At 37.9% G+C, this 907,500-nt stretch overlaps 21 protein-coding genes, 7 long non-coding RNA genes and 1 other non-coding gene across 80 annotated transcripts in view; 14 read left to right on the forward strand and 15 right to left on the reverse strand.

The window, feature by feature from the left end:
* Positions 1 to 164,433, reverse strand: part of LOC117224200 (octopamine receptor beta-1R) — a 244,764-nt gene extending 80,331 nt beyond the window's left edge. For 2 of the 5 annotated variants that reach the window (XM_076525998.1, XM_076525997.1), the window contains exons 1-3: positions 164,061 to 164,433; positions 141,223 to 142,530; positions 132,685 to 132,922 (exon numbers count right to left, since the gene is read on the reverse strand). In XM_076525998.1, the coding sequence (XP_076382113.1) occupies positions 132,685 to 132,922; positions 141,223 to 141,867 (883 nt within the window). In that variant the 5' untranslated portion in view covers positions 141,868 to 142,530; positions 164,061 to 164,433. Of the gene's footprint in view, positions 1 to 9,615; positions 10,472 to 132,684; positions 132,923 to 141,222; positions 142,531 to 164,060 lie in introns of those variants that run through there. The other 3 variants (XM_033476959.2, XM_033476961.2, XM_033476962.2) reach the window with 2 other exon arrangements.
* Positions 164,434 to 174,370: 9,937 nt separating this feature from the next.
* Positions 174,371 to 175,629, reverse strand: LOC117224156 (uncharacterized). The gene is made up of 3 exons (XM_076525912.1): positions 175,434 to 175,629; positions 175,150 to 175,291; positions 174,371 to 174,955 (listed from the first exon to the last, which is right to left on the reverse strand). The coding sequence occupies exons 1-3, from the start codon at positions 175,594 to 175,596 to the stop codon at positions 174,634 to 174,636; spliced, it is 627 nt and encodes a 208-aa protein (XP_076382027.1). The 5' UTR covers positions 175,597 to 175,629; the 3' UTR covers positions 174,371 to 174,633.
* An 8,343-nt stretch (positions 175,630 to 183,972) lies between these two features.
* Positions 183,973 to 558,977, reverse strand: Ih (hyperpolarization activated cyclic nucleotide gated potassium channel Ih). Of its 12 annotated transcripts, XM_076525911.1 has the most exons (17): positions 555,946 to 558,969; positions 543,573 to 544,161; positions 459,379 to 459,462; positions 329,496 to 329,950; positions 311,566 to 311,836; positions 253,210 to 253,373; positions 246,802 to 246,938; positions 245,624 to 245,767; positions 230,752 to 230,826; positions 223,839 to 223,946; positions 207,883 to 208,032; positions 206,063 to 206,281; positions 204,414 to 204,560; positions 204,205 to 204,322; positions 201,765 to 202,053; positions 199,949 to 200,084; positions 183,973 to 199,071 (listed from the first exon to the last, which is right to left on the reverse strand). In XM_076525911.1, exons 2-17 carry the CDS (start codon positions 543,608 to 543,610, stop codon positions 198,925 to 198,927), a joined length of 2,682 nt encoding a protein of 893 aa, XP_076382026.1. In that variant the 5' UTR covers positions 543,611 to 544,161; positions 555,946 to 558,969; the 3' UTR covers positions 183,973 to 198,924. The 12 variants fall into 12 exon arrangements, with proteins under 12 accessions (XP_076382026.1, XP_076382021.1, XP_076382018.1 ...); XM_076525906.1 differs by lacking the exon at positions 223,839 to 223,946 and having other exon boundaries at positions 555,946 to 558,967; XM_076525903.1 differs by lacking the exon at positions 230,752 to 230,826 and having other exon boundaries at positions 555,946 to 558,966.
* On the reverse strand, positions 216,119 to 223,832 carry LOC143260460 (uncharacterized). The gene is made up of 2 exons (XR_013034674.1): positions 216,548 to 223,832; positions 216,119 to 216,477 (listed from the first exon to the last, which is right to left on the reverse strand). It is a non-coding gene; the product is annotated as an uncharacterized LOC143260460 (long non-coding RNA).
* On the forward strand, positions 444,638 to 449,160 carry LOC143260451 (uncharacterized). Of its 2 annotated transcripts, none has more exons than XR_013034638.1 (4): positions 444,638 to 445,455; positions 446,811 to 446,926; positions 446,994 to 447,624; positions 448,907 to 449,160. It is a non-coding gene; the product is annotated as an uncharacterized LOC143260451 (long non-coding RNA). The 2 variants fall into 2 exon arrangements; XR_013034637.1 differs by having other exon boundaries at positions 444,640 to 445,455; positions 446,818 to 446,926.
* LOC117224435 (U5 spliceosomal RNA) lies at positions 481,252 to 481,374 on the reverse strand. The gene has a single exon (XR_004491230.1). It is a non-coding gene; the product is annotated as a U5 spliceosomal RNA (small nuclear RNA).
* Positions 558,978 to 561,955: 2,978 nt separating the features above from the next.
* On the reverse strand, positions 561,956 to 564,604 carry LOC143260450 (uncharacterized). 3 transcript variants are annotated; one of them, XR_013034635.1, is made up of 3 exons: positions 564,348 to 564,604; positions 563,627 to 563,854; positions 561,956 to 562,826 (listed from the first exon to the last, which is right to left on the reverse strand). XR_013034635.1 is itself a non-coding variant. In XM_076525845.1 (2 exons), exons 1-2 carry the CDS (start codon positions 564,602 to 564,604, stop codon positions 563,725 to 563,727), a joined length of 363 nt encoding a protein of 120 aa, XP_076381960.1. In that variant the 3' UTR covers positions 561,956 to 563,724. The 3 variants fall into 3 exon arrangements, 2 of the variants coding, with proteins under 2 accessions (XP_076381960.1, XP_076381959.1); XM_076525845.1 differs by having other exon boundaries at positions 561,956 to 563,830; XM_076525844.1 differs by having other exon boundaries at positions 561,956 to 563,854.
* Pur-alpha (Purine-rich binding protein-alpha) lies at positions 564,302 to 600,246 on the reverse strand. Of its 6 annotated transcripts, none has more exons than XM_033477058.2 (8): positions 599,789 to 600,246; positions 597,798 to 597,848; positions 585,537 to 585,655; positions 585,320 to 585,422; positions 584,900 to 585,033; positions 584,563 to 584,790; positions 583,296 to 583,475; positions 572,568 to 574,169 (listed from the first exon to the last, which is right to left on the reverse strand). In XM_033477058.2, the coding sequence occupies exons 1-8, from the start codon at positions 599,823 to 599,825 to the stop codon at positions 573,861 to 573,863; spliced, it is 1,161 nt and encodes a 386-aa protein (XP_033332949.1). In that variant the 5' UTR covers positions 599,826 to 600,246; the 3' UTR covers positions 572,568 to 573,860. The 6 variants fall into 6 exon arrangements, with proteins under 6 accessions (XP_033332953.1, XP_033332949.1, XP_033332950.1 ...); XM_033477059.2 differs by lacking the exon at positions 599,789 to 600,246 and adding an exon at positions 598,058 to 598,076; XM_033477062.2 differs by lacking the exons at positions 572,568 to 574,169; positions 597,798 to 597,848; positions 599,789 to 600,246 and adding exons at positions 564,302 to 564,639; positions 587,457 to 588,755.
* Positions 564,692 to 568,432, forward strand: l(3)07882 (Nucleolar protein 14 homolog l(3)07882). The gene is made up of 6 exons (XM_033477054.2): positions 564,692 to 564,852; positions 564,968 to 566,794; positions 566,859 to 566,988; positions 567,064 to 567,228; positions 567,306 to 567,817; positions 567,895 to 568,432. The coding sequence occupies exons 2-6, from the start codon at positions 565,014 to 565,016 to the stop codon at positions 568,139 to 568,141; spliced, it is 2,835 nt and encodes a 944-aa protein (XP_033332945.2). The 5' UTR covers positions 564,692 to 564,852; positions 564,968 to 565,013; the 3' UTR covers positions 568,142 to 568,432.
* On the reverse strand, positions 564,878 to 570,795 carry LOC117224260 (uncharacterized). Its single transcript, XM_076525861.1, has 2 exons — positions 569,907 to 570,795; positions 564,878 to 569,558 (listed from the first exon to the last, which is right to left on the reverse strand). The coding sequence occupies exons 1-2, from the start codon at positions 570,336 to 570,338 to the stop codon at positions 568,434 to 568,436; spliced, it is 1,557 nt and encodes a 518-aa protein (XP_076381976.1). The 5' UTR covers positions 570,339 to 570,795; the 3' UTR covers positions 564,878 to 568,433.
* LOC117224259 (uncharacterized) lies at positions 571,013 to 572,587 on the forward strand. The gene is made up of 3 exons (XM_076525843.1): positions 571,013 to 571,184; positions 571,293 to 571,529; positions 571,601 to 572,587. The coding sequence occupies exons 2-3, from the start codon at positions 571,311 to 571,313 to the stop codon at positions 572,444 to 572,446; spliced, it is 1,065 nt and encodes a 354-aa protein (XP_076381958.1). The 5' UTR covers positions 571,013 to 571,184; positions 571,293 to 571,310; the 3' UTR covers positions 572,447 to 572,587.
* An 858-nt stretch (positions 600,247 to 601,104) lies between the features above and the next one.
* On the reverse strand, positions 601,105 to 693,863 carry LOC117224104 (uncharacterized). Of its 6 annotated transcripts, none has more exons than XM_033476790.2 (7): positions 637,527 to 638,144; positions 621,424 to 621,831; positions 612,759 to 613,103; positions 610,546 to 610,847; positions 609,625 to 610,036; positions 606,432 to 606,544; positions 601,105 to 605,598 (listed from the first exon to the last, which is right to left on the reverse strand). In XM_033476790.2, exons 2-7 carry the CDS (start codon positions 621,503 to 621,505, stop codon positions 603,220 to 603,222), a joined length of 3,633 nt encoding a protein of 1,210 aa, XP_033332681.2. In that variant the 5' UTR covers positions 621,506 to 621,831; positions 637,527 to 638,144; the 3' UTR covers positions 601,105 to 603,219. The 6 variants fall into 6 exon arrangements, with proteins under 6 accessions (XP_033332681.2, XP_033332680.2, XP_033332685.2 ...); XM_033476789.2 differs by having other exon boundaries at positions 637,459 to 638,144; XM_033476794.2 differs by lacking the exons at positions 621,424 to 621,831; positions 637,527 to 638,144 and adding an exon at positions 693,507 to 693,863.
* Positions 680,893 to 686,069, reverse strand: LOC117224105 (uncharacterized). The gene is made up of 2 exons (XR_004491126.2): positions 682,042 to 686,069; positions 680,893 to 681,931 (listed from the first exon to the last, which is right to left on the reverse strand). It is a non-coding gene; the product is annotated as an uncharacterized LOC117224105 (long non-coding RNA).
* Positions 693,864 to 694,211: 348 nt separating the features above from the next.
* Positions 694,212 to 698,657, forward strand: LOC117224190 (aladin). The gene is made up of 5 exons (XM_033476948.2): positions 694,212 to 694,804; positions 694,873 to 694,990; positions 695,062 to 695,531; positions 695,601 to 695,922; positions 695,996 to 698,657. The coding sequence occupies exons 1-5, from the start codon at positions 694,446 to 694,448 to the stop codon at positions 696,305 to 696,307; spliced, it is 1,581 nt and encodes a 526-aa protein (XP_033332839.1). The 5' UTR covers positions 694,212 to 694,445; the 3' UTR covers positions 696,308 to 698,657.
* Positions 698,658 to 698,784: 127 nt separating this feature from the next.
* On the forward strand, positions 698,785 to 706,677 carry LOC117224189 (uncharacterized). 2 transcript variants are annotated; one of them, XM_033476945.2, is made up of 6 exons: positions 698,785 to 700,297; positions 700,877 to 701,775; positions 702,686 to 703,032; positions 703,523 to 703,684; positions 704,300 to 704,723; positions 706,408 to 706,677. In XM_033476945.2, the coding sequence occupies exons 2-6, from the start codon at positions 700,902 to 700,904 to the stop codon at positions 706,512 to 706,514; spliced, it is 1,914 nt and encodes a 637-aa protein (XP_033332836.2). In that variant the 5' UTR covers positions 698,785 to 700,297; positions 700,877 to 700,901; the 3' UTR covers positions 706,515 to 706,677. The 2 variants fall into 2 exon arrangements, with proteins under 2 accessions (XP_033332836.2, XP_033332838.2); XM_033476947.2 differs by having other exon boundaries at positions 698,785 to 699,503.
* Positions 706,678 to 707,341: 664 nt separating this feature from the next.
* LOC117224192 (Gamma-interferon-inducible lysosomal thiol reductase 1) lies at positions 707,342 to 719,492 on the reverse strand. The gene is made up of 8 exons (XM_033476950.2): positions 719,295 to 719,492; positions 719,099 to 719,233; positions 718,525 to 718,984; positions 714,482 to 714,590; positions 709,232 to 709,396; positions 708,344 to 708,532; positions 707,753 to 707,908; positions 707,342 to 707,499 (listed from the first exon to the last, which is right to left on the reverse strand). The coding sequence occupies exons 1-8, from the start codon at positions 719,398 to 719,400 to the stop codon at positions 707,389 to 707,391; spliced, it is 1,431 nt and encodes a 476-aa protein (XP_033332841.2). The 5' UTR covers positions 719,401 to 719,492; the 3' UTR covers positions 707,342 to 707,388.
* Positions 717,469 to 718,447, forward strand: LOC117224193 (uncharacterized). Its single transcript, XR_013034636.1, has 2 exons — positions 717,469 to 717,638; positions 717,701 to 718,447. It is a non-coding gene; the product is annotated as an uncharacterized LOC117224193 (long non-coding RNA).
* Positions 719,493 to 720,056: 564 nt separating the features above from the next.
* Positions 720,057 to 736,712, forward strand: LOC117224283 (osmotic avoidance abnormal protein 3). 5 transcript variants are annotated; one of them, XR_013034745.1, is made up of 7 exons: positions 720,057 to 720,209; positions 723,588 to 723,659; positions 729,590 to 730,350; positions 731,203 to 731,898; positions 732,921 to 733,420; positions 734,264 to 735,651; positions 735,727 to 736,712. XR_013034745.1 is itself a non-coding variant. In XM_076526199.1 (6 exons), exons 2-6 carry the CDS (start codon positions 723,588 to 723,590, stop codon positions 734,677 to 734,679), a joined length of 2,445 nt encoding a protein of 814 aa, XP_076382314.1. In that variant the 5' UTR covers positions 720,057 to 720,209; the 3' UTR covers positions 734,680 to 736,712. The 5 variants fall into 5 exon arrangements, 3 of the variants coding, with proteins under 3 accessions (XP_076382314.1, XP_076382315.1, XP_076382316.1); XR_013034746.1 differs by having other exon boundaries at positions 734,264 to 734,752; XM_076526199.1 differs by having other exon boundaries at positions 734,264 to 736,712.
* Positions 736,713 to 749,854: 13,142 nt separating this feature from the next.
* On the forward strand, positions 749,855 to 751,374 carry LOC117224234 (uncharacterized). Its single transcript, XR_004491161.2, has 2 exons — positions 749,855 to 750,090; positions 751,069 to 751,374. It is a non-coding gene; the product is annotated as an uncharacterized LOC117224234 (long non-coding RNA).
* Positions 751,375 to 756,016: 4,642 nt separating this feature from the next.
* LOC143260461 (uncharacterized) lies at positions 756,017 to 759,735 on the reverse strand. The gene is made up of 2 exons (XR_013034676.1): positions 759,571 to 759,735; positions 756,017 to 759,473 (listed from the first exon to the last, which is right to left on the reverse strand). It is a non-coding gene; the product is annotated as an uncharacterized LOC143260461 (long non-coding RNA).
* A 295-nt stretch (positions 759,736 to 760,030) lies between these two features.
* Positions 760,031 to 764,793, forward strand: ABCD (ATP binding cassette subfamily D). Its single transcript, XM_033477167.2, has 8 exons — positions 760,031 to 761,280; positions 762,101 to 762,339; positions 762,422 to 762,799; positions 762,882 to 762,976; positions 763,155 to 763,338; positions 763,401 to 763,498; positions 763,561 to 764,226; positions 764,311 to 764,793. The coding sequence occupies exons 1-8, from the start codon at positions 760,715 to 760,717 to the stop codon at positions 764,356 to 764,358; spliced, it is 2,274 nt and encodes a 757-aa protein (XP_033333058.2). The 5' UTR covers positions 760,031 to 760,714; the 3' UTR covers positions 764,359 to 764,793.
* CtBP (C-terminal binding protein) lies at positions 764,418 to 821,797 on the reverse strand. Of its 7 annotated transcripts, none has more exons than XM_076525916.1 (8): positions 821,402 to 821,796; positions 802,640 to 803,081; positions 802,244 to 802,531; positions 801,972 to 802,160; positions 801,793 to 801,882; positions 801,504 to 801,660; positions 800,521 to 800,698; positions 764,418 to 765,812 (listed from the first exon to the last, which is right to left on the reverse strand). In XM_076525916.1, the coding sequence occupies exons 2-8, from the start codon at positions 802,835 to 802,837 to the stop codon at positions 765,743 to 765,745; spliced, it is 1,170 nt and encodes a 389-aa protein (XP_076382031.1). In that variant the 5' UTR covers positions 802,838 to 803,081; positions 821,402 to 821,796; the 3' UTR covers positions 764,418 to 765,742. The 7 variants fall into 7 exon arrangements, with proteins under 7 accessions (XP_076382031.1, XP_033333063.1, XP_033333059.1 ...); XM_033477172.2 differs by lacking the exon at positions 764,418 to 765,812 and adding an exon at positions 795,275 to 799,830 and having other exon boundaries at positions 821,402 to 821,797; XM_033477168.2 differs by lacking the exon at positions 764,418 to 765,812 and adding an exon at positions 795,275 to 799,833 and having other exon boundaries at positions 821,402 to 821,792.
* On the forward strand, positions 779,669 to 794,805 carry LOC117224335 (uncharacterized). The gene is made up of 7 exons (XM_033477178.2): positions 779,669 to 780,759; positions 784,781 to 784,965; positions 786,826 to 787,153; positions 788,952 to 789,224; positions 790,239 to 790,574; positions 791,536 to 791,703; positions 793,931 to 794,805. The coding sequence occupies exons 2-7, from the start codon at positions 784,902 to 784,904 to the stop codon at positions 794,094 to 794,096; spliced, it is 1,335 nt and encodes a 444-aa protein (XP_033333069.1). The 5' UTR covers positions 779,669 to 780,759; positions 784,781 to 784,901; the 3' UTR covers positions 794,097 to 794,805.
* LOC117224337 (uncharacterized) lies at positions 808,460 to 820,398 on the forward strand. Of its 5 annotated transcripts, none has more exons than XM_076525919.1 (6): positions 808,460 to 810,139; positions 812,570 to 812,672; positions 812,747 to 812,880; positions 813,149 to 813,344; positions 814,753 to 814,917; positions 817,854 to 820,398. In XM_076525919.1, exons 4-6 carry the CDS (start codon positions 813,257 to 813,259, stop codon positions 817,976 to 817,978), a joined length of 378 nt encoding a protein of 125 aa, XP_076382034.1. In that variant the 5' UTR covers positions 808,460 to 810,139; positions 812,570 to 812,672; positions 812,747 to 812,880; positions 813,149 to 813,256; the 3' UTR covers positions 817,979 to 820,398. The 5 variants fall into 5 exon arrangements, 4 of the variants coding, with proteins under 4 accessions (XP_076382034.1, XP_076382033.1, XP_076382032.1 ...); XM_076525918.1 differs by having other exon boundaries at positions 808,460 to 809,925; positions 809,992 to 812,672; XM_076525917.1 differs by having other exon boundaries at positions 808,460 to 812,672.
* Positions 821,798 to 823,466: 1,669 nt separating the features above from the next.
* Kaz (E3 ubiquitin-protein transferase Katazuke) lies at positions 823,467 to 825,518 on the forward strand. Of its 2 annotated transcripts, none has more exons than XM_033477180.2 (5): positions 823,467 to 823,730; positions 823,905 to 824,307; positions 824,371 to 824,686; positions 824,921 to 825,221; positions 825,295 to 825,518. In XM_033477180.2, the coding sequence occupies exons 1-5, from the start codon at positions 823,692 to 823,694 to the stop codon at positions 825,394 to 825,396; spliced, it is 1,161 nt and encodes a 386-aa protein (XP_033333071.1). In that variant the 5' UTR covers positions 823,467 to 823,691; the 3' UTR covers positions 825,397 to 825,518. The 2 variants fall into 2 exon arrangements, with proteins under 2 accessions (XP_033333071.1, XP_033333070.1); XM_033477179.2 differs by having other exon boundaries at positions 823,468 to 823,730; positions 824,912 to 825,221.
* A 153-nt stretch (positions 825,519 to 825,671) lies between these two features.
* LOC117224398 (NADPH-dependent diflavin oxidoreductase 1) lies at positions 825,672 to 835,184 on the reverse strand. 3 transcript variants are annotated; one of them, XM_033477314.2, is made up of 12 exons: positions 834,926 to 835,184; positions 833,349 to 834,812; positions 833,205 to 833,284; positions 830,225 to 830,345; positions 829,887 to 829,968; positions 829,671 to 829,810; positions 829,383 to 829,528; positions 829,164 to 829,249; positions 828,931 to 829,077; positions 828,555 to 828,863; positions 828,275 to 828,477; positions 825,672 to 828,190 (listed from the first exon to the last, which is right to left on the reverse strand). In XM_033477314.2, the coding sequence occupies exons 1-12, from the start codon at positions 835,012 to 835,014 to the stop codon at positions 828,064 to 828,066; spliced, it is 2,994 nt and encodes a 997-aa protein (XP_033333205.2). In that variant the 5' UTR covers positions 835,015 to 835,184; the 3' UTR covers positions 825,672 to 828,063. The 3 variants fall into 3 exon arrangements, with proteins under 3 accessions (XP_033333205.2, XP_076382029.1, XP_076382030.1); XM_076525914.1 differs by lacking the exons at positions 833,205 to 833,284; positions 833,349 to 834,812; positions 834,926 to 835,184 and adding exons at positions 830,652 to 830,699; positions 831,843 to 832,541; XM_076525915.1 differs by lacking the exons at positions 833,205 to 833,284; positions 833,349 to 834,812; positions 834,926 to 835,184 and adding an exon at positions 831,843 to 832,527.
* A 1,593-nt stretch (positions 835,185 to 836,777) lies between these two features.
* Positions 836,778 to 846,396, forward strand: trbd (ubiquitin thioesterase trabid). Of its 6 annotated transcripts, none has more exons than XM_033477310.2 (9): positions 836,778 to 836,995; positions 837,206 to 837,356; positions 837,866 to 838,921; positions 839,008 to 839,277; positions 839,496 to 839,697; positions 839,820 to 840,097; positions 840,185 to 840,414; positions 840,496 to 840,931; positions 841,128 to 846,396. In XM_033477310.2, the coding sequence occupies exons 3-9, from the start codon at positions 838,197 to 838,199 to the stop codon at positions 841,204 to 841,206; spliced, it is 2,220 nt and encodes a 739-aa protein (XP_033333201.1). In that variant the 5' UTR covers positions 836,778 to 836,995; positions 837,206 to 837,356; positions 837,866 to 838,196; the 3' UTR covers positions 841,207 to 846,396. The 6 variants fall into 6 exon arrangements, with proteins under 6 accessions (XP_033333201.1, XP_033333202.1, XP_033333199.1 ...); XM_033477311.2 differs by having other exon boundaries at positions 836,796 to 836,995; positions 839,077 to 839,277; XM_033477308.2 differs by having other exon boundaries at positions 836,797 to 836,995; positions 837,206 to 837,463; positions 838,996 to 839,277.
* An 8,084-nt stretch (positions 846,397 to 854,480) lies between these two features.
* The window catches only part of LOC117224241 (octopamine receptor beta-1R), a 125,786-nt gene continuing 72,766 nt past the window's right edge, over positions 854,481 to 907,500 (forward strand). The window contains exons 1-2 of the mRNA XM_033477030.2: positions 854,481 to 855,841; positions 869,740 to 870,971. Of these exons, the coding sequence (XP_033332921.2) occupies positions 870,226 to 870,971 (746 nt within the window). The 5' untranslated portion in view covers positions 854,481 to 855,841; positions 869,740 to 870,225. The remainder of the gene's footprint in view (positions 855,842 to 869,739; positions 870,972 to 907,500) is intronic.
* LOC143260449 (uncharacterized) lies at positions 904,960 to 905,692 on the reverse strand. Its single transcript, XR_013034630.1, has 2 exons — positions 905,179 to 905,692; positions 904,960 to 905,115 (listed from the first exon to the last, which is right to left on the reverse strand). It is a non-coding gene; the product is annotated as an uncharacterized LOC143260449 (long non-coding RNA).

The following is a 907,500-nucleotide window of genomic DNA, read 5'->3' on the forward strand; positions in this document are numbered from 1 at the left end:
AAAATGCTCGGGAATAGAAAATCCGCGTGAATTAGGAATGGAAAATCCGCGTGAATCGGGAATAGAAAATCCGCGTGAATTAGGAATGGAAAATCCGCGTGAATAGAAAATCCGCGTGAATCGGGAGTAGAAAATGCTCGGGAATGGAAAATCCGCGTGAATTAGGAATGGAAAATCCGCGTGAATAGAAAATCCGCGTGAATCGGGAGTAGAAAATGCTCGGGAATAGAAAATCCGCGTGAATTAGGAATGGAAAATCCGCGTGAATCGGGAATGAAAAATCCGCGTGAATTAGGAATGGAAAATCCGCGTGAATCGGGAGTAGAAAATGCTCGGGAATAGAAAATCCGCGTGAATTAGGAATGGAAAATCCGCGTGAATCGGGAGTAGAAAATGCTCGGGAATGGAAAATCCGCGTGAATCGGGAATAGAAAATCCTCGGGAATGGAAAATCCGCGTGAATCGGGAATAAAAAATCCTCGGGAATAGAAAACCCGTGTAAATAGGGAATGGAAAATCCGCGCGAATCGGGAATAGAAAATCCGCGCGAATCGGAAATAGAAAATCATTTTTCCAAGGTGATCTCGGCGCGTACGCTCCGTTCTCCGTTTAATCGGACGCAAGCGGAGACGGGAATCAGCGAGGATCGGTCGGCTAATAAAGAGGTTAACAATGAAGTTCGCGGATCTGTTTTCTCGATGATGCCGTTACGCACGCAGAGACGGGGAGAGACAGTTCCCGTCTTCCTGGCAATGAATTAAGCGGAACCGTCCTTGCCGATGATCAAACGGCGAACTTGTTGGAAAATAAAGAGCCGCATTGCGTAATCGTCGTACTACGTGTCGGCATCTGTCACACGGTTTACTCTCCGTTAAACTCTCTCGGTTACCAATATTAATCTCGCTTATCGAGTGGCAAGTTCTCCGTTTCGAGTGTCAGCCACCGGTGGACACTGATCCAGGATTAAGACCATACGCGCGATAGAATCGCGGCCAGATTCACGATCGAAATGCTACCGCAGCTGGATAATATTTATGGGGAACATATTTCATTGATCGTTTCATTATTCATAATTGAATGATTCAAATAACCGTTCGAAATAATATATAATAGTGAAATAATATATAGTAATAATTAATAGTTTAAAATAATATGTAATAATAAAATAATAGTTCAAAATAATATATAGTAATAAATAATAGTTCAAAATAATATATAATAATAAAATAATAGTTTAGAATAATATATAATAATAAAATAATGGTTCAGAATAATATATAATAATAAAATAATAGTTCAAAATAATATATAGTAATAAATAATAGTTCAAAATAATATATAATAATAAAATAATAGTTCAGAATAATACATAATAATAAAATAATGGTTCAGAATAATATATAATAATAAAATAATAGTTCAAAATAATATATAGTAATAAATAATAGTTCAAAATAATATATAATAATAAAATAATAGTTCAGAATAATATATAATAATAAAATAATAGTTCAAAATAGTATATAATAATAAAATAATAGTTCAGAATAATATATAATAATAAAATAATAGTTCAGAATAATATATAATAATAAAATAATAGTTCAAAATAGTATATAATAATAAAATAATAGTTCAGAATAATATATAATAATAAAATAATAGTTCAAAATAATATGTAATAATAAAATAATAGTTCAGAATAATATATAATAATAAAATAATAGTTCAAAATAGTATATAATAATAAAATAATAGTTCAGAATAATATATAATAATAAAATAATAGTTCAAAATAATATATAATAATAAAATAACAGTTCGAGCAGGACAGAAAATTTCAGTAGATAAAATATTCTATATTGATAATTCACAGAGGAAACATGAAATAAAGAGATTTCATTTTGATAACCTAAAACATAAAGTAAAGTAATTTTTATTTTAATAGCATGAAACATAGAAAAACAAATAATATTTACTATCTTTTTAAATATAGTTATTCGCGTGCAACAAAGTGCATCTTTCATGCACTTTTATAATGCAAAATGAAAAGTATATCGTACTTTTTAGTTTAACAAAATAAATTTTGTACTACAATTTAGTGGAATAGATAAATTAAGTGAACAAAATATTCCGAACTATGCCACACGTATTTTCAGAGTTTCTCGAATGAAATACTATTTGATATATTATCTTGAAAATTTGTTACAACGAATTAATTATTTCAATGATACGCGCACGATCTAAATTAAAATATCCGTTTACCGATCGACATTTCAAAACGCAGTTTTACATTTAATACTATTCTATAAATACCATTTTAAACACTGAATGAAAACAATGAATGAATGCTCCATTCATTCTCATTTTCAAAAGCGAATAGCTTTTCTACCAGCACCCACTGCGGCAAATCTTTGATCCGAGCGAATGTTTCAAAAAGTTCGTTCTGTGCACGTTGAAAATTGGAAAATGGAATTGCACGTGCGTTTTTAGAAATATCACAAAAGTGTTCGCTTTTCGGCCGTGTAAGAGAACATTTCGAAAGATTTTCCCGAAACGTTGGATGCTTTTGTCTCGCCACTAAATAGAAGATAATGTATTGTCTCTAATGCATTGTTTTGCATTAGAGATCGCCAGGAAATTTAAATCAGCGTGAAATTTTCTTATTCCGTGCTTCGTAAAAAGGCAATGATTTTCATTTCCACGTGCACGTTTCCTTCGAACACGGCGTCTACCGTCGTCGCGTTTGCTCTCTCGTCGTCAATTAAAAAAGTCGTTCGTTCCACATCGAACGCTCGAATATGTATAAACGATAATATAAATAATAAATATGCGCGATAAATATTAAATTCGTGTTTTGTTGTTTTAATAGAGCCAACGTAAAGGCGATCGGGAAGATATGAAAACGAAGAGTCACCGATTTCCTGAATACGAATGCCGCTATATATGACTTTAAATAAAAGCGTGCATAAAATTAATTTCACTTTGTTTACGAAAAAACACTGCAGCTCGGTCGTCACGAACCGTACGTCGCTCGCTCATACGACGTAATGTGCTAATGCGACCTTCGTATTCTGCTGAATCCTAAAAATAATGTTCGATTATCCGTGAAGTTATTCAACTTTCTGTCGTTGAACACAAATAATTCAGTCAGTTGGCGATGGGAACAGCTACGATATATCGATACAGTTATGGAGAAGCGTATTGGTTTCGGTTCTCGGTTCCGAAGAACCGATATTATATTCGTTTCATATCCCACTGTTATTTCTCGGTTCTCGGTTCCCCGCTTCTGCGTGACCGATAAAAACGACCGGTCGAAAATACAAAGTATTGCGAAGATGTGATTACGCTTTTTCGACTTTTAATTGTGGAATACATCAGTTTAATAAGCGAAGCTAATAGAACACTGTACAGTAAATTCTCCGTAATTAATTGTGCACAGATTGCGCACGAAAATTGACAATTTGGGAAGAGAAGACGCGATTGTCATAATCGTATATAATAATTATATAATTGTATAATTAATATACGATAATAAATATATATAATAAATATAATAAATATATATAGTCGTATAATAAATATACGACAATAAATATATATATATATATATATATATATATATATATATATATATATATATAATAAATAATAATAATAAATATATATAATAAATATAATAAATCGTATAATAAATATACGATAACAAATATAATAAATCGTACAATAAAAAATCGTATATATAACAGTAAAATAAATAATTCTAAACATTTTACGAATCCGTTTACGAAAATTTATATTTGCATTGAACTTGACAGTCACAAATGGTGGAAAATGCTGGTAGGAAATGATTCACTCGACATACTGAATCGGTTATCTACGATAAATAATGAACAATATGAAACTATGAAGCTAGTGGGAAGAGGAGATACGATTATTCGAGCCTTGCTCGTTTTTATTGACTGTATTTACACAGGCTGCGGATATTTGTGCAAAATGAAAATGTTCCAAGACGATTCTAATAAATGGAAATTAAATAAAACGAGATCGCGCCGCAATTAACAATTCTGTCAAGTAGAAGATAGTGCAACAATATTGCTCAATTCTTCTTATGTCTTTGTAATTTTATTTCCTTATATATTAAAATTATCATTTTATTTTGTTACATATTATATATTATATATCTTATTATACTTCGTTATGTCTTTGTTATTATATTATATATTAAAATTATTATTTTATTTTGTTATATATTATATATTTTATTATACTTCGTTATGTCTTTGTTATTATACTATATATATAATATTATTTTATTTTGTTACATATATTATATATTTTATTATACTTCGTTATGTCTTTGTTATTGTATTATATATAATATTATTATTTTATTTTGTTACATATATTATATATTTTATTATACTTCGTTATGTCTTTGTTCTTGTATTATATATAATACTATTATTTTATTTTGTTACATATTATATATCATATATTTTATTACACTTTCTTATGTCGTTGTTATTATATTTTGTTATCGCTTCCGTCGCAATCCAATAATACGACTCGGTCATTTTCAGAATCTTTTCGATCCCGGTTATGAGATTCTTCCAGGAATAATGGACCAGAAGCTACCGCGATGTGACAGAAGATCGCAACAATGTCGAACGACGAATCCAGCGAAAGAGCAGCGACACGAAACTTTGCCCGGTTATTTCAGCGGTTCGACACCATTATGCGGCGTTACGTAAATCCGCGGCGAGGGAGCACCGTAACAAAAAGGAAGCCGAACTCGACGATCGTTTACTCGCGTCATTTTTCCCACACACGTCAGCAAAGTTTCCCCGAGAAGCAGCGTTTCTAGAGCGAGCGCAGCACGGCGGCACGCATGAATTTTTCCACGAATCGCGCGACAAACGGCTGGTTTTATTGGCTGGCCGCGCCAACCGGAGCCTCTTGCCAGGTCTCCGCTTTGGCATCGGTTCTCCGAAAGTGTCGCCAGCGTATCGGAAAAGGGCATTCTTCTCTCGCCGGAGCGAAGGAAAACCGGGCGGGATGTTTCGCGAGCATTTTTCCCGCCGCCGCGCCGCGCACGCTGCGGCTGAATCGAAGAACGAGAGGACGAAAAACGAAATTATCCACGACTCAATTAATTATCGACTTGATCGACGCGTCAAGTGCCAGAAATGGAACCCAAAAATTACCACGAAATTAATTTCATTTCTTAATTTCTTTCTGTTAAATTTATTGAACTTTGAATGTTTTCTCTGCTTTGAATTTTCGCGTTAACGCTAGATTTACGGAGCACAAAAAACAGGTTATGGTAGTTTGTAATAGCAACAATGAGACGTTTATTCTGATTTTTAACAAGCGTTATTGATAACATTTGCTGTAAGTAACATATAAATTGAATAAATATTTTAATTGAATGGATGTTTTCGATACGAATGATCGTAAATTAAAAAATCAGTGATTGATCTAATAAACGAAAATCTAGTGTTAAAAATTACAACCTCTTTTGCAGAATAAGCTTAAAAACATTGCACATTAGTTCACGTATCATTAGTCTACAATTAATTTATCTTTTTCCCATTTTTCTCAGTTTTGTTATTTCTGTCTCTATCCTCTATTTTATATCTTCTTCTTTTTAGATTCTTTTCTACTTCTTTTTGCTTTTTTCCATTTTTGGCTTCTCCCACTCTCATCTCTCTCCCAATTTTGTTTTTCCAATTTCGCTTCTCGCAATTTTGCTCGCCCCAATTCCGTTTCTCCCGATTTTGCGTTATGAATCCCATTTGCTGTTTCGTTTGCGCCGCATCGTAAAAAGAAGCACGTGTCGCAGCGCGCACAGGAAAGAATTAAACGTTTCACGGTGCCCAAAACGAGAGAACACGCGAGTTTTCATCTGGTAGAACGCGTGAAAGTCGAGCGCAATATTGTCATAAAAATAAATATTCGCGCTGCACGCGTTTCGTATCATTTCTACGTTCTTTCTCCCTCTTTCTCTCTCTCTTTCTCTCTCTCCCTCCCTCTCTTTCTCTCTCTCTTTCTTTCTTTCTCCCTCTCTCTCTTTCTCTCTCTCGCGAGCTTTCTCTCTCGCGCACTCTCTCTCTCTCTCTCGCGAGATTTCTCTCTCGCGCTCTCTTTCTCTCGCGAGATTTCTCTCTGGCGCTCTCTTTCTCTCGCGTTCTCTCTCTCATGAGATTTCTCTCTCGCGCTCTCTTTCTCTCGCGTTCTCTCTCTCGCGAGATTTCTCTCTCGCGCTCTCTTTCTCTCGCGTTCTCTCTCTCGCGAGATTTCTCTCTCGCGCTCTCTTTCTCTCGCGTTCTCTCTCTCATGAGATTTCTCTCTCGCGCTCTCTTTCTCTCGCGTTCTCTCTCTCGCGAGATTTCTCTCTCGCGCTCTCTTTCTCTCGCGTTCTCTCTCTCGCGAGATTTCTCTCTCGCGCTCTCTTTCTCTCGCGTTCTCTCTCTCGCGAGATTTCTCTCTCGCGCTCTCTTTCTCTCGCGTTCTCTCTCTCGCGAGATTTCTCTCTCGCGCTCCCTTTCTCTCGCGTTCTCTCTCTCGCGAGATTTCTCTCTCGCGCTCCCTTTCTCTCGCGTTCTCTCTCTCGCGAGATTTCTCTCTCGCGCTGTCCCCCTAGCGCGCGCTCTCCGCCTAGCGCGCTCTCTCTCGCGCACTCACTCTTCCTCTCTCTCTCTTTCGTGTTCTCTCTCTCCCTCCCTCTCTCTCTCTCTCGCATCAAAAATCTGCTTCAAAGTCATCCTAAAAATCGTGGAATTGGAGGAACAGAGAACGACAGTTCTCCGACAGTTCTGCGTTTTTTTGTCCAAGTTGTAATTTGTGTTCGACTTCTCGATTGAGCCGAGCTGGCTCGTTAAAAACCTCGAACGGTAATTGTAAATCAGAAATTCGTGCGCGGCCCGGCTAATAGGTGCTTTTACGTCGATTAAGCTAATAACGTGTCCACGAGCAAAAATTTCTGGAGATGATAAGTAAGAGTCGGGGCGAGTTCGCCGTATCATTTCCCGTTAATAACACGGTCGCGTGAATTGATTATGCCGGAGGTGTAATTTATTCGGCTCGTCCACACCTGGCAGTGATTTGTGCCCTTCTTATTTCGTAACCGGGCCTCGACGGTGACGCTGCACGGCGGACGAAAGCGTTCGTCGCGCGCTCGAATAATTTGTCGAACAATGGGAACGATTGTAACAATAATGTCGCAAGATTATAAATTAAGGGGGCCCGATTTAATTTAACGCGCGGGCATCGATCAATTTTGATGTTGGAACTTTTTCGGAATTAACGTTCGTTCATTCTTGTCGCGGATGCGCGAGCAAGCAATAATTCGGTCGATTAACCCTTTGCGCTCGAGTGGCGAATCCGAGGCGGCATTAAAAATTGTTACACTATTTTTCGAAATAATTGTAATTATTGTACTTGCCAGTAGGCAAGAAATATAATATAATTATATAATAATAATAATTATATATATTATATATATATTATTATTATTATTATTATATATATATAATTATTATTATTAATATATATAATTATTATTATTATATATATAATTATTATTATTAATATATATAATTTAAATTATAATATTATTAATATATAATAAAATAATATATATAATAATATAATAATAATTATGCATAAACTGCACAGAATCGTGTGAAATAAAAATGCCGCAGATCGGAAAGCATCTTTCGGATTTCGAATTAAAATAGCTCCGACCGCAAAGGGTTAATTAGCATCGCGGATTTCTGGACGAACAATCGTCCTTTCGACGAAGCGTTCGATCAATCGCACGATTAACGACGAGTTCATAATCGGATTCGACTGATTCCGATGCAGATCGACTTTGAACAATCGGTCTACGTTGCACGTAAAAACCGCGTGTGCAGGGTTCATGATCTACACGTGGGCACAAAACATACCGCGGGTGAAAAAAAGTATTAGATACGAAAAAAAAACGTGTCACCGGAACGAAGATTCCGTGCACTTGTAGCAGCGCAAACCGGTATGCAGATCAGGCGAAAATGATGAATCCGATTGGAGCTCGGAGAACAGTTTTTGTATCGGCTCCGTCACACGAAATCCCGCATAAGACACGCGCGGATTTCCATTGAATTTCTATTTTTGCAAATCAGTCCATAAAACCGCGGAATTAGCATGAATATCCGGTATTTCCATTTAGAGAACGCAAGCTTTTTCGCTGACGATTTTTTCTGTTGGAAAACACGAGCGCGGTGTTTCCCAATTTTCCAAGACATAAATCTTTGGAAACGTTGACGCAGGATTGTTGACGTTTACACGAAAAATAAAGGCAGATTGGATATGCGATTCTTCGAAAGTGATTGTAATCATAGGTAGAGCAATGTTATACAAAAATTGGCGCTTCAATTCAGGGCAATATCAAATTATTTTAAAAGTTGGAATTTGTAAAAATTCTTGTCCTATCGATTCGATATTTTCATTGTAATATTAAGTATGTTTAGAATTTTTTCTAATACGTTCTAATATTTTTTAATATTTTCTAAAATTTTCTAATATTTCCTAATATTTCCTAATATTTCCTAACATTTTTTAATATTTTTTAATATATTTTTAATATTTTCTAATATTTTCCACAATTTCCTAATATTTTATAATATTTTCAAATATTGTCTAATATTTTATAATATTTTCAAATATTGTCTAATATTTTATAATATTTTCAAATATTGTCTAATATTTTATAATATTTTCAAATATTGTCTAATATTTTATAATATTTTCAAATATATTGTCTAATATTGTCTAATATTTTATAATATTTTCAAATATTGTCTAATATTTTATAATATTTTCAAATATATTGTCTAATATTGTCTAATATTTTATAATATTTTCAAATATTGTCTAATATTTTATAATATTTTCAAATATATTGTCTAATATTGTCTAATATTTTATAATATTTTCAAATATTGTCTAATATTTTATAATATTTTCAAATATTGTCTAATGTCGTCTAATATTGTCCAATATTTTCTAAGATAATGTTTTTAGTCTTCGTTATTTTCCTCACTCTAGCAGATCACCGAAATTATTTTTAATATATCAATTTTGAATAATTGGTCTCCCTCTGTTATAAAATAATTCTGTTTTTACTATACACCAAATGAATTTCTCGAATGAACCAAAATCATCCGCCAGTAACAGTGGAGATATTTATTGATTATTCGGTGCTCAACTAGGCGAGAAACAATTTTAAGCTAGCTCCGATATATTTCAAGGAACGGTCCTCGATCGTGAGCGAGAGAATTCAGACAATTAAGTCATGGTCGACAGAAAGTTGGCAAAGTAAGCTTCGAGCTCCGGGTCTCTACGGGACCGTCTAAGTGGTTCGCAGTTTCAATGCTTTTGTCGAAACTTTATTTACGCGATAATAAACTTGCCCTTCAGGAGGGTTCGCTCCCCCACGTATTCAGAATATTCACTTCCCAAACGGCAGCGCTAATCGCACAAACGTCGTCCAACCCCGCTCCCAAAAACCGTTTCCTTAATTCTCTTCCCGGCTAATGGCTGCTTCTTTGTCAGCCTTGAATCGCGAATTACCAGACAACCAGCATCGAAATCGCCAGCAGGTGACACGAACACCATCAAACGCACACGGTGGCTCGAACTCCACGTCCGCAATCGCAGGGCAGCTAAAAATTTCCCCCGAAAAACTCGTACCGATCTTCAATGATCCCAAACTTCGCGCACCGCTTCCAGCAGACAGAAATTTTGGGACCGCGTTACGGGCCCAATTCCTTAGAATTCTCAGAACTTTTTAGGATTCGAACGTACACTTTGCGTCACACCTTTCACGATGCACCAAACCAGAGTCCTTTAAAGCTGAAGTTCTCGCTACAAAATTATTTCGCGCACAAATAATTTATTCCTCCAACGAAGCTCAACGTCGAAGCTTGCTCATTCAAGACACTCGTGAACACAATTTCTCCCAATACAATTAAAAAGACACTGGTTCCAATTGTCTCGAGCACGCTGGAACGAACGTGTCAACAAACCGGAACTTGTTGGAACGACTTCGAACGCGATTCCTCGCAGCAGAACTTAATTTCCAATCAGAGTCCACTGGTTCCGCGTTGCCCAGGGACGCCGAGCGAAACTTCTCCCGAACATTTTCGCATGTAACATCGCTCTGAGCACAGCTTCTAACAACAGGGCCCGATTTAAGGCTCACGACTGTTCTGATCGCGACATCGCAGTTGCGAGGAGGCGAGCGCTGTCGAATTTTGAATGTCGGATTGCTCCGGTGACGGATTTCAGCCGACGAGAGGAACTCCTTGTTGCGAGTGGACGGCGCGGAACCATGTGCAACCATGCGGGGTTGGATGCCACGCGCGATTTCCATCGACAATCCGCGTTCGACGCGTTTGCACGGACGACGCCGGTAGACTGAGCGTCGCGACGAACCGTGGCGCCGCGGCTCTCCCCCTCATGCTCGCGACATGTCGGTCCTCCTCTGTCCACGAGTGTTGTTAGTCACTCTCGTCTTTGCTGCCTATCTCTCCCTCTAGAGAGATAGAGAGAGAGAGAGAGAGAGAGAGAGAGAGAGGATTCTCTCTTAGTCACTCGCGCTCTCTTTCTCGCGCTCTCTTTCTCTCTCGCGCTCTCTTTCTCTTGTGCTCTCTTTCTCTCGCGAGCTTTCTCTCTCGCGCGCTCTCTCTCGCGATCTCTCTAGCGCGCTCTCCCCCAAGCACTCTCTCTCTCTCGCGCTCTCTTTCTAGTGCACTCTCTCTCGCGCGCTCTCCCCCTAGCGCGCTCTCTCTCTAGCGCTCTCTTTCTAGTGCACTCTCTCTCGCGCGCTCTCCCCCTAGCGCGCTCTCTCTCTCGCGCTCTCTCTCTCGCACTCCCTCTCTAGCGCTCTCTCTCTCGCGCTCTCTCTCGTGCTCTCCCTCTAGCGCGCACTTTCTCTCCCTCTTTCTCTCTCTGTCTCTCTTTTTCTCTCTCTTCCTATCTCTTTCTCTTTCGTCTTTGCTGCCTCTTTTTCTCTCTCTCTCTCTCTTCCTCTTTCATCTTTGCAACCTCTCTCTTTCTTCCAGTCTCGACAGAGAGCCCCGCGCCTCGGTTCCAACTCTTTTCCGAGGCCTCTGCCTCCTCGAGCGCTTCTTCATGCGAGTCCTAAGCTTTTCGACTCGCAGCTTTCTTTTACGGGGGCACTGCACAACATGCGAGACCCACTTCATCCGTGGGCGGGAGACACGTAGAAATAATGAAGAGCGGCCGCGAGAAATGACCGAGGCGAGCGGAAATAACCGAGTGACTTATTCGGTTGCTGAAAAATTTATCTGCGAGGGGGATCTCTTCGATGGAGTTTTTGGAGAAGCTTGACAGATGAGGAATTGTTCGGTTGGTAGAAAAATCTTGATGGTTCCTTTTGGGTCGCGCTGGATACTGTTCTTGATCAGTTGTTGGCGAGGTGTGTGTGTATGTGTGGTGTTTGATTATATCGGAGTACAGATAATGGATTTGAAAGCGAGTGAAGACAGCCTCCTTTACATTCGTGTGCATATTTACAGTTAGTTTATTACGGTTTGTTACGAAAGGATGTAGGCACAGTGCTGATGAATGTTCAATATTTTTGTTTGTTGGAATCGCGTGATTATTAATGAATAGATGAAAGGCAAATGATAAATAATTAATGGTAAAATGATAGATGCAATGATGAAATGCAATGAAAATGCAATGAAAATGCAATGTGAAGAAGGAGGAAAATTAATCTAGTTATCAGAATACCAATTGTAGGCATATGTTAATCACAGTTAAATATAAGTGATATTATTATTAATTAATATTAATAATGTTTACATTATCACTAGCAATATTAATTTTTAGCAATATTCAATATTTAATATCGAATTAGCAATTAGCAATATTCAATATTTAATATCGAATTAGCAATTAGCAATATTCAATACGCAATATTGAATTAGCAATTAGCAATATTCAATATTGTAATTTAATATTTGATATGTAATATGGTCAATAATCAATATTACCATTTAATATATCTTCTATTCAATAGTCAACATTCAATGTTAAAATTTAATATTTGATATGCAATATATATATGGTCAATGATCAGTATTACCATTTAATATTTTCTATTTAATAGTCAACATTTAATATTCAAATTTAATATTTGATATGTCATTTACTATATAACACTGATTATTACATATCAAATATGGAATTGTAAATGTTGAATATTGACTGTTATATATTACATATTAAATTGCAAGATTTAGTTTAGATTTAGACATATAAAATATTAAATTTAAATATTAAATGTTGACCGCTCGATATTTGGTATTCCCGTAAAAAAGAAAGAACTAGAACACAATCCGCACGCCGCGCATGATGTTTTTTTATCATCTTCGATGGCGCGACGCGCTTGGAAATTTTCTTTCGCCGAGCGAATTCATTAGCGACCGCGTGATACACAGTTCTCTTTAACGTATACTGTCGTCACGATCACAATTAGCGTAACATATCTCCGTCAATCTTACAATTCGACGGATTACATTTTCTTAAAATTGCATCGTTGTGGGGTGAGGGGGAGGGGGACGGTGGTAACATGCAAGCGACGTCGAAAAATTCACTTCCCGAGAAGACAAGACATCGATTTCAACAGAGAAACTGTCCGGCGAAATCGATTAGGCTAGCCTAGTTTGATACACAAAAACAGAACCGTAACTCGAGAACAAGGGCAAATAAAGTGCGCGGTTTATATTACCTCTTTTTTCCCCCCAATTGTTTTGCTGTTCTTTTCAGCATTGTACGGAGTATTGTGTGTATTATGATACACTATTACGGATACGTTGTTTATACCATTGTGTACGTCCATGAGCTTTGTTGTCGATGCTCTGTTAAAGAAACCAGTCGTACGAGAAATTCGAGGAACGAATATTATATATATGTGTAATTTCACTTTTAATTGTTATACTTCTTTTTCTTTTGTACGTTCGTAAGCAGATTTGCTACATCGAGAATAAACAGCTGATGCATCGGGAAATAAAAATACAGTAAATTCTCTCTAATTGTTAGATCAAAATTTAAATAAGTATAATATTGTATAATATAATAGTATAATATAATATATAATACAATACAGTACAGTACAATACAATACAATACAATATAATATAATATAATATAAGTAGAATATAAGTCTCTATAAGTATAGTATAATATATAGTATAATAGTAATATACTCTCTCTAAGTATAGTATAATAATTAAGCTACGGATTTAACGCATTTATGGCAAAAATGAGTGGCTGAAAAAGCAGTGAGAACATTCAAAGGAATCAATAATAATATAATAATAATAATATAAGATAATACAATATTATAAATATAATACTAGTAATTAATAAATTAATGAAATATAATATAATATATTATAATATAATATAATATGATATAATATAATATAATATAATATAATATAATATAATATAATATAATATAATATAATATAATATAATATAATATAATATAATATAATATAATATAATATAATATAATATAATATAATATTAATAAATTATGATAATATAATAATAATAATAATGTAATAATAATAGTAATATTGGCGTCCTAATTCCAAATGATCAAAATTATTAAAAGAAAAGAATTACGTTACACTTGATTCTGATTTCTGCACCTCGAAAGAATCCCACAAAATGTTTCGGACACCATCGTTCCTCGTTTCGCAGCGCCGTCCCGCAATGGTTACCGAACAAAAGGATTACGTGTCGCTGGAAAATGAGCAACGAGATTGAAACGGTCTCTCGAAAACCGTCTTAAACAATGTTACGATTACTTCCATCCCTATTTCTCGCCACTTCCTATCGCCGACGGCACAATTCCTGCAATTCTTCATCCCCGGCTCTCAATCTACCGTAGCGCCGAGCTGGAAAATTACAGGCCACAGGTCGAACACGGCCGAGAAAACTGCGGCACGAATTCAGAAACAAATGACAGTCCGTGGGAATCGAAGACGTTCCGCGGGGAACCTTAGTGTCGGCAACTTTAATACAGGCGAGAAGAAGCAACGCTGAATTATAGAGCACCGAGCATCTCCCTGACGCTGTACAGGGTGTCCCAGGTTTTAATGTTCAAACTTTGTTAGCGCATTCTATGGTACGAAGTAAGAAAAGAATGTTATGCAAACGTAGGTCATATATAGACCATTCGTGAGCTGTTTTTTGGCAAACCGTTCCTGTGACGCTTTGTCCGTCGCGTCTCTCGACGATGTGAAACATTTCATTGAATAATTGAAGTATTTAATTTAGACGGAGTGGTTCTCAGGCTCGAAGCTTACTTTTTGATACTTTTGATATCCGGTTTTGGGGGCAGATGGGGGGTTATGGTTTTTGAGATAATTAATGTTAAAGTTGTTAATAAAGGGCTAGGAAGACGCGCTGGATTTATTTTGCGAGTTCAATATTTCTTAAGAATATTTGAGAATGTTTAAGAATATTCAAAAAGAATAGTTAAAAGAATATTGAAGAATATTGAAGAATATTTGAGAAGAATACTTAAGAATATTGAAGAATACTTAAGAATATTGAAGAATATTTAAGGATATTGAAGAATATTGAAGAATATTTAAGCATATTGAAGAATATTGAAGAATATTTAAGAATATTGAAGAATATTGAAGAATATTTAAGCATATTGAAGAATATTGAAGAATATTTAAGAATATTGAAGAATATTGAAGAATATTTAAGCATATTGAAGAATATTGAAGAATATTTAAGAATATTGAAGAATATTGAAGAATATTCAAGACAAATACTTAAGGATATTGAAGAATATTGAAGAATATTGAAGAATATTGAAAAATATTGAAGAATATTGAAAAATATTGAAGAATATTGAAGAATATTTAAGAATATTTAAAAATATTCAAGACAAATACCTAAGAATATTGAAGAATATTGAAGAATATTGAAAAATATTGAAGAATATTGAAGAATATTTAAGAATATTTAAAAATATTTAAAAATATTCAAGACAAATACCTAAGAATATTGAAGAATATTGAAGAATATTGAAGAATATTGAAGAATACTTAAGAATATTGAAGAATATTGAAGAATATTTAAGAATATTCAAGAAGAATACTTAAGAATATTGAAGAATATTGAAGAATATTGATGAATATTGAAGAATATCGAAGAACATTTAAGAATATTTAAGAACATTTAAGAACATTTACGAATATTACACGAGAAATAGCACTGTAATAACATATAATCCGAGCTCAAATATTAAACAATAAAATATGAAATTGAGATGCAAAATTTGCTTTTGCTTTATTCCAAAGAAAAAAAAACCGAAAGTCTATACTGATTATTATACTATAGTAAACGTGTGCACACACACACACACAAAATGAAGGGAGAACTACGAACTACTAGCACTGAAGATACACGGAACCAGATTCTGAATATTAAATGACCAAATACAAAATTCAGATCCAAAATCTTTGTTTTCATCAGTCTCGCAGGAAAATCGTAAAAATTCTGTCGAGTACGGCGATTAATAAGTCAGCGTATGTGGGAACGATTTTATCATTCTGAAGACACGCGCAACGAGAAGAGGGAGCTAAGGCGAGTGATATTGAAGCACAGCACAACATTCTCAGCATCGTCAGGGCGCATTGGTCCCTCGGGTTGGCGCGATTGTGTCCCTGCATTTTCCTGGTCCCATCGGTCGTTAGGAAAACCCCGGTTCGACCGGCCAGCCCGCAAAAACAGCTGGAGTCCCACACGAGCCCGCGAAAACAGGATCGTCGTTAGGACAAATATGCTGGCCGATTCAATGTAAACGCGCGTCGCAGCTCCGATCCGTAATTAATATAATATTATCTCCGCGTTTCCGATCTGTTCTGCGAGATGAAAGATATATATTTAGATCTATATATATATATATACTTGCTCGCCGGAAATTCGAGTCAATATTGCTTCCCTTTACAGAAACCCCAATTCTCCTTTCGCAAATAGATTAGGATTCCTCGGGAAAGCGAATCAAGTGGCAAAGAAAATACAAGAAACATTTCTGTCGTTGCTTGAGATAAGCAATGTCGACTTATAAATATTTCGTATTAAAAAAGTGTCCATCAATCCATATGAAATATTTTGATAAAAATAGTTATTTTTAGAAGTTCCATGGGAAATGTTAGTTTCGCGTGGTTATCTACGGTTGAGGAATATTATGGGAAGAGGATTAATGAGAAAAAGTGGAGAATCGAGACAGTGGAATTTTTTAAATTATTTGAGCATAATTTATAATTTATGTAAATTGTATTAATTCACGTAAAATCTACGCTAAAATGTGAATTAAGGAAATAAAAATAAAACGTGTTGCTTATAATAAACTGCGGATTTCATACTTCCATGGCAGATCAACCCTTTGCACTCGAAGCCAAATTGACGCAAAATTTAATATGATTTTCCTGACCCATGGTATTTCCATTTTATATAACCTAATGCATTTCGAACATATGCAATTGAATTTTGTGACTCGTGCAACAGTTACGCTTTCGACAGTTCTTTAAACATAAGCAAATTTGATTAATAAAATTGTTTTGAAACGTGACGTAACAGTTTTTATTGGTGCCTCGGAGTCGCCAGTCGTGTGCAAAGGGTTAAGTAGGTGGCGTTTTAAATAATGAAAAAATTAGAAGTTTCTAAATCTCGAACGTCGTTCTGTTTTCTATTTGATTAAATAATTAAAGAAAAGAAGAAGTCCGCCCCTTGCAATCTCGACGAAAAAGTATTGTTTCACACAAAGATTTACAGTATAGTTTACAATAATATTGTCTCAGAAATTAAATAATATACAGTATACTATTTTATATACAATATATATAATATACTATTATTAGTATATTATTAATATACTATTAATATACTATTATACTATATTTATTAAAAAATTACTACTATATAATATACTATTTTATATATAATATACAATATTCTACTTTTTACTGACCACAATTAAAAAAATATTTGTAATTGTGACAATCGGCAAGTATAAAAATGAGCCGCGAGAATAATCGCATTTCCTCTTCCCAAATTATCCATTTTTTCTTCAGTTCAGAGACAATTAACGACAATTTATCGTACAATATTATTATCTAAAAGAATTCCGAATGTTTTAAACAACGGTAATGCACCATTCGTGTGATCCATTTCTCTGGCCGGGGTATATGAAAAATCAAGAAAAGCTTTCGCTCGTTAAAAATCCGGATGCCCGCGCACACGTTTTCTTGCGCCTCACTTTTACCCCTAAATGATCGTGAAACTCTCGGCCCGGCTTCGTTCCCGGTGGTGACGAGGGGCGGTTCTTTCCTGTCACGTCGAGATTACAGCGTGGTTCTTTCGTGTACCGGGAAAGGCGGCAGCTTGCCTTTCTTTTTCGAGTCTACTTGACAGTCTTCCGGCAGCGGCGACGACTCGCTTTGAGAACGTGTCGTCGCGATTTGCTTCCAGCCAGCCGTGAGGTTACCCTCGAGGATATTGGACGCTGCCAGGCGCCGCGGGTAACGCGATCTTTAAGCAGAAAATCGGAAGTGCCGAGGAAATAACGAGAATTGGTCGGCCTGCTCTCTCCGGCAAAGACCGCGCGGCCGCGGAAGAAATTATTTATCTTTCGCGCGCGCCCCTCGTTTAACGATTCCGTTGACCTCGAGAGCCGATGGCGTTGAAGATGACCGATGCCCGGGAGAGTGTTCGTCGGCGATCCATTACGTTCTCTGTAGTACCGCGTGGTTCCCTTTTAATGGAACCTCGGCGACGTTAATTGATCGAAACTACAATACGGCGCCTCGTTCTTTTCTATGCATTAATCTTCGGCTCGTTTTCTTTCCCGGCCCCGCTTGCTCTTTTATTCACGGTATTTATATCGCGCTCGTAAGTAACGCGATTTTTATAGTTCTCTGGACGGTGACGTATGAAAATATAATCGCGGTCATTAGTGTATCCGTGCGCGTCTCCTCGGTTTCTAGAACGCAGCCAGCGAGACGTATGAAAGACTAACGACGTTGAGAATTATACTTTTTCGCATTTCGAAGAGGTACAGTAATTTCGCCCTAATTCGCGCTTGTATATGGTTCTCGAGAATTGGTAACTATAATATTCAGGGTTTACCAAAAATGTCTCGAAATCTGGAAATCGGGATTCCTGAGGTCGTTTGGAGTAACTTTTTCCTTAGCGAAAATGTTCTACGAGGCTTCGTTCACGAGTTATCAGCGAAAAACACTGACCAGTGAGAGGCGAGCTCGCCTGATGCCCCGCCCTCACGCTCCGTTAGACGGCCGATGCGGCGTGGCATTGGCCGCGAGGGCGGAACGTCGGTCGCACTCGCTCTCCGATTGGTCCACGTTTTTCGTTAATAACTCGTAAACGGAGCCGCGGATTGCATTTTCGCTAAGGAAAAAGTTGCTTCAAATCGCCTCAGGAATCATTTCCTGAAAGTATCATAATTTTCGGATATCTCCTTTTCTCGAATTCTTCATTTTTATTTCCAAGCTGAGCGTCGATTAGCGAGAATTTACTGTATTTTGTTCGCAGCGGAGCTCCAAGTCCTAATTGATATGCATAATTTGTATGCTGCATGGTCGGCGCGTATCGAATTTAGATCGCAATAATTAATACGCTATTGATCGTAGAGTGTAAAATTATAGTTCCCGTTGCACTAAGCTATTTCGATTAAGCGAAAGGTCCGCGTATCAAATTGTCGTTCGGTATGGCACAAAGGGTTAATTTGAATATGCTGCATCGTGGAATAACTTGAAACAATTTCCGGCAAGTGGTCGGGGCGCGCGGTTCAATTATGTTAATGCTCGATAAATACGTCACACCGAATTACTAAATTAGATTTGTCTAACTATTTGGCGGACAAAGCGATAACTTGCGCGCGATCGAAATTATGCTAATGAGACATATAAATTGCATAGTTACGCACTCGCTGTACTTAATGCGTGTAATATGTTTTGCGTTAAATAGAGGAACGCCTGAATTTTATATATATATAATTAATCTAATTCAATGCTTCATGAATTTACTTAGTGCATACGTTCTAATGTTAATTAATATGTTCTTCCTCTTGCACGAAATAAACAAATATTTTATTCGCAAGGTTAAAAACGTTCCTTGGATTCGAATTTGAAAAGTTTCACCGAGAAAATACTTGATAATTTGTAATTACATTTCTCCATGATCTTCAAAGAAGTATGTAATTCACGTATTTTGAAATGCGATCGCATTTCTCACGGAAAAATGAACAAATAAGTGCAAATAATAATTTCAATAAAGCATTCATAATTATCTGATTTCGTTCGAAAAAACAAAGTTGATCCTCGTTTGCTCGCGAAACCACTTAATTTCTGTGGAGAAACATTTTCTATGCATTGCGTAATTAACGCCTTATGATCATTTATTTTAATTAACACTAAAGCGGTCAAAGTGACCGCTCTTTCTTATTTTACAATTCCGCAAAGTACCGAGACTCTTTCGTGAAAAAACGCTCGAATAAGTTATATCATTGGAGCAAATTTTCTAATAAAAAACTTTACAAATTCCAAATAAATTCGGTCTTCTCACTTTTGTGAAGCAGTACACGCCAGTTAGTATTACTGCTTACTGGACATCCTGCATAAATGATAAGAATATCAGTGTTTCACCTGAATCGATCGGGCGAATCACGATGATCGAGGTCGAGGTTCGTCGGTACGCTCGCAGATTCACTCGGAACGGTAGGAGAACAAGTCAATAGAGCTCGCGGCATCTGTAACCTCGTATTCTATCGCGAACGGGACCAAGAGAAGAAAGAGGCGGTCGGACAAGCCACTTAATGGGGATATGCGGGACACACAAGATGAATGTTGAAATTTCGGAGACGTTGACAAACGATGGCGGACGGCGTCGCTGCCATGCCGGAGAGATTACGGACGGCCTTGAGCGGTTTCCAGAATCCCCTTGATCTTAGCTCGGAGACAGGACGGCGGCGTCCGCATTGGCGCGGCTGATTATCCGGAGGAATTCCGTGAAATCCACTCTTTTTTATACGGGACACCGACACTCGTAGGAACGAGCGTCGAGCGATCCGTGTCAGCGCCGTTTACCAGCATCGAAATTTCTTCTTTGTATCATTATTAACGCTATGCCGTCCGCAGATCTTGGATACGATTCCTTTGTTCGACGCCGGCATAATATCGGGTTGGCAACTAAGTAATTGCCGATTTGTTCAATGAAATAAAAAATTTCTTTTTACTTGGAACGAAGTTTAATCTGTAATGTATTTTCCATTTTGTTCGATGACCTTTCGCCATCTCTCTGACAGCTTGAAAATTCCACGCTCGTAGAAAGTCTGATCCTTTTCGGCCGAAAACTGAGTTAAGTGAGATTTTACAGCGTCGTCGTCGTTAAAAGTTTTACCACGAAGGGAGTTGTCCAGGGATCGAAATAAGTGGTGATCCGATGGCGCGAGATCAGGACTATATGGTGGGTGTAACATCAATTCCCAAGCAATATCCATCAATTTTTGCCGAGTGGACAAAGACGTGTGCGGCCTAGCATTGTCCTGCTGGAAAATGACACCTTTACGATCGACCAATTCTGGTCGCTTTTCCTTGACCGCTGCATTCAATTTGTCCAGTTGCTAACATTCATGGATAATAAAAAATAACATAATGATAATAATAATAATTTTATAATATAACATTTACGGATATCATAAAAATGGGAGTGAGAGACATCTATAACTGAAATCGGCAATTACTTAGTTGCCAACCCAATAGCTTGGAAATTTTAGATTTTAAACAAAAATTGGCGATAATATAAATTTCTAAAATTAAGATATGTCATCCAAGAATTTTCGTACTTAATTCTTAGTTAAATAAGCACAATGCTATAGTTAGTTTGCTGCCTTTTAACACCCAAGAAATATTGTTCAAATGTTATTTCAGTTTTTTAAAATGGCACCAAAGTGGTGTACCTCCGGCAGTGCCGCTGCATTCAATTTGTCCAGTTGCTAACATTCACGGATAATAAAAAATAACATAATAATAATAATAATAATTTTATAATATAACATTTACGGATATCATAAAAATGGGAGTGGGAGACATCTATAACTGAAATCGACAATTACTTAGTTGCCAACCCAATAGCTTGGAAATTTTAGATTTTAAACAAAAATTGGCGATAATATAAATTTCTAAAATTAAGATATGTCATCCAAGAATTTTCGTACTTAATTCTTAGTTAAATAAGCACAATGCTATAGTTAGTTTGCTGCCTTTTAACACCCAAGAAATATTGTTCAAATGTTATTTCAGTTTTTTAAAATGGCACCAAAGTGGTGTACCTCCGGCAGTGCCGCTGCATTCAATTTGTCCAGTTGCTAACATTCACGGATAATAAAAAATAACATAATAATAATAATAATAATTTTATAATATAACATTTACGGATATCATAAAAATGGGAGTGGGAGACACCTATAACTGAAATCGGCAATTACTTAGTTGCCAACCCAATAGCTTGGAGATTTTAGATTTTAAACAAAAATTTCAAAGATGGCGGTAATATAAATTCCTAAAATTAATATATGCCATCCAAGAATTTTGTTACTTAATTCTTAGTTAAATAAGCACAATGTTATAGCTTTTAACACCCAAGAAATATAGTTCAAGTGTTATTTCAGTTTTTTAAAATGACACCAAAGCGTGGTGCCATCGGACGGCATAGTGTTAATATAGTCGGCTGTGTTTCACGAGCACAGTAACGTCTCCCTAATTGACGCTCGGATTGTCCACAAAAAATGGACAATTTGGGAAGAGGAGATACGATTATTTGAGTATTGCTCGGTTCATTTTTTCAGTTACGAAGTGTCGACAACTATAAAAAACGAGAAGCTAGAAGGCTCTAATAATCGTATTTTCTCTTCCCAAATTGTCCATTTTTTTCTTTTTACAAGCCGAAGGAAAATTGGGGGAGAATATACAGTGCATCGTGATTCACAACTAAAATGAAAAAAACTTCCACGATCAATTCGTCGGGGTAATGCTGTAGTTTGAACTTGCAGTCCGGCCAGATGAATCGAGTTATGCTTCTTTAACGAAGTTTCCTTTATCAGCAATGCATTTAGAAGAGTTCTTCTCTCAATCGGTTCGACTGTGATTTAATGCTGCTGCACAGTCTATCGTCAGAACGAAGTTCTTTTTACCGGTAATCCACTTATAAAACTTCCGGGGAACATTAAACTACTTAAATGTACTGTCCGCGTTGTTATAGCGTTATACTACTTAAACAAAACTTTTTTACCGAGATGCTCTCAATAAAGAACGTCTTTTCTGATATTGCATTTTTCATGCTTTTTCGCTAAATTCGGCCGAACCCGACGATACTCGTATAGAAATACCGTAATCTGGAGACGACCTAATCGATAAATTACTTTGATAGATTTATACTACTATAAATAAATAATAAAATATGCTGCTATATTTATTTTTATATATTTATTTATTGTATTTATTTATATATTATTTTATTATATTTTACAATTATAAGAACGAATTGCGAGGCTCGAATAATCGTGTCTCCTCTCCCCAAATTGCCCATTTTGTGTACAATCCGAGCGTCAATTAGGGAGAATTAATAATAAAGAATTAATAATGATAAAATTACTAATTAATATGATTATTGAACCAAAAGTCTTTGAAATATTCTATTCAAAATTTATTAGCCATATATTAAATAAATTTTGCCACACTGAAAAATATCTCATGCGATGGAATGCTATATTATTCACTGTATCGACGGGTTTAATTAGGTATTTAAATTGATCCAACGTAACTAAATATGTAAAATTAATTAATACGTAATACAGTTTATTAAATTTACGATATTAATATTTATAGTACATACTTGTGTTTATAATTCTCATTACAATGTTCCGAAACGTATAGAATATATATATAAAAATGATTAAAGTAATTAATAAAATTCTATCGTTCCTTGCATTTTACTATAGAAATATTTATTCAGCTTTTTTTATTAATATACGACTACCAGAAACCTGTAATCGCAGCGATAGTTTCATAATTGTAGCATAACAGCTGTCATATCATTGCATCAAATGTGCGATTAATTCATTCGAATTATCAATCAAACTTTCATTAATTGATCTTAATACGAGATTCATGTCACAATTTTATATTCTCGAATTTACTAATCGTCTGGAATTATTTCGAGTACATATTACAAACGGATATTTACAACGTTTAATAATGAATTGCAAAAATTGAAATTATTTATTTACTTGTATAGAGTTTATTTATCACATTTTCGCTTTCTCTTCGAAATAATTATTTTAACTGAACTATGTAACAATGTTCTAAATAGAATCGAAAATGTTTCACTCGCTTTCACATTATTTCTACCACCGACACAGCATCCGATGCCATAATACTTTCGACGAGACGGGCCGACGAAGAGCTTTTTTTCGAAACGCGTTCGCGAGGCGGGGAGAACTTCTCTTAAGTAGTGTAACTCGATTCCGCGGCGGGCTGGGTATTTAGTTAAAAAAGAAACTTGTCCGGAGCGTCGAAGTTTTTAATTGCGAACACTCGCGTTGCTCCCTTTCGTTTTTCTCCGATAACGAGGAAGTTGCAGAAGGGTAATTCTCGGGTGACTAATAATTATCTTCTCCATTTTTGTTGTCAGCAGAAGTACGCGCGTCGAAGGGCAGATCGTGATTGTTTACGCGCGAACAATTTCGAATTCGAAGGAGATCGCAACTTTCCGCAATTCTTACGATTATTAATTAACCCGAGAAAGATAACCTACGTCGCAGAGGCGCCTGCGAAGACTGTTGATTTTTGTTAATTTTTCATAGAGGTCTAGTGATTTAAGTTTAAGATTACTTAAAATATAAAAAAATATTATATAAGTGCATTTTATTTTTACAATAATGCCAAACCTTTAAAATGACTAGATTAACTTAAATAAATATCCATTGTTAGTATAAAATTGACGCCTTAGAAAAGCATGCGCCTCTGAAGCGTATGGTTATCTTTTACGTACGTTGTCATATGGTTATCTTTCTAGGGTTAAAGGGTCATAGGACACATTCTTCGTAAAAAGATTTGTAAACAAAAATTAAAAAGTCCTGGGAGATCGTACGTTAGATTTGAACGTTTATGTCACATTTTATTTAAACATTTATGAAATTGACGGAGCTGGAGAAACTTGTAAATAATTTTTTAAAAAATTACATTTTAATATCCTGAAGGTAAAAACAATTTTTATTCGCATTAGTCCATCGGGTATCTATTATATTTCTTCATTGGAGGTATAAAAATTGAACATAAAAATGTATAATCTTTTAATGTTTTAAAGTTCGTTGTGTTCATTAAGTACGCTCATTATTTATTATTTAATCGATTAAGATTTACAGCAAATTTACACTTTGTGTTCTAGATATATACGATAACACAATTGTACTATTTATATACAATCATCATTTATACAATAATCTTTTAATGTTTTAAAATTTGTTGTGTTCATTAAGTACGCTCATTATTTATTATTTAATCGATTAAGATTTACAGCAAATTTACACTTTGTGTTCTAGATATATACGATAACACAATTGTACTATTTATACAATCATCATTTATACAATAATCTTTTAATGTTTTAAAATTCGTTGTGTTCATTAAGTACGCTCATTATTTATTATTTAATCGATTAAGATTTACAGCAAATTTACACTTTGTGCTCTAGGTATATACGATAACATAATTGCACTATTTATACAATATAAATACTATAAATAAATTCAATGTAAAACTACATACAAATTCAACGTATACTAAGTGAAAATGTAGTCAAAGATGATTTCGCAAAACGCGGAAGGTTGCGCTGATCGAGTTTCCGAAGGAAAGCAGTTCCAAATGCGTGAATAATTAGGACATTAAGTAGTTCAGCTCGGCGATAGAACAGACAAAGTAGATGAATACTAATTGCCGACACGCGGAGACACTTCTAATTAATCTTCGTACCATGTACGTCATCCTTGAATCAATTTCCCGAGATTTCCAATTCGAGGATCGTTTGTTCTAATGCACAGAAACTAGAAAATAAACTAAAGACAACTTTTTAACGTCATCATACGTCAAATCCTTTTTCACTTATATTTATCAGTCATTCATATGATTGATTTCTTAAAGTTTACTGTAACAACAATATATCTTCGGATGCAACACGAAACGTTGATTGAACAATAAAATTCTCAACAATTCAGCAAACAAAATCACGTCAGATTATATTATTATATTCGTTACGAAATAATACATGCGCAAGTTCACTTACTTACGAAATTAATATTTATTAACACCGTTTATAAAATATATAGTAAAATATCGAAAATGAAAATGTAATATTAGGTCATTAAATAAGGATCTTTTTCTATAAAGCTCACAACTGGCTAATAATTGCTACTCTTCTCTACTTATTTAAAATTGCCATGTATTACTTAAAAATTGCTTCGTTTGCTTAAAAATCGATTTGCATTATTTTTATTCACGAACAACAACTTAAAGTTTACTGTAACAACAATATATCTTCCGATGCAGCACGAAACGTTGATTAAGCAATAAAATTCTCAACAATTCAGCAAACAAAATCAGTTCACCTACTTACGAAATTAATATTTATTAACACCGTTTATAAAATATGCAGTAAAATCTCTAAAATGAAAATATAATATTAGCTCATTAAATAAGGATTTTTTTTCTATAAAGCTCAAAACTGGCTAATAATTGCTACTCTTCTCTACTTATTTAAAATTGCCATGTATTACTTAAAAATTGCTTCGTTTGCTTAAAAATCGATTTGCATTATTTTTATTCGCGAACAACAACTTAAAGTTTACTGTAACAACAATATATCTTCCGATGCAGCACGAAACGTTGATTAAGCAATAAAATTCTCAACAATTCAGCAAACAAAATCAGTTCACCTACTTATGAAATTAATATTTATTAACACCGTTTATAAAATATGCAGTAAAATCTCTAAAATGAAAATATAATATTAGGTCATTAAATAAGGACCTTTTTCTATAAAGCTCAAAACTGGCTAATAATTGCTACTCTTCTCTACTTATTTAAAATTGCCATGTATTACTTAAAAATTGCTTCGATTGCTTAAAAATCGATTTGCATTATTTTTATTCGCGAACAACAGCGCCGAGAACAACGGCTCGAAACGAACGAGTCTCAAACAATTATTTCGGATTTTTCTTTCGAGCAAAAAACATTCGTCGCGCGGGGAGGGAAACAAAGAACATAATCGGCATTCGGGAGCGTTGGTCCGAAACGTGATTTAATGTCCACGCGCTCGTCCGGCACGCGTTAATTATTTCGCCAACAAAAGCGCAAAAGTGGAGCATCGTCCGCGGCCACCTCGAGATAACGATGCCACTTTCGCGGGAACAATGAACGTAACAAGATTCACGGTGGCATCCTTGATTAATGGCCACGATAACGTTGACAATAAGGACCGATCGATTTGAATTGTCTGCGTCGCCGGGACCGAAACGGGCCGAGCGCTCTTCCAACTTGATCAAAGGATCGCCTGGAGATTACTTTCCTTCGGAATCGAACAGAAAAAGCTCGAGAGAATCTCGCTCGAGATTTTCTGTTCGGCGGAACGGCCGCGGAGTTCGCTTCTCAACGAACGGGCAACGCATTCTTCTGCGGCAAAAGCGACTTGTATCCCCTTGATTGTCGCAAACAAGGCAACAAAACGATTAGCGCGTTCAACGAGATATTTCGCCGTTCGCGAGACGTCGGATAAGAAAATTGTAGCCCATTGTCGCGGCAAATTGAACGTCCTGCGAGGCTCGAGAACCTTTCCAAACAGGAGACTGTCTACTAAAAGTAAACGTGAAAATTCTCTGCGGAAGGAGAACAGAGCGAAGAAACAATTAAAAAGTGTGGCAATGTGTACTCTTTACGAATCTCGAGGATCCAAAATATATCGGCGTCTTAGTTGCTTAAAACTGTTTCTATCTGTCCTAGTATTCTTAAAAGCACGTGCCTTCGCAGTGTATAAGTAAAATTAAATAAAATATAATATAATAGTAAAATTAAATATAAAAAGTAGCAAGGAATATTGCAAAAGTAAGATTTACATAAGCTTACATTTTCGTTAATTTTAATGGCACGATTTTTCCCTTTTCGTTGATATTATTTTATATTATTATATATATTATATATTATATTATTCCCTTATCGTCGATATTATTGCTACGATTTTTCCTTTTTCATTGACTTCGATGATACCAGTTTTCCTTTCTCGTTAATTATTTATTTATCTCGTTAATTTTTTAGTTACCATCGTCCTTTTTCTTCGTTAATTCTAATACTATGATTCTTTGTTGTTGATTTTAATGTAACGATTTTGATCTCGTTTATCAATATTATTATTAATACAGTTTTCTGTTCGTTGATGACTTTTCGAACGGAATAATTAGAAAAACCATCTGCAGTTGCACTTGCTATTTTATATAGTTTAATAACAATAAATTTGTGCTCCTATGTAAAAAATAATGTATTTGTCAATTCACAGATTATTTTTTTTCACAATTTTGTACGAGGAAAAACGGAAATCTTAACATGAAACAAAGAATTTACAGAATTTGTGAAAAATCGGTTCGAGAACATCAAAGACTTCGCAATCCCGGAAACTTCGAACTTCAACGAAGTGTCGAAATTTCATCGATTACGCAAACAGAGAACAGGTGTTTGATTAAAGGAAATCCTTGAGATCTTCTAGAACCCCCTCAGATTTGAAGAGCTTCCGAAAGCTCCGCGGTATCGGGAATCTTGAAATTCTTGGCAGTCCTGAAACACTTCGAAACCTGCACGGCGAACCCTGAAAACTCCATCATCTTTAAAATCTTCAAGGTCTTCGGGCGGAGTTTCGAAAGTTCCTCAACATTTGGACGATCTGAGTGCCGGGAGGCCCCTTCAAGTTCTCGACCGTCGTCGACCGGTTTCCGAAGTCTACGATGCAAGTGTTCTACAGTTATGCGAGTCGTAATGGTTTCGGAAATTTCAAGCGTTCGAATTTCTCGAAATCCACAAGATTTCGGTAGGTACGGTAATTTATTCGAACGTGAAGAGAATTTCTCCGAGAAGAAAATTGCTTCGGAAGAATCACCGACGAAAGGTTTTATGTATACATATGTATGTGTACATATGTAAAAATTGTATGGGGTTCTTACGATTTTATCTAGAACGAAAGCTCTGAATTAATTAATTAATTCAAGTCATTCAAGTAATTCAATTAATTCAATTAATTCAAGTAAGTACATATATATATATTTACTTATTATTATATTTATCTTTGTTTTACGTATGTAGTTTGGAACGATGCTTAAATATGTATAATATATATAATTATATATATATATAATATAATATAATAATATAACTATATATATAATATAATATAATAATATAATTATATATGTAATATAATATAATAATATAATTATATATGAATACGTATCAAAACCGTGCACGTAAAATTTAATTAACAAAATATGGTTGCATTATTTACCTGCATACGATTTACTATCGACTTTAAAATAAATGTAAAGAGATTTTATAAAATTGAGGCAATTTTTCCAATGAAAAAGACAAATTAATAAATTAGAAAATCAAGATTTGTTAACAAGATTACGCTAATAATTAATAATTTACAAGAACGTACAAAAATGGTCATTTTAATAGCCAACTTTGGCCATTTAATTACTATAGTTCTAGAACTGCATTTAACTCCTAGCTCATCCTTGGATAAAAACTCCAGGAAACGTCAATTTCTACCATCATTTTTCGTTCTAATCACTTGCAATTTTTTCAAACATATTTGTACTATTTTATCTAGCAATTATTAATTAAATATCTACAACGAATCTAAAATTTAAAAAGAATTCGAGACACTCGGATCAATTCCAAACAAGTGTCCATTTCTAATTATTAATTCTAATGATACATTCTATTAATTCTATTAATTCTAATGACACAATCTGAAGAAAAATTTAGGCAGAATTTACTCCGTATTGACACCTGCCATGTTTCGCCAGCGATAAGCATAATGCCAGATAAATCGCACGGGGCGGCAACAAAACAATTTAGCGGCGCATTCAAACCAGTTCCCCGGAGTATTGTTGACCCGGCCGCAGCCGCGGTAAGATCAATAAACGCAACGCCGGGAGACGGGAATCGACGCGGGATCCAATGAATAATAAAAATATCGTAAATCCGTTTCACGGCGGGGCGCGACCGCGAGAATGAAACGGCGCCGCGCTCGAATTTTTCGTCGGGTGCTTTTTCATCCGGATATAATAATCGGCGCGCGAGACTTCGGGCTAGCGGAACACGTTGCCGGAAACGCGGCGTGGCAGCGGGACGACGAGCCGAAAGAAAGAGCGCAGCCGAACTCGGTCAAGTTGGCATTTTTCGACGCGCGGAACGGGTGGCCCGAGGGTGGCCCGAGGGTGGCCGCGCGGAGCCGGCGAGGATCGGGGGCGCGCGGGTGGCCTACTGCTGCTAGCGATGGGCATTCAACCTCCGCCAGTTTAAATTGCCGAGCAATTGGATCCTAAAGGGATTCCGATCGTCTGAAATGGTTTTACAATCCAGGAAATATAAAAAGAGCACCACGGCCCGGAGAACGCTCCGTAAAAATAGTTAAAGGGATCATTAATGAAATTGTTTCGTTGAGTATCGGCAGGGCAACACGCTGCCACGTGTTTAAAAGAGGGACGCGTGGAATTGGTTAATTATGCGGGGAGAAGATCAGGAAAATTGATAATATAAATATATATATATATAAAAATCGATAGATTTATTATTTATATTTCTTAAGTTTTCGTTTAAATATTACTAAAAATATTGCTATCACAATATTTTTAGTGTAGATTAAATATTACTGAAAATATTACTATCACAATATTTTTTTAGAGTAGTTTAAATATTACTAAAGATATTACTATCACAATATTTTTAGTGTAGTTTAAATATTACTGAAAATATTACTATCACAATATTTTTAGTGTAGTTTAAATATTACTGAAAATATTGCTATCACGATATTTTTAGTGTAGATTAAATATTACTAAAAATATTGCTATCACAATATTTTTAGTGTAGTTTAAATATTACTAAAAATATTACTATCACAATATTTTTGGTGTAGATTAAATATTACTAAAAATATTACTATCACAATATTTTTAGTGTAGTTTAAATATTACTAAAAATATTACTATCACAATATTTTTAATAATATCTAAGTAATATTTTTAGTAATATTTAAGTAATATTTTAAGTAATATTTAAACGAAAACTTAAGAAAACATATTTATAATACTTCTATATTAAAACTAATATGAAATAGAAATATACAAATATAGATCTCTTCATTTTACGGTTTGTATTATGGTTTGCATTATTTGTATATTTTTTAATATTATGGTTTTCGTTTAAATATCGGCAGAAAAGTAAAAGTCACTTCGAGTTTATTCACAGCACAGCAATTGTCTAACTTTATCACGAGTAACCTTAACATAATTATGGGACATCCTGTACAATGATCTGGCCTGTACTCTCAAAATGGCCGGAGTTACCGTCATCACAGTGTAACAATGTAACAGAGGCCATAGACAACGATATATCAAATGAAATCGAGAACGTAATGGAGGATGTCGCCGCGCTACGATTCCAAGAATAAGAGACCTCTGCCACGGGTTCACAGGTCAATCTATCATCCTTGACACGCGCAATGATCGCCGTATGTATTTTCTCACGGCGTAGATTCGATGACCGTGCAATTGACATTTGATTAATAATTCATTCGAATCCGCTACAGTGTTCACAGATATTTACACTTTTTGGTCCCTCTTAACGTATTATTGCACAACGTTAGGATTCATTGTTTATCTTTCTTCGGGAATGCCTCGCGATAACTTCATTCCTGAGCCGTCTTGAATCTTTCGCTAACTATTACCATATTTTTTCCCGACCCTCTCGCCCACGTTACTACTCGACCACCCACGTGCTCGGAGCCGTGTCAAGTTCGTCTGGATGTTAATCGATACATCGCGAGTTCTCTTGTTTCACTCGTGCACTCCCGCTGCACCCTCCCCGCCCCTCCGGGGCACCCTTCGCGTCTCACCCTTTTCGCGTCTCCTTCCATCGTCGAACTTCCTTTCTGGATGTTTGTCGAGCCTCGACGGCGGCGGTTATTTTTTTCTGCTCGAGGCACGAATGTCGGAGGAATTGCGGAAGAAAAAGCGCGATTCGCGAGAAGACCGCGGAGTTCCCCCCCCCCCCCCCCGTTTCCCCGAGAAACTGGAGCGAAAATAAATACGAGGCAGTAAACGTATCATAAAAGTCGACTAATGGCTTTACATTTTCCAGCTATTGGACTCGTTGGCGCATTGTATGCACGATACGAATTGCTATGATTTTCGTATATCGTCGGCCGACGATGATCTTTGTCTGCGTTTACGGTGATTTCTCCATAATTGACGCTCTGATTGCGCAGAGAAATGGACAATTTGGGAGGAGGAGACACGATTATTCGAGCCTTGTGCCCTTGTTTGTATAGTTATTGACAATTGCAGACTATAAAAACGAGCCACAAGGCTCGAATAAACTGCTTTTCCCGAATTGTAAATTTTTGTGTATAATCTCAGCATTAATCAGGAGGAATTTACGAAACTAAAGATTAAACTGCAGGTCTGTGTAGAAATGTTTAATTTTCTGATTAAGGATCGTGAATCTGGTCAGCAAGGAATTTTCTTTGAAACAATATTAAAGCGAAGTGGCAGCTTGAAGCGGATTGAAAAGCAAATCGAGGATCATCTGTGAACGTATTATTACTTCGCCGAGAAGATTTCAGGGAGCAGCGAATGCATAAAAATCCGTGGCATGACAGTCAACAATGCGATTTTCTGTGGCGTAAGAAGGTACATCAGATCTGGGAGCGCGAAGGAATCTCCATAAGACACGTGTGTTTTCCATTTACGGATATAGCGAGTAAGTATAATATTCGGAAATCTTTGAAAACGAGACAACTTTTTTCAAGGTATATAATTTGAATTATATCTTCGTCAAATAGCTTGAATTATATTTAATTGTTAGATTGACCGTTTCAGTGGAGAATGACTATAAAAATATATTTGCAAAAATTCTAATTGGTTGGTGCATTGGTTTATCACTGATGTGAATAATTATTGTGATACACATTTCATTATTATTCGATCGGCACGAAATTTGACACGTTCCGTAAAATAATATAAAATTCGATGTATCCATCGCAGACATATTTATATTATATATATATTTTATATTATTTTATTTATATTATTATTTATTTGATATTTTTATGTTTCCAAGAATTATATCGGAAATACCTATTTTCTTAAATAGGTAGGAAATACCCATATTTTTTCGGAAACCTATTTAGAATGAGAAAAACATTAAAATTGGAGCACCCTTTTGTAATAAACAATAATTTTTGCTTTTTTAACAACTTTGTATCTTAAACAAGAACGTTACGAAATCTACTCCGACATTCTCCAACGAAATTCGTAGTTTTCAGAAAGTCAAGCACCTAATAAAATAGTTAATGACTCGGGAATTGTTTATAAAACGGTAGATATCTTTGCGATTATTATGAAGCCTAAGTATATTATAGTGATCGACATTTTGAACAACTTTTTCCTTCGCAGGAAACGTCGATCTGCTTCAGTTTCCGCGATATTCGCGATAAACTAGCGTTAGGTCTAGATTAGGTCCAAGTTAGGTCCAAGTTAGGTCTAGGTTAGGTCTGCAGAAACGTCTCGCGACAGAAAAACTTGCAGAAAATGTTACGCCGCGCAACACACATTCTCTCCCTTCGTTCGTGACAGAAATCACCGTGCATCGAGAATTCTAAAATCGAGTACAGTCCGCGCAAACATTAATCCGACGAAAGAAACGAACGGAAAATTCTCTAATGTCACGTTGAAACGCTAGATACACCCCCGATGGTTCCGCGAACCACCACCTCGCAAAAACTAGTTCCGCTCCGTCCGGCATTTTCGTCAAACCCCTTCGGAAGTGATCTTCGTATAATCAAGAGCTTAAGTAACTTTTTCCTAGACCAGTAGTTCGGTAATAATGCAGCGACGACGAGGAGAGCGCATTGCGGGAATTTGTTTTGCCGATGGAACTCCGGCGCGGCGCGCCGCGGCGTTTCACCGCGAATGCATAACCGACGGAATTAGTCACCGAGAAGCGTGCATGCGAATCGGAAATTATTATTTCAACGAGCTGCCGCAACGGAATGGCGAGCGTATGCGAAACTTTACGCGAGATTCGAAACAACGTGTTTTATCACGATTTTCGGGAAACGTTCAACCGTTCGTTACATTTTAACGCTAGCAAATCGCGCCGCGCCGGGCCCCGGATCCACTTCGACCCAGAATTTCAATGCGCACGGTTGTTTGATTACGTTGATTAATTGCTACGAAGTATCTGGTAAACGGAATGTTTCCATCAGTCTCGATGTTCGTGGACGTTGACTTTGAACGACGACGTCTGCGATAGAAAAATAGACAATTAAATCCCTCGAAAAGATGTATAAACTTTAGAGTTGATTTTTTTCTAGAAAACGGAGTCTCGTGTAAAAATATGTTATACCAAATTTTGTTCATTGATGTTCATTAATGATCGAAGAGTTGTCCTGAAAATTTCGTTATCTTACTTGTTGCCAAATACGAGACCTTTGGAAGTTGTTATTATAATTCTAAATAAAAAATTCCAAAACACACCGCTAAAAGAAAATGTGTAAAACGTTAAGTAAATGTATAAAACGTGAATTCAATGTATTAACAATGGGCCCGCGAAGACCGTGGCGCTTAAAAAACAAGTTTCCCATGCTGAAAATGTGAAAAAAGACGAGAAGAAATTAAATTTCCTGGGAAAAAGCCAAACCAGCACCATCGCTCAATTTTTTATTTCCATCAAAAATATTTGACCAGCAAATTAGGTGAAATATTTCCTTCAAATTACGAGACATATCTCTGTCGAGATTTCACGGTTTCACCGGTGTCGTACGAAAACACGCATTCGCACGAGCATTTCCAGTTTAGCAACCAGATAGCAGCCTGGCTAATATCGTTGATCATTGTCAAGACACGTGACGCACTGTATGCTCTCTCTCTCTCTCTCTCTCTCTCTCTATCTATCTATCTTTCTCTCTCTCTCTCTCTCTCTCTCTCTATCTTTCTCTCTCTCTCTCTATCTTTCTCTCTCTCTCTCTCTCTCTATCTTTCTCTCTCTCTCTCTCTATCTTTCTCTCTCTCTCTCTCTCTCTATCTTTCTCTCTCTCTCTCTCTATCTATCTTTCTCTCTCTCTCTCTCTCTCTCTCTATCTTTCTCTCTCTCTCTCTATCTATCTTTCTCTCTCTCTCTCTCTCTCTCTCTCTATCTTTCTCTCTCTCTCTCTCTCTCTCTTGTCCACGTGATTCGTAGATGGCCGAAGGTGTCTATACAGGTTCGAGGAGACACACCGGGACCCGTGAATCCCGTAACCGATCCGGACGTCTCCATAAATTGTCGAAACGACAGGAAGCGAGAGCAGCGTGGCCCGAGAGCACTGGCGCCGGCTTCATGAAAATCTACGGTCCTGACCGGGTCCTGCGAATCGCGTCCGAGATACACGGCTCGTTTCCCGGCATCCTTCCACGCTGTGAAAAATTTATTGGCGCCGTCCATTGTACCTCTTGCTAAACTGTGTTATCGTCTGTGTACCCGCGCGAACGGATTTCCGTGAATCCCCGGGTGCCGTCGTTCACGCAATAATGATGGATTTCTGAATGGCCGCTGGACAATGACCTGGTTGTGATAAATGTGCGAACCCGAACATTTTCCAAGATGGTGATCGTGGTGTGCTCGAAGGACGTCCCGAGATCTCGGCAGGTGATGGAGAGCCGAGATTCTGAGGGGCGAGATTTCGAGAGCCGAGATTCGGGATGCGGGAGAACGAAGCAGAGGGTAATACAAATATTTTAATTATATGTTGAAGCATGTTGAATGATAATAAAAATAATAAATACAAATAATAATAATAATAATAATACAATATTATATACAATATATATTAATTATATAATATTCTTATATATAGCGCAATATATATATTTTACTATTATTATTATATATAGCAATGTATATTTTACTATTATTATTATATGTAGCAATGTATATTTGAATATTATTATTATATATAGCAATATATATTTTACTATTATTATTATTACATATAGCAATATATATTTTACTATTATTATTATTACATATAGCAATATATATTTTACTATCATTATTATATATAGCAATATATATTTTACTATTATTATTATATATAGCAATATATATTTTACTATTATTATTATTACATATAGCAATATATATTTTACTATCATTATTATATATAGCAATATATATTTTACTATTATTATTATATATAGCAATATATATTTTACTATTATTATTATTACATATAGCAATATATATTTTACTATCATTATTATATATAGTAATATATATTTTACTATTATTATTATATATAGCAATATATATATATTACTATTATTATTATATATAGCAATGTATATTTTAATATTATTATTATATATAGCAATATATATTTTACTATTATTATTATATATGACAACATATATTTTACTATTATTATTATACATAGCAATGTATATTTTACTATTATTATATATAGCAATATATATTTTGCTATTATTATTAACGAAATATAAATAACATTAAATAATGTAATCAAACATTCAAGGGAGAATTCTCGTGTGAATATAGCATTTGCGTTGAACTTTCATCGAATTGTTCTTTTTTTGCGAAGGAACTACGACAACTTTTGCTGTCACGTTTGCAAGATTTATTTACGCATGTTCCGATAACTTCAAAAAATATTTTTGGTTCAAAAAAGGTTAAAAACGAAGGCACTGACTACGTTGAAACGCAGTCGAATTTCAAGAAAATATTTCCTCGACGAGACAAAGTTTACTATATGTGACAGCGTTAAGAATAATTCCGCAAACAGATTTCGAATAGCAAAGTTATCGATATAACGATAACATTTTACCTGCTGAGAACGCAACAAACTGAACTGGAAGTAATATTCCGTAACAGCTTTGTAATGTGCCGAGCTTTGCCTAAACACGTCGAAAAGTTACGATACCTGCATGTCACGTGCACCGAATTTCGCAATATTCTATTTCCTCGTTGCTTTTGCCGAATATTCGAGTACATGAAAATATTCAAATTGCGCAACACGTGTCGCATACGTTACACCGAAAATTGGCCGCACTGTTGAACTGTATCGTTACATACGTAATCGGGACAATTGATAAGTCCGCTCGAATCGTATTTACGCCCGATTATATCGTCGAAATTGTTCTTTGTACACGGTGGACGCGGAATGTTTTCGCGTAATTTCGTTGGACGATAATGATTGGCATCGTTGCTGTTCGCATTGTCGAGGAAAACAATCGATCCCTGTAATATCGGAACGGTAAGCGGTGGTGCTTCTCGTTTGAAACGAGAAACGCATCGTGTAGAACGCGAATGGCAATTTTTTGAGGTTATTAAGAGACATTCGAGATTTTAAATGTGTTATTTATTTATTAAGCTGTTGCGCTGCGCACGGTGGTCGCTTTCCATTCAAAAAGCGGAGAAAAGTCAGCTTTAAAAAATATCCCCAAGTGCATAATTTATTCACCAGTGATTAAATTAAACACGTGGCTCATTATTTACTGTGATATCTTTTACCATTCGTTCATTTTGTACACGGCTAATAAAGATATCAATATTTTAATTATTATTATTATTATAATTATTATTATTATATTATATTATTACTATTATATTATTATTATATTGTTATTATATTATTATTATTATTATTATATTATTATTATATTATATTATTAGTATTATTATATTATTATTATTATAATATTATCATTATGATTATAATATACAGACTTTTCAGTGGTTTCGGAACAATGTTCGCAACATGAAAATTGAGAGGATATTCAAATGAATTGAATCGAATTGAAAATAAAAATTGTACCTTTAAAAAATTCGTTTGCAAATAATTAATCCTTTGCACTCGAAGCTGTTTTAACTTCAAGACTAAGCTATTTCTTCCAACGTTGTACTATTTTGGTATTGTTTGCATATGAAAGTCAGTTTACTCGCTTGTACAATAACTATACTTTTAACAATTCTTTCAATATAAACAAATTTATTAAATATATATAGCAGATTATATAAATATTATATAGCAATTTTTAGCGGCGCCCCAGACTCGCCATCCGAGTGCAAAGGGTTAAAAGCACGCATTTTCTTTTAATCATTCTATCAAAAAAAAAAAAATGAATAAAACAAAGAACGCACGGCGCGGGCATTACCAAAACCGTCGTTTTTCTTTCGCGAACGCGGGTTTTCACGGAGCCGGAGATGACGGACAACAACAAGGAAACGTTACAAAGAAGTTGGCCCTCTTTTAAGACAAGAATACAACAACATCGTAATCAATAGTTCTGAATAGATACTTCGTAACTTTGCCGTCGCGGCCGCAGATACGATCCGCTGATGTTCGTAGCGGGGCTTAGACATATTTCTGGCCGCGCATTTTTCGACACTTCTCTCGCCTCCTTTGTCACGTTTCCGTTTCCGTTCGTGGGCTGGTATCGATCTTCATTGTCACGATTGTCATTTCGCTTGTAAGCCGGCCGTATATGCCCCACTATGTCTTACCTACTATACCGATCGGAGAGAGCGGCGCGGCGTCAACTTCATTCAACGTTGTAATTAGGTTCTACGCGAGTGCCGTGCACGGCGAAACTGAACCGCTGAATGAGATTCGAGAGCATCAATCGGACTTTCAGTCGATACAGCGCCGAGATCGTTGAAATGAAAATTCTGCTCGCATAAGAAAATTAAATTGCTTGCGGCATTGTAAAACGACACGGTGAACGACATAGTGAACGATATAATACGAACGACAAACGTGTTTGTACATTGCAGCGATTTAAAATGCCTTCTGGAGATTTGTTTCGTTTTAATGGAACGAATAGAATTTTAAGAAAATTTCATGTTGCATGAACAAATTGCTCTGAGGATTTCTTGAAATGAAATCTTTTTATTTGGAGGATTATTCCTTGTGTCATGTTCGAAATAGACAAATAACGAAGTAACTCATTATTTGTAATTGCTGTTATTCTAAATTACAAATAGTGAATTATTTTCTTATATTTTATTTGCTATATTTTATTATATTATTATAATAATAACACATGTAGTTAATATTTATTATAACATATATTGTAATATATCGTAACATATTATTATATATTATAATATTTATTTAATATTATATGTATTATTATATTATATTATTATATATAATATTTATTTAATATCATATGTATTATTATATTATATTATTATATATAATATTTATTTAATATTATATGTATTATTATTATATATATATTATTATATATAATAAATTATATATATTATGTATTAATCTAGTAACATAATTATTTTTATGTTCAAACAGCAGCAAACAGTTCTTTCTTATTTTCGTTTCAACCAAAATTCTGCCCGATTTCCATGAAAATACGCATCCGCTCGAAGAACCGCAGTCTATAAATCGCTTCTGCTCACACACACGCGCACACATGCACACGCACATCGATAAAATATTTCATTAATATAGATTGGCCGTTGGCAACATCGAAAGTACAATGGAATGGCGCGCGAGTTAACGATACAAAATCATTTCGTCGGAGGTAATGGTTTTCGAAGCGACCGCCGCAGTTCCATTGGGAAGTTCGCAGGGACGACGCGGAGCTAAAATCCTAAAGCGATCGAAGCCCGAGCCCGCAGAGATCGCGATTGTATTCAGCATCCGTAAATTGGATGGAAGAATCCAGTTACTGAATGCCGTTTCATTTCGCTGGATGTCTCGAGGTGAATGAGTAGTTTCGATTAGCGAAGTCCGCGCGCCACGGCCAAAGTGTATTGCATTTGCTTTCAGTGAATTTGACGCTGTGCAGGAGCAACGTTTTCATCTCCCATTCTCTCCCATGCACCGTGTCGGGGTTCGGCTTCGACGCCGTCGAACGATGGGATCAAACGGCGCGAGAAAAATTGCCGATCAACTCCTCCTACTCGCGCTGGAAATCCGCTTTCGCGCGCTTCCGGAACGTCTCTTTTTTTTCCTGGGATCGCATATCTCGAAGATGAAATATAGACAAACTAATGGAAATTAGAGCGTAGTTTATAGTAATTTTTTGTTATATTAATATATGACAAATAGTAGTAGATAATAATATAATAATAGTAGAAATTAATTTCTACGTTGAATACTGCAACGAGCGAGAATTAAATGATTATAGTAATGTCTCTCTAATTGACGCACAGATTGTCCACGAAAATGGACAATTTGGGGAGAGCAGATGCGATTGTTCGAGCCTTGCGGTTCGTTTTTATAGCTGTTGACAGTTTTTAACTATAAAAACGAATAATCGTATGTCCTCTCCCCAAATTGTCCATTTTCGTGGACAATCTAAGCGTCAATTAGAGAGACATTACTGTATTACTAAATTCCAGATTGCATCTCTGATAAAAATAAATAGTTATGAACGCGTGTGATGACGTCAGAAGCAGTTTAGAATATTATTATGTATTTGTCGACTTAAAATTGGTAAAAGAAGGACGTCCTCATTGAATTTTTACTTCTTATAATTGACTCGGACTATGTTTATTTCGGATATAGATTCAGAGTTCAGATAATAATTTTTTATCAAGTGTAGGATAATAAGATTAAATAATATTTAAAAATTCAATAATTAATTTCTGAGTAATGATAATATTATCTCTCTCTCTCTCTCTCTCTCTCTCTCTCTATATATATATATATATATATATATATATAATATTATATATTGAATAACCTTGTATATGCACGATCAAAAAAAAGCAGAGTACGCGACGCAGCCATGATGTCCCTTGAGAGACTCGGTACAATTTAATATTATATATATTTAATATTATATATATTTAATATTATATATATATATATATATATATATATATATATATATATATATATAATTATAATTATATCTATATATTATAATAATATCTATATAATAATATCTGAATAATGATAATATCTGTAGACAACTTTTAAGCAATAAATCCTGTTCAATTTGTGTCCTTTTGTTCCAAAACGATATTTGTCCTTCAAAATGATATCAAATGAAATAAAAAAACAAATTACACTCGATGCTATCGAGTATTTAAAAAATAAAACACCGACAGATTAGATAGTGCTTGCAATTACTGTCAACGATTAAAGTGACAATTAAACAGTTATCAAGTTATTAAGTAGATTAGCTATCAACTTCTACAGGCAGCCTGACATTAAAAAGAAAATTCATTTCATTAGAAACAATCACAAACTATTTAAAACAGCAGGGAAAATGATATCAAAAACACGCATTTCAATGACATAGGAAAGATTTTACAAAAATACGTCATATTATGTAAAACAAAAAACTGCATTTTATAAATTATTCAGAAAAATTTCTATACGTTCCCGTGTTTTTTTTTCTGTACCATTGAGAAGATCATTCTACGTAAACGCAGCGTGGGGGTTTTCATGTAAATGTAACATGTTTATTACGGAAAGGGTTGCGACTAAAAGGATCCCTGAAAAGCATCTGATGCACTGAATTATGATTCCACCGGAAGCTGTCGGCGTACCGCAATGTCGAAAGCTGTGACAAAATTGTAGCGAGTCTCTCAAGGGACATCATGGCTGCGTCGCGTACTCCGTTTTTTTTTTTGATCGTGCATATACAAGGTTATTCAAAAGTACCTTCAGGATGTTGAACGAGAAAATCTGTCAAACGCCACGTTCGTTTCATGTCATCTTTTCTTTTTTCTAACCTACAAAGATAGACAAATTTAATCATGGAGTCGTATACAATTAAAGAGCGTGTTAAAGTTATTGAAATTTATTTGAAAAATCAGTGTTGAAAAGAAAAATACCCGTCGTAAATTACGTAGCACATTTCGGAATACGTCAAAGAAGTGCATCCAACAAAAGTCGATCAGTATTCGCTTCTTTACAAAGTGAGATATAAGAATTTGAAAATGGATTTTTTTTCATAAAAAATGCTGGCTACCTCGACTTTTTAAACGTTAATGCATACTTTTGACTGGATAATATCCTAGCTGGTATCGAGACGAATTTAATGACTTACTATACTGTGACCATAAACTTTGAATCAATGCTAAAATAATAATTATTATTAATTATTATTAAAACCACAGGACGCGAGTTCCCAGATCATTATGGACAGCGAAAGTCCTCGAAAGGTGCAACACCATAACATCTCTATTCCCATAATCATCTGGGAACTCGCGTTCTGTGGTTTCAATAATAACCACAGGATTTTATTATTATTATTATTAATTATTATTATTAAAACCACAGGACGCGAGTTCCCAGATCATTATAGACAGCGAAAGTCCCCGAAAGGTGCAACACCATAACATCTCGATTCCTATAATCATCTGGGAACTCGCGTTCTGTAGTTTTAATAATAACCACAGGATTTTATTATTATTATTATTATTATTATTATTATTATTATTATTATTATTATTATTATTAATTATTATTAAAACCACAGGACGCGAGTTCCCAGATCATTATGGACAGCGAAAGTCCTCGAAAGGTGCAACACCATAACATCTCTATTCCCATAATCATCTGGGAACTCGCGTTCTGTGGTTTCAATAATAACCACAGGATTTTATTATTATTATTATTAATTATTATTATTAAAACCACAGGACGCGAGTTCCCAGATCATTATAGACAGCGAAAGTCCCCGAAAGGTGCAACACCATAACATCTCGATTCCTATAATCATCTGGGAACTCGCGTTCTGTAGTTTTAATAATAACCACAGGATTTTATTATTATTATTATTATTATTATTATTATTATTATTATTATTATTATTAATTATTATTAAAACCACAGGACGCGAGTTCTCAGATCATTATGGACAGCGAAAGTCCTCGAAAGGTGCAACACCATAACATCTCGATTCCCATAATCATCTGGGAACTCGCGTCCTGTGGTTTTAATAATAATTAGTAATAATAATAATAATAATAATAATAATTAAGTAATTAAATATTAACTAATAAGTTCTTAGATCATTATAGACAGCGAAAGTCCCCGAAAGGTGCAACGCCATAACATCTCGACCGATCGACCACCCCATTGGCCCCTCATTATTCGATCGCATCCGTAAAGATTGCCGCGAATTGTTCGAGCTTTGACGGAACAATTAGGTATTAGCGAAGCTTGCGGGCGCAAGAAAGCTCGCGCAGGATCGCGCACGCGTACGTAAATCAGCGGATAACGATGATCCGATAAATTACGTTAATATCTCGGGACGCTGATAGACGCGACTTCGGTCCCCCGATTATCCCGATTGATCAGAGATTAATGCCGCCCCCGTCTGTCTCCGATCAGCCGGTGAATGGCACTGATGAGGATGACACGTAACTTCGCGCGTGCACGCCGGCGCCCATCTTGCATTTGCCGGCGAGGCTCCGGAAAATTTCTCTTAATTCGAGCTTAATTTGCTATATATTTAGCAAAGCGTAGTCTGCGGAGGATTTGTTTGAGCCGTTGATGCGCCATTTTCTGATCGAACGTCGAGGACAGTTTTGACAGAAACGGTAGAATATATATTTTGGAAGATCTTTTTTTGGAAGACTGGCGGAGGGAAAAGTTCAGCTTTCTTTTATTCTGGTTTCTCGTGCTTTTCTTTTTATTATAAGCTGTGAATCTTGTTCACAGGATTGTTATAAATACGCAGATATATGTGAACATTGTATCGAATCGTCGGCAACGTATTTTCAATATTTTTATATGCAGCAAATTCTCCCTAATTGACCCTGGGATCGTGCACGAAAATCGACAATTTGGGGCGAGGAGATACGTTTACTTATTAGAATCGTGGTGAAGAAATAAATTTGTTAATCCCTTTTGCGAAATAAATCGTGAAACTTGGTTTTCAAGGGTCGATCAAGAATTCCAAAGGCGTCCATTTTGTCGTCGACCGTCGATCTCACGTGTTCGCGATAAATACCGTTCCCATTTTGTGCAGTTATAGAGTGCTCAGTATAATATTGCATCTGCAGATGCACAAAACTGCAATGAAACGTAACAAAGCATGTAAACGGCGTATAGAAGGAAAACGATAGTTAATCGACTCATTTCCGCCGAGAAATATATTTCGGAAGTATCGCAGAATCAGCGCTGTTATATATTATAATAATTATATTATATTATTTATTATAATTATTATATTATAATTAGATTATTATTATAATAATTATATTATATTATATTATAATTATAATTAGATTATTATTATAATAATTATATTATATTATATTATAATTATAATTAGATTGTTATTATAATAATTATATTATATTATAATTATATTATAATTATTATACATATTATAATATATTATGATAGTTATATTATAATAATAAATAATTCCGAAATATAAACCTCCGCCAGCAGAAAGGTAAAAAAGGAGAAAGAAGGCAGAAGAACACACTGGCGGAATTTAGTTCAAATTTCCGAGTGAACCGCGGAGATGAGCTAGTCATCTTGTAAACCTCAGCAAAAATACCGTGCGAAAATTCGCGAACTCGTTATGGCACTCGGTACACGAATCGACTCTCGCCGCTGGCGTAATTTTTCGCCCAACTGAAAAAACCATCCCCCTCGATCCTTAATTAAACATCGAAGATCTGACAGCCTTGGAGTTACGTAATCGAATCAGTTAGCTACTTTCGGCCACTTTGAGCCCAACGACGGCACTTGCTATACTCGGGAACGAACTGTAGCAACGCACGAACCACATTCGTGACGGAAATTTCTAATTATAAACTTATCGACTCGAAGGTTACGTATTTAACGCTCGAACGGCGGACCATTTTTGCAACAACAAAGCTTGGCACATCTAGGATTATTTATTATTTAGAATTTCGCTCGATACGTTGCCTAACCCTTTGAGGGTGAGAAATGTTCACATGTAGACGACGAAAAATCATTCCAAGCACAGCAAATTCGCCCTAATTTTCCTTCACAAGCTGAAGGAAAATTAGGGAGCTTGTCCACTTTTTATTGTAAATTTACTGTAATCTAAAATCCGTCAAACTTCATAATAACATAAAAATACTTATTATATACAATATACTTATTATTTACAATTTCGCTCGATACGTTTTCTAACCCTTTGAGGGTGAGAAATGTTGACGTGTAGACGACGAAAAATCATTCCAAGCACAGCAAATTCGCCCTAATTTTCCTTCACAAGCTGAAGGAAAATTAGGGAGCTTGTCCACTTTTTATTGTAAATTTACTGTGATCCAAAATCCGACACACTTAATAATAAAATAAAAATACTTAATTCCATGACAATAAGTTAAATAAATCAAATATTCCAATAAAATATTCCACATATGGCACAAATATATTTAAAGTATCAAATGTTCCAGATAAAATACAATCTGAAACATGATCTCGAACATTTTGGCCGGCGAATAAAATATTTTATTCCTAAAGGTACATTCTATCGAGCCAATAAAATATGTTCCCTTAAAAAATACGCGCACGACCTAAAAATAAAACATCGATTTACTATTTACCATTTTAAAAACGACATAATCCAGCTTCGACGATAACTCATTTTAACGACCCCATACACCGACTCCGTGGATAAAACCAACGTCGATCTCGACAAAGGCGAGTCGACGAATTTTTCGAAAGAAAGTCGCGACGATCCGGACCTATCCGCCGCTGCCACGAAATCATCGTGCAGGCGTTGAAGCAGCTCGCGAGCCTCTTCGCTGGGTCGATACGGCGACGAAACCGTATCGAGAGGCGGAGGAATCGTTTTCTTTTCTCTGCGACTGCGACAGATAAAAAACGCAAGGGCCGCGTAAAGTAGAAACGCGGATAACGTCGTCTCGTGTATCCGCGAGCGTTGCGAAAGCCGGCGCGCGCGCGCGCGGAGCATCGACTCTGCGAAGAGTTCATTAACAACGAAATGTGACAGCATGACAGGGGCGGCGAGCGGGGGTTGAATGGGGTGGCAGGGCACGGGCAGAGACTGCAGCTGCACACCAACGGATTCACCGTTTTCGTTGGAGGACATTTCGCTTTCTCCTGCTATCGATTCGCTAAGCGGCTCGTAAGGAAGAGGAAAGCAGCCTTAAAGGCGCACGCTCAATGCCGCTAACCTATTTACCTATGTAGGAAAGAGTGCGCCGGCTGACTCATTTCCATCGATCGGGGCTCACGTGTATTCCCAAAGTGCGCGCGGATTCTTTCGAATCTTTATTAACGGGTTGCGCGTTGGGGCATCGATTTTTTCGAATGTTGTACGCGAGCTGGATCCGATAAGATTCTACTTACGACTGCTTCGTTTACGTTGCAGATGGAAGCACGCCGTGGAAGACGCATTCGCGATGTTTATTAAGTTCGGGGCTGTTCGATTTTTCGTGGCCAGGGTGAGATTTTTAAGATCATCGAAACGGAAATATCCTATCGTATCGATATCGTATAAACATCCAGTCGAATGAACATTTAACTGTGTAAATATAAATTTATTATAATAGTAAAATTTTATTCGACGCTGTCCGATAAATGTTCAATGAAATAAAAATTTATCTAGGCAGCAATTTTATTCGAATAAGAATTTATGATAGAATGCAATAAAATGATAGAATACAAAGTGTTTTTTTCGCAGTTTAGCGATTTATTTCTTCCATATTAGTTTTTTGAATTATTCGAATTATTCGAATAAAATACTCAAATAAAGAATCATTCGAATAAAATACTCAAATGAAGAATCATTCGAATAAAATATTCAAATAAAATATTCGAATAAAAGGAATTCATTCAAATAAGATATTCGAATAAAAGGAATTCATTCTAATAAAATATTCAAATAAGAGGAATTCATTCAAATAAAATATTCGAACAAAAGGGATTCATTCAAATAAAATATTCGAACAAAAGGAATTCATTCAAATAAAATATTCGAATAAAAGGAATTCATTCAAATAAAATATTCGAATAAAAGGAATTCATTCAAATAAGATATTCGAATAAAAGGAATTCATTCAGATAATAATCGTAGATAAATATTTATTCGAAACAATCCGAATAATATCCAATTTGCTTTCTGTACATTTGAGAATATAAGAACGTTTAAGTTTAATTACTAATTTAAGAACAAAAGAATAATTATTTGTAACCCCATTTTGGGTGAGATAAACCCAATTTACGTGCAAGGGTTAATTACACTTCCCTTGAAGCTATCAGAACGAGATCGACACCTATTTTTTTCTCTCACCCTCACGCTCCCATCCAAAGTCATTCCAGGCCTGGAAGATTACGTTCAATTTCCCTTCAATTACTGCCGCCTCTCTCCAGAGATCGAGTTTAATATTGCATCCCCGTCCGTTCGGAACACTTACTCCTTTTGTACATTAATGTTTAATATAATTACGCCGAGTACTATTAGCGTCCTGTCACTCTGACTGGTCGAATGGAAACAGGTCATCCCGGTATAGGAAGCCGATAGTATTTACGAAGAACTATCTTTTGCGAAAAAAAGCAGAAAGCAACGTCAAACGAATGTGAATTACAGATGTTTTTTTTACAGAATATTACAGATTATTACAGACAACTATATATTTGCAGATTATTACAGAAAACAGATATTTTTCCATTAACACGAAGCATACCGAGAGCACTAAATAAATAACAAATTATGCGACATAGTTACTTATTCGAAATACGTTGCATACATTCTCATTTTTGTTTATCGGATTTCTATATTGTTCAGACCGCTGCAGTTCTCTCAGATGCATAGAGAACCGAGGACGTTGACCTCTCTTAAGGGGTGTTTTCACCCTGAGCGATCAGAACGCAGGCGTAAACAATGGCCCGATAGTTTTTATCGCAGCTCCGCGCTAGTATTGAATTTTCAGATTGCCAAAGTTAGTTCGTTAATTAAGTTAGTTTCGAAAACAAATCTGCAAGCAGAAGTGCAGTTACATTCGGTGCAATGTCCCCTTTGTTGACCTACTTGCGCGGCCACGACCTCTCGAGGCGAAGTAAATAAATAGTGCTTTTTTGTTGTTCCCTATCTCTCTCTCTCTCTCTCTCTCTCTCTCTCTGATTCTCTCGCTCTCTCTATCACGCTCTCTGATTCTCGCGCTTTCACGCTCTTTGACTCTCGCGCTTTCTCTCTCGTGATCTCTCACTCTCGCTCTCTCTCTCTCTCTCTCTCGTGATCTCTCACTCTCGCTCTCTCTCTCTCTCGTGATCTCTCACTCTCGCTCTCTCTCTCGCGCGCGCTCTGACTCTCGCGCTCTGTCTCTCGCGCGCTCTGATTCTCGCGCTTTCTCTCTCGCGATCTCTCACTCTCGCGCTCTGACTCTCGCGATCTCTCACTCTCACGCTCTCTCACTCTCGCTCTCTCTCTCTCGCGCGCTCTGACTCTCGCGATCTCTCACTCTCGCGCTCTGTCTCTCGCGCGCTCTGACTCTCGCGCTTTCTCTCTCGCGATCTCTCACTCTCGCGCTCTCTCACTCTCGCGCTCTGACTCTCGCGCTCTGTCTCTCGCGCGCTCTGACTCTCGCGCTCTGTTTCTCGCGATCTCTCTCTCTCTCGCGCTCTGACTCTCGCGCTCTCTCACTCTCGCGCGCTCTCTCTCGCGCCCTCTATCTCTCTGCCCCTCTCTTTTCCTACCAATGGCTGGAGAATATTCAAGATTCTATAACACAAAATTATTTATAATATATTGACCTGCTCTTGCAAACAATTTCTGTGTCGTCTCAACGAGCCCAAACTTCCATGGCACACACCTGTCACGAGTAAATCGGTAAACAACCCGATAACCGGAGCTTAAACATTTTGCACATTTTTCGCGTTCATTTGCGGGACGAAATAATTTCGCAAACATTACGACTAATTGGACAAACGGTCGGCGATTCGTTGATTTAACGACTGATTGCGTGCTTCAATCTGGGAGCGGTTTGTTTGACCAGGCCGGAAAGAGAGAGAGAGAGAGAGAGAGAGAGAGAGAGAGAGAAACGTTGAGAAATGTCTGCGCGCGAATGCAGCACGTGCCAGATTAAATGCAATTACAAACAAATAATTGATGTATTTACACAACTTACTCCGATTCATTTGCTTTCCCGGAAGATTTTAAGGGGCCTATCGATTAAACATCGATAGACAAACGTTTCTCCGTTAAATATTTCATTAACGTGCGACCTATATTTATTCGATGAAATGCGAACGGTTATTCGCGATCAGCCGACATATTTGCAGACAAATTTTTCCGTATATCATGTCCGAAGAGATCGTCGAAATTGAAACGAGATATAATAATCGTATTTCTTCTCGTCTTTGACAACCATAATCGGTAACCCCGACGTCGTCGCGTAAAATGCTAATGTCAAAGTATACGTACTCTTTAACACGTTCCGTGCCGAGCTTTTTTTACTCGAATCTTCACACTTTGATATTTTACTAAAACTTGATGTATTACGTGCAATTATTAATTCTCGTACACATAACAACGTAACAAAAACTTATCAACGCCCATTCTTGCGGTGGAAATTGATTCTTCGGTTCTAAATTTCTTGTAAACAATTTGTTCAGTTCACTAAGTAAACATGCAAGCGTGTACCATCGATGGTACACGTGGCACGGAACGTGTTAATAAAGGAATAGAAATTCTTTTCTTTAATAAAGGAATAGAAATTCTTTTCTTTAATAAAAGAAAAAGAATGGGGGAAAATGGGCGACCGGTTCGAGGGGAGTCGTTCAATCACCTCTAGACGTTCAGAAAATTTCCCTGCAACCTCTATCGACATTCTCGTCGCCGATGGTATTAAAAGTCTTTCAATACCTTGTCATACCACCTGATAGATTTTGGTAATTTTCTCCCCACAGGGAATGGCGCAACACTTCATAATTCATGAACAGTGACACGATAATTACTTACTGTCGTTCCAGGTGCTATCATGCGAGGCACAATTATCGATGCGTCTTTGCGGGAAATGATGATGAAATATTCACTTTTTCGATCATTTGGAAGCTTATCGGAGACCGCCACGAAATACTTCGACGTGTTTTGGTGATATTTATTAGAGCTGACATTTCTTTTTTGTATAAACGATGCGATTTTTATTTTTCTTCGAAAAGATGCGATTCTTATATTTCTTAAAACTTACACGATTTTTGTATCTGTTTAAAATGATACGATTCTTATAATTCTTAAAAATTGTGCGATTCTTATATTTCGTAATAATTACACGATCTTTATATTTCTTAAAAATTATGCGACTCTTATATTTCTTAATAATTACACGGTCTTTATATTTCTTAAAAATTATGCGATTTTTATGTTTCTTAAAAATTATGCGATTCTTATATTTCTTTAAAATGACACGATTTCTTATAATTCTTAAAAATTATGCGATTCTTATATTTCTCTTAAAAATTACACGATTTTTATATTTCTTTAAAATGATGCGATTCTTATTATTCTTAAAAATTATGCGATTCTTATATTTCTTAAAAATTATGCGATTCTTATATTCCTTAAAAATTAAGCGATTCTTACATTTCTTAAAAATTACACGATCTTTATATTTCTTAAAAATCATGCGATTCTTGCATTCCTTAAAAATCATATCTCGAAAACTGAGCTCCAAACGACAAGAAGTTATTCCGCGTTTTTATCGTATCTTGTTCACGAGAAATCATCGATTGAATGGCAGTCATCCCTGCACGAAACCAATATTTGCTGCTCGAGTTATACCAAAATCGTTGGTTAACGCGTCGGAATCTCGCCTATCTAATGCAAATATGCTGTTACCGGAAGTGGGCGATGCTTGGATCCCATTGACACAGAAATCCGCGAACGGAGAAACACAATCCACGTGTATCCTGAACTAAATTCGAGCTGAGCTACTGAGATTCTTAGTCGATTGCGGTCGACGGCCATCTCGTTTTGATAACTCGAAACCAAAGCTGCAAAGTAACACCGCAACGGGCATGTACAGTCGCATTCCACTGTCAGCAAGTATACAGAGTGTCCCAAAATTATGGTACTTCCAGGAAATTAGGAGTTCCCCAGGTTATTCGAAGTATAATATATATACTATATTAATTAAATTATATACTACAATTATACTATAACTATTATATTATTTATATTATAATTATATTATTATTATTTATTTTATTATTATATTATTATAATTATATTATAATTATACTATTATTATATTAACTATTAGTATAGTTATAATATAATTATAATTATACTGTTATTATATTAACTATTATTATAATTATAATATAATTATAATTATACTATTATTATATTAACTATTATTATAATTATAATATAATTATAATAATATAATAATAAAATAAATAAATAAAATAAATAATAATAATTATAGTATATAATTTAATTAATATAGTATATATACTATATTTCGAATAACCTCGGGAACTTATATTATTATATAATAATAATAGTATTATATTAACTATTATTATGTTCATGCAAGGGGGGGGGGGGTCTCTGGTTATAAATAACAGTTAAAAGAAATTCTAAAGAAAGAAGAAAAATTCTACTATTACAATAGCATATAATTTAATAATAATTTTCTCACAGTGATTATACGTTCTGGTGCATGATTTAGAATTCTGTTTGACAACTGTGGTTTCCTATCCACAGAGAAACCAGAAAATTAGAGTTACAAGACGGAAAAATTTCAACGCGAAAGTTCGAAGTTTCGTTCTCCTATGTAGATGTCGACTATTCTGACTGGCGTTTCCACCGTAAAATATTAAGAAAGTTTCGTGCCCTGGCAAAACTTGGCCTCGCTGAGAAATCGGGAAATACTAATGTGCCACGAATAGTGAATATTAATCATTTCATGTCGGCGCGTGTTCGTTTCTCGCTTTTCAATAATTTAAGCTTTTGGACAATTTTATTCGTAATTGTACCGTTTCAATCGACATTAGAATTTAATTGCAAATATTAACCCTTTGCGCTCGAGTGGTGTCACTGAGACACCGCTAAAATTGTTGTATCACGTTCCAACATAATTTTTGTATTGTCAAAGTTTAGATTAAAATGATTGTGAAAAGCGTAATTGCTGTGCGAGTCACAAGAATCAATTTCACATGCATAAAATGCACTTTGTCATGTAAAATAAAAACACCATAAGTGAGAAAAACTATTTTAGATTTACAGTTACAATGGCTGCGAATGCAAAGGGTTAAAGTGCCTCGAAACACTAAACACACCTTTTTCTTCTATTTAATTTTACAGTTTAAATTTTACGTAAAAATAAGCTTGCCGTAAAGAATTAGGACAATTCTAAGTTGATCCTGTGAAATCGATTATTCTATTTTAGTCCCTGATCTACTGTTAAACAATTCCAGCGAAAATAGTAAGAGATATTAACATCGCAAAGTCTGCTGCATCCCTTCGGGGGATCAGATTCTCAGCGAGCACTTAACATCGTGCTCTTTGAACGCTAAAGTACCGGTTCCCGCGAATTTAATGCATGGAAATTTCGTTTTGAATATTAACTCTTCGGTGCTCTCCAGCGAAATTCACTCGATATCACATTTCATTCTCCTCACATCCACGGAAAACTTATTAATTAATCGAGACTGTAGAAGAATACATTTTCGAATGATTTTTCAGTTTTCTCATTAAAAAGTCGAGTGAACTCGTGACCGGTCATCAATTATCATCAACTATCAGTCGTCACCTGTCATCAACTATCAATTATCATCAACTATCAGTCGTCATCTGTCATCAACTATTAATTATCATCAATAATCATCAATTATCATCAACTATTAATCGTAAAATATCGCCACATATCAATTATCACCAATTATCATCAATTATCATCAACTATCAATCGTCAAATATCACTAACTATCAATTATCATGAATTATCATCAACTATTAATCGTCAAATATCACCGACTAACAATTATCATCAATTATCATCAATTATCATCAATTATCATCAACTATCAATCGTCAAATATCACTAACTATCAATTATCATCAATTATCATAAACTATTAATCGTAAAATATCGCCAACGATCAATTATCATCAACTATCAATCGTCAAATATCACCAATTATCAATTATCATCAACTATTAATCGCCAAATATCACTAACTATCAATTATTATCAATTATCATCAATTATCATCAACTATCAATCGTCAAATATCACCAACTATCAATTATCATCAACTATTAATCATCAACTATCACCAACATCAATTATCATCAACCTTGTACTTTGTCAGTCACAGTTTCCACGATGAAACAAAGTCTGCGTAGAGGACACACGAAGCTCATAAGTCTCCAGAAATATATTATCCATCTTCGTTTACAAGCCGAATTAAAATTCGGTAGCATTTCCTGTATTCCATTGTCACCGACACGCAGAACACTTTTTCCCGATTCTTTCCAAGATCATCATCATTAAAGATCCTCTTACAAAAACTACCATCACAACGACTAACATCCGAAGCAACGCCTCCGCCAACAAAAATCATCCAATTAGGGCGACAGCGCGCCTGTCGAAGAAATCGAACAACGTGTTTCGAATTTCCAGGGTTCGACCCAGGTTCGCGATCAATCGTTAACTCAACGGAGCATAAAAACACGGCGGCTTGAACGCGGCGAACGTGTTAATCGCACTGTTCGCAGTTCCTTCGTTCGACGCCGCTATCGGATCACAAGAGCGAACCCCTTTATTACCGGCGGCACGCAACGCGTCGTAAACAAACACGAGGAACCTTCTGTTCGGTAACGGGATCGCGGAGGAAATTCCGTCGTTGAACTGGTTGATCGAATGACAGGGAGAAAGTAAATGGAGAACGGGATGCAGCTCTGCAATGGCGCAAACTTCGCGTCTCGTCCCGTCGAACGATAGTCGGGCCGGGCTGGGTTTCTTCCTTCCACACCATTCCACCCCTATTCCGTCCGTACACCTCACCCTCACTGGAGCACGGCCAAGTAACTTTTCTACTTTGCTTTCATCGCGATTCCCGGTCGTCCTTATCAGGACCATTTTATACGTACTTTTCAGAGAACTACGTTCGTTCGTTACGCCGCCGGACTTGGAATCTATGATGCACCGCCGGACGTCGCGCGCTCTCGCGAAAGGCCGCGATGCGCCGCGAATGTTCCGCAACGCGGCGGAGTTAGTATACTGTTACCATTGGGTTGGCAACTAAGTAATCGCCGATTTGTTCAATGAAATAACAAATTTTTTTTACTTGGAACGAAGTTTAATCTGAAATGAATTTTCCATTTTGTTCGATGACCTTTCGGATATCATAAACACGGGAGTGAGAGACATCTATAACTGAAATCGGCAATTACTTAGTTGCCAACCCAATAGTATGCTGTTATTTCTCGGAGAAATGTTCGGAGATCGGAATTGACAAACGGCGGAGCTCAGAGTAATAAGTCGCGATTCTTCGGCCGCGAGAATCGAATATGTCTCCTCTTCCCTAATTCTCCATTTTCGTTTCCGAGACGAGGGACAATTGTGGAGAATTTACCGTACCTTTTAGCTCCTTGTAGTTCCTCGAAGCTCTTTTCTTACCAGATTCACACGCAAATAGACCGTTTTGTGAATTCTTGACCAGTTTTTTGCCGATTCCGTCGCCCCTTAGCATCCACGTAATAAATTGTAATAAATTGTAATAAATTACATAGGCGTGGGACCAGCACAGGTAGAGTCACAGCATCCGGAAATTTAGCATTTCCGGGAGAAATGACCGTAACCGAGAAATTCCGCGAAAAAATCGCTTTGCATACGCGCTTGAAACTCGCGTCGAACTCCGCTGAAATCGACTTCGATACGCCGTCGAATAAATCGTGATTTACTGGATATAAAAGCGCGGTGTACTTGGACGAAGGTGTATCGAGGTTTCCCGCGGTGATTTATTTTGATTTCGGGATATCGGAACTGCTTTGTCGCTCATGATTTCCTTACTTCGGAATTCTGCAGCAGTCGATGCCTGGTTTATGGACCGACTGGCTGCTGCGAGCGATTCTGTATTCGTAGATGGTGGGCTTTGTACGATGTTTCTAGTAGTTTTTCGAGCCAGAATGCACCGTGTTCGTTTGACGGTTTAACCCTTTGCACTCGAATGGCGACTCTGAGGCTACGTAATTGCTGCATAATTTTTTCAAGTAACTTTTGCATGATTAAATTGGTTTGTATTTGAACAGTTGTTGAAATTGTAGGAGTATTGTACTATGGCAAATAAGATTAATTTCGTGTGCATATAATATAAAAATAATATAAAATCAATATACTGTACGTTCGTTTAGTTTTAAGGTTAAAGTAACCTCGAGTGCAAAGGTTTAATTTAACTATTTAATTAAATTACTCAAAAAGACGATTAGCACAGTTTTGTAGAGCTGAAAGAGCTCTATCGAATGAATATTATACACATTGTCAAACAGCAAAAAATTCGTTGTAAAATAAAAGAAAATATAAAAACGCTACGAACTTATTTCCTAACCTAATATTTTGATGCAACGTGAGGGTGCTTAACAATCTTCTCGTAAATAATAAGCAAGAAATAGTTATAGTAATAGTAATATAGTAATAGTTAATATATATAGTAATAGAATAGTAATAATATAATATAATATAGTATAGTATAGTGTAGTATAATATATATAGTAATATAATAGTAATAATATAATATAATATAGTATAGTATAGTGTAGTATAATATATATAGTATATAATATAGTAATAATATAATATAATATAATATAGTATAGTATAGCGTAGTATAATATATATAGCATATAATAGTAATAATATAATATAATATAGTATAGTATAGTGTAGTATAATATATATAGTATATAATAGTAATATATATAGTAAAACAGTTATAATAATATTACTAAAAATGACCCAGAATGTACGATTTTTCGCCAGAACGCGTGTAAATTATGGCATCGCTCATCCAGATACGAACATTATCTTTCGTGCTCATCTGGAAGATGAATAGGGAATGCAGTGGACCGAGGGATTTTGTGGATTTGTGACATATTTCTCGTGAAAATCGATCCAGAGAAATGTTTAATAAACTTTAGCAAGACGTTCATTTTATTCGGAATGCGCTAGGAATTTGAATAACGCGAAACACTTTACTATTATTATTATTTCTCACTACGTCTATTAAACGTTTACCCTCCAAGCCATTTTAGCCCTAAATTCAAGACAATTTTCCTTATTCTACACTACTTAATTCCTTCTTAAACGTCTTACCACACTTTATGCATATGAAATCATGCATCCCACCTGAAACAGTTACAGTTTGAACGATCTTTTAAATATAAATAAATTCGATAATGCAAAAATCGCTTTGCGATGCAACATATACTGTCTCACGAGAGTATTTAAGACGGAACAACTTTCTAAAAATCGTGTCAAATCGCTTAAATTGTCTCGGAGACATTAGAATAGAAAATACTTGCATAATCACAGCCGTCTCGGAGCCGTCGCTCGAATGCGAATGGTTAATCGGCGAGCCGGCGAATCCCGAGTTTTTTCGGAAGCACGTCGAAGAGGCCGTCCGGCAACCCGTCAATTCGTGTAAACCGGCTCGCCTAACGTCTATTAATACAGTTCAGACAGAATCCAGCGGTTTGCTCGCCTTATCCATAGAAATCCCGTATCGGCGTTCCTAAGCTTTTGATCAACGCTGCGGCGTGTCCACGTAATCAAGACATTGACATGCGAACGGATATTGCGTTCACACTAATGCAGCGTCATGGGAGTGCACTTACTACCTCGGTGTGTACAGTCACAATTTGATTCCCTGTATATTATCCAGCGTCGCCGTTACAGATACGTCACCGTTCGACCGGGTGCAGTCGGGTGCGCCCACCCCCCTCCCCCCGTTCGCCTAGTTGTATCACGTAATTGCACATGCCAGCCAGTCCCCGACAATTCCGCCGGCTGCGCAGCTCGCTGAATTGTAGGACCCGTGGGTTACGTAGGTGGGTCTGGCGTCTTGGCGTTCGATCAGATTCATACGTCGATGGAATTAGCAATTATGTTTGCCGGCGGCAAACAATATTCGGGCACTTCGCGCTGGTTTCAGCGGGCTAAATGTCCCCGTTATTATTGGCCCGCGGGCCGTGATAGACTCGTACTTAATCTGCCGTTGTCGCGGAATGCTGGCTCATTTCGGTATGGTGCACAATGGTGGGAAAGTATGAAATCGTGGTTGAAATATTAAAAATTCGAAGCTGTCGGTGGAGAGTTTTTCTTTTTCAAAACGAGGTGAACGAGACTTTTATATCTGAATGGAAATTGCAAGTTTGAACTTCGAGCTTTTTGGGCAGTCATTATTTTACTTGTATTATATTATATTATTTTATTATTATATTATTGATATGCTATATTATTCTATTATTCTATTATTACATTACTATATTATTATAATATTATATTATATTATAGTATTACTATATTATTCTATTATTATATTAACTATATTATTGTATTATTGTATTAGTCTACTATTATATTACTATATTATACTATTGTTATATTACTATATTATTCCATTACTGTATTATTGTATTATTCTACTATTATATTACTATATTATACTATTGTTATATTACTATATTATTGCATTACTGTATTATTCTCTTATTATATTACTATATTATTCTATTATTATATTATTACATTACTATATTATTATAATATTATATTATATTATAGTATTACTATATTATTCTATTATATTATTACATTACTATATTATTATAATATTATATTATAGTATTACTATATATTATTCTATTATTGTATTATTGCATTGCTGTATTATTCTATTATTATATTATTACATTACTATATTATTATAATATTATATTATAGTATTACTATATTATTGTATTATTGTATCATTGTATCATTGTATTATTATATTATTATATTATACTTTTATTTTATTTCTGCCACAAATAATTTGCTAATCTTTAAGCAGAGATGAACATTTCTTGCATCGATTGCAATCATCTAGAATCAAATATGCATTGGTCTCGTAGTTAGAAGTATGAGTTTGGTCTAAATTGTGTCTACTTGATTTTTCTCTTAATAATTTTAATCAGCTGCACCCAACGAAACGGTGTTCCTAAATTTTCCTTTGTTTCTTTCCATGTCTCGAATTTAGTCGTAAATGCACAAAATACATCACAAAATCTGCAGCTGACTCGCAAGAAATTTTTTACCTGGTTGAAGAACTCCTGCAAAGATATGCAGGGTAAAGTGTATTATGCTCCTGGTTTTTTTTCGCGTTCATGACAAAACTGAGCGGATAAAACTTCGAGAAACAGTGGAGATATTTTTAAAAATATTTAAAATATCGATGCATTATCCGCGACTCGTTAAAATTATTTAAGCGAGTAAATTCCATTTGCCTTCCGCGTCTCGCGAAATTTATACAGCAAAATTATGCTTAATAATCTTCGATATTCCGCGTCTATTACACTCATAATGGATCAATGATATACTTACTTTGTTAGCGATATTAATTATTATCCTATTGGATTAATAGCGCTAGCAAAATTAATATACTTATATTATAAATAATAATAATACAAAAAGGAAATAAATACGATAAAGTGCTCGTACAAAATTGATACGGCTCTCGGACCAATTAGGAGCTCTTAAATAAATAATTATTGACACATAACACGTCATTATCCTTTCGTTAACATTTCACGAAGCGTAGACGTCCGCTCTTCTGCTCATTGATTTCCCGTCTTTCTTTTCATTCGATCATCGAAATGCTATACATTAACGTTATTTATTTAAAAGCCCTCATCGGTCCGATAACCGTATCAATATAAATTGTATAAGCAATTTATCAACGATTGAAATGTACACATCCCGTACACTGCACTGTACAAGCTTATGCCGATATAATATGAATAAATGGCGATGAAATATCCGCCGATACAAATGATGCGAATTTCACAAGCCGTTGAGCGCAAGTAGCCAATAATTAATGATAGCCCGTAATTGAAGCTCGTCGATCATAATCATACCGTAACCGTGATTCAGATAGGTGCCGAGCTCGATTCTTCAAATTCAAGGTTACAAATAGCCAGCCGTTCTTCGTTCCCGCAATACCGAACGAGAAAGTTCGACGTCGATCCGACAAGCCATCTTGAAAAATCATCCTTCTCTCTCTCTCTCTCTCTCTCTCTCGTTGCTCGAATGATTAACGACTCCGTTGCGAAACGATTCGCACGATTCACTTGGTCCTTGCCCCGAGTTGCCAGTAATTATTTAGCGCAATCATCATTGTTCCGTTCCTGTGCATTGACCGTCGGCCGCCGACCATCGAGCTAATTATGTCCGCAATTACCGTAATCGTTAAACCGCAAGTGCTCGACGTTCTTAGCAGAATCTCTCGTGATTGTTTAAAAAAATCAAGTTATATATTATGTGTATTAAAAAATATATTTAGTTGTATTATATATATTTTATACATATATTATATTATTATATATTTCATATATTATATTATTATATATTTTACATATTATATTATTATATATTTCATATATTATATTATTATATATTTTACATATTATATTATTATATAGTTTATATATTATATTATTATATATTTTATATATTATATTACTATATATTTTATTTATTATATTATTATATAGTTTATATATTATATTATTATATATTTTATATATTATATTCTTATATATTTTATTTATTATATTATTATATAGTTTATATATTATATTATTACATATTTTATATATTATATTATTATATATTTGATATTACCAATAATATGTATTATCAATAATTTATAATATATAAAATAACATATACTATTTATCCCTCAGCTTGTAAATAAAAATGGACAATTTGGGAAGAGGAGATACGATTATTCGAGCCTCGCGGCTCGGTTTTGTTATAGTTACCGATTGCCAACGACTATATCTTCTCTTCCCAAATTATCCATTTTTGTTTACCAGCTGAGGAACATTTGGAAAGAATTTACTGTACATAAAAATGTAGAAAATACATCGCCGATGGTTGATATTTGAAGACATTGATATTTAAAGATTACTTTATACCGCGTCGAACATTGAATGTTAGAAACGATTTGTAAATAGCACACATTTTTGGACCACGTATTGATCGTAAATTTTAAGGACGAGCATAAACATTTTTATCTGTCTGCACAGTATGTTGGCACATTCGGCGGTGCACGCTAGATATTGTCGTGCAAAATCGCAAGTTTTCACGCTAAACTATAAAAAGGGAAATTGGGTAGAATTTTATTACCTACTCCAAGAGTTTTATTGTGTTCACGAAAACAGTGCCAGACAGTACGTGTACAAGCTGTGTAATATCAGATTTTATTAAGATCTTTCTGACAATGAATTTTTAACGTTCGCGGATCTTGTATCAATGTTATAATCGATAATAAATTAAGAGAAGTCAATTTTTTTAAATGAAATAAATAGGACAAGATCGACTTATCAGGAATAGAATCACTTCGACCATAATCTGAAAGACATTAATTTACAAGTAGATTATTAAGAAAAAAACATTAGAAGAGAATATAATTTACATAACAAAAACAAAAGGAAATTTGATTTAAAAAATATTTTCCATTTAAAAATGTCATGTCGCAAATGCGACAAAGAACAACGGCAAGAAAAATTATTCGAAGCGGCAGTGCAATTAAAGAACATGCGATTCATTCGCAATTAGTCTAATTATTAGACTATTTTTACTCATTTACGACATGAATAAATGCGTGAAATCTTCAAATGCAAGAAATCGTACAACTGAACAAATACTAACAGCATTTTGATTTTCTTTTAATCGATTGGAATTTGATTTTAACTCTCATTAACTCGAATTTTCGTAAAATGACCTATAAAAACGTGAATTTCCATTAAGATACTACTAGCTGTCAAGCATAGATACCGGAAACTAATTTTTAAAAAAATGTCTTTCTTTAAATTCGGCAGAAAGCGACGCGACGGAACGACTACGAAATATTTTCTGGAGCGTCGTAATAAATTAAAGAAGGTCTCGAATTTGAGATTCAGGTCAAGTCTTTGATCAAGCACGCCTATTCATGTCCGGCTAAAGAGTTTCGCGTATTTCCGCGGCCACGACTCGAAGCTACGGTGCCGGGAACATGAAAGAAGCGGCGAGGTCTACAGGCAATTTCGTGTTTCTTCGCGAACTTTTCCATTTTCTCCTTTCACTTTGCATATTGGTTTTCTCCTAGCTCCACTAGACCAGATTCACGCTCCAGGAAATTATTAGGAATACTTCTTCCGTGACAGATCTCACCATGTATATTTTCCGACCCGGTCTCTGTCTACTCCCCCATCGGTTACACGTCTGGAAAATCGAAGTACAAATGAAGATCGGCATGAAAATAACTTGGATTCGATCGACGAATCTGCTCCTTATCGCTCGTTAAATGCGCTGAAGAATTGTTATTTCCGTTTTGGATTCTAGAATTTTCGTTGTTTTGAGATCTTTTTTTATTTATTTAATACTATAATAATAATAATAATAATACTTTTTTTATAATTTAATACTATAATGGTCGATGACGATCGGTCGATCAGGATAATTCGATTAGAGATCGAATGGTGCGAGGAGCACATGCGACGGGGCTCGCTTCTCGAGACAAAAGAAGATTCAGTTTTCGTCGAGAGTTTGCCACGAGGTGAATAAAGCGAGTGTACAGAGTGTCGCAAAATTATGGTGCTTCCGGGAAAAGAGAGGTTCCTGAGATCATTTGAAGCAACTTTTTCCTTTGCGAAAATGCAATTCGCGGCTCCGTTTGCGAGTTATTAGCGAAAAACAGTGGCCAATGGGAGGCGAGATCAGCTGACGCGAGGCGACGCGAGGCGGCGCAAGGCGGCCGAGCCAACCAGCGGACAGTGCCCAGTTCCGCTCATTGGTTCGGCCGCCTTGCACCGCCTCGCGCCAGCCGAGCTCGCCTCTCATTGGTCACCGTTTTTCGTTAATAACTCGCAAACGAAGCCACGGATTGCATTTTCGCTAAGGAAAAAGTTGGTTCAATTGAGCTCAGGGACCTCTCTTCTCCCGGAAATACCATAATTTTAGATCACCCTATTTCCATCACGAACTATATTTTTGTAAAACTAGATGAAACAAATTTTTGTTAGGCAAAGAAGCGAACTTTTACAGCGCTGCAAATGTATCGAGAAGAACACGTGCGGTGGAAAGGGTTAATAGGACTGGCTGGCTAGAACTTCGAGCGACAAGGAAACGGTTTACCGTATTATCGGATTGTGCTGAATTAATCAGGGGATTGTTACACGTCTTTCCCGTCGGAGGGATCCGTCTGTGTTTATTAAACGCCGAGCCTGAATATTTCGTTTAAGGAACGAGGACCGAATAAGGCCGCAGGATTGCTCGGTTGGCTCGCCGAACAAAAACTACTCTGCATTTCATCCATTTAAATGAATGCCACGCTCAACAGCGAGCTCTTGATGACGAATTAAAGAAACTGGATATTCCTTTAAATTCGAAGCATGAATCCAATTGATTCCTACGAGCTCCGACGACTCTTTCGCGAGTCTATTTAAATGTCTATTGTTTAATTGCCAATCGAGGCGAGTCGATTGAAAATCGTTGCTTGACGTCATCGGATGCTTTTCCCGGCGAGAAAACGTACGTCGAAAAATACTGACGTTCATCTATTTATTGAATCCAATGTCCAGCGGTTTTAATCGCGACTCGCAATTTCTTAAATTGCAATCGATTATATTCAAAAACGAATGCTAAATTGCACAATCAAAATCGTCGACTCGAAGAACAAGATTTATTATTGAAGTAAACGTCGATGAAATGCAACGAAAAACAATTAACGCATCTTGAAACGTCAACGAATATTTATCGATAACGACGAAAAGTTTCATCGATGTTTCGCGTTAAATTTAATTGAAAATATAATTTTTAAAAATTGCCTAAAATCATCCTTACTTCAATTCACCTTTATTGTACTCGAGGCTCGTCTCTTGAGTTGCTCGCTTCAGTCGCTCGCGAAATTCCTATTCGATCTGCGCGATTCTAATGAAAATAATCGTTGGTTCCTCGGCGACAGAAATGCATCTTGGGAGCATCAGGTTCACGGCCACGGTGGAACCAGTGCTCGCAAGAGTGTGGTAGTGACCCCGAATCGTCCCGATCGACCGTTGCACAACATTCGCAACAACTATGGAAGCGTTGACGTATTAATTGTTCAGCTGCGTCGGATGCCCTCGCGTATGACCTAATTTCGTACACGTTCATCCGGACCTGGAGAGCTCGACGGCGACGATCCACCTGCGCCGCTTTCGAACACTGGGACCCCGAAAGCTCCGACACAGCCATGGCACCGTCGACTTTGGACCGCCGCCAACGGACCTATTACACAATTCGGCCGGCCGACAGCGGAGGAAATCCTCTGCGGAGTTCTCTCGTGAACTTGATATCATCCTCTGTACCGTTCCCCGCCCAATATTTCCGATCCGGCAAAGAGGACACGCGAGAGACTGAGAGAGAGAGAGAGAGAGAGAGAGAGAGAGAGAGAGAGAGGTGAGAGAGCACGAGAGAGAAAGAGAGCACGAGAGAGAAAGCGAGAGAATGAGAGAGCGAGAGACAGAGCGCGAGAGTGAGAGCGCGAGAGAATGAGAAAGCGAGAGAGAGCTCGGGAGAGAGCGCAAGAGAGAAAAAGAACTAAAAATAGCGTCTCCAAAATTTCTAGCTTTCAATGATTATATTATATATTATACATTATATTATATAATATCTAAATAATATATAATATAATATAAATATAAATATTATATACTATTTAATTCCTTAATTTTTGAGGTTTCTGGCCACGTAGAAGGCAATAAGAGTTCACAGCAGACATCTATAATATAACAGAAAGCCAATTTTTCGACTTTCTGATATTTAGATATTTTTGATTTTTGCAATTTCTCGATCCGAACGCCAGGATTAGAAGCGAGATTATATCCGCGCGAAGAACAGTACGTGCAACTGGAGCTTTGTTCCATTCCGTGGCCCCTTCTGATCGTTATACTGGAACACACTTAAGGTCGCGACGGTTTATTTTCGGTCTGGCCCTGAAAGGCGACACCCTGCGAAAGGGCGGTCTCTCCGTAGCTGCACGTGGCTGTCTGTTGTTCGTAACACACGCGAGCCGAGACCCACCATAATCTGCGGGCCGAAAGCTGCTCGTTATATGCCGCGAGATTGCAACGGCCGAGGTCGAACCTCGGTGGGCGTGCAAGTTGCATCGGGGAGAGATAGATAGCAAACTGGCCACGCGTTTTCCCCGCACGCGGGGACGCTTCCTAATTTTTTCCCTCGTTTCTTTCCGGTTTCCGGAACACGCGCGACTCGATCGCGCCCAGCGATAACCGACGAATTAAACCGCGCGAGATAATTAAATTCACTCGCGGCAAAGGGCCCCCTCCGCACCCCCGCCGGCTGCCACCCCGCAGTCTCGTTATTCTACTTTTTACCATTGCTCGCTCGCTTTATTCGCCGCCTTCTGTTCCACTTTCGACCGGATTAACGGGCTACCAGCTGTTTTTGGGACACGATCTTACCTCCGTAAAACGAATTCTCCGAGCGTTCACCGAAAAACCACCGCGCCGCGGAAGCCGCTTCTTTCGCGGTCCGCGTTCCTCGGGAGTTTCGTTTATTTAGCAGCTGATTTGAATTTCTGAGCGCGTTATTAAAATATGAATTTTCTCTCCGGGGGCGCCGTGTTTATGGCCGCCGCGGTTGCAGTCTGTTCTTTTCTTTAACGTTTCCGCTTGTTACGTTCCAGGAAATTGGTTGTTCCGATATTTAGATCCACGTGATGATTCGTACATATATAATGTGTTTATATTTATTTTCGGATTAATAGGATTTTGTTATTGTAGGATTTTTTAATATTTTTTTTACTACAGGATTTTCGTATTTTCTGTTTGGTAATTGTTGAAATTGTAAAAGTCTCTCTCGTGAGTGGACTGCGGATTTTATGCACTTAAGACGAAAATGCATAGGTCAAATATAAAGTTCTAAGGTCATTAGAAGGATCTGAGGATACTGTTGCGTTTGTTTCAATTTATTATAATTACCGAAAGAGGAAAGATATTTTCAACTGGCTTTGTGTTTCTTAAAATTAACTTGAACAATTTTTATAAGTAACGATTCGACAAATTTCTTCTTTCTTTCGAATGTTAGGAAAATGTTTAAAAAGAGAACGAATTTATGATTTTGTTATTTTATGTTGATATTTTTCAGTTATAGTGTATATAAATTTTACGCGAAAAAGACCCAATTGGACTAATTAAGAAGCTTTGTGTAGCGATGAAACAAAGATATAATGGCACAGCATAATAATAATCTTGAAACGTGCGAATTTTCTAATTTAATATTAATTTAATTTAATTCAATAATTTTTATTTTAATAAAACCGAATTTTTTTTATTATTATATTAATATATTATATTATATTATATTATATTATATTATATTATATTATTATTATTTATATTATTATATTATTATATTATATTTTATTATATTTTTATTACTCTACTATTGTACTATTCCTATTATTTTACAGTAATTTCGAAAACAATCGAAAACAGAAATCTTATTATTTGTAATTTTATTAACATTATCGTCTCCTATGTGCAGAAATACAATTCGCGCTATCCAAACGATAAAATCGACGATTTTATTCAAGAGAAATTGGAGATTATTAAAGATTAATTATTAAAGAGAAATTAAAATACATCTTTATGTAAATTGAATTAAAAATACCGAGATCCGGAGAAGTTGGAACAGCAAGAGAAGCGAATTGAAACCAGAGATCCGACAAGAAAAATCGCGAAACGTTTGGGTCTCGTCGTCGTCGTGTCTCAAGGGGGGAGGGGAGGGGGTCGAGGACAAATTCGAAGCTTAGGGCGAAGAGGAAACGTGGGATTGAGGCAGTTTTATGGAAAACAGACCCTCCCCCGATATCATCAGACATCCTGGCATGGGAGCTCTAAAGTTGACCCTTCGATTTAGCCTGGAGAGCGAAAGTTTCCCTTGGAAAGGGTGACGACGATTCGACTCCTCGAGTCGCCAAGCGTTGCGTGCACGATTTAGAGAAGCAAAATTCTCCGAACAGCGCGAGGGAAAAAGGGAAATACTTCGGTAACTGGGGCGAATCTCGGCTAGTTTAGAGGGTGATTCTTCGAGAAGCATACACGGTTTTACAATCTGGGGTTAGGGGATGGGGGTTGCATAGTAATAATTCCTCGTTTCATTCGCAGCTATCTTGGAAACTGGTTGGCCTTGAAAATAAGTCTATTTTCCGAGGAGATCGTGAGAGAAAATTTGTGAATTATATTGTATTATGTAATAATGAATTATATAATATTTCTATAGGAATTATATAATATGGAATAGTTAGTTGAATAATTATATAATAGTGAATTATGTAATATTTCTATATGAATTATATAATATTGAATAGTTAGTTGAATAATTATATAATAGTGAATTATATAATATTTCTAGAGGTCAAGATCTTGCGTAATGTTCTCCTTTTTAATAATGTTTTCCAAATTCTTCGTTCTTCAATGAAGAATAAATAAGCGGATGAAAGAAGTGATAATGGAAGAACAAAATTTTCATTTAACTTGTTTACTTACGTCGAAATATCAGTATCATCTGTTCGTTAGTATCCTCGATGTTTTTTGGTCAAAATTAGTCTGTCAATTAAAAATAAAATTGAAAATGTATCTCGAAATGAAATTGAAATGAAATTGAAAATGAAACTTGAAATAAAATTGAAATGAAATTGAAATGAAATTGAAATGAAATTGAAAATGAAACTTGAAATAAAATTGAAATGAAATTGAAATGAAATTGAAATGAAATTGAAATGAAATGGAAATGAAATTGAAATGAAATTGAAAATAAATCTTAAAATGAAATTGAAATGAATCTTAAAATGAAATTGAAATGAAATTGAAAATGAATCTTGAAATGAAATTGAAAATGAATCTTGAAATGAATCTTGAAATGAAATTGAAAATGAATCTTGAAATGAATTTAGGAATATTGTTACATCATTTCGGACTTATTAAAAAATTATCTCATCGCTATTCCTTAAGATTAAATCAGAAAGTTTATATTTTAAAAAATCCATTATACACTCGTTTGATGAGTTTCTAACACTTGAAGCAAAAATGTTGAGATTTTGGACGGTTCCATGAACATTCACCAAAGTAAATTCATAAACAAATCCACAATAAAAACTAAATTCATACACAAATCCACAATAAAAACTAAATTCATATACAAACATATAATAAAAATTAAATTCAATCAAATCCATAACAAAAATATAAATTCACATGCAAATAGATTATCGTCCAGTCGATTAAACAACAATTTGCAAATAACCATTTCACAAGACATGCAACATTGTACGTTCAAAGATCAGTCCAGGTTGGATCAAGCGCTCCCAGCGACTGGCAAATATTCGAAACAGTAATATCCAGCGGATCCGTTCCCGATCCAGGCTTCGTCCTTCGTCCCAGGATTCGCAAGACCGGCGAATAAGTAACCATCTCCGACAAGCTATGAGACTACAATGGTCGGAGAGACCGCGGTCGGATAAACGCCGGTAGGGGTTTGCATAAAGCAAACCGATCGCATTAAAAAAGAAGGAACAGGCGGAGAACCGAGGGACCGAGGGACCGGCGTTCGATCCTCTCGAATTCGACTCACGCCGGCAGTCCGTGATCGGCGGAAAAGTGAACCTCGTAAAATGACAACGATGTTACCCATTTTACGAGAGCTTTACAATCGCTTCCCAGCCGTCCGCGGAGATTGTGACCTCTATTCGACGCTCGCCGCCCACACCCGGACGCCGGGCTCTCTTACGCTCGTCGATATCAGTACAGAAACGAGTTCGCCCGATTCGATTCCATCGTATCTCGGTGCCAGGCACACGATTCCAACCTCCGCCGTCCCCTTTCCGGCTTCCAACCCCTTTGGCGACCGGTTACGCAAGTGGGAACCGGGATTGACAGTGGATCAGAATAAATCTCCCTTTGAAGATTGCCCGCGGAAAACCCGTATCCCGGGGCCCGCCGTTTGATATCCGCGAATTTTTCGCCGAACAATTCGTGTTCCTCCGCGTTTCGAAGCTTCGCGCGCCGCGAATCGAGGCTATCGATGGAAGGCTCGGCATCCGCGGGCCTCGATTTCTCGGACGATAAGAGCGAATTTTTCGGCTTCCAAGACTGCGAGCGGGCAAATCGGTGATTATTTCGGGGACGATGCTGTTCGAAGGGTAAATGGATGAAACGAGGAATTAGAGAATTAAAAATGGAAATATTCGAACACGTTTCAACCCATTATTCGCCGATGTCCCATTTCTGGGAGACTTTGTTTCTTTTAGAAATGAAATACAGAATACAGTAATGTCTCCCCAATTGACGCCTAGATTGACCACAAAAGTGGACAATTTGGGAAGAGGAGGTACGATTTTATTCGAACCTTGCGGTTTATTTTTATAGTTATAAATCGTCCACAATTGTAAAAGCGAGCATCAAGGCTCGAACAATCGTATCTCCTCTTCCCTAAATTGTCCAGTTTAGTGGACAATCTAGGCGTGTCAATTGGGGAGACATTACTGTATTCTGTATTTTATTTCTAAAAGAAACAAAGTGTCCCAAAAATGGCACATCGGCGAATAATGGGTTGAAACGTGTTCGAATATTTGCTCCTCGTTTACTACAGCATTTTGTTTGTTTTATTACAGCAATTTGTTCGCTAGTTTCTCCGCAGTCTTCGCGTTATTTGAAATCCGAAGGAAATTGTTTATCGAATAAAGAACAGCGGAAATTCGTCGTAGGCTCTCGTTGCAGCGAAAAGCAATGGATATTCTTAGATGCAACGATTCTGGTTCAAGTGGCACCGTTCTTCAAGCCTCGGTCTACAATGTGTAGGGTCTTTCATAATAGCACTTTGCACGGATGCTGGGGAAACAGTCGGTATCACAGATTAGTACAATGATTCACGGCTATTCTACTTTCTTCATGATTCTGCGTTCATCGCGTTACTTATCGTGTTACTAAAAAATAATAAACTTTCCGACGTAAGAGTAGAATTAAAATATAGAAAATGAGAATGAAATTAGAAAAGGAATATGGAAGAAATTACTGAAGAAAGCGCTTCGTATTCCAACGAATATTCTTCCAAATGATAGTATATAATATTCTATAATAGTATAATATTCTTCCAATAATTCCAAATTCCAAATTCTTTTCCAATAATTCCTCCAAATAATTCTTCAAATAATTAATAAAAAATTCTTCCGAATATTCCAACGCTTCATATTCTTTATTCGAAACGATTATGTCACGCACGAATAACTAACTCTAACTCTATTAACCCTTTGCGCTCGAAGCTATTTTAATGGTAAACCTAAAATAATTCTTCCGACTCATAGTATTTCTATTTTATACGAAAAAGTGCATTTTATGCATATGAAATTGAGTCTTGCGGCGACTCGTACAACAGTTACACTTTCAACAATTTCCTAAATGTAATCTTTGTTAATATAAAAATTATCTTGGAATATGCTATAACAATCTTAGCGGCGCCACAGAGTCACCACTCGAGTGCAAAGGGTTAAATTTTCATTCGATCGCACATTTACTCGACAGTGTGGAATAAAAATTAATTTGTTAGTCTTCGTTTCTTATCCGAATAAATATCCGAATAAAATCCGAATCAAATGTTGCTCGGTTCTACCATTAGACGCCGAGAAGATATTTTTCAGATGGATTTTACGATCCTCGCTTCGACTGGATCGCGTCGAAACAACCCGAAGACACTGATTTCGCGTGCAACGCCAGCCCTTTCGACGAACTCCCAAGACAATTAATCCACGCGTGATAGTTTCGCGATCTAGCACGCGTCGAACAGGCGAGTCTCGCGCGCATGTGTGCGTAGGACGTCGAATTATCATCGCCGAGTAACATCGAGGTCGAGGGGGTTCGTTTGTAAAGTCCGGGGGAGGCGCGTCTTCGGCGAGCGCGGGCGGAACCATGCCCACCCCGCGATTGTTCTCTCCGGTAATTTGAATTTCTCCAATCAGTCTACGGGCTCGTTAACGTTTCCGACGAGTGTGGACAACTCCCACGTGGCCGCCTTCGAACTTGACATTTCAGTTTTCCGTTCGCATGCGCCGCGACGCTCGTCGCCTCTTTTCAGAGCCCCGGCCGCCGCCCGGCTTATTTCTCCATCTTTGAATATCCGCGGATATTCGCGTCCTCGTTTTCCCCTCGACGTACCGCCGTTTATTTGCATCGCGACGTTGCTGTCGATACGCGCGCGAGATTCCCGCTGAAACAGGGAAAGTTATTTGCGAAGCCGTCTGAATTTAAACCGACGCCCACGCACTCGGATGGCGGCGCGTCGTCGCTCGGCCCTCGTTCAACGTTTTTACGGGCCACTGTCGCGCGCTCAGCGAGTTCTACTATTTTTACGGATGCACGGCTTCCGGGCGCATTAGCTATGCATTTTCACCCTAACCCACGCGCGACCCTGCTCTTCTCCCTCGCGCCTGCCGCATCGCCGTATTCCCTGCTCGTTAAATTTGCAGCTGTGCTCGACGCCGCGAATCGGTGTTCTCTTACGGCTTAAGCAGGGTATAGTGATTTGTCCCTAATTCGAGCTCAGATCGCGTACTAAATGGACAATTTGGGGAGTGGAGATGCGATTGTTCTACAGGATGTCCCAAAATTATGGTGCTTCCTGGAAATGAGAGGTTCCCGAGGTCATTTGAAGCAACTTTTTCCTTTACGAAAATGTTCTCCGAGGCATCGTTAACGAGTTATTAACGAAAAACAGTGACCAATGAGAGGCCAGCTCGGCTGGCGCGAGACGGCCCAGTCAACGAGTGTAAGAAGCTCAGTTCCGCTCACTGGCTCGGCCGCTTAGCGCCGGCCGAGTGCTCGCCTCCCATTGGTCACTGTTTCTCGTTAATAACTCGTTAACGGTGCCTCGGAGAAAGTTTTCGCAAAGGAGAAAGTTACTTCGAATGACCTCAGGAACCTCCCATTTCCGGATTGCGAGAGATTTTTGGGACACCCTGTATTTTATCTAAATTCGTAAGCTAGGTAGAATAAAAGTTAATAGTTAGTTTTGTCCGACAGAATTTCCGCATTTTTACCTCAATAATTAAGTTATCTTCGATCGCTTTCAAACTGTTTTTACATAGACTTGGATTCACGAGAATAACATTTGAAGAAGTACATACATTTCGTGAATTACTACGGAAAATACTAAAAAAAGGAGGAAGATAATAAGAAATCATTTTCTTCAGAAATATAAAAACCATAACTGTCTCAACTAAATTTCGAACAGATTTATGGGACCAAGTATACGACGTAATCTTAATTTGAACTATTTTCCGATAATTTATCTCGTTTGCGACTTACAAACCCTTACTCTGAACAATCAATTTTCATAAAAGGCTTAATTTCTCCCTCGAAGTAAAGAACAGAAGAAAACGTAAAACAATACAATTAAAAAAAATATATATTTTTTATATTATATATATATATAATATATTAATAATATATATATAATATATATTATATTATATTATATTAATAATTTATTAATAATATATATAGTATAAAATATATATTATATATATTGATTTAACACTGAGAGTTTACAGATCCTCTCGGAAACGCCAAGCTCGAAAATAATTCATTCACGAACATTCAAACCACAAACATACATTTCCAAAAAAAACTTACTCAACGAACCAAATTCTCCGACATCGATTATTCCTCCAACATTTCCACCCCTCGCCAAAAAAATCCCAACGAAACCACGAGTCCGTAACAGATCCTCGCGAGCTTTATTTTCCGAATGCAAGCAATTACTTGCGACGCCCATGCACCAGGGACGCGGCGCAGACAGAGTGTTAAACACTCGTGCAAAGTTTCATCAAAATCGTGGTATGTTAGTCACCGGGGTTCCCGGTGCGAGCGAGGGCGAGGGCGACGCTTGAAGAGAGCGAGAGAAAGACTGCGCAAGAAAAGAAGACCAAGAGAGACACGTACAGAGAGACAGAGAAATAGATAGTACCATCCCGAGAGCAGAGTGACACAGTTTCGCGCCGGACACTTTCGTATTCAACAAAGCCGGGGCTCGGAGGATGGAAGCCAATTAGAGCGGTCGCCGCGGATCCTCGCCGAGATCATGAATTCGTTATCCTGTGTCGGGATCGAGTGCACGCACGGATAGGCCTGCCGAGGTTTCCGCTCGTTTTGCCCGCTGGTTTTTGGTGGCCGCGGGTGAACCAGGAACGCGCGCGCGCACGCGGCCCGGCTTGTGTTCGTTTGGCCGAGGGCCGCAGCGCCGCTGGATTTCGAGCAAGTACATCCGAGTGTTTTCAAGCACCGGCAGCCACTCGAGAGTCGGCGATCTTTGGCCGTGAACGGGAACGACAAATACCCGGCGCTCTGGCTCGATCCAGTCAAGGACGGTCGACTTTCTGCAAAAGCTGCGGAAAGCTTTTAGCACGAGAGCGGACGTGTATACACTCGCTAACGCGAAGCCTTTTCACCTACGAGATTATGGAACATCGATATTTTCGGCCCGTGACCCAGTTACACCGCCGTGGAAAAAGGCCAGCCGCGAGGTCCTGCGCGACGGTCCCATAAGCGATCGACGGGCCCCGCGGTTATGGCAACTGCGCGGTTGCTTCGCGCGGACCGTTATGGTCGCCGCGATCTCTATGGCTCTCCGAGATAACGCAGTCCTCGAACATCGATGTTTTCGGCCCATGACGGTCCCATAAGCGATCGACTGGCCCAGCCGACGCGGTTATGGCAATTGTGCGGTTACTTCGCGCGGACCGTTATGGTCGCCGCAATCTATGGCTCTCCGTGATAACGCGGACCTGGGCCTGGAATATCGATATTTTCGGCTCATGACGGTCCCATAAGCGATCGACTGGCCCAGCCGACGCGGTTATGGCAACCGTGCGGTTGCTTCGCGCGGACCGTTATGGTCGCCGCGATTCATGGCTCTCCGTGATAACGCGGACCTGGGCCTGGCTCTCTTGTAGCGGATCTATCGAATTAGGCAACTTCGATGTAACGAAAAGTTAGCTCGAATTTGCTACGGAGCTAAGTTCGGACAAACTTTTCGCGTGGACCGAAGTTAGGCGATAATCGGATCTCGGGCGCTTTCGGATATAACGTGCTGCGCGTCGTTTCGGGAGATTGTTATGGTGTTCTGTGGGTATATATATATATATATATATATATATATATATATATATATATATATATATGTATATATATAACCTTTTTCTCTGCGGAAATGCAATTCGCGGCTTTATTTACGAGTTATTGACGAAAATGCGCTCTTGTATAGTAACCAGACATTAGTCCGATCGAATATCTATGGGATTAAAAAAAAATTCGTAATCGTATTATTATAATATTATTATAACAATATAATATATATTAATATTATAATATTATTATTATTATTGTAATATATTAATATTATAATATTATTATTATTATTATTGTAATATATTAATATTATAACATTATTATTATAATATAACATATTAATATTATAATATTATCAATCGTAACATAATATATTAACATTATAATATTATCAATCGTAATACAATATATTAACATTATAACATCATTGATCATAATATTATACTAAAGAAAGTCGAAGCATAGTCGTCGACTCTCAACAATTACAAACACGATTACAAATCTGTCCGGAAATTGCCGAAAAATCTGCCGCTAAAAAATTCAGTCGTGAATCGTTCCAGCTCCCGAGCATAATTACTCGACAGCCGGGTCGGGTCGACTTTACGAGCGCGAAATATCGCGACCGCGATTATAACGCTGGGCCGCGCAATCATCCCCCCGATCGCGAACGATGCGTCGCGTACGAAGCAAAACGTTCGCCCGTCCTCCGTGCAATATTTCCGATGGTATTGCGGCGGGCACACGGGTGCAACAGCATCGTGAACGCTGATTCGAATCCCCCCCTAGTCGGCTCATTGTTCCCGAAGGCTCGGCGAAACTCGAAAACACGGTGATCGCGGAGGCAACAAGATGGAAGGCAACAATGCGCGCGCGGGCAACGCGATGCGGCGGGCGCAACGTAACACCGGTTTGTTCCGACAACGGCTTTTGCCGGCGTGTTGCGGGCCTGATACGGGAGGATCCGCGCGAACGAGAAATGCATATTCCGCAGGCCGCCCGCCTCTTATCGAAAAAGCATCGATATGAATTTCGGTCGCGTACCGGTGATGGAGGCGTTCTGCTTCGCGGCGCGTGACCCAACTTAAACGTATTGACAATGCCGCCGGGACCGCGATACGCGTTACGGCTTATCGTGTCGCCGACCCCGCCGATAAATACGATTCGAATGACACGCACGATTTTTCCGCAATGCGATGCCCCTGGTCCCGCCGCCGCGCCGCGCCGCGTTCCGCCGTAAAACGGGCACGGGCCGAAATGCTTGCACAAACGTCCGAACGGACATTTGCTCGTTTCGTTTTATCTTATCACGTTGTCGGAGAATTCCGCCGCGTTTTATTTCGCTGACATCGAAGGATTCGGCTTGCGGAGCCGGCTACTCGGAGGTGACCGATTACTGTGCCCGCGGTGGCTGGACGTTTTCTTGGGAGTTTCTATGGTGGACGACTCTGGGTGGACGACAAAGTGTTCAAATAATTTGGCCGAATAATTTGACGAAATTTGAGAAATAGGACAATTGACAGCAATTCATATTATTAATAGCGAATTGATATTAATTGATCTTATACAGGGTTTTCGTTTTATGTTTGTACTTCACGTTTATCGGATGAGATACGAAGGAATATGAAGCTTAATATGTCTTATTTAATGAAAATTAACGAGGTTAATTGTGCCTGAAAACTCAGGAATTGCTCACACCACAGTAACTGGCTCCACTACCATATTGCTCGAGTTTCTTTCGGCAGGGAAGTTTTTGAATTCTTGAGATTTCGCAAGATTATTGTCTGCATAATGATTTTTAGTTTAACTCGCATGATTTCAGTCGTAAGTAATAGTGAAACGTGGCCGAAATTCAATTTTTCATGAATATTATCGATTAAAACGATTTTAATTCGTAATATAAATCATTTCATTTCGAGATTAAAAAATACACCAAAAATGAGAAGGAAAACGCGTTTTACAATAGAAGACCCTCTTCATCGACAGGTTACTTTCGCGAACGAAGCTGAGAATATTATAACTATTATAATTATTATAATTATAATAATTATTATATATTATTATAATTATCATAATTATTATATATTATTATAATTATCATAATTATTATATATTATTATAATTATCATAATTATTATATATTATTATAATTATTATAATAGTTAAAATATTCTCTCTAATTATTATAATTGTATATATATATATAATTATAATAATTATATAGTTAAGAAATTGTCCGTTATAATAATAGCTTCCGTACGAAGCTGAGAATGTTCATAAACATGGTCAATTATAATTAATAGTTATAATAATAATAATAATATATATAATAATTATAATAGTAATAATAATAATTATAAAGTTAAGAGAAATTGTCTATTATCCGACGGTTGAGAGAACACTCTCTAAAAGAAGCCGCCGCGATGAGAGATAACAGCCAGACACTCGAAGCCACCGGGGGTTTAAAGAAGAAGAACGGAAGTGATTTGCCAAGTGATCCCGTTGATCCGGCCCGGGCCGCGACAAATAACATCGTTCCGAGAATCGTCGGTGCGCGGGCTAGTGAAAATTAGTCTCTGTCAAAGACAAAGCCTCCGGATGAATAATTGATCCGCGGCCGACAGACAGCTGTTCCCGGCGTCAAGTTTTCGCTCCGCGGAAAAAACGGTCGACCAGGTTGCAAACAATTCGCCGCGGCGACGCGAAATTCAGCCTCGAACGATCGTCGAAAGATCGTTATTCTCGGCGATCTTAATTCTGATCTCTTGAATTGATCGTTATCGCTTACGAAAAACTCGCGCGAACCGGTTCGCCCCGTTCTCCTCCCTTTTCGTTTCCGCGTACCTTTTCCTCCCCTGTTTTCCGCGCGCGCGGTCCCGCCCTCCGCTCGAGAGAGTGACCCTGGATAAGAAGGCCGACGGCGGTTCCACGGGATCGATACGAATCGCGCCGGTAAAAGCTCGTTTCAGCTTTGATTGCCACTTACTATTCACCTGACGCGAGTTTTCTTTGTTTGAACGGCCGGCACGCCTCCGTCGTCGTGCCATTTTCGCCCGAAAATCGCGCCCGAAAAATCGTTCTCGCGGCGACCGCCGCGCGAGGAGAACGCGGGGCAACCAGCCAATCCCGGGCCGTTGGAGAAACGTTCGGCTCTTGACGAAATGTTGGACGATTGTTGAAAAGGCGTTTTTGATTGGACGATCATTTTCGGTTTCGTTCAAATGTTTGTAGTCGAGGGAAAATTGTAATTAAGATTGTCTTCGTTGATTACGAAATGCAGGCACTGCAGAGACATTTATTTCCTTTTATAATAATATTTATTTATGGTATGATATTATTATTAATGTAATATTTATTATTAATATTAATATACTATTTATAATTAATATAATGTTAGTATTATATATTGTATTAACAGGTTCTATGAAAGTCATATCGATGCATAATAAAAGTGCATCGGTGTAATTTTGTGCATCACTCTTTTTCCAAAATGAAACACTGCAATTTTATCGAGAAATAAGTAAAATTATAACGTAATTTAATTTAAAGAAAAAAGATAATGTTTAGTAAAATATTTTGAATTTGACGATAGTATGAACAATAGTATGAACAATAAATAATTTTACAAAGATTTTAAGTAGATTCTACATTACTGTCATGATTAGACAGTGGATCTTTACACATTTATTATATTTGGAAAATTCCAAAATTCAAGAAATCTTGTGTATTAATCAAAATTAATAATATCATTGTAATATTGTTATTTGTATTATTATTTGTATGTTTTTTCTAAAATTCAAGAAATCCTGTATATTAATAAAAATTAATAATATCATTGTATTATTATTATTACTTGTATTACTATATTATTATTGTATTATTCTTTTTAAAGAATATCTCAGTGGAAGAATTTCTTTTATTTTAGTCAACACATAAAATGAGATGTAAAAATCTGCATCTCCTCTTCCCAAATGGTCCATTTTTATTTACAAGCTAAAAGACAATATTGGAGAATTTAGTGCATCCGCGACCTAATCAAGATAATTAATGCGAACCATCATAAAATCACCAAGTATCCCGAAATCTCGTTCAAAACTTTTTACGAATCTGTTTACGTAATTTTATATTTGCATTGAATTCACTCGATGTACCAAATCGGTATATATATATATTACCATTTTTTTTACTGCTTCGGTGGCAACAATGTTGCAATTCGACCCTTGTTAATCGCTATATCGCTAATGAATGGAGAAACCTTCCTGCTTTCGCTGCACCGCTTCGTGGTTTCATGTTGTTAATTATTTATTGTAGATTATATATATATATTTCTCATACTTGTTAGTCAGAAAAAAATATGTATATTATTATTAAATATATAATATATAATATAATGTAATTATATTATATTAAATTATTATTTATAATTAAATATATGAATAATAATTAATATTTATATATTATAATAATAATTTAATAAAATATATTAAATTATTATTATATTATAATGAAATATATAATATAATGTAATAAAATATATTAAATTATTATTATATTATATTTAAATATATAATATAATGTAATATATATATATATATATATATATATATATATAATCTACAATAAATAATTAACAACAACATGAAACCACGAAGCGGTGCAACGAAAGCAGGAAGGTTCCTCCATTCATTAGCGATATAGCGATTAACAAGGGTCGAATTGCAACATTGTTGCCACCGAAGCAGTAAAAAAAATGGTAACGCTGCAGCAAGAATTCCCGCAGCTAGTAGATTATATCGGCCATAAATCAGGCTACGCCGTATCATAATTCCCACTATAAAGCGACAAATTGGCAGTAAAAATAACGTGTAGCTGTAAAGACAATTTACGGTCGTCTTAAACGCGGCAGAAGATAGTAACCGTGCAATGAAAATGCTATTGTCACCGTTGAGGCTCATTAAAGGTGACAAGAGGAAAGTCGTTCGCATACCTGACTCTGTGTCTCAGAATTCAAGGCTTGTCCGATATCGTGCTTCCGCTGCTCGTTCATCTTCGACGAAAATGAACTGCAAAACATTTCTGACGGAGCGTAATAATTCCGACGATCGTTTTCATTCTCGTTTGCGCAGTTTCGTTTTCTCCGGATGAAGTACGCGAAACGACACTATTTCTCATGCTTGTTAGTCAGAAAAAAATATGTATATTATTATATTAAATATATAATATATAATGTAATGTAATTATATTATATTAAATTATTATTTAATTAAATATATGAATAATAATTAATATTTATATATTATAATAATAATTTAATAAAATATATTATACATTATTATTATATTATAATTAAATATATAATATAATGTAATATATATAAATATATATATTATTGTCGATTTAACCCTTTGCACTCGAGTGGCGACTCTGAGACACCGCTAAAATTGTTACGCCACGTTCCAAGATAATTTTTATAATATTGGAGCTTAGGTATAAAGAATTGTTAAAAGTCTAACTGTTGTACGAATCTTGATTAAAAATAAAAGGTCGCAGATTATGATTAAAAATAAATAGTTCGACGTTGCAAGTAAAACTGTAATGTAAAAATGAAAAGCATTTTAAGATAGCCCATGTTTCTCGAATAGAAATAAACATGTCAGCTATTTATTATTTTCAATTAAATAAATAAATTCCCATCGACTTTCTCTAAATAAAGAGTCTAATGTTTTTTAATAAAATTAAGTATAGCACTGGTAAAAAAATACTAGTAACAGTATACGTTTTTTTTGACCAAAAATAAACAAGACAGATATTTATCATTCCCAACGGAATAAACAAATACCGATTTTTCTCTGAGATAAAGAGAACGTCTTCTCGAATGAAAATTACGTATAAAAATGAAAATACTGGTAACGCATTTCTCGCCTAAAAAATAAGGAGTGATACACATATTTATTTCCAATTAACAAAGTACCCGTGCGATTCGCCGAGACAAAAAGAATCGTGCATTCGAACTGTTTTCGTTATCCGGACGAAATTAGCGGGGCTATTTCAACCGCGCGGACAACGAAGCTATTATAGCAACGATTTTTCATCAGTATGGATCAGCCGGCTTTATTGTTTTTACGGGGAACAGCCCTGTCGACGTGAGATGGAGTTAATAATGGATTTCCAATTTTCCGGCCGCGGGTTGAACCACCTTTCGCCATTGGCGGCCCTTCGATGAGCCCTGTCCATGTTACGTGAAAGATTGAAACTGAAAATATCCGTGTTGCCCAGGGTGCCGTGGCTCGTTTCCCATGATTAATCGACCACGGCCGAGCCACGATTTTTAAGCACCGTCCAAGTGTTTTACGATCCATTCGCCGTTCGGGTTTTATTTAAATGTCATCGAAAATATGACCGCGCCGTTCAACCGAATAACGTTCTTTACGACGAGCAATTAATTGCTTTAAATGTTATTACCACTTAAGAATGGAGGAAGACGTTGGCGTTTCGTTAAATGGCATAATTGAAATTAGATTAGGTTAACTATGTTACTGTAATTCGATTGGATATCAAAGATAGAAAAGCTACATTTATTATTAAAACTACATTGGAACTTCTTGATTAGCTTCTTGATAAAATTACTCTATAAATAATTTAAATTATATATTTCTTGTCTAGTTTGATGAGAATATTCATTTTGACAAATTGTCTCGCTGAAAATAGAGTGAACATTATGTTCGCTAGGAGAAATGTTTATTCACTGGTTTTAAATCGAAGAAAGATAATTAAAATTAAATTCAATTCAATTCAAAACAAATTAATGATCGATAATAACGAACCGATTGAACTGCAGATATTCATGCGCTTGTGATAAAAATGAACATGTTAAATGTACAATAGTAAAAACTGTAAAAAATATTTAAATTAAAATAAAATAAAATAAAAATAATTAAAGGTATTATGATACTTCACTGAATATTTTTCAAATTGACAAAGAAGATAAATAAAGTTCCGTGCAATGGCAACTTCTTGCAACGAGTGCGGACGATTTTCAATTTGCATAAAAATCCGCAATCCGCTGATCGCGACGGATTAACGCGGACGGAACAAAAGGAAATAAATGCGGGAAGTGTAACAGTTACGCTGCGGTATATTAAAAAAAAAAATGTGAGAGAATATCGTGCTAGAGTACCTGTCGGAATTGCCTGTTTACCGTAACAAAGCCACACACCGCCGTGTTTGCGTTCGCGAATAAACGGCAAAAAAAAGCTCTCGCTCGCGGCGAATATTCGGATAACATTTTTGGGCCACTCGAACAGGAGAAAGATTCAGGAAATCCGACTGACTGCGGCATGGAATTAATCTTGTTTCGCGTAATAAAATCATTCGACACGGTAATTCGATATACATACAAGCTTGCGAGTAAAGTAAATTCAGAATACATACATATATATATATATATATATATATATATATATATATATATATATATATATATATATACCGCGGGAATGCCGTGTTCCAAACTGCAAAATCGAATTCTTCTGACGTTCATGAATATTTAGACACTTTCGCAATTTTTATTTAAATTGTATTTCGTTAGAATTTCGTTAAAATCCGCCGATCTTTTTTCATCGAATTTCTGTTCGATTGCAATTTTAAAACGGAATGACTAAGCAGATGCGACATTAAATAAGATAAATAGAGAAAGAAGCTTTGTTAGAATCGCGACAGACGATTTAAATATTTTTGAGACAATAGAAGGGTTGGTTTGCTAGAAAATTGATAGGAAACGGAATAACTAAGCAGATGCGACATTGAATAAATTAAATAGAAAAAAAAGCTTTATTAGAATCGCGACAGGCGATTTAAATATTTTTGAGACAGTAGAAGGGTTGATTTACTAGAAAATTGATTGGAGACGGAATGACTAAGCAGATGCGACATTGAATAAATTAAATAGAAAAAAAAGCTTTATTAGAATTGCGACAGTCGATTTAAATATTTTTGAGATAATAGAAGGGTTGATTCACTAGAAAATTGATAGGAAACGAAATAAGAGTAATATCTTAAATATTTATCTCAGCCTAGAACGAATAATTTAAATGCTGCAATTTTGTCACAATCCGCAGGAACTGGAAGATATAAAAATCAGCGACTATAAATACCGTAGTAATTGAGTCTGTTGTTTTTAAAGCAAGCGAAGAAAATCACGACATTTACGATTCCAAGAAAGATTAAAAGTTTCGCGATGCAGCACAGAGAAAATCTACGATCGAGATCTTTTAACACGGAATACATGTTGCATCTGTCTCGATACGGCGTATCAGGGCAAAATATAAAGCGGATTGACCTGGAAACATTTGGAATGATCCGTTTCGTATTTAGAACGTGTGTTCTCATTCAGTTTTAATTACTGCACGTGAAAGATATGCCATTTATGAAAGCATGTCACTTTCATTGTGCGATATGAACTGTACTTGTCAGTATCAGGAACAGTAATCGTCGTTTTATTGAAAACGTTTGGGTTTGCACGCGGAGATCGACGATATCGTTTTTACACTGATTTTATATTAAAAAAAAGTTATAAAATCAGTGACGCGGAAAAACGTGATGCGGACAAATCTTTCAAAATATATTCATCCGGTGTGTCTGGTTAATTCTCGACGTTTCTACTGGAAATCTATTTGTTATTATATTTTTCTATATTTATTGTATAACACACAAAATATCTGTAATTTATATAATATGCTTAATTTGCTTAATTTGCTCATTTAAATAAGAAATTATCGACTTAGACGCAGACAATTTTTATTTCGCATAAAGATTCCCAATTACAATTAATTCGCAATTACAATTCATTCATAAGTTTTTGGCCAACTCTGAGTAAAAATTTGTTCAAATAAGAAAGGAATTAACTAACAATTTATTCAAATAAGTAAAGCTTTAAACAATTTTTAACCCAGCAACAATTTACTGAATCAAGTCAAGATTAAAGCAACTACACGTGTAGACAAGCGCTTAGGTCAATCAATTAGTCAATATTACTTCGCCAATAGTTATAAATTATTTATAACAACCGTCGACTCATGAACGTCGATCATTGATCGGATTACTTCCTGCCGAACCCTGTGCTCGAACTGTTATTTTCCGCGGACGAGTTTCGCGCGCCTCTAAAGCACGATAAATACTGTACGGAAAAGAAATTCCATCGATTCGCGCGCGAGCTAATTAACGAAGATATAAACCGTTAAAGGTAATCATTTCCGGTGACCGAGCATTTCCCCGATCCGTTGCGTACGAACCCGGCGAAAGCATCCACCGCATTTCGCAAATATTTTTCGACGCTTCCAATAGCGAAGCCGGCGCTATCAAAATTGCAGCGGCCATCGGGTAACACACTGTGCGAAATTTTCTGCTCGCAGGCCCGCGAGCCGACCGACTGAAAGCTTTGATCAACAATCTGGGCGTCGATTCCACTTTGCCAACTGTGCGCGCCAACAGTAACCGTGTCGCACGCGGAATAGCCGGCAAAAAGAACAAAAACAAGCATTGCGCGACGGAGATGGAGACAGACAGAGAGAGAGAGAGAGAGAGAGAGAGAGAGAGAGAAAGGGAGAAAGAGAGAAAGAGAGGGAGAGCGCTAGAGAGAGATAGCACGAGAGACAAAGCGCGAGAGACAAAATGTGAGAGACAAAGCGCGAGAGACAGAGCGTGAGAGACAGAGCGCGAGAGTCTGAGCGCGAGAGTCTGAGCGCGAGAGTTAGAGCGCGAGAGACAGAGTGCGAGAGACAGAGCGCGAGAGTTAGAGCGCGAGAGACAGAGTGCGAGAGACAGAGCGCGAGAGACAGAGCGCGAGAGATAGAGAGCGAGAGTCAGAGCGCGAGAGATAGAGAGCGAGAGTCAGAGCGCGAGAGTCAGAGCGCGAGAGTCAGAGCGCGAGAGTCAGAGCGCGAGAGACAGAGCGCGAGAGTCAGAGCGCGAGAGTCAGAGCGCGAGAGACAGAGCGCGAGAGTCAGAGCGCGAGAGACAGAGCGCGAGAGTCAGAGCGCAAGAGAGAAAGAGAGCGCGAAAGACAGAGCACGAGAGTCAGAGCGCGAGAGTCTGAGCGCGAGAGTCTGAGCGCGAGAGTCTGAGCGCGAGAGTCTGAGCACGAGAGTCTGAGCGCGGGAGAGCAAGAGAGCACGAGAAAGAGCGCGAGAGGGAAGAGAGCGCGGGAGAGAGAGCGCGCTAGAAAGAGAGTGCGGAAGAGAGCGCGCGCGCGAAAGAGAAGAAAAAAGATAGAAAAAAGAATTTATTCGTTTCGAGCTTTCAGGTCTCCTCAAACTTCCCGCGCGAATTCCCCCGAAAGAATAAATTTCACGGATCCGCGGCGGCGGCGGCGGCACTGCGCCTGTATATTCGCGAGTCGCAAAAACGCGGGTGAACCGCGCCGGATTTTTGCGTTCGGTGCTCGCCGGCTATTTAACACGCTCGCCGGCCTCGCTTCTGACGTCGTTCCGCTTCGGAAAATACGCGGCCGTAGGGAAATTCATTACGCGGCAAAAACTGTTTAGAAAAACCGCCGCGCCGGCTCCTGTTCATTCGTCGCCGATGCGGCGCGGGTCGCCGATTGTCGGCGATTCAGAGAGAGAGAAGAAAAAAAGACGCGTCGTTTATTACCGGCACGAAAGCGCGGTTGACATTGCGAGATAACCGATTCATTGTGCGCGACCGACGCGATGGACAGCCATAACCGCGCTGCGGAACCGATGCGAAACGATAAAAAAATGAAAAAAGTAATAATTGTCGCGACTTGCGATTTGCCGCGAGGCTGCGGTTTTTCAGTCGCATCGTTTTCAATCGGATTCAACAGACGAAACAGCCGCGGATTGCGTTTTCGCCGAGGAAAGAGTTATTCGAAACGATCTTGGGAATCGATGAGAATAATCAAATTATATAATAATTGCCGCGACTTGCGACTTGCCGCGAGGCTGCGGTTTTTCAGTCGCATCGTTTTCAATCGGATTCAACAGACGAAACAGCCGCGGATTGCGTTTTCGCCGAGGAAAGAATTATTTGAAATGATCTTCGGAATCTATAAGAATAATCAAATTAATTTAACCGCGCTGCGGAACCGATGCGAAACGATAAAAAAATATGTATATAATAATTGCCGCAAGGCTGCGGTTTTTTAGTCGCATCGTTTTCAATCGGATTTAACAGACGAAACACAGCCGCGGATTGCATTTTTGTCGAGGAAAAAGTTATTCGAAATGACCTCGGGAATCGATGAGAATAATCGAATTAATGAAAGGATCGAATAACTCTTTGACAAGGATCAAATAACTTTGACATGTCCCGCACGATTTTTTAATGTTCTCTCTTTTGATCGGGTCAATCGATCGTAATTCTTGCGAATATGAGCCGTTTATCTTGAAAGTGGCATAAGTCACTTTACCGTAATGAAAAGTGGTGATTTTTTAATTATTTATACCGAGAAAAATATCAGTATCCTGAGATAACAAATACAAGTGAATCTTCTCGGAAGTTAGCATCCATATTTTCAAACGTGTTCAAACGCAAACCCTTAAATATATCGACTTAAAAACAAACTAACTTATGCCACGTTCAAAATAAACAGCTCATATATTTCTCTAAACATTTCATCGAACACTTTGATCGGCAAAATTACGTTAAGTAACGGTAACATCGTCGAGACAACGTCGCCGTCGACGCGAAGAACGAGATCGTCGGAAGCTTTTCAAAACTATTCAGACACGGGATAAAAAGATTTCAATTAGCAAGAATTACGCGATCGCGAGGCCTTTTGCTTTGTAACGAGAAAGTATTCAGTCCCGCATTATTCTTCCCGAGTTGAACAGTTTCGCGGCGCGTCCCGCCGATAGCTTCCGTCCGCTAATTGACTGCTCTCTAATGAGCTATTCTCAAAGTTCTCCTCTGATTCGGAAACGTTAGAGATCCGCGGCCGTCTGCAAGCACTTCGAGGGATATTCGAGAAAGCGAACGAACGAACTCCGAGGGTGGAAGGGGCTGGGGGGGAGGGAGAGAAGAGAAGAACAAACGAACGAAAAGGAGAGGAGCGGAGAGCGGAGAAGAAAAGAAGGTCGAACGAGGGGCGCGCGCGGTAAGAAAAGAAACGAGAGTGGACTACGGGGCATGATAGCGCCCGGGCCGTTTAATTGTTTTAATTAAAACGGCTCGGTTTACGGTGGAATCATAATGGCTGTATGAGCACGGCGACCCGATAACGTAATTTCCAATTAAACAAAACGCGCTGAAACTGATGGACGGTTAATGGAACCGATATATAAATAGCCGGCGTTCGGGCAGAATGCGGTGGCCGCGTTCAAAACGGTCTTGTGACAATGGCCATCTTTTAAATTAATTGGATTGCAATTGCCTGGACAACGGGGAACGATTCCGCCGCAATTGCCGCCGCGTTCGCGCACCGGAAATACAAGCATACCTGACATTCCCGCGGAGCTTCGCTGACGGTTTTTTCCCTACGAATCGCTTAATCACCGGAGCTTTTTGCTTCCTCCCTTTTTTTTCTATTTTATCGCGCCGCCCTCATCTGACGGGCTGTTCCTTTTAATCTTGGGTCAGGCGCGATCGATCTGCCGGAGAAATTCGAAGATGTCGCTGTTAATTGAGCGGTCTTTTTATTGGGTCGTGGTAATTTTATAGTTACGGATCTCTCTCCGATTTGCAGCTCCGACTCTTCGCGATTAACATGAATATATATGTGCATTTTAATAATATCTGTCGATATGTTGTAGATGCAGATCGACTCAGCGTACGTAGATGCCACTAAATAATTTATTAAGAACGTCGAAACTGTAAATTATAAAATTATCACTGGTGGATAACGTGATAAGATTAATTGTGTTATATTGGAACAAATCGCGTGGTTCACTCTATGCGTTGATCAGTATGTAAATAGCTTTTCAACACGTTTTGAATTGATGCTGTAAAAATACACAAGCCGAAAAGATTTTATAATTATTATTATTACTATTTGTGTTAAGATTGTATAACCTCTTCCAAGGAGAGGTTCTAAGGTCGACGTTAATTTTTGCTGAATCCTACGACACCCGATTTTAGGGATAGACGACTTATAGTTATTTATAATTAGTTATTTACAATTATTAGTATATATAGCCTTGACAGGTTACATTTAATTAAATAATTATTATTAATGTTAAAATAATTATTTAATTGTGTTATTTATCACATATTATATTAAATAATTATTATTAATATTAAAATAATTATTTAATTGTGTCATTTATTACATATTATATTAAATAATCATTATCAACCGGTGACCTTTATTTTTAACACGAAATAATATTATTGCACAGCATCGTTTCACAAATGTATTATCATGCTTTAAAATGGAATTTAATTATTAGAAGTAAATGTTTGCCTCTGTGGTAGTATTAATCCTACGAGAAATGAGTGGATTATGGGCTAAATCGCTGGAAATCGTTCTCATTCATATTTAATACGAATTGTATCAATGCTGATATATATCCGTTAAATTATCTGATTATTGAATCGTGTTTATTGTTATAGTATATTATATTTCAAAACACCGAAGTGTATCACATTGATCTATGCATTTATATACGATCTCATTATCAAATATTGCCAAATAATGCGTGCTATGGTGCACCACGATCGTAGTAAAAATGCTGTATTGTAAATAAACATTTACATTTGCTCACGATTAACATCGAATGCTATTCCCACACTTTTTATTTATTTACCATTAGATCGTGAATTTTACGCACTTATAAAAACGTCAGAAGTGTTTCAGAAAATTGTTACAATGCTTTCAATTTATTATGTTTATTGAAAGAGGAAATGTGTCCCTATTTCACTTCTATCTTTTGCAATTAAAGCAGACAATTCTTATTATGTGTGAGATTGTTTCATTTAAATTTGGTTTAATTGTAAATCAGTAAGTGTGGAAGAAAATGTATAATGAAATGTAGAGACTTAGGCGAATGAATGAAGGCACTTGAGTGAAGAAGATAGTTGAGTGCGGATTATTAATTTATTGCTATTTTTGTGTGTTTAACTAGTGATGGTTGTTCATTAAATATTTATTATTATAAAAGGAATTATTACCCTGTTTCCTCTGTTACAAATACAACATATTTTGCACAAAAAACCATGCTCCACTAATCACTGTTAAATAAAAGTTCAGTTTCAAATCGTTTCCATTGTTTTCGATGGCGTCGTTTCATCATTAATCTGTTTTCGAACGAAGCATTTCGCAGCGTTCGCGTCAAATTCGATTAATTTCACAGCTAGCAACGATTGCATTGCCGCTAATTCGTGTTCGCGTGACTAATTAACCCTAGAAAGATAACCATATGACAACGTACGTAAAAGATAACCATACGCTTCAGAGGCGCATGCTTTTCTAAGGCGTCAATTTTATACTAACAATGGATATTTATTTAAGTTAATCTAGTCATTTTAAAGGTTTGGCATTATTGTAAAAATAAAATGCATTTATATTATATTTGTTTATATTTTAAGTAATTTTAAACTTAAATCACTAGACCTCTATGAAAAATTAACAAAAATCAACAGTCTTCGCAGGCGCCTCTGCGACGTAGGTTATCTTTCTCGGGTTAAAGAGCGTCGCGAGGAAAAAATTGGCCTTGTAATCCGAATTACGCGATTCTTTCCTCGAATTCGACGAACCTTTTCCGCGTGAAATCTCGCGTTACCAACGCATCCGTCATGGTAAAAATTGTCCTATTGTTGTCAAAGGCTTCCCCCTTTTTTTTCGCGTGTCACGTCGTTTGACACGCGAACATTTCGCAATACGGTGCAAGTTGATCGTTTTGGAAATCGACTGCGAGCTCCGGTCGATTCTACGTGTTCGTTTCAACGGCGATCAAACGAAAAAAGTCAGGAAAGCCAAGCGTCACGTGTAGCTAACCAACAAATTGTCTATTTCCAAGCAAAAAGAACAGAAAATATAAAAAATATCTGCGCTCCGTCTGTTCAAAGAAAAATAATAAAAGAATAGGTGTGATAAAATTGCGACGCTTTCGAAAAATTCATCGACCGATTTAAATGCAAGAATTATACTTTTTATTCGGAACATGCGGTTGTTGCATTGCAATCTTTATGCATTAGTGCTTTTTGACAATTTTCAAGAATACTGTAATAGATGGTTCGGCAGAAATATACAGGGTGTTCAATGCGCATTGTATATAAATATCTAAGCTATAAATAATTTTATATTTCCAACAAAAATCTGGTACGATTTTAATCTATTTTTAATATCTAATATTATATCTTTATATTAGATTGTAAGCCCTTTTTTGCAAATTCATATATATTTCGACTATTTTGTGAAAACTAGAATACCCCCAAAAAATGTGTTACACTGTCTAAGAATAGTCTCCCATAAAAAAATAGAATATATTAATTATCATTATAATATTTGTCGATTTAAACGTTTTCTTATACCATGCAAATTTTTATATGGTACAAACGGATAAAAAATCCGATTATTATTATTTGAAGTAAGATTGTCTTTTATTTTACTCTCTCGATAGTCTGTAAAGTTGCAAAATTGATCAAACATTCCCAGTGCAATGCTTGCGCAGATGTCTGACCACGCGCCGACCTATGCTACTGGATCGTTTCAATCGCTTGGACTACCTTATAATTCACTATACTTAACGAATATAGCATCTTAGAGTCAAAAATGTTCTTTTTACTCGCAGATGATCCGTCGCAGGGTATCCGCCGCGACACCGAGAATCGCGGGTACACCCTTTACAAGAAGTTTAATGGCGTATTAACTTTTTCAATCCCTCCCATAAACTTTTATTGCCATTTTTTGAAAAGTGATATCTCATGAAATATGCAGCAGCGCGCCGGCTCTGGCAGAGGCGAAGACCATAAAATCTCGGGGAAAAATCGCGCTGCTTGCGGAAGTAACTTTAAATACAGTCTGTGTCAAGATCAGCGTTTCAGGTTGCATTCGAACATAACCATAACATTCATCACCATGAATATACTTCTGTAATGTAATGAAAAGATTAATTAAATTCTCAATCGCGCCGTGGAATTACTTCGATTTTATTACGGTTTTCTCAATATTTTTTTAACGAATTATAAAGAACAGATAAGATCGATCAAATTAATAATGAGAAGTTCGTATGTTGTAATAAATTATAGAGGTTAGGGATAGTAAATATTATGCACTGTTGCTTAAAAGTTGAGATATTTATCGTCAGACTTTTGTCGTTACGAAAATTAATGTATTGCTTCAACAAATAATTTTTCTTTGCGTTGCATCTATAATAATATATTATAGTATTATTATAATAATATTATATTTTAGTATAATATTAGTATAATAATAGTATAATATAATATTATTATATCAGTATAATAATAGTATAATATAATATTATTATATTAGTATAATAATGGTATAATATAATATTATTATATCAGTATAATAATAGTATAATATAATATTATTATATTAGTATAATAATGGTATAATATAATATTATTATATCAGTATAATAATAGTATAATATAATATTATTATATTAGTATAATAATAGTATAGTGTAATATTATATTATTATATTATATTATATTAGAGTATAATAATAGTATAATAATAATATTATTATTATTATTATTATATTATAAACGATGATCGGTCGACGGAAAAATAATTCTTCCGTCACATTTAATGGACGCGTTTGTCGCGCGAAATTGCAGAACGTTCGAGCCAATTAATTCGAATAATTAGCCGAGGAACGTTCTTGAGGCGTCGACCGAGCGAATCAAGAAATTCGAAGAGGCGATTTTTGCCAATTTTTCGAGCGTTCGTGGAACATCCGGCGAATCGTCGATGCGCCATGAAAGAAAAACAAAGTATCCCGTCGTCAGCAGGCATGATTCACGTCGAAGGGGTACGCGCGATAAATCCCAGAGACGCGGGAAGCTTTCCCGATTAGAGAGATACATGTTATCGAAGAATAATCTTTTAGAGTGCCCTATCTTCATCTTTCTCGGTACCGTTGTTCCCGGCTACTACACCTCATCTACTCGACTCAAGCACCGTGTATGACTTTCGCATTTGAGTAATCGATCGGCCAGCGATGGCTATCTCCGTCGGTTCAAGAGAAACGCTGTCCTCGACGTTCAGCTTACCTCGGTTCAGGGTTGCCTTTGAACGATGACCCACGCGATCCTACTCTCGGTTTCCTTTCAAGGGCGAGAGCTTCGTAAAATATTCGCGGCGGGTGCCGCGCGGCGAGCATTATGCGCGTCAACAACTAATCCGCTGTCACAAGATCGACTCGACAACGGCCACGATAATAATAGATCTGCCAGAAAGAGTTGCTAACGAGCCGTGGATCATTCTGCAGCTTATATTGCAATTTTCCTAAATTTTATTCATTTACTTGCACCGGGAATCTTCTTGCAATTTCCATCCAGTGGCCCGAAAAAGCGTTCGTACACCTTTCAAAATGCGATAACTTTTACAAAACTGAACTAAATTACTCGAATTTTGTTTAAATGATTTTTTAACCTACTAGTCGGTGGCTGAAAAGCTCTTTTTTAAATCTTGCCACTACTGAAAACTTAATAACTCAGATAAAAATGTTAAAAAACGAGAGATTTTTATTGTTTTGTCGTTCCAAGTAATAGCAAAATTTAAAAAAGAAAGCAATGCAATTCTTGAACTCTTCATAAAACGCTGAGGTCACGTTATGCATATATTCTTTTATGTGTCGTAGATACATATATATATAGTAAACGTGGTCGTATTTAATGCGTCTCTAAGAACAGTTTTAAGAGTATAGTATCAGAAAAAAGTATATATAAAGTCCAATAGTATACGTGCCTACACGTATAAAGCCGCTGTATTATCAGTAGAGAAGATGCGATGGACGATTATTTTATACGATACTAAATTCATACGGTATCGATTCACATTTTGGTGCGCATATTTAGTTCTTTCATATACAGGGTGGGCCGGTATTCGTCGTACAACCTAGCAGTGGGTGATTCTGCATGAAAGGATAAGAGAAATAACATTTTTTTATCCGAGGCTCCGTTTTCGAGAAAATTGACAATTCTCTTTATCCGAGACAAACGTTGACAATGATGGAAACATTCGGTATACTATAGTCCTCGCGCGACAAGAGGGCGCTTTTCTGCTTACATTCCCCCTCTAACTAGCTTCCCCACTGCCGCAGCTCTCGGCCAATAGCGATCGATAGCTGCGGCAGTGGGGCAGCTGGTAAGAGGGGGAATATTAGCACGGAGCTGCCATCTTGTCGCGAGAGTACTATGCATACTTCGCAACAATTGATGCTTGCAAACGATACAATAAATTCTCCGCAATTTTTCTTCAGCTTGCAAACAAGAATGAACAATTTAGGAAGAAGAGATACGATTGTTCGAGCCTTGCATCTCGTTTTTATGCTGCCACTGGCAAAAAGTATTCGACCAGCTTTTAAAACGCAATCACATTTTTCAAACTGGTCTAATTGACTTGAATCTTTTTTTAAAGGGACTAGCTTACTGCGAATTTTCCGGCCCACCCTGTACGGTAGAAATTCTTCCGCATTAATTTTGATTATTTAGCATTATTTCTGGCTGCACTGGGACACGCAATTTAGATATTTTCGTTGGCGCATTTACCGAAATTAAGTAGACGTTTTATGAGGGGAGCATAAATAGCAAACGCGCTGCGCATCTCTCGCACGGTTTTAGTTATCATATATTACACGCTATTAAATACAAAAGCGTTGCAAATACCGTAAACCCCGTAAAACGTGGCATAATTCTTTTTTTACATTTTATACCGCACGGCAAAAGGTTTTTATTCCTCCGGTATCGATCTTCGGTGACCCTTAAACTTTGAAACTTCGCAATTTCTTGATAGCAAAAGGATATCTACTTACCGCTCAAGCAGAAGGCAAAAAGCAAATTGCTGCCGGGGAAAATATCACCAGCGAATTTAATTATCGGGAAACCGTTCTCAAAATAATACAAAGCCATCAATTTTCTCCTTTAGCAACAATCGTCCGCGATTCTTGGTCTTTTTCCACTTCGAAACTTATTCCCGTAAACGGATTTAATTATCGTTAAAATGTTACGGAAATAAAAGTTCATCATTTCAGCAGAGATGATCAGCAATTCTTGAACTTTTGAACTTTGAAACTTGCTGCCATTAAAAAATCCATTGAATTCGAAGTAATGGACGATGTACAGCTTGCTATCAGCCAATGTGCGATAAAATCGAGCGATTTTAACAAATAAATACCAATTTCGGAATAATAAAAAGCTGTTTCAACTTTGTAATTTGAGAGACAAATATTTAGTCGTCGCTATAAAATAGCAAATAAGAAGCAAACAGCTTCTACCCACCTATAACACCTTTAATAATATTATTTTAACAAATAAATACCAATTTCAAAATAATAAAAAGCCATTTCGACTCTGCAATTTCAGACAAAATATTTAGTCATCGCTATAAAATAGCAAATAAGAAAAAAACAGCTTCTACCAACCTATAACATCTTTAATAATATTATTTTAACAAATAAATACCAATTTCAGAATAATAAAAAGCCATTCCGACTCTGCAATTTCAGACAAAATATTTAGTCATCGCTATAAAATAGCAAATAAGAAACAAACAGCTTCCACCAACCTATAACATCTTTAATAATATTATTTTAACAAATAAATACCAATTTCAGAATAATAAAAAGCCATTCCGACTCTGCAATTTCAGACAAAATATTTAGTCATCGCTATAAAACAGCAAATAAGAAACAAACAGCTTCTACCCACCTATAACACCTTTAATAATATTATTTTAACAAATAAATACCAATTTCAGAATAATAAAAAGCCATTCCGACTTCGAAATTTCAGACAAAACATTTAGTCATCGCTATAAAACAGCAAATAAGAAACAAACAGCTTCTACCCACCTCTATAACATCTTTAATAATATTATCTTGAATATCTTTAACTAAATTTCATCATCGTTAAACTGTTTTAAAACCGATTCTAATCGTTTCAAAACAATAAAAGCCTGTCTGACATTTCCCACAGCCTCGATCTAAAAATGATTCTTCATTATTTGCTATAAAATATCGGACAAGAAACAAACAGCTTCTGGCCAAAATATCTTCGCAGAACTTAATTATCGGATATCGATTTCCGGGTAACAGAAAAGTCTACCGATTTATCCCCGCAGAATATCCGGACAAAGTTTAATACAGCTGGAATTTATCGTCGCGATTTGTCAACACGCGAAGTCCAGAAAACTTGGAAGCCGGCGGATAACATCGACAAGCACTTCTGTCGTACGTCGGTCGAAAAATGTATCGGCTCGAACGGAGGGACCGGTTCACGATGATCGAAGTTCCCGGAGCATGCACTTTTCGATTCTATCGTTCGTCCCGCTGCGGGGCGATTTGCAGCGCGCGACTACGGAATTTTGCCGAAATCAGGTCCAACGTTTCACGGTCGGACAGACGTCGAGCGGGCCGGAGCCGAACAAAGTTGCGATATTCCTGGATACGAAGGTGATCAGCTCTCTATTGAGAAACTTTCGTCGCTGATCGCCCCTCGGGATTTCTAGTGGTCGACAAGAGGAACGTTCGTTGTTATGGTGTAACACGCTATCGGGATATTTGATGCGTTTGTTCCTTATTCGGGACGAACAAACGCTCGTTGGCAAATAAACGGATTGAATTCTGCCGCCGGAATTGATAAAAGTCGCGCGAAATTCGAGCAATTTTTACGTAACATAAGGGGCTGAAAAGAGCAGTTCATTTGTCTACTTTCGTGCAACTTGTAGATCGCGATAAATATTAGTCTATTTGAATAGGCTGTTAACAAAATCGAGCTTTAAGTGTGGTTAGTGGATTGCGGATTTGATTGTTTATTTTATTTATTGAAATAACAGAACACAGAAGATATCTGAAGATATTTTTAATTAATTGAGCATATTGGAAGAGGAAGTATATATTTTGGATTTTTAATTTGATTTAGTGAACCGATTTATTTGATCACAGTGAACCGATGGGAATGAAAATGTACATCAAGACAATGTTGATTCATTAATATTTTTATTTTAAATTATTTTAAATCAGAATGTTATGTAGAAACTCGAAATACAGGATTTGAATACTTGAACATTCAAGTTATAAAAGAGTTATAAAAGAGTCATGTTATCATGTTTCAATGTTACAATATTATAATGTTATAATGTTATAATGTTATAATGTTATAATATAACATTCAAGAGTTATAAAATAAAGCAAAATAATTTTTTTTATATTATTTTACTATACTATTTGCACCGTTCAATTTTTATACCATCAAATTAAAATTTTAGTCACGGTTGTTATAATGTTATAATATTAGAGCTTTAAAGGAATTATGAAAAGACGAACTGTATCTTAAAATAAAATAATTTGTTCACATTATTTTATCACACTATCTCCACCGTTCAATTTTCACATGATCAAATGAAAATTTCACTCACAGTTGTACGCGATTTTATATCCTCGTGTATTTCATAAACCTCGAATATCTTATGAAACATCCAAATATGTATCTCACGCGTAACGAGACGCTTGAGATATTTCACGGGTACCCGAGTGCCCGAGTATCTCGCAGGTTCAATTGAAATTACTAGCCCAAGTTGGCGGTAATGATAACACGTTGAAGTAAAAATGATGCCAAAGAAAAAGAAAAAAAAACAGAAAAAAGCATGATACCCTTCGCGCGGGTATCATGCGCGAAGTGCAGGCATTTCAGGTGGATTGGCCGTGTTCGAAGCGGTTCGAGCAGCTCGACGTCGAGCTGCGTCGGGTCGCAACATTCGCGTTTCGAAGCCGGCGATACGTCGTGTGTCATCGAATTTTAGCAGACATTTTCACGGGAAATTTCATTCGGTCGGCTGCGGTGGCTGTCGTTCCAGCGCCGGCTCGGGGATCGATCCTACAGATATCTGGCTTTTTACGCGCGATCCCTGTCCCCGCGGAACGGCAATAATGGCCGCTCTGTGTATGCGCGCTTTTTGGCAATTTCGCGGCCCGTCCGAGCCGGGCCCGACCCGCCGAGCTATGACATTTTCACGATGGAAAACTGCGCGAGTTACAGTTGTCACGGATTGCAATACCGTGGCAGAGCCAATGGAAAACTTAGTGCCTCCGGGATTGTTGCAGAATTCTGTTGACGCTTCTGCCGCCCGTTCAGCGTTCTCGCGCGTTTTTATCGCTCATTCGAACAGTTCCCGGCTAATTCGCGGGCCAGTTTCGCGTAGAATCGCGGCTTTCGAAAGCTCGAAAAACTGCCACCAAAATTTCACGTTTTCGTTCCCCCTCGTTTCTGCTCGTACAATATATTAACGATATATTATTTTATTTATTTTATTATATTTTATTGTTATATATTATTTTATTTATTTTATTATATTTTATTATTATATATTATTTTATTATATTTTATTATTATATATTATTTTATATATATTTTATTATATATTATTATTATATTATTATTATATATTATATATTTATTTTATATATTTTTTTATTATATTTTATTTTATTTATTTTATAGCAATATATTTTACCGGCGTCATAAAAAACCAGCGCGGAGATTTCGAGAGATCGTTGCAGCCGTGAAACGTTGAAAGTAAACGATTCGGGCAAGACCGGCTGTCGGAGCGAAAACTTCGCGAAAAATTCTCGCTGCGTTCGGCCAATTAAATTCAAATTCAGCGCGCAAGTTCGTAACTAGATTCTTCCGCGAACTTTTTAACGCCGCCGTTGCCCAAGCGCCGAACTAAGGGCACCGAAAAAAATCGTAAGTTCTCGCGGAAATTACGAAAGTGTATTTGTCCAGGATTTGCGCAATTTTTTTATGGTCCGTCTACGAAAGGCCGGACGAGAAGCGTTCCACCAAAATAACCGAACGACTCGGCCGCCATTGAGAACTACGACTAATAAAAGTCCTTCCCTAAAACCGGCCGTTTTACTCTTAATACTTAATAATAATTAGCTTCTCGCTTTTTGTGAGGCACAAAGATGAGCGAACTTCGATTTATCACGATTTCATTTTCATGCGAAGACTGGAACGATTTCATTGAAGGGTGCTGTTAACGAAGTACAGCAAATTCTCCCTAATTGACGCTCAGATTTTGCATGAAAAGGGACGATTTGGGAAGAGGAGATACGATTATTCGAGCCTTGCGGCTCGTTTTTGTAATTGTTGACAATTTGTGACTATAAAGACAAACCGCAAGGCTCGAATAAAAAAGCATATTGCTAAATTCGAGATAATGTAGTGACTATTATTATTATTAATATTATTGTTATTACTGTTTCTATTATTAACTATTATTATCATTAGTAATATTATTATTATTGTTACTATTACTATTATTAACTGTTATTATTATTATAACTATTACCATTATTAACTATTATTAGTACTAGTATTATTATTATTAACTATTATTATTATTACTATTACTATTATTAACTATTATTATTATTATTACTATTATTAACTATTATTGCTACTATTACTATTACTATTACTATTACTATTACTATTATTAACTATTATTAGTACTAGTATTATTATTATTAACCATTATTATTATTACTATTACTATTATTAACTATTATTAGTACTAGTATTATTATTAGTAACTATTATTATTATTACTATTACTATTATTGTTACAATTACTATTATTAACTATCATTAGTACTAGCATTATTATTATTAACTATTATTAATACTAGTATTATTATTATTAACTATTACTAGTATTAGTATTATTATTATTACTATTATTATTAGTATTATTATTATTCCAACTATTACTATTATTATTATTATTATTATTACTAATCACTCGATCTTCGTTAGCATCGCACAGAATAAATTACCATTCTTCTGCAATCAATTCGACAACGAATTCGTACACCAAATCTCCAATTTTTACCACGCGAAACCTTGACAAAACCATCAGCCTTTTCACTCGCATTAACGTTACCTTGTCGATACAATATCGTCGCTTACCGATAAATTCACCGATAGTCCTTGCCGTCCATTAAAGAGTCGACTAATTCTAGAAAATCATCGTATCACCGACTCGCGCGTGATAGGTCAGGCCAGTGCCGAGATAAGAGCTCCATCGTATCAGTCGACTTCATAGCTCGCCTCGTCCAGCAGCTAGCAATCCAGCGGCTCTCCGATATAGGGGATACAGCAAGGGTAGCAGCAACGGCAGCAGCAACCGCCACGAGGTATCAACGGGAACCGCCATCGTCGAGCGTGACGATCGATTGGTCGGCTTCCGTTTAATCGACGACAAGGACCCGTTTGTTCCTCCAATTTCGGTCCATTCAGCCGGGAACCGTGGTCCGAGACACGCGGGACTTGTTCGGAACGTGCAGGCGCTAATCGATCGGCCGATCGCGTGCGCCATGAAGAGAAAGAGAGAGAACGCCGCCGATGCCGAATCCGCGTCCTCCAAGACCGCTCGCTTCCGGGTCACGTAAGCGAAAAAAGAGGCCTTTTTCTTTCACTATGCTTGCGTAACGTGGCACACCGCCGTGGAACGAGCCGGCTGGCTTTAGAATTGCCACCCCCGCAACCGGTGACCTTGAGAGCTTTAAGACCTGCTCGATAAAGAGCGACGAGGCGGCGGCGGCGGCGTTATCGAGATGACCGACGCTGATCTTTTTTCCCTAATTTTAGGCGGTTATTTCTGGCAGTATGATGCCCTCGCCGAGACCTTGCGACCTTTTCCGAATTTATTTCCGGCGGCCCGCCGCATCGGTGGCCCTTTTTTTCGTGCGAACGGATTGCTTCGGCCGGAACGCGGATGCGATTCGCGTGCAAATTCGATTTTTCACACAGAGCGACACCGTTCCTAATCCACTTATTCGCTGGTGAAAATTGCTCGAGGATTACAACAACGACAACAACAACCGGTGGATCACAATTCTCGTTTTCATCTTGATATTCACAACAAAATTGGAAAATCGTCTGGAATTGTCTGAAAAGTGGTACTAAAGTTTGGAGATATAATTTTAGAAGCTTAATTAAAGGGTAACGCGTGAAATATTTAATGTTTAAACGAATCAGTATGTTATACACTTTTCGACTTGCAATGAATCGTTGAGGGAAACGCTGCTTTAGCGTTTCTTTTTGTAACATGACATTTGCGATACAGGTGAATAAAAATTACTCGTTAAAATTAACAGTGCATAGCTACGTTAAAGTTAATTAACTAACGTAAACTTTATGCGTTGAAAATTCGCAAAATTCTTGTCCTCAACCGAGGCAAAATGTTCGATTGATTTTCTAATTACGAGAAACATAAGCGAAAGAAGATTCGTCTATTTAAAAACTACAAAACAAAAAACGAATCGATTATTAACTATTATTATTATTAGTGTTATTAATATTATTACTATTACTATTATTAACTATTATTATTATTATTATTAGTATTATTACTATTACTGTTATTAACTATTATTATTAGGAGTATTATTATTTCTGTTACTGTTATTAACTATTATTAGTATTAGTATTATTATTACTGTTACTGTTATTAACTATTATTAGTATTAGTATTATTATTACTACTACTATTACTAACTATTAGTATTATTAGTATTAGTATTATTATTACTGCTACTATTATTAATTATTATTATTATTAGTATTATTATTAGTATTATTATTACTATTACTATTACTATTACTTATTATTTATTAGTATTACTATTATTATTACTACTACTATTATCAACTATTAGTATTATTAGTATTAGTATTATTATTACTACTACTATTATTAATTATTATTATTATTTATTAGTATTACTATTATTATTACTACTACTATTATCAACTATTAGTATTATTAGTATTAATATTATTCTTACTACTACTATTATTAATTATTATTATTAGTAGTAGTATTATTATTACTATTACTATTACTTATTATTTATTAGTATTACTATTATTATTACTACTACTATTATCGACTATTATTATTAGTACTATTAATATTATTATTACTATTACTATTATTATTAACCGCGGCAAAATGTCCAATTTATTTTCAAATTACGAGGGAAATAAACGAACGAAAATTCGTCTATTTAGAAACTACAAAACAAAAAGGAAACGAATCGAGTATCATTCTTCGACGTTTCACGCTTGTCCCAGCGTCGCAGGGTTGAGAAATGCGGGCGAATTCTCTCGCCCATCTCACGAGCATATAGCGTACACGGTTTCAGATTGCCGGAGGGAATGAATTTTCTCGCGAGAAATTTGTCCGCGCTTTTCGGCGCGTCCTGTCGCTGAATCGGCCCGTAATGAAGAAAAATTCACGAAATAAACGTCGCGCTCGGAAGTTCGGAACGCTAACAAGATTAGTATCAATTTAGCTTGCATAAAGACACGATGGCGTGCTCCCCTTCCTCCCTCCCCCCGCTCGGCAAATGTGTTGCCGTTTAATTTCCCTGAAAGTGAATTATCGCGTGTCTCTGTAGAGCGCAGTTTAACCGACTTCCTGGGTTCACTGTCAATCGGTCAACCAATTGATTAACCGTCCGATGTTACGCGCGAGAAAGCTCTTTATTATCGAAAATTGTTGCCGCATGCAACGCCGTGTCGGCGCGCCGTCCACCGTTATATCAACTACAACGTTTCGAAGGTTGTGTTTGCAGTCATTACGAGGGGAAACTATTTAGCGCAGACAATGGAACAAGAGTGCCTAAGCTAGCACGTCGCGGAACCCTTTCGTTTGTGGAACTTGTTGCGAGAACGTGCATCAAGATCTGCTCGGAATTTTTCTTCTTTTTTTAACGGGCTGATCGTTGAACGATCAATTTATTTAATGAGACGAATTGGAAAATCGAAATTAGCTTTAACTGTTTATTATAATTTTTGTTTCGTACAATTGAGCGCGAGTTATCTCAAGAAATTTCAAAACTGCATTTTATTCGTTTATTTAATTGTATAAATTATCCGTTCGATTTGTTGTCGCTGGACTGCGGATTATTGGGCAAAATACGAATTATCTGAACCGATTGTCGAACACTGAAATAAATAAATAAATTTTTAAATAATCAATTTTAATTATTTTAATAAAGTTTAATAGGTTTTAATTCAATTGGGCAAAATACGAATTATCTGAATCAATTGTCGAACACAGAAATAAATATAGGTATCTTCCTCGAGGCACTTTCCTCTTTAATCAATTTTTAATCAATTTTAATAATTCTAATAAATTTTAATAAATGCTAATAAGTTTTAATTTAATTACAAGTCGAAAATAGCGCAACATTTTATTTATCTTTTGCATAAAATTGCGAGTACAATTTCCTGTTAACGAAGCATTTAAATTCTTTAAATTATTAAACATTTAAATCTCGTCGATATCTTCTTTATAAACAGTTCGAGTACGCGCCGCGGTACGTGTCAATTGTACAAGATTTTATATCGTACCGGAACATTCAATAAATGCAAAACCATTCGCAGCTATTCGTACTTATTACACGTAAAGATCGACAAATGCGCGTACGAGGGGCTTTCGATAATATGAACGGCGCGTCGTTTGAGCAACTGTTAACTTATTTTACTTTCCATATTGCGTGCAAACAGCACGTGTTTGCACGGAGCATCGTATCCGCATGGTAGAATGTTCGGGTATTACAGTTTTCGGTTAATATACGTGTACCGAGGTCGCGCCATGTGCCAGGGTCTGCGCCAAACAAAGTGTTACTAGATGTTTACTCCGAAACCAGAACAAATATCGACTCCACGTTCCGTTTCTCAGATGAGGCGAGAAGTTTGTTACAGTAAATTCTGCCCAACTTTCCCTCAGCTTGCAAACAAATAATGGAGAATTTGGTGAAATTGAAGACAGGATTATTCTCGCGGCTCATTTTTGTAGTCGCGGATTGTCGACAATTATAAAAAAAACGAGACGAAAGGCTCGAATGATCCTTTTTTCAAATTGTCCGTTTTTGTTTACAAGCTGAAGGAAAATCTGGGAGAATTTATTGTATTCGTCGTGGAATAGATTACAATTTTTCACGCTAACGAGTGAATTTTTTCGTAACAAAAATATATCGCTGAGAAAGGTGAAACATTTTTAAAAAAAAGCAGTGTATCTCGGGAACACCTAATTTCCCGGAAGTACCATAATTTTGAGATACCACGCATACGTATCTTGGATTCTCGAATCCATTTCTGACAACTAATTTTATGTAAAAGATTTATTTTAATAACTAACTCTGCACGGTGACCCAAAAATGTCTCGCAATCCGAAAGTGGCGACGGGTTCGTTAGGTCATTCGAAGCAACTTCTTCCTTTACAAAAATGTTCTCCGAGGCACCGTTACCGAGTTATTAACGAAAAACAGTGACCAATGAGTGGCGAGCTCTGCTGGCGCGGGGCGGCGCATAGCGGTCGAGCCAATGAGCGGAACTGGGCGCCGTGCGCTCGTTGGCTGGGTCGCGTTGCGCCAGCCGTGCTCGCCTCTCATTGGTCACTGTTTTTTGCTAATAACTCGTTAACGGTGCCTCGGAGAACATTTTTGTAAAGGAAAAAGTTGCTTCAAATGATCCAAGGAACCCGCCATTTCCGGATTGCGAGACATTTTTGAGACACCTTGTATAGAATTGTCGACAGAAACATAATAAACAACGATCGTCTCCGAAATTGCACCCTCGCGATCATAAAGAGCTATAAAACCGTATTTCAAATATCGCATAAATAACAACGATGCGAATTAGGTTCGTGTTACGTCGATTTTCGGCCATTGTGGGGCGGCTTTCTATCGCGCAGCGTGAATAAACACGTTTGCCAACGGGTTAGCATACCGATCGCAATAAGAGAATATCCTGCCCGCGCGTGCATGAACGTGAGCATCGTTCATCGATGCGATCTACGGGATTCGAGTGGCTCATTTGCAGCTTCTGGTCTGCATTTCCATTTTGATATTCCGTTATGTTGCCGCGCGACCGAGATAGCCATTAGCCGACCCTTGCGTTCCCCTCGTTCCGAAGTTCCGGCGAAATAAGGCTACTTTCGTGCGCCGATACGTTACCGTAAATACACACCGCGGCGATTGATCAATAGATCGTTTCGGCGTCGCGCCGCGTCGCGTCGTCCCGCCCCGTTCGTTGCATCGACGCGCCGCAACGATTCGATTACAGTCGGATCGTACGCGAAACGCGACAAGATGCAGCGGAACGAACGCTGACAAATAAATCGACCGGCGGATCCTCGTGAAAATGACCGTTCTGCCGCATTATGTCGCGAACACCCGGAACGAACGAGAATTACGAGACTTGCGACTCGTTTTTCATAGTTGACTACGATCGGCGACTATAGAATGAGCCTTGGGGCTCGAATAATCGTGTCTCCTCTTCCAATATTGTCTATTTTAGCTTAGAAACCTGTAAACAATTGCGGAGGCAAACATCGTACAGGGAGCGCTGTTACATAAAATTTGGGCGATGTGCTTTTTTAAAGTAGAAGAAATTGTTCAAGACAGAATAATCGTGTCTCCTCTTCCAATATTGTCTATTTTAGCTTAGAAACCTGTAAACAATTGCGGAGGCAAACATCGTACAGGGAGCGCTGTTACATAAAATTTGGGCGATGTGCTTTTTTAAAGTAGAAGAAATTGTTCAAGACAGAATAATCGGGTCTCCTCTTCCAATATTGTCTATTTTAGCTTAGAAACCTGTAAACAATTGCGGAGGCAAACATCGTACAGGGAGCGCTGTTACATAAAATTTGGGCGATGTGCTTTTTTAAAGTAGAAGAAATTGTTCAAGACAGAATAATCGTGTCTCCTCTTCCAATATTGTCTATTTTAGCTTAGAAACCTGTAAACAATTGCGGAGGCAAACATCGTACAGGGAGCGCTGTTACATAAAATTTGGGCGATGTGCTCTTTTTTAGAATAGAAAAAATCGTTCAAGAGAGAAATTGACAGTTCTCTTTAAAATTGAACGATAAACGAGACTATATAAAATTTGAATAACGTGCTCTTTATCAAGTCGGAAGAGTTATTTAGGAAATTTCCAGCTGTGAAATAAATTAATTAAATAATAAATTTCTGACAGTTCTCTTTAAAATTGTATGATAAACGAGACTATATAAAATTTGAATAACGTGCTTTTTATCAAGTCGAAAGAGTTATTTAGGAAATTCTCAGCTGTGAAATAAATTAATTAAATAATAAATCTCTGACAGTTCTCTTTAAAATTGTATGATAAACGAGACTACATAAAATTTGAATAACGTGCTTTTTATCAAGTCGAAAGAGTCATTTAGGAAATTCTCAGCTGTGAAATAAATTAATTAAACAATAAATTTCTGAAACCGTTTCTGCCGGAGAGAAAATTCGAATAACGTCTTCCTCCTAAAATCCAGGAATTGTTAAAAAAAAAAGTCCAAGCCGCGAAAACGCGATTTTGTGAAACTCCGCGTTAAACAACGACGATTGTTCATGTCGAGCGGCAGACAACCTACATAAAATTAGCGAAAGATGACCGTTTCGTGCCTGGTCTGCCAACAACACGGCGGAACGCGTTCATTATTGATGGATTCGCAATGAGGCACGACAGCGCCGATGAGTCTGGAGGTCGAGCACAAACCGGATCGAATTTTCTTACGGGCATACACAAAGCTATTCGCGGGGTTAGGCGAACCGCAGCTGCGACCGGCCGCTCCTGATCGAACCGGATTCAATTGGCTTCGTTCAAACGTACCCCCTGCTTAACCAAGTTAAGCGGCATTAAGACACGTTCGACTCAATTAGGTCGAACGGCCTGGCTGTTCCTGACCCTAACCACTTTAGGCCCCTTTTACCTTGAATCCATTCCGGCTGATCGGACTTGCAAACCGTCCGGGGGATGTTTCTGGCGTTCGATTGTTTGACAGTAGCCGCGTACGATCAACCGAGATCGTTTATTCTGATCGTAATCGTTTAGGGGAGTTTCGAAACTGCTTTGATATTATCGGCGATTACGTTGAAAAAGGATAATGACGATAAAACGTTAGATTGCGGATTTTTATGCGAAATAAAAATTGCCTGCACCGATTGCAAGATGCAGAAACTGGATATTAATTGTTCTTCTTAGTCATTTTAACTATGTGACGGTAATGCGATAATATAAATAATGTTTGTATATTTTAATACGAATTTATTTTTATTTTTATATTTTATGTTTTATTACAAATTTTAATATATTTATATTTCATATTTTATTATTATTAATTAATATTAATATTAATATTAATATTATTATTATTTAATATATATAATATATATTAATATATATAATTTAATATTATTATTATTTATTAATATTATTATATTAATATTTTTTGAAATACAGATATTTTCGATTACTCGAAAGAAATTCTTTTCAATTCCTTTCAATTAATTCCATTGTTTCAGTTAGATTTACACATTTTATGAAATTCTGTTTCCAGCACGATAACTTATGGTAGTGCAATAACTCCTTGAAAATTTCTTCCAATTGCACCTACCATTTAAACAAACATTATAAATTCACTATGAATATTATACAAACTTCCAACCCAAGTACAACAATTTATAACAAATCCTCCGCCAAAAGGCCTTAAGTTTTCTTGAATTCCGTGCGATTTCGCCTGCAAAAGTGCAAGCCCGCCTCACTGCAACACATCTAGTCGACGATCCGCGGTTCACAGTTCGGCCAGACTTGACGCTATAATTCTTAATCACAATTATTTTGTAGTTCCGCCCGTCCAATTCAGTTCCACGGGGACTAACGCTCTCCATTAATGCTGTTTCGGCCTCGCCCCGTCCGACTAGGCTCCATACACCATCCTGATCAAAGCGATCCAATTCAATCGCGTCCGACACGACCCAGTCGCGTTCGTCTAATTTCCAATTCGAATTATCTTCGTCTCGCTTTGACTCGCCGCCGCGACGTGGACTATTGTACGAGCAGATCTTAAGGGGTACTCTACTTTATCAGCTTCTTTTTATGTTCCTCTGACGTTTCATGGCTTCGAAACGCGTCGTCAATTCGCTAACATCCATGCCATGAAATAAGACGATCTTTGTACAGGGTGTCCCGAAGATGTCTCGCAATATGGAAATTAGGGGTTCCTGAGATCATTTGAAGCAACTTTTTCCTTAGCGAAAATATTCTACGAGGCTTCGTTCACGAGTTATTGACGAAAAACAGTGACCAATGAGTGGCGAGCTCTGCTGGCGCGGGGCGGCGCATAGCGGTCGAGCCAATGAGCGGAACTGGGCGTCGTGCGCTCATTGGCTGGGCCGCGTTGCGCCAGTAGAGCTCGCCTCTCATTGGTCAGTGTTTTTCGTTAATAACTCGTTAACGGTGCCACGGAGAAAATTTTTATAAAGGAAAAAGCTTCTTCAAATGACCTCAGGAATCCCTAATTTCCTGGAAATAATTATAATAGTGATAATATTATAAAAATAATTTTGAGATACACTGTATAACTGTGTGTGTCTGTCGCTATGTATTATATATTAGAGAATAGAAAAGCTTAAAAAGTATTTAGGGATTAAAAAAGATTTGTATCGATGCTTTCTGTGAAACAAAGTGTATAAACGTGAATTAATCAATTTATTTGTTTGTAGCAGTATAAAAATTGCTGTATAATTCTAGACACTGTATGAAAGTCCATTATACAAGAAATCTGTGTAAAAATGTATACAATTGCATAAAGATGTATAGTTTAGTGATAATTGGACTACAGAAAAATATGAAAATATGTTCACATTATCCTCGAGTTATCGGAATTATTAAAAGAAGAAAAACACGTATTTATTTATCTTCTGCTCCATAAAGTTGATTCAGAAAATTCTTATTTCTCACAAAAATCCGCAGTTCAAAGACAAAATGCGCACATAAAGAATATCGCAATTCGCTCAAACCTCGTTCAAAATCCGTCGATGCGATATCGTGGAACAATTCGTTTCATTCTCGCGAAAATCTCGCTTCTACTCTTTGAAAATCCAGTCGCAATTTTTTCACGTTTCCTCCGGCACGCTAAATCAAACGACGACTCCTCCGCAACACACCAAAATCCTGTCGTCCCCGTTTCCAATTTTTTAACAGTCCGAACATATCTGTCAGCGGGCGCCCACTTTTCGCGTGGTTTTCCTACGGCGTTCCATTTCGCGGCGAAAAAGCGATATAAAAAAAATGACCCGCGATAGATGTCGCGACGTCGTTGATACGCTGACAAATTCTTGCGGAAATGTCGGCGGGGCGTTTGACGTTTCGGTTTTCACGAGGGAAAAAATTTGCGAGCCACCGCAAAGTAGACTACTGTAAGGTCGATCCCGCGATCGATGATGTTGCATGCTTGTAAAAACGTCGGTCTGGATATGAATCTCTAAGCTAATGGCGAAAGTGGCGGCAAGGTTCGAAGTTGTGTGACGGATGTGTGATGCGAGTGGTGCGTGTTTGTGTGTGTGCGTGTGTGTAGTGTGTGGGAGTCGCGCCCTTCGCGACTAATACGCTCTGAAACGCCCGCGACCCAGACCCAGACCCATCCTCCTCGTTTTCCTCTTCGAGGTAATGCTGATGCGGATCTACTCAAGGGTTAAATTGCGATCGTCCGATACCGCTGAAATTCCGCGCCTCCAGATCCTCGCCAGTCTAGCGTGTAATTAATACCAAATAATACCGTTTATTAAATATTCATGTGTTCACCGGGCGCTTCCCCCCTCTCTCTCCCTCTCTCTTTCTCTCTTGCGCTCTCTCTCTCTCTCTCTCGCGCGCGCTCTGTCTCTCGCGCTCTCTTTCTCTCTCACGCTCCCTCTTGCGCTCTCTCTCTCTCTCTCTCTCGCTCTGTCTCTCACGCTCTCTTTCTCTCTTGCGCTCTCTCTCTCTCTCTCTCTCTCACGCTCTGACTCTCTCTCTCTCTCGCGCTCTCTCTCTCTCTCTCTCTCACGCTCTGACTCTCTCTCTCTCTCTCGCGCGCGCTCTGACTCTCGCGCTCTGTCTCTCGCGCTCTGTCTCTTGCGCTCTGACTCTCGCGCTCTCTCTCGCGCACTCTCTCTCCCTCGCGCTCTTTTTCTCTCACGCTTTCTTTCGCTTTCTCTCTCTCTCTCTCTCTCTCTCTATGTCACGAGAATGATTTCCGCTCGAAATCCAAGCTAAACTCGGACGTACTCAATTTATTTACTATGTTCATATTATTTCCTTCCACAGGATTAAATTTCAAATATTCGAAATGAAAGTTACATTCGAAAATAATGCATAATGCATTGCAATAATTACAAGAATTCGATTAAGTTCGCGAATTTCAAAATGTCAAATTTAAATGTCAAATTTAAATGTCAAATTTGTAACTTCGATATTAGACTCTGTCTGTCCCGAAATAATTAAGAACTTTCAACGTGCGAGATATGAACTCCGAGGAAATTCGATCTCGCGCTGCTGTGTCAGGTTCGATCGAACATTTTCGAACGTAGAAAGATCTTCGAACATTTTCGAACGTAGAAAGATCTTCGAACATTCAGGATTTATACACGCCGAAGAGGGAAACTAGATTTTAAAATAGTTACTAAATTCCAGAGATCAAGGACGTTTTAAGGTCAGAGAAAATTACGAATGGTTGCATGCGCCGGTGAAGTTAGTGATAATGCACAACGGGGAACACCGTGTATGCATGATAAAAGAAGTCGACTTTGAAAAAAACAAACACAAGAACAGATAACACTCCGGCGAACGAAATAATTTCCTTCCGTTTTCGCTGGTCCCACGGAGTCTGAATTTCCCAAGAAGTTGCAGAATATTTAATCGTCTCCAAAAGCCACGTTACAAATCATCTCGGTGTGTAGGTCAGCTTTTCTTTGTTCGAGCTTCGTTTAAAAACGTCTACAACCGGACCGGAGAATTTGCGAACCGAGTTGATTTTCCATTTCTGGAATTCCAGAAAACGCATCCAAAACAATTTCAATGAGACTGTTTCATATTTTCTGCATACTCGATCAAACATCTTTTAGACATTCCTCCCAGAATATAAAGCAAAGAGTCCGCCCGGGATGGAAACTTTGTACGCGCATTTTTATTCCGCTCCTTCTCTTCGTCGTTTTACTTCTTGTGTACCGCTGTTCTATTTTACATATTTTTCCTTTCTTCATTACATTTCACGTACCTCTGTATATTATGCATTTTAATTTTTCTATTTCAATTCTCACGTACTGTTGCTACACGTTTGAATCCTCTTCTTTTTTTATTTTTTGTTTTATTTCACTCGCGCTGTTATTATACGCGTAATTTTCTACTTTGTTTCTTAAGTGCTGTTATTGCACGATTTCATTCTCGAATTTTATTTCGCACGCGCTTCTGTTACATGTTTTAATTTTCTATTTTATTTGTTGTGCCATGTAATTGCATGCTTCTATTTTCTATTTTATTTCTGGCGTAATGCAATTATGTGTTTTCAGTTTTTATTTTGTGCAATGCACTGGTGTTATGCAATTATATGTTTTCAGTTTCTATTTTGCTTCTGGTGTAATGCAATTATATGTTTTCATTTTTTATTTTATTTCTCGTGCAATGTAATTATATACATGTTTCAATCTTTCATTCTATTTTTCACGTGTTGTTAATATATCTTTTACTTTGCCATTTCATATCATGTGTGCTGTTATTATACGTTTTAATTTTTCTATTTTATTTCTGGTGTAATGTAATTGTATGTTTCAATTTTCTATTTGATTTCTGATGTGATGCAATTATATATTTTAATTTTCTACTTTATTCTGCTGTAATGTAATTATATGTTTTTATTGTCTATTTCATTTCTGACGTGATGCAATTATATATTTTAATTTTCTATTTTATTCTGCTGTAATGTAATTATATGTTTTTATTGTCTATTTTATTTCTGACTTGATGCAATTATATATTTTAATTTTCTATTTTATTCTGCTGTAATGTAATTATATGTTTTTATTTTCTATTTCATTTCTGACGTGATGCAATTATATATTTTAATTTTCTATTTTATTCTCGTGTAACACAATCATATGTTTCAATTTTCTGTTTTATTTCTCGCGCAATACAATCATATGTTTCAATTTTCTATTTTATTTCTCGCGCAATACAATCATATGTTTTAATTTCCTATTTCATTTCTCGCGTGTTCGTACCATGAATTTCTGTACAAACGTCTCTAATTGTTATCTACTTCATCGAAATTGCAACGAAGCAAACATTTCTGGCATTAATTAATTTAACAAAATGCCATTAACCTATATACAATTCAAACATTAATCGCCCAACGTTTTCGTATCTAACAATTTATTTTTCCCCCACACATCGTTCCATTCGCCTCTTAAATACCCTCTGTTTCTCTTTCCAGTCGTCCGATTCAACAACTGCACCAGCAGATTCCTCTTTTTACAGCGATGTGTACGCACTTCGTTTCACACGTCGCAACCGAATTACGCGCCTGGTTCCAATTCTCGGAACACACCGCCGCGAAACCGTGTTTCCTTCGTTATTCTCGAGAGATGCCGCGTTTTCCTCCGCGAAAATTAAATAACGCCGTACCGTCGCGTTGATAACGCGACAATGAAAACGGCGCTCGCCTTTCGCCCGCCGGAGTCACCCGAAACTTCACGGAATTGCTCGCGTTTTCGCGACGAACAGAAAATTCCTCGGAGAACAAGACATTTTTCGTCGGCGCGTTCCGCGGAGAAATCCACGATTGTTCGATCGTAGCTCGGCGGAGGAAAAGCACGCCGGTCGGGAACGAACGCGGCGCGGTATCGACGGGGCTCGAGTCGAACAGTAAATTCCTTTGTCCGATAAAACAGCGGCCATAAATGTAGCACCCGGAAAAATTTACTCGGAAACGTGACCGAGATATTCGCCGCGCCGCGTCCCGTTCAAATAGTAAACGCGCGGGCGAAATGAAGGCTCGCGCGGGTTCACGGTTCGAACGCGACGAAGCGCCTTTCCGTTCTCTTCTTTCTCATTTTTTTCCCCGTCGCGGTCCTGGGTTCGAAACGCTCTCGAGATTCTAATCTGATTAAAATGTCCCGCGGAGCACCGTTCGATCCATTTATCGGCCGGTCTTTGAATTAGTTATTTAACGACGTCCGGCCTTGGTTAACGGAGAGGCTGAATGCTGGTCCATTGGGGCGGCAACAATGAAACAGAGTGCTCGAGGTGAAGAAAACAAAGGGAAAGTAGAAAAAGCAGATAGAACGGTCCGTAGAATTTGTCAGAGCTTTTCGAGACGAATTACGTGCCGTACATTTTGGTAATTTTATAGACTGATTTCTAAAGGACCGTTTCTGTTTTCATTTCTCATTTTGTTCTAGCTTTGTTTGTACTGTGTATTTAGATGCAAACATAAATTGGTGTATATGTGTATCTCGATTTAGTTCAGGGAATAATTTTTTAGATTCTGATATTTTGAGACGCGATTTTTTTTAAATATATTCTAATAGCGTTATTATAAATTATGAGAATATAATGTGTATTTAAAGGTAGAGGAAAAATGTTAGAATAATATACGTTTGTTTAGCGCTATGTATGTGGAAAGCAACTGTTGGTTATTTAAAATATACGTTGGTCATAATTCTATTAAAATCTAATATATGTTGTAAAATAAATTATTTAAGTTTTTCTATATATAAGAAATATATTTCTATATATAAATATGTTTAATAATAATAGTAATAAGAAATATATTTCTATATATAAATATATTTGATAATAATAGCAATAAGAAATATATTTCTATATATAAATATATTTAATAATAATAGTAATAAGAAATATATTTCTATATATAAATATATTTGATAATAATAGCAATAAGAAATATATTTCTATATATAAATATATTTAATAATAATAGTAATAAGAAATATATTTCTATATATAAATATATTTGATAATAATAGCAATAAGAAATATATTTCTATATATAAATATATTTAATAATAATAGTAATAAGAAATATATTTCTATATATAAATATATTTGATAATAATAGCAATAAGAAATATATTTCTATATATAAATATATTTGATAATAATAGCAATAAGAAATATATTTCTATATATATTTCTATATACAGTAAATATATATTTTCTATATATAGTAAAAGTTAAATAATTTATATTTAATTATTCATACTATATAATTACATTAGAAATATATTGATAGAGGATAAAAAATATTTGTGATAATAAATAATACTTTGAGAAACAAGCTGTCAATTTAGTTTTCTAAATGCTTCCAATTGAAACCGTCAATTCACAAATATAACTTAAAATATAACAGAATGTAACAAACAACAGAATGAACAATACAAAAATTGGGACAACGAACAATACAAAAGTCAAACAACGAAGAAAACAATGAAGATCGTCCCTAGCAATTGAATCAAATGTAACAAAAAGCAGACGATAAAAGCGCATGTTATAAAACATCAGAAATTGGTACAGAATCGCAGAAACTCCGGCGAAATTTTCCAAAACGAAGCATTTACTGTAATACTACGGCAAATGCTACGGGACTGATTCTGAACGGACAACTTCTTGAGTAAAATTCTAAGTAGTTGGAAAAGTTTGTAGCACCTTCGCGGAAGTGTTTCGCCAAGCCCGCCAACAATTCGTCTGAAATTTCAGCATGCCAGAGAAGTGGGGAAACGGTCGCTCGAGAAAGAAGTGGCGGACGGCTGTAGCCGAGAAATTGAGGAAAAAGAAAGAAAGGGCTGGGATATGTACTTTGTCGGAACACTATTTTTATTTTCGCGCCGCGTAACGCGACACGTCGGAGAATTCGTAAGAGACCAGAAGCGTGTTCGATTCGAACACTCGGAATGCTGCCGATTACAATGCGCCCCGGTGTTTGCACGCAATCGATATTATTGATTCGATGCAGGCGCGGTGACGCGAACGCAAATATTGAAAGTATCGGGCCGAGCGGCTCGGTAAAATGAGTCGAAAATTACGCGCACGTGTGCGGTGAACTGCTGCGATTTCATTTACCCTTATGGTCGCCGTGACGTTCGCTTCGGAGCTCGATGTAATTTTATTCGGACCATAAGAGATTAGAACTGACGAATAATATTTTATTTTACACTATATTTTTACTTCATGACGAAATTTTATTTTATGACTGACGAATTATTATTTATTTTAAGATATTTAATCGAATAGAAATTTATCTAGGCAACAATTTGTCCGATGACAAATTCATTCGAATAAGATTCTCAGAAATTAGACGACGGGTAAGAGATTAGAACTGACGAATAATATTTTATTTTACACTATATTTTTATTTTATTTACAATATTTAATCGAATAGAAATTCATCTAGGCAACAATTTCTCCGATGACAAATTCATTCGAATAAGATTCTCAGAAATTAGACGACGGGTAAGAGATTAGAACTGACGAATAATATTTTATTTGACACTATATTTTTATTTTATTTACAATATTTAATTGAATAGAAATTTATCTCGGTAACAATTTGTCCGATGACAAATTTATTCGAATAAGATTCTCAGAAATTAGACGACGGGTAAGAGATTAGAACTGACGAATAATATTTTATTTTACACTATATTTTTATTTTATTTACAATATTTAATCGAATAGAAATTTATCTCGGTAACAATTTGTCCGATGACAAATTTATTCGAATAAGATTCTCAGAAATTAGTTTATTAGGATTAGATTTTCTTCGGATGAGAAGTTGTTTGTTATTCGAATAAGAATTTATGCATTACTGCATTGTACACGGGAATTCGTTACGAGAATAATTCATTTGAACGAAAGTTATAGAATATATCGCGTTTCTTTCGTAATTTATTGCTTAATTTCTTCCGTGTTAAATTTTCAAAATAATCAACTTCTCACAAAATAATGTAAAATCAGAAACAGTCAACAATTGTTCCTATAATTAATCGAATAAAGTTACAAACCCTATACGTATAATTTGTTCGAACAAAGAACGAGGAATTATCCGAATAAATGCATAAAATCATTTGTTACGAATAATGAGTAATTGTTTATCGAATGAAGTGTTCGATATAAAAATAACATAAAAATGTGAGATAATTATGAAATATCTGTAAGTATGAAAGTACGGGTAATATTCAATGATAATAATACTCGAAGTATTGTACAGCTTTGTTTCCGGCTGCATAATTTTATTTGTAAAAGGTTCGCCAGCATTAAATTGGCTTGTCCAGCTTATCCGAAAACAAATATGATACACAGTAGCAGTAGAATATAAATAAAATGGAAATACCGTGTGTATATAAATTTCAACGTGTGTGTGTTGTGTGTGTGTGTGTGTGTACACAGATGTAATAAAAGCTAGCACTAAATCGCAGAGATTGCTTGGAAATATTTATTGCCAAGTACTAGGAGTTGATAAATATTTTCCCCGCTAATTGCCTGTAATATATCGCTGAACAATATGCAAAAATTCAGAAATCCAAGTGTCTACTAATTGGTCCTAATGTTTCTAATTGTAATCGTAATCGAGAAGTGGACATTCAAATTGAAATAGAAATAGAAATTGGAATTGAAATTGAAATAGAAATTGGAATTAAAATTGAAATAGAAAAAAAAGTTGGAATTTAAATTAAAATTGAAATTAAGATTAAAATTAAGATAAAAATTAAAATTGGAATTGAGATTGGAATTGGAATTGGAATTGGAATTAAAATTAAAATTGAAATTGGAATTGAAATTGAAATTGAAATGGAAATTGAAATGGAAATTGAAATTGTAAGGAATTGTTTTGTCTATGCAACAATCACCTCTACTTTTGATTGTTATAAAATAATTATTCCCCCTCATTTACAAGACAGCGATCTCGGACGATCAGGGTCAATTCTGACCCTGAATATCATTTGACCACCAACTTTCTGAGATTAATTCGATCTTTCATAAGTTTCATTAAGCTCTATAGAAAAAACCTAAATTGATCAATAAAATGATAAACGATCCTCACATATTTTTGTCGAAAGAGTACGCCGATCGAGTATTAAAAAAGAGAAAAGAAAAAAAACATATAAAAAGCATCGTAACGAGATTTCCCCAAATATCATTGGATAGATCGTCGAGTGGATATTTGAACGGGCATCGGCGGCGGAATCGATGTCAAACAAGAATTCCGAACCACTATTTCAATCATTAATCAGGAGTATCAAGGATTCCTGTCGCTAACGAGCATATCTATCGCATCGTCAACTGGTATCGGCAACTCAGTTCAACAAATCTCCTTCCGGCGTGCAATCAGCGTGCAAACCGACAGGAGGAAATCGACTTCACCCCCATTGGACAGTGTAATGCCGAAAGTCAACGGGTTGTTCGGCCAGCGCACTTATTTCCATTTCTGATAGAACGTGCAATTGAATCTCGATTATCCGGCCTTCCATTATCGGAATTCTCGGCTAAACTTTTCCCCGGGCTCTCTATTCTTTTTTCTTTTTTATTGACTTTCCAGAGTGTACATTCCAATGAATTTTGGCGAGAAAGGTCCCAAAATCGGAGGCCCGAATCTATGAATATAATCAAAATAAAACTATGCCATTTTAATGTTTTATATGTTTTAACCCTTTCGCTACGGGCGGGTTCTCCGCTGCGGTACTCCCGCTGACGATCTATTTTAATTATATTCGTAGATTCGGGCCTCCGGTTTTGGGACCTTTCTTGCCAAAATTCAATCAGAACCCAAGCTGCTCGAATGTTTTCGAACGAAAAAATTGTTCTCCAAAGGGTATTTATAAATAAAGGGTATTCCAGGGTATTTATAACGTCTTAGCGCGCGCTCTTTAATTTACAGTATGAGAGGAAATAACATGATGCAATATAATGCATCTTATGGAGGGCCACTATAGTGGCCCGTAGTAGCGAAAGGGTTAATCTAATTTATATCTATTCATTAATATATAGATATAATCTATAATAATAGAATTATATAGATTATAATTATAGATTATATCTAATATAGATATAATAGAGATTACAATAGATATAATAGATTATAATAGATTATAATAGATATAATAGATTATAAAATAGATTATAATAGATATAATAGATTATAATAGATTATAATAGATTATAATAGATATAATAGATTATAATAGATTATAATAGATTATAATAGATATAATAGATTATAATAGATTATAATAGATTATAATAGATATAATAGATTATATGTATTAGATATAATCTACAATTATAATCTATATAATTCTATTATTATATATTATTTTATAGATTATCTATTATTATATATATATTTATATTTAATATAATCTTATTTAATCTGAAATATCGCAGTTATATCACAGTTCAATGACAGCCAGATTAAAAATATAAAATATTTCGCATTGCCAGGATCGCATTGCGATGCGAAATTGAAAGAAGTCAACATTTTGCTCCATCTAAATAGGATCGCTGACTTAATTTGGGACTCGGTTCGGAGATTGTTCGCGGGATTCGGCTGCAGAGCCGTCGGCTGCTTGAAAGAGACGAGAGGTTCGGCGATGGGGGTGGGACCGGGGGGAGCAGGTGCACTCGCAGCACCACCGAATATCGATCGTCCCACTTGTCAATTCGAGTATAAAGCGATATACATATTTGAAAACAGTCCGCTGTAAATATCAAGAGCGTTACGTGTCGGTCTACGCCACCCCCGCGTGCTCGCGAGCCCGTCGGGCTGGAAATCGTCGCTGTGGCCGAAGCCGGTACTAATTGCTCGAGAATGGAGGCTTTCCTGCGATTTCGTATTCAAGGGTCGCGCGCGCGCGCGCGCGCCGATCTCGAGAACACGGTGTGCACGGGCCTTGGTAATTTCTTCATATTAAATGATCTCGGCAAGTTCAAACGTTGACTCTCGTCGCACCTCGTCGATTCGACCCGGAGGGTATGTAATTGTATTTTTTTCGAGCCGCCCACGCTTAGAAAAAGCTCACCGGTTTTCTGTTTCACGAATTGTAAAATTTGTTCTTTTTATTTTTATATATTACTGCGTCGGGTGTATGGATTATAGCGTAATGGAACTGTTGTGACATATTGATTGAAAAGTGCTTGTTTGGTTTCAGTTTCTGTAAATTATTGGTTCAATTGATTGTATTATAATCAAGTTATATATATATGTGATTGTATTTTTTTTTTCGATATAGCATGGAAGTGAAACGTTAAAATTGGTGTTACGTGTTTTGGTTTTGATATTTTTCTATGAATTTTCGTGAATGGAAATTGTAAACTGAAAATTAAAGATAGATGTATCCAGGTAGAAAATTAAAGATAACTATCCAAGTAGAAAATTAAAGATAAATATATCCAAGTAGAAAATTAACGATAACTATCCAAGTAAAAAATTAAAGATAAGTATATCCAAATAGAAAATTAAAGATAACTATCCAAGTAGAAAATTTAAGATAAGTATATCCAAATAGAAAATTAAAGATAAGTATATCCAAATAGAAAATTAAAGATAACTATATCCAAGTAGAAAATTAAAGATAACTATCCAAGTCGAAAATTAAAGATAAGTATATCCAAATAGAAAATTAAAGATAACTATCCAAGTAGAAAATTTAAGATAAGTATATCCAAATAGAAAATTAAACATAAGTATATCCAAATAGAAAATTAAAGATAACTATATCCAAGCAGAAAATTAAAGATAACTATCCAAGTAGAAAATTTAAGATAAGTATATCCAAATAGAAAATTAAAGATAAGTATATCCAAATAGAAAATTGAAGATAACTATATCCAAGTAGAAAATTAAAGATAACTATCCAAGTGGAAAATTAAAGTTAAGTATACCCAAATAGAAAATTAAAGATAAGCACCCATAAGAACTCATTAAACCAAGAGAGAGAGACAGAGAGAGAGAGAGAGAGAGAGAGCACTGATTCTAACACGAACATACTATTTTTTAATCTTTTTTTGCAATTACTGGAGCTTTCAATTATGTAAAAATTGAATTGAATTTTTTCTTTTCTTTCTAGCATTCGATATTTAATGTCATCTTTATGTAACATTCTATTTTCTAAAGGAACTAACGCTTATCATAAATCCTACTCTAATTGCGTTCTACTTAATGGGGTGGAAATGAAAAATGCGTCCGCTTCCTCACTGCGTGTCAAGAAAATGAACGTTCCAATTGAACGATCGCTAGCAATGTTCCGACATTAAATTAAAAATCGCCCAGCCAACGAGCGTACGAAGCCCAGTTCCGCTGATTGGCTCGCGCCGCCTAGCGCCGCCTCGCGTCGGCCGATCTCGTCTCTCATTGGTCACTGTTTCTCGTCAATAACTCGTAAACGAAGCCTCGGATTGCATTTTCGCTGAGGAAAAAGTTCCTTCAAATCGCCTCGAGAATCACCCCTTTCCGAGTGTGAACGCAATATGGAACATTGTAGCATTTTCGCAGTACCAATCGAATTACAATAGCTTGGAAATTTTAGATTTTAAACAAAAATTTCGAAGATGGCGGTAATATAAATTCCTAAAATTAAGATATGTCATCCAAGAATTTTCGTACTTAATTCTTAGTTAAATAAGCACAATGCTATAGTTAGTTCGCTGCCTTTTAACACCCAAGAAATATAGTTCAAATGTTATTTCAGTTCTTTAAAATGGCACCAAAATGGTGTATCGGCAGTGCCGCTGCATTCAATTTGTCCAGTTGCCAACATTCACGGACAATAAAAAATAACATAATAATAATAATAATAATAATTTTATAATATAACATTTACGGATATCATAAAAACGGGAGTGAGAGACATCTATAACTGAAATCGGCAATCACTTAGTTGCCAACCCAATAATTCGCCGAATCAGAAGCGACCACAAAAGACGCTAGCGGTGGCTTTAGACGCAGCTCCGCAGAAGTCACGTTCAGCCGAACGATTTCTCTAAAACAGTGACGAATCGCGCGGGGCGGACCAATTCATTCCGAAAACGTATGAATAATCCAACAATGCCATTCTCTCGGGGTGGGGGCTGCTGAACCGTAATTTATCAACGTCTGACGCCGAGGGCCTCGCTAATTGTTGCGGAATCCGGAATTCGCATCTGCACTCTCTCTGTACGCCGTTGTTTCCTTTCACAGCTGCAGCACACCGAACAGAGCGCTGCCGCGATACACCGACTTCCCGTGAGCGAGATGAAAATTCATGTTTGCTTTCAATAAAACGAACTTCAGGCCGCTATAGTTTTCCGAGAAACACGTCCCCTAAATGCAAACGACTGTTCCCGATAATGGAGTTTCCCGGGTTTTTCCGCTCGCGTCCAACGATTAATTACTTTTACCGATTGCTGCACTTCCGATGCATTACTCGCAGCGCGGCATTATTTTTCTTCAAACACGTTTTGCGTTAAATTGTTTGAATTGATTGGTTTCAATTCTGTTTCACAATTTACGAGATGAAATGCGGCGGAGAGACACGATTGTCGTGTACGAGATTTTGCCACGACTTTTCAGCCACCCTGTATAGCTGAACCAGTTATTCGTTATTTGCAATAAATTATTCTTTTTTGACGTAAGTTTTTAGAAATGCAAAGCTCCTTTAGACTGTAAGAAAAATCAATGACAAAGTTTTTGATGCAGCAGTTGGAAAATAATGTTAATTATAAAAATGAACATGGAAGAAATTAATCAATAATCTATGGAAAACGCAATATATTCTACAATTTTTATCGACTATTTCCCGAATTAATTCCTGCGCGAATTAATTCTTATTCGAACAACAAATAGCTTCTTATACAACTGAATTTTTACTCGGATAAATTTGTATTCGATTCGATATTTATTCGATAACGTCGACTAACATTTTCTTTCTAAATCTAAAGTAAAATTTTGCCTAACTCTGATTAAGGACTTGATTAATAAAAACGTAGAAAAAGTAGTTTCGTAACTAATAACGGAGCACTGAGTTGTTAATTGCTCCTATATAAAAGCATCATTAGTCGAGCGAAGTTCATAAATGAAATTAGCAGGTCCCCAAGTGTAATGAAACATTAATTTGCAGCCGCCTGATTATCAAAATAATTTACAACGTTCGACAAAAGTTCATCCAAACCGCGTCATAGAATTTCGAACATAGAAATGAGATATTAATTCCCGATTCAGTTTGGAAAAATGACGAGTTCGAAAGTGACGTTTCGAATCTATTAGCTTGCGAACGCGCGGACTACAATCGTTTCTTTTCTCTGAGAGAATAGAAAACTAACGTTGCGATTTCGCAACGTTGAGCAGCGGTGTCGCGGGGAAGAGCATTTAACGAGTGGACTGTATTTCGGTGCCAAAAACGCGAGGAAAGTTGCTACGCAAAAACGTTGCGTCCGCAACGATCCAAAACTAAAAGTAAACCTTCGGCGACTGTCACCCTGACCTTCCACGGCCACCCAACCCTCCGCTTTCATTCTGCGGACCACCATTCAACCCGAATGCTGGCGATGATGTGGGATTGCGCGAGGTCAAGGCCATTGGTCGAGACACAGGAAATCTTATGGCTGATCTATGCGATCCGCCACTACTGGCGACCTCCGGCAACGGCTAGTGACGGCTTCGAGTTACTAGCGTGCTCGAACAACTGCGAGAAATTAAAATCGCTTTAAGACCATCTGGACACGACTCTAAAAAGACAGTTCAAAATTTTTGAATCATCGGACGTTCTCTTGAACGTTTTGAAAATATTGTAAAGATTTCAGAATTTCTATTAATATTAATCTATTAAATAATCCGATTTAAACGCTTACACTCGTTACTTACATATTGGCATCTAGATTTATATCGTTATTATTGCGCGTGGCAAAAAACGTTTCAGAATAAATTGAATGATTTCGAGGGGGGGGGGGGGGTGGGGAGGCACATTCTGATGATACTAGTTTCCTGGTAGGTGGACGTGTAGGGGACATATGAAGGTCATTAACGCGTTTCCTTAAATGGAATCACATATTTCTTATCACATCAGTTGATGCACCTTAATATTCTTTACAAAAAAGTATTAACCTATTCATGTTAAAATATTATTATTTTAAGAGATATTTTAATTTTAATGTTGCTCGAAAATCTTGGCTCTCTCGTCAATATTATGAGAACGGACTTTACGAAATGAATTTATAAAATATGCATTAATGGTCAACGGAAGATCTTTATTGCTTCGGACAAATCGATATTCAACGTCGATGGAGCGTAAATATCCCGACATACTCGGCGATCGTCTTCTTGGCTTTATTATTTATCGATTTCATTATTTATATTTATTATTCATCGATTTCACCGTAACCAAAATATGCAGATTTTTTAACAAACACTCCATTGATATTTTTACACGATTCATCATTTTCGTTTTAACCCGAGAAAGATAACCTACGTCGCAGAGGCGCCTGCGAAGACTGTTGATTTTTGTTAATTTTTCATAGAGGTCTAGTGATTTAAGTTTAAAATTACTTAAAATATAAAAAAATATAATATAAATGCATTTTATTTTGACAATAATGCCAAACCTTTAAAATGACTAGATTAACTTAAATAAATATCCATTGTTAGTATAAAATTGACGCCTTAGAAAAGCATGCGCCTCTGAAGCGTATGGTTATCTTTTACGTACGTTGTCATATGGTTATCTTTCTAGGGTTAATATATCATGCGCACAACTTCGAACAAATACGAAGCAACGACTTTTACGAATTTTGTTCATCGCCGGCGCCGCTGCGCGCCGGTTCGTAGCCATCGCTAGCGATCTGGCCTGCCAACATTTTCCAAACGTTTGCGAACTAAATCGGTGCTTAAAACAATTCGAGTCGCTGCATGGAAATGAAATTGCGGAAAAATTCGCGAACGAGCTGAAAGAATCGGGCATCCGTCGCCGTTCGGAACTTCTCGCTGCCTCTTCTCTGTCCGCCGAGCGTCTCCCTCCTCTCTCTCTCTCTCTCTCTCTCTCCCTCCCTTACCGCCCCCACCCTTTTTTTGATTCATCGTCCTTGCCAGAACGAAATGGCAGCGATGACAGGGTACGTTTAAGGGTCAAGGTCAGCCGGCCGGCATATTCTCTGCGCGCTCGAGCGAGGAACACGGTGGGGAAAGCTCGCAGTCGATTCGTAATTTCGTTGCAACTGCAGTTGAACAGGCGCGCTCATAAATTTCCGACACGTACCGCGCCGTTATTAATGACCGGTCATTAAAGGCGACGCAGGATCGAGCACGGCTCCTTTTCCTGTTTACTGTTTTCAGCTACTGTTTTCCACGGCCGTCTCTTTATCACGGTTTTCACGACCACGATTTTCTTTATTTGTCCCCGCCGCGCGGTGTTACGGCGACACTTTCAATCAGCGTTCACCCAGGGTTACCTAATCGCCACTCGAGATCATATTATCGGATCGAACGTAACCGGAGAAACAATTTTTCCATTGTGCACGGATCGTTCGTCGACCATTTTACCCTTCGGCTCGTTTGATTTTTGTAATTTGTCCGAGCTTGTATCTTGGCTGTTCCATGCGTTGCGTAACTTCGATCTTAATGCGTTTCTCGAGCCAGGGATAATGGACGGAGCGTAATAAATAATTTAGTCAGGGCTCGCAACTGTGTTCCGATCAATGTGAACGGAGTCGTTGCGTAACAATTATTATCTTCAGTCGAATGTTTGCAGTTACGGGCGAGTTATATCGAAGCGGTTCTTCGTCAAATTGTATACGGATGCGAGATTGACGCTACTGTATATTGTACGTCCGGATTTGTGAGTTTTTCGTGTGTCCTTTGTTTGCATTTTTAGTCCTAAGTACGATATCTGAATTTATTGTTAAAACAATGTGCTTGCCTGTCTGTTTCGAGATAGCAGTAATTATTGATACTTCAGTGTTCCCACCATTAATATTTTCAGTATTTAACACACAGTTCACATTTATTTTTTATACTGAAACATTTGGTTTCGATTGTCTTTTTCAAGCTATGTTTATCGAATTGAACACAACAGAGAAAGAATTTCGATTTTATACGTAACTGTTAATCAATACTGCAGAGATTTTCTTATTGTTTTAATATTATTCTAATATTTAGGTATGGATTTATATTAATTCACGCTAAAAGAAAATAGTATAACGATCGCGCGCATAAAAATATTTCTAGCGCCTGTTTTAGACGAATATTGTTTTCATTGAGTAAACTATTAAGTAAACGGAAATGAATGACGCTCATACTCATTATAATTTCTTTCTGATATTTATGTCAAATTACTTTGATTTACCAATTCAATTTCAATTCATCATACTACATTTTTTAATCAGACATATTCACGACGAGTATTTATGTTCGAAATTATTCTGAAAACCATCGCACAATAATTCAACACAGTCTAAATAATTTTGCTATTGCAATCTTATTTATATATTATATTACTTAGACATTTACTCTATAAAAAGAGCTACACTCCTATAATTATTAATAAAAAAAAATAATTCAAAGTTACGCGACTCATACTATTTTATACCAAATTTACATTATACAATTTCTATTTTTAATTTATTATCTATATTATAATTTTAATTTATAATCTTATTTATATATTATATTACTTATACATTTACTCTATAAAAAGAGCTACACTCCTATAATTATTAATAAAACAAAATAATTCAAAGTTACGCGACTCATACTATTTTATACCAAATTTACATTATACAATTTCTATTTTTAATTTATTATCTATATTATAATTTTAATTTATAATCTTATTTATATATTATATTACTTATACATTAACTCTATAAAAAGAGCTACACTCCTATAATTATTAATAAAACAAAATAATTCAAAGTTACGCGACTTATTATTATTTCATACCAAATTTGCATTATACAATTTCTCTATAAAAAATAATTATGTAGCATCGTTTTCAATATCGAATGTACTCGCTGCACGCGACAACGACACTTCCTTAATTAAAAATAACGAACTAAAAAATAAACTGCGTAACCTCTTAATCCGATGAATAGCTAACATAGCTAAAAAGCATTCCATCGATCAGATTCGATTCGATCCGCTTAGGTTCCCGGTCGTCCAATAACTATCGTTCGAGGATCCGTGACCGTCGACGCGGAAACGCGACGAAAAATACGACGGACAAGGATCTCTCGGAGAACGATGGAACGAGCGGATCGAAAAAAAACTAGGGGGGCGGGGAGGGAAGCAAGACAAAAGTGACAATGAAAAGTTTTTGACGGCCGCCGTTCGCAGTCGCGCGCTTTTTAATGGTCCCGAACGAAACGAGCACGGGACGACGTTCACAGTTTACGCTAATGCTTTTGTCGATCGACTGACCTTCCGCAACTGCGTCCCCGTCGAAACGATACCGCCAGCCGTTTGATCAGTGAATATTTGACGCGGCTCCCGTATGTACGTTCGATTGTGTCAACTAATGGTCGCGCTTCGAGCGACGACTCTCGCTTTCGACGTCGGCCAGGAAACAAAACAATCTGCCCCGAATGCGATTTTATACGTGCACGCCATTATTCCGGACGGCTTTAGCTATCGGCGAGCCGGGGGTCGCTTTGACGGCACGATTCTGACGTGCGACAGTCAATTATTCGGGATTCTTCTTTGTTCGACCCGTTATTCCCGATAGGCGTACGGACAGAAAATCTGATTTCGAGTTCGTCGCCGACGCCGATGTCGTTTCGCTCGGAGGAAATTTTGTCGCCGCGTCGGCGGCGAGGGCGCCGGTAATAAATGCATCGAACGAAACCGAGTTTGAAATTAGAATTCGACGTTTCCATTCGATTGCTTAGACATCTCGAGAACATTTCGGGGAAGCGTGCTGGATGCGAAAGTTGCTCGATTTCATCGGGGAAGATACAACTATTTCATTCATTCCGTTTTATTGATCGCCATCGAATGGTGACTGCAACCGTGCTCGGTGTAAATATAAATGAACGCTAATAAAAGCTTTCACTGAACCTCGTCGAGCTCGATATTTCTGTTACCACGCTCGCAGCTGTCAATTAACCAGTTAGCTGCGGCGCATCCTTTTCAGAGCGATTCTATATGTGTCGCGAGATTCGAGCGACGACGAGTATACTCGTCGAGCACAAAGCAAGCGTCGCTGTTAGAATGTCGCATCGAAAGGACGGTTTTATTTCATGAAATCGACGATTTTATTACTAATATTTACTTGTCATTAATGTACGCTTACTTGTCGCTATTTTTTACCTAGGACGAGTATATTCGTCGAGCACAGAGCAAGCGTCGCTGTTAAAATATCGAAAGGACGGTTTTATTTCATGAAATCGACGATTTTATTACTAATATTTACTTTTCATTAATATACGCTTACTTGTCGCTATTTTTTACCTAGGACGAGTATACTCGTCGAGCACAGAGCAAGCGTCGCTGTTAAAATATCGAAAGGACGGTTTTATTTCATGAAATCGACGATTTTATTACTAATATTTACTTGTCATTAATATACGCTTACTTATCGCTATTTTTTTACGCAGGACGAGTATACTCGTCGAGCACAGAGCAAGCGTCGCTGTTAAAATATCGAAAGGACAGTTTTATTTCATAAAATCGACGATTTTATTACTAATATTTACTTGTCGCTAATATTCGCTTACTTGTCGCTATTTTTTACCCAGGACGAGTATACTCGACGAGCACAGAGCAAGCATCGCTGTTAAAATGACAGATCAAAAGGACAGTTTTATTTCATAAAATCGACGATTTTATTACTAATATTTACTTGTCGCTAATATTCACTTACTTGTCGCTATTTTTTTACGCAGGACGAGTATACTCGTCGTGACACAAAATGCTGCCGCTTCTCCGTGACGTCGAACACAGCTAACTGGTTAAATAAGAAAAAAAATCCTAAATCCTAACTTTTATCGTAAATTAACGTCCACGTCAACAGTTCTATAAAACGAGCGAAATTGGTTAAACTCGTCGCCAAATGTTACAAAATTCATCGTCGATTCTCTCTGCAGAAATTTCATAGTTTCGATGCTCATTAAAAAATTTCGTTTCATCTTTTGACGCCGAATTTCTGATAAACGAAGAAGAAACAGCCTGACAGTCTGAGAGACAGTCTGTCAACAATCAAAAATAAAGCTTAAACGACAAAATGCTGCCGCTTCTCCGTGACGAGTATACTCGTCGAACACAGCTAACTAATTAACTGAAAACCTCATCGAAACGTGTTGTTCGTTCTTGAATAAGAATTAAAATAAACACGTACCAGAGAATAAATAATGGAATGGAAGTCTTCCGCTATTGTTACAGAATCGCAGCCATTATGGCAATGTACATACCGATAATCTCTGGTAATCGACGGTTCGTTGATGTCCGCGACGATAACAACGGAAGAGTCGTCGCATGCTTGCGCAGCTAATTGGAAATGAATGCTGTTCGTTCTGATTCAGGGACCTTTTCGATGCGATTTACATCGAAAGCTCGCGAATCATCCGTTCGATAAATAGAGCCTCGCGTTATTTCGTCGTCCGCTTATTGTCGCGTAAACGGATTCCATTTTACGCGACACAATTAACGCGATGAGAATTACGTTCGTTTTGTTGTTAAATAATAATCGGTAAACGTGGGAATAGCGGAGCGCGGCTTCGGCAAGGAAAATCGAGGATTTTTTAGGAACGATTAATTAAACGAAATACGGAGCTCGTTTGCTGAAATTATTGCTGGTGATTCACACGCGAGATAATTAACTGTCACCGAGTCGTTCCGGCGAAATCAAAAGTACGCGATCGCCCTCGGATTTTAGCATTAAATTAAACCCACGAACATTTCATCTTATTTTACGGAACGTTCGTACTTTTCACATCCGTCGAATTCAACATATCAAATTGGACGAGCACATCATTTCGTTATTCCAATTTCCACTCTTCTGCCGTTAATTTCCTTCATTCGCGTCGTGCTCGAGCTGTACACGTACGTACGCGATTTTAATACTTAAATACATGTACGAATACGTGTGTATGCATATATTATATATAGTCGCTCGCTAAAATAATCGAGATAAAAAAGCAACGAAGAGAAATAACTTTCTGAAAATTCAACCGAATGCTTTCAATTTTGTTGAGACGTCAGACGGCATCAGTTTACTACAGAATGGGTGCAAAAGTTTTTGCGACAGCTGCGATTAATTGGGATGACGTTAAAAAAGAAGAAAACATTAAAAATATAACTTGTTTTCCGAAAACGAAGTAATTTTCCTGTAACGAAGTCGAACGATAATTTCCGAATGCAAAAGCAGAAATTCGTGTCGAATATAACTATATATATATATATAGTCGCAGATCGATCAGTTTTTCCCATTGTCTGCTGTAATTGCCGGAAGCCATACCGGGCCGATTATCGTGCACATCGATGCCAACGAAAATAGCCGAAAACCGCGATTTTATCACGAAACCACGAAATCCCATTTAATCGGTTCAACCATTTCGACCGCTTTCAATCGGCCGCCCTTAATTGTAAACCGCAGCGATTGTCGATCAAAATGCAATTGTAAACTTCAACGTTCACGTGTTTTTCTCGACTGTCAGTGGCTCCTGCGGTCGGAAATTCGACGCTCGAAACGATCGTTCACGTACGTACAGGGTGTCTCGATTACTATGACGCAAGGATAGGTCCACGTTTTTTGTCAATTCGAGATTGTAGACGTTTTATTGCAGGGAACAAACTTTAACACTTTGCGGCACAAAGCATAATCTCACACTTATTTCAGAATTCGCTATCGCAGGTGTACGAAAATCATTCTTAAGGAAATTTAATTACTGCATTGACGCGAATGGCCATCATTTTGAGCACATCATGTAACTTAGGGTAATGTAAGTAAAATTCCTTGAGGCTAAATCATTAGAACAGCATGGTTTATAAGTCGCTCGATTCGTTTTTTATGTCACACATGAAAATATAAATAGGGTGTCCCGAAAAATGCGGAAATTCCACAATTCCTCCGTAAGAGGGTTCCTGAGATCATTTAAAGTAACTTTTTCCTTTGCGAAAATGCGATCCGCCGCTTCGTTTACGAGATATTAACGAAAAACCGTGACCAATAGGAGAGCTCGGCTGGAGCGAGGCGTCCCAGCCAACGAGCGCGCGAAGCTCAGTTCCGCCCACTGGCTCGGCCGCTCGACCGAGCTCGCCTCTCATTGGTCACTGTTTTTCGTTAATAACTCGCAAACTAAGCCGCGGATTGAATTTTCGCTGAGGAAAAAGTTGCTTCAAATGACTTGAGGAACCTCGCAATTTAGGATTGCGAAACATTTTTAGGACATCCTGTATATGTTATGCCCTGAAAGTATATATTAAAGGGTGCCATTTGAAAAAACATCGATGGTCTCAAATTCTCGCGAGAAACTGATCTTGCCAAAATAATCGATGCTGAACAAACTAATGCTAACACACTAATCGAATAGTGAATCTTCTTCCCGAAATTTTTTCATAGCGTCAAACAAATACAATATGCATTTAATATATATAATAATATATAAATATATTTATATATTATGTCTCTTGACTAAAATTCGTATAATATAATAGTATAATATAATTAATATAATATACAAATCCAAGAAACAAATTAGGCTTCTTAAATGGTCAACTGGACTCCCGCGTGTTGATCTCCGATTTGAAAACACGATCCGGCCTCTGCCTTGGAGACAAAATATTAATTTGCCCCCTCCCCTGAAACTAGGAGACACTTCATTTGCATCGTTTCAGCAAACATCGATCGTAATAAAATCTGATAGCGACCTGCGACATTTCCACTCGAATGGTCCGACAAAGGAGATTGAAAGGAGTCCCCCGGTGACTGCGGGGGAGGGGCGGGAAAATTTCACGCGGGGACAAACAATGGAGCCGCTGCTGCTCAAGTGAACCAGGACGAATTCGAAAGCGCGTTGTTTCCGGTTAGCGAACAACGCCGATGCGGCTCGCTGCGAGGCGAGACGAGACGATAGAGAACGGGCTTTCCTCGGGCCGCTGACAAAGGCGGCCGGAAACTGCATTTTCTTCGGCATTCCCGGCACGAGCGGCTCTTCCGCGCGCGGTATTACGGCTTAACGAGATAAGAGGATTTCGCGGGAGCGTTCATCGCTTCCGCGTTCTTTCACGGCTCGCGGCTCGCGGCGCGCGCGTTTCGGTCCGCGCGCCGTTATTAGAAAGAATTGCGATCGAGCAGGCGATATTAGTTCGCTGAAAAATGCGGCAGAAGACCGCGTCGCGTCGCGCCGCTCTAAGACGATTAAAGAACCGAAAGATTACGTCTCGCGTAATCGAATTAGGTGCGTCGATGTCGCGAAGACGTTGCATACGCGAGGTCGCTTCACTTTTGCACAGCGTTCCCTTCGTAATTGTCGACGAGATCTCTGGCGACGATCGTCAAAACTCGATCCTCGCCGGTACAAAGTGATCTGCGAAGCGGTAATCTATGGCAAAAACTCCATTTTTAGACCTCCGTGTTAGTAGCACATTTTGGTCTCTCTCGAATACGCGCTCTTCGAAGTCTCGAAATTCAAGATATTGAACCTTTCGGACGACTTTTCTCGCTGAAACGCGGTCATTCTTTTGCAAAAGAAGTCGACGCGGGTCATAAAACAAGTCGGTACGCTATTAATTTCGGTGAAACAACCGATAACGCGTGTACGCGGAGGAAAGTTAAATTTTATGAGAAAATGGATGGCATTTATAATCGGTAAACATTGTTTTAATAATAGTTTCGGGCGCAGTGAAATATTTGCAAGATGATTCCGCGTGAATCTATCGGATGAGTCGCGACTATCGCGGGGTTAATAACGACGGTGTTAAAGCGTGCTTAATCTCATCCTTCGTCGCCATCGCGGTTTTCATTATTCACTACGGTAGTTTGTAAGCATAAATATTGGCCTTTTTATCGTTTCCATTTTTTCGGTTATATGGCTCGAGTAATGAGTGCGCGACAATGATAAATTACTACGAAATTCTTCAACGTTTTTCTGTAGCAGAAAAAGCGTAGTGTGAAAAAAGAATTAAAAAATTATGATTTTTCAACTCATTCGTCTCAATTTCGATGAAATATTGCATCGTTTAAATTTTTGTTGTAGGCTCAAAGGTAAGCGAGTTGAGAAAAAGTATCATTTAAAACATTGTTTCGTCATTCCAGCCAATAAAATTTGCGAATTTATTATAATATAATATTTGAAAAATGCTGCAATTATATTGGAATAATATTATATTATAATATTATATTACACAATATAATATAATATAATATTATATTATAATATTTGGAAAATGCGCTGCAATTATGTTGGAATAATATTATATTACAATATATTATATTATAATATTATATTACAATATAATATGATATAATATAATATTATAATATTTGAAAAATGCTGCAATTATATTGGAATAATATTATATTATAATATTTGAAAAATGCTGCAATTATGTTGGAATAATATTATATTATAATATTTGAAAAATGCTGCAATTATGTTAGAATAATATTATAATATAATATAATATAATATAATATAATATAATATAATATAATATAATATTGTATTATATTATTCCAATATAATTGCAGCATTTTTCAAGCAAATATCCGGAGCAAATGCCTTCGGCAAAACTTCGAGCACTGTCCACCGCAGTTCGAGGGACCACCAGGATTTCCCAAAACCACTTCACTCATGCTATCACGGCTCAAGTAGATCCGACACGTACCGGTTAACGTTCAGGAAACGACTGAGCTGTCCTTAGACCGTTTTATTATTTGGTTCTCTAGACAGCGTCGTAAACAGAATCCCCCCCGGGGTTTCAAATTACGTGAACTTTATTTCGGTCTTCCAACAGTTTGTTTTTCTGTAATTCATCGAACGAAAGAAAAAGCTATATTCAGAAGAAAAATAAGAGTCTATAAATTAGAACTTCAAAAACGTTTTTAAATAACTGTTATTCCATTATATATAATTGTAATAGCTGTGATAACTGTAAAAAAAGAAAACCGTTATTTCAAGTAAAAGGATTCTCTAAAAAGTGATTTTTTGCAGAACAAAGCAAGATCTTCATGCTTGATAATGGGAAAAGAGTTGAAAAGGTCTAATGCAGAGATATTCCTTTGATCAGAAAACTGTGCCCATTGAACAATGAGAAGGGTGGAAAAGCACCTTCAAAGAACAAATAAACCTTTTGATCGTGAAAACTGAATTTTTTCAACGGTTAGACCGCGCCATGCCGGTTCGAATTCGTTAATATAATAACACGTCGTCGATGGGACTTCCGCGCAGCGGCAGACGGAACGAAGCATTTTACATTAAACAAGCTTTTCGCGGCGAATAGATTTAATAATTTCCAGCCGAGGAGATTTATACAGCCGATACGCGCGAAAGTGAACGAAACATTTTACGCGTCGGCTAGTTTCATGTTTCAATTAAAACGCGCAATCCAATTTGCCACGCGATCGCGATCGCGATCGTCATCAACCCGAGATTTTATGGAACTTTTCGAACGACGGCGCACCGTCGGCTCGCCCATAAATCCATTGGGGATGTAAAACAAATAACTCTCCAGGAAATATTAGAACAGTCGTAAAGCAGACTGTTTTCGCCATCGTCGAATCGCGCGACCGTTCGCAGTTTTCGATCGCTGTCGCCCCGTGCCGCCCACCGAGTCAATTATCAATTTTTCGTAAATACAGATACGGGGGAAAAAATGGTGCTCGCGGTACAAATGCAACAATTACGCGAGTTCGCCCCACTTTCGCCGTGTTCTTCCGACGAGGAACAAATATTTACTTCAATCTCCCGGCCTCCATAACATCGTTCTCAGAAATGAAGCGGATCACTTGCTTGATTAACGGTAAAAATAGCCGCGAGAACGGAAGCTTGCAATTTAGTGGTAGAACCAAGAAAAGTCGCTGCAGCACACGTTTGTCGCAGAGAAAAGAGGAAACGACACGTTCGAATTATATTTGCCATTTTTATAGAAAAACCTTGAAACGCGACGCGTTCAAATTATTTTTGCCTTTTCATGGAGAAACGTTGAAACGACGCGTTTATATTATCTTTCCTTTCTTATAGAAAACAGAAAGAGGAACGAAACGCGTTTAAAGTATATTTTTCTTACATTTACCTGTCTTCCTTTTACTTCGCGATAATCGCGTCAAAGAATTACCGCCGACAAAAATTAGCCTAAACTTATTATCTGTTCCCGTTTAACCGGGAATAATTCAGAGACAAACGGAGAATGAAATTTTTAATTCGTGCCACGTCACGCGTACGTACGTACGCTTTATGACGTTATAATTAATATCCTCTTCTTCTTCTTCTTCATATTCCACGACGAAAGCCCGCGGAACCCTTTGATGAAAATATTTAGCGGCCCCGAAACCCGGGGGCGTGTTTCTTGACTTCCTACAAAGACGTATTAATTTCTCGGCAAGTAGTGCTCGCCGAGAAAGCCTGCTCTTCAATTAGTTCTTTAATAAAACGAGATGCTGTCGGGGTCTTTCATCGCGTTAACTTAACCCTCTTAATCCATTTTAATTAAAACTACCGCAGCATTTTGCTATCGGAACTGTTCGCCATTTCGGTAACCCGAAATATCGCTCGATGGTAAAAGTAATGGTAAAAGCAAATAGTGATAGCAATTCGCACAAGACTGGCATACTGTAAACAATATTTAAAAGGTATCTTCGACTACGGCGTTCGATAAGAAAAAATCGCAGATTTGTCTCGGGTCACAATTTTTTCCTATCTCTTCGATATTTAACGTGAAATTATTCCGTGACTTTTTTGGCTGGCAATCCAATTTCTCCGATACTTTAACACGTTCCGTGCCGCGTGTACCATCGATGGTACACGCTTGCATGTTTGCTTAGTGAACTGAACAAACTGTTTACAAGAAATTTAGAACCGAAGAATCAATTTCCACCGCAAGAATGGGCGTTGATAAGTTTTTGTTACGTTGTTATGTGTACGAGAATTAATAATTGCACGTAATACATCAAGTTTTAGTAAAATATCAAAGTGTGAAGATTCGAGTAAAAAAAGCTCGGCACGGAACGTGTTAAGGACGTTTCCCACGTGGTCCTGTGACATTTAATCACGATAAGGAGTTGCATTCGTGCGCGTTTAACGTAGAAAAAGGCGGGCACTATGTCCGGCAACTTATTGGCTAGTGTGAGAACCGAGGGTACAGTGCACACCTGTGTGTCTTTTCCACATTGGTGGCTTTTCAGAGGCGACCCAAAGACGCTTTCTGCACCGCGTTAGGTACCTCAGGAACTCCCTAGACAAGCTGAAATAAATTTTTATTTTTTTTTTTTATTTTTTTTTTTATTAGAAATCAGCAATCAGAATACAAATTCTATGGGCCGATGTGATCGCTGGGGACTTGGTGTGTAGTCCGTTAATAGCATGATGAGGGCTTTCCCAATGAAAAGTCCTCCTGAACCTCATTTAAGGTCGATTGGCCATCTTCTTTTTAGTCTCCTGCTGTATTGTTGTTGTATGAGCGGCATAATTAGTGGATTTGTGTGTTCGCTTAATTTAGTGAAGTGCTTCCTACTTCTTTCATGGATGGTGTCAATGACGAAGGGAATACCGAGATCATTATGAATTGTTTCATTGCTAACGTACCAACTGAAATAAATTCTACGTGTACAACGGAAGCTCACCGGTTTCGGCAGCCGCTTGGAGCAGCATCTGCTGATGATGGTGTTGCCTGGTCGAGGACCTGTGGTGGTGCACACTATTCAGGACAATGTTACTCGATGTCCTGCTGAGCGCCTTCCTCTGCCTGACCGCCTCCTTGTAAATCTTATAGTACATCACTATCATCACCAGCCCAGGGATCCAGAAGGAGACGCACGAGCTGATCACGGCGTACGGCCTGTTCACCACGAAGGAGCACACCTGCAACGTTCAACGAAATCAGTGTGAGACCATTGCTCGTGGACACGTGGACCGCGGATTTGATGCGTTTTATGGCGAGAACGGAGACCGGAAATAAGTTGTTGTACGGGTTTGATAGGAAAGAGTCATCGAGGGAAAATTGATTTTTATTCGCGCAAAGGGTAGTCATGGTTTAGTTTTGAAGGATCTAAGGATTTTTAAAATGCAATGATGAGGAAATATTAATTGTTGTGTGTTGCGTTACCATTATCAATAATGGAAACAGTTTTTGCTTGCAAGTAACTATTATAGATAACGAACATTGCGTTTTGTCATAAATGACAATTATCTTTGGCGAGAATGTTAATTTTATTTCGTAAATTAAAAGATCATTGAAAAGTTTATCGTGCAAATATTTTGCAACTTCGATAATAGTAATTCTCCATTGAAATAAGTTTAAATAAATTTTCATCGATATGAGACGATTGTTTATTTCTTCGTGACGATTTATATGAATTTTTCATATTGATCAGCACATCTTATCTTGTCTTATTATTAAGATATCTTTTCAAATATCATATCTATGAGAAATATAGATATTAGTGCATAATTATTAATATATGTTAATATTAATAATATATATTAATATAATAAAATATATAATATATTAATTGTTATACAATATCATATAATATATATCGTATATATCATATCATATTATATATTAATTATCATATAAATATAACATATTAATACTAATATATATATTGTAATGTATAATATTTCTTGCAACCACCAAGTATCGTTAAATTTTTCGCTGAAGTAAAGTGCAGTATTTACTCCTTTGCAATTTACATCTGTTGCAGTTCTCAAAGTAATGATTTATTATTATAAATCTACATCGTATTTTTAATGTTCATCCCAAACGTCTCCCTGATATACAATTATTAATAAACTGTTCACACTATCGGTTCTTCTAAAATATTATTTCCTGCATCCAACAGATGTTATTCATGTTTCTCAGGATACCGGATTCGAAGTTCGTGGCAAGTGACCAAAGCTGTTGTCGCAAGTAAATTGGCTCACGAAATTCTTGATTGTCTTGCACGAGGATGTCTCGAATCTTGCATTCCCAGGCATTGTTACGCTTCGAACAATCTTTGACTCGTTTGTAGTCTGATAGAAAACAAAGCAGATTACTCAAACAGAATTCATAATGTTCGTACAGAGAATTCTTATCGTTTAATTATTGACCTACTGTTTTCGCTAGACTGTGGATTTTTGTGCGAAAGAAAAATTATCTGCACTAATTACGAGATACAGAAGCTATATAGATATTGACTTCTCTCACTGATGGTTTTAATGGACAAAATAACCTTAACTTTTTTATTTCGAATTTTTTGACACGATTCGAAGGCAATTTGAAGGCCACGTGACACGATTCGAAGGCAATTCGAAGACCACGCGACACGATTCGAAGGCAATTCGGAGGTCACGTGACACGATTCGAAGGCAATTCGGAGGCCACTTGACACGATTCGAAAGCAATTCGCAGGCCACTTGACACGATTCAAAGGCAATTCGGAGACCACTTGACACGATTCGAAGGCAATTCAGAGGCCAGGTGACACGATTCGAAAGCAATTCGAAGGCCACGTGACACGATTCGAAGGCAATTCGGAGGCCACATAACACGAACCTTAGCTCCGACGAAGCAATAAATTACATAGACGTAGAACCAGCGCGGGAGAATTCGCAGCAAAATCCGAAATTTGGCATTTCCGCGAGAGATTACTGTAATTAAACGCGAAGTCCGAGGTCTTCGCAGATTAACGCCGTAGAATTAAGGTTATGCACCGGCGGAACTGCGCGCACAACAATTTACTCGAAACAAAACTGTCGCGGGCCCGCCGTGATGGTCGCGATTTCTTTACTTTTTTCCGAAATAATTACGTTACAATCTCCACGTGCCGGTTAAGTGGAATTTTTAATCCAATTTCGCCTCGGCTGCGTCGGGTTAAGTTTCGTCGTGCATGCAAAAGTTTTATGAAACCTCCGGGATAATGAGATGAAGCCTTTCCCTAGGCTTACGTAAACTACATTTGGAAACAATGTGTATCGTGTCGTTCGCAATTTCAATCAACCTGCGCCCCGTTTAATGAAGAAACAGAGGCAATCGCGCTCGGCGGGCCGAGCAGAAATTGGGAGAAACGCGAGAACTTTAATCGTCCGGCCGGAACGCCGACGAACGGCTCGCTAACGAATGATTGCACGGTGTGCCGAAGATGCGTGTGATCATCGCGTTGTTACGAATTTCGAGTCGGAGTTACAGCCAGCCGAGGAACGAAGTTACGCGCGGGGATCGATCCGCGGCGCGAATCGGTTTCAGGAATACATATTTGCCGGGCCCGAGACTTCGCTTTATTTTTAGCGCAGACACGGCTGAAGAAGACGCGCTGAAATTGGATTTGTCTGGCCGGCGAAGTTACGAAATGGTCACCGGAGGCTTGACATTTCTATCCGGCACAGATATACACGCGGTAATCGCGTTCCATTAGGTTAATGAATGGCTATACTTACGCAACACAATTTCCCGCGGCCGCCGGAGCGACACCTCGCCCGCGTTTTCGCTTCGACTCGAATCTCGTTCGTTAGCAGAATTCGGAAACGATTTCACCTTCGGACGATCGATCGCCGATCGCGACGAAAATCGACGACGTTTCTCTGTCGGTGGAAGTACTTCGGAACTATCTTTTTTCGAGCGAGAGAAAACGACGACGCGAGTCGCCGAAGATGTTAACAATTGAGCTCAGGGGCCCAGAATAACAGCAATTTGGAAACTATCTATAAACGAAATTTATTGTTCAAGTTGAAACTATCGATCGTGAAATCGTGCAAAAGGTGACACGAAGATTTCAATTTTTTATTGGAAATAACAAGTACAATTCGTCGAAAACGGTTTTCATTGGTGATGATTGTTAGATTGCGGATTTTACGTATTTATGATAAAATTGATTGTACGAAGTAACGAACAATGAAGACAAAAGGATCGAAAAATGTCCTTGCATTCTCTTTGATTTATCGAAGAATAATTATATATTGAAAATATTAAAAAGGAGAAGTACATAGCGAGCGAACAGTTCGATCTAAAGCGATCCGTGTAGAACATGATTTGCTTTGCAAATTAATAATAATTTAGCCTAGGCATATAGCTAATTAACTGTGTTATTATCCGAACATTCGATTATATTATAATATAATATAATAATAATATAATATAATATAATATAATATAATATAATATAATATAATATAATATAATATAATATAATATAATATAATATAATATAATATAATATAATATAATATAATATAATATAATATAATATAATATAATATAATATAATATAATATGATATAATATAATATGATATAATATAATATAATATAATATAATATGATATAATATAATATAATATAATATATTATATATATTATATTATATTAATATAATAAAGCGAAAGTAGAACAATTTCTCTTTGTAATTTCATAAGCTGTTGATACGAATATAATATATTATATTATATTAATATAATAAAGCGTCAAGAAACGTTCGCACAAAAGTGTAACAATCTTGCAAATTTATTTCTACAAATATCTCATTAATTTCACAGCGTTAACTATCGCAAAAGCCTCTTAGCATGCAGACAAAGCTGTTTTCGAATTACTTTGACGGTGCGTTGCTTTCCCGTTTCAGTAAAGAGTCGCGTACTTTTTCATCCCTGCGTGTAAACAACGCGGGAGCATTCGTATCAACAGCTTATGAAATTACAAAGAGAAATTGTTCTACTTTCAGCGTGTAGGGGAAAGCGTTGCGAACACTTGAATTCATTGAATCTTGCGCACAAGCGTTTCACAGAGCATTGTAGAAGTTTCGAGAGCAATTGCTGCTTCAGGTGTGAGAAATGTATCATCCATTAAAACGTACTTAGCACCGTTATAAATACATCTCGATACACCTCGCGAACGGTTTATGGAGTCATCGTTATAATATGATGCACTACGGCAATTATGCGCGCCACGCTAATCGTCGGATTCGCGTAGGACTCGATCCATTCATCGCATTCATCGCGATTGAATAAAACGATACTGCAGTTAGAAATTGCAGTTTAATTCTGGAACATGAATTTGATCGATGGTGTTTAATTATTGACGATAAAATGAGATCTGTGAAATACTCACTCCGGAATAACAGGACATTCTAAGCATGCTAATGATCAGGATATGAAAAATAACTTATTTATTTCCTTTCTTATTTGAACAAATTCAGAGTCTGAACGATCATTTCGTTCTAGTAAAAAGTATCATCGTATAAAAAATATTGGAACTAAATGTTTATGCATAGAAGCAAGTGACATAGATCAAAGTTTAACATTTCCTTAGGAAACTAATGCCAATGATGTAGCCGGTCCTATCAAATAACTTTTGTAGGAACAATTTTTTTATGACAATAACTCCTTCAGAGATATCCTGATGCACTCGCTTAAACAGGACACCCTGTATATTTTATGATTTGATGGACCTCTAATAAATGTGCTCATTTTCGTGGCTTATACAGTGACGAGCAAAATTGTTTTAAATAGTTCACGAATTTATAATCTAAATTTGCAAAATTGATCTATTGCAAAATCTATTGCAAAATTGACTATGTAAAATTTTTAACGCCGAAAAGATGTAAAAAATTAAGAATATCGATGCGTTATTTTCAAAGTATTCAAATCGTTGACAGAAGAAAAGAAGTTCTATGTTTAGTTCCATGTTCTAAATTTATTAGAATTAATGCTAAAACTAGTGCACTTATTGCAAAATTACTACATAAAATTTTAAACATCGAAAAGGTGTAAAAAATTAAGAATATCGATACGTTATTTTCAAAGTATTAAAATCGTTGTCAGAAGAAAAGAAGTTCTACGTTTAGTTCCATGTTCTAAATTTATTAGAATTAATGCTAAAACTAATGCACTTATTGCAAAATTGACTGTATAAAATTTTAAACACCGAAAATTTGTAAAAAGTTAAGAATATCGATATGTTATTTTCAAACTATTCGAATCGTTAAATTTGAAAGAAAGTTTGGAAGAAAGTAAGTTCTATGCAGCTCTTGTATCATGCAAGCGACGCACAACATTCCTATTTTGCATAAATATCCGCAGTCCAGTATTTACAATCACCCAAAACGGACCGATTAATAAAAGAATCGATAGCATAATCTTCAAGGGACATGCACAGTATGTGCACTCATCTGCTCGTTGCGGTACGTCGATATTCGTGGCACACAAATGCCGTCACCTCCGTTAATTTACATAAACAATTACTCCGGAAACGTTGCCGGTAGCCGACGCAAACACGAGCCGAGGCAAATTTACGCTTGCGAAACGAAGTGGACGCGGAGTTTCGCTTTACTTTCGAGCTTTTTATTCCAGCGACTTTTCTGCCAATTTACCAGCCTCGGTATGAGTTCTTCTTTCTGTTCGTAAAACCCGGAACGAGATCGGACAAACGGAACCAGTCGGCGCTGATAAACGCGCGCGCGACAAACTTCGGGGACCGTTCTCCGATAGCGAATCGGTAGAAAATCGAAGCATCTCCTAGAGAGCCGATGAATATGGAACGATCGACGTTTCGTCGAGATGGAAATTCAATTCTCTCCGTTAGTAAATTACCGTTACTTCTGAATTTATAACACGGCGGGGCGCGTAACGGCGCCGGTGTTCCCATGATGCATCGGGGCCGCTATGCATAACCAAATTAGCCAATCGAGGAAACAATAGTGCAAATTACGTGGCCGACGTGAAGGGCATGATTGGTCGATTTGACCCTAACGCGTGCGCGCGCGCGCGGGCGCGCTCGCTCGCTCGCATGCAAATCGTTGGAGAAGACCCTTGCGCGCAAATCCTCTTATCCCTGAAGAATTATCGTTAGCATTGACAATTCTGTGTGCTGGCCAGAACGCTTATTAACCGGCCGAGCTGCCGCGGCCCCTGTCGATAAATCTCCTCCTCCGGAAATCGCGTCGCAATTTCGTCGGATAGTTTCTCGAAGAATCGATCCCGGACAACCCGCAGCCCGAGAGGAACAAAGCCAGTTACACCGTTCGACCGTAGCCGTTTTATGGATCGTTCCCTTTCGGCCTGAACGGTTCCGCCGAAATTTCGCCGTACGGGAATCGATTCGAGTTATTTGTTATTTATCTCGTGGCTGCGGAATCGTTCCGAGCTAAACGGAAATCGATTATTCTGCGAGCAGTTTTGCAATCGTTTGCGCGCGCGGAGCAAGAGCGGTGTAAGTCGATTTTTTGCTGGCTTGATTTAATGTTATCGAATTGTATTAATTAATAAATATTATAATATTGATATTAATAATAAATATAATAATATTAATATTAATAATAAATATATAATATTAATAAACATTATAATATTAATATTAATAAACATTATGATATTAATATTAATAATAAATATATAACATTAATAAATATTATATTAATTCAATAGTTAACTGGAAGTTTTTCTCATTATTTTATGTTACAGCTTGAAAAGCGGCTTTAACAAAAGAGTTGCAACAATTTTCTATGTTCTTGCAATTTACACAGCTTTTAATTCATCCTTCGTTGTCCACAAATTAACTTTTCCGAATTACACGACTTCATTAGGTTGTTTTTCGAGCATGAATAACTTTATATTCATCGATTAAGACATATTATTATTTGTTTATTATTTCGTTTCATTTTTTAATTATTCGATAAATATATATAAAGGCACAGGCAATTGATCAGCCCACAGTAAATGGGGCTACGCTACTCTAGTCACCAAATATGGAATTGCGTGCTTTTTTAAAAACAGAATATCATATATTTAACGTTGTGAAATTCCCTTTTATCACGAGATATGCAAAAACGAAAACAAAAAAATTAGCAAAACATTCAGAAATATTGTCGTCTATATCTGTCACTTGATAACTGTAAATCAATTGTTATACTTATTTTCACTTGTCCGTCGAAAGAAAATCGAAACCTTCGTGCGCGTGTAAAAAAATGAAACACGATTTCGCGATTAATAAAGCTTGTAATATTCTTTGTTAATTTAGTGGATTCGCGACAAGCACAGGCATAATCGTCAGAGGTTCGATAACCTAAAAAACACGAAAATTCGTCTGAAACGGGAAACTGTTAGAAAATATACGAATTAAACAGTCTCGCTAGTGGCACATAATCGACGCACATAATCTCTTCTATCCGAAGAGATGGACCGATAATGGGCGGAGAAGAAGGCCGAAGTAATCTGTTTTGATTCCAACGATTAGATTGGCTTAAGAAGTACTGATCCCGGCTGAACTCACTAATTACCCTAATAATTACTCTACAAGTAACGAGCAATTCGTTCGCCGCGGTAGCCCGTGCATTTGGCAGTTCGCGCGCAAGAAATTCTTGACAAACCACCTGTGCGTTGCACATCGGACAATCAATATTCGTTCACGCCGTTTGTTGTTATAACCAACATTGTTTTTCTAACCGAAATATTGCAACATTTAATTCACCGATCCACTTATCTATCTGAATTACGTCTCTCAAAATTATTCCTCAAACCAACCGACCAATCGGAGCGCGAGTGCAGCCGGCGCTCCGCCCTAGCGACCAATGCCACGTCGCGCCGGCCGTCTGACGCAGCGGCAGTGGTCGCGAGGGCGGGGCGTCGGGCGCGCGCGATCTCTCATTGGTCACTGTTTTTCATTAATAACTCGTAAACGAAGCGTCGCAGCACATTTTCGCCGAGGAGAAAGTTACTTCAAATGACCTCAGGAACCCGTCGTTTCCCGCTCGTGCAATAATTTCGCGACGTCCTATACAGACGCGCGCTCTGAAAAGAAGGCGCCGCAGCTAACTAGTTAACCCTAGAAAGATAACCATATGACAACGTACGTAAAAGATAACCATACGCTTCAGAGGCGCATGCTTTTCTAAGGCGTCAATTTTATACTAACAATGGATATTTATTTAAGTTAATCTAGTCATTTTAAAGGTTTGGCATTATTGTCAAAATAAAATGCATTTATATTATATTTGTTTATATTTTAAGTAATTTTAAACTTAAATCACTAGACCTCTATGAAAAATTAACAAAAATCAACAGTCTTCGCAGGCGCCTCTGCGACGTAGGTTATCTTTCTCGGGTTAAAAATATCAGCAGCCTAAGCCGACACAGAAATGCGAGACGGCGAGGTGCGACGATGATAATAGAATAACGAAGGAGAGAACCTACCTCAGGATTCTTGACCATGTAGTCGAGCTGCTCCTGCGTGGTGTACCAGCCCATGAATATCGGTATGAAGCTGATCAGCGCGGGCAGCACCCACGCGCTGCCCAGCATGCAGCCGACGGTGCCCTGGCGCATGATGACGGTGTACTCGAGCGGGCTGACAATGGCGTAGTACCTGTCGACGCTGATGCAGCAGAGGTGTAGTATCGAGGCCGTGGAGAAATAAACGTCCAGGGAGTTCCATACGTCGCACATGAACCGGCCGAACAGCCATTTGCCGCCGGATAGCTCGGCGGACGCGTTGAACGTCATTGCGCACATCGCCACCAACAAATCGGCGGCTGCTAAACTGACCACATAACAGTTTGTCACCACCCGTAGCCTCCTGTGCCTTCGAACGCTGGCGATCACGAGCGCGTTGCCGAGCACCGCGGTCGTGATTATGCTGCCCATGATTATGCCCTTGATCACCACCACGAACACGTTCACGTTCTCCGGCAGGTTCTCGACCGTCGGATTCTCCACCGGGACCGAGGTCACGTTGTTCGCCGCGGTGCTCGACGGGCTGCTGCTGTTGCTGGACGACGTGGGCGTCGGGTCCACACGATTCGGCAGGCTCGTCGTCACCGCTGCCATTACGTGCAACATGGTGGACCGGGCCTACGACTGTTCCCCGACTGGTTTACTGCGTCATGATTGCCTGCCGCACTCGGTCGAGATTGTCATGACTCTGGTCGCCGCCCGGATCGTTGACCGAACTTCGTGCAAAAATATTCGTGACACCTGGAACACAGTCCGCGAACGATGAACTTCCAGCTTTCTCGATCGGCTTCTTCTCGATCGACGGATGTGCTTTTCAAGTCGATCGAATCCTCGGCTCGGTTTCTACGAATTTTTTAATTACTCCGGATAGTCTTTCGGAGAGAAGCGGTCCTCTTGGGCCCTCAGGTGGGACCTTCTTCGACAGCCAGGTGTCTCGCCGTCGGCGACATGATTCAAGATGCGGAAAGCTGGTTCGGAGATTCGGCCGGGACCCGACGGCCGAACGGACATCGTTGCTTGGGGGTGGGCTCTATTCGCGGTTTGCTTTTTGATGGCCGGCCTCTGTTTTCACTGATACACCGTTTGATTTGCGGAATAGTCGGTTAGTCTCGTTCCTGGTGCTCGTCGCGCCGTGCAGAACGAACGGGCCTGCGTTCACGCTGCGGTGATGCACGGTTGGTAGAACGCCGGCGCGGTTGTTTATCGGTTTGAACAAACGCTATCGAAGGTATTAGCCTAATCCCACTTGCCTCTGATTCAACGCAGCCCCTGTAATTCAGAGATACAGGAAATCGATGGATTAGTGCGGGGGCCAGTTCTTACATTTGTTCGCGGGGATCCGGATAATGCTATTTGTCCGAGTAATTATTTGATCGAGTTACATCGGCCGGGATCGACTTTGCCGCGAATCGATTCAGCCGTTTGAGCTAATTGCAAATAAATCTTTGATCGCTTTCGATGCCATCGGTGGATCGACGTTCGAAATCATTCTGGAAGATACAGGGAAGAAAGTAAGGCTGATACTTTTATTATTATTCGCGGCGATCGGATTGAACGAATTTGAATTGCTTCGATGAAAATGTGTATAGTGAAAAGTGTTGTTCGAGATCGTGTTTATGGATTTATAACTTGAATAAAACTGGAGATCTATGTGTTGAGACTGACGCTCTTTTACAGTGTGTCGTATAATTAAGTTAACACCCTGAAAAGGGTGATTCCTGAGGTAATTTCAAGTAACTTTTTCCTTAGCGAAAATGCGATCCGCGGCTTCGTTTGCGAGTTATCAACGAAAAACAGTGACCAATGAGAGCCGAGCTCGCCTGGCGCGAGGCGGCGCAAAGCAGCCGAGCCAATCAGCGCAACTGGGCTCCGTCCGCTCGTTGGCTCAGCTGCTCTGCGCCAGCCGAGCTCGCTTCTCATTGGCCACTGATTTTCGCTGATAACTCGTAAACGAAGCCGCGGATTGCATTTTCGCTAAGGAAAAAGTTACTTCAAATGACTTCGGGAATCATTCTTTTACGGGTATTAACACAATTATGGGATACCTTGTGTAGTAAACTATTGTATTGTAATATACATCTGAGGATATTCTTTCACAATTCTTTTTAATCTTCCGCAATATCTGATATTGCAAATGGATTGCTTTATTACACAGCAGCACTTCAATTATTATTTGCAGTAGTAGTAGTTGTAATCAATAATTAACAAGCGTGACACCAACTCAACAAAAAAGGTCCATTTCGATGAATTGTTACTTAAACATATTTTCGTATACTTCTGCGTGGGTGTTCTTTATCGCTGCTATGTAAAATTACAAAGGAAAGTTTCCTGTGGCGCAGAGTACCTGTTACAAACACATGTTTATTGTGTTACGCAATATTGCGAATAGCAGAATAAAACACAGAATAAAATACAGAATAAAATAATTACAATTTAATTAACTGCATATTCATATAAAGCAATAAATTGGAAAATATCTTTTAATTTCCTCACCGGAGCCAAATTTTAAAATTCACCCTTTCGCCCTCGGCACGTTCGACTATAATAACAACGAATAAAATAAACAAATGCAACAATAACCTAATCAAAAACGTATTGAAAAATCGTACCACCGGATTACTGCGAAAGTAGCTTCGGTTTTTCAAACGGATAGCTCGCGAATAAAACCGAAATTACTTCTGCAACAAGCCGATACATTCTGCAACCGACGGGATTAACGGAACCAGGCTGCGCCTTCAAGAAAAATCGACCCGTCACCCCCTGAACTTGCCAGGTTGGCTCGCCCAAAGAGGTCGCAAAATCGACCCGAATACGTTGATTACAGGAATTCCGTGAAAATTCGTGCATCGCCGGCACTTCATCAAGGTCTACGGCAAAGAAAAGCCGCGTTTCCGAGCGACAATGCCCACCGGGAAATATTAATCACCGAATTCCATATACATAGCGACGGGCCGGAGTGATTAAACGGAGTAGAACAGCCGCGGCCACGGCAATTGCATCGGATTTGCAGCCGGCAAACACTTTCAGGAAGCGGGAATGTGTAAAGCCGAAGGCGAGGTAATCCTCTGCATCGCGAGCCGGATGACAGATCGAACTGTTTCTCATCCACTGACAGCCAACCCCTAGCTTTTAAATTTAATATTTCAATGTTAAAACCGTCGAGACGTGCCTCCGGACCATTTATGGTGTTTATGGTGTTTCCAACAGGTATAGTGGTTGTTATCATTAATGGAGAAAAAAATCGTTGCATAATACAGCAAATTCTCCGCAATTGTCCTTCTGATTGTAGACAAAAATGGACAATTTGGGAAGAGAAGATACGATTATTCGAGCCTTGCACACCTCGTTTTTATAATTATTATAATTATAATATTCATTTTTATTTATTATTAATATTAATGTTATTATCAATATTAATATCAATATTAATATAAATGTTAATACCAATATCAATATTAATATCAATATTAATACCAATATCAATATTAATATCAATATTAATATCAATATTAATATCAATATCAATATTAATATCAATATTAATACCAATATCAATATTAATATCAATATTAATATAAATATTAATACCAATATCAATATTAATATCAATATTAATACCAATATTAATATTAATGTCAATGTCAATGTCAATGTCAATGTCAATATTAATTAATTATAATTATATTACTAATATTAAATAATAATGCTCGAATAATCGTACCTCCCCTTCTCAAAATATCAATTTTCGAGCACAATCTGAGCGTCCATTAAGGAGAATTTACTGTAATTATCAGAAATATAGTAATTTTTATACAGGTACTCTTTTATGCAAAAGAAATTAAACGGGAAATGCCAAATATCGTTTCTAATGCATTTATTATTGCCGGAAATTTTGAAAAATGTTCGTCCAAGTAACTCTCTTATTTTTTCGTCATTAATAATACCGAACGAAATTATTTATGTTACTAGAATCTCATATTGAAGCCTACATTGTCATTGAATAATTTATTATGAAATTCTTAACGCTTTATTTTATTGAAAGAGTGCCCAAGAGAAGCTCGATAATTTCCTTTTTTATTTACAAGCTGAAGGAAAATTAGGGAGAATTTACTGTACGGTCGCATAGTAAAAAACCGAGAACTATGGGTCGTCCTCGAAGGGTTGAAAGAATCAAATGATTAAAACCAAATTATTACTATCATTATTACGATTATTATAAAATTATTAAAACCTTTCTGCGTTGAACAAGCATCCTTTAATAAACTGCATAGCGTATTTGCTACAAATTTTTCAGCGTCATTACACCGCGTGCGAGCAGTTGATTATACGCATCGACATGTTCCCGCGTCCATTTAAATTAATTGAATTCATCGCCAGTCCGAAACAGCTCTACCGACAGGTTTATTCGACTAAATTATCGATCGGACCTTATTAAAATTTCACTTTATTACGTGTCGCGCGATTTCGCGCATTGCCCGCAGCAACGCTTCCGCGCGCGACTCGCAACCATAAATCTCTATGGCGAGTCGTGATTGCGTTAATCTGCATATAGGGCGGTGAAGCGTTATCTTCCTTCGGCATTCTAATCGCTAATCGTTAACGGAACATATTTCGCTTGCGTTATCGGAGACCGCGGGGCCAGGAATCGCAAAGAAGTGCCGCGCTGCAATAACGAAACGGGCACGAAATGATTTCGACGCGCCGCACAATGCAGGTTTATCCCTTCGGGACTCGGCGGAAATAGGATTTCAAAGAAACCAATTTGTTTCTGTGAAATCGCGAGAGAGCCGCCATTTATAACTCCGAGGGGCGAGGTGCGTTGCAGAAGTGAGTGAAACATTCGTGGGGTAGAGAGGTCAATTACTGTGCCCTGTTGCCGGATTTCAGGAATTTCCGATACCAAAACTCCAACGATTTCGTTTAGGAACTCAAAGATAAATTTCGAAGTTCCTTTTATCGACGTGAATTCTCGCAGGAAAAAGGTATGAAATCTTTGTTTCAATATTAGAAGAGAGGGAACTAGAAAGGGGAGAGAGGGAACAGAGATTGGAACTAAAAATAAAAATTTAAATAACTAATCGCTGTGTTGCTTTTCTGTAATCTTAACGTGTTTTAACAATAGAATAAATTTAACCTAGAATTTAAACTAGCACGATTTATTTGATTGAATATTGATCTTCGTTCGTTCGGTATTTCGCGAATTTAGTATCAACAAATTCAAATAATTTTCGTGGTACTTGGAGAACTTCCATCATTTCCATGTTTAATTTTAATAAATAACTAATTAATAACTAACTAATTGAGTTCAAATAAGAAAATTGAGATGATAATTAAATTAAATTAATAATTCAAAATAAATAGAAAGTTGAAGAATAATTAAGAATAGATTGAAATTGATAATTGAATTTTAAACTAAGTAATAAAAAGATAAAGTTAATTATGCTTGGAAATAAACGAAAGGTACAGTAATTAGTTACCCCACGGTAACTGATTTCACTACTCTACGTCGCGAGATTGGATCCGGAATTCTCCTTTGTCCCAACTCGATGTCGAAGAGAAACTCATCTGCAAAAAAATCATCCCAACAAATTAGGGAACTTTGGAAGGACAATTCCGGAAGAACGATGATCAATTAAACTCGAATTAAACGCCAGGGGAAAAGTTTCTCTGTTGAAAACCGGGCGCAACGCGATCTTGTCACAGCGCATAATCTCTTTCCGCTTCATGATCAAAAAAGGAAAACAATCCAATGCAACGTGGCGACGGGAACTTTAAATTGAAAACAAAAACGGGAGCAAACTGAAGGAAAGTTGCTAATATCTTTCTGTTTAAGAGGCTAACTGTTTGGGAAAAGTATGAAAGTAGAATGCTTGGAGTGACATTTCGTTTCGGCTTTCTACGAAAATGTTTGTTCTTAAAATAACACGTATCAAATAAATAATAAACTGTACGCCAAAATTATTTTTGCGTATATTTTAACTCGCGTATTTTTAAAACATTAGAAAAAATATTGCGAATACGTATACATCGTATCGCGCACATCACAATTTTTTCTTTACACTATATCGCATTTTCTAGGTTAACAAAATTGCTTGTTTCAATGTAATAAAACGATATATACGTGCGGAAAATGATTGATTTGAATAAAAATAATAGGATATTAAGTATTTTCTTACAGTTTATCGATTTATTTCTTCCATATTACTTTTTTCCAATTATTTGAATAAAAAATCATTTGAATAAAAAATCATTCGAATAAGGAATCATTCGAATAAGGAATTATTCGAATAAAGAATTATTGGAATAAAGAATTATTCCAATAAAGAATCATTCGAATAAAGAATTATTCAAATAATGAATCATTCGAATAAAGAATTATTCAAATAAAGAATCATTCCAATAAAGAATCATTCCAATAAAGAATCATTCGAATAAAGAATCATTCGAACAAAGAATCATTCGAACAAAGAATTATTCCAACAAAAAAACATTCGAACCAAGAATTACGTTAAACAACATATTAAATATTAAATTTCGATTACTCATAATTATTACGAGAACATACAGTGTCCCAATTAGATAGTACACTCGCCGTCGCTTACTCTTCCGCGACACAATTTAACTGCACACTTCTCAACGAGCATAAATCAAAACTAAACGCCTCGAAAATAAATGAAACGCGAGCCGCGATACTTTCGACATTGACATGAAATTTAACACTAAACCAACCGAGCAGTAATAACAATTATCGTGTGCATTGACTCATAAGAGTGAAAAGATAGAATTCATTTGGATTTTGTAAAGTTTCAATTATAAGACTTGTTTCAATAACATAATTTATTCAACGATTTTCCACGAACAAGTCTCCAGAGTTTGTAGCATCGTAAAATAACAAAAATCGGTCATTTTGACCGTGGTAGGTTTAGCGTTGAGAGAAAAAGGTGGCGCGTTACGATTTCGAAGAAAACAGAACGCTTAGCAATTCAAATGGCCGAGCCCGGCTTATGCTCTAACCGGTAGGCGTTCGACAAGTTCGCCCATAAATCTTCGTCGGCTCATGACTCGCGAGCATGGGACGCGTGGCTGAGCGGTCGTGGCGAGCGCCGTCGATGACAAATCGCTTCATTCCGAACGAAGAAGATTCCCGCCGCGGGAAAAACTTTGCTCTCCCGGGCACGCCGTAGTTTCTACTTAAAAAGTGATTCCACGAAGATGAACCTATTTGCGAGGCAGATTACAAGAGGCCGGACGGAATTACACGGCGTGACGGTGGAATACTTTCTTCGTGGAAAACGCGAGGCGGCCGCGCCGTTGCATGTCGCCGGATATAATGAAAGAGCCTGCGAAATTCTGGGTTGGCTCCGTCCTCTCTCGGGCCTTTAATTGCGACGCCGAGTGTCGCGTCGCAGCCGTGGAACGCCGACCCGACCCGACACGGCCCGGCCCGGCCCGGTCCGACCGTATTTCAACCGGAAAAGGGATTAACAACATGTTCCGGCGAACATTCGGGTTACTGGACGGGATCCCGATTCTCTGATCCCGTCGCTTTTCGAACCGGCCGCCATTTTCTATGGTCTCCGGGACCGCGGGACTTTATCACCGTTCCGAAGTTTCTCAACGTTTATACGTATGCAGGCCGCGGATCTTTATGCGAGATCAGAGTTTTCTGAAGTAACTATGGTAAACGGGAGTTGGAACGAGAGTCGCTTCTGCTGATTTATACGCATTTTGTGACACGCGGAAATTGCGGAAATGATTGAAAATTAACACTTTTTCTGCCGCGGATGTGAGAAGGTTCCTCTTAATAATTAATATTTAATTCTACTTTTACCAATGGGGTTAAAGGGCGTCTTTTTAATCAGTTTTAACAGAAATGATTTTCTATGTTTTTTATGGTTTCTGTACAATTGCTTCTCGACTTCTGTCGTTGCAAAATTAATTCGGTAAATTGTATAACAGTGTTATATAATAGTGCTAATATCGGATAATTTGTATAATATGTATAATAGTGTATAATATGTATAATAATGTGTATAATAATTTGTATAATAAAATAATATGTATCATATGCAATAATATAATATTGCAGTATAATGCAATAATATGTATAATAATTTGTATAATGCATAATTGCAATATAATATGCAATAATATAATACTGCAGTATAATGCAATAATTTGTATAGTGCAATGATTTGTGTATGTGCATATTAATAGTTCCCATCTTTATGTGAAATAAAAATTCTCTGGTTTGATTACAACAAAATGGAATAGAAATTTATCTTTTTTCCTAATGGCTGCAATAATTAGACTCCGGATTCAAATCCTAATTTCCATGCCTCGTTTCAAAAGAATCAGAGTTAAAGCAAAATCTCTCTCTTCAAACAACAAATTACTCATTCTAAACAGAAAATAACAATGCTATTAGACCTTGTTAATTAACTGTTACCCTTTCTCGCACTTGAAAAATCTGCACATGCCATAAATGCATAAAGATTCGCCGTCTAGTAATAACAATATCAAATTCTTCGAATGGTTCTATTTTTTATTATTATGTAGTTTTATCATTATTATCTATATATTTTTTCGCTCTTGCGTTTATAAATCGTATCTTTCAGCGTCTCTCCATGGCGACTGAACCTCGTGAAAATGTTTCAAAAATATGCAAAGACTGAACCTGGCATCAGAGACAACTATAAAAACGAGTCGCATCTCCTAATCGCATCTCCTCTTCTCAAATTAAGGAAGAATGTACTTTGATCCCGAATTGAATCGAAAAATAAATTGCAAAATAAACGTAGATAGTCATCGATAGTTTCCTGCGAACTATTCAAAATGATCGACGGTGTCGTCTATCGATAATTCTCCGCCTGAACTCGTTTGTACGATCATCAACGAACACCGAGCACAGAATATTCTTTTCTCGCGGTCACCTTTCCCCCAGTTTTCCTTCTCGTTGCGCTAATCGGCCAAGATTCAACGATCGGCTATCACTGTGCATCGGCTCGCATCGAAGGAAATCGCGGGGCGGAAACGTGTCCGTCGCCGGTTCCACGTCGGTTCCGCGTGTTTTATCCACCGAATAACGCCTATCGATCGACACACATTCCTATTCCTTCCTTCTCCGTCGTCCGGCCGCGCGCAGCCGAGCAGCCTTCCCCGGACCCCGAAAGCCCCGCCGCGGACCCCGCAGGTCCCCGCAGGTCCAAGTCGACTTCGGTCCTTTCGGCCGCGAGATTGAATTCTGGCCGATTTATACGACGGCGTTTAAAAGTTCGGGGAAACCGTCCGACGTGCCCGCGTTTCACGGCCGGTATTTTCGACGTGTAACCGTTTCCCGGATAGACGGCACACTGATTTACGCCCGCCGCCCGGGAACTTTTCGAGTGCTCGAACGCTTTTTACGAATCCCTGACTCGGCGGCCGGGCCGTGACGGATTTACACCTTGCGCCACCGTCGAATGTCTGTCGGGATCTCGCTGGAGATTTTATTTCTTGGATTAAGTGGACTTCGATCTGGACATTACTAACCCTTTCGCTGCGGAACGCCTAAAAATGAATTACTCTCTCAGCAGCCGGCGCGATAGTAGATTGTCTGTACGAACGACACGATACGCGCGACGTTCGTAAGACGGTGTGTGAAACCGATTTTGCTGGTTTGGCGGCGGTTCGTGTGTCGTGGAAAAGGAAAGGAGTGGCGAGACGTTTCGTCCGGGGCCCGCTAGAGGGCTCATCGGTAAGGCTATCCTAGCGGGCCCTTGCCTTAGACGTAAGGGTAGTAGAATGTCTACATTTGAGCTAATGAGGCGTTAGCCGGCTCTGCCATACCGAAGCCGCAAAGTGCAGCTTATACTGGCGGTGTTAAAGTAGCGAAACCAGTACGAGGGGAACCTGCTGTGAAAAACCCTTCCATCACCTTTGGTGGGGATCATCAGGAAGGAGGACTGTCCTTTTCAGGAGACAACCCACTTAGCCACTGCTCCACTGTGCGAGCCTCACTTGGAGGTGAGTGGAGCAGTGTTTACAGCGGGGGCCACGTGGGAGACGTAAGGGTAGGACGAAGTCTCGGTGTATATATAGGGATCGGAACGGATCGGCTACTAGCGGGAAGAGGAGCCCTCTGCTGGCAGGTCTGGAGGTAGCCGCCACACTGGTCTTTTCTTTGAGGCGACTGGCCGACACGGCAGCCAAACAATAATAGTAATAATGATGATAATAACAATTTTAGAAATGTTTAATAATCTTAAATAATATAGACAATTAATATAATATATATTATAACAAAATTTAATAATCGAGCGCCAGAAGGCGCTGTCCGCTGAGAGAAAGTGTCTATAGCCGAGCGCCAAAAGGCGCTGTTCGCAGCGAAAGGGTTAATAATCCACCGGATTCAATTTTAGTCCTCGCGCGACAATATTTTCTGTCACGACGAATATACTGGTCATGACGGTCCTATTCGTCTTATGGCGAATATATTCGTCGTGACAGTCCTGTTCGTCTTATGACGGATATACTCGTTATAATCGTCTAAGGTTATTCGAGCCTTATAGCTCGTTTTTATAGTTCTTGACAATTCGTAACTAGAAAAACGAAAAAGATTCAAACGACGACCGTGTGAGCTGCTAGAGCAAGCCACTATAGTGGCGCGTCGTGCCTAAAAGGTTAAAAAGCGAGGCCCTCGCTTAACCCTTTCGCTGCGAACAGCGCCTTTTGGCGCTCGGCTATAGACACTTTCTCTCAGCGGACAGCGCCTTCTGGCGCTCGATTATTAAAATTTGTTATAACATATTATATTAATTGTCTATATCATTTAAGATTATTAAAAATTTCTAAAATTGTTATTATCATCATTATTACTATTATTGTTTGGCTGCCGTGTCGGCCAGTCGCCTCAAAGAAAAGACCAGCAAAATCGGTTTCACACACCGTCTTACGAGCGTCGCGCGTATCGTGTCGTTCGTACAGACAATCTACTATCGCGCCGGCTGCTGAGAGAGTAATTCATTTTTAGGCGTTCCGCAGCGAAAGGGTTGAAAGCAATTAGTCATCGCGACTTCGATCCAGTTCGATGGATCAACGACACCATGCCGCATGATATATCTCATTCTGTGTAATAAATCATCTAATTTATCATTATAATTCCAAGCTACTCGCCACTCTACTGGACCACTAGCCACGCACGAACCGGCCTTTAATCTTCGAAAACACGATATATGTACCGCACGGTACACGCGTCCTCTGTCTTGGATCTAATGCTGCCTGCAGCCGACCTTAACTCGTGCCATGTCACAGAGTGTCCCCTTGTACGATGCGCCCCGGCCGATAATTATCTGTTACGGCGTTGTCGGGCCTCGACAACTACATTCGCATCGATCAGACCGTGAAAGATAAAAACTACACATCGAGGAATGCAGTAATGTCTCCCTTAGTGACGCTCAGATTGCACACGAAAATGGACAATATGGCAAGAGGAAATACCATTATTCGAGCCTTGCAACTCGACTCCTCTCTCAGGGAGTATAACATGCCAATTACGGCCGTGTCGAGATGCAATGTTTTCGTTAGGATACTTTTTATACCGAATTCTACTTAATCAGAGCATCATTTTCAACGCTGTGTCACTTTATATTTGATTTGATTGGTGCTCACTACTTCGCCAATGCATAAACTTCGATTCACGGTCTGAGAAAAGTCCCAGATTTGCTTGTTGCTTTTGATAAATTGATAGCTGCAACAATGAAATATAATAAACTTTATTGAGGAATCGCGATTTTTTCTTGCAAGTCTACAGTAATGTCTCCCTAATTGGCGCTCGGATTGTGCACAAAAATGGGCAATTTTGGAAGAGAAGAATACGATTGTTCGAGCCTTGTGGCTTGTTTTTTATAGTCACCGATTTCGCCAACGATTATAAGAACGAGCTGCAAGACTCGAGTAATCGTATCTCCCCTTCCCAAATTGTCCATTTTTCTGCAGAATCCGAGCGTCAGTTAGGGAGACATGTACAAGCGAACTTGAAAAATTGAAAATAAGAGCATGCAATAAAAATCGCGAATCTCATTTGGCCAATTGACAGAGGAAACGCCATCGCCCGAGGCCCGAATCCGCGGACCCCGGCTCCGGCAAGCGGGAATTCTTCTGTTTACGTTCCGCCGTCGCAATTTCCACGGAGCCGCGACCCAATTGTCCGGGCGGCTCGCGGGATTTTTCGGAAACTGAATTTTCCCCGGGACCAGAACCGAACTCTCGGCCGCTCTCGTTTCCGTTATTGCGCTCGCTCGCTCGGCTTGATGCCGTTCCGAGACTAATTCTTTCCGGAACGAGGCTTTGACTTCCACTGTCCCCGGCCCTCCTCCGCAAGCCGCGCCGCTGCTCTCTATCGGCCGGACAAATTGAGAGAAAATGAGACCGGCGCTCGGCTCGCGACGCGAGTCGCAGGAGATCGAGCGAGCAACCTTGCGATCGAAATTGAATTCCACCAATAAGGGGCCACGGACGCGCATTCGGTTCTAGCTGTATAACATTGAGTGACTTGGGATCGTGATTTAGTGCGCGGCACTGTTCGCAGTTCTCGCGAAGCCTCGTGATTGGGTGCTTGCGTATACGAAGATTTTGAAATAAAATTTTGTTGTGTTACTGTCGCCATTATTATTATTACTGTTATTAGTGCTATTCTCTTACTGTATGCTTTTTATATGGTACAGTAAAAGCTAGAATAAGAAACTCGTAAACGAAGCGACCAATGAGGGGCGAGACCAGTTGGCGAGAGGCGGAGCAACGCGGCGCGAGGCGGAGCAACGCGGCGCGAGGTGGCGTAAAGCGGCGGTAATAATATACCTAAATAATAATAATAATAATAATAATAATAATAATAATAATAATAATAATAATAATAATAATAATAATAATAATAATATATCCTATAATATAGCCAATGTACTCTAATATATCTAATATACGGCTCATGCGGTATATTAGGTATATTATGTTATATTATAACCCTTATGCAAAGGGATAATAATATACCTAAATAATAATAATAATAATAATATTATTATATAGATATAATATAGATAATATAGCTAATATACCGCACGGCTCATGCGATATATTAGGTATATTATATTATTATCTTATCATATATTATTATATTATTATATTATATTACATTACAACCCTTGCGCAAAGGGTTAATAATATACCGCCAGTCTCGTCGAAGCCTGCAGTGGCAGACGAAACGAATGACGACCCCGGCTTCGCCATTGTGTGTCGAGGGGTTAATTCGCCGGGCCCCCGATTACCGTGGGCACCGGTCGTGAAACGTTTATATGTAGTTTCTCTCGGGTCGCGCGGTAACACGGCCGTATAACACGGCGTGGAACGGCCGGTTGAGAAATATAGGGCGGCAATCGAACCGTTCGAGAAAATAAAAGCCGCATAAATCGTGCAGAGCGAGAGCCACGTGCGCGGAACAGACATAATACAGCGATCGCGGGGGGACCAATTTTCAGGAGAAGACGGCCGGCCCTATCGGAACGCGACCGCGCCGTTTCCGGCGACCGGGTTTCATGACACATACAATTTATTCCGGAAGCATTTTTTTCCCACGGAAGAACCGACGGCCGGTCGAAACGGACGGGACGGTTAATTAACGTGTCGACCCGGCCAGATTCAATTCCAATTTCATAGCGTCGTGCGGGGGGAGGGGGGCCGAAGGCAATTTACTTGGCCGCGGAACGAAAACGAACGCACCGACGGTTTCGTTTAATTAGCTCAAGATAAGGCCGGTTAATTACACGGACTTTTCTATTTCCCGCGGAGAGAAAGCCGGGACGGGGATGAAGTAAGTCACAGAAATGTCTAGAAGAAATTCGTTCTCCTTACACATCGTTTTACAGGAACGAACGTGTGTGCGCGCGCTTCCCGGTTTCTGCCGTTTCTGCTGGGTATATTTCGCATTCGCGGCTGCTAATCGCGCGGCGCGTTAGCGTGACTCCCGTGTTAACGCGAATACATTTCCATGCATGAATAAAACGAAAGCTCGAAGAAACGACGGGCCCCGCGGTTAATAATCGTTCCTTCGTGAAATATGACGTTTCTTTCCATCGCCGCGGTTCGCCGAGTTTTGACCGTCGAATACGGGGATGGTAAATTCCTGCGGAATTTTGTTGTTTCTTCTGAAATCTGTCTTGTTCCTTTCGGCGATTGTGTATCGCGTACAATGGCGGGCAAAGAGACCAAGGCGAAAAGAAGAGAAAGAGAAATTGGTGAAATTTCGCGGCGGATTTTAGACTGCGGATTTTATGCATTTTGTGGCGGACAAAGCGGTTTTTACAGTTGCGGCTCGTTTGTTGTAGTTGTCGACGATCGGAGACTGTGAGAAGGAAATTTGTAGAAATAAATATAATTGAATGTTCGATTTATATGCCACTGTGATCGGACAAACTGAAAAATGCAGGAAACAAATTGCTGTGGCTCGAGGATATCGGACGTTTTTCGTGAAAAATCCTACGGTCGTCCTTCTGTTTTATCTTTGTTTTATTATTTCATGATCTCTATTTACGTTTCTCTGTTCACAGCTTGACTTTTGCGAGCGCACTGTCGATTGCAGTTTCACGTTTCAAGCGATTAACTAATTAACACGATCGACGCATCGCGATGAAACATTTTTCAGGTCCTCTCATTGGTCGCCGACAGGTTGAATAAAATTCTCGTTCGCGTGAAAAATCGACGGACGGAATTTCACGTTGATTCACTTTTCGTGTATCATCTTTGCGCAAGCTGCAGATAATTGGCGGTACGCGTCGAGGTTCGCTTTTAATTAATATCGGAAACATATTGGCAATGTAATGTGGAGGCTGTGTACCGAAATTGGTAACGTTAAATTAATTTGTACATTCGTACGACGTGAACGTGATAGAAATAATCGAACGTTAAATTATTTCAGCTACTCAGCTCTCGAGAATATGAAGAAACATAGGATATTTCAAGAAACTGAGAATTCTTAAATCACAGAAAATGCGAGAGATTAAAATTGTGTAACAAAATGTCTAATTCTCACAAATTGTGATTATTATTTTAGAGCTGATATATTATATTAGCGTACGATTATGATGCCATGTGCAAAAGTGTCTCGTATTAAGGCTACTTCTGTAGTACATCAATTTATGCTAATACATGAAACCGTACTATGCAGGTCACGAACAAATTTTTATTTAAATTGCTGCGTAACAGATGTCCATCGTTGTCAATATTATACGATCGTCGCTCTGTGCGTCGTTTATTTAAATTCGACAATTAAATAACTCCGTAATAGCTAATAGCTAAATGCTATTTCGAGACTGTATAACAGGGGTGTCAAACTCGCGGCCCGAGATGAACATTTTTGATGTCAAGTGTCAGGACGTAAACAATAATTTAACTCTATATATGTGTTTATTACAATGTACTAATCGAAATAAAAATATTTGTTTCTATGAACATTGATTTATTTTTTCTTTGCGGCCCACCTAAAGTTAAGCATTGTTTATTTGGCCCGAGTTATATATATAGCTTTTGAGTTTGACACCCCTACTGTATAACGAACTATCCGCATAATTCCCCGATCTCCCGTTTTACGCGTTAAATTCCAAATTCCATTGAAAACGTCGCCCGGTGTACGCGCCATTCTTTAACCCTTTCGCTCCGAACGACGGATATATCCGTCATCCATATGAACACTCGCGGAGCCGAACGCCGGATATATCCGACATCCACATGATCGCCCTCTGGGGACGAACGCCGGATATATCCGACATGCTGGTAAAATCGCCTCTTGTTACTATTGCGTGAATCTTTTGACGAAACAAACAAACGACAGTCCGAAATAAACGACACACCATTCAAGTTCTATTTGTTCTACCTGCATTTCCCATTATTATTGTGTTACATGTCATAAAGGGATAGAAAATCGAAAGTACTAACTTTAGGACTAATTATTATGTATTATCTTTTGTATTATGAATATTATGTTTTATTTTATTACTGTATATTATATATTATTTCTTCACTTTTTCCATTGTTAATGAAACTTTTTTTACCTATTAAATAACTTTATACCTTATGCAGAAATTATAACTATATTGTTTTAAAGAAAAATCCCTTTTCTTCCCAAATACACTATCCACGCGCAATGTGCACAATTTCGGCGGGTGGTTCCGTTCAGGAGGGGCGCTACGGCGGACTGAACCGCCGTAGCGAAAGGGTTAAAGCGACGAATTTCCATCGGACACCGCCGGAACTGTTTTCGCGATTCCGCGTTGTCGCGCGAAGCGGAACTGTTCGTTATATTAAATACTCGCGAACGATTAATTGCTTGATACGGGAACTGTGTACACGCCGCACGGAGTGCACAATAAACATCGTTTAACAAGCACCGCAAATAATTGAAAGACTTCTCGTGCGAGGGCGCGTTTCAAAGACATTTCTGTCGCGTTCGATTTTTGGTGAAAATAATCGGCACAGATGTTGTCAATCACTGGAAATTATTCACTCTGTCAGCATGTTAACGCGAACATGTTACTTGAATGTACGATATATTGTTTACTTGAATTTCGTGTCTTCTATTTCGTATCTTAAACGTCACTGTATTTACGATATTTAGAATATTTCGTTGTTTTATTCGTTTTTCTGACCGGATGTTCATCCATTTTCTTTTCTGTTTCTATACTCGTTTTTTAACACACTATTTAAGACAACTTAATGAGATGTACCATTACTAGTACTATAATGACAACGAAATAAAATATACTATATTATTTTATACGCAGGAACAAAATCCATTAATTTAAGAAATTCTCCTATTTTTATTTTACATAAAAAAACTTTATACTTTTATTCATTTTGCTCATCAGATGTTCGTCCATTTCGTTTTATATTTATGTAGTAATTTTTTAATATATTATTTAAATGTGCCATTTCAAATTCAAACAATTAAATTCGTCATTCGATTCTACACGTAAAAACGGTACATATAAAAATGACGTAGTTTTATTAATTTTTCTTATCAAACGTAGATCCATTTTCTTATATAAAAAGCACTAATTTTTTGGTATAGCGTTTAACCAGATGTTCCGTGTTTCCACAATTGAATAAATATAATTCGTCAGCTTGAAAATTTTGTTTTAGGCTCCGAACACTTTTCACATCGACATGTCTCGATGCAAACTTCGTAAAAATCGATTACTGTCATTTCGAGACGTCGATGTTAAGCAAGAAACGATACATTTTCTGGTTATTCGACAATCAACGACCACGTGCTGATACAGATATTTCCGTGCGCGGTTTTACAGCCGTTTCAATCTTTCATTCGGCTTCGAACAGGAAACAGTAATCGCAACGGATTGACTCATTTATTCTGCATCGTTCACGGAATGTAGATACCAAGAAAAATCGAGGAGCGGTGACACTTGACCCCGAATCCTACGACTATAAGCACCGCTGTCCATGAAACTCGCCGCGCATTGTCTGTACTTAAGGGTGCATCACATTATTACCTATGCGCGCAACTTATCGAAGTAATTACCAGCAATTACCGGTTCTTAGAACACGTGGAATTATTATTGCATCTATATTTTAATTTTATTGAGAAGTTCTTTGTCTTGTGAACATTCGCGAAGATGTATTTTTTTTCTAACCAGTTAACCTCAAAATATTCTAAACATCTTGAAATTTGAGGGTGTGTTTTAGTTTTCGCTAAAATTGCAATTTATATAGCCGGTGGCCACTACCTTTTTACGCGCGACGAGTATACTCGTCGTGACACCAAATATTGTTACTGCTGCGTGACGAGTATATTCGTCACGATATAAAATATCGCCACTTCTCTATGACGATTATACTCGTCGTGACAAAAAATATTGCCACTTCTGCGTGACGAGTATACTCGTCGCGACACAAAATACCGCCACTTCTGCGTGACGAGTATACTCGTCGCGACACAAAATACCATCACTTCTCCGTGACGAGTATACTCGTCGCGACACAAAATACTGCAATTTCTCCGTGACGAGTATACTCGTCATAACACAAAATATTGCCACTTCTCTATTACAAATATATTCGTCACGACACAAAATACCGCCACTTCTCCATGACGAATATACTCGTCGCGACACAAAATACCGCCACTTCTCCACGACGAGTATACTCGTCGAACACAGCTAACTGGTTAAAAAAAAACAGAAAAAAAATTCACAAAATTTTTATTCCAAATATAAATTAACGTCCACGTTAACAGTTCCATAAAACGAGCGAAATCGCTTAAACTCGCCGCCAAATATTTAAAAAACTTCATCGTCAAGTCTCTCAGCAGAAATTTCGCAGTTTCAACGCTCGTCGAAGAGACTCGTTTCACCTTTGAACAACGAATTTTTGACAAACGAAGAAACAACGGAAACGATGTGTCCGGTGATATTCTGTCTGCCGTCTGTCACCAATCGTGCAGAAAGCATAAACGACCTTCGGCAAAGCCGGCGCAATTATCGCATTAATTAATCTGTCAAGGCGTCACTTTAAAATGTATCCGCGTATTTGCCGGCGACCGCGGTCCCCATGTTTCACGCATTGTGCCGCGAAAGGAATTAGCAGAACGTGCACGCATAATATATCACGTGCATTAAACCGGAAGAAATTTACAAATGGACGCCCAGCCGGATAGCGTAAAGGGTGCCGCGCATTTTCCGTGCCGCGCCCGGCGAAAATCTGAAAGTTACGAGCTCGCTATATGTCACGGACAGCCAACAGGAGGAATCCGAAAGACGCGAGCCTCGTATTTTACGCGGCCGCTTGAGACAGTGGACTGCCGGGGATGCGCGCGGATCTCGAAGCTTCTCGGATAAAAACGCCAAAAAGGTTAATCTACAGTCCGGGGTCGCCCGGTCGAAAGACAACGGAAACGTCTTCCTCGATTGTCGCTGCTAAATCCCATCGGATCCGTGTAAAAAAACTAAATTCTATCATGTTTTACAGAGAATAATGTAATAAATCCCCGTATCTGTTATAAGATATTTCTCATGCGAATGCGACGATGCATCGCCATCGGACAGCTGAAAATAACAGAAGCGAGCATTTTTCTTGTTACGACCTCTGCTGATGTCGCGGAAGCTGTTTTCTACAAATTAAACTGCGGATTTTTATGCTGACATTTCGCGCGGTCCTGTTAGATGTTGTTTCTAGATTAATGTTAATAAATTGGGAACATTGGCGCGGTTTCAGTGTGTGCAAATTATATCTAAAAAATTGTATTCTGATCTCAACGATTTACAGTTTGATAAGAAATCACTTTAGAAGTTATAATAATTTGGTACAATAATTTGTTTAACCATTTTAACCAATTTTATAGAACTCATTTAGAGCTCGTTTTATAGAATTGTTAACGTACATGCTGATTTATATTCACAATAAAAATTTACGGATTTTTTTTCTTATTTAACCAGTTTGCTGTGTTTGACGAGTATACTCGTCATCGCTCGATTCTCGCGATACATACATGATGTCCCAAAATTATTGTATAAGCGGGAAAGGGTTCCTGAGGCCATTTTAAGAGACTTTTTCCTTTGCGAAAATGTGATCCGCGGCTTTGTTTACGAGTTATTAACGAAAAACAGTGACCAATGAGGAGCGAGATTAGCTGGCGCGAGGCGGCGCAACGCGGCCGAGCCAATCAGCGGAACTAGGTTTCGTACGCTCATTGGTTCGGCCGTCTCGCGCCAGCAGATCTCGCCTCTCATTGGCCACTGTTTTTCGTTAATAACTCATAAACGAAGCCGCGGACACAATTTTTGTAAAGGAAAAAGTTTCTTCAAATGACCTCAGAAATCCCTCATTTCCAGCTTGTACAATAATTTTGGGATACCCTAAATAGATGCACGCTCTGAAAAAGAGGCACCACTGCTAATTTTGGTTACGTGTGTTATTTTTTATAGGGAGTTTTAAGAAACTGTTTCGTAGAAAGGCATCTTTGATACATAAGTACAAATGCGAAATTAATTACAGTAAATTCCCTCCGATCGTCCCTCGGCTTGTCAACGAAAATGGACAATTTCGGAAGAGTTTTTCTAGTTGTTGACAATCGGCGACTATAAAAACGAAGCACAAAGCTCGAATAATCGCATCTCCTCTTCCCAAATCGTCCATTTTTGTGCACAGTCCGACCGTCAATCGAGGAGAATTTACTCGGCAATTACGGCAGAGCGAATAAACTTCATACATTCATTACTCTCCTCCTAACGCGCGTTGCGAACAATGGAATTGTTGGAAGTTCTATAATGGAAAAATGAGCCCTTTCACGTGCCTAAGCGAACAGCTGGGATTCTGGTGCTCCGTAATCAACGAAGTTCCCAACGCCGCGCGAGTCATAAACATCCGCGCGGCTCTGTCTACGAAGACGTAAAACCGCGCGGCCGTCCAACGCGTTTCGTTCGCGTCAAAGAACGGGAGACCTGAAAGCAACCTAACGCAGACAGGAAGCACCGAAGTGCCCTCGTATATTCTTAAGTACTTAACCAGCACCCTCTCGAGTCGTTCTCGAAAGTGCAACAAAGAGGAGAACGGTATCGCGCTAGCGGAACGTATCCCGGCCGGCCGCGGGATTGGAAATGGAGTGAAACGGCTGAAAATTGAAACAACCCTTGGATAGTGAAATATTATCTACTTTGCCGGCGGCATGTAGACACTGCCGTCGCTTTTGCTCGCGTAACTCGCTCTGTGGCTACTTCTCCGACGCGAACTGCGGGGAAAACGAACGAGAGTCTTCTTAAGAGACGCGTCGTGAAATTAGAGATTTTTATGTAAAAACGGGGGGAGCTGCTTTTTTAGCTGCGAGAGAACTAGCGAACGTGGTAAAACTAATATAAAATAACTAAAAACTGTATCAAAAATATCTAAATGATAAAATAAATATAAACTGAGAATATGGTAGAAAATGATTGCCGTGGAACAGATGCGACCTTCTATGGTTTATTCTTTCTTTTTTAGCAACAGAGTTGTCACGATACTGGAACTACGCACACAAGTCGGTTGTTATTGAAGTATAGAACGTATAAAGAGTGATAAGTAGCTCGCAGAATTCATCCTTTGAGAATACCACCTAGGAAGTTTGCCATAGTCGTTTCCGTTCTATAGCATTCTACAGGACACTGGCAGTAGAAAGAAATGGAAAACTGGTAGAACGTGAAAAACGTCTCACAAAATGCATCCCCTTAACGGACGAAACCCGTGCGCGTGCAACTCGAAATGTTACCCCAATTGCTTCCATTCTGAAACTGCACAGGGCACTTGCAATACAAAGAAATGGAAATCTTGGGCCATGGAAAATGTCACAAAATAATGACAATAAAAATACAGAATAAATTAAGAAACAACTGCAGTTCATAAAAATGAAGAACCTGCAGAAAAGAAACAGTATCGAGGAGAATTCATCCCCGTAGCAGAAGCAACCCCCAACGCGTTCAAGATAGGACATTACCGCAATTGCTTCGATTTGAAAGTTAACGCAATTGTCGTCCGGGAAAATAAAGAGACGATAACGAATAAGGGAAGATAAAAAATATGACACGAAACGTATCGTCTCATAACTGTGAGAACTCGAAATGTTACCGCAGTCGTATCAATTTTAAAAGTATACAGGATGCTTGTAATAAAGAAACGGGAAGTTTATAGAACGTGAACAATATGGCAGGAAATCAACCCTTAGCAAAACCAACCTTCAGAATATTCGTCTTGAAATGTTACCGCAATTGTGTCAGTTTTAATATTGCACGAGACAATTGTAAGGTAAAGAAATAGGGGTGTTATGGGTCATGACTAGTGTCTCAGGTAATTAAAAAAATTCAAATAATTCAAATTAGGCAAAGAACAACCCCCACACGTCCGACTTACAACGTTACCAAAATCGCTTAAGTTTGAAAATTATGTGAACGCCATTCATAATAATGGGGATCTCAAAGTAAACAATAACCGCTTCACAAAATACACCCCCTCGTCAGAACCAACCCTCAGCGAGTCCAGCATAAAAAATTTCAGTAATTGCTTAAGTGTTAAGGTTATGAGATTATCATTCCACGAAAATAGCAACGATATTTAATACAATAGAAAACGATAATTATCCCCCAAAATTTATCCTTCTCTGGAACCATCCCCCAACACATCCAACTTAAAAATTCATCTCGATCGCACAAATTCTAAACCAATATGATTGTCATTCAAACAAATGGAGAACCAGAAAGGAAACCATTTCATAAAATCCAACCTCACAGCAAAACCAACCCCCAAAACATCCGACTTAAAATTTGCCAGAATTAACCCTCAACGAGTCCAGCATGAAAAATTACAGCAATTGCTTAAATGTTAACATTATGAGATTACCATTCCACGAAAATAGCAACGATATTTAATACAATAGAAAACGATAATTATCCCCCAAAATTTATCCTTCTCCAGAACCATCCCCCAACACATCCGACTTAAAACTTCACCTCGATAGCACAGATTCCAAACCAATATGATTACCATTCATACAAATGGGGAACCAAAACGGGAACCACAACTATTTCATAAAATGCACCCCACACCGGAACCAACCCCCGTCGAGTCCAACTCAAAATCCCGCCGCGTTGAATTCCGACGGAACGCAACTTTCGCGCGAAAACCAAGAAAAAAACGTCCAATGTATCTCACAGAGTTCAGCTCTCAAGAGAAACCGAATCCCAGCACTATCACCCCCGATAAAACATCCGCAGTCGCGTCGTCCAAGAACTGACCTTCGCACCGGCGGCAGTGTGCCCGCCTCATCAAGAACCCGCAGCGCTCGTTCACCCCCTGAATAAACGTGCCGCAGCAAACTTCTCGAAACCACCCCCGGTCCCACGGTTATCCGTTCTCAGATGAAACACAGGGTGTCCCAGCGACGAGCCCCGAAGCTCCTCGCAGAGCCGGACTGATCGCGAACGATCCGGCTGGCCGGGCGTGTTTCCTCGTGCCTCACCACCGGGCGATGGTCTGGCAGGGTTCGTCGGCGACAGGAGGGCACATTTTCATTCATCGTTTGAAGCACACCGTGTAGAAACGCGATCGCGGATGCAGCCGCGAGGCCGGCCGCTCGTTTCAGCGGTTCGGGGCGCACTGTCCGCTTCCGGAAGACACGGATCGGTTCCCGTAACCGCCGCGGTAGGCGCCACCGATGTCGAAAACAACCCCCTCCGGTCAGCAGGTGCGTTGCACCAAGTCACCGGCGCGAAAGTGGGGAGGGGGACGGGAAAGCGCACCGGCGCTGGCTCTGGTGGGGATGCAATCCTCCTCCGCTTATCGCGACGCTCCGACAAGTGCAAGGTTAATTGGTAGACCCGAAGGGGATGATTTTTCTTGGCACGCTCGCTCGCTGTCTCGCCCGCGGCCGGATGTTCTTCGAAGGGTAGTTCGTGACAGGACTTCCTGACGGGGATTAGGTTTTAGGGGCTCTGCCCGAGGATTTGCCGGGATTTTCTGTTTCTTAAAACGCCCGGACTCGGGGACGCCGAGGGAGCCGCCGCGACCCCCGGCACGGATCCCGACGGAACAGAGAAACTCGGGGGATGAAGGTCTAAAAGAGGGATTCGGCCGGCAAACGTCTCATTGATATCTGTGTGTTCAGAGGAGACTCTTTCTTTGCCGTGGAACCGAGTCCTGCCGAAGCCTTTGATACCGAAACGTTCGGTGGATCACAGGGGGTTGGCCTCTGGGGGATCAATGTAATCAAGGATTGATTTATGCGGGCTTCGATTAACCCTTGGACTGCTATATAACCTTGCGGCTCGCGGGTTTGACTCAGCGTTTTAGATACGGTGCAATTACTGGTGGATTTTATGCAAACGAAGGGGACAGACAGGAGATCTTTGGAGAATTGGATGGATTGGTGCAGTAATTTAGGTCCATTTTTGAACGGCGAATTATGAATTATATTTCTGTTGAAATTCCAAATTCGATTGAAATTCCAAATTCGATTTAGTATTATTCTGCGGGCAGTGTAGGTCACTCTAGCGTACGCTAATTGGTAGTTGGTAGTTGTACACTTCGTTTATCGACTGTTTTTTAATAGCGCTTTTCGAATCGAACGTTAACAGATGAGAATTTCTCGAATTTTTCAAAAGCGACTATAATTTCGTCCATAATCCAACAAATCTATTAAGTAAATTTTCTATAATTGTTTTTCAGTTTGTAAACAAAAATGGACAATTTGGGAAGAGGAGATACTCTGACGGTTTTCGCAGGCAATTGTTATTTCGCACTGCAGAGCAGTCAGAAACGCTCGTCTTCCGAGGGTTAATTAAATCTGGGTTAAGCTTTATCTTTTTCGGTTTCTCGAAGGGTGGAATTGAAGGGTACTCGGTGAACGTCGCGAAATGAGAAGCAGCTAAAGTCAAGTGTGCAGAAAAGACGAACATCTGATAATGTTGAATGTTTTACTGAAATCGAATTCTTGCTGTTTGAAGACATTTCTATCCAACAAATGTTAAAAAGTAATTACGTGATGATAGTGACGATTAAACGTATATTTATGCAAGTACTCGTTTCTATTAATCTTTTACATCGACTAGTGAATTTATTGCGCTGAGCGTAAAATGATAACGCAGTAAAATCTCATAAATGCGTAAATATCCTCGGTCTAGTAATTAGCAAATAATTCAGCAACTAATTATTAACATTTTTTCTGACTCTGGTCATTATTCATTGTAATATCATTATATTATTAAATTATTATACTATTATATTATTACATTATTATACTATTAAATTATTGTACTATTATATTATTTCATTATTATACTATTAAATTATTATATTATTACATTATTATACTATTGTATTATTATACTATTACATTATTATGTTATACAATAATTTAACAATATTATACAATGATATTATACAATAATATTATACAATAATAACATTATTACATTACAATAATTAATCGTTAATTTACGATTGAAATTTCCATCAACGTTGAAAAATCGATTAACTAATTTCTAGTTATAAATTATATAAATATATCCGAACTCACGGCGACTCTGTTCGTTCCCTCTTTCGAAGAGTTCAATTTGCCCGACGAATTACTGACTTATACTACTGAAAACCTGTTCCGTCACTTCGCAGCTATAAAACGCTAACAATCGTGGATGCAACGAATTTATTACTTCTCTACCCGATGCTTTATACTTTGTGCGCTTCCAGTGCTCAAGTTGATACCCTATTTAACGACGCAAAGACGAAGAGAGGAATATAATGCTCGAAGGAGCCAAGGAGAAGCGACTCTACAGCGGAAAGAATACTTTAATACTTTGTAGTATGAAAATCCTTTACGATAAAATATGAATCCGGTAAGTAGACGGCTCGCGTCGCGTTTTATAGTATTTACAGTGCATGAAGCTTTAATGGAGATGAGAAATTACGTTCGGGAGATAAAGTTACGTAAGTAACGTTTATTAAAAACATAAAGGAACATTATCATTTCCTCCTGTGGCTGTTACGATTTTATGGTGAACAGTATAAAGGCAGTTTGAAACTTCGAGTGAAGCTTATCTTCGTAAATAATCCTAATCTTAAATATATATAATAATAAATAAATATATATATAATAAAAATATATATATATATTATTAATTAATATATGATAATAATATATATAATATATGATATATATTATAACAAAGATATAACTTGACTAAACAAGAACATAAATATGTATATATAATATAATATAATATATAATAAATTAATATATATTATATATATATATATTTATATAAATATATATAAATATAAATATAATAATAATAAATAAATATAATAATAATAGCTTCTTCGAAATCGTTTCTTAAAACAACGATTATTCGACAAATATTTTTCCCTTTCAATATTTTCTCTTCTCTCGCACTTATTCCCATGTATTTCCTGGTTCGATCTCGCGAAGCACAAAATCGTCTGGCAGCCGCGTCCAAAAAATAAGAGCAGAAAATTCGGAACGTAAACATTATTTCAGATGTCGCTTATTTATGGATATCCGGCAGAATTTATTTCACCAGAAGATGCTCCCACGAGGAAATATAATACTTGACGACTACCGCGAGCCACAATTTTTCCAAAAGATATCATCGAAGGGACTGATCCTCGGGTTTACCCCCGTTTCAAGAATTTTATCTTAAAAGTTTCATCGACGGTCGAGAGACCGGGATGTCGCTTAAGTAAAAGTCCGTTTTCTTGGCTGTTTATTTTTTCACTATCCCCGGCGGAATCTTTAATCCGATAAAATGCTCACTGTGGTCTTTGCTCGTTCTCGCCCGATAGCACCGCCCCCGGAATTTTCGAAACTTCGCCTCCGTTCGAACCTTGAACGTTGTAATAACTCGAGGAGTCCGACGACTCGGCGTACGTTCGCGAACAGCTAATTTAAATATCTCGAAGACGTTGAACCTACTTTTGTATCAACTTCACTTCGAACACGAGGAAGAATGTATAATATTTGTTGCTATTCACTTCCACTGTCCACTGTTTGTTATTAATAAACAGTAATATTTATTGTTGGAATATAGACGTTACGTTTAGTTATAATTAATACCGATGTTGCGTTTCATTATAATCGATATATACATTTCGATGTGAATATCTATATTTATACTGATATTGCTAATGATATTGTATTAATATTACTAATATTATATTAATATACTATATTAATATTACTAATAATATTATATTAATATTATTAATATTCCTAATATTATTTTTATATTAATATTGTTAATATTACTAATATTATATTAATATACTATATTATAATATTACTAATATTACTAATAATATTATATTAATACACCATATTAATATTACTAATATTTAATATACTAATAATACTAATAATATTATGTTAATATTATTAATATTCCTACTATTATTATTATATTAATATTATTAATATTACTAATACTGATATTTATACAATAATATTTCCATCAAACATTGTACGATGGAACAAATTTGTTAAACATTGAACGTTTACCATAAAATAATTTGAAGAAACGTTACACTATAACAGGTTTAAAAATAATTAAAAATAATTTCATCAATCAATTTGACGAACTGTCGATAGAATGACCGTTGCGTCTGTCACAAAATTCAATGTCATACGCACGAAATGCATTAGGTCGTATAAAATGCAAATGCAGCGGGTCAGCAAAACTATATTAAATTCAGCATTAATTTGGCATCGAGCGCAAAGTGTTAAAACGTTCGATCGTCCGTTCGACGTAAAATTCGACAAAAAAACAACGCGCGAGCGGTAAATCATTATCGACGGGGAATCAACGAAAAAAGTGAAGATAATCCGAGCGCGATCTCCAGCTGAAAGCTCGCCTTTGCCCTCCGAATGCAACTAGGGCTGTGTGCCGCTCTGCCTCGCATAAATCGCAGCCCTATGCTCGCCGTTCGCTGGTAACGTTGCGTTTGTATTACTGCCGCGTCTTATGAGAAAACTTGCGACGGTAAATCTTACGGGCGCGCGATCGGCTGCAATAAAATCAGGGCGCAGCGGGTGATTTGATGAATCGGTTTGTTCAACGCGGAAGCGAACATTCATCAAGGCTCCTCCTATGGAGAAGCGCTTCTTCTCGAGAACACGTGTGTGCCTCTTGAAAAGGATTCGCTCCGGCCGATGCAGCGCTACGCTTCTCGCGAACTAATTTCATTTAACCTTTTAGGCACGACGCGCCACTATAGTGGCTTTCGCGGATGTCATCTTTCAGAACGACACGCCACTATAGCGGCTTTCGCGGATGTCATCTCTCTGGACGACGCGCCACTATAGTGGCTTGCTCTAATAGCTCACTCGCTCATCGTTTGAACCAAATAATCGTCTTCATACGCATTGTTTCACGCTTCTTTTGTCTTCGCATCGATTTACAACAGTCTACAGGCTGTCCCAAAAATGTCTCGCAATCCGGAAACGGCGGGTTCCTCGGATCATTCGAAGCAACTTCTTCCTTTACAAAAATGTTCTCCGAGGCACCGTTAACGAGTTATCAACGAAAAACAGTGACCAATAAGAATCGAGTACGGCTGACGCGAGGCGGCCCAGCCAACCAGCGCGCGAAGCCCAGTCCCGCTCATTGGCTCGGTCGCCTCGCGCCAGCCGAGCTCACCTCTCATTGGTCACTGTTTTTCGTTAATAACTCGTTAACGGTGCCTCGGAGAACATTTTTGTAAAGGAAAAAGTTGCTTCAAATGGCCTAAGGAACCTGCCACTTTCGGATTGCGAGACATTTTTGGGACACCCTGTATACATATAGTACATATAGTATAATATAGAATATTATAGCATATATACAATATATAGTATAGTATAGTATAGTATAGTAAAATCGCTCTAAAATTATGGAAAATACAAATGAAAAATGTCCGACCGATTCCCACAGAACGGATATACTTTTTGTCGAAAGTTCAACGTCAAAAGCAGAAACACGAATAACCATGTGCCGCAAGAAGCAACTTAAGCGTAGCAAGGATTCATCGTTGCTCGTATATAGTTTGAACAAGCGCCAGTGTCTGTTTCACACTTAACTAAATACTGTGGCACAAACATACCACGGAGCAAAGTTCTGCCGAAGCGGTGTTCCTATACATGTGCGAACTCTGGCAATAATTTTCAGCCTAATCATTCTACGCCAGAAAGGCTACGTTGAACGCTCGCGCGTCCTACACCGCGTTATTCCTACGTTATCTATCGATTTTGTCTTAAAACTTTGGAGACCGAATTTGTTAATAAAGGAGAGAGAAATTATGAGAAATGTGGTGGAATATCACACCGAGACCGTATTATTATACAGGCTGCGGAGAAAATTCTGCCCCTTTATAATAAAATACGCTCCTTTTTATCTGCAAATTTTCAGTCTCCAAATCTATTCTACTTCTTCGAATTCTTTATGTTCTCTTTTTCTTTGATATCCATTAGTATTGTTCGTACACGTTTCTAGTTTCTTTTTGGCAGAAAAATGAAAATAATAAAGAGTAGGAGAAAATGGAGAAAAGAAAAACTGAGAGGGCAGTAAAAAATAGGGAATTAAAATTATTATCGTTGAAAGTAGACCTCCCATCGATCTTCAACTCGTTCACGTCGACGAACGAGTTAAAGCTAGCTTCAAAAAAATGCGACGATCGTTATAATTTCCAGTGTCCAAATCTATTCTACTTCATCGAATTCTTTATGTTCTCTTTTTCTTTGATATCCATTAGTATTGTTCGTATATGCTCCTATTTTCTTTTTGGCAGAAAATGAAAATAATAAAGAGTAGGAGAAGACGGAGAAAAGAAAAACTGAGAGGGCAGTAAAAAAACAGGGAATTAAAATTATTATCGTTGAAAGTAGACCTCCCATCGATCTTCAACTCGTTCACGTCGACGAACGAGTTAAAGCGTATTCTCCAAAAATTAAGATCGTTTTAGTTCAGCTTTGAGAAAAAGTTTTAAAAGGTTAATAACACTTTCGCGAGTCACTGTGGATCGCCGGCGAAAAGGGACGAGTCCACGGAACGATTCGGCAACGACGGCACCATAAAAATATCGGCCGATCAATGGCCATACTTCGCAAACTCCCGGCACGCGTCCTTGATACTCGCGGCAAGGACTGCTGGATAAACCGAAAACGGTCGGGACACCGTTGAACGACCGCAGCAGTCCCGTAATATGAGGGAAGTTCGATGCAGTTTCCGCGCGAGAATAGGGTGGGCTTCTGGCAATGCACCCTCTTTCCGATTAGCCCCGCCATTGGCAAAGTCTGCGCCGCTTCGAGCGGAACGAGGGTCGCAAATGCATAATCGATGCACCCTCCGCTCGGCGGCGGGCCGGCCGACCGACCCCGTTGCTGTTGACCTTGTCAACTTGACTCGAAGAACGGTCTGGCACCGAGCGGCAAGTGGAACGAAGCCGGCGTATCCGAAACTTCTGACGCAGAGTCGTCGCACGGCTGGTATTATTTCATCCCGCTTTGGAAAATTCTGACCACCCTCGACCACGATGCTGTTTGAAATCCAATTACGCTTGACTCGTTGATAAAATGTGCCGTGGAAACACTGGACGCTCCCGAGTCCATCGCGGCTGGTTTTCCAAAAAGACGGATAGCTTTTCCCGAACTGAGATATCCCACCAGGAAATTTCTAGGACAAATAATGGAATCTATCGCAGACCGAATATATTTGAGCGATGTTGGAGCATCGCATCGCGTTCGAATTGCTTCCGTTTTCGGTTAAGCGCCATTTATATTTTATATTTTATATATTTTATATATTCTATGTTTTATATATTTTATATTCTATACATTTTTTATATTCTATATATTTTATATCCTATATATTCTATATTTTATATTTTATACATTTTATATTCTATACATTTTATATTCTATATATTTTATATCCTCTCTATATATTCTATATTTTACATTTTATATATTTTATATTCTATACATTTTATATTCTATATATTTTATATTTTATATATTTTATATTCTATACATTTTATATTCTATATATTTTATATCCTCTCTCTACATATTCTATATTTTATATTCTATAAATTTTATATTATATATATTTTATATCCTATGTATTCTATATTTTATATATTTTATATCCTATATATTCTATATTTTATATTTTATATCCAAAATATTTTATATATTTTATTTTACATATTTTTATATATATATTGTATATATTTGAACATTGTCGAAGCATCGCATCGCGCACAAATTTTTTCCATATTCGGAACGGTGTTAAGCGCCATTTTAATCTCATTTTTTGCTGAAATCTGTTGCAGTTTTCCTGGACTGCGGTGGCTTCGATACTTCAATCATCGTTAAGAATTTATTATCTATATTCTGGGATGTGTCACAGCATCGTGCATCAGTCCTCGATAAGTTCGTCCAAGTAGTTCATCCGTTTCTTTCGGTTTAACCTGTACCTAGAGGAAGTAGGATAGAGAAATAGTAGGGGAAAAGAAATACTTGGTTGTATCATTCTTTTTTTCGTTCGCAGAAGCGGGATGCTTTCTCAATGCTTTCTCGCGGAGGTTTCTTAATCAGCGGCAGCTGAAATTGAAACCTGAAGAACGCGGATTAAGTTTCGTTCGCTGGCAAGGAAAAATTGGTAAAATCGAGATCGATGGTCGAAGAGGTCGAATTATTTTCGGCGAGGTACGGCAAATTGTTCGAGAGTCTAATGGTTTTGTAGGAAACTTTCGTAATTTCTTGAACGTTAAATTAATCTTTTTAATTAGAAATTGACAAATTAGGTCGTGACGATAATGATGAATACGTGGATGATTAAGCTTCTGTTTGTCAGTATCAATTCTAGGTCAATTTAAGTCATATTTTGGGACAAATTTTGGGTTAAATTTTAGATCAAATTTCAGGCAAAATTTTAGGTGAAATTTTAGATTAATTTAAGTTATATTTTAGGAAAAATTTTGGGTATAATTTTCGATAAAATTGTAGGCAAATTTAGGTTAAATTGATACTGATAAACGGATACTGATGAACAGATAAACTCCCCACAATTTTGACACAATGCAAGCTATAGTGCTGCTCAGCACTCGAGCGGTTAATATTAGCAAAAAAGTACACGCTTCAATGACTTCTTGAGGCGCAACTTTTAGTTCTGAGAATATTCATGGATTCGTATAGATTGAAGAATATAGATTCAGGTTTACCGAAGTAAGCACCGTTGCCTTTTTACATATTCGAAATTACTATCGATTGACAGGAGACTCGAGACTGCTCTTGTCAAAGGATCGCCGTTAGATTGACTTTTTAATGCTTTCCCGTGGAACTTTTTCTTCGCGAAGTGCAAACTTGTCGACTTGGAGAATATAGATTAAAAGATAAACGTGTTAGCCGGTCGTCTGTTTTTCGCAAGAAGAAACTTTCGAAGCTCTGACGACCGCAATAACCGACTGATTATTCATGTTCATTATGTATGGGTAACCTTTTTTCGCGACGGTGGTCGAGAATGTTGCAGAACAAATTAGAAAGATTGGAGCACGTAGTAGGAATAGAGTATATGATATACTGGATTTACGCTAACGCGCTTTCGTTCGTTCGAAAATTAGAATTTCTTGTGCAATTTGAGCTAGTGGAGATTTGATAACTAATTTAGATAAAAAATTTTTAAAAATATTAGTATAATTCTCAGTTATTTTAGAAATTCTTCTAATATTTTATAATATAATAAATGCACATTGTAAATCCAGCAACCTTCTTGCGGTGGGACCTCGGTTGAAAAAATATTGCGAATTGTAACGAGTTTTGAGTCGAGGATGATACCGAGCTAATAGTTGCAAATCATGAATTCTTTTTGATATTCGAAATCTTATCTATAGAGTTAGTCGACCATTTGGAAAATTTCGCTGCAGATGGCGCCAGCATTCAGTATATACGTTTGGAAATGTCTGGAAGACTAGAAGATATCTTCAGACTCATTTAGTGTAATACAAAGTTTATTAGAAAGAAATATACCAATTAAGACGAACAGTTATATTATTGAAGTAAGAGATAAAATTAGTCGATTTAGCAATTAAGTTTTGAAACACAAGCGTAATTATAAAGTAATTTGGATATACTCTAATACAGGAATTTTAAGCAATGAAATAGCGGATTAATTAGCAGAAACAGCTACACTAAATGAACATGATAAATACATAAAAGTTCCACATATAGATTTTAATTAGATTAAAAAAAAAATATGTGGTGGGAATATTAAAAGTAGACATCACTATGATAAGTTATGTAAAAATAGGGGAATGGTTTTATAAGCTAGAATTGCCTAGAGAATTAATAATAAGATTTAATAGGAAAAGAAGGAATCATTACAATTGCAATGAATCTTTTTAGCGCGAATTAAAATAGCAAGCCCGAAATGTGTTTGTGATTTTAACAAACAGGATATCAATTCTATGGGAGAGTCTGCTAGACAATGGGGATTTAAGGATCACTAACTTAAGATAATTATAATAACACGATGCTAGTGGAAGGAATAGTTGAAAACAATTTAATATCATGAAAATAAATGTTTATTGATCATTAAACCTCGATGTTTTTATAGAAAACAAATTATTCCGTCATGATTAGAATTTCTTTGATTACTTATAATAGTATTTACTTATAATAGTATTTACTTACTACCTAAGTATGTACTTATTAGTTATTTATATTACTATTTACTTATCAGCTACTTCTTCATTTATCTTGCGTGTAAAATTATTTTTATTTATCTTACAACAGTTTTAAAAAATAATTAACTTACACTAATGCTATGTTTTCTCTACTAAAGTACCATTTTTTAATTTCTTATATTTGAATTCTGGTTCCCCTCGTTTACTCGTCCAAGCTTTAGTATCCGATTTAGATAATATTCTTTCGGCATCAACTGCAACTTCTTTACATTTCAACATTGTTGCAGCCTCGTCTATAGTTACTTTAACTTTTCTCTTTTTAGGAAGTTTTTCAGGTTCTTCCTCGACTGATAAAAATTCTACAGAAGAACTGAAGAGCTTTATACCAGAACCGTTATTTGTATTTTCTGTAGCAGTTACGACAGAATTATCGTCTTTCGTATCTACAAATTCGATAGATCTAAAACAATTGTTGTATACTGTCAGTCAAAAAGTTCCCTGTTCACTGTACAAGAATGTATTTAAAGTTGGATCATTTCGAAGGAAATGGTAATAAATAAATCATTTTTGCATTGCTATATTCAGAAATATTACATTAATCGTTGGTGCAAAGAAAACAATTTTTATATAACTAGTCGTGTTAAAGTTACTTACTTCTCTATCATTTCATCCAGTTTTCTCGCAACATACTCCTGAAACGATGGAGTCACACCGAAGTTCTTAAATCTTTCCGTTTGTTCTAAATCTCGTCTCAACGATTTGGGTTTCGCCAAATCTTCTGAACGTTTGACAGAATCTAAACAAATAAAACGAAAATTACTTACAGATTGTAAATTCATATAACATCAAATCATAAGATCGTAAACAAAACATTTCTTGCAGAAACATTCTACTCTTCTCTTAAGAAAGCCAATACTAAATAAGGTTATGTTACTCACTCTGTGACTGTTTTTGCTGAGAAATCCTTGTGTCATCGGGTTTCTTTTCGAACAAATGAACATCCTTGAAGAATTCATGATTTGTCGCTTCCCTTAACACACTTTTCGTTACTTCGTCCTCGGAGCTCGACGAGTCTTCGACATCTTCGTTCCGTTTCGACATCGTTACTCGAATGGCGTGGTGCGAGTCAGCAATCGATAATCGAAATTCAAATTTCAATTCAAATCGAAGGCGCGCCGCTTTCGAACTCATCGAATAATTTTATCGATATCTATCCTAAATGTTTTACTATACCAGGTATGCGATATCGGAGCATAATAACGAGCACCAAAATCAACGTAAATCTAACTAACTCATTGCCGAAATTTGTTTATTAATTAATAGTTATAAATTTTGTACAGAATGTGAGTACTTAAAATGTGTGTAAAGATGTTCGTATATTGTACAATTATTTATTAGCGTTAATACCCTTTGATAGTAATTAAAAACAAAAGTCTTGACTGTGTGTGTCTCATAAAAAATTACATTAGAAGGACAGGTGTGGTAATTGCGTTGTCATCTAATTAAAGTGTATCAGAGTAGATCAGCTAATAACCTTCCATGGTAACTTTCAAGAAACGAAACAAACGATGTTCGCTAATTAAACAAATACGTGATTTTTGACGAGTGAAAGTAATGATGACAAGGAACAAACGATGAGATTACGTTGTAATGTAATGAAGTGGGACACTTTTTCTATGTTATGCAATCAATCAAATATAGATTCGTCGATGAAGATTATGATGCATTTAATAGTAACAAAAATTGATCAGTGTTTGGACAGCTAGCTTGATTCTGAACGGAGAATTTAATGATTGAAAAATTAGAATTGGAGGAGTGATATTAAAATCAGTATGTAATTACACTATGTAATTATAAGGAATGCGAAAAAGAAATAATGGAAATACACTAAACTCTCCTTAATTAGACGCTCAGCTTGTACGCAAAAATAGACAATTCGGGAAGGGGAGACACGATTATTCGAGCCTTATTATTTAATATTATATAATATTATAATTATAATAAATTAATATTAATATTAGTGTCAATATTATATTAATATTATAATATTAATATTAATATTAGTATCAATATTATATTAATGTTATAATATTAGTATTAATATCAGTGTCAATATTATATTAATGTTATAATATTAGTATTAATATCAGTATCAATATTATATTAATATTATAATATTAGTATCAATATTATATTAATATTATAATATTAATATCAATATTATATTAATATTATAATATTAGTATTAATATTAGTATCAATATTATATTAATATTATAATTATAATAATTAAAAAAACATGGTGCAAGTCTCGAATAATCGTATCTCCTCTTCCCAAATTGTCCATTTTGGTGCACAATCTGAGCATCAATTGGGGAGAACTTTTACTGTATTATCTTCAGCGGTAGAAAGGATTTTGCAACAACAAAAAATAGGAGTCCACACAGGTACACGGACCATCGTGAGAGTATTAGCAATCGTGACGCTGCTGCTACTAATGAGGGAAGTACAAAATCACCCACATATTTCAAGATATTAAATAAATCATCGTAATCATTACGTTGAACAAAATAAATTTTTATTTTTACGTGGAAACAGTCAACGTGTAGACTATGCTCAATGTTTCTCAGTAATTCTTGTTACGTAACTTGTGAACTGCAATTAATCCGATCTTGCGAAATTACAGAAATTAATGTTTACTGATAATTACGGTATCCATTATTATACACTTCTCGAGATTAAATTATTATTATGATCATTTTTTTAATTTAAGATACTACGAATATTTCAACGCAAGCCTAATGTTGGAACTCTAAAGTTGAAACCTGTTAGATCGATATACACATATATATATATTATTAAATATTATAGAAACAAAATTATCTTGTCTAGCGATTTTCACGAAAACTATAAATCTAAAAACTAAAAATTCGTTCGGTCACAGATATTCGCGATGTGATTCCGCCAGAAGTATATCGAATTTAGATTCCAATTCTACCAAGACGGCGTGTCCCTCATTGCAATTAATCGCGATATAAATTAACCGATACGAGCATTCTGAAATTAACAACAATATCATTTATACTCAACAGCAAAGTCCAGCGAAATGGACGAACGCAGTTTTTAAGGTAAGCAAATTTCCGTTTTTCGTTCAATTAGGCCGAAAACAAAGGTGCGCAATTGCTTCAACAATTGAAATTGAGGAATTGAGAAGAGAACGGTGGACGTTTTTACCCCCTCCCCGGTTAGTAGAGGACTGTTCTAGGTGCTGAATTCTGCGTCGCGCCCAGTGCAGCGCGAACAGGATTCATTTATAAATTCATTTTGATCGAATGCCACGGTTTGCGTTTCTATAAACGATGACGCGGGCTAAACACTTGTGTGTTATGTACAAAGTATGTATGCATTACGAACGGCGCGTTGTTTTTTGGCGACTCCGAAGACCGCGCGAGTGAAGGGAGGATTCTCGTGCAAACGTGTGTGAACGTGGGGCGATGAATAAACGAAGAACGATGAAGAAAATGTAATTCGGAATCATTTGGAAGTGTGTCTTAAACATAAACAATGATATATTTTAAAATATTATAATATTATTCTCTCTCTCTCTCGCTCTTTCTCTCTCGCTCTCGCTCTCTCTCTCTTTCTCTGCTCGAGAAGGAAAAAACAGTTCGACTAAATTTCTCTGTCTCAACGTGTTTAACGACAGATTAACAAGAATTACAGGCGCAACAAATGATTATTTCTCTGAATCATTTTCTCGAATCGTTTCCGACCTATTCGATGCTGGCTCGAAAGGAACAATCGTTAGAGACGTGTGTGGTCTAGAAACTAAATGGACGGGCGAAGTCGAATATTGCCAACGATGTTTTATGTATGTACACGATAATAATGATCGTTTTTCTCATGTTCTTTTTTCTGCGTCTGTCTCTTCTTCTCGTCCCCTAATCATTAAATTCTCTTAATCTAAATACATTTAATAATAATAATATATTCTCACTTTTTGCATCGTCATCTTTTACTGTGTGTTTTTTTTTCCTTTTGTTTTATTTTAGTGCGCTTCTGAGAGGTTTCATGTACAACTGCTTGTTGTGTGTATTTTAATCGCGTTAATTATTATTTGCTTTTCTTTTATATTTCTCTCTCTCTCTCTCTCTCTCTCTCATTCGTTTGCTCCGGTATCTTTTAATGTAATCGCGTTATAACCCACTTGTTGCTCGCGTGTGTCCCCGTTGAACAATACGTCAAACGTATAAAATATACATGGAGGAAACGTTCACGGGTACGCTTTATACAGATCAACACGGTTCTCGACAATTTTTGTTTAAACGTAAGCTATATGTGTATGTATATCATTTCTTCACCCCCCTCGTCGCTACTAATGTACCTTTGATGTGTGCATTGGTTGTTTTATTTCTTTTTTTTTGTTTCTTTTGGTTACTTCTGTTTGGCTCGCTCGTCAATCCCTCCTATTTTTAACTGTTCTGCTTTATTTATTTTTATTTGTATAATGACATTGCATGTACTTATACTTATCGTATATATGTATATATGTATACATATATTCTTCTTTACCTTCCCCGACTCGCACCTCAATGTACAGTTTAATGTATCATTGTTTTTTTTTTCTTTATTCTGCTAAGGCATTTGTAATGGCAAGTATATTTTAAAAGTGCTGATGTCTAAACGCGCGTGAATACTTATTTCTGTTTTTTTCCATTTTTTGTACAGTTTATAAAAGTATATTGGCCATGTTATTATTGTAACCTCTAATTAGCCAGCTACGGTGTCGAATCACTTTAAAAAAATTATCCGCTCGTTAGAAAAAGAACTACGTCTGCCGTTCTTTATTTTCATCTCGTCCGTCACGCTTTCTTAAGATTCGATCGCGCCTTATAATCCGTGGCCACTAATTGTTTACTCTCTAGATTTTTTTTTCTTTATTTGCATGCAAACGTTACTTATGCTCGTTACTCGGTTCTTCGCGCGCGCGCGCGCGCGTCTGTGTGTTTGTTTGTTTGTTCGTGTTTTTACTTGTACGTTTAATTTTTGTTCACACGGTTTCGTTCCGTTCTCTTATTCACTCCGGTTGTTTTGTTGTTGTTGTTGTTCCTGCAATATTGCAGTAGCAATTGTTGTAATTATTGTTACTTGCGAACAACCGTCGCTCGAACGTGTCGATTCACTCCGCGAATATTTATATATATATTATTAATTTAATCCGTCGTCTTAACGAAGACCAGTGTGTATCTGTGAATGAATGTGTGTGCGTATGTCTGTGTGGGAGTGAGTGAACGTGTATTCTCGGCAGCGAAACAATGCACGATAACTCTCTCTATGTGGTGTCCCGAATATCGTCTTTGATCTCGTTCGGTTTTTCTTTTCTCTGCCGTCCTCTCGATTTTTTTGTTTTTGTTTAGAGCGCGCGTTTTACGGTTAGTTTTTACAGCCTACAGAATAATTCCCTAAGACTATATCGTAATTTTACGTTATACCTCCTCCGGTACACAATCTGACACCGCTAGAAAGCTCGTACGAACGTGTGTTTACGTTTACGTCGAATTGTCGATTGCTTGTCGCGATAGGTAAGTAGGCGAAACGAAGGCTGCGGAACCAAAGGGAAACAACCGCCGCGGCGGCATTATCGGGGTCCGGTCGTAAATAATTTCCGTCGCACGCGACCCATGGGTGCCGGCCGATCGTTCGATAACGGAAACGCGTGGATGGGGCGAAGGCTTTTTCTTTTACCGATGGTAAAAGCGTGGTAAAAGCGATCGATGAATTTATCGGAAACTACCGTTTCACATTCGCAAACGGGAGGCTCTTGATTGGCAGACTTCGATTTTGATTGGCTTTTGGGACGATGGGTGATTGTAGGGCCCCGATGCCGCGCTTATGAGACATTAGACGCGGTCAGTCGATGATTTTTGAGGCGTGATCGATTAAAGTTACATTAAAGTTAATTGGTTACCTGTGTTATTTTTTATAGGGAGTTTTAAGAAATTGTTTCGTAGAAAGGCGTCTTTCAGTGGCTACGAATCGACAAATGCGAAACTAATTAAAGTGAAAATTTAGTAAAGTAAATTAATAGTAGTTTTGCTTAGTAAAACTTTAGTAAAGTAAATTAGTAGTAGTTTTACCTAGTAGAAATTTAGTAAAGTAAATTAGTAGTAGTTTTGCTTAGTAAAAATTTAGTGAAGTAAATCTCAGTAGTAGTTTTACTTAATAAAAATTTAGTAAAGTAAATCAGTAGTAGTTTTGCTTAGTAAAAATTTTTAGTAAAGTAAATTAATAGTCATTTTACTTAGCACAAATTTAGTAAAGTAAATTAGTAGTAGTTTTGCTTAGTAAAAATTTAGTGAAGTAAATCAGTAGTAGTTTTACTTAATAAAAATTTAGTAAAGTAAATTAGTAGTAGTTTTGCTCAGTCAAAATTTAGCGAAGTAAATCAGTAGTAGTTTTACTTAGTAAAAAATTTAGTAAAGTAAATCAGTAGTAGTTTTGCTTAGTAAAAATTTTTAGTAAAGTAAATTAATAGTCATTTTACTTAGTACAAATTTAGTAAAGTAAATTAGTAGTAGTTTTGCTTAGTAAAAATTTAGTAAAGCAAATTAGTAGCAGTTTTACTTAATAAAAATTTAGTGAAGTAAATCAGTAATAGTTTTACTTAGTACAAATTTAGTAAAGTAAATCAGTAGTAGTTTTGTTTAGTAAAAATTTTTAGTAAAGTAAATTAATAGTCATTTTACTTAGCACAAATTTAGTAAAGTAAATTAGTAGTAGTTTTGCTTAGTAAAAATTTAGTAAAGTAAATTAGTAATAGTTTTGCTCAGTCAAAATTTAGTAAAGTAAATTAGTAGTAGTTTTGCTTAGTAAAAATTTAGTAAAGTAAATTAGTAGTAGTTTTATTCGGTAAAAATTTGCTAAGTAAATCCCAATTGTTTCTCAGCATGTCAACAAGAATGGACAATTTGGGAAGAGTTTTTATAGTTGTTGACAATCGGCGACTATAAAATCAAGGCTCTAAGCTCGAATAATCGTGTCTACTCTTCCAAAATTGTCCATTTTCGTTTCCAAGCTGAGCAGCAATTAATTTACTGTACTTTTACGCCTAACGTTTCGTATACGTGATCGAGGGCCTGCAATCTAGCATCGTGCAATATCTCATTGAAATCGAAGTTCGATAATCGAGAGCCTTCCCTTGTCGGGGCTGTTTTTTGATAACGTACGCTTATGGGGTGGTGACGGAAGTTATTTATGAGGCAACCGGATAGATTCGAGTTACGTGGTCTGTCTCAAATGACTATTAATTTACTTTACAACGTCTCAAAATAAGCATTTCGGTGTATAGAGGACACGTTAACTAGATCTAAGCTGTATTTTAATCTATCGATTGCAAAGTTTTATTATCAGTTTTGCATTATCACACGCTTAAGTAATTATGTTCGCAGCTGGAACATATTTCGTTCGGTTCGAATCGTGTTCAATTATTATTTTCAAAGTGAATGCTGAATTTTCCAAATGTGCTTCGTTGTTTAAATAAATCATTTTTTAATATTGCGTAAATTAGATCGGATTAAAATGTATATACAATTCAAATCGAATTTAATATTTCAGTTGCAGTGTTGGCATAGTTGTCAAAGTTAGTTTTTAAACAATTATGTTGGCATTTAAAATGAACTGGCTGGGTTCGAATTGAATTTAATCTACTGATTGCAAAATTCATGTTATTGTTCAACTTTGTACAGTGAAAATAATGTTTTGCATTTTGACATACTTAAATGATTATATTCGCACTTGAAACACAATTGTTCTAACATTCTTCATCGTTCAAGTAAATGGTTTTTTAATTTCTAAATTATTATATAATTCATATATAATTTGTATTATATAATCTATAATTTAGAAATTTAATTTATAAATTAAATTGGATTAGAATTAACATTCAAGATAAGCATTGTTGACGCTATTGTTAAATTTATTCCAAAACTTCTCTTTGTGCTATTAAAATCAATTACTGAATAATTATATCAATATTTAAGGTGAATTGACTAGGTTCAAATTGAAATGTTGAGATTCCAAGCAGTCACGAATATTAATATTTATGGTATTTCTCGCATCAAATGCTTTGAAAATTGACGTTTACTATACCTTGTGTATACATTTGTGCCAATCAAATTTACGTCAACGAAGTAGCATTTTTCCCATCAATTTTTCAAATTTGAAATACTCGTTCCGATCAATCCAGTGCCAAAGTGAATGTCTGCTTTGTTCAAGCACATTTCCATCGTTTAAATAAATATCATATTTTAATATAATATAAATCAGATTAAATGAAAATTCGCGTTCAATGTCTGTAACGAGCGAATGAAAAAGCCGTTTTCATCGGGAAATAAATTTTCACATAAATTCTCGCGTGTGCAAATTAACAAAGAAATTAATGCTCGATAATAAAGGTCTGACCTATTTAAATGAGTCTGAACGAAACAGAATGCAAAGACCTGTGAACAGGAATTGGTGGAATTCCCGTGGATTCTAATCGATCGTAATCAAGATCAATATAGTTCAATGAAAAGATTCGAATGCATTTGAGACAGATCACGTGTGCATCCACCAATGGAACAAAGGGGCAACATTTCAGTCAATGTTGCTGTCACAGTAAAAGTTCCAATATGTTTCTCGGTGTTGCTTATTGTCAGAACACACAGAAACAATATGTGTGCAATTAACCATTTTAAAAGAAATTATAATTCTCGTCGTCCCGTCAAACGACGATTCCAACGATCTATAGTTAGCTTCGTCAACAAAACGGCATCACACTAACGTAACATCTTGACACGTCGACCGTCGCGTCGTTCGCACACGTTCGTTCAACGTTAACGTTAACTTCCAAGACCGCGCTAGAAACCTCAAGAATATAAAAATGTTAAAATAAATAATAATAAAATAATAATAATAATAATAAAATAATAGTAAAATAATAATAAAATAATAATAATAATAGTGAAATAATAAAATAATAATAAGATAATAATAATAATAGTAAAATAATAAAATAATAATAAAATAATAATAATAATAATAAATAATATTAAAATGTTTCATTCAATTAAGCAAAAATCACGAAGCAAACTTATAATGCATGGCATCAATTATCTCTTCAGCATTCGTGTCTCTTGCAAATAAAATTGCAGAATAAAATTAAGCGATAATTTTCAATTTTTCATTGATCATCCATTCGGTCGTCGATCGACTGAATTAAAAGCGGGGAGATCTCCCCGTTCGGTTGGCCAAGCGTTCCGATTATTTTGTTTCGTTTAATTTTTCTTCGGACGCTTTTCGAACGAACAAATTGACGGTCGACGTGTCGAATACGCAGGCAAAGTTAACATTTCGAGGCCCGAAAGCTGACGGAGTAAGGAAGTGTAGGTAGAATCCGAGTCGCCCCACGATCGTTCCCGTTATAAATAAACAACTGTGTCAAGTCTCTACGTCCAACTTTATTGAAACTTTTATTCAACTGGACTGTATTCCGTAGCACTTGCTATAAATGCACAAAGATCCGCAGTCTACTTATCAGTATACCTGTGTCAAATTCCAAGGCATAATTGAAACGTTTCACAGAAGGATTTGCTTCGGCGCAGACAGATTGTTTCTGTAATTTGACTCGAGGTTCTTCTTTGTCGAAAGCAGTAAACAACGACCAGCAACGAAAATACTCCTTTACCGTTCCTTTGGTGGACACGATGATGCTCGCGATGCAGATTTACAGAGCTTCCGTGGGAGAAAATTCATCGCGTATCCATTTTCATGTTCAGGCGGAGAACAGCGGGGGTTGGAAAGCGGCTCCGCGGATAACAATTGCACGGACTTCGCACGACTGAACGTGGATCACGGAGAACCGAAACGAATCTCTCGTAAATTCAACGCCGAATTTCTCGCCGATAGCATTTCTCTAGGACGGTCGCGATTCGCGAACGTCGGCCGATTCGTCGTCGATCGTTGTCGAACGCGGCGGGCGAACGTTTCGATGCGAACGTTCCGCGTTTCATCGGTGGAAATCGGTTCGAAAGTTTTCTCATCGAAGTACAAAAGCTCGCAACTTTCCCCGATTCCCCGCAACGATACTATCCTCGGTCTTGATCCGAGCGAATAAACTGTTCGTGCGCTTATGGTTGCCGTCGAGCTTTTATTGTTCAACACGTTATCTACCGACGGTAATTCCGTAATTTTCGGGAACCCTTTTTTAATAGTTTTTTTTCTAAATCGAAGATTTAAACAAAGTTAGGAATCTCTTGAAAGATCGTTCGAAAATTATAATAAACTCGTCCACGATCTAGCAAATTATTTAGATCAAATTATTTAGAATCTGTTAGAAGATCGTTCGAAAATTATAATAAACTCGTTCACGATCTAGCAAATTATTTAGATCAAATTATTTAGAATCTGTTAGAAGATCGTTCGAAAATTATAATAAACTCGTTCACAATCTAGCAAATTATTTAGATCAAATTATTTAGAATCTGTTAGAAGATCGTTCGAAAATTATAATAAACTCGTCCACGATCTAGCAAATTATTTACATCAAATTATATAGAATCAGTTAAAAGGTTCTTCGAAAGTTATAATAAGCTTGGTCACAATCTATCAAATTATTAAGAATCTCTTGAAATCTATCAAGTTATATCGATTGATATAACGAAACGAGTTCCTCGGAAATAATTATTTACAAAGAAAATTATCGAGCTTCCCTTGAACACGTTACAATAAAATAAAGCGTTAAGAATTTCGTAATAAATTATTCAATGACAATGTAGACTTCGATAAGAGATCCTAGTGACATAAATAATTCCGTTTTAAAATTAGGAGAGTTACTTGAGAGTATAAATAATTTTAAGATGATGGACGAATATTTTTCAAATTTTTCTGCCACTAATAAATGCATTATGAACAATATTTGGTATTTCTCGTTTAATCTCTTTTGCATAAAAGAGAACCTCTATAAAAATTACTATATTTCTGACGATTGCAGTAAATTCACCCTAATTGACGCTCAGATTGTGCTAGAAAATGGATAATTTGAGAAGGGGAGGTACGATTATTCGAGCATTACTATTTAATATTAATATTATAATTATAATAAATTAATATTAATATTGATATTACTATTGATATTAATATTGACATTGATATTAGTATTAATATTGATACTAATATTGATATTGATATTAGCATTAATATTGATATTAATATTGATATTGATATTGATATTAATATTGATATTGATATTAGTATTAATATTGATATTGATATTAGCATTAATATTGATATCAATATTGATATTGATATTAGTATTAATATTGATACTAATATTGATATTGATATTAGTATTAATATTGATATAAATATTGATATTGACATTAATATTGACATTAACATAAATGCCATATTAATTAAAATATCAATCATACTAATATTAATAATTATAATAATTATAAAAACAAGGTGCAAGGCTCGAATAATCGTATCTCCTCTTCCCAAATTGTCTATTCTGTGCACAATCCGATTGTCAATTAGCGAGAACAATTAGGGACAGAACAATTACAGATTTCTCTCAGTATGCCGCAATAATTGAAACTCCAATTATCAGTCCTATTCCGGTAGATAAAGCGTCAAGCGAAAGAGCACGATGTCCAGGAATGAAATCGACCAGCAACCAGAATCGACGACACTGTCTCGGTTCTCCGTGAGACTGAACAGAGAAGATTATATCGAAGTGTCGCAGAACGGAATCGCCGGCGCGACGTTCACAACCCCCGTAAACAAACGAAAATCGTACGAACGCCGTGACGAGGCCGCTGGCAAGGTTCGCCACGGCATTGCCTATCGATACAGTATAACTACACCAGTGCATTTCACACAACGGTCATACAGAGTTTGAACGGAAGTACACGTTAATCATTCTGCTCGCAAATATAATGCTCGGTTAGATTGGTTTCTCTTCGACGATAAACACGGCCGGTTCCACCCCAGAGCGATAAGAATGCCTGATCGGCGAGCCAACTTCCGCGGCTGCGGTCGACGCGGATTTCCGCGGCCGGCGTTTCCGCGCGCGGGATTAGAAGACAACGCAATCGAGGACGTCGGGAAACGGATCAGGGATTCGTTTCGCGCGGGCCACGCGCGCGCCATTTTGGCGGCGCGAAAAGTCGCGCGCCATTTTGACGGCGCGAAAAGTCGCGCGCCGGTCTCCATACATCCGAGAACTCAATAATTGAACGATAGTTATCATTGCTTCGCTTCGTTATCTTTCTCTCTTTCTTTTTGTTTTTGTTTCGTCCGCCTTTGTTCGCTATTTCTCGACCGGTTCCGTAAGTCGCCGTTCATCTCTTCTTCTCTTTTCTTTCCTTCTCGTTTCGTTCTTTTTTTTTATTCTCTCTTTACAATTATGTTCTGCGTCTCGAACAAGCGTCTATGTGTTTAATTTAATCCGCTACTATATGCTCGCTGCTTCGGGCTGCGCGAAGTTACGAAGTATTTTTTTACATTGATCGGCCGATTTTTGTTTCTCACCGCCCCCCGTTTAAACATTTTGTAACAAACTTAGCGAACGATGTCTAATAGAAAAACGTCAAGAGATTCGTACCAGCGCTTGCGTAGCATACATACATAGATTCATACGATAAGCGCGATGTAACAAGATACACGCTTATGGTGTGAATTTTGTAGAAAACTCTTTCGTAGAAAATTGACGCTAGGGTAATGTTATAATTCTCTCTCTCTCTCTCGCTCTCGCTCGCTCGATCTCTCGTTCTCGCATTCTTTCTCTCTTGCTCGCGCTTTCTCTCTCGTTCTCTCGCTCTCTTTCGCTCGCGATCACTCTCTCCCTTTCTCTCGCTCTCACTCTCGTTCTCTCGCTCGCTCTCTTATAATCTTTTTTTTTTGTTTGTTTCTTTACAAGGCGTTTCTACGCAGGTTTCTCGCACGACGTCGATGACGTCTACTTGGTGCCACACTACTGGATCATCTTCGATCAGAGAGGCTCGCGACAGTTATTTGAACGATGACACTCCAGCGTCGACCGACCGCTTGCCTCGCAATCGCGTCTCGCAGTTGCGAACTTGGAATTCACAGAATTGCAAATGAAAAGCCCGGGCGGAAAGCGTTGTCGAGCTTTTCGCTCAGATTCGCGAGATTTGCAAATTGTTCGCGAGAATTCCCGTCGCGGCGCGGATTTATTAACCATGCATTTATTAACCCTTTGCGCTCGATTGACGGCTCCGAGGCACCGCTAAAATTGTTGCATCGCGGCCCAAGATAATTTTTATATCGACAAAGTTCGGATTTAAGGAACTGTCAAAAGTGTAACTGTTGTACGACAAGACTTATTTCATATGCATAAAAGTCAGAAAACTTATTTTTGATCTACAGTTAAAATGGCTTCGACCGCAAAGGGTTGACTATATTTGTTGCCGTTTCACGCTGCGTAATCTTTGATGCACAATGTTCAGCTGTGCCACGCAGATATCGGTTGAATAGAAACAAAAAAGTGTCGCGCGATTTTCAATGAAATTTCGTTGAGCTTTTCGAGCAACAAAGTTGCCTCGCTATTGGAAACGCGGATTTGATGCGACAGGCCGAATATTTGCGATTTGCTGGATGCAATTTTCATCGTGGAGAATTTACACTTCCGGCTTGTTCGTGTCGTAAGGAATTTTTTTCGAACGCACAGTTTTCTCTCATTAACGCTAGATTCGCGGAACCCGTCGAAATGGCGGGTCACTGATTTCTTAATTTGCGATTATTCATATCGTAAAGACAGATTTACGAGTTATTTATTCAATTTATACGTTACTTACGGCGAATGTTACGATAACGGCTTGTTAAGAACCAGAATAAATGTCTCATTGGTACTTTTCGAAACTAATATGAAACAGCTGTTTTTCGTGCTCCGTAAATCTAGCGTTAATTCCGCGTCCGTCTTCTCCATCACGTTCTTTCTTTCACGCTTGAACAAATGGATCAAGATTCGCGACGTCGTCTTAAAAATGACCTAATTAGCGTGTCATTTTTTCTGCAGAACAGCTGTTTTTATGCTCCGTATATCTATCGTTAATTCCGCGTCCGTCTGCATCACGTTCTTTCTTTCACGCTTTAACAAATGGATCAAGATTCGCGACGTTATCATAAAAATGACCTAATTAGCGTGTCATTTTTTTCTGCAGAACAGCTGTTTCCATGCTCCGTACATCTACCGTTAATTCCGCGTCCGTCTGCATCACGTTCTTTCTTCCACGCTTTAACAAATGGCTCAAGATTCGCGGCGTCGTCTTAAAAATGACCTAATTAGCGCGTCAATTTTTCCATAGAACGTTCAGGCGTATCGAACGAAGAACATTTAACCCTGTTGCGGTCCTTCATCGAACATCGTATCAACACCGAGAAAGCAGGAACAGGTGGAACAGCAATAATTGTCTCACACTTCTCCGAAATCTTGAAAATCATTTTTATGGAAACGTGGTTATCGTTTACATGGCGAGATGTTACATAATTCAGCGAAAGTAACGGAAGTAACGTGGACGGTCGGTCGGAAAGAAGAAAAGACAAAGATCGCAGCAGGGTTAAATATAAAAACTGTTACTCGAGCCTCGGTCGTGTGGTAATCATTGCTACTTTTTATTTCTCTCAATCGTCTGCGATATAATCCTTTCGGTAAGAAGCGATTTGTTTGCGCATCGTTCGTTCGGCCGAATGGGTACGTCGTGAGCAAGTTTTTCAGTACGCAAACGGCAACAGTTCCCTGTATGAAAATTACTCTTTACCGCATAGAAAATCGAAAGTATCTCTCGGCGAGCGCCGGAAATCAATTGGGATCGTCGCGAACGCTGTCGAACGAAACGTTGTCAGCCGCGTCGGGAATTAAGGAAAACAAAATTAGGCGACAGATTCGCGTTGAGAAAATCGCTGATTCCCGCTGATCGCGATCTATCGGAGCGAATCGGCGTGTCACAGAAATAACCATCGAATTCAGTTCTCAACGTTGGGTTCACGGAGGGCGTCGAATTCGTTCCAAAAACGCGTTCCAGATTCTCCGATTCGCGGCGGCTGAAATTGCAGCAAATTCGCCGTAATTTTCCCACAGCTTTCGAACGAAAACGGAGGATCTGGAAAGCGGGGACGCGATTGTTCGAGCAGTGCGCCCCGATTTTACAATCGTCGGCGATCGGCGACTATGAAAACGAGCCGCGCGGCTCGCATGATCTTCCGCTCTCGAATTATCCGCTTTCGTTCCTGAAGACAAATTCGGCGGAATTTATGCGCACACGTTTCCGGGCGATTCGTCGAATAAAATGTCTCTGGTCGCGATCGAAATTGCTAAAAAATCTGAATAAACCGGTGCCCTCGTTATTTTCGCGAGGCGACTGTGTTATTTCCGCTGCTTTCGGTGCCCCGTGAACCCAGCGTAAAAATCGTAACGCAACGAACGTCTCCGATGCCGTTTGTCGCAGCTCGCAGAAACGAAACGGGCAACGCTAAAACGAGTACAGGGTATAGTAATCGCAAGGCAAGTGGTTCAAGGCAGAAACAGCTCGAGAAACGGTCGCTAATCGTCTACCGGAGTGTGATCTGCGCGAGACTAGAAGGCAATCGGCGCGTATCTGTCCGTGATCGCGTTTTTTTAATATCCACGATTTCGTTGTTCCAATCATGCGCGGCTCTTTTAAAACGAACGCTGTGTTTACCGCTAGGTAAATGAACATCGAATCTCGTTCGGAATCACAGAGAGCACGAGTGTGTGTGTGTATCTATGTGTATCTGTGTAGTATGACGACGCTTAGGGGTCCCCACGTGTCGGTGACGGCTAAGCCAGTCTTGTGTCACCCTGTAGAGATCATCGTGAAACGCTTTGTCAGATTACTGTACTAACGAAGCTTAGCATTCTACTTGGCATTGGACAGTCGCGTGTTTCGTTATCAATCGTTTTGTTATCGCGTTTGATCCTTGAAACCGGAAACGGAAGTGAAGTTCTACACGGTACCACCCGCCTCTAAAGTTCAGCACGTTAAGTTCTACGCTCGGCTTCGCGGGCCCCGGGAGAAGATTTTTGAAGAGATTTTGTCAAGCCAATGGACGTCGGGAAGTGTCAGAGGGTTCAAACGTGAATTGCGAGATTCCAGGGTTGCTAAGGTCTCTCGTGAGCAGAGGAAGTCTCTCTCTCTCTCTCTTTCTCTCTTTCTTTCTCTCGCTCTCTTTCTCTTTCTAGCGATAGGTCTTCGGGGTTCTGGTTTCCAGCTGTTTCTCGTAGGTGGAGGAATGGTCTCTAGGAGCGTTGGATGATCGTTTAACGCTGGAGGTCGTCGAGCATTTCGTTCCGAAGCGATAACAATAGCCAATGATTTCGAAGAATTCGAGCGTTCTATGAATTCCGTCATCGTCGAATTTCTACGCGAAATAGAAACGAAGATTTGTGATTTCGATAATTTGGAAACTCGATAAATTGAAACTGGGAAGATTGGACAAACTTGAGGATTTGATTTAGTAATTTGAGGAGTTGATTGTTTGAAGGCGCATCGATTCCACTTCCATGGGTTCGGATTTAACATCTTTTCTTCTGTTAATTTCCTATTTTGTTCATTCAAATCTACGAGCAATTTTAACCAGTTATATCAACGAATTAAATCAGATCCAAGTCTAGAAAGGCTGAGCAATTTATTTGCACGGATAACCATCTGTTTTGTGAGCTTTTTTATAAACAAAATATTCGTTGAATTAAATTCGAGTCTTTAATAACAATTCTAACGATACGAGAAAGAAAAAATGTTTTTTTGTAATATTAGTCTTATTGGAGAGATGTGTGAGAACCTTCATTTTTAAATTTTGCAGAGTGAAAAGACAAGTTAAATTGGCACAGTTAGTTAGGAGAGCACAGGATTTAGTTAAAAATTGATATCTCGTCTGAACAGCTTTAATAGATTCGAAACCATAAAAGAATGAATCCTGAATCCTGAAATTCTTCTTAAGCTTCCACTGATCTACATTCAATTTTTCCATTTTTGACTTAAATAATAATAATCGTGAAATCCGAAATCTAGTTATAAAATGAATCGGAGAAGATTCTATAAATTGTACACATTCGTGAAAATAATGCAGCATTTGTCTCGCAAATAGGCTGCGGATCTTTATGCAGAATCGAAATATTTTAATCAATTGCAACAAACAGGAGCCAGATGGCAATCAGCTCCTTTCTTTAATAATTTTAGCCAGTTAAAAACCAAAATTAAATAATAATTTAATATTATATATATAATATTATTATTAATTATATATAATTATATATAATATATATTATAATACATATTATATTATATTGTATTATATTATATTATATTATATTATAATACATATTATATTGTAATATATTATAATATATTATGATATATTATATTAATATAATATTATATATAATTATAATATACAATATAAACACAATATTATACAATTATAATATTAATATATATTTCATTAATATATTAATATAAAATCTAATATATTATATTATAATATGTGCAATACCCTGTCCAGACGAAATATCGAGCACGACCCAGCGTTAAACAATATTCCAATCACCGAAGAGTACTCGCGAAACCATCGCTAGTCCTATCTAAAATAGAGCTGCCTCGCGAGTGCTCGCTATCCAGCAAAAGATCTCGTTCGGAAAACGAGATTATATCCTTTTTAGCCGCTCGAAACGAAACGTCTGATATGTAAGATCTGAGATACACATTCATGGCGCTACAGTCTTTTGTGTTATACTTTTTTGTTTTTTTTTTTCTTTAACGTAGCTCTAGAGACAGTTCTGGCTTCTGTTTCCGCGCGCTTCTGTTTCGCGATCATCGCGAACGACGAGATCCCGCAATTCATCGAGAGACGAGACCACCGCCGAAAACGACCGAGCAGCGAAAGCTTTCTTCTTTCTCGCGCGTCCGTTTCTATTTTCGCCGTGTTCCAATGAGAACAGCCGGTCGCCGCCGTATCACCGTCGCTCTCTCTCTCTCTCTCTCTCTCTCTCTCTCTCTCTCGCCCGCCGCGGTTTCCGCGAATCTGTTTCCGAGTTTCACCATTTCCGATTTCCGGACCCCCGACCATGATCGTACCGTTTCACCTGTCACACGCGAACCTATCACTCTCGTTTAATACAAAAACTATCCCGCCTTTGTATTAGTTTTATCTTTTTTTGAACGTTTTCCGATTTTTCTTTTTGTTTTCACTTAATTACGGTCTCACTCTTGTCGCTTAGCAAATAACGTGCACGGAGAGCGCGTCCCGAACAGTTGCACGATGGTTTTTTTCTTTTTTTTTCTTTTTTTTCTCTTTTGGTTTTGTTAATATCTGCTCTTGTGAAATATCATTGTTATTTCGTAGATCTCTCTCTTTCTGTCTTTCTCTCTTCTTCTCTTTCTCTAAGCGTTTCTTACTTTTGCTCGACGTCAAGTGTCCTAATGTCGTGTATCGTTTCGCAGCTCGCCGCTTTCCCGCTATTCGCGCTCGTTCGCCCGCCGCTAAATGCTACGCTCTTTTCCCGCAGTACGTACGCGCGCGTACAGCGTGCGTTTTTTTCTTCTTATTCCTCTCTCGTATGTACACGGTTCGGTTAGGATAACATTTACGGTTAGTAGTTCGAGTGTGCCGCGCGCCGATCGTTCGTCAACATTAGCAGACAGTGGTTAATATAGTCGTCTATTAGTTAGCAGTGATAGCAAAGAGTCGCGGCTTCTTTTTCCGTGTCTCCCCAACCCCCCCACCCCCCTTCCCTGTTATCACGTTCTCGCGCTCGCGCGCTCCCCTGTGCGAGTAGCATGATCGCGCTCGCGTTCGTCGGCTTTCGCCAATTAGTAAGAATTATCTGTTTGCTGTCCGTCTGTCCTCGCACCATATTCTCTCTCTCTCGCTCTCTCTCTCTCGCCGTTCCTTGCCGTTTCTTTCTTATTTTTTTTTTGTTAATTAATTACGCGTACACACCTTAGGCCCGAAACCGTCCTGGCAGATTAGTCCTAGACCGGTTTTATTCATCTCTCTCTCTCTCTCTCTCTCTCTCTCTCTCTCTTTGTGTATAGATTAAACTATAAAAACGTCGGTCATGCGGTCTACGAGTATTCTACCATTGTTTTTTGTTTTCTCTCTGGTATGCATTGTCGACCGATATTACGCTTAGATGATCGTTTTCGTCGCTATTACAATATCATCGTTATATCTCGTACTGATTTTTTTTCATTTAATTATTATTATTATACTTATAATGCACGCGCGTACACGTGTGCCCGTATCACGCGTTCCGCGGCGCGCAATCACGCGTGTACACGTGCACGCGCGTATATGTATATATTAGCTTTAGGATGACGTGAGGAGATGTAAAATAATGACAGAAAACTATCTCTCTTTTTCTCTCTCTCTCTCTCTCTCTCTCTCTCTCTCTCTCTCTCTTTCGCCCGTTCTCGCGTCTCGCTTTTTTTCTCTTACATGAAAAATAGGTACCTCTGTTTTCCACGCATCTGTGTAGGTGTATGTTTACATATGTATATGTATGAAACGCATGGCATAATATACGCCTCTATCTCTCTCTCTCCTTTACACACGGTTATTAGTTCTCTTTATATACATATATACATACATGTATACAGACACACACACATATCAGACGCGTTGTTTTTATATATATATATATATATACGTATACATACATATATATGTATATATGTATATGTACATGTATATGCATATGTACATGTATGCATAGTCGCGTACACACGCGAAGGTGGTGCGCGTTCTCAACTAGGAAACGAGAATGGCACGTTTCGTCTCGTCTTTTTCTTCTTTCTTTTTTGTTCTCTCCCGCCCCCCTCCCACCCCCCCTCACCCGTCACATCTGATGTATATCGGTAATATACGTGTGTCCGCGGTGAAAAGTGTACGGAGCGTGTATAAACGTCAAAGTAACGAGCAACGTTGCTATTTAGAAATTAGACTCTTACAGCGTTTGTTTCGTTAAAGAAGAGTATTATCGTTAACAGGCGTGACTCGTGTACCGCGTCGATCGTAACACTAGGGAGGGCCGCGGCTCCTGAACAGCGACGAGAGTTCGTTTCTGTTTCTGGAACGATGAATATTATTTCTTTTCCCACGCGATCGTTTCGTTTCGTCGTGCTTCAACGATCTTTTTACACTTCCGTCGTCCGATCTTTCTTTTCTACAGTCGCGCGGCGATTTTTCGCGGCATTTTTCTTGCGATTTTTCTCGCGATTTTTATGCGACCGGACATATGCGTGCAACTTCTTTTTCTCATTTAAGAACTTCGATCACTCGATATTGAGAATTTGTGCTGATCGGCGAGTGCGATTAATATGTGGTTGGACGAGCGTTTCTTTTTAGCATTTCGTGTGCTAAGGGTGGCTATAGTTTACGCTTGGACTAAGGCACGAGGACTAATTAGCACTGATTAGTTGAATCGAACCTGTGAATTTTGCAAATTGTGCGACGTTAACGCTAGATTTACGAAACCCGTCGAAATGACGGGATTTTTTAATTTACGATTGTTCGTGTCGCAAGGATACGTTCATGAGTTATTTGTACAATTTATCTGAGTTGAGTTGTTCGCAGCAAATGTTGCGAAATAACACGCGTTCAAAATCAGAATAACTGTCTTATTGTTGCTTTCATAAACTGGTATAAAACAGCTGATTTTTTGGGCTCCGTAAATCTAGCGTTAAAAAGATGCATTATCGAGCGTTGACGGGAACAATTTAGCAGCTCCGAGCAACTTTATTTTTATATCAAAGCATTGCGCGTTCGTTTAAAATTTCACGCTCCACGCGAGATTCTTCAATGTTTTACAAAGATATTGTCAAAAAGAGAGAACTGTGCTTTAAAAACGTAGAAGTGTGTACTTCACCGAGAACGATGAGAAATTAAGAGAAATTCATTATCTTACGCGAGCAATTGAGCAATTAATTGAGAAATTAATTACTATACGCGAGCAATTAATTAATTAATTATTTTTCGGTCCGTTCGTTCACACGATCTTCCAGTAATCGGGCAACCAAAAAAGTTCACGCCGTTTCTAGCTCTTGTCGCTCCTAAGCTCAATTAATTCAGAATCGGATCAAGTTATTCGATTATTATCTCGGATCAAAGTTAGATCACTGTTCGCGCGATCAACGATTCTATAAAGAAGAAAGCGTCGACGTCTATATTTTTCCAGAAACAAAAACGCCTGTAAAAAGGGAATTGAAGAGTATTAAATCAAGGCCGACTACTTTTTGCACCCACTTCCGGTTCAAATGGCAGAAACTCTTTCGATTATCAAACACTATGAATATCAATTTCGACCGAATTTATTTCTATTAATACTAATAATTTATTAACATTATATCTCAACAACCTTTCTCATTTCGCAACTCATTTCGTTCGGTGTCCTCGCATCATCGAAACGATCAATCGCATGGTGGTGCAATTTCGTTTACTTCGAACCGTGGAAAATAAAATCTCATCCAGAAACAGAAATTTCGAACGCGACGCCAGATTTCACCGCACGCGGGATTCTTCTAGCTTCTACAACGGAGTATAGAAGACATAGCCGCGCTCCGTTTGCAATAAAAATCTCCGCGACGGAATGTCGCCTCTTACACGTAACAATTTCTTTTCCCCCCAGTCGCAGTGAAACGGGGAAATCCGCCGTAGTGCAACGCGGCTGTTCGGGAGCGGCCGGCCCCTAAAATATATTCTCGGGCCCAGCCACGGCTACTATTATACGTAGAAACATCGGAAGCTTTAACAGTCCACGTTAAACTTTCGAACACGCAAAGAATATCGCGCCGCTAGGGCGCGCGTCCAACAACTAGAAAAATAACACGTTTCTTTCTTTTTTTAACACGGTTTCGGTCGAATTCACACTTCGAACGTGATCGTCCGCCTCGAAAGTTGCCAGCCGATTTAGAAACTGATCAGAAGAAGCTCCGGGAAATCGTCGCGTGTTGTTCCATGTTGTTGTTGTTGTTGTTGTTATTGTTGTTATTGTTAATTGTTAATGGTTGTTGTTGTTATTATTATTATTGTTGTTCCTGTTGTCACTGTCCGTAAGTATCGGTGTTCCGTCGGTGAGTACAACCGTTTCGCACGCGTTTTATAGTTAAAACATTACAATAATATCCTCGCAACACGGTAACGTGACCACTATGCGCGAATAGTACTTTTTATTTTCTCGCGTGTCTCCGCGTAATATTTCTGTTTTCTTTTTTACACGTCGTTTCTCGCGTTACGTCTTAGTGACTGCCTAGGTTTATTTTATTTATTTATTTCTCCTCTTTATGCGGTAGTGGATGTAGTAATCATTGCAATGATAATCGTAACAATAATAACAATAATAATAATAATAATAATAATAATGATAATAATAGTAATAATAATGGTAATAATAATAATAATAATAATTTATTACATAATATTTATAGCTTTTTGTCTCTTATAGTACAATCGCGTCGTCTGTCGCCCCCAATAAAAAGGTACTTCCCCCGCGTTCCACTTAAACACGTACTTTTATTATTCTCTTTGTTATTATTTCTTATTTTCTCTTTTTTTTCTTTTTGTTTGCTTGTTTGTTTGTTTGTTTGTTTGTTTGTTTGTATGTACGTTTATTTGTTTGTTCATTCATTGACGTTTTAGTCCTGGCAGCCCAAAGAACTCTCAACAAGTTAACACAGCCTTTGGGCCTTCGATTAGACTTTTGTTTCAACTTTTTTTTTTGTTTCATTGTTTTGCTATAATAGTAGTAGAACGACCTCATCATTCGCACCCTTGTGTGTGACCCAACCCCCTCCCCCCCGTAAACCCCCTGGAAATTCACCGTACCTTCTATGCTCCTTTCTTTTTCGCGTGGATTATTGGATCTCTCTCTCTCTCTCTCTCTCTCTCTCTCTCTCTTGTTTCGCGTTTCAGGACGGTCTTTCTAATCTCCACTATCTTCTCACAATTCTCTCTCTCTCTCTCTCGCTCTCTCTTTCTTTCCCTTTCTCTCTGTCTCGCTCGCGCACAACGTTTCCGCGTCACCTTGCACAGCTTGATCACCGAAGCTCCACACCGAAGCGATTGAACGCGCGTTCATAGAAAACTAAAACGAGGAGCTACACCGAAAGTAGCGAGTCTCCCGAAACCAAGTGGATTCCTCTTGTTTCGCCAAGTTCTGCACCCTCCCCGTTGCGCCCTCGCCCGCCATCTTCGCTCTCCTCGCCGTCTTCGCTGGCTCCCCATCGATCGCCTACAGCACGGGCATTAATCGTGTTACGAAGCTACGGTTAACGAACATAATAACGGAAATGATCCTCTGTCGTAACGAGTACGTTCTCCTCTACGGTTAGTGTTTCTTTATTCCTTAAATCAAGAGAAAAACAAACGAGAAACCCTCCTATACTCTTCGCGCTCTCGAAACGTGTTTCGCACTCTCTTTCTCGCACACGCACGCACGCACGCATACACACACACGCACACATATTTTCTCTCTTTTTCTATCTTTCTCTCTCTCTCTCTCTCTCGCTCTCTTTCTTAGCCCTGCTTGCCGTTCGACGCCTCCGCGGACCAAAGTTCAAAGTGTAAAACCCGTCGACTCCCGTGGGATCACAAAGTGTCCGCGACGCATCGTTACACCCCGCGGTTCCGTTAATTAGGATTTATACGTAGTTAATACGCTCTAAAGATGATTCTAGGCCTGCTCTTCGTCGTCGTTAAGATCTTCGTCCGTCGTCGCGCCCTGCGTTTCTCGCTGGGTGCCGCATCGGCGCTCCGACCGATTTGATTTGCTCGATGAAGAGACTCGCGGCAGGAAACGGCTCCGTGTTCTCCAATCAGCGACACAGCCGCTCCTTGGATCGGGCTTCTCGTTCGATTCATTCCAAAGGCGTCAGTTCCCTCGGCCCTGTCCCAGCCGACGTGTCGCGCGCCTTCAACGTTCCCTTCCCGCGTCCGACGCGCGGCTGGCTCGTCGTTAGTTCTCTATCCTCCTGTTTCCCTTTTGTTATTGCTGTTCGAGAGCTCGAGCGCTGTGCGCCACCCTACGCTCCCACGTGTCCGACAAATCCGAACTGTGCCGCCGTTGGAGAGCGCGCCGGGATTTTCTGTTTCTTTTTTTTCTTTGTTGCTGTTGGTCGGCGCGGTTCCGCGCGCGGATTCTGGACCGAACGTGCCATCAGATTAATATAAGAAGGCGCTAGAAACCGATCGCTAGAGGACTACTGGCATGGCGTATATCTATTTATAGACTGCTTCTAGAGTAGCGTCCAGAATCCGTGGCCGGAACGGTGGCCGACGATCCCGTCGACAGTGGAGCGGCCACTGTCGCCCATGGAGCCGTTAGTATCTCTCCGTATGCTAGTAAAGCGAGTGTCGTCATTGATACGAGTCCTTGTGGAAAGTGTCGCTTTTGTGGAAGATCTTCCGTCCCTCCCTGGCGAAGTCCTGGCTCGCGAAATTGTTCTCAGACTTCGGTCTGGGCAACAGGCAAGCTGGAAGAGTTCTCAGCTCCATGCTGTGTACCTGCAACACGCGCCGCCCGTTAGAAATCGTTCCACGATTATTCTCGTTCGATGGACGAGAGCGAGATTGGTCTCGTTTGTCGAACGAATTCGAGATTCGGCTTCGAAATCGCTTTTAACGGCAGCGTAATTTCTTTTGGAGACGACAAATTTTTCAGTCGCAGTGAATTTAACCGTGCTGGTCCTACGCCTATGCGATTGTCCACGAAAATGGACAATTTGCGGAGAGGAGACACGATTATTCGAGCCTTCCGGCTCGTTTTTTATAATTACCGATTGTCCATAACTATAAAAACGAGCCGCGAGGCTCGAATAATCGTGTCTCCTTTTCCTAAATTGTCCATTTTCGCGGACAATCTGAGCGTCAACTAGAGAAACATTACTGTATACTGTTTATATTTTATATTTTTTCAGAAAATTTCGGAAACTCAGAAAATGCCGAATTCGACTTGCGATGGAGATTTTTAGTAATAACCTGTTAAGTATAATTGTTATATCCATCCGTTAGATTTCAATAAAATTTAATTACAAAATAAGTGCAAGTTTCCTTTCTTATTTAAAAAGAAATTATTTCAGCACTTTAACCATCGCAGTTCTGAGTTATTTATTCAATTTACACGTTACTTACGGCAAATGTCACAAAACAACACTTGTTCAAAATCGGAATAAATGTCTTACTGTTACTTCGATAAACTAATATAAAACAACTGTTTGTTTTTGCGTGCTCCATAAATCTAGCCTTAAGAAAACAGAGAAGTATCGATGCGACGAATTTCGCGAAGGTGTTCGAACGCGATAAAAAAAGGTCGCGAGTCCGGCGTGAACACCGGGAAACGTGATCAACAATTACGCAAACAATGTTATCAAATATGTTTTACCGATTCTTCACTGGCGCTGGCGTGCGCAGCTTGTTCCGCGAGCGCATTTACTACGGCGTTTATCGTTTTTGATTCGCTGCCAAGATCCTCCTCGCGATGGGCAACCAGGTTTGGGTTCTTACCAATTTTGTTTAACCTACAAAGAGAGCATAATTAAGCGTAGGGAATGTAGCACGGAACACAACCAACGATTAATTCACATCAATTGACTTACAAACCGTTTAGCAGTACACAGGTTTACCCTAACCGAACATTATAATCCCGCCACGACTTGTAAACAGACTTGTATTATTTGTTCTAATACCACTTGCACCGCTAAAGGTTTTACAATGTGAGGTACAAGATCGGGTAAAAGAAAATCAGTAGCAATTGGTGCGCGTCCAGCGGAGTCACGTTGTCGATCGACGATCGATCAGAATCGCTCGCGGCGATCCTCTTCGATCCTCCGTCGAAATCGATCGAAATTCTCAAATTCGTCGATTGTCTTCGCGGTTGACACAACGAAGATCGAGTGAAAAAAGGCAGCACGCGCCTCGTTCTCCGCGCGAAATGGAACGAAATCGCGCGGTTTTATTTTAACAATGTACCGCGTGTCGCGAATTCAAAGGCCCAATTAAAGAGATTTCGGCCCGCGTGAACGAAACGTGACTCCGCGTCGACGCCAGCAGAAGAGAATCCAACTAATTTGAAAAATATGTTATGCGAACTTATGAATATAACAATTACTATGTAGTGAATGTGTCGAGAGTGTAGATAAGATTTTGTCGCGATGTCGCACGGTTTTTTTTCCCAATGAGTTCTCGTTAAATGTGTATAATAATAAGCCAGGGGGGCGCGCGGCACCGTCCATCGCGGCGGTGGCGCGTCCATGATTGAAATTTCGTGCCGGTGTGCGGTGGCCAAGAAAAAAAGTCAAGCATTTCGTCGGGAACCCTCTCAACTCATTTCGAACGTGTATCCGGTAGATACGCGTCCCGTTGTTCGCAAGTTAGTGCGCTCTCGTTGTAAAACTTTCTCCCCCAGAAACAGATTCTGCACTGTCACGCGCGATCAAGCAAACAATCACAGTATTTTCACAATTGTGACTGTTCTGTTTCGATCATTCAGTCCGTTCTTTTCTTTGTTTCCATCATAAATATATACAAATATATATTATACACAGGATGTCCCGAGAATGTCTCGTAATCCGGCACTGGAGGATTCCCGAGGCCATTTCAAGCAACTTTTTCCTTTACGAAAATGTTCTCCGAGGCGTCGTTAACGAGTTATTAACGAAAAACAGCGACCAACGGGAGGCGAGCACGGCCGGCGCTCCGCCCTCGCGGCCACTGCCGCGTCGCGCTGGCCATCTGCGCAGCGGCAGTGGTCGCGAGGGCGGGGCGTCAGCCGCGCGCGATCTCTCACTGGTCACCGTTTTTCGCCGATAACTCGTAAACGAAGCCGCGGATCGCATTTTCGCAAAGGAAAAAGTTGCTTCGAATGATCTGAGGAACCCACCGTTTCCATATCGCGAGACGTTTTCGGGACACCCCGTACACAGTTCAGCTGTATACGCGCCATAGTTTTGTGTTGTGTAAATGTGTATGTAAAAGAAGCAAATCGAGTCCAAATCAGCGCATACAGATAGAAAGACAGAGAAGATAATGAAATCAATATTGAATAATACATGTTAAAGAGAAGCGACATGATGTTCGGACAATAAGTATGATTGAAGTTCGACTTGTCGGACAGTACACAATGTTCAACAAAATCAACATGGAGGTGGGAGTGATGATTGACATCTAGTAGCACACCAACTCGATAGAACAAACCTAACCAAAGCTTATACCTCTCGGCGGCAACGCTTTCCATCGTTCTGCGCATTAGCGGATACTGGTCCAATACGGCGTTGAAATGATCCACCGAGAGGCTGAAGAGATTGCAGTAGGTCTCCGCGCGGACCGAGGCCACCCTCCTCGCGTTCGTCAGCAGGCAAATCTCGCCAAAATATGAGCCGTCTGACAGCGAGGTCGCTACTTCGCCGTTCGCCATTACGATATCGACTATGCCTTCCTGTATGAAGTACATTTTCGAGCCGATCGTACCTTCCTTGATGATGATATCACCTGAAACACGGGCACCACTCGAACGTCATTCGGTCTTCCGTTACAGAGAACCTTTTTCTCGAGCTGAACAAGGTGTCGAGCAAGCTTTCGGACGATCGGTTCGTTCGAGACGGTACGGCAGCATTGAAACTTCCTGTGAAAATGTGTGTCGGTGTTTTTCAGTGTCTCGCGGGTAATTATTTATGATATACGATTCTAAATAATTAATAATAATAAATCGGCCCTCTGATTTTGATTCAATTTAATTACTGCGACCCCTGTTAATATTCGAGCACTTTTTGATACGCAATTAGTTTTTTAGAACTGGGCTATACGACTTTTAAACTCTTTTAATTTTTACAATTTTTTTAAGTTTTGCTATTGCTTAGAATGACGAGAGAAAATAATAAACTCTCGTTTTTTTAGCCTTTTTTATCTGCGCCCATAACGAAAATTTAAAAAATATATATTTAATTTAATTTATATATTTGACTCATAAGTTACTGATTTTCACAAAAATGATTATATTGGTGTCCTGATAGATCACAAATAAACAATGCATCGTTAATCTAATTCCAGATAAACCACTCATTATAGTTAATTCTTAGCTAATGTGTAACATAATGAGAACATGAAAAGCGAAACTTCTATTGCAAGATAAAGTGGAAATACAATGTTTGGGTCACGAATGACCCCAGTGTACCAGTCAAGGGTTAAGAAGCACTTGACAAAAACCGTTCGTTTTAGCTAATCAATACTGCTGTACCTCTCTGAAACAATTGTTAATTCTATAATTATAAATATTATTTATGTTTCCACATCCTCAGTTCAGTCTTACCATCGCAAAATAAATTTTTACAGCGAGCGTACGACATGAGATTGTGTGTGATCAAGTCCCTTTCGTTGCCGATTGTGAAACTTGATTAGCAGTAGAACTACCAAACCAATCAAAAGGATTCTGATTTTTTCTTTTACAATTTCTAGTTTTCTAATATTCCTAATATTCTATCTATATGAAACTTTTAGACAAACTTCTTTATTCAAGCATACATTACCAAGTTTAAGTAAATCAAATATTCTAAATTGTTACAAAATAATATATATATATATATAATAATAATAATATATATATATATATAATATTATATATATATATATATTATATATATTATATATTATTATATCGCGACTATTTTGTAACAATTATTATTATATATATTATATATTATTATATATTATTATATATATTATATATATTATATATTATTATATATATAATATTATATATATATATATATTATATATATTATATATTATTATATATATAATATATATAATAATATATAATAATATATAATAATATATAATATATATAATATATATAATAATATATAATATATATAATAATAATTGTTACAAAATAGTCGCGATTAGGGCTTGGTAGTTCTAGCGTCAAAAAGAGTTTCCCGATTCCTGTATACGACTCACGAACACAACGAATTACACTAAATTCTCTCTAATTTGCCTTGAACTTCTAAACAAAAATAAACAATTTAGGAAAAGAAGATACTATTATCCAAACTTCGTGGCTCGTTTCTACAGTCGCCGATTGTTAACAGCTAAGTAAAACGAGGCTCGTAAGGCTCGAATAATCGTATCTCCTCTTCCCAGATTGTCCATTCTCGTTTACAAGCTGACGGACAATTGTGGAGAATTTACTCTGCTTCTCAAACAAAAGCGCTTCGACCTAGAACATTATAACTCGAGATAGCTGATTGGTTCTAAAAAAGAAGCATTGAAATCCTAAATTCCCGATGAAAGTCTACGCGACAATGCCGACCAAAGCGTCGATCGTCCATGATTTAAAAAAAAAAAAACAGGTCGCCACTGGTCCACGGCAATTGGGCTGCCACGATTTGACATTCAAAGAGTCGAACGCTAAAAAGAGAAGATCACCGTGGAAGAACGGAGGATCAACCGTAGGTGACTCACACGTTCGGAAGACCGCAGAGTTTTTATGCAGCCGCAATTTAGCTCACTTAAGAAACTGTTACATAGATCCATCCTCTGCCAGGAGTCCCTAATCAGATGCAATTAAACATAATGCCACGAATCGGGCTGTTCTCGTTGCGCGTCGAGATTATTCTTTCGGATTAGTCGGCTGACGTGTACCTGGTTGGAAGACTTCGTATCTCAGCTTAGTGACCACGTCTGAGACAAAGTTCGAATCGGCATTGGCGAAGAAGGGCACCGACGCGACCAACGATCTGCAATTGTAGTTGATCACGTCCTGAAAGCGACAGAAGAGAAGACAACGGTTAAAAGGTATCGGGTTCGTCCGAGACCGGACCCGGCCGGCCTGGCACTCTTCCGCGTCGTACTTCTCTGAGTTTCTCGGACAACTCTCCAAGAATCAATTCCTCGTCGAAGAATTTGCCCTGGTAACGGTGCTCGAAGTACTCCGTGATCCTCTGTCTCATTTCCCGTGGTAACTTCCGGTAGGCCATGTATTCCTCTACTTGTTTCACCTGGTTCGGGCAACAATGATTAATCGTAGCTCCTGGGCATTCTTATTATTATTATTATAATATATTAGTAATAACTAATATTATTCATCTTAGGTCTTTGGGGCATTATTATTATTATTATTGTTATTATTGTAATATATTAATAATTACTAATATTATTTATCCTAGCCTTTGAGGCATTAGTATTATTATTATTGTTATTATTGTAATATATTTTAATAATTACTAATATTATTTATCCTAGCCTTTGAGGCATTATTATTATTATTGTAATATATTAGTAATTACTAATATTATTCATCCTAGGTCTTTGGAGCACTATTACTATTATTATTGTTATTATTGTAATATATTAATAATTACTAATATTATTTATCCTAGCCTTTGAGGCATTATTATTATTATTATTGTAATATATTAGTAATTACTAATATTATTTATCCTAGGTCTTTGGAGCACTATTACTATTATTATTGTTATTATTGTAATATATTAATAATTACTAATATTATTTATCCTAGCCTTTGAGGCATTATTATTATTATTATTGTAATATATTAGTAATTACTAATATATAATAATTATAATATTATTCATCCTGGGTCTTTGGGACATTATTATTATCATCATTGTAATATATTAATAATTACTAATATTATTCATCTTAGGTCTTTGGGGAATTATTATTATTATTGTAATATATTAATAATTACTAATATTATTCATCCTAGGTTTTTGGGGCATTATTATTATTATTATTAACTCTTAGGGGCACAGTATTTCAGAAAATAAGATAGATCCACGTTGCTACAGAAATTTTATCGCGTTTTAAATTGAACAAAATTGGTATATTTGTATTGAGAAAGGAGTCACGTAATATAAAACATAATAATAATAATTCAATTCAATTTGTAGCTATAGAGTAGAACTCAAACAGTCCCATCAAAGAGATGGGACAATTTTAATCTCAAAGACAACGCTAAACTCGCTGCTATTTTACGGGAATTGCTCGAATAAATTCATATTACCGAGTTTTACGAGAAAAACTTTACAAAACCGAAACGAATTCGATTTTTTCTCTGTTTCACAATTACGATAGCGAATCGCTATCATTGCTCGTTTATGCTGATTGAACAGAAATTTCTCGGTTCAAGGTCAGCCGAAGATCATGCTATAGCACGTCGTTAGTATTCATGTGAAGCAAAAAATATGCAATGCCGTTTAAACAAATTTAGGCGAGCCCGATTTTTTATTGAAAAAAGATAACAATTTATTAAAATTTAATGTTTCGTCGTTATAGCGAACAAGGAACCGATAAACATTTGTTGGAAACATTTATTTTTTCAGGTTAAGAGAGAAGTGCACGAAAAAAATGTGGGCGAAAGTTAAGGGTTAACACCCTGTATAATTAGATATTTGATAATTATTATTATCGACCAATAATATCGCGATTAATATCGAACGATTTTAATGCATTCGAATATATTCCAACGATTAAATACCTTCTCGCGGTATTGTCTTCTCGAGGAATCAAGAGATTGAATGAGATTCGTCGCATGTCCAAGGAAAAGTGCATAACAGGTAGCACCGCTGATCATACTGAGCATAGTGAGCCACATGTCGGTCAAGGACTGCGGTGGAAACCTTCCGTATCCTATGCAGAGCATGTGCGACATAGCTTTGAAAAGGGCCCATGAGTATTGTTCCAGCCAGAATGAGTCCTGGAAAAATGGAAGTGGAACATTATGTCGGTGGAAACGGTCGCTGTCCAAGCTATACTTGGGCGCGATGTTAAAACCTCTCTGATACCGTCGCTTCGACGTATTCGATATTAAAAATAATATTTCGAAACGTAATAAAGACCAATCGTTTCCATGGCAAATTATTTCGATAGCTCGCCGTCTCGATTTCTATATTTATGATCGCGTGTTGAGCAAAACGTAGAAACCTTGCAACGCGATTTTTAAAAATTTTGTTTTTAAATTGTTGAAACTATGAGGAGTCTTCCTAGGAAAATAATTTTCAAAATTTCTCGATTGCAACACGCGTTATAAAATAAAAATAGCAAGAGGTGTCTGATCGAGTTCAGTCTTAAAATTTTTATAAAGCAACGCATGTCCCTGGCAAGTTTAGCTTTTTAAGAATTTTCTTAATAGATCGAAACAATTTTTGGATTGATCAAATTTCAAACTCAATCATCGATCAAATTTCTTTTCGATTTATCTATGAAATCGCCGTTGTGAGTCCGACTTCTTATTATAAAGGGATTAGGAACGTCAGTATACAGAGTGTTCTATAATTATGGTAACACCTAGAAAGAGGTGATTCCTGAGGTCATTTGAAGTAACTTTTTCCTTTACAAAAATTTTCTCCGAGGCTTCGTTTACGAGTTATTAACGAAAAACAGTGATCAATGAGAGATCTCGTACGGCCGACGCCCCGCCCTCGCGGCCACTGCCGCTGCGTCAGATGGTCGGCGCGTCGCGTCACTGGTCGAAAGGGCGGAGCGCTGGCCGCGCTCGCACTCCGATTGGTCAGTGTTTTTCGTTAATAACTCGTAAACGAAGCCTCGCAGAACATTTTCGCTAAGGAAAAAGTTGCTTCAAATGACCTCAGGAATCAACCCTTTTAAGGTGTTACCATAATTATGGAACATTCTGTAATTTACACAGTTAGAAGACAAGAATCAGTGCGAAAAAGCAGATTTTAGATTTTAGAAACACAATCAGACCTTTTAATTGCATAACTGGAGAAATCTATTATTTCGTAGTCTGTTATATATTTGTTCACCGGCATCGAGTAAGTAGTTCTATTTAGGTAGTATTTATTATACGAAAGGTAAAATATCGCGAGCGCTAAATAAACCGACGACGCTTCCTACGCGCGAAGTCAGTGAACTTCCATGTCCAAGTATAGCCTGTGCAAATATTAGTTGGCTTCGCGTGTAATCGTTTTATTATCCAGCCAGTTTGCACCTCTCGCGCGTCGATCGAACAGTTCTTCTCGTACGAACGAAGCAAGTACAGTAAATTCTCCCTAATTTTCCTTCAGCTGTAAACAAACATTTCGACAATTTTCGGAAAAGAAAATAAGATTGTTCACAATTGTTTACAATTATAACGAAACGAGGTGCAAAGCTCGAATAATCGCGTCTCCTCTTTCCAAATCTCTCATTTTCGTTGACAAGCTGAATAAAAATTAGGGACTTCCTTCACTCGTTTCGACTTGTTTACCGATTCTATTGCACTCGTTCACGCGTCACACCTTAAACTAGAGACTCACAGGTTCGTCACGATCGTCAGGCAGCAGCGTTGATACTTACTTGCAACTCGTTAATGGCCACCCACGAGTTACTAGGAAACCCTTGGAGCATAGGAACCAGGAATTGCAGGCAGCCACTCCAGTGGCCGATTAGGAGCATCATGCAAATCAGGTTAAAAATCCGCATGAACACCGATGCCATATTCAGGAACTGCCAACAACAACGACAAAGGTTTACTCTCGTTCCGTCGCGTGGCGGGCGTTGTTCACACTCCGGTGAAAAAAACTTCTCTCGTTTATCCAAAGCTCCGGTTGCGTAGTGTACAGCAAATAAAGCGAGTGTTGTACAAAAACGCGTCCAAATATATATATATGTATATATTAATTCACTGAATACATTGTCAAAACTATCTTAGTAATTGTTATCGAAAATCTGAGTCAAAGACCAAGTAAACTACCTGATGCTCCGCGGTCCAGACCGAACTCTGTCGTCCGCTGTTTCTCTCGCAAACAAAAGGGAGGAAAAAAAAATAGAAAAAATGATCATCGTTCGGCAACGATCTCTCGAAATACAAAGAAATACACGTTCGAAGAACGAAGAACGGCGCGCTTCGATCGATCCGGACGACGGTTGCTGTCTGAACGGGAGCAAATTCAGTGTATCATCTCTCCTAAGTAGTCTTCGCTGTTCATACTGTTCCGGGTTTCGGTTCTCAGTCCAAAAAAGCATGCTACATTAGAAAATACGCATCACGTGGCACACAAAAAGAACAAGTCAATATAACCTAAAAAACGTTTATAATAATAATGATTACTCTACGAATGCTCTAACAGAAGAAACAAAAATTATGTGTATTACGAGATAATGCACACGTGTACGTGTGCATCCGCATAGTGACGACGGCGGATCAAACTTGTACATCTATACATACACATATACACGCATGTACGCGTACACGTGCGTATCAATCATTTGCACTGCTGGCCAAGATTCGCAGACCCGCTTATAGGCCGGACCTGTTCAGAATCTGTCCGGGCGTTTAAACAAACTGCGGGGACGCCGTATCCGGCAATCCGATTAACTGCAACGTCAACTGCAAACTGTTCGGCTGAACAGTGCGCCATAAGCACGATATGGGAATCTAAGTCCGTTTCTAGGTAACAGAAGCTGGAGAACGCAGGAGTCACGCCGACGAGGACGAGCCGCTTAAAATCGCGAGCTATACGATCTCTGTTCTTCGTAGAGACGACGGTTCTGCGACACGATTTACTGCTCGTAATCTTCTTCGTTGCACATTTTATCCTAGTGCCGTGTCTAACAGGCGCCATTTTATGTCGGAGCGTGATTCGTTCAGTGTTAAAACGTGCTTCGAAACGCGGGGATCTATTTGTTACGGAGTCAAGTATAGTCCTCGCGCGACAAGAAGGCAGCTTCGCGGTTGCGTTTCCCCTTCCACTAGCCGCGCCAGTGGAGCGGCTAGGAAGTGGGGGGAACGCAAAGATGCGGTCTTGTCGCGCGAGGACTATACTTGTCGCCGAGACAAATAGATGCTCGCGTTTCGAAGCATGTTTTAATATTGAATCAATCAAAAGCGACTGATTTATTTTATGAAAATATCGATACCGAAGTTCTTTGAATTTTTTAAACCTTTTTGAAACTTTTCTTTCAACTTTTCGTCAACTAAGAAATTCGTTCTATTATTATCTATGAAAGAATCTCTGTTAATTTTAGCGTTAACGTTAATTTATTCGATCCGTTTTCAGACACGAAACGTTCCAAACGTTGTGTTTCGAACAAAAACGATGCAGTGTTTTTATATCATTGGTTATATACACATACACCGTTTTACATACAATTTGTTTACACTTATCTCGGACGAATTTGTTGATCGGAGACAAAGAAGAAGGTAACAGAAAAAGAGAACATCGTTTCACGATCCACAAAACTTTGAAGAAAAAAGAAATGCGTGTGGAATATATCTGACTTTGCTTGCACTAGCACTTTGGTTCGCTAACAATTGATTAATTCTTTTAAACTATTTCAGTGGATCCTTCTGTAACAAATTATTGGTCACACGTCGGTTTATTAACAAGATTTTGACCGAACAAAAATTACGATGAAGAATGTCATTCTTTCCGTCGAAATCGAAGCAAAATTGAATCCTTCCGTTATTAATGCTTCGAAGAAGTAAACAGAGACGTACAGGAAACAAAATTGTTTCATTCTATCGGAGAAATGACTATAAATAAAATTAATAACCAATTAATAAATCAATTTTACCGAATCGAAATGTTCCGTGTCTGAACGCTTACTATAAATTGACGTCTATGCGACGCCTATGTTCGAGATTAATTCCACAATTGCGTCCACCGATTTCAAACAAAGATTCCGCAAAAAGGAACAACGAATCGTCTGATTGAATCGGACTGTCTAATACTTACGATTACATCGAGATTGTTTCGTTGATCACCGTTTTTTTCGCGATTTACATGTTGAAACAGAATCGCCGTTTCCGCGATTGTTTTCCCGCAGCAATCGAACTTCTTTCCAATTATCTGCAGCGTTCGTTTGCAATGATTTTTTGCCTCTCCGAACGGCCGAAGAAGCACGTCCCATAATTACGAACAGTATTTCGTGCGCGCGCGCGCGCGGCGAGACGTTTTTTTACCGGCGCGCGCGCGCTCTCTCTCTTCGTTAACAATTCAGATCGTTGGAAGCCCGGGGAAAGTAACAACAACACTTTAGCGTTCAAGAAGCGGGCAATTCATTTTTAACACGTTCCGTGCCACATGTACCATCCATGGTACACGCTTGCATGTTTACTTAGTGAACTGAACAAATTGTTTACAAGAAATTTAGAACCGAAGAATCAATTTCCACCGCAAGAATGGGCGTTGATAAGCTTTTTGTTACGTTGTTATGTGTACGAGAATTAATAATCGCACGTAATACATCAAGTTTTAGTAAAATATCAAAGTGTGAAGATTCGAGTAAAAAAAGCTCGGCACGGAACGTGTTAATAGAGCGGCGTGCCAGCTTTTTGCCGGGACGTCCCAGTGTTCCAAAAATCGAATTTCGAGCTTCGAGGTCGATTCGATGGGAGAAATTGCTGCGACGGTACTTTCCACGGCGGAATTCGACAGAGGCCCTTTCGACGGGCCCGGGGAAACGAATTTGAAAGTACGAGCGACGCAAGATTCTCTCGGTCGGCGGATTCACGAAGCGGACCAGTAATTTTTGCTTCGCGCGAGCGTTGTGGCTTTGAATGGCGAGCCAGTCGCTGACGGAACTAATTGAACGTGCCGACAGCAGATTTATTGAGACCGATCAACGGGCTGATTAACGATTCGTTAAACAAGAATGGAATAAAACCGGCGCGATCTCGTTCCTCCTCCTTTTTTTTATCTATGTCCCCTCCGCTCGCCCCGACACACACACGCACACCCACATACACACACAGAGACAAACACAGGCACACAAATGACTTTAAAATTTCGACGCAGCACGTTCATAGAATTATTCATGCAATTCGACCGCGCGCTGGATTTCTGCCGAGGGCGATTTGAAATTCAGAAACGCGGATCAAGTCGATTCCGCCACGTTTTTCTTTCCGCGCGGCGTGCTCCGGAACACTCCGGGAATCGTTCGCGAGCGGCGCGCTTACGTTTCTCGTTTTTTTATCCTCGTCGCAGAATATTTCCTTCCCGTCCGTCGCGTTCGAATTCTTGTAAGGAAAACGCGAATGTAATAAGCTTCGGATCAGCGCGACGATTTCACCCCGGTGAAACGATGCTCGTCTCGTCGCCCTTTTTCTTTTTTCTTTCTTTTTTTCTGTTTTTTCGTTCGATGCCGGGGGCTTCGTTTTTTTAGCGTATTTAGGTCGGATATACAATTGAGAGACGAGTCGCTGCGAGGCCGTTGTTGCTGGCGCGGCATTAAAAAAAAGAACAGAGAAATGGATTCGAGTTGGCAATTCTACGATCATCTTTTTATTAATATAAATAATAATAAGTAATATAAATTGCGAACTTTTCCGTTTACTTGAATTTCGACGAAGAAAGCGTTCTTTTTCTATTTTCTGTATCACTTCGAAATTATTTTATATTTTGTGTCGTAATATTCTTGTCTTTTATTTAAATAATTTTACTCCGGGTTGCGCCCGTGTACAATTGCATAGCCAGGCCACTGCAGGTCACTTTCATTTTATATTATTGATAGGACATTTTTCAGCTTTCTTAAATAATCTCGATTGTTAATGTCCTGGTGAGAAAAATAGTGGATTACTCAACAACGCGTCAGGTTAATTTAATTACATCGTACGTCGAATCAATATCTGCACTACCGGCGTTATTTTTTGTACCCTATGCTTTATATGCTGCTATTTTTATACTGCTACCTCTGTTATGGATGCTTCAATCCGTATCATGTAACATTTATTAACTATTTAATAATGTCTCGAACCTTAAAGACGTACATGCATGTATAGTGACATTTTGAATTTATCTTCGTAACAACGTCCTCGTCGAAAAAGTTACTACGAAAAATATATATAGCATATTTATATTATTATTATATTTTAAATATATTATAATATATTATAAATTTATTATATATATATGATACTTCGATCTTGATATATTTTCATATTCTTATCTCGATTTCGGTGGCTTCAAATCTGTTTTAACAGTACATCTATTAATTAGAAATCTATTTTGCAATTATCTGTGCAAGCATATTATCTTGATTACAATGTTTCGATTGAAAAATTAATTCTAAAGTATATTTATGATATACAATTTTCAAATCACGTTCTTAGTTCTTTATATTTGTCAAAAAATGAATACATTAATGATAAATATCTTTTCCAATTATATGCAGGCATATTTTATCTATTAATTGAACAATTACTCTAAATCGTTTTTATAATATTCGATACTGAAACCATTATATTAGTGCTTCTTTGTCAAACAATTAATACGTCGATTGCAAACACTTTTCACAATTGAACATGTATATTTTAATTATTTTCAACATCTGAATTGAAAAGTCATCTCATTTTACAATTTCATATTGTACAACGTTAAAATCTCCAGATTAATTCTTTTAATTCTAATTACTTCTTGATATATAAGAACGATATTAAAATCACATATATTAATGATATAATATATTATTTTATATTTTGTATATATTATATATGGTATTATAATATATTATATATTGTATATTATTATATATATATATATAATAATAATAATTATATATATATATATATATATATATATATATATATATAATAATGATAATAATTATATATATATATATATATATATATATATATATAATAATAATAATAATTATATATATATATATATATATATATATATAATATAATAATCATACATAAATATGATATATATTATATATATCATATATTATTAATAATATTATTATGTAATATTATATACAACATATTAATAACAATAATTATAATTATATATATATATATTAGTGATTCTCATTTGTCTAACATTCGACATACTTAAAAAACAGCCCCTCGTCCAACCATTCCGTGCATTCAACAAAACGTTCGCACTGCAAAGTCCGCAATAAAACCGAACGACGGCGACGAGACGCGGTAATCCGATCCCCGTTTAAACGTTCTTCAGCGTCGCGGGGCCCGTCGCACTAATCCGTGCGTTACACGGTTCATCCGGAAGTTAATCGTTTCCCCAGGAATCCAACGACCTAGAAACAAAGAGTCGGCAGCAGGGGCAATTAAGCCCGGCCGAATCTCGAATTCGGTTTCTCGTCCGGCGGTGTCCGCTGCGCTCTCCAATCGATCCGAGGGGGGGCTGCTAGATTATCTAAGGATCGGTATCAGGTGGTTCGATGAATATGTGCGTATTATCGTGGGTATGTACAGCACAGGTTCGCGTTATCGTTTCCCGGTTTCGCCTTGTCGGAAACGCGCGCGGCGAAAGGAAGCCCGATCGCGGGAAACGATCTCTGGACTCCGGTAATCCGCGACCAATTCTCGGCAAGTTTTCCAATTTGAGCCGCGGCCGGCCCGATACTCTCTAGGACCAGGGCCTGCGTTACCGTTATCATCATCATCATCATCATCATCGTCGTCGTTCTTATTGTAGCTTCGTTTCCGGCCGGCATCGTCCGCCATGCTTGGCCAATCGGCTCGGCGCCGTCTGATTGCATTGAGACACTGTGTCCGCCCGAGTCGAAGAAACTGCAACTTCGACGCGTTAATCATCCCCCGAGGATAACGAACTACCCGATTCTGCCTCGGGCCGGTCCCCCGTTCATCTTTCGGCTCTTTTTTCTCATGCCGCGTCGCGGGAGAAACTGTTCCTGCGCCGCGAGTTCGCTCGTTTGCTGTCGAACGCTGTTCGCTTCGAGCTCGAAGCGATTTTAACTCTAAATCCGAGGCAGGTTTGTTTGATTCGTAGTGTTTTCATTTTATTCGACCAAATTTGTACGACCAAAAAGTGTCTCCGCTCTTTCATTGCGCTCGGAAAGAGAAAATAATTCTATTCTTTTTATATTGTATTCAGAAAACCGAAATGTTTCTGTTCTTTCGCTGTGCTCGGAAAGGGAAAATAATTCTATCCTTTTACTGTATTCAAAAAACCGAAATATTTCTATTCCTTTGCTGTGCTCGGAAAGAGAAAATAATTCTACCCTTTTATATTGTATTCAGAAAACGAGAAACGGTTTTTATTCTTTCGCAGTGCTCAAAAAGAGAGAATTAATCTGTGCTCAGAAAGAGAAAATAATTCTATCCGTTTACTGTATTCAGAAAACCGAAATGTTTCTATTCTTTCGCTGTGCTCGGAAAGGGAAAATAATTCTATCCTTTTACTGTACTCAAAAAACCGAAATATTTCTATTATTTTGCAGTGCTCGGAAAGAGAATATTATTATTATTAACCGAAATATATTTCTACTATTTTGCAGTGCTCGGAAAGAGAATATTATTAATTATACTGTATTCAGAAAACGGTTTCTATTTTTTCGCAGTGCTCAGAAAGAGAAAATAATTCTATCCTTTTATACTGTATTCAGAAAACCGAAATGTTTCTATTCTTTCGCTGTGCTCGGAAAGGGAAAATAATTCTATCCTTTTACTGTACTCAAAAAACCGAAATATTTCTATTATTTTGCAGTGCTCGGAAAGAGAATATTATTAATTATACTGTATTCAGAAAACGGTTTCTATTTTTTCGCAGTGCTCAGAAAGAGAAAATAATCCTACCCGTTTACTGTATTCACAGAAAACCGAAATGTTTCTATTATTTCGCAGTGCTCGGAAAGAGAAAATAATTCTATCCTTTTATACTGTATTCAGAAAACGGTTTCTATTCTTTCGCAGTGCTCAGGAAGAGAGAATTAATCTCATCCTGAAGATCGTGAGAACGTTAAGTACGATCGAACGATTTCGCTGAGATCCATTCATCGAAAGCGTTCGATTATGGAACAACCTAAACGCGATCGAACAGGGTCCAGCAGAATGATCTCGTTTCGAAAGGAGTATATATATATGTACTATTTGATCTTTTATTGCGAACGAAATTCGCAATACTTGGCGTTCCAGTTTGCCGACAAGATTGTTGCTTTAAACAATGCACCGTCCACGTGCTCGCCGTCGCGCTTTACACGCGCCGAAGTTACCGAAGTTGCGGAAGTTCCGCATCGCTCTCGACTTCCTGTATTATTGCTGCAATGTCATAAAACGTGACGGGCGCACTGCGGATGTACATGTAAATTCTTTTATTCGCGGGACTTTGAAAGGAATTAAGCAGACGTTCGTCTGCTTTGTGGCGATTGTTCGAAAGTATGAAAGACGAGTCTGTGTACCTGTTTCGAATTCTGGCAATACTTTGTGTTTTATTTGTATTGGAAATTGTTTATTAAGCGACGGAACGTCGAGAGAAACGATCGAAATATATCGCGGAGACCGTGTTGGTTTTTTTTACAATTAAACAATGCAGGTTCGAGAAGCAGTCGAGTAACTTTTTTTAATTCATTTTTAACCCTTTCATAGGCACTGAGAACTAAGCTTTTCACTCATTTTTAGTGCGCATATGGATACTAGGCTTAAATATTTGCGCTGTTGATATGTGCTGCTATATATAAATGTGACCCCAGCACCCCTAATTTCGAGCGGTGAAAGATTGAAAATAACAGGAAAGCGAATAACATTATGATAATAATATGGTAACATTATATTAATATTATGTAATATTTATAATATATAATATATTAATAATATATTGAGTGATTACGTCAAAATAATATATTAAAGTTATATATACATATAGATATATTAATATATTAATAATAATAATATGTACTAATATAATAATAGCATATAATAATAATAATAATATATAATACAATAACATATAATAATAATATGATAATAATATATAACGTAATATATAATTATTATTAATATTACATAATATAATATGGTAATAAAATTATGGTAAGTGAATATTCCCATTTTTTTGAAAACTCACACTGTGCCCACGAAAGGGTTAAATACGCTTCCTATCGATAATTAATTTGGTCTTCGCGAGTCTCTAATTCATAAACGAGAATCAATTAACTCTTCAGCTGCTAACAGCAGCAGCCTTCCTTCAAATAACATAATAATCATAACATCAATCAAATAACATAATAATAACATAATCGATCTTCAACTTACTTTTCGATGTAGCACAACTGTTGCAACAGAGCGATATAATTGAATTCGAATTCAAAAGACACGAACAGCGTTCGTGATCAGTATAATCTGTTCGAGATCGTCGTCACGAGTTTGACTCTATATATATAGCAAAAAATTTACAGGCTAGACTCGATCGTTTTCCGAAGATCATTCTGCTGGACACTGCACGTTCTATTATTATGCAATCGATGTAAAAAAATTTGCATCTGTCCCATACATCTTGCAGAATATAATGTACCTTGCATCGCGTTGCAAGGATCGTAGTTGGACCACGAGCTGCCATAATTTCCATCCGGCAATTCTGCTTAATTCTGACCGCCTCTTCGTTCCCCCTATTGTCTCCCTCTTCGACGAATATTTACGTTATATTTTCCGTGACTATTTTTCACGTTCCTTCAAATCACGATGTGCCAAAAATCTGTCAAAAGTGTAGCAAAAATAACTATAGCAGCAACATTTGAAACAAAACATTTCCACGTATCCACCGAATCGTCGAATTTTCAGAGAACAAGACCCAACACAACGATCAGGATCGTCTCCAAACAAGATCCCCGCGGCACGATCATTATTCGAAAACGCCGACCAACCAGCACAGTGGAATTTCATCCTGCGATTACAAGGACTGCGACGAGTACAGCCGCGCAAAACACGCGGACAATTATCTGCGTCGCGAGGGCCATTGGATCGCGATCGCGGAGCGCGATCGCATCGCGCCGCCGTGTATCAATGCAATCAGAGATCTCTCCGCGCCACTCTCTGCAACACCGTTCAATTACGTCGGGTTCTTTTTTTTTGTCAGAGTATCGGGCGTCCTGGTAAGTCCGACGGATCTCGAAATCAAATGGCGACGATCGAGTCCTGTAGAGCTGCGGGCCACGGAGGCCCCGCTTCTCTCGATTCGACGAGCCGTCTCGAGAGAAAGAGACATAGTGAGAGATTTATTGTAACAAACAGATGGACAGATAGAGAGATAGAGAGACAGAGAACGATATATATATGTCTATAGAAAGAGAGAAAGAGAGAGAGAGAGACAGGTAGCGCAGGGGGCCGATCGGCCATCCCCCGAGCGGATCGTCATTCGATTTCGATCGGCACAAATTCCAAAGAAAAAGCGCACACAGCGCGGCCAAATCGACGGTCTGTAGAACGCAGAATGAGAATCGCGCGACAATTATGATATTGTGATATATCTGAGATGGCTGAGAGAAAAAAAATCGAGTCGCAGGTGTGTTTTGCTTCTGGCGCCTACTGGACAACTTACTGGGTTTACTTATACATTACTAAAGGGGGGGCGGTAGTGGGGGGTGATGATTCATAGGCTTGGTTCAGATGGGGGGTTCGGGTTTTCTGTGGGGTTGGGGGGGGGTGGTTTCTTAGGGCGATGATTAAACTTACTGCTAGACCACAACTAGTTTCAATACATTACCTGGCAATTAATAACCAAACGAACCAACAAAAAGTCACAAAAAAATTAGAGATATAGGTAAACAAGAATAGAACGAACAAACTAACAAACATCGTCATGCGGTACACATACACGGGCGCGCGCGCGCGCCCGCCACACAGCGCTACGTTCAAATAGTCGATGATGATGGTTTTACTTGGTTTGGTTGTTGGTTGCGCGCGCAAATCGAGAATGGCACGTGGTTTATTTCTTTTTTTCGTTTTTTTTTCTTTTCGTTTTTTTTTTGGTCACGCATGGGAGCGCGCGCATAGTGGATATGCATACGCATGGTTTGAATCATTCAGAAACGGAAAACAAAACGACGAAATAACGTAAACAACTAAAATGTAACCAGAAAGAGAGACAGAGAGAGACAGAGAGAGACAGAGAGAGACAAAGATAGAGAAAAAGAAAGAAAGAGAGAAAAAGGTAGAGAGAGAGAGAGAGAGAGAGAGAGAGAAAGAGAGAGAAAGAGAGGCAAAGAGAGAGAAAACTAGATGAAGAAAGAGTGAGAGAGAGAGAGAGAGAGAGGTAGACAGAGAGAAATAGAATGAGAGGCAAACAAAGGAATGACACACAATGTACATGTACGATTAACTGAACATCGAACCTTCGGTTCCGCTGACAGTCGCAAGTCCGCTGAAAACGACGAAAGCGGTTTCTCTCGTTACACCGAACGGCTGTCCACGATTACGAGAAAAACAGAACCAACACGATGAACAATGTTCCGGCAACGATACGGCGCGCGGTTTATCGATGCCTGCGGCCGAGGAGTCGCGCGGACTCGCTGTCGCAGGCGGCGTCTGCGGAACGTGGAAACGAAAAAAAAAAGAAAAACGGTGGAGCAGGAGCGAGGTGGAGCTGAGTCGAACGCACACGTGGACACGTGGAACGGAAAACCGAAAAGAAACGAGCGTATATAATCGGTCGGTCGCCGAGGGCTTCGACCGATCGTGCCCGCGTGTCTGCGGCCGGGCGAGTCGCGCGGACGTTTCAACAAAGAACGGAAAAAGGCGACGGAAATTAGTGAGAGACCACCGAATGAGAACTGACGGAAACGAGAGAGATTAAGAACAGAAGCGCTTGGGAGAACGTTTCGAAGATGGAGAAAAAATACATAGAAATAAAAGAGAGCAAGAAGAACAGACAGAGGATGCGCGTGAAAGAGAGAGAGAGAGAGAGAAAAACAGAGAGAAAGAGGAGATGAAGGAAGGCGGATAGACAGAGACAGATAAAGATAGACAGAGATAGAGAGAGATAGACAGAGAAAGAGAGAGAAAGAGAGAGAGAGAGAACGTAAAAAAGAACGCCAGCTGCCAAGTCAAACAATCATCAAGCGGCGAAAAAGCCAGGCTCTAAGCAACGAAGCAAGCCACCGCTTCCTCTCGCTATCGTTCTTTATAGTCTGTTCTGTTGCTCTGCGCCTGCTCGCAGCCACACAAAGATAGCCAGCCAGTATCGCGTAAAGGGGTTGCATTTTCTTGGCCGAGAAGCAACAGCGGGCTGAACGGGCGTGGAAAGGAGGCGAGAGGTAGGGTGAACGTCGTTCGTAGAGCGGCGGTGTGTTGGGGTTGGTAGCGAGCTCTCTACTCTCATACGCTGCGGCCTAATTGTTATCCCGTTTCCCTTCCGGTTCGTTTCATTTCCGTTTTCGTTACTCATCTGGCAAAAAGAACAGCGATGCGCCTCGAGCACGGGGATGATCGCGCGGGGTGGGCTCTGGGAGCCGGGATCGGGAAGGGGCCGGGGGGTTCTCTCCGGATTTCACGACGATGGCCGGCGATGGGCTCGACGGCGTCCCACTCGGAAATGCCCTATTCGCGAGAGTCCCGCGTGACGCTTTGAATGTTACAACCTCGGTTCGTTCTTTAACTCGGCCCTTTCACGCGATCGTCCACGTCGGCTGGCTTTCTTCGAACTTCATTCTCGCCGATCGCAGTATCCCGAGCGACGCGATCGCGATGCTTTTTCGGATTAATATTCATGAAGTGCGGCGTTTCTTTGACGCTGGCAACGTTGTCCGAGAGAAAGAAAGCGATTTTAATGGAGCTATGCACGCTGTCGCGCGTTCGACGTTAATTAACTCCGTTCGCTCGATGCTTCCGAGGGTTTTAACGACTGCGGCTTCGAGCACAAGTAACGTCGAGAGATCGATTATACAGGCTGTCCCAAAAATGTCTCGCAATCCGATAGTGGCGGGTTCCTCGGGTCATTCGAAGCAACTTCTTCCTTTACAAAAATGTTCTCCGAGGCACCGTTAACGAGTTATCAACGAAAAACAGTGACCAATGAGAGATCGCGTACGGCCGACGTCCCGCCCTCGCGACTGCTGCCGCTGCGTCAGATGACCAGCGCGACGCGGCATTAGCTGCAAGGGCGGAGCGCCGGCCGCGCTCGCTCTCTTATTGGTCACTGTTTTTCGTCGATAACTCGTTAACGATGCCTCGGAGAACATTTTTGTAAAGGAAAAAATTGCTTCAAATGATCCGAGGAACCTGCCACTTTCGGATTGCGAGACATTCTTGGGACACCCTGTATATATTATACGTCGCAGACGTCGATATCTTCCAGGATTCGTCGACGGCGTCGCGGACTTCTCGATTCAGAGTTTCGGACGTTTGCGGTGCGAGGGAGGATGCTAAGAGAATGAATGGATGTCACGCGAAGCTCCGTTTTCAAGGGAACAGTGTGACCAAACGTTCGCAACGCAGGGCCGAGATGATGACTCGCGGGTGGCGAGCCTTGGGTCCGTCGTGACCCGTGATCCGGCGACGGTGATTTCGCATCGACATTCCGATTCCCCAGCTGTCGAATCGTTAGCCTAATGACATCGAGCAAGAGGATGATTCTCGTTGAAGTACCCGGATATTATTCGAGCGGAGTTTGTATGGGCTGTCGTAAAAAGCGTCCGCCATGCAAAGGGTCGAGATGTCGCTTACGTGTCTGACAATGACTTACCATTTCTACTTCATCTACGTAATTATACTAACGCACGCATGCACCACGAGTACGGAGAGTACTCGATTTCCTCGAAAACGAAGCCTCGCGTGAACATACTTTAATTCTACGCTCTCGACTTATTTTCCTCGCGCATCAGGCTGTCCCGAAGATCCTCTCGTCGTTAGGCGTGTTTTTCATTGTTTTCCTAAGGTATCAGTCATTTATCCGAGTCGGCCTGAGTCGGCCTGACAAATTATTTGGCGCGCATTGGTACAAAAACGGGACGAACTTTCGGCACAGCCTAATGCGACCATACATTTCCCGGTCGTTGCGCGAACACCGCGACCTCGACACTAGAACTACCGAGCACTATGACGTCTCTGTGGACGTATAAAAAAGTTCAAGTCAAAATGCGTCGTCTTCCATTGGCGCGGAACGCGCCGTCATCTTTTACTTCGTATTCTTTCAACGAGGACACGCAAAGCCGCGACGATCCCTGGTGCCGTGTTAACCGTAACACGTGCTCGGGCAACGAAATTCCTTCGAACACGAAGCACCGGGGATCGCGAGGTGGTCGTTAGACGATCGTCGTGTAGTTCTACTGTCAAATCTCGCGCGGCACCCGGCACCGAGCGTATCTAATCAAGATGATCGCGACCGTCAGCGTTTCCGGAACATCGAGCTCTGAAACAGCGAGAGCGGGCCAGCCCGCGCCCGAAACGCTGACAAGCTGGCGACGAGAACGTAACATGGACGATCAAAGGGGCGCTCTATAGACACCGGGTCTCTCTGCCGAGTTCGTCGGAACACATTCCTGCAAGAAGGACTCTCGACCGCGGAAACGCAAAGGCGGGGCAGGCTACTGGTTTTTTCCGTGTTCACGAAATGCGGCAGAGCCGGGCCCGTTCGACGCGTCCGTCATTTCTCTAGAGCCTGCAAAAACAAAGTATTCTACGAAACATCCAAAGCGACACGGACTCCACGGACAACAACACAGAAATGGCGTGAGACTGAGAGGGGTCGAGCGCCCATCGCCCGCAGCGGCACAGTGCGCGCGATTTGCAACAAAGCGACAGAGAAGGGACGCCCAATCAACGTGCGCTCGTTTATCAAAGGATCGTGCACACCGTCTAGCGATCAAAAAAGCATTTCTCAAGAGATTGTGCGTGGACTGGTGGGCTGGAATGCGGCCGCCTGTTCTGAGATCCACCGGGATCCACCGCGTTCGATCGCGACTCGCGTCTCTTTTCCGGCGAACGTTCGCCGGGCAAACGGGGGACATCGTTCGAGGACCTTGGAGAAGGACGTCAGAAGGTTCGGCGGACTCGGAGCAACAATTTGGCAGGGTTCTGTCAAGGTTATGTGGGCTGGTTACGGAATGCGGCCGCCTGTTCCTCCGGGATCCACCGCGTTCGATCGCGGTTCGCGTCTCTTCTCCGGCGAACGTTCGCCGGGCAAACGGGGGACATCGTTCGAGGACCTTGGAGAAGGACGTCAGAAGGTTCGGCGGACTCGGAGCAACAATTTGGCTGGGTTCTGCATCAAGGATCGAACGAGTGGAAGGAGATATCCGCGACGGAACGGTTGACAGAGAAGCGGAAACTCGTTAAATCATAGGCAAACGGTAAATCAGAGTAACCAGAGAAATAGAGAGAAAGAGAGACAGAGAGAGAAAGTAAGAGAAAGAGAGAGAGAGGTGGGATCCACGATAAGTAGAGGACAACGATCGACAAGCTCGATATACACGGTGTCTCTCCTCTTCGTCATCGTGACGTCCGTTCGAAACCCGTGATTCTATTTCTTTTCCATCGACGCCGCGTCGTTTCTTCTCCTCTCTTTTTTTTCGTCTTTGCAAAACGCACAGGCGGGGCATAGGTACGCTATAGTCTCCGGTGGTTCGTCCATCGAGTGAACTATTGCTTTTTTTTCTGGCCCGGAATCAAGGAACGAGCGGAGTTAGAGCAATGAGAACGTGGGTCAGAAGTCGGCGTCGACATTGTCGCGAGCGTGGCGCTTTTGACCCGTTCCGTTCCGTTCCGTTTCGTTTCCGGGGATGACAGTTTCTCTCTCTAACAGATATGTGTACGTGTACACGCGTGTAGCACGGCGGTGCGTGCTGTACGCGCGTACATAATCGGTAAGAGAAAAAAAAAAGAAAAAGAAAATGAAAGAAACACACACCTTTTGGTACTTTCTCATCGCTAGGCGGGTGCCGATGGTGAATGTATAGAAGCATAGCCTATTGCTGCGGGTATATATATGTAATGTATAATGCGGCGGAAAGTAGAAGCGAATGTTTGTAATAAACCAACGAGCCAATCAGCGTACAGCCCCTGCGTCCATCGTGCCCCGGACCGCCGCATCCGGTTTCTGAGAGCCCGACCTCGAGGGACCGTTCTGGACTCTTTCTCGCCTCCGTTCGTGCTCCCCCGGGGACTCGAATTCGGGTTTACATCGGGTTGTACACGTATCGTAACTGGGCTCGTGTCGCTGGCTCGGCCATGTATCGTTGACCACGGTCCTCGCATTATCGTCTTTCGTTCTCGTGTACGTTCTCGTGTGGTGCTCGACGAACGTGCTCGATAATTACGTGCCGCGACATCGTCGGCCGCGACCGATCAATTCGTCGATTCGCTCGTTTCCTTCCGACTGCGAATTTCATTCGGCGAGTCTTTCGTTTCTCTCTCTTTTTTTTTATAGGCTCGAGTACGACCGTTGAAAAAAACGGGAGAACGGCACACAGGATCGACAGAGTCGGCGTCCGTCGTTCGGGTCTCATGAAAGCGGGACGGTCACGTGGTCCCGGGGCGGTTGGGGTCCCACGGTTCCCGCGAACCCCGTGAAACCCCGTGGACGCGGGCTCGCGCGTTCGTTCGGGCGGGTTACCTTAAAAATAAGGTCGCTTTTGCTGAAACCGGACTTCTTTTTACTCATATTGTCAGAACTTAGGCGCCCCCTCCGCTCAGTGCGTTTTTTTTGTAGGTTCTGCAATATCTAGAAACAAAAGAAAGCGGGACATAGCAAGACGTAGTAAGAAAAGGGCCAGGTTATCAAGAGATTCGTAATAGAGAACTGAGAGAAAGTTGATAGATTGATAGATTGATAGACTGATAGATTGATAGAGTGATAGATTGATAGAGTGATAAATTGATAGAGTGATAGAGTGATAGATTGATAGATTGATAAATTGACAGATTGATAGAGAGAGTGATAGATGGATAGATAGAGAGATAGATAAATAGAGAGAGAGAGAGAGAGAGAGAGAGAGAGAGAGAGAGAGAGAGAAGAGATAAAAGCTAGTTGTAGAGATAGAAATAGAGAAGAGAAAAAAGATAGAGGTAGAGATAGAATAGAAAGAAAAGTTAGAGATAAAGAAGAAAGAAAAGATACAGATAGAGCTAAAGAAAGAGAAGAGAGAAAAGATAGAGATAAAGTAACAGAAGAGAGAAAAGACAGAGATAGGGAAAGAAAAGAAAGAAAGAGAAGATAGAGATAGAGATATAGAAGAAAGAGAAGATAGAGGTAGAGATATAGAAGAAAGAAAATATAGAGATAGAGATATAGAAGAAAGAAAAGATAGAGATAGAGATATAGAAGAAAGAAAATATAGAGATAGAGATATAGAAGAAAGAAAATATAGAGATAGAGATATAGAAGAAAGAAAATATAGGGATAGAGATATAGAAGAAAGAAAAGATAGAGATAGAGATAGAGAAGGGAGAAAAGATAGAGATAGAGATACAGAAAAGAGAAAAGAAACACATATAAAAAGAGAAGAAAGAAAAAATAAAGATAGAGAAAATAGAAAAGACGGGGATAAAGATAAAGATAGATACAGAGAAGAAAGAAGAAATAGACACAGAGAAGAGAGAAGAGACGGAGACAGAGAAGAGACTGACCAAGAAGACAGAAGAGAACGTAAGGAAACAGAGAGAAGGAAGAAGAAGAAATATCAAGAGACAGATAGAGAGACAGTTAGACAGACAGACAGTTCGAGAGAGACAGAGAGAGAGAGAGAGAGAATGGTATAAAATAAAAGTAAAATGGTGGTCGGGGGGGTTCGATTAGTCGACAGTAGTGTGTGTGTTACGTTGAAGTATCAGTGGGGGACGAAAATTAAAAAACAGATACACGATAGAAGGAAATAGAAAACAGAAAGGAGCAGATCTGGTTCAAGGCGACAGGGGATATTCGTGAAAAGTTCCCTTCGTTCTTCCTTTCTTTTTTTTGTTCGTTTCTTTAGTTTCGTTCTTGTTCGTTCTTCGTTCGCTTTTTCCGTTCTCTCGTCGAGCAGAAAGTTCCGCGCGCGAGAGAGAGAGAGAAAGAAAAAGACACAGCAGGACAGATAGAAACAGATAGACAGAGCTTGTAAGAAAGTGAGAGATCGAGAGAGAGAGAAAGATAGAGAAAGAGAGAAAGAGTATACGCGCGCGCGCTATCGGAGGGCGTAGAGCGGCGGCGAGAACGATCTCTCTCCCGTGTTTCCTCCCTAAAAAAAAAAAAGCACGGAGGATCTAAACGGATCCCGGCCGTGTTCGCTTTTCAACTGCGACCTCGTCCGTTCTCCTTTCTTTTTTCCGTTTCCCTCGGTTTCCATTTGTCTCGACTTTTTTCTCGGCTTCTCCCCCTCCGGGTCACGCTCGGCTCGTCGTTCGTTCGTTGCCCGCATGCTTCTCCGTCCCCTGAACGGAGATCGATCCCGAAAGATCGATCGCGGGATCGAGCAGCGGGGATGTTCGTCTCTTCTTCTCTGCGTGGACGATGGCTCTCTTACGTGGCGCGGACACGTAAACGTTAAAAGAGAGTTGAACGGTAACGAAGAAGCAAAAACAAAACAGAGAAGACAAAAGAACGTGAAATGAAAATCATAAAAGAAATCCGTTTTGTGGGGGGACACGTGGTGCTTCGTGTTCGTTCAGATCGTTCGTGGTCTCGTTCATGTATACTTGGTATACATGTGTTACGTAGATATATATGTACGTATAGAGACAGAGAGAGAGAGAGAGAGAGAGAGAGAGAGAGAGAGAGAGAGAGATTAACGTGTACGTCATCATCGTATTCGCCGATGCAGTTTCTTTTTCCCCGCGTGGTAGACGCGATGACAATGGGCTGGCGTAATTGGTGTGTGGGCGTAGAACAGATTGTTGCACAAAATTCACCGTAGTAGAACAGCGCATAAGGATATAACCATAACAATAATGTAATCAATAGAACGAATATTGTATATATATTTATAATATATAATATATATAAGAAGAACAGTTGATGGTTCGTGAGTTAAGAAGTAAGAAATCAAGAAGCCATTCGTTTAGGTCAAGCTTTTCGTTGCAGCAGTCGCGCCAAGCGTGAAGCCGCAGTCTCTTGTCAAGCTCGTATAAAGGCTCGAGAGATCGATTCAGCGGGTCAATCAGCTCCGATGAACAATCGAGAGAGAGAGAGAGAGAGAGAGAGAGAGAGAGAGAGAAAGGCAGAGAGAGAGAGAGAGAAAGAAATAGAGAGAGAGAGAGAGATAGAGAGAAAGAAATAGAGAGAGAGATAGAGAGAAAGAAATAGAGAGAGATAGAGAGAGATAGAGAGAGATAGAGAGAGATAGAGAGAGATAGAGAGAGATAGAGAAAGAAAGAGAAAAAGAAGAAGAAAGATAGAGATTCGTAGACAGATGAATAGACAGAAAAGTAGGCAGATAGACAGATAGACAGATAGACAGAGAGAAAGAGAGAGAAAGAGAGAGTACAAGTTTTCACTCGCTAGCCTTTCCACCGATCTTTTGCTCGACCGCGCCGCGAACGATGCCCACGGCCTCCGATCGGCTGTTCGAGCACAAGCGTTGACTCGGCGAGAACTTCCGGCGGGGATTTAAAAGTGTCCGGAAGGTTCGTCGTAGCTTGGAAAGAAACGAAAGCTCGGAATGGAGGATGAGAACCGGGGACACGACGAGAAGCATCGTCGTACGGGACTCGTCGGGACGACTCCGCCTCTTGGATCGGAGCGCTCTTTCGCACGGAAAGTTTCGTCTATTATCCTCTCTCCTCGTGTCCCGTCGCGCACACGCGATTTCTGCTCGGTAGCCTGGCCGCCGAGTAGACGGAAACATCGTGGGAGAGTCGGCCGTTTTTCGTTGGAACTTTGATACACCGACTATCTCTGTGACCGGCGTGAAACGTAGCTTGCGCACGTAGCTTCTCTGTTTTCCACAAAGCCGGCCGGCCGCGTCGCCGCTATAGGAACTTTCGACGAGAACGGCGAACCGAATGCGCTTACACGATCGACGACGACGGACTTTATTTTCGGCGTCGGGTTCTCCTCTCTTTTCGTCGACCTGTGTTGTGTTCGTTATGAACGGTCAGGGTTCGAAACTGTAAGAAAAACGTGTTAAAAAGCTCGTGTGTCGGTCGTCGCCGTCAGCGTTCACCGACAACGTTCTCTATCGTATCGGGCGGGGAGAAATCGGTTGCGGATCGCAGCGAAATTAACGCGCGGACACGCGTTAATGACGCGTCTCTCTTGCGCCGAACTCGAGTCGAAGGTTCGCGCGGGGCCCGGTATCGTTCGTGCACAGAGAGAACGACCAAAAACGAAAGGGTCACCCGTGGGATAAAGATCGAGTCGAAGGTGTCGTCGCTGGCCCGCATCCCCGCCGGCTAATTACGCAGAGAGAGAGGTCCTGGCGGGGTGCGAAACGTGTCTCTCCGCGAGATCGCAGGCTCTTCGCGACCCTTTGCCCGCGACCTTCGAGCGGTTGAACCGTAACGCTCGCGATCGGGAACTCGGCGGACGCCCCGAACGTGGTGCGGGGCGTGTCTCGCGATCGAAAATCGGCTCGCGCGAGTTCACGGTGCGCGGGGGCGTGTCTATCGGGGCCAAGATTCGTCGCTCGGCCGCGACAGCTGCGACCAATCGCGGCCTAAGATCCACTTCGGCGTGGATCTCGGGCGTCGGAGAAACGGCTCTCCGAGTCGCGGGGAACCGAGAGGGCGGCGTTCCGCTCGGAAGCTCCTCGATCTCGCGCTCGATCTCACGATCGATCGCGCCCGGCCTCGAGAAATTGGTCCCTCGGTGTCCTGGACGCGTGCGCGCTAGATCGGCCAGCGGCGCTCGGCCGCGCTACAGCATTCCAAACGAGCAGAAAGAACCACAGGCGAAGGAGCAACCACGTTACAAAACGAGCGGATCGTCGGAACGCTCTTCTACGATCTATCAGGAGAAACATCTAAGCCGACGGCGACGCGTGTCTGCGTCTATGCATCGTTGTTCCTCGCCGAACTCGCGAAGATCAGACAAACGCAACAGAAAAACGGGATGGCTGAGAAACAAAGAACAGAGAGGCTAAAAGGGCTAAGGTTGTAGGGGGGCGGCGCAAACAGGGAACATAACGAAACAATCGCCGAGTCGTGTGTGTCGTTGAACGGAAAAACCAGGCAGGCTAATGAACAACATGGAGCAGCAAGCACCGTTCGAGCCGAGAAACGTGTTCCAGGTGGGGGGGAGAAAGTCGGGAGAGATTGGCGCGCGGCGGTTCGAACAGAAAACAGGGAGCACACACTGAAAAAAACACGGGCACATCGCCAAAAAGATATTTCGGGCAAATAGGGTTTTAATATATACACCTAACACTCACAAGCAGACCTACGATATCAGTCCAACCAACTTTCTCGTCTGTAGAGCAGCCACAGGGCGTCGCGTCGTGTCGAACACCGCCGCTTCGGCCGGCCCCCCTCGCGTTCTCCCTTCGTCCCCTCCCGCGCATTTCTCATTCCCGATATTATATATGCACCCCGTTCCTTATCTTCTCGCTTTTTATCGTCGGATTCGGCCGCCAAGGACTCTCCGTTCTTGATCATCGCCGCGCGTCCTGCCGCCGACGCGGAAGCGCCGGTCTCCGCCGCGGCTGCAACCCGCGAACAGATTACATGCACGACCCTCTATCATACGCAGAACTCCTTCGCGACGAGCTCGACTCGCCGATGATCAGTTTTGGCTATCGATCCGTGGGCGCCAGTTCGCGATGCATGCGCGTTCCGCGAAGGACAGGCGATCGGCCAAGAACGGAGACACGGTCGCCTTGGCTGCGGTCCTCGGATCCGGCCCCGAGGCGCCGGTCTTCGACACGAAGCGGGCTATGTTTTAATGGGGAAACTGTCTCCTAACAACACAGAAAACTTTCCAGAGCCGGGCAGAAAACAAAAACATACGGACGGCAAAGTCGTATACACACCAAGTCCCGCGAGCTTCTTCGCAAGGATCGAGCTAAGTCAGACGTATGGACTCTTTTATATCGTCTGTTCTATAAAAGCGCTTCGCGTCTTCATCCATCATATCCTCCTCTACGCGGTGTTAACGACGATCGCTATCGACGCGGCTATGCTTTCCGATCCATGCGACATTGCCTGGACTCTACGGGACCAAGGGCGGGACCGACCAAGAGCTTGTCGGCGGCATCGGGGAAGACGATTCCTCCTCGTTAACCCTTTCGGTACGAGCGCCGGATATACCCGGCATCCATCTGGTCACCTGTGTGGCCGAGCGCCGGATATATCCGGCACCCATCTGATGGCCAATATGGACGCGTGGCGAATACATCTGGCACCCATGTAAGCCATATTTCTGTAGGCCCTTTACAGAATGTTTACAGAAAACATTTAAAGAAAGATTTAGAAACGGATTAAACACAGTCATTACTTAACGCTTAAGAAAATCTTCGTACGAAAGTGGACTGTGACCCTGCGTTATGCGCGTATTTTCGGCGCGGCACCCCGTACAGTGGGAGTGTCACGGCGGACAACGCGCTCGTACCGAAAGGGTTAATCGCGATCTCGATCGACCGCGGTCACTTTGTCTCCGTTATCACGTGGAGCCGTTCGTTGCTTCGAGTCGATTTTCCGAATCGCGGGACTCGACCGGAAGTGCGGATTAAAAGGGGACAACCCACGATGCAGCACGAAGACACCACAGACACGCACGCACGCACGCACACACAATAAAAAAGAGAAACTGTCTAGCCTCTATACGCGGCATTCGTCGCTCCGCGTTTCTAGACGATCGTGCAACACTGACCTCTAACAGACGAGGGCTAACAAGATAAACGATCGGGCGGTTAACGGGGCGATCGATCGATCGATCGATCGATCGAACGAATGGCGAGCTCTTGGTCGGGCCCGCGCTCGCGTTCGGCTCTAAAAAACGTGTGTCGTGGGTACTCGGGCACAGAGAGCGTTCATGTAAACGGAACCTGGTTCAACGTAAACTGACACGGCCGAACAGAAAATGTATATATATACATTTATAATATATATAATATATATAATATAATATATATATATATATATATATATATATATATATATATATATAAATAATATAATATATATATTATATTATAATATATTATATATATATATATATTATATTATATATTATATATATATATATATATATTATAAAGAAAGGGAAAAACAAAACGGAAACAGAGGTGTAAGACGGCAAGACTAAGCACGATTCCTCTATAGGGTATATATATATATATATGTCTCAAACCAAACGACACAACGAGTGGATCAATCGAAAACAACGGTTAATAGTTAATTAACGGATAACCTTAACAGAAAAACAATATATGGTACTATATATATATGTATGTACATAATGAGACTAGCGTATAATGTATATATGTATATGGTATATATGTATACATATATATATGTTCATAGTTATACGTAGAAACATTAAGGTTTAAGTTAACGAACGCTTGAATCAAGAAAGGGCATTTGGCCTTGGTTTCGGGGTTACTAGGCAGGCACACCTTGCTCGTTCGGTCTGGTTGGGGCGGTGTCGCCCGACGCTCGTAGTGCCTCTCCGGCTGTTGATAAAGGGGGATCTGCAAACCCATTCGGAAACGTGTTCTCGCAATACGCCTGGTAGAGTTCATTATGGATGTTGTTCTTTGTGTCTTTCGTGTTCTTTTTGTTTTGTTCGCAAGGAGACTGCTGTTTCGGGCGGAGGGGCCAGTGGCTGTCGCTGCCTTCGATTTTCGTGGAAACGCGATAGAGAATCGGAAATTTTTTGTTGCGATTGTTACCGAGGACCACAGAAATCGCTGCCGCTGCTCGGTGGATATGTTTTCTTTTATATTTAGACGTTTCGAAAGTCTTTTTGCTCTTGGGTATTGTCTCTTAGAGGGCTGGGAATGATCCAGGCACGCGCTATGTCATAGTCCGGTCATTTAGGTTTAAAACTAAAAATTTTTCTGTTGTTCTGAGGGAAGTATTGCGCTGGATTTTGATCTCTTTATGTGCGACGAATGACGGCCGATTTTCTAATAAATATTATATAATAGTATTTTGTAATATATTGTAATGATATTTTATAATGTATTATGATAATGTTTTGTAATATATTGTAATAATATTTTAGAATATATTGTAATAATATTTTAGAGTATATTGTAATAATATTTTAGAATATATTATAATAATATTTTATAATATATTGTAATAATATTTTAGAGTATATTATAATAATATTTTATAATGTATTATAATAATATTTTATAATATATTGTAATAATATTTTAGAATATATTGTAATAATATTTTAGAATATATTGTAATAATATTTTAGAATATATTGTAATAATATTTTAGAATATATTATAATGATATGTTATAATATATTATTATGATATTTTATAATATATTATAATGATATTTTGTAATGTATTATCATAACATTTTACAATATATTGTAATAATATTTTATAGTAACTATCGTAATTATTCATACAAGAAACAAATCCTTCAACTTTAATTTTCGTAAAAACTGCCCAGATACAGTAATTCCTCCCTAATTCGTGCTCAAATTGCGCACAAAAGAGGACAATTCGAGAAGAGGAGATACGATTATTCGAGCCTCGCGTCTCGTTTTTATAGTCGTTCACAATCGTTAACTATAAAAATAAAAAATCAAATCGTGTCTACAAATAAAAATAATCGCATATTCATAAGCACGAATTAGGAAAAAATTACTGTAATTTGTATTTAAAGATCAAATTAGTCCGCCAGATATTTATGCAAAATAAATTCATCCACATTAATAACAAAAAAAGCACGAGTTAAATATAAATGCACGTCTCCTCTCCTGACGAATTTAACGATTTGCAAGCAATATAACAACAGACGCTTGAAGTATTCTTATTATTCCATATCGGTGCCACCAAATTTTGCAACAAATCCATAAAATCGACCGTCCAGTTATTACATATCATCTTCCAGCTATTATAGTCATCACCACTTAGAACATTACACAAAAAAATGTGAACACTTCGATGAACGACACATCGACATCCAGAATTCGATGCCTCGCGTGATACGCTCGACGCTCGACCCTCCAACAATTCCAATTCCAACAATTATAAATTTTTGGTCACGAAAGATCCCGCCGCCGAGTCCTAGAAAGAGGGCTCTAGAACGCTGAAGAACTCCGAGTCCCCGGCTCATCTTGACCCAGAACAAAGTCTCGAGCAAACGGCGACGGTTTCTGTAGCGCGGAACTCTTGGCCGCATAAATTGTTCTTCTGCTCGCATATTTCTCAAGACAGCCGCAGCCACCGCCTCAGCCCGTATAATCTACTCGGATCACGCTAGTCTGGCTCAATATTTGTCTCGGAACGTGCGCGGTGCTCACTGTGTTTACTAGGCAACTAGAGAACCGTCTGAACTATTTGGATTACTGATTCAGAATCGGTTCTGTTTGATCGTGTGTAACATTAGTAGAACGTCCAGGGACGTTCGCGACTTTTCTCAATTAACAAAGCCGTCCAAAGACCGCTTTGGAACTCGAGGATCAGAACGTTTGTGTCTGTGGTAGAGTCATGTGTCCTGCGAGGTCATGGATGGGTCATCAGAGTTACGTTTCGATGTAAAATGGAGGCTTCGATGTTTTTTAGTTTACGAGGATTTTCGAGGATTTCCGAGGATTCGGAGGACTATGGGGACTATGAGAAGCATCAGGACTATGAACTATGTCTTGAATTAGGTTCGATCGTGTTACTTCGTGCATCAATAACGATTCCGGCAGGACGCGTGTCCTCGAATTGCTGTTAGCGCCTGTGCCCAGCCAAAATGATTTGGTTGTGCGAGTGCAACCGAGGTTCCCGAAGCCACCCGCGTCATCAAAATTTCGCATTTCGAGGGGCCGCGCGCAGACAACAAGGGATATTCAGGGCTGTCAGTCTAATTCGTCCATTTTGTTCGCCTCGAACTGTCTACGGTACTTGCGTCAGCATTCACGATCGAGTTCCAACCTAGCCCCAAGGCGTGCGGAACATTATCTGCAATGAATGGCGAGCCTATACGTGTATAGCGACGCGTCTCCCGGTTCATCGATTGTGCCGGCGAATCTGATATCCAGACACTTAGCTCACGCTAACAGCGTAGTTCCAGCATGGTCTCCCAATACGCGCGGAATTATCAGTAATAGATTAAATGTAGGTTACACGCCGCGGCGTCCGGGGGTTTCTAGTTCATCGCCGTCATTAATCTCCGGCCGACAATACACGGTCGACGTGTCATTGTCCCGAATTGATTCGAAAGTGTTCTCCGTCGTGCATTAGCCGCGCGGCCCCCGACGAACTTTTTGTGTTGCAAAAGTCGCGAGGGCTCGAAGGGTCGGCTTTTATCGAATACAGCAATGTCTCTCTAATCGACGCTCGAATTGTCCACTAAAATGGATAATTTGGGAAGAGGAGACACGATTGTTCGAGCTTCGCGGCTCTTTTTTATAGTTGTTGACAATCGATGACCATAAAGAACGAGTCACAAGGCTCGAGCAATCGTATCTTCTCTTCCCGAATTGTTCACTAAAATGGATAATTTGAGAAGAGGAGACACGATTGTTCGAGCCTTGCGGCTCTTTTTTATAGTTGTTGACAATCGATGATCATAAAGAAGGAGTCACAAGGCTCGAGCAATCGTATCTTCTCTTCCCGAATTGTCCATTTTTGTGGTCAATCGGGGCGTCAATTAGAGGGACATTACTATACTGTAATGTTTCCCTTACTGTCAATTGTCTACTAAAATGGATAATTTGAGAAGAGGAGATACGATTGTTCGAGCCTTGCGGCTCTTTTTTATAGTTGTTGACAATCGATGACCATAAAGAACGAGTCACAAGGCTTGAACAATCGTATCTTTTCTTTCCAAATTGTCCATTTTTGTGGTCAATCTGGGCGTCAATTAGAGAGACATTGCTATACTGTAATGTTTCCCTTACTGTCAATTGTCTACTAAAATGGATAATTTGAGAAGAGGAGACACGATTGTTCGAGCTTTGCGGCTCTTTTTTATAGTTGTTGACAATCGATGACCATAAAGAAGGAGTCACAAGGCTCGAGCAATCGTATCTTCTCTTCCCGAATTGTCCATTTTTGTGGTCAATCGGGGCGTCAATTAGAGGGACATTACTATACTGTAATGTTTCCCTTACTGTAAATTGTCCACTAAAATGGATAATTTGAGAAGAGCAGATACGATTGTTCGAGCTTTGCGGCTCGTTTTTATAGTTGTTGACAATCGGTAATCATAAAGAAGGAATCAGGAGGCTTGAACAATCGTATCTTCTCTTCCCAAATTGTCCATTTTTGTGGTCAATCGGGGCGTTAATTAGAGAGACATTACTATACCGTAATTGTCTCCCTTACTGACGCTCGAATTGTCCACTAAAATGGATAATTTGAGAAGAGGAGATACGATTGTTCGAGCTTTGCGGCTCGTTTTTATAGTTGCTGACAATCGATGACCATAAAGAACGAGTCACAAGGCTTGAACAATCGTATCTTTTCTTTCCAAATTGTCCATTTTTGTGGTCAATCTGGGCGTCAATTAGAGAGACATTGCTATACTGTAATGTTTCCCTTACTGTCAATTGTCTACTAAAATGGATAATTTGAGAAGAGGAGACACGATTGTTCGAGCTTTGCGGCTCTTTTTTATAGTTGTTGACAATCGATGACCATAAAGAAGGAGTCACAAGGCTCGAGCAATCGTATCTTCTCTTCCCGAATTGTCCATTTTTGTGGTCAATCGGGGCGTCAATTAGAGGGACATTACTATACTGTAATGTTTCCCTTACTGTAAATTGTCCACTAAAATGGATAATTTGAGAAGAGCAGATACGATTGTTCGAGCTTTGCGGCTCGTTTTTATAGTTGTTGACAATCGGTAATCATAAAGAAGGAATCAGGAGGCTTGAACAATCGTATCTTCTCTTCCCAAATTGTCCATTTTTGTGGTCAATCGGGGCGTTAATTAGAGAGACATTACTATACCGTAATTGTCTCCCTTACTGACGCTCGAATTGTCCACTAAAATGGATAATTTGAGAAGAGGAGATACGATTGTTCGAGCTTTGCGGCTCGTTTTTATAGTTGCTGACAATCGATGACCATAAAGAACGAGTCACAAGGCTTGAACAATCGTATCTTTTCTTTCCAAATTGTCCATTTTTGTGCACAATCTGGGCGTCAATTAGAGAGACATTATTATATTGACAAAAATATTGGAAGATCATGGCTGTACGACGAGCATTGATTATTTCCTAGCTCCTAGAAGTGTCCTCGAATCGCCAATATCATTGTCGAGTCTAAGAATCCCGCGGCACCGTGGGCCTGATGCGGGCCCGAAACCCACGAACGTTCCACGATATACAGGATGGGCCATTTGAAACGTGAATAACTCGCTTGTTTTTGACGATAGAAAGAAAAGTGTCGAACAAAAGTTGCTTTATTTCAAAGGCCGTATAATACAATTTCAATAGTTTTTTTATATATAGAAGCATAGAGGTCATGCGAAGATCAAGTTTACTTTTTTAAACAAGAGAACCTAACTTTTTATTAATATTCTGATAGAGCCTTTCAAGACGAATACAATGACCTATAAATATAGATCATTCGAGGTCAACTTTTGTCCGACACTTCTATTAAAAAACGCGCGAGTCGTTCGGTTGTCTCGTTTCGAATGCCCCACCCAGTGGAAACGCGGCGATTTTCTTGTCTCGATACTGTACAAAGAGCTTCGATTTCTCCGTGTTGCGAACGAAAAGCACGACGCAAAAATGGGTGAACTTTCGGACCGGTTCCGAGGATCGGCGCGAGAGTCTGGATCCGAATGATCGACGAGCGCGTCGTCGTTGCAGAACAGAGCCCGAGGCTAAATCTCCGACTAATCTCCGAAATATCGAGCGGCGTCTGAACCGGTCGAGTGTGTCGCGACTAAACAACCGGTCCCCGGCTAATCCGCAGATGTTGCCCGGAACACACCGGCGAAGCTTCCGTGGAAACGGCCCCCCGAGTGCCGGACAATGGCGTCGCGCGTGGGCGGATGATTTTCGGGGAACTGGCGCGTCAGCTCGATTGCCGTTGTCCGGGAACGGCGGATTAATATTTTCGCGATTCCGGGAACGCCGTCCGCAATTTTGCCCGCGTCGCGCCCACGCGAGACGAGAGGCTACCGTGAAACGTCAGCCGGAACCGACGGAACGCGGAAATCTCGTTCCGCGCGAAATTGTTTGATCGATTCGCGCCGCGACTTTCCGCGAAGAACGTCTCCGTAGAACGAACGGTTCGAGCTTCCCGATGCCGATTTCGATCGTATCGGGACACCGTTGATCGCCGAGCCCGTCAACGGAGTCCCCCCGTCCTCGATTATCGAAAGTTTCGCGCCTGTATCGTCCCGGTTTTTGATGAAAAGCTGCGGCCAGCAGTTCGCTACAGAGATCATTAGAGTCGCCATTTTGTATGGCCGCGCTCGTTAAGGCTGGATCCGGGGAACCGATCCAACCGGAACGGATGAAGACGCTTTTCAACGACGATTTCAATGACGCCGCGGACACGGAGCGCGTTAATTAAACGAATCGCCAGAAGCGGCGCATCTTCTTGATTCTGTACTGGAACGGCGGCGATTACGATTCTCTTGCTGTCACGCGTTGTCCTCGGCTGTTTCGCGACCTTAAGGAATCTTTGACCTTGAACTTTCACTACGAAGAAGATTTTGTACTCGGTTTCTCGGTTGCAGTTGGATGTTTGCATTCCCTACGATCGAAAATGCGAGGACAATGGCGAAGAATGTCTGTAAATGAGATCTATGATTCGGTGACACGAATCTACGGAACACCCGGTATTGTACGCTTTATTGTTGCTTTTAACAGACTGCGAATGTTCGTAAATTTATAGGGATTCGTTTTATAGCACTGTCAAGAGAGTGATTCTGCTTGTAAAAATTGTTTTTATGTCAAACAAACTTTAATTATGTAAGAATGAGATCAATTTTTCTTAATTGTGTCACTGGATCCAAATGAAATTAACCTTTTTTAGAGCGGAAGTTACGGAAAGTTTCAAATTTTTATAAATAGAAGCGAATAAATTGGGAAATTGGGAATAAATTCTCTCGGAAATGCCAAATTTCGGGTTGCTGTGAATTTCCTTGTGATGGTCCTACGCCTATGTAATTTATTGCTACGTCGACTTGGTGTGAGTTAGGTAACAATACCGCGAGGCTGCAAGATACAGTAATTTCTCCCTAATTCGCGCTCAGACTGCGCACAAAATTGGACAATTTGGGACGAAACGATACAATTGTTCGAGTCTTGCAGCTCGTTTTTATAGTTACCGATTGTAAACAGCTATAAAATATAGTAACTATAATATACTATATACTATGTAGTACTATACTTTATAGTATAATACTGTATACTATAATATACTAATATAATAACTATAATATAACGACTATAATAATCGTATCTCCTCTTCCAAAATTGTCCATTTTTGTGCGCGATCTGAGCGCGAATTAGGGAGAAATTACTGTACGCGGAAGGTATTAGGTTATGTGAACGTCGAATCGTGTCACATGGCCTCCGAATTGCCTTCGAATCGTGGGATATGACCTACGAATTGTCTTCGAAACCTGTCAAGTGGCCTCTGAATTGCCTTCGAATCGCGTCACATGGCCTCCGAATTGCCCTCGAATCCTGTCAAGTGGCCTCCGAATTGCCTTCGAATCGTGTCACATGGCCTCTAAATTGCCTTCGAATCGTGGCATATGGCCTACGAATTGCCTTCGAATCGCGTCACATGGCCTCCGAATTGCCTTCGAATCCTGTCAAGTGGCCTCCGAATTGCCTTCGAATCGTATCACGTGGCCTCTGAATTGCCTTCGAATCGTGGCAAAAAAATTAGAAATAAAAAAGTTAAATCATCGCTTTTATTCTAGTATTACATTATCACCTTTTCTTGCCGACTGCCCTGAGTTAAACTTAGTATTCTCAGATCTGCCGTTTTCAATCCCGACCTCCTAACATCTCCGAGAGAAATTACTGTGCTTAGCAAACAAACCTCCACACAATTATTTCCAATTTCCCATTCCACTACAAAGCGTTCAAACGCATCCAACCTTGAATCTCTCGCAATTTTTCAATACAACGAAAAATCATCGAACTAGTCCGATGTTGAAAGAACAACAATTCCACGGAAACATTCGCAGTCCGGCGGCGAATTAGGCGCGCAGGGTCACTCGAAAACCGGCGACGACCGGCGATCGCGATGCAAGCTTACCCCGTCGAATCCCTGTTGGTCGAACGGAACAGAAAACAGAGAGGGGGAGGAAGAAAGCAGAGGGCGGGCAAAACAAGACGTTCGAACGCAAGCGCAAGTAAACATTCATTGTTACAGGTCACATGGTCATCATCACCGTCGGACGGAAAGCCTGATTGATTCGTTGGTCTCTGTTCGCTGCGCGCCACACTAAACGGCAAGACACAATCAAACTGGCACAGAAAAAAAGGCTCGTTTCTCGTACACGTGACACGCATGTCGGCACGTTGCCCGTGACGGGGTGGGGCCGGTGGCACGGCATTGTTCACGACCCTGTCGAACACACACGCTTCACAGTGTCTTCTTCGTCACGGACGATTTTCGAAATCGGAGACGCGACTCGCTGAATGCACGCCGGCGCTGATCGCGCTGTTCGAGCACTCTATGCTCGATTATAAATCGTTGTCAACGGGGACAACAAATCGTTGTCAACAGCGACATGAAATCGTTATCAATAGCAACATCAAATCGTTAAAGACACGCGAGCAATGGAACTCGTCGATGTTGCGACTGGCCAGACAGCTTTTGGCGCGATAATTTCAGCGTCTGCTTTTGAAGATCGAACGACGAATATAGAAAACAAATATTTTAATTATTTGAGTCTTTGACGAGCGGACAGCGGATCTTCGTTCACGTTTAATAATTCCATAACTCATGTTGTGGACATTATAACTAAGGAAACGTCGTTTCTGTGAACCAGGATGCTTTTTATAGCATTCTAATATTATTTTCAATATAATTCTAATATTTAATATAATTCTAATATCATTTTTCGTTAGTGCACAACTGTTCTCATATTTTATAAATTCATCATTTTCTTATAAGCAAAAATTGTATTTTTATCGCATATTATTTATTATTTTTATTACTTATTATTTTGCTATTTATTACTTATTTATTCTATTAATCCTTTATACCAGAAAAATTAAGGCTATCAATGTATTACTATCGACTTATTGAAATCGTTCGAAGAAGAATCATCAGATTTCTATCTAAGATGCTGTTCCTTCGAATCGATGCTTGGAATTTTGTACAAAGATCCGCGGACGACTCGGTTTAATCTAATTTTTACGGATCAAATTAACCAGCGAGCATTTAACGAGTCGGCGTTCGATGCTTCTCGAAAACGAAAGAATGAATCTTATGTACCGTTCGTACGTCTCTGTACAATGATTCTCTGCTCGTCTTTCCTCGTAGCAGTCGCCGTGACATGTGGGTAATACACGTGTGTTTCTGTTCGTTGACGATCAATTCTGCTGTAACATATTACGACACGATATTTGCCACCTGATTCATGATCAATTTGCTCGCCGGAACGCGCGTTGCTCGTTACCATTGTTACACAACTCGGTTACCCATTCAGAAACATAGAAGCATATTTATACATCCATATACAAATTTGTAACATCATACACAATGAGTTTGATGGTGCAATAGCGATTTGGCAAAAAAAAGTGCTGAATATTGAATATAACCCTAATTTAGGCTTCGATATGGTTCATACAGCAGAAGTGTTCGCGTTGCATGCACATTGAAAAGAAAAACAGGGCTCGGTGATTAAGAAAGTCTGATCAAACCGTGCGGAGACCTTTCCTTCAGCTGTATACTGGGGGCTGTCCAAAAATTATGGTTGTTCCGGGGAGAGTGAGAGGTTCCTGAGATGATTCGGAGCAACTTTTTCCTTTACAAAAATTTTCTCCGAGGCGTCGTTCACGAGTTATTAACGAAAAACAGTGACCAATGAGGCGCGAGCTCGCTTGGCGCTAGGCGGCGCGAGGCGGCCGAGCCGATCAGCGGAACGGGGCGTCGCCCGCTCGTTGGCCCGGGCGCCAGCCGCGCTCGCTCTCTTATTGGTCACTGTTTTTCGTTAATAACTCGTTAACGGTGCCGCGGAGAAAATTTTTGTAAAGGAAAAAGTTTCTTCAAATGACCTCAGGAACCCCTCGTTTCCTGGAATTTTATTTTGGGACACCCTGCATATGTGTATAGACCAAGTATGACCGAAAAGGAACTCTGTATCGTTTTTTCTTTAGTTGCTTCGTGGGACTCTTTTTTACGATCTGATTGCCATCGAGTAGTAAGATCGGTTCTGGTATTTTTATTGGGAAATGGAACAAAAGCGGACCGAATTATAATTGATATTATTATTATATTATCAATATTATAATACCGGTTTCCTGGGACCTCGACATATTGCAATTGATGCATTCACGATGGCATTCACGAACCCATGTGGCACTATGTGGGTCAATTCGAGTCTCTATAACAACGAATTGAATCGAATTGAATTTTGCGGTAACGAAAAATCTCGGCGAGAGCCGTTCGAGTCGGCTTCCTTTTCGGTCACAGCTCGTTCATCGGAGGAGCGACGATCAGAATGATCTGGTATTACGTGCGATATTTAGTCGAACTGGCCGGTCACGGCAGAGAACGATTATCCTCGCACACCTAATCGAAGCGACGAAGGAGCTGCACGTACGCGCGGCAGATCGAACCGTGAGGACTTCCATCTCGAGGAGATTTACTTACCTATCGCTAATGAGACAAGTGAGACTCTGACGAGGACGCCTATCGAGCGGAAACACTCGAAACCCCGGAAACGTAATCAGCGATCACGATCGAAATGCACGAGCTGCCCCGTTTCGGAGCATCTACCGTCAATGGTGTTCGGCCTCGGCCGGACTCCGTGAGAATTGTGTTCGTGTTCGGATGGAAATTAAAGTAAACGAAAGAATAGGATCGATCGGACGGTTGCTGCGGAGGAGCTGGGATTAATTGTTGGTTATTTGTTAATTTGTTCCAAGAGTTTCGAGACATTTGATGTCGCGAGATCATCGATAAGGTTTATCGAGAATTATCGAGGATTATCGAGAGGGATTGTCGAATTTTTAAAGAAATGTCGACTGTATAATGATCGTATAAACGTATCTGGTTAAATTATTTATTCAAGATGGCGTCGCAAGCTATCGGTATTTGCAGTATTTTGGTCTCGGCGAGTATAGTGTAAACGCATCAATTATATTATTATATAGTCAATATATTATTATATTATATTATTACATTATTATATTATTATATTATTATATTATTATATTATTATATTATTATATTATTATATTATTATATTATTATATTATGCGATTGCATAGACTATATTTTCTTTTTTAAGCTGACAACGAAAACAAGAGAAATGCGATAAAATTAAAGACACGTGAAATGTTACAGCGATTCCTGCCGCCGCCATCTTGAAAGAGGAGTAACAACGTTTGGATCCAAAGTAAGGAATTATTACTTTATTATTATTATTATTATTATTATTATTATTATTAATGGGACGAGAGTTTAACGATTCAATTTTTTTTGTCGAAAAAAGAAACGTTTGGAACAAATTGTGACAAAATAATTTCAAATGTCTACCGCTTGAAAATATCAATGAAAACTTCGTAAAGTTTGTTCAAGATGAGAATTATAGACTCGTGTGTTGGCTGACATCACGTGTAAGAGTTTTCTGGTTTCGTTCGTAGTTTTGATAGTCGTTCGAGTGAAATTGATCGCATGATAGAAATGTAATTCGTAGATTTTGTAAGCAAAATTATCGTATGGAATAGTAAAAATTACACATCTAGGTAAAAATCACATCGCAATGAGGTTTCTAGAAATTTCAGTGTATCGAATGTGAAAATTGTATTGTTTGGAAGAAGTTTAACGTTTCGATTATAACTAGGTATAGCTATAACTGACTACAATATCATTCTTGACAAAGTTTAAGCAACTATAATCCATACGTGATTGTCAATTTCTTCGTGCGGTATTCGTTCAGTGTTTTTCTGTTGTTTTTTTTTAGAAATGATTTTCACACAGATCCATTTTAAACACTTCTTATGATATTTGTGATGTAACATTGTTTTTTACAGGGTGGTCCATGTAAAAATAACCATCTAGGTATCTCCTTCAGTTTTCACGTAACTCGTATTGATTCATATTGGCTACAATTTTATTAATGTTTATAATATATTTTTATTAATATTTCCAATATTGGACATAATGTTGTCTAAACGTAGAGAAATTCTAAACAATCAATTCTTCGCAATAAATAATACGAACGTTCTGTTTTCTTTGTTTTAAAAACTAATTGTTTTAGTCTTGTTTTAACCAACGAGAGTCGCATTTATACTGATTTAATCAATTACTCTAAACTTGAATTAACATCTGTGACTTCAAAGATCTCAAATAATAATAATGATACTGAATTGTTAACGAATGTTCACCGAAATTGTTCGAGTTGCATACAAAATATTTGTTCCAGCACTGCGACAAAAAAATACAGAGATCAGAAGAATTAGGAAACTTTTTAAAAAACGAAGTGACATTATAAGTTTCAACGAGGATACAGAAAAGTTATCTCAAAGTTTTCTCTAGCACAAATATTATAAACTAATATATTATAAATAACTAATATGTTATAAATTATAAATATATTATAAACAAATATTATAGACACAAATATTATAATATTATCATTAATATTATAAACAATATCCCCGAGCATTGTAACGAACACCAGCGAACCAAATTTCGCAGAAATTTCTTCAAAAATCCAAGGCGAACGTTCCAAGGACACATTTAGATAGCTACCATCAGGTGGACCAGCCTGTACACGCTCGAACTTCAAACGAACTTCCAAGTCTAATGAATCTCACAGTGTCCACAACTTGTTTTCTAAACGATCAATCCACAAACAGAAAAGAAACAACTCGATCCTTCCTACGGTACAAAAACTAGGAGAGAAAAAACAACTATAAACATCGATTTCTTCCTGAAAGAACGCCGACTAAAGCGGAAAATAAAAAAGAGAAAAAAGAGAAGAAAATAACAAAATCACAACAAACTCAACGAAAACTTCCCGTTGTTCGTGTAGAGAATCCATAGTGTATCCGAAAGCTCCGGCAGACTTACGACAAGCAATGCACATCCGAGCTCGAACCCGCCCGATACGCGTGGCATCGGGCATCATACCGTCTGAAGAAGCGTCCCGAGGAGCTCCTGAAACGTTCAGGTTCAAGAGGGTTGTTAACTCCGAGAAAACGACGTCGAATCGCCTTTCAGTCCGAGACCGGGAGCCCCGTTCTCCTCGAATCGGAGCCGGAACGCTCGTGCTTGCAACCGAGGGTGAGCCGTAATGGGGGTCAGCGTCGGTGAGTCGCGGCTCAAACACCGCGGCACGGAGACGTGTTCTCGTCGAGAGTAATCGGGGATCGAACGGACGCTGGACAATCGTTTCCGGAAACATACCGAGTGGCGTGTAACGCTGGAACGTCGGTTCCGTCTCGGTCGATAGTCGTCGGACTACGAAAACGAGCAGCTGGACGCTGGTCCCGAACAGGAATATGCCACGGGACGGCGTCTCGTCGATTCTCGAAAGCTTCCCCTTCCCCGTCTCGCCCACGCGAGTCCCGCCGAACGGCCCACTCCCACTCTTCCGGCCGGGACTGCAACGAGTGCCCCCGATTCTCCGCGCGAGGCAGCGCTCGGGACGCTTCGGAACGCGACATTGGGCTCCGCCTCCCGAGCACCGCCTCAGCGTCTCGCTCCCCGCTGCGAGCCGATGGAAGCAGCGCGGGGAGCGAGGCGCCGCGGCGGCGAGCCGATGGAAGCGGCGCGGGGAGCGAGACGCTGCGGCGGCGCTCGGGAGGCGGAGCCCGATGTTGCGTTCCGAAGCGTTCGGAGCGCTGGCACCGTTAGGGGACGCGTTTAGAAAGCCGCGTCGCGTTGTAGAAAAGAAATACGATCACTCGGTAGTCCGGCCAAGAAGTCTCGGTGGAAAAGTGAGGGGGCGGGGCGAAAGATCGCCCGGCGGGCACGTGTAGACGCGACGGGGCGGGGCAACGGCTTCGAACTAGCAACGCGGGTCTTGACCAGTGTTCGCGATAGGCCGCGCAAGGAGTGGGGTAGTGACGCATGCGCAGAGAGCCCGGCACAGAGGCGCTCTACTATGCGCGCTGTTCTACCGGGTGGACATTATAATTCTGAACTAGGAATATAACGCGACGCAGTGCCTCTGTCCGATCGTAGTTCGGAATTACAACGTCCACCCGGTAGACGCGCCACGCCGGGGCTCCCGCGCGTGCGCCGACTGCCCCGATTCCTCGCGTAGCCTATTTCCCTGCGAACGCTGGTCCCGACCGGTCGCGTTTTCTCGAGACGATATATTTTCTCGATACGAAGAACGGCGACCGAGAAACTGTCGAGGCAGCGCGGACCGTCCGCGAGCAAGTAGAGAAGCAGGTGTACGCATTTCGAGGCTCGCGACTGGACTCAGTCGGCTTGCCGGTGGCGTTTCGAACGGTTTCGAACAGCGTCGAACGGTTTCGAACCGGTTCGTTTCGCAGCGGGTTTCGTGGGGACGGTTATCTATCGGGCTCCTTTGCCTCCAGTTCTCTCTACGATCGAGACCATGATCCAGAACGTGGCAACAGGTCTGACGAGTCGACGGGTCGCGAAACGGGAGCCAATCCCGGCTGGCTCCCCTCTCCCCGCCATCTTCGAAACGGAAAAGCACGAAAGCCGAGGCGCAGATCGGCTCGTGCTATCCGACAGGGACGCATTAAACACCGATCGGATTTATCGGATCGAGGCTCGAGAAAACGACGGGGGGCGGGGGCGGGTCAGCCTTTTTTTGTAGTTTTGGTTGTTCGGGTTTTTGTATTTATTTTCTCTTTTTTTTTATTTTGAAACTGACCAAAGACGACGAGACACGCTTGTTTGTATTTTTCTTTTTTTTTTTTTTTGGTTTTTAGTTGTTCGAGGGGGGGGGGGGTGGGGGGTTCGTTCTTTTTTCTCTTCGACGTTTTTTTTCGTGTTTGCGTTTTTGTTCTTAACATTTCTTTTTTTCTTTTTGTTTTGTTTGGTTCTTTCGTTCTTTTTGTACAAGGATCACACGAGCTGTGGGTATTTATATAATGAGAGACATAAATAAAAAAAAACAGAATGAAAACGGTGCTCGGTAAAAGATACTGTGGGTAACACTCACATAGACCTCTTCCCATTGCGAGACATACCGCACCAGTCTTGACAACCGTAGTAACCTAACGAGCGACAACAGTTTCGCAAGTCTGAGGATCCTGAGAGCACGGCCAGCATGCAGGATCTGGAAGGACTCGCTAAAGTCCTGAAACTGAAAGACACGGGGGGTCGCTGTTACGTTAAGATTCGGCGGCAAATGACAACTTGATCTTATCGCGACATTAGGTCATTTATTAACCGTTAATTGGTATGACACGAGTGATATAACATTGTATTTCTATTTTATTTTCTAATAAATGTTTCGTTTTCCACGTTTTTCTTTATTTTATAGCCTAGTTAAGAATAACATATAATCGATGCTCTTTTTATTTGTTATAATGCCCTTTTATTTTATAATGCCCTGCATTTATACAGAACGTAAATTCTTCTAAACTTTATATTGTTCGAAATTTTACTCGTTGTTGTTATAAATGGACGGAATTCACAGTCCAGTCATGGGTGACGTCACTAAGTGATTTATTCCCAGATCAAAATTACGAGCAAGTTTATGTCATTAGATTTTTCATTGTAAATAAAAAATACTCTACCAAATTCTGATATTTGTTGATATTGAGCATGTAATAAAAACAAGAAGACTATTCCGATAAAAGTGGTACATATTTAATAAAACTAATAAGAAGCTTCTGTCTTTAATAAACAAAATCAAACAGAACTGATAATTTCACTTGACCAAATGAAAAAAAGCTTAGAAAACAGAGACAATTAAATAATAACAATTCTCATCAAAGTGATTATAACTCGTAACATTTCCTTTGGAAATAAACGGGGGCTGCTTGAAATCGTATAATATTGAATAAAAAAACGATCAAAACGATCCGATCGATTTAATTCCAATTGCACTTTATCGTTTTCAGATTACACTCTCAAAAATGTATACTTTAAAGTTATGAGAAATTTTGAGACCTCTTTATAAATCATTATTATCATATCAATTAGGAATATTTGATACAGTTCGAAAGGAGTCTTGGACGAATTTAATTGGTTGGTGCGTGGACTCGCGCGAAAAACGAGGAGATTAATTATATAAAAGCAGCCCATTATACCGCGGAAGGAAAACGACGCCGGCAAACGGATTAAAACAAAGAACACGTGCCCCGGGACGCGGACATATTAATATGCACTTACTTGATTAAATATGAGGAAAATGTAGTCTAGTGGTATGGAGGAAATGAGGTCGAGAAAGAACCAAGTCCTGAGGTAGTGTTTCGCGATTAACTTCGGGTCTAGGATCACTTGTTCGGCATTGTCCTGCTGCATTATACCTGAAAACAGATGTGAGAGGAAAAAGTGATTAAGATTACATTCTAAAATCAAGATGTCACCGTGAATAATTTATGTATGCTTGAATTTGAGCGATTAAATATTGTGTAATAGAACTTGTTACAGTAATTAAATATAGTTAAATATATATAGTAATATATATTTAAAATATAGTTAAATTATAGTTAAATATATATAGTAATATATATAGTTAAAATATAGTTAAATATATATAGTAATATATATTTAAAATATAGTTAAATATGTATAGTAATATATACAGTTAAAATATAGTTACATATATATAGTAATATATATTTAAAATATAGTTAAATATGTATAGTAATATATATAGTTAAAATATAGTTAAATATATATAGTAATATATATAGTTAAAATATAGTTAAATATATATAGTAATATAGATTTAAAATGTAGTTAAATTATAGTTAAATATATATAGTAATATATACAGTTAAAATATAATTAAAATATAGTTAAATATATAGTAATTAGACATAACTATTGTATCCTGTTACAGTAATAAATATTAAAATATAATTATTGACAATCGGTAACTATAAACCTTTTCCCAAACCATCCATTTTTGCGCGCAATTTGATCACGAATCAGGGAGAGATTACCGTATTTCTGTTCATCGAAACAGCGAGAAATAATTAACTTGCTATTATACATTCTCGAATTTCGCAAGCGTATTTATTTTCCCTCCGATTACAGTTCAGAATTAGACAGCAGCTCGAAGAAGTGTCCGCGTGATCAACGTTCTAGCCACGCCAGAAGTAATGAGGGACAATCAAAGCGAACGAACCGAATAAATTGCACCGTCACTTTTAATCAGTTCATCCTACCAGGATGACTCGAATATTCGGCGGACTCTTTCGGCTACAAGAATGCATCTCCCGGAGGCTCCTTAGCTAAATGAAGTTTCGGAATTCATTAGGAGGACTTGGCCCTGCAGCGACATTTTACCCTAAGCTCAACTGCTAAATCGTTCCACCGTTAGAATAACATTTCACATATATCACACAAATTAAGAAGAAAATATAATCACCCATAATCTCCCTCCACATTTCTGACCAAGACGTTACGTGCGATTACTATAAAATGTCTGACAATGTTTCCTGAGAATTTAGAAACTGACAATGAGTCAGTTTATTCATTTTCAGTTTATTTATATTCAATTGTCAGTTTATTACTCTAATCTCGAAAACGTCTCGCGATCCGGAAATGCTGGGTTCCCGGGGTCATTTGAAGCAACTTTTTCCTTAGCGAAAATGCGATCCGCGGCTTCGTTTACGAGTTATTAGCGAAAAACGGTGACCAATGCGAGATCGCGCGCGGCTGACTGACGCTCCGCCCTCGCGACCACTGCCGCTGCGCAGATGGCCAGCGCGGAGCGCCAGCTAATCTCGCCACTCATTGGTCTCTGTTTTTCGATAATAACTCGTTAACGACGCCTCGGAGAGAAATTTTGTAAAGGAAAAAGTTGCTTCAAATGACCTGAGGAACCATCCTGTGCACAGCAACTGTGAGAATTTTACTCTCAAATGTACAATCGCCTTAATATCGGTAGAGACTGGATAAGCTAAAGGATCTATTGTAGCAGCAAGAGCTTCGCGTTACCCAGAAGCCTCGTCGTTGATGGAGTCTCGAGGCATAGAACACCGCTCTAGTGAATCGGCAGTATAGAAAGATCCGGTCGTTGCTGACTAATTCAACAGCACGCTCTCACCCTTTCGAACCCGGCCTCACCCGGAAGCGCGGGCCTCCATTAGCATACAAATATTTCATCCCCGATCGACTCGGTCATTGGATGCATCCAGGCGTTAGTATGCAACCCGTGGAACGTAATATTGGCCGACAGCCGATAATCTGGATCAAGAATTCGTAACAATCGCGAGTCGACGCGGGCCACGTACATACACGGTTTAGCGCGTACAATGGTTTTGCATCGCGGGAGGCCGCGACGTAGGACACGTGACCCAATTTCCCCGTTCCTGGGACCAACTCGAACGCGTTTCAAATTAATTCCCCGGCCCGCCGGTAATAACGAAACGTCTACGAGCCCCGCGGAGCGATCTCCGCGTGTCGGGCAATGTTATTACCGTGCGTCGACGGGAGGCGACGCACCGACAACCGAACACGGTCGTTGGCAAACTCGAATCGGGACACCGAAATGCTCCGAACAGCTGTTCCACCCTCCTGCGTGCACCATTCGGGTAAATCGCGACGTATTATGTCGGAAGAAACGGCGCTTTGTTGCGGCGAATTTTTGGATTCTTTCCGAAGACGGAAAACTGTCTTCGTAAAAGGAAACGTGCGGTAGAATGTTAATTTTCAAATGGAATTTGCAAGATCTGTGTAGGAATAAATATATAGCAGGCTATTAATATTATAATAAAGTTAATTTTGTAATATATAGCAGATTATTAATTTTGTAGTAGAGTTTGCAAGATTCGTGGAAAAATAAATATATGGTAGAATGTTAAATTTTAATAGCGAATGTGGGAGTCGTGTAAAAATAAATATATTATAGAACGTTAATTTTCAATGGAATTTGCAAGATCTGTGTAGGAATAAATATATAGCAGGCTATTAATATTATAATAAAGTTAATTTTGTAATATATAGCAGACTATTAATTTTGTAGTAGAGTTTGCAAGATTCGTGGAAAAATAAATATATGGTGGAATGTTAAATTTTAATAGCGAATGTGGGAGTCGTGTAAAAATAAATATATTATAGAATGTTAATTTTCAATGGAATTTGCAAGATCTGTGAAGGAATAAATATTTAGTAGGCTATCAATTTTATAATAAAGTTAATTTTGTAATATATAGCAAACTATTAATTTTGTAGTAGAGTTTGCAAGATTCGTGGAAAAATAAATATATGGTAGAATGTTAATTTTTAATAGCGAATGTGGGAGTCGTGTAAAAATAAATATATTATAGAATGTTAATTTTCAATGGAATTTGTAAGATTCGTGTTAAAAATAAATATATAGTGGAATGTTCATTTTAATAAAATAAATACATATAGGAGACTGTTAATTCTCCTCTGTAAATTCCGATAAAAAGAAATATGTACTAAAATGATCGTTCATGTAAAACTAAGATAATATAAAGTAAAGTAAAATAAATAAAATACAGTAAAATAACGCAAACTGTATCTAAAAGTTTAACAGAAGATATTAACAGAAATTCCGACAATATCAAAGCCATTTAATTAAGGAAACTAGATAGTAAAAATTTGTCACGGTGACTGTTATTTTAATAGCATAATAACGAGAATTTCAAGTCCTTGTTAGAAATTAGTGGAATTAGTAGAAATCAGCCATGTGTGACCGACGCGGCACTCAACGAGTTAACAATGTCGGATTGAACGAAACAATGAAGCAACAGCATGAAACAATAGCAAAAATATTGAAAAACGTAAATCTTACAACAATATCGTTAAGATCGAGAAAGGAATGAATGAAATTTGCGACCGTTTTCGCAGACGTTCTATGGCACACGTGGTTTAAGAGACTGGCAGTAACACTCGCGAGTATCGTTTCAACTCTGCAAATGACTTTTCCCGTCGTTTTCCACCCGGCTCGCGATTAGGTAATGTTGTTCCAAGGGTGTCTGAAGCTCAGCCGTCCTTTCATGTAGCCGTCAGTGTCAGTGGCCCAACGGAGCTCGGAGCCGGAGTTTGAAAAGAAAGAACTTCTAATTGTTGACTTTAAAGGGGGAAGCTTCTGTTTGCAGAGTCTACGATGAAACGGCGAACGGATGGACAAAAGAACGAAAGTCGGGGAATTTTCTTTCATGGACTGGTCGATCGCATTTCTTCGAGATCATGGTCTTACCAGTCTTTGATGGGAGATCGAGGAGGGAGAGAATTAGAACGGGGACGCGCAGAATACTCGCTGTTCGAACGATTTTCTAAAAAGAAAAGAACGATTGCTGAATACACGCGTGTAATAATATGAGGCTCTTTTTTGTGGAAAATGATTATTCGATATTTTTTTCAAATATTATGGGTATTCGAATTTTGGGAATTCACGAAACTGTACATTTTTAATAGTGTTGTAAATTGTGTAATATATATGAATAATATAAGGGTAGTTCTTTATGCCAAATTTTAATTTGCTTCGTTATGAACATTTCACTAAATTGTAGGAATTCAAATTTTAAGAATTGACATAAATCGTATTAATACAATATATATAATATTATAATAATATTATATATATAATAATAATAATAATAATATAATATATTATATTATAATAATATAAAATATAATATTATAATATTATATATATTGTATTAATACGATTTATGTCAATTCTTAAAATTTGAATTCCTACGATTTTATATTATATATATTATATTATTATATATTTTTATATTATAAATTATAATAATATAATATATATAATAACAATATATAATAATATATAAAGGCTATTCCTGACACAAACTTATTATTCGATTTTCCCTCAAAGTATAATTAAATTCCTATAACTATAAAAATCGGATATTCGCATCCCCTCTTCCCAAAATTGTTCATTATTGTTTTACAAACCGAAGCAAAATTACGGAGAACTTACTATACTTTTTAACACTGCTATCGTTCACATATATGCTATCAGGAGGCCAAAAACTGTGTGTACGTTTCATATTTTCCAGCGACAGAAACAAAGGGACGAACGACAAATAATTGAAGGACGTGGGACGAAAATTAAATGTCGAAGCTGAAGCTCTAAATGCTTTTCGCAAGGAAACATATAAATAGGCCTGTTATGCCTCTCGAGACGTCATGGACGAAAAAAATGGAGAAGAGTAGGAACGAGGTCGGCTATTCTCTCCGCCATGTCTTCTCCCGCGACAATGCAAACTTTTGCATCGAATACGAGGTTACCCGCTCGTTCTGGATTGATCATTTTCAGCGAGGAGAGCCAGGCAGGGTCTCGGGGCTTCGTTTTTTTTGTACGTTGCTCGACGCCGTCGACAAAAGTCTTTAACAGTGCAAAGCGGCTCGGCGGATTTTTTCATTGAAAAGAAACGGGCTGCCCGTTATATCGAATGCCGTCGAATAAGTTTCGCTGTCGTCGCTCGGTTGGCGAATTGGTCGCGCGGATACTTACGCGAACTCCGACTTCTATGCGGAAATTTTAGCTTTATCATTCACAACGAACCTTGTTCTCGTTCAATGAGATTTCCACGAATTCGAGACAATGCTCCCCCGTTCCGCGGACGCTTTGTTATCTTAGACGGTTTCCTCGCGATTTTCGACGACTTCGTTTATTTGCGTTCGTTCGAACCGGGAACCCGGCGGGCAACGATTGTTTGAAAATTATTCGCGGGAGAGATCAGCGACAATGTTTTGTTTATTATCGAACTTGAAGTGAAAGAAATGATTTTTACGAAGGGATACGCGATTGAAGGATTTCAGTTTTTCGTTGCAGAGGAGAATTATACGATTAATCGGAAATTGTTTGCGTTGACGATAATTATTATTAGACTGCTTTTGTGCGTTAATTCGAAATTAGGCAAGTGAAACGCAAAGCAATGAAGACGTAGAAAGAATTTACGAACGTTTTTAATATTTTTACACTATTTTCAATCCCCTTTTTCTTTGCATATCGACGTCACTAATGTTCAACTACTTAGATCGTGGAATTACTTTTTTATAGTAATATGTTGAACAATGAATGTTACTAGGATTTTTCGTTTAATTCTGTCAATGTACCAACGTGTTGAAAAAATGATTTTTCAATGTTTAAAATTCATAGTTTTAGAGAAGAGAGCAGCAAGAGAAATAAAGAGAGAAATGAAAATGTCGCAACGAAAAATTGTGTTGAAATTAGCACAAAAACTGATTAGGGATGCTTCGAAAAATTAAATTGAAACAATTATTAGTTAAATTGACCCAAAACAGTTTAATAACAATATAACCGTGGTTCGATATGCATTTATAGTTTATCGCAACATTTCTAAATACAAAGAAACGCGTTCGTTGACAGAAATTACATATTCCTTTATTTTTGTTCTCTTTATTTTTCATTTCCTATTTTTCACTCGTTTAGATACTCTATTTCCACCAGAAAAAATTCGACTATTTATCTATTCGACAATAGTAATAAAAAATATTAATAAAATAAGTAATTCATGGAAATGGAAGTTTGTATAAAAACGACCGGTGCAATTAGCAACATGAATAACGAACTGCATATATGTAGAAATAAGAAGGAAAGCTCACCTGTCCTGAAGTTGACGACAATGTCTATGAGGAATATCGTGTCGGAAAGGCAGTTGAAGGCTATCCACCTAGTGCTTAGGTCGTCATTGAAAAAACTAATGGCGACTGGCAGAATTATCAGATTCGCTACCAGCAGGAGGAGCATGCAGAGGTCCCAGTAGAATCTGCAATCAAAAACCACCCGCGACGATTAATTCAGTCTCATGAATCTATTTAAAAAAAAAATTACAGATTACATCACGGTTATCGCATATCTTACTGAACCATTAAATCGCGGAATCCCCAAATTTTAATTAAAAACGATTCGCATCGCGTCGAGTCTCTGCAGCGCGGGAATCATCGATGCAATGACGGATGGAACGACGGCGGTGCAGCAGCTTTCTAGTTCGAAATTCGATCGATTCGCTCGTCCGAATAAACCGGACGGTGTACAACGCGTTCCGCGTTGCGGCGGCTTAACCCTTCGCACTCGAGTGGTGACCCCGGAGCACCGATGGAAACGTTATGTCGCATTCCGAGATGATTTTAACACTTTATCGTCCGGTCGTGGTTGAGGCTGCCACTCGGTAAGGACTGGCTTAGTCGCGCGCGCATTTGCTCCCAGTACCGGCTAAATTTTCGCTATTCATTGTGTTGTGCTTATTCCTTTAAAAATAATAATAAATAATAATAATTACTATAATTATAATTCATAAGGATATGGGGAGGTCAGCATACAGGAGGTCAGCTACTAACAAAACAGCAAAGAAGCGAAAACCGTCGATAGCTAAAAGTCGATTAATAGGCTATCGGTCGATAAGCATTGGCAATCGAAAAGCCGATTAATAGGCTAGCGATCGATAAACATTGGCAATCGAAAAGCCGATAAATAGGCTAGCGGTCGATAAAGTGTTAATATTGTCAGAGTTTAACTTGAGAAGATCGTTGATCGTGTAACTGTTGTACGAATCGCGAAGACTCGGTTTCATACGCGTGAACTGCGCTTTGTCGCGTAAAATGGAAACACTGTAAGTCAGAAAAAGTGTTTCAGATTCACAATGAGAATAGCTCCGAGTGCGAAGGGTTGATTTTCCGCGTGCACGCACGAAAGTATCGCGCACCAGATATCACGCCCTCTCTCGATCTCGGCCGGCCTGGAACGACCTCGCGGAATCATTAGGCCATAGAGAGTCGGCGATGGATAAAGAAAACAGCGATTCATCGCAGCCCTGGCAGAAGATTCCCGCGGAATTCGGGCCGCAAGGCGGAAACACACGCGCCGCGTTTTCCCTGCCCGAAGACACGCGGAGAACACACTAGGCGAAATTGTGTCGGGGTTAGGTCTCGTTCCCTTCAAGGTCGCTCGTTTAATTAGTAAGCTCGCGGCTCCTGTCCCGGACCTGCTTTCAATCCGCTCGCATCACTTTGAACAATGCTCGCGGGTTTAAAAAGGCCGCGGGACAGGCCTCGGACAATTTTTTGGAGACCGCCGCCTACGTCCTCCAGAGCCGGCCTACGACCATAATCGGCGCGCGTTCGTCGAATTTCGCCAATTTTCCAGCGGTTTTAATCAATTACGACCAATTCCGACTAGTTTCTATCAGTGTACGCTAATGCGAACCTGTCTCGGCTAGTTCTTGCCAGTTCTCATCTGTTAGAGGCGTCTTTAACCACGTTTAACCCTGTAACGGGATACCCATGTACGGGGTGTCTCGAAGATTACGCAGGCGGTTACAGCGAAACGCGATATTCTTCGTGTTTGCGCAAACAGAGGTGACAATTGCGAGGCTGTAGCTTCGATGCGGACGGGTTATTCGTGGAAAATTGTGGACGATCTGTTAGAAACGACTGGTAATTATTATTGCGATGTAATGTTTATTGTTGTAGTCTCGCGGATCATTTTTATAGTCGCCGATTGTCGACGATTATAAGAAATAAAGTAAATATGAAAATAGAATATAAACATAAGAATATAAGTAAATAAATGTTCGTTTTTCGTCATGCCAAACGATAGTAAAATTTAAAAAAAAAGAAAACTAGTCTCTCTCTAACATCTCCAAACAAATTCGTCGTTTACAGCAGTTTTAAAAATAGCTTGCATCGTTTTAAAAGGCGTCCGAATACTTTTCTTCTTGCTCACTGTACAATTACAGCTGTTACAATTGTTATAATTAAACCTAAGCGATTGACTTCGAAGAATCAAATCAATAAATTTCATTCCTGAAATATTGTTCACTCGAATCATTAGAATTATTTAGAATTTCTTCGTGCTATCGGAAAATTACGAATTTCGATAAAAAAATTACGAGATGAAAAAGACCGTTGTATAATTAATAGTTAAAAATAAAGTACATCGAGTGCGCTGGTAGCCCGATTGCCGTTAAATTAAAACGGGTCTCCGTTAAATTAAAGTCAAGCTAAACATAAACCCCGTCGAACTTTTTGGTTGCCAGCGACACCGACGTGCGCCCTGCGTCAATCTCGGAAAGGCCTCCGCGTCGGATAGCCGCGTAATTAAGGTCCCCAGGGTGCAAGGTTTGCGGCCTGGAGAAAAACGAGTCCGAGGCAAGGAGCTCGGAAGACGCGGCAAGACGCGGGAAGCTCAATTTCTAAAAGCTCCGCTTTAATCAGTTCGATTCCAGGCCGAGCCGGCAACATTGGCCCACTTCGCCGAGTAATAACGTTGCTACATCGGGGCAATAAATGTGCTTGTAGCTCGCATGAAGCTACTCCGAGCCCGGGTCGTTTCGACTCGCAAGCTTGCACGGGATGACGGTGTACGAAAGCCGTGAAGAGAGCTTCTTCGCGAGCACGCACCGATGAACGGCGAGCCTTTCGCGGCTCCACTTGCCGCGACACCTTCATGGCTAAGTCTGGAGTAGTTGTTTGCCCACTCACAGCCCCCCACCCATCTTCCTGTTAACACTTTTCACGCACCCTTGCCCCGTGCAATTTCCTACGACTCGGTTCTCTCGTCGTCTCCGACTACAATTTCCATCGGTTGTCGCGTTTACTGACTTCGGTTAATCAAGAAGTATTGAACTGCACGTCTGCCATATGCGTTTTAGTCATTTCCCACGATTGTCACGTTTTATAAGTGAAAATCTACTGAATTCCTAGGTGCACGATTTCGAGTGACAGTCTCTGTAAATAACTAGTTATGTCGAGTATTGGTTAACCGTGGAGAATAAGGACATTATACAGCGTTTCCTAAAATTATGGTACCCCCGAGAAAGAAGAGATTCCTGAGATCATTTTAAGAAACTTTTTCCTTTACAAAATTTTTCTCCGAGGCACCGTTAACGAGTTATTAACGAAAAACGCTGACCAATGAGTGGTGAGCTCGACTGGCGCGCGGCGGTCCAGCCAACGAGCGGGCGACGCCCAGATCCGCCCACTGGCTCGGCCGCCTAGCGCCAAGCGAGCTCGCGCCTCATTGGTCACTGTTTTTCGTTGATAACTCGCTAACGACGCCTCGGAGAACATTTTCGTAAAGGAAAAAGTTGTTTCGAATCACCTCAGGAACCCCATATTTCCCGGAAATACCATAATCTCGGGACACCCTTATACAAGGTGGTCCAGAATTCTTAGTACAACCGAGCAGAGGTAAATTCTACGTGAAAAAATGCGAAAAAATCCGGTGTAACATTTTTATGTCCACGTCTCCGTTTTCCAGAAAATCGACTTTGAAGTTTGTTCATCTTTCTAGAAGATTTAATTGTCGTCTATTGTGTTCTATCGCAGTTGTCTCCGTCCGAGATAGCGTTTAGAAACATCGACGATCACGGAATCATTCCGTTCGCTGCATAGTTCGCAACAATTCCGCGAAGATACGCGCGGCGGCTCGCGAGTTAATGGAAAGGGATTGCTTCGCCGACACGTTGCGCGGAAACGCGCCTGCCTCCATATGGGTTTAAGAGAAAGAAATAATCCGGCGAGCGCGAACACGCTCGAACACGTCCTTTGGGTGAAAATAATGAATGGAAATGAAAAGTCCTGCGGTCAGTGTTTCGCGGTTTCCAAGCCGCGGCTTAAGTTTCGGCGATCGAATAAAGCTGCCGCGCGAAGGCGAGTCCACGAATGCCTGGTTTAAGGAAGCCGTGGCTCGGCCTTGGTCGCGCAAGTGGGTTACCCGGTGAAATGCAAATCCCCGAATGCAAAATTCACTGACTTATTCCGCGCGGTAAAACGAAAGGGACGGCTGACGTCGCGGAAACAGAGAGCTACTCCCTCGCCGCCTGCCGGGAACAAAAATTTGCTTTTACACACCGCCTCCTTGTTTCGTTCATTTGCGCCGAGAAATCTCACCGACTCCTGGCATCCGCAAGATGTTACGTTTCAATATTAATTTATGTTGCTTTTACATTCCTGGCCGTCGCGTTTCCGCGCGTCTCTTCTCTCTTGCACAGGGATACGTTGTCCACCGAGTTCCCAAGAATTATGCAATTCGAATTTCATTTGTTTTACCGCTCCAGGCTTCGGCTGTCACGCCGCGGGCTGGTCGCGGATATTGTTATAATTTTTGCACTACAGATTAATCCTTTTTCGAATTATGTTCTCCTTTTTTTCAAATTATATTGGTCGCTTCGTAAATTAAATTCGCATCTCTCAAAAATCTAATTCACATTTTTCGAAAGCAAATTCACATTTCTTGAAGTCAAATTCATCCTTTCGTAAATCGAATTCATTATTTCGTAAATAACATTCATCCAAGTCCAATGAAGACAAATTGAAGCTCGAGATAGCACAGGGAAATTCGCGGCATCCCGAAATTCGGCATTTCTGGGAGACATTGCTGCACCGAAATTTCCGGTTTTCGACGACAAAAGGTTTTGCTTGGATCTAAGAAAAAAGGAGAATAACATTCGTATCCAGCAAAATAAGGGACGAAGTCACGTGTACACGTATCCTACGCGGTTTCGATGTAAATTTCATCGACCGTCCGCGGGTTTTTAATGCCCGCAGGAGATAGAGAACTTTCTTCCGCGAGGAATTACTCGTCTTCGAAGAGTCCTGGATATATACTGGCAAAGTTTCTTGAACCATCGGTACGTCGCTTCGTCGGAGGGATAAGCATTTTCATGGTACCCGGTGCTTTTTCTTTCCTCGGTTCCGCCATTCGTCTTCATTTACGCCAAGCAATTCAGCAGGTAAAGGGGTCGTACATCAAAACTTTCCTGGTTTACCTGCACTCTCTAAGAACCGGCCTCTTTCTTTCTTTCTCTCTCTGTCTCTGTCTCTCTCTCTCTTTCTCTCTCTGTCTCTCTCTCTCTCTCTTTCTCTCTCTGTCTCTGTCTCTCTCTCTCTTTCTCTCTATCTCTCTCTGTCTCTGTCTCTCTCTCTCTTTCTCTCTCTGTCTCTGTCTCTCTCTCTCTTTCTCTCTCTGTCTCTGTCTCTCTCTCTCTCTTTCTCTCTATCTCTCTCTGTCTCTGTCTCTCTCTCTCTTTCTCTCTCTGTCTCTGTCTCTCTCTCTCTCTCTCTCTCTCTTTCTCTCTATCTCTCTCTGTCTCTGTCTCTCTCTCTCTCTCTCTTTCTCTCTGTCTCTCTCTCTCTTTCTCTCCCTCTCCTTCGCCCTCATCCACGCAGCTCTCGAGAGAATCTGAATCCGTTCGTTTAATGGTGCTGACAAGGGAACTTTGCCAGCTAAAAATTCAGATTTTTTCCCCTCAAAATCTGGCGAGATTTCTAGGGATCCGGTTTTCCGCACATCATTCGCCGACCTTTTAGAATGAAAATTTTAGAAATCGTCATAATTCAACTCTTCGCGCACTCAATTAATTCTTCTCCGTCTTTGATTGCTGTTCCTGTTTCAGTTACAGTCAGCGACGATAATATTCGGACGCCTTTCGAAACGCAACAGTTCTTCCAAAAATAAACGCAATGACTCGAATTTTTCTTTCGCTAATTAATTCACTGGACAATGAATGCGAAATTCTTGTAAATATTAAATTGAAACGGCAAAAGAATTGACAGTTTTGAACTCGTTGCAGGCTCGGCTAAAAAAAGGAACGAAAGCATGAGCTTCGTTTGTCATTCCAAGCAATTTTTTCCCAACAATTTATTCATTCGTTGCTTATTTATTAGTTATTATAAATGACTAGAAATTAGTTGCTTCGAGCTATTTTGTTAACTTGGAAAAATGCATTTGTTACCGTAGCTAACGAGATACAGTCGTTAATTATTAACCGGATTACTAGCTGCTGAACTCCGGACTGTGCAAATGTATTTTGCCGGGTTAACAATTAAATGAGATTCACGTTTAACAAGTTCCAACATAGTAATTACGAGAACAGAGCAACATAATAATTCACGAAGGTTGAATACTCGCTGAAGTAATTTTAAAACATGGCAGGTCAGACGATATTGTTTTCAAGGAAAGTTGAATGGTTTTTCACCTGGTAATACCTGGTGTACGAAGAACCGTGCAACGAAAAGAAGTCGAGGAGGACGATTATCTCGTTTAATTAATTTCAATGAATTTAATTGCGCGACGGAAACTTGACAGATCCGCATGTCGAGCTGTTCCATCCTTCGTATTGACAAGCACAACGGCAAAAACAGTGTAAAGGTTTGTAGTTTTTATGCAGCAGACACCGAATACGTAATTCGTGCGGGAGTGGTTTCATTAAACGCAAAGAAGGACGAGATACGTTGCAGGCGCATTCGCAAAGGGAGCTGGAATTATGGCGAGCTGCACTTCGCGATGCCGTGAAATATTTCATTCTGTCATTTTTTTTTCCAATTTTCAGGCTGACGCGAGTTCAAGCCATCCACGTTGAACGGAATTTATTCTACGGTGCATACTTCCCGGTTATAAACATGATTTTAAAAAAGATCGACTGGATACTGTATGATATACTGCTGTCAATAAATGATAAACGCTAAATGGTAGATATATTTATTTAAATATATTAAATATATTTATTTATTTATTTATTTATTATATATCTCATTATATATGGTTATTAAAAGAAAGTATAACATGAATTTATAATATTTCGTTGCATTGGGTGTTAATATCAATAAATATCGATTTACTAAAGAATCTAAGTAACTAGTTTAAATACTGTAAACTGAAAATTATGGAATTTCCCAAAATTATGGCATTTCCAGGAAATGAGAGGTTCCTGAGATCATTTGAAGTAACTTTTTCCTTTGCGAAAATGTTCTGCGAGGCTTTGTTTACGAGTTATTAACGAAAAACACTGGCCAATCGTGTGGCCGGCGCTCTGCCCTCGCGGCCAATGCCGCGTCGCGCCGATCGTCTGACGTAGCGGCAGTGATCGCGAGGGCGGAGCGTCAGCCGTACGCGATCTCTCATTGGCCAGTGTTTTTCGTTAATAACTCGAAAACGAAGCCTCGCAGAAGATTTTCGCTAAGGAAAAAGTTACTTCAAACGATCTCAGGAATCCCTTATTTCCCGGAAGTACCATAATTTTGTGACACCCGGTAAAACCAGCACGTTTCAAAAGGATACATAATAATTTACTAATCGTTGAGCATTTCGAATCGAACGACCCGGATTGCGTAAATATGAGTAATCGCGTTGCGTTGCCTTTTGTTTCCGTAAAATTAATGGAAAGCTTTCTGTCTTCGTTAGCATCGTTCGCGCAGGACAAGAATTTGCGAAACGGCTCGAGAAGAAATGTTTATCAAAAAGCACGCGGCAAGAAGTAAGGCAAGAAAACTGTACGGTTTCGTCGCAGCACGCGGACTCGGTGCTTCCGGCAATATATTCCGCAAAACGGGCTATTTTTAGCCGGGGTTTGTTAATTTTTCCGGAGCGTTAATGGGGCTACGGAATAACAGGGCGCCTAATAACCCGGTCTCGCAGCATCCACTTCTGACACATGCAATTATTTTTCGGAGTTTATCCGGCTATCAATACATTTCCTACGGAACAGCCGACCGTGCATGTATATTTAAGAAACGCCGAAACGGCGGTGGGGGAGGAGGGGGGAGGAGGATCCACGAGAGCACCTCATTATGTATTCTCAATCAGCGCGGAGAAAATTGCCTCTCCGTTTCGCGGGAATCGTTGGACTCTGTCTTTTCAGGACGGTTAATATACAGGGTGTTCCATAAACAGACCGAATTTCAGTATTTTCTTCGCAACTTCTTTGCACAACTCCGACTCTCTTATTTTTCATTTTTCCCCGATGAAACTTTTGCCATCGTATTCGTCGCGTTCTTCCGATTAAAATGACATCAGACTCGGTATAATTGCGATGATAATTGCTGGCGTAATAAAATCAATTTACGCGAGTAATTATGATCGAAATTATTCCGGGTTTCGTGTTATTTCAATCGGGAGAATTAAACGAATGCGATGATGGAGGTTCGATTAATGGAAAAGCAACAATGAGGAAGTTTAATTTTCGATTTCAATCGCAATCGATATTAATTGTGAGCGGAATTATATCGTGTTCGGTGTTGTTTTAATCGGGTAAACGAGGCGAATACGATGATAAACGTATATAAATAAGAAAGAACCGAAAATTCGGAAAAGTTGTCATTTCTTGTTTTAATTGCATCGGCGTAAATCTCATCGAGACTGAGCCATTGGTCATTTTTATTATGTTATTTTATTGTATTTATTACATTGATAATATCTTCACAGCACCGCACCGCTGGTTATTAAATACAAAAACGAAATTTCTGTCTTTAGAAAAGCCATTGTTTAACTGCAAATTTTCATGGAGAAGGATTTTCGAATTTCTGGAAAAGAAGAAATTATTTTGTGCTAGCAGCGCGAACGTTGTATATTAATTTACTCTGCGGATGCATTAAGCTAATGAAATATCACATTTATATTTCTTATTTTAATTAGATTTCACTGATCATGTTATAATATCTTTTTCCTTCTATTACGAACTGATAAATAATTAATTCTACAGAGGATAACACGTTACGCAAAAGTATCACAATTATAAATTTTTTAGTTCTGTCCGAAACAGAGATCCCAATTAATAAAAATAAACAATCGTATTCCTCGACGTTCCATTCACTTCATTTCGTTAATTTATGTTGTGCAGTACTGAATATTCCTATAAAATATAGGAATATTCAATATTGCACAACTATAAAACGATCGATTAAATCGACGCGCAGCCCGACGAAAGGTTAAAACCGTCGAACAGGTTACAAATTCGAATTTTTAATTAGCGCGTAGTACAGGCCGTTTAATCTTTTTAACGACATCTCTGAGATCCATTCAGCTAAGTACCTATCTGTGTTGGAGAAACTCGTCGGTGCTGCAGCAGTGCCGCCGTGAAATATCGAAGAGCCCCGGCTCGCTCGTGTTAATCCCGAAGACGTTGATTAATTCCCGAAGACTGTTCGATGCAAGTTAAACCGGGGCCAACGTGAAAATACGGGGTGTCGAATGTCGCCCGATAAAAACATGAAATACGGAATCAATTTGTTCGAAACACACTCGAAACCGATGGATAGATAGAGCGCGCAAATAATCGGCAGCCTGACGATACCTGTATCGCAATTTTTCTCGGAGCCCTGCAGCCTCGTAAATTCCACTGTTTTAATGATATTGCAGTCGCAGCGGTGCACCGGGTTACTTCGCTGCAGCTGCACTGTCTTTTATTGCGCTATAGTTCGGACGGAATCCAGAAAATTTCATGCAGAAAATTAGCGTCCGCTTAATATTTTGTGCAATTTGTGGACGAATATGTTCAGCCAAGCTCGTGTACCGACGATTGTAAAAGTATTTGTTGATAGCAATCGTTCGCGATCACAGCGCAGACAAAAGCATCCTTTTTTTGTGCAAAATAAAAAGGGTAGAAATAGATAAATATGTCTTCTGAATCGTTACGAATCTAGTGCATCGAAATTGTGTAAAGGTTTCATCTGAATTTGAATTTTTCTACAATATATAATATATATATTATATTATATTATATTATATTATATTATATTATATTATATTATATTATATTATATTATATTATATTATATTATATTATATTATATTATATTATATTATATTATATTATATTATATTATATTATATTATATTATATTATATTATATTATATTATATTATATTATATTATATTTTATTTTATTTTATTTTATTTTATTTTATTATATTATATTATATTATATTATATTATATTATATTATATATTATATTATATTATATTATATTATATATATAATATATATAATTTTTATATTAATGCTTCGTTTATTGAAATTGTTAAGACTGTTTATATGGGTTTTTTAGTAGCTGAATTTCGTTTAAAAGGAACTGGATATTTCTTCTTTCAAATAATGATACCAAATGAAATTTTACATTGTATTAAATATTGTATTAATATTGTATTAAATTTTCAAATGTCGTTCTTTGACTGTAAAATGACTATTCATCCTTTGCACTCGAAGACATTTTAACTGTAAATCGAAAATAATTTTTCTAACTTATAGCATTTCCATTTTATATGACAAAGTGCATCTTATGCATATGAAATCGAGTCTTGCGGTGACTCGTACAACAGTTACACTTTCAACAATTTTTTAAATCTAAACTTTGTTCATATAAAAATGATCTTGGAACGTGATACAACAATTTTAGTGGCACTTCAGAGTCACCACTCTAGTGCAAAGGGTTAATGTCGGCAAATAGAGAACTGAATTTATTAAGAGGATTAACGTTGGGTTTAAAAATGTCACCACGAAATTACGAAATATTCCCCTTTCCCAAATATTCGGGCAGATATCAAATTTCGGGGTAACGCCATTCGATTGAGCTCGTTAGAAGAACGCGAACAGGATTCCGAGGATCCATTAGACAAGATTCCGGCGAAAGAAAATTTCCACTTTCGGGCCGCATTGAAATCCATTGAACGAGAACAGTCATTAGAGACCGGTGGCCAATGTATTCAGAGCCATCAGCTAATCCTCCAGACAGTGATTGGTACGTACAGAATCCCCCCTTGCCGTCTCATTGGCCGTTTCTTCGCCGGGCTATTGTACGATAGAAACCGAGAAATTAACCGACGAAACCTTGCCATAACATTCCCGATTGCCTATCGCCGACAATATCGTTCGCGGAAACACGGTTTTCCTTTCAGAAAACTGCTCTAAATTACTCGAATTTTTCTGTCAATGTCAGCGGAACTAGTTCACTGTACATCGACTGAAATACTTTTCTTTTCTTTTTAATTTTGCTGTTATTTGGCATAAAAAGAATATATAAAAATTTTTGCAGCACGCGTAAAAATTACCGAGAAGTGCCAAATGCGTTTTTTAAATTTTCATTGCAGGCTGAAATAAAGAAAGTGAAGAAACGAGTGACATAACCTTACTTTTTTTTTAAATTCCAAGTAATAGTAAAATCTAATGGAAAATATTTAAGTCATCGTACAGTGAAATATATTCCTTCTAACATTTACGAAAGAAGACCAGTTTAGGATGATTTAGATCAGTATTAAAAAATGTTATATATATATAACTATATAATATTATATATATTATATATATTATTAATAGTTATATTATATATAACTATATAATATTATATAACTATTATATAATAGTTATAATAATATAATTATTATATATACTATTATATAGTTATATACAATATAACTATATATAACTATAGTTATATATAATATTAATATATTTATATAGTTATATTATATATATATAACTATATAACTATATAACTATATATATAACTATATATTATATATATATATAACTATATAACTATATAACTATATATATAACTATATATTATATATATATAACTATATAATAGTATACATAATAGTTATATAATATTATATAGTTATATTATGTATAACTATAACTATTATATATATATTATATATATTATTATATATATATATAACTATAAAAATGCTACACCTCTTAAAAGTGTTGACTCAGCACTGTCCACGTTCGATACAGCATTTTCTGACAGATTTGTTAATGACGCGCACATATTTCGCAGCTCGCTGGCTACGATGCGTTTTATAAATTCATAGGATCCTTCGAACGAGTTTGCGATGGTATGATTAATCCGTCGCAGGTGTTTCTGCGTTTCCAGATGCGCGTTAAGCGACTCACCCGGAGTTTATTTTTCATTAAGATGATTTATGGGTTTGGTAAATTAATCTGCCAGATAGTCCCATCTGTAAGTCTCTTATATAAGCGGTGTAGTTTTTTCAATGGCCCGACACGACGCTTCTTTCCGCGTAACGTCGATCTTTCCATTTTATTGCACACGCTGATACCGATCGCGCAAATTTTACACCCAAAAATTGACACAGAAATTGACACGCTAAATCGTACCGCGCCGTTGGCCGCAGCCAAACTGCATTCCGCAGTCCCTTAAACTTCGTATTTCCAGCCCCGCTTCAGATGTTGCCGGACATAAATTAAAACGGTAACTCTTCTTTAAGGTACGGATGCCTTTTATTATGCATTATTCAAAATAGCTTCCGTCCGAATGAATGCACAACAACGATTATGCAAATCCGGGAAATATCCTGCAAATATTTTTCCTCGAGCCGGCGGAAGAACCGTCGGGATCTTTTGCTTATAATTGCTGATAACCGTTGTCCCCGGTCTCGAAACGAAACGGACAGCTTTATTCGATCATCGTGGCGGTCCGATAAGCGGTTTTCTCTTTCGGGAATTGACTGCGACGAAAAGAAATCAATTTTACGCCGTCGTCGATATTCGAAAATCTCCTGTGTTTCTCGCCGTCGTGCGAATAACTCGAATAACAAACCAACCTTGTCCCAAGCATTATGAAGCGAATTCCTTCGCGGGAAAATTCCGAGAAGAATTTCAATGTTTCGAACAACTTGACGTTTTACGGGATACGCGAATGAGAAAGATCTGCATACATCTGGGAATCATGCGATAAAAGTTGTAAGTACATTTATTATTTTATTTTAAAGCACATTGTATAATATGTGTAGTTGGTGGAACAATAATTTTTACTGCGATAAAAAGTGGAATGGCAATCGATTTTTGTTATTGAAAGTTATACGCTGATAAACGTTATTTTATAGCTTCTGATCGATCGAAGCATGAAAGAAAACATTGTATCGAGACAGTGCAATCGGTGCTTTAATTAGACTGTGGATCTTTATGCAAAATAAACGTTGTTTTTTCAGCAATTTCGTGACTAAAGAGTTTAATAAAAACGCGCTGCTTTCTTCAACAATTTTAATGAATTTTTAATAATATATATTAATAATGTATTCTCCACTAATCTGTATGTCTCTTATCAATCTCTATTATCTTATGCAATTACAAAAAACGAGAGACAGAAAAATGTATTTCTTCTCTGAATAGTTTTAATAAATAACGTATCAATGTTCATAAATTTTTCTTCATAAATTCTTCATTATTCTGTATTTCTCTTATATCAATCTTTCTTTACTCTTAGACAGGAAATTTTCATTCGGAATGAAATTATACTACGTCAATTACGAGAAACACGAGGCAAAGAACATGTATCGAACAGTTTCGATAAATCGAAAATAATATAACAATATCTAGAAATTCTTCTGATATCTCAATTTTTCATTTCTCTCATATCATTTGCCATGATAGCGTCTATATAATGTCAATAATTCTAGATTTAGCGTTAAAAATCTGTACACGTCACGAATGCAGATCATATGAGCATTCGAGACAATAATCGTAACTTCTGAACTAATTAATTTTCGAAGTACGTCAATAATTTTTTAAAGAGAGCACAAAGATGAATCGATTCGTCTACAAATAATATAAAATTATATCAAAATAATTGCAACGATTTTGTCTTTCAGTTGAATAATAATATCTTGCATCAACATTTAGTATTGTAATTTTTTAGAAACTGTGCACCGACTAATTTTCATCCTAATTATTGTTATATTATATTATATTATATATATTATATATTATATTATATATTATATTACGTTATATTATATTATATTATAATTATTGTTATATATAACTGTTCACCGACTAATTTCATTATTACGAATTATTGGCTTTAAAAAAATGAATTACTGTCGGGTAACACCGTCGGGCTACTTCTTAATTTTCTTCTTATACATGATAATTAATAAGTAATATTTTTTATACAATCTTTTTGTTTACGCACGCGAATAAAAGCTCTAGATTACGTTATTAAACAAAACAAAATACTGATCTTTTTATGTTTCTTCTTTTTTCTCATTGCTCGCATCAGTGCGCGGCGTTCGAAAACTTTTCGGAGCCTCTGTATATATCGACAAGCCTGAAATTTGCATCGTGCTATAAAACGACACGCACGCGGTCGCTCTTCTGGTTATGTCAGCATCCTCTGCCAGACAATGGACGACCCCGCAGTATTGTTCGGCACGCCTGTATGCGCCGGCTGAGTGTGTGGCTACTATTTCACGGTGATTCTTACTAATCGATGTAATCGCGTGTACGTGTATGCGCCACGGACGCTTCCACGTGCACCGCTCGTACAATGCCGTTCATAAGTTACAGATCGTTACCTTAAATTTCGTTTGTTCGTTTCGGATACGGCGCGGTGCGCGCCGCGATACACGTTCCACGGCTCACCCGTGAAAATCGTACACGATCTCGAATTCAAACACTCGTGCATAGCTCGCGAGATATCGACGCAGCGTTTCCCAGATATTCTCGAATCGAATTTCCAATGCGCCGGACTCGGTTCGTGTTTATTTTGCAATCGCAGGTGGACGTATATTGGCTCATTGGTTGACTACTGCATGGTCAAAATTGTTTATATCACTGGGGTTAATCTGTTGGCTTGTTATTTATAATATATTATTTTATACATATTTTCTGTATATTTTATATATATTTTATATATTTTTTCTGTATATTTTATATATATTTTATATATTATTTTATATATTATTTTATATATTATTTTATATATATTTTCTGTATATTTTATATATATTTTATATATTATTTTATATATTTTTTCTGTATATTTTCTGTACATTTTATATATATTTTATATATATTTTATATATATTTTATATATTTTTTCTGTATATTTTATATATATTTTATATATTATTTTATATATTATTTTATATATATTTTCTGTATATTTTATATATATTTTATATATTATTTTATATATTATTTTATGTATATTTTCTGTACATTTTATATATATTTTATATATTATTTTATATATATTTTCTGTACATTTCATATACATTTTATACTCGATCGAAATTATTATTGCAATTAAACATTATCACCATTTAACAGACGGGTTGTTTTTTCATCGTCTTCCTCGATTTCCGGGCATTTTTTAAGAGAATTAAATAAACATGCACGCATGGTTTCAAAGCGTTGCAGTTTTATTAAATCAACGCTGTTTTCGATCAAATGTTACGATGATATTTATACACACGTCTGGTATTAATAAAATATTAATAGAGTGTTCATAAAGAATTAATGAAGCGTTCATAAAGTATTAATCAAATATTAATAAGGAAGTCTGAAATCCTAGGAAGCCTGAATGGAAAACGTAAATTGACGTGATACGTCGGTTAAGTGTTAAAAAAAAGTTGTTAACTGTAAATTGTAAATTCCGAAAAATCATAAAATCGTTATCGATGGATAATGTGTTAACAATAAGCTTCGAATAAGCTATTGCAAGACGAAAAGTAGCGAAAGCCGCTCTTTTGTAATATACCATTGCACATTAACTATTTATTAAATAATATATAATAATAATATAATACATAATAAATTGAAAATAATAATAATAAATAATAAAATATGATAAATAAATAAAGGATAATGATAAACTTTAAACGAGACATTTTTGCTTCGTATGCAAATAATTAGGGAACTAAAGCCACGTTTTTCTTTTAAAAAAGAAACGTTAAGAAATGAGTGGTTTCTGGAAACATTGGAAAATTTCTTTCGTGGTCGAATGTCCGGAGGAATTGAAGATTGATGCGCCCTCTTTGTAACGACCTCTCAAAATTTGATGTACGATTTTGTTCAGCTGTTTTATGCAATAGAAACGAGTACCATGATGGATCGCGTAAAACCATCGGAGTGCACCTTATGTTACTGTAAAGTTCTTGCAGTACGCTTCTCATTCAAGGCTCGGCGAAACAGCCAAGAGAAATCGAGCCTTATGGTCGTGAAGATGAAGCTTCGGTCCACGCAAGAAACGGGTTAAAATCATAGTGACGTGACGAAACTGTTAAGTTAATTTCCAGTAACTTTATCATCCATTTCACTTCTTTTTTAAATATTTTATTACGTACAAATTTTAGGCGAAATTTTCAAAATGTCACGCTAATATAAACAACTCTAAACAACTCTCACGCGTGTATTTTCATGCATGTATTCTTTCAGTCACGAAAAAAATTCGTATCATTTTTATGGTCGTTCGAGTTTGTAGCATTTTCCGGAGAAAAAGTCTCCAGTTTTCCTTCAATTATATTATATGAAAACAGTTTGCGAAACAAATAAATGGCGGATTGTGAAAGTGGAGATTTCCGACTTTAAAATTTATTGTAAATGATCGTTGTACGATTTTTCTTAATAAAATGATAACAGTTCAAATGCTGTTGATTCTGCAAAAATATGATATTTGGTTCGAAATACTTTTTAAGGCCACTGTATCTCTACTTATCGTTTGTTCCTCTCTCTCTCTTTCTCTCCCTCTCTCTCTCTCTTTGTCGGTCTCTCTACCTCATTGCTCTCTGCTATCTCCCGTGTCCGGGCGTCGATCACGTCGCCGCGATTGCTTCTGTCCGTTAAACCGCGTAATTCGGTACAGATGCTTCCTTATACAGCAGCCGATAGACCGAAGACCGCAGTTCAATGTGTTTTGCTAATTGCAGCTACCACTACTTTGAGCGTCTGACCCGTGGCAACTTTAACAATGACCTTTGTGCAGCAGAGTTGGCAATTCGGAAAATTTTGGGAAGTACTTACAGGGTGTTCCATAATTATGTTAACAGCTTTCGAAGCAAAAGATGAGTTATATTTCTTAAATAATTTATATTATTATTATATTATTATATTATATTATTATTATAAGAGAGAGAGAGAGAGAAGAGAGAGTTCTATTATTTTATAACTGTTATGTCGCTTGCCTATTTTCATTATAATTTACGCAAAATGAAAATTATCTTCACCAATTGCAACAAATACGAATCAAATAGAAATTTCGGTAAGTTGAAAATGAGACGGCCGTGCATTCTGTTAATATTTTTCATTAAAAATACACAAAATCCGCAGTCCAACGCTAACCGAGAAATAACAACGAATAGTAACAAAATCACGAGTAAGGAAAATAAAACCAACGATCGTACAAACTAATGATCCTGGTTGAATAAAATCAGCTCGAAATCAACAAATTATCTACAATTAATTCACTCGAATATTTACAGGCTGATTGCTAAGAGGGGAACATCGATCCTTTGAAACTCGACGAAAGTTTCTTCGTATGCGAGAGGCTCGCTCTCTCGACAAATCCTTTGAACGTTCTGAAAAATCGAATCAGCCTTAGCGCACCCCTTCGTGTCACCCGTCCTCTAAGACCGCTCGCAAAGTGTCCGGCTAATGAGCTCGACGTGATACGTTTGATCGTCCGCTGCGCGCTATAACGACTCAATTAATTATTCTCAAGTAGCGTTGATCGTCGGCCCTGCGCGTATTGAAGTGACTTCCAGGGGCACTGTTTTACTCCCATCGTCAGTACACGTTCATGCATTGTGATGTACCGAATCGGACTCGACGGATTTTTTCCCTCGTTTCTCGCACGCCGATATCGGCGAGAATATTTATTTGTTTATTTACGTACGCACACGGCTAAGAAACCGTTACCATTTGTTGCATACGGAGAGAAAACCTTGCGGTGATGGTTGACAGACGAGCAAAATTTATACTTATATGTATAAAGGCAGATTACAGTACAGAAGGTATATTATGATATACTTAGGTGCATACAGGGTATCCCATAATTATGTTAATTGTGTTACCTGGGAACAGATGATTCCTGAGATCATTTGAAGCAACTTTTTCCTTGGCGAAAATGTTCTGCGAGGCTTCGTTTACGAGTTATTAACGAAAAACACTGACCAATCGGAGTGCGAGTGCGGCCAGCGCTCCGCCCTTTCGGCCAATACCGCGTCGCGCCGGCCGTCTGACGCAACGGTAGTAGTCGCGAGGGCGGAGCATCGGCCGTACGCGATTTTGGTCAGTGTTTTTCGTTAATAACTCGTAAACGAAGCCGCGGATTGCATTTCCGCAAAGGAAAAAGTTACTTGAAATGACCTCAGGAACCCCTCATTTTCAGCTCTTAAAATAATTGTGAAACACTCTGTACATATATAATATAAATCTTAACTATATCTATATTTAAATACTAACTATATATATATATTATATTATTTATATACGAATTTTATGATTTATTTATAACGCGACGAGGAAAAATCAATTAATCATCCGTCTGCGATTACAGATTACTGATCAACGATCACAGATCACCGAATGTAATCACAATTACTGATTTATTCTAGCACCGACTGATCGATCGATCGTCACGATTACCTCGATCACATCTCGCAATCGATCACAAATGTAACCACAAGAAAAAATCGATTGCTGCAGTCGAAACCGTCCAGCTAAATCCGTATCTACTTGCGATGCACTTGATCCCACCTCTACCCGCGACGACGACGGCGACGTTTAAATTGTCCACGACCACGTTCTCGTTCGACCGGATGAGAAAAAGCGGCCCCCATCCCCGCGCAGCGTATATCCCCCCTGCCCCCCCGCGGCCAGTAAATGCGGATCGTCACGCGGAATCGAGGGAACCGTGTTCCTGTCGGTTTTTGTCGCGACAATTAGCCGGGGCCCACGCGTCGCTTTTCTAACGCTCGATAAATTCCAGCAGGTTCGCAATTAAGACGACTTAATCAATTAATTCGTCTCTATTGTTGCGTTAATTCCCGGGGCGCGAAACCGTGGCGGCCCTGACCTACGCCCACCTCTTTCGCGATCTCCTACTTTTTAGCCGGTTTCGTGTTCCCTCGCTTCCTTTGCCTTCGCTTTTCTTTCTCTGTCTCGCTGTTTCTCTCTCTCTCTCTCTCTCTCTCTCTCTCTGGCTCTCTGGCTCTCTGTCTCCGTGTCTCTCTGGCTCTCTGCCTCTCTGGCTCTCTGGCTCTCTGTCTCCGTGTCTCTCTGGCTCTCTGTTTTCGTCTCTCTCTCTCCGTGTCTCTCTGGCTCTCTGCCTCTCTGGCTCTCTGGCTCTCTGTCTCCGTGTCTCTCTGGCTCTCTGTTTTCGTCTCTCTCTCTCCGTCTCTCTGGCTCTCTGGCTCTCTCTCTCTCTCTCTCTCTCTCTCTCTCCGTCTCTCTGGCTCTCTGGCTCTCTCTCTCTCTCTCTCTCTCTGGCTCTCTGGCTCCGTGTCTCTCTGGCTCTCTGTTTTCGTCTCTCTCTCTCCGTCTCTCTGGCTCTCTGGCTCTCTCTCTCTCTCTCTCTCTCTCTCTCTCTCTCTCCGTCTCTCTGGCTCTCTGGCTCTCTCTCTCTCTCTCTCTCTCTCTCTCTCTCTCTCTCTCTGCCTCCCTGGCCCTCTGTCTCCGTGTCTCCCTGTCTCCCAGTTTCCCATTCTCCCTCCGTCTCTCCGCCTCTCCGCCTCTCCAGTTTCCAGTTCCCGCGGTTTCACCTCGCGATCACGCGCTCCCCTTTTTGCCTTTCCAGGTTCCCGATCCACAGGGCCGTAGGGAGCGACCGCGATTCGCAAGCGTTTGCTGCGGGATCGCCCGCGGTTGCGAGCGCCGACGCTGAATTAGAGAGGACCGGGAACGGCCGCGCGGGACTCGCCGGCGCACAGACACAGCTTTTAAGGCGGAATAATTCTCTCGCCGAAATTAACGAGCCATGCGATCGCTTGCGGAATCGCCGAGATGCGAAACGGAACAAGCCGGGTACGTACTCTAGTTAGGCCAATCAACGGCGGTGCTCGCGCTGCTAATTTTTTCCTTTTTCAGGGATTGAATTCATTCCTCGAAGGTGGTCGCATCAACTTCGTAGTCGTTAGCGGACGCTTCTATCAATTGCACTGTAATTAAACGGCTCTAGTTTTTATAGTCGCTTAGAATATCCGCCTGTGCACGGTTATATTCATGTATATATGTATCTGTGCGTATATATACACAGTACATGTGCTTAATTCTGCATCGTATGCAGTACAATTGTATTGTAATACAATTAAGTACAGTGATTTTTCTCGGAAATGCCAAATTCCAGATTGTTGTGAATTTCCTCGAGCCTAGTCCTACGCCTATGTAATTTATTGCTACGTCGATGCTAAGGGCTTGTTTGGGTGTGAGTCATGTAAGAAAAATCGCGGAGCTGCAAATCGCGACATGTGGCCTCCGAATTGCCTTCGATTCGTGTCACGTGGCCTCCGAATTGCCTTCGAATCGTGTCACGTGGTCTCGGAATTGTCCTCGAATTGTGTCACGTGGCCTCCGAATTGCCTTCGAATCGTGTCAGGTGGTCTCGGAATTGTCCTCGAATCGTGTCACGTGGCCTCCGAATTGCCTTCGAATCGTGTCAGGTGGTCTCGGAATTGTCCTCGAATCGTGTCACGTGGCCTCCGAATTGCCTTCGAATCGTGTCACGTGGTCTCGGAATTGTCCTCGAATCATGTCACGTGGGCTCTGAATTGCCTTCAAATCATGTCACGTGGTCTCGGAATTGTCCTCGAATCGATTGCCTTCAAAACGAAGGCAATTCGTTGTTCCAAACGATCGCAATTCTGTTCCAAAGTTGTCCATTTTTCATTACAAACTGAGGGACAATCGTGAAGAATTTACTGTATTGCTTTCACGGAAAGATTTTACCGACTAATACTGCATTATTGCAAAAAAATCAATGATAATTTTAAGTATCTCATTCTTTGGCTCTCTCGAAAATGAACAAATATGATATAATAATATAACGTATAATAACAAAATCACGAGGAAACGCGTATCTCTCAAAAACTTTGGTACATTTTCAGTATTCTCGCGGATATTTCGGCTCGTTCGGAACTCATTTTTTATCTTAAAATAAAAAAAGTTAAACCAGTAAAAACCTGGGTAATAAAGTAAATCCTATAATAATTAATGCGAAATATCTGTTCGGTCAGCAATCGATTCGTATTTTTATGAAACGTCCCGTGGAAATCCGGAACAAAAATCCGCAGTCGAATGTTCGTACGTCGCCTTTTTTTCGTGGTAACACTTTTTTTTTAGATTCTTTATACCGCCGCACATTTGGATTCTTTTCGTACGTTGTGTAACGCGTTTGCATGCATGAAACCTGAAACTCGTATCTCTTGTTACGACATTTTTTGTGATTGGACGACGTTACATCTCGAAACCAATCGAACTAAACTGGAAGAACAGCGATCACCGTTTTATAAAAATTGGAACATTTTATCAAACAACGCAGGTATATACATTTTTAACGCCCTTTCTTTTTTAGCCTAGTTTAGGTGTCGACGATATATGAGCCGTTTATTTTGAAAGTGGCATAGGTCACTTTACCGTAATGAAAAGTGGTGATTTTTTCATGTTTATACGAAATTATTTATACTGAGAAAAATATCAGTATCCTGAGATATAAATACATATATAAATATAAGTAATATATATTACTATAAATATAAATACAAGTAAATCTTCTCGAAAGTTAGCATCCATATTTTTAAACGTGTTAAAACGCAAACCCTTAAATACATCGACATAAAAACAAAGTGACTTATGCCACTTTCAAAACAAACGGCTCATATGTTCATATAGAATCCAGGAATTGTTTCAGCTCGAAATGTCAAAACAATCGGTGAACGAATTTGTTTAATTTACGTATACTTCCACATCGGAAACACGTTCTCCCGCGCGTCTCCTAGTTTGTAGACGCGTCTATTCGTCCCAGAAAACTTGAAATTCTCGCAGGTTGTCAACGGTTTCCCGGAGGAAAAATTCACGAGCGCCGCTCGCTTTTTATAGCCGTTGCACGAGAATGCTTAATTACGCTGCTGTGCTGAAAATCGGAATCCGGGAATGGACGCGCAGCCATCGGCGCGTCGGATCGCGTCGTAAAGCGCGGATCATAAAGCCGCGAAGCTGAAGATGTACTGGCGACAATCTCTCGCGGCCGTTGTTCCTCGTAAATTCCCAGTAAAAACCACGGGATCGGAACCTGCGACCGGGCAATCGGCCCGTGTAAACACGGCCTCCGGATCCACACGGCCGTCCCCCGTAAACCCGAAAATTCGAGTCGTAGGTTCTCGAACGACCGGGACACGCCGTAAATCCGCGAGCGACGCCGGATTCGGCGGACGTCGTCGTCGCTTACGCGATACCGTTCGATAGTATTATCGTTCGACGAAGCAATTCGTCGAAGCGTTCTTTATTCCTTCGTCGAAGCTGTTCCTTGCAAGATTCCGCTAAGAGATTGCGGCTAACGGCGAGATCGAGTCCGATGTTCAGAGTGTCCCAAAAATGTCTCGCAATCCAATAGTGGCGGGTTCCTCGGGTCATTTGAAGCAACTTTTTCCTTTACAAAAATGTTCTCCGAGGCACCGTTAACGAGTTATTAACGAAAAACAGTGACCAATGAGAGATCGCGTACGGCCGACGTCCCGCCCTCGCGACTGCTGCCGCTGCGTCAGATGGCCAGCGCGACGCGGCATTAGCTGCAAGGGCGGAGCGCCGGCCGCGCTCGCTCTCTCATTGGTCACTGTTTTTCGTTGATAACTCGTTAACGGTGCCTCGGAGAACATTTTTGTAAAGGAAGAAGTTGCTTCGAATGATCCGAGGAACCCGCCATTTCCAGATTGCGAGACATTATTGGGACACCCTGTAGTGCGTCGCTCAGCAGACACGTGGAAAGATCGAGGCGGCATAGCAGGTTACCCTGCTGATCGTTGTTGGTGTTGGTGCGACCCTGCGCGTTCGCTCTTTACTGGGCCAGGGCCGCCCGGTCGGCTATAAGGAACAGGAAAGGCGGCTGAAATATTTTATTAGTTCAAGACTAACAGCCTTCCCCCGACGGACTCTATTGCTTCCGGTGGACGCCGGAGACGCGGGGGTGATACGGGTAGGGGGGCGAAGGAAGGCTGCTGGGAGCGACGGGGAAACCGCGTGGGAAAACGTGCAGCCGAGCGGCGAGCGTAATTTTGACGCCGATTTCGCGGACCCGAAGCTCGAACCCGAACTCCCAGCATCTTATCAAAATCCGAAGTAATTTAGCTCCGGCTCGGTGGTGGGCCCCCGATCGATCGTGCGAATTCAGGCTCGACGCGAATACAATCAAAGTTTCACGTAACCGGAATATCTCTCTCTCTCTCTCTCTCTCTCTCTCTCTCTCTCGTCCTCGGAAACTGCGCCCGCCTACGTGGCGAAACTTATCACCGAGGAATCGCTCGGTTCCCTCTTCTATTTGTAACTTTAGCCCGGTTTCCTTTGAACAGTTTATCGAGCGGCTGCTCCGATGACGGAATTCGGTCTCCTTAACGCGGCCGCCGCGCCGGCCACCGCGAACGCTCCAGAAAAGGATTCTTCAATTAGCGAGCCGATACGTTCGGCATCTTGCGAAACGCAGCGCTCCCGTTTCCACGATGTTAATTATCTCTTGTAGTTCTTCCGCTGCACCTTTCGGCATTCGTTTGAGCGTTAATGATTCGGCATTCGTTTAAGCATTAATAATTCAGCGTAGATTTAAGCATTAATAATTCAGCATTCATTTAAGCATGAATAATTCAGCATTAATTTAAGCATTAATAATTCAGCAATAATAATTGAGCATTAATAATTCAGCATTAATAATTCAACATTAATTTAAGCATTAATAATTCAGCAATAATAATTCAGCATTAATAATTCAACATTAATTTAAGCATTAATAATTCAGCAATAATAATTCAGCATTAATAATTCAACATTAATTTAAGCATTAATTTAAGCATTAATAATTCAGGAATAATAATTCAGCATTAATAATTCAGCATTAATAATTCAACATTAATTTGAGCATTAATTTAAGCATTAATAATTCAGCATTAATACTTCAGCATTAATACTTCAGCATTGATAATTCAGCATTGATAATTTAGCATTAATTTAAGCATTAATTTGAACATTAATAATTCAGCATTAATACTTCAGCATTAATAATTCAGCATTAATAATTCAACATTAATAATTCAATTTCTGTTCGTTTTATCAGTTTCGTTCTGTGTACGTTTCAAGCAAGCATTACTGATTGCAACGATGCATTGAATACGATGCAGTTTTTAGAATTTTAAATGTTATATTTGGTATAGTAGTCATTTTTCCATTGTACTTTTTACCATCGAGTCGTTTTTATATTTATTTTACCAGCATCGTTTCGTATACAATCATTTTGAACGAGCATTTATTGTTATTGATATTCACGGTTTGGAAGGGAAATGGATTTTTGAAATAGCAAATACGCCATATTTACTTGTATCTTCACATGTGATATAGCATTTGGCGAATAAACTTTTTTTTGAAATAGTAGTTACATATGGAAATAGAATTTGAAACGAGCAAGAAATAAACAAATGCGACATTTTGTCAAGTCTTTTGTTTTATATATATATATATATATATATGCAGGACGTTTCAGCTAAAGAAGATCACCTACAGTGTTGCGATTAATTATAAACTCAAAATGACTTTTACACTTTTACTAACATTTAAACAAAAACCAAGGAAAAATTATATACAAAGTTTCTTCGAGTCTAATTGCAACCATGTAACATATATGTATACTATATGTATATAATAATACATAAGACAAGGAATAATAGTGAAAATCTTCACTTTCTTCACCTGTCAGTACAATCAATATCGTCTGTTCAATTATCCATTGTTAAAGAAAAATATTTCTACTTGACAACTGTTCATCACAATTCACGAATAACATATTTATTCCACACAAAGATCCGCAGGCTAATTATAATACATGCTCGAGTAAATAAAAATCTATAATAAAATTCCCTCACGGAAATATTTCTATAAAATCAAGAACATGAATAAATATTTAAGAACTATACAACAAGTGAATAAATATTTACTAAAATTCGAGAATCGCCTGAAAAACGAGCACACCTCGCCGTACAATGCGACGCGAATTACTCCATAATTAATTAATTCCATAATATAATTTCCATTATTATTATTATTATTATTATTATTATTATTATTATTATTATTATTATTATTATTATTATTATTATTATTATTATTATTATTATTATTATTATTATTATTATTATTATTATTATTATTATTATTATTATTATTATTATTATTATTATTATTATTATTATTATTATTATTATTATTATTATTATTATTAATATTATATTACCGAATCCCGGAGGCCTGATTTATTATTCACCCACACCGAAGCTAAACAATTGATCGCGAAACAGCTGTTAAGCGAAGCGCCGCGCTCGTCGGCGACTGTCGTCGAAAAATATAGATCGGTATAAACATCCGGCCGGTGTTTTCGAAAGACGAGCCGAGCCGAGCCGATCCGAGCCGTCTCTCCATGTGGCGGCGCGTGTTACAGCAACAGGATGCAGAGAGAATCGTGGCCCCGAGCGAAATCATGTCACGCTCGCTCGTTTCGGGCGACTTCGTCTACCTGGAAGCTGTCTCGCCGAGGATCGATAGCGTCTCCGAGAGCTTCGGGGCTCGCTCGATTAAACTAAATTAAGCTCACTGTGTCGACACTATACATAAATAGCCGCGTGTGTAGCCCGCGCTCGGGGAGGTTCGGCACGCCACGGGACAACGGGACGTCGATTGCAATTTCAAATTTATGCTAAGGGAGCCACGACGGCCTCGTCGAAGGTTATGCATGTCCGATGCACGGCCCAGCGGGACGCCCGTTGCACTCTGCCGCGGGCGAACCCCGCCGGGAATTTTCGGCTCCGCGTTTATTTCACCGTCCGGTCCGTCGATCGACGCCTAATTCGACGGGAGTTAGACGCTCGAAAAAATTCCCGGCGATCTTTCAACGCGGCGTTCAACGCGATCGTTCGATATTCGAAGGCGCGTCGTGTCTCCGCCGATTGATATCGGGCGGGTTTTACTGCGGACGCCCCAAATACTGCGGTATTTTATGAACGTAATGAAATCTGACAATCTTTACAGCGTGTAATCTTGTAAAAATGGATCTCGTAATTTTTGTGTGTGTGTTTAATATCGATGATTTGTGACATATGCATGTAACAGCAATCGCAGTTTTAATCCTTTGCGCTCGAAGCCATTTTAACTGTAAATCTAAGATAATTTTTCCGACTCACAGTACAATTTCCATTTTGCACTTACACTTTTAACTCTTTGCACTCGAAGCTATTTTAATTGTAAATATAAGATTATTTTTCTAACTTATAATGTTTTTATTTTATATGGCAAAATGCATTTTATGCAGATGGAATTGACTCTTGGAAGTCACACAACAATTACACTCTTAAGAATTTGTTAAATCTAAACTTTGTTGATATGAAAATTATCTTGAAACGTGACGTAATAAATTTTAGGGGTGCCTCAGAGTCTCCACTCGAGTGCAAAGGGTTAATAATGTTTAAAATTGAAGCTTCGATCATATAAAAATGAGCTTAGAACGTGATATAACAATTTTAGTGGTGCCTTGGTGTCACCACTCGAGCGCAAAGGGTTAATAATATTTGAAATTTAAGCTCCGATGATATAAAAATGATCTTAGAACGTGATATAACAATTTCAGTGGTGCCTCAGGGTCACCGCTCGAGTGCAAAGGGTTAATTCATTCATCGATCTAAATTTACTATCTATATCAATTTTTCTGACTTGTGCTATCTTCATTTTATACGACAAAGTGCATTTTATGCGCGCGAAATTTAGCCTTGCGACTCGCGCAACTGTTACACTTTCAACAATCTTTTACACGTAAACGTATTTTTTAACATAAAAATCATTTTGGAACGTGACGTAACAATTTTAATAGTATCTCGAAGTCACCGAATATCAAAATATTCCGCGTCGATTCTAACAGACACGGTTTCGATGAAAACGTATTTCTCCGTTCGACAATTCGAACGAGTGTCGACAATGATCCGACGGTGTTTCGTGACAATCGGATAAACGTTACAAGCAACCGAAAGTCGCGGCGACACGAGAAATCTAGAAAAAAAAGCTGCATCGATATTTCATCGAAACGGTGAAATCAAGAGATCGCGCGCCCGGATCGTAACATTTTGTCGCGGAATTGGATCGTTTTATCGTTCTGCTATTTTCGGCGGATCCTTCGCTGGCCTGTTCCAGGACGCGAAAAAATATCTACGAGCATATAGATCGATTTACATTCTCGATTTATTCCAGCTCGCTCCGGTGCTCGATGTCATATTCCGTATCGAACCGATTCGAAACGGCCCCGAAATTCGCGCAGTAATTCCCGGGAAGCTCTGCACGGCCGATCGACGATAGCCGTCTTCGAGCAAAATCGAACACGCTTGCTGGACCGCGATGCAGTTCGATCGACTTCGTCGCGTAAAATGCATCGCGAAGAAGTGCACGATGCGCCGCTGAATAGCAGGCAAATCGTGCTAGAACGGGGCGGTGCGAGGCAGTTTTCATTGCGCCGTGCATGGACCATGGACTTCACTATCTTCGTTGCTTGAAACGTCACCGCCACTTCGAACCCATTGCAATAATCTTTCGCTCGCGATCTGTCGCATTTACGCGGCTGCGTTCCCGGCGTTCTCGTTTCGCGATAAATGCTCGCGCGCGTTTTAAGGCCGCCGAGTGCAGCGTCGCCGAAAACGGAGGACGCTCGAGCGATCGCCGAAGAAAAGGTCCTTAGGGGAATCGGATTCTGGCGATTCGATGGATCAGGGGAGCTGTGTCGCTCGTCAAAAAATGTCTACGTTTACATGCTGTCGCATCGAGAGCTCGTACAAATTCGTTCGCTGATTTTTGTTGGCCGTTTGTACTCTGGCGAAGCAGAGAATGAGGAAGTAACGAATAGACTGCGGATTTCGGGCATTTATTATCAAAATGGACAGCTGAAATTCGAAAGAAAAAATTGCAGTAAAAGTAGATTACTGCTGATAAGATTTATGTTTGTTACGGTCGATCAAGATATATTTTATTTTATTTTGCATACAGATTCGTGGTCTAATGATAAATAAATGCAGATTACGCAGATGAAGTAAGAGAATAAATAATTGAACGTTACTGTTTCTTTGGGATTCCTGCAAATTGCAATTTATTGCGTTTTATTTATTATACGATTTATTTATTGTACGCGTGAATAATTTTACGATAAAAATAATTCATATAAAATATTCTACAATAAAATTGCACACCATTGTTGATGTTAACTGTTAACAGAGAAACATTGTTAAATATAGTTCTATGATGCTTTATGCTTTATCCTGTATCTTGCAGTCGTTTCATTTAACTACAATTAAATATATTATATTATGATATATACAATTAAATATATTATATTATGATATATACAATAAATATATTATATTATAATATATACAATAAATATATTATATTATAACATATACAATAAATATATTATATCATAACATATACAATAAATATATTATATTATAATATATAAAATAAATATATTATATTATAACATATACAATAAATATATTATATTATAATATATACAATAAATATATTATATTATAACATATACAATAAATGTATTATATTATAATATATACAATAAATATATATATAATAAATAAATAATAATATACACAATAAACATGTATACTTGTAATAATAAATAAATAATGAAACTATAAAAACGAGTCTCCTCTTCCCAGATTGACTTCTTTTGCGCAAAAATCTGTGGGTCAATTGGGGAGAATTTATCGTAAAAAAATCGTGACTTGTGGCCGATCTCCTAAGCGTTCGACGAGCTTAATAAGATCGGTAAACGTTCTTTCGAGAGATTCTGGAACGGAAGTCGCTGACTCGGCCCCGGAAGTAATCCCACAACGTTTCAAGTTTGCGTGGCCATTAAAGTCGGATCAGCCGAGTTTATGCGATCGATCGTCATTCCCTGGGCCGGGTTCATTGATACCATCGCGTATATCCTTCGTTATTCTAGTCGTCTCGCAATCAGACGCTCGCCGGCGCCGAATCTGCTAACGGCGGCGCCGAACACTGTGCCCCAGCAACTCTGTCACCGTGCTGACGACGCACAATCGTGCTTTTTTGTTTTACCGAAAACGTTGTCCAAAATACGATTCTCGATGTACAGTCGATGACAGATGTACGTGGAGATCTTTCAACAATTTGTCTGCCACAGTGACGACCTTAACAATTTTATAAAACTAAAGCGTTTGATTTTATTCGATTAAAATTGTAAAATTGCAATATGCAACATCGATTATTTGTTCGATGTTCTTGCGTTCTGCGAGTCTTAATCAAATTAGGAGATTGTAATAGATCAGTGTAAAGATTAATTTTCGTATCTAAATAAATAATTCCGTCATCCATGTATTGGTGATGCGACAGTCAAATTGTTAAAACGAAGTGTAACTTCTCTAAAATTGGATGAAACGGTTTGAATTTTTTTGACATGATAAAAGGGCTAGTTTGCTAGATAACGCGTCCAAAATTGTTTGCGAACATTGCAATTTGATGGAACGACAACAGAAATGACAAAATCAAGCTTTTCAATCTTATTTTTTATGTGATAAACACGAATTGAGGAAATTTGTCACAGAAGAATTAAAAGAATGTAATAATATGTTACAGTCATTTTGTTCATATTATTAAAGAATGCAATGCAATGCAATGCAATAGAAAAATACGACGCTGTCGAGCAGAAATTTTTGAAGTAGTGAAATGGAAAACATATAACTGAACTTCACCGCCATTTTGAGACCGCTGTCTTCCATTAACTCGCGAATTAACGGTTAAAATTATGCAAAAGGTATTCGAGGTATTCGACACAGTCAAGGATTAATTCCCGTGAATTTGTCAATAACAATAGCCGTTTTAATTGTAAAACAGTGACTCAACTCCAGCCATATAATCTAACAAGTTTAGAGGTTATGGTTGAAGAGAAGATTTCGAAGTCTCCTCTTTGATGCAGCGCAGAAGCTTCCTTTTCCATTAAGCTTAATTTTCCAATAATAGACGCTAAATAAAAACCGATCTACAGGGTGTCCCAAAAATGTCTCGCATTACGGAAATGTGGAATAGCTGAGATCTCTCATTCTAAGTAACATTTTCCTTCGCGAAAATGCAATCTGCCGCTTTGTTTACAAGTTATTCAAAATTATCAATTCGAATCGATTCGTCCGCCTTTCACTGTATCCGCGCGAATATTTATTAACATATCGAGACGATGAATTCGGTTGATTCACCACGCAAGTGCGCCGACACGCGTGTCAAATTTAATGTTCCGCTCCGAAATTTGCGGCACCGATTAAACGTAAATCCGTCGTGTTTGTGTTCCCCGCTCGTTCCCATATCGTCCGTTTGTAATTCAACTTTTTAGCACGCGCTGTAACATGTTCCGCGGCAATTGTTTAGTCTCCTTCGACGAACGATATCGCGGAATCGACGAACGAGCAGCGTTCGTTTCAACGAACGAGTATTGTTTATTCCCTCGGCCAATTAATATATATATATTCCCGCGCAACACTTCCAATATTTTAATGCGGATGCTTTTGGAGAATCGACGGGAACTTTGAAATTGATGGCGCGGAAATTGCGCGGGGGCGTTAATTGACGTTGATCGATGACGGAACGGTCCGCTTCAGAATCTCGATTTCTCGCTTGTAATTAATATTTTTACGTCCGGCGAGAAAGAATGATTGCCCCTCCATTGATTCGTCGCTAATGGTTTCTCGATTTTTCTCACGTTGTTATTGCAATTTATATCGTAGATTACGCGCGACCGAAACACGCGGAAATATGATAGTTTTCATTGTTGTTAAATCCGATGCGGCGCGTCATTAGTCACGCCGATGTTTACCGTGAACTCAATTCCTCGCTGTCTGAAATTATGTCTAATAATTAAAATTCGTGCCTCTGTATAATTAATCATATACTTTTCCATATTAAATCCCGATCGTTTATCCGCCATATTGGAGGCTCATTAATTACTCGAGGGATGAGGTGAATACGTAAAAATTGAACGAGATTGTTTTCCAGAGTAGTTTGCGCTACGATTTAGTTGCAAATAATTAATACAAATTAAGACAATACACACTTTTATTCATTTATCCGCCATATTGGAGGCTCGTTAATTACTCGAGGGATGAGGTGAATATGTAAAAATTGAACGAGATTGTTTTCCAGAGTAGTTTGCGCTACGATTTAGTTGCAAATAATTAAGACAAATTAAGACAATACACTTTTATTCATTTATCCGCCATATTGGAGGCTCGTTAATTACTCGAGGGATGAGGTGAATACGTAAAAATTGAACGAGATTTGTTTTCGAGAGTAGTTTGCGCCACGATTTAGTTGCAAATAATTAAGACAGATTAAGACGATACACAATAATATATTAAATAACGAAATGATAACAAATTATCATTAAAATTATTCACTTTGATCCTAGATTTTCTTTACCAATTATCTACAGTCTAAAAATATCACGAACACCATCGAAGGTTTACTATAATTCTTAACTATACACGAATAAAATTTATTTAAATAACCAATTTAATGAACATCAAACGTAAAGTCAGTAGAAGTGGATTAAAATCAAATAATTTACGGTATTACTGTGTCGAGGGACTAAAAAAATTGCTAACAATGAATTCAATTCTGAACAACAAACGTTTTTGAAAATTCCTTGACGATTCCATCCACTTTTAAACGTAGAAAGAATCCGAATTGCGAATCTAAATTAATTGTGGATTTTTCTGCATTCCGCTAAAAGACGAATGGATATAAAAATGAATTAATAATCCTCACGCGACGTTTACAGCCATCTTTTCGGATTGGCTCCCCAGAGCCAATTGTAGATAGAGTACAATAACAGAGAAAAGAAATATCAGCCTAATACTTCAGAACTTTTCCAGCCAAATTGCCCCAACGAAACGATCGCTGTTTCATCGTGTCTCGTTCGCGAAAATGCCAGTTTGCATAAACATCCGCAGCCTACAGATTGCTTATCAAGAATAACAGAAACGTCGGATCGCTCCCACGCGCGGAGTTCGTCTCCCCTCATAGATTTCCCCCATGAAAATTGCGCGGGCCCCGTGTCTCGGACGATTTATCGTAGCCAGGGGAAGAATCGTCGGAGCACTGTCTACGCAATATCAGCCTTATCGGCGAACTATACACGCGCGTTCGTCGCGAACGTCCAGGCGGCACAAAAGGGGGCGCGAAGAGGCGGGGGGCAAGATTAGCCTGGTTTCTCTGGCCCAAGTACAAACTGTTATTATCGAAGTCCGTACAATAGGGCCGAGAAAGCGTGCCGCGTTGTGTCTGGCCGCCTGTTTCCCAACTGCGGGGCCAATTCTCTGCGGCCCGGGCTATCGAGTTTTATTCGCCGATTAATTAGGAAAAACGCTTACGGTGGAACGGTGCCGTTCCGTTAATGCCCACCTGTTCCGCGCCTCGCAGTTGTTCGCGTCCGGGATCCGACTGGAATTATAATCACCGCGAAATTGTTTTTCCGCGTTCCCCAAACGGCGCGCCGCGCGCGCGGCCCTTTCTTTCTTTTATTTTCACGGCGAGCATTTACGGGCTCCTCGCGATTCGGAACGGGAACGGCGCCGAGGCGCGGCGGAACGGCGTGTCGACGGTGCGCGGGCGGAATCTTAAACGCGGGAAATCGGAAATTTGGAGATACGTAATATTTGGACATGTATATGTACATATATGTATACGATATATGCGCAATACGTGCAAATATATGTGGAATCGTCGCCCGATAAATTCTGTGCAGTCGAAGCAGTTCGTTTCGTGAAATAACAATCGTCAAGATGTACATATTGTACAGGTTGTTTAATAATTATGTTATTTCCGGCGAGCGAGAGGTTCCTGAGGTCATTTGAAGCAACTTTTCCCTTTACAAAATTTTTCTCCGAGGCGTCGTTTACGAGTTATTAACGAAAAACACTGACCAATGAGAGAACGAGCGCGGCCGGCGCTCCGCCCTTGCGGCCAATACCGCGTTGCGCTGGCTATTTGACGCAGCGGCAGTGGTCGCGAGGGCGGGACGTCGGCCGTACGCGATCTCTCATTGGTCAGTGTTTTTCGTTAATAACTCGTGAACGATGCCTCGCAGAAAATTTTTGTAAAGGAAAAAGTTACTTCAAATGACCTCAGGAATTCCCCATTTCCGGATTTCGGTAAATATCAGTTACGAGGTATATCGATTTTTATATCGATTCTATTTATTATATCGGTTTTATAACTGCTATTTTTAGGTTATGGATTTCGATTATGCATTCCGACTGTGCATTTCGTGTGCAAAAACATAGAATAGTGATAAAATTGAAAGAAACTGAGAAAAGTCGATTATCATTAAAAGTCGATTATAATTTAAACAAATAATAATTGCTGACAATCGGCAACTATAAAAACGAGTCTCGAGTCTCCAATAATCGCATCTCCTCTCCCAAAATTGTCCATTTTTCTGCAGAATCCGTGCGTCGATCAGGAAGAATTTACCGTATCATGATTTCCGACGCTCCGCATCCAAAAAAAGTGGCACAACCGACGGGACGATCCGGTCCTATTTCGCGTTTCGCTTTGCATTTCAAGCGTTCGTTATCCGAAATCCGGCCCGCAGGACGCGGACGCGAAGGAACGGAGTTCCTTTCGGTCGATCGTCCGACGTTCGACGATTCTTCGTCGACGTGCGTCGACTTCAATCAGCGTCGTCACCATTACGTAACCTGGTCTGACCGTGCTACATACCGGTGGTTCGCGTTAGCGGTAGGAAACCATTGTTTAAATTTGCAAACTACCTAATGATAGGACAGAGCCGAACAAGGCCTCTGCAATTTTCAACTGCCAGTCGGTTTCCGATCACATCTGCTAAGTTTAGAACGGCAGGAGAGTGTCATCGCACTTCGCGTTCCGATCAGGCCCTGGGCCAGGTGGCCCAGGTGTTGGGCCCGCGACCTTCTGTCGCTATCAAACTGTTATCTATAGTACTTATAGTACTATATAGTACTTATCAATAGACCGTGAATCTTCGTTCGAGACAGAAATCGCAAGTTTAATTGCGAGAAGTATAATTTAGATGATAATGTCTTTTCTTTTCTTCGACCATTCGCGCTGCAAAGTATTTCCTCCTTTTTATTCCACGAATTTGGAATAATATTATATATAACTAAAGCATATTTCCACGTGTTATTTTGCAACCTAATTCAAACAGCTGAGAAATACTACGATTGTTCTTACAGATATATCCGGTTTAGTGTGTCTAAAGTCTGCGATTCTTCTCCTAATAGCAAATCTTCGTTTTCCATGTAATAAATAATTTAACCTCGAGCTACTGTACCGTACACATTGCATTAATTAATAAACAAATTATTATTTCAGGCCGCTGCAGTATGCATAGACTGCAGCAACGAATAAATAAATGATTTCACTGAGACACTGCACTGAACGGACTGCATAAATTATTTAGATTGTTATTGATTTAGACAAAATTCAACAGAGGATCGTTTCACGATTTTTTGCTAACGCTAAAATCACCGAGCCTTGCACTCGGTGCACTCAGTGCCAATGCATATTGTTTCATAAACATTTCTACGTTAAGAATCGTAAAATTCTCCCATCGTTAACTTCTCGAATAACAAACGTAACTGCTACGCGTAACGTCAAGCTGTGGAAGCTCGACATTTTGGCGAACGCATTTCTAAATTCTTCGTTAAATTCCGCGGGGACAGCGGTGGATCTCGGCCGTCTGAAGACGGAATTCAAGACCACTTCAGGGAGTTCGGGTAGATTACCCGCTGAACGTAGAAGTTTGACGGAGTTCGAGTAGTTTAACGTCTGATGTACACCAGTTTCTCGCGGTTCTACTGCAAACATGATTTCGCGCAGTAGTGCATAATACATGGTTTATCGAAACAGTTGCCGAAGCGAATTTGGTCACCGGTTCTTTGCGAGATGATAAATTTTATTGCGCTCCAGTTGCTGGAGCAAATTCCCCCAATTTTCCTTAATATTGCGAACAAAAATGCACAAATTGGAAAGAGGAGACTTGAGTATATTGTTTTATTTCCGAATTGTCCATTTTTGTGTACAAGCTGAGGGTCAATTAGGGAGCATTTCCTTTGTTTCCATTCACAGTAATTTCTCCCAGAAATGTTCGGATTCGAAACACGTCGATCTGAGAATCCTAAGTCGCGCTAAGCCACGATTCTAATATTATTCTAATATTCTAATTATATTCCATGTCTCGCGGCTCATTTTTATTGTTGCCTGTTCTCAACAATTGGGAAAAGGAGATGCGAGGCTCGAATAATCCTCGAATAATCGCGTCTCCTCCTCCGAAATTGTCCACTTTTGCGCGTAATCGTCGCACTAAGCCACTATTCTAATATTATTCTAATATTCTAATTATACTCTATGCCTCGCGGCTCATTTTTATTGTTGCCTGTTCTCAACAATTGGGAAAAGGAGATGCGAGGCTCGAATAATCCACGAATAATCGCGCCTCCTCCTCCGAAATAGTGCACTTTTGCGCGCAATCTGAGCGCGAATTAGGGAGAAATTGCTGTATCTGAGCACTCTTAACAAAAATGTTAAGTGAATAAGCAACTATCGGTAACAAAATTGTCAATTTTATCGAATAAAATCGTCTGTTTGATCCAATATTTCAACAGCGACGCTTGCTCTGTGACGAGTATACTCGTCGTCGCTCGATTCTCGCGACACATACAGTAATGTCTCCCTTACTGACGCTCAGATTGTCCACAAAAATAGACAATTTGGGAAGAAGAGATACGATTATTCGAGTCCTGCTCTTCGTTTTTATAATTACGAATTGTCAACAACTATAAAAAAACGAGCCGCGAGGCTCGAATAATCGTATCTCCTCTTCCCCAAATTGTCCATTTTTGTGGACAATCTGAGCGTCAGTAAGGGAGACATTACCGTGTGTAGGTTCGCACTGAAAAGCAGGCGGCCAGGAAGCTAGCTGGTTAATCCTCAGTTTTCGGAACGGAAAATAGCGGTGCAGAGTCAACCGGGAGGAACATAGCGGCGAGCAAACTTGCGGCATCATCTTTCCGGGTGAAGATGTTGTTCCCTCGGGTGACTCGTTACACCCAAAAGTTTCGGGCCGCCTATCTGCCATCTTGAAGGAGCATCCGAGACTGGTTCCAAAGTTTGTGTAATCGTTTGGTACGGTATATAGTTCTTCATGCCGCAACTATCTTGAATAATTCAAGAATTTTACGCGAATACCGATTCCAGGGCGGACGCGGAAGGAACGGTAAAATATTCGTCGTCGATGTGCAACGAACGTCGAGTTCCCGCGCGAACTATGTTGCACACGTTTATGATAAATCGACGTGTTATTTCGAACGGTTATCAAGAGACGCGTCACGAAGGAAACAAAAACAAGCTTTTAAGCGCGAAGTACGTATAGAGACGTTAGAAATAAAATGACACGTTTGGAACGGCAATTTAACTGCAATCATTATTCGGAAGGTATTGTTGTAACGCCTATTGTTAGTACCTTATTGTATCACGACGTGTTGCACGATTGTTGCACGTTATTGTATTAAATGTTACTATTGTTGCAACACGTTGGACGATATTCAATGGCGATGATTTTCGACTGGATTATTGCACGTGACAAACATTTCTTCGACGCAAATTTTTCCATATAAGTGTCTCTGTTATTGAAAATTTTATAAATATAACAATAAAATTAAATAAAATATAATAATATAAATATAATAACAATATAATAGTAAACATAATAATAAAATAAAATATTATAATAATATAATAATATTAATAATATAATTTTATAAATAGGCAGCGAAATTCATTCGTTCGTTGCAAAAATTCAGAAGAGAAATACGTTTAGTGAAAATATTGCAAGAATTTAAGGACACTGTTAGATTATTTTCAATCGAAATGAACGAATACAATTTTATTTAACTCTCGTTTTATGCAATCGCTGAACAAAATCATTTTGCACGAAGATCGTAAATTACATTGAAGCTTAAAACTCTTTATCTGTTCTTATCTACGTGAAAATATTATTCAATATTAACGTATACTCCACGTTCTTTTTTTAAAAGTAGAATCAATCGAAAATCGTGGTTTCGATCTGCTCGAAAATTTGCAGCCGATGAAAACGCGTTCGGACGTCGCGGCGACGCGGACGAAACAAAATAAAAGTTAAGCATCGAATGAAATTAAACCGGACAGATACGATCCGCGAGGAGCGACTGAAATAGCCGGAGCGGGGTCTGTGTATGCGTTCGACGCAGAATTGCATAACCAGGTCGGGAATGATAGAATAGCCACGAGACGTCTTAATTGACCCGAGGGAATGCGTGAATATGAACTGCACGAGATACGATACGCGTTGTGTCTTGCAAAGCGTACGCCGGCCGTCTTACGCATCGTGTTGCGCCATCTTGACGCCTGATCCCCTTCACAGCCTCCTCACACCCTTGACACAACCTTTTCTTCTCCGATTGTCGAAAGCCGCCACGAAAGCTGTCTCGAAAGCTGCCTCGAAAGCCGTCTCGAAAGCTGAACAAGCTCCTTCCATGATTTATCGAACATCGCTTCTCGCGTATCAAAACGTTTCGACAACCGTTTCGCTGTTCAAATATTGAATCATGTCAGTCTTACGATTTAGTGCCACGCTTTATTGTGGATTCGGCGCTGTTCGCAGTTCGCGAGGTCTGAAATCATCGGAGGAAATCACTGAATGATGCTGGGAAATCATTGAAACGTGTGGAGAGTTTTCTGGTAATTTTTGGTAATTTTTGGTAATTTTTGGAGGATTTCTGTGATTTTTTATGATACATTAATGTGTGCGATAACTTATGAGGAAATCACTGAATGATGCCGGGAAATCATTGAACCGTGTGATGATTTTTCTGGTAATTTTTGTTAATTTTTGGTAATTTTTGGTAATTTTTGGTAATTTTTGGAGGATTTCTGTGATTTTTTATGATACATTAATGAGTGCGATAACTTATGAGGAAATCAGTGAATGATGCCGGGAAATCATTGAACCGTGTGACGAGTTCTCTGATAATTTTTGATAATTTTTGATAATTTTTTGCGGATTTGTGTGGTTCTGTATGATACGTTAATGTGTGCGATAGATTATGATGCATTAATATGTATGATATTGTGTGATACATCAAGGTATATGATACTATGTGATACAAGCATTCCAAATTTATCATGTATCACACTGTGTGATGCAGAAACTGAGAATATAAGATGACTGGCACTGTGTGATATAGATATTGAAAATTGAACATGTATGATGCTGTATGATAAACTGAGACGCATGATATTGTACGATACATTAAAGTGTGTGATACTCTATCATACATTAAAGTGTATGCTATTGTTATAAGACGAACATTGAAAATTGAAAATGTATGATATGGTATGATAGAAAATTGAAAATATAGGATGTGTGACACTGTCTAATACAGACACTGGAAATTGAAGATGTATGATGCTGTATGACAAACAGAGACGCATGATGATGATATATTAAAGTTTGTGATACTCTATTATACATTAAGGTGTATGCTATAATATTATCATAAGACAAACATTGAAAATTGAAAATGTATGATATGGTATGATAGAAAATTGAAAATATAAGATGTATGACACTGTCTAATACAGACATTGGAAATTGAAGATGTATGATGCCATATGATGCAATTGTTGAAAATATTTGAAAATGTACGACACTATATCATACAGAAATTGAAAATTGAAGATGTATGGCCATGTATGATAAATCAAGTTCCATATTACTCTCTGATTCGTTGAAGTTCATGATACTGTATCATACATTAAAGTGCATGGTGCTTTATGATACAAAAATTGTAAATTGAAAATGTATAATGCTATCATACAAAATTGAAAATATAGGACGTGTGACACTGTCTAATACAGAAATTGAAAATTGAAGATGTATGGCCATCTATGATAAATCAAGTTCCATATTACTCTCTGATTCGTTGAAGTTCATGATACTGTATCATACATTAAAGTGCATGGTGCTTTATGATACAAAAATTGTAAATTGAAGATGTATAATGCTATCATACAAAATTGAAAATATAGGACGTGTGACACTGTCTAATACAGAAATTGAAAATTGAAGATGTATGGCCATCTATGATAAATTAAGTTGCATATTACTCTCTGATATATTGAAGTGCATGATACCGTGTGATACATTATTGTGCATGATGCTTCACGATACAAACATTGAAAATTGAAAATGCATAATGCTATCATACAAAATTGAAAATATAAGATGTGCAACACTGGAAATTGAAGATGTATGATGACGTACGATGCAAATATTGAAAATATTTGAAAATATACAACACTATATGACACAGAAATTGAAAATTCAAGATATATGGCCTTGTATGATAAATCAAGTTCCACACTACTCTCTGATACATTGAAATCCATGATACTATATAATACATTAAGTTGCATGGCGTTTTATGACACAAACATTGAAAATCAAGAATGTACATCATTGTATGATAAAAAAAACTGAAAATATAGAGTGTCTAGTATCGCTGCATCGGTTTCTTAATCACTGTGTCACTCGACTTTCGTCGGCAACTGTTCCCTTCCGGACCATCAATGCACAATTGCAACTTATTCGCGGTCGTACTTGAACTCGCCCTCCGTCATAGAAGGTCGTCGCGTTATCGAATGCTTATCTGCCAGCATCCTAACCGACAGCAACCTCAATAAACGATCCGACCGGATCGCTATATGGCGTTCGCGCTCGAATATTTCCGCGGAAAGCATTCTGATAAGCTTCGGCTCCCCGATGTTGAAGAATGCCGGGCACGGCGCGACTCGGCGACTCGTCCAAGAGAAAGAATATAGGAGGTCGATGGAAACACGCGCGAAATGCCCCGGCCGGCCAGGTATACACGACCAGGGGACTTTCAGGAAGGAAACGAAAAAATACTGCGCCGTAAAAATGTTTCCCCGAGAGGGAAAATCCCTGTTGTATTTTTGCCGGCGTAACGACGGCCGGGGCTGCGACGACCGCGATCTGCAAGCAATTTTGCGCTCGATACGTTAGCGAAAATATAAAGGCGCGTGACGGGCGTGCGCGACTCGTTGCGATTATGCTGTATTCTTCGTGGTAACGTTCCTTTTTTCCTCCTCCGTCGGATACGCTTTTTCTTGCCGCGAGATTCAGGTGCTCGACAAATTTTGCTCGACGGGACACGTGTTGCGGGCCGGGAAACGACGGTCGTGGATTCTTGGAAAAATAAAATGGAGGACGTAGAATGGAAGGTGGGCCGATATGTGCTTCTTCGCGAAATTTTTCGGTAAATCCTAAACGATTGTTACTTTCTTTATTCTTTAACGGTGCTGTGCACCTTTTTTAACTCCTTGACTCTACTGTATGTGCTCACTATACTCATTTTCATGCGTTATTTTATGAAAATTAGGATCGACGAAGTAGACTTTTTTAATCTTTAATTTAATAATAATATCTAATATCTAATATATATTATATATATTAGATATGCTATATATAATATTATATATTATATATTATATATTATTATATATCTAATATATATATATATTAGATATGCTATATATAATATTATATATTATATATTATATATTATATATTATTATATATCTAATATATATATATATTAGATATTATATATTATTATATATCTAATATATATATTATATATTAGATATTATTATATATCTAATATATATTATATATATTATATATATATAGGTCAAGAAATCTGCCTTTCTTGCGAGTCAACGTTACACTGTCGTGTAACAACACGACATTTTTGTAACAACTGGATTTGTATAATTGTGGACAAATTCTGGACAATTGTGTAACAACTCGATCTTTATGCAAAATAAAAAAAAGTCTACACAATTATAAAACAGTTTCAATGAATCAAAAACAGTGTGACCTAATTATTAACGAAATTAACTCTCTTCAACTTGTCACTGTTCTGTATTTCGCTTGCCCAATTCTGCCATAAACTGCATATAGCAATTAACAGTCTGCTCACGGCAATTAATAGCGATCGCATCGGGGTTTGAAATTTTGCAAAAATTCTGTCGATTGAAAGGAAGAAGCGGACGGCAGAGCGAGCGCGACGATCGCTGGAAATGATCGACGGGAATCGTAGCTGTACGCGCATAGAAACTCGAGAACATGCTCGACACGTGCGATCCACGAAGCAACGTGCCCGCAGTGACATAGTAGCCTCTCTCGCTTAATCGGATGATTATTCTGAGATCATTCTTACACAGCTGATGCTGGTCGGCGCGGTTCTAACTGCCATTATACCAAGCATACCGCTCAATCTACCTTCTCTTGCTTCTTCTTTGTCCACACCACTCGGATTGTTCCCCCCGCCAGGGTCCCATTGTGAGCATCCAATACGATTTCTTAAGTTTTAATTGCGGTACCGATCATCCGAAAACGAACGGTCACGTCTGCGAATGGCTGTTTTTTAACAGTTCTTTCAAAATCGAAGATCAACAGCTAAGATATAGTGTCGTTCAAAATTTATTAAATTGTTTAGACGAATGCAAGTTGTTTCGTTCTTTCACGCTAAAAATGGAAGACGATTTTGTCAATGTTTCGAGTGGAAAGAGAACTTTCTGACACTTTATCTGGCAGCTTTGAGATCTGATGGACATGAATAATCGAGTAGAAAAGGTGAAATTAGGTGAGTCAAATTTGACGATAACTTTCTTCTTTTCGATTCTGAAAATATTCATTTTTGATCTATGGTTTGACGAGGTTCGTTACTTAACGTTGAGTGTATAAAATAATAATAATATAAATAATAGGAATAATAGGAATAATAGGAATAATAGGAATAATAGGAATAATATGAATAATATGAATAATATGAATAATATGAATAATATGAACAGTATGAATAGTATGAATAGTATGAATAATATGAATAATATGAATAATATGAATAATATGAATAATATGAATAATATGAATAATATGAATAATATGAATAATATGAATAATGTGGATAATATAACTAATATAAATAATATAAATAATATGATAATATATACTATATAAAATAATATAAATAATATGATAATATAAACGATATAAAATAATATAAATAATATGATAATATAAACGATATAAAATAATATAAATAATATGATAATATAAACTATATAAAATAATATAAATAATATGATAATATAAACTATATAAAACAAAATAAATAATATGATAATATCAACTACATAAATAAAGTTCTGAGTATCCGTAGAGCAATGCGAAAAATGGCAGGAATTATTGTTGAAATATTCACGGTTCGTCCAGGTTCCGAAACTCGCGGGCTTGGAATGCCCGTTTATCGGGCCGGTAGACCGATTACCGATTAAAATTGCATTTCGAACGTTTTCCATTGCCGGTGGCTGCCTAAGAAAGGAAGGGACGGCCAGATCTTTGGACAGCGGCCAATCGAGCGGGTCAATGGAATCGTGTAGCGGCGCATCGTCTCGAAATGTTTAATTAATGAGCCAGATCGATTTCGTAATTTGGCTTTATAATTCCGTTTCTTCCGAGTCCGGGATTAATGTTTTACGTCCGCCACGGGCCATCCGGCCCGGTCGTTTATGAACAGGCCAGACGTTATGCAAATCCCGGGGCTGATACGATGAATGAAATTCCGTCGGAATACTGTATCGAGATGTATAAAATCGACGGCAGGATTCCTACGAGCCGATCATTGAATTATTCAGTGGGAAACGAAGGTTACGGTGCCAATTCTGGGGCGAACGGTTTCGAAAAACGATGCAACTGAAAGCGCGATCCGTTGGTCTTTAATTTCAGCGTAACTTAATTTCAGTAGTTTTCATCGACCGAAAGTAGTAACTTATCGATGCTTGTATTTATTTGTATCTCTGTTTAAGTATAATTAACAATTATAAAATTCAGTTCATAGCAACCAGATCTCGGATTTTTATGCAATTCCTCGGTTGCATATTTCGCTCCAAGAAAATTAGGACGAGAGAAAAACTTTCTTCGTCAACTAAAAAAGATTACTTGTTGTAAGCGAAAAAAATAACAACGCCATTGGAACACGTTCATTTATACTCTTTCTTGCATTTGAGAAGTCTGCGCATGCTATAAATGTTTAAAGATCCACAGTCTAACGATAACATTTAATAGACTGAATTTTGTTTGTACAATTTTTATGCTATTCTTATGGATTTTTTATTTAATCGGGGAAAACGTGCTAACAATTAATTTGTATACTTATTTAAGAATTTCTTAGTATAGTATAGTATTTAAGATTGTAGTAAGTATGTTCATTTAAGAATGTTTCTGCTACACTTGTTCAATTTTATTTATTTAAGAATATAGTATACTATAGTAAGTATATAATCATTTAAGACTGTCTCTGCTTACTCTTATTTAATTTTATTTATTTAAGAATATAGTATACTATAGTATTTAAGAATATAGTAAATATATTCATTTAAGAATGTCTCTGATACACTTATTTAATTTCATTTATTTATGAATATAGTATACTATAGTATTTAACAATATAGTAAGTATGTTCAAGACTATCTTTGCTACACTTATTTAATTTTATTTATTTAAGAATATAGTATAGTATAGTATTTAACAATATAGTAAGTATATTCATTCAAGAATGTATCTGCTACCCTTATTTAATTTTACTGATTAATTCAAGAATATAATAAGTATATCTAAGCTTATTTATACCAAGAACATCATGGAACTATTTCCAATAATTCATCGTTAAGACACTAACAAAATTTGGAGCTAATAAACAATGCAAGGTAAATGAAATAAATACAAATGTGATTGTATTCTATCGCTTGATCCTCGCGACACCATTTAACCGATTAAATTATAATATTAAAGTATATATATCGCAGCGTTCAAATGTTGATTAACCGTGCGTCAACGTTGTATAAACAAAAAGGAAAACTCGCGTTCACGGGAAATACCATTTCATTACTTTACCAAGTAACATTTCTTCCAGGAAACAGACGCGAAGACGTCGCGAGAAGAAAAAACGACAGCTTGAAATCCGCGGCCGGGAACTTTATGGAAATCCCGGCCGCGGCGTAATACGGATCGAGTGTAGAAAGAAATTGACGAACTTTCACAGCAAAGAAAAAAGAATCGGGAAGAATAGTTTCGGGGAGGATAGAGGGCGCTGCGGACGGCGAATAGAAGAGCTTTCCGTTGCGCGAAGGCATTTCATAATCGCGCCGCTGAAAAATATTACGCCGCGGGCCGCGGAAGTTCCTTGCCGCGATGAAAAGGAGGCAGCAAGTCTTTCCTTTCATCCCATTGTCGGCCGACCAGGATATATATTTGCTAGTTGAAGAAGCCCGGGGGACGGAGCGGGGAACGAAGGACGAAGCGTCTTTCGACGACGGACCGGCGGAATATATTTCGTCTTGGCTCGCGAGCCATTAGCGGAATTAACGGGGAATTAAAACGCATTACCTCGCCGAAAGTTGCGGAGCCAAAACATTTTCCAATCCGAAAGTTCTCTGGGAATGATAATCGAAACTGCGGACTTTTCTTTGGTCGCGGTAGAAAACGACGAACTTGGACGGCTAGGAAGACGTTCGAAGATCAAATGGGACGAGCATGGAATAGCTTTTAAAAATGCTTTTATAAATGCTCTTCTTACGCAATGTTGTTCAATTTATTAAATTATTGAAGTGTATAGATTTGTTTGGCAACCTTTTGTTTCATATTTGTAAGCTTTCATTGTTCATCGTTTCTGGTAAAAGTATTTTAACTAGTTAGTTGTGACGCCTCCTTTTCAGAGCGCGCACCTATACAGAGTGTTCCATAATTATGGTAATGCCTGGAAAAGGGTGATTCCTCGGGTCATTTGAAGCGACTTTTTCCTTAGCGAAAATGTTCTGCGAGGCTCCGTTTACGAGTTATTAACGAAAAACGCTGACCAATCGGAGAGCGAGCGCGGCCAGCGCTCCGCCCTTTCGGCCAATGCCGCGTCACTGGCCGTCTGACGCAGCGGCAGTGGTCACGAGGGCGGAGCATCAGCCGTCTCTCATTGGTCAGTGTTTTTCGTTAATAACTCGGAAACGAAGCCGCGGATTGCATTTTCGCTGAGGAAAAAGTTACTTGAAATCATCTTAGGAATCTAAACGTCTTGAAATTTCAGAACATGTTTTTGTTTTCACTAAAATTACAATTTAAATAGCCAATTGTCACTACTTTTTATGCTGCACAGTATATTATTTCGTTGCACGGATGAAACTAATTCAGGAAGTTTTTATTTTGTATCTTTACGGTTTCATGATTCATTATTTTTCGTAAAAGTACGAATTTGTCGCAATGATAGAAATTTCAGATATTGCAGGTTCGGATAATAGAAGCCCTACTGTATGTCGAATGCCTTGGCAACAACCATAAATCGGTTATATTAATACAATAAAACCGTTACATATTCAACAATTTTCATTTTAATTTCAAGCGTTTTCTTTTTCGAACGAATCTTCGTTCAGCATAAATTTCGTATTTATTTATGGTGGTTAGATGATGAGATAATTATCCACAGTAATTACTGTCAGCTAATTCGTTACTATTTGTTTAGCGTCGAGTCAACGACGAACAAGGAAAAATGTAATAATGCACGATACTGTCGAACGTTCATTGTTAAAATTAGAAACGGTGACGCGCATGAGGCAACTTCGAGCACTTTATGCTCATTTCCTAGAAAACGTTTCGCATTAGAAATTCGCTGCCCAATGATAATGACATTCTTAGATTTATCGAGATTCATGAAGCTGGCCGTTACGTGCGCTCCGGCCACGCAACGCCTATGGAACGTGTAAAATGTTTACTGTATTATACAATTTGTGTGTGCAAGATGAGTCGGCCAGTTGTGAAACGGGTTGGCTCTTGGTTGGTCAGAAGGCAATTGTGCAAGAGAAAGTTGAATGACTAGAGGAAGATTCGTCCGTTGGTGTGGCTTCTCTGTGCGACGACACCCCTGAAATGTGCAGATGCACTTTCTGTTCAACGAATCTTGGGTCATCGTCGCCAATGTTCATGATCACATTGCAATGTTCATATGCGAGCCAAAAAATTATCTTCGGTAACATAATCGATTTTTAAGTTTCTTGAGTTCCTTGTAGATATTTTTAAGTTTTTAGTAGTAATAATAATATAATTCAATAATTAAATAGTAATTTAAATTAATGAAATAGAAATGTAAATAATTAAATAATAATTTAAATTAATGAAATACAATTTTAAATAATTAAATAATAATCTAAATTAATGAAATACGAATTTAAATAATTAAATAATAATTTAGATTAATAAAATAACAGTAACAAAATAATAATAATTTTTTAAACTTCTTACAGATATAACAGAGCTATCAAATGAGCTTTATAATTGCAATGTATTAAAAAGTAGTTTAAAGAATTGTTCTCCTGAACAATCATATCCAAAAAAAATACGTTAATTAATTAAATTACGTTAATTGACATAGTTTCTCGACTTGCAATAGCAATTGACGTTTGTCAACGATCATGCTACGTCAAGAGGAAGCTTACGAATTCTTATTTTTCAAAGAACTATAATATTTCTGAAGAAATTTTTACATTACTGAACTCACTATTTCTATTAAAAAATTTCTTAAATAACCTTCAGCCATGAATTACAGATTTTTCACACCTATAGTACCACAACTGACCTAATTATGGAGAATATACTTTACCGTGTTACGAAAAAAACTGCTCATTTTCAACGCTTCGAACTATCGCAACCATGAAAAAAATCCAACCCAGCCTCCGCCGTATCCTCTCAACGCTAGCAACCATAACCGCGGATCGAGCGACGCATGTCAGAAGATCGTACCAACCGTTTTAAAAAGCGACGAGAGATACATATTCGGTTCAGCCTAAGTGGCCCTATTAGAAGACAGCGACCCATTCCCAGATTCGTTTCTCACGTAAGACCGTTTGACTCGTCTTGGCCAGCGGTTAGGGTTAACGACGGATCAGGTCACCGACCTCTCCCAAGACTTGCCAGACTGTCTCGCGGAGCGCATAGTTTCTTGGGAACGACGGGGGCACGGCGTTTCTATTTTTTTCTCTTTTCAAGAATCCGTCGTTATAAATACGCGGCCGGTCGCCGCGACGCCGTTCAGCGTTCGAACGAGACCACGACGAACGGACGCGGACCCTCACTATTTTTAGTCGAACCTTTAAACGAGTATCTGACATCTGGCTGGTCGGGGATCAAAGGTCGCTTTTATAGTTAGAATCCGCGGGACCGTAAATACCGGTCTCGCTTCATAGATGGAATCAGAATAGATCAGCCTCGTTGATCAATGGAGAAATCCAATAATTGCGACGACTACTCTCGTGCAAGATTGAGCAACGTTTCCGGGGACACGGAAACAGCGGCTCCCTGTTATCCGCTGGCTACGCCACTGTCTCCTTCTTCTTCTTCTTCTTCTTCTCTTTGGAACTCTTTCGGCCTCGTCAACGGCGCTTTTCCTTTTAATCTTCCCTTCGACGATTGTAGCACGCGGTTAGGCCCAAGACTGCTGAATCTCGCTCATCAATGATTACTCGCTGATGATCGGAGCCCGAATCTTGGCAAATTAGATCCGACGAGGTAGCAGGTCAGCAATTTTTATGCAACGATGTCTGCCATGTCTTCGGAAGAATGTTTTACAAGTTCTTTATCCATGAAGATGGAAGAACTTTAGCAACAAGAATGATGGACTTAAGCGTTTTATCGATGACATGCTGCCGATTTTTAGCGCCTGCCTTTTGGATAACAAAAGCAACAGATAACAATTTGGATAGAACTGTGCTAGAATTTTTTTTGTGAACATATTAGACATACTTTTCGTGGTTGTCTACGTTTGCGTGTTTTCCTGGCAGCGTATTATTATAATGTATTATAAAATGTTATTATAGTATGTTATAAAATATTATTATAATATATTATAGTAATATATTATAGTAATATATAATTACTTTTTACCCCTAACTAATATATATTAAATATTTATATTTATGTATTATACTATAATATATTATAGTAATATATATCATAAAATATTATTATAATATATTATAAAATGTTATTATAGTATGTTATAAAAAATTATTATAATATATTATAAAATGTTATTATAATATATCATAAAATATTATTATAATATATTATAAAATGTTATTATAACATATTATAAAGTATTACCGTATTATATATTATAAAATGTTATCGTAACATATTATAAAATATTACCGTATTTTTACGGAAAAAAATTTGCTGTAAATCGAATCTCGAATTACCAGTTCTCGTGAAAACGTCGAAGCCGAGAGATCGAAAAATTGCCGCGAACGACGTACAGTAATGTCTCCCTAATTGACGCTCGCATTGTCCACAAAGATAAACAATTCGGGAAGAGGAGATACGATTATTCAAGCCTTGCGACTCGTTTTTTTATAATTACCGATTGCCAATAACTATAAAAACGAGTCGCAGGGCTCGAATAATCGTATCACCTCTTCCCAAATTATCCACTTTAGTGGACAATCTGAGCGTCAATACGGGAGACATTACTGTATTACTGACAATCAAAGCAAGAATAAGATTGTCCATATCAATTGCAACAAATGCGAGCCGAATAGAAATTTCTACTAAACCAAGACTATTTTTTTTATTATTTTAGTGAATAAAATTTTCAAAAATTCAGCTCATTCGTCTAATATTTACATCCTTGGTGAAAATTATTTTCAGAATTGATTCATCAATTTTCAGCGGTGCCTCAGAGCACAAAGGGTGAACGCACTCTCATTAAAAATTGAAATCTCGCCATTTTTATATCGCGAACGCACAACATCCGTAGCTTCGCAATTTCCTCGGTGAATTGGCCGTTAAATCGGGTCGATATCCAATTCATTTAATCCTATTTATAGCGCTAAATTTTGTGCAACCGTCGCGTATGCCCAACCGCTGCAACGCTATAAATAGCCTTGCTTCATTGATTCCCGTTTAATAGTTAACGAGTTCCAGCAATTTCCTCGAATCCTCCCCAGATTTTCCAGTTTTCCTACCGTGCCGTTGCCAACGCCACGATAACGCGCGCCGTTCGTTTTAGATTCATTATGCTTGTTCAATTCTTGGAAATTATATAAGCCGTATATATATCGGCAACCGCATTTCGGGGGGGAAACGCGATAACATTCGCGATTCTCCCCCGGTGCAACGGTAATAAACGTTCGGCAACGCTCGTTTCGGCAACGATCGAATAATATTTAAGTATAATTAATCGAGCGTGATGCAACGCGTTCGCCGCGTTGAACGTTACGAGAGACGAGCAACGTGTTTCGGCCGACGATTTATGCCGAGCCGAAGACGTTTGCGGGCACGCATAATGCGGAGTCGGAGACATTATATCGCGTGAAATGTCGTAAAATTAAGAACAATGCCCCATAAATCTTGCGGACAACCCAGCGGATTCCCGAGGAGCCCAACGACGGCGGCGAGCAGCCTCGGAAAATGACAATGCGTCAGCTTTTTATTCTCCGAGCATAATGATCGTCATTGGGAGTCTAATTAATTGTTGGAGAGAGAAATATTGTACAATGAAATGTGGAACGATGAATGGATGTTGCGAAACGAAACCGCGGTGATATCGTACTGCGAATCGATTGCTGAATCGTAGACCGAGCATCTTTACGCGGTAATGATTGTAAACTTTTATGGAGATTTATATAGAGACGCCATTTGCATATAGACGATTCGGAAACCAATCGGTGCATGGTGGGATTTTCTTCGAGATTCAGTTGCTCTGGGCGAACGCGCAATTTTATCGCGGGATCTTTCGGTTCATAAATAAATGTAGTAAACTATAATGTATAAATCTAAATCTAAATATAAATCTAAATATAAACAGTAAATATATAAATCAATGTAGTAAACTATAATGTAGAAATATAAATATAAATATAAATAGTAAATATATAAATCAATGTAGTAAACTATAATATATAAATCTGAATATAAATCTAAATAGTAAATATTAATATAAATCAATGTAGTAAACTATAATATATAAATCTGAATATAAATCTAAATAGTAAATATTAATATAAATCAATATAGTAAACCATAATATATAAATCTAAATATAAATATAAATAGTAAATATATAAATCAATATAGTAAACTATAATATATAAATCTAAATCTAAATCTAAATAGTAAATATATAAATCAATATAGTAAACTATAATATATAAATCTAAATCTAAATCTAAATAGTAAATATATAAATCAATATAGTAAACTATAATATATAAATCTAAATATAAATCTAAATAGTATAAATATATAAATTAATATAGTAAACTATAATATATAAATCTAAATATAAATCTAAATAGTATAAATATATAAATCCACATAGTAAACTATAATATATAAATCTAAATATGAATCTAAATCTAAATCTAAATAGTAAATATATAAATCTAAATATGAATCTAAATATAAATCTAAATATTAAATATATAAATCAATATAGTAAACAATAATATATAAATCTAAATATATAACTATAAATATAAATTTAAATATAAATCTAAGTAGTAAATATATAAATAAATATAGCCAATTTCTTCGCAAACAAACAATAGACTAGCATTTACGTCGACCACGGAACGACGAAACAAAAATTGTTCAGAGTGAACTGTTTTCCGGTGAAAAATCATCCGTTCGGCGACACGAAGCTGTTCGCCGGTCTCTTCACTTTCCGTAAAGTGAAAATATGCATAAAAACTCGCGCGACAAGCGGTCCAAGAACGTAACAGCGAAGTCGACGAAGTTGTAGTCCACTTTGCGCGTCGAGTCTCTTTTCATATTACAAGCGAAGTTTCGCGATTCCGCGAGGCTCCCGTCTGAATAATTGAACGATTCCTCGAGCCCTAACGATCGGCCGGCGCGTGAAAATAGAATACGGGGGCTCGTTAGCAGTCGTTCAAATGAAAATTTCAGCATCCACGAAGGCTGAAGCCAGCGTTCTCAGTATTATCGGTAATTAAGCAATGCGCCGCGCGGAGGAACGGCGCAATTTCAGGCAATTGCGACGGCGAACGCGCGGGACGCGCGCTGTTTCGCGAATGGTTATGGAACGGTGCCCGGCCGTTCCGTGTCCGTTGGATTTCCGTGGAACGGAAAGGGATTCCCAGTTTTGAGAAATGCCGACCGCTTATTACCGGAACGGAAGAATTAATGCCTCGAAATGCAAATTGTTTCCGAGCGGCACGCGGCGGCGACGGCATCAACGGCTTCAAAAATGTTAAACCGGTCGAAGGGAGGGCGGAGGTGGCGCCAATGGGACGTTTCATCTTCGAAGACGACGTAAAAAAGATTGTAACGCTATTCTAGTTCGACTTGGTACCTTTCGGAAGATGAATATTGTTCGACTGTAAATGTACAGTGAGTGACAAAAGTATTAGGACATTGGCGTAATTTTGACTTCTACGCCATGTATTTAAATAAATATGCATTGAAGGGAGAAAATGCTTTACGGTACATTAAAGTAGAATATATATACTCTATCTATATATCTATATCTGTCTCGAGTATATAAATAACTATAAATAATCAAAAACTTTCGATTTAGTATAAAACGTCGAAACGTCGAATTTTCACGTCGCATAAGTATTCGAGCGCCTCGTAAAATTAAGTAGAAAAGATATAAAAATGAATTTTTATTTTCATTGTTATTACTAGTTTTATATCTCTATTGTTTAGCAATATGCTTCAAGAAGCTTGACATTTTAAGAATTGTTATTTATTTATTTTTATGTTTCCTCAAAATCCGCTTGAGCTGACCGCAAAAAAACGAGTTTCTATGAAAAACTTACTGCAATATATTAAAATTGAGTTGACAGTCTTAAAGTAGAATCAATTTAACAATAAATAAGCTAGCAACGAGATAAAGTAACTGCATTGTTTCTTAGTCAATTCTTATGTTTTCTCAACATCTGCTTGAGTTGATCGCAAAAAAACGAGTTTCTATGAAAAACTTACTGCAATATATTAAAATTGAGTTGACAGTCTTAAAGTACAATCAATTTAACAATAAATAAACCAGCAACGGAAAAAGTAACTGCATTATTTCTTAGTCAATTTTCATGTTTTCTCAAAATCGGAATTTCCAGCCCCTCCCCTACATCAATATCAGCTGGTAAATGGGCCAAAAATGCGTTCGCTTATTGATACACGATTAAAATCGCAATTCCCGTTGAACAATTCATCGAAAAGTTCAAAACCGTGGCTTCTAGGCACTCAAAACTTACGAAATCTTCGCCGGTAGATAATACGTTGCGAACGAGAAACTGTTGAAAAAGTCCACGATTTAGAAAACGTCGGAGACTTCACCGAGCGTTTCACCTACGATTAATTACCATTCGGATGAAAAATGATGGTCGCAACGCCAAAAAAGTTCCGTTCGAAGTCCGTTTAAAAGAGTCGGTCCGGTAAAAAAGGGACGACGCGTTCACCGGCTAGAAGAATCGGAGCGTCGGCAGTTCTTCGGTGGATATTTATCCGAAAGTGGAACATCGCCGTGCCAACGACCGGAATCGATCGATCGAACCCGAAGGAACGCGTTATCCGGCGTCCCGCAGGACGAACACGTTCTTCGTTCCAGTCTTTCCGCGAGATATGTCGCCGCGGAGAGATGCATTCCAGTCGTTGGGACCGGGCTGGCCAAGGAATTCGACCCCGATACGAGAAAGTGCTTTATGCTGTCGCGGAAGACAAAGGCCACACGGGTCCCTAAAGTGTCCATAATTCTTTCCAGCGGGACTGACACGCAAGGATATTACAAGGACCGCGGGCATTCTTTTTTTTTTCTTTAGATTGGACGACCCACTTTTACACGGTTCCTCGAACCTCGAACAGGGAACGACGAAGCCAGGATCTTCGAAACCGGTTAGCTGAGTGTACTATGGTTTTGACGAGTATACTCGTCGGCGGGCGAAATGTTGCTATTTCTTCGTGGCGAGTATACTCGTCGTTGGGCGAAATGTTGTCATTTCTTTGTGACAAGTGTATTCGTCGTCGGGCGAAATGTTGCAATTTAATCTTGACGAGTATACTCGTCGTAGGGCGAAACGTTGCCATTTCTTTGTGACGAGTATACTCGTCATAGGGCGAAACGTTGCCATTTCTTCGTGACGAGTATATTCGTCAGCGGGCGAAATGTCGCCATTGCTTCGTGACGAGTATACTCGTCGTCAGGCGAAATATTGCAATTTAATCTTGACGAGTATACTCGTCGTAGGGCGAAACGTTGCCATTTCTTTGTGACAAGTATACTCGTCGTCAGGCGAAATATTGCAATTTAATCTTGACGAGTATACTCGTCGTTGGGCGAAATGTTGTCATTTCTTTGTGACAAGTATAGTCGTCGTCAGGCGAAATATTGCAATTTAATCTTGGCGAGTATACTCGTCATAGGGCGAAATGTCGCCATTGCTTCGTGACGAGTATACTCGTCGTTGGGCCAAATGTCGTAATTTCTTCGTGACGAGAATACTCGTCGTCAGGCAAAATGTTGCCATTTCTTCTTGACGAGTATACTCGTCGTCGCGCAAAATGTCGCCATTTCTTCTCGACGAGTGAACACGTCAATTACAGTTAAATGATTAATACGGCGTGATTGCAAAGCGATCATTTATAATTTCTGGTGTAATCTGACCTCCGATTTGCACATTTTGCACTCGAAATTCATCCTTCCGTAAATTATATTCAACCTATTTTCAAATCAAATTCATCTATTTTCGAATTAGAGTCGCTCCTTAGCGAATCGAATTCACTTCTGTAAAAATTAAATTTTTATCTTTGTGAAAATCGAAAGTTCGCCCTTTCGTGAATATTTTATTTTGTTACACTATTGTTTCACTGTGGATTTTATACGCTTACGACAAAAATGAATATAAGTCAAATACAATACTGTAAAGAGATTGTTAGAATTTAAGGACATCATTGCATTATTTTCGACTCGTTGCAATGATTAAACTAAGGAAAACATTTTCATCGGATTTATGTTTCTTGCAATGGACGCAGCAAATTTATATTTTAATGAAAATCGAATGAAATTTTTGTCAAGCAGGTTCCACGTTCCAGCGTTAATGCAAGGGTGGTCGGAGGACATCACAGAAAACTACTTTCAGGACGAGGAGCCCTTTGAAGTTTCGTTGAAACAGGTTTCCAACAATTTTTTCCAGGCTGAAATGAGGAATCCGCGCTTTCCGGGGCAAATTTATAAAATGCAGAGAAACACGTGCGTTAAATAAATGTTTATAAATATTGACAAACATTGATATTCTTATTTTTCTTCTGTTATAGTGTTATTATACATTTCACGGGTTTTTCGTGTTATTCTTTCTATATATGATAATGATATCGCTATTTTTCTGTTTAGCAACAACAATCTTCTAACGAACGAAAGAAATGTCTCTTAACTCTAAACTCTTTTTATCGAACGACTTTCGAAAATTAGAATTTTATATAAAGATTTTAAATTTTTGTAATTATTTAATAGACGTGTAATTTTTTGTAATAGACGTCTCAATTTTAACAAGAAATTGATATATTCGGTAATAGTTATCACAGAAAAATGTGTTGAGATTCGACACTTTTCAGGCACTAAGGCGAAATTAATGAACAAATCTCCCGGACAAAATTTATTCAGTATTCGACCAACAATAAATTGTATTGATGAATAAAAGTTTGTATAAAAGTCCGCATAAAAGTTTGTATTCAATAAGAAATAAAATTGCGGCAACAATTTCCTTCTATAAAATCATATAATTTTTGTATTTCCTTCGACAAATCGCGAAGGCATTTCGTTCGAAAATCGATTAGCCCCGAAGTTATGATTTTTGCCCGGAACAGCCATGCACGTGTGGGCGCCTCGGTGTTGCGGCGCGCTCCGAAAATCGTTTCCAAACGACCCGCTCGGATTAGCTGCCTTAATATGATCAATTCCTCGCGCGAGTCGCCCCCGATCCAGCGAAAACGCCGGTCTATCGGCTCCGCGAAGAATTCAAAGTGCACGGTATCAGCGTGCGATCGAACGGGAAAGCAAGCCGATGCATCAATGCCCGGGAACTTCTCGGACATTCACGGAATCCCGCGCAGGATTTACCGCGCTCGAAAGCGGTGCCAATCGAAGGGACGATTTAAAAGCGTCGTCGCGTCGTTAGAAACTCGTTTCGCCCGCTCCATTTGTCAGCGAGCTGCGAATGCATATTCTCCAGGACACGCCGGAAGCGTGTTTACGGGCACGGGGTGCTCGGTGTCGACGCAGCCCCGGATTTATCATCGATTGTTTTCGCCGGCGAAGATTGCGAACTGGGTCAAAGCCGATCACCGCGCAATCGCGAAGAAACACGCTCTCTCTCTCTCTCTCTCTCTCTCTCTTGCATACACACACACACCAACGTAACAATTCGTTCGATTCGGAGGTCTCCACTCGCGGCGAGGCGCTTTAATTAGACGTTTTAATTGGTAATTAGGAGAGATAGGAGTGGCCCGCGTTCCCGCGCGTCGAGCCTCCCGAAAATTCCATTGCTCGTTAGCGATCGGCCCCCCTTCCTTCGTTCGTACCCCTCCCTCCGTCACCCTTTCGATAATCCGGCCGATGTCCCCCCCTGGTCTCCCCCCTCATGCCTCGTCTTTACGTCGGCGGCGGCGTTAGGACTCTTACTTTGACCATTGGACTTTGAATCGGTGTCTACAGCACTGGCCTCTGGAATACTTTGTGTACGGATCGACTGATTGCTGGAGGACACTCTCTGAACGGCCTATCCCAATTCAAAGCAAACTGGTCGCAGCCAGAAACAATCAGCTCTCCCCTTCGACCGTGCGACACATCAACTTCCTATAAAGGTGTACAGGGTCTCCCGTGTTCCCTGTTCGTTTGCTCTCGAATCGGTCATCCCGCGGGAACTTTTGCCGGTAGTATTGGGTTGGAAACTAAGTTCACGCTGTTTTTGTTTTAATTTTAATATTCCGCGTGTCGCAATCATTCGGAAGAGGATGTTTTGTTCTACCGGAATTGATGTTCTTTTTTGTTTTTTTTTGTTCGAGTTAATTTATGCTGATTTTTGGATCGTTCAAATGGAATATCGAGTTGAGAGAAATGAGCATTTTCGATGCGTCCTTCGTTTCGCTTTTTTAATCAATCATTCTGGTTTGAGCAATTTTTTGAAAGTTAATTTTTCAGTACAAATTAACGATTAACGAGTTCCTGCGGGAACTTCTGCCGGTGCTATTGAGTTGGCAACTAAGTTCACGCTGTTTTTCTAAATTTTAATATTTCGCGTGTCGCAATCATTTGGAAGAGGATGTTTTGTTCTACCGGAATCTATGTTCTTTTTTTGTTTTTTTTGTTCGAGTTAATTTATGTTGATTTTCGGATGGCTGAAATGGAATATCGAGTTGAGAGAAATGAGCATTTTCGACGCCTCCTTCGTTTCGCTTTTTAATCAACCACTCTGCTTCGATCAATTTTCTAAAAGTAAATTTTTCAGTACAAATTAACCGACTAATTAATCGATAACGTATTTTCCCTGTTCACAACTTCTTTCCAACGATCAACAAGATTTTCAATACCTCGTTGACAAAAATCACCCGATTTCGACTCGGAAAAATTCGTCCAATCAAGCTCGCTAATTTTTATTGTTGTCAGCTAAAAGCATGCGGAACCCATGCTTGTCTTCTTTAAAAGAGTACAGTAGGATTATCTCGGAAGGAGTTACAATTATAAAAAAAATGTTGGTACAAAAATTATCTGGTACAACGAGTTACATCATGTAGTATTAATTGTATTCTCGTGAGAGTAATAATACAGGAGATCCGAAGGTCAATATAATTTTCTTAAATAAAAGGCTATATCTTTTTCTTCAGAAAATAACAGCAGAAACTGAGAGAAATCTGAAAATGTACTTAGGTATATGATATTATTCCGAGTTCGATGAGGGTAAATCGTTTGCTTATGTTCACATAGATCGTTTATATTTATATAGATCATCTTAGATCGGTTCATCTACGTGCACAGTCTATTCGCGCAATAAAAAGTTCAAATATCAAACGCTCTTACAATCGAGCTCCCACATTATCCAACATTCCCCTCAAATCAAAGTGCTTCGAGGGATCTAAAAAGACTAAAAACTAGTCTAAAATCTAGAAAAATCAATTCTCTACGCTTCCTCGCGAAAAACTCGACCCTCCAATCGCAACGATCGGCAAAAAAGCCATCACCCAAGGAACCTCCCGAATGTAGAGCGTAACAGATAAATCGTTTGCTTATGTTCACGTAGATCGTTTATGCTTATGTATATATGCATAATATATTTATATTATGTGTATATATATATATATATATATATATATATATATATATATATATCTACATACACAACCTATTTGCGCAATAAAAAGTTCAAATATCAAACGCTCTTACAATCGAGCTCCCACATTATCCAACATTCCCTTCAAATCAAAGTGCTTCGAGGGATCTAAAAAGACTAAAAACTAGTCTAAAATCTAGAAAAATCAATTCTCTACGCTTCCTCGCGAAAAACTCGACCCTCCAATCGCAACGATCGGCAAAAAAGCCATCACCCAAGGAACCTCCCGAATGTAGGGCGTAACAGGTACACGTCCCTTTGTTGTTTCGCGGAGCGGAACACGCAGCTAATCCTGTCCTTGGTAGCCGCGAACTGCTATCAAAGTTTCGGCATTGTATTTCGAGTCCCAAGGCTGTATTTTCACCGTTTGAGGGATCGCTATTGGATCAGCCGGCGTAGCTGCGGGAACTATAGCTACGACTCTGGCCAACTTTCCCCGTAAAAAGACAGTCCTCGGATCTAACGACGAAGTTAGAATCGTCTCGGAGACACGAGGCTTCGACGGTTGCCTTCGAATCCATGGCGCGGACACAGTTGCCTGCGAAGGCAGAATCGTTTTCGATAGACTCTGCGGAGAAGACTCACCGGAAACTGGAGCAAGGATGGATGACCCAGTGACCTGCAGCCTTTTGCCTGATCCGTTCCTTCATCAGCGCCTTCTTGCTGCCGAAAAGCTTCATGGCCAGCTTGTTGTCCGTCGGCTGGAACAGAGCCTGGAGCTGATTCTTCAAGAAGCTCTGCTTGACTTCCTGGCCCGGGAGACCCGGACCAGGCTCCTCCTTCGGCGTCCCATAGAGGGACACGTCGTCCACTCCGAAGTGGACCTTCCCGCTGCCCTTGTAATTCATCTCGTTGCCTGAAACAGAACGTCATTCCGTCAGAGCCGACCATTAGAGCCGCATTTTTGCTGCTTCTACCCGGCTGTCGAGAGCTGTGAATTATGGTATTTTCTTTTTTGTACCGGAACCTGAGGAGCTACCCCATGGACCGTGTCATCTGACTCTCTATTTAACCTTCGGTCACCCGGGGTCTTCCGCGACCCGCACCCACGTTTCACCGAGGCATGCTTGCAGAGCTCGAGACCCTCACCTCGTGGTCCGATACTAACACACGCGCAGCTTCGTCACTGTCGATAAAATGGAGTGGTCTCTAGAGACACCGTAGACGGAACGCGAGGGTCGATCCTAGCTTCGCGAAGCACCGAGAGCAGCTATTTTATTATTCCTTCGTGAAAAAATGACAGGCACGTGTTCGTTCGAATTTTTAAGCATTTTTGTTGGGACGTGTGTGTGAGTGGGTCAGAAATTAAGATTAAGAAGCTCGTGTCTGTTGAAATGTGAGAAATATGTTAAAAAGACGAGCGAGATAAATGATCGAGTTACCGCGAATTTTTGTTTAACTCTGAATTGTCTTCACTGTAAATTCGGTCATGAAATAATGCTGCGTTACTGAACAACGACGTTCGTTGTTTCTCAGAATGAGGAAAATTTGTTGAACAAATTTCTTTATTGATGAGAGAGAGGATTGGAGAATTTACTATGCAGAGAAATGGTGCCATTAGCATAATTTTAGAATTCAATTACACTATTTTCAATGTATTGAGACTACTAAAAAAAAGAAATACATTTTTATATATTTATTATATATTATTATATATTATAATTATGTGTATTATATTATATTATATTATATTATATTATATTATATTATATTATATTATATTATATTATATTATATTATATTATATTATATTATATTATATTATATTATTATATATTATAATATATTTACATATATCTTGTTTTGTGCGAGACAAAAGTCCATAATATTTTTTATTAAACTACAGATATTGCAGTATTACTAAATTAGGTTATGTCAAGTTATAATGGTGCACCGCGCTAAGATATTTATCTAGGAAAAATGTTTATTCAAACAGAAAGTTACTTTATAGCTTTATTGTTTATCGATCTATGCTTATTATTATAAATTTCCATCAAGACTCTACTTCTGTGTATAAAATTTGTTAGCAAATCATTGCTGCGATCCTAAAATCAGCTTTACGATATTAAAATAATATTTAATAAAACAATATTTAAACATTTATTAATAATTTAATATTTAATAATTTAATTTAAACAATATTTAAATATTTATTATTTAGTAAAACAATATTTAATTAAAGAGCAGACAAAGAAATCAGATAGAGGGCAGATAATTGTTAGAAACGAAATCAAAGACGCGACCAGCTGCGGTACACTCTATTGAGAAAATGATCGAGAGAAGTACTTTGCCGAGAGAAAATTAATGCGGAAGTGAAATCGGGGATCTATACGCCGATATATTACTGCAATAGCATTTATTACCGACTCCCAGTTCAATGGAGTTTGATGCGCCATCAATTTTACGACGCTGCACGCAATAACATAGTTGCGTCCCCATCTCAACGAAGATTTTTCATCCCCGCGAATCATTCGACGAACGATCGCAATCAACCGACAAAAGTATCCTTTGTCTCGATTTTTGTTTATCCGCACGCGTGATCCAAGTACATATATCACCAAAGAGTAATTTATCCGATGAAAATAAAATTCAGAGGTCGACTCTTTAACAATGCAGCTTGCATTTTGCGGAATCTGACCGTAGCGTGCATCGAATGCATCGCCGCCGGAAATTCAATCCGTTCGTTTCGATCGGGAAAAAATAATTCCTACGTTCGAAAAATATGCGGCGCTCGAAAGCATTGATTGCGTTTAAAATATATATATAATATAAAATATAATAATATATATATAATAATAATAATATAAAAAATATATATATATATGTTATTTAGTATATTATATTATATTTAAATATTATTAATATAGACGTTTTTTTTTTTTATAGTCGAATATATATATATTATAGAGAATTATATTACAATATTATATAGAGCTTATTATATATATATTCGACTATAAAAAAACGACTATATTAATAATATTTACATATAATATAATATACTAAATAATAATAAAATAATAATAATTCTATATAATAATATAATTCTCTATAATATACTAAATATACTAAATAATATATATATGTTTATAAAAATATTATTATTTAGTATATTAGTATATTATAGAGAATTATATTATTATATAGAGTTTATTATAGAGAATTATATTATTATATAGAGTTTATTACATAGAATTATTAGAATATTCTTGTTATATAGAATTATACCAATTATATAGAGAAAAAAAATAAAAAAAATAATGGTATGCAGTTCGCGACGCAGCGGCGATGCAGCCTACGGTCAAGTTCACTCCGAGAAACACGTATCGCCCATAGCCGTAAAAAAAATCCCCACCACGGTCATTGACGCACATGCGAGAGCTCGTTCCAGTCTCCCATTGACTTCCTTTCCACAGCTCCGAAACATTGCCACGCATCACCGGCGAGCCGCGCGTGAAACACAAAAACTTCATGGCACACCGTTCACTCCATTAAATACAGTTAACTGGTAGAATTCTCCGGGACACTCCTTTCCTGCCGTCAAAGATAATTCGTACCTCGAACTGGTGGAGGTCGCACTGCGGACTATTCTTATCTTCGTTGTACAAGCGGCTTCTAAGTGGCGTCGGTATAATAATAAATTTCTAATTTCCGACCGATCGCCGATATTTCAACGATCGAATATTAGATAATCCTCGGACCGAGAATGACAAATATTCTGACAAATTTTCCTGCAAAATGCTCGGTGACAGAAACGCGTTTATCGTTCCAGTTGGAATTATTAATCGCGAATTATGGAAGAAATCGTTTACGAAAGCGGAAGAGAGCTTTTCAAATCAGCTTTCGGAAATTGCTGCATGGAAAACGGTTTTTTGGTTCGATAAATTCTGTTTAACAGATATTTGAAAAATACTGGTTTTTATAGTTATTAGTTGTTTTTACAGTCGATTAATCGTATCTCCTCTTCCAAAATTGCAATCCGAGCGTCTATTAGGGAGAATTTACCGTATAATTGTAAGACGCGCTGAGATACCTTTGTGCTTCAACCCTTTCCACTCGAACGGCGACTCTAAGGCGCCGTTAAAAATTGTTGTGTCACGTTTCAGAATAATTTTATTAATCGAATCTGTTCATATTTGAAGAACTGTTGATACGATAACTGTTTGCATCTGTCAGAAAATTGCAGTGTGTCAGAAAAACTGTATTCAATTTTCTGGTAATTTGGCTCGGAGTGCAAAGGGTTGAACCTTATATTCTATTGTCTTCTTTCTTAAGAAACACCTCTTTGACCATAAACCTGTACAATAATTGTACAATAATTGTTGTTGGAAGTAATATTTTAATGTAATAGTAACGGCGAAGTTGGAAACCGCACGTTTCTCTTACGTAACGAGTCAACACTTCAGATTAATAGATAGCTTCGTTAGTTCGTTGAAAAGCGACGTATAGTATTTCCTGATACGAGAATTTGTTATTTAATTTATATCATCGATACGCAATAGTCGATTATTCGCACAGTGAACGATGATCTTTGCGTTTCTAGTAAAAGACGAAAATAGATGTTCGTATACGAGGTTGCATAAACTGATATTAAAACGGTGAAATGATAATTGGAACTATTTATATATTATATTATTATTTATTATATCTACTGTTTTTATATTATATTATTATATGCATATTATATCTACTCTATTTATATGTTATATTACTATATATTATATCACTATTTATATATTATACCTACTGTTTTTATATTATATTATTATTATTTTATATATATTATTATATTTACTATCTATGTGTTATGTTATATATTATATCACTATTTATATATTATATCTACTATTTTTATATTATATTATTATATGCATATTATATCTACTATTTATATGTTGTATTACTATATTAATATATAGTGATATAATTATCACTATTTACATATTATATTATTAAATATTTATCTACTATTTATATATTAATATCCACAATATTTAAAGCATCAGTAAATTAAAATCAATGTCATCATTCGAATACGACCAACTACACTAATTTACGCTCATATACCAGTGAATTTGAGCACTTATTGAGAGAATTTCAATTTAAACAAAACACAGTTTTGATAACAATACCATCAGTAAATTAAAGATAATTCAAAACTAACAAAATTCAGTCAAATCTTAAAATCGTGCGAAACAAAACGTTTTCACACGAATCGCAAGAATCACATTTAAACGAGAACGTAATTTCTGTCAATCATTCTAATAAATCAAGAACAATATACAAAAGCGCCGATTTTCCCATGCTTTTCATTTTCTGCGTCGATTACGTACATTTTGAATGCATAAACGCCGCGGTCCACTCGCGACTCTTAAAGGTCCAAATATCCGCAGTCCATCCGACTGTCATAAGTGATTAATTATCTCCGAATGGCAACGTACACGCGTTTGCTCGACGGCGTTCTAACGGCAAGCGACCACTAAACCCCGACATTAATCAAAATGCAAAATAGGTTCGATTAGCATAACGAAATAATAAGTTCGCGTTGCTCGAAGAATTGTTCTTTTTTTCCTCGGTGAACCAAGACGGTTGACCAGATCACCGTTAATAAACACATGAATATTTATCAACGTCGAAGCGTCGGTCGTGATGCAAGAAGAAGCTCGGCCGAAATGTCGCCGGCTGATTACTATATTAATATATATATATATAATTATTGCTTATTAATATACTATACTATATTATATATATATTACTATATATTAATATAGTAATATATATACTACTGATTACTATATTAATACAGTATAGTATATATACTATATATAATATAGTATAGTATATTAATAAGCAATAATTACGTATACACACGGCTGTCTCATTAAGAGACACCGCCGTGTGTATACGTAATTATTGCTTCGACGAAAAGATTTCGGAAACAAGTCGAACAAAGTTCGAGATCGTCGTCCGCGGGGAGGAGGAGCAGAGGGGAAGGGGCGAGTTCCGTCGTCGCGAAAACATTAATCGTTTCGAAACTGATTCGGAATTCATCAGCGGACTTCATCTCTCCGAGCACTTGAATAATTACGGTAATAGAAGAAACCCATTACAACCGGCGGCAGCGGGGGAAGGCGAGGACTATCTTATCGCGTAACGAGATCCCTCTAACGAAGCAAGAACTTGATCATCTCGGAACTTGTAGAAATGAATAACTGCTGCTGGCCCGTAGCTGCGGACTATTTTCGCCACGATCGAGAAAAACTCGCCGTGTAAAACAACCTAACGATCGAATTAGAACGATTTACACGCTCGTTGCGTGCACGGAACGTGTACGGTAATGTCTCCCTAATTGTCGCCGAAATTGTGCGCTAAAGTAGACAATTTCGGGAGAGGGGACGCGATTATTCGAGCCTCGCGGCTCGTCTTTTTATAATTATCGATTGTCAATAACTATAAAAATGAGTTGCTAGGCTCGAATAATCGCGTCTCCTCTTCCCGAATTGTTCATCTTCGTGGACAATGCGAGCGTCAATTAGGGAGACATTACTGTACGTCGTTCGCGGCCTTTTTTCGATCTCTCGGCTTCGATGTTTTCACGAGAACTGGTAATTCGAGATTCGATTTATAGCAAATTTTTCTCTAATTGACGCTCAGCTTGGAAACGAAAAATGGACAATTTGGGAATCGAGCCTTGCGGCTCATTTTTATTGTTGTTGGCAATCGGTAAATAGAAAATTGGTCGGTTTTGTTTCCAAGCTCGGCGTCAATTAGGGGGAATTTATTGTAACAGTAATTGCAGAAGGATTCTCCTGAAGGAAATATTACTCCTGATTTTGATCTGTTAACGTGCGGTGAATTACGGCCGATTTTATCAGAAATATTATACGGTAATATTTTATAATATATTACAATGATATTTTATGATATATTATAATGATATTTTATGATATATTATAATAACATTTTCTAATACATTATAATAATATTTTATAATATACTATAATAACATTTTATAATATACTATAATAACATTTTATAATATATTATAACAATATTTTATAATATACTATAATAACATTTTATAATATATTATAACAATATTTTATAATATACTATAATAATATTTTATAATATATTATAACAATATTTTATAATACATTATAATATATAATAATAATAATAATATACTACATATATAACATTTTATAATAAATATCGTAATGATTCATACAAGAAATAAATCCTTCAACCTTAACTTTCATAAAAAGTGCTCAGATACAGTAATTTCTCCCTAATTCGCGCTCAGATCGCGCACAAAAATGGACAATCTCGGAAGACGAGATACGATTATTCCACCCTTGCAGCTCCTTTTCGCAATCACCGAATGTCAACAGCCATAAAAACGTGCCGCAAGAAGAAAGAACAAATTTGTTCTTATCCCATGAAAAACAAAAGACCCAGTAAGTAACACACAATTACTGCAACCTCCAAATTACACATCAATCTACGATATTTAATTACAACATAAAAATCGAACCAAAAATACCGCGCCTCAAATATCATAATTCCATTGCGTTCGACTTACAGATGATTCCCAAAGTGCACTTGTTGAAACGAAACGAGACACAGAACACGCACCGTCTGCTATAAACAATATCGACTGATGAAATATCAAAAAAACTCTGTCGAACGCACCTGACACATTTCTCGCGCCAAATGGCGCACGTAAAATTCGAAAATCCCGGAACAAGGATCGCTAACGGGTTAAGACGTCACCGTCAACGCTGATTTAACGTGCAACAACAACCCAAAGGTTCATTCACACAGCGTCCATAGGCGTCGATATATTGAAATACGGTCATCGCGTTCCTGCTTTTTTTCGTGCGCAAATTGTTTAAGACAATCGAGAAAGCCACGTGTACGTACTCACTGCTTATCACACACTACCGCCGAGGTTAAATCACCGCGTCTACATACGAGGAAGCGAGATCAGCCGATGCACAGAACACTGGCAATGTCAAATAATAATAATAATCTTGAAAAACGAGACCTCGTGAACGACCATCGGGCGTCGACAAATTGAAACGCTGCGAGCCCCGCAGCGAGATCGTTCGCAGAACTGATCGAAGATCGCCGAAGATGGGTCCGAAGAGAGCCTAAGTCCTCGTCGCTCGAATAGATTCGCTGTCACGAAGCATCGAGAAGCCTTGCGGCAAGGCGAGGCGAGGCGAGGCGAGGCACGCGGATCACTCGACGGAAGAAAGGCCGCGGCTCCGATAACGAATCGGTGACAGCGTGGCCTGCTGCGCGGGCCAGTTTCCGAAGAACTGCGGAACAGGCTCGGGCGAGGGTCGGATCCTCGAAGGCATCCTTGACAGTCTGCGACAGGCGGATCAAGAGGGCCACGCGGGACCTAGAAGAACTCACCGGACTCGTTTGTGCTTGGGGCGCAGAATTCCGGCCAGCTAGAGACGAAAACGCGGCGGTCGTTCGTGTCCTCCGGCTGGCGTTTCCGCAGCAACGGCCTGCGAAGCTCGTCGTCCCGGCTGGTACGGCGTGTTGTCGGCTCCTCCTCGGCCATCGTCCGCAAAACCGGCGTGCCTCGAGATCGCGAGAACGGTTTCTGCCCCGGTTTACCGCCGTAACTGGTCCCCGGAGCAGAGGTTGACTAATGACGAGCGGCACGCGTGCCGCAAAACGAGCAATCGCGAGCGAAAGCGCCGCGAACGCCAGACAGAGACGCGAGAAGATCCACTGACCGGTTTTATTGTGAAACCCGGGGGAACCGCGTGCCTCGGTTCTATTCCTCCCGGCTTCCTTGCCGCCAGTCGCATGCAGATCGCGCGACATCCTTGACACTGCCCGCGGAGAACGATCGCTATCGCATGGACGAACGATTGACCGACAAGCGGGTCCACTCGCGAGATGCTTTTTTTATGTGGGAAGGCAGCTTGCGGAAGCTTAGAACGATTTTGGAAAGTTTTTCATTTTGAAAGAAATTGTTCGTTTTATGATGTATAAATGTATAATTAGTTAATGTTTATTATGTATTTATTTAATTAATTATATATGATTATTAATATAATATTAATTAATATGATTGATTAATATATTATAAATATTATAATATAGCTGATGCAATTATATATTAATTGATTACGAAAATGTAAATAGACTTTGAAATGAATTGAATTACAGATATTGTACAATGGCTCAAAAAAGTATTTGAACTTTTCCAAATTGAACGAAATGAATGAAAATGTAAGGAATGCGTTCTTAAGCGTTCTTAATAATTCATAAGCGTGCTGAACATTTCATCGAAATGTTGATGTTGTTACGAGGTACGAACAATGGAAGATTACGGAAGTCGCAGTGTCTCACGATTTTCGACAGTTCCGACCGAGATCTGTAAACGTGAGTTTTCTTCAGTTTGTTCTTTGTATTCCAATTGATTGAAATTTTTTAAGCAAATATTTTTTTTGTTTTATGTACGTTCTATTAGAATGATCGTATCGTCAGACGGAATTCATTTGCAAGTGTCAATCAACGATTAAAATTTGCCAAAATGTATATTTCGAAACTTACGAATTGAGAAGAAAATGGAAAATGGAAAAGGGAAAAGAGAAAAGAGAAAAGAGAAAAGAGAAAAGGGAAAATGGAAAAGGGAAATGGAAAATGGAAAGTACAAGACATGTAAAATGGAAAAGAGAAAAGAGAAAAGGGAAAATGGAAAATGGAAAATGGAAAATGGATAATAGAAGATATGGAAAATAGAAAATGGAAAATGAAAATGAAAACGGAAGATGTGGAAAATGGGAGATGGAAAATATGAAAAATGGAAAAGAGAAAAGAGAAAGGGAACGGGAAAATGGGAAATAGAAAATAGAAGATATGGAAAATGGAAAACGGAAAATGAAAAATAAAATATATTGAAAATGGAAAATGGATAATAGAAGATACGGAACGTGGAAAATGGAAAATAGAAGATATGGAACGTGGAAAATGGAAAATAGAAGATATAGAACGTGGAAAATAGGAAACAGAAGATATGGAAAATGGAAAATGAAAAATAGAAAATAGAAAATAGAAAATGGAAAATGGAAAATAGAAAATGAAAAATAGAAAATGGAAAATGGAAGCATACAAAAATGTTTCATCAGTCATTAATTCATTATTAGAAAAACTGTGGACAAACATCACTGTACACATCGACATTTCCTAAAAGAATTTGCGGCAAAGTGCATCGAAAATGGTGGTTTCGGAAACTTCTCACTATATCACGAAAAACTTATCGAATCAATCTCGTTGACTCGTTGAGATTCAAGCCAGTTAGAAAGTTTCCAAGTGAAAACAATTTGGAAGTCAAACGAAGGCATTTCTTCCTGCGAGACTGATTTTAACAAGTTCAAAGTTAAATGTTACCTGGTGGAAGCCGGCGTTACCAAGTTTACATCGAGGTGGTGATTGCCCCAAGCATCCAGAGGTGTAAGTAACAACGTTAGCTGCTCCACTAAATTGTTATATTATACCCATCAATCGCGTCCCGACTTTGTTCCCGATACTGACCCGGCAAGCAACAACGTTGTCTATATAAGCAGTTTGTCTAATCAATTGGCTGATGTTGGTGAAACAAGATGGCAAGTGGGGAAAATGTTATGTCGCAACGTTCGACCTATCGTCGATGAATATTAATAAACTGAATCTTGCATTTTTGATAGAATAACTCTCACTGTTTCCATCTGTACTTTACGATCTTTCTGTACGAGTTTTTTGGGGGGGAGAATACTCTTTCTGGGGGTACCGATGCAATGTTTTTAATTCATTATTGGACCGCGGATTTTATACATTTAAGACTAAAGTGATTTAGTGCGATATAAAACAGTGAAAAGATTAAAATAATTTAAGAGTGTGAATAGTAAACGGAAATCAATAGTAAATGGAAAATGGAAAATGGAAAATCGAAGATATGGAAAGTGGAAAAGAGAAGGGAAAATTGGAATAGTAGATATGGAAAATGGAAAATGGAAAATGGAAATGGGAAATGGAAAAATGGAAAATGGAAGTAGAAGATATGGAAAATGGAAAATGAAAAGTGGATGATATGGAAAATGGAAAATGGAAAGTGGATGATATGGAAAATGGAAAATGGAAAAAGGGAAATGAAAAATAGGAGACATGGAAAATGGAAAATGAAAAATAGAAAATAGGGAAAATGGAAAATGAAAAATAGAAAATAGGGAAATGGGAAATGGAAAATGGAAAATCGAAGATATGGAAAGTGGAAAAGAGAAGGGAAAATTGGAATAGTAGATATGGAAAATGAAAAAGGGAAATGAAAAATAGGAGATATGGAAAATGGAAAATGGAAAATGAAAAATAGAAAATAGGGAAAATGGGAAATGGAAAATAGGAGATATGAAAAATAGAAAATGAAAAATATAATATATGGAAAATGGGAAATGAAGAAAGGGAAATGAAAAATAGGAGATATGGAAAATGGAAAATGAAAAATAGAAGATATGGAAAATGGAAAATGGGAAACGAAAAAATATAGCTGAAATAACTATAAAAACGAAAATCAGAAATTGTTTTTCAGCATTTATTTATGCATCTCGACTGTCTTTCGTTTCAAAATACATTTCTAATGTTGTACTTTTCTCAATCCTACCTCGAAATTCCACATAATTCAATCGAATTAACGTTACCGTGGAACCATTTGTGACCGAACGTGTGAGATATAGCATAATCAGTATCTTCCAATTCTCCACGTATCCGACACCGTTCGGATTTCCGAGTACCGTTGGATTTCGACGTACTCCCGATCTTTCTCCGTATTTCGTCGAGTTCTCGGAGTTCGCTCATTCGTTTAGTTTGCCGTGCAGCAGTCGTTCAAGGAATCGCGCGAAGATTGAAATTAGGCTACTCCGTTGGTCCGGAGCTTCGTGATCCTGCGGATTCTACGAGGCTTCGGGGGATTCGACGGACTAACGAAGTTGGACAGGTTGGAAATCTGGAAGTGTCTCGGTGCATCAACCACGTGGTAGCTGGAAATTATTTCGTACTTGCGGTTATGGATGAATGGAAAGCTCCGCGCTGCTCGTTTAATTAAGAATAGCACCCTTCGAACCTCTGCAGCAGCGCTTAATAATCGAACGACTGACCCGTTTCAGATGCATTGAATTATGTCAAATTATGCTTGAGATGATTTAAAATTCAATTTATTCATTTTTCCACCGTATTTTTTAAGATGCTTCTACTGCACGCGTTTCATTTCTCGACGATTCTCAACGAAAGCTTCGAAACAATGGCACAAACAATATTCGTTTCTAATTAAACACGAAACATGTTTCTATTCTATAATTACACTTGAATTTCAAAGTTTCGTGTGTTTTGCGTGGATTGGTTCAAAGCGCAGCAACCTTCCACGAAATTTCATATATTTTAATTCAACGCGAAAAAGTTTTTCATTCTCATTAGACGACTGTATTTATCTTCATTTCCAGCAACAAAGCGGAGAATCTCCCGTGTGCCAGCTGCACTTTGATGTGGCGCTTCGAATAACCATTCCGTGCACACAACACCAACCCCGGAATCTCCCCTTTTCAACTTACAAAACCACAAAGGAAACTGGATTCTCCGAAACCGCAAGCCAGACTGCTATACAGGGTGTTCCACAATTATTTTAACAGCCGAAAATAAGGGGTAGCTGATGTCATTCGAAGTAACTTTTTCCTTTGCGAAAATGCGATCTGCGGCTTTGTTTACGAGTTATTAACGGAAAACAGTGACCAATGAGAGGTGACGGCGCGAAGTTCGAGAGTCCGCAGCACGAGGCTTTGGTTGGGACGGACTCGAGCCACGTTCGAAGTATTGAACAAATCACGAAGCGAGAACTTTCCGGATTTTTTTTTAACACGATTATTATTTATTAAATTAGCTTTGCGAATCATTCGTCGAACTGTGTTCGCACACGGAATTATTTAAATTAAAATATCATTTACGTACTTTGTTAATCTTCACTGTACAACTTGCTTAAAAATTTCATATCTTGACCTTGACATAACCTTGACATAACCTTGACATAACCTTCACATGACCTTGATATAATCTTCACATGACCTTGACATAACCATCACATGACCTTGATATAACCTTCACATGACCTTGACATAACCTTCACATAACCTTCACATAACCTTGACATTACCTTGACATAACCAAAAATTCCCAAATTGTCCATTTTTGTGCGCAATCTGGGCGTCAATTAATCGACCCAGTAGAATTGAATTTGCTCATTACCTTGACATTACCTTGACATAACCAAAAATTCCCAAATTGTCCATTTTTGTGCGCAATCTGGGCGTCAATTAATCGACCCAGTAGAATTGAATTTGCTCAAATAATAGATTACAATGAACATGAACTTTGAAAAATGAAAAGTTAACATCTTAGTATTAACTTCTTCAGTGCTTCTATTTAATACGCTTCTCGTTTCAGCATTATTTTCCTTTCAATGTAAATGTTCGATAAAATAACTCTACATAGTAATCACGGCTTGCTTGTCCAACTACAATTTATCCTGTTCCCAGTTCCTTAAATAATGCCAAGTAAATTGAAAACTATCTAGAAACATTTATATTCTACTTCGAAATGTTTCTTAAGAAATGTTTATTTTATTTAAATTGAACTTTCGTAACAGAATTAAAGTGTCGATGCAGAAGTTATCATAAAACAGGAAAAGAAATGATTCAGATTTGCCGAATCGCTTGCGCTCATAAAAGTTCAGACGTATTTTGGATTTGCGGGAGTTTCGAAAGTGGGTGGCGCTCGCGGAATTGGCTATTAAAAAATTAGGCGGGTCGAAGTGAGGCCGATTCTTTCTGTTATTCCGTGCCCGTAAACACGGCCGCTAAATGCACGGGCCGCGTTGATTGCTTTTCTACAATACATATATTGCGAGCGGGCCGATAATGGACTCGTTACGCGCATTTGTCGACGGGCAAACGAGTCATTCAACGGCCATTCTTACGCGTACGTCAATGCCGCTCCATATTTCACTGTTGACACGTTCGCCTGCCTCGCGATTTTCAACATTTATTTCTCCATCGAACTGCGCCGGGCAACTGCACAAAGAGTAACGACGCTCCGCGTGAACAGAACACATTTTATTTGATAACGGTGCTCCAGTGTTTTCATCGTTGACGATTCGCGGGTTACACGCCGACGATGACGGCGAAACGATGAGCGGAGCAAACACGCGTCGTTTCACGATCATCGAACATTTACGGGCACGTTCGTCGCGGATGAACAAACTTTCACGGGGTTAATGCTAGATTTACGGTGCACAGAGAACAGCTGTTTATAAAAGTAACACAAGTAACATTTATCCTGACTTTTATCAAGTGTCATAATAATGACATTAATTGAATAAATAACTTGTAGATGTACCTTTAGGATACGAACAATCTTGAATTAACAAATTATTGAACCGTCATTTTGACGGGTTCCGTAAATCTAGCGTTAATGTCACTGGGTCGCGATGAATTTGTTGCAGTTCTCTTGCACTCGCGATTACCGAATGCGATGATAATATATCGGCAATATTCCTTGGAATTTATGGTTTTACTAAATATGTTGTAATCCGAGGAGAGAGATTCAAGGATATTGACAGATTATCTTGAACCGATTACAATTTCTAAAAGATGAAAGTGTTGAAATTTGCTAAAATGTGTACTTCGAAATTTACTAATTGAGAATAAAGTGGCAAATGAGAAGGGAAAAGGGAAAAGGGAAAATGGGAAAGGGGGAAGGGAAAGGGGAATTGGAAAAGGGAAAGGGAAAAGGGAAAATAAAATATATTGAAATAGAGAAGGGAAGGGGAAATGTAAAATGGAAAATGGAAGATATGGGAAATGGAAAACGGAAAGGGGAAAATAAAATATATTGGAAATAGAAAATGGAAGATATGGGAAATGGAAAACGGAAAATGGAAAATAAAATATATTGAAAATGGAAAATGGAAGATATTGGAAATGGAAAACGGAAAAGGGAAAATAAAATATATTGAAAATGTAAAATGGAAGATATGGGAAATGCAAAACAGAAAAGGGAAAATAAAATATATTGAAAATGGAAAATGGAAAATATGGAAAACGGAAAACGGAAAATGGAAAATAAGATATATTGAAAATGGAAGACGGAAAATGGAAAATAAAATATATTGAAAATGGAAAACGGTAAATGGAAAATTGATAATAGAAGATATGGAACGTAGCACAAAAAATTTTAGCGTTAATAATGATTAATGACTTAATGACTTCCATAACAATTAAAAATTGCCTGAACCTATACTCCAGTACACAAGAGTTAAATAAAAACGTACATCGACTCCGAATACTTTCAACAGATTAAAAACAGCGCGACAAAAGGCTCCAGGATTCTCCTCGTGGCTTCTTTCCCGCGTTCCACTTCCTCAATTCCGCCATAAGCATGAACGATCTATTTCACGCGATCCATAGCATCAACTCGAATAATGAGCACGTTTTCGTTACCAACTTTCCCCGCAAAAATTTGTCAAACGTCTGTCATTTATATTCCCCGTTCCAAACGTGCAATCCAGTCGTCGAGAAAACGGTTCGTCGCGTTCCGATTTTCGAACAGTGAACAGTGCAAAATGGCAATTTCCATAAAGATCCGCAGTCCGATTATCATATTTCTCGCGTTCGTCTTGCCGGATCGGTGTCGCGCCAAAACGTTTCGCATTGTCGCTCATCCCGACGAAGTATAGTAATGTCTCCCATACTGACGCTCAGGTTGTGTACAGAAATGGACAATTTTGGAAGAGGAGATACGATACGAAATCGATCCTTGCGACTCGTTTTTATAGTTACGAATTGTCAACGGTTACAAAAACGAGCTGCAAGGCTCGAATAATCGTGTCTCCTCCTCCCAAATTGTCCATTTCTCTCCACAATCTGAGCGTCAGTAAGGGAGACATTTCTGTACCGCGGTGTTTTGTAAAAGTGATCAAATCTAACATTTTATAGCGCATGATCTTCTAGAAATGGATCTCGCAATTTTTTGTTCGTTTAATATTGTTAATTTATGACGTGCACGAGTACAGTAATGTCTCCCTTACTGACGCTCGGATTGTCCACGATTAATGGACAATTTGGGAAGAGGCGATACGATTGTTCGATCCTTGCGACTCGTTTGCATAGTTGTTGACAATCGATAACCGTAAAAAAACGAGCAACAAGGCTCGAACAATCGTATCATCTCTTCCAAAATTGTCCATTCTTGTGGACAATCTGAGCGTCAGTTAGAGAGACATTACTGTAATCCGGCGTCTCGAGGCGCGCCGATTGGACGAACGAGCTCCGAAAGATTCCGCGTCCTTTTCAACGAGATCTAACGAAGTATCATAAAACCGTTGCGTCGCGCGAAAAGTATGGATTACGGGCCGCGCAATAAAATTTCCGGCGGGAAAGATTCAACTGTAACTCAACTCGCCGGCGTCGAGCGTGCGGCGCGTGTCTTCTTCGTGATCTATCGTGGAAAACGGGACGGCGACACCTCGAGATTAAGCGGAACCCTTTCCGAAAAAAGACAAAAGAATTAAAAAGGAATTAATCGATTCCGCGGGGCGATGTAATCGCACGGAACGTTTTACGGTTTCTCGTTCCGGCGAGAATTATCGCGCGAAACGAGCTCGGCGCCGGATAATATAAACTCACCGGTATCCTTCGTGATGATCTAAACATTTGTCATGAGCACTCACGCGAAGACCACTTCTCTAGCCGGCTAAAATTAACCCCCTTCAGCCGCGTCCGTCCTAAATATACGAGTGAAAATCAATTTCGAGTGCTACGCCGCTAAGTGAAACCTTTTTAGACGCTTTCGACCGGTCTTATAGCGCGTATTGTTTGCAAAACGTGTGTTCGTCCCAATGTCACGTAAAACGATTGTCGAAGCAGCACGCACAATAACATGCCAAGATTGAAATCACATGTTCACGTTTATTCGTCAAATAATTAAATAATTTAAGGTGCGCCACAGTAAATTCTCCCGAATATCGCGGATTCTAAAACGATTTGTGGAAGAACTTAATTTCCGGTCTGGACGAAGATCGTTCGCACGATCTTAATGATCTTAATGATTTAAACAAAATAAGTCGTTAGGGTAGTTCAGTGGCTCGTTAGGGTAGAAAGGGTAAGGACAAGGCGGCTGGTAACGGCGTTGAGGCCTGCGAAGACCTCGACGCGAGAGATCGAGTTATTTTCGAAACAGATTTTTTTCAAGACTTTCGACGAAAATTTTACGCGATTCGCTCGCTGCGACACGATTGACGTAATCGCGAGCAAAATTGTGCCGCTTGGAAAACCGATTGTTCGATCTCAATTTTAGATCGCCGGTTATATCGCCATCCGTGCGAACGGAAATTCGTTATTTACGATGATAATAATTCGCGAGCCTGGCAGATGTTTTAATTTGAATACCGTCGAATCGCGGTATGTACATTGCTCCGCGATTTTTACGATAATTCTTCAATCCGAATGTAGAGAGACTGAATAGATCGTAAAATTTTATTACAGATTTTCTAGACGAAATGACGAGCCACTGTATTGACTTAGATTGGAAAAATTATGTGGTTCTGTTTGAAGTGACATTGATAAAAATAATCTAAAAATAACTCTTTAGCAACAAATATTGTTTTAATGTCAATGTCAATGTTTACGTTTTCCATACACATACAGGGTGTTTCCTTAATTTCTGCTCACATTTTTTTCGTGCACTTCTATTAATCTCTTCATTTTAAAGATTGTTACATTTTCGATAAAAAATCCGGGTCGCCTTAATTTCTTTCAAATGGCGTTGTATATTTTTTATTTCACAATAATGTAGCTCGTGCAGTCCGAAATAATAATTAATAATTAAAATTATAATGATAGTTACAATTATAATTGATAATTAAAATTATAATGATAGTTACAATTATAATGATAATTACAATTATTATTGATAATTAAAATTATAATGATAATTACAATTATAATTGATAATTAAAATTATAATGACAATTACAATTATAATTGATAATTAAAATTATAATGACAATTACAATTATAATTGACAATTAAAATTATAATAATAACTAAATGTATAACTATAAATAAAATTTACAATTACAATTAAAATTATTATAATTTCATTCATAATTATAAACAGAATTTATAATTAGTAATTTAAAATTACTACAATTAAATTCATAATTATAAACAGAATTTGCGATTCTCATTTATAAAAAAAAGCTACAACAAAGTTAACTATGCCCGAAAAACGAATCAAAGGCGAAGCAAATTGGTCGCCGCGCATTTCCCAGTTTCCTATTTTCATATGAAACGAGATTCGCCGGAAAGCTCTCGCGCGACCAGGAAATTTGCATGTATCGTTTCGGATCGGCCGCGACCTCCTCAGGGTTAGGAGGTGAAGAGAGCAGGAAATCAATGACTCACCTGTGTCGCCCGGGAAATCAGTGATGAGCAAGGTCTCGTCGTCTAGAGCAGTGACGAGGCTGTCGGTGCAAGTGTTCGTGTTCTCGATGCTGATCTTGATGCTGTCATCTTTGTTAAGCCGTGGATGATTGTTCGCGGCGGGGTTATTACCGGCGTGGCAGTTATTGTTGTTATTATGGTTGTTGTTGTTGTTATTGTTATTGTTGTTGCCGCCCTGCTGCTGCTGCTGCTGCTGCTGCTGTTGCTGCTGCTGTTGCTGCTGCTGCTGCTGCTGCTGGCCGAGGTGGTGATGGGGTGAACGAACGGATTCTGTGCTGCTGGTGTGCAAACTGACCCCCGTAGTCGCTCTTCCGTTCACCAGTCGTAAACTCGGTGCCCGTCGACCTCCGCCTCCTCCTCCACCCCCACCAGCGTTGGTCACAGAACGGCCGCCACCGCCGCCACCCTCTCCCTCCCTGCGGGCACGGAAAAAAGAAAAACACACATTCGATTTTCAATGAAAAATCACCGCCTCCGCCTACGCCTCCGATCGTGTCCAGCACGATCCAAGCAAAACGGCTCTCGCATGCGGCTGTGAAAAGCTGCGGAACGATCGTAGGCGTTCCAGGGACGTGGACAGTGGCGTGGAAAAGGGGGAGGGGCGTGAGGTGTACAAAAGGGTGCTGCTCGTTTCGTTAATAGTTCACAGCTGTTTCATGCTAAGTCGCCGCGCCAGTTTCCACGGTTCTCTGAATTTTATGTATTTTGCACAGCAATATAGGAATTATAATCATTATTAGCAGCGTTTAGTTTTGCTTTTAGACGCTGGTTAATTTCGAGGTTTTATTTATTTCTCATTTCTCTTCAAGTACTTTTAAGGATTTCGTAGATGATCCGTAATTTTGTTCTTTCTTGTTAACATTTTCTAAGGATCGTTTACGCTTTCGTTCGACAATTTTATCAATTTTTGCTTGGATATTGTTTCTTTTTTTGAGGTTATTTTTATTTCGGACCATCTTAAAGTCGACGTTTAAAATAGAAAGCGGGATTCGTCCATTTATGTCGAGAGAATGCATCTGTGACAATTGTTTATAAATTTGATTCGTTTACGTCAGAATTTGAGAATATTATTATATCGTCTTTCATTTAAAAAATATTGAAAGAGAAAATATTAAAGGCTTAGAGTAATGCCTCTCTAATTGACGCCCAGATTGACCACAGAAATGGACAATTTGGGAAGAGGAGATACGATTATTCGAGCCTTGCGGTTTATTTTTATAGTTATAAATTGTCCAATTATAAAAATAATATAATAATATATAAATAATACAAATACTACTACTATAATACTATCTATAATAATATATACTCTAATCTAAATAATATATATATTATAGTAGTATTATAGTATAATAGTATTATAGTAGTATTTATATATTATTATATATATTATTATATATGTTATATTATATTATATATATTATTTAGATTAGAGTATATATTATTATAGATAGTATTGTAGTAGTATAGACTAGTATTATACTATCTATACTCTAACTATAGACTATATATTATTTATACATATTATTATTTTATTAATATATATTATTATATATTATTATCTTATAATATTATATTATAATAATATATAAATAATATATATATATAATAACATAATTGTACAATTATAAGAACGAGCCGCAAGGCTCGAATAATCATATCTCCTCTTCCCCAAATTATCCACTTTAGTGGACAATCTGAGCGTCAGTAAGGGAGACATTACTGTATCACATTCTTTTGTGCTTCTACCTCGTTTATTTCCGAATAAAAGAAGTTTAATATCCGATGAATACACAGACAATTATGCTCGGAAACGAACCAAAGGCACAGTAATTGGTCGGTCCACAGTACAGTCGGTCCCACATGTTTCGGGAGTGAAAATTCGGCGAAACGGAAGCGAGAGAAATAAGTGAAAACGCGAGGATCCGCGGCGAAGTGCGGCCGCGTTGAAATCTCCGTACGCGTGCTGGTAACCGATTTCGTTCGCGAACGAGCAGCGAAATCGTCGCGGAAGGAGCAACGGGTTTTATCTTAATAGCGATCGGTACACATATCCTGTCCTTAGTCGGCACGTTCTAATAGTTACCCTTGGAGCTGTCCGACCGGAGCGGCTCGTTTGCAAAACCGTCCTCGACTCTTGTTCCACTTCTTAATCTTTCCATCTCTCGACTCGTCCTTGCGATTCTGGACACTCGCGGCTTATCGCCCGGTCTCTTATCGATCTCGACAAATTGCCCGCGGATTCTCTCGTTGGTACGGGCGCGAACTTCGCCGAATCGATATCCTCGAACCGAGCCGTTGCTTCGAACGGTTACGAGATCGCGACGACCGGATGCCGAGATTATCACGTTTTATTCGGGACCAGGCGTGCCACGCTGCCCGGTTCGCCTAATTCCGTACCGCCAGAGATTATACTTCTCTCGAACGATCTTTCTTGTTTAATACAGTTATTCTTGCCGGAGTTGGGCGAAAAGTAATTCGATTAAAGTGTAACGATTGTAATCCGTTTTTTTGTTATAAGTTAGTATAAATTAGTGTAATACTGCGAATTAGTGGTTACAGGTTGACCCGCTGCAGATTAGTATTAGATTGTTTAATTTAGATTATTTATTACTATTAGATTTTGTTAGATTTATTATTTTATTTTGATTTATTAAGATTCATTTTTTATTTAGATTTACTATTTTACTTAGATTTATTCACACATTCATTTTTTATTTAGATTTATTACTTTATTAGATTATTAGATTTATTATTAGATTATTTAATAATTGATTACTATATTAGTTAAGATAATTATAATGCAATAATACAGATAATTAGTCAGAATATTACATACTGCGACCTAACGAATTTCAAATTTTACAATGCAACAACCACAATTATACGAAAAGCAATCTTATTAATGATTAACGATTACAATTTGCCAGCTATTATAAATGATTTATAATATTAATTCATAATAACTAGCGAGTTATCGCAATCACGCGAGTTAATCGCAAATTAGATTGCTTTTTGCCCGACTCTGGTTGTTGCATTGTAGAACTTGAAATTCATTACGTCGCATTGTAGTTGAGAATGCTCGGCGTAATGACAAATAATTGGCGGATTTCATGTGTATAATTATTATTATTATTAATTATTGGCGTGTCTGTTCAAAACGGTTCTTCGGAAACATTAGCTGTACAACGATATAAATTCAACAATAGAAAAGTTATTTTCGTCGTTTTTCATGCTATTAATTTGATTATAGATCTTGTTAAATTTTACTTACTATTTTCCTGTTTTAAAACAATACCTTTCGTTTCGAGTGGTTTTATTTTTAAAACTAGTTTAATAGACTCTTTAACAGACTCTTGACACGTTATCGAGTGAACTATTTCTGTCGACGATTAGATCCCGGAGTTTTGTGCAAAATAAAAATTTCCTGCACTAATTAGTAGATGCGGGGGTTACGCAGGTATTTATTGAATTTCTTAATCATTTTAGTATGCTCTAAATAAGCCTACAAGTCTTTTTAAGTTGCTGAAATGGTTTTACTGTTTCTTTCGCTTTTTTGCAGATAAAATTAACCCTTTCACAGATCAGAATTGGTCGTCTTTTGTTCAATGTTTAAACTTAATACGAATTTACGTATTTGCCATAAAATAATATAAATTTTGTTTAGATTTAACTAACTTTTCTGCTAATACTTATATTAAATATTACTCAGTTTTTGATTTTAGTACGAGTTTTCTTACAAATAATTACAAATAACTAATCTTTCTTCCATTAATTATATAAAATGTTACACAATTTTTGATTTTAGTACGAATTTCCTTACAAACAATTACAAATAACTAACCTTTCTTCCAATAATTACATAAAATGTTACTCAATGCTTGAATTGAACACGAATTTCCTTACAAACAATTACGAACGAACGAATTACTTTTCCAGAAAGCTGAATTTCATTCGGAAGAGATCGAATAAGGTCGATCTACTTGCAAAAAAAAGGCGAACATGATCAACGAGAGGATGGATGAATTTCACTTGCAAAACGCCGAACGCGCCGTGCGGAAGGATTAATTTTACTTGCAAAATGGCGGGTATGATCTACGAAAGAGTGTAAACTGCGGTACAAAGAGCGGCTGAACAACGACCTACGAAAAAGAAAACATTCGAAGCGGAAAAACCTGTGCTGCAAACCGTTGCACAAGCTAACAAGAACTGTTGCGGAAGCGAGGTACAAAACGTTCCTTCCGGCGGCAGGGTAAAAATCGAAGACGCCGCGCCGCGAGCACGGTTTCGTTTCGCTTCTTCGCGAGTCGCGAAGTCCGCGCGGCGCTTAGAACTTTCCCAGGGATTCCGAGGGCCGCGATCGTTCGAGACACGTTTATCCGACGACGAATCGACGGTTGACGGGAAAAACAGGCTCTTCTTGATCGCAAGAAGACCCGGCCGACAAGGAACCGCGGCATAACGATCTCGGCGTGCTGCGATCGACAGCTCGTTTGTCGGAGAACGATTTCTTCCGCGGCGACTCGTTGCCCCTGATCGCAATACCAGATAAATGTCCGCCGTCCGCGATACTGCTACGTTTCCGCAAAACCTTCTGCCACGAATTCCTATTCTTTCGCCGACCGTTCACGAGCAAACGCGACTTCGGCTCGCCGCGCGTCGAGGCGGCATCGACGCGATAGGACGAGTGCGGGTATTACTGCGGACGCGCCGAATACCGCGGTGTTTTGTAAAAGTGATCAAATCTAACATTTTATAGCGTGTGATCTTCTAGAAATGGATCTCGCAATTTTTTGTACGTTTAATATTGATAATTTACGACGTGCACGAGTACAGTAATGTCTCCCTTACTGACGCTCAGATTGTCCACAATTAATTGACAATTTGGGAAGAGGAGATGCGATTATTCGAGCTTTGCGATTTGTTTTTATTTTAGTGACGAATTGTCAACGATTATAAAAACGAGCTGCGAGGCTCGAATAATCGTGTCTCCTCTTCCAAAATTGTTCATTTCTCTCAACAATCTGAGCGTTAGTAAGGGAGACATTACTGTATCGCGGTGTTTTGTAAAAGTGATAAAATCTAACATTTTTATAATTTATATTATATTATATATTTACTTATATTATTATATTATATTATTATTATGTATTTATATTATTATATTATATTATTATTATTTACTTATATTATTATATTATATTATTATTATTTACTTATATTATTATATTATATTATTATTATGTACTTATATTATTATATTATATTATTTACTTACATTTATTTTATATTACATTATTATATATTATATTATATATTTTTATAATTTATGACGTGCACAAGTACAGTAATGTCTCCCTTACTGACGCTCAGATTGTTCACGATTAATGGATAATTTGGGGAAAGGTGATACGATTGTTCGAGCCTAGCACCTCGTTTTTATAGTTGTTGACAATTCGTAACTATAAAAATGAACCGCAAGGATCGAATAATTGTATCTTCTCTACCTAAATTGTCCATTTTTGTAGACAATCTGGGCGTCACTTAGAGAGACATTACTGTAACAGCAATCGCAGTTTTAATTCGTTTATTGGCTTTCGATAGTCGGAAGCTTGTGAGAACGTCGAGGCGTTTATATTTTGGTAATTAATAATTAACTATTCGTTTTAGCTGCTTTTAGCATTATTTTTAGATAAAGTGATCGTTATTTTGATACAAAAAGTCGACGCATACTGTCGCTATCGTGTGTATACACGTGTGTATATTTAAAAGAAAATAGGTTATGTCAACGTTGACGCGCAGCAATCGGAACGCCCGCGGTATTTAGCTCGCAGTAATAGGCGCATAACCGCGGTGATATGTGCACAAGTATGATTTATTTTCAATAGAAAAGTAAATATTCGAGTTGAAGAATAATAGGTGTAGCTCGAGTTTATCGTTTTATCGGCGTAAAAGGTCTCGTTTTCTCTGTCAAAATTCGCCTTCATTGCGAAACCGCAGTAATACCCACACGATAGAAACGTTCGAGCTTTCAGAAACGGTTACGAATATTTCCTAGAACGGCGCGATACAGTTTAATGAAATTAAATATCGCAGAAAATTACGCGGCCACTTGATCGGTGGCGGTAATTCAATATCTGATTCCAGCTCGGAATGATTCATTTCAATTGTAACAATTAGACCGCTGCGAGTCTTAACGCAGAAACAAAATAGCCTGCGTGTAATTAATAACCTGCTGGAACGAGACAGAGAAAGTTTGTTTTCCCCGTCGAAAGATAATTAACGCGCCGCTGTTAAATCGCGAACGGTGTTAAATTTAATTGCATTTCGCGGTTCTTGGTCCGCTTTTTCTTTACGCTAAAATATTTGTTGCTTGTTTATGCATTATTAGCTGCATTGTTTATGCAGTTACTCGACTTAATAAAAAATGTTTCGAATACAAATTAATCGGTGCACTATTTCTAATGAATTACAATACCAAATGTAGACAAAAGAATTTTTTTATTCCACGAAAAGTGTCAAAATCGTCGCAACTTCCTCACAGCAACTGTATATTATTTATGCACAAGTCGATTCAACTTTGTATTCCCTTTGAAAAATGATTAACCTACTTCGGTCGAAGATCGATTAGTATAGAAGTTATGATTATTGATACATTTCGTAGTAAAATCTGGCGACGTCGCGACGCGGCGCGACGTTTTCGCGTCCCCTTGGCGGCTTTCACGATCAAGAAGCCGAAGGCGAGATCACCTTGACCTTATAATTACGCGGACAATGTGTATGTTAAATCGTTAAATAACTATTTCATCGCGCGTCCCTCTTGCCGAGCGTGAACGCGTTCGCCGCGAGGCATTGGCGTACCAGCATCGCGCCGCGCCGCGCCGTGACAAGCAGCGTATAGTACGCGCGCCGATTTGTATGCCGAAAGCGTCCACGGAGTCCCTTGATTCAGCGCTAATAAATATTCATCGGTGTATTCGAAACTGACCCGAGAGGATTAGAATGGCATTATCGTGTGTACACAATTCGAGGACTTGCCGTGATTATTCGCGCGGATCTAAGCGAACCGATTCGTCAGCCGCCCGAGACTGGCGAAGATTTCGAGCGAGATGCATACAAGCGGCCTCCAAAAACTATTAGCGGACCGTGGATGTTAGACATTTATGAGGAAAGTAAGCAGCTGCCACTTAACTCCTTACTTTATGACAACGAGAGACTCGTGGCAAAGGTTTCGCGTATACAGTAATGTCTCCCTAACTGACGCTCGGATTCTGCACAGAAATAGGCAGTTTGGGAAGAGGAGACGCGATTATTCGAGCCTTGCGACTCGTTTTTTTATAATTACCGATTGTCAATAACTATAGAAATGAACCGCGAGATTCGAATAATCGTATCTCCTCTTCCTAAATTGTCCATTTTTGTGGGCAATCTAAGCGTCAGTTAGGTTACTATAATCTGCGTTACATATAATGCGAAATACTATATATAAATATTATATATATAATATTGTAATTGTAATATAGTAATTTATTATATATATAATAAATTACTATAATCTGCGTTAATATAATCTGCGTTACTATAATCTGCGTTACTATAATCTGCGAAGTACGAATGTTACACGTTTCTACCCAACTATTAGCATTAAGAAATAATTGATCTTCTGACTTTTTTCAGTTTCGAATCGATGCAAAATTTCATTATTCTGTTATAAAAATCAGGGGAATCGAAACGATTTTATGCTCTCACGTTTCAGGCATAATTGAATCAAGCGAACAGGTAATTCAAAGAATTACGTTTTTCTTTTCTTTCTGGAAAACACACACACAAAGAGAAACATTTTTACTTTCGTTAATTAAATTGTTCAGTTGTAATATCATATTTTAAATGAAATTGAATATATAAAGAATTTTAGAATAATGAAATGAGAGCATTAATCTTTAAAGCTACGGTACATTCTGTTGTAAAAGTTTTGTGCTTTTGAAAACGTTTCAATTTTTAGCATTTTTGTATTTTTTAGAACAGTTGGAATATGTAAATATATATTATTTATATTTAAATATGAATATATATATATTTAAGTTGGAAAAAGAAATCTTAAATTATTACTATTACATTAAATTAAATGATTAAATCAAATTATTCTCATAACTTCTTAAAACAATGCAATTGACGCAGAAAATTTGTATTTTGCATGAAAATCCACAGCATATAATTAGTAATAATTATAATAACTGATAAAAGCTCGTCGATCTGCTCCAAATGCAGTAAATTCTCCCCAATGTTCCTTCAGCTTGTGAACAAAAACGGACCATTTTTATAATCATTGACAATCGGCAACCATAAAAATGAGTCCTTCAAACAGTCCTCCATTGTTTCCAAGCTGAAGAAAAATCGTAAAGAATGTACAATACGCACAATCTTCGCGACCGCGACTTCCAAAAGAAAACCGAATCGATCGTCTCCAAAGGTCCTCGAAAAATTCCCAAAAATTCCAAAAAACTCGACCCTCCAAATTTCCAAAAGCGCCGAGAAAGGAGAATTTCCATGGAAGAAGAGGATCAAGAGCAAATATCTGACAACGAGCGAATAGATCGATGCGATCCAGATACCCTTGGTTCACGCCGCTTCGCCGAACGGCGCTTCGGCGTAGCGGTCCTCGTAAAAAGCGGGGGCTGTTTATCGCCGGTCTCTCGAAAGAATATCATTGTTCCCGTGCAAAGTTGAAGCCGAGACGTCCGGGCGGCGAGCGTTAATAGACGTTTCCTAGCCAGCTCCATTGAATAATCTTTCGACGGAGACAACGAGACTGCGTCGGCGTCGCGAAGAATCCGGCCGGCACCGGAACGGAACGGAAACGGCGGATCCTTCGGGAAGACAATGGACACGCACGATTTGAGAAAGGCCGCCAGCCGGAGAGACGCGGCTCGACCCAGTTCTCGCCGTTTCAGCGAAATCGAAGCCGCGCTCGCCTTTGACCGTCCAATCGGGACGAGCCGCGGGGACGCGGTTATTGTGATGATTCTCGCGCGGAGAGCCGCCGCCCGATCGAACGCTAATTATCCTTTCCCCAATTAACATGGCCCGATACGGGCCGCGAACAATACACTTACCGGAAGAGAGAGAGAAAGAGAGAGAGAGAGAGAGAGAGAGAGAGAGGCGTGGAAGGGACTCTAGCCGGCGGAGATGGAGGGTGCGCGAAAATAGCGACAAGTAGCGACGGTCTCACCTTGTGTGCGAGGCTCTGCGTTCCGCGCACGTTTCGCTTCTAGGCTCGAGAGAACACGTCGGACGGGTCAGGGAGACGAGACACGGCCGACACAAGAGATATCTGGCCGAGAGACGCCGTGAAAGGCGTCGAGGCGCGTGGGAGGACAAAACGCTGGAAAAACACCGACGGGCAGGCACGACGCGGCGAGGTCCTTCTTCGCGATCCGGAGAGAGCACGCGCCGGATTCTTTCGTGGAAGATCGATTTGCTCGAGGTGATCGCGCGCTGGACGACGCGGGGGAGAGCGGGCCTCGTTTTTAACGCTTCGACCGATCTGGCTTAATCGAATTAAAATGATAAAACACATCGGATACGGCGTCCGACGCTTTCACGGTTTACGGAAACGAACGGGATCGGGAACACGCGACCCGTTAATGGAAAAAGTCATTTTCGTGCTGGCCAAATAATTCGATCCGATCGTCGATAGCAACCCGTTCGCTGTACGACACGATGCGACAGGGACGAACGTGTGAAATTCGTCGGGAAATATGATCCCCGACCTCTGGAGAACGTGTCACAGGGCACGTGGCCCAGTTACCGTGCCCCTGGATTAAAAATGCATAGGAAAAGGGAGGTTTTCCTATTCTAATTCTCGTTTCATTCTGGACTTTTACTTTTCTATGTATGAAAATACATTTTTTTTCTGTATATAAAATGTTTTTAATGTGGGGGCACAGAAACTGGGACATCTAGCAGAAACTGGGAAACATAACTGCGTCAAAGAGATGTAACAGAATAATTGAACAAAAATTAATCTGTTAATGGCCTCATCAGTCGATGTGACATTAAAGTCAAAGGAGAAATTCTCTCCAATTGTCACTCAACGTGTAAACAGAAATGGACAATTTTGGGAGAGGAGACACGATTATTCGAGCTCGATTTTATAATTAATTGACAATCGGCGTATAAAAAAACGAGGCCCAAGGCTCGAATAATTGTATCTCCTTTTCCTAAATTGTCTATTTTTGTGCGCGATCTGAGCGCGAATTACGGAGAAATTTCTGAGGGACAATTGGAGAGAATTTGCTGTAATTCTCAAGAATCGATGTGAAACGTATCTATAACGTATTGTGCGACTATAGCATATTTTTTACGCACGTTAACAGCTTTTAGATGAACGTATCCTGCGCAGGATGCGTTTCGCAATCAGGGGAAATTGCTAATTAATTATTGATTGTCTGGGAAATGCATTTTGAACGGTTTCGTCTCTCTCTCTCTCTCTCTCGTTCCCTATTTTTCTAGTTCGGTTTGTCGCTTGTTATCGGATCGACAATGCTGAAGTATCAACATGACGGAAAAATTAAAAGAATATGTCTTTGAACATGATAAGCTAAGATAAGGTGAGAGAATATTGAAATAAAATCTATCGTGTTGACTTTTAATCACTGATCGTTCCTCTTTTGCATAAATAATTTAGAGTTGCGCCAACATCTTGGATTACTAATAAACTGCGGATTTGATGGATTTATATACCGATGATAAGTATGTAGATCATATACAAAATAGTAAAAATATTTAAAGAATTGTTTTGTGAACCACTGTTCTATTATTTTCGACTCGATAACATAATCAATGAAAGATAGAAATGTCTTCGTTAGTTAATAGCGTCCACTTCGTAATTTGTTGTTCGCAGGGTTTGTCTCTTAGATAATCCTTCCGAGATATGCATATTTTTATTTTAAAAAATGCATATATTTTATAAAGTGTGAGCGTTTTCCTCTTTTTAAAATTTTCTCCAACTATTTTCGAGGAGTTTCAAGTACGAACAGTCGTTTCGACGGAAAATAAAAAAAAACAAATTCGTAACTTCTATAATTTGCGAAAATGTACAGCTGGAAAGTTACATGGATATTTTTTGCCGGGCATGATTCTGTATACCCTGTGAATTGAAATTTTGAAGGGTGCTTGCGAGAATATTTTACCCGCGTTCTTTACATCCATTTTGAATGGATGAAAACAGCCCTTGAATTTACGGATGCGATTGATTGGAACGGAGCGCGAAGAGCGTGTACTTTTAAACAGAGAATTCGTGCTCAAGCAGAGTGAAAAGAAATGTGCTACCGCGACATTGTTTATTATAAGATTAATTAGTACATAAAATTATGCGAGATTCGTTAATTTTGGAAAACTTCAGTTTTAAAGAATTACTCGCGTTCTCCCGCGATAGATTTCAGAGCGAATTTGCTTGAATTTTTATCAATGCTTCCATTAATACTTTATTAATCTATTTTTGTTAATACTAGACATGTAAATAAATAACTTTGCTAAATTACATCGGAAATAGTGTCGATTTAATAAAACTGCAACGCTTTAAAACCATCCAGTAAATTCTCCCTCACAGTTTTATATTTTAATTTGATTAATTTTAATTTTACAGTCGTTGACAATCGCGCTATTGTTCACTAAAACGTGTATTTTGTTCACTGGCCAAATTTATCGTTAAACCAACTGACAGCTAAGTTAATTACTCAGCTTGCTTAGCCGAAGTTATTACAGCGACTTCGTAATTGAATTGAACTTCACAATTAACTTCTGTTACGTATGGATTTACATTTTGTAACTGTAAGTAAAAATTTTCGAAAAATCTGAGTTACGCCAACGCGGTTCCAAGGCACTCGTGTCCGAAACGAAGTGTCCCAACGTGCAAGTGGATTCTATTTTCTGGACGTTTTGCTATTTCTTGCGACCGCACTTAAAACACAAAGGCGGGTTAAGTGTAACCTGGTATCGGCTCTGTGCGAGGGCTAATTAATCTTCCCCCCTCCCCGACCGGCTCTTAGCTCAGCTACAGTCGCCGGACAAGATATAGTAAACTGGTAACCTCCAAAGTACCGACATCATTGACGAAGCTAGGGCAACAGCTACATGTGCATAGTATACAGAACGACCTATTCATCGTGGCACAACGCGAATAGCAACGATTTCTTCTGGAATAGAAGACGGAGCTGTGAAACGATCATTAAAGCTCGATACTAGAACGAATCTCTCTGTCCGAGATATTCGAAATCGCGAGGTTATTTACAAAGTTTATTACGAAAAAAACAGCAACGAAAGAGTGATTCTTCGATCGTTCTTCAAAGTCGAGCGATTAATTTGTTTGAATATTTTTCTGTGGCTAGTTTCTGCGTGGCTGTTTTCATCCTTTTGCAAATGAAATCGTCCTATTTGTTATTCTTTGTGGTAAATTTCTTCAAAATTGAACGGGAGATGACAGAGTTTGAGCCGCGAGAGAGTTAATTAATTAAGAGAGATAATTTGCAAAAGGGCGAATAGAACTTGCGAAATGCACAACTGCATTCGGAGAAGCGTGAATTTAATATACGAACAGATTCGTTTTGACTGCGAAAAAAGGCGAAGAATATGATCTAGAAAATTATTGATTTTCGGTGCAAAACTTCTAGCAAGATATTATAAGAGCTAATCACAATTTTTGCCACCTAAAATTCGATTCGAGAAAAATGAAATAAAAAATTCTCCGACAATTCTCTATTTCTCATCTTTCAATTATCGATTAATGCATTTTTTAAACATTTTTCTGTAGCCAGCTTTAGCAGATAAAATGTGCTACAATTTCATTCAATTTGTAACACGATAATCGCGAATTAGTTGAGCAGACAATTGATGACAATTTAACGCAATTGGACCAAATGGCCATATCTACATATAAGGATGGTAATATCTAGGATGTTAAAAGCCTAAGTTATCTGCGTGGAGAACTAGACGGCCGTAAACCATTATCAGACGCGGAGAAGTCGAATAAAACATTTTTATGGCACCATCTTCATAATCGGCATGTTTCTTTCGAAAAATTCGCATTAATCTCGCTTGTCGGCAATGCGAATGTTTACTGTTCAAAATATTTTAGCTATGCGAATTGGCGGCACGAACAGATAGATGGATTAAGCGTGATCATTATACCATCGTTTTTGTGCCCCAGAAAGCATATTTTATGAATTTGCTTTACGCTCTATCGAAAGATAGCCGAATTTGTCAATCTGCTTCGATTACTGAAACACGATAATATCCTATTTGAGTCGGAAAAATATACTATTATTCCAACTTACGTTTCTTTTTACTCTTTTGAGTGTACTGCAAATTATTATGCATTCGTGATATCTAGAAATGTATAAAAATGCAAGAAATATATTACATAATTGTGCATATTAACCCTTTCAGTATTAGCTAAAACGAGAAAGTATAATAGAAGGTATACTAGTTTAGAATTACACTAGAATTATAGTAGAATTATAGTAGGATGTTCCAAAAAATATCTCGCAATACGAAAGTGGCGGGTTCCTCAGGTCATTCGAAGCAACTTCTTCCTTTACAAAAATTTTCTCCGAGGCACCGTTAACGAGCTATTAATGAAAAAACAGTGACCAATGAGAGGCGAGCTCAGCTGGCGCGAGGCGACCGAGCCAATGAGCGGAACTGGGCTTCGTGCGCTGGTTGGCTGGGCCGCCTCGCGTCAGCCGTACTCGATTCTTATTGGTCACTGTTTTTCGTTAATAACTCGTTAACGGTACCTCGGAGAAAATTTTTGTAAAGGAAAAAGTTGCTTCAAATGATCCAAGGAACCCGCCATTTCCGAATTGCGAGACATTTTTGGGACACCCTGTAGTATAGAATTATACTAGTTTTATGACTTTATATTATATTGGTATTAAATTCAAAGGTGTACGAACACTTTTGCGGGCCACCGTGTAAAAAACGCGCCGCAAAAAATATGCAAATAATATAAAAAAAGATTGATTAATGATATCGATATGAGGAATAGTTACTATTACTGTAATATAAATTATTATTGATTCTTAGGGGAAAAAAGAAGAAAAAGAAGAAAAAAAAGAATAAAAGAGCGCCGCAAGGCTCGAATAATCCCTCCTCCTGCTCCCAAATGATCAATTTTTGTTTCCAAACTGAGGATCGATTAAGGAGAGAAATTACCGTATCACAATTCCCCCTCTCCCTTCCAACAGTATCTTCTCTACAAGCCAATTACGGTTTTGTTAAGCAACGCGCCGGTCCTCCGGGGCCTAATTTTACGAGATCGTTACACCATGCCCATTCGACTACACATTTAACATAATACCATCATCTCGGAGCAGTAAACCCAACGGAGCCATAAATAGTAGTGGAGCCATGATAGTAGTTTCGGAGGTTAACAAGGAGAGTATAGCGTCAACAGGGAACTGTGACGCGTAGCTTGGTACAGTAGAGAGCACACATCCACTATTTCAGTAATTTCCTTATTTAGACCTGTATCAAAAATTATTGGTATATTATTGGCATATTGGCATATTATTGGCATATCGAGGTCTCGAACGTAGGTTCTATCCCGGTTATTTTAGCACTTATTCCACGGAAGCCAGTGCATTAGTTATTTCTATTGTAGCCTATTCTCATCGCTAGGATCGTTCTCTATGAATTATTTTAGGATCACAGTTATTCGTCTGTGCGGAGCAGATCATTGATTATTTTCAGCGAAGACTATGTCGATCGCTAAGATCGATCTGTTCGAATTATTTTGGCATCCTGTTTATTCCTTTGTACGGACCGGTTTGATTACTTGATTTGATTAAGTTTGTTTGATTATTTGATTTGATCAATTGGCACTTTAAACATTGATATGTTATATGTATTTATTAATTATTTGATATGTAACAATGAAAGAAACTTATTACGGTTCATTCTGTTGGTGGAAATTGATATTTTAGCTCTAAATTTGTCGTAAACTATTAATTTAATTTCTTCTTATTAATTTGTCGTAAAATATTAATTTAATTTCTTTTCATTAATTTAATTAATTTTCACCAATAGAATGGGCCGTAATAAGTTTGTTATATTTATATATATTTTTGATCTATTATAATTTATTATTAAATAATGAAGTATCAAATAAATAAACAGTAAATAATAACTGAACTAAAATAAACAATATAGCATTAAATAAACATGTAAGCGTGTACCACCGATGGTACGGAACGTGTTAAAAATTATCCTGATCACCAGGATCAATCAAATTAGGGAGAAATTACTGTACTTCGATCTCGCAGTCAACGAAGACAGTTCTCCTTTCGCACAAAGATCCACCGATCAGAATTACCTTGCGAATACCACATCACATATACCTCAAAGCACATCTCGCAGTCCCTCGCTTGTATCCATACAAAATAGCATGACTCCTACCGAGACAATCTCCGTTTCCGTTTGCGAAAGAAATATCTCCTGGACCACTCGGAAAAATGAATAACCAAAAACCGGGCCTTTTAATCAACTAGTGAAGAAGCTCGGCCACCCATAAAGCACCCGAGACAATCTCCCGTGCCTGCAATCCCGAGGAAAAAAACAAAGTTCCCTACAACTAGAGAACAAGCCGGACAAATTGAGCCGTCACCTTTTAATCAACTGGCTCCGGCAAGGTGTTACAAAGATCCCAGGGCAGCCTCTTATCAGCGATGTTTGGTCTTGGACAATTTTTGGGGGCCGTGGATATCGAGGAACGCGTTAGGCACGGGGTGCAACATAAGAGAGAGAGAGAGAAAGGGAGAGAAAGTCAAAAATTTCAACTCTTTTAAATACTATTATAAATTGACGATTCTTCGCATCGTTCCACGTGACACTGCTCGTAATTTCTCGCTGTAACAGATTGCTATCACTGAGAAGTTCACAGAGCGATGTATGCGTTCTTCTCGACTGGTACGTCTGCTTGCTTTCCCGTGTCAATATTTTACGTGAAATCTCAACTTCGACTTCACTTTCCAATCATCGAAGCACGACTGATTGATTTTTTGATCCTATTGCTGCTCTACGGTCGATTTCACAGTGAGAAAACACATTTCTGATGTGTGCGACAAATTGATCTCGAAAAGGACTGGAAGGAATAGGAAGAAAAATTATAGAGAGAAATCTAGAGAAAGAGAGAGAGAAAAATAAAGACACAGAGAGCAAGAGGGAGAGTGAGGGAGAAATAAAGACACAGAGACAAAGAGAGAGAGAGAGAGACAAATACATTTCTGATGTGTGTAACAAGGACTAGAAGGGACTGGAAGGAATAGAAAAGGAACTAGGAAAGGACTGGAAGGAATAGGAGCAAAAATTATAGAGAGAAATCTAGAGAAAGAGGGAGAGAGAGAGAGAGAGAGAGAAATGAAGACATAAAGAGAAAGTGAGAGAGAGAAGTAAAGGCACAGAAAGAAAGAGAGAGAAATAAAGACATAGAGAGAAAGAGAGAGATAAAGACACAGGGAGAAAGAGAGAAAGAGAGAGAGAGAGAAATAAAGACACAGAGAGAAAGAGAGAGAGAGAGAGAGCGAAATAAAGACAGAGAGAAAGAGCGAGAGAGAAATAAAGACACAGAGAGAAAGAGAAAGAGGGAGAGAGAAATAAATACACAGGGAGAAAGAGAGAAAGATAGAGGGAGAAATAAAGACACAGAGAGAAAGAAAGAAAGAGAAATAAAGACACAGAGAGAAAGAGAAAGAGGGAGAGAGAAATAAAGACCCAGGGAGAAAGAGAGAAAGAGAGAGAAAGAAAGAAAGACATAGAGAGAAAGAGAAAGAGGGAGAGAGAAATAAATACACAGGGAGAAAGAGAGAAAGATAGAGGGAGAAATAAAGACACAGAGAGAAAGAAAGAAAGAGAAATAAAGACACAGAGAGAAAGAAAGAGAGAGAGCGAAAAAAAGACACAGAGAGAAAGATAGAGGGAGAAATAAAGACACGGAGAGAACGAGAGAGGGAGCGAGAGGGGGAGAAGGAAGCCTCGGTGAAGGGTCGTGTGTGGGGTAGGCAGGAACGCAAACTCACGCGACCCTGAGAAAAACGATTGTCACAGTTAAACACGCCGGCGGGTGCAGCGCGGGTGCACAGCGGGTGCACGGCGGGCGCAGGGCGGGCACGGAGCGGGCACAGCGGGGTTCGCGTGCCCGCCACCCCCGAACAAAACGGAGAGAGACAGCGAGGAAGTCGGGCAGGCCGTTCCCTCTCGAGTGGCCCGGTCTGTGTACATTCAATGCACATGCACACTGCAACCTCCGGGCCGGCACTAGAATCTATTTTAAGAAACTTCCCCGCTGGCTGATGCGGTCGGCCGAAGAGGAGAGAGCATATATCCCGGAGAGTCGAGTGCGCGCCGCCTCTCGAAAAACGACCATCAAGGTGGGCTGGAGCGGGACAGAGGCGAAGAAAGGACAGAGAGAAAAACAGAGACGCAGGGCAGGTGGTGGCGCGCGAGAGAAACAGAGGAATCGGTGGGACGGCGAGAGAGAGAGAAAAGGTGTCAAGGTTCGCTTTCGATTGCTACGTTTCCAATTTGCCTGAAGAGAACGGGGGCTCGTGCTGTTCCAGGTGACGTTCCAGCACGCGCTCGAGATCAAAAGCTCGCGAGCGGAATGCGCGTTTGTCAATGCGACGGTTGTTGTTGACTCGCTTCCATGTCGCTGGTTTCATGTGGTCGCTTTTGTCACCGTGTTTACTCTTACTCTTTTCCTCTGGCTCTCTCACTCTCTCGCTCTCTCTCTCTCTCTCTCTCTCTCTCTCATTCGTTCTCACTAACTTTCTCTCTCTATTTATCATTTTATCACTCTCTGTTTCTCTTTTTCTCTCTTCCTCTATTTCTTTATTTCTCTCTTTCTCTCTTTCTTTATTTCTCTTTTTCTCTCTTCCTCTCTTTCTTTATTTCTCTATTTCCCTTTTTCTCTCTTCCTCTCTTTCTTTATTTCTCTATTTCCCTTTTTCTCTCTTTCCCATTTTCTCTTCGTCTCTCTTTCTTCCACTCACTCTATTTCTATTTCTGTCCCTCCCTCTCTCTATTACTCTTGCCTACTCTCTATTTCATTTGTTCTCTCTTTTCCTTCCCTTTCTTCTCTTTCTCTCAATTTATTTCTCTGTCTCTCTTTTTCTCTCTATATATATTTCATTTTCTCTCTGTCTATTTCTTTTTCTATTTTTCTTTCTCGCTCTTTCAGTATTTTTCTTTCCCTCCCCCTATTTAATTTTCTTTCCCTTCTCTTTCTCTCTTCCTCTATTTTTCTTCCTCTCTCTTTCTGTCCCCCTATTTCTCTCTTCCTTCCTCTATTTTTCTTTCTCTCACCCTCTCTCTATTTCTCTCTGTGTATATATGTATATTAATAGTTCTCTTTCTATTTCTCTCTCTTTTTTTGTCTTTCTCTTGATCATTTTCTTTTCCTTTTCCTTTTCCTTTTCCTTTTTCTCTTCCTTTTCCTTTTTCTTTTCCTTTTCCTTTTCCTTTCCCTTTTTCTTTTCCTTTTTCTTTCTCTTTTCCTTTTTCTTTCTCTTTTCCTTTTCCTTTTCTTTTCTTTTCTTTTTCCTTTTCCTTTTTCTTCCCCTTTCTCCTTTTCTTTCCTTTTCTCTTCCTCATTCTCCCCCCACTAGATTCTTTCCCCCTTCTCCCGTTTCGCGACGCGAACGCTGCTTTGAAATCATTTTCCCGCGGATATCGACCCGGAAATCCGCTGTCAATCTGTCGCGCGTGCCGATGCGAGGATTTCGAATGTGTCCGCTGCCGGACTACGAATTTTATGCATTTACAATGAAAATGCGTCGGCGATGTACGATACCATGGAAACGTTAACCCCATTTAACTGCCACGCCGTTGCACTGTCACGGACACACGCTGGATTAACGAAGAATAGTTTGATACTGTCTAAACTTTATTAAGCTCCGGACTGTAATTCATTTTCGCATGCACGCACACGAGCATCCGCTACTAAATCGAATGTATTTAAAATTCTCCATCGAAATCATTGTTTTCGATCGTGAACGACGAAAGATCGACGCCCGGACAATTAATTGGAACGGATAGACGGTCGAGAAATAATGAACGAGCGTGGAAAGAGAATCAAATCGTAAAATCACTGTCGTCAAACAGTTACGAGCTACGTTCGGCCCATCATCCTCGCGAAATATCCTTTCACGCGCGTGTCAAAAGCGCTGGTTGCACACACACGCACGCACACACGGCGCCAAGTTTTACGTTCGCGTTTCGCACAATTCCATCGATTCGAAGTCAAACAAACGATCGCCGGATCGAGTGTTGTTGTTACTCGCCGCCGCGCGGTCGTCAATTCGAAGGAAAACATCGACGGAATTGAAAAGAGAAACTTTCTCTTCGCGCGGAGTTTAATTGCCGATCGGAACACAGGAATGCGGATTTTATGCGTGTGATTTATGAGAAAAATTGCTGCGTCGTATAAGAGAATCGTGAGCTGTTCAAAATATTGATTTGAACGTCGAATTTTCTTTCGATCGTCTCGCACAAATTCGTAATTAATGGAAAAATGTGCAATTAATGGAGACAGCTTTTATTTTGCAGAAAAATCTTTACGTTCTTACCGATTTGAATGTTTTAGCGACAAAATTCTACTTTAAAGAAATCTACTTTAATTTAAGAATCGATTTTCAAGTCTGTTCACAAATTGCCATCTTCGTTGATTAAAGCGAACTAAAAATGATAATTTGTCGTTGTGTAAGCTATGTTAAAGTACAATTTATGCACTTCGATTCTTTTTCAAAGCTTGTTCACCTTTTCACAAATTAAATTCGCTGATTTTTAATTGTTTGTAACAGAGCTCGTAGTAAATTTAGAAATTGAATGGTATTGTGTTAATAATTATTGAACAGCTGCAAAAATGTTCTATCGTTGTGTAAGCTGTGTTAAAGTACAATTTATGCACTTCGATACTTTTTCAAAGCTTGTTCACCTTTTCAAGAAATTAAATTCGCTGATTTTTAATTGTTTGTAACAGAGCTCGTAGTAAATTTAGAAATTGAATGGTATTATGTTAATGATTATTGAACAGCTGCAAAAATGTTCTATCGTTGTGTAAGCTGTGTTAAAGTACAATTTATGCACTTCGATTCTTTTTCAAAGCTTGTTCACCTTTTCAAGAAATTAAATTCGCTGATTTTTAATTGTTTGTAACAGAGCTCGTAGTAAATTTAGAAATTGAATGGTATTGTGTTAATAATTATTGAACAGCTGCAAAAATGTTCTATCGTTGTGTAAGCTATGTTAAAGTTAGAACATTTTCGCAGCTGTTCAATAATTATTAACACAATACGATTCAATTTTCAAATTTACTACGAGCTCTGTTACAAACAAAAACAATTAAAAATCAGCGAATTTAATTTGAAAAAAGGCGAACAAGCTTTCGAAAAGAATCGAAGTGCATAAATTGTAATTTAATAAATAACAATATATTTAGGTGCAAGAATCAAGAAAATACGATGCGCAAGTGGATTAATTTTCAAGCGTTCTTGCAGCTTTTACAACTAAATGCAGTTTTCCATACGCTATGCATACAATTATTATACACAGTTATAAACAGTGCATGATTACTCGGGAAACGATTCGAATATTTCTTTTTGTTAGCAATTCGACAGCGAACAATCCACATTGTCCGTTACGTGGCTAAGGAAGTTCAGGCTCGGGGGTGGAAATGTTCAGCTACGCAATGCGACACTGGCGGCGACTGGTTGTGCCGGCGCCCATGCAGGTCGCTTTGATTCAACTTTGATGCGGTTACCAAGTTAATTATCGGATTAACCAAGCCTCCCCTGTCATCGGAGGAGTAATCTCGATTTCGCCGCGAGTTAATTAATGCTAAACAATATACCGTCCGACTGCGGACTCGATTATGCGCTAAATGAAAGTGCATTTCACGGCTGCGCCCGGGATTATTCAACGGTGCATTTCGCTCTTCTTGCGCGACGCGCCGGGCTACACAGTTTCACGCGGACGAAAGTAAAAGTTCCGCCCGTGATTGCATTTCCAACGCGATTCCGCTTAAATAGAAACTACCGCGGCGCCGCGCAGCTGCTCCAGCCGGCGCCGTTTACAGATCGCTTTGCCGTAGATCCGATTCAACCACCGCAACCGGAGCCATTACACAACTGTACAAGCGCTTGTTGCCCAAATGAACAAATTAACGTGTGTCGTACCGCACGGAAGGATATTTTCGATGAAACGGTGCCTTTTAGTTCAGACTATTTATTGAAATTGTTCTTTCGATGTATTTACATCGTCGAATTAATTGAATAATGTTTGCAGTAATGTTTGTAATAATATGTTCGAGAGAAAACGTTTTCGATAAAACGAATCTTTTAAATTGAGAGTGTCTGGTATTTAAATATATTTTGTTCGTAAGAATATTTATTACTCCAAGTCAATTATTGTCAAATTGATATATAACTGTATTTGTAAGAATATCTTCGATTAAATAAATTTTTTTTTTTTTTAGCAGATGGTCATTATTTTAATTTTCATATATTAATACAATAATACTAAAAGAAATAGCTTTAATGAAATGAATTTTGTTCAGGGGAAATATTCGTTATTTTCATTATGAAATTAATGTAATAGAATTTTTAAGAATTCTTTTTTTATTTCGTTTAAGCATTAAATAAAATAATATTTGCGAATAGTATTTCATTTTAGCATTAAATGAAATAGTATTTTCAAATAGTATTCCTAAGTATTGAATAAAATAGTATCTTCAAATAGTATTTCATTTAAACATAAAATGAAATAGTATTTCCACACAGTATTTCATTTAAGCATAAAATGAAATAGTATCTTAAAATAGTATTTCAAATATAATAAACAATGAAATAGTATTCCCAAATAGTATTTGGATCTTCAAATAATATTTCATTTAAACATGAATAAAAATAATATTTCCAAACAGTACTTCATTTAAGCATAAAATGAAATAGTATTTTCAACTACTATCTCTAATATAATAAATAATGAAATAGTACTCCCAACTAGTATTTCATTTAAGTATTAAATAAAATAGAGTATCTCCAAATAATTTTTCATTCAAGCATTAAATAAAATAGTATCTCCAAACGGTATTTCATTTAAGCATCAAATGAAATAGTATTTCATTTAAGCATTAAATAAAATAGTATTTCTAATAGTAGTAGTATTTTACTTAGTATCTCCAAGTAGTATTTTACTATTAACATTACATATATATATAATGACACTAGTATTTCAAAATAGACTATTAAACAACAGTATTTAACCTGCACTAGTGCAAACATTTTAATTTTACTATTTCATATCACGACAACGTACACCGGCACATAATTTCTCCCCGAAAAGTAGCCTCGCGTTCTCCACAATAATAAAACAAGTAGCATCTAAATGGGTCATTTTGACCCCATCCGGTACACAATTCGTGCTCGACCACGCGCCACGTATTTGCTAGATTTCATTAAAATTATTCGGTCCGATCGACGAGGGCCTGCGGTTGCAGGCAGCGCCGACTGCGGGCTTGCAAATTCATATTTCCCCTGGCACGGTGACAAACAGTTCGGGGGCGCATTCATCGGCTGCCGACATCGAGTAACCGATCTCTCTCCAAAGATTCCCGTGTTTCGCTGGCCATCGTGGCCCTGATATCCGTTCACAATAATGCAACGAACTCCGTCGATCGCCGCGCCGGCACACGCCGACCGAAAACTGCACACGCTTCCCTCTCGTCGTGTGACCCGCGACGTGACCCGCTTCGCCCGCTGCAAGCGATTCGTTCGAGCTAGTTGCAGCCGCAGCGCGCGGACCACCGCCTCTTTTCAGCCGTCTTTCTGCCATTTCTTTTTTTGTTGCCGGCTCCCCGGCTCGCCCTTCGCGCATCAATCTTTTCTTTTTATTCGCGGCCCGGCTTGATGACATTTAACGAGCGTCTCGTTTCTCTTTTAATTTTCCCCGGTTTTCTAAACCGTTTCCGGACCAACGGCGAATCATTTCCCGAGCGGACGGGACGCGTTCCGGCCGCCCCTCTTTTTTTCGGGACAAAGAGAGGAGGGCACCCTGTCGGCGGGGTGCACCTTGTAAAGTGTCTCGCGAGCTGTTCGCTCGCTGAACCGTCTCGCGAGGGCGGGGAAAATGATTGTCTCGCTTTCTCGCGGCGCTTTTTCTTCGGTCGCGAGATTTTCTGCTTGCTCCCGCGGCAGCTGAGCCGGATTTCTAAAGGGAAACGCGTGCACGTCTTTACCTTCTTCTTGCGGCGTTCAGTCGGATGGTCTTTGACATTTTGTGGAATTCGTGAAATGATTCATGAGCCGTTTAACTCGTTCTATGTTTAATTTATGAAAGTCGAAATTCCGTGGATATTATTCATTTGTTTATTCATTATTCGGGCGAAGAAAACCATTAGTACACGATTTAGAAAAATATCTGTTTAGAGAACAATGTTCTGCAGGAAAAAATTGTGAATTTTAGTCGGAGATTGTAGACTCGATTTTGAATGGAACAGATTTCAGGGCCAATGATTTTTAGTTTTTTTGAGGTTATATTGTTATGTTTGCTGAGGTTATATTTGCTGAGCAGTCATTGGCAATATTAGAAGTTCTGTTTATCGGGCATTTATTTATTATAATTTATATTATATTATATTATATTACAGTGGAATTGCATTTTGTTTTCTTTATTATTAATGAATTTTATATAACAGGATTTATACATAATTTTGCTCCTACGAAACATTTCTATCGCGAAAAGATAGCACTAAATTAATTTATCGATTCGCATTATTCCTTGAGTTCTATCAATTGCACATTTTTGATTCAGATTGTACTGATTAAGAAAAATAAAGGACAAAATTAATTTGTTCACCGGCCAACGTCATTTTTGCGATAAACGAATAACAAGAACAAGAATTCTATTCAAATCATACGTTTATTGTGTTGTAACAATGCAACTTTTATTCGATAAGAATTAAAGGTGACAGAAATTTTCTTCTATGAAATCATATCATTCTTTTTATGCGAATCGATGCATTTTTGCATTTTCTTCGACAAATGGCATTCAGGACGAAGATTTATTAGCTTAGAAGGTATGATTTCTTTTTTATTATAACAAGTTATAATAATTATTACAATTATTACAGTGTAGCAAAATTACAATGACACTAAATTTCCTTGAAATAAAATTGAGCATAATTTGAACGACGATCAAGTATGTATTTTATTAAATACAATCTTACGATAACACTGAATTTACTCGAACCATTTATACCATTCTCAAAACTCTGTTAATTACTTGTTCTTTTTAATTTCACATCGGGCGACGAACGAAAAGCAAACGAAAACTTTCGTAACGAATAGGATCGTTTCGACGAGCCGATAACCGAGAGAAAAATTAAAGTCACGGAAACGAACACGGGCAAGATCGCTTAAACTGTAATTAACGTGAAATCGGAGCAACAAAATTATTCTTTTTAACGACCAGTCGCGGAAATATTGAATATCGGGGAAAGGTGCACGCGCGCGCGCGCACACACATGATATAAGAATTTCTGTTCGAAGCCGTTTCGAACTGTGATCGGGGAAAAAGAAATTCTTTGCTAATGAGAATGCCACTCCCGGCCGGGAAACGACTGCGACGCCGCGTCATTAATGATAAATGTAGCGGAGCAACGTCACTCCGCCGTAATGACTTTTGAATGAGGTTTAGTGTTTCCTATATCGGGTGACGCGGTGCTTAATAATGCAACCGGTCGATTCTCGGATTCTCGTTCATTAAACGGTCCGCGTGCCTGCGTTTTCATAAAATCGACAACAATGTTACGGAATCAATAAAAACCAGCGTAAAATGATTTTGCACTCGATGCCATTTTAACCGTAAATCTACATTAATTTTTCTGACTCATGGTATTTCCATTTTATATGACAAAGTGCATTTTTGATGCATATGAAATTTAGTCTTGTGACCCGTACAACAATTAGACTTTTAACAATTTTCTACGTCTAATATAAATATTATCGATTATAGATATTCTATTATAAATATATTATAAATATATCTATATATCTACTATAAATATTATTATATTATTAATATAAATATCATCTATTATAAATATTCTATTATAAATATATCTATATATCTATTATAAATATTATTATATTATTAACATAAATATTATAATATAAAAATTATCTTGAAACGTGATGTAACAATTTTTTAACGGTGCCTCAGAGTCACCACTCGAGTGCAAAGGGTTAAAAAATCGAAAATTAAGAACGTTCGTGGACAAACAAATTTCGCTATTACGAACTTCTTCTGCTACAACGTGCCTCGCTTTTACGAGCCATAAATGCACAATGATCCGCGGTCCGGCCATAAATATCAACATTTTCATTTTTTCATCATACCCCTATTTTAGGTATCGCCGATAAAACGTGCCCGGGTACTTCCCCGTCGGACAATTCAATTCATTGTCACCATGTTTTATAGAGCCGAGTAATTGATGCGCGCGCGTAGCGACATCTTAAAAGAAACTTTTAATTGTTGCCGCTCTCGTCAGCGAACAATAATTGGCAGTAATTGATGGATAGAGATTGCAACACATCGCGTCACATCGGCTGCCGGCGATGATACACGAGAGGCAATCATTGTTCTGATTCGTTCGCAATGCGTAACAATTCCGATATGCAACGTCATCGTAACGGTGCATCAACTGCAAAAGTATAATCATCGAGGTGTTGCGAGAAGGCTGTAATTAACGTATGTTGGTAATGATTGAATTATATGGAGCAAGAATACTTCAAGCATTTCAAGTTTAATCGCTGCATATTTTCTTAATTATTGATGAACAATGCGTCTTCGTTGTTTTATAATCGTCTGACAATCGAATTTCAGCGAGCAAATGTTCGAATAATTGTTTACATAGAGAAAGGACGGCGATACTAATCGAGGGAACAGAAACTACGATACGTTATAATTACTGTAATAATTATAGTAATTATTATAAACTGTTATAATAACAAAATCATAACTTCTAAGCTAATAAATTTTGGATCTGAATGAATTTAAGCTTAATGATTTGTCAAAAGAAAATACTTATTTAAATAAATACTATATTTCATAAAAGAATATTTCTGTCGCCTTTATTTCTTATCGAATAAAAAGTATTGTGCAGATATTTATTAGCACAATTTATTGTTTGTCGAATACCGAGCAACTTTTCTCCGAAAGATTTTTTCATCGATTCTGCTTTTCGCAAAAAAGGTTTACACGATTCAAAATATCGGAGAACTCGAAATTAATCTCCTGCTCAATTTTTGGATCATTCTGCTCCTAAACATGATTATTCAGACATTATAACGCATCGCGAAGCAGTGCCTTTTTGAATCTTGCGCGATTCGAAACGCGCTGTAGCAAGAACGAGTTTTCCTTTCTCGCGGTCGGTTTTCGTCGTGCCAAGTAGGGGTGAAAAAGTCCGCCTAAACCAGCAAACACGTGAATATGCATGAGGCCAGGGCAAGGCGCGCCGCAGAAGCTTTTTTATTCGTCGCGTCTTGTCGAACGTCTTCGGTCCTCGCGAGCATCGGTGACGCAACGCATCGCCGGTTGCCGACTTGTTTGCAAGTGTTTTACAAAGGCGTCACAGATTCCTGGCAAGTCGATAACACTCACGGCGACCGGTTGAACAGAGAAACACGGCCGCGTGTGTCTGGCCTTTTCTCTTTTTCTCTTTATTTTCTTGTTCTCGCCGCGACCCGATGGAGAGAGAGAGAGAGAGAAAAGCCGTCGAGCAGTTGAGCATTCATGCGAATCTTTTTTCCGTTTTTGGCCGACGATTGATTGCTCCGCGGCCCTCCCAGAATTCGGCAGCGATCCACTTTTTTGTCGGCAGACTGCGGCGCATTCCCGCGGAACGCGTGCTTGAAAAAATCATGGAACACGAGATTCGGCGAGAAAGAAAATGCTCCCGTTTTATCGAGAACGAATTTATTGCTGTCGAAGAATCTATTTCGAAGAGAAAAGGAAGCAACGCAGTTGTATGAAATTTGTTGCAAGTTTGTCTGAACGCACTTAGGCCACATGCATGCATTTTTACGAATCGTTATTGTTAATCTGATGAAACAAATACTTGAGAAGTCGTAGGCAGTGAGATTCGGCGATAAAAAGAATACTCACATTTTTCATGAATGTTATTGTTATTGAGGAATTTATTTTTAATAAACGAAGCAACATAATTATACGAAATTTTGCAAGTTTATCGGAATACACTTAGACTACATGCATGAATTTTTACAGACCGTTATTGTTACTATTAATTCGAGAAAAAATGCTTGAAAAGTCATGGACAATGAGATTTAGCGATGAAAAGAATACTCGCATTTTTCATGGATATATTTATTGTTATTGAGGAATTTATCTTTAATAAACGAAGCAATATAATTATACAAAATTTTGCAAGTATATCTGAACACACTTGGACTACATGCATGAATTTTTACGAACCGTTATTGTTACTATTAATTCGAGAAAAAATGCTTGAAAAGTCATGGACAATGAGATTCAGCGATGAAAAGAATACTCGCATTTTTCATGGATATATTTATTGTTATTGAGGAATTTATCTTTAATAAACGAAGCAACATAATTATACAAAATTTTGCAAGTATATCTGAACACACTTGGACTACATGCATGAATTTTTACGAACCGTTATTGTTACTATTAATTCGAGAAAAAATACTTGAAAAGTCATGGACAATGAGATTCAGCGATGAAAAGAATACTCACATTTTTCATGGATATATTTATTGTTATTGAGGAATTTATCTTTAATAAACGAAGCAATATAATTATACAAAATTTTGCAAGTATATCTGAACACACTTGGACTACATGCATGAATTTTTACGAACCGTTATTGTTACTATGAATTCGATAAAAAATACTTGAAAAGTCATGGACAATGAGATTCAGCGATAAAAAGAATACTCGCATTCTTCATGGATATATTCATTATTATTGAGGAATTTATTTTCAATGAACGAAGCAACGTAATTGTATAAAATTTTGCAAGTATATCCGAATACGCTTAGACTGCATGCACGAATTTTTACGAACCGTTATTGCTACCATAATTTCAATAAAAAATGTAATTAGGTCAGAGTGCAACATTTTCGACTGGCTGCACTTTCTCGATTTCTCCAACAGACAGATATTCTTGCAAGAATACCGAATAGATAGCCTTGCGAGATCTTCTTCAAGCCTTCGCGAAGATGTCTCCTCTGTTTTACCAGAGAAAGAATCACAAAGCGTGGCGGTACTTTGATGCGTTTCTGTCCGCCAAACGGGAATGCAGATTTGCATAAACATCCGCGGTCCAGCAATCGCAACTGGCCAATGATAATAATTGCTCGCCAATGATAATAATTACTCGCCGATCGATCGTCGCGATAATTTAATCAGCGTTTACGGAACAACATTTTACGATCTCGTAACGAGCGACTTTGCGATCTCGTTCCGTATAAACTATTAGAGATCGGTTCTTACAGTAACAATAACGGTGCAGATAATAACGTTTAAATAGCATGCTTCAGCGTTCCATTATTCATCGAACGGTTCGATCACAATCGAAAGCACGATCGCCTCCGGATAATCGATTAATAAATTAACGGTCGGCGGTCCATCGTCCATGTCCGTGGTCACGTGATAATCGTGATCGTTAAACGGTAATTAATAAACGCGTGGCCGTAGCGATTCGGCGTTAGGCTAGGCTGTTCAACAATTTCTACTGTTTCCATTGGTTACTCTACCTTCGCTCGGCGACCCCATTCTTTCTTTTTCTTTTTTGCGTTATAGGTTCTACAAACCTGAACTCTCCTCAATTCAGTAGCCTCGGGGAAAGTAAGTCAACGGCTCTTCAAACTTGTTGCCGTCTGTTATTATGAAAAATTTCGAATTTCCATTTGTTGCTGCGAATACGTCAGTTTTTTCTGGAATCTGGGTGAAGAGAAACGACGTGATTTTAATATCCTGCAAATCGCTGGTATCGCTCGCGAGATTGCGATAACGATTAATAAACGATGCGTTTAGAAGCAAATCATAGCGCGCCATATGGCGTATCGACACGTATCTCGATCGGCTTGAATTGTTCTTTTGATACGACAGCGCGATGTGCTCGGAGATGATGTCGCGGGTTATCGTTAGATTAGGCTACGCTATTCGCATGAATGTTCGAACGATAAAAACGTTGAATAGAACAGAGAACAATGAGGAAATTAATAGACTATCGTGGTTTCACGCTCGATCAGCTGCAATTTCCTGCCAGTCGATCAATAATTATCGTTAATTACGAACGATCATCGCCAGCTTTAACACTAGAACTACCAAACCAGTCGGGACAACTGGTTCCCGATCTTTTCTTTTAGAATTTCTGATGATATAAAGATGTTTTTTGGTCATAAATTTTTATTTGAATTTTTCCATTACAGCATTTATTATAATAAAAATCGTAGGAAGTTCGAATAAACCCAATCTTGTCATTGTTATATTCTTGATACTATAAACATGTTTTTTGTTCAGACATTTTTATCTGAATTTCGCCATTCCAGTATTTATTATAATAAAAATCGTAGGAAATTCGAATAAACCCAATCTTGCCATTGTTATATTCTTGATACTATAAACATGTTTTTTGTTCAGACATTTTTATCTGAATTTCGCCATTCCAGCATTTATTATAATAAAAATCGTAGGAAATTCGAATAAACCCAATCTTGCCATTGTTATATTCTTGATACTATAAACATGTTTTTTGTTCAGACATTTTTATCTGAATTTCGCCATTCCAGCATTTATTATAATAAAAATCGTAGGACGTTAGAATAAACTCAATCTTGTAATTGTTATATTCTTGATATTATAAAGATGTTTTTTGGTCATAAATTTTTATTTGAATTTTTCCATTACAGCATTTATTATAATAAAAATCGTAGGAAGTTCAAATAAACCCAATCTTGTCATTGTTATATTTCTGATTCTATAAAGATGTTTTTTGTTCAGACATTTTTATCCGAATTTCGCCATTTCAGTATTTATTATAATAAAAATCGTAGGAAGTTCGAATAAACCCAATCTTGTCATTGTTATATTTCTGATTCTATAAAGATGTTTTTTGTTCAGACATTTTTATCCGAATTTCGCCATTCCAGCATTTATTATAATAAAAATTGTAGGAAGTTCGAATAAACCTAATCATGTTATTTTTATATTCCTGATACAATAAAGATGTTTTTCCTTCAGAAATTTTTGTCTGAATTTCTACATTCCAGCATTTATTACAATAAAAATCGTAGGAAATTTAAGTAAACCCAATTTTGTCATTGTTATAAAACAATGTATGTCAGTCGATATTTTATTAGGCTCGATAGTTCTGGTGTTAAACAAATAGGATCGATTAAATGATAAACACGAACTACTATCATTATTAACTAACAATCGATATTAAATCTAAACAATTAACTTTATAACATCGATTTCGATTTAATGACAAACACTGCACGAAAATTCTTCACACGTTTATTACAAAGTGTAATTAAATTCGCATGATCTTTTTCGCGACAAGTCGAGATCACCAAAAGATCAGCCATTGTTTCAAACGATGATCTCGTTGTTAGAAACACGCATTCATTAACCGAATTACCAACGTTATCTATACATCACCGACCCGACATAACTATTTATGAGAAAACTGCAGATTTCATGAATTCGCTATTATGAAGTTGCATTTGAAGAAAATACAGTGCTGCTGAAAGCATGTTACCGAAATCAGCATTATTACTGAAAGCATTATCATTGATCATTATCAATCAAGACACCTGTAATCGTTACTCGCACACATTCGTCAAAATTTCGCAGCAAGAAAATGACTACTTATAAATTACTGCACTTATAAATAAGATTGAAACAACATCTTCAGACAATATTCTACAAGATCGCAGATATCGATGAAAACATGTATTAATATTACGTAAAGATCAGCCGCGCGATATCGAAGCAGCGGCCAACTGCGATGAAAAAAGAAACGGTTGCAAAGCGTGCGGAAAGGTAACTAATTATCTCGACAATAAAAGATACTCGAACGCTAAATGAAGCAAGGTGAGAATCGTTAAAAGCGTTCACCGTGAACAATCGACGCTGGACGAAGGTAAAATCGGCGCAATCGGCGTAATCGCCGGCTGCGATCCTCCCGCGGAATCGCCGCGGGGAGAATCGTTCTCCGCGGGATCGCGCGTTAAGATCGATCGAAAGCGATCGGTCATCGGGGAGAAGCGAAACATGCGGCGTTTCCGCGGACGGGTCCCGTGACGGATCGTTGCGTAACAACGATCGATCTTCGAAAGCTGCGTTACGTAAAACATTTTCGAGCGGCGGCCCCATGCAAAAATATGGGACGATAAATAGCGAGGTCAATCGTCTGGCGGCTGGCAGCCTTTAAAAATGATCTGCCGCCTCCGTGGAAATGTGTCAACGACCAATTGCTCGGGATTCCACTGCGAGCTTCCTTCAAAATTAGCGCGAACATCGCGAACTATGCGATGTTCGCTTCGCGCGGAGGTCCTCGAGAAAAAAAGCTCCGATCTAGTTTTTCCAGATCGCGTCACGGCTCCGTCCGCGCGCGCGCGAATCTTTCGAACAGTTCCGAATCGAATAAATACCGTTTCCAGGCTACGAACACAGCCGTTCCACTTAATCCGCTTCAATTTTTAATCATTCCCGTTGATTCGCCGGCTCGCGTAATAGCTCGCATCGTCGAAAATCCCCCGAAACGTGGCAAAAATTCCTTTTCACGTTCGCGTCTGTCTTTCAGTGGAAAATAAATGTTCTGATGAATAAAACAGTCGATAGTCAGAGCGTTGAGTTTCTTTGTTGCACATAAAGAGAGATGAGATTACATTTTTTCACGAATTTTCTGCGGTTGCTTTTGACGTCGGTTTTGGTTACAATATACTGTAATATTGTAATAACAGTGCAAAAAGTTTATTTCCTTCTCTTTTTATATCCGAGAAAGAAACTTAATGCTAATTATTAGTTCTTTTAGTCGTTCGAACATTTTTTTACTGGTTTAACTAGAATTACAAGATCTTAAATTTGACCGATGCATATTATTTTATAAAAATGAGAAGATTAGATTATTTAGATTATTTAGATTATTATTGTTTAGATTATTTTATAGATTATTTGCAAAAATTCCTTTTCTCGTTCGCGTCCACCTTTCAGTGGAAAACAAATGTTCTGATAAATAAAACAGTCGATAGTCAGCGTTGAGTTTCTTTGTTGCAAATAAAAAGGGACGGAAATAAATGTTTTCACGAATTTTCTGCAGTTGCTTTTGATGTCGGTTTTGGTCACAATATACTGTATTATTGCAATATCAGTGACAACAATTTATTTCCTTCTTTTTTTATATCTGAAAAAGAAACCACAAACGCTAATTATTAGTTCTTTTACTCGTTCGAACATTTTTTTACTAGTTTAACTAGAATTAGAAGATCTTAAATTTGACCGACGCACATTATTTTATAAAAATGAGAAGATCAGATTATTTAGATTATTTTATAGATCATTCGTTGCGTATATAGACCGCGAAACTTTATGCAAGATGAAACAACGCCGTATCTCGATTGCAGCAAATTAAATTGCAGAATGAAACAGAAAATTTAACGTAACCCTGATAGTAATAATAAATCGAAAATAATCTAATAGCATTGTTAGATACGTCCTCGACATTTACTATTTTTTGTTCACCTATTCGCTTTCATCATAAAAGCACCCACAGTCCAATTGTAATTATTTCAATCATCACTATTGTTATCGTTACGTTCGAATTTTTGTAGACAAATTAAAAAGGCATTTGACCCGTCGACGCTGAATAAATAATTTAATCCGTTGCATTTAAACGCCTTCTATCATGTGCAATATTAAACATTCTATTCAAAAAAAAAATACAACAAAAAGCAAGATAAATTTCCTAACATCCAAGGACAGTTCTACTGGAATTCAAGGTACAATAGCTCCCGCCAATATTTCTCCGTAATTCGAACCGCGCGCAGAAACATCGTTATCGGCCGCAGCGCCGTAAAACAACGAACAAAATAGAGCTCGCAGAAACGTTTATCGCATCGAAATTTGAGCGAGTTTGCCGGTATGTATTTGTCCCGGCGGCGCGTCGGTTCGTACTTCGTGCAGGCCTCGAAATATTCGCCATTATTTCTCCCTCCCTATTTTCCTCGCCAGACAGGAAAGAGAGAATAACCGATTCGGGCGGGCGTTCCTTGCGCGATCCGCGCCGGGGAAAATCGGATTTAATTAATTCGCATCGATCGACGATAGCCGAATTGTCGGGGCAGCCTTGCGCCGCTTTCGAGATTAAATCCCCGGCGCTGCTTTTAAGAGATTGTTCGACGGCTGTCGACGCTTCGAACCGCCGCGCCGCGCGGACGAGATTTTTCTCTTTTCGTTTCGGAATATTTGGGTGACCACGCCGCCGATGAGAGACCACCCTGCCGTGTAATTGGATCGATTCGGCGGCATCGCGCGGATTCCCGACTGCGGATTATATTTAATTCGAGCAACGGCGGCTCTCGTCCGCGCGATGTAATGCCGACAATGGCTCGCGATTACGCCGCCGCGGCGCGAATTAAATGTTAACATAATTAGCGGACCGTTTAATAATCCGGATCCCGCCGGCCCTGCGATCCGCTCGGACGTAAGAGCCCGCGGAAATTTGCGCGGGCTCTTTTTACGCCGAGTTGGACTCGTCACGAAGGAAATAAATCATTTCAATATTGCTGCGAATTCTCCACGATTGTCCCTCGGCTTGTAAACAAATTCGAGTATGATCGTTTTTATGGTCGCTGACAATCAGCGAATAGCTGGTATATATTCTCCAATTTTCTACTAAATAAATCTAATTAACAAATCCTTATAAATTCGCATCAGAAATTATTTTAACACGTTCCAGCGTTTTTATGGTCGCTGACAATCAGCGAATAGCTGGTATATATTTTCTACCAAATAAATCTAATTAATAAATCCTTATAAATTCTCATCAGAAATTATTTTAACACGTTCCAGCGTTTTTATGGTCGTTGACAATCAGCGAATAGCTGGTATATATTTTCTACCAAATAAATCTAATTAATAAATCCTTATAAATTCTCATCAGAAATTATTTTAACACGTGACAGCGTTATTTGTTCTGATTTCGTTATTTTGTTCCATCAACGCGTCTCTTTTTATAACTAAAATTTAGTATTTAAGAGACTTTTAAATTAAAGAATTTAATCAACACGAGAAATGAACAATTAATTGTCGCTCAGAGGAATTAATTATAGCTGAACGGAGGAAATGAATTTCACGTTATAAAAAAGAACCGAATTAGTTTAGAATCAGATTCAAAATTGTTTGTTATAAACTATCGAAATCAAGGAAGCGAGGTGATATACGTTGCGATCAGATCTCCAGGTTCCTCACTTAATTGCGTATTAATTTCGCGAGCAGCCTCAATTGGATCGTTAATACGAATATCATTTTGAACGGCACGCGAGAGTGACTTGCGGTCGGCGACGTGATTTATTTTCGATGGCATTTAAATTATATTCGGCCAATTATAAATGCGGATGACAGAGTGGAATTAATTTTTGTGCAGCAGAGACGCCGGCGCATGTCTAGCGTGACACGTGTATCCGACACATTAATTCTCATTAGGCCTTGTCGGTACGGACGCGCGACAGCCGTAATTCGTCATTTCGTGACAATAAAGCGAACGGTTTATTTAAGCAGGTCACCGCGAACGAATGACACCCGAAAAACGTTTCGGATCAAAGCTGAATGGTTTCGAACAGCGGACGTTAATTTCTCGCGTATAGTTCTTTCACAGGTGAACTTCTTTGAGGTGTAAATACTAATTAAAACGATCGCACGAGCGGTATAAAATATAATAATTTTCCAAAAGATAATATCTTTTTTTAAAGAAGTCGCTAAATTGCGGATTTTACGAATTTCTGCTAAAAATAATTTAAAAACAGTAAAATATCGTTGGACGTAATTAAGAACGTTGTTATATCGTTTTTAACTTGTTGAAATTGTGATATAATTTTTTCTTGACCTCCTGCCTTTTGCAATTAATGCAGAAAATCTACTGTGCGCGTCTGCAATCTAATTAAAATTGTAAAGGGACAAAAACTTCAAAGTATTTCATTAAAAACTGACATCACATAAGCGTAAAACATAAGCTTTGGTAAAGAGAAATTAATCTTCAAACGTTCATTAATTAAACAGTTGATTCAAAGGGCAATTTTAATTTGTACAAAATTGTATACAGTTTCCTATATTAATTATATTAAATTGATACTATTTATTCGAAATGGTGTCACGTTACTTTCTCAATTTTTTAAATCATGTCAGGATCATAAAAAACAAGAGAATAAGATGTGTCCCACATTTCCGTAAAATTGTCCTCTAAAATTTGAAATTCCTCTAAAATCAAGATTCACATTCCAAAATTCATTACTAAATCTAAATATCCAAAATCAACTTTGGTAATAGACCTCGACGAATAAATAAATAAATAAATGAATAAATAAATAAATGTTGTTTGCACAATTAACACAGACTAAACTTATCTCTAGAAACAAAAGTTTCTTCCTCCAACACGGTAATAAATAAATAAATAAATGTCTGTGCAATTAATACACCAGTTTCACTTTTCCCATGCTTCTTTTCTCCATTTTCCACATCGAGAGATCTTGCAATAATAATTTTCACAGCTTAATAACATATAGCTTATAATTTCAAGCTTTTATTTCAATTATCCTAGGAACGATCTCAAACATTCGCACCGGAAAAATCGTCCGCGAAATGCAACTAATCGGATTCCCGCTAAAATGTTACAAACCGCGAGAACACGTTTCCTTTGCCGGAGAACGCGTTCGGTTCATTAACATCCGGGGAGGGAAAAAGTAACGAACGCTCCGGGAACGTATTGTTACGAAGTTACTTCGGCCAATCGACGTTCCATTTTCCCATCTCGAAATGGAATCGTCCCTTGCCGGTATCAATTACGCGATAAGGAATAAGTGGATAGGACAGTGAAAATACCCCGCGGGAAATGTCCTGCCGGATGATTGCTTCTGTTAATCGTAATTTCGGTGCGTCTAATCTGTCCGGATAATTCCTATTATCCGGCGGGACATTGATCGCTATTGGAAGTAGGAAATTGGGGGCAGGAGAGATCGAAGAATCGCGAAGGGGGCACGCACACGGTGGAAAACGCGGGACGTGTTTTAACGCGATGGATGGAACTGCGGGTTATTAATTAATCATGCCTATTCTCCGGCAGAATATTACTACGGCCAAGCGATTGTACTCGTTAGAGGCGGCGGATGTTTCTATGAATTTCCATTTTTACGACCATTACGTGATCCAAGTTGGAATGGAATGCAATTCGGACGAGAGAGGATGCACGATTCCGTCGAGAATACAATATTGCAGAACTTTTTAAAGTTTTCGATGTTAACGAAGACGTTGTATCGATAATTAGAGGACACGCGAGCTAATGAATTTCTAACAATGGGAATTCGGATCTAATTATTCCTTATCCAGTGTACCGGGGTCACGAGCGACCCAAATTTATATTTGCGTCTCATTTCAAAGCAAAAAGTTTCATTCTTCGTGTGTTTGTTATTCCATATTGGAAATAAAATACGATCGCAGTTTCATTTACGATTGAATTGACACATTTATTTCGTGATTTAGGATTTATCGTGACCACGATATACCAGTCGTTTCTACGAACGTCGTTATAATAAATATAAATATTCGAAATAATGTATTCACAAATATTCGAACGCTGTTCAAAAGGCAATAACTTTTTTAGAATTCGAGTGATTCGAGTCTTTTCGAAATGTTAGACTGATTAGTTCGCTAGACAATGGCTGAACTAATTTTTGCGAAGATTGCACATGGTTGGAGTGAAAAATAAATATAAAAATAACTCTCTAATCTTCTAAGGCTCAGACAAAAGAAATGAAGAAAATAATCTTTCGTCGTTTCAATTGCAATTGTATCTTGCAAACATTTTTTTATTCATCCTCCGGTAAGTCTAATATTTAAAAGGACTTCATTTGGTCGAATTTTGAAAAAGTTATTGCGTTTTAAAAATTGTCCGAATATTGACATTGCTCGCTGTAAATGTACAGAAAAATAATATTATTATATATAATATTATTATGATAATATTATTATATATAATATTATTATGATAATATTATTATGATAATATTATTATATATAATATTATTATGATAATATTATTATATATAATATTATTATGATAATATTATTATATATATGCACAAAAAATATTATTCTATTATCCGAAGATTTTGTGAATGTAGAATTTCTCAAACATAAAAATGATATATTATTATTATTATATTATATAATATAAGCTATGGAAACTAGGGAAGGAGAAATGAAATTCTGATGCACGAATCACTATGGAAACAGGGTGCCTATAATTTCTACGGGAAGTTCGTTTTGCTAATTAACAGAATGACCAGTGTAAATACTCATGTCTGTTACTTTGTCTAATGAAAAAAAAAACTATGTGGACGACGCTATGCTCGTACTTATAGTATTTAGGTGATAAAATCGTCTGCGCAAATGCTATCACGTGCAACTACAAAGAGCGCGACTATAAGTAACAGCCATAAACGATAACGAGACTGTAATGAATTATCCTGTGGCTTTCGAGCGATTATGCGTACGTGTTTACAAGCTGTCGTAATCGACAGCGCGATTAAAACCGGTTACAGCAGACACAAAGGTGACTGTAAATAATTGATGCCTCCACGGTTCTGTGACAACTGCGAGCGGACTGTGGCGTTTAACGCGTTTATGGTGCGCACCAGTCCGTCGAAATTGGCATGATGCAAACCGTATTAAAGATTTCACACGCGTAACGCCATTTTTCGCTGTCGAATTGTTACATAAATCTCCGAAGTCTGAGCCTAGTTTAGAGTTCGATTTAAAGAACAGCTTCGATAAACTTCTGTTTGCAATTTACGATCCAGTTGCTGGTATTAATACAAATAATTATCATCGATATCAGTGTAAATTTAAGCAAATAACCGGGAACGTAATTTTCACATATTTAGAAGGACTAGGAATTTCATAATATTATATATTATAATATTGAAATATAATTATAATTATATTTAATTATTTATTATTTTATTATTTAAATTATAATTATATTGTAATATTATGAAATTCCTATTCCCCTTCCAAATATGTCAACATTTATGTTATATTTATATTATAATTTATAATTTCATAATATTACAGATTATATATTGTATAATAATATATTTTTATATATTAAGTAAGTAATTGTATATTTATAACGAAATTCTAATTATATTGCAATATTATAAAATACCTGTTCCTTCCAAATATGTCAACATTTATGTTACATTTATATATACTACAATTTATAATCTCCTAATATTACAAATTACAAATAATTATATATTTATAATGAAATTCGAATTATATTGTAATATTATAAAATACCTATTCCTTCCAAATATGTGAAAATTTATGTTATAGTTATATATACATTATAATTTATGATTTCCTAATATTACAAAATACAATGTACAATCTCATACAATAATAAATAATAAAATAACAAAGGTCTAGAGTCTCTCTCTGTCTCTGCACACCCCGTTCAGTTCCAACAAGCGGTAATATTTCACGACGTCCCAGAGTTTGGGAAGCTTCAAAACATCTTTCAAAACTTCGCGACTCCGAGAATCTTCAAAACCGAGTCCTTCGAAGTTCTCCAAAACATTTGAAACTTCTACCACGGTTTTGCAAATGCAAGGGCGCTTTCCGCTGTCAAAACCCCTCGGGCTCTCGATAATTCGATCCGATATCTTAGAATGATTGAATTGGCTAGCTTCCCCGAAAGAAAAAGACTGCCGAGCACAGTCTTTTCGCCGTTCATCAATCGTCATTAACTGTCCCGAAGACGCTGTCTAGCCAATAAATTTCTGTCGGTGATCCCGGCTGTGATCGAACTTCGCGAAACTAATTATCTTTCGTCTATCAAGCAGCGGGCCCGCGTGTGTCCCCTAATTCATAGCCGCTTTAACGAATTTAACACCGACGCGGCAACGCGTTCGAAGTTGAAGTTCGCAAAAACTGTTCCGATATTTATTGCCCGGCGAAGACGTCTATCTGCGCGCACTCTTGTTTTTCCAGTTCTTCTTCTTCTTCTTTTTTTATCTACCACCACCGAGAACTGAGCGGCACGGTTCGTACTTCGGCAAAGAAAACAGCAAACTGACGACGATGTTTACGCGGATATAAGTTTGTACAACCTAATTCGTAGGAATTGCAATTAAAACTTTCTGCAATTTCCATGGGGTTCGAATGGTGCCGGTCTTCTTCGAAATTATTCGACTGTATTACCGTGTCGAATGTTAGGCGATTACGTTAACCGTGCGAAATTCATAGATACATGCGCTACAATTCTTTAAATAATTTGCTATGCCGTCAATCAATATTCTGTCGTACTTAGTTAAAATATTTCGTCTATTAATTTGCTACTCTTCAGGATATCTTGAAATATTTGGAACACGCGCGACCTTATTTTTTAAAGTTAGAATATTCTATGCAGGGTGATTCTTCAGGTTATTTCAAGTAACTTTTTCCTTTGTTAAAATGCAATCCGCGGCTTCGTTTACGAGTTATTAACGAAAAACAGTGACCAATAAGAGGCGAGCACGGCTGGCGCACGCCCTTGCAGCCAATGCCGCGACGCGCTGGTCGTCTGACGTCGCGCCAGTGGTCGCGAGGGCGGAGCGTCAGCCGACCGACCGCTACCTCTCATTGGTCAGTGTTTTTCGTTGATAACTCGTAAACGAAGCCGCGGATTGCATTTTCGTAAAGGAAAAAGTTACTTCAAATGACCTCAGGAATCACCCATTTCCGAGTATTAACATAATTACGGAACACCTTGCATACTTCACAGAGTTCCAAATGTAATTTTATTTGTTTGTCTCTCTCTTCACTTGTTTAAAAATGAGCTTGATTATTAAGTATGCAAGATTCATAAACATTCGTAAAGACTTCGTTCTTAAACGAATTACCCTTCTAATTAAATGAATATTAATTTCTCAAAATTCTCCTCCTTTATCTACTAGATATAATCGTAAACGAACTAAACGATCACTGATCGATTAGTTTTCATTCATTTCAGACGATTCGGTTGCGAAAACCTATTTTCCAGCCCATTGCTCAGATATTTCTGAACATTTCACGGCAGGAAAATTACCAAAAAAGAAAATTAACCCACAACATCCGAGCTCCTAACTAACGCAATTGTTTAAAACAATTTTCTAACCAATATTTCCCGGAAAGAAATGTCTTATCGATCGTGAACCATGACCGATTGAACCGCCAAGGATGAAAATAAGTCGCGCAGCCTGGCCCGATCGATTCCGCACCGAGTGTCCGTCCGTCCGCATAAGCAAAAACTGCGGCGAGCCTAATCTGCGGATCACGGTTATGCGGCATTACAGGGCGGCCCGCAAAAGCTGCCGGTCGAACAACCTCGTGCCACACATTCCTCCGAATCTCTTCGAGCCGGAGGAACGGGGAAAGGCGCCCGCTGATAAATCCGGCGAGAGATTCGGCAAACGAACCGCCGTAAATCACGCCCGGCAATAAGATTTACCGCGGCGGTTTCCTGCGGGCTCTCGTTTATCCGATTCCCTGCGTCAGGATTAATTTATTCAAAACAATAGCCACGCTTACAAGCCGCGATTGCGTAAAGCGGGTAGCCGCGCGGTTGCGTGACCGGCCCGAACCGAATCAACGCACTATTCTCTCGTACTCTAATTCTCTCTCTCTCTCTCTCTCTCTCTCTCTCTCTCTCTCTGTCGTCACCTTTCTCTATCTGTCACTGTCCCGATCCCTCATTCTCTATCTAGGAGCCGGTTACTGTGGGCCGACCAATTTACCGGCGCGTCTTCGCTACCGCTTTCGGGCGTAATTAGTATGATCAGTTGAGCCGTTTATCTTGAAAGTGGCATAAGTCACTTTACCGTAATGAAAATTGGTGATTTTGTAATGTTTATACGACATTATTTATAGCGAGAAAAATATCAGTATCCTGAGATAACAAATACAAGTAAATCTTCTCGAAAGTTAGCATCCATATTTTTAAACGTGTTGAAACGCAAACCCTTAAATATATCGACTTAAAAACAAAGTGACTTATGCCACTTTCAAAATAAACGGCTCAGTTAATAGTCAAATCGGTCGAACAGTCAAATTAGTAATTATACTTATCGATCAAGTAGTGTCCGACCTTCTCAGTGTTTTCACCTTGTTTATTTTTCTATGCAAAAATTTAATATGACCGATGATCGGACCGCGGTGTTCGCGCGCGTAAAATATGCGATAAGCGTATGCAAATGTGCGCGGAAGATAAGCTAACGTGCGCGAAAAAATATGCAATTACGCACGAAAAACCAAAGGCGCGGAAATTGGTTGCTACTACACAGTAATCGGCTCCGCTTTCCTACAGCCTCTAATTAACATGTCCACCGCCAGCAACGCGACCCGGAGAAAAGCGGAGAAAATTCTGTCGTTATATCTGTATATATACAGGGTGTTCCCGGGTTAAATCGTCGAACTTTATACAGGTTGTCCCGAAATTATTGTACAAGCGGGAAATGGGGGGTCCTGAGGTAATTTTGAGTAACTTTTTCCTTAGCAAAAATTCAACCCTTCGTTTACGACGTTAAACCTGGAATTGTTAGGACACATAATGGCCTATATATATTCTAATTAAAAATTATATATTATTATATTATATATAATTTTATATAATATTATATATTATTATATTATATATAATTTTATATAATATTATATATTATTATATTATATATAATTTTATATAATATTATATATTATTATATTATATATAATTTTATATAATATTATATATTATTATATTATATATAATTTTATATAATATTTATATAATATTATATATAATTATATATGATTATTAGACTGCCAACTTTTATAGAAAATAGGAATTAATTGCAGGAAACGTATAAATTGCATGCAAATATCTTTCGTTTTTTAATAATTCTAATAACTCGAAAATAACGTTGTACTAACATAATTACTAGACTGTGGGGATTTTTGTACAGAATAAAAATTGCTCGTATTAATCGCAAGAAACATAAATCAGACGAATATTTCTTCCCTCTTTTAATAATTTTAATAAGTCGAGAACACACAATTCTTTTGATCTCGTTTTAGTTCTCTAATTAACTTTACTCCTTTCGTTTGCAACCACGTAAAATCGGCAGCATAATCGGACAAAAAATTACCTCTCTCGTCTCATTACGTTTTTTGTGATGGGACATCCGAGTGCAATGGTTATAATTTGTACGGGCGCGTCGTCCTCAGGATTGCAGAACCGCTGGCACAGTGCGATGTTTTTTCACTAAAAGCGAGCAAGAAAATTCGATGGAGAGCTTGACGAGCTTCCGAGCGGGACGATTCCGTAAGGATTGTACAAGAACCGGCACATGAACGAAAATAACAGATTTCTTGGAAAAAAGTAGGCCGAACAAATAAACGAACGGCGGAGCGAAACGAAGGACCCGGTTAATTTGCAGCTGAAGATATAAGTTTCGTTTAACCCCTTGAGTACTAACCTAATTTTAACAAACGTTCGACAAACTTAGAAACGCAGATCTGCTGTAAGATGCTAATCGATTGCTGAACGAGTCCGCACTGTGTGAGCCGCGGTATTAATTTGATTAATTAAACTGTGTGTTTATTGCATTTGCTAGCTAAGTTTTTAAATATGCGATTATTATTAACACTTATACAACAATATTATATACTTAATTTAATATAAAAATATCATATACTCTTAATATTAACACTTACAACAGCGATTAATATGCGATTAATATTAACACTTTGACGGCCGCGCCAAAAATCTCAAGAGTTTCGTAAAATTGAAGTATTTAATTCGATTGAGAATTAAAATTGCAAAGCGACGTTATATGACATCGATTACTCTTATTTTTTAGCATTTTTACCTCATGCGAATCTTAATAGAATTGAGAATTTACTATGGTAAATTACTATATTAGTAATTTATTACTATAAATTTGTTACTATATTCATAATCGTATGAATATTGAATAAATAAATATATAAATAAATAAGTAACTAATTTTGTGACTGCTGTTTTTTAATGATTCTTTAGGAAAGGTTTTTGTTGAGGGATGAAGAAATGCTTGGCTGTTTCTAGGTTTTGTAATTTTTTAGCTAAATGTTCTCGGTGTAGCGAGAATTGAGAAGTTACTATAGTAAAATTGTATATATGGTAAATTACTATATTACTATATTACTATATTACTAAATTACTATATTACTATATTACTAAATTACTATATTACTATATTATTATTATATAATAATATATATAATAATAATATAGTAATATAGTAATTTACCATATATACAATTTTACTATAGTAAATTCTCAATTCTCGCTATACCGAGAAGATTTAGCTAAAAAATAACAAAACCTAGAAACAGCCAAGCATTTCTTCATCCCTCAACAAAAACCTCTCCTAAAGAATCATTAAAAAACGGCAGTCACACAAAATTAGTTACTTATTTATTTATGTATTTATTTATTCAATATTCACACGATTATTTTGTAGTTGTCGACAATCGGTAACTATAATTAACGACGCTATAATAAACACGCTCGAATAATCGTACCTCCTCTCCTAAAATCGTCCATTTTTATGCCATAAGCGCGAACCCTAACACGCGTCAAGGCAACTCGAAACGCTGCTTCTTTAAAAACGAAGGTGCTCTCATTCGAAATTGTTTCCTCGCGAAACGACGCGCCAACGATGACATTTCTCCCACTTCTTTAAACTCTGTGCTGGACACGTCTCTTCATTTCCTCAGGGCTCAGGGTATTCACTCCGCCGGTCAAGGTCAAGCGTGGAGCCACTGTCAACTGTACAATGGAGGGTAAATGAGTTTCCGTACATTCATACGTATTCGCATACGCGGCCGCAAGAAGTATCGCCGCGGAATAGAATCGGGCATTGCTATTCAGATCACGATCGAAATAATTATTCTTCGCGAACGTTAAAAACGGTTTTCTTTTTCTGATCTGCAACTTCGTCACTTTTTCCGAATCCATTTGTTCTTTTTATTCAATTGACTGTTTAATTTCTCCCTAATCTGTTTTGTCCGTACGTTCGGTTAGTCGCCTAACGTACATGCGCGACCGAACTATTGTACGCTCGATTCGCGCTTCCTACGGCAAATTAATGACGTGGAAGGGTCTCTAGTAGTCTTAGAGAACTTTATTTTTTGTGTTGTACTCTCTGCGAGCGCTGGTGGAAGAATGCTCTTCCAACGCTGGAAAGTCGTGGAAGAGCACCCGTGGATGGAGGTAGATTGTTTATTATTGGTCAAGGCACGAATCACCCCTTGGAGGGGGGTGTCTGCCTTGACCCTTGTTGGGGCCTGAGAGGGTTTCCCCAATGGTGGGACCTTTTTATGGCCCTTGTCTCTGGACGCAGCATAATCGACGCTCAGATTGTACACAAAAATTGCTCACGGCTCGTTTTTATAGTAAAGTAATTTCGTCGTCGATAACGACTATTGATAACAAAAAGAAAGTTTACGGTTAATCGTAATTGTTAATCTTTCACAAAAAAAAATTGATATCGTCCCATCACGCGGCGTCTTCGAACGATCCCTTTTACATTAACACGTTCCGTGCCGAGCTTCTTTTACTCGAATCTTCACACTTTGATATTTTACTAAAACTTGATGTATTACGTGCAATTATTAATTCTCGTACACATAACAACGTAACAAAAACTTATCAACGCCCATTCTTGCGGTGGAAATTGATTCTTCGGTTCTAAATTTCTTGTCAACAATTTGTTCAGTTCACTAAGTAAACATGCAAGCGTGTACCATCGATGGTACACGTGGCACGGATCGTGTTAACAGAGAGACGATAGCCTCTAAAAAAATGAAACCCGCCGCACAGAAGTTCGCTCGACTGCGCTCGCTCTAATAAAGTAGGTCCGTGCTTCCGGCCGCAAGCACGGAAAAACGCGCGCAAGTTCCGCGCCGAAAGACAATCGAACGATTACGTATTAAAATGGATCTGGGTGACACGCGGGGAATCGTCGAGCGTGGAGCGCATTCTGAATCGCGAGCGGCGCGGAATCACGATTGCTGAAACGCGAATTAGCATAGAGAAAATGGAGTGCGCCGTGGCCTAAGATATAATAGATGAGGAACGCGTTACGATTATTACCGGCCGCGAGGAACACAACGTTCGTTCAGTATGTTAACGACGTAATCTGAGTCACACAACTGTGACAACAGAAATTTGCATGGAAAATACGGTCCGCGAGCCGCCGCTTGAATTACGAGCGCTAATAACACGTTGTTACTTTTGCTCGTAAAAAGCGCGTTCGCGGCGACGATGAACGCGAATTACGATCACGAAAATCACGTGTCCCATTACGCGGAGAACAAAAAAAAATCTTCAGCGAATTGTTTCCCACGCTGAACCACGGTGACTCGAGGGCGCCTCTTCGTGGACAAAATTGAAAGAGTTTTTTTAAACAGCAGATTTTTACATCGTGTAATTATTTAACACTATTAACTATAATATAATAATAATTATAATATAATATAATATAAGATAATATAATATAATATAATATAATATAATATAATATAATATAATATAATATAATATAATATAATATAATATAATATAATATAATATAATATAATATAATATAATATAATATAATATAATATAATATAACATAATATAATATAATATAATATAATATAATATAATATAATATAATATAATATAATATAATATAATATAATATAATATAATATAATATAATATAATATAATATAATATAAGATAAGATAATATAATATAATATATTATAATATAATAATATATTATAGGGCGATTCCTCGTAAAAAAACATGAAAAAAACATAGAATAGCTTTTTCTCGTTTGGGACTCAGTTTCCGAGAAAATCGAGTTTGAGTGTTCAAACGTGAGTTTTTTATTTCTTCTTCCTTTTATTTCCGTCATTCCAAGCAGCAGCAAAATTTGGAAGAAGCATCCTAGCTGTGGTCCAGTAGACTGGTCCCTCTATCATCTAAAAAGATATTCGAGTCGTTTAGTTCAGTTCTAAAAAAAAGTTATCGCGTTTTAAAAGTTGTCCGGCGGTGACACAGCGACTCCCATTAATGTTCGGACAACTTTTAAAACGCGGTAACTTTTTTAGAACCGGACTAAACGACTCGAATATTTTTTAGATAATAGAGAGAGACCACCCTGTCTACTTTTGCGACGTCTATAACGAATAATATGTTAGATTTCAGAACGTCGAAGATTTATCGTTCTACTAATGAAGCGAATTTTTCAATACATCGAACTCGACAAGTTGATTTCTTGACAAGAAAAACACATCGAGTGTCCAGGCTACCGGGGAATCCTGTGCTTCGGATAAGTGGAACGCGGCGATCGTCCGCTAATTTGTCAAAGGAATCACACTATCGCGCGTTCGCAGTGATTCTATTTATCGATTAATAGAAGCAGCAGAATTCCGAAGGGAAAAAAAGAAAAAGAACGTTAGTTGGCCGAGCCGGTGTATTTTTACCGCGGGAATAATAAAAAGAGCATAATTCGCTAAGGAACTCGACGTGGCTGCTCGACGATTCAGCGGTTTTATAGCGCAGTAAAGATGCTAAATCGATCGAGTCCCCTATTCGCTCAACCGAATGGAATTCTATTTCGCGAAAGTATTCGAATTTGTCTGTCCTTCGACCGAATTCCTTGCTCCTCGTGATTTTCTTCTCCGTGACACTGAACGAGAGGAGGTACTTTCGCTGGGTACACAGGGTGTCCCAAGAGTTTTCGTGAACTGGACGATTCTTTATGTTGCATCGTAAACACAACGAGCGTATATTTATTCGAACGTTCGTGAACGATTTTAATTATAATATACGTTCTCAACGCGTTCTAATATTCTGATAATAAATAATAATATTATATATATAATATTATTATATAATTCAATAATAATAATATTAATATATATATAAAATAATATTCTAATATTCTGATTGATAAACTGCAAATTTGATGCATTTACGAGAAAAGCGAACCGTTGGAATGCTAAATAGAAGTTGTGGAAGAATTTTGAGGTTATCGGTGTATTTTTTGGAACTTGTTAACGTTATTGAGAAAGTATTTTGCATAAATGTATTCGCGGTGACTAATTATTGGCAGAGTTTGTCTCAGATTTTCTTTATTTATAACGAGATAGAACTGGTGAACAAATAATGTAAATAATAACAAAGATTAAAAGAATTTAAAACTGTCGATATATTATTTTTAATCTCTATAAAAATGATCCTATTTCTGTTTGGTTTATATCTGTTGTTATTGACGCAGACAATTTTTACTTTGAAGATCGTCGATCTAGTTATTAATTAATAGTTTTCAAGATACATGTAGGTTAGGTTTAACGTCGTTTTTAAGTACGTCTAAATACAAGTTACATTAATTATTCCCATGAAATGAAGAAATTAATGGAAGGAAAATAAAAGGAAAATATAAGATTCATTTATTAGTCTTCATAATTAACAATCGTTTAGGTCGTTAATATAATTACGGAGAACCCTGTATAATAATTAATAATATAATACTTACCGATTATCAACAACCATAAAAACGAGATTAATCAAATAAAACTATATTTTATTTTTATATTTATTTCATTTTCTACAATCGTCGACGATCGTCAACTATAAAAATGAGCCGCGATTCGTGTCTCAACTTCCGAAATTGTCCACTTTCGTGCGCAATCTGAGAGCGCGAATTAGGGAGAAATTGCTTGTATTTTCCATTCCGCGCGAAATTCCTTTGTTACGTGCCGAGCAGATGCAAGTATCGAAGCGAGAAACGGTGGCGCGACGGCGACGTCGTCGTCGCTGCGAAATCGAAGGATTGCATTATAATGCGTAACGAAAAAGGTCAGGAGTTAACGCGCTGTATTATGGCGAGAAACGAAAGAGGCATTTCTTCTGGCGCATCGTGTGCTGCGACCGGATGTTTAATGATATTCGAGGCGGTTCTCGGAACGCTTCGAACGCGAACCGTTCGATAACGCGAAATTATTCTATCGGAACAGCCGTCTTAGCGATATATAAAGCCAACGTTTCAGCGAATGAACGGCGGCATTTACGCGGAAAAGCTGGCATACAACACGGAGATCCATACGTATCGGCAACGAAAAATTCCCCTTGCTCGGATCATTAGCAATGCCAGAAATAAAACTCGTCGCAAATATCTCAATTATCTTCTTCCGTGCGGTTCGCGGCGATCAGTTAACGACGTTGTTGTTCACCGAAACTGATTAATCCGACGAATAAATTAGTATGATTTTACCATAAATCAATGATCAATCCGCGGATCGATCTTTTACGTTGCATTCTTCTTTTTTCTTGCGATTCGGTGACGCGCTGCGCCGTTCTTACGTCTGTTTTCCTTGTTCGTCTCGAACTTCGAAGGCGATTTTCCGTTTCTCGGACGAAAATTTCGGGTCCGATTGTACATATCGCGGTTTATTTTCACTCGAAAGTGAACAATGCACTGCGAAATTAGCTCCATCACGTAATTAGCTCCTTCGTTTCACCTTCTCGACGGTCCCTTTTCTCATGGATTTTTTTCCCCAGAGGTTCGATTTTCCCCATGGCTCTTATTTTCCCGCGAATTCTGCCCCCCTCCCCCAGCTCAAGGGAGCCATTTTTTACTGGATTTTATTCTCGCACGTTCTGCATTCGAAATTGAAATCTCGTCTTCGCACGCTGTTCTTTTATTCTACCTTGTTTCACTGTTTCCGTTTATCGGGCGTTACACATTTTGTCTTCCTATTTTTCTTGTTGCATTTGCTGTTGTTCCTGCGTTATTTTATGCTCTACGATACCACGGAGGGAAACGGAAATTGAAAAATTGTGGAAACGATTTTTGAACGCCGATTCTTGTCGGCAGATCTGTCGAAAAGAAAAATTACGTTTTCTAAAAACTAAGAGAAGCGACGCATCTACTATTATACTTTATTTTATATTTATTTTTATTTTATCCTATTCTATTCTATTGTATTATTTATTATTGTACTATTATATTTCATTTTATTTTATTATACTATATTGTATTATTTATTATTATACTATTATATTTCATTTTATATTAATTTTTATTTTATTCTATTCTATTATATTGTATTATTTATTATTATACTATTATATTTTATTTTATTTTATTATATTATATTGTATTACTTATTATTATACTATTATATTTCATTTTATATTAATTTTTATTTTATTCTATTCTATTATATTGTATTATTTATTATTGTACTATTATATTTTATTTTATTTCATTATATTATATTGTATTACTTATTATTATACTATTATATTTAATTTTATATTAATTTTTATTTTATTCTATTCTATTATATTGTATTATTTATTATTGTACTATTATATTTTATTTTATTTTCTTATATTATATTGTATTACTTATCATTATACTATTATACTTTATTTTATATTTATTTTAATTTTATTCTATTCTATTATATTGTATTATTTATTATTATACTATTATATTTTATTTTATATTATTATGTTATATTATTTATTATTATATTATACTATAATACATTATATTATTATCGCATATCTTCAAGCAAAATAAAAATGATCTTCCTCGACCGCAACAAAGCATAAACTGAACAGAAACTCCTTTGCTTCAGATACAGAAAATCCGTAGCCCAATTGCGCGCGAAGAAACGAGAATCTAACGAGGCGAAACAACGACGTTTAATTAACATAACATCGATCGAACAACAACGCGTTGTAACGCTAAAAATTCGACGAAGTCGTCCGCGCGATAACAACGAAACGGCGGCGCCTGTAAATAAATCGAACGAGCTCGGTAGCTCGAATTCTGTCTCGGAACGTCTGGTAGAGTTCGCGCGCCGTTTCTGCACGATCTTCGAGCACAGGGCGTTTTAATTGACGCGAACAATGAGCGTTGCCCGGCGACTCGAAGGGAAAAGTCGCGGTACAAATCACGACGGGCCCGTGTTCCAATTAAAACCGGATTGTGCCCGGCGGATCGAGACGCGCCGGCTAAAAAAGGGGAATCGGAACGAGAAGGCGCCACCTCTGATCGATCCGAAAAAAAAGAGGAGCGTCAATTTTTATCTTATCGTCGCGCGTCGCCCCCGTTACACGATCGCAAACGCACCGCCGCACCGCAGCGCCGTTAATATTTATGGTTTGCATTGACCTTCGGCCGTGTTTGGTCTACTTTATGTGTTCCACGTCACCGATGGACCAACGAGCGAGCTGATCTCTCTCGCTCCATTTGCAAAATTCGTCTCGCTGCTGTGTACAGGGTCTGCCGCTGCGCTGCAACCTTGTTGCATTCTGCCTGCAGGAAACCGGCGAATCGATTCTAACCGATCGCAGGCTTTATTTCTGATCTCGAAGTATTGGATTGGCAACTAAGCAATTGCCGATTTCAGTTATAGATGTCTCTCACTCCCATTTTTATGATATCCGTAAATGTTAGATTATAAAATTATTATTACTATTATTATTATGTTATTTTTTATTATCCGTGAATGTTAGCAACTGGACAAATTGAATGCAGTTGCACTGCCGGAGGTACACCACTTTGGTGCCATTTTAAAAAACTGAAATAACATTTGAACAATATTTCTTGGGTGTTAAAAGGCAGCGAACTAACTATAGCATTGTGCTTATTTAACTAAGAATTAAGTACGAAAATTCTTGGATGACATATCTTCATTTTAGGAATTTATATTACCGCCATCTTCGAAATTTTTGTTTAAAATCTAAAATCTCCAAGCTATTGGGTTGGCAACTAAGTAATTGCCGATTTCAGTTATAGATGTCTCTCAATCCCATTTTTGTGATATCCGTAAATGTTAGATTATAAAATTATTATTATTATTATTATGTTATTTTTTATTATCCGCGAATGTTGGCAACTGGACAAATTGAATGCAGCGGCACTGCCGGAGGTACACCACTTTGGTGCCATTTTAAAAAACTGAAATAACATTTGAACAATATTTCTTGGGTGTTAAAAGGCAGCAAACTAACTATAGCATTGTGCTTATTTAACTAAGAATTAAGTACGAAAATTCTTGGATGACATATCTTCATTTTAGGAATTTATATTACCGCCATCTTCGAAATTTTTGTTTAAAATCTAAAATCTCCAAGCTATTGGGTTGGCAACTAAGTAATTGTCGATTTCAGTTATAGATATCTCCCACTCCCATTTTTGTGATATCCGTAAATGTTATATTATAAAATTATTATTATTATTATTATGTTATTTTTTATTATCCGCGAATGTTAGCAACTGGACAAATTGAATGCAGCGGTCAAGGAAAAGCGACCAGAATTGGTCGATCGTAAAGGTGTCATTTTCCAGGAGGACAATGCTAGGCCGCACACGTCTTTGTCCACTCGGCAAAAATTGATGGATATTGCTTGGGAATTGATGTTACACCCACCATATAGTCCTGATCTCGCGCCATCGGATTACCACTTATTTCGATCCCTGGACAACTCCCTTCGTGGTAAAACTTTTAACGATGACGACGCTGTAAAATCTCACTTAACTCAGTTTTCGGCCGAAAAGGATCAGACTTTCTACGAGCGTGGAATTTTCAAGTTGTCGGAGAGATGGCAAAAGGTCATCGAACAAAATGGAAGATACATTACAGATTAAACTTCGTTCCAAGTAAAAAGAAATGTTTTATTTCATTGAACAAATCGGCAATTAGTTGCCAATCCAATACATACATCGATTTAACGAATCCATAGGCTTCGATGATTTTTAATTCGTAGTCGAGGATTTTTTAACGCTGGAACTACCGAGCCAGTCAAAACGACTGGTTTTTGATATTTTTCTTTAAGGTTCCCGACGTTGTGAATACGTTTCTAGGAGAAATTTTTATTCTTTATTGAAGTAAATATTATAATTTAAATATTTATACTATAATTTAAATCGTAGAAAATTTAGTTAGAAGAACCGAAAAAGTGCTAAAAGAACATTGCGATCTAATAATTTACGTAAAAAATAAAATATTAAAATTTAAATATTCAAATTTAGACATATAAATAATAATATTTAAAAACAATATTCAAAAATAAATAAAATACTTCTATATTCGCAATTGGCGAAGCGTATTTATCGATAATATTGCTAACACTTAAACTGCGAATCTTTTCGACAAAAATATAACCTAGTTTATTTACAGTCATTTATACTACTTACACTATTATTTATATTGCATCGTTTATATTATTTTGTTTCAACATATTTCTTACTCTTGAAACGCGTGAAAATTTAAATTAATTGCCAGAAGCTGGATAATAAAATAACAATATTTTATATTCTCCGGGTCCAGATGGACCCAGCCGTCCGAGTGTCGACAGTTACGCAAAACGCTAATAATAAAAGAAAGAAAAAACACTGTTATCTTATAAGAGAAACTGTTATTCTTTGCCGCGAGACAAAAATAGCGAGGATAAAAAGTAATCGATTGTTTTTCGATTATAGGAAGCGTACGAAACATGATTTGTTCTCAGGCATCGAAATTTTACTGCGCACCGAGTTTTTATTGTTACACCTATGCAGCAACGTTGCGAACATGGGCGGAGTTGAAGCGGTAGGAAGTTATGGTTACTGCTCTGTATTGCTGGCGATAATCCATCCTAATACAAACTACAGCAATAATAACAGTTATGACACAACGACAAGGTATTCCATGAACTATTTAATACGATGACCGTTAACAGCCTAACCTAACCAATTCGAGTGCTCGTAAATTCAGCGCACAGTATCTCGACCAAGTCATTTGCAGCAGTAAAGGGTTTCCCTATTCTTATCGCATATCCTCGTCAGCTGAGCCGACAGTGTCTTGCGAAGATTTTAGCAAGAATAACAATTTCTCCATAATTCGCGCTCAGATCGCGCACAAAGATAAGCAATTTGGGGAGAGGAGACACGATTATTCGAGCCTTGCGGCTCGATTTTATAGTTGTTGATTTTATGGGTGATTTTAGTAGACATACTAAAATACGGATAAAAGTATAAAATATAATATAATAAAGAAAATATATATAATATTTTCTTTATTATATTATATTATATTTTATACTTTTATCTGTATTTTAGTATATATATATATTTAATATTATAATTTAATATATATAAAATATATATACTAAATATATATATACTAAAATACGGATAAAAGTATAAAATATAATATAATATAATCAAGAAAATATATATAATATTTTCTTTATTATATTATATTTTATACTTTTATCCGTATTTTAGTATGTCTACTAAAATCACCCATAATATATATATATATATATATATATATATATATATATATATATATATATATATATATATATGTATATATATATCTATATATCGATCCGTCACGCGATGTACTATCTACAGTGAGCTACGAAAGTATTCGAGCGTTTTTCAACGAAAAATAACATCTCGAAAATTGAACCGATTTCATTCTGTTACAAATTGATTCTGAAACTGGCGATTAATTAGAGCGACAAAAAGAAAATAATTAACTCACGTTTCTGACTCTTTTATCTTAGTCTACAATGAAGTTTAGATTTTTTTATTTTAGGCTCGGATAAAGAATTTAGAAAATACAATTCCTTTTGTCTTTTCTGAAGCTCCAATCGACGACAATTTTTGCAAACATTTATTCAGCCATTGTCTAGCGAACAATTCCTTATAACGTCTAAAAACTATTAACAAAAAGAGGTACGAGACAAAAATACACCCTCAATTTATTCAACCAGATGAATCATGCGAGATGCGAATGAGAATAAATTCGCATAATGAAGCAAACTAACGAAAAGAGACAAAATAAGTATAGGAATATTTTTTCGATATTGTTACATCGAATTTTATCGCGCTATCTTATTGAAAAAGGGACGAAAATACTGAAATTTCATCGGGGGACTACTTTCGCCCGTTTAAATTGTGCATCAGCGCCAAAAAAATCCGACTGTATCGACATAATTTCCATGTGCGCGAAGTTTCCCGATTTTTCGATTTTACTGGTCCACAACAACCTGCTTTATCAACGTTGCAAAACAGACGCGAGCGAAACGCTTCCGGAAGCGTGCACAAAATTACAAACAAATCGTCCTCGCGACCCGTTAAACAATTCCGGAGACAGAACCGGGCGGGCCCGGTTGGCGATGTTTGCAGAATTTCCCGGTGGTTTTTCCGATCAATTGAACGGCGTCAAAGGAACAAAGGAAAAAACCAATTTGCACCGTGGCTGCACGCGTCGCCGGGCCCTTCTTTTAGTTTCGGTCACGGAATAATTTCGCGCCGACGCGACGCGTCGCAGTCGCGGCTCCGCTCAATTCGCCGGTCAATTGAGCCTGTCGGATGACATTCGCCGAAATTATTCGCGGTCCCAGAGGCCGGCCCGAGCACAACTCGTCTCGTTAATTTCGCGCCGAAAACGCTCGTGATTATACCTAATTGAACCGGGAACACGTACGTCGGGATATGTATAGCGGTCGTTTCGAGTGTTTTCTCCGCAGTTTCCTTTATTTGCCGGGGCCAATGGGCGCGATTGCCTCTAATTGGCTTGAAATGGGACACTGGACGCCTCGCGATAAATCACGATATTATGGGACACGGTTTTTTCGGCTGGCGAGCTTGCACGGAACGCTGCACGGCGATGCGAGCAATGAAAGAAAGTGAAAAATCAATATTTTTGTTTATAACGTAATCGTAATCTACAGTCTTTATTCGTACATAAACAATTAAAAAGAAATATATATATATTATTAATAATATAAATATGTATAATAATAATATGAATATAACAATTACATTACAATATATTATATATATTATAATATTACAATTATTATATTACATTATTATTATATTACAATTATTATATTACAATAATAATAATTATTATTATTTATTTTATATATTATATTACAATATAAACAATTATATTATATATATATTTATATTTATATTTATATTATTAATAATAAATATACATAATGCACAATATAAAGTTAATAAAATTCTTTAAAGATCAGCCGTTCGAGTCGCCGATCTGCAGCAACCGTTTCGGTAGTACCAAAGGGGTTATATTGTAATCCTGAGCAAAGAGTCTGGCGAATCGTGATACAAGATTTATGTTCCTATGGATTAAGATGAAAATAGGTATTAGGGGCTTATTACCGCGACAAATGTTTCCGCCGACTAAAGAGGATTAAATCGATGCGCTCAGCTGTGTCAAAATTTTACTCGGTTATTGCTTGTATTCAGAGCGCAAGATCTTATTCGTAGATCTTATAAATACAAATTTTATTAATAACGATAAAATAATTAATAATAAAACGATCGTACCTCCTCTTCCGAAATTGTCGATTTTTGTGTACAAGTCGCGAGGGACAATTTCGGAGAATTTACTGTATCCACTTTAGGGGAGGGAACACCGATTTTGACGGTATTGAAACGCGTTATCAAAGCCATCATTTTTAACAATCTTCCTCCCGCACATATTTCCAGCGTTCTGCTTTGGTTTCCAAGATATTAACCTCAGGTATACGCGCTCACCCGTGGCATCGTAACGCGTTAGCACGGCACTGCCGTTTATTTACTGTTTCTATAAACACGTCACAGGGCTGGAAAGCGACCTGTATAACGGGCGAACCTTTTAAAACAAATAACAAACATCTGACCCGGAGACTCAAAAGCTATGAATATGCGAAACTTTGTAAGCAGAGATTAGGTAGAAAGAAATCTTAGGTAGAAAGTTGAGCACTGTTTTTGATTAGGTCTGGGTTAGGTCTGGGTTAGGTCTGGGTTAGGTCTGAGTTAGATCTCGATACAATAGGACTCCATTTGTTGGAACGAAGTTTTGAGCAATGCTCGATTTAGCGAACTTTTGTTGAACTTTTATCATCCGAATTATTAACTTGCTCATCCGTTCACTATTATGCTTACTATTATGATTAATTTCTTAAGAACTATAGACCGTCGTGATAACAAGAATTGAAACGTTTACAATTTAATCGTACAGCAAAACGTGTCGCAGATGTTTATTCTTGTTAACTGGACACAGATTTATACAAAATTAAACATTATTAAATCAATTTTTAAAATAATCAAATTTAATGAATTAATTTCAGAAAATTCATCACTTATGCTCTTAAATTTTCTTTTAAATTTTTCATGTATTTGAAATATTATATACTGAAGAAATTCTATATGAATAATTTAATATTTAAGCCCCTATAATAAGAATGTAATAAATAATTTATATATAGTATATAAATATTATATAATTGATAAATTATATATAATTATACATACTATATACCAGAAATGTTACTAAGTGCCCTGCAATTCGAATACTTTTTTCACCTACAATATCTTATTAAATCTAATAAACCCTTTCTAACTCGCACAAGCGTCATTTGATTTCAACGAAATTTACACACATTATTCTCACAAATTAACCCTAAGCGACACACACGACAGTCTATATATAATATATTATTCAATATATTATCTATTATTAACCCTTCGCAATCGAAGCTATTTTAACTGAAAATATAAAATCATTTTTCTAACTTACAGTATTTCTACTTTATATGACAAAATGCATTTTATGCATATGAAATTGACTCTTGGGACTCGCGCAACAGTTACACCCTTAACAATTTTTTAAATCTAGACTTTGTTAATGTCAAAATTATCTTAAAAGGTGATATAACAAATTTTAGTGGTGACTTAGAGTCACCACTCGAGTGCAATATATGTATATGTGCAATATATAATATATATTATATAATATTATATTATATTAATTATTATATTAATATTATAATAATAATATTAGTATAATATAATATAATATATTATATTAATTATTATATTAATATTATATTGTATATTACATAATATATAATATTAAAATTTACCATACTGCACGGCTCGCGACAATTTCGATTAGGGACACGTCGTCGTTCGTACATTTTCGCGAGCCTGTTGTGCGCGCCGATTCTCGCGGGGAACAGACGCGCCCTGGTCGGGGCTCGGCGGGTTAACCGAGACAATAGTGGACCGGGAAGCTAGAAAATGATCTGGAGCATCGTGGAAACGCGTGCAATCCGTCGATCAGGCGGCAAACGCGGCACAACAACACATCTGTCGGTTCGCCGGGCAAAGCCAAAGCGAATTAGCCCGAGCTCGATCGCGCATACGACGCGCACGCCGGAACGCGAAAACATTTCCTATTACTACATACATACACTCGGGCTATCAATCGATCGTTCTCCGAGCGGGACACGACGGAACCAGAATAATAACTCGTCGGGAGGACACGTCGCGTCGTGTCGACGGTCCCGCGAAACCGAGTTAACACGTTCTCGCCGTCGTCGTCCGATTCCGCGATGTTTTCGCGAGTCGCGTCTTCGTTCTGCCGGCAACGATGCCGTTAACAAGCTTCGTTCTTAACCCTTTGATCACGAGTGGCGACTCCAAGGCACCACTAAAATTTGTTATATCACGTTTCGAGATCATTTTGATATTAACCCGAGAAAGATAACCTACGTCGCAGAGGCGCCTGCGAAGACTGTTGATTTTTGTTAATTTTTCATAGAGGTCTAGTGATTTAAGTTTAAAATTACTTAAAATATAAAACAATATAATATAAATGCATTTTATTTTGACAATAATGCCAAACCTTTAAAATGACTAGATTAACTTAAATAAATATCCATTGTTAGTATAAAATTGACGCCTTAGAAAAGCATGCGCCTCTGAAGCGTATGGTTATCTTTTACGTACGTTGTCGTATGGTTATCTTTCTAGGGTTAACGAAGTTTAGATTCAAACGATCGCTAAGAGCGCAATTGTTGCGCGAGTCCCAAGAGTGAATTTCGTGCGCGTAAAATGCATTTTGTCGCGTATAATAGAAATACTATAAGTTAGAAAAATGATTTTATATTTTATAGTTAAAATAGCGTCGAGTGCAAAGGGTTAACAATTTGTCTGCCGATACACGGCAGCCAATTTTGCCCAGAAACCTCGGCGAAGTTCACGTTTCGTTCGTCGTTAACGCGATGAATCGCGTCGAAACGACGTTTACCTCTCGCAATTTCCGATCGTCGAAACGGCGAAGGTACATCCAGGGGGAATTTATTTAATAAATTTGTTTCGATCGAGGTGTTCGTGGAAATCGATGGAAATCTCGATGAACACGTGTCCGTTGCTTTTATATGCAGCGTTACGAAACAGCTGTTGCTCGATGCTCCGTGAATCTGATCGAAACGATCGGATTCGCTCGCTTCCTTTCGAAATTGTTAATCAAAAATTCATACTTGAATCCGTTTGGTCGTGAATCTTTCGAATCTCTTGCACTCTGAGAACGAGGTCTGACTCGTGACGGAGATTTTATGATTTAATAAATATAAATGTTGTTCATTTTGTTTCTAAATCGAAACAGATTCTTCTTGGCTATTTATTTGTTAATGCTTTTAATTGGATGGTTTATTTGGCAAATACAGAATCGTAGTGTGCATTATATGTGTATATATTTTCGATATTAATTATTATTAGTTTCAAAGTTCTTAGCGAAGATTGTTCAAGAAGATTATAAATTATAAATATAAATAGGTTATGAAATAAATTGTAAATTATAAAATTGTCTCCGTCGACGAGGGAAATTATTCAGGACAAAGGAGTATTAATTAACATATATTTACGTTCGATATTAATTATTATTAGCTTCAAAATTCTTAGCGAAGATTGTTCAAGAAGATTATAAATTATAAATATAAATAGGTTATGAAATAAATTGTAAATTATAAAATTGTCTCCGTCGACGAGGGAAATTATTCAGGACAAAGGAGTATGAATTAACATATATTTACGTTCGATATTAATTATTATTAGCTTCAAAATTCTTAGCGAAGATTGTTCAAGAAGATTATAAATTATAAATATAAATAGGTTATGAAATAAATTGTAAATTATAAAATTGTCTCCGTCGACGAGGGAAATTATTCAAGACAAAGGAGTGCTAATTAACGTATATTTATGTTCGATATTAATTATTATTAGCTTCAAAATTCTTAGCGAGCATTGTTCAAGGAAATTATAAATTATAAATATAAATAGATTATAATATGAATTGTAAATTATAAAATTGTCTCCGTCGACGAGGGAAATTATTCGAATTATAGGTGCTAATTAACGTCAAGGAGCAACATTTATATAACGAAGTCGATTAGATCAATTGTAAACGGTGAAAATATTTGGAGAATTTAAAAATGGCGCAACGTGATCGAATCATCGTAATATTGAACGTAATCAATATTATCGCGTACGAAATTATTGCTTATGCAATCGATGGATCGACGAACGTAGCCTACGAAGTTGGAAATTGCTGCTGCCGTAATTCAAAAGCCGCAGTTCGAGCTAAATTTACGATGTTTAAGCTTGAACGACGAGCTCGACGATTTTAACGACGAGAGAACAGAATTTCACCGCGACTTAAAAAGAACAAAACAATATTCTTACTTCTTACTCAACGAATTATTACTAGCATTCTTAATCGCGAATTGGACTCATCAAAGTACGACAATGGGTTAATTATACGAATATCGCGGACTTCGGGTTTTAAGCACTTATGTTTTATAGAAATTTGTAGAGAAAATGTGAAAGCGAAGCGGTTAAACTCATTAAAGGAATTTCGAAACACTTTTAACTATCGTTTAGTAACACATTCAAGTGTCATTTTCAACTACTTAAAATTATCGGCGAGACAAATTGGTATTCATACGGCGGCCTTTATACAGGGTGTCCCAAAATTATTGTGCAAGCGAGAAATAAGGGGTTCCTGAGATCATTTGAAGCAACTTTTCTTCCAATATTATTATTTTCTCGAAAGCGGAACCTCGGATAAAAAAATGTTACACCGAATTTGTTTCTCATTTTTTCACGTAGAATCACCTCCTGCTCGGTTCTACTACGAATTCCGGCCCCCACCCTGTATACGTATCGCCCTTGAACCTTGAAATTAATGCACATTTTTCTCACGTTGTCCAATAGTTCACATTTTATTCAATAGAAACAGGTCTTAAATGTCCATGTAACACCAATTGATGTTTATCTTGATAATACAATTTTTCAAAAAAAGGAAAACAAATTTCTAGAATTGAATTTCAATTGTATCAGCGTTTTCTAATAGCATTGCTCCCATAAAAATATTTTAGCAACATTTAAAGATCGCCAGCAGCGATTTTATTTCTTCCAAAATATTATTTTTAATAGTTCAATCAAGCATCACAGCGGCACAGAAGATTTTTAAGGAAGCCATTTTGAAACTAATGAAAGCATATCGCGAGGTCGTTAACGTAAAACTGCTTTGTTATTTGCGCCCTCTTTCTAAATATCGTTTTTAATAGTTCAATTAAGAATCGCTGAAGCATTGAAGACTTTTAAGGAAGCCGCTATCAAACTAATGAAACAATATCATGAAGTCATTAACGATTTAACCGCCCATACGCGAGTGACGGAATTATTTACTCAGATTTTAAATTTCGAGCTTTACGCTAATCTTTAACAATAATATCTTCGAGTAGTGTGATCAAGATCCGCGAAATGTCAGATTGTTGAAAAAGCAATTGATGTTGTAGAATGTACCTTTTCAACTTTCATTTGGTTAAACATTTGCTCTACGATTTTTTCCGCAGTTACGTCGACTACATTTCTGCATTTTAATGACGGAAAAATCAAATCTTTCAATTTAGGAGAAATGAGACCAAAGTGGTCGAACGCCCTTTAAAACGGAGTAACTTTTTTAATATTTAATATCTTAGTATCAATTATATTACTATTTATTATATTAATATTTATTATATAAATATTTATTATATCAATATTTATTATATCAATATTTATTATATTACTATTTATTATATTAATACTTTTTATATTACTATTTATTGTATTACTATTTATTATATTAATATTTATTATATTACTATTTATCGTATTACTATTTATTATATTAATATTTATTATATTAACTTATACGCATGTCAAAAATTTCATCGAAGTCAGTTAAACGAGGTTTCCAAGTCGAATTTTTTACCACGATTCGTGCACGTGATATTGAAAAAAAATTGTAATCCAATAATTTTTTCAGCAAAGAAATTATTTCTGTTACGCAAAGATGGAAGTTGGAAAATTAATTCGTACATAATTCGGTTCTACGTGAAAAAAAATATATTTCTTTAAAATTTTATTTGGAAAATTACTAGCATTCGATTTTCAGATCAATGCCCCCCTCCCTCCTCAAAGAATTTGAGATCGATTATAGGCAAATCCGGTGAACGAATGAAACACGAATGAAACTAGATATCTTAATTCGCGCAGAGAGCGAGTTTCTATGCTGTTATTCCTGCAAAATGAGGTCTAGCTTTGTCATGTAATAGGATCGCACCCTCATGGTTCGCTGAGGCTGGTCGCATTCTCTCTACAACTTTTCATGCATTGCCTGTCTTTCACTGCGCTATTGTCGCTCTTCCTGACCGGCGTCGACAATTGTTATTGTGATCGCGCTCTAAACAAAGACACCCGGGCTATCAATTTCACGCGCGCCATTCCAATTGGCAAGCAAACTTTAATTTCTGTTCAGCTACACTAAACCCTTTAACTAACCGAACCATAACTAACCGAAATAGAACTAAACCCGTTTAGGTCTTGGAGGCACTTTAACTGGTTCGATATTTTGAGTCGTTTTGCTGACAGCTTTTATGGCCGTGATTATGTTAAATGAAACGTATTCCGATAAATGAACCATTTATCTTGGAAGTGGGGTAAAGTCTATTTTCTTTTTCTTTTTTTAATGAGATATCACATAATTTGTGATTGATCTAGTGTAACCTGTTTATCTGTAACTAGTTAATATTTAATATCTTAGAAAATGCCAATGCTTTGTTCAATTTAAAATAATTTATATGATATAATATGATAATTGTTATTATTAATACAATTATTATTAATATAATAATAATATATTAATTATTTTTAATCTTTCATAACTGAAAATGCCAATGCTTTGTTCAATTTAAAATAATTTATATGATATAATATGATAATTGTTATTATTAATACAATTACTATTAATATAATAATAATATATTAATTATTTTTAATCTTTCATAACTGAAAATGCCAATGCTTTGTTCAATTTAAAATAATCTATATGATATAATATGATAATTATTATTATTAATACAATTACTATTAATATAATAATAATATATATTAATTATTTTTAATCTTTCATAATTGAAATTAAACGATTTCTACAATCTTGTTTAGACAAAGTATGAGGTTATGGTCGCGATAAATGTCCGACTTTCACGGCGAATGTGCTGAAGTACCACTTTTGTTACTATGCTGCTATAATTGAAAATTCTTTTTAAATTCACGATCGAATAACCTTGGCATCGATTGAAAAATGATTACTCGTTAAATACTGATGACGTTGTATACTTGAAAGAAAATGATTGGACGCTTGCACAAAGTTTTGTCCTACAAAAATACAGTAAATTCTCCCTGATCTTCCTTCAGCTTGTAAATGAAAATGAACGATTATCGGAAGAGTAAACAAATGAAAGTAAAAACGATTATTATAATATATTATATTATATTATATTTTATACTACATTACATATAATTGTAATTAAGTTAAATTAAATATTTAAAGTAATTATAATTGAAGTAAAAACGATTATGTACGATTATATATAATTATAATTAAATTAAATAATTAAATTAATTATAATTTGCTTGCTCTTCCCAAATCGTTCATTTTCGTTTACAAGCCGGAGAGAAAATTTGTCTACAAGACGAAGGAAGATTGGGGAGAATTTACCGTGCTTCTTCAAGAGGAAATAACGAAGTTATCGGGAGATAAATCAGAATGTATATGCCACGACGAACAGAATAGTTTAATACATTCGAAACATTTGTTCTAACGTCGAGTGCATCGGACAACATCGGCCCGGGGTAGATATCGTAATTTTGTCTGTACAGTTTTCGGGGCTTCCCTCGGGAGCCGAGCTGAAATTCGCGATGCTTGATGACCTACATGTTAATCCGACCCATTGACCACATACATGCAAAATTTCGGGTCGATCCGTCAACTCGTGTTTGCATGATTGAGTTACAAACAAACAAACAAACGAACAAACAAACAAACGAACGAACGAACGAACGAACGTTTCGCTTTGATAGATTACCAGAGATACCTTAATGAAAACCATTTGTCGTTCAATATTCATTTAGCGAAGACGTTCGATCGATGGATATGGACAGCCCGCTTGTTACATCAGCTGACAGGAAATGGATTATTTCGGGCTTGTAAACATTCTATTTTTGCAGCCAATTACTGTCCGTTTAATGGATATTGGCAGTAGTAAATAATTCAATATCAAAACAAAAAATGACGACATCTGCGAAATAGATTACGGGATGTGAGATTGTTAGATGATTGCTATGATAAGAATTGACTGAATTTGTAATTAAAATAATTTAATTTTTTATCTGTACCATTTCAGTTTTGTCATTTTGGTCATAGTGGCATAAAATCATCGATCATTAAATTTCTATGTTAATTTTATGGAAGAAATTGAACCGGTAGAGTTACGACGATTACGCGAAATAAAGGTTTTTGTATTAATTAATAAACGCGGGCGGTAAATAAGCTTTCTTTTGCAACCCTTTTGATCAATTGAAAATGATACAGCGATGTTCTGACATTGTTTTTGATGTTCTAAGGAAATATTATAAGGAAAATGTTTTGTCGAATTTTTACGTTAACAACAACAATCCATTTTACAATTAATATTCGATGCATATCTGTACAATTAGTATTGGAAGCACATCTGTGCAATTAATATTCAATAAACATTTATACAATTGATATTGCATAAATATTTGCGCAATTGACATTGAACAAATATATTTACGATTTATATGATTGTTTAGAAGACTGTTCTATACAAAAATAATGCAAAAACATGGAGCAGAATTTTTGCGCGGAAGTTTCATTTATAAATAATCTACTTCGAATTCGCGTCGAGACGAACGCTATGTTTCGACCAATTTTCTCAAAGTTAAAGCTTGTCAATTCTGATCGACGTGCAATATTCATTTCGTCTACATTATCAGATAAGAAATTTTTATAGCGCGAAATCGTCGAATCGTCGAATCGAAACAGATTTAAGGATCAATTCGAGGTTCTGGAATTAGAAGAAAAAAGGAAAACGACGCGTTAAATGGTTAAATGTATCTCGCTATAGTCTAACGTCCCTTTCTGTTTGTGTTGATCGTATTGGCAACTGTCGGCGACACACGATGAAGCAGGATATTCACGCTCGTTGAATTTTATTGCTTGATACATTGTGAATCGGTTCGAGTGTTTACTCTTCTATCGAAGCGTTAAGCGTTAACACTTTATCTAACAGCGATCTATTAGGCCGTTCCCTTGCGAAAGGAAGCTCAGAAAAGAATTCGGAAACGACTCACGAGAATTGCGTTATTACAGTTACAGATTTCTGACAATTGGAATCTTACTATCGCGTCGATCGTCACTTTTAGAGCCGTCGCGAAAGGAAAACTGAACGAGTTGAAGTTATTATGAAAGAATGGTCGCGCTATAATGTGCATATTATTTGTTTAAAAGAGCTAATCGTTGCATCGATCGGACTGTTCGTCACTTTTAGAGCCGCCGCGAAAGGAAAACTGAACGAGTTGAAGTTACTATAAAAGAATGGTCGCGCTATAATGTGCATATTATTTGTTTAAAAGAGCTAATCGTTGCGTCGATGGGGCTGTTCGTCACTTTTAGAGCCGCCGCGAAAGGAAAACTGAACGAGTTGAAGTTATGATAAAAGAATGGTCGCGCTATAATGCGCATATTATTTGTTTAAAAGAGCTAATCATTGCATCGATCGGACTGTTCGTCACTTTTAGAGCCGCCGCGAAAGGAAAACTGAACGAGTTAAAGTTATGATAAAAGAATGGTCGCGCTATAACGCGCATATTATTTGTTTAAAAGAGTTAATCGCGCGTAGAAAGCGATTGCGCGTTTAAAAAGCGAAAAATGGTTCTTCGAGCATGCGAAATTGTCGAGCACATTAAAGTATCAATTATTCGCTATTCCTTAAATATCTATTTGCAATTTGTATAAGCAGTTACTGGCTTTTAAAACTTCATAAATTAAGTTCTTCCGCGGCAACACGAAATCGAGTATTCCGCGTCAATGGAAACGTTCTACGTTAATTTTGACGCATTCGTACGAGCCGGAGATAAAGTCGAATATATCTGCGAAGAGGTAAGGCGTTCCAATTAAAAAATACCATGTAAATTCAGAGGAGAAAGAAACGTTTATGGAGTGTTTGAATTCCTTACGCAATTAGAGAGATCCGCGCCAGGAGAAATGCGAGAGGAAAATTCTGGCTAAGAAATGTTTCCGACGGAATTAAAAATGGCATATAAAATCTAATTCTTCTAACGGTGCTGTGTACCGCATATTTTTTGCGAAACTTCTAGCTCGTGCATTAATTTTCACGGGATTGTCCACACAAATTTATGCAGTTGATGATAATAACCGTTCAAGTCAAACAGAAATCTTCGAAAACCTGCGAAAAATCTCTCTTCTCGGATTCAGATAGAATTTTAGTCGTTTTTCATTGTTATAAAATAATTCGTCGCGAATACACGCGGTATAAAAATAATAATTAGGAACAATAATAGAATGAAATAAATTGTTACTTGTTCTTTATCGTTACTAAATAATTCCTTACGAATACACGCGGTATAAAAATAGTTATAATTAGAAACAATAATCGGACGAAATAAAGTGTTAATTGTTTTTTATTGTTACCAAATAATTCGTCGCGAATACACGCGGTCTAAAAATAATAATTAGAAACAGTAACGAAACAAAATAAAATGTTACTTGTTTTTCATTGTTACCAAATAATTCGTCGCGAATACACGCGGTCTAAAAATAATAATTAGGAACAATAATGGATCGAAATAAAATGTTACTTGTTTTTTATTGTTACGAATCAATTCTTCGCGAACGCGTACACTGTTTCAAAGTAATAATCAGACGTTAATGAATCGAAATAAAATGTTACTTAATTTTTATTGTTATCGATTATTTCTGCACAAATGAATAAACGGTTGAAAAATTATAATTACAAAAAATAATATAATTTAATAATAAAGGAGTACAGTAAATTCTCCTGAATGTTCCTTCAGATTATAAACAAAAACGTATTTTTATAGTCAACAATTATAAAAACAATGCTCGAACAATCGCATCTCTTTCCAAATTGTCCATTTTGTTTACAAATCGAAGGAAAATTACAGAGAATTTACCACACCTCTTAGATCTCTCTTGTCAAAGATCGCCAATTTTCGTCGCAACCCTAATTGCGTGTGGAAAAGATTAGGAACTCCGTGAACGCCGGAGTAATCGATAACAGCCGTCGATGATAAGTCGACCGCCGGTCATCGGTGACCCGCCCGGCAATCAACATGTTAGCGCACAACATAACCTGATTCTTCTTCAGAATAAAATTACATAATCGCGCGGGCAGGTTAAACGCTTGATCCGAGCACGTTCGGCGGAATATGCGAATCATCAGATCAATTAGAGGAAACATAATTATTACGAAACATTTCTGTGCTTGCGTTTCAAAATCGACATTATAATTTCATTCGGATCGCGGTCGGAATTACGCGGCATTAGTATAGAAGTTCCGCGACTGAAATTTTTTCTTTTCACTTAATGGATACTCGGATACTGGCCGACTTAAAAGTTTTACGACGGTATTTAAAAGTATCTCGCTGTCAAACATGATTGACGACCCACTCCGTTGCTCGTTTATTTTGCCGCGTATTTATAGGCTCGAAAATAGATATCTCCACTTACTTCGCTAATTGCATAAGAAAGTTCGATATTTTCACGTTTCTCAGCGTTTCATGGACAGGAAATTTTAGTTCAATGTGAAATTATATTCAACTTGGTCCTTGCGTTTCGTGTCGATTAACAATCGATTTACAATAGGAGAATTGCAACATCATTTGCCATGTTTCGCGATCGAACCGCAGTGCAGAAAGTTTTGAAACAGTTCTGTCGCAGTCGTAATACGGCGTTTCGGTCCTTTTCTTCTCGCCGCAGCTTAATTGCTCGCGATTGGAAAATAAAATCTCTGATTCGGAGATTTTCGTTGATACAGTTAACCCTTTGCACTCGAAACGATTTCAACTGTAAATCTAAATTAACTTTTCTGTTTTATAGCATTTTCACATTTGATGCGACAAAGTGCATTTCATGCATATGAAATTGAGTCCTGTGATTCTTGTACAGCAGTTAGATTTTTAACGATTTTTTACATCTAAGCTTTGATAGTATAAAAATTATCTTGGAACGCGATGTAACAATTTTTTAGTGGTGCCTCAGAGTCACTACTCGAGTGCAAAGGATTAATATAATTTAATTTAATATTATATAGTTATATATTTAATATTATGTAGTTATATATTTAATATTATATAGTTATATATTTAATATTATATTAACTTTTATGTCTTATAGCATTTCCATTTGATGTGACAAAGTGCATTTCATGCATATTAAATTGAGTCCTGTGACTCTCGTACAGCAGTTAGATTTTTAACAACTTTTTACATCTAAGCTTTGATAATATAAAAATAATCTTGGAACGCGATGTAACAATTTTTTTTTTCAATGGTGCCTCAAAGTCACCACTCGAGTGCAATGGATTAATATAATTTAATTTAATATTATATAGTTATATATTTAACATTATATAGTAATATTATACAGTATTATAGTTAAGTTAATTAAAGTTATTATAGCATAGTTAATATTATACAGTTATTATAATTTTAACATGAAATTGTCTGAATCAGAGACTTTATTCAACTCGTGATAACAGATTGCAACATAACCTGTCTAAAAGTGCACGTTCGCGAACAAGATCGATGACATAATTATTAACACTAAACGTATCATAACCGGTCAAATGACTTTTTATTAGAAAATTCGCATGAAACGTCATCGCTTTTTCACATTTGACTCGATGACCTTTTCTGTTAAATAGATGCGATCAATTTTACATCATTTATTTATATTTTCATTCGTTAAATCTGATGAACACGCGTAGGTATACAGGGTGTCCCAAAATTATGAAAATGAGGAGTTCCCGAGGTCATTCGAAGTAACCTTTTTTCTTTTAGCGAAAATGCAATCCACGGCTTTGTTTACGAGTTATTAACACCTTAATGGCCGCTCGCACAACATGTGTGCGCGACGCTTTAATAATTATCACACGAAGGAAAAATATTAAATTTCTTGTATTAAATGTGTCGTTGCTGTTATTATTATCTGTTTTGTTTCATGCATATGTTAGCACACGTTGAATTATTCCATGAATTTTAATTCTTCAAAAATATTGCCGGCTCCTGGCAACAAAGTGTTGCATTTTCGCTGAAGAAAAATCCTCTCATTTCCCAAAAGTACCGAGAAATTTTGCGACACTCTGTACATTAAATCTCGATACGTTTAGCCTTAATATCAGAGAAACGTCAAAGTGTTCCGTTCGAACACGCGGCCTGACGAAGTCCACGAAGCCCACCGGCGGCACGATAATCACGCTAATTACGCTCGAAAAAAAGACTGGCGAGCGTTGAAATATAACCTGCGATATTCAGGTGGCAGACCGTTCACGCCGAACAAGTGTTACAGGATCAAGGATCCGGCATAGCCGACGAATCGTTCGCGCTAGAAAGTTGGAAGTCGAACTGGAATAATCGACAAATAGAAAGTCGAGGGAGCATAATGCGACTCCGACATACTTCGCGGTCTATTCGACCGTATAAAAATGCGAATCGTCTGTTCCGGATCCACTCGCGTCGCTCATCTGAGAGAGAAACGCGCGACGACGTGCTGATCTCGCTTATCGATGACCAGCAACCGCAAACGGAACCAACTTTTTAAATAGAAATCTGCTGATCTAACGCGCGCGTTAATAGTTCGAGAGAGAGGAACAGAAAAAAAAATGGAAACTCGTAGAGGCCTTTGCTTGTCAATGATTTTGCTTGTCCGAATAAGTATGCGCTGAGTTATGGCACAACGGTGATCAGAAACGGGAAGAAATGAGGATGAAAGCGCAAGAAAATGTTCGTCTTTACTGCGCGCTGCTAACCAGAAACCATAATAAATTAGGATAAGAAACCACGAAGATATGAACTTTGCTTATCAACGGCTCAGAATTGCGAACTTTGTATCGGAACCTGCCGGCTCGATGCCACTGCATCGGTTTAAAATAATAATAAATTAGGATAAGTCGTTCGCGATTACGGACGATTGAATTTGAAATTTATCAATTCATTGTGTTCCATTGATCGGAAAGGATAACAAATTAGAACTCACAAATGTGCCGATTCTGATTATCAATCGCTTGAAATGACTAGAAGTCTTAAAATTGTTAATTCTGAATCGAAATCGTCTAGTTCATCGCGTAGTGATGATCGAAAGCGAAATACACGAAAAAGAATGCACAAGAACACATTTATGTTTCTCCTAGATTATGAGTAATTTTTAATCGATCCTAAAAAGAGCGATAAAATGAAAAATAATACATAATAATGCATTTATTTTTCTCCTCGATTATGAGTAATTTTTAATCGATCCTAAAAAGAGCGATAAAATGAAAAAGAATGCACAAGAACACATTTATGTTTCTCCTCGATTATGAGTAATCTTTAATCGATCCTAAAAAGAGCGATAAAATGAAAAATAATACATAATAATGCATTTATTTTTCTCCTCGATTATGAGTAATTTTTAATCGATCCTAAAAAGAGCGACAAAATGAAAAATAATGCATAAGAATACATTTATTTTTCTCCTCGATTATGAGTAATTTTTAATCGACCCTAAAAAGAGCGATAAAATGAAAAATAATGCATAAGAATGCATTTATTTTTCGCCTCGGTTATGAGTAATTTTTAATCGATCCTAAAAAGAGCGATAAAATGAAGAATAATGTATAAGAACACGTTTATCTTTCTCCTCAATTATGAGTAATTTTTAACCCTTTGCACTCGAGTGGTAACCCCGAGACGCCGCTAAAAATCTTATATCACGTTCCAAAATAATTTTAATATCATCAAAGCTTAAACTTAAAAAAGTGTTAATAGTGTAACCGTTGCATGAATCACAGTATTCAATTTCATGTGCATACAATGCACTTTGTCACATAAAATGAAAATGGCTTCGAGTGCAAAGAATCAATTGATCGACTCTGAAAAAAGAGCGATAAAATGAAAAACAATGCACAAGAACACGTTTACTTTTCTCCTCAATTATTCCTAATTTTCAATCAATGGATTCCGAGAATAAGAGTCACTTCGCTCATAAATAAGTTCACTTTGCTTATAAATTTGCTCACGATTACAAACGATCCGGCTCTGAATAAAAATCAACCGGTTCGTTGCACTGACAAACAGAAAACGTGCGAAAAGAGATAAGAACGCATAGAAATGTCAATTTAGCTTATCAATGGTCAACGAACGATATATCTTCAAATAAAATCTTCTAAACGATTGCACATCGTTGATCAAAAAGTCGCTAATCCGAAAGAACAAAGAGAACATAAAACTATTACTTCCCCTCGTTGCTCCGAAGAAAAATAGGCTGACATAAAACACGCCAAAATAACCGTAATCTCTTTGGTTAAATCGTACCTCCCGCACGAAAACTAACAATTCTTCAGCCTAAAACCGCACGAGGTTATTAATACTAAATTCATGGAGCCCCCCAAAAAACAGCTGTTTCATATCAGTTCATAAAATCATTTATATCGGTTCATATTTTGGCAAAAGATTTGGCAAAAGTATTTTATTTCAGCAAAAAGTATTTATTTAAAGCCGTTTACTCTGATTTTGAACAAGTGTTATCGTAACATTCGCCACAAGCAACATATGAGCCGTTTATTTTGAAAATGGCATAAATCACTTTTTCAAAAAAATCGAGTTAATGGTAACACTAATTACAATCGAACGGTACCTTTTCATTAAAAAACAAAAAAAAGCAAAAAGTGACTTATGCTACTTTCGAAATAAACGGTTCATATATAAACAGAATAAATAACTCATAAATGTATCATCACGATACGAACAATCGTAAACCAAAAAATCATTGACCCGTCATTTCGACGAACTCCGTAGTATCTAACGTTCCCTTTTGCATCGATATCTCTGCGATCACCAGCAATAAAACTCCAAACAAACTCCACTTCATAGCACTTCACAGATACTTTGTTGGAAGAACAACGAAACCGCGAACCTGCGCGAAGGTACCAGAAACTTCACCGCTCGTTCGATCGCGATCACGAGATCGCTCTCCGGGCCAAGAATCTCGCAGATCATCGAAACTATGCGGCGAAGTGTACGCACATCCGAGCGGGATCATCGAGAGGACCTTGAAACGCTTCGTTCGCCAAAGAATGTTTCCCCGTTTCTCGGGATCCGCGTCATCGACCAAGGGGAAACACCGCGAAAAGGAAGCGAGATCACGCGCTCCGATCGTTCGACACGTCCAGCTGTACGAACTTCTCGTCGACGACTCGACTTCGGAACCGTGGAACCGTCGTTCCACGTCGCCGAAACGTTCCGAGCCGGAGAAACAAAGCGACGCAATCCGCGATCGATCGCTGAACCGAAGAACCGCCGCGAAACCGTCGTGCATAGGCGTCGAAATCGGACACAACCGCGAAGGAGGACACTTACTCTATCTACCGGCGATGCCAAGACGATCTCCGCGACTCGCCTCGTCGACTCCCATGCAAATCTCGGCGATGACTCGATCGGCCTGCTCGCAGGTTCTCACAAAAACACCATGCCGTCGGCACAAAAAACAGAGCCGCGTCCGGGCCGCACCACTTCGAGGACACCCACACGACCCAGCTGGCCCACTGGCGCACAACAAGTTCGATCGCGATCGCGCGCGCGCGAGATCGCCACCCCGCGATCGAGCCCGCGTCCCGAAGACTGGCGATCGATCGCGACCGGTGAATCGAACGAATCGAGTCGAACGATCGGTGTCGACGAAGGTGTTGTCCGATCGCGCGGCTCCCTCCGCGATTATGGTGGTCCTACGGGGGCTGGCTGGCAGGGCCGCGTGTGCCGCACGCTCGTCGATCGAAGGGCGGCAGCGCCGCGTAGGATCGATCGATCCGATGCAAACGAAAGCGAACGGGGAGAACTAAAGAAGAACGCGACTCGCGGTCCCGCGACGAGACAGAGAGAGCTTGGTTGCTGCTGCGATCAGCCGGCGCGGTTCGAATGAAAACGCCACGCACACGTGCCGACTGGCTAAGCTCGCGGTTCGGCCGCCGCCACCACCACCACCACCAGCTGATCGTCCGGGAGTGACTACTGCCAGTGACTGTGCGGCCTGGCCTAACTGACTAACTGCACGACCGAACAGTTTCTCCGGCAGAGGCTGCGAGAGCAGGACGCGCTCGAATTGCGCCTGCTGCTACACCGCGACGGCCAACGGGAGGGGGGCCGCCGGGGGGTGGTGCTCTCGAGGCCGAGGCGGGAGTAGTTTCCCTGGCGGGATGCTCCGCGCGAGTTCACCCCTCGGGTCGCCGGCGACCCGACGCACGCCGATACGGAGATCGAGCTTTCCTCGCCGAAAATCGATTTTTCTCGGGTTCCGGGCAACTTGGAAATATTTTTTAACGCTGTACCGGGTGTCGCTGAAAAGCGTGTACGAGTCGGCGCCGTGTGATTCATCGTGGAGAAATAGGAAAAATTTGTGGAACAGCTTTTTCTCGTTTTGGGACCGAGTTTACGAAAAAATCGAGCTCGAATGGTCAAACGTGAGCTTTTTGTTTTCTTTTTCTTTTTGGAGGGTTGTTTCGAGTGATAGCGAGATATTAAAGAGGAAAGTACTATTAGTTGTGGTCTAGCAGACTGGACGATTCTCTAGCATCTGAGCAAAATTCGAGTTCTGAAACAATAGATCTTCTTTTCGTTCGGAACTCGGTTTCGATCTCCAAATCGAGCTCGAATGTTCAAACGGGAGTTTTTCGATTCTCTGTTGTTGTTGTTGTTTCAAGTAATAGCGAAATTAAGGAGAAAAGCGTTCTAGTTGTGGTCTAGCTCACTGGACGATTCTCTAGCATCTGAGCAAAATTCGAGTTCTGAAACAATAGATTTTTTTTCGTTCGGAACTCGGTTTCGATCTCAAAATCGAGCTCGAATAGAGATTTTCTATTTTTTGTCATTCCAAGCAATAGCAAAATTAAAGATTAGCATTCCAGCTGTGACCTAATAGACTGATCCCTCTATCGTCTGAAAAAGATTCGAGTCGTTTAGACCAGTTCTAAAAAAAGTTATCGCGTTTTAAATATTGTCCGGGAGTCTCTGCATCGCCAGCGGACAACTTTGAAAACGCGATAACTTTTTTTAGAACTGGATTAAACGACTCGAATCTTTTTCAGATGATAGAGGGATCAGTCCACTAGGTCACAGAATGCTTTTCTTTAATTTTGCTATTGCTTGGAATGACAAAAAATATAAAACGCTCACGTTTGAATATTCGAGCTCGATTTTCTCGGAAACTGAGACCCCAACGAAAAGAAAGCTATTTTTTAGAACTTAGAATTTTGTTCAGATGCTAAAGAGTCGTCCAATCTGCTAGAATTCGATCTTCTCTTTCTTCTCTTGTGTCCCGAATGAAGAAAAAAGCTGGTCTGTATTTTCAGCATGTTTTTTTTACGAGGAATCATACTCGGTGCTGTGTATAATATTATTATACATCCTGTACAATAACTAGCACTTTGCGCTTCGACGTCGCTAAATAATTAATACTGTAAGGCAGCGATGAGCGACCTTTTACCTGCAGTGAGCCACAATTGAAAACCTAATACCCAATTTGGGCCGATTGCCAATTGTTTTTAAGCGGGAGCGTCGCGTTGGCGTGCCGCAGGTTAAAAGCGGATGTGCCACACGCGGCGCTTAGACCATGGGTTGCTCATCGCTGCCGTAAAGCAACCATAAAATGCGTAAATTACGTAAATAAAAACACAATACCTTGTAACATTATTATATAGCATCCAGCAGTATATTGATTTTCATTTCAATTCGACTTTTTGAGTATTAAGATAAAATATAATATATAATATGATATTATTCATATGCATATTATTCACTTAATAATTGCCATTATTTTAATAGGAACTATAAATTTAACTCCGTTAGATACACTTAAGCAGTATGACTCATTAGTATCCTGTACGTACATTTTTAATTGCATTGAAACACAAACCCTTAAATATCTGAATTTAAATTGAGTTAATAAATGGACTTAGGTCACTTTCGAAATAAACGGCTCATATAGAGGGTGCTCCAGGTGTTTTCCGGCCAAACGGTATCAGCCTGTTCTTCTCTCGAGCGAGAATAAGAAGAAAATGTCATATTAACGTTGGCTCGAAAATGCGGAGAAAATGAGGAGACGCTAAAAATTGCTATACTGTTTTCAAAAGAACTGTAATGTTATTAACTTTGTCTGTATTCGAATTGCCAAATAATACAAATTTTCTTTAAGCATACACGTTCAATTTCATATTATTTATTTCAATTATTATTAAATAAAAACAATCACACCGAATGGAAATAAGGGTCAAAAAATTATTAAAAAAAATACAAAATAACATCGAACCGATTGGAAATATTTATCTACGTATGTTGCCTCCATTTCGAAGTGTCGCACCCACCCTTCCCAAGGGTGAGTCAGCTTAGGGCGCGCAGAAAATTGGAAAATCGGCGCCTTCGGGAAAAAATCGCGCCGATTGGAAAATTGCATCTTTTCAGCAGAGATCGACCAGCACGATTCCTCTGCGTTGTAACAAGTGTCGTTGGACGAACTCCCTAAAAACGAGTCTTCTCAAGCGAGGCTAAAATTCTTTCACTTTTTACTCGATAACGCCCCGTCGCAAACAATCGCATAAACGCAGCGAAACGGTTTATCATCGATCGGAACAACTTTTCAACGTCGAGGAACACGCAATCGCAACGGAAAAATTGTCTATCGCGCGCGCGACCACTGATCCGGCATTGATCCGATTGCCGAAAATTGGTTCGCCCGGCAATATTTCGTCGACGCGGGAACCTAAACGCGTCCACGATCGGCTTAATCCGGGCCTTACAGCTCTGAACGGGTTCGAAAAAGCCGCGCGTTAATTTCCGTGCGTCGCGCGGCGCCGATTCGACGCGGATTGTACGACGATGCACGGCTTCTTCGATTAATCTAAATAAATCAGCACGTTAAGCGGCGGATATCGACTAGAAAAATTCGCGCGATATCATAGTCGTTTAATTAATGAAACCCTAGATTAGAAAGTTGAAAGTTTTCCGCAGCAAATATTGGTTCGGATATTTTGTGTTCTACCGAATCCAGAGTAACATTCGATTTGTTTAATATATGTGTTACGATCAAAATGAACTTCGAAAACATGGTTAAAAATTAGTGCCGACCATACGTGACTCGCGCGGCACTGAAGAAGGTATTAACCCTAGAAAGATAACCATATGACAACGTACGTAAAAGATAACCATACGCTTCAGAGGCGCATGCTTTTCTAAGGCGTCAATTTTATACTAACAATGGATATTTATTTAAGTTAATCTAGTCATTTTAAAGGTTTGGCATTATTGTAAAAATAAAATGCATTTATATTATATTGTTTTATATTTTAAGTAATTTTAAACTTAAATCACTAGACCTCTATGAAAAATTAACAAAAACCAACAGTCTTCGCAGGCGCCTCTGCGACGTAGGTTATCTTTCTCGGGTTAATGACGGTGCGCGCGAGATTCTTAAACGGTGACTTCGTTGCGTCGTATTTCGCTCGTCGAATTTTCCCATAAGCGCATAAAATCTCCTGGCGACGATCATTCCATTGTCCCGTCCTATTATGCCAGCGCGAGAGTTACTATTCCCGCGACTTTGAAAATACAGTAATTTCTCCATAATTCGCGCTCGGATCGCGCATGAAAATGAGCGACTTCAGAAAAAGGAGACGCGATTATTCGATTAATTGCACCTCGTTTTTATAGTTGCTGAGAATCGGCGACCATAAAAAGCGAGCCGCGAGGCTCGAACGATCGCGTCTCCGCTTCGGAAATTGTCCATTTTCGTGCGCAATCGAAGCGCGAATTAGGGAGAGATTATTGTAGTTGATTAGAGCGACTCGGCCGCTGGAGATATTCGAGAATGCCGGGAAATTATTTCAGGATCACGTCAAAGACAGAGAAATAGAGAACGGTATCGCTGTGTGGCGGGGGAAAAAAAGGTGAAAGGGTCCTGGTAACTGTGTCAAGTCGAGTGCAAACAGCACTGATTCCGAAAGATACTTAACGAGGTGCAGGTGTCCTTCAATCGCCGCCAATCAGAGAAATTATTTCGGTGATCGTTTTTTAACAAGGATCTCGCATGGGACAGCTAGGCGTTATCCTGTCGTCCTTGCGCCATCGACGGGGATAACATTCTGCGCACGTTTCTCCGGGAAAGACGACGGCGATAAAATTCGCATATATTGGTCAAGGTCAGCCAAGGTCATCCAGAAACAGTGGAAACGATCTACCTTGAATTGCATGGCAAATGGGATCCCATTAAATCCGGTTCAAATTAGAATGGCGTTCGAGATGTTTAAGAATCGAGATAACACGTTCTCTTACTGGCGAATTATTATTGCATTGCAATCATTGCTTTTACCGGCGATTATTTCCATTGTCTTTCTATTATTCGCATACATTGCATAGTTTTTTCAGTTTTCTGTTTATTATGAAATTATGCTGCAGGAAATACGAATAGAAATCAGTGTTATGTTTATGTTTACTCAATTTGCTAATCAAAATCGCAATGCATAATTACATTAGTAATTATGTTTAGGAATTATTAGTTAGGAATTAGTGCAATTAATTCTCTTTTGTTAACAGTGGATAGCCAGACCGAGTCAATTTGCCTCATTTACGATTATATTGCAAACATAATGAAACATGCAAACATAAATAATTTTTTCATAACATATGTTGGTAATTTAAGTTCAGTTATTTAAGTTCATTAGTTTATATTTTGATAATTGATAACATAATACACAATAATTGATTAAATTTAAAAGTTAAGATTTTTTAATTCAATATATTAATTTTTATTTAATTGATATTATATATAAATATATAAAGTCGCAAGTGTAATCTAGTGTTAAAAACAACAAATCTGGTACCGCGGACAAGAGCCAGTCAAGATTTGATTCCTCGATTTAAAATTCATAAAACAAACGTCTCTTCGACCCTGATCTCTGCAAAATTAAATATAAAAACTTATCGAACCGCGAACGAACGTTCGAACAATTCAATGCAAATATTATCGAAAAAAGGAGGCATCGCAAAGAATAATTATCCGCGCGGAGACAGATTGCTTGGTTGCTCAGAGCAAACGTTGTTATTAAAGCCACGCTTCATAGATCGTTCCGCGTGTGAAGGATGAAGATCGATAGCCGCTGAAGATCGTATAAGGATGAGTTAGCTCGTAGCTTCTGAAGCGAACAATGGATCGCGGCCAAATTTCCCTTGGAAATATACAGCCCGGGTACGTTCCTGGTATTTCACCGCGAAAAGACGTACAAATAACGGCTATATTTCTGCGCCCAGGGATTTGGGGAAATAGAAGTATCTAGTTCGGTCTCATGGCGCGTAATTCGAGCCCCGCGAGAGAATCGCGACAGTCCTGGAAATATTTTCCACCTGACGGATTGTCTTCTCCAATTTACAAGTGACTCTTAAACCGAGCCTTTTATTCCGAACAACTTTTCCAGTAAGTATCGCGAATTAGCAACTATTTTCGATAATGCTGTTTTACAGGGTCTCCTATAATTATATTTTAATGAATTAGTTTTATAATATATAGTTAGTTTTATAATAAATTTTGTGCGTTGTCATTCTTGTAAAAGAATATAGCTGAGTCACTTTTAGAGCTCGATGAACGTATAGTTAAAATATGGCGCTCTTTACACAGAGTGTTCTATTATTATGTTAACAAAATCGAGGTGATTCCTGAGGTCATTTGAAGTAACTTTTTCCTTAGCGAAAATTCAATCCGCCGCTTCGTTTACGAGTTATCAACGAAAAACGCTGACCAATGAGAGGCGAGCTCGCCTAGTAGCTAGGCGGCCGGGCCAATCAGCGGAACTGCGCTTCGACCACTCGTTGGATCAGCTGCCTTGCGCCGCCTCGCGTCAGCTGATCTCGCCTCTCATTGGTCCCCGTTTTTCGTTGATAACTCGTAAACAAAGCCGCGGATTAAATTTTCGCTAAGGAAAAAGTTACTCGAAATGACAAAAGGAATCACTCCGTTCCGGGTGTTAACATAATTACGGGACACTTTGTATAAAGAGCGCCATATTTAATTAATATTTATTTCTATTTTCAATGTTTAAGTATCAAGCTTTATTTGTTTTCATCTTTACTTTCAATTTCTAAGTTTTCAGTCTCTTGTTCATTTTTATTCCAAGTTACATATACAAGATAAAGTCGTTTTCTTAATGACTTTACTTTGAAATAAAGAGAAAATAATTACCAAGTCTCGTTGTCAGCGTATTATGTCTTTTTTAAAGTGAACTTTTTAAAAGTTGTTTTAATTATTTTTGTACTATTTATCTAGAATATTTATATATATATATATATATATATATATATCTAGAATATTTTTACTGGACTATTCGCTTCGTGAATTCGCGTCTCACAGTCACACGTTCAAATAAAATACAACATTTTCGTTAAACAATTAGACATCAGATGACAAACTCGTCAGATTCGTTATCGTTTCATGAATACGCGGATATTCGTGTAGGTCACTGGCAACGTTGAGTAATTATGAATTGAACCATAGTAATTGTCTGAATATATTCATGATTTTGTATCGTTCGGCATGCAACAACAAGGTTTTGATCCCCGCACGTGAATAAATGAATTGAAATCAGTGCATGCCGGCGAAACGTCGTGAATATTTTGAAATTGAAATAAACATTTGACTTCTCCATTAAGAGATGAAAAATGCAGCAGAAATATCGCGCGCTGCCAGGTTAATATTTACATTGATATTCGTTGACGAGCGAATTATGAACACCATATATTTCGGTCCGAAAGTTTGTTAAACTTTGTCGAACAACAGATACTTTCGATTTCTTTTTTCTTTTTTTTTAAGTTATTATGAACTTTATCCTGGAGCAAACGATGTCAAGACTTCGTGTTTTAATATAATTTACGAAGTAACTGCGTTATATCTTATGCGCGGGGTATAATAACCGTGGAAGCTAGAGTATAGTAAATCTGTCTGACCTTTAGAAATGGCTTAACTGGAGAGCGTGTTACGGGAATATAATTTCTATTCCCGATATTTATTACAAAAAACCTGCGCTTTTGTTTAAAAGACGATTTTCGAATCAAAATATCTTTCTCCGCGAAATTTGACAAAACTCTATATCTAGTGTTCGCATAATTTGCGATATAATTGAAAAAAAAAACTGTGGCATGTATTATAGTTCAATCTACAGGGTGTCAAAAGAAAAGAGATTCGAAAATCTCTTGAAAGGTTAAAATTTGTTTTCAATCGTTTTATATACAATTTTACAAGTAAAAATTTTGATCGAGTAAAAGTTAAAGAATAAATTTCGTTACTTTGAAAGTAACGTTGAAAAAGTCAGTCGAGAACTTTCTTGACAGAGATCTTCACCGATCCGAGGACGCAGAGTTCACTTATCCTAGTCACGACAGAACATTTTGGACACCCTGTACGTACTTCGATGCATCAATAGACTAAAATGTATATTAATGTATCTACCTGTGCACTGTTTCATAGCGTTTTATTCCAATTGAATATTTTCTTGTAAACAGCTTAGTGTCTGAACTATTCAACTTTCTCTTAGAGCTGAAAAAATATTTTATATCATATTTTAATTACAATATTTATATAAAAAAAATATTTAATTTTAAGAATATCAGTGCAGATCGATTCGACGAATAATATCAAAAAAGATTGAAAGATGCATCCGACGATAAGCCACAAAAGGAGTGGATGAAAATCGATTCAGTGCGAATTTAACCTTTCAAAAGATTCATTACTTAATTAACCAGTGCCAAAAATACGGGAAATACGTTGCAGAAAGAAAACGCAGAGATAGAATTTCGAAACAAGCAGATAAAAATCGCCTGTTACAAATGCAGGAAACAAACCATTATTAAATTAAGTATGAGTAACTGCAAGAAACCAAAAACTGAAAAAGAAATATGCATTAACCTATAAAATACTAAAATAAAAAAAAAGATTTAACACCGTGACATCTAAAAAAGCAACAGAGAAGCATAACAACGTCTCGAGGCTCGTTTCTTTACAGTCACCGATTATCAACGACTATAAAACCGATCCTTAACACTTTATCGACCGCTAGCCTATTTATCGGCTTTTCGATTGCCAATGTTTATCGATCGCTAGCCTATTAATCGGCTTTTCGATTGCCAATGCTTATCGACCGATAGCCTATTAATCGACTTTTAGCTATCGACGGTTTTCGCTTCTTTGCTGTTTTGTTAGTAGCTGACCTCCTGTATGCTGACCTCCCCATATCCTTATGAATTATAATTACAATAATTATTATTATTTATTATTATTTTTAAAGGAATAAGCACAACACAATGAATAGCGAAAATTTAGCCGGTACTGGGAGCAAATGCGCGCGCGACTAAGCCAGTCCTTACTGAGTGGCAACCTCAACCACGACCGGACGATAAAGTGTTAAGGCTCGGACAATCGCATCACCTCTTCCCAAATCGTCCATTTTCGCGATCGGAGCGCGAATTAGGGAGAAATCACTGCACATGTTTCGCGCATCGATCCGCGTCGGTCGAACGACCAACGTTTCAGGCGACGCCGGAAAGGCGAGCGCTGGATGCAGGATCGAGAGGGAAAGCGTCGAGCAGGATTCGTTTCGTGAAATCGGCGATCAAGGTCGACGAAAACGAATCGACCGGACAGGACAGCGAAGCGGCGGTTAGGTGGACGCCTATGGGAAGTCGGAAGGAACCCGGGGCGACGTGAACGTGACCGAGGAGGATCCTCTGCGCGCGGCAATGATTAATTTTCATGGCGTGCCGGGGAGCGGAATTGATATGTCCCGCGCGACGGTAACGACGTTTGGTAAATAATAAATTGATGGCACGTCGTGCGCCCTGCCACTGACACATTTCCGATCGGGCCGATAACGAATGGGCCAGGTAGCTGAAATCGTCCATCGAAGGACGACGATTCCCCGTCGATTTGCATCGGCCGGATCGCGACCGGCTCCCGGTGTCTTCTTCATTCATGGCGCGAGCTGATCGCGCGGACGGTGACAGGTGTAAACCACCGTGAACGCGCATTTTTATCGATCCGTCTCATTCATGGAGCGCGTTAAACGGCGACGTGGCTGAATCGGCGACGTGAAACCTGGCCGCTTTCAATGGGAACTGTTTCTAATCGCTCGAACGCCGGTCTTCGCGCGCGCCTATGGCGCACGGATATCTTCGGCGGCGTGCGAACTATGAAGTTTATTATACGCTGGGATTATTGGAGATTTTTATTTAGATCGCGTTTCGGTCTGTCGCGATCGCACGTTGAACGATATCGTCTTCGTTCTAGTTCTTTCGATACTTTTGGCTATTATTGTACAGGGTCGTCTCGGATTGTAACGCTTTTTCGAACGCGATCACTTTGTTAAAATTGGTTCGTAGGACTTGAATATTTTTCAGATCCTGGACTGCATTTTTTATAAGATATGTATACTGAAAGATTTTTTAGAATGCGATTGATCGGAATGATAACGTAATTAAAAAGTGATGTTCTTTAAACTTTCTCGTTTTTCGGTATTTTTGGCTATTATTGTACAGGGTCGCCTCGGAAAGTAACGCTTTTTCGAACGCGATAACTTTGTTAAAATTGGTTCGTAGGACTTGAATATTTCTCAGATGCTAGACTGCATTTTTTATAAGATATGTATACTGAAAGATTTTTTAGAATGCGATTGATCGGAATGATAACGTAATTAAAAAGTGATGTTCTTTAAACTTTCTCGTCTTTCGGTACTTTTGGCTATTATTGTACAGGGTCGCCTCGGAAAGTAACGCTTTTTCGAACGCGATCACTTTGTTAAAATTGGTTCGTAGGACTTGAATATTTTTCAGATCCTGGACTGCATTTTTTATAAGATATGTATACTGAAAGATTTTTTAGAATGCGATTGATCGGAATGATAACGTAATTAAAAAGTGATGTTCTTTAAACTTTCTCGTTTTTCGGTACTTTTGGCTGTTATTGTACAGAGTCGCCTCGGAAAGTACAGTAATGTTTCTCTAACTGACGCTAAGATGGCGCAGAAAAATGGACGATTTGGGAAGAGGAGATACGATTATTCGAGCCCTACAGCTCGTTTTTATAATTGTTGAAAATCGGTAACTATCAAAACGAGTTGCAAAGCTCGAATTCGCAAGGCTCCTCTTCCCAAATTGTCCATTTTTGTGGACAATCTGAGCGTCAATTAGAGAGTTTTAGTTTTAATTAGGGAAACATTACTATACAGTAATGTTATATTAATGGATAATTTGGGAAGAGGAGATACGATTATTCGAGCCTTGCAGCTCGTTTTTATACTTGTTGACAATTCGTGACTATAAATATGAACCGCAAGGATCGAATAATCGTATCTCCACTCTCTAAATTGTCCATTTTTGTGGACAATCTGAGCGTCAATTAGAGAGACATTATTGTAACGCTTTTTCGAACGCGATAACTTTGTTAAAATTGGTTCATAGGACTTGAATATTTTTTTCAGATATTAGACTGCTTTTTCTATGAGATAAGTATGCTGAAAGTTTTTTTAGATTACGATTGATCAGAACAATAACGTAATTAAAAGGTGATGTTCTCTAAACTCTTTTATCTGAGCCCGTAACGAAAATTTAAGAAATGCATTTTATAGATCACACTGATGAGGACTTCTAGGGAGAACTTGTTCAGCATGAATATTATTCCGTTCTTTTAAGTCTCCAAAATAAAATTCTGTTCTCCTGTCATCGATGTTCGAGCATTTAACTAAACGCAGTCGTACGATGACCATAGATTATCTTACTTTTCTCTTAAAAATCGTTACAACCGAAAAATATCTAATCGTTGCGACTATGACTATTTATTCTAGTTCATTCAATGGTATACAGAGCGACCTGTTTTCGTGCGGTATATAGGGAGCGCAGAGAAAAACGCACAAATAAATCGCGCAAAAAAGGAGCGCAGAAAAAAACAGGTTCGATCGTACAGGAAACAAATCGTTGTCCTTCGCGGACGAATAAATCGCAGGAGTTTTTCAAACGACGATCAGAGACTCTGCGCGGTATAAATATAGAGGTTATAGCGGAAAATCTAGGGATAATTGAACTTAATTTTTAATTGAAAGAACGTACGACGTCCGCGCCGCGCTGAAGACGGCTTATCGTCTTCTGGAATCTTCGCGACCGGTAATGTCGCGGCATCGCCGCGACAGGCTCGAAATTGCTTAATCTGCCACTCGGATCTTGTTGTCGTTGTTCGAACAATATTGCTTTTGCGTAATTATCGCGCTCGGGAATGTTCATGCAAATCGCGAGGCTTCGCTTCGATTTCCGTGGCCTGCGACGACGCGCGGAATTCTCGCGGGCCTTTGGCGGTTTCGTCGATTGCCAAAGAATTCTGCGAGCACGCGACGAGCAGCGACGATGTTTGGACGACTTTTAAAACGACGTGCAACCTTTTTTCTTTCTCGAATCGAGATGCTAGATTTTTGTTACGGAACGAGCCGAGAGAAGATGCGACGAAAGAGGACGGAAACGACGTTTCGTCGTTTTATCCGAGACTGTAAACAATTGCAAAGAATTCCGACGAACTATATTCCAGATAATTGTAATTTTTACAACAATTTGTTCACTCGTTCTCCAGTAGACCAGTCAGGCTAACATAAACAGGTTAAACTAATCAAGCACTATAGTCATTTATCGAATGCGACATATTCTTATTTAAATAAGAAATAAGAAGTAAATAATATATAATATAATAAATAAAAAATAAAGAGATATAATAAATATAACAAATAAAAAACGAATAAACAATAAATAATATAAATCGATGAGAAATATGGTTCAACCCTGGCCGCGCGAAGATTAAAATGAGAATTGATGCGGACTTCCGTCCGCAATTCCTGAAACTGTTCGAAAACGGTAAAAATAAATTAACATTGGTTTACGTCGAAAAATGCGGGACGATCGCCGCTTCCGGACGTACATATTCACCGAATCGAATGAAAGCGAGCGTCGACGTTAGAAAACGAGTGTCGAGCGGAATAATTCGTTCGCCAGTTTGAATTATCCAGGATAACGAGGGACGATCGATATCGAAAATGACCGCGAATCCGTTCGTTCGAATTGTTCTGTTTACGCATTGAAAACCGTCGCTCGTCGCCGAGCGGAATAAAATCTCTATATAGGCGTGTTTTCGCGCGGTTGCTCCGAGAGATCGGATGAAATATTTGAAGCGAGCGCAGCAGAGGCCGGATCGACGTTTTCCAGCCGCTGTCGGAAACAGCGTCGCGCGCCGTCATTGTTTATCAGTTCTTGGCCAATTGAACGGGACAATTCGCGCGGGAATTCTCGGTAACACTAGGCGGTGCTCAATTTGCTTAAAGACCAGCTTATTTACTGGTTAATAAGGATTAAATGATCCCGGTGAGCGGTTCGAGGCGTCGTCGCCGCCGCGGGTCGTCTCTTCTGTTTCACGCGGAACACATCGTTGCGTCGTCGTCGTCGTCGTCATCGTCGTCGTCGCGTTGTCGTCGTCCTCCTCGTCGTCGTCGTCGTGTCGAACAGTCCGCTCGTGCGCCAACCAATTGACTAATTGACTTTCTCAAGGAGAAGAATGGACGCGTACGCAAATGAATTCCATTTTTCTCAGACAAAGGCGAACACTTCCAGGCTGTTAGCTCCCGGCGAGCACTTTACTCTAGAGGAACTTGGCAATTGTTGTTGAATCATCGCGAAAGAATCCGTTTACGACTTCAACGACGCTCTGGATCAGAACGAAACAAAAAAAATCGGCGGTTCTTCTGTCTTCGAATCGACGCCGTGTCGGCCAACATCAACGTTCGAATTCCTTTTTTTTCCTTTTCGGAGCGTCGAAGCAGTCGATTAATATTTTTTTTTCATTCGAAACTGATCTCCTTAATGTTTGGATCGATAGAGTAGGGAATAATAAACATTTTTTTAAGCTGCGGAATAATGGTCGATTATTTTTTATTGCGCGGGCATTTTAGGCAATTTATTATCGTATACGTGTATTAGACAATTTATTGCGGCGGATATGTGACGGGCAAATTATTGTTACACGTGTATGTTAGACAATTAATTGCTGTATACGTGTATTAGACGATTTATTGTTGTCCGTGTGTATTGGATAAATTGTTATTGCACATATGAAGTGGGCAATTCACTTGGACATACATTTTATCGTACGTCTGAATTAGTCAATTTGTTATTATATACGTATGTGTGTTAAATATTATGCAATTTTAAATTAACGATGCTTATTGTAATATAGGAAGTCGAATGAATTAATAAAAAAAATACTGCATTATATATATGTATGTATGTTACAATATTTTTCTATTACTTTATCTGGCCTCGTCTATTACAATATGCATTGTTAATTTAAAACTACGTCCCTAATAGTACACTCTATAATGTTTATTCGACGTAATAGTTTAAGAGAAATGTTAAAAAGCAATTATGCTATGCAATTATACTATTTCTATCCACACTCTTTGTTCTGCGGAGTTGATCAATTTGGTAAATGAGCGGCACGTGTAACTAAACATGAGTCTCCAATTATCCGATTTTTTAAAGGTATTTCTTGTTTTACGAGTTACATGGAATTATTGAATGCGCGGTGAATCAATTATCAGAAGAAGAAAAAACATGGCACTCGCGCAGCGAAGATTTTACGTTGGAAATTTTATGTAACCACATAAAATATTGACTTTTGTAATATACGGCGTAGTTCGTTTTCGAATGAATGAAGTTCCTTCGGAAATCTTTTCTCGTCGCCCTGAAATGCATAGTTTGAATGAGGTGAATTTTATGACACGATTTTCTGTTGATTTACGCTGACAAACTAATCTACACCGTGATACGATCGGATCTTGTCAAATAAATTATTTTCAATTTATTAAGATCGTTGGGGCTGAAAATAAATTTCTATACAAATTTTTATCGTTACCATCGAGGTAGAGAATTTTTATTTTGCGTCAAACTCCGCAATCTAATGATCGACTGATCGTTTGATTATTTATTTAATCTACACCGTGATAGATCTTGTTGAATAAATTATTTTCAATTTATTAACATCGTTAGGGATGAAAATAAATTTTTACTTCACTCCTGTTCGTTGCAATCAAGGTAGAGAATATTTATATTACGTCATATTCCGCAATTTAATGATAAAATAATTATGGAATTAACTATAAAATTATAACTGTAAAATAAATGAAAAAAGTAAACAATAACTGAAACGTTCATAGCTTACAAGGTATATATAATTTCCTAAAACTCGGTATTGTAAAAATTTCAATCGAATCTACCAAACATCCTATTTTGTTTAATAACAGAAATTGTGTCGAGTCTCAGTTACAATCATGCGAGTTATAATTTAAATTATTCCAGTGCTTTGTATCATCTTTGGCCTTTTTATCATAATATATTCGAGAAATGAATTAGATTTATATTCATGAACTTCAGATCGATATCATCGACACGCGTCTTATTTCACAAGGTATTACAAAGCCGTCGACCGTGAATTTTACAACGCGATTGTTTATTCTCAGTGCAACGTGTATCCGGTAGAATCTTCGTCAAGAAAAACCCGTTTATCCGGATGCCCCTTTTCAAAACGAGTGTCGCAAACGAACACGTAATTGTCTCGTTGCAAATGCCTTTTCGATGCGAAGATTTATGCTTTCCGAGAAGTCAACGCTTCTCGCGGTCGCTGAAACGAATCCGAAAACCGGATAAATGAGTTTCCGCCGCGTAGCATAATCGTTCCTCGCGGTTCGTTTCACCGAACAGCGTCGTTATCGATCAAGAAACGACGAAGCTGCTGCGGAAAACGTTGCAGAAATCCGTCTCCAGGTGGCAGCAGCTGATGCTTCCTTCTTTACCAACCGACTCCAAAATTTTTACCAGCGCTTTTGTCCCTAGGATGTGATTTCGTAACTAGATTCACGGCGCGGAGATTGAAAACAGGTAAAGATTTATCCAACACGAACAGCGATTTATGAACTATCTTTATCTGATCGCGATACAAATGTTTAAACAAACGGAAAATTGTTTTTAGTCCTTTTTGTTTCACGAATGAAAAGTTAGGAAATTTGCAATCACGAGTACATTGCAAAGTTGGTTATACCGGGTGAGTGAAAATGTGTAATTCGCGATAAAAAGACTGCGGATTTTATGCTTTTACGATAAAAGTGAGTGGAATAAAAAAAAACAGTAAATCGCAGGGAACAAATTTAACGATGCTGTTAAATTACTTTCGATTTATTAAAATTGTTAGGGGGACGAAAATGAATTTTTATTTCGTTCTTGCTCGTTGCGATCGAGGCAGAGAATATTTATTTTGCGTCAAATTCTGCGATCTGATGAGAAAATAATTGTTCGACTATTCGTTTAATTTGCAACATAATTATTGTTCGCTTTTTAATGTACGTTAAACTATGTTCTGTTTAATATTCGTCCGATTTAGATTTGACGGTATCAATATCGAACGTGTGTACAGTATAGTGGGAAATTTAAATGCAATAAATTTTAACTATGACTTCCGCGCTGTCGTCGATTATGTTTACATTTTTATGATATATGGGGATACCCACGTATCTCACGAATCGAAAGCTCATAAATATTCAGTGGTTTTCATGACATTTATCTTCATTTACTTTTGACGAATACGTAAACAACATGGAGCCAGAGCACCACCGGCATATTTGCAATGCAAAGAAATTTGCTAGGTAACAATTGATCAAACAATGTTGCCCTGCATTTCCATAATACGAACACAGTTTTAGATTCCACAGCGATATCCTTGGTGTGTCATTAGCCAGCCCAATATTCGCAGGCCAATTTACTATTGTCAATTTATACAATATTTGACGAACGTTGATTTTATATTAACAACAACAAGCGTAGACTATATTTAAACCCTTCAACATTTCGTTGGACAAATATTTTAAGGATTATTTTATTTTCCATTAAAGTGAATTCTGAAATTATCGATTTGGGAATATCGTTAGAAGTAAAAATGCCAATTAACGAGTTAGTGAAAATATTCTTTCGCTAAACAATGTAGTAAAACAACGATATTTATTGTGAATAAATGAAAATTCAATAAGACTAATTCAATAACAAAAACCGTACTGTTTAAAGTTTAAAAAGATATTAGCACACAGTGTTTAATTTTATTATAATATATTATTGCAATTCTGATGTAATAATTTTTACATAACAATATTTAATATAATAATTTTTAATATTCTATCGATTATAAAATATTATTTTTCTTTTATTGACTGTACAAGATAAAATTTAGAGAATACTTTCGCAAACGTTACAGTCGATGCTTTATTTCTTGTGACGAATAATTTTGTTACTCGTTCCATATATTTGCAATAAATTATCGATCGTTGTCATCACTGTACTGCGAATCTTTATGTAAAGTAAAAATTTGCTAAATCGATTCCATAAATCGAGAATAGTGTCGTTGAAATAATTCAATGAAAATGATCGTGAAATAGTTCACGACGAAAAAAGTAGCCCGATAAAAATTTGGCCAGATGTCCGAGTACATTTGAAGACCGGTCTGATTATTCGCGGGCTTCTACTACTTAAACACAGGTTACATCGAGGAAGAGAGGTCGAGAGACACGAGTAGCTCTGAAAAGTTTCGTCGAGTATTTGACCACGGAAACTGACTAAAAAAGTATACAAATAAAATAATTATAAAAATGATGTTCAAAGCTAGCTAGTTAAAAATTAGTGTCACCGTGATGAGATTACAGTTAAAAGAAAATTAGACAAATAGAGACACGAAAGAGGCAGGAGACTCAAAAACAGATGAGTTCGATGAAAAATGAGACTCTCTCATTTAAATCTCGTTAATCACCAACAAAAATTTGAGCGAAAGCCAAACGACATATATATACACGACAATATTCACGTACATTTATAAATATATTTATATATTTGTATTTGTGCATTTATAAATATATTTATACATTTGTATTTGTGCATTTATAAATATATTTATACATTTGTATTTGTGCATTTATAAATATATTTATACATTTGTATTTGTGCATTTATAAATATATTTATACATTCGAATTTGTACATTTATAAATATATTCATACATTCGTATTTGTACATTTATAAATATATTCATATATTTATATTTGTGCATTTATAAATATATATTCATACATTCGTATTTGTACATTTATAAATATATTCATACATTCGTATTTGTACATTTATAAATATATTTATACATTTGTATTTGTGCATTTATAAATATATTTATACATTCGAATTTGTACATTTATAAATATATTCATACATTCGTATTTGTACATTTATAAATATATTCATATATTTATATTTGTGCATTTATAAATATATATTCATACATTCGTATTTGTACATTTATAAATATATTCATACATTCGTATTTGTACATTTATAAATATATTCATATATTTGTATTTGTGCATTTCTAAATATATATTCATACATTTGTATTTGTACATTTATAAATATATTCATACATTCGTATTTGTACATTTATAAATATATTCATATATTTATATTTGTGCATTTATAAATATATATTCATACATTCGTATTTGTACATTTATAAATATATTCATACATTCGTATTTGTACATTTATAAATATATTCATATATTTGTATTTGTGCATTTCTAAATATATATTCATACATTTGTATTTGTACATTTATAAATATATTCATACACATTCGTATTTGTACATTTATAAATACATTCATACGTCTGTATTTGTACATTTACAAATACATTCATACATTCGTATTTAAACATTTGCATTTGTCCATTTATTCGGTGCATTTTCCGCGAAATAACAATAAGCCAACGTCATTATTTCACCCCCAAATGCTTCTGTTCCCAAGGAGAACGAACGAAATGATTCTGGCCAGCTTTCGACGCCAGACCCGCCGCCGTGCGACGTTCCGGCCCGACCAGAATTAGCGTACCCATTTTCCCTAACCTGCACAGGAGTCCGTAAGAATCCGTTCGTGAAAATGACGGTGGACGAGACGGTTTACGTAAGGAACGATTTTATTGCCACGGGGCGCGCGCACACGTACACGGGCCACAGGCGCATATATATACCAGTCGGACACACATCAATGGAGGAAAGGGGGCGAGCGTGGCGTTTATAGCGAAACACGAGCCTATAAAATCCAGCAGGTTATCGATTGGACTTCTGCCTACTGCAAATCTGGATATGTGTTCTATTCACCTGGATATATCCGCGGTGTGGCACGCGATTTGGGTCAGTGGATCACATAACCGCGCTCTTTTTCTCCCTCTCCCCCCCTCTTCCCACCCTTCGCCTTTCTATTTTTTTTGCGATCCCATCGCAACTCAATTCTTCAATTAACCGGACGCTGCGGTTCGACCGGGGACATACTTTCCCCATTTCCGGAAGGGGCGCACGCTGATCAGCCGCCGATTATCTTGTAATATTCTTTAATGCCCGCGGACGGCCATCGGAAAAGACTGATCCCCCGTGTGGAATTCCGGGCGGAGGCTTTTAGATCATTCGATAATTCGATTTTCTATTAATTCGGCAGATTCGCGGGCGGGGAGGGGGCAGAATTCACCGTCATTTCTGCGGGGAGGGGGTGCGCGCATCCGTGCATTTGCGACGGAAATCGGACGACGAGATTTGGAATTTTCAGACGATTAAGTGCATTTTAGAACAGCGATTTAATATTTCCGATTTATCGGTGTAATTTAGGAAGGATCGATTCCGCATGTAAAATTCAAGGCAGAGGCTTTTAGATCGTTTTATAATTTAATTTTCCATGAATTCTGGGTCGAGAAACACAGTGAATAATTTCGTTTTGATTTATTTTAATTTTATAACTTTGTTTTCATTATTTGCTCATAATTTATAAATAATCAAGAAGCAGATACGTTGTTTATAAAATAGTTTACAATATTTATAAAATATCGCGTCATTAATTAAAGCAGGCTTGATAAATGTGTTTGAAAAAATATATCAAAACAATTTGTAAAATAGTATATTATTAATTAAAATATACTTTCGATGTGTTTCAACAAATATGTCAAACAATTTGTAAAACCGTTCACTAATAACTAAAGCAGACTTTCAATGTGTTTTAACAAATATATCAATAAACGTGTAAAATAGTGCACCGTTAATTAAAATTCTCTACAACAACTGTTTAAGTAGCGAAGAAGACCAGATTCTTCCCTTGTTTTACTTTTATAGATACAGTATTGTTATTTATAAATAATAGAATAATATACAGTATTATTATTTATAAATAATAGAATGATATACAGTATTATTATCTGTAAATAATAGAATAATATACAGTATTATTATTTATAAATAATAGAATGATATATAGTATTATTATTTATAAATAATAGTACATAGTATTATTATCTGTAAATAATAGTACAATATACAGTATTATTATCTATAAATAATAGAATAATATACAGTATTATGACCTATAAATAATAGAATAATATACAATATTATTATCTATAAATAATAGAATTATACACAATATTATTATTCATAAATAATAGTATAATACAGTATTATTATCTACAAATAATAGAATGATACACAGTATTATTATTCATAAATAATAGAATAATATACAATATTATTATGTACAAATATTATCATAACATTATTTATAACTACAGAATTTTCTGCACAATCTAAGGGTACAATTGGAGAAAATTTACTCTAGAGTTCCCTAAAAAGCTTGAAAAACTCGGGAAAGAAGCTCACGCTGAAATCTTCGCGTAAAATGGGGAAGAATTAGCGAGCAAATCGGAGTCCTCGAAACTCTTAATCGTCGGACGGAGATCGATTCCATAGCGCGGAACTTTTTCCCCCGGGGATTAAATAATTTCCACGCGATTCAACGTCCCGCGAGGGAACCGAAAATATCTCTGCCGTGAAACTGTTCTCCAGCTGACGCTCTATTACACCATAAATTACTGTTCCGGACACAATGACCGCGTTTCGACCGCGCGACGCCTCCTTCCCGCCCACGTCTGCTTTTATTGTCAGCCTTCCTCTCTTTCTCGGAAAATTTCGTCGCAGGACTCCGCCCGTGAATCGTAACTTCTCCACCGTTCCGTGATCTCTGCTTAAAGTCTTTACGTGACCCGCGATATTAATCACCGGTGAAAACCAGGGCTAAGGTCGCCTATCGAGCTCGCCGGAAGTTAGAGGCTCGCGCGTGCCACGTGCTCGTGCGTGAGCGCGCGCGCGCGTGTCGTGTGTCAGCTGTCGCGACGGTCACGCGTGCTCTTGTTACTACCCCGGGCAAAAAGATGTTTATTCGTTTTATTCAGTTTCGTTGAGGGGAAACTTTAAAGTAATATGTAAAAGTATGTAAAATTATATATAAAATAATGTGTACCTGTATCTACAGAAAAAAGATCTTTGAGGTTACATATGTCGATCCTAAAAGAATGTGATTTTTTAGAAAAATCGTGAAATTTTCTTCTTAAAAAATCACATGATAATAATGAAATAATGAAAAGCGAGAGATATTCTCTGCATTTAAATATTTGGATTGATGATTTTTAGAAACAGTGAAATGAAATCGCTATAACACGAATTTAATTATTTATAATAACCCGAGTAGGTGACAAATAAGGAGTTTGTAAATATTGTTATATCATTTAAAGTTAGTTTAAAAAGGTAGCACATGAATCATACATGAAATGTCAAAATATTCCATAATATAAATTTCAAGATTTATATTGTAAGTAAATAATATTTATATTATATATAAATATTACTTATATAATATAATAATAATAATATAATATAATATATAATAATATAATATAATAATAATATAATATATATAACATAATAATAAATATATATAATATTTATATTATATATAATATTTATATTATATATAAATATTATAATATATAATTAATATATAAACATATATATTAATAATATTTATATTACGCATAAATATATTTATATATTTTTATTTTTGTAAATTGCCTGGGATTGTTTATATCAAATCGGTGCAATTAAATAATCTAACGATGTAGAAATTATTCGTTTATATTTTAGTACTACATCGAATGAATTAGTAAATTCTAATTATCAACAAAAGTATTGTAAAATGTCGCAGGTAGCTACGAAATTCCGCGACGGCAGTGGAATAAGAAATAATTGGTCGGACAGAGGAACGCGGGGTTGGAAGAAAAACTCGCAAGAAAATCTAGCTTCCACATCTTTCCAGGAAGTTCCGAAGGACGAAGAAGTTAACGGAGTTTCTCCATCTAAATTCGAAATCGAATGTTATGCCGTGCAAACGAGAAGCGGCAAGCGGAATGGGTCACGCAATCTTCGAACAGGTGCGTGCGACTGTTGCGTGGACCTTCGCGTGGTCGGAATTGTAATAATATTCATTGTTTTCATAATTAACGAAATTCGCCATTTTTACGGTCTCCTTGCGGGGGCAAGGACGAACGAACAAATTTCAATGTTGAAGGAGCAAAGAAGGAACAGAAAATTGATACATTCGTCGATTTCTGCGGAAAAGAGAGATTTTTTTATTAAAATTAAATTAATTTAAAATTGAAAAACGTTTATTCTAAATCGTGAATTAAACTTTAATAACGACAGCTCATTGTTTCTCAAGATTGTTGGCGTTATGGCAACGTGTTATCAGTTTTTCAAATGCGAATAAAATATGTTTTTTAAAAATCTAATTTAATGTTTATATTGCACTTAGATCGATGAGATTATTCTTATAGAATTATTTATCGTATCAATTAGGTTCTCAAGATTTATAAATTATGTCGTTTAGATAGATATGTATGGGGTGTATAAAATATTCACACGTTTTGTGTGCTATAAATTAAATCACGTATATAAGAGTAAATAATATATGATATATTATTTAGTTTAATTATATAGTTATTTATAGTTATTTATATATTACAGTTATTTATAGTCATTTATATATTATAGTTATTTATAGCCATCTATATATTATTGTCATTTACAGCCATTTATATTACGTATTATAGTTATTTATAGTCATCTATATATTATTGTCATTTACAGCCATTTATATATTATAGTTATTTATAGTCATCTATATATTATTGTCATTTACAGCCATTTATATATTATAGTTATTTACAGTTATTTAGTTCAATAATATAAACAACAAATCACGTTGTTAAATTTTATATATTACAATCTTTGTGCCTAATTATTTCATATCGCGCGTTCCATATCCTTCTCTGCATTTCCATAACAATTTATATACAATTTATAATTCACAAAATTGCGACTGTTTATCTCTAAATAATAAATGATTCCAACGACAAACAGAATTTAGTGTAAAATTCGTCGGGATAAAAATAATACACTGCGAAACTCGTGTCGTTGTCGTTCTCACAGCTCAACTATCGTCGAACATCAATTGTTTGGCATTTGTAAGAAACAACTTTCAACAAACAATATCAATCTAATTGTTAATCTAACGCTGTTCTGTTAATCTGTGTTTGTCGTAGAATCGATCGAAGTCGAATCTGTAAAAATTACTTCCATTTAAGACTGTCAACAGTTCTTCATCCTATAACAGACGCAACCAACAGAAATCCGAAAGTAACAAAGAGAATCGGCTCAATTTGTTAACGTATTTAAAACAGCGACCACCCTCGACATTATCGGATCGGCTTCTGCCAAAGTTTTCGCAGATGTCCGACTATTGTGCGACAAACAGCGAAATCTGGTTCATCCTATCTTGACATGCACCAATTCCTCTTTGGCTCGTTCGAAGCGATATTTCGACTATTATTGGCCAGCAAAAGGGGCAGAAGTTCTGTTTCAGGTTAAAGTAAGAAGTCAGTTTCAGACTTGTGCTTCATGACACGCGCATGGGTACACACATTATCTCCGCACGAAGTTTCGTACGTCGAATAAACGATGCAAAGATGCGAGGGCCTGATCGCGCGTCTCTCGTCGAACGTGACAATTCGTAAAATCAATTGATCTTTTGTTTCGCATCGGTACGACATGTTCGAGCGGATCACCCAAATGAGTGGAGCAAATAAAGCGCATTCGAGAACAAATTCGCATGAATATGAAGATCCGTAAAGTGCATTCTCTGACATTTGATTTCTATCTATACTATTCTATAGATTTAAAATATTATTTATTATTATTTGTTATTAAATTATATTATTACATATTATATTATTATGTTATAGATTCATTATTTATTATTAAATTATAATATTATATAGTGTATTACTATGTTATATATTTCTTATTTCTTATTGAATTATATTATTGTGTTATATATTCATTATTTATTATTAAATTGTATTATTATATAATATATCATTATGTTATGTATTTCTCATTATAAATTATATTATTATATAATTTATCATTATCTCATATATATTATATATAATATAATATAATATAATATATCATATGTTAATATAATATTATATATATAATTATATATAATATATCATTATGTTATATATTTCTTATTAAATTACATTATTACTAATTTAAAATGATTTAACATAGTTCAGTCGAAAAGCTTGGAACATCTTTTTTGTTCGGAAAATGTCAACCTTCGCGTTGTCTCGATCATTCGGTGCTTGCGTCAACGCGTCCATCAGATTCCCGAGAAACGTTCTCGCGGTTGCAACAGTTTTTCTGACAGAGCAGAGATTTATGGCGGTATTTCTTTTTCCATAGTTTATCTAATCCGAAGGTCCGTCCCCGAAGGTCGAAATATATTTTAGCCAACGTCATGCGGCGAAGATTAATTCCTAACGGCCTATCGAAAGCGTTATCGCCCCCACGGTGTGTAATCGGACACGGCACAGTCAAAGTGTTAAAGCTCGAACAAAACCCCGCGCGCGCGAAAATATGACGAGGGTCGCACACGTTCCGTGGAACCCTCATTTATAACGATTGTATCTTCGTGTACACAGACGAACGGAGGACGATGTTTAACATAGGATTTTGTCGGAAGGGACCGTCGTTGTAAATGTCCCGCGATACATCATATCAATCTTATTAACGAATCACTGCGTTAGAGTATATATATTATTATATTATTATATATTATATATTATTATATTATTATATTATTATATTATTATATTATTATATTATTATATATTATATATTATATATTATATATTATTATATTATTATATTATTATATATTATATTATATATTATATATTATTATATATTATATATTATATATTATATATTATATATTATATATTTATATGATTCTCTCAGTGGTTATATTCAAACAGACAAATTCATTTTCAGACTTTCGAAATGCAAGTTGTCGGTACACACCGATAAATACATGGAAACAATTTGTTTGAAAGAAAATATATCAAAAAGTTTGTGATATAATACACTGTTTATAGAAACAGACTTTCAATGCGTTTTAACAAATATATAAATCATATAACCAAAAAATAGATGAATTATTTGTGAAGTAATATAAAATATTTGTAAAATGTTGCATCATTAATTAAAGCAGACTTTAGACAAATGTCTCTGAATAAATACATAAAAATAATTTATAAAATAGTGCACTATCAATTGAAACAAATTTTCGATGCCTTTGCTCAAGCGAATAAAAAGATTTGTAAAACGATACACAATTAATAAAAATAAACGTTCGATTGTTCTATCCGAGAGAACTATCCGCAGCCAAAGAACTCGAAGCCATATTAACTGTAAATTTAAATTAACTCTCCCGACATACGGCACTTCCATTTTAATGACAAAGTGCATTTTATGCGCATGAAATTGAGTCTTGCGACTCGCACAACAGTTAGACTTTTAACAATTCTTTATACTTTGTACAAAGCTTTGTTATTATAACAATTATCTTGGAACGTGCTGTAACAATTTTCGTGGTGCCTCGGAGTCACCACTCGAGTGCAAAGGGTTAATATTTCTAGATCCTACAGTTCGATAATGTTACTTTCACTCGGTGCGCCAAAATGGCGCGTTCGGTCGAAAGCTTCTTAACCGTTTGCGTACCAGATGGTTTTGAAAAAAAAACAGGATCGGAAAGCGCCGAAGAGTGCAATAGCGCTCCCTCGATTATGCGTCGAAAAGCGCCGAAGAGCGCAATAGCGCTCCTTCGATTACGTGTCGAGAAAAGCCGTAAAACATAAAATAAAACGTTACAAATGAAAACATATATACTATTAATCTAGAATAGGTAACAACAAAATGCAAATTGGATTACCGACAGCGATGCTGACTGACAGCGCGACGTATACATGCGTCTGAAAGACTGAGCACGTTTCGACAAATTTCGGAAAGTCGTCCGTTTCGGCTAAATATGCCCTGGCTTTTCTCGACGCAAAGTCTGAAGAGCGCAAAAGTATCTCGTGGTACGCAAACGGTTAAAAAACAGGATACTTCGTATCGGCGATCGGCGCAGCGACAAATCGGAATTGCGTTGAAGTACACGATACCAGTATCGCCGGTATCCGATTCGAACGGCCGGCATCGCGAGTGTGTTATCCGGCTGAGCCAATAGCATATTCCGAAAACACCGGCGCTCCGACTTGGCGGATCAGCCCCAAACCAATAACTCAACCGTTGTTTTCCATCAAACACGGAACCGTGTTCCGCGGCTCCGTGTTTACCCGAATCCATGGAAGTTATTAAAATAAGGGGCGCGACGGGGGACGAGGGAACCGGCTGGTATTGCACAGGTATGCATACACGTACTCGAAGGGACTGAAGGGTGTAGGGGGGCTGCGTGGGAGGGGGGCTCGTGGAATGCAGGGTGAAACTAGATCAATACGGGCGAAAGCGTGGCACGGTCGCGAACCCGCGACACACATACCAGGAAAAAGGACAAAGTCGAGCTGACAGACATGGGGCCGCCGCGCCGCGCCGCGCCGAGCCGCGCCGTTGGGATCAAGTGCAAAATGCACTCGGGAATATCAATCGATTATCGAGCCAAGACTCGTAATTATTAGGCTGCGGATCTTTGTGGAAATTTCGCGCGAAGGACCGCCGATATCGACGTCCGAATTTTACTGCTTTGACGAGAGAGAAATGTATTTGTCCATTTAAAATATAGGCATAATGTAATAATTTTATTTTATATATAAGAATATAACGACTCTATATAACTATATAATAATATATGTAATAACAATAATATATATATAATATATATATATATATATATATAACTATATAGCTATATAACTCTATATAAAAGAATGTAACGACAATTTACTATGTTATAATAGCATTTTTACGTAATAATATTTATATTATTATATTATAAATATTATTATGTAAAAATGCTATTATAATATAGTAAATTGTCGTTATATTCTTTTATATATATAATATAAATATTATTATGTAAAAATGCTATTATAATATAGTAAATTGTCGTTATATTCTTTTATATATATAATATAAATATTATTATGTAAAAATGCTATTATAATATAGTAAATTGTCGTTATATTTTTTTATTTTATATATATAATGTAAAAATACTGTTATAATATAATAAATTGTCGTTATATTGTTTCTAATTTTATTCTGCAATATTTCAGATATTTCTGGTCTGTGTAAAGAAATTTTCATTGTTTTATTATTCATCTCACTGCGCATCATTTTCAATGCTTCTTTGTTGTCAACATTTCTGGCCTGTGTAATGAAATCGTCGTTGTTTTATTATTCATTTTATTATGCGTCATTTTCGATGTTTCTTTATAAATTCTTTCATGTAAATGAATCGACGTGGAATTGACGAATTTATTTAAATGAAATGTAAATGAATTTGCTCTTCGTTTCATTCTACGTCATTCTCAATATTTAATAATAAATTGTCATTGCCTTATTCTTCATTTTATTCAGCATTATTTTTCATGTTTTCGTACAGTTAGATCGTGGATTTTTGCGCAGATTAGAATTTCCTGGGATTTATTACAGGGGAAACCGTATTATCCATTCGAACAATTGATTAATTAATCTAAGGTATCCAATTTTGTAAATTAATTAATTGATTTGCTAGTCTCAGCGTTCTTTGGAGAGTATTAATTGCGATGTGTGATATAAAGAGCGCTTATTATTACAATCCATTAGCAGTAATAACGAGGCTCGTGTGTTCAATTTGTTTTAATTAACGTATAGAAACTCGCACATTTTTGCAATAAATTTCCGGTTTAATTTAGGATTCCCGTAAATACAGCCGCGCCTTTACACCATTTTATGGGATATAATTCTTTTTATAGGAACGCAGTCAGAACGTGCTTCTATTATCATTATTAATACCATAACTAAAACGTTATATATATATATATATATATATATAATATAAAATTCTAATAATATATATATATTACTACTATTATTTTATTATAACTATAATTATTACTATAATAATTTCAGTGATTTGATGCTTGTTTTATATATATATAAATATAATATAATATAATATTATAATATAATAAAAAATTCTTTCTTCACTTAATAATTTTAGTGATTTAAAAAAGATATATATATATATTTTAAATCACTGAAATTACTAAGTGAAGAAAGAATTTTTTATTTGACTCATCGTCGTCGCAACTGACGAACATAAGCATTATTAAAAAATTCTCGCGACACAAAAGTTGTTTAGCTAGATCCTGAGGAAATGATTAACTCGTTGGGGGGTGCGTTGCGAATACAATTTGTACGATTCAAAGCGGTTGCGTCGGCAAAGTCGAACGTTCGTTAATAATAAAAAGGTTATAACAGGCGTGGCTGAGGAACATGATGCATATAGCATCTGTGTAAAACCAGTGTCCGTGACTTTTCGCCGCGTATAGAAGAACGTATAAGTGGCTTATGCATCGCGGCTCGAAGAATCTTCGTGAATTTTTCACCGAATCAATGTCCGCCGCGGAAATTATTGAGAGAAGTTTCCTGGAATGACTCAACCGGACAGTACGCGCGCGGTGCTCTAGATAAATCAATGGACATCTCGGATCAATTTCAAAGACTTCATAATCCTACGGATATCGATCGATTAACTACAGCTTTTCCCATGGGCGCGGTATCGTTCACCGGACTGTAGAGTTTATGTGCTTTTCACGGGCAATTAGGGGGTGCTATTTAACGCGATAAAGACATTCAAATAATTCAGGAAAATTAATATAATATAATATAATATTTGTAATCTATATAATAATAATAATAGAATAGTATAATAATATAATATATAGAATATAATATATAATATAATATAATATAATATAATATAATATAGTATAATATAATATTATATAATATAATATAATATAATATAATATAGTATAATATAATATAATATAATATAATATTACATAAATTATTTATTATTATATATTATTTATATTATTATAAATTATTATTATTATTATTATATTATAAATTAATATTAATATAATATTAATATATGATATTTATTTTACATTCCTGTAAAGAAAACTTTTATTTTATGTGTATACTGCACATCTTATGCACTTACGGCGGGAATAAGGGTGTGCAATTTGAAACAGTGAAAGCATTTAAAAAATTTCAGAATTCTAACATAGAATTTTCACTTTATTTCGTTCTCAATTTAAAATTCGTATCTTTGAACAATTCCCGATTAATCGTCGCATAAGAAATTTATATTACAAACGAAATTCTCTTATTTCGTTTTTAAACATAATATGCATTTCAGTATCATGCTTGTATTGAAAGAAAGTCGTTTTCAAACATAAAAATGCAGCGTGCAGAATTTTAATGGCATCGTTACAATCAGCGTTACACACGGCTGCCGTTAATTGGAAATGTTATTTTCCAGCGGTTATTCATAACGGATAACAAATGTCTGGAAATATTATTGGATCTTCTCCCAGCAATTACGCGATAATTAATCAGTCTATAATACAGAGAAATTGGCGTCGAACTCGTTGCTTTTTTCCCCCAATTCGGCGAGTAAACAAATGGGATAAAGACAATAATATAGCTGTTCCGCGCGCGGGAAGCAAAAGCATCGTCTGAAAAAATAATGTTCCATCGCTCGTAAAGTCCGAGTTCATTTGTTCAACCTTTCCGTGGCCCGCGCGAGTCGGTCGTTTATTTTTAGTGGCTTCCCAAATGTCTATTTATGTGGCCGCGAACCGTTAATAAACAATCGGGGAAAGGTGAAGGCACCGTGACTGTGGGAAACCGAAAGCCGTTTCACGGGACGGACACGGCGAAACGCGAAGGGTGGAGCGTATAAATCGACTCGATAAACATTTTCATCGTTGTCCTCTGTGTACTTTCTCGGATCAGTCGGAAGCTTAGGATACTTTATCGAATCGTTACAGGTGCGAAAAACGTTGATACTGTGTGCGGACAGTATATATAGCGAGGGAAATATTGTTTCGGATGTCCCACGGTCAGATATCCATTACGTTTTCCGGAACGAGTTTTCCATTTCTTGGAGCGAGACTCGGAAATGGAAGTTATGCAATTTCGCAATCTTTTTGCAACCAGCGATCCTTTTATAGATATTTCATATACTTTTATATATTTTATATATTCTTAGATATTTTATGTGTACAATATCCTTTTTATACGCCTTTGCAGACCGTATTCGACTCTCTGCCAATGAAATTAAACCTTCTGCAAATTATATTAACTTATTTGGAATTATTTACAATCAAATTCATATTAATTGGAAAAATTGAGTGACATTCTATAAATGTATAATAATTATCGAAGGTTAATTACATGAAGAATTCAATATTAAAACATTTTATAAATGTATGATAATTATCGAAGATTAATTAAATGAAGAATTCATTATTAGAACATTTTATATATGTATAATAATTATCGAAGATTAATTATATGAGGAATTCAATACTGAAACATTTTGTAAATATATAATAATTATCGAAGATTAATTATATGAAGAATTCAATATTAAAACATTTTATAAATGTATAATAATTATCGAAGATTAATTATATGAAGAATTCAATATTAAAACATTTTATAAATATATAATAATTATCGAAGATTAATTATATGAAGAATTCATTATTAGAACATTTTATAAATACATAATAATTAATCGAAGATCACTTACATGAAGAATTTATTATTAAAAATTAATTATCGAAAAATTAATTTATAATTCATGCAATAACTCATATATATATAACAATTTATTTTTAAAATTTCATAAACTATTTTACAAGGATAGCAATTACATAAAAGTGAATGCCAATCTGTGAAAGAGTTAACTTAATTCGCAGAAAGGTCAATATTATTTGCGAAAGCGTGAATATAACCTGCACAAGGGTTAATTTTACTTGCATTAAAAAGTGAACAGGATCTACGTGATAATTGTGCAATTAGATGATTTTTTAAGGAACTTAAACTGCTTCTTGCATTTTAGATATTTTCATACGCCGTGAACGTACAAATACCCGCAAGCTATTAATAACATATAATTTTAAATAACCTTCTCAATGAATACAGTGTAAAGATAGCAGCCTGTTGAAATATTTTTAGAAAAATTGTTTTACCCGCCTCGAAGACCCGAGAAGTCCTGTGCACAGCATTGGAGGCTAAAAATATGAGGTAAGCGAAACGGAACGCGTGTCGTAGATACGTTACGTTCGATAGTATTATTGAAAAGGACGGAAAATTGGATAATCGTGGCAGTTATTCCCCAGGAATCGTTGCGATTGATCTAGAGGGATAGTGTACAGTACAGGGCGTACACATTTCCGCCTGGTATTCCACCTTACGTACTAAAAATATCGCGTGTTGCGGATGGAAAATGCGGAAATGAGTAAATTGACCATCGAACGTCCTTGATGTTCAAGGCCCGAGCTCGCATTTAGTACAAGTTGGACCGTATAGCGACACGAGGAGCACCCCGAGATCTACATCATACTTCCATTCGTGGAATAAAGGCGTCACGAGCCATCGAACGAGGGTGGACGAGACAGAAAATTTGCGCCATCGCCATTTTCTTAGATCACCTTTTTGAGGGTTTGTTCTTATTATGCTCGTACAATTGTAGAATCGAATGATGTGAGAGAGGCGAGAACGTGTGCAATAATATAAAATATATGTAATAAATGTAATAAATATAATGAATATAATAAATATAATAAATATACTAAATATAATAATATTTATATATCTATATATATAGATATAATATAATATATAATAATAATAATATTTATATATTTATATATATAGATATAATATAATATATAATAATAATAATATTTATATATTTATATATATAGATATAATATAATATATAATAATAATAATATATAATTACATATATAATATATGTATATATATTATAATAAGTATATTTAATAAATTAATAAAAATTATCAACGATTTTGACTCTTGTTAATTATATTCGAAAATCTGTCTAGGAAATTGAAGAGTATGCACCGTTTAATTATATTATATTTGGACAAGTTAATTTTTTTCTTAGTTATCTTCTCAGCTACTTTTTACTCTTCATTCCTACAAATTAAAAAAATAGCTCTTCCTTTACGATTTTTCCTCAACGTTTGTTTCATAAGCCCATAGATTGATTGTTTATACATTGTTGTGGTTTTACTTACCAATTTTCGGGAGCTTTTCCATGAAATTTTTATTACAATGTAATCTCAATGGAATATTAGTATCAAAATGTACCTGCTTTTGGTTTCCATATTTTGTGATTATAGTTTTCATACATTTCAAAATAACAAATTTGGGATTGAAATGATCCGTGTCTGTCAGTGAAATATTCGAAAAATTGTAGTATAAATATTGTACCATCTTTAATATGCGAAAGCGCATCGCGACGAATATTGTTGTTGCTTCAAATAGAATTTTTATCGGGTCCCGCAGCATGTAAGAAATAAATTCGCGGACGGTCTTGATTTCTGTTAATTAACCCACGAAAATGGAAATTCATCTCCGCGGTCTATATAGGATTTGACCTTTGACACAGTCCCCCCACTCCACCTGGGAATTGAATTTGCGAAATGCAAGAATATTGATTCGACCACCGCCCACCCGCCTCGATAAATATATAAACAAAAAATGATTGGAAAGCGTAAAATAAAAGTAAATACCAATCTAGTTTCATATGTATATTATATGCTGTAACATTCAACGCAGTGTACAAAATTTGGTGTTATTGAACGTGCCGGGCAATGGCGTCGAACTATTTGTTTCGACGAAATGCTAACGCAATTGATATTCAAACTATCCTCTTATTTGTTATTATTATTTGTTATCGTTGCAACAGTAACAACGATTTCTATTGGTCGACTATTTATAGCTATCTAATTTTTGTAGAATTCAAAATTTATTGGTGCACACAATATCGATATACCAATCATATTTATTGATTATTATTAATCTGTCTCAGGATGTGTCTCCCTTTGCAGTCGCAGCCATTTTGACTCGATATCGAAAATAGCTTTTCTAACCTATAAGTATTTTCATTTTGTATGACCTGGTGACTCCAATGTATGTATATAATAATATATATAATATATATAATAATATAGTATAATATATATAATATACCAAAATAATACATAATATATTATATTTAATTATTATATAAATATATAATATACCAAAATAATATATAATATATTATATTTAACTGTTATATAAATATATAATATACCAAAATAATACATAATATATTACATTTAATTATTATATAAATATATAATATACCAAAATAATACATAATATATTACATTTAATTATTATATAAATATATAATATACCAAAATAATACATAATATATTATATTTAATTATTATATAAATATATAATACACCAAAATAATATATAACATATTATATTTAATTATTATATAAATATATAAAATATAAAACAATATACTGTAATATATACTATAACCAATCTTATGACTCATGTAACGGTGACTCTTTCAACAGTTGCGAACCATCGGCCGGGAAAACGAATGTCAGCCAGCCACGTAATCGACTCGGCTGTACCAGCGATCGCGATCGCACGCGCCCCTAAATAATGCCTCCTGATCGATCCTCGTCGCGACGAATCGAGCGACTTTTATTCCTGCGACACGGTTCCTCGTCGTGGCTCGCGAAATCGACGCGATCCGCGGAAACCGGACTGCGTCGTTCCGGGACCGTGTCGTTCGTGCGTGTCGTTTTTATGCACCGCGAACCCCCGTGACATTTCGCCCCCTCGCTCTCCCCTCCATGCTTTTCAAATGCCAGGTGGTGTTTGTGGAGGGAAACGGGACTTTCTTATATGTACATATATGTGTATAGATATATAGATAGACAGATGAATAATAATAATAATATTAATATCAATATTAATATTAATAATAATAATAATATCAATATTAATATTAATATTAATAATAATAATAATAATAATATTAATATTAATAATAATAATAATATTAATATTAATAATAATAATAATATTAATATTAATAATAATAATAATAATGATTATATATATATTATATTATTATTATATATTATATATATTATATTATATATTAATAGACAGATATATTTGTTATTTCATCTCGGCCAGCGTGTGTCTCGGCAAACAGCCGTCTCTCTCGGTGAATCGTAATGTGGAACTACATGCGTGATCGTTAGCGTGCCCATCGCGGAACCAGCTTCCAGCTGCAGACACAGAAAGCGACAAACAAAGCGTCCTCGCGCCTAGCGTCTCAACTGATCCTTGCGCAAGGATCACTCGAGCACCGTGCACACGCACGTGTTTCGGGGTGGGAGAGGGATGATTTCTGGGATCCAGGTGGCACGGCCGAACGAGCTGTCCACGTTCGTTCGTTTCAGGACTCGCAGGGAATCGAGTGATCGCTAATTCTTCTAGATACAGAGAAACAACTTTTTCGTTAGATTTCGAACACGTTCGTTCGTTCGTTCTCCGTTTCGAGGGATTTATCGAGTCGCGGATCCTTTTCGATCTGTTAAACCCTGCGCCGCGTTTCGGCAAACGCGCAGATTCGATTGATCATTTTAACCCTTTGCAGTCGAAGCTGTTTAACCCCTTGCCGTACTTTGACGAGTCTGACTCGTCGTGAAAATTTCTGGTAATGATTTATCGAGTATAGGATGTTATTCTGTCTTTTATAATTGGAATAATATTGTATATTATGCATATAATATTGTAATTATAATGGTATAATATTATAATTATCTTGTCACCAATATTTAAGCATTCGGGCGCACGATAAGCATTAATTTTCTTGCCCTCCTAAGAAACTATTGCAATCGAATAATTTCTAATCGCAGTAACTGCGAGGAAAATGGTATGTCGAGGGGTTAAATTCGAAATCCAAAACATGATTTCGGATCTACAGTATTTCTGTTTTATATAATTTATCGCGATTTAAGCGCGTGAAATTGAGCCTACTGGCAAGTACAATGCTATTTTAACAGTTGTTGTTTTTTTAATATAAACTAGTCTGATACTGTTACAATGATTTCGAAAAATAGTTCGCCAATTTTTAGCGGCGTCTCAGAGTCGCCACTCGATTGCAAAGGGTTAATACCGAAAATCGAGGCATCGTTGACGGTCGCGTCTGAGAGAAGTTCCACTTCTTAACCCTTTGCACTCGAAGCGATTTTAACAGTCGATCTAAAATAATTTCTCTGACTTACAGTATTTCTATTTTATACGAAAAAGTGCATTTTATGCATACGAAAAAGTGCATTTTATGCATACGAAATTGCATTCCCGAATCCCGTGATTCGTGCAACAGTTATACTTTTAATAATATTTACAATCTAAACTTCCATAATATAAAAATGATCTTAGAACGTGACGTAACAATTTTACTGGTGCCTCGGGATCACCATTCGAGTGCAAAGGGTTAATACGCGTTCGGCGCCGACAATCGGCTACTAAAATTCCCACGAAGTGGGAAATGCAATTTAATTAATCAAACGGAAACTGTGGACAGTTAAAATTTATCATATCGGATGGCATTGGAACTCTTTCACGTCCGAAACATCCTAATCGAATTCAGTTTGTTCGAATATTTTGCAATGAAAATGAATCTTCAAAATTGGTCAGAAATTAGTGTCACCCATATTTGAGTGGCGTTCAACGTGTGTTAATAGTTCTGAGAAATAAAACTTGTATTTCTTAGTATGATTGTCCATTGATCTTCGAATTATTATGTTTCTACAAAAATGTGCGTAACCATTTCAGCGAACCTAACCGATTTACGATTTACACGGCTCGGTAATCTTCGCTTGGCTGCGACATTTCCGGCCGGGATTAGAAGGGTTCACCCTTTGCACTCGAGTGGCGACTCCGAGGCGACGCTAAAAATTGCTATACCATTTTCAAGAGAATGTTCACGTTGATAAATTATTATTATTAAATTTATTTATATTCGATAAATCGTCATACAATAGAGAAGCTTTCTGCAAGCATGCGCGTTCAATTTGACCAAATAAAAACAATCGTATCGAACGGAAATACAAACACTGTGGCTTGAAACAAGCGTCTTCATTTAGCGATTAAAATAGTCTCGAGTGCAAAGGGTTAATTCATACCCATCGCGAACGAAATGGAAGTCCGTGTCGCCAATATTCCGGCGAGAAACGTCCGCGAACGATCGTCATCGTTCGCCGCGCCGAAGCGTCGCGCGCTAAATTTCTAAACAGGAAACCGCGGAACCGCGATGCCGGCGGAAAGTTCCGGTCGCGTTCATCGTCGACAATGGTTCCAGTCGGACTCGATTAAACAGATCGCGACTTAGTTACCGCGAGAGCGAAACAAACGCGCGCTATCTCCGGTTGCAAGCCGAAGTCGGCTCGAAGCGACGCGCGTTTCGCGCGTTCGTCTTTCCACGGACTCGCTAAAGAATCCTTGGTCCCCGATCTCGAGCCGCGGCAAAACTAAAAATGTCTCGTAGAAACCTCGATTCCCTGTCGATCGTATCGGCGCTCGCGACGAAATTCGCGAAAGCTCGCTCGCGCGCATCGATCGCGCTCGCGCCGGGGGCCAATTGACCGAACAATCAGCCGGCCGATTCCCATTTCCAGCCCTCGTTCAGCCGTGCCTCGCGAATGCAAGCGGGAATTCAAGCGACAACGAAAAATAACCGGGACACATCGATCGCTTTATTCGGCAAAAACCAACAGTACAACGGCATATCGTCGGTGAACACCAAAAGCACACGCCATTAGCGACGGGGAAGCCAGCAACAGCAGCGACAGCAGCAGCAGCAGCAGCAGCAGCAGCATCAGCATCAGCGACAACAGTGTGCTCTCTCTCCTCTCATCTTTCTCTCTCTCTCTTTCTCTCTCTCTATCTCTCTCAGTCTAACAACATACAACAAGCTGTTTGCGGCGTACATCAGAGGGTTGTTCTCTTGCTGGTTGGTCGGCTGAGCGGTGACCGGTCTCCGCGGCCTCCAGAGCGCCAGTCTGGCCAGCCCGTACTTCGTCATGCTTCCCGTGTTACGGTCGTGTACGCACTTTTCCGTACGCGGTTATTCCTCGGAGCGTTTTCCTGGCGATCACCTGGCCCACGTCATCATTCTCGGCGGGCGGAAGTGTAATCCCGGGAATCGTCTACGCGGCCCGGGGCCGGCTCTTCATCTCTTGAGCGCGTGCCCGATGATCTGTCGCGTTTTGTCGATGCACTTACGCAGGATGTGCCGGAACGACATGTTGAGCAAACCACGTGAGCGACACCGGAACCCGCGGACGGCTCTTGTTGAATGGACGGCGCGGCGCGGCGCGGGCCGGTCGCGGGCCTCGGCGCAAAGTCTGGCGAAAGTTCTCGTGTTTTTTCCCGCGACTAGAAAGGACGTAGCAAAAATATTTCTCCCCTCCGCCGGGATTCGCCCGAAGGGTGTTCCTAAGTTAAGCTCTGACAAATTGTAACAGCACAGCCAACGGATAGACTATCAATTATAAGTGTCGCAAAATCGAAACGCGTTCTCCTTTCTTCGTTAAATTCCTCCTCGTCTTCCTCTTCGTCGTCTTCGTCTTCTTCTTCTTCGTCGTCGTTGTCTTCGTCTTCGTCTTCTTCTTCTTCTTTCTCGTCGTCGTCCTTGTCGTCCGCGTTCTCGTAGCACCGCTCTTGTCCGCCGCGTCCCTCTCGATCCGCGTTCGATCAGCGACGCGTCCCGACAACCGTCACCGCGATCGTCTTCGAACGTTCACCCTGCGCACTCTACTAACCGTCCCACCGATCCGCCGCGAGTGACACGGAATTTTTTCCGACGGTCATTCTATTCCGAGCCAGCCGCGAAACTTTGATATGTGCGTCGCGCCCTCCCGCGCCCTCCCGCCTCGGCCGCGGGGCTCGCGGCGACGTCGGCCAAGGTATATAGGCGTCTCGGTAGTCAAGGCACTGGGCGTGCGCGTTGCTCGCCGTCGGGCAGCGTTCGCCAGGCCAGGTGTCACCATAACCAATTAACCGATCTCGACGGTGGAGGCTCGGCGGCCGCGATTCCTGCCGGCGTACGACGACGATTCCGTGCGAAGGGGCGCGCGTGGACCACCGCCGCCCTCCGCCCGAGGACTCCGGCTCGACGCGACGCGGAATAGAAAACGGCTGGCTCGACGGTTGAAACGAGAGAGGAGGGTGTTCGTAGAGAAAACGGGCCGCCTAACGCTCCGATCGCGTTCCCATCGGCGCGCCGCTTTCGATTAATCGACCACCGCCTCCTCCTTCTCCTCCACCCCCAACCCCCAGGCGGATCGCGCGGACGTATCGACTGATTTCTCGTTGTTCTAGACGGATTATCGAGCGGATGGATATCGGGACGCTCCCCTCGGAGGCGCTCTCCCTGAGAAGGGCGAAGGTACCACGCGGCGGGCGCACTTCACACTGTTAGCTTATCGACGTCGGCTGTCCCGGCCGCAGAGCTGTCTGCACGACCGCCATTGTCCCGGCGCGGGGCGAGTCAGCTGTTCCTCGGCGACGAGCGATCGCGGCGGCTCACTGAATGGCGGCCGACGACAGTCTTCGCCGGAATTGCCATCGACCCGCCGCGCCAATAAGGTCAACCGAGCCGGGGATCCCCGAGGAGCACAGTTCCGTGACGTAACGACCGCGGCCGACTGGGACACTGGTCTCATTGTCGGGCACCGACGTGATCGACATGTGCGGGGCGGGGGGGCCACCACGGTCCGCCGTTTCGAGGACGATCGAGCCGAACCGTTCCGCGGAATCGATCCCCACGTGCCGCGCGGACAAGAATTCTGCCGCGATTGTTCCGCCCGCGGCCGGGCACGCTGCGATTTCCGGTCGCTCGGGGAGCCGCGCGGGACGCGGCGGGGAAGGAATCGATGGATAGATCGTTATAAAAAGGTGGCGCCGGTTCACACTGGGTTCGTAGGGTCCGTCGACGACGACGGCGAGGACGTTAAATCGCGGGCTTTCCCGCGGGCCGGTCCGGGCCGATCGATCCCGCCTTCCGTCACCGTCCCCGTCCCCGGTCTCTCATGTGGCAGCGTCGCCGCCTCCGGCACCGGAAACCGGAAGGTAGATCCCCGTCGACTCGACGGAAAGTTCGCCGCGACGAAAGCGGCGCTCGCGGTCCCCCGTGATCGATGTCCGGCCGTCCGTCGTCCCGCAGCACCACTCCGTGGCAGCACCCGTGTGTGTCTGTGACTTGCGTGTCGGTCGCGGCACACGTGACTCGAAGGTCATATTCCGGGATCGATCGGGAACGGTTTTAGGGGGCCGCGCGACTCCCCCGAAAGCGGCCAGACCGTCCAGCGAAGCGGGCCGAGTCGACGATCGCTCGGTTTTCAGCAAGATCGATCCGCCGTGCCTGCCGCGAGAGAGCGACCTGCTGTTGCTGTTGCTGCCTTCTCGGGGCCCGAGAAGCTAATCGACGCCGATGCCCCCGCGACGATCATTCGGCGGCGGATGGCCACGTCCATCTCATGGCTCTTCACGCTCCCGTTTCACTGTTCCCGTTTCGGGCCGGCCGTCCCCGCATCCCAACCCGAAACACATCCCTGGGGATGCTGCGCCAGGTTAGGCGATCCTCTCTCCTCTCTCTATCTCGCTCTCTCTCTCCCTCTTTCTCTCCTCCGCCCGCCTCCGACAGATATCCACCAGTGATTGCGAACAACTTCTAATTGACCACTGCCTCCTCAGCACTTCCGGCTCACCCTGTACCACCCGTCTCACCAATTAACACGATCCTAGAGCCCGGAGGAGAACCGCTCCTCCCGCCTCATATATACGTGTACACGCGGCGAGAACCCGTCGCCCTCCTCGATCACTGCTCGCCGCGACATCGAGCGGTCCCGCGACTGCGCACACTCCGTCCCCCGTCGCTCTTCTGCCGACGTTTCTGTCTTCATTCTACTCTCTCGGCCTCTCTTCTGTTCTTTCGCTCTGTCGCTCTTTCGTGCTCTCTCTCCCTCTCTCGCTCTCGCGCTCTCTCTCGGTCTCTCCCGCTCTCGCGCTCTCTTCCGCTCTCGCGCTCTCTTCCGCTTCTCGCGCTTTCTCTCGCTCTCTCCCGCTCTCGCGCTCTTTCTCGCTCTTTTCCGCTCTCGCGCTTTCTCTCGCTCCCTTCCGCTCTCGCGCTCTCTCTCGCTCTCTCCGGCTCTCGCGCTTTCTCTCGCTCTCGCGCTCTCATCCACTCTCTCCCGCTCTCGCGCTTTCTCTCGCTCTCTCCCGCTCTCGCACTTTCTCTCGCTCTCTCCCGCTCTCCCGTTCTCTTTCGCTCTCTCGCTCTCTCTCTCGCTCTCTCCCGCTCTCTCGCTCTCTTGTTATCTCCCGCTCTCCCGCTCTCTCGCTTTTTCGCTCTCTCACTCTCTTGGCCTCCCGCTCTCTTGCTCTCTCGCTCTCTCTGTCTCTTTATCTATCCTCTTCCCACTTCTCTCCTTTTCTCTCTATTTCTCTCTCCCTATCTCTTTCTCTCTCTCTCTCTCTCTCTCTGTCTTTCTCTCTCTATGTGTGTCTCCTTCCCCCTTTCTCCACGTCTCTCCGTCTCTCCCCACCCCGCCCGTGCCCTTCTTTCCTCGCGCTCCCTTTTCGGCCAGACCACCAGACTACCACCCCTCGGCGACTACCGTCGACCACCCCCGCCGGCGGTTCCTAGGGAGCGGGGAAACATGGCGGAGCCGAGCGGAGAACGGAAGGTCGAGGTCCTTGCTTGAGATGTCACTAATGAGGTCTCGTTGCCGGCACAGCTTTCGGATGATGAATTGATAGGGTGTACACGGATCCCAAAATGCAATTATCGGGCGCAGCCGCCGAGAGGAATGGCCATTTTTTGGCAACCACGCGATAGCTGACAGCGCGGCACGCCGATCACGGGAACCCCGTGCAAGCGGAGATGTGGGCAGAATGCTGCGCTCGATAAAGTCTTTATTGCACGAACCCTATAGGAGAACTCTCTTGATGTTTTGTTTAGGGAATCCGAGATGGACTTCCAGGTTTCCTTTGGGAACCTGTTTACCGAGGAAGACTGGACCGTTTCTTGGTTTTCGTGTTTTTGCTTTGAAAGACGTTGATATTACAGTTTTACCGCCTTCGGTGTTTTTCATTCGTTTCATGTACAGTAATGTCTCTCTAGTTGACGCTCAGATGGCGCACAAAAATGGACAATTCGGGGGGAGAAGATACGATTATTCGAGCTTGTTGCAGCTCGTTTTTATAATTGATGACAATTCGTAACTATAAAAACGAGCCGCGAGGCTTCAATAATCGTGTCTCCTCTTCCCAAATTGTCCATTTTTGTGCGCAATCTGAGCGTCAATTAGGGAGACATTACTGCAATTTGCGGTGTACACTTATGTCTCCCTTACTGACGCTCAGATTGGGCACAAAAATTCGAGCTCGTTCCGGCTCGTTTTTATAATTGATGACAATTCGTAACTATAAAAACGAGCCGCGAGGCTTGAATAATCGTGTCTCCTCTTCCCAAATTCTCCATTTTTGTGCACTATCTGAGCGTCAATTAGAGAGATATTACCGTAATTTGCGGTGTACAGTAATGTCTCCCTTACTGACGCTCAGATTGCGCACAAAAATGGACAATTTGGGAAGCGGAGATGCGATTATTCGAGTCTTGCAGCTCGTTTTTATAATTATGGACAATTTATAACTATAAAAATAAACCGCAAAGCTCGAATAATCGTATCTCCTCTTCCCAAATTGTCCAGTTTTGTGCACAATCTGAGTGTCAATTAGAGAGACTTACAGGAAATCAAATATAGTGTATGTTCTCCCACAGTAATGTATGCAAATTAAAATTTGTCTGCTCCTATTCTCGGTGATTGGGATTCGTTCGTAATTTATGTGATTGAGGATTAATATTTGGTTGCAAATGAGACGGGGAATTTACGAAGCCTGCATTTTATTGAATGGTATTTGCATTTTATTATATTCGACGCGGTTGTGCACACTGCGCGAATCGCAAAGTCGGGACTTCGATCATAATATTTGTTTATAATTGACATATATTTTGTGTTTCCTTAACTCGTGATCAATCGATGCATGGGAGATATTAAATTTATTATTATAAATTTATAAATTTTATATTATAAATGTTCCTCATGGGAGATATTAAAATTATTAGTAATTGTTATAACTATTGGTAATATTATTGTTTAATTGTATAATATTGTTAATATCAAAATGTTACGATACTTTTTTTGGTAAATAATACTTGAACTGTTCCAGAAGCCATATTTGGAAATATAATATATAATATAATATTATATAATATATATAATATAATATTATATAATATATATAATATGATATTATATAATATATATAATATAATATTATTTATAATATTATATATATATATATATATATATATATATATATAAAATACATAATATTAGTTATTATCATAAATATTAGCAACTACTATTAATATCTTTAAAATTAGTTTCCAAATATGGCTTCTGAAATAGTTCAAGTATTATTTACCAAATAAAGTATCGCAACTTTTTAATACCAACAAAAATGCATCTTTCGTTATTGCAGTTTATATAATATTATAATATTACATAGTATTATATTGTGTAAAATTTATTTTAGCATCTCAACCCTAACCTCAGCATGCAATTACTTTTCCCACGAATAACAAACCATTAAAATTTTCAACGTTCTCCCAATCATTATTCATTATCTTCACTCCCTTAAGAATGTCATCGCACGGTATTATTCACCGATCACGAAAATTTAATCTAATCGTGTGCCATACAATATACACTCCGTTCACTATACTTTATGATCCACGGTCTCGCGTTATCGTCGCAGACTTCATTCGACTTCTCTCAGAAATTAATAATGGAGAATAAAATGTCTGAGCTGACTATAATTCTTTGTGCACCGGTCCGACGTGCGTTTATAGGACGAATCGTCCCATCGAATATTTCATAGCCCGCCGGTACCTTCGAATTGTTTAATCCGGTCGATCGTACAAGAAATTACGAAGACTTGTTATTCCCCTCAGAATTTTTGCCGACGGTAGTACACGTCGCGGGCATGCCCGAAAAATGGATAACGCTATTGAAAAGACTTGTACGAAGCTTTATTCTCGGGGTAATCGATTCTGAAAGTTCAACGGGTGCACGTGCACCTGGCCGGCTATATCTTCCAGCGTTCGTACGGACGAAGCAGAATCGAGAAAGTTTCGCGGTGGAACGATGCTCGGTATCATTTTTAATCGTATTTAGGCGCACGCTTTAATGGAAAATTCGCTGCAACAATATCGTGGCCTTTTTATGCAGGTTGAACCGATTTCGAGGATGTTTAACGTTTCGTGATCGTTTTGTGCATAAACGCGAAAGCAAATACACGTGAAAATCGTAAGATTCTTTTAAGACATTTATATTGTATATTATAAGTACTTTTAAGGCTATCTTTTGCTATCTTTTAAGACATTTATATTGTGTTATATGTACATTATTCTTAATTGTAATATAATAATTATAATATACATACGTTATTGTTATATGTATTATTATATGTATATTGATTATAATATATATATTAATTAACACTATATTATTAATATATTATTAATATATATAATACTATATTATTACTATGTTATTAATATAGTATATATTAACTATAATATACATATAATACATATAACAATAATGTACGTATAATAAATATAATATATAATTATAATATATATCATATATAATATATTATAATAACATATAAAATTATATATTATAATATATCAATTCATTATAGAATATAAAAGAATGCACCAAACCGCATCCTTTATTCTGGGTTTCATATTTCTTCTTCTTTCATACTTCACAAGGCTGTTCTTCGCAATTACAACTGCAATTTGTCTTCTATAAGACACTAGATAATTAGGTCTAGAAAGAGTATACGCATCCATGTACAAAGAAATAACACTAACAAACTTGACTTATCTTCATACAGCAAGAAAAATTGTTATATATTTCAATACAGTGCGTTCGCGATAATTCCTACCATTGTTTTTTTTCGTAAACGGTAAACAGTAGAAAAAAGAACGAAAGAGAAGGAAGTTATGCTATATTTTACTGGCAGTATTACAGTCTGTCTCATTTTTTCTATATTTTTAATAATTTTCGAGAAACGAAGATAACCTCCAATTTTATAAATGGAGGTCGCCTATTTAAGTGATCGATTATATTATTAGTTTAACTATTATAGTAAATAGTTAAACTTATCTTTTTTTATTCCGGAAAGCATGATATTGTATTTTGTTCACCCTTATTTGCAACGCGTTTCCCAAGCCATTGAACAAAGCCAAGGCAAAAGCGCGTCAAAGTATCGTCAGAAATTTAAGCTTTTTAAGGTTAGTTTCTGCATTTTATAGATCTTACAAAGTTGACACGTTGATTCTGTTGCAAAAATTACAGATCCAATTTTACATGAGTAAAACGATATTTTTAATATAATAATGATGTTGTTTAGTATTTATTAAAATTATATATATTATTATAATATAATATATATTATTAAAATATTATATATAATATTAAAATATAATATATAATAATAATATAATATATATATATATATATAATATATAATTTTTTAATAATATTTTAATATTATATATTATATTATATATATATATATAATATGATATATAATATTAAAATATTATTAAAAAATTATATATTTATTAAAATATTAAAATTATTGCGAGGGCACAGTAATCAGGGCGAGGGAGCACAGTAATTGACAGACCTGCCCTAAAGCAAACCGTTACCCCGACAATTGCTGACGGCGCCGGACGCGAACGTTAAGAACCGCCACTTTCGAGTAAGAAATAAAGCGAGGGTGAGACACGCCGATCGAGAATAGGCATTAAATAAAGAAATATTTGCAGACAAATACTCCTCGAATGCCAGCTGGCTGCGTAGAGACGGGAGCATTCTTTGTCTACCGAGTCGAGAGAGCCTCTTCGCTCCATTGACTTAAATAACAATGGAGGTGTAAAGACAACACAAGAGAACCATCGGCTTTCTTGCTCCAATTATAGATTCGTCAGGCAGGCGCAGGGTTCCCGCGAGAAACCATTCATCGCGGCGCAAAACAATTCAGCCAAGGACGACCGAGATTCGCGATACAAACGTTCGATCGAATTTAACGATCCGCGCGGGTCGGACGTCAGCGATTTCGTATGAAACTTTAGAGAGTTCGGGACCGATCGAGCTTCTCGAGGGGTCTCTCCGGTTTAACCCTTTTTTCTCCACTCGAGCTTTTTCTATCGATATTTTAGTTACCTTTCGACTAGAAATCGATGATAGGAACAGCTAAGAATAGCTGCGCGCTGGAAGCTGTGCGACGATTTTGAAAATTGGGATGTACGGTGACTTTCGTCACCTATACACCTTTTTGAAACGGTATGATTTTGTTTAGAACTGGACTAAATGGCTTGAATTTATTTTTTAGACGATTGCGTACTTTATTGCTGTTATAAATGGCTTTGACTGACGAATTGATAAAACGAAATTGTGGTAAGTAATAATCAATATTATAAAGTAATAATTCTGTTCTTTTGAAAAGTTTTAGTTGCATTCTGCAATCGTAGTTACAATAAATAGTTAAGTCATTATAATTGATTTATTCTCATAATTGATTTATTCTTGTAATTGATTTATTATTATATTTAATTCATTTTTGTAATTGATTTGTTCTTATATCTGATTTACTTTTGTAATTGATTTATTCTTATATTTAATTTATTTTTGTAATTGATTTGCTGTTATACCTGATTTATTCTTGTAATTGATTCATTCTTATAATTGATTTGTTCTTATATCTGATTTATTCTTGTAATTGATTCATTCTTATATTTAATTTATTTTTCTTCTTATAATAAATTTATTCTTACAATTGATTATAATAGATTTATTCGTCACGAAACCTGCACCAAGGCAAGCATATTTGCATAAACATTCATTTGTCACAGTTACCAAAAAAAGACATCGAAGACCATTTTATAAATTTTCACGTTTGTTTCAAAAATATTTTCTACGATAATCCATACACAATATTTCACATGAAAGGCTGAAAATATCTCCCGAAATATTTCCATTGTTTTCAACGACGAGAGGTTTTCTATGTTACACGAAGACCTTAGTTAACTCGAACAGCATGATCCATTAACAACATTTCACGTTCGTCGAATTCGATGATTTTTACCGCAGTCCGAATGACAATAAATATTTCACATTGTCTCGAAATATAAGGTGAGTCAGTGTTCACCCGTGTAGCTTATAAGGGTTGATTCTTCACTGTTCGCCCGGCCCGAAGGAGGGTTGATTGATTAAAAAGAGCACTATACGTGCCGCTGATGTCTCAATGACGCGGGTCATCAGGCAATGGCGGCGAAGATAAACGAAATAACAGCGTGGCCGGGCGCGTGGTGCAACGGGTACGAAAATGTTGAGTCAGATTTATAAATAAGCCCTGTTATCAGATCCTTGCCGCGTCTATTTTAAGGTATCGACCAATCAGTGCTAAGGTCAAGCACGCCCACGATAACCCGAGGACTATCAAAATTTATCCGGATCCTTGAGTTTTCGCGCGGGTTAAGGTAACCGCGCGCGACAATTAAATCACCGGCGACAGTCGAAAAATAGTTCGCGTCATCGAAAACATAATTTATCATTTTTTAAAATAACCATATCGTTCGACCGGACGGATCCTTCGAGGATCCTTCAAATTTTCCGAATTTTCCGAACGGTATTCAAACAAATTGGAAAGCTTTCGAGCAGAAAAAAACTTGGATTTCAGGTTCCGTAAAATGGAAGATAAAATGTGTTAATTTATTATTAACATATTACAACATATTATATGAAAAATGGCTGACGTTCCAACCTACTCGAGATTTGGAAGATTTTCCGATTTGAGGAACTGATAAATAGAAGTTTCGGAGAACCTATTCAAATTTGTTGAATAAATTGTTAATTATAATATGATATTATATGATATAAATATACTGTGTTGTTAAATAAAGTGTTATAAATAATCGTTCGATAATAACCGAAGCCCAGTTCCGCTCATTGGCTCGACCGCCTCGCGACAGCCGCGCTCGCCTCTCATTGGTCACCGTTTTTCGTTAATAATTCATAAACAAAGCCGCGAATCGCATTTTCGCTAAGGAAAAAATTGCTTGAAACGACCTCAGGAACCTTCCATTTCAGTATTACGAGACATTCTTGGGACACCCTTTATGAAAAGAGAGAGGGGGTCCTCAGGAACCCCTCGTCTCCAGCTCGTACAGTAATATTGGGACACCCTGTATTGCAATAAATATAAGAACCGTAGAATAAAGCAATCTTTAATTTCTATAGGTTTTCAGTGGACACCAAGAAAGTGTTTTCTAAACAATAACCCTAAATTTCTGCATGCGCGCGCGCGTGTGTGTAATTCCGAGCCCCTCAAATATGACTCACGTGCGAAAAAAACGTAGCAAGGAGCAGCCGAGAAGACAGCTGAAGGCAGAAAAGGCTGTTCGTCTTGCGCATTGTTCGGTAAACGGTATTACTTTTCATTTTCTAAATGCACGATTTCCATTCGGTGTCTTTTGTTACGTCATCGGTTCCGTAAGCGACACTCGTTTCTTTGCGTAACGTCTCGGCTGGTATATGTGAGCTGGGATGCAGAGCAGGAACGTCATTGTGATGACACAACGATGAAGCATTGATGCAGGGAAAGTATTCGTTCATCCGATGGCGCGCTTTACAGAAGTTCCTGAAAGAAATCGAGCCTCCCGGATAATCCATTAGGTAAAAGATTACACGGGGATTGGTGCATAATTCTATTTTTAGACCGTCCGATGCATTCTTTCGTTCTCGTCCATTGCTCTGCGAATTGTTGTCCTCAACATCTTGACGAAGAAATCGGATCGACACGCCAATGCTGCGTGCTAATCGCGTAATTCGACCTCATTTTATTTCGCGTTTCTAATAAAAATTGCATGCAAATGCAACAATGTCTCCGCTCTCCGTTTCAAAATTATCCTTCGTGCGGTATCTGAGAAACTGTTGCGTCGAAATCTTGCGAGTTCAATTGCATCGGACACGGATGAAGCAAGAAAATAATAATATCACTAGAGCACACGACTTAATGTCTAAATGAATGCACAAATACTTTTCCATTTCCAATTTGAAATTTAATTTCAGTTAATTTAACTTCTGTGACTTATTTGAACAATTTTTATAATCATATTTCTTATGTTAAGCTCGAAGAGATGTGATTCGCGACGAAGGTGTTTCTTTTGTCAGATACCTTCTGCTGGGGTACGAAGTATAGTAATGTGTCTTCCTAACTGACGCTCTCAGATTGTTCACGAAAATGGACAATTTGGGAAGAGGAGATGCGATTATTCGAGCTTCGCGATTTGTTTTTATAGTTACGAATTTTCAACGATTATAAAAGCGAGCTGCAAGGCTCGAATAATCGTGTCTCCTCTTCCAAAATTGTCCACTTCTTTTCACAATCTGAGCGTCAGTAAGGGAGACATTACTGTACCGCGGTGTTTTGTAAAAGTGATAAATATATTTTATATATACATTTATATATACATATATATAAAAAATATATATATATATAAAATTATATAAATATAATATATTAAATATTTATATATATTTAATAAATTTTATATATAAATATAATATATTATTATATTATTATTTATATAATATATTAAATAAATATATATAAATATAATATATTAAATATTTATATATATTTATTTAATATATTATATAAATATAATATATTAAATATTTATATATATATAAAATTTATATATACATATACATTTTATAGCGTATAATCTTCTAGAAATGGATCTCGCAATTTTTCGAACGTTTAATATTGATAATTTATGACGTGCACAAGTACAGTAATGTCTCCCTTACTGACGCTCTCAGATTGTCCACGAAAATGGACAATTTAGGAAAAGAAGATACGATTATTCGAGCCTTGCAGCTCGTTTTTATGGTTGTTGACAATTCGTGACTATAAATATGAACCGCATGGCTTGAATAATCGTATCTTCTCTTCCTAAATCGTCCATTTTTGTGAATTATCTGAGCGTCAATTAGAGAGACATTACTGTATAGCAATTTGGAATAACGTGAACGATAGAAGACTCGATTTAATACTTCGTAATCTTTCGTATGATTGCCTGGATTATCGGTGTTTATTCGAGGAAGGAATCTGACAGAACGAGGCGTGGATTATGTCTGAAATATCATCGATCGTGTCCAAAATGTCTTGCGTTCGTAAAAACGCGTATATTACTTGCACAGAACTCCATAAAAATTCTACGACGCCTTTAAAATCACCGGTCAGGTAATAAAAATCAAAGAGAGAGAGAGAGAGAGAGAGAGAGGGGGGGGAGTGTTCTGTTACCTCATGGACGATCGATCAAACGATCAGAAATTCGAAGAAACTCTGTTACCTCTTACATGTGTCTTGTTCTCCACGATTTCCGATTTCAAGATTAAATTCAATTACAAATTATCGACAAAGATTACACAAATTTGAAGAGCAATGCTGTATCAAATATTAAGATAAATCTATTACCACAGAAATTACCACACCTAAATAGTTTTTCATCGAAGAAATTCCGCGGGAACGCTGTGAAAGATTTTACAAAATCTATTATTATTTGTTACGCGTTATTTAATTTCATATTTCAAAACTACTCTGAATTCCGTTCGAAAAAGCACGAATAAAACCAGCGTAAGGGTCCGCGTCCGGTAAAAACGTGGACATGATCCACACAAGGATCACTTCGGAGTGCAAAAGGGTGAATTTGATCTACTTGCGGATTAATTTCACGTGCATAGAAGTAAATACGTTTCGCAAAAGGATTAATTTCCACTGCGCAAAGTGAACACGATCTAGCAAAGAATTAATATCGAGCGCGAAACGTGAACACGATCGGCAAAAGGATAAATTCGTTCTGCGGAAAGGTGAACACGATCTACGGAGGGATTAATTTTTAGCGCAAAAAGTGTGTACGATCTACGGAAGGATCGCTTTGGCGCACAAAATGGCGAATACAGTCTGGACAAAAATGAATCTCCGATGCGAAAAGATGCGTTCGATCCGCGAAAAAATTAATGTCAAGGTTACCACGTACGATGTAACATTCTATAATACAATATACCGGTTGTTTTTTATAACATAATATTACGAAACCCGTAGATTCGGATAATCGAGGCCCCGTTCCACGTCGATCGGTGCTCGATTGCGAGGAAAAAGTCCAGCCAACGGCGAGCAGAACCGAGAATTCGGCTGTCCGGCGTTCCCGAAATTCCGCGCCGCAGTTACGTAACCACCCCCGCGTTACCGATTCGCGTTTCTCATGGCGAGGGGTTGGGACGCGACGCGGGCTGACCCCATTAGGGTACTTTTACTTTCCATCAATCTACGGGGTGGCCCGTGCATCATACTCCGGAACGTTGGTAGACGGTGGAAAAGGTCGGCACCGAGCGGCTTCGAATAAATTTAGGCGAGCCGAAACCGGAGCAAGAAACCAGCGAGCGGGACGGGGGGGAGCGGGGGTGGAACAAAGAGCTGTTTGCTGCCTTTGGAAATTGGAAACATGCCAGTGGCGCTATCGCACGGTGGGCGGCACAAGTCGCCGAGGGTGAGGGCCGGCGAGTAACGGGTGACATCTAGTCGTGGGGAAATATTGAACGTAAAAATGGCGTCCGCGTGCACGAAAGCAACCCCCCCGCGAGACGAAATTCACCGACGATTGTCGATCGAATTTTCTGGGCCATTGAAGTCCTCGAAACGCGAACTCCTTCATTTTTTCGTTCCTCGAATTCTTCTGGTCGATCACATTTTTATATCGTTCCGCGTGCCTTTCGGTCGAGTTAGGGTAATTAGCGCGTGACCCGCAGCGAATATGCCATGTTCTGCTGATTTTTCGACGTTTAACTGTTAAATATTTAGCGATGGGATTCGTCTGCTTTTTTTCCTTTTTTTAGAGGAAAGGGGTGGTTGGCCTTTTTGTGGAACAATCGGAGGGTGCGTTTCGTTTTTGTTTGCTTGTTCAGGTCACTCGAATTTATGGCAACGTTAAGGAAGAAAACAGATGCTGGTTACGAGTAGATTTTATTGTCTTTTCTTTTTTTTTGTAGAAACATTGGAGAACGAATTTCGAATTGTTTCTTCGTTTGACGTCGTTTGGATGTTTATGCCGATGTTGTACTCGCGAGCCAATTCGCGAATTTTTATTCAACGGGGACAGATAATTAGTGCGTGATCTGCGCGGAATATTTAATCCTTCGTTGGCTATTTTTAAAACGCCGTCGCGTTACTTGATAAACTAATATCAATTTAGCATGCAATTAATAGCGAGAGCCCCGGCGCGTCTCTTTATTCTAGAAATACATGTTGTTTCGATATTTTAGTGTAATTAGAAATTGTAAATAGACCGCAACGTTCGTTCGGTTCGGCATAAGTAAATTAAGTTTTCATTTTGACATTTCAGTTATTTCGCTAATGCAGCGAATGTCTCCTTGACATTGATTTATACAGGGTGGGGCATTTCAAACCCGAATAACTCGCTTGTCTTTGACAATAGAAAAAAGCATGTCAGACAAAAGTTGTTTGATTTCGAAGGGCACATCATATGATGTCGATAATTTTTTTATAGACGGAAGCGTAGATGACATGCGAAGATCAAACTTGTTTCTTTAAATGGGATGACCTAACTTTTTATTCATATTATGATAGAGCCTTTCAAGACGAATATAATGACCTACAAATGAAGGTCAATCAAGGTCGCGACCCTCGAAATCGAACAACTTTTGTCCGACACTTTTCTTTCTATTGTCAAAAACAAGTTATTCTCAGTTATCAAGCACCCTGTATAAATAAAATTGGTATTTGGACTAATCATCGCGTTCAATATTGTCTGAATTTCAAGAAAATTTCATGGCAAGAGATTATTAGTGCACGTAATAATATCTCGCGCATTAATAATGTACGGAGACAATAATCGCAAAAATATTTTGTAAACATACATGTCGCGTTAATTATCGCATTCATTAAGCATCGTAAAAGAGTGTCTTGCCAATATTATAACAAACTTCTCGACACTGAAGCAATAATAATCATCGGAAATAAATAACAACAGTGCAACTGCATTACAATGTAATAACAAATACTATGTCACGCCTGAACAATTTCTGATCAATCAGTTCCGTCCATTGCAAAATCGTTAGCGTCCTTTATATCGAGAATTGTTTCGCATCGGCGCACTTTTAAAAGCACGTCGTTATACTCATTTTTCATCCGTCGTACTAACTCAGTTTAGCTTCCGGTGATGTTCTGTTATCGAAACTGCAAAGTTCGCGGAAAGAGTCGAGCGATTCCAGAGACAAAAGAAAACACAGCGGCTGATCTAAACTCAATTCCTACAAGTGCTTTATAAGGAGAGCTTCCAAAAGTAAAACGAAACCCATTGGCAGGGTCGCGTGGCGCGTTAAAGGTGACTACCTCGAGCGCGACTTTAACGCAGAAGAATCTGTTATAAATATAAAACGGTCGTCTCGGTAGACCGGCGATTTTTTATCGCGCCTCGCGCATTCTACATAGGCGCACGCTAATAAACGCAGAATGTCCGCGGCGGTCATAAATAGCTTGTGTTTCCTTTTTCGAAGAAGAACGCTGCCAAGAAGAGAGACGCTGCAAGGTGTTTTGCAATTAACGACGAATCTATTAGAGAGCTCCGATTATTAATCCAGGCGCACACGACGGCCACGTTTAATCCAAACAAATTGACCGGTATCCGGCAATTATTTGTGAAACTGTTGCAGCCGGAAAATACTCGCAAATCGTCCCGATCATATAAATAGGAGTTAATCCAGTCCCCTGTCTTGGGAAATTTATCGAGTCAATATTGTTTTACTCGTCGCTTCGAGTGCGATTCGCTGATACAACGCCACTCGACATCGCGATGTTTGTGCCTAACAAATAATAGTTTTCATAAAATCAATCGGCGTGTCCGCGGGGTTTCTTCGATGAAAAACTGTTTAGGTGCTCGTGATCGTATTTTTCTCTCTGATAATCTTATGTCCCTCTAATCGAGCCGTTTATTTTGAAAGTGGCATAAGTCATTTTGTTTTTAAGTCGATGTATTTAAGGGTTTGCGTTTTAACACGTTTCAAAATATGGATGCTGACTTTCGAGAAGATTTACTTGTATTTGTTATCTCAGGATACTGATATTTTTCTCGGTATAAATAATTTCGTATAAACATTAAAAAATCACCACTTTTCGTTACGGTAAAGTGACTTATGCTACTTTCAAAATAAATGGCTCAATTGACGCTGAGATTTTGCACAAAAATGGACGATTTTGGAAGTGGAGATACGATTATTCGAGCCTTGCGTTCGTCTTTATAGTTACGAATTGTCAACAACTATAAAAAGGAAACTAGCCGCAAGGCTCGAATAATCATATCTCCTTTTCCCAAATTGTCCATTTTTGTGCACAATCTGGGCGTCAGTTAGAGAGACATTACTGTATATCGAAGGATCCAGTCGAACTGGATCCTTACACTGGTTTTATTCATACTTTTTCAAATGGAATTCAGCATTTTAAATATTAGTTTAAATATTCAAGTTTAAATATTCCACGTTTTTAAAGTTTAAATATTCCACGCGTCAAAATTGACCGTCTTTCTTAATTTTTAATTATCGAATTTCGTGCGAATTTTATTACGAACAATAATTCTCCCAAATTGTTCCTCAGCTCGTAAACAAAAATGGACAATTTGGAAAAAGGAAATACGATTGTTCGCCTTGCGTCTTTATAATTATTGACGGTCGGCAACTGTAAAGAAAAATGAGCCGCTATATAATATTATATTAGCTGTTATAACTGTACAAAATTTTGTTTACAAGCTGAAAGAAGATTAAGAGGAATTTATCGGAGTTGAAATTGTTTATAAAATTGCATTCCTGGAACACGGTGCAGAAACAAATGTGTTTCCATGGAAAACAACAGTGTCATTTTCGTCGTTAATTACGTGTATTTCATCGAATTTCTTTTGACTATTATTTCGAATTTTACGATAATATTTTACATTAATTATTATAATCACTATTATTGTGATACAATAATCACTATTATTGTGATACAATAATCATTATTATTGTGATACATATTTGTTCGAAGATACAAAGATAATATTTCTACATATATATAATAATATAATAATATTTCTACATATATATAATAATATAATAATATTTCTACATATATATAATAATATAATAATATTTCTGCATATATATGATAATATAATAACATTTCTACATATATTTAAGTGACTGTTTGTTGAATCGAACGCAGAAACGAATGTCTCGGTAACAATGACTTCAGCCGAACTATAATAATTCCGCGTGAAACACGTCGCAGCGCCTGTGTTTCGTCTGGTTTAATTACAAAACGCGAGATCTCGCGACCATAATGAACTATTTAAACAAAAATATGATCCCGGTGTTGTAGCGCTGCACGCGGGCCGCCGATAACATACAGAAAACTTTCGAACATTCTGACGATAAGTGAATGTAATTTCACAGTCACGGTGAACTACTTGGCCTGAAAACTATGCCGCGTCCTATTTCGTGGGCAACGGTGACCCACACAGAAAGCATTTATAACAGTTCAAACCGCTCAATAAGTAAATCAAACTTCGCGAACGTAATAAATTGTTTAATTGCCAGCCTGTGCTTGATCAAGTTTGCGGGAACTTATCTGTCCGATCGTACTGCGCCCCGATCTCAGCTCAGACTATTAATCGTTCGCCTTATAATTGTTGAACTTTATTAAGCAGCGATTCGATTCGTTGGAAATTGATATTGCTATTTTATAGCTTATTCTTCCGCGAGGTTATAGGTTGGAATCGCGAGCTGTGTTCGAATCGTTACGATGTCCGACGATTCTAAGAAGCAAATTGCTTTTCTTGACATTTAAAAGTTCAAAATTAAATTCAATGTTTAATTCAAGATTTCTTTTTTTAAATCGTACCGCAATTTTCAGAGCGTCGTGTCACTGTTTAGAAGAGACTCCATTTTTCGGACGCAAGTTAAAACCCTTTGCACTCGAAGCCATTTTAATTTTCAATCTATAACAGTTTCTTCTTGTACAGTATTTTTATTTTATACGATTTATTGCGTTCTATGCGAATGAAATTGAACTTGGCGACTCATGCTATTTTATAGCTTATTCTTTCGCGAGGTTATAGGTTGGAATCGCGAGCTGTTCGAATCGTTACGATGTCCGACGATTCTAAGAAGCAAATTGCTTTTCTTGACATTTAAAAATTCAAAATTTAATTAAATGTTTCATTCAAGATTTACAAATTTCGAAATCTAAGTTTTAAGTATAATTCAATTTAACGGTATCGAAAAATCGTACCGTAATTTTCAGAGCGTCGTGTTACTGTTTTAAAGAGACTCTATTTTTCGGACGCAAGTTAAAACCCTTTGCACTCGAGGCCATTTTAATTTGATATCGAAAACAATTTCTTCCTGTACAGTATTTTTATTTTATACGATTTATTGCGTTCTATGCGAATGAAATTGAGCCTGGCGTCTCGTGCAACGATTAAGCTTTTAACAGTTTCGTTTAAGTATTGTACAAACCAGTTCGATAATACAAATATTATTATATAATATAATAATGTTGTTGTTTGTTATAATAACAATCTTTATGAATAATACAAACATTGTATACACAATATAACACTTTTTAGCGATGCCTCGGAGCCATCATTCGAGTGCAAAGAGTCAATTTCATTCCCAAAATAATTGCAATAAACACGCCTAAATTAAATTTAATTTAATCCAGGCCTCAATTAAATTATTAAAATAAACGCGCCTGAACACTGAAGTTTATCAAAAATTATTGAAAATAAGCATCTTCGCTTTCCCCCTTGCCTCACCGTAGAAACTTCGTTTAAAATCGGTAAATCAGACACCGTGAAATTCGCAAAGAGTCAACTTCATTCCCAAAACAATTGCAATAAACACGCCTAAATTAAATTTAATTTAATCCAGGCCCCAATTAAATTATTAAAATAAACGCGCCTGAACACTGAAGTTTATCAAAAATTATTGAAAATAAGCATCTTCGCTTTCCCCCTTGCCTCACCGTAGAAACTTCGTTTAAAATCGGTAAATCAGGCACCGTGAAATTCGCAGAGTCAATTTCATTCCCAAAATAATTGCAATAAACACGCCTAAATTAAATTTAATTTAATCCAGGCCTAAATTAAATTATTAAAATAAACGCGCCTGAACACTGAAGTTTATCAAAAATTATTGAAAATAAGCATCTTCGCTTTCCCCCTTGCCTCACCGTAGAAACTTCGTTTAAAATCGGTAAATCAGGCACCGTGAAATTCGCAAAGAGTCAACTTCATTCCCAAAACAATTGCAATAAACACGCCAAAATTAAATTAAATTTAATCCAGGCCTAAATTAAATTATTAAAATAAACGCGCCTGAACACTGAAGTTTATCAAAAATTATTGAAAATAAGCATCTTCGCTTTCCCCCTTGCCTCACCGTAGAAACTTCGTTTAAAATCGGTAAATCAGGCACCGTGAAATTCGCAGTTCACGCAACGAAACGAGCATCGATAGATCGTCGCGCGACATTTTCCCACCGAAGTTACAGCAGTTCGAGCATGGGCAGTTCGGCGAACGTTTCGTTTCACGCGACGGGGGCGCGCTCGAAATTGGCCGGAAAGCTGCGCCCCGAAAGAAAAGGCGGCGAGCAGCCGCCATAAACTTGCCGTCGCCGCCGTTAACGAAGTTTCTCTCCCATTATATTATCGTCGCGGGTAAGCCACGCACTCGTCGCAAGCACCGATTAATAAAACCCTGCCGGTCATGCATCGAACGTTTCACGCGCGTATTTATTCAACGTGCGAGCAACGGCGCGAAGTTGACCCGATTCGCGGGCCCCGGTTTAAGCAGGTAATTAGATTTTTCAAGCGCAGGAGCAGCGGCTTCCGATAATTGGTATCGTTACTAGGACGAAGTCGCCGGGAACTCCTGACCTGGCCGGGCAGAAGCCAGCGGCCGGGGGAGTCTAGGGACACCAGGGAGTCCTAGTGACAATAGGGAGCATTGAAAACCGCTGCGGCCGCCGTGAACGGCGCGGCCGAGCCGCGCGCGGTCAAGTAAGCTGCAAGAAAAGTAATTCTGTTCGACTTACAAAGAAAATGGCCAGGAGGTTTCGAGCTTCTGTGACGGACGCTTTTCGTGTTTCGCGGCTTGACGGTTCTCAATTCCATGGCAACTGCATCAAAACGGAAAGAAATCTGGTCAGAATTACATCGTCACGTTCGACAATCCAAACTAAAAGGCTCAGCGTGCTCTCGAAAAGCTCGTGCGTTTCGCGATTCTCTCCGCATCGGGCATCGTTTGTTTCATTTTTTTTCCGGCGACCTCTCGGTCTTCGGAAGCCTGTGCGACGATCCGCTGCAGCTTCGCCTTCACCTGGGGTGTTTTTTCTCTCACGAAATCGCCTTCTTTCGTTCTACCTTGAAACGGGACCAAGCAGTCGCTGGATTGGTTAAACTGCGAGCGTCCGAACTTCGGACTTCCCTTTCGCGGAGTTGCCAGCAAAATAAATAGTAATATATTTTTATTTTTGTGAACGGTACTTTTGAAGTGTACCTGTTCTGATCGTGCTGTTTAAATGATGCTTCTTAGGTGTCTGCAGGAAAACTGTCATTTTAGAAGGGTGCTAAATTGTTGTGGCAGAATGATTTTTCTTAAGCGATTCTTGATAGACGCAAATCAGTCCAAATTAATCCCAATTAGTCCCAATCAGACCCAAATTAGTTCCACCAGATGGCACAGAGACGTCTTAAAGACGTCTGGAGAATGTTCTACCAACGGCCTACAAACGGCCTAGAAACGTCATGTGTTACAATTCAAGACGTATTATGGACGTCTTCAAGACGTCTTTAAGGCGTCTTCAAGGCATCTGTAAGGTGCAGTTTAGGCCCTTACTTACATGAAGAAGCGGGTTTCAAGAAATCAAGTATATATAAATTAGCAATATTAAACATGTATGAGTAATAAAAATTTTAAAAAATCTTTATTAACAAAATAAATTGGTTAGTTGTAACCTGAGCGCCTTTCTGATACTTATTTTGTCCGAATTCTAAATTCTAAGTCGCCCGAACGCCATAAATCAACTTCTGAAATTTATTATAACGTTTAGAATTACTACATAACGGGTGAACTTCTGGAAAAGCTATCTTTATGGAAAATAAATTGCCGATCTCGGTACGCTCTTGACGATAAAAAGAAACAAAATTCACCTCGTCATTTATATCTTCTGGTTTCATCCTTCATATTAAAGTTGTATTCAAAATCACTTGACTGATTCGTTTAAAAAATCATGAAAACATAAAAAAACGCTTTGAAGAAATATGAAAGAGTATTAGTATTCAAGTACCTTAAAAGTATCTTAAAGACGGCTCGAAACAGACCTCTCAAAGACGTCTACTTTAGGGCGTACGACGTTCGGACCTAAAATGGACGTAAAATGAACGTCTTTAAGACGTCCAGAGTTTATTGGAAAATAGTCTATCTTAAACCCTCCTACGTCATAAAACAAACTAATTGGATCAAAATTGCCCTAGCAAAAGAAACCTAAATAAATGGTTCTCACTTTGACGGTTTCATATAAATGTCTCTCCTAAAATTGTGCTATATTTAAACATTTTAATGAAAATTGTCTAATCAATAGAGTCACTTAATCTCACTTAAATGATTCTTCCTAAATAAATCTACAGAAACGATCCTACAAAACTGCAGAAAAATGTGACAACCTAATTCCAGATAAACACAGTTCATCGATACCCTATTCTTAACAAGTAATTCATTAATTACTCTTAACTAGTATTTTCAAATAATAGAAACATGGAAACCTAAAATATTCACTCGAAAATAAGCTAGAAATACCTAAGCTTCGCCAATGCTCTCAGCATATCAGCCGAGGATTACGCAAAAATGTGTAAGAAACGTTCATTCACAAAATCGTCGAATCGTTACATTTCCATGTTCGATGCTGCACTCTTCGCATCGGAGTTGCAATTAGACGTGTGTACAGGACGTGTACAGTCGAAAACTCCGGCGCAACCAAAACTGTTCGACAGAGCACAGAAGAGAAAAGCGAGCAGACTCTAAAATAGTATTTAATTACTAAATATAGTGACGACTGATATTCACATTTCGTCGATCTCGCTATATATATATATATCGTTCGACCTCGAATTTGGCCGGTTAATCGAGATTTTCGCCGCGTTTTCGTCTAGATATTTTCCACTCGGTGGCCTATTTTCCGGAGTCGCAATAAAATCCGACGGCACGCTGTGACGCCGCGCCGCGTCGCGGTGTTCTCCGCGCGGTAACACGGCACCGGCGAGCGCTGTTTCCCTCGGAATGTTATTAAAAATTTCATATATCGGACGGACCCGGGGCACGATTGCAATCCCATGATGCAGTGATTAGGCGTGAGGTATATGGAGCGTGGCTGCGACGTAACGTGTTCGGCGTCCTCGTAAATGGGCTAGTCGATACACACCGGGGCACAGCCTTGGCGAACTTCGACGCCTCGAAACGAACCGCTAACTTTATCGCGCTGCACGCCGGATTTCGTTGCCACCGATTCCGCCGAGAGAATCTACGAAATTAGCCGAGTTCTACCTAGACGACATTGACCCCTTCCGAGCGCTTCGTTCGAGCACCCGACGCCATAATAGTGCTACGGACTGGGAATGGGACCGAGCGCAATATACGCTTACGAATTCGAGTCAATTTCGATAGTCGTGTTTCGTTTCGCGAATTTCGATTAGAAACGATGCTCGGGAACGGCGAAGTTTCATCGAGCACAGTGTTAGGCAAAATATAGGAAGATTTCCTTTTTAAGCAATTTTAAGCAAAAGACGAACTATTCTGAATTTTAGTGGTTTTTCTATTTCGTTGTCGAGTATCGTCTGTGACAATTATATGTGAATGATGACATCTGTCAAAGGACCAGCAGTTTTTCTTTTTAAACAAAAGACAAAGTATTCTGAATTTTAGTGGTTTTTCTATTTCGTTATCGAGTATCATCTGTGACAATTATATGTGAACAATGACATCTGTCAAAGGACCACCAGTTCTTTTTTTTTAAACAAAAGACGAACTATTCTGAATTTTAGTGGTTTTTCTATTTCGTTATCGAGTATCATCTGTGACAATTATATGTGAATGATGACATCTGTCAAAGGACCAGCAGTTTTTCTTTTTAAACAAAAGACGAACTATTCTGAATTTTAGTGGTTTTTCTATTTCGTTATCGAGTATCGTCTGTGACAATTATATGTGAACGATGACATCTGTCAAAGGACCAGCAGTTTTTCTTTTTAAACAAAAGACAAACTATTCTGAATTTTAGTGGTTTTTCTATTTCATTGTCGAGTATCGTCTGTGACAATTATATGTGAATGATGACATCTGTCAAAGGACCACCAGTTCTCTTTTTTTAAACAAAAGACAAACTATTCTGAATTTTAGTGGTTTTTCTATTTCGTTGTCGAGTATCATCTGTGACAATTACATGTGAATGATGACATCTGTCAAAGGACCAGCAGTTTTTCTTTTTAAACGAAAGACGAACTATTCTGAATTTTATTGGTTTTTCTATTTCGTTGTCGAGTATCGTCTGTGACAATTATGTGTGAATGACGACCAAATGACTGCCATGAGCACGTTTACAGACATCGATTCGAATGTCAAAATTTTCGATGACGTTTCGGCATACATATTTGCTCGCTTAATTCGCCAATTTCGTTCCTAACGTAGTCTTCTAGGTCGCGAATTGTTGCTGATTCGTTGGCATAAACTTTGCTTCTCGAATGACCCCGAAGAAAAGAGTCCAACGGGGTTAAATCGCAGGAAACAGGTGGCCGATTCGCATCGCCATTTCTTGAAATTAATCGACCATTGAATTTCTATCGCGATTAAATGACGTTTTCACGCGTTTGGTGTGCCGTGGCTTCGTCTTCTTGTAAATAAATATTGATTATGTCGATTCCATTTAATTCTAGCCATAAATAATCAATGATCATTTTATTATAACGTGCAGCATTCACTTCAACTGCATCTTCATTCTCGTTTTCAAGAATGGGCCGACTGCGCTTTTCGACCAAAATCCGCGCCGAACGGTAACTTTTATTGATTGAAGTGATTTTTCTTGGGTGGCTCTCTTGGATTTTCATCTCCCCATATATGACAATTGTGCTCATCGACGTGTCCATCCAATGTGAAAACAATGCATCGATTGAACGATGTCATTTTGATTATTCGATTATTCTGATAATCAATCGGCGAAATTTATGCGTTGCAAATCATCACTTTCTTTCAGTTCTTGTGTAAATTAAATTTCGCAAGCATGCAAATGCAGATCTTCGCGCAAAATTCGCCTGGAACTGCCGTAAGAAATGTTCAATTCTTGAGAACGACGCGGAGAATTGATGTTGAAGGTTCAACGCTTTCACGAACGGCAGCAATGTTTTCACCGAGGCACCAAGGTTTTGGACTCAAAATAAATTCCTTCGTAGATCATATTCAGTGTCTTTTTACTGCAAAATTAATTCTCGCGTAGATCATATTCACATTTTTCCCTCAAATCATCGTTCCTTTCGCAGATTATACTCTCATCTGCACTCGAAGCTAATCGTTTCGCAGATCGCGGTCACCTTTTCACGCTCTAAATTAATCTATTTCTGAATTATATTCATCTTTTCGCAAATTAAATCAGCCCATTCGTAGGTCCAATTGACCGTTCCGCGAAACAAATTCACATTTCTGCAAATAAAATTAACCCTTACATCCGCCGGGCGCGCCCGTAGTTCGCAGATCGAAATTGGCTTAACTGTAATTCACAGAACAAAATTGGCTTAACCGTAGTTCACAGATCAAAATTGGCTCGACCGCAGTTCGCAGATCAAAATCGACTAACTCTCTTTCGGTTGCAAAAATTTAGAACGCTCGATTCAACGACTGACAGACCGAAACGTAATCAACGAGCCACGATATCGCGTCCGATCGCGATGTTCACGTGTTCTTTTCGTTCCGCTATTTTCGTGTTCTGCCGATTCTAATTGTGTCGCGTTCGTCGTGATATTCGGTTCTATCCGTGATTGTTTATGCATGAAGCGGAGTGGCCGTTGTCGAAAATCTAAAATCGTCTTAATTGGAGTTCGAGCATTGCTTCTCTTTTTCGAGGTAAATTCTTCCTGATCGACGCTCAGCTTCGAAATAAAAATGGACAATTTGGGATGATTTATTAAGCAGAAGATTTGGGAAGATTTGTTATTAATTCTTCGAGCGTTGCTGCTCGTTTTCGTAATTGTTGACAATCCGTAACTATAAAAATGAGGCGCGAGGCTCGAATGATCGTGTCTACTGTTCCCAAATTGTTCACTTTTGTGCGCAATCTGAGCGTCAATTAGGGAGAATTTATTGTATTCGAGCCTTGCGGCTTGTTTTTATAATTGTTGATGATTGGTAACTATAATCAATGAGTCGCAAGGCTCGAATAATCGCTTCTACTGTTCTCAAGTTGTCCATTTTTTTGCGAAATCTGAGCGTCGATTATTTAGGGAGAATTATTTTTTATTTTATTATTAGGGAAGATTTATTATATTCGAGCCTTGCACCTCATTTTTATAATTGTTGACAATCGGTAACTATAATTAACGAACCGCGAGACTCGAATAATTATGTCCCCCTTCTCAAATTATCCATTTTTATGCACAATCTGAGCATCAATTAGAGAAAATTTACTATATTCGAGCCTTGCACCTGATTTTTATAACTGTCAACAATCGGTAACTATAATTAACGAGTCGCAAGGCTCGAATAATCATACCTACTGTTCTCAAATTGTCCATTTTCGTGCACAATCTAAGCGTCAATTAGAGAAAATTTACTATATTCTAGCCTCGCACCTCATTTTTATAACTGTTGACAATCAGTAACTATAATTAACGAACCGCGAGACTCGAATAATTATGTCCCCCCTTTCCAAATTGATCATTTTTGTTCACAATCTGAGCATCAATTAGAGAAAATTTACTATATTCGAGCCTTGCACCTCATTTTTATAACTGTCAACAATCGGTAACTATAATTAACGAGTCGCAAGGCTCGAATAATCATACCTACTGTTCTCAAATTGTCCATTTTTGTGCACAATCTAAGCGTCAATTAGAGAAAATTTACTATATTCGAGCCTCACACCTCATTTTTATAACTGTTGACAATCAGTAACTATAATTAACGAACCGCGAGACTCGAATAATTATGTCCCCCCTTTCCAAATTGATCATTTTTGTTCACAATCTGAGCATCAATTAGAGAAAATTTACTATATTCTAGCCTCGCACCTCATTTTTATAACTGTTGACAATCAGTAACTATAATTAACGAACCGCGAGACTCGAATAATTATGTCCCCCCTTTCCAAATTGATCATTTTTGTTCACAATCTGAGCATCAATTAGAGAAAATTTACTATATTCTAGCCTCGCACCTCATTTTTATAACTGTTGACAATCGGTAACTATAATTAACGAGTCGCAAGGCTCGAATAATCATACCTACTGTTCTCAAATTGTCCATTTTTGTGCACAATCTAAGCGTCAATTAGAGAAAATTTACTATATTCTAGCCTCGCACCTCATTTTTATAACTGTTGACAATCAGTAACTATAATTAACGAACCGCGAGACTCGAATAATTATGTCCCCCCTTTCCAAATTGATCATTTTTGTTCACAATCTGAGCATCAATTAGAGAAAATTTACTATATTCTAGCCTCGCACCTCATTTTTATAACTGTTGACAATCGGTAACTATAATTAACGAGTCGCAAGGCTCGAATAATCATACCTACTGTTCTCAAATTGTCCATTTTTGTGCACAATCTAAGCGTCAATTAGAGAAAATTTACTATATTCTAGCCTCGCACCTCATTTTTATAACTGTTGACAATCAGTAACTATAATTAACGAACCGCGAGACTCGAATAATTATGTCCCCCCTTTCCAAATTGATCATTTTTGTTCACAATCTGAGCATCAATTAGAGAAAATTTATTATATTCGAGCCTTGCACCTCATTTTTATAACTGTCAACAATCGGTAACTATAATTAACGAGTCGCAAGGCTCGAATAATCATACCTACTGTTCTCAAATTGTCCATTTTTGTGCACAATCTAAGCGTCAATTAGAGAAAATTTACTATATTCTAGCCTCGCACCTCATTTTTATAACTGTTGACAATCAGTAACTATAATTAACGAACCGCGAGACTCGAATAATTATGTCCCCCCTTTCCAAATTGATCATTTTTGTTCACAATCTGAGCATCAATTAGAGAAAATTTACTATATTCTAGCCTCGCACCTCATTTTTATAACTGTTGACAATCAGTAACTATAATTAACGAACCGCGAGACTCGAATAATTATGTCCCCCCTTTCCAAATTGATCATTTTTGTTCACAATCTGAGCATCAATTAGAGAAAATTTACTATATTCGAGCCTTGCACCTCATTTTTATAACTGTCAACAATCGGTAACTATAATTAACAAGTCACAAAGCTCGAATAATCGCACTACCTCTCCCCAAATAATCCAGTTTCGTGCGCAATCCGAGCGCGAACTAGGGAGAAATTACTCTACTCACGAAACATTCGAAACTATTCAACCATATTCGCACCTACTTGCAATATACTTGAACCCATCTCTAGCATAGGCTGCTTAACGATTCGAGTCAGGACGGACAAGCCAAACATTGGCGTGCTCAGCACGTCACAGGTGCGGCCGCGGTATATATTGACTTTCCACGCCAAATCGAGCCTCTCCCGAGTAAATGATTCCGTCTGAATGATCATTTGTGCGTTTGTCCGCGTCCACCGGCTCTCCTCGACCGACTGCGATCATCCGTTTCAGCGAGTCGGGGATGAATGGGGCGAAGACCTCGGACTCTGTTCGATGCGGGAATCTTAGATCATTTGTACCGGCTAATTAATGCTACTTTGTCCTGCATAAATAGATCCATCAGAAACGTTCCACTGGAATGGCCGTGGCTAGGCTAGTTCTGCTAATGGACTCTTCGATGGGTCTACGTAGATAGAGTTCTACTATGAATAGTATTGTTCCGCTGAGCAAACTAGTTAGACCTGTATGGTGCTGGCAGACTTGTCGTGATCAAACGGTTTCGTTTGGATGATTTTGTATAAACGGTTCTAGTTAAACGGTCTGGTCTTGAATGTCCTGTTCAAACACCATAGTTCCGCCAAAAGAGGCATAATTAGTTCCAGCAAAATGATCTTGTTTGAACGGCTGGTTCTAGATCGGTCTACATACAGTAATGTCTCCCTTACTGACGCTCAGATTGTCCACTAAATTGGATAATTTGGGAAGAGGGGATACGATTACTCGAGCCTTGCGGCTCGTTTTTATAATTGTGGACAATTTATAATTATAAAAATAAACTGCAAGACTCGAATAATCGTATCTCCTCTTCCCATACTGTCCATTTGTGTGGTCAATCTGGGCGTCAATTAGAGAGACATTACTGTACAGAAATGTCTCCCTTACTGACGCTCAGATTGTCCACTAAGTTGGATAATTTGGGAAGAGGAGATACGATTACTCGAGCCTTGCGGCTCGTTTTTATAAAAATAAATCGCAAAGCTCGAATAATCGTATCTCCTCTTTCCATATTGTCCACTAAATTGGATAATTTGGGAAGAGTAGATACGATTATTCGAGCCTTGCGGCTCGTTTTTATAATTGTGGACAATTTATAACTATAAAAATAAACCGCAAGGCTCGAATAATCGTATCTCCTCTTCCCATACTGTCCATTTGTGTGGTCAATCTGGGCGTCAATTAGAGAGACATTACTGTACAGAAATGTCTCCCTTACTGACGCTCAGATTGTCCACTAAATTGGATAATTTTGGAAGAGGAGATACGATTATTCGAGCCTCGCGGCTCGTTTTTATAATTGTGGACAATTTATAACTATAAAAATAAACTGCAAGGCTCGAATAATCGTATCTCCTCTTCCCATACTGTCCATTTGTGTGGTCAATCTGGGCGTCAATTAGAGAGACATTTCTGTACAGAAATGTCTCTCTTACTGACGCTCAGATTGTCCACTAAATTGGATAATTTTGGAAGAGGAGATACGATTATTCGAGCCTCGCAGCTCGTTTTTATAATTGTGGACAATTTATAACTATAAAAATAAACCGCAAGGCTCGAATAATCGTATCTCTTCTTCCCAAATTGTCCATTTTTGTGCGCAATCTGGGCGTCAATTGGAGAGACATTACTGCAAATGGTCCCGCCGAAATAGCCTGTCTTAGATAATCACAGAATTCGGTGATCAAATTGTAATCTAAAAATGGTCCTGATGGAATAAGTGTGATCAAATTGTTCCATCTGGTGCCTAAATATTAGATGATTCTATATAAATGGTACTATGATATCTACGGTCTTGCCTTAATTGTACGACCTAAATGCAGTTAAAACGGCGTGCTGAAACGTCTGCCTCAAAATTGCTTTGGCGGTAACGGAGAATTTAGCTTGAACTTAAATATTTTATCATTCGTTTACTTAATGATTTCTTGTTCCTGGTATAATTGGATCGCATAATACAGTCTGATTTGAAGATCCCTGCGACAACGATCTGACTGAATATGGTCCTATTTAATTGATTCCACCTAGATAGTTCCTTCAGAAATAGCTTCACTAAAATAGTTCCATTCGGACACAGACGTACCAGGAAGATTTCACATAAGTGGTTCCATTGCAACGATATTGTTTAAGCAGCCCCGTCGAAATAGTTGCATTGTTTCTGAGAAGATAAAATTAACTACAGCAAAGAGATCCGAACTGAACGTTTCTAAATTATAATCGTGATCGATGTTTATATTGCCCGAAATTCAAATTATTCAGCGACAATTTGTTCACACTTCAGAGTCTTTATACGTTCATTTATTTATGATTGTTTTGTAAAAATTAACGTGATAATTTACGATGCAGGAATATGGTGTAGATTGTGTCAAATTAAAAAGATTGTGTATAGGTTCGTATAAATACATTTTTTAAAAGAAGAGGGCAACGTTATTGCAATCTTTCAAAGAAGTTTATAGATTTTAATTTAAAAGAGAGAGAGAGAGAGTCTTGAGTATAGAAACGAAACGAAGAAAGTAACTGCATTATTTCTTAGTTAATTTTTATGCTTTCTCAAAATCGGAACTTCTAGCCTCAATCTTATATTATATTAATATTATATTGCTATATTAATATTATATTAACATTATATTGCTATATTAATTTTATATTAATATTATATTAATATAATATAAGATTGAGGCTAGAAGTTCCAATTTCAAGAAGGCATAAAAATGAACTAAGAAATAATGCAGTTACTTTTTTCGTTATATTAATATAATATAAAATTAATATATTCATTATATTAATATAATATTAATATAGCAATATAATATTGATATAATATTAATATAATATTAATATAGCAATATAATATTGATATAATATTAATATAATATTAATATATCAATATAATATTGATATATCAATATAATATTGATATAATATTAATATAATATTAATATAATATAAGATATTTTTAATCTTGTGATTAATTATTTGACCGGTTGAACGCGCTTAACAGCAACAATGAAAATATTTCACAGTAATAAAAGTGGTCCATCTCCGATCAGAGATTCAGAATAGTATCGCCGTTCAGCATTGTCAACAATGCGAACGTATCGCAATGAAACTTCTCTTCGCGATTCTCGCGATCTCTCTTGCAAGACTTTCTTTCTTTTCTCTTCGCAACAGTTAAATTACCGTGGCCGGGCGACGTCGATACTCTTGCAATTTGCTGGCATGTCAATAGCGAAGAAATTACAATGGTCGGCCCTCCAGCAGCCAAGAGAAAAATGTGGCTTGCTTTTTCCAGTCGGCGAAATATACCCTCGCGGCGCGGTCTGTATCTCGGCAAGAGAAACTTTCGAGCCAGTTCTGTCTATCAACGATTCGAAATCTGCCGGTGACATTCTTGGGAAATTCTTGGAACCACTTTCCTCGCGTCCCATTCTGGAAAATGGACAATAGAGACGGTCTCGTTTGCCTCATTCATAAGATCGTAACCCGCCCAGCGCCGTTTCCTCTCCTTTCGTCTTGTTTATTCACCGTTCCGGAACAGCTTTTCCGTCCGTCACGTGACGACACGAGACCGAAAGTCACCGACCCCGACTGCTCAGAATCGTTCGCGACGAACGCGTTGCTGGATGTTTATCGAACGTTTCGCATTTTAAAATGCATTATATTCTTTACGGAAAAGAAGAAAAGCCGTGCAAGCATCGATTTCTCCGTAAGAAATCGAGAGAAACAGCGGGAAAAGAAGCGCGACCGAAGCTCGTCACCGCTGCAAGAAGTACAGTAATGACGCACATAATTGACGCACATAATGCACGAAAGAATGGACAATTCGAGAAGAGGAAATGCGATTATCAGAGCCGTGCACCTCTCGTTTTTGTAGTTACCGATTATCGAGAGCTATAAAAACGAACCGCAAGGCTGGAATAATCGTATCCTCTCTTCCCTAACTGTCCATTTCTGTGCGGAATCTCAGTGTCAATTAGAGAGACATTACTGTACACTTGCCTCGTCCGTTAATAATTAACACTAAACCTACCAAGTAATAATACTAACTGGCATGTACTGCTTCACAAAAGTGAAAAGACCGAATTTATTTTGAATTTGTATAGTTTTTATTATAATATTAACTAATATATATATATATACTAATATATAATATAAACTATATATATAATAAGTTATATCATTGGAGCAAGTTTTATAATATAATATAAGCTATATATATATGATATAATATAAACTATATATATAGTTTTTATTATATTATAAAAAAAAACTTGCTCCAATGATATAACTTATTATATATAATATAATATAATATAATATAATATAATATAATATAATATAATATAATATATATATAAAATAATATAATATAATATAATATAATATAATATATATATAAAATAATATAATATAATATTATATATATATATTCAAGCGTTTTCCACAAAAGAGTCTCGGAACTTTGCAGAATTGCAAGATAAGATTAATAATAAGTTATTAATAATAAGTTTAGCGTTAAACAAACGTTTCTCGACGATTGGCGCGTGTGATTTGCGAGATAGGACACTTTCACCGTCGCGATAAAGAAACTTCCAGGGGGGGGGGGGGCGACCGTATTATTCGACGGACTGCCGAAAAGTGAGTCGCAAAGGTCGCGGAACTTCGTCCAGAGGAAAGCACAATTTCCTGAGGACACATCATTCGATCCCCCGAAGTTATTGATTCCATTGCCAGCCCACAATGCTCATTGTGGTCGTTTGAAAGAGCAAAAACCCGGGGAAACCCTAAAAGAAACTTCATCCAAATTGAAAGGAAACGGAAGCAAAGTGTTCGAAAAGCTGGTCCCGCCCATTTCCAACTATCCGTCGAATAGGCAGCCATCAATTTACAACAGTTTTAGGTGAAAATGCACCGGCGAAGTCTTTTGTGGACTTCGCGGGAGAGTTCGCGGGTTTCTTTTCCCGCCGTGGGGAGGAAGTGAACAACAATGGCGGCATTGTTGCAGCGACGAGAGCGCGCGGCGACGATACAATTATGGTTATCGGCGCGCCGTTATTTATAAGTAATTAGAAATATCATTGACAGCGACGCGCGCAGAGAAAATAGAGTTCGCGACGTTTAGTTTAAATAATGCCGCGGATGTTCTTAAACTGTTAACGATCGATTAACGACGCGAGCAATTATTATGCTGCGGTGATTCGGAAAATTAACGTGTATTTGTTACAAGAGAACTGTATTTGTTCCAGTGATTCTCTGTGCGAAACCTGATTTCCGAGAAAATTGAAATATAGTTATGTCTCCCTTACTGACGTTCAGATTGTCCACAAAAATGGACAATCTGGAAGGAGGAGATACGATTACCCGAGCCTTGCGGCTCGTTTTTATAATTGTACAGTTATAAAATTATGTACAATTGTATTATAAAATTGTACAATTATATATGTATATATTATTTATATATTATTATAATATAATATTATAATATATATAATATATTATTATAATATAATATTATAATATATATAATATATTATCATAATATAATAATATAAATTGTCCACTTATAAAAATAATATAATAGTTATTATAATTAGTGTGTATATTATTATAGATAGTATTATATATATATATAGTAGTATAGACTAGTATTATATTTTATCTATACTCTAACTGTAGACTATATATTATTTATATATACTATTATTATTTTATTAATATATATTATTATATATTATTATATTATAATAATATATACTCTAATTATAATAATTATTATATTGTTTTTATAATTGGACAACTTATAACCATAAAAACAAACCGCAAAGCTCGAATAATCGTATCTACCTCTCCCCAAATGGTCCAATTTTTGTGGACAATCCGGGCGTCAATTAAAGAGACATCACTGCACGTTTCGATCGATGCGTTTGATAAATCGCGTCGCTGGCCGGACGCGACGCAGCTCCGATTTCATTTGATTACGAAATAGCGGGCAATATCCTAGGCGGTTCTTGGGTCAGTTTTCGTTACGGTGAGGGAAACCGCGCGCGTCTCTCGGGCAAGAAAATGTTGCCGTCGTATATTTCTGTATCTTTCTCTCGGGGTAAACATCGATTTCTCGATCTGTCGCGGATAACGGGCCGCTCCGTATGCATTTCATATCGCTCGGCACGAGCAAACACGAGAAAAGGAACCTTTGATTCGCCGAAAATTCCGGAGGAGCCCCCGGAATCCATGTAAGATCTCGACACGGCCGACGGACCGGGCATAAATTCTCTAGGAATACGTATGCACGAGGACTATGTTTCACAAGGGACACGGTAGATTGTGGGCCCCTTAAATAATTCATTAGCCGACGTGCAGTGATTTGCCTCGCGGTGAAGAAGTCATTCGGGATGGCGGCGTCGAGGAAAATGAATCGTCGTCCGCCGCGTAAAGCGACCGCACAAAATGCCCTAACCTCGAAGACCACCGAAGTTGCTATTAGGCGAATGAATAGTACACAGTAGATCGTACTTGATGTGTCGTAGATCATGCTTGATAGTTAAATAACAAAGAAAACGACAATCAAATTCGAAATAGTTTGTTTTTTATTTAGGAAAAGCTTCGTATAGTCTGTTTTGGATAACTCTGTACGAAACTGCGGAATTTTATGTGTTCTTGACATAGGCAAACGTGTAAAATACAAGAAAATGTGTATAATAGTGAAAAATATTGACATTTTTCACTTATTTTTACTAGAAGCAAAAACGTAAACAGTGGAAGAAGATAAAGCAATTTTGACGAATCGTTTCGCGAAAAATCGTGAGTTCGTTAGTTCGAAGCACTTAGATTATGGAATTAGACTCTTTTTTAAAGCAGGAAATATTTTTCAAAGAAATATTGCACTTATCGAAATCCACAGAAATATTTTGCAGAATAATTGTTGCATACAACTGCGAATTATGGGAATCTAATTCCACGAAGGAAGATATAAATCCGACTAAAACGTTCGAAATCAATAATAAAAGTTGACTTTTCGATCTAATAAGTAAATCCCGATTCAAGAAAAATTATATAATATATATAATTTCTTAGCATAATTAGTATAATTCAGTATAATTCCTTCTTCCTTCTATTTCTTTCTTCGTTTCTATTTCTTCTTCGCGAACGAGCACTCTTTCAGTCAACGATGGAATCATTTCCCCGAAATTCAAGCTTCTGAAAACGAGAATCTGCACGAAGATCTGCCGTCTGCTATAATAAACGATTCACCACGTTTCTTATTTAATTTCAGAAAAATTGCCGAAGCGCCTCGCCGCGATCATCGTTCCTGTTCTACGGCGCTCTCGGCCATTTCCGGGCAAGAGAACCGACGGGAAAGACGGTTCATGTCTAAATTGCACGCGAGAAAATTGAAAGGGAGAAACGCCGACGCGAACTATAGCACGCGTTTGCTATGCCGATGCGTGATTCCGCGTTCTCCGATGTTTGTTTTATCCGAAAAAATGAACGACGAACGAGTCGATCGCGTGGAAAGAAATAGGCGAACCTAGGTGAAGTAGGTGAAATTAAACGGCGACGCTATATTCGGGAACGGTAATCGCATAATTGCAGAGAACAGTAGATTCGTGTAATAAATAGAAGGCTGTAACACCCGTCGCACAAGGAGAAGTTACGTTTGCATATAAGCGGCTGTCGCGCGCGCGCGCGCACCCGCGAGCGCCACTGTTTTAAGCTTATCAGAGACGGAAAATTATAACAGGATGCACCAAAACGTCTAGTTCCGCGCAAAGCGCATTTTGACCTAGAAAGCAGACTCGCCGGGCTGCTGATTTCCTTTTCCTCTTTTAAGGAGCTTATCTCGGCGGAACAATGACTCGTTGAACATCTTTTTTTTTCCCCCACCGCGCTTGACAATTGTTCCGGATATCTGTCTTTCGTTCCTCGTTATTTTATCGAACTTTTTTCGCGCTGCTCCGCGAAATGATTATGCTGTTAGCGACCGTACAATATCCCGTTGGTATTCCGAAACGGTGACTATGTCTCGTGCAAAATACTGTGCAGTTTAATTCCGCAAATCCGGAGAGATACTCGAATAACGTGTTTCGTTCGTGGAGCGTAAAAAACGCGGAAAAAAAGGTTAGTCGTAACGAACATCGTTGAAGAAAACGCTGCCGCGATCGTTTAAAATTATTATCAATGAGAACATTCGTTTCTCTAATATTTATTTATACCGCGGCTTATTGCGCGTACATTAATTTAACAACTTCGTAAAGCGACAATGCACCGCGAAAGTGCAACGTACCTCTTTAATTTTGCGTCTAATTAAAATGCCGCGCTACGTTGGAGAATAATAATAATAATAATAAATAATATTAATCTGCCGTAGCTAAATGTTCTCCTGCGAGCTGGTGTTCCGTGAAGGAACGATCTGATAAAAATGGTGAAATCTAGACGCGAGCCCAGAAATGAAGATTATTATTAACGTCGAGTAAATTCGTCGCCATCGTGATTGTTGCACGGACGATAACTATTAAAAAATACGAAGGCGGAGATGCGCGACTTTGATACGTTTTACACGAACAAGAAGGGATATGTCTTGTGCTTGGGTTATTATTTATTTTTTAAGAAATATAAGAATTGTAATTATTTCGCAATTTTACGCAGACTGATGATGATTTGGAGAAACATTATTTTCAATCGGCAGAAACGCGCAATGTTCGTGTCCAATAATGAGACTATTCGATGTATTTAAGTGTTTGAAATAATATATTAATTATTATTAATATATTAATATGTTGTATTGTAATATTAATATTTTATATTATAATATTAATGATTAATATTGATATATTACAGTAAAATATTAATGATTAATATTAATATATTACAGTATAATATTAATGATTAATATTAATATATTATAGTATAATATTAATGATTAATATTAATATATTACAGTATAATATTTATGATTAATATTATAATATTAATATATTACAGTATAATATTAATATAGTATATCACAATATAAATAATTAATATTATTCAATTAATCAACAATGAGTTTGCAATTTGTCATAAACGGACAGCAGATTGAATGCATTTACAACAGGAACGAGTAGAAGACAAACAAAATACGACTAGAAAAATTGAACAATTTGTTTCTATTATTTATATCTCACTGAAATTACTCGAAGCATGAATAAATGCTTATGCAGTTTCTGTCTCTCGCAACGCATGCAACAAATTTTCATTATACATAACATTCATTTATCATCATCATTATTATTATTACTTATTTTTTAATATTTGTTCATTTCATTACGCATAGTTTATTAAATCCCGGCAACACGAACAATTTCGTATCCACTGCGAACTCGAAGAGTTCTCTCGTTGAAAAACGTTCCCATTGTTCAAAGCGGACGAAACGAAACGCGAATAAACTTTCCGTTCGCGGTCAAACACAGTCGCGACGGGAAAACGTAATTTTCGTTTCGACCGCAATAAAGAAAACGGTGGGAGGGGGGAGAGAAAAAAAAATCGAAGTCCAGAGAATGAACGTTGTTCGACGGTCGCGGTAAAGGATTCATAAGAGGAAAAATCGGGCAGCTCAAAGCGACTAGCTGAAACGCAACTTCCGGCCCAATGGCTGTCGAACGATTCCTTTTTCGCGGGACAACAAAAATTCCGCGGTGGAAAACCGGCTCGTCTCTCTCTGCCAGCAAATAAATCACGAGGCTTTCTCGCATCCGGCTCCAATTTCAGACGTACTCTCTCTCTCTCTCTCTCTCTCTCTCTCTCTCTCTCTCTCTCTCTCTCTCTCTCTCTCTCTCTCTCAACTTGTCCGGCGAACTCTATTTTCGTTGGCAGCGGGGGACGACGGCAGCTCGCGTCGCGCGATCCCGGAACGGGGACGGAAAACATTCCATCGGCAAGACGGCGGCCACGTTTCGGGCCCATGATGCCACGGGGCGGTCGATATGAAGCTATGCTGGGCTGTTATACACCCCCGATACGTGCATGCTTCTTCCACCGACATCGCGGTGGCAGGTTTCGCCGAAATCCCAACCGAGAGTAATATTTTTCGATCTGAGACACCGGCGACTCCCGTTAATATTCGGACACTTTTCGGAACGCGATAACTGTTTTAGAACTGGTCGAAACGACTTGAATTTTTTTCTTTCGATGACTGAGCGATCAGTTTACTAGGCCATAACTGGAATGCTTTTTTTAAATTTTTATTGTAGGCTCGGATAGAAAAGGTTGAAGAACGAGGGTATATTATTTTGTTTTGTCATTCCGAGTAACAGCAAAATTGTAACAAAGTAGTTTAGTCATTGTTTAGTATATTAGTCCGGCTATCGAGAGAGGGAGAGAGAGAGAGAGAGAGAGAGAGAGAGAGAGAGAGACTAAAAAAAGATTCAAATCGCTTATTCCAGTTCTAAGAAAGTTATTGGATTTTAAAAAGTGTCCGAATATTAATGGGAGTCACCGTAGATCGTTAGGAATAATTACAATAATACGAGCACAAAATAATAAGAATGCAATATTTTAGTGTCAATTGTTGGGTGCAATAATTATGAATAAGTATTGAATAAAAATGAGATCGTAATAGTGTGACACTAAAATGAATGTAGTTTAATATTTTAATGTTAAATTACGAGTGCAACAATTATAAGTAAATATTAACTTAAAGTATAAACATATTAGAGTGCAACGATTATCAGTAAATATAAACATATTAGAATGACTGCGAAATGATATTAACGTAATATTTAAATGTTAAATTCTGCCTACAATAATTATGAATAAATATTATATTAAAATATAATTGTTAAAGTATCATTTCGAAACGATAATACCGTAATATTTTAAAGATAAATGTTGACAGCAATAACATTGAATAAATATTATCTTAAAATATAATTGTCATAGTATCTAGTTATGTCAAGGTTATGCCATTACAATTTCAGGTTATGTCACATTATGTTATTACAATTTTATAAAATATTAAAGAGTGCAATAAGAAAGAAGAACATTGTTTAGGGGTGTATAAATTTTGAAATTTATGGTAACTTTTTGCTGCAAGATCTTAAGAATTGTCGGAGTAACAGCCTCTTTTTCTCAGTGCGCTTCGCTCATCTATGGTGATTTAATGATTTACCGAATCAAGTTGAACAGAATTCGTTTCAGCAGTTAAAACGATAACGTAAAGTTTGCAGTTCAAACGATGCTTGCATTTTATATTTATGTATCGCACTTTGTTATACAATGAACTTTTACACAGTTCTTCAACTCTTGCATTCCACTTACTTTTATGTGGTACTTTACCCCGTTTCGTTTACTTTTATACAGCCTTTTTAACACGTTTTATTCACGTCATATTTTATACGGTGCTTTGTACATGATTTATTCATTGCATAAATATTCCATGTTGATCTTTTGTTCGATGTGGTACGCGTTTTTTCAGTTACAACGTCACGATTGTTTTTTTCAGTTACAACGAAACACATGCAAGCAGGCACATACCAACTTATTGTTGCTCGTGCACAATTAAATATAATTTAATGTGATATAATTAAATATAATAGAGAAAATTCTCTGCGATCGTCCCTCGGCTTGCAAACAGAAATGGACAATTTTGGTCCAGAGGATACGATTATTCGAGTCTCGCAACTCGTTTTTATAGTCGTCTATTGCCAAATTGTCAATTTTTATTAACAAACCCAAGAATAATCGAAGAGAACTTACTGCATTGCAAATTGCACAGACAGCAACATGCCAGAATTCGAACTCATACAAAATTTATATAGTCAACACGATCGCGCAAAAATTTTATACAATAACTATAGTCACATTTAAAAAGTCACTAGTGATGTTCAATAAAGAATTGCGACAAAACTGGGCATAGGACGCAAATATGTACAACTTGCAACGTCGAACCATTCGAGCAATGAAATTATTGATAGAACGGAGAGGAAAATTTCTAGCACAAAAACACGATATAAATCGCACAGAATATACAGAGTGTTTCAGTATTTCACGGCCGACGTTATCGGCGCATAAAAAAATGCCATGTAAACATAGGCTCGCAAAAATGGTTGATTAAGAAATAGCAAGAAAAAACACGAAATGGACAAACCAGGTATTTATTCGGCGTCGAAACGCCAGAGGGAAAGAAAACGTCGGCAAAAAATCACGATTGTTAGGAGAAAAAGAGGAACGATTGTTAGCGGCGACTTTAACCCTAGAAAGATAACCATATGACAACGTACGTAAAAGAGAACCATACGCTTCAGAGGCGCATGCTTTTCTAAGGCGTCAATTTTATACTAACAATGGATATTTATTTAAGTTAATCTAGTCATTTTAAAGGTTTGGCATTATTGTCAAAATAAAATGCATTTATATTATATTTTTTTATATTTTAAGTAATTTTAAACTTAAATCACTAGACCTCTATGAAAAACGGTGCAGTCAGTTGTTTATTTCGCAGGCGCCTCTGCGACGTAGGTTATCTTTCTCGGGTTAATAAGTCCGTTGCTCGTCGGATCGACAAGAGTGCGCAAGCAATTAAATATTTTCAAGCGGCGGGGGCGCATCTCGTGCGGCGAATCGTATATCGTGTCACGCGTCGCGTTGATTTTTGAATTTACGCTGTTCCGTTCGTGTTGGCAAATGCATACATTTGCGGGGAGGGGGCGAATATTCTGTGTCACGTGAAACAAAACAACGAGCTGTACGTATATTCCCGCGTATAAATAGAGAGGACACCCGGCGAAAAGCTGAATGATGCATATTCTGCGAACTATCAAGATCGGAAACACGGGTCTGCTCCAATACCGTCAAATAAAGTGTTAATAAGTATGATAGCGGCATGAATGCGGCACCGTAATGAACATTGCGGACGTGCTCCTCTGTGTCTCCGAATAAAGTCTCGTTAATCGTTTAAACGGTTTACCTCATTTACTTTATGTCACGCCAGGGACGAGAAAACACGAGCCGCGGCTTTGGACGCGATACACACACACACACAAACACATATCCACGTTACTCTCCTTGTAGAAATGACCGGGGATCGTGGCTGCCATAATTCGTTATTGAGAAAGTTGTTTCAACGATTGTTATTATTGATTACTACTATTATTGATAATACTATATTATTGTTATTATTATATTTATAGTATATATTAATAATATTAATTAGTAATAATAATAATTATTATTACTTACTATTATTATATTATTAATATTATATTATTGTTACCATCATTATTATATAATATATATAATAGATATTAATAATCTACTACTATTATTATTGATAATACTATAATTATTGTTATTATATATGGTATATATTAATAATATTAATTAGTAATAATAATAATTATTATTACTTACTATTATTATATTATTAATATTATATTATTGTTACCATCATTATTATATAATATATATAATAGATATTAATAATCTACTACTATTATTATTGATAATACTATAATTATTGTTATTATATATGGTATATATTAATAATATTAATTAGTAATAATAATTATTATTATTACTTACTATTATTATATTATTAATATTATATTATTGTTACCATCATTATTATATAATATATATAATAGATATTAATAATCTACTACTATTATTATTGATAATACTATAATTATTGTTATTATATATGGTATATATTAATAATATTAATTAGTAATAATAATTATTATTACTTACTATTATTATTAATATTATATTATTGTTATCATCATTATTATATAATATATATAATAGATATTAATAATAATAGTTATTATTATTATGTGGTATTTTGAACAATTTCTTCTACATTTCGCGATCAATAGCTTCAACTCGAATAATCAACAGGATTTTGCAGATTTTTTCAAGCAGATGTTACTTCGAATGCCTGGAAATAATAAATAGAGGGGGGGGAGAATATATCACAATAATAAAGAAATATGAAATCGTACCAGTCTGGAAACGTTCCAAAATTCAGCATGGAAATATCGAGATATGGAAAACAGAAAATACTTACGCATATAAAAAGTTTAATAATATAAAAAACAGAGAAATGTGGTAGAGAGCGAAAGGAATTATAAAGATGCATGAAATGTGCAACTATGATCATTAAGGGAAGTATAGAAATATAGAGAGAATAATATATGTGAGAATATAGTGAATAAAAAAACTGTCGCTCTTTTATGATCACAATAATATTCGTCTCCTATAAATTAAGAGAGGATTCGAACCAGTCGAACAGATCAAAGTTGAAAAACGTTTGTTTTCATTGAATAAATGACCCGACTTGCGTCGGGTGCTAACGAAAAATTGTTACAGTAGACGCATCAATCGTTCACCTCCACGGAAATCTTTAGTAAAAGGCGAAAGATTTATGCGTTATTTGAAGGGGAACCAGCGTAATGAAGCAGTCACTTCACTGGGTAGATATGGCCCTCCGCTCGCATTTTTAACAGCGAGAAACTTTCGCCATCTACCGGACGGAGAATCTTCTGTGGTTTCCCCTTCGAAGGAGATCTCCAATTTCCGAGATTTACGGTTATACAGGGTGCGGCGATAACTGCGACCACCTTGAATATTTCCACGATTTATAAAAATATGCAATAATATTTGCATGATCCGAATAAGGTTATATTCGGATGCAAAAATTATATAGTATAATGTTGAATAGGACGTTGCTTATATCGTGAAAATTTTGTATCTAACATGTTTCCGTATCATTACAAATAATAATCGTGAACATTCTGTATGTAACATTTTTATAATTGACCACTCTGTATAATTGGCTACAAAAATAGCAGGGATATTCACGAAGATCATTATAATAACAAAAGATCTACTTGAACTTTCTTTCTCATTTTTGTATGATGTATTCTGTACACTAGAGACATTTTTTATTAAACACCGTGATGACACACCATAGATGAAAATGTAGAGGAATATGGAAATTCAATGATATAGAAATAATTAATGTAAAAATATAGAAATATGAAAATGTAAGTATGTACAAATACGACAATGTAAAAATGTGGGAATGGACAGAGATATATTCAAATATAATAATATAGGAATATTTAACATGTAAATATATTTGGAAATATAGGCATATTTATATTATAGACATATTTGTTGATATAGAAATATATAGAACGATATTGAAATATATAAAAATATATAGAATATAATATAAATATGTCTATAATGTAAATATAGGCATATATTTGCATTATAGACATATTTGTTGATATAGAAATATATAGAACTATATTGAAACATATAGAAATATATAAAAATATGTAGAACTATATAGCAATATATAGAAATAAGTAGAAATATATGGAAATATATAGAATTACATAGAAACATGAAGAAATATATAGAAATATATAGAAATACATAGAAATATATGGAACTATATAGATATATATATATAGATTTAAGTACAGATATATATACAGAATTAATTATTAATTATATACAGATATATATACATAGAATTAAAATACCGAGAAAGATATATAAAAATATAGAAATGTCATAATATTGATAGATTAAGTACAGAAATATGTTTAAAAAATATAAAGATTTAGCAATGTATGAATATACCAATACAGAATTATAGCAATACATAAACATAGTAGAAGTATTGAATATAAAACTGTGAGGATACACACAATCGAAAATGCAATTACGCAAATATAATAAATATATAAATGTCGAACAGGAGAATACAAAAACATACAAGTACAAAGTACGAAAATCTAAAAATCTAAAACTATAATGTTTATAAATAAAAAACCACAGTAGTATACCCCATAGAAATACAAGAATCTCAAGAAGTACTCCGAAACAAAAATACAAGAACAATTAACAATGAAGAAGAAACACGTTTCAAAACATGTACCACCCAGCACCACCGTTTAAAAACTCCACAGATCCCAACCCTAGAAAGAAGTAGCACCAGCGGACCCCGTGGGCGCATTGCACCGATGATCCCTCCAGAAAATACCACGCCGAGCCTGTCCACCGGGGGTTGATCCGCGGACCGAGCAATCCCATCGGCCGTTGCGTCCGCCAGAATTCCGCGGCCGGAGATTCCCCGCATATGCCGAGAAATAATCGGGCGTACACACCGAAGCTGGACACACATTGTACGGGTCCAGGAGTGCTTCATTGTCTGGCTCGGAGGACGCTTGACCTTCCGCAAGGTATTGAGCCACCCCCGGCCGCTTCCCTTTCGGTTGATCGTACAAGAAGAGTAGCCGAGTGGCCGGCCGCCGCGGCCATATTAAAAAAGAAAAGGATGCGCGAGACACGGAGGAAGGAAAAGAAAAAGGAGAACCTACTTACAATACCGGCCGTCCTCAAACCACCCTCCTACCCCTCCCCGATATTAGATATTGTCTCCCGTCGTCCCGACGGCGGTGTCGCATCAATTCATCTCGATCGTGCCGGTCCCGCTCGAGATAGGCTCGCGTGCGCGACACGTTGGCCGATGTGTGGGTCGCACAGGCACACGCCGGATCCGCCGTGCGTCTATGTTGGACAGGTAACAGAGGGGCGGGTGGGCGTAGGGGTGGGTGACGGCTCCGGTAGCCAGCTCGCACGAGGTCGAGCGCCCTTTCGAAATTTGCCGATGGCCAAAGGAGGCCTCGAGGACTGCTTGGCTGACCTCGAATCCGAGATTCTTATCTTTGAACCGAAAGACGCCGTTTATCGAACGACAGTACTACTCACGGCCGACCGCGGGCGGCCGGTTTTCAATAGGAGAGACTCCGCGCGCGGTCCGTATCTCGTGGCCCAGAAACTGATTCACAATGAAAAATTCTGAAATATAAATATGCCGGGCGTGTTCGTGCCCCGGGCACAATCGAGATCCACCGCGGCCCACCGATGCGCCGCGATCCGCGATCCGACGCGGCGCGATCCGCGACCCGTCGCGATGCGACGCGATGCGCCCCGACTGCCGATCGCGGACCCAGCCTGATCGTCCTCGCCCGAGAATAGGGTGTTATTGTTCGCGCGAGACACCCGCGCGCCGGAAAACTCATTCGATTCGGCGAAAAATTGACGGCGCCTCTTGTGTGTTATTTACACGCTGGAAATTGGAAAGATACGGGACAGGATGCAACCGTGTGACCGCGAGACCTCTCGGTCTCTTTCTTGTTTCTGCCTTCGAGAACATGCTGCACGTTTTACTGTATACGTTTTCTCTCTTTTGTAGCGCGGACGAAGATGTCCGTTGTCGCCGAGACGTCTGCCGTCGGAAATACGAACGTCGCGCGGCCTCCGAAAGCATTAGGACGCGTGCAGAAAATGAAATCAATTTGAGGATATTATTGTGGGATATTCTTGCAATTTCTTCGGTCTATTTAGAACTTAATTTGTTGGATATTCTCGCAAGAATATCTCGCAATCCGGAAATAGGGGATTCGAAAATGATTAAATTCAACCGATCGTCCTGATGTATAGTTATCGAACGTAAACTAACGCATTTATTATTTATTATTTATTATTATAATACATGCGTGTTGTATTACAGCACGTTTTTAAATATATTCCTGCGCGTAGAATATTTTACCAATAATATTCTCAGCGCCCAGTTTCAAAATGCTGCGTTTCAATGTTAACTGTACTGTACTATATTCCACAATTATGTTAAAATAGAAATGTCTTGAAATATGGAAATAAGGGATTCCTGAGAACATTTGAAGCAACTTTCTCCTTAGCGAAAATGCGATCCGCGGCTTTGTTTGCGAGTTATTAACGAAAAACAGCGGCCAATGAGAGGCGAGATCGGCAGACGCGAGGCGGCGCAAAGCGGCCGAGCCAATCAGCGGGCTTCAACCGCTCGCCCCTTATTGGTCAGAGTTCTTCCGTTAATAACTCGTTAACGACGCCTCGGAGAAAATTTTTGTAAAGGAAAAAGTTATTTCAAATTATCTCAGGAGAGACACGCCTGGGACATCTTGTATGTTAACTACGAATTTTATGTAATTATGGATTATTGAATATTTACTTTTATTCAAGCCCACGCTAGTGTAAAAATCGTGGAAATTTTAAATGAATTCAATCTTGTCTCTCATTTTCAATAAAGACTCACATACACGTTAACATAAACGTTAACACAACTTGACGCACCTAATAACTTGAAATTGTGCTAATTATGCGAGCTTTCACGTCGAATTCGCATGAATGTATACAGCACGTAAAATGGAACTAATCAACGTAGCGTAATTGAAAATTTTGGGATTAGATTTACGACTTTTCACAGAGAGAACAAAGAGAAAAAGAAAAGAGAAAAGATAGACTGGATTATTTGCAACAGTAACGATTGTATACAGATCGAAACGAAAATTTGAAGCGGAAACAATGCCAATAGGAAAAAATTCAAATAAAAGTTTCGCCGAGAAGAACTAGTCTATCCGATCCGTCGGCGATACATGCACGAGTATTGGTATTGCAGCGACGTGGCTGTTTTAAATACAGCCCCTGGCATTCATTGTTTTCTCCATTCACCCCTTGCACTCCATTACAGCCGTAATCGTTTTCGAAATCAATGACAAACCTTTCACTCCATACAGTATATTTCTTGTGAAATGTAGATACTTCCCCGTTCATCCCACGTTCTATACAACACTGTTTTCCAATGCGCTTTTTTCACGCCCGATAAAAAATGATTACTCCATATTTATTGACGTTATCGCACCACAATGGCGAATATTTCGAACAACGAAATGTACATACAGAGTTCAAATCAATTGAAAAGATACGGTTGACCGCTTTAGAGAGACCGTTTTGATTCCAGTTGCTCATCCTGTTTTACCATTATTTTTCCTTACTCTTTCGAATTGCAAAATAAATCTCTTAGAAACTTCAATACGTCGGTTTTCGTTCTGTGTTTCCTCGGATTTTGATGCAATATTTTGCAAAAGTAGAAAAATAAATTTGTATTGATTTATATTGGTTTATATAGACTTAGATAGATTTATATAGATTTAGATAGATTTAGATAGATTTATATAGGTTTAGATAGATTTATATAGATTTATATAGATTTATATAGGTTTAGATAGATTTATATAGATTTATATAGGTTTACATAAATTCATATAGATTTAGATAGATTTAGCTAGATTTATATAGATTTATATTAATTTATATAGATTTACATAGATTTGTATTACTTTATATAGATTTAGATAGATTTATATAGATTTATTTAGGTTTACATAAATTTATATAGATTTATATTAATTCATATAGATTTAGATAGATTTAGATAGATTTATATTAATTTATATAGATTTATATAGATTTAGATAGAGTTAGATAGATTTATATAGATTTATATTAATTTATATAGATTTATATAGATTTATATTACTATATATAGATTTAGATAGATTTATATATACAGATATATATAGATTTATATAGATGTTTGTTTAAAAACGAAAATCGAAATAAATTTACACCGTTATTATTTCACGTAACTTTCCTGTTTCGGATACCATTTGAAAACGGTTTGGAGGTCCGTTGGGAACGGGACACCCTATATGCACAGAATAGCTGCACGGTTTCGAGAGGTAGAACGTACGGTTCTGAGGAGAGTTTCCTCGGTGGTACCGCGAGGTAAAGGGAACGTATCGCGTCTCTAGGTAAGCGGCTGCAATACCAATAGGTAAGAATGTAGTAATAGATGCGCCAAGTGTGTGTTGGAAACGCGTGAGCTGCTCCGGCCGATAGATAACAAGCGTGCTTAGGCACGTATCCTACCTAAGATGGTGCCAATATTCTGACCAGTAGGAACCGCATTCCGTACGAGGACACACTCCTCGGAGCCGTGTAGTACATTACGTGATGCACGTAGTTTTTACAGTATCGCAGGAATTTCGGAGACATTGGTTGCTACAAAATTCATGCCATTCCTTCCAGGTCGCAGGTCTTTATGCGACAAAAAAAATTTACTGGCAAGAAATCGACTGCAAGAAACAGGAATTGAATAAAAATTGATTTTTCCCTTTAATAATTTTAATAACTCAAGCGTAGCAATGTCCTCAATTTTTTCCAAATCTTCTCAATCTCTTATTATACCCAAAATTATGTTACTTATGGGAACTTAGGGGTTCCTCAGGTAATTTGAAGTAACTTTTTCCTTTGCGAAAATTTTCTCCGAGGCATCGTTAACGAGTTATCGACGAAAAACAGTGACCAATGAGAGGCGTGCTCGCCTGGTGCGAAGCGGTTGAGTCAACGAGCGCTGGAAGTCCAGTTCCGCTGATTGGCTTGGCCGCGTAGCGCCGCCTAGTGCTCGGCGAGCTCGCTTCTCATTGGTCAGTGTTTTTCGTTAATAACTCGTAAACGAAGCCGCGGATCAAATTTTCGCTAAGGAAAAAGTTACTTCAAATAAAAAGTTACTTACTCATTTCCTATGATTACCATAATTGGGTATAATTGGGTAATAACTTGAGTAGTAGGGGTTTTAGGAATTCTAAGAATTAGTATGGTAAGGTCAGAGTCTTTAAGATGACGTGACGAGGCGAAGGTTCAGATATGATGCAACAAGGACAAAGGTCGAGAATAAGGTAGACTTGAGGATATGTCAAAGGTGAAATCATGACTTGCAGAAGGTTTTGGCATGTTCGATAAGAAGATAATGGGATGACGTTGATATACAGTGATAAGCGATGATCGTGGAATGACGGTGGTCATACAATATAGCATTAACAATAATAAGTGATGTAACAACAATAATAATAATAATAATATCAGTAATAATAATAATAATAATAACAGTAATAATAATGATAATAATAATAATAATAATAATAACAAGAAGAAGAAGAAGAAAAATAAACCTAATCAAAACTAAAATAGTGGAGTAGTAGTAATGGTATTTGGTATTGTATAACTTATAATTTGCAAGTACAGAAAGATTTACGATGTGTACGTTTATTTGACAATGTTGCAAACATCCCTCAATTATCGGGACGAAGTAAGATTTCGATACCTTCTTATTAAATTAATTTTATTTTGTCTTCTTTCGCATTCAAGGCCCCGTTAGTATCACTTTCCCTATGTTATCAACTTTCGCAACATAAGGGCCAACTTTGTAAACCGATAAAGAAAGTCCAGTAGGTTCTCGGTTAATCGGCTTAATCGGGAGACAAATAGCCCGGATAAATTGAGATCGAGCGGCCGTTTAAGAACGGCGAAAAAAGCGATTAAAAACTAATTTTGTGCAGCGCCTTCAATTACAAGCGATCCTTTCATGAAGCGCAATCCGGAGGACATCGGCGTCGAAACTAAGAATCGTGACTGATCGAAGCGACGCGAAATTAATATACAATACATATTTCGTGTCGCTCGACAAAATCATTTATCGTTTAATCATTTTCTTCGAAAAGCAGAACATCTGGCCAACTATCGTGCGTAAAAACTCATCGCCGGTACAAATAACAAATTCGCTTAAAGCTTAATCGAAGCTTCGTTGTGAAGCATATCGCGTGTAATTTCTACAAAAGCAAAATTGAATATAATTCATTTTTAAGAATCCACGTTCGACAGAGATTTCTCAAAGATACATTCTTCATTTTAAATTGAAATAAACCGTGCGCAAAGAGCGCTTTGACTTTTTGTTAAAAGAACGTTTAATTGGAATTCTTTGAAAGAGAGAAAGAGAGTATGCGAACTTCTTTCGAAAGGCTGCCATTAAATGAAATATTTCCAACATTGTTCTGCTTTTTCTTATTGTTATTATCGGACTGGAAAATATAGATCTTCTTTTTGTGTGGGAAACAGGAGTTATCAATGAATTTATATTTCGTGTTGGTAGCTTCAATAAATCGAATACAATGGACAAGCACATTGTTCAATTTTTTCTCAAGCTTTCACCAATTCTCTTTTGATCGTTTTAATCCATTGTTACTGTAAATAAATCCGCGGTCTAATTACAGCGAATTCTCCCTAATTGACGCTCAGATTGCGCACGAAAATGGACAATTTTGGAAGAGTAAAAAAATTGAAGTAAAAACGATTATTATATTATATTATTAATATAATATTACTATATTACATTATATTACTATTATTATTATTGTTATTATAGTAATTATTAATATAATATAATATTATATTACTATTATTATTATTATTGTTATTATATTAATTATATTATTATTATAGTAATTATTACATATGTGATATTATTAATATAATATAATATTATATTACTATTATTATTATTATTGTTATTATATTAATTATATTATTATTATAGTAATTATTACATATGTGATATTATTAATACAATATAATATTATATTACTATTATTATTATTGTTATTATATTAATTATATTATTATTATACTAATTATTATATTATATTATTAATATAATATAATATAATAATCATTTCTACTTAAATTTGTTTACGCTTCCAAAATAGTCCATTTTCGTGCGCAATCTGAGCGCGAATTAGGGAGAAATTACTATACACATCGCTACATTTCCGCCATTCGTCTAGGCATTCACGATTGCCGCAATATACGCCCGGTATAGACACCGCCGCGTCGTCGCCGTCAAAGTATCGTGCATCATTCTGGCCGACGTTATCGTTACGGACGACATGAAACGTATCGCGTATTTATATTGGTACATCGTCGGCTGCTTCTTTCTAACGCGTAACGTATTCGCTGATATTATTGATGCCATTTTGATAACCGGACCGCGGGACATTTATGCGAGTTTCGATTTTCACGGACTGCTTCGCGGGAGAACGCTGTATCAAAGGGGAAACATTCTTCGTTAATTAGTGGACTGCGGACCTTGATGCTGACCTCAATTTCCAAGAATTAATTTGCAACAACGAGGACGAGAAACGGAATCAATTTTATCTGATAGAAAAATCTTTCGTGGTAAAAATACAATTGAAATGCTGTTAGTGTTCATGCTTTTCGTAATTCAACAGTAAACAAATGAGCAGATAAAAAATACTTTTAACGCATAAAAAGATATTCAGATTGACGTGGCGCGATTAAAATAATAAATATAATTTATTCTATATAAATATATATAATTAAATATATATTATATATATTAAATATTTTAAATATATATTATATATATATATTAAATATATATATAATTTTATTCGATATAAATCATTGTACTTAAAATGAAATCATAATTTCTGTAATTTAAAAATCCTGTTTATTCCAATTATCCTTTACTCTTCGTTTTAATTATTGTTCATTTCTGTTCACGTTAGTTCAGCCAATATAATATTATGAAAAACGGGCGTAAATTAACGCAACTTTCTGCACGCGTCGCTCGTGAAGCTCGCTTCACGCTTGTTTGAAAGCTAATGAAACAGAGTTGTTCGATGATAGGATGGCCGATCTTTAACATTTAGCAAGAAGTCGATCGTGGCGTGAAAATCGACACCCTCGTTCTCCTCGCACGGATAAAATTGTAACAAGCTTGTCGCAGTTCCGATTTCTACTCGGTCACTTAAACAATTATTTCTGGAACCTGACCTCGATTTTCTATCAAACGTTATTCCTCGCCATCGCGTCAACGTTAACAGCACTTCTATTTAACTTATAAATTATCAATTATATATAAATCTCATTTCATTTCGTTTCGTTTTTGAATTTCTGAATTGCCGAACATCCCTTGTCGGTAATTACTTTTACGTTATCACGTTCCAATTTGTCCATGTGTATACGATGTCAATTAAATATGTCAATTAAAATAATATAGAATTTCATGGAATATTTTTCGTTATATACGACGGATGTTACAATCATCTTGCTGAGAAGATATAGTGTAAGAAATTATGTACATATCTTCGATTCCTTTGGGAAGAACAGATTCGACTGTCACACGTCCAAGTATAATTGTAATTAATTAAAAATGAAAACTGCCACTACGATCTATAAGCTTGTGCGAGGTTCGTCGTCGATATTAAATCTTGTAATTAATATCCATCGATTATTTTCCAATTTCCCTCGGCGTTAATGTAAGGGACACGTGCAAGGTGACACATTTCAAATAATTCATAATACCGATATGAGAGTGATTCGAATAAAGCTGTCCATGTACCTTTATCATTCAAATAATAAATTATCTTATCCACGAGCACGTCATACGAAATAATTATTTTCTTATTGTATTATATATTTTAATTATATTATTGTACATATTATCTATATTATTTTAATTATATTATTAGAAAACCATATTAAAAAATTTGACAATATTTTTGCGAGAATTTTATTTATTTATATCGTTCTGTGCGTTTATGTTACATTATATTGGCGTGTTCTTTGTTGTCATTGTTCTTTTTGTATTTACCAATACATTTCACTTGTACAATAAACAATATTGTTGTCGTTATTACTGTCATTTTCCCATACCAACAAGCTTCAGTGAAATTTAATGTAGCATCACCGCAATTTCAATTCTGCATAATTTACAGTCAACATAATAATCTAATAATTATATATATATAATATAATTTAATGTCATAATAATTTTAATTCATAATTTAGTTTGAATATCATTTCACTCATTTGATAGCAATATGGTAACCGTGAGACAATATGAAAATAGCGTCTATTTCGAGAAACTGTGACCAGTCTCCAACTTCAAAAATCAAAATGGCCGCTGATGGATCGCAAGACACTCGAAGTGTCAAAAGTTTGAAGATTGCAACTGAAGTTACCTAACCACATCTTCGCTTCAACATTGAATAACTTCGACAATGTTATGAATTCCGAGTCAGAATTTCACAGAGACGCTTCTAAATAGTTAAATCACAAGGCATTTCTGAATAGCTAAATTACAAAAGTCGAGAATCTTTTTACACCAAAATAAAGGAATTTCTTCCCTTAAAAATATGGAATATATATATCGTAGATTCAAAGTTAAAATTTCACGGAGACATTTGCAAATAGTTAAGCTAGAAAAAATTATAAGAATTATCTTTTCACTTAGAAGGTAAGCAATTCCTCCCCCTCTTGAAAAAAGCTTCGAAAATGTAATATATATTATATAATATTATATTATATTATATAATATTATATACTATTATATTATATTATATTATATTATATTATATTATATTATATTATATTATATTATATTATATTATATTATATTATATTATATTATATTATATTATATTATATTATATTATATTATATTATATATTATATGAATTTTATTGAAAATAAAATATATATTTATATATTTGATTTATTATATCTATATGAATTTTATTGAAAATAAAATATATATTTATACATTTGATTTATTACATCTATATGAATTTTATTATACTAAAATCTCACAGAGACATTTGCAATAATCTCGAAAATAAGCTGGAAGATATAAAGAACCGGTGGAAGTTTTTCGAAATCGAAACGAAACTAGATCGAGGCTCGCCGGTCAATCGGAATGAAAAAAATCGAGGCGAGCGAGAAATTAGTCGAAATCCAGGCTCAAAAGGGGTTCTTTGTTACAGGCCTGTTACATGTTGCAGTTGGTATGGCGGCGAGGGGCACGGTTCAATGGTCAATAAGTTCATCCGACGCTTCGGACAACATGATCCACCTGTGTGCGATCGCGCTCGCGCGCCTCGCCCACGAACTCCTTTTACACGTGTACGTGTAATGATGATCTGATTAACGTCCAGGGTTGTCCTTTTGTCGGGGATAAACCGACGGAAAACAAAACGATTAATACGATCGACGGATTCGAGGGCTAATCGTCGATCGGAGAGCCGCCGCCATTTCGCTCGCCGTTCAATAGATAATCACCGAACTAACGTTGAAAACTGAAAGATATTATATACAAATATTACAGAAAAAATATCTAGAAAAATTAAATATAATCTCTAGATCATATGAAAATATTACATAAAATAAATCTAGAAAATAACTAGAAAAACGTTGATACAATCTGCGTGCTCTGTTTTAACAATATTATGTATTATGTGTAATATTATGTATTAAATATTTAACAATATTTATTAATATCCCAATATTATATATTCAGGGCGAAAGTTTGTTGTTCGTGTATCGAGAACATTTAAAATAATTTCACCGATTTACCCAAGTTACAACAAAACGACAAGCAGCAGCAGCAGCTTCCGCTGTCGACGATGATTAAACTCATTCGGGGAATCATCTACGAATTTCTCCGAAACAAATTTCCGAATGATTTCGGATCTTCCCGTCGTAGAAAATAATGCAATTTTAATTCGCTCGAATATAAAATACCTCGATGTTATGACATTTTCGAGGCGACAGTCGAACTGTCAAAACGTTGTTCCGTTTCGAGCGTGTCGAAACATTTTAGCGGGCCGAACGTTGCGTCTGCTTCCGGTTTCCGAGCAATTTAATCGCGCGGAAAATGAAAAACATTGACGGAGGGAGCGGAGGGCGGAGAGGCGCGGCTCGCGGTTGAATATTTTTGAAAAGAGGGGTGGAAGAGGGAGAGGAGGATCGATCGGGTCGTAGAGCAAACGCGACGCAAAGGCTGTGAAATCGCGGCCGATTAACGTCGAAAGAATCGCGGGGGAAATTGTTGCTCGAGAACGAGATCAGGTTGAATAGAAACGAAACGAGACGGGACAGGGTGTCTCCTCCCGGTTTTACCGGGCATTCTCTACGACACTCGTTAGCGGCGCAAGATGTATTTTTATTCTCCCTTCAGACGCCGCGACCGCCGCCTTTGTCGACCTCGCCGAGTGCTATTGTACGTGAGTTAAGGAAATTGCTCGACACTGACGCGGTTGGAGTACGGAGAAGCCGGGCTCCGGGTAATCACGTTCGCGTGCGGACACCGCTCGCGGATTTCGCAGTTCCGCTTCCCCTCGGACGCACGCCGACACGCGCGACGCAACGTTTCGCCGCATTCGGGATTTTTCAGACCGTCCGCAGCACTGTGCGACGCATGTCTGACCATCCGGGACAAAAATCATCATCTCCGAGCTGATCAATTTTCGAACGAAATGCCTCGACGATTTGTCGAAGAAGATGCGAAGATGCATCGATTTGCATACGAAAAGAACTATATGATATCGTGAAAAAATTCGATTAATTATTTTATTGTTATTCGTTATTAGTTATAATAATTAATATTAATGTTCTAATACTAATAATCAAATCTTATGCTTGTAGAAGTGACAAAAATCATCACCTCCGAGCTGATCAATTTTCGAACGAAATGCCTCGACGATTTGTCGAAGAAGATGCGAAGATGCATCGATTTGCATACGAAAAATACTACATGATATCGTGAAAAAATTCTATTAATTATGTTATAGTTATTCATTATTATTTATAATAATTAATATTAATATTCTGCTAATAATCAAATATCTTATGTTTGTAGAAGTGCCAAAAATCATAACCTATAAGCTAATTTTCGGACAGAATGCCTCGACGATTTGTCGAAGAAGATGCAAAGATGCATCGATTTGCATACGAAAAATACTACATGATATCGTGAAAAAATTCTATTAATTATGTTATAGTTATTCATTATTATTTATAATAATTAATATTAATATTCTACTAATAATCAAATCTTTTATGCTTGTAGAAGTGCCAAAAATCATACCCTCTAAGCTAATTTTCGAACAAAATGTCTCGACGATTTGTCGAAGAAAATACAAAGATGCATCGATTTGCATACGGAAAAAACTATATCATATCGTAAAAAAATTCTATTAATCATTTTATTGTTATTCGTTATTATTTATAATAATTAATATTAATATTCTACTAATAATCAAATCTTTTATGCTTGTAGAAGTGCCAAAAATCATAACCTCTAAACTAATTTTCGAACAAAATGTCTCGACGATTTGTCGAAGAAAATACAAAGATGCATCGATTTGCATACGGAAAAAACTATATGACATCGAAAGAAAAATTCTATTCATTATTTTATTGTTATTTATTATTATTTATAATAATTGATATTGTATTAATATTCTATTAATAATCTATTCTATAAATAAATTAATAATAGAATAGATACGAAGCAGTGATATTTTATATTTTATCCATTTTCGAAATTTCAGTTCAATTTCGACATCGTTATTTACGTTCATTGCCAACAAATATTGCCATTGGTTTGTGTCTCGATTTAATTAATTAGCTGTCTTTGATCAGTATACTCGTCGTACACAAAAAATTGCTGCTTAAATTGCAATTTCAGCGAAAACTAAACTATATTCATAAATTTCAAGATTTTACTTTCTAATATTCGAAGGTCTGGACGAAATAAAACGAGCAAGTCAAAAGCACAAAAATAATTATTACGAATAAACTGTATCTATATCATCTGTGTGAAGTGTCAACGTTAAAAATGAAATCGGCGAATTAAACGAGCAAATATGCCAAAACGTCGTCGAAAATTGTGCTGTTCGAATCGATATCTATAAACGTTGGCATAGATTGGCATAAATCATACTCGATAATTAAATAAAAAATAATACAATAAAATTCAGAATAGCTTGTTTTCATTTAAAAAAGAACTTCCTACAGTCTATTCTGATTAATCCTGCATTACTCGGCGATACCGCGAAGGCACCGGCGAAGCTTATTACGGCCGGGGTAAATATCAGAGCGATCGGGGGTGCTATTCTTTCGCTTGGTACCGGGCCGGAATGACTGTCACGAGTTTAATTTGACTCGTCATGGACTGGAAAAAGCTCGTTACGACGAGAGTTCGCGTTGAAACTGCTCCTAAATCACGTCCTCGCAGCTCGCGCATGGAAGAGGGAAATCATCCCCCGTTCGCGGGCCGCGCGACAAAAGAAGGGGTGGCTGAAGCACGTTCCTTGAATCTCTGGCGCAACGTGCACGCGTAACTGCCACTCTTGGCGCGTGCTTATCGCGTATAGTATTTCCACGACAGTTAGTCCCGTCATCGGTGGAGGGCATAGAATGCCGGCGAAACGAAAGCGCGTTCTTTTGTTTGTCCCCGACGGGGAGGGGGACATGAAAGTGCCGGCCCTCGGAAGCCCGAAGCGGACTCGGAAGATCTGGGGGGGCTTCGAAGTTATTCGACGATCTGTTTCTTGCCGATGGAATAATTAGCAGCCAATAATTAGCCGTCTGAGATAGCCGACCGGCGAAGATGGCGTCGATCAAATCGTCGAACTCTTTTATCGGACGCGATACTATAAATTGGAAAACAGCGAGCAGTCAGGCCAGTTTCCGAAAGAACTGTCGAATTTAGAAGCAGTCGTTCCGGGTTGAAGTGTCGTCGAAACTCGGCGCGACCGTAGAGAACCGTCTCTGTAATATCTCTCCTCCGTTAATTTCTCTTGATTGACCCACAGATTGATCGGATTAGAAGCTCCGTAGAGCCGGATGACGAGGAACCGAGATCACCGGTTGCTGCTTAATTCTGTTCTTTGATTCGGTTTCGAGCAGGAAACAGAACTGTTATAATTGATACGAAAAAAGATCATTAAGATCATAAGATCATCATAAGATCATTATAATAATCATAAGATCATTAAGATCATAAAAGATCATTATAATTGATACGAAAAAAGATTATTTTGGTTTTAAATTATAGTTATATGCGGACGTATAATAATCGAAAACTTTCGAGTGGGTGAAACAGTTGGACCATTTTCTGTTAAAATTGAAATTAAAGGTGAATGCGAACGAAATTCATATGTTATATCGTACAATTTATTTTCCATAAAAATCCGTGGTCTTCTTACAATAGTTATGCATAAAAGAATAGAATTTCCCTTACTCGTGAATTACTGAAATAAATTATCAAAATTATAAAATATAAATTGTAAATTATTATATTGTATATTGTAAATTATAATTGTAAATTATTATAAATTATATTGCAAATTATTATAAGTGTAAATTATTAAATCGTGAGATTTTTCGAAGAATTTCTTTCATATTTCGTGAATAATGAACAATTCTTTCATATAAAATATTTCTAATATTTTGAATGCTTTATTTAAAACAAATTAGCAATCATTCGAGTTTAAATAGAACAGATGCCTTCGGACGTTCCATTTTATAATTGATTAACACAGAATAACATGCACGATTCAAACGAATGCATCATATAAAACAAAAACAATTTTCCACTGTCTTGTTCGTGTGATTTTATAATCTTCCCTATAACTTATTCTATGCGGTGATTGTGTTGTGTAAATATTGTGATAAAATATGAAAATTTCAAAAAGCAATTTTCCTACACGCGTTTACACAACCTTTTCGTACACAGCATAAATTTTCACCGGTGTTTGCGTTGCGTTTGAGCATTTACGGAAGTAGAAAGACGCGATGCGAATGGGAAAATTCGTTACCGTTTTCCACTTTTCAGTCGGGCAGCGTAGTTGTAGAACGAAAATAATAATATTTAACATTAAATTCTTCAAAGTTGAATTTCGAAAGCGGATACGGATTTATTCCTGCGATAAGAATCTATTTTTTAATTATTGCAAAAATGTACAACATATCTTCGAAATAAAAATTAATTAACTTAAGTGCTGTAGGATCGTTTAATTTTTCTTTTTGCAATATTTGTATTTAGGAAAATACTGAATATTCTTGAAGTGCTAATTATTATTTCCGATTATTACTAAGATTAAATAACGATTCAAATTATTTATGTTACCATTATTTCTGTTTAGAAAAATACTGGATATTCTTGAAGTGCAAATTATTATTTCCGATTATTACTAAGATTAACTAACGATTCAAATTATTTATGTTACCATTATTTCTGTTTAGAAAAATACTGGATATTCTCGAAGTTCAAATTATTATTTCCGATTATTACTAAGATTAAATAACGATTCAAATTATTTATGTTACCATTATTTCTGTTTAGAAAAATACTGGATATTCTTGAAATGCAAATTATTATTTCCGATTATTACTAAAATTAACTAACGATTCAAATTATTTATGTTACCATTATTTCTGTTTAGAAAAATACTGGATATTCTTGAAATGCAAATGATTATTTCCGATTATTACTAAAATTAACTAACGATTCAAATTATTTATGTTACCATTATTTATGGACCCGACGTGTTCAACGATTTTCATCGAAACGATTTCCGAATTTCATAAATCGTTTTTTAGCTCCGTAAGTTCACGATCAGCCGAAGCTGGCGTAAAAATCAAACATTTACGAACTCGAAGAAGTCGTCCAGCTTGAAAGTTATACAACACTTTGTGGTTAATACGTTTGTTTTCCAAGGGAACAGTGACGGCTCCACTTATCCATCTACGAGGGCCACGCCTTACGATGATCTAATTTGAGATGATTGCGTTTACTTTACGTTCGTTCGCGGCTAAACTCGGTATCCGTCTCGTCCGTCAGGCTAGAGGCATGTATTACATTAGTCCGGCTATGGAAACTGCGGAATCTACTTGCTTAATTACAGCAAAGTCTTCCGATCGTATGAATACTTTAACCGCTGAACCAACAATTATAGGAATTCTGCGATATCGAGGCAATTTATTTAATGGAACGAGAATTACAGCGTCAAGATTTATCATAGCGATGACATTGTTCATATTTTTCCTTCGTCTCGACATTTACTATAATATTTGCAATTTTTAATCACGTGATATTTTTCTTTGGCAGTCACAAATTGTCCATTTTTATATGCAATCTGAGCGCGAATCAGGGAGAAATTACTGTAAATAATATACACGAGACGATTAAATTAAACCGATCACCTTGAATAATTATCAAACCTAAACCAATACATTTATTATTTATTATTACGCGCGTATTATATTACAGTCGAAGCACATTTTTAAATATATTCCTGTACATAGAATACTTTGCCAATAATATTCTCAGCGTTATTCAAATAACCCTGTTATTTTATTATGAATAACCCTATTATCATTAACACTAGATTCACTAATTTATTAATTTACGATTATCAAAGACACATTTACTAGTTACTTATTCAATTTATGCGTTACAATATTTTACTATTTACTTATTATTTATTTATCAATCAAGTGTTACAATAACACTTGTTATCAAATCAGAATAAATGTTACTTTCGTTACTTTTACAAACTAGTACAAAACAGCTGTTTTTCGTGCACCGTGAATCCAGTGTTAAGAAAAGTTAGCATCTTCCAGCAGTAATTTGAACAGATTTCATAGAATATTTGCGGCGTGAACGGAGGAAACGCGTAGCCGAGTCGTAACTTGGAAGCACATCGGAGAAACAGCAGGCCGCGAGCGAGCGTGTCGAAGCGTCGTTAAGGCTTTCGAGACTGTATCGGGTCGGACGCACTTCGGCCGAGCCGCGAACGCGTAAAATCAGCGGTCTATTGATCACGAAGCGCCGCGTGCCGATGAGACTCGCGATACGGTTGATCCCATCACTAATAAAGAGCGGCGTAGAACCGCAGAACGGCAGGGCCAGCGGGAAAAGAGACGGCGAGACGGCGGGTAGGCTGTAAGGTAGACCCGAGAGTCGAGAGCTTTTATACGCGGCTCAAAAAGACCATCCCGCCTATCCGCGCGCGACCGGTCGAGTACACCGCGAGCAATTTAAAGGCGACAGGCGCGAAAGACGCTCTCAGCGACGGCGTTTCATGCCCGCAATTTCCATTGTCGCTGGCCGACTGTCAACAGCCGGTTTAACGCGCTCGCCGTCGAGCATATTTCGTTTGTTTTCCGCCGTTCCGCCGTGGATCAAACGTATTAGGTCGCGTCCGAACGATTCATTACGGATTTCGCGAGCGGCGAACGGACGTCGCCGTTCGTCCGCTCCGCGATGGGACCGATAACCTTTCGCGGATCATTTTTATTTCAGAATATGGGTAAAAAAGAAATCGGGGAAACAAAATGTCAACTCGTGCGACATTAAATTGATGTGCGCTGCGATGCTGATGTTTCGCTGTAGACGATTTTGCGCTAATTGTGTCACGATTCGCGAGTTTGCTCTACTTGGCTTGGTGTAATTAATTTTGTAATGCTTGTTTGGTTATGAACAATCTTGCACTATTTTTCTGACTGCGAGCAATCTTTCACTACTTGTCTGATTATGAACAATCTTGCACTACTTGTCTGATTATGAACAATCTTGCACTACTTGTCTCACTGCGAGCAATCTTTCACTACTTGTCTGTCTATGAACAATCTTGCACTACTTGTCTGTCTATGAACAATCTTGCACTACTTGTCTGTCTATGAACAATCTTTCACTACTTGTCTGATTATGAACATTCTTGCACTACTTGTCTGTCTATGAACAATCTTGCACTACTTGTCTGACTGCGAGAAACCTTGTACTACTTGTCTGTATACAGGCAACCTTGCACTACTTGTCTGACTGCGAGCAACCTTGCACTACTTGTCTGTCTACAGGCAACCTTACACTACTTGTCTGTCTACAGGCAACCTTGCACTACTTGTCTGTCTACAAGCAGCCTTGCGCTACTTGTCTGACTGCGAGCAACCTTGCACTACTTGTCTGACCACGAGCGATCTTGTACTACTTAACTGTTTACGAGCAATCTACATCTTTTTGAAAAATTAGAATAACCTCTGACATCATGAGGCTTGCAAGATTTTAAGACGTTCCCATAGAGCTATTTCTATGGAACTTAGCTTAAAAAATGCAAGCTGGAAGTGTCTACTTTAAAATAGAGTAGATATTATACACCTATTAATTATATACATATTATTAATGAATATCTTTATTTCAGCCTTTGAGTTTGGAAATAGGACAGTTTTTACATTACTATTTACATTTCTTATTTCCTCTTTCGGCGATGAGTTTCTAACTGAGTTTGTAAATCACTAATTCGCTTATTCCGTTTCCATTTTCATACTAGTATTGCCTACCAAAACTGTAACATAATTCAAAGACGCAACAAGAGAGATAGACCTTCAACATACAATAATATAGAACGATACAAACAAAACGAAACAATGACCAACTAATATTTCTCTTTCGTTCTCTATATATTTTTCGCTTTAAACGACTCTTTGTATCTTGTCCATCGGTTTCGTCGTTTCTCTTTTCCCTAAAAAAAAACAAAATGTAAACGAGTTCTGAGAATCAAAACGAACGAAAGCGACGGTGCTTCTATTCCAGAATAGCATGTCTATTCTAAGCTACTTGCGAAGGCAGACACGACTCTAAACAGTCGCGTCTACGTTCGACCAAAAAAAAAAAGAAACAGTATAAATTTGATCATCGTCGTTGATCATCGGCGTCTCCCATCATCGCATCACTTTCCCCATAGTTTGACCAACGACCACTCCACGGAGGACCTTTTCACTCGCAGTCGAGACTGTGCCGGCCGTAATTGCTCAAAGAAATAATTCAGGTCGCGGCTTGGACAAAAGAAGCGGAATGAACGCGACGCGAAGAAGCGAGTCCTCTGACCAAGACGCTTCCTCGCCCCGCGTTCAACAGGTTACATCTAAATCGCGTTATCGACGCGAGACGGTAATCGTCGAATAGGAATTCGCCGCGGCCGCGTTCGCCGATGTATTATTCGCGTCGCGCGATGAACGAGCGCATTCGTTCGTGTGCCATTCGTGCACCGGGACGTTTCCTTTAACCCTTTCGCTACGGGCGGGTTCTCCACCGCGGTACTTCCGCTGAACGGAGCGCCGCGACATCACTGCACGCTACGCGACGCCGATCGTCAGCGGGAGTACCGCGGCGGAGAACCCAAGCTGCTTGAATGTTTTCGTACGAAAAAATTTCTCTCCAAAGGGTATTTATAAATAAAGGGTATTCCAGGGTATTTATAACGTCTTAGCATGCGCTCTTTAATTTACAGTATGAGAGGAAATAACATTATGCAATATAATGCATCTTATGGAAGGCCACTATAGTGGCCCGTAGTACCTCAGTGGCATCTTATGAAAGGCCACTATAGTGGCCCGTAGTACCTCAGTGACATCTTATGGAGGGCCACTATAGTGGCCCGTAGTACCTCAGTGGCATCATACGAAAGGCCACTATAGTGGCCCGTAGTACCTCAGTGACATCTTATGGAGGGCCACTATAGTGGCCCGTAGTAGCGAAAGGGTTAATGCGCTTCGTAGCGCGCGGCACAGTCTCTGTTACGGCCAAGTGGCCAGGATTTATGGCAGGGGCCATGTGTTTGGGTACCCGGACGGTATGGGTCTGTCCCGGGCCGTTCCCGGGCACATGTGGCACCGTCATAACGTCTCCTGGTCCTTGAGTACGGTCCAGTCAACTACGGTTGGGTCTGGCATTGTTCGGGCACGTAGGCCCATCAGCGCGGGAGGTCTAGCAGGAGTCATTTTGCCACTCTCCCGCCAGTCCCGGCCCACCGTTTTGGGGCAGTCTCACTTGATTTGGGATTGCCGTGATTGGACCGTAATTCCTTGCCGCCCACCCTAGGTTAAGTAAAGGTAGGGATAACCGAGGTGACCTCGTGAATGCCACACGATTATTCCACCAGTCCTGAGCTGTTCATCCACCCTGAGTCGTCAGTGGATACAGAGGTCTCCCGGGAAGCTAGTTGTTAGAACACCCGGTTAGCGAATATAGTTTTTTGTCGGCACACCACGTGCAAGATACTACAAGGCTCGAAGCTCACAAGGAGCACCGCGAGCAATAACAGTCTCATTGAAACGTTAGACGAGTTTTAGGACAACGAGCACGGCCCGGCGAGCGTCGAATTCATGAAACCGTGCCGCGGAGAGCTCGATCGCCCGGGCCTCCACGTCGAACCGAACCAGCGGCCGTTGTTTTCCTTTTTCTTTTTCTGTTCGCGAGAGCGCACCGACACTCGCATTACGAGCCACTCGAAAACGACGCTTAACGAGAGGCCTCCATTGTCGCCCCGGCATTTCCAGCTTGCCGCTTTAGCCGCTTCGAATCGGCGCGCGATCGCACGAGTGTTCTTCGACGGAGCTCGAGGACGTTTCCCTACGTGTTTTCACTGTCTTCGGCGGAAGACAGGCGAAACACCGCCTTCTTTTCGCGAGCAAGGAATATCGCGGTGACGTTTTCAACGTTGAACAGTTTCTCTGCTCGACGCACCGAGGTCCCAAATAGTCGAAGAAAATGCAACTTTCGGGGTCACGTATCTCGCGCCAATGAAAGCGAAAACGAAATCGAAAAAATAAGGGTTTGAAAAAGGGACTATAATCAAGTAGTACAATTATGTTTATCCCTTTATCGTTCCTGGGATTTACAGCTGAAAGTAAGCTCTTTAATCTTACAAAAACGTGGATGTGATCGGATGAAAGCTAAACAATAATTGAATTAGGTAAAGAACAACTATTTATGGTCGTTCTGGAATAAACGTTCTACCGCATTGTCAAATTGCTTGGAACACGATTCGAGGTGAATTTCAGCAACTCCCAACGTGCAAAATGTTAGTCAATGGATGTGAGAACCTCTTCATCCTAGTTTCACGCATTTTCGAAAGGGTTGAACATTTGATTTTAGTTCGTGTTTCTCGTTGAACCGTGCCACCGCGCATCGTCGCGGATCGTTCGACCGAAGTATTTCGATCGCGCGCGGATTTTCAATGAATTTTAGCGTCGGTCATAATTTTTAAAAGTTCATGTTCAACGTGGCGGAACGTGCGGCCAACTGACGGTAACGAGTCGAAACGTACGGCCCACGTCAACAACGATTTTTTATCCGCGCAGCCACCGGGCGGGAACCGCACGCGTCGCTTTTAGAACGGAAATTAGAAGTGAGATGTAACTTATTGACTGACCCCACAGCACGTGACTTCGTCGGCTTCCTGTTATGAAAGATAACAGCGCCGCAGCAGACACGTTCAACACCGTTCGGACCTCTTTAAATAGCAGACATTCCTTTGCTCGAGAAAAATCTTTGGCGATTTATTCTTAACAATGGAAACGGCGAATCTGATTTTTTTCTTTGACTATTCGTGATATTATAAAAATTTGTCTATGCGCAATTTTTAGAATAAACTTCTTTCGTCGAGTATGTAATATAATTAAATTGCGGATTTTGTGCATTTCTGACAAAAATGAGCAGATCGAATTAAAAATACAGTAATGTCTCCCTAACTGACGCTCGGACGCTCAAGCCTTGCGGCTCGTTTTTAAATAATATAAAAACAAAGGTATCTGCTCTTCCCAAATTGTCCATTACTGTGGACAATCTGAGCGTCAATTAGAGAGGCATTACTGTAGTAAGAATATTGGAACTGGAACTGTCGAGCCCTAAACGTGACTAATGTTTATTGTTTTATAACAATGACAAGTTGGATTTATTTAGATTTCCTACGATTTTTATTATAATATATGCTTGAATGAAGAAGTTTGTATTGAAATTTCTGTCAAAAACAGTTTTATAGTATCAGCAATTGTGAAAGAAAAAAGTCGGAAAGTGAAGGAAATTCGAAGATACTGTCGTATTATGTTCAGCACATTAAAATGATTAAAAAACAATATATATATATATATATATATATATATATATATATATATATATATATATATATATGTAATTCGTGCATCTTGCAATCAATGCAGACAATTTTTATTTTGCGTGAAGCTTCGCAGTTTAATTATTATTATAATCGTACGAAGAATTGTCCAGAATGATCAACACAAAAAATATTTCAGAGATTAAATAATAATAATTAAACTGCGATTTATATACTAGAGAAAATTTAAAAAAAACCATAGCTTTAAATGGAGAGAATTTGTAATATCACAGAGTAATGTCAAGAATTAGCTCGCAACTGACCAAAATATTCGCCACCAGGCCGAGATGACTAATTCGAACAATTAATCCTAAACATAGCCGGTATACAACTGAAATTAAACGTTACGATCATTTGCGACATGTAATATGGTTTAGATTTCCTGTGTCATACGTGTACGATGAATTAGTATGAGCAGATTGTGTATCATAATTTCCGTAACTTCATAGGATTCGCGTGATTTAATTTGCAATATCTTTTAATTAGGGAACGATGATTAATACGATAATAATCGTAAAAAAAACGATCAGGAACATAACAATGTTTCAACAAAGATACAATTTGATTTCACTTGTTGGAAAGATACTATTTTAATTATTTACATAACATGCAATTCGATTGCGTTCGTTAGGGACAAAATTTCGATACACTGTATCCAGTAGAATGTTTTCAATGAAATTAATTAACGCGAGCCCCGGCGAAATTGTTCGCGCAAGTAATCGAACGAAGCAACGCGAATCGACGAAATTTCAAATACATTTCGATCGCGTCGCCTTTTAAAGGCTGTCGTTTACGAGACGTCGTCGCGCGAATTTCATTCCAATATTGTTTAAACAACGTGGGCGGCGAGCGCTAATTTTTCGGCTATTTATTCGGACCGTCGGCGGCGATAACGTTATCATAAAACAGATCGGTACTTCCGCCCTCCGCCGCTATAAAGCGTGACAAACAATGTTAGCCAGGGCTGATATCGATGGCGATATCGATACCTTTTAAGGGTTATAAGATTTGCCGCGTCCGACGAGCAAATAATTTTTCTAACAGGTGCCCGGTCCGTTCCATTAAATATTCGTTACCGTACACATCGCCTGTCCTTTTGGACGTTGTTCGTCGCTAAAAATTGCATCGCTGTTTCATGAAGCGGGCGGCGAAACGGTGTCGTGAAAATTACAATTTCGAGTTATTTTCAATATTTCCGGCCGTGCTGACAAGTCAAAATCCGCGCGACGCGCTTACTGCCGAAAAAGATTAATAACAGAAATTATTTGCTCGAACTTCGTTTAAAGTAAACTTTATTTATTATAAATGTATATTATTATACACTATTATATATATATATTATATTGTAATATATTATATATTGTATACTCTATATACTCTATATACTCTATATTATATATTCTGTATTTTATATTCTATATTAAATATTCTAATATATTATATAATATATTATATATTGCATGTTATATACTCTATATTATACATTTTATATTATATATTCTATATTAAATATTCTACTTTATATTATATATCATATATTCTATATTACATATTATATACCATATATTCTATATTACATATTGTATGTAATATATTGTATATTATATATTTTATATTATATACATTGTTTATTATATATTGTATATTATATATTATTATATACATTTTTCAAGGTACCCCTTCTTATTATTTTTGGTATAAACGTCAACGAAATTTGTGAAATCTGGAGAAAAACTAGATAATCAAATATTTAAAATTAAATTTTTAAATCATTAAAATTATTTAAAATCACGAATTTATATCACAGAATTTCCCGAGCACGCGTCGCGTTTAAAAAAGAAACGAATATAACACATCACGGCGGCGTGATTGTTTATTTTTTCCTTTTCGTTTCGCGCGATCGATTCGCCGTAGTTCGTTTGACATTAAGGCGCCGCGGCGTGGCCGCCATCTTTGCGTCATTTCGATCTGTCAACGCGAGGAAATCAGGAGCATACTAATGACTCCGATGAAATATTGAGGAGTGCCAAAGGTTAATGGATGATCAATCGATACGCGGCACTTTGTCCCGCAGTTCGGCACAAAGCTGGCCGCGCGAGCATTCGCTGCTTGCACATTGTTCGTAAAACGTTTGCCATAACGTCGTTGAAATTTTCCATTAACACAGCAGCCAATGGCAATTATTAAATCTATTGACTCCGTTAATCCAGCTGCTGCCATCCGCGACGCGATGGAAACTTGCTTGATAGCGGGAACATTTATGCTCGCAGTCGTCGTTCGTTTCATATTAGCGGATATTCTGTTATTGCTGTTGTAAATTCGATGACAACAAATAGACCGCGGATCTGAAATTTTCTTGCAAAATTTCCTGCATCGATCCTAACGAGTACACAGGAGTTCGATAAAATTGTAGTGGTAAAACATTTATCTCGCTTGCTTTTCAGCCTGTGAAAAAGCGTGTGCAATTTTGATTTCTACAAAATGGCCTGCGAAAGTGTTCCTGCAAAATGCAACAACTTTTTTCAAAACTGAACCAAATGGCGTGAATTCTTTTTTAGGCTATTTTCTAAAAAATGATCTAGTCTACTAAACGAGGATTGAAATGCTTCCTTTTAATTTTGCTATTGTTTGGGATGACAAAAGAAATAAAAAGCTCTCGTTTTTTAACTTTTTTATCGGAGCTTATGATGAAAATTTAAAGAATTTTCTATTTCGTAGATCCCGGTAAAAATCGTGACGAAACAGCGATTTTTGCAATCTTTAATTTCTTGTAACTCATAACTCTGCGGTCTAATTATAATTGATTTTTGTAATAACGATTCTGTAAATATATAAAACTAATTTTTTCTGCGCTCCACAATCATTTCTTATATTAACGTTCCTTTAAATGGAACATAAATGTTTCTTCGATTATGCCAAAGAAAAATCGATATTATTTTGTTTTCATCCACATTGTTTAACGATATTTTCGAGGCGTTTGTAAATAACATTGTTTGTTTTTTATTTAAAACGGAATATAACGCACACGCTTTTCAGATGAATGAAATTATTAAATGAAGCTTTTCAATTACTATTTCATATTATTTATATTATCATATTATTTAACGAATTCTTGTCGCCGTTGACGAAAAAGTTTATTTTAAAACGAATATTTACAAAAGTTCGTTCAAATGAAACGAGGCAGGCAATAAAATAAAATTTTTCGATCCCGGCTTGTTTTGTTGCCGGTACAATATTTTCATTAGGAAATTCATTATAATGGAACAACCGATACCGAATACATGGAGATTGGAAAGTAAATTACATTGAAAAGGTTTCGGAGGTTTCATGAATCCACGCTTTGCCATACGTAATGGATTATCGATTGTTTCCGCTAACAGCATGGAGAAACATTGCGGATGAATTTATAATAGATTTATAACTACTGTCTGCAACCTTCAGAAAACCTTCTTATCAGAATGCATGAAAACCTTGGCATTACCGTTGCACAATGTACAGTTAGTACATTATCGGTCAATGCAACATTCTGACGCTTTAAATTAACAAAATGCAGGTTATATATCTCCCAAACACAGGCATACGATAATAAAATCGTAATAAAATGCTTACAAAACTTCACTAGAACCTATAATAATATATATATATATATATTTATTATATATATTATATTATTATATATATTATTATATATTATATTATATATATATATTTATTATATATATTATATTATTATATATATTATTATATATATATAATATAATATATAATAAAATGTTACAAAGTTGGGAAACTAATCACTTAATAATATAATATAGAACTTTTATAATAATTTAAATAATAATTTAGATAGATAGAGATAATTTAGAATTAGATAGATAGATAGATAATTTAGAACTTTTGCTTATAAAGTGAACTGTTCGCAATATTATTTAATCGGATATTTATGAAACATAACCCTCGTGCACTGTGTATAAGAAATCGAAACGTTCATATCTCGAAAGTCTAACTAACACTATAGATTTACGAAACCCGTCGAAATCACGGGTCACTGATTTTTTAATTAACAATTGTTCATATCGTGAAGATACATTTGTGATTTATTTATACAATTTATACGTTACTTACGGCAAATCTTACAATAACGCTTGTTCAAAATCAGAATAAATGTCTTATCGTTCCTTTTATTAAACTAATATAAAACAGCTGTTTTTTCGTGCTCCGTAAATTTAGTGTCAAGTAAGTTCTATTATCTCAAGGCATAAACAATTGGGATATTTTGTGACAGGCATAGCAGAGAAAGTTTTTCGTTCGAGTATGAAGCTTCTCGTTTCTCTATATAACATATAATAAATAATTTCTCTATATATTTTCTTTTTATAGCTGTCGATCGTCAACAACAATAAAAACGAGAGACGCGTAGCTCGAATAATCGTATCCCCTCTTCCGAAATTGTCCATTTCCGTGCGCAATCCGACCGCGAATTCGGGAAGAAAATCACCGTATATCACTATATATCGAGATGCCTAAAATTTGTCAAACAACAATAAAAATATTGTCATGCGGCTCATTTTTATAGTTACCGATTGTCAACAAATATAAAAACGAGACTCAATGCTCGAATAATCGTATCCCCTCTTCCGAAATTGTCCATTTCCGTGCGCAGTCCGACCGCGAATTCGGGAAGAAAATCACCGTCCACATTGAATCAATTTACGAATCACGTGGCACTGCAATTTGTTTATCCGAGAAAAACTGTCATTTCAGCCAAATACGCCGGGATCCGCGTCGGGCCCGCAGCCGTGATCAATTTCCGGCGAGTCCGCGCGCGTCTCGGACGGAGAAATCGCCGGCGCCCCGAAACTTTCTTAATTTCACTCGCAGCCAGCAAAAACAATATATTCGAGGCGATACCAATAATTTTCTTTTTGCTCCCTCTTCTTTTTCGTGGGCGTAATTACAGCTTGCAACGGCGGAACGGTGCATCGAACGTCTCGTTCCGGCGAAAGAATCCGCTCCTTCCCCTCTCCCCCCTCCCCTTCCCTTACCCCCCGGACGGGGAGAACTTCCGATTCAGGAAGTTCTGCCCCCGGAGTAAGCAGGCGGGAATCAGTGCCACGTTTAATCACCGGGATTTCATTAGTTGCGCGAAGGAGCCCCGTGATTCGATTCGACTCGAATCGACTCTCGAATCGAGGGACCGAACGGTCGCGGTGGCCGCGCGGAATCGATATAGACGCGATTCCTGCGAGATCGAATAACCGGGCGCGTCTATTGATCCCGTTAAGTGGTAATTCAGACCTTCCGCGCCGTCTTATTCCCGCGGAAGATACGCGCGGAATGCTCGCCCCGGTGAAAAACGGGGCGGCCGGACCGGGATGGAGAATTTCACAGCTCGTCCGCCGATCTTCCTCTGTTTTTAGCGCGATTTTCTTTCGAACGTTGCTTTCCGTTACGCGTTTCCGTAACTTGGTACGGCACGGTGTTCTATGTTTCACGACGTGCAGTGATTCATATTGATATTCGGACTCTTGTTAACCAGTTCAGCGCGTTTGACGACTATATCCGTCGTGGAGATGTGGCAGAATGTTGTGTCATGACAATTATATCCGTCATTCGTAAAATTTTGTTAGAATTTCATATTTAAATTGTAACTCTGGCGAAAACTAGATTATATTCGTAAATTTTAATATGTTTAAAACGTTTAGATGAAAAAAACGTTTCAAATGAAAATTAGAAATAATTTCAGTTGGATTCATAACTTCCTGAGAGCTAGATGAATTATCGCGACACGCACTGATGGGCGCTCTGCAAAGAGATCGCCACAGTTAACACGTTCCGTGCCGAGCTTTTTTTACTCGAATCTTCACACTTTGATATTTTACTAAAACTTGATGTATTACGTGCAATTATTAATTCTCGTACACGTAACAACGTAACAAAAACTTATCAACGCCCATTCTTGCGGTGGAAATTGATTCTTCGGTTCTAAATTTCTTGTAAACAATTTGTTCAGTTCACTAAGTAAACATGCAAGCGTGTACCATCGATGGTACACGTGGCACGGAACGTGTTAACTGTTTAAAACGCAATGATTTTTATGAAGCTGGAAGAAACGATTTGAATTTTTTTCAGGTGATAGAGGGACTAGTATACTAGACGATAACTGAACTACTTTGTTGAAATTTTGCTATTACTTGGAATGACGGAGAGAAATAGGAGACTCTTGTTTAACTTTTTTAACTTTTTCATCCGAGATGAAAATTTAGGAAATGCGGTTTGTAGATCGCGGTAAGTTAATATGTACGCAGAAAATTTCCTCTAATGTCTTTTCTTCAAATTGAATCTTTTGTTTTACGTTGTTGCTATATTTCATTTTTAATTTGCTGCAAACGCGTGAACAAATACCGAAACATCGAGGTTTCCCTCGCCCTTCGAACTCGTCCTGCACTAATTAGCAATCAAACTGTGCAATTATCCTTTTTTAAGGCGTCCGAAGAAGAGCACAAAAATAGTATCTTGAAAATAATATTCAATTATTAAGATTTTATTACGATTATGTCAAGATTATCCTCCCTCAAGATGTTCGAAAAAGAGAACAAAAATAATAACTTAAAAATAATTTTCAATTATTAAAATCTTATTACGATTATGTCAAGATTATCCTCTCTCAAGATGTCCAAAGAAGAGCACGAAAATAATAACTTAAAAATAATTTTCAATTACTAAAATTTGATTCCAATTACGTCAAGCTTAAAAACAGAAGAATCTTTCTAGCATTAAACCTAACGCATACGTGTAACAAACATAAATTCTGCTTCCTCCGTAAGAATGTATCAACGACAAAAAACCCCCAATTAGCGTCTCTCCAAAGAAAAACAATCATATCCCAAGGGGTAAATCCTATTTAAAAATTCGCCTTCTCTTTCCGTCGCGACTGCATAGAATCCGCGAGCGAATTATCAGCGTATCAATATATTCCGCGAAAGTCGAATGAAGGGAGAGGGGGGAGGGTGAAAAGAAACGGCCGAGCCAAACAGGGTTAACACCATTAACGGCGAAAGCTATCGATCAAACATCCTCGCAACGAATTGTTATCGGTGAAAACAATGTCCGCCGGCTCTAACGATTCCGCTATGATCCGCGGGAACATTGTCTACCGGAACGTGTCTACCGGTGAGACGAAAGACGAGGTTCGGGGCGGGTGAGAGGCAGCGAGATAGAAAGCGGATCGTTCCAAAAATATTTCCCGCGCCCCGAGGGGTTAACCGGAGCAGCCGCAATCGCGAGTAGCCTATCCCGAGACGGCGAGAAACGGCGTGAATTTCAGGCCGGTTCTCGCCGGAGCGGAGCCGGGCCACTTTGTCCTCGCAGTTTCCAGCATCGGCACAAAGGGGTTAATCATCATCAGGCCGCAATAGAGGCTGGACTAGGCCTCCGCCGTTCATCCTCGAGAAAAAGCGGCAGATACATGCCGGCGATAGCGAAGAACGGCGGGACGGAGAGGGACGTGGAAAGCGTAGAAAGTGCGAGAGGGATAGAGTAGCATTGAGAGAGATCGAGAGATCGTGAGAGAGAGGAAGATCGGGAGATTGAGAGAGGGAAAGATCGAGAGATTGAGAGAGAGGAGAGAGCAATCGCTGGAGGCCGTGTCGCGGCTATCTCCCGCTTAGAATAAAAAGGAACACGTGTTCCGACCTATACACACGCTTCCGCATAAACGAAGGCTCAACGGACGCTTTAGAGTGCACGAAACTGCAAAACGAACAAGCCTATTGTTTCGCTCGGTGCTCGACTATTTGACGCTTCTTTCTTCCAAGCCCCCCTCCCCCCGCCATTTTTTTCACCCAGGCTTCCCACCACTCCGACGCGTCTATCATTTTTTTCACCTTCCTCTCGGGCTCGACTTTTTCCTTTTCGCTTCGTCTCCCTGCGCGCGATCCTTTCTTCCTTCTCCCGTTTTCTCCGAGCTTCTCGCCCTTCGACGGATACCGCCGATGCCACCAAGATCCACCCTCTTTCTCCGCCCCTCCTCTTCGACCCGAGCGAACCCCGTTCGACCGCTTTGTGAGCGATTTTGCCGGGTCGCGTCCGCGTGACAAAGCAAACCGCGGGAACAATGGACTTTCAGGCTTATTTGGAGGAGTTACTCGGTGATTTTCTGGGAACGATACGCGTACAGGGCAGCGATAGAAGTATCACCGATGATTTTCTCTGTGGGCTCTGGGTGCTGGCCTGCTCCGTTTCCGTCGCTTTTTAATCGCCGGCTCGCCGGGATTCGCTCGGATCGCGATGGTCGTCGATGCCTCGACGATAAATCGAAGGGTTTTCTCGATCGTTGACAGACTCGAGCGGGCTCTTTTTCGCGGAATTTCGGGATCGGGTTTCGCCGGAACAGGAACTAAATTATCTGGAACAATTAGGAGTGCGCGAGTGTTTGGACAGCGGATTGCTTAACCGGTCCCGTTAACTACGGTATCCGAAATTTGTCTATATGCAGTTGCTGCGAGTAGAAAGAGCCAGCAATGGTCAGACGCAGTGGTATCCCTGACGGAAAGTATTCGATCGAGCAAATCAAGCGTCCGCCGTACTAATTAATCACAAATTGGATGCAGAAAATATTTGCCTTAATGTTTAACTAAATTATACAAATGGTGGTGCATAAATGAAGAGGTTAACAGAAAAATAAATCGACAGTACAGAACAAAATAATCGAACACTAATTTGTCGAAATAATTAGTCACCTCTAAACAATTTAATGGCTCTAGCATCTATTAAAAAGTGCCTCCATATTTTATGTTTTATACTCGTGTCAATAATTTATAATCTCTGCCGTACTTATCAATTTCTTTACAATTTTATTATTTTCTATATTTACACAGAACATTGTTTTATAATAAAGAGGCGAAAACTTTGGACAATCGGCTAATATTAGCTTGATAATTAATTTAACGCGTTCAAATCCTACTATACTGTTCTATTTTATCAATCCTATAATTTATAAATTTTTTTATATCTGCTTTTTCCGAGCTATCTTATTTGTTATTAATTTATCATTGGGCAATTCAAAGTGCAGTTGTGAATATTATCAAAAGGATAATAAATATAAACGCATGATGCTATTTCTCATTCTAAACAAAAAAAGAATGTGTTTTTAATAATATTCTCGATGATCACGTGTATTATATATATTATATATTATGCATTGGCATAACCTTGACACTCGATTATCTGGAACAATTAGTTGCGCTTCGACGACGAGTGAGAATCGAGAAGAAAATTCGTGATCTGTCGAATATTTGTTTTTTAATACTATTAAAAAGAGGCGATGATCAACGTGGCTGTGGAAGAAATCGAGCAAAGGGTTCATTAGAGAAATAAATTATATCTATATTAATCGGCATTACAATTGGAGTACTTGGGGCGTCTCAGATCTGGCTGTTCTTATGAATAAACATATTCGTAATCTTTCGTAATCTTTATTGTATTTGTAATCTTTTGTTATCAGCGAAACGTGTGCATCTTATCGATTTTACATTATTTTAACCCGTCGCATAATAATCACTTTATCTAAATTTTGTGTGCAGCAAGATCACGTTGATACAGATTTCATCAGAGAAAAACTTTTAACCCAGAAAGTACTATAATTTGCCGGTGGTCTTGTTGTGTCCCCCGAGATGGAATAGTCTAGCGCAAAGAGCTAATTCGAAAGCTGCGCGAATTATTAGATCGTGTAATACGAAATGTCGGATTTCTAATCATCGCAAATACGAGAAATGTTCGGATGATCGTTGTTGCTTCTTTGATCGACATCGTCGTGTATCGCTGCAAAAATGATAGATATTTTAAAACATAAAGGAATTTCAAGGAAAGAGAGTTTTATGGAAAATGTTACATTGTTTCAATTTTTCTACTGTTTCAAGTTTCGCGTAGTAATTGCGTATAGAGCGAGATAATTAAATAAGAAAAATTCAGAATTTCTTTTCATTCAATTGATTTGTTTCTAATGACTGAAATCTTATTTGTTAATTTTTTCTCTGTGTGCATAAACTCTGCAGTATCTTAATAGCAGACTTAATATATAATGACCTAATTAAATCAGAATAATTGAATATCCTTCTTAATTCAATTTAATTTTTCTACTGTTTTAAAATTCGCACATATATTTTTCTCATAAATGCATAAAATTCATAGTCTAGTAATAACAGATTAATTTATCTTTTTCTATTGTGTCTTAAATTTTATTTATTCAGTTCTCTCCTAAATGCATAAACTCTACAGCCTATCAATAACAAACACGTAGGATGAGATATATAATTTAATAAGAAAAGCTGAATATTTCTATCCAGTTGGAATAATGGAATATATTAAAAAATGGACTTTGAATTAACCGAGGATTAAAAATTTAACTTGTCGTCTTGAATTATGTATCCCGTCGATGATCATAGAATACGCAACTCTGAAAATAAAGCTGTTGGCAAATGGATTGATAAGCATCAGCAGCATATATCTACGCTCCTCGTTAATCAAACTTACCTTAACGAGACCGGTCGAATTCGTTTGTGAATAACGCAAAAAAGAAAATTAAAACTTCAAATAGAATAGGAACAAGATCTACAGTGGTAAACCATTATGATAAATACAGCGTATCAGAGTATAATTACCGCTTCTGTTTTGCGCATGCATATGTAATATATATATATAAATATTATATATGTACGATAAAAGAGAAATTCATTAATGAATAATATTGTGCCTCCTACGAGATCAATTTTAGTTTCTATTCGCTTAATTGCGCTATGGATACGGTGTGAACATTTCGTAATACATTCATGTGTATAAATATATATATTGGAACGTGTATACAGGGTGTTCCATAATTATTTTAACACGCGAAAAGGAGTGATTCCTGAGGTCATTTGAAGCAACTTTTTCCTTAGCGAAAATGCGATTCGCGGCTTCGTTTGCGAGTTATTAACGAGAAACGGGGACCAATGAGAGGCGAGATTAGCTGACGCGAGGCGGCGCAAGGCGGCCGAGCCAATCAGCGGAACTGGGCTTCGCGAGCTCGTTGGCTCGGTTGCCCTGCGCCAGCCGAGCTCGCCTCTCATTGGTCACCGTTTTTCGTTAATAACTCGTGAACGAAGCCGCGGATTGCATTTTCGCTAACGAAAAAGTTGCTTGAAATTAACTCAGGAACCTCTCATCTCCCGCTTGTATAATAATTTTGGGTCATCCTGTATATACAGTGACTCCCGTTAATATTCGAACACTTTTTAAAACACAGTGACTTTTTTTAGAATTGGGCCAAACGACTTAAATTGTTTTTTAGTTGATAGAGCGACTAGACCATAACTAGAGTGCTTTTTTAAATTTTATTATTGCTTAGAATAACAAAAGAAATTAAGAAACTCTCATTTCATTTTTTAAATTTTCGTCATAGGCTCGGATAAAAATGTTAAAAAACGAGAGTCTTTTATTTTGCTTTGTCGTTCCAAGTAATAGCAAAATTGCAACAAAGTGTCATCGTCCAGTATACTAGTCCCTCTGTCATCTAAAAAAAATTCAAATCGTTTATTCCAGTTTCAAGAAAGTTATTACGTTTTAAAAAGTGTCCGAATATTAATGGAAATCATTCTATGTCCATACGTATACATGATAGAATAATAAATAGTGAACACGAATAAAGTCGATGAGCATGAGAAAAGAGAGAAAATGAATGGCATGCGAGATACAAGTTTGCACAAGGTGTCACCGAATTCTTGTTACGAAACCTGGAACATACTAATTCTACGTGAAACAATATGTCGAACGCGTAGTGTAAGATTATTATAGCGTTTATTATAGCGATGATTATATAGATAGAAAAATGGTAAAGAATTGCCAAAAAAATGTTTAATTTTTTAAACTTCGAATTTCCATTGAATTTTTACATTTAAAATGCTTTCACTTGTTTTGCACGGTTCTTTTTAATTACAACATTACAATTTACGATTGAGTTCAAATAAATTTGGATTTAAACATTTGAAATAACAATTTACGTAATTTATTACGTCTGCTTACGGTCACATTATTATATAAACTTTTAAATTTGTAACGAAGCTCGAGGATATGTTCCATGAACTTTTGTTCATAATTAAAAATTCGTAATTTTTATAACAAAGTTCTGAATACAATTTTTAAGACTGACCACAAACAGTTATAAACTTTTGCCTACTGAAAAATAGTATACTCGGCATTATTAATCTAAAGAAGATGGATCTACAAAACGAATAAATAAACTCGGACATTTTACAATACGAAATTTATAAATATCTTGCAGAGTGTTTTGTTTTCGAGAGAATCCGATTATGACAGGCACTGCTAACGAATAATAAAAGTCTGTTCATAAAAGTCGTTAATAGAATCCAATTTTCAAAGCTTGCTTACGAAATACTACATTTTTTAAATCTATTCGCGGAATCCTATTTTTAAAGTCCATTTAGAAATTACAGTGTTACAAATGTCTCTCTTAATCCAACATTTTTGCTGCACGAAAATGCCGAACCACGCGTGTCAAAGAAACTTTCGAAGTCCATTATTTCGGAAACGGAGCTCGGTACAGAGAAATGATGCGTGTTTTTGGCAAATTCTCTCGTGCAAAATCATTTCCGTTATAGTTCGCTGGCAGTCTGTATAATGTCCGCAACCACGGTATCCGAAATTTATCTATAATATATGCAGTTGCTGCAAGTAGAAAGAGCCAGCAATGGTCAGACGCAGTGGTATCCCTGACGGAAAGTATTCGATCGAGCAAATCAAGCGTCCGCCGTACTAATTAATCACAAATTGGATGCAGAAAATATTTGCCTTAATGTTTAACTAAATTATACAAATGGTGGTGCATAAATGAAGAGATTAACAGAAAAATAAATTGACAGTACAGAACAAAATAATCGAACACTAATTTGTCGAAATAATTAGTCACCTCTAAACAATTTAATGGCTCTATCATCTATTAAAAAGTGCCTCCATATTTTATGTTTTATACTCGTGCCAATAATTTATGATCTCTGCCGTACTTATCAATTTCTTTACAATTTTATTATTTTCTATATTTACACAGAACGTTGTTTTACAATAAAGAGGCGACAACATTGAACAATCGGCTAATATTAGCTTGATAATTAATTTAACGCGTTCAAATCCTACTATACTGTTCTATTTTATCAATCCTATAATTTATAAATTTGTTTATATCTGTTTTTTCCGAGCTACCTTATTTATTATTAATTTATCATTGGGCAATTCAAAGTGCAGTCGTGAATATTATCAAAAGGATAATAAATATAAACGCATGATGCTATCTATCTCATTCTAAACAAAAAAAGAATGTGTTTTTAATAATATTCTCGGTGATCACGTGTATTATTTCGATCGAATACTTTCTACAGAAATAATCAGCAACTATCAGTTTGCAATCTTAACACTTTGCTCGCCTGTTAATAAGATTCTTAATAACTATAACTGTGTAGACAGGAGGGAAACGTAATAATTGTCTTCTAAACAACAGCTCTAAACAAAATCACTATACTACGCTATTCAAAATAACTGGTTGACAAGTCTTTCAGGTAGCCCTCGACAGTTAAACTTTTATAATCGAGAGACTACACGATTGTCATCATTCGATAAGTGGGACAACAACTTTTTCTACACGCTAAGTGAAACATATTTGTCGAAACGTGAGCTCCCCATTCGTCAATTCGGCGACACCCTGTACGCACCAGAGACTCGTGAGCAAATCTCGAGGCTCCGAGAATCGAATTAATTGATATTGCATAAAAATATGTAGATAAAAAGGAGAAAATGTGACAGAAAACACGTACGAAACAAAAACGAGACGACGTTTGATCAGCTAAACAAAAGGTCGCAAGAATAATAATATGATATAATACGTGTACAGGGTGGCCCAGAAATGTCTCGCAATCCGAAAATGAGGGATTCCTGAGATCATTTCAAGCAACTTTTTCCTCAGCGAAAATGCAATCCGCGGCTTCGTTCACGAGTTATCAACGTAAAACGGTGACCAATGAGAGGCGAGCTCGGCTGACGCGAGACGGCCGAGCCAACGAGCGCGCGAAGCCCAGTTCCGCTGATTGGCTCGGCCGCCTTGCCCCGCCTCGCGTCAGCTAATCTCGCCTCTCATTGGCCACCGTTTTTCGCTAATAACTCGCAAACGAAGCGGCGGATCGCATTTTCGCTAAGGAAAAAGTTACTTCAAATGACCTCAGGAACCCCCCATTTCTATATTACGAGACATTCTTGGGACATCCTTTATATTTATGTATAAATATAAATATATAAATATATATATATGAATCATTAAACAGTAATAGAAAATAGAGAGAGAAAGAGAGAGAGAGAGAAAGAGAAAGAGAAAAATCCAAGCACAAAGAATAAACGTGAAGGGGAGAAAAATTCAGAAAAAAGAGTCAATGTACCCTATTGCTCATAGTCTGCGATGTTGATCGGCCGGAAGCCCCGACAATTCTCCGATTCCTACCAACACAACAACAGAATGATCAGTGACACGTTCCCCGATTTCACGGCTCGCGGTGTGATTAGGCGCGATTAGATCGTTAGGGCCGCGACACCGATATTCTGAAAACATAGCACGGCTTCGAAGTTCAATCTAATTGGTTAATTTCCACCGCTGTCAAACGTCTCCGTAGCGCGGAGACGATCGGCGAGCAGGCCTTCCTTCGCGCGAGTGCGAGTTATCCGATTCAAGTTAATTAAAAATCTATAGTCCAGTTACGTCAACTTCAGATTTTATTGGAGCGTGATTCTACGATTAATCAGGCAACGAGCGGGACAATTATCCGCGGATGAAGCGCCCATGTCGAATCGCTCTGCGGTTGTCGAAAATCGGATTTTCTTGGCCGAGCCAGTTGCGGCGCGGATTGATGTTGCGCCGGTCCTCCACGGACAGAGATTGAAACGGAATCGCGTCCGTAGACGCGATGATTATCACGGTGGATCGCTTTGAATCGCCGCAGCGGAGAGTCGGTCGCGATGATGCTTCTGAAGACCTTTTTTCACGGATCATTGGGCAGCTGGGATCGCGAAATGAAAATTTCGCGGGCCTCGCGAGCAACGGGAAACGAAGGTTTTCGTTAGAATTTTCGAAGGTACGGAACTACGAAAGAATCTCGAACAGTGGGAAATTATATAAATAATTTCAATATTTATAATATTTAAATTATATATTTAAATATTTGTAATATTTATATTACATATTTAAATATTTATAAAATGTATATTGTATATTGAAATATTTATAATATTTATATTATATATTATATATTTAAATATATTGAAATATTTATAATATTTATATTATATATTATATATTTAAATATATTGAAATATTTATAATATGTATATTATATATTTAAATATATTTAAATATTTATAATATCTATATTACATATTTAAATATATTGAAATATTTATAACATCAATATTATATATTTAAATATATTGAAATATTTATAACATCTATATTATATATTTAAATATTTATAATATCTATATTATATATATTTAAATATTTATAATATCTATATTATATATATTTAAATATTTATAATATTTATATTGTATATTTAAGTATTTATAATATTCATATTACATATTTAAGTATTTATAATATTCATATTACATATTTAAGTATTTATAATATTCATATTATACATTTAAATATTTATAATATTTATATTATATATTTAAATATCGATAATTAAAATTTCTATTGAATTTCAAGAAAAAAGTATCAACTTTCAGAAGATTCAAAGCTCTGAAGTAATGAATGGAGAAACTGTTATGTTTCATTGTTCATTGTCGAGGATCTAAAGTAAGACATAATCTTTTCTTTGCACTTATTATACGTGTACATTACAATCTCATAAAAGAATGAACGTCTATTCAAATTATTTTATTCTCTCTATTGTAAACGGTCTTTGTAAGGAGCACAATAAACGTGCAGACGTCCAGAGTTTAATTACGAATGGGCCTTATAAGAGGTATAAGAATTCTACAGAAATCTGTAGTTTAATTATAACTTGCATATTTAAACGGAATGAGGTAAATAGAAAAAGACTGCAGATTTGTATGCTAAAGAATAATCGTCTGCGTAAATTGCAACGCGATACAAATTCTGTTCCATCTTCACTAATTTTAATAAGTTGAACGTTGCGTTCTCTATTTTAATTAATATATTAATTAATCGTTGTACCGCTTCTTCGGCTTACTTCGTAATGAATTTATAAAATATACGATAACGTGGCGAATTGTTCTCTCGATGAAGATTGAAAAATGATGAAATACGCACAAGTGAACTGTACTAATTAATAATCATAATAATAATAATAATAATAATAATCATTAATATCTTTTCGTGGCTGTTTATAAGCGAATAAAATGAATTTCGAACGAAGCCAAATTTCGTTCAATTTGCCATCCTGTTCGACGATTTTCCCCCACAAATTTCGAAACTTTAATTATTTCTATACAATTTAAAAAAACATAATTATCACAAACTAAAACTTTGTCCAGTTATTATTATATTTACCACTGTTACATTTACCAAAAAAAAAAATATTCTCTGCAAATAGATTTAAACGCGAAATGCAAACGTATCGCGTAGAAATCACTTCCATCGATAAACGGCTTATTTTCAATTGACCGTATTTTACCGATCGAAACAGATACCTTTTTCTATACAAACAAACAAAAAACGAGACAAAAATAAATAAATTCTTTCGAATTCCGTGTCGGGTTCCGTGAAACGTAAAAATGCTGCTGGAGAAGTAGTCGTTGTCATACAACTTGACTTTTCCATTTTAACCAAATTTAACCGGGTATCGACGAAATATTTTGCCATTCCAGAAAGACAACTCCGATAGCGACATTTATTTTTTTACCATGGAAAATTGAAGCGCGCTACTCTCGTTCTAACCCATTGAAACCTAGCACGAGACCATATATAGCAGCACTTCGAATTTTCACAGTTTAGTTTTAAACACTGCGCTGCAACGTTCTTTGTGTGCGTTACAATGATTATTCGGGATATTGCAAAGAAAATTGTGTGTGCATAAAAAGAAAAACTAAATATATATAAAATACTAAATATATTATACTAAGTATATTATACTAAATATATTATACTAAATATATTCATTCTGACAAAATATTTTATGACATACGTAGAAAATATATATAAATAATTGTTTCGTGGTTGTTAAATATATATATTTAGCATTTTATCTATATATAATACAATATAATAATAATGATAATATATATAATATTACAAAAATAATAATAATAATATATAATATATAATATAATGTAATAATAATATATATAATATTACAATAATAATAATAATATATAATATAATATAATAATAATATTATATATAATATGACAATAATAATAATATATATAATATATAAAATATTTTCTGACACACACAGAAAACATTTTGCCAAAACGAACAATCACCGAGCGAAAAGCGATTTTCATTTATTACTTCAAACGCGACCTAACATCTCGCTGCGAAGTGAAACGTCCCCATTATGAAACGCTTGATCCTTCCAAATAAGATATCGTAATTTCCTGACATTTTGCGCGATTTTCTCGCGCTGTTCGAATCGTCGAAGCTACATTCGAATCTCCTGGGTGCTCCGCCACCGTTCTAATATCGTCGAAGAATCGTTCGAGAGCAAAGGGTTATAGGAGACAGGCCAACAAAATCAGCACGTCGATACCGCCATGGATAACAGTGAGAGCTGCACATCGTGACCATGTGTTTCATCTCCGGATCGGCAGGCGTTGTGGTCCCGCCATCATCCCAGCCAGTGGCTGGCTCGGGCATGTGGGTTAGAACGCAATATTAAAGATTGTAGTGTCCTCGAGGGGTTTGCGGGCTGCGGACCTCGACAGAGATTGCTGAGATATGAACCATTCCGGCACTTCTTCCCGCCGCCCTTTAGCCTGCGGTCGGTCCGCGCCCGGCTTTCAGGCCCACTCGAAAAACGCCTTTGGCTGCCACCTATTTAAGCGACAAGGCCTACTATACCCCTAGCCACCGCCGCCAAACACCGGCGGAGATCTGGGTCGGCGATTCCGATCGGGAGGGATCGCCGTTGCTCGTACAATTAGCGAAATCGTTGCGGCGTTTCTTCTTTAATAAAGCCGATCGGTCCTTCCTTCCTTCCTTCCTTCCGATCAACCGCCCTTCAGTCCCACCCCCCTCCCCCCCAGGCAGCCCCTTCGTGCCCTAGCTACACCCACGCGACGTTCGCCGGCTAACTCGCCGCCATTCTGCCAACTTCTGACGCGAATAATTCAACATTGAACGTATGCCAAGCGACGGAGACGTCTGGCTGATATACGATACCCGCTAATCCACTGCGGGTTCTTGTTAAAACGACAAGAGAAACGCGACCCTACGCCGTCGACCAGGTCTTCCACCAGGAAATTCCGATCGGAGGTTGAAAAGGAACCTGGCCGGAAGGCTTTGATCGTCGCGCTTCTGCTCCGCCGGGCTGCTCTCTCTCTCTCTCTCTCTCTCTCTCTCTCTCTCTCTCTCTCTCTCTGTCTGTCTCTCAATCTCTCTTTTAGCAGAGGCGGCCTGTGGGACGCGCTTTTCGAATGGCGATAGAAGCGCGTACTGCGCTGTCTCTTCCGAAAATCTTGGCCAATTTTCGAAGTGCAGTAAATATAATTAAATAATAATAATAATAATAATATATAAAATATATATTAGTAATAATATTAATATTATATATTAATAATATTAGCAATAATATATATTATATATATTAGTAATAATATTAATATTATATATTAATAATATTAGTAATAATATATATTATATATATTATAATATATATAAATATAAATAATAATAATATAATTTATTAAGTAGAAGATTTGGGAAGATTTGTTATTAACTATTCGAGCGTGCTGCTCGCTTTCATAGTTTGTATAATTGTTGATAATTGGTAACTGTAATTAACGAGTCGCAAGGCTCGAATAATCGCTTCTACTGTTCTCAGAAGAGGAGATACGATTGTTCGAGTCTCGCGCCTCGTTTTTATAGTTATCGATTGTCAACAACTATAAATACTGTAATGTATTTACAGAGAATTTACTGTAATGGGTTTTTTTAATGAGAGCAATAGTACTTTAAGTTGAAATGAAGTGAAAGCTAGAATAGAGATAATTTGGCATTCGTTGTTTTATAAGTAATAACTTATTGAATATAGATGTTATTCCGTCCTTTAAAATTGGAGTAAAATTCTAATCTCTTGCTATCAATATTTAAGCATCCAAGTAAATTTAAGGATAATAATAATACAATAAGCATCAATTTTCTTTCCCATCCAAGAAATGATTGCAATCGAAAAATATCTAATCGCAGTAACTTGCGAAGAAAATAATATGTCAAGGGGTTAAACGTGAACGATGCAGCAGACTTCGATTCCTGCGTTAACTGAATCTTCCGAGGATGAAGTCTTCGAGTAGAATTCGCTGCACAGAGATCCGAGAAATGCCTAACCCTTTATCCTCTAATAATTTCTAGTAATAACTTATTGAATATAGATGTTATTCCGTCCTTTAAAATTGGAGTAAAATTCTAATCTCTTGCTATCAATATTTAAGCATTCAAGTAAATTTAGGAACACACAATAAGCATCAATTTTCTTTCCCATCTAAGAAATTATTGCAATCGAAAAATTTCTAATCGCAGTAACTTGCGAAGAAAATAGTATGTCAAGGGGTTAAACGTGAACGATGCAGCAGACTTCCATTCCTGCGTTAACCAAATCTTCCGAGGACGATGTCTTCGAGTAGAATTCGCTGCACAGAGATCCGAGAAATGCCTAACCCTTTTCCCTAGCTATTTCATCGAACAAATAATACGCCCGGGAAAACGTTAACAGATTCTAACTAAAAAAACATACTGTTCCGTTTAAAAAAGTTAACTCGACCGTGATATTTCGACAACCACTACACCAACGCAAAAACCACTGAAACCACGTAACCGGTTCTTTCAAATCAAACAACTTTGGTGAGAACATTTCTTTTGTTTTTGATAACTTCAATGGCTCGTGAGATATTTCACAGTTCTCGCTTGAACGTCACACCCTGTATAATTATAGACAAATTTAGGAAAATTATCGATGTTCACAAAAATGGGATAAAAATAATGCTTATAGTATAGTCTATCGAAATAGTATCTGCATTTTGAATTTGACATTTTTGATGACACATCCGAATTCGGGGACATCGGAAACGCAAAAATTGCCGATTTTCCGGAAAATTTAACGAAGTTGCGAATCGTGGCCAACATTCCGGGAAAATAGGACATTTCCAGTAATAGGTGGTTTCGTTGCGCGGCCATGATTTAAATGAGAAAAGAAATGCGACTGTAAAAGGGGCTATATTTATGCTCATTATTAATATGAGCGCTGAATTATTAAAACGATGGCGCGAATACGTGACATTCAGCTCACCTTAACGATGTTGCTTTTAATTCCAAAACTGAAAATTTATGAGGATATATTTTGATAATTAAAGCGCGCGGAATATTGTGCGTTCATGGCGTGCTTTAATGCGCAATAAAGCAAGTACAGCGATAAAAGTTTATAAAATTCTCGTATTGCGTAAAATTTATGGGAATCTCTTCGTCCAGGAAATGAAATTCCCTTCGAAGCTGATTTCTCGAATTTCGTTCCGTCCGATGTCAAAATTATATACGAACATCTACAGTCTATATAAAAAATGTTATGACGTTTCTCTGTATTAAATTCAAGATTAGTTCGAACATTCGTAGAGATGGAATATTGCAAATAAAAATAAGGGTGAGACAGTGCGGTGAAAGCTAAATTAGCGAAAATTAGATCACGAAGTTTTTATAAAAATGGAAAAAATTTTTGGATACTGAATAACAAAGGAGACATTTTGTATTGTTATTGGGAAATTAAACTTGATACTAATTCTGTGATTATTCTTGTTTTTAACTTTAAACTGGATCATGTACCATTTGGAACAATAAGGAACAATGAGAGTTGTAACGATGTATAAATCTTATATAATTTTATGAATCTTATACAGTTTTATAGAGAATTATATAGGGTAAATATAATTTATATAGAAAATTATATAGGACAAATATAATTTATATTAAAAGTTATATAGGACAAATATAATTTTATATAGAAAATTATATAGGATAAATATAACTTTATATAGAAAATTATATAAGATAAATATAATTTTATATACAAAATTATATAAGATAAATATGATTTATATAGAAAATTAGATAAGATAAATATAATTTATGTAGAAAATTAAATAAGATAAATATAATTTATGTAGAAAATTAAATAAGATAAATATAATTTATGTAGAAAATTATATAGGATAAATATCATTCATGTAGAAAATTATATAGAACAAATATAATGTATACAGAAAATTATATAGGATAAATATAATTTATATAGAATATTATATAGGATATATATAAAAATATAATTTATACAGAAAATAATATATACAATATTTATAAAACTCACAATTTCATAGAAATTATCTCGTCCCCATTTTCCATTTAAAAGATTCTCATCTCCGAGCGTAAATACAAGTTTTCTGTGTCAATGGAATCCTCGCTAGCCGTAGAAAAAAAATAAATAAACCGACGGTCTCGAGCCGTCTTCGATATCGACTAAGGAGACAAACGCGGCACATTTTTATCGTTGAGAACGTCGGATTTATTTATTTCGAGGTATCGCACGTGTCGTTGGTGTAGTGCCACTGGTGGAAGCGGATTGTTGTATCTGGTACACGGATTTAGGGTGTTCTTAATACGCTCAAGGCGCTTCAAGGACTGTGTAATATTGAAAAAGTGATTTCGTGGGGGAGGAGCCATTGTGGTGGATTGGCGATTGATTCGGGGGGGGGGGGGTGATGTTGGAACGTCAAATTCGTCGGCAAAGAGGACGCTTTCGAGAGGAAACTCTGTTGCAGCCTTTTCCGAAACAGGAAACAGCCACCATGGAATGACTACGTAATTTAGAAATCGCGGGGCTCCACGCGATTATAGTGATTCGCGAAACTTTCAAGCGCGAAAAATTCAAAATATATGAGCCGTTTATTTTGAAAGTGGCATAAGTCGCTTTACCGTAATGAAAAGTGATGATTTTTTAATGTTTATACGAAATTATTTACGCTGAAAAAAATATCAGTATCCTGAGATAACAAATACAAGTAAATCTTCTCGAAAGTTAGCATTAAGTTAAGAAAGTTAGCCCTTAAATATATCGACTTAAAAACAAAGTGACTCTCATGCCACTTTCAAAATAATTTCTAGCAATTGAAACATTATTATTTCTAGCAATTGAAACGATTGTGTACAGCTGTATAAACCTTGACATAACCTTAAATAGAAGGACCATGGTTAAATTATATAGAAATAGGATTATAAATAGGCTGCGAAGATTTTATATAAAATAAAAATTGTCTACATCTGTTGCTAGCATCCTGCTAGCATTGCAATAGCATCATTTGCAACAATTGTTATTGTTTCAAATTCCTCCACGTGTATCCTCGATAAACCTTTTTTATTATCCTATGGTGTTAAACTGTTTTTCTCTTGAGCATACTTCCTCGCATTGTTATCAATATTACATCCACGTCGAACCTTATAGATTGTAATCACGCGAACGATCGCCGAATGCTATTAAGCAGACGCGTCAATAAATGAATAAATGCATAAACAAATAAATTCATAAATACATAAACAATATACACCAATTCGTGCCACAGAATTATTCGTCGACGCGCAACATTTTGGCAGAGAGAGAGAGAACCGAAGGTTCGCTGCCGATAAAGCGCTACATTTCGAATTAAATCGTAAACCAGGGGAAAATAGGTGAAAAATCGTTCGCGCGACGCACAAGTGTTCCGCGGGGTGCACAAAAACCAGCTGTTCTTTCAGTGTCGCGCGCGGTCCGTTTCCCCCGAAAATCGTTGCTCCATCGGCGAAAAATGTATTCCGCGCGCCGTGTTTCACAAAACGAGAAGCGAGAAGCGAGAAGCCGCGCGCGACTCGACGTCGCTCTCGCGGAATTTTTTATTTCTGGACCGCGGTGCGCGACTGTGTGAAATTTCCCGTGGCCAACGGCAAAAGGATCAACGAGAAAGAAACGTCGCAAACATGGTGGATGACGGCGGTCGCGGGGGGGATGGGGGAGAGGGCTCGAACGAAGGGTGGGTGCTGAGAGAGAGATGGAGATAGGGAGAGATGGGGTAAGAGAGAGAGAGAGATGGGGAGAGATGGAGAGAGATGGAGAGAGAGATGGAGAGAGAGCGAGAGAGATTGAGAGAGAGAGAGAGAGAGAGATTGAGAAGCGAGAGATTGATAGAGAGGTGGAGATAGAGCGAGAGAGATTGAGAAGAGAGAGATTGATAGAGAAATGGAGACAGAGCGAGAGAGATTGAGAGAGAGAGAGAGAGCTGGAGAGAGATGGAGAGAGAGCGAGAGAGAGAGCAGGAGAAATTGAAAGAGAGAGAGATGGAGACAGAGATGGAGATAGAGCGAGAGATATTGAGAGAGAGAGAGAGAGAGAGAGAGAGAGATGGAGACAGAACGAGAGAGATTGAGAGAGAGAGGGATGGAGAGAGATGGAGAGAGAGCGTGAGAGATTGAAAGAGAGAGAGATGGAGAGAGAGATGGCGACAGAGCGTGAGAGATTGAGAGAGAGAGATATGGAGAGAAATGGAGACAAAGCATGAGAGATTGAGAGAGAGAGAGAGAGATATGGAGAGAGATGGAGAGAGAGCGAGAGAGATGGAGAGAGAGCGAGAGAGATTGAGAGAGAGAAATTGAGAGCGAGAAAGAGATGAAGAGAGAAATTGAGAGAGAAAGATAGAAAGAGAGAGAGAGAAACAGAGATATGGAGTTAGAGAGACAAAGCTGAAGAGGGAGAGAGAGAGAGAGAGAGAGAGGAGGGAGAAAATGTCGGAGCAAGGCAGGACAGCGGAACGAGCGATCGAAAGAACGAAAGAATGAAAGAACGAGCGAACGAACGAGCGAACGAACGAACGTACCGGGCCGAGCGAAGGAGGAAAGAAAAGGGGAGAAGGACGGAGGGAAGATAGAGGAGAGAGTAGAACGAGGACTACAATATGGGTCAGTTATTGATTGCTCCCTGGTCGAGTCTCTGTGTAACGCCTACCGTACACCTCCGCCGTTTCTATCTTGTTATCTTAGATTCCGAAACGCAACCACCACTTTACCACCCTCTCCTAACGTTCCTGGTTCCTCTTTATTGGCATGCAAACGTTATTAGAAGATCGTCGATGCGCAACGATGTGTCTGTCCGTGTATGTCTCTCTGCTGTATCGAAAGATGTCGCGAGCGCGAGCGCGCGCGCGCGCCAGCCTGCAGGTACATACGATCGCGTTTGTTTGCCGGTATGCAACGGCAAGCCCCGCAATAACGTTTCGCATCGTAGCCGAGTATTTATGGAATTTACCATGGCGCGAGGCAATTATGGCTTGTTTCGCACCCGCAGACGCGCGTCGACGCGGCGGCTTTGGTGGTGGCTTCGCTTTCCGTGCACTTCTGGCGGACACTGCCGGGGGACACGCGGCGGAAGAAAAACGTCAGATCGGGGGGAATGATAAAAAGCGGCGAATAGGAATTTCAAGAAATTTCAGTCGACGCGTCAAAATTGAACCGCGGCGTACGGCACCGAAGCATTTATCGGGAAAGAAACATCGTGGAAGTGAGTTCCGTTGACTCAAAAAAGAATTGTGCAATTTGAAGCGATATTTGCACGATGCATTTGGTGATCGGAATTTTAAGCGAGAATATATCTCGGATCTGAAGTTCTTTCTCGCGGTGTTGCGTTGCCGAAATGAGTTACAGTAAATGTCTCCCTAATTGGCGCTCAGATTGCGCACAAAAATGGAGAATTTGAGAAGAGGAGATACGATTATTCGAATCTTGCAGCTCGTTTTTATAGTTGTTGACAAACAAGAAACAAGCCACAAGGCTCGAACAAACGTATCTCCTCTTCCAAAATTGTCCAGTTTTGTGGACAATCTGAGCGTCAATTAGAGAGACATTACTTTGCGACAGAGAAAAGAAGACCTTTTTTTGCGCCATTAAATTGACAGCTACATAGGCACCTATACATACATAACACACCTATTACTCTTCAACTTGAATTACACGCTATAAAATTTTAGATTTTATTACTTTTATCAAATATTCATGAAACAATTAATTATTCCACTTAGTTTTGTACATTTTCATGGTACCCTCCTACTGCGTGCAAGGACTATTTTCACGTCTTCTGACATAAGCTTTCTGGGGTCCATTTTGACCCGGAATATCATAATCGCCCTTTGCCTAAGCGATTTCCTGTAATTAATTTGAATTGATAACTCTTCCATAATGAGTAACGGAAATCAATGAAAGAAAGCAACATGTCAACGAAGTATAATAATTTCTCCCTAATTCGATTCGATTTTTCGAGGCTTGCGTCTTGTTTTTATACTTGTCGCCAATCGGTAATTAGCGTGAAATTACTATAACTTGAAAAATCTGTTTAAAGAAATCGGTATTCATTTCTTATTATTTCTTATTCTTATATTACTTATTTATTTCGCTGCATAATGATCGCAAAAATGCTATAATGCTATAATTGCTAATAAATACTATAATTAAGTGATCGAATGACGCGGGAGAATCGACGAGACTCGATGCACCGAACGATCGATCGACGAATAAAAAAGCGCGAGTCGATCGAAATTGTTTCGCGAATTTAAAAATATCGTATGCAAAATTAGCATAGAAATCAGCGTATTGATATTTGAATATTACATTTAATAAATTGACAACAATGTCGTTGTGAACATTAATAAACTATCGTATAGAAAGTGCATCTAATTAAAACGACGCCGGCAAAAGTTTCGAAACAAGAAGCTGTTGAGCGAGGCCTACTACAAACTATGACGAAGCATAATCGAAGCGCGGAATAATGACGGATTGAGGGACGATGGATGAATAGAATTTCCTTCCGGTTAAAGAACTCGGAAGGGTTCGAAAGTTTTCCGATCGGATACAAGCGAGATGTTTTGAAAGCGATTTCCTCCGCTTCTATTCGCAACGCAAAAACTAATAATCGATGCCTAATCGTTTCAATTCGGATGTTTAACCCTTAAATGCATAGAGTCCCAAAAATGAATCAATAACTTTTTGCGCGGATACCCGACAACAGTTTTGATATCGATACATTTGGCTGAATGGCAGTGATTCCTTTGTCCATTGACTTATCAAAAATTAACTAAAATAATGACATTTGACTTCAATATTTGTATCTTTCTGACGTTATACCAATTGGCGCGCATTTTTGATAGCGGGTTCATTTACGTAATTTTGGAAGTGGATTATTTAGAAATATTTTGGTGTATTCGTTAAACAAACAATATTTTCTAAAGGTAAGGCTCTTATTTATTAATTTGCTAGTACTTTTGTCTATATTCCGTAACTATCATGTGTATGGAGGGCTTATTTCGTGTTGATGCAAAAATGGGACAACATGCACTAATGGTAATAATTACGACATGTATTTAGTACTATGCTTCCTTTATTGGTTTGTTGGTTTTGTTTTGGTGTGGTATGCATGTGGTTTCTAATTTTGTTATAGATATGTCATACTAACTAAAGAATTTTTATGTCTATTTTGCATAGTGTACCAAAAATGAATCATTAATATTTTTCAATAAAAACCCTATAAGATATGACTTATAATTTTTTTTTTTTAATATTTTTCCCGATTTCCACTCATTTGAAAAATTATAACCCTATTTTTTAAATAAAATTCATTAATTCATGCATTTAAGGGTTAAACCACGAATCCGATTCTTCGTTCCACTTTTCGGCCAGCAGCGCGGTAATTAGCGTAATTTCACGCGAAACTCTCGATCTCTTCGCGAGATCGTTATTACAACAGAACATCTCGCAACGGCGACAAAATGGAATCACCGTTTTCCCTGCAAATTTTTGTCTTAATTTTCTGCATTTTTTCGCCTTTCTCCGAAGACCGTCGCGCGGACTGCGAACGCGTAAAAAAAAAGAACGGCTCGCACAGGCCGGGATAATTAGAAAGGAAATATTATTTCGTTCTCAGGATTGATGTTCTCGCGTTTGTTCGCCGAATGAATGGACAAACGGCTTCCTATCCATTGTTCTCGACTCGGCTCCCTCCGCTGAACGCGTATCCGCCCACTTTATTCCAATGGGATATTTAAGAAAAAAAAAGAAAAAAAGAACTGTTGCACGAACGAGGCATTATGTCCCTCATTTCAGCAGTCCCGTCGAACGTGTCCGCTTTAATCTTACACGCTCGCAATTTCGCCCGGTCGGAAAGCTTAATTTTATTTTATTGCCGCTATTCTTTTCACGCCGAAAGTAAACGCCGTGATTAATCTGCACGCGCTCCCGCGTTTTTAGCTCATAAAACTCGCGAAATGCGCGAGAACTACGATTCCCTCCACGCGTTGCGCTTTTTACCGTTCTTTTTTTTTTTTATATGTATATATCGAACGTTTGGAAGTTCGGACTTTTAATCAAATTATCGCTGCCAGCCATCCTGACACTTTTATCGCTGAAAAAATGCTCACGGAGAGCGTGTACACGCCGCGAAAAGATTAGAAGACGCTCCTGAATTTTTAGCGCTTCTTAAAACCACTGACGCGTGCGAAGTTTTTTCATTTCATTTTTGTACATTCTGTGCATTTTTTAAGTCATTTTTGTGCACGAACATATAAAGGGTAGTGATGTATAAAAAATTGACCAATATTCGCGCTAGTAATAGTAATATAATATTTCATTGGTAATTACTATATAGTGATTAATATAGTAATAGTAATTACTATATAGTAATTAATATAGTAATAGTAATATTTCACTAAAAAAAATGAGTGCGACAATACTATGATATTAATAATAATGTGTACTTCTACCCCTTCCCTTTTACTACTTCCGACAGTCTTTGTAGTAAAGATTTATAAAAATATATATCACTGTAAATAGAATATAAAAATAAAATATATCACTGCAAATACTGCACGCCTAACAACAACAATTGGAAACAACAAGTCTTGTAGTTTCGTCGAAAATCGAGTAACACGTTTAAATCTTTTGCCTCTTGTTTTCGAGATCGCTGACTCGCGTGTTTCATACAACCGAGCGACGCGCTTTTTTAAACAATAATTTTATCGGTGAAAGAAAAATAAATTTCTAAGTTACATCGAATTTTTCGCGATTGTCGCGATTGTCTTATAATTTTGTGTATTTGTGTATTTCTGTCGGTGCTTCTAATAAATGAACACTATCCTTGCACTCAAAACAATTATTATAGAACGTGTGCTGAAATTACAATAACATTTGTAATGGTTTATTTGAATTGTCATCACGATACTACAGATTTATACATTTTGGATAAAAATGTTTGCAGCGAATAATAAAATTATTTCGAGGTGAACTATTTAACTCTCGTTTCTTTCAACTATCGCAGACAATTGTTATTCATGTACAATATAAATTATAATATAATATAAATAATAATAATAGTGTTGCCATTGAATAACAATGTCTGCCAAGTAACAAAAAACCTCACAGATTCGTGAAATAAACGATATATCGCCTGTTTCTTCATTTCTCTAATAAATAATATAAAATCGTGCAGAGTACGATATATCGCCTGTTTCTTCATTTCTCTAATAAATAATATAAAATCGTGCAGAGTACGATATATCGCCTGTTTCTTCATTTCCCTAACAAATAACATAAAATCGTGCAGTACGATATATCGCCTGTTTCTTCATTTCCCTAATAAATAACATAAAATCGTGCAACACGAAATAACAGTGAATTGAATAAAAATGATCAATGCTTGCCGACAGTTTCAGCCGGTTCCCGTTCGATGTTTGTAACAGAAGCCGGCAGTTATTCGGCGGTATGAATTTGTTGTTTAAAGCGAGATTTAGTTATCAGAGACTGGGCGGGGAGGTGGGGCGGGGGGGGGGGTATCGAGTTTAAAAACGCGAAAAGAACGAACAATTTACTGGAACGCAACGGGACAGTTTGAAATACAAAGGGAGAGAGCGTTGCGTTTTGTATCGTTTTTCATTCGAGCCCGACCGAAACCGGGGGCGGGGAGGGGGGGAGCGGGGTAAAAAAGAGATGCTCAGATGCAGGGGAATCGCGAATACCGGCTTCATCCGTATTCAATCCTCTGTGTATTAATTCCGACATCATATATTACTCCTCCGTGTGGCCCCGGTATTTCATGTCAGTTGCAATAGAGACCGAACAAACAATTATACGCGACCCGCGGTGATACCTCGGCGAGGGCAATGAAAATTTTATTAGAAATTTTATTCGATCGTTTGTCGTCAGTCTGCCGGGACTCTGCGACCACCTACGACAGACGTTATCGAAATTTTCGCTGGTTTTCAGCGACTCTGTTTATCATTATTATTTATTATTAATATATTATTTATTATTATTTTTTATATTATATTATTATTATTATTATTATTATTATTTATTATTATTTTTTATTTTATATTATATTATATTTTTATGTTATATATCATTATATTATTTTTTATTATCATTATTATTATCATTATTATTATCATTTATCTGTTTATCATTAGCGCTGAAATAGTCGTACATATTTTTTTTGTGACGATCACGCTTTATTAATATATTAATAATAATAATAATAATGCGAATAATCGTATTTAAATACTAGAACTACCAAAACCGTCGAAACGACGAATTGTTAACCTCGCGAAGAATAATTCTTAATAATAATTCTTCTGCGAACTGAAATAACTAAATGGATCTATTTAAAAAATAAATACGATCTTGTTATTTCTAACGAGCGAATTATTATTATATTATATATAACGAATTATTTATTAATATAAATAATTATTTTAATCTTTATCGAACAAAATTATACAAATAAACCGAACTCGATATTATCGTCGTCTAAAGTTTGGTTCACAGTCTGCGGACAATTGCGCGAATCGCCGGCGAACGTGTTCGCAGAATCACGAGTGTGTACGACGGGGATAGTTAGTTAACGATTTAACCCTTTTCCTGCCATCCGTGCAGGAAATCGGAAGACACTAGCGGACGATTTTAGGGCTAAAAACGGAAGATTCGCCGAAGAGAAACACGATTTGTCAATGCCACCCGCAGGGACGGGAATTTTAGAACCGGCACCGCCCGTCCACCTATTTCGGGCCACGTAAATTAATCACCGATGACTATACGTGTTTGTGTACACGCGTAGAATATAGACAATACGCGTACACCGTTTATATTTTATATACGCGTATGTACAAATGCGTACAAATTAAATGAAATAAAAGTGTGCGCAATTTCATTTCTGTTAACTGTATAAATATAGAAATCTATGAGACACCCTGTATATAGCACAGAGGCATTCAACGCATAGAATAGACTCAAATAATATATTTACTTTTGTATTATCGCACCTTAAACCTCATCTTTAAATATCTTTTTGCTCGGGATTAATAAACAATTCGTTTCAAGCAAAAGCTCCGCTCAATTTTTTTAATCGGTCTTCTCGCAATTTTCTTTGCAGTTTTCTGCTTTAAAAATATAATCTCACAATATCAGAGATGAACGAACAACATCATGTACATACATATGCGTGTTAAACAATTTGGAACAAAAAGAGAACATTAAAAATCAGTTGTTCATAAAAATCAGTCTTTTCGTGGTTACAGCGAGCGTTATTAATTTGTTTTCAGTCTGTAAAAAAGCTCCTTTTAATGAGAGGACACTGTGACTCATCTTATCCTCTCTGGTTCATCTCGCAATTAAGCTTCTATTTTCTTAGCTAATGATATCCACGCATAATTAATTATTCGATGCTATCCAGATTATTCAGAATTACATCGCGATCATGTTTATTAAGCTGCATTTTATTAAGCGTAACCCTTCCGACGCGTTTGCGTGAACAAGTTGCCCGTAGTTGGAACTACGAATTATGAATTCCCGATGAAAAATTTTAGCGCTTCTTCTCACTTCGGTTTATCGATTCACCACCGTGGCTCGAATAAAACGAAGCTGGCACGACGCCTGCTTTCGTTAGGTTGTTGCATAATTTCAGCGGTGTTTCGTGCGTTTGTCTTCGACGTGCAATAAATTGCACGGCGGTCCCGTTCTTGGGACGCGCCGTAAACAAAATATTTATTTCATTCGTACGCGTTCGATGCCGATTTTAATTTGAACTTTCCCTTCGGAATTCGAGTTCGGCTTCGATCCGAACCGGATCGAAACGCTGACAACAAACGTGTAACAATTACCCGACCGATGCGAGAGGATCAGGAACTTGTTTTAAAGTATATACAACGTAGGACTGGACTGTGCTTATCGCAAAATGTCAAGCAGAGGAAATCCGGAGGATGGTATGGTGTGACCAGCGCGCGATATACGGCTATATAGGCAGTGCTGGATATCGTAGGTAGAAATAATAGTACACTAAACTTAAATTACAGCGCGATGTCAAGGGGATGAGATCAAGGGATGAGGACGAGATGTTCGGGTTTCCTGTCGGCCTCCATCTCTCGTAAACTGCTAGGCGTAACTCTAGCTACAGGCTGTCGCAAAATTATTGTACAAGCAGGAAATAGGTTCCCGAGGTCATTTCGAGCAACTTTTACCTCGGCGAAAATGCGATACGCCGCTTCGTTTACGAGTTATTAACGAAAAACACTGACCAATAAGAGATCGCGTACGGCTGATGCCCCGCCCTCGTGACCACTGCGTCACGACCACTGACCACTGCCGTGACGCGCGACCGTCTGACGCAGCGGCAGTGGTCACGAGGGCGGAGCGTCAGCCGTACGCGATCTCTCCTTGGTCACTACTTTTTTGTTAATAACTCGTGAACGAAGCCTCGGAGAAAATGTTTGTAAAGGAAAAAGTTGCTCCATATGTCCTCAGGAACCCCTCATTTCCCGGAAATACCATAATTTTGGGACAGCTTATATAAATGGGCCGATATAGTGACCAGATCCTGTACCAACTAATGATTCACGACTTATGGACAATGACCTACCCAACGTCCAATCGGAGAGCGAGCGCGGCCAACGCTCCGCCCTTGCGGCCAGCGTCGCGCTGGTCGTCTGACCAATGAGAGATCGCGTACGGCCGACGCCCCGCCCTCGCGAACACTGCCGCTGCGTCAGACGGCCGCGGCGACGCGGCATTAGCCTAATCTTGCTTCAACATACATTTATTATCTGCTAATTATAGCGGATATTAAAAAATATTATCATTTACGCGGAACAATTTTCCAAAATCCGTCGATCTCACGATAACATCGTCGACGTCGACGACTGAGAGACGACAGCAGCACCGTTTTCGCTGTTATTTCTGGTATCGCGGTGCTGCGAGATTGTTAAAGCGCAGAATTTCTCTGATAGCGATCGCGAGAGAAGTAAAGAGAGAGAGAGAGACTGACAGAAAGCGAGAAAGAAAGAAAGAGGAAAGAAGGGAAAGAGTTGGTCGACCCGGTTCGGCATCGCGGCTTTCCGAGTGGAAAACGCGCGCGACGAGAACGAGATCGGAACGCGCTTTGCCCGAACGACACGGTTACGTAACCGGTGAAAAAGTCGGCAACGCTCCTCGGGCCGGTCTCTCTTCTGGCCTCTCTTCCCGTTTTTCAATCGTCGGTACACCCGCCCCCGTCTATAAACCCGCCCCCGTCTTCCCTCGGCCGCACCATCTACGACAGTTGGAAATGGTTCGAGCGTAGCCGGGGAACGAAATTGTAGCCCCGGGCCGGATTCGCACTTGCTCGTGTCATCGGGAATGCTTTGTTCGCCGGCTGATCTACTTTATTCGCGCCCATGCAAATATCCTTGCGTTAAATGACGCGTCAAATCCGCGTCGAGCTGCTCCATTAACGCGGCCGAACCTGGCCGCCGTGTCCCCCGGGCGAAAATTTTCCCCTGGGTGAGGACCAGGGGGTGGAGGAAGGGGCCGGGCATGCTCGAGATGAACCGAGGAGACCGATTCGGATGATATGGACTCGCGAAGAAATGGAATCGATCAGGTTTGGCTCGACCGTTTCACTGGGAGGATGATTCTGTCGAGTGGACGGTCAGAGGGATGATATTTAATGCTAGAAATACCGAGCACAAAGGGAGGCTGACATGCGTTGCTTTGTCAGAAGAATAATAACGCTGTATTTGTTTAGACGTTTTGTCATTTTTAATGTTGCTTATGCTGGATCTCAGAAATTTGTTCACTCGTTTCTTATGAAAGGGTTATTATAATTTTTATTTTTATTTTATTTTTAATTTTAATTATAATTTTAAATGAAACGAGATACGAGAGCTGGTCATTTGGATCTACATAGTAACTTTCGTGTTAATTATTTTCGGAGATTTCGCTCGATTTTGCTACTTTACCTGGAATTTCATTTAATACCGACTAAAAATTGGAATGGAGTAGACTGAAATCTCAAAAAAGTTACGAATACTGCATAATATAATGCAGTAAGTATAATGCATGAACTAATATAATCATGTATCCAAAGTAATATGTAATAATATTATGTAATATATTGTATATATGTAATAATATTGTACAATGTATTGTATATGTAATAATATTGTACAATATATTGTATATGTAATAGTAATTTTCTAACAATATATTACAAAATATATTGCTAATAATCCCGTAGGGGGTTTCACAGCTTAATAAATCAAAAAAGAAAGCTAATAAAAGAAAGCTCGACACTTTAGCTAGGGGTTCGTTAAATTATGGTCTAAAGTCGAAGTACTAAAATACGCAGATATTAAATAATTTCCAAATACAGCCATTTCTCCCGGAAATGCCAAATTTCGGGCTGCTGTGAATTTCCCTGCGCTGGTCCCGCGCCTATGTAATTTATTCATGTCAAGCATGTGCGTCCACGTGTTCAAAGAACTAAGTACCATGTACAGTAAATTCTCTCCAATTGTCCCTCAGTTTATTACCATAAATCGACAAATCAAAAAGAGGAGATGCGACTATCCGAGCCTCGCATCTCGTTTTTATAATTGTTGACGATTCCTGACTATAAAAATTAACCGCAAGGATCGAATAATCGTGTCTCCTCTCCCTAAATTGCCCATTTTTCTCCACGATCCGTGCGTCAGTTAGGGAGACATTACTGTGCATCGATCGGGTCGAAACAGTTTCTGATCCCGAAGAGAGACAGGTTGCCCAACATTTGCACTCACTTAGCTCGTAGTAGCGACGCAGGTGTAACTCGCGTCTAATATTGACGCACCCCTTCGCTTGTATCCTAGTACAGAAAGATCATAGAACGAAGGAGGAGCGATCGAATCGGGAGAGATCCGTCGGACGATGATCCGTTGTTTCACAAGAGACCCTTCGGGTCGCAATGAATTTTGCCCTTGGCCATTTTATTAGACGGCGGTGGTAATCCGAACCGGCTCGTTCGCTGGTCGAACATGTCCCGAAAAGGAGGAAATTCCTCGGAAGGGGAGAGTTCGAGTTACACTATGAACGAGCACGTGAAGAGGGTTCGTGAAGCACCGTAAGAGAAAGCGATAGTAACAGAATTTTCCGTCGAATGAAAATGAAGCTGGCGAGGTTATGTTTTTCTGCTCAAGATTATAAACAATACTAATTAATTCGGTGGCGATGCGTTCCTTCTCTTTCGATTGCGCGAGCACGTGAAGAGGGCTCGTGAAGCACCGTAAGAGAAAGCGATAGTAACAGAATTTTCCGTCGAATGAAAATGAAGCTGGCGAGGTTATGTTTTTCTGCTCAAGATTATAAACAATACTAATTAATTCGGTGGCGATGCGTTCCTTCTTCGATTGCGCGAGCACGTGAAGAAGGCTCGCGAAGCACCGCAAGAGAAAGTAATCGTAACATAATTTTCCGTCGAATGAAAATAAAGCAGGCGAGGTTATGTTTCTCCGCTCAGGATTATAAACAATTCGAATTAATTCAGAGACGAAGCGTTCCTCCTTCGATTGCGCGAGCACGTGACCAGAAAGAATCGGGTTGACCGTGTTCGTTCGCATCGATCATCGTTTCGGCGGTTCGAAAGGAAGAAATTCCGTCGATATATCGACTGCGAGCGTCGAGGCCGCGCGGTGCATTCAGGGTCCACAATCGGCGCGATAGGCTCGCAAGAACTGATTATCAGAATCGCGAGCCTGTCGGGACCGAGTCGGATCTCATTCATGCACGGCCGCCGAGAAACGAGCCGGCGATCCCCTTTGGTATCTCTTTCGGATCGCCCCCGGTTTGAACAAAAGTTTTCACTTCGCTTCTTCCATCCGGCCAAAGAGACGCGCGTTCGACCCCTTTGAAGTGTCCGATTTTAATCGCGCGACAGTTATCCCGCTTCTCTCGCTCTCGGCTCCTCCCCCGTCTTCGTCGGCGCGGGCCGGTTCTTTCTCGCGCCGCCGCCGCCAAGTCACGCCCCGAATATTTTTATATCCGGCGACTGAAAAAAGCGCGGATCGATAGGTATATTTATAAGCGCGGGCCGTACCCGAAAGAAATTCCTGAAATATAGACGAGGCAGACGCGATCGCCTCTGAAACGGACCCTCGGGGGAGACCGAATTAAACCGCACCACCGACCAAGTTCCGCCTTCGTTTCTGCCTTTCAGCTTGGATAATCGAGTTCTCGCTGCGCGAACCTTAAGATCCACTGTCTACCGATGGAATATTCAAATATTGGGTCGTCCCCATAAATTCCTCGCGTTTTATAGTTCCCGTTCTCTTCGAACGCGCGTTGCGCAAAAAATCTGCCAGAAATTTCTCATATGCGAGTGGAATAGCTGAGCCGGTTACTGCGGCGGGACCAATTACTGTGCCTTTCGTCTGTCTTCTGGCAAGATTAACTTTATATATAATATATAATATAACATAACATAATATAATATAATGTAATATAATATAACATAATAGAATATAATAGAATATAATATAACATAATATAATATAATGTAATATAATATAACATAATAGAATATAATATAACATAATATAATGTAATATAATATAACATAATATAATATAATAGAATATAATATAACATTATATAATGTAATATAATATAATATAATATAATATAATATAATATAATATAATATAATATAATATAATATAATATAATATAATATAATATAATATAATACATGTAATATATATAATAATAATATAAACAATATGTAATATATATAATATGTATAATATATACATATAATATAATTATATATTAACTTTATATTTGACGAATGAGACCTATCAAATTTTTGTATTTGAAACTAAGCAAAATAAAAGAATAAGAAAATATAAACTTGTGAAAATGTAAAATGTTATTCGATAAATGTAAACTTAATTATTCCCAAAATCAATCCAAAGGCACAGCAAATGGTCACCTCACAGTAACCGGCTCATCATCCTAATAACATTATATGCAAAAACAACCAACAACGGAGGAGACAGCGGAAACGAGAGCCAGTGAAATGATCTGTTTATGGTCGGACAGTAGTATCGTGTGATCACTGGAATAATGCCGAACAGACACGACTACGAAACTCATACGACTGTCTACGCATCTTCCTACGACGTTGTATACGGGTTTCGCACACAAAATTAATAATCCTTTTGTAGATCGTATTCATCTCCTGTTTGCAAATGAAATTGTCCATTTTGCAGGTTTTATTCGCCATTTTGCGAGTGGAGTTCACTTGTTCGCAATTCTTTGCAATAATATTCATACCAATGTTAACGATTAAATGTTATTGAGGTCAAAGTTTTAAAACAATAAAATATTAAAAATTAAATATATTAATTTTAATATATTATCTATATTATTATATTATTTAATATATCATTGAGTGAAGATTAATTATGATATTAACGAAATTTGTGTCATTTTAGAAGCGAGTATGTGAATTCGCGTCGAATTTAAAAATTAAGCAAAGAACAGACAATGTTGATCTGCGAGAGGGTTCATTTTATTTGCAGAAAGATGAATTTAATTTGCAAAAGGATGAATAAAACCGACACGCGTGTTCGTCTTATTTACAAAAAAAATATCATGTGAATACGATCTAAAAAACGAATTCGTTTAGAGCAGAAACCTGTACGAGTATAATATTTAAAAGTTAGTGTGAAATAATATTTGTCAAGCCTCGAAATAATTTGTAACGATAACGCGGTTCTCCTTCGGTTATATTTCACTGTAACATCGATGGAAGAATGTTATCTCGAACTGCGGACAAAAACTTCGGCTCTAAAATCCTTTCCGGATCGAGCACTAAATTCCAAGCACCTTATTTCAGGCTACCCTTTTTATTACCTCGCTTCGTTACAATTCCCTCCCCTAAGACACTCGTTCGCTCCCTCCCAAGCTTGCCCTACGTAAACGCGCTGTCAAATCTTGTATCCTTCGGATCGTTAGAACTTGATTCTCATTTCCGTTTGCTCTACTTTTTCGCGTCCGTTGTTTCGTTTCAGTTCGGCGATACCTCATTTCGCATAACTTACGTCAGCCTCGCTTTCGCACGTGTGTTTCGTATTATTCTATAAATATTGCTCTTTTTATATTCCACATTTTGATTAGCACGAGTCATAAATAACTTTCGAGCTTAACAGCTGTGTACAAACCGGGGAAAACGAGTTTTTGCTTTCACTGAATAGATAAGGGTTCGAAATAAATTAGATTAAAAAGAAACCGAAAAAATTGTTTTATAAAGGGCAGAAGTTATTTATGACTCGAGGTAATATGTTGTCTATTTTCGTAACAGAAATACGAACGCCCCGATTGCTTAATTCACGCATTTATTTCTTTCACGGTGTGTCGTGTTAACGTTCGGTTGGCCAACAAGTGTTTTCGCGCTTCTCTTCTTGCATTTTTTATTCGTGTGATACTCAAAATATATCTAGAAATTAAACGAACTACCACAGTTGTATCAACTCTACTGATTAATTAATCTAGAGCATGGTTTGCCGAATTTTTTCAGTCGATCTGATTTTTGTTATAAAATTATGATAAAGATGAGACAAGATTATGTTAAATAATGCATTGAAAAATTTTATTCTATAAAATAATCTATTAAGTTCTTTAACACAATGTTTAATATGAGTCCCTGGAACTTCTGATAGAAGGAGAATCATTTTTTTCAGATATTTCAAAAATAATAAATTAATAAATGGTAAATTTTTCTTTATTAGAAAACTCAAATTATGAAGGCACATTTATAGAGAGTTTAATTAACTTGTTTCACTGGATATGTGCTATGATCGAAATCGCTAAAAATTTGAGTAAACGTATAAATATTATTTATTATATTAATATTAATTATTATCAATCATTATTATTAATTATTAATTACATCAACATTATTTATTACATTAATAAATATAATTTTTATGAAGAAACATAAAATAGCTGCTTCTAGAATTCCGTAAACCTACTTTCAAGATAAAAGTGTCACGCTTAAATAATGCTCCTCGTTCTACAATAAACTTACTTACAATAAACTATTTAAACAAGAACAAAAAGCAGCACGAGAGACCGAATATTTCGGGATCATACTTATAAGTTACAAGATTATAAAAAATTCGGAAACACTGATCTCAAAAACCCGTCAAACCATAAACTAACTACATCCCCCAAAGAACGACAATTTTCAGGACTATTTAAAAAGAACGCGAAGACACTTGTTAACCAAGTAAAGACACCGTGGCATCGTGAACGATCCTACGAAACTGAAAGTCGACGTAAAGATCTGTAAACAGAAAATGCCCGGAGATACGTAGGCAAAAGTCGACAGTGTCTTGATCCCATCCTAAAGCGTGTGTGATCTAGCAAAGAGACAAAGGTACGAGAAAGCGTAAAAGTAGAGAAATCTGAACGGGACTCACGGGTGAGAGACGCGGCGATGAAGACTCCTCATGGACATGGCTCTGTTCTTGCGGTTCGAGCTCGGATTGGATCCGCTCGTGCTTCCGTTCGGCGTGGTATGGCGTGGCGCAGCTGCTGGGGGAGCGGACTGCTCCCCCGTGGCCGCCACGACCACCGCCGCCGACGTAAGGCCCCCCGAAGTCGCCAGGCCGTTCCGGCGAAACGGGCCCGAGCTAGCCGCTAGTCGGCGTGCCAATCGACGGGCGAGCCGACGGGCCAGGCGCGCCCCCGCAGCACCGGCACCCACGCTGACGGTATTTCTGTCCCACCCCCCGTGGCCAGGGGGTGGCACACAACACCCTGGTCACTAACCCGCCCCGAGCGATTTTTGTCGAATTTTATCGCCTCTCGTCCCCGACTTCACTTCCACTTGCCGCTTCTCTGGATCGCTTCGGACCGATCGGTCCCCTCCCGCGGATGGGCCTTGGCTCAGTGATCGCGGTCCATTCGTCGGTAATGCAAGGCTGCCGGTCGGCCGGTTACCAAGAAGCGCGAGTGCCTCTGGTCGGGATTCAGAGCGTGGGCCCGAGCTCGGCTCTGCTCTGCTCACTGAAAAAATAATAAGGGTACTTTGTTAGGGGCCTTGGTGGATAGGTCATTGTTTCGGTTGGAAGTAATGATTTGTTAATAGATCGCGGAGCGATGATAAATATCGTGAATCGTTAGTTGTTACAGGATCTGGTCAATATATGGGCCCATTTATACGGACTGTCCCAAAATTATGGTATTTCTGGGAAGTGAGGGATTCCTGAGGTCGTATGGAGCAACTTTTTCCTTTACAAAAATGTTCTCCGAGGCTCCGTTTACGAGTTATTAACGAGAAACGCTGACCAATGAGAGGCGAGCTCGCCGAGCGCTAGGCGGCGCTAGGCGGCCGAGCCAATTAGCGGAACTGGGCTTCCAGCGCTCGTTGGCTCGGTCGCCACGAGTCAGCCGAGCTCGCCTCTCATTGGTCGCGGTTTTTCGTTAATAACTCGTAAACGAAGCCTCGGATTGCATTTTCGCAAAGGAAAAAGTTACTTCAAATGATCTCAGGAAACTATTTCTCGATTGCGAGACATTTTGTAGACAGCCTGTATAATAATGCACACCACTATATCCATTGTCTCATTCAGGAGAGTCTACAGAATGATTCTACGTGAAAATCGTTCACTCAACATCATTTCCCGGAAGTCGAGCTTAATTGATCGACCTTAATTATCTCATTTCGGGTCAATTATTGTATCGCATATAAATATTACAAAATTTCTAAGGACTAATTAGGATCATACAACCCGTGGCGATTATTTTCTATAAAGATTACGCTTCGTAAAGTGGCTCTTTTTTATCAGACAATGTGAACAAGCTGCGTTGCGAACGTGCCAATCGATCTTTCTAACATTCGCTCGGAGAACTCGCTCAAAATTAATCTCTTGCTCGATCTTTTTACCTGTCATATTTTTTTCCGTTCTTAAATACTAGCATTTCGTCATTTTAACACATTTAACGAAGCGGTGACCCTTTTTTTGATTTTTTTCCATCAACGACCCCGCTCCGCGGCGATGGCGGAAAGTCTACGGAAACGGTTTCCTAGCGAATTACGTAATTTCCATCGTTCCCAAGCTGCCGGCTAATCTGGCAAGATTGTGATTCCTCCGCGAAGTGAATCAGCACTTTCGGGATCGATAAATTAGAGCCATAAACGCCTAGGACTTAGCTTACAACCCCGGATCCCTTCGGTCCCCGCAAAAACTTCGCTCGAATTCGTTGCGGTCGGACTCGCGCTCGCATGTATTGGGTGTGCGCGAAAGTTTTGATAGGTTCTGCTGTACAGGAATCGACTGTGTTATTGACCTAGCAAGTTCGACTGATGGAATCTGTACGCATGCCCAACGAAAAGGTAGGAGAACGGGGGAGGCCCATTGGTTGCGAATTCTCTCTCTCTCTCTCTCTCTCACTCTCTCTCTCTCTCTCTCTCTCGCTTTGTCTCTCTGTCTCTCTGTTTATAAACCTTTCTCTTTCTATTGATAGAACGCTAGCCTAACAGGGGCTTTCATGCCCGTCAGCACTCACTATACACCGGATGAATCCACTCGAGTTTTTGCTGCTATAGCTAAGTAAGTATAGATTGCATTGAATGAGCACTTCATTGAACGAATGGAGTACGGCCAGCAGCCGAAACATTTCCCAGACTTTCTCGCTGTCTTTCACCTTCGCGCCATGTCCTGGAGCCTTGGAGCTTTTCACTCGCGGATCCGTCTGCGATCCGAATTACGAGGCCCTCGCGCCACATTCGGTGCACTGGGCGACTTACGCGAGCATCCGAGAGACCGAGGAATCGACGGTCTAGGATCTATCGATCGTCCGTTGATTTTGTCTGAGGTACTTATTGATTTAGGCAATTTTTTCTTACTAAACGTCGATTCTTTCTTGATATTTTCACTGGTATTCGAATCGAAACAGAATTAAGTCCTCTGTTAGGAAGATGGATTTTATTTATTTGTGGTGGAAGTTAGGATAATTTGTTAAGAAATTTGTCAAATATTTTATTAATACATTAACTTCTCCTTTATGGTTTTCGTTGAAAGGAAAATTAGAATTTTTAGAATATTATGAATGCGCGGAGTGCAAGATCAATCAATAGTCGGAAATATTTTTTATCTGCGACAGTTAATGCGAAGACGTGTATCGATTGAGACAATTTTTAGTTCAATTGTAAATCCATTTTTTTGGATAGGAATTTCGTTCCTCAATTTCGATTTTTTAGCGAAATTAATAGGTTCCTTATTATAATGTACTGCATACTGCAACTTTATTGCATATCGACGCAACTATTCTGCGAGAGCATTCACTGACTATTGTTGCTAAGTTCAATTATTTTCATTCAACACGATTTCTACTACTATATCATAAGCAATTCAGCTGAAAGTTTTGTTTATATTATTATATTATATTATTATATTATATATTATATTATTATATTATATATTATATTATATTATTATATTTTATTATCTATGAACGTAACAATCTCTGCCTTATCAATCGTTTAAAAAAAGAAAACAGTAAATAGACTCTGTAGTGAATATAGTACTATTACTATATTATATTACTATATTATACTATTATATATATATATAATAATATTATTATATATAATATATTATTATATATATATATAATAATATTATTATATATAATATATTATTATATATATATATATATTATACTATAATATATATATTATAATATTATATTATATTATATTACTATATTATACTATTATAATATAGTAATATAATATAGTAATAGTACTATATTCACTACAGAGTCTATTTACTGTTTTCTTTTTTTAAACGATTGATAAAGCAGAGATTGTTACGTTCATAGATAATAAAATATAATAATATAATATAATAATAATATAATAATATAATGTATAATATAATAATATAATATATAATATAATAATATAATATATAATATAATATAGTATAATATAGTAATATAATATAGTAATAGTACTATATTCACTACAGAGCCTATTTACTGTTTTCTTTTTTTAAACGATTGATAAGGCAGAGATTGATACGTTCATAGATGATAAAATATTTCTTGAATTTTATTTCGATAAATAAACCTACGATCTCTCGGTTAAATAATATAATATAATAATCTAATATAACCCCGGTGCCATATTCTAAACGATAATTGACCGCCCCGCATTGCCAACGACGTACAACAAGCCCGCTATTTCCATAAAACTATAATGATTATGCCAACCACTGAGAATTCATCAAAACTTTCACGCTCACCCGATAGATTAAGATAGATGGGCGAAGTGTCCGTCGCCTAACTTATAACTGGCTCTGCGACCGGAAAATGGATGATGATTCTACGTCGAAAAAAAAAAGAAATAGAAAAATGTCGTACACAATTTTCTCGTTTCCGTGGAAATCGATGCTGATTACCTCGAATTGCATCAATGTCTATAAACGTTGTCACACCGTATCGACATTACTTATTTTCTTTTTCTTTTTTGTTACAATAGTCTGTCACAAATTGACGAGCTGATTAAATCATCGGAAAACAAATGACAGCGGTCTCATGCTTGACAGGTTATAATTCATATATAATTCTCGCGTATCGATCAAAATAACATCCATCACACGTTATATGCTGTGTGGTGTCCCTACACGGATACAAAATTATTTGCGTCCTTTCTAAGAAAAGCCTCATAAATCTCGCGGTCGATAAAGTCTTCGGGCGCATTGACAACTATTGATTCGCTGGTAAAACACTTTTTATTGGTGGAAATAGTTTTAGAAACTATCGGCTCCGCTGCAATTAAATCGGGAACTGCACAGAAAGTGCATCAGGCTTTTATTTATTTTTTATATTCTGGAGACGATAAGTAAAATAATGCAAGTACTATTTATTCGAGAGCCTAAGTTGGCATTTTAGGGAAACTGTGGAACGGAACGTCTCGAAAATGCTCGCTAAAATCTCACAAATATCTTATATATGTATATATTATTTTATATTGATCTATATATATTAATCTATATATATTATTTTATATATATTATATATTTTATATATATTGATCTATATATATTAATCTATATATATTATTTTATATATATTATATTTTATATATATTGATCTATATATATTAATCTATATATATTATTTTATATATATTATATATTTTATATATATTGATCTATATATATTAATCTATATATATTATTTTATATATATTATTTTATATATATTGATCTATATATATTAATCTATATATATTATTTTATATATATTATATATTTTATATATATTGATCTATATATATTAATCTATATATATTATTTTATATATATTATATTTTATATATATTGATCTATATATATTAATCTATATATATTATTTTATATATATTATATATTTTATATATATTGATCTATATATATTAATCTATATATATTATTTTATATATATTATTTTATATATATTGATCTATATATATATTAATCTATATATATATATTATTTTATATATATTGATTTATATATATTATTTTATATATATTAATCTATATATATTATTTTATATATATATTATTTTTCTACTTCAACGACAAATCATTGTCTCGTTATCGTAGAATCACGAGCGAAATTATTACAAACAATTCCCAAACGCCTGTGCGCTCAATATTTTGGGATTTATCCGGCGGCCTCCGGATGAGAACCGCTGCGAGACAGAGCTCAGAATCTGCGAGAGAAACTTCTCAATGTTTTTCCGACACATTCGTGTCGCGTGCTCGCGATTACGTCCTGTGCCCGGCGAAATCACTTTTTCTATTTCCATGGGACCGTGTTTACCTAATCAGCCTCGCGTGGCGCGAGGTTTCGCGTGACTCTGCCGCGTCGTCGCTAATACGTACACGTGATTTTTATCGGTCGTCAAACGGCCGCGCGAACGAAGCCGAAAGTGTGAAGCCGCGACTCCGCGGTTCTTTGTCCCGGAAATACATATTTCGCGGGCCGCGCGCCGCGCCGGTTCATTTGCAATGATAACGCGGGAAAATCAAGTCAAGCACGTTCGGATATCGGATACTGGGTATAACGAAAACATTCAGCCGATCAAGTTCCATTCACCGTCACCCCGTCGGCTCCTTTGGCGATGGTCGCGCGTCTGTGCAATCCGCGGGGACGGTCGTTAACGCTGAACGTGCCGAGAAGTGAAAGTGGCTAACTTTTTTTAAAAAATGGAATAAATGACTTGACTGTTTTTTCGATGATGGGGGGATCAGTTTACTAGACGATGACTTTAATACCTTTTTTTTTTAATTTTGCGATTACTTGGAATGACAGAAATATTGAGAAGCTCGTGCTTTTCAACCTTTTTGTCTGAGCCTGAAACGAAAGTTTAAAATATGCATGATCGAAAGTTTTACTCGGATCAAATGGACGCGGATCGAAAGGTTTGCTCACATCAAAAGTTCTACTGAGATCAAATGAACGCGGATTAAAAGTTTTACTCGGATCATATGAACGCAGATCAAAAGCTTTGCTCGGATTAAAAACTTTACTCAGATCAAGTGAACGCACATCAAAAGTTTTACTCGGATCAAGTGAACGCAGATCAAAAGTTTTACTCGGACCAAATGAACGCGGATCAAAAGCTTTGCTCGGATCAAATGAACGCGGATCAAAAGTTCTGCACAGATCAAATGAGCGCAGATCAAAAGTTCTACTAAAATCAAACGAGACAAGATCAAAAGTTCTACTGAGATCAAATGAACGCGGATCAAAAGTTCTGCTCAGATCGAATGAGCGCAGATCAAAAGTTCTACTGAAATCAAACGAAACAAGATCAAAAGTTCTACTGAGATCAAATGAACGCGGATCAAAAGTTCTGATCAGATCAAATGAGCGCAGATCAAAAGTTCTACTGGAATCAGATGAGTGCAGATCAAAAGTTCTACTGAGATCAAATGAACGCGGATCAAAAGTTCTGCTCGGATCAAATGAGCGCAGATCGAAAGTTCTACTGAGATCAAATGAGCGCAGATCAAAAGTTCTACCGAGATCAAATGAACACGGATCAAAAGTTTTGCACAGATCAAATGAACCTCAAATCAAAAATGAACGCGGATCAAAAGCTTTACTCAGATCAAATGAGCGCAGATCAAAAGTTCTACTCAGATCAAATGAACGCAAATCAAAAGCTTTACTCAGATCAAAAGTTCTACTGAGCTCAAATAAACGCGGATTAAAAGCTTTACTCGGATCAAAAGTTCTACTGAGATCAAAAGTTTTGCTCAGATCAAATGAGCGCAGATCAAAAGCTTTACTCGGATCAAATGAACACAGATCAAAAGCTTTTCACTCGGATCAAACGGACGCAAATCAAAAATTCTACTCAAGTCAAATAACCTTGACAATAAAATATAGTAAATCATGCAAGAGATTAAACTGGAAGATACTAAATGATAGAGCTTTGTTCACGATTACAAATGATCCACTGCTTCACAAGCATACGTTGCGATCGTCCGGCGTGCGAACGTTCTAAGTGCAACGAAGTGCTTTCATAACGTGAAAAATGTGATTCGATGCTTTCCTTCTTGCAACTAAAAATGCGGGTGTATTTGTAAACTGATGAAAATGACAGAATAAACTTATTTGCACGAGAACACGTTTTCGCGCACAAACCTGAGATTCTCTTAGGTGCGCGTGCACGAGTGCCGCCGCAGCGAACGGCGCATTGAAGAAGTTTAAAATTCAAACGGAATCGTGTCCCACGTTCCGCTGGAAACTGGAACTGTATAATAAATTCCCCGCGTACGAAGTTTCGTTTTCGTTGAGAACGGCTTCGAAAACTCGGACGAGTGCACTCGGAAGTGTCTTGAAACGGTCTTCTGGCCGTGAAAAATGAAACATTGTTTGCCAATCTTTTTATTGTTCAATTCTTTGGTTTCTTAAATTTGTAAATCTATAATGATACTTAATTACAATTAAATTGAAGAATAATAATTTAATTACGATTAAATCGAATGATAATAATTTAATTACGATTAAATTGAAGAATAATAATTTAATTACAATTAAATCGAATGATAATAATTCAATTACGATTAAATCGAATGATAATAATTCAATTACGATTAAATCGAATGATAATAATTCAATTACAGTTAAATTGAATGACAGTAATTTAATTACAGTGAAAATGAATGATAACGATTTAATTGCAATTAAATTGAATGATAATAATTTAATGATAATTATATTAATAATCAGACTGTTATTGGCTTGCACAAGCTGTTTAAATAGTAATGTAAATAAAACATTATTCCGCGACTATTGCAAAAGTAAAAAACAAGAATCTTTTAATCTTTCTACTGTCTTTTTCAGCTACTCATCTCTTTTTTTAACAAATGAATGAAATTCGAAATCCGATAATCAGTTCTTCCATCTAATAAATCCAATCCCAATTTTAAATATTTCAAATTTTCGCAGATTCAAATTGCAACAAAGTGTTCGCACAATTTCGAAACGCTGCGCGGACGCATCGAACGTAGCATTGTCGTCACATGCTTCCCACGCTACACAGACGCGTCTGTATTTTCAAAGAGCGCTATATCTTTTCGTGCCACTTGCTCGACGAAATAAGACATTTTTCTCGAAACAAAAAATCCCCCGCTGAAAAAAAAAACTTGATCCCGATTTATCTCGTCCCACGTGGATCGGAACGACCCGCCGATAAAAATCCGTCAGTGCCAAAATAAATTTCACGAATCTTCGAAGGAACGACGCTCGTCGATTCGACGGACTTTCGCGGACTTTCGTCGTCGGGAGCCTCGAATAAATGTAACTGAACAATATACGACGTTGAATGTTAACGCGTTACCTAATGCGCTACATTTGTTAATTAACAACTGAACAAACAACTCGGGAAACATGGTGAAAATAATTCGAAAATAACTTCAAATCGAGTCGAATTGAAAGAAAAGTCATAATGCGCTACATTTGTTAATTAACAACTGAAAAAACAACTCGGGAAACACGATGAAAATAATTCGAAAATAACTTCAAATCGAGTCGAATTGAAAGAAAAGTCATAATGCGCTACATTTGTTAATTAACAATTGAAAAAACAACTCGGGAAACACGATGAAAATAATTCGAAAATAACTTCAAATCGAGTCGAATTGAAAGAAAAGTCATAATGCGCTACATTTGTTAATTAACAACTGAAAAAACAACTCGGGAAACACGATGAAAATAATTCGAAAATAACTTCAAATCGAGTCGAATTGAAAGAAAAGTCATAATGCGCTACATTTGTTAATTAACAACTGAAAAAACAACTCAGGAAACGCGATGAAGATAATTCGAAAATAATTTCAAATCGAGTCGAATTGAAAGAAAAGTCATTGTGCTGCTCCAAAAATTTTATAGGAACTGATAAATAAAATTAATAAGTTAATTAATTAATTATGCATTTTACGCGATTACCTTACAGTACGAAGAAAAATAATAACTAAAAAAAGGTGCCATATTTTGACATAAACACATTGCGACGCCGTATCGGCGACATCCGAATGTAAAGGGTTAAACGTAACATAGTTTTTAGAAGCCGATAATTCCGAAGCAAGCTCTGCACGAAACGAGTTATTAAAATTTCCCCGATCATCTGAATATTAAGTCTGATTTAATGTTTTTAAAAGCCCGTAAAGGTCGTTAATACTTGCAATCAATACTTACCAAATTCGATCAAATGAATTAAACAACGCCCTCGCATTTTAATTTCATATTCAATTTCTGATCTGGCGCATTTTCGTGCGAAAAACAAGCGGATCACCGGGAATCGGATAATTTTATGCATTTAGTATTAATATTCCTCGATGTTGGAACTAACAGTTTCAAAATATTATGCAATTACGTTAAACTGTTCTTAACGATACAGTATTTGGCAAAAGCTTCTTGATCACTTTTTATTTAGCACAAATCTCAGAGTCAACTTCACTTTTTATTATAAATAATAAATATTTCTGCTCAACGAAGGTTGCAAATTCACAAGGGTTGCAGAGGTCAGCCAATTCGGCTAGATTTAAGAAATAGATATAGCAAAATATTTTCAATGTTCATTAAATTTTATATGACAATATAAAAACAATATGATAAATATTTCATAATATTAATTACTGAAATAACCTAGCGAGAAAATCATTAAAATTTTTGTAAACTATTGTTACCTTCTCAGTGCTAAAATATTAATGATCATAATTGATTATATTCTCCATTCCACAAATATTTTCTCTGCGCCTTTTTTCGCTACTGTGCTGCTAATTTTTAAATTTTGGCGCATTTTGCAACTTTCCCAAATTATCCAAATATAAATATTATTCCAGAAATTTTAGGAAGACCTAACGGTTTCAACATTAGGTAATAATTCACAACGAAGAAATTCCCGATATTTAAACAATACAGTTGTTTTCAATTAACCAGGATATTCAGACCCATGAACTGCGAATTTGATTTACGTGTACGAGTTTCCAACATATTCATTGTTAATCCACCTATGCTAACTCCGTACCAATATCGTATTAAATATCGATTTTACATTCGCAACAAATGAGGACGGGAACATTTTCAATTTACCGAGCAACGAAACGTGTAACAAAATATCAATTTTTTTGTTTTGTCATTTTCCGAAGAATCCTGTCAATTTAGAGTGCAAAGAGAGACGCGTGGACCGGATAATTGAATGTAAAATAAAATAATGACGTTGTCGGGGCATTGAAATCGTGAAATATTTGCTTTACAATTTCTCGCGAATGTTGTCGATCGAACGGAGGAAAGTGCAGCGACTGTGTAAAGGAAAATTGTTGTTGTTCACGAGAATTGTTGCAGTTTACGAAAATAGAACGTGTGACTTTAAAATGAAATGTAATAGTATTTAATAGTAATATTAATAATAATAATAATAATAGTAGAAATTGTAATGGAATAGTAATAGTAATAGTAATAATAGTAATATTAATAATAATAATAATAATAATAGTAGAAATTGTAATGGAATAGTAATAGTAATAGTAATATTAATAGTAATATTAATAGTAATATTAATAATATATTAATATATAATATTAATAGTAATATTAATAATATATTAATATATAATATTAATAGTAATATTAATAATATATTAATATATAATATTTATAGTAATAGTAATAATAATAGTAATAGTAATAATAGTAATAATAATAGTAATAGTAATAATAGTAATATTAATAATAATAATAATAGTAATAGTAATAATAGTAATATTAATAATAATAGTAATAATAATAGTAACAGTAATAATAGCAATATTAATAATAATAATAGTAATAATAATAATAGTAATAATGAAGCTAACTGCAACAAAATAGTTCAAATTATTTGCACACGTAAGATCGTGGGTCCGTGTGGACCCGACCGTAGGACGAACGCCGAACCAACGGATCATTATGCGTTCACGCGGTATAAAAATTATTCAAAAGCTTGCGCAACGCGCATTTTTCTTTTTTTTCTGCCGAAACGCAGTTCCACTTCGTTTCTGATTTACCCCGAAATCGAACAATGAAACGAACCAAATTTTATCCGATCCTCGTTTCTCCGAATTCTTCTGCGAAGAAAAAGCAAGCATTTGCATCGAGTACCGCAGTCCATTAATCACGGGTAAACATGTGCCAAAAAGTTAGGAGCACGTTGCGATTCGAAAACGACCGGGACCGCCATTAACGAATGAACGAATTTCGGCGAATATTATTTTATTACAGGGACAACAGTGTATCGCGAGTGATTTTCCATAGAACTGCGAATAATAAACGGCGCTTCTTTGGAACCCCGGTGTACGCGTAATTGAATGGCCTTTGCTTTAACAAGCTTTTGGGAAATCTCGTCGAATAGTAATCGCTTTTTTTCGGTTTTGTCGCCAGAGACTGCTTTCGCTGCAAAATAACGCGCTTTCCGTTCATAATTTCGCCACCGAAATGATTCGTTGATCATAATTCCGAATCGCGTCTTCTTTCGTTCTTTGTTTTTAGTTTTGGCATGTATCTTGTGCAAATAAATTTATATAATCTTTTTATAATTATTAACATATATATTTATATTATATAATTAATCATTTATACGATTATCTTAAATATATATTTTGAGCCGGTCGCATCAAGGCTATCAAATCTCAAAAATCGAAGAAAGAAAACTGAGATTTTCAGCAGTTTAGAATAAAATGCGATAAAAAGTGACGAGATTTCTTAACTTATTTACGCAGAAATACGTATTAATTAACAATTACAAAGACAAAAGCTAGTAGCATCTAACCAGAAAGCCTATCTATCGAGATGCCTAAAATTGGTCAAACGACAATAAAAATATTGTCGTGCGGCTCATTTTCATAGTTGCCGATCCTCAATAATCACAAAAACAAGCTACAAGCCTGCCCATTTTTGCTCACAAACTGAAGAACAAAATTAGGCAAAACCTGCTATACTTAATATAAATCCTTGCGCACTCTCCGCGACGTTCCAACGAATTTCCGAATTCGATTATCTTTTATTAACGAACGCAACGAGTTCGAACGACTACAAAATCTCGCCGTCATGGTTACAAAACACCGCGCATCGATCGGTGATTGCAGCATCAGAAAATCATGGTCGCGGAAGCGAAAGAAGCGCGCGACAAGCTGCGGCTCGTCCGTTCGGAGATCGCGAAAGAAATTCTGTCGGAAGAAAGAGAAAACCGTGTCGAGCCTAATTCACCGGCGACGCGGGACGGCGATTATTGATCATCGACCCACCTGGAAAGGTATCACGAGGCGTCCTCGAACGTGATCCGGAGCCATCCGGATTCGCGCGTTCCCCTGGATCTCGGACACCCTCTTTGGTGCCGCCGCGCGTCCGTCGACCGTCAGTGATGCTCGATCGGACGATTCGCCGTCATATCGGCGTATGTATCACAGTTCGTAGATCGGACGCATGCCCCGCGATCGACCATCGTTTTTCCCATTAAATTACACTCGCATTTCATCCGAGCACACCGCGCGTTGTATGTACGTCGTCGTCGCGCCCCCTTTCATTCACACCCATATCTCCTCGAGCGGAGCGCACGTGTTCTCACTGTCGACCTCTCGCGATCCTTCTCGCGTTAAATAATAATCTTAGTATCACAATGGGACGATTTCTTTTTCCTTTTTTCACGGGATCACGGCGTGAAACTCTTCTCTATACCGCGGGTTCTCGCACACCGTCGTCGTACGCCGCGTGATGATCATCCGCGTCATCGGATCGCGCTCGTCCCGGCTCGTCCTCCTCCTCCGCCTCCTCTCTCCGACCCTTAACTCGGCGAGGGTCCTCTTCTTGCATGAATTAATTGTTTAAACCTTAAGCTTAGAAATCACAGTCGCGAATTGATACGGATCTCCGTAGCATGTGCTGCTGTTGCTCGCCCGAAACGATCGCACCGTTCTCGTATACCAGGCATATTACCCCCACTATCTCGTCCTTCGATCTCTCTCTGTCTCTCTCTTACTCTCTCTCTCTCTCTCTCTGTCTTTCTCTCTCCTTCTTTCTCTATTGTCGAGACAGCACACGATTGGTACGACTAATCGCCGATTCCTCTCCTCGCGTCAGAGAACAGCCGCGTAGAAACGCGCTCGGCCGACGAGGCTCGGCGCCTCAGCGTTCCATCGAGGGACCGACGGGGACCCTCGTAGTCCTCGCTCTGGGACGGACGGACGGACGTTCGAACTGCGGACGCGTGGTCCCCCCGTTTCCGGTCCCCCCTGTCGGCGCGCTGGTCCCCCAGACGCCTGGCGCGCCCCGTTTTTCACCTGTTCTTCACACGCAGCTGCCCCCCGAGAACAGAAAACTCGGCGGACTCTCGCGGATTCGACGGATTCGGCTTTGTATCTCTAGCTGGAAGGAGTTTCACTATCGGCCATCAATGCGCACGTGCGACGGGCCGACGGCCGATGGTGCCGAATCCTCTTCTCTCTGGCCGGCGCTCGCTGCCGAGGACGTGTAAGAAATGAGAATCCCGGAGCGGTGTTCGCACTCTCGTTGTTTGAACCTCTCTCTCTCTCTTTCTCTGGTTTTCAGGAGCGGGACGCGTCGAGGAGTCCTGTCGCGCGCCTATTCCCGTGTCCCTGCTGCCGTTCCGTCGCGGCGACGACGACGCGATCTTCCACGTTCGGCTGGTACACGCGCGAGTATCCAGCTGCCATCCTCCCTCATCCCCTCTCCGGGCGCCGCTCTCTGTGCCTCCCTCTCTCGCGCTCTCTCTCTCGCGCTCTGTCTCTCTTGTTCTCTCTCGGTCTTTCGCTCTCTCTCTCTCTCTCTCTCTCTCTCTCTCTCTCTCTCTTGCCACTCAATACGCTCTGTCTTTTATTTCACACGTCACTGTTGATCACCGTGCGCGTTCCACCCCCTCCGTCGCGCAACCATCGAGCATCCTCGAGCGAGAGATTCGGATCGCTTTTCACTCGTGCGCGCGGCCTTTGCGAAAATGGCACGTCTTTCTTTCGACCCCTCTCTCTCTCTCCCTCTCTGTCTCTCTCTCCGTGTCTCTTTTTCTCTCTTCCTCCGTCTCTCCGTCTCTCTCAGTCTCTCCGTTGCTCTCCGATCTCGCGCGCGCTTTCCGTCTCGCTGGCTAGGTGTCGTCGTCACTGGACGTCGACGAGCGTCTCCGACGGCAGCCCGACGGCATGGCAGGCTCTGCGCGCGATAACGGCTCCTCGGTGGCGCGATAGTCACGATACCGCTGCTGCCATGCCACCACCGGGTCGATCGGAAATCATTGGTCTGATCGTCGGTGGAGGCCTAACCCCGTCACTCGTTCGCGGCACGCTTCGACGGGGCCGAGTCTCCCTCGCAGACCCATCGACGCCTCTTTCCTGTGCTCCCGCCTCTCCCGCCCTGGCTCCCCGAGGATCCGCGCGGACAACGACGACGACGACGGCGACGACGACGACGGCGATGTTCGAACGACACCGAGCCGAGTCAATCCGTTCGAGCGGTCTCGCTGCTCGAGGCTGCTGCTTCCTCCCACGCTAACGACATATCCGGCGTGCTGCGAACCGCCGGACTAAGGACATCTGATTTTCCGCTTATCCTGCGTCGACCCTCTGCCCCCGCACGCGCCGATTCGCCACCCTGTGGCCCGTCGCGCTCCGACGGACGTGGGCGAGTTGTTCTTCGGCCGCGCGCGCGCTTCCCTCTCTCTCTCTCTCCCTCTCCGACTCGCTCTTTGTATGTCTCTCTCTTTTTGTATGTCTCTCTTTATCTATTTACCTCTTTCTATCTGTCTCTCTCTTTCTCTCTCTTTCGCTTTCTATGTACCGTGTGTCCCGCCGCGCTCTTTCTCTACGGCGAATCCCGACCAGCCGTCGAAGCCAACTCGCCGCGGCTGCTTAATCGCTGCCCGATGCCGGCGCACTCACTGCCGATGCGTCCCGACGCTCTTCGAGGAGCGGGTCGCGTTCTCCGGAAAGAATGGGACCGAGGAAGGCCGCCGCGAGGGGGCCCGCCGCGCTTCCTAGAGTCCTCGTCTTGATCCACGAACGACACCACAGCCCCTTCCCTAGTCAACTAGCACTCCCGATATAGCATGTACCGCTCGCCTTGGGACCCGGTGCGCTCGACACAGTGTCTAGAGTTCCTGCGGCCGGATCGTGAACGATGATTGCGACCCGTTCATCAGCTGCGGCAGACGACTAGGCTTTTCTAGCGTTTCATCGCGGACGCACGCCGCGCACGATCCTCCGCGGCTTCGTCCACCCACGGAGCCACGACTTTCTTTCCCTTGGGCTCTCCTTTTTCTATCGCTCTCTCTCTTTCAATCTCTCTCTCTCTCTCTCGCTTTCTCGATTTCTTGCTCTCTCTCTCTCTCTCTCTCTCGCTTTTGCTTGCTCTCTCTCGCTTGCTCTCGCGCGCTCACGGACGCAGCGCACGGACAGACGCTCACTCGTTCACCTCGCCCAATCTGCTCGCACGCACAGGGCCACGCACACACTGCCCCTTTCCTATCTCCGTCCCCCCGTCGTCTATCAGCGAGACCCGCGGAATCTCTCGCGGCTTTCATTCATTTCGACGTGCTGGAAGGGCGCGACGGTTTCCTTCGAGATGATCCCGTGTACACGCGTCCCCCCTCTCTCTCTCTGTCTTTCTGTCTCTCGCTCTCTCTCTCTCTCTCTCTCGTCCTTATCGATTACGACGCATACTGCATGGAGCAAAGGCTGGCCGCCCGTCGATGCCCAGAAAGGATTCCCCGCGTGATCGAGTCCGACAGATGCCACCGCGCTCTCCTCTCGCCGTCACGCAGGATGACAGAGAGCGAGAGAGAAGTTAGAGACAGAGAGAGAGAGAGAGAGAGAGAGCAAGAGAGAGAGCGAGAGAGAGAGAGCGCAAGCGAAAGAGAGGAGAAATAAGGATAGAATCCGCGAGAATCCGTGGCACGTCCGTCGCGAATGTGTGTGTGCGTGTACGTGAGGACCGCGTTCGATTGTTTGCGTGTTGCCGAGTGTGTCTATTTCGTCTGTGTATTCGTGTATGTGTGTATTTATGTATATGTGTGTACAAGTGTATACGTGTGTACGAGTGTATACGTGTGTACGCGTGAGCGCCGAGTGGGTGCACGGAGAATGTGTGGGTGTCTGCGGTAGTCGTGTTACGTGAACAAGCGTAACCCCGACCTCGATGTTAGGCGGCTGATAGCCGGCCTCACACTGATACGACTCCGTCGTGACAACCACGGGCCATACCCGCCCCTCCAGCGAGCCGCCCCGACGGAACCGGGGGTGGAAAAAAGGGAATCGCAACCCCTCCGGCCGAGGGACGATCGCTGCGACGCCTGCCGACGTTTCCGGTAGACTGTTCGTTGGACGCTTCGATTCCAATGCACCGCGGCTGCGCAACCAAATGCGCTTTTCGGCGCATAGACGAATCATCCCCCCGCTGCTCCTCCTCGTCGAGGAAATTCGAATTTGAAATGTACCATCGGTTTTCGTTGGTTTTGTTCGAGGTTTTCGAGGCAGCAGGTTCTGTCGAGGGTGCGCCGGGATTCTCGCGTGCTGTGTGATTAATAAATAATTGTTTTTTCGATTTTTTAACGTGTAATTTTACTTTCAAGAATGCCTGGATATTGAGAGATATATATATGTATATAGGTATATATGTGTAAATAAAACTTGTTACGATATATTAAGAATCGAAATCAAGTTTTATTTGTAATATAATATTATTGCAATATTAATTACAATGTAATGTATATTATTACAGTTGTATATATTATTGTAATAATATATATGTATTATTACAATATATTAAGAATCGAAATCAAGTTTTGTTTGTACTATAATATTATTGCAATATTAATTACAATGTAATGTATATTATTACAGTTGTATATATTATTGTAATAATATATATGTATTATTACAATATATTAAGAATCGAAATAAACTTTTATTTGTAATATAATATTATTACAATTATATATATATTTTATTATAATAATATATATGTGTATTATTACAATATATTAAGAATCGAAATCAAGTTTTATTTAGCTTCTGCTTCCTGCAATTAATATGCAGTTAATAAGAAATTTTTAGTTACGAAACTTTACACACGTCTTATCAAATTAAAATTACATATTATAGCGAAGCGTATAATGCATTGTTTATAATCCAATATATTGTCTTATTTAGTACATACGACAAATAAACAAAAATACAAAAATATATATCTAATAACCATTGTTTCAAATATGCCACGATCCCGCGACTGTCTTTGTCGAATTTTCGCGACTTCCGGTTACATACGTTTAAGATAGCCATAATTTCAGTTAGATTCAATGCGATAGAAATATTTCGAGAGCTTAGTTTAGAAGCCGGCGGTATTTTATTCAAGGCAGGGAGGCAAGGAAATTAAAGCCCGAGTGTTTTATTTTTTTTCTCCGAGCAATGAATTCGATTGGACAGTTCTTGGCTATCAGTGTCGTAATTAGCGGACTGTATCTTACACTTAATTCAGTCCTTTCGATCGGTAATCTTACGATCAAATGCTAAACACAATGAAATAATAATAATAATAATAATAGCTTGAACGTAAAAGCGACGATAATGACAGAATTACGCGGAATGATCTGTTTCATATTTTTCTGTTTGATGATTCTGATGGGCTGTGAACGCCGTTATCCGGCAATTAAGAAAGAAAACGTTACATTGTTTTCAGAATTGATGTGCCCGTGTTGGTTCGTTCGGCGAATAACGGGCAAACCAGTTCCCCATCTTTCGTTCGTGAAAGTTTCTTTGCAACGTGATTGTCTACTTTATTTTAATGGATCGTTCTAAAAAGCGTTGCTCGACCATTCCCGTTTCTTAACAGCTGCTGACAAGCGTTCATTATTATCTCGTTCACTACTCTCGTACGCTTTCAATTATCGAATTTTTATCAAGTAGTACCGATGCAATTATTCTTTACAATAATTTCAATAATTCTACATCAAAACTGTTAATTTTTTTTCTCTTTTTTCAGTGACCGCTTGAAGTTTCATAAATTTGTCTATAAGGAGAGAAGTTTTTTGAATCATTTCCTTTTAATTAAGGCGAACGAAATTGCTGGCGCTGTTAGAATTAGGTGAAAATAAGAAACTGTATATATGTATATGCATATGTGTTGAAACGTCTTTTCAGAAGAATTTATATATTTATTTAACTATATATTATATTATAATATATTATAACAACATATTTATATACATATTTACACTTTATTTAACGATATATTATATCATATTATAACAATATCTTTATATATTTGCTTTTTATTCAACAATACATCATATTATAATATGTTATAACAGTATATTTATGTATCTACATTTTATTTAACAATATATTATATTATAATATATTACAACGATATATTTATATATTTACATTTTATTTAGTAATATATTATATTATAATATACTATAACAATATATCTATACATTTACATTTTATTTAGTAATATATTATATTACAATATACTATAACAATACATTTATCCATTTACATTTTATTTAACAATATATTAAGGGAACAATAGGGCAAAGGAGAACTTGATTTCAAGAACGACTTAATTGTCCCATTTAGAAGGAATCTATTCGAACACTCAATTGCGTGGGTGAACGAGGACGATGACGCTATACTGTATGCAACGTTCCCCGAAGCACGAACAACCGCCGAGGTTATGCGATACCGAAATCACGGTGCAGGTTGACCACATTCAATCGATATCGCTGATAAAACTGGAATGAAGATATAGACGGAATTTCGTTCGTGGCGCCGTAAATTTTATTTCGCGATCGATGCGATCCTTCTCCTCCATTGGTAGCCCTGGATTTGCATACGGAGGACTAACCGGAAGTTACAACGACGTTGTAAAATGGTTGCTCACCCTGCGCAGAAAGCCCGGAACATTGTAGACGAAATAGAGATCGCTTTCTTATACCGTCATATTCGGTGGTTCAGAAGAGCCTTCCTGCGAATCCCAAATCGCTTTGGTACTCCATAAAAGAACAGTAAATTCTCCCCAATTGATCCCTATCACCTCTTCCCGAATTGTCCATTTCTGTTTCCAAACTGAGCGCCAATTGGGGTGAAGAAATATTCCTTCCGTTATTCCTTCCATTATGCTTCAGAATATCAAAAATATAATAAAAAATCAATCTTGCCACACGTTCGATGCATTTGGTATTTCATTTGCGGCCAGAAAATGTTTAATAAACCGTATGAATTATCAATTACCTCTTAAAATGCAACAACTTTTTTAAAACGAGACTGAAGGACTTGAATTTTTTTTAGATGATAGAGTACTCTACTAGATAATGACTAAAATGCTTCCTTTTCTCTCTCTCTCATTTTGCAGATTACAGTAATGATTCTATTACACCGTTTTAGGAGCTAATGCGAATAATAGTAAAGTTTGTATCGTCCTTAATAATACAATAAGATAAACGAATAAATAACAAATAAACTAGAATAAAAACTGTACGCTACAACGAGTAACGTAGGTCATATCAAAGTTTAGGAACAAATCTATCGCGATTAGAGAAAACTAGATGGTGGCGCCATCTAACGTCGAATGGTCGAATGCAATGAACAATCATCTAGTCAATTTACGGACGATAACTTCCTCTAACAATTGATTATTTCTCAAGAAACTTCATTTCAAAGAATTAAAAGTTATTTTCAAATTTCTAGCCGAATATAATATAACCATCTAAATAAATAACGTGCATGTAAAAGTAATACATATTTGTAAACTTAGCATTAGTTAGTAAAATAAGTCTTATATAGTAATGTATAAGATTGTTAAATACCTAGTTGCAAGTAGTGTTATTATTTAAATCGAAGTGTTCGTTATTTTTACTGATATGTTTCTTCGCTGCGGTGTGTTATACTAGATTTAAGATAACTTTGTAACTACACGTACATATTGTACCGAATGTACCTGCTAGAGGTAACTCAATGTATAGTCTGTTCGAATTAATATCCGTAGAGACATTGTATTTTATGAGCTTTTTCCTGGTCTCAGCTTTGGAGGGCTCTAAGAGTAAGTATATCGGAATGCTTGACTATCCGGGAATCTGTGCTATAACGTAAGCCTGCATCTACCTCCGATATTACGTTGACAGTCCTGTGAGGGTATAAAATAAATAATCTAATACATTATAATATTTCCACTCGACACTTATAATTTATTTAGGTATTTTTTGATATTTCTTAATATAAATATCTTGATATTTATGAGACTAAAGAACAAATTATAAATTAATTAAAATTATAAATTCATTATAAATTGAATGCTCGTTTTTTGGTAGCTAACAATAACAAATGAATTAATATTTACATGGTAACGAAAACTTCATTGACATAATTCGTATAAAATAGAAAGCATTAATTATGCGCCACTTAGGCGCCATTTTATAAGCATCAATGTAACTAAAGTTGTCAAACTTTTTGCTCCATGTTATCGATATCATAAATCGTGTAATAAAAATATTCATTTTAACGTTTGTATCTGGAACACTTATTTTCATATTTGTTTGTGAACGCCATATTTAAATTAATAAGAATGCAGGTAAAGAGAACAATTTTACTCTATCTATTGATGCTTAAAATTTATATTTGTTATTATTATATATTGTACTTACATTTTCGGGACACTTGTATCAGTTTTTGATTTAAGTATGGATTTAATATTGGTAGAATCGGAATTTCCTTTCTGCTTTGAGACATTCTTGTTATTTTTTGCAAACGTAACAGTCTTCCTATTTTCCACAGTTTCACCTTCACTAAAAGATCCTGAACCTTTCAAATCTGACAAATTATCTTCGTACTCCGTGGTTGACGATGGTGCCGTCAACGTCGCCGTCAACGTCGCCGTCAACGTCGCCGTCAACGTTGCCATCTACAGTCTTCATTGGGGAGTTACCTCTCAGCTCCCTACAAGATATTTGCAAACGTGAGTCAGTTTCGCATCAGTGATACAATTAAAGTCAGACCACAAATCAAACACACGTGGATGCAGAATCAGAGAACTCATCTTGCAGTTATCAGAAGTTCGTGTAATAAAAATATTCATTTTAACATTTGTATCTGGAACACTTGTTTTCACATTTGTTTGTGAACGCCATATTTAAATTAATAACGATACAGGTAAAGAGAACGATTTTTCTCCATCTATTGATGCTTAAAATTTCTATTTGCTATTATTATATACTTCCTACTATTTGTTTGTTAATTAGATGTACAAACTATGTTTCTATTTCAGAAGAAACATTTATATACACTTCATGCACACGTAAAAGTAATTAATAATGGTTGAAGCAAAAAAGAAATACTTGTCAGAGCTTTCCCAACAGAAGAGGAACCAACAAAGTAAAAAACGATTAAATCCATTTGAGGTGCATATAAATAAAAACAAACAAAATGTTCTGGGGAAAAAGAGCAAACTGGACAAAGGACTTCCTGGTATATCTCGTGCAAAAGCAATAAAAAAACGAAAAGGAACGCTTCTACACGAGTATAAATTAAAAAATAAGGATAATATGTTTCTGGATAAACGTATAGGTGAAAGAAATGCTGGCATGAATGCGGAGGATAAAGCTGTTGCAAGATTTGCTGCAGAACGTTTGAAAGCTCACAAGAAGAAAAACATTTATAATCTAAATGATGAAGAAATATTGACACATAGAGGGCAAACTTTGGAAGAGATAGAGAAGTTCGATGACCCGAAAAGCGATGATGAGTTTACTGACGATGACAATAAGACTGGCAAGTTGGATGACAGATTTGTTAGCGAAGCCCACTTTGGTGGTGGAGTTCTGTCAAAATCGGAGAAATCCAGAAAGGATATTATCGATGAACTCATAGCTGAGTCAAAGAAACGTAAGGCCGAGCAACAGAAGATACGTGAACAAACGATAGATTTAACAGAAAAACTTGACACAGAGTGGAAAGATCTTCTTCCTATAGTAACAGCAGCTAATAAAGCAATTGAAGAAGTAGTTAATAAACCCAAAGCCGATGATTACGACATTGCTGTACGTGAGCTGAAATTCGAAGCCAGAGGTACAGCATCTGAGAAATTAAAATCCGAGGAAGAAATTGTAAAAGAGGAAAAAGAGAAATTGGAAGCCCTTGAAGCTGATCGATTGTCCAGGATGAAAGGTTTCGTCAATGATTCCAGTAATGAAATTAGGCACAAGTCTGCGGATGACCTTGATGATGGCTTTGCATTGGAGGCTGTGAACGAAGAAGCACAAGAAGAAGAAGAAAACAATGAGGAAGATAAAGAAGGTGAAAATGATGACAGCGATAATGATAGTGATGTTGAAAAGGAAAATTCTGCTGAAAATGGTAGTGATGTTGAAAAGGAAAATTCTGCTGAAAATGATGACGATGTTGAAAAGGAAAATTCTGCTGAAAATGATGGTGATGTCGAAAAAGAAAATTCTGCTGAAAATGAAATAGAAGACTTTTCTGATGCAGGAACTAATCACGATATTAAGGAGAAGAAAAAAGTTAGAGATAATAAAAAAAGTAAGACAGAAGAAATTTCTGAAGCAGTACACTCAGAAGCTGAAAGTTCTGAAGAAGATAATTTGTCAGATTTGAAAGATTCAGAATCTTCTAGTGAAGATGAAACTGCGGAAAATAAGAAGACTGTCACTTTTGCAAAAAATAATGAAAATGTCTCAAAGCAGGAAGGAAATTCCGATTCTACAAATATTAAATCCATACTTAAATCAAAAACTGATACAAATGTCCCGGAAATGGAAAATAAAGATAGACAGCAAGAAATTAGAGAAGACTTATTGAAAAGAAAAGAAATTATGGAGAAAGCAAGGAAAGAGCTACCTTACACCTATAAAGTACCAACAAGTTATGAAGAATTTCAAAAGTTGTTAAAAAATCATAATGCTGAGTATCAGTCAGTCATTATTGACCGCATTATAAAATGTAACCACTGGACATTGGATGGCAGAAATAAAGAAAAATTATCAGACCTGTTTATATACTTACTGCAGCATATAAATGATTGTGCTGTAGAAGATAATATAGAAAGTATTGTTAACTGTTTTAACATTTTTGATAGGTAATACATATATTATAAATAACGTTATTTCTTTCTTGATTAATTAATCATATAACTTTTTCAGGTTGTGCCCTTTTCTATATGATTTAGCACACATGGATCCAGTGAATGCCAAAACTTCTATACAAGAAATAATTAAAGAAAAACACGAAAAATTCGAGAAGAATAAGAAGAGATTTCCAGATCTAGATATTGTATGCTCAACATATAATTTTATATACTTTCCGTTCACCCCGAACTTAATCTAATGCGAGTGTTTTTTGTTTTAGTTTATTTTCTTCAAATTGGTTTCTTTGTTGTTTCCGACATCTGATTTTAGACACCCCGTGGTTACGCCGTGCTTGATATTTATGTCCCAGATCTTGCTCAGATGTCGTATAAGAAATAAAATAGATATCGTGAAAGGACTTTTTATATGTACACTTATTTTAGAGGTAAGAATAATTTTAATTTCACTTCGATGATATATTTGATTAACGTTACATCAACGTTTGAAAATTAACATTTACAGTACACGGTATTGAGTAAGCGGTTTCCCCCGTCGGCAATAAATTTCTTGCGAGGAATAATTTATTTAGCCACACCAAAACATTTGATACAAGGGATAAAAATGATACCACCGTTTAAAAGAAACGGGGAATCAAGTAATTTATTGATACTCGATGGTGATCAAACTGATCTAGATATTAAACCGAGTAATGCGCTTATGAAGGCGTCAGATTTACTAGAAGAAGGACAACTGGATGATGAATTTAAAATAAGAGCTTTAATAACAGCTATTAACATGCTGCGAGAATTCAAGAATCATGTGGAGGAACTAGAAGCTGTATATTCGATTTTCGAACCAATTTTGAAATTACTCAAAGCGAATGCATTTGATAAGTATCCGTCAAATGTAAAACAGCATATTAAAGAATTCCGGAAAGAGTTAAAGGCACTGAGAAAGAAAAAGTTAGAATATTTAGTGATTCAGAAGAAGAAGCCAAAACCACTGAGACTATATGAACCGCGAATTGAGCCTGTGTACGTAATAATTTTTAAATTGTACTATTTCTGTTGTTGCATTTTTAACAAATTATGTACATTGAACGATTTTGCAGGTATGATGGTAAGAGACATAAGCCTATGTCCAAAGACAAAGCAGAAAGAGAGAAACTGTTACACAAATATAAGAAGGAAATGAAGGGCGCGATGCGTGAAATACGTAGGGATAAATCATTCATAGCGAAATTACAAATAAAACAACAAATTAAGAGTGACGAAGAACGCAAGCGTAAGGTCAGAGAAATTTATGGCGAAGCCGCTATGCAACAGAATGAATTAAAGAAGCTGAAGAGAAAGAAATAAAATTAGCACAAAGTAAAACATTCGATGCTCACGATTACTCTACTTGACGACATAAGGTTATTTGGAACCTTAACTACAATGAAATAACCGTATTCGCTGTATAGCAAGTATGTCATTTGAATATTTAACAAAATGTTTTCCAAAGTAAATATGTCAACATACAAAGTATGTCGATCTATTTTACTCGCTTTTAGTACAATACAGCAATTGCATCAAACAGACTGATGTCGTCTCAGACAATAATGTGTATATAAATGTTGTAATTATAATAAAGTATTGTATATAAGTATACTTATTGGGAATCAAAGATCCAATTTTCGAGAGATTGCATGACGTCAGTAACAGCAGGGATTCTGTTTTTTTTCTTCATATATTCTGGCAGGACTAAATCTACATTTTTTATACTATTATAAGCGTGACATGAAGTTTCTGCACTTGTGGACTGAAAGTCTTCGTTGTTCGTAACTTTAGGTAATGATTTGAAGTGGTTCTTTATATAAATTAACGATTTCCACTTGTCAAAGTATTCCTTTAAAATTTCAATATTATTGAAACACCTCGTTGCTGCATGTTCTAGTTGCAAGCAATGTCGTTGATCAATCTCGTGAAGAGTACTTTTCAAAATTTCTTTTAGTCCCTCCCGCAACAAAAACGTTTTATACATTTCTTTTGCTGCTTCGATATCCTGTCTCTTTACTATCTTTCGAGAAACGTATTCTTTCCACGCAGATAAATGTCTTTCCAAAATTTTACGGTTTATTATAGATTTGACGAAGTCTTCTTTTTTATTCATTTCAAGTATATTTTGCAATTTGTCACGCCAATGTAAAACGTATCTTTTTAATAAAAAGTTGGAAGTAAGCTCGTTCAACTCTTTTTTATGAAGTTGTTTCGTTTTGTAGTTTTGAGAAAATTTCTTCCAATAAAAGAAATATTTACGATACAAATTTATCTCCCAAAATTCAATAGCTTGACTTAATTTTTGTTTTTCTCGTGTAATAACGTAAAGTGCTTTTCTCCATTTATCAATATAAATACTTCGCAAGTGATTAATAATGATCGCAGCTCTATCGTTTATATAAGATAATTTTACCTGTTTTTCTTTTCTGTAAACAGTATAATTATAAAGATTTTTTAAAGTTTTGGTCATTAATTTTCTTTTATGGAAATTTTCGGAGAAAAATATTTGTCTTCTTTTGCATTTTTTCTCGTACGTATATAAACACCAATTATGAAATGTTACACATTTTATCCTATTATCAAATATCTCCTTAATTTCGTGCATTTTTATCGCTCTTTTCACCTTTTCATGATACCAATTTCGCCAAACATAAAATATCCTTTGCTGGCATTTAGCGTTATAAAATATATCAACTTTTTCTTGTACTATTTTATTAGCAATAGACTCCTTTACGCCCTATCATATACGTAAATTATATGTAATAAAAATTAATATAAACATGTTATAGAAATTAATTTTATAAATACACTACCTCGATAAAATGTTCAAAATATCGTTTCATTAATTTTTGCTTACTATGCTTCCGGGCTCGTTCGTTTACAATCAATTTTTGTATCTTTAAAGTATAGTGCATTCTCCAAATAGTAAAACTGTTTTTTAACAATTTATTTTGGTAATATAGATCTGCATTTTCTAGTCTTACAAAAGCGAATTCAGACATGCTCAACCAAGCTGTTATGCACTTTTTTATGATCTTGTTTTCATAAAACTTGCGTGCCTAAAGTATGAATTATTTTATTAATTATAAGCAATAAAGGTGAATATTTTTTGTACTAACACCTTATCTGATTTATCTTTCACAAGTTTCTTTCCTTGTTGATACTGTAAGTATATCTTCCAACATATAATACACTTCTTTAAGCAGCATAAATTATGAAATGCAATAGCCTTTTCTAATAACATGGTTTCATTAAATCTAATTGTAATAAATTCATACCAACGTGAAAAATATTGTCTTAATATAACTTTGTTATGGTGTGTTTCAGCTTTTGTACAATTTAACTTTGATATTGTTAATTTATTAGTACACTCATATGTGGATGAGACAATGTATTTCCATTTAAATAACACATTCTTGGATAATGCATTCAAAACTTTCTTTTGTAACTTCTTATAATAAAAATAGTTTGCTTTATATACATCTCTTCTTGTATGTAATTTATGTATGGCATACATTTTCCAATGTTCAAAGATATTTCTTAGAACTATTCTATTATGAAAATTGATATGTAATCTTTAAATCAAATGTACAATGTTAAAAGGAATTCAGCATATTGTTAATTTTATAAGTAATTAACTATTATGATCCTCACTTTGTAGACTGTTTAGTATCGAGATCTATAATATCATCTTTGTAGATTGTATTATTCATAATCTGCATTACATTATTGTATTGAAATGACTGCTTCTGTGATGGAATACGTTTATACCAATAATGTAACGACTGCAATTCCAAATTCTGCATGTAGTTTTTATTTGCAGTTCGTTCCATCATTTTATTAAATTCTAGATTAATTAGAAAACTGGTTATTTACAGACAATGTTATATAAAATAGTTAGTGTTACATAAAGTAGCTAATTCTGAAATTTATTTATACGATTGATGTAATTGAAGTATGTAGCACGAATATAATCAAATTATAAAGCGATGTGTATTTATTTTATTTGTAATTAACATCCGCTTAATTAAACGTGAAAAAAATAATTTGTTATATTCACATTAAGCGAAAAAATAACAACATTTTATGAAGATTAACATGATTTAAGATAAGATAAATAATTTTTTAAATTAAAGATGTGTAACTCAAATCCAAAAAAATGAAGAACAGTTGTTAACCGTACGATATATGATAGTCTTCAAAGTTATATTTATCTACATGTAGAGATTGATATTAGTGAAATCAATATTTTTTATTAAATTCTTTAATAAATGCTCATCTATGAAATAATAAAAATTAATTTATATACGCAAATAAAAAGGAATGTAACAAAATAATTACACCGAGTAAGGATATAACCTTAGTAAGTATAAATTAAAATTTTTTAAATTGTTTTAATATATCATTATCATATTTATTGAAATTAATTATATTTTAATTTTGTTTAATTGTCTATTTCATTACGAATAAGTCGTCATCGCTATGAAATATGGATGCCAACATTTTGAAGGCATTGTTATGCAGCTGTGAAAGTGTCACAAAAGATCTCGAATCATCGGAGGACTATCAGAAATTAGTCAACGAAGACAAATTTTTACCAACATCTAGTAATATATTTAACGCATTATGTTCTTCTTTGACAAGTTTGTTGTCTTACAAAGTATCAAGGGAAGCTTATCAACGTTATACCGTGAGACTTAATGTAATTGTATGTACTTTTGTGAGCAGAAATTTACACGCAATTTCATTACACTATTTTACAATATAAATTTGTTGCAGGATGTCTTGCGAGATTGTTGTAGGATTAACGAGGCCTTTAGAAATTTCAATGTATTTGTTGATGGAAAGCATACCTCTACATTCCTCAGAAATCTGTTGGACAAGTATGTAACAAACGATTTCTTAGACACCTGTGATTCAACCGAAAATCTGTTACCATTATCTAGTGCTTTAATGACCTTAACATCTATTGATTCTTATTACAAGTGTTATGCAGAAAGACTGCTTCTGAAACTTGCAGAATTGTCTTCTGATGAAGAACAATCTTGTGATGAAAGTGGACGATTGCTATGTTATGCTGTGCAACCAAAGTCCAATTTGAATCTTGAACTCTCAACAATAGAGAAGATATATGATTTACAAAAATGCAAATTAATGGAACAGCCATTGCTAAGTCATTTTGTAGCATCTTGTACAGAGTTAAAAAATGATGACAATGAGAGTAATTTAAAGACTGTCGATTTGTTGGATCAGTTGTTTGAATTTGCTAGCGACTCTCCACATATCTTTCTTTTAATATGTGCTTTTATGAAAGAATTGTTACTACATTTAGATTATCATCCTACAGTCATAAGCTTCGTACAATTGATTTTGAAACGTATGAAAGAATCTTGTGAAAATCGAGGCAAAGATATTTTAGATCTATATCCAAGAAGCTTGCAATCTATTGTGATTTTGCTGCGAATAGAACCAGTATATCATACGGATGATTCTAGAAATGCTACATTGGGAACATTGAAAGACATATATTCCAAGGATAAGGATACAGCAATAACTTTGTTGTCGCATTTCCCTCAATGGTTGAAATTATTTGCAGAACTGCTGTTAAATGCAGACACCATTTAATAAACAAGACGTAATTCGAAATTATTAAAATTAATTTATATTTTCAGTATTACATGTTTAAGAATATATCAGTTAAGAATGTAAAATAATAAAACAGAACGAATCAAAATAAAAGCTTGAATGTGATTGTATCAAAAGAAAGTATCTTTATTAAATTACTATTTGGTTGCATAATATAAATTTAATAGTTTTGAACAGAATGTAATAAGTAAATTAAGTTATTAATCGCGTATACAGCAGGTGTTCTTACACCGTGTTTTTTTTTCTACCTAACTGTTTCTAACTTGGTGCTACGCGAAACAGGGGTCGAATCCAACCATTAACCAGATATGTTTATCACAAAACTTATCTATACGTTTCACACAAAAACAAGCAACGTTAATCTAACAATACCGGTCCATCTTTGCTAGAACAAACGAGAAAATAAGGAACAGAAACTCGTGTCTATATTTCGATCCCTTTTGTCTTGGATTTAATTCGTTCATTTAATTCCACGATAATTCTAAAACTGGCCTAAATTTTCAAAAATACTTTTAAGTCACTCAGTATTCTAAATTTTTGTTGGAAAAATCACTTAATTAATATTACGTGTATCGTTCGCTGATATAGTGTTCGAATTGCGTTTGAATCGAAAGACCACTGACCCTTTCAAGATGGCGGTTCAAATTCAAACCGCTGCGCAATCAAATCGATGATACGTGACTTTCGAAGATGACTCTTCACTTCAATTTTACGCTCGAATGAAATGTCTCGAAGAAAATGATCGAAATGTCGATGAAACGAAATAAACAATGAAATTCAATGCAGAAATAGTTCGATCGAAATATCAGAGAATCCGTTGAGCACGCGCGCGCGCGCCATTCATCACGCGGAATTCAAACCTGTGCCGTGTTTAAAACTAATCAAAACTTGTCGATAATCAATGAACAACTACTTTCTTACGGAAATCGGACGACTCACGACGAAACATTCGCTACGCAAACTGTGGAACGTAAAAGAACAAATTGGAACGACAGACTTTCGATCCCGCGCAGTGTTTCACTAAATCGATAAAAATCAAAACTTATAAATAAAGTTATAACGAAAACGTAGTTCTCAATGATTTCAAATATATCGATATGTTGTTAAAAGTTTCAGCATGATATTTAATACGATTTGGATCTAACTATATAAAAACACACAGGAAACAAACATTAAATTTTACAAAGAACATTTCAAAGTTATTTTGCACTATAATCAACTTTTACGCATAGTCATCGGACACAAATTATACGATGTACAAAGAAAATCTTTCGTATGTCCCACAAAGTTATGATTTTTATCTCGGTATGTTTATACGAGTGAAACACTGTGCCGCGTTGCAGTCAGAGATGCGCACGTAGGTGGCGCGTTCGGAGATGGAGCATGCGCAGTTTTAAACCTGAACCGCTTCTAAGCGCGGGACCGATTGAATCTCTTGCGACGGCGACGAACCGTTAGTAATGTTTTCCTCGGACACTGAGCTTTTGTTGGACGTCGTTACGCCGGAACCCGACGTCATCGGTATATCGTTGGACATCGGAGCTTGAGAGGCAGGAGCGGACAAGGATTTTTCAGGATTTATAGAAGATGGTTCGGCCTGGCGTGGCAGGGATTTGCGTCTTTTCAAAGATTCGCGTTGCCGCTGATCGGCCTGCCGTTTTTCCGTTTTGTTCTTTATGCCACCCAGCGGCTTCTGCGTTACCTGTTGAAGCCAAGAGTATAGTGTAGGATCTCCTGTCGATGAGTTAGGTCAACATACCCTAAAGGATCATTAACAAAATAATAATAAAAATGATAGAGCACCGGGAAGAACGCAGTATGCATTTGCCTTCGTGGCGGTAATTTATGAATTTGACAATGTTCTTCCTTCCCGGGGACTCTATTTGCTACGCAGGATGATGCATACAATTGTAATCGAATTGTTCGTCGAAAGGCAATATAAATTGGAATAAAAATCGGATTGGTAAAAAATTGAAATTATTTACGGTATGAATCACCCTGTACGAGAGTAATGTGATCGAAGAATGGGCATTTATCGTGAAATCCAAGTAATATTACTCTTTTGATTTAATCAGAATCTTCACCAAGTTCGATTTTCAATTCTCATTATTTCTTTTCTTCTTTTCTTTTAACAGAAGCGATTAAAATCGTTAAAGACCAACATTTAGTTCCTACATGTTTATGCAATTAGTATGCATATACTTGTTTCGTGGTACACCTTGAAGATATAAAATGTTCTTTCCTAAAACTCGCGCAGACGTAAAGGGGGCGGATCGTAAATATCGTTGAAGACCACTAAATCATAAACTTCTTTTTAGAATATCGAAGGCGTACGTTGAAAAAAAGAGCCACTGCTCTCTCTCTCTCTCTTTCTCTCTCTCTTATTGCACCTTTAGTGAGGAGAACGAAAAAAGAACTACGGCTCGTGTTCGGGACCCGTTGTCGCAGTAAGCGCAAGCGTTTCTCTATATCGTAGTAGAAACGGACATTTGCAACCAGGAATATTTATTTTACTTTTTTTATACTTTGTACACATTTTGCAAGTTGAAACGATACGAAACACGGACAAAAAAAAATCATATTTGGACCAAAAATCGATCGTTCGACGTCTCTCTCCTGACCGAATCGCACCGCGCATGGGATTGGCTCTCAGCGAGAAGGTGTGGGGAGGAGACACGTGTCTGCGAAGCATGCGCAGAAGCCAGAGTCGGAGAAGAGGCGGAATCAAGCTGCGTGACAGGGGGAGGGGGGCGATCTTGAGCGGAATTGATTTTGTTCGAACGGTAGCAGCGTGGCGCGAAATTTGAATTTGTTTAGCGCGGGAACTTTCGAGCCTTCTATCGTCGAAGGAAGCGCTTGCGGCTAGAACGTGTGCCAAACACGTACTCACGTGTTAGCACGCTTGCTCACAGCAGAAAAGAGGGAGGTGTTTGAGAGGGGTAGTTGGAGCAAATGGACCGCCTACTTCTCTCCTCTACTTGTGAGAATGTCCGGGTGAAAGTATAGACAGTAGAAATGTTATAAAATGAAATGCTCTGTTACCTTGTAAAACGTGTTACATTTAACATCGAGGCGATGAATCTTATTTTTTTTTTTGTTTAATGTTTTGTTTTTAAACGCGTGAGCCGTAGTAGTACTGTTTCTATCATTTTGTTCTTACTGTTTGTTTTTTTTCATTTTCTTTGTCATCGTTCCTTTTTTTTTCGTCGAACACACAAGTCGAATAGACGGACAGCTGTCATACGTAAAATGAGTGTCGGTTCCTCTTATATCGTTATTTCTGTTTTTTGTTTTCACTCTCGCTCGCTCTCTCTCTCATACATATACACTCTCCACGATGGTTTCGTTTTCTCTCTTGGCGAAAATTGCTTTACGTTCCGTGTAACTATTACAATCAACCGAACAAATGCGCGTGTACACGTACCAACACGCGTTTACATTACGCGTATATACACGTGTACAGATGGATTCGTCTCGTTCTTTTCCTTCTCGAAATCACTCTCTCTCTCTCTCTCTCGCTCTCTTTTTTTTAAATGAACACTACTTTCGTCTCATCGTTATTCATATGGTTTTGTTTGAATCGTTTTGCATTGTGCGGGCGAAAGGTCGTCGCCAGTCGTGATCTACACGGTGACGAATCATAATGTAGCGACTGTGTTGAGCTGTTACTTGCCCCGTGATACACACGTGGTCCGATCTTTCGCCCCCTCCGACGTTGCTCCCTCTCTTCTCCTCTCTCTCCGTTTTCTTTAGCATTTAATATATTAAAATATTACAAACTATATAGCGAGAAGAATGTTGATCCAAAGAAATCGTTGTTTCATGAACCGTTTATCCGACAGATCGTCCTCGGTGCTCGTAATATCTCGAAAAAACTTGACTTTTGGATTAGTTTATAATAACAATAATATTATTATGCTGTTTTTATCGATCCTCGAAATAAATAACGTTCAAGAGCTGCGAATCGTTAAAAAATGTTCGTACGTTAAGTGTTTCTGTTCAACGTTTCACCGACGTCGGAAACAATGCATCGCGGAGATATTAACAGTTTCGTTCGACGAGATCTTTTCATTGTTGAAAATCGGAGCTGCGTGTTCGGCCCGGTGGAATAAATGACTCGAACGTAACAGGCTGGAAGTCAATTCATTGGAAAACATTGTCGGTATAACACATTATTAATCCTGCTGCCTGCTAACTCTAACATATCTCTCCGTGAATCGTCCGAATGCAGAGTGCCGTGGTGTATCGATAGTGTTGTTGTGCTTATCGTTATCCCTTAGAGCTATTTACAAAATTCATTCAGTGAAGCCTATTGAAACGTAAGAGCAGAATGATATACGACCGATGAAAGGCACAATTACTGCACACGCGAACTCATTTGACTGTGCACAACAAGAAAATGCTTTGCACGTCGCGACACCGAAATATTCTATGCGGTTCAGGGCCTCGATATATACACATACATACATACATACATGTATGTATACACATATGGATATATATCTCACAGGCAGCGACACAATAACCAGCAACTTCAATGAAATCAAGATATCTAACGACGCATCGTCTAAGAAGTATTCTCTACGAGTGTTCATTAACCCCTTGCACTTGAACTTTTCCATGCGAGTCGACCAGCAACTTCGGGAAAGCTTCAAAAACTAAAGTCAAACAGAATGACGAGAACAATCGAATCTCATTTCCGAAAAGCTAATGCTTACTAGTAAAAGATTGATCAGCGAGCGAATAACGCGGGAATTGGCCAGATTATACAGATTTAATCAGGAATGTAGCACTGTGTGCGAGTCACGAAGTGCGAAGGGTTAAAGCGACACGAGGAAACGTCGCGTCTGGCGTTCTTCAGCCCCCGTGAGGGGTCAAAAGCCAACACTCTGCATTCTGTGTTAACAGTAAGAAATTAGCCTGGTGATCGAGATATATATATAATAGTTTAATTATAAAAGGAAAAGAAAGTGATAAAGATCGTTTGAAAAAATGCCTTCGACGGTGCATCATTCCCGTAATCGGTTCCCGTATTCACGATTATTTTCTTGTTTCTTCCGTTCACGAAGAAATATAGCTCGCTCCGTCGATTATCTCTATACACGCACGCATGCACACACACGAGAGCACGCTATAAAGAGGAAGAAAAGAAAACGCCACGCTTTGAGGGTGATTTCCCTTTTGTTTCATTTTTCTTTTTCCTGCTTCGGTTTTTAAAAAAAGGGATGTTTCACAAGTGGGTCCGGTGGGGGGTGGGGGGTGGAGTTGTGTTGGGCGATTCGTGACGATTGCGAACCTAATCTAAACGCGTCCGTCGATCTAGATTCCGTGTTGGCGATGTTCCGGTTCATTTAATTGTCATCTAAAATTTGAATCCTGCCCTGTCTGTCTCCTGTTTCGTTTCTTTCTTTTTCTGTTTTTCTTCTGTTCTGTTTCTTGCCGTTTTCCTCGCACAGCGTTCTGCGTTCGCGCATATATATGTACACATTTGTTTTTTTCATTTTTCTATACACCGACTGTACGCCAGACCTCAGTGGGCCGATATAGAAGACGGGTATGAAACCGAGTTAGGGGAAAATAGGTGTTGGTGAAATAGGGACGGTGGGGTGACTGAGTGAAGAACACGATCAAAAAGGAGAGAAAAATGCTCTATCAGTTTCTAAAGCGCTATACGTTTGAAAAAACGGGGAAAGAGAGTCGATCGTTGCAAGAAGCGTATTCAAGAGTAAAAATGAAAAAAAAATGTAAATGAGCATGAGAATAGAAAAAAAGAAAAAATCGACAAAATCAAAAATCAGCCCGCTCGAGGCCGGTCCTATTGATCAGTGATTTAGGACACACCTGCTGATGTTCTTTGTAATAAATGGTACTAATAGTAATAATAATAATAATAATAATAATAATAGTAATAATAATAATAATAAGGAGAATAATCGTAATGATAAGTATAATGACAATATAATCGTAATAATAATAATGATAATAAGCATAATCGCAGCGAACGCAGGATTTTCATGCCGCGGTCTTTTAATCTCTTTATCGCGAGCCGCTAATAAACAGCTTAATTGCTAGTTAGAAGTTTGACGCGATTAAGGTTTAAGTTTCATTTCTTTTCTTCGTTAAGTCTAAACGTTTCGCCACAGATGAGTGGCTAACACTAGCGTGAAGTTATAGAATTTAATGAAAGGTAACATACATACACGCATACTTTCTTACTTTCTTTCTCTCTATCTCTCGCACTCTCATTCACACGCTTTCTCACTTCTTTTTTTTTATTCTCTCCACCTCCCGCAAGAGCGAACCGATTATTGTATAATTAGTAACAGGACACATTATTGGTTTCTAACGCGAGCGCGGCTTGCAAAACGCGAGACCCCAGCATGGAAACCCTGCGTGATAATAGCAGTGATAATGATAACAGTAGTGGTCAAGCCCCACCAAATATAAACGCAGGCGTGGACTTCGGCTACCCTTTTCAACTTTTTTTTTTTTGTTTCTCTTTGACCACCGTCGACACATCCCAGCAAAAAAGGCTCGCCGAATTTGCCAACCGTTACAACGTTTGTAAAACAGCAAACGAAACACCAAGCTATTCTCTAACAATCACCTTCTCCGCTATATGAAAAAAAAGAACATTCGATAGACAACTAATGATTCAATATAAACTGTGTGTTAATCCATGTGTGGCGATAGTAAATTTTTTTTGTCGTTTTACTTCAATAGTACTTTTCTCTCACTAGACACGATTCAACATATAGAAAGTTTATCGTTATTATTTAATAATAATTATTATTTATCATTTTATAATTATTATCTTAAAGCTGTCTAAGGACTCGCTGCGTGGCAGGAGCGTCGTGTTTCATCTTTTCCTTTCATCATCATCTTCTTTTTTTTGTTTCTTTATATTACTTTGCTTACTCTTACGTGTCAGACGATTTTTTTTTCATTTGTTTCCTTATATCTGTCTCTCTGTGTTTCTTTGTTTTTTCCATTTTCCGTATTTTTCTTTTTATTCATTCAGTTAGGTACGCTGTAGTCGTCCTCACTTTTTAATAACGTGTATTTGTGTTTCTTAATTGTTTTTGTTTGTTTGTTTGTTTGTCTGTATGTGTTTATACACGTAGTCGCGTACATAGGTAGACAATGGTGGTGTCTAGATCACCATAGGTGTACGTGTGTGTATTTCTTTTTATATCTTACATATATACTACTTGTTGATGCTTTGTAATTTGTATAGATCACAATGTCATACCATCTGCGCCAGTGAACGATTTTCTCTCTCCAACTCTTTCCTTCCGTCGATCTCTTTCTTTCTCTATTTTATGCCTTTCCATTTTGACGTTTCCATCAAGAACGGTCGGTTCAGACATTAATGCTTGTGCACAGATCCGGGTTCACCGACCCCCTTGAACTCAATGAAAGTTTGATGATTCGCACGTAAACACAGGTATAGGCGGTTAAAAAACATCACGAGCGTGGAAAGTAAATATTTGATTTGAGGGACACAGTTAGCTCTTTCTCTCTCTTTCTCTCTCTCTCTCTTCCTAGATTTCCTGCCATCATTCGGTTATGTTTCATCTCGACGTAATCACGTTCGGAGCATTAAAAAAGAAAACAGAATCACGAAATACAATTAAAGGAGAGTTAACAACAAAAAAGAAGAAGGATTATAATATGTATATAGATATATATGCAAATATATATATATATAAGGATCAAACTACTCTTAAATCGAAGAGGATCGGGGATCTTTCGTGTCTCGATAGTTCACCCACTCGTGCGTATTCGAAAATTTGTTATTGTGATTTATATTTCATTTCTATTCATCAAAACCTACGTGCTAAGTAAATTCAGACCAGCCGAAATTGTCGATTTAGAAGGAAATGCAATCAAAGAAATATCTTATCGAAATAGATAATAGGTTCATTGCTAAAAAATAAATAAAATTTTACTCATCTCTTCAAACGTGTTAAAGGGTGCGCGCCCGATAACGCACGAACCGCGCGCGACCCCCTCATCTCTTTCTTCTTCACTTTATTTTATCTTATCTTTTTTTCATTTAATTAAATAGCACTTTATGCGTTTCATGCATCTATGCCGCTCACTGCTCGATTAATATTTTTATTCCGCACCAGCGCGAAATTATACCTCACGGATTAATTTGTTCGGTCCGCCGTGTTTGCCCCCAAGGTTTCAAGGGGAACCACGCACGCGATGAACGAATAGACTTATCATCATCATCTTCTTTCATTCTTTTTACTTTTTTTTCAATCATTTTTATCATTGTTGATATTAGCACAGCGTTGCAGAATCAAAGCGTATTAAGATTTTCCTTTTCCATTGAGAAATCAACGCACCACACGACTGCGGGTTAATTCTCCTCCGACTCGGTCGTTCGTTTTGAATATTAATTATTTGCTTCCTTTTCTTTTCCCCGTTCGTTTTGTCTCGTTTATCTTTATCTTCCTTTCGTCCAGGGAGTTGGACCTAAGCGACTGCTATGGGAACGGTAACACCACTCAATTCGATTGACAGCGTGCTGACCGGTTCGAGTATTACAGTTGCTTGGGTCCACGGACATTGGCATTTCGTTACAATTATACAGTTATATAGATTCTATATAAATACCTAATATGCATTCGTATAATACATACCTAATATGCAATTGTGTTATAACTCGGTCGTCACTCAAACGTAACGTAATTACGTACGCGTGCACACCGTCTCTTGTACCGTTCATCTTTCATGCGATGGAATTATTTATCTCGTGTGTGTTTGCCCTGTGTATGTGTGTGTATGTGTGTGTTTTACGCATGTGTGTACTCGCGTGTGTATGTATACATGTAAGACTAATCTCGTTTGATTTCTATATAGTGTCACGGTTCTCCAAGCGTTCGTGTGTCTCTGTATACGCGTGTATGTGTACATTGGTCTAAAGTTGTTGCGCACGTGTGTGTTTATATGTACGTGTTCGTTTTGCATTTATACATATTTATATGACTCGCGTATTGCATTCTGTAAGTGGCGTCACTCTGTTAATTATTCCGGACCACCATGCATCCACGTCTGCATGCGCGCACATTTCCCCGACGCGAATCGATGAAACAAAACATAACAGAATTAACTTTGTATAATATACATATTATAGGGACTTGTATTCGCCTAGCATTTCTTTTTTCCTTTTCTCACCTATGTTATATATTATTTCATAATTATTTTAATAGAGACGTCGTTCAGTTTTTTTTTTTTTTGTAAACGAGTGTGTGCGGCGTTCGCGGTCGAAATCGTGATATTCTATCGAGAACGTTCTCACGTAGCGAGCGAGTGAACACCGTTCTCCGTATTTTTGCGCGAACTTAAGCCCCAGGCGCGCTAGTCTAAATAGGTGTTAACGACGGCGCGTTTCGTGCATCAGGCAGAAATCGAAGAATGTAAAACGGGATGAATTCACGCGAAGCTGCAAAAGCGACAAAGATCAGGACACGTCGATCAGCCGAAATATTCGATTCAAGCAGCTGCGGTACACCCATGTAATCTCCAGGGCAAAGTTGGCGCATATCGTACTATGACACCGCTTTCCACGATCAACGGGCCTTTGTCTAACGCGACCACCCACACCACGCTCTATCCATTCTCCCCGCGATATAATCGCTAATATAACAATTCATTTATTCATAAATTCTGAACGATCAAATTCAATTGTAACGTGATAATCCACTACAGTCCATTTCCCACTAGAGAACTCACTTTTTCCTTTTTTCTTTCTTTCTTTTTTTTTGACTCGTTTATCATCGAACGTTTGGTGACTCCCGTGCATCGAAAACCGGGTTCTTGATTTTTTTTCTCTGTCGTTGAAAGCGTACGGAATCGGCGAAACGTAAAATGAAGAGGATAGACACCTTTAAACTGAATTTGACGCGCAGCCACAGAAATGCATTTAATACAGCCAGGAAATGAACGGTAGTACTCATAACGTTAATCAATGGCAACTCGTATTCACCTAAGGACATCGCGCGATTAGAGCTCTATATCCTCGATCCCCGTCGTTGCGTATTTTCTCTAGTTTTTCATTTTTCTCTGTATAATCGCACGAGCGGCATACTCCGCTTCTTTTCGCGCACTCACATACAGACATACACACACATGCACGCACGCACGCACGCAGGCGCGCGTGGACGCGCATCATCATCTAGCCTCCTCCTTCCACTATCCTTCATCGTTTTTAAACACCTCGACATGCGTGGCGATATATAGATCATTCGACAGACGATCAAGGTCGCGCATCCCCTTCAGCATATCTGTATGATCACGGATCTCTCTGTTATCAAACATCAACGAATCAGCTGACATTGGTTGGCGACCATCCGCGACACACCCACATACAATACATACATACATACATATATATTTATATATGTATGTATATATATATATATATACATATGTGTGTGTGAGGGTACGTGTTCATATATATATAAATATATAACCATTCCAGACGAGATTTGGTGTTGTTATCTTTTTTGTTACTTGACGATGAGTGACGGCGATAGTGACGGTGGCGATAACGATGACGGTGACGGTGACGGTGACGGTGATGGTGACGGTGACGGTGAGAATGACGATGACGATGATGTCGATGTCGATGAAAATGGCGATGACGATGGCATTAGACTCTGACAAGTTCCTTTAGTTCGCTTAATGACTTGAAAACGAGTTACGGTTATAATTCCAAATGTTCGAGTTTAAGTTAAAGCCTTTTTCACTTCATTAAGGGAGAGTCTAAATTTGGATTGGGGTTAGGCTGTTGTGAGGTCGATGGTGATGGTACCTGTGTCACCACCGAGCCCCTCCCCTCGGGCAAAGCGTTTCCTCCGCCACCGCTGTTCATACCGACATTGTTGCCGACACCTCGTTCCCTCATTCTTTCACAATAATCAGCAAATATATCGCGAAAATTCGCCCAGGATTTCTCTGGTACGGTGATTGCTGTTCTAAAGTGCGTCTTCACCTGTAAAAACACCGATCAAATTATTATCCAGCCCTCTGCAATCTCTTCACTTAATAAACTATAATAAGCACTTGTAAGAGAATTTTTATCAATGTGTTCCTATTCAGTCTCTAAACGTTAGAACCCCTTTTTGAAAAGTTCCGTTGCTAGATTTACAATCATCCGAATCGATACGTTTGCAATTAAATCCTTGTGTGCACAACGAAAATGTATAAATAGATTTAAAGCTTCAATTTTGAAAATGAGAATCAATGTTTCTTTATTGTGTCAGAAACGTGATGGAATAATCAAAATTTAGGACTCAATAGTACACTTTTAAGGCTTGAAAGAAAGGAGAAATTGTGTTTGCGTAGAGAAATACCGATAACGTATGAAAAGTTAAAAATATACTCGCAGCTTTAGTAAAGGATAAGGGTGTGTTATTAATTCACGACAATGCTCTTTTTCTACCCTATTCTCTACGTTTACCAGCCCCGTTTCAACAGGCTTCTACGTTCTACGTTAAAAGCGAAGAAAGCACAATGGGTGAAACTGAAGGATTATAAACAATGAAATGGCTTTGACCCTCGTTAAAGAATATGCATAAATGCCGATATAAATCTTTTGAGAAAATATTTCGGAAGAGAAATAGTTCATATGCGGAGTCAGTAATTTCATATGCATCGACCGATCAAGTGCCATTCTTTAGCTTTCTAGAAAACATTTAAATGTGAATTACATATCGTAGGAAATATTAATCGTAGTTCTCATTAGATGTTCTTCCTGCACTTGGAAGATTTTGTACATCTAAGTTATTTGACAAATGGATTCAGAACATCAAACTATATTTATACATAGTTTCAACTATTTCCAAGGGACATATATCATGTACGACAATTAACTACTACTCCCAAAGCGGTGTCTGTTTCACAGCATCAATTCGTTAAACTTCTTAAGATCAGCAGGCTTTGAGTGTAGGTGTGCACTTCATGCTCTAGACAAATGGCTGTGACTCGGAAATAGGGCATTGCTCTGAATCCTCCTCCTTTGAAGTGTTGTTCACATGTTACACCTGAGTGAGTATCTTTAGTCCAACATGTATATATACCTCGGAAATTCTCATGTAGATCCCACGGTTATTCTGGCCGATATCAAAATAGAAATTCTTGCTATCCACACGCATATACCGTCCATCTGGTAAGTCTATCTTGAAACCACCATCATCTGTACCATACTCCTCGAGGAGATCCGTCAACGAGTCACGGAATTCAATCATACCCTGTGCTGGTATCGCGATTTGCGTCCTCTGTCCTCCTCGTGTGATTGTTTGTGATACCTGAGCAACACAGGCAACAACCATTTATTAACGATTATCTTTACGCGATAAGCTTTAAGAAATAACTGTTTCAAGGGATTAAAAGGGTTATAAAAACCAATACACTCACTGTAAAGCAACTCACCCGTAAGAATCGGCCACGGGCATTTTCCTTAAGGTCCAAATAATACCGCCTGTTATCCTTTGTCATCACTTCCGACTTCAATTTGCCATCATCTGGTACGTTCTCAGTGTTTTGTGGACCTAAAGGTACAAATGTTTTAAATAGAATATCCTTGCTTCTGATACTGAGCGATATTTCTACAGTGACAGTATTTGGAACAAAAGCCTCTACATTTTGAGTTTTAACTTTATTAGTAGACCATTGATTGCTTTATTTTTGGAACTTTAAATTTTAAAAAGTTAACTATTGATACGAGCTAATCGTCTTCCAGTATTAAATATTCGGTATCGACATTGAAGTAGCTTATTTGCTTTGAAGGGTTTAGCAAAATTTCAAGCTTAAGATTAAGAGTCACTGTTTATATACCTAAGGATGCATAAAAATCACTAAACGACGAAAGATAGTTCCGAAATTCTGACGCTGTACTGAGCGCCAAGTAAATTTGGCTTCTCCTTCCATCCACAGCAATCTGGAAAAAAAACACAAATACATTAGTTCACTGCACAATCAACTAGATACTTCACTATACAATTCAGCTAGAATTAAATACTACAGCTAACAAAAACAGAACGTTTAAAAGTACCTCTGCTACTTTGATAAACCTCCCACGTCTGTTCTGCTTTACATCGATATAGAATCTTTTGCTCTGAATGTGTAGCATTTTTGACGCCAATTCCTGTTCACCCTGCTGACCCTGCTGGCCTGCAACATATTATAAACATAATTAGTGTGACCTCTCAAGAACAACGCGCCGCGATAAAATCATTATGAGACAATATTTCATACAAACACGCACAGTTAATTAAAACGTATCATAGTATCTTACAATTATACAAAAATTAATGACCCACGGACGCGCTCGCTTTACATAAATTAAAGTCGAGAGAGAGCAAATTCATATTCACGTGCGTTCAAGTCAACGTCAGTCCAATTTAACACCTCCGCCCTTTGAATTAAAACGCAGAAAAGTTTTCGAAATTCTCCAGCCATTTGAAACCCCCCCCCCCCCAGAATCTAATCATCGATTCACCCACGATTCAATTTAGATAAATACAACATGTATTGACAGATAACATGGAATACCAAGTTTTCGAGGGATCTGGGCCATTCGATAAATCCCAGGGATCCAGAGAAGCGCGAAAAAATCGAACCACGAAAAAAAGAAGAAAGTTCCAGGACTTGTTCCACGGTTAGAGCAATCGTCATGGCAGTTTCATGGCTGTGGTAGAGGGAGTAGCGAGGGTGGCAAGGGTGGAGGGACAAGGCGAGCAGTCCGGAAAGAGGTCACCCAGTCTTTATTGGGTCATCCTGCTCTCGGTCCTCTTTACCAGATTCCCCGAGGCTGCGTTTCTGGGTCGAAGCTGAGCGAAATTCAATGATTAGGCCGGGGCAAGGTGAACCGTGGGGTGGAGGGTGGTGGTGGTGGGAGCGGGAATCATCGACTCGCCGAGGTTTTTCGCGTTGTAGGAACGCTCGATCCTTAGGGACAATACGAACGGAGTTCGACAAAACAGCGGAGCGATGTTGCTAGTCCTCCTGCCGATCAATAACAGCTGCATCAAGGGTCGATGACCTGTTTGGTACCCCACTACCACAGTGGATATACCTCCACCTACTTCACCGCGTTATCGGACCCGTCTTATCCTTTCCGCCACGAACATCTTCATCTTTTTGTCTAGACCCGGAATTCGATCGAGTCGCCGGCCAGTTTTCGGGGATCAGAGTTCCATTGAACACTGGGCTCCCCGCGTACGCAAGGTCCTCCGGTTGTTCGCTGTCGCGTCCGCGCGACGATTTTTGCTTTATTTACATTCGTTCAAGACTTTCGTGTGAAATGATCATTGTCTGCGATAATTGCGAACTTCGCAACTTTTGCATTCGATCTATTCATTTTCGTTATTTTATAGTCTGATACAGTTAGTAAAAATACTTTCAGCAGCTAGAAATAGATTAGTTATTAAGATCAACGAGATTAAAATGTTTCGAAGCAGCTGGAAATGGAATATGGTACATTTTGCGAGAAATAAAATGGAGACATAATTTAGAAATCAACTTCGTTTGCATTTTAAGTTTTTCGGCCAATCAGAAATGGAGGAACGGTCTAAAAATATCGTCTCTGGAAGATCTACAAAAGACGCTAGAGAAGTACATATCTGCATGAGGAGAACATTTACATAGAGTATTCGATAACAGTACGTGTCGCGATGACCATGAATAAAATACCCTCCCAACAGCCTTCGCGAACAGCAAGGAATTCGCGGACTGCCTTTCGGTATCGTGCATAGGGGAGATTCTATTTTTTGTTTTTAGCTCGGAAGGGAAGAGTCTGCTCGGTGTCCCACGCGATTCCCAGGATTTACGAAAAGGGCGGGGTGGTGTAGAGGGTCCCGAAGGCTCGTAAGTCAGAACCTGAAGGATCGATCCCCTGCGCGAGCAGCGCGTCGAACGATCGATCTAACCCGCCGCGGGCAAAACGGCGCTCTTTTCTCTGATTGTTACGTACTGGACTGTTGCAGGCTGCCTGGGATCGCGACAGGGCTGAGGTCGCCCTGGAAGATCCTGCTCTTGAACATTCTGTCTATGCTACGAAAGTTTATGCACCTCCACATTCTTCAGAGCAACCCCATCGTCGCTCTGCCAGCAGCCCCGACCATTTAATCCCCCTCCCCGTTCCCCGGCTCAACGACTATTCCCGATTCTACTATTTCCCTCGGCGACGCTGTACGTGGTGTCTGGTTCTCGGGGGTGGCTCGTTCTGCGCGGAGGCTCGTTAATCCGTGACACATCGTGCATCGTTGCCGCCCCTACTTAAGCCTCCAGCTGGAAATTGGGACAGGGTCGAGAACACTCCATGAAGAAAGAGGCCCTTCGCTTCGCGTCCCGTCAATACCTCGGCACACACCACCACCCTCCTCCGCCCCTCTCGGCGTGCCGCTCCACCTCCTCCCTTTCCTCTCGTAACAGTCTCTCTTTAATCTCCCGGCACCAGCACCGGCGCAAACGATATTCGATTCCCCGAACTCGGTCGAAGGAGTTTCGCATGGTCTCTCGCCTAGGTGTTGCTCCCTTCGTCGCCACCCTTTCCCGGCCGCCCCGGTCCTCGTCCGGCTACTACTACTCTCGTTTCACCTGGAACCGATAGTCCCCCGTCCTCCTGCCCGCTGAACATGGCCAACCTCGACCTGGCCCACTGTCCGGCATTCTCTAAACGCGTCCGACCACCCCTCTCTAGCCGGGCGAACTCTTCTAGGTCACCATTTATAGAAAAGGATCGAGACACGGTGTGTCGTGCCGAGGCGGCACACGCAGCTGGATTAAGTTAAGAGGTTTCCGCCAACACCGCTAATCATTCAGTCCCCTACGTCACCACGAGGTCCAGGTTCTCCCTCCCGGCGACCAATGAACTAGATTCTGGACTTTGCGGTGCTTCGATTGCTCCCGTTTCCGATTCCGTGGACGGGCTCCTAGATAGCAGAGATACGTGTCCTGCGTGCGTGTATCGAGTCCCCTCGGTCCACTCGTCCCGAGATCACCAACAGGCGCCGCGCGTCCCGCCGCTCGCTTCCAGCATCCCCAGGATCGGAGGGTGCTCGACGACGACGTTACCTCACCGGGGCATCTCACTCCTTTCTTCTTCTTATGTAACCCGGCCGGATCTCGCCCATTCTTCTGGACCGTCTACGAGAGCCCGGACATTTTACCGGCCGTTCGCCGGCCTGTCCTCCAGCTCCCGGGTCCCTGGACACATCCCGTGCTCGCGGATTTACGAGGCGGACTCGACGTGGACGTCGACGGCGAGCCACGAAGGGGGCGGGTACATTGATCTCTGCGCCTAGAGCGCGACTCGTGGCGCTGCACCGACCTGCCCCAATACGAACTGCATATTTCCGTTTTCCCGGCCCTCGGTCGGCCCCCGCCGCCCATACCCGATCCCGAGGTTTCCATGAACGGCCGCGTCCGACAACGGCCGCTCTGCCTTCGACGCCTCTGCGCGTCGACGCGGCAACCTTTACCCGCCGCCCTCCCGCCGCCAATGGAGCGCAGCCACCGCCGGCCGAATCTCCTCCGGGGCCTGGATACAAATAATTCAACCAAAGAATACAAGTATTTCGAAAACACTCTCTGTTTCTCTCTCTATATCGTGTCACGTATGCTACGTGATCTCCGCACAGAAATTGATTTCTGTGTTAAATGAAATATTTATTGAACTTCGTTCATTTTAATTGATCTTACAAATATATATTAGAAATATTTGAAATATGTATTTTAGAATATAATTTAGGATATATTTGGAAATTATATTCAAACGTAATTCATTGAAATCAATATTTTCAGTATTATGCGTGAGATGAGACGCTCGTGTATCAATTCCATGAAATTTTGCCGACCAAACAGCTGTTACAAGGATGGGTTTTCGTGAACTAACCGACGCCTATTTCAACTCGGCGTGTCACTAGGTAGGATATCTCGAGGACTTAGCCGATATGTACTTCTTTCATCGCCGGTAGATAGGTTGCTTTATAGAGAGATTAGAGATTAAATTATCATTATATAGAGAGAGAGATTAGAATTTAGATGCCTCGTAACTTTTATCAGAGAAAATGTGAAGTCACCTCGATATATCTCTGCGCTTCGAAGCAGAAAATGGAGTAATTGAATTTGACAATTAAATAGACTGGTGTTGCAAGCTTTTGGTCCATTACAATCGTATGCGTGCGAGTGTATCGCGGATGCTAGTGTTTCTTCGTTGGAAGCTGACTCGAAACTGAGCCCGATTTTAGCCGCGTTTGGGTTCTTTATGTACCCAAAATCTTGTTGTAAACGGTAGTGGGGATGTCCACATGTGCCCCGATTCCAGAAGGTTCGCCATCGTACCCCTTCGAAGGTACATGACTCACAATACACAGAGCTAACGCCGGTGCCAGCCGGCGTAGGCTCCCAGGAAGGAGTAAGAAAAATACGTCGGAAAATTCTCCATACTTTGCACGTGTTTACATCTGAAACACTGTTGAAAGCAAACAGATCTTAAACCTTTATTGCATGAATTTTTATGACAAGTTAAAGAAATATATATTTGACTCTTGCTGCGCTTAAATAATGTTATGTAAATCAAATAAGCAAACAAAATAAATAAATAAATAAAAACAATATTATTTATAATATTGTTAGTTATTATAAGTTTTTATTACATGTGAAAATTACGAAAATAATTTCCAATTTTGCTTGGCAAACTGTGCAACATTTGAGATTAAATTCCCAATCGGGAACAGAGGGTTAAATGTTACAATGATATTCATTAATTCAAAGAAATAAATGCAAGAAAAAGCTTATTTTTCCAAACAACACGTGTTTGTACGTTTTCTATAGCTTTATATTATTATTATATATAGCTTTATATATATATATATATATTCTTAAGAAGAAGCTGTTTCAGTTAATAATTTTCTTTGCCGAAACATAAATAACTATTTTCGATACATTTCCTAATCTCTGTCCAATAAATCTTGAAATGTTGTTTCATACAAACAAGAGCATTTTTCACTAACTATTTCCAATAGTTTTTCAAATATTTCTATTATCCAGACCTGATGTATACGAGATCGGACCGGAATCAGGGCCAAACGCACCGCTCAGCAGGGCGTCAGCGCGGAAAACTGGCTGTTCCGAAGGACAGATACTGTCTACTGTCCACCCCACGATGATGATCGATGCGTTTAGAGGACACCGAAACACGCATCTTCGATGCTCCGGCAAGCTTTTGATTGACCTGCTGATGCCAGGCTCGCAGCCCGGGTGATTTAATCGATTGCTCCGCAGTACACGGTCTAGCCCTTGACGAAGATTTTGTTGAACACGGTTTCGATGAGAATTCTCTGCATATTTTAATCGTGGATCTCCCTGTTTGCGTTCTTGGTGACATAAAAATATGCGAAGTTTAAATAAATCCAGTCCAATTGTCATTGTTCCAATGAACTGCGGATTTTACGCGATTATCTTAAAAAATTCACTGGGTAAAGTACCAAACAATGAAGGCATTAAGAATGTTCTTAAAATTACCTCAATTTATTAGCATTATCCAAAGAGAAGAAGTACATTTTTATTTCACTTCTGTTCCTTATAATTACCATCTAGTCATCAAACGATATTAATCTATTAATTAATATTAATAGATTAGCCCTATTAATTAGGGCTCGGTGGATCTAGCGTTAATCAGTAGATTACGGATTCGTGTGCGATTATTCGATTAACAGTGAATTCGTTTGATTCTAGTCGCGCCCAGTGTTTCATAAAATGATCAAGGAAGATCAGGAAACAGCTTGACCGTAACAATGGCGTCGGAAGCAACGGTAGAATGTGCGACGAGCGAATTTTCTGATGCGTTTACGCACCGTCGATGATCGAAGACCAACAGGCTGCGCGCCACGAAAGCGCATCCCGCACATGCATGATTCATGATCGACACGGGCTCGTTGAGTTTTTGTACCGTTAGAAAAGGAGGCAGACGTTTTCTAACAATGCCGGCCAATCTGGGATGCCTCCTTGCACTCCTGTGCAACGTTCACAGCCTACTTATCACACCCGGCTCCATCGCACCGAATGATTCACCCAACTTGATCACCTCAAATTATTCGCAAATTGCACGTTGCGCGAAGCATGCATGATTTTCAGCATGGGGTATAAGCTGCGAATCGCTTTTTTCCTCTGCCATTGTCGCGTACCGATCGAACCGTTTCGAAGTCGTTCTAACATTGACGATTATGCTTCGATCGCGTACGATATCCTTTATTTTCTGCATTTGCATCGTTTTTCGCAACGACGCGAGATTTATGAAAATTAAAAAGACAATTTTTAAATTATTCATCAAAATTGTTTGCTCCGGTCATAACTTCCCATGGAAGCGTTTTTTAGAATTTTTAGGATTGTAAAACGAGAAACCGGTCATTTGACTGAGTAGATCGATTAGGTTTACTTGTTTATTTATTTATAAACAAGTTGAACCGTTTTGATGTAATGAAATACAGATTTTATACGGGACAATTGTAGAACGCGAGTAGTAACATTACTTCTGAAAGTAGGGGAAGTGGCGTGAATTAGAGATTTGCAAAGTCTGTTTACATTAAGAAATATTCTGCGAAGGCTATATTGAAATGACTATAATCGGATCTATGGAATTCCAGCCACAGGTTTAGTATTAAACGTAAATATATTTTCGGAGGTAGCTATTGAAACGTATCATAAATAGCGTTCACCTAGAGTGCCCAATAATTTAGAGATGTTTGGAAATAATAATGATTGTAATTAGACCACGTTATACAGTTGATTTCGTTCAGTAACACACTGAATACGGAAATGAATTATGTAAACGTTGTTACGAGTTCCACAATATCCTAAGATTTAATCTAATTGTTGACAAAAGAAAGTCATTATGCGGATTCAGATAGAATAAATATCATTTACAGATCCTGTCGAGAAAAAGCAGTAAGAGGACACTGAATTTGTTTAACTGGCAGTAAATGTGACACACAAAGTGATTCATGAAAATATCAGAAGAATTACACGTGGTGAATACGTGAATACTATAGCGTGTGTAATTTGTACTATTCACTCCCAAGGACAGATACTATTGATGTGGCAGGATCTAAGCGGACCTCATGCTGAGCTCCTGCAGGGTGAAGTCTATCTCCATAGTGCTAGATTTAACGCCCCGCCTAGTGGAAACCTAGTAATAAGATCTCAATGGCTCTATTATATTGAAATGGAGCTCTGTGATTTACCTAAACAATAGTCCCGAAAGAAATTATTGCGTTATGTTATTTAATCCTTTGCGCTCTACTGGTGACTATGAGATACCGGTAAAAATTGTTATATGACCAAAATAAATTTTACATTATAAAATTTGTACTTAAAACTCTGTTGAAAGTGTATGAATGCGGTATAAGTCACAAGACTCGATTTCATATGCATAAAATGCACTATGTCGTATAAAATGGAACTACTGAAGGTAAAAGTAATTATTTTGGATTCAGAGTTAAAATGGTTTCATGTGCAAGGAGTTAGAAGGATTTGATTCATTATTTCAATTGATATTGAAAATGTTTAACTACTGATCAGGAATGTTTGAAACAATTACAATTAACAAGTTCTGGTTAGAGATTTATTACAACCAGTTTTCGAAAGTTTCGACTAATTCCTCGAATTGGCCAAAAAATATCTTCTAAAATAAACTTTTAAAATAGAAGATTAGCTATCGATCAAACGATTCAGCAAAAAGACTGGAACACTAAAAATTAAGATACAGAAAGTTTGATGATCCTATTTTATTAAATTGTGTTGATGTACAATTGGAAAAAAAAAGTTCCTGAATGATGTGGATGAAAGAAGTTCCAAAGGCCTGATATGTAATTATTTTCTCATAATTTAGAACGACACATACGCGGGAAATAATTTTGAGCCGTGCTTATTTAAGCTAGGTTTTACTCCTTATTGAAACAAGCTTATTACTCTCGCCATTAATCTTGATTGCAAGTAAGATAGTGTGCAACAATGTATACTCGGTATACATTGGTTACAATCAAGGCAATTAACCGTTCAAGGTCATTGCCCTGATTCTCTATCGCAGCAAGACTCTTCAACATCTTCGTTGTGTAATATAATAAACAATTGATAAACAATAAGAACAAAATTTTATCCCGCAACGCAACAATATGTTTACATATTTATTAATTCAATCAAAATATTACGTTTACCATTTTGCCGTTTCTTCATTTGTTGATCGGTACTTCCAAATTAATACTAAGCCGAATCCAAAAATGTATGAATTCGGTAAATCTCGATATTTTTAGTTATCTAAAAACCATATGTTAATTAATAATACTATTCCCGATGTAAAACAATATTTCAATTTCATACGAAATGATTCGAGTAATTTTCAGCGACAAGTGTCGGTAGTGAACAAGGTCTCTCGATGATTCATGTTGTTATTAGAATAACGTTCCTAGAAGACTAATCTTTTCATTGTGAAATAATAGAAACATGACCTTTGTGGCAGCCATACATCGTTGAACGAAAACTAAACATACGTTTCCGTGTAAACAGACTCAAATATTTGTAAAAAAAAGCCTGTACTACGGTTGTAATCACGGTTGTAACAGCGATGGGGACGGTAACGTTAAAATCAATTTTTTCGCTCTAGCTGACCGCATGCGTAATTAGAAACGTGATTTGCTTATCAGTGTCACTGGATAACAGGAAGCTAGTATCTGCAACGAAAAAGAAATTTGCGGAGTATGTATATCTTTCTCAAAATCTGCGTACCAAATCTGGCTGTATTTCAATACATACAATATAAATAACGAATCTGTCCTGTACCGTCCAAAAATTGTTTGGACGATCTAGTTACAAATTTCCATCGAACGAAATTCCCCATACAAAAGCGCGCGCTCAAATTCGCTGAAAATCCTTCACAGTATCTGCAATTGCAGAAAAGTTTGTCATTTATATTCGAACTGTTCAAACAATCATATAATGACCATAAATTATGAAGTGAAACTCAAAATCTTCGGATGGAGCAAATGTGAGGTTATATTGGATCTGGAGGTTCTGTTTCACAGCATGTTTACGTACAAAAATGAACTATTACAATCTGAAGTTTGCAACAGACATCACGTTCAGATAAAATAACACATAACCTTCAATTTGTCATATTTCGGAAGTCCGAAATACGAAGGCGTCAATGAATTTCCTCGAATTTATCGTTCATTGCTGTGTTAAGGTCGGTAAATTATCTTCGCGAACGTTAATAAATATATTAATATTAGATGCTTGTCAATGTTATATTTTATTAAAAAAAATTCTGTAATTGTCTCTCTAAAATCACCAAAGTGCTCGTTCTTTTCTCTGGCCAGACTTCGCTGTTTTCATTCCGAGTTGTTAACATTTATCGCCATAAATGAATCATCGAAGAAATATTTCAGTGGCGTGATCACTCGACGCATCGTTCGCTCCCGAGTTCCTAGAACCTTTCTTCCCTATCTCGCCAAAATGCCAACGTTTAAGAAATCGAAATAGCGGTTTATTTCAGTCCTTGCGTCACGCGACCTAACCTAGACCATCCACGCAAAATTCCTAGGGATGTTTTCAGATTGGCCGTTACGATGAATCGTGAATTAGAGCGTGCGCACTATTTCTCATATTCAGAATGCGTCCTTAACCTTAAATTGTCATAGAAGTCTTAAATTCGGCCCTAACGGTCCAAATTTTTGTCCAAACCGATTACGCAAACGACCGACTATAGGCACTGACTGTATTAAGATAGGAACATTCGACTAACCGCGGCACAGCTGTTAAGCTTTGCACTGAACTTCTTAACATTTCTGCATACTTGAAATATATGACATTTGTTACAGTTGAATATGCAGTTATGATAATGCGGTATCAACGTCGGTTCATACTTCTCGCGGAGTGGCATGTTACCAGAATTATTCAGCAGTAGCTACCTTCAGGGCACCAGTGTTGTATTTTTCCCTTCATAGTGTCACCCCATCCGTTTGTCGGCGCTTGTTGCGTGTCTCCTTGCGAGATTTCAATTATTTCACCCATTGCGTCACTTCTGCGAACACTCCGTAGGAACCACACCGAAAATATTCGTTCCTCGCCGCGAACAGACGTTACACTTCCAGCGTGGACTGATTCTCATGAGAACCTCCAGCACATCGTAAGTTCAATGTACTCCCGTAACCGAGAAATCTGACATGTCACTCTATTCCTTCTCCACGGCGAAGCGGCGAAAAATATTTCCGACGACGGCCGTGTCCGAATCCCGACGGTATCTCGCGATCAGCCACGAAACGAGACACTCCCGCGTCTGTTCCTGGAGAAACTTAGTCACCGATTTCACTCGCGCCGCCGTGCACCCGATTGATCGCGAGAGCAACTCGTGAGTCAGTCGACCGATCGCGAGCTCGCGCTATCTTCAGAGTGCAACGGACTTCAAGCCGGCTGTGGCTGCTGGTCTTGCCCTCGACGGATTCGAACAGGATCCCTGGACGACGAACGGCACAGAATAATCCCACTGGGAACTTTCACTCCGGTCCAGTTGAACGCGAGAAAAAAGCTGCACGGAGAAATCGCGGCAGCGATGATGTGTCTCGCGCAATCCGAACTGGGTGAACTGTACCCGTCAGCGCAACAGCGGAATCATCGGCCGATGACGCGTCGCGGCTCTCTCAACTAGTGGTGCAGGTCTGGGTCGTTGCTGTTCTCACCGGCGCACGGTGCACATCCCGAGGCGGAGAATGCACCGAACATGTCGTCCGGGACAAGAAATCGAACGCGAGAACGATATCGAAACGACGTCGATGTGTCGTCGAACGCGAAATCGTACACGAATGACGTGCCGGTCATTCATGGAGCCCGCCGTCATGCCGATGGAATGCGTACATCATGGTGGTGAAATTGTCCCGACCAATCGGCGGCCTTCTAGCACCGGCTTCTGCGTCCGCGAGCCACGCGCGCCACGTGACTTCGCAGCCCGACCACGTGACAGCATCGCGGCCCCCCACCATCTCGACCCAGGCTCCACGACATGATCGCATGACGTCACGACCAGCTGACTGCGCTAGTACGGTTCCCTACTCCTCTTCCTCGTCCTGCCACTACCGCTCTCTGCCACATCCAACTCCTGCCGACTTCCATTTTTCGACGAATCCGCTCTAAAACGCACCGAAATTCATGCGACTTCGTGCGCGGTTTCGCGCGCGTCCCCGAGGCGCACCGAGAATAGGCTCGAGACGTGGTTCAAGTCCGACCGCGAAACGGCTTTGAAACCAAAATAAAATGTTCCTCCGGGACCCGTTCGAAAGAAACCGGGCATTTTTACCGAGCCGCAGAAGATGGATACCAGCTTATTTCTGACCACCGCTACCATCCCGTACAGATTTATTTTAGAATACGTTTAGATAACGCCGTCCGTGATGTATTCCACGCTCCGATCAATTTTAGGGAATTTCTTGTTTCCTCCATTGTTACTTCCAGCTTCGAAGAATTTCGATTTTCCAAAATTTGTTGCACATCTTCGCAAGTATCTTTACACCGACGAGATATTCAATCTTTCAAGGTTAAGTTTCTCTCGGAAACTAAAATCGATGAGTGCTCAAGTCACGAATACTACCCGACCGTATGTTAGAAGGCGATTATATGTGATTTTTGTTCATTCTAAAGTAAATAGTAACAAGCTGTGTAAAAAGAACTTCGGAAGCACTACGGTGTAATAGATAGTTGAGGAACGTTCGTACTTCCTAGTTACCACTCTAAAGCCATCTCAATCTTCGGTTCCAAAGGTTAAGGCGAATTTTCGTGAAGTTCGGTAAAAACTAATGCTTCAGGGTAAATTTGGAAATGGGAATCCATTTCGTAGAGTGAACAAAATGAATTTGTGCACACAAGGTAAACCACAATGAAAATTTTCATTCAAAATTAACATCTAGCGTACCGATATTTCACTGTGCAGATCAGCCTTTATCTCCGCATTACACTCTATATTGAGATTTATGACCCTGGTCCTTTCGTATCGCTCGATAAATCCGGGGTCAATATTGATGAGTGAAATACTGACCAAAGTGATTATGTAATTTTGCGAAATATTATCCGATTCGAGTTCGAATTACATGAAATCTGTACCGAACATAAATTCCCAGCTAAACGTACGGTATAAAAGAAATTGCAGGTGAAAAGCTGACGTCGACGAACAAAATTGTCCAAAATGGCGATATTTTTTCGCGATCACCCGTTATCCCGTAATCGATTAAGATTAGTTCACAGTTATGTCCTTTCTTTATTTACTCACCAGGATCGAACTCAGTCCCTCCAGCATCCATGCCGCTTGGGTTTCCATATCCTAGAAATGAAAGAAAAGGTTCACGGTCAATAAAAGCGGCGAACAAATTTTATAGCGAAACATCGCTTAAACATTTCATTCGTATGCATTGCAAAAAAAGGGGGATACAGCATAGAGCGTTTACATCACAATAACGTGACCGCTAATAATTCTAACCTAAAATTACCCATGCAAATTCATTCCAAATTAAAGGAATATATCTTACGTACACATGTACATATTATAGCGTTAAACCCGCAGCCTAACCAATTTCCAGACCGTATTACTAAAACAAATGGGACGATCACGTAAATCTGTGTAGCAGTTGCGACATTTTGAAATCCTATGGCCGCGATTAGAAATCTCGAAGCTAGATTCCACGCGAACACCAAAAATGATCGTAAATTGTTAACGAACTTGATATTCGAGTACAAACAAATCCTAATAATAAGATTAGTCGCTAATTTCTGACGATACAAAGAACTGATGCAATTCCTAGACTTCAAGGAATGAAATGACGGCAATATTACGTGCCCGTTGTTAACTTTTGTAGCGGTGTATCATGGAAAGCATTACATAATGTTTTACGTTATCAACGCGATAAAATTAATCGCATAGATTTTTCTGCGTTAATCTCGAGAAGTATATCTCCGATCTCAACAAGTATACATGTGCATCCGATAAGTACACGAATGCCGATCGATCATCCACCGCGGTGAATCTATGTATTCCGTGATCGATGATTATTCGTGCTACGTTTTCCGCTTACAATTTTTACACATCGGAAAAAGGATAATCGTGTCCGGTAATATCGATCGAACGTTTTTAAATGATAAATTGAATTACTTCCTAAATCGTTGCTAGATACATGTCGTGACCGTTTTGTTTCGAGGCCAAGATCCACCAGCTTCTGGGGTGGGGATCGCCTATGGCACGTGTGAAATTTACGCGCATCGTAGCCAGACGGTACCTTCGTTTTGTATATGCTGCTATACGCCTATCGGCGTATTAGTGCGGGTTTTCCGTAACTGTGTACGCCGTGCGTGTGCGCTAGATAGAGGTGGATCGGCAGGTTACATCACGCGTGTTCATTTGGGACTATTCCGGTTGTCTCGGAGAGCGCGGTCAGGGTGTCTGTCACACGGAAACTGACAACAGTGAGAACGGTTCCCAGAGGCCGCGACTTTCAAAAGGAACACCTGGGACAGAACCGGCATCGGCGGACTGCTCGGCGGCGTATCGGCGAGCTGCGAATGTTCGGCTTGCTGGGGCCGGAGATGAGAGAGAGAAAAAAAAAGCCGTCGGCAGAGGGGAGAGGAGTGGAGAGATGAACAGTAACGGAGGGAGAGAAAAACTTAAAAAGCACGAAGCAGAAAAAAAGCGAACAAGCATGTACGGGAGGAAGAGAGAGAGAGAAAACAAGCGAAAACGAGAAAGAGAGAGAGAGAGAGATAGATAGAGAAAAACCGAGTACGAAGCGCGTGGTAAAGAGGGAGCCAGAGGGAAAGAGCGAGAGAGCGAGAGAGAGCATGTGTGAAAGAGACGGGGCAAGCGAGAGGGAGAAAGAGATAGAGTAAGACGAAGGAGGAAAGAGGACAGGGTTTGTCTCTCGGCCGATACGCAGCCGGCCATCTTGGATCCTGGGTATCGTTGAAAAATAGCAATTCTTTTCGGCGGTTGACAGAACGCCACGAGGGTCGAAAGGAACGATCGGGCGTGTGCGAGCCCGCGGTGCTTGCGAACTGTGCGAGGGGAGAAACGGCGCGGGTCGACCGCGCCGGAGGTCGTCGCGTTTGCTCATGGAAAAGACGGTCCTGGTAACCGGAGGCGCAACACACGGTTCCACGGCTACGGAAAGATGTCGGGTCGCGCTCGTTTGCGACACATATCGGGGACCGCGTACGAACGAGTATGGGTCGGGCAGTTGGGCATGCAGAGCCGAACGATCTCCTGATCCTTACTTTGCGGTTGATCGTCCAGACTTTCCCGGTCAGACATTGCTCTTAACGCGGTCTCTTTCTTCGGTTCCACGCGTCGTCCCTCGACGTCTCGGCAACAGGCCCGACGACCAAAAATCCCCGGCACTGTCCGTGGCGCGACCCCGATATATCACCACTAACCAGCCAGCTCACCAACCCAGCACACCACTTGCGAATTTTTCACTTCTTCACACACCACGGTCCGACCGCCGACCGACCGTCCGTCCACGGCACCAGTCGTCACCACCACCACCACACGCTCGCTCGCTCTACACCGTTCCACGCTCGCTGGCCCGACTCGCGCTCGCCCTCGCTCACTCGCTCGCTCGCTCGCTCGCTCGCTTCTTCGTCTTTCACTCTCGCTCTACCACCAATCCCTGCTCGCGATACGAGAAAGCGAGATACCGCTATACTTACTCTACGCGAACGCACACACTCCTGACCTTTCGTCGTGTGATCTGCCCGTAGCCATCTATATAAGACTGCCTCATAGCCACGACACGATCCGCTCGCTCTGTCTCATTCCTTTCGATGTCGTCTGTCCTTCTCCCTCTCTATCGCACACGTTCGCTCATTTTAGCGGTTCCTATGGTTTCGTCTCTTTCTGGCCGACTAGCAAACTCATTTTCCTGTCGGTTGGTGGCGCCACTATGTGCCCGGTTGTATATCGTTTTGTATCGTATCGTATCGTATCGTATCGTATCGAATCGAAGCAAATCGAATTACGTACCGCGATAGCCATCTTGCATTCGACTTGGTTCGAGAGATATCGAAGTCGTTTCTACGACCTGAAAGCGAGTTGAAATTTCAAATGGGAATATGAAATGCTGATTCGAATAGCGAATTCTTCGACGATTTTACACAGAATGGCGTCTTAAATGGATTATAGAATTATTGATTTAGCCACTTAGGATAGTAGAGAAAGTATTTGTATATCTAATCGCTATGGAATATTTTTTTATGAATATTTTGTACTGTATAAGAGAAATAATAATGTTTCTCATTTTATCCTAGTGTACTTTATGTAACGTTTAACTATATATTATCGCCAATGTCTTATTGATTAAGTGTTGATTACTTTAAATAGACGGTACACGTTTCATATCGTTTTAAATAAAATAGAATTTTCAAAACATTTTAATTACTTGATGAAACATTCGTTAAGAAAGGAGTAGGTATATTGGACGAGGTAAGTAACACTGAAACTTGGATATTGTATATTTTTTCAAGTGTATTATTCATAGTTCATATACGTTCTTATAATAATTATTTCGGTAGAGAATTAATGATGCTGCGAATTAATTGAAACCTTTTATTCATATTTTTTAAGCAAAAACACAACAAAATTCAAGTACACTTATTCCTTACACGTTTACTTTTTAATTCAACTAAAATATAATTATACGATAATATGACTTGTGTAAGATGCAATGTTAATGTCTACATGCTTATGAATGTATGCACGTCAGTTGTAAATACTTGATGACCATGTTAATTGATGTATGAAAAAATCAATGTATTCATTTTTTGCCCCGATAGCCTTTGTTCTCTCATCGAGATGAATGCTTTGAAATGGTTACAAAAATGGCAGCCGCGGAATAAGGCACACAATTGATGCAACGCGCATTTAATATAGCGATATATTTATCTTTAATGTAGTTCGGATGTCAATGAATTTCTAGAAGTATATGAATCGTCCTGTGTAATTGTGTTTACGTGTATGATGCCTAGGGAATCTAAAGCTTCGCAGGAACGATTGTGCTTACATCGCTGTTGTGATAATAGTTTTTTTTTTATAATTACCGCTATCATCATTAACATTATCATTATTATTAATATTATTAATTATAATTATACTTGATGTTACTAATGCTTGGATGATCAGTAGTTTTGTATATACAGGTATCTTTGAGGTATGTTTCGCACCTTATGATATGGGGTTATATATATATATGTACATATGTAAGTTTGTTTATTTTATATATATGTACACATATATATATATGTACATATATGATTTTCACGAACCACGTCTATCGATCAACTTACATAATATGCATCCTGAGATATTCAATCTACTTGATACAACTCAACTAAAGCGTGAACTATGTTGTAACAAGTGCAACTTGTACATTATAATGTGTATGCGTGAGATGTGTTTCCCTATTCCTGACTGCAACATCTATTACAAAACAACATGCTCGTCTTTTACTCGCTTAACAAAAACCAGTAATCATAATTGAAATTTCTTTGAAAGCTTTATCTATATACAATCTTATTTCAGCTCTGTAACAGCTATAGATATTAGTTACATAAACCACTGCATTACCAATTCATTTTCTGTTTAACGACTACTCTGCACCTAGTCAAAGATCCTATTGCATCTGTGAATACGACCATCGTAATGTTTACTGTATCTTTAAACATAGTTTTGGATCGTTTAATCGATCACTAAATATCTGTCAGTGTGTTATTCATTTCTTTCTCGTACAGAATTATATCATTCTTTCTTCAAACGAACAACGCACACTATTACAGATTACAATCTTTTATGTGCTTTTTAAAACTTACTACGAGCAGTCGAAACTTTCCTAAATGAAAGGCTATCTAACGTGGTGCGTGGAAAAACGCTAGGTGTTCTCTTCGTGCTTTTTAAAATTTACGTTCTAGAGTAAGTTTTGTAAAAAATATCCCTTAATCACTTTGATGTAGGATTACTTTGTGTGGTGCCTATAAAATACAGCGAGACTAACAGAAGAGCAACAGTGTGGTATGAGGCAGTTTTGTGATTCGGTGATGTCTCATTCATCGAATTTCAGACCTCACTATCCATTATACATAATAAGTTCCAAGAAACGATTGATTTCTTTGTTGTCGTTAAGCTCGATTGCTTTGAAAAAAAAACTCGCATACTCGTATAATGAAAACGAAGAATAAACCAAAAGGAAAAAAAAGTATCGAAACAAGAATATGTGCACCAAGTGTTACATCGTTGACAATAATGTCAAAAAATATCGTATATATATATATATAAATATATATATATGCCTCCATGCATACAATTAATTTACCAAAAGTCTCCTTTGACACACGATTCGCGAGCGACCCCTTAAAAGCTATTTACAAAAATGAATAGCAACACACGTAGGCTTCTGCTGTATCAACCGTTGTCTTTGAGCATGCCCCTAAATACCATCGAACATCTCTACCACCCACAGGGTTGTTTCTCAGACATTCTTTAATGCAATGAAGAACATAAAAAATGAACGTGTATGGCGTGTATGTCCATCAATATACCAGCAGCAAAAGGAGTACAACGTCAGAGGCATACGTTGCTCAGAAAAGGACGGCCTTGACATCAGTATTTTACCGGGGACCGGTGTGTCCCTGTGGTGAAGTACTCGTGACGAACCTCATTGAATGTTACAACAAACCGCTTTGCATGGTATAGGGCCCTCGCCCTCCTGTCCATACAACGTTCGTGATTTAAAAATCTTAGAATCAATGATCAAGAACGAAGACTTCCCGGTGTAACAGCTCTCGTACGCCTCGAAAGCTTCCTCGATGGGTATGTTACTCGCGTCGTTTTTCCTTTCCATCGTAGTCCCCGCCCTTGAGTCATCCGAACGATTTGGCACTGAATCTACGGTTACTTTGGAGCTTAGATCCTCTTCTATACTAGCACTCTCCCGTGCCAATCTGTAGTACTTCTGCACGTAGTCCACATTGACTTTAAGGTCGGTGTTGTCCTCCTCGCCAGCCTCGCCCTCGCAAGATACACCTCGACATTGCATAATCTTCTTTGGGGTTATCACAGGTTCAATCGTCTCAGCCTCCCAGCATTCTAGGACATCAAGCTCTTCTATACTATCCAGGGATAATATTCCACTAGCGTTCTCTTCCTCGACACTGTTGCTTCTGTTCTCTTTGCTCCTAGCTGCCTCTTTGGTGGTTGTATCACTTTTGATCACAGGCATGACCGCAGTAGCGTTGTTATTCCATAGCGTCTCGTAGCCGGAAGTCGTCAACAACTTGCCGTCCTCGGACACTACTATCTCACCCTTCTCGAACGTTTTCACGTTCACAGTGTCCTCGTTCGTTTCCTTCTCATTATTGTCGTTCTCGTTATCCGCGTGCTTAATCTTCTCGTTATTATTCACAGGATCCCTGTTCGACCTCCCACCCTGTCTTTTCGTTCGCCTTGCATTGACCCTCTTGGAGTCTATCCGAGAGTTTGACGCAACCCTCATACCTGCAACGCTATCCTCCTCAGTAAATTCGCAAACGTCACCAACCTCTTTCGCCAGAGTTTTCTTCCTGACCGAGTCGTCCCGTTGGCCGCACGAGTCCGACGATGACACCACCTCATCCAGCTTGCCGTCGACATGCCTGACCCGTCTACGTTCTCCCGACCGTTTCTTACTCTCTTTCTTTTTCCTTGACCCGCCATTGGTACCATCCGGCTGGTCCAAGCTCTTGACGTTGTTACCCGACCTTGCGAATTCACCGTAGTTAGTCGCGCGCGACAACCCTAGATTGTCTGCGCGATTATTAGCAGATAGTGCAGGCATGGGGTTGCCTTGCAAGTTTTTTGGCGGCTCTTCCACCTTCTCCTCATCCTCCGACTCGCTGTCCGAAATGGTCGACGTAATGAACACGTCCGGCGAGTTCACTCTACGAAGCCACTGGGTCACCGCTTCCGTGATAGGGTACTCGGAGTGTCTCGTTTGGCTTTCAAACCCTGAATCCTCGTTGCAAACTTCAATCGGGTCCTCGTTGTTCAAATGATTGCAGACAGTATCGAACATGCCATTGCTGGGCAATTCGTTCTCGGTTTTCTCGCGTTCGAATGTCGAATCCTCTTTCGTATAATCGTTCGGGCTTACATTATTCAGACTCTGCGTTGCGTCGTTCGCCTTCTCCGACTCCGCTTCCGCGGCGTCGTTCAGATCCGGTCCGGGGGTCGACTCCCTCGTGAACTTTGCACCTTTCACGCTGTACTTTCTCTTTGGTAACGATGACTTAGCGTTGGTCAACGATTCGTGGTTCTCCCCGTTCTCGGTGTTCTCCACGGAGACAGTCTTTGGTGTGCCTGATCTGGAACGTGTTCGTTCATCGTTGTGCAACGACGTCGTCTTCGATGTCAAGGCCGCGTCCTCGTTGTTCGACTCGAACTCCAGGTCCCCGTTCATCAAGGCGACCTCCTCTTTGACGCCGTTCATCTCCTCGCGGTCGTTGCCGTTCGACGCATCATTCGGCGCGTTGTTCATGCTGTTGCTAGATGATAGAACCTCGATGGTAACCTCGGTGTTCACAGGTGCCTCCTCTTTGCCAGCCAGGCAGTTCAGTCTCTTAGCTTCGTCGTTTTGCTCCTCCAGCGGTGTCGACCGAGCCTTCGGCAACCTGACCACCTGGATAGAGTTCTCGCTAATGGTCTCGTCCTCGCCGTTCTGCGAGTCGCCGGCGATGCCGTTGCACGACTCGTTCGCCTTGTCAACGGGCACGGTCTCCGACGACAACGTGCTCATCGGCTGGTTCGTCGCCGAGCCCTCCGCCGAGATTGGCGTGTCGCCGGAAGTTGGAATTGCGGAGACCGGTGTACCGTTTAACTCGACGACCGACCGCAGCTGGAACTCCTTGCATTCGGGATTCAGCGTTCGCGTGCTGGTCGTCGTCGTTGTTGTTGTCGTCGTCGTCGATGTTGAACAGTCTGTCCAAGGTAGTCGGGAAGACGATAGACCAGTATCACATTCCGAGCTGTACTCTCCTTCCTCCTCGTCTTCCGTGTTACCCTAGAGGTCGAAGAAAATATTATATTAATCATGTGACTTAATGTTTTGATGAATTTATACAGTGAGCTCATACTCTCCTTATGAACTCGCATCGAGATCAATACCTGATCATTTATGTATTACCTACAAATGTCTTTATGAGAGACAAAATCTAAGACTATAAAATACCAATTTCTAGCCGTCAGATGTCTGGAATTCGCCTAGGTCAATCCAAGCCCGGTTTGAAAAAGAGTATATTAGTAATTTATAGAAGCAAAGAAGAAAACTAGATACATACATTGTATCTTCTGAAAGAAGTAGGATTACTGGATTAGCTTAAATCTTCTGATGAACCCCCAGCAATGTGTGAAAATACAAAATGTAATGTATATGTATAACGAAAGCGCTAAGAGATAGCCTGAGACTACTTCCATGAAGTTGTAGCAAATTTGAGAGTGTACCCCAGAGAAGATCTGCAAAGAATGTTTTCCTACGGAGCACATGAGAACCAGACCCCCCAGGTTTATAAAACTAGTGAATGTAACATGTAAGAGATACTGTGAGTAAAATGAGAGCCATAGTGAAGACAATAAAGAAATACCATGCGTGTCAAGTTCGAAGAATCGCTTAGTATATAGAAGATCTTCAGTTTCTGAGCAACTATTTTTCATCGCGATGCTGAATTAAGGATCCTCTAAAGGAGAACGCTGACCTCCGCGTTTTGAATCTGACAAAGACAAATCCGTTAAGTTGACTATATTGCAATAGATCACCCGGAAGATATCCGACCGTTGACCCCTGAGACACGTCGGGTGGTCGCCGTTCAACTCGTAGAACTGAACTCTGATATTTACCGCAGCAAGTCTCTGCTTTCTTCTCTTTTTCTTCTTCCTTCGTTTGGCACAGGCCGCCGACATAACTGCCACGTTCGTGGTTCTGATCATGGGCCCTCCCTGTATGGTAACACCTTGGACAGTAGAAATACTTTGCGTTACATCTCCAGGCGAAATCGTGCGTACCGGTTTGGTGAACAGTGACGACTAAAAATAGGGTGCCTCCGGATACCCGACCAGGTACCACCGGGTCGACCTCGGAAACGGTAACGAGTATGGCAGCGTCGAAGGGCGCCTAGACTGAACTTGGCTTTTTCAGGCTTACACCTCTATTAGTTGGAGAACAGCTCGGACAGCGGTGGTGCTATTTCGAACCGGTTCTATTTGGAGACACGGTGCTCTGCCAAATTCACTCTCGACGCCCATCGGCACCGGCCGGAACATATCTCTAACATTAAATGTCGATGGAGCAGCAGCGTCCTCGTGATCGTTATGAGTCAATGTACCTCTAGGTGAAACGCCTTTTTTTCCTGTGCAACGTGCGAGCCGTGCTGCTGTGGAGAGTTACGTCGAGATAACATAGATTGGAATTATGGTGAGAAATGATTCAGATATTAGACGTATGCAGACACATACATCGAGCGTGTATAGACTCTTGACTTTAGCTACGATCGTTGGATCATCGGACCATAAATATCAATCCACTATGGTTTTCATGTATTTTTGGAAAGAAGACTTTCTTGCCTCCTTTCAGTTTTCTTTTTTTTTTGAACTTGATCCTTCAAATGAGTACATGAACTTATGCATTGTTTCATTATAAAATTAAGACAGGCATTGTGAGGCTTCTTCTAAAAACTAGATCATAATAGCTGTTTATCTTGCTTCACAATATGTTGATTATAAGAACAGGGTGGACAGCTGTTATGATTGTTACTGTAGTTTAAATTTCTGCATGGGAAAGGAGACCATAACGAATAGCATTACTGCTTTAGCATAAACTATTTGCTACATAAAATAAATGCTGCACTTCCTTACTTCCTTAAGTTCCATAAACCATTTGCTAGATATGACAAATTAAGCACTTTCTAGGATATAGCAAGGATATTACACATATTTGTACATTTCCTTTCAAGTCAATAAACCCAGTTAAGGGTTGAACATTATACTTTCTTTAATCTCACCCCAATGTAGTATCCAGAATAGGAAAAATTATTTTCTTAAGTGCTCTTTAGTCTTCACCACAACGAATACTGACCCACGAAATATAGAATTCCTTTTTCAATACATTGTGTCTCGTAACTATAAAACCATCCACAACAAATTTGAATTTTTATACATAGGAATTAATACAATAATGAATGAAGATTATGTCTACTCTGAAATAAAAAAAAAAGTAACAAACCAGTGATTCGATAGTGTTTCATAACTATAAAACTAAGCCTGTAAAAGTCGTTTTTCCTGTATAGGTCGTCAGTTTTACTTTACATAGTCTGACTGGAAGTATGCAAAAACCAATAATTGAACTCATCGAAATTAGGGGTGAACCCACGCATTACAAAGTTAACATTATATTATTATATTAATATTATATATTAATATATATATTAATATATATATATATTAATATTATTCTGTTCGTTCTTTTTTACAGAATAAAGTTTATCCCTTCTTAAAAAACATCGTTCTTCAGTGCAATCTCAAATATGGCACACTTCATTCATTATTATTACATTAGCTGCAACGTATAAAAACCGAAATCTTTTAAGCATTAATTATGAGATGCAGAGCGTAATAAGATAAAATAGTGGACAGTGCTGTCCCTTTCATTCATAAATGTACACTAAATCGCAGCCACGAGTCGACGCTTGGGCACTCCCCGCATGTCCCTGCCAGTGAACCAGAAATGGTTCAAAGTGGCTTGTATCAATGGTCCCGGTCCTCCCGCGATCGTGTCTAAAGCGAGGCGCGTCTCTTTGAATTATTACCTTTTACCTTGCATGTGGTAGAGGCACGTCGGTAATAAAACAGCAATGATGCCGATGGACGGGACAGCAGTCGTGAATCTGGGCAAATCCCTTTCCCCTGGCCGCGCATCCGACCGACACTGTTCTCGTTTAACATTAGAAACAGGTACAATCAAACGTACTAACTGCTAAACTGACGGCAGTGCAGCGGGGAAGGAGCATTAGACGCATCCAAGGCTCGCAGTACATCATCCGCTACTTTGTGAGTCTTTCGTCCTCCGTTAAATATAACTTCTTGGCGGCCGACGCGGGTTCTCACGTACCCGCGAATTAAATTATACGTTACGTAACCCCCAAGAGAGCACTTCCGACATTTCTTAAACATTTGGGCGCTTATCAATCAACCGGATTGTCTCGTCTCTCGCCAGGACTTTGATACTCGTCGGTCAACGATGCCGCGCGTCTCTAATTAATTACTTTGTTATTCCGCGTTGCCGTTGCAACGTTGTATTCTTCTCCGATCGCACAATAATAATCTCTGTTGTCGCATCGCTTGGAAGGCCATGCGACTCTGTTTTGCTACATATACTTATTATCTCAGTATAACAATTTCTTGAATGAAACCGCTTCTTCAGAAAGAGTACTACAAAGGACAGTGATTCGAGCCAGAGATCAATGCGAGTGGTAGCAAAAACTAGAAGTTAAGAAGGATCAGCCGCCATTAAGAAGGATCACGCATAATATTCCTGAAGGGTCGCACCGTAGCCTGGTCGGCTGGCAAGCGTCGCGGGACGTTCTAGATCAATATACGCAATTCGTCAGGCGTTCGATGAGCGCGTGAAGGCGCAGGTCACCGAAAACGCATCGATACGGCCTGGAGTCTGCGATCCAAAATGGATCGCAGGCTCCGGCAGGTCGGGTCGCCGGCATCGACCGCAAAGAGTGGCGGATTGCGCAACGTTGCGATGCACTGCTCCCTCCCCGTGGTTCGCTTTTGCGCAGATTCTCTTAGCCGCAAGAAAAGAACCTTCGCTTTGTCCGTCCGTTGTTCCGTCCATCTGTCCGTGAACAGAACGAAAGCTACGGGAGGAGAGCCGGAGACACAAGGTCCCTCTCTCCCTCTCTCTCTTAGGGTAGTCGAGAGGAGATAGCCCCATGGGGGCAAGACAGAAAGGGCGGAGAAGAAGATAAAAAAAAAAGGTAACTGTCGAGGATTTTCACGGTGCCCGCTACGGTTTCAATCAACTAACCATTCACGTTGACCAAGGGCGGGCCGAACATGTAGTGGCCCGGGTACATGTACGGTTGCGGCACCGCCGGTATCACGTGCGACACGTGCACGGGCTGCTGCATCAGCACCGGCTTCAAGTACGGCCCGTCGACCATCCCGTTCACCATGCATTGATCTTCCACGTATTGCTCGTCCATGTACAACTCCTCCACCTGTTCCTCCGCCTGGAGATCACTGTCCGTCTGGTTCTCCTTGGAGGCGGCAGCCTCGGCCGGCTGCTCGTCGCCTTCGCCGACCACGCTTCCGCTGCAGCTGGCGCTTCCGGTACCGGTACCGCTCTCGTTGCACGTGCCGTTCGTGTTCTCCACGGGCACCTCGCTCGTTTCGTGCTCCTCTCGCACCATGGCCGCGCTCTCCGCGCCCGTCTGCAACTTTCCAGCACATATTTGTTAGCAACTATCCGTCGGACTAGCTTTCAACGCACCTGCAAAGAAACGACTTTTAGAAATAGTTTCAACTGGAAGCACCGGAGGGTCTGCGTTCTCAAACGAACCACTTATGCGGGAAGCGCATACGTTGCACTAGATTCTAAGAATTTTCTCGTTGGAAAATGTTAACAAATTGTCGACGAATGCACAGTCGAAACGATTCGTTGCCACGCGAGAGTTGAACAGAAGCCGCGAAGGGGTTCTCCGGTTTCTATTTTTAAGAGTAATTATGGCAACACCCCGGTAGATCGCTTTAATTCGCCTTCATTGACGGCGCTATTTTTGTAGTTTGATAGCCTTCTAATATCGTGGCCGACGCGCCGTGTACACCGCGGATCAGTGAACCGGAAAGGCTTAAAGCAGAGCGTGCATGATAAGCGAATCTTTGCTTGGAGATCCATCGATTCGATGCGCGAGCTCGCTGGCATAAATTGGCGAATTTTGCTGCTCACCTGGTAGTTCATCATGCAGTACGGCTGATCGGCCAATTTGTGCACGAACGCGGGATTGATCCATTCGATCGGCCTCAGGGGCACCGGCTCGCAGGGCACGGCTGCTAGGACACTCGGCCCGACCGGCGCTGGTACCGGCGCAGGACCGAACAACATCACCGGGTACTCGTAATAGTAACCGCTCGCGTGGTCGTAAAACGTCCCGTAGCCTAATTGCGCCCTGGGCTCCACCACCGGCGGATTCTCACCGTTTCCGCAGTCCCTGTCCAATAGCTGCTGGTCCTCGGTCGTTTCGCTGCCGTCTGCGTCAACCAAGAAGCAGAAAATGTACCAAGATCTCGGCCGACTTCGTCCCGAGAATGTTATTCACATGCCACGGTGACTCCAGGCTTATGCTGTGTATGCGGCAATTTCGTTGATTAGTCGACGAGATGAAATTCACACACGATTATATTTATTTCGAACGATTCTAAGGGTTGATTTCTTCTCAGATTTTGCGATGTTTATTTGGCACGAGTTTTCTGTTATCGACTGTACTAATTAATCGTTTAACACGTTCCGTGCCGAGCTTTTTTTACTCGAATCTTCACACTTTGATATTTTACTAAAACTTGATGTATTACGTGCAATTATTCATTCTCGTACACATAACAACGTAACAAAAACTTATCAACGCCCATTCTTGCGGTGGAAATTGATTCTTCGGTTCTAAATTTCTTGTAAACAATTTGTTCAGTTCACTAAGTAAACATGCAAGCGTGTACCATCGATGGTACACGTGGCACGGAACGTGTTAAGTATCGTCCAGTACTTCGTATGGTCACATGATTGAAGTATAACGACGAGGAAGTCAATGTCTTTGGCCATCGTGCGTATGACAATGTTTTAAGTATATATTTTCGATTTTTGAAATTATTTTTGAAGGCGTTTTCTTTGGAATTATTGTTTGCCTTTGATTTAGATTGTAATTGGTAGTAATTGAGTTGCTGAATGATGACCGTAACATGGTCGTTGTCATTAGAATTATTACAACGTAAACACATAATTGTCATTATGGTTTGTCTGTACAGGGTGTCCCAGGTTTTAATGTTCAAACTTTGTCAGTATACGTTTAGGAACCTCGTCGAGTGATATAAAAACGCGTGGACTTTTAGAAGAGTGATCGATGGCCAAACTTTCGCTAATAAGTGACCTTAAAACGTGCTGTACGCGAAACAAATGGATCTCTGTTCCACAGAGCTCTTTTATGCGACCATAAATAACAGAGATGCTCGGTTGTCCTCGTTTAAAGGAACACGAATGGGGCATAACGGGATAAAAATGGTACCCGCATGATTCCCCTTATTTTAGTTCACAAATTAATGGAACTTCTGCTGAAAAATTCACAGTCCTTCCTATTCCGATTTTGGAAAACCGGATTCGCTTCATTGTACCGTAGCTGCATTTTGTTAGTCCGCTGAAATCTTAATGGAGAAGTTCATAAATTGTCTTTCAACGGATTCGAATCCGGTTGAGTTTTTCCAAATCTTTCTATGAGGGAGAGAGAGAGTGTGTAAAAGAGTACATAATAGGAGAATACTTATTTATAGAAGAATATTAAACGAGACATACGTTTAGTCGAAGCTCACGACGATTATAAAAGACGAGGGAATGATTTCTCGTTAAGGATTCTGCTCGAACAATGAACAGTTTGAGACAAGCATGTGGGTCAGAAGGGACCCGTTCCTTTCTCTGTGGCGATCCGAGCCCCATGCCTAAGGATTCAGCCAGGCGATGGCGACATAAAATCTGCAAGAGCACACTGTCTCCTCGAACCACGTAATATCGCAGTTAGTATCGTCCCTTCAAAGTTCCATAAATGGCTTGCAACGTGTAGCTTGCAAGGCTGCAAGGTACAATTGCCCATCAGAAGTGAGATATTCGTATAAATTGTAACAAATACGTGGAAGAAGCGTGTCGAAGCAATCGGCTCACATTTTCATCCATTTCTTTTCGACTCGTATTTTTATTATATTTATTATATTTTGATTTGTCCGAGGTCTTCGCTATTCCTTTAAAAATTCGTCGCTTCTCAGGCGCCAACTTGACAGATCTTTCTTCGCGAAAATCTTCCGGGAAGAGACCAGCGTGCAGTTGCAAGGTCGTGGAAGGCCAAGAGAAGGGTGACAAAAGGGAGAGAAACTCGATGAAATACGTTGCGCGTCTACCTATACCTCTACCTGCGGTGGAATGCGAAGCAGATTGGCTCTCGGTGGTCGATGGTGTCGCGCTCGTGCTGGCGTTCCCTGCCCAGAGCTTCTTCTTCGAGAAGTAGCCCTTCTTGAACAGCATGTCCTGCCGGGGCGTGGCGATCCGCATGTACTCGTCCTCGTTGAAGTTTGTCTTCGGCTGCGACGGCGACCCTGCTGACTCGTCTCTGTGGGAACGTGATCCGGCGCCATTGTATCCGTTGGTGCCGCCGTTCGCATTTCTCCAGGGTTTGTAGCCGTCCTGCCTGTGACGATCGAAATTGTGCGAACTCCTTAATCCTTCCTCTTCGTCCTCCTCGCCCGGCGGATCTGTTAACAGAGTCGCAGATTTTTATCAGATTATTGCGGGATTTTTATTCGGCTCGGCGGTCTTTATGCATCTACGACACTCACAGTTTTTTTAGACTTTTATTTTTATAGCCTGTCTTTGGTATCAAGGGTTTCCTAATTGGTAGTTCGAATTTGATTGTTATTTTAGGCTTTGTGAAACGACTAATGATTACAGTGAATTCTCTCTAATTTATGCTCTGATTATTTTATGATGTATTATATAATATATTATAATATGATATTATAATAATCATTATAATTATAATATATTAATAATATTATATAATTATAATATAATATATATTATAGTATAATATGATGTTATTAGAATATTCAAAATAATATAATATTATAATCGTTATTGTATTATTATTATATAATATTATTATAATACAATAATTAGTAACATATAGCTATTATAATATAATATATATTATAATATATATGATGTTATTAGAATATTCAAAATAATATAATATTTTAATCGTTATTGTATTATTATTATATAATATTATTATAATACAATAATTAGTAACATATAGCTATTATAATATAATATATATTATAATATATATGATGTTATTAGAATATTCAAAATAATATAATATTATAATCGTTATTGTATTATTATTATATAATATTATTATAATACAATAATTAGCAACATATAGCTACCGATTGGCAACAACTATAAAAACGAGCTCGAATAATCGTATTCCAAATTATCCATTTTTGTGTAGAACCTATGCATCAATTAGGGAGAATTTACTGTACCAGAATTTAAAAGAATTTTGTGATTCTATGAAAGAAACGGATGAAATAAGACAGCAAAATTATTCGAAGAATATAGCCATGAGGATTGTCAATTTATTAACATTGTTTAGAGAATTAATCAGACAGAATATTTTTATTTTACATCAAGATTCACAGTTTAACTATAACGGTTGGAGAAATGTTACAGAAGGATTGAGAATGATTAAGAAAAATATTGTTGAACAGAAATAAAATTAAACAGGATCTAGACTTTTCTCGAAAATTATTAACTGGCATAACGAGGTGTGAATACACTTTTAATTGTAATTAATTGAAGGCATTTTAAAGCTTCCTAGATTGTCTCGGTAGTTAATAGTGAATTTTTAATTAGTAATTTATTTTTTAATTAATGCTTTATTCGCGTATGTAAGTCTTTAATGATAATTAAAATGTTAGAGTATAATTGTTGCAAGAAACGTTCGATAGAATTCGCCGAGTGTAGTCGAACAATAGCGACAGGAATCCCATTTGCATTCATTCAAGATTTTCGTCAAACTTCTCAGCTCGTCGAGATTGAGTTAGTACTGGAAAGGATCTAACGAGCTCGCATATTAACTTCGTAACTGTCGGGACAAATTTTCACCTGCGAATACATCCTTGTCTCTAAGAGTACCGAGTCTGACAACGAAACTGATCGAAATTATTTCCTGACATCGTTAACCCTGCTGGGTTCCTCAATTTTTGCTGTGCGTTTGCAGGAACGATGAAAACGTATAGCAGTAACTAATTCCTCGTACGTTACCTATAAAACCATTTAACTAAATCGAATTTTTTTTTTGGAATTACAAAATTTTCTTTGGAATTACAAAAACAACCAGAATGACTTGTTTGAAACCTTTCGAAGGGTTATCATGAAGGGTTATAGGGAAAGGCTTAAACCGTAAGACTGAAAGAATGGTTCGAAACAGCGGTTTGAAGACGAGCGTGGAAGCAAAGGATTAAAATGAAGTGTACAAACAAAGGGCCAAAGCGAAGGGTGGTCGTAACTAAAGGTGAACGCGCCGAGTGAATGCAAGTGGCTGAAGCGAACGCTTGAAGACGAGTATTAAAGCGAAGAAATAAAGCAAAGGATTAAAGCAAACGGTAAAAGCAAAGGGTTGAAGCAAGCGATTCAAGCAAAGGGTAAAACTAAATGATTGAAGCATTATAATTAAGGCGAAGGGCTTCAGCAAAGGATAGAAACAAAGAATTGAAGTAAAAGAATCGAGTAAATGGTTAAAAAAAAAGTGAATCAAGTGAAATTTGAAGGTGAATGTTAAGGATTAAAGCAAAATACCAAATTAAAGGATTCAAGTATTTAAGCAAAGTGAAAGTTAAAGGTAAAGGGCTGATACAAAATGTTAAAGCAACCGATTAAAGCAAAGGGTTAAAGTAAAACGTTACAGTAAATGACCAAAGAAATTGACCAATGGGAAAATTAAAGATTGGTGGTTAAAGCAAATGATTAAAGCAAAGGATTGAAGTAAAATGTTGAAGTAAAAGGTTGAAGTAAATAACTAAAATAATTGAGCAAAGGGTTAAAGCAAAGGATTGAAGTGAAACAATAAAGAAAATAGTTAAAAAGAAAGAATGCGTAATGTGAAAATCGAAGGAATACGGTTAAAGCAAAGGATTAAGTCAAAAGGTGCGAGTTAAGGACTGAGGCATAACACTAAAGTAATTGGTTAAAGAATTGAGCAAAGTAAAAGTTGAAAGTGAGGAGGGGTTCAAGAGAAGGGTTAAAATAAAGAGTGACAGCTAACGCTTAACCTAATGGATTCGAGAGAAGCATTCGAGCAAAGGATTAAAGCGAATGCCTGAAGTAACTCGTTGAAGTAGAAACTGAGGGGTCAAAGCAAAGGGGTTGAAATGAAGAGTAGAAAGAAATGCTTCAAGTAAATTATTCGAGTAAACGCTTCGAGTAAATGGTTCAAGTAAATAGTTCAAGTAAATTCTTCAAGTAAATACTGAAAATGAACAGTTCAAGTAAAGGTTCAAGCAAATAGTTCAAGTAAATGATTCAAGTAAATATTTGAAGTAAATGATTCAAGTAAATGGTTCAAGCAAATAGTTCAAATAAATGCTTCAAGTAAATGCTTCAAATGAACGTGGTACAAGTAAATGGTTCAAGTAAATAGTTCAAGCAAATAGTTCAAGTAAATGGTTCAAGTAAATATTTGAAGTAAATGATTCAAGTAAATGGTTCAAGCAAATAGTTCAAATAAATGCTTCAAGTAAATGCTTCAAATGAACGTGGTACAAGTAAATGGTTCAAGCAAATAGTTCAAGTAAATGGTTCAAGTAAATAACTCAAATAAATGATTCAAGTAAATAGTTCAAGCAAATAGTTCAAATAAATGCTTCAAGTAAATGCTTCAAATGAACGTGGTACAAGTAAATGGTTCAAGCAAATAATTCAAGTAAATAATTCAAGTAAGTGGTTCAAGCAAATATTTCAAATAAATGCTTCGAGTAAATGCTTCAAATGAAACTACTTAGTCAAAGAATCATCCTGATCTCAGAGGGGGGGGGGCAACTATTTGGAGAATTTGTGCGAGATCCGAGGATAGCCAGCGGAATTAGCAAACCGATGCGGTGTCCACAGTCGCGGTTCTTAGAATCGCGAGATCTATAGGGACAGTATCGTCTCGGATTTGTCGCGACGAAAACGGATAACGTTGGACGGATAACAAAAGCTCATTCCGGCGTTTCGTAGCTGCAACTTTCGCGGCTGTTTCGCCGCACCGCCATCGACACGCGCGGGAACGGTCGTGGGAGAGACGGCGCGAACATTTCCGAGATAAGAACATAATTCAAGCGGCGAGTCGCGTTACAGAGGAATTCGTCACACGAGCATACACACGCTGCTACCGCGAATCAAACGCTTTTCCTGTCGGATCGTTGTTAATGGAACACCGCTGGTAATACCCGACACCTGATACCGATAAGGCGAACACGAGAGCAAACCGCTCGACAGATCCCGCTGATATTTTCCAATTGAATGGCCAATCGCTGAGAGATGCACTTCCGGATTCTGGATTAGGCGCATTGCCTCGCGGCGGATCGGGGAAACGTTCGAACTGGAAAGCTGCTTTCCGAAAGTAACGGCTGCGGGGTGCTGAATTCGCGATAATTTTTCGTCCGCGGAATTTCGGCAGTATTTTTGATACTTTTTACAATCTCAAATCGCGAGGGAACTCGTTTCTTGGCATTCGCTTCGGAAAAGAAATGCTTGACAATTTTCTGTGTCAACGAGAAATGTTGCAAAAATGTTGAAAACAGTTGCAGCAGATGCAAAATAGATCTTTCTTAGAACTAGATTTCTTTTCTTAACAATTAATATGCTGCAAGTAACGTAAATGAATTTCTAAACTCTTCGGATGATTTTTAATGTTTTGTCGAATATCTATGCAATTGGAGCATTCACAGATTTTCTAAACACAGAGAAACGCTGACACCAGTTGATATTTTGCTTTTAAGTTGTGAAAGTGGGAAGTTACGTAAAAATCGTATAGTATAGCATTAAACGATCCATCGTTCCTATCAACGTTGCAATATTGCAGTGACAACTGCGTTGATAATTTTTAAATATTGTTTGATCATGTTGAGAGAGCACAGAGAACTGGGCGTGATTGGAAAATTTCGTGGGTAAACATTGGAAACGTCGTTCTTCCGCCGCGAGGTTTTCCATTTTCCGGTGAACGGCTTTTCCAATTATCTCTTTCCGGCAATTTCAAATACAAAACGGATTCAAGCGCACGCAAATCCAATTAGGTTAATCCCCGTGGTGAACAGACCTTCCGAATCGAGTTTCTTGAAACCGAATTCCGCATCAACGAGGTCCGCGCATCCGATTAACCTGTTAACTAACGCACCGATCACGACCACAACTGCTTTCATTTCGACAAATAAGAGTTTTGTATTTATTTTTGAGTAATAAGAATATAATATAATATAATATATATATATATTATATTATATATTATATTTTATATTTATATTATATTTATATTATATTATATTATTATATTTTATATTATATATTTATTATATTATATTATATTATTATATATATAATAAACACAAAACTCTTATATATATAACTCTTATATATAGCCGAAGTGCAATGAAAAATGATAGTGCACAAATGCAATAAATCGTTTGTATTTCTTCTTGTTTAACAGGTTCAATTTTTCAAAAATTATTATGCCAAAGATAATTAATGATATAATTAATTAAATTTATTTTATTTTATTTTATTTATTATTCATTGAATTAAAGTTTGCATGCGAATTCCCAAAAACGCATTCTGTTATCATAACTCTGTTATATTAGTGCAGCATGTTTCGCGAAGAATATGTTTTCTGATCGATTTTACTTGTTTAAGTTTCTATTTTATTTATCCGTGTCCTTGTATAATGTATTTTATTTTGTTAGTTTACGTCGATTTTGGTGAAGTAATCTACGAAAACAGAACTCATAAGTGCAGTAATCAGCTTATACGATCATCGGTGTACTCGAACAAGTCTCTTCTAGAGACTGTAATCTTCGAACATGCTGCTGGAAATGTTTATTGCATTGCTCAAATATTTATCATTTTGCTCTGATATCGCATCCAACATTGTCGTTGTTACGATATTGCGTTATTATTTATAGCTATTTAAAGTTCAATGTACAATTAGTCATGGAGACGGTGATTTACGTTTTAGCGACATAGTAATGTCTCCCTAATTGACCCTCAGCTTGTACACGAAAATGGACAATTTGGGGAGAGGAGATACGATTATAATTGCTGCCAATCGGTAACTATATATTACTAATTATTATATTATAATATTATATATATATAATAATATATTATTATTATATATTATTACACATTAATATATTATATATAATAATAATATACTATTATTATTATTATATTATTACACATTAATATATTATATATAATAATAATATACTATTATTATTATTATATTATTATAATTATATATAATATATGATATTTACTATAATATAATATTATAATTATAATTATAATAATTATTATATTACTAATACATTATAATAATTCGAGCCAAATACAGTAATTTCGCCCTAATTCGCACAAAAGTGCGGCTCGTTTTCATAGTTACCGACTGTCAACAACTATGAAAACGAGCCGCAAAGTTCAAATAATCGTATCTTCTCTTCCCAATTTCTCCATTTTTATGCGCAATCTGAGCGTCAATTAAGAAGACTTTACTATATTCTGAAAAACAGTATTCAACAGGAGTCGCTACAACAATCATTAACGGGTCACCGTAATTAACCCTCGCGTTCCGGTAACGGGGTCTCCAGTGACCTTCCTATTTTATCGACAGAGACGAAGCTGCGTGTGTGTTAGTAGTGGAACAAGGGTGGGGAGGGGGATGAAGCGGCCGCAAGCATGTATTAATGAAATATTAGTACGGGTCACGAAAGACCCCATTACCATACATCACAAGTGACCCCGTACACCGAGGGTTAAAAAGGCACACAGCGAATACTTTTGTTCGTGACTGTACACACGTACATATAGCACTTTCATTATCCTCTAAAATGTGCTCAAAATGCGCGTGACCGATGATCGTAGCTGTCAAGGCTTGCGCATTAACGACTACATAATATTGTACCGAAATATAAATCTTCCCCTTGCTAGAGATCCCCCTCGTTACACACTGCCAACGAACAACATCGGAGATAAAGCACTCAAAGATGCCCGCGTCGACTTTAATGACACGCGTTACGCTCTGTTCATGCGTACACTGTTCACTGCCGACAAGACTGACGCTTAATGACGGAACTCTTGAATTACTGTCTAACATTTTCCCTTCCTGCCAGCCGTTCGGCAACGGGCTGTCCGTTGGTCAAACAGAAAGCGAGGCTAACTAGTTGGATCATGTTGTCGACTTCGAAACTATTGTTCGGACGACTTTGTTTCAGATTCACTAAGGCAGTTGCTCATCGATCTTCTCGACACTGTTTCGACACTCGAACGGCAAAGATGGAACATATCTTTGGGAAAGATAGAACTAAGTAGTTTAGCATTATTTATAATCACATTTATCAATTGTTTAAACGTGTTTTGTTGAAGTATTTTTAGTAGACGCGGCAGTTTCTCTACATGATGTTCGATAATTATATTAACACTCGGAAGGAGTGATTCCTGAAGTCATTTCAAGCAACTTTTTCCTTTGCGAAAATGCAATCCGCGGCTTCGTTCAGGAGTTATTAGCGAAAAACAGTGACCAATGGGAGAACGAGTGCGGCCGGCGCTCCGCCCTTGCGGCCAATGCCGCGTCGCGCCGGCCGTCTGACGCAGCGACGCTGGTCGCGAGGGCGGGGCGTCGGCCGTACGCGATCTCTCATTGATCAGTGTTTTTCGTTAATAACTCGTAAACGGAGCCGCGGAGAAAAATTTTGTAAAGGAAAAAATTGCTTCAAATCACCTCAAAAATCTCCCATTTCTCAGAAAGGGTCAAATAAAAATCCAAACATCGATAAAAACACCGATACTAAACGATAAGCAATTAAATCATAACTATCGAATGAAAGTTAGATCTGTAAATGAAGATCTTAGCGGACAAAAATTCAGAGAAGTATCCGAACACTTCATTAACTATTAAAACGTTAGGTTATATGATTCCATGCGACGAGATACCCTAATCTTTGACTAATTCTTCAAATTCATTCTTAGTATGATATATTCGAATAAATTGAATTTCAGTAGGATGTTTCGAATGCAAAAGACTTGAACTATCATCAACTGTGGTCGGTTCTAGCCTATTTTCACTTTTATTCAGAGACCAAACGCAAGAGACATTTGATGTTTTTAATGGAAAAAGTCAACATTATTATGTAAGTTCAGAGCATTGACCACAATCTGCGACGACATTTTCCGTTCATAACCGTTTTGCTTACAAATAACGATTGCAAATGATCGAAAAAATTCTTCCTTATCGATAACTATCAGTTATAATTATTAACAAGCTCTCTATTAACCGAGCCGCATGCAAAAGGCGCTCGTCAATTGCCTTCCAAACAATTTCCGTCGAAGTTGTTGCATCGTATCAGTCCAAACAGTTCGATTACGCACGAAGTTATCGGTCTCGTTCGCCCTCGAAAAACGTTCACCAGTCGCTGATTGACCTTGAATGGGCCATCGAAAGACGACAGATAAAACCTCAAGAAACAGAGACGAAGCAAGAGGAGGCAAAAAAGTGCTTCGACAGAGCAGACAGTCTTGTCGCCATAGCCGATCGCGACAGCGGCGACCAATCGAAGGCCGCGCGGTCCCAAATTCCGTTCTCGGACAGCACAGATGATCTACGCTAGCCTTATATCTACCAAGCATCAAACGATCTATAAAACGCTCTAAACCGGCCACAACGACTGCGTTAAACAGAAAGCAACGGTATATAGAAAAGCCCTTATAAGCCCGCTCTACGATTCAGGAGGCAGCCTCTTCTTCAAGGTTCCGTACCGTCTTGGTACCTAGCTAAAAGTAGAACGTGATTGGACGAGCCGATCACGTGGGTGACCCTTCGCTGTCGGCGCCACTGCATCCTCCTCGATCAGGTCCTCGAAGCCACCGTGTGTCGTCCTCAGGATCTTCCTCGGGGTGTCCTCTTTCACTCTGACCACTGCTTCGCCCCTCTTCGGGGCCGAAGTCCGCGAGTGTCGAGCGATCTCCTCGAGCTCGCCGACGATTTGGATCGAGTGTCCTCTTCGGGGTCGCTCTGGGCTCGGTCTAGGCGCGATCTAGGCTCCGCGTAGACTCGACGTGGACCCGGTGGACCAGTTCAAAGGGTCGATCCACGGTCGATCGGCGGTCCTTTCGCCTCGGTTATCCTTGGTCCCGATGGTGAACGCACTGTCGCCGATCGCGCGTCTGACAAAAGGAGGATGTAGCCGGATAATCTGGCGCACGCGATGCCTCGAGAACGACTGCGGTTGACACTAGGCCAGGGGGTGCGGAGGGGGATGCCGGGGAGGAGAGGCGAGGAGGGCTCGGTGGCGGACGTAGCCCATTGGCCACCGTTCGCGGACTAGAATAGCATCGGAATTAGAATAGAAAACGGACGAGGACCGGTGTGGGCCGCCGGCGCTGCGCTAACCGTGTCGCTGAAGATGGCCTCTGGTTCATTGAATGGCGAAGGGGGTCGACCGATCAACCGACGCTCGCCCATGGGGGTGGGACAGACGCGGGGCGAGATTTCGGCCGAGCTGGTGATCACCCCCTTCGCGATGCTGAGGTGGATGCTTGGGTTATTCGGCGAAATTGTTCGCAAATACGCCGTGACATTTTCTTAACAATTCGATTTTTTTCTATTGTTGTCGATCTGACTTTCATCGATTTCAAGTTTATGGACGACGAGTCACGAAAGTACACCTTTTGAAACGGTACAGATTTTTTTTTTAATTGGACTAGACGAGTTGGATTTCTTTTTTTAGATGGTAGAGGGTAAATATTAGTTTATTAGTAGTGGATGTAAAATCAGTTGCAAAGTATATAATAGTATCTTCAAATTCTTCTGAAGTTTTCACTGTTCTTTGTTGTTTATTGTGTGGATTGAAATAATCTTAACTAATAATTAATATTTATGGCTATTAATAATTGATGACGACTTTAAGAATATAAAGAATATAACAGTATCTTAAAATTCTTCTAAAGTTTTCACTGTTGTTTATTGTTTATTGTATGGATTGAAATAACCTTAACTAATAATTAATATTTATGGCTATTAATTATTGATGACGACTTTAAGAATATAAAGAATATAACAGTATCTTAAAATTCTTCTAAAGTTTTCACTGTTGTTTATTGTTTATTGTATGGATTGAAATAACCTTAACTAATAATTAATATTTATGGCTATTAATTATTGATGACGACTTTAAGAATATAAAGAATATAACAGTATCTTCAAATTCTTCTAAAGTTTTCACCGTTGTTTATTGTTTATTGTATGGATTGAAATAACCTTAACTAATAATTAATATTTATGGCTATTAATTATTGATGACGACTTTAAGAATATAAAGAATATAACAGTATCTTCAAATTCTTCTAAAGTTTTCACCGTTGTTTATTGTTTATTGTATGGATTGAAATAACCTTAACTAATAATTAATATTTATGGCTATTAATAATTGATGACGATTTTAGGATACAATTTTTCTTTCTTCGCTTCGACTTCCGGAAGGAAGCAGGATTGAAGATACAACGATGTGAAACAGTTATTTTATCCCGGAAATGCCAAATTTCGGGTTGCCGGGAATTTCCCTGTGCTAGTCGTACGCCTATGTAATTTATTGCTACGTCGATGCTAAGGGTCGAGCGTGCGATGCGGCACGCGACGCGAATTTCCGGAAGACAATACAAAATGGTCTGTTTACAGTAAATTCTCCCCGATTGACCCTCAGCTTGGAAACGAAAATGGACAATTATGGAAGAGGAGACACGATTGTTCTCCTCAATTGTCCCTCAGCTTGGAAACGAAAACGGACAATTAGGGAAGAGGAGACACGATTGTTCGAGCCTCGCGGCCGAAGAAACGCGACTCAGTATTCCCGAATTCGCCGGTTTCAATTCCGACCTCCGAACATTTCTCGGAGAAATTACTATAATTATGCGATAGACGGCTCAAAAGGTTCATTAATTCATCGTTTTCATTGAATATGCAGGCGCGGAAAATTTCGAAGTTCATAAAATGACCGGTAAAAATTGGGATTTGCATAGAGACGAGCAGAGTCTCTCTCTCTCTCTGTCTCTGTTAATGACAACGATTAGCATAGTTATCTCTGTTCTCTTTTCGCGGGAGAGAAAAAGCTGTGTCGGTGCCGCGCGCATAGCTTCCGTCTCGAGCGCACGCAAAGCCGGCCCGTTCTAGTTTTAATCAGATTTCAGGGTTCAACGTACCTCGGCCGTATTTTAAGTAACAAATAGAAAGCACTTTAAATACTTCGTCCAGTTGAACACATTGTGCTAAACGGTTCCTCGCAACCTTCCCGAGTTTAATATCGTTCCAACGGAAAATCGGGTTCCCAACGCGGCGGTGGAACGCGTCGAATAAACTGTTTTATAAACTGTCAAATGAAATGCAAAATTGCAGAAACATCAGGAAGATATGATAGTCAATTTATAAGAATATAATTATATAATCTATATTATTAATATATATTATATTATTAATATATATATTAATATATATTATATTATATTATTAATATATATATTATTAATTAATTGATTAGGTTACATTTGAAAAGAATTAACAAATGGATCTGTGGAATAAATATTGCAAATCTGAATCGCAACAATTAAAAATAGAAAATTCCTTTCTTTAACTTTTTTTAACAACAATGCAACTTGTTTCCTATACCACGTGCTAATCACTGTCATAAAATTCGCAATACATTAGAATATATAAATACAAATAAATAATAGAAACAAAAATTTTCCAAGTCGATTGTATTCGTAAAATTTTGACGAATTGTGAAAATAACGTGACGATACTATCAAATACATTTAACAAAATTGTCAATCCGAAATACTGAATGGCTCCAAGAATAGCAACAAGCAAGGACGTAGCCCAGAAAAACAATAACAAATTACACAATTACACTACGTTCTACAATGTATGTATATCTCGCGCACAACGTTACTTGCAAAAAAGAAACAATATTACTTCTACCACCCTTTCATTGTTTTCGCAAGAAAAACGCTGGCTAATTTTAGCCTAAACTCTCTGCATGTAAATAATAAGTAATTATTTTCTGTGTGTTATCTAAACTTCCAACGAACGAACAATTCTTTATTTAAATAACCATTTAAATGAAGATACAAATTAACGCTATTTTTACCGATATTTTGCATTAATATTTACAATTTATTCTATACAATTTAGCAAATTAATTTTGCGATGGCTATAGCCAAAGTCGAGAAGCGACTGCATAAAAAAAACATAGGAAATAATTGGTAACAGAAGTTATTAAAAGATCTTAATATTTTTTCCAAAGGTAAAAATATTAAAATTACCTTTGGTAAAAATATTAAAATTACCTTTGGTAAAAATAACGTTGAACAGAGATTATTAAAAGGTGTTCTCCGACACCTTCGGTAGAAATAGTGTTAAACGATGCCCGGACTCTGGTCTAAATAATTAACTAGGCCCGCCGTTGTAGGTCGAGCGGCCGTGTTTACGAGAGCCTCTGTGCTCCACCATTTTCGTTCGCGCATAACGGGGATCTATAGATCGCTCAGCGGCTCTATATTTTCCGTCGGTTCATTTCGATCACGGCGCACAATTATTTCCCGCCGCCGGATTCCGTTTTCTGGTTACAAAGAGATTCCGAAAACGAAACGTTCTCGACGAAAGGTTCGTCGAGCAAACCGAGCTAATCGCCGACTTCGCGAAAACCAAGAAAGCAATGCCCGCGCCGGCTGTCACGTAACGAGTGACGCGCGGCCATCAAAACGTTGCTGACTTGTTGCCCGTGTAAATAACCGGGTCTTGCGAATATAAGAGATGAAAAGCAGCAAATTCGCAGCTGGATACCCGAAGTCGCCGCGACTGCCAAGTAGGTTGCACGTCGCTTCATTGTCGCGTTACATAAAACACGCCGGCATTCACTGTTTCCTCGGGAGAGAGGGAGAGAAAGAAAGACAGAGAGAGAAAGAGAGAGAGACAAAGAGAGAGACGAGTGAGATTGTTAACCCGCGCTCACACATTCCGTAAAATCAATATCACGCGAAGAGAAACTATATCGCAGAAATAGTTGCACGGAATGCCAATAATAATACAAGTTAGTCAGAGATAAATGAAATGGTAAATATTTATATTTGCGGCGTGGTAAATATTTTTGTTGACGATGACTGATAATGCGGTGCAAAACTCGACGAAGATTACTAATATAATCTCTTCAAAGTAGTTTCAAAACGCAATTTGTTTCTATTATACAGGGTGTCTCAAAAATGTCTCGTAATCCAGAAATGGGAGGTTCCTGAGGCCATTTGAAGTAACTTTTTCCTTTACAAAAATTTTCTCCGAGGCATCGTTCACGAGATATTAACGAAAAACGCTGACCAATGAGAGACCGCGTACGCCTGACGCCCCACCCTCGCCCCTGCTACGTCAGACGGCCGGCGCGACGCGGCAGTGGTCAGTGGTCGTGACGCAGCGGCACGAGGGCGGGGCCTCAGGCGTACGCAATCTCTCATTAGTCAGCGTTTTTCGTTAATATCTCGTGAACGATGCCTCGAAGAAAATTTTTGTAAAGGAAAAAGTTACTTCAAATGACCTCAGGAACTCTCATTTCCGGCTTACATTTCCATATTATATTCGTAATATAATACATTATATTCATAATACAATATTTAACAATTTATACGTAATGTAACAAGCGAGAGCTTTATTTTCATCGGATTATCTGTCAGTGCGCGGGAACGTAATTGCGTGCGATAGCCCGAAAATGAATCTACGGCGATGGCCGTGATTAAGGGCGTGAACGGTGTCCAATAATTCTGCACCGAATGTGACGAGAAACGCGGAAAGGTCACGAACGAGAAGCAACGCTTCGGCGCGTTGCAATTATGGCACCGTCACTAAATGACACTAATTTCTGGTCGCAACTCGAGCCGGCCGACGTACACACACAAAGAGAGAAACGGCAGGCTCCGTTTTGTTTCGCCTTCTGCTTAGCGATACACGCGTACACCAAGTTCAATGTAAATACAATGGTGCGAATAATCGTGGACTCGCGAAGTAACTTTTACATTTTCATGTTTCCACGATTTTATGGTTTTACAATTAGAAATAGTAGAAAATGGAAATATGCAAGTACAGATTTTTTCATTCGAACTTTGTTTAAATATCAGTAAATATTAATATATACAGTATATTATAATATACTTATATAATATACTATAATATAATATACTTATTGTAATATATATATTAATATATATTAATATAGTATAAATATTTAAATATCAGTAAAAAAGAAAGTTTTACTTTGAGTCTATAAATACGTACACCATGTACAATTATGGTTTTCGCGGCCTTTATCCTTTATCCGTTCCTCGATTTTCCAACTCATCGCTTTATTTATAAAAATAAATAAAAACATTTGAAAAGTAAAAATATAAAGAAAAACATTTGAAGAAAATTTGAATAGTTCAAAATAATACAATGTTCTCAAATAACTCACGTTCCTTTATATAAATTGATGAATATATAATTTGTTATTTTCCGTTTGAAATTATTATTTCCAATAATAATCTTAGACGTCACATTGAATCAGTTCAAATAATCTGTTGGATTAAAGTCGCCGTTCAATAAGAAGTTGCCAATCCGTTCTAATTCTACGAGGAACAAACAAGAAAGTAAGATTTGTCACGCCAAGCATGCGCGGTCAGAAAATTGTTTTTGCCAATCTGAAGAACAATCAAGCAATCATTGCGCCCTTCTCCGTGTGACCGAGGAATAGTTGAGTGTGTGTCTGTCCATAACTTGGTCACTACTACTTCCTAGAGGCACGCTGTTATCTGTCTTGCCCGGATCTTCCTATCGCTGCAATTTGCATCCAACTGTCGTGCAAACCTGACTATAGAAAATATATGGCCGAGATAAATAAACATTAGCGCGAGTGGAAGCGTTATCTAGCTCTCTCTCTCTCTCTCTGATTTCCGGGACAAGCGGAATCGTTAGCAATACTGACACGTATAATAAATTCTCCCGAAATTTGCTTCAGCTTGTAAACAATAGTGGACGATTTGGGAAGAGGAGACACGACTGTTCGAGAATATGAAGGAATATCAAGGAATATAAAGGAATAGAAAAGAATATCATGGAATATAATGGAATAAAAAGGAATATAAGGGAATATAAGGGAATATAAGGAAATATAAAGGAATAAATAATGGAATATAAAAGAATATATAAGGGAATATTTAGGAATATAAAGGAATATAAAGGAATATAAAGGAATATAATGGAATATAATGGAATATAATGGAATATAAAGGAATATATAGAAATATAAAGGAATATAAAGGAATATAATGGAATATAAAAGAATATATAAGGGAATATAAAGGAATATAATGGTATATAAAGGAATATAAAGGAATATAATGGAATATAATGGAATATAAAGGAATATAAAGGAATATAATGGAATATAAAGGAATATAAAGGAATATAAAGGAATATAAAGGAATATATAGAAATATAAAGGAATATAAAGGAATATAAAGGAATATATAGAAATATAAAGGAATATAATGGAATATAATGGAATATAAAAGAATATAAAGGAATATGAAGGAATATGAAGGAATATGAAGGAATATAAAGAAATATAAAGCAATATATAGTAATATAAAGGACTACAAAGGAATACAAAGGAACACAAACGAACCGAAATGAATTGCCCCAGGAACGAGCCGGGAAATCTAGCAAACTGAGATTTTGTTACATATCGAATGGCGGCGGCATTATTTGGAGATGCAGCAGGCAGCGGCACGAGTTTCGAATGCGCACGAGAGCCGCGCAAATAGGTCAATTATCGGATGGACAGGCGGACCGATACCTGTGCAAACAAAATTGCAAAAGAGGACGAGTGATGGGGGATCGATGAGCCAAGTGTCGAAAGCGTAAATGGCTGCCAGATGAATCGACGATGGCTCGCGCAAACGTGATCTTGAGCCTAGCCACGACTGGTTTCTCCGCTTAAAAATATACTAACCGATCTTTTGATAGCAGGTTACGTTCAATTCAGAGGAAAACATCGATACGAACGGAAACACTCGACGGGACACTCTATCGCAAAACAATCGTAGGATTTCTCAGTTTCTACTTTATTTGTCAGTCTTTTTCTGAACGCCAAAAAGAATGAACGCCAAAATTCATTTCGGTTCGTTTGTGTTCCTTTATAGTCCTTTATAGTCCTTTATATTACTATATATTCCTTTATATTTCTTTATATTCCTTCATATTCCTTTATATTCCCTTATGTTCCTTTATATTCTTTTATATTTCTATATATTCCTTTATATTCCTTTATATTCCCTTATATATTCTTTTATATTCCTTTATATATTCCTTTATATTCCCTTATATATTCTTTTATATTCCTTTATATATTCCTTTATATTCCTAAATATTCCCTTATATATTCTTTCATATTCCATTATATATTTCTTTATATTCCTTTATATTCCATTATATTCTTTTATATTCCTTTATATTCCCTTATATATTCTTTTATATTCCTTTATATATTCCTTTATATTCCTAAATATTCCCTTATATATTCTTTTATATTCCATTATATATTCCTTTATATTCCTTTATATTCCATTATATTCTTTTATATTCCTTTATATTCCATTATATTCCTTTATATACCTTTATATTCCATTATATTCCCTTACATTCCTTCATATTCCTTCATATTCCTTCATATTCCTTCATATTCTCGAATAATCGTATTTCCTCTTCCCAAATTGTACTTATAACAAGAACGAACAGGTGAAACAGAAATTTGTAAAGCTGTTAGATAGCCACCGATTGTCGACAACTATAAAGTCATTGTTGTGCACAATCTGAGCGTCGATCGGAGAGAATTCGCTGCGAAAGCGCGCGCTCTCCTTAAAGGAGGCGCCGCAGCTAACCGATTAAAATAAGAACAACGAGCAGCGAGCAAGCGGATTTAGATAGACGGTACAATGAGATGAGTCACACAGCGTCAATCATGTCCGGCGGCATAAAATCCAGCAGGTGTTTACCAGTTTTACAACGGCAAACAAGCGGCGCAAACACCCGGGGGGGAAGACAGGATCGCGGAGACCGACGTCTCCGTGCAATAAGAGGCGAACATCCTTGGTCTGTTTGCCGAGAGGAAGCGAGGAAAAGCAAAAGACCGGATCAATGAAAAGCGCCGGCATACCGGTGTGCACTAGATATGATCAAACGGCAACTGTACGGCTCCGAACGTAGGCAGCATGGGAATCTAGAGCGTGCGTGGACTTCTGCGCGACCGCCGGACAAGGCGGTTCGAAGCGGTTTCGTTTCGTTCGCGGGCTGAACTGCTCGTCGTTTCCGTGCGGAGCTTCCTCCCACGGAAATAGACGTCGTCGATCATTCGTCGATTTTACTATACCGCGAGATGCCCGGGGGCTTTCAGGCGTGTTACGTCGGAGCGGCGAATTCCGGCCCGAAGTTGGCCCGAAGTTGACGCGAAGTCGAAGATTTGCAACGAAATACTTTTCGGTTCAAGGATGCTTTTGCGTATGGATATATTGTGTATGTGTGTGAGTAAATGTTTTTAGATGCATATTTTTGTTTATGGATACTTTTGTAAATGAGTGCAATAATTTCTGCCTAATTCGCGCGCAGATTGCGCACAGAGATGGACAGTTTGGGAAGAGGAGATACGATTATTCGTGTCGGTTGCGTCTCGTGTTTGTTGTTGTTGGCAATCGGTGATTATAATTGTTTAATTGTCTAATTGTCTAATAACAATATAAGTTATCTTATAAATGTCTGATTGTGTGTGTCTAATAAAAATATCCAAACGAGCCGCGAGGCTCGAATAATCGTATCTCGACTTCCCAAATTGTCTGTTATTGTGCACAATTTGAGTGCGAATTAGGGAGAATGTACTATATTTTCAAATTGTTTGCCGTAACTATAGATTGCCAATTGTTTCCTAGACACGACTTTCTCGAGCAACTCAGCCAAAATGTTTGTACAAATTTCCATGTAAAATTTGTTACAGCAGTTCGAAGATCGACTGTTCTTCCATCGTAACTTTTACTGTATTGGCAATTTCCGATGTTACAAAAAATACAGTAGTTCAACAAAAATTTTTGTGGAACGTATACTTATTATTAATTAATAATATAGTATACTATATAGTATACTGTAATAATAATAATAATGATTAATAATATAGTATACTATATAGTATACTATAATAATAATAATGATTAATAATATAGTATACTATATAGTATACTATAATAATAATAATGATTAATAATATAGTATACTATATAGTACACTATAATAATAATAATAATTATTATTATAATAATAATAATTATTATTATTATAATAATTATTATTATTATAGTATACTTATTATAGCAAGATAGGGTAGCTGAGATTTAAAACAGTTCAAAGATTAAAAGAATTAAACATCACTCATGTATCATTTGCAATCTACTGAAACGATCGAAGGCAATTTTTATTTTGCACAAAAATCCAAAAAATTCTAAATATTAAGATCGAAAGAAACTGCACAGAGTGTGAGCAATCGGAAACAGTCTCATCAAAGTAAGCCTACATAGTTAAGAGCTAATTTTGCGAAGTAGTTCACACCGACACCCTTCAAGTCTCCTAATCTTGAAATCAGTTTAACACTAAACCTACGCGTCGGTCAAAATGGCTGACGCCACAATTCTCGCATTAAAACCCACTGAAATTATCGGTCTCTTTTCCAGTGTTTGAATGAATTCTAATTCCAGCACACACGTGATACCAAAAACGGGCGTGGAATCTTCGATAAATTCAATATTATCGCTGGACTACGATTTTAATTCATTCACGAGGAAATCGAACAGCTGCACTTTAAAATAGAGCAGGCAGATTAAAATAATTTAAAAATGACAATATATTGTTTTCAATCTGTCAGAATTATTAAAGAAAGAAAGGACACGCCGAATATAGTTTATATTTCTTGGAATTGATGCGCGCAATTTTTATTTTGCATAAAAATCACACAGGCGTATGACTGCCGCAGGGAAATTCACGGCGACCCGAAATTTGGCATTTCCGGGAGAAGTTACTGTACGTCGCTTTTTCTGTTTATCGCTTTAACGCGGATCGAGTGACGCGAACCGCTCCAGAAAATAATAAAAAAGGTGTCCGTAGTTCCCACGTTCGAAAGAGAGATTCTCAATTAGCAACGGATAAATGGTTCATCGAAGATAACGCGTTACACGAGGAGAACGCACTCGTTATCGTCTGTTACGTAACCGGCTCGCTATCACGTCCACCAATCCCCGCTGGTTGTTTCTCGCCGGGACGGATGTCGTGCAACGAGAGACGAAGAAATTTCAGTCATGTAGCGCTATCGATCGCGATAACGACATTTACGGAACCGCCGTGTCGTTGCTTCATAATGCAGTCCTCGGAATCCCTTTAGCCGGCACCGTGTGTGCGCTGTACACGGTGCATCGCGTCACTGATCCGAAGTGTACCAGCCTCTGTAAATTTTCAGCTCGCTCGCTGGAAGCCTAGAGCACCTGCTCGTTTCGATAAAATGACGACGACAATGACAATATGAAACGAGAGGACGAAGAAACAATTCGAACGATGCCCAATTCTGCCTCAAAGCAGTGTTGTGGGCAGTGATCGATTATTTTGGGACTACTTTCTTAATTGATTACGAAAAGCAATCGTAAAGTAATCGTGATCATTGATCAATTAATCGTTGCTGGAATAAATCGGTGATCGTGATTGCATTTGGTAATCTGTAATTGTTGATCGATGCGATCTGTAATCGCGGAAGAATGATTAATTTGTCTTTTTCTATGTTATTTTCTATAGTATTCAGAATTATTATTAACTACTATAATACCAAACTTTTTAATTGATCACAAGGAGAAAAAGTAATCGTTACATGATTAATGATCACTGTGCTTATTATGACCAACGATTATATTTGCTTCGATTATTAATCTTATATTATAATATTATATTGTATATATAGTAATCGTAATCATTAATCATGAAGATGATTTCACGTTAGTCATAATCGTTCATCTTTAATCAGAACACATTTCGCTAAACGTGATCTCAAAGTAGTAGACTGCAAAAATAAATTAAATAAAGTAAATTAAATAAATAATGAATTATAAATCAATTATAATTAACTTAATAAATTAAAGATAATTATCTAATATAATATAAAATAATTACAATTAATTTAATAAAATGAATGTAATAATTTAGTAAAATATAAATCAATTATTATCGATTAAATACATCTAAAATAAATAACAAAATAAAATAAAATAAATGAAAATAAAATCGTGAAAAACGTTCGCCACGTCGAAGGACGAAAAGAAATGTATCGATGTTACTTTCAAGTTACCGAAGCAATTAAAAAAAAAAGACCAAACGAACGTCCAAGCGATCCAAGTTCACACGTCGACAGCTGGATCATCGTTGCGTACGAAGATCCGCGGTCTGGTGATCAACGAGACGATAGACAACGTATTAAGCAGCTACCACTTGTGATCAGCGGATAGAACGGTTTCAATACGGCTCGGCAGTTTCCTTTAAGCGTCCTTTATCAGGTTTCCATGCCGTTGCGTCACCCGACGCAATTCCGCGAAACACGTTTCACCGTTTGCTCGGGCGAGACACACTATGAATGAAAGACAGCACCTTCTCCCGAACGGCTTCTCGTGGTATCACGTGCCGCTCCCGATACCTGATTAACACCCCGACGACCTGTCCTGCACGACCTCGGCGATGATTCCGCCGGGTCTTCAATGGAGATCCGCCGTCTATGGACGCACAATCGGTCTCCGGTGCAATGTATTGGGTTGGCAACTAAGTAATTGCCGATTTCAGTTATAGATGTCTCTCACTCCCATTTTTATGATATCCGTAAATGTTATATTATAAAATTATTATTATTATTATTATTATGTTATTTTTTATTATCCGTGAATGTTAGCAACTGGACAAATTGAATGCAGCGGCACTGCCGGTGGTACACCACTTTGGTGCCATTTTAAAAAACTGAAATAACATTTGAACAATATTTCTTGGGTGTTAAAAGGCAGCAAACTAACTATAGCATTGTGCTTATTTAACTAAGAATTAAGTACGAGAATTCTTGGATGACATATCTTAATTTTAGAAATTTATATTATCGCCAATTTTTGTTTAAAATCTAAAATTTCCAAGCTATTGGGTTGACAACTAAGTAATTGCCGATTTCAGTTATAGATATCTCTCACTCCCATTTTTATGATATCCGTAAATGTTATATTATAAAATTATTATTATTATTATTATGTTATTTTTTATTATCCGTGAATGTTAGCAACTAGACAAATTGAATGCAGCGGCACTGCCGGAGGTACACCACTTTGGTGCCATTTTAAAAAACTGAAATAACATTTGAACAATATTTCTTGGGTGTTAAAAGGCAGCAAACTAACTATAGCATTGTGCTTATTTAACTAAGAATTAAGTACGAAAATTCTTGGATGACATATCTTCATTTTAGGAATTTATATTACCGCCATCTTCGAAATTTTTGTTTAAAATCTAAAATTTCCAAGCTACTGGGTTGGCAACTAAGTAATTGCCGATTTCAGTTATAGATGTCTCTCACTCCCATTTTTATGATATCCGTAAATGTTAGATTATAAAATTATTATTATTATTATTATGTTATTTTTTATTATCCGCGAATGTTAGCAACTGGACAAATTGAATGCAGCGGTCAAGGAAAAGCGACCAGAATTGGTCGATCGTAAAGGTGTCATTTTCCAGCAGGACAATGCTAGGCCGCACACGTCTTTGTCCACTCGGCAAAAATTGATGGATATTGCTTGGGAATTGATGTTACACCCACCATATAGTCCTGATCTCGCGCCATCGGATCACCACTTATTTCGATCCCTGGACAACTCCCTTCGTGGTAAAACTTTTAACGAACGTCAGAGAGACGGCAAAAGGTCATCGAACAAAATGGAAGATACATTACAGATTAAACTTCGTTCCAAGCGAAACAAAATTTTTTATTTCATTGAACAAATCGGCATTTACTTAGTTGCCAACCCAATGGAAACGTCGGGAAATCGAAGTGCAAGATCTGCGCATTGATCTGTTTTGAAACGTTCGCAACGACGAAACGTAGCTTGTAAAACTATCCTCGACCGAGTAAATCGATTTGTCATTAAAATTGAGACGGAAAATGTACCGTATTCAAGGTTGCATCGAACGCACGGTTTCGTTTACAAGTAGCATCTAGCTTAACGCGACCGTGATTTACTGGCAGCTTCTGGATCCATTTTATGAAGATGTACCTACACGCGAGAGCCGAGGATGCTCGTTTCTTGGATCATTTGCAGAAGCGGTGACATTTGCAGAATCGGCGAAACGATTTACGAGAAGCGAGCGAGCGGGATTTTGATGAATGAAATGGCGCAGCTGTTGCGAGAGCATCCTTCGATCTAAATAACGATTTCGAGGAATTGTTTTTACGGAGGTTTATAAAAACGAGCCGCGTCGATTTTTGCAAGCAGAAACGAGGACGCTCTGTTCATCGCGTCGGCTTCAATAAGACGGAAAAGTGGATTCACGAAATCCTGAATTCTGCAGATTGTTTCACAATTTTCTATTGCATTCATTCAATTTTGTTAAAAGTGCAGGGAACATCTGCGGTTTATTCGTGTCGCAAGACACTATTATTTTATTATTATAATTATATAATATAATATGATATAATATGATATAATATAATATTATAATATAATATAATATAATATAATATAATATAATATAATATAATATAATATTATAATATAATATAATATAATATGATATAACATAATATAATATTACATAATATAATATAATATAATATAATATAATATAATATAATATAATATAATATAATATAATATAATATAATATAATATAATATTATTTATTATATTAGATCGAGATATCCGTGGAAAAACTGCCTTCGTAGATTCAAAGGAAGTAATCATTTTTTCGACGTTTATATTTCGAGAATTAAATTGGGAATTAAAAAAATTGAACATTCGATTCTGCTAGAATCTAATTTTTAAACGACTGTACACCGTACACGGAACGTGTACAGTTAAATTAGTTTTCAGTGAGCGGATGAATTTAGAATTAATGCAGTGCGGGTATTAAAGTTGCCGCCGTTAAAACTGCGAAGCTATAACGTTGCTAGTCATTGAAGTTGCGAAGTTGTAAAGGTGCCGTTATGAATACAAAGATCGAAGGATGCTCGAGGTTATAAATCGCAATGCTCGTTTGATCGAACTTGAACGTAAGCTTCTTTCGTCTTCGTATAACACACTACTTAACGTTAGAACTGTCGAGCCTTAACCACGATTAATGTACATTGTTCTATAAAAGTGACAAGATCAGAGTTACTTAAATTTCGCATCGTTTCTATTGTAATATACGCTTGCGGTAGAAATATTTTTATAATTTCAGGAAGCGTGAATGAAAAAATCGGGAATCAGTCATTTTAACTGGTCCGGTGGTTCTGGTGTTAATGCAGTAATTTCTCCCTAATTCGCGCATAAATAAAATGGATGATTATATGTTAGTATATTATACTATATTATACTACTATATTATAAAATATATTATAATATATTATAAAATATATACTACTCTACTACTAAAATATACTTACTATATTATAAAATATAGTATTAATTAGAGTAATTAGTATTATAGTTACGCAGATTGCGCACAAAAATGGATAATTATATATATTAGTATTATAATATAGTATTAATTAGAGTAATTAGTATTTTTTTTACTATTTTATAGTTGCGCAGATTGCGCACAAAAATGACGATTATATATTAGTATTAATTACAGTAATTAGTATCATAGTATTACATTAGTATTATAGTTACCAATAGTCAACAACTATAAAAACGAGCCATAAAACCCGAATGATCGCACCTCCTCTCCCCAAATTGTCCATTTTCCTGCGCAATCCGAGCGCGAATTAGGGAGAAATTACTATAGTTCGTACACGAACACTCAATAACAGGCTCCTTGACGTCGTTACTCGTCGCAAGATCGCCGAATTTTATGCATTTATGGAATATCACGCGTCTCTCTCGACGAAGAATATTCTCGCCGATAAATGGCACGATCGATGAAAGTCAGAATTTGCACGAAGACCCGCGCGGTCCACTCACGAGTCGCAGCTTTTCTCAAACGATGCAACAAATTCTCCCTAATTCACGCTCAGATTCCGCACGATAATAGCCAATTTCAGAAGAAAAGATGCGATTGTGCGAGCCATATGGCTCGTTTTCACACAGCCGTTGACGATGATCGGCAACTGTAAAAACGAGCCGCGGGGCTAAAACAATCGCATCTCCTCCTGCCAAACTGTCCATTATCGCGCGCAATCCGAGCGCCACTTAGGGAGAACATAATCCTCGCCGGCATCCCTCGGGTCCTGTCAGAGCCGACATTGACTTTTGCACCGATTTCGACAGCGCTCGCCGACGACACCACAACTCCGTGATATCTAATAACGGTCGCGGGTATTTCTCAACTGTCCTAAATAGATTAGTAGAGTTACACACGGCGGTGATATCGCGGCGATCGTGTTACACGTCGTTGCAGCAGGTTCTGCAACCAGAGATCGAATCCGCCAGACCTCAACGGGCTCAAAAATCAATGTCTCGCGAACTCACCTAAGCCATCCTCCTCCGCGAGCCACGCTTAACCGAACAAGTCGATCTACCGACGGACTTCGACATACAACCCAAACTCGGAACTCCGCACAAAAAGCTTCTACACTCTTCTCGAACGACAGTAGCCGACAACGAAAGAGCCGTCGTCGCATGCGGCACAAGTTCGCCTAACCACGCGACGCCGATACCCGAACGGAGAATTCGCTATCGCATCGAACCTCTCGCAGAAACGAGTCCCGCAAAATTCTTCGACCTTCCTGGGGTGCCTGAAATTTCCTCGGACCTCGATCGTCGCGATTCGGCGACGCTGGGGGCGACCGCGATCTCCGATCGAGTCCGATTCGGCTCGGCCGAAGTCGACGGAAGTCCGCGGAACGCGGCTCGCCGGAGGCCGGCGATCGCGGCCGGAAGCCGGAGAAACGTAACCGGAAGTAACCGGCGAGCGTAACCGGGATCACAGGGAGCCGACGCGACGGTCCGAAGACGAGACGATCGGGAGGCAATCACCCACGGGCCGCGACACTTCCGGCCAGCGTGACGGTGGTCCGTCGGCGACGAATCGTGACCGCGGGTCAACCGGCGTCCCGCAGCATGGTTCCCCGTGCGGTTCCCACGGCGCGGGGACGATCCGAGACGGAAACGGAGGAAGCGGAAGCGATTGCTGCGCCGGTGTGCCGCACACTGTCGGCCGCACGGCCTTCGATCCTCCTGCGACTGTGCGGCCGCGAACGATTTTGCATCGCCCGCTGCCCACCCCTTTTCGCGCACGCTTCCTCCCGCTTTTCGACCATCCCCGAGACCGAACGCCCTGCGCCCCCTTCGCGCCCGATAGTCGGCCCGCAATCTTGTTAGCGCCGAGGAGAGGCCCCTCACCCCCGCTACGGGACTTCTAGCCTCTCCGAGGCTATAATTGCGTTTTCAGATTCTACCAGATGCTTCGTTGTCTTCTCGGCCGTACCTAACAAGCTATGCTGTTTCATCGATGACGAAATTGCATCGATTTCTTTTTTTTTTTTTTGATACAGATCGAAGATCGAAGTGGCGATCGGAAGATTGTTGTTTTGATGCGAAGATTGGAGAAATATAAATTAGAATTGCTGAATTGGGTTAAGAAAAAGAAGAAGGAAAAATAACGGTGCTGACTTCTGTTTGGAATTCAGTTTGGTATAATAACCGCGACGACCGCGATATTCGCTGAATTAAAGTGGAAGGAAAGGGGTGGCTGCGACGTGACCGTAAATATTCGAGTGGATAGTTGTTCCATTGAAATGTGCTGGCTGTCACGGCTGAGAAAACGAGCTCTGCATTGACAATTTAGTGGAGTTTAGGATCGTATGATAATAAATAAACGTATCTCCTTTTCACAAATTGTCCATTTTTCTGCGCAATCTCAGCGCGAATTAGGGAGAAATTACTGTACCACCAATTTCTGTACTTTTATTTCCGATATTTTCTTTTTTCTATTTATAGACTCTAGTTGCGCGATTTCCATTCACGAAAAAACAAATCCACGTGAAACGGAAATTAGCGTAAAAATTGAGGGATGAAAATATTCCCTTAATTATATTATTTTATTATTATTATATATATATTCAATTCTCCAAGATAATGCATCCGTTGCAACTCCGGTGCGAATAAAGTGCGCGAAACTTGCATTTGGAAGGTGCTCGCGTAAATAAAATAACAATAACAACCCTTAAATAAAAGGGACCATGCTTGCTTTCTGCTCCATTAAAATCCACTTTAAGCTGCCGTAAAGCATTTTCCTAAACAATTACTAATTGTAAGCATTTACTGACAGAGCTGCACACTCTTCTAAATGCATCGCATGCATATTTGCAACAATATTTCTTCAATTTGTTCTTAGAAAGGAACGTCTTTCTAGCAACTGGGAAATGCAGGTTTCCGTATTTTTTACTTCGTTCAAATGGTACTTTCACAGAACCTTGATCGCGGACCTTCATTAAAAAGCTTTCGAAGTAATTAATATTAATTTCACGGATCGGAGAATGTAGATCAAGTGCTGCATTGGCGAGAAGCTTTCGGGGGACAGTACTTAATCAGTTTTAGTTCATAAAACAAGTTTATTACGATGATTATTACTAGATAGTTCAGACATTACGGCTTCGAAATTCCCAATTTCATCCCTCACAGTCCTCGAAGGTGGGGATGAAAAGTACATTTAAGGGCTACTTTCACTTCTTCAGCATGAATGGTGAAATCGATGAAGGAAAACTAGCGTTCACAGAAATTTTATCAAAATCTGTCTATCAAGGTCAGATATACTCTCTCTTGTCAGATTCTTGTGCATCATCATTATTTAAAAAATTGTGAATCTTTCTACAATAAAATTATACTTGCATAAGGTACAATAATTTTTGATCGAGCTTTGATTTATTGTATTCGATCAGGTATTTCTCCAAGAATATTGACACATAGCATCGAGTAATCATTTTTTTATCACAGTAATTGAACGAGTTCAATTTTTGATGCCGCTACATTATAGCTTCGTAGTAAATTAATAAAAAATAAAACAGGGCATAAAAGAAGCTGCCCTAAATTTTTGTTGCTCCTCTTTCCAAATTCTCCTCACAAATTTTTCTGCACAATCTGAGAGCGTCAATTAGTAATAATTCACTACTATATCGAGCGTCTCACTCTTTCATGCAGCAATTGTATCGCATCGGACATCCCTCGACGGTCGCGACCATAATCGAAGCCAGCGAAAGGTCTATTCGCATAAGCAGGACGTTAATTTGCCCCTCGACGCAGAAATTCCACGGCACTCCATCCATTTTCCCCCCTCAGCTCTCACCCCCTCTTTAAACATTTTCTTTCGCAGTCTCCGGCGGTGCTTGCATTTTCACCCATCCCCCTCCGCCTCGTAACACCACCCCCCCCCTGTCCCGTAACATCATCCCTCGACGTCCGGACGTGTCACGGTTCCCTTCGTGTCGTCTCCTCTGCTTAGCCACCCCGAGGCCTCCCCGGCAACCTTCTCGACGGCTGCTCGGCCAACACCCCCGCTCTCGCATGCGTGATTCCAGGCCAGTTCTCACACCCTCGACGGGGTGGGACGGTCTGCGCAAGACGAGCCTTGTCGTTAGGCGAGCCCGACCGGCCCGTGTCTACGATCGGCATACCTACAGGGTGATTAAAGTATCATCGCCACCCCTGCGCGAGGCGCGGCGTGCAATTATTTGCTTGGCTTACGGACCACCGACAAGCTTTAATTAATTACCACGGACGTCGACGGGGTTATTTGGGGCGGGTTTGACGGTTCGACGTCGATGCTGCTCGGACTGACGCGCTTTTCGTTACTTCTCTTTTCCGGTTTCAGTGATGGATACACTGCGGATTCTATGCGCTCCGCGGTTTGTTTTATTGAAAAGATTTATTAATGGAAGAAATTTATTTTTATCTTTTATTTTCGTCTTTCTTTTTTGCAGATGAGATAAACAGTTTTTATTTTGAATAATTTCATAAAATTGCTGGAACATAAACGGTTAAAAGGGATGATGGGAAGGATTTTATAAAATTATTAAAATTGAGTTAAAATGGACCCTAAAAATATTAAAATTATTAGATAGAATATAGAATAAATGACATATATATATATATATATATTGAATATATAGAATATTATTATTAATATTCTAATATTAGAATATTAGAATATTATTCTATTATTATTCTAATTATTATTCTCTATAATAATATTCTAATATTAGAATAATAATATTAGAATATTAGATAAAATATAGAATAAAATATAGAATATATATAATAGAATATATATAATTAGAATATTAGATAATATATATAATAAAATGTAGAATAAATGACACATAATACATAAACAAACAGTTCACAGAAACAACTCCGTAAAATTGCCAAGCGTAATTATTCTAAAAAAATCACAGAGTTCGCGAAGACACGTTAGGGGTAGTTAGGGGTAGTTTCTTAGGCAACACAGAGCAGAAAGAATTATCGCGCTTATCAATCGTCGTACTCAATCCGGCAGAACACGTGCACGCGCATCTTGTCCCCGTCAAGATTTCACGGGGGGGGGGGGGGGGTGGTAAAAGAACAATAATCCGTTTAACGTTATCCCCGCAGACGCGTGATTTGATTATAGCGTCACAGTGAAATTCCGATGTCAACGGGCTCGCCCCCGCCGCAAATCTATAACCACCAATATATATTCATTCTGGTTTGCGAACTTTCACCGGTTGCATCGTCACGTTGTAAAATCATAAAAGTTTAACGCACGGGGAAACGCGGCCGTTTCGACGCTCGCGAAACTATTATATTTCTAGAAAAGTTTAAATGCATCGAGAGTTCGCTGCCGCACGTTCCACCCTCTGTTCTAATGTTATCTCCGGCAAGTTTGCTGCCGCGATACGACATTCTTTGATAGCTATAATTGTTGGTAAAGCCGAGGGTGTGCTCGCTTTCCATGAAAATCAAAGACGAGCTTCGGAAAGAATGCCGTCGAAATTCCAAAGTGAATTTATTGTTCACGGTTACATGGGATCCTGGGTGTCCTAAAATTATGGTATTTTAGGGAAGTGAGGAGTTCCTGAGATCATTTGAAGCAACTTTTTCCTTAGCGAAAATGCGATGCGCGGCTTCGTTCACGAGTTATAAGCGAAAAACGGGGACCAATGAGAGGCGAGATCAGCTGGCGCGAGGCGGCCGAGTCAATGAACGGAACCGGGCTTCTCATTGGTCACTGTTTTTCGTTAATATCTCGTGAACGATGCCTCGCAGAAAATTTTTCTAAAGGAAAAAGTTACTTCGAATGACCTCAGGAATCCATTTCTCGGAAATACCATAATTTTAGGAAACTCTGCATATCAAGGGGATCATGCATAAGGGGACTAGAAATTATTCTTCTGCTATTATTTGAAATGACAAAATTAATACATAATTTTTCAATTTTATTGAGATTTAATAAATTAATTTAATTTATAATTTTACTATAAATCTTCTCATAATCTTTTCCTATATAAATTTTCTTAGTTTCATACAAATGTATTAAATTAATAATAATAATTTAATGCAATGGTAAGTTTGGATTCGTTTAAAGCTTCGACTTTTTATAGAAAAATTTCTTACAGAAATATTTTTGTAACAATCAGAAATGGTAAAAGGAGAAATCAGAAACCAGCGATTTCGACTGATCGACTATTTCTGCTGTTGACTTCTCTTCAGAATCGTCTTGGAAAATCTCGATTTTTCATTGAAAATCCGCGGTCCAATTACTGTCGTGCAACTTGATCCCGCGTTTACGAGATTACCAAGTGACTCACCGAGGATCCTTCCATTCACAGCGACATTTTCCACGGTAACCGCAAGAATCGATAACGTTACGAAATAGTTGGAGATGTCATTAACCGAGCCTGTAGTTGCGTGAGCGACGACGGATCTTATCGCGTCACGGGCCATCAATGAGCGCGATACAACTATTATTGCACAGTACGATATTTCTCGCTGTTAGAGATGCACGGCGCATGATGAAACGCTTCGTATCGCCGGCTAATGCATATTTATCGGGTGTATATCGGGACTCGAAGCCGCTGCTGACCCAAAGAGACTTTCTTTCGTCCGATCTATCCGCCGGAATTAGCATTTGTCTGACGAAACAGTTCATGCTGCCAGTGACCATTGTAAAATTCTGCGGTGCGTGTGCTTAACCCCTTGACATCCAACTTTGTGTCCCGAGGTTACTAAAACATACTATTATAAATAAGTTCGTCCGCCAACGAGTGTGTGCACAAATCTGTGAGAAATGATGACTCCGCGTTGTTTTCAAATCAGCGATAAATGATTACGTTGCTGTTATAGGGTGAGTGTGGGTATTACTGCGGACGCATCAAATACTGCGGTATTTTAGAGATACAGATAAAATCTGTCATTTTATAGCGTGCGGTCTGCTAAAAATGAATCTCATAATTTCTTTAATGCGTTTAATATCGATTAAGATTAGGAAAACGATATGTCCAGGCTATTTCTTGTTTTAATGGTGCACTCGGAATATGTTTGCTTTTGCCATACTATATTCCTACGGAAAAACATTCCTTACGGTTTGCGAAGGAACGATGTTTCTTGGAGATGACGCACATCCTCGTCCAAAGTTCTAGCACTTGTAAACGGATGCGCCGTAAGTAGCTTCTCTAACAATGTTCTCGCATTAATGCATTAATTGGGCTGTTGCATGCAGGATTGACGTATTCATGAGAGAAAACATCGTGAAAACAAACTCTGTAGACTCAGAAATATTATGCAATTTAAAATACTGCTAATGCGAAGCATTAACGACTTTAAGGCTTAAGGTTTAAGTGATCTTGATGCAGCGATTTTGATAAAATTTCTGTGAATGCTAGTTTTACAAAAAATATTCGGAGAGGATAATAGATAGGAGATAGTAATAAATAGGAAAATATCATAGTTATATATTAAATTAATAAAATTTTGATATATATAATATGTTATAATTATAATAAATATTAAATAATATATTATATATATTTAATATAATATTATGTATAATATATTACATTTATTTAATATAATATTATATATAACATATTGTATATATTTAATATAATATTATATATACCATATTATATATATTTAATACAATATTATATATAACATATTATATATATATATATATTAATTTATATATATACAGTAAATTCTCCCTAATTGATTGAAAACATGTGATTTTGCTACGTTTTTCCTAGCAAGCACAGAATCGACGAGAACGATTGTTAATTACGAATAATCATTATGGATTATTATTAATAATGGTCGTGACCAGAACAATGGTTGTGACTGTCGAACTGTTAAAGCAAGAAGCAAAATATGTCAGTCAACTGTCTCCATCGCCCAGCAAAGCGACGTCCGTCGAAGCACAGCGACGTTCTCGCGGCGGTGCATCCGAGGTTGCAAAGCGGCGTGAAATAATAAGCTCGGATGTTCGCCGGAACGACGTCGATTCGTCGATTAGGGTTTCATTGATCCGCGTAAAAAGACATCGGCGTGGAGTTCGGTCGACGTAACAGTTAAAGGCGGAAGAGCGGGTGGATGCAGCCGGGGTGCAACGGAAGTGCGGCTGCGCGAACCAACGATCGGCCAGGGAGAGGAAAGAACGTGTTGCCTTATGCTGTGCAATATACAATGCACTTCAGCCAACCCTCTCCATGCATGCATGTATGCATGATTGTGTACGTGCTCGTCGAGCAAACTGCATCGCGGCGGCACGCGTTGTGGTGAAACGACGAAATTGTGTCGAAATCAAAGAACTTTTCACGGGGATTAGATAAACTCATGATTTCATTTTTTTTTTACGTTGAAGCTGAAATATCGTTGAACAAGGGAAAAATAGGAAGAATGTGGTGCGAACGTTTTCTAGGATCGAAAATTGATGTCGAACGAGGCGTTGCAACAAAATTGCGATTTATCGGATACCGCGTGCAGTTGTGCATTTTTTAGTGCAATCATGCGTGCGCACGAAATCACAACGCACGAAAATCATTTGATGCATCATTGCTCACAGATTGTGGCACGCTGATTTCAAATTAGGTCGCAGAATTGATCTATCGCTTCAGGATTTCGCAAAAAAGAAATTCGATGCAAGTGAGAAAATTAACGAAATTGTGATTTCTTCGTCGAAATGATTTGATAATCCGCTGATTTCTAAATCTCCGGGAAATTATGCACAACATGTCGTTAAAAAAAAAGTCCAATTGTATACGGTATTGGATATATTACAATTTTGTTGGAGCATTTCAAGTTTAACATAAATAGTCAAGGTTATAAAATGTTCATTCAACATTCTCCCTATTTTTCCCTTATTCCGCGTGATTTCAGCTTGATCGTAAAAAAATTATAGCGTCGTTTTGTGTAATTTCTGTCAAAAGTTCTTTGATTTCGACACAACTGTGCCGTTCCGCTCCACTGCGCGGAACAGGGATGAATGGAAACGAGATGTGTCACGAAGATACTCGGTTAGTAACAGAGCGAACCATACGGGCACCCGAAACGGGGTATATTTAGCGAGGAATCCTGTTAATCCTTTTATCCTCCGCATACGTGAAAAATCACGTTCAACGTACATGGTGGTATTCGCAACTGGGACGCATCTCGCGAAAAAACATGCGCGAGTTTTCTGCTATTTTTCCACTTCGAGCTGCGAACTGTTTTCCCTGACCTTTGGGTTGGCGAACTATCCGGGTCGTGGCTCTATTCAGAACGTCGGTTTCCAACAGAGAACCTCGCTTTTCGAGTTTAAATAGACGGCAGATGATTTTTGCGAATTTTATGATCTTCCTCAATCCTCGATAAAAATCCGCGATTTTTGGGAGAGTTCGTCGAATTTCCGACTTTCAGAATTTGTTCCGTTTTAAAGGTAAACGTTGCGTGAACGATTTTCACCTGGAATCATTCTGTAGACTCTCCTGAATAAGATAGTGGATATAGTGGTGTGCATTATTACGAAAGGTGTCTAAAAAATGTCTCGCAATCGAGAAATGGGTTCTTGAGATCATTTGAAATAACTTTTTCCTTAGCGAAAATGCGATCCGCGGCTTCGTTTACGAGTTATTAACGAAAAACTCTGACCAATCGGAGAACGAGTGCGGCCGGCGCTTCGCCCTTGCGGCCAATGCCGCGTCGCGCCGGCTGTCTGACGCAGCGACACTGGTCGCGAGGGTGGGGCGTCAGCTATACGCGATCTCACATTGGTCAGTATTTTTTGTTAATAACTCGTGAACGATGCCTCGGAGAAAATTTTTGTAAAGGAAAAAGTTACTTCAAATGGCCTAAGGAATCCTCCATTTCCGGAATGCGAGATATTTTTGTAGACTGCCTTGTAAACTCAAAGTAATTTTTATATTGCTACTGATATCTAAACCAAAGCATAACAAAATCTTACTTCACACATCAGAGTGAATACGCATTCTTAAAAATTGAAAACTTGTTGATCATTTATATCCGAAGATTGTGTTTCTACGTTTCAAGTGATAATTGTTTCGTGCCAATATAAAAATGTCGGACTATAGAGGACTACAGTAAATTCTCTCTAATTCGCGCTGAGATTGTGCACAAAAATTTTGGAAGAGGAGATACGATTATTATTCTTTTATTCCTTATTCTTACGACTATATACGATTATTATAATATATTATAATATTAATATACGATTATTATTCCTTATTCCTCTTCTTATTATTATCATCATCGTCGTTATTATTATTATGATTATTATTATGACGATGATTCTTAGGATTATTATTATTATTATTATTATTATTATTATTATTATTATTATGATTATTATTATGACTATTATGATGGTTATTATTATTATGATCACTAATGACTATAAAAAATTGTCCATTTTTGTGCACAATTTTAGCACAAATTAGGGAGAAAATACTGTAATAAGAAATATTCACGTTTCTTTATTTTCCCAAGTTCTCAGTGTATGAAAAATCGTGGATTACTATTTATCGATTTCTAAATGTTCGCTGTAAATTTTCACGAGCCACCTCTCAATATTATAAGGCCGAGGCAAATTATTTCAGTGTGGTCTTTTAATAGTACCACATATGCTGACGCAACAGCATTGTAACAGCGCGAAAGGCTTGTAGTACAAAACTGCCTGTGCTGGGACTAAACAGATAATATTGTTGTTTTCAAATGATGCAATTTGAATAAGCGTTACGCTATGACATTGATGTTCTTCATGAAATAATTTTCCATGGAATAACTTTTCATAGTTCTAATGCAATGGCTGATGCAATGGCACGTTAATAGCACAGAAGACTACTGCTCGATATCGAAAATCGAAAAAAAGAATTGTTTCGAGTGCAATTCTTCCGGCCAGCAGCGTCTCTAGGAAGAGAATAATTTTCTATTCGGTGCAACTCCTTCAGAATTTGTTCTCAAACATTCGAAACAGCGCGAACATCTGCGATCCACTTATAATAGATGTTGCGTCATTGATACGCTAATATGTTTACTAATACCGTATCTACAGTTTATCGGGATCCTCGTTCTTACACGTGAAAAATGGAATATTTCATAAACTATCGAGTTTTCAATTACTGCGTCCTATCGGAGGCGGAATGACGCATGCAATTTCACTATAAAAAATTGTACGACGTCTAAACGTCAATTGTCTAAAGAGTCCTTCTCGCAGAAAACTAGTTTCTCAATTGTTTATGCACTTCGTATGCATATTCTTAATGCAATTGAAAGAAAATGCGATTGATTTGCATCGAAAACTAGATTTCTAATTATTTATGCACTTCGCACGCGTACTCCGACTGCAATTCAAACGAATTGCAATTGATTCGTACAGGGAACACGCTTTCCAATAATTTATGCGTGTCGTAATGCAGCAAATGCAAGAAGACACCGACTTCGCACGCGAATATTTATCGAAATGCAGGTTAATTGTGCGCAACATAATTATCTCGAGAATTTCACGACATCGAATTCTCGTTTCAAACGTTTCATTTGTAGACCGCGGATTCGATGCATTTATGAAAACAATGAGTAGATCAAATGCAAACAAGAAAAACAAACAGTAATATTTATACAAGTTGAGAACACACACGAACGATCGTTCTGTGCACACGAGTTTCTGTTTCAATACGATATTTGTGGAACATTGAATACACTGTGGATCAACTTCTATTTGACTCCGATTTCCATAAACTCGAAAACAAAACTAACAAGTTATACAGGGTGCTCCAAAATTATTGTCAAAGCGGGAAATGAGGGGTTCCTCAGATCATTTGAAGTAACTTTTTCCTTTACAAAAATTTTCTCCGAGGCATCGTTCACGAGTTATTAACAAAAAATAGTGACCAAGGAGAGATCGCGTACGCCCCGCCCTCGTGACCACTGCCGCTGCGTCAGACGGTCGCGCGTCACGGCAGTGGTCAGTGATCGTGATGCAGTGGTCACAAAGGCGGGGCGTCAGCCGTACGCGATCTCTCATTGGTCAGCGTTTTTCGTTAATAACTCGTAAACGAAGCCGCGGATTGCATTTTCGCTAAGGAAACATTTACTTCAAATGAGCTCAGGAACCCCTATAAAGAGGAACAACTATAAAAGTATAAATAATAATCGTATCTCCTCCTCCCAAACTGTCCATTTTTCTGCACAATCTAAGCGTCAATTAGGGAGGACTTACAGTATTCCTAAAATCCAACAGATTTCTAGAGTCCAGAAGATTTCTAAAATTCCACAAATCGCTACAGTGGAAATACAAAGAAGACACACTAAATCGGACAGATCTCTAGAATTCAAAAGATTTCCGAAATCCAACGAATCCCTAAAATGCCTAAAATCCAACAAATACAACGTCCGCGAACGGAACGATAAAGAAATTTCGTTGACGTCCGACAGATTGTTCAAGCTCGACAAAGCGAAATTCCCACAAAGAAAATACAGAGAAGCTTAACCATCGTTAAAATGATAAAAGAGAGCGTGGATTCGCAGTTGGTAACGAGCAGCGAGCATCGTTGACAGAACGTTGTTTAAAAAGGTACGCAAAACTGATCGACAGCAAGCGTTCGCGGCGGAACGGGGGGGTGGAGGACAGAAATTGACCGATGAAACGCGGCAAATAGCAGCGGTTTTGGAAGCTGTTACCGGGTGCAGCCTCGAATTCGGTCTATGACCCGGCACTGTTTCATCGATGAAAATGGAAAAGCGTCTGCGCAGTGGCCGCCGGAAAAGCGAACCTGCCCTCGATACCGTCCCACCCTCGGCCTCCTCCCTTTTTATTTGCCTTCTTTGTCCTCCCGGTTTCCTTTGCGCCGTTTCTTCATATCGCTTTCTACTTTCAAACGAGACTTTGTCTCCACGAATCCACGCTGCGACGGAATATCGGATTCGAGTGTTTCGGAAGCAGTTTAGGACGACACCCTGCGCAGCCACCCCCGTCCCTTAAATAAGCACTGGAATTCCAATCAACTCGTCCAGCGCAATCGGGCTCGTTTTCCAGTCAACTATTCGTTGACTCTTCCCAAGTTGTCATAGTTTTGTTTCCAAGCTGAGAGAGACCGTCAAGGAGAATTCACCGCAGTTTCAACTTTCGAGAAAAATGTTTTTTCTTTACATATTCTCTAGTTGTTAACGATAGACAAGATAACGATATTAATAAGAACGCTTCTCAGATTCCCTCGGCATCTCACCAGTGGCAGAACACGATTCTGAAGAACCTCGGTGTGCGAAGTTTCCCGAAACAATCTGGCAAGACAAACGAATCTGTTTTAGAAGGTTGCACGCTTCTGAGATTCCTTACAATGTAGAGACACGAAGATGCAGCCATCCAGACAGCGCGAAACAATCGGCATTTAAACAAGACGTCTCTCTGCTAACCCCCGGACTCTATTGAGTTCGACTCCTGTGCCAGGGTTAGACCGTTGCGTAACGCGCCCACGCATCCAAATGTTCCGAAAGCGCCGTCGTTTTATCTATATTTGCCGGGCTTATCGGTCTCGCGAGGTATCATCTTCGTACTGGACGCAGCTTCGATCAGAATTAAACAGCTCGATGGCTGATTTTGGCCCGTTTATAGCTTCTTGTCGTACGAATTTATTAACGAGGGATGCTGGATGATACTGGATCAGTATCATCAAACCAGTTAAAACGACTGGTTTCTGTTCTCTTTTTTTTAAGTTAGTGAACCCATAACGATCTTTTTACGATAAACATTTTTATTCAATATTTTACATTTGCACTCGGCAGATTTTTTTTTGCTACATCTACCAGCAAATTCTGTAAAAATTGTTTTTAGTGTAAACAGTCGAATTGAAACGAAGATCATTATGCTGCTGTGAAATTTTATAATTTCCAGTTTTTATTGGTGCATTTTACACACGATTACCTTATACGACACGAATATACAGGGTGTTCTCTGTTGCTTTTGCACACGTTTCTTCGTGCAATTCAATTTCGTTATAGGCTCCGATGAAAAAACATGAAAAAACACCCATGTTAATATAATTATAAAAACATCCAGTATCATCCCAACCAATTGGAACTTTTGAAAGCAATTCGTCAGCCATTGTTTACATCCTCCAAAAAATTTAAATCGCTCGATCGAATTCGATATTTCGGCGATTAATGCCTTTAATCGTATTCGACAATCATTTAATGAAATAAAAAATTTGAATCGATCGTTGCTCAACGCCGACCGCGACGAATCTTTAAATCTCCAAGTACATATTACGTTTGGTTTGCTTGAAATATCTTGAAAATGACAGAAACAAAGCGCCCTGTCCGAAGATTCTTTGTGACAAATCGTCGTTCAATGTAGAGCAACGTAAAAGACCATGGGAAATTTGAATTCTAACGTATTATGTAGTCGATTACAAAATTCTTCGGACCGCGTACGTTTATCAGAGCCTTGGCGATGATTTATAATCCGCGGTCCGTGTCAACGGATGTCTCTGGCAACGACTACGAATTAAATATCTCCGATATCGCGAGATTCCTTATCCGCGTATCATCAGATCGCTTCGTACTCTGATAATAAACACGCAATTATCGTCGTTGCGACCAAAGTCATCCGAGATGGAAAAATTTATGACCGATTCTTTCTCTCTCTCCATCGATGCAAGGTAGCCGACTTTTGTTGTTCCCGTGGTTCCGTAGTTCTGCGGCCGAGTCGCCTAAACATTATTGATCGCTGCCAAGCTTATCGTTACAAGAATTCCAGATAAAATCCGCGATAAAACGTTACGAAAATAACGTTTTCACAACATGCACAAAATGGAGCTGAGATCGAGGACATTGTTCCGCTGCGGAACCACTTTTCTGGGCCAATGTTGCGTAAGTTCGCCAATTTATCTGTTAGTAATACGTATACGTTGCAAATATTTATATATTTCTTAATATTTCTATAAATTAAGAATTTTCTCTAATCCTAGCAAAACGGAAAATTCGGATTTATCGTTGAAACAGAAAAATTGATCATACGAGCAAGTTGTTTGTGGAAATAATAATGAAGTTATGTAATATTAACATTGACATTATGTTAATTTTATTACATCATATTACATTCATAATATTATATTAATATCACATTTATAGTATTATATTAATAATATACGTATTAACATGATATATTAATATTATATTAATAACATACGTATTAATATGATATATTAGTATTATATTAATAATATACGTATTGATATGATATATTAATATTATATTAATAACATACGTATTAATATGACATATTAATATTATATTAATATCACATCGATAGTATTATATCAACAACATACGTATTAATATGCTATATTAATATTATATCATCAACATAATATTAATATTATGTTATATTATTATGTTATATTATGTTATATATATTATGTAATATCGAACAGATTAAAATCACACATTTCGAAATTACGGAAGCTGTGTGCATTGTGCAAAATGATTCAGAAAAATCATATACTCGAACACCGCACTAAATAATAGCGTTCTCAATTTGTTATGACTTAATTATTATTTCACCGAACAAGTTAACTTCGACGATTAATATTTGCGTTCTAATTACAAGTCTTACATCTTAGCTTTTCCAGAATTACATGAAATACTTAGATTCGGTGGAATTTGTATCGCGAAAGCTGCATCACAGTAAACATGTCCGATCAAAAAGATTCCGTGAGCGTGCAGTGAGAATTTATTTGCAGTGGCTGACACTTTGATCCGATTATTCTACATTTATCGAAGATACTGTCTCTTGGCAAACTATAGAAACGTGAGAGAGATCTGAAGGAATTTTTGGAATTCTCGTCTCAACAATATTGCGCTCAAACATCACCTTTGCTCTAATTCCAAGAAAGAAAATGACGAACCTGCGTCGAAAATTGCCGAACTCCTGGTTCAAACTAATAGTTCCAATTTTAAAGTAAATTATTGTATTTCGTTCCTCATTAAAAAATATCTCTGAAACATATTTCTCCTTGAAACATATATTTCTGTTTAAAGATAATTTCTTCTTGAGAAATGTCTCCGTTTAAAAATTATTCTTAGGAAGCGTCTTCGTTCAAAAATGATTTCTTTTTGAGGAAAATCACCCTTTAAAAGTTCTCCTCGAAAAATATCACCGTTCGGAGATTATTTCTTCTTGAAAAACACATCGCGTTCTTAAATGATCATAAATATCTCCCTTTGAAAGTTTCTTCTTGAAAGATATTTCCCTTCAAAAAATATTCTCTTTACGATAGGAACCAATTATATTTTCCTAAACAATGCAGGCAACGTAACATTCGCATTGGCTTCGACAATCAATGATTAGCAACGACCAATGAATTTCCCTGATAAGAGGTCTCCACGGTGAAGTTCGAATTAGACCGTGCTAAATCATTATCGCCTTGTTATGCAAGCTGATTAAATCGCTAGTTTTACTGGCAATATAAAATCCGCTCGATCATTCGACTTGGATGTTGACTTACAATTTACTGCGAAGCAATTCGAACTTCATTTTTAAATTGAAAATTCAGCTTGTTACGCGTATTATACATTGTATATATTTTATTAATGAATTTTATAAATGAATCGGGCCGTGTAAACAGAAACGAAAACGAGGCAGCAACTAAATCTGAAATTGTAATTCTATTTGCAAGCAACGATAATGAGCAAAATAGCAATGCTATTTTATCTATAATAATAATAATATCTATAACAAATAAATGTGCTGAAATGTATTCACTCACATAGTTTTGAATAAATATTTATCTATTATAATTATCCGAATGAATTCATTTCAGTCGAATACTTTATTCGAATATAATTTATTCGATTATTCGTCATAAATTATTCTAATTATTTATTCGAATAATTCTTTATTCTAACTATGTATTTATTAATTCTTTATTCGACTGAGTTATTCGAATAGAGATTGTAAAATTATTCAAATAATAATGCGTACAATCGTTGGCTGTTTTTGTTTTTACATAACGCGGTTTTGCGTATAAGAATATATTTATAGGAATACGTTCAGGATCGGTTCAATTTCAACTATTTATAGAATTATTTCAGCTACTTATAAGTTGCCAATGCCTTCAACTGCGCCCGCAGAAAAATCATTCAGTTATGCATACCTGAAAGTAACGAATTTTCCGATACAACATTTGGAAGAAAGTTAATTGTAAAAAGGAACGTAGAAAGAATAAATCGATAAAATATTAAAAAAAGAAACACTTTATATTCTATCATTTTGATTTAAATCGATTATTTTCCCTACGAATGAATTCTTATCCCAATACAATTTTTATTCGATCGAATTCTCACTCGAATCAAATTCTATTCGAATAAATTTGCATCTCTTATCCGTCATCCGAATAAAATGTTGACCAACTCTGAAGCTTCGAGGCGTCGTAAGAGAAAACTCTGCTCGGATGGCACGAAACGGTCCGACAAAAGTCGTCCCACGATTTCGCGCCTTATCAACAATCGAACGTTCTACCCAGGGACGATCATTTCAGATCCAAGGATCCTGCGCGATCTATTAAAAGCTCCGGTTCTCTAATTATAACGAAACGGCCCGCGATACCGGTGCCGAAAAAGTTCGCGAAAATTTCAAGAACGGCACGGATCGCCAGGTCCGCGTCTCGACGAAATTCACGATTGATCGACGGAAACGTCAAATTGTGGCACCGTTGATCGACGGTCCTCGCGGTTAGATGATCTTATAAGGCGGCTCTCACGAGGAGACATAAGTGATTTGGAACGTGGGTCTATTATAGAACCGGCTAGCTACATTGTCGAAAACATAGGCCGACTGTGCCCCCTCTCCGCCGGGAGAGGTGACTAGATTCGAAACCGTGACACCTTCGGCACAATTGCCACACAATCACCTTGCCAAGTCAGCTTCTTCGTCCCCTTTGCCCCTTAACCCTTTCGAGCTTCGACGGCAACGAACAGCGCACATGTTCGTTCGATCGCACGTATCGCTGTATAAAGCCCAATACACTGAGCGAACGCTTAAATTCATTAGTAAACAACAACAAACGCAAAACACAAATAAAGCGGTGTATGAGCATATAAATGTTATTATAGTTAATATTATTATTATTAGTTATTATTATATTATATAATATAATAATAAATAATAAATATATTATTAGTTATTTTTATATTATATAATATAATAATAAATAATAAATATATTATTAGTTATTTTTATATTATATAATATAATAATAAATAATAAATATATTATTAGTTATTATTATAGTTAATTTAATCTAGGAGCGTGTATTGCTATCTACATTGTTTCCTTGGGATACTGAATGGCTAATTTATATATACATATATGTAGAAAAAATGTACATAAATATATGTACAGCAAATTAATAATCGTATTTTCTCTTCCCAAATTATCCATTTTTTTTGTTCACAAGCTGAGGGGCAATTGAAGAGAATTTACTGTACACGGAGACTCACGACGATATATTCCTAATGGAAATTGTCATAAGCTGTGCAATATAGTAAATACTATTTTGAAATTGTCGTATACAGTGTCATAATTATATTAACACCCGGAAAGGGGTGATTCCTGAGGTAATTTCAAGTAACTTTTTCCTTAGCGAAAACGCGATCCGCGGCTTCGTTTACGAGTCATTAACGAAAAACAGTGACCAATCAGAAGCGAGATCAGCTGGCGCGAGGCGGCCGAGTCAAAGAGCGGTGGAAGCCCAGTTTAGCCGATTGGCTGAGCCGTCTCGCGCCAGCTAATCCCGCCTCTCATTGGTCACTGTTTTTCGTTAATAACTCGTAAGCAAAGCCGCGGATTGTATTTTCGTAATATTTTTCAGAATATTAAACTTCAGCTCGAAGTAAAATTGTATATCTGATATTGTAATAAAAATGTATATTAATAGTAAAATTGTATATTGATATTGTATATATCAAACGAAATTGCAAACCTACGTATCTATATTTACTTGTGTTTTAGATATAAAAGTGTATCGCAAGTTTTATATTAAATTAATTGAAAATTGTAAGTTCACTGAACGAATTATATTTTTATATGCATAAGAACGCGCATCACTATGTCTATAATCAATTGATCGTTCTACTTAAAACAGCCGTATTAACCTAAATGCAAATAAGCAATAGATAGAATATTATTTATGGAATATAAAATAAAAATACAGCTGTATTAAAGAATTATACATTGAAGTTGCTACCGAATTTTAGGATTAACAGATTAAACTAATGATTAGTGTTAGCGAAGGGACGCCGCGGGACTCGGCTTTCCGAATGTTTAAACAAAAGGGAGGATCGTCGGTGGCGTTTTACAGGATGTTATTAATTATAGAGCGCAAAAGGTTAATTGAAACTAGTCTGCCATCGAATTTCCGGGCAGCGGGAATAATAAATAAGCGTGTCGATAATGTATCACGGTGAGCACCGTACGGCTCGATCGATTCCTCTGCACGTGAAAAATTGAAGAGGATGCATGGATTCTTCCAGTTGCTGGCGGAAACGAGAATACTTGTGAAAAGTCGATGCTCCGCTTCGAAGACTTTTATAGAAATGATCGTTCGCCGAGCATATTATGAACGAGGAAGAAAATGTAAGCCGGAGAGTTCAGCCGCCGAAGCGTGAATTTATATTTTAGCTCTTCTCGTTTGTATGTCAATTAAATAATTCACGGCGCATCGAGAACATGTTTCGTATCGTCGTTTCACCGGTTCGACGCTTTTCCCGATGGCCGAAATAAAAGGGGTAAATGAATTTCACGAAGTGCGAGTTGTTCGTATTTTCGTATTTTCGCTAAGATGTCGGCAAGTAAATTTCGATTGACTTATTCATTCGGTTGTTAATTCCGTCCGTAATGATCACGTAAATTCTAGAAACAATTCCTCTAATGAATTATGAACGTGATTGTCGTTCGTGCAGCATTTAATAAATATTAATCGCCTATAATTCTGTCGTGGCGAGGTTTCGACAGACTGTGAACACAGCTTTTTGAACAATTATATACGTGTCAACCGTCTCTCTAATAACTGTCCGTTCTGTAGTCGTTATTACGGTCGAAACGAGATACTTAAAATACATTTAAATTGTGCAGATAAACTGGAAGGTCATTTGAACGTACCAACGTCGGGCATAAATTGAAAAATTTCCCACAAGTTATTGTGGTTTTATTGTTTAACGTGCTTCTGTTCGTTTCGTTCGTGCTGTTTCAAGCTGTTACAGATAAATTGACTATACTGAAGAGGTTGATGTAAAATACGAATTTTTTTTACTGGAACGAAACGCAACATTTATTTATTTCATCGATGATTTCTGTATGTAGAAAATATTATATGCTCTTGCGTTCTTGAAATTTGTAACGTGACGTTGAAGTATAAATGATCAAAGAACGAGTTGTTTTAAGAATGCAATTCAGTTTTTTAGAAAAGAAAAACACTGACAATTAAATGGAGCAAGTAACGAAAATATTGCAACTTATTGGAAGACCGAACAATTTTTTCAGCTGAACCAAATAGTGAAAAAAGCTTCGTTACTTATACTAAATATAGTTATTATAAGAACAATTTAATGTACAACGTAGCCAAAAGTACTGTAAAGTAGAAATAATTTTAATTTAACATGAAAATAATACGAAGAAAAATTAAAGTCTGTAGAAATATCTTTCTTATTCTATGATAAATTGCAAACGTTGCAGAAATTATTATTAGACACTGGATTTCGTGAATTTATAGCAAAAATGAGAACTGTGAACAATTTCATAATATTATTAAACTATTTTCAACTTATGAAAATTATTAAAACGGAGAATTTATTTTTACTCAATTACTGCTTCTTACAATCGCCTTCGAAAATAGTTATTTGCATAACTATGCAGATAATGGTAAAATGATGAATCGCACTGTGACAAATGGCAATGACAATAAAACCATGTAACAACGAACGATCACTATTGCTAGAAAAAAAGAAACAGCGGTCACACTTCTCTCCGGGCAATAAAATCGAAGGTCCCGCAATAAAAAAAGGTATTCACAACGATTGAATATGACGTGATGCACCATTCCACGAAACGTGTCATCCGTATTTTCAATATTTTATTATAACCTATAATCAATAATTCAAGTTCACTGCCGCTGGTGATACGAAGAAAGCGTTACACAAAGCTTACGCGAAGCCTGCGCTAAGAAAAAAAAAATTACTCAAGAGCGTGCCTTCAATGAAAACTCTACAACGTCTCTTTCTTTTTCTTACCAGCATCAAAGTTAATTATTAGGTTGTCGAGAAATAAAAATAAATTAATAGACTGTCCAAGCATAAAAATAAAACTTGAACGGTTGTTTAAAACGTAAAAAAGTAATGTATTAAGTTGTTCCAGCATAAAAGTAAATTATTAGGTTGTCCAACCATAACGGTAAATTATCAGTTATCAAGTATCAGGGATAATGACGGTCGTTTAAAGAAGAATTGCAATAGGTGCAAACAAAATATGAGGTATACTATAAAATATATTACCTCATCTGCTTTATATATACTTTTTATAAACTCTATAAGTGAAAAATAAAAATAATAGTATCCATAATGATTCTAATTTATCTAATTTAATTTAATTAATTTAATTTAATTTAATTAACGTTATAAGAAAGAAATAGTTTTAATCCTTATTGCCTGTACCAGTGAATGATGACAGTCACATTAGTAATAGGATAATCGTGATCATCGTGTCATACAGTCATCGCACTGATATTTTTCGTGAGAATCCCATCCGGTACATTTTGCATGATTCCACAGACCACATTCGGTGCATCTATATCACATTTCATTGTCTCGTCCAAATTGATTGCAGATGGTGCATGCAATATTATTGGTTTCATCATCATTGGCACACCATGATGATCTCCATTTAATCGTCGATATTATAAGAAAATCTTTCATCTGCATTTGAACGTAGGCTTTAATTTTTTCTCCTTATCTTTCCTCTTCTCCTTTTGTATTTTCTTGTTTTCTTTTTATTAAACATTCTTCAAGGGCGACCATTATTACCCGTATATGCATTATTTATTAAAAGCGAATTTGAAGAACATAAGTAAAATATATTTACATTAAATTACAATGTAATCCTTTGCTTAAATTACAGAACTGTAATTCAACACAGCCGCACTGTACGAGAAGTCTAGTAATTACTACTTATATCTTATGTTGTGCGAACAAAAAAATTACATCAACGACGCGTGGAAATCGTGTGGAGGTGTATCTCACAGTAGCGTACCAACAATTAAGTGGTGGGTTCTTCAGGGTGTGAAGGGTAATGTTAGGATACGTTACAAAGAAAGAGCAGATTTTATATCAACTAACTATCAACAACTAAATTACATTTAATTACGATAACAACGACATATATTTACATATAATAATGCATATAATATATATAATATGCATATATATGCATATAATGTAATATAATAATGCATATATTTACATATAATACCGATAATGTTATGTTTACGTTCTGCAACGTAATGTTTATTTTCTGCAGACGGACAGATCATTTCCATGAAGCATAAGTGAGGACGTAAACCGGAATCAAGGTGTTGGATACGTTAAGCAGTAGCCATGAGCAGTAGCTCGTGATGTAATTACGTTACACGCATTGATATTCTTTACAAAGGGTAGATAGACAACCTTGCCCATCTAAAACATCTACGTTACGATCAGAGCCGCGATGAAATATTTATAAAAATTGCACCGTGTACCACCGGGACCGCAAAATGCCGATACATTCGTAACAGACCTACATAGATGGGCTAAGAATTCTCGGATGTCTTTGCTGTAAGCAGTTTATGCATTTATGGCAGAAACGGATAGATCATATTTGAGAACGTTTGAAGAATTTAAAGGTGTCTCCGATTTATTGATATTATTAAGAGAAGAAATAAATTGCTGCGGTGCGATTTTTATATAATCAATGCAGACGATTTTTATCGTGAAATTAAGATTTTCTCAGTCGATTTTCGAAAACAAAAATTGAATAAAAATATATGCATTTACTTGACAGAGTTTTCGTAAATCGAAAATAATGTCGTGCTATCACAGCTTCATAATTTAGTCACTTATGTTCGTCTGAAGTGTACTCAAATCAATTTTAAAAGACAACATTTTTATGTCTCCTCAAAGTGATACCGAGCACCTTGATCGTGCAGTAATGTCTTAAAATTATGGTTCTTCCGGGAAATGACAGATTCCTGAGGACATTTGAAGTAACCTTTTCCTTAGCGAAAATGCAATCCGCGGCACCGTTTACGAGTTATTAACGAAAAACACTGACCAATGAGAGATCGCATACGGTCGACGCCCCGCCCTCGCGACTACTGCCGCTGCGCAGACGGCCGGCGCGACGCGGCATTAGCCGAAAGGACGGAGCGCTCGTATCTCCTCTAAATTATTTCTGTAAATTGAATATTATGCAAGAATATTTAAAAATTGCCTTCATAGTTTCGCATTTTATCTATTCATTTGTTATGAATGCATAAATTCATAAACTGTTTTAAACTGTCTTTAAACTGTTTCAGTAAATGGCATATTATGTAGGAATATTCTGCAATTCATAGAAAGTTTTCCATTTTATGTCTTCATGCTCGTCATAAATGCACAAAATCCGCAGCCTAATCATAAATACCGAATTCGCGGTGAGAAGATCAATTTACATTGAAAACAGCAAATTCTTTCGTTGCGAAATACGATTCTATCCGGCGCTGTCTACAAGTGGGTCAAAAAAATTAATTACAGGAGGATAAGGTGATAAATAGATTGCAGTTTCTAGTCGTTAATTAACCTTTTGCTTCACGATTTATTTTCAAAGTGACGTGACTGTGCAGGCAATTCAATCTAGCGCGACTCTGTGCAAGAAATTATCACAAAATTAAACGAAAATATTTCTGTTTTTATCTAATAAAATTAATATAGTAAAATTAATATAGTAATGCTAATATTAAATATAAGTTGAAAAATATCCTTTTTAAGTTACAAGGAAATTAAGAACAGAAATTCCTAACACAATTTAAATTCCTATTTAATACTGTTTATTTTCTAATAATTCATTGAAACTATAATGACACAATTTTAGTTAGCAAATTCGATCTTGGCAGAGAAAATGTTTGCGAACGAGACTCGTCCACTTCCGCTTAAATGGCTAATTCAGTAACATTAGGAGAATGCGAAAATACAGATTTCCAACCTATTCGAAAATTATCGAGACGAGAAATCGCATAAAAATTCGCACTGCACAGTCGTAAAAATTCATTTTAATTAGCGCTCTGTATACTTTCCATTAATTAACAGCGAAGGTCGTTAACGGTAGAAGCCAGAGAACTCAGATTCTCTAGGCTAAGACTAGAAGTACGCGGATGACGATATGTTTGCGTCATGTCTAGCGCCTTGGTTTCCTTGACAGTGCCAGTCCGGACACGATGTATCGCAGCGATGTCGATTTAGATCGATACAATGTTGCAACGGTCACATTGCTGAGTCCTAAGCAGACTTTGTTGTTCGGAGATTAATTATTGCTCTGGCACGTTTTGGTCGGCGCTTAGGACTACTATGTGTATACAGGGTGGGCGGGAATTCGTAGTACAACCGAATCGATGATTCAATTGGTGATTCAACGTGAAAAAAATAATAAACAAATTTCGTGTAACATTTTCTTATTCGGGGCTCCGTTTTCGAGAAAATCGAGTTTAAAGTTTATCCATCTGTGTAAAAGATTCAGTTGTCGTCTATTTTTCTACCGCAACTGTCTCTGTCCAACATAATGTTTACAAAAATTAATTGTTGCTCAGAAGAAGTCAGCTGAGAAAAGTGTAGGACCGATTCCATGTCAACGCCCTCGCAGTAGGATAAACGCGTTTCTCTTATTCGCAGAAATACCTTCATATTGGTCCAAAGTTAGGCGCTATACTGAATTTCCACGAAACGCGGGACTCGAGTTCGGCCGAGTAAAAAGGAGAAGGTAATATCGGGAAACGAGAAAATGAAACACTCCACGCATAAACTAAATGACGCTAGGGTCAAGGGGCAAAGGGAATCGGTCGTCCGCTGCACCTAGCCTCTTCAAATTTTCAGACTTTTCATTATTATTGACGAAGTTACGCGCTGAGCAAGAGACGTGATTGGGTGGAGCGGGCGGCCAATCCTCTCTGCTGCTCGCGACGATTACCTCGTGGGTCTTCTCGTTCACCAATAGGAGAGTGTTTCGAGAGATCATGGAAAAGTGGGGACTACGGGTGTGCAGGTCAAGCGGGTCAATTCTCCCTAATCGACGCTCAGCTTGTGCACAAAAATGGACAATTTGGGAAGAGGAGATACGATTATTCGAGCCTCGACAATCGGCGACTGTAGAAACGAGTCGCGAATAATCGTATCTCCTATTCCCGAATTGCCTATTGTCGTGTACAAGCCAAGGGACAATTGGGGAGAATTTACTGTATTTCGTACGTTTAGCTAGTAAATTCTATTCTACTTACCGTGCGAACACGTTTCTCGTAAGAAAAGCATACTTCTTCTTTGCTACTAGATTCTTTGCTGAAAATACTTTGTGGCGCAGAAAAATCGTTCTTTTTTTTCATTAATTGCATGCATCCACTAAAAAGCAATAAATTTACTAATTTGAAGTTCCGTTGATCGCTAGGAACTCTGGTGAAAATACATAATTCTAAATAAGAAAATACATCATTTTAAGTAAGAAAATAATGAGAAAACATCATTTTAAATAAAAAGAAATACGATCAATAATACAAATGGCCAGAAACGGTGCTTCGACCAGAACCGGCATATCAATTCTAAATTTCAGGATCCGAACGTTTTTGACAATAACAGCCCGAAACGACCAGCTTCTGATTTACAGTTCCGGAAGTGTTGGCGCGAAACGAAGAAATCACCGGCTAAGGAAAGTGTCGGTATGCTGGTCACGATCCGTATGGACTACTCAATGTTTATCGTGCACGAGATACGATCGCTGGCACAGGCAACACGTTCGCGCCAATCAATATCTACGTCTGGCAACTTCCTTCCGTTTGTACGCGGAATCATGAAAAGTGCATACCGCTTCGATGACCTTGAATTACCATACATATCCGACGGAATAAAAAAAATCACCGCACAGAGTTCCATGGACTTCTGATTAGGGTAAATTCCTCCCTGATTGGCGCTCAGCTTGGAAACAAGAATGGACAATTTGGGGAGAGGAGAACACGATTATTCGAGCCTCGCGACTCGTTTTTATAGTTATCGATTATGTATCGTTCCTTGCTTTGCCGAATACCACTCTACAGCAGCAATTTGAATTTTTAGCTTTTATAAGTGTTTGATTTTTCTTGCGTTTCTCGTTTGTTATGTGTGTAGTATACGTTGACGTTAAATGAATAAGTAAATATTAGTAATGAAATCGTTGATTTTATAAAATAAAGCCGCCTTTTTGATGCAATATTGTAACAGCGACACGTATAGGGTGCGCGCTCTGAAAAAGGCGACGCCACAGCTAACTTGGTTAATTAGAAGCCGATTTAATTCAATCGCGAAAGATGCTAAAAATATGTATTCACGATTCTGAAAATGTCTTTACAAATAAATCGATGTAAATTCAGAGATTCTTCTCAATTGCAACAAAATCCCCAACGTTGAATATTTTGTTTAAATAAAACGTCTTTTATTGTCTCGTTTCGAATTCTAGAACTGACACATCTCGAAAGTACGCTAATATAAATTTTTATTGTTCATCGAACGTATTCTCTAGAAATTGTATCAGTGTGTTCAAAATGGACGACGATACTTTGTAAGCAGATCGTGGATTTTGTGCAGTTATGATAAAAATGAATAGGCGAAACAGAAAACTGTGAAGCTCTGTTAGAAGATTTTAACCCTTTGCACTCGAAGCTATTTTAACTGTAAATATAAGATCATTTTTCTAATTTATAGTATTTTTATTGTATATGATAAAACGCATTTTATGCATATGAAATTGACTCTTGGGACTCACGCAACAGTTACACACTTAACAATTTTTTAAATCTAAACTTTGTTAATATAAAAATTATCTTAAAACGTGATGTAAGGAATTTTAGTGGTGCCTCTGAGTCACCACTCGAGTGCAAAGGGTTAAGGATCTTTTTGCATTCCAACGTATTACTTATATTGAAAGAGAAAAGACATTTTCGCCTAGCTTTTATTTCTCATAGACAGCGGATTTTGTGCAATCGTGACAAAAATATGCAATTGAAATACAAAATTGTGAACACGTAAGAATAAAATACCGCAGTATTTAGGGCGTCCGCGGTAATACCCACAGTCACCCTAACAATATTTATAGTCCCGGGGTCCAAGCGGAGTCTCGAACCTCGACAGCTTCGCTTCGAATGCGAGCTTTCCCACCGATCGGGAAAGCTCGCATTCTCCTTTCTCCTTCTCTCCTCGAGATCCAGAGAATCCCACGGCAGGTTTGGTAGCGATCAGAACGCTCGGTTTGGCAGTCTCTCTCGTGAGACAAACGAAGGAATCTCGTTTTCCTAGAAACAAGTGTCCTCGGAGAGCGGCCCGGTATCCGACTGAAATAACAAATAACCACAGGAGACATCCGATACGAGGGACGTTTTCTGGCTGATTTTTAGGGGAAAACGTGAAAATGCCCCGGTGGCCCCTGGCTACCCTGTAACGCGACACCCACGGTCTACATGTGGCGAGAAAAATACGTGTTGTCACAACACTCGGCAAGCTACGGTATTACTGGCCGGTGTCGTTTTACCGGCTTAATGGTACAAGCCGATAATGACGTTTGATACCCTTATTAACGGTCGCTGGACCACTTTTTTTTTCTTTACGCCGCACATTTCCCTTCAATATCTTTTACGATTATGTACGGTCGTGTAAAGATTCATTCACGCAATCGTTCGGTAGCAGAGTCGAGCATATTTTGTTCGAATCTTAGAATCGTAGAATTTATTCGTATTATTATTAGAATATCATTTTATTCGAAGAATTTAGATTAGTTAGATATATTTTCCGAAACGCGTTGCTCGAATAAAATGTTATTCAAAGTATTAGTCGACTGTAATTTTATTCAAGGAAATATTATCCGTATAATTAATTAATAATAACATTAATACATAACAAGAATAATGCCTGTCTCATTGGTCAGTATTTTTCGTCAATAACCCGTAAGCAAATCCGCGGATTGCATTTTCGCTAAGGAAAAAGTTCCTTGAAATGACCTCAGGAACCCCTAATTTCCTGGCAGTGCCATAATTTTGGGCCACCCTGCAAATAAATAGTTCATTCTTGAAAAAAAAGTCCTTCAAAGAATTACCATTGCCAATTTAAGGGCACGCTCAATTTTGGAATAATTTCGCGATGATTTCGAGTTGCCCGAAATCCCACGGATCAAGCAAAAAGCCACCCCGACAACGCTTCCGCCGCCGAAGAACCTTTTTTAACCCGAGAAAGATAACCTACGTCGCAGAGGCGCCTGCGAAGACTGTTGATTTTTGTTAATTTTTCATAGAGGTCTAGTGATTTAAGTTTAAAATTACTTAAAATATAAAAAAATATAATATAAATGCATTTTATTTTTACAATAATGCCAAACCTTTAAAATGACTAGATTAACTTAAATAAATATCCATTGTTAGTATAAAATTGACGCCTTAGAAAAGCATGCGCCTCTGAAGCGTATGGTTATCTTTTACGTACGTTGTCATATGGTTATCTTTCTAGGGTTAATATCGCATCGGAACGTTAATGAACTCATTCATAGCGATACCGAACGGCAGCGAATCATTCGCGAAACGGAATTCGAACGGATCCGAACGTGTTTAACAGCGGCCAGAAATTCATGCAGCTATTTCGGTGGCAAGAAGCATCGCCGAAATATTTGAAGAACTGTTACTAAACCATGCTCAATGAACTCAATGGAACAACCCTTCCGTTGGCAGTGGTACAGGACAGAGGCCGACCGCGCTGCCAACTGATTTCGCGCAATCGTTCGCCGCGAGTTACGACTTCTCGATGCCGTTAGACCATTGAATAATTGGACGGTTGCGGGCGAAGACAATTAGGAAGGTGCGCAAAGATTATCGGCGATTTCGCACACGGCGAAGCCATGGTCGGGCCTGACCCTGGCAGACCGTTATGCGAATCACTTCTGTGCGTGTGCAACCATGAAAAACCGCTACCGGCGTTCCGTATTTTTCGCTGGTGCTTTCGCGGAGTCGCTTTCGGCGTTCGTGTAACTGTGGAACGAACATTTTTCGTGCATCGTCGGGCGTCGGCGAAACAAAATCGCACTTTATTAAACCATGTTCTGCTCGTACGTGGGGGATTAGGTGCCTGGTACATGCCGCAAGAAAGATATTTGGTGTACACAGTGCGAGAGAGAAAGTTTTCAAATGTGAAAACTCTGTGAACAGTTCGTTGCTTTTTTAAAGATGTTTGAGAACGGCTTAGCACTGTTTCTTACGTGGATTCTAGGAAATGTAATTTCGTGGCCGAGTATATTTTTGATTTTTGAGAAATGTAACTTGCACTTTTGTGCAACAGGTAGAATTTTAGATTCTTTTTTTTCACTGCAGACTGTACGCATTTACAGAAATTTTCTTCAGATTTCTTTATTTTTTCAGTTTCTGTTGTGTTAGTTCACTAAAATGTATCACGATTATATTATTAACAAAATTTATCCTATTTATATTATTATTAAATTTACTTTAATTTAATTTAAGAACTTTTCTTCCGATTTCTCTATTTTTTCAGTTTCTATTGTATTAGCTTACTAAAAAATGTATCACGATTATATTATTAACAAAATTTATCCTATTTATGTTATTATTAAATTTACATTTACAGAACTTTTCTTCCGATTTCTCTATTTTTTCAGTTTCTATTGTATTAGCTTACTAAAAAATGTATCACGATTATATTATTAACAAAATTTATCCTTTATATTATTATTAAATTTACATTTACAGAACTTTTCTTCCGATTTCTCTATTTTTGCATTTTCTATTGTATTAGCTTACTAAAATGTATCACGATCATATCATTAACATAATTTATCCTGTTTATATTATTGATAAAGTATGCCATGATTGCACGATTATAAAAGCTATTATTAAATTGTTAAAACTAATAAAAGATACATCTTTTTTTGAAAATTGATGTTTATGCTAATCCATTGTAATTTCTTAGTTTTATTAAGATTAGCAGGAGATGAAAATGTCGAAATAGAACTCGATGTCATGAAAAACCTTCGTTTGCAATTTTAATTCAATTCAATAAAATACTTTGATTTTATGACATTTCTTTAGGTTCCCGGCGCGGCCGTCAAAGTGACAAAGTGTTTCATTGGACAGATGCATCGTCTTCGATTTTGCAGCCGTCTTTACCTTTCTAAACAATAAGCATGGACAACTATAAATCGCACGCGTTGCATTTCTGTTGGAATATTCGTTGTCCGACACGTTCTACCATCTAGAGCATTTGCCCATTAGAATACGGTTATTCAGAGTATTTCGTACTTAGAATAGAGCCACTCGAAGTGCTTCTTCCTCGTGCAAACGCCAGCCCCCAAAGCACATTCTCTTTGCAATATGCTCTACTTTCTCACTGCCCACCACGATATTCGAAATATTCCGACGTATGTTCCATCTCAACGCACAAACTAAACACCCATTTCTCATTTTAGAGTGTCCCACAGTATTCACAAGAACGTAGTAACTACAATGTAAACAAAATGGAAATATTCCGCATCAATTCGACGAAGCAGAAATCACAGAGAAATCAATTTTTCGTTCAACGATTTGAACGAGTTGGAAATCGTATTATTTCTGTCTCATTTCTGTTAGAAATGCACAAAATTCACAATCCATCTTTAATAAACATATTTGAAACATTTCTCATTTATTTTAGTCGTAATTAATCGTTTTTCTTAAAGGTTCGAATGTTTTCAAATGATGTTAAATATTTTCAAACGTTTACAAAAGTTTCCAATCATTTTTGAACGTTTTCAAATTTATTCAAACGATTTCAAACGCTTCCAAACGATTTCAAACGCTTCCAAACGATTTCAAACGCTTCCAAACGATTTCAAACGCTTCCAAACAATTTCAAACGCTTTCAAACGACTTTAAATATGTTCACAAAGTCTCAAATGTTTTCAGATAATTTCTGACGTTTTCAAATGATCTTGATTGTCTTCAAACATTGTCAAATTTGTTCAAACGATTTTAAATAGACTCAAACGGTTTCAAATGTTTCCAAATGATTTTCAACGTTTCCAGATAATTTCAAACACGGTCTGAATAACTGCATTAATTAAATTTCATATTCACATTTCTGCATTTATTGTTATTTACTATTATTATATTCAATTATTATTCAATTAATTCTTTATATTATTATATTACGAATGATCGGTATTCGTGCATAAAATTTGAAACGTATTTTTCTCCAAAGTTTGTTTTTCAGAACGTTGACCATGATATCTCAAAATCTACTCGAACAACGCGACTGCAAACGGTGGTCACGGCTTCCTCGCGATACGATCACAATTTACAATAGAATATCTCCTTAAATTACATTGTAGAGACAGTAACGCGACGTTGGACGCTGAAAATGCGAACCTCCAATTGGCAATGGAAGAGCCGTTTCTGAATTGAAATTAGACGTCGTAGCTATGCAAACAGAAAAGCACAAAGGAGGGCCGTTGAGAGGAACGGCAAGAGCTGGACCCTGGCTGCTAGATTTGGCAAATAGTCAAAAGTTCTTCAACCTTTCAGGACAAGGTAGGGAGGAACTGCGAAAACTAGCCTGCATCCTCTCTGGTCTTCGTCCCGACGAGAACTGCCAAAATACGTAATGAAAGGGAAATTCGCTGTCTCCTGATCCTGATAAAAGCGCAAACATTTTCCCAAATCCGCAAACCGTCTACACAAATTTCGGCCCGGAACTTTCGCGCGGCTTCCGCAAGCTGGTAAACAAATTAACTCGATCAAAAGGTTGTTTGTAATTATTTACGCGGCCAGGCATTCTTGATGCTTCCGGTTAATTGTACGCGAAACTGGCGTTATACTGTTTTCTTTCTCTTTTGAGAAATAATTGTTTTGAAAGCGGTACTTAGGCGCTTCGATAAAAATCTGCCCAGAAATTTGTAACGAAAAATATTTGGCATAAGTGGAACCAAGAATGAATACATTCGAACTCTTCTCTCTTATATGAACTCAGAGAAAGTATGTTCTCTAGCGTAGTATGTTTAAGAAGAAGGAAGCACATTGTACTATCTCGACTAAGAATTTGGCATACTAAAATAACCCATCGGTAAACACTCTCTAAAACACATAAACCGCTTTGTAACAACTTCAACACTGAGCTTACAGTTGAGCAGGTCCTAATAGAATGTCCAGTGTACAAAATTATCAGAAAAAGAAAGTAAAAATGCGCAATACCATCAAAGAATGTTTGGAAAATTACAAATAAACAGCAAAAGTTATGCCATACTCAGGAGAAATCAAATTGTTTAGCGAAATTATATAGTAACTTAAGAAGCCTGGATTAAGAAAATGATGTAAAAATCGAATGTAAAACTATTGTATATATTATAGTACATGTAACAATCTACAATTGTTATCCCACGAGTGGTCGCTAATTGCTATTAAGCAGATGCGGCATTAAATAAATTAAATTGAAATTAAAATTAAAATTTCTAGATAATTTCTGAATTTTTTACGAATACATGCGGCATTAAATAAATTAAATTGAAATTGAAATTAAAATTAAAATTTCTAGATGATTTCTGAATTTTTTACGAATACACCACCGCGGATGTTTACGCAAAATTGCAAAACGCAATTATTTTTCTTAACAATTTAACTTAGTTCTTACTGTTTTTGTATTCGAACAATTTATTTTTACCAGAAAATCCGCAGTCCAGCTGCGAAATATTCAGCAATATAAATTCTGATAAATCGTGTCAAGTGTGAGAATAAAATAAAAAATACCACTTATCTTCGTTAATACGCACATCTCTGTGTTTTGAACAATTTTCGAACGCGGCACTGTTGCATAAGGAACCGCAATCCAGAAGCGACTAATGGAAAAATATTTTCCGTGTTACGAAACTCATGTTTTATATAAAAAAGAAAAAATCGTATCCTTGCGTTACGCAGTCTTGATTACGCTTTTGTTCTTCCGTTAGTACTCGAAAGTGTTTCAAAAAAAAAATTGATAAATCTCCGCGAAATATTCATAAGCTTTCCACGCATTTGTTTCCGATAAATGGGACCTCGCTAATTACGTAAACGTACGAACACAGATCTCTTGCGTTTACCCGTGTTACATCTGCTTGTGAAATAAATTGTAGTTATGTGCCCGGTGTCTACACACCTTTATATAACCTAGATTCGAGATTCACACATACTGCCTACATACATATATATGTATAATATTTTTAGTAATTCCTTACTTCGATGTTATTCTCCATTTTCACAGATTTAGTATTTCATAATCGGACAGTAATGAAGATGGATGAACAGATTGCGGATCTTTATGCATTTATGACACGTGTAAGTTTGTGAAACGCAAAAAATCAGTTATGTTCCGATGAATTAATAGCATTTATAATTTGATGCACCAAGCACAGTGTACCATAGTCAGCAAAAGAAAAATTCTTCTTCCAAATCTTCCAATTCGATTTTTATAAAAATGAGGCGTGAAAATTGCACAAAAATCCGTAGCGTGTAATTTTTATAATATTTTATAATATTCTTTTTCTTTATAATATTTTAGGAGGTCAAGTAGTAAACGCTTAAAATGGAATGATAGATTTTGAATTAATATATGTGTGAAATACTAAAAATCCGTAGCGTAGAATTTTTATATTTTATAATATTCTTTTTTTTATAATATTTTAGGAGGTCAAGTAGTAAACGCTTAAAATGTAATGATAGATTTTGGATTAATATATGTGTGAAATACTAAAAATCCGTAGCGTAGAATTTTTATAATATTTTATAATATTCTTTCTTTTTATAATATTTTAGGAGGTCAAGTAGTAAACGCTTAAAATAGAACGATGGATTTTGGATTAATATATGTGTGAAATACTAAAAATCCGTAGCGTATAATTTTTATAATATTTTATAATATTCTTTTTCTTTATAATATTTTAGGAGGTCAAGTAGTAAACGCTTAAAACAGAACGATGGATTTTGGATTAATATATGTGTGAAATACTAAAAATCCGTAGCGTATAATTTTTATAATATTTTATAATATTCTTTTTCTTTATAATATTTTAGGAGGTCAAGTAGTAAACGCTTAAAATGGAATGATAGATTTTGAATTAATATATGTGTGAAATACTAAAAATCCGTAGCGTAGAATTTTTATAATATTTTATAATACTTTAGGAGGTCAACTATTAAACGCTTAAAATGGAATGATAGATTTTGGATTAATATATGTGTGAAATACTGTATTATTGAAACAGCATCGACCGATTTCGTGAAATAGTAAAAAATATAGGATAACAATTTTATTTTAATAGTGATCCGATTATTCGCATGTTGCGTAAAGCTTGGTAGTACGCAGCTGCCAACTACGTTTTCCCCAAGTTCCATTGAAATCGATGCATAACGCATCGCACGATCCCATTATGAAATCAATCCTTCCGTTTCCTGTGCAAACTCTGTCAGTAATAGGGTATTCAAGTCCGACTTGATGAAATGGTAAAACCAATATAGACCGTTGTTCTTCAAAGGATTTCAATGGAATATGTGTACAAGAAAAAATGTCAGATACAACAATTACAAGGTTTATGGAACAATGTAGCAGATTCTGCGTTTTTTCGTAAACCTAGCAGTCAGATCGTTAGGAAATAAGTGTTTCAGAATTGCTCTAACCGCGGACCTAAATCAATATTCTGGCTCGAAAAAAAATACTGTACATTCTCGAAACACGCGACATTAAAACAACAAAGTACGCAATTAATATGCTGAATGGTTCTTCTCAAGAAAATTTCCGGAGATCGTCCTTTCAAAGAATTCTTTTGAAGCAATGAATCGATTTACGATCGAAGATTTGACGATCGAAGAACTTGCTTTGGAATTATAGCAATTTTCGGAGAATGTACGAAAAATGTTAATTTTAAATGTCGATTAATAAGCTCTTTTTCTGGTATTTCATAAATCTGCACATGCCATAAGTGCATAAAAATCTACAGTTAAATTATGACTTTGGAGAACGATGTATGATCAAGTTAATAATTAAATTAGTATATTTATGGAAATTACAAGGGATTAAAGCGGGGTGAAATGACCGAGTTGAGGCAAAATCAAAGAACTTTTGATAGAAATGGTATAAAGCGATGCACAAATTCATTTATCTGAAATGTTGCAGAATTAGAGAAAAATAGAGAGAATGTGATAAGAACATTTTTTAACCTTGAAAATTTATATCTTGAGCTTGAAGTATTCCAACAAAACTGTGATTTAATCGATATCATGTAATTAGTTGATTCACTTTTGTTGTGCTGGTTAAAATTTACGTTACACATTTTTTTCCACCGAAGACTCCAATGCCGTTTATAGTTGGACGTTGTTTTTAATGACAATGTTATACATCAATTCCCGCAGATTTCAACTCCGGTCGCAACATTTATGCAGCGCTTCAGAGGGTTTTGGAAACAAATCGTCGGATTATCAAATCATTTCAACGAAAAAATCACGATTTCGACAGTATTTCATTAATATCGACTTTTTTGCAAAATCCTGAAATGGTGGATAAGTATTGCGACCGAAGTTGAAGCCAGCCTGTCAAAATGAACGGAAAATGATATAATATGTTATATATTATAATATATATAATATTATATATATATATATATATATATATATATATATATTATAATTATTATATAATTATATAATAATATAATTATAATATAATAATTATGATAATTATTATATTAATTATTATATTATTATAATAATATTATATATATAATAATTATATATTATTATTATAATATTATATTATTATTATTATATTAATAATATAATAATTATTAATATTATAATTAATTATAATAATTATTATATAATAATTATATTATATTATAATATATAAATATTATAATTATATTATAATATAATATGTCAAAAAAATTCCAATGGTACTTTGATAAATCACAATTTCGTTAGAACACTTTAGGTGTAAAATAAATCATTAAGGTCAGACTAAATGTTCATACCAAGTTCTCTCTATTTTTCCCCGATTCGACACAACACGTCAGTTTAAATATGAAACAAATAGCATCGATTTGTCTCGTTCCTATGAAAAGTTCGTCGATGTTGACAGAACTTGGTCATTTCACTCCGGTGTGCGCCGGTCGACGAAGCCGTCGGTTTCGCAACCGTCGGTGTGCGGTAACGGCTTCGCGAAAATGTTGGCATGGAGAACCGCGGAACCATGTGCACACGACGTTCGTCCACCCTGCTCGCGAACACGGGATTCCCCGTGTTCGCGCCTCCTGCCTCGGAGTTAAGTATAAACGTCTCGTGACGGCCGAATGATTCGAAAGCCGAATGGCCCGAGCATGTGACGGGGACCTCGTGGTCACTCACGTGCTATTCATAACCTGAACCCGAGGCCACTCGTTCCGCACGCAGTTTTCAGCCGTATTAGAAACCAGACGCGTCTATGCAACTCTCGGTGCAAGCGCACGCTGCTGCACCGCGACGCGGCGCGACGCGGCCAGACGCGACATGCAATGTGCATTCTCACGTGCGTCGATTCTATCGCGACGAACGAGCAAGGGTAACTCGAACTGGACAGATCAGAAATTATAGGAGAGTATAATAAGAGAGGGATAGAGAACGGGAAAAGTGTAAATGAGAGAATCTCGAGTGCAGGCGATTCACGATTCGTCGCTGCGCTGTGTTCGACCTAAGAATTTCTGTTGCAGTAGTTTCTGCACCGAAAGTTCCTTTCGACACTTTGACGGCCGCGCCTAAAAGCTAAACGATTTCATAAAATTGAGGTATTTTATTCAATGACGTTAATTATTTTCTTCCAACACTCTTAGCTGCTGCGAATCTTAATGAATTTGTATTTCAAACGAATCTGTTAGCCGCACATGGGTGGCGCGGCAGTCGAAGTGTTGACAGTGTAATTCTGATGCACTTTTTTAACAGTGTAATCCTGATATACTTTCTTAATAGTGCAATTATGATGTATGTTATTAATAATGAAAATAGGATAAAAAAATTGCGTCGAATCAATTTTCAATGTCAAAGTGTTAAAGTCAGACAGCGAAAGTTTAGAGTTTCTTGAGAAATTGTGCAGAAGCGATGATGATTTGATGTATAGTTCAATCAATTATTTGGATTAATACGTTGGGTGCAGCGTCTGTCACTTATGGGTGACGCTAATTTTTTACTGGTATTCAAGATTCATAGTCATTGCGATATATTCAAATAAACTGAATGTAATTAGGATTTTTAGAATGCAAAAGAGTTCAATTAACAGTAACTGTGGATAATATTAGCTGTGTAATTCCAATTTCGTTAATTAGTCGTAATCAAATTACTTCGATATCGTCGAAACTTTTGGGAATATTCGGCACTCAACTGTAAATAAAACACGTTCAAATATTTAAAACTGAACTTAGTAACTTTTGGTAGCATCGTTTGCAATTACATATAAAATACAATATCAGCGAAATCGCCATCGAATTCGCAAAAGGTAAGAATATTAAAAAAAAATAATCAATGTCATATAACTTTGCTTCGCACAGTTTTAATTTAATTCCACAAAATACTTCAATTGTACGCAAATCTTTATGTTTTCGCCACGATCGTCAAAGTGTTATTTAACACGTTCCGTGCCATGTGTACCATCGATGGTACATGCTTACATGTTTCTTTAATGCGTTAACAAAATAGTTTGTAGCAAATATAGAACCGAAGAATTCATTCCACCGCAAGAATGGGTCATGATAAGTTTCTTTTATTATTACATACGATGATTAATAATTACATATAATATATCAAGTTTTAGTAAAATATCAAATGGCCAGCGTGAAAAGTCGAGTAAAAACAACTCGGCATAGAACGTGTTAATCACTGGAACATCCACCGAAACTGCCGAACGAACTTTCTTTTCTGCTTTCACAGCCTCCGAAACGAACGTTTCCCAATGAATTCTAGCATCCCGAAAATGATGCTCCCGAAGGGGTTAATCGTCGGCTAATTCGTTAAACTGTTGCGTCGAAGGACAATAGAGCCGTCGGGGTCGAAAGGAGAACCGACCGCGGCATTCGCGGTCACTAAATCTTCCTCGGCCGACGGCACACCGTGAAACTCGGTTTCGCACACAACAATACCTAGCTGCACGCTTCGCGGATTGACGAGCCGCACGGCCGTACGCGCCGGTACGTAACGCGCGTAAAACAGCACTTTATTACCGTCGGCCTACGAACTCGTTATGCAATCCGCGGGAACGCCAGAGAAGATCTACGATCCCCATCCACGCAACACGTGCAGCGTTGATACAGAAAACGTTCTGTCGCCGTTACACCATAGAAAAACTGGCTTCCGGACTTTTTATCAAGCTCGCTGCCCGTATTCCACTCGGGAAACGCATCTTCGGTTGTTCTCCGTGGAATTGTTGTTTTACTCGTGAATCGAACGAATACGTAACTTTGCTATTGCGCTTTGCATTGTGTATGTTAGATTTGTCTTATCGCAAATTGATCGTAAGTCTGGAAATATTTTTCTTTTTTCAAAATTGTAATAATTGTGCATGTGTCGTTTAATATGCATCAAGGTGGTACTCGACGTATATGCATCATTTTGTTCTTATAATAACAGTACTGAATGTACGTATGAGCCGTTTATTTTGAAAGTGGCATAAGTCACTTTAATGAAAAGTGATGATTTTTTAATGTTTATATGAAATTATTTATACTGAGGAAAATATCAGTATCCTGAGATAACAAATACAAGTAAATCTTCTCGAAAGTTAGCATCCATATTTTTAAACGTGTTAAAACGCAAACCCTTAAATATATCGACTTAAAAACAAAGTGACTTTTGCCACTTTAAAAATAAACGACTCATATATCGTTTGATTTTTATAAAGATTGTACTCAACGTAGATGCATCGTTTGGTTTATATAAAAATGATACTCAATTTACATACATCATCTGTTTTTTTTTTTATAGAAGTTGTACTCGATATAGATACGTCATTTGGTTCTTGTTATAATGGTACCTAATGTACATACAGCATTTGATTTTTACAAAAATAATACTCAACGTATATACGTCATTTGGTTTATATAAAAATGATACTCAATATGTAAACATCATTTGCCTTTTCTTTTATAAAAATGGTACTCAATGTGGATACATCATTTACTACTTGTAATAATGGTACCCGATGTATATACATAATTTGACTTTTATAAAAATGGCACTCAATATACGTACATCATTAAGTTTTTATAAAAATGATACTCAATATGTAAACATCACTTGTCTTTTCTTTTATAAAAATGGTACTCAATGTAGATACACCATTTACTTCTTGTAATAATGGTACCCGTTGTACATACATAATTTGGTATTTATAAAAATGGTACTCAATATACATACAATATTTGGCTTTTATAAAAATGGCACTCAATATACATACATCATTGAGTTTTCATAAAAATGATACTCAATACACACGCATCGTTTAGTTTCCATAAATGATGTGCTTTTTACAAAAATGGTACTCAATACATCAGTATCATTTGATTTCTATGAAAATGGCACCGACTGAAACATTATCGAGCTCGAAGAAAGCAAATCAAAAATCGAAATTTTCAGAAATCTGCAGAATAAGCCGATTGAATTCCAATTTCACACGGAAAACTTGATATCTGCGCCCAGTAAATGGTCTATCGTTCGTAAAAAAGGGAAAGTCGTCGATAAAACCGCTAGCCGTTTCGATAATTAATGCACCGGCCGCGGGGACCGCGCATTGTCTGCGAGATCGGCCGTCGGACGGGCAATTTTTTGTATCCGAGAGCGTGCACTCTGTTGCACCACGTTGCACCGCTCCGCTCCGTGCCGCGCCGGGCCGCGACGCATCCGCGCCGAGGGCCGAGCTATTCGAGAATCGATAGCGAGGCGCGAACCGAGGCTCGTCCGGTTACGTAATGTGGCCCAACTTCGGGCGCACGTGCGTCCACGCATATTCATCCTCATATTCCTGCCGCTTTGTCAATGTTATACTTAGCAGCTATCCGTAGAGGCAGCTTTTCTCAGCCGCGACGAAAGTTCATGACTGACTGTCAGAGTCTGACCCGCGCGTTCCAGTTTTGGAAACCGCGGAACCTATTCGGATCTCGCGGCGAGCTGGCAGACGCGTTACGTACGAGCTCTCTCCGGAGTCGATGCACTCGTGGAAATGAAACACGGTCGGCTCGTTGATTTAGGGGAATTTATAGTCGTCGGGATTCTTTATTTATGCGTCTTTATGCGTCGATCGTTTTTTGGGGAATCCGGAAGAACCGCGAAATCGCGTAATTAAATAGCAGATATGTGTGTAATTGAATAATAGAATTTTCGTAGATATGCAGTAATGTCTCCCTAATTGACGCTCAGATTGAGAATGATTAAACGGACGATTTGGGAAGAGGAGATACGATTATTCGAGCCTTTAATTTAAGTTTTTAATTTGAGTTTATATTTTAAAGTTTAAGTTTTTTTTATTTTATTTTAGTTTATAGAGTTTAAGTTTTCATTTTAAGTTTTAATTTCAGTTTTTATAATTGTTGAGAATCAATGACCATAAAAACGACCCTAAAAGCTCGAATATTCGTAACTCCTCTTCCCAAATTGTCCATTCTCGGGGACAATCCGAGCGCGAATTAGAGAGACATTACTGTACTTTGAAATGCACGATGTGTGCGGTATTAGAATGATTCGTCAATCGATGCATTTAATCGTGTATTGCTTACTTTTCTAATATTTGTAACTGTATCAGTTCAATAGATATAAAATAAGCACAGTTGAATCGAATAGAGCTGTTGCAGATGCGCGTCGATTATGATCATGTTTTTACGACAAATTGAAGAAATAATGCCAGATTGCATATCGTGCAGTTAAATCGAACAAAATTGTTGCAAATGCGATGATCACATTTATCTAAAAAAACAGGAGAAGCAATACAAAATAACGTATCGTAGAATTGAATCGAATAAAGTTGTTGCAAATACGTCGGTCACGTTAGAATTTTTACAAGAATAGTCTAAAGAATTTTGTTGTATCCTGCTATTCTTAATTGCTCGGTAAAGATTATAGAAAGTTTGGATAATTTTATAAAAACTGCACTGGACTTTTTAGACATCTCATTCGAATGTTCTTATGAGAGATGTTCAACGAATGAAAACTCATTCTACAACAGCTGTGTGGAAGAATTAACAGTATACTGTTAATATTAGCATACATGCTAATCGCAGAAGCTCATAAAATGCTGATTTGCAGAGTTAAACTTTGACTAGCTGAGGTCAAGTTGCAGAAGAAAAGTAAGGCTGTAACGGAAATGTAACTTCGTTCGATACAGCTGCAAGGTTTTAAGGGGTCGTGCTCGGTCAGAAATCTTAAAAAATAATCGATTTTTGGGTTTTCATCGTTTTTGAAAGAGAATATTGAAAGAGAAAGTTGTATTACTCTTCTGTGTATTTTCTTCTCTTATTATTAAGTTTTTGATTCGCAATTATGATCCAATTACATCATAATTCGTAACTTTAATTCGATCACACCCTAATTCGTAATTTTAATTCAATTACATTGCAATTCTTAATTAATGTAATTAAATTACTTGGCATTTCGTAATTGTACTTCAATTGCAATTACGAATTACATTGTAATTTAATTGAACGGAAATCTGAATTACAAGTTACATTGTAATTTAATTGAATGGACATCTGAATTACAAATTACATTGTAATGTAATTGAACGGAGATCTGAATTACGAATCGCAACGCGATTAAATTATAACGTGTTCGAATAACTTTGTAATTATAATTCCTCGAGCAATTCAATTGTAATTCCGCGCAACTCTGATTACATGCGATACTTTCACGATCAACCACGCATCTATTTTGTCTTTATCGATCGAAACAGAGAGGGACACAATTTTCATAGATAAATTGAATGATAAGGGTGAAACAAATTGCTTGATTTTCCATCCATAAAATCGCTGGGGAACTTTCGTAAAAAGAAGAAGAAAAAAAAAGATCCGCAAAATTGCAAGAGTAAAGCTCGGTTGGATCTCATTTCGAAGTTCGGATAAAGCTTCTCATCCGTGAAAAGGAATTTCGCTTGGGCTAACATTCCGCTTAGGATACGATTGCGTGTTCGGACTGCGTCAAGTAGGCTCTGTCTCTCGTGAAAGTGAAACGCAAGTAGAACGGTAGACCGCGATCCGGTAGATCCAGTAGTACAAGTCGGCGATTTAAGCGACTTATGGCTTCTGCGAGCACTATCTCCATGCACGGTCCGAAGAAGATTATGAATAGACTGTGAATGTTTATGCGAACGCATATTTTTTTTTAGGTAACAGCTATAACAATGGAGCCTGGAAAATATATCTTTTATATTGTTTTTCTTGTTACTCAATATTGGGCGTAACACTTGATACAATACAATAATATTATATAATAATAATATATAATATAATAATATAATATAATATATAATAATAATAATATAATATATATATATATATAATAATAATATAATATAATATATTATATTATATTATGTAATAATAATGATAATATTATATACAATACAATATTTTACATATTATTCGCTCACAAACGTCATCTGCATATTGTATATTTGTCCTGGAAAAACGTCCACAGTCTAATTACGAGACTTCGTAATATTATTCCATGGAATTATTTACAATCAGTCTAATTAGAATTAACCGATGCATCTAATTATAATTTAAACGCAATCATTATGATCGAGAACATGCGTAAGCACCGCGGGAAGAGTGGAATCGATGAAACTGCAAATCGATGCTCTACGAACCGAGCACATTATCCTTGAAATATTAATTCCCGAAAATGGAGGAAAATTGACTAGCACTTGCCCGATTCTCGGAGGATCACTTCATTAAACTCCGCGGTAACTTCTGCTATACGAAACTGCCGAGATCATTTGAGACCCTTACAAACTTAGGCCACTTAAGACCGAAAGTGGTACAGAGAAAGGCGTAAAAGATCCGCCATGAAATTTGCCAGAGAAAATGCGAAGAAACCACGCGGAGTCCCCAGGATTTTCTTGGAAATTTTCACTGTAGAATCGCGTTACTTTTGCCCTTTCATCCGTTTGTTTTGATTTGAATAAACGAAATATTCGTTGCCAACAATTCCACCGGAATTTACAGTGTGGAATCAAAACTTTTAGTCTGTTCGTAACTTAACCAGATAAATTGTTAGTAATTCTGTGAGATTTTGCGGGTGGAATTAATTGCGAAACTTCTACCCTTTTGTCTGTCGTAATTGTCGTAATTGTCGACAATCCTAAGGCTGGAGTTAGCTGTGAAAATTGTATACCTAATAAATCATGACAGTGTTATTTTTTGATTCAGTCATTTTGGTCAAAAATGCATAAAATCCACAGTTATCAGAATTTCGATCGGAGCTTTTGTGGTAGAATTAATGGTTATTCTTTCACGCTTTTGTATGTGTACGTTGTTTTATCCGAGTAAACCATAGTGATTGTTAATAACTCCATGAAAATGTTAAGAACAGAATTAATTCATTTTTGCTTAATTATTTGCATGAATCGTGTCACTTATTATGAGCAATTCCACTAAAATTATTATGGTAGAATCAATAACAAGACTTTTGCGCTTTTGTTTGTCCACATATTATAATAATAAATCATAGTAATTGTTAGAATGTCATTGCCACAGCAAACAGCCACAGCATTGTCTGATTATAACTTGTCTGAGCGAAAATCATGTTAGTTTCGAACAATTCTACAGTTATGGTAGAATGGCAAAACTTTTATGCTCTTGTCTGTCTGCACTTTATCTGACTAAATGAAAGTAATTGTCAACAAGTCCATAGAAACTGTCACGGTAAAATTAACTGCGAAACAACATGTTAGTTGTTAACAATTCCGTGAACATTTTTATTGCGGAATTAACTACAGAACTTCCACACTTTCCTCTGTCTGTGTTCTATCGAAATAGATCATAGTAATTTTCGAAAATCCACGAAGGTTCCTGTAACAAAATTAACTGCGAATATACAGTTTCATTTATCTGCGTTTTCTCTGAATAAACTACACTATCAGCAATTTCATAAAAAATTTTTATTGCATAATTAACTACAGAACTTCCACGCTTTCCTCTGTCTGTGTTCTATCGAAATAGATCATAGTAATTTTCGAAAATCCACGAAGGTTCCTGTAACAAAATTAACTGCGAATGTACATTTCCATTTATCTGCGTTTTCTCTGAATAAACTACACTATCAGCAATTTCATAAAAAATTTTTATTGCATAATTAACTACAGAACTTCCACGCTTTCCTCTGTCTGTGTTCTATCGAAATAGATCATAGTAATTTTTGAAAATCCACGAAGGTTCCTGTAACAAAATTAACTGCGAATGTACACTTTCATTTATCTGCGTTTTCTCTGAGTAAACTACACTAACTATCAGCAATTCCATGAAAATTTTTATTGCATAATTAACTACAAAACTTCCAAACTTTCCTCTGTCTACGTTCTACAGAAATAAATCATAATGATCATTAAAAATCCCACGAAGAATTCCACAACCGAATTAACTACAAATGTACACTTTTATTTGCATGCATCATCTCTGATCGAATTATGCTATTTATCAACAATTCCATGAAAATGCTTATCGCAGATTTAACTGCAGAACTTCCACACTTTCTTCGGCCTATGTTCTATCGAACTAAATCATAGCAATCGTTAAAAATTCTTTCATTTGTCCACGTTTTCTCCGAACGAATTTTACACTAATTATCAGCAATTCCATGAAAATGTTCATCGTAGAGTTACTTCAGCTTCTCTACACAGACACACGACCAGTCACCAACAGTTCTAAACAACGTCTAAAAAGTGATCAGTCTCTGAAGTAGAACATCGTCGCAAGTCGGCGCGAAGTTCTGCGAAAGACAGTAGATAATTGAACGATACTCTCGTCGATGGCATTCCCATAGGATCAGTGCGGACCATAGCTCTTGTCCCCATTGTCCCATCCTGATAACAACACGAGGCTCCGTTCGACTCGAATCACTTTCGCTTCTCGGCCGATTCGACGTCAATATTATCATGGACTGTCACTCGGTAATAAGTTTCGATTCTGCCGGGAAACCAGCCGCATTATTCCCATTATTTCGCCGCCCCATGGAAGGGTGATCCTCTACATTCATAGAGGATCGAGCCGCTACCATAATATTCTTGTTACGGTACCTGCACTTTCATGGCAGCATTCATTCGAAAGTTCGAGCACGACGACGATCGAGGCGCGACGGTTGCTTCTATTGATTTGCTTCCTCGCCCACTCCCTTATCCCTTCCACCAACCCCTGCTCTCTCTCTCTCTCCCTCTCTTTCTATCTATCTCTCTAACTCTTCTTCTCTCTCTCCTCTCTCTGGCAATACGCAAGGATCTTTGACCTCCGGACACACGAGTATACTGGCGGAAAAAGGTTGTGAATGTCAAGGGTTGCGGATGCGAGATTGCTAGCGAACGTGTATTTGGGGGTGTGCGAGAATACGTCGACGTCTCAAAATAGTCGCGACGGTTAAAATGGCCCGGGACGAACATCCGATCGAAGAATATCGGTCAGGATAACTGAGAAATCGGATAAGACGGAAATTAAGGAGTGGCATCACTCTGAAGCGTTCGGAAATAAATAAATAAAGTCTGGGAATTTTGTTTATATAGATAGGGGATGACTACCATGAATGCGACACTTTTATTTAGGACAAGATAGGGAAAAGGAAACGATCTATCTGATTCTAGTTTGAAATATTCGATCAGTTCTTTTACTATAAGTACAGGGTGTACTATTATTATGTTAATATCCGGAGGGGGGAGATTCCTGAGGTCATTCGAAGCAACTTTTTCCTTAGCGAAAATTCAATCCGCCGCTTCGTTTACGAGTTATTAACGAAAAACAGTGACCAATGAGAGATCGCGTACAGCTGACGCTCCACCCTCGCGACCACTTCCGCGGCGTCAGACGGCCAGCGCGACGCGGCATTTGCTGCAAGGGTGGAGCGCCGACCGTGCTCGCCTTTTATTGGTCACGGTTTTTCGTTAATAACTCGTAAACGAAGCCACGGATTGAATTTTCGCTAAGGAAAAAATTACTTCTAATGACCCGAGGAATCGCCCCTTTCCAGGTGTTAATATAATTATGGGAAAACTATGTACCGAGCGGGGGTGAATCTACGTGAAAAAATAAAAATAAAATCTAATGTAACATTGTTCCAACTAATTATGATTGTTAAAAGGGAAAAGATATTTCTATTTCATTCAAATTTCTTAAAATTAACTCAAATAATTCTTAGTTTGCATAAAGATTCGCAATCTAGTAATGACAAATTACTAATTAGCATCTGGATTAACTTTTCATTGCATTGTACAGCAAACGGCTGTACTATAGACATATTTTTTATATTTTTGGTGTATCATACAGTTTTTTTAAACTGTTAAAATGAAATACTACGCATAAACTAAATGACGCAGGGGGGCAAGGGGCAAAGGGAATCGGTCGCCCGCTCCACCTAGCCTCCTCCAATTTTCAGACTTTTGATTAATATTGGCTAAGTTACGCGCTGAACAAGAGACGTGATTAGGTGGAACAGGCGACCGATTCCCCTTGCCCCTCGCGTCGATTAACTTGAGGGTCTTCTCGTTTACCAATAGAAGTGGTTTCGAGAGGTCATAGAAGAGTGGGGGGACTACAGGCGTGCAGGTCAAGCGGAGCGATTGGAATACCCCCCTGGCCCCTATGCCGAAACGGCGGTCTTCTCTTCTGAGCAAGGGACTGTGTACTGTGCTTCCGCGAGAAGGCACAGCGTTTTTACATTCCCACTTCTGCTGTAGTCCGCTGCCCCCTCCACCCTCCCATGATCGCAGGCAGTGATCGGCTATTGGCCGAAGACGGTGACGAAGATCAACGACGGGTCATAGCGTTGATCTTCGACCAATAGCCGATCACTACCTGTAATCATGGAAGGGGGAGGGGCAGCGGACTGCAGAAGGAGTGGGAATGTAAATACGTTGGGCCTCCTTCTCGCGGAAGCACAGTACACGCTAACAGTAACCGTATTTATACTCGCATTCGTCGCACGAAAAGTAAACACGCCTTGATTCGTCGACAGCTGAATCGTAAATCGGTGTTGATCTTATAAGCCCTGCTTTTTTATTCATTGTCAGTACACATAATACAAACCCCTGGCGAAAATTGCATAAAATTTCAAGTAAATCGGAGGTATAGTTCCGGAAATTTCGTGACGGCCAGGTTGAATAATGCAGTTTTGAAAGAAAAAAAACATAAAATAAATTTTAAGATCATTTTCCCTCCCTGATAAAGTAAGATTTTTTTTAAACATTACTTTTAGTCGCTGAATGTTCGAATTTCGAGGTATCGCTTTTACGTAACGTTCTACAGATTTGAAACTTTAAGAAAATTACAAAATATCGATCCTTTTTAACCGTTAGGGTGATGTCCTCCCTTATGTAGAAGATATGGTTTCACGAGAGAATGGGATTTTTACTTAGGGGTGGGTTCGCGTCCTTTGTGTTTAAAATAGACTAGAAGAGCCATACAACTGAAATAGAGTGACTGGAATCGTTGGGACATGAGATGAGAGCGGGGAGAACTGTACCAGGTGCTTTAAATAGATGACAACATTTTTATTTGGGGGTGGAGAGCGGAGACCAAAAATAACAGTTACGTCGAAAATTTAATAGGAAACAAGCGTCGATGGAAAATTAATGTGTGTTCGAACAAACTGCAGTCATTAGTTAAAAATATTAAAGAACATTTTTAAAAATGCGATGATTAGAAAAACTGAACTTTCGTGTGTCGTGATTGCTAAGAATGATTTTAAAATTATTTTTTGTTGTCGACAAAAATTACAGTTACGAATAACAATTACGCATAACAAGAATGTTAATTCATTTGCCGACAACTATTATAATTATCGAAAATTAGAATTTTTACTTAGGGCTGAAAAGCATGGATTGACCTTGATAGTTATAAAAACAGGCGCAAGGAGGAATTCGACCGAAATAAATTAATTTTGTGATTATTGATAAATCAGGCGAGTGCAAAATTAACTGCACAGCGTGACCTAAATGCTACGCAGAGAGGGTGATACATTTAACGACGAAAATCGACTAGAAGACCATCCATCAATTCGAATAAGCTAGCCGAAATAATTAAATAATCAGACAGTGGAAGAATAATTATTTAAGGATAAGATTAAAACTTGACCGGAACGATCAAGAACGCAAAATGAACTACTTGAAGAAGTTGAAAATTAATTTTTGTGGTCGTACTATGACTGTGTGAAGCAAAATTAAGCGAAATAGGAGCGAGTTAAAAATAAGAATTCTGTTAAGATAAAATTCCGCGAGTTAAAATGAAAATTCAGAATAAGAAATTCTGCTGCGAGGAGAAAGACGAATGAGTGTAATTATCGAAGCAGTTTTAAATGAAGAATGAAAAAGTTGAAAGTAAAATTTGATTGAAAAAACGCCTAAATTAAGCAGGTGAAAAATAAATTGAGTATTGTAAAATACAGTAAGTTCTTCCTTCAGCTTGTAAACAAAAATGGACAATTTGGGAAGAGGAGATACAATTATTTCAGCCTCGCAATCCAGTTGACGATCGGCAACTATAAAAATGGGCTCGAATAATCGTGTCTCCTCTTCCCAAATTGTCCATTTTTGTTTACTGTCCTGTTTTGAAAATTGGGGTGAATTTACTTTAAAGCTACAATTATTAAGTTTGTGAACGAAAGATGCCAACAATCGGCTGATTGCAACGCGTGAACATCGCGCGATCGAAGCACAAGGATTACAATTGCCGGACAAACGGAGAAAACAGAAATTAATTACACAGCTGCTTCAAAGACAGAGGCTAAACAGGGTGAAAGATGCGTGAAAGAGAGAACGTTACAGATACACAACATTCATAGAACGTTATTAAAGGAAAGCACATCGAAAATCGATTTCTAATTATGTACCGCGATGTAATTCAACCGCAATTGTTCCTCATTCCAATACTAAGTTGAATTGTTACAACGCTAGTATTTCTCAAACAATGCCAACTGTCTTTTAGTCGATACATAATGCAATTTATTTGTTAACGTAGACTACAATATTATTGAAGATAATATTTTAAGATTTTAAACAGCATCGGAAACATTTTTTACTGTTTATGATCAATATACTCATTCTCATAATTAATATATATATTCATTTTTATAATTGATATATCTATTCTTATCGTTAATATATACTTATTTCATCAATGAATATATTTATTCTTGTCATTAATATGCTTATCCTAATAATTAATATACTTATTCTAGTAATTAATAAATTTATTGCAATAATTAATATATTTATTCTTGTCATTAATATACTTATTCTGATAATTAATATATTTATTCTTGTCATTAATATACTTATTCTAATAATTAATATATTTATTCTTGTAATTAATATACTTATTCTAATAATTAATATATTTATTCTTGTCATTAATATACTTATTCTAATAATTAATATATTTATTCTTACGACTAACATAAATTATTTATAATGCTATTAATTTACTTCAGCGTTTTCTATGCGTAAAATTTGAATAATTGTACGAATAATGTCTCCTTTCACGTAAATTGAATGCTTCAGCTAGCTTTGCTGCGAGTGCTCGACGTCGGAAAATTCCGATCTTTCCGCGCTTTCGATAATTAGAACGCCCATTAGCCGTCAGGAAGCGACCGTTACAAAATATTCGTCTCGCGAGACATAATTTAAAAAGCCAATGAACAGAAAGCATCGGGAAAGTTGCGCGATCGTGAAACGTGCAACTGCAGCGACGACGCATGGAAACTTTCGAAAGCTTTTCGAGCCTCTCCAAATTATTTTCCATCACGTTGGAAATGTCTTGGACTCGATAACATTCTAGTTGGTGTAAATTAAAAATAATTATAATTATTATAGCTTGAAACACAACGCTAAAATAATTACAGCTATTAGCAGCTACAATAATCTAAGCCACAGAGAGCGAATTTCCAAACTACTGTTCATCGCACCGAAAGTGTTCGACCACCTTCGAACTGAAGACTGTTTCAAAGATCTCGATATTTCTCACCAATCAGAGCACCGTTTGCTATCGTTTCAGCTTAAAAAGATATCGACGAACCCGTTAGAGCAGGTCCACGACCGGACTCCCGTTCGCCGCTAGCCGAGCAAGGAAAACAGAAAGCGCAGCTCGGACGTCATGACCCGCGGGTCAGATATGATAACGATCACAATAACGCCATGTTGAAGCTCACGCGCGGAGGGAGAAAAAAAAACGGTCGTTAAACCCGTCGCACACGGCCGAGTTTTCAAGATCATTTGAAACGCGGCGTCCGACATTAAACTGCAGCTCGACACGCGATACGATACGACACGACACGACACGACACGGGCCGCTTGCTACGCTTCGGTGTTTGTATATTCGTTAACACCCGTGACCCGTTCTGTTTACCCGGCCTGAAACTTCCCATTAGACGGAACACCTTCGATTTGTTCACTCAATGAGGGTCGAAAGCCGATGAAAACGAAAGTGGGAATCGACGCGACGCCACAGTTTTAAAAGCGGCACGTCTGGCCGTACGAAACAGTGTTTCAACTTAATAGCGGAGAAATTGTAGAAAATTATAGTTAGATTACTGACACAACTATGTCTTTATAGAATAGTTTTCTTCGAAATAATAATATTTAATTTAACACGTTCCGTGCCGAGCTTTTTTTACTCGAATCTTCACACTTTGATATTTTACTAAAACTTGATGTATTACGTGCAATTATTAATTCTCGTACACATAACAACGTAACAAAAACTTATCAACGCCCATTCTTGCGGTGGAAATTGATTCTTCGGTTCTAAATTTCTTGTAAACAATTTGTTCAGTTCACTAAGTAAACATGTAAGCGTGTACCATCGATGGTACACGTGGCACGGAACGTGTTAATAAAAAAGCGTACGTCTGACCGTACGAAACTGTGTTTCAACTTAATAGCGGAGAAATTATAGAAAATTATAGTTAGATTACTGACACAACTATGTCTTTATAGAATAGTTTTCTTCGAAATAATAATATTTAATTTAACAAAAAAGCGTACGTCTGACCGCACAAAACTGTGTTTCAACTTAATAGCAGATATAATATAGAAAATTATAGTTAGATTACTGACACAATTATGACTTTATAGAATAGTTTTCTTCGAAATAATAATATTTAATTTAATAAAAAAGCGTACGTCTGACCGTACGAAACTGTGTTTCAACTTAATAGCAGATATAATATAGAAAATTATAGTTAGATTACTGACACAATTATGACTTTATAGAATAGTTTTCTTCGAAATAATAATATTTAATTTAATAATTAATTATTACATAAAAAACGTTAATCGATTCGCACCAATTCGAATAGTTCTATTCCAAACACCGAACTATAACCTTTAGTGTTAAGCTGTTCTTTGTTTTGTTTTTGAAGGATATTAAAATAGAACCTGTTTAAGATATTCACACAACACATATGTGCTTAAAAAAAAGTACTTTAAAAACCGGCAACAGTTGATCGTATTGCTATTGGAATAATTTTACATTCTCTATTCGAATAAATAAAGTAATTTATGACACATAATGAATAATTGTTATTCGAATAAAATATTCGATTAAAATGAGTTCATTCGGATCATTATTTTATATGAATATTATTTTATATTATTATATTATTTATATTATTATATTATTTATATTATTACATTATTTATATTATTATATTATTATATTATTAAATTATTTATATTATTATATTATTATATTATTTTATATTATTTTGGATAGCAAACGTTCTTCTTGCATCCTTCGTATAATAATGTTTACGTGATGAAGAAAATCAAGAAAAGATCAAGAAAATAATTTCTAAAACCCCTTGATAACTCGAACAATATTTTTTGCATTTATCTTTGGCTTCACTTCAATAATACACTAGACACTGAACTATTCTCACAAAAAATTTCGAAGTGATGCACAAAACAGTGTAAACGTCGCTCTGATCGGATACATTTCCAATCACACATTCTTGCAATCAACGCAGCAACCCTCATTTCACATAAAAATGCACAGATTAACGACGCTTTATTAACGAATCACCGCGTGTGGTAATATCTTAAGGAAATACTAAAATTTCTCAAGAGATCGTTTGGAATAAACGGTATCCCAGGTTTCAAGGACACGCAAGAAGAGTTTTATGGCAATTGACAGTGAAGAATATTGCGTAATCGATGTCAATCCTGACTTCAAGATTATTCCGCGATGCATCTGCCGATATACAGAGTGAATATCAAATAAAGATGTAACAAGTTACAAAATAAATGAAAAACGTACGACAGACGAAATCAAAAATCAATACGTTAACGCGATTGCAACATGTTTTGCAATTCATTCAACACCGCGTGCTAACATTATTTGCTCGAATATCAACCACAATATTCAATCAAAAATATTTTTCTATACAAAATAAAGTTGAGTAAAAATGTATTCCTTCTTTTAATAAAACAAAAAACTTCGGATATCCTCAATGTATCTAGCGCGTTCTTCTTAAACGATAAGATTTCCAATAGAAATTTATATTAATTAATTTTAAATTAGATAGATTTATGTGATACATTTTTCTAAGAAATTTTATTTATACAAGTTTGAGTTGTAATAGATTTTCAATGAAGGTGCAAATCTCAAAATATTTCCAGATTCAACAAAATGGAAGAATAAAAGAACTCAATATGTTTATCCGACGAATATAAAGTTAACTATGCCCGAGAATAAACCAGAGGCTCGGCAATTTGTCAGCCCACAGAAACCGGCTGCACTAACCTGTTTCTTCTACAATATGTACCTTCTTATTTTCAGCACTTAAAGCGTTATTAGCATATCACATAGAGTCAAGAAAATATTCAAAAAATGTACCGAAAGTGGTTCAATCAATCTTTGAAAGCCGCACTTGGACGTTGCGGCTTTAAATAAAAAACGGTCTCAAGGGCGATTGTGTTCCCTTCGCATAAAATCGAAAGCAACAGAAAATATCTCGCAGACTTTCCCCACTAAAAGAAAGGTTGAAAGCCGTAGAAATCTACAGAAATTGATGGGATTCGGGGAATCGGCACCGTAGGAATTTTTAGCCTCCTCCCGATGGAAAGCCCTACGGCATTATCGAGTTCAGATAACGCGGATTTTTTTTCTCTCTCTCGTCCGATAAACGCTGATCTACGCCACGTGAAACAGAGTGTTCGAGAAAGCAGCAGAGATAAAAAATGTGAACGGTCCGTAAGCCCCCGGAGATAACGTTATAAAACAAAGGAATTCCATTCGGCGATTCAACGTTTTGACCGAATACAACACGTGCAAATAAACAAATTCTACTTCGGGAACGCGTTGAAAGCGAAACGAAATTCGCCGATCGTTTGATGTTGCAATCTGCAAGCCGGGAGATCAATAAAGGCACGTTCTCGATGCCCTAGTGAACGCGTTCTCCTTCCTTTTTTATCGAGCAGGAGCTGCGATACGGACGTTTTTGCAGGATTTCGCGTTAATCGACGCGTGCCAGACGACCGAGGTGCTAATCGATTATCGCGGCACGCCTAATTTACGTAATAAATCTATAAAAACACCTCGGTTTACTGACTTTCGAGCCGTTTTTTCTCTCGCGAAAAAAACTGGCCACGCAAACGGACGTTTTCGAGGATCACAGCGAATTTGACCGCCGTGGTATTTTCATTGTCATTTCAATTTTATTCGGTTGTTCGGAAAGTAATTTCAATCTTTAACCCCCTTCGCACTCGAAGCCATTTTAACTGTAAATTTTAATTAACTTTTCCGACTTATAGTATTTCCATTTTATATGATAAAGTTCATTTCATGCGTATGAAATTTAGTCTCGTGACTCGTACAACAGTTAGACTTTTAACAATCTTTTATATCTAAGCTTTGATAATGTAAAAATTATTTTGGCACGTGGTGTGACAATTTTAGCGGTGCGTCAGAGTCACCACTCGAGTGCAAAGGGGGTTAAATTATTAGAAATTATTATTATCTTCAATTATGAAAAATAAGGAATAAACTATCAAATGTCAATCGTTATGCATAATGATCAAATGATCTAGTTCTAGCAATCTATGTATTTGCATGACGACGCAAGACCTTATGGATCATGATGATAGACTTGGATCGCTACAATAAGAAACGTTATTATACCTGACCTAGCTTCAACAGAAATATTTTGCAATTTCTCAATGGCGATTCTCGCATAATATCGCTGACAAAAGGTGTTGCTCTTTGAGCTTCCGTGATATATAAAATTCGAACTAACAGTAGCTACATACAAAACGCTGTTAAGTGAGAATGTACGAAGAAAAAGTTGCTAATGTTATCAATGTACTTCCGGTTAGCGTGCCGATGTTTCTCGGTAGGGCTTGTAAACAGATTTTTTTATTTTTCGTAGCGTCAAGTTTATATATTTCATTTCGCTTCATTCCGTTTCATTTCCCGGACCGGAAGGAGTGCCTTTTATCGAGTCAAACTTAGGTCATCCTAGAACGCGACCTTTACCAGTCGGACCCTCCAAAGATAGAAACCCGCCTCGAGTCAGGGTTGCGTCGGAGAATCATGATTTAAGCAATCTAACTTCAGTGAATTAGTGAAACATCATAACTGACGAGAAATTGAATTTAATAGGACTTGCAGACAGGACTGCAAATGTTTATCCATTTATGACAAATAACAGTCATATTTCAACAAAATTTCAGTCTATAACAAACTAATTTAATATAGACTACCGAACTTCCCGAATGAAGCTAACAGGAAAAATTTTGTCAATTTTATGAAATGAAATTATTTGATTTATCCACGAGAGAAATTTGACCACAAGGGAAATCTGAATAGAAGGGAACCGAACGCACCCTTACACCCTTACTACTGAACCCTGACTACTGAACTTCCTGAATGAAGCTAACAGGAAAAAATTTGTCAATTTTATGAAATGAAATTATTTGATTTATCCACGAGAGAAATTTGACCACAAGAGAAATCTGAATAGAAGAGAACCGAACGCACCCTTACACCCTTACCACTGAACCCTGACTACTGAACTTCCCGAATGAAGCTAACAGGGAAAAATTTGTCAATTTTATGAAATGAAATTATTTGATTTATCCACAAGAGAAATCTGAATAAAAGAGAACCGAACGCACCCTTACACCCTTATGTACTTAACCAAACAAAAACTTTCGAAGACTCGTCGAATATCATGTCCATTACATCAACTCATTCCAAGTCCAATTATTGTACCCCTAAATCTGTCTAGAAGAATATGAACTTCCATCAAGTTCTATAATCCCGTAGTAACTTTCTGTCTACAACAGCTGTCGACATTTTAATAAAGTCCAGAGGTTAAGTTAAACTACACCTATCTCCTCGATTTAACCTCATTTCTTTGTTAACTTCCCCAACGTTCCCCGAAAATGTCTATTGCATTATTAATCACCGCACATACCCTATGACACACAGAATCGCAACACGACCATGTAAATACAAAAAAAACGCGTCTTTCTCTTAACACCGGAACCACGACACTCGTCGGAACGATGGATTACCATATTCAATCTACAATTACTAATCTCCTAAACGTAATTCTAAAAGCCAATACCAAATTCGACCGATTCTAATGAAAATCGCGCGAGATCCGAGCAAACGCAGCTTCATCGGCTTCATAATCCAAGCACGGACTAGTCACTTTCAAATCCTAGTGCTTTTACCCTCGAATTTACACTAGATGTGTCACGGTGTTGTGCATAGATGGAAGCAGCGTATGTGGAAGGGGTCATCAACGATGGAGATACACCTTCAACGATAAAGGGGCGGGAGGGGAGGAGGGAGGGACGGAGATAGAGGGAAGAGAGAAGTACCAAAGAGAGAGAGAGAGAGAGAGACCGAGAATATAAGACTTTCTATGAGAATCAGCTTGACGGTATGTAAGGTCGCGTGTAGAGCACTTGCTCTGTGTGGCCAGGTACGTTGCAACGAAGAAGTAAAGTCATGGAGGGTGCACGGATCGATGGTTGTCTGGGAAACAGCTCGGTCTCAGACAGAGCGGCCAACTTTATTCGTAATATCCGCACGGTCGTCAGATGAGAAACTGTCACACGTTACCGTCGTTGCACACTGCCTTGGATTTCGTCTGTACAACATCGCCCCTGTACCCTTGTTTATCGCAACGCAGACGCGTTTCTTTCCTATGCCCCGACCCTGTCGTCTTACTTCGTTCCGCCACCCAGAGAGCGACACTCGATTGCATCGAGAAAGATCTCAGGTGTTCCCTAGGTACACACGGTCCACGGCCACGAAAACGTAGGTTACGCGATACCGATCCGCACGCTGGATATTGCGCGAACGGAAAAATGGCAATCTCTAGGTGACAGCAGTATTAGCTGACAGCACATTCTAGGACGTGTCACCGTTGAAACGGAGACTTCTATGTGAACAGATCGTCCGGAACGTGGACCCGTTGGAACGCATGTCCACGGGACCCCATGGCCGTCGCACACGTTCGACTGTAACAAGGTTGTCAAAGCGTACTCACCACCAATACTGAGAGTTCTCCATCGGGTTTTCCGTTTGGAACCCTTCTTGCCCATCTCTCGCGAAGATCGAGCTGGTTCGCCTCCCCTGTGTCTCTCGCCTTCCCAGCGATCTCGGCCAACTTTCTAGGACGAAAGCTCCGCCGAAATCATGTCGACCGCAACAGATATCTCGTCACTACCTTTGCGGTAGCATCTTATCGACTGTCCGCCGATAAATGAGTCCCGCGTGCCCGAATATCCGAGAGAAAAAGCTTGGGAACAAAACTTACAGACCGACGAACGAGGCCTGACCGTAGCAGAAGACAACTCTAATACGTAATCCGCGCCGCACGAATAGCGACCGCACACTGCTGTCCCCACCTCACCCCTCCCTGCTGGTCCCCACCCTGCACCTGAGGTTCCCCTACCCCCGGATACTGTCATCTTCGACGTGCTGCCACGGTCCTCGACCTTCTTCTCGCATTTACCGAAACCAGAAGCGAACTTTTCGCCGGCGACCCGTGCCAACGGGTTTATGGTGTCCCATCGGGTGTCGTAAACCCGTGAACGTCGAATGTCATGCGAGATTTCGGTACGCGTGATCGATTCGAAGTTATTCCAACCGATTCAAACACTTGAATGGCGGTTGATCGGCGCGTGCGCGCCACGACTGCGATTGCCGCGCCGCCATTGGCTGTTACCATGGCGACCGGCGTAAACTGAACCGTGCCATTTTATTCGGCTACAACCGAAGCGAGACACGCGACAGTGTTTTCCTTTTTTTGACGTGTAGGAATTTTGGAACGCTCTCGCAAGAAGAAATTCGATTGTAATCTTGGCAATTTGTTTGCGAAGATTGCGTTTCATGATTCCGCTGCTGGTTGATGTCTGATCTTTTTCTTTTTTAAATAGAGAGTGGCGGTCTCTTATGTGTTGATAGGTTATATAGCGAAACAGATATGTTGAAAATACTGTCGTTGCATGACTTTGACTGTCCCTCGTTCGATGAACCTGCTACCGTCGGGTTCATTGGGAGAACCGTGCACTATTGCAGGTACGAAAACCTGCGGGACGAACTTCAGCCGTTCTTCAAGTATGTGAGAGACTATCCAGAGGCTTCCATTGCCCCGGATATTCTTACTACACGTGAGGCGGCTGGCACTACTTGTGCTAATGACACCTTTCTACCAGTTCATAATAGTATCTTTGAAAAGATTGCAAGTGTTTGGAGGGAGAAGGGACTGGCAGAAGCTATTTGCCTCGCCGCGTCCACGGATCCTGAAGAGATTACCAGAGTAGTACATTGGATTGCTACGAGGTTTTAACATTTGCTTTTACATTATTTCATATCCTCCTAGGAAATCTGTATCACTTGTTTCATTTTAGACTTAAATGGGCATTAGATTTGATGGACAAAGGATTCTATCAAATAGAAGCATTGCCAACCAGTGGATTAGGATCGGTTGCAGACGTTGTTCACACGAGAGATTGGGAAGCAGCGCTTGTAAGACTTCATTGAAATTGAACTACAAAATTTCGTTAAATCTGTGACCTACTTTGGATGATATATTTCAGATCAGATGTCTTTCTTGGCATCCACACTGCTCCCGTCTAGCAATAGTTACGAGAGACGATCGTATACGTATCTTCTCTCAAGGAATATCAGTGATACCAGTCTTAAGGCACAGTGCTCAAAAATCAGTCAACTGTATAAGCTGGAGGCCATTGGCTGGCAAAGAATTAGCAGTAGCATGTCAAACAGGTGTCCTAATCTGGACCATAGAATTAAGCGCAGCCAGTTATTCGCTTCATCACGCTGTGGTACTAAAGCAACGAAATCATGTACCCGTTACAAGCGTTACATGGCATCCACAGGGTGATTTACTGGTGTCGTGCTCACCAGCTGATACAAATATGATTATCTGGGACATATCTAAGAAGGAAGGTGTTCCTCTGAAGCGGGTCGGCGGAGGTGGAATATGCTTTACTCGCTGGTCATCTTCTGGATCACAATTGTTTGCCGCTTCGTGTAGAAATATATTTAGGTACAGACTTTTATTGCTATTGTTACAGAATAGAAATTCGATATTCTAAACAATCATTATTCTACAAAGGGTTTGGAATACGGGAGTAGCAACGATGTGGCACGCAGATAAGTGGACAGTGCCAAACGGTCGCGTGGCGGCAGCTTGTTTTGGACCGAACTTAACTTTACTATTCGCATCGACCGAGGACTCTGCGACAATCTTCGCTCTGCCCTTGCAAGAAAATATCTTCGACTTGAAGAAACCATCTTTCGACGATACGGTAGCCGTGCCCCTCATAGATTTAACGAGAGTAAACTTTTCTTCGGACGACGACTATGTTACCGTTGGTGGAAGGATAGTTGCAATGGAGTGGGACCCTTCGGGAACGTATCTGGCCATACTCTTCCAGGTACGATCCTCGCTTGTGTAGGCAGACTTAATTAAGGCAATGAATTTGACTAATATACTTAATGTTTATTTAGGACAGTCCCCTCATTGCGCTAGTTGAAACCAAGGTGGGCAACATGTCTCGAGTGGTCGACATCAAACCCTGCTGTCTCATTAAAGGATTCCCCGGTGAAGTTCCTAGTTGCATGAATTTTTACCAGAAGTACAACAGCCAGTCATCAGTAGTTTGCCTAACAATCGCGTGGAGCAGCGGCCGCATACAACATTTTCCCATAGTCGGGAAAGAATGCATACCAAACCTTAACGGAACTACCACATTGTTGTCGCACTCGTTCTCAATGAGACACGACACATACAATTTCGATTTGAGTGCTTCGTACGCTTAACGTTAACATTTGTTATTGTTAAACCGGTCCGGGGAAATTGCGAGCGGTCTGCTTCGAAAGTTTTTATACCTAATATTTGTATATACTAATTACTCGCGCGAAGGACTAATATTTTTTTTTGTTAAATTGAAAGCAAATGAACACTAAACCGCGCACAGACGATCGTGATACGAATGCTGCGATTCTATAGGAATTACGTAACGTTCCATAACCGACCCGACGGTGCGCTCAAAGCGGGAGAAAAAAAGGAATCATTGGTTCCGTGTTAGGCTTTCTAATGCTGCAGCCTCCTAACGTATGGGATATACAACGAGACGGCTCGGGTTCGGTACCTAATTATACGAAGTCACATGCAGAGCGCACGTCTTTCTATTTTTACGTCGCTTGACCGAATGCTGAACGCCGACACGTACGTGCGTGATGCGTCCCGCACTATTTCCAATACGTTCTATCTACTATACCCGCACCGATGCAACTCCAAACACAAATTAACTACTCCATCGTTCTAGAAGCTCCTCGGCCCAAAATATATACATATTTCTCTCGAGCATAGTCCATCATTTCTGGCCGACACTTTATTTATGATTACGGGCATAACGTACTGGACCAGGGTGAGATATAGTGGAAAGTTCTATAATTGTGGCTAACGTCGCGGATTTATCGAGTTCAATTTATACTGATAACAATGTGGATCGGTCACTTTGAACATTATAGTAATTACCCTGGTGCCTAATCTAAAAATTGTTATATATATTTTTTTTTTCCTTAAAAAAATTTTGAATGTATATTTTTTCTTTTAAAATACTTTGTATGTCCTGTTGCTGATAAATATCAGAATTCTTATATATTCTCTTATTTTCTTGGTTAGTTATAAATTAATGTGTACTAGAGGCTTGATAGAGTCAAAAATATTACAAAGTTTATTGAAGGAATTGTGGATAATTTTGGGTATTGACCAAAGGTTCAAGGGATGAAAACACAGTACATCCTAAAGATAATTTTTTCATATGAAAATCGAAAGTACACGAATTGTTTATTTTAGTTAACGTATTTATCTTGAATTTAAACGATGTTCAGTTTAATTCAGCCATTTGTTTTTTGTCTAAATCGTGTACAAGTAACGGATGGCTGAATGTTGCTGAAAGTTTGTACACTCTGCGATACATGCACATTAACTACGGATAAACAATAAGTTCATTCGCTCATTTGTCCGAAAACAAATTCCTGCCGTAGCACGACCTGAGATTCTGTTCGTTTGGATACACCTATCTTCCCTCCCCCGCGCGAACCGATTCTCTGTTATTGCATCCGTATGGGGTGTACGATCGAAATCCTTTTTCCAGTATATTTATTTTAATGTCAGTCGTACACATGCGGTGGCTATGGTACGAACGAAGTTGACAGGTGCCTGGACAAAAAAGCGTGGTCGAGAGCGAGCATAGTATGTATAATGTAAGCATAGAGGGCTGGCAGGCCACATGTGCCACTCTATTACTTATCTACCCGTAATATGACGTATAACCCGGCCATAAGATGCAACTGTGCGCGCATCTGTGTGCGTGCGTGCAGGAGTCAAGATGCAGAAGCGTGTGTACATGTACACAGGGGGTGAGTAGGAGGATGCACGCACAGGGGACGGTCCCTGTGTGCGTTTGCTTGAAAGGAACTGGCTGCAACGGCACACGAGATAACGCGAGAATCATTCTGGAATCATAACAATGCGTTTTCAATTAGCCGGTTGATGAATGAAGCGACAATTAATTCACCGGTTGTTTGTCTTCCTGGTGTGCTAACGTAACGAGAGTTTGTTTCTGTTAAATCTAAGCACGTACTTGTTAACACTTTAGTAGCCACTGGAAGCTACTTCGAAGCCTCTTCAAAATCAGAAACTGATTACTGCACGGTTTTTGGCTCCGTATGGTGTTCAGAAGCGATCAAACGATTATAAGATGATCATATTTTAAATCAACGAATTCTGTTGTGTTAAGAAATGCATTCTGCAACGTGTGGACAGAGAGAATGAATCGAATTTCATTTCTGGTGTCGGGGTTTATTCCGGTCTCGGGTTTTCTGTAACTAAAATGTTATATTAAAATATGAAGTAAGGGATATGAAAGGGAAGGGATCGTAATGCCTAAGTTTTATACGTTTGATACGGGAAGTATTGTAGAAAGAAAAATTAATAATCGTAGATGGTTAAGATATCTCATCGAGCGTCGAATTTCGACTACCTCAACTGCCCTGTTTCTACTTAAGTGTTCGTCAACGAAGAAACAATGGATCGACCAGTTTCTTGTCTCGCTTTTTGTACAAATTTCAAACGGTAATAAAACGTCAATTAACACAACAACGACACGAATGTTACTACAACATTTTCAATTCTACAGATCCCAAACGAAGAAGTCGAAGGTTGCTCGCAGAAACAATACAAATTCGATCTCTACTCCGAACAAAGGACAGTGTTACCCGATAATGACCGAACATGTTAACTTCGTGCACCTAAATCGGTATGATTAATGGGCCGGTGCTCAGAGAATCGTCTCCAAAGGAGTTGCCGCGCGCGCAGGCAGGAGCAAAAATGCCGAACGAAAAAATGCGAACGAGAGCGGAGGCATATTTTGTCTGGAAGACATTAACATTCTAACTTATGTGTAGCCGGTCTAATGCGCCACTTGACTCTCCGTCAGCATCGGCTGGAACCCCGAAATCCGCGCGGCGAAAGTCAAGGACCGCGACGCCGGGCCCGGCCGGAGGAGCCGCCGAAACAAGGGGAGGAGAGCCGAATATCGCTGTTAGCCGGGGCGAAGTTGCGATAAGCGTGGCCGCGTTCGCGTGAAAGTGTAAAAGCCAGCGAAAGAAGGAGAAGGACGGGGAGGTCGGTGAAATAATAGTAGGCTGTAATAGGAGGAAGGAGTGAACGACTTTGCCCCTCATGTGTGCGCGCGAAGAAGCTGTTGTTAATAAGTGACGCGTGTGCGGCAGCTGGTTTTACGTTTTTTGCCGTGCACCCGATTCTCGGGGTTCGACCGACGAAAGATCGGCTTAGGCCACCCCCTCTCCTCGAGAACGCGGCACCTTGGAATATCACCGAAAGGACATCGGCGTCCGCGGGATCTCCCGAAATCAGCGAACCTGGACAATTTGCCTGGACGAGTCGGCCGATCGGTGAATCACACAGGCCCCCAAGGTGTTCAGGGTACGCTGTTTGTAGAAGAAGCTATTTTTCCACCCCCGGTGACGCAATCCCAATAATCAACAGATGAAACGATCAAAGAAGTTCCAGGAATCTATGAGGAGCTGGGGAAAAAAAGAACGGGGGACGAATATCGAGAGGAGCAGCATGAAAAAGGGAGACGACAGACGTGCGCGCAGATGTGCCCCGCCACCCTGACGGGACCCGAGGACCGAAGAAGGAAGGCGCGGTACAGAGGCAAGTGCATCGATGCACAAGTGCCTCGGCAGAAGCACACATCTCTCTCTTTCTCTCTTTCTCACACACTCTATTTCTCTCTTTCTCTCTTTTTCTCTCCCTTTCTTCCTTTCCTTTTTCGCTTTCTCGAAGGGGAACGAAGCGGCCACGCGAGTGGGCGGCGCGTACCCTTCTTGCCGGCTTCTTCCCTTCGAGGGTGGAGGGGATCCCATCTCGTTGTCCCGTTGTCTGCTGGAAAAACGGCGGCGATGTCTTGTCCCGGCTGATAGTCTTCGTGGAGACGCGGGAACGGGTGTACAGGACTGGGACCTTGCTTCAAGAGTCATCCCGGGGTCAGTTACATCGAGCCGGCTCACCCTTCTAACGCGCCAGTTGTGATTAAAACCGCGCGCGCGCGCGTGCCGTCGCGGACCTGGATCTAGTGATAACGTCGTCGAACCGTCGTGATACTTGAGGATCGGCTGCCTTCAGTTTTTCATGGATTCCTGGAACTTAGCTGGGAGTATGATACGCTGGACTGATTAACGTGTTTCGGTGTTCTGTGTCGAATTTAATCTTGGGTACGTTCTTCAATTGATCGTAGTAATCGTTGCTCGCAGTTTGATCGGTACGTGGAACTGTTTGGTATGACCGTGCTGAAGGATTCTGTGCGACTTAGAAGATAATCTTCTCTGTTTCTTCTTCGTCGGTAGATCCTCCTTTTCGCGACTGCGGAGCTTTATGCAGATGATGTCTTGAAGAAGACATTTGGATTTTATGAAATTCTACTGAAGATCAACGAGCGGTTTTCCTCTGGCGCGTTCTTCAAGTTCAAAATTCGTAGCTTTTCTTCGTCTAAATATTAGATGCTAGATTTGATCATGTTTATGATAGAAATTGAAGAACTGAAGAACAAAGCTACGAGGACATTGCAAAAGATCTTAGAAATATTCTAATTATTATTTTAATTATTATTAGAAATATTTTAACATTGTGTGTGTTCTAACATTTGTTCAAACTGTTAGAGGAAGAAGTACATTTTCAATTAACTATTTGATTCTACCGTTGATTTCGACAATTTTGCATAAAGATCTGCAATCTTACCAATATATACTCGTCGTCGATCTTTACCACCCTCTTCATCGTCGATCAATTTTCAGAAGCTACCGCCGGAAGTTCTGCAAAATGCATCTCGAGGACTACCACGAGGACAGAACCGAAGAGGACGTCCAGCGCGCGGTGTCAAGGACCATCAAGCAGGAGAACTTCGGCAGCCTGCACTTCGCTCCGATTACCACGATGACGACCAACCCCCAACAAGCGTGCTGGGTAACGTCGCACGCGGACACCGGACTGTCCTCCCCCATTCTACCGAATAATTCCGGTCTGCAGGAGTACACCGACTGGGAGCAGCTCAGCGCAGCTTTCCAGTACCCTTATCAGCAGTACTCGGTGACAGACAGGTCGCCGGGTAGCACCGGAAGCGAGGCTACCACGCCAACGTGGAACAACGTGGTCCACAACGACGCGACAGACTGTCCGAGCGGACAGAGACTGCCATCGGTGGGCTCCGCGTTCTCATTCTCGCGCAGTTTCTCTAACACGGTCTACCCGGACTATCAGAACTATCAGGAGTACCCCGAGTACCAAGACGACGTCACGGTGTCCTTGCCGTTGATCGTCCACGCGCAGTCCGAGGCTCAGTGCTTCACCGGACCGATGCAGAACGCCACGGACGAGTTCGATTTAAGTTTGATAAGGGGCGATCCGACGTCCCTTCTGAACACAGTGGAGTCGCCTTCGTCGCCGTCGTCGACGTACCTTGACGAGCTGCAGGATCCGTTCTCCAATATCAATGGATCGTGCTACGCGATTGGGCATCTAGTTTCCGGGCAACAATCCTCGATCTCGGCGATGACCTTCGTTAACGATGCCAGCTTGGGCGACGGATTCGGCAACCAGGTCGTTCTTCCTAGGAACGAAGGCCTGTTGCTCGCCGATCGACGCGTTCCCGTGCCGAAGAATGGCGCCGAGGCGGACAAACGTAGCAAATCTTATGGTAAGCTCGAAAATCTGGTCGAAAATCTTACAGTACAATTTCGCCATATTATTAATTATATTAATTATAATATATCTTATAATATATATATATTATATCTTATATATATCTTATAATATATATATTATAAGATATCAGTCTAATCAAATTAATCAAGCATCCATTATTATAATAATGCATAAAATATAATAGAATGCATAATAATATATATAATGGATAATATAATAGCAGATATTCGTACAAAATAATTTTCTGTATCAGTTGCAAGGAGCAGGAGCCAATAATTATAATATATATATATTTATTATATATTATTATATATTATTTGTTATTTCACAATTTGAAAGGAGCAACTGAAAATGTAATTTCACAGAAGCACAGGAAATGAGATATCAAGGAATATGATGTGGATGTTTACCCTAACAAAGTATTCGATACGATATAATATTCATTATACAACAGTTACGTGATTTATATATTTTACTCTTACAATTACAACCACTGTTAATTTTGTTCGACTCATCGGTAAAATATTTTTCTTACAAATCTTACATTTTATGCTTACTTTGCGTCCTTGCATTTTCTGATTAAATTATACCGCCCCAATGAATTATCGAGCAATCTGGCTGGACGATGGTTGTAATATCTTCACCCCTTTCCAAGGGCGCAAGTGATTCCAACGTCGCAACTCCAGCACCCCCGGCAGCAAACTCGACAGCCGTTTAGGAATGAATAATGTTATGTTGATAAAATAGGCAAGCAAAGCTAAACACAGACAAATGAAGAAACATAAACTGTTTTCCCGAGTGACGTTCTCAAGTGGCACTCTCGTTGGCCACTCTCTGATCGGCGTCCCCTTGTTTACCCGCGTCTTGATGACACTCTTGATGACACGTTTACCTTTCCGCAGACTGTTCGGCCGCGGAGGATGGCCTCACGTCGACGTACCAGTGCCGGTGGATAGACTGTGGCTGCGCTTTCGCGGAACAAGAAGGCCTGGTCCGTCACATAGAGAGAAGACACGTGGAATCGTCGTCGTCGAACTCGCACGGACACGGCAGGCGAATACAGAGGGACAGGGACAAGGACAAAGACAAGGACAAAGACGGCGAGGGGTACGCCGCTGTTACCGGGAACGGCCAGGACGAGTTCGCTTGCCTATGGCAGGGATGTCCTCGCGCAAGACCGTTCAATGCTAGATACAAATTGTTGATACACATGAGGGTCCATAGCGGAGAGAAACCGAATAAGTGCCCGGTGAGTGGTAGTCTCCAACTTGGTCTAAATTGTACCAAAAGATTGTAATTGGAGATTGGTAGGATCGGGTCAGTCCTGACCCAATTGTTTTGTTGGAAGGGTATGCAATGAGATGAAAGTGTATGCACCTAGAAAAAGATGTCAGTCTAATCAGATTAATCAAGCATCCATTATTATAATAATGCATAATATAATATAATGCATAATAATGCATAATATAATAGCAGATATTCGTACAAAATAATTTTCTGTATCAGTTGCAAGAAGCAGGAGCCAAATGTATGAGCTAAGAATAATTATTTACAGTCATATTCACAGAGTAGTGTAACAGATAAAAAGTCGGCTGTGTAGAGAACTTATTGTATGAGAAATTACTTCTTGAATTGAATCACTTAGATGAGCTGAAAATAATGATTCACAATCATATTTTCAAAGCAGTGTAACAGATAAAAAAATCAGTTATGTAATATCGTGTTCTTTATGTTTATAGTTCAGTGGATGCAAGAAAGCATTCTCACGGTTGGAGAACCTGAAGATCCATCAAAGATCGCACACAGGAGAAAGACCATACGCGTGCCAGCATCGTGGTTGTTCGAAAGCTTTCAGCAACAGCAGTGACCGTGCGAAACACCAAAGAACTCATTATGATACGGTACGTTGCCGTTTTCATTGGGTCCGGAGATTGCTCAATTTAACAATCATTAACTAAATACCATTCGATAGTATATATATAGATATTTATAATTTTATTTTTTTATTATAGTATATATATAGATATTTATGATACCATAAATATCATTCGATAGTATTCATTAGCTCCATATTACTCGTGATTCAAATTTCATGCAACAGAAGAAAATGTTATCTAACGTCATCCATTTCACGTTTTAGATCCTGCAAAATGCTTTATGTCTTTGTCATTGTCATACAATTATTGAATTATATATTAATGTTTCTTTAAATTATAAGATTGTGAATAAGGCACAGTTATTGAAATTAAAGTGTACAATGAAAACAAATGAAGACTGCAGTTTGATGCAATTATATTTTCAAGAACTGCATAGAAGTTAATGCAAATAGTTTGTCACTAATGTGACTAAATGTATTATTTTATAACAACGACAAGATTAGATTTACTCAAACTTCAAATGATTTCTGTTACAATATATGCTTCAGTAAAGACAATTATAATTTAAAACAACTAGTTATATTGTTAAGAATTCGAACCAAGAACAAGGTACTAATAAAACATTTGTAAAAATTGCAGAAACCGTACGCGTGTCAGGTGACCGGTTGTGGAAAGCGGTACACGGATCCATCGAGCTTAAGAAAGCACGTGAAGAACCACTCGGAGCCAGCAACCCAGGTCCTCCATCCCTTGGCGGCGTCTGAGAGCAAAAATTCCGCAAGCATTCCCAGCAACGCGATCAGTTCGTCTCGGCACGATCAGATTTCCACGACTTCGAGACAACCGGCGCAAACGGTGGTCGCTTACACTGCAGAATCGAATTATCGGTCGTATAAGACTTCGGAGTCTTACGCGGACGAGGACACGGATCTGTTCCAGACGAATCTGTGTCAGGTCGATAGGATTTCCATGAGCCTTGAGAGCAATCCGGAGTATGTTCCTATTGAGTCCGTGAAGCGTTATCTCATCGGCGATGTCAGCAGTTCGCATGTGGATGCCGCAGGTAAGGCAAACATTCCGTACAAATTATCCTCATCAGTGCCGCCGGCGATGGCCACTTAGGCTAAGATCTTTGAGCTAAATAAAAACCGTCATGGTCGATTCTAAGAAGTTGAATAATATGTTTCTCTCGACTTCTTAATATGATCGAGGAAATAGAGTTACATAGTTTGTGATCTAATATCTTGTATTTGACCTATTTGTTTCTGTCATCCATGAAACTCAGAGTTTACGTTCATAATTCAACGCTGACTGTGGATTTTATGCATTTGTGCCAAAAATTAGTACATTAAATGTCAAACGGTAAATATACTTAACACTAGAACCAGCAAATCAGTTAAAATGACTGGTTTCTGACTTTTTCTTTTACAATTCCTGATATCATAAAAATGTTTGTATGAGAAATTTTTGGATGAAGTTTTTTAATCTTGAGCAAAGATTCTAACAGAAATCGACAGAAATTTAAGTAATAATCGCACAAAATTTAAGTAAACCCAATCTTGCCGTTGTCATTATATTAAAAAACTGTATTATTTTCTTTTCAACAAAACGATCAAGAAAAGAGATAAATTGCCCTTGTATCTTACAATTAATATAGACGATGCCTGTTCTGCATAAAAATCCGTCGTCCACGGATATAAATAATATAAAGTATTTATATGATAGTACCGAATCTTGAAGTACAGTAGAACCTCAATTATGCGGACTAACTAGAGTGACACGAACGTTCAAATAATAGAACAGTAACTCGGTCACAGTGCCAGATATCGTCCTTAATAATTTCCACAGTAAATCTTTTTGCATGTAGGTTGCCTCATATTGATCTAAGTGCATGCAAAACATATTTGAACGGTAACAAATTCTAACAACAGACTATCAAAACATAAAATAACTGTTAGACTGTAAATTTGATCCAATTGCGACAGAAATGGGTACAGAAACAGTTAAAGCATCTGAGGAATTTTAGAAGATAATTTCCAGCTTCCTGAAATGATTGCAAAGAGAAACGCGCGTTTAAGTATCTGGCTGCATCCTGCAATCGATGCAGCCAGTTCTTATTTCGCCTAAAACTCTGCTGACTATATTATATTATAATCTTAGAAAATCTGAATGGTCGCAAAGTGATATCGGACCCGGAAAATCTGCTAGAAACTCCTAGAAAAAAGCCGCAATAATTACACAAAAATCGTTGACAACTTTCCGGGAAGTTGGCCCGCGAGAACTTCCGCGCAACGACGGTTCCGAGCGGAAATTCTCGCGGCGCCCAGAATTTACAAAAAGCCACGGTTGTTCTTGAAACGCGTTGTTGTATCGGTGCCGCGCGTGCTGCCTTTTTCTGGGCTGGTGAACGGCCGCGTGGTAACGACGCCGATGATAGCGCGCTGGTCGGTCTCTCGGGGTCCTCTCGGTGCTTAATCTCAGAGGAGGTTCGCCGCTTTATGCCTCTACCCCACACCGAGTCTTAAAATAATATTCCTGAGTTTTTTGGCCGGAGCACACGCACGTACGCACGCGCCAAAACATACGACATGCCTTGGTGCCACGTGCGACACACGCGTGTCTTGCCCCTTTAAATTCCAGTCCTCGCGGCCGCGATCCCCGTCGGAATAAAAATACGATCGATCCTGACAATGGATCTGCGTCGGCGGACACACTCAATGGACACACACAAACGTTATTGTTCGCAGGATACTGCGAGGACGACGTGCCCGACTTCCAGGAGCTCGGCTCCGACATCGAGCAACAGTTTCTCGAGCTGACCAACTTGGACGACGCGGTGTTCATCGACGGTTGACATCGTCCAACGCACATTTCCAAAGAGACTCTCGTCGCACTTCCCCCCTTTTTTATACTCGATTTTCTATACCGTTGTTACGCCCGATGGAAGCATTATATTTTTGTACATAGTCGCCTGTATATATTACGATGACAGAAAAAAATACAATCTTGATTACCAACCAGGCTTCTATCCACCCCTTGTCCCCCTCTCGAGCACGTGTGTCCTTCTACTTATGGCTGGAAGGATTTATTGCTTCAGCTTTTTGCTTTTGGAGAATGCAAACCATAAGCCTTATGATCATATACGTTGCGAGAAGAGAACTTTTGTCGATGTGCAGGATATTAGTTCTTTAAGTGTTTAGTCTCTGTATGTGGCAAGAGCTGTTCAATTGTTTAACTAGTTTGTGGTATTTATGAAGAATTTGGTCTATCATGATTTGTATATGATTTATAATATAAATACCATATAAGGACATCTCTAATCTAAATGGTATTCACATAGTACCGATACAATATGAAGCCATAAAATTAATATAATAAGTAGATAATTTTTCTGTTGTACTTTCTCAATTTTGGTCAACACTTAAAGGGTTAACAAATGTGCGCAATACTTGAACGTTAGTAACAATAGTACACTGTTAGCGTAGCATTTAGCTTTAGACTAGCTAGAGCACTAGTTATCAACGTCAGAATTTTATATTATTATTTAATGTCTTTCTAAATGTTCTGACAGGCTTAAACTATAGCGCAGAGTTTGTAACGAATAAGACCTTCTTTGTTTTTGATATATACATGTTAGTGTTAGGAAACGTTTGCAAAAGGGAGTCACTTCCAACGACTGCGTTCCTTCATAAGAAGCTTTTATTTCTGCACTTTCAATGCACAAAACGTTATTGTTTATTGACTGCACACGCTGCCGGCTTGGGCCCCTCTTGCAGATTGTCGCAGAGCAGCTTCGAGAAGTTGTTGAACGCCTTGTTTTGATTCTCCGGGGTGTACACCTGCGAAGAAAATAACCGTGATTAACATTTTATATATATGATTATATATATTATATAATAAATAAAAAAAAAATAATATAAATAAAAATAATAAAATAATAAAATAAAATGTTAATCATATAATATATATATATATATATATATATATATATATATTATATATGATATTATATGATTAACACTTTATTTTATTATTTTTATTTATATTAATAACCACGCTCGTGCGCGGTCACGCATAATGTTGACTACTCACTCCGTTAATTACTATCGTTGGCACGAAGGAAAGCGACGGATTCAGCGCGGCTGTTTTCTTGCCGTTTTCTGCGAACAGCTCGTCGGCTAGAGGACCCGCGATGCAGCTGTTGATGCTGTTCTTCGTTTTCTCACTGATAGATAACCGATTGATGCACTGGAAAATGGTGACGGTGTTGTTGAAAAACGCATTAAAATTAACATATAAAATAATAGGTATCAAATAACAAATATAGTAAATAATAAATATCGATAATAAGTGTGAGATAATTTATAGGTAAATATTAGATATATAATTAAAAATAAACTTTGAAAGTAATCTTGCACAGAAAAATCATACAAAATCATTCTGAGAAGAAAATACTAATTTAACACAGCATTATTAAAATAATTAGAGTGGTAGAGTATTCGAATGAAATTTTTAGATAATACGATCTTTTGGTATCAGAATATTACGAAAGCAAACCTTCGGATAAGGGTGTTTCAACTGTATTAATTATTTGTCGAAAATCGAAAAGAAAACTGTTTACAGCCAATATGTTCGCACGGATTTCTAGGAAAGAAAATTGAAAAATATTGCTGTCTTTCTGACCTCGTTCACTGTGGATCTCGTTGCCATTGCACAAACAACGAAAGTCTGGCTGAGTGATTGAACTTCGTTAGCGGATTCCCCGTTCTTGATCGCGTGGAATACGCAACCATGGGCCTTGTTACCCTCGCACTCTTCGGGCCCATGCTGGCAAGAGAAGAACCATTGGTTCTTGTCTTCGTCGAAATATTGCTGGAAATTGTCGATCAGTATAAAAAACACAAAGACGTAATTAACACAGTTAATTTAGTTACTTGGTAAAATTTAACAATACCCCTACTTTATTAGAACCACAAGAAACTTCTTTGTTCACCAAATCGATTTCTCTTTCATTTTGATTCTCACAAAACAACGTATTAAAATGAAAAATGGGTCTGCAGTCTACGAATTGTAAACGTAAAAATTGTTAGATTATAATCATTTTTGTAAAGTGTAACTTTCATACAAATAGGATTAATTACAATAACGTGACGATTAATTGCAATAACGTAACGTGCACAATTTCGTGCTATCATTGAAAATGTTCTAAATCTACTTGTATTATAGTAATTTTAGTATTATTATATGAATATTATAGTACTATTATAGTACTTGAATTGTAGTAATTATCAGACTGCAGATCTGTATACAAAATAAAAATAGTCTGCATTCATTGCAAGGATGCAGAAACTGTATAAACATTTATTCCTCTTCTCAATAATTTTAATGAGTTGACAATAATAAAATAATATTTTGTGTTAATAAAATGCTCCTGTAATTTTGCATTTGATCTGCTCATTTCTGTTATAAATAAATAAAATCCACGGTCTACTAATATAGTACATTGTTAAATTACAATAATTCTGGAAAGCGTTAACATTTATGTAAATTAGATCAATTAGAACTGCTCACCGATGCTTTCCCATATGGGACCAAATTGAGACGAATGTGATTCTTGATTTCGTCATCCAACTCCCGCAATTGCCTCTGCATCCATCGCTTGCTATCGGGACATAGTGTCTCATAGTACACGTCCACATCAATCACCTTCTTCGGCGTTTCATCGACGGCTACGACCTAAATTTCGGAACAATGTTTCAAGAATTGTACACCGTTTAGAATAAAAATTCAGCAATCCCGTCATACGTGATCGAGTGCTAGATATCAGAGCAATGTTCGAACAATAACACTTGCTTTATAGAACTATCTCGTCCCATCGCTCCCCCCAAAGCGGTTGTTCACAAAGAACCGATTGAATTTTTCCTAATCGGTATCTCGAGATATCATCGATAAATCAAATTAAAATAGTCTGGATACCATCTCTGCAAATGCTTACATAATTCTGCTAGTGCAAACATACCAATCGGTCTTCTGTTGTTGCACGATGTTGGGTAAATTTACAGGAAAAATATTTCTGATACTCTGTCTCAAGTATTTTTAAAATATTTCTGTTGCGTGCGTAGAATAATATATTATATTGATATCATTATTTTTTTAACAATTTGAAGTATGAAACAATGTCTTCTCACTTTGCATTATATAATTATATAATATTTCTGATACTGCCTCAAGTATTTCTAAAATATTTCTGTTGCGTGTATAGAATAATATATTATATTGATATTATTATTTTTTTAACAATTTAAAGTATAAAACAATGTCTTCTTACTTTGTATTATATAATTATATAATATTTTTGATACTGCCTCAAGTATTTCTAAAATATTTCTGTTGCGTGTATAGAATAATATATTATATTGATATTATTATTTTTTTAACAATTTGAAGTATGAAACAATGTCTTCTCACTTTGCATTATATAATTATATAATATTTCTGATACTGCCTCAAGTATTTCTAAAATATTTCTGTTGCGTGTATAGAATAATATATTATATTGATATTATTATTTTTTTAACAATTTAAAGTATAAAACAATGTCTTCTTACTTTGTATTATATAATTATACAATATTTCTGATACTGCCTCAAGTATTTCTAAAATATTTCTGTTGCGTGTATAGAATAATATATTATATTGATATTATTATTTTTTTAACAATTTGAAGTATGAAACAATGTCTTCTTACTTTGTATTATATAATTATATAATATTTCTGATACTGCCTCAAGTATTTCTAAAATATTTCTGTTGCGTGGATAGAATAATATATTATATTAATATTATTTTGAATATTATTTTGAATACAAAGTGAAAATACATTGTTTTATACCTTAAATTATTAAAACATAATGATGTTAATATAATATATTTTTCTATGCTCGCAACAGAAATATTTTAAAAACACTTGAGACAGTATCAGAAATATTATATAATTATATAATACAAAGTGAGAAGTCATTTTGAATATTATGTAGAATACAAAGTGAAAATACATTGTTTTATACTTTAAATTATTAAAAAAGAATACCACTTGAGGGAGAGTATTAATTAGTTTCAAACGCGATGTTTGATCCTGCAGGAGAAATAAATAACTGCTTTTTTTACAATAACTATTGTCGATGACAATACTCGATCGACTAGATAATAAATAATAAATCAATAAATAAATCTTACACTAAATGTAAGTAATTCATAAAAAATTGTTGTTTAAAGAATAGTATTCCACGTTAAGGAGGCAGCTTTACCGCGCTGTGTTATCATTTAAATCAAATGGTACGATCAAAATGTTATTAAACAGGTTTGTATCGGTTGGCGTTGCAAAATTTCCATATTCGTAAACATTATGCGAACGGCAGCGTGGAGCAAAAGTGTAGAAGGATCGGCGTAAATCGCCAAGGACGCTCAGGATTGTAGGAAAAATTGTGGAAAGGGGGCTTCCGAAGGAAGAAGAATATTAGCTGATCGTTCAAGGACAATTGTCCTACCATAAATCCTGTTAGACCCGATTGCGGCTCTTAAAGGCGGTATGTAGACACAATACACGACGGACTCCCCAAGGACGTTTTCCACATCATGAATGATGCGGGACGACGATTGCCTTTCTTTCGAGGAACAAAGATAATTTGTGCCTGAACCGACGAGAGAAGATTGGAGGTGAAAGGTGAACTCGTGATTGAACTTTGAAAGATAATCTTTCGTGACTGTAGCTCAATGCCGGATAAAATGTTGCATTTTCAAATGAAAATTCGAATCGCGTGGAATTAATCATTTTTATTCTAAAATATTTGCGAAAGCATTATATCGATCTCGAATAACCAGAGTTCCATGCGAAATAAACAATTTCCAAGAAGTAGAAGCTAAATAGAAATTTCTCTTCCCGATTATTTCAAGAAGTTGGATATTTGTTCGATTCTGTTATTTTAAGCTGCGCTCGATTCAATTTAGTAGTTGATTAATTCAAAAATTCTAATTGAAAATAATACCTCAGTTAATAATACCAAATCGTGAATAATAAATGCGTGTCTACAAATATCCTTCGGCGTTCAAAAAGTGGAATAAATGAAACCAAAAACGATTCATTGAAATGACATAAATAAAGTGGCAGCTCATTTATTTTGTTTTAGTGGACTTTCAGCCGACTGTACTTGTATGTATTCTTTTATTATCGATGAGATAAACTGTTATGCTGACCCGCGCCGCCGGTCTTTGCTAGTAGTAGCAAAAGTCTTGAAAATATCTTGCAAACTAAGATAGAAGGACGATGACATAAAAACAAGAATATTGTTTCAAATTCTGTTTTTGAGAACGTATTTCAATTTCATCAAAATCGGTGAGATATTACCTGTCTGTATATACATAACTGCTAGACTATGGGTCTTTATACGAGATAAATATAGTTTACATTGATTTACATTTATTTCTACGAGTTGAACATAATGCAACATAATGCAACAATATTTTTAAGTCTTCTATCTTGAGTCTTCCATTTTAAATCTTTGTTGTTTTTAATTCGGCCTGCTCATTTTTGCCACAAATGGTCAATCTAATTTATCTAATAATTACCAACAAATGCATCTTCGTAATTTACACACTAAGATCTCATCTTATCTATTTAAAATATTAAAATAAGGAAATTAATCTACTTAGAACTTTTAATCCTAATTACGTGATTACGTTACATTATTATTTTACTTTGTAGTCTGATCGTGCACGAGGAGTATTAATGTACAATAGAAGAGTGTTCCATGTTCGAATAAAATGTTTACGAGTTTTTCTGACCAATTCATATATCTAATGTCGCGTGGATCACCTATGGGTGATACTAATTTTTAACTAGGTTTCTGAAATTCATTTTTACTGTAATATATTGAACAAATTGACTCTGACTAGGATTTGTAGAACACAAAATAGCTCAGCCAACATTGCCAAAATAAATAAATAAATAAATTTTCACTTTCCAGTTTCGGTGTCATCGATGAAATGACTTCGATATCGCGTGAATTTTTCGAGTTAATATTCGGCACTTAATGCGTTCAAATCAATGGCAATTACTATACCAGAAAAACGGAGGGACAAAGCGTCCGGTACCAAAGTAAACTGGTTTTTAAATGCACAGCCCGCGAAAAAGCTGCTGCGAAAACCGGATTCCCCTTCTTTTCCGTGCAAAGCGTCAATTTTAATCCAAAAGGAACAGAGGGCACGTTAGCAGCTCCCTCTCATTCACAGTGGCCAGTGGTACAGATTGGACAGACTTCTTAATATCTGCCAGAATTTTGAATAAAATGTCTTACCAAAATTCCTGCTATCGCCTCAAACACGTTCAAACACATATACTAAATCTCAGCTTGCCAGGTGCTATAGTTACCTTGCAATTAATTCTCAAACGTTCTATCATCGCAGTAACCCTTCGACTAATTTAGATCGCGAGGAAGAATGACACGCGATCACTTTGTCATCAATTGTTTTTTACAGGATTATTTAAAATGATCCTAAAGATTGTTTGTTTAATAATTGTGTGATAAATAGTATGCGCATCTATATGCAAAATCAAAGTTAATTGTGAGAAACATAAAGTTAGATAAAAATGTCTTTATATTATATTATACTATATATATATACTTTATATTATATTATATATATATATATAGTATAATATAATAGTATAATATAAATGGATATATATATAATATAAATATAAATAAATATAATATTAAAATAAATATAAATATAAATAGTATAATATAAAATAAATAAAATAAAATAATATATATATATATAATATAATATAAAATAATAAAAATCTAAAAAGAAAAGTATCGATCGTTCGATTTTACTCTCTTCACATATATATATATATTATACTATTTATATTTATATATATATGTATATATATATATTTATATTATACTATTTATATTTATATATATATGTATATATATATTTATATTATACTTATAATAATTGTAATAAGTTAACACTAATGTAACAATATTTACAGTTTACCATTCGACTTGATTAGTTTCCTCACAAATGCACAAAGTTCGCAGTCTACTGATAAACGACACAACGCTTTCACCAACGACATGACTTCAATGCAGAGAAATTAGGCGTACGATAATGATGCAAATACGTTGTGCGAGAAGTTGATCCGAACGAACGACGGTCCTTTTTGGCAAAAATATGACTGAGAACGATTAGGATCATTAACCGCTTACCGATTATCTTTTAAACAAATAACAGACTTCTAGTAATAAACTATCGAGCATAGATGTTATTCTATCCACGAAAATTCCAATGAAACTCTAATCGCTTGTTATCAATGTTTAAACATTGAAGTAAATTTAGGCGCACAGTGAGCACCGATTTTCTTCCCCTTCGTAGAGATTATTGCAGTCGAGAAATTTCTAATCGCAGTAACTGCGATTAGGAAATTGTGTGTCAAGGGATTAGCAATCATAGTTATCAATGTTGTACATTTCTCAAGATGCTCCTAGACGCGTTGCTTTCTCCGTAGACCTTAACGAAACACGAACAAATTTAATTACTCGGAAATTAATCACCGGAAACCAGTCAAACGACGATACTTATATTTCCGGTCCGGATTGAAACACAGAAACGTGCAATTGCACGTTAATCGTCGGCGAACATTCGAATGTTACATTTGAAACGTAAAAGCTCAGGAGCGGAACAAAGATGGTACCCCGATCGAACGAATTAATTAATCTTCGAACGAAATTATCCGTCGAAAAATCGACTCACCTTCGATGTATTAAGGTGTAGAACTAAGGTGAAAGCCAGGAATGCCCAGCTGTACCCGAACAAGTAGTACCGCATGATCGGTGTGATGCCGATGTCGAAGCGAACACCGCTTTAAATTCAGTGCCGTACAACGTAGGGGCCCCTCGCGCGGCTCCTCTCCCCTCCACTTCGCGTTTCCCTCTCCAACGAGCAACGCGGCTGCGCCATAGATTATCGATCGCCGTGCGACGCTGTGGAGGGGGTTCCCTGAAAATATAGCGAGCCGCGCGCGAGTTGCGGGACGGGACGCAGCCGGTGATACAGACGCAACGGCGGAGGGGAGGGGAGAGGGCGGGGAATAGTAAAAGAAGAGTATGTATTTGAATACATGTTTGCACGAAGACTGTATCTACCGTGTTGTTACTCTTCCCGGCTCCGTCGCGTCTTCCTGTTTTTTATTGTAGCAATTACCGGATAACAATTTTTTGATCGATAGCGGCAGTTGAATCACCGGATCGTCCACGGATCGCTCGATAACTGGTGAAAAATCTGTAACGATGAAGCTTTTTGCACGTGTCCATTCGTTTTCTATCAGTCTGCATTAACCGTTTGGCTGCTGACGGATTTTTTTATGATAAGAAGAGCGACATAAGAAGAGCGCGATAGTGCTTCTCAGCAGTCAAACGGTTAAGGATCGAATTACAATAATGGTATATACAATAAACAATAATGGTGAAGTCGATCTTCGAGGAATCGAAGACTATGCGGTGTAAAATTGAATTACGACGAATGCTGTTGAATTGTCACGCGTCCTAAGCTTCCATCGAGAGTTCTTCTGCACGTTTTTTCGAAGATACCTATATTTACCTTTCCGATTCTTTCTAATCTCGCCTATCGTGTGTATAAAAGGCCCCTTTGCGGTTAAACGGTTAAGAATCGAATTTATAAACAATATAATGGTGAAGTCGATCTTCGAGAAATCGAAGACTATGCAGTGTAAAATCGAATTACGACGAACGCTGTTAAATTGTCACGCGTCCTAAGCTTCCATCGAGAGTCCTTCTGCACGTTTTTTCGAAGATACCTATATTTACCTTTCCGATTCTTCCTAATCTCCCCTATCTTGCGTACAAAAGGCCCCTTCGCGGTCAGTCAACGTTTCCAACTAGATATTGGGTCCATTTTCGATACCCGATCTTGACAGTACAAAAAAGGCCACGATTTCGGCATAAAAATCTAAAAAGAAAAGTATCGATCGTTCGATTTTACTCTCTTCACAGTTGTTTAAACAATTAGCGAAGAAGTAACTTTTATTTATTTTAAAATCAAACAAGTAACTTTTGTCTGAAGATCTTTCTTTTATCGCGTACAGTTCGCGAATTATAGAAATAATAAATGAAAAATAGGAGCTGCGTGCCCAGAACCCCCTCTCGAGTCAATTTTTGTAAACTGGTCAGTCTGGTCCAAAGCAATAACATCCTTGGCCGCGGCCAATGCTCTTCAGCGTTGAAATTAACATGGTTTGACTGTGCCTTTAAGTCGGATACTTGTTTTCGGATGCGTACGCGATGTCGTTGATTCGAAGCAGAATTATTATTATTATTATTATTATTAATAATAATAATTATTATTATCCATTATTATTATTATTATTATTATTATTATTATTATTATTAATTATTATTCATTATTACTATTATTATTATTAATAATAATAATTATTCATTATTATTATTATTAATGAGAAGGCGAGAAGAATATGTACATAGGTGGTCGACTACGTGCGCGTTAGCCGGCTGATCGAGAGGCAAACGCAATTAACGAATTTCTGTAGCCGCAATGTGAACGTGCGACTGTTGCAATATCGCCGTCGCGTCGCGGCGGTTTTAAGCAACCTAACGATATAAGCGAAGAATGAGAAAGGTTTCTACGCGACTTTCTCGCTGGGAGAGAGAGAATGTGTCCTCACGAGAGCACAGAAACGCTATAACCACTGTAATAGTGTATAAATCACTTCTGCATCGAGACTTTACGTATGATAAATATACTACTATAATGTGGCAATCGGAGGGCCCAAAGAATATCATGAGATTACAAGAATGTTCAGAAATTCTTCTGCTTTGATAACGTGCAGAAATGTTTATTCATTGCTACGAATACAGAGAAAATAGAATATTTTTTACTATTACAGAAAATTTAAATTTTTAATTATATTATATTATTATAATTAAATTATATTATATTATATTTTCACCACCGACGGTTCAAAAAGTTTACGGCACGTCGAAATATGTATTTACTTTTGCTAAAGTGCCGCGATTACATAACATAACTGCGCATCGCACTTGTGCCGTTACTCCTGTTATCACGGTTAATTAATTTCTTTCTTTAAATCAGTGATCCGCGGGCACCGAAACAGTATCACCACATAACGGCAATGCTCGAACTAAATCAGGCGTCGCGTCGTGTCCTGCCAGAAGAATATGCAAATGAAAAATTGGATGAAATATATTTATAGAAAACAGTTTAAGTGTTAACGATGTATTTTGAGAGTACGAAAATGTTTGGGAGAATTTTCTGCATCTACACTATGCCACGGAAACCTATCTATTGTTGCAAATATTGAGAAATTTGAATATTCGTTATATTCACAATTGATTCTTGCCGTAAGGCGTAAGGAGTACATGTATGCGTGGGGAAAATAACACGAATTTAGGGACTAGATAAATATTTCGAGAGTATAGAAATATTCGGAAGAATCTCCTGCATCTATATCACGCAGGAAAAGTTTATTTTTTTTATTCCATATACACGGGACAGATGATTCTTGCCACTATTCCCATAAGATGCAATGTAAAATCCGGTACGAATCATCTGCTTCTTAAAATCTCAAAATAGCGCCACTACACGCAGTGGCAAAACGCTCAAACTGCTCGCTAAATGATAATGTTAAGGGTTCGCGATTCTGACACAGATGGCGCCACCATGATATTCCCATAAAAGTTTGAGAACAGTGCCATAGGATAGTGGTTAGAAACTATTAGCTCAAGCTAATAAAATTGTCAGAACATCAAGCTGGTTTTAAAAGAAACAAATCTGTGGAAAAGCTCGTTTCTGCTTTAAGAAATCTATTCTATATACAGTTTCTTGCTATAAGAATTCACCTAACAATATCTCCGTAACAGTGCTTCCAACAGACTACAAAGAAAATTCAACTTGAAACAGTAAGGCTCATTCTAGATCTCAGAAAAACCACGTCCAATAATGTTACATTGGCCGAAGCTAAATTACCTCCAACGGCCTTGCAGACAAATCTTATCTCACCAGAATTGCAGCAGATCCAAGTCACTTTCTCAACCCAATTTTAGATAAGCTATTTAAAGATATATCTTATATCTATATATATAATATTATTATATATATATATATCTATATATATATAACTCCACATTTATTAGATGGTTTGGAATTTCTGAAACAATTATGGTAGCAAGGAAATGTGTCTGGTCACTGAGACAGCAGATTATTAATAACAATGGAATGACTCTAGACATATCTGTTATCCACCTGAAAATATTGTGGACACAACCATAAGAGAAAAACTAAAGCAAGTAGAGGACATCAATAAGGAATGTTTCATTGGAAATTAAAAGAAATTCAGAGAATTTATCCATCCATACTGATGACTCCAAAACACTTAATGATCTAGTTTATATGGAACGTTATGATTCGTGCTTATTTTCCAAAAAAAAAATGGCGCCATGGAACGTAGCGGTAGAACACTGAAACTGAGAGACAAATTACCAACAGCCGATTTCAGAGACTCTTTAGCCGTTCAATTTCCCTGATAAAAGATTCAAATGTAGATTTTAGTTTGAGTAGATTTTATTTATATTATTATACTACTTATAACATAAAATAATAATAATAATATAACATAATTTAACTTCTCGATCAATAAATATTATATTTGAGGTCTTAAAACAGCATCTAGTACGTAAACACCTACAGTAATATTTATTTACAATGTCCAACAGTTTGTAATAACTAATTATTACACTTACATACCAATGCCCTGGTGAAATTTCAATTGCTTCTTGCTTGTCTGCAATTCCTGCATCAGCTTCATGGCTCGATCTTTAAAAGCGGCTGATATCTCTTCGTTCTTCTCCACGCCGTCGCCATTTTTGTACATTAAGGACAAGTTCGCACAAGCATAGGGATTTCCAAACTCACAACACTTCGTACCATATCTATAGGATTTTGTAAAATCTTTCTCAACATATCCAGTAATGCCCGATATATAAATGCCCATCAAATGGAAGCAAGCCTTCTCCTCATTATTTTCACACGCTCTGTGAAGCATTTTAATTCCACCTGCGATTTGCTTGGATCTGTCTTCCTCAAAGTTTTCTGTCGTTACTGCGATAGCACCTGCATGAAAACAACCCTTCGCATCATTGAGTTCGCAACCTTTCTTCATGTATTTGTACGCGTTCATAGAATTTTGTTCGCATCCTCTACCTGTGGACAAACGAAAAATGATTTTCATAGCACAGTGGTATTTTGAATTTCAAGAATCATTCGACGCAAACGCTACTGTGTAACGCTGCAATCGATCATTCTAATCATACTTACCGACCATGCTGAAATCACCATACTTCGTACAACTTCTACCATAATTCATTGTATCGCAGGTCATCTTGTATATTTTGGCAGCCTCTTCGTTATTCAATTTGATACTCTCCTCGTAATCGCCCAACAGATGACAAACTATGAGAAATACACAAAACTTGAATCAAGAGGTTAGGATCGTTGGTTAGAGTGTGCTTACCGTCAGGCTTCTTCTCGCTGTAACAACCAAATTTGTATTCAATGTGCAAGTTTTTCAAATACTCCTTTACCTCCTCGGGATCTTTTAAGTTATACGGAAGGGCCATGACAAGTGGATTTAATTAATATAATAACAAATATCCGACAAGGTTACTCCACAAGCAGAAGCACCACGGCACCCCCAGGTCGATCAGACAGTATCAACAAGCAACAATAAAAATGGAGTCTCTTTCTTGTGTTGCGATATTTCATGACCGACTTGCAGCGCCAGAACGAAGATCCCGGTACAATGTTTAACTAATTCAAGTTTCTAGCGCCCGTCCAATTTATAAAATAAATATTATTTTATTTTATATTATATATATATATATATTATATATAAATATAATTATATATATATATTATATTTATTTTATATTATAAATAAATAATAAATATAAAATATTTATATTGTATTACGTAAACAATCGCTAGGATGAACGCACGTGTACCGAGTATCGAGCGATCAAATTAATTGCAAGCTTTATCGCGGTTGAAGTTAGGTACATATCGGGTTCAAGCCATTGAATACGAAGCTACAAGAAAGAATATTGGAGTGTAGGGTTTGGCAAATGCGTTTTGATCGGCGATGTATAAAATTCAATAGCGCTGACAACGAGCACATGCTTCCGATGAAAGGCGACCAATCGCACATCGGGCGATCGTGCGCGGGCGCAATCAGATTTTTCGAATAGGCGCGAGAGCCGACGAAGGTGTCGGTAATTCATAACATTGAAACTTGTGTGTCAGTTCGGGTGTGCTCGTCACTCGGTGCGCTACGAGTTTTCAATTATTTCATCGAGACACATGAAAACGTACACCCCCGCGGTCATAGAGCAACTCTTATGTCGAGAAAGAAACTACGTGCTTCGTTGAAGTAAGTAGTTGAAATAAGAGATCACGCGTTTCAATTCGTTCAGTTAGTCACTTTGTGTTTCTCCATTCGCCGAGTGATATTTGTGCACGTTATTATTATTTATAATTACACGTAAGAATCTTCTCACACCGATGGACTAGCAAAAAGAGTTCGTTAACGACCACGCTCGATTACTTTTTGAGATGGTCAAAACGAACAACCATAAACAGCGATCAAATGGATATTGTGCGAGGCAAAACTTTATAAATCTTTGTTCACTTATTTCAAGCAATAACAGTTCACTTAAGCGAAGAAAGAAATTCTCATTAATTTATTGTGGAAATTAGATGTACTTTGAAGCGTCACCGTGACGGATAGGTTAGAAAATAGATAATGAAAATTTGATGGCGCGAATTGCCGAGCGAGTTTCATTCAAAATATACATAGGACATGCGTCTATGGGAAAAGACTTTTATTTTTCTAGAAAGTAAAACAAAATCAGTGGGAAACAAGAATGATTGTGCAGTGCTAAGAAAGAGCACTTGTGAAACTATTTTCGCAAGATTCGTATAAAATTTTTAGTATGCACGATTCGTGTTGTTGCTACAGACTATAGACGTAGCTATAGCAGACGCTAATACACGTACCTTTTATTGGGTCAACCTTCAGAGCTTAGTCGGTTAGGGGGTCGCCTTCTTATCTACCCTCCGTGATCAGAATTCGTCTATATGTCAAGCGGAATCATGTTGTACGGCTTAATGAACGTAACACGCGTACAACTTATACCGACGAACTTCATTCTTGGCATACTATTGCTCGCTTGTATGCTAATTGATAATTTCGTAACAGCGATGTAATCTGCCATGAGTACATTACGCACCGATGTGGACATGATTAATATTTTACCATTAACACTCTACACTTGACCTACACTTACACAAATTGAACTTCCCTCTGAACATATCTGAACGTTTCGAGAAATTGTGAAATATCGGTGGTAAAATTAAGTGCTTACGAGGACGAAGCAATAACATTATTAAACGTACAAAATTACGTTTTTGCAACGAAGTGTTATATTTATGAAAATTGAGCTTACCTTTCGTATAGTTTTATTGTAATCTCTATTTGTGTATATTTATTTATACTATTTTTATATATTTATTTATGCTATTTTTATATATTTATTTATACTATTTTTATATATTTATTTATACTATTTTTATATATTTATTTATACTATTTTTATATATTTATTTATACTATTTTTTTATACTATTGTCATGCATACCTGTGTTATCATGATTTGTGTACACCTCGGTTATCAAATTCTTTTCTTTTTGTACTTGTATTTGAAAATTGATGTATCAATAGCTTCAAGGATATAAATATAGTTAGCCTTGCAACTTGTCCATTATTCAGAATGCATATACAGTGTTTACTTATTTAAGTACTCTACATTGTACTATTCACGGATGCGTATTTAATTTATTATTATGCTTTCAATTTATATGGCACTATATGTTATTCTATGAAATTGTGGACTAAAATGGTATTTCAAGAAAAAACATAATAATAGAATGAAGACAGTTGACATCGCAGATGGCAACCTGAATTATTTATTCCTAACACGGCTATACCGTGCAACGTCAAATCAAAATAAAATAACACATTGTTACGAACAAATTGTAAATTAAAATATTAATTGTTTGAGATCATTGCTAGGGCATGTACACTTTTCGAAATTTCTCAATCAAATATTTAGGAACTATTTTCGAAATAACACTTCTAAATGGCAATAACAACTGTTCAACAAAATATACTTTATTCGAGAAAAATTTCATGCGAATTTCTTTAAGAAAATTTACGATATTCAAGCTAGCATAATTTTCTAAAAAAATGATGTATAACGATAAACTTAGAATCATTTTAAAGATTAAAGCTTCCCCTATACAGTAACCCCCCCCCAAAACTTGACATACGCTTTGTTTCGATATTCTTATTGAGCTTTAAACGAACGTTATGTCGCTATCTTTGTACGATCGAACCTGTTCTTCATCTTCCTTCCATAAAACAACTAAAAAAGATCGTACATCAAGTTTCAAAGCGTCGTTGTAAAGAGGAAGCTTCAATCTTCGTATCCACGCTAGATTCAGTGATGAAAAAGATTTTCCAACGTTTTCAGAGACGTTTCAATTTGAAGCATTACCAAAACGGTAATCTTTAGTTTTTCCAATCGCTGCGTCGCATAAAAAGTACCTTAGAAAAAGATAGTTATGGTTTTCGAAAGTAGAGGCTTCATGCTTGAAAATAAGATCAGGTTCATTGTTCTACGATTCTTTTTTGCGAAATTACAATAGTTTAAATATCATGTATTGTCAAGAAATTGGGAATTTAGTTTACGAAAACATTTTCACGTGTTATCAAAAATCCTGCCGAATTTAGAGAATGTCAAATACGATTCGCGGCAGACACGTGTTCCATCGTGATCGTAGACGCCACAATTCGGGGTGATTCAACGCGTAACCGGGTTCAAGGGCAACCCATACATTCGGCCGCCACACGAACGGAATACTTAACAGACGAAAGAGAAAAAAAAACGAAGGTGCTCTTGAAAAGTGTTGTGCTCAATGGCCTCCTCACAGACAAGGCCGTCGAAAATCGAGCAAAGTGGCCGCCGGAAATAGGGGCATTGATTAACCGAATCCCTGTTAAGAATAACACGCAGGGTTTTAATGGCGCTTACAAACGATACTGTATTTGCTAAATGGCAAATGATAGTAAATATAGGTATACATATATGTATGTATATACAAACTATAAAATACATTTCATTTGAAAAGAAAAGAAACGCAAAAATACTTGGTTTTATTTTGTTTATTTATTAAAATAAAGATTACGGTATAATATTAACCCTGGCAAAAACTATTCGACCACCCTTTCAAACGCATTAACATTTTTCAAATTGGTCTAATCGACTTGAATGTTTTTTTCCAGTATTATTTTATTAATTATAGTTTATTAATCAAATTTGTTCAAGAGAAAATTCTCGAAGTCGAATATATTTTATTAATCAAATTTGTCCAAGAGAAAATTCTCGAAGTCGAATATATTTGGCTTCGGAATTTGTCTCTAAAACCGAGGACGAAGTCAACAAACAACGTACAGCCTGTCCAAGATCTAGGAAAATCGCGAATTGGTATTAGAGACGCGATGGAAAATTTGAAAATTAGCTGGCCGATGCAATCGTCACCGTACGTTGCACGAACTGTGCACCCGAGCTCGGTGCATTCAGCTAACAACCCTTAAACCCGTCTTCCCAGGATTCCAGTTTTCAAGGCCGCTTGATTCCCGGGCCCGAAACCACGTCCAGGAGCGTAACGATTCTCTTTTTCTCTTCAGATGAGCGAGTCCGTGAAAGTGGCTGTGAGATGTCGGCCAATGAACGCGCGGGAACTGCAACAGGGATGCAGGGTACGTCCGAAAGAGAGAGAACGCGAGAGAGGGGAGGGAGAGAGAGAAAGAGAGACAGGGAGGGTGGAAGCGAGAGAGAGAGAGAGAGTGGAAGAAAGAGAGAGAGAGAGAGAGAGAGAGAAAGAGTGGAAGAAAGAGAGAGAGAGAGAGAAAGAGAGAGAGAGAGAGAGAGAGAGAGAGAGTGGAAGAAAGAAAGTGAAAGAGAGAGAGCGAGAGGAAGAGTGGAAGAGAGAAAGAGAGGGAGAGGGAAGAAAAAGAGTGGAAGAGAGAGAGAGAGAGGGGGAGAGAGAGAGAGAGAGAGCGAAAGAGAGAGAGTGGAAGAGAAAGAGAGAGAGAGAGAGAGGGGGGGAGAGGAAAGAGAGAATGACGAGGAGTGCATCCGAGATTCGTGCACTCGATTCCTTAGTACCACGCTCGCACCTCGGCCGGCCAAGTGCACCAAATACCTGTATGCACTTTCGCTTCTTCCTCGTTTCGCTTATCTCCGCCTAAGTACACGGAAAACTGGTCATCGTCATATCGAGCGCGTTGTAGCCTAGCGACCGTATCAAAACACATCGGACAAACAGCGCGCACACATCGCGGTTGCAGTTTTCACGGGACACGGTTTCCTGATGGCGCCATTTCCTCCTTGCTAACGGTACCGATCAGAGTCCTGGACCGGGCTTCGAGATAGTTTGGGAAGATGATTTTTATAGTTGTTGGCAATCGTTAACTACAGGGTGTCCCATCATTATGTTAACACCCAGAAAAGGGTGATTCCTGAGGTCATTTGAAGCAACTTTTTCCTTAGCGAAAATTCAATCCGCCGCTTCGTTTACGAGTTATTAACGAAAAACACTGACCAATGAGAGATCGCGTACGGCTGACGCCCCGCCGTCGCGACCACTGCTGCTGCGTCAGACGGCCAGCGCGACGCGACACTGGCCGCAAGGGCGGAGCGCTGGCCGCGCTCGCTCTCCGATTGGTCAGTGTTTTTCGTTAATAACTCTTAAACGAAGCCGCGGATTGCATTTTCGCTAAGGAAAAAGTTGCTTCGAATGATCTCAGAAATCATTCCTTTCCGAGTGTTAACATAATTATGACTAAATATAACATAATTATATAACATACATATGTTAACATATTTTATATACAAAATAATTAAATATTTTATGTATAAGAACGAGTTGTGCGAGGCACAAATGATCGTATCTCTTCTTTCCAAATTGTCCACTTTTGTATACGAGCTGTGTCAGTCAATTAGGGAGAATTTACCGTAACTCTTTGGGTTAAAAACAGAGTTAGGCTTGACCATCGACGGCCTCGTTCCATACTTCGATGCATCGGCACGCTTTTATCGGACGTCCATCAACGTTTCCCCTGCTATCATGGAGCAGGCCGACGTTGGATTTACCATTTCATAATATATTCAATGAGCTACAAGTTGGCACGCTAGCAGGCAAATCGGTGATTCCGTGCATCGATATCGGCATCGAACCGTTCAACAGTCAAACAGATTTTACGAGATTGTCGACGTCGGTGGCATTTTCCTCTTATTCAATGATTTAACGATCTCATGATCATACATTTTCCCGGTCAGCTATAGAACTATCGAGCAGTAACAATGATTATAGTTGGTATTAGCTTTTAGAAATAAATAGACTGCGTTTATCGAGCTATTGCAGTAATTGTCCATAAGATCATCGTTGCAATCTCAATAATTGTGCAAGCACAATTTTAAGAGTTAGCTAAGAATTACCGACCAAGGATCGCGAGAATCATGTCTAATTAAGAATTCCCTAATTAAGGAACTATCAAAATCATTTCTAATTGAGCACACATTCTTAGCACAGGATGATAATCATTTTTAATTAAGAATTCTTAACCAACGTTCGCGAAAGTCAATTCTTAGTATAAAGAAAACTCTTTAGAAAGGAACATAAAAATTGTTAACTAAGGATCATGAAAATCATTTATTGCTAAAAATTCCCAACTGGAGAACAGGAAAGTTGCTTCTAGCTAAGAATTGTTAACTAAGAGTCATGGAAATCATTTATAATTGGGAATTTCTACCTAAAGGTTATATTTAAATTATTTTTAACTAAGAAAGTCACGAAATCACGAAATTACGAATAACTAAGAAATCAGGAAAGTCATCTATTATTAAGAATTCCCAACCAAGGATATAAGGATATAATAATTATATATATATTTTTGTTTGCAAGAGCTGAAGAAAAATTAGGGAGAATTTACTGTATTTTGCAATACTCAATTTATTCTTTACCTGTTCAATTCAGAAGTTTTTTCAATCAAATTTTACGACTTTTTCATTCTTCGTTCAAAACTGCTTTGATAATTCTCATTTTTTTAATTCACAGAATTTACTGTAGTTGTAAATCATAATCTCACCGATGAGAATCACTGCCGGGAAGCATGGGCATTAGGTTCAATTGGTCCACAGTATGGCAAAGTTGAAGCGGCAGCAATTATTGGCACTATCCATCCACGTGCTTGCGCATGGATGGAACGGAATATATGCCAAATCGATAAGAGCAGTTCGTTTCACCTTTGCTACCTGTGTGCATGACGACGGCTATTTCGCTCTCTCGTGTGCGCTTATAAATATTCAGTCACACGGCTAACTAGATAATCTATCGGACGAATGGTGTTCAAATTATTTCATCGCTTCTGGATATAGCATATTCACTTTACTTCTTGAATATATTCCGTGCAAATTGATGCAAACTAATCTATTTTAGGCCGAGAGCAAAAAATTAAATAAATTTAAATTTTGACAGCATAAACATTTAGGAGTTATAAACGATTTAATAACATATTTAGATATTAATTGAAATCAACATTTGACTTCGAACGTTCAATCAAAGCTTAAGAAAAAAGAATTGCGCCAGAATTTTTAGTGTGAGTAGAGATAATTGTGTGAGTAGAGCAATTTCTCCCGGAAATGCCAAATCTCGGGTTGCTGCGAATTTCCCTGTGCTAGTTCTACGCCTATGTAATTTATCGCTACGCCGATGCTAAGGGTCGCCGGAGTCGGTCAAGCGTGTGATGCCGCACGCGACGCGAATTCTCGGAAGACAATAAAAAATGGTTTGTTCGGGTCTGAGTCAGGTGTGGAAAAACCGCGGAGCAACAAGATACGTGGTAGAATTGCCTTCGAATCGCGTCAAGTGCCCCCTGAATTGTCTTCGAATCGCTTCACGTGGCCCCCGAATTTCCTTCGAATCGTGGCAAGTGGTCTCCGAATTGCCTTTGAATCGTGGCAAGTGCCCCCCCCCCCGAATTGCCTTCGAATCGTAGTAAGTGGTCTCCGAATTGCCTTCGAATCGCGTCAAGTGCCCCCTGAATTGTCTTCGAATCGCTTCACGTGGCCCCCGAATTTCCTTCGAATCGTGGCAAGTGGTCTCCGAATTGCCTTTGAATCGTGGCAAGTGCCCCCCCCCCCCCGAATTGCCTTCGAATCGTAGTAAGTGGTCTCCGAATTGCCTTCGAATCGTGGCAAGTGGCCTCCGAATTTCCTTCGAATCGCGTCACGTGGAACCCGAATTTCCTTCGAATCGTGGCAAGTGGTCTCCGAATTGCCTTTGAATCGTGGCAAGTGCCCCCCCCCCCCCGAATTGTCTTCGAATCGTAGAAAGTGGTCTCCGAATTGCCTTCGAATCGTGTCAAGTGACCCCCGAATTGTCTTCGAATCGCGTCACGTGGCCCCCGAATTTCCTTCGAATCGTGGCAAGTGGTCTCCGAATTTCCTTCGAATCGCGTCACGTGGCCCCCGAAATGCCTTCGAATCGTGACAATAAATTAGAAATAACAAATTTAATTAATCGTTTCTATCTCTAATCTTGTAGACATTTTTTCAACGTATTTTTAATGTACACCGGCCGCTGCCATTTTTCGATCTCCGAACAATTTTGAGAAAAATTACTGTAACACGACCGAAGGTTAAGTCTCGTCTATCTTCGATTCGCAAAGGCGAATCAAAATCGATTCGGAATTCCTGTTGAACCGCGACAACAGCCGAGCGAATCAATTTCTGCGCAGGAGAAAAAACTGTGCGACTGTGTTTCCGGTGAGTTTAGCATTTCCGCGAAACCGAATCGATAACGAGCACGAGCAGCTATCGGCGAGCCGACGGTGTCGCGGCTAATAATGAGTAATAGACACGTTCGGCTAATGCGCCCGATATTGCGGCAATCTTGGACAAGCCAAGCTCAACGCGAACAGTTATGCGAGCACGGTAAGAATTAACAGCCGAGCCGGATGAACGTAGTTTTAATGGGCGAGCGAATTGTTTTGCAGCGTCGCGCATCGGCATGATTTATTCGCCGCTGTTATTGAACACGTGCCCATCGGTCGCATGCGTCAGGACATAAAACCGGCAAATAAAAACGGAAAATAAATGTCCAGACGTGTCCAGGGACGCGGAACGTTTTCGAGATTAGATTGTAGATTGGCGGCCCGTGTTTTCAGTGCGAGACCGTTCCCAGAAAATATACGGTGGACCGTTAAATCGCTTTATTGCGATTTAATGCTGTCATAGTAAATCAATACTGAATTAGCGTTGACGCGTTCATTGTGATCGATATTAATAGCGAAATGAGAGTCGAGGGAGGATCGTTGAATAATTGACAAAAACAAACAATTGCAATTTACAATGTTGCAGTTTGTAGCAACATAGGTGCTGCGACTTGTAAAACTTTGATCGACAACTTCGTAGAACGAATGAACAGGTGTCCCACATTCCCAGGAGCTAGTTTGTCGTAATTTATTCTAACAATGAGCTAGCAATTTCAATTTGTTCTAACTGTATATTTTATATAGCTATATTTTTTTATATACTTCTATATATTCTTATATACCTATATTTTTGTACGTGCTTTTATATATATTCTTATATACTCTTTTTTATATACTTTTTATACTTTTGAGATATAATTTAACCTTGATATTTTTTTCCTCTTCGTTTCGACTCGGCGTTAATTGTGCCACTTTAATTATGCCACATAATAATACAAGTATGTTCCATTAGCTTGCTGTTACCCTGATTGCGTTGGAATGAAATTAATCAATGCAGAAAATGGCTAATACAGTTAAGACTTTCCCAATCGTGTTTCACGTCCTCCACTTAATTGCGCTTTGTGTTGAAGCGACCTTCTTCGCTTTTACTGCTTGCTTTGCAATACACCGTGCAGTCCTGTCGAACTTTCGAATTCTAATCGGTACAGTATGCGAACAAATGAAGACTGGATTCAACGTGTATTAGGGTAAGTGCAGGTGCATTACTGCGGTTTCTAAATGAAGGCGAACTTTGACAGAGAAAATAAGACATTTTACACCAATAAATTGACAACTTGAGCTACGTCTATTATTCTTTAACTTGAACATCTACTTTTCTCAAAATATTGGATCTCTGAAAGCACAAATTTCGTTAAATAGCGTAACGTTAAGAAAAATATCTAATTAGAAAAGATCTAATAGAAAAAGGAAATCTATTGGCATAGAAGTTTTTAATCTCAAAGTTTGAGATTAAAAAGTTCGCCTGTCAAAGAGAAACCGCAGTACAGTAATGTCTCTCTTACTGACGCTCAGATTGTCCCCAAAAATGGACAACTTGGGAAGAGGAGATACGATTATCCGAGCCTAGCGGCTCGTTTTTATAATCGTGGACAATTTATAACTATAAAAACAAGCCTCAAGACTCGAATAATCGTATCTCCTCTTCCCAAATTGTCCATTTTCCCGGGCCAAATCTCTGTCCAAATCTGGGCGTCAATTAGAGAGACATTACAGTAATACCTGCTCTCGCCTTACCCGTTCGCCACAGTACCCTAAGCGTGCATTCACTGTCCAGATCGCTGTACTCGACCCGCCAACCTACCATCCAGCCCAAAAAACCGCACTCTAACTCACGGTTCCCCGAATGTCCTTAGAACGTGATAACGACCGACGCGGTGACGAAATGCTGCACCTTGGAGGCCGCCGGAAGCGGCAAGGTGTACCAGTTCGACGCGGCGTTCGGCCCGGAGGCCACCACCGAGTCCGTATACGAGAACGTGGGCTCGGTGATAGTGGAGGCCCTGCTCGACGGTTACAATGGCACGGTGTTCGCCTACGGGCAAACCGGCTGCGGGAAATCGCACACGATGCGTGGCTTCATCGAGCGCGCGCTGGACCACATCTTCGAGGCAACGTCGACGGCCAGCTCGGACATGAGGTACCTGGCTCTGCTTAGCTACCTGGAGATCTACAACGAAAAGTTACGGGATTTGTTGCAAGATGGGAACAGCGATCTGCTGATGCTGAAGGAAGACCCGAGCCGCGGGACTTACGTGGCCGGCGGGCTGAGAGAGGTCACGGTCAAGGACGCGGTGGAATGCGCCCGGTTGGTGGAGCAGGGCGACAAGAGACGGGCCCTGGCGGCCACCAAGATGAACGCCGCTAGCTCGAGGAGCCACGCGGTCCTGACGCTGTCCTTGGAGACGCTGGCCATCAACGATGGCAGCCAGACGGAGAACACGGTGAAAAGAGGCAGGCTTCACCTGGTGGATTTAGCGGGGTCTGAGAGGCAGGCCAGGACCGGGGCCAGCGGAGACAGGCTGAAGGAGGCAGCCAGCATCAATCTCAGCTTGTCCGCGCTGGGGAACGTCATCAGCGCGCTTGCTGCTGGACACGGGCGTCACGTGCCCTACAGGTAGCTCGAAGGTCGCCTGAAAGTCATGAACCTTTTAGTTAAGGAATGCTGCGCGAGGCTATTTCTCTGGACGGCAGAGTCTGATGTGTACTGTACAGAGTCTGATACCGTATATACAGGCTGTCCCAAAAATGTCTCGCAATCCGATAGTGGCGGGTTCCTCGGGCCATTCGAAGCAACTTTTTCCTTTACAAAAATGTTCTCCGAGGCACCGTTAACGAGTTATCAACGAAAAACAGTGACCAATGAGAGGCGAGCTCGGCTGGCGCGAGGCGATCGAGCCAATGAGCGGAACTGGGCTTCGCGCGCTGGTCCGCCGGGCCGCCTCGCGTCAGCCGTACTCGATACTTATTGGTCACTGTTTTTCGTTGATAACTCGTTAACGGCGCCTCGGAGAACATTTTTGTAAAGGAAGAAGTTGCTTCGAATGATCCGAGGAACCCGCCATTTCCGGATTGCGAGACATTTTTGGGACAGCCTGTGGACTGTTGTAAATCGATGCGAAGACAAAAGAAGCGCGAAACAATGCGTATGAAGACGATTATTTGGTTCAAACGATGAGCGAGTGAGCTACCAGAGCAAGCCACTATAGTGGCGCGTCGTCCAGAGAGATGACATCCGCGAAAGCCGCTATAGTGGCGTGTCGTTCTGAAAGATGATATCCGCGGAAGCCACTGTAGTGGCGCGTCGTGCCTAAAAGGTTAATGATGTCGTCTTCCAGGTCTAGATAGCGCCGATTCAAAGCTCGTCGGAAGCGTTGCTTCGAACAGGGTTCTTTGTGGCGGTCGCTTTTTACCATGTTCTAGGCCCTGGATAGCGCTGATTAAGAGCTGGTTTGAAATGCGTTTTCAGGGACAGCAAGCTGACCAGGCTGCTAAGGGACAGCCTCGGCGGCAACGCCAGGACCTTGATGATCGCCTGCGTGAGCCCCAGCGACGTAGATTCCGAGGAGACTCTGAGCACGTTGCGATACGCGGCCAGGGCCAGATGCATCAAGAACAAGCCGGTGGTGAACGAGGACCCCAAAGACGCGCTGCTGAGACAGTACCAGTTGGAGCTGCAGCGTCTTCGTTCCCTGTTGGAATCGAGCGATCAGTCCACGTTGAAAGAGATCCCTGTCCAGCCGGAGAAAGTGGACGAGGAGGAGACCAGGCAGGTGGGATACCTGGAGGAAGTTGAAAGGCTGAAGAAGGAGTGCGAGCATTCGAACCTGTCGGCTCAGAGGCTCCGGGAGGAGCTGGAGGCTCTGAAGTCGCGCTCCGAGGGGATCGGGCTGAACGGGATACCTTCCAAGCCAGTCTCCCAGGTGCCGATCGACGAACAGGACCGAGAGCGAGAGGAGAGGCGGAAGAAGAAGCGGGAGGCGGCTATGCAGGAGGTGCTGAAGAGGTTGGAGAAGTTGACGATTGGGGGAGAAGAGCAAGGGAACGCGGAGCTGAGGAGAAGGCGAGAGAAGAGGAGGAAAAAGCTGGAGACTCTTGCTTCGGTCTTGGAGTCCGGCGCTCAAGAGGGCAACGGCAGTGTCTTCCAAGTCTACGGGCAACTTAGGTGCGGTGACACGGATATCTTGGAACCATCAGTCCCTCTAGAAATAACGCTGTTGTTAGAGTTGATTTTGGAGACGAATGTTTTGGGCTAGGGTCAGACTTGAAAGTGGTTCCTCTTCTGGGTCTTTTTAAGGGATCTTTTTGGGCCTTGTTAAAGGATTCTCTTTTGGGTCTCTTTAGAGGATGTTTCTCGTTAGAAGGTCCTCTTCTGCGAATTGTTAAAGAATTCTGTTGTCTTCTTAGAGGATCCTCATCTGGATCTTCATAGGAAAACCTCCTATGGGTCATCTTAGAGGTGAAAAGAGGTGAAAATCCTCTTCTAGGCTCTTTTTCTTGTTAATAAAATGAGGATTTTGTATGTAAAGACTTATTAAACTCATAAGTAGACTGCGGATCTTTATGCAAAATAAAAATTGTGTCGATTCTAAGAAACAAGCGATGGTAAATAAATTTTATTCTTGCTTCAATAATCTGAATCAATAGAAAATAATAGGTTAATATCCTTAAATTCATGTAATCTTTTCACAATTTGGAATCTGACTCATTCAGTTCTGCTTTATTGTTTTATTCTTGCTTTAATAATCTCAATCAATAGAAAATAATAGGTTGATATCCTTAAATTCGTGTAATCTTTTCACAATTTGCAATCTGACTCGTTCAGTTCTGCTTTACTATTTTATTCTTGCTTCAATAATCTCAATCAATAGAAAATAATAGGTTGATATCCTTAAATTCATGTAATCTTTTCACAATTTGCAATCTGACTCATTCAGTTCTGCTTTATTATTTCATTCTTGCTTCAATAATCTCAATCAATAGAAAATAATAGGTTGATATCCTTAAATTCATATAGTCTTTCCACAATTTGCTATAAATACATCAAATCCGCAGTCAACTAATAATTCTATTCATACGTTTTCCCTTTACACTTCGATCAGATCACTAATCTGATCTTCTAAAGAAACGCGCCAAGTTGCAACGCAAAGGAAGAGAAACTAAGCTAAAAAAAGCTTTCTGTAACAGGACCACAGAGGACGCCCTCAAGAGGATGGCGAAAAGGGTGAAGCAACTGGAGGCAGAGGCAGCCGACCTCCAAGCCTCGTGGGACGCGGAACGCCGGGACCTTCTTCGCAGAGAGCTGCTGACGTCCCAAATATGCGACGCCATGGTGCCCCATCTTCGACCCGGTTGTCCCTTTCGCGATGTCGCTGCTGTAAGATCGATGGCCACCTGGTGCGACGAGCTGGGTCGCTGGCGGCTGCCAGACACCTCGCCGCATATCCCTCTTCCGCCGCCATCGTTGGTTCACAAGGACAACGCGCAGTACTCCATACCGCCTTCCAAACCTGATCTCAACAACAATAGCAACGGCAAAGACATCGAAGACGAGATTGGCAACGAGGCTGACAACGAAGAAAGCAGCGAGCAAGAGGAGACTAAGAAAATGGACATCGCTGATACTTACTTCCGCAGGAACAGGATTGACAAGCTGCTGGCTCATGTTAAGGCAGCCAAGACTTTCGGTGAGCTCCAGTTCGCCAGCTTCGGATGAGTCGGTTGCGTTCAGTATAGCTTAGACTGTTGGTGAATTTAACTTAGTTATCTCTGATGAGTCGGCTGTCTTCAGTGGAGCGTAGACTTTTAGTAAATTTACTTTATCTATTCTTGATGATCTAAACTTTTAAGGAATTTATACTTAGCTACCTTTCACAAGCTACCTGTGTTTGGCTTATTGGTAGACTTTTAGTTAATTTAGCTTGGCTAATTTTGTTGAGTAAACTGCGTTCGGCGTAGCTTAAACCTTTGATTATTGTAACTTAGATCATTTTAACGAGTTAACTATGTTCAATGTAGCTTAGATGAATTAGCTGTACTTAGAGTAACTTAGACTTTTAATGAGTTTAACTTAGCCAGCACGAGTTAGCATTGTTCAAGATAGTTTAGATGAGTCAGCTGTACTTAGAGTATCTTAGACTTTTAATGAGTTTAACTTAACTATCACGAGCTAGCATTGTTCAAGATAGTTTAGATGAGTTAGCTGTACTTAGAGTAACTTAGACTTTTAATGAGTTTAACTTAGCCAGCACAAAGTAACATTGTTCAAGATAGCTTGGATGAGTTAGCTGTACTTAGAGTAACTTATACTTTTAATGAGTTTAACTTAGCTAGCACAAAGTAACATTGTTTAAGACAGCTTAACCGTTGTTATTTATAACATAGAGTCGATTAATTTAGTTGAACATTATTACTGTCAAAGAAAGTAAAATTCTAGTCAGTGTGTGTTAATGATTGAACCGTCGTTCAGGTAAATGAAGTCCTAGAATTTTATGAAACAGAAAGACACATCAAAAACTGTTAACTTTCAGACTCCAGCAGTCGAATCAGCAGATCCGGTGGCTCCGAGGAAACGATACCAATGGGTGCCAGTTACCTGCAACTGAACGCCCTGAATCTGCAAAGTAGTGCACCGGTGATCGGCGACATGGATGCCTACAGGCCAACTCCGCGTCTGCCACTGAGTCGGTTTGGAAGACCAAGTTGGATGTTAGAGGACGCCTCGATGACCAGGGGTCTCTATCCGACGGCGGTGAAAAGGAATCCTCCTAGAATACTGGAGGCTTTGCCTTCGTACCCGCAAGGCACAAACGGAGGGATCAAGTTCGGGAACAAGCCTGTTGTGCCAGAGAGAATAACCGACAAGTTGTCGACGAGGTTGATCCAGAACGAAGCTAGTGAAAACCGACCCGCTTTGGTCGGACATGCGAGGTCTCCTACGTATTGATCACGGAGAGTTCGAGAAGTTGAGAACTGAGAACAGTGATGAGGAGGATGTCTGTGATATGGATACTCGAATGGTAGTCCGAATGTTCTTTGGCTAATTGGTGTAATTAGTGTGACAACGTTCATGCAGGATCGAAATTGTCCGCTTTAAGATACGGAAACTAATTAAACGTTTCTTTCGTTCTTTATTGATTTCGAGAGATTGGGGGAGATATAGAAGGTGACCCAAAATTATTGTACAAGAAATGAGAGGTTCCTGAGATCATTTGAAGTAACTTTTTCCTTAGCGAAAATTCAATCCGCGGCTTCGTTTACGAGTTATTAATGAAAAACAGTGACCAATGAGAGGCGGGAATAGCCGATGCCCCGCCCTCGTGACTACTGCCGCTGCGTCAGGCGGCCGGCGCGCCGCGGCATTGGCTGAAAGGCGGAGCGCTGACCGCGCTCACTCTCCGATTGGTCACCGTTTTTCGTTAATAACTCGTAAACGAAGCGACGGATTACATTTTCGCTAAGGAAAAAGTTACTTCAAATGACCTCAGGAACCCCTCGTTTTTCGTTTGTACAATAATTTTGGGACAGCCTGTATTGGTATTCTCAATTTCTTTTAATGTTCCTAGTTAACTTTCACTTAATTGTAATTATCATTTGATTCCATTTAAAAGTATACAAAATTTGAAAGATTCTATAGAATGTACAGGACGATTCAATGAAGTATTTTCATAATTAATTTCATTTTTATTTTATTAATTCAATTAAGCTATTCGTTGCATCGAGAATCGATTCAAGCAGAGTTCGATGACATAAAATATGTCGCAGAATGCAATAATTAGCTAAAATGTAGTCCTGCCGGAAGAGCGTTAAACACAGGGCGAAGATTTCTATAAGATCAATTTGTTCGTTGAATTGGTTCGCTCGAAGCTGTTACTAGAATATGCGAGGCTTTTTACCTGGTTGATCTTACATTCAACAGGTCAATCAACTTTTTTTCGTTAACCTTTCCGTTGACGCGATTCCATAACATTAATACTAATCGTGATTGTTTCAGGAAGCAACGTGTGAAATCTGCTCGACAGCGGCGAAGACTGATCGACGGTCTATTTCGTGAATGAGGATTTCGGACAGCGGACCAAATGTTCCTACGCAAAATTGATCGCGAATGACAGAAGTAGGAAATTAGGGATATCTCGAATCGATAAGAGTTATTGTATCTATCAAGTTTGTAGAAGCGATCGATCACGGCGCTGCTCGCGCGGCTTCTTTTCGTCTCGGGTTCTGCAAATATTTGTAGAAGAATTCCGTGTGGTGCTTCAAGGTCACGTGAATTATCTCACAAAGATATCTATACGAGATCGTTCAACTTTCGTCGATTTAATAGCGAATCGTTTGATACAACAATTGCAACTATTATTGATTTAACACCGAATCGTTTAATACAACAATTGTAACGTTTATTGATTTGACATCGAATCGTTTAATACAACAATGACAACGTTTATTGATTTAATACCGAATCGTTTAATACAACAATTGCAATGTTTATCGATTTGATACCGAATCATTTAATACAACAATTGCAACTATTATTGAATTAATAGCGAATCGTTTAATACAACAATTACAACTATTATTGATTTAATAGCGAATCGTTTAATACAACAATTGCAACTATTATTGATTTGACATCGAATCGCATAATACAACAATTGCAACTATTATTGATTTAACACCGAATCGTTTAATACAACAATTTCAATGTTTATTGATTTAATACAACAATTACAGCTATTATTTATTTAACACCGAATCGTATAATACAACAATTGCAACGTTTATTCATTTAACACCGAACTGTTTCATACAGAAATTTTAATTTACATTAATTCGAACAACGAAATTGTTTCTCCAAATTGTTTATTGAACGATCTTGAAGGGTCTATACGGAATATGTCTATCTTTCGACGAACTTCCAACCGTTCCTGTTAACTCTGAATAATGTAATTTTGAAATTGTTATAAATATTGGTCCATCTAAGCAAGACTTTTATTTTTAACAGTTCACGATCCCCTCAAAATAAATTCTGTCTGTGTCGTTTTTTTTTATCGCAAACACGTAAAATCCATAGCCAATCGTTCGAAGTGCTCCACGTTACTAATTCTTATTCCACGTATAATTGAAATTCGTAATAACGCGATGCAGCTCGTCGTGGTTAATACAACGACGCGACGGTCACCGCAGCTGTTCTCTCTCAGCTCTAAGTCCATATGTTACGAGCCCGGAGTAATTAGAGTGTAGTGGACACAGCTAGGACGACCACCTGTACACCTCAGGTGTCTTCGTCCGACGAAAAAAAAAAAACAGAGAAAAAGAGAACTATGTATAGGCTACAGCGGATCGTTACAAGCGAAATGTTTGCCGTATCGACCGATCTGGCTGATCGAACTTCTGCGATGTGAATTAATTATTGGCAAAATTTCCCAACTCCGTCTGTTTCGCGCTCGTACACAGGCGCGGTCGATTCTAATTTTACGGCCGCTCGAGCTCGCTTCGATGCTCGCCAGCAACAACGATAAACGTATTATAGGCGATAGAAAAACATAGTGGCCACCGTTGTTATTAAAGATGGCACGCGGTTGTGTGCGCAGCAAGCTCGGAAATTCGCGGCAAGTTCGCGGAATTCGTTTATTTTATTTTTTCATTGCGCAAACGGTCCAATCAAATTTCCAGCTGAAATCGTTTCCTCCTGCTGCGATAAGCTCCTCCGGTCTATTTCCGCGTCGGAAAGGTATGCCGACGCGGGAAATCTAATCAGCATGGTTACCCGAAACCGCAGTTTTGCGAACAGTATAATCCGCGCGATTCGTCGCGACGTTACCGTTAAAACCTTGACATAATCGTTTCAATCGAAGATCAAAGGAATGAACTGAGGAGAAGGAGAGCAATTTTTCGACGAGATTAATCGGATAAACAGTTGTCTGATCAAGTCTTGTTTCACAGTGTTTCAGCGTATTATAAATTAACTATGGTATTATGAAATCATTGTGGACAACGGTTGGTATTTGTAAATTATTCTGCAATTTTATTTATTTTCAAGTGCAGAAATTATGTTGTAAAACAGAATATTTTAATCGTAGTCAATGTCGTTGATTAATAATGGTACAGCTTATAAATGGATTCTGGATTATCTGAAAATAAACACACGGTACGGTATTAGTTAATATTAACATCTCGATAAGCCAATGAGGGATAGGTTCGAGGAACGTTTTCCAGCAGATTTATGAAAGTCTGTGAAAATATTTATTCGCGCGTAGTTGCACGAAGAAACGATTTTAAGAGGAACTGCAAATAGAATGTTGCAAATTCCGGAAATCTTTTGAATCAACACCATTTGTGGACACTTGTAATCAAGGAATCTATAAAATTACTTCATCCGCTGTCTCTGGATTCGAAAGTATCCTTCGTCGACGGTAGAAACATCCGTTGAACGTCCCAAAAGTTCTATCTTCGTTCAATGTTTCCTAGTTTCGTATGTAAACGTAACGCGTACTCGCATTAAAAAAAGGTTAAATTTACACGATATTAGATGATCTTGAACGACCTTCATCGTTGCATGTGAGAATCGTGGCATGTGGTCTCCGAATTGCCTTCGAATCGTGGTAAGTGATCTCCGAATTGCCTTCGAATCGTGGCATGTGGCCTCCGAATTGCCTTCGAATCGTGGCATGTGGCCTTCGAATTGCCTTCGAATCGTGGCAAGTGATCTCCGAATTGCCTTCGAATCGTGGTAAGTGGTCTCCGAATTGCCTTCGAATCGTGGTAAGTGATCTCCGAATTGCCTTCGAATCGTGGCATGTGGCCTCCGAATTGCCTTCGAATCGTGGCAAGTGATCTCCGAATTGCCTTCGAATCATGGCAAGTGATCTCCGAATTGCCTTCGAATCGTGGCAAGTGATCTCCGAATTGCCTTCGAATCGTGGCAAGTGGTCTCCGAATTGCCTTCGAATCGTGGTAAGTGATCTCCGAATTGCCTTTGAATCGTGGCAAGTGGTCTCCGAATTGCCTTCGAATCTTGTCATGTGGCCTCGAATTGCCTTCGAATCGTGGTAAGTGGTCTCCGAATTGCCTTCGAATCGTGGTAAGTGATCTCCAAATTGCCTTCGAATCGTGGCATGTGGCCTCCGAATTGCCTTCGAATCGTGGCATGTGGCCTCCGAATTGCCTTCGAATCGTGGCAAACAATTAGAAATAAAAAATTTAGGTCATCGTTTTTATTCTGACATTACTAGCCTTTTTTGCAGATTGCCTCAAGTTTCGTTTTCCCTCTCTCTCTCTCTCTCTCTCTCTCTCTCTCTCTCTCTCGCTCTCCCTCCCTATTCCCCTCTCGTCCCCTTCTCCTTCTCCCACGAGGTGTCAGCAACTATAAAAACAAGCACGAGGCTCGAAAAATCGTGTCCGAGTATCCGCCGATTACCGTTTTCGATTCCGAGCTCCGGTCCTTCTAGGGAGAATTTACCGCAGTCATCGAATGTGTGACCGTGAACTACATTAAGCTTATATCTTAATCAAGATTTATATATATTATTTTTACATTTTTATATAGTATTTTTATAATTTTTATATTTCTTTAATATATTACTTTTCATCTTAATCAAGACTTCTTGATCAAGATTTCAAGAATCGGACGCAATCAAAATAGAATTCTAATCATCGACAATGATCATTCGCAATCAAAAACAACGATTTTCGCAATTTATAACAGCAATTTCCAACGAAAATGATTTAAAGCAAAATTCAAGTTCCCAGCGCTAATTGCCGCGTATCAATTTATCTCGGGGGGCTGTTGACAGCGTCGATCACGGCAAACAAGAAAAAACCCCCGCCAGGTTTTGCAAGCCGGCGCGGATTTAACTCCACCGCGAAAAATCCATCGAAATTGTCGGGCAACGCGTTGCAGTTGCAAGGCGTAAAAAGAGAAACCGCGAACAGACGGCGGGTCACGCGACGTAGAAAACGTGGAAACATTTTTCGATACACGTTATAGATCGCTGACCGACGGTGGTCCGGGATTAATCGTTCCGGGATACAGTTTTCTTGCGAAATCCCGGTGCCGGGTGATTTAAGGTTTGCGGGCGACAAGGTTTTCACTCGGCAAACGTCGCTTAAAAAAAGAGAAAAAAAGACACGTCGCCAGAGAAAAGAGCGGAGCCGTGAAACCGCGCGCTCACGCGGTTCCCTGTGTGTACATAGAGACCTCCCCGTGTGTGCCGATGTCTCGGTACACACTAATGACGGCGTTTGAAAAGTTTGCGGTCGCCGCGTCGCTGCAAACCCATTACTACTGGAACATCGTTTCACTGGAGAATCGTTGCACGGCGTGCAATTACGGGAGAACGGGAAAATATTAACGCGTCGATTGCCAAATTGTGGCATCCTGAAAAATCCTGCAGGTTCGAAGTAATTTAATACTTGAACAGCGGGACTTTTTTGTATTTGATGTAATTTATTGTTTATTATTGGCAGAGGACTGCCATGAATGCGACATTTTTATTTTATGCAATGTAGTACAAAAACTGGACACATCTAATTCTAATCTGAGACATTTGGAGGATCAGATTTTTACTGCAAGAATACATAGTGTCGACGAGTCTCTCATACTTTTGCTGTATTTTTAATTTTTTTTAATGGGTGCATTTTTCACCATTTTTGTTACCACTCATCAATTGGCTGCATATCTTGGTATTAATCTTATAAGTATTGTTTTTTTTATTCATTGTAAGAACATATAATTTAATTTAATTCAATTTAACATTTAAAATTAGCATATAATATTATTATACGCTAATAAAATAAGAACATATAATTTAATTTAATTTAATTTAATTTAATTTAATTTAACATTTTAAATTAGCGTATAATAATATTATATTATATATATTTTACTATAATATTATAATATAATAATATTATTATACTATATATATATATTATATTATAATATAATATTATATATTAATTTAATTATATGTTCTTATTTTATTAGCGTATAGTAATATTATATGCTAATTTTAAATGTTAAATTGAATTAAATTAAATTAAATTATATGATCTTACAATGAATAAAAGAAACAATACTTATAAGATTAATACCAATATATCATTCAATGCAGCCAATATGTTTTTATTTTTAGTTTATGTTCTTATTTAAATTACGTAGATCTTGTTTACATCCTTGGATCAATATCGCATTTTAATATTTTATGAAAGAAATAAAATAACAAATTCTCTTAAGAAATAGAACACCGTGCAAGTTGCAATAGGACAGGCTGCAGTTGCAAAAGAATATGGCAATACGAATGATTGCTGGCAATCTGAGTTCTCTAAGTAAAAAATAGACCGTATATTTTTCGTTTTTTCATTGGTAATCGAATTCGTATGTTGTAACGGGTTCTAGGAGAAATATATCGTTCAAATTAAATCGCGACCATAAAATGCTGTTATGCGAATCAGAACGATCGTTTAATTGCGGTTGCATTGTTAACTTGGGACAGAACGTCGGATGTTTCATTGATCGCTAAATTTTATGAGGTAATTTCGATCGCAGCTCGAAGTAATCGATTCCGAAGAAAGATAATGAAGTGACGTCATGATGACAAGTTTGTTTATATCGGTCTTGCTATTCGAACGTAAGAGAGAAACATTTCCAATATTTTTAACTTCTTAAAAGAATTAAATAATCAATGAGGCTATTTAGATTTTGATTTCTTCGATTGAAGCGGAAATTGTTTATTAAATGCATTATTTTGCATTCAGCCTGTTTATGGTACTTATTATATACTTATATATATTATATGCTTATTATATATTATATATATTATATGCTTATTATATATTATATATATTATATACTTATTATTGGACCGTGGATTTGATCAATTTAGCACAAAAAAAGAGCATAGAAAATTAAAATCAGTTTTAATCGATACGGTTAAATAAAAGCTAAAAAACAGAATGAAGAATTGGAAAATTGATGAACTTCAACGACTTCGAACTTCTTATAATAATTGCATGATCAACGGGTAAATAGAATTTCGAATCTGTCGAAATGAAAGCTGAAGAGGCACGCGAATCAGGGAAAACTGCAGCACCGCAATTAATTCCGATTCTGTACATAACGTGTATATGGGAAGTAAAGGAAATGGAATAAATTTTCTTGAAACGCTTACCTCAATTTCCCGTCATTAATATGGAACAATGAATATTAAACCTTGACCATTTGCGGTCATCGCGGTCAACTATTGCAATGTTGAATTATGCAGCACTTGGGCCGGAAATGGAAAATCTACCAAATATATTTCTTTTACGTGTACACATTTTATTTATGTTTAAGCTTCGCCGCTGTAATTTCAATCATAATTATACTATTATTATTATTATACTATTATTACTAAATACAAACGTTGTTTCGTTTCTTTTCAATCGAGACAGATTCTTCTGTTTTCAAAATCGACGAACGAAAGCAAACATGAGAGACAAAGATCGCCTCGTTCCATTAGGAAATTATGGTCGCATTATAGTAAATTCTCTCTAATTCGCGCGCGGAGTGTGCATAAAAATGGACAATTTTTGAAGAGGAGATACGATTATGCGAGCACTGCGACTTGTTTTTTATAGTTACCAATTTTCAATAATTATGAAAACGAACCGTAAAGCTCGAATAATCGTTTCACCTTTTCCTAAATTATCCATTTTTTTGCGCAATCTGAGCGTCAATTAGAGAGGATTTACTATAAATAGAAATCAATGAAAATGGTCATAGAATATAATTAATTACCGATATATAAGTAATTACCGATTTTCAACAACTATAAATAGTCCATTTTTCTCTACAAGCTGAAGAACAATCGAAGAGAATTTCCTGCATGTCATGAAATAGTCTGTCAAATGAAATAATCAACAAGTGAAAAGCGAGTTGTTTTAATACTTCGAGCCCAATAATACAACTTCTCGCTGCGAAGGAAAAAGTTCCGATTCTAAAAACAGGTTGAACAAAAGTGAATTCCCCGGTCAACAAATTGAACGATAAAAATGTGAAGCGTGTTCAGGGACACCGAGAGGAATCGAATCAACAAAATTTGCAATGTATTCGCGAGTTTTCCTTTCGAGAAAAACGATCGTGAACGCAGTATTTACAGCCTGCGGCAAAGAAATGCCCGAAACGTTTTCAGGTACGACGAAGTAGGCTCTCTAGCAAAATAACGCGTTCACTTTCTAGCAATTCCGCGATGTGAAAAAAGGTGAACCGTGAACCGCAACGAAACTGCATAACCGATGCGCGGTTATTTGGTCCGATAATTGGGCTGCGCGATTACGTTCGCCGATGCGTTTTCAGCAGCGGCGATCCTAAGCTGAGTCATCCGACGATTTTCTAGACGCGGGACTTTCATCCGCTGCACCGAGATCGTTGCACCCTCGTCGCGTGGTCCGCAGAAAAAGAGATTGCCCGAGGGAAGAGCGATGCACGACGGAAATTAGCGAATATTCGTCGTCACGCAGAGGACTTTTGGGCAAAATTAACGAATATTTGGAAAGATAGAGTGGTGTTGCATTTATGTTGGCGTACGGAAGAAGATTTTGTACGAGTTTCTATTCGGTCTATAGGGTAGGCGTCCCTATTTCCGTGCCTGTCCCTATTTCCGTGCCCCCGGATTAAAAACGTAGAGAAAAAGAAAAGTGTTATACATAAATTGATGATCTATTTTTTCTTTGTTATGCTTATCTATGAACATGTGAGATTCAGGAAGGGGTATCAAATTTTGCATATGTTAAAACATGTAATAAAGATTTTTCAATTGATGCTATTGTTGTTCTGAGGAATTTAAGTAAAATAATGTCTTATCGAAAAGACTACTTGCTTTCAAAAGAATACTTTTGAAATTCGACTATGTTTCGAAGTAGCCAGTGCCACCAATTTAAACGTTTAGAATAGAATGAAGAATCGAATGCAACCCCCATTTTAGAAAAATGAGTTCCCAAAATTATAGTGCTTCCGGGAAATGAGGAATTCCCGAGGTCATTCGAAGTAACTTTTTCCTCGGCGAAAATGCAAATAAATATTTTTCAATTGATACTATCGCAGATCTGACGAATTTAAGCAATAATGTCTTGTCGAAAAGACTACTTGCTTTCAAAAGAATACTTTTGAAACTCGACTATGTTTCGAAGTAGCCAGTGCCACCAATTTTAACGTTTAGAATAGAATAAAGAATCGAATGCAACCCCCATTTTAGAAAAATGAGTTCCCAAAATTATAGTACTTCCGGGAAATGAGGAATTCCCGAGGTCATTCGAAGTAACTTTTTCCTCGGCGAAAATGCAAATAAATATTTCTCAATTTATACTATTGCAATTCTGACGAATTTAAGCAATAATGTCTTGTCGAAAAGACTACTTGCTTTCAAAAGAATACTTTTGAAACTCGACTATGTTTCGAAGTAGCCAGTGCCACCAATTTAAACGTTTAAAATAGAATAAAGAATCGAATGCAACCCCCTTTTACGAAAAATGAAAATTCTCAAAATTATAGTACTTCCGGGAAATGAGGAATTCCCGAGGTCATTCGAAGTAACTTTTTCCTCGGCGAAAATGCAAATAAATATTTTTCAATTGATGCTATCGCAGTTCTGACGAATTTAAGCAATAATGTCTTGTCGAAAAGACTACTTGCTTTCAAAAGAATACTTTTGAAATTCGACTATGTTTCGAAGTAGCCAGTGCCACCAATTTAAACGTTTAGAATAGAATGAAGAATCGAATGCAACCCCCTTTTTCGAAAAATGAATTCTCAAAATTATAGTACTTCGGGAAATGAGAGGTTCCCGAGGTCATTCGAAGTAACTTTTTCCTCCTCTAGTTATCAAGCAGCGACCAATGAGAGGCGAGATCAGATGGCGTGAGGCGGCTGAGCCAATGAGCGGAACTGTGTTTCGTTCAACTTTTATGAAATGTATCTTCACAATGTAAAACAAAGTACGCGTGAACCTAGTCTTTTTACGTATATTGTTACTTCCAGCAGTAAATCAATCAATTCTTAACTGACGTTAATAGCAGTGCAAAGTCGTAACTCATATTTTCGCACGAAGCATTCAGCATCTTCGGTATTTGAACGTTAAAACTGCAGATTCCATCGAAATGGCAGCCTCTTAAACTTTTTTATCTTCGACTGTTGAGATTCTACGAATTTTCCTCGTTGTTAAAAATCAGGCTAAATGTCTTATTGTATTCTTTTTTGTGCTCCGTAAATCTAGTGTTAAAGCGCGCCCTATCTTTCGTGCGGTAACGAAGGCTATTCAAGTATTTCGATCACGTGTGTCGTGATCACGATGTCAGCGATCACGTGTGTCATTAATTACGGGGATATAAGATGCATATATAGCATTCTGTAAAATCTGTCGTATCACGGCCAACAATCTCGGGAGCGTTGATTTCCCAATGGTGTGGCAACGAAGAAAAACAAAGGAAAAACTTCGTCATACTTCGAGCGAAGTACTCTACAATTTGCATGGTTTCGAGCATGCGGAATTACCGGGTTACCCAAGCCGCTTCGCGAGCTAACATCTGACCTATCTTTTCCACACTATCGTTCCTGCGTACGTCGTCATGATGACTGTCGACTGGATGCACGCGCCTGCAACACCATCGTCGTGATTGCTAGTTTGATTACGAATTTTTTTGTTGTTAACCTTATCCAGTTCTCCACGCGAACGTGTCAACAACTAGAAAAACGAGCCACAAGGATCGAATGATATATCTATTCTGCCCAAGTTGTCTACTTCTGTTTACAAGTTGAGGGACAATTGGAGAGGATTTACTCTGCAGATTGTTCCAGTCATTTATTTGCTGTTGTCATGTACTGATTGATGCAATCAATTTTACTTTATGTAAAGAAATAGATTATTTTACTTTATGCAAAGAAATAGATTATTTTACTTTATATAAAAAAATAAATTATTTTACTTTATATAAAGGAATAGATTATTTTTCTGCATATAAAGAAATAGATTATTTTTCTGTATATAAAGAAATAGATTATTTTTCTGTATATAAAGAAATAAATTATTTTACTTTATATAAAGAAATAAATTATTTTACTTTATATAAAGGAATAGATTATATTTTACTTTATATAAAGAAATAGATTATATTTTATTTTACATAAAGAAATAGATTATTTTTCTGCATATAAAGAAATAAATTATTTTGCATTATATAAAGAAATAAATTATTTTACTTTATACAATGAAATAAATTATTTAGCATTCGGTGTCAACGTGTTTATCTGTGTTACTAAAATTGATAAAAGGAGAAATATATCATTGTACCAGCTGAGCTGCGTGTAAATAATGCTGACAATTTCTATTATATATAAAGAGCCACAATCTATTAATCAGTATTATGCATCATAACTTCTCAATCTTTATTTCATCACAAAATTACGCTAAAATATAAATATCTGAAACTGAGACGATCAAAGAACAGTACAGATTGAACGTATCATTAAAAAAAAAGCTGTTCCACGAGCATCAAAATTAAATTTTAATTTAATTTACTGCGTAAGAATTGATGGCATCAATTTAAACGATTTTCGTTCGGAACAATCATTATGAACGATCAAAATTTGTCTTCGCTACAGTAACCGTTATCGATGAAAGAAATTTTATTTTGGTTTCGATAACCGGTTCGAATGACCGGAATTTGTTTTCATTATTTCGTCATCGATGGCGAGTAATTTAAACAACGAACATTTAAACCGAAAATTTGTCCCGGATAATTAACCATCGTCAACTCGACCAACTCTAAGTTTATGGATAATTAGTACTTGTCCGACAATAATATAATAATATTATATATAATATAATAATATTAATATATAATATTATATTATAATATAATAATATAATAATATTAATATATTATATTATATTATAATATAATAATATTAATATATAATATTATATTATAATATAATAATACAATAATATTAATATATAATATTATATTATAATATAATAATATAATAATATAGCGACAAGAATATAACATCGACAATAATCGAAAAAATTTCTCTTACAATGATGTCTAGTATGACGTCTACTATGATGACCACTTTCAACGATTTCTCACCGTGCGTCGTCAAGGTTTTGTCAAAGCGCGGCCACGGGATCCCGTCTGCTCATTAGGCGTAAATATTCGGCGAGAATGAAAGCGAATGATGGAAGAAACCAGCCTGTGCCGCCTCTCCCGGGTTTGTTACTTTTACTTTCTCTGTTTCGCACGGAAAGCAAAACGCCGCCGGAGAACGGAAAGGAGTCCGCTTTCCCTATCGTCCTGGCCAGGCCTCGTCGCAGCCGCTCTCAAAATCTTTTATGAGCCGCGCGTGAATGTCACGACTAACACTTTCGATCGTGCCGATGGTGGGACACGTAATGCCCTGGACCGGTCTTCCACACCGGTGCTTTCAACTCGCCACCTAGAAATCAATGTTAATGGGTTCACTGTCGTCTCTCTTTCCTTTTCATCCTTAACGAGTTTAGGAAATCTTTCGGGGTCCCGGTCTCGCGCGGCGATCGTCATCGGCTGTTTTACTATTCGAATAAGCATTTGTCGCATAATTACGAAACGACGATAAAATTAAACAAATAGCTTGTGTCTTATTCGATGTCGTCGTGTTGAGAGACTCGCCCCTGTATATCGAAATCTACTCGAGTGTTAATAAAATATACAATATAGTGTAGTATATGTAATTGATATAAATATAATGAATATAATATAATAATAAATATACAATAAAGTGTATTCAATTTATTATAACGAATGCTCTTTGTCATAATAAAAGTATAAAATTATGTAATTATATATAAAAATATATGTATAACGATTTTTATTGCAATAGATGCTTGAACGAAGAAATTTCCCTAAAAATTTGTCATAGAAATATTATAATAGTATAATATAATATAATATTTAATATATAATATAATATAATGTAATATAATATAATATAATATAATATAATATAATATAGTATAATATAATATAATATAATATAATATAATATAATATAGTATAATATAATATAATATAATATAATATAATATAATATAATATAATATAATATAATATAATATAATATAATATAATATAATATAATATAATATAATATATAATAATATAATATTATAATCATAAAATATCATAATAGCAGGAATTATAATAAAAAGAATCAGAAATCAGCCATTTTGACAGCTTTGGTGGTTCTGATGTTAATACTTTCTCTAGCATTCTTAGATAAATTAAGCTAACTAACAAGGATAAAATAAATGCATCATTGATATTTATTAGTTTAATTATTTTCGGACCGGTAAACATTCGCGAACTTTTTATAAGTACATAAAATAACGCAGTCCAGTGAAGATATTAGCAATCCGACGAAAAATTTCTACATAAAAACGAAACTAATTAAGCACGCTGTGTCAACGAAATGAAACGTGCACTTGTCTTACGGCACACCCATCTAATTGTCGCTTATCTACATATGCCACGATAATGCATACATCCGTGTCGGGTTATTTAGATTCTCCGAAGTCGGTTAAATGTATGTAATCGTTTGAAGCACATCGAAAAGAACAAATTACGATACTGTGCGTTAATAATTACAACTGACAAAAATCGTGGAAGCTGACGTGATCTTTGCGTTTGTATTCGCGCCAGCCAAATAAAGCAAATCACGGTTGCAGGAGATTAAAAATATTTTTCATACACGATGATTCATAAGCGCACGTGTCTCGTGAATGGTGTCTCCATGTGCGATTACTCGGAAAAGAATGAGACAGTTTCAAGAACGTATTAACCACCGAACGAGTCGCGATTTCATTTGAATAGCTTCCTTTTGAAATAATTTGCTCGGTTCAAATGATTTGTTGCTCGCGCAGTCAGTCTCATTGAATCACAATACTTCTGGCGCTGGCTTGAAAAAGACGTGTCTCTTAGCTATCAATAATTGAAGATCAAAGCTTAATTTTTTTCATAGGTTTGGTCTACATTTCGATATATAATAATAAAAATATGTGATTGTATTGATTATTATATTGATGGCAAATTGATAGCATATTGATAGCAAAGTATATAGCAGTATATAGCAAAGTAAGTCTTATTTTAAGCGTTGTTCGAAGTGCTATAATCAATATAACTGTTACAATCAATATAATTACGTATATTTATTATTAATAATAAAAATATGTAGTTATATTGATTATTATATTGATAGCAAATTGATAGCAGATTGATAGCAAAGTATATAGCAGTATATAGCAAAGTAAGTCTTATTTTAAGCGTTGTTCGAAGTGCTATAATCAATATAACCGTTACAATCAATATAATTACGTATTTTTATTATTAATAATAATAATTAATAATAAAAATATGTAGTTATATTATTATATTGATAGCATATTGATAGCAAAGTATATAGCATTATATAGCAAAGTAAGTCTTATTTTAAGCGTTGTTCGAAGTGCTATAATCAATATAACCGTTACAATCAATATAATTACGTATTTTTATTATTAATAATAATAATTAATAATAAAAATATGTAGTTATATTATTATATTGATAGCAAATTGATAGCATATTGATAGCAAAGTATATAGCATTATATAGCAAAGTAAGTCTTATTTTAAGCGTTGTTCGAACTGCTCCAATCAATATAATTACGTACATTTATTATTAATAATAAAAATATGTAGTTATATTGATTATTATATCGATAGCAAATTGATAGCATATTGACAGCTAAGTATATAACAGTATATAGCAAAGTAAGTCTTATTTTAAGCGTTGTTCGAACTGCTCCAATCAATATAATTACGTACATTTATTATTAATAATAAAAATATGTAGTTATATTGATTATTATATCGATAGAAAATTGATAGCATATTGACAGCTAAGTATATAACAGTATATAGCAAAGTAAGTCTTACTTTAAGCCTTGTTCGAGGTGCTATAATCAATATAACTGTTACAATCAATATAATTACGTATTTTTATTATTAGAGCGCGAGAAATATTTTCAAGGGTTTCTGCTGTTATCGCAGAGAACATGCACGACCAATACGTTTCTGCATACCTTGTTACCTATGTATGTGTCTAGGACTGTATTTACCAGTACTGGTCGGCCGCTCGTAAATAAGGTTGTCCGACTATATTGTGTCAACAGTCACGTTGATTAACGGTCTTTTCTAATACAGCAGCGTAATTTACATTAGCTGATATTTCAGTAACTATGTATTTTAGACCCCATTTGGTGTGTAATACTCGTTCTATGTAGAATTCAACGGTTTATACGAGTTTGGTAAGAAATATTAACTATACCACTTAATAAATTAAATGGACAGTGAAATAAATTAAATTCGTGTCTTGGTAGGAAAGCAAAATAACATAAAACCGATTAGAATATTACACGCCCCCCTTTACGATATGCAATATAAAGTGTATTTAAACTTTGTACGATTTTTATTATAATATACGCTTGAATGAAGAGATTTATCTAAAAATTTGTTATTATATAATAAAAATATTTATATAATAGCAGGAATGACAATAGAAAAAATCAGAAAGCAGCCATTTTGACTGCTTTGATGGTTCTGATGTTAACACTTTTTCCATGTTCTTTGAAAATTGAAAATTGAAATTTGAAAATTAGTTCGGAAACAACAGAAATTTCATCCGCAATCGAATAAACAATAATAATGCTTACATTAGAATAACGCAACTACTATTTTTTGAGATTGTTGTTTAAAAGAAAATTATCGAGCTTAGATAGAATAAATAATAATAATGCTTACATTAGAATAACGCAACTACTATTTTTTGAGATTGTTGTTTAAAAGAAAATTATCGTGCTTAGATAGAATAAATAATAATAATGCTTACATTAGAATAACGCAACTACTATTTTTTGAGATTGTTGTTTAAAAGAAAATTATCGTGCTTAGATAGAATAAATAATAATAATGCTTACATTAGTATAACGCAACTACTATTTTTTGAGATTGTTGTTTAAAAGAAAATTATCGTGCTTCATTTAGATACAGTTTAGTCATCGAAACAACCGATTAACAGACTTGCGGTAAACAAAGTGTTAAAAACAATAATGATCATATGGAAATGGAAATTTTTAATAACGAAGAAAGAATAACAAAAGTTCGATTCTTTAACGAAATAATCTCATCTTTTCTACGAATGTACAGAAAGGTCATCTCACTGTGCAGAATTTAATTAACAACACGTGCGCGCATCTTCCCGAAGACGATAATTATCACAATTACAGGACTACACATAAGCAATGCAACAAATCCGCAGTTTACCAGCGATCACTGGACAAAAACTTCGGCATGATGTATCGCAAGTCCGCAATTGATCATGTATTTATTCACCGACGACTCATCAATACACATATTGTTTATTGCACTCGTCTTTAGAGAGATACCGACGGGCAATTATTTCACGTCTTCACGTCACGATTTCATGTTTGAAATCAAAGGTCACTTCAAGGTCAAGTCGCTATACAAACCAAATGTATTTTTTATTTAAGTAAACGTTCGAATTTGATCCTTTATGAAAAAACTTAACAGAACTCTAATAAATGCATTCGCTACTGAAAGGCCAGCAAAGATTGATGCACAATATTAGAAAAAAATACGCGTATGCATCAATTACGTACTGCGATGTTTAAGCAACATTTTCAGTACACGAACTAATTATCAGCGAAAGATAATCGGAAAAGATATCAACTTATCGTTGTCAATACGTAAAAAATCATAGTTAGATATTGCAATGCAAATTACAACAAACAACAGATGAAAATATACTATTAAAATATTATATTAATATATTATTAATATTATATTATAAACGACATATGCAAAATATATGAAAAGTAATGAAATAATGATGCAATTTTATATTGCAATTATATATTGCCTATTCCAGAAATTCATTATCATTAGATTTATGGAATACTGCATTAAAAACAACTTTGTTCTATTACTTGATAAAAGTGTACAACTATTTCATTATAATATATACCCAAGAAAACAAAATTAATGAACTATTAATTCTCCATAAATATACGTTTACAATCTCAATAATCGTAAATTAGGAAAACATGAAAACCGCCATTTTAATGCTTTGACTGCTGTGTCACGAATACGCGGATGACAGAATTATTTCCTCGGATTTGAAAATTAATTTCTACGCCAATCTATTCGGTCACACTGATCTTATTAGGATCCGCGAAACGTAAGAAAGTTGAACAAAGTAATTAACGTAATTAAACTTTTTTCGTAACGTAACCGAACTCTTCAATCGTAATTGAACTAAGTAAAATAATTCGTAAATAATTTATAAAATACTTTATAAAATAATTTCACGAAATTTTTAAGATGATGGCGTGACAGTCAAATCGTCCGCGTGTCCCGTAAACCCAGCGTTAAAAAAAAAGAACACTGAAGTAGCGAGCATTTTTCTACAAAATGGCCGCGGTACTCGGCGGACGCTGTCGAAAAAGGTAGGATTAAACAATCTTTTTTGCCGGCAGACCTGTTCCGGACCGTGCCCCTAACGAGTTTTTTTTTATTTCGGCACAAGGAAATAAATGATAATTAAGTTTCTTCGGGCATCGTGAGATTGCAAAATAAGCGATTAGAATGTTTCCCTCGAACATGTCCGTTCCGCCATGCCGCGGAATGCTATCTCGTTCTCAAACTATGACATTATATAGTCATTTTCGTCGCGAAACTGCCTATCATTGACACCTACACTTCCGTTCCAATTGAACTCGTTGTCCTGTCGAATTCGATCTACAGTAATGTCTCTCTAATTGACGCTCAGATTATATTTAAAAAAATGGACAATTTGGGAAGATGTGATATGATTATTCGAACCTGGCGGTTCGTTTATATAGTTATTTATTTATTATTTATTTATTATTTATTTATTATTTATTTATTTATTATTTATTTATTATTTATTTATTAATTATTTATTATTATTTATTATTTATTAATTATTTATTTATATTATTTTATAGTTACGAATTGTCAACAATTATAAAGAACACGAGCTACAAGGCTCGAATAATCGTATCTCCTCTTCCCAAATTGTCCATTTTTCTGCACAATCCGAGCGTCAGTTAGGGAGACATTACTGCAGTCTGTAAGGAAAACACTATTTTATGATCAAAAGGAAAGAATCTGATCAAGAAGGCAGCACGATAAACTAGTGTTCCTACTCGAGAATTCATTAATTCATTCATTCATAATTGATCTACGAGGAAGGAAACTCGACTGGGAAATATGGACTTCGAAAGAACAACATATTTCCAAGTATGGCAAAATTTATTCGATTAAACATGAAGCACCGATTCATGCAAATTACTGCAGATAACGCGATGTAAAAAAAGCTCGTATCTGACTGTGATTACTTCTCGCTAAATGAAATCGTAGTTAGATGGCACAGTTAATGGCCAGGACGCAATTAACATTTATCTTAGAAAACATTGTAAAAAAACTTTCATCAGTTGATAATTTACAACGATTTATTTCTGATTAGCGGATAGCGTGTTATTAGGATAATCGAGGAAGAAACTAGCAAATTAATTTGCAGCTATTGTCGAAGTCGCGTTAACGGTTTATTTTTTTCAACATAATGGTTCAATGTTGTTATTTAGAACGCTGGAAAAATTATAGATCGCGACACAAATCAGTATCATAGAAGAAAAAGAGGTTCGAAGTAACATGACTTTCATCTGCATTGAGAAAATTATGTAACACTTAATGGTTCAGTTACCGGAATCTAATTAATAAACTGTTTAGCGGCACAGAAATAAATTTAATCGCTTTGTTTTGCCTCTTTACCTACGCGGCAAATGATTAACATTTCAAATGAATCTTTTTACGGTAAAGTTTAAAGATTAAGAGCTTCTTCGAAATTTGTTACAATACCTAGACAGATTTTCTCTAATAATCTTTATACAAATTCTAAAGTAAGATTAAAAAGGGTTAAAAAGATTATAAATTTCTTTCATTGATTTAACGATTTTTTTAGAGCAGAAATGTTAGTATTAGCAATTTATACTCGCAAACATATATTCTTACATAACAAAAAATATGCGGTAAATGCATAAAGTTCTGCGATCCGATGATAATTGTTTACTTCCAATCGTTTCTTCTCTCTCGGATCGTTATTTAAAAAGAAATTATAATATTAGAGCTTCTTTCGAATATAGTATAATAATTGAAAAATCTATCATCAATATGATAGATATTTATTATTATATTTATTATATTACAATAGATAGATCATTAATCATTGAAAAATCTATCATCAATATGATAGATATTTATTATTATATTTATTATATCACAATAGATGGATCATTAATAATTGAAAAATCTATCATCAATATGATAGACATTTATTATTATATTGATTATATTACAATAGATAGATCATTAATAATTGAAAAATCTATCATCAATATGATAGACATTTATTATTATATTGATTATATTACAATAGATAGATCATTAATAATTGAAAAATCTATCATCAATATGATAGATATTTATTATTATATTGATTATATTACAATAGATAGATCATTAATAATTGAAAAATCTATCATCAATATGATAGATATTTATTATTATATTGATTATATTACAATAGATAGATCATTAATAATTGAAAAATCTATCATCAATATGATAGATTTTTCAATTATTATACTATATTATCATCTATCATCAATATGATAGATTTTTCAATTATTATACTATATTCTCTGTCTATTAGAAAATCCTCAGATCTTCAATTTTTTTCTATTTATATAATGTTGAACTTTCAACGATCTCCGGTGGGTAAAGCGTTAATTCAGTGCTGCCCTCCTCGTAGAGAAGCATGAGCTGCACGAGCTGCATTAGGCCAAGAGCAGAGAGAGACTCTCGGCCACGTAATGCGAATCAGAGCAGAGCACTGACCTTGTTGCTACGATATGATTGCCACAGGAAAGTTCTGCCAAGTAGAAAACGCGCACGAAGTTGAGATTACCGTAGTCACGGTATCAAAGGCTATTTTCGCTTTAAGTAACTTGCAGACGATGATCGATATGAAAACCAAGGCCATCGTCACTTTACAGTTCAATGTTACGGTCACCTTCGCCGTTACAGATCAGAATTAGGAAAATGGTGATCATTTTGTCCAACTCATTTTTCAATATTAGACAGATTTCTGCTCGAAATGATTGCAGCAATTTCAGCGTTCTTCAACGTTGTATCGAAATTTTCCTTCATTCTTTTGAAAAGTGAAAACCAAAAACTTAATTTCGACGACTATAAAATGCCTTCACTTCAATTACACGATTTTGCTACACTAAAAGTCTTGCAACAAGGCAGAATAACATGGAAATCTACGTATGCACGGTATTACGTGTATACTGTATTAAGTATTAAGTCTAATATTAACCCTTTGCACTCGGGTGGTGACCCTGAGGCACCATTAAAATTTGTTATATTTGTTTTATATTAACAAAGCTTAGATTTAAAAATTGTCACAAAACTCAACTTCATATGCATAAAATACATTTTGTCATATAAAATGAAGATACTATAAGTCAGAAAAATTATTATAGATCCGCAGTTGAAATAGCTTCGAGTGCAAAGGGTTAAGTATTAAAGTATAAAAGTATATTCAAACGTCCCAGTGCTTGATAACTGCGACCATTATGTACAATTTTTGCTTTTAAATGTATATAAAATATAAAACGTTTCTTAAGTCTAACATTAAGTATTAAGGAACGTTTTATAGTTATTCTGATATATTATGCTTCAAATTACAGTACACATATTGCACGTTTGACAATAAATTCTCTTTTCGGCAAATGGAGGGCTCCTATGGCAACTATACAGTATTTTTAAAGTTGTAGAAAAGAAAAAGGAAGTTACGTATGCATGTGCATTTCCTTTGGATCTTCGTTGCAAGCATAGATCGCAAAAGTGACCTTTGTTATTTTCTTTGCAAGAAAAGAAAATAATTCTTTCCTCTTAAAAAAGTTAAAATTTGTTAAGTTCAATTTTTAGAAAGTTACTATCACGATCTTTGTCGACAGAAATTATATAATAATAATATATAATATAAATATAATAATAATAACTCCTCCAATTTTTAAGAAGCTTTTAATAAAATCTTTATCAACAAGAGTCGAACAACAACTGTTCAATAACTATCTTTTTATTATGGAAATTGTTGATTCCAATTTCTATAAAGTTAGTTACAAAATCTTTCTACACAGAAATTAAATAACAACGACTTTTTATTATTTGTACGTTACTCGATACAATAAGAATTTCGAACAAGTGTTACCGAATAATAAACACGCGACACATTATTTTCAACCTTGTAGCTGCTGCACACAACATTGTTTACGCTATGCTATTGGGCCAATTGTCAAAAATAGCCGCCCGATGGACGAACATAAATGTATACGCGTTCCCGACGAACTGCCGAGAGAGACCTTCTTGGTCTCAGCCACAAGAAATCGTATATTTCAACGTTTGGGCTACTCGCATCTGAAAACTAGATTCTAGAAGATCGAGTTAGCTAGATAAAGTGAGTTCTCGGAAGGTGTTCAGAAGACACGAAGAAAATTCACGGAACAGGGGTCAGTGCACCGACGTCAGTAAAAGTCTACGTCCTCGTACCGTGGCGATAGCTCTGCCAATAGAGTCGTGCAAACGCATAAAAGTATTTGCAGCATCGTGCAACGTGTGAATGTTTCCTTCTACATTTTTAGTTTAGTTTATTTTAGTTTAATTTATTTATAGCTGTAGTTCTTGTTCACCTAATTTATAGGTGACTAATTGTGAGCAATGACTAGTCTCAATTATAAATTTGCATCGCCATTTTTGAAGGAGAAATCTCCAAAGTCAATTATTTATTTATCTTATAATTATTTACTATAATTATTATATATAATATTATATATGAATTTTATATTATAAAATAATAATAATAATATTATTATTATTATATTATAATATTATTATAATATTATTATAATTATTATAATTATTTATCTTATATGAAGAAGGAACTTTCGAAAAATGCCTTCACTTCAATCAATCATTTTGCTATACTAAAACTCTTGACAGTAAGGCAGAATAACATGAAAATATACGTATGCACGGTATTACGTAAGTACTATATTAAGTGTTAAGTCTAATATTAAGTATTAAAGTATAAAAGTAATATTCAAACGTCCCAATGTTTAATAACTGCGACCATTATGTATGATTTTTGCATTTAAATGTATATAAAGTATAAAACGTTTCTTAAGTCTAATATTAAGTATTAAGAAACGTTTTATAGTTATTCTGATATATGAGCCGTTTATTTTGAAAGTGGCTTAAGTCACTTTACCGTAATGAAAAGGGGTGATTTTTTAATGTTTATACGAAATTATTTATACTGAGAAAAATATCAGTATTCTGAGATAACAAATATTAAACGTGTTAAAACGCAAACCCTTAAATACATCGACTTAAAAACAAAGTGACTTATGCCACTTTCAAAATAAACGGCTCATATTATGCTTCGAATTATTATTTATAGTATATAGTATATTACTATTATTATATAGTATTATATATACTATATTATATATATATTATATATTAGTATTATTAGTATTATATATACTATATATACTCTTATATTATATATTATATATACTATATACACTATTATTTATAGTAGTAGTATATTTATTAGTGCATATATAGCACGTTTGACAATAAATTCTGTCTTCGGCAAACGGAGGGCTCCTATGGCAACTAATAATGGTATTCGCCCATTAGAGCGGTCAGAAAGGAACAGTGAAGTCGTGTGCAACGTCTGTGCCTAAAATAAGAATTAACTGGATGCCAGCAGAGCGGCCGAAAACCCTGAGAATCCGTCCAGCACGGCTGTGTGACAGTGACATTTCGCCCTTAACCGTGTTCTCTTGCGGTAAAAGTGGGAGAAAGATGGCGCAAAAGCGGGGGTGGGAGGAGTCAATAAGAAGAAGAAGGAAAAGGAGAGAAGACAAAGAAACTTGAACCTGCACGCACGCGGGAGTCGCATCCGCGAGACGCCTAATAACATGTTCAATCCACATGCAAGTATAATCTTATCTCCGCGGCGAGGAGTGGAAGGTTGCGGATACAGTTAAGTAGCGGCACTTTGATCCACAAATGCGCCATGTGTTCCGAGTATCGAGCGAGCTGCCGATTCCAGCTGCGATAGAACTTATCAATTCGCTGAGAAATTCATGCTTACGCTTTAGCACCATTTTACCGCGTCGAGCTTATAAAACTTCCACAAAATCAGAGCGATTTGTTTGACCGCCGTCCGTCCTTCCTGTCGAATTCGCATTCTTTGCCGTTGATGTGTGGGTAGTGGGCTCAAACGTAATATGCGGCTTTAATTGCTAAAATGTTGGTGGATAATATTTAATTATTTAGTAATATAGATAATATTTAATTATTTAGTAATATAGATAATATTTAATATTTAGTAATTAATAGACTGTATATGAAAAATAAATAATAAATAATAAAATTTACGTGCAACCAGTGTCAGACACGTTTAGTTAATTTTTATGAATAGCTCTTGTGGAATTTCCTAGCCAAAAATATATGGAACAAGTCGATGATGTATGAAATGTATGAAATATATGATATATATATGAAACGCCGATGTATGTGTTGTTGAAATTTAAATTTTTGTGATTGTACCGAATATTTTTAAATATTTCCAAAATTAAAAAGATCTCCAAATTATCAAATAATCATAGACATTTAGACCATACACTGACCTTTATCGTGCAGAATGTTTGCCGCTCGAAATCAGAACTGAAAATTTGGCTATTTTCCAATTTCAGTTTGCTTTTGCAAATTCTTGCCGCGGATCATTGTTCCAACATTTTACACTTACCGTTTAAATTGTATTTTCACTGCAGTGCCACACTGCAGCCGTGCCAAGAAAATTGAAAGCTGCTTTTAAAGCCAAAACTAGACCAACTGATCGATAAAATACAACCACGAACAGACAGTTCAAATAGTTCTGTCAAAATATCTTACTTTGTTACTTTACTTCGTACTCCTTTGCCATGAAATGGTCAACGGTTCATGTATTCAATCGATGTATCGGTATCTCTTTGCAAAACAAAATTTCATTTGCGATTGCGTGCGAGACGACTTTTTGGTCAACGGCTATCGTTTCAAGTAAATAACTGATTGAGAAACTGAAAAGGTCAGCTGTGAATGATCGGCTTACAAAAAGGCATTAAATCACCACCGACAAATGACGTGTCGATGAATAGAAACATTATTGCACTCGCTGTTGCTACTTTAACCCTAGATAACTAACCTCTCTAAAAAAAAAACGATGCTTCCAACAATTGCATCTTGTTAAACCGAACAAATTGCTTGCTCATTGAATCACGTTAATTCCAAATATATCAATTAACAAATTCACCGTCGTAATTTTCACGAATGCTTGTCCGCAACGATTAACCTCGCATAACTCAGTCATTTAAGGTTATCGTTAAATCGATTAAATACTTGCCGTACATGGAATTTCGAGGTTCTTGGATCATAAAAAAATCGCAAAAAACATCAACGCAGATAGACGAGGCTGTAAACAGGCATCGCGTTGATCCGTAAGAAGCGTGACAAAAAAGCAAGATCGATCGGAAGAATGATTCGTGAAACGCTTCAATCTTTGCACCAACCTAATCAGGCCTGTTCCCGATGCTTGAAGCAGTAGTTGCCCGTTCCCGTTGCTACTTTTCCAAGCGACTGTACCTCTGCGGAGTTCCACCGTTGTCTATAGCTCGGGCCGAGTTTGCAACCCTAGCGCAAAGCAATCCGGTACCCTACAGTTCAGTTTCACTTGCGCGCCCATCTTGATTCACGGGAATCGCGCGATCTTCCGGCTAGGCGTCTCGATAACAAAGAGAAACAGAAAGACAGAGAGAGAGAGAGAGAGAACAGAGACAGAGAGAGAGAGAGAGAGAGAGAGAGAGAACAGAGACAGAGAGAGGACAGAGACAGAGACAGAGAGAGGACAGAGACAGAGACAGAGAGAGGACAGAGACAGAGAGAGAGAGAGAGAGAGAGAGAGAGAGAGGGAAGGGGAGTCGTAGAAACGAGCAACCATGGAGCGTGAACAGCGCGATTACATTACCGCGTGATGCGTACTTGCGTGAGTCACGCAGGCAGCGAACGCGTCCGTCGACGAAGCCGAGAGAAGAAATTTGCTTTCGGTGACGGATTCCACGGTTTTCCGCGGTGTAGTAAACGTGGAACTTAAAAGACGCGCGGTCCCTAGGAACACAATAGACGACCACGAAAGAAAACGGATGACGCGCGGTCCAACGGCGACGGCGGCGGCGGCGACAAGCTCGGGTCCAAGTCCAGCGACAGACAGACAGACAGACAACGAGACAACCAGTCACACGGCTGCCTGTTGCGGCGGAGAGGGCCCAAAAGAGAACGGAGAGCGTCGAGAGCCACGAACCGCGCCGGCAGACGTAACGAAACGAGCAGTCGCCAGCTGGTGGCCGGTCTACGTGGATCGCGTTGCTGCGGTGTGCCGGTTCGTTTCTTGGTTAAGTGCGTACGTCGTGTTCGCGTGTTAGCCACCGGCGTGATCGACGACAACACACGGACGCCCGCCCGAACCGCCGGGCTGGTTATATCGTCGCCGATAGAAAGAGAGAGAGAGATAGAAAGAGTGCGCCCGCGACATGACGAACCGTTTCCATTAACAAACTTCGCTCTCTCGAACGGCTCGCGGGAGCCCTGAACTGCGCATCGTGCCACGGGGAGACACACAGAGAGGCGCTCTCCGAATGAGAGCGTGCCCCCGGCAGGATGTCGTCCGTGTTTTCGAAGCTGCTCGACAAGACCTCCGCCAAATACGGCATCAGGCAAGAGAACGTATCGCGCGGCGTCGTTAGCCTGGTGACGACGCTCTATCTGCTCAAGATCGGCTACCCGTTGGTGGCTTCCGGGATCAACAAGTACCAACAGAGCCGGAAGAAGAAGCAAGATGAAAGCGCGACCAAGAATTCTTCGAGCCGCCGGCGCGGGAATAATGCCGTTAACGGCAGAACTACCGTTAGCCCTACCGGCAAGTCCAGCGTCGGGCTGGACCGCGACTTCTTCAAACAGCTGATCGCGCTGCTGAAGATCATGGTGCCAGGATGGAGGACGCGCGAGGCTGGCCTGCTCACCTGCGCCACCCTGACGCTGCTCGCGAGGACCTTCCTCTCGGTCTACGTGGCCACGCTGGAGGGACAGATCGTGAAGAGAATCGTGTTGAAAGACGTGCAGGGCTTCTTCTTGATGATGGCGAGATGGTTCGCCATTGCTCTGCCCGCGACCTTCGTCAATTCGGCCATTCGATATCTGGAGGGTCGGCTCGCACTTTGCTTTAGGTATGTCCCCGAACGGACACCCTGTACATCCGTCCTGGCAGGTGCTACGGAACTTGATTCCATTGTGTAACGCTCCGGACAACGTGTGTCATATTTCCTGTTGAATATACTGGAGAACTGAGAAAATATTTCTACGATTCCGTAGCAGACGTCTCTTCCTGTTCTCTGGTGTCTTCGGATTCATTTTATTTTTTTTAATATTTTCTTACAATTCTACAGCAACTGTGTAACACTTTTTTTCAACTAGCTCTTGTGTGTACAACTAGGTCGCCGGTTATTTACAGTTCTCCTATTGTAATTTTTAATAATTCATGACAAAATGTCGCAAATGACCGGCTCCTATTTTCTTCCGCATCTTTGCGTCGATATTAACGTTCCGTGGAAGAAAGATTTGTATAAAATATTTGAATCAAATAATTTAATTAATATTTTAATTAAATATTTAAATATTATAATAATAAATAATAATTAAATATTTTATACAAATAAAATATTATAAAATATTATAAATAATATTTGAATTAAAATATCTGAATTCTGGTTGTACACACAAGGACTAGTAAAGTCCATGATTTATTACATACAATGTATCAATTCATGACCGTAAGGCAATCATTGTTAACATATGTCATAATCTCCATTAATAAAATCATCATAACCGTCGCTATCACCCGCACATCATTATCCATACCATCCTTGGCTCTCATATTCAACACCTCTTGAATGCCCGTTTTCTTGTTTACTCGAAAACGTCATAAAACCTTGTACACTAATATATAAGAACAGAATCGTTTACAAACATAATTTTCTGTATTCGAAGGGGACGCTTGGTGGAGCATGCCTACAAAATGTATCTGAGTCAACAAACCTACTATAGAGTAGCAGCATTAGATAATAGACTTGGCGGTGCTGAGCAAAGACTGACAGACGATTTATCCGAACTAGCTGGTTCCGTAGCACATTTGTATTCGAGCTTAACCAAGCCCTTGCTGGACTGTTCTCTGGTGGTCATCGCGCTTATGTCTTTCTCGTCTAAAATGGGCGCCAAGAGAATGCAAGGTAAGAAGAGGAACGCTTAGAAATACAAAACGAGGAAAACTTGCACACACACCGTTGTCTAACTGTAATGTTCATTTCTCAGGTCCGTTGTTGGCGTCCGCAGTGATAGCTCTGACCGGGCAAATCCTGCGTCTCGCTTCTCCAAAGTTCGGTCAACTGGTCGCCGAGGAAGCCTCTAGACGTGGACGGCTGAGAGAGGCTCATGCTCGCATTAGCGCGCACGCGGAGGAGATCGCGTTTTACGGTGGACATTGTACGGAACACCGGTATCTAACCACCGCGTACAAGTCTCTAGTTTCACATTTGAGAAGAGTGTTGACGCTGAAACTGTGGTACGTGATGCTGGAACAGTTCCTCATGAAATACGTGTGGTCCGGCACCGGGCTTCTAGTTATCGCCTTGCCCGTCCTTTACACTGCGGTCACTGCTAAACCTTCGTCCATGACCGAAGGCGGCGACGGTACGTACACGCGGTACAAAAGCGACTCGGCATGCTCGAACGGCGACGTATGATAACGTGAAACTTATTTTTCTGATGATAGGCGCAGTAAGCGAAAGGACTAGATACTTGACAACGTCAAAAAATCTCTTGAGTTCTGGAGCAGACGCTGTGGAAAGACTTATGTCTTCCTATAAAGTAAGAAACCCGTGAAACTGGTCGCGATACCATTGTATCAGGGGGGCCGGAAAGTTATGTCGTTCGTTTACATTCAATTCAAACAGATAAATATGCGCAGAAACGACGTTACTCTTTCCGGTCCCACTAATATATTGTGCTGAAATATATATACTCACGGTTCTTTATATCGTTGCAGGAATTAGTTGCACTGGCAGGTTACGCGGCAAGGGTCAGTGAGATGTTAGACGTATTTAAAGACGCCGCGTTATGTAAATATAGAAGAAATATTGTTAATAGTCCTACGAAAATAGCGAACGGAAACGCGAACAACTCGATAGAGAGAATAATCGAACTCCAGGATGGAGCACCGGTGATAAAAGGTGAGCTTTCATGAAGTACAAAGAAGAGCGTCGTGTTTTAAACAAGATGATGCTTCCCGCAGGAATCGTGCAAGAAAGTACAGATGGCAGTATATGCTTAATCGACGTGCCGATAGTAACACCGAATTGTGAAGTTATCGTGCCGAAGCTATCGATTCATGTAAGCAGCGATTTCTAAACAATGACATGTCTCCGAATGCTAAAGAGTATACGGTTTTGCAGATAAAGCCCGGCGACAATATACTGATCACTGGGCCCAACGGTTGCGGAAAGAGCTCGCTGTACCGCATAATTTCTGGCCTGTGGCCAGTTTACGGTGGCACCTTGATCAGGCCGCCGGAGAATTACTGCGGAAGGCCGGCATTGTTTTATATCCCCCAGAAACCTTACATGACGGTGGGTTGTCTGCGAGATCAAATCATCTACCCTGCGGAGTCTCTGACGGAAGAATGCACCGACCAAGAGCTCCTGCAGCTGCTGGAGGAGGTCGATCTTCGGGGTCTCGTCGAACGAGAGTCCGAGGGACTGGACGCCATGGGCGACTGGGACTCGACTCTGTCCGGCGGCGAGAAGCAGAGGCTAGCTATGACCAGGTTGTTCTATCATGCGCCGCAATATGCGCTTCTAGACGAGTGCACCAGTGCGGTCAGCCTCGAGGCTGAAGGAGTCATCTACGAAACCGCCAAAAAGAAAGGCATCACGCTGCTAACGATTACCCATCGCGTGGCCTCGCTGGCGAAATACCACAAACTCCTGTTACGCTTCGACGGGGAAGGAGGTTGGGCTTTTGGTCCACTGGACGTGGAAAATGCAACGCTTCTAATTAATCAGACCCCCGAGCAGAATGAGTCGCACGACGTGAAAGGAGGCCACTATCAGATGTTACAGGTGAGGCCCCAGGTTTCATAGTTTGCTTTTTATATTACAGTTCCGTAACGAGTCTCTAACGTGGCTCTCTCGTTGCATTTGCAGGGGCTCCGTGTTGCACATCCGGAGGAACCAAGAGTTGGGATCAGTTAGACAAGAGATGTTAGGAGGTGTTTTTAGTAAATTTATGTAGAAATCAACACACACACAAATTGTAAATAATTTTCTGAAAAGTGTATTTTGTACAGAGGTTTACAGCATAGTCTAGTTGAATACTCTATTTTTATATGCGGAGAGCACATGCTATTTAATGATACATAGAGAAATAAATGTTGTGTGAACTTGTACGCACGTTATTTTTCTTTTATATTAGCGAAGACGTGCGCACCGAACGGAACACGCGTCGAGTCTTCGAAATTTAATTGTGATATGTACAATCATATTGCTTTAATGAAAAAAAAACTGTTTTTATGTTTACTAGAATTACCGAATGATCTTCAATAAACGCGCGAGATTGTAGCGAATTGTCCCGTGTAGAATGGAAACACCTATTATAAACAATAAACTAATTTCGTAAATGCAATGAAATCTGTTTTTTTTTTTTTAATATTGTCACTTGTTCGTCATGTTCAAATGAAGAATATGTCGGATGTCCATACAATATATATATATATATATATACTCTCTGTGTCGCGTAATAAATTCTTGTTTTTGCTACTTGCATTCGACGAACGAACCTTTTACAAGAATATTGTTGCTTACACGTATATACAATATTACTGCTTATCTAGTACGACGTGGTGGAAAGATAAGACACGTGGGTGTATGTGTGCGCGCGCGCGCGCGCGTGTGTGGCTCGATGATAACAACGTATCAAAACAAAAGATACAGTGACCTGGTAAAGTTTAATTCCAGACCCATCAAACTCTGCACCGTGAAAATCAACAATTTTTGCGAATCTGATAATCCCCGCTCGAGAGTGTGATACTCGAGCAAAACAATGGCTGCGAACGAATCAGAAATTAATCTTGTCTTATCGATCCACGGCAAAATAACTTGCGAACAAAGTAGATTATCAGCGATGATACCTGGACGTTTGTGTTTCCTGCTGCTTCGCGATAAACGCATTGTAAAAATGTTCGCGCGACAGATTCTGATTTTCGAAATCATTGGGAACGGGAGGTGCGCCGATTGCGGAAAGGGTGAAAGCAAGAAAGAAAGGGATGAGGGGCGAGAAGGGAACAGAGAGAAGCTCGATTGAAAGCCGGGGGTACCTGGATTAAACTTTCTCTGCAGCTGCGACCGCCGGCGCCGCCATGACACGCGCATTAATTTGTGCCGAACAAAAATTTAATTACGTGTGTTTCTTTGTTTTGAAGGGCCAGCAAAAGCGGCGGGGGCGATGCCAGGGGAGGGAAGACCCACAATTTCCGATGAGCTTACCTCTGGGAAACCCTGCAAACGCCAAACGTCGATACGCCCGGGAGCAGCCATCTTGGGGGGTTGTATACCTCTGTGCAACGTTCGAGTTAATGCTTTAAAGCAATTCCAGAATGCTGGCGCAATTGCCTGTTTCTCCGATACTGGCCTCATCACTCATCCCGACTCTATTCAACAATATAAATAAAACGAACGTTAATCAAACTTCAATTAGACGCCGGGGCCGTTCGTAATGCTATCCCTCTCGATACACGGGGTGTTGAGATCGAAAATGGGCAGCATTTTGGAAACGGTGCTTTGTTCAAGTATTCTCAACGATCGCATAAATTTGCGCAGAGAAACCGTAGTCGTGATTGCGGTAAATAAAATTTTGCTAAAGATAATTCGATGAGCGTCTTCACCATTTTCTTTTCATGAATTGAATAGTTTTGTAATCGTAAATTGCTACACGCTCGAGTCAAGTCGAAAAGTGAACATTTCTGAAAATACGCTGTCTGCGTTTATGTTTTAGTCGTGTGCAGACAAAAAGAAAATGCAAGATTTTGATTAACACCGTCTGAAAATATTCTACCCCTTCGAAAGAAGAAAGGAAGCTTTTCAGGCTCTGTTAACATTTTTGTTTGAGAATATTTCTGGTTATCAGTCGGAATGCGTTCGCAACGATATTTTTCGAAGCGAGAAATGCATCCTCAATTTCTCTGGCAGTTAATATCGTTCGATCGAAGCTATTCAAGTTTGATAAATTGTTAGCTTCCGCGTAGCTCGGTTTCGCATTACAATTTCAACTTGGGCCAATCGAAATTAACGGAATCGAGAAATATTAGAAATCCGACGGTGGTAAAGATCTTGAGAAAAAGAGCGAAAGAGAGCATGTTCTCTTTAAACCTGTTGGCCACCATAGCGCAATATTATAGTTAGAAACTCGTGCAGGAAATGGACGGAGAATTGCTGGAACGACGATAATAATCGGAGGGAAAGTTTCAGTCGAATTTGGACCGGTTTGCGAACGCAAATAAAAAACAGAAGATCGGTAATTTGAAAACTGCAGAAATTGTTAGTGCCGGCAGCTCTTTCGCTAATAAATTTTCCAACGGACAAAAGAATGCGATTCTTAACAGATAAAATCGACTGTGCAAACTTTGCAATTCATTCCTGTCTTTTTTGCTTCTTATCGCGATATTTAGCAATTGCGGAAACGTTGTAATTCTATTAATTCAACATAAATTCGTATAATTCGATTTTCGAACAGAAATTATTTCCAGCATCGATTAGGATCGTCCGTTAGAGACTTTGGTAACTTCGAAACATATTTAGATTGATCGCGATAATGTTTTCGTAGCTAAATTTTCCACGAATGTTTCGCTCCGATCAGATCGCAGAAGATCAGAGAGAATTACTATGTCGCTACGATTGTGATAAAAGAGACACTATAAAATGCAGATTCGATTAATTTACGTGGGTCATGCTCCACAGTGTGCCGTTCGTGCGCAGTTATTTCTCGAGTGTCGATTACAGGTTCTTGTAAGTGAGCTTGCCTCATTCTTGAATTGCAACACAATGCCTATCTGCATTTCCAATAATTCGAGACGTTCATGATTTGAATCGTTGGTTGATTATTCGTTGAACTAGCCGCAGCCCGATTACTCGCACGAAGACCTTGTATTTTTATGGAAATAATTAATCCCGCGCGAATTAAAAAACGCTAGCGAACAGTGTGAATTAAGCTTTAATAGAACAATCAACGAAAGTTGAACTCGTATTGCATTCATTCATTTTCAACGGATCGAGTGTTTTATGATGAACATTTGCAATTAACGCGAAACGGTTTAATTAGTTAATCAAAATACCGATTGATGATCGAACAATTAATTTATTTTACTATTACAATTATTGGTTATTGTATCCGAAAAATTGGCAATTCTCGATAGAATTAATTTCCAGAGCTGCTTTACTGTTTTTACGAATTTCGAGAAATTGTTAGCTTTTTAATTAGAATTTACTTATGACAACGTTTATCAGAGAAAAAGGGAAGATTGTAAGACATTGTTGAATTCAATGCGACATCGAGCGACTCGTTGGTAAATTATTATTAACCGATCGTCCGCGAAGAAACAATATCAGCAATTAACGCTGTTTCACTAAACGTTTTCTCATCGAATCTTTTAGTCAATTAAAATCAATTAAAACCAGAATTTTTATATTCAAATAATAAATCGCTTTGTGCACGAAAACGAACTATTTCACAATGATTCATTTTTCGCTACCGTTAACGATGTAATCGCGAACCACGATCGAGACCAATTTCTGCTAGACGTTGGCAATCTCCGTGAATAAAACCATAAAACTTTTCCTATAAACGTCGAAATACCGATGCATAAATTTAGCACGCAGAGCGACGTGTAATGCAAAGACCTAATCTTACAAGTTAGAATGTTGCAATCTGCCGGCAGAACAATTGACGTCAGCGTGGCGTCAGCGGCCACTAACCGCTGAAATTCGCGTGACGCCACCGTGGCGTCAGCGGTCCTCGCAATGCTGATTGTCTTCGCGTATTTTTACACCGAGACTAACGTTTCTCAATGATCATTCTGTTTGATTAAAAATTAGTGTTTCGGTTTCATTCTATTTTTCAGACACCGGTGCTAAGAGCTAGCGAAATCAATATTTGCCTAGTTCAATGATCATTGTCGATGATTCATCGTTAAGCGGTGTTCATATCGTGTTGTTTGAATTTGTGTAAACTGTCAAGAGTGGGTACACAGTTTTGTTTAAGTGCTGCTATTGCAAATTGACGCGGGGAATTTTTAATTTACATAAAAATCGTCTAGTCCGATGGTTATTTATATTTTGCGGTTATTAGCAAAAATTGTGCGAGTAAAAATCACGCTATTTTAGCTATAAAAATGTGTACAATGGTGAGAACATTATTTCTACTTCAGCATTGATTCACAATGCAAGATAAAATTACGTAATTATACAGGGTGTTCCCGGGATAGATCGCCATAATATTTAATCTATGCGTACGTTATAACAATATGATGATTATTAAATAAACAATAATTATATAAATTCAGTTCTGTTATTCTCATGGAGCAAGACACCGCCAGTCAGTTTTAATTCTCGGTGATTTTAATATCAACCCTTAACTGCTACGCCTATTAAAAATTACGTAAAAATCACGGTCTAATGTTTATTGCGTTGTTATCGCCATAAAAGTGATAAACAAAAGAAACCGAAATCAATCGTTCTTAATTTCGTTCAACTTGGACAATTCTCGATCGCATAGAAGCAAGTGTACCAAAATCGTTCCTTTTTTACGATTCTTCTCGCGATCATATTATCACCACAAATGAACAAATAATTAGTAACGATAATTAACAGAGCTCGAGAGACCAAAATTATCAAGTCCAAGAACACGTGCAATTACAAAGCCTGCGCTTTCCGTGCATCCGATGATTGCGGTGTACACCGACGTCCACAAAACAAAACAAAAGAAAAAAGTGAAAAATTCGCCTAAACTCTATCAGCGCTATTTTCGGCGCTGTCCTCGGAGCCAGTAGGTAAAACTTAATACGTCTTTGTCATTTGAAACCGAGAGAGAACAGATACCACGAATTTCGGGTTACCAAGCGTGCTGCGGCCGCTAAAGGAGCCGACAAAATGGCGGCTGGCGGGCGCGTGCACCACGGCTTAGGGCCCCGGGGCGTGGAGATTTGCGAATAAGGATATTGCTGCTGGTCGGAAATCCCATCGGATGTGACAAGATAGCAATCGGATGGCGAGTTATTACGTTCTTTATCCAGGAGAATGGTGGCCGTGTGCTGCGGTGACGGTGGCGGCCGGCTGGCACGCGCCGCGTGTAATTCAATCGGCTATTTTCGACGTGCCGGACAGGGGCGGAGGAGGACGGGCTGCTAGGTGGACGAGGTTTTAATCCCCGAGAAACTGTTACGAGAACCGGGGACGAGGCCTCCTCTCGCTAATCATCCTGACGATTCTTGCGCTGTATTTTCTTAGCCGGGCAGATGCCGGCCTCTCTCCGCCGTGCTACTTCAACCCCTTTTTCGAAACGGCGTAACCGGATACGCCCTCGAAGACGATCCGCGGACCAGCGCTCGCGAAAGCATTCTACGTAGAAATAACAACGATCGTGCCTCGGGTTCGTTCGAACAAACAATCTAGACGAGGGGGCGAGTATGTAACCGTTCGGACGGCGATTTGAAAAGATTCCGAAAATAATCGTTCTTAAATCGTTATCGGCTTTGGCTGGAACTCTGTTCCAAGTTGCGTACACGTTTCGTAGTTTCGTCTTATCGTTTCGTCGCGGAGTGCGTGCGCACTTGTCGACAAAAGTTAAGAAATACATCGCTAATCTTTGAGTAAAATTTGATTAACAAATATACGTCTTATTCGATTAAAAGTATATATTTTAGTGAAGCCTGTAACGCATTGTTCGTATTGAAATATTGTTTTATTTTGTTATTTATATAGTGCTTGGATATGTTTTTCAAACTAATTTGCAACCATTTAAAACGGTACATTTCGTGTGTAATTTAATTATGTACTTGGTTATTAACAGCCTCCTGTTAATTTCGTATAAAATTATATCTGTTTTGAAAATGTATAAATTCTCAAATTGAGTACAATTTTATTCTTCGTGTTAAAACTGTATTAAATTTCGTGTCATGCTCCATTTCCTCGTTAAACGAAATATTTTAACGAAGACGAAATATCTAATCTACTCAAATTTATCGAAGAAATAAAATCGAGGCACAATGGGTTCATAACCAAAGTTCAATATCGCTGATAACCTAGTTGCTTGATGCGACGTAAAACCGTTATGTAATGAAAGAAAAAAAATGTTGCATTTCACGAGTCTCCGAGGATACTTGTACATTACAGATGCATTTTTATTTTATATATTTTATATTATTGTTACGAATATTCGTGTAATATAATATAAATATATTTTATATATAAATATTTTTATTTTTATATATTTTATATATAAAATAATATATAAGATATATTTATAAATATATAAAAAAATATATAAAATATAAAATATATAAAATACATAAAATATGATATGAATATATATTGATATTTGATATATGAAATATGACATGAATATACTTATGATATTAATATAAAATTGTTTTATATATTATTTTAATAATATATGAGATATTGTTAGATTGTTACAAATTACTGTAATATTTTATATATTATTATGTATAAAATATTAAATATTAAAATTACTGTAATATTTTATATATTATTATGTATAAAATATTACAGTAATATGTAAGAATCTAACAATATCTCATATATTATAAAAATATTTGATATACTATTAATATTTCATATATTATTAAAATACGTTATATAATATTAGAATATTTCATACATTATTAGAATCTTTCATATATTGTTAGAATATTAAGTATTTCTTTCCAAAGATTCCAAAGATTCTGGAGCCGATCGTGGAGCAGTCATCTCAGTCGCAGTTTTTTAAATGGAAAACCGCAACACTGTGCCGCGTTACAATTACAAGGAATCTGCGATGCCGGCCTTGCCCCCGCCGCAAGAAGTGGTACGCCGCAAACGTAATTAAGCGGCCGTGACGTATTTGGTAACATCTCGATCGGCCGAACAGGGGATTTTATCTAACCGCCGAAGATTATCCGATGGGCAATCACTTTTAGCGCAGGGGAGACGGGAGGATGGGACCGGTGGGACGATCGTTTGATCGCGAACAATACCGTCACTGTCATCTCGTTACGATGGTTAATCACTCAACTCCTCGGGACCGCGACGATGATCGCTGGTCCCTGGCTGCGCGTGACTTCATGCCTGAGTCCCCCCTTTAACTTCTTAGTTCTCTCGTTCTGACGATTCGTACATTCTTGCACGATTCTCGATTTAAAAAAGAAGTAGCTTTCGGAGATCATCGATTAAGGATTTTTTGGCAAATTTTGTTAATATTTCAGCTGTTGAATGTCTGGTAATGGGTTCTTTAATTATTATGCCGAGTGCAAGAGATGCTCGATAATTATTTTGCTGAATTGTAATTCAAAATGGAATGTTCTTTGCAAATTTTGTTAATATTTTAGCTGCTGGAAGTCTGGTAATGGGTTCTTTAATTATTATACTGTGTGCAAGGGATGCTCGATAATTATTTTGCTGAATTGTAATTCAAAATGGAATGTTTTTTGCAAATTTTGTTAATATTTTAGCTGCCGGAAGTCTGGTAATGGGTTCTTTAATTATTATACTGTGTGCAAGGGATGCTCGATAATTATTTTGCTGAATTGTAATTCAAAATGGAATGTTCTAATAATGTAGAGAATATTTTAATAATATGTGAAATATTCTGATAATATATAAAATATTCTAGTAATATATAAAAGATTCTGATAATATATAACATATCCTAATAATATATAAAATATTCTTGTAATATATGAAATATTCTAATAATCTATAATATAGTATTAGAATAATATGAAATAAAAAATCTATAAATATATGAAATATTCTGATAATATATAAAATAAACAGTTTAATAATATGTATATAGAAAATCCTAATAATATATATAACATACAAGTTACTAGTAATATATAAAAGATTCTAATAATGGATAAAATATTTTAATACTGTATAAAGTATTCTAATATAGTATAAAATATTTTAATAACGTGTAAAGTATTCCAATAATGGATAAAATATTTTAATACTGCATAAAGTATTCTAATATAGAATAAAATATTTTAAAACTATATGAAATATTCTAATAGTCTATAAAATATTCTAATGACATGTAAAATCAGCATCACTCAAAAAAGATCAATGTTCTTTCTGAAGTATCTAATTGTAAGACATGATGAATTCGAATTTCAATTGCAGTTACCAAAGTCACCTCGAAATTTCTCGTTCGCAGAATGTCGAAGTAACGGAAGATCTCCAAAAATGTTTAACGATCGATTTGATCGAATTACACGCGCGTCTTGGATACGGCGGACGCGTGTCTTCTTTCCCGGTCCACCCCGATATTTGCCGAAAGTATTTAAAGAAGAGGTATTTACCCCGGTCGGCGTCTAACGTGCACACGTGATCGAGGCGGATGCGCGTTTGCAACGGTGTAATCGCCTCTTTGATTTCAGGTGCGAGTAAACACAGGTGTGGCTTCGAGAGGGCGAGGCTGGTTACCGTCGACATTATCTCGATTTCAAGACTGAATCATTCGGGACCCGCAAATTGGATACAAACAGAGACCGTGTGTAACACGTGTGCACCGGCGATTGCATCGGTGCATCTGATTTTGTGATCTGTTCGCTCGTTCCCGGCTGGTTCGATCATGTTCCCTGATTATGATCATTCACGGCAATAAGTGAAATGTTCGGTAGAGAAGAGGTTAAAAGAACCTAAGAACGTTGATGCATTAATTGCAGCTTATTACTTACTGCGGATTCTTTATGCGGAATAAAAATGATCCTTATCAATTAAAACGAAGATGAGTCGAACGGAAATTTCTTCGTTTCTCCAATGATTTCTGTGAGTTGAAGATGGTACATAGATGACTATATAAATTCTTTTATTATTTTACTGGTTTCGAAAATCGTCTATCCATCGTCGGAAATGCATAAAATCCACGGTTTATTTGTCACAATTATTTACGAAAGTAGCGAAATTGCACTTGGCTCCTATGTCCTGCAATTTATGCTACATCTTTCTTTCTTTCGTTAGTTATTTTTTTCATAATTGAGTTGAAAATAATAAAATTGTATTTCGAAATTGTTTAAATGGTTTTAGTGCTTCGTATTCGATCTATTCATTTTTATCATAAATGCATAATGTCCGGATTATTGATGTAATCACAATTGAATTGAAGCAATTAGACCGCGGACTTTGATGCAAGATAAAAATTGTTCGCATTAATTGCGAGGTACAGAAGCTATAATACAAACATTTCTTTCTTTTTTTAGATATTGGACACCGATTTCTGTTCTTAACGATTTGATCAGCCGATGATAATGCAACAGTATTTCTAAATCCTTAAATAATAATGACTTTAATCCGCTGTTTTGTGGCATAACAGTTTTATTCTTCCAAGCCAGATCATGAATTAATTAATTCTTCGAGCAGTAAATGTTTCATTAGTACAGTAAATTCTCCCTAATTTTCCTTCCTTCTCCTTCGTCTTCGACAAATCGCTTGAATTTCCTGCAACTGCTTCAAAAACCGCCACTAACTCGCAAACATAACCAAGCTCGATTGAATTTCGCAGGGGAAACGATATACAATGAGGGAAAAAAATATTGAAACATAATAATGTAGTCGGCGATCGATTGCAATGGAAAACGCGGTATCAAGTTTATTCCGAAGTCAATGTTCAAATAATTCATATTAAACATAAAATCATTATGTAATCGCAGAATTATTACTTTTCAGCGCGATGATTCGAGAGCGTGCATAGAGCAGAATATGAGCCGTTTATTTTGAAAGTGGCATAAATCACTCTTTTTTATTTATTTTTTAAACGAAAAGATACCGTTCAATTGTAATTAGTGTTAACTCTATTTTTTTGAAAAAGAGACTTATGCCACTTTCAAAATAAACGGCTCATATGTCCAAAATTCTTTCGAAATTGTCCATTCTTGTTGACAGGCCGCAAGGAAAATCAGGGAGAATTTACTGTACGAGGAACCGGAAATTCAAATCGTCAACATTCGTTGCAACAATCAGGACTCACTTGGGAACACTCGCACGCCGAATGCAGGGTCAATTCGACACGGAATTCACTGTACACGCATCCGCGGAGCAGAGCGCACAGAAGCGCGCCGTCGAAAGCGTGCTTCCGGAACGCGGGATGGAAACGAGCCGGAATGGCCATCGAATTTTTTGTTTCCAGCTCGAAGTTCCTCTCACGACCCAGCGCCGTATCCGACTATCGAATGTCGGCATAATCGCGGCCGTCAGGCCGGACACTTGACTACGTAGTTCCGATATGGACACAGGAAGAGGAAGTCGACCGCATGGCAGCGTTCTACCGTCGACCGTGTGTCACCGATGACCCGTGCATCTACGAAATACCTCGGATCGTGTTCGCCAGCCCCTTTTTCCCTCGATATATGCTCGAAAGCACGGAAAACGGAGCGACCGCTGACGCAACAACTGACGCTAGAATAATCAAAATCATTCGCTCATTTCAGATTCGATAGAAGAAATTGCTGTATCGATTTATTCGCGAAGATATTTCGAGGGAAATTCCGTGGACTCTCGATAAGTATTTGTTTTTAATAATTTTTGTTGAAGATATGGGGGTGTCGTTAATTTTGTGTTGCCTAATATATAATAGTTAAAGGGGTAATAATAATATAATAATAATGTAGTAATATTATAATATTATAATATTATAATAATAATATAGTAATATTATAATATTGTAATAATAATATAGTAATATTATAATATTATAATATAATAATGATAATATAGTAATATTATAATATAATAATAATAATATAGTAAATTTGAGGCTTAGATTTTGAGGAATTATAAAATTGTGAGTTTTTATTTCCAGAAAATTGAATTTTTTTTTGCTTAGAATATATTTTTGTCTCAATAAGTCGAATGAGTATTTATTTGTTGAATATAAAATTGAATTGAAATTGTTAAATTTCTATAGTCTTTTTTAATCTATAGTCACAAATGGTTACAGTAAAGAAATTCAATGTATTTTAGTTGGTTCAAAAATTAAGAATAATGTCAACTGAAATTAGAAAGTTGAATCAAAAAATATCAAAAATATTCAATTGAATAAAAATAGTCATTGTATAATATAAACTACTCTCCTTCTATCATCTAAACCAAATCCAAATCATTTGGTCCACTTTTGAAAAAGTTATTGCATTTTTAAGGGCGCACGAATACTTTTTCGCCACTGCATTTGTCCACGACCGTATGCAAATGCATAAAGATTGGCGGACTAGACACCGGAGAGACGGGCGAGAAAGAGCGAGGGGCACGGCGCAACGATGAAGGGAGAGGGCGCAACGACGAGAACGAGAAGGGAACAGTAAAGGGAGAGGGTGTAAAGACGAGAAGGAGAAGGGGCGAGGGTCGCATAGAAGAGAAGAGCAGTGCTCGCAGCACGCCGAGTGTACACCCTGGGTATTGGCTTACACTTCCAGCCGATTGGGCCCATGGTATTTACGCAGGACCCCGTAGAAAACCGGACCCCGCCCTCTCCTGCCCTTCGCTTGTAACGTGCAATTCCACGGAACTGTAACGTTTCCAGCGACCCGGACTCCGGGTCCCGGAGGAGTTCCCTGCGACATTCTTCGATGCCGAAGAGGAAGGGTGGTCCGGCGGAACATATCCCAAACTCTGATCCGAGTCGGCTCTGCTGCTAAAAAGATATTAATAAGGTAAACACCCGTATAACGATGACAGTGCGAGTTCATCGAATTCGTGTCGCACGAAAATTGTCCGGGTTTCCAATTTTTCCCATGTATTAAACATTTTGTTTCGCAGAAATTTTACAGAGGAAATAATTTCACGAATTCGTTGCGCACGGTGGGGCGGTGCCGATTACTGTGGGGTTGACACTGCTAGGTTCAATGGGCTTGAATATAGTTATTGAATATTGATGAATATAGTTGAATATAGTATAATATAGTTATTGAATATAGTATAATATAATTGAATATAGTATAATATAGTTGAATATAGTTGTTGAAAACAGTGATGTCTCTCTAATTGACGCCCAGATTGCGCACATAAATGGACAATTTGGGAAGAGGAGATACGATTATTCGAGCCTTGTGGTTTATTTTTATAGTTATAAATTGCCCACAATTATAAAAACGAGCCGCAAGGCTCGAATAACCGTATCTCCTCTTCCCAAATTATCCATTTTAGTGGACAGTCTGAGCGTCAGTAAGGGAGACATTACTGTATAGTTAAACTCGCGTTTACATTTCAAATAATGTATTATTTGAGACACGTACATTGCGAAAAGCAAATAGACGTTGCATCTTCCAATTACGTTCATTAATTATTAAGAGATATATGTAAGAAATAGCTCATTTTTCGAAACAATTTATACTTTCTCTATAGATAGATTTTTTCTTTATTATAGATATTTTCTTTATTTTTTCTTTATAGATTTTTTATTATATTTTTCTTTATATAGATAGATTCTTTCTTATATTATATTTCATATAATTACTTATCTATATAATTTATGCATTAATCGTAGCAAACAGAATTTCAAATAATTAACAGACACATGAAATGCTGCGTGAAATAATTATTTCCAGTGCATCTTCAGATGTACTGGCATGGAAATCAACTAATAATTTTCATATAATAACATTATACAAATAAACAACAGTAAAACATCATATAACAACATTTAGTACTCATCCCTACGACGTTAAATAAATCTTGAAATATAATTCCACAAAAACAAGAGCATTTCGTTGACCATTTCCAATACTTTCTCAAATATTTTAACCCAGCTCCCCGATCCTGAAGTAGAAATGAGAAAACCGTTTCGACCGCAAAGGGTTAAAATGCCGCACAACACTCGAGATGAAACAGCATTCGAACGTCGAAGACTGATCTTTCCCGGTATCCCTGCAGCAATTCGCGGGGATAAGGGCATATCAGGGTTCACCAGAACGACGACGACGAGGACGACGAGGACGACGTCGAAGGGAAGATCTGTCGAGGTGAGGACAAGTCGGCGGGGGTGGCAAGTGGAATAGGTAGCGTCAGGGTCTTTCGCAGCCGGGCTCACCGTTCACTGGTCAATAATCCACGAAAGGGAAGGCATTACAAGCCAGTGATCTCGAGGGTATCGGGGCCACTCGTCTGCGAGGCAGGACCACCGTGATCGGCGTGGTAATGGTATCTGAAGAAAATAATATCCTACTTCCCCGTCGTCCCGCTCACGAACCCCGGGGATATCGGTGTAGCAGAGACCGGGCTCGAAGGAGGAGGCCCCCGATCACCGATCAGCGATCGCCGAATGAACGATTAGTATCCCGTGTCGTCGGCATCGACGTCGGGCAACCCGTGTACTCGCAACGTCTTGCGTTTTACACGCTCGTCGACATGGATATCGCTCGAACTTCGAGCCGCCTCGCTGCGTCTTCCTAACCCCGAAGGCTCGAAGTTTCCTTTTCCGAATCGGATGATACCGAATTTCATAGCTTCTCTCTCGCTCTCTCTCGCTCTTTCTCTCTCTGCGCGTGCTTATGCGAAATCCGCGATCTGTGCGATTTCGGTAACCCTTCCATGGCGCACGACGAGCTGGAAAGCCGTTCGTCGGGGCGAAATTTGTTTTAGCGTTATTGGGAGGTTTGAAGTTGTAACACAGTGGGGCATTAAATTCGTTTTGGCACCAGCTATAATATTATGAAGTCGCTATAATATATATAAGCCAACTGTGTAATATAGATAAAGATCATATAAACATTTATGGACGGGAATCCTGCATAATTGAAGTCGTTTCGATTATTTTAAAATACTCATATATATCTATATATTATTATTTTATTATATATATTATTATATATATTTATATATTTATTTTATTTGTTGGTATATATTGTTGGCGTTCAACGATCATAATTCTCCCTGGTGCCCTTTTGTTTCAGCACGTGTACATACTCTGGATAAAATGTATATAATTATTTAACTGGATACGCGGTATCGCTTTTTTGCTTTTTTCCATCATATAATAAAAATATATTTAAATATATATAGTTAATATTATATATAATATTATATAAATAATATAAATATATACAATTAAAATAATTGAAACGACTTCAATTATGCAGAATGCCTGGCCATAAACGTTCAACCAAATATCTCGTAAATGGTCGAAGATACAAAAAAGTTGAATCCAATGTATTTCCACGACTTTTATTCACCTTAAATTTCCAAATTTCGGAAAATATAAACAACAACTAATGTTTGTAATAAATCACGAAAACTCAAATCAATGAAACGTCTACTTCTTTCTGCAATTCTCCTAAAATATCAGTGTTCTAACCCTTCGAAGAAGTTTCTACGAAATTTAATAAAGAAAAAGACTGTCACATACGGTAAAATAATTTTTCCTAATTTTCCTTTAACGTACACACAAAAATGGACAATTCGGGAAGAGGAGACGACTATAAAAATGAGCCGCGAGGCTCTTCCCAAATCGTCCATTTTTCGCTCGCCGCAGAGATTCGCGAGCCTTTTGCATTTTGCATTTTGCCCTCCAAAGAGAGTTCGACAATCCTTTCCTGCAACTGCGATCTTCATTTCTGCGACAAGGGTCGATGAAATGCAGGAAATTCTCCCCAATTTTCGTTCAGCTTGTTAAAAGAAAAATGGACAATTCGGGAAGAGAACGACTATAAAAATGAGCCGCGAGGCTCTTCCCAAATCGTCCATTTTTCGTTCGCCGCAGAGATTCGCGAGCCTTTTGCATTTTGCATTTTGCCCTCCAAAGAGATCGACAATCGTTCACTGCAACTGCGATCTTCATTTCTGCGACAAGGGTCGATGAAATGCAGGAAATTCTCCCCAATTTTCGTTCAGCTTGTTAAAAGAAAAATGGACAATTTGGGAAGAGAAGGCGACTATAAAAACGAGCCGCGAGGCACTTCCCAAATCGTCCATTCTTCTCTTAACAAAATTGGGGTAGAATTTCCCGCATTTAATCGAAATTTTTCCCTTGGTCGCAGAAACGAAGATCGCGGTTGCACAGGATACGATCGTCGATCTCTTTGGAGGGCGGGAGAAGGGAAAATGCAAAAGGCTCGCGAATCTCTGCGGCGAACACCTTGCCGAGGAGGCTTGCGGAGAAGGTTTATAATACATTGGGGTAGGGGTACGCACGTGGAAGAAGAGGACGGTGCACACGTGGAACGAGGCCGACCGAGGGAGAGGAGAAAAGAGAACGAAGAAGAGGCCGGCCCTATGGTGGAGTGGGGTCGGATGGCACGTAGTCAGTGTGTAAGGGGTGAGAGTGGGTGATAGTAGGTGGTAGATCTCTAGTTAGCCAAGACACATTGACAGGGCATCTTGCCAGCATGGCAGCAGCACGCGGCACACTGTCCCTTCGAGATTTCTTGTTGTCACCTCGGAATTAACGCGAAACACTTCGTCGTCGACGTCGCGGGCAACTCAACTTTCCGGAGGACTCGACGAGATAAAGGATTCACCGACGAAATCGTGAACACATCAACGAGATAAAGGATTCGTCAACGAACTCAAAAGGGTTCGGGAAGGAAGGACTCGCCGAAAAGATCGCGAATTCGCTAACAAACTCAAGGATTTATCAGCAAACTCAAGGATCCAGAATAAAGGATCCGTCGACAAAAGGAACGATCGACAAGATCATGGACTCGTTAAAAAGATCAACGATCCATCGGGAAGCTCGAGGGCCGATCAACGGGCTCAAGGATTCGTCGACGGACTGAAGGATCGAGTAAAACTGCTCGTCGACGAAGTGAACGCTTCGAATCGACGAGATCAAAAGGATTCGTCGCGAGGGGTATTTCGTAGCAGTGCGACGACAGTTAGTGTTCCCGGGAAGTGCAAGTGCGGTCTTTGGTGCAGCTGAAGATGTGAGGGGACGAGATGTTCTCAGGCAGAGGTCTTCAGCAAGTGGGTTCGGACATGTCCGAGAGGAAGATGAGGAACTTGTACAAGAACAGGAAGAAGAGCGCGATGGAGCTGCTCTGAAGACTATGTGACGAGGATGTTGCTTACAGTGTAGACTGGAAAGTAAGGCTCTAGTGGAGTGAGGATAAAAAAAAGAAGAAGAAAGGTTTCACGGATTCGCGTGGCACTTTTCCTTTGTGATCCCGCAGGCCGTCGTAGGTGCCGCGTAATTCGTTGTTCTATCGTCCCGCGGGGTGACCGGAACTTGTTCGGCGATACAAAGCCGGCTCGAATTCGCCGCGGATGATTCTCCGCGGCTCGAGCGACCGAATCACGTGGAAGATGCGCGTGGTTTTCAGGCTATGAATGAAAATATCTGGCAGATTTTCTGCAGAAGCCTTTAGAGGAAACCGGCAGGTCTTCCAAGCCATAAAGGTACTTCCATACGCTCGGTCCATATGCACGCGTGCATTTTCCTTTCAGTCATTCATAAGAGTCATTCATGAGGCTCGCTGATTTTTTTGTCATCTCGACGGGAACTCGACGAACACGAATCGCGACGATTCGTTTTTTATTCGTTAGAAGAAAAATACTAATTGGTCGATGGAAAACAGCGGTGATAAATGTTTCGTAGATTTCGCTGATTTTCGAGACGATTCGCCGCTGATTTTGCGGATGAAATGAAAACGTTTATGCTTTCGGATTATTTATCGAGAGAAACGTAATGATTTTCAAGATGTTTAACGACTCTTTTGATCAAGTCGAGAGTCGAGAACGCGGACGCAGTGTCCCTTAAATTGAAATTCAATGAGAACATTGTTGCTGATTATTAGACTACGGATATAATAATAAAACAATAATAATAATAATAATAATAATAATAATAATCAAAATTGTCGGCATAGCCAGACGCAGGAAGAAATTGCAATTTCGTTTCTCTCTGAAATAATTATAATAAGTCTGAACTTAATCTCAATTAACAAATCGGCACTCTCAGCTTACGTTTCATTTTATCACCAATTTGTTGCCATAAACGTTATAAAATCCGCGGCCTACCGATTATAGAAAACGATTTTAGCAAGTCTCGTTTCATGGAACGTACAGTGATCAAATAAGTTTGGAAATCTTGTTGACGTAAACTTACGTCATCGGATCCTAATTCCATTACTGTTAAGCCGGTTCTGTTTGCTCTATTGATTAAATCGATGTATAAAACGTATGGCTTAATAAGTATCTAATGATGTAAGCTTCTCATTGAACTGAACATAACCAGACACATTGATCGCCACCGATTCTACGCTAAGAAATCTAAGACCTCGCGTATTATTATTTCTGTTACATTTAACATTCGCGTTGCAAAATATTGCGCAGGTTTATGTTCATCAAAAGTTCATCCAACGAATGCAGAAATTGATTCGAAATCTGTTCGAACTATGCGAGATTTGTTGAACACGTCGAGATCGTTTAAAATTCACGGTTTGACACGCATTTCGCGCACCCACACGTAGAATCCGCTACTCCGTCGAACGCGGTAAGAAGTTCTTTGAAATTATTTGCAAAAATGTTCACCAGCATTTTTGCAAGCAGAAGACAATCGTTGTAGCATCGAAATATTAATATTAAATTAGCAAATCCTTGTTGGGAATATTAACTCTTTGGCTATTGAAAGATGCGACATGTTCGTTGAAATGTGGAAAAGACATAACGCGCTTAGTTTTTCTACTAGTTGTCGACGTATCGAATGTTTTATTTGTTATAATTAATTCTCCCCAATTTTCTTTCGGCTTGTAAATTGAAATGGACGATTTGGGGAGAGGAGACACGATTATTGGAGCCTTGGATCTCGTTTTTAATTTCAACAATTATGGAAGCGTGATGCAAGGCTCGAATAATCGTATCTTCTCTTCCGAAATTCTCCATTTTTGTGCGCAATCTGAGCGCGAATTAGAGAGAAATTACTGTATTAGTCTGCCGAATTCTACGAAGCTGCGAATATTCCAACGTGCGCTGTGTGCAATTCAATATAATTGTAATCGTGCGACACTTGATTATATATATATATATATATATAATTATATATTATATATATAATTATATATAATAATATAAATAATTATATATAATTATATATAATAATATAAATAATTATATATAATTATATATTATATATATAATAATATAAATAATTATATATAATTATAATCGTGCGGCAATGATTTAAAAAAATCAAATCAGTCGCAGAGACATTTCAAATGCCCCTCGATATTCAAAATGCTTCAACGAATTTATTCTCTGTAACTTCTTCTTATTTCAAACATAAAATCGGACTTCAAAGAGCAATATTTTAGCACCGACGCATGATGCACTTAATAAACAAAAAATCCCAATGAATAATGAAGAAAGAAGTTAATGAAAAAATCTCAAAGCATTTAAAACATCACAAAATACTGCCGTATTAACGCATAAAGAAATGGAAGTCGTTAGGTTCGCCGATTAGTACAATTTTTCCAAATCCCCTTCGTTTTCCATGCATTTTGAATGCAAAGCGATCGTTCTTCAGCCAAATTGTACGCAGCTCACGTCAAGACATTCGCAGCTCAATAAAAATTAACAGGCTTTTATATAAGTTGTGCAACACAACGGCATAGAGAACTAACCTGCAAAGCCACCAGGCTTTATCTGATACCGCAAGCAAACTAACAGAATCCGGTTTCTTTCTCATTATCCTTTTTTTTACGGTATTAACCGCGTCATTAAGTCTAAACAAGAATCGAAGGCTCCTTGTAGAAAACGCTGTCAAAATTACCGACTATCTTAATGCCGATGGCACAAAAACGTTCCGCCTTCCTTTCGACTTATTAACACGTTTCTCTGTTTTCTGCAACAGCTAAATGCAATAAACCGAGCAGGCTATAAAAGTGCATGTCTTTTATGCGTTGACACAGTAGAAAATGTATGGGAAACGGTGTCCTGTTTGTAGAAAATACTGTGCTAACTTTTTTACGCGAACGAAAGTCAAATGATCGGTCGTAGAAATTTGCAAACGATTTAATATAATCGTCGCTTTTGGGAGAGTCAAAATATAATTGTATTATATATAATAATAATATAATTGTATTAAATATAATTGCTTGTAGAGAGGCAAAACGTGATTAGTGCTTACAGAGAGTAGAAGTAAAATCATCCCTTATAGACGGGAAAAATATAACAGTTGCTCAGAGGGAGCCCGGATATAATTGTTGCTTACAAATCGTCACGTACGAAGTCGTAATATAATTGTTGCTTATAGAGAGTCAAAATATAATGTTCACTTATAGATAGTCGAAATAAATTGTGGCTTATGGAGAGTTGAAACGTGATCGTCGTTTACAGAGAGTCAAAATATAATTGTCGCTTACAAAGAGTCAAAATATAATTGTCACTTACAGAGAGTCAAAATATAATTGTCTCTTACAGAGAGTCAAAATATAATTGTCTCTTACAGAGTGTCAAAATATGCAGTAAATTGTGTTCATTTAATATGATATAATGTTCATTTAAAGATAGTCAAAATGAAACTGCCGCTTATAGAGAGTTGGAACATGATCGTCGCTTGCAGAAGATCAAAATATAATTGTCACTTACAGAGAGTCAAAATATAATCGTCACTTACAGAGAGTCAAAATATAATCGTCACTTACAGAGAGTCAAAATATAATTGTCTCTTATAGAGAGTCAAAATATGCAGTAAATTGTGTTCATTTAATATGATATAATGTTCATTTAAAGATAGTCAAAATGAAACTGTCACTTACAAAGAGTCAAAATATAATTGTCACTTACAGAGAGTCAAAATATAATTGTCTCTTATGTAGAGTCAAAATATGCAGTGAATTCTCTCTAATTAACCCTCAGCTTGGAAACAAAAACAGACAATTTCAGAAAAGGAAGCTCGAATAATCGCGTCTCCCCTTCCCAAACTGTCCATATTTATATGTAATCCGAGCGTCAATTAGAGAAAATTTACAACAATTGTCACTTGCAGACAGTCAAAATGTAATCGTGGCTCACAGAAAATCAAAATATAATTACCTCGGCCTCGAAAACGAAATTCCACATGAAACGTTACATTTACGTCGACTCCCGTCGACGCGGACCATATCCCAACGAAAATATCAATCTTCAACTATAACCGCGCACACAGTATACTTTCTACAAGGACTCTCCCAATCACCCGCACATCGTCACAAATTACTCTCGTGTGTCACGATTCGCATGCAGCAGCACGACGATCGTTTTCGTCGCGGCTAAAGGGCGAACGAGAACGGTTCCTCGCACGGATTTGCTCGAAAGTTTTCCACGGCGGTTGTCTTCGTGATGGAACTCCGAATCGGCGGGGTGGTTGATTCGAAAATATTGCGCGATATATATCGACGGAAAAGTTGGCGATACTCACGGAGCAATGTGCGGTTGCTAGGGCGACCGGAGGGGCTGGACCGTATCTCCGACGAGAGGAGGAAATCCGTCCGCGTATTTTCCAGGGAGGCGGGGTGAAGGGGGTGTTTCTAAGGGCGGCTGCGAGCAGAAATTTCGCAGAGATGGAGTTCCTGCAGAATCATCACACGGTGAACACCACCGAGCCGCCGTACACCCTCGGCACAGGTGAGCCACAATCGTGTGTCACTGGAACAAACTACGCTAACACTTGACGTGGCGCCCACGGAATTTCAACTGTTTCGCCATAGATCGCTTTTCACGCTGTCCACGGGGACGTTGTCCCTCTCTCTCTCTCTCTTTCTCTCTCTCTCAGTCGTTATTTATCGTTCGACAATTTATGCTTCGCTGCCGTTTGTTCGCGGATGCCTCGGTTCTTTTTTCCAAGATTTTCTGGCCAGAGCGACTCGGTGTAACTTTGAATTTTGATTCGTTTATCAGGTTTTTCAAGTCATCGCATTGTAACAAGATCTCGTGCGCGATCTGTAATAATCTGATATAATTATTCGCTTCTTCTATAATCGAAACGTTTGATTCTTCTGTCATGAAAGTCTAGGAACGAGAGTAAACGAAGGCGTACAAGAAGCGAAAAAACTGTCGTCTTGTTCTATCGCGAAAATTATCATGGACGAGGAGAAGTGCTAATCGAACACAGTTGCGAAAGAAATCGTTCTGCAAAGGGTTAATCCAATTGCATTTTTAGCTATAACGCGGTTTGCGAAACTATTTTGTTCTATAGTTTCTCTTGCGCTGAGATATTCCGTTTTCATTTCACGCGGCGAGGTAAATTCAGTTTTTTCGAAATTTCAGTTTTGTGAATTCAGAGTTAATTTGCAAATAGAGATCGATATTTATTGGCTCCACGTTCTTGCAGAACAGAGATTTTTCTGTTCGAATTTTGTAGAAATATTAACGATTCTGTACCGTAAATGGTAATATCGCTGCTTTTTCAGTAAACGTGACAGAGAATTAAACGTTTAACCCTTAATTATTCACCTCTTTAAGTTTCTAGTCGTTAACAGTTAACTTTGCAGCATTTCAACTCGGTATTATTTATATTACATTCACTTGGTATTATTCAACCCCTTAAAGAGCATTCCCGTGTCACGTCGAATCAACGAAGAACAGTTTCAAACGTTGCAAACATTATTAAATTTACAATTACGTTCCGTGTTCCATGCACAAGAGCTTCCATCGCCAGAGAATCGAATGACATTTCCTTTCGATAATCGAGTGAAAACAAGTTTCAAAATTGTTCAACAGAGTTCCGTAAATGATACGTACGAAGTATCTGTGCGTCAAGGGGTTGGTACGATTTTCAGGGTGAAAATTGATCCGCTCTGTGTCGCAAAATGTATCGGATTGTCCGAAAAGTTCGTTCGATTCCTGTACAACGTTCCACGGACAGAAATAATTGACAAGTGCGTTCGTTTTCATTTTAACTTCGATTAGTGCGCCGTCCAGTGGATATGAAACTTCGAAAATAATTGTCTCGTAACCTCGTTTGTTCATTGGCTTTCGATTGGATCGTTTCTTTGAAAACGCGAAGCTAGAAATGAAGTTCAATTTGTGGAGTTCGAAGTGTAAATCGAATGTGGATGAATTGTCATGTCGGAAACTCTTGTGCAGCCATTTCCGAGGCGGATTAATAACAACGTAATTTTCAATTAGTTTCTGTAGCCGGGCGATTCGTTAAAGCTCCGTTTAAATTTCCTATCTTTCCATTAGAATTCTCTACAAACTCTTTTCTAACACTTCGAACATTTAATCACTCTTGCACTCGTTGTTCCTGTTCAAAGTCCTAACATCAGCGAATTGTTCAAAGGCGGAATGACTGGCTAATATTAATTACAATTAATAATTTATTACAATAGGCTCGTGCGACGCAACACAATTGTTCTAATGACAACCGAAACATGAAATATTCGTCGGTCAATTCAGAGCGTATCTCGCAAGCAGCTTCAAAAACGAATGCAGCAAAAATTCGAATAATTCGTTTAATCTATCTTTTTTTGTTCGATGGAACAGGTTCGGTAGGAAGTATCGAGGCCACGATACCTTCCGGCCTGTGCACAGGACCTCTCGGGGTGTTGTCCAGCGAGGACACTCTAACGGACAATCAAAACGAGGACTTAGGTGCTCTCCAGGGCACCCTTCGCCTGCAGGACCTGCAAAGCTCCCCGGACGATATTGGCGCCGATCAGAGTCAACAGATCCAGAATTCTGGACAGAACCAGGTCGTCAGCGAGTTCGGGGCGAGCTTCTGGGTCGACGACATGGCCGGCTTCCCGTTGCCACCTCTCGATTTAGACCCTCTGCCGCCTGGCCTCTTCAGCCCTTGTTCTGGGACTTATAAGTAAGTGCGAACGATCTCCTCGGGCCCCAAATAAAATTTCACTGCGGCTAATTGTCCGACGGTATGTTCTTCAATAATTAAGTCGATATACCTCATCGCGTTTACAAAATTTATGTGAAACAGTTTAATTATTATTCAACCTTTGAACCGGTTTATGCATTTTGATTTCCTGCGTAAGGATCGAAACGCTGGGATCGATTTTGCGTTCACTGTTACCATTTCCAAACGAATATCTGATATGCTGAATAAATGAAAGTTTGAAAATAGGTGCAATTATGTAATTGTATATTCGAAGTAATGTTCGATCATGTGACAGAATAGGAATCTCGGTAAAAAGGGGTTGGTTCAGTTCTTATTTCTTTAGTAACGAACGGACGACCTTGAAATGTTTTAAAAAATATTTTATGTTAGTTTATGAGTAGATTAGGTTTCCTATAGTCGATTTAATGAGTGAAAGAGATTTTTGTCTCAATTCGGTGCGTATTAATTAAGTCACAATTCCGTTTTAACTGAATAACTATTATGTTAGGAATAAGTAACAATTCAGTTTGAAATAAGCAACGATGCAGTTTTAACCAAGTAACGACTCAGTTTTAACAGCCCTTGGAATAGAGTTTAGAATAATCCATCATTGATGATATTGCATAAAAACAATGGATAAAGTCTCGCGCAATTTAAGCGCTTCCGTCTGACTAAAAGTCGGACTTTCTACTTGAACGCCCAATGCTACTGCAGCGACTTTATGCGATCGCTCATGCTCCTAACTAAATAACAGAGAATTCAGAGCAGGTTTTACTTGAATGAAAACGAAGACGTATTCGGGCAGAGCAGTGCATATTTCTGGGCTGAAATTATTCAGAAAGAATATATTATGTTTGTAGACACCCAGAAGATTAAATATGTACCTTATTTTTACTCAGAATATGGTAGATATATTAATTGAGAAAACGGCGCTAATCTTCTTTTTTTTCAAAGCTGTTGCTAACTGTAATAATGAAAGATCAGAGAGACGGTTTAAGCATTGAAAAAGAATAGATTCTATTTAACAGGCATTACTGTAAACACAAAGCTTTCTGATTCGATGAAAGATAGCTTTAGTTGTAAAACGGTAGGATAAATGACTGTTTTAGTACTAAAAAGAATGAATCATTTTGACGAAGCAAAAGACACTTACATTACCGAAAATGTAACTTCATTCGTCTGAAAGAATTGAACAAGGAAGCTGTAGTATTGAAAAATAGGATAAACGATTATTTTCATAATGGAAAATAGTAAATCCTTTCGATGCAGTGAACAAGAAATGATATTGCTAAAAATGCACCTAATTTCGTTCGTCTAAAGAACTTGAACAAGGAAGTTAATTTTAGTATTGTAAAACAGCATGCATGAAGCAAGAAAAATTGCATGAAGCAAGCATGATCGAGCAAGAATTATGTTACCAAAATAGTAAATGTTAAAGCTATAATTTTGTAACTTCATCTAACAGATCGAATCGAGAAAGCTAACTTTATTTCTGAAAAGAAAGGCGACGCAGTTTCAGCGCTGGAGAAATGCAAATCATTTTTGTTCGAGCCGACGAGAATCGTGTTATTAAAGAAAGTAAATCATTTCGATCGAGTAGACGCGAACCGTGTTATTAAAGAGGGTAAATCGTTTCTCTCAAACGAACGAGAATTATGATACTAAAATAATAAATCCGTTCGCAAATAACCCGGCTGCCGGAAAAAATGGTGTGAAAACTCTGAAGAGATCGCACGATCGACGCCGTATTCGATGTAATTTTCAAGTGTCCTTGCAGCTGGAGTTGTACCCGCGGCGAGTGCGCGCCAAGAACGGGCAACGCGAACGGCGAAGGTGTCGCGGATGTCCTGCTATCTCTAAAACATGCGGTGGTCCATCCCGGAAGTCCTACGGGAGGCTACTACTCGACGGGAGGATCGAGTCATCATTACTCGCAGGATTACACGCAAAATCTCGGTCCGCCCGTGCCGCCCACGCATTACGCGTCCACGCCGGCCATGTCGGTGAACGTTTCCATGAATATGACGATGAACATGAACATGCACTCCGGGTGAGTATGACTTTCGTGTACGCGTTCTCGCCTCGGTATTTCTCAGCTATCCAAAACAGATGTTTGATCACGTTCCGGTAGCTTTGTCGCGCTCGCGCTTTCTGTCGCGGTCGGAAATCGTCGCGTTTATAAGGAAATTTGATCTTTCTTTCTTTATCTTTCTGCGAAATTAAGAGTTTCCGCAACGATCGAATGGATTAGAATCACAGTGGCGTGTGTCAAAGTTTCGGAAATGTTGACTTACGCCTTAAAATGTAATCTTGTCGAGAAACGTTGGAAAGACGAGTGAAATAAATTATAAAGTAAATTAACGTAACTCGAGATTATCTTAACAATAAATTTTCTGTGTAAATAATACAGATGTTGGTAAACGAGAACACTCCTTGTTTCTCGCAATGAGAAGAATGTAATTTACAGCACTGTTAGTCTACTCAAATTCAATTGTAAGAAATAGGAATCCGGTAAAAAGTTGTTTTCCGTTTGAATCGTTTCTAATCTAGTACATTATTATCAATAATAATGAAGAATAATATAGGAAAATAATAAAAAAATAATAATAAAGAACAGCGAATACATCGGAAGAATTTTAGAATATTGTTACATTATTTTCAATCGATTGAAACGATTTAAAGAGGAAACACATATTTATTTAGCTTCCGTTCTTTCGAATTGAGTCGCTTTGCACGAAGATCCGCAGTAATTAGACTGCGGATCCGTCTAATGATTAGACTGCATTTAGCTTAGATCATCCGTGAAAATTAAAAAAGAATTATTAACACGAGCATCAGCTAAAAAGAATTACTGTAACCAATTAAAATCGGAAAAAAGAGAAGGTTTTCCACGCGGAAACTTGATTTCGCGTACAGCAGATCCGTCGGTCTATTAATTAGAAAAGGCAGCGCAGGCTCCCTCGTAGCCGACACAATGAATCGCCATTTTCCTCTGTCGAGGGGTGCGCAACCCTCGGCGGGGGAGTTGCGAGAGCAGAGTTATTCAATGGTTGTCTGCGTGCAGGTACGAGCAGAGCTATTCGTCGGCATGGGGCGTGGAGCCCCTGCTAAGTCCCGCCCAGCAGTATAATCCGGTGGAGCAACAGACGAGGGTGAATCAACCCCCGGCCAATAGCCTGATCGGCACCAGCACCCATCCTCATTCTCATCCCCCGTCGCACGGCCATTCGAGGCTGCAATTGTCTAGCGAGCATGCGCTATGCATAGGCGCTTCCGGGAACCCGGTCACCACCGATGACAATGGCAGGCCTAACCTGTGCAGAATATGCGGAAAATCGTATGCACGGCCCAGCACCCTCAAGACGCATCTCAGAACGCACTCCGGTGAAAAACCGTTTAGGTTAGTCGCCATGGTGATTGAATCAAACGGCCGAGGATTTTATGATTTTATGGGGAAAGTCATCTTTGCGATCGAAGCCGTTTTAAACAGTTTTTCTGGCATACGATTTTATGAATTAATATATAATAATATAATATTATAATATTATATATAATATAATATATTAAAATATTATATATAATATAATAATATAATATTATAATATTATATATAATATAATATATTAAAATATTATATATAATATAATATAATATGAATTAGGGTAGTGGAGCCGGTTACTATAGGGTGACCAATTGCTGTGCCTTCGATTCGTTTTTTAACTTTATATTTATCGCGTAAGATCAAATTCTTTTATTCTGTTTATTTTTTTATTAGAAAAATGTGATTATTCTTTTAGTTTGTTCAGTTTTGAATAAAAGAATTTAATATATATCTTGTGCGATAACTATAAAGTTAATGATATTGAGTTTTGTGACTCATACAACAGTTACACTTTCAACAGTTTTTTAAAGTATAAACAAAGTTGATACTGTAAAAATTATTTTGTAACGTGATATAACAATTTTTAGTGGTGTCTCGGAGTCACCAGACAGGAAAAATGAATACATCGAATGTGAGACAGTAAAACGTCAAAAGAATTCAAGGATACTGTTGAATTACTTTTCACGCGGTAAATTAATTAAGAAAGAAAGTAAATGTTTATCGAGCTCCTGTACCTTGCAATCAATCCGCAGTCTAGTTATAGTTAATGTCTGAATTAAGAAATTTAAAACAGACTTAAGAAAAGGAATAATAGTTATACTGAACGTGTTAGTCAACAAGTCAAGCTCGTCAAAATAGGGCAAGGGGTTAATAATTAATCTTAATCATATACGATCCAAATTCAAATGTGTCTGTATAAAGTAGAAATTGTAAACTATTAACTATTAACTAGTAAAAATTGAAAACTATTTTGTTGAAGGTGTCACGCGTGTTCGAAAGCATTTAGTCAAGCGGCGAACCTAACAGCTCACGCGAGAACTCATTCCGGAGAAAAACCATTCCGTTGTCCGGTGTGTGACCGAAGATTTTCTCAAAGCAGTTCCGTGACTACGCATATGAGAACGCATTCAGGAGAGCGTCCGTACAGGTAATTTATTACTTATCTCATTGCAAAACTGAAACCGTTTTAATAATCATTGCTGAAATCATTCCTGCCCTTTGGCTACGGTATAGAAATGCTCCGGAGTTATTGTTGCAAACATAGTGAAACTTGGGTACTTGTTACATTTGAGCCGTTTATTTTGAAAGTGGCATAAGTCACTTTTTTCTTTTTTCTTTTTTAATGAAAAGATACCGTTCAATTGTAATTAGTGTTACCATTAACTCGATTTTTTTGAAAAAGCGACTTATGCCACTTTCAAAATAAACGGCTCATTTATAAACAATTTTTGTCGTATAGAGAATATGTGTGCTGAAAACAGCATGAAATCTGGCAATGTGAAGGTTAAGCAAATATTTTGAGGGTTCAGAAATGTTCTGAAGAATCTCCTGCGTCTATAACACGCAATAAAAGTTTATTTATTATTGCAAATATAGAGGGCAGATGATCTTAAAATTTTAAAAACAAATCGTCCCTCAACTTATGAACAAAAACGGACAATTTGGAAACAGGTGATTATAGTGAACATTTGGAGCGTTTTGCCAGTACAATAAATTCTCCCCATTTGTCCTTCAGCTTGTAAACAAAAATAGATAATTTGGGGAGAAAAGATACGATTATTCGAGCCTCGCGGCTCGTCGTTTTTATAGTTGTTGACAATCGGCGGCTACAAAAACTTAGAAATATCGGCTTAAAAACTAGAATAATCGTACTTCTCTTCCCAAATTATCTATTCTTGTTTACAAGCTGAAGGACAAAACGGGGAGAATTGTATTGACAAAACGCTCTAAATGTTCCACTATAATCATCTACAGATGTTAATAATAGGGGCGCCACTCTGTTAAACCCATGAAAATCTCAAAATAGCATAATTAGTCATAGTGGCAAATCGCTGAAACTGTTCGCCGTGTTATTCACAGATGATAATTCTAAAGATCCACCATTCTGACATAGACTGCGCCACCACGATGTTCCACACGAATCTGAGAACAGCGCCATCGGATGTAACGGAGAAACACTGAAACTACTCAACAAATTACCAACAGTGAATTTTGGATAACAGTTTGAGCATTTTGCCACTGCATGCTTTGGAGCTGTACGGATCCCTGAACTGAGCTTCCAAATTTCGCCACAAGATGCGCCATTTTAAATTACGCAGTTAATTCGAGCTAAATTTTAAACTGTATCGTAGAACAAAAGTAACGGGCGTCATCTTTTCTCTATTCTCTGATAGTAAATGATCTTTTTCTGACATGACACTATTGCAAAAAAGTCTTCTGGATATTTTTGTACTCTCAGAATATTTTTTGACCCCTAAATTGACAGATTTCATGCTACTTTCCACAAATGTATTCTCCTTATGTCTAATTCAACAAGAATCACCAATAACAAATATTCAATTTTCTTTATATTGGATGTAAAAGAAATTCCTTTGGACATTTGTGTGTCCTCAAATTATTCTTTCAACTCCTAAATCACCATATTTTAATCGAATGTCTATAAGAAGAAAATAGATATACAATTATCCAGCATATTTGAGTTCTCGACAATATCTCGATTCCGAGAATGCCGGATAATCAAAATTCTGCTCCATAGATCTAATTTGAACTAAAACTTTATCGACAATAAATTTCAAAATCAATACTGAACGAATACAAATAATATTAACTAGTGAAAAATATCGCAAAAAATTGCGCTAACATTGAAATATTTAAAGCCCCCTTTGTTTTTTGTAAAGATACCTCGAAATCAGCGTTTACCCCATGGACTAGAACATTTGTAACTGTAGAAAACAATTCATTAACACTTTATCAACCGTAAATTGAATATTTCCAACGACTCGATTGTATGAAAATAAATGCAATCTTCAGCTAACGAGACAAAACTTTAGAAAGAGATACGAGATGGTTGTAAATTCGGTAAACACTGTCCCAAAGACAGTAAAAAGCCTCTGCGCGCTCGTTAACACTTCAAATACCTAATTATTGATAATAATTAATGCCGCTGACTTCTTTATGTAGAACAAAAAATTCTTTAAAACAGTTTTAAGAGAATTTGACGCTATGGAAATGGATTTATGGGACATTACGAAGTCTCATCGAGTTCCAAATTCTTTAACTTTGATTTATGAGTAATTAACGGTAGATGAAGTGTTAAGTGCGCCGTTCTCATAGTTGGATTTCCATTTCAATCGAGAACTCGCTGCTGTTTCCAGGTGTAGGTTCTGCAAGAAGGCGTTCTCGGACAGCTCGACGTTAACGAAGCACCTCCGCATTCACTCCGGGGAAAAACCGTACCAGTGCAAGCTGTGCCTGCTGAGGTTCAGCCAAAGCGGCAATCTGAACAGGCACATGCGAGTCCACGGGGGCTCCCTAACGTGACACAGCTCGCTCTCGATCATTGACGACAATCGAATATTGCCACGGTGTTGTCGGATACCTGTGATTCAACTTGGCCCGAGCTTACCGGAACGAATGTAAAGTAAAAGAGAAACCAAGTAAACGAAAAACTGCGACAGTCGATGCTCGTAGGGGGTTGTTGTCCGTCGTCACCTGACTGATCTCTCGAAACACGAAACAAAAAGGACGTTCTCGGGCGCGAACAAGCGCTTCTGTTATTTAAGGGCTTACATTTGAATATTTTTTTAAACCGATATATAAAACCATTGACGATGATAATAATAATAATAATGATGATAATAGTAATAATAATAATAATAATAATGATGATAATGCTAATGATAATAATAATAATAATAATAATAATCGCATTACGTGCTGTATTCGTAGTGGAAACTCGTTGTACTCGTCTCTTCGGAAAGAAAAAAAATAAACGATGCGAAACGTGTCAACACAGATCGTTCCTACTTGTATGTCAAAGGAATCGTGGTGTGAACATTCGTGTTTTTTTTTTCCTCCGGACTGTCGGTTTTTATTCGCTAGCGAAAACGATATTTCGGGCACAGGTCAGGATGGGTGAACAGGGAATCGCAGTTTTAGTCCTACAGCATCTACCACAGCACCGTTGATTATTGTACAAATATTGTATTTATTATAATTATTAATTATAATATTAATGTTGCTGTTTTTACCACCTTCAATTTTTCATTATGTGGCATTTCTTTGTCAGGTTACTTCTTTTCTCTCTCTTTTTTTTTTCCTTTTTCTTTGTAATTGTAAAATGAAGGTGTTTTGGCGCCATTTTCATTAAAAAAAACGATTCTCTCTCTCTCTCTTTCTCTCTCTATATATATAAATATATATATAGAATATACACTATATATTCTATATATATGTAATATATAATATATATAATATTCGTATGAGAACAACTGATTAAAAAACAGATGAATGAATATGTGTGAGTTTTCTTTTCTTTCACTTTATCTTTTTGTTTGTTTGTTTGTTTGTTTGTTTGTTGTAGTGTTGTTGTAATTCCCACAGCATCAGGACCCACGTGTGTTTACTTTGTTTTTTTTTTTAAATTCTTGTGGGAGGAGGGGGTGAGGAAAAGGAGGCTGTTATGCTCGCCGGCTAGGTGGTAATTAAGTGGATAGATATTGGTTCATCACGAATCCTCACATTAATTTTGCCTCTTTTTCACAATTAAAACTATATAAGAACAACTCTGTCTTCTTCTCCGTTTAGAGTAGCATGTATCTCTCGTCTTCACTCGTCTCAAAATTCTCTCACTCGCTCTCTTTCTCTCGTTTTCATCTCTTTATATATATAATGATGTATTTATAAGTAATAATATTCTTGAAAAAAAAAAGAAGAAGTATGTATAATGTTCCTACGTTATGTACTGGTACGACTGTGTGCGAGGACGAGCTGGTCCGACCGACTTCCGAACGCAAAGATAGTCGGTCCTCTACAAGAAAAAGCATAGTGGGCTTTCGGGGACCACCTCGTCGAGCGACAGACGTTCCTCTAGTATTTCGTGTACGTAGCGTATTCTATTTAAAAATGTATAATGTCATCTCTGTCATGCTGTATGTGTCTGTGATGCTTTATGTATGTATTTTTTTTTATCCATTTTTCTTCGTTCTCTCCCACTCTCGTTCACGCGCTCTCTCTCTCTCTCTCTCGCATTCTTTCATTCTTTCTCGCACTCATTTTCTCACACCCTCGTTCCTACATATCGCCTCAACCCTATCTTTCTTTCGCATTTTTATTCGATCAACTTGCTTGGCTGTTGGTGATCTGATATCTCTACATCAGTTGGAATGGTTTCTTTTCTTATCATTCTTTTTTTTCAATTATTAATCGATTTTCATCTCGTTCACATTTGAAAGCTTCGAAGCAAAAAGCTCGTGTTAAGGTGTACATCCCCAAGGAGGCATCGATGAATACCAAACAATTTCAGTCTATTATTTGTTTTTTTTTAGTACTTTCCACTTCCGAAACAAGTAACAAAGAAAAACTTACTCCCGTAATCTCGTTATTTTCATTTAGCTTTGTTTTCACTTTAACCGGCGTTATCAGCCACTGAGAATAGAAAATTAATTGTCTATACATATTATCACTCCTCTGGCCCTTTCATTCTCTCTCTCTCGCACATTCGCAATTCATGTTCTCCTGCAATCAAAACAACACGAGTACAAAAAATTCAGCTCGAAACGCTTCGAGACCGCCGATCAATTTCGGAATAGTTATATAATTCGATTAATAAAAAGAAAAAAAGAAACGAAAAATCAACGACGATCGCGCTGTGTTTCGGTAACCTGTGACTATTCAAATGAAATTATACAATATAAAAAAAAAGCAAAGAGAACCGAATAGATATGTGTATAGGTGTGTCTGTGTGTGTCGTCTCTCGCTCCCACTCTCCCTAAAATAGAACTTTCATACTCACTCTCTCTCTCTCTCTCTCTCTCTCTTTTTATTTACTTATTATCATCGTCGTCGTATTTCAATAATTTTTTCTCAAAAAAGTTTCCATTTTCTTTACTTTTTCTTTTTTTAATGATTTATCTTTCGATAATATATTCAAGTGTTCGTAACATCGCATTATTTTACTTAATACAATAATTAATCATATTATAATTATCAATTAATAAAACTTGTTTCTGTTCGTTCTACCTTACGCGCGTGTAATCTTTCTTTCTCTCTCTCTCTCGCTCGCTCTCTTTCTCTCTTACTCTTCCGTACACAATCTCACTCGCTTAAAGACTGCTATAACCGATAGGTATATATATATATATTTTTCCATTGAAAAACAATAAGCGGCTTTCGACTTCTGTCCCAGGTTGAAAACACAAAAGAAAATACCTATTACATTAGGTTACCTACTAATTTACGATGAATTTAAATCACTGATGAAGATGCTGCATTCGTTCACGTCGAGGCATTCGCCGAATGTTTCATACTCGGTAGAAGTACAAAAATAGATGCCACAACATCGAAGATGACGTAAAATTCCTGCAGCTTTATTACAAAGCGCGATAGGTCCGATCGATACCGACGCGTGTACCCGAAAACGAGCAAAGTTTCCCGAGAAAAGAAGGCAGAGAAATGGTCTCAATGTGGAAACGGCGTCGTCTGCATCAAGTCGTCCATGTCAGAAATATATCTTTTATCCATTATCACTCTTGACACATATAAAAAAATAGCATTTAATGTAAAAGACTATATTTCTGTAACTGAAACTGTGTCTCGTCTAAAGCACGCAAAGAGTCGGAACAGGCCTTTCTTTTTTCTTTTTTTTTTGCGACAACTAAAATCGTTTTCGTTTAAATCACACGTTTGCCGAAAATAGTTTTCCTTCGTTTTCAAGGTCACCGTAGCTGTTCCACAAGGTAATGCCAGGTCATTTCATTGATCTATTAGGATTCGAAGACGAAATATATCCACCCACGAATCCACACAGGAATACAATGAAAAATGCATCCAACTGCGTTGATATCGATCATCCCGAAAAATCACCGCAAAGAAGATGTTCGATCATTTGTGATGATCTACTGAGTACTGCCAACGCATGCGAATGCCCCAACGATTACATACTTTTCTTTCTCTCTTCCTTCTCTCGCAATTGCCCTGTCTACTTTTGTCCAACTCTCACCGCAAAAAAGACAACATTAATTCTACCGGCAATCTCTTACTTTCTGCTTTCCACTGTCACGATTCCATCATGATGTATATACACGCAGCATTTTCATGATCTGGAGTAAAACATAAAAATGTATTTGTAAGCAACTACATTTCAGTTTTTCGTATTTGTTATTGTTTTTGTCTGTTTGTCTGTGTTCTCTTCCTCTTCTTCAATGTAATATACTAACACTGAGAGTTACAACGTCCACGAAAGAAACAAAGTTTGTCAACGTTTACTGAAGAGTTGCCAAATCATCTCAATATATATATGCTCTCGGGAGTATGGTTCTTTTTTAGAAACGAAAACTAAAATAGCATGCGCGAAATCCAAATACAGTGTGGCAAAATAATGTATGACTCGCTAAAAACATGTTCGGTATCCATGTTTCGAAACGAAAGTTCTAGACGAATTTAAAAACGTGATGTACATATATACATATACATGTTTATATCGAAAAAGAAAACATCCTTATATTCATTTTCATTCTTACTTTCCGTCGCGTGTTGTCTGTATGGAGTACTAAAACCTATCGTTACAACAAGATTGGAAGTGGGGGGGGGGGGCCGAAGGGGGGTCGGTATACGAGTACAAAATACAAATTCGGAAATATTCCCGGACGCTCTCCTCCGAAAAAAAAGAGGTACCCACACGGATCGCCTGAATTTGCTTCAACATGTTTCTCCTCTCCGCTATGTGCCAGACGTTGCGATATACTACAATTCACATTCAGCCCATGTTCGATTTGTACTCTATGACTAGCCAATATATTCTTCGTGCTGCGGGTGTTGGGAGGAAGAACTGATCATGGGGTTCTATAATTCGAGAAAGTGAAATTAATTCGTTGAACGGAGAAAAGCTAGGCTGGATAAAACACAATTGATTTGAAAAACAAAAATAGAAAGAAACAAAGACAGTAATTTTCGTTTTCTCGTTTGGTCTAGAGTCACACGCGCTGCGATTGATTAAATACTATACGTAATTTATACAAAATTACGACACAGAGAAATTCTTATCCATCGTTTGTTTTGTCATTTCCTCCATAGCCACGGCATCGTGTTATATATATAATATATATATAAGCCGTCATCATTACTGCCCAACTGTATTTGGTTTGGTCACAATGTTACATCAAATGCACTATTCCAGGAGCCCACCAAACGCAGACTCAAGCTCAACTTCCATTCGCGCAGCACACACACACGCGGGGCATGCACGCAGAATACTGACGCACGCGATTTGTGTGTTTGCACGCAGCACGCACGCAGCAAAATGCATGTAAGCCTTTCTCTCCCTCGCAATCTCTCGTTTCCACTTGCATTCGGTTCCTATACTCTCTCTCTCTCTCTCTCTCTCTCACACACGCACACACACACTCTTCCTCTCTCTCTCAGACTCTCCCCCTCTCTCACTCTCTAACTCTCCCTCCCTCCCTCTCTCTCTCTCTCTCTCTCTCTCTCTTTCTCTCTCGCTCTCTCTCTCTCTCTCTCTCCGCCTACCCCCCGTTTATCTCTTTCACTCTATCTCAAAGGATGGATCCCTTCGAGTTCCTTCGGAAGCAGCGGACATATTTTTTGGGGCACATCGTGCACGACACACGTTAGTCAATCGGCCATTTGTCGTCGGAGGTCGTGTGTGAATGGCTAAGGGAAATTAGATCGGAGGGTGGTGCTGGAGTGGACGTCGGGGGTTCAAGGTCAACGAGGGCTCGGTGCAGGTGGGCTTGGCCGGGGGTCAGGCTCGCTCACTATGCTGTGTGGTATACCGGTTAATCCAGCAGTAGGAGGAGCTGAAGCAGGGCCTCCAGCCCCACCGCCACCTACCGTTGGACCCGTAGGGCCTGTCGGACCCCCGGCGCCTGCACCGCCTGCAGAGGAGTTCGGTCCGCCACCACCCCCACCACCACCGCCGCCGACGACGGAATGCCCACCAGGAGGTGGGGGTGCAGAATCGTGAGGAGTCGTTGAATGCGCCTGTTGAACGGGCAGCCCCCCGGAATAGTATCCGCCGTTGATCCCCTCAGGGTAGCTGCTGGAGAAAGCGAAAAGAAATTGGCCACTTCGATAAATGCCTTTTACAAAGTGCCCAATCGATCTTAGGAAATCCAAAGGTTCGAACGCTTCTAACCACGTTACTTTACACACTCGATTCTCTTTCCATGTAATACGAGTTAACATCTGCTTGAAAATCTGTTTCTGTAAAAATTACGATATCTTTTTCCCCGGTGTAAGAGAAACAAATGCAACGATACTCAAAAGTTATACCCTACGTTTGTTTGTTTAATCAAGCTCAACAATATGTATATATACAATATATATATTGTCTATGTATACCGCTAGCCGATCAAATCGATTCAGGGCCCTTCCTTGTCTTTTAACTTTTCTCTTCACAATATAGTTTACATTAATGTGGATATCATAATACAATTCAGTGAAAGAATTATTACTTGAATTAACAATGAATCCCCCTCTTAGAGACAAGGTGATAATCATTCACTTTAATCGCCGATGGTTAGTCCCACAACCCCTACAGCAGTCCCAGTTACAGAATTTATGTAATTGATTGCAAGAGCCATGAATGAATTTGTACACCTAACGTATATACAATATATGTATATATAGTTAATGTGTATATACATATATGCTGCTGTGTATATATATATACATACATATACATATATACATGTACATAGCATCTTTTAAAGTGAATGATGCTTACCCAGTTGAGGAAAGGAAGTATTCCTTGTTCACACAGTTTCGCAAGCAGTCAGGTATGCGACCGATGATAGCTCTTCGTATCTCACTGGCTGCCATCTCACGAAGTTCGGTGCAACTTGCATCACTGTAGAATGCGGCATGTGGTGTGCATAACAGATTGGGTGCATCTTTCAAAGGACCTATGGTACAGACAAATTGGACCGGTTACTTTAAACGTCGATGTATAAGTAAGATCCGATCCTTTTTGACGCGCTCTGCGCATACTAAACGAGTTCGATCGCGGTACAAAGACAAGCATGTCATGTGCAACATTTGCGTAAGGCGAATGATTCATAAATTCATCAATGAGCTCATTAATATTGAATAGCATGCTTCGTTAATGGATCATAACGAAAATGTGGTCGTGACAATATTTTAATAGATTGCGTGTGTCAGTTATAATATACAACATTGTTAACCCAGATGTGTTTTCAAATAAGATATTCATTCGAAGCAATGTTGAGAAAGGAGGATCGTGTATGTTAATAGCAATTGTCAAATATACAGCTATTTCTTGAAAAAAAAAACGAGAACGTGACTGGATTAAAAAATATTACATAACCATGATAGTATAAAAAAAAATAAAAGTATGATTAAGCGAAGAAAGATCCGAGAACGTAACAGATTTGAGTAATTACATTTCCTAATCCCTTAATAGTTATAATAAAAATCTGAGAAATTCAATGAACGTTAGGACTATCGATCATTACAAATGATTGTATTACTTTTCAAAAATATATTAATCATTTTTTAATAATCTGTTGATATTTTATTAATCTACCGGTAATATTTTTTGATGTCACTTACAATCGTTTCTCTAAAAGCCATGCCACAGTACCTCTAATGTGTGTACCCGATATATTACCCGACAGCAAAGGACCAGGATGGAGAAGGGAAACATTAGTCAACTTGAGAGGGGGTTAGGTATGGACAGATAAAACTCACACTGTGAAGACTGACCCTGAAAGACGTTGTATGGCTCATTTTCGTGTACATCAAGTGCTGCTGCACGAATTCTGCCCTGTTTCAGCGCTGCGGCTAAAGCGTCATCGTCTACCAGACCACCCCTTGCTGTATTGACTAAAAAGGCGCCAGGTCTCATCTAAAAAAAAAAAATTACAACAGAAGTTAATATCACAAATATCGCTCCATATGTCATGATTTAAAAAATAATTAATAAAAATTTGTTTATTAATAACTAAAATATGAATTTACTGTAATTAGTTTGTAATACCTGTTTGATAGTGAATTCATTAATTAAATGATGGTTGTGCTCATTCAAGGTACAATGCAAGGATACACAGTCCGACTGAAATAGCAAATCCTGCAAAAACACAATAATCTATTAACTAAATTTGCACGTTGTATATGAGTATTTGTTGCTATTGTTTATGCAAGTAATTAACATCGAACCTGTAATGTGTAGACCCTGTTAAGACCGAGCGACTTTTCAATTCCATCTGGTAGATAGGGATCATAGAAGATGACAGTGAAGCCAAATGCTTTGGCACGAAGTGCAACTGCAGAGCCAATCCTACCTAACCCAACTATTCCAAGTGTGTCACCCCGTATCCTTGCACATCCTGTTGCAGCTTCCCTGACCTGAAACAAGATACGAAATTTAATTAACTAAAGATAGAATATTAAAAAAAATTTAAGAAAACTATCTAATGTGAAATTCTTACCTGTTCTGGGCCTGTGAATTTTTTTCCTTCGCGTACCATATTTGCCAACCAATATGTACGCCGATATAAATTTAGAATAAGACAAAGGGTGGTGTCAGCTACTTCTTCAACGCCATAGCCAGGCACATTGCACACAGCGATGCCAAGCTCTCCTGCTGCTTTGACATCTATGTTATCTACCCCAGATCCAATTCTTACAATGATCCGTAATGTTTTGAATTTTTCAAGATCTTCTTTCGTCAAAATTATGGTGTGCCACATTAATGCACCTACTGCTTCATTTAGTACCTACAAATTAAATGATATCTTTCTTTAACAGGCATCGCAAACAAGCTTTAATCCATTTAAACAAAAACAAAGAATTGAATGGCACAAATTAAAAATTATTTTCTGTACCTTTTCGTGAATTTCTGATGTCGACTGTGCATCACAGAAGGCCACAGTTGCAACATCTTTAAGGATAGGCATTTCGATAGAACAGTCTCGGCCATCTAACAAAGCCACCAACGGTCTTGTCTGAATGGGTCCATTTGCAATAGGACCCCTCAGGTTATCCATTCGAGGGCGTTTGGGCATCATCTTCCGTTTGTCCATCGGTCAAACAGCCCCCCCAATTTTTAAATTTTTCACTTGTACTCTGTGTCACTAAAAATATTTGTTTTCTTCCAAGGAAGTCCTATTGTCCACTAGTAAGGAAGCCTCTTCGTACGTCTTGATGTACAATTTTGCACTTTTATGTTTTGTCACACAAATTGCCTTTGTAACACAGACTTCTGGTCGGTTTTTGAATAAGGACCGCCGAACCTCCAACACATCACGACTTGTTGAACACCGTCTCCTGAAACCATTGAATAACAATATTTAGTATACACATTAATAAACAATTACCTCATTATATCAAAACCATTTAAATGATTAAACTCATTAAATAATTATAACAAAATGTTTATTTAATAATTTAGTTATCAAAATCAACCATGTACTAAAATCGTAAACAAAACGTATTTTGTAATTAATCCAAACAAACTTAACTAAAACGGCGTTCTGGAGTTCAACAAATAATTGGAGCATTACCAAAAAGAAAAGGATCAAAAGGTTCGCGAAACTTTCTCGTGGATTTTCACTGTTGCTAAAACTTTATAACACAAAGAAAGCAAAATGCAAAAACTACGGACTTCGGATAATAAACATACATTTCGACGCCTTCATGAATTTCATGTTAGAGAATAGCATAATATACGAGGCGTTATCACTATTATTTCACATGTAAGCATAATATTCTGTATTGAATAATTCAGCGAGCTCCGAAGAAAGGCCGATGTTCAATTAAACCGAACATTTTGCGACACGAAAAGCGAAACACCTAACAGCGTGTACAGAACGGAACGTTTTAGGTTACCTTGAAACGCGCCGGCTTAACCTGCGCACTGCGTTGTGTTCAGTACAGTGAGAGAAACGCACGGGAATTGTAGGAAAACCGAGAAACACAATGTCTGTGTTTTCCCGAATGAAAATACGAACGAACTTCCAGCACTTCGATGCTAAACAGAGGAAAAACGAATCGCACAGATCACACCGTACATTGAGAATGGAATTACTAGCTGGGGCAAATGTTTTCGGAACTGTTAATAGAGAGCCTGGCGTTGGTTAGTGGGTCGACATTTTCAGCCCATTTTCGGCAGCAATTGTAAACCAATCATAGTGCGTTCGTACGACAAATACCCCAACCAATTGCCCGACAAATCCATGAATACGCGTTTATTGAGATTTCGTCTACGCCGAAGCGTTTACTACACAGGCAACTATACGAAAACAGAAAAATATGCTGGATCGGAGTCGATTTAGTGCCCGGTGCTTTTATATGGCGGAACGGAAAAATGCTGAACCAGCGAAGTTCCATAAGAAAGTAGAGAAACTGACACGTGGCGCCCTCGTCAGACGCCGTCACCACGCAATACTTAACCAAGATCATAAAAAATAAATCAAATTTACAAGGAGACTACCGAACGGATTGTCTCCACGATCGGAGCGATCGCGAATAACACGCTCGTTGCTTAACTATGCGAAATATTTATTCGACCCGGTGCAACCACGAAAGCGTTTCTTCTGAATCATAACAAACGAAAATTACTGTTCATTTCATCCTTGTCATCCTTAATCATCATGCTTATACAACTTTTGTTTCATTTATTTAATGTAGATTTATACGCTTTTAAAATACTATATGAATACTGTTGTAAATTCATTTCATTTAAGTGATATAAAAATTGCTGTACTTGTTATATTCGGGTCATTGTGACGCGTATCTTAGATTATAACAAACTTGCTTTAGACGTTTTAGAACAACTCGTAACAAATTGTACATTTATCATTTCAAGTGAAATTAATCTAATTTGGAAAGCAGAAAAATGATACGTAAAGAATTATTTTTTAAAATTAGTTTTTGATAGAATTATGGACTCGACTTATAAAACTTTTGAATCGAAACAAGACAATCAACATTTTACAATCAATACAAATAGTAAAGGCATCAATACAGATACGGATACTATTACATTAGATTTCCAACTTTTTACTGTATTTTCATACAGCAAGCTTACACACACATATAATACAGCAAAATTCTGAAAAATATCTTGAAGTTCATTTAATCGTGTCTAACGGCCCGAACATAGTGTACTTCAGACAGATAAATTGTATCCGGTAAGAAACTCGTATCCGCGAACGTCCTTTTCCGTGAATCGGAAAAAACTCTTTGCCATTCGTCTGCGAGTGTATTGAAATTTTGTTTGGCCAGTGTACGTTCTCAGAGATTTCGTCAACAGGCCCGTCGGGCATGGCCCACCGAAGCAGGGCATTCCATGTGATTGGGTTAATACGGGATAAATGATACACATTAAGATTCGTTTACGCACGGCCGTGACGGGAAAGACGAGCAAAGAGGAATGTTTGATCTGCCGGTCAATAGACACAAGTAATCGGAAACACAGAGGCCCGCGTAGAAGGCTACAAAATGAGATCGGTGCTGGTCTCAGCGAAAGCGAGGATGCGATACTAACGCGGAGTGCAAACCCAAGCACTTTGACTTGGGCACATGTTGTGCCAACTCAGCGAAAATGTAAGCTCATATCATCAAAAGGAGGAGAGGCAAGGAGGCGAGATTAAGCCCTTGTTCGACAGCTGGCAGCGTATATCATACGTAATACACGGTTAGTAGAGAGCAATGTGTCGAGGAAGTGCACTCAGAAAGAGACTCGTAACACTGTATGTATTTACCGTACGGTCGTGCATAGTTAACTATACTTCCAACGGGGGGTATACTTCCATATCAATTATAATCCCAATGTGTAGAAATTTCGCGCGTGAAAGTCTAGCTTTCCTGCGGGGGCTGTAAAGAAAGTTTGAATTATTCGAACGGTTCAAACTAGTTCGGATCGAAACTTATTGTTCGAGTAGTTCGAGAAGTTCAAAACTACAGAGTAGTGCCTCGTTTAACGAAGAGGACGAGCTCCAAGAAACTGCTCGTTATGAGCAACCTTGCTGTCGGAGGCAAAAATAACATTGATCAGAGCCGAGATTTGTTAAGGGGATTACGGGCATACATTTAAGTAACACGGATAAATTATTCGGAAACATTTCGATCGATCCCTGTGTGTGGTTGTTCAGAGTTTTCTATATCTTTTCATTTGGTAGGTGTGTATATGGGTTAATATCACTTACTGCTTCTCTGGAAATCTGGGTCATTTTCACTTGTAACGTCTAGATCACGAGTCGCTTGATTCACAATTGAAAATCGTATTTTAAACTCGAACAGAGACGTGCCACATATTTGTAAATAATCAAACAGCGTTGTCAAGAACTATTCAGCCATTTTTGGCTGATCGGTTTACTTGAACTTTCCACGATCTTTTTTAACAAATTCATCGACTGACATAGTTACCGGAAAACTGAGATTTGAAAAGTTGGTGGCAAGAATTTTACAACACTGTTGTGCACCCTTAGGCTTGCAGAAAATACTTTTGAAAAAAATCCAAACAAATCAAAATTGGTAGACCGCTTACAAGTTTGGAGAGCCATTGTTTTCGGACGCGTCGGTGAGTGTATGAGAAGCCATCAAGACGTTTTCGAACCAGTTAAAAATTCATCGAGCTTTTAAAACGGACGTTCCGGCTAAGCGGTCGAATTCAACCCTTCAGCTTAATCTCGGTGTGCAACAGAGTTTTTCGAGTTACAGATACAGCTACGACGGTTGGCGAAGGAAAGGGGGAAGGAAGGAAGGGCGACAGAACGCGGAGGGTGGGGCGTTGAAGCTGCCGTTGGGACGGGGAGCTATGAGGGCGAAGTTATCCAATTATTGTCTAACCTGGGAGCAACTTTACTTGGCGGAGAACCGTTGGTGGGAGGGAGGGAAGCTCGTCCTGCCGGCTTCCTCTCCCTTCCTACAATCGAGCCACGATAAAGTAAAGTTTGTTTCAAAACTTGCAGAGAGGTGACTAGGTTTTTGTTAGTGACACGTGAAATTCAAACGACTTCGCTTGCGATAATAATCGCGGCGAGCCTTCCTCTGTTCTTTTTTTCTTCTTTTATCAAGAGGAACGGAGGAGGGGAAGAGGCGACGACAGGGTGGGGGAGGTATTCAGTCTCAAGAAAGACGACGCTGATTAAGTTAGAGGTTCGTTAATAAAACGCTTCTGGAACTTTTTCAATGTGAACGTTTCAAGGAAACTGTAACCATTCTCTTACTACGTGATAGACTGAAGAAATGCTATTAAAAGTTCCACGCGTCGATTTGTTTGACAACTCTCACTCAAATGATATTATCTCGTGCTGTGGGAAAGGGATTTTCGACCTTGTATGTATGTATTTGTTTTCCCCCGTGTGCGATGTACAACAAAATGATATACTATTTTGTAATATTTTGATTCAAACACAGTGAATGATTTTGTTATTTCAATTTTTAATCCTTTCAGTATAATCTTTAGATATGATCCAATTCTCCGAGGATAATATATGTAATGTTTTAAAAAATTGTTCTGTATAAACGAGCAAAGTAAAAGATGATCTGCGACTTATTTATCTTTGTGCGTAGGAACATCCATACATAAATAGAGCTATTATCATTCAATTAGACGCGACACTACATTTAGAACACGGCGGGGACATTATCACCATATCAAAAGCAGTTGGTATTTCGAGCAGCAAAACGCACGTTCTTGCAAGAACGTAACGACAATATCGAGCAAACCAAGCAAAAACAAAAGAAAAGTGTCCTTTATCAGAAATAAAACAGAGATCCTTAAAAGAAAGACGGTCACGACATAAAATGGTTTCTTTTTTCAAGGCCATTTGTTTTTTTGAATTCGCAGGAGGACAAATTAGGTGTTTAGTATATTCAAATTGGGCTCACGTGCGTACATCGAAGGTGATGACGAGGACGAAACTTTACTCGTGCTGCGGTGTACGCAAATTCTGCAGTGTGCATTATTTTCTCGTATAAAAAATTATCTTTCTGTACATCTTATTTTTAATCGAGCGAATACATTTTAATTTCTAAAGAATGTTTCGATGTTTAAAAGGTTTTAATTCTTAAAAGATGTTTCAACATTTCAAACGATATCATAATTTTCGAAAAATATTTTAATTTGCCAAAGATATCGGCCCTTTCAAAAAACATCGCCGAGCCGCAAAAATGGGAAAAAATGTCACGCACGATACGTATCCGCGTAAAAACGAAAATATCATGTTTCAAAAGTGGCATCATGAATGACTGGTAACAGCGATATACCGGCCTGTTATCAACCATCACAAATCCGTTTAAAAATAGAAAGTGATCAATTAACGTTCGCAGGCACCGACTCAATAAAGAAAAACTGTCATCGACGTCCACGTGAAACGAAGGGTTAAAGGCTTCTCGAGAAACAATAATCTGTTAAAGAGTGCGTTAAAACAAAACGCCGGTACAAAGAAAGGGGGGGCAGAGAGGAGTTTGCTCTAAGTTGTTGAAAAACGGAAAGAAAGAAAAACGAATGTGGTAAGAGGAGAAGAAGAAACTCGTCCAATTATGATGACGAGTATCGGTGTCGGCGTTCGGGCATTCTCATCCTTGGCCACGATGGAATGGTCGGAAAAGGGGTAAGAGAGGGGCTGTTGCTCCGGTACCTTCCGCCTCCGCGTTCGTCTCTCCAGCGGGCAGCGAGCAAACGGCCATGGGTGCAAGAAGGGAGCCGGGAAGAGGGAGAGGAAAGGCGACTACTTAAAGTTGGCGGAAAGTTTGGTTCGGCAGCAAAGTTAACTCAGTTAAGTTCTCCGCTCCTAAAGCGAAACTTCGGTTCTCCAACGCCTGTGCCTGCCTGCCTCTGCCTCTGCCTGTGCTTGCCCTCCATCCTCTTCTCTCTTACCCTTCCCTTTTCCCTCCCTTTCTCTTTCTCCGTTCGTCCCGCGCGCTTCGCACAGTCTTGGCCACCCTACCGATTCCGTCGGTGCTACAGGAATAAGTAATGTGTTTTGGAATTAGCACTGTTCCGGGAGAGTTTTCACGCAGAACATCGATCGCCATTGATCGGCCGGGGTATCACTCTCGTTTTTGATTGTACCGCAGAGGTCGTATTCACGTGGGGACCCGAGCAAACTGCGTTTCCAAGTTCCTGCATTGAGAAGAGCCCCGCCGACGCGAGTGAAAGGAATTGAGAACGGGTCTTATCGGTTTGATTTTCGATTTGGTAAACGCGGCGCCGCGAACGAGGGTTGTAAGAATTTGTCAGTGCCGTTTGGAAGGTGGCTAAACGCGGAATTGCAGTGGGAAATCGAGACCGTGGCTTTTCGGGGAACGAGGCGAAGAATCGCGCGTAAAACCGCGAAAAAAGTAAAAGTGACTCCCCGGAAACGGCTAGGCAAGAGAGACCCCGTAAAGTTCAGCGAAACGCTCCAGGAAGAAGGATGTGTCCCCACTCTACACTGAACTCCTTCAGCCGCTCCGGCACCGATCGAAATTCCGAGACAAAGTTTGCGAAATTCCGAGGAAAGCGCGTGGTCGTTTAACGTTTCGCGTGATGCCCCCTTCGCACATGCACGCGTGGAAGCTTGTAAGCATCGTTTTGTAACAGATACCAGTCGTCGTGGTCGAGTACTGTCCCTCCTTTGATGGCACGGCCGAGCAAAAAAAGAAACCGGTCCAGTTGGTACTTACGAGAGGAGGTTTATCTTTCGCGATTCGCCTATGTGGCTCAAAAAGAAGTTACGAGCGTTCTCTCGGCTTCAGAGGAAAAAGAAACTTCCTAGATGCCGTTTTGGAACAACAACTGGATCGAAAAAACGAATTGATCTTTATTCTCGCGTGTCCGAAGCCCAACGTGCCTCCCGCAACGATAATAAACAGCTTTAATATCGGAACAGATGCTTGAACCGTGAAATGTCAATTTTTTGAAGGACTATCAAAGTGCTGAGCACAATGGGCTTTTCTGTAAACATTCTCCAAAAATAGTTTCTCATAAAGCGTGATATATATGTATATATACTTCAGAACCGAACCAACAGGGAAATGAAGAACGAAGAAATGGAAGAGAAAGTAATATGATGTCGGACAAAGTATTCCTCAAACTCCGTGAATTCAGTCGGCCTTGAGAATGCGCCCGGCACTGCGAATGTCGATGCACATGCAACGCGCGCCTGCAACGTGGACTCCGGTATCCCTTCTCTGTTACGCACTGATCGATATAGGTGCACGCATTAATACCTCGGCGCTTTTACAGGGTGACACTTGATCAATTTGGCTCGCCCAGTGACTCATCACGATAGATAGACGGAGTGCTCAACTTTGCAAGCTAATTTCAACAATATTTGCGTAATCGTTTCGCACTGTATATTGTACATACATCAATGAGTCACACGTTAATAGCTGTACGTATTTGAAATTCGAACTTTTAATCTTTGTTTCACGTTTCATTGGAGGGAAGCCGGTATTTCCTCTCTATCGAGACACTGTATTATTCAGTGTAAAAGAAGTTAGGGAGTTCAGAGAACGAGAAAGCATTATACAGTATTTCTTGCGAAAATTGCGTTATTATAAAGACTGAAAGTAATGTGAGATTTTTTGTAGCTTTTCTTCCAGCTTGCTTCTATCGTAGCATGGAAAACTTTTTGTAAAATATTTTTCGACCCTCGTGGTACCCTAGTTATTTCAAAATGCTTGATGAATTTTGCAGAAACGAAATCTAATAACTTCAAAGTCAACTCTAGATGAGTAGTAGAGATATCAGGATGGGAAATTGCTGTCGTACAGTCCCCGTTGACATTGAAGTGTTGTGAAATTTAAAACCCTCGTTCCAGCTACTCAAGACGGTAGAGTCAGTGTTGGCAAACACAGAGAAAGAATAGAAAGGTGCTCTTGTTTGTTCGAGAGTTCTTTTTCGGCGTTCTGTCTGCGCACACGTGCCCTTCTTCACGCCTCACTTAATTTACGATTTCACTATCTCGGTGGTGGACCAAGCGAAGATCGTCCATTCGCATGACTTCACCGTTAGGTCAAGAAGGGCTCGATCGAGCACCATACAAAAAAAGAACAATACCAGTACGTTCAAGACATGTGCCAGCTCATGTCCCCTATTCATGGTAGGGAACGCGATGAATATACCCTTGTTAAGTTTCAAAGTTACACACACTCTACCGACTTTGCCAACCCCTCCTCTTTACGGTTCCCTATATCCTCTTCCGCTCTGAATCAGAATTTTCCACATAAACCGCCGACTAACTTTTCTTATTGTTTCCGCACCCGTACTGTACGTGCTTCATAGATTAAATCGCGCCTAACGGAACGAAGAGCGTTGCTTGTTCAATCTGCGACATGCCGCTCAGATCTGCCAAAAATCATTTTTGTCAGAAAGTATGAGATTAATGGTCGCAAAGAAAACCTAGCTCCTTGAACGATTCCTAAATCTTTATCCGAATCAGAGGGAATACAGATGCCATTAACCTTCATATGATAGGACCTACATCTATTTTGACTGAGAGTTACAATTGTTATAACTGAATATTTAACAGTTGAAATTATGAACTGTATTAATCACTATGTATAATAAGAAGATAGAGTGTTCCCAATTTATCCAAGTAGACGGCTTTCAACGATCCAAGCCTAGCATGTCGACTAAAGCGACTTAATCAGTGCAGTAAGATGACCAATACGGTTGTAAAAGTAACGTTAATCCATTAGTAATAGCTAATGAGCTACAACCCATTACCCACGGTGGTTTACAATGGGAACAAGTTCGTCTGTGTATCAGAGCACCAATTTATAACTTGCTTTGCGCCCGCCACGGTTCGCAGGAACGTCAAATGACCCGAGAACTTTATTGGCGCTGATAAAAATTCAGACATTCCGAAGCAAAAAATTTTCTGAAGTTTAGCGCCCTCTTCGAGCAACTTCCTGATGCAATTTTTTGGATTTTAATAAGCCGGGCTGAAAGTAACATCGGAAAACCATGGGTTAGCCGAACACCCCGTATAGACAGCTTCATATAGGACCGCAAAGTGTATACAAACGATTTTCTTCCTTTTCCACGCGCGCGCGTTTCTCGTGGAACAACGATGAGTGAACCTTGTACACTTGTTTCTCCTCGTACTCGTACACCTACGCTCTTGGTTGCTCGTTCGCTACGTAATACGTACGCGCGGAGGACAAAAAAAGTCGCTTCTCGCGTCTTCTCAGTCTCTCCTGGCCTCTTTCTCCTCTCTCTATATCTCCCTCTCTCGGTCTCTCTTGTTCCCTCTCGTTCCGGTCGTCTCCAACGGTCGCGTACGCTCGCTCGTCGGCTCGACCTATGCGCGCGCGGCGCACACCAATACAGAGTTACACAGCGGGTTAGGACAAGTGCGTAGAGAGCGGCAGAGAGTAGTTTCATGGAGTTTAGTTCCTCGTAGTGGATATGGCATCTTGACTCCTAGTAGTGGAGTGTGGCAAGCAATGGTCGGCTCGATCGATGTCTCGGCAACTTCCCACCCTCGACAGTCTGCCCCACTCTTCACGACACGTCCCCCCAGCTCCCAGACCCCCTCTCAGCACCACCATTCCAACCCCACTCCAACTCTCCTCATCCCAACCGTCAGATTCCCCGTCTCGCTCAACCACCTCCCGCTGTCCTCATCCTCCGACACATCGAACTAAATCCCGGAGCTGCTTACTGCTTCCAAGTCTGTTTACAATGGCGATGCGCTACCCCCATTATCCCGAGGTCGTACTTCACGTTTGAACTAAATCGCGTCGCTCGGCGCGGACGAACCTATTTTTTCCTTTTCCCCCCTGCCCCGGAAGTTGCGACTCTTTGTTTGTTTTAGCTCGTCCATGCCCCGCGATCCCGCTCGCGAATTACTAACTATTTTGGACCAGGGTCTGTTGCTATTGAGGAATCTCGGGTGCCATCGAAATGTTAGGTACAAGGTAAAATTTGCTTCGATCTTATCGACACCGATAGCGAATAGTTTCTGGCATTAATTTCTTTCCCAACGAAACAGATATTCGACAGGCAGGTGGTTTGGATTTTTGGGGCCGACTGTATCCGCGAATGTCCACATAACCAACTAAATGCTAACGGGCTATCGATTTCTAGAGTTTCGTATACTAAAGACAACTGTTGTAAGAATGCAAGGTAAGAAACTTACGTAATGATATGTATTATAAATAAGGTGACAATAGATGACATTCTTGTGTTTCTATCTTGACGAAGAGTTAAAACGTGATACGACAAATGAATCACAAGATTGCAACAATCACGATTTTATGCATTTATAATAATAATGGTTAGCTAAATAGCTAAGTTTTCTATTAATTGCTGACTTGTACAAGCCTAGAGGTCGAATACCGAATAAGAATGCATATGTTATACTTGCTCTCTGATTGGCCCATACTTTCATTAGCGACTCGTCAATAAAGCTGTGGACAACATTTCGACCGAGGAAAGAGTTATTTCAAACGCCCTCAGGAATCACCCCCTTTTGGGACACCCTGTATATGCTGCGCGATCCATGAGTAAAACGCGCGCAACACTGCAGCCCTTCCACGACCCAGCAGTAAACATAGGATTCGTGGCCATGCTTCAAGATTACGTTTCCGGTTGGTATTTGGACAACGTAAATTTCGGGACATTAGACGATTTCCGTTTGCGATGGCCGTTACCAATGTCGTAGCAGATTTAAAAGTTCCAGGAACTGAGGGGATCCATGGGTGGGGGATGCTATTCCGTCATGATCAAGTCAGCGTTAAATATGCGTGATCACAGGTGGCCGAGTTTCTAAGTGTAATAAATGGCGCTATTCCTTTTGCGTGCTTCAGACGTATTGTTTCCAGTTATTTACGTAATACATGCACATTTATCTGTTATTATAGCTATCCGTGTCCATTTTCCGCAAGACTGGCATAGACGAATAGCGATATCTATATTTTCATTCCATTGTCCACGACACCGTAGGAATCGATCAAGCTTGTAGCCTGAATAGCACACCCAGTAATTATGCTTTCCCTTATTCTTGAAAACAGATCAGTATGCATGCGTAACAGTTCAATCGTTCTGCAGACTGATTACGCGCAGAAATTGGCATGTGTCGCTATGCAAATTCATGTGGTACCGCTTTCTCATTTATGAGAGACAATTTTCGCATGACAGCGGACCGCGTGATATTCATACTGTTTAGATAGTTTGTAATTTTTATCAGTATACGTGGTTGTTAATTCTCGTTTGTTTCTGTCAACAGTACGCAATTTATAGCATCTAAATTATTTGAAAGCGATTAGAAGCCTCGGTGTGATTTTGACATCAACGGAAAGGCCGTCTAAATTTACAACGAAACCTGGAAAGAGAAAAGGGACCCCTCTCGGGTCCTTTCCCTCGGAGATAGACGCTCCGTTAGATCGTAGCATACCTGATAGTTGAGTCAGATCAGTTTGCTAGCCTTACACAAAAGCGGCTAAGTAGCGACCAAGTGAAAGAGGATAGGAAACGCTGTAAGATATACACAGGACGAACGAAACGAATTTGAAGAGAACAGTGAAGAGAGGCATCGAAGCGAAGGGGGGGACAAGGGACCGAGTGGGGGCACCTGTTACAACGTCCAGATCGTTCTTTCCCTCTCTTTTCCTCTTTGTCGAGCACCCATCCACAACCAGATTCAACGTACACTGTGATTCTATACTAGCTGATAAAAACATCGAACTTTTTCGCTAGAATATACAATCGAACCTCGGCTATTCAAATCCCTAGGAAAGGGCTACATAAAAGGCTTCCTGAGATTTCTTTCCATTCTACAATCAATTTTTACTGTTTCAATTACTTTTATCTTTTTAGCCAATATTACGGATTTAGAACTCATTTTATTTCATGATTTTTATAAATCATTTGAGTTTGCCGGGGGAAGGGAGAGAGAACAGCTTCTTAAATTGTTTCTTTTAAAGAAACTGTGCTTTGGTATAACAGTATTAGAGAAAGTTGACGAATAGCGCTATATATCGCTGTATATCTTTCCAGGTATAGGAGAGGATGGAAATTCCAGCAACAATGCAACCATATTTCTCGTTTGGGACAATCCCTCAATCCTCAACAATTCTCACCTCGAGTACAAAAAGAACGGTTCCACGGACTTTTGTTTGCGACAGAGGTTTACAGAGCTGGCAAGGACTAATTCTGGAATGGGTACACCCTCATAAACTGTTAAGAATGACTTTCGTCTTGGGGAGGACACGCCTTGCGCAGTCCCCTGGGGCATTTTCCATTTCGTTACGGAAAATCAAGTATTGAATCTCAGGTAACTCGGACAGTGACGGCGGCAATGGTAGGAAGGACAAATATGTAGCTCGTTTAACGACGGGGATGTATCCCAAGAAACGGCTTCGTTAAGAGAAACTTTCTTGTCAGAATAAGGAAATAGCCATCCATCGACAAAATTACGCATACGCAAAATTAAGCAACTTGAAACACTAGTTAGACGTCGACTACCTGAAGTTTTCTTTTCTTCTTTTTAATAACGACATCTTTTTTTACAATTTCAAGGAATCGGGTCGGTTACATGAAAACTTCCTTTTCCAAGAACTGTGAGATATTTGTTCTCAGAACTTATGGTACAAGGAATCTTAGATTGGGGAGCTTCTGTAATTGCAGTTCTCTATAAAATTCCAATAAAACTTTAGAGCATCGTTTAACAGGATAGAGAGTCTTTAAGCAAGTAAAAGTAATGATACTTTGCATTGATAAAGACAGTTTACGCAACAAAACGGAAAGTTTTTCTATTTAGAGGATACTGTACAGTTCTCGGGCGTACCAAAAAAAAAAGTCTGGTTACTTAGTTTCGAAGCAGCATGTAGAACGTCGCTTCTGTGTAGCCCGTGGACAATCGATGTAACCACTCTCTCGTGCCTTTTACCGCACTTGTACGGATCCCGGACGAAGTGTAACGATGCCGAGAGATCGATAATAACCGCCGCGGTTTGGTTCCACCCGAGCCTCGTACGAGACAGGGACACTTTTTCCCCTTTACCGGCGTTCCTCCGTCTCCCTTTCGCGTTCTCCTCATCTGGCCAGCATGCACTATCTCTTTTCACCTCGCGACGATTTCACGCTGTAATTACGCGACAAAAATTGATGAAAGACAAGAAGCGACAAGTCTCTGATCGTGTTGTGTTTTCACCCCCTTTCTCCCCATACTACTTTTCACCTGAGGTTTTCGAATTTAGCACAGCTTGAACTGACAAAAGAATTTCTTTTTTATCGAATATAAATTAGTATTCGTCGACGATATTTTAGATAAGATCAAACGGTTGGACTTCCCAAAATGATTTTTGTATAAGAAAATGTACGTATGATAAGAATGCAAAACGCTTTTAAGTTACATCAAGATAACGACTCCGAAAATAGATCTCAAATAGTGTCAGAATATTTCCTTTGCGACTGTCTGAAATATTCAGCTAAGATTATCTTGAATACTAAAAAATGTTAAAATGAACTCAATTGCAATACAGACTTTCTTATCCGAAGGTTTATTTTTGTAATATCCTGATAGCAAAATATTATATTATCTAAAAATTTTATTCAAGTTCTCTGCTAGGCGATAATATATCTAAATGATAGAATAGTTAGTTAATAAAACGTTTGGATACAAGAATATCGTAAAAATAAATGTTCGGATAAAGGAGACTCTAAGGTATTTAAGAAAAATAGTGAAAACACCCAATGGAAATACCGATAGACGTAAATACAAGATAATGTAAATTTTGTGCACGCGGAGTGGTCTAATTTTCCATACAATTACGCAAAATTGTTTCTCTTTTTGTGTGCTATGAAATCGGAGACAGCACGGTATCCGAATATTAATGTCAGTAACGGTACTCGATTCTATAAATACCGAAGAAATGGAAGATCGTCAAGGGAGATAACCGCAAATTTTTCGCATTATCGTTCCATTATCAGTGCAGGCAGATAACATTTCCAAATAGGCAGTTACGTGTACCCGGCACATCTGTACCCCATATATCCAAGACTTATGCAAGTTGTATAACGAATCAATTTCGCTCAGCGCATTACGTCCGGTAAAGGGAAAATATAATCAAGCGGGTTCTGCAAACGCTCCAAGCCGTGCTCTTATCTCGATCGTCGAGTTTGCTGTGATTAATAGGTATACGCCGAGTACATACTTTCGCGATGAAGCCGCTGCCGCCATCGCTGTTACATTTTTAAACCGGACGCCATCGAGTTTAGGCGGCGACGCTGCTCGGAAGGCGATAAACAATCATCGCGGGACGCGTATCTTTCCGTGCGAAACGAGACTCGACAAACAATAACAGATCCTTGGCGACCTCGTCGTTCCCCCTGAACCATGAATCATTGATAACACCGTCGAATCCGTTGCTCACGAAAATTCTAGTTAAAATGCCTATCGACTGCGATTATTCGAACCGATTACGCGCTATGCCGGGACTCGGCTCGGGTAATCGGTCCCGGGTAGACAATGCGTCGCGGCAAAATTGAATGCCAGTATTTTAACACGTTTGCGAATGACGCTTGGTCCATTATACCAGTGCAAAGATCGTGTACATTTCGAAACATGAAATTCTTTGACGGTAAAACCTGTCTATTTTTACGACTTGATTTTTAACGAGGCTACTTATTGCAGAATCGAGAAGAAATTTGGACGAAAAGTTTCTAAACGAGCAGAAATTTGGTAACGCTGAATTAACAAGTAACGTTTTTAATTTATTATATAAATTTCACGTAACAGTTGGGAGCAAATTGCGGCGAGGGTACTCTGAATAGATCTTGCTAAGAAAACTTTGTTTACGTTCACACTGAGGGCAATAATAATAATGCTAGCAGATCGGTTACATTGATTTTTGTGGACACCCTTTGGTAAACAATGCATTACGATACATTGTTTATAACAGAATATATTTCGAATGGCCTAATCTAGTTTCACCGATTTCCTGTAAATACTTGTTTCGGGAATTGTGGAACGGTTCGATGCGTTGCCCCCCTCCCCTACCTATTCGACGAATTTCACCGAATATGCTAAGTGCAAGGTTTTTTACCGTTCGCTGTAAACGCTACCGTGACGTTTCTGTTTCACGGTGATCAATCAGCGGATGGGTTAATCCAGGGGAAGCTGGCTCGGCAACGAAGATATTCGTCGGAAGTGCGAGAGAAAGAGGGGAAAGAGGCTGAAAAGAGAAAGACAAAAAACAAAGAAGACTCTGTCGGTCAGTGACGGTGGCTCGAGACGACCTCCTTCGTCAAGCCGAACGACTTAACTTTCTCGAAGGATAACACGTCTGCTCGTTTCCTTTCTCCGGGCACGGCCGCGGGAGATGGATTTACGCGGCGCCAATGAGGAAAACGTAAATATACAAGACGCCGCGCATACACACCGCGGGCCGGCCGGCCGTGAGTGGGTTTCCAGTTAAAAAGAAACAGCGAAGTGTCGCGACGTGAATACAGGTCACAACATCGCTGAATAAGCAACCGAGCGTACACCGTTGCTCTCCGCGCGTTCAGCAAATTACGTAAGGCCAGAACGGGAGCTCGTTTAAATACCGACACAATCAACGATGAATAAGTAAGTTACGTGCATGTGGCGCGCGAGCGCGCACCTCACACCGTTCCGGAACAAAATAAGGGAAATGTGCGCGACGTTCGTTCCATATTCGTGTTAAATTCGGCGAAAGTTACGCAACCCTGGCCGACGCCGATGTCCTTTAGGACTTATCGTTAGCCTTCGAACTACGATCGAAGCCGAAAATGCGTGGAGCACACCGGTGCTCTTACGAGAAAACATACTGGGCTGATTTTGCCAAGTATTTTGGTAAAATCTGTGCTTCTTTCTGTCAATTTTTGCTCTGCCAGCACGCGTGCATTTTACTGAATAAATTGAAATAAATAGAGGTGTCTCAAACATGTAGATTGCTTGTAAATGGCACATAATTACAATTTCGGTAGTTGCAAGATCCTTTTAGTTCAAGTAGTTCTTAAGTTGTTTAGATATCTATCACTCCCAACTTTGAGGGTTGCGCCCCTCCAACATGAAAGTAGTTTAGCGTATGTTAAGATCCTGCTAAAGTTGTATCAAAATCTACAATTACTGTGTCTCAATATGCTTCTTCTTTAGCGGGGGCTTGCGTACGTCTCTCCCACCTCTCTTTCATACAATTGGAAGTGATTAGTAAGAAACGTGTTCGATCTTCAATATGTTGCAGTCATTTGAACCCTGTAGTTCAGATTAATAGGTCGTTAGCATGCTTTATCACTTCCAACGGAAGCTTGTTAACCGAGTCCGGCAAGAACATCGAACTCTTGGAAAGCTAGGCCTACACGCCAATTTAGGTGTCACCGACGATAGGCCTAATCTAAAGTACATTTTTTAATCAAATTGTTTACGCGACGCTGATATTTTTTCGAGAACTCTCGCGTGCAGAATCTGTAGGAGGAAACGTACTTGTTGCTCCGAAACCGCGGTTACCGTTATTTAGTCTACGATATATTGTTATTAGGAAATATTGTCATCACGTTGAATCGGAACGCGACATCCATTCCGAAGCCATGGATTTGAATAGGAAATATCGTCGTTGAAATTGTCAAAAATAGTTATTTTAATTTTGGTAATTAATACCAGCTTCGGTAATTAATACCAGTCATGTAAACATGACACTGGCGGTTGACATTTTTCCTTTCTGCGAACAGATAATTGGAGTATGTATACTTCATCGATGAATCATAACGCTTGGTTGAAGCGTAGCGTAGTCATTAAGTCGTTATACGCTCGCGACAATTTATAAAAATAAATAAAACGCATGTAATCAATGTCCGTCGGTACAAGTTAAATAATATGAGCTAAAAGATAGCGAGCCACTTCAATATTTTAATGACTGAAAGATAACGTAAAAGATAATACACGTAATACCGTGTAGAGCTCTTTTGCAATAATAAAGAAAAAGCTGTGGGTACCCGAAAAGGAATCCGTCAGCAACGATATAAGAGGGAAACATGTGTTGTATCGAATTAAAGGATGCGGGCAGCGTGAAGATTTATTAAGGGTTCGCACGGCGGAATGGCAGAGTTGATGGATGAGGTTGAGAACCACGGAACCCGACAGTGTCACCCAAAGCAACGGAGAATTATTTTTACGAAGTTTGTGTTTGAAAAAAAAAATGATGCTTTTTGACACCATATAATTTTCGTGCAAACGTATTGCCAAATTGTCGTGACCGTTATTTAAGAAAACTTCCCGACACCCGAGTTCCGTGCACTCCTATAAAAAAACGCGTCACACGGTAATTGGTGCATTGTGGAGGCAGACGTGAAAGAAGTCGGGCTGTCGACAGAAGAGAGACTAGATACAAATGACTGATATTCTAGAAGCGTCTATCCAAATGGCGGTCAGCCACATGACACGTACACTTAGCAGGATAATATGTGATTTACATCGGAGCTCGTACTGTTACAGGGGCACTCGGCTACACCAGCATGCCCCTGGGTAAATCAAATATCTTCACTTATACGATTCATGAAAATGTAAATGGGAATCTGTGCGAATTTGTATATCGTATACATTGTAAATACTCGAACGCGGGGAAAACGTACAGCGAGGAACGATAGGAAATTTTGGAAAGTAAATTCTGCTTGTGTAAATAATATATATTATTTCGTAGCACGTTGCGAAGTGCTGCCATCTAACAATATTTCATAACAATCTTTTATACTCGAGGGATAATATGTCAGAAAATTCATCACCCCCCCCCCCTCCCCTCCCTTCGCACGTGCACTTGCTATAGCGGTATAGGAAAACGTAAACGGAACAAGAGGATTAATTCCGCACTGAATTGTTCAACGAAGATATTCTATTTCGAGTGTGAACGGGAACAATTATAATCTTCGCGCGTAGAAAAACAGATCGAGAAGCATCTAATTATCCGCTGTAATCCCACCGCTGCATTAAACGTATCTGTAATGAGCTTGTAAATTATATAGAGTGTTATTGCACGCGCCGATCCACACAGACGACCACGGGTCGAGAGAAATGCAAGAAGGAGCGTGTGCATGCGACCATTTCCATTCGGAAATGGTTGAAGACTTTACCGAAGGTCAACGTCAAGATACGATTTCACAGTTCACTGTAGGGAAGAGAGACGACCGTTCGAACGAACCAGCCGGCAGGCGATCTCGTGAAACGTGGACTCGGAATTTCGTGGAAATTGTCTCGAAGAATTTGAAAACCGATGTTAAGGGTGTCGAAGAGGATACGATAATCAGACCAGCGGCGAGCGAACCAGCGAGCGGAGGGCCGAATAAAAAGAAAGGCGCGTGGCTCGGTGCTGGCGCGGCGTCTCCCGCCATATCACACTAGTTAGCATACTCGCACACCGAGTGTCATACACTCGCACACAAGAGAGCCGTGAAACGGTTAAACGAAGAACTAACGTATGCACCGTACACTGGTACGCGCACGGACGGAAGATAGAAACATATACAAATGCACACGCACGAACCCGCGGAATTTTCTCCGGTGCGTGTGTGCACGCATGCACCGTGCACACCAGGGGCCGCGCGAGCGACGCACACGGCGTACACTGAGCTCTTCGGCGGCGCGATCTACGCGAGAGAAAAACTGGAGCCGCGGCGAGGGCCACTCACTAACCTGTCGGAGGCGATTCTCCCCTGTATTCCTCGGTCCACAGTACTCCTGTGTACTCGTATATTTTCACCGGCTACACTGCGATCACCAAACTGTATTCACTCTCTCACACGGCGTTCTTACGATGTGTCTCTTTCGGGAGTATACGCGCGGTGTCTCGGCTCTGTATTCCGATTCTCACGGACGGTTCTCCCGGCGTCCACGGGTGACTTCGAGCCTCCCGTGGAACGATACTCGCTCGGATACGGGCACTGGGGTCACGCGCGCCCGCCCGACGCCCCAGTTATTCGCGAAAATCCCTCGATTCGACGAAAAACTTGGTCGACAATGCGCGGAACTACGCTCGCGACTGTCTCCCTCACTGGAGGAAAATGGCGGCCCCCGGCCATCCGAGTGACTCGCGCGCGCCACCGATACTCTCCGTCAGCGGCCGAACTCGCCCGAAGATCACCGATCCGTCCCGATCTGGCACTGCTGACTGCCGAACGGTTAAATATCGGCTGAATTTTTCTCAGATTTTCGAAAAATACTAAATTGAAGTCCCTTTCTTCTTGGTATAATTCTTCTTATCGCTTCACGCAAGAAATCGAGTAACTTATCTCAAAAGCTTTCGATGCTTGAAATTTTTCTGCGAACCTAACAAGTTCTTTGCACTCTACGGTCGTGTGTTTAAAGCAGTGTGCTGTGTTCACAGTAGGGGCCCCTCACGTGCCGGCTTCCCCTTCCAAATGCCTTTTCGCTGAACTTGGCAAAGATACGATATCAAGTTTTTCCGTAGTCACAACGCGTTCATGGTGAAAATTCCGCGCGAAATTACGAAAGCGAGAAAAGCGCACACGACTAGCAACAAGCTAATAACTTCCATTTCATATTTAACACGTTCGCACGTGTGAATTTTCATTCCGATGGAAAATGTTATGAATGCTATAACATTCAAATTTTGTGAGTCACATTATCATCCATTCAATTCTAAATAGTGTTAATTTTTATACACTTTAATGTAATGACTAATTGATTCATTGAATATTTTCATTTTATTTTGTTTTCCCTTGTAAGTCGGCTAAGTATTGAAGAATGGACAAATATAAAAATATTAAAAACCTTCGTCATTCGTATAATCATAAGACGTACAAAATAAGTAAGTCTGTTACAGCATACCTAATTATTCCGGATATTATAATGGAAATAAGAAATGAAAGAAACAAACGAAAACTCTAGGCTATCAGAAGTAGGATAGGTATTTGTAGCAGAAAGAGAATTGTATCAATGTAAACTACGACGGTTTGAATTATACGCGTCAATTTCGGAGTTTCTTTTGCACTCGTTGCAGACCGCCACCATCGTGCCGCGCAGAACGGTGGAGGGGATATCGTTTGTCTCCCGGGACACAACTTCGGACACCGCTGGTTTAAAGTGTTTAACGTTTGCAATAAATTTGCATATTTTTGTGCCGGCGAGAATGTAGAAAAATCTCGCATTTAATTACCGTTTTAAATCGGCAAGCGTAGAAATTACATTTAACCGTTGACAGGTTATTGAATCGAAATTTTTTTTTTGTCAAGACAAGTTTGCACGTGCGATTCTCGATGATTTTACTAATGTTTACCATAAACTGGTAATCATGATAAAAAGAAATACGGGACCACTCACCCTTCGTAAAAATTTCCGAGATGTTTACGAGGGAAACATGCAGATTTCCAAAACATTCAACCACGCGAACGTTATTAGCGTTTTCTATTCAGCTGCGTTGCACTTGAGTTACACGCTCAAATTTCGCGATTGGTCGAGCCTAAAAATTAATGCATTTCGGTAACCAATGAAAAGCACCAAAGTCCATTGGTATAGGAATAAGGTGGAACACATACAGATGAGAAATAAAATCGCTGCTCCGAAATCAAATACTGAAATAATGTTATAGATTTGTTTACCCCATTTTTAAATATCGTTTAGTGTTATGAAAGATGTCTCACTTTGTAACGACGACAACTGTTAATTGGTAACCAGTCGTTGAATCACATGATCCAACTTGAGAATCATCCCTTATTTCTTTCGTTAATGGAGCCATCTAGATTTACATTATAACACTAACGTTTTCATCATGCGTAAACAAACTGCTGATTATCTTTGTTAAAAGAAATCAACAGCTTTTGCAATTCTTGAAGACGGTTATGTGTCAGACTCGAGATGGACGACTATAACACGTAATTACTGAATATATTAGTTACGATATCATAGACGTGATTTTGCTCCGAATTTTAAGTACAGCATTACACGTAGTTTGAATATAACCAATATGTCAGACGTTAAAAGCCTTGAGCACCCAACGTTAAAGGTACCTAATCCTTTTATCATATCATGTTTAAACCGTCGCATTTCTTATACGAAAAAATGACTTGCAATCTTTCGTTTTCTCCAATGAAACATTATTAATTATCCCAAATTATTTTAAAAAATAATCCGCAAATTTAATATTATGGTATAATTTACCAGAATATCTGATTTGTAGGTTCCTTACGAACTACTTAATAAAAAATTTCGGTCAGCTCAGAAAACCTTAGATAGAGAAGGTTCACATGTATTAGCAGCAGCCAATGAACTATTAAAAAATGATGGGACAGGTGTTCCTGCAGGAGAAATAAGTAGATTATTAGGAGGAGTTGTAGCAAAACTTCAGGTTTTGAAAAGGAAGGCGGAAGAATCTATTGCAGAGGAGTTACAAGCAGGAATGGTCTGCAAAAGACGATTGGACCATTTAAAAGAGCATGCTAATACGACTCCAAGTGTTGTAAACCAATGGCGAAGACAGAGACTTGATAGAATGTTGATAGAATATTTTCTTCGTAAGGGTTACTATAAAACTGCAACGAAACTAGCAGATAGCAGCGAACTTAGAGGTTTAACGAACATAGGTATGTGAATTCATGATTGTGCTTACGATATGAAGTATCATACATATTCTTTCATATTTTTAGATGTTTTTATGGTATCGAGAGAAGTTGAAAAATCTTTAGCAAACCATGAAACTGCAAGATGTGTTGGATGGTGCCATGACAATCGTTCTAAGTTACGAAAATTAGGAAGTACTATGGAATTTAATTTACGTGTACAGGAGTTTATACAGTTAGTGAGGGCAGACAGAAGACTCGATGCTGTCAAGCATGCTAGAAAATGTTTTGCTAATTATGATGATTTTCAAGAATTACATGAGATACAGTGTTGCATGGGTCAGTTGGCGTTTCCAGCTAATACATCTCTTAGTCCATATAAAGATCTGTTAGATGAGAAAAGGTACATGAATCTATCTATCTTCACATTGAATTTTATCAACCATCTTTATGCTTTAATCTGTTCATTACCAATGATAAACATACTTATACTTTGTACTCTGCTTCATCTTTAGCCTACTTCTAATTTTTTCATTTATCTTCAAATTATAGTTGCAACTATTGCGGGATAAGTTACTTTAGATGTTACCAACATGATGATGTTTCAATAATACTACAATATTTACAGATGGGACAGATTGATCGAACAATTCAGACACGAAAATTATAGACTCTTCCAATTAGCAAGCCAGAGTGTCTTTACAGTAGCTCTGCAAGCAGGTTTATCAGCACTGAAGACACATCAATGTTATAGCGCAAATAAAGAAGGGAGAAATCCGAATTGTCCAGTGTGCAATGAACCTCTTAATGAATTAGCTGCTCCATTGCCTTTTGCTCATTGTTCACAGTCCAAACTTGTTTGCAGTATTAGCGGCAAACCATTAAATGAGTATAACCATCCAATGATGATGCCGAATGGATATGTATATGGAGAACAAGTAAGTCAAAAGTTTACAGATAAAAAAGAAACAATTGCTTATTTATACTGTAACAAACAATTCATTGTTCTAGGCATTAGAAAAAATGGCTCAAGAAAACAATGGTACTGTGATTTGTCCGAAAACCAAAGAAGTGTTTCCATACAAAAAGATAGAAAAAATTTATGTTATGTAAAGTTTACCGAATCAGAAACAACTTGTACCATACGCAATATATCATTCTTCTATTCTAAATGTTTATTGTTTAATACTGTATACCATTAATAACAAAGGGAATAACATCTATTTTTAAGGAAATACTTTATTGCGAATTTTATTTTGTGATTACCTACTAAAATATAATAAGAATTGACATGAACATTATGTGTTACGAAACATGTTATACTTTTTCAATATTAAACGGTGTGCAGACTATCATAATATAATTGGTTATTAAGTATGACATCAAACTTGTCCTTATGCATTTATTTAACATCATTTCTACAATAAATTGAACGGTCAAAACAATTTCATAAATCTATGCTTTATGACTTATCTGTAACCATGAACTTTGTGAGTATTTTACAATACTTTATACTTATTTTATGCATGCCCAAACATTTCAACATAATAATGGCAAGATCTGTATCAACAATATTGTAACCTGTTTGATACATTGTTGAGTTATTTACTATAATACCATTTTTATGTAGAAATGGATGTGTATCACTTGCATTCTGTCATTATAATTCATAACTCCGGTGTATTTCAATGAAAAATGCCTCATCTATATAATATGATATGCATTAAGCAATTTTTGACAAAACATGTCCATGATTGAATCAATATAAAAATATCCCTTCTATGCTTCTATGAGCTTTAACTTCAATGATGTTTCATTCAAGGATCTCATTGAATTTCATTTATAATTTATTGTCTGAATTGCTTTATGCAAAGGATTGTCCTTCTAGGAATTCGGATTCTATCTTTTAGAATAAAATTCGTGGTCAACTTGGGATACAACGCTTGAGGTAATTTAAGTCTTTTCCTTTCATCAGCAAAATGCGTTGAAGTTCATGAGTAATACGATCGTGATAACAAATTTGAATTGTGTATAATTTGAAAGAGTGTAAGAATATTGGTTATAAGTGTATATAAGTTGATAGAATTAGATGACAAACGGTATTATAAATGGTGAAACATTATAGCTTATAAGTTACGATATATAATAAAAATGCAAATTTTTAATTATCACATGTTAGAGTATAACATGTGGAAGCACTTAGACAATATTTACAAATCCTGACAATTGTTCTCCAACGAAGGTTTACATTCAATGATGTATACTTTAGTTTGATCTTCTTTCGCATGTAATCAAATTTATTTTAAAATACTTCCGATTTGAGTCAATTCTGAGCAATATCTTATTATTTAAATAAAAACTGATTCCTGCTGAATATAATCACAGAAATGAAATAATAAAATAGTATACATCATTTACAAATTATTCGAATGAAGACATGGTATTCAACATAAAGTATGTAGTGTTTCACATCTTTGAGTCATACATTCAGTAGTCATGTCATGTGTTAACAAATACAATATATATATTTTATAAATGTACAGAAAGATTCGTAGCGCTGTTTCATTGAGCTTGTAATATACGGTACAGTTTAAGTTGTCATGTTACTGTTCACTTATAGTTACTGTCTTAATCAGTTTGTTAATGCACAGAGTAAAGAGAAGTACTTGGTAAGCATATAGTATTACATACTATTTTTATATACTGTTTTTAAATGTAAAAAACAAATAAGAGATTACTGAAACTAATATTTCTATCAAATAAAAGATCAATTTTATTGTCATGGTCTATGTGTATAAGCATTTAATACTTCGGTGTTTTACAAACATAAATCTCAATTGTAGATATTGAAAAAAAATTATATAAAACAAACATGAAAACTTAATGTAAAAACACTTAAAAATTGTAAAATACCTTTTTAAAGGATAGTATACTTATTAATTACGAAAAAGAGAGAACACATCTAAGTAAAGTATTATTAAATTAGTCATCAAACCTTAAAAGTTTCCTGTGCAAGATTTGCGTGGGTATTAGTCAAAATAGCTTGACGCACTTGTTAAATGCATGCGTGATAATTTCGCAACGTTGGAAATACTTCGAGTGAATTAGTACAGTTACTGAGTTTTCGATAACGAAAACAAGAATGATATATCGATCATCATTTTGGGACATACAGCTCAGTTCTGAATTAATTGTATTGTTAGTACAAAAAAGGTAACAAAGCACAGTCTTATCATAAATTTGGTCTGTGTAAGTAACAAATACTAATTATACGATTTTTGATGTGCTTATTTTAGCGGCTTTGAATCAACTTATGTATTGAAAAACCTAGCAATATGTGATTAGTAAGGCTTATTGGTCCAATTCTAGATAGTAGTAGTTTCATTGGAGTGATTAACCATTAAGATCATTTACATGATATAACGACTTCCGCTTCTCTATTTTAACGCGGATACGTTCTTACTCCTTTTTCTTTTTAATTTATAAATAAAACAGTTTTGCATTAAGTTAGGTATCAATCAATAAATTAAGATCATGTATATTCCATTTAACGAAATTGTTTTACAATTAATTAAAACATTTATTTTCAGTTTCATCTACCGTATTAATAAGAAACCTATAGAAACCAATTTTCTCAAAAATATAAATAATATAATTTTGAAAGAAAATTGTGTCAATAAATTTTTATTTTTATTTTTATACTCTTCTCATTTTGATTCACCTATTTCGGAATCAATCTTTAAAAATGTGTTAATGATCCATAATCCAATAGTGTACAGATTAAAACGATAAATTTGCTACCACAATAGGCATTACCAAGCAGAACAATATACCAGTAAAAATTCCTGTAATTAATGATGCTGCGGCAAACATGCCAGCTGTTGAAGCATATTGTGGATCTACCATTCTGAAATTAAAATATGCAATTATGTATTTTTCATCACATTAACAAAAGTATCTTTTCCTTATTATTAAAATTTAAGAGCTTCACCTGGGACAGTACATCATGGCCAGCGACGAATAGTAACCGCTACTTACACCCATTGTTACAGCAATTATAAAATAAATCCAGTCGTTATTAATGTATACTGGTAGTAATCTTATGAGACGTTTTGGTCTATAATTGCACATTAAAAACAATGGTATAAATAAAACACGTAAAACAACTGGAATTACCAAATACCTTTTACTAGGCTGTAGAGAGAAAGCAAAAAATTAGAATGAGTGTGTCTGAAATTAGAATTATGAAATTTACAAACAAAAATACTTACCCACTGTACCAATGATGCAATAGAACTTCCAATCAAAGCGGTAATATTAAATGTGAGAAAACACATAACAGAAGCATAGTACTCTGATGTAACTATAAAATTTGGATCTGAACGTTGTATATCAGACTGCACAGCAGGAAACAAGGAAAGGGTCACGAAGAACACGAAAAATGTGTTGAAACATTGGGGAAAACACTGTTCGAATATTTTCCAATATGGCACTCTATCATGCTTCCCTCTTCCTTTATTTTCTAATTGTCTTTTATTTAATTCCTTTTGATTTAATAATTCATGACATCGATAAAACCTCTATAAATAGAACGAATTAATAATGTTGCAGATAAGAAGGAATTAAAAAAAAATTTATAAATCTTACATTTATTGGAAGTGCAAAGTAAGTATCAAAGCATGCCAAAAGAACAAAGAGAGCCGTTATAAAATAGTATATTGCAGCAGTTCGAGCATTCGGTGACATGTAATCAGCGATAAAATTAATTATGGCTGTGAATGTTCCACTTAAATTCTGAAAATAAGAGAAAAATAATATGTCTGTGTAACAACACGTCTTGTAATCTTCTTTATCATGAAATTTGAGAAGTTGGTGTTTACCGCGCCTAAGATAACAGCTCCTGTGTACTTTGTGGGTAACTTTGCAACCATACCAAACACAGAGTTTTGGTAAATTCCATTAGCAGCTGCAAAAATGTTTAAAGTACATGATAGAACAAGACGAGATTATAAGAAAAAGATTAAAACTTGCATTAATTAGAAAAACTTAAAGCTTCCTTCCTACTCCATTTTAAAAAAATAAAATGTTTTACGTCTTACTGTTTAATATAACAATAGAAACCATGGTAATCCAGAAAAAGACACCAGGCCAACCAGAACTATCAGTCATTGCCAAAATAACAGTACATACAAATATCAAAACTTGTATGAAGATGCTCCATACTATACGTGTTGTCAAATTGCCACTAAAACAATTAGAGACATTTCAAAGTTCTGGAGAAATTATACTAATCTATAGAACAACACAAACATTAGGCTCCAAAATTGTTAGAAATAGCAAAAATATAGTGGAATACATCAAATTAGTAGTATTTAGAATGTACATACCCTAATTGTATAAATATATTTAACCAATTAAATAGTACATTTGGTATTTGCGCTGCAAATCCCACATATGCAAGGAAATTTTTGTCATAATCTGTTTCAATCCCTGCATAATCCTTAGATAACTTGTAGTCAACAAAATACTGAAAGAATAGTTGATTCAACTATGAACATGTGATCTTTATCATGCTGAAAATTAATTTTATTTAAGATTCTTACTTTTTTTGCTGTTATGAACATATTCCATGGCATCAAGGCACCAATTCCATGAAGTACCATTATGAGGAATACAATATTTAATCTAAATGTATAAACATATGAATATAATTATTTTAGTATAAATAGAATATAAAAAGATATTTAATTTTTCAATAGCAATCATAATTTAATTGTTCAATCAACAAGTTTTACCTCAAGTAATGTAATCTAATAATTTCACTTGAGATTCATATTTAACAAACAGATGATTGGGCTTCTTTTAATATAGCACAATCATTAAAAATCCTATTAATAGTTTTTCTGCAGTTGAAGCGTTAAAAACATACAGTTGAATTTACCTATCTCTGGGTGGATTTAATTCAAGGTCTGCTTGATCCATTGTGACTCCTTTAAAATTCAATTCATCATCAGGTCTGCCAGTACCTTCCCATCCAGGAGAAAGTCGTACAGGTTCAGTACCTATAATAAAAGATCCCGCTCTTTTAGTATGATTCATACAATGCACGCACACAAACAGATGCAAACAGTAATTTAATATCATAGTTGTTAGAGCTTGACAACACTTCCACGATGCTCCAATTTAAAGCAATTATTAGTTCAAAGAAGAAGACCCTAATGCATAACACAACATGTACAGTATACATACATTATATCAGAATCTCATCCTGCTCTTATGCAACGTAAAGATAAGAAACATTTTTAAACATTCATATTGGAACAACACAAATATTATTCATATATTAAAAGAAATGAAATATTAATTACCAGTAGGAATGTGAACTGTAAAAGTATTGTAGGAAGGTTTAATGCAACCTGTGGACAAAACATTCATACAAGTTTATTCTAATTGTTTTCCATTTGGCTTTAAATTATATTCCTGTATTATATACATAATATTTTGCTGTAAGTGTTTAACATATTAAAATCATACTAAATAAAATAACATATTACATAAATTCTTATGAAATTTACGTATGACTACAATTTATAGTAATCAATAATAATAATAAAGGCCACGATAGAAACTATTTTGAAGTTATAGAAATATGAATACAGCTTCACCTAACTTCTCATTCACACTCATGTCAGCAGAAATTAACTTTCAGTATGAAAGAGGATACCCATATCTTTACAGGATATATTCTTCAACAATGTATTCTCAGTAAACTCATTTCTACTCAAATATTTATAAAATACTTTGTTTTGTATACTTTCTCCTACGATTTGTTTTTAAGTACAATACTTTCTTTTATTTATGTCAGCAAAATAGCTTTTTTATGTTAATATGTATTTATCAGAAAAAATATGTTTCTAATTATTTAATAAATTTATTACAATTGAAATAATTTTATCAAAGTATTAGACTCTTAAAATCAAGATTCGCATAATTAGAGATAGCTAGAGCTATGTGAATGTGATATACTTGAGATAAGTAGGAACTACTTGTCCAACTACTTCAATATAATTTAGGTATGATTAGAGAAATAAGTTATTTTTTTCATAATTTTTTATCTAATGTTGTGTTACTAACTAGATAAAGAATAGAAAGTAATTATTTAAATTTGGAATCATATGAACACGTATAAGCTATCGAATTTTTACATTCCCTTTAAGAAAAATGTATGAATAACTTTATGTTTGCAAATAATACTTAACATTTCATAATAAATATGAACTTAACACAGCACTCTGAAAAATTCAAGCTGAATGAAACACAAATCAAAGTTACACACTGAAAATCTTGAGGACTATCATATGCCAAGGTGTGCTATGTGAATACCCTCCACGGAGGGACCGGTTTGGCCAAGTATTTGTAGTGAAAATAAAAAAAGAAACAAAAACAATTCCAAGAAGGGTAGAGTCTTCGATATTTGACACGTAGAAGCGGGGCTAAAACGATTAAGTTTGTGGAAAGCAGGTGGAAAAAAAGCGACAAAAAGGGCCAGTATGGTATACCTTTCGCGGGCACGATGCGGGTTCCATTTGAATCTTTCAACAATGTCTGTTCTTCACTGCCGACCCCGAATTCTTTCTTCGTGTAACTGCCCGCCATTTTTCCGTAAAATTTTTAAACTTGAATTCAATTAAAAACTGTGTAGTATCGTAGGTTAATACATTTCACGTGTTGATTGAACTTTGGCAAAATGATTTGTGGCTGATTCGGCAAGATGTGGCCTCTGTTTTTCCTGGCGGACGGACGTTAGTAAAGTTTGAGATGTATTGCTGGGAAAATTTGGTTCCGAGTCGTTATTTCATTGTCATTTGTAATATTCTTCCAGTCACGACTCCTCGGTTTCTTTTCGGAAAGGAAGATTTTGATAGAACCTCTTACGGTATCACTGCATGATCCACTAGTTAAGACGTGGAGTTATGAATAGAACTGTTTCCCAACGTGCCCGACGTACCATGTTTCTGCTTTATTTTTGTAGGTTAAGATAAGACAGGGTTAGAGTTCGACAAGTAAGCTCCACGCCGCACGGAGATCCACGAACTAGTCCGAGATGACACGCGCGCGCGCGCGCGTCTGTGCAGTATTCAAATCAGCGAAAGAAAAAATCTTGCATCACATCACGAATGCAGCTGATGTAATTTATCTGCAACAATTAGTACTCTTTGTTCGTCCCATTTACATGGTTATCATTTTGAGTAGCAATATGTATTGATATTATCTCCACTTAACACAGTTTCGATTGTTTGTTAAGACGGTTGATGGACAAAATAATTACACATATTTTCATAATAATGTCTAATAGTATCATAAAAACGCTAAATGTTCAATGTAAATAAAGGAATAAAATATTTAAACTTTATAAATGGTGATATATAGGTAAAGATAAGTTTACATTTACGATTAGTTATTTTTATTGAATTCTGTTAATTAAAAAATATGTCGATGGTATCCAGACTCCCTCTTTAAAAATATTTTTAACTTCCGGGATTAACCGGAAATGGTCTAGTCAAATTAGAAATTGAATTTTAAACTCGCTTTACAGTCTCTCACACTATCCTTCTCACATCAATTTTTAAAATGCTTGATATAATTATTCCTATTTTTAAAATTTTCCTCCATTTTAATAAAGGTGGATGAACAGTCTGACATGCCTTATACAATGTTTAAACCATCCTTATATTATTTACAAATTTTTAACCAAATTATTTACAGTACTGGTTATTAACCCCATGTTTCAACTTGATACCGATTTGTATTTTCCAGTTGTTTAATAAAATAGTCTGCTTCTTCCTCAGTCTGCCCTGCTTTTTCTTTTACCAGTTTAACAAATTCTTCACGAACACAGTTTGGCATGTTTTTGGAATTACCTGCTAAATAAATGCTACCATTTCTGTTAAGAAATTCCCAACATAGCTGTTTTTGATCTTGTATAACATGTTGTACATATCTGAAAAATTTGCGATCAACATAATTATACCATAGTAAAATACAAAGTTTTATAAGTTGCTTACATTTTATTTTCTTGGTCTCTAGAAAAAGCACAGAATAAATTCAAATGCAATTTCTGTGACATGTGTTCAAAATCATCTTTACAGTGATAATCTTTTTCTTTATTTCTGCATCCGAAGAAAAGAATACAGTTGCTTAAGTCATTATCTAGTGCAGATTTATCTAATAATACAGAACGAAATGGGGCAACACCTGTTCCAGGCCCAATCAGTATCATTGGTTTATCATATGTGAACTTAAAGGTTCCTTTTTGTAACCAAAATATTACTTTTTCTTCCTCCTGTAAGCTAGCTAACCAGTTGGAACACAAACCATATCTTGGTTCAAACAATTTAGTCTTGTACTTTACCACAGCAACCAGCAAATGAATTTCATTTTTAGTGGTTGTTGAACTTGATGCTATGCTAAAAGCACGAGGTTTTATAGGAGACATAATCTCAAATAAAAATTTTATATTTAGTTTACTGGTTGTGTGGGGAAAATCAGCAAATAATTCTATAATATTTCTCCTTGGCCTATTAATATAATTGTACAATTCCTCTTGACCACTTATTGTTGTAAACTCATGGAACTTCTCTTTCTCTAATACATTGTCGCTAATATGATACAACACTTGCATAGTGTGTCTTCTTGGTTTAAAATTTAAATCCCAGTATTGTTCTACAATTTGTCGTAAAGTTAAAGGCAGCCTTAAGACCGATGGCACTTTAACTTCTTTTTCTGACACTTGGATTCTTGTATCTGGATCTAATTGCACATTGTTACTACTTAATACATTAAAAAACTTATCAACTTGTTGCCTAGAATTTTTTGGTCTAACATAAACCACATCTCCAGGTTGGTAGTTAAGATTATCTGATTTCATTTTAATCAATCTAACATCCTGAAAATGATCTTCGGCAGTGGTTCTTGTATTTTCAATTACTGTACCCACCTTCATTTCATTATTTGTAAGTACTTCTCTCATATAAATATTATTTTCTATACAATAGTCATCATTTACAGAATCTGTATGTATTTCGGAAATACTAAATCTTTCAATTATTTTATCTTGATCAATAATCAAATCTGTTGTATTTATATGAAATATATCTGCAATTTTTGTCCATAATTCTTGTAGCCAAGGATCAATAACTGCATCTATCCCTAAGTCATGTTGATCGTCTGCTAATCCAATAGGTAGTATTTCCTTAGCACCTAGTTGTAACAATCTTTTGTTCAACTTTTTTGCTGCAAAATTAAATTTCGCATAGGAACTATCACCTAAACCCAACACTCCATACTTTACATCACTCAGTAACGCTGTTGGCAAATTCTTTCTCAACAGACATCTCCAAAATTGTTTCATATTGTTAGGAGGATCACCCTGACCTGTTGTAGCAACCACAAAGACTATAATTTTCTCCAAATTAAGATTTTGAATGTCATAGTCATTCAGTGCAGAGACAGAACTTTGTAAACCTTTCCTGAAACAAGATTAAGATAATTACATGGTTTATGCATCAAATATGGAATCATATTAAATTGTCTTTTATGATATTGTTCTGTATACGAAATAAAGAGAGAACAATAACAAAACCTTTTGGCACTTTTCCAAATTTGTTCAGCTACGTCTTCAGCAGTTCCGGTTTCACTGCCGTATAATATCGTGACATTCGTATTAATCATTTTGACATCTATTAACGAGGAGAAATTTCGAGTGCGAATTCACTAGAAGAAAATCGGATCACATCGTAGAGATCGTTACAACATTGGTTTCCAGCTGATCAGCATGACGTCATCAGTCTTCGGTAGACGATATCTATAAAAATACAAGATTCCGTGGACAGGTGCGTGAACTACAAAAAGAAAAAAATAATTATCTCTCTTGTTAAATAAGTTTTACGTGTGATAACGATCTTAATCAATCAAATGTCAAGGATAAGTGTCTAGGCTAAGTCCCATTTGGCCCGTGGCCCAAGATATTTATAAATAAAAAATAGCATCCCGTGTATGCTTCGCGAAAGAGTCGTTCTCGACTGAACATTTTACATCTCTTAATCGACGTTGCTAGAAACACGTACTAGACCGTTACTTTGCGAAAAAGCACGTATTCCCAGATGTCAAGTTGTCGAATATTCTGAAAATTGGCACCAAAGTGTCAAGGGTGACAAAAAGAAAGTGCGTGATACGTCTCAAAAACCGGAACCGGATACAAGATTCTGTGTAACCATAATATGAAAGCATCAAAGAAAGTTTGATCTTTTTCGTACGTTTTTTACGACGAAGATAGTTTTTTTATGAGGATTCTAGATACCTTCAAGGTCGAATTAATTTAAAATAATGAATGAGATAAGGTTCAGATGAGAGATAGCGTGATGTAACTGCACACTTTTTACAAACTCAGTAACTATAGATCGCAGCGACTGAAATTAAGGTTAGAAGAAAGCGTGCAATTGTATGTTGTCATCTTTTGTATAATCTGCAGTATTTTAGTCAATTTTTGTGGTTTTAATAACACGGAATTACTCGAATATTACGGACTGTTTAGTCGAAGGAATCAAACTCTATTAAAAAACATTCAAGAATCCGCTTGCTCTTTATAGTCCTCTAGCGGTAAGTTCAGGAGGCACTATTTACAAAATTGTTACCGTTCCAATGGTAATGTTAGTTTGACTCAATTTCTTATAGCTTTTAAATGTTCTTTAATTTTGGGATAATCTTGGTAGACGATTTTAGTAAAAGTGTCCAATATGCTTAAAATAAGTACAACGAAGAAGAGACTACATTGTCAACGGCCTTGAGTGGTTTGTTGATTTCGATCGACTTTAGTAGACTTCATTTAAGACTTATGTACAGCAAAGTCTATGTATATCTTATTGGAGATAGATGCACTTGAATTAGTGCTCTTGATATAACCGGATTTATCATATACTAGGATATCCCATTAAATGGTCAGTAACCAATTGCTCAATTCGAGGGCAAATATAATTCGGTTATTGTTAACTGATTAATAACAATCAACTGGGCTACAGTTGCGTAATATTTAATGCAATTAACGAGTTATATATAATTAAACTAGTTGAGTATAAATTGCAATTAACTGCTAAAGATTTTAACTGAAACGATGTATATAATCGCAATTATATAGGTATTTAAGAGTGAATCAAATACGATGATCTTAATAAACATTTTTTTACGCCGCTAGAGATTCATTGAGCATAACAAAGTTTAATTCAGATTCAAATTCTAAATAATTTATATCATATGGAAAATAATTAGATATTACATACGTACAAACTTACATAGATTGACTTCGGTTAGACTGTATTTGAAAAGATCAGTTAATAATAGAACAAATAGTTAGTTAATATTAGAGACTATTAAATTTCAGTTATAAACTGATTTGAAAATTAAATAACGTTCGAGAACTAACGAGAATCGGTTGTCAGTTCTTAGCCCTCTAACGGCAAGTTCAGGAGGCCTTGTTACACGAGGTTGGCAGTCCTGATATCTGTTTGCGGATGATTGTCAAAACCTACTTTCTCAGCGAAGTCTTCAGCTTTGCATGGCAGTTCGAAGGATAACATCATGACTGTATTTGACTTGTAGAAGGGAAAGAGGAGCTCAGTGAAGCCAGAAGGGATATCGTGCGTCTGTTTAGCAAGGAGTGAGTGTGCATAAAGAGAAGTTTCTTGTCTCGTTACGTTCGTCGCATTTCACCCGTTCAACGAGTGACGTGCCTCGGGTCTTCGTCGGTGGGGAAGAAGATTACTCCGATTCGAACGCGAGGAGAGAAGGCGGGCTTTCGTTCTCGCGGATGTGAAATTGATTTCGCAGCTGTGCCTTAACCTTCTCTCTTATTTAAATGCAATTACAGTGGGCTGCTGGCCGTAGTGTGCGACTCAACAACTGATCCACGTCTCTGTCTTCACGTCAGGTTCACAACGATCAGCCGATATATTGTACTTCGATGGAGCTTACTCGCGCGTGACAACAACTTTCGGGACACCAGGCTCAACTTTTGCCAGGTAGCCCCTCTTCTGATCTATCAGCCGTACGAGACTTGCTTTGTTCCGTAAAATCCTGTCCACATTTCTCCTTGACGTGACGCTTGTGCGACATAAAAGCGCTAGAGGTCAGTCACATTTCAAACCTCTATTACAGTTTACCGCGTTTTAGTTTTGAAATGCTTAGTCTCGCCAAGGAATTTTGTATCATGTTACTGTAAATCTAATTGCTTGCATACTATCGTGTTCTTTTTATGTATATGTTATTTTAAATGTATATGTATGTTTATACATATATATTTGAATGGAATTCAATTGTAAATATATTAGTGAGTTTTTTAGTGAGTTACTTGTCTTATGTTATTTGTCAATGTAAATGTTTTTGTTAAAGTTATAAAATTATATATATATATGTGTTAATAAAGCTAACACCTGTTTTTTCATTTAATCTATGTACGATACTTACTTACTCGTAAGATAATAATTATTTTTCCATTGAATTCATACCTTTTCTTGTTTTTTCTTTGCAGATTGCGATAGCTGTCTGTATTCACATTACTGTGGCAGCTTTTATTTTCTTATATCCAATCGACATGTTTACCACATGACATGAACTTTGTTGTATGACTAATGAATACTATCACCGATCTTTATGGAAATTACCTATTCGCCATATCTTATGACATGAAAATATGCAAAATTCAATTACCATAAGCAACAATAACAATTTGTCAAGATATTCAATGTAACTTTCGATTCACGTTTATGCTTTATAAATATATTTCATTCGAGCCTCGATATTAAAGTGTCTATGCATTAGAGACAATAGGATTTACAAGATAAAAGGGTCATACAGAGAAAATGAGTAACAGGCTTGAAGAACGAGAGTCGAAATGGACCTGTGAATATTGTACATACGAAAACTGGCCTTCTTCTTTGAAATGCACAATGTGCAGAAGTGCCAAGCCTTTATTAGGGGAGGATATTTACCGTCTAAGGGATCCAAGTCCACAAAGATCTGGATCGAACGTTGCGTCTGGTCCAGTAACTCATTTAAGTCCTACGGATTCTTATAATCTTAGTCCTCAGAATTATAGTCAGAATGTACCATCGGGTGGAAAGTGGTCTTGTGCAATGTGTACCTATCTTAACTATCAAAATACCACACGTTGTGTTCAGTGTGGAAATAAAAAACCCATGGGTCTCAATCAGTCTATACACTCCATAGCTTCGAATTTGCATGAACATCTAGCACCCCTTAGGCTAGGAGATCCACCACCAAATTCAGGATCTATACCTCCTCCAATAAATTTACACCCAGAAAGATATTATAATTTACAAACTAATTTACACCCTGAAAAGTGGTCTTGCCTCGTTTGTACTTATGAAAATTGGCCAAAAGCTACGAAGTGTGTGATGTGTGGTAATCCTAAAGAAAAAGACAGAAGAGATAAAAGCGCCAATAATGTGGGTATTATTTTGCCAAGTCCAGAAAGAGATCACAGTCAACGCAACTTATCCTCTCCACCCCATGTACCATATATTCATCAAACTCAAAGGGATGAGAATATGGCTGTAGGACGAAGGTAAATGCACTTTATTGATTATTGTGATACTATAGGCAACAATTTTAGGTATTGCAAGTCTTCTCATGTTGTAGGGGCTCGCATAGATATTCTGATAGCAGGAATGACAATTTATCGACTCCTCAATCTCCTAATAATTGTGACTATGAACGTAGATTAAAGCAGCTAAGGCGTCATACTGATTGGTGCTGGTTAAATGCATGTCTTGGCATTGTGGAAGGCGACAATGCTCCTGTCGAGGCTTATTTGGCAAGCGGAGGTGATCCTGCTCGTCAGTTGACGCACTCGGAAGTTCTGCTTCTTAATAGAAGTAGTGCTTTTGATGTCGGACATACTCTAGTACATTTAGCAATTAGGTCAGTAGGAAACGATTTTATACAAAGGATTCTAAATCAAATTTATTTCTATTCATATATTCTTGTAAATGTATATATTCTTTTTGGCCATGTTTCAACTTCTTTGTTACATGCGTGACATTACAAATATTATAGTACATTATATAATCTATAATATTATTGTGTTAAAAAGAAAGTTTTCGGAGTATTGCTCATTCAGTTTATCATACCCTTAACAGATTTCAAAGAGAAGATATTCTAGCAACATTATTATCACAAATTGAAGGTTCAGGTTCTGGAGTTAAAAGGGTACCAAGTTATGTTGCACCAGATTTGGCTGCTCAGATACGCAGACATGTCACCAATAGTATCCGGTTATGCAAGGGTTCCTTTCCATGTTATTTTGTCACTGATATAGCTACATTCGCTTTGCCTGCTGAGGTTACTATAATACTATATTACTTTATTGGGGTATAATAGTTTGTCAAAGACATTGATCATCTAAAATAATATTAAGTTATATAAGTTCTACTTAAATACATATCGAAAATATTAATTGTTAGGTAGAGGATTTACCAAGCATTGTGCAAGAACAGCTATTGGAGGAGTTACTAGATAAGGAAGCTCAACAGCAATTAGAAGGTGGTTGTGGAGAACCTCCAGCACTAAATTGGTCTCTTGAAATTACTGAGCGTTTAGGAAGTCGCTTACACGCGCTTTGGAATAGATCTGCCGGAGACTGTTTACTAGATTCTGCAATGCAAGCTACTTGGGGAGTTTTTGACCGGGATAATGCTTTAAGGAGAGCCCTTGCTGATTCCTTACAACAAGCTGGTCAATTGTAAGTTTTCATTGCCATATACAAAGAGCCTAAGTTATACCTTATAAATATAAACTCCATTAATTCGTTATCTCTTTACTATTTCAGCTTTTATCCTCGATGGAGAGAGTACGAAGCATCTCAAGCATCTCGAATGTTAGATTTTACATTAGAAGAGACTCAATGGCAAGAAGATTGGGAAAGTTTATTGGCAACTGCTGCGCAACCAGGAAGCGCGTTGGAACAATTACATGTATTTGCTCTTGCCCATATCTTAAGACGACCTATTATTGTTTATGGGGTTAAATATGTTAAAAGTTTTCGAGGCGAAGACATAGGTAACTTATCACAAAACTCATTCCTTCTATGACTGCTCTATGAAGCTGACAACATGTATTTAAACAATTCTATTTACACAGGTTACGCAAGATTCGAGGGTGTTTACCTTCCACTTTTATGGGAACCATCATTTTGTATTCGATCGCCTATTGCTTTGGGTTATACGCGGGGTCATTTTACAGCTCTCGTACCTATCGAGCCATACGCGTCATCTAGAATACCACCAATTTCATCCCATGGCGGCGTAGGTTTAGTTGGCGGTAATAGTCCACTTCAACAGTTGCAAATAGAAATGCAGACTACGTTTATGCCGTTGATGGACCGAGAACACAAACTGTTGCCAATCCATTTCTTGAGTCCAGAAGAAGTCGGTCGGGAGGAAACCATTTTGAAGGAATGGCTCGACGTGTGTAGAACCGAGGGTGGTGTACTTGTCGCGCAACAAAAACTTCATAAAAGACCCTTACTCGTAGCACAAATGTTAGAGGAATGGTTGAATCATTATCGAAGACTCGCGTAAGTAGAACACACATCCTTTTCTAGTATCTTATTTTCTCAATAGGGATGGGATTTGTGCAACAGTGTAATCAATTGTTCTTACATTATTAATAATAGTTTACAAAATTATACTATACTATACCCCATCTCTGTTTATCAATATCCTGCGTTCGATTTTTTTCAAACATAATCGTAAAATTAATGAACGTTATAGTCAAACGAACAATGCACCCTTCCTGAGACCGCCCGTACTACAAGATTACAGCAGCGATGGCGACACGGAGGACGAATAACGGGGTGCAATCGGTTATGTTAACTAAATTCACACGAGAAGACTTTTTTCCATAATTTCGCTGGAGTGGCAATCACAACGCAAGATCTCTAAGGTCCGTAGTGTGTGGACTTCGTGACACATTCGTATTTATTGGCGCTGTATTACTATTGCGTAATTTTTGTACATCATTGTTGGTCGACGAACCAATCCGAATTCTTTTTGATTCGTACTATTAATTATACAAAATATTTATGATTTAATTTGAGTATTTTATAATAACTTATGATTAATCTACAGAAGCATCGTACGATAGCGAAACGAAGCAAACGGTCGGTCAATCAAATTTAAATTTCGTGTACGAGCAGCAAGTTAAGGAATGATATTTTGTTCTGGTCAAAAGTGCTTTTGATTCTTCGATGGGCTCCTGTACGATAAAGCCCATCGAAAGAACACGGTTATGTACTATGTAGAAACTATATATGTATAATATTCATTTTCATAACGTATTTATAACGGGACGTTATATTGAGCGTAATAAGTGCTCACCGAATATTTTGGATTTGCAATTCGGCGTGATACGAGTATCGGATGAACAAAAAAATTACACATTTAATTAGTGTAAAGTCGTTATGCTTTCGGAGTTCATTTGTTTTTCTCTGCAAATAGGGCATATTCGCGCTAGGAGAAAGCGTAAACACATTATACTCGGAAAGGAAATTAAGGATAAAAGAATTCTCGGGTGTTAGTTGCGAAAGAGATATTTGTTCGTGAAAAATGGAGCATAATTATAAGAAATGTGTAAAAACAGAAAAAAAAAATAAAACAAAAGACCGTCGTCGCCACTTATTGTCTGATCAAGCGTGAAAGTACTTGGTGACTCCGGTACAGACCATGTGATTTTTAAAGATTGTAAATAAGGACCGAAGAAATATTCTGTAATCGTCTTTGAATCACTTGTTATCTTTGAGCTGTGTTAATAAGCGTAAAATGCGAATACAACAACGACACATCCCTCTGGCAAGAGGGAGCGTTGTGATTTCTTTGTGGCCGCTTCTGGTGTATTAACGGAATAATTACGAAGTACCAGTTAAATTGTACTTTCTTCTTTGTGGGTGAAAAAAAAAAGAAGGGAAGAAAGAGAGAACGAACGAAAGAAAGGAAGATACACGAAGTTATGAGGATCCCCATTCGGCGAGGTGTTCGAGACCTCGCGAGATGTTTAGTCATCGCGATCTTAGATGTACTAGAACTTTTATAAAAAAAAAAACAAAAAACAAAAGAGGAAAGAAAAAAGTGCAGATGAGGGCAGAGAAACAAGTAATACTATTTAAGCACCAATATTATGTCCTCGGTACGTGCTGTATTCGCGAACGGACAAAGATTTATGGTAAACTGGCTCGGCCAAATATAATGAACCCTAATCAAAAAAGTACAAAAAATCGTCAGAGGGAAAATGATGTTTCTTTTACGAATGCTCGTTACGTAGTTCGCTTAATATATTTAGTCCTTGTTTTTACTAATTCTAATTGTAGCTTCTAGTCCTTTTTAGCACCGTCATTCTATTTTTTTTTTCGAATCACATGCGGCTTGTGATTTAATTATGTAATTAGTTACTGATGGTCTCGGTGACGTTCGCGTAGGGAAGATATTCAAGTCAATTCCATGTTTTAAAGAAACGGTGAACACAAGGCGCCGTGTTGAGAGTGCCCGGAGGATCGACGATGTCACTGTTACTGTGCTCTTCATCCTTCTTTTGTTTCTCCACTTGTTTTTAATTTTTGTTTCCTTTATTTTTTGTTCTCTTTGTCCTGTTTAGTATGATTCTTTTTTTTTATACGTACCTAAAAACGGTAACGTGGATGTTAAACGGTTCTCTAACCGAAAAGAAACTCTCTAGTGATATTCTCGGGCACGGCGTGCGCGAATTACGGAAAAGAAAAGGAGAAAAAAGAAAAAAGATGAAATGAAGATAATGAGGAGGAGATAATTGTAAAAGTGACGACGCTCCGGTGGTGTATTTTCTTTCCCCAATTACATAAGTGTTTCTCGCTCGAGTTGCCAGAATTTACTCGGCAGGTGATACAAAACAAGAATATAAAGATTTAAGAATTTAATTGAATCAGATAGAAGTCTATATTAATATAGAATATATAAAATAGATTATATTAAATAATATATCGATGTACAATAATTCTAAATGATGATTTATTATTATAATTACTATGATTATTATTATTATTATTATTATTATTATATTATTATATTATTATTCGTATCATTATTAAATCCGTAATAAGAAATACCGACGTGAATCAATGAAATGCAAGTTACTTCATGACCTTCGAAATACCGATCCCGATGGCCACTCGTGAAAAGTATACTGATCGACCCATTCGAGTTGAAATCTGTAATTAAATCAGCCCGTTGATCTCTCGACTCTGGAATACTTAAAATGCTGTTGCTATATTGGATTTATGCATGAGTTCTTATATTTTATAGCGGTTTTATTTTTAAGATAAACTTTTGTTATGTGCGCCTTTTATCATTTATTTAAACAGAACAATTCATTGGAAGTTCGACCGAAGAAGGATTCCGAGCTTTTCTGAATTTTAAATTTTCATCGCATGTAAGAATCTCACGCGATGCGACCGCTCGCATCTTTCCTTGCAGTTTCAACCGATTTGTAATTTTAATTAAAACAAATGAAACTTTCAGAAAAGCCGATGACGCTTGGTCGAATTCAAAAATAAAAAAAAGAAAGAAGAAACGTTCTTCTGCTTCGAAAGTTGCGCGGAGATTTTTTGACTGATTGTGCATAACGAATGCTTATTTTCGAAATAAAATTGCGTTTGAGGCATAAGCGCGAATTTATGCAGGATTGTAATATTCTTAACGATCTCTCCGAAACTCTTTGCGAATCGAAGTCCGAAAAGCGGCGAGGGATCGTTAATTAGCAGCGAGATTTCGCGAAATGATATGTTTAAAACGTTTCGTTCCTTTTTTTTTCTTTCTTGCAAGACACGCTGCTGGACAAAAGTATTGACACAGTACAATTTCTACAGTATAAATCTCTCCGTAAACAAATATCGAACCGAACGTTCATTTCTCAGACTAAATGTACCGCGTGCATTTTAATAACAAATAGAACGAAGAACAACAACAGAAGCGATCGAAACGTATTGGCACAAGGTATCAAATCGAATGTACACTAATTCACTATTAAAATCGTCAGAGAAAGTAAGCCGACGCAGAAGAGATTCTCATTGCTCCGCCAAGATCCGCAGCCTATTTTTCTTTTCGTTTGCGTTATCATTGTTCGCGCCGAAGTTGACAAAATCGATGCTGTTCCAGAAAGAAGAACAGTTCCAACGTTGTTTTTCACCGAGCATTTATATTGCGAATATCGTGCCAGTGCTTTTGTTCAACACCGTGTGGACGGTATATTGCAATGAATATCTTCATTGTAAATCCGATCGTAGTTCCATCGCAGTTGCTGCCTCGAACAGTTTTTTTTTGTTTTTCGAACGACACCTATTGTTACTTTGTGCGCATTGTTTTCGGAAAAATTGCTCGGATAGGTGTGACCGCTGGTTTGTACCGTATGCAGAAGTAAGAAAGACAATCCACGATGTAACGCCCGACGTAATCTAATTGATGTACTTACGTAAGGTATACGCGATCGGTAACTTACGTAAATCGAGGAACAAGTCCAGCCAAACGTTTGTATTCAATTTTGCTTTTGTACACTTCGTTGTCGTCCTTATTATACTAAAGCAATCTTTTGTTCCGAGATACATTCAGTTCTTACACCTGTTCCTCCTCGATTCGTCTCGAATTCGCCTCTTAGGTCAGGCTTGCTTCCCTTCTTTCGACGTGATGTAGTCAAATACTATTGTAAATAGTTCGCGAAACACTTGATAAAAGTAGAGTGTTCTCTTTAACGGAAAATGTATCAACAATGGGGGGAGGGGGGAGGAGGATACGCAGTCACTGCACGTAATTACCGCCTGATAGTTCATCGATGATTTACTGTGTTTCGTGAAGAAAAAAAAAAAACGAAAAATTCTAGTATTATTTCGTCCCCATTGAGGAATTATGTTTTTTCTATCGTGCGTACATTCCTCGGTGAGCAAACGGATACAAAAAAAAGAAAAAAATAATGGTTTATTTTCGTATTTCGCTGTATCGTTCCGGACGAAGTCCGACAGTTTTGTCTTTACCTAGGAACAAAGTAGTATCGTTTGTGAAGTTCTCAGCAGAGTTCTCAGCAGAAAGCAGAACTTTCTCCGGGTGGTTTAAGCGTAAAAATACTGATTAAAATTTTTATAAGAAGTTGTATATAAAAATTATGATTAACGAGAATAATACCACGATTTTATTTTGTATGTATGGTGCTTTATTAGATGATTACGATTGGCATGGTGTTCGAATCACACTATTACATTCTGTAGCTGAGTGAGCTTCTCAAGTATCGTGCTCTTAATTATACTCTCTTCTCTCTCTCTCTCTCTCTCTCTCTCTCTCTCTCTCTCTCTCTCTCTCTCTTTCGTCGTGTTTAAGAAGAGCGTACGTTCAGACGAAAAATTTCTACGAGTTTCGAATTACAAAATGAAATTACACTAGGGAACCTTTCGGAATTTCAATTATTTCCGTTCATGTGGATGAAGCTACTGTGATTCCTTTCTGTTAATTTTACCATGTAAGTTTTTATGTAAATAGAGTTTATTCTATGGAATTAATGGAATTCAGGAACAACTAATAAACTGCATAACAACAAAGGGTAGCATGTAATATACCTTATTACTCTTGAATTTTCCATGTTAACACCAACATTACATTTATAGACGTACGATTACGCTGAATTACTTACCGATGTAACATGTACCTGTAAACACGTTCTCTATTCACCAATCGAAATCGAGCCTCTTAGCGGCCCCATTAGGCATATATAGGAACCATTTCCATTCTTTCGTATCTTGTTAGTGAATCTCATTAGCTTCCAATTATGCAACTCGTCCTCATTGGTGTAGGAGACCCGTTTGATCGAATATGTGTACTCATCTTTTACAGAATTTGTAATAAAGTTTTCACGTGACGATATGCTTTTATTTAGAGCTTAGGCTTTCTTTCCAGCATAATAAGGTTGTTAATATCGATGATACTTAGTACACTGTTGTCGCAGCTATATGAATAAACGTTTATATTAATACGCCGTGTCTACTCATTTTTTTGTTCATCGATATACATACCAAGCACAATTGATGCAATTGTCGAAATCGTTTTTTTAAGATTTTCTTTCGTGGATCACGATTACATTATTGTATTTCTCGGAGGAATCGCTGCGTCAAAAGCAAACTTGCGCAAAACATTTTCCATTGCGGAAACAGTACGAAACGTGTTTTTCTTTCCGTTTCAAAATCAAGGACGTCATTATTTCTTTTTTTAGAATACTATTGAATAGTTCATACATTAGTCAGAATAATCACGAAAAGGTAGGCATATTTATGTCAATGGAAGAGAACAAACAGTTCGTGCCGTATGTCGAAGAGCATATGCGCACTCATTATGCAGATTCGATGCATTTATTTCAAAAAATAAAACGAGTAGCTGCAATTTAGATCAGTGAGAAAATTAAAAGAATATCACAGATTATTATATTTTCAATTTACCGAAGAGAGAATCATTTCTATTTAATTTCGATTTCCTACGATCGGCGCAGAAAAATCTTTATTCTGCCTTACGAACCAATCAACCCGTCAACAATTAGCAAATGAGAAACAGCAGAAAATTGGGAATTCAACGAATAGTTTATTTCCGATGAACAAGTTGATTAGAGCGATCAATTGACCACCGGCGGAATCATTCGTATAATAATCAATTACCGGGGCGGTGCAGAAAAATCTTTATTTTGCATTACGAACCAATCAACCCGTCAACAATTAGCAAATGAGAAACAGCAGAAAATTGGGAATTCAACGAATAGTTTATTTCCGATGAACGTGTTGATTAGAGCGATCAATTGACCACTGGCGGAATCATTCGTATAATAATCAATTACCGGGGCGGCGCTACCCTTTAATGAAACGGTCAATCTTTTCGTGCTCGCCAATCAGCCGACCACTTCTTGAACGCTGTTTCCTAATTCGGAGTGGCACTGGAGGTTCTCGTAATTACTGTCGTTTTAATGATGGCCCATCGTTCACACCGGCGACCCAATTTCTGAGTGGTTTTCGGCTCACCCTTCGGCTCGTCCTTCCCTCTTCTTCCTGTCCAATGGAATATAATCCACTTACGTTCGTTTTCCCGAGGTTTGCGGGACTCCTCTGGTTCCAGCAAACACGGAAATTCTTAGTTCGGCGGGTGCCGATCGAGAGTGCGTGGGATTGTTCAATTAGCGAGATAGTTAACGCCTTTGCCCTCGGCCCACTTCGCGCTTCGCTGACAGTAAACTTGACTGTTGCGTGAACATCGATCATCCGGACCGATTTTTTAGCTCGTCAGAATCTTTCTCGATGCGATGACTTTTCCGAAATTTGCCCAACAAGGAGAGGTACTGGGTTATTGATTGTGATAAGGCATTTTTTTGACGAATCTAGAGCGAAAATAAACCGGCCCGTATCTTGCTGTTTTTGTCAATGATCATTATTTATATATACCAAATACAAATTTATACAAATTTATACAAATATATATATGCAAATTTTATATACAAATATTAGATTAATAGAAACATATTGCACTAGTGCAGTACCTGCTTAGCTATGATAGCGATTCTTAAGTCTCTCCTTGTGCAAATCTCGGAATATTAACCCTTTGCACTCGAGTGGTGACTCAGAGGCACCACTAAAATTTGTTACATCATGTTTTAAGATAATTTTTATATTAGCAAAGTTTAGATTTAAAAAATTCTTAAGAGAGTAACTGTTGTGCGAGTCCCAAGAGTTAATTTCATATGTATAAAATGCATTTTATCATATAAAATAAAATATTAGTAGTAGTAGATATATTATTAATAGTAAATATATATTATATTTACAGTTAAAGAAGCTTCGAGTGCAAAGGGTTAATATTTTTTATTTATTTGATTCAATTGTTTTTGCGACGCCTATGGAGCGTCGCATTGTAGACCGCGATTAAATTCTAGTAAATCGAGAGAAAAGATTAAAAATAGGAAAACATGTGAAAAGAAATCAACAAGTGTTTCCGAATGAAAAAAGAAAAGGAATTTACAAAAAAGTGGACCAAAAAAAATATTAATCTTCCGAGGTTTAAACAATCGCATCGGTACAGTGATTGAAGAACCTATTAAATACGCGAAACGTTACAAAACATATAACTAGACCCTAAATAAACATAAGCGATTATTTAAAATAACGATTGAACAATATCACGGGGCAATTGTGCGGGGCCCGGAATGCAATTAAATATTCATTTTAATATCGCGAATGGCAGGGAGCGTGACAGCTAACGCGTTTAAATGGCAATTTGCGTCAACATCCGTGGTCTAACGATTACAACTGACAGCCATATTGATTATCTTCCTGTGAATTAGTGGTTTACACTGTGAATTACAACAACAGCGTTCGATAGAAATTAACGCCGAAATCAACGTTCGTGCAAATTATCACGTTCGTTTGTTTCTGATCCGGTTAAAAATCGAATTAATACTTCATTTGCGATAATAATCATATTTTTCATTTAATTGACAAAATCACTTAATTAGCTCCGCAAGTAATTTATTTATTATTTCCTATTTGCAAATAAAATGTTATATTTTATTCGAATTTAAGTGGAAAGCAAACAATCAGTATAGTTTTGTTTCTTTTTCGTTCAACGTGTAATAAATATTAATTTCCATATTATTATTATTATTATTATTATTATTATATTAATTATTATTATTATTATATTAATTATTATCATTATTATATTAATTATTAATATTATTATATTAATTATTATTATTATTATATTAATTATTATTATTGTTATTATTGTTATTATTGTTATTATTATTATTAAAAAATTTGCATCTTTCTTTGCGAACTTCGCGATTTCCCGGCTAGTAAGACGCGTGCGCCCCGTGTAACAAATTTTATTATTTTAAATAATTTATTCGGATCTATACAGGGTGTCCCATTTGAAGCAACGCGCTATGTTACAGCGAAACAGTGTAATAGATTGCAATTATTCGGTAAGCTTAGCGTTAACGCGAACTCATCCAGCCTTCCCATTGCCTTACGAGCTTCCCGCAATGCATAAAATCGTCTCTCACAAACATACATATATGTATAGAATACGCTCCCATAAATTGATCTATAAAAACGCGAATTTGCGTAAACATCCATATAAATAGCCACGGTGCGGTCGTTTGAGCCGCATTAAGCCCCCGATGGAAAAAAAGGTGATTTCTATCAGTGCTATTAATAATCTCCGGCGACCATTAATAACGTCCTTTCCTTTTCCCGACGACGGATCCGCAATCAAGATCCCCGATCGAACTCGCGCGAATCCTCGCGATTCCACGGACAGATACGACGGGTTCTTTTGTCCCTCTGCGAGAATCGTCGGAACGCGTCGATTGAAACATCGGCCCGACGGTCGAAGGAAATCGATGTCCAGCCTCCGATAAATTCACCCGACTCCGTCGAAACTCCGGCAAGCCGGAGTTCGAATTGATAAATGACTCGTGATACGGCTGTGTTCGCGCACGTCCATTTTGCATCGAGCTTTTCCCGGAGTTTAACGAGCAGCCATTCAATCCGCTGATAGAGGAATCACGGCGGATTCGACGAATTAGACATTACAAGCTGTAAAGACGATTTCGCAAGTTCGAGAATAGCTGATTCCTTTTCGACGGCGCACGGTGGTGTAAATTCTCCCTAATTGACGCACAGCTTGGAAACAGAAATGGACGATTTCGGGAGATGTGATACGATTATTTGAACCTTGCGCCACGTTTTTGTAGTTATCGATTATCAACAACTGTAAGAACGAGTCGCGAAGCTGGAATAATCACACAATAATAATAATAATATTACTATTAGTAATATACTATAATTATATTAATTATATATATTAGTATATTTATATTATATTTATATATTATATGTTAATTATATAATATATATTAATAATATTACTATATTACACTATAATAATAATATAATATTTTAACAATTCACAGCTTTTCGTTAATAACTCGTAAACGAAGCGGCGGATTGCATTTTCGCTAAGGAAAACGAGAAAGAAAGAAAACGAGTCGCAAAGCTGGAATAATCACACTATAATAATAATATTACTATTAGTAATATACTATAATTATATTAATTATATATATTAGTATATTTATATTAAATTTATATATTATATAATCATATATTATATATTAATTATATAATATATATTAATAATATTACTATATTACACTATAATAATAACATAATATTTTAATAATTCACAGCTTTTCGTTAATAACTCGTAAACGAAGCGGCGGATTGCATTTTCGCCAAGGAACATGTTGTTTTTATTAAAAAGCATTTTCCACTTGTACAATAATTTTGGGACACTCTCTCTATTGTTACAGTGTGCTATTAAAGTTGATTGTAATATTGTGTTTTATATTGTGACCTCACAACGAACTTATATTGTTCCACTGTGTTATTAAAAGAATTGCTTTTCGTTTCAGACTATGCAGAATATGCAGAGTATACATCACAAATTATGCAAACAAAATTTGATCAACAAGTTTTATTCTCCAATTAATTTCTGCGTGTTTACACATATTTGTTCGTACATATACATCGCGCGTTTATACATATTTTGATACTGATTTTGACAAAGTAATGCGTGCAGCACGTAGATTAATTATTCACGAATTTTTTTTATTCAATAATTTTGCCCTCATTCTCGAAAAGAGAGACTTTGCGAACTTCATTATCTCTTTATGAATGACGTTGAATTTTGATTAACATCCAGACAGAAAATTAAGGAATCGACCAGGCATAAATAATCGACACATTTCTGTTGTTTAAGCTATGCTTCTTCACGCGCGCCAGCCGCGTAGAAATGGATTGATAAATATGCTAGTTTTCCTGCAGCGCAAGAAACGGTCGTAAACTGTATGTTAATCCGCAGAATTGACTGATGAAAAATGTACCAGATATTGCGAGACTGCAGAGAAACGTTTGTACGCAGCGCCGATCTATTCCGCCGCCGGGGAACCTGATAAAAAAGGAACTGTTCTGTATCGAACCGTCTCGAAAATTTATGGAAACTTGTCCGGCCAGTTTATTTCCCAGGGAACGGATCGTGTAATCGGGGGCACGGAATATTCACTCCCGAAACGTGGAATTCTTCGTGAATTTGTCTTTCTCCGTTTGCGAGTTCAACGTCATTTTCCTAATACGCGTCTCGAGAGTTCCTTGGAAATCGGTTTATTTCCGCGGGGATTACGTAGAATCCTCCGCCGATTCGACGATCTAAAAGTACCAAGTGCACTTTCCGTTGCCATAAGTTTGGGAAAGCTTTTCTAAGCGATGTTAAATAAACAGAAACCTGAGTTACGTTTTGTTCTGCATTTTGCCTCCCGCGTGGAGCAAATGGAAAACAAATTGAATTTGATCTGTTGCACATAAAAAGTAGATCTACAGTAATGTCTCCCTTATTGACGCTTGGATCGTGCACAAAAATGGACAATTTGGGAAGAGGAGATACGATTAATTTGAGTCTTCTGCCTCGTTTTTATAAAAACGAACCGCGAAGCTCGAGGAATCGTGTCTCAGCGCGCCTTAGTACAGTAAGTTCTCCCTAATTGACGCTCGGATTGTGCACAAAAATGGACAATTTGGGAAGAGAAGATACGATTATTTCAGTCTTGCGACTCGTTTTTACAGCTACCGATTGCCAACAACTATAAAAACGAGATTTAAGGCTCGAATAATCGTATCTCCTCTACGCAAATTGTCCAATTTCGTGTATACAAAGAGCGACAATTAGGGAGACATTACTGTATTCCCGTTTTGAACAATTTTAATAACTTATGAATAAGCTCCAGGAGCTACATACGCATCCATTTCTCTTCTTAATCGTTTGAACGAACTGAAATTAATATAACAACATTTTTAAATTCTTTGAATGTATTTAATGTTTCGCATACGTAAAATACATAATATACAATAATAATATAATATAATATAATAATATAATATAATATAATATAATATAATATAATATAATATAATATAATATAATATAATATAATATAATATAATATAATATAATATATATATATAAATATATAATAATATAATATAATACATAAAATCCGCTGTCTATTTATAACTCGCCTCATTTTATGAAACCAAGGGACATCGAAAAATAAATTTCAAACGGCCCAATTACCGGAAACATTACACACGTTTCTCATAAATATTATATTTCCAGCAGATCGGCTGTTACACAACGATCGTCTTCCTTTTGTTAAACATTTGTCACACGACGCGAATAATTCCTTCGATCCGGAAGCTTTTGATTGCGAACCATTGTTCCCCGCAGCACAAGCAAATTGATATATACTGAAACGAAAGGAAAGAATTCCTGTATCAATCAGCCCAGAAAAGGAAAGCCGTGTATTTCTTTAAGAATAAATTGGAACGGACTGCCGAAGACGGTCCCAGATAGATGGAAGTAACACGATCGTGTAACAAATTACCTCATCGTCCTAAAGATTGCCCCTTTCACCTCCCCTTCGAACCTGTAAGCAGAAGTTGTTCGCTTGCAAGGAACACGCCGAAAAAATACCGAGCAAAATAGATAAAGATTTCAGGCATCCCCGGGCAATCCGAGGGACCCCTAAGGTCTTCCATAAAAAGAAACGTAGCACGCACTCGAAACCAATAAAAAGCCGTCGCTCGGACTGACCCTCGCACCAAAATGGTCGCCGCGGGCCGTAAGCGACAACCCGAAACATTATCTTCCAGTATTTCCTGCAAATAAGTACGAAGAAGTTAATTGGCCTTAAGTTAATTCGTGGACTTAACGTTTCGTTAATGTCGTTAAGTTGAGTCAACGTTACCATCTGATTAAACTCTATCACTTTTCTCCACGGGTGAAAATGGCGATGAAAACGATCACTAGAATGCGGATCTTTATGCATTTATGGTATACGCAAGTTTCGAGAATGATTGATCGTTGGCGAACATTGATTGGCAAGCTTGATTAATCGACGCTTAGATTTTACAGTAATTTCACCCTAATTTGTGCGATCAAATTGTGCACAAAAGTGAACGATTTGGGAAGAGGAGATACGATTATTCATTCTTGTGTACAATTTGAATGTCAATTAGGGAGAATTTATCAATTTCCGTGAAGAAATATTTTTAAGACATAATCTTGACATAAGCCGCTGATCCAAAGCCACAGAAATCGAGTCATTATCATAGTTAACGCCAGATTTACGGAGCGCAAAATACAGCTGTTTTATGTTAGCTTATAAAAGTAATAGTAAGACATTTATTCTGATTTTTAACAAGTGTTATTGTAGTATTTGCCGCGAGTAACATGTAAATTGAATAAATAACTCATAAATGAGAATATATGAATATATGTATATGTACATATATAAATATATGTAAGTATGATATAATAAGTATAAATATATAATAATAAGTATATAATATATACTTATTAGTGTACATAATATAATATTATATTACAATATTATATATTATATAATATTGTAATATTATTATAATAATATGTAATATATAATATTATTATAAACAATATTATATATTATATAATATTGCAATATTATTATAATAATATTATATATTATATAATATTGCAATATTATTATAATAATATATATATAATAATATGTAATATATATATATATATAATATTGTAATAATATATATATATAAAATATATGAATAACTCATAAACATGAATAATCGTAAATTAAAAAATTAGTGACCCGCCATATTGATGGATACCGTAAATCCAGTGTTAAAAACTGGCGCATCGCCTAGGACACCCCGATACGATCTTCTCCAAACAAACAAAAATCGTACAATTTTCAGACAAACTCCGTCCACGATTCCTTTTCGTCGGGAGCTCGGATCCCCCTTAGCAGCCTCGCCAGGAAAGCTATCCCACCGGCAGAGCGGTATCGTCTTCCCGTTGGTGGGCGTTCATGGGTGGCGTCCGCGCAGGGGACGCAAGGTGCAGACACCCCCGGTGCTGCCGCCAGAGCGAGCGGTCGAAGGGTGGCGGAAAGCGGGAAAGCTGCGAGTTCCGACCACAGTTCACTGCGGCCTCGCAAGCCGTTCGCACGACGCGGGGCTTCGTCCTGTCAGCTCGCGCGGATCTCGCCTCCTCTCGACGGGTCGCTACCGCGATGTAAACAAAACGTAATCCCGCACGGCAGGACAAAGTCGAGAAACGGGAACGCCAGGTAAACCCGCGATTCCCTGTGCGCGCCGATCCCCAGTCGGAAGAGGGTCGCGCTCCGGATCGATCCGTAACAAGTCTCTCGAACCGGAGTCGTTAGCGGCACGTGGCTCCCGCGATCATTCCCGGCGGCAATCATCCCCGAAACCCGCCGATCGTCGCCGCGTCCCCGAGCCACCCCCGCGAGCCGGCTCCCGTCCATGCCCTGATTGATGGACAGGCCCCCCCTCGATGTTCCCCGATCCCGCCGCTCGGCCGTTCAACCCCGACTTCCCGAAGATTTCGGCGAAGTCTCGACGGGGGTGGTGTTGGTGAGGCGGTCCCCGGGATACGTGGCACAGTTTAGGCGATCCCGCGGAGAATAGGGAACACGGCGGACTCCCCATTGGCCATCTCGCCGATGCGCTTTGGCCGCGGCTGCATGCCGAATAAGCTGCCTGTTTATCCGGTCCTGGCGTCCCGCGATCGCTGATTCGGGAAACACCCTCCGAACAGATCCTCCTCCAGAGAGATCGACCACTGTTCGTCCCGCTGCTCGACCGAACACCCGGAAGTCTGCGGTGAGAGAGAAAGAGAGACGTCTGTTTGAACGGTGAACGGCACTTTGGGACCCGCGAGTGCCAATTAATGGAGACTTCGTGAAGCACGTCTCTCATGAAATGCGACGAGTGTTGAACTGGTTCGAGCTAACGCGTTTCAGCTGCCGCGGGAAGTGTCACGTTCGGGGTTTGTCAAGGTTGTGAAGGGTAGTCGGTTTCGAACTTGCTGGCGAGGTTTCAGCGGAACTGCTTCCGCCGCCGGTGTTGAGTGAGCTCCGATGTTTTTCGGCGATGATGAAGCAAGGGAAGGGGTGACCGATTAGTTTCCGGGGGGTTGATTCCGAGGTGGTACCGCGGGTAATCCAGGGGCGAGGATCTCGAGGACGAGCTGGTGGCCGGCTGTTTCGGCTGTCGCGGGATATACCGAATCTAATTGCCGATAATAAGAGTCGGCGGTGTTGAAATCGTTGCAGTCGGGAATGCTTCTTCAGCCGCCCGCGTGAATGTTCGAACCTGTTCTCTCGGGTCTAACGTCGGCCGGAGTTCCTGCAGGATATTCGAGCGTTAATTCCGGATGCAGGAGATATATTTCGCGAGTGACGATCCGACGGCGTTTACTGGGCGACCATCCGGGAATCGCCGCACCTGTGGAACTCTCAGGTAAACATTCGTTACGTTTAATTCAATGAAAATAGAAAATTAGGAAACGATTTGCTCGTTGTTTATGCTACGCTGGTATGTAATTTATTATGCGGTTATCGTATGTGCATTGAAATGTACGAAAGGATTTTTGTGGGTCAGTTTTGCTGCGATAAATCTAATGATTTGCGACGGAAGTGGTTTTTTCGAATTCAATGTTCGATAACTGTGGAAATAGTTTAGTTAAACTTTTATACTTCAGTTATAATTAGACTGCCGTTTTCTGTGTTTAACAAAATTTGCTTGCGGTAATTTCAAGATACAGATACATTCCTTTCTTTCTTTGATTTTGTTGAGTTGCAAAAATAATTTAATAGTGTTCTGAGATTATTCGTATGTGTTTACTGGATTATATTTGATGTATTCATTTTCTTTCTTTCTTCGATTTTATTGACTTGAAAATAGTGTAATAGTGTTGTGAAATTATTCATGTGTGTTCACTGGATTATATTTGATGTATTCATTTTCTTTCTTTCTTCGATTTCGTTGAGTTGAAAATAATTTAATAGTGTCTTGAAATTATTCAAATGTGTCTACTGAATCATATTCGATCCATTCATTTTTGTTATGAATGCGTAATTACAATCCGTAATTATTTTCCTATAATTTATTCTAGTTAATATAATAATTAACTATAATGGTTATAATTATATAATGCAATATAATAAAATAATTATTACAAACATAACAATAATTAAATGACTATATATGACTATAATAATTTTATATATAATACTATATAATTGATATGAATTGATATGAATTGATATGAATGACTATAATAATTTGCTATAATAATTGACCATAATAATTAATACTAATCGTTTCTGTACGTGCACTATATACGTGCCGCGTCAATTATTACATGCACACGGTCCAAGCAATAAACGATGCAGCTTCCTCGAGGAGTCGCAGATCGCAGCTCGCAACAGAACGATCATGCCGCCCCGAGGCGCGCTAATAAAAATAATAAACGTCCGAATAGATCATCGTCGTCGTTGATTAAGCGAAGAGAATTACAGCCGTCGCGGGCGTCACCTTTCGTTACATTTTCCATCAGCGAGAATCGGAATCATTCGCGATAAAAAACGCTGATATCATTCTCCTCCATTAATCACGGATCATTTCACGGACGGCGACGACGCGCTCCTCTTTATCTCCCTTTCGACTTTGTCGCTCGTTTCCGGCCAAAAATTCCCGGCTATTCTTCTTCATGAAGAAGTCCACGGAAGCGGACGGCCGACCGACGGCTCGGACAAAGACGAAAAATCGTCGGCGTTCTACCATCGCGCCGAGAGGTAATCGTCGATACTCTCGACGCGTGGATAGCCAGGTGCCCGGAGGATCCAGCGGAAATAGGATGAAAAATCTGTTCCAGTCTGATCCTGTGTTCACATAATAATAATAATAATAATAATAATAATAATAATAATAATAATAATAATAATTCCGGCACAATGCGAACCGTTCGGCGCGCTATTATTAGCCCCCGCTTCGAACGTTTCTTGAGCGTCGCGCCGATTCCGGGCACGATTCGAACATGACTCGACTGGAGGTAGTTATCGAAATGCGTCCCATTTCGGTCGCGATAGTGTGAAACACATTTTCCATGCCGTTCCAGCAGCAACAATGAACGAACACGCTGCCGAGATTACGTTTACGCGAGGACGTTACAAAAACTTAATCGACCATTTTTGCGAGCACACGATTTAAGCGACATTTGCGTGGATCCATGTGTTTTTACGGCAACGATCCATTTTGAAGGCGATATCGCAGTTTTGTACTGCATTTTTATTACGGTTAGCGCAAGCGATCGCTATGTTAATTCAATCTGTTTTCGATTAATTGTTATTTCGTAACTGTTGGCTTGTTTTTCTTTAGCTGTGGCAGAAGTCAGAGGCGATTCAAAGTGTTATGGGTGTCAAGATATTGTGCGTGGAAATTAGTGTAGTTTGTGTTGATATTTTAATAGCTATTTTAATAATACATATTAATAATAATAATAATAGATAATAAATAACAATAATAATAATAATAATGGATAATAAATAATAATAATAATAGATAATAGATAACAATAATAATAATAATAATGGATAATAAATAATAATAATAATAGATAATAAATAACAATAATAATAATAATAGATAATAAATAATAATAATAAAAATAATAGATAATAAATAACAATAATAATAATAATAATAGATAATAAATAACAATAATAATAAAGAGTAGATATTTTAATAATTTCTATAATATAACAATTAAATAGAACATTATTATCAACAATAATCTCATCGACAAAAGAAACTATATAAAACTATGTTTTGTTCGTTTTCTGTGAAAATATGTGAACACAAAGGTGCCTCCTCGTCGCGAGGATTATAGATATTAATATTCAGTATTGCAAGATGGCCGCCTCTGATGATCTCGTTAAAGAAGTCAGCCATGAGAAACGTCCACCATGAAACAGCCTCCGAATAATATTTTCATAAAATGGCAACCTTTCAAGAAACCAATTGATTGCATCGCTTTTACAGTGCTAATTAAATAAGTCGCACTTGTAACATTGGAAATGGATGAACAAATTCGTCACGATTTCGCCACCGATTTCAAGGAACCGTCAGAATCGTCCGAAGTTAAAGCCTGAAGAAACATCAAAGATACGTTGTCACCGCGAGGTACATGTGCACGTCTGCAGGAATATGGCCGACGCACCAGGTGGTGTTACACGGAATCAGCCGTTACAGAACACCGAGCGACAAGAGGACACGACATCCCCTGCAACGGGGCAGAAGTCGTAATCGAACGGAAAGGGGTACTTCGCCAGGAAATACAGAGAAGAAGAGCTTCGCGGATCGCGAAACACCGTGGAAATATCGATAGAAATGCTACACGCTAACGGCCGGACCCAATTTTAAGCCCTCGCCTCCCCCACCCCCATGTCCATCTTTTTATTCTACCAGATCGAGCAATTCGAAGCTCCGCGCAGTGGCCGTTGATCTGGAATACAATAAAGTAAATGTTCAAAGCGAAAGAGCGGCTCATGCGAACGGCCGTTTTACGAAGTTAGTCAAACAAAGCGTTGGAAGCGTTTTTGCCAAATCATTCTAGTCTACTACGATGGATACGACAGCGAGAACTCGGTGGATTAGAAGATAACGATGATTGAAGATGAGCAGTGCATATAATACGCTCTAATGATCATCACAGTATCAAATTATTCAAAATATTATATAGCAAATATAATAAATATATATAGATGTATATAGCGAAATATTCTCTGAATAAAGATACTCTGGTTTATTTTTTTTATTTAAAGTCGCAAACGTTCTAATGATCATCAAATTATCAAATTATTCGAAATATTATATAGCAAATATTATATTATATATAGCAAAATATATTCTCTGAGTAAAGATACTCCGGTCTATTTTTATTTGAAGCTGCAAACACTCTAATGATCATCAAATTATCAAATTATTCGAAATATTATATAGCAAATATTATATATAGCAAAATATTCTCTGAGTAAAGATACTCCGGTCTATTTTTATTTAAAGTTACAAACGCTCTAATGATCATCAAATTATCAAATTATTCGAAATATTATATAGCAAATATTATATATAGCAAAATATTCTCTGAATAAAAATACTCTGATCTATTTTTATTTAAAGTTGCAAACACTCTAATGATCATCAAATTGTCAAATTATTCAAAACATTATAATAACAAATATTATATATAGCAAAATATATTCTCTGAATAAAGATACTCCTGTCTATTTTTATTTAAAGTTGCAGATGTTGAAATTCAATTTTAATTGTTTAGTAGTCGGTTTAAATTGATCGTCGCTTTTACCGGGACCAGTATGGCGATCATTGTCGTATTTCATTAGCAATATTTTTTGTTGGTCATGATACTATAAGTATTAATATAGCTTTTATTAATTTACAAATGATGCTTAATAATTTCAAGATGGACGCCCTAAGTATATTGCCAGAAATAGTTGAAGTTGAATAGTAGAAAATTGACCGAAAGTAACAAACATTTGAATTTCAATTGCTTAGCAGTCAACTATAATTATTAGCCCTTCATATTCGGTCCAAGGAGACGATTAATATTGATCTAACAGCAATAGAATTGAAAATCCATAAAATAAGATCGATACAATATGATTGCAATGTGTTTTTTATAAAAACGAGCCGCGAAGCTCCAAGAATCGTGTCTCAGCGCGCCTTACTACAGTAAATTCTCCCTAATTGACCGATTGTGTACAAAAGTGGACAATTCGAGAAGAGAAGATACGATTATTTGTGCCTTGCGACTCGTTTTTGCAACTACCGAATGCCAACAATTATAAAAACGAGCCGCAAGGCTCGAAGAATCGTGTCTCAGCGCGCCTTAGTACACTAAATTCTCCCTAATTGACCGATTGTGCACAAAAGTGGACAATTCGAGAAGAGAAGATACGATTATTTGAGCCTTCCGACTCGTTTTTACAACTACCGATTGCCAACAATTATAAAAACGAGCCGTAAGGCTCGAAGAATCGTGTCACAGCGCGCCTTAGTACAGTAAATTCTCCCTAAATTGACCGATTGTGCACAAAAGTGGACAATTTGAGAAGAGAAGATACGATTATTTGAGCCTTGCGACTCGCTTTTTACAACTACCGATTGCCAATTAGGGAGAATTCACTGTATTCTCAAGATCTGCGCATTTCGATTCCGACTGCGAACATTTCTGGTAGAAATTCCTGTGTATTCGGCCCGCGTTCAAGACGCGACGGAGTGCGCCGCGTTAATTTTTAACATCTCGGGAATCATCGGTCCCCGAAAATGGAGGCACTAAGGTTCTCGACTCGACGAGTACCGCAATCCGCGAACGTCTCATTAAAAATCGGCGCAACACTCCGGCGAGCTCTCCTCGTTAGTCTGTACGGGGCGATTCGCGGTCGAAACTTCTGGTTCATACATTCTCGGTGGCAGTAGCGCGGCTCGACCGTTTGTCTGGCTTTATAGGTTCCCAGTTGCAACGGAAGAAGCTCCGCGTTCGCCAAGATACTATTATTGAATTTCCCGGCAAGAGAATAATCGCTTCTACCAATATACGGATTCCGTGGAGTTACAGTAACGTCTCTCTAATTGGCGCTCAGATTGTCCGAAAATATTGGACAGTAATGTCACCCTAATTAATAGTCTCCCTAATTAATAAATGTCTCAGATCGTGAACAAAAATGGACAATTTGGGGAGAGGAGATACGATTATGCGAGCCCCGCGGTTTGTTTTTACAGTTACGAATTGTCAATAACTATAAAAGCGAGTTGCAATGCTCGAATAATCGTACCTCCTCTTACCAAATTGTCCATTTTTGTTCACGATCTGAGACATTTATTAATTAGGGAGACTATTAATTAGGGTAACATTACTGTAGTCAGCTCGCAATTGGAACGTATAAACTGCATTTTAATCGTTTCTTTTTTAATCGTTCGCAAATACGTTTTTATCGTGTTCTTTGATCAGGAGGGTTTTTTAATCGAACCATTAATTTAACTTGTTAATTTTTCCACTTTCAAAAATGACAGTTTTCACGTCTAACTTGTCGACTGCACTTTACAGAATTTCGTGCGTTTATGGCAGGCAAACGCTTCATTTAAAATGTCTCAATTTCACTGTTTTCTTCGCGCAGATAACATTAGCTTGGAACTTTGACGCACAGACTTCAATTTTATACCATTTATTTAGCGAATTTTTATCTTGACATTTGCTTTCAATTGCCCGATATTTTATTAGCTCGGAAAATATTAAATCACTACAATTCGAACGTAACGTTTTATATCGTATTGCATACATTTGCACGTACATTTTTATTGCAAGCTTTATTTGATCAGCCGTTCAATTTCGCAGACTCTTTTCGAGATTTTTTAAATTATTACGTCAGAACGTTGCGTCGATTCTAGGGTAATCAAATTCTCGGTCGTTCGTGCTGCTTTCGCTCGAATAGAATATTTTTAGGGATGCTGAAAGTCGATGCTGAGATTGGACCTTCGATATAGAGACGAGAAATATAAATCCTCTAATACTCTAATTAAAGGAGAGGGCACTTTAATTGGAATAGAGTGCGCGGGGAATAAAGAATTCAGAAGTCTATCGATTTTTCTCGATACTGTGAACGTTTGAACTGTGAACCATTTGGAACGTTACATATTCATGTTGTTTTTGTTCATTCATGTTTCCCCTGCTTTCAATCCAGCCAGGCCCGTTTACACAAAATCTCCATTGTAAATGATCGCTTTTCGAAAAAAATTTTTATCATAGCTCCGCCTGTGTTTTTTTCGTCTGTCGACCCATTTGGACTCGTGATATATGTCAAGCTCGTCCAATGAAATGCAGTTCATAGAGCTCATACTTCTTTCCAATCAATTAGAATTCTTGATGCACGTGCTGATGCATTTTGCTGATGCAATTCTTGGTGCATGTCTCCCTAATTGACGCTTAGGACAATTTGGAAAGATGAGGTACGATTATTCGAGTCTTGCGGTTCGTTTTTATAGTTACGAATTGTCAACAACTATGAAAATGAGCTACCAAGCTTGAATAAGTATATAATAAATAATATATATATATTATTACATATACCCTATATTACTTTATTATTATATATATAATAATATTAATATAATAATAATATTTTATATATATATAATAAGGTAATATAGGGTATAATAATGTATATATAATAAGTATATAATAAGTACATAATAAATTATATAATAATATAATAAAGTATAATAATATATTGGTATCTCCTCTTCCCAAACTATCTATAGTTTATATAGATTAAAGAAAAGCTATCGACCTCTCTATTATCATTTTTAAGAGATTGCTTTTAACACCAGGTTTACTGAACGCGTCATTATAACAGCTTCCAAACATTCTAATTCACGATGACAAATTTTATAAGAACGTTTATTTAATAAACTTGTTCCTCACTGTGTACATATACAGTAAATTCACCCTAATTTTCTGTAGATCGTAAATTAGGTTTAGATTGTGCACGATGAAAATTAAAAAATTGAGTTTTGGCCATATATTACCCCCTGCCAGATCACTGGGGGAGGGGGGTGGGGGAGATATTTAAAAATAAAGCACCTCGAAGACTGTTTCTCACAAAAATTCGATTTTCGCTGAAACCTTGCTGTACAAAAAAATTTGCGACGGGGTGCGATTTCACCCCCTGTGACAGCCCTCGCTTCTAGAGGACGCTATAATTGCAAGAGCCTCGCAGTTCGGTAATCATGTCTGACGAAATCGAATCCGCTCGATTCTCATTCGGGTCGCGAATCGGTCCTGGGGGCGGGGCGAGACGATTCAATTTAAATTCATTGAAAAATGTAACGCGCCAGAAAAATGGCGACCTCGGCGCTCGATTTCTTTCCTCTGCGGAATGCTTGGTGGTTTATGCGGGTTGCACGAGAATCGTACGAGTCTCTCTCTCTCTCTTTCTCTCTCTCTTTCTTTCTCTCTTTCTTTCTCTCTTTCTTCTCTCTCTCTCTCTCTCTCTTCGTCGGATTCCACACTTTTTTACGATTTCAAAAATTCCAAAGATACGTTTATGGGGAATTTATTTAATAAAACTGTTACTTGGAGTAGCAAAGAAAAGGAACAAATATGTTATTTATTACTTATATAGTTATCTAGTGTTTGGACATCAGATTGTCAGCTATTTCAAGTTGACGTGAGCAGGAAGAATGCTGAAAGATGCCATCTACAGTGCCGTGGATAATTATAAACTCAAAATAATGCTTACAGTTTTGTCGATGTTTAAACGAATATTAAAAAGAAAATTATATTTGTATAGTTCTATTTTTTATTGTTTCTAATGTGGAAAAAATACTAAGAAAGCTTTCGTTTAAATGTATCGCTAAAAATATAAAAGTGTTATCGTGAGCCTATAATTATTCGCACCATTGTGAATGTGCCCTTGAAAAAACGCAACTGTGTTCTTTTTTATGCAATATTTCCTTTTTAACTTTTCTTTGCTTATTATTTGTTCGTATAAATGTCTGACTTAACATTACATCAATTATTTAATTTCATAGCAGTTCCACAGAGGTGGACGCTACTTCGGATAAATAAATTGACAAGTAAAAAATATTGTGATTTAGCAAACAAAATAAACAATTACCGCGGAGTTAGCAGAGTTTACTATGCGAAGAGAGGGAAGAAGTGGGGTAGGATGTAACATCTTCATTCTTTCTCTCTCTCTCTCTCTCTCTCTCTCTCTCTCGGTCCCTCCCACAGTTTCGTTCTCTCCAAACGCAAACCGCTAAATACGCGCGTGCTCGTTAAAGGAAAAATGTCGCACGCGAGCTAAATTTTCATTAAGATCGTATCCTCGCGTATTTTCCGAGGATATTGGAGCGGAGTCGGCGCACCTGGTGCAGCAATTAAAAAAAAATCGTGTCGCCCTGCGGGAGCCGCGCGGCTTTCTACAGCGGGATCCGGCGTTGTTTCGCGTATTTCGTGCATTCCGCAGAGCTGCAAGATAACGACGACGGGATGCGGATTTATTTTGAACACAGGCGAACAAGTTGTACGGCCTGGAAAACGTCAATAGGAACGTCTGCATACTGACAATGCTGACAAGACTATCTCCAGAATCATCTAATCTGGACACCCGATCAATTTTAACGGGCAGCACACGTTTTTAATAAACCTAAATGACTTTTATCTTGTCCCTGCTTCGACGCCAATTGTCGATAAACGTATTTTATCGTATTCGCATCCTCTTCGAGCCTTTTGAACATTGTCATTTTTTTAATTAAAGATCTTACAGATCGAGTTGTGTGGTGCAAGAACAACGATCGAATTCTGTCGCTTCATGTTTCGCAAATAATATTTCTAATCAATTTTATCGTTTATATTGTTTCGAATGAAGTGCCAACATTTCTGTCAATTTCACATTCGAACATTTTTTATTTCGAGTTGACAGTTCGTGTCAATTTTCCATCTCTTCGTTTGCATTCTTTCTACACAAAATCGTGCATTCTTTTCTACCAACAAAGATTAAAAAAACATGTAACAAGATGCATATTTTTGGAATAGAATAAAAATTTGTATCGCGTCGATGAAAATAACGATTCTATTACTTTTGAATTTTTATTTTATTTCTGTATTTCTTTTTCTTTTTATTTATTTTTTACTTTCCTCGATTTCGTTTATTTTTATTGCTTTCTTTTTATTTCTCGTATGCACTAAATGAAACAATATTGCAACATAAACAACGTGTTATGTGCTTTACTGTGATATACACTTTTAATTTGACAAGACGAATGTTTATTCATTAGAATAGCAATTTTACGCAAATGTTAACACGATATGTAAAGTTTTTAAAATTTTGTCGATAAGTGTGTATTCACGGATGAGAAAACAATGTAGAAAATAATAAATTGACGGACCTGTGAATTCAATTTCACCTGTCCTGTTTTCGTTTTTTTTTTGGTAACTGCAATGCCCACGAAACAAACATTTCGGAAATAAACCGTGTGGATTGTGGTAAAACATCCGATAATTTCGATAAATGGACGCGATGATCCGTAGATAAATAAAGCACGCCCAAAGCTAAAGCAGTGGCCAGATATTCCCGGAAATGAGCGACGTTTGACGGTAAACGTTTTCATAAACGACACGTAGCGCGGTCGCTTAAACGAGGCGATGTTACCATTTCGTATTGTTTGTCCTCAGCAAAAGTAAAAGCCGCATATTATTATATATATCAAACGCGTAGATGGAGAAACAGAAATTATCCTGGACACAACCGCGACAATTTAATTTTCCACGGTGACCTGAATATATAAAAAGTTCTATATATATATTTTTCTTTTCTTAAAATAATTAATATACTTTGACACAAGCTAGTATTTGACATAATCAACAATATCTCCAATTTTATCATTTTATTTTTATCTGAATACATTGTCTGCATTTTGCTTGGACAGTATATAGCAATTGCATACAAAATTGTCTCTCCTCATTAATCATTTCAAGGGGTTGAAGATAATGCAACAGTATTTTTAAGCTTCATACGTCGTCAAAGAATTAATTGTTTAATTTTTATAGTATTATATATATTTTATTATTATATATATGTATTATATTATATTATATTATATTATATTATATTATATTATATTATATTATATTATATTATATTATATTATATTATATTATATTATATTATATTATATTATATTATATTATATTATATTATATTATATTATATTATATTATATTATATTATATTATATTATATTATATTATATTATATTATATTGTATTATATTATATTATATATATTATATTATATTATATTTTATATATATAATAAATATATTTTAATATAATATTATTTAATTTTTAATAATTTAATTTAATGCATTTAATTTTATTTAAATTTAGTTCAATTTAATTAGTTGTTATATCAAAAAGTCTATTGAGTTGATGCATAGAAAGGTTTTTATCCTAAACATATAATAAATTGTCCAAGAAGCGAAACAATTTTTTCGCTCGCTGATGTTATAATTTATTGTAAATAATAGCCCGCGGAATTCTTGAAATTCCGCGATGTTTCTGCTGATTCGTGTCCCACGAAGTAATTCACGGAGGTGAAATAAATTGCCATATACACTAAACACAGGGAAGCTAGAAATCATAGCGGACAGAGCACGACGGATATTCCTGCCCTCCGTTCATCGTCGATTAGCAGCGATGATTTAATTTTCCATTGTAATTGGGTTCGTTAATGAGATTCAAGACCGAAATGGAATTTATGAATAAATTTTCAACGTTGAATATCTAGCCGGATCAGCATAATAGGTGTCATGAATGGCTGACAGAGGCGATTTTCGAAGCTTTCATTTCGGAAGCCGAGCCCGCGAGGGAAATCATGATTAAAAATACAGTGTGACAGTCGTCGCTCGGACAGCGACGATCAAGGCGTCAGCCTTTTAATTTTGAATAATACGCGTGGCGTTATTTAATTTCGCTCGAATCGAATACGCCGAGAATCGAATTATGACTCCCGGTGTGTGTCGGATAAACGGGGCGGAAAAATATGTGAAAAATCGTTTCGCGCGTTTACGGACAGTCTTGTTAATTATCCGTGAAATAGAAAATGGAATAAGACGTTACAAGGTAATTAAAATGGCTTGTTAAACGCGGGGTTGTAATTATGTCCGAGCTAACAGTTTAATCATCTTGAATTTGCAGTAGCAATTATGTTATGTTCGACGATGACAACAATTTTTTTTCTCTCTCTCTCTCTCTCTCTCTCTCTCTAAGATCTCTACGATTTTATTGTATTAATTACGAGTTTATTATATACGAATTTTTTAAATTGTGTATTTATTGTGTGTATTATTAATCATCTTGAATTTGCAGTGGCAATTATATTATGTTCGACGATGAGAACAATTTTTTCTCTCTCTCTCTCTAAGATCTCTACGATTTTATTGTATTAATTACGAGTTTATTATATTCGAATTTTTTTAATTGTGTATTTATTGTGTGTATTATTAATCATCTTGAATTTGCAGTAGCAATTATATTATGTTCGACGATGAGACCAATTTTCTCTTTCTCTCTCTAAGATCTCTACGATTTTATTGTATTAATTACGAGTTTATTATATACGAATTTTTTAAATTGTGTATTTATTGTGTGTATTATTAATCATTTTGAATTTGCAGTAGCAATTATGTTATGTTCGACGATGAGACCAATTTTTTCTCTCTCTTCTCTAAGATCTCTACGATTTTATTGTATTAATTACGACTTTATTCTATTCGAATTTTTTTAATTGTGTATTTATTGTGTGCATTAATTGCGTGTTTATTGTTTTATACTACATCGTTCAATGGATTTAAACCTTCGATGCTGAATGCGCAGATGTTCCTACAAATCTCTTGGCATCGATGATCGTTCGATGAACAAAGCTCATTTATAAATCGTCAAAATATTATTCTCGGTAATCAGTTCGCGATTCCATTTCGCCGTAATTTTCATTTCTCTCGCGAGCCGTGCGCAGCGTTGAAATCTTTCGCCACGGTATCATTTCGATGCATTTGCAATTAAAAATTAATTCGTAAAAAGGGTTTATTTTATATGTACTATTTAATCGTGCTAATTAGAATGATTAATTTCACTGACAGGTGTATTATTCGGTTCTGTCACTGCGAAGTAAAGGTTATAATACAGGTTTCTCTTGGACGTTAAATCAACACATGTAGAACACCTATCTTCAAAGTCTCGTTAACTATCACGGTTCATGAATTCTCAACTAATTCCCTAATTAAGAACCACTTAACGCGGAGCTATCACAATTATGAGGGCTGATTAATCTTAAATTCCAGCGAATTACATTACATTTTCTTACTATGATTAATTTTAACATTGTTATATAAGGGAGAACGGGGCTGGAAGTTCAGATTTTGAGATGCAATCGAATTGTTTTGCTTTGCGTTTTTTTACGAATAATACTTCCGACATAGTTTATTCTCTTAAATTGTTCATTATTTCTTGTATAATTTTCTTATAATTAATCTGATATATTTTCTATAATTTTATATGATTTTCTTCTAATTAGTTCTATTAAAATTTATTTTCCTAAGAAATTTCTTAAAATTCACATTCTGTTGATTTTCTTTAAAATTTATTCTTTCGATAAATTTCTTTAATATTTATTTTCGTAAGAAATTTTTATTCAATTTGTTCTTTCAATTTTCTCTTTCTCTCTGTAATTTAGTCTTCTAATAAATTGTTCCAAAATTTTATTACACCTTGGTCACCATGATTCCGACTGTTCCGTTTGCCTGAAACAAAAAACAAATAAATAAAATTTATTAATAAATTTAACAAAATAAATAAAATAGAAATTATTAATTAATATCAACCACGAGGGAAGGACAAAATTGATAATTGAAAAGATGGCAGCACTTTGACACATCGATTTTTGTTGGTCTCTTTTAACTTTAGCACGCTAAAAAGGGTAGAAAAAAAATACTGATTTTGACCTCATTGTGGTTCGAACTATAGCGGCACGTGTGCTGAAGGTACGCGAATAAAGTCAGTCAAGTAGATCTTGAGATATCGTGGCAATTAATTTAAAGAACATAGTTTGAAGAGAAACGCGTCCAAAACTTTTTGCATCATTTAGTTAAAGAAATCATATTTACAGCTAATCTGCCAGCCTTCTTTTGCCGACCTCCATGGATCAGGCTATGTTTAGATCCTTTTTATCCCATCATCCCTTTTACTTCATTAATTTCTCGAATTCGACAATATCCTTCGGTCGACATATCCGCAAAAAAATATTACAGAAAACGAAACGAGAAGAAAATCGATTTCTCGAAGGTCCCGGATTAGAGCGCCCCCTGGTCGATGTGGTCGATTAATCCGAACCCGACATCTGGCCTAAAAAAAATCTAGAGTTTCAACGACCGCAATCGTTGGAGCCACGAATTAATCAATACCGGACCTATAACAATCGAACGCTCTCCAAAGTCCTTCACAAGAAAAGCCGTCGAAGCTCTCGAACGAGGCCTCGAAAGGGGATCACGCGACTATAATCAAACAACCCATTATCGACTTTGACCAATCCAATGCCGTTTGAAAGTCCCCGTTCGGGTAACCACGATAGGGCCCCTAGTTCCCGCGGACTATAACCAGCGTGGCCATTCGCGCGGCTATACTTTGATCAATCCGATCCTCTTACGTTCTCGACGACCGTGCGCCGGGATTAAAGCGTCACTGACGAGAATCTGAAACCCTTTTATTTTTCCAATTGCAGGCGGGCACGATGTACAAAAAGTGCTGTGGAACGCAGAGCCGGTGGTCCCGGCGTCGCGCACAGATGAAAATCGAACTGGCGAGAGCACCACCTGGAATCCAGCCAAAGGGAGCTTCGCGGGGCGGCCATCTTGCTGTGGACCGGTATAGATCAACGTCGGCCACCGTGCGCTAGGCTCCTTCGATAAACACTGCATCCGATTGTGCCCGGTGCACGTGTCCGGGTCCCTGAAAATGTCCACGCGACTCGATCGAGCGGTGAAGCTTTCGCCGGGATCCGGGTCGCTTCTATCCATCCACCGTGGCCAGAGGTCGGCTATCGTCGGGCGAACGCATTGAATCTCGATCCTGAGTCCTCGATGGGCTGGCAGGACAGCTTGAATCGCGTCGGGGACGTATCCGGCGTGGCACAGGGCGAGGAAGAGTCCCGACGATCGCGGTAACGGGATCAAGCGCGAGCCAAAGAGGGACTTGCGGTCCAGCCAAGATGGAGGTGAACGGAACAATGGACGAGGAGACCGGGAACGCGACCGAGTTCTCGAACATATCGACCGTTCTGATCGACACCGGCCAGGAGAACCGGACCAGCAGCTACGACCAGGGTCACGAGTTCGAGCAGGTCCTGCTGCTGATACTCAAAGCCACCGTGATGGGCTTCATCATCCTCAGCGCCCTGTTCGGCAACCTGCTGGTGATCGTGTCCGTGATGAGGCACCGGAAGCTCCGCGTGATCACCAACTACTTCGTGGTCTCGCTGGCCCTCGCCGACATGCTGGTCGCGATCTTCGCGATGACCTTCAACGCCTCGGTCGAGCTGTCCGGCCGATGGCTCTTCGGCTACTTCATGTGCGACGTCTGGAACTCGTTGGACGTGTTCTTCAGCACGGTCTCCATCCTGCATCTGTGTTGCATCAGCGTCGACCGTTATTACGCGATCGTACAGCCGCTGGACTATCCGCTGATCATGACTAACATTCGGCTGAGCACGATGCTCAGCGTGGTGTGGTGCTCGCCGACCGTGATGAGCTTCCTGCCGATCTTCGTCGGATGGTACACCACCGAGGAGCACCTAGAGTTCCGCAGGAACTACCCGGACGTGTGTGTGTTCCAAGTGAACAAACCGTACGCCGTGATCAGCTCCAGTGTCAGTTTCTGGGTGCCCGGCATCATCATGATCGCCATGTACTACAAGATCTACCGCGAGGCGGACCGACAGGAGCGCATGCTTTACCGGTGAGTGGATCCAACAGCTTCCGACTATATAGGCTGTGCCAAAATTATGGTACTTCCTGGAGATTCGCTTTTTGAATGATCGGAAATACTTCCTGAGATCATTTGAAGCAACTTTTTCCTTAGCGAAAATGCGATCCGCGGCTTCGTTTACGAGTTATCGACGAAAAACGCTTGACCAGTGAGAGACCGCGTACGGCTGACGCCCCGCCCTCGCGACCACTGACGTTGCGTCAGACGGCCAGCGCGACGCGGCGTTGGCCGCGAGGGCGGAGCGCCGACCGGGCTCGCCTCTCATTGGTCACCGTTTTTCGTTAATAACTCGTAAACGAAGCGGCGGATTGCATTTTCGCTGAGGAGAAAGTTACTTGAAATGATCTCAGGAATCTCTTATTTCACGCTTGCGTAATAATTTTGGAACGCTCTGTGCAGCAGCATGATTCGGCTCTAATTGAAACGAAAATTATTACACGGCAGAAAAATTGCTAATCCCGTCGCGAATCCGAGTTAGCAGCGAACGCTGCAACGCCGATGCAATTAACTTTAATCCCAAAGCTCTCGATTGCTTCCCATTCGGCATAAATAGGCGGCGGCGCTGACCGTTGTCTATCCACAGGAGAATTTTGTTCGTAAGCAAAGCGTCCAGGCGTGCCCTGGAATCGGCGCTATTACATTTCATGAATAACCCACTAATTACTGTGTTCCGGGTTCGCCGTCCCATCAATTATTTAGCCGCGCAATTATGTGGGTGGCTCGGAGCTATATCGAGATTTCAAGTGCGTGTTCGGACGTCTCTCGTCGAATCGTTTCGCGTTCCCGATCGGAATCGAATACGGCGATGCGATGTACGAGAACATTGCATCGGCTGGGAAGTTCTGCATTAGGTCCCCACCATTGTGGACAGGTAATTCGAATGGACATGAATATAATCAATTCCTGTGGCGTGCGTTAACCGGGTTAGAGGCGCGACGTCGGCCATTTTGATTACTTCAGGAACGAACCGCGCGTTCTTCGTTGTCTAGAAATTGTTTAGAATAAAATTGTCTGCGTTAGGAATATTCAAAATTATGCTATACTTTGGTTCATACAATGGCCCACAAATGCGTTCGTACATTTTCTAAATTTTCTTTATAGGCTCAGATAAAAAAGTTAAAACGCGTAAGTTTTTTTAATTTATCTTTTGTCATTCCAAGTAATAGCGAGATTAAAAAGAAAGCATTTTCGTCACTGTTTAGTAGACTAGTTCCTCTATCATTGAAAAAAAAGAACGTTCAAGTCGTTTAGTCCAGTTTTAAAAAAGTTGGCGCGTTTTAAATGGTGCTTGAACACTATTTTGGGACACTGTATGTACTCAGAGAAATCATCAAGCTTTTTGAGTATTACTGTGTTAATTATTTTTAAAATGGTCGAAGCTGTTCGATTTACCCAGCCATTTTATTTTGCCAGAAACAACACGAATTTACACAGATGAACAATCTTTGTACAATCTTTTCTAGGCAAATAACAGAAAAAAGAATAATTGCAATAGATTCCCCTCAAAATAAACAAGAAAGTGTACAATTACTATAACAGAGATAACAAATAACAGAAAGTGGGACGATTAAAGCTGATTTCCCTCTAAACAAAGAACAAAAAGTGCAATAAAATAATTCAAACAGATTCCATTCTAATCGAAAAGTAGATTAACTAAAATAAATTCACTGTACAACAAATAGTAGATCAACTAAAATAGACTCCCCTCGAAAGTGTAATCTCCGAAATAAATCCTCTTCTAAACGAACAACAAGAGCAAATAATTATAAATAATTATTTAAAACCGACATAGCGACATTAAAGAGCACCCGAAGGACAGTCGATTTAAGAAATTATTATGAAAGTGGCACGCTAAAAATCGCAAGAATTTACGATACAAAGTACATAGTAACAACAAATTCGAAGACACTTCTAGAAGATAAGATGAATAATCTTTTCCCCGACTGTATAAATGTCATCGTCCTAAAATAAACATTGTTCATTGAAAGTCCGTGAGCATTTCCATTGGATGCAAAGCATTCGGACATTTTTATTGGCTGCTTCAAGCCGCGAATGACGGGGTTCCTTCGCCTTGATCTAAGCCACTAAACGGAAAAGATCGTTTCCGGTCGCGGCAAGTCATTTCCACCGGTACCATTGGAAACGTCACGGAAGCGGCTTCTTTTTTTCGGACAACCGGCGAGCCCCGGAAATTGCACATATCGATGCGACCGTGCACGGAAATTGTCGACGTGAAGACAGGTTGCCGAACACATACACACAGACGTTCTTTACCATCGCGGAAGATTAATGTCTTTGCATGCGCGGCGGAATGCTTACGCGTCTTTCGTAACCTCTTCGATTTCGCGATCGTGAGAATGGCCGGAAATTTGTTGTTCTTTCGCACGGTTGCCGATGCGAGTGCAACAAACAATGAATTACCTTGCCATCGGCGCTCCGGATGAACAAAATTTTCATGTTGCAATTTATTTTGGGGAATGCACCATTCGGGAATGAATGGAATTGCATCGGCATGGCGGTGATCAATTCTTTTTTTTCTGGAGTGAGAGCGAGAGAGAGTGAGAGAGAGAGAGAGTGAGAGAAAAACAGGAAAAAGAGATAGAGAGAGAGAGTGAAAGAGAAAGAGAAAGAGAAAGAGAGAAGAAAAGTGGAAAAAAGTGAGAGAGAGAAAAGAGAGAGAAAAACAGGAAAAAGAGATAGAGAGAGAGAGAGAGAGAGAGAGAGAGAAAGAGAAAGAGAGAAGAAAAGTGGAAAAAAGTGAGAGAGAGAAAAGAGAGAGAAAAACAGGAAATAGAGATAGAGAGAGAGAAAGAGAAAGAGAAAGAGAGAGAGAAAAGAGAGAGAAAAACAGGAAAAAGAGATAGAGAGAGAGAGAGAAAAAGAGAGAGAAAGGAGAGAGAAAAACAGGAAAAAGAGATACAGAGAGAGAGCGAGAGAGAGCGAGAGAGAGAGAGAGAAAAGAGCGAGAAGAAAAGTGGAAAAAAGAGAGAGAGAAAAAGAAAAAGAGAGAGAGAGAGAGAGCACGGTAGTAACGAACTATACGACTCCGGCACGTGAAACACGTAAAAAAGTAAAAAATCGTAATTAATCGAGGGAGCTGAACAACTGCCGTGACGTTCACTTCGCGGAACGTTTACCGCACTCGGCCGACGTCGCCGTAACAATTCGCAGTTCCATTTACCCACTCCGGATCGCGCAGAATAAGATACGAAAGAGGAAAAAAGTGCACCGTGGTGCATTGTATCGCGGACTGGTTGGTTATTTTTTGTTTACAGGGCTCGGAAATTAGGGAGCAATTAAAAAGCAATTGCTCTGGTACATGAAAATTCTTCCTGCATACATCTATTTACCTTTTGTTGCTGTTGCAATTAATTGTCGCTGTGAAATCGTTGCCATTTTCTGAGAGTACGCTGCGCACGCCTCCGATCTGTAATTAATACGATGTCTAGCTTCGAGGAACAATTCTTGTTCGACACAGCATTTAAACGTAATTATATATTTCTCTGCGATATTTTTTTCCGTTATTAATGACAGGGTAGATGTTTAGCGAAATGAATCATACAATAATATATAATAATATTATTCATAATATGTTAATATTATATAATATATTAATATTATATAATATACTAATCATAATATATATTAATATTATATAATATATTATTCATAATATATTAATATTATATAATACATTATTCATAATATATAATAATATTATTTCAGAGATCATCAGCAAAGAGCAGAAAGTAAGAGCAATGGAAGCGTTCGTATGTCATTGATGAAAAGTATAAAAAGTAGCGGACCAAGACGAGGTCCCTAAAGAATTCCTGTCCTTACACTAATCGCGTAAGGAAAAAAAGTTATTAAATCTTACAATCTGTGGATCTAGCTGATGTAAAGCTACTTATCCATGCTGGCACGTTGCCGTTGATCCCATAAGCTTCGAGTTTATTAAGTAGGATGGACTGACCGACCGAGACAAAAGCCTTCTTAAAGTAATAAATATTACATGACAATGTAACAAAGATTGTAAAACAATACATAAGATTGTAATGCAATGTAATACAAATCTATTAAATGAATATTGTAAATATCGTAATACAATATAATATAACATAATATAATATATATAATATAATATAATATAATATAATATAACACAATATAATATATATAATAATATAATATAATAATATAGTATAATAATATAGTATAATACAATATAATATAATAATATAATACAATACAATATAATATAATAATATAATACAATACAATATAATATAATATAATATAATATTGTCAGATCAAAATATATCAGTAGTCATCAGAAATAAATCAGAAAGCAAACAATTGGAATAGCAATGTTAAGAAACGGATTAGATGCGAGGACTGGCGAACGTTGGTAAAACTCAGTCGCCCAGGAGTGCACAGTGAAATGCACACGGTAATCTGTTACTGCAGCGATATGCAAGCGAGCATTTTCGTGTAACCAGATGACTTCCGTGGCCAGAAAACAGTCTTTTTTTTCTGCAATTCATCACTCCAGAGTTTAACAGACTTTTTCCCTCGGCAATTCATCACTCGAGCATTTAACTTCATGACTATAGCTTTCTGCAGTTATTGTTGCACCATGTTGCAATAGCCTATGATAGATCGTTCTTCGGTGGCTCGATCGCAGATATAATTACCGTTATTATCTCTTTGTTGCATAGTCAATGTCCCGGTTGTATGGCGCGAGGCTTAATCGAGATTTCTCGGGTCAGTCTATTAGATTTTTTTTTTTTTTTATTGAAAGCACGTCGTTCGAACGAGCGATGCAATATACAATAGTTGTTTGATATTGCTTTCGGAAAGTTCGCTTGGCAACCAGTTCCGGAATTCCTGCACATTCTTCGTTGCACGCGGGCAAACATTGTCTGATACGCGCGAGCAAACTCCGTTTTCACAACGGAATCACATATTTTCTGATAGATCGTTACATTTTCGTATATTCGTTAACGAAAGTTAAGAAACAAGATATTTAACTTTAATAGAACGATCCTTTTTTTCGGCTTTCGTTGGTAATAATTATTGAAATACATATAGTAATGTCACTAAATCGATGGAAAATGTTTGTGCAAGCCTGAATAAATTGTTAAACGAACATTATTATACAACAAATATGACTTCTGACGCGAATCGCACGAAACATCTCTATTCTGACGGTTCGCTATAATTATTATAGAAATTGAAAATAGCGAGCATCCGAGTCGCTTCCAGTGTAATTATCATAAGTGGCTCTCCAAAGATAATACGCGAGTGACCGATAATGAAAATTATCAGCAAATATCCGAGAGTGAAACGTTATTGATTAAAGTAAATAAATGATACGCTCCTATATATATATAAGAAATATCAATAACCAGGTTTAGCTGATCTGTTCTCCTTTGGAATAATTTATTCTGTCGATGAATTTATTCAATCCACCCTGTACAATACACGAAAAGATTTATGAAATAGTCCGGCTGAATTATAGCCACAGTGCGAGGAGAGACTTGACCCAGTTCTATTATCTCGACTAAAATATTTCATTACAAAAATAATTGATTTCACTAGCGAAACCACGAAAATCTGTTTTCTTGCAACTATCATTGCGGTTTACGTAACGATGGACGCGTACTTATGCAAATGCAGAAGTTTCTAAACCGATGCATATGAACACTGACGAAATAGATGTTCATTTACAATGTTGATGATTTTAGGACACTTTTAGAATGGGAAATATTATACAAATATTATATTATACAACATTGTATAATACAAATATTATATAATATTATACAATATTGTACAATACAAATATTATATTGTATTATACAATATTGTACAATACAAATATTATATTGTATTATACAATATTGTACAATACAAATAACATATTATATTATATTATATTATATTATATTATATACAATACAAATGCAATATTATATTATACAATATTGTACAATACAAATACCATATTATATTATATTATATATATTATATATATTATATTATATTATATTATATACAATATTGTACAATACAAATACGATATTATATTATACAATATTGTACAATACAAATATTATATTGTATTATACAATATTGTACAATACAAATATTATATTGTATTATACAATATTGTACAATACAAATAACATATTATATTATATTATATTATATACAATACAAATGCAATATTATATTATATAATATTGTACAATACAAATACCATATTATATTATATTATATATATTATATATATTATATTATATTATATTATATACAATATTGTACAATACAAATACGATATTATATTATACAATATTGTACAATACAAATACAATATTATATTATACAATATTATACAAAGTTTGAGTGAACAAATTTTCATTGTATTAACAACGAAAATAAGAGCACGTAATAAACGAAACGAAGCATTCAAACGAAATTGTTATACAGTAAATTCTCCCAAATTCGCGGTCAGATTGCGCACAAAAATGAACAATTTGGGAAGAGGAGATACGATTATTCGAGCCTTGCGCCTCGTTTTTATAGTCGTTGACAATCACTAACAATAAAAACGAGTCCATTTTTGTGTGCAATCTTAGCGCCAATTAGGAAGAAATTACTGTAGTTCGAAAGCTTGATTCGACTTTTAGTGACAATTCGAGGAGTATTTCCACCATGTGTTCTACCTTGGAAGCTTGTTTCTACTTTCTGTACACTTGGAAACTCACTTCTACTGTCTATGATACCGTGGGAGTTCGTATCTATTATGTACGATACTTTTTAACTTTTTTCCCTACTTTTTAGAATACCGTGGCACCTTATGTCTATTTTTTATGATACTGTGAAAGCTTGTGTCTATAAAATACTTCCCATAATATTTCAGGAAGCTTTCTATCTTTAAATGCATTATCTTGTACAATGCTCAAAACGCTAATTTCTATAATTTTCTGAAAGGTCGTTTCTACTTCGTACGATATTTTTACGCTCATTGCTGCCTTTTAGATTACTTTAAAGGTTCGTATCTATTTTATATGACACTTCCAAAGCTCCTCTTCATTTTCTAGAAGCTTTTCAAGAAGCTATTTTTAATATTTATTAGACAGAAAATAGAATTACATTTTCGGTTCTAATTAATAGAAAATTATTTCAGGAATGAAGCGGCACTAAACCGAATATACGTACAAAATTGATTCGTTCTAATTTTTCGTAATTTCTCGACATTTTTCTGCTCGACAAAGATAACGAACTTATTATAGTATCCTCAATTTTCTGCACTTTTTAGTCGCAGCTGGTTCTAATGAAAATTCTTGACATATCTCTTTTTATTTTCTCTTATATGAGGAACGTTCATCGCACGTTATTTTGTAGTTTTTTTGAAGCGTGTAAAAAGCCATCGATCAGGTTCATATATATTAAATTTTAATATGAATTTTAAATATGGAAGATAAGTTTGGATAATCCAACACTTTTCAATGCATTTTTCCAATAATTCTTTCGGCAGTTTCTGAGATATTACTACGATATTAATACGATATTCGAGGAAAAAGACCTTTCTCGAGGAATTCCCTTCCTCCAAACAGCTACTAATTTGCAAAATATTCCAAATATTGCCCCCGCGAGTTCAGCTTGATTTTCTCCTTGAAACGGAGCTCTCGAGATTTTCTGTTATCTTTGCGCCCATCTTTTCCATGCGATGGGGCTCGTGGAAAATTTTAATTATATCTTCGCCCAGCCCGACCTGACCCGAGACTCGACCCTCATTCGGCAACGTCGAATTTACTCTCGCATCGGCTTATTTGCATTCAACGAACTCGCGTAAACAATGCGTCCCCGAATCCTCGCGGAGGATGCGCCCTTGTATTTGCGACCACGCCGCGGCGGTTCCCGGCAATTTGTGTCGCGATCGTTACCGCGACTGCTCTATTAGCACGGCAAACGTCTGAATAAATATAAGAAGGCTCCGGGAAACGGCGGAATCATTCAATTCCACGTTATTAAAGCGCTCGGGGAACGTTTCCATGAATCACCGGCGGAGTTGCTATGAAGCCCGATATCAGAGACATCGATAAACCGGCAATTAACCGGCAATTTACCGAGTCGGTATTCATCGAGCGTTCTTCTTTCGCTCGCTTTCGCCTCGGCTCCAGATGCCCGATGCTTTGTGCTTACGCCCAATGAGAGCTGCGCGATTTCCGGCCACGGGAATTACTCGATTGGTCCTTCGCTGCACACCTGGGAATCCAGTTCGGCTGCAATTTATCTGCGCCGACTGCGTGTGCTTCATTAATCGCTGCCTGGAAAATGACCGTCGCTCGCGATAGAAAAAACAAGGAGATCTTGGTATCATTGTACAGTAGTTTCTCCCGGAAATGCCGAATTTTGGGTTGCTGTGAATTTCCTTGTGTTCGTCCTACGCCTATGTAATTTACTGCCGCGTCGATGCTGTCTTTTCGAGACAAAGTCTCTGTCTCTATCTCTTCTCTCACTCACTATATCACGAAATAATATCTGAGAAGAAAATGAACAATGTACGTCGAAAGTAGCAGCTTCGAGCTTTAAAATGAGCCCAAATTTGTAGTCGTGCGATTTTTTTTCACGAAATTGTAACGATTTTCTGGGAACGAATGATTTCTTGTTTTTGCAAACGACGCGATGCAAGAATGTTGAAGTCGTCAGAAAGCTGGAAAATACAATGACGATGCTGTTCTACGAATTTACCCAAATGAAGGTACACTGAAAAGTATAGTTACAATTTTCCGGTAGCCGATGAGTCATCTCGATCGATCGTGCCGGGACCGATTAGAAATTCCACGTTTCGTATCGCGCGATCTATTGTTAGAAACGCGCCGAAAATCAGGGACCATGATAACATCCTAAATGCAGATTGTGTTTGCGGTTTTATCTGGAAAATGGGCCGTCAGCCACGTAATGCGATCTAAGGACAGCTCAGTTGTTTCGCGAACATTAACCGGCACGTGTCGGATCTCGCCGAGTCACGGTAGCGTGGGTGTAATGGTTCTGTGAATGTCCTCGTTTCTACTACGATAAACGACGCGATGTGCTCGAGATTTTTGGCGCAGCGTGGCTATTAGTCACCGGGCTCGAAGAAAAAACAAACCGTGATCGATACGTACGAACAGTTTGGTCAACGATTTCATTTAATGATATTAGTTTTGCAATTTTATGTTCGCGTCTAATTTTATATTAATAATTGATAATGCAAGTCAAATAATAGAGTGGATTAGTTTGTGTTAGTGGGAATTAGTAGAATCGCAGTGTAGATTTTCAAAGAGAGTAAAAATTGTTTATATGTCAGTTGCAAGGTATTGCAACCGAATAAATATTCGTCCCTTTTTTGAGCTATATATGGGCACGATGATATATTGTTACACGTATTTTTTACACTTATTACATCTTTTGTTTACGCTTTGATATTTTTACATTTTTACACTTTTACACTTTTATATAATCAATATATTCTATAATATCAATATTATATATCAATATTCTATAATATTAATATTATATATTAATATTCTACAATATCAATATTATATATCAATATTCTACAATATCAATATTATATATTAATATTATATATCGATATTCTATAATATCAATATTCTACAATATCAATATTATATATTAATATTATATATCGATATTCTATAATATCAATATTATATATCAATATGCTATAATATCAATATTATATATCAATATGCTATAATATCAATATTATATATCAATATTCTATAATATCAATATTATATATCAATATTCTATATTAATATTCTACAATATCAATATTATATATTGCATATATTCTACAATATCAATATTATATATCAATATGCTATAATATCAATATTATATATCAATATTATATAATTTCAATAAATAGTAAATAATAAACAGAACATCATCCCAAGCTGAAAGACAATGCTTACAAGAACAACAAGAACGACAGAAGCGACAGAAACGACAGGAATAATAACAATGTACAATAATACATTGTACAATCATTTTCGTTCCATCCAAGGATAACACTTTGTCCGTAAGAAACGCTAGAAATAAGGCTGTAACATGAAATGTATTCTGAGCATGTACATCCATTTTGAATAAAGCGCGAGAGTAATCTCGTAGTTCGAGACGGACACCGTAAACCTGATAACCATTGAAAAATGTTAGTGTTAACTATAATCCGGGTGCTGTTCTCGTGTAACATGATGCCGGCGGCCACGGAATCGATCGGTTTTAGTGTAAAACGGCCGAAGGATTCGCGGTGCACCACAGACACACGATCATGATCGCCGCCAGGCTGTCGATAAAATTGGAAGCCGACTGCTCGAATTACGTATCGATTCTCCCAATTTTAGGGCATTCTTAACTGAAACCGCTGATTTATTTCATACCGCGACACGAGAACTCTCTTTCTCTCTCTCTCTCTCTCTTGCTTTCGTCGGCAAAAAAATCCTTCCGGAGAACGAAAATAGGGAGTTGCTCCGCGAAAATAGAGATCGGGCGACCGTTCGGGAACTGGAATCTTCGTTTCTAACGATTCGATAAACTTTTATGACCCCGGCAGGAACAGAAATGTTTACAATGTGCACCGATAACCGGGAATTGGGTCAGTTTTATCTTAAATCGGATCGGGAATTGTTTTACCGAATTGGCGAAATTACCGAATTGGCGAAATTACCGAATTGGCGAAATTGCCGAATTTTCCAAAATAAGTCTCCAGGACTTATTATAGACCTATAGACTGATTATAGACTTAAATGTTTAAACACGAAATTATCTTTTTATTAGCTTGAATAACCGCCGAAACAATTGACCAAAATGTTGAGATTATTCAAACTGATTAGCGATTTCTCATGATCATAAGTCGTTGAAAAAAAGGTTAAGAGAAAAATATCCTTCGTCGATTAGAACACTCGTTATAGAAATATTAAACTGAAAACGTTATTATTTCTTAATTATAACCGCTTCCTTGTATGTTCCATGCGCGTAATGGAAAATGCGATAATATATATATATATATATATATATATATATATATATATATATATATATATATATAATAATAATGCGGAATAAATCGCAGCTCTTTGCAATCCTATTTTCCATTATTATTATTATTATATATATATATATATATATATATATATATATATATATAATAATAATAATGGAAAATAGGATTGCAAAGAGCTGCGATTTATTCCGAGTTTTATCGCATCGCGAAAAACATAAGTCGAAATTATTGGGCAATATTTCTTACGCCGAGCAGCAGAAGCTCCAAAACTGCATAAAATCCACTGTTCGCGTGTTATACTTCAATATCAAGGATTGCACAAGCTCTCGAAACTGTGGGACAAGACAGGGCCCGGAAAATGCCGGCAGCTCGATTCGAAAATCTTCATAATCCGAAACTCCGGCAGTCAGCAAAAATTTCCAAATTGCCACCGCCCTCGTCTATCCATCCCTCGAAAATACTCGAAGTTCCATTCATTAACACGAGCCTGGATTACGGTTGACGTATTTCGAAAACGGGCGAAAGGGGTGGGAGTTGGAAAATTTCAATCGGTTGCCGGAGCACGGAATTAACGAGGAACGTCACCGAATCAAGGGAGATTCTGGTTTTAATGAGCATAATGAAACGTGCGAGCACAATTTTTTCGGGACAATGCGATCTACCATAGAAATTTCACATTTGCTCTTTCCGTTTTGTAGCAATTATTATTTCGCGTAATTAGAACCGATCCGCGGCTTTTTTTTGCGTTTAGACTGATATTGTAATAGCATCTGCAAATTTTTAGAGTATATTTTGCTATTAATATTGTTAAAAGTGTTACTAACAATGTTTAATAATATTTTGTCTATAATTTTGCTAAAAGAGACTTTCTCGTTTTTTCTTCTCTCCGATAATAATTATTTAAAATATAGTTTCCACAAACTCTTATGCACTTAATTGTATTTGTAATTGAAATTTGCATAAATGTTCAGGAAAATAAATATATACATTTTTATATTGTATATTAATATATACATTATTATTATATTATTATATATATATATAATTGAAATTTGCATAAATGTTCAGGAAAATAAATATATGCATTTTTATATTGTATATTAATATATACATTAATTATTATTATTATTATAGTTTTAATAGTAATAATAATAATTATTATATTATTATATTATTATATATATAATTGAAATTTGCATAAATGTTCAAGAAAATAAATATATACATTTTTATATTGTATTTTAATATATATCTATTAATATACAATATAAAAATGTATATATTTATTTTCCTGAACATTTATGCAAATATCAATTACGAATTCAATTAATTAATATATAACATAAATGTTGCAGAAATGAAAAGAGATGAGAAGCAACTAAGATCAAGTTCTAAAATGAATAATTTCTAATTATTTCGAGTTCGCCAGAAATGGAGGACAGCTTCCACTATCAAGTCGAGATGCAAAATAGAAAAATAACCGTTGAAGGAACCGTTCTGGCGCGGCAATCTTGAACTTCTCCGTCGAAATAACAATCGATTCCTCTACATAAAGCCCCGGCACGGTCGAAAAGATCGCGCGCCGGTAGTTGAATCGCGTCCAGAAACTCCGAACACGGGATTTGCATTAACAATATCAAGACTCCGGGGCTAGAAAAAGAGAAGAAGAACAGCTCGACACTTTATTTGCCAGGTTTGCGAAGTTCCACGCGGATCCGTGCGGCGGAAGTTTCGGCGGAGCTGGCGAAACGGAAAGCATCGAGAGTTCTGAAAATCAGCCGCGTTGGTTTTCCCCAGTCAGCTTCGACGATTCATCTTCCTGGTTAACACGCCGGCGAAAACGCGAAACTTCGGAACGATCGCTCGGAGAATGCCCAGAATCTCTATGGTACGAGATTAATTATTATAATTAGTCGAGTGCGCGAATTTTCGATTTTTTCGGACGAAGTTTAACGAAGTATAGTCGACCAGACTTCGCTTCCCACGGTTATGTAAAATGCAATGCAATTTTGTTTGATATAATTCGGTGCCAGGGGTGAATAATTTCTACGTTTTAATAATTTGTTGAAAATTGTTCAAGCCTTAATTATTTTCATAATTTCAGTCCCACGGTTGTGTTAAATACAATGCAATTTTACTTGCTATAATTCGGTGGCAGGGGTGAATAATTTCTACGTTTTAATAGTTTTTTGAAAATTGTTTAAGCCTTAATTATTTTCATAATTTCAGTCCCACGGTTGTGTTAAATACAATGCAATTTTACTTGCTATAATTCGGTGGCAGGGGTGAATAATTTCTACGTTTTAATAGTTTTTTGAAAATTGTTTAAGCCTTAATTATTTTCATAATTTCAGTCCCACGGTTGTGTTAAATACAATGCAATTTTACTTGCTATAATTCGGTGGCAGAGATGAATAATTTCTACTTTTTTAAATATTTTTTTGAAAATTGTTTAGGTTTCATTTTCATAATTTCAGTCCCACCGCGATGGAAAATGCAATTAAATTTTATTTCCTAGAATTCGGTGTCAAAGTTTAATAAAATCCACGTTTTTCTAGATTTTCAAAATGTTAAGGTTTTAGTTATATTTTTATTTACACAGTAATGGAAAATACAGCACAATCTTACTTTCCATAATTCGACGTTGAAGTTTAAACATTTTAAACGTTTTACTACCTTCACTACCATAGAAATTTTCACAATTGTTTAAAACTAACCAAAAGTAACAATTAATAAAATAATGATAAAAATAACAATCAATCATTTTACTTTGAGTCTGACAAAATTCTCAATCGTCAGCAAATCCTCTTTTCGATCAGAACATGCAAAGTTTTAACTCAATTAGTTTCTAAACAGATGTTGAAATAAACTATCTATTTTCACTGCACGTCACAACTTATTTATGCCAATAATTTCGCGAGATCGTATACTCGGAGAAATCGTAATTCGCGAATCTCCGCGGGCACACTTGGCGCGGAAATCAGATTTTCATATCGTCGTGCATGAATTCATGCATCAGAATAATTTTCAACGCCTACAAGGGGCTTCGCATAGCATGGAAATTCCGAGCTAGTCGGTTTTCTATGCTTTCGCATCCGAGGAATTTCCTAATCTGATTTTCCCGAAAACGAAGTCCCCTGTGAGAAACTTGCTTTTACACTTCGCGACATATTTTTGCATTAAGAATCGTTCTGACTTTCGCGTCTATCATGCTTCGCGTCGTATCTTGCCTGCCCCGGGACACTCTAATACGCACGAGGAGAAGGTATCAGAATGAATCTTATATTTCATAAAGCTGTGCATGCATGGAAATACTCGGATAATTCCTGGATATTTCACAGAATATTTCGTGGGAGTGTCAATTATTTTTATTCGGGCATAAAAGCGACGAACTACTTTCGTTCAAACTTTATCCTCTATAAAATGCATATTCACTAAGTTGTTGTAACAATTTTTGTTAATATTTGTATCGGAGCATCGAACATTTGTATAAAATAGAATCGGTATGCAATTATTATAACGTCACAGTTAGAAAGTAAATTTTGCAACAATTAATACGTAGATCGGAATAGTTAAGTTGTTACACAAGTTGTGTGATATTTTTGTACATGTTCATACTTGAACAATGAAAGCTTAGATAAACTAGTAAAAGTGGTATGCTATTATTTTAATAACACAGTTAAAAGAAAAATTTTACAATAATATAGATATGTATGGATAAAAATGGTATTATATTTTCTTGTTAATATAATTACATGCTGGTTACATTCCTGCAAAATTTGTGCCACATTTTTGTCAACATTCATATCTAAACGCTGAAAATTTACATAAAATAGCATGAAAGAAATGTAAAATTTACAATAACAGTAAATTTTACAATAATTTATACATGTAACAAAATGTTATTCTAGTTTACCTTTTATACCGTTACGTAATTAACTTGTTGCACAATTTGTTTCACATCTTTGTCAATATTCGTATTTGCACATTGAAAATTCACATAAAACAGCAGAATATTCATGGAATTATTCGAATGGCAATTAAAAAATATATTCAATATAAAAATTTATTATGATTCAATATATTCATTATAAGAATGACGTTAAACAATCCCTCAAGCTGTCTCTTGTACACACATTTATATAAGTTATATTTATCAATATAATATTTATTTAATTATATACATTATTAAGTCATAGAATATTAATTATTATATTATATATAATAATTAAGTTACGTTATATATAACTTATATATAAATATAAGTTCACGAAATCTACCATAAAAATTTGAGAACGCGAACGAACCGTAACCATAAAACTTCTTAGGCTTGTAACGCCATACTAAAAACTAAACCAAGTGCGCAATCAACGCACAAGTACGGCCGAAAGATAACTCCGACAACGATTTACAGCCTATCGGAACGAAGCACCGAAGGTAGAACAGAATTTACGTACCACGTTGCGTTACAACTTTATATTCTTTCCCGAGGCACAAGGTAGCGGAAATATATGGAATCTTTCCCACTTTTTCCCCCTTTAATTTATACCTCTGGGCGTACGTTTTTGTTCGGTAATTTTTCTTCGTTTTACGTTCCCTAGCTGCGGGAACGAAACATCCGGAAAACATATTTTCGATCCCTCGGGCCACACATAACAGAATCCCATAGGATTTTCTGTATCGTCTAATGGCATGCCAACCCATAATTCTATTTCCCATTCCCGCTGCATCGTCGTATTATTAATGAGATCTAGTGATTGGGCATGCCAACTGATTAGACATCAATTTACATTTTCATTAATATCGAGCTTTGTGTGTTAATAATTGCTTAGATTATCGATAAAACTGAATAATGTTTTCCAACCATTTCTTTTCACAAGAGATCAAACGGTGCTTTTTAAGGTGGGATATATCATTCGGAATAAAATATTATATATAATGTTATATAAATGTATATATATTTATTTATTTACTTATTTTTCTTACTCGTGAGAATATACAATGTTTTTCTCCTTTTCGATGTAAATTATATCTTCTTTATTTAGTCTTTTCGTCGCGTGCTTAATATATGAATTAGTTGTAAATTTTTTGTCATTACACTTTGTAATTTGTTTACTTTATGTCTTAGTTCAATAAGAAAATGACGTTCAATTATTATATTCAAGGATTTCAAATCTTTTGCAATTAAAGGGTTTCACATCATACAAAGGTTTCTCTTGACTTGCATTTTGAAAAATATCCATGTACAAGGTGTCCCAAAACATTATTTGAAATAACTTTTTCCTTAGCGCGAATGCAATCCGCGGCTTCGTTTACGAGTTATCAACGAAAAACAGTGACCAATGAGAGTCGAGATTAGGTGGGGCGAGACGGCCGAGCCAATGAGCGGAACCGGTCTTCGCGCGCTCGTTGGCTGGGCCGCCACGCGTCAGCTGATCAGGCTGACGTCAGCGCCAGCTCTCATTGGTCAGTGTTTTTCGTTAATAACTCGTAAACGAAGCCTCGCAGAACATTTTCGCTAAGGAAAAAGTTACTTCAAATGGTCTCAGGAACCTCTCATTTCCCGGAAGTTACATAATTTTGGGATGTCCAGTATAACTCTTATCAGCATAATTAGTGACTTATTAGTGACTTCTAACGGAAATTCTTTCCTCAACCGTCCAATCACTGCAACATTTACCTTACCTCTTGCTCTTGGTCTTCGGCAAACGACGGCAAGCCGTGCATCGATGCGAACGATTCGCGGTTGTTGATAAACAAGGATTCATCGCAGCAAGAACATTAAACGGGTTTGCATAATTAAGCGTCTACTTGACTCGGCCAACCGAGACGTTTGATACATGACCAGATTCTATTTGCGACGTGATTCTGCCGTCGATTATTTACCCGATCAATATTTGCTCCGCGGTTAAGCAGAGACAGACTGACGAATCGCTTCGAAATTTCCAAGATCTATTGAGAACTGCTCGTGGCCAAGGAAATGCCGGGCGACTAGATTTTATTCGGAGTAAAAGGTCGGCCTGATCCGATTACGATAAGTCTTTAAGAATCTTACTGTCTGTCATCCTTAGTTTATTGCTCGACTTGCTCGGTTTTACGGGGACTTTGTAAAATATTTCGAGATGCTCGTTTCGCCGGCATCGAGCATGTTGCGCGGACGCGTTTGAGGATCTTTTTCTGCGAGAAACTCGCGTGAAAGCAGACTTAAGATCAATCGAAGCTGTACAAATATTTTTCTGAAACAATGAAACTGGATACGATGACATTTAATATTAACGTGTAATGTGTGCTATTATATCATGTGTTATTGTTATAACAAGTGTAACATGTGAGTTTCCTGTTAACATATTATGGTACAAATACTTTCAGCGTTTTTCAAATAAAATACTATTTTAGCTGTGGTCTTAACAATTTCTTACAACGAATACAAGATTTTATTTTTAAAAGCATGTCCTTTCGAACAAATAAGAGGTTTTAGTTTCAAATGCACGATCTAAAATAAAATATCTATTTACTGTTTGCCACTTGAAATAATATTTTACGCAACCCTGGTGTTGATTGTGTTTAGGTTTGTATTAAGTTTGCGTGTCAAGCCTGGAACATCTCAAAATGTCAATCTGTACAACATATTTTTAATTTTGATTATATGTAAATATGCTGTACAGATTGATAATACAATATACAATACAATTACAATATACAATTAATTACTTAATACAATACAAAATACAGTACAATAAGTAATATACAATTAATTAATTAATACAATACAATATACAGTACAATTACAATGTACAGTTAATTGATTAATATAATGCAATACAATACAATTACAATGTACAATTAATTAATTCAATACACTATTATTGCAATGTACGATTAATTAATACAATATAATACAATTACAATGTACAATTAATTAATACAATACAATACAATCACAATGGACAATTAATTAATACAATACAATACAGTCACAATGTAGATTAATTAATACAATACAATACAATTACAATGTACAATTAATTAATACAATACAATACAATTACAATGTACAATTAATTAATACAATACAATATAATAACAATGTACGACTAATTAATACAATACAATGCAATTGCAATGTAAATTAATCAATACAATACAATATACAATTAATACAATATAAATATAATATAAATAATAAGATGTGTGCAATTAAAGTCGCAAATAATTATTAAGAAATTTCGAAGTGGCTGCTGCCGCGTCAAACAGTCGCAGAAAATTACGTCGCGGAAATTCGCGGCGGTTGGGAACGTTTCTCGGCGATAGACCGACGCAGCAGTTATTCCGGGAAGGGGAGAGAGAAAAAAAGAAGAATTACGGTGTAAATCATATTATGAACGCCTCTGTGTACCTGTTGCGTTCTGGAAACGATGCCAGAAGCTTCGAGCACGCTTCGATCCTCCGGGGCGAGTTTATGGGTGACTGGGTCACTGAAACGTCCTTGGCACTAGTTCCTTTATACACGTTGCGCCGCGCCGGTGCAATTATCCGGGGCGATTATTATTTGAGGCGACCCACCTATCTCGAGGACCGAAGAGAGAGAAGGAGAGAGAGCGATTTATTTGACCGTGGAATATTAAAATCCCGCCGTTAGCGGGCCGCGGAGATCGGCTTACGTTTTCGAAGGAGCCGGAAACGACCCCATTTCTCATCCTGCATCGGCAATGAGGTCACAGATGGATATCCCGATATTCGACTCTTGCTCGCCGCAGCTCGCCGGAATAAACGAGGGTCAATCCGAACGACACCGACCGACCAGAAACCCTAAATCCACGGACCGACGTTTTTCGAAATCGCTACGCCTCGGTGCAACACACCCACGCTACACGATTTTAATGGTTACATCAGTTCGCTGGCAATCGATTTTCCGCGTTCCCGTGTCTCGGAAATGTCGGGCGAAATGACTGTTTAAATTTCTGTATTTATAAAATACCAATTGAATCGGTTTTTAATTGACGCTCGATTTGGAAACAAAAATGGACTATTTGGGAAGATGTATAATTATATGATGATGTATGATAGTATTAGTATAATATTATATTATTATATTAGTATAATATAATATATATTAGTATAATATTATTATATTAGTAGTAGTAGTATATATATATATAATATTATTATATTAGTAGTATTAGTATAATATTATATAATATATAGTATTGTATAATAGTAACAGAGATGTATAATAATATTTATTTTATATATGATATTTGATATCAAATATTATAAATATCAAACTGTGTTTATAATATATTGATAGAATTAATTTTTGAATCAACGTGTCCTCAAAATTCGGATTGAACCGGTTTTAGAATTTCTGTGCTTCCGACATATCGATAGAACTGGTTTTCGTATCAAGAAATAACTAATTCGATTGATTTTTGAATTTCCATGTTTCTAAACCACCAGTCGAACCAATTTTCAAATTATTAAAAATTTTCGAACATTGAAACAGCGAAGACATTTCTTTTTTGTGTGTTTACATTACAATTTTCAGTTTACTTAACAATACAAAATATAAACTGCAAAGAAAGTTTCATATCGTTCAGGATTTTTCTTCGAAAGATATTATTTCGAACGAATTTTATTTTTAATTTAGTAACTGGTTTTGGAATTCAACTTATTCAAACAAAATCAATTCATTAAACCACGTTTTTGAACGGAATTCTCTAAAAATCGGTAAATCGTATTCAATTAATTACATATGTTTAAAAATATTGGTAAATATACTTTCTCAAGTACCTTTTGAAAATTCGCACGGTTCATAAATAAATTTTGTATATGATTTTATTTATCCTCTTTTGGCCTCTATCTAGTTGTATTTAATAAAAAATAGTACGACAGCGTGGTTTCGAGAATTGAGAATTAATTTACTACAAGTTCTGATCTACACTTTTCTGTCATTCTTTGAATTTTCTTTATTATTTCAACGACGTCCGTTAAATTGTTTAACATACCGTTGTTGGCAACGTTTATTTACCTTGCAATTTTATATTTCTCGTTACGTCGCTGTTTTGCGATCTTCCCTGGGAACATTCTCAACGTATATACATAGAACATCTCCATTGGGTATAACAAGACAAGTAGAGTAGGAGAACACTTGAATGGGCAAGTAGAATAGGACAATGCTTGATCGGGCAACTTGAACGGGACAATGCCTGATTGAATGCACTGAATAAGAGGAAACGCTGTCTCGTAACAATGTTGGAACTAAGAACTACAATTTTTCGATTCGAAGGATAGGAATTATCCCGTCAATTACAGATACGTTGCTAATTAATCCTGTTTCGATATGGTATATACAATAAATTCTCCGTGATTCGCGCTCAGATTCCTTGCAAAAATGGACAATTTGGGAAGACGTGATACGATTATTCATATTATTATTATTACTATATTATTATTATCATATTATTATTATTATTATTATTATTATTACTATATTCTCTCTGATTCGCGTTCAGATTGCTCGCAAAAATGGACAATTTGGGAATAGGTGATACAATTATTCGTATTATTATTATTACTATATTATTATTATCATATTATTATTATTATTATTATTATTATTATTATTATTATTACTATATTCTCTCTGATTCGCGTTCAGATTGCTCGCAAAAATGGACAATTTGGGAATAAGTGATACAATTATTCGTATTATTATTATTACTATATTATTATTATCATATTATTATTATATTATTATATTCTTATTATTATATTATCATAGTTATTTAATTGTACAACTAATAAATTAATTGCACGCTCTCGTAACATAAAAATTGCTTCGAATCTACGTCGTTTCATTAGCCAGTGGCGTCGAAGGGAAAAAACTTCGGCGACGGTTAACGAAGCAATTTTCTTCCTCGGTTTAGCGGATAATTCTGACGCGAGGCGCCGGCGTTATAAAACACGACCGACGGTCGTTATTCGATTATAGAATTTTCGAAACCGAAAAGGCGTGTCGGGGGTACACGGCGGGTCTGCGGGCCGTGATCAAAAGCTTCATTAGCCGGCGACGGTCAGCTTGATTAGCGAGTGTCGACGTTGGGTTCGTCCGCTGTGAACCGTGAGCCTATCTTTGCCGATCGGAGGCAAGGTTTTCCTTTCAATAAAACAAAAGTTGATTCGATATCTCAGATATCGAGTGGACGAACCGTCGATACTCCGCTTCGCGGAACTCGATCCGCGATCGGAATCAAACAGTTTCATCTCGAATGCGAAAGTAAACCATTGTATTTCCCTTGTTCGTGAAACCCTCTCCATGGATTCCAGTGTCTCCGGGTAGTCTTTGCAAATTGATTGAGTATGCGGGCGCACGAGATTCGATAAAGATGTTCATTTTCTTGCTATCATTTGTGTACTTTAACCTGCTCCGATGTCTATTGCTATTAATAAGTGCATTGATGTATTATTGATCATTTAATCAATGGTAATAGAATACCGAAGAATTATTGTTTTATAGAAAAGGGTGTGAACTCTAATAAATAAAATATATAATATATTGTATTAATATATTATTATGATATACATATATACTATGTATTATACTATTATTCTATTATATATGTATTATACTATATACTATTCTATTGACAGTAGAAATTGAAAATTAGTGGATAGAAAGTTAGTGTTCGATATTCATGATATATTATTATTATATTATTATATCATTATTATTATTATAATATTATATATAATATTATTATAGTATATTATAATAATAATATAATATAATATTATTAATATAATATTATAATAATAATATATTATATATAATATATAATTAAAAACAAATGCTTCACAATATCATCAAATATCATAAATATCGAACACTAACTTTCCAACCACTAATTTTCAATTTCTACCGACAATTCCGAGTGTACAAAAGCAGTCGTAATCGTCCAGGCTAATTGTAAAAATAATCAATGTTTGCCAAAGCGTCGCTGTTAAATTAAACAGCCCCAAAAGCTACGGAAATTGCGAAGGGAATTTTCGATTCGCAGCACGCGCCGCCTCAAAATTTTATTGGCGGTGGTGCTGCAACACGAAATTTAATTGCCAACGCAGAAGTTGAGAATTTATATGGCCGGTCGGGCAGCTTGCATTAACATTCATTAAAAAGTTCGGACCACCACCGGTCGAAAGTCTCGATGACTGATCTACGTGCTCTCGTCGCAAAATATTATCGATCCCGTCGCGTTTGGTTCCCGATGGCGGGCGAATAATTAAACGTGGCCGCTGATTACTGGCGGTGTTCATCGTTATAGCAACTTTTACATTGCTATTGATGTCTAAACGAAAACTTAACGAAATATCATATTTGTATATTTCTATTTTATATTATTTCTATTATTTCTATTATACAGAGTGTCCCAAAAATGTCTCGCAATCCGGAAATAGGAAATTCCCGAAGTCATTTGAAATAACTTTTTCCTTAGCGAAAATGCAATCCGCGGCTTCGTTTACGAGTTATTAGCGAAAAACGCTGACCAATGAGCGGCGAGATCAGCTGACGCGTGACGGCCGAGCCAATGAGCGGAACTGGGCTTCGCGCGCTCGTTGGCTGAGCCGCCTCGCGTCAGCTGATCAGGCTGACGTCAGCGTCAGCTCTCATTGGCCCCTGTTTTTCGTTAATAACTCGTAAACGAAGCCGCGGATTGCATTTTCGCTAAGGAAAAAGTTACTTCAAATGATCTCGGGAACCCTTATTTCCGGATTGCAAGACATTTTTGGGACACCCTGTAGAAATATACAAATACAGTGTTTCGTTAAATTTTTGTGTAAATGTAAACGTTAAAAATGTAATCGCTACTTTGTATCCATAATTAATCGCGCCACTGTAGTCACTGTCGCTCGCGGCTTACGGTCTCATTTTTCGAAACCGTTTTTCACTATCGCGTACAATATTCCCCGGTCGCTCGTGTTATAGTAAGCGACGTTGACTGTAACGGAGTTTTAAGAGGAAAATTCTCCGGGAACGATACCGGGGCCGAAACCAGCGACACGAAGTTTATTTTGTGTTTTATGTTTTTGTACGATGGGGATGAAGTTCCTGAACCTTGATTTTACGAAGTTTGCAAACTGCTTTTTGTGGAAACTGTTCGCTGATAGTGTTCTAGTTCAATTAATCAAAATAAAATTAATGGAATAATATTGAAAATATCTTCAGTGTTCTTACATGGAATTTTAAGCGATATTATTGTACAAATAACGTAAGTTTGATAATAATATTATGCTTTGGTTCATCAATTTATTGTTTTTTAAATGATTGAAAATATGAAGCGTAGAGCTTACGTTATTCGTGTTTCATTACCCATAAGGTAGAAAAAAGTATTGCTTGAGAATTATGCGAACAAAGTATTGTATCGTCTCGTGTACAGAGCTTAAAATGCTAGCGCAATTTTATTACACCAATTCGAATGAAATATTACAATTTTGTTATCCGGAGATCGTATAAGTGAATGTTTAGTTACACGTTACTCTTTGGAAGCAATTCAAATATTTATTATGATGTATGGCCGTTTAGGTCCTATAAAGGGCAACACTAAAGTTCATATTCATAAAGTGTTCGTAATGGAAGAACTCAGCACCTTTTTATACCATACATGTATATGGGGTGTCTCTCTTGAACTAATGCCGTTTTAAGAGAACATCTTAAACCGAAGAAACTAGGCGTTTTTTATTCAATGTTATTAAATATCATTCACTTTATATGGCATTTTGCTGTTAACAGTAAAAATAAAACTAAAATTTTAGGTAAATGTTCAAATATGGAGCGTTTAAATATGACGCGTTTCCCTTATTGGCAGAAACGAACCCTTCCTATTAGCTCCAAGTTAGCCGCAATACTGAATTTCCGCGAAACGAGGGACTCGAGTTCGGCCGAATAAAAACGAACAACGTTCCCTGGCTCCCGTCACACGCCGCTCCCCCGCGGTCGCCATTTTCGACTAGGATCACATCAGACGCGTATGCTTGCGCTTTGTGTAGATGTATGTACACGTATTATTCGCGCGACCGCGGGCGAGCGAGACGAAGCGCCGCCTCGCGCCGACGAGCTCGCCTCTCATTGGTCACTGTTTTTCGTTAATAACTCGTGAACAAAGCCGCGGATTGCATTTTCGCAAAGGAAAAAGTTATTACAAATGACCTCAGGAACCCCTCATTTCTCGCTTGTACAATAATTTTGGGACACCCTGTATACAAAGTGAAAAAGACACGACGAATACAAGATCCAAGAGCGTTGACTTATCCATGAAGCATTAACTTCAGATTCTTCTGACGAACACATGATTACTAATTACTAATCAGCATCTTGATTAACTTTTCATTGCATTGTGCAGTAAACGTGCTGTACTGTACACATGTTTTTTATATTTATGTTGTACCATACGAATTTTTAAAACTATTATCATCTTAATATGTTGAATCTTAAATATGCGTTGAATATTTGCGATGTATAAGTGAAAATAATCATGTTTCCCTCGTGCAGGATAACTCTCCCATGTTCGCAGGCTTGCAATGTATGACTCGAGTATAGAAATTTTACCGATATCTTACGCCTACGTTAACGTACAACGTCGAGAATCTGAAGGTAATATCGGGAAACGAGAAAATGAAACGCTACGCATAAATTAAATGATGCAAAGGGCAAGGGGTAAGGGGAATCGGTCGCCCGCAACACCTACCCTCTTCCAATTACGCGGTGTGCGAGAGACGCGATTGGATGGAGCGGGCGACCGTAATACACGTATAATTACGATTTTCATGTTTTCTTTATTAGTAGTTCGATGTGTATTGTAAAACTTTTTCTAGTGAGAGAAATAAATTTCTCTAAAATAACTTGTTCTCTCGTGGAACTTTAATTAGACATATAAATTCTAAAATATTTGTTCCGTAAGAACTCTTACAGAAATAGATATAGTTTTAACAAAAATGACGCAAAATTTGATTGTCAGTACAGCAAGTCAGTACTTGCGGCTCGTTTTTATAGTTACCGATTGTCGACAACTATATATATTGAAGAAAAGTAAAAGGGTATGGATAATATATGAATTTAAGACTATATACGCATTTATGGCATAAAAGAGTAGGCTGTTATATTATTTTTGATGTATTGACATTATCAAAGGAAGAAATACATTTTTATCCTCAGTCTAGCGATAACAATGTTACAAAAATTGTAAACGTTAAGTTCTTATCTTTCTAAAATATTCCATATATTGTAAACAAAATTTTTACGAAATTCTTTGTATTCATTGTTTATTCGAAACACTTAGATCAATTTTAACCACTTAAGTGGGAACAAACTGTTGAAAGAAAAATTATTATGACACTTGTACATACTCTTGTTTTTTCTCTATATAAAATTGTGTTATTTCAGTTAGAATAGAGCATTAGAAAATGAACAATATTAAAAATGAACATAAGTAGCTTATAAATCTCGTTCGCAATAATTTCAGTTATGTGAAAAATATTTTCCTTAACGTCGTCGAAACTTGAAAAGGATATATTTCAATTTTTATTTCATATTAGCATTACTTCGTTAATCTGTTCTATTACAAATGAGATAGCGTCCACATCTATCTGACTATATCAAATAAAAGCAGAAATATTTTAGTTCTATTTTGCGATAACTCCTCGCACAGAGCTAAACGAAATATAATAAAAAAGCGCACGCAACGTTCCTATGAAAATAAATCGCAAGACACGAGATTAAACTCGAGTCTCGCAGATCTCGAAAACATTCGAAACATTTGTTTGAATTTCGAACTAACTCCGAGAAAGATTAGCCCGCCGCGTATTGAATACACCCCGCGGAACGGAACAGTTAACGACGATAAATATCGCGGAATCATCAGCAGCCGTATGAAAGATTCATGGCCTATTACATTATCCCGGCGATGCACCGGCACGGCGCTCCGCTGCGACGAGGAGAGAGAGAGAGAGTTTGCCTCGCTGAAAAGCGGAAATTTGAATCGCAAAAGCGTGAAAGATAAGCAAGATCAACGGGCGTATGCGCGAACATCCGTCGTCGCGTTCGCGAAAAAGGAGGAGCAAACAAGCGCAAGGCGAGTGCAAAAAGAACCTTGTCATTTTTTCGAATTCTCGGCAGCTCGCTGCAGTCGCGTTCGCGACGGCTCGCGAGGGGGTGTAGCCGTTCGAGAAAATCGAGAAAATCGACAGCACAGGTAAGGGCTTTTGTGTCGCAGCACACAGCCAGCTCATGTGCCGCCTTTGAACGTACGTGAACGTCGCAGAATCGAATCCCTCTGCGTGCTATTCTCTTCTTTCTTTTCTCCTGCTGTATACGTCTCCCTTACTGACGCTCAAGATTGTCCACTAAAATGGACGATTTGGGAAGAGGAGACGCGATTGTTCGAGCCTCGTGGCTGGTTTTTTATTTGCTATCGATTCTCAACAACTATAAAAACGAGTTGCGAGGCTCGAATAATCGTATCTCCTCTTCCCAAATTGTCCATTTTTGTGCACGATCCGAGCGTCAGTAAGGGAGACATTACTGTACCGCGATGATGGCATCTTTAGACAAATTTTATTTATTTTATTATACAATTATTTAACTTCGGTTACTTAAATCGTTGCTCGTCGAAACATTCGACTATTCAAATAATCTGATTTAAATCGTTAATCCAATAAACGACTAATGTCCGCGGCTAATGTCCACGCTAATTGAATTACAAACTTGCATGATGTAACTGTGTTTAACGTAGAACTGGAGTCTTAGTCGTTCGTTTGGATCGGCGACAGCGCGAAACCAAAAATGTTCATTTTGTCCGCAGTATGGTTAGCGTCGACCTAAACGATTTCACGGATGTATATACCAAGGGAATCGATTCTTGGCATTCGAGTTCCCAACAGGTAGTCGATTGTCCTGGATTTTGTACCCTGGCGTCGATAGTTGTGAACCACCGGTGCTTGATTAATGTTCCTAAATGACTAATATTCTTTTTCCACGGCCAATAAAATTGTTGCAGTTATTATTATTGTAACCGCAACTGCAGTTATTATTATTAATTATTTCTGTTTTGTTATCTGATTTTCTACTACTATAATAATCTATTATTATATGTTATATATTTATTTATTTATTATATCTGAATTCTTTGTTAACCAAACGCGTAACACTGTCTGTCGAAGAAATCAGTGACAAGAATTTTACATTAACAATAAAGTATAGGACTTTTTCACAATATGGTCAAATATTATTATTATATTTAATATGGTCAAGACAACATATTCACGGTAATAATAAACAAGACGACATATTCGCAGTAATAATAAGCAAGATAATATATCCGTAGTAACAATGAACAAGATAACATATTCGCAGTGACAATAAACAAGACAGCATATTCGCAGTAACAATAAACAAGATAACATATTTACGGTAACAATAAACGAGATAACATATTCACAGTAACAATTAAAAATATACAGCATATTACGTTTAAAAATGTACAACTTACGATATATTTAAAATAACAATTGTACATATACAAAATATTCATAATAAGAATTACAAGTGTACAACATATTCGTAATAACAATTAAAGACGTACAACGTATTCGTAATAACAATTAAAGATGTACAACATATTCGCAATAACAATTAAAGATGTTCAACATATTCGCAAATAGGAATTAAAAATATTCACAATAACAATAACACTTTAACAAAATCACTAAAACTCCACGCGCCTGATTTTTCCTACCATAGTTACAAAAATGCTTTCATAAGAACTTTGTTCATAGAGCTTCCAGTAAATCCAATATTTTTATTTTTATAACAATGTCGTGTTTCGAGTTCAGCATTATTAATGTTAATCTAGTGCTATAACAGAATAACAGTTCTACTATTCGCATATTCGTACGTATTCTTGATCATTTCGGAGAATCAAGGACCATTTTCGAGCCAGAGAAATCAATATCCTTTACAGATCTGATTTCACAGCGACCGAAATTCGCTCGCAACTATACTGACACGATATATGACAAAAATATTAAATAAAATATTAATAATCTATTATTATTATTAATAACCTTAATTAATATATTAATAATCTATTATTATTATTAATTTAATATATTAAATAAAAAATATTAATAATCATACGGTCGTTGAAAATGGACCAGTTGAAACAGCTCTGCGTATAAAGTTTGGGAAAGAAAAAAATCATGTTTGTTCGCTTGTTTCGTACTCGATCCAGAGGGTATGGCACCACTCGCGTGGGGGCGGCGAGGATATTTTCATAAATTATGTAAGCGGGGAGGGGAAATGTGGACGCGAGAAAAAGGGGGACAGGAAGAGTTGGTAATCAGTTCACGAACGAAGTTCTCGGCAAAAATCGAATTCCACTGTAGTACCCCGGTCTATTTCAGCCGTCCGTCGCGTGCGGCGCATTCAATTCCGTCGAAATGGTAGTTGAAAAAGTTTGTCACGGGTTCTTCCGCCGTTTACAGTCTGCCGTTCTCTCGGTATAATACGCACATGCTCTGAACGCTGCGAGCGGATTTCCGGTTCCTATTGGCTCGATCGTCGGATTGCGGATGTTTATGCAAATAGGCTGTTTCTATCTTAATTTCGAATCGAACGGGAATTTCGGTCAACTTCTCGCTGTCGCCACGATCTTCTTCACGAATCGAGCAGTTTATTATATGGTTAAGGGTAGGATTTCATAAATACAGTCCGAAGCTTTCTGTAAAATTTACAATTACTAAATGTCAAGAGACATTTCTGCATCAGTTGCGAAAATGTACTTGTGTGTGAATATATATATATATATATATATATATATATATATATATATATATATATATATATATAACAATTTATTTCTCCCCTTAAGGGGGTTTTTTGGTCCAGGGGGTTGTTTTTGTTTACTTTCTTAGGGAATTGTTTTCACTGAGTAAGTGGATCTATGGTGGCCCTATGGTTTTTTACATATATTTGGCAATGTTATAAAAGTAAAAGATAATATTTTTCATGCAAAAATAGTGATTATTACATTTCCGGTCGTTCTGTTTACCAACTAATGATAAATCTTTTTAATTAATATGGATACAGTTATGGTGTGGACAGTTTATTTTTATATAAAAATATATAATAAATATAATAACATATAAAAGTAAAAAATATAATAAAAATAAAATAAATATATAATACTGGTATTTTTTCTATAAATGTGCAAAATCCTGGTTATTAAGGAACAGATACGATCTCAACGGAGCAACGTTACAATTAGCCAGATAGAGATTTTTTGGGCTTTTTTTCTGATTGGATTCCTGCTGGAATATCCACTGATATCCGCTGATTACCGTGGAAAAGCCAAACTTCGAGAGTTCTCCGGTTACAAAGGGAAAATTCGACTGGGCATGTGAACAGGCCTGGAAAATTGCTCTTTCGTTCACGTACAAAAACACGGCTCGGTGGCCTTGGCTAACGCTGTCATGACACTATTGTTTTTCCAACAGCTTTCGGAGCTGCCACGCTTTTCTGCGAATGAAAGCTCGCTGGAAGAATGCATTCTCCGCGATCTTGCGAGCGAGCGTTCTTAACAGTGTAACCTTTCTACAGGCAGCAATGACGTTAAATAATCTCCTCTCACGTAAATTAAATTCTGTTTGCTTCGGAGTCAATTTTGTTCGAGCTTGTTTCAAAGATTGAACCATTTCAATCGACATCATTTATAAAGGGAATATGATTTATTTTAAAATTAATTCAATTAATCGAAGTTCTTGTTATTGAAACGCGACGGAGCCGCCATTTTAACGGACAGAATGTTTCTGCTGGAAATCTGATAAAATCGAAACAATGAGTTTCTTGAAGATACAATCGAATGAATAAAATGGTGCGAAATGTTCGTCTCCATCGCGCACGAGAATTGCCAAGAAAGAAATGTAATTCGGATGTTTTTAACAGGTTGAGTTAAATACGAGACTGACGAGAATAATTATAAATTATTATTTTTTGATAATAATAATATAATAATATAATAATATAAATAAATATAATAATATAATTTGATATAATAATATATAATATATAATATATAATATATAATATATAATATATAATATATAATATAATATAATAATAATAATAATAATATATAATATAACTATTTTTTGCTCCGATCCGATTCGTGTCAAGTATGAGGAAAATGTCACAGGTCAAAAGTTGCCCCAAAAGTGCCCTATCCTCTGAGATTCCTTTCTCGCCCTATAAAGAACCTTAAGGCCTGTTCGCATGATCGACGAGGCCAAGAATTTCCTCCTCCACGAGTTTGACAAAATCGACCGACGCGGGACAATAACTTAACGACAGATTAGGGCAACTTTCGTGCCAGGTGCCCGCATAAATTCGCAATGAATTCTCGGGATTGAGTCGTTCATCCGCGCGAATCCGACGGAGGAGGCGAGTTAGGAAGGAACGGGACCGGAGAGAATGCTAGGAGGATTTCTTTGTGATCTCACGCTCCATTCGTCCACGAAAGAACAACTGTAAATATACCGACGGCACCACTCGTACTCGACGAAGCGTAGTTCGCCGCAGTCGCTGCTCGAGTAACTCATCCCGGCATTTCAGCGGGGATTCGCGAGGATTTCGCGGCGGGGCGGCCCCGTGTTCTCGGCCGACGACGCGTGGATCATTTTCGGTCTGCTCGTCTTTAGATCGACATGCTCGCGCATACGCGGTTATCGTACGTTTTTCAGGGACCTCGATACACGGTCGCCCCTTCAGACACGACGGCGAAACTAGATCATCGCGAATCCCGCTGCGCAGCGAAATGTCTTTGCTAACTTACAGTTTCGCGAACCGTTCGAGCCGTTTCCGCTTCGACGCACAGGGAAGCTAGCTTTGCTCAAAAAATTATTCATGATTCGCAGCGTCAAAGAATTTTTCATGAGAATCGCCACTTTTATGTTCCCGTGAACGCTGAATTCGAATACGTTAAAGGAGCGAGAAATTCAAAATATGAGGAATCAGACAACGCGAGCACTGTTTTTAACTTAGCTTCTTTTGCGAAGATTCTTAGATACAATTTCTGCTTTCTTTCATGTGTTTTTAAGTTAAAGCAGCATGAACTGGAAAAATGTTAGACTTTAATTCGCGAAAGTTTACAAAAGAAAGACGTCTTTGGGAAATTTCTGTGGGAAAATGTATACGACGAAGAGTCAAAAGTCAAAATACAAAATATTTTGTAATATATTTAGATAATTAGTATAATTAATATAATTAATATAGATAAGCTGTTATTTCTATTTTTTATAGATCCACGAGAAAGCATCGTCGACGATTTCATTGTGCAATAAATTCATTTCGATTACTTTACTTGATATAAGTTATAAAATTCTCTGTTTACACCATTTTTCATTCGATCCGTTGATTCTTATGACAAATGCACGAAGTTCAGAGTCTGATTCTAAATTACGTCATTGTCCATTCATTTATGAACGATACATTTGATTCTAAAATTTCGCGCTATGTTTGAGAGATGATCTAACGACGAAATGTGTCGAAGACACGTGTGAATAATTATTAATTGATTTATAAACGTTGGTGTACATGACAAACCAAGAACGGTGCGCGCGAAACTCCCAGAATTGTGTGCTGAAACAGGTAATTAGTTTGCCTGCGAATGAAATATAATGGACACCCCATTGCCGTGGATATGCAAATAGAATAATATCGTAGCAGAAGTAGTGACGTTGTTATGAATAGGGCTCATAACCTTGCCTCTGCGTGCTTGCAATTAACGAAAAGAAATAGTACAATTAGCATGTCTGAACATTCGCATATTAACTAGACATTAGCTATAATTCATATTCCAGCGTACAAATTATCACTTTCACACACATACACAAATTGTAAAATATAAATTAAGAATTTGTAGATTAGAATATAAATTGTTATTTATATATTTAATAACTTAGGGACTCGAATGCAAATTTATAGACTAAAAAATATATTATAATTTATAAACTACACTAAGAACTGTAGTGAGAACTATGCACAATATAAATTATAGTTTATTGATGAGAAAATATATGAATAATTTAGAGACTAGAATGCAAATTATAATTTATAGACTAAATACAAAGTTTAGAATATAATTAATATCTACATTCTTATATATATATATATAATTTATCGACTACTTTTAGCGACTAGCCTGCACCTATTTATTATTTAGTCACTGTCTTTCCTTTTTTATCCTTGACTATTTATATGTTTTATTCATATATATTATATATATATTATTTATATATTTATTGATATTGAGCTTGCCTCATTAACAAAGAATTTTAGTATACACTCACTTTAAAAAGTAATATACTCACTGTATTAAATGAAATCGTCAAATTTTCTCATAATTAACTATCTTTTGAATTTTTTATTCTTGAATAATATTTATTCATACCGAGATTTCATCATGAACAAATAATTATTGCATATAATTTATTTAACAAAGCAACACTCACTAACTAAAATCTTCAAATTTTCCCATAATTAACTGGGATTTCTTATCCTTGAATAATTTTTACCAATACTGCGACCGCGCCGTGAACAAAGAATTATTGCCTATAATTTATCAAACAATATTCCAGACGATAAACCGTTCAGAGTATAGGGCGTATTCAGCATTCCCACCAGAAATCACTATAAAGTGACGTGCCACTCGGCGTCGTCACGAATATCGTCATCGTTCGACGCGTTGCTGTCGACGCAAGGGCTAAAGGGTGTCCACAATGAATTCAACATCACGAAAAGGGCTTCGATATCCCGAACACGCAAGAACAGTCGAATTGCACCGTTGTTTCGCGGACGTTATCGACATCTTGGAGCCGGATCCCAGCGTCCCGTCAACGACGTCTGAAAGCCTCGCAAATAGACCAGCGGCAGGCACGGAAATGCGAGCTCGGATCCGCGAAAGACGAACGCGTATAAATCTAGCGTGTTAAGCGCATAGATGCGTCCCGATGTCTGAAAGCACACCGACCGAGCGAGACACCGGGGGGACCGTGTCCTTAAATATGGATAGGATAGGGGATCGGGAACACGGAATCAGTTTGAGAAATGAAAGAAACTTGCCGGTGTCGGTCCTCCGTTTCACTCACGATAAGTGCTTTTCCATTGTGTTCCATCGATCTTTCGGACGCCGGGATGCACGTTTATTATTTCTTTTCTTCCACCGCGGACTTCTCGCAGTTCGTTTTATTGTCTTCGAGGGCGGCATTGTTGCGAGGCTGCGTGTCGCCGTCGCGATATTATCTACTAGTTACGCGGGGACGACTACCGGAGCTGGAAAGAAGCTGTTTGCTTCGTCGAATTATGGATGGGAGCTTCGTGCTTCCGGCGATGCTCGGGAAAATGATTGGAGGGTCTTGAGTTAATTAAAAATGTCGTAGAAAAATGGAGCTTCTGAAATAGGTATTTCTTCGGTCGGCGGTCTTGATAAGGTGATAACGACAAGGTGTTAATGATACGGTGATATTTTCGGAATCTTCTTGAGCGTTTCTGTTGAAGGTTGTCCCCGCGAGGGACATAGTATTTTAAATTATGGTATTACATTGTTGTACGACGAGCTGCGTCGCATCTGGCGAGAGAGTGCGACGACTGTCTACTGTCTGCGTTGTCTTTTTTTTTTCTTGAGGCTCCTACGGCCAAAAATGTTGTTCTTTAGTTAGTCTTTAGAGTATTTTTTGAAAATTTAAAATATTGGTTATTTTTAATTTTAATGTTATTTAAATTGTGCCTACCGAACGAACCATCACCTGTAATATCGATTAGCTTTATGTGTGTTTCCTTTTCTTTTTACGATTATTTACGTTGCCTGTAAAAATTCAACAGCTTCAATAGTTCTGCGTTTCGCTGAATCATCTTTATTATTATTGTCCATCGATCAAATAGCGTGGCACCGGCTTTGAAAGCCTTGATCGGTAACTTTTCTCCGGCCTCTGTAACGAGATGAGTTAGAGGGTCTCCTTCGAAGCGGTTAATCATCGTTAACGGAGGCTCACCGAGGCTACTGAAAATTCAATGGAACAGCTCATACCGCGTCGCAACTTTTTCTTTTGAAGCCGATACGGCTTTTACGCCGCGGAGGATGTAATCAGCGACAGCCTCGGGTGTTTCGCGAATAATGCGTGTTACATGTGCCGTCGAACTGGTTTCCTGCGAAATTTATATCTTTTTCCAGTGGAATCAATTTCATGACTGCAAAACTTCTGTAAATTATATTAGGGAGGGACGAAAATAAATGATTAGAAAGCAGAATTTGGATTTGACAGTTCTTGAGTATGAATTGAAATGCAAAAAATATTGGATTGAAGAATGTTTTCATTTGAAGATCTCTTAACATCGAACAGCAAACGTCGTCCAATTGCATCAAGTTGGTACATTTAATTTTTGAAATAGCAGACGTGTGTGTTTCATTCGTGTTCATTAATTTTTCATGTTCATCAACATACAGTCATGTTTTTAGTCCATATTCATTTCATCACTTTAATAAATCAGTTCTTCTCACCAAGTTATTAAATCAGTTCATTTCATCAATTTATTAAAAACAGTTCATTTCATCAATTTATTAAATCCGTTTATTTTATGCACTTATGGAAACAATTAATTTGATCGATCTATTAAGCCAATTCACTTCATCGATTTAATAAATCAATGCACAAAATCAATTTATACATTTTACACATTCTTCTGTCTGTTTAAAATTTAAGATTTCGATTTACGATATAGTTGCCCAAGGAAAAAATATTTTCAACACTTTATATCTTCCTGCATTTTGTAGATAAAAATAAAATTTGACACATCTAAATCCGAGAGCTCTAGCCTGTTAATTGTTTAATCAAAGGCAAGTCATAGTATAGAATACAGTATAAAAATAAGAACAAATTTGGTACAACATTTTTTATACGGGGCTCCGTTTTCGAAAGTCGACTTTAAAGTTTGTTAATTTTTGCAAAAGATTTAGTTGTCTATTCTTCATTATTATATTATTATTATATTATTACTATTATTATTATAAAAAATTATAAAAAAGGTCCCTTATTGGAAAAAATAATCTCTTCCTATTAGCCTCAAGTTAGCTGCAATACTGAATTTCCGCGAAACGAAGGACTCGCGTTCGGCCGAATAAAAACAAACGTCCCCTGACTCCCGTCGCGTCCCGCTCCCCCACGATCGCCATTTTCGACTAGGAGCATATCAAACGCGTGCGCTTATACTCATTTCCCGGAAGTAACATAATTTTAGGACACCCTGTAGAATCGATGCGATATCAGTTCCGAAGAACCGGAAGATTTCCTCGGTTTCCTGTTTCAATTTAGAATCGACATAAAACCGTTTGAAACAGTTATTTTCGGTACCCTGTCAACTCCTGCTTTTCCACTCTGGCTGGGCGCGTTATTCGAAGCACGAGAGAGTGAAATTCGGTATTCATCGAAGCCTGCGCAAGGTGTGACAGGTAGAACGATGCCGATTCGAGCCGGAAAGTGGCCCATCGGCTGCTTACCGCGGTCCTCGCAGGTTCGAGTTTCAAGTAGCCCGAACTTGCCGTCAAGTTCGAATCTAAATTACACGGAGGCCCATCATTATTAACGAAGCGTCGCTGAATAATGGATGCGCGGGCAGACGTCCTATCCTCGTTTATTATTCAACGACGGTGTCGCTCGATAAATTTCGCGGTGACCCAAAAATGCCGCGGGACCACGTGCCCGAGCGGAATTTAAAGCGCGCGAAGGACCCGAGCTTGCAAGCCCGCATCTTTGTTAACCGCGAGTTTGTTAACTTCAGAAGGGATCCGGCCGGTCGGGGCGGAGACGTTATCGATAAGGTCACGGGCAAAGTTACAGCGAGGATAGTTTGAAAAACGATCCACCCTGCGACAAGTTTCGCCGTGGCTTCCCTTACGAAAATCGGAGGACTCGCGACCGTGCGCCGTGAACTTCCTCCTCTCCCCGAAGTATGCCCGAACTTCGATCGGCTATCGAACTAGTTAGGCGACACCGACTTTACAATTCCCATGCTGCGATGCTTTATTTTGCGACCGTGCAGGAATATCGGCGGTGTCGTAACTTCAACAAATTTTGATTTATTAACCCACTGCGGACCAGAGCGTTCCCTCGCTTTTCTTTCAGAATTTGCTAAAATGAAGAGGACTAAGCGTTGGGGCGAAAAAGAACTTCGTTGCATATTTATTTTATAAAATTAAATTATATTATTTATAAAATTATTTATATTATATTATATTTATAATATTATTATTATACTATACTACTATATATACTATATATACTATTATATTTATATTATATAATTATTATATCAGTATT

The sequence above is a fragment of the Megalopta genalis genome, chromosome 13 (genome assembly GCF_051020955.1).
Source record: "Megalopta genalis isolate 19385.01 chromosome 13, iyMegGena1_principal, whole genome shotgun sequence".
Taxonomy (NCBI): domain Eukaryota; kingdom Metazoa; phylum Arthropoda; class Insecta; order Hymenoptera; family Halictidae; genus Megalopta; species Megalopta genalis.

Coding starts and splice junctions, on each gene's coding strand:
- LOC117224398 (XM_033477314.2), bottom strand. CDS start 835,014: ATGATTAATACGAATGTCACGATATTATACGGCAGTGAAACCGGAACT. Junction 828,864..828,930: donor ACTTTGCACTTCCAATAAAT/GTAAGATTTATA, acceptor TTCTATTTATAG/AGGTTTTATCGATGTCATGA. Junction 828,478..828,554: donor TTGCATCATTGGTACAGTGG/GTAAGTATTTTT, acceptor TTCTCTCTACAG/CCTAGTAAAAGGTATTTGGT.
- LOC117224192 (XM_033476950.2), bottom strand. CDS start 719,400: ATGGCCCTTCCGTATAACTTAAAAGATCCCGAGGAGGTAAAGGAGTAT. Junction 709,397..714,481: donor TACACCTTAATACATCGAAG/GTGAGTCGATTT, acceptor TCCGAAATTTAG/GTCGTAGCCGTCGATGAAAC. Junction 707,909..708,343: donor CGAGATCCACAGTGAACGAG/GTCAGAAAGACA, acceptor ACCATTTTCCAG/TGCATCAATCGGTTATCTAT.
- Pur-alpha (XM_033477055.2), bottom strand. CDS start 587,562: ATGTGGAGGTGCATAAACTTTCGTAGCATAGACAGAATGTTCAAGAGC. Junction 585,656..587,456: donor AGGCAGCCTGCAACAGTCCA/GTACGTAACAAT, acceptor AATATGTTGCAG/GCCAGCAGGGTCAGCAGGGT. Junction 585,034..585,319: donor TGATTTTTATGCATCCTTAG/GTATATAAACAG, acceptor TTGTACCTTTAG/GTCCACAAAACACTGAGAAC.
- LOC117224337 (XM_076525917.1), top strand. CDS start 813,257: ATGAGTAAAACGCGCGCAACACTGCAGCCCTTCCACGACCCAGCAGTA. Junction 813,345..814,752: donor GCTTCAAGATTACGTTTCCG/GTTGGTATTTGG, acceptor ATATCTTTCCAG/GTATAGGAGAGGATGGAAAT. Junction 814,918..817,853: donor AAGGACTAATTCTGGAATGG/GTACACCCTCAT, acceptor GTGATCAATCAG/CGGATGGGTTAATCCAGGGG.
- ABCD (XM_033477167.2), top strand. CDS start 760,715: ATGTCGTCCGTGTTTTCGAAGCTGCTCGACAAGACCTCCGCCAAATAC. Junction 762,800..762,881: donor CATGACCGAAGGCGGCGACG/GTACGTACACGC, acceptor TTCTGATGATAG/GCGCAGTAAGCGAAAGGACT. Junction 763,499..763,560: donor TGCCGAAGCTATCGATTCAT/GTAAGCAGCGAT, acceptor ACGGTTTTGCAG/ATAAAGCCCGGCGACAATAT.
- LOC117224190 (XM_033476948.2), top strand. CDS start 694,446: ATGTTGAAAATACTGTCGTTGCATGACTTTGACTGTCCCTCGTTCGAT. Junction 695,532..695,600: donor TCGTGTAGAAATATATTTAG/GTACAGACTTTT, acceptor TATTCTACAAAG/GGTTTGGAATACGGGAGTAG. Junction 695,923..695,995: donor ATCTGGCCATACTCTTCCAG/GTACGATCCTCG, acceptor ATGTTTATTTAG/GACAGTCCCCTCATTGCGCT.
- LOC117224259 (XM_076525843.1), top strand. CDS start 571,311: ATGGATGCCAACATTTTGAAGGCATTGTTATGCAGCTGTGAAAGTGTC. Junction 571,530..571,600: donor CCGTGAGACTTAATGTAATT/GTATGTACTTTT, acceptor AATTTGTTGCAG/GATGTCTTGCGAGATTGTTG.
- Kaz (XM_033477179.2), top strand. CDS start 823,692: ATGTCAGACGTTAAAAGCCTTGAGCACCCAACGTTAAAG. Junction 823,731..823,904: donor TTGAGCACCCAACGTTAAAG/GTACCTAATCCT, acceptor TCTGATTTGTAG/GTTCCTTACGAACTACTTAA. Junction 824,687..824,911: donor GATCTGTTAGATGAGAAAAG/GTACATGAATCT, acceptor CAATATTTACAG/ATGGGACAGATTGATCGAAC.
- LOC117224335 (XM_033477178.2), top strand. CDS start 784,902: ATGGAGTTCCTGCAGAATCATCACACGGTGAACACCACCGAGCCGCCG. Junction 790,575..791,535: donor TCCGGTGAAAAACCGTTTAG/GTTAGTCGCCAT, acceptor ATTTTGTTGAAG/GTGTCACGCGTGTTCGAAAG. Junction 791,704..793,930: donor TCAGGAGAGCGTCCGTACAG/GTAATTTATTAC, acceptor TGCTGTTTCCAG/GTGTAGGTTCTGCAAGAAGG.
- LOC117224156 (XM_076525912.1), bottom strand. CDS start 175,596: ATGTCGAAACGGAACGAAGATGTCGAAGACTCGTCGAGCTCCGAGGAC. Junction 175,292..175,433: donor TCAGCAAAAACAGTCACAGA/GTGAGTAACATA, acceptor TTATTTGTTTAG/ATTCTGTCAAACGTTCAGAA. Junction 174,956..175,149: donor CTGGATGAAATGATAGAGAA/GTAAGTAACTTT, acceptor CAATTGTTTTAG/ATCTATCGAATTTGTAGATA.
- LOC117224104 (XM_033476790.2), bottom strand. CDS start 621,505: ATGCAGTGGCGCCGACAGCGAAGGGTCACCCACGTGATCGGCTCGTCC. Junction 613,104..621,423: donor TTTAGCTAGGTACCAAGACG/GTACGGAACCTT, acceptor CTCTGTTAACAG/ATCCGCCGGGCGAGGAGGAC. Junction 605,599..606,431: donor GAAAGCAGAGACTTGCTGCG/GTAAATATCAGA, acceptor TTCGACCTCTAG/GGTAACACGGAAGACGAGGA.
- LOC117224260 (XM_076525861.1), bottom strand. CDS start 570,338: ATGTATGCCATACATAAATTACATACAAGAAGAGATGTATATAAAGCA. Junction 569,559..569,906: donor TATTCACCTTTATTGCTTAT/AATTAATAAAAT, acceptor CGTATATGATAG/GGCGTAAAGGAGTCTATTGC.
- trbd (XM_033477308.2), top strand. CDS start 838,197: ATGAGTAACAGGCTTGAAGAACGAGAGTCGAAATGGACCTGTGAATAT. Junction 839,278..839,495: donor CTAGTACATTTAGCAATTAG/GTCAGTAGGAAA, acceptor TACCCTTAACAG/ATTTCAAAGAGAAGATATTC. Junction 839,698..839,819: donor CATTCGCTTTGCCTGCTGAG/GTTACTATAATA, acceptor ATTAATTGTTAG/GTAGAGGATTTACCAAGCAT.
- LOC143260450 (XM_076525844.1), bottom strand. CDS start 564,604: ATGGCAACGTTGACGGCGACGTTGACGGCGACGTTGACGGCGACGTTG. Junction 563,855..564,347: donor GATACAAGTGTCCCGAAAAT/GTAAGTACAATA, acceptor ATAATGTATTAG/ATTATTTATTTTATACCCTC.
- CtBP (XM_033477168.2), bottom strand. CDS start 802,837: ATGGACAAACGGAAGATGATGCCCAAACGCCCTCGAATGGATAACCTG. Junction 800,699..801,503: donor TCAGGGTCAGTCTTCACAGT/GTGAGTTTTATC, acceptor TCTGTACCATAG/GTCCTTTGAAAGATGCACCC. Junction 799,834..800,520: donor TACTTCCTTTCCTCAACTGG/GTAAGCATCATT, acceptor CGCTTTCTCCAG/CAGCTACCCTGAGGGGATCA.
- Ih (XM_076525911.1), bottom strand. CDS start 543,610: ATGTCCATGAGGAGTCTTCATCGCCGCGTCTCTCACCC. Junction 206,282..207,882: donor TGGCCATTAACGAGTTGCAA/GTAAGTATCAAC, acceptor CCATTTTTCCAG/GACTCATTCTGGCTGGAACA. Junction 199,072..199,948: donor CCAGCGCCAGTGAAGAATCG/GTAAAACATATT, acceptor CGCGTGTTGCAG/GTACACAGCATGGAGCTGAG.
- LOC117224283 (XM_076526199.1), top strand. CDS start 723,588: ATGAGCGAGTCCGTGAAAGTGGCTGTGAGATGTCGGCCAATGAACGCG. Junction 730,351..731,202: donor GGGCGTCACGTGCCCTACAG/GTAGCTCGAAGG, acceptor ATGCGTTTTCAG/GGACAGCAAGCTGACCAGGC. Junction 733,421..734,263: donor TAAGGCAGCCAAGACTTTCG/GTGAGCTCCAGT, acceptor GTTAACTTTCAG/ACTCCAGCAGTCGAATCAGC.
- LOC117224189 (XM_033476945.2), top strand. CDS start 700,902: ATGCATCTCGAGGACTACCACGAGGACAGAACCGAAGAGGACGTCCAG. Junction 703,033..703,522: donor AGAAACCGAATAAGTGCCCG/GTGAGTGGTAGT, acceptor TTATGTTTATAG/TTCAGTGGATGCAAGAAAGC. Junction 704,724..706,407: donor TTCGCATGTGGATGCCGCAG/GTAAGGCAAACA, acceptor TATTGTTCGCAG/GATACTGCGAGGACGACGTG.